Below are 1,112,561 nucleotides of genomic sequence, written 5' to 3' on the forward strand. Positions count from 1 at the left end.
TGTTGTTTTAAAACAACATTGCGCATTTAAGGGTTAATTGATTTAATTTGTAAAATTTATTTAGTTAATTTAACTTATTTGATTACTTGAATAATTCATTTTATTTATTTTATGCATTTTGCTCATTTTATACATTTATAAATTTTATTTATTTTGCTTATTTCATTCATTTTATTCAGTTTATTTTTTAAGTTAATGCATTATATTGAGTTTCTTGATATTATTAATATGAATAATTCTGCTCAGTCATTTCTTTCATTCATTTCACTAAATTTGCTAATTTGACTCAATTTAATTTATTCTATTATTTTAAACTTTTTGAATTTTTCTAATTTTTCATTTAACGAGTTGAACTAATTTGATTTATTTATTTTATTTATTTTATCAATTTGATTCAAAATAATCATTCTAGTTATTTTATGAATTTGAATACTTTTTTATCGATCTGCGGATTGACATGCAATGTTCAACTGTAACCAATTTGCTTATCGCAATATTCGAACTTTTTGGAATGTCTTTGTCGTATTGTTGAATGTGAATAATTATTACGTGATCGGTAAATAGAAGGCTCCATATTATCAAAGATCCATTTACCAGTAGGGGAAGATGGGGTAAAACGCACCTCCGGGGCAAAATGCACCCCTTGGTTATATCGAAAACTGCTGAAAATTTCTAGAAAAGGGTAACACCAGTCGGAAGTCCGTCATAGTAAACCTACACTGGCAAAGTTTGGTAACCGTAGATCAATAGCAGCTCGAGAAATAAACAAAAAACAATAACGTGCTCTTCTCATGTAATTGTTGTGGCTCGTGCAACAAGGATTTTCAGCTCTTATAAATTCTGTTGTACTATTATATTAGTGCATTCCTGTTCTATTTATACCATTATTCATTATTCCGTCGCACTTTATATGAAAAATCTACTAAATAGTTCACTTTTTGCTAAATTTATATCTCTACTCCATCGGGGGCAAAATGCCCTCTTTTTTGATTTTGCTGATTTTTTATCGAAAACAGAAAAATCGTTCTGAAAACCTACTAGTTGCATAAGCTAAGGCTATTTAATGGCACACTTTTGTGAAATCCTGTTAGAAAACAAAACTACTTGCTTGTTCGCCGAGCATTATGCCCCGTTGTTGCGGTGCATCCTGCCCCGTTGTTGTGGTGCATTTTGCCCCAGCACAGGTGCGTTTTGCCCCGCTTATTTTTCAAAAGGTAATTTTTAATGATTTCAAAGAATTGAATATTTTCCATATTTTTGAATATTTTGAAAAGCGTAATGATTGTGATTTCAGAGGAAAATGTTGGCTAAACGATATCATTAATTAAATTCTCCCAATTGATGTTCTACAGCTGAGTTATGATCATATTTCCATAGGGGGTGCGTTTTACCCCATCTTCCCCTAATTCTTTATTTTGAGAATACGAGATGAATTAGTTTTTATTCGCGGAGAATTGAATCGAAATATGATCTGCATGCCTTGTTCATTCTATACGTGTATATAAAGCACTTATGAATATTGTCGATAAAGCAGCTTTATTTCCTTAAATTGCAAGCGATAAAAGTAACAACAGCGCAAAAAATGACGTTTGAAGCGATATTGCATACAAAATTATTACTTGTCGAAATAAGAAACGACGCATACTGGGAACGGGCATAGCGTAGCTGGTGCCTTGTACGCAGTTCACCTGGGCTCGATTCCCAGCCCCGCACATAGGGCTAGAAATTTTTCCAAAACAGATTTCTCCAACCCGAAAAGAATGACCCTAAGGTTAAAACCTCTATAATAAAGAACGACGCATGCTGAATTTTTTTATTGTGTTTATATTGCAAGAACCACTTACACGTTTCGTTTTAATTATAATTTCTAAATTCTAAACTCAATAATCGTAAATCTTCCTTTGATCGAGGTTGGGATTCGAACCCAGGTGAGCTGCGTACAAGGTAATCGATTTACCAACTACGTTATGCACTTAAAATTTATTAGTATTAGTATTATTCAAAAAAAAAATTCCGTTCAAAACAAATCATAATCAAACAGCAACAGCTGACGTTTGTTTATTTAACCCGCATTGGTTCGCACGCGGCATATCGCGTTCGCGTTCGCAAGCTCCGCCGCCCGCGTCGCATTGACACGCGTTGCGTTGAGCAACGCATCGCGTTCCGCTCGCACTCTGACAGCACCCTAAGATCTTCGTCGCGCTGTTTGTACGCGGGACATGAAGGGAGATCATGTGGGTTTCCCCCACAGTAGAGACACTTTTCGACATATCAACCACAGGAATCATCCGCATGATTCCCACCGCATTTCCCACAACGGCCTTTTTTGTTACAAAGGGAGCCTGTGTGTCCCAATTGTTTGCAATTAGTACAGTTCATGACCCGCGGCACAAAGAGGCGAACAGGTAGACGAACCTTGTCAAAGAGGAGGTAATTGGGTAGGGCAGAGCCGGCGAAGGTCACCAAATAGGAGTCTGAGTTGACGTATATTTTCTTGCCGTCAGCTGCGACTGATGCTGAATGCAAACGTTTGCATTCCAGTATCTTCACTGGCTTAAGCATGGGGTCTTGGAAAAAGCCAGTCCCATATTTTAGCAGGTCCTCGCAATTCAGACTCGAATCGGAAACGACCCCATTGACTTCAACCCTGTTAGCTGGAATGTACACCCGGTACTGATTTAAACTGTTAACAACCACCCGAAGCTTATCAAAGCGAATTTTCGATATTTCTGTCACGGCCGAATACCGATCCGTCAGAACTCGAGGAATCTGCAACAGATTCAAACACTTTTTATCTTTGGTCCGAAAGAACATCACGAAGGGTCTGGTGGCCGAGTTTGGATATACTTTGAGCCGGCGAGCCGATTTTTTTCAACGTCCATCTCACCTTGAGATGAATCGCCATCAGGGGAAGTCAGTAGGAGAACCAAGTAGGGGAAACGTAAAATAATACTTAACTTGTGTAGGTAACGGTATCCAGACGGCTTACTAGAAGAACACTGCTTCACTGGTCACTGACCGGTTAACGGTACTCAGAAACAGAAACACAAAATAAGGGAAAAATACTGAAACTTCGACTAGGCGAAGAGTGCGCAAGATAACCTTGAACGCGGAATAACATTATTCTATGTCGCTATAGAGTGTACGCAGTGGCAATAAGACTTCTATCTCGACTGAGCGCTCGATAACGACTGCCATATGATGACTTGTCGCCAGACCGGTCATTCCGGAGCAGGCTACCGTGGGGACGTGTGATGTCAATTAATCCAGCTCCCACTGTAAAAAAATGTATACATCGCAGATTATTCCCGAATCTACCGAAAAATCTACGTTGAAACGGGCACCACTACAGATACCAACAGCGTATTAGCTCTAAATAACACCCCTTAATAGTTTAACTACTGCATTTGCTATAGTTTTCTTCGAAAGTGAAAGCATGGCAAGAAGTCGACGAATTACGTATATATGTTTAATACAATAAATACCACCTGGTGAAATTAAAATGAACACTTTCTTTTTTTAATTGTTTAATTCGGATATTGCGGTTCAATCTTACTTTTTAGAATGATTTCACAATTACTTTCTAAAGTGCTTCTGAGAATTTCTAATATCTATCGAACAAATGCGTGCGACCGGATTTCAAATCTCGTCTACTCATAAAACGCCTCGTTCAATCCGCGAAGGAACGACGAAAGGTAATAATGAAAATTGTTTACTACTGAGCACACAGCGACTTATAGTCGTTTTATTAGCTGCCTAATGATACACTTTTACGACTTGGGTGTATTAAAATTTTTGATGAGTTCATAAGTGTTTGCGTGATCTTTGACAGCAAAAAAAGGAGTATCGAACAGAGGCATTTTTTAAATCGTATACTTGTCACGAATTTTAATAAGTTCGATGTTTTGACACTAAGCGGATTTTATATGCATGTTGCCATCATCGTATGTCTGTCTCTATGCGAACCTATATATTATGTACGAAATGAAAAAAATCACATGAGAAAGCTTCCGTATCGGGGAAAGAGGTTTGAAAATGTCGGTATGGTAAAACGGGATTGCTCTGGACACATAGTTTTTGCTGTCGTAGATGACGCAAAAATGACGCAAGAACAATTTGACAGGTACACGCACAAAATTTTACAAATATACCATGTTTAACACCAAGCTACACAATATAGTCAGTTGCATTTTGCCAAAAGTGGAAAATATGATGCTAAAATTACTTTTCACCGATATTAGTTACTATTTTGGTTCACAATTGTTTCGACCTTCTTCCCCAGCGTCCTCTTAGTGATGTTGGTCGTGTTTTGAGGAAGCAAGATCGAACGGTCAGTTTGGTGCACGCTAAAAATATACTATTGGTTAACGGAGAAGAGCTCAGAATTCAATATCCCAGGCCCGGCGATGGGAGATACATCTGTGTTGACTACCAGGGAAAGAGTTGTTGATCTTTGATTTATGAACATTTTGGAAAATATCAGCCTCAACATAGATTGTAGCGCCGTACCGTGATCACTTCAAAGTTAGGAAAATAACCGATCTAGAACTATTTAACACTCATCAGGGAGATAATATTAATGATGATGGCCACTTGTTTTTAGTACATTGCTCGATGGTATTGAACTTGACAAATCAATACGGATGCAACTTAATTCGTTTAGCCAGTTTATTTAAGTTGTAATTTTTTTCTTAAATATTATTATTAAGAGACGCAAACCCTACATGATTACATGATATGGGTTATGATACATTGATAAGAACGACGTGAAAGTTTTAACCACAAAGTCGTGGTAAAAAATCGTTTCCAATAAAATGTAAAATTTAAACTGAATAAACTTTTGAAGGGCCTAGTATAGGTTGTAGGTCTACTGAAATGCAACACAAAACCACGTTTGGCCAGATTAACATACTCCCAAAATCTTGATTTACGGCAAGAGAAGCAGTTTTTGGAACTTTCTGCACTAAAAAATTAGCTACGCTGTCATTTTCAGCCGATTTTCGATTTTTCTTGAAGGAAAAAAAGACCAAATATGATGATGTTTGTAAAAAAAATGTGATATTTGGACAACAATATGAAAATTTCAATGTTGTTAAGATTTTTTCACTAAACATATGCATTTGGTGAATTTTTTTCCAAAGGCACCTTCTAGTTCTAAAGCTAATTTGAAAGACCATTTAATTTCGCGTCCAACGACATTTTGATCAGAAAAAACGGTCGCCAATAGTGGAGTTATTCGACTTGGCCTAAATTAAGAATTGGGTCATCAAAAGAAGAATAAAATTCCTATTTTATTACAAAAAACCGATAGAGCTCTTCTTTCTAAATAAAAATCAAATTTTTGAAAACTTCAGAATTAATTTATAATTGATTTTCTACAAAATATGTAAACACGTCCTGGCTTGACACAATCGGTCTTCTTTGACAGCGAATTTAGCAACATGGGTTGACATTTTTAATAGTTATCCCAACTAAAAGATAGAGATCAAGGTAGCTCGGTGGAAGGTGTGGTCGAAATAACTCAATTTCGTAAAATATTTTTTATTTGTTATGTTGCGTACAAAAAAGCGAAAAAAAATTCGACTACGTATCTTCAGCTGCATCGCAAAAAACCAAAAGCAGCATACGGTTTAATGACCCAATTGTCTCCCATGACTCTTAAGGGGTCTATGTAGCATTACTACTGTGATCAGCATCGCACCACAGCGGTTATTGCGAAAGTGCAATTTTCGACTTAACAGAAGGTTCTTATGAAAATGTCCAAAAAGTAAACCTAAATTTGGATTTTTTATGGGTCAATAAAAAAATATAGAAGGAATCAGTTTTAGAATTCATAACGCTAAAGTAACATTTTTTTTCAAAACGAAAAAACAAACTGGCGCCCGTGGTGACGTTCTGTCTAAAGTACGGTGCGCGTGGAATTTCGACACTGTGTACAGCCTGCTGCCTCAGGATCGATCTGAAACACAAAACTAATAATAAGTTTCCGATGATGTACAGTATTTTGTAGTGACATAATATTTAATGCACAAAAGAAAATAAGTTTGAAGTGGTTGAACCATCCTTTGTAACTGGTACCATGATAGTTATTTTAAGCTTTGATTAAAAAATTGGTTGAAATATTTCAATTTGAATTCAAAATGAACTGTGAATATCATTCTAATTGAACACGATACCTGTCGACACAGGGGGAGAATATTTATATTAGTTTCAAGCTAATTTTCACAAGTTTGGAATAAATATCAATTATAAATAAAGGTTAGATCACAATCTGCGAATTAGAATTGTACACGTTTTTTTCAGCGAAGCTTAAATAAAAAGCAAACAAAGGTCAAACAGAAAATTAAACTTTGACAGAATGATCACAAGTGTTATATTTCATATTGTTGATTGCATATTTCTGTAATGCATCAATGCAGATTGGAACGATTTTATTTGCTAACAAAATTTCTACGATTTTATAAATAAACAGAAATGGAAGTTTTGAGCATCCTAGTAATATATTTTTACGGACAAATATATATTGATCGCCGTTGCGTTCGCAATCAATTTTAAAATATTTTTATTTGGATGTTTTATGTGAGTTTATTCATATAGGAAAAAAGTGTATATTTAAAATCTTTTATTTAATCTTTGCTAAGGGTATTTATGGAGTTACTTTGTAAGCAATTAACATTCTGATTCAATTTGTGAACTGGGATTCAAAATAAGAAAATTTATAAAATAGTGCATTTTACGAACTACATCCGATTGTCATTTATTTGGATCCATCCAATGAAAAAAAAACTATTTTTTTGTTATTCACTTTCTTTGATGTGAGATACGACAGATATATGGGCAATAATTCGTGATAACATGTTATTGATTTATATTAAGGAATAAAATGATCCCACTTATTCTCACAGCGATACACGCAGAAAAAAGATTTGCAGGTTCAATAAAGGTATGCATTAAATTCAATAAATTAAATTATTGGTCGGGAGACAATAAAATTATTTATTGAATTCAATAAAATTTATTTATTGTTTCAATCAAACAAAATTATCGTTCCGTTTTTCAATAATATTTTATTGAAATTAAAAGAAAATTATTGATACTAAAAATGTATTTATTGAAAGCAAAAATTTGTTGTTGTTGTAATAAAAAAATATTTTCAAACCAATAAGTTTGTTTGTTAAAGTGATAAACAATAAATGATTGGATTCAATAACACATATTTTTGGTTTAAATATGCTAATTTTTTCTGCGTGTATGTAAAAGAAAATAATCAAAACAATTCTTATTGCAGTTTTGATTCTAATTCGCAAAAACAACTTTGATCTGAATATGCAATAATCGATTCGATTTATCCCAATGCTCTCCTGTAACTCTTCGATGAACAATTGGAATCAAACGTGTAGAGAAAAGGAAAGAACAGAGAAATCAAAAATACGGGTAAATATAGTTCGGCGGTGCTTGTCTTTCCTACACCCAGGCAAAACGTATAACGAAATGCATAGGATTTATCTTATGATGCATAAAAAAGTAACAAAACTATGTTTTCATAAGATTAACATGAAAAACATACGGCTTTTATGATTATCTTATTATTTTATTTATTTTATTTATTTTATATTATTTTATAGCATATGCCAGTCGTTTGAATTTCATACGCGCATCTTATGATTCTCATAAACATATGAGAAATGTATAATAATGTCTTATAATAAATCAAAGATGTCTTATGGAACATAAAATCATAACAAACCGATTTGACAAAATAAATGCCGTTTCATAAGATAATCTTATGATTTTCATACGTGCTACTTGTTGCTAAAAAGTATACGATATTCCTATGAAATTCGCTGTATTTTTTGCCTGAGTGTACCTGTTAAAACTGGCTTATTTATTGCCATCTTTATTGCGAGCAAAGAGTGCCATATTTATCTAGAAGAAAGCCGAAGAGAGGATTCAAAATAACGAAGCATGCGCAAGAGGAGCATGTCATATTTTTATCTTTTTCCGGTAACATGATGCTGCCATTTGCATTACTGCGTTCTGATCGGCAATACACGGCAATGTTAACCCTAGAACATTGCACTTGCGTTTTCCACCCTAGAACGTTGCACTAGGGTACAAATGTACCCCACGCGGTTGATCGCAATTTACGCAGTAAAAATGCAAACAAAAGGAATGCATAATACATCATTTTCTTCGCTTTTTAATTGCGAAAACAGCTGTGTAAGAAAAAATACGGAATTTATTGAATCAATGATACATACATTGGTTTGAACAAAAACGATGGGTGGGTAATGTCTGTGACATAACCGGAGCGTCGTGACTTCGCTTCGAGACGTTATTTTAAATCTAATGATATTCAACGGAATCACGTTTGAATGGGAAATTTTCAAAAAATTCTCTATGGTAGTAATGGTGGTTCTGAAAAGAACCTTTGGTTTCGGCGTTGGTGTTGATGTTGATGCGCTGGATCATTGGATGCTGATGACTTCTGTTCACTAAGCTCAGGCTCATCTGTTTTTCATGAATGCGATTCTGATATGATTGGTGTAGGTGTAGGTGGTCAACCGGTTATAATTTTATTATGTTGTATATTGCAGTATCACTGAATCAATCAAACAAAGTATTGGTCTGTGGTATGAAAAAAAAGAAATATACGGCTTTTTACATTACCGTTTTTAACAAACACTAAATCAATGCATGTACCTTCAAGTGTAGTAGCTTGTGAGGGATCAGAGATAAGACGAAGCTTGAGGCATTCATTCATGAAATGAAAAAATTTCATGTTTTTCTGCTTTGAAATGTCTATAATAAAATCTGCTGAAACATCAATCGGAATATTTTTCCGAGCATACGGAAATAAATTACGTGTTACGAAAAATTGCTTTTCATTGAATGTTGTATCTGGCAAAACCGAATAAAGACGTGGTTTAAGTTGCAAACTGAGTATTTTGGCACGCTGTGAATAACCAATTAGAGTAATGATTTCTAAAGCTTTAATGAAATGCAATTACTCCCATCATCTTTGCTAATTATGCATACTTTGAACGTAATTGCGATAATTAGCTCAAATTGTCAATCAAATAGTGCAAAAATTCCATAATTGCGTTTAGTTTAACTAGTTTAGTTATTATCATTTAATACTGTCTTGATGTCAACAGAATTTAACATAGGATTGTGCATTATTGAAGTTACGCAAAGAAAAATTGAAATTTCTGTTAAAAAACTAGTAGTGGGTAATGTTCGGGACATAGGCGCAGTGTCGACGTAGGACTATTCGTTGGCGTATCATATTAAAATTCTGCTTGTATCTCTTTCGAATGGTTAAATTTACAGATTAAGTACGATTCACCGGGTTCAGTAGAAGTTTCCTGTAGATTTTAATAGTATCCTGTTCGGTAATTAATTCAGCAAAACAATTTTAATTCTCCGCATAAAATATTAAATAAATAAAATTAAATTTAGCGAAATACTAGTGAAAGTAGCAAGTTTTAGTCAGGATTTTTAAGCTAATACAGAAAACTTTCACACAAAATAATTGTCCTAGATAAACTCCCCGGTTACGTTCAGGACATTAACTACAACTAGTTATAAACAGAATTTTAATAATATAATACGCCAACGAATAGTTCTATGTCGACACCGCGGTTATGTCCCGGACATTACCCACCACTAGTTTTTCGGTTATGTATTCGTCCTAATAAAGACAGATAACTATGGTGATATATGACGAGAATCATTTGAACCGATTCAAACCTTGCCGACGATTTGTGTCTACTGCGTACACACATACGAACATTCCCTTTTCGCAGCTCATACCGAATGAGCACGCTTTGCAACAAGCGAATTCCTTTTATTAACTTTTCGGTGTTGATGTAAGGCCATCCTTTTGTGCGATAAATGAAAATATTTACAGTCGTGATTCGCTGGTTGGGCCACACCTCTGTCCAACCAACGAATTTGATTCGTTAGTTGGACCGACTGACAGATGTCAAAAACTCTCCAAAGGAGACGTTAGTAGTGTAATTGCATCTATTCACATCTCTAATAATTGTCAGATTGATTGTCAAAGTAAATTTGACATAAGATTTTGACATTCAGATGCTTTTTAGTTGGACAATGGTCCAACTAGCGGAGGTCCAACTAAAAAGCGGTCCAGTTAAAAAGTGTCCAACCAGTGAATCACGACTGTACATCATTCGTTTTGGTGTAGCTTTCGCTTAGTGGCAGAGTTGCCACATTCATTGATTTTCTTGGAAGGATTTGCAAAAACCTTCAGGTTTGTAGATTAATTTGAAAAATATTTTCTTACATGATAATTATTTTTAATTATACAAATTAATAAAAGGAACTTCCTAATAAAATTCTTTTTCCTAATAAATTTTTTTTTTCTTCTTGACACAAATCCATCTACAATTAACAGCGCTAACGGAAAATAAGCACCACTAATTCTTTACAAGTATTTTGTTTGTCCTGAAAAGGACTGTTGGCAACATTACCCAAGTAACAATTGAAGTTTTGTAGCACACTACAAGTGCAATCTAAGTTTTAAAAGCGGCTTCAAGAGCATCATAAAAATACAATTGTTACTAGGGTAGAGACGCGTGAATTTACTTATCTTCTTCGGGCAGCTTTCTTGGCAGGTTTGGCGGCCTTTTTTGGTTTTGGGGTCTTCGGCTTGTTCGCTGCAGCTTTCGATGTTTTGGTGGCATTTTTAGTGGTAGTTGCTATCGCCTTTTCAGTGACTGCGTTTCTTAGCCTTTGGCTTTTTGGCCTTCTCTCCGCCACCAACGTTTTTCTTCTTCTCTCCGGTGGTAGTCGATTTGATTGGTCGTCCGATACAGCTTCTCACGACCTAACACGTCTGGCTTTGAGAAAAGCTGTGACACCCCTATTTATAGGTTTTATCATTAATGTTGATTCTAATTTAAAGTAGTTTTTGAACTATTTAAACAAATTTTATATAGCAAACAACGTATCGGTAGCAAGCGTTGAACGTTTTCGTTCCGATTTATGACACAAGATTAGCAATCCGTTTAGTAGAAGGAAAGTTATTAAGGTTCAAAATATACGTAACGCTTCCGCTAATATGCACTACTATCGCTTTCTCACTCGTTCTCGTGCCGTACATGAGCCTTTCCTTTCCGTCCGGCTTCTAATGGCATAACCAAGACTAATATGTCGGCTTTCCCCCACCAACTGCCCTCGTCAAGCAACCCAATACAAATAATCATAGGAACAAACATGTAGTGGACCTACATTTAAAACTTTTCATTATTTTATTGTTCGGTTGGTGCACCATATTGACGGCTCTGTGCGGGATGGGCTGAAAATTTTCACTTTTCCGAGTCGTTTTCGAAAGATTTTTCAAAACACTATTTTTCCGTTGATAATGAATGTCCTACATATTCCAAAATTTAATACAACATTGGTACAAATATTTTTGACAAAATGCCGAAGAAATTTATTAAATCCATTTAGTACAACAAAAGATATAAGCGTTCAAAACCATTTTTCTTCTGAAATTTTGAAAAGGGGCCCCTATATTTAAAAAGGTAAGTCGTTAATCACGACAAAAATCGGACTGGGACTTTCCTTTGTATGAGTCGGATAAAAAACCTTCAGTAAAAAAGCCGGAAAAATAAAATACCCGATTCATACAAAGTAGTTTTTGTTAGCCAACTTTTCATCTTGAACATCAAGGTATACGAATCCCGCGAACTATTTAATTTTTTTAACCGATTTTTATACTGGAGGTTCATCCTTGCCGAATTTTACGGGTGAACATTTTTAAACGGTTTTTATTCTGAATGATTTACGTTTGAAGTTTATTTCAGATTTTTATATTTTTATATATTTGAAACGCATTTCACGAAGCATGTTCTGTCCATGCGACTATTATTTCGGTCGCACAGTTATGAAGACGAATTTGTTAGGTTTCTTAGTAGGGATGCAGACATCAATGATCAGATGGGCCTTAAACACTTGGTTTCTTTATAGATTGGGCGCCCAAATCTGGAAATAAATCTTACAATCATCTCTAAGGATGCACTCGGAAGCAAGACTAGTAAGCATTATCTTTTTCAAGGCATAGAAGATCGTTTCTGTTTCTGGCGATTTACTAACGCCTCCAAGTTCGGATCACCAGATCATTTTCCATACAACCTGGAAACTATAACAACACTTGTATTATCAACATTTAAAAATGAAATTCTTTGTTGTTTTACCAACACGCGTGCAAGAGCTGATTGTTTCAAACCGTGTATACCTATTTCAAAACATCCTGGGTCAAAATTATTTCAAAATCTGATCTAGATATTATAAGTGAATGCTCACGATAACCACCAGGTGGAACAATCTGTATGCTAGCAAAGACTCAAACCGTACGAGAGGTAACGTTTGCACTTTGACCGAATTTATGGTAATATAGGGTAAGAAGATAAGTAAATTTATGCATCCATCAATTTAACTTATTAGGCAATCCATGAGACGTTTCTGTTCTGTACTTCTAGTTGTATTCTGAATAGGCTGATTATTTTCAAAGGAAATTCCGCTAGCGACGAAAATATACTGATATACCATTAAAGCTCGAGCCAGTATCACAATGACAAACATTGAGCACTGACGATTGAGCTTATATATGAGCCTCTATATAAAGCGGACCCTACACGAGAGTAGAATATTCTCAATGAAAATGACAAGACAGCATCAATTCGTCAATCCCATTTAAATTCTACAGGATCAATATTTTCATATTGACTTTACATGATCAATATATTAATCAATAATTGATTTATTGTAATATATCTATTCGTGTAGGGTCCGCTTAAGAATATACAAAGAAGCACTCAAAAGCAACTAAATTGATCTCTGAAATTCAGGATGAGAAACAACAAATTCTAGATTTATTTAACCACGCGCCCAATTTTTCATGAAGCCAAATTTGGAGGCTAACTTCAAAGACTAATTTTTTATTACAAACTACCAAGCGCAAGTGCATTCGAAAAATGAACGACAAATCATTCGAGTCAAGAACATAAATTCGCAGCACTACTTTGGAAGAATAAAAAAACTGATGGGATTTTACATTTTTAAAATAATTTTTATTGTTAACATACATATTTCAATATAGCTTACGACTCATTTCTTTTTTTCGGTTCGTAGGACCTCAAGGATTTACATTTATCTAAAACTAGCGTCGAAAAATATTCATTTTGACGTTTGTATTCAGGACGACGAAAACATCGCACAGTTCCGCTTCACAAAAGTTTATTAAAACTTTATTCTGCCGCTCGATAGTCCGCAGTTTCTAACCATTACAAAAACATTTTGTCTATTTACAGAAAACAAAACTAAACCGATATCTTTTACTAAAAGTTAGCTTTATTCGTAATTAAACTACAGCAACAAATGGAAATCTTATTAAAGTAGAGTAGACTTATACAATCGTAAAATTGCTAAAAAAAACTGTACAATGCATTGAGTTATTTTAGGTTGCTTGCTTTCATGGATGTTTCCGTTGGAAACATAACCAGAAGCGCTCCGGTACTGCAGCTTACAGTTAAGCTGTTCTATGAGTCGATGAACGGAGAAAATTTTTAAGCCCTCTTAAAAATAGGGATGATTTGCTATGGTTCGTTGGCGAAATCAGTTATGTGTCAGAGAGACTGCTATTGTAATGCACTTATTTATAATCAATTCAATTCAAAGATAAGGCATATCTTGATTAACTACTTTTTCCAAGGAAAAATATCATCAGTTTTTATCCATTGAAGGCCAATTCTATGAATACCTATCAGTCGATTGAGTTGAAAATGAAGGCAACTGTTCTGCTCCTAGCCAAAAAAGCGTTGAAGTGTACGTGTTATATCTGTCCAATGCGCCAAACATAAATTCTGGTTTTCTATTTTGGTGAAATCCTTGCTTTACAACTATATGGCATTTTTTCTGCTTCACAATAATTAAAGCTATTAACAACTAAGGGAAGTTCGTTTCCTGCTTGCCGAGAACGGTAGAGGCTAGTGTTTGGCGGTGAAACGTGAAACACAAAGAAAAGAGATTGCTATTTACAGTGAGGGTTCTCAAAGCGAGTACCGTCGTTGCCATTGGAAATGTTCTACCTAAAAAAACGATTTATTTTCTGTAGGACAACATTTAAGTCCACATTATGGCATCTCAGTTTGTTTCAGTATTTCAACAGTGCTTCACATTGTGGGATTTTGCAACTAGTGCTATGTTGTAGTATCTTAGCTTACGATCTAATAAAGAGCACTTACAAGCGAATAAAGTAAAACAATTTAGAATAAATAAAAACTCACTATCTCTATCTCTATCGGGTTTCTTTTTCTATCGCACTCAAACACACACACACATACAAACACGCAAGTCGATCATTCAGTGGCCTATACTATTTTAATCGAACAGTCCGTCTCCAGCTTCACGAGGGTCTTCTTAACTCGTAAAGCAGTTAACCGAACGGCAGGATTCGGATGCCAGCATTCCTGCATCATCTTGGATAATACTACGAGAATTTCTTCGTCCTGCCATCGCTGAGGGATTGGCGGTCGAACTCCCTTCACGCAAACGACGGCGTACATGTCCTCGAAACTGGGATCCGAAGGGACCACATCCTGATAGGGCAAAGCGTAATCTTCACACGTGGTGTTCTTCGTTCCCCGAATGGTACTGATACACCGGCGCGCCATTTCCCAGAAGACCAAACCAAGTGAGTACATATCTGCCTGTTTGAAGCCTTCGAAAACTTTCGTATCAAGTGTTTCATTCAGAGCTTCCGGTGCCATATATCGACGAGTTCCGACGCGAGTGTTGGGAGCGATCTGAATTTCATCCGATTCGCTGGAGTATTTCACGGCCAGACCAAAGTCAGCGATTGCGCATTGACCATTGCGTTTCACCAGTATATTCTTACTCTTGATGTCCCTGTGAGAGATCGCTGGTTTGCCAGGGGTGCCGAAAATTTCCGTATGAAGATGGGCCAACCCAGAGGATAGCGACAAAGCTAACGTCTTCAGCATATGTGGATTAAGTACCCGCTTCTGCAGGTAGTCGTACAGACTTCCCAGCTCGTGATAGTCGGTTATGAGCAACATTTGTGTCCATGTTCCAGTTCCCTTAATATCCGCTGCGATGAATCCAAGAATGTTTTCGTGCCTCATGAGAACAGTTTGATAGATTTCCGTCTCCCGGAACCAGGAAGCTTCCTCGGTGGTTAGGAAAATTTTCACAGCAACTTTCTCATCACGCCACTTGGCCAGCCAAACCTCACCGTACCGACCCTTACCAACGGAGTGTACCATTTGAATCTGCTTGGCAATTGTTCGCTGTACTAGCAACGGTAAACCGGAACCGGACCCACTGCTCTGTTCCACCAAATCGGCTAGCGGTGAAATGTTCGGATTACACACCGAATCCATCAGACAGTGAGGTTTCCTTTTCTCGCGCTTCTTGTATGTAACGTAAACCGCAATGATGACCACCACGAAGGCTATCGAACAGATGACTACCGATGCTAGCAGGGCCAGCGTGTGTATGCTGGTGTCGTTCACGTTAGCCATCGGAGGCGGGGTTGTCGTTTTCGGTACGTACTCAGGCAGCAGGTCTTTGTTGCAGAAGTCCTCGTTGTCGCAGCAGACGATCGATTTGCCGTGGATTTGTGGTGATTGGGCTCCGACTTTACACTGCAATGGAAAATAAAAAAGGAGTGAGGGTTAGAATAATCTTATGACTTTATCGAATGGATGGTGAAAATAGTAAGTCATGTGTTGAAGGACTGGTGTCTACTAGGAGGTTGATAGCACTATTATCTTGCTCCAGACAAACCCAGTCGAAAGACCGTGCGGCATCCGTGATTTTCTGCATCTCTTGGATTTTATTATTTTTGAATAATCTTGGTACATAGAAACTAATAGAATCATTCCTCTTATCAATACATTATAAACATGCTTCCTTTTCTTTTACTCCTCACATTTAACATTGTAATTGTAATTTATATACCCTGGTGGTTTACTTTACTTTAGGAGGAGGTTCTCATTCAAAGGACCAAAAAGTAAGCAAAATTTTGAATTTTTTGTTGGCCAATGAAAACATAGAAGGAAACAGTTTTAGGATTCAAAAAGCTTATATTTTCGTTTTCATTTACAATCTTTTTTCAGTCGAAAAACAAAATGGCGCCCATGGTGACGTTCTGTCTAAGGTTACGTACGCGTAGAATTCCAAGACTGCGTACAGCTTGCTGCCTCAGGATCGATCTGAAGCAAAAAACTAATAACAAGGTTCTAAAGTAAGCTAAATTTATTGGAGGTGTGTCCTAAGAATGGGTAAAAAACTTCAAATTTAACGTAATGGTGCGATCTCAAACTTTGATTTGTAGCCCTTTTCCCCACTTTAGGGCTTCACTGAAAATAGTGAATAAAAAGAATTTGTAGATGTTGTAGGTCATTCCTACAATGAAAAAGGTTTTCTTTGGAGAGGCCAAAAGATGAAGTCTTTAAATTGAACCGTTTTCAAATAAGATTGTAGGCAATTTTGAAAAATCATGTTTTGATATAAACGCGTTTAAAGTTTTGAGAACACCTTCGATTAATTATTCGTGGTAGAATGTATTGTAACAATTAGGGGAACATGGGAAGACTTGACCAAGCGTAAAATTCTATTTTTGGCTATGGCGTCTTCTATTCGATTCTTAAAATTCTTTCAAAAATATTTTTATACTAGTTTCGATCCCTTAAGGCAATTTTAAAAGTTTGGAATGAAAAATCCTTTCCTTACAGAGAATATTACATGATTAATAAATTTGCATTAAATGATGTAATTTTTTTATCAAACTTAGTATCTTCTCGACTACTAATTACTATTATTGTGCTAATATACCATTTTGATCTTTGTGAAGCAGTGAAACGAATTTACATGAATTGGAACATTGGAATAGTTATTACTAGAATTTACATGACATTGAACGCAATAACTAATGTCGGGGAGACTTGACCAAGATTTTATGGGGAGACTTGACCAGGTGGCAATTTGCTGAAGAAATATGCAAAATTCCTGATATTTATTATGCTTTGGTATATACTGTTAATGTGAATCACGCCATAAAAAAATCCCACCTCTAACATAAGTCTTTATATTTTAGTATTAGTAAACAAAGTTAGCAATAGTAGGACTGATTTCGTGATGTGTGAACATGCAATGCAAGCAGTACAGTTAATCCTTTAAAAGAAATGCATTAAAAAATCGAAATTTATCAAATTCAACCCTTTTATATTTTTTACTGCTACCTAAAGATCTCGACAATATGGAAAAAATAATTACAGTATGTTTCATGTCATAATTTTTTGTTATGATTTTTCAAAATTCTCTTGGTCAAGTATCCCCACGCCTTGGTCAAGTCTCCCCGCAGTGGGGAGACTTGACCAAAAAAAACGATCACAGAAAAACTTTTGTAACTTTTCAAAAATTAGATAAAAAATTCTGAAAAAAATCATGAAGACGCACAATAACTTTGCACATTATATCTCAATGACTTTTGAGGGATTGAAGGCTTTTTTAGAGATTTATGCAGTTTTAGCTGAAAACCTGGTCAATTTTCCCATGTTCCCCTACATGGAATTGTGTGTTTTTGACATCGCTGATTACGAATCTGAAATCAGTTTTTCGAAATTCAAAATGGCCGATCCAATATGGCGATCCACACTAAAAAGTGGTATTTCAGCCAATGCACAGTGGTCAAAATGTGTAAATTCATGCCTTTAATTATTTAGTGCAAAAACTATAAGGTTCTGTATTTTGGTGACTTCGGAAAAGTTGTTGGGGCTACCAAGGCGGATTTTCGGAAGTAGACAGTCATGTTCCAAAATACAGTGTAAAGACATTTCTGAAATCTAACTTTTTACTGGTAGCAGATAGACAGTTTCAGTCTTTGGCAAAGTTGTAGAGAATATTATTTTTAGCAAATCTTTCATAAGAACTGACTCTCTAACTATAGCCGTTCCAATGTTATGCGGTGTTTTCATGAGGACCCCCTTCAAAATTGGTTTTTTCATGATAACTCTTGTCGTATTTATTTCTCTACAAATATGTGTTCCGAAATGTTTTAGATATTACGAAAATGCATAACTTTGTTGAATATTTCAAGACGATATTATGTTTTTGGAGAGAGTTACAGCTTTTTTTTATGATTAATATTATTAAACTTCATAGCCAGTTTTCTCAAAAAGTTGCAAAAATATGCAGATGAAATAATGTTATTTTGAAACTATCATAAATCCCCTACAAAATCTTGAAGGAATGGTTTGTATCCGACAGTATCCTAAGATGTTATGATCAAATGAAATTGTGAGTATATGAGTTTTTTCGGCGACACTCCGATGCTTGGTGCTCATGGAAGGCGTTATACAAACTCATTCTGAAGAAGCGTTTATGTTACGTAATTAAAAAAAATTAAAACAAAGGATTTCAGAAATGTCTTTACACTGTATTTTGGAACATGGCTGTCTACTTCCGAAAATCCGCCTTGATAGCCCCAACAACTTTTCCGAAGTCACCAAAACACAGAACCTTATAGTTTTTTCGCTAATGAATTAAAGGCATGAATTTACACATTTTGACCACTGTGCAATGTTGAGAAAAAAAGGGTCTGTGATTTATAAAAAATAAATTTGAGCTAATAGGTATCGAAATTTAAAACAATAAAAATGGCGATTCCAATATGACGGATTAAATGTGACTAACAATTTTGACGAAAAGTATTCGTTTTTCGCCTTTTTCTGTGGTTGTTAGATAACTCACAATTAGTCTGCGATGCCAGGTCCGTATAACGGTCCTACCATCACCTCGAATTATTCCCGGAGAAAAATGGATCGAGTTTTCTTCTCTAGATAAGCCTTCCAGGCGTAGTTGGACACCCTTAGTTCGGCAGTCAACGTCTGCAAGATTATCAGAGATCCGAGCGAAATGGGCTACTTCAGACCCAACAGCAACTCCCAGCGCGTTCATAATCTTCAGTAACGATGAGCTTCCTTTATTGAACAAGTTTGCGGTTATACAAGTGACTTACGGAGCCCGTCTCCACACACACACATGCGTTGAAACATTCATTGGAATTCCAGTGCACCGCCTTAGCAAATTATTTGAGGAAAAAGCCACGGGTTTGATGGCATCTTGAAAGTTCTTTTGAAGAGGATGGTCGTGTTTGAATAAAGCCAGACAGCTCGCCTTTCTCCTCCGCCGCACGCCACTTGCACCAGCTATTGACACCTTCTGGACACTTCATATGTTGCGGATCCTTATCATTTGAACACTTGTGGAAAAAAGTTCTGATCGCCAGTTCATAGTATGTTGTTAAGTCCGCTATCAGCTTGTCCGTCAGTTTAACCGCGCCTTTTCCACCGAGTCCCTTGATTCCTTTCTTCACCGCTCGCAGTCGGCTGCCCATCTTCTTTTGCACATGACCCATACTTTCCTTTTTCAGCACAGTGACGTCTTCGTATGAGTGGTAGAAGTCCAAGAGAGCTTTGAAGGTTTTCGAATCGCCGTCACCGATGTAATTGACATATTTCACGCCCAGCAATTCCTCGGAACGCGCGAACAGCATTTCTTTCATAGCATGCACCTCAATTTGTCGTACGCTGCCATGATGATTCGCAATGCAGCTTTTCCCATGGGAGTCCAGCCATTCGTTGTATTCTGCCCTCACTTTGCCCATTTAGCGCAAGATTGACAGAATGAAGATTTGACAGGTTTGCCGGAGTATTTCCCAATCAGTGATTTAATCCCAAAAAAGAGACGAAAACATTAGTTTCTTCCTAGAACCGTCTTCAGAAACGCTCAAGTGCGTTGCTTCAATACCAGTTACCGCATTCAGCATCATTTCCTCGCGTACAGCCTTCTTCTGAATTCAAAAACAGATTTTACGGCAGTTTGAAGTACAGTGAGAAAACTGTAGTAGATGTTGTTACTAAAAGTTCATGGTATGTCCATCAATCTTCAAAAAGTCTTCGAGCTTTGTAGCCCCGACCTCCAGGATGCGCATCACGAACATGAAAGGGCGGTTTACTTCGTACGAACTGCCGATAGTGGGGCTCGAACCCACATATCGCGTGTTGCACTGCACTTTACCACGAGTGTGAAGGCTAATCCTGCTCCAGATACACGGTTCAATGTCACGTCTCCGCCCCAGGACTAGCAAGCTAAGCATTCACTTGAGAAGCTGAAGATAGTGGCGTAGTTACATATTACATAAGTGAAGCCCTGGTATGTCCTCGTAACTCGCAATTTTTAACTTATTCGCGGACGTGCTGACATATTCGGTGTCGGTTTCGGCGGTAAACCGATTCTCCTTGCATTTCTTCGTTAAGTGTCGACTACTGCGCCTTTTACTGCCGCGAGTGCCCTTTTTCAATGAATTTTGCATGTTTACGAGAGACGAAACGCGCATACGTAACAGGCTTGCAGGGAACGCACAGGAATGTCAACTATTTAGATTGTTCTGTCCGCATCGTCTCCAACATATCAAACCCAGCGCGAGTCATCCGCATCAAGAATAATATAAATAAATTACAAAAAAAAGTTAAATAACATGTAAATATGAAACATCACACAACCGCACGATATGACACGAACTACGCAACCCTATTCAACATAAAAAACTCAGGAGGGTGTCACTCCTGTCATCCTCTATGGAGATATACAGACTTTGACAGTAGTCAACATATGTGGGCCTAGCTGCATCTAGGCCCATGTCGCCTGTGCAATAGCATTGGGTTGTTTCGATTTGAACAAAGGCAGATGTTGGCTAGGACAAAATGGCTGCCTAGCAGGGGGCTGAAAAAACTTGAAAATGAATTACACTCACACACTTGTACACACAAACTGACAGCACGCCTCGCACACTGATCATAAACAATAACAAAACATAAAAATTTGACGAAACGATGTAGGTTTTTTTACTGGCCTTCTACTGGTTTTTCCCTAAGAGAAGAGATGACAACAGACTTCTTGCTTTTCTTAATTTTCTCGACTAGGCCCTGCCGTAAATCTAAACACAACAAACATTCATCGTTGCCAAATTCCTTTCGTGTACTTCTTGCAAACGCTGAAAAGAATTGTACCTCAAAGATCGTACCTCAACCATGAATTTACAATGCTAGCTGCTCTTGAAAATTTAATTTAATTTTTATTCATGTCTCTCTTAACAATACACGTAGCTATATCATCATTCAGGGCTTTTATTCTATTTGCCTGAAATGTTAATGTGTGTGAAAAGTAGCCAGAACAGATCCAGCAGCACTGTTTTCCATCCCGCTTGTAAATATAATGAACGCTCATGACTGGCAAAACGACCAATCAGAAGCTGGTTCAATATTGAGGTTAGGACTGGATCAAACTAGCTCCGCGATTGTCTTCTCTTCTCTTAGGTTTTTCCTACCATTAAAACAGATCACAATCTCAGCTTACAGTGCAGTGAAAGAAAATGCCCTGCTTGCTGATTTATTCGGTCATTTGATCACCATTTCTGTCTGGAACTGCTGCTATTGGAGATTTGCGGCAAAACCAAAATTAGTCATGCGACACCTATGATTCAGCTCATGAACTGGCAAAGTGATACAGTTTGCCCTTTTCACCCGCAAGTGAGTCGTAGCTTACAACAAAAACTTCATTTTCTTCTCGGAAGAAGCTTACCACTGCCAAAATATGAATGAAACGAGTAAGAAATTTAGTTTTATTTGTAATTATTCTGAAATTACAGCAATTTGCAACTATTTGGCCCATACATTTCTTAGAAATGTAATCGGGGTATTATTGTGGTTATAAAAAATCGTTCCATAAATGAAGTTCCAACTCGAAACTGAGACCCAATCAGTATCGATGTCAAACTCCTTCATATTTTTGACTATGTAGGAGATTCAGTGAAGATTATCAGAGAGAAGGATCGGCTGTGTATGATACAAATCTGACACTTTTCTATTAGCCGGATATATTCTTTCCTCGCATGATCTGGAGAGTTTCATGAATTTACACCATCTCATGAAGGTTTGGCTTAACTTTGGAGGAACGGGAAATGATGTTGCGGCGGCTACGGTGCACAACAAATTACGTTTCGGAACAGCACACATATAGCTCTGCGAATAATATTAGAAGAATTAGAAACCACTGATGTTTACTCATCATCTTATAAAATGATGGTTTTCCTTCATTTTCATAAACAATTATCAACAAATTGATCGGTGCTTTGGTTTGAAAAGTTATTTTTTTACCAATGTTTACAGAAAATATATCCACTATGACAGAACAGAATCAAATCAGCAACACTTCCAGCGCTATCTGCGAGCGGTTTCAACGTAGAATCGCCAATTACGACGGTTTATTGCCACTGACGTTCACAGCTCACCGCTAGGGACCCTACTTGGGACACGGACAACGCTAGTACGAGCGTACACAGATACGCTACAAGCAGACGCAGATGAGCCGCGGCAGAGGTGAGTGCCTCTACAGATCAAGCCGTGAAATACGTTCTCGAGACCTGTGCACATGTACAGTGTAACGCGAAGCATTCTGAGAACGTGCTTAATGCCATGAAAAGGTTTCTACATGAGGCGCACTTCTCTAGCCGAGAGCGTCTTATGGCGTCCAGGCGGGCTGTAGACACTTTTTTGATGCGCGTATTGAAAAAAAACCCATTTAAGGCAATATAGTAGACCTTTATACCTTTCGAAATTTGCAAAGGAAAAAAAATAAATTTTTGAAAATTTTCAATTGAAAGTTCCTCTTAACAAAATCATTGAAACAAAAACCAAGCATTTTTCAAACATGCTCAGCATCTGTCGGTAATGGAAACACATTCAAATTGAAAATGACAGTACTATCCTGCATCTTTTCAATCAGTTCAAACAAAGTCTTGTATATTCATGAAATTAGTATTATAACTGAACTAATCAGTTTCTTGGATACCGTTAATAATTTCGTAAAATAATCCACAAAACAAATCAGGCATTTTGATGTTAACTATTTAGTTTCGACTAGTTTCCTAAAAAAGTTCGAAAAAATTACTTTATATTCATCCAGATAATTTTGTTTTTTTGACGTAACAAAAATAGACATGAAATTGCGTGAAGGTATGCGATTTACATAACTTTTCGATTGTTATTTCCTTTTTTGATCCAACGATTCACAACAAAGATTGAAAATCTACAATAAAATATTTTATTTTTATGATAAAACTAGATAAATCACCCAACAATTGGAACGTTTTAATATTTAGATACCTGGTATCCGATACCAGTACTTGTTTTAAAAATATAACAGCGTGATTGCTAGAAAGCTAGCCGAAAAAAAATTATGAACATTATCCCATAAGTGTCTATATTGATTTTTTTGTCCATACTATCATGCTAACCACGAAAACATGGCACCTCAAGTTCCAAACGACGCAGAATAATCAAACGTTGTTAAAATACATTAAAACGTGAAATGTTCATATTCTTTTAATTTGGTGGGTTTTTTGTAGTTTGGTAAAATTGATTTTATAAAATTTAAAAAATACCAGAAAATTTAGCCAAACAAACCTAATAAAATTCAGCTCGCATATCGCAAGAATTATCCTATCGCAAACATAGAAACGACTGGGGACCACGGTTTCGAGGGTGCCTGATATTAAACGCCAGAGATAAATTTCACATCGCCAAAAAATACAAACAAACAATAAATCGAAATTTGCCAAGATTTTTGGTCTGGCAAGCAACCTGCAGTTGCGACAAGCAAAGCCAGATTTATGTCAAAACCGGGATTATGAACCAGGACAGGGAACTTACCACAAAGAATGTCGCCTACCTCTTTTAGACAAGAATGTGGTTGTTCGGTGTTTTGACCTGATTTCACATCGTGCCGTTATGCATAATCAGTTCTAGAATTGTATAGAGTCATCAAGATAAATTTAGTGCCCAAAGACTGTTATACGTCAAACTGCCTTACAGTGGGACGAGTCTAGACTTAAGCCCAAATATGAAGATTGTGCAATATTCTTCAATTTTATTTAATACGAATCTGAAATACCGAAACAACAACGACGTCTGTAATCACACTAGACTCTTTCGAAAGTTTTTAATTTCCTGTTTAAAATGATTCTTTTCGGTAAGTCGTCAGAATTACAATAATAGGGTAAGGTGGGGCAAATCCGACCTAGTAAATGGTTTTGGCTGTAAAATGCTCATTTTACATCGGATTAAGTCGTTTTATATACCAAATTAAAGGTTAGACTCCTGGACAACTTTCAGTATATAGCATTTTATTTGGATTTTGGAAATATATTGAGATACAAGCGTTTTACAAAAATGTTCATTTTCGCTGCTTTCAAAAATGGTGGGGTAAACCCGACCCCCTATGTTTTTGGTTGATTTAGTGCAGATATTACTCAAATTGTATATTTTTTCAATTATAAATCAATGACTGTTGTGTTATTGAATTGTAACATGAAGAAAATGGAGTTCAATGTCAATCTTGGAATGCTAAAATCACGAGCAGTAGCACGTAATGATATTCTCATGTGCATCGGAGCAATTGCTCGACGAATGCTATAATCATCACGTTTTTGTGTCTTTCGTTCGAATTTATGAACCATTTTACATATAAATAATAAATAATAACAATAAAAATATATTTCAATTTGATAAATAAAAATTTTCTTAGCAAAAAAGCGGTCGGATTTACCCCAATATTTAGAGATCGGATTTGCCCCACCGCGTCATTTTTCATTACGATGCAATTAAAAAAAATATGAAAAAGGTTGAACTAAATTCATCTATGCACTTTGTACGACTTAAATCAAAGAATTTAAATCCACTTACATTTATTATGCAATCACTTTAACAATCAGAAATATCCTGTAGTCAATGATGCACAAAAGTCAAATCATTTTCGATGCTCTACACGACAACATTGATATTAGTTCGCGTAGTGCTTCTGATTTTCGGTAACAGAGGGGGGTCGGGTTTACTCAACGGTCGCCTTTGCCCCACCTTACCCTACTGTCAATGGAGACGCATGGTTAGGCTAAGGTGGGGCAAATCCGACCGTTGGGTAAACCCGACCCCTCTCTGTTATCGAAAATCGGAAGCACTACGCGAACTAATATCAATGTTGTCGTGTAGAGCATCGAAAATAATCATAATGGTGGTATGACAGCCTTTTAATAGTCTACATTGAGATGCTCAAACGACAGAAAGTGTGTTTTTACAACTTTTGATTTGATTTTCTGATTGTTAAAGTGATAGCATAAAAAATGTAGGTAGATTTAAATTCTTTGATTGAAGTCCTACAAAGCGCATAGATGAATTTAGTCCAACTTTTTTAATATTTTTTCAATTGCATCGTAACGAAAAATGACGCGGTGGGGCAAATCCGACCTCTAAATAGTGGGGTAAATCCGACCGCTTTTTTGCTAAGAAAATGTTTATTTATCAAATTGAAATATATTTTTATTACTATTATTATTTTTTTTTTGCACAATGATTCATAATTACAAACGAAAGACACAAAAACGTGATGAATATAGTATTCGTCAAACAATTGCTCCAATGCAAATGGGAATATCTTTTCGTGCTACTGCTCGTGATTCTGATATTACAAAATTGACATTGAATTCCTTTTTCTTTATGTTACAATTCAGTGACATAATATTCATTGATTTATCATTGCAAAACCATAAAATTTGGGTAATAAATCAACAAAAAACATAGATGGTCCGGTTTACCCCACCATTTTTGAAAACAGGAAATATGAACGTTTTCGTAAAGCGCTTGTATCTCAAAATTTTCCCAAGATACGAATAAGATTATATAAATAGAAAGTTGCTCAGAACCTTTAATTTGGTATATAAAACGACTTGATCCGATGTAAAATGAGCATTTCACAGCCAAAACCATTTACTAGGTCGGATTTGCCCCACCTTACCCTATTACTGTTATTAATTTTGAATAATCACTTTTTTGCAGAATACGAATATTTGTTATTATTCAGGAATTATAATAACTCGTTTCATTATCAACTAGTTATTCTCAGTTATTATTTCAGGTATTTTACCTCTTATGCAAGGCTCCTCAATACCTTATTGTGGTGTTCAAGTAATGGTTACAGTATACCTGAAGTTGATATTCTGAAATTGTTTTCTTCTGCTCGGGTATGTGTACAGGAATTGTTTACATTTATCTATGGAGGGGTCCCCAACTCACCTGCAACAATCCACCGTTCTGCTCCGGTGGCATACATCCGTGGCTCCATTCCGGTACCTTCAGTCCAGTCTCTTCATCGGTCACTTCTTCGACAGCAGCAAAACAGGATCCGCCGGGCCTCGTCTCGCAGGTTCCATTCTGTAGATTTCCCGGGCAATGTCCTTCGCAGTAGCACTGAAGCGCACGTGCTAAAATTAAACAGAGAATAAAGAGCAATTAGTCAATAAATACTGACTGGGTGAGACAAAACAAATTGTTGGATGATCGTGTGATTGAAAACAAAAAGTACTGCCAAGAAGGCAATCTATCAGACATGACACCGTAAGAGAAGGATCATTTTCATTTACGTTGTATTGTCACTAGACCGAGAGAAGTTAATAAATTGTGGTTAAACTTATTTATTTGCAATCCAATCTCGGACACTCGAATACAAGCCATTAATTCTTGAGATCACGCATATCTTATTCTGAAATAATTTGTCGTATGTTTTTTCGTGGCCATTCATTTCAGCTGAAGCAGGAATCGGTAGCAACCATTCGACCGCACCGTACTTTCCCAAGTAACATTTGAAGTTTTATATCATACTACAAGTGTAATCTAAGTTTTAAGGGTGACTTCAAGAGTACCATAAAACCTAAATTGTTACTTGGGTTGAAACGATTCTTAGCTACAATACGACCAATCGTATGGTGCAGTTTTTTCACGGAAATCTACAGTAAATATTATTACAGTCGAGAGCACATAGTCGTTTTAAATGGCAAATTTTCCGAATTTTAATGCCAAAATCGATAGGATGCAGTTCATATTGTATGTATTCCTATAAGGCTACGGGAACCTTTTAACTAAGGTACCATGCGTGTCAGGGATAGGTATGTTTCTTATTGTCAATAGGATCCTAGCATAACCCCTTTCATTTCTCCGTAATCGATTACGAAGCTTGTCGAAATAAGTTAGAAATTGTGGTACTAATTTTCGTTAAAAAATCCTTTCTAGTTAATCCAAGATCTCGGTGTGTTATGTTTTTAAGCTATTTTTCATAAAAAGTGAATCCTAGTTTCGAGTTTACAAGAAAACATTCGTCGAATTTGACAAACTGTGTCAAATAATATTTAAAACTCTGTCATCCAGTCCTTTTTTCTGAATAACCTCGCAATGTGAGAAAGAAGTATAACGTACGGCCACTACCGCCATCTATGAGCAAACACTGGATTTAAGCTTATACACCTGGGTTGTGAGTTGAGACCAGTCCCGAATACTTTACAGATGTATAAATCAGGTCAAGCCACCTATCAACGCTGGTGCCAAATTTCTTAGTATCGATAACGAATTTGATAATCAATCATTCCCTTTTGGAGCGATAACGAATAATTTTTTTTTTGAGGTTGCTCAGGGGCAATCTTTTCCGGCGACGACGATTCTTGCCGCGTGCAAACGATGAGGATTAAATTCGCATACGTTATCACACGACTCGCCGCTTTCCTAAATGATTTTTTAAATAAATTATTATTTAATGAATGCGACGAAAAGTTCGCGCTGAACAGGAATTCATCAAAGCGACTACGAGAAACAGATGATGAATGGCTGATTTCATACGCTATCTCGACGATCATAAATCACCAGGAAGGGGGGGGGGAGACAGAGCGGAGCTCCCCAACCAGCTGCAGAACCGGACCAAGTCCCGCTACACTAATAGATACCGAAGCTTTCGATGGTCGATGTCGTGGAACTTTAAAATGCTGGCCTGTGACGGTAATGGTAAAGGGGATTAAACGTTTCTGGGTGCCTTTTCTGGTCCAACGTTCGGCGATTTTTGAGAATTGCATCGAATAAAGTGCGATATTTATTACCAAAACTCATTAGGGTTGACGTTTCGTGAGCGTGAGGCGGACCATTCCGGGGACCAGTCGACAATGAAGTGCTAAGAACTGGTTAATGATAAATACGGTGATAAGTACCGCCCGTATCCAATTGAGGGAAGCAACTGCGTGGTATAGCATTTAATTTTTGGATGGTAAAGGCAAATGCCGCAAATATTGTATCATACAAATCAGCAGCACATGAATAACGAATGCGAAACAAACGATTCGTTCATGGGAGCGAGTGTGAACGAATTAGTTATTGGAAGAGTTAAGCCGGCAGTACATATACTGCGTCAAATATTTGACAACGAATTTATTTTAATGAAATTTTGTCGAATATCCAGCGAGTTCCTGTAGAGATATACTAATATTTGATGAAATATCGGCCGATTTCTTTCACTGCGTGTAACTAAACAAACAATGTAATGTAAAACCCAAAAAATTTTAGTATTTTGTCGGGTTGTTTTTGTATGGGAAGTGCGAGAGAAACAAAAATAAACGTTAAAACCATTTTTCACTCGCACTGATGAACATCGAATGGGCGCATCAAGATGTGGCTTTTAGAAAAGATTCGCAATACTACCCACAGCATGTCACCAAAGTGAGACATAGGTCGTAAACGGATAAATGTGTACAAAACTAACTAATTGGATCAAGCAGTCACGCATAAACTGAGGAAGAAACCTTTACCTCGTATTGGATAATTTCAAAACATTCGACTTCCGACTAACTACTAAAACACCATGAATCTGAAATAGTGGGCGCAACCACGAAAAAGTAAAAAAGTTAATACCAAACCGCCAACAGTGCAGCAAGGAAAAAAATGATAAAACCTGCTTAAGAATCAACTATGGCAGAAGTGGGAAGCTAGACCGATCGATCGATCATCTGCTATCTGCGGTCAAAGCCCGAAAATTGGCGCTACTGGTGCCAGAAGCTGTCAAAATTGGCGTCTATCCAATCGCTGCCGGCCCGTCGCTGATATCGATTTTTTTTTCTTTCCGCATCGGTTATCGATAGCAATCCATCACAAAATATGTTTACTGTTTGAGTTGGCGAAATCGTTGCTGAAACACACACACACACACACACACACACGGGAATCTTGACTAGCGACTGTTCTGAGAATTCGTCAAAAATGTTGATGTATTTAAAATTAATTAGATTCGGCTGGCACGACTGGAAAGCAAGGTTAAGGTGGTCTGAAACATTGCTTTATCAGTTTGTCTAAAATGGGGTGTGTTTGATCCATTTTGATCATACAGTTACTATAACTGTAGGATAAGACGATTTATTCCAACATCAATACAAAAAATACAATTCTAAAGAAAATTTTCAATAGGACGTAAGTAACATTGAGAGCCTCTCTTCGTTTACTTTCTCTTTCGTTGATTACGACGTCATTAAAACACTTTGCAGTAATTTTCTAAGACATATCGAAAGCCGACGGTTTTTACTAGAATATTAGGCAAAGAGTAGAGTAGTAAGTGTTGAAATGGCCGAGTGATGAACAGAAGAGAAAGACTCCAAAGAGAATCTCTCATTCTTACTTACGTGCTATTCTAAATTTTCTCTTTAATTCTTCTAGAAATATGTTGACTTAATCAGCCGCGATTTATCATTTGCTATCTTTTTGAACAAAACATTCAACTGAGGATGGAACAATATGTCTGCATCTTTCTAATTAGTTCCTCAGAGATGATACAATGGGCTTCTTGCTCTTCTTAATTTTCTCAACTAAACCCTGCCGAAAATCTAAAGACAACACACAACCAGATCCCTTTTGCATGTTTTTCACATTTGCTGGAAATAATTGTACCTCAAAGATAGCACCTAAACCAAGGATTCACAAATCCAGCTGCACATAAAATATTTTTTTTTATTTCTTACCAACATAGGTAGCTATATCATATTGTTAAAGACTTTTATTGAATATGCATATGTTGATCTGCATGAAAAAAAATCCAGAATAAATCCAGCAGCACTGTTATTCAACTCTGTTGTAAATATCTAAAGCGGACCCTACACGAGTAGAAATATTGACAATAAATCATATATTGACCAATATATTGATGGTGTAAGGTCATTTTGAAAATATTGATTCTGTAGAGTTTAAATGGGATTGATGAATTGAAGCAGTATTCTTGTCAATATATTTATTGACAATATTTCTGTCTCGTGTAGGGTCCGCTTAAGAAAAGACGTGACAATCGGTTTCTTATTTTTCCTTCGACATTCTTCTTTTCGCACTTTTTCAGTTGCCAAACTCTTCCGAACAGTGTTGCTATCTTTATTTATTTGTTAATTTATTTTATGCCGGCAATATTTTTTATCTTGAATTCACTATATTGAAGAAGAGTACCGTTTTTCCATGTCATGGGTGTTTAGTAAGGTTTGATGAAACCATTTTCTGAAAAATGTTAGGTTATAGTGTGGTTTCTGTCTTATTTTTGTTAAAGTTAATCAACCACGATAATGATAAATACTTGTTTCACAATTTCTGTTCAATTTATTCATTTTTAGTTTTTTAACGTTAATAATTTTATTTGTCAAAAGTAATGACAATCTTTTTCTATAAATATAGCAACACTGCCAAACATCATTTCGCTATACCTTCTGTAACATTTCGTACGGTGAAAAAAAATCAGAATGAACCAATCAGAAGCTGGACCATTCTGGCGTAAAATTGGAACAAAAACGCACCCCCTATTGCCACGTCTTCTTCTTCTTCTTCGTCTTATACCAATTCTGGTTATTTTCCGTCGGCCTATTTCCGCTAGGAGACCAAACGCTGACCGCCAGAGAGGTGACACGACTTCCCACTATCTGGACTAGATATCAACCCATCAACTCATGGACCGGGGACAAACGGCTTTACTTACAAACGGCGTGAACTCAGATTTTTCTCACCTCAGAAAAATCACAACGACCTCGACTGGGATTGAACCCAGACCAACTGGGGTGAGTGGCAGTCCCGCTTACCACCCAACCATCGGCGCCGTCATTGTCTTGTAAATATTATGAACGCTCTTGATTGACAAAACGATCAGAACTAGGCCAAATTAGCTAGTGGATACACAACACAACGCTGGTGTTCCCATTGTTTTCGCTTCGAAGCATGTTTGTTTTGTTTTCGGTATATATCTGTCAAGGTATCGAACGTCTCTCTAGTAAAAGTCCTTGTTCCACACTCTTGGTACACGCAGAAAAATGTTGCCTGTTTGGAACAACAAGCGGTTTAGTTGAACTTCAAATTCAAAATTCATCACAGATTTAGACAATTTATGCATTCTAATTAGTTAAAATACTCCAGCCAAGAATGGTCATTGTTTTGCTAGTTAAAAGAAACAAACACAACACGGTGCTACACAGTAAAATTAATTGAATGTACTTTTAACCTTCTTTAGGTTTTGGGGTCAATATGACCCAAATGAACTTTCAAAATGCGATAACTTTTTAAGTTTTGCACCTAGAAGTTTATAATTTCTTGACTTTTCCTCTTTCATGGAGAGCAACGATTTTCAATAGAGTACTAGAAATATGTGCTCATTCCTGAAGGGCTGTACATAAAAAAGTTACGAATAAGGTGTTAGCGGGTCATATTGACCCCGATTTCGAGCTCAGTTTTAAAACACATTTACAACCAAATCTATACGAACTGGTACTTAAATTGTTTGTTGGAGTTTCAATTTTCAGTTTCTGGTAAATATTACCGTTTTTCACCTGGCTGGTCAGTGGAAATCGGTGCCGAATGGAGTCATGTTTAGCATCCATAGATGTATGCAGAACCATCATAAATCACAGGTTTATTGACAGAATACTAATAATAAACACAAACAAAACAAATATGAGAATGTATATATTAAATTTGTACGTGATACGATCGATCTTGGATGTCCCGCATTACGATTCCGATGCAAATTACGGGGGTACAATAGTATACCGCCGGAATCGGCCAAACATGACCCCATTCGGCACCGATTCCCACTGACCAGCCAGGTGAAAAACGGTAATATTTACCAGAAACTGAAAATTGAAACTCCAACAAACAATTTAAGTACCAGTTCGTATAGATTTGGTTGTAAATGTGTTTTAAAATTGACCTCGAAATCGGGATCAATATGACCCGATAACACCTTATTCGTTACAAAAAGTTAACACCTAAAGAAGGTTAAAGTGCTAACAGTAAAGGTTGTAGGTCTGGTCAAATACAACACAAAACCACGTTTGATCAATTTAATATACCCTCAAAATCTTGATTTAGAGCAAAAATACCGATTTTTCGGAACTTTCGGCGCTAAAAAAATTTACGCGGTCATTTTCAACCGATTTCAAATCATTTGAGTGTTTTCGAAAGAAGAAGAAATGACTTTTCCAACGATATGCTATGTTATGTTCTATTGTTAAAAGTACTATGCGGTTTTGGGACAACAATATAAAAATTACCATTATTTTGCTATTTTTTCATTAAAAGTATGAAAATTACTGTACATTTTTATCGGAAAGCGTTTATGTTTACATAAAAATTTAAGGAGAACATTTAATTCCGTATTCATCGACCAAATCGATTGTAAAATGGCAGAGTTATTATTTTTTTCCAAAATAGAAATTTGCTTGTATGAGCTTTTAAGGGGACGGTCTCATATAAAATTTTCAAAAAAAAAGATTATTTTTGCTCGATTACGTATACATTCACAAGTATGTGTGTGAACTTTAAACATGAAATTAGGTAAAATAACGGAAGATATAATTATAGCATCTTACAGTGCGAGACAATACCTCACTAACCCCCTAAGAGCTCAGGCGAGCAGGTTTCAAATTTGGGAAAAAAATAATAACGCAACCATTTTTCAACCGATTTTGATCAAAAATAGATCATTGAATGCGGAATTAAATGCTCTTTTTCATTTTTTTATTAAAACAAAGGCGTTTCCCAATAAAAATGTTGAGCAATTTTTAAATTTTTAATCAAAAAATGGTAAAATAATGGCAAGTTTCATATTATTGTCCCAGAACCGTATAGTACTTTTAACAAGAGAACATAACATAGCATACCATTGGAAAGGAAATTTTTTCTTTCCAAAACACTCAAAAAATTAAAATTGGTTGAAAAATGATGGCGCAAAAAAAAAATTAAATGTGGAAAGTTTCGAAAACTCGTTTTCTTGCTACAAATCAAGATTTTGAGGGTATATAACATTTTTCATACATTGTTTTGTGTTGCATTTGATGAGGTCTACAACCTATACTAGGTCTCTTAAAAAGTACAAAATTACTGTAGCACCGTAGTCCTGTTTTTTATATATTATTTTCTATTCGATTATATTGTTTTGTTTGCATTACATTTCTAATTTAGTATATTGGGTGTTCAGCCACAAGTGGTGACTTTTCATCCCTATTGTTTACATGATTCAGTTAATTATTATTAAGTTATAATATGCTTTCGCAGTTAAGTTTTTTTTTTCAGTAGGATGTTTTAAACCTACTTGTCTTCACCGTAGTCCTGTAATTGGTCGCTATGAAACGACAATAGAGGATTATTTATTTTGCTTTTTTTATTTGGCCCATTTGGCATATACCAAAATCAAAATAATGATTTTCCTACCACTGATGCCAGCGACAACCCTAATCTAGTGTTCTGTATCTACTTTGTCTTTCCTCATTTCAAAGAATTTCTTGTGCACAGCAAACACGATGTTTTAACCCTTAAAGCACTGGGACGACTTTGTTGAATATTTTTGGTTATATCATTTGATGCAGTGAATCAATTTTTAAAGCAAAAATAGGAGAATAGTTGCACTCCTTTTTCCCATTTTTTATTAACGACCTTTTGACTCCATTTTTTAACTGTTGTAACGGCATTTAATTGGCAAGGGACTGAAAGGTGAAGTATATTTTTCGATACTAAGAGCCATAATACTCAAGGGAGAGCAAGGAGTTGAAGAAAGGGAATTTTTGAAAAGCCTGGAATAGGCCCAAGCAACATATTTTGTTGTGAAAAAAATATTTATAACTAATAATAAAACCAAATCACGTATAATAACCCCATTGCGATGAACATATTCTCAGCTTCTTCATCACCAAAAAAAAACCGCCTGAAATTATACAACTAACAATTTTTCTTAATGACATTTCTGTTTTCGATTCTAAAATGATGCAAATCAAATAAAGAAATAATTGATTTAATGTTGCCAGTACTTGTTTAAAAAAGTTCATACTATGTTGCGTTTCGGCTTCGCCTCATCAGAAACCGACACTAACACATTGTCGGAATAGATTAGCGCCGGCTTGACGCAAATCCCTTAAAACTAAAACACACTATGTGTTTCAATCAAACGACTGATCAAACGTGATGTCCCGTTCGAGCAGAAGTTCTGTTTATGCCGATGAGACACAAGTGAAGCCGAAATCTATTCCGACAATGTGTTAGTGTCGGTTTCTGATGAGGCGAAGCCGAAACGCAACATAGTATGAAATAAGGATTTGTGCCCTCCTGTACAAAGACTGGTTTTTACCAACAAATTTTCACCCTAGTGAGAAATTTTGGTTTTTACCAAATTTTCCTCCATAGGGTGAAATATAACATAGTAAAAAAAGTTGTTAAAAAAACTTTTTCAAAAAGTGAACAATACTCCCCCACCCCCCCTTTCACGCATTATCGGTCTTCAGCACTGAAGCGACGAGTGCTGACTAGTTGATTCCCCTGTATAATCGGGGATCGCCTTGAGAGGGAGTGCACCTACTGGTATCTTGCCACGTTATCGGTTTCAGCAATAAACAAACCAGCGTCATCGTCAACAAGCGTGTGTGGTTCGTGGAAGTGATTAGGGCACCTGGGTGCCTCGGACAAAAGTAGGTTTATATACAATTCAGCTGTGACTCGATACTGTCAGGACAAGTACTCTACATTTCAACAGATTAGACACGAAATAGATTAGCAGTGTCTCTTAAGTACTTCGTCAAATCCGGCTAGCTTGCAGATTTAAAGACTTATTTAAGGGGTTAAACCACGGCATAGGACGAAAAATAGGCTTATTTTGGGAACTGTTTGTCGACCTAATGAGATGTATCAAAATTCTGTAAAATAGGATTTATAACACTAGATGAAAAGTAGGTACAGAAAATATCATTTTCAATGAATTGTATAGAACAATAATACGTTGGATTTTTGTTACTTTGGAAATTAGCAGTATTAAAATTATTAACAAATTAAAAACAAATACAAAAATAATACACTTTGGATATACTGCAAGATTTTCAATTCGGTTGTAAATTATTTGTTCGAGTTAAATTTCCGGCCAAATCAAAACAGTGGCAACCTGAAAACGTGTTTAAATATATCAACATACGCTCGGGGAATAGTGTGAACACAGTTGTCACAAACAGAAACTTTTTCCAAATCACACCAATCGGACAGGTCTAAAACCTTTCAAAATATAAACAATTGGCTGACGAAAAACAGTTGCCGCTAGAATTTGCATACCACAAACACCCACACGTCACGTCATATCGCCGCCGCTGTCGTTGACACACCGCTATAAAGGTGGAAGGTAGAGAATAATTCATATCCCCACGCACCAGCTCAACCGTTGTTTACTTTTGTTTATCTTCAACTGATCTTTTCCTGCACTTAAAAAGTTACACTTTGTGTGGTTGACTCTTTGGATGCGAACAAAAAAAACAACCAAGGCAACGAGGCCGACCGACAGCAGTTCGAGTTCAAACGCGACTTTAGCCAACACGGTCAGGCCATAGAGCGCTAGCTAGAGGAAACTCGCTGTTTATTTTGCAAATTGCTCCCACTCTGCGGGCGAAGAAGGATCTTCGTAACTTGGTAACGCGTGATTCCTCCTATAGGCGCAACCGTCAAGAGATGACGAAGAATGAGTTTCCTGCCACTCCGACTCCAGTTCAGTTTTTATGCTCCATGGCAACGATCTATTAATAATAATACGCGCTAGTTTGACGTTGGCGTTGTTGGAACTAGATCTCACTGATGATGGATCTTGAAAGGTTGAGTGGAACTCTAGCGTTTTGTGTTGCGTGGAGTTGCGCTGGGAAAGACGTCATGCATTGAGGAGGCTGACACAAGTGGGCCGATGGAGGACAAAATCGTTGCATTTCTTGCCTCTGTTTTGAATTGGTTTTAGTTGCGAAAGATTTTGTGTCTGAGTGTATTTCCCAAATTTTCATTCAGATGCAGATTGTTCTGAATATTTTTATTTGCGCAATTTTTCATACTTATCCCTCAAAAAGGCAAGCGGAAAATAGTGACTTCAAGAATCATCGCTTCTAAGGGCCAATGAAATCAAAAACCTATTTTTTGCCTTTTTATCAGAGAGAGAATCGAAAACCCGAATACGCTCGATCATTTGTATTTCAAATTACAAGTTCACTGAAACTAGAGAACTGTGGCTAGCCGGGCCTCTGAGACCCTTTGCTTTTTCGAGGGTTATTGTTAATCATTTTCTAGGAATTAATTCGTGCAGATTGCACCATGAAAATGTTATATTAGCGATCGGCTTCGTACTGAAGGATACATTCGTAAAAATTGCATTAATAAGCTAACTATCGCCTTTCATAGGAATTTCTCAAAAGGTTTAGAAAATGAAGATTTCTAGTACCTCTATTTCTCCTAATTTATTATGACTGGCATCATTTATTTTAATCAATTTCATTTTTATTTCGAATACCAGCACCTTTTGCTATAATACGCTTAGTAAATTTTGTACAATTGTTTTTCCTACTTTTTGTAGTATTGGTTCAAACATTTTTCAACTCAAGCTTCCTCATAATAGATTTGGTATGCTTACGAATTCCAATATTTCACAAGTGAGCAAAGCTCCAGCGAATTTGTCTCCAAATCATCTTTCGAACGCAGTTCCACAGGACCGTTCCACAAGATCAGAAATCTCTATTTCTACCGAATATACTCTTGAACGGTTTCCTTAGACTGCAAAATGTACTCCATTTAATGGAAAAAATGGAAATGTAGTTTATGTTTACAGCAGTGTTACACATATAACGACATCATACTCATAATGTAGTACTGATATCGTTCAATTGTTTAGTAGAAGCAGAAAGCTTCGTATTGACGAACGATATGCAACACAACGTCGAAAATGAAAACGTTGTAACCCAGATTCCCGTGTATATGGACAACGATGCGACGGAAATTCGCCTACACGATTTGGCACTTCGTACTACAACAGTTACATTAAACGTCAAAAACGCCTCTAGGATTTTTTTTTCTCTGGCATTCTCAGCGGTATTACTCATTACTTGAATTTCGAGGGCAGATCAACGTGCATAGCGACATACCCGGTGTAGACGCCCGCGTGTCAATTCCGTAACCAGACGGTAATCATGCGCTAAAAAACTGAAGAAAATAGGGCGAGTATAGCGTAGCTGGTAAATCGATTGCCTTGCACGTAGCTCATGTGGGTTCGACTTCCAACCCCGCACGTAGGGTTAGAGATTTCTCCAAAAAGTTTTTTCTAACCCGAAAAGACGCGAATGACCATAAGGTAAAAATATAGATATATTATTTATAGAGATAAATAAAAAAGCAAATTTATCTATTACAACAAACACTACCGTCTTTGACTATTGTCGATTCACTGCAGACAGCTGTCCAAAAAATATTGGCCGGACAAACAATATCCCACGGCAGTACTGTGCAATCTAAGTCTTTGAATTGTGACGGAAAATAAGAAATCACCTTATCATCATAAAAATGACCGTCATTTCATTTCCATTTTCTTCACATAGTATTTCAGTTAACCGTCTCTCACAATAGCTTTATTCTGGATTGAAGTGGTGAACGAAATACTTTTAGTAATAAAAAGACCGCCATTGCCCTATTTATACAGTAAATAAAATGGCGGTCACTCTCAATTCCTCTCATTTATAATTCCAAAGAGGGAAATTCATGGGAAGGGAACTCATGGTCTTACTTATGCAAATTGATTGTAGTTTGTAACTCATTAAGAGTAGCTTACTATTTTGATTGCTAACCGTTTCTTTCTAATTTGTCTAGTAGATTTGCAATCACTGCAGAGCTCAGCACTGGTCTATGGTATCCCCAAACCAACAGCCAAAATACCTAGGGAAGTCAATAAAACAAAACAAGAAAACGGTTATACCAGAGTTATTCGAATATACAAAAAACATCGAATAGTGAAAACCAAAGCTGCTCTAGCAATGACGACATAGACGTATACACGAGATGACAATGATTCCCAACCGAAAAAGAAAATCCACACAAAAAGTGAAAACAGTTCTCCCAGGATAGAATTAAATGAAATTTTGTGGTTAAAACCACAATAATAATATGAAATAACCCTCAACTTAAAGACATCAACTTCAACCAAATCAAACACCCAAAATTAAATCACAGACTATTGTCCATCTAGTTAGCAACAACACCGATTAAACCAACATCCAAAACCACACTCAATGCTTTTATAACAAGACCACCACCACCAAAAAGGATGCAGAGAACAAGATGGATTGTTTCACGACTTTAGCCCCTTAAATTGAAGCAAAACAGAACAATCAACTAGCTGGCTGTTGTGTCTGGATGTCATTTGGGTTTTGTTAGGTAGATTTTTTTGGTTTTGTTTATTAATTGAAATAAATCGTAAAAATTCTCTAGACTGGAAATCAAATATATTTTCCAATAAAAATTTGTTCACTATTTAATAATTACATAATAGGTGAAACGATAGAAAATGGACTATAGAAGCTACGGAACTATACTGTCTCATTCTTCGTTATACAGTGAAGATCCGTTTTTATCAGCCCCTTGGTGAATTTTAGGCTGATAAAACGGAGACATTGGTAAATTCGTGCCATATATTTTTCTTTTTCTTTGGTCCCTAGAGTTAGCCTCATAGCCTTTCCTGATTATTTAGCTTAAACTTCCCTTAAGGGGGTCTGACAGTGCAAAATTAAAATTTTTTTTTTTGCATATTTCGGATCTCTAAGATAAGAAAAATATGCTTAAGAAAGGATGTACTCGAATTCAACTTGGTTCGTCTGCTAGAGCCCATCAAACTACCAACTATCAATTTTCATATGAAGCTGATAAAATCGGGTCAAAAAGCAGATAAAATCGGGGGCTGATAAAATCGGGTCTTCACTGTAATATAAAATGACATATGTGCCAATGGCAAAACATCTCAAGAAAAGGGAATCAAAATCAACAAAGATTTATGGGACCATTCATAATTTACGTAACGCTTTTACGTCGGAGGGGGTACGACGCATTGTGACATTTTGAAGACTAGTATTTTTTGGACCCATCGACACATGACAGAATTGATGTTTCCGTACGACTTTGCGCATGCTCAAAGAGCAAAATTTACTCAAGATTGGTCTATTCATAATTAAAAATTTGGAGTCTTTGTCAAGAGAGTGAATGCGTGCTAAGGGTGACCAGTTTGAAATTGATTATTTTGTTTCTTATTCATTATATAATTATTTTTTGCTTTTGGCTTTCCATTTTCATTCATACTAAAAATTTGTTACTATAAAATATGTCTTGGCATCCTGTCGTATGGATGAAAGCGACAGTCAAGGAAGCAGACTGCATCCAAAATAGCGAGCGCATATTTTTGCATATCTCATATAGAAAGCCTTTTGTTTTTGAGCTCACGATCTCGTGTTCAAAAGCAATTCTTTTTGAACATGAAGGTATTCGCGCATAGTTTGAGCGCAACGCTTTCGAAAAAAATCGATGAAACACACAAAAAGACCCGCCGCCGGCCTTCAGCCTCGTATTTGACGCATTGTACTTTGTACCATTTCCCACTGTTATTAATATCCCGTTTGTATGTATATGTTGGGAACTAACTACTACGCTTACTAGAATAAAAAAAATTTTAGCTAGTAGCATCAGGACTAGAACCGAAAAAACATCTACTCGCTAAAAACGCAATCCCTAGGCCATAACGACACATGATTACTAGCTCTTCGAATGAGCTATATAAACTTCTCGTTATTGCAGCAGCGATCACAAGTGGGACAGCATGTAGTTTTAGACGTTGGTACATGTTAATCAAGTTATCTCTACGCTGTGTAACTAACAACGTGTAGCTATGGGGTTCGATACTGTATTGCGCAAGTATTATGTAGGTTGAACACTAACGAATCAATTGGGAGATTTTCGTTTACAGTTCGAAAGCTTAAAAAACAGACGCATTAACGCTCCTGATGATATGTTTTGGATGTGGATGGTCCGAAGGCATTCTCAAGCAATGCTGGATTTTTTTGATTCACCTGACAACCAATAGTCCTAATGATTAAACAGAAGTCTAATTATAAGTAAGTAAGAACTCAGCCATTTAACAAAATGGTGATCGTAATAATATGTTTACAGCTCGCCGTTTCTTTGCTAGTAACAGTGCGGCTTCTTAACACATCTTGTAGTGGAGGCAATTTTGAGAGCGGTTTTCGATGGATACTGCTAGCATGGAACGTTCCTTCAAGGAATTAACAAAGCGGATCACTGGCGATAAAATGCTTGTGCGGCTTCCACGACGTAAAAACGCACATTGTTGACTGGAGAATTTTCGCGGTAAATATTAACAATGCAGCTTCTTCACGTCTCGTGATGGAGGCAATTTTAAGAACGATTTTCTTAGATACTGTTAGCAGGCGTTCCTGCTAGGTACTATCGAAGCGCGTCGCCAGTGGAAAAGTGCTTGTGACTTCTAAGACGATGAAACGCAAACTAGGAAATTTTTACTACAGAGAATTGGTTTTACCTGCTCCAGACGTAGTTCATCGTCAAATGGGCGGTGCAAACAAGTAGACTACCTAGCAAATCACAGCTAATGGCTGTAATTTTATCATAATTTATGGTAATAGTATCCTCTACGGAATCTGCTACACAATTGTTCAGAATATTCCCTAACAGATCGCGCAAAAATCGAACTAGGAAACTGCAGTTGTTAAACATTTAGAAACGGTAGTAGCATTTTTTCGTGAGGATCACATTTTCTTTAAAAGTATTCAACGGTCTATTCGGTCAAACGCTACTTTTAAGTCGGTATACACTACATCAATTCGTGCCTTTTCCGCAATCTGCGAAATGCAAGTTGTCCAAAATTCTTGTGCTTACAGATCTTTCTGGCATAAATCCATGTTGGTCGGTGGTGATGTAGCTTTTGGTGCGCGAGAGTACGACTGTTCTCACCGCTATTTCAAATATCTTGGATACTGCCGATAAGCTAGTTATGCCATGGCAGTTCCTTACATTTCGACAGTCACCGCTCTTATAAACCGGGAATAGGAACGACTGCTTACAAATCACCGGAAATGTTCCTTGCTCAAACGATTTATTGAAAAAACTACATAAAGGTTCGTCTAGAAAGTGGCACAACGACCATAAACGACAGCTGGTCGAGATGACTCAGCCTGAGTACGATGAGTACCTGAGGCGTTATTTCACAGCTGTCATTGAGTTCGAAACGTATGGATTTCGGCCGCCCTTGTGGGAAGTAGAACGTGACCGCAATGCCCTCAACAGCCACAAGACATCAGGTGGTGGTGTGCTAATCGCCGTTCGCCGTGGTATAAAAGCCCGAGTGATCAACGATGACCGGTGGGCGAGCTCCGAGCAAGTGTGGATATCAGTGAAACTTGCCGATCGCAATCTGTTCCTATGTGTTGTGTATTTTCCACCTAGCAGAATTCGTGATTCCAGCCTGATCGACGTACATCTTTCCTCCGTTTCTTTTATCGCCTCGATCACCGCCCCGTCTGATGATATTGTTATACAGGGCGACTTCAACTTGAACTGGTTTGACGTGGTGCCAGGCAAGTAATGATTCTCTACGATTAGATATCGAAAAATCGGCGCTTATTAACAATGCCAGTTGTCTTTTGGACAACTACAGCAGCGCAACTCTTCGGCAAATTAATAATGTCACCAACGAGAATGGACGTACATTGGACCTCTGCTTTGTAAGTGCCCAGGACTACGCTCCATACTGCTGCACTGCACCGACTCCTTTAGTCAAGCAGGTGCGTCATGATCCCCCACTACATCTTGTATTCGCTGGTAACCTAGGAGTGAATTTGGAAGACGTCTCAAGTTCTATCGTCTACGATTTTAAAAACGCTGACTACGACGGCATCGTTAGCACGCTGTTGGATTTAAACTGGGACGAAAGTCTTAACAATGACGATGCGAACGAAGCAGTGATGACGTTTTCTTGTATTCTTCTAGTTCATAAAAAACCGAAACAAATCGAACATTGACAATTATCGGGGAATCTCGTGTTTAAGTGCCGTATCAAAACTGTTCGAGCTGGTTGTGTTAGATCCTATTTTCTTTCACTGCAAACACTACATTGCAGATGACCAATACGGTTTCATGCCTAAACGATCGACAACGACAAACCTCGTTCACAACATATGTAATGGATGGATTCGCTGACGGATTACAAACCGATGCTATTTACATGGATCAATCTGCGGCCCTCGACACCATGATATCGCAATAGCGAAGCTGGACAAACTCGGCATTCATGGACAACTTCTGCGCTGGTTTCGTTCCTACCACGACGGAAGGCAACTCCAAATCAGCATTAAGGACTGTCTATCTGCACCATTCTTCGCTACATCCGGCATACCACAAGGAAGCCATCTCGGCCCAGTAATATTCCTCCTCTACTTTAATGACGTCAATATCACATTATAAGGCCCCGCCTTTCTTTCATTGAGGACATGACAATTTTTCAACAAATACGGGATAAACCCGATGCCGAGCTTCTTCAGAGGGAACTGGACAGCTTTAGTACGTGGTGTGATCTAAGCAGAATGGTTTTAAACCCGAGCAAATGCTCAATCGTTACGGTCACACGGAAACGCCATCCGACTCAGTTTAACTACCATTTCTTCGGCTCGAGCATTCCAAGACACTCTCACATCAAAGATCTCGGAGTCATCATAGATTCGGCACTAACATTCAAACCACATACTTCATACATCGTGGATAAGGCATCACGACAGCTGGGGTTCATCTTCCGAATAGCGAAAAACTGCAGGGACGTATATTGTCTTAAATCGCTTTACTGCACGTTGGTCCGCTCAACGTTAGAATATTGTTCTGCTGTTTGGAAACCGTGCTACCAGAACGGGATTGACAGAATCGAGGCTGTCCAACGCAGGCTCATACGCTTCGTCCTTTGGCATCTCCCATGGCGAAACAGATTTCAGCTGCCGAGCTATGAAAACCGTTGCCAGCTAAGACACCTCGATACATTCAGCATTCGAAGGTACTGCTCTCGAGCCCTGTTCGTCTCGGACTTACTCTCTGCCAGAGTGGATTGCCCTACAATCCTCGGACGTCTGGATCTTCAAGCCCGCGTTCGAGCTCTACGTAATAACTCTCTTCTGCGAGTTCCGTTCAGGAGAACCAACTATGGTTGCCAGAGTGCTGTTACCGGACTCCAGCGAATTTTTAACAGTGTGGTGACGGCCTTTGACTTCAACCGGACGCGGAATGCGATAAAAGCGAAAATATTGGCAATTTTAAAATGTAATTAGTTTAAGCAACCACCATTGGGACCAAGGGGCCTGTTGGTGAAGGTAATAAACATAAACAATTCAACGCTTGTTAAAGGATGAAATGTGTAATGCCAGATATGATGATAGACTCATTCAACTTCATCATGTTCGTAATTTGGTACTGGAGCAGTTCAGTGATTGTGTCTCGCTGGATCAATTCAATGAATACGATAACGTTAAGGCCAATACAGTCGACGTTAAACTATACGATTTGGCTTCTGGTACACCTGGTAGCGCAATCCGTAGATTCATGTCGCAAAACGCCCAAGTACAGATTACGCTGGGCATTCCCAACAATGTTCTAATAGTAAGAATGTGGCTAAACGCCTATTCCTTCATTCGTGATTCTAGGGCATGGCAGCTCCTATGCACAGACCATACTGTGCACATAGGACGAACAAGCAGCCACTTGCCAGTTCTGTGAACAATCTACACATTACGGAAAACCGTGCGGTGAAACCCACAAAAAACAGCTACAATCAACAAAACCATCCAGACTTCAATGCCTAAAGTTAAAACACAGACAATCGACGGTTGAACCACAAACGAACCAACAATGACTACCAAGATGGAAGACTTCACGACAAAACGAAGAAGCATAGCAAAACAATCGACCGTGATCTTCAAGACAACAGCTTCGATTAAACTATGGGCGAAAGCGACGATCAACGAAGCACAGTGAATGACCCTCAGGCACTGTTAGACGACGCCAATCATACCCCACTGCTTAGGAAAAAAATCTCCTCTCGCAAAGGTAAATTGCGAGCGAGAATTCAATGGAAGAACATTAAAATACATTTTTTATTAATTATTTTTTCTGTAAATATATGAAGGACCCGCGGCTCCTTTAAGCTCACACAACGAGCCGTGTCGAATTGATTTTTTTCCATGAATCCCTCGTTGCAGAAAACAACAATATATTTCGTATTCATATATATGCTTCCTCGTTTTCGTTCTGTATTCGAATAAATTGTTTTCAATGTACGAGCATTTGAAATCGAATACTAAAGCATAATAAATCATTAAATCATTCTTAGTAACAAAACTCACACCTAGGAGAGCAGCATTAGTAATATGTACATGTCTGGCGATCGTCTCAAAAAACCGTAGAATGCCGGCATATCCACGTTGACAAATTGTTCCCTCCACTACCAACACAGCAGTAGCGAGGGGGTAGACGTTTGGTTCGGAGTGGCTAGGTCGAAGAAACCGGCTTCTAAGAGAAGAAGTTTGTCAAGTTTTTTTTTCGGAAACCGGGACTGACAGCCACCGATTAAAGATCGGCTTGGCTTTTATGCTAGGTGCTATGTATATCGAAAGGGGTATGGCGAGCCTGTGAAACCAGTATGGAACTCAATCAACTAATGATCCAATGGTGATAGGGAAGTTCTATTTTAGTACGAAAAATGAGTAATCAGAAAGTTGTGGAAATCGAACTCTTTTGATGCGAATTTACATGTCAAGTACTCTTAAAAGCAAATAATACGCCAAGTCCGGAAAAGCTCCCGGATGCAATCCACTGCAAACCGTCATGCAACGTCAAACTCATCAAGCATGCCTGGCAGCATGAAAAACCCCGGAAGCATCATCGAATAGGACGCTCCATCCCGCGCCGGTAATCGATCAATCTTTCAGGCGCACGATGTGGTCTTGCCCTACCGCCATAAAACCGCACTAAATCGCGACCGAAACGAGTGCCGCTGCTGTCTCGTCCGTCGGCTTTATGACAGAACCGGTAAAAATAGAAAATCCTGTTTCCGCCATCACAGCGCTGGTTGTTTTGCAGCTGTTCGTGCCAAAAATGAACCAACATTCTGCCCAACACTCTCCGATCTTCGGCATCCCCGGGCAGGCAGGCAGGCAGGCAGGCGAATTTCATTCAGTAAAATCATTCGTGTGACCGCGACCTCCTGCGGGGATTCGCGAACTGGAAATATATAAACAATTTTGCAGTCTTGCTGCTTTTGCCGAATCGGCACATCGTGGGGGTAGAGGTGCTGGTGGTGGTGGCGACGATATCAATTACTGTTCGTGAGATCTGTCGATCGACCGATTAGCGTTTATATGTCGAAAGATTGAACTTGAGCCATAGCTATTGGTAGACAGTATTAGTTCTATAAAAAAACTAGGCCTAAATTGTCAACGAATTAGTTTTTAATTCAGTCTATTTGATACGGTACGATGACAACGTCTGCGAGTCGTGAGAACCAGTTACTGACTTAAGACACTGCAGTAGTTGAAATGGATTAAAGTCTACACGATTGTGATCATAAAGCTCATGTTCAAATTTACGTACCATTCGTTTTTATTGGCCGTATAAGTAAGCCGTGAGACATCGTCGCGTGGACACAACCTACGCATTTTACGTCGATCATCCGATAAATAAGTAGGTTACTGTGGCCACGCGGTTGATGATGATGATGATGATGATGACATCTTCGACCCAAACTACGTGCATTGATCGAAAGGAGGAAACATTCGTATTGTTTCGACTGAATGCTGGTCCTATAATCAATTAAGCAGTTTTGTATGTATTGATAAGATAGACCAGTAGAAAGGTAGCAGGAAGGGAGAGAAGGGATCTGCTATTTCATTAATAATATTACAATAAATTACGAGAAGATTATGAGGTATAAAATGATAATGTGTTTTTGTTTTCACCATGTTTCGCCGATCGTGCAGCCTTGTCATTGTGGCTGTAGCCCGTTTCGATTTTGGCAAGCAACATGACCCATGAGCAGCGTGCTCACATGGTCGACATGAAGTTATAGACTGGGAACTCCATCTACGGACTGAACCATAAATTAAATGCTATATATGGAAAAAATGTAAATTGATTAAGGTTACAGCCAGCTTACGGGGAGGCACCGGTCGGTGGTGGCTACCAATCATCAAACAATCCGGAATCCGATTGGATCGAACGTTCAGAGGCGGCTTCATACCAAACAGGATGCTAAACTCAATCTCCTCCGGTAGCAGATCAAGTCAAGGACACACCCCTGACAATAATTCAATACCAGAGCCAGCTCGAATCGCACCGAAGATTGCCTGGGAATGTGCGTAGATCGAGATTAATTGCATCGTAAACTAGATTAAATCACGCAGAGCAAACTCGGTTGGATGTTTACGAAACCTCATCCTCATACTAGAGGCACAATCCGGTTGCAACTCAGCGAGTTCACATCACATCACAAATTAAAAATTAGCTGCCTCCCGCTCCCCTAGCCGAATAGTGATGCGTTGGATCGTAGCATACCTCCTACCCGCGTCCACGTCCGGCAGGCAGGCACAGTTCACGCAGCGTCCGACCCGTTATCTAGATTCTCGTGAAACGCGTACTGCTATGTCAACGGTTTTTGCTCCTCTCTCGTGTGCTCTTCGTGGAAGCACAGAAGATCCTCATCGTGATCATTTTGCTTTTACGTAGAAGTCAAAGATTAACAACATTGCGCGCTGGAACTAACAATTATAAACATATGTGAAATCGCGTCCGTTTTATTCGCTTAGCTCAATGTTACTGGTAGTGGTTTCAGCAGATCCGTCACTTCCACAGCCACAGTAAAATTCGATCATCACGCGGAGAGGAGAATGAACAACAGAGAGAAACAAGAAATCTGGTTTACCTTTGCGATACTGGGTCGATGATTGAACGAAAGCAGCGGGAAAGGCAGAAGTAGCGAACAACAAAAAAAGCGATCCCGTACTCGCTGTATGTATAGAAGTTGGAAGATCGCGCTGATCCACGGTGCTCTCGGCATGTATGACGTCGACTGGTCGAGTCAGTCAGTACACACAAGTATCCGAACCGCGTCGCTCAGCTGCTCATTCATGAATCCATACGTACCAACACAAGCGCACAATCTGAGATTATAGATTATAATTAATAGCTGCTAGACTGTGGTAACCCCCATTTCCCCCGTCTCTTGGTTGTGCCCATGGTTTAGTAATAGTAGATAGCTTATAATAGTTGAGCTCAGGAGCTACCACCAGCAAAAGGCAATAATAAGATATTAATAGCTGTTTAATTTAATACGCACATGTAGCTCAGCCAGACCCGACAGATACAGGGGAAAACCAGCACCTATCTATGTATGAGTTTGTTGATTGAGAGTTCTGTATTTAAAAAAAACAGAGGAAGAAACAGCGGGGAACACGCAGGAAAACAACGACTCACGCCGAAAGATAAGAAACATCAATTAAGGAGTGACGCGTTGCCTCTATGGTTGCACGCCTTTCACGAAATCGTTATCGCCACTCACTTGTTCGCGCAGTAGTCGATGAGCCGATCACCTGAATGTAACCGTTAGCTATATGAACCTTTACTCATACATCAACGAGTGAAGTGAAAACCGATCTCTGCAAATGGCTGCGGCATTTTTTGATTGACAGGTGATCCGCAGAAGGGGTTAGTTACTTGATGATGAGAGGTGGATTCGTTCTACTTTGTTCTGAGACCAATGCAAATGGGCAAAGGTTGATCATAAATACGATCGAATAATGCCTGAAACATTTCAACAACTCAAAGCCAAAAATGTGCATCAGATGATTAACAGATCCGCGCTGCCACGAAATAACATATTCTTGTTTTTCATATGTGCTAATCAATGGTAAACAAATGTTCATACCTATGTAAAACCTTTTGTGGCGTGTTCGTGCTACATCGTGTGGTGATAACTTAACTATCGCCTCGACGTACATACGCGTACGCACGCAGACAAAGCGCATCACAATGGCTTCCCTAAATGTTTGATCAACACTTTATCACTGTTCCTCTAAATGGAAACGCATTTGTGTCCTGAGTATTCTCATTCGAAGATTTGTTTGTTCGGAGTTTCAAAATAGAAGAACAAATATAAGACCAGGTTTCCAGAAGATGATATTTGGTATGTCGTAAGAACGTTGCAGAATATGATTTATCATTTGAAATATAAAGGTTTTTGTTTTTTTTTTATTTTGATTACAGAGGTTTTAACATTAGGGTCATTCGCCTCTTTTCGGGTTAGAGAAATCTCTGTTGGAAAAATCTCTAACGCTATGTGCGGGGTTGGGAATCGAACCCAGGTGAGCTGCGTGCAAGGCAATCGATTTGCCAACTACGCTATGCCCGTCCTCATAAAGGTTTTAACCCTAGAGTCTTTCACTTCTTTACACGGGTTAGTCAAATCACGGGAGCAAATTAACAAATTTATCAACTACGCCACAGCTTCTGCACCTTTCTTTGAGATTCATAATAGCCAGGGGAGGGGCTAGCGACATTTTTCAGAAATAAAATTCGACATTTATCAGAAATTTAAGAAAAAACACGTTTTTCGAAGACTTCACAAATTTGTATCTTGTTTGGTTTGAATAAATTAATGAGAATATTGAGGAAGATTGCTATTTCGAACCACCAAAGAAACCGGTCACTATATCTACTCAGAATGCTGAGTGTGACAAAAACAGTTCCTTTCATATTGTGTGAATCGTCGGAAGAACAAAAGAAACTGTTACTTTCATTCTTGGTGTGCTGATCTATCGAGATGAGTGAGTCGCAGAAGCAAGAGGTGGTGCTCTAGCCAAATACGGAGGCTTTTTACTGCCGGTCTTTTCGCATAAGAGGTGTGATGTGAAACATTTACCAAAGGCGAAAATGGAAGTTATGCTTACGGAAGTCGCTTTTATCGAGTTCTACCGTGCCAGGCATTCAGTGCTCATACCGTTCAACAAATTAGTCCAGGCGAAACCAGTGATTTTGAATAATAATTTGTAACACCTGGTTGATCGTCATATATATATATATATATATATATATATATATATATATATATATATATATATATATATATATATATATATATATATATATATATATATATATATATATATATATATATATATATATATATATATATATATATATATATATATATATATATATATATATATATATATATATATATATATATATATATATATATATATATATATATATATATATATATATATATATATATATATATATATATATATATATATATATATATATATATATATATATATATATATATATATATATATATATATATATATATATATATATGGACGATGAAAAAATCAATGTTCGATTATAAGATCTGATACCACTTACTTGCACCGTGGCCATCAAAAGATCCATGTCACATTTGGAAGTAATGGAGTTCCTTATAAAGGACACATCTAGGAAGTAAGTCCCCATATATTAAATGGTGTTTTGTAATGGGAAGCTAGGTGGTCCGACGCATTTCTTCCTACCTGCCCATGCACGTACAAAACACAATGCGATAGTAGCCTTACACACATTACATCTTTGCACATCCATAGTATCTAATACCATTACCTGAACAACAAACAACTAGTAAATTTGAGGTTATGGTTATGGTTTATATGGTATTGACCGCAAAAGTTGCGTCAAGTATATCAAAATCAACAACCAGCACCATCATTGAGGAAGTCCATACTCCTGACCCGTGAGGGCAAGACACAAGGGTGAAATCAGATGTTCACGAACATGAACATGGCAGTAACCATGATGATGGTATGAAAGTGTACGAGATAGGAATGAATGACCACCAAGACACTGTTGGTTAGGCAAAATGTTTTCCAGCCATGTAAACAAGTCTTCACGCGCAATCGCTAGTCGTTCGCACGATACCTGTTCGACAACCATTAACGTTTGATCATTTTTATTGTTTACACCATGGAAATATATTAAAGACCCACGCTTCCCGCATTAAACTAAATCAGATAAAATATTTGCTTAACAAAAAAGTAAGTTTTATAGGTAACTGAACACAAAAACTCTCCAAAAATGAGACTTTATCGCTGTTGGTTGCCACGTTTAACAAGACTGAGATATTATGCTAGATATTGGCCAGAATAAAGTTAGTTAAATATGACAAGTTTTTGAATTATACGCAAAATGCATTTCTGTAATAGATTAGTGCACTGCACGCTTTGTATAAACACCAGGCATCTCATTCAAGCGTGCTTGGCAAAAATATTTTAATTTGCTGATACGGAGAAGAAACAGTTTTTTTTTATTTTCGCGTCATTTTAATGCAATAAAATTTCTATAGGCACTCAACTGCATTTTTATTCGGTGAGTACGTTCCATACTAAAACACTGTTAACCTTCCGGCAGTCGCGCTAGTGCACTGAATGCACGCTTCTCTGGCAATCTAGCGAAATCGTCTTAGAGCACCATTGTCTCTCGTTCAGTCAGCCATAAGCGCGACTTCCGGAGGATTAATCCGGAAAAACCTTGATTATTTAACAATCGTACAATAAACAAGAAAAACGTGTGAAAGTAAACAAGCCAAAATGGTAAAACACCGGTTTTACCGAGATGTTCATACACCCACGGATTATATTCACTCGTACATTACTAAATTTGCTGATATGAGACAGTAGCAGAGGTAGGACTAACTGTCGTGATTTTGTCCTTACTTTTTATTGGATGTTAATTGATGCTAAATCACATATTAGTCAACCAATCATAATCAACTTAATGTTGCTACCAGCAGCAGCATTTTAGTCGCTCTTCTAAGGTTTCCAATGAATGTCTATGTTAGAAAACAACATGATAAATCTACGAACAGACATCAGTAGACAATCTTGGAGAGCGACTAAAATGTTGTAACTAGTTGAGTCTATAAGTCAATAAGTTTGGATTATTGCTTCGATTTCACGTGTTTAGTGTATGACGGTCTTTCGTTATATTTTTATTCGTAATGGAATCAAATGAGGAAAATGATCAAAAATCACGGAGAAAAGGGAGTAAAAAGAGTCAATTAATTGAAATCGACTCAAGAGGACTTCTTTTATCTTTTCTATAAATTCAACTTGAGTGCTGTCGGAATTACGCTCTGTCACTCTCATTATCGAAAAACCCTTTTTGTCATCGTTATCCGTAGGACTTTGATGTGTTATGCGCAACAGCTTTAATTGACACTGTTTCTCAAATTGTGGTAAAATGAACCTGTAGTCAAACAGACACTACAGCTTTGTTCAAGTAGTCGAACATCTTTCAATCATTGTGTTAATTGTGGAAAAAAATTAGAGCAAATTACTTTTAATGAAAAAACAAACCAATAACTGAACAGATTACTGTCAATATAATTGTGACGAAGTGACGATTTGGCTTAGACAGTGAAACCGAAATCGTCATAGAAAGTCTTCCGCAAAGGGGAAGTATGTGCAATGTATTCCCTTCAATGTGTCGGAAGTAAGAGGTGCTGAAATTATTGAGCTAATTTATATTTATAGTTTCTAAGTTTATTTGGTGGTGTCTTCAATGATACAGTTAACAAATTTTACGAAAATTAGAAGAAAGTAGTAATCAGTGTTAAGTGATTTTTTTTTCAATTTGTGGTCAATTTCTGGGAAATTGTCTTTAATATATTTTACTTCCTGCAAAATAGTTCCCAAATCAGTAGCAAAACTGTATGCTGCTCTCGAGATTCGGATTTAGGAATTTTCAATTTAACTACCGTCTACACCGGATAAATATGTATATTCTAAGCATACTCTAGAACGCATAGTTTCTTTTTGTCCAGACGAATCTGGGACCGGCGTGACACATTCATATCAACTAATCTGATTTTTGAGGTTTTTTAAAAGCCCCTAAACTTCATTTTTTATAAGCCTCACATTCAACAACAAGCCTTTAAATATTATACAACAGATCTGTTGGAAAATTTCAGAAAAATGAGCAAATTTCAAATTGGATAGTGGCCTTTGCGCGGAATTCGCTTACTTACGATTTTGGCGATGTGTTAAATCCTTATCGAACGAGGCCGACCGGATCGTTAAGGAATCATCCAAAGAAAGCATCCTTGTATCTTTTGATAATCGTGTAAATAAAGTTACGCCCAACCTCAAAATAGTTTAATGAACGTAGTAGCGTTATGACCAACGATACCAACATTCCAGTTTGAAATTGATTCTTCCAGTCAAACAGACGAACGTGTGGAACTTCCAGTTTTAATAACTATTGTCCAGTTTTTTCCATCATGTTTTTCACGCTGTTATTTAAAACATTACATTAACACCTAAACTCTTTATAAAGAGGCCCCGTTTCAAAATGTTGGAAAGAAGAAGTGATAGATTTTGTACGTTATTAACTCATATTGTGCTGAACAGAATTTATAAAGTTTTTATGCTAATCAGTCGGAAAACTGTTCACGAATTTAAATTTCAAACTCCACATATGTATAAAGAAATAATTTATTTCCAGAAAATCCGTCGAAAGCAGGGCGGAAAAAATGAAAATTTACAGTCTATCTCAACTAGAGTTGTCAGCAGGACCGTGGGGTGCGGTTGGCCGGGTTGGCCCTCGCCAATGACGCCAACCTTAGAAGGGCGCTGAAATCTTGATTTGCTTTATAAAATAATTAAGAATAATTCATAAAATAAGTCTGGATTAGTGTGCCTTGTCAGTATCATTCAGATCTTTTCACAATAAAAAGCGTTGACCTCAAATCTTAAGAAAAATTAACAAATAGCGAGCCTGCTTTAGTTGCACGATACAAAAAATTAAATTGCAAGGTTTTAAATTGAAAAAAAAACTAAAAATTGTTGATAAAATTATCGCTCGTTTTTATTGTTTCATAGAAACACAAATCGAACAGAAAAGTGGTCATGGGTAGTAAAGCAGGTCACTTCTTTACTTCTTTAAAACTGTAGCTCAACAATAATATAAAGTTGTTGGTGCCTAACCAATCCTCCACTAAGTTGAATCTCTAGTTGAAATATTGAGTCACTGAGGTCAGCTGGAAACTCATTCTTTGATACCAAATTTCCATGATCAGGAGTTGTTTGCTTCTACTTTGTATCTGTGCTTGCTTAACAAGAGACGACTTTTGGCCGGTCTTTCAAGCACCTGAGTACTATGGCTCTAAATATTGAAAAAAAATACTCGATAAAATAAAATCACTCAGGCAGGCAATTGGTGAGGGAACAAACAAAACTGGCTCATTCAATGAGTTTCAACGTCGCAAATGCTTAGTGTGGAAGTTTACCGTGACTTAACTTTTTGTCGGTTCCCACAGCATGAAGTAACAAGTTACTTTACGCTTGTCCGGATATGCCGTAGACTCAGGTGATTCGCATTTCTAATGCCAAAAGACCCTGACTCCTACGGTAGCAGACAAAAGGTTAAGTCGCCGGTGAGCTCTAAGCTTGCATATATGATCCTTCCACGCTTTTCTAAACTTTCTCCCTTCAACACCTTGCTCTCCCTTGAGTACTATGGCTCTAAATATTGAAAAAATATACTTCACCATCCAGTCCTTTGCTAATTAAATGCCGTAAAAACTGTTGACAAATTGACTCAATAGGTCGTTAACAAAATGGTTAACAAAAAAATGGTAAAAATATCTCAAGCACCTCTTGTCGTTGTGAGTAGCGTAGCACTTCTTAGTATATCTGCGCGAACGAGTACTTAGAGTAGGATTTCATCCTTATGATTCTCTGCGCATTTGCACATCGGGCATATTGCTATTATGACCCATTTGCTTGTATTTAGTGCAAAACGCGGTATTAACAGCCGAACAGGCAGACGAACCTTGTCAAAGACGACTCCGACTTCCCGACTGTCCCGCCAAAAGTTTCCTGATACGAGTTTGAATGAACATACAATGTTGTCCTGTCCTATGCGATTGTTACTAGAAATCTTCACTCACTGGAGAACCCCACAAACATCGAATCGGTGACCACACCGTCTATCTCAACTATATTAACGGACATGTAGACGCGGTAGTCCTTGATAAAAAACCTGTGATGTCATGTGCTTGCTTTAACAAGGACATCACATATCTGAGCTTATTTGGGCGATGTTTCGAGATATCTGTCACGGCTGAATATATCTGCGTCAGTTCTTACGAAATCTTTAGAATACTTAGCTGATTATCTTTGATACGAAAGAAGCTACGATGTGGTGCGATCGAGTCCAATGTCCAATGTTGTTCCACATCCACCATTAGCTGCATCCTTTTTATGAGAATTCATTTTAGTACGAGCCTAGAGTCCGCGGAAAATGAAAACTTAAAGATCACGAAGGAGGAGAGATATAAGCAATTGAAAAATGAGTCAGGGGATAGTAAAGCAACAATGTGGTCGCCTATCTTTTCTCGATCTATGCCTGGATGATCTCGATTTTTTTAGCAAATGACACAAAAATGTGTAGAAATCTTTGTCAGCAACCGATTATTAACCAAATTTTTGTTTTACTAGCAAGCGCAAAAATTGCGGTGGGTACTGACATAATCGTAATGGCACTTGGACTAGTAATACAAATCTTATGATATGCACCGTAATGCAGAATCCACCAACAATGTCAACGCTCCTAAAAATTATCTCCTCAGTGTACTCGTCTTAAATGGCTGCTTCATCCGTCCCTTTAAACACCTAGCGTGAACTGATTTTACGAACATATAGTTCAAGATTTGCGGCTGAAATGCACGACAGTCAAAGACGAATGAGCTTCGGTTGAACCTTTTGGATTCTATTACAGACACTTAATTTCACACTCACTGCGGCATATTCGCGGACAAAGCTGCTAGCGATGACTCTGTAACTTTCAACAATTTCATTCCATCTGCGCAACGCCGTAACGTGCTGTTGACCAGGTAGCCCCCCGAAAAGGAAGCTTAGGAGAACGTTATAATCTTGATTTGCTCTACAAAATAAGTGGAAACAACAAGTCATAAAATGAGTCAGGATATGTGTGTCATTCCCAAGTACACACTAAATTATTGTTTGAAAGTCAATCGGAAAAAGAAAGCTAAAGTAAACTCAAAAAGGGGCGCAAAAGAGGGACTTCTCCATGGGCTCCAGAAGACCACGCTACGGCTCTGGCTGTCAGTCTGAAGCAGCAATCGAAAATAAGTTTTTGTTACGTTATTGAAGAACCTGTATTGAATACTTGTAAGCAGTGGCGGATCCAGAAAAAAATTCGGGAGGGGTTCGAAATTTCGATTTCAAAATGAGCGTTGTACAATACGAAGAAACCTCATTTAATGAAAATCAGTATTGGTGGTCAAATTTGGTTTGAAAAGATTTTGAGTTTGAAACTAATATAAAATTCAAGCTAAACTATTTATGGAAAAAACTCAAACTAATTTAAAATTTCTCAGCAAGTTGAAGACTCTCGGGAGGGGTCCGAACCCCAGGACCCTGCCACTGCTTGTATGCAACATCATTCGTAGCAAGCTAGCTGGAGACAACAGAGCTTTTGCTCTATGTATATCAAGACCGGTACGGAGTATACCGAGACCGGTATATTGAGAAGGAAGTATTTGGAATTTGCGACCTGGCTGCTGAATTGTTACCTGTTTTTATTAGTTTATTCTGTTCCGTGCTGATAGCAGCAATGGGACGAATTTGAAATTTTCCCTATCTCGGAAACAATTCTTTTCTTGACATCCATCCAAGCTACTCTCAAAGCTGACATATGAGAAACTACCGAATATATTTAAATATTTTGTACCAATTACCAACTTTTATATACATTTGTAATGTTTGGACACCGAAAAATCGATTTTCCAATTATTTAACAGAAGCGGAATCGTCCCTTCTGTTCAATATTTGGAAATTCGATTTCACTTTGATTCCGCGTACCGAATCACTAAGTACACGGTGCTACAAATTAAAAAAAATATTGTGCTTTTGAAGTGATCTAGTAAAGGTTATTGGTCTGATCAACACAGAATCATGTTCGAACAATTTTTTATAGCCTAAAAATTTTGATTTATGGCATTTTTTGGCGGTTTTTGACACTGAAAAGTTAGCTACGCTGTAATTTTCTAACCGATTTACAATTTATTAATTGTTCTGAGAATAAGAAGAATAGATCTTTCCAATATGCGTGCTTATCAAATAGTTCGCGAAATCATAAAATTTTATTAATGTATTCGTGAACTAGTTCAAGATTCCTAGTATGTACAATAGTCACGACTGACCATTACACTGCCCTAAAAAAATATGAAATTTTGAAAACTCAATCGGCCCGCCCCTGAGTTGATTCCTAGTCCCACCAGAAGTACTTTCTCCAAATTTGAAGCAAATCGGCTAAGTCTAGCTACGGAAGTTTGCATGGGATTTGTCGACAATTGACATTTACGCATCATTATCTCGCATTTTCACCGCTAGGTGGCACTATATGCATCAGATTATCATTGCAAGTAAAAATAAGAAAGATAATTTAATAGACTACAACTTTGTCGAAGACTGCAAGTCAATATGGCTATGCATACTTCAAATAAACTTTCCTAGATAATTGACTATAAAACAGATCACACTTTCATATGATCCTGGTTTCTTAAATGCGAGCAGTTCACCTCAAAATCATCATTTCTCGCGTCGTGACTGAACAGTTCCGTAAACCCAACGAATAGCTGGATTTTTCTTCATCCCCAAACGGCTTCGATCCAGCAATGATCGCCATCGTCGTGTCACGATCTCACCTCCACCGCGCTGGCAGCTACCGTTTGTGTTGTGTGGTGCGGTGCGGCGTGTTCGAGTAGGAGGACTGCATGCCGTGAGATTAATTCAATTCCAATCCCGAAGTCCAATATGTGTACATATACATAGACCCATATGCTGTTGTGTCCGGGACAGGGAGCACCGTTATGAGGGAGCACAAAATCTGTGATCGATCACATGGCAAGACCTACTGCTGGAAGGAGGCACGCCTGCCTGTAGGTTTGAGTGATTGCAATTGCTCTCCGGCCGTCTGTTTCTCGGCCCAGTTGGCTGCACACCGACCGTATGGCCTTATACCTACCATACGCTATCGGGCGGTAGTTTGCCTGTGTTTATACGTTGGCTGTATAGAGATATCAATCATTAGAATTCCCGCAAACCAGGCCGTCGATACAATAATTCAAAGGCCGAGATTCCTTAATTGGTAAACGCGTTGAAATATCCGTATTTGGAGGCCCGTATTTAATGCGCAGGGTACCCCGCATGGCCATAATATTGACGGTAATGATGAAAAAGTACGGGATCATAGGCTAAGTGTACATTTCAATCATCATCTGTAGGATTTTTAAAATTTAAACATGAACCACCTCAACGGCTGTTCAGAAAAGCGCGAAAATAATCAACATTGTCTGCAAAATGGCGTAAATTTGCCATCTGTCAGTCGAAATGCGTCAGGGTTAATTACACAATCCCGCGCAGTCTGCTGGCACCGTTCTTTTTTTTTTTTTTTTCGTAAAACCAAGCTCGAGTGTCACATGGCTCTTACTCCACCAAGTTAATACTTTCTACGAGCCGCAAATTGGATTTCGCAAATGACGCGAGAATATCGTGCTATTTTTAAAATGCCATTTCCTTCTTTTGCTGCACCATTCTCCGTCTTCCATAGTCAGCACCAATTGTTTATTTTCGTTTCAGGAATAGGAACGTTGCCTGGTCGACGGACCATATGCTCCACAAATAGGTTATGATTTGCGTCTTGCAATATACAAAGTAGCCCCCATTTTCAACCGACAAACGAGTGCGGGTACCACTGGCAGCCTGTCTGTCTTATTACAGCTCAAAATTGTCATAAATTTCAATCTACTTCACTTCATTTGGTAGACACCCGAAGGACTCGCCCGAATGTGGTTCAGCTCGGCTGGTGTCACATTAGTGGACAGATTACGTAGAGCAGACGTCTTACCTGAAAGGAGAAGAAAAAAAAAACAAATCGTTAGAATTGTTGCAGTTATATAAAGCTACGAAAACATTACAAAGTCAAGAATATAAATCAACGACCCCTGCCCCATTTCAGCCAACGTAAATTGACAAATGCAATAAATAGTTTTTTAAATTGTCTCATTTTTCTCCGTTTAATAACCCATTGTGACCATCATGGCAATACAAGCAGAGACACAAATCTTTAGGTTAATTGTATATTTTCACAATCAGGCGAGCCCACGCTTGAATGACGAAGATGTCGAACAGTGGATGCAGAGTTTAACCGAAGCTGAAAGAGCTATCTTACATCTTTGATTGTGCAATTATTGAGAACTTCAGTAATTCCTATAGTTGATAGTTAGTGGAAATTAATCAAAATAAAAATTTTACAGAATTAAAACAGTGTAATTTGTACCATCTTTCTCCCACTGTGCGATGCCAACCGAAGAACAACAGCCATCAGAAAAGGTATTTTGCAATTCCGCTTATTTTTCATATACACCTCACCAGCTGGCAGAATTGACAGGAGAAAACAACAAAAAATTACGATGATTGCTGAAAATTACTCTTTTATTGGACGATAAATATTATTTACTCCGGCCGGTGTGACAAAATTAATGAACCTCTTCCACCCACAACTCTCCGTCCGGAGCGGACGGGGCAGCAGATTTGAAGGTTCCTTCTCTCATCCCCATTTTTTTTCGTCGTTCATTATTTTCATGTGTTAAAGAGCGAAAGGTGAAATTTGCACTGAAATGAATTACGCCCCCGCTTCCGAAGCACACTGCTCGTGGCGGACCAGTGCATTATGCAAGGTCGGATCAACGTTTTGTCATGGGTCGCAATCTGCGGCAAAATATTTGTATATCATCATCTTAGATGGATGGAAAACGGGGTCAAAACCGGGCGAGACAGGCACGAGGAATTCCGTTAGACCAGACCTGGGCAAGGTCTCCGCCAAGGTGAGCGCCAAATAAGGGAGAAGGTTGTTAATCGTAGACAGGCAGAGAGCAGACACGAACAAGGTAGAAAAGGTACAAAAAAGAGCAATATAAGCAGTATCAGAAACATAATTGTCAGTCAAATAAGTGGTCAACGAGAGGTGAGTTGTATAGCAAGATTTCGCATTCGGGTAGTATAACCACCAAAAGATACGATGTGGGACGGGCCAGGGTTCAACGACAAGAGCCACAGCAGCAGCAGGAGCAGCAGCAGCCACAGAACCATTAATATTAATAATATAAATAAATAACAACAGCCGTAATAACGATAATGTAATAATTGCCGAATTAAGAAACAGTTTAACATGTTTTCGGATGGGCCAAACAAAGAGGAGGACCGTCTTGTTTTTCCAGAGGTACGCGAAGAAAAATCAATAACACATTAAAGTTTCAAGACAGGCGTGTACGGTTTAGTTGAGATTGCGAACGAGAAACGATCATAATAAAGTGACGCCATCTGGTGCGGCTGGCTAAAGTGGAAGAGGTCACCCGGCGACTGTGGGAAGCAATCAAACGACAGGCAACACTGTAATAATTATGGGTGAAAGCACGTCAGCAGTTGCTGAACCTTAAGTGGCTTTTGAACTCATCGGTAAGTCACCACGAGATGTTTTGATGAAATATGAATGGTGACCGGTAATCTGCGATCAGTTATTAGCGAGCTGACTGGAGAGAGGATAATTGATAGTTGAGTACTGTTACAAATGGTGATTTGACACGGCATTGTTTTTCACTTAAGAGTCTGTCGAGGATCCGAACAGAAATAGTCCAGCAATGAAAACAAAAATGGTTGAAACAAAGTGGGCGTATTCAACCAAATCGGATATTAATTTATGCTGAAACCGAACTGAGTAGCTTATGCCGACAGAAGCAACCAGAGTCTCGTTATAACCCCGTGACGCTTTCCAAAAAAACACGAAACATTATGATTTTAAGCAACCGGCGGCGGCGCGGTGGCATCACGGTGGCACTGCTGCGTGGGTTTGATAACGCAGCATGGGGGTAGCTGTGTTGTTGTCAGGTATAATCTGCAGTGTTCGTTTTTTTGAATGTGGGCGCATTATACCCAAGATCCGCCAACGTACGCTGAAACGCATCCGATTAAAGTGGAGACTGACAGCACATGCTGTGTTATCAAATTTCATGACAAATATCTAGCGATCGGTTCCAACGATTGGACCGCCATTTCATGCGTTTCCGCAATCTGGCGGGCCTGTCAAAACTCGCAGCGGGATCATTAGCAATGAACTTACTAACTTTATGATTGAGATCCGCGATGGGGAATTTTTTTTTGTGTGTTTGGTTTCGCGATGATTATTATGATAATTTATAGACTACCCGTTTCTATTTATAATCTTTCAAGTAGGTAAATGTGCTACAAATTTCAGCCAATGCACTAAATAACGGGTGTCACATAAAGTATGGACAAATTTAAAGAACCATATATCAATAAAAAACTTGAACTTTTAAGGCGCAAATCCTTTTATTTTTCAATTTGGTAAAAATTGTCTCAGCTTTAATAGGCTATTACGATAATTTTGGGATGTTTCGTTTAAAACCACATTTCGCATTTGAGGAATGCCACGAAGATCCGTCCGAAAATCTCTAAAACCGACCATCTTAGATTCCGATAAAACTTTACAGGTTTAACGGGCATGGAAGACTAAACATTTTCCATAGTCAATAAGATTAGACTCAAGCGCAATTTTTTAAAAGGGGGTAGACGCTTCTACGTGCAATAATTTCAATTTTTTTTCGTTCGATTGCGCTATTTTTTACAGTAAATCTATCTGAGAACGAGTTACAGGTAATGAATACTTCTGCACAAAAAATATATACACTGAAAAAAATTTGTGTCATTTTTCACAAAAACAAATATTTATGATAAAAATTCAAATTACAAAAAAAACCATTTTTTCTAATTTTTTATATTTTGTCAACAAAAACATAAAGAGAAAAGAAACATTTTTAATGTGATTTCATGATGAAGAAATTATCAGCAAAAATGTTTTTCTAACAATGACTTTATACATGTTTTCAAATTTCATACTAATTGATACTAATTTGCTTAGAATTGTATTCTGTAAAACTATTTTTTTTACAGAATATAATTCTAAGCATAATGTATTTTCATTTAATAAATATCTTCCAAAATGCGATAGTTTTAGAGTTATTTGGAATTTCGCTCCAACAAAAACAATTAATTCATGTAACTATGCCCTATTTAAAAGTTATTCGCGTTACCCCATCATAAATTGTCAAAAGTCTAATGTTTATAGTTTTAAAGACGTAAAAAACCTTTTTCAGTGTATTTGGATCATGGAGAAGCTTTAAATAAAAAAGTTTTCCTAACAACAACTTTTGACAAATTTTTATAATTCATACTATTTGCAGTCAAAAGAAGAATCTTATTTTTGAATAGGATTCTAAACGCCATTTTAAATCAAAATGCCTGTAACAAAAAAATTCTGAAATGTGGTAGTTCTCGAGATTTTGTTTTTAAATTTTGTTTAAACAACACAATTATTTTGTTTTATTACGACCTTTTCAAAAGTTATTCGCGTTTCTCCATCAACAACAATTAGTTTTTCTTAAGGCCTATAACATTTCCTATAGCTTTCCCATTGACATCAAGGCGATATTGTAAACCATTTGAAAGCTATACAAAAACAACCAAAATATAATTCAACTATATGGTTAATCATCAGATCCTATGGTTGAATCATATTTTGATTGTTTTTGTATAGCTTTCAAACGGTTTACAAATTATCACCTTGATGTCAATGGGAAAGTTATAGGAAATGTTAGGGGCCTTACGAAAAACTAATTGTTGTCGATGGAGAAACGCGTATAACTACTGAAAAGGTCGTAATAAAACAAAATAATTGTGTTGCTAAAACAAAATTTAAAAAATCTCGAGAACTACTACATTTCAGTTTTTTTTGTTATGAGCATTTTGATTTAAAATGGCGTTTAGAATCATATTCAAAAATAAAATTGTACTTTTGACTGCAAATAGTATGAATTATAAAAATTTGTCAAAGGTTGTTCCTAGGAAAACTTTTTTATTAGAAGCTACTCCATGATCCAAATACACTGAAAAAGCTTCTTTTATGTCTTTAAAACGATAAACATTAGACTTTTGAGAATTTATGATGGGGTAACGCGAATAACTTTTAAAAAGGACATAATAACATGAATTGTTTTTGTTGGAGCAAAATTCCAAATATCTCGAAAACTGTCGCATTTTGGAAGATATTTGTTAAATGCATTTTGATTTAAAATGATACTTAGAATTATATTCTGTAATGAAATTACAGTTTTGTATGTCATTTAGTATGAAATTTAAACACATGTATAAAGTTATTGCTAGAAAAACTTTTTTGCATCATGACACCACATTCAGAATGTTTCCTTTCTCTTTAGACTTTTGTTGACAAAATATAAAGAATTTAAAAAAAAATGTTTTTTTTGTAATTTAAATTTTTATCATAAATTTTTGTTTTTGTGAAAAATGACACAACATTTTTTCAGTGTATATTTTTTTCGTTGTATTAATTACCTGTAACTCGTTCTCAGATAATTTTACTGTATAAAATAGTGTAATCGAACAAAAAAAAATTGAAATTGTTGCGCGTAGAAACGTCTACGCCCTTTTGAAAAATTGCTCTTGTATCAGAATATGAAAATTGCCAGAAAAATTCATGGAGATTCATAAACCAAACACAAACGTAAAGTTTCGTTCAAATCGACGATGGTCATATTTTGCGGTCGGCCGGTTTCTCATGGAATCCCTCAAGACCTAAAACGAAAATGTCATCTTCACAAATCAATCCGGTATCGGTATTTATCGGTAGAACGGGGCAGTATAAGTAAACACAAGTCGCGACAGTTAAGTTGTTGTTTGACTATCATTCTCGAAACCACACTGGACAATCAAAGGTATGTGTAAATAGGGCCTTTCAGAAAGGACATGCAGCTTTTATGGGATATATTGCAACAGAAGTATAAATTTGAAACGATAGCAAACTCACATACAGCAAAGATAATGATTACATCGGCGAAGGGAAACTATGGGAATTGTAGTGGAGAAACACCTGTTCGTTGAGCTATGTAGGCGGTCACAACATTAATAGTAATCTTTATCGTACAGTTTGTGATTCGCACATATTAACCAACCAATCAGCACGCAGCATTCAACATCCCCAGCTCAATCACAATATACTGCCTAATTAGAAAATATCGCTCAATTAGGTAGGACTGAAGCCATAGACAAAAACGTTGAATTGACCCTGGAAAGCAGTGGACGAAGCTGGAAATAGTTCTCCGTCAAACAAACTAAATTTCCGTATCCACGGCAAATTGCGTTCGGCATATTCATTTTTTTAATTATTTTGTTAAATAAATAAAATACCCACAGCTCAGTGAAACTCATGCAGCACGCTATGTCAAATGAACCGTCCATAAAAATTAAATGATTAATGGACGGAACAACAGTCCAGTATGTTCCTCGCAAATGAACCATCTAATACTCCCAGCGGTATCTGAAACTTGTTCTCAAAATATTTCTCGAGTGTGTTCCATCGAATTTTACAGGGTGGCTTAAATCATATTTCGTAGATCGTTCTCTGTCTGTGAAGTTAGGAAGTAACGTGTCATACAGCTTCATCAACTTGTCGGGTGTACCTCAAGGGAGCAATCTCGAACTGTTGCTTTTCCTTTATTAATAAATGACGTTTGCTATGTTATACCCCCAGGGTGCAAACTAATATACGCTGATGATCTCAAACTCTTTCTCATTGTGCGGTCAATAGAGGACTGTTTCGAACTTCAGCGACATCTGGATGCTTTCTGTAATTGGTGTAATCGCAACTTGTTGGCTCTCAGTGTGTCCAAATGCTCTATATTTTTCATGCGCAGAACAAAAAAATCCAATTCTCTGGAGCTACAACATCGCCGTCCAATTGCTAGAGAGAGTTTCAGTTATCAGAGACCTTGGTCTACTCCTGGACTCGCAAGTGACATTCAGAAACCATTACTCTCACGTTATAGCACAGGCAAATGGAAGCCTTGGCTTTATAATAAGAATCGCCAACGAATTTACTGATCCATATTGTCTGCGGGCATTGTATTTTTCACTTGTTCGGTCTGTGCTGGAAGCTTACGCAGCCATTTGGTGTCCTTATACGAGCATTTGGACTAATAGAATTGAAGCAGTACAAGGAAGATTTTTCCGCTTTGCTCTTAGAACTTTACCGTGGCGTAACCACACAGAGCTACCACCATACATTGATCGCTGTCGTCTGCTCGATATGGAAACTCTTGCAAAAAGGCGAAATACATTCAGAGCGGTATTTGTTGGGAAAATATTGACTGGGCAAATGGATGCCACAGGTATTTTCTCACAAATCAACATCAACGTACCCCCCAGAAACCTTAGATCACGTAACTTTTTAAGACTCGACTTTCAGCGCACCGAATACGGTCAGAACGAACCCATAAGGGCGATGTGTAATGTTTTCAATACTGTATATGACCATTTTGATTTTTATGTTTCTAGTGATGTTTTCCGGAATAGACTTGGGAGATTGGCTTAGCTTATAAGATATCTTGTATGTAATTTTGTTAATCTGTAATGCGAGATCATTGTAATTGTTGAAAAACGTGCGAAATGATTATGGGTTTTTACGCGCATTCGAGGTCTGCTTCTGAAGTGAACCTTGAAATGGGCTTTTCCCATACAACAACAACAATAAATTTCATGTAGACCAACACGGGTCAGATGAAAAATGAGAAAAAAATAAAAAAAATAAATAAAAAAATAAAAAATAAAAAAATAAATAAAAAAGCGAAAATGCAAAAATGTTGATTTTCAAAATTTTGTTTCTGGTATTCAAGAAGGTATATTTTGTATAATTGCAATTTTTAACAGCAAATACACAATTATAACTATTGGTCATTATTTAAATGGCTGGCGTCCAAAATTTATTTTGTTGCATTTAAATAGTTCTAAGTAATTCACGCGGAATGTCATTTGAATTTTTTTTAAATGATTTTTAGTTTATTTTTTGCAATCAAAGTTGACCATGGACCAACCTTAATACTGACTCGCTTCCAAAAGAGGGTAAACCCCACGTTGTCTTATGGAAACTCGGGATTTCTCGTTCGCTTTCCGAAGTTTTAAGAAAAAGTAGTTAATTAATTCGCCATCGAGAAGTGTTTGGCTGCAGCTTATATATCAGTGATTTCGATATAAACCGATTTTAATTCGATTGCGCTATACGTTGACGTTTCGGCCTGTCATTCCTGAAGATGCGTGCCGCGTAAATACTTGCGATGTATAACTATTTTCTATCTAAATCATGTTTCTTGCACGAAAATATATTGTCGAAAATCCCATTGGGTTACCAAATGAAAAATGTGGGTTTGCCCTCTTAGACCCCGGCCATTGGTTTTCCAGAGCAAGTTATGACTATTTTTTCTAGGAGAAGAATGCAAACCAACGCCACATTGTAGTGAGTCATATTTTGTAGGCTACGTGTTTGTTTTGATTGTTGAATTTCAGTCAAGAGACAAGGCGAGCTGCTAGCAGAATTGACATGCATCTTACCTTCATAGGCACACACTGTTGTCTGAGCGTGAAGCGTGTCAAAGCTAAGGGTAATAACTGAAGGGATTGGGCGGATAAATCATGTTCGCACATTTTTAGCTCCATTAATAGACAAAGAAGAAAACCAACACCGAATAAATCATTACAGATCATGATCAACAAAACTGCTTTGAGTTAACAGTATATTTTCAACTCTCTCAAATTTCACTACACATTAGAAATCCATTTGTTATAGATTTGGGCCGCAGAGTCAACAGATGTTCTAAATTAAATTAAAGATTAGTATCGGTTATTTTTAAATTACTATACACTTTCTAACGGGAAACGATTTTTGCCTTCATTTTGAGGATCCAGTTTATTCCAATTTTTTTAAATATTCCACTTTATTTGCAAAGAAACTATTGCACCACTGTTTACATAGTATTCAAAAGGATATAACCTCCGGAAAATCCTTTTGATATCCATCACCATGGCTCTGGTAACAGTCAACTTCTTTTAATTTTCTAGCACGATGTGTAAATAATTACCACTCAATTTCTGATTTTCCTTCATTGTAGTACACCAACCGAGTGAAAATCCCCAAAAATATGAAATATCAGTCTTTCTGGTGACTTATTTGGTGGTTTGTCAACTTTTGACGTGAAAGCAGTTTCTGTGGCGAACCATTCAATGTTTGCTTTAAATAAAAATAATTCGTTTTTTTTTCAATAACCCCGAAATAGTTTTATGCAATTCGATTTTGACATTACTAACGCAAATATTCGACACATTCTTGTTGTAAGTAGAGTGAGAGCATTGTTGCATTTCCTGGAACATTTCCAAGCACCCTTGCTGTGCAATTCAAGTCTCAATACTTTTGTGACATCCGTTAGAGACAGTAGACGTTTCTATAATTGGCTTAAATGGATGTGGGAAACATGACAAAAAAGTTTAAAACTCTCCTGGTTCCAAATCGATACCAAATCGATTTAGAAATTACGGAAATCATATTTGTTTTGATGTGTTCATTGTCAAAAAAGAAACTATCTGTCATAAAGAACAGCTCATGAAATAAAGAATGAAGTGCAAATTGGGAATATTCCGATCAACGCCCTGTTCATCTACTGATTCACTCAACAGTTTACCCTTCGACATCTACACAGAACAACGCAGCTTACATTAATGTTTTTGCTCATTATAATGTATATAATGTTTAATATTATAATGGAAAAAGTTCCCATAGAATTTTTAATTTATCTCTCTTACGCATAAAGTGGTTGCAAATCAATGTTGTCGTGACTTTCGCAAAAAACAGGAGGTAGAGTTTTTCAACGATAGTAGCGTTCATTGTACTGATCGGAGTTAATCATTGTTTGCACCAATCAGTCGGAAAGATGTGCACCAATATTGTATTGAATTTCGAAGTATGTATGACTTCTATAAATAACGCATAAACTGATTTTTAAAAAATCTTTTGAGATGCGACAAAGACAAAGAGGTCAGAAAAACTAAATTTTCGTCACCCGTATTATGTTGCACATATTTGTTAATCAGCCTTATTCTGCATTCGCCGTCTGCCTAATGTAGAGCAAACAGGGGTAGCCACGAAAGATAACCTGAACAGTGGTCGCAGTGGCAAAGTTTCCCCTAACAAAGAAAAAAAAACTAATAAAAGAACGGTCTACTAAAGGCGATCAGTACAACAACCACGAAAGTGTTGGGTATCATGGAGGATGGATCGAAATCGAGTGTCACAGGGCGACAGACGAGAAAATCCTAGCAAGAACCCGAGTGTTTGTAGCGGCTACACGTTGCTACAAGGAACTACATGATGATTTGAGGGCATTTGAGAAAAACCTTCATTGGCATATGAAACGTAGATACGACCAAAAGGTACTTGCAGGAGCACATGGAAGGTTTGCCAGGATCGCAACACGGAGAGAAAAAGCATCCCGGAACCGGTCATGATCAACGGAGTGGAAATCTGTTGACAAACCGTACAGAAGTTGCAGCCCCATAGAAGCAGCATTCTGAATTACTATTGAACGGATAAATAGAATATGGATTAAGGATGATTGTGGATTTACCTACGCTAAACGAAATGCAAGTTTCTATAGAACTATTAAAGGAGTGGCTGGCTGTACGAAGTAATCCACTGTGCAATCGAGATGATCCAGCCATCGGTTTGGTTGGCTTCATATGCTTAAGCTAAAAAGGGGCATGAATTTTGCGTGTAATAACGATCCTTAATCCCATCTGTAAGGGACACTTCCGTGTTTCGATTTATAGACTACACCTGCTGGTTGAATACCAAAGGTTACGGCAGCGAATCCCAAAGCAGATTTCGAGAAAGCCGACCGACAACTGACCAAATGATCACCCGTAAGTAACAACAAATTTTGAGAAAAAATTTTGAAGGCAACTTGCGGCCCAATGACCGGTTTACGGATTTCAAAGCAGCGTACGATTCAGTGAAACGAAACGAACTAATCGCAAATAAAACTTAAATGTGTTATTTCGACAAAACTGAACAACCTGATTTATATGATGCTAAATAGGAGAAAATCAAGCGTCATAATAGCCGGATAGACATTCGATTCGATTGTGACGATAAATGGATTGAAGGAGAGCGGTGCACTTTCTGATTTGTAGTTCAAAGTGGCGTTCGATTGTGCTATACAAAAATCTGGTGTACCAATGAACGGAGCTATCATATAGAGATAACACATGCTTCTTGGCTTCGCGGACAAATCAACATAATTTGAGTGGATTTCAGAGTAGTGTTTGTTCTTTTTTAAAGGGTGCCTGTGGGAATCGGATTGATTATAAACTCTAACGGCATGAAGTACATGGTTCCGAGGAAGAAATGGCTGGAGAAGGGTACGAGGTTGTTAACGATTTCATATATGGTGGTGACATACGATATTAGCCGCGCGGTACAAACGATTGTCACTATCCCGTATCATATGGATGCGCACAAAACTTGCTTTATGCAAAACGCTGATACTCCCTGTTGTTCTCTACGACAATGAGGCGTCATCAAAAAAGAAGGGAGACTATCGAAAGCTCTGTGCGTTAGAGAAAAAAACTGCGCTTAGTGCTTGGAGGCACAATGAAGAATGAAAGAGGTTGTCACAACTGCAGGACGCTCGAGGTGGAGTTGTATATATCGAACTACAAGTTCCGTAAACTTGAAGTTCGACTGAGGATGCATCCATCTTTTAAAAATGAAATATCAGTTTTTTCGCTGCCCTCTACAAAATCTATTATAAAATAAATCCACGTATTCGGGGCATTAATAGAGTACTATTGATTGGTTTTCATACAGATTTTTCCAACGTTGTGAAAAAAACTGCTTTTTTCGTTTTCAAAGAAGTTGGACCATAAATTCTGTGGACACTTAGCATGTGTTTCACCTTGCGGATCGTAGATCTAACATAAGTTTGTACAAAATTCACCCGCAAGGCACTTCTGTGATTCAATCATTTTTACTTCGCATGCCGTGAGGCAATGATACTATTCTGTTTGTATAGTGGATAAGTAACAAAACGGCAGTTAGATAGATCGTTTGCTACACTAATAGTTACATAACAGCGAGCAATTGAAAAGAGAGTACATAAAGTGAAGCAGAAATTTTCATATAGGACCATTTTTACAAGTTTGCTAGATTTGAAATTCGCATTGCGGCTTTAAAATTGTTCCGGCGAAAATTATTATTACGGTTAGTTTGTCATGGATTGCATTTCGACTTTGTCTCATTAGTTTCTGACACTGACTTAGCACCAGAAAGACACTAAAAAGCGTAAACAACTGGTCGAAAGGTTCATGACTTACTAAGCTATAGTTATTGTACCCTTTACGTGCTAAAATGGTGTGTACTTGATTTCCCACTAGTCTAGGCCAGATACTGATGAGACGAAGTAAAAATGTAATTCATGACTTAGTCATAGGTTATCTCTTTCATGCGCAAAAACTGAGTTTCATTCATTTTTCCGCCGTAGTATTAAAATCCATTCAACTACACATGTGTTCTTTTCCGTACTTTGTTTTCGATGTGGTAACTACTTTCTAACGAGACCAATGCCCAGTTCATCGTCTAGCGTTAAGCGCACTCGCGGATTTACGGTGGCCCCACATCACGCAGCTCGCCAAGTGGCAATCAAATCACTTTTATATTGCAACTAATTGCGGGAAATAAACTTTTAATTCCACCCCACTCCCGCAAACCTCTACCCTCACTTATATGCTTCTATAGTCAAACCGCGCACATGTGCAGAGATATCCATAGTCTGATATAAGCGATTTAGCTTTTTGTAGAACAACAGGATGATGCCAATGTTGTTTGGATTTGCTTGGGCCCGATACTTACTCGAGCCCCCGTATTTTTTGTTTTTTTAGCATTTTGCTTCCGACACGAGAGCGGCGTAATAATCGCCAATTAATACTCTTGTTTACACCGTCATACCCTATGCCCATCAGAAGGGGAAACCAGACCTACAGAAGTAGGTAGAAGGGGCGGTGTGCTTCTCAAACCGTTCGGATCTGTTTTGACTTGAATCACGCTTCAGAGCGGGCATATGAACGGCACGTAAGATCAGATCATTTTTGCATCATTTACTTATAAGGCAGAATTTTTATTATTTTATGGCCATTTTGAGTTTGTTGGATCACGTTTAATGTACATCTCAACTCAGAAAATCCATACGTAGGTTTGTTCAACTATTTATATGGTATTAACGAAATGTTATCTTTTCCAAGTTCACAAGACCATAAAAAACGTACCCAGATGTGTTTGTTTCAAATACCTTAGTATGTCTAACCATGTAAAATTTGAATCGCAGTTAACTTAGCCTGTTGACAGCGAAGCCAGCTTGCCACATTACACTTCTACGAATTTCTCCGCATGACTATTAGAGTGGGACATGGTTATATGAAAAAAATAAAATTTCGCTCCGAGTAACTTTTTGGGTCCCATTTAGCTCCCAGAACAACTCTGCAAATTTTTAGTTCGATCGGTGAAACTATATTTTTGCGCCCACTGTTTAAAGTTTACATGGGATTTCGTATGGCGAAAACGTCTTTTGCAAATTAATTCTTCCAAGAGTCACCCGTCACCTCCTAAAAATAAACAGATGTATGATTTTTATAGGAAATTTGTCAAGGAAACAAAGTCGAGAAGACCACAAAACGATCTGATGCTTGTGGAAAAAGTTATTAAGCAAAAACCGATTGATGCCCTGAAGATTGATGAAAATTTTACTTTTCATAGCATCACTGCTCCTGACGGTCGAATTATAGACAAAATCTTTAATTTTCTCTTATTATGTATAAAAGAAGGCTCAATTTATCCCTGAAAACTCTTGCGAAGTGTCCAGACAGTATAGAAAAATGGTTTGGAGACATTAAGAGAAAATTACATATAATTGGACAACCAACAACAGTGGTGCTAGAAACATTGAATATTTTATCAATCGTCACAGCATCAATTGGTTTCAGCTTAATAACTTTTTTCTCAAGCGTCAGATCGTTTCGTAGTTTTCGAGACTTTGTTTCTGTGTTAAATTTCCTACAAAAGCCACATAACGGTTTATTTTTAAGAAGCAATGGGCGACTCCGGAAAGAATTATTTTGTGAAAGTTAATTTTCCCATATAAAATCCCATGTAAACTTTAAATAGTGGGCGCAAAAATATAGTTTCAGGGATCAAGCTAAGAATTTGCACAGATGTTCTAGGACCCAAATGGTACCCAAAAAGTTGCTCGGAGCTGGAATCTATTTTTTGTCCCACCCTAATGACTATATTCCCCATTTCGACGCCGTTCAATCAATTCCGATTCGTTCAAGTCACGACCTCTAACCCACGCTGGTGATTGCATTCTAACTATCACCGGTACCGGCGAAAGGTGTTATCACACTTCAAAAGATAACTATTTTCACCACACGAACGGGCGTAAACAAAACAAACCGCCGAACCTGTCGGGCATTAATACATTGGAATGGGTAGCAGCGCAGGGATCGAACTAATCACGACTTCCTCTTGTTGCTTGCCGTATACGTACACTACGCTGAAGGCGACCGACGTCGTAGCTATCCGCTGGCGGATGGAAGGACGGCGGTGTGTTGGTAATGCCCGTAGAGTAGGAGCTATTTTTGGCATCTGCTACTGGCAGAGAGCGAGCATCATCGGGCGGATCGTGCGCGGAGTGCGCGGAATTGGAGCACGATCCACAATATACACACATATACGAGACTCTGACTGTGCGTGGTTTGATTTGTTTATAGTAGCGAAAGAAAGCTGGCTCACTATCCATCAGGCGAAAACGAGAGTAATGAGTTTAGGAAGTGGAAGACTAGATTGTGTATTTTGTTTTAGCTCGGCCTCTCTGACCAGTAGTTGCGAGATTCCGTAGAGGGTGGTGGATATGCCGGACAGAAAAACGTGGCCGCCATAATTCATCGCGCGGTTTGTTTTGTTTCAAAGCGGGATCATGTGTCGTTTCGCTAAAATCTAACCTCGCGGTTAGAAAAACACGGTGTTAAAAACTTTAACGGTTGTTATTGTTTTTCTTTCTTCCATTTCACGGAACGTTCCAAAGGCGAGTGCGTGGGGTGTAGGAATTCCGCAACAAATTATAACTTTCAACGATTGTTTGGTTGATTTTTGGTTAGTGTCTCTGGCTTGACAGATGAGACGGGAAGCGCTCCCTAGGGAATGTCCGTTCCGGGCTATAATTTGTGGTTTTTTGTGGTAGCTCCCGAGAAAATGAGTAAGGCATGTGACTTTACAATGAAATGTTAAGATGTTCAGGTCGTGTGTTTCTGTTTTATTTTATTATCATGATTTATTTCATTTCATATAGAGAACTCGACTATATGGACACATTTACTTTACCTTATTGTGCATTTTGAACCCTTTCAATGATGCCAATAATATTTCAGCCATTGACACCATTGGTGAAATTAATTATCATCAAAAAGTCAAGAATAAAGAAGCCTTTTCAAACTCTACAACGTATATTGATCAACAAAGTTTACATTATTTAAATGAATTTTAATATATTTACAATCAAACTTAAATAAATATTCGAAGATCTTGATACGACTAGACAATGACTATCCCTAACTTGCCCCCAATGTTATGGCATAAGTATAATTTAAGAGTTCCGTGTTTCGCAAAATCGCTGAAATTGGCTGAATAATACGTGTGCGAGGTCCCGCATCAGTTGGCCGAAAGTCGTTTGGTCGAATGGGTAATTTAGCCGAATGTCATTAGGCAAAATACCATTTGGTCGAAAGGATCATTTGGTCGAAAGGGTCATTTGGTCGAAAGGGTCAGTTTGCCAAAAGCGTCATTTGGCCGAAAGTGTCATTTGGTTGAAATAGTCATTTGACCGAAAGCATCATTTGGCCGAAAACGTCATTTGACCGAAAGCGTCATTTGGCCGAAAGCGTCATTTGGCCGAAAGTGTCATTTGACCGAAAGCGTCATTTGGCCGAAAGCATCATTTGGCCGAAAGTGTCATTTGGCCGAAAGCGTCATTTGGCCGAGAGCGTCATTTGGCCGAAAGCGTCATTTGACCGAAAGCGTCATTTGGCCGAAAGTGTCATTTGACCGAAAGTGTCATTTGGCCGAAAGTGTCATTTGGCCGAAAACGTCATTTGGCCAAAAGCGTCATTTGGCCGAAAGCGTCATATGGGCGAAAGCGTCATTTGGCCGAAAGCGTCACTTGGTCAAAAGCGTAATTTGGCCGAAAGGGTCATTTTGCCGAAAGGGTCACTTGGCCGAAAGGGTCATTTGGCCGAAAGAGTCATTTGGTCGAAAGGGTCATTTGGTCAAAATGGTCATTTGGTCGAAAAGGTCAGTTTGCCAAAAGCGTCATTTGGCCGAAAGCGTTATTTGGCCGAAAGGGTCATTTGGTCGAAAGGGTCATTTGGCCGAAAAGGTCATTTGGACGAAAGGGTCATTTGGCCGAAAGGGTCATTTGGCCGAAAGGGTCATTTGGCCGAAAGCGTCATTTAGCCGAAAGGGTCATTTGGCCGAAAGGGTCATTTGGCCGAAAGGGTCATTTGGCCGAAAGGGTCATTTGGCCGAAAGGGTCATTTGGCCGAAAGGGTAATTTGGCCGAAAGGGTCATTTGGCCGAAAGGGTCATTTGGCCGAAAGGGTCATTTGGCCGAAAGGGTCATTTGGCCGAAAGGGTCATTTGGCCGAAAGGGTCATTTGGCCGAAAGGGTCATTTGGCCGAAAGGGTCATTTGGCCGAAAGGGTCATTTGGCCGAAAGGGTCATTTGGCCGAAAGGGTCATTTGGCCGAAAGGGTCATTTGGCCGAAAGGATCATTTGGCCGAAAGGGTCATTTGACCGAAAGGCTCATTGGGTCGAAAATGTAATTTGGCCGAAAGGATCATTTGACCCAATGCTTTTTTGTCGAATCATGTTTGGCCGAATGCCATTTAGCCGAATGCCATTTGACCGAATGCCATTTGGACGAATGCTGGTTGTAAAGAAAAAAATAAGAGCCGGAAACAATTTACCAAAAGTACCGTTAAATTGGATGTATAATAAAATAATTGTCCGTTTGTGTAAGGCGGCAATTGTCGGAGCATTATTAAGGTGTTTGTACATCTTTTGTGCATTAAACCTAATCTTGTATTTAAACATATTTTGCAACCAGTTTTAGCATGTATGAGAACTGCAGGACCAGTACAATGATTGTACTGAAGCATGCTAGATAGACTTCAGTGTATTATTATAACTAATTAATGCAAGGCGAATGACTAAAAAAATGCTATGCTATATATTATCAGATCGAACAATCTCCCTCTTTCTCTCTCTCTCTCTATCTATCTCTTTCTCTCTCTTTCTCTCTTCGCTTCTTAACACTGGAGATCTAATCGATATGGAAAATACTGTTCAATTTTCCTATCGACATAAATAACAGACATGTTTAGAAAGTAGTAAGTATTAGTTTTGGCCAAATAAATCTTGAACTACAACCAGTTGATCTGAGGCATTCGGACAAACGACATTCGACCAAACAGCTTTTGACCAAACAGCACTCGACCAAACAGCAATCGGTCAAACGGTATTCAGCCAAACGACACTCGATCAAACAGCATTCGGTCAAATGACATTCGGCCTTTTTTATATTTAGCTCTTTGAATCTTTCGATTTTTCAATCTTTTTTTTATCTTTGAATCTCTGCATCTTTGAATATTTGAATATTAGAGTCTTTGAATTTTTAAATCTTTAAATCTTGGAATTCTGGAATCTTGGAATTTTGGAAACTTAGAATCTTGAAATCGTGGAATCTTGGAATCGTGGAATCTTGGAATCTTGGAATCTTGAAATCTTGGAATCTTGGAATCTTGGAATCTTGGAATCTTGGAATCTTGGAATCTTGGAATCTTGGAATCTTGGAATCTTGGAATCTTGGAATCTTGGAATCTTGGAATCTTGGAATCTTGGAATCTTGGAATCTTGGAATCTTGGAATCTTGGAAACTTGGAAACTTGGAATTTTGGAATTTTGGAATCTTGGAATCTTGGAATCTTGGAATCTTGAAATCTTGAAATCTTGAAATCTTGAAATCTTGAAATCTTGAAATCTTGAAATCTTGAAATATTGGAATCTTGAAATCTTGAAATCTTGAAATCTTGAAATCTTGGAATCTTGAAATCTTGAAATCTTGAAATTTTGGAATCTTGGAAGCTTGGAATCTTGGAATCGTGAAATCTTGGAATCTTGGAATCTTGGAATCGTAGAATCTTTGAACCTTTGAACCTTTGAATGTTTGAATCTTGAAATCTTCGAATCTTGGAATCTTGGAATCTTGGACTCTTGGAATCTTGGAATCTTGGAATCTTGGAATCTTGGAATCTTGGAATCTTGGAATCTTGGAATCTTGGAATCTTGGAATCTTGGAATCTTGGAATCTTGGAATCTTGGAATCTTGGAATCTTGGAATCTTGGAATCTTGGAATCTTGGAATCTTGGAATCTTGGAATCTTGAAATCTTGGAATCTTGGAATCTTGGAATCTTGGAATCTTGGAATCTTGGAATCTTGGAATCTTGGAATCTTGGAATCTTGGAATCTTGGAATCTTGGAATCTTGGAATCTTGGAATCTTGGAATCTTGCAATCTTGCAATCTTGGAATCTTGGAATCTTTAAATCTTTGAATCTTTGAATCTTTGAATATTTGAATCTTTGAATCTTTGAAACTTTGAATCTTTGAATCTTTGAATCTTTGAATCTTTGAATCTTTGAATCTTTGAATCTTTGAATCTTTGAATCTTTGAATCTTTGAATCTTTGAATCTTTGAATCTTTGAATCTTTGAATCTTTGAATCTTTGAATCTTTGAATCTTTGAATCTTTGAATCTTTGAATCTGGGAATCTTTGAACCGTAGAATCTTTGAACCGTAGAATCTTTGAACAGCAGAATCTTTGGATTTGTGGATCTTTGAATCTTTTTATTAATGAAATTTTAAATCATTGGATACGGGATTTTTGAATCCTTATATGTTTGGAACTTTTAATCATTGAATCATTGGATGTTGAGTCTTCGGATATTTGGCCATTGAATTTTCCAGTTTTGGAATCTCTCAATCTTTTGATCGTTGGATGATAGGATCTTTGGGGTTTTTAAATCTTTGAATCTTTATATCTTTGAATTTTTGGGTCATTGGATCAATGGATCTGTGGACCTTTGGATCGTTGAATCTTTGATCAATTGATCTATAAATCTTTTGACCTTTGGATAATTGAATTTTTGAACGATTGGATCTTTCGATCATTGAATTTCTGGACGTTTTGATTTTTGAATCATTGGATCTTTGGATTATTGAATCTTTAAATGTTAGAATCTTTGGACCTTTGTGTCTTTGAATCTTTGGATCATTGGATTCGATCTTTAAATCTTAGATCTATGGATTTTTAAATCTTTGAATCCTCAAATCTTTGAATCGTAAGATCTTCATTAATTTATATTTTCTTTCGATCTTTCGATTTTTGGATCTTTGAATCATTCAATCTCTCGATCATTAGACCACTGGATCTTCGGACAATGGGATCATTACATATTTTAATCTTTATATCCTTAGATCGTTTGATCATTGGGTCTTTGGATTTTGGAATCTTTATATCTTTGGATCGTTGGATCTTTGAATTTTTAGGTCTTTGGATCATTGGATTAGTCGATCTGTGGACCTATGGATCTTTGAATGCTTGAATCTTCACATGTACAGATCGGATGATCTATGAATTATTTGACATTTGGATCAATGAATTATTGGACGATTGGATCATTGTCTCTTTGAACTTTAGGATCTATATATCTTTGTATTTTTCAATCAACGATTCAACGTTGGATCTATATATTTGTCGATTCTTGGATCATTGAATTTGTGATTCTTCAATAATTTAGATCTTCACATACTTGGATTTGGATTTAGATCTGCTTATCTTAGGGTTTTCAAGTCATTGGATCTTTTGAATTTATAAATTTTTCAAATTGTTCTACTTTTAAATCGTGGTATTTTTTGGATTTTTAAAGTTAACGATTTCGGTTTATCAACCTTAGTGATAAACCGTTCAATCTTTTGGATCTTTGAATCAGTGTACTGGTCGTTTGGTTCTTTAAATCTTTAGATAATCAAATCTTGCGATACTTTCACCTTTGATTTTTTTTGGTCTATCGTATCTTTCGATCGAAAGGTCTTTAAATCTTCAGAGTTATGGAATTTTGATCTTCGGACAGTTGAATATTTTCAACTTTCGATTTTATAGCTTGGAAATTTCAGATTTTTTGGAGGGATCTATGGATCACATTGATCGTTGGTTCCTTGTCGAATCTTAGGGTGATAAGAGGAGATTTTTGGGTAATATAATTTATAGCTATTTTGGCTTTAGTTTCTTCAAATCTTTAGAATTTCTCATTTTTGGATTGTTGGACTATGGATCTTTTGAGCTTCAAACACACAGAATCAACGTGGCAAGAATCACTTATATTAGTAGAGGAGGGATGGTGTAATGTCAATTCGGTAAAAGAAACACTGTGTGAACTGTTTGAATGTAGTGTCTAACTGGCGCCAATTTGTCGTTAGTTTGGAAATATCGTCTAACTGACATCAAGTTGGTGTCAGTTACTGACGAGTGGAACACGAAACATTCAAATTCAACTTTTCTAGGTTAGGTCTTGTGCCTTCGTGCGCAAATTGATTATCCGTTTTTTGCCTTTACTTTGTTGCAAAAGATATTTATTGAATTTCCGTATAATAATGCCACAATTGAACGATGTTTTCTCAAATTTTCATTGCAAAATACTAAAAAGCGAGTAAAAAAATATAGACAATGTGCAATGCATTTGATTGGTATCCAATTTTGTTTTAATAACGATTTAATTTAAAACAATACGAATATCCTGCAGAATAAAATGTTCTCTTCGATTTATCTCTGCATTGATTCAAATTTTCGAGGAAGTTTGAAACCAGAATTATTGATTAAGAAGGAACCAATCCCAATCATGCTAAATCGACTTTTATCAGGTTTCAGCTAGCTAGATCCTCAATAATTTCAAAGCCGACTTAGTATAACATCGTGCTGCAGTCTACAGCCCATACTGAGCTCGTCTTCGCTTTCCAGAGGAAAATTATCTTCCATCGATCTCCGTCATCAACCTGCAGCACAGGTCTTTTCGTAAGCACTTATACCCACGAACATGAACGGGACTGGGCGAAGGAAAAAAAGACAATTTTTTGACAATTTTGACGCGTCTTCGCAGCCCGTGAATAAAGGGACAATCGACGACATAGCTAGAATAATAATCACTTTCCTTATCGTTACTTTTCTCTCTCTTTGTTCCAGTGAAAATCTTGTCTTGATCGTCAGGTTTTTTCGGTTTCGTTTGTTTTGTAAGAACTTTCCTCGTCAAAATATCTTTCATCATACAGCTCGTTTATTTTTTTATTTACCATTGTCAAAAACCCGTTTCGGGTGCTTATTTAAAACCAGCTGACCGGTTTCCTATGGCTGATTGGCTACCATATTCCTCAAGTTGAAATTTAACCCTACACGTGCTTTCGAAAGAATTTCAATTCCTAACCTTACGATTACTAATCCGACATTTGAACTTTTCAAGCCCCCGTCCATACCCAACTCAAATAACTTTCGAACCCTAATAAGATTAAATGTTACGTCAAAAGCTTCGAATTTGAACAAATCAAATTCCAGCAATCCATCAGCGTATATTTTGGTTTCAGCTAAGCTCGCACTGGGATGGCAAGACCTTGACTCCCTTGAGGGTACACGCACGCGGGTGTGACTGTCAACTATGTTTAATTTAACAGGAAATTCTTCCCTTCATTCACTTTCCTCCTTTCCGTCAACCGGTCTGCGGAGCCTTCGTTCGTCGAAAAGCTGGGAAAAGTGCTGCTCACTGTACGATTCTAAAATTTTTAATTAATTAACGTTTTTTTCGGTTCCCTCCACGGCAACGAGTTCTCCATACACATTGTTTTTCCGAGAACCCTCGGTGCGATATAAGATATGTAAGTGTGTATCCGTTTGCTTCTTCACTATACAAGGAATGTGGTCTGGAGCCCTTCGCCAGAGCCCTAGTTTAGTGGGAATTTAAAGCGTTTTCATTTGCACCATTCGGGCACGTTTTTGCTCATACTGCAACTTCAAATTATGGTCCATTATTGTCCCGGAAAGAGCATTCCGCTACTGGTTTTACGGATCATGAACCGGTTACTTGTGTTAGATGACATTGTGAGCAGAAATAGCATTTGGATAAAAGATAAGTGTTATACTTTCCAAAATGTGAAGGTACAAATTAGGATAATAAGTTAATATTTCAATATCAACTTTTTGTAAATGTAGATCCTGATCTATTAAACAAAATCTTGTTGCTCCTTCCAATCATGACCAAACTCGCTACACAAAGAACCAATATCCTTCGACTTTCCTGTCACAATCCGATCCATTTCTCGTTCGCACAGCAGAAATGCACATGTTGGCCAGAAAATTCTCGCTCCTTTTCAAGTGCACCACCGCCGCCCGGTTTCGAACTGTGCAACAAATGGATGCATTCACAGTTTCGTATGATCGTTTTCCATTTTTTTTTCTCAAACGTTGCATTGTTTCCTCCTCGTTGCTTCGGTCGAAAATTCCGAAGAAAACCATTCTCGCTTTCGTGCACACTTTGGTTGGGTTCTTCCTTTGCTCTGGTGGATGATTTCGTCGTCGTCGTTGTGCGAAAACAAAAGTTAACCCAAAAGCGGACCGTTGGTTGCTGGTTCTGCCGATGCAGCTTGGTGTCCGAAGGTATTTGTTTCAAACAGGCAATCGGTGTTTTCTTTTTTGTTTTGCATCGGGCATGGTGCATTTAAAAAATTACCTTTTCGCCTTTTTCGTCCATTCGAGCTGTCAGTTTCCTTTTATATCGTTTCTTCTATGTATGGAAAAGAAGGATTTTGTTCCAATGTTTTCCACACGTTAGCTGGTTGTTCCCTATGAATGCACCACATGAGCTCGAGAGTCCTTTCATTTCGCTCTCGATTATTCGACCGGTCCGTAGGCGGATTACAATGTATCATAAATTACCAGCGAGCGGCATAGAATTCGGTCCGCCCGGTCGATGGTCGTCTCTGCTGCGTCAGTGTCAGTGTCCGGGTGTTAAATTTCATGAGCGTTTTCGATTACGACCAGCTTTAACGAACGAACAAAGATTGTCTTTTTTTGTTCGGTGTTAAAAATCCAGAACCAGAGAAGAAAAGTTTTTTGTGTTTTGCCTAAATCTAGCATCTTTGCTTGCTTCGTAGGAGAGTCTCGACAGATTTATGCTTGATCGTGTAGTGGCTTACAATACGGGAAGAATCGTAAAATTTTATGCTTTTCTTTCGTTGTTTCACGATTCGTTTTCGGTGTGATTCGTTTCTTGAATTCGTTATGCTTTTGTGTAGTTTTCCAGGCAACGGGTATCCGATTTCTATAGGTTGATAGTGGTTTTGAATCTAATATCTGTTTTTGGATGTCGTGGACGTTGTTCTTCCCGTGACTGCGAGCATTATTCAATGTAATGCTATCTTGAATAGATTTGAATTTATAAACAGTTACATGAAGATTAATGAGCATTTATTTTTTTCTCCAAAGCTTATGAGAACGAGTTTTTGTTTGAGACAACTTTGGAATCGATGATTTTAAGAACAACTTTGAGACGCTTACAGAATAGATTTTGTTCTTCATGGCAACGATAAATTGTATTCGCGCGTCCGCGTAATCGGACTCTAGAGAACCCACTATCATAAACTCAATGGCAAACCGAAATAAAACTGTCTCACCAAACGAAAAAAAACGAAAATTTACCTCAGCGAGGTAGAAAGAGTATGTGGAGAAACAAACGGTGAAATCTTATCGCCCGCCACCGTCAGCCGTGTCGGTGCTGTGTCCTCCTGATAAGCAAACGGCGAATGGGGCGATTTGAGGCACGGGTTTAACGAACTTTTGCCTTGTTGCGTCGCTCGCGCGTATCCCAGAGCACATTTCCACACCAATATTATCCAAGATCAGGGCGATATACCTTGTTTGGATGTTCAACAGAGTTATGATTAAAAGAGTGGACGGGTGTTTGTAAAACTTTCATTCATTCGTTGATACATAAGAAACCCTTTTGGTCGATAAATTAGTCAGGAGTGGTCCATCAAACATGTTAGTGGTAACGGAATCGGGCATAACTACCAGTGTTACCAAACTAATTCGCTAGAGTCTCGAAAGGGCCCTCCCTCAGAATGCAGACGAGACTGGAAGTGTCACCCACTGAAACACTGCTTAAGGTCAATCTCAGCGGGCCGTGATTCTGTATATGATATTCAGTCTACGGTTCAGATATGTCCGGATGTAGGGACTTCACGATCTCGTGTATCATCGCGAACGGCTTGAGCTTTTGTACGTTAACGTGTTTAATCACGTGGGCATTTGTTTGATGTGTGCTCGCGTGTATGTCCCTACACGTGTATCATCGCGAAGGACTCGAGTGGTTGTACGTTAAAGTGTTCGATCGCTTGGGCGTTTATATGTCGCGTGTGCTGGCGTGTATGAGACTTCAATTTTATAACCGTGTGTCCATTCGCATATTTGCGTGTGTTCTTGGATGACCGCGCGCGGACCGTGTGCCTCATGTTTAATTTTTGGTTTGCGGTTCAGATTCTAGAAAAGAGTGAGTTTTTCCATATCACTAGACTTCCCGATCATGTCCCCATGGAAAGTGTTTTTAGTGGATATGAGCGTATTTTTTTATTGGTCCAACTAGAGGCATGAGACTAGGCTGCAAGGACCGAGAGTAGAGATTTCCGCACGTGACTGCTTCATGATCGCGGAAGTTAATACTTGCGACCGTGTTTGTAAATTTGTATGTGCTAAAACGTTCACTAAATTACCGGGGTGTTTTAAGGTTGGCAGTCCTAAGTATGTGTCGATGATTGCGATTGCATGTTCGCGTTTTTGACCAGAATTGTGTTATCGCGAGGGCCACGAGCGTTTGTACATTTGAAATGAAAGGAATTGTGAGTGAAAAGAAGAGAATATGCAATTGATTGTGTTAGTGAGTGTTAGTATGAATCTAATTTAAGATATAGCAATAAAATGAAAAATAACATTCCGAATAAAGAAAAAAAAATGCAAAGACATTAAGAAAAAGTGTAAAATTGAGCGACATTATTTTTGGTATACAAGAGTAGTGGATAAGGAAACTACTAGAAGTACGGTAAAAACGCACTAATGAAGTTGAAGAGAAGCACACATGTAACATGCAATCAAACTACTTGAACTTGTCTAAATGCCAGCAAATCATATTGATTTACCATTAACGATAATTGTATTCTATTAGAATTTTATCACGATGATCGGGACCGAGAATGGAAGATTCACGTGCGTCGGCAAATTAATCGTACCTTAATTAATCCAATCCAATCTTCCCGAATTAATCGAATCGAATGCACGAATTGAACGCCGGCAAAAAGTGACCAACGAATCCTAAGAAGGAATACCCACTATTCTATCATATATGCCAGTTCTACATCCATTCCTTGACCCAGCGGTCACAAATACTCAGAAAAACAAATACACAAATAGACATACATAATAGAAGAAGGCGAGTGTAGCGAAAGATATGGTAAAACGCACCCCTAAGGAAATATGATCCGAGTTAAGCTACACGAAAAAAAATATTGTTCCCATGAATTCTGGAAAAATCACGTTTTTACGTTACGAAATTAGGACCATGAGCAAAAATTGCGCGTTTTATAACTATGTTCAAGTTCACTTCAGTAACGCCCGCAAAACGCTTTTATTTGTTTTTGTTTTGTGAACGTAAGTCACGGATTCCGCCAAGTCAGTACCAAATCGATTTTCTGTAACTTTATGAAGAGTGTCCATAAACTAAAGGTTGACTCGTGATTTTATTCATAAATTTGGGAACATTATTCAGAGTTCGACTATAAAACGTGAACTGATTTATAATTTTTTACATTTGGATCGGGATCTGCTTTTTGTGGTTGTGAATTAGTTATGGAATTTAAGTTGCGACTACTATTACTGACACTAGCTTAGCCCTTCACGCGCAAATGTGGTGTTAAATAATTTCCTCCTTATGGGGAAAAAATAATTTTTCTTCACTAAGAAGATATCATAAAATATTATTAACGTATTTGTGAACTGGTTCATGAAATTCCCAATATAATAGTCAACTGCTAGTGAAATATTCAAGTATTCACATACTAGTTCATGATTCCTAGTATAAAAATCGCGACTGACCATTTGTACTCGTGAAATAGTTTACAAAAACATGAAATATTATTCACGGATTTGTGAGCAGGTTCATGATTCCTAGTACATGATTCACGATCTCTCTTCCGTGCTTGTGACGTTCAGAAGATATCACTGAAATTTCAAATGGTTTACAATATCACCTTGACGTCAAAGAAAAAGTTACAGGAAATGTTATGGGCCTTTTGAAAAAGTTATTATTGTTGATGGAGAATCGCGAATAACTTCTGAAAAGGTCGTAAGAAAACAAAAGAGTTGTGTTATTAAAACGAAATTTGAAATATCTCGAGAACTACTACATTTCAGAAACTTTTTGGTAAGAGCATTTTGATTTAAAATAGCGTTTAAAATGATATTCAAAAAGAAAATTGTATTTTTTACTGCAAATAGTATGAATTATAAAAATATGCCAAAATTTGTTGTTAGGAAAACTTTTTTATTGAAGGCTTCTCCATGATCAAAATACACTGAAAGTTTTGTTTACGTCTTTAAAACGTTAAACATTAGATTTTTGACATTTTATGATGGAGTAATGCGAATAACTTTTAAAAAGGGCATAATTACACGAATTAACTGTTTATGTTGAAAAAAAATCCAAATATCTCTAAAACTACCGCATTTTGGAAGATTTTTGTTAAATACATTTTGATTGAAACTAAGACTAAAAATTATGTTCTGTAATAAAATTACAATTTTGTATGTAAATTAGTATGAAATTTAAAAACATGTTATTGTTAGAAAAACTTTTTTACCGATAAGTTCAAAATATTTCTTTTTTCTTTAAGTTTTTGTTTCTAAAATATATAGAAAATTAGAAAAAATGGGTTTTTTGCAATTTATATTTTTAACAAAAAATTTTGTTTTTGTGGAAAATGACACAACATTTTTTTCAGTGTATATTTTTTTCGCGCATAAATATTCATTCCCTGAAAATAGATCTCAAAAAGTTTTGCTGTATAAAATACAGTAATCGAACAAAGAAAATTGAAATTGATGCACGTATAAATGTTTACGCCATTTTGAAAAATTGCTCTTGTATCAAAATATTGCAATTGTCAGAGAAAATATTGGAGATTCACAAACCGAACACAACTTCAATCGACGATGGTCATATTTTGTGGTCGGCCGGTTTCTCATGGAATCCATCTATTCGATTAAGGGGTTATATATGTTGAGAAGCGGGAAGAAAGGAAAAATTTTGAATTTTTGTAAAGTTATGTAGCTATATTTTTATGGAATACCCAATTTTCCCATTGACTCTCTCCTTCTTCCCAAAATTGACTCTCTCCTTCTTCCATGTCACAAATTCTCACAAACTTCTTTATCTGCCCGCCCCTAGTACGCAAAAAATACTTCAAAAAAATTTCCGGTCATGCAAGTACTCTTTTCTTTAGAATCAAGAGAACTTGCATGACCTTTGACCAATGCACATGAGCTTTGGCAAATCATGGAAACTTAAACCCAAGTACATTCGTTAGATCTGCACAACAACAACCCAGTCAAAGTTAAACTATCTTCAGGGAGTGGTCCTGATGCCGATGTCTGTTGCGTTCACCACACCAGCGTGGAAGGAGCTATAGGCTCTATCAGTATGATTATTTCTTTGGGAGTGAAAAATCCTAGCTGTTTACTGTTTTGCGATGTGGTTGTATTGTATTGTCAGTAGCCTTCATCTTTCCTCTCCTTCTCCTTTCCCACCAGGAAAATAATGAGACGACATGGCAAGGCACACATTCTAGAATAATATGGGGAACACCAATCGTGCCAATACATTCTGGTTCCTGAAGTGGTTATGATCAATTAGTATTGTGAAAATATTGTCTCATTTAATACAGCATTCATCGCCTATTTTATTAGTTTTTAGGCGATGAATGCTGTATATCTATTGGAAAATGATTCGACAACTCTGGAATTATGTTATTATTATACCCTTTTAATATTTCATCTAACCAATTTTGACATTCTTTCAACGCAAAATAGAAAAATAAATGGGGAAAAATTGATTTAAAGAATGTGTACATAAAGAACACAACACCTAACATGGATAAGGTTGGATTTTGTGTTTCAAAATCATCTCATCAGTAACTGGTACCAACTTGTGGCAAGTTAGATGATAAATCCAGTTCCTCCATTTGTATGAATGCCTAAAGCAGCAAACTGTTCCCGAATGATTTCCTGAGGAACAACTACATAACCTACTGGTTTGCTGATGAGAAAGTGAAAACAAACTCTTGTTTTTTTTTGCTTGAGGACCTGCAAAATTTATTCCAGAAGCATAAGAGCTCGCTCGTGGTTGCTACTCCGTAATTAACCAGAACCAATTGAGATTAAAAAATATTAAATTGAACCAGGCCCATGCGCAAGGGGTGGGTTTTAAGGGTTCAAACCCCTCCCATGAGGGTTTTGAATTGTATACTAAGTAAAAATGTATAAAATGTTTAGTTCAGGAAAAAATATATTACGGCTTTGGTACATAAAATGTCATTTAAGTTCGGTCACACTAGAAACAGGTCGTTAAAGAAACCAAGGAAGAAACCTTGCGAGGGTGACTGGAAAGGGATATAAGTCAAGTTGGTCGGCTTTTCTGGATCGGTTCATGTTTCGACAAATTTTGATGTTGGAAACAGTTGTGAGTAGGTCAGCGGGAGCCAAAAAGAAAACCACGAAGTCGCAGAAAATAGGAATATCGTAGTCCGGATAAACTTTACTGCCGACGATCTCTCTGTCGGAGTTTTTTTTTATTATAGAGGTTTTAACCTTGGGGTCATTCGCCTCTTTTCGGGTTACGGAAATCTTTTTTGGAAAAATCTCTAACCCTATGTGCGGGGTTGTGAATCGAACCCAGGTAAGCTGCGTACAAGGCAATCGATTTACCAACTACGCTATGCCCGTCCCCTCCGTCGGAGTTGCTGACAGCTAAATGGCTCGCGAAAATGGGCCTCGGTATCGGGAGAAATACCGCTGACGAGGAACTCACAGCACCAGCTAGCAGATAAATAGGAACGTGTAGCAAAAACGGAGAAGAAACCCTGCGAATGCTGTTGTAAAGAGCTATAAATCATTGTGGTCGATTCCTCCGGATCGGTTTGTGCCTCAAAAGGTGACGATATTTGCAGCAGACCTGAGCTGATATACTGATATACTGCGAAGGACGGACAGCAAGCAAGAAAAAGGAGTAATGGAAAAAAACATGGAGGATTAACACAAACTAAAAAGAGCAAGAGAACAGTCCCTACTTAAGTAGTACCTGCACCGGATAAATGAGGATTGCGAAATTCAAGAGGTTTAGGTTAGTCGGTAGGCTTAATTACTAAAAACCAATCCGACATTACCACGACTAGCGCTGCAGCGGGGCCTGTTGGAGGTTTCTTCTCGATAACACACATTTACTTAATTTGTTGAACTGAGTCGATTGATCTACAAGACTTGGTCCTCCAGGCCTCGGAAAAAATCATCAAAGTTTTAGGGTTTCCATACTTTTCCTTTTATAAGAAACGTAAAAAAATCAAAACCCTCCCTTTGAGAACTTTCTGCGCACGGGCCTGATTGGAACAACATGAACACCATGATGAGCCATATTTTGCAATCATTATTGATCCCTGCATGCTGATCAATATCGATGACATGTCGCTGCTGGAGGTCGAAGAGTCCTCTGCATCTCCACATGTGTCACGTGAAGGAGAGATTTATTAATAATTTTCCCAAAGCGTTATCATGTAATAATTGCTCTGGGCAGCCGGCTTCCGAGAGCTTTGGCAAATTTATCATTTGTTGTATTAATACGACTGGCCAAACAGGCAACTTGACTTCCGGATAGCCGATTTAAAGAGCATATTTTAATAAATCAGTATAAATCAGTATCATTCAATTTTCTATCACGCGACGAATTTTTCGGTTTTTTGTCGTGTCCGCGCCAATTTTACCCGGCGATCTTTTGAATAAAATGTGGAATTTTATACAACAGGTATTTGCGGGCGATTTACTTTTTTCTTGTGTCAGGTAGGTACTATTCCTATAGTTAGTTGGAATTGCATATGTAAAATGGTTGGGAAAAAAGAAGGACTGACTGTAAAAATAATATGAAAACTGGAATGAAAAGCTGAGTTCCCGATTCTAAGCAAACAATAGAATGCCGATCTTAAGCAGTCACTTCCGCACGCGATACTATTCTGCTATCTACTGGTTATGCCAAGTTAGTATTGGAAAAGTATGAAAATATAGAAAGACCCGGAGCTATTAAGACCGTGGGGCTAATTCGGACCCCCTCGATTTCTCAGAAAATCGTAAGACTTTCTGACCGCCGTACATATTCGTGGAACCGCCATTCTAAAACATTAATTTTGACAGCTTAATCTAATTCTTTGGGTTTTTTTTTAGAAATAAGATACAACGTATTTCATTCCGCGGTTGTAAAAGGATGGAAAAACGTAGAGTTTTGCAAATCGTCGCCTAAATCTAAATCTAGCTAGCTAGTCGCCATGTCGGTTGTCACGGTAAAGATGGATAAGTCTATCGATACCAGGACACATGTTAGTGAACTCGGGTGATTCGTAGTTATACTGCCTAAGCTCGACCCTCATTAACTGAAGACAAAAATTAAGCCCGTACACTATTAAGCCTGTTCTAATGACCCTGCCACTTCTAGTTTTCAGATCTGTTTACTTCACATCCTTGCTCTCACTTGGTTCTAAGTTTCATAACTTTCCCTACCCAGTAATCTCTAGCTAATTGAATGTCGTTAAAATGTAAAAAAGAAAATGTGACTAACATAGTCGAAATAAAAAAGGAAAAAAGAAAAAAAAATCTAGCTGAGGTTTCAAACAGACAATTAGGACCTTTGACCGATAAATTCTTCCACATCACTTAAAAGGGCGGTTTGCTTAGGTAGGTCCTAGTAGCCCCGGGTTCCCTTAAGATAGTTGACAGTACTACACTACCGTTATACGCACAATTGTCCCATGTTCTAAGGAATTCCCTAAATACATGGAACAATTATGCGTAGAACAGCATAACACAGCTCTGAGTTAAGAATATTAAACTTTCCTTTAAAATAAATTTAAAGGAAAATTTAATAAATCTATAAGGCATGTTACAGGTACCCAAATAATACTCACACAAAGAAAACAAGAAAAGTAATATGGCATAAATTTTATTCACTTTATTCCACAAAGAGAAAAAATGAATGAACCAATTTTAGTATGAAAGGCAAAACACATTACTTTGATAAGTTACCAACTAGATTCCCAAACCGAAAAACAAGAGTTCGTTTTTGCTTTCTCATCAGCAAACCAGAGCTTCTGTGCTTGTTTCCCGAGACTTCAAGCCGGACCAACTAATTGCTTTAGGCGTTCACAGATATTATGTGACTGTTTGGATGTAGTGTCTAACTGGTGCCAATTTGGTGTTAGTTTGAATTTCTCCTCTAGGAGATCTCAAGACGGTCCTAAGTACCGATGAGATGAATAAATCGAAACAGAAAATCCAACTTTATTCTTCCAAAGTAGCACAGTCTGCTTTGAGGTATGTAATGATATTATATCTAACAAAGTCCCATCATTTTGATTCTGGATTGCTGCTACGAATATTGCCAACAATCTTCAACAAATCTCTCCCGTTAAAACCTGTCATGGTTTATATCGGTGCCCCATGTTCAAGCCCAAACAACCGTTCAGAATCCAAAAAATAATCTATAATCACAGCAACATAAACATTTAGTTTAATCGAATTCAATAAGATCACAAAATGGGGTCGAGAAACTAACAAAATTAGGAACAAATGAAAAATTGCCGATAAAATCGGGTAAAGGCTGTGCCGACAAAGAAATTTTGGACATGGCCCAATTATGTGTATGAGAACACAATATCTAACATAAAGCATGGTTTTTGTGTTTTGTATTCTCCTCGTCAGTAACTAACACCAACTTAATGCTAGTCAGATAAGTCCATACCTGCAGCAAATTGGAGCTAGTTAGAGACTAAAACCTAAAAAATCATCATGCTTGAACACTAAAAGACATCTTGCGTGAACATCAGGGTTGCCACCCCTCCAGGTTTGACCCGGATACTCCGGTTTTTGCAGACGATCTCCGGGTCTCCGGGTTTTACATCGATTTCTCCGGGTCTAATAATTTTAATTGAATTTGTTTCAAACGAGTTCCGGTGTCAATGTTAGTCGCTCCGGCTGCAATTCTTAACTGTTGGATAGGGAGAAAAGCTTTGCTCCTTTGTTGGAATCTCCCCAGTGACTTAGTTATTGGCAAGGCATTTTAAGCTTCTCTCCCGAGTGACTGTGATGACGAATAATCTATTTTTTGCGCCCTACGAAACACTCCTGAAGACACCTGCCTGCTTCGCTCTACTTCTCCTGTTAGCTGTGGCAGAAAGCTTGTCCGGCTTATCCTCCACAGCGAGAGTGGACGGTGCTTTTAGACTTTTGTCGTTAGTCATGGAAGTGAAATTGCGCACTTATCTAAATCGACAAAATGGTTTACAAAGGCGAAAAATTTATAGATTAACGAGAAAAGCTCAGAAGTGGTGTGCATTATGCTTTGTCAACTAGGTTTGGTTTTAATGTATACTTGTGTTTTATAAAAGTCTATCCCAACTCAGTAAGAAGCTCCAGGTAAAAGCCTCATCGGGGGGTGGCAACCCTAGTGAACACTAAACAACTGGCTGGTACCGGATGATGTCTTGATAGTAAGCACAGAATTTTATAGGCCATATAGTTCGAAAATGGTAAAAAACATGCTGAATGATTGCCACCTTATACACAATCTCTTTATTATCCAGCACAAACATAAGCACATTCGTACATATTGAAACAGATGCTTGAAGTTTGGAATATATCCCAAACAGAAAAATCAATAAAAAAGTGTGTTGTACAATTTTAACATAACATAGCGCAGCGACTCACGGCAAACACTCTTGCGTTCCTTCATCACTATCCACGCGAGCCCAGAACGCAATTTAACACCTTTTAGGCAAAGGCGTTCCGCCGGAACCCGAGATTTTAATCAGCTCCTCCATACCCCATATTATTAAGTTTCAACTTGACAGCAGATCCACGACTAGCCAGCTGAAAAACTGACCTCGATGAACGCCTCATCAAATACAAAAAAAAACTAACAAAAAAACAGGAATCGCATCCCACTACTCGTAAATCGTAAAAAAAAGAAACAATATCGCATAAAAATATGAAGTCTCCAGCAGCCCTCGGTTTGGCGACCCAAAAGCGCAGGAGCCTCACAACGAAGTACGGGCCAGCGGGCTCCGTGGAACCAGGCAGGACAGAAAATCAGGAGAAAAATATATATTTTTCTAATTTATTATTTACCATTTGCCTTCTTTCTTCTCGATTTCGGCGCCATGTCTGGATCTGCCTCGAGCGTCTCGGGATCTCTGCGTTCTTCTCCTTCGTCTTTCACGTACGGTCTTGTGTCTCGCACGTTTTGCTGGGCTCCTCGAGCAAACCGAGACGTCCGACCGGCCTGGGTCTACCAGTCAGGGTAAGAATCGTTCCTCTTTGCTCTACACTTCCCGGGGCCTTCTCGCCGTCGTCGACGTCGTCGTTGTCGTAGAAGACCTTCTCGGGATCGATCTTCGTTTCGATCGTTTCACCCCGTGTCCGGCCCGCGGAGGCTGGGCTTTTGTTTTTGGCAGATTTTGCTTTTGTCTCACCAGAGTTGGCGAGAGTTCAGAAGTCCGATAAATAATAGTCCCCGCGAGGCAAACCTCCGGACGTCCGAAGGTTTGTGTGTTACTCGCTGCCTTGTAGCTGCGAACTGTCAAATCATCAATTATGGCACGCTCGATCGATCGGCTGTTTGTTCTTATTCTTTTGCGATCGCGAAGCGAACGAATCGATTGCAGACACTGGAGATGAAATGCGGCGAAAAAAATGATAGTCTGCTAGAGATACTATTTATGACATGTTTTTGCTAACAAACCACGGGCTTGCTTCATAACAATTTTGAACACTACTTTCCATACATCACATTTCTATCTAACATTAGAGTAGTGCACACAATTTACACACAGAGATTTTGTTTCCTTTATCGACACTACTTCTCCCACATATGTTAAACACTCCCTGATTCTTTCATCTATAGTGTGTGTATGTTAATCAATTTTCACATAAATTTTCTTGTATGCCCATTTCCGTTTTCCGGAATAAATGCCATTACTTCTCGAGCACCACCGCGCACACTCTACCGTCGATTCTTTCGCATAAATCCACTGTTGGAAACCGTTTTCCGACCGTACCGTGACGTAATCCTTGCGTCGGAAAAGCAAAACAATTTTCCTCTCTTACACTATCGTTCCTTGAACCGAAGCTATTTTTTTTCCTTCAACGATACAATGCACGTCCACAACATCAACTGTTCAGTTCTGTTTTGCTTTAAACAGTACGATATTGATCACACAAGTTCATAAACTGAAGATTTATCTGGGATGGTGAAAACTCAATAGAAAAGGCTTATTAACTTCGAAAATCATACAAATACGGAGCAACGTAAAAAACACACCGCAACACTTCCACAGTCCAGCCGAAACTGTTCGTGCCGATTCGTTCGTTGAGAGGATCAAGCTCGGAAATCTCCGCTCGTTGCACCGATACCCACGCATAGGAGAGAGCTTTGCAATGACCAATCACCGATCGAGCTATCTCACACCAACCAGTGACATTCTCTCGCTCTCTTCCTCCAGACCTCTCTGTTTTCCTTTTGTTTTCTCTCGGCATTTCAATTTCCCGTATCACTCCAAGCAACCCACATCGGCCAGTCAGTAGCACCCATTCGGGTTTACCGACACCGAACCGAGAAGCAAGAAGCCTAGCTAGATGACGATCATGCTCATTTCCCGGTATAAACACAACACTTTTTCAATATTATTCTCCCTACGAGGAAATCGTATAAATAATAAACGGCCATCGGGTTGTGCTGTCCCTTTCGCTCCTGCTCGTTACGTTACTACGCGAGCATGGGTAATAAAACATAAACATTGAACATGCTGTCCCGGTCGCGCTTCCACTAGCAGCAGCAGCAGCAGGCAGCAGTGGTACAGAGCATAGCGAACGGCGAACTTTGGGCAGCAGCAGGCAAGCGAAGGAAGCGGGGGAAGAGATGCTGTGTGGCACTGTTGTTGGGTGCTGAATAGAGAAATTGTGGGTAGTAGGAACGGAAAATGCGTTGCGGGAGAAAAATGAGCTAGATTCAAACTGAAATTTAAATTTTGTTATTGGATATTTTTCTGATTTTGTTCTGAACGGGGTTCAAGATGATGCGTGACTTTTTAGCGACGAGGTACTAGCATTCGTATTCCGTATATTTGGCTGGTTATCAAAATTTCTATTAGTTACAAATTTTTTTCTTGCATTCTTTACCAAATTTTTTTTGTTTTGGCAGTAAATCATTTTTTTTTCAATTTTTTTTTGAAATTTATGAAACTGCATAGTTTTCAATCACCGATAACTCGGAAACAATGCGATGTATGGTAAAACATTTTTTAAAAAAGTTGCGCAATTTTTTTTGTTAAATAACTTATGTATTATGCAATTTTTATAAGCAAACTGATTGTTTTAAAGTAAGACTACGCTTTATTACCCATTTTTTTCTTTAAATATTAGGAATTATACTTAAAAGATTGTGTGAAAATTCAAAATGCAAAAAAGATGCCCAACCTAATCCCACCCAGTCTTACGCTAAGTTGAACATCTGGTTGAAATGGTCTAGCCACTTGAGATGTTTGGTGTTTCTGGAACAGCTAGAAACTCATCGTTTGATCTAGAATTACTAAGATCTGAAGCTTGTATCAGTGCTTCCTTGAGCTGTTATATTCGGTAACCCCCAAAAAGATTTTTTTTGCCTTTTCGAGGAATCTCATCTGCCTAGAGTTTTTAGGTGCAGTAACAAGGGAATGTCAGAGTAGTACTCTTCCTGAACCAAGAGATCATAATATTTTGTCGTGGTGAATGGTGTAGTTTTCTTCACTTTTTTCTGCAAAATAGTGCATAAGCATTTTGTATGCCTGACCTTTTTAATCAGCATTCAAAAATCGATTTAAAACGTCTTGTTAGCAGCACAACAGCAGCAAAAACATTTTTTAATGGCAGTGCAGTAATATAACCGTATATTTTGCCAAAAGTGGTTTTAAGGTAGCATTTAAAACAAGTCGGTGATCACGCCGTCGATCTCTACTTTATAGGAGAGAATGTAGACACGGTAGCTCTTTATAAAATACTTGTCTTTAGTAATATAATTTGTTTGCTATTTCTGTGTCAGTTCTTAAAATAGGTCTTTTGCAGGCTAGTTCATTTATGCACAGTCCTATAGCCCAACACGAAGAGAAAAGTTGAAAAGGCAGCAATTATGGAAGATATAAGAAATCGAAAGACTAAGAGAGCATCTGGATTCAAAACATAACAACGAAGCTATTTTCTTAAAGTATTTTAAAATTCTAAAGTCCTTTCACCTTTCTTAGTATTGAAATTGATCAAACTTTGAAGAACATTTCTGAGTCTCGGAGGATATACCAATAGACTCAGCCCAACGAATTGGGACGATGTCTCTGTGTGAGTATTTTTCTTTAAAATAAACTACGGCCGATTGGCATGTGGTATTGTCAAATTTGTACTATGAAAAAGTAAGCCTACCGACTGAATTAAGCTTCTTCTTTATCCATATCTTCGTTCTCTTGGGATCTGCTAGATACTACTTTGGGAGGGATTATGATCTTGTATCTCTTTTTACTTTGAACCCTTTGGGTATACTGAGGAGCCAAACGGTTCAAAGTAAAAAGTAGTTGTTCAGCAAACGATTTCAGCCAAACGGTTCAAAGTACAAATTAGTTGTTCAGCAAACTCGTAAATAACGTTCGAACCACCAATTACACTAAAACAAAATGTTCAGACATTCATTTTTTTACTCTAACTCGAAAACTAAAAATTTTTTGGATTTGATTTTCGTATTCAGTATACGATTTTACATTGAAATTGATCACCAGCTTAGTGAGAATTTTTTTTATTTTCTTCGCAAGTATTACCAACAAATTGTCACAATTTTTCAAATAAATTTGCATAAAACCACGAACTTAACACACTTTTTTCGCTCGACGAATGTAAGTTGGATCGAGTGTGACGTCCTTTTGATTTTGCTGTCGTTATTGAGAATGAAAATCACATTCACGAAATTTCTGAATGCCTTCTTTTTACCGCACCTGACTGATGGTGTATCCACATGCTTCGCATTCGACTAGCGAACGACGAATGAAGCATTTAGCACAAAAAAGCACGAGTCTCTTATACAATTTCCCAATATTCGATTAGGTCTATGAGGTGTACCATATTTAAGGGCTCTACCTTAAATATGGTACACCTATCAAATTTCGAGTTTTCCGCGTCACTTTCAAAAGTTTTTGCGTTACTCATAGAAGCCATTCATACTTAGAAATTTAATACAAAATTGGTGAACATTTTTCTAACTGATTAGTTTAAATATAACGTAAATTCGTTCAGAATATTACTTACGTTCAAAACCTTCCCTTATCGTTGTTCCTGATGATGTTATTCCGAAATTTTTAAAAGGAGCCTCTATAGTGAAAGACAAGTTGTAGTCACGACAAAAGAATATGAAAAACTTGAATCAGATTCCTTAAAAGTTACTAATAATGATTGCATTATCTTTAATAAATGTATGGTTCTTGTGGACTCAGTTGCCTAGAACTGCTTTAATTTCACAAAAATCCATACACTTAGAACACATATTCAACTTTAACCAGCTCGCCTATGAGTGGTTTGAAGGTTGTGAATAGCCTGTTATTCAAGTTGTTGTGCTCCGATTTTGATGAAATTGGGATTTTTAAAGTATGTACGTAGCAAAGTACAAACAAAGTCTAAATCGTCAATTGCGTTGCGGTTGCGGTCATTCGGAGTTAATAAGGCTAAACAAATTTCGCTGATGAGTTTGCGAAAAAAATATGATTTTGTAAGGGGTCTGTTCCATGTTGCAAAAATCAGCATTTTCGTGACAGGTAACACTATGAATTTGGAAGTAAAGAAGGTTCCTCAACAAACGGCCACCGTTCATTAAGTCCCATTGTGATCCAGTTACGTTATGGACGACCTTTTCCAACTTCCATAGCAGTAAGGATGTGCGACAATGATACGACAATTAAGTCCGGTTTATCCCAAAAGAGCAGAATCCACAAAATTTTCCCCAGCTTCGTCCAATAGCATAGTATTGAGAGATAATAAGGCAGAAACTGAAGATCAAAAGCACAGTATTCAGTGAAATTCGTCCGATGAAGAACTGGTGGAATCAGCAGGCCAAGACCGTGACTGAAGCAGGTAGTGGCCGTATCAACAGAAAGGTGCTTGGATTTCTTCTCAATAGTGATGAATAATTTGTTTCAGTTATTTTTGTAAATTAAAATTTCTTTTCCTTTGTATATTTCTTAGACATTTTATAGATTGAAAAAAAGTTAAGCAAATACACGCATTTGAAAGTTTCCCATATCTAAAGAATCTAGCTTTTATTGTTGGTAGTAGGGTTTAAAAAATTTCCTTTCGTGAATAGACATATGGACAATATGCTTGCTACGGAAGAAAAAAGTTGTGCGATAATCTGGTTGTCGTGAAAACGAACGTCAATCTCAAACTCTAGTTGGTTGGCATGAAAATCGAAGTCTTCCGGCCACAGCTGCAGATGCTCTGCCAGATGAACAACTTACCGGCAAAGTTATCCCCTGGCAACATAAAACTTCTGTCCCGGAAGCCGTTTAAAATCCAATTTGTCACACTCTTTAATGTCCATAAGGATACATCCGTTTGATTTGGTCAGCACCTCATCTTACAGCTTTCGGTCCCGCATTTTAGCCGTACTGCTTTGCTTTACGATCTTGCTCTAAAACCTTTCAGAATGCGCATTTAATCGCTCATTTCCATGAGTTATTAAGCACTCGTCTCAGTCAGCCATTTAGCTCCCAGCTTTGTCGCCACCTACACGAGTAGTCCCTGGCGGTATATCCATCCTACACCAACTGAGAGTTCTTCGCCGGCGGAATTTCTCCCAATACCGATGCGCGTTTCCTTGAGCAATGTAGCTCGATTAGTTGGCGTCGATGCATTATATATTCCTTGCTTTTGACGTGAGTTATATTTTTTTTAGGGTTTTTAGGAACGTGTCCAATGGAAAATAGATAGAGAAAGAACGACCGAAACGGTTACAATTCATCTTTTATTGGACACACTGAGAAAAGATATGTCCAGGGTCGTCAAATGGTCGGATAAAAAAATTCTCCGAAGTTTCCTATCTCATGCCCCCACGCGAGTCTAAGTCTATTGATGACATTTGGTCCTTAGACCGGCGACGACTGGGTGCTATCAGCCTTCTGCCGATAGTAGCAGAATGAGAGGGTGCGAACAGATCTAGTCGAGAAAACATTGCCGTAAAAATGAATAGTTGATCGGAAATTAGCCCCAATAAGACATTAATTTGACTAGTATCGATGATCACAGGTCAATACGTATTGACGCCGCGTCTGTTTTTATGAAACTAATTTCAAGCTCCGTTAACAAGCCCTTGAATCAGGTTAACAATCCTTTATATTTATTTTCAGTGTTCATTATTATCGCTCGTATACTTGTATTCCACAAACAATCCGATATGGAAAATAATAAATACTTTCCTTGATTTATAACATCTCGCGCTATCATAGCTCTTGCCTGAATAATGTGTTAGCACTCGGTAGTCTTCAACCCAATAAATATATCGTATAGAAGAAGGAACGAATTCTGTCTAAATACTGTTGCAAAAAATAGTGGTCCGGCCCATTACGCAGATAAGATTAGCTTTTCTAGGCAATACTCCCACGATCGGCCGTGTGGAGTTCAAATTGCTTTTGTTTAGAGAACATGGGATACTCTCGGTGGCCGGCTGCCCAGAGTTTAAAAAGAACCAAAAACTAAACAAGATATTTTCTTTTTCGAGTCATCGTTCACTCGCAGACTAACTAAACAGCTACCTAATAAAATATGCTTTACAGGTCGCATCGCTTGCTTGGAGCGAATCCTAGACCTTATACCCTTCCAAACCACCAACTCCGCGACATCTATGGAAGAGTCTGATGAATCGTCGTCCTTCCGTTAAGTAAGTGGAGCATCAACACTTCCCGTCTACCTTATGCTTTATCCTTCCCCGTGAACGATGGAGATGGGGGCGGCCGGCAATGATGGCTATCATGTTGTTGAGGTTTTAATATGGGTCGGATTGGTATGAATTCCTACTTACCATTTCCTAAGCAACTCTTATTAGATAATCAGCAGTCAAACATGATGAAGTCAGTGTGCAATCCGCCAAAATCATCGTCACAACGCAACGCAACGCACACTGAGAAAAGATATGTCCAGGAATCGAACCTACGATCTCCCAGTCTCTAGTTGGGTGCGTTAACCACTCTGCCATCGAGGAACTGTGATGATCACTGATTCCCCAACAGTATCGTTATCACCACCACAGCCTCAATGCTCACCAATGTACCCATCTACCTTTAATGCCCCTTATAAGCAAATCGTCACCGCCCCTTCTTAGGCAGACTCACTCGTTATCTATTTTTAGCTCCAATGGACCGCGTTCAGGCTATGCAGAAGCATATTGAAATCTGTTCCCAAGCCTATCGGCATACTTCAATATGCTTCTCCATACCTCTATTCACCACCAAAGTCTAGCGGTGTCTGAGCTAGCCAATGCGACGCGAACAGTGATAATAATATCGCAAGCCTGAACGCGATCCACTAGAGCTAAAAATAGATAACGAGTGAGTCTACCTGAGAGGGGCTGTGACGATTCGTTTATAAGAGGCATTGGGGTAGATGGGTCCATTGGTAGGTATTAGGGCTGTTGCGGTGATCACGATACTGTTGGGGAATCTGTGGTGGTACCATCACAGTTCCACGATGGCGGATTGGATAACGCACGCAACTAGAGACTGGGAGATCGCAGGTTCGATTCCTGCTTGAGGACATATCTTTTCGCAGTGTGTCCAATAAAAGGTGAATTGGCACCGAACCGGCCACTCTTTCTCTATCTATTTTCCATTGGACACGTCGATGCATCAGTTGTGAACCATCAATGCGTTTATGTACTCGACGCCTCTCTTCACCTGGAATAACTGGACCAACCTCGACAACCTACCGGGTATCTCGTGACTAGATCTAGATCCACCGCCGGAGACTAGATCGAGTAGGTTGTTACGAATAACCAACGACGGGTCGTTCGGGTGCCAGTAAATCGGAAGCGACGCTCTACCTGTAATCGCTGGACCGACCTCGATATATTTGATAATTTTAACAATAGGGTTATTTTTGGAACGTGCTTGACGAGTAGAAGATGGGAATGCATGTTTGGCGCCATTTTGAAATCCAGTATGGCGATTTTCTGTTAAGCGAAGTCCTCTATAACAATAAGGGTATTTTTGGATGGGCTTGACGAATTGAGCACATTTGTCTATAACTATATCATTACTATATCTCTCTCTATAAATCTTCTATCCCACTCCGCCAATTTTCGCATACAAAACTATGTTCATATGAATCGGTGAAGCTAACGCTATCAAATCTAGGGATACCCTGTTTCTTGCATGCAAAACCATAAATTTAGAACTACTATACACTGAAGTCTTTTTTATGCGACCTTTCTATGCGGATTTTCAAAGTTATCCGGTTTTTTATACGGATTTTTAAAGTTATGCGGTTTTTTTTAATGCGGATTTTCAAAGTTATGCGGTTTTTTATGCGAATTTTCAAAGTTATGCGATTCTTTTTATGCTGCTTCCTTTTAATTTCTAGGGCATCACCTGAAGCGACTTTTATCGAAAGATAGATCCTCGTGAATGCACATGCTTAAACAAAAGACATAAAATGTTCATATTTTTATTTTAGGTTATAAATTACTATTCTTTGGGTTAAGGATATGAGAAGCATTCTTGATGCAGTGAAAATAAAAACAGAAAATGACTGAATACCTTTTTACCTTTCTCATAATAAAACTTATGCAATCGGTCGGAATTTCGACTTTTTAACCGAGGCCCGCAGAGCCGAATCTCTTATACCATTCGACTCAGTTCGGCGAGATCGGAAAAAAGTCTCTGAGCGTGTATTTTTTTTACTTGGTGATAAAGCTTTTACGCCGACCCGGCACACGTTTAGTAGTTATACCATACTACCGATTTCGTCCATCGTGTGCCAGAGTGAGGGACTCTGAACAGAGAAGATAACTCTGAACCCTATTCCTCTAAACTCCACCAAAAAGTCCGACATATGCCTGATCCCCTGGATTCCATTTGACATGACTACTTCGGGGAGAGGCGTGCTAATGCACTTCACTTGATTCCAGGTCTAGCTGGTCGTGCTAGATTTCGCTTGTCTCATAACCGCCATATCAGTCCTGTACGGCATTATATCCTACATGCCCTCCTCTCTACGTTGACCAGTTGGATGCCGTGGCCGATCCGGCGATTCCGGTTGGGGGGTGGCTTCCGGTTCACTGGTGCCCCGACGACCCTGGTGGTTTGTCGCGTTCGGTGCTACTCGGCGTAGTCCCTGACGGTGGAGCTAGCCTACCTCGGCGGAGAGATCCTCGATGAAAGAATGTCTCACGCTACCGTTGACGGACGCGTTATTCTTCCTTAGATGCAGTCCGGTAGAATGCCGAGGTCAGTCCAGCGATTCCCGGTGGAGGATTGCGTCCGGTTCACTGGTGCCCCAATAATTCAAGCCGGCGATTCGCTACGGACTACTCGGAATAGTCCCCGACGGTGGATCTTTCCTACTCCGACGAAGAGTTCCCCGGCAGTGGAAGATCTTCCGAAACCGATACTACCCGGGCAGATGTCGAGGTCGGTCCTGCGATTCTGAATGGAGGGTGACTTCCAGGTGACAGGCGCCCCGACGAGCATCTGCCGGAGCTACTTCCCGATCTATTCGAACTAGTTCCCGGCGGTGGGCCTAGTCTACTCCGACGGAGAAATTTCCTGACGTTGAAATTTCTCTCAAAATCGTTATCTCGATGCTGGTGGGTTAGGTGCCGAGGTCAGTCTTGCGATTCCGGGGAGTCACGGTTCCGACAGCATAAGTCATTAAGTGACTTTACGCTTGTCTGGACATGCCGCAGACTCAGGTGATACGCATTTAATATCAAAAGATCCTGACTCCTGCGTTGCAGAAGGAAAAGAGTTAAGTAGCCATGAAACTCTAAGCTTGCTCATATGACCCTACTCCACGCTTTTCTCTAAACTTTCTTACTTCAAATTTCGGATTTTCAAAATTATGCAGTTTTTTTATACGGATTTTCAAAGTTATGCGGTTTTATTTTATGCGGATTTTCAAAGTTATGCGGTTTTTTTATGCGGATTTTCGAAGCTATGCGGTTTTTTTATGCGGATTTTCAAAGTTATGCGGTTTGTTATGCGGATTTTTTTATGCGGTACGTATCCCCCGCATAAAAAAAAACTTCAGTGTAATACTCCATTATGGGGACATTCACAAATGGAGTGAAAAGTTGTGTTATGCCAAAATGATGTTTTTGGAAGAAAAAAACTTTCATCATAAAAATTGTGTATTTTATTATTCTGGATAAAATCTTAAAACATTCTAAATTCTAAAAAAACAGGAAAGTTAATTAAAGATGTGATATGAGGGTTTTATCATAGAAAACTCCACAAATGTCTATTAAAATCAACACATAGATATACGGGTTTTTTTAGCAAATTTGTTTCTTGTTGTAATCCCTACAACTTTGCTGAATAATGATTTTTTTTCTTTTAATAAATTACCAAACAAAAATCGGATTCTTAGCTTTATGAGGATTAATCACAATACTAACACTTTTATAAAATGGAAAATATTTTATGTGCAAACTTTGCTGAAGACACTATAACTCAAAGGTCGATTTTTTTTAGGTTAAAACGATTTCAATCACTCCTGCAACTGATGCCCACAACCGGGAAATTCTAACCTGTCAAAATGGAGGTTTCAATGTACGTAGTTTAGTAAACCAGCTGAATCTAAATTAAAAAATCAGAAAAGAATAGTTGAGGTTAAAACACAACATGAGTGTATTCGTAAGGACACCCGCTATCGATGCACATGAAAAACTGAGACAATGTTTTCCAAATTAAAGATCCCTATTGTTAAACCAAAATAATAATGTCACTCTGCTTTATTTCGGAGACAAGATATAGAATTCTTTCGTGTTTTATCACACTGTGCAATGTAATGCAACTGAATCATTTTTCAGCTCCTGACAAATGAAATGCAAATTTCTACACTTCCCGTTCCCGTGCTGTCTCCGATGATCACGGACAGGACAAGGATGACAACGAATGCAACATACGTACACACACTATACATACAGTTCAACTCGACTCGTCTCACTAATCTAATAATAGGAAAATTTATTAATAGCAAAAAAATCAAGATTGATTCCCTAGCGAAAGTCTGCGGCTGCTGTTGTACTACTCTCACGGTGCACAACAATTTGCGATTGCGATTGTTGTCCTTTGGTATAACCGAGGTTCGCTCTCGAATTTGTCTTTCGTGTCTATCCCTCCCCTCGGTTTCCTACCCTTACCGATCCCTCTCAAAAGCCGATCGTCGCACTATAGGCGGGGTGGACCATCGCACTTTGAAAACATGTCTCCGTGCCAGACGTAATGGCATTATTTTGCGCTTGCTTAGCCATTTATTATTCGTCATCTTGTTACCGTACGACGGCTGTTTGTGCGCGCTGTGGAGCATAGCGAAACAGAGATGTTGACCGGCTGCTGACTGGCTAATGGTTGTCGTCGGTTGCGATGGCTGCACCAAAATAGATCACAGATAGACGACACAAATTTTATTTGTAAATCTTTCGGGTTGCCGATCGTCGGTCGCCGTCCCCGTTACTGCCAGCACACTACTGTAGGTAGGTACGCTTCCGTTGCGGATTTTGAAGTCCTGTGTTGTTAAAAATAGTTGTAAGTACATACCTACATATGTACACTCTAGCGAAAGCATACCGGAGACAAGCCGTATCCTACTTTGCGTGATGTGCAGGAACCCTAATGATTCGAATTGTCTACTTAGCAGAGTTTTTTTGTCGTAACGAGTTCACGACTTTGTATACAGTGTTCTACTTAAAATTAGAATATTTCCTGTGTGCTCGGTACCTTCGCTATCTGAAAACTAGACGGAAAGTAAGTATGTCTGTCGTCTGGCTTGATTCACATTCGAGAATTATCACAGTTGAAATTTTGATTCGGCACAAATTTTATGAAATAGTTTGAATTATTGATAAGTTGTCTATAAATTCTTGAAAAGTTACGATTTTGAGTTACAAAAAGAAGAACAAAATTCATGTATCAGATATTTGAGCACAGCTTTTGTGTCGTGCGCGTATAGCTCTATTTAAAGGTTCGTGAATCCTATGCATAACTTTAGCGATATTAACGATGTGTTATTTTTTACGTGAACTAATTTATAATATTATCGATCTAAACTAATTCAGGAACCTTTTACTTTTACTTAGCTTGGTGCTTGAGTACAGGGTTCCACTGTTGAACTCTGCAATATTTTGATTACTATTACAATGTTATACACATTTCGGTCATGTCTCACCGCATCGATTTGAAAAATTGAATCTCTCGACAGAGTTTGGCAAATGGCGTATGCAGTGAATACTTTATTTAAGCAGAGGACTGAAGACCGTGTTATTGTCTTATTCAACAATGGATTATATTGTTCTTTGCAGAATTCCTTTCCGCCAAGTAGCTTATCGATCACAGTTCTACAGTAGACATGTTACCATAGTTCAGTGTATAACCCTTTTTCGCTAGAAATTCCAGAGAACGGTCGTCGACACTGCAAAAGTACTGCTATATTTTCTCTGTAATCAACTTGGTTCGCAGAACTTTCCAACAAACTGCCCACGAACCAGGATTATGGTACTCTAACCTCATCAAAACATCAGTACTCTTCAAACATTCCTTGTGATTCCACGGAATGTAAAGGAATCCCGAGTAAACGGAAAGCCCATAATAACCCCATGGTCATGATCCGATTTCACCTCCACTGTATGGTGCTTTGATAGTGTTTTGAATGGGATCAACCCATAAAAACACCATCGCTATGGTCCGGTAGATCCCATATAAAAACCATATTTCGGTGTATTTATGGGTTATTGAGACCTTTTGATGGTGTTTTAATGGTCGTGAAAATTGGCACGGACCATATTTATGGTCTTTTCAAGGGGTTGTATGGTGTCTGAACCCATGAGAATTTGCTCGGGATGCTCTATTCTAGTGAAGGCTATATGGTAACAATAAACTTCCACTTATCTCCTCCAATTTCTATTTCAATCAGGTACAGCTTTGTTGGTTATCCGGAGAGAACCAAACAATACCATACCTAGCCAAACTCACTGAAACTGGGGATGAATGAGTTAGGAGGGATTGAAAGGAGACACCCGTGAAGATCTTTTAACAGATCATCCTTCAACGCAATCGAAAAGTAACCTTTCTCCAAGCTTGCTTGCACTCGACAAGTACTGAGACTCGAAGCCTCTTTACAATGAGCCGAAGCATTGTTGAAGAGAGCGCCTCTGCGGTTGTGCTTCTTTTCTTTGATTTTGTTCAATTTGTTTCCCATTTTTAAGGATTTAGAAGGAGCACGTTTCTCGCAACTATCAGTATTCACGCCTGATGTTGTGGGAAGTGACTCAATTTTCGATTTCCCGAAAATTCAAAAAGGATCTGCACGCATCAACGGTTTCATCAAAACGAGTGGGAATTTACAATCTTGCAAAGTCCACACAATTAAATCCAATTTTTTGTACCACTTATTCAAAATTGAATTATCACTCAGTAGAACCGCAAGAGGTTGCCACTTCTAGTCGTTCAAATGATCAAATACGATGTACTTATGATCAGATAACGACGGTTCGAGCTCGTTGGGTACGAGCCAGTTTGCCAACTAAAGCGTAATACAGTCAGAGCAGAGAGTTACATCGAACACCTCTTCTCTGCCAGATCGTGCAAATGTTGGGTGATTTGCTACATTAAATATATGATATGCGTCGATAGCACTATTCACAAGTATACATGCACGAGGCATTCAGTATGGATTTGTCATGCTATTTTGTTGTAAGCTACGAAAATGGGGTTAAGTAGCTTTCCAACATAGAAGTTTCCTTCTTGGAAATACGGTTTTTGATCCTATGAAAGCTTTTGCTTTCTGCAAAAGGCGGGATAGATTCATAGTTGCTGTACGTCTATGCTGAAGATTAACTTGGGCTACTCGAACCATGGCCGATCAGAGCATTGCACATTTCATCACCGGTGAAGCGAGGCGCCCAATCCAGTGCTGTCTATAAGGCCTTGGCCCAAGAGGTCCTGGGTGAAGGCGCCCAGGTGAGGTCGTTAGGGGCGGAAATGACTCTCCAGTGTAAGCAACTGGACGAGTTCACGACCGCAGACGATGTCGTCGCAGCCGTCAAGGAGCAATGCGACGTGACAATCGAGCGGGCCTCTGTGCGCTTGAGAGGAGGACCCACCGGCACCCAAGTAGCCTACCTCAGGCTACTGGAAGCAGATGCCAAAAAGGTTACCGTTCTATAGGTAAACTGAAGATCGGCTGGTCAGTATGCCCAATTAGCATATCCCACCCGCCTTCAGTGGATAGGTGCTATCGGTGCCTTGAGTCCGGCCATAAATCGTACGAATGTAAGGGTACAGACAGGAGCAAACTATGTCGTCGCTGCGGCGAGGAGGGGCATAAGGAGCGGGGCTGCACTAAGGCGCATAAATGTCTTATCTGCACCGCTAAGAAGCAAGCCCGTAATCATGCTATGGGCGGACCTTCGTGTCCCTTCGGTGAGGCAAATAAGAAGAAGCCGTGAACGTCACACAGCTAAATCTTAACCATTGTGCAGTAGCCCAACAGCTGTTGTGGCAGTCGGTCTCGGAGTCGAGGACAGATGTCTCCCTCCTATCAGACCCGCACAACATCCCTGCCGGCAACGGCAATAGGGTGTCGGACGGGTCTGGGATGGTGGCAATCTGTACAACGGGACGGTTCAAGAGGTAATACGCTCCTCCGCCGAGGGTGTTGCGATTGCTAAGATCAATGGTGTGTTCTATTGTAGCTGCTACGTTCCACCAAGGTGGCCCATAGAACAGTTCAATCAGATGATCGACAGGCTCTCGTCAGACCTAGTGGGCCGGAAACCGGTAGTCGTAGCGGGAGACTTTAACGCTTGGGCAGTAGAATGGGGCAGCCGCTGTACAAATAGCAGGGGCCAAGTGCTAATGGAGGCGCTTGCGAAACTCGATACTGTGCTAGCTAATAATCCGCTAGCACATTCTGTAGAAATGGGGTGGAGGCATGGATTGACGTAACCTTTGCCAGCCCGAGTTTGGTTCCAGGCATGGAATGGGGGGTAGACGAAGGCTACACCCATAGCGATCATTTAGCAATCCGCTTTAGGATCAATTATGGTGTGCAGCATCCGAGGGCGGGAGATCCCTGTCAGGTACGCGGGTGGAAGTCCAATCACTTCGACAGCGAAGCTTTCACCGCAGCCCTGGGACTGGAGGCCAACACCGACAGTCTAAGTTCTACCACGCGCGTGCGACGCCCCTATGCCGAGAAAAACCCTGCCCAGAAACGGCATGCCCGGTATACTGGTGGAGTGCTGAGATTGCAGCTCTACGATCAGCCTGCCTCAGAGCTAGACGTAGGATGCAAAGAGCCCGCACCGAGGATGCAAGAGAGAACCGCCGTGAAGTGTTTCGAGCTGCGAAATTGGCCCTTAACAAGGCCATTAAAAGCAGCAAGAGAGCGTGTTTCGACAACCTGCGTGAGAGTGCCAACGCGAATCCGTGGGGTGACGCCTACAGAATCGTGATGGCCAAGACCAAAGGAGGCTCTTCACCCCTAGAACGGTTTCCGGACCGGTTGGCGACGATTATCGAAGTACTATTCCCGTCTCGAGCCACAAGCCCCTGGCCACCTGCACTACGAAACAGTGTGGGCACGGCCGAAATGGTGGCTCCGGTGCCGAATAAAGAACTACTCGCAGTGGCTAATTCCCTAGCAATGAACTAAGCTCCAGGGCCGGATGGAGTTCCAAACAGCGCTCTCAAGGCAGCGATCATAGCGAACCCGAACATGTTTTGGCTAGCTATGCAGAGATGCCTTGACGAGTGCCGTTTCCCCGATAGATGGAAAAGGCAGAAATTGGTGTTGTTGCCGAAGCCCGGGAAGCCGCCAGGCGACCCATTGGCGTACAGACGAATCTGTCTGATCGACACGACTGGCAAATTGCTTGAGAGGATCATCCTCAACAAGCTACGTACACAGAAGGTACGAACGGCCTGTCAAGCAACCAGTTTGGCTTTCGGAAGGATAAGTCCACAGTGGACGCTATCAACTCAGCGATAAAGACTGCCGAGATAGCGATGAAACTAAAAAGGCGAGGCATTCGATACTGTGCGTTAGTGACACTTGATGTGAAGAACGCATTCAACAGCGCAAGCTGGGATGCCATCGCGCTCTCGTTACACCGGCTTAGCCTACCGGTGGGTCTGTACCGGATCCTGGAAAGCTACTTCCAGAACCGCGTACTGCTATACGAGACCGATGCCGGTCAGAAAAGGGTTCCGATTACCGCCGGAGTCCCGCAGGGCTCGATCCTAGGCCCGGTGCTATGGAACCTCATGTATGACGGCGTTCTGAGACTGAAGTTCCCTCCTGGAGTCAAGATCGTCGGCTTTGCCGACGACGTAACCTTGGAGGTCTATGGGGAGTCAATCCCTGAGGTAGAACTAACTGCAGAACACGCGATCAACACGGTGGAGGAATGGATGAGCGCGAGAGGCCTGGAGCTCGCTCAGCATAAGACGGAGGTAGTTATCGTCGACAACCGCAAGTCGGCACAACATGCAGTTATCCATGTGGAAGAAGTCGTGATCACCTCACAGTGGAGTCTGAAGTCTCTCGGAGTCATTATAGACGACAAGCTGACCTTCGGCTACCACGTCGACTATACATGCAAGAGAGCGTCGATTGCTGTTGCGGCACTATCGAGGATGATGTCCAACAGCTCAAAGGTGTGCGCCAGTAGACGTAGGATACTGGCAGGCGTTGCCGTATCTATCCTCAGGTACGGCGGCCCGAGCACTGAGGTTAACCAGTTACCTACGGAAATTGGAGAGCACCTACCGCGTGATGTGCCTCAGAGTGATATCTGCCTACCGCACGGTATCACACGATGCATCCTGCGTGATATCGAGCATGATGCCAGTCGGGCTGGTCATCCGGGAAGATGAGGAGTGCTTCGAGCTACGTGAAAATAGAGGAGCTCGCGAGCGCACCAGAGTGACCTCGGTCGCCAGATGGCAGCGTGAGTGGGATAACTCCTCGAAAGGTAGGTGGACCCGCCGGCTGATACCTAATATATCGAGCTGGGTGGGCAGACCCCATGGGGAAGTTCACTTCCATCTGACACAATTCCTGTCAGGCCATGGCTGCTTCCGACAGTACCTCCACAGGTTCGGGCACGCGGAGGTCCCCGCCTGCCCTGACTGTCCAGGTGTAGACGAAACTGCCGAACACATACTGTTCGTATGTCCTCGTTTCGACGTCGAAAGAAGAGCGATGCTTGACGTCTGTGGCTGGGACTCAACCCCTGATACCCTTATTCAACGGATGTGTCAATCGGTGGAGAAGTGGTACGCAGTCTCGACTTCAACCACCCAGATTCCTTGTAGGATACAGGGAATCAGGCGCACCGAGCAACAGACGATGGGCACGAGTAACTAGTGATTGGTTAGTTGGAGCGAGAAAGGCCAAGCGCAGAAAAGTGAGTGAATGGTCTGTTCATGCTGACGCAGGTTTGGCGCAGCGACTGGCAACCGCGTAAGGGGTAAACCCAGCCACCCCGAAGCAAGGGGGAGAGTGTATAGGCGTATATGTGGACTGCCTCATGCCAAGATGGGAGGGTCGTAGCGTAGTATGTTGGGACTTAGCTATCGATGCCGCGTGGCGTGGCAGAGGAGCGAAAGGGTGAGCATTCAAGTCAGTCTCACACGGTATGTTACGGGTGAGCACAAAAGTAAGCCTCTCATGGTATGTTAGAGGTGAGCACAAAAGTCAGCCTCACAAGGTATGAAAACGGTGAGCACCCAAGTAAGCCTCACATGGTATGCCAGAAGTGGGGCCTAAGAAAAATGTCCCACATGGGATGCCAAGGGGAGCGACAGGGGTGTAATAGAGTGGTACGATTGAGAGTGAACCAGGTGATAGGGTGAGCATCCAAGTCAGCCTCACATGGTATGTTAGAGGCTAGCACAAAAGTAAGCCTAGCAAGGAATGAAAAAGGCGAGCACACAAGTCGGCCTCATGTGGAGTGTTAGAGAGTGAATCAAGGTGTGACAGAGAGAGCACCCAAGTAAGCTTCATACAGGACGTATGAACGCGTGAGCGAGAGTGAATGAGTACATCAAGTACAGCCATCCCCCCAGAAGTAATACCGAGAGGTAGTCCCTGGGGGAAACAATGGCGGAGCCCAATGGAGTTTAGTCGATATTAATGGCTGCGTCACCATTCGAGCCCGACACACCCCCAGTACACCCCGTGTGGTAGCTTGGCATCTACTAATAGCACGTGTACTGGGCTAGTACGTAAATGTATTCTCCATTGTAAAAAAAATTCATCACCGGCACTTATTGTACAGCTACTAGAAGGTACCAAACACGTTGGCTTATAATCGCCTACAGCGGATCCCGAAGTGGGCATTAGTGACATGACCATCACTTGAATCTCACGATTTGCGAAGAAACAAACGTCCACTGCGTAAGAGATTCGCTTAACACAGCAAGGACACTAGGGCATTGCAAAAAAAACTTTTTTTTTGAATTCTCAAAGGCCCCCCCTCTCATATTGTGACAAATGTCAAAGTAAGCTCAGATGCCAAATTTCACATCATTTGGACAATTTTAGACCCCCGCCCACCTCGCTTGAAATTTTTTGAAATTGGTGCTATGGGTAAATATGGAGGAAAAATACATTAAATGCTATAACTTTTGAAGTAGCAATCAGAAAATTACAATTTATACCTCTTTAAAAAGGAAATAATCTTAGTATCTGAATGGAGATATTTCTATTTCTAGAAAAATACGGGAAAGTGGGGTACTGGGTCATTTTGACCCCAAAATCCCCTATTTTTTAAATTTTTCTGCTCCGTTGAGCAAACCATACATATTTTGCCGTTTTTCTAATGTAAAAAAATCTCAGAAATCGAACGGAACCTTTTAGACCTTTGTCCGAATACGAGAAGTTGGGGTTATAGGGCCTTTTGTCATTTATATTAAATTTTATCATTTTCTCGTGCATATATCTCTATTATTCTTAATTCAATTTTCGTAAATTGTACCTTGTTCAACGTGGAAAATCCTTAGGAACAAAATAAACATAGATTCGCTATCAGTAAAATTCAGAAACATCAAATTTTCTGACATATAGTCTCGATTTCACATTTTTATCATAAAATCGCACATATTAACTCTATTTAACAACAAAACTCTTATTTAATTTACTATTAATACTATATTGAAATGCGCTTAAAAAGCACATGAGAAAAGTTTCATACCTGGAAAAATAGGTGAAGTTGGGTATTAGGACATTTAATGAAAAAAATATGGTTTGTAGAGTTAATGTCAAAAATTTGATGTTTTTGAATTTAAACGCAAACGAATCTATTTTTGTTGTATTTCTAAGAATTTTCCACGTTCAACAAGGTACAATTTATTAAAATTGAATGAAGAATAATAGAGATATATGCACGAGAAAATGATAGAATTTAATATAAATGACAAAAGGCCCTATAACCCCAACTTCTCGTATTCGGAAAAAGGTCTAAAAGGTTCCGTTCGATTTCTGAGATTTTTTCACATTAGAAAAACTGCAAAATATGTATGGTTTGCACAACGGAGCAGAAAAATTAAAAAAATAGGGGATTTTGGGGTCAAAATGACCCAGTACCCCACTTTCCCGTATTTTTCTAGACATAGAAATATCTCCATTCAGATACTAAGATTATTTCCTTTTTAAAGAGGTATAAATTGTAATTTTCTGATTGCTACTTCAAAAGTTATAGCATTTAATCTATTTTTCCTCCATATTTTCCCATAGTACCAATTTCAAAAAAATTCAAGCGAAGTGGGCGGGGGTCTAAAATTGTCCAAATGATGTGAAATTTGGCATCTGAGCTTACTTTGACATTTGTCACAATATGAGAGGGGGGGCCTTTGAGAATTCAAAAAAAAGTTTTTTTTGCAATGCCCTAAAGGACACTACCCACGACACTCCGTGCCAGCCATTCAATCCTAGGCATGGAGAAACACTTCGACTCGAGGATTCCTGTTTTCATTCGCCCCTTACGATTTGTGAACAGAAACCAATGGGTCAAGATCAGCTGATCAAGATGACCAAACTAAGTCTCAATCCGCTGACTACTGGTTCTGATGGTTCATGTTTTCCATTTAGCTTTTTCCTATTACAAAATTTTGGAACTCGAATATTGATTTCTTTTCTTGTGTATAGTTGTCATGTCATGTTTAATAAAAATGTAATATACACATTTGAAAGCCTTTAATTAATATAAACAATGAAAAAGATCTAGTGTTCATGATGAAGAAAGGTACAATCGCACCGCAAGGTGAATTAAAACAGGTTTCTTGCTACGTTAAGCCTCTCGACTACAACGACAAACCGCAAGCAACTGATGAGCTAGAGGCCAACATTGAACGCGTTATTCCCGAAACTTTTCCAGTTGTTCGCAAAAAAATTACCAAAATTAGACCGACCGAATGAGATTTAGACCGACCGAACGTAGTCATGGTGGACATTTCACTGAAATTTTTTGCTACCAAAAACTCAATTTAGGTTAAATTACAATTTTGCTGGAAGATCAATTTTTTTGTAGTAGGGGAATTGTGGGAAAAACCGACACTGTGGGTAAAACCGACACCCCACAACTTTTCCTAGAAATCAAATTTTTATTCATTTCATAATGATACAATATTATTAGTACGTTTATTTAGAGCATTTGAAGAAAAATTGGATTTACGTTAGTGCGCCGAATGTCATAAAAATTAACAAAACATTCGACAGCAGCGTTCATACTCGTCTGGATGTAAAATTTCGTTGGTAGATTTTAAGGTTTTAACCGAACGAAAGCTTTTCAAATCACCCCATTTTTCAGTACCTATTATTATCGGCCTGTCCTATGATCAACTAGGTGCATTGAAGACGAGTTTGAAAAATTCAATATTTTTAATTGCTTTTATAAAAAAATGTGCGCTGTTGGGGTAAAACCGACACCCTATGGTTAGGGTAAAACCGATACCGTGTTAAGATGATTGTGTATAGTTGCGATTCATTTCAAAATACTGGGGATCTTTGTGACACTTCAATTAGCCTATTAGAACACTATAGTATTAGCAGAAATACACAGAAATACTTTTATTGTGTTTATTTCTTGTAAGTCTCTTTAAAGATCAAAAATTGGAATTTTTGCTTATCTGATTCTAACGAAGCTTTTGCTATTTCTGCAAAAAGGTCATCAAACCGAATTTCTAGTGTTCTCTTGGTTTGTCATAGACGAATTTTATCACAATGAGACAATGATATTATGTATACTCCAATAGATCGTTGATGATCAGAGTCCGAAAAATCAAATCTGAAAAAGATAGTTTTACTAAGAAGTGTGTGTGTCACTTATAAGTGAATGAATCCAATTAGCAGAACGTAGAACGCTTGAAAATCTTCTCTTATGAAATAAAATGACACTAGAGGTTGCAATGATGTGCGCAAGGATTATTTGGAAATACTCATATCAATAAATAATCCTATAGCATAAAATACTCTTATTAATAGTACTACGCTTTCGAACTTTCTTCCCCTCACTACATGATGAAGCAATAAAAAGCACATATTTGCATCATACATACTCACACTTTATTAATCACGCATATATCTCATTTTTAATAAAGATAAAGATTTTAATAAAGTGGAGAGAAAATAAATTAAAGGGGGTGTCGATCTTACCCCTATGGGGTGTCGGTTTTACCCGCAGTGCTTACAAAAAGTCACTTTGTTTTCCAAGTTTTACAACCAATATTTTTTAATGAAATTAATTTTTTGAAGCGCTGAAAAAATTAAGTCTTGTTAAGAATTCTCTGAAGAAGAATTCTGCATAAAAAATATAATTTTATTGGTTTTGTGGCAACTTAGAAAAAGTGTTAAGCTTAAGGTGTCGGTTTAAACCATAATTCCCCTATTTGGAATTGTAAAATCAAAACCAGATGGGTCTTACGAAAAAAACGGTTTGACCATAATACTGATATTTGAAGTTTTTAGCCCGTTTATTTTGGAAAAATAATACGGGCGACCTAATTGACCAACTTGAACGAAATTGCCGTAAGATTCAGATGGTTCGTGATTTTTTCCGATCCGATCAGTTACAATTTTGTATATTTTTTAAACATTTTTATGGTAGAAAGTTTTCGAATTTGATTGATAATTATATAACGAATAGTCCCTGGCCTGGCGGTATGTATACTATACATTGTATAGTAAGGCGCTGGTCTCTACTAACTGCTGTACTTCTTCTGTAAACTAACAATTGGCTGCGAAGTCTGTCGAAACAAAAGGACAAGTACCGTAGCGCAATTTAGTAGTACCAAGGCACTGATTTTTTTGTTTTGATATATCCGTCCAAAAGTCAATGAAATATCCTAACCAATTAGATCAATCAGGGATCATATATCTTACCCATACCGGAAGCGTTTATCATATTCAAAAGAGATGTTATTTGACCAACAAAATCCAACCCCGCTCCCGGTGTGTGTGATATTACTCAACCGCACAAACTACCCGCGACAAGACGAAGCCGCGTAATTTCGTCTGGGCTATTTTTCATCCGGATAATTTTTTTTTTTCGCCCTACTATACAACCGCGACTGAACAAACAGCTGCACCGTCTCAAGGAAGAAGCTCGGTAACTCAATTTTCACTTCACTGCAAAACCGTCTACATACATAGGACATGGCGTAAATCGTGTCGTTAAGATTAGACGTTTTGTCTTCTGCGCCGCAATCGGGAGCAAACCGAAGTGTGAAGGAGAGTACGATGCGATGGGACGCTAGTTTTGCGTTGGCGAGACGGACTTGTTTTGTGGTGCGACGTCAAATGGCGGCGATGGTGGTGGTCATCTTAATAAAGAGAACGGGTGCGCGCGCGTGCAGCATCAGCCGGATGATTATGTAAATTCTAGACTGTAAACAGGATCGTAGATCTCGCGGATAAATTCACGCAAAAAAGTGACACACTAATTCGTGAATAATGCGATATGAATTTCGAATCTGGTACGATTTTACGTTACGCAAATAGGACCGAGAACAATATCCTTGTGGTTGTGTGATCTGATTTTAGCTCTATTATCTGAATTATTTCTAGCAAGGTTGGTTCGCTATATTATACTTCAAAATTATTTTTTGCTGGAACATAAATCAAACCAACTTGATTATAATCTTATTCCTTTGTGTAATAGTAACTAACAAAGGTTCATGATTCATTTTTTAGTTATACTTAGGTCATGTTATGTTCTGTTAGGCCATTTCGGGAGGGGCTTAAGTATTGAATGCATAAATTAGACAATGCTGATAACTTGAGGAGGTCACTGGAAACTGAACAAAGTTTGAAAGGTTTTTAGTGAAACCAATTCCAAGCCAAAGACAAGAAAACCAAAAGTCCTAAAAATGTTACCTCAGATATATGAAAGTATGTAGTGTTCGTATAAATGTTCAATATTCAAACAATTCAAAGGAATATCGAAAATTCTGATTTCTGATCTGGCTGGCGATTTGTGGTTGTAGTAAAACTGCTCAACTCACCTGGTTTTTTCGTACGAATTCATGGACTTTAACTTTTAGAGGTGCAAATAGAATTTTGTGAAAAATGCCTCAAAGCTTCAGTATGTTACTGTAATATTCTTCAGATGGTTTTCGCAATGTTAAAATTTAAATAACATTGCGCATGTAAAGGATAAGACAATGCCCAGGCTTTGGAAATGTTTTGATATGAAGAACTTTTAAAGCATTTGTTTTCATATAATTGGAAACAGTGAAATTTGAAAATGTTATTAACTATTTTAACTATGTGCCATGCAAAAATCAATTACAATCTGTAAACTTAGGTTTTTGGAGTGATTGTTGCTATTTGCCATTAACTTAAAGCTTTTTCAATGCTTCGATAATAACAACATAAAATTGAGTCGTATGTATCTATAAATATGGGTGAGCACAATCATTTCAACATCACTCGACACAGGATAGAGAACACATCATATTGCCATCCTTGTTCTCGTTTGCGGCAGACTTGCTTTTGCTTGCTTTCAAATTGCTAAAAAGCTTCCGATTCATATGAAACTTTTACAATGCCTTTGTCAGATACCCTGTTTATGCAGTCCTGATGCGTTTTTTGTCCTTTAATTCGCGTAGATGGAGGCGTTTTTTATTTACGGTTTTTTTACTTAAGAACCCAAAACATGTTTGATGCTACTGAAATCTGAAATTAATGCTGATTTCGTTTTTAGATCAGAGTTGCTCTAGGTTCGCTCGGAGCTGTCACTTTTGTATGGAAACTGTAAACATTAGAGCGAACCTAGGGCGACTCGATTTTAAAACCGAAAACAGCAGAACACTACACTATTTAAGTAAATTCGGTCAATAATTTCAAAATTCGTCGAGGAAAATTTTAGGATGTGATTTGCTAAATATAAAAAATTTAATTGACACCAACTTGTTCAGAATTTAGTTTAATTTCTAGGATTTTCATCACTTCATTCAAATGTTCTGATTTGTTACGCGTTGAAGTGTGATTACCTGAAAGTAGAAAAAAATAAAACCGTTAGGATTGTGAACATTCTAGGGCTATACGGTACTAAAGTTGATTTTTTGCCAAAATGCACTCCGGTAGTTTTTATGACTCATTTATTTGACAAAACTCATAGCAGTAACTCTACAGAACCATTGGTCTTTTTTGCATTTACAATATATAAAAATAAAAATGAATTAAAAAACAAATATTGAGTAGCCTTGAGATCTAGTTACTGCACGCAACTTCGTGGAGACCCTCTTCAACGACGGGACGACATGCGTCTGCTCACCTACTGAACTTTGGTGGTCATTTACTTTTATCTTGTAGTTCACGTTGAGAGAGGGAGAGGGGGTAAGACATTTAGGTTAAAAATATTGTTTTCAAAAAACTAATTTTTTGGCGATACGTAAAGTGTTTATTATTCAGTCGATTTCCATACAATAATGCAACATTTGAAGTTTTTTTTTGCTATATATTAAAAATTGGAGTGAAACTGACTCTTCAGGAGGCACCTCGAAAAAATGCAGTATACACCTCAACTCAAAATCACCCGAACAATCGTTATGAAATTTTGCAGAGTTCTTCTGCAAATCATTGCTCAGGTGTCTACAGGAGCGTTTTATAAAATTATTATTATTATTATTATTACTATTATTATCATTATTACATATTATTATCATTACTAGAGAATGTTGCTCATTTTTTGTTAGAAAAAATCGGACTTTTGGCTTCAAAGTGCTACGAAAAATTCAAAACAAACAATACTAGGATTTGGGAAGAAAACGTGTTTGCAACGAATTGCATTAAAAATAGGGAAACTTAATAACAAATAACTTATCTACAAATACAGACTGGAAAAGTCTGCCAATAGTTCCGTATTCAGTCAGTACGTATTTTTAGACTGTAATATCAACTCTATCAACTATATAACTCTACGCTTTCAGGTGTCAGGCTATAATTTAATATTTCATTTCATGTAGATACTAATTTAACTCTATGTTAGGATTCCTCCTAAATGCTTTGTGAAACAAAATAACCTTGTTTTGAAAACCGTGGGGGTGTAGTACACACAGAAAAAAATGTTGGCAAAAATAAGAGTTTTTTACTCTTAGCAAAAAATAACCAACGCATACTCTTAGTTTTAAAATAAAATTGTTCTTCATTAGCTTAACAGGAAAACTTTGATTTTGATAATTATTCTTGATTAATTTAAAAGCTTTACTTTCAACCCAATAGTAGGCGTTAGTTGTTTTTTGCTAAGAGCGGAACACTCTTTGTTACGCATAATGCGAGCACCTCTCGTTTTCACTGTCTTGAAACTTTTGTCTATCAAACGGCCTACGCTGTCACATTTGTTAGTTCGTGATCAGCGTTGGCCGAGATGGATTCGTACTAAATGTAAGTCTAAATGTGATAATATTTCTTGTAAACTAATGTAACCACTGTTACAGGAAATTTATAACATCTGTTTTAATAAACACTTTTATTGGAAAATGGTGTTATAAATTCAGAAATAACATCCCGGTCAATTGCGAAACGCAACACTCTTACTTTTACCAATATTTTTATTCTGTGTGTAGGATGTAGTAGTTTGTAGGATTTTAGAGGAACAGCGAGGCACACAAATATAGTTACACTTGGGCAGGGTACGATCACTATCGCCAGTGTGATAATCATATGTTCTTCGGGGTCATCATATCCCACGGATAGCATAAGGTTTAGTGCTTTGGACCAGAGTCTCGAAGGTTGCGGGTTCGAATCCTGCCTATGGGGGAATTTTTTCACATAATTGCTTTCACTTCACTCGCCATTTCGAACTGTTTTCCCCGTTGGATACCATCAAATAGTAGCAATTACACTGCCAGGATTGCGGAGTAGGGATTCAAATGTTTGGTCGGCGAAAAGACGAGTTTAAACATCGCTAGAAAGATGTTTTACGTATTGCTGAAAAGCTACAAGAAAACAATGAATTTGGATCATTATAATTCAGATTTCTCCTAGTTATGGTAAAGTTCGCAATATTACATTGGTGTTATAAGGTAAGTTTCAGGAAATGTCATGATTGCTTTGTAAAACCTATTCTTCTTGACAGAGAAACGCAATGGACGTTATTTCGCTATTTTTTATGAAACAAAATCTATGTTTATATATTTTGGAAAATTTTTGTTATGGGTATTTTGATATGAAATGGCAATTGAAAATATATTCTATAAAAATTGTTTCGGTAAATAGTACGAATTTTAAAAATATGTTCAAATTTGTTGTCTGATCAACTTGTTATGGTATGACGCAAATAGCATAAGCACAAGCATGAAGACCGTACAATTCGTAGTTTCTAACCCGTGATTGGCCAGAACAAGCGAAATTCCACAGAGAAGCAACGAAGTAGCCTCAATGTGCATGTTTCGAAAATTCGATACTTTGAGTAACGACGCCGGCCACGTGCTTACAGTCATCGGGAAAGGAAAGGAATGTTAGTGTAACAAACGTTGTTATGCAGGCTTGGGTTCACTTGATAAATGATATGATCTATGCAACTCTCATCATGTGTTTATTGATCTGGGTAGCCGGCTGCCGAAATATTATGATACATTTAGCATTTGTTCAATTAATTCGGAATTGCTCAGTTTGTAAAAAATGTAGCTTTATGAGTATCAAGATAAATGATGTTTATTCGAATCAAAGGGTCTGTCAATGATTTAATTATTCCTTATGCCTTAATTCCGGCGACCTTCCAAGAATAATACAATATAATAAAAAGCGATTTCCTATGCTGTCTCGAGACATTTTTTCGAAATAGTTATGATAACAACTACGCATTTGAAGATTTCATAATACAAGTATTATTTATTGTGCATAAACATTATGACCATTATGATTTTGGGTGGTATAAAGTAAATATTACCTAGTACCTGAAGCGACAAAATTGGTATGGCGAACATACATTGATGACCCGCCGACCCGTTTTTTATGTTACTTATATAATAAGAACGAAAAGAAACTAATTCAATAACTAAAAACAACAATGTGCTCAAACCAAATACAAACAAATTAAGAACCTCTGGTATTGTTGCATTTTATGATAAGAATTCAGTTATAAATTATTACAAAACTCGTGATGAAATATGGTGAACATACTAATATAGCGAATAAAATGATATAATGAACATGATTTCATGCACACCAAGAAAAAATCGTTTGAATGTCTTCGGAACCTGACAAATACGAGCATCAAAAATAACATAGTTTTATGTTCGATTGTAATTTTACATGGCGTAAAATTTCGTAAATCGCGTAATCTTACTCCACATATGGTGATTGTTTCAACTATTGAAAAGTGTAATTTTATAGCACTGCGTATGTAAAGTACATCTTTCATGTAAAATTAAGCGGAACACGACTATATCCAGTCATTTCGTGAATTACGGTTTGTTTGTTTGTTTGGAATTACGTCAATGGTAAAATTTCTGTTTTTTTTGTGTGTGCGCGAAAAACAAACCAATAAATATGACAATAAAACATTTGTTCTTCGTGGAGGTATGACTGCCGCAAATTTGTAACTAATTTCCGATCCTTCTCGCGAAAGAAGTTCTCAATCCTACATATTACAACAGTAATCATTTCACTTAGACAAGATCATTCGTATTCTCCACACACATTAAATGTCCTGTAGATTAATTCTCAAATTAGTATTTTCAGTGCAAATCAGAGTACAGAAAAATTGATATCCCCGCGTTAGCTTGAAAAGGGAACGAAATTGAATTCTTGCCCATCTAGCTGAATGGAATATTTAGTTTGGGTGGCTCGTCATTCATTCCATGGTGCTAGTTACTGTCACTGATGAGGAGATGTGCCCTTTCGCACTAAAAGACCATTGCATTATTGCAGGGGTTTGGAACTAAAAGACTGTTTCGGATTCCGCAGCAAACCCGAAATTCTGTGCTTGACTTCCGATACATAGCATTGTACCCTTTCGTACTCAAAAAACTGGATCAATGGAAGAAAACGAAATTTGTATATTTTTTCATGTTTATAATGAAAAATAATTATTGAGGAAACGCAAATAACTTATAAAAAGGGTGTAATTTCACGAATTTGTTGTTTTAATTGAAATAAATTTTAAAAAATTTCGAAAATTATTACTTTTTGGTAGATTTTAGTCAGGAGCATTTTAATATGACAAAAATCTTAAAATTGTTCCAAAATGAAAATAGATTTTTATTAGTCAATTAGAATGAAATTTATAAACAATTTGAAAGAGGCTGTTAGTAAGACTTTCTTATCGATAGCTTCTCCATAGATGTTTTTTCTCTCTTTAGGCTAGCGAAGACAAAATACAAAAATTTAAAAAAATGATGTGATTTTATTTTTTAACAATAATTTTATGTTTTTTGATATTACAATTTCTTCAGCGCATATTTTTCGCGGCTAAGGATTCATCCATAGAAACTTTTGCTGTGCGAATAATAATTCTCGAAATTTTCTTTTGAAAGGGATACAATCCCTATGGCCTTTTAAAAATGTTCTTGGGCCAACAAAAAATCTGTTTACCAAGTGGTGAAAATGGTTGTTACCCAAATTTTTCTCCTTGGGAATTAAGACATAGCGCATATTGCATTGGCTTGAGCCGAACAAAGTTTAAATTTCACTGGCTCTCAGCAGCTTAATCAGGACTCCTTCTATTGCAGGACATCACACTCGACAAGATGTTTGCTGTTATTTATCTCTATACAAATAAATGTTCCTGAAGTTATCTTATTGAAACAAAACTGTGTAGAGTGCTATTACGCCCAAAACCAAAAGTAGACACGAAATGTACTCTTTATTTTTAATATCAGATTGTAATGCGTATATCATTGACAAAGCCAATAAGACGGCACAGTCCGAGAACAGTGTGTGCACTGCTATATTGCCTTTAAATCGTAGAGCATTTATTGCAAAGAAAAAAGACACGGAAAAAATGGAATCAACAAAAACACACCGGTATTGAAAAGTGAGCAGAAAAAATGGTCTGTAATATTAATCTCATTTCAATACGCCATCATCTTGGAACCCCATCCTCCTCATTGTAGTCATCATCGTATTTTTCACGCTATTTTTTTTCTTTTCCATACACACGCACACGTTTTGGGCATCTGATTCTATATTCCAAGTATATTTTCCTGAACGTTCTATAACGTTTCACGGGTGTTAAGAAATCGAATTTTATATCGTCTTTCTCGTGCCAAAGTGATCAACAGAGACCTGCGGCCCATGGACAGGGTTGCCATGTTCACAGATTTTTTCTGCCCGGTCACTGTCACAGATTTATTTAAACATTTTTGAACCCGTCTCGACCAACTTGGAGATCTGTTCCTCGTCGAGCACATCTGATGACAAATTATAAAACAAAAAAAAATCTCTATCGTCTATTACTGTGAGATGTACTCAGATACTAACAATTCATTCGAAATTTTCTTCAAAGTGTATTTTGACAGCTGTATCTTATGTTAGACGAAACCTTATTTTTGTCACAGATGACAGATTTTTGCCATTTTGTTGAAATTTTCATAGAATTCTACAGATTTTTGGAATCTTATACATAATTTCAGATTTTGGAAACGTCACAAAAATATTCACAGATTATTTCCAATTATTGTTCTGTAAAATGGTCAAGATTTTTTATGGATGGAAGAAGGGCCACAGATTTCAGCGTGGCATCACTGCCCACGGATGGTGTGTTAGGAGGACGCGGGTGAAACGATCAAGAAGTGGAACACGTGAAAAGAGAAGAGTAGAAAAATAACAAAACAAAACAGTTTCTTCCCGGTCTGGCCATGATCTTCTTGGCTTCAACTTGCTGATTTTTATTTTTGTTTCCGAAGCGGCAAGGCGAGAAGTTTGGTACCAAAGGTAATACCACACTTCGATTCGACACTTCGTATTATTTATGCAGATGTTTTTTTTTCTTACCCGAAACCGCACTCACACCAGCACCAAAACGACCGTAACTGGAGAGCTTTGAACCATTAGGTTCCTTGTATGCTTCGAACGCAGCCGCTTAGGTCGGTTTCAATTTCTAAAGATCTCTGAAAGGCACTTGAAGAAGAACGCTTTCCATTGTTGACTGTTTCTTCTTCTTCACTCACCATCATCATCATCATCATCATCATCCGCTTGTTCATAGGCAGAAGCATCCATCAATATTAGAGGGAACACCATTATCAAGATTCATATTGATACCCAATAGCTCCAGAGCTAGAGGATGAGGGATTCCCGAGGCAGGGACGGATAAATGAGATGAATAAATTTTCAAATGCTATATACGCGAAGGGAGTCAGGCATAGGCCCTATTGAATAATCAAGCACACTGTGTTCGATCGAGGAGACTCGAGAGGGATGTCTTTTGTTGTGCTGCGAGCACTCGAGGATGGACGTGAACTGTCGGAGAATGAAGACGGACGACCGTCGCAGAGTGATGCATGGTGAGAGAGTGGCGGGGGAAAAAAGCTATCAGAATCAATTTTTATGATAATGAAAGTAGAATTGAGCTGAAAAACGAAGAAAATAGAATTGAAATTATTTTTCTTTTGTGGTCATCGCGAGCATGTCCGTTCGTATAATATGATGGTGAACGTGGTTGAAGAGGCTTAGCACGTTTGGCTCGTGATGTTCTGTAATGAAGATGACGTGCGAGATTGGATGGGGTCGTTGTGGATTGTGGGTCAAGATGGTGTATGGTGTCTAAAAAACGTGGTTCGGGTGCTACATTTACTACTGGGGCCGATGCTCTTGAATGGTTCAAGCTCAACGATGATGCCATATGCTGAAGGTTGACATAAAGCTAAACTATCAAGTGAAGGAAACACAATATAGCGTGATGAGCCTATTTGCACCATGTATGTATTATCACCCTTCCCATTTGAAGCCGTTGGTTAGAGCAGTGTCTGCCATCTTTGTTCAACGCATTGAGTCAAATGGTAGCGCAACAATAGGGGCACTCGATTCGAGTTTTCATTGTGCTCAAACACGAGAATTTTACTGTTTTCAACGCATTTGTGTTATTATATTGGTTCTTAACAACGAAACAAAGCGGTTCATGTCAATTTTTACGCATTCCATTGATTGTAAGGCAAGAAATTACCGAATTAGTGAGGCACCTTGCTTAGTATGGTGAAAATAGGCTCATCACCCTACGTAGATTACACGGAGCTAAAAAAACAAAAATTGAATGAACTTTTCAAGTGATTTAATATGAGCTGTAGAGGTCTAGTCTAATACAACATAAAATCACGTTTGGACAGTTTAATATCCCAAGAAACAATTATTTATTTATAGCATACTACAAGTACAATCTCAGTTTTATGTGCGGCTATAACACTATCTTAAAACCTCAATTGCTACTAGCGGTGCCCTCTAAACCTTGATTTATAGCAAAGAAAGCCATTTTCTGGAACCTTCGGCACTTAAAAATGAGCTCCATTGGCATGTTTCAGCCAATTTTTATTTTTTAACAGTTCTGTAAAGAAGAAAAATGGACCTTTCCAACGGTATACTATGTTTAGCTGGTCTTTAGCAAATATTGTGCAATTTTGGACAACAATATGAACATAATATTAATTTGGGGTTTTTTTTATACCAATTATGTAAATAGCTCAACTTTTTTTTTAAAAAAAAGACACGTGCTTCGTCTAATGATGATTCGAAAGAATTCCGCGTCTAACGACATTTTAATCGATAAATGCCGGAGTTTTTCAATTTTTCCCAAATTAGGAATTCTTTTGCATGACTGGTTATATCGAAAGTGCAATTTGCGCCTTCAGAGTTCATGTGAATTCTTAATTTAAGAAATAATACCTCCGGTATTTTGATGATTATGTCGTTGGTCGCAGAATTCAATGTTCTTTTGAAATATTATTAGAACAGGGTTGCATAAATAGAAATTTTCATATTGTTGTTCAATATTTCTAATATCGATCGAAACTAATTTTTTTGTGTCGAAGGTCCCGAAAATGTTTTTTGTTAAATAAAGAATTTGAGGGTTTACAACAGTTTTCAAACATTGTATTTTGATTGAGCAGGTATTAACCTTAGGATCATTCGACTCTTTTTCGGATTAGAGGAATCTCATTAGAAAAATCTCTAACCCTATGTGCGGGGTTGGGAATCGAACCCAGGTGAGCTGCGCACAAGGCAATCGATCTAACAACTACCCCGATCAGTACGACATAACAGAAAACTATCAAATTTATATCTCATGTTGATATTTATTACTCGCTGTGTTACGCTGTGAGACACTCGTCTGACACGCAATTTCTAATATGTGGCATATGATTTCAATGTTGAAGCCTTTATTCAAAAAGTTTTGGAATCGTTAAGTTATCAACAAGCTATTCTGAAGATTATAATTTTCATATAAAACTAATTTTAAAGAAGATGCAGGAAGTATCAAGCACTCCAGATGAAATAAAGAAACGCGGATTTAAATAAAAAAGCATTTTTAAACATTTTGTTGTGGTTTAGTCAAATAATTATGTAAATAATTTTCTTTTAATTAATTGTGCAAATTGCGAAAACGAATTTTCAGAACTTAAACAACTGTTTGATATATACTGATTTCCACAATATTGTTATGAATTTTGAGAATCTTCGAGGATCTTCAGTCCGATTTTTCCAATTTATGCGGGTTTTTCATAAACAACCGAAACTTGTCCAGTCTGTGGGTATCTGATTTTGTGCGTTCTCCGAATTACCAAAGCATTGTAATTTTTTTTTATTTAAACCTCCTCATAAAAATAGTTGAGTTTGAGATTGTTGTATCTTTTCATTCCACCTAAGACAGTTCGACATTTAGAATGAACTTACAATCACTTTGAATGCGCATATGTACTAATGTTTCCGTTGTATTCGATGATGCTTCGTTCGTTTTAAAAAAAACATCGAACTAACAAATTTTCGTAATAATCAAGATACTTGATTCATTTTGTAGAAAGTCAAAAAAAGGAATAATGCGACCTGTTCAAATTGTTGAAAAATTAATATTTGTGAGTATGCTGCATAAAGCTATCAATATTTCAAAATGGCCTAGAAATCTCTGAATATATAGTATATGTATATTATATATATTATATGTATATTATACAAATCCCAGCTGGTATTTTTGTTTGCTGTTACAATTTAAATACGTGTTTTAGATAGTGCTTGAAATAGCTAAACACTTTAATGCAAAAATATTTAATAATTTCCTCCTTAAAGCTAAACAAAATTTAGAAAAGAAAATGTATTTTAGAAAACATGAAATATTCCAAAATTCATCACACCGAAGAATCCTCAACGATTTCTCGAATTTTATGATTATCTGTTATAATATTCGCAGTTGATATATTGAACTATTGTAAAAATTGTATTTCTGCGAATTTATTAGATGTGAGATAATTGTACTGGTTTGCTGAATCTTCCCCATATTAAAAATGTCAATAACAGAACCCCGAAAGCGACTTTACTTGAAATCTCAAAATACATGCCTCAAAATTTTGGTATTTGTTGCTTTGAATCTATTAGAAATCATAAGTAACATTTGTCGTATTCTCCGGGAAATAATGTAGATAAATTATCCGTTCAATGTTACCATATCGCATCGACATTGTTTCGAAAAATCGTGTAAATCATGTTAACGTACAAGAAAAGCACCGAAGCGCACTATTCAGGATCTAAAAATAGCCCCATATTCCTAATCTGAAAAGATATTATAAAGCTATTCAGTCTATCGTAATATAGACAGCTGTAGTAGTAAGCAAAACTGTATGAAAACAAAGCGTATTATACAAGGAAAACAAACAGTCCTTAGGCTTTGGCAAAGTTCAATGTGTGCATTCTGGAAACAAGATGCATCTATAATCGTTTTGTCCTTGACGGATGCGAGGAATATTATGCTAACATTAAACATCAGTCGAAAGCAACGTCGTTGGTTCATGCAGGAAACATCCACATAAAACTCAGAATACCCAGGTTCAAATCGCTATAATCCACAAATAACCATCAGCGTATCATATATTCATAATAACCAATCAGCCAGCATGTATGCAATCATTTGATCAAACTATAAAAAGCTTTTGCTACATGAAGCTTTTTGCTTCCAAACGAAGAACGCCTTAATGTAAGCTATATTTTTCTATTCTATTCTATTTTTAGATCTGCACGCTAAATTTGTTGATACTATACAATATGTAATACAAGCTATATTGGCCGTGGGAGAACCTAACAAAATTTGTTATAATTCTGATAGAAGCCTATCACAGGTTGTCATATTTTTGATATATACTAGAAGAATTTCTGTTATGTTTTCTGTTATTTTACCAACTAACGAGACCAAAGTTATAACACAACTTATCATAACAAAGTAACTCAGTCTGTAATAATTTTGTTATTTCTTTCTGATCGGGACGCTATGCCCGTCCCCGGTTTTCGAACATTGTTTTGTGTTGATTATGATGAGACCTACAACCGATACTAGGGCACTTGAAAAGTGTAAGGTCACTTTAGCACCGTGTTATTAGAGAAGAGAGTGACAAGGGTCGAACAGAACACTCCTTCGCTGAGTTATCCTGCCAAATATAGGGGATAAGGATGATGATACGGAGAGCGTTAGTGCATTCAGTAATTTTCCATATAATTATGTAATATTTTAACAGATTCCTAAATTTTTATTGCACAATATTGAAGTTTGTGTGATTGACAGCGAATCTACGGAGGCTTATCGAAAAAAGTTGTTTTACGATGTACTTCATAACTAAGAATCAAAACTAGACCTAGCGTTCTTAAATTTTGCATCTTCTTCCCATAACCACGAGAGCTTTTAATGAAATTATATATGTTAATATTATCATTATTTGCAGATTTTTTAATCAAAAATAGGTTTTTTGTCTTTGGAGAATTATACCGAGTACTATGCACAATTTCAGTACAATCGGTCCAATAGATTTTGAGTTGCAGTGAACACCGCAAAACAACTTTTGAAAAATATTTTTTTGGAGTTGTTCTGCTGGAACTGTAGAACTTGGTTCTCGGAAGGATTCTCTGTCAGAATCACCCACTAGAATTGCACACGACACGGGAAATATCACGCACTGAAACACTGCTTAAGGCCAGTTGCAGCGGGCTGTGATTCTTATTGTGGTGTTGGTTGTACGGTTCAGATGTGCAGACGTGTCGACTTCAGAATCGCGTTTGAATGAGCATTTATATGTTCGCGCTTGAGACTGCTTTGATCAGATTATAAATGCGTTCATTAAATCTTCGGGAGGTTTAGCGTTTGCAAAATCTTTGACGTAGTTGTGCGTGGATGATCGCGATCACATGTTCATGATCGTGTGTCATCGCGAAGGTCTCGAGCGTTTGTATGCTAACGAACAGTGTGGATGTTTGTATGTCGCGTGTGTTAGCGTGGATGTGACTTCGCGTGTATAAATTCAATTTTATTACCGTGTGGCCAATAGCATATTGTTCTTGAATGACGTGTTTTTCAGTGTATCGTTCAGATACTAGAAGTGGGTTTCCCTATATCACTAGACTTCGCGGTAATGTCGTCATTGAACGTGTTGTCTAGTGGACATTAGCGTCAGCTTCAATGATTGGTTCAACTAAAGGTATGACCGACGGCGTTTATAAGTTCTAAAACGTTCACTTGATCATCGGGGTGTTTTACGTTTGCGAAATTACGGGCGTATGTGTATAAATTCGATTTTATAACAGTGTATCCATTCGCATATTCGCGGGCGTTTTTTGATGATCGCGCGTACTGAATGTGGTGTTTAATTTGGGTGTATAGTTCAGTTACTAGAAGAGAGTGAGTTCCTTCGTATCAATGGAGTTCCCTGTCATGTCGCCCCCAAACTTGTTGTCTCGTGTATAGTGGCGATTGTCCTACTGAGACCTAGGCACCAACGCTAGGGACTTCCAGACGCGATGGATTCATGATTGCCGCGTATGTATAATCGTACTTGAGATCGCATTTATAAATTCGTAGGTGTTAAAAAGTTCACCTTATCATAAAGGCGTTATGTTTTCGAGATCACAGGTGTTGGCTTGCGTGAATGGTCGCAATTGCATGCACGTGTTTGTGACCAATGTTGTATTATCGCACAGAGCTCGAACGTTTTTACGTTAACGAGTTTGATCACGCAGGCGTGTGTATGTAGCGTAGCGTGTATATAACTTTGCGTGAATTATACTGTGTCGTTTTTATAACCATGTGCTTCCATATTCGCGTGGGCTTTTGAATGTTCGTGCGATCCACGATTTTAAGTGTATGGTTCAGATCTAGGAGGTGAGTTTCCCCATATCACTAGAGTATCCGGTCATGGCGCCCTGAGACTTCTAGTGTATTTGATTTTTTTTTTAAATGAGACCGAAAGCTTTCGGACGTCAATGAGTCATGATCATGTGAGAACGGGCGTTGATATAGTTGCACTTGAGACCAGGCATGCATAAGAACGGTGCTGCTCAGTGTCCTATTCCTGTGCACTGGCTCATAATGTGTCAGAGCAAAATTCATTGAGCTAGTGCTTGTGCTGGTTTCCGATGAGCTAGAGTTAGCAAGTAGCACGAGCACCGATGAGCGAGAGCCTCGCTAGCACGGTGATAGCTAGCACGCTGCACGGAGTTATAGCTCAGCTATAGCAAAGTAGACCAAAAAAAAATAACGCGTTAGTGTGAGTAGTGATGTCTGCATCGTTTTTTCACCAACCGTTCGCACATTTCCAAACGCATATTTCTTGCTTTGTCCTATTCTTTTGTTCCATAGCTTACACTACTGTACCGTTCTAGCTCATCGGACAAGCTTACCGTGCCAGCTCATTGAGTTAACTCGTGCTAGCTCACTGAGCTAGCTCACCGAGCTTGCTCGTGCCAGCTTACGAGCTAGCTCATGGTGCTAGCTCACCGTGCAAACTCGTTGTGCTACCTCTTCGAATCCTACAACTCGAGCACGAATCCTAAACCTAGCACGAGCGGTGTCAGTGCTTATTGCTTTTGGTTCGTTCAAAGCGGCCGCTCAGCTCGTGTTAGGCTCTCGTGCTGTTCTTCATGCATCCCTGCTTGAGACCGCGTTGATGAATTCGTAAGTACTAACATATCGACTTCATCACTGGAGCGTTTTATGTACACTGCCGGTAAAAAAACTTGACTTATGATGCAAAGACCAATTTCTAGACTTTTAACTCCTCTTTATATATTGAATAAGTTTCAATTGTGCTCTTTCCGAGAGAATGTACATTAGAGTGACAGAAAAAAATGACCCCCATCGGCCCACCCCTGAGTCGATTCCTAGTCCCACCAGGAGTGTCTACTCCAAATTTGAGCCAAATCGAACAAGTCTAGCTACCGGACCAACGTGCTTGAAGTTTGTATGGGATTTTTCGACAATTTACATGGAGAAAACCCTCTTGCTCACATTTTCGCCGCTAGGTGGCACTGTATACATCAGATTATCGCCAACAGTGAAACTTAAGAAGATAATTTTATTATCTACAACTTTGTTGAAGACTGCAAAGCGATCCGACTCGAATAGGAAAAGTTATTAAACTTTTAACGAAGTGATGTCTGAGTCAGTTTTGCATGGGGCCTAGCAGTGCATGGTAGTGTATCAGTACTAGGTTCTAACAAACTAAACATTTTTATGGAATAATGGTTAGATCTAACTGAATAGTATGTTCATAAGAATTGTAGTACATAATACGAGTTATGTTTTGGTTAGAAAATTGTAGTTCCACATCTGACCGCATAGATGGCGCCAACACTAACTTTTCAACGAAGAGAGATAGAAATTAGGTGTCTTCTACAAAGTTGTAGAACAAGAATATTGCAGTAATTCTTCCAAACATTTCGATATTCTATCTCTCTCCGTTGAAAATTTAGTGATGGCGCCATCTATGCGGTCACAGATTGAACTAAAATTTTCTAACCAAAGCATAGCTCGTATTATGTACTGCAATTCTTCCGAACATACTATTCAGCTAAATCTAACCATTAATCCACAAAAATGTTTAGTTTGTTAGAACCTAGTACTGAAACACTATCATGCACTGCTAGGCCCCATGCAAAACTGATTCAGACATCACTTCGTTAAAAGTTTAATAACTTTTCCTATTCGAGTCGGATCGCTTTGCAGTCTTCAACAAAATTGTAGACAATAGAATTATCTTCTTAAGTTTCACTTTTGGTGATAATCTGATGTATACAGTGCCACCTCGCGGCGAAAATGTGAGCAAGAGGGTTTTCTCCATGTAAATTGTCGAAAAATCCCATACAAACTTCAAGCACGTTGGTCCGGTAGCTAGACTTGTTCGATTTGCTTCAAATTTGGAGCAAGTACTCCTGGTGGGACTAGGAATCGACTCAGGGGTGGGCCGATTGTGTTTTCAAAAATTCATTATTTTTCTGGGCAGTCTAATGTACATAGCTGAAGTTTATTCAACATTTTGAAATACATATTTCATGAAAATTATAAAAGAATTAAAAATTTCGTTTTTGATCCTTAACTTTAATAACAATTATTCACTTCAGATTTGTATTATCGAGAAAAGCACAAGCGATTTTAGGTTAACGTGTTTGATCGCGTAGATGTTTTGATGCCGCAGATGCTAAGATAACTTCACGAGTTTGATTTCGTTTATATAACCGTGTAGTTGTTGACAGATTTGTGTAGGTTTTGAAATGTTCATACGAGCCGTCGTTCTGAAAATGTGAGCTCCCCGTTCTCACTGGTATATAAGTTCTGTATTTTGGAGTGAGAGCTCCCGGACGAATGCGATTCATGATTTCTTGAGAGCGGGCGTTTGTATGTTGGCGCTTGAGTTTATAAATTAGTAAGCACTAACACGTTGACTTAATCATCTGGTGGATTTCATGATTGTGAGATCATGAGAGTGATTGATCACTTTGACGATTAGATTTGTAACTTTCCGTTAGAGGTCAATTTGAAAAGCTACAGTTATGTACTATAGAATATTGATAACGATTTTTCTTGATGGCACCTTAAATGGAGTTTAGGTCGAATATTGCATTATTATATGAAAAATGAATGAATGTATCGCCAAAACAAATTTGAAAAATCGTCGCTGTTGTGCTATCTTATGACAAGCTCCATTTTGCACATTTCGAGAAAAAACGATTTTTAAAGTTTGAGATTCAATATCTTGAAACCTATAAATGGTACAAACACTTCAAAGAAGACAATTAATGCTTCTATCTATTCTGTATTAATCTCTCAAATATTACGAAGATCGGTTGTCTATGTTGCGAGTTTTTACTATAAATGTAAACAAAAGTCGCACTCACACGTGTCATAAGCGTGTATTGATGACAAAATTTGTATGGCGTGTCATAATCGTGCATGGAAAATTTTCCATAGAAAAAAATCATCAATTATTAACTTTTATTCATATCTTTGGCTTCATTTGGTCTATAAACAACCGGTGAGGTGCATTTTAAAGGAAATGAGTCAGGGAATCTAGAAAAGATAGTTATTTTTGGTTACAGTGTTGCCAAATATGCTATATTTCCAGTTGAAAACTTAAACTGTATTTTTCTCACAATTTGCGTATTTTTCTTTTGAAAATGATTATGCCATTGTGTTTCACAGATAGTTTTACACATAAAAACACCTTATACATCAAGATAACTTCAGCCAATCCCCAGACACAGTCATTTGAAGCAAAAAATTAAAAATTTCTCAGCACGTTTCTCGCTATATGTCAGTAACCAAGCAGAATGTCAAAATTCTGAAAACGCCACTTTGTAGAGATTTTTTTGACAAGTAAGGTGGCATATCTAAGTCAGTTTACCCCAAAATGGCGTTTGTCATAAGATAGCACAACAGCGACGAAATGCCCTTTTTACGGAATTGACCTTATTTCTCTCCATATAACCGATTTTTGTACGATTTCAGCTGATAATTCGCAACTGCATGGTTCGCTCAGCTAAAATCTTCTATGAACAGAAGATTTGGGATACCTTCTATATTTGCTATTTTTTAATAATGTTTGTTCATATAGTCAAACATCTTTATGCAAAAATAGCATCGTGTTGTTATTTTGTCCTGAAAAGATTAGCAACTTCCTTTTCTAGAAGTTCTGGAAAGAGTAATTCTTTCAAAATATTTGGAAACTTTTCTCCTGCTGGGAATTCCGTGAAGCTGCTTGAGGCTCTTTCAGTTCGCATACATCTTCACTCATAAAAACATTGCTATTGAAGAGTTAGTGTTTATGAACGAATGTTTGTTTGCCCTTTTGTGGATTACGATTGGGAATACATCTTTGTTGGTGTAATACTATCGATTAGTATTGAAATCCTAGGTATATCAGTAGCTGAATGGCCACTCGTTAATGACAGTACATTTTTTAAGGCAAATAGTTTGTGCTCCAACTTGAGGTTTTGAAATTGAAAATGTTAGCTGTTCTCATTTGTTTCTATAAACGTTTTTTCTTGGTACTTCCACGTATGGTTTCGCGTAGGGTACAGTATTTGGCAGTATTGGCTCCTAGTAGTCTGATTCTTATATGTGCACAGCATTTTCTGAGCGTAACGAGTGTCTTGATAAATGAAGGGGAAGTATAATTAAACATATCTGTAATACACAAACTGCGTTGATCATCTTACAAACTTCTTTTTTTGAGAAAATGTCTCTGGAACTTTCTATTTCTTGATCGACTACATATTTCAGACCAATGTTTTCAACAAAGCATTCTATTTTGAATAGAGTAAACCATTCCGCCATCGAGGAACTGTGATGATGTCATCACAGATTCTTAAACAGTATCGCCATAGTTCCAATACCTAGCAATGAACCAATGTACCCCCAATGCCTCTTATGAGCGAATTGTTACCGCCCTGTTCCCAGGCGGATCTAACTCGTTATCTATTTTTAGCTGCAGTGGATTGCGTTCGGGCTTGAGATATTATTATCACTGTTTGCGTCCCATTAGCTAGCTCAGACACCGCCATACTTTAGTGGTAATTAGAGGTATGGGGAAGCATGTTGAAGTCTGTCCTCAAAACCTATAGGCAGATGGTAACGACAAATTTAGCCATTGATGGAATTAACATATATTCCATGTTTTGACGTGAGTCGGTACACCGTTCCGGTTTTTCTTTTTTTGTCTATTTTTCATTGGACACGTTCCTAAAAACTTTGAAAAAAAGGGCAAAAACATGACACTCGTCAAAACAAGGAATATACGGTCTGTCATATTGCAGACTAAGGCTGGTTAACAAAAATAACATGCGCAACAATATATGACTTCTTCTTCTTACCACGCATATCAACATTAAATAGGCGACCAAAAAATTTAGTTTTCCATCTTACCCCACCGCCTGATCACGCATCAACATGCTTCTCATTCGACTAACGGACGATGAATGCGGCACAAAAATACATAAGCAACTTTAATTGAACGAGGAAAACTTAGTTGGCCTCCTTACAACGCCGGCTGATCAACGGATTAGTGCAAACATTGTGGAATTCCATTTAGTATACAATGAAAGTTACTGGCGGTCAATAACTCTACCTAATGTTTCTTTCGAAATTTTGAAAAGGAAGGTAAGTAGTCGAAACAAAAAGATCGGCTTTCTGTTATCCAAGTAAGGTACTCTCCCGTTGAAAGGCACTCCAAAATCGGAGTCGAACAAAGTTTTCATTCGCAATGATTTCAAATTGACACTTCTTAAAATAACTAACCCAGATTTTTCAAAATAAAAACCCTGCAGCAGTCGTGTCATTATCTACATTTAGGAGCCTGAATGAAGCAATAAGACAATTTCGTTTGACGTTCAGAGAGATGTGCACTGCATCACTTCGGAGAATCGATAAAACATTTAACAAAAACTCGTTGATTAATATTGATGATACTATCTTGCAGCATGTCAGAATAATTTGTGTTAACAGAGAGATCTTTGATAAACAAACCAAAGAACAGTTGTTCTAAGTGATTTCCTCGAGTGGAACCGATAGTCATTTCATGTAAGATTGAGTGTATAGTGTCTGTTCTAATAAGTTTACCGTTTGTGATTAATATAATGGTTTGAATACCGGATTATATAAACTTAACGGCTGACAGATTCACCAAAATTTATTGACGGACTGAGTTCTGATTGGGATACCAGCACTCTACGGTAGCAGCTTTCATGTTCCTTCTCAGTTTTATAAACAAATTAGAAGCCCCTTAAAGAAGCAATATCAGAACATTTCTGTTTCCGCTATGTTTCAAGGATGCTGCATTACTGCATGGTGTTTGGTGTAAAGTAGATTACGCTGCTAATTTGCATCTGCAGCTAGTAGTCCACTACTAAGGAAGACTATATCAGCCTGAAAAAACTGATCTGAACTTTTCGGTGTTCTTCAATTTTCGCTTGATAATTGGCCAGTACTTTTTGATTGAACGGAACTGAGAGCAGTTTGATGCACTATGCTTGTCCACGAAATCCGGTATTGTCGCGGTACCTCTATTGCACCCCACGGTTATGGTGGCAGCTGACCAAATCTGGCTAAAACTTCACTGGATTTTTGTGAGCCTTACTGAAAGGTGATCTACATTTCCCCAAGCTCTCTGGCTTATACAGCTTCGGATTTATTGATTTGTTGATTATTGAACGCTTAGTTTTATGTCCGCTGTTGCAAACTTCTTGCCAAATCATCAGTTTTCGGGTGAATCTATTGACGAAGACAAGCTGGGGCAATCATCCCACGCTGTAGTCAAATAATGCTTTTGTTCGGAAACCTGCCTGAAATCTATCTTGACACAGATTTCGTCGGCCTCTGTACTTCATCAGAACTTTATCCACAGGTTCGAAGATGGTTCTCTGAACGGTATTACGGTTTGATTGTCTTTTTGGTAAAACATCTCGATCCGAGAGTCCTGGATTTTCATTGATCGACCTCAATTCCTTTCAGCTCGGCTGCCAAACCAAAGTACCGGTATGACGATTGCATTGAACCTTTCGGAACACACTCCTGCGATCACAAAATTGCATGAGAATAGCTTCCACTCAAAAATTTGAACTTTTACGCGACATTTCGAATTGACCACGTCTGGTTTTCCACAGGCTGTGAAGGATTAATCTTCTGTTCTGGTGCTTCAACCAGCACAACCTTCTTAATACCGCACGCATGGGGACGAATCTTTCTCCAATAAAACAGGTGCACTTTCAAAACAATAGCGAGAAAAAAGAAATATAATATCGGTCTTCTAATATATTGTAATAGAGCTAATTACAAATGATCATACAAATAAATATATTTGTGACGTGACGAGTGCCTGAAATTCATCAATGTATTCATTTTGCTTTCTCATGATATTGACGATTCCGCTCAAAGGATGTTTACGATATCATAATTACAGTCATACTTAACGTATGTATTTTCTAGATTTGATTCGATTTCAGAGATCATTAATGAATAAAACAATGATCAGCGACGCTAAGTGCTTTCCTTGAGGGACACTATTGTGGAATTCAAGTATGCTTGGGTATGCTGCGCCAGTTCTTATGAAAAAAAAATTATTCTGCGTTATTAGAATTTACAAATTTTACAAAGAAATCAGATTGTGTTAAATCAGTAACGGTTGATTTTTGAACATTTATTTTGTTTTGCACAGATTACTCTCCACTCTTATCCAAGCTCCAATAACCCAGTATAACGGAAGCAATCTGGCTAGATAGTATGGTGCCGTTTAATACTACAATTCTAGAACTTGTAGCGAGAAAGACGTTCAAGATAAGCAAATCCCTCATCGATTCGCCCACTATCCACTTTGACACACGAGCTAGGTGCTGAAAGTGGCGGGCAAGCGAAGTCACAGCACGAGGAATGGGTTCAATAATCCAATATAACACCTCTGCATCCCCAGACACAGACTAAGCGGGCAGACGGAAAGCAGTAAGATAAATGACTTCTATATACGAGCGTTCCGATACCTTCTTCACCGCAGAACAACACACCGCCAGCGACAGACTGAAACCAAGCCAATCCTTTCGTTTGGTGTGGAAAGTCTTCATGAAGCAAAAACATTAATTCTACGTTGATTTTCCACGTTTTGAATTTCGCTTACCAACGGACGGTCCAAAATACCTTCTCCATCGTACTTGTCCTCTTCTTCCTCTATTTCCTCTTCGTGGACAGCAGCCAGGTCATCGTCACCACTGGCACTACCACCACCACCACCGGTCGTCGGGATGCAATCTGCGGTACAGTGCGCGGTGATGCATAGAATGCAACCGGAGCATTAATTTCTGCATCTTCCCAACCGAGTGGTCCAGGGCATCAAATTATAGCAATTTCCAAGCGTACGCGAACAGTGTAAAACGCTCATTAAATCAATTTGATAAATGGTGATTGCACATGAACGGGCGAGAATTAACGACAACGGAACGATCGACCTGCTCCCTTTACGGTTGTATTCCAAACCACAATAACTGAGAGAAAGAGGTAGGTGAGAACAGATCTAGAATAAGGGCAGACCGATTTACGCGCTCTGCACCATTCTATGGTGCGGTTTTGTGTTTCGAGATCACGACCCACCACCGGCCGTTTGGAGTCCACGGGGGCGACGAAACATATTAACGGTGAAAGGTACCGGTTGCCATCGTGTAGATGTGCTGGCATTGGCATGGTATGGCGGAGCTAATTTGATGATATGCGGTGAACGAAACGTCGGGCTTTATAAAAAAAATGCTATTTTATCATTGAATCGAAACCCTTCGCCAACCGTAAAATGAGATGGTTTATTAGGTGTTAAAGCGCTCCGGGTCTCGGCCAGCCCTAGAGTGCGGTTTTCGGGTAATTTGTGAACTCTCGGTTTGAATGCATCCATAACCAGGAGACAACAACGCTTGCCTGGTGTGGTGTTGTATATAACTGTCTGTGAACGGCGGAGTTGGCGTGATTGCGTGACAAAATTTTGGTATTCTGTTGAAAGTTGAAATTGCGGAGTTCAAAGATGAATTCGGTGAGGGCGTATCGATATTTTTGGTTTAATTGTCACATTCGTTACGATAGTGTTTTGACACATAAGTTGCTGGGCTACTGTCTTTGCATTTGGTTATTGCAAGTTTCTCCTAGAGTGAAGTGAAGTCATGATGGAATTATAAAATGTAACAATATTTTTTTGAAATCTGCATTTTTTCCGTTTTTTGTGATATGTACTCTAATCTATTAAAATAGAGCACAGATTAGTTAATACTCCAGAAAAGGTTTGATCCAGGAATATCACCATAGTCAACATATGAAATTCCCTGAGGATTTCAAGTTTTCCCCAGGTAAAATTTAATTCACTGAGAGTTCTCGGTTATCCATAATTTTACCGGGAGTAGACACCATGATATTGCATTGGTTTTACAAACCAATCAGAGTTTCGACTTCATTAATTATTATCATCTTATTCAGAACTCCTTTTCTTGCAGGACGTTCTGTCACTAGGTTAGTGTCGGATTTTGATGAGACCAAGTCGAAAGGCAAATTCCATAACTGATTTAGGGAAAGAAAGTCAACGCTGTCGGAGCCCCGCTTGACAAGGTAAGGACAAAATTATTGTAGGGTTCGCCCTTGTGCCCCACAGGCTCCGTGCCTGGCTTGGGATAGGAGCGCTGAGCCCCCCCCCCCCCCCCTCCATCATTCATTTCTCGGCGCAGGACACCTTACACCAGAAACCCCCCCAAAAAATATTTTAATGAAATTTGAAAAAATTGAACATATTCATCAAAAGTATGCCTAATATTTTAAATCGAATTCTCAAAATTTTATTTACAAAAGCTATCTTCTAAGAATCTTTCGCTGTAGTGAAAATTGCCGACATACCACGGCACCTACCATTCGGCTCGACTACATCGAGTAGATCGCGGCGAAGCGGAGAGCTAAATGGCTCTGGGTATCGTGACAAAACTGGGAGCTAATTATTTCACGAAGCAGACATCGGTTTCGAGAGAAATTCCGCCACACTCTGTAATCTGAGAAGTATTCCCATAGCGATCAGTAGGCGATTCACTACTGCATCGGCCAACGGAACCCTGCAACTGCACGGAGAACGACGACCGGAAAGCTAAAGTGGAAGACGAAAGCCTTCAACAAAGAGCTCTTTGTTAAGTCACCTCAGCGGGACAGCGGAATCAAGCCTAGCAAGCCAGTTTGCCACAAGGAGCTGTGCTGAGAAGTAGACGCCAACCCTTTGGTGGACGCGTACCGACTCGTGAGGGCGAAGATGAGGGCCCGTAGACGCCAGCTGAAATGTAATCGTTGAGGATCTCTTCACGAAGCACAATCCAACTACCTGGTCATCCACACCGTACGACCAAGAAAAAGTAGGTAAACACAGACGAGTGGCAACTGACTAACGACGAGCTCAAAGAAGCGTCGATGCAACTAAAGTCAAAGAAACCCTCCGATCCGGATGGAATACGTGGTGTTGAAAGCTGCGATCCTGAAATATCCAGACATGTTCAGGGTGGTGCTGCAAAAGTGTCTAGATGAAGGTAATTTCCCGAAATATGGAAGATACAGAAACTGGTATTGTTGTCAAAGCTAGGGAAGGCCTATATGTTTGCTGGACACACTCGCAAAACTCCTAATCCTTATTCTTAACAGGCTGACGAAACGCATGGAAGGTGAGTACGGACTGTCCAAAATGCAATTCGGATTCCGCAAAGAAGTATCGACATTGGAACTAATTCGGACAATGCTCGGGAGTGCTGAGGAGGCATCTAAATGGAAGCTAGAGAAAGAGATCGTTACTGCGCTGTACTGCCTATAACCACAAGTCAGTCCCATGTAGATAGGAAATCCCATAGAACATGGGACTGACTTGCGATTATGGGCAGTGTAGTTACGATAGATGTAAAAAAGCGCCAATTGGAAAGCCATCGCCGCATCGCTGCACAGAATGACCCCGGCTCCTGAATTGCTACTTCCAGAGTAGAGTGCTGCTGTACGGGACGAACGAAGGGCAGAAGTCAATGGGAGTCACAGCGGACGTTCATCGGGGCTCCATTCTCGGTCCAACTCTTTGGAACGGGATGTACGGTGGGGTTTTGATACTGCGGCTGCCCAGGAATTCGAGGGTTTCGCGGACGGCGTGTCACTAACGGTGATGGATGAGACACTACACCCAAAACGTATCCGGTAAGATTCGCTTACATTAATGCAATAAATACGAGCGAAAATTGCAAGCGTTCTGGTAATGTGCGAAAATTGCAAGAAGCTTCCTTGCATGCAATGCAAGAAATAGAAAAGCCGAATTTTGCCTATGTATGTATTAGCGATGAATGTGTATTGGTGACCAATATGCGTTAAAAAAAGACTGTTGGCATTGAAAAATGAATCCCGCACAAACAGATCGTTAAGCAATATTTCATCCACCCAACCATACTACCAGATAGTAATAAGAGGATAAAAGTCATATATAAACACTTAGATCATACTATGTTGCGTTTCGGCTTCGCCTCATCAGAAACCGACACTAACACATTGTCGGAATAGATTAGCGCCGGCTTGGCGCAAATCCCTTAAAACTAAAACACACTATGTGTTTCAATCAAACGACTGATCAAACGTGATGTCCCGTTCGAGCAGAAGTTCTGTTTATGCCGATGAGACACAAGTGAAGCCGAAACTTGTCTTGGCTTAGCAGGCCTATGCGAAAGCACTATGCTATATTTCACCCTAAGGAGGAAAATTTGGTAAAACCAAAATTTCTCACTAGGGTGAAAATTTGTTGGTAAAAACCAGTCTTTGTACAGGAGGGCACAAATCCTTATTTCATACTATGTTGCGTTTCGGCTTCGCCTCATCAGAAACCGACACTAACACATTGTCGGAATAGATTAGCGCCGGCTTGACAACAAATTTTCACCCTAGTGAGAAATTTTGGTTTTACCAAATTTTCCTCCTTAGGGTGAAATATAGCATAGAACACTTAGATGATTTCACGATTAATGAAAAAAATAAAACGCGCAGCCAGATTTTGAACTCTGGCCCTTGCGTATCATAGTGCTAACTATAAGCACTGATCTGTCCTTACACATAAGAACAAAACTTTAAAACTCGTACAATCGTCACATCCGCAATTTGATATCGTCTCGTGTGTAATGAATAAACCACAAAACTGCGTTTGATGATGTTGGTGAGGAATGAATAAAAAGTAGACGGAAAATAAAAACTCGCCGTTCGTTGCTATACCAACCAGCTTAGGCACGTGAATGTGGTGGTAATCCTTTGACAGTGTGTTGAAGAAACGTATGTACGTATAGCGAGAGATGAAGTGATTTTATATGCTTGCAACAATTGCAAGCGGCTTTAACTGCAAAATTGCCAGCGATGCTAACATTATTTGCAAGTGATTGTCGCTTGCAATTATTGCAAGAGATTTTTGTTTTGGGTGTAGATGAAGTGAAGGTGTCGGTGACAGAGACAGTAGACGCTATCGAGAACTGGATGAACGCGGTCAAGCTGCAGATAGCTCACCACAAGACGGGTGTGGATGTGCTGACCAACAGCAACTGCAAAGCGGTTCAGCGGATGCAGATCACAGTCGAAGGGCACGTGATTTCACTGCACGTCGCGTGCACTGAAGCAATGTGGAGTGATACTCGACGACCACTTGAACCTCAACAACCACGTCGACTACGCCTGCGAAAAGTCGGCAAAGAAAACGAAAGCAATAGCGAGGATCATTTCAAACGAAGGCGGTTCGAGAAGCAGTACGAGACATCTGCTATCTATGTCTGGGGTGTAGCGCTGAAAGTTAAACAGAACCGCGAAAAGCTGAACAGGACGTTCCGGCTGGTGGCCGTACGAGTTGCGAGCGCCTACAGAACAATATCGTCGGAAGGAGTATGCGTTATCGCCTGGATGATCGCTGTCTGCATCGCCTTGGCGAAGGATATCGATTGCTACAATCGAAGAAACACCAGAAACGTGAGGAAGATGGTGATAATCGATTCAATGGCAACGTGGCAGCATGAATGGGACAATACGGAGAATGGAAGGTGAATCCCGCTTCATCCCAAACTTGTCGACGTGGGTTAATAGAAAGCACGGAAAGGTGAGCTTCCCCCGGACAACGCTCCAGTTGGGCCACGGCGGCTTCAGGAAATCATCGGTTCGAGCACGCAACGTCACCATTGTACCCGGAGTGTGCGAACGTCGAAAAAACACAGGAGCATGTGGTCTTCTAATGTCCGAGGTTCGAAGTGACGTGCAGCGAGCTACTTAAAATGGGAGGACTGGACATCATCCCGAAGAATGTAGCCTACAGAATGAAAGCGAGGTAAACACGTGGAACGCTGTCAACAGAGTGGTGATGCGGATCATGACCGCCTTACAGTGAAAATGGCTTAATGAATAGCGAGCAACGGGTTCGGAAGAGCAATCACCGCCAGGGAACTCTCCGCAGGAATAGGCTAGATCCACCGCCGAGGACTGGTCGAGTAGACTGCGACAAAGCACCGAACCGGACGCCATACTCCACCGGAATGACCGAACTGACCTCGGAACCTGGCTGGTTGGCTCGGTTTCGGAATAACTTTTTTCACCGGCGAATTCTTCGTCGAAGTAGGCTAGGCGCATCGTCGGGGGCTAGAGCGAGTAGTTCGCGTTCAAGTCGGGAACTCAGCGAGAAAGTGGTGCTAAATGACACAAGGAAGCCGAAGGGCTCAGTAAATTAGACAATCTGAAGTTTGCCGCCCAGATTGCTCTCGTTGAAGAAGAACACTAATTCTCGACCCAAAGCTAGCTTTTTTACTGCCATACAGAAATTGCCACGTTATGTGGATGGTCGAAAACTGATAGTGTAACCCTACTGAAGGAACTAACTACTATGTAGTTGGAAAGGTGTGTGTGCTCTGCACTTAAAAACACTACTTTTCGAAGTAATGCCGTAAGATAGTGCTCAGGAGGAATCAGGTTCCATGAAAGAGTAGTTGTATTAGCAGGTCGGGTGGCTACTAAAACCCGTCCTCTGAGTTGTTGTTTTTTGTACATGTTTCTCCTGCTCAGGATGCTTTTGAAATTTTTTTCTGCCCTCAAAAAAACATATATACGTACCATACATATATTGTATGGGTCATTCCACGCGAAGTGATCAAGGCACGTGGAATCTACCTTCACGGATTTGAACCAAATTTTGAGGGATTGTTCATCTAGGGCCATTATATAAATACCCAAATTTTTGTGTCAATTGAACCACCCCTCGGGTCATAGGAGCACCCTCCCTTTTTGGCAAATTATCCAAACCCTTGATTTTCTTTTGATCATATCTCCGGTTCGATTTACTCTAGAATCAAACTGCAACCGGCTTTTGAAGAAAATTGTTCAAGGGGTCTAGAAAAAATATTAATTTTTGGCGGCAGTGTTGCCAACTATGCTATTTTTTCAGTCAAATATTAAAAGTTAATTTTTCTATCAATACATATATTTTAATTTTAAAAAATTCTAATGCCGTCGTGTTCCTCAGACATTTTTACATAAAAAACACTTATAATCTCAATATAATTTGAGCGGATCCTGAAATACACTAATTTAAAGAGAAAAAAACCGCAATTTCCCATATAAAATCGCAAGCGCACAGCACTAAAAAACCTACTTGACTATTCTGAGTTCAAACATGATTTTTCGTGAAGTAGACGAGAAATGATGAAAAACTACGTGTTTCGTTTGCTTCAAGCCAATCAGGGTCAATTTTTATGACCGGTTGAAGATTTTCTAAATTTGGCCAATATAAATGGATTTTATATGAGAAAATACGAGTTTTTCCCTTCAAAACGGTATATCTCAGGATGGGCTCATATTATGAGATGATAAGTGTTTTTATGTAAAACTGTCTGAGGAACGCGATGGCATTAGAATTTTCAAAATTGAAATATATGAATTGAGAGAAAAATTAACTTTTATTATATAACTGAAAAAAATCGCATAGTTGGCAACACTGCCGCCAAAAATTAATATTTTTTATCTAGACTCCTTGAACAATTTTCTTCAAAAGGCATATTGCGGTTTGATTCTAGAGTAAATAGAACCGGAGATATGATCAAAAGAAAATCAAGGGTTTTGCCAATTTGCCAAAACGGGGAAGCACCCATGACCCGAGGGGTGGTTCAATTGACACAAAAATTTGGGTTTTTATTTGTTACCCCTAGATGAACAATTCCTCCAAATTTGGTTCAAATCCGTGAAGGTCGATTTCAAGTTTGCATCTTTTTTTTATCACTTCGCGGAATGACCTGCATATATATTAGGGCATTGCTAAAATTTTTTTTTAATTCTCAAAGCCCCCCCCCCCCCTCTCATATTGTGACAAATGTCTAAGTAAGCTCAGATGCCAAATTTTACATCATTTGGACAATTTTAGACTCCCGCCCACTTCGCATGAAATTGGTAATATGGGAAAGTATGGAGCTATAACCTTTGAAGTAGCAATCAGAAAATTACAATTTATACCTCTTTTTAAAGTAAATAACCTTAGTATTTGAAGGAAGACATTTCTGTTTCTAGACAAATAGGGGAAAGTGGAGTACTGGATCATTTTGACCTAAAATTCCCTATTTTTAATAATTTTTTTGCTCCGTCATGAAAATCATACATATTTTGGAGTTTTTCTAATGTGAAAAAATCTCACAAATCGAACGGAACCTTTTTGACCTTTGTCCGAATACGGGAAGTTGGGGTTACAGGGCCTTTTGTCATTAATATTAAATTTTATCATTTTCTCGTGCATATATCTCTATTATTCTTCAATCAATTTTCATAAAATGTACCTTGTTAAACGTGAAAAATCCTTAGGAACACAATAAAAATACATTCGTTATCGGTAAAATTCAGAAACACCAAATTATCTGATATATAGTCTTGATTTCACATCACATAATTTTATCATAAAATTGCACATATTAACTCCATTTAACAACAAAATTCTTAATAAATTTACTACTTTTAGTGTAAAATACGATTGAGATCGCATGAGAAAAGTTTCCATCTTGGAAAAATAGGGGAAGTTGAGGTATTAGGACATTTAACGAAAAAAAATGTGATTTGTAGAGTTAATGTCCAAAAATTTGATGTTTCTGAATTTTACCGCCAACGAATTCATTTTTGTTGTATTCATAAGAATTTTCCGCGTTAAACAAGCTACATTTCATGAAAATTGATTGAAGAAACATAGAGATATATGCACGAGAAAATGATAAAATTTAATATTAATGGCAAAAGGCCCTATCACCCCAACGTATTCGGACAAAGGTCAAAAAGGTTCCGTTCGATTTCTGAGATTTGTTCACATTAGGAAAACTCCAAAATATGTATGATTTCCATCACAAAGCAGAAAAATTATTAAAAATAGGGGATTTTGGGGCCAAAATGGCCCAGTGTCCCACTTTCCCCTATTTTTTCTATAAAGAGGAATATCTCCCTTCAAAGTCATTTCCTTTAAAAAGAGGCATAAATTGTAATTTTCTGATTGCTACTTGAAAAATTATATCATTTAGTATATTTTTCCTCTCTATTTTCCCATAGTACCAATTTTAAAAATTTCAAGCGAAGTGGGCGGCAGTCTAAAATTGTCCAAACGATCTGAAATTTGGCATCTAAGCTTCCTTTGACATTTGTCACAATATGGGAGGGGGGGGGGGGTGGCTTTGGGAATCCAAAAAAAATTTGCCATTCCCTAATATATACCTATATACAAAAAAATATTCATATTTCCCACCCCCCATTTTTTCTTACTACGCCACTGCCTCATACCATTGGTTATGCCATACATTTTTACGGTACAGGCTCTGAGGCCCGTTCATTGGCATATTCTCGATCAGCTTCCACAGCAGAAGGCTGATAGCATCCAGCCAACGCTGGTCTAACGACCAAATGTGATCAATAGACTCACAGGGAGGCATGAGATAGGAATCTTGTGAGTACTATGTTATTTCACCGAACGATGACCAACCTAGGATTTACTAGTGACATCCCATTTTGGAACGTTTCGTTGGCGGTTGCATTCCTTGAAATCTTGAATGCCTTTCATTGTAGGTAGGGTTGGTAATCATTTACTAAAATCTTATTAAAATGAATTTCTTAACGATATAACAGTCTGTTTTATGTCTGAGAAAATCTGTGTAAGACTTTTATTTTCCATTATCCATTTGTTTCGGAATATTTTGCTTTAAGAACTTTTCATTTTATATTCAGTAACATCTGAAACATTAATTTTCATTGTGAAAATAGTGAGAAAAATTTCAACGGAAGGTTTAACAATTTTAGTACAAGAAATGGACAATTGACAAACAATGATTTGTAACTATTTTTTAACAAAAAAGATTTGATACATTGATACATCGCATATTCACACTAGAGCTTGCTACATATATTTCATTTTGACCTAGCATTCTACTTAGGCACTGTTGAAAGCCGCCTTATGTAGCAAATATCATTCTATTTCACAACTAGCAAAGTTCTGCCCATCGGAACAGGTGTATCCACAAATTATGTAAACTCGTAAATAATTATACTTTTACGCTCGAGCCGCACCAAAACTTGTTAGCCACTGACAGAGAGTAGGTCGCATAGTTCTAGTAGTTGCACAGCAGCCAGTAAAAAAGCACTTTCGTTGAGTGGACATTGTATAAATGCATCTACATATGCATACGGCTACCAGCAAGCAGCGCTGGCATTGCAACTGCCAAACCTGCGGTAGACCCCCCCCCCCCTTCCCTGTACTCTAGCTTCACGCACAGCGAACCGACTGAGTTATTGCCTAAGCTAAAGAGTGCACCCGCGAGCATCCCCCGCAAAAGTTGTCGCACTCGAGTGATCAATTACGTGTAGGGACGGTGGGTGCATTGGGGTTAGTGCAAAAGTGTAGATCACTGGAACATAGAATAACATACTGTAACGTGTTTTTATGATTAACTGAAAATTTTAAACGTTTTTTTTTATTTCAAGAATTTCCCACCCGAAAATGACCCACACCGTACAGAACTTTAACCTAAATTTGCCATAGTAATTTCACTGGTGTACAACTAACTAAAAGCTAATTGCACTAACCTAAAAACAAATGCCGCCAAACTGCATTACTGCATTCAAAGAGCTGTTGTAGCTCAGCCAGCAAGGCGCGCAATTTCAGATAAAAGACACACTTTGAAAGCAAACTGTCTGTGATGTAGGTACGACCTTTTTGGGGCGTGGGCAGAATCTGTACCAATATTCCAATATAGCAGCAGCCGCGTAGTAGTTTAATATGTATTCGAAAAAAGAACAGCAGCAGCAGCTCGTTTTCATGCAATTTCAGTTCTGAAATGTTTGTGCATTAGTAGTTGCACCATTTAATCAGCTACAAAATGGTTTCACTGAAACGAGCGCGGCGGAATGCATGAATGGTTCGAACATTTCGTGGAAAATAGTCATTAGTTAGAAATATAGTAAAGAGATGAAATACGTGTAAATACACGTCAAATATGCCAGAAAGATTTCGGATGAGTCATCCTCAGAGATTTTTTTTAACTTTTTTTACTGGAGAATTATAACAGTTATTTTACTAAATTTGGCCTATTTTCAAGTAACTTGCTTGACAATTTATGGGAACGAACAATGAACGGAGTATACCATAGATTCAGGTCGTCAAGCATCTGAACTCATCTGCTAGAAGGGCGAGCGTTTATGCGAAGCGATTTCTCTTGCATCATCGCGCTCGTTGTGGTGTGGGTGTAATCTTCCGTGACAGGGCAACCCCATAAAAATAAACCATTCCCAATATATTAGACCAGACATCTTCTGTCGATCGATGCCATAGCGTTAAGAGAGAAGCACAGGGCGAATCCCCCACTCGCTACATCGTGGAATGGGTTGCACTCTGTTCGAAGAAAGCAAAGCAGACCATCTGTGCATCTTCCTGTAGTCCCCCTGCTAAGTGCATGCCATCGGAGAATGGCACACGCACCCAGATTTGCTCGTTTTCTGCGTTGGCGTTACTCAAGACACTGTAGAAAACGCTCTGGTGAAGTTGGCCAGCATTCATGCTGCCCAAGCGAGTCAGTTTTCCTACAGTGCCCAATCCCATCTTTAAAGTACCGCGCAGATGGGGCGGACAACGACGACAACAGCAGAAACAACAACAACATCAGGCAATCGATCGACCCGCTAAAAAGCGATATTTCTCGTCAACCCCCGCGATACATACTACATACTTACGGTGCGGCAGTTTCTCGGCTCGTGCCTGCTGTTTGCAGATGTTGATGGGCCTGGGGCTTGTACAACGGCGATGCCGCGTCCTCCCGCGCTGAACTAGTGCTTTATGAATGAGTATAAATATAAATAATTTTATATTTTTTTTGCCTTGCGGCCTAAAAGTGATTGTACTATGATGACTGACAAAGAGTGCAGGGTGCACAACGCTCGGGCAACTAGAGGGCGTTCGCGTGGTTTGTCATCATCGGCATCGGTGGAATCGTACTCGATTTGAACCGCCCGGCCGGCCGCGTGGGCACAGCGAATGAATGAAGTTATGAATGAAGCGTTTCCTAGGCTGGCAAAGGGGGAAAGGAGGATGAGGATGGCTACCGGAGGTGTAATGATTCTTCCGGTCTCGTGTGCGTGTACGGACGTATGAACAGCGGTATCAACCGAGCGGGCCGGAATAGCAACGTGCTTTGTGGGAAACGTTGGGTAGAAATGCATTAGTGATTGCAAAATTGATTACAGCCGGCCCTGATGGACTGTTTTTTTCGGTCGCGGCCTGTCTATTATGATGAATCATCGGAGGGTCGTGATAACGTTCTATTGCGATGGGTGGGTTTATTATATGCAGTCGAGCCATTTCACGTGGGTACGCAAAGCGCTACTGGTCGATCATTTCTAATTTGGCAGAATCTTCGCAATCTATGTAATATGCCATTTTTCAATTAAAAGCACTGTACAATATCATATTTTTACATTTCTTGCAAAAGAAATGTATAGGATTCGCACAAACTTTGAAAACTTTTTCGGGGGCCCAGAGAGACGAGTCTCATATGCCAATCGACTCAGCTCGACCAATTGAGTAAATATCTGTGTGTGTGTCTATATGTATTGCTCTAATTTTTTACGTTTTAACGACATTCAATTAGCTAGAGATTACTGGGTAGGGAAAGTTATGAAACTTAGAGTCATAGTACTCAAGTGAGAGCAAGGATGTGAAGTAAACAGATCGGAAAACTAGAAGTGGCAGGGTCATTAGGACAGGCTTAATATCGTACGGGCTTAATCTTTGCCTTCTGATAATGAGGGTCGAGCTTAGGCAGAATAACTACGAATCACCCGAGTTCACTAACATGTGTCCTGATAAAGGTAGACGTAACTATCTTTACCGCGACAACCGGCAATCAGCTCTAAGCAATGTATTGCTCTAAGGTGACAAAAAACGACTATTTTTTAAATCACTAATGTACACCCCCTAGCGTCGATCCAAATTATGAAAAAATCAATCACACTGTCCAAATTTGGGCGAACTCGGTTAACCCTAACCCCTCCTCCAAGGAGCTTAAATTTTGTATGCGATTTTTGGCCAAAATGTGTGGGGAAACACTCGCAATTGCAGCCAAAGGTCACTGTAAACATCCGAACACGGATTTAGGAAAGAGTTAAGGGTTTTGAGGATATGCCGAACAAGTTTGTCGAAGACTGCAAGATATTCCAACCACCCGTTAAAGTTATTATCGTTTGAAGTTGGATAGGGGAACATGGGGAAACTTGACCAAGCGCGAGATTTTACAAACATCAATAACGTATTCTATTTGATTCTTACAATTTTTTTGAAAATATTTTTAAACTTGTTTCGATCCCATCAGGTGATTTTAAAAGTGAAAAATCCGTTCCTCATATAAACTGTTCATAATTCATGAATTTGCGTTAAATGATGTACTCTTTTATTAAACTTTGTATGGACATATCTACTAGAGTAAATATTTTAATTCATACAGCATGTTATTCCTTATGAAGCAGCGAAATAATTTTACATTAATATTGGAATAGTTAGCACGATATTGAGCTTGAGCTTGTGCGACCACCCCTGGCTGCTACTCCGTTATCGATCGGGACTAACTGAAGTTGCACAGGGAATCAGCAGATAATTATGCTTGGGAGTAGCGAAACATCTTTCAATGTGCAACTCCTGGTAATCCTAAAGTGTTTTTGATCAATACCGGCGCAGGCCAGACCCGAACGTAGATCGTGGAAGGAAAGGGAAGGAATGGTTAGTCCGATACTTGCTTTTGCTAGAAGCCGTATATACTACTGCGCACTCCACAAGTATCACAGGAGGAGGATATTTTTGTTAGTAAGAGCATAGAAGTTGGATCTACTTCTTCTTTACCGACGTCAGAGAGGTGATTCCACTAGCTGGACTAGATATCGATCCACCAATTTCATGGACCGGGGACCAACGGCTTTACTTCCCGCTTCCGAAGGAAGACGTGACCACAGATATTTTCACCTCAGAAAAAACTTAACGACCTCGGCTGGAATTGAACCCAGGCCAACTGGAATGAGTGGCGGTCACGCTTCCCACTCAACCACCGGCGCCGTCTGGAATAGTTAGAACGATATTGAACGTAAGAACTAATGTTGGGGAGACTTGGCCAAGATTTTATGGGGAGACTTGAGCAAGTGGCAATAAGCTGGAGGAAGATACTAAATTTTTGATCTTTACTCTTCTGTGGTACCTACTGTGAATGTTAATCACGTCACAAAAATCTCACCTTAAATACCAGTCTATGTCTTTATAGTACTAGTCAATAAAGTCAGCAGTTACTAGGCTGATTTCGTGGCGTGTGAACATGCAATGTAATCAGTACAGTTAATCCCAAAAAGGAAATGCATAAAAAAATCAAAATTCATGAAATACAATCCTTTCATATTTTTTACTGGAACTAAGGACCTTGATATCACGAAAAAATTCAAACAACATATTTATGCCATTGATTTTTGGTCAGACATTTCGAAATTCTCTTGGTCAAGTCTCCCACGCCTTGGTCAAGTCACCCTGCGGTATGGAGACTTGACCAGAAAAAATGATCACAGAAAAACTTTTACAACTTTTGAAAAAAATAAATAAAAAATTCTGCAAAAAAGAAAACGTGAATACAAGCAATGCTTTTGCACATTACATTTCAACGAGTTTTGAAGGATTGAAAACTTTTTTGGAGATTTACGTTGGTTTGACTACTCCGCGTACTCCGCTTATCTCATGTACAGGGTCCAGCACTCGAAGTGTAACCAATTAAAGTGGTCATAAATTCGGTTTGGAATATTATTTGTATTTACTTCAAAGAAACAGAATGTGTATAAATAATCAAAAACGCCGAATAAATTCACTTTTGCTCGATATGACCACCTTTTACCTTGACTATAGCCTAGCAACGGTCATAAAACGTTTCGCAAGCTACCCAAATGTGACTAGCCGGTATTTTGGCACACTCACGACCAGAGCTTTGAAAAATTGATAGCCCTGCGTGAACTTGAAAGAAAACGAAATTCAATTCATGCCCGCTGCGATGAATGGAATTTTTGGTTCGTTTCCCTCGTGATTCGTTCTCCCGACGCAGCGCATTCAGGTATGGACATGTTCGGTTTAAGAAGCCAACTGAATTTTGTTTCTATGCTAGCTCTGAGGGGAATTCTTGAGCAAAAGTGCCTCAGATATAGATTACGCAGTTCACTTATGCTTGAAAATGTAGAAGATGCTAACTTCTGCCTTTAAATTGTCCACATAATAACAAATGAATGCTTTGGTTGGTGAATGAATTTATATTTCCTGTGCAGTCAAGCATTCGATTCTGCATGAAATTTCAGTCGGTTGGAAAGTTATTGAATGCGGGAGGCGTTGAATTTGAGTCGGTTTCAGTAAATGCAAGCAGAAATAAGTAACTGATTTTGAAATTTCGGAACACTGCTCTAGACCGATGACTTTCATCGACGTGTCTGGGCTGGAGTATTTTTGACTTCGGGCCTTGCTCGCCAAAAACGCCGAATACGAGAGCCTTTTGTGTGCTCGTAATGAAGTTCGCAACGTTGGTTTTCAGATATTCCTGTTTCAGAAACGATTCTATAACTTGGGAATAAGTCAACAATTTTTTTTTGCATCGCATGGACTACCATTTTAAAGTACCACATTTCGTCTGCGCATTAATAACTAGACAAAAATATCAAAATAGGCCTTAATACAATTCACGCAATTCTTCTCTTACATTCAATTCCGCCTATTACCGTGCAATCAAGCGAAGCATACATGCTGTCTGCCCTTACCCAATGTGCTTTGAACCCATCTGGACTGTCATCAGTTGCATGGCATGACTACCGGCGCTGATATTTTAACAGCTTAGAGCTTTAGAGAGCTGTAGCTGTTGTCGCCTGCTCTCGCAGTAGAGACTGCATTGTGCGTTTCATCGCGCATGTCGCTCGCTATCGCCGCAGAGACGTGGTGTATGGTGTTGTCGTCGGTGCTCGCTGGTCGCCTCGAAACGTACCACCCAAGCTGTGAACCCAACTCAATCGACTTTAGTTGTACGAGTATTGGGTTGATATTTTGGTACTAGGCAAAGGTTGCTATGGTCATTTGGAAGCCGAATAGTAAGACTTTTGTCGTACCTGGTATCACATACAATTTTCAAACTGGTCAATCAAAATCAATATTTTGGAATGGTAGTCCGTATGAGGTCATAGATATACGGACTACAATTCCAAAAAACTACATACTCATCTGTTAAGCCAGAAATGTCATACCGCCACACCTAACGTCATACATAGGCACATATAGCTCGACAATGACATACTATTTTAAAGATTACAAAGTATGTATGCTACTGCGGTGTAACTCTTTTTACTAGTGACAAACCCAGAGGGCGGGTGGTCCTGGGATCTGGACCCCCTTCGAAATAATTTTTATTTTAAATTAGTTTCAATTCTATATTAGTTTCAAACATAAATTATTTCAAACCAACTTTGACCATCCAAACTGATTTTCTTTAAATGAGATTTTGAAGCATAACGTATTGTACAATGTTCATTCCAAAATTAAAATTTCGGACCCCTCCCGAAAATTTTTTCTGGAACCGCTCCTGCTTTATACTGAGGTGCCCCGTTTCATTTTTTTTTCGTCAAAAAATACTACACACCAATTTGCTAAGAACCTCAAACTGCTGGTAAAGTTCGGGTTTGTTCTGCTCCCAGTTCGTTAAACAAAAAAAATTCAAAGCCTCAAGCAAAACTTTTTTTAACAAAGATGTCCCCAAATATTTTTTCTAAAACGATTATTTAAAATTATGAGAAATTATTTTTAAACCTGAATTTTTTGTTTCGACATCAGATTTTGACATTTCATGCATTTTGAAATAATTTGGCATTACATTTTTTGATTACCGAACATTTATGTTTTTAAGTACGAAGGAAATTGTTTGCCCGGTTTTGGTTTGCATAGAATTTTGTTTTCAAAAATATGAAAAAGATTTTTCTCCTGCTGTTTTCGTTTGTTTAGATAATACATGTTGACGTTTTACGCTATTTTTCGACAGAAATTTATCATCAATCGCAGCATTCTGTAATGATTCCCGATTAAGCCTTAAAATTAGTTTGATTACTTTTTCGTAGTAATAAACATTTGCTACATTGTTTAGCGGAACATTAAAATATGGTTATGTTCATTGAATCTTTAAGTACAGTCGCCTTCTCATATACCGTACTAGTCGAACCAAACCCCAAGTTGTTTCGATAGATCGACCTCCAACCAATTGAAGCTGAAACTATATCACGCTTCTTCAAAAAAAACGATGATTTTTTTTTCTTAGAAGGTTTGGTATCAAGTTTCAAATCGCACATTGATATACTATCCAAGCTATCTGCTAATGGTCTTTGTAAATTTATATAACAGAAAGAAAGTAAGAAAAGTGGAAAATGTTGAAAGCCCATGTAGCTTTTTCTGGGTGTTACCAAATCATGATACGAAAAATATGTGCTTTTCTGATAACAAATTGAATAAATAATTAACATTGATGATATGAGTTTGATTTCTGATGATAGTTGCGCCTCGGTCTTTTTCTTCTTCGGAAACCAAACTGGGTATCAGATAACAAGTCGTTCGTCTCAACCCAACTCTCGAGACTTTGTAGAATACTTTTTTTTTCCAAAATTGCAATTTCAGTCAAGTTACGAGTTATAATCTGGTTTGTTTTCTGGATTTGAAATTTCGATTCCGAATTCTTCTGATTGTGTTCCGAAGAGTACTCGTTGATATTTCTCTAGACAAGTCATCAAAGAAGAGTCAAAAGTCAAAAGCTGTTCATCATAAAACGACATAAACAGTCAATTTGCTTTGCAACATAGTATTTTTTTAATATCTCACGGGTATTCCTTAGTGTAAAAGAAATTCTTTGCAAGCGATTTGTTTAGCTTCATACATACCATGCGGTATAATTCCAATTCCTATAACGAAACACAACAGCCTTTCAAAATATTCTATAACTTCGCTACCCTAACAGACATTGTATGATTTAAGAGCCCTGGTATCATATCACCTGTTCAGGGTATCATCCAAACAATATGTGGAATCGTTGCACTATACGGGCTAAAGTTCGTGTATAATTTTTTTATTAGTTTATCTCTTACCATTGTACATATAGGTGTATTACCTTAATTTTGCTCACTGACGACATTATACGGCCGAATTTTGCGTTTTTTGAATAAGAAAATAAGTTGTAGAGTACTAAAACAGATTTATTTTTAGTATTCTACAACTTCTTAGAACATTAAACAGCTCTATCTCTTACCGTTGTACAGATAGGAGTATTTCCTTTAACCCTTTCATACCCCACTTTTTTTTCTAGTCCATGTAAGGTTACAAATCGCAACCATTTTTTACGAAATTGACAAATTATGCTACAATTAATGTTTCAAAACTATTTTTCTTTAAAAACGGTGGGGTCAAGAAAAGCCTTTTTTTAAAAAGATAGGTGCTTCTCTCGCAGTGCTAGAAGCTGCTCAATTTTTACTTTCCAATGCTCAATGCAATTCTCCTAGACAAAGGCAGTCTAAATTGATAAGTTTTATCAATTTTCAATAATATTGCGACATAACAAAGATATATGAAAATTTATTTTTTCATCGTCAACGTAAACTGTCCCTGGCAGCACTTCTCCATCGGACTCCAATCAGAGTAATTGCAATAACTTCAGCTCTAGAGCTGATCCTTGCAACTGTTAGTACTCAAATGAAAGGTAATAGTCACATTTATTAGCCTTACTTGTTTTTGTGAGCAAATCTTGCCCCAATCAAAAGTTATAGCTGTTTAAAAACGTTGTTGTCCACAAACAACATGGACATGAAGGGGTTGCTTGGCCTAATACCGCCACCATGAGTAGAGTTTTGTAATAGTGCTCGCAGTTGTAAAGTTTTTCATTACAAAAACAAATGCGGAGAGCTCATGAAACTTTCAAGTGAACACTAAAAGTCCTTTTATTTCTCTACAACTTTGTAGAATATCATAGCTTTGTATCTTTCTTGTTTCAGAGATAGATAAGTTTTACCTAACTTTGCTCTAATGTTAAGCAGCAATATTCAACTTCAAACGTTAATAACCCTTTAATGTTTGGTTGGAATGCAGTCTTCGACAAACTTGTTTGGCATATCCTCAAATGCTTTATTAGCTTTTCTAGGTCCGTGTTCGGGTGTTTAGAGCAACATCTAGCGGCAATTTTTGGAACTGCGAGTATTTCCCCATTTTGTCCAAATTCCATACAAACTTTAAGCTCTTTGGGGGAGAGGTTTGGGTTAGCCGATTTCGCCCAAATTCGTACCGTGCCATTTTGAGATTGATATTTTTTTCATATAAATTATTGTAATCAAAATCTTTTATAAAAAGGAGATCATAATTATAAGAAAGGTTCGTTAACACTGTATCAAAAAATGTATCTATTTTTTTAAACTTTTACATCATAAATTAACTTAGCATCCTAAAATTAGTTTGAATTGTGATTTTCAGCCAAATTAGGCAACATTTATGGTTTTGCCCCACTTCTGTTCGAAGCCCCAGCAGTATAGTAATGTGGACCTGGAAGTCCTCTCGTCAACGCTGCAAAACTCGCGAATGCAATTTCCGGACACGTTAATTTTGATGTACACATGAGCGATTTTATGCTTTTTTATTGGTCTCCGAGTTCTTCCTTCCATTGCTACATTGGATCATTACGAAGCTCGTTCCCATTTTATTGGCCAAATGACGTATCGACATTGATTTATTCTTCTTAATTAGAGATATTACTTTCTGACGTAGGTTCGGGTTCAAGGGCGGATCCAGGAAAAAATTCCGGAGAGGTTCGAAATTTCAATTTTAAAAGATTCACGTGCAATACGTGATACGTGAAAACCTCATTTAATGAAAATCAGTATTGGTGGTCAAATTTGGTTTGAAAAGATTTTAAGTTTGAAACTAATTAAAAAATCTAACAAATTAAAAAAAATTCTCTACAAGTTGAAAATTTCGGAAGGGGTCCCCAAGACCCTCCTCCTGGACCCGCCACCGTTCGGGTTTGAAGATCCGAGTTTTCTTTCTATTCCTGCCAGTTTATGAGCACATTAAGGATTTACACCACTATAGAATTTGAAAAAAATAAATGTTCAAATAAATATTCATTTCTGCAGTAACGCCTCATACTCCGAGCATACTTAAAACTTTAACCGCGTTTTTAGAAACCACATTTTGAACCGTCACAGTATATTCAAAATGGGTTTCACCAGACAGCAACTATGCTTTTTTACTTTTTTTGGTCGAAAAAATCCTTACGTACATCACTTACTTAATATTGTTTTTTTATTTAGATTATAGAGGTTTTAACCTTAAGGTCATTCGCCTCTTCGTGTTAGGAAAAAAAACTCTTAACCCTTTGCGACGCAATGGGACGTATACGTTATCCTACTTCTCACAAGTTTTTATTGGATTTCTAGTTAGTGTTGACATATAAAAACGAATTCTTTCTTTTAATCAACTCCTAGGGATGTAAGGAGTACAAATAGTGCAAATGATATGTGAATTTGTTAATTATTTATTACTTATAAACAATTAAAACTCGAAAATCTAGTTTTTGCCTTTCTCATATAGAAAGGTTATGCAATCACTCTGAAAAACGTCAACCTAATATTTTTTCGACTCGCATAAGGTTTCTGGATTTTAACAGGGGGCGTAGTTGATGGTTTACGGAGAGGGGTTACACCCCCCCCCCCTCTACTGTTCACTCTCCTCCTTTGAAAATCTCTTTAAATCACCCCTCAGACCACCACCCCATCCAGCCCTCATACCCCTCCCTTTCAACCCCATCATCTTTAAACCACCACTGTATCACAAAGCATACCAATTTAAGCTGGGGAGTCGTTCGTTCATGGGACTTTCGCCCTCCTCACATACCCACCCCCGCATGACAAAATGAGTTAGCAAGCAGATAACATTGATCTAATGCTGATTAGGCTAATGGAGTATGATATTTTTTTGTTTCAAGTGTTTCACCGTCGTAACGTAGCTCATCAAGTTCGTGGCTGGCATGCCATTGTGTATAAGTGCAAAGTGTACTAAGAATGTAATGGACATTTCCACAATTATGTTGAACATAAAAAGCCTCCGTGCCATAGTTTAGAGAAATGAGAAAGGCACAATTGCACCGCTAGGTGGATTAAAACAGGTTTTTTTTAAATAAATTCGGTTGGGTCTGAACTAAAAGTCCTAGAGATCTAAAATTGTTTGGAAGTATCTCAAACAATTAAATATAGCGAATTTTGTTACAATGAGCATAAAACACGATTTACGAAAGTTTTTGGGGTCGCTGATTACGATTCCGATGTCAGAATTTGAAAATTCAAAATAATAACCATTTTTTATGAAATTGGCAAATTTTGCTACAGTCAGTATAAAACTCGATTCACGGGAGTTTTTTGGGTCGCCACATTGGATCCGCCATTTTGAATTTTACATTTACGAGGTCAGACTCAGTGACCACGAAAACCCTGGTGTAAGCCGTTTTAGGCAAATATAAAAAACATGAAATTTAGCCGAGCGCAGTCGCAATATTGGATCTGCCATTTGGAATTTTACATTTTCAACGTCAGAATCAGCGACCCCGAAAACCCCCTTGTGAGACGTTTTAGGCCAACATAATAAACATGAAATTTAACCAAGCGCAGTCGCCATATTGGATCCACCGTTTTGAATTTTACATTTTCGACGTCAGCATCAGTATCAGAGACCCCGGAAACCCCCTTGTAAGCCTTTCATACCAATATAAAAAAAGAAATTTAGCCAAGCACAGTCGCTATATTGGATCCGCCATTTTGAATTTTACTTTTTTCGACGTCAAAATCAGATTCAGTGACCCCGAAAACACGTTTTAGGCCAATATAAAACACATGAAATTTAGCCAAGCGCAGTCGCCATATTGGATCTGACATTTTGAATGTTTAATTTTCGACGTCAGAATCAGAATCAGCGACCCCATATTGGATCCGCCATTTTGAATTTTACTTTTTTCGACGTCAGAATCAGAATCAGTGACCCCGAAAACACGTTTTAGGCCAATATAAAACACATGAAATTTAGCCAAGCACAGTCGCCATATTGGATCCGCCATTTTGAATTTTACTTTTTTCGACGTCAGAATAAGAATTAGCAGCCCCGAAAACCTTATGAGGCTAAAAATAACAGTATTAACAATGAAAAAAAAAATCGCGTCGTAAAGGGTTAAGAAAAATCTCTAACACTATGTGCGGTGTTGGGATTCGAGCCCAGGTGAGCTGCGTACAAGGCAATCGATTTACCAACTACACTATGCCCGCCATCTTAATATTATGCTATATTTCACCCTAAGGAGGAAAATTTGGTAAAAACCAAAATTTCTCACTAGGGTGAAAATTTGTTGGTAAAAACCAGTCTTTGTACAGGAGGGCACAAATCCTTATTTCATACTATGTTGCGTTTCGGCTTCGCCTCTTCAGAAACCGACACTAACGTATTGTCGGAATAGGTGAAATATAGCATAGTGCTTTCGCATAGGCCTGCTAAGCCAAGACAAGTTTCGGCTTCACTTGTGTCTCATCGGCATAAACAGAACTTCTGCTCGAACGGGACATCACGTTTGATCAGTCGTTTGATTGAAACACATAGTGTGTTTTAGTTTTAAGGGATTTGCGTCAAGCCGGCGCTAATCTATTCCGACAATACGTTAGTGTCGGTTTCTGAAGAGGCGAAGCCGAAACGCAACATAGTATGGATCTTAATATTGTTATAAGGGATTTAAAAAAAACTAGTTTTATGCTCTAGGTCAGCGATTCTCAACCTGGGGTTCGCGGACCTCTAGGCGGCCTTACCATGGTTCCACGAAGTATATTATTCAACTCGGAAGGAGCTTTTTTGTAACGGACTGAAAATAGTATTTGGATAGTACACTAAATGGTTGTTAAACCGTGGGGTCTGCAATAAACCTTGGTGATTTCGAAGGGTCCGTGAGACGAAAAAGGTTGAGAACCGCTGCTCTAAAATTACGGAAGATAGATTTCCGGGCCCCCCTTATCCAACAAAAACGCGTTTACGTACAAATATGTGTGGATAGCTTATATTTTCGATAAAGTTTTTACTTTTTGAAAAACATAGCGATTCTCACTGTAACTGTAACCAAATCCACAAAGTCATTGTTGAACACTTTTGCGTGAAATATTTATCGCTCGTTTTTTGAGAAAAATACCGTGCACTGTTAGGTACATATAATGCTTTTCTACTCAATACAGTTCCTAGCTTTACCACAAAAAAATGCTATTTTCATTCCCGGAGTTGCGTTGCAAACACCGGCTTCAATATGTCATTCACTTTTATCAAGTATCAATAAATAAAGTCCGCCATATGAAACCACACAAACTAGCCGCGTGCCGTGAAGGAGCACAAAGTCGTTTGTTACCCCTATCGGATCTTCGAGAACCTACTGATTCTCCGTCCGATGCTCATTCAATCGCTAACCCACGTGCATGATAATATACCAGATATCCCTCCTCCAAGTACAGGCTCCAAGTCGTGCAAAATTGTAAATTATTAGCTTACAGCAAGCCTTTTTTCCGTAAATTATTTATTGCGGTAATTATTGAAAAAGTTGTTCGCTATCCGGTTGCAGTCAGGTGGAATTGTCTTTCGTTCGCTGACTGGCTGGCTGCCTTGAAAGGGACAGCAAGGAGGCGTGCACGAGTGGTAGCGCTGAGTTGCTATTGTCGAACAATGTGATCCTACAAATTACTCCGAGACACTTGGTACATACCGGGTTCCACTTCGATACGGTAATGGTAGGAATGTGGCATTTTCCTACTTGCGGGTTATGTTTTTGCTTCTGTTGCATAGAAAAAAAAAAAGGTTAACCTACAGGAGTCAGGATGGCGTTCGCCTCAGAAGGCTAGACGTTAATTCGGGATATAGACTTGGAAATTTTTAAAACAACATCGGATTATAACATCTGCAATCGAAACTTTTAAGCTTGTTTCACACAAAGAGACACTGCCACATCGAATAAACTTTTAAAAATAAGGTATGCGTATCGCATTTTCGTGTGAAGGAGGTTTAAGCACAGGTAGTAACTGTTAATAACCCCGTTTATGTTTATTTGCTACTTTGTTTTGATTATTTTATGACAGTACTTCCCTGTCGCAGGGTAATTCATAATCTGCACAAAGGAAGACATGAAGTCCCGCCGATAGGCATCTGTGGCGTTTCGGTAGGCGCTTCACCGCCTTTGGATAGCCGTTCCACAGCAGTGATGACATTTTGCACAAATCACCCCAACACACACACACAGTTTAATTAATCCGTCCGGCAACGGGTCACTCAAATGCAACTCTGTACATATGACAGAAGGCGGGAACACAGCAACTGAGATGCGTGGATTCAGACCCAGGGGGTATCCAATTAAAATTACTTTTTACAACCCGCGCAAAGTTCATTTGGTTGAGCCGTTGACCACCATCAGCTCAGCAGTAGCAGCAGCACATCGGGAGATGCAGTTTTTGCGCATGGAAGCGTATCGAAATTGATTTACAACCACGCAAAGATGCAGACAGCTGCTGCATCACTGATTCTGTGACTCTGTGATTTTGTTTGTGTGTTTGGACCATTCTGGGGACACAAAGTAGCTAAAATGTTAATGAAAGTCGACTTTGGAATGATATAAACGAGATTTTTTAGGATTTTTTACTGCGTACCGTTTCTAAGTCGCTGAAACTAATTTAGCCACTACATTCTCATCGAATTCCTTGCCACATTCGAATACTTTGAGCAACTGCGTATGATCATTCCAAAGCAGATAGGTATAGTACATAATTTATTGATTTATTTGCATAGCACTCTTCCGCAGAGCCGATCCAGAATTACTAGAGCTGTGTCGTTCCAATAAATCATTTCACGCATTTAATTACCTAAACCGAGAGTGACATAAAGTTGGAGCTAGTAGCACACTGGTGTGCTGTGCTGTGGTGCATTGATCATGCAGCACAAATTAATGCACACTTTCATCGCTTCCGCAAGGTAAGACGGCTTACGACTCTACAAGCAGGATGCAAAAAATTACATAGGGAGTAGCTTCAGCAGATCTTTCACAGTGCTGTCGCGCGCTGGTAACAGCAAAATTAATCTTAATTTAAATTTATCTTCTTTGTGCGCTTCGCTGCTTTGGAACTTCCTCCAGTGTCTGATCGGAGAAAATCATGCACCTTTTTTGCGAAATTGCAAATGACGGATGTCACGCCTTTTCCGTGATGATGTCGGCGGCGAACTGCCTTTAGAACTTTCTTCCAACGAGGAAGCACCAGCGGATGATCGTCTTGTAATCGTGGATAATCCAATTACCCGTGTTTCGTTCCCTTCTCCATCGTGCAAAAGAACGAAAGAAGCCACCGAAAAACCCGGCAACGCGTACTTTATTCTAATTTATGTCGCAGGTTCACGCGGTTTTAATTCGCTCGGATGCAATCGGAAAGAAGAGGCACGGTTTCCAGGCGGAAAATTATTGCGACTTCACTCGAATCGGCCGAAAGGTCGGTACGGAAGGAGCTAAGGAGGACACTAAATTGCACTTTACCAGCATGACAGCCGCCGTGTCGGGCGGAAAGGACATACACACACACTTGCTTTGGCTGATGAAGAATCACGCCGTTTTGCTGCTCCACCTATCCCGGGTACGGTTTTCTGTTCGGTCGGAACGTTTGAAAGTGCGAAATAAATTCCCCCGAAAGGCGTTTATTGCAGAATGCACTTAATGGCATAGAATTTATTCCAGTGGAAGGTTTGGTGCATGCGAGCCAATTATAATGCTTGATATCCATGAATTTTAGTTTAGGTGGGACTGTGGGATTGGTCAATAGGCTGTCCCAAAAAAATCGATGTTCGAAAAGTCATGGTGCTCAACCCTATAATGAAAGATAAGCACATTTTAAGCATTTTTGTAGAACAAATCAAGTTTCTAAAAAATCATCTAGAGGATCCGCAAATGCGATTTATGAAAAATTGTAATTTTTGAGCAATATTGTCGTATATAAGCGGTTTTCGCAACTTTTTCAAAGCCCAATTATTTTTAATATATTTTTTAATTTTTCTGTGGACCTCAGAGAATAAATCCCATTTAAAAGTTTTTTACAAAAAGTCCTTATATTAATTATAGAACCTCTTAATCATGGCGAAAAAAATATTTTTTTGGTTAATTTTGAAGAAAATCCACACAAAACGCATGTCAACAATTTTTTTTTTTCAATAAACCAAAGGCATGTTTTGGAAAGTACTGTTCATTGCAAAAATTTTCGTGAACAAATGTTGTGAAAATTCGGTCGAGGGGCTGAGATATAGCATTTTAAGTAAATGCTTTCAAACCATGAAACTTACATTTTTTGAATTGTTCAATATCTCAACCGTAACTTGACCAGTGTATATTGGGTGTCAAATAAAAAGGATTTTTCTCAATCTTACAAAGCATTTTCATATGTGGAATCTACCATCTTATTCTACGGTAGTTATTGAGAGATTTATGGGATCAACAACTTTTTCGAATAACATTCACGATTGATTGGATTTATTTATGAATGTGAATGTATGCTAAGTCTTGTAATAAAACACTCAAATTGAAACTATTTGATATGTTATCGAATACATACGGCCTGATTGAAGCTTTAGAAGATTTATTTTGGCTATTTCTGTTTTTGGCGATAGATAGTAATAATTCGTTTGTATCAATACCATTCTTTGAGCCATCTTTGTTGAATTCTTCACATAAAGCTAATAATCGTACAGTTTGATAATTACTGAAATATTTTCCGAGCATGCTCAAGATTTCCGAGCAAACTTTGGCATGCCTAAAACGATTCTTGGTAGTCCGTGCTGATTGATCTGTGTTAAAGACAAGTTGTATCGAAATATTGGAGTAAAGTTTGGATAACATAATCTCACGATACCAGGTTCAAAATATTTAGCTTAAACAGACATCCATGATTGATTGTAAAAGCTTAGAAAAGAAAAGTACTGGGAAATTCTTGATCAGAGTAAAACAGCTCGAATCTCTGTATGCTACCAGATTAAGTTGCCCAAAATATATTCCAATATCTTGGTATAACTGGATTTCTCTTTAACACGGATCAATCAGCATGGAATACAATGAATCGTGAGGAAATAAACTGCTATTTTCGTTTTCCTGTATTTTCCCGTTCAAACTTAAATGACAGTAATGATCGTACTAAAAGAACAATAGCTTTATGTGGAAAAATCTACGAGATGGCTCTAAAAATGACACTGATTATTACCTACTATCACCCAAAAAAAATCAACTCGAGTCAGCCCACTGTACCTGTACGGAACAGTAACGTACGATCTCGCGTATTTTTGGTTTTATTGGCGATATTTCGCGGGTGAATCACAGTGAAAACATTTGAGCGGTATTAAAAAGTGATTTAGATGCGAGAGATAGTGAAGATTTGGTGGAAATAGTGTTACAAGTGGTTAAAAACGGTATAGAAAACTTAACCAGTGACGCTAACGAAAATAAACAATCGCGCGCCATTGCTCCTGGCGGGAGTGCCTCGTTCAGCAGTGCAGTTAACACTGTGGGCCGAAGCAGACAATTTATAGTCGAAAAATAATAGTGCGTCGGAAGATCAAAAAAAAATAAGAAAAGTTTTTTAAACTGTCGGCAGCGACTAACCAAGAAGGACAAGTGTTTTTTTAGTGGCAAATCCACCCTGCAGGGCCTAAAACCTTTCCTTTCAAGGCCCCTCTTTGGGAAAAAAAATTGTTGAAACAGTGTTGTTTCGCCCCACTGTGCGACGTAGAGGAGACAACCATAAATAAGCCGGCACGCCCTAGATATGCCACCACCATCCCCCCCTGACTGGGGCGGGGATCCTCCCATCAGTCATTCCCTCCCGAGTTACCTAAATTCCGGGGATGTGATCGATCGACGAACCCTGCTGATGAAGGCAGCTAATGAAGACGGACAAGAAGAACAACGCTTGCCATCGGATCCGTTCTTGATCATGCGTTCGGTACGAGATGTCCTTCAAGCCGACCCGACCAAACTGGTCAGCGCCACCAAAGAAGCACGAGGATCTAGATATGTACTCCGTACTACCTCTAGAAAGGTTTACAACGCCCTACTTTCCATAAAGGAGCTAGCAAATGGCCAAAAAGTTAAAGTTATACCTCATCCTACACTTAATATAGTGCAAGGGGTTATCTATGACCCTGATACAATCAACATGAGTGAAAGTGACTTACTAAAGGAACTGCAAGACCAAGGCGTAGTTCGGATCCGTAGGATCACCAAAATGATCGACAAGAGCCCTAAGAACACGCCACTCGTAGTTCTCTCTTTCGCTGGTTCCAATCTCCCAGAAAGCATTTACCTCGGACTTCTTCGTACCAACATACGCCCTTACTACCAAGCACCCATGATGTGTTACAACTGCGGATGCTTCGGACACGGTAGTCGGTCTTGTCCGAATCAGGCGATCTGCCTCAATTGTAGCCAAGCCCACGAATCCAGCAAAGAAAACCCTTGTGTCAACACCAGCAAATGCGTAAATTGCGCCCAAGAACACCCAACTCGCGACCGAAAATGCCCGAAGTATTTGGAAGAAGAAGAAGTCATCAAGATCAAAACCAACAGAAACCTGACATTCCCCGAAGCCAGGGCGTTGCTAGCTAAGAAAACCTCCGGCATGAATTTTTCCAATGCAGTCCGCGGAGAACCCAAACCCGACAACCGGGACAAAACCATCCAACTTCTCCGTGAGGAAATCCGACAACTGAAACAGGTCAAACAACAACAGACAGAGGATGAGAAGGACAAGGAGATCAAGTATCTCAAACAACAAGGCGCGAAGTTACAAAAACAGTGTCAAACCACCCTTGCCGAATTGCAATCCCTCCGTCACGCGTTCAACGAACTCAGCATGAAGCTCGACAGTGGTTCCCGTGACCCAACCCCCCCGGGGGAAATCGGCCTAACCGGAACAAAACCAAAAAAAGGAAAGTTCGCTGAGCCTACACCCCCGACGCAGATTCCAACCGGATCATCTTATCAAACGGAACCCCGCCGGTCCAACAGAATGAAGGAGAGGGAGACTAACGTCGACCGCCTGAGAAAATCCCGCAGCCCCATCCAGAAATACGAACATCTGCTCTCTTTCGACCCGCATCAAAGCCAGCCTTTTCTGGCTAGGTCTAGCTCCACAAGCTCCATCAGTATGTCCAGCAAAGATATCAGTTCAGACACAACAACGCAGTGCATAAACATCGAATAAAACAATTACCCGATCCAGAACAACAGGCCAGTCAATCCCAAACAAGCCAGCACATTCAATAGTTCCAAGGAGAAACCAAACAGCCCCCCCGTACCGGCCCTGACCGGGGATGTTCCGGGTAACACCGATGCTCCCCCGGCGGCTGCCGGTGCGGGTCTGGGTATCCCCCAGGCAAGTAACACTCTCCTTTACGATACAGAAAATAGACGACTGCCCATCAGTCTTTACAGCCAAATTACCAACGAATCCGAAGATCCACTCGCTAGCAACTACCTCGGTACAATCTCACCGATACAATCAACTAGAGAACTTAGCCCAATCGCAGGTTGCTTACAGCACACCAATGAAACCTCGACGAACCCAACAACATCCACAAACATGAACGCCGACACCTCCAGTAGCTCCAAAGAGAAACCAAACAGCCCCCCCGTACCGGCCCTGACCGGGGATGTTCCGAGTAACACCGATGCTCCCCCGGCGGCTGCCGGTGCGGGTCTGGGTATCCCCCAGGCAAGTAACACCCTCCTGTACAACATAGAAAACAGACCACTGCCCATCACTTTTTACAGCAAAATTGTAAACGCATCTGAAGAGCAACTCGCCAAAAACTACGTCGATACAACCCCACCGATCCATAAGCAGAAATCTCCAGCACGAATTTCCCCACAAGTTTCGACAGGGAGCCCTGTCGAAAGGAGGGACAGCCGCGACCCCAGGGCACGAGGCTCTTGCCGTGCCAACCGCAGGCAAACAATAGACAGTGACATTACTCCATCACTAGTGAAGGACCGAATCACTCTCGCTCTACAATGGAACATGAACGGTCTTAGAGGCGGTCTAGGGGACCTACAGCTGCTGATCTCCCAGTCCCAGCCAATCTGTCTGGCCCTGCAAGAAACGCACATACGAAACAGCATTGATCCGGGCCCGTGGTTGGGAAACCGCTACTCCTGGGATGCCAAAATTGGAAACAACATATTCCAGACTATCGGGCTTGGAATCCGGACTGACGTTCCATCAGACCCGGTCCAGCTTGACACGGAACTGATAGCCGTCGCGCGAATCATTTCTTATCCGGTCAGGTGCTCAGTCGTTTCGTTGTACCTTCCAGCCGAAGTACGGGATGTTGGTACGAAACTAAAAAACATGCTGGAACAACTCGAAACTCCTTTTCTCGTGATGGGAGATTTTAACGCTCACCACACCTTGTGGGGATCCAACAGATGCGATCAACGGGGTAACCAGATAGCCGAGGCTATCGAGGACTGCAATGCTATCATACTGAACGATGGAAATCCCACCTATATTGAAGGCCAATACATGTCGGCTCTGGATTTATCCATCTGCTCAGCCGATTTCGCGCGGACATGCAAGTGGACCGTCCTCGCCGACCCCGGTAACAGCGACCATTTTCCAATTCATCTGTTGCACGACCACTCTCCACCAACTACTACCCGACGTCGCCGCTGGATATACGACCGCGCAGACTGGTACGGATACGAAGACGCAATTTCCGACGCCCTAGAGCAAGACGCACCATACACCCCCGACCAGTTAATGGAAATCTTCGCCCTTGCAGCCGAAAATAATATACCTCGAACTAGTGGCAAGCCTTCTCCTCGACCCATACATTGGTGGAATTCAGAGGTCAAAGCGGCTATCAGATATCGCCGCACGGCCCTAAGATCTCTGAAAAGGACACCTTTAAATCACCCACTGAGAGAACAGAGAGCAATAAACTTCCGTATCGCCAGAAACGCAGCTAGAAAGTCCATCAAAGAAGCAAAAGAGAAGAGCTGGAACGCCTTTCTCGAAGGCATCTCACCCGAATCGACTACATCCGAATTGTGGAGGAGAGTCAATGCTCTCAGTGGCAAGAGAAGGCAAGATGGCTTCTCATTCATTGTCAATGGGAGCACTATGACTGACCCGCAGGAAATTGCTGACGAACTCGGTAGACACTTCTGCACTATGTCTGCCGACACTGCTCTCCCGCCAACCTTCCTAGCACGACTACAGAAACGAGGTAGAACCCAGATATCATTTCCACCAGACACCGAGCAAAACTTCAACAGGGCATTCTCAGGTCAAGAATTGACAGCAGCCCTCGCCGCTGCCCACGGACAAACTGCTGGACTCGATGAGGTCGGGTACCCCTTACTGCGACACGCTCCACCCGCCGGGAAAAGAGCTTTACTGGAGTGTCTGAACCGTATCTGGGATGGCCAACCTATTCCATCATCTTGGAAAATGGCCTTGATAATTCCTATCCCTAAGGGAGGGGGAGGACCCCGTACCCTGAACGACTTCCGCCCCATAAGCCTACTTCCTTGCCTCGGGAAGGTTATGGAACGGATGGTCAATAAACGCCTTATGACCTTCTTGGAGGAGAATAACCACCTGGACCAGCGCCAGTTTGCCTTCCGCAAAGGAGCGGGGACCGGATCCCATCTTGGTGCTTTTGGAGAGATACTTCGTCAAGCTCTAGCCAACGACCAACACGCAGACATCGCTATTTTAGACATCGCCAAAGCATACAACACGGTTAGCCGAGAGGAAGTTCTTAGACAGCTGGCCAACTGGGGAGTTACCGGAAACTTAGGCAGCTTTATAAAGGACTATCTCCACGATCGCTCATTCCGTGTAGGAATCGGTGGTCAGCAATCTAGAATCTTCACTGAAGAAAACGGGGTCCCGCAAGGATCCGTGCTTGCTGTTTCACTGTTTTTGGTCAGCATGAACTCGCTCTTCGCCACCCTCCCAGAGGGTGTCCATATTTTTGTCTACGCCGATGACATCATTATCGTAGTTGTAGGGAAGTCAACGACCCGAGTGAGAATAAAGCTGCAGGCTGCAGTGAACGCTGTTAGTCGGTGGACCGAAACAGTGGGGTTTAACCTGGCAGCTGCTAAGTGCTCCATCGCCCACTGCTGTAATTCGCATCACGTTGCCACTAGTCGACCAGTCAAACTAAATGGCACTCTGATTCCCTTCCGTCGGGAACCGAAGGTCCTCGGCATCACACTGGATCGGCGCCTCACCTTCATGCCGCATTTTCGATCTCTCAAACGAGATTGCGAAAGCAGGAAACGGCTAATCCGGACCATCAGTTACAGGCATCCGACCTGGAATAGGAAGACCGCCCTCAACGTTGGAGGGGCTCTGATTCATAGCAAGATCTACTATGGACTCGAGATTACGAGCCACAACTGGGACGGTTTCATGACTGTATTGGCTCCTCTGTACAACAGCACGATACGACTGGCTTCTAATTTACTCCCAAGCACCCCAGCGGAAGCCGCTTGTGTCGAGGCCGGTATGCTCCCCTTCCGGTGGGCCGCTGCCAACATTATGATCCGATGTGCCCTAAGATTTCTGGAGAGGACATCGGGCAACGACTGCAGCTTACTACAGTCCGCCCAAAACATATTTCGCGAGTATACCGGTACGGAACTTCCCCAACTGGCTCGTCTTCATAGAATCCGGGACCGTTCCTGGTACGGAAGTCGGCCGTGCACGAACACCAGCTTATCTAGGTCACTTGGCGCTGGACCCTCCCCAGAGGTAGCCCGAGCTAAGTTCCACCAACTAATGAAAGATCGGTTCACAAACCACGCCCGGATCTTCACAGATGCGTCCAAGCTAGTCGACAGAGTTGGAGTGGGAGTCCGGGGGATAGGCACAGGCCTCGCCTTCCGCCTCCCTCCAATCTGCTCCGTATTCTCAGCAGAAGCCGCAGCGATTAGCCTTGCGCTGGCCAACAAAACAGATGGCATCCCGACCGTTATGCTATCCGACTCCCTGTCGGTAATCACCGCCTTGGAAACTGGTACATCCCGCCACCCGTACATACAGGCTATCGAGAACTACTGCGATTCGCTGACTACAATTTGTTGGGTTCCTGGTCATTGTGGGATCAGCGGAAATGAAGAAGCCGATGCCCTGGCAGCGCGCGGGAGACGTACCGTGAAACTGCTTACCAAATTGGTACCCTCCTCAGATATAGTCACAGAATTCCGGAGGAAAACAAGAGAACATTTCACCACCCATTGGAGGAACCAATACGGTCACCCCCAGGAGGTTAAAGGGGAGCTAGCATGTTGGATTGACCGCCCCACAAGACTCGAGCAGAGAGCCCTCTCCCGATTGCGAACTGGCCACACCAAGATCACCCACGAACACACAATCACCAGGGTCGATCCACCTGTGTGCCCTATATGCCAAATAAGGCTTACTGTGGAACACCTCTTGGTGAACTGTCCGGAGTTTGCCAACCTCCGTATCCTCCACCGACTCCCACTCTCCATCAGGGACATCCTAGCAAACGATCCAGTGAGCGAAGACACTCTAATCTCCTTTTTAAGAGATGCGAGGCTACTCGAACGCATCTAGTACACGAACATCGAACGCACTAAACATCTCTTGCAATCTAATTTGTACAATCCCACGGGCCCTCCGCCCCACTCGGACCGAGTGTAGGGGAGGTTAACCGCGGCTCACAAACAACAAACAACCACGACCACTCGCAACATCCATGATAACTACAAACCATGCGGGCCCTCCGCATCACCTTTAGCGCGGGTGTAGGGGAGGTTTCCCGCGGACCATCAACACTACCGTGCATCGACCCATCGAGCTGCAACCAATGCGAAAGAAGGATGAAACACTGCGGACCCACCGGTCTTAAGACCCACATCTGCACCGAACAAGATACGACACAAGCAATAACTAAATGACATACACTTGTTAATGCAATGTAACATACCTTTTCTTCCCTAATGGGCGAATGACCTTATGGTTAAAGCCCAAATAAAAAAATAACTAACTAACTATCATCCAAAATACGCAGAGTCAAAATAACTTCTAAAACTTGAATCATGCCGTATTTATTCGATAACATATGAAATGGATTCATTTTGACTGTTTTATTACAAGACTTAGCATACATTCACATTCATAAATAAGTCTAATCAATCGTGAATGTTACATAGGTTATAGCAATATTGGTGTTATCACTTCTTATTCGAAAAAGTTGTTGATTATGCACAATCCCATAAATCTCTCAATAACTACCTTAGAATAAGATGGTAGATTCCATATATGAAAATGCTTTGTAAGATTGAGAAAAATCTTTTTTATTTGACACCCAATATACCTACACTGGTCAAGTTACGGTTGAGATATTGAACAATTCAAAAAATGTAGCAAAGTTTCATGGTTTGAAAGCATTTACTAAAAATACAATATCTCAGCCCCTCGACCGAATTTTCACAACATTTGTTCACGAAAATTATTGCAATGAACAGTACTTTCCAAAACATGCCTTTGGTTTACTGAAAAATATTGACATTCGTTTTGTGTGGATTTTCTTCAAAATTAACCAAAAAATTTTTTTTTGCCATGATTAAGAGGTTCTATAATTAATATAAGGACTTTTTGTAAAAAACTTTTAAATGGGATTTATTCTCTGAGGTCCACAGAAAAATTAAAAAATATATTAAAAATAATTGGGCTTTGAAAAAGTTGCGAAAACCGCTTATATACGACAATATTGCTCAAAAATTACAATTTTTCATAAATCGCATTTGCGGAACCTCTAGATGATTTTTTAGAAACTACAAAAATGCTTAAAATGTACTTATCTTTCATTATAGGGTTGAGCACCATGACTTTTCGAACATCGATTTTTTTTGGGACATCCTATTGGTCAACACTGGACTACAAAATCAGAAAAAAATTTTGGTGCAGGGTTGTGATAGTAGTTTTTAGGGTAAATCGGGTGCGCTGAGTTCAAAAATGAACATAGTTTTTCCCGCCGTGTTCCTGTTTTTTAGATTTCTCCATAAATTTGATTTTTTTTGTAGTCGGTGTTAAATTTTTTTTCTAAATTTTTAGAATTTGCAAACTGTATCAAATCTATTATTAAAAGTTACTACAAACACCTAACAAATATTTGGAAATTTGGAAAGGCATATTGAATACTGCCAAATTCGAAAAAACCAAGCGTAAACAAAATAAAATGCCCCTTTTTTACGAAAATTTGACATTTTGCAAAATTCAAAATGCTGCCATTTCAAAAGTTCTCAATGGATTTCGATCAACAATAGCTGTATTTGTAGCTGTAAGCGTCTTCTTTCACCCAAAAAAAAGTTTAAGTTAAACAGACGAAAATCGTTTGAGTTCTGATCAATTTACCTAATTGAAGAAAATCTTCAAAATCAACGCTTTTTGATATTACTACACTGCCGTTCTACGCATAATTGTCCCATGTATATAGGAAATCCCATAGAACATGGGACAAGTATGCTTATAACGGCAGTACAGACACGACAAAAACTTCAGAAAATCTATTAAAAATAAATGTTTTTTTTTATAGACTTCGATGCTCTGGATATAAATTAAAAGTCATAAAGTAGTTTTATTATCACATTTCAAAATAACCTAAAAAAATTTCATTTTGTAATAGTTATACTATAAACAAAAATACGGAATTCAAGAGTTAGAAAGAGACAGCGAATATATTTGGATATACTCAATCTGAATATGAAGTCGTAGTTTTGTTGCTTTTGGTCAACTTACATAATCTAACTCAATTATATGTTCAATGACGTTTGCGAATGGAATTTCGAAAAGGGAATAGAAACGACCAGTGATCACAGAATCTATTTTATTTCATATATGAAAATTTTTATTATAGCATATCAATATAACAAATTAAACTTTTTTGTTGGAGACGAACCACTGCGACCAGTATTTAGATCTATTCTGGTATGCCCCTACTTTAATCTAAGTGTACTATCTACTATGACATATCACTATTCATGAGTGATTGTCATTATTGAGATATACACTCTTTCCAGTTCCAGGCTCCAATGTTTTTTTTACCGAGGACTCTTAGTCTGCGTTGTATCAATGCAAAGCATTCGCAGAGCAGATGCTCTGATGTTTCACTTTCAGATAAAATTAGTGGAAGACCCTCTTCTTGCTAGCTCATCGGCTTTTTCGTACCCTGCAACCCCTGTCCTGGAACCCAGTATAAATTAACATGGGTTTTCTCCGCCAATTGTCGGAGTGCAAGAATGGGAGTGTACTAGCTTTGAAGGACATGTAGGAGCCCTTAATGCGTTGAGCGCAGCCTGACTATCTAAGAAAATGAAGATATTTGGGTACCGTTATTTTTTTTTCAGACATACGTAAGTGCATTCTAGAATAGCATATATTTCTGTTTGAAACACTGTTGGCGGATTTGGATCATTCTTACGCTGTCTCCGCGAAGACGCCATATTTCTCATTGAATCAATTTTGTTTCGGTGAGCTAGGTATAAAGTACTGAATAAATGCAATATATAAATACCTGTTCGTATTTACTTCTCGTACATCCCAAGAAATATGCAGGCAACAAACTCAAACGGTATCACAAATGAAACACCAAGAACTATAGAGCTGAACTGCCAAACGCCTTGGATCGTAATGAAGTGAGGTGCAAAAATTGCTGTCTATTACAAAAAAAAATATTTTAAGGTTATGTTAAAATGTGATCATAAAACTACTTTGACTTTTAATTTATATCCAGAGCATCGAAGTCTATAAAAAGAAATTTATTTTTAATAGAATGTTTCCGAAGTTTTTGTCGTGTCTGTAGTAATACCAAAAAGAGTTGATTTTGAAGATTTTCTTCAATTAGGTAAATTGATCGGAACTCTGACAATTTTCATCTCCAACTTTTGAACTTTTTTTTGTCTGAAAAAAGAGGCTTACAGCTACCAATAAAGCAATCTTTGATAGAAATCCACTGAGAACTTTTGAAATGGCAGCATTTTGAATTTTGCAAAATGTCAAATTTTCGTAAAAAAGGGGCATTTTATTTTTTTTACGCATGTTTTTTTTTCGAATTTGGCAGTATTCAATATGCTTTTCCAGGTATCCAAATATTTGTCAGATGTTTGTAGCACCTTTTAATAACAGATTTGATACAGTTTGTAAATTCGAAAAATTTAGAAAAGAAATTTAACACTGACTAGTAAAAAATAACAAATTATTGGAGAAATCTCAAAAACAGGAGCACGGCGGTAAAAACTATGGTCATTTTTGAACTCAGCGCACCCGATTTACCCTAAAAACTACAATCACAATCCTGCACCAAAATGGCTGTCGACCAGTGCAATCAATTAAAATAGTCCATGTATCCAGTACCATTTGCTCAAGAGATGATACATTGCTTGGCTGCTGACAAACTAATTTTTTGTTTCGACTTTATAAGAATTAATAATTATTTCCAGTACAGCCCCCTTTTTAAGTGCTATATTAAGCACTCCGGATTTTATGACCTTTCTGTAATCGATCTTATCAACCGTTCGAAGCATAAAACAGAGCTGAACTGTTGTGTTTCCTTCTTCATAGAAAAAACTAGTTCTGAAGACAATCTTTTTTGTATCGATCATTGATTCAAAAGTATTGTAGGGAGCGCCTATTTTACCACTTTTGCAAATTGCCTTCCAGATCAGACATTTCTTGGTAAATTTCGGAATTTTTTTTTCTTGAATATACCCTGGAAAGGTAAATTTAGATTTGGTAATGAAAGCTTCCGTAGTCTAGAAAGTTGAGTCTTCATTTGCCACGTTCGTTACGTTATCCCTAACGATGGAACAAGTTTTGATGAGGAATTACGTGCAAAGATTCCGGATACGAATTTTTTTCGATAACATTTTGGTGTACTGTACTAACATGTTTCATGGCTGTTTGAACGAAATGTAACGGCACATTAATTTTCAAGCGACATCTTGGTTGACTCTTGAATTCTGCTAATACTTTCATGACCTTCTTCACCTTTATATATCCACCACCTTCCTTTCTGTCGACACTTAGGTGGTGGTATAAACGATACCGAGCATCTCAATGACCAATCGCTTCTTAAGATTCATTGTATATGTGCAAAATTCGTTTTCGGGTGATTTGCTGCATCGAGGATATGACAAGAAGTACTGTGTAAACTGAATCTTGTTAAGATATACATTGAACAAAGTCTGCTCAAATTTTAAGATTTTTACTCACACGTTGAAACAAAATACAAAATTACGTGCGCGATTTTTACGAGTTCCCCTTCTGATTATACTGGACTAAAAATACAAATATTAACAATTCATACCTAAATACGTGTAGAAACCATATAATGAACATTTTTACACAATTTTCCCACTTTCAGAGGCCAGGCGTTCTCCTAAATTGAAAAATAATTGCTTCAAAATAGATATGAAGGAATTTATTGGCACTAGCCTTTGGTAATGTTTCCTTTTGTATACATCATTCGTTAATTTACTTGGTGAAATGTACCTGTAATTGAAACAAAAGACACTGTATTAAATTTAATGAAGAAATTAGAACTATCGACCAACAATATAAAAATTATTCCTACTTAATCGAGATCAAGAAAAGGGAATCTCGTAAATGTTGTAATTTACCTAGAAGCAAAATATAAATACCAAATATGAACATACCCTACCAAAACGACCACTAGGCACATCATTTTAAGTGTTGAAAACCCACGACTTTTTACGTTAACTTGTTAAGCTCGCTGATTATAACACGTAGGAATCGAAATACGTGGGTACTTCCCGATGCACAAATATGTACCCACATGATATACAGTCACAGCTACCACCGGAATCAAGCGCACCGAGGATAAATTTTGCCGAACAAGCGGACATTTTTTACGGGTTTTCATTCCTGCTATTCGACCTGTTTATTGTTTTTGCTGTTACAATACCTCAATAAACTAAAGAAATAAAGTTTAAAAACATAATCAAATCATGGAACAAAATAAACTCCAAAATTTTCCTAGTCCCAGAGCGGCCATGTTTTCAAAAAAAAAATCTCTAATTTACTGAAAAAATGTCACAATTTATGTTTCAGTCTACATTTTTCTCCGCTGAAAAGGATTAATTACCTGCAATTCGTTATCCGATAGTTTTGTGGTACAAATGACGGTTCCCGAAAAATATTTTCTGGTGTAACACACCATCCCCCGTGGACAAATTGGAGATGCATAAACCAACCACAACTGTAAAGTTTTGTTCAAATCGGTAATTGTTGTGTTTTAAGCTGTTTTGTCATGGAATCAAATAAATAAAATAAGCAAAATACATGCATTAAATAAAATTGATAAATTACATGCCTTATAAATAACAATGAAATAAATTAATAAAACAGAAAAACAACCGAGATACACGAATAAATCAAATAAATACAAAAAATTAAATTTATTGAATTAAATCAATATTTAAAAGAATACACAAAAATAATAAAGCACAATATAAATATAAACATACATAAAATTAATAAAATGCATTATCAGTAAAAAGTAGTAAAAAAGTAAAATAAATAAAATAAGCAACATAAGAGTAGTACATATACTCAAAATAATGAAAATAAAATTATTAAGATAAAAAATCAATACAGTGGAGACCCGATTTTATCAGCCCTCGATTTTATCAGCTTTTTGACCCAATTTTATCAGCTTCATATGAAAAGTGATAGTTAGTAGTTTGATGGGCTCTAGCAGACGAACCAAGTTGAATTCGAGTAAATCCTTTCTTGGGCATATATTTCTTATCTCAGAGATCCGAAAAATGCAAAAAAAAAATTATTTTGCGCTGTCAGACCCCAAATTGCAAAGCTATATCTAAGGACCAAATAAGAATGTTTTAGGAGCTTCGGTTTATTAAAAAGACAGGTAAATATATGACCATATTTTATCAATGTCCATGTTTTATCAACTTAAAATTCGCTAAGGGGCTGATAAAAACGGGTCTTCATGTACAACAAAAAGAGTAAAAATAAATGAAACAGATAAATTTAATTAGATCAAGAATTTACTAACGAATAATAACATTCAAAATAATGGAAATTGATTAACAGCAGCAGAATATTTATCAATTAAATGAAATAAGAACGATGAATAAAGTCAATTAAACAGAGTTTAAAAAATAACTTGCTTGTTTATTCGGGGTTTTAACTATCCCTACAAATAATTTTAAAAATATGCGAATAAATTAAGAAAAAGTACAATTTTACGTAAATATTAGGGGAAGGGGGCCGAATCGGACCGCTGGTTAATTGGGACCCTCAGTTGTTTCTCAGCTAGGATAATACTATGAAAAACATATATACAGGGTGTTTGGTTCATGAGTAAGAATCTCTCGAGGGGTGATTTACTGTCATATTTGCAGCAAAAAATCATTCTACACATACCATCGAATCTCAACAGTTACAAAGTTATTGAACTTTTTGCGTAAAAAGCTTGTTTATCTTAAAACACCTCTAACTAAAAAGTATACCTCGTATTTTAAATCTTTTAGTTCCACTCGAAAGGTGAGAAAATTTTCTATTGAATGGTGTTCTCATATCTTTTAGTTAATTAATTTTAATTACCTTTTAGCTGTAAAGTAGTTAAAAGTTAGTGTTTTTGAGGAGGTTTTTGCTAATTTTCTCGAAATAATGAAGTATGATTATAGCAATATCCATTATCCAAAAGTTGGGGTTTAGGACGATTCATAATTTGTTCTTGGACGTCATATTCCTATCTCTTCTCATTTCTTTGTAATTTCATTACTATACTTTTCCTGTAACCGACTTGCAAGTGCTTAAAAGACTCTAATCTGAAAATATGCTTTATATCGTTATTTACAAGATTTCCTTGGAAAGCTGAGAAAATGTCCTATCAGCGTATGTACAAATATCTTTTAGTTAAGTGTATTAAATGATATTTTACTAACGAAATAACTCAAAATTTGTGTTTTTTGGAGAGTTTTTTAATTATTCTAATTATTAATCAACAAAATTTATCGTTACTATTGTTCATTTGATGCCCCTTAATGTTCTCTATAACTTTTTATTTGATACTTTGTCTATATCTCTTTTCATTTTGCTCCTATTTAATAGTTAACACAGCATCGCCACAAATGTAGTGGGTTCGAAATCGTTATTTTTGCATATGAAACGATGTGATAAAAACGATTTTGCGTCCAAACCGAAAGAGATAATTGAATGGAGTCAAAGAAAGAACTGTAGAACTTGCTGAGATGCATTATTTCCATGATAATAATGGTGATTTTTATTATTTACTATTTTAAGAAAATTAACGAAAATGCTAATAATAGCACTAACTGTAAACTAATTTACATCTAAAAGAATACTAAATTCACTTAACTGGACGGTATTAATACATTTTTCTCTGTAAAATTTTCCTGGCTTTCGAATAAAAAGAAAAAAGTACAATAAGTGCCATACTTTTTCAATTAGAGCTGGTATTAGTGAAAATGAGATAAAAATATACAAGTTGAATAACCCAAACTTATGAAAATAAGCAAAGGTAAGTGTATCATGCCAAAGAACGACTTATGCAGATCTTCAAGACTAACAATCTGGATTATTAAAATGATGAGGTTAACTATTAGGATTTTCAAGAAATGAACGAAAAATCGATTAAAATTGTTTAATTTTCAATAAATTACTTTGAAAAGGCTACTTAAACTCATTAGCTGAAACATGTGAGGGCATCACTCAATGCGTAATTTTCTCACTTTCCCAGTGGACCTAAAATATTTGAAATACAAAGTATACTTTTTGAGTTAGAGGTGTAGAACAATTTTTTTATCCAAATATGACAGTCTATCATCCCCCGAGTGGTTCTTAACCATGGACCATATATATATATATATATATATATATATATATATATATATATATATATATATATATATATATATATATATATATATATATATATATATATATATATATATATATATATATATATATATATATATATGGTCCATGGTTTTCAATTTTCATCTCCAACTTTTGAACTTTTTTTTTGTCTGAAAAAAGAGGCTTACAGCTACCAATAAAGCAATCTTTGATAGAAATCCACTGAGAACTTTTGAAATGGCAGCATTTTGAATTTTGCAAAATGTCAAATTTTCGTAAAAAAGGGGCATTTTATTTTTTTTACGCATGTTTTTTTTTCGAATTTGGCAGTATTCAATATGCTTTTCCAGGTATCCAAATATTTGTCAGATGTTTGTAGCACCTTTTAATAACAGATTTGATACAGTTTGTAAATTCGAAAAATTTAGAAAAGAAATTTAACACTGACTAGTAAAAAATAACAAATTAAACTAAACTATATAACTATTTAGTATTCTTTTAGATGTAAACTAATTTACATCTAAAAGAATACTAAATTCACTTAACTGGACGGTATTAATACATTTTTCTCTGTAAAATTTTCCTGGCTTTCGAATAAAAAGAAAAAAGTACAATAAGTGCCATACTTTTTCAATTAGAGCTGGTATTAGTGAAAATGAGATAAAAATATACAAGTTGAATAACCCAAACTTATGAAAATAAGCAAAGGTAAGTGTATCATGCCAAAGAACGACTTATGCAGATCTTCAAGACTAACAATCTGGATTATTAAAATGATGAGGTTAACTATTAGGATTTTCAAGAAATGAACGAAAAATCGATTAAAATTGTTTAATTTTCAATAAATTACTTTGAAAAGGCTACTTAAACTCATTAGCTGAAACATGTGAGGGCATCACTCAATGCGTAATTTTCTCACTTTCCCAGTGGACCTAAAATATTTGAAATACAAAGTATACTTTTTGAGTTAGAGGTGTAGAACAATTTTTTTATCCAAATATGACAGTCTATCATCCCCCGAGTGGTTCTTAACCATGGACCATATATATATATATATATATATATATATATATATATATATATATATATATATATATATATATATATATATATATATATATATATATATATATATATATATATATATATATATATATATATATATATATATATATATATATATATATATATATATATATATATATATATATATATATATATATATATATATATATAGATATATATATATATATATATATATATATATATATATATATATATATATATATATATATATATATATATATATATATATATATATATATATATATATATATATATATATATAAGCTAAGCCGAAATGCCGAGACTTTATATAAAAAAAACTTTTATTCGAAAAACTAATCTAGATTCTACACTGTCACCTTATAAACTAAATATAATAAACTCGTCAATCGCCTTTTATTGGTTGAACCTGCTGAATCGGCGTTCCTCCGGGTGGCGTGATTCCGTCGTTCCCACGTCGGGTGAAACTTGCGTAGCTCATCGCTTATCCTCGCGCGTGCACTGGGCTTGGCCTGGATACCTGTTGTTGCTATGGGCTCTGGTGGATGTGTTGATGTTGGCAGGTGGCGGGAACCGTCGTAACGTCTCCCCCCTAAGTGTCAGGCGTCCTCGGTTGACTTTGTTGATCCGTCGATGAACGTGAATTTGGTTGGGAAAAATGATTTTGCCAAACTAGGTGATTTTTCCTTCTGCTGGTTAACTATTGTTTCCCTTAGATGCTCATCTGTTGGCTCCGGGTTACTTCTTGAGGTGTGTAGAGTGACTGTGTCCTCCTCCTTGGCTGGGTGAGGTTGTTTCCTGTTTTGGTTTTTGTATCTACGAATGCAGAAGATGATTAGTGGTAACGACACAAGAGAGGCCATAAATATTCCTCCAAGTGTCTGGGAGCTGGTCATGTGGATTTTAAGGTTTTTGATTTCCTCCAAATTGTTGATATTCATCTGGTGCAACTCTTCCGAGTCCGTCCTTTGCTTGGTTACTATTATCTCTTTGCCGAAGATTGGTGTAAGAATTTCGTACTGTTCGGTCTGTCTGGGGTTACTTTTAAATGTAAAGTTCTGCACTGTAATTGTGCAGTTACCTGTTTCGATTATTGTTGGTGTTGCTATGATGCGTGAGTCGCCGCATGAGTCCTCGATGTAAACTGTCTTGTCTGTGTCGACAAGTATGGTTCCGAGACTAATTTCCTTGATGATTGGTTGGTCTGGCTGATTGTACGTTGAACATCTGGCCTTCTGGTTGGTGAGTATGTTGAAGACGCATTCATCGTTCAGTGGATAGCTATTGTCACAGATAAAACACCTTTCCTTTTGCTCGTAAAACGTGTGTTGATGCTGGGCCACATAGCGAATATTCGTATCGATTCTAGTTCCGTTTGTGTTGATAGGTTCCAGCTGCATCAGTCTGTACTGCTTCTGCTCGATTATAGGAATTTTGATGATTATGATGATGTGGTTATTTTGCAAAGAGGCGATTGACTGAACGAATTTATAGATTTCATCCTCAAATTTAATATTAATTTGTTGATTTTCTAAAACTTTCCAAATATACTCTCTGTCATTTATGCTCAAAATGTTTCTGTTTAAATGATTCGATTTCGAAAAAACTATCTGTTCTTCTAGGTCTTCTAGTGTTTTAATCAATATATCTAGGTTCAAAATGAGGTTAATCTGTTCGAGATCTTTTGTAAGTTTTAAATTGTCTTGATCGATTTGTATTTTGATTGATCTCAATGTTTTCGAAACTTTGTTGACCGTGGATTGAAGTAAATTATTGATTTTGATCTGTTTTGACTGGTTTTCTATAATTTTATTGCTGGTATGTTCCAGTATTTCAAAATTTTGATTAATTAACTCTAGATCTTCCTGATCTGGGTTACCTGCTACAAATTTAATAACTTTCCCTAAAGCGTTTACGAGTCCTCTTTTAAGTCTTCTAGGATAGAAGCCGGTCAGCTTTTCGTGCGCTTTTCTAATTTTAAACTGAAGGGTTTGTTCTAAATGGTCTGTGATATTAAGTTTCGTTGCTAGGGTCACTATGTAGTTGATGTTTTGCCTGATATCGTCGAGATCGATTTTATGGATAAGTCTCTCGTAACCTACTCTTATCCTAACTGTATCTAGTTTGATTGTAAGTAGCCCATTTTTTGTTGATACGTCATGATAAGTCGTTGCAGTAATCAGTCGTACAAGTCTGAAAAGAGGCCAAGAAAATTACTTCTTAATTCTTTTTTTGTGAATTTTTACTCCAAACGAATCTTTGAAAGTTAGCTCGTTATTTTCTTGTACTCTAGAGATTTTGTAAGGTTCTTTGTCTTTTGTAATTCGTTGAGTGACTTTAACGTATACGTCTTTGCCCTGGTCTAGCTGTTTTGGTAATGATTTCCTATTGTTCTCCTCTTCTACTTGTTTTTTTTCTTTTCTCCATCATTACTAAAATAGCCGATTGGATCTTTTGATATTTTTGATATATGTCGTCAGCGTTCGTTTTGTTCTGGTAATTGAAGATTACCTGACGGGGTTTAAAACCTGTAGCAGAATGTATCGTGTTATTGTACAAGTCGACCAAAATGTTTATTCTGTCATTGAGTTCCAAGTCAGTGTGTTTGTGATTCATGGTCCTGAATAATTCGATTAGCGTCGAGTGGAAACGTTCCACTATTCCGTTAGAGTTACTAGAACTCGCGTGGTGTAATTCAATGTTTAGGTCCTGGAGAAAACCGATAAAATCTATTGAAGTGAAACCAGGCTCTTGATCGCAAACTATTACTTCCGGTCTGCCAAAAACTCGAATGTGCTCCGTGATTGCTCTTTTAAGATCAATGATTGTTCTTGTTTCAAGAGGTATCACGTTTGCAAATTTTGAAAACGCGTCGACTACCGTTAGCATTTTTCTGCCTTTGATGAAAAAAATGTCGATATGAATCTTTTGGAAGGGATGATTTGTGTCATTTGTTTTTTGTATTAATTTTGGAGGTTTCCTGTCGTATTTGCATTTCTTGCAGATAAGACAGTTGTTAATGAAAATTTTTAACTTTTTGTCAATTTCCGGGAAAAAATAATCCGAAAGGATTTGTTGTTTATTTTCTTTCGTTCCTCTGTGTGCGTACTCGTGCACCTTCCGCACGATTTCGTCTTGTTCCTCTGGTAACCTGACGTCCTGTAAGAGTTCCTGTGAAATAAAGATCTTGAAGATTTTAGCATGAGAAAAGTGTTTTCTGTACGTTTCTTGGATTAGTTGGGTTAGTGATATGGGGCAATAGATGCAATTAACGCCTTTTGGGTTGAGCTTTCCTTTAAGAATTTTGACAAGAGATTCTTCATTATAGTCCGGTTTACAGATGGTGAATCTGTGATATTTAGGGAAGACTTCTTCGTGAGCTTCGATGTCGCTTCGTGAGATTTTGAAAATTAGTTGGGTTTTGAACATGTTAATCGGTTTTTCAGTTGTCCAGATATAATGGTTGTCGCTAGTGTCTGCTGAGTGCACTGTCTCTCCATCGCTCTCGTTTACATCTTCGTTCACGTTGTCCTCCACGTTGTTTTGACTATTAGCATTTATATCGGTCGGTTTAAGTCTGGAGAGGGCATCTGCAACGACGTTCTCTCTGCCTGGTTTATAAATGATTTCGAAATCGAATTCACTTAAGTCTAATTTCCACCGTATAATTTTGGGGTTCGCGCAGGTCATGGAATAAATGAGAGGCTGGTGATCTGTGATTAATTTAAAACGTCTCCCGTAGAGATAGGGGCGGAAATGTTTCACTGCCCATATGATGGCTAAGAGTTCTTTTTCCGTGGTACAGTAATTTTCTTCGGCTTTACTAAGTGTCCTAGATGCGTAGGCGATAGGGCGGTCTTTGCCAATTTGTCCCTGTGATAGGACTGCTCCAATCGCGAAGTCGCTCGCATCTGTTGTAAGGATGAATTCTTTTTCGAAGTCAGGGTAGGCCAAAATGGGGTCCATGGTTAAAAGGGATTTGCATTTTTCGAAGCATTGAATTATTTCTGGGGTGAATGTGAAGTCAGTATCACTTCGCAGTAGTTGTGTAAGAGGTTTTACCATTTTAGCAAAGTCTTTAATAAAGCGGCGGTAGTAGCCGATAGTTCCCAGAAATTGTTTGAGCTCTTTTTCATTCTTCGGGATAGGCCAATTTTTAATCACTTCGATTTTGTCGCTATTTGGTTTGACTCCATTTTCAGTAACGGTGTGTCCTAAGAATTGAACTTCCCGTCTAAAAAAATAACATTTATCCAACTGTATTTTTAGGCACGCTTCTTTCAGCTTTTGAAGTACTCTCTTAATATCTTTAACGTGTTCTTCGAATGAGCTAGAAAAGATTATTATGTCGTCCATGTATACCAGACAACATATTCCAATGAATTCCCGAAGAACGGCGTCCATAACCCTTTGGAATGTCGCAGGGGCGTTCTTAAGGCCAAACGGCATTCTAGTGAATTCGTACTTTCCAGAACTCGCAGAGAAAGCCGTTTTCTCAAAATCATTTTTTTCTAGTTGGATTTGGTGAAATCCGGAGACCAAGTCGATGGTAGAGAAATAGGTTGCTCTACCGAGTTTGTCTAATATTTCCGTGATATCCGGTATTGGATATCTGTCGGAAATGGTTTTCTCATTAAGTTTGCGATAGTCGATGACCAATCGAAACTTTTTTTCTCCAGATGCGTCGACCTTTTTGGGTACTACCCATACGGGTGACGTATAAGGCGATATGGATTCTCTAATGATCCCGTCCTTAAGCATCTTTTGTATTTGTTTTTGCACCTCGCTTTCGAATATTTGCGGGTAGCGATATGATTTTGTGTGAATGGGGATATTATCTACCGTTCTGATTTTATGTTTAATCCGATGAGTGAATGACAATTTCTCTTCTTCGAAATATAAGGTTTCGGAATTATCGGAGATTATTTTTTCTAAAGCTTCCTTTTCCAATTTGTTTAAAGAATCGTCTTGTATTTTAAATTTGTTTTTCGCGCAAAATTTTGGTCCTTGAGTTTCTAGGAATTCATCATTTTCAAAACTGGTTTCATTGACGTTGATTTCCAGATTAGATTTACTGTGATTTTCCACAGCTACGAAAGCGGAGTTATTTTTACTGTTATAGATACCAGGCAGGATAGAAAAGTCTCCCATGTTTCTCTCTTCCCCTATAATAAAATCTCCTTCGTTCACTGTTTTAATCTTGATGAACTGTACTTTCTGTTCATTGAGATTAATTTTCTGTGTTTCAGGAAATCGTTTCTTCAATTCAATAGTTTTCCTGCCAATTTTTAATTTATTTTTTCCGGTGTCTAGTTGAGCGTTCAGATCGCGCAGCGATTCATACCCAATCAGTCCGTCAAAGAACTGGTGGAATTTAAAAACATAAAATTTTAATTTTTTCTTTATTGAAAACGGATCAAACGATACGGACTGTTTGATCTCGAAGGTGCCGTTGATGTTGGTTACCTTGAGGCCTTTTTCTTTTTTCGCGTTTTCTAAATTAACATGTTCGGGTGATATGTAATTTTTGTTAGCGCCTGTGTCTATCAAAAATTTCATTTCGCCCTTTGTAGTCGAAATGGTTATGTAAGGAATAAAGTTGTTTATCTCTTTACCTTTTCGGATCCGGCTATTTGAAAATTTATCTCATCCCCTACGAAATACTCGTCTTCGTCGGACTCAAATTTACATTCAGCGGTTGGGTTTTCTTCTGGTTCTTCGTCTGATTCTTCCGAATATTTGTTCCTTTTCCCTTCATTATTGTTAATTTGCATTTTCGAAATGTGAGTTTTCATAGAAACGTCTTCGTCATTGGTCTTTTTGAACTTGCCAGAACTGGTTTTTTGTTGTCCTGAGTTGAAATTTTGGTTTTTGGTGTTATCATTTTTGTTTTGAAATTTTGGGTTTGGTCCGAAAGAGCTAGAAGAAGATTGCCGATTTTCCATTTTTTGCCGAAAAGAGGCGTTTGAATGGGCAATTGTTATGTCGTGAGCTTCCTCCAAGGACTTTGGTCGGTAACTCCTGACGTACATAGCTAAATTTTCACCGTTCAGCCCATCGATGTACCTGGTGAGGGTCATCAAGCTTATAAGTTTGTTTACAGCTTCGGTGAATTTTTTATAGTCCTCCATCTGCGCGGCAGTTGTTTTAATAGCCGTGTCAATTGCTTTGACTTTTTGGAAATATTCCTGGAGAGTTTTCTTACCCTGTCGTATATAGAACAAAGATTGGATATGGGACGTTATATCCCGTTTATCCCCGAAAGCATTAAGTAAGATCTCTTTTATTTCGATCCACTCCGATGGATTCCCAGAAGCTATAAGCACTTCCCTTGCTTCGCCAACTATTTTTGATTTTATGACTCTAATGATATGTTTGTATTCGGGTTCGAGTTCGTATTCCTCGAACTGGTCAATTGCCTCTTGTGTGTCCTCTATCCAGGCTAGGGCTTCCTTCCGGTTCCCGTTAAATTGTGGGATGATCTTGATTTGATCGGGAATTTGGAATTTTGTGAATGGGTTATTTGCTCTTTCTCGCAACTCGTTAATTGTTGCGATTAAGCTTGATTGCGTGCTAGTCAGCTGAGCAACCTGTTGTATCAGCTGCTCGGGTGTGATTTCCATTACTTGGAATTGCGCGGATGGCTCGGCCATGGCGTGTTTTGTTTCCTTTGCTTTGCACGCGGGTAGTGGAAATAAAATTATTTGTTTGCACTTTCTGGTGCCGTAGGCGATGCGCGCGTTTAGTTTGATTGATTCGCACTTGTTCGTGGGTTACTTTCTTTGTTTCCCCCGCGCACTGATATGCTATGCTCGTTTAATTTGTGCACTTTGGATTAATTACGGGAGAATAATTTTTGAGTTTGATATCCCCTCTCACTCTGAATAATCTCACTGATAAATCACTTTAGCACTAAAAAATGTGGGTGTGTTTACTTACAGTAGGACAAGCAGCATCCTTCTGGAGTTTCTAAGGTGGTGTAGCAATCCTTCTGGGAGGGGTGGTCCTGTCTGTGGGTCCTTCTTCGCTCTGGATGCACGCAACTCGGATGATATCTTGTCACCGATGGTTTCCCGGTACACCAGTTGTTCGCCCTGAACTTTGCTCGGTTGGGTTTTGTTGTTTCTGAAGCACTTTCCGATACACTACTTCCACAGACTACCTTGACTGCGCCAGCTAAGCCGTAATGCCGAGACTTTATATAAAAAAAACTTTTATTCGAAAAACTAATCTAGATTCTACACTGTCACCTTATAAACTAAATATAATAAACTCGTCAATCGCCTTTTATTGGTTGAACCTGCTGAATCGGCGTTCCTCCGGGTGGCGTGATTCCGTCGTTCCCACGTCGGGTGAAACTTGCGTAGCTCATCGCTTATCCTCGCGCGTGCACTGGGCTTGGCCTGGATACCTGTTGTTGCTATGGGCTCTGGTGGATGTGTTGATGTTGGCAGGTGGCGGGAACCGTCGTAACGTATATATATATATATATATATATATATATATATATATATATATATATATATATATATATATATATATATATATATATATATATATATATATATATATATATATATATATATATATATATATATATATATATATATATATATATATATATATATATATATATATATATATATATATATATATATATATATATATATATATATATATATATATATATATATATATATATATATATATATATATATATATATATATATATATATATATATATATATATATATATATATATATATATATATATATATATATATATATATATATAGAAAAATTTATATAAAACTAATAAAATAAATGCCGTTTAACTAATCATATATATTAGAAACAAGGAATCAGTAGCGACTGGCTCCAATGGCGCGTTCCCCATGTTGATAGGAGATTTGTGTTTTGCCGTGATTTGGAATTTCATCATTTTCGTGATGGGAAGGATTTGGGAAGTGGTACGACATAGAGAACATAGACAATACGGAAGTATTCTACACTCCCAGGAGAATAAAAGACACTTATCGATGAGCGGATGAGAGAATAGTGAGATAACCCAACGACAACATCCCCGAAGACATATTGTCATTCAAGTTCGGATTTAACCTATTTTGGTTTATAAACATTCGCCGTGACTTTTTGGAAGCCATAGGTCAGTTCAGAAACCTTTTCGCCAGAAATTCCAGAGCGTATAGTCGCAAAAATACTGTTGTGTTATCGAATTGGCTATCTGAACTTCTCAGCAAACCGCACGCAAACAAAGATTATGGAAATCTAGTCTCATTAAACATCAGAACTATTCCAACTGCTCTTAGGCTTCCACGGAATGTAAAGGAACACTTTATTCTGGTGAAGGCTATATGGTTAGACAATAAATAAGAGATAGAATATCAAGATGTTCGGAAGAATTTCTACAAAATGCCTGTTCTACAACTTTGTAGAAGACACCTAATTTCTAACTCTCTTCTATGTATAGTTAGTGTTGGCACCCTTTATGCGGTCCTAGGTGAAACTAAAATTTTCTAACTTCAACATAACTCGTATTATATACTACAATTCTCCTGAACATACTGTTGAGCTAAATCTAACCATTGTTTCCCAAAAAGGTATAGTTCGTGGGAATCGAGTACTGATACACAACCATGCACAGCGAGGCCCCATGCAAAACTGACTCAGACATCACTTCGTTAATAGTTTAAAAACATCTTTTAACAAATCCGGATAGACTAGCAGTCTTCGACAAAGTTGTAGACAATTAATTGTCTGTCTTATTTTTTTACAGTGATAATGCGATGTATACATTGCCACCTAGCGGTGAAAATGCAATCTAGAGGGTTTTCTCCATGTAAACTGTCGAAAAATCTCATACAAACTTCAGGAACGTTGGTCCGGTAACTAGACTTGTCCGATTTGCTTCAAATTTGGAGCAAGTACTCTTGGTGGGACTATGAATCGACTCAGAGGTGGGCCAAGGGGGTCATTTTTTTGCTTGTCACTCTAATCTACAAGCATCAACGGCTCGATCAAATAGAGTGGGAGCTTATATTTTAGCAAAGTTCACACAATTAAATCCAATTTTGTACACTAACTTATTCAAAATTGAACTATTACACAGTAGATCCGTGAGAGGGTGCTACATCTAGACGTTTAAATCATCAAAGACGATGTTTCTATGATCAGATATCGACGATTGGAGGTCGTTGAATACGAGCCAGCTTGCAATACGAATTGCTAATTGCCATAGCTTAATTTAATACATGTAATAAATTATACGAAACTGTCTTGCAGTAATGGTTTCTGATAAAAAACCGAAATTTTGGTTAAGTACGACGGGCAAGGTTGTTGGAAACTGTGACCATTAAGCTTTCTGTTTCCCCATGAGTTAGCCGCCGATTTAACTTAATTTTCGGTTAAGATATCAACGATTTATAAGTTTCTCAGAACGTTACAAATTTGACGTTCAATAATAGTTAATATAAATGCGGATTCTACGCGGCAGTGATTTGTTTTGTCATATGCAGATATAACTCAATGCGTATGGTGCTACTTCAGATTCCAGTGTTTATACTATTCTTAGATGATTCAAGGGTCCATCTCGGGTGCGTAGAATTAAAAATCTTCGAGATCTTTGGTTGATTCTCCGTATTAGCAAGTTAGATTCGGATCGGGCATCTCAAATTTTAAATTTTCGGGTTCGGGTCGGGTTCGGGTTTTCAAATTTTAAAATTCTCGGGTCGGGTCGGGTTCGGGTTTCACAAAATTTTCATTCTCGGGTACGGGTCGGGTTCGGGTTTTTATGTTTTAAAATGTTCGGGCTTGGGTCGGGTTCGGGTTTTTCAAATTTTATAATTTCGAGCTCGGGTCGGGTTCGGGTTTTTAAATTTTCATGCGCTCGGGTTCGGGTCGGGTTCGGGTTCGAAAAAATTGAAACCTGACCATCTCTATTCTGGGATACTATTTGTGAATGTCAATGGAATACGACAATATGAGTTTCCAAATTCTTGGAAATGCCTCAGAAGTTAGAAATCTTTTAGCTTGTAGTGTTTCCAATTTGGATTAGCCTTTATACGAGATATTGACAAATAACTGCAGAAAGTATCGAAACTTTTCCAAAGAATTTCGAAAACGCTTTTTTCGGACTTACCTAGTAGTTGTGCCAAATGCCGGTGGCGTAGAACAGTTTTGGAAACGCACCTCGCATTTGATGCAACACTCAATTGATGACAAACCTATATCGCCAAAAGGCTATTCGAGCAGTTAATTGTACGTAAGATGTAGTACGCAAGGTGTCCACATAATCGTGTGATATATTTCTTGGCAGTCCTTGTCTAACCACCGTAGAGTTTTAACCGTGAAATATAACTAGATCCTAACGTGCAATAAAGCTTAATTAAATTCCGTGAAAATATTTGAATCTTTGCCGCAGAAGATTTTCCTCCATCCTTCAGTGATCACATTATGTGAATTAAGTTTATGATAAGCTGACAGTTACCTAGATACGGAAGTCCTAGATGATATTCCGGAAGTTACCGTCCGCCGCTTATGTGCCAGTAGGAAACCCCGCCTTCCCAAGCCTCGTCCAACACGCTTCTTTTGATAGGAAAATTAGCATTGTTTTCATAATATAGAAAGTAAATTTTAAAAACTTTATACGCGAATTTGATTTAGAAAACATCGTTTTTAGCAGCTCTACGAGATTAACCAAAATTTGTAAACTATTGTTATACATAAGTCTTTTCGTTATATATCCATTCGTTTTTGGCTCTAAATTTAACCCACTAATTCTGTGTGTATAATTCTTACTTACTAGCAGCGCTCTCACGTGAATCTTTCTCGCCAAGATCAACGGGGCTGATCAAACCGTTTTAGAGAACTATGAGAATCTCTCTATGTAATTGCACCTGTAGTACCAGCAAAGTAAATTCATTTGAAATCGAGAGAGAAGTTCGCTGAATACCGTAGCGAGTCGATGGTCGTCACGGCCGCATGCTTGGAAAGGACATGCCAAGTGCGCGACAGTTGCCGCTGCTGATGCAATTTATAATTACTATGGACTGTTTCACGCAAACGTATAGGTACCCGTACTCTCAATCTCAACCGGGGTAGCAATGCAATTGCATTTCACTCATTTGAATATTGAAACTGCTACCGTTTGCGGTTCGGTTCCCCCTCGAGATTGCAGTTTCCAGTAGCCAAAGGCGACAACTGCATGCTGCACCCTGAAGGTCCAAGACGTGGTGATTATAATGTCACCAATTATATCTAATCACGCGGACAGCCCGGGCAGCAATGAAAACAACAACGAAGCTGCGACAGAGAAGAGAAAGAGATCGCTAATGTGTATTTATTATGGTGGAGAAAACAGTAGCTCAACGTGGACATGTTGTTCGAGTTTTAGCAGCACACGCGCTGTCAGGAATAGTTTGTATAGATCGAATTGAAGCCGTGACCGAATCAGGGGAATTGCGTGCTACAGTAATTAGGTCATATTATACACTAATTGGAAGCAAAAAATTGATTTCCAGACTAATCGCTAGGTGCAGTTCAAGGCTGGCGATCCAAATTCCTGTATTGGAATTTACACGTTACTCAAACGACGAAATGAATTTCATGGAAATTCAAACGAATCGCACGAGTGATTCAACCGTATTGCTTATGATGGAAACAAGGAATCTCGTCACATTCGCATAAACTTCTCGCCATCGACGGGAAGTCACGTTGGACGCCGAACCGCGCACAGCTGTTTCCAGCTGCCACATGAGTCACACTCGTAAACGTCAATTGACGCTAGCTTTCCGCTTCTCGCATAGTTGGTCAATCCAAATCAATTAGATTTGAATTCCGCCATTCGAAACAAACCGACCTTTTGTCTCTGTGGCCCACTAGAGTAGTAAAGGACCGCCGCGAAATCAATAAGAACCAGAAGATAAAACCAATTAGTTCCCAATCGTTCACACGGCGACTTCAGGCACACACGCCCCGCCGGAGAACTGCTTGACATGGGGGACGATTGGGTAACCCGGACCACCAGCTCGGAGGGTTCCAGCACGAACAGCTGCCGGTTGCTTTTTCCTTGCCACACCAAAGTTCAGAAGTTTTTAATTTAATTCGTATGCAGTCTCAGTCCAGTGGCCTCGTGCGCGATTTCCCCGAGACTGGAATTGCACAGAGTGCAAATCATGCTCCCACTGTGTCGGCTCGCGCATGGAGGGTCGTACGTAATGAGGGGTATTATTTATCTGAACAGCAAGGGGTTGTTTGCACACACACAGAGTTACACGAGCCACGAGAGGTTCAGTTTTCTTAAACATATCAGATTGCAGCATGGAATAATTAAGGAAACGTGCAATTTGGTATGTGATTGGAAAGTTAATTATGTCTGAATGTTTGAAGGTAGAAGAATCTTTCGTTTTTTTCAGTGATAAAAATATTAATTTTTATCTAGAACAACCAAGCAAAACTGAAAATGATATTTTCACGATAACATACACTTCTAAAGATGTAGTTTATCAAATTAAGCTACTAATATAAGCACTATGGCAAATGACAGTACCACGGTTTCGCTTAGCTAGTCACACAAGTAGAATTAAAACACGTAGTGTCAATACATGATTTAAAATATTTCAAATTCTCAAAAACGAAGGCAACAACCAATAAACCAGATCGTCGCAGCACCAAGAATTTTTCCTGTATTATCCCCACAAAACAGCGCAATTTTTGAATTGTACCGCTTCATACCGATCGCACCTATAAGAGCAAAACAATGTTTTTGTCTGGAAGTCGAGTTTTGCTTCAAATTCTACCGGGAATAGCAAACCGACAGAACGTAGCAAAGAAAAACAGCAAACCTTGAAAGAGTACTTCTCCATGTTCTTCAAGTGGAGTCGACCCCTCGGACTGTGCGTAGAAGAAGAAGTACACGAATCTGAATCTCGAGAGGACTTTCCCGGTCCATTCCGGTGCGGTGGGTACACTACTTCAGTTGTTTCGATGGGGAGCTACCGGTGGTTGAGTCTCGAGGTGGTTATGAATTAGAAGAAAGACGATAATCGAGTGACTACTGGAATACGAAACGAAATAAAATGCAATAAGAGGCATTTGTTATGATCGTACAGTTGCTGTGATGCGTTTTCAAAAGGGGCGTCTTCACTTCTAACTAGTGGATTGAACTGAATAGGTTACATATCTAGGAACCTTTGTGTAGCCATATGTCACACTTGGAAACCATTTTTTTTTTAGTTTTAGGCTTATTGACCTCGGAACTATTGTGTTACTTGTTTGACTTTAACAACAGTAATGAAAACTTTGGTGTTTCGTCTACAACTGCAGATTCCTTATCAAATTATCAACTTTTGGACGATTTTATCTGCAACGACAAATAAAGATGTATAAAGCCCATCTCGAGCAAATAAAAAGCCCATAATTGCTCATAGTTCAGTTAACCAGGGGGGGTATTAGATAGAGTTAGAAATGAGTACAACCCATTAAATCACCGTCACCATGCTTCGAAGATCGCATATAAAAACCATACTCTGGTGTATTTATGGGTTTTTGAAACCATTTTATGGGGTTTTGATGGTTGTGAAGTTTGTCGCGGGTCATATTCATAGTATTTTTTATAGATTTGTATGGTGTTTGAACCCATGAGATGTATGAAGAAAACGAAATACCGCAGAATCAAATTAAAATTGGTCATCGAATTCATACGCCAAATCTGAATAAGTATGGAGTTAAACCATGGGCAAACAATGAATTTCCATTAATTTCGTAAATCTGTTATCTGGTGCCTCTAAAAATATATTGTCTGCTACATTCTATAGATACAACCAACTGTCCCCAACTTCCTCTAAAGACAGTGCAGAGCTTTAACGTTAAAGTTGCATCGTTGCATCAAAATAAATCCATATCGGAGGTATATCACCTGGTCAGAGCGTGATCGTACAGTATAAGTAAAGAATTCTGTGCGTTAAATATCAGCAAAAACATACATACTACAAACAACAAGTCCACAAAAAAATATGTTGCGGTGACCATAAAATCTTATAGACATACTATTTGTTTATATTTTTTCCGATAAACTATAATAGAAGCGCCACCATACATACGCCGGTAGAATACCAAGTGTGGCACAGGGTGTGTGATCGGTGAATTTTCGCAACGTAATTGCAACTAGAATACAACGTAATCATTGTTTTGGTGAACGTTAGTTGTAAAATCGTTGATTCAGTGTTGCGAAAGCATTCCATCGGTACATTTAAGTTTGTTCTGATAGGCTTAATGACGAAATGTTCATTAGGGTGACTCAAAAATATTTTATCGTAACGGAGCAATTTTTTTGAATTTTATTTTATTAGTATTTTATTGTAGCATTACAGCGACGCAGCAACAGAGAAAGCTGTCGATCAATTAGCCTCCAATTTTGTGTAATGTCGCGAATTACCACTAATACGTTTGAAGGAGGCATTTCGAAAAAGAATGGATATTAGGGTGGCACAAAGATGTATGAAGAAAACGAAATGTCGCAGAACTAAATTAAAATTTGTCATCGAATTCATACGCGAAATCTGAATCAATTCTGTTGCAGCATAATTGAGTACACACGATTCTAAGTATGGACCATGGGCAAACAATGAATTTCGTAAATCTATTATCTGGTACCTCTAAAAATATATTGTTTGCTACATTCTATAGATACAACCAACTGTTCCCGAATTCCTCTATTGGGGCAAGTACTGAGGTATGATCTCTTCCCAAAAAAGGAGAAATTGGAAAACATTCCGAGGCTTTTTGGTGGTGGTATCTCCGGCAAAGAGGTCATTTTTGATCGGTTCTAAAACTCGTCTTGCGACAAGTCAAACTTCATGACTTTTCAAAACAAGTGCAACCAAGAACATTTTGACACATTATTTGCTACTCTCTGCGGTGTTCCGGGCACTGATTCCTTCGGCAAAGACGACACTTTTTGATTGGTTCTAAGACCTTCTTGCCGAGCATTCAAGTTCCCAGAACACTTGGAAGACGGCCAATTGCACCAAAACCTTTTAAAATGTTCTTCATTTCACTTCTTTTGCAAAACCATGAAATTTGACATGTCGCAATACGGCTCGCCGAAATGCTCAAAGAGTGACTAATGCCACCAAAAACCCACAGAATGTCTTCCGATGCATTTATTTTCCAAATTCTTGATATATTATACGTCGCAAGACTTGCTGAAAATTCCTTTTTCCTTTACGGGAAGGGATGACGACAGTACTCGTAAAAATATTTCCGGCGCTACGATAATTTCTGGGAAAATGGTCACAGTTCCTAAAACTATACAATTTTTTTGATCGATTCCAAAACAGAGCTTCTAGTTTTTTATTTAATTATTCGATTTTCGGCAGATACCGTACAGTTTAAGTGTAAAAAACTTATTGTTATAGTGTTAAAAGTTTATAATCGCTGAGCTATAACTAGATTTAGTAATATTATAGTCAAAGAAATCGAAAGTTTCGTTAAATTTGCGGCAACATCTCTCTACCGGATAATTCTGGCCGTATGCGGTCAAGCGGTAAACGGTAATCCTCGAGAGAATACCGGGACAGTCAATGTGGCTCGACAACATGTCAAAAATGAACATTTTTTGCAAGAAGGTACGACGTGACTCAAGCGTTGGTAAATTTAGCAACATCATCTATCTCTAGATTTCAAAGTGTAGAAATCCTCGAAATTAGCAGTGTTCCGTTTCAAAAAATACAATGTTGCAAAAGCTTTAGCCGTTGTCGCTGTGATGTGGTCGGCAAAGCGAAGTTCTTGTCAAATGACACTCCCAGGTCACGGATAGATTACACGCTTTCGATGACACACGCTTGAAGGGTATATTCGCAGCGCCTTAGAGTTGTCGAGCGCCCGAAGCTTATCACCTTATATTTATCGACGTTGATCTGCATTCCATTCAGCGAGCACCACTCTTCAATATTGACTATACCCTCTTGGAGCACAGCTGAATCGAGTTCCGATGCAATTGAGCGAAAGATTTTCAGATCATCAGCAGTTTTCCAGACTTTATGCGGGTGCAGAGATCGTTGATGAATAATATAAAGATAAGTGGCCCTAGGTGACTTCCTTGAGGGACATCGGTTGGCGTTTCAAATACGCTTGAGCATGTGGTGCCGATACTAACAAAAGCGTTCAGAAAGGTAAGATTGTAGCCATCTGGTTACCCACAGAGGAAATCCTAGTTGCTGCAATTTCATAACCGCAATGTTGTGAGGCACCTTGTCGAATGCTTTAGCGAAATCAAAATATATTGCATCAACTTGCTAGGGCTTCTCGACGGCTGGAACTAGAAAACTTGTGTACGTCTTCAAGTTCGAAGTGGTCGAGCGTTCTTTACAAAGCCGTGCTGACGTTCACCAATTATGTGCGAAGATGCTGCGTACATCGCATTGTAAACAATCTTTTCCAGAACTTTGACAATTCAGAAGCGAGATCCCTCTATAGTTTTCAATATTATGAGTATTTCCTGCGCTCGGTCACAATGTTTTATGAACAAGTCCGGCAAGCAATCCGGACCTGGCCCTTTCGACGCGTCAACGCTGGACAAAGGTCTCAGAATATCGGCATCGTTTACGTTAGGGCGGGGGAGGCTGATATTATAGGTTGGCAATGTTTCAAGGTAGTCTTGCGATGGGTAGACAGGAGGGCTAGTAAATATATCTCGGAAGTGATCTGCACCACTCGGAAGTGATCCACCGACTCGTCTGCGGATTGTGAACATTTGTTTCGCAGATAAACATTTTCTGGGATACCCCCGGAGCGTCTTCTGTTATTTATAAACTCCCAGAATGTCGAGGGATTATTCCGCAGGTTGCATTGGACTTGGTTGAGATGCTCACCGAGTGAACTGTTTCGGGCTGTTTCATTTGCAGCTCAATTTGTCGAAGAATAGCTTTGTTGTCGTTGGTCCTGTGTGTGTTTTGTACAAATGCAGACGAGTACCATCATTTTGAAATTAAACATTTTCATTGAAATGGTCTATTTTTCTCTTTTTATTCGGTTAAACGATCATTCAACACATCTGCGTCCAAAGAAGATATTTTTGTACAACATATAAACAATAAAATGGCATTTGGAATTATTCCAAAATATTCGAGAATAAACATGCTGCGAATAAAAAACAATTCAATTATGAAAAACTAGTCATAAATGCATTACTGGTTTTCATTTAATTCTTTAAAAACTCCAACTGGAGCTGTTTTTTGGTTCAGTGTATTTTCACCGATTAGTTGTTTGTGTTGATCGCTCCAGTTATTTTTTTAATATTTGACGTGATTTGTGCCGTTTAATCGTCGTTTATCGTATCAGTCGATCTTAAATTTTGTTTGCGCCCTTGGTATTGTGAAGTTTTAAAGTGTTTTCTACAAATTTTGTTTTGTGTCGTGAAAAAGTCCAGTGAAAATCGAGATTGTTTACATCACCGGACCTGTGTGTAATTACCCACAAAAAATTCACGCGCTCATTTCGCCATCTGCACGCGAGTAGAGGAAAGTATTTCCCACCATAACTTGGCGCACAGTGAGACGAAAACGAAAAGTCGGATCTAGGGCGGGTAGAAAATCGGCATTATGACAAGTGCATGCGATCACTGCGCGAAAACCGTCAAATCGGACGATGACTTTATCGAGTGCATGGGATTTTGCAAAAATGTGGTGCATATGCAGTGCGGTAAACAACTCAACAAGCCGTTCTTGAAAAAACTTGCCGAAAATCCAAATTTATTTTGGATGTGCAATGAATGTGTCAAGTTGATGAAGTTTGCTCGCTTTCGCGACACCGTTTCCTCGCTTGGATGTGTTATCGCTGCTATCGCTGGGAAAACGGATGACGTCTGTGCTGAACTAAAGGCAGAGTTATCAAAAAATAACCAGCAAATTTCGCACCTCGCCAGAAAGGTTTCAACAGCCACTCCAGTCCGGCCAAATTCCGGTACATCTCGACCACCTCAGAAACGTCGTCGCGAGGATGGTCCTGATCCGAGCAGTATTCTTGTCGGCGGTCGAAAGCTAGTCGATAATAGCAACATTCTCACGGTTCCTCCTCCCACTCCGTTGCTCTGGATGTATCTTTCCCGCTTTCATCCCAGCGTTAGCAAGGAGACAGTCGAAAAAATGTCCAAAGAAGGGCTAAACTGCAACGAGGAAATAAAGGTCATTCCGCTTGTTAAAAAAGGCATAGACGTCAGTACTCTGAACTTCATATCTTTCAAAGTTGGAGTTCACCCAAAGTACCGTGAAGCAGCTCTTAACCCTGACACATGGCCGCAAGGCATATTGTTCAGGGAATTTGAGGATAGCCGTACCCAGAACATTTGGTGCCCACCGACTGATTTTCCTACGCCTTCGGAAGTCGCATGTATTCCGCTAAGTCAACCCGGCCCATCAACCCTACAGAGGACTCCGCAACGATTGGCAATGCCACTATACCAAGCTACACCGCCATTGTGAAGGAGTGTCGACGCTGATCGCATACTGGGACGCAATGCAGTTGGTACAATGGAAGCCCTCGATCCCCCCGCTACAGTCGAGCCCTTGCAGCCAGCGTTCAGCAGTCGTCCCGGTCCTGTATGTGTGGGTGGAGAAGGGGTCTTCCAAGCCGCCTTTCTCGGCAAGTATTATACAAATTGTAACGATACAACGGTTAAACCGATTCACGCTTCTAGTTCATCGTCCAACACTCGCCGTAAGCTACTACCGTCCCGTTCCTGCTCTCCGCATCGCTCCATCGGGGTTCAACGCATACTGGGACACACCGCAGTTGGCACTATGGAAGCCCTCGAGCCCCCCGCCACAGTCGAGCAATTGCAGCCAGCGATCATCAGTCGTCCCGGTCCTGTGTGTGGGATGGGTGAAAGGGTCTTCCAACCCGCCACAAATGGCAAGTATACATCTGATCCGAACACTTCAAGCGCTGATGTATTCTTCGCTTCCAGTAATTTGCCTTTTGCTCTAACATCTTGTGACGAGATGTCAACTATTTCTGTCGCCGATGATGATCGCTGCATTCTGGAGCGCGATGCAGTTGATTCGCCCTCTGCAGAACCTGATCCGTCATCCAATAACATCGAGATTTACTACCAGAATGTTGGTGGCTTAAATTCATCAACGGACAGCTATTTGCTCGCGACCACGGGCTGCTGTTATGACGTCATCGCCTTAACCGAGACGTGGCTCAACAACCGTACTCTGTCTCACCAGGTGTTTGGTTCAACATTTGATGTCTTCCGCTGTGATCGCAATGCCCTCAACAGCCGCAAGACATCAGGTGGTGGTGTACTCATCGCCGTTCGCCATGGTATAAAAGCCCGAGTGATCAACGATGAGCGGTGGGAGAGCTCCGAGCAAGTGTGGATATCAGTGAAACTTGCCGATCGCAATCTCTTCCTGTGTGTCGTGTATTTTCCACCTGACCGAATTCGTGATTACAGCCTGATCGATGTACATCTTTCCTCCGTTTCTTTCATCACCTCGATCGCTGCCCCATCTGATGATATTGTTATACTGGGCGACTTTAACTTACCTGGCTTGACCTGGTGCCCAGCAAGTAACGGATTTCTACGATTGGATATCGAAAAATCTGTGCTTATCAACAATGCCAGTTGTATCTTGGACAACTACAGTAGCGCAACTCTTCGGCAAATTAATAATATCATCAACGAGAACGGACGTACATTGGACCTCTGCTTTGTAAGTGCCCGGGACTACGCTCCGTACTGCTGCGCCGCACCGACACCTTTAGTCCAGCATGTGCGCCATCATCCCCCACTACATCTTGTACTCGCTGGTAACCTAGGAGTGAGTTTTGAAGACGTCTCAAGCTCTATCGTCTACGATTTTAAAAACGCTGACTACGACAGCATCGTTAGCACGCTGTTGGATATAAATTGGGACGAAAATCTTAACAATGATGACGCGAACGAAGCAGCGATGACGTTTTCTAATATTCTTAACTACCTAATCGACCGTCATGTGCCAAAACGAACAGTCAGCACAAATCAACACCCTCCCTGGCAATCAACAGTGCTTAGACGATTAAAAACTGCCAAACGAGCCGCATTTAAAAAGTTCTCGAAGCATAAGACACTTGCATTACGAAACCACTACTTTCAACTCAACCACGAATACAAACAGCAAAGCAGACGTGCCTTTTTTAGATATCAGCGAAACGTCGAACGTCAACTGAAATCCAAGCCCAAGTCGTTTTGGAAATATGTGAACGAGCAGCGAAAAGAATCCGGGTTACCATCTTGTATGTCATTAAATGGAGTTTTAGGCACCGACACTAAGGAAATTTGCCAATTGTTTTCCGACAAATTTTCAAGCGTTTTTTCCGACGAGAACCTTTCCCCACAACAAGTCGCTGCCGCTTCAAATCTAACTCCTTCTCTAGGACGAACCATCAACCGAATTTGTGTCGATAATGCTGCCATTCTTGCAGCAAATTCCAAGCTGAAAGCATCTAGTTCCCCGGGTCCAGATGGCGTTCCTTCGATTTTTGTCAAAAAGTGCATCAGCGGGCTTCTTGAACCACTTCGGCGAGTCTTTGTGCTATCACTCAATACTGGAATATTCCCTTCCTGCTGGAAAGCAGCGCACATGTTTCCAGTTCACAAAAAAGGAAACAAATCGAACATTGACAATTATCGAGGAATCTCGTGTTTAAGTGCAGTATCAAAACTATTCGAGCTGGTTGTCTTAGACCCTCTTTTCTTTCACTGCAAACACTACATTGCAGACGATCAACACGGATTTATGCCTAAACGATCGACAACGACTAACCTGCTCTCGTTCACAACATATGCAATGGATGGATTCGCTGACGGATTGCAAACCGATGCTATTTACATGGATCTATCTGCGGCCTTCGACAAAATCAATCATGATATCGCAATAGCGAAGCTGGACAAACTCGGTATTCATGGACAACTTCTGCGCTGGTTTCGTTCCTACCTCGAAGGAAGGCAGCTCCAAATCAGCATTAAGGACTGTCTATCTACACCATTCTTCGCTACATCCGGTATCCCACAAGGAAGCCATCTCGGTCCAGTGATATTCCTCCTCTACTTTAATGACGTCAACATCAAATTACAAGGACCCCGCCTTTCTTTTGCCGACGACATGAAAATTTTTCAACAAATACGGGATAAAACCGATGCCGAGCTTCTTCAGAGGGAATTGGACAGCTTTAGTACGTGGTGTGATCTAAACAGAATGGTTTTAAACCCGAGCAAATGCTCAATCGTTACGTTCACGCGGAAACGCCATCCGATTCAGTTTAACTACCATCTCTTCGACTCGAGTATTCCAAGACACTCTAACGTCAAGGATCTCGGAGTCATCATGGATTCGGCACTAACGTTCAAACCACATACATCATCCATTGTGGATAAGGCTTCAAAACAGCTTGGGTTCATCTTCCGAATAGCGAAAAACTTTAAGGACGTATACTGTTTAAAATCTCTCTATTGTGCGCTGGTTCGCTCAACACTGGAATATTGTTCTGCTGTTTGGAACCCTTACTACCAGAACGGTGTCGACAGAATCGAGGCCGTCCAACGCCGGTTCATACGCTTTGCACTCCGACATCTTCCTTGGCAAAACAGATTTCAGCTGCCGAGCTACGAAAACCGTTGTCAGTTAATACAGCTCGATACTCTAAGCATCCGGAGGGACTGCTCTCGAGCCCTGTTCGTCTCGGACTTACTGTCTGCCAGGGTGGATTGCCCTACAATCCTCGGACGCCTCGATCTTCAAGCTCGCGTTCGAGCTCTGCGCAATAACTCTCTTCTGCGAGTCCCATTCAGGAGAACTAACTATGGGCGCCAGGGCGCTGTTACCGGACTCCAGCGTGTGTTTAACAGTGTGGCGACGGCGTTTGACTTCAACCTGACAAGGAATTCGATAAAAACTAAAATTATTCGTATTCTGAAATGTAATTAGTTTAAGTAACCACCATTGGGGCCAAGGGGTCTGTTGGTGACGGTACAACAAATAAACAAATAAACAAATAAATCTTGGTTCTCGGAAGGGCTCCCTGTCAGAATCACCCACAACAATAGCAGACGAGACGGAAAATATCAGCCACTGAAAAACTGCTTAGGATCCATTACAACGGACCGTGACTCTAATTGTGTTATTAATTGTACGATTCACATTTGTATCGTGAAAACATCACGATCGCATGGAAACGAGCGTTTGTATGTTTGCAATTGAGACCGCTTTTTTAAATTTATAAGTGCTTCTTCATTAGTCTTATACACCAACAGGCATACCAAAGCCCCAACGGTGTTGGTCTTAATAATAGTGCTGAAACGTTTACTTAATCACAAGGGCGTTGTTTGCGAGATCGTGAAGGTATCGAGCGTTTGTATGTTACCGTATTTGAACGCGTGAGCGTTTGTATGTGCTAACTTGCATGGAACTTCGCGTGTATAAAGGCGATTGTTGAACTGTGTGGTACATTCAGTGGATTTTTGAATGTTCGCACGGACCGCGTGTCTGCTGTTTAAATTTGAATGGATAGTTCAGAAACTAGAGAAAGTGAGTTTCCACATTTTTTGTTAGGGGAAATTCTGCAACTGCGACCACTATTCAGCTTATCTTTTGTGGTTGCCCCGGTTTGCAATACATGTTACCAATTGCCCAAGCTGAAAGTTCTAGTGTGATGGCACGTGTAGATATGCCTGCACACCTAAAAAAATCGTGTAAATTTACATCTCCTGACCCTAACATATACTGCCCATGATCACATATTTGTCCCGCTTTCGGGATTTCCTATCTTTATGGGAAAGGTTTGCGATCACGGGCAGTATATGAACATCAAAAACGACCTAATTTCATTTTTGATTTTAAATTTACGAAACACGGTTATATTTCGTCATTTCGTGAATTACGGCTTGTTAAATTGTTTCATATTTGAAATTGCGTCAAGGATAAAATTCATATTTTTTTTGGTGTGTTGAAATTGTTCTGCTCCAACAAATATGTTTGATGGACCACGCACGGCTAATTTGTCGTTCACTTCGTTAACAACGATTCCTTGGTGGCCTGGTACCCAGAATTTCATTACTTTATTCCGATTTGCCAGATGTTGTGAAAATGTGATGTTTTCCCAAATAAGCTTGGACTCACATTTCGATGATCTTATAGCACACGATTCTGCTTGGCTGTCTGAGAAAATTGTGACTATCCCATGTTTGTAGTTTCGTTTCCTGCAGATCTCCGAGCAGGTTTATATTGCATATACCTTTGCCTGGAAAACTGTAGGCGACTTTCCCATATCGCTTCTTCAATTCTTAATTCGTAGACTCCCGAGCCAGTACTCACTTATTTTAGAACCATCCGAATGATATGGTAGCATATGGTAGTATGGGACAACTTACATCCCACATTTAACGATCCACTATGTGGACCTCATATGAGATGTCGAAGATCGGTTTTGCCTCCATTTTATCTTGAACTATGGTCAAGACAGGACTTAGTTTGAGTACCTTTATTATACTCAGGTGACCACCCCATTAAATAATTGTTTACCCTTTATCACTCTCAGAGAGCCAAATTTCGCCTCCCTCATAACATGTGTGTGCAATGAAGGCAGATGAAGCATGGCTTCCGTAGCTGTAGCGCCTATGATAGAGAGGCAGACTAGCCACTGAGCTTCAGTCAGTTCAGTTAGTTTGGACGGTCTTTTGTTGTACTTTTGGTCACCACACAATGGAAGAATAAGTTGGTCATGGTCTTGCAATGCTCGTGTAGGACTCGGCAAGCCCTCCTCGGTTTGACACCCCAAGTTTTCCCGAAGACTTTACTACGCGCCCTCAGTCTTGTAATTGCTTTATTAATAGCGTATGCGTGGTGAAAGTTCCAATTCAGTTCAGATGTTTTCCCAAGAGGGTGACACTGGCGGTGGAATAACTTTCGGATTGATGCGGATAAATGCAAAACACAATGGAACTTTTGTTCCGGAATTCTCTCCTTATATTCTCTCTATTTTTTTAAACGTTTACACTTCTCTAGACTACTCTAACTTCTCGATTTCATCGCGCCCAATTTTTAATTCAGTGTAACTGTTAAATACTTTCTTGCATTGATCTGGGTTATCGGTAGCCAGAAGTACGCACAGTACATGGGCCGAGCCATGATCATGGATACGAGCACAAGAACAAGTAATTAGCCGCCCAGAAGTGCGCACAAACGAGACCCCGATCCCAAATTTTCTGAAGTGTATTGCATTGTGAAGCACGGTATTATTTGTAGATTGCATACTAACGTTTATCATGTTGTCTATAGGTAGTTTAACACATCTTGCTTGTGAGATAATTGGTCGGGAATGAACGTTCAGTAAACCGTCATTACCGGCCACGACCATCTTCACCAATGCTTAGGATAGGGTAGGAAATCTTTATGTAGAACCTACTTGAGGAAGGCCACCGACTCAGCGACGCTTCCATAGGTATTACGGAATTGAATTGAAGGACAAGTATAGGTCTAGGATTCGCCGCAAGCAGACAATGCGACCACGAATTGAAAATGTTTGATGCGGTGGGATGGTTAGTTTCCGAGTACACTTATACTTAAAGCAAAAAAGATATTTAGTTATGTTTTTCTTGTGTTTCCAGCAATTTGAACTCCAAACAGCCGGCAGTTGGAATATTGCTAAAACTATGAGCTAGTCAGATATCTATAATCGTTTGAGAATTGACACCGGCAGCTATATGCACAAAAGCCATTCTCGATCGATTTTCGAAAATTTTAAACGCGCTACTTGAACTCCGTACAGCCATCCATCGAGAGTGTTTGCTTCTTATTTATAATGGCAAACGGCCCTTGGTTGCAATGTCGTCATTGATCTGGAATTGTGAAATATTTTGTGTCAACTTTGAAATGTACGTTTTCAGAGCTGTGGGTTGTTTCTTATAAATTGTGCGATTTATTCGTTCACAATTGTGGGACTGTTCAGTGAATTTGATTGTTCGCCCGGACCGTCGTTCTAATGTTTAACTTTGAGTGTACGACTCAGCTAAAGGAAGAAAATGACCCTACCGTCTAACTGGCGTCTTCAACTATAGCGCCCTGAATCTTGTTTTCTTGTGTATATACATAAGTATTTTAGAGTGGCAGTTCCCGGGCGAGTATGATTCATGTTCGTGCGAGAGCGGGCGTTTGTATGTTAGCACACGAGATCACGTTTATAAACCCGTAAGTGCTACCACGTTGACTTAATCGCCAGGGCATTTACATGATTGCAAGATCGTGGACGTGGGTATGCGTAAATTATCGCGTTTGCGACCGGATTTGCATTATCGCGAAAAACCCTAGCGTTGGTATGTTATTGTGGGCGTTATTGTTATCGCGTGAATGGTTTTAATTTTGTGTATACTAATGCGTGTCTATAACCTTTGGGGTCGCTTGCATATTTTTTTTTCAATTTGTTTATTTGATAACGCACGTATGCGTTAGCTTAAAGGTGCCATTTTTTCATTGTTTTACATTTTGAATTTCTTAAAACTAGGGGGTTACACATTTCAATATTATTTTGCTTTATATAATGAAACTAAAAAAAACTTTACAGCTAACTTACACATATAAAAGAGGGGATAATATAATATTCGTAAGATTAGGGGGGCGGGTCATTTTGTGTGTTCTTTGTATAGTAATTCACTTTATGATTTTTAGAAGGGAGATTGTAGGAGAAATTAATTATTAACTAAGCGGAACATTTTACAAGCTTATTAACTAGAAATAACTAGAGAGAGTGGTTCAAGATTAGGGGGAATTAATTAGGGCTATTTTAAAGTAGTGGTACTGTTGGGCATTTCTTAACAAGATTAAATATTGATCAACTAAAACTAGAAGATAGGGGGGCACATAAGTTTTGGGAAGATATTCAAGGGGAGAAGGGGGTGAAGTCATACATCTGTGTATCAGAGACATGGGAGAGCGGGTGGGCAAGGCTGAACGGGGGGGGACATATAAACTTTCAGTTTCCGGCATCAGGAATCAACGGCCAGGATTACAGATTCGAACGGATGCATCAAGTATTGGGACGCCGGGCGGTTTTCCTCGAGCCGGCAGGGGTTCCTCCAGACGATTTCGTAGTACGGCTCAGATACGGATCGGAAACACAACGCGTTGCGCGTGTGATGTTGTACTGTACGTCTCGTGTTGTTGGTTCATTCGACAGATGTTTTGTCTCGTCTTGGACAGACCATCGTTGGGGTACGGTAGGCGGAAGAGGGCACTTCTGGGAATGATAAGAGAAAAGATAGGGGCATTTAAATTTGGATATTGATGGTTTTGAGGAACGTGTATATAAGGGACATGTAGAGAATATCGCGGCTTGCTAGTACATCTCGAACCGGGACATTGGGTGATCTTCCTCGGGCCCGAAGGGAATCGAATAGTTGAGATCTGGCAGAACAGTACTCGGCGCATGCTCAGACAACATGTTCGATCTCGTGATAACCGTTGCCACAAGCGCAGATACCGCTATCCACGAGCCCAATACGCCGGAGATGTGCGTCCAGCGTGTAGTGATTGGACATGAGCCGAGACATAACGCGAATGAAATCCCGACCCACATTCAACCCCCTGAACCAAGGTTTCGTCGATACCTTAGGGATTATCGAATGTCTTCCCAGTTCACCATTGCTCCATGCAGTTTGCCAACTTTCGAGGGTTCTCTGATGAGTGATACTAAAAAATTCGCTGAAGCTAATTGGTCTTTCATATATGTCACCTTGTAAAGCGCCCGCCTTAGCTAAAGAGTCCGCTTCTTCATTACCTGGATTGGAGCAATGCGAGGGAACCCAAACTAAGGTAATCTTGTACGATCTTACAGACAAAGCACGCAGGCGCTCCCAGATTTTCCCCAGAAAATATGGAATGTGCTTTCTAGGTTTCATTGAACGGAGAGCCTCGATTGAGCTGAGGCTAATCGGGTTTGAGAATTGAGCTCAACAAGCCTTTCGAAATTTGCAATTACTAACGGGTTCAAGATATCGCATCGGATGAGCAATCGATATGGCAGGTCCCAAAATCGATTTTTCAGCGGAAGAACGCCCGCCAGCACTTCTAAACTCATCGTATGTGTTGAGTGCATGCAACCCAAAGCAATACTCAAACAACAATATTGGATTCGCTCTAGTTTGATGAAATGTATGTTCGCAGCGGAGCGGAAACAGAAACTCCCGTACTCCATCACCGACAATATTGTTGTTTGGTACAGCCTGATCAGGTCTCCTGGGTGGGCACCCCACCATGTTCCGGTTATTGTACGGAGAAAGTTGATCCTTTGTTGGCACTTCTGTTTCAGATACCTAATGTGACATCCCCAGGTTCCTTTAGAGTCGAACCAGACCCCGAGATATTTTAAAGTTGAAACCTGAGCAATAGTTTGACCCATTAATTGAAGCTCTAGTTGCGCTGGTCCACGCTTCCTTGAAAATACGACTAGCACAGTTTTCTCCGTGGAGAACTCGATACCCAGCTGGAGGGCCCAAGCAGACAAATTGTCCAAGGTATCTTGCAATGGTCCTTGCAGATCGACGGCTTTGGGTCCTGTAATAGAGACCACGCCGTCATCTGCGAGCTGCCTTAGAGTGCAGGAATTGACAAGACATTCGTCAATGTCATTCACGTAAAAGTTATAGAGAAGGGGGCTTAGACATGAGCCCTGGGGAAGACCCATGTAGCTAATTCGTGATGTCGATAAATTACCAAGCGAAAAATGCATATGTTTTTCAGACAGCAAGTTTAGCAAAAAGTTGTTTAGAGTCGGTGAAAGACCATGCTGGTGCAGCTTCTCAGAAAGAATTTTGATAGAAACTGAATCAAAAGCCCCCTTTATATCTAGGAAAACTGATGCCATCTTCTCTTTGCTAGCATAAGCCATTTGAACTGCTGTTGAGAGCAACGCAAGACAGTCGTTCGTGCCTTTGCCTTTGCGGAAACCAAATTGTGTATCTGACAGTAAGCCATTTGCTTCAACCCAATTGTCGAGGCGAAACAGGATCATTTTCTCGAACAACTTTCGGATACAAGACAGCATCACAATCGGTCGATACGAATTGTGGTCGGAGGCTGGTTTTCCTGGTTTTTGAATGGCGATGACCTTCACTTGCCTCCAGTCATGAGGGACAATATTACCCTCAAGAAACTTATTAAATAAATTCAACAAGCGTCTCTTGGCAGAGTCTGGCAGATTCTTTAACAAGTTAAATTTGATTCTGTCTGGCCCTGGGGCTTTATTGTTACATGACAAGAGAGCAAGTGAGAACTCCACCATCGAAAACGGTGTTTCGTTCGCGTTATCGTGAGGGGATGCGGCGCGGTAGATCTTCTGTGCCGGGGCGGAATCCGGACAAACCTTCTTGGCAAAATTGAATATCCAACGGTTTGAATATTACACGCTCTTGTTAGTACTGTTACGGTTTCGTAAACGGCGGGCCGTACTCCAAAAAGTGCTCATCGATGTTTCTCTCGTTAGTCCGTCGACGAACCGGCGACAGTAGCTACGTTTTTTGGCTTTCATCAAACTCTTCATACGCGTTTCCGCCATCGCGTACTGTCGGTAGCTAGCTGGCAACCCGTCGTCCCGGAACGTCTTATACGCAGCGGCCTTCTCCGCGTACACGTCTGAGCACTCTTTGTCCCACCATGGATTGGGAGGACGCCTGCGTGAGTTCGCGTCTGGTACGCGTTTAGTCTGAGCTTGAATCGCGGTATGCAGAATCAAGCCAGCCAGGAACCCGTACTCTTCCTCCGGAGGAAGCTCTTGTGTCGATTCTACTTTTTCGGATATCGCGGATGCGTAGCTCCAATCAATATTTCGTGTGAGGTTATACGAAACATTGATTGTATTCGGTGGCCCTGAACCGTTAGCAATATTAATTACGATTGGCAGATGGTCGCTGCCGTGGGGATCAGAGACTACCTTCCACATGCAATCTAACCGCAGCGATGTCGAGCAGAGGGACAGGTCTAAGGCGCTCGGACGCGCTGGAGGGGCAGGAATCCGTGTCATTTCACCCGTATTCAAAATGGTCATATTGAAGTTGTCGCAAAGCTCATGGAGTAGGGTAGATCGATTATCGTCATGAAGGCAACCCCATGCCGTGCCGTGGGAGTTGAAGTCACCTAAAACTAGCCTCGGTTTGGGGAGGAGTTCCGCAATATCGCAAAGCCGTCGGTGGCTAACTGAGGCTCTAGGGGGATGTAGGTGGAAGCAATGGAAAGGTTTTTGCCTTAAATTCTGGTTTGGTAAGCGACAACTTCAATGCCTGGTGTCAAGGGGGTGTCAATTCGATTTAAAGAATAGCTTTTTTTGATCCCCTATAGTACTCCTCCATAAGAGTCTTCTCGAACCAAGCGAATAATGTTAAAATCATGGAAGTGTAGGTCTATTTATCAAGTAAGCCATGTCTCGCATAGTGCAAATGCATCGCGTTTCAAGTTATTTAGTAAGATTTTAAAGGAATCGATTTTCGGGATAATGCTTCTGCAATTACACTGTAGAACAGTAATTAAATCCTTGACCTCGTTCGATGAATTAGCCATCGAAGGATACAATCGCGGAGAGGAGGGGCCATTTCGCAGTGAACTGCATCAAGAATGTTTTTACTGCTTATCAAGATGATTTTAAGGGGGTCAGAAATATTTACTGCAAAATCGGATCAATTTGTAGTCTTCAACAATGTTAATCCATACGCTTTAAGTTATATAATAGCAGATTACGGGACGTACAATATGATACTGGCATTTTTACTGAATTTATTGTTTCTTTTTCCTATTTTTCATTTATTTTCACATACAAACTTGAAAACTCTTGTGAGTGAAGTAGAGTTTTCGGAAAAAGCTCATATCTGACAAATGGCATGTGAAGCCAATGGCAGTTTGATTAACAGTGTTCCGCAAAAATAAAAATTGTTGTCAGTCTAGTATGCGTGAATTATCGCGTTTGCGACCGGGTTTGCATTGTGTGCGTTCTTTTTAACGCGTGAATGTTTTTAATTTCACCCGTATTCGTTATAGATACGCATTAGTATACACGTAGTACATTAGTGACCTCGTTTGCATATTCCCTGTTTTTGAGTGTCACCGTATTGAGTCAGTAAAGGACGTACGGCTCGTGTACTACAATAGATTAGAGAAAGACATTAGATATTGTGAAAATCGTACAAAGAACGGCACAAAAAATAATTGAAATGGATCGTGAAAAAGGTAAAACAGACAAGTAAAGTAAAATAAAAGAACAGTAGTATTCCGAACGCCATACGAATACTAGAAACTCTAGCTAATGGCTGAACTGTGGTTTGGGCTAGTGAGAGTAGGAAAATGCAGGCAACATACACTACATCTAAACACCTGAAAGCAACTTTCTATTAGAAGTCAATATAAAAAGTTGCAATTATTGTCAACAGAATATGAATGTTTATTTTCCTATTTGACACTTTAAATAGTTATTTACGAATAAACTAGTATTAATTGTTGATAATTGATGTACTAGTTTTCTTCAAACTGGTACAAGTAATATTACTTTAATACTGGCAACCCAGTCAGCCTAAGGGAGGGATACAAGATCTTATATTGCCCATTGAAAAATAAATGGAAACATACATAGTTCATTTATCAGCTTAATACGTTTCTTCAAGATTATTATTACTTGTAAAGCTAATTTCCTATATTATTACAATGCATTCTTGAAAAAAATAGAATACACTGCTAACTTGTTTTCTAGTCATATTATCATTCGTAGCTATAATACTGAAAATAACTCTTTCGCAGGAGTGTAATATTTGTTGGTATTAACAATCTAAATATTTACTCAAACAAGAAAAACCAATCGCTTCATGGCTTATGTAAATCAGTAGGCATGCGAACCGATCAACAAACATAAAATGTAAAATCAAGTTTGTATTTAATATCCAAAATCATTCTTTTAAAAGAAGAACGTTTCCATCATAATCAATCAGCCAGATGAAAAATATTATTTTCTGTCATTCGATTTTTTTTGGCATTTGCCAACTCAAGTTGGCTTGATTCCTATTCCAACTAATCCTGCATATTTTATTGGATACCATCAGGTTCAGACGAAAAATTCTATAATCTATACCAAAGATATCCGATAAGAGATAACAGTTACCAGCTGACAAATTCAAGTAGCTACTGACAAGAGATCGGTATTAGGTTTCCCCATACAGGAAGATAAAGCAAAAGTAAACAAATCGTGCTGCATTAATTCAGTGATGCTTCAGAAGGCGCCAAAATTTGCTACCGAAGTCTGCCAGACCAGTTTCAAATGGATTCTGCAGCGAAATATGATTTTTGCGTTATTTATCATATTCTATCACTGGTTTTCGTAGCCAAGCAACAGGAAAACAGTGATAAATGGTGATGCTGATTTGAGTTATGAGCGTGAAACTCGAGAGTAAGAAATAAATCACAGATTTTTCGATGAGATTCAAGTGAATTAAAAAAACACCGGTTATTTTTTATGGGGCGTCAAAAAATATTTATACAACTTTGTCACATCCGTGGGCCTCCACACCTCAAACTCTTACTGCTGCGAGAAAATTCGAAGGACCATTGACTAATGTCTAATGTGATGAAACGAGGTAGTAAAACATCACAAACCACCATTCCATTATTTCGCATTCAGCGCACAAGTACCTTCAGCCGGTCGCAAAGTTCACCTGGTAATTGCAGCAAATTACATGCTTCATTAAGCATTTACCCCCATCCACATTTCATACCGCGTGACAGTAACCTATCACTGAAACGATCCACTCAGAAAAAAAAAACCTAATGTGTGTGTTTACAGCAAATATTAACACCCAGCGCATTCTTCACCGGATTTGTCACACTAACAGTTGATCTCCGTGGAATGTTTTTCGCCATTAGACCAAATACCATGGCGCTGTTCCAGCTTCGCACGACGATGTGGTGGGCGGGCGGCGCGGCGGTGTGGTGGTTGATGACAAAGTACAACGCAACACTCTCGGTCGGTTGCCTTGACTGAAGCTCTGCTGAGCTGAGCGATATTACTCAGACTTAGTATCAATCGCGAATAACGTAGACTTTACGGCGAACGGAATGATCGTTGTATTCGAAACGCCCCATCAACCGCTTACAAACAGATTACAGTTTTGTAATGGAAATGTTACGCAGTGATTGAACAAATGTGTATTGCAATTCAACTCGTGTTCGGGTAGGGTCCGGGGGAAGTAAGCCGCAATTTCTGCCTGTACTATACTGATAATGTCAATGAATCTCAGGGCTGCACGTTCCAGCACGGCAGCAATAAAAACAGAAGGTGTCCTTTGTTTCCGAGGACAGTTAATTATTCTACCTAAAATTGCTTAACTTTTAAGTGGTTGGAATTCCCCAAGAATTTATGAATAAAGCATTTTGAATGACAGGAGGTTTGGCAAAACAACAACCGACAATTTTAAAACAGGGTAACCCGTTCGATTTTACCTGGTAGTTTGGTTAGTAAACAAATCGGAAATAATGGGAGGATCTGCAACAGCGACAACCAGTCGGCTTAAACCCAATTGTTTTGAAAGCCAGGAGTTTACGCCAAATTAACCAAACAATATGAACCGAAAAATTTCCACTGCTATCGCCATTGACTATGTACGGCCGTCCCAACGGGATTTAAAACAAGAGCAAGAAGTATTCACCTTCACGTTTTACGGCCATCGCGTTCCAGTTTAATCGTAACTAATTTACAACTCGCTCAATTTTCGTGTCGATTACACACCACTTGAGGCGTGCCACGCCTAAATCCTTGAACGATTTATTTTCGATCGCGATCAAAATCCTTGGCGTGTTCGTCACTTCCTTTTTGAGCTTACGTTAATTTTTTCTTGCTGTAGGAACGTGAAATATATTGAATGATCACGATTAATTTAACGACTGATCTGCAAAAAAGAGATCGCGAGCGGCAAATGGTCGTAAAAACTGTATTAAAGTACGATTAAATGGAGATTACGTTTGCCTCCTGTAAAAGAGCACCCGGCTCAAGAGAGCTAGCTGCAATGAACCACGGGAAAACTTGTGTAATTTAGTGGTTTGTTGAATTTATGCTACGCTTTGAATGAATGCCATACAAGCGATAGACTGTCAAACGGGTGACTCAAGCATGTATAATTTGCACTTCGACAAGAAATAAAACAAGCATAATGTGCTCGGGCCCATAGCGTATCTGCTTTACAAACTTAGTGAGAATAAGCCATGAAATGAGTTAGAATAAGTGTGATTCACTATATATGGTTTCGATATCAAATGCAAAGAAAATAAAAAAAACAACAAAGAACGTGTTTGAGTTGCACGACACAAAAATTTCAACTGCAAAAACTTCAAATTAAAAAAATAATAGCAAAAATTATTGCAAACTTTATCACTCGGTTTCCCAGTTTTTTAGCAGTATGAATGGGCATGCCTCCTCCTTAAAGCTGTAACATGCTGTAACGTGGAGTAGGCAAGATTGAATATCTTTTTTTCGAAAGTTGTCCTACTGGAGCGGAGCTGTACAGCTCTGTAGGGTTTCGAAAGGGCTTCCTGTAAGAATTACTCACTACAATTGCAGACGAGACGGAATATTCTTGACCCTAAAACGCCGGCCAATTGTAGCGGACTGTGATTATGATTGTGATAGTGAGTGTACGGTTCAGATGTTCTGGCGCAGGGACGTCACGATTGCATGGGAATGAGTGTTTGTTTCTTCGCGAGACCGCGTTAATCAGATTATAAGTGATATAGCGTTCACTAAATTATCGAGGCGTTTTTGTATTTACGAAATTTTGAACTTAGTTGTGTATGGATGATCGTGATTGCATGTTCGTCTTTGTGTATCATCGCGAAGGGCTCGGGCGTTTGTAAGTAAAGGGGTTCGATCGCGTGGACGTTTGAATGTCGCATGTGCCAGCATGCATGTAACTTCGCGTGGATAAATTCGACTTTATAAACGTATGACCATTCGCATATTTGCGTATGTCGATGGATGATCACGCGAACCGTGAATCTGATACTTAATTTTCAGTGTATGGTTCAGATGCAAAAAGAAAATGAGTTCTACCATATCACTGAAGTTCCCAGGCAAGTCGCCATGGGATGTGCTGTCTAGTGGATATGGTTGTCATTTTTTATTGCTCCAACTGAATGCATGGACCTAGGCTGCTAGGGAGAGTAGGGACTTTTGGACGTAACCGATTCATGATCGCGCGAACACAGGCGTATGTAGTTTCACTCGCGCTAAAACGTTCACTTAGTCACCAGGGTGTTTTCCTGTTTGCGAGAACGCGGACGTAGGTATGCGTGGATGATCGCGAAGGGCTCGAGTGTTCGTATGTTTACGTGTTTGTCGCGTGTATGTAACTTAGCGTGCATAAATTCGAATTTATAACTGTGTTGTCATTCGCATATGGTCAAATCTCCGAAAATGGCAACCACAGGCGAAATTTTTTTTGTCAAATTTTGCGTCAAACTGTTTGTTTTCCGTATGTATATAACCTCTAATCTTAAAAAATATGAATGGTGAGCCCAGAAAAAAATTCCATGTCTGTCATTTATAAAAGTTAGTTGATGCTACTTGCATGACCTGAAAATGACTAAAAGACCGTAAGGAGATAAAAATGTACACAAAATCCATATTTTCAACTTTTTGCCTTGAATCACATTTTTTCATCGTAGTCTAATTTAAATTTGATGATATTGTTTGAAAAATTGAGATGAATATGGATAAATGCTTATTTTCAATTGTGAAGTAATGGAAACCATATAACTTGTAACGTGACAGATCAAAAATTCGAAAAAGTTTTGTGGACCACACTAAAAGCATGCATACAATGTCTAACCTATATTTTTTCTTACTATTTTGCGTCTACTTTTTGAAATTGTATTGTGAAAAGCTTAAAGCTTTATTCATTTTTGTGAAAACACAGTTGATCTTATGTAACGTGACAGATGTTTTCTGCGGTGAAGCAATTCCATCAAGTTTGATTCAATTACGTTAAAAATGGTGAGCATCTTCGATTCTGATGAAACCTTTTACGTTTCATCTTTATGGGAGACTAAGTATTTTGCATTATTAAACAAAGAATTTTTATTCAAGAGTGATATTCAAAAAGGGCGTATCAGATCTTGAATGCACTACTTTCAAAATATATTGTTCGAAAATCGCCATTGGCGTAGCAATGCTATATGATAGCGAGTTCTAGGGAATCAATTCTTCTGTGTGAATATTTTTTAGTGAAATTTTTCAATAAGAAAACAAAAAAATGTTATTAAATACAATTACAAAAAACAATGATTTTTTTTTGTTAACGAAAACCTAAAAATTGAAGAAACTGTAATTATATTATTAGGAAGTTATTAGTAAGGAAACATTTTTAACTTCAAGTATACTTCTAAATTTCTTAGTATTTGCCAGTCATAAATACAATTTTCTCATAGAATACTAATACTTCGAAGCAAAATGCTCTTAATAAAAAATTTCCAAAATATTTTGATTTTTTTCTTCAACAAAAATATCTAGTAGTGAAAATGCGCCCTTTTAATAAATAACTCACAGATACCAAACGCAAAAACATAACACGTTTAAAATTTAATTGCAAATAAAAAATGTTTAAAACATAATTGCATTGTGGAGAAAATAACAAAAGTTTTAACATATCGTCGCTGTTGTGCTATCTTATGACAAGCGCCATTTAGCTCATTTCGAGAAAAACGATTTTTAAAGTTTGAGATTGAATATCTTGAAAATTATAAATGGTATAAACAATTCAATGGAGACAATTGATGCTTCTATCTATTCTTTATAAATCTCTCAAATATTATGAGGATCGGTTGACTATGTTGCGAGTTTTGACTATAAATGTAAACAAAAGTCGCACTCACACGTGTCATAGGTGTGTATAGATGACAAAATTTGTATGGCGTGTCATAACCGTGCATGGAAAATTTTCCATAGAAAAAAATCATCAATTATTAACTTTTATTCATATGTTTGGTTTAGTTTGGCCTATAAACAATCGGTGAGATGCATTTTAAAGGAAATGAGTCAGAGAATCTAGCAAAAATAGTTATTTTTGGTTACAGTGTTGCCAAATATGCTATATTTCCAATTTAAAACTAAAACTACATTTTTCTCACAACTCGTGTAATTTTGTTTTGAAAATTATTATGCCATTGTGTTCTTTAGAGAGTTTTACACATAAAACATCTTATATATCAAGATACCTTGAGGTAATCCTTAGATACAGTCATTTGAAGCAAAAAATTCAAAATTTCTCATCATGTTTTTTTCTATATCTCAGTAACCAAGCAGAATATCAAAATTCTGAAAACGCCACTTTGTAGAGATTTTTTAGACACGTGATGTGGCATATCTAACTCAGTTTACCCCAAAATGGCGTTTGTCATAAGATAGCACAACAGCGACGATATTTCAAAAATTCCTTTAATTTTTAAATTTTAATTTTTTTATTTTAATTTAATTTTTTTACTTTAAATAATTTAGTTTTAGAATGTATTTCAAAATGGTTTTTAAATTCAGAATTCTCATGAAAAATTGTGCTTCAAAATGCAGATGTTTTTAAGTTGTTTTAGATTTTTTTCGACATAACATATTACTTCGTGAAATTACGATCCTTTCATAAGTTATTCACGTTCGTTCATCAAACCCAATATGTTCTGGTTGTAACGTGACAGATCATTGAGAATACTCCATAAACAAAGTTTTTCTTCAGGAAAACTATATTTCAAACTCTTCCTTGTTTTCCAAGCTTCAACTTAAAACTGTGTTCATGCGAATTTGGGGGCCAACAGAACAGACTTTCTCAATTTAGTCGGGCAACCTCCAAGCTCACTGCGAAAATTGTGTAACGTGACAGACGTATTAAAATGACAATAACACGAAAACCGCTAATGATAGAAAATAACTTTCTGTAGAAAAAATGTGCGGTTAAGTGACCTTAATAATGTGCAGTTGGGATAGAATCTAGTTTTATCGTTTTTGCTGACTTATCTAATGAAATATGCGTAAAAATGTAACATGACAGACAGAAGCCTTGACCACATAGAGATTTCCGGATGTACATGGGCGTTTGTAGGTTCCCGCTTGAGACTGCGTTTATAATTTAATTAGTGCTACAACATTCATTTAATCACCAAGGTGTTTTTATGCTTATGACACCGCGGGCCTTGGTGTGAGTGGATAATCGCGAAGGTCTTAAGCGTTTGCATGTTAAAGTACATAATGCTAGAAGAGAGTGAGATTCTCCATATCACTACAGTTTCTGGTCATGTCGTCATGGAACGTGTAGTCTAGTGAATATGTGCGTCAGTTTGTTTTGGTCCGAATGAAGGCATGAGTCTAGGCTTCTAGGACCGGACGTAACCGATTCATGATCGCGTAAGCGGAGAGTAATGCTTGAAACCGCCTTTGAAAATTTGTAGGTGCTAAATTGTTCACCAAATTAACGGGGTGTTCTAATGTTGGCGAGATCACTGGCGTAAGTATGTGTGGATCATTGCAATTGCAAGTTCGCGTTTGTGACCAGGTTTATGTTACTGCTAAGGCCACGAGTGTTTGTACGTTTGGAATGAAATAGATTATGAGTATATATGAGAGGATAAGCAATTGATTGTGTTAGTGAGTGTTAGTATGAATACAATTTAAGAAGTAGTAATAAAAGGAAAATTAACATGCCGAATAAAGAAAAAAAGATGCAAAGATATGAAGAAGAAACGTATAAATTGACCGATATTACTTCTGGTGCACATGAATAGTGGGAAAGCAAACTACTAGAAGTACAACAAAAACCGACTAATAAAGTAGAAGAAAAGAACACATGTAACATGCAATCAAACTAGTTGAACTCGTCTAAATGCCAGAAAATGGTATTTATTTACCATCAACGACAACTGAATTCTGTTAGAATTTTATCATGCTATGCTGACCGGGAATGGATGATTCAAGTGCGTCGGTAAACTAATTGTACCTTAATTTATCCATTTCGATCTTCTACAATCAATCGAATTGAATGCACGAATTGACCGACCCACTATTCTATCATATACGTCAGTTCTACATCTATTCCCTAACCTATGTGCCACGAATACTCAGACGAACACATACACAGATAGATAAACGACTAGCACATAACAATTCTACACTAGTACTATAAACTACAATCATTATAAAACAACGCCAGCCTATGCGCTGTTGAGGCCGTTACAGCGGTGCGATGGTTTACGGTCGTGGGTGTGTTGATAATGGGGTGCATCTCGGGTAAAGCTGAAGTCCGTAATGTGCGATCGACGAGCATTCTTTTTGTCCAGGGCAAAGTCGTTTCCCTGACTGATGGTGTGTTGAATTAGTATTGTTTTTTACCCTAATTTGGCTATTTTTTCGTCGGCATATGGTGGTGAATTATCTATCAAATTAGATTTTTTTTAAATTGTTTATTTTTTCGTCAATCCTATATACTTCACATTACAGTTCAAACATGGGATACTGTTGTTTTGATTTGTCGAGAATAAAATTTTAATATTGGAAAATTCATCTATATTCCAGAATTCCCGTTGTACGTAATTTTTGCATTGGTCGTGTATAATGATACGTGGTTATCAACTGATGGGTCTTGAACTGCGCCAAACACTGAGAAATCAAGGGTGTTGGTTTTACGTGTTTGTTCCGTCGAAAAGGGGATGAGCGGAGATCAAAGATGTTGGGGAATGGTTTTTTAATTCAACGTTAAGGACTTGTCAAGTATTTGGTCATTACTCGGTTTATGAGCGATGTTGGATAGCTGATAGACTGCGTGTTTTTTACTGATCGATTGATTTGATAGTATCTGTGTTAGCTAGAGATTCCTGGGTAGGGAAAGTTATGAAAATTAGAGCCATAGTACTCAAGTGACACAAGGATGTGAAGTAAACAGATCGGAAAACTAGAAGTGGCAGGGTCATTAGAACAGGATATCACAGTAAAGATGAACTTGTCTGTCTATACCAGGACACATGCTAGTGAACTCGGGTGATTCGTAGTTATGCTGCCTAAGCTCGACCCTCATTAGCAGAAGACAAAAGTTAAGTCCGTACGATATTAAGCCTGTTCTAATGACCCTGCCACTTCTAGTTTTCCGAGCTGTTTACTTCACATCCCTGCTCTCACTTGAGTACTATGGCTCTAATTTTCATAACTTTCCCTGCCCAGTAATCTCTAGCTAATTGAATGTCGTTAAAATGCAAAAATAAAAGAAAATGCGACTAACATAGGAAAAAAGAAAATGTAAAAATCTGTAATAAAGAAAGTATAGAATAATACGTTTTTTTCAAAAGTTCGTCCACACAACCGATCACTAGCGTCATTTTTTTCGCAGTCACTAAGGGCCTAAAATGAAACCAGTAGGACTTGATGAAGTGCATATTCAATATTGCATATTGCATTTTACCAATATAGTCCACCGAATAGAATATGTGCTCCAGGATAAACATCTGTTCATTTGGGGCGATGTATTTTTGAAATCTTACTACGCAAATATGTCCAACATACGAGCTTAGCACATCTTAATCGTAACCGTTTTATTGCAAATGCTTCAAATTAACCAAAAGTGTGTATGCATGAAAAACTTGTAGGGTACGGTATGCATATAGGCTAGATGCCATGAACATGCCTTCAATCATATACATTTGGAGCTACATTAGATGTTGCTTCAAGCTATTCTCAACTCCTATTCGACAGGTTTCATGACGCCACCCACGTTACCGGCTTGCTAAGGCCAAACTGATGTCGAATCCAAACATGTCAAACGTTATTCTAGCGCATATAAGGTTCCATAGCATTTTTTTCCCTAAAACTATTGAGGTCAAGAAACACGAACAACCTGTTTTGATATGTGCTTCTCTCGAAGCACTAGAAGCTACTCAGTTTCTTAGAAGATTTACAACAATCCAACTACATGACCAAGATAGCTGAAGAACGAAGATATATCAAATTTTAATTTGTCACCGTTAACTGAAAATGTACCAATAACATCAGTTATTCAGTTAATAGTTATAGTTATAACTATTAGTGCCCAAATGGAAGGTAGTACTACCAGTTATTAGCCTTACTTGTTTTTATGAGGATGATCGGTAAGCACGAGTATGAGGTAATCAGCGATTGCAAAGTCTGTCGAAATGGGGGTTCAAGAAACGGGCTGTAGGAACGAGTAAAGATGAGCAAGGAATTTCAGTAACGCAACAGGGACATTTTTGATAAAACTATATTCTTTATTTAAATTTCTTTCATAAACGCAGTATACTAAGTCATCTCAAACACATAATACTACGACCCTCGTCCTTAAGATATTTGGCGGAGGTCAAAAGCAATATTCAATCTTCAGTCAATGAAATCTTGCAAACCCTACAAAGCATCGGATTTAGATGGACGGAACATTAAATGGAGTTATACTTTAGGGTAAGTGTCGGTATGTAGTTACGTTGACCAGTCTGAAGCGTACAGTCCAATCAGTCCGTCTTTTCATCAGAAAAATATGGGAAAGGTGTTAGATTCGCACATACGAATTGAATTGCCCAACAGGCAACCACTGGATAATACACTGTTTGCCTATCAAAACAAAGATTGCGCAATATTACTCTTCATCGACCCTGATGAAGCAATCAAAAATACTGCTTTCGAATCGATTCTGCGTGCTGCTGAAGGATAGAAGATAGAGCGTTCCATTGTGGAAGCGATTACTAGCAGGCGACCACCATGAGAACCACTAGAGACTGTCCTAAAGGAGGAGTACTGTCACACCTCCTGTGGTCTCTGGTAGTAGACGGATACCTGAATGAACTAGAAGTTCTGGGATCTACTTGAAGCTGCTAGAAACGTAGCATGGCAATGGTGAAAAGGGGAGTATTAATCGCCCCAATTCCATTTGTAGCTGTCTGGAATGATGGTTTTAAATCTACAAGCTTTACCAGTTATTGGTCGTTTATGGATGCAATACATACTCATGGAAGGTCATACTACTAAGTCGAATGAAGGTTGATTTCAACTGCTTTTCATGATAATCCAAGAACTGTCTAAAATACTGATCAGTTTTACAATTAGTGTTATTAACTCTCTGGAATACTGGTTTTAAACCTGCAAGCGTTACCAGTTATTGGTCGGTTATAATATTAAGTTGAATGAGGGTTGAGTTCAACTCCAAGAACTGTCTGAAATACAGATCGTTTTTTTAATTAGTATTATGAAAAAACCTGTTTTAATCCACCTAGCGGTACAATTGTGCCTTTCTCATTTCTCTAAACTATGGCACGGAGGCTTTTTATGTTCAACATAATTGTGGAAATGTCCATTACCTTCTTAGTACACTTTGCATTTATACACAATAGCTTGCAAGCCACGAACTTGATGAGCTACGTGTCGACGGTGAAACACTTGAAACAAAAAAATATCATACTTCATTAGCCTAATCAGCATTAGATCAATGTTATCTGCTTGCTAACTCATTTTGTCATGCGGGGGTTGGTATGTGAGGAGGGCGAAAGTCCCATGAACGAACGACTCCCCAGCATAAATTGGTATGCTTTGTGATATAGTGGTGGTTTAAAGATGATGGGGTTGATGGGGAGGGGTATGAGGGCTGAGGGGTGATTTAAGGAGATTTTTAAGGGAGGGGAGTGAACGGTAGAGGGGGGGGGGGTGTAACCCCTCTCCTTAAACCATCAACTACGCCCCTGTTTAAATCCTGAAACCTTATGCGAGTCAAAAAAAAATTTGGCCGGGATTAGGTTGACGTTTTTCAGAACCTTTCTATATGAGAAAGGCAAAAATGTGCCAAAATCCAAAAAAGTGAATAGTCGTCAATTTTTTTTTCGAGTTTGCATCAAAGCTCGACGTTTCATGCACCTTGAAGACATTTAGCATCAAAAATAAAAATTCTATTTTTAATTTTTCCTATAGTTTATATGAGAAATTTCTGTGTGGCCGCACTCTGAAACCCGTAATTCCGGAACCAGAATTCCGATCGATCCAAAATTCAATAGCAGCCGATGGGAAGGTTGCACCTTTCATTTGAGACTAAGTTTGTCCATCGGTCCAGCCATCTCTGACATTATTTGACACATACGCACATACATACACACACACACATACACACACATACACACACATACACACACATACAGACTTTTTCCGATCTCGACGAACTGCGTCGTATGGGATATGACACTCGGCCCTCCGGGCCGGGAAGAGGTTGACGTTTTTCAGAGTGATTGCATAACCTTTCTATATGAGAAAGGCAAAACGTTGCATGGCGCTTGTCCAAAATTTTATACACTATTTGCATTGACAACTGCTGATCTGCGATGTCTTACAAGAAGTTCTGTTTAATGATTAAACATACTAAAATAGAATCTTGTTTTTAATCTGCAAGTCAATGCGCTTTAATATGGTATATTTCACCCCAAGGCGAAAATTGAATGAAACTATTTTATGCACGAATCATGAAAAGCCTAGCCATTATAAGTTAAAGTATTTGCGATGCAACTTCTTCTCACCCACTTATCAATAGATCGCCGCTAAAACGGTAACCCACAAGTGCCCTCATGGAAAACAGTAGTGTTTTAAAAAGTAATATTTTGGAAAAAATGCGCTAGTAACTTTAAAATTAGAGGAGTTTATAGTTGGCGTCTTGAAATAAGATGAGCTAAAAAAATTTAAAATCCGCTTAAAAAGTTTATTTTCAGATCTTACTAAAATTAGAACCACCCTACTTGTTATTTAAAAGAAAATAAAAGTCTGACAAGGTAAAACAACATTCACATATTAAAAAGTGAAGGTAATTAGGTTTAGTAAAGAGTAAAAATTCCAGCTAAATTTGCATCCTAGACCACTTGGTTGCATGATGTTACCAAAAGCCAACTGTGTCGAAAACAGTTACACGTTACACTTCGTACTATTATTTTCGGCACTATTCCAATTAAAGCAACACTCCCGACTGTCGGCTGCCCGGAGCTGAAGTTGGGTTTTTGGAAACCAAATTAATTCAACAAACGATAAATCTATCATAAATTCTCGGCAGTCGGCTGCCCAGAGCAATAAACACATGATAACACCTCTGAGAGTTGCATAGATTGTATCACTTATCAAGGTGAATCCAGATTTGTGTGACTCTTTACCCCTTCCTACTAACAAAAAGTCCTTCCCGTGGCAGATGCAGAGGTATACACGGTCTCCATAACAACGTTTGCTGCACTAACATTCCTTTCCTTCCCCGATGACTGTAAGGACGTGGTCGGCGCCGTTATTGACATTGCAAAGTATAGAACTCTCGAAACGTGCACATTGAGAATGGCTGCTACTCCCAGGCTCCAGTCATTGATTCTCTGTGCGCTTTCGCTTGCTCTGGTCAATCACGGAGTAGTAACTACGAATTGTACGGTCATCATGATCATACAATATTCCAATATTTTTAACTAATACGTCGATTGTGCCCGATACATTATGACGACTAAGCTCACGACTCAAACGTTGGCTTTTACGTCCCTTCTGCGGATTCCAGCAGTATGTACTATGTTGAACCAGTTATTCGCCAACAGTCCATAAATCATACCGGGTACCCGTGCGATGGCGCAACAAAATTGGCACACCGCCCACGGTGCTGATGACAATCGGGACTCTCATAAAACATTTTCGCTTACCTATCTATCGGTCGAACAAGACTCTATACTTTTTTGTCCGCCCCTTTTGACAAGCGCGGGTGAAATCTATCAATGCAAATCGTTCCATTGGCAATTCCTGGCCTGGGCTCGGTAATGGAGTGCGGAAAAATATTACAACTACACTCCACTTAGGCCTATCTGCGTTTGCGATCGCCGGACAACACCAAAGACGAATGTGATCACGATATGATTAGTATTTTTGCGCGCCAAAGTCCCCGTAAACACATAGATTGATCTCTGCGAGAGGTGTATGTTTGTGGTCGACGAACCTGGGCTCCATCTGTGCCAAACGGTGCTCCCTTGTAATCTCCTATATACGGTCGGTAACAGCTGCTGCAGCCTTTGGTACCATTCCATTGAAACAAATTGCGACTATGTTGGCATAGAAGGCAGCATAGGGGAAAGCAGAGAGGTGGGGGGGGGGGCACACGCACACTTTCGAACGTTATTGCTTGCAATCATGCTTACATACATATACGCCCTTTCGCTAAGGTGCAAAATTGCGGCAGCTATTCGGCGAAGACACGCGAGTGGATAAATTGCACCAATTCCAATTCAAACGAATCCAATCAGCTGCTGCGCAATAGCAGCGTTACCCTGTGGGCTTCGCAAAGCTAAATTCCAGGAATGGGTGGACTAAGTAATGCGACGAGCTCTCCTCAGATAGCTATTATGGCCAATGCGAAGTTGCTTCCAGGGAGAGAGTAGATTGCCGTTGAAGCAAATATGGTTAGCCCGTATTGAGTAATTGGGCCCGTCATGGAAAGCAACACATTCCTCCTGCCTTCCAATGGTGCATATAAGCTTTTCTAAAAAAAGTACAAGTATCTTTCACTTTAAGAAAATTGTAATTGGTTGAGCAGCGATCTAAAGCACGTTTGGGAATTTTTATATTTACGAAACGGTACATATGGAACGTGGCTGTCTGAGAGGATAATTACACTGTTCGACAAAAAAACAACTTGGGTGTGCTGAGACCACACTTTTTTTTCGGAAAGTATAAAAATGATAAAATGTGACGTTTTCCGATTGTCTGTAGTACATCAGAATCGGATTTATTTAGCATTTGATAATTTGTTGTATAATGTAAATTGCTGAATCGAATTTGATTTTCTATACAAGGTTTTGTTTTCAAGTTATGCACATTTAAGTTAATACTACTCTACTACATATTATAAAAAAAAGTTCCTTACGGTCCAGATCGCATGATTTCGAAATCTTCAACTTTGTTCAGTGGCTTCGAACCAGTTTTTTAACATAATAAAGCTTTTGCATTCATAATTTTGGTAAATAAACACCTAAAAGTAGTTTTGGAGAACTAAATCTTCAAACACATTATTTAGAGGCTTGATGTCCTCAGTGAAGTCGTTGTTTTAATCAGTTCGTTCATTTGTGAAGTTTTTGAGAATGCTGTTACAAAGAGCTTTGTTAAAGAGATGAGGTCTTTATGTATGTGTATTTCATTGTTCTAAACATGGCTCCAACATATTTAAGAGTTACATAACCAGAAATATTAGAGCAACTTGTGTTAAACAGTTCTTTTTCGCAAAAACCTAATATATCTCAATACCCTGCCGTTTAAAGTTTGGATGGGATTTAATATGGGAAAATCGATTATTGTCCATTTAGGTTAATAAAGATCGTTATTTCACTGAATATGAAAAACTGGTTTTATAAAACTGTAGATCAAACCTAGGTGGCAAGCTACGAGTTTTCATAAAATAGTTATAACGATCTAAAAACTTTTGATTCAAAACTATTGCAGATATTCATTATTTCTTCCAGCGCTGCCAGTGGACCACCGTCATCGACGTTTTAAACTAAAATCAATGGAAAGCAGCGACTTACTGACGTAGTGCGACGGTATGAAATATTCAGAATGAATCGCTTGGATAGCATGGATGTAGTCAGAAAATGAAAAGAAGAGCAGGAGAGCGTGTACTGAATTTCTGATTCGGCCAACTGGGATCTTAGAGGACAATTTTTTCTGGAATTTTTGCGAATTGCGCTTCAAAAATAAAATCAATCTGACAATATCATTAAACTGCTCAATCATTTTACACGCATTCATTTCGTGACTCTTATGACTATGATTTACCCATTCCCAGACTACGTTTTGTACTTAGGACGATCAGTTTCCTGCGTGTCAATACCGCAAACAATCTGGAAACAAAAATATCTACCGCAACCAAGTTCAGAAACTAGAAGAAATTGTTTGCTAATCATTATCATTTGCTAAGCCAACAGTAAACGCGCATCTAGACGTGTCAAATAAACGAATTGTAAAAACTTCGCCATACCCAACAAACATTTAGTGGTTTTATAAACGCTTTAACAGGTGCTTTATTCAGCTCTAGCTGAACATTGTAAATATACGTGTAATCACATATCGTTTATTCCACCCTTAACCTTCAAAAAGGCAACCGGGTCCCAGAGGCCCGGCACGTTACAATTTTTTAGTTACAAAAAATGTGTATGCAGTATATGCTTGGGCATGGAAATTTTGATAAGTAGCTTTGAAATCTATAACAAAAATAAAGAATTGTGAAATTTTCATCGATGGAGTGATGCGCAGCTATGTTTGAATTTTTTGCATGCACAAAAAGGCAAGCCGGGTCTGGCATTTACTAGGAATACCACGGGTTTTATACATTAATATTTATCTGAAAAAAACATTTTAATGAGTTCATCTTCATATTAGCAGGAATTTTTTACATGTTTTGATTGATTTTATCTTTTTACCTTTTCTTATAAGAAAAAAATCTTGAAAGTTTGAGCGAATTCTATACATTTCTTTTATAAGAAATGTAAAAATAGCATACGATAATGACGTGTGTCATATTTTTTGGGTAAATACTTTTATGTCAACCACTGTGGTCTACTTGACAATTATTTGGATACAACATAACCTAACTCTGTCGTTATTGCCTATTTTTGTTGTCTATTCTTTGTGTTATAGTTGTCGTAATTATTCAAATTGTAGGATCTAAAAGCAACAACAAATTGAAATGGCTATAAAACGATATGCCCATGTTTTCAATCGTCTCAAAGAATCTGAAATAATGGAAGAAATTCGAGCAAATTCAACAGCAGACCATGCCGAAGCTGATATGCTAAACGAGGAAGAAGATGCGAATGATATTGCTTCCGACAATGAATCTGATGCAGACTGGGAAGAAGAATCTAAATATGTACTCCGGTTATGCATCAGAAGAAATTAATAGCAACCCAGAAACATTTATTGGTCGTGTTCAAACGAAATGGAGCTCAGAACCAATTGACAGTCGACGTGATCTTCCGTATACTCACCTTTGACCTTTTTACATCCATCGCCTTATACGCTGAAATCGGGATTTGTTGCGTGTTCGTACTCATCATCCTGTAATTCCGGAACCGGAAGTCGGATCAATTAGAAATTCAACAGCAACCAATGGGAATGCTGTACGTTTAATTTGAAACCAAGTTTGTAAAAATCGGTAAAGAATTCGCTGAGAAATAGGTATGACATTATCTTAGGAACTTGGTAAGTTCCCCCGGGGCATCAAGAACCGCCATAGCTGGCCAATTTGATCGAAGTGCCTTCGGTGGGTCTTTAATGATCTAGACATGCAAAGCCAAGTAATGTTGCACATATTTTAATATATATTGCATCATTTGGACATCATGGTGGTATCAGTTTCTATGGAAATTTGCTGTGTGATTGTACCCTTCAACACGTAACTCCAGAACCGAAAGTCGGATCAATAAAAAAAAATCAATAGCGACCGATGGGAAGGCTGCACCTTTCATTTAAGACTAAATTTGTACAAATCGGTCCAGCCACCTCAGAGAAAAATCGGTGAGATTGTTTGCCACATACATACATCCATATATAAATACATACACACACACATACAGACATTTTACGATCTCGACGAACTGAGTCGAATGGTATAAGAGATTTGGCCCTGCGGGTCTCGGTTAAAAAGTCGAAATTTCGACCGATTGCATAACCTTTCTATATGAGAAAGGCAAAAAGGAGCTTGAATTTAGACGGGCCTGAGAGGCCCGGCTTGCCCTTTAATGTTAGGATTTTAGCTTGCCTTCACAAGGGTTAAGCATCTGGATTTGGAGAATTTATTCAGCTTGTCTGATTAAGGCACATTAAAGAACAATTCTGCAACACTTATACAGCCTGAAGAAAACCACAGTTCAGCTTTCTCAATAAACCTTTTCGTTACCGCTATTCAGCTGAGAGAATTATCATAGGAAAATTATTAAAAAAAGACATTTATTTCAAGTTACACACGCCATCAATCTCTTTGGAAGCCATATTCTTTTATTAGTGTTACGTTATAGTTAGAGAAAAATTGTATTACCTTGTTGGATATCATATCACGTACCTGGATCCGAACCAGCAACCTGTTGAATACTAAGCACTTACCTTACTGTCTGCATCAATCTTGCATACATCGTATGCTTAAGATTTCACCGATGTACCGACAAGTCTAGGCTGCTGAATAGAGTCTGTACAAAGGATACAGTAGCCTTCTATAGATTTGAGTGAACCTAGTTGGCTTGGGTTCGAATCCCAACCTACGATAATTTTTTTTATTTTAATTTTTTTTATTTAATAATTTTTAGAACATTCGGGAATTTTAAATTAGACAATTTACTTATTTCAAAAACTGATTATTGTATTCGTGTTTGTTTCCAAGGTGAGGACTTATGGTTTAGAACATTTAGATAAGTAAAACCATTTAGATTAGTAAAAATGGGTGTTATATGAAAGTGGTGGTAACTGAATGATGGATTGAAGCCATTTATAATTCTAAGGTGGCAATCTCCTCAATTTATTTACCGCTCCCTGCCAAATGATAACCTTTCCATTGTAATTTTTTTGGTAAGCGGATATCGCTGTTCGAATTCAATAGTTTAATTATTTATATCAATTAAGTTCGCCAGCGTAAATAATCATTGTACCTTTAGAAAAAAATCATGGTAACAATGCTGGTGTCAAAAATTTATAGCAACGTTGGAACAAAAAGTTTCTCTTGTGTTCAATATGAGAATATTCATGTTTCACAAGTAAACAGATCGTTTCGAATTAAAAGGCAAATTTACATAAACAAGGGCGCGTGTGACTTGGTAAGCTTGCACATTGAAAAATCGTGTATTTCCCGTGCTGAAAACTCAGTAGATATAAAAAAACTAAATAAACTTTCTTTATTCGTTTATTGATCTATTGTTCCTTAACTGTAATATATGCGAAACACCTCAATTGAAATATATCGAAAAAATAAAAAAATCCTTCACTTAAGAGTAAAAAAAAATAATGTGCGTGTATTGGGATTCGAACCCAGGTCGGTTGCCATTCGTCATGATTTGCTAATCGTGCCAATTTTTGTACTAGTTACAATTACCTTTATAAAACACATAATTCAGCTAAAAGTCAAAGGTGGTATAACGGCAAATATAAAGGTAGAAACGACCTTTTGAAGACATGTAGTGCAGCTTAATGATTAAAGGTAATACTATTGGTAACAGCATCATTTATTCAACGCGTAATTCAGTCTAATTAAGATGGTTGTATAAAAGCTTTAATATTGTCGCTGTTACATTTATTAGCAGTATAGTTCAGCCTAGTTGGAACTGGCGAATACTGGATTTTAAATAGGCTGAATAAACTGTTAATGTTTAAATAGTTCAGCTAAAGTTTTATACAGCTTACATAACCTGCTTTTAATCAACACGTAGTCTTATAGTTCAGCTCCTAATGTTTGTTGGGTAGGTCTTCGAAAAAAAATTGAATCACTGATTTTTTTATTTTTATTTATTTTTCAAAGAATTTATTCACCACGATACTAGATGTAAGCTTAACGGAACCGTTGATCTTTTATAATACCACCTAATAAACAAAGAAAATCATAATCTTGGATATTAGAGTCTCTTTTTTGGTGTTGAAGCATTGCTCTATAGCTCCTGGGTTCTTCCGTTTACTTCCATCAATGCGTTGGTTTTGTGAGTTTCAATAGCTATTCAATTTAGGTATTCTTTTGTTTTGTAATTTAAGATTGTGAATATGTTTTCTTCGTAACTTGGTCATGTTGATTTCTAAAAGCTGGGTACAGTCATCGTTTGTTGGGCATTTGATGCTGATTGTACAGTTTTTGCTGGTTGCTCAGTAGATTGTGATTAACTGAAGATGTTGAAGTCTGCATGCTGAATTTAATTGTAATAAATGCTTTTCTCTTCGATTAGAAGGCGTATTTATGATTTTCATAGGTAACATTTAACTTTGATGGAACACCCGAAGTTTGACGTTTATCATTCATCGCGTTTGTAAACCAGAGCAACATGTTGTTTTGTAGTGCTCTAATGTAACATTTATCGGCTACGTAGCTAAGATCTTATTTGTATAAATATTAAATTGATTCAAAGAAACTATTGTGTTTCTGAAACTGTTGGATAACATCTTTCATTTTGTTTTTGGTAGAGCTTTTAGCTGTGTTCGCTTAATCGATGAGAGACGAGTAAAAAAGACGAACAAACTGAAAGATGGATGGATATTGTAGAGCGAATTAGTTATAAATTTAGAACGGAAAACAAGATCTGGGCAGCATGAGCGGAAAGAAATCTGACGAAATCGTTAGATGGATGAGTGTCGAAATATTCTTTACATTCCTGACACATTTAAAAAAAATCACTCGAGCTTCAGAAGATTCGCCAGTGCTCCTATTGCTTGATAATTGTCATTCGCATTGATCATTGGTCGCGCTCGAATTCCACCAGTCTAACGGCATATTTGTTCTGTCGTTCCCTTCACACTGCAGCCATCGATGACAGCCATTGAATGTCTCTGTATTCAGCCCATGTCCAAATTGTTCGAATTGGATGTTAATGAATCCCGGTCGATCGATGATAAACCTCGAACTTCCTAAAATTATCACCAGAAGTCCAAAGCTTTGAGCTGCGGTGTAAAATATTAAAACCGAATTGACGAAGTGCGGAATTTGACCACTTGATGCTGATGTATTTCAAGAGGCCATTTTCAGTCACAGACAGACCGAAACGACATCGATTGCCGGAAGTCCGATTTTTATGCTTGAAGTTTATATCCGGTTTTTATATTCTAATATATTTGAAACGGGCTTTACAAAGCATGTTCCGTCCTTGCGACTTTTATTTTCGGTCGCTCAATTCAAGAAGTTAAATAATACTAACTCCCGCAGTATTGAACGATATGTTCAAATTCTTGCACTATTTGGTTGAAATTTCAACTATCTTCTACTAAATTTCAAAGTCATCTAGCATAAGAGTAAATATTTGTTTTGATTTTTTTGTTAGCGACATTCTGATTGGTTCCAATTATTCACTGGGTGTCGCGTAATAAGGCTGTGGCCTAAGTCATGTCTGTATTTGGTTTGCACTTAAATCTTTATCTATAAAAGAACGAACATCGATTTAGTAGCTTACAATTTTAGAGTTGATGAACTGCTTCGAATGGAGCGATTCGTTATTTTTGGTGATCGGAAAAGTCAGCAAAACTCCATAGTTTACAGGAAATTAGGAGCCTGGGTATGCATAAAAATCGGAACCAATATAAAACAAAGCGATAATGCCAAAAGGAAATGAGACCAACGTACACGAATTTACATTCTCGCTTCCATTTAGTGTTGATAATAAGGTTTCTTACATTTACCATCCGTTGAAGTCGACGAAAGTCGCAATGCTTAACAGTTATTGAATTCAAAGTGGCCTAGATTTCGAAATAAAAGAAGGTGCCACATTTTAAAAATACCTTCTACTGCAATGAGACATCAGTTTGAGCATTCAGTTTCACTTTGAAGCGTTTCTCGAATCTTTTGAAAAATATATTCTAGTACCGGTACTTTACCGGTACTACCGGTACTGGGGGCTTCAGTGCTGCAGTACCGGTTCTCGCCAAAATGGGTCGGTACTGCGAACCCTAATTGCCATGGTTGAAAAAGAAGTAAAGAGGCAGCGGCTCATGAATCAAAGAGGCGCGATCGACCTCCGAAGAAGGGAGGAAAAATGGAAGTAGCTCAGATTGAATCTCATGTATCACCATAGACTAGCTTGCCAACGCGATCTAGTAAACGCATACCAGGACAACAAACAAATTACTTCGAACAAGACTCGAATTCCGATAAATTTATTTAGTATAGTTTGAATCGAAATTTCCTTAAAAGCTAATCAAATTATATTGAAACATACTGGAATGACTTTTCATTACTTCTGTTGCGAAATAAAAGTGTCCGAATTAGACGAGGGTTGGGGTAATTAAGACCTTTTGCAATCTTTTGTTCTAGAGTGCATAGACACACTCTGATAAGAGATAGCTAAAAGTCATCTGAGAAAAAAATGTGCGCTATCGGTCAGGCTTTCAGAAAAAAAGAATCTTTCTGTAAATCGGTTGACAAGGTACCATTCTATAGTTAAATAACTCTTACTAGGTCCGAATTGGTAAGTAATCGCTTTTCATTATATTGTGTTGTTTTTGGAATGCCGTGTTTCGTTGGAAGGAGCAATGAATAATAAAATCGTTCAACTGCCGTTTGATTCAATTAAACATATGCAACAGTCCCGACTGTCGGCTGCCCGGAGCTGAAGTTGATAAATCTATCATAAATTCTCGGAAGCCGGCTGCTCAGAGAAATAAACACATGATAACACTATTGAGAGTTGCATAGACGGTATCACTCATCAAGGTGAATTCAGATTTGTTTAATTGTATACCCCATACGTTTCCGAGCTCTCGGACGAACCAGATCGTTTTCTTGTGCCGTGCATAGAGTGAATAAATATATATACATTGCCAGTGAAGGTCAACCATTGTTAGAGGCAGTCTTTGTTCGCCGGTGCCTAGGCTGGTAAAGTGAATAGTGGAATAGCCGGACATGCCGCTATATAAGCTAAGTATTTTTTTTCATTTCCCTTTCCCCCGGTCGTTGCTTCTTAGATCCCTTTCCCCTGAATATAAATTTCATCTCTCGTTTACAGCCACCACGTGTTATCCTCGTGCCTAAATGGCCGCGAAGTAACATTGAATGGGAATGATATTCCCATGGATTTACTGGATAAACCCGAAATCACTCCCTCCCCTGATTCCCCCAGTCCTCCTCGCATTAAAACATACCCATCCAGTTCAAATGGACCCTGGGTGGTCTATTTCCGGCCCATCACGAAATCGCTTAATATTTTAGAGATCTCACGGGAGCTGACTGCTAACTACCCGGCCGTAGCTCAGATAACACGTGTTAGAGCTAATAAACTACGCATATTAGTGAATGACCACGACCAGGCAAACCAGATTGCTCGAAGCGAGTGTTTTACAAAGCAATTTAAGGCGTATGTACCTTGTATGGCAGTGGAGATCGATGGGGTCGTCACCGAACCGCCGAAGTACGGGGTTGGTTGCTTTAAGGACCCCTCACTTCAACACGTGAAGATTCTGGAATGCAAGCAGCTGTATTCAGCAAAAACCGAGAATAATAAGACAACTTATTCATTGTCAGACTCGCTTTGGGGGACTTTCTCCGGGTCTTCCCTCCCCAACTATGTCCTCCTGGGTAAGGTTCGTCTACCTGTTGTTTGTACCGCGGGTAATGAACTGCAGCAATTGCAAGCCCAGGCCCAGCAGCTTTTGTGGCAATAAGAAAAGGTGCGGCAAATGCGAGGGGGAGCATGAGGATGACGCTTGCGGTAGAGAAATTGAAAAGTGTATTTACTGCGGGGGCCTCCCTCATGATCTTAAATCATGCCCCGCGTACAAACAGCGCGGGGATACAATTAAGCGCTCCCTTAAGGAACGCTCGAAGCGCTGTAATGCAGAAATTCTTAAAAATGCTTCGCCATCAGTCCTTTCCGAAAATTCCTTTGCTCTTTTGGCTTGCGTTGAGCGAGAATCTGACGACCCACAAGAGGGAACATCTTTTGTTAACCCAGGGGAATCCAGGAAGAGGAGAAATCTAGCCTCCCCTAGATGGCCTCGTAAGGGTGCCAAGGTGTCGTCTCCTCAGAGTGCGCCAACTACAATCAATAAATCCAACGGAAGTGCTGCCCTAAAGCCGAAGCAAGTTGCTCCAGGACTTGGAAATTTTAATTCTAACAAGGAGTACCCACCACTTCCAGGGACACCAGAAATCCCAAGTGTCCCCTTTATTCAACCAGACACTCAGTCCAGTAACGGACTAATGAAATTTTCTGACATCGTGGACTTAATTTTCACAGCTTTCAATGTAACTGATCCTCTTAAAAGCCTTCTGATACGTTTTCTCCCTATAGTGCAAACATTTTTGAAGCAGTTGACTACTAAATGGCCCCTCCTTGCAGCGATCGTATCCTTCGATGGCTACGTCATCGAACGAGGTCACCGATTTGATCACTGTTCTACAGTGGAACAGCAGAAGTATCCTCCCGAAAATCGATTCTTCTAAATTTTTACTAAATAGTTTAAAATGTGATGTTTTCGCATTATGTGAAACTTGGTTAACTTCCGATATAAATCTCAACTTCCACGACTTTAATGGAATTCGTCTGGATCGAGAAAACCCCTATGGAGGAGTACTTTTGGGGATTAAAAAGTGCTATTTTTTCAATCGAATTAACCTCCCTTCGACACCAGGCATTAAAATTGTTGCTTGTCAAGTTCTAATCAAAGGCAAAGACCTTTGCATTGCTTCCATCTGCATTCCTCCTAGAGCCTCGGTACGGTATGGGGTTGTCTTCACGATGATATTAGATCAACATTAATCCAAGATCTTTGCGACAATTTCAACATGACCATCTTAAGCACGGGAGAAATGACGCGGATTCCTACACCACCAGCACGCGCGAGCGCGTTGGATTTATCGCTATGCTCGACATCGCTACAGTTAGATTGCTTATGGAAGGTGATCCCTGATCCCAGGGGGCGATCATTTGCTTATCGCAATTTCAATTGCTAACGGTTCAAGACCATCGGAAACAATCAATGTATCGTATGACCTCACACGGAACATTGATTGGAAGAGTTACGCGACCGCGATATCCGTTAAAATCGAATCCACTCAACAGCTTCCTCCGGAGGAAGAGTACAGGTTTTTGGCTGGCTTGATTCTCGACAGTGCGAATCAAGCTCAGACTAAACCAGTACCCAGCACGAATACCCATGGACGGTCTCTCACCCTGTGGTGGGATAAGGTGTGCTCAGAGCTGTACGCGGAGAAGTCCACTTCATATAAGGCCTTCCGGGAAGACGGGTTACCCGCTAGCTATCAACAGTACGCGTCGTTAGAAAGGCGAATGAAGAGTCTAATGAAAGCCAAAAAACGCAGTTATTGGCTCCGGTTCGTCGACGGGTTAACGAGAGAAACAGCGATGAGCACTCTTTGGGGTACGGCTCGATGTATGCGTAACCGAAACATTACCAACGAAAACGTGGAATATCTGAATATCTTGACCAAGCATAAGTCTTCGTTAAAAAAAATCAAATTTGTATTCTGTGTTCCTAGTTTTAGGATAGCTGCAATTTTTACTCTTTATTGAAACTTATGTCCTCCATCTCGTAAATACAATTGTATCCCTAGTTTTAAGATATCTGTGAAATTTCTCATAAATATTTTTTCCCCGTTTGTGTACCAAACTATATTTTTAGTTTTAAGATAACTGTAAAATATTTCGTAAAATACTATTACTTCCCTCTTGTATGTCAACTGAATCCCTTGTTTTAAAATTTGTCATAAAAAAATCTGTTGTCCGTCTATTGTATATAGAATCTCATTTCTAGTCTTAAGATAGCTGTAATTTTTTTCTCTTTCATAAAAAAAAATTCAACATTGTAACCTCCTAGTTTTAAAATATCCAAAATGTAAAAACAAGAGAATTTGGCACCGCCAAGCTAACGCATTTGTGCCTATCACATAAACGAAATGAATAAAAAAAACTCTTTACCCCATCCCACTAACAAGAACTGCTTCCCGTGGCAAACGTGGTGATGCGGAGGTATACACGGTCTCCATAACAACGTTTGTTACCTTTTCCGATGACTGTAAGGATGTGACCGGCGCCGTTATTGACATTTCAACGTATACTACTAATTTTCAATGGTTTTGATATACTTTTCTATATAAAAATCCAGTTAACAAATTTTCTATTGCGATTAGAGCTATGTTCACCTGTTATAAAATGTTAAGATATGTCTAAAGAAAAACCTTTGTTGATACGTGGGGATGTAGGGCCAAATAAATCAGAGTGTAAGTGATCCTGCTATGGAAACATAGCAAAAACACGATTTTTGATTGGAGACATCTCCAAATCATGTCCAAATTATGTCCATTTTGGCAAAAGTTTTTAAATTCACACCTAAAACAAAAATCTGAGCTGACCCATGTATATTTCAAAACTTTTTAATAATGTGGAGAGATCTAATGTATCATATGTAAAGACAAGTTGTTGGCAGTTGTAAATCATTAGTATTTGAAGTCTGCCAATGTGTCAATAAATTTTTATCATTTTGGGAGTGAGTTTAGATTCAAGGGAAAGTTGTTGGCAGTTGAAAATCAATAGTAGTAGTAGTAGTAGCAGCAATATCAGCATTTTAATATGAAGCTTATTCCCAAAATGTTCAAAAATTATCTTTTTTGACACATTGGCATGTGCATTGAGAATGTCCAAAACTATTGATTTGCGTCTGCCATCAACTTGCCTTTCAATGTAAAACTCACTCACATAAAGTTGAAAAAATCCACATTAGCGGACCCCCTTGTGCATTGAGAATGTACAAAACTATTGATTTTCATCTGCCAACAACTTGTCTTACAATGTAAACATCATTCCCAGAAAGTTGATAATTTCTCCATTTTGGCACATTGGCAGACCCACATGTACATTGGAAATGTCTAAAACTATTGATTTTCAACTGCCAATTACTTGCCTTGAAATATAAACTTCATTCCCAAAATGTTGAAAATTTTACTTGTTTGACCCATTGGCGAACCCCCCTGTGCATTGAAAAAGTCCAAAACAATTGGTTTTCATTTACCAAAAAAATGCCCGCCAAAATAAAACTCATTGCCATATTGTTGAAAAATTTTCCATTTTGAATATCATTTTTTTTACATTTCACTCGCAAGCGCCGGGTAGCCCTACATCCTCGAGAATTTTGTTAAAAACATCTTCCCAAATTATCATTTTTTTGGGATATATTACAATCTACTATGTATTGAAAGCTTGTACGCTTACTAGCGCCACAGCGTCACTCTTACTGACGGTACCTGTGCGAAAAAATAAACTCGATACAGTTGGTTACACTTTTGCTTCACTTTACGAGCAACTATTATCACTATGCATTTCGGAAAAATTACTCTAGCTACAAATTTCGGAACATTAACCAGATTGACTCATTCGATACCAACGCGGCTCAATGGTCTAGGGGTATGATTCTCGCTTTGGGTGCGAGAGGTCCCTGGTTCAAATCCCGGTTGAGCCCATATTTTTTTTATGTATTCAAAATATGATTATTTTGTTTGACGATTAGTTCAATTTGATTACAGTTTGACCTTTTGTATCAAACTAACCCAGTTGGGAACCCCACTACTTTTTGCGAGAGAGAGACAATGATCATCAGAAAATTGAGGACAACAACGTGTTCCAAAAGGGGTGAACCTCTAAGAATTCCAAAAACGGCGAAAAAACACTAGGACAAATAAACAGCATGGGACACCCGGAGGCTCTACTAATGAATGCAACAGTTCACATCTGCTGGCAAATCAACCTGACCTTGAGTAAATTTTTAAGAATTGTGAGACCTTTTAACCTTCGCATTTAACTGGGAAACCTGCTGAGACCATCCAGAATCCAATCTTCTCGTATTCAAAGAGCTCAAGCACTGGTCGCGTAAGACAGAAACCAACGAGACGAAAAAAAAACAGTGCACAAAACACATGTCCGTTTGGGAAGGTTTCTCGCTTGCTGCATCGATGTTCGTTGCTGCTGCTGCTGGGAGTAGCCGAGCGCTTTTTCGCTTCTGCGCGTTCTTCCGGGAAGGAAAACCCATGCATCATGGCCACAAAGGAAGACAACAACAACGGCACAGAAAAAAACACAGCGACCCAGCCGAGAGCAAGAAGAAGATCTGCTTAATTTTGCTGTTTATGAAACGTTTCTCACCCAAACACATTTTTATGATTTATTAGCATGCAAAATGGGTGTTTTCATGTGTGGTTCGTTCGGCAGAGACTATTTTTTTTCGGTTAGATGTTTCACGTTGAAAGTGCGATTCGAACCTCCCGGGGGGACGAAAGGGCAAATCATGATCGCGTGTGAAGCGGGCCGGGTCTGAAATTTGGCCGAGAAATGAGTTTTTGCTAATTCAAAACAGGAAATGGACTTTTAAGGATTTTCGGATGCAGCTGTGGTCCAATCGCGAGAATACGTTCAATTTTTGAAGCAAAGGCACTTGGGTACGTGTTTAGCTTTTTGCGGTAGAGTAATTAAATCGTTCCATTTTCAAATGTCGAATGGGGAACAATACTGCTTTAGAATTGATATGCATTTCTTCGCTTATCACATTAGGTGTTGATTTCTTATGTACTATTCTGTCAACTATTACAGTAAACCAAGAATAAACAGGAACATTTCTACAATAGTACATTTCAAATATTGATTTACTAGGTGCGTTAAAAGGAAAAAATCGAGCAGCTATTTTACATTCAAGGTAATTTATACGATAATTATCGAATAGCTTAGTATTTTCTATTTTTTCAACACACCTAGTGAATTAATAATTGAAAAAGCTATTGTTCCAAATTTTCCTGTTGGATCCCTGCATATTGTGATTAACAGTTGATAAAGAAATACATTAAGAATCAATAGCTACTATGATACACTACAAATGACCAAATATGCATTGCAGCAACAAACTCAACAAACCTATAATTCAACGTGCCCTCCAATGTTAAATCCGGGCGGGACACCATAAAACTGCATTCCTATAATGGAATAGCCAGTCTCCTACATCCGTTTGTCATGAGTACGGGCTATGCTAGGCTATGCTATACTAGCCAAGTGGGTGGGTGTTAAACCATTCATAAATGCAGAGGAAGGATTTTAAATATTAGAACGACTTTGGAATGATTAATGGGCCGAGATTTCATTCGAAACTTGCACGCGCCTTAGTTTAATTACGCTGTCGCTTTTGGGTACGGCTTACTTGCAAGCATGCATGTACAATCTTTGCCCTCAGATCGCACGGAGGTTGTACTTACAAAAATGTATAATAAGTTTATACCCAACAAAGCACAGTTACGAAAGGGGCAAGTTTCAACAACAATCAACACACCCGTCCTAACGATTCCATTGTGACGACAGCATAGAATAACATCCGGTATTTCACTTCCAGAACACTGCAAGTGATTGGATGTTTTATAGTGAAAGATAATGCTACAACAAAGTGACAAACGATTTCTCGTGGAACGTGATTAGCTTCATTATTCAAATGTTTTCAAAACAAATTAAACACTTTCCTTCGTACACAAGTGGCGGGGCCTCGTGTGCAGTTGTGACAGCGAAAGCAAATGGGGAAAAAATCCACAAATTAATCTATCGTATCAATTCAACCCATTACCACGAGCGAGACATATTCAATTATAAACACACTGATAACATTGGGGCACGCAACGTAATAAATTTTGCTCCTGAGAAACCATGCGACGTTCAGCCATACGGTTCGTAGTGGTCGGCATGGCCGTCCCCGTCTTGTTCGCTCGCTCAGCGAGAGTGATCTGTATCTGAGCTTAGATGTACCTAAGTAAGTTTGTCTCTATCACGCGATGCAACAACGGAGCAAACCGTGATTTCGGAGTCGAAGCTTGTTAAATAAATTTTCCTTCCCCTTGGGACCACTTTGATGTGTCAGTTTTATCCGTATAAATTGAGACTGAATGTTTAACTGTACATGACTATATTTGATTATTCGCGCACGAAACTGTGGTTCGGGATTTAAGTAGAAATCCAAATATTGATACATTCAATGACAGCTTGTTTAGGAAATATGTATAGCCAAAACCGAATAATTAATAAAATGTTGCTTCAAATGTGTGAAATAGGCATAACAAGTTCTCAACCAGGATTATTAAGATTCACACTGGAGATGGTCGGGTTCATTTATTTCGAACTAGACCCGAACTTGATAATTTTAAAAACCGACTCGAATCCGAGATTCGAAAAACTAAAAAACCTTGTCCTGAGCCGAATCCAAGAATTTTTAAATTGTAATCACCCAACCCGACCCGAACCCGAAAATTAAAAAAAAATAAATATGATTATCTAAATAAGTTCTTGAAGATTTCTAATTGAAAGATCCATAGCACGATCTGACACTTTTTTCCATAATGTCGTTAGCTAGACACTCAATCCAAAAAACGACACACAACTTGCATGAACGGTAGAAACAACTGGTAGGGGCTGATGTCTCGGTCAGACCAGCAGTTCTGATTTTTTACTGATGAAGAGTAAATTGAATCCGGAGCGTTTGTGGTTATAACGCCAATGTGGAAATAGAAAACTAAATAGGAATCAACCCTTGAAGTCATGCAACATGTGCACATACCTACTTAAAACAAGCAGTGAAATAAGTTTATATTAAATATTATACTAAAATTCTTTTCCAAAATATCTTGAAATTAATTGAGTGTTTTGATGAAGAAATCAGATCATCATCATCATCGTCGTCGTGGCCAATCCGGGTATTTCGGATCATGTCTGAATGTATTCTAGGCTACCAGGTTGCCCTATAAATTAAAACCTCCATTCACAAACTCTTTTTTAACGTAACATTCGATTTACGTAACATTTTTACGAACCACATTCGAAATAACGAAATTACGTATCGAATCATTTGAGTCGTTTAACCTTTTAGATTATCTAACGAAGATACTAACTACTATGGTTTAAATAAGTCAAACAAGCACCTGTTTATATTTTCCTAAAGAACCAACACAAATCGTTCTGATGTTTTACATCAAGAAAGTTGAACTTTATCGAGTTGCACAATACAAAAATAATTTTTTTCTTCATTTAATGACTTTTGTAGATATATAATGTTATATACATTAAGTCGACTAATGTAGCTGTCGAATTTACGTACAAAAAATGAGGATTAACACAGTCACAGAACATTACAATTAACGTTTCTTGAAGTAGAAGGCGTTTGCTGGGTGCTAACTTGAGTATATTACAAACCTTCACCTTTCAGAGTGAACGACCACTCTCAAAAGTGAAGATAATTTTAATATAGAGGGCTGGGCTGAGAGAGACAGAGGGGAAATATTACTGAAACTGAAAATAATATTCCTAAGAATAGTTTTTGTAACATAATTTCTCAAAAATCTGTATATCTGTACTTATACACAAAAATCTATCTTTACTTAGAGATTCTTGGTCTGAAAATGGCTGAAAAATCTGTATAAATACAGATCTTTCTGTATTTTTGGTAACCCCTATAACCTCAATAATATGGAGCTGGCGAGTAGGTAACGGATATCGATGTCAGAAGCCATTTTGAAATCTAAGACGGCGACCTCCGGTTTAGATAAAGTCTATAACCTCAACAATATGGTGATTTTTGAAATGGGGATGACGAGATTTTTTCCTGGAAAAGCGCCTTGCGGGGCTTTGCAAAGCTCGACTTGATCGAACGAATATTCCTATGGGCAATGCTTTGTAGAAAATACTAAAAATTTACAATCATCCAACCGATATTCAATAAACGATAGGTGATTTTTAAAGTATTTGTTGTATTGCATGAGAAACAAGTCTAATTGATGGAAACTCATTACAAACCACGAAAACCCTCAAAAGGATCGCAGGTGAGACCTTTTGCGTTTGGAAAAGAAAAAGCTAAAAGGAACTGTATTGTATTTTATTCGTTTTTTTTTGCTTTACTTCATTCGCTGACATCACACAGAACAAGTTTAGATACATCGTCTAACTAGATACTTAGTTGGTGCTAGTTACTGACAAGACGAATTCGAAACACAAAAACTCAAACTTAATTAATTAGTTATAAAAATTTGCGTGTCGACTTCTCATCAGAATCTGAATCCTCAGAATCTGACTGACGCTAGCTCCAAGAACGAAAATACGAATTGTGTTTTTGAGCAAACCCCTAGTCCTGCGTGAAGTCTCGCAAGAAAAGGAGTATACGATGCTATATTTCTCCTTAGCGGAGAAAAATTTATGTAAAAACTATCCGGAGCTAGCTTAGTCCTGTCACTAAGTTAGGGTCGGATTCTGATGAGACGAAGTCGAAACGCTAATTCCACAGCTAATTTATAGGTTTTGGGCCCTTAACGCACAAAGGTTGTTTTAAACATTTTTCTCCTTAGTTGGGAAGAGAATAGTTTTCACCTAAATTTTTCTCCACTAAAATAGTGACCTGTCGTACCTCCAGATTTAAAAAAAATCGAGACAAAGTTTTTTCGCATTGTTAGACTTAAGCTTGAAAAATATTTAGCCAGGCATTCATTGTCGCCAAGGCAATGCCGGATGTAAACCTTTCCAACGAGTGCTTGTTTGTCAAAATCAGTGCTAAAATACCATCGCACAAGCTCGTCAAAGAAAACTGCCCTACTTGACCCCACTCTACTCTAAACATAATTCCATTGTACAAAAATTACGGTCTGAATTGTCCAGTAGGGAGGTCCAAATCATCCCTACATCGCAAAAGGATAGAAAAATGTAATGTTTTGCAAATCGTCGCCTGGCGCTGCCATGGAGTGTTGCAAATGATCCTTTATGTCACCAAAATGTAGCTGAGGTTAGCGGACGAACAACCTTTGACCAATAACTTTTTACACATCTATCCACCTAAAAGGGCGATTGTCTTAGGTAGCTCCCAATAGTCCCGGGTTTCGCTTAATGGAGAAAAAATAGTTTTTTGCCAAAAATTTTCTCCATTAAGGAGAAATATACTGTAGTGCTAATAATAGATTCATGAAACTATTTGTGTTTCCAGAAAAGCTAGTTCGCCCAAATATAACGCAATACATTCGAATATTTGGTTATGTTACTGTGGTTATTCCTGGGACATGTTTAGTTTTTCTTATGATACTAGTTAATTTCATGAACCTAAAATCATGAACATCAATATTTTTTTTTTTTTATTCAAATCGTTTATTTGATAAGGCACGTTGCGTTAGCTTAAAGGTGCCAATTTTGTTTTGTTTTACATTTTAAATTGCTTAAAACTAGGGGATTACATATTGATTTTTTTAAAAATGAAACTAATGCGATTTTATAGCTATCTTATATATCTACACAAGGGGATAATATTGTTTTCGTAAGATTAGGGAGGTCATTTAGTTTTTGTGGCAATATGGTTTGACATTTTTATCAGTGAGATTATTGGAGCAAATAATGTTTAATTAAGGGGGACAATTTTTTACGACTAACTTAAAACTAGGAATAACTAGAGGGCATGATTGAATTTTGTAAAGATTCGTAATTATAGTTATTTTTGTGGGTAGTAGAGTTGAGCAATTTCAACGAGATTATATAATATAATAGTTAAAACTAGAAGAGACAAGAAGAGCTAAATGCTTCGTGATGATATTGGGGGGGGGGGGGGGTAGGGGTGTTACTTCTGGGTATAAGAGTCAGGGGAGGGAGGGTAGACAAAGATGGCAGGGAGAGAAAATTATTTCAGTTTCAGGCATCGTGAGATCAACGGATGGATTACAAACTCGGGTGGCCTTCATCAGGGGAATCATGTACTGGGACGCCGGGTGGTCCTCCTCAAGATGGCAGGGGTTTTTCCAGACGATTTCGTAGTACGGCTCAGATGTGGATCGGCTACATTTCGAGTTAAGCGCGTTATGTTCGTGCCGTAGGTCCCGTGTTTGTTGGCTCATTCGATACAGATGGTTTGATACAGGTGGAAGAGCGTTCTGAGAATGATAAGGAGATAACAAGGGGCATTTAGACTTGTATATTGATGGTTTTCACAAAGGTGTATATAAGGGACATATAGAGAACATCGCGGCTTGCCAGCACATCTTGAACCGGGACGTTGGTTGGTCTTCCTCGGGCCCGCAGGGTATCCATTAGCCGAGACCTAGCGGAACTGTACTCGGTGCACGCCCAGACAATGTGCTCGATGTCGTGATAGCCGTCGCCACAAGCGCAGATACCACTATCCACGAGCCCAATACGCCGGAGATGTGCATTAGGGTGGGACAAAAAATGGAATCCAGCTCCGAGCAACTTTTCAGGTACCATTTGGGTCCTACAACAACTGTGCAAATTCTTAGCTCGATCATTGAAACTATATTTTTGCGCCCACTGTTTAAAGTTTACATGGGATTTTGTATGGAAAAACTAACTTCCACAAAATAATTCCTCCGGAAGTCGCCCATTGCTTCCTAAAAATAAATCGTTATGTGGCTTTTATGGGAAATTTAACAAAGAAACAAAGTCTCGAAGACCACGAAACGATCTGATGCTTGAGAAAAAAGTTATTAAGCAGAAACCGATTGATGCTCTGACGATTGATAAAATATTCATTTTTTCTAGCACCACTGTTGTTGGTTGTCCAATTATATGCAATTTTGTTTTGATCTTCTCTTAATGTCTCCAAATCATTTTTTTATACCGTCTGGCCACTTCGCAAGAGTTTTCAGGGATAAATTGAGTCTTGTTTTGTACATAATAAGAGAAAATTAAAGATTTTGTATATAGTTCGACCGTCAGCAGCAGTGATGCTATGAAAAGTGAAATTTTCATCAATCTTCAGGGCATCAATCGGTTTTTGCTTAATAACTTTTTCCACAAGCATTAGATCGTTTCGTGGTCTTCTAGACTTTGTTTCCTTGACAAATTTCCTATAAAAATCAGTCATCTATTTATTTTTAGGAGATAACGGGCGACTCTTGAAAGAATTATTTTGCATAAGTAGATTTCCCCATACGAAATCCCATGTAAACTTTAAACTATGGGCGCAAAAATATAGTTTCACCGACCGAACTAAAAATTTGCAGAGTTGTTCTGGGAGCTAAATAGGACCCAAAAAGTAACTCGGAGCGAAATTTTATTTTTTTCATATAACCATGTCCCACTCTAATGTGCATCCAGCGTGTAATGGTTTGCCATGAGTCGGGACATCACACGAATGAAGTCACGACCCACATCCATCCCCTTGAACCAAGGTTTCGTCGATACCTTAGGGATTATCGAATGTAGCCACCTTCCCAGCTCTCCACTGCTCCACGAAGTTTGCCAACTTTCGAGGGTTCTCTGATGAGTAATACTGAAAAATTCGCTGAAGCAAATTGGTCTTTCGTAAACGTCTCCTTCTAAGGCACCCACCTTAGCTAAGGAGTCTGCCTTCTCATTGCCCGGAATGGAGCAATGAGAAGGGACCCATACCAAGGTAATCTGGAAAGAGTTGTCAGATAAAGCACTCAGTAGCTCCCGTATTTTCCCCAAAAAATACGAGGAGTGCTTGCCTTGTTTCATCGAGCGAATAGCGTCAATGGAACTGAGGCTATCCGAAACGATGAAGTAATGGTCTGCGGGTAATGTTTCAATGACTCCAAGGGTATACTGAATGGCAGCTAGTTCTGCGGCGTAAACTGAAGCAGGGTCACTGAGTTTGTAGGAGGCGGTGAACTTTTGATTGAAAATACCGAAGCCAGTGGATCCTTCGAGGTTTGATCCGTCAGTATAAAACATCTTAGAACAGTCGACTTCTCGGAATTTATTATAAAAAATGTTTGGAACCACTTGTGGGCGTATGTGGTCCGGAATTCCACTAATCTCGTCTTTCATGGATGTGTCGAAGAAAACAGTGGATTCAGAAGTATTTATGAAATGCACACGGTTGGGATTGTAAGAAGAAGGGTTAATATTCTGCGCCATGTAGTCAAAGTACAGGGACATGAAACGGGTCTGAGAATTGAGCTCAACAAGCCTTTCGAAATTTTCAATCACGACCGGGTTCAAGATATCGCATCGAATGAGCAATCGATATGAGAGTTCCCAAAATCGATTTTTCAACGGGAGAACGCCCGACAGCACTTCGAGACTCATCGTATGGGTCGACTGCATGCACCCTAAGGCGATACGCAAACAACGATACTGAATTCTTTCGAGTTTGATGAAATGTATGTTCGCGGCGGAGCGAAAGCAGAAGCATCCGTATTCCATTACCGACAGTATCGTTGTTTGATACAACCTAATTAGGTCTCCTGGGTGGGCACTAGAGTGGGACATGGTTATATGAAAAAAATAAAATTTCGCTCCGAGTTACTTTTTGGGTCCTATTTAGCTCCCAGAACAACTCTGCAAATTTTTAGTTCGGTCGGTGAAACTATATTTTTGCGCCCATAGTTTAAAGTTTACATGGGATTTCGTATGGGGAAATCTACTTATGCAAAATAATTCTTTCAAGAGTCGCCCGTTATCTCCTAAAAATAAATAGATGACTGATTTTTATAGGAAATTTGTCAAGGAAACAAAGTCTAGAAGACCACGAAACGATCTAATGCTTGTGGAAAAAGTTATTAAGCAAAAACCGATTGATGCCCTGAAGATTGATGAAAATTTCACTTTTCATAGCATCACTGCTGCTGACGGTCGAACTATATACAAAATCTTTAATTTTCTCTTATTATGTACAAAACAAGACTCAATTTATCCCTGAAAACTCTTGCGAAGTGGCCAGACGGTATAAAAAAATGATTTGGAGACATTAAGAGAAGATCAAAACAAAATTGCATATAATTGGACAACCAACAACAGTGGTGCTAGAAAAAATGAATATTTTATCAATCGTCAGAGCATCAATCGGTTTCTGCTTAATAACTTTTTTCTCAAGCATCAGATCGTTTCGTGGTCTTCGAGACTTTGTTTCTTTGTTAAATTTCCCATAAAAGCCACATAACGATTTATTTTTAGGAAGCAATGGGCGACTTCCGGAGGAATTATTTTGTGGAAGTTAGTTTTTCCATACAAAATCCCATGTAAACTTTAAACAGTGGGCGCAAAAATATAGTTTCAATGATCGAGCTAAGAATTTGCACAGTTGTTGTAGGACCCAAATGGTACCTGAAAAGTTGCTCGGAGCTGGATTCCATTTTTTGTCCCACCCTAGTGGGCACCCCACCATGTTCCGGTTATTGTACGAAGAAAGTTGATCCTTTGTTGGCATTTCTGTTTCAGATACCGAATATGGCATCCCCAAGTACATTTCGAGTCGAACCAGACCCCTAGATATTTTACTGTGAAGACCTGAGCGATAGTTTGACCCATTAATAGAAGCTGTAGTTGTGCTGGTTCACGCTTCCTTGAAAATACAACTAGCTCAGTTTTCTCCGTGGAGAATTCGATACCCAGCTTAATAGCCCAAGCAGACAAATTGTCCAGGGTATTCTGTAATGGTCCTTGTAGATCGACAGCTTTGGGTCCCGTAACAGACACCACGCCATCGTCTGCAAGTTGCCTTAACGTGCAGGAATTGTCAAGACATTCATCAATGTCGTTGACATAGAAATTGTATAAAAGGGGGCTTAGACATGAGCCCTGGGGAAGGCCCATGTAGCTAAATCGTGATGTCGATAAGTCACCATGCGAAAAATGCATGTGCTTTTCCGACAACAAGTTTAGTAAAAAGTTGTTTAAAGTCGCTGAAAGACCATGCTGGTGCAGCTTCTCTGAAAGAATGTTGATCGAAACTGAATCAAAAGCCCCCTTAATATCTAGGAACACTGATGCCATCTGCTCTTTGCTAGCATAGGCCATTTGAATTTCAGTTGAGAGCAACGCAAGACAATCGTTCGTCCCTTTGCCTTTGCGAAAGCCAAATTGTGTATCTGACAGTAAGCCATTTGCTTCGACCCAATTGTCGAGGCGGGATAGGATTATTTTCTCGAACAACTTCCGGATACAGGATAGCATTGCGATCGGACGGTACGAATTGTGGTCGGAGGCTGGTTTTCCTGGTTTTTGGATGGCGATGACCTTCACTTGTCTCCAATCGAGTGGGACAATGTTAGCCTCGAGAAACTTATTAAATAAGTTCAACAAGCGTCTCTTGGCAGAGTCAGGCAGATTCTTCAACAAGTTGAATTTGATTCTGTCTGGCCCCGGAGCTTTATTGTTACACGACAAGAGAGCAAGTGAGAACTCCACCATCGAAAAAGGTGTTTCGTTCGCGCTATCGTGAGGAGACGCGGCGCGGTAAATCTTCTGTGCCGGGGCGGAATCCGGACAAACCTTCTTGGCGAAATCGAATATCCAACGGTTTGAATATTCCACGCTCTCATTAGTACTGTTTCGATTTCGCATACGTCGGGCTGTTCCCCAAAGAGTGCTCATCGATGTTTCTCTCGTTAATCCGTCGACGAACCGGCGCCAATAATCGCGTTTTTTGGCTTTCATCAAACTCTTCATTCGCTTGTCTAACGTCGCGTACTGTCGAAAACTGGCGGGTAACCCGTCGTTCCGGAAGGTCTTAAACGCGGCGGCCTTCTCTGCGTACACGTCTGAGCACTCTTTATCCCACCAGGGATTGGGAGAACGTTTTTGTATGTTCGCGCCGGGTACTGGCCTAGTCTGAGCTTGATTCGCGCTGTCGAGAATCAAGCCAGCCAAAAAGCTGTACTCTTCCTCCGGAGGAAGTTCTTGGGTAGATTCGATGTTGTCGGATATCGCGGCAGCATAGCTCTTCCAATCGATATTTCGTGTGAGGTCATACGAAATATTGATTGATTTCAATGGCCTTGAACCGTTATTGATTGAGACTACAATCGGCAGATGGTCGCTGCCGTGGGGATCAGGAATTACCTTCCACGTGCAATTTAACCGCAGCGATGTTGAGCAAAGGGACAAGTCTAAGGCGCTCGGGCGCGCTGGAGGAGCGGGAATCCGTGTCATTTCACCCGTGTTTAAAATTGTCAAATTGAAGTTATCGCAAAGATCCTGAATTAAGGAAGACCGGTTATCATCATAGAGGCAACCCCATGCTGTACCGTGAGAGTTAAAGTCTCCTAAAACTAGTCGCGGTGCTGGCAGGGATTCTAAGATGTCTTGTAGCCGTCGGTGCCCAACCGCGGTGTTGGGGGGAATATATATGGAAGCTATGCAAAGGCTTTTGCCTTTGGTTGTTACTTGACAAGCGACAACTTCAATACCTGTTATCGAGGGAAGGTTAATTCTGTAGAAGGAATAGCACTTTTTGATCCCCAAAAGCACTCCTCCATAGGGGGTGTCTCGATCCAGGCGAATAATATTAAAGTCGTGGAAGTTGAGTTCTATGTCGGAAGTTAACCAAGTTTCACATAATGCAAATGCATCGCAACTCAAATTATTTATTGAAATTTTGAAGGAATCGATTTTCGGGATAATACTTCTGCAATTCCACTGTAGAACAGTGATCAAATCCGTGACCTCGTTCGATGAGTTAGCCATCGAAGGATACAATCGCTGAGAGGAGGGGCCATTTAGCAGTCAACTGCTTCAAAAATGTTCTCACTGTAGGGAGAAAAGCTAACATAAGACTTTTAATAGGATCAGTAATATTGAAAGTTTTTATTATCCAGTCCACTATGTCCGAGAGTTTTATAATTCCAGTGCTGTGATTACTCTCGAACTGAAACAAAGGAACACTTGGGATTTTTGATGTTCCTGGAAGTGCTGGGAACTCCTTCTCTGAGCTTAATCCTCCGTGACCAGGAGCTAATTGCTTCGGTTTGGTTGCAACACTTCCAATAGATGTCACTTTCGGAGCCCCGTCAAGGGACACCTTCTGGCCTTTACAAGGAACTTTACGAGAGGAAGTGTTCCTCCTCTTCCTATAAATTCTAGGCACCCTAGTAGATGTTCCCTCTTGTGGGTTACCAGCCTCGCCCTCGTCAGGAGGCAAGTGAGTATAGATGTTTGCTGAGGATGGTGGCGTAGCATTCTTTAACATTTCTGCGAAAGAATGTTTGGATCGTCCCGCAAGGGAACGTTTCAGTTTATCCCCGCGTAGTTTGTACGCGGGACATGCCGAGATATCATGCAGACTCTCCGCACAGTAAGGACACTTTTCGGCTTGCTTACTGCACGAATCATCTAGATGATTCTCCCCGCATTTTCCACAGCGGGCCTTGTTGCTACAATGGGTGGCTGTGTGACCCAGTTGTTTACACTTTGTGCAATTCATGACCCGCGGCACAAATAGACGCACAGGCAGACGAACCTTGTGCAAGAGGACGAAATTTGGCAAAGCGGTACCAGCGAAGGTCACCCGATAAGAGTTTGATTGGGGGTACGTTTTTGAACCATCCCCCGCAACTACTACTGAGTGCAAACGTTTGCACTCAAGTATTTTAACTGGCTGAAGTAAGCGGTCTCTAAATCGGCCAACCCCGTACTTCAGCAGATCCTCGCACGTCAAACTCTCATCGGTTACGACGCCTTCGGATTGTACTCTTACAGCCGGAATATACACGTTATAATCCCGCGTAAAGTGCTCACAGCAAGCAATATCGTTTGCCTGCTTTGAGTTGGCTAGCAACACCCTTATCTTGTCCGAGCGGACCTTTGAAATTTCGGTCACAGCCGAGAACCGTTCCGTCAGGTCTCTAGAAATCTGAAGAAGATTCAGTGATTTAGTCTTGGGCCGAAAGAAGACCACAAATGGACCAGTTGAAAGTTCTGGATAGCATTTGGGCCGGGGGGGAGCCTTAGAAGTTGAACCCGATTCAACTTCCATTTGACCATCCGGAGAGGGAACCATAGAAAACGTCAACGCACGGGGTCAGCGCCCGCGCAGACGGAAGAAAGCAATAAATGTGTTACAAAAGACAAAAACCACTTAGCTTTAAACTGGTGTCCAACGACGAACCGATCCAGCTTATACAGCTGGCTATTGTTTAATCCTCACACGCGAACAAAAGACTGAGGACCGAACCGAACTGGCAAAATAACCTTGAATGCGGATTAAAACTATTCTTTATCGCCTCACACAGCACTACGGACTAGAAAAAACAACCTCTGTCTCGATGGAGAGCTCGAAAACGAATGAACATCAATATTTAAACGATGTTCATGATTTCAGGAGCTTAGTCGCGATTCTCGTAATTTCTCATCACGTTAACGTGATATTTTCTTCGTGAGAATACTAGCGGATTTTTATGACAAAGTCGCGTGATTTATGTACATGGTCACGACTTTTGTTTAGAAATCCACGTTTTTGTGAAATTGCAGTCATGAGTAGAGTCACGATAGTCACGATTATTGAATTATTAGTCACGAGTAATGTGATTTATGTTCATGGTTTCGGGTTCTGTGATACAGATTTCGTAATTTCTAGTCTCGTTATCGTAATATTCTAATCACGAGTAGAGTGATTTATGTTCATGATTTCAGGGGCGACATTATGGAACCACTTCGAATCGACTTTTTCATACAAGCTTGCATATAATAAACCTTTCGTTTCGAGATGCGCAATGCCACCCCAGGATCTTAGTCGCTATTTTGGTTACTATCGACTTTTGTATTCGATGTAACGTGACAACATGAGAGTGTGACTGATTCGCGGTTACTTGTTCTGTGAATTATATCACGCACACGATTTGTTGCTCCATAATGTATTGTTGGTGCTAATCGTACCTATTAATGGTCGTTAGCAGCTGGACTTTGACATATTATGAAAAACTGCATGGAACAAAAATTATTCCACGAATGATAATCCTAATTTTGTGAAATAGGTCACGTAAAAATTTCATGACCATGTGTAAAGTTGCACGAAATTGAAAATAGTTAGTGATATCTTCAAAATACCACAAGCACGCAAGATGGCTCATGAATCATGCACTAGGAATCATGAACCAGTTCACGAATACATGAATAATATTTTATGATCTTGTGAAATATTTCGCGAACACGGATATTGAATCGTGACTAATATATTAGGAATATTGAATTAGCTCACGAGGATTGAAAGAATTCATGAAAAAATCCCTAGTTCCGTGAAATAGTTCACGAGAAAGCAACCAAACTGTTTTGATTTTGTGAACCAGTTCAGAACTTCGAAAACCAGATAATAAATCATCAATCAGTTCACGTCGTATTGGCGGACTCTGAATAATGTTCCTAAAACTATAAATAAAAGCATAACTCAACCTTTCGTTTTATGAATGATATTCATAAAGTTGTGAACTAGTGCGCCTACAGAGAATCGATTTCGTAATGACATGGCGGATACAGTGACTGAAGTTCACCAAAAAAAAACAAATACTTCCACTAATAAAAGCGTTAGGCGGGCGTTACTGAAGGGAAATTAAGCTTATTTATAAAACACATGATTTTTGTTCACGTTCCGGTTTTCGAAACGTGTTGTTCCAGAATTCGTGGCGATTCATTCACGATTTTGGGAATAAATTATTTTCCGTGTGTAGATAGAGCATGAGGCCATCCAACCTATTCATAGGCATTTCTTCTTTCACCTAGATCGTCCCTATAACGCAGGGGATTTCTTCGAACAGTCAGGGCACTTCCGACTTTACGTTTGGACAAGGTCTTCAAATTTATGATTTGTTCATGAAAAATGACCGTTAGGTCAAGTAATCTTTGGTTTTTGTTGCCGAAAACTCATATTTTGAGACGAGACCCATTTTTGGTTTAATGGGTATGTAACTAAACAAAACTATGTAATTTCTAAGTAACAAAATTAACCCTAAGATACACTTGAAGATGTCTTGAAAACTCGATCCTAAAAACCAAACATAAAACCTACAAAACTAGGGGATAGTGAGGCAATATGAGTAGTCTAAGGTTGAAGGCAAATATATCTGCAGCAAAACATACAAATAATCCCAAATTGTCCTCTATTGAAAGAATAAAACGTATTCTTCACATGCAGTTACTAAACATGCTAAAGAAAATTCAAAATCTTTGAAAATAAAATAAAATCGTTTTTTGCAATGATGGATTTTTGGCTTGGTAAAAACCTTGTGGGGCAATATGGCATCTTAAGGGGCAATATGATCATGTCGCAAAATATTATATTTTGTAACAAAATTTCAAATTTAATTCACTTATAATTATTAAGAATCATATTTTCCATTGATTTTGTGGCATTTAGTTGCCTATGAAATTCATGTGATAGTTTTTTAACAGCATTTTCGGAACTATCAAATTTCCATTTTGTTTGTATCATATTTTTGCGAGTAATTTTCTCACGCAAATATTTTTATTCATCGTTCGTAGTAGCTTCAGGTATAAAACGTTTACATATGAAAATTTTTCGGAATTTAATGCATTAACTTATATGAGATTTGTGTGCTGCTCATTTTGCCCCATACCTTAGAACTATTTTGGCAGATTTTTTTTTGTGGAAACTTTCAAGTCTTGGTATATTATTTTTATGTTTGAAATACTTAGAAACACGTTAAATATTCCGAAGATGTATGCATTTTTCAATTACCGTACACATACGTCATGCGAATGCTTATTTCATATAGCTTGAATCTTTTCTTTTTCAATTCTTTGGCATCCCGTCAGATTTTTGTATTTTTCGTGATTTAAGATTTGTTTTTTGTCGTAATTGAAGTATTACATCATCTAATGGTGATTGACGGAGCAATCGTGCAAACAAAAAAATCGAAAATTGTTCATAGATTTTTGGAAAACTGGGGTGCTCAACTCGCCCCACATGGCGATATTGCCTCACTTTCCCCTACTTCAGACTAATTATAAAGTCCTCTTAAAACGAGCTAAGGTTTTCAAGAGTATTTTCCAAGAATCTCTTAAAACTTGAAAGTTTTATCGATACACCATGCCATATTATCGATTTTTTGTTTTTATTTGCTAAACAAAATACGAAAAGAACATTTTTTATATGCATTAGTTATGGAGTCTGCGTTTCGACTTCGTCTCATCAGAATCCGACACTAACTTAGTGACAGGACTAAACTAGCGCACTAAGGACAAATACAGCATAGAGTATAATGCATTGGCTTACTAATGCAAACCAAGGTTCGATTTCATCAATCATCATCAGCTTAATCAGAATTCCTTTTCTTGCGGGACATCCCGCATGACTAGGGGTTTGCATTGAAACACAAATAGGGTTTCCTTTTTTGGAGCTAGCGTCACTAGTGAGATCTGTCACTAAGTTATCGTCGGATTTTATGAAACGAAGTTGAAATGCAAATTCCATAACTAATTTAGTTATAGGTTTTGTGTTTTTCACGTGCAAAGCTGGTTTTAAACCATTTTCTCCTTCAAATCATTACGATCACCATTATGTTTCAATAACAATCCATTAAATTTTACTTCAATAATCCCTCAATGCCCAATGGCATTTCCAATAAATACTTTTCCAGCTGTCCAATCTGGTTCCCACAGCAATGCACTAAGAATCAGCAGAACAAAATATGAATTATGACTTTCCTGTACAGGGTTTGTCGTTTCAAATGTTTTCCCCGTCCCTCCTCCTCCTCCTCTTCACGTGCATTTTTCCATACACGCACAACCGCCTAACTGAGTCTATCGAACAAGAACCGAATATATACAAAAAAAACACATTTTTGACACCATAATCGGTTTGAATTGCTTTCCAAACGTAAGAAATCATAAATAATCTGACACGTCTATGCCTATGCTGAGAGAGGAGAACTAAATACGAGGGTGCAGTAAAATGGAACCTCCAAAACCAGGCACTCGATGATGATGGATTCTACATCACAAATACTGGCTGGGATTTTCTCGGGGTAGGCAGGCAGTAAGAGGAAGGCGAAGAAAAGATCTGAAAAGCATTTAAACAGATTTCAAAACAAATTTGAACGAAAAGATGGGACAAGGATGAGATAAAAGATTTGATGTGGATAATATTCAGGCAAAAATTCCCAAAGATTTATTTAAAGGCAAATGTGGCCCAAGCTATCAAGTTCTTGTTGTCGAATGATAATAGTTTTATTAAAAAAATTTTCCATTCACAGCATTTCATTTTCAACAGAAAATCTCTAGTAGTTAAACTGACTGAAGATTCGCTCCCACCCAGCATCGGTTAAGTGATGCGAAACGACAGTGACAAAGCGAAAAATTAATTACCAAATAAGGCATATCCTAAAATGGCCTTATATCATCGTGAAACCTAGATCGCTCTGACGCTCATATGCATTCCATCTCCAGCTGATCTTGGCCATATGGTTGCCATTACGACGAACTCAGTCGTTCGGTGACGGGCTAATGGAACCGTTTTAGATCGAGGTGAAAAGAGAAAGGAAAACATACCGAAGATGGAAAATGATCTCCTATCATAAGTGCAAGGATCAACACGTGCAGTAGGAACAGGAGAAGCGAACCATTTGGAACGAAACTTCGTGTGTGTTCTATTTTCAAATCGATTCGGTACGTTTGACTAGGTGTCGGAAGATGTTGGCTGTACATATTTGTAATTTTGGAAGCCGCTACTATTAGTTGTTTTTCAGGCTGCTCACGATTTTCCCGAAATTTCAAAAGCCATTATTGAATAGAACGGCCAGCACCCATGCACGAACCTGTCAAAACTTACCATACATTTGAATGCCTTTTTAGTTCACATTTCAATCAATCTCCCTTCAAAGTGAATTGAAGCACAATATGGTAACCGGGCAGCTCAATCTCAGCTCTGCGATCACACGTCATTGCGACCATTTCAGGACTATACCCATTACACTGCACCATTTATGACAGATTTAATTTGGCTCCTCCGGTCGGCATCAATTTGGATAGTAAAAATTAATCATTTCTGTCAAGTACACATCGCACCGGAGCCGGTATATACTTGATTTGCCCATATACGATCTAAAGCAGAGAGATCTCGTTTCCTGCAAATGGTCGTCGAACTACTCGCAGCCAGCAGAAAATCTACGCCATCTGTGCCATAATCTCAGCAGCTTGGTGCTTACCTGTAACGAAAAAAAGGGGAAAATGAAAAGAGGTTAAAGTCAGATAAGGAAAATGTTTATAAACGGAGAATGGCTCCGGTTGGTGCAATATATGTTCAAATAAAACTGTTCCCGATAGCCCTAATCAAGCACCCGAACGCTCAAGACACAAATGGACAAGACCGAAGCAGGGTCGGTTCGGTGTGTGCTGCTGCCGATGGCCAATCCCAAGTTGGCTATGTCGTGGGCTCGTGGTTATGATGTTGTACAACTTTATGGTACCTGTGGCATTTCGTTGCTACGGTGATATGCGAGCTCGGCACCCCGACAGTCTGTCCAAGCTAAATCGGTGCTGAACCGTTTCTGTTTATCTAGGTTAATTATATAGACAGAGAACTCTAGAAGTGACGAATCGTGCAAAGGAAAACCGACCAACAACGCTCAAGTCGGATACTGCTGATGGTCACAAGAAGAGGAACATGTCTTCGTCAAAACTCATAAATGCTTTTCAACTCTTTGCCGTTGATCCTCGTCGCAACTCCACGCCTCTGACAGGAAAAAAGGTTGTGGTAAATATCAACAAAACCACGGAAGACACTTCAAACCGTCTGGCAAAACACATCAAAGTGCATATTCGTTGCTCTGTTTGTAGAAAAAAAACTGAAATGACGGTTCATCGTTTCGAAATGCACTTTTATTGCCGTTTGGGTCTGAGTCCATATAATCAACGGTACAATCTGTCCTTCCTACCGACCGAACGTCAACGGATGTGTACAGTGCAATCAAACTCACGCGCCTACGGTTCAGAGAACATCGATAAGGATCGATGAAGTGCCATATATGAAAAAAGCACTCCAAACAAATAGTCACTTTGAAATATCGATAAGGTAAAAGTAGACTGATGGAATCAGCGTCCGAGCACTTATCACTGCTGGGTTTCCTGAGAGTGCAACTGTACGGTGTTTCAAGATTTGACGATTTCGTTTCAATGGAATAAAACGAGAACAATTGTCATATGTGTATGATTAAATTCATGTTATTTTAAATCTGATATCTGATTCGATTCCTAGTCCCATCAGGCGTGGGACGCGTTGGGACCAGTTTTCGCGGCGGCGAAACATTGCCTTTCTTGCCTACTGTCACATGGAGGTCCTGCACTTCATACTCATTGTCATCATCGTTAGCGGTATGTTACTATTTATTGGCACTAACAAGTGTTACCTGCCATTTTTTATGTCTCGGATGATGTTGGCTGTTGATTCGGAGGTTAAGTGTGAAGACGAAATTATTGTAACACAGTTAATTTAATGTTGCTTGGTACTATTTTAAACACTTTCGCTTCTTTCCATCATAGGCGGCCTCAGTCAGATGAAAAAAGGAGAATGAGGGGCACTCCATCCTGACGAAATATATGTGATTCTTGATTTAGAAAACTTAATTTTATATGCAGCTTGCACCAAAAAATTTTGAAAGCGTATCGTCCTTTCAAAAACTAACTGCTATTTATTCTTTTCTGATTTTCGGGGAGTCTACAACATCATTGATTAATTATCCATAAATTACTGCGCAGTGAAAGTTTTTGTTTTGTTTCAGTACGTCGATTTGGTAATTAAAAAATATCAAACTAACATAACATCGACATCAGTCAACAAATATATATAGAAAGTACAACGTCAAATCATCAGTCAACAAGTATACATCAAAATAACACCTTGAAGAACAGCATTGTTCCCATATTACTTCCTTACAAGACTGCCAAGTTTATTGAGGGGTTGTCCTACTGGAGCTGATGAGTTAGGGTCACGGAATGGCTCACCGTCAGAATCACCCACTACAATTGCAGACGAGACGGGAAATGTTACCCACTAAAACACTGCTTAAGGCCAATTGCACCGGCCGTGATTCTGAATGTGATATATCATATATATATATATATATATATATATATATATATATATATATATATATATATATATATATATATATATATATATATATATATATATATATATATATATATATATATATATATATATATATATATATATATATATATATATATATATATATATATATATATATATATATATATATATATATATATATATATATATATATATATATATATATATATATATATATATATATATATATATATATATATATATATATATATATATATATATATATATATATATATATATATATATATATATATATATCATCATACGTTTCAGATATGTGCGGGTGTAAGGACGTCACGAACGCGTGTATCATTGTGAAGCGCTCGTCCGTTTGTACGTTAACGTGTATGATCGCGTGAACGTTTGTATGTCGCGTGTATGTAACTTCGCGTGTATAAATTTGATTTAATTACCGTATGTCCACTCGCATATTCACGTGTGTTCTTGGATGATCGTGCGCGCACCGTAAATCTGATACTTAATTTTCGAGGTACGCTTCCGATGCTAGAAGAAAGTGAGATTTTCCATACCACTAGAATTCTCGGTCATGTTGCCATGGAACGTGTTGTCTAGTGAATATGAGCGTCATTCTTTTTATCGGTCCAAATGAAGGCATGAGTCTAGGCTGTTAGCATCGAAGGAAGATACTTTCGGACGTGACCGATTCACCATCGCGCGAGCGGTAGGTGAATATTTGAGTTCGCGTTTGTAAATTAATAGATTCTAAAACGTTCACCTAATTACCGGGATGTTTTAATGTTGGCGAGATCGCGGGCGTAAGTATGTGTGGATGAATGCAATTGCATGTTCGTGTTTGTGATCAGGTTTGCGTTATCGCGAAGCATTTTATGTTTGGAAAGGGAGAGGTACGTGTTAGTGTGAATCTTATTTAAGATATAGTATTAGAAAGAAACATAACAGGCCGAAAAAAGAGATGCAAAGAGATTGATTAGAAATGTACAAATTAACTGATTTTATTTTTGGTACACATGAGTAGTGAAAAAGCAAACTAATAGCAGAGCAACAAAACCAGACATACATTCCCTGACCCAGCCATCACAAATACTCAGACGAACACATACACAGATAGACATACGACTAGCACACAACAAATGTACATTAGTACCAAAGTCTCCAATAATTTTTTTTTTCGTGAGTTGTCCTACTGGAACTGTAGAGCTAGGTTCTCGGAAGGGCTCCCCGTCAAAATTACATACTACAATTTGAAGACGAGACAGGCAATGGCGCCCAATAAAACACTGCTTTAGGCCAATTGTAGCGGGCCGTCATTCTGAATGTGATATTCATTGTACGGTTCAGGTATGCGCAGTAGGGTGGGACAAAAAATAGATTCCAGCTCCGAGCAACTTTTTGGGTACCATTTGGGTCCTAGAACATCTGTGCAAATTCTTAGCTTGATCCCTGAAACTATATTTTTGCGCCCACCATTTAAAGTTTACATGGGATTTTATATGGGAAAATTAACTTTCACAAAATAATTCCTCCAGGAGTCGCCCATTGCTTCCTAAAAATAAACCGTTATGTGGCTTTTGTAGGAAATTTAACACAGAAACAAAGTCTCGAAAACTACGAAACGATCTGACGCTTGAGAAAAAAGTTATTAAGCTGAAACCAAATGATGCTCTGACGATCGATAAAATATTCATTGTTTCTAGCACCACTGTTATTGGTTGTCCAATTATATGCAATTTTGTTTTGATCTTCTCTTAATGTCTCCAAATCATTTTTCTATACTGTCTGGCCACTTCGCAAGAGTTTTCAGGGATAAATTGAGTCTTCTTTTGTACATAATAAGAGAAAATTAAAGATTTTATATATAATTCGACCGTCAGCAGCAGTGATGCTATGAAAAGTAAAATTTTCATTAATCTTCAGGGCATCAATCGGTTTTTGCTTAATAACTTTTTCCACAAGCATCAGATCGTTTCGTGGTCTTCTAGACTTTGTTTCCTTGACAAATTTCCTATAAAAATTATGCATCTATTTATTTTTAGGAGGTAACGGGTGACTCTTGGAAGAATTAATTTGCAAAAGACGTTTTCCCCATACGAAATCCCATGTAAACTTTAAACAGTGGGCGCAAAAATATAGTTTCACCGATCAAACTAAAAATTTGCAGAGTTGTTCTGGGAGCTAAATGGGATCCAAAAAGTTACTCGGAGCGAAATTTTATTTTTTTCATATAACCATGTCCCACTCTAATGCGCAGGCGTTGGGACTCGCGATCGCGTGTATCATCGCGAAGGGCTCGAGGATTTGTACGTTTAAGAATGTGTGAGTGTTAAGACGTTCACTATCACCATGACCCAGCTGAAGGCGGGTGTAGAATGGCAATATAGGACTCGAAAAGAAGAAATAAAAGACAATAGACAGTCTATCTTCTGACCTCGCACAAAGCAGAAGCAGGCACCAGTGCATAAACAGTATTGTATCGTTGCCGTGGCTACGGAGTGAAATGGGTTTGTGAAATGAAAGAAAAGTGCCCGTGCTACGGGATAACACGATTTCGATCAACTTTAACCCATTCATGCCCATGTTGTTTGTGGACAACAAAGTTTTTAAACAGCTATAACTTTTGATTGAGGCAAGATTTGCTCACAAAACCAAGTAAGGCTAATAAATCATTTGAGTTTTAACAGTTACAAGAATCAGCTCTAGAACTAAAGTTATTGCAATTAGTCTGATTGGATTCCGGTGGAGCAGTGCTGCCAGGGACAGTTTACGTTGATGACGGAAAATTTATTTTTCATATATTTTCGTTAAGTTGCAATATTATTGAAAAAAAACTTATCGATTTAGGCTATTATTGGCTACGTGTTCCACGCAAGTGAACTATTGTAAATATTCTAGGAAAATTGTATTGTGCATTGGAAGGTGAAAATTGAGCAGATTCTTGCACTACAAAGGAAGCACCTATCTTTATGAAAATAGGCTTTTCGTATTTCTAGACACCACCGTTTTCAAGAAAAAATAGATATGAAACCCTATCTGCACTAGAAAAAATTTGGGCATGAAAGGGTTAATAAAACTCGTGTTAGACCCACAGTTCAGGAAGTGGAAAATTGATTAAAGATAAAATGGAGCTTAATCTTGCTGAAGTTACGTACATTCAGCTACATCACGTAAAAACTGTGTTTTGATCACGTTTAGAAGCTTAGCACAGGCCGATAATTTCATTGCAAAGAACAACATGAAACACGAGGTCGAATTTAATAACACCAGAATCAAGATCCCCGTGCATATGGAAAACGACATGGTGGACGTTGTAACGAGTACATACATGCCTATAGGTTGTCTGCAGCGTTGTATACAAATATTGTCTGCAATGTTGTATACAAATAGTCTTGGTATATTAAGTTTAGTTCATTAATGTTTATGTTGTGAAATGCATGTTAAATAAGTAATGAATATTGAATAAATAATTTCAAGTTGAATTCAAAGATTTGGTCGACTATTAAGTCGACACAAATCTTCAATTGGGATTACCGTATCCTACGCTCCCATATAGGATAGGACTTGGCATAATAATACATATAAGCAAATGAGTTCCTAGCTTTCGTCTACCAATGAGACTGCTACCGACGCACCCGCTGATACGATGAAGATTTGCTACCGATTGAGGCCACTGACCCTTACGCAATGTGCCGGGGGAAAGATTCTTTTTCGCTCTGTCATGTGGGAGGGAAGCGGCTTGGTATGATTAAAACTGTCCGTTAGAAAAAGATGACCCTTGCTGCAGTTTGGGATTTCGTGCATTTGAACACGATTTTCAAGAACTTCGCTAAGCAAGTTCCGGTACGAAGATTACCAAATGCCCGGTTAATCTGAGGATTCCCAATGCTAGATTTCTGACTTTGGTCTGACTAGTGGAAGAGGCAGGAGTTGTCCGTTTGTAAATTCGCGTCGTGGTGTGTTCAAAAAGATAGATAGAATCCCATTCAGTGGCAGTCAGTGTAGGCAGTGTCGTGTGCGTATTTGTGAGTTTAAAGATTCGCAACGGTCAAACGCCCAACACACCACACAATACCGCTAGTGCCAGCTTCTGACCCCACCGTCAGCTCTCAAGGTTTCCCGGCGGTACACGTGGTCGGAAGAGGGTTGCTGACGTCATCAACGCGCCCTTGGCAGGGCAGACCAGCCGACACGCTACGATCGGCAACCAACATTTTCTTCTTCGGTTTCGACCGGAATTTGCGGCGTCCGTACCACGTCGAGCGAATCGGGGGTGACGACTTCGGCACAGGTTCCAGGAAGACAGACAGCAGAAAAACAGCTCCGTCGTCACCCGCAGTATGCAGTAAGCAGAACGTCAAAAAGGTCGTGAGTAGATAAATGCACGTTTCCGTTTTGTGATTGTCCATGCGCATGTGACTTAAAACAGGGCCGCTACCCTTAAATTTGAAAGCGAGCCTTTAGAAGTACCGGCCGCTTGCATACAGCAAGCCGAGAAAAGCACACAAAAGAGAACACACGAGGCACGAAAATAGACGCCACAATGTGATCACAAACTATGTAGGTGATATAGAATGGGAAAGGGAAAGGAGAGAGGAGACTAGGCCTAGGATATGAATGGAAAAGCATGTGTTAGTGTAGGAACGAGAAATAAAAATTGTAAAAGCTCAAAATAAACTTTGTTAGAAGCAATACAAATGTGTCCCGGAATGAAGCTTTCTCCGTTTTTGATGCACCCAGAATGCATTAGATTTGCCTTGCGTGAAATAGTCCCGTCTTAGTTTATTGTGCTGGTTTTTTCATGTCGTCGGTTTTCGTTTATTTTTTGTAGTTTGCTGTTTACTGGAGAGGTTGACTCCGAGAACAACCGGGACAAATCCCAATTCTTTCATTTGTGGTCTGTGGTGGGATTTGTAGACTTTGCCAGTGATGAGAAAACCCGTGGCGACGGACATTGTATTTGAAGGTACGGATATCCTGACTGCCGTTTAGGTCTGTAGGTCGAGTACATCGGACACGTTTTGAGTCAGCTAGCTCGCTTCCCTTCCCGTATTAGGGATAAATAGAACCTTCCCTTGAAAGGTCTCAGGCCGGGCAAACCTTCATCTGGTGGGTGGTCTCTCAATTAGAGAGTGGCGCTTAAATCACCCACTTAACAGCGGGGAGCGGTTCGGCTGGCCAGTTACATTGGCGCCCAACAATACCAGGCTTTTAGTTTCGTTGCAGCCAAGTTACATTGGCGCCCAACAATACAAGGCTTTTCTGTTTCGTTGAAACCTGTTACATTGTCGCTCAAATTAAATTTGAGGACCGACAAGACAAATCTTTTTGTATTTTTTTTCCGAGTCAAATAGCACTTTCCATCCAAAAAAAATTTGATTTTCTTAAAATTTTCTGAGACGAACGCTACGGTTTCAAAACCTTCTATTCGGTTCCAAGAAAGGGAACATTTTTCAATCATACTTCCGGAATAAAACTCAAACATTTGCAACATTTTCGTTTATATTCATATATTTTTTCCTAACTTTGTCCTTATCTGTTATTTATTTATTTATTCACATATATATTTATTTATCTAGCAGTTTATATACATATTTACATTTATTCGTTAGTTTGTTGGTACATATAATTGCATGTTATTTATTATCTAATTGTGCCATATAAGACACTTAGCCTATGGGCAACTACTATTTAATTGGTACAAACACATCAATTCTCTACTTACTATAACATCTTATAACTATAAACATACACACAAAATGAACCGATTATTCCCACATGCGGAAGATCTTACACAGGAAGAGGTTGATTACGAATTGATGATCCGCAATCAACCACAAAATGTGTTCAATCTGGATTTGACTGGGAAGCAGAGACTGCTAAGGAATTTATTTAGGGCGGATAAAACTGAAGGTCGGAATTTTCGGTCGTTTTTGAATATTACCGATGAAGCTCTCCACATTGAGGGACGAATCGGAGACTTACGGAAAGCATTGGAGAGAAAAGTGGAGCCAAAATTGGAATCGAGTGTTACATTATTGGTACAGGGTAAAGAGATGCATAGCTTCTAATGAAGAAGAAAAAATGGTAAGAAGGGAATTAACGAGGAAGATTGAAAAAGTAATGCAGGATTTCCAATTTGGTCCACCGCTGTCACCGTATAAAGAGCATATTAGCAGCATTATTCAAGGGGCCGAAGGAAACACGGGCATGCAAGGTGAAAGTGGTACCCAGCTTACTCCAAATTCGTCGAAAGGGGCCATCCCCAAGCAACAGCAAAACTCGGATGAAACAGTCGTGGTATCCAGGGGGGAATGGGAGGAGATGAAGAAACAGTTAGCTGAATTGGTCGGACGTGTATCGAACAAAATCCAGGGGGACACGTCGCATAGGTTTCTGACACCAGAAAGAACGACTGAGACCTCACGACGGGACGTTAGCGCAAAAGGTAACAAACAGCAGTCATCAACATCTCTACCATACCAAACAGTCAGCTTTTCGGGACGATACCGGGACACAGACTCGAGCGATGATGAAAGTCAAAGCTCACGCGGATACAAAAGCGGGTTCAGAAACACTCAAGAGGACGAGTTGGACAGTACAGAAGAATCAAATGTCAGTTGCGGACGATACCCAACACCCAGATATTCCAGCAGACGAGCACAAGTTGGAAGAAGACCATACTACCACCGAGGACAACTTGAGGGCTATGGGCGAGTCGAAAAGTGGAAAGTACGCTTCACCGGGGAATCGAGGTCAATGCCAGTTGAGAACTTCTTGTACAAGACCAAGAAACTCGCTGAACGAGAGGGAGTATCGCAGCAGATTTTATTGAGGGACATCCACATCCTGCTGGAAGGAGCCGCGTCGGATTGGTTTTTCACCTACGTAGACGATTTTGTCTCATGGGAGGTGTTTGAAACCAATATCATATATCGGTTTGGAAATCCCAACAAAGACCAAGGGATACGATCAAAAATTCAGGAACGGAAGCAACAAAGAGGAGAACCATTCATTGCTTTCGTTACCGAAATTGAGAAGCTTAACCGTATGTTGTCCCAACCACTTTCTAAAAGAAGAAAGTTTGAAGTGATTTGGGATAACATGCGTCAGCACTATCGATCAAAAATTTCGATAGTGGAGGTGAACGATCTCCAACACTTGATCTGCTTAAACTATCGCATCGATGCAGCAGATCCCCACTTGCAACAACAACCCATGGATGGACCAGCCCGCCGCTCAATTAATCAAATCGAAGCAGAAGAGAGCGACTACGGTAGCGACCGGTCAGCATCGGTGAACGCGATCAGGGGACGATCAAACAACGATAGGCCATCAACGATCATGAGACCAAATAGCAGACAACAATTGAATGATACACATCAAGCTGGTCGAACGATGCAGGACCAATCAAAGTTGAAATGCTGGAACTGCCAAGGAGAAGGTCACGGATGGAGACAATGTACCAAGCCGAAGATAGTTTTCTGTTATGGTTGTGGAAATCTTGGGAGGACAACGCGGACTTGCGAACGTTGTTCCAGATCAGGAGGGTTCATAACTGGTCAAGAGTCTCAGGGAAACGAATAGGGGGGTGTAAAACTGGGAATCCTAGCATCCCATCTGGAAAAGAGATTCCCAAACAACTGAATTATGATCCATTATCGCAGATTTACCATATTAAAATTTCGGTGGGCAAATGCCCCCACATTAAAGTCAACATTTTTGAGTCGGAGTTTGAAGCGTTATTAGACTCGGGAGCGGGGATTAGCGTTATGAATTCGTTGGACGTGGTAGCTAAATATGGGTTGAAATTACAACCTGCCTCGATTCGAGTATCAACAGCAGATGGTACCAATTATAAATGTCTCGGTTGCCTAAACATTCCTTACACATACAAGAACGTCACTAAGGTAATTCCGACGATTGTAGTACCCGAAATTTCTAGGGAGTTAATTCTAGGTGCGGATTTCTGGGAAGCTTTCAAAATCAAGCCTATGATTGATTTGGGAAAGGGGCCCGAGGAAATTCAAACGGTAAAAGAGCAAAAAAGTGAGCATCTTTGTTTCACCATAGAGCCATCTGGAGTTTCGGCAACCGCAGAAGAGTCGGAAGATGACGAAACTCTAGACATTCCAGTCTACGAAGGTCCAACGGAGTCGACACCGGACCCCGAAGCAATCGAAACTGAACACCCGTTAACGGCGGAACAGCGCGAGCAGCTTACAGAAGTCATCAAGTCGTTCGAGCTAACAGGTGCTGGAAAGCTAGGGAGAACGCACCTCATGCAACATGAGATCACGTTGAAGGAGGGAGCAATTCCGCGGAATCCACCCAGGTACAAATGCTCACCGTACATACAAGAAGCCATTAACGCAGAAGTGGAGCGCTTTCAGAAGCTTGACGCGATCGAAGAGTGTTACTCCGAATGGACAAACCCTCTCGTACCTGTTCTCAAGAAAAACGGGAAAGTGCGAGTATGCTTAGATTCGAGAAAGATTAATAAGTTAACTATTAAAGATTCCTACCCAATGAGAAATATGCAGGACATATTTCGTCGATTGGGTAAAGCCAAATTTTTCTCGGTGATTGATCTTAAAGACGCCTACTTTCAGATACCACTGAAAGAGGAAAGTCGAAATTTGACAGCATTTCGCACAGCAGAGGGAATTTTTCGCTTTAAGGTTCTACCGTTCGGCCTAATGAACGCTCCATTCACCATGTCGCGGTTGATGGCAAAGGCGATCGGCTTTGACTTAGAGCCGAAAGTTTTTGTTTACCTGGACGACATTGTGATTGCAGCGGAAACGTTCGAGGAGCACCTTAGGCTATTGAAGATAGTGGCAGAGAGACTTCGGAAAGCAGGACTAACGATCTCGTTGGACAAGTCTCGATTTTGCCGGAAACAGGTCATGTATTTAGGATACCTGCTAAACGAGAACGGAGTGGCTATAGATAACTCTCGCATCCAGCCGATTTTGGATTATGCTCGACCAAAAACACAGCAAGACATCCGGAGATTGATGGGCTTAGCGGGGTTCTATCAGCGATTCATCCGAGACTACAGTAGGATCACGGCCCCGATCACTGATCTATTGTCGAAAGAGCACAAACGATTCTCGTGGACAAAAGAAGCAGAAGAAGGCTTTAATGAGCTGAAGTCCGTGTTAACATCGGCGCCAATCCTGGGCAACCCGGACTTCACGAAACCATTCACTATCGAGTCGGATGCATCCGACCGAGCGGTAGGTGCAGCACTCGTACAAGAACAGGATGGTGAGACACGGGTCATCAGCTATTTTAGCAAAAAGCTCAATCGGACACAGCGCAGATACGCTGCAGTCGAAAAAGAGTGCTTGGGAGTCTTATCAGCCATTCAGCACTTTCGCCATTACGTGGAGGGTACAAAATTTCGAGTCGTTACCGATGCCCGAAGTCTACTATGGCTATTCAACGTAGGAACAGAGACGGGAAATGCAAAGTTACTTCGGTGGGCTCTTCGTATCCAGGCGTACGACTTCGATCTCGAGTACCGGAAGGGTAAAAGCAACATTCTTGCCGATTGCTTATCGCGTTCGATAGAAGTTGAGTCCATTATGGTTCTACAGCCGGATCCGGAATACGAGAAATTGTTGGAGAAGATTAGAGATAATCCCGCAAAGCACAGTGATATGCGAGTGGTCGATGGGAAAGTCTTCCGATATGTGCGAACAGAAAACCGACAGAGCGACCCGCGGTTCACGTGGAAATACTATCCTCCAAAAGATAAGCGAGTAGAAATTGTCAAGAAGGAACACGATAAGGCACACTTTGGTTTCGAAAAAACTTTGGCAGCCGTGAAGAAGCACTTCCACTGGCCCAAGATGAACGAGGAAGTACGCAAGTTCTGCAGGGAATGTCTGAGGTGTCAGGTGAGCAAATCGGGAAACGTCGAGTATCCGTGGCAATTCGTAACTCTTGACTATATCGGTCCACTGCCACCCTCGGGAAGGAATCGCAATACTTGTCTGCTTGTTGCCACCGACGTGTTTAGCAAATTTGTGCTAGTCCAACCGTTCCGAGAAGCAAAGGCGAATTCATTGGTAGAATTCGTAGAGAATATGATCTTCCGATTATTTGGAGTCCCGGAAATCATCCTGACTGACAACGGGTCTCAATTCGTATCGAAAACGTTCAAAAACCTGTTAGAAACCTACCACGTGTCACACTGGTTAACACCAGCCTACCACCCACAGGTCAATAACACCGAAAGAGTGAATCGAGTGATTACCACGACCATCCGAGCAACGCTGAAGAAGGATCACAGCCATTGGGCAGACGACATCCAAGAGATCGCGAATGCGATAAGAAACGCAGTGCATGACTCCACCAAGTACAATCCGTACTTCGTCGTGTTTGGTCGGAACAAAATTTCCGACGGCAGAGAGTACAGCTGGGTACGGGACAGCTACCAGCCGAGCAAAGAAGACAGCAATGCGGTGGCCGATAGGAGGAAAAAGTTGTTCGAGGAGATTAGGGGCAACCTAACGGCAGCTTATAAGCGGCATGCCAAGACCTACAACCTTCGGTCCAATGCTCAGTGTGCTACATACGGTGTCGGGGAGAAGGTACTGAAACAGACCTTTGACCTTTCGGACAAAGGGAAAGGGTTCTGTAAGAAGCTAGCTCCGAAGTACGAACCCGCAGTTGTTCGTAAAATCCTTGGTTCCAACACCTACGAACTGGAAGATTTGTCGGGAAAGCGATTTGGGGTCTACTTTGCGAATAGGCTGAAGAAGATGCCTTCTTCTCGTCTAAGCCATTGAGTGGAACAAATTCAAGCTATGAACCTCCGTAAGGAGTGACCACAGATTACGACGAGCAAGAAAACACCTTCGAGGGTCATTACGGACAAACTTGAACTCGTACAGGAAAGTCCTTTGATTGACCTGCTACTGAGTGTACCAAGTTTGACCCTAAACCGAATTAATTTTGCCAGCTATGAATAAGCTTCTTGAAAGTGACGAAGAGTTGAACTCACGAAAACACCATGAATGGGCCGAACTTTGTTAGAGTCAACGACACAATAAGACCAAACGACAAAGTAACCGCGAATACGCGAGTATTTATTCCATATTCAATGGAAATTGTACATAAATTGTAAATAGTAGTTTAGTTTGTTAGTTATACATAAATTCCTAACCCTTATCTTAGTATTATTACTTAATCTATGTTAGTGCTTAGTCCTACACAGAACACTCACGGTTTTCCATCGTTGGTCGAAACCCAAAGTGCATCCTTCCTTCCTTATGAGGGGATATTTGCCAACGAAAACCCTTAATGATTTGCATACGTCCTTCCTTCTGAATGGGTGGTTGCAGGATAAATCCTTTGTTTCGCTATTTTTTCGTTGTGGGTTTTTGTTTTTTTTTTTTTTCATTATCGTCTTCCTATTTATTCAAAAAGTTAGAATTAGATTTGTATATAAAATATTTACCTTATTATATTTCTCTTCTATTGCGCGATATTCCTTGATAGCAGCTTATTCTGATGAAGTAGATGACAGTTGATTTCTCGCTTTTCTTCCAGTTTTCCTTTTCCAGCCATCCAGTATCACGTTTCCGTTCCTTATCACCATGCATCCCATTTTCAGTTAGTCCTTGATGGCAAATCTGACGCCGTTTTTTTGGAATCCTCCAATCCGTTTCGTTTCTCCACATTTTCATAAAGTTGTTCCTTTTCGTTTCCCTTTTAGTTGTTCCTTCTTCATCCATCCAAACCGTCCTTTAAAATTTTCAGCTCCTACTTCAGTTAGTTTCATCTCATGGCAGATCTCTTCCTAAGGTTTTATACGCTTCGATTTTTTTTTTCCATTTTCCTTTGTCCACCTTCATCCATTCAATCCGTATCTCCTTCTAAATTTCCAGCTCCGACTTCAAGTATTATCATCCCAGGGCAAATCTTTTCCTAAGTTTTTATACGTTTCGATTTCTTTTTCATTTTTCCTTTGTCCTCTTCCATCCATCCAATCCGTATCTCCTTTTGAATTTCCAGCTTCTTCCTCAATTAATTCCATCCCATGGCAAATCTGTTCCCAAGTTTTTATTCGTTCCAATTTTTTCTCTTTTCCTTTGTCCTCTTTCCATCCAATTTCCCAGTCCTTCAGCTAGCGCAGCACTCTTCTTCCATCAGCGATTGATCAAGAAACCTGAAAAAAAGAAGAAAACTAACCTTTACACCTGATAGGTGGAACGAACACAATTTCACTCTCCTCGTATAAAACCAGCCATAGTGCACTTCTCCATTTCACGTCCATAATGTCCAGCATTCTCACTCGATTTCGACGGTTATCCAAATATTTTCCACTAGAAAGTTTCACTTTTCCACCAACCGATTTTTTTTTCTTATCGCACACGCGATCACGATTTTCCCATTTGACGTTTGGGGTATAAGGTGCAGTTGAACTGGTATGTGTGATAGACTGGTAAAGCTCGTTGTCGGAGTTCGTTCTAGAGATGGATTCTGACGCGTGCAGAGTGCAAGGGGTGTCTGAATGAGTTTGTGTTTTGTGTAATTATTTTTCTTGGAGAATTTTGTTGTCGGATTTATTCCGGTGTTTAAAAATTCTCTTAAGAAGTACAATTTTTGTTCCAATGTCGCAATGAACGTATATCGCGGAGATGTTTCTCTGTGGCAGTGAATTGCGAATAGGAACGCGCTTATTTTGTGGGGAAATTTGGGTCCTGTATATCTCGCTACGTGCTGGGGGAGGGACACCAAACTGGACCTGCTAGTTTTGGTTTTTCACGTAGGTGAATTATTTCGTGAGTATTGTTTTCGTGAATCGGTACGTCCAGGTGTAGAAGACAATACTCCAGTTAAATGTTTCGTGAGCTTGCTCGAAGTTTGTCGACAACTTCGAGTTGAAGCCATTTTAATGTTGTATGTTTTGAATGTGGGCATAATAGGGATGAATGAATGAGTAGAGTGAATGAGTTCATCTGTTACCAAAACTGATTCGTCTTAAATTTTCCTTTGTAGTTCTTTGCTTCTAATGTCTTTCTATGCAAGTGTAATATAATATGTTATAGTTGGCTTTAAGTCGTATATTAGAAAATTGCGAGTAAATTTTTGCTGGAGACTGGAGACGAAAGTTGATGATAGTCAGTGGCAGACTTTGTCTGTGATGGATGATGATCTGTAAATAGATAATGAGCCAACTTCGGTTGGTGATGACCATATATGACCCCGAAGATTGAAACAATTTTTGAGATACGATTTGTTTGCCTACGAAAATTTGATTGGTTATTTGATGATTATTCCAATGCCAATCAAATTTTCGTAAATTTAGTGGGGAATGATGTAACGAGTACATACATGCCTATAGGTTGTCTGCAGCGTTGTATACAAATATTGTCTGCAATGTTGTATACAAATAGTCTTGGTATATTAAGTTTAGTTCATTAATGTTTATGTTGTGAAATGCATGTTAAATAAGTAATGAATATTGAATAAATAATTTCAAGTTGAATTCAAAGATTTGGTCGACTATTAAGTCGACACAAATCTTCAATTGGGATTACCGTATCCTACGCTCCCATATAGGATAGGACTTGGCATAATAATACATATAAGCAAATGAGTTCCTAGCTTTCGTCTACCAATGAGACTGCTACCGACGCACCCGCTGATACGATGAAGATTTGCTACCGATTGAGGCCACTGACCCTTACGCAATGTGCCGGGGGAAAGATTCTTTTTCGCTCTGTCATGTGGGAGGGAAGCGGCTTGGTATGATTAAAACTGTCCGTTAGAAAAAGATGACCCTTGCTGCAGTTTGGGATTTCGTGCATTTGAACACGATTTTCAAGAACTTCGCTAAGCAAGTTCCGGTACGAAGATTACCAAATGCCCGGTTAATCTGAGGATTCCCAATGCTAGATTTCTGACTTTGGTCTGACTAGTGGAAGAGGCAGGAGTTGTCCGTTTGTAAATTCGCGTCGTGGTGTGTTCAAAAAGATAGATAGAATCCCATTCAGTGGCAGTCAGTGTAGGCAGTGTCGTGTGCGTATTTGTGAGTTTAAAGATTCGCAACGGTCAAACGCCCAACACACCACACAATACCGCTAGTGCCAGCTTCTGACCCCACCGTCAGCTCTCAAGGTTTCCCGGCGGTACACGTGGTCGGAAGAGGGTTGCTGACGTCATCAACGCGCCCTTGGCAGGGCAGACCAGCCGACACGCTACGATCGGCAACCAACATTTTCTTCTTCGGTTTCGACCGGAATTTGCGGCGTCCGTACCACGTCGAGCGAATCGGGGGTGACGACTTCGGCACAGGTTCCAGGAAGACAGACAGCAGAAAAACAGCTCCGTCGTCACCCGCAGTATGCAGTAAGCAGAACGTCAAAAAGGTCGTGAGTAGATAAATGCACGTTTCCGTTTTGTGATTGTCCATGCGCATGTGACTTAAAACAGGGCCGCTACCCTTAAATTTGAAAGCGAGCCTTTAGAAGTACCGGCCGCTTGCATACAGCAAGCCGAGAAAAGCACACAAAAGAGAACACACGAGGCACGAAAATAGACGCCACAATGTGATCACAAACTATGTAGGTGATATAGAATGGGAAAGGGAAAGGAGAGAGGAGACTAGGCCTAGGATATGAATGGAAAAGCATGTGTTAGTGTAGGAACGAGAAATAAAAATTGTAAAAGCTCAAAATAAACTTTGTTAGAAGCAATACAAATGTGTCCCGGAATGAAGCTTTCTCCGTTTTTGATGCACCCAGAATGCATTAGATTTGCCTTGCGTGAAATAGTCCCGTCTTAGTTTATTGTGCTGGTTTTTTCATGTCGTCGGTTTTCGTTTATTTTTTGTAGTTTGCTGTTTACTGGAGAGGTTGACTCCGAGAACAACCGGGACAAATCCCAATTCTTTCATTTGTGGTCTGTGGTGGGATTTGTAGACTTTGCCAGTGATGAGAAAACCCGTGGCGACGGACATTGTATTTGAAGGTACGGATATCCTGACTGCCGTTTAGGTCTGTAGGTCGAGTACATCGGACACGTTTTGAGTCAGCTAGCTCGCTTCCCTTCCCGTATTAGGGATAAATAGAACCTTCCCTTGAAAGGTCTCAGGCCGGGCAAACCTTCATCTGGTGGGTGGTCTCTCAATTAGAGAGTGGCGCTTAAATCACCCACTTAACAGCGGGGAGCGGTTCGGCTGGCCAGTTACAACGTGCGTATCCATGATTTGGCCCCGCGCACTAGGGTTGGGATGACTACATCAAACGAATCGTGTCGCATTATGGAGAAGTAGAATCTATTACGAATGACACCTGGACAAATTTTTTTACCGGCGTTCCCAACGGCGTTCGTATTGTGAGGATGCGAGTGACTAAACCAATACCTTCTTACATGACTATCGAATGCAAATCACCGAGGGAAGGCGTGATCTATAAGCATACAACGCTAATGACTTATCCCGGGCAGACCCCAGCATGCCAATTCTGTAACCATACAGCCCACTACGGAAATACATGCGCCGAAGCGACTAGTCAACACTCATCTTCTACAGCCAACTCTAACAAGCTGCCACCGACGCTTACAGATAAACCAAAAACAACGATCCAATTAACCAATAATACAGGTACAACGACCACGACAACCGCTCCTAAACCGACAACTAGCATCGCCAACAAAGAAGCAAATTCTGATGAAGACGGATTTACAACAGCTACCTGAAAGAACAAGAAACAAATAAGAACCTCTGATCGTGAACAGCAAGAAAGCAGTACCGATGATGACATGGACGGGAACGAGAACGCGAGAGAAGGCAGACTGAATGACCCCCAAGCGGCTTCACCGCCAAGGAAAAGGATCTCAACACGCAGTAGCAAACTGCTTCAACAAGATCTGGCAGATAGACATTCTTAATTCTTTTTTATGTTTACTTATATTGTAAAAACTTAAAAGATCCACGGCTCAGTCGTGCTAACGCATTGAGCCGTGTCAAATAAAGCTTAAAAAAGACAATAGACGAGAGACGTAATAGATTAGACAGGTACAAGATAGAGCTGAAGCTATTATCATCACATGAAAAATATACATTAGTACTTCAAACACTTAATACTTAAATAGCCAACCATCGCACAAAGCACACCCTTCTCAATTATATTATAATTGTTATTGGTTGATTGTTGGTTGTGAGCTGGTAGGAAAGGTATAGAACAGAAGAAGGCTCACATCAGCCCTCCCGGCCTCCTCGATACACCACTATCGAGGCGCACATCTTGAAACGGGCTTCTTATATAAATCAAATCCTGAGTAGTCATAATGATTGGTGGAATATTAACATGAGAACTAATTAACCTCTAGTAGTAGAACTTGGTGTACATAGAAACTAAAAAGAGCGAAGGTCCTTATATTTAGATAACTCTATTGTATCTATTGTGGCTTGATGATGTTTACAATACAGTCACATCATTCTACCTGCGAGAGGGTAGAACTAAAGTCTACAATTATTACTAGTCTAACACTAACTAGCACCATTTTGGAGTTAGACGCTAAATTCAAAAAGATATGCGTTTTGCATGAACCACAAACGAATCATTTTAACTTAACCTCCATTTTTACTTACTATAACTGTTCCACACCGCGAATATTCGGTGTTATACAATAAGGCCTTATTTGGCCTGAGCTCCACTGGTTGGTTCTGCGACTCACTCATCTCGATAGTTCACCAGCAACCAGTAAAAGTAAAAAACCTGTTTTAATCCACCTAGCGGTGCAATTGTGCCTTTCTCATTTCTCTAAACTATGGCACGGAGGCTTTTTATGTTCAACATAATTGTGGAAATGTCCATTACATTCTTAGTACACTTTGCACTTATACACAATGGCATGCCAGCCACGAACTTGATGAGCTACGTGTCGACGGTGAAACACTTGAAACAAAAAAATATCATACTTCATTAGCCTAATCAGCATTAGATCAATGTTATCTGCTTGCTAACTCATTTTGTCATGCGGGGGTGGGTATGTGAGGAGGGCGAAAGTCCCATGAACGAACGACTCCCCAGCTTAAATTGGTATGCTTTGTGATATAGTGGTGGTTTAAAGATAATGGGGTTGAAAGGGAGGGGTATGAGGGCTGGATGGGGTGGTGGTCTGAGGGGTGATTTAAGGAGATTTTTAAAGGAGGGGAGTGAACAGTAGAGGGGGGGGGGTGTAACCCCTCTCCGTAAAGCATCAACTACGCCCCTGTTAAAATCCAGAAACCTTATGCGAGTTGAAAAAAAATTTGGCCGGGATTAGGTTGACGTTTTTCAGAGTGATTGCATAACCTTTCTATATGAGAAAGGCAAAAATGTGCCAAAATCCAAAAAAGTGAATCGTCGTCAAATTTTTTTTCGAGTTTGCATCAAATCTCGACGTTTCATGCACCTTGAACACATTTAGCATCAAAAATAAAAATTCTATTTTTAATTCTTCCTATAGTTTATATGAGAAACTTCTGTGTGGCCGCACTCTGAAACCCGTAATTCCAGAACCAGAATTCCGATCGATCCAAAATTCAATAGCAGCCGATGGGAAGGTTGCACCTTTCATTTGAGACTAAGTTTGGGCAAATCGGTCCAGCCATCTCTGAGAAAAATGAGTGACATTATTTGACACATACGCACATACATACACACACACACACATACACACACACACATACACACACATACATACATACACACACATACAGACTTTTTCCGATCTCGACGAACTGAGTCGAATGGGATATGACACTCGGCCCTCCGGGCCGGGATTAGGTTGACGTTTTTCAGAGTGATTGCATAACCTTTCTATATGAGAAAGGCAAAAATGGCTTGAAATGGTCTAATCCACTTTTCCACGTATCAAAAACTAATGTATAGGTTCTTAAGAATATTTTCCCAAATTATTATAAAGATCCATGCAGTAGAAGTAAAGATATAGCATTTTTCATCTTGGTCCCTTGCGAGGGCCTTGGTACATACTTGCAAGTTTAAACGCGATTATCTCCAAATAATGTTTTCCAAAAACTTCTTTGCTTTGGAGATAATCGTCGCCCAAAAAGTATTGAACCGATTTAAAAATAATTTTTATTGGCTTGTTCGCTCTTTAACTACCGTGTCCTAAAAGGAATCCTTTTTGTTTGTTAAAAATTTTCGTATCAATATTTAATTTTTTTTAATTTTTTCCCAGTGAAAAAAGTAGCTTTTTTGAAAAAATTGTCCCCGTATGTAAAAGTATGAAAACAAAATCGTTCAAGCACCAAGTCCCTGTACTAATGATTTTTTTTACGTTTTCATTTGAGCTGTTAGCGAGGAATCGTAGTCATGGCAAACCTCTTAAAAAACGCGTTGGGCGGAAATTGTTATAACTTCGACCATTATTAATATTTTTCATGTTCTCAAAACATGAATTATGTAAATTAGACATTGTACTACACTAAGCGTATATCAAATAGGGGTAGACAATCTCCTTCCAACGATTAGGTCCAGCCTTTTGAACAACCTCCAGTACTTGTTAGGGTATTGCCTGGTTATTTAGGATAGGTGGGCGCTTCAATCTTATTACCGCATGCCAGATAATAACATCAACAACGACCGCATTACACTAAGAGATTATGTGAACATTGGGAGTATTCTTATTTTGTAGCTGGATGTTTGGCGACCCATGACATCTAGTCCGAGTTGTAAATTAATATAATGATAAATTAAATCAATATGATTAACATATTAGGTATATACCATATACAACATTTTTCATGCTCAAAACGAACAGTTACGTTGCAACACAAAAAAATCTATAGATTTAATGTGTAGCAGATCCATAGTAGTTTTCTACGGTTTTCATGAAAGTGGCTTTACGAAGTTTGTATTCTTGCCAAAGCAAACTATAGGAATGTCGTAAATGCATGCACGAGGCACTTAACGTTGATTTTTCGTACAAATTTTCATTATTGAACGCTAGAACTAGTAACTAAAATAAGATCTTTTGTTCCTAATATGCTCGAAGCTGTTATCCCTAGTGTCAGATTTTCCATCCGCATCATATATTAGCTCCCACAAAACACATGATTTAGCGGTCATATAGTACAAGTGAACCTTCCAGGAAACATCTAAACTGTCCCGCAAAAAGACGTCGGTCAAAAATTTGAATTTATAATTAAAAGTCATGGGATAATACTGCAGCAGTCTATTTTCAAAACCTCACCGAATGAGAGGAAGTCATGAATACGATACCTTTCGACAGCGGAAACCGCATATTAAATATACAAACCGTTTGGCGGTACCTTAAAGAAATCTCATTGATTTTAGCCTAAGGGGACAAATGTAAATGAACGATGCGTGAAACATCAAAAGTGCTATCGTAATTAGTTGAATCTATAATGGTGTCCACGTTTGGTCCAACCAAACGCCTTGTCATCGGAAATGATAATGAGCAAAGCGACAATTGGAAAATGGACTACCGTTTGGCTATCGTTTAGAAAACATGGCGCGAGGTGGACGTGTCTTGTTTAAGCTAGACTAATTAAAATCAGTGTGCCAGAGATGAGTTAACGAATCATTTTTTATAACTGACGACGCAAGTAACCCCCAATATTTTACGCATTTCGTAGGTCCAAAAATGTCAACCGACTCGAACGTGACTCAAAACACAACAGCTGTCCATTAAACCACACCCCCGCCCCGGATCGATCGACGAATATTCATGATACACGATCAATCTGTTTATTCCTTCTCGTATCCTAGCTTCAGACTTAAGCCGAATTCAAACTATCGTAATAAAACATCATTGTCGTCACTATCTGCGGAACCAAGCCACGAGAGCGTCCACGAATTTCATAAGCCTTCGCCGAGCTCTCAGATGTGCGGTTCGTCTCTCGTCTCGCGGTTGACCCGTGAAACATCATACCCAAACCCACCCACGACAACAAACAACTGCTATAATAGAGATCATTTATTTCAAAGAACCCGTAGCGGAACTGTCATTCAGAAAATTTATGCAAATCATTATTCGCTATTTCATTTCGGCTTAATGTTAATTTAATGATTTCGCGCGCAAGAAGTCACGCGCCTTCGCAGCGAATCCGTGGCACCACCAAAATTGGGCAGGTATCGAGACCTAATGATTGGGTCAGGCCAAACTGGCCCGGCACGAACTGCACAAAGCTGTCTTTTTTAATCGAAGTTTTTTTTTTAAATCCAATAAACGAACAAATATCTGCCCGTTCGGATTCGTGGAATATTTTTTTTTCCGTTTGCTTCAAAAGCTCCGGTGCAGTGGATAATCAGGCGTTGGATCAACATCGTAACCGTGCGTGACTTATGGGAGTCAATCAGGTCTGCTTGACAATGGTTCGCTTTTTAACTCGACACACAAGTAAACATCGTTTGTACCGTAAAATGAGGTGTCTTTGATCGGAGGGGACCAAATGAACTGTTTCCTGTAGGTTTTTAGATATTTTCGATAAGCAGCTTTGGGATCATCATCACAATGATATCTTGACAGCTTTTAATTTCTTATAAAATAAAAGAATAGAATTCACTCAAACTTTGAAAACATTTCCCGAGGCCCGGTAAGTCGAGCCTCATTAACTAATGAACTCAGCTCGATGAATTAAGGTAAAAATCTGTATGTCTTGTGTGTCTGTATGTGAGTGCATTAATATCACGTAATTCACTTAGCAATGGCTGAACCGAACCTAACAAAACTAGTTTCATTCGAAAGGCCCAACGTGACAATTTAACGCAACTAATTCGTTTTAGGTTATATTGATTAGTTTTTGCGATATGGGTGATAACGTCAATTCAGGAATCAGTAGCGTCTGGCTCAAATGGCACGTTCCCCATGTTGATCGGAGATTTGTGCCTTGCCAAGAATCGTCTTTTCATCATTTTCCTGATGGGAAGGATTGGGGAAGTGGTAAGGTTAGGGGTAAGGAAAACAACGACACAGAACAATTAAAACAGAGCATTCTGCACCCCCGGAGTGATGCTGAACGATCTGCAGGTGCTACAACAGCAGGAATAAAACTTCCAACCCCCGGAGGGATTTAGAACCTCTACTCAAACAGTGAGCGGATATATCAACACTCCCGAGGGGATATTGAGATAACAGAACGACAACACCCCCGAAGAGATATTGTCATTCAAATACGGCTAAAAAACTATAGCTCTTTACCACACTGGGTTAGGAACAAAAGCATATCCTTAAATTTCAGCTCTCTGTACATAGGTTCATCTATGTATGGAGAACCAAAAATCCGGATGCGCAATTGCATTAATACAGGGCAATTGCATATCAAATGATATGATGTTCCGTAATCGGATTCACAAAGATCACATGAATAATACTCAGCGCGCTGAATAGTAGCCATGTGATAATTGAGTTTGCAATGTCCAGTCAGTGCCCTGACCAGAATACTGCAGTTGTGCTTGGAAAAATGCAACAAATTTCTTGACATTTTCGGATTCACATCCGGCAGAAAAGCCTTTGTTTGAACGCAAGTTTGCAAGCTACGCCAATGGTTGGCATGTTCGAATGCAGCCCAAGAGCGAATCTTGCGCTTTATCCAACTTATTGACAGTGGTAGAACTGGTTCTGGACCAACGAAATCAGTCGCAGCGCCAGCTCTAGCCAATTCGTCCGCCCATTCATTTCCAGTAATACCGGAATGACCGGGTACCCATAGAAGGTAGATAGCATTTGAAATGCTAAGTTCTTCGATTTGAGTTCGACATGCGATTACTAATTTCGATCTCGAATCTGCCGAACTAAGTGCTTTCAGGGCAGCCTGACTGTCAGACCAAAAATAGATTCTTTTACCGCAAATTCCCTGTTGAAGTGCGGATTGTACGCCACACAGAATCGCAAAGATTTCTGCTTGGAATACGGTACAGTATCTACCAAGCGAATGAGATCGGTTTAATCTCATTTCATGACAATAGACACCAGCACCGGCTCGGCCCTCCAACAAAGAACCGTCTGTATAACAAACTACGTATTCTTCAAGTTGTCGCTCCATCCAGCCAGACAGCCATTCCTCACGAAGAGGAATTCTCACATTGAAAGTTTTAGAAGGAAAACTACATGTGAGTGTAAGGTCACTGGGAGCAAGTGTATACTCATCCCAAGTAACCATTTGGGGCCACAGTCTTGTGTGGCTAGTTACACGATCTATTGGGTTACTGTTCCAGAGCCCAGTAACCTTAAGACGGTATGCACAAGAAAGTGCTTCTTGTTTCAGAAACACATGTAGTGGTTTTATGTTCAAGAGTGCCTCGAGAGCAGCAGTAGGTGTTGTCGAGAACGCACCAGTCATCGCCATCAAGACCATCCTCTGAAGGGATCATCCATAAATGACGTAGCATTATATGGGGGAGGGGGGAGTTTTGTATTTTGTGATGATGTGTGACGACAGGGGGGTAGGGGGTCATGTCATGCTACGTAGCTTTTTTAAAGGGGAATAGAATAGAATTTTTAAAAAAATTTACGGGGACAAGGGGGGGCAGTGTTACCGTCAAGCTACGTAATTACCAGGGGGGGTATTCAGAGGTTTGTGACTACGAGGGGGGAGGGGGGGTGTAAAAATCACTCAAAAAATGCTACGTCATTTATGGATCATCCCGAAGATGGTTTAACTTTGATTGGATTGTCATGACTTCTCCCTTCTGCCACCAAACAAGGCACCCGTTGTAACAGTTGTACATTCCTAGTATATTAAGATTGTAAATATTGTGAATTGAATGTATATAATAACTTTTACATCCAATTCATTAACAAGCCTATAATTTACACCCACACAATCCGACAAATAGATCATCAAGTATCAGACATAGAATCCACATTTCAATTACTTCAATCAAAGCTAATTCTTCCATCCGCCAAAATTTAGGCAATGTGTCCTATCTTCGATAAGTCCAACCGTTTCTGTATCCGAAGATCACACTCGTTTCTTTCAAGCCCGAGTGAGATTGCGAGAATACTAATTCCAAGAAGAATCCTTGCACCAAAAGTTGAGGGAAAGGGAAAGCTAGACCGCTTGCTTACGCCAGAACAAACTAGATGGTTGAATGATCTGAGATCCCGAGTAATCCCGAAGAATTCTCAGAAAATGACGTACTTCCGGGTACTTTGAGACTCCCTTTCTTAATCTGAGGAAATCAGGCTTTAATCACTTTGTCCCAAACCGTTCAGCAGAGTGGAAGTGCCGCGATTTGTTTCCCGCGTGTATACCCTAGTTAGGTAAAGCCCGTGACGTGGCTGGTATTTCAGTGAATTGTAAATCTTTGTTTCTCTTACTAGCTAGAAATTGTGCGTGTGCGTAGAAAGCGAAATTGTGCGAACCGATTCTGTGTGCGAATCGATAGTAGAAGGTAAAATGTGCTTAAAATTCTGACCACGCACGTGGCTAACAATCCTTTCGACCATCAGGTTTCTTTGACTCCAAACAGGATTGATCGGTGCAAACGGCACGCAAATCGTTCATCGCCCGCCGGTCACATTTCGCATCACTCTGCAACCGTCGGAAGGACGAATTTACCCGACGAACGTTTTGTCGGAAGGGAGCCGATACGCCAACACATCGCTCCGTCGGAACTTCCCAAATCTTCCGGTGACCATCTGAAGTCCACGTGCCGGTTCGAATTATCCCTTTCGGCCGGTAATCGAAGTAACCGTTAACCAGCAACAGCTGGTCAGATTCGGCCGAGGCGATAGCAGTTCATCTGATCGTCTCGTTGCCCCCGCGCACATCAGCAGTAGCAGCATCATCGTCTTCATTCAACAGTAGCTGATTCGGTGAGTCCGTTCTAATAGCACTAGTAGTGAAGTGACGTCCAGAGAAGACGACCCGTAGGAAACTTTAAGACCGTCCTCCGGTCAGTTTTACGAGCCACCGCTTTCAGACGGGCCACGCTCATGACGTGATCAAAGATCCATGTGCACATGTGACGGCGTTCTCGATAGCACCCTCGAGACGCACATGTTATAAAAAAACACCCGGGTGTACAAGCAATAGCCGCATCTCGCTTGCCGCTCCCGATCCCTTAGCCTGTTGGGTCGAATTTTTGAAAGCACACAGAAGAACAGATAGATAGAGAAGAAAAACGCACACAATAGAGAGTTAGGCCTGCAGATAGACAATGTACAATTAGAATAAAGCATGCTTACCGTAAACACATGAAACTAGAATTGATAATACATCGTCCCGAAAATTGAATTATGTTTGTTTTTGAATAAATGTTTCGTGTTAGTGTAATTGAAACAGAATTTTTAGTTTGCTGAAATGTTTCCCACGTCACCGATTATGTTTCGTTCGCTTTTTCTTTGCCGCGTGGCAAATTTGAATTAGATGGAAGATTCTCTTCCACGTTGTTAGCGCGATCTGGTGGCAAACATTAACCCTGCCAGTGATGATAGGCTTTTTGGCTATGGGGAGTTTCGACTGTGGGATTTAGAAGGTGAGCTTTGGTTCTTGGGGAGTTCAGCCGTCTAGGGTATTTGGACCTGTTCTGGGGTTTAGCTTGTGTGCCTAGCTGAACCGATCTGGATTCTTTCAAAGAAAGGATTCTTTTCTTGACTAGCATTCTTGCAGTCTCATCCGGGCATCTCAAACTTGGCGGTAGTCTCCTAAAGGAGTGGCGCTAAAACTACGCGCTTCATAAGATCGGTCAGCAACGGCTACACCGTATGCCAGTATTGGTCTAACAATTGTTGTGTAGATCCACTGAATGTACTTGGGTTTGAGTCCCCAAGATTTGCCGAAAGCCCGTCTACATTGGCCAAAGGCCATTCAAGCTTTCTTGATCCTGAAATCGATGTGAGCTGTCCAATTAAGTTTTGAGTCGAGAATTACCCCAACGTACTTAACTTGATCTTCGACAATAATTTCAGAGTCAAAAAACTGCAATGGACGAGCTCCAGTTGTAATCCTTCGTTGCATGAATAGCACCATTGAGGTTTTTTTGGATTAACTGATAGTCCAACATGAAGACACCACCGCTCAACAACACATAAGGCTTGTTGCATCAAATCAAAAAGTGTGTTAATGCAAATACCGGTGATCATGATATGATAATCATCGGCGAAACCATACGTCGGAAACCCAAGCTCATTTAGTTTTCTCAATAAGCTATCGGCGACAAGGTTCCATAGAAGTGGTGACAGCACACCACCTTGAGGACATCCGCAGATACTCAGTTTCCTCATCTCTACTTGTCTTAACGATGAGCACAGATGTCGGTTGCTAAGCATTGCGTGTATCCAGTTCGTGATATATGAAGGTGATGATCTCGTGCTGCTTCCAAAATGGATTCGAAAGACACGTTGTCAAAAGCACCTTCAATATCGAGAAAAACTACTAAACTTGATTGCTTTTGTGAAAAAGCTTTTTCAATGTTGTAGACAACATTGTGTAACAAGGTGGTAGTAGACTTCCCCCGCTGATATGCATGTTGCATTGCATGCAGCGGGTGCTCGCCCAAGCTACTATCCCGAATGTAGTGGTCGATTAAACGTTCCACTGATTTGAGAAGGAAGGAGGTCAGACTGATCGGTCTAAAGCTCCTTGCCTCCTCATAAGTGACGCGGCCACCTTTGGGAATGAATTTGACAGTTATTTCCCGCCACGCTAATGAAATGTATCCTGTTGCAAGACTGCAAGTAAGAACCTTTTTCAAAATATGCTTGAAGTGTTCATATCCTTTTTGTAGTAGAACTGGAATAATTCCGTCCTTTCCCGCAGACTTATACGGAGCAAAACTTTCAATCGCCCATTTGATCGATTCGGTTGTCACAATTCTACGAGCAAATGCCCAAGAATCAGAACTGCCTGAAAAGATCTCAGGGGCAGTCGTCAGTGATGGCTCCGTACAACCTGGAAAGTGTGTGTCAAAAAGACAGTTGAGTACTACATCTTCGTTAGATGAGTATTCACCATTAGCAGTTCTAATGGAACTGACATGAAAATCTTTCGATTTCGAAAGTAACTTATTTAATCTACTAGTCTCGTTGAGACTTGAGACATTTGTGCAGAGGCTTTTCCAACCACTTCGCTCAGAGGATCGAAGGGCATTTCTGTATGCTTTGCGAGCCAACTTAAATGCCTCCGACCCGTCCCTGCGTCTGTTGTTCCAAGCTCTCCTACATAACTTTTTGAGTCGAATAAGTTCGGTATTCCACCAAGGTATTCCTCTAGAAGCACGCATAACTCGAAGCGGACAAGCCTCTTGGTATGCTGCTACTATGAGTGAGCTTGTTTTATCCACGACCTCATCCAAATCACTTGGAGATTCAATCGTCGGAAGATACCCATGAAACCTAGTCGCCAAGCCCTCTTCGTAGAGGTCCCAGTTCGTAGATTTGGGATTACGATAGGTGACGATATCTAGCGAGACGTTTAAATGATCAAAGACGATGTACTTATGATCAGATAACGACGGTTCGAGCTCGTTTGGTACGAGCCAGTTTGTCAACTCATGCGTAATACTGTCAGAGCAGAGAGTTACATATAACACCTCTTCTCTGCCAGCTCGTGCAAAAGTTGAGCGGTTTCCTGCATTAAGAATGTGCAGATTTGTACTACTTAAGTATTCCATCAATTCGGTGCCTCTCAAATTGATATCAGAGCTGCCCCAAATTATGTGGTGGGAATTTGCATCACTGCCGATTATGAGAGGAAACCCACTTCTGCCACAGTATGATACAACCCTTTTGAAATCATCAGAAGGCAAATATGCCGAACAATAGACGTATTTCTTGTTTATGTTGTCAACAGTCATATTTACCATGACAGTACAAATATCACGAGTTGTGAGGTCCGATATAAGACAAGCGTCAATTGCATTATTCGCAAGTATACATGCACGAGGCATTTCACGTGGATTTGTTCGTTTTAGGTTATATTGATTAGTTTTTGCGATATGGGTGATAACGTCAATTATGGCACTAGGCCTATCCTAGCGTTCAGCGAGTGCTTCTTTGATGAATCAATCAAAAATGGATTCTACAAATAAAGGTATATTTGTGGCGAAATAACGAGATATGAGACGGTAATTGCTGTCTCTTATTTTTGTTTTGCTTTTATTTTAACCAAAAGTTGTATTTAGCCGATAGTTCTGAATAAATATGTACATAACCGATGAAGAATATAACTTGAACTTATTTTAGCCAAATATATATGCCATTATCACATATGCTTGGTTCGAAACCAAGAGGTGCGAAATAAAGTCACAATAGGCTCCATTACCATAATATGCACATTGACCTATGTGCTCAACTCCAAGAATTCAACTTTAATAAACCAATGGTTTGTACTTAAAAGGCTCATTCCTCGTAATCCTTTTAGATCAAAAATAATAGTGCAGGTATATATTGGAAAATAAATCTTATTGTAATAGATATCCCGCCTCCCTCAAATCGTTCAGATCGGATGGGAATCAATTTAGACCGCAGCTAATCTTTCCTCCAGCATGAATGGAACAAATCACGTGTTGGTATCAAAGTGTGAAAAAACACAACCTCGACGTGTAAATAATTGAACCTGTGAGGGACCACAGCTCGATGCTTTAGAGATTTGTGTAATTTCCACGCACTCAAGCCTATGGCATCCGCATCATACGCTATGAGGATACGCACGCATAGAAAACAATTTCAAGCGGAGGAAGCGATGCTAAATTATCAATTAGGCATGCACCGGAGTCAAACTGAAGTGAGTGCTTTATTCGTATGGTTGATCGTGCAGCGGGATGCACTTTTACGTTAGAACCTTTTTCTTTTTCCCCCCTTTCGCAACGAGTCTTTTCCGCGTAAATGATCAACGCTACGGCCGACGGGTTAAAGATCCAAGATCGGGAGCGGCATTTACGCTATAGGCAATCAAAGAGAGCGGGGAAAAGTTTATAAAAAATTAAGATAAGCGTTAAGCTCTTTGATGTGCACCGCCCAAGCGTAGTCAGTCCACGGTGGCGATGATGGAGGTGGCGGAACTCTTGGGACAAGCACTTCTACTTTTGGAAGAATACACATTTAATAGACTTCCAAGGCGAGGCGGTACAGCTAAATTGTTTTAACACAAACTTCTTAAGCTTGTTAATATCTCATTCTTCAAAAGCAAACATCGGTGGTCAATGAATTCGCGAAATCCTCTGATTTATTGGTTTCATCCCTCACCGTTTTGTTTGCTTTCGTGAGCCAGGTGTTTCTTGAATCATAAAATCCGATGCCAGCCAAAGTGTCACTCTAATATACGATCGGGTGAGTCCTTTTAAGCTTCAAAGAAAAGCGACCATTCTTGGTGGCTGCAGCTTGGGTGGGCTAATCGCGTGTGGGTTTTTCGACACATCTATCAGAATATGTGTCACGTAACCCTGCCTAGGTTATAGGTGAGAGCGAAAGAAGATAGACTGGTACCTTATGCCATATGGCACCGAAGAGCAAGCAGTGTAAGTTTAGGCTAGGACTGAAGGGAAAGTGAGGAGTTTGCTAAACTCAATTGTATGCTAATGGCCGGCCGTAGATTAACTCGGATGATGGGGCGCAGCTGTTCATTAAGTTCGTAAACATCAATATTCCTCTAATCTCAACCGAATGGATCTCATCTTAAATGATGTAATAAATCTTTGACTGTAGATTGTTGCCTGAGTATTTCGTTCGATTGGAGCTCGACCGATTCTTTATTTAGACAAACTCGGATGGATCTGATCATTGCGCCATATTGGGTAAAACAAGTCAGTTTACTGACGCTGTCGTATCTGTACAATATTATGCTACTATATAATGGTTTTTGGTGACCTACACAGCTTCTTTGTTTCATATTTTATTTTTTTTTTTTAAACTAGGGGATTATACTTTCATATATTTTTTATACTGAAGCTGAGATCATATAATTTTCGTGAGATTAGGAGATAATTTTGTTCCATTTACAGTTCTAATACAGTTTAGGATTTTTTGGCAGAAAAATAATTGGAACAATTAATTATAAACACTAAGGGGAACAAATTTTACAACCATCTTAAAACTAGGAATAACTAGAGGGAGTGATTGAATTTTATTAAGAATAGGGGAGACTAATTAGAGCGGTCTTTATGAGTAATAGTCAGATGCGCATTTCTTAATGAGATTCTTTAATTTAACAACTAAAACTAAAAAAGAGAGGGAAGAATTTTAAAGTCACTTAAATAAAAATAAACAAAAACAAAATCTGGCAGAAAAATACTTGGCGCATGCCCAGACAACATGTTCGCTATCGTGACAGCCGTCGCCACAAGCACAGAATGTGCTTTCTAGGTTTCACCGAGTGGAGAGCCTCTATTGAGCAGAGGTTGTCCGAGACGATAAAGTAATGATCGGTGGGCAAAGTATCAATAAGCCCCAGGGTATACTAATAGCATCGAGTTCTGCGACGTAAACTGAAGCAGGATCATTGACCCGTCGGTGTAAAACATCTTGTTACAGTCGACTTCTCGAAATTTTCTATGAAAGATTTTAGGGATCCCTTCCCCTCCTTTGGCGTATGTGATCCAGGATTCCACGAATCTCGTCTTTCATGAAGGTGTCGAATTGAAAGCTCTCAAATTGAGCTCCACAAGCCTCCTTGAAATTTATGATTACTACTCCATCACTGACAATATCGTTATTTGGTACAGCCTGATTAGGTCTCCTGGGTGGGTACCCCACTATGTTCCGGTTATTGCACGGAGATAGTTGATCCTTTGTTGGCGCTTTTGTTTCAGATACCTAATGTGACATCCCCAGGTACCTTTAGAGCCGATGTATACCGCATGATATTTGAAAGTGAAAACCTGAGCAATAGTTTGACCCATTAATAGAAGCTGTTATTGCGCTGGTTCACGCTTCCTTGAAAATACGACTAGCTCAGTTTTCTTCGTGGAGCACTCGATACCCAGCTGGAGGGCCTAAGTTGACAAATTGTCCAAGGTATCTTGTAATGGTCCTTGCGAATCGACAGCTTTGGGACCTGCAACAGAGACCACACCGTCATCTGCAAGTTGCTCTAGCGTGCATGAATTGACAAGACATTCGTCAATGTCATTCACGTAAAAATGGTAGAGAAGGGGGCCAACCCATGAGCCAGGGGGAAGACCCATGTAACTAATTCGTGATGTCGATAAATCACCATGCGAAAAATGTTTCTCAGACAGCAAGTTTAGAATAAAGTTGTTTAGTGTCGGTGAAAGATGTAAGTAAATGTAAGTAGCAGTTTTGCCCACTACTCGGGTTTTTGTGTGCCCGGCGCACCCTTCTTTTCAGGGCGGCCTAGGTGCTCCTACCGGAATTTCGGATTTTCGTATGTAAACACAAAAAAAGAAAAAAAAACTAAATTTACCGACTTTATATTCTCCGATTCTCCTTTACTGCTGATGCTGGATGCTCTGCTATCGCTGACGGATGGTCTCTACCTCGTCCGACCGGCCGGGAACACATACACAACGGCCAAGTTCTCCCGATTTAGAGGGCTGCTCCGGCAGCGGTCCTTTGTAATTAGCTAGGGAGGTGAGCTTTGCTCATTTGTAGGAACCTCCCTGGCAACGGGGCGAATAATCACCGGGTCCACTCACTCCCCGTGAATGGCCCAGGTAGGCTCCGCAGTAACCTACATCAGGGGGGAACCTTTGTCCGCCCTGCTTCGTTCTCCTTTACGATTAACTGTGGAGGAGAGCTAGGCTCGTTTGGCTGATACTCCACAGTGAGAGCAGTACTGATGTTACCTGGGTCCTTTTTGTTTAGCCGAGGAAGCGAGTGGCTCCTTGGTGGTTAGCTTCCTGTTTCGGCGACCGTGCACCAGGACTTTTCCGAATGCCCGGACCACAAACCGATACACTGACAGATTTAACTTGCCGTCGCACGCCCACACTGAACTTCCATTACGGTGGCAGGAAACTGTCTCGAAAAAAAAGAAATAATTTCGAACGTCTGTTCTTGGCTGTGGTCCGTCACTTTCTCATCAAAACTCGATAGCCGCCTTTCCTCACTCGACCAAAACAAAAACCCGACACCACAAAACCGCACCGCCGCATAACTGTCATCTCCCTTGCAGCATAAACAGCAACCACTATAACAGCAAGAGGAGTGCGGTGACCTACCTAAGCCCTATGTTAGTTATTCACAAATGTTTAACAAAATTAACTGCACCTATCTGAACTAACAAAATCGTTCACAAACAAAAATATAAACAAAATTTAACATAACAAGTGAACGATCATATGGAACAGCGGTGAGCATAATTTACGTAAACAAATACACTCTAGCAAGTGAGAACTACACCATCGAAAAAGGTGTTTCGTTCGCGATATTCTTAGGGGACGTGGTGCGGTAGATCTTCTGTGCCAGGGTGGAATCCAGACAAACCTACTTGGCGAATTCGAATATCCAACGGTTTGAATATTTCACGCTCTTATTAGTCCTGTTTCGGTTTCGTAAGCACCAAGCCGTGCCCCAAAGAGTGATCATCTTTGTTTCTCCCGTTAACTCGCTAACGAACCGGCGCCAGTAGCTATGTTTCTTGCCTTTCATCGAACTCATTCGCTTTTCTAACATCACGTACTGTCGATAGCTATAGCGGGTAGCATATCGTCCCGGAAGGTCTTATACGCAGCGGCCTTCTCCGCGTACACGTCTGAGCACTCTTTGCCCCACCATGGGTTGGGAGGACGCCCGCGAGAGTTCACGTCTGGTGCGCGTTTAGTCTGAGCTTAAATCGCGGTATCGAGAATCAAGTCAGCCAGGAACCCGTACCGATTGAAAGATTTTTTCATCCCCCAAAGCACTCCTCCGTAGGAGTCTTCTCGATTCAATCGAATAATATTAAAATCGTGGAAGTTGAGGTCTATCTCTGGAGTATTTCCATGTTTCGCATAATGCAGAAGCATCACACTTCAAGTTATTTAGAAAAATTTTAAAAGGATCGATTTTCGGGATAATGCTTCTGCAATTCCACTGTAAAACAGTGATCAGATCCGTCACCTGGTTCGATGAATTAGCCATCGAAGGATACAACCGCTGAAAGGAGGGGCCATTTCGCAGTGAGCTGCATCAAAACTTTTATCAAGATGCTTTGAAGAGGATTGGAAACATTTAAAACTGCATTTGGGGGATCTTGAAGAGACACCTTCGGGCATTTACGACGAAGATTAGGAGAGGAAATGTTCCTCCTTTTTCTATTGCTTCTAGGCACAGCCGAAGATGTTCTCTCCTGGGGTTCATCCCAGTTGCCTACGTCAGTGGACAAGTTAGCACAGATGTTCACAGAGACCGGTGGCGAAGCTATCTTTAGCATTTCTGCAAAAAATCGCTAAGAGCATCCGTAAAGGAAACGCTTAAGATTCTCCTCGTGTTGTTTCTACGTGGGACATGGTGGGAGATCATGTGGGTTTCTTCCACAGTAGAGACACTTTTCATCATCCTATCCACAGGAATCATCAGTACAGTTCATGACCCATGGCACGAAAAGGCAGACGAACCTTGCCAAAGAGGAGGTAGTTGGATAAGGTAGACCCGAAGGTCACTTGATAGGACTGTGAGTTGACATATGTCCTCTTTCGTTTAGCTGCCACTGATGCTGAATGTTTGCACTCCAGTATCTTCACTGGTTGGAGAATGGGGTCATTAAAACAGCCAACCCCATGGGTCAACAGATCCTCGCAATTCAAACTCGAATCGAAGATAACCCCTTCCATTTCAACCCGATTTGCTGGTACATATACTCTGTACTCCTTCGTAGGGTAACCCGTAACCAGCAATATCATTTGCCTGATTCAAACTATTTATCACCACCCGAAGCTTATCAGGGCGAATTTTCGATATTTCTGTTTCGGCCGATTATCGCTCCGTCAGAACTCGAGAAATCTGCAATAGATTCGAACATTTCTTGTCATTGGTTCGGAAGAAGTTCACAGATGGCCCGATTGCGAAGGGTGCGTACAATTTCAGTCAGAAAGCGCTTCATTGCCACATCCATCTCGCCTCGAAGAAAGTCATTTATCAACTCAGCCAGGAACCCGTATTTTTTCATCCCCAAAAGCACTCCTCCGTAGGATCACTTTATAATTATATTATCTCGATCCAATTATTTTTGCACGGGTCTATTTCGCATTGCAGGCTGGTATTGGAGACAATAATGGGAAATGTAATATTATGGCGGGTTCAACTTGTATATATAGCGATATCCATGCGGGGTACTAGAAAGAAACACTACTGCTTCATTGCTCTACTGGCCGGATAACGGTAAACTCGCAGAAACACAAAGGAAGGGAAAAATGCTTAATCCTCGACGAGACGGAGAACGCGCAAGATAACCTTGACAGAGGATTAGCACTATTATTTTTAACGTTACACTGCATGGACTGGAAAGATAGACCGACCAGTCCGAGAGTCACAGAACGATCGAATCGTACCCATTTGAAGCCATTGGTTAGAGCAGCTTCTGCCATTTTTGTTCAAAGCATTTGCTCAATGGTAGTGCGATAATTGCGGCTTTCGACTCTAGCATTCGTTGCGGTCAAACAAAAATATTTTACCATTCTCAGACCACTTTTGTTAATATATTGGTTCTTAGAAACGCAGCTAAGATGTAGATGCCAATTTATGCACATTCCATAAATTATAGCCCACAAAATAATGAAATAGTGCGGCACCCTCCTTATATGACCAAAGTAGACTCTTTTTTCTGTATGTTCCACTTCTACAAGGCAAGTACGATATGTACAGTAGAATTTGGAAATTTTTCAGTCATTCTTCCAGATCAACCTTGGGGTACAGAATCCGATAACGTCTCTCGCATTCCATAATATATGAACGTATTTGAGAGTTCTAATTGAATTTTCATTAATGAATAAACAATTCAAAACGCTGTCATTGGTGTATCAATTCGAACTGGAGGTGCTATGCTATGAAAAGAACATCCTAATTAATGCAACATGCAACATGGAACAAAGTGTGAAATCAAAGAATGAAATAAACTGCAGCGTTGCATATTTGTAGTCTGTGAACTACCCTGAATTAAGCTTTAATAAAATAATATAAAAATAAATTGATGAAATTCAATATAAGAAAATCTTCAGAGGTTGCGTGTATTGGTATGAAAATAAGTCTTTCCTAATTTTACAGCATTTTACCCTAGTTGAACATTGCCAGGCACCAATAAAACCAGGCGGTCAGCGATTTTCGTCCGCGTCCTTTATAACTTATTTTTATAAAGTGATTCATCAGCAGTGCTATCTTTGAAAATGAACCACCTCGGTTATGTAACTAATTTTTTTCCGATCTTTTTTTTTTTTTTTTTTTTTTTTTTTATTTCAATTATAGAGGTTTTAACCTTAAGGTCATTCGCCTCTTCGGGTTAGAAAAATCTCTTAGGAAAAATTTCTAACCCTATGTACGGGGTCGGGACTCGAACCCAGGTGCGCTGCGTACAAGGCAATCGATTTACCAATACGCTACGCCCACCCCCCTTTTCCGATCTTATTTTAATGCACGTTAACCATATATTAATGCACGTTAACCATATTGCTTCATGAGCATAAAAATATTGTAGCTTGATTAGTGATGCAAAAGGCGACAAGTAAATTTCTGATCGTTCTTCTTGTTTTCAATCTTGTTCTAGTAATTAGCGAAAATACGCGCATATGTCATCGGTTGTACATCCGACATATAAAGTTAATCGTTTCAGGTATGTCAGTAGGGCTTATTTTATACCGTTTAAAATGTGCCTTAGAAAGCATAACAACGCACGCAAATAATTATAACATAACAATCAATCATCCGCGGAGAAAGAAGCCAATACATAATTGTCATTAATAATAGTACCAAAATTTATACATGATAAATAACGCGTGTATTGCGAAACTTATAATCACATAGATACATCGACAAATGTCTCGTGACACTAAAAGTAATCGCTTTTCATTATATTGTATTGTTTTTGGAATGCCGTGTATCGCCGAAATGAAGGAGTAGTGAATAATAAAATCGTTCTCCTGTCGTTTGATTCAATTTAACATATGCAATACTCCCGGATGTCCGAAACTGAAGTTTTTTTATCAACTGTACTTTTGTTTAACAAATTGAGCATTTCAAAATTAATTCAATAAACGAGAAATCTTTCATAAATTCTCGGCAGCCGGCTGCCCAGAGCAATAAACACATGATAACACTATTATGTTGCATAGATCGTATTACTCATCAAGGTGAATCCAGATTTATATAACTCTTTACCCCAACCTACTAACAAAAACTCCTTCCCGCGGCAAACGTGGAGATGCAGAGGTATACAACGTTTGTTATACTAACATTCCTTCTCTTCCCCGATGACTGTATGGACGTGGCCGGCCCCGTTATTGGCATTTCAAAGTATTGATCTCTCGAACATTGAGAATGGATAGTTACTCTCCGGCCCCATTCGGCGATTCTCTATGCAATTTCGTTTGTTCTGGTCAATCACGGAGTAGCAACTGCGAATTGTACGATCATCGTGCTCATTTTCATGCTCATTTTACCCTAGTTGAATATTGCCAGGCACCAATAAAACCATATCTGAACAGCTAGAATTTCTAAAATTCATGATCACACAGGAATACTGCATACGATTAATAATAAAATCACCATCTTTGACACCATGACAAACGATAAAACCATTCCTTTTCCAGTTCCAAGAAACCGTGATTCACCATAACTTTTATACCGTTTATGTGAGATTCGTCCAATTGTATACCAAAAGACAGCTTGCAAGTTCGCTCCCACGTTTCCGAATGAATCGCCCAATCAGATTCGCTATTCTCCCAGAATCGGACAAGCTGACAGCCGTTGGCCTCACCAGTTATGGGCTGATTTTCAAACACGCCAGACAAACACATCGCCGCAAAAAAAAATCAACATTCAATAAGCTAAATTTTTGTTATTCCCGAAGAAATAAATCGTTTCTCGCCGAAGCCGAAAAGGTGCGAATAGAATGTCACTTTTAACAAGTGTGAAAGAACTCATTTATTTCGGGTGGCGATGGTGCTTGGAGGTACATTCCCAAACGCGCAAAGACCAACTGGAGACAAAAAGAAGCGCTTTTTCGGTCGGATGGTTGCTTATACATATATTTGTCGTCATACGATACAGGAAAACTTGTTTCAATGCGTAGCTAGCCAACGACAGAAAGAACCCCTGGAACAGCAGAAGAAAAGAAGACCGAAAATCCACATTCAAATTATTCTGGTGTCCAGAAGAATGTTATTTCGGTTTTTTTGTGTCTGTCCGTTTTTACCGATCTTGTCACGATGATCAATGGTTGCCGTATGGGTAAGGAGTTGAACATTTGTCATCTAGACTTCTGCGTGTCTTTCAAGTTCTAGGAAAGAATTTTTTGCGAATTGTATGAAACAGAATGTTCAAAAAGTAGCTTAAATCACCCATATTAAATTGTTTGTCAATTCAGTTTGACAAGATGCATACCGAAACTTAAACTTATTACTTTACTTATACTTATTCGATACATAATTAGTGAAAGACTTTCAATTTTTATTATGTTTTTCAGTTAGGACCTAGAATCTTATCATATACACTTCCAGATGACGAGAATTTCAAAATTGAAGCATGTTTAGCAAGGTGTCAGAAACCCTAAGAAGTGATTACAATGAAAACCTGCAGAGTTAGTGATGCTTTTCTAGCCTGCTTTCCACTCTTCCCGTTTGCGGTCCAGCGAATCCCAAACCACATCACATGCTGAATACATTATGCTGCCGTCTAGTTGGCGGATGTTATCTTGGTGGGGCTATAATTTACTGACACCAATCCTTAAATCGATTCAATTGCACAATTACTCATACAATGTATCCCACAGGAACACGACTTCTCAGGTGATTGCTTCTCTTTTGTCCAGCACATCGAAGATTGATGGTTCTTTAACGGAATCAGAGAAAAAAAACGTACTCGAAGCAGAATTTATCATATTGTATGTCTTCTTTTCTTAATTTTGTTGCGGATGGCGTAATCAAAATTTAAAATAAATATAAATTATTTTTCATTGCTTTCATGAACTTGAAAGATGAAAAAACAGAGATTCACAATACAACAAAAACTTCTCGCGCACAAAGCTCCTCTGCCTTTTGGAATAAGAATGAGTTGGAAAAGCGACTGCCGCAATTCATTTGGGTCGTTTTAAAGAAAACCCACGGCGATGGGTTCGTCGCTTGAGACTTCATTTTTTTTTTAGATGCTGTTGTTCAAGTTTGCGAAGGTGAATTGACAGGAAATTAATGTGTCAGTTTGTGATGGGATAAAATTAGTTAGGTTTTACAATTGACCGGGCAGCCGATGGCTATTCAAAGTCAGATCGAGAAAGAAGGGTAGATGGTTGATCATGATAACAAAAGCTTTATCGAAGCCAATAATGAGCGTTAAATCGTACTAGCACAATAATAGGAACAATAAAATTATATGCCGTAAACAGAACGATAGTTGACTTGCGGTCTCAGCCAACACAATCCGTATAATACAACAACAACAACTTTTGACACATTTTTATAATTCATACTATTTGCAGTGAAAAATATATTTTTCCTTTTTAACGTTATTCCAAACGCCATTTTAAACCAAAAGCCCCATAAAAAAATTTTCTGTGATTTGGTAGCTCTTGAGATAATTTGAATTTTGTGTTAACAACACTATTATTTTATTTTATTACGACCTTTCCATAAGTTATTAGCGTTTCTCCATCAACTACAATAGATTTTTCGAAAAGCCCATAATATTCCCAGTAACTTTCCATTTGACATCAAGGTTATATTGGAAGCCATTTAAAAGTTACACGAAAACAATCAAAATATGATTCAACTATAAAGACCATATAGTTGAAGAATATTGATTGTTTTCGTTGGTTTCAAATCGCCTTGATGTCAAAGGTAAAGTTACAGGAAGTTACGCCATTCTTTGCAAATGGTTTAGCTTTGACTGGACCATCTCCACCTCTCCCCTCCCCCCACACAAGCGTCCGTATGACAGTATTAGACGTACAATTGTCGTGTAAATCCAATAGATGTATTTAGGTTTGAGACCCCAGGTCTTTCCAAAAGCCATCCAATCTCAATGTGAGCAGACCAATTCCGTTTGGAATCCAATATAACTCCAACGTATTTGACGTGATCTGCACACAGTAGCTCAGAATCAAAGAACTGCAAGGGACGAACCCCGGTTGGAATTCGCTTCTTCGTGAAAAGAACCATTAAAATTTTGTATGGGTTAAATGATAGTTTAACTTGTCGTCATCACTGTTCGACAACCCTTAGTGCTTGTTGCATTAAGTCAAAGATTGTTCCGATGCAAAGTCCAATAATTAGTATTTGGTAATCATCAGCAAACCCGTAGGTTGGAAATCCAAGCTCATTGAGTTTCTCCAACAAGCGACGAGCAAAGAATGCGGTTACTAAGCATCGCGTTTATCCAACCTGAGATACATGCAGATACCCCATGACCGCGCGTCACTTCCAGAATAGACTGGAAGGCCACATTGCCAACAGCACCCTCAATATCTAGGAATACACCAAAGCTAGATTACTTGAGCGTGAAGTTTTAAACAACATCGTGAAGCAGAGTGATCGTGAATTTCCCACACTGATATGCGTGTTGCATTTTGTGCAGTGGATATTCAACTAAACTAACGTTCCTGATGTGATGATCGATTATTCGTTACAAAGCTTTCAGAAGAAAAGAACTTAAACTGATCGGTCTAAAACTATTGGCTTCTTAATAGCTTAAGCGCCCCCCGTATGGGAATAAATCTAACAGTTATTTCTCGCCATGCTTTCGGGATATACCCGGTAGCAAGACTGGAAAACAGATGTTTTTTCAAGACATGTTTGAGAATATCAAATACTTTTTGCAGTAGCACTGGAAGTATTCCATCTTTTCGGGGTGATTTATATGGAGCAAAGCTGCCAACTGCCCACTTGACCGATTCAGTGGTAACCAATGTGCGTTCTAATGCCCACGAGTCCGAAACATCAGAATGAGATCTGTGAATATTTTTCAGCTCCGGATCGATATAACCTGGAAAGTGTGCGTTGAAGAGACAATTAAGAACATCTTTTTCGTCCGTCACATAAACACTATCTCTGGTTTTTAAGGATTACATCTGAAAATCTTTCGATTTCGAGAGTATTTTATTTAGCTTGTTAGCCTCGTTACATTCAAAATGTTTCTTTTTACTTTAGTTTTTTGTAAAAAACCAACTTAATCCACCTAGCAGTGAGATGAGACATTTCTTACACATATTACTGTTGGATTATTTATTAGTTTGCAGACCTCACGCGACTACTTCAACAACTACAACAACAATTTCTAGTCGTGCACGAAAACCTCTAATAAATAAACTGAATAAATTATAGAAAATCAATAAAAAGAACGAAATAAAAATTTTAAAGCGAAAATGAAAAAAAAATATGAGAAAGGCAAAGGGTTTTCAAATTCAAAATGGTTGTGGCATTTGTATTGGGTTGGTGAAATAGGGGATTCTTTCATATTTGAGAAACACACGTCAAATACAAATAAAAGGAGAAACGAGGTTACGGCACGAGGCGCGAACGAACGCAGTTGCTTCTTTACAGATTGATACTGCAAGAGAGAGAGAGAGAGAGAGAGAGAGAGAGAGAGAGAGAGAGAGAGAGAGAGAGAGAGAGAGAGAGAGAGAGAGAGAGATAGAAAACCAAACTATGCTGAGTGAGCATCGGTGATCAGTTGCCGAAATGGGATGAGGATCTTATTTGATGGTATGACGGATTGAAGGTTGGTGGCTCGATCAAACAAGACTGAAGAGTTGTGAATAATATGTGAAGGATAAAGAGTAAAGTGTAAAGGCCAGAGAGTAAAGAGTAAAGAGTGAAAAGCAAAGAATAAACAATAAAAGGTAAGGGCCAGAGAGTAAAGAGTATAGAATAAAGAGTAAACTCTATGGAGTAAAGAGTAAAAACCAGCTAAGAGTAAAAGAGTAAGGTAAAATCTCGGAAGTGTAGAGTAATGATAAAAAGTAAAGTGTAAAAAAATGGAATGTAAATTGAAAAGATTAAATAATAAAGTGTACAGAGTAGTATGTATAATATAGAGCGAAGTATAAAGAGGTAAGTATAAAAAGTAAAGCGGCAAGAGTAAAAAGTTAAAGGTAAAGCTTAACGAGTAGATAATAAAGAGTGAAGAGTAAATATGGGTAACGAGTAAAGATGAGTAAAGAGCAATGACTAAAAAGTAAATAGTAAAAAGTGAAGAGTAAACAGAAATTGATAAGGAAAAGAGCTATGAGTAAAGTGTACATAGTAAAGAGTTAAGAGCAAAGAATAAAGCAAAGAGAGTATAGAGCATAAAGTTAAGTGTAAATAATAGAGGATAAAGAGTAAAGACTAAAAAGCAAAAAGTAAAAGGTGAAACTAACTATAATGGGATGAAGATCTCATATGATGCTATGACGGATTAATGGATGGTCGTACGATGACGCAAGAGTAAAAAAATATTTTTGAACAGAAGTGTTATGAATAATGTGTAAATGATAGAGTGAAGAATAAATGAACCAGGATAAATAGTAAAACGCAAAGAGTAAAGGGTATAGTGTAAAGCACAAAAAATAAAATGTAAATAATTAACAGTAAAAAAAAGTAAAGACTAAAGAGTACAGACTAAAGAGCAAAAAAGTAACCAGTAAAGAGCAAAAAATGACTAAAAAAAGCAGAAGAGAAAAAAACAAACAGTAAAGAGTTAACTAAGTAGAACAAAGAGTAACGAGTAAAGAGTAAAGCGCAGAGTAAAGAAAACGCAAAGATAATAATGGAAGGAATAAAGCGTAGAGTGAGGCTTAAAGTTTAAAGAGTAAATGATACAAAGAAAAATAAAGGGTGAATATTGAAAACTAAAAGTGAAGAGTATATATAAATGAAGAGAAAATAGAATACAATGAGCAATAAAACGTTAATAATAATGTTCCAATAATACTAAAACATAAAGAGTGCAAAATTTGTACTATAAAATGAAAAATAAAAGGCATTCAAATCAATTAGCGAACATCACAAATTTTATATGAAATTGCTTGCATCGTTTATATTAGTCGGAATTTTTCGCATTATTAAAATTTATATCACTGTCACACAAAAACGTTATTAAACAGATGTTGCATCCTTAATTAACATTCACAAAAGGAGTAGAAGAGGAGAAAGATGTAGGATATAAGCGAGTAGAAATGAAAAAAAAATATTATTAACTTATAGATTTTAGATGAGCAAGCCTTGATTGTTGTGACAGACCAAGCAAGCTCCAGATTTTGGAAGGAAGTTGACGAGAACGGACGTGTTTCAACAGCTCCGGTCACGACAAAGGTGAATCCAGATTTATGTATGTCTTTACCCCATCCTACTAACAAAAACTCCTTCCCGTGACAAACGTGGAGATGCAGAGGTATACACGGTATCCATAACAACGTTTGTTACACTAACATTCCTTTCCTTCCCGATGACTCTAAGGACGTGGCCGGTGCCGTTATTGGCATTTCAAAGTATAGAACTCTCGAAACGTGCACATTGAGAATGGACAGCTACTCCCAGGCCCCATTCATTGATTCACTGTGCAATTTCGCTTGTTCTGGTCAATCACGGTGTAGCAACTACGAATTGTACGGTCATAATGCTCATGCTCATTTGATGAGTGTTCAAAACTTTTTGGCGGTCTTCCAAATCAATATTTTGGCAAAACAATACAACTCACAATACAATCAAATAATTGAAGGTCAAATTGAACATTTAATGCTCAGATTACTAGTTCCGGGTTTAAAAATTAGATCGTTACTTTTTAAACGACACACAAACTGTATAGCTCAAAAATGATTAATAACAAATCTCAACACATTAGTCGTACAAACATAGCTAGACTAATGAAACTAAGCCGTCGGCCAACCAAACCGCTACGTCAGATTCAAATCTCTCCCGGGCATATCCGCGAGAAGGTGTCAACTAGAAAATTTATCGTTTCCAATTAACATCAACACGTCCACTGCTAGCTACACAACAACCGCCGGACAGCGGGTATCAATTTCTTCTACTGCTGTTCCAATAATTCTCACCACAAATCAACGTAGAACGGTTCTTCGTTAGAAAACCCACTACCGTCATTTGATATTTACTTTGGGGGAACGAAAATCCGCATGACCGGTGAGTTTGTCAATGGATGTCAAATTTATGCAGGAATGGCAATTCATTGGGTGATTAACACATTGCTGAGAACGAGCGAGTTGAGCTGCGGCGGGAGATGATGTGAAACTGCCGTTTTTGCGTGAACTTGAAACCGGTAGTACTATCCTTAATTCTATAGGACTACTGAGCATTCACAGGTATATACAAAAGCTACTGTATCTAGCACAACAGTCAGCCTTTCACAGCAGCGGCTGGTTTCTAGACTATAAATTCAAGGAGCCGCTGACACTTCAGACTATCTGCTCTCGCAAATCATGTTGTTGTTTGTTGACACGTAATATAGGGAATATAAGTATGTACACGAGTATATGATGAAAACTGGATTATGAAAATTAGCATTACCTAGTTCGAATTTAAGTTCTTGGTGTCAAATATTTTAAAAATGCACGAAATGTCGCATGTTATTTCAAAAGAAAAATTGAATGAACATCTACTTCTAGGGACTTGCAAGATTTGGATACTTTGAATTTCTCATATAGCAAGGCTATGCAGTTGCTCTAAAAATAGGATTTATAATCGAGGCCGAGAGCATAGATACACTCAAATAAACAAATTATATCTAAGCAGCAGCAACACCATTTATCGACCACCCTCACAAGGAGAAAAAAGTGCTATACAATTCCCCGAGTCTCATATACAAGGACAACTACTGATCATTCTATCGTCACAAAGTAATGCATAACATGGCAGTGCCTCAGTTCAAACCGCAAAAAAACTACAACAAAATGTGGGTGACTAAGACCATTGCTATTTCGCAAATGTCCATACCCAAACAACAGCACGAGGGGGAAACGTTTTGGAACTAAGGTCAACACACGACAAATAGTGACCAGGAGAAACGGCACTTACGAACCGGTATCGTTCACAAGCGAGCACACGCGTCCAACCCAGGCGGTCGCAAGTTCGCAAAAAAAAAGAAACAAACGAAAGCATCGACTTCAATGGGTTTGAATTACTTTTTGTCGTGTGCCACGGGCCGCAATGCCGACAATCAGTGGGGAAAAGATATAGATACATTATTAAATTAAATCAAGCTCGTACGCCACACACGGTGGGGCCAGTTGTTGTTGTCGTTTAACGTCCGATCTGTGTTGCATATATTCGAAACAGCGTTGTCTCGAGATTCTGCTGTAGCGTCTGGCGAATCGTTCAAATGGTTGCACTTAACAAAGTGTGGTGCTACATTAGTCCAACATATAGAGAGTGGAAATCCAGTACATTAGTCAAAGTTTAGTGGCAAAACTGTTCTAGGTATCATGGGGCTTAAGATTTGTGTTATTTGGACTTCCTTTAACGTGTTGTAACCCTAGCTCAAAAGTTCAGCTTTTAGAGTTTTCGGGCGCATGACGAAAACCTTACCTTGCCGTTGCCAATTCAGCTGTGTATTGTTTTAGGAACATACGCGGGCTCGTGCCGTGACATGGAATTGCGAAGCATACCATATTAGTCATATGGGCACAAAAAAATGACCCCCAATGTAGATCCGACAACGGAGATAAGTTGCCGCAAATTGATTTCGTGGGTCGATTACGCACAGGAAACGGAGCATACAAGCCAGCTGAGGTTAATAAAATTATGAATATCTCAATAGCTGAGGTGACAGTCGGTTTGGTCCTGCTGTTGTTCAAAGTGCTGGCTATACTAACCCTGGTCATGGTATGGAGAACGCATATGTAATAACGAATAATTGTAGTATTTCAGTGTTTGTAGTATTTACTACTTAAATTGAAGGAACGACCCTATCCTTTTCATTTTTTTATAACATTTATGTACACTCAAGTTTTTTTACGCGGTTTTTTTAGCGCGGTATTTTTTACGCTGTTTTTTTACGCGGATTTTGAAATTTACGCGGTTTTCATTAACGCGGAGTTTGAAATTTACGCGGTTTTCATTTAGGCGGATTTTGAAATTTACGCGGTTTTCATTTACGCGGTTTTTGAAATTTACGCGGTTTTCATTTACGCGGATTTTGAAATTTACGCGGTTTTCATTTACGCGGATTTTGAAATTTACGCGGTTTTCATTTACGCGGTTTTCATTTACGCGGTTTTCATTTACGCGGCTCGTATCCCCCGCGTAAAAAAACCTGAGTGTATTACCGAGAATTTACAATCAAAATATGATGAATACATGCAGAACATTCTTGTGCTGCTAACAATAGTTCAATTTCAAATTAAAGAATTTAGTTTACCTATGTTAATTTCAACCCCAAACGCAATGAAAATTATGAACCACGCAGCCTTTGATATCCCATCTTTCAAATATGACTGACGGAGATTTGTAACAATCACATTTTATGACTTACGCTCCAATGAGTTGTACCACTCATATTTATAGATTCGAATATTTTGAATATTTTCCCGATCAGAATGCAAGAAATTTTTTTAACAGTATGCATTTTTTTAGTAAACTATGTTATAAATCTGGTCTCATTAGTAGTTAAAATAACAAAAACGCTTTTAATCCACCTAACAGTGTGATGAGACATTTCTTATAACTCTTATCACTCTCTTCGGATATTATATCGTTTGAGAACATTTAGAACGTGATGCTTCGCGATGTTTTTGATAACACATATTACATGGGATAGTGGCAGGACTCAGAGAATCGCTCAAATCAGCATAGGACAACATCAGTGATAGAAATCTCAAACCAAATCAATGGGAAAGCGAAAAAATGGCCCATAAAATATCTAAATATCTAAATTGTGGTGGGAAAACTGAATTTATATATTGTACTGAGCCAAAAAAATCGAATTTTTTTTTGAATCGATTTGAAGTTTATACTTTACTCAAATTTCCAACGCGACTGAGAACTAAGAAAATTTAATGAAATCGCAGCTCCTGATATCACGCTATCTCTGAAGTGCATGCGTGCATAGTTCCAAATTTTACTTCGACATCGACTTTTTCTAAAGGTGACTTCCCAGTAGTATCCTTGATTTGAATTATTATCGCTAATCCTAATGCCAAAGAACAAATAAAAACCTCTCGAAAACGAACCGTTTGGGAAAATCATCATCATTACTGAAATTTTCATTTTCACGAAACTTTTCGATAATCTTCCGTCACTTGCGTTAATGCACTGGGTGCACAGTGCTCTGAAAATCTAGCGAAACCGTCTTAGGGCACCAGCGGGTCTAATTCAGAGCTATCTGCGCGGCGAGTTAAATCTGTAATGAATACTAAAAATTAATTTCTATTCCATAATTTTCAGTTCAGCAATTCGAGAGATCGTGCTCACCGTAAGCCATGAAAAATAGACTACGTTGTGAAGCGATGGTCACTATTTATTAAAAAATCAGGGTTAAATAAAAAATAGAACTATTTAAAAATTTCAAATAGTTTATAATTTTCACAAACTTATTAGGAAAAATTGCTTTCGTAATATTGTGTAGGAAAAAGCTGAAAATTTCAGTATTTTCTCTATCTGCAACATATAAATCCTTAAGTATACCGATTAATTGGTATACGAATTGGAATAGGTTCGCCAAATTTTGGAAGAACCCCTTGAAAACTACCTAAAAATTGTTGTAGTTCGATGCAATAAAAAATCCCCAAAAGTGAAATATACCTATTAATGTGAAACACAGTGAATAATACATGCAATAAAGACCCATTTTTATCAGTCTCATGGTGTATTTTAGGCTGACAAAATGGGGACATTGACTAAATCGGGCAATTTTTTTCTTTATAATAAACTGAAGCTGTTAAAATATTCTTCCCGTCCCTTGATGTAGTCTAAAAACTATTTCTGATTATGATGAACTTTTTACTTTACATATTTCCATCTCCATGATAAGGAAAACGTGCTCAAGAAAGGATTTACTCGAATTCTGTCTTGTTCGTCTGCTAGAGCCCATCAAACAGATGTTCATATTTGGCTGATAAAATCGGGGTTTTAATGTATTATAATAGATATTCAGCATTCGAAGACGTTTCTTGTGAACGAGTGTAGAACGACTTTGTTTTTACTTACCGGAAGTCAGCGGCGTAGCCAGAAATTCGGTTTGGTGGGGGTTTGGTGAAAATCGATCTTACTGTCCAAACGGCATAATTCCGAAACCGTAATTTTTGAAGTTATAAAATTATGCAGAATTAATTTTTCAGAAAATAGTAACAGAGTTCGTGTCTTTAGCGAATTTGTTGAGACTTGTCATGAATATTAACCCGAGAAAATTCACCATAAATACTTCTTGGACGATATACCGTCAAAATTATTTTATCAAATGATGCGCTGTTTAACGTTTGTAAAACTCATTGAAGATACTAAACCTCCGAAATTGGCGGTTTCAAAATGATGCTATCTTGACCTTAAATTACTGTTTTTGAACATTTGACCTATACATATAATTGGTCATACAACAAAAATCAAATGCCCATCAAAATCGATCAGGACCTGCTAGAGTCGAATGGAAATCGTCATTTTTCATAAATTTCTCTCTACATTCGGAAAGTGTTATCCTCGTTATTAATCATATTACGTTTTCGTCTCAACTTGACGCATCCCCAAAATATAAACCTGTTTTAATCCACCTAGTGGTGCAATTGTGCTTGTCTCATTTGTCCAGACTACGATTCCATGGCTGGTTATGTTCAATACAATGGTGGAAATTAATATTACATTTTCAGTACGATAAGCACATACATACAATGGATCGACAGCCACGATCTTGAGATACTATGTGATACTGAAACATCGCTTGAAACCAGCGGCGGATTATGGAGAAAGATCCGGGTCCTGCCGAAAATTTTCAACTTGTTAACAAATTTTAAATTAGTTATAATTTTAAAGTAGCATCCCCTCACTGCATATTCTCTCCGGGCCGGTATGATTGACGATTTTTAGAGTGATTGCATAACCTTTCTATATGAGAAAGGCAAAAATGTACCAAAGTCCAAAGAAGTCAATTTTTGTCATGCATTTTAATGTTTCATGCATTTTAAAGCCATTTGGCATCCAAAATACAAATTTGATTTTGAAAAATTTTCATTTCAGTTTATATGGGAATTTGCTGTGTGATTGCACTCTTCAACTCGTAACTCCGGAACCGGAAGTCCAATCAATAGAAAATTCAATAGCAGCGGATGGGAAGGTTGTACCTTTCATTTGAGACTAACTTTGTGCAAATCGGTCTGGCCATCTCTGAGAAACAGAGGTCAAATTTTTTTTCCACATATACACATACACGCATACAGACATATACATACACACAGACATTTTCCGATCTCGACGAACTGAGTCGATTGGCATATGACACTCGGCCCTCCGGGTCGGGATTAGATTGACGAATTTTAGAGTGAATGAGAAAGGCAAGAACATTTTTAGCAAATGTTGAAAGTTATGCAATGTTTTGGTGAGCAGTTCTATGTTTCATAGACATTAAATCAATTTTAACTTCGCTTTCTATTAAATAAAGACCCTTATTACAGTACATCTCTACAAAAGCGAGCTCAATTTGAAAAGAAATCTGAGGATTATTGTTGATTACAGAACTCTGGAATTTTCTATTGGAATGTTTTCATTCAGGAATTTGATATTGCTGCTATTAGACAACTGTGAAATCAAGACCAATAGATCAGTTACATATCAGGACCCCATTCCGACAATTTATCAAAAGTCCTCATGATGTTTACAACAACCGGTTATCAATCTACGGATCAGATAATTGTTATTGTATTATTGAATTAAATCAGTCTGCATCAATAAATTTTCAACTTCAATCCAATTTTTTTTTGGGTGTGGTGGGGGGGGGGGGGTTGTATGGTGTTAAACTCCAAAACCTTCTCTTGGCTATGCCGTTGCTTGGGGTTATTTATTTCGCTTTTCTTTTTTCGATATGTTTCAGATCGATCCGATGGTTATAAGTTAGAAAAATTGCAGTCAGAAGGTTGGCACAAATGAACATTTTTACACTGATAAGTTTTCAAGTTCCTTCCAGACAACTTAGAAGTGTTCGGTGATTATTTCTAGCGGTTGTAGATAGAAAAATGAAATACAAAATTCGTTTTATCGAAATAATGTTTGGCTTATTTCAATGGATTATTACTATATTCAACAATAAATAGCCAACAAAGAGTAAGCAACAAACAACAAGCCATAACTTTTAAAGTATTCAAAATAGATATTTGAAGTCTTCAGTAAAGTTATTCACAAAAGTAAGAGCTACAAATTTGCTGAAGGCATCATTTCGATATAATCACTTCCAAGAAAATTTGTGAAAATATCTCACTCATAGGGGGATTAATCAGTAAAAGCACAATACCAAAAGAAAGGGCATATTACCTCCATTAAATTCTCCGAAGATACTATTGACCTAAAATAAGCCGTTTTGGCGTTAATAATAGATTACATGTTTTTGGTCATATTTCTGGCAATGGGAAATGATAAAAATCTTTCGTCCGTATTTAATGATTAATATCTCTTTTGATAATAGTCCGATTTCAACAATCTATAGCTTGTTCGAAAGGTATTCGTTAAAGCTGTCTAAAAACATATAAATTGTCTTTCTGTCATGTCAGTTTCGGCAGATAATTTAAAAAAACTGCAAAAAACGCCATTTTTACGCATTCAAGCATTCATATCTTGGAAACTAAACATCAGAATCAAAAACAAATTAATAGCGTTCATACTGTTTTTTAGTTCTTTCATTTAAAATTGGTTTGGATAAGATCGGTTCAGCCATTGCTGAGAAACACGAATGAGAATTTGTCCGTTACATACACACACACACACACAGACACACACACACACAGACATTGTCCCAAATCGTCGAGCTGAGTCGATTGGTATATAAGACTCGGCCCTCCGGGCCTCGGAAAAAATCTTGAAAGTTTGAGCGAATTCTATACATTTCTTTTATAAGAAATGTAAAAATACAACAAATCTCAATTTGTATTTGTGTATTTAAGAATATGAAGCTTTATATAAGGATAAATCATACACAACAAGCTTTCGAAATTATTTTCAGCACTCAGACATTTCATCATGCAAAAATATGCGCTAGGAACGTCCGAAATTTGTAAAATTTTCTCACTTGTCGCACGGTGAATGTAAACGACGAGTAACTAGAAAATTTGGTGGCAATATCTTTTCATAAAATGGCCCAATAAGTTTACCTCCAAGAGCATGTGTTCTAACGTAATATCATTTCGTTCTGTGGGGGTATCCGAAGCCTTTGAGTTTCGCTGACAAATCTATGACTTCAGCTTTTAAAGATACAATTACTAGAAGTGTTTAATAAGACATCAAAGCAACAGTAGTGAAAGTTCATAGACCGAATGCGAGTAAAGGTTTGGTCATAACATACAAATTATTTTCGAATGCTACATGCGAATATTAGGGGAACATGGGGAGTCTTGATCAAGCGCAAGATTATTTTATTGGCTATAGCGTGTTCTATTAGGTTCTTAAACTTTTTTCAATTTTTTTTATACTTGTTTCGATTCATTAAGGTAATTTTAAGAGTTTGGAATGCAAAATCCTTTCCTTATAGAAAGTATGCTTTAATGAATAAATGTGCGTAAAATGATGTAAATTTTATCAAACTACATATCTACACGACTAATAAATACTTTTAAAGTACTCATAGGAATATCATCTTATTCCTTATGAAGTAGTGATATGATTTCACATCAATCGGAAGATTGGAACAGTGATTACTGAAATTTGCACAAAATTTAACGCAATAACCAATGTTGGGGAGGCTTGACTAAGAATTCATGGGGAGACTGGACCAAGTAGCAATAAGCTGAAGAAAGATACAACATATCTGATATTTACTATACTGTGGTACCTATTCTTAACAGTTATGTGTCCAACAAAAAAAAACACCTTTAACAGGCCAACGAGGGTACCCGGGTAACCACAATTTGAAATGCTCATAACTATGGCTTTCTTTAACCGATTTGGACACTTTTAGATGTTTTGGATTCAGGAACTCGTCCACTTTTTGATTCTGTAAAATAGAACCGGAGGAATGGATCTGGTTTTCGGTAATCCGGGTTTTCCGGAATAATGTTCCAGTACTAGGGTATGATTTGTAAATTTTAATAATGTCCTAGCAATATGAGTATCAAAACTCTTCAAATTGTGTCGAAAGTCTGTTATTTATTGTAACGGGACTCTATGGCAATTTGAAAAATGGAATTGTAAAAGAATGGCCACTCATAGTCCCACGAGAACCTGCTCCGGAATGTTCGATCCGGGGTCAAATTACCAAATGGTTTCAAAACCACGAGATACACCCTATTGATGCAATTCCTAGAATATTGATACCCATATTGCTAGTTTTTCATTGAAGTTTCAAATAGTACCCCAGCACTGGAACCTGCTTCCGGAAACCCGGATTCCCGGGAGCCAAATGAAGTAACCTGATTCACTTTTACCGAGTCCAAAAGTTGATGAGTTCCTGAATCCAAAACACCCAAAAGTATCGAAATCGGTTGGATATTACCTTAGTTATGGGCAATTTAGTTTTGTGGGCACCCACGTCGGCCTGTTACGAAGTAAAATTATTCAGGAGCCCGTCCTAACCCTCCCCCTTACTATATCAACAATATTATTAACCCAAAAGCTTAACTTAGTGAAGTTTTAAGATGCCACAAAGATTCAATTTCCAGCTATGGATAAAACATGGGAATTTCATTAATTGAAACTTAAAAAGGTACCCGGGTACCACGTCGGACACATAACGGTTAAAGATAATCACCTCACACAAAAAATCCCACTTCAATCAGCAGTCTATATCTATTTTTGATTTCGTGACATCTGAACATGCTACGTAAGCAGTAGGGGAGACCGGGGCTAGTTGGCGGTGCTTTCAGTTTTCAATTTTTACTGCTTTGATGTAGGAAGATCTTGCAAAATAGAACACGCGGAATGGAAGAACAGACTGTTGGGAACATCTCTGATTTTTTTTACAGTGTTTGATGCATTGTCTCCACTTTTAGAGAAAAAAATATGTGATGTGGAAAACCTGCCAACTTACCCCGGCCCCGGGGTAAGTTGGCGGTAGGTGATGATACGCCAAAAACTAAGCAATCAAATGGAAATTCAATTAATTCAAGGGTCCTTTTGGAACGTGCTGAATGTCTTTTCGAGAAAACTGTATATTAACCGACATTTGCTATTATATTTCAGTTTCAATACCGCGGTATTTTGACTTTGACGCATACCCTCTATTCAAAAGCAAATTTTCGAAATTCTACATTCAATTGACCAGAATAAATGTCTCCTATATTGGCGAGATACACAAGAAAAAGATTTTCTTACTTTGGAGTGAATTCCAGAAATAAAATTTTTTGATGACATTTTTGCACTGTAAATAGTACCGCCAACTTGCGGTATACAAATATTATACGGATACTGAAAGCTCTTTTCACGCGCTATCGAAAAATATAATCATTCAGGAAATAGTTTGAAAATCACGCTAAATAACGCAAAGTATTTAAAATTTAGAAAATTTACATGGTATGCTCGAAAACACAATATCACCCACAACTTCCACCAAACAAATTGTTTTGCAACTAAACCACATTGAATAACGGGTTTCACATAACATGAGGTACACAAGAAGAGAAAGCGCTATATGTCTAATACAAACAGAGAAAAAGGGATTCCCCCAACTTACCCCAACCGCCAACTAGCCCCGGGCTCCCCTACAGTTAATCCTTTAAAATATATTCATTAAAAAATCGATATTTATGAATTTGACATTTAAACCATTTTTACGAAAGTTAAAAAATTCTAGTTCGTTGACTAAGTTCTCGTTACACCTCTTCTCAAACATGACATGTGAGATAAACGAGTGCAGTGAATTCTGTAGGAATATAATATAAGTAACCTTTCGCAACAACAATTTCTACACAAGGAAAAAGAATAACAATGAACTGTCATTTTTACTACAAAATAGGTCAAAAAAGTTTTCCAGCCATTCCGGCAGCAATAAACCAGAATTCACTTTTAAACTTCAGAACTCAGGTGAAATCATAGATGAAGAGATTATGGTCTCCTTTGATGTAAACGCATTATTTTCAAGTGTTCGTGTACAAGGTTCAACTAACCTGTTCAGTGGCGTAGCCAGGGGGGGGGGGGGGGGGTTTGGGGGTTAAACCCCCCCCCCCCCCCAAACCAAAATTAATTGGATTGAAAAAAAAATTGATGCTGACGAATTTAATTTAATATTCCACAAAATATTTTTGGAAAAATATTCTCTGATCACTACATTGATAACTGTGTTTAGAGCGTCATGAGAACTTTTGGAAAATTATGGGAAGGGGATCTTGTAACTTATCTCTTAGCCAAAATCCCATAGTTGTCAAATTTCTTCAATGTAAAATAAAATAACTGTCTGAATTATTATGAGCTCATTTTTGAAAGATGCTTCAAAATATGGATTAGAGACAATTTTTCGAATGGGAATCTAAATTTGAATAGGTTGATTGCATATAAAACATAAACTTGTTTACCGAAAACTTACATACATTTCAACATTTGCTGAAAATGTATTTTTTTAGATTGTGTAGAGTTTAGACAAGAATATATTGAATTCAACAAGAATAACATTTCATTAATAATAACACATAAGAATAACATTTCAGAAACTAGTTGAAAGCTGATGTAATTTTGTCTCTAGCAGGTCAGGATCGGTTTTATGAGCATTGGATTTTTGTTGTATTATCAACTATATGAATAGCCTCTTAGCAGGATGCAATGATTGGCGTACTAAAATTTTGTGTACTACGTTCTAGTACTGCAAGTTGTGAGGTTGACTAATAAAGAAAAGTAAAATTAATGCTCGATAAATTTTTAACGGTCACGATCACATTCATTCGAAACTGCCAAATTTCGATGTTAAGTAACATTGAAGAATTTCAAAACGTAAAACTGTTCATCTGCTGATAGAAAAATTTTGACGGTTAATCCTCCTAGAAGTAATTATAGACAAGAATTACTCTTCAACCAAGTTTTGGTCGAGACTTAATGTCTTCAGCAAAGTTTTCGAAAGTGCTATTTCAAACAACTTTGTCAAAGACATAAATATCCCACATATTCAGAGTATCGAAATATAGTAGTAGAAAACCTTTACAACAAGCTATTCTGAAATTACTGTATTTGATAAATCTCTTCTGCGGTAATTAAATAATAAATTCACATTGCGTTCAAGGTGCCTTTGAAGCTTACAAAAAAAATAAGGGAATTGGATATAAAACAAATAATTCCCAGATATTAAAAGGACTCCAAAACACAAAGAGTGATTCCATTTTCAGGAGCTAGCATCAATTCGGCGCAAGCTTAGTCCGCCCACCAAGTTAGTGTCGGATTCTGATGAGATGAAGTCGAAACGCAAGTTTCAGTTCCATCCATCCATAATTTAGTTATAGATTTTGTGTTCTCAACTCGCAATGATTGTTTCAAACAATTTTATCCGTAGCGCAGAAAAAAATAGTTTTCACCTAAATTTTTATTCACTAAGAAGAAATATAGCAGGCCCAGTCCATTTAAATCCCTATATGTTGAATTCATGTAGCCTTCATATTTTCAACAAAATTGTTTGAAATGACATTATCAAAAACTTTGCTGAAGGCACCATGTCTCTTAATATTTTTGAAAAATTAATTCACCATAATTACCTCTATGAGAGTTAATCACTAAAATTTCTATATCAAAGCAGGCGCTGTTTTATTTTGATAACTTCCCGAAGTTGTCAAACCTTCAAAGTCAAGGATTATTATATTAGGTGATCTTGAACGTTGAAAATTTTTTAAATCATTTATCCCACTTTAAAAGATCGCAATTTTTGACTTCATTGACATATTATACAAGAAAATAATCTATAGAGGTTTGAAAACTGTTCCATGTTGATCCTTCTTGTTTTTAGACTGGAATGACATCTGTTAGACTACTTATGTTTTAGAGTTTTCAATAATTTATCAAACTCATATTAAATTTTAGCATTTTTTCAAAAAAATTGCGATTTTCATCAAAACCCCCTCCAAACCAAATTTCTGGCTACGCCACTGAACCTGTTAGAAGATTGGTTACTGCGAAAAAAATAACAAAAGTCTATGGAAAAGCAAAGTAAGATCTTATATCAAACTAACTCGCCTTTGCATGTAAGAAAATTATTTCACATTCCGCGGTGTTTTCGATCAACAAACTAAGGGTGTCCCGATGGGTAACCCACTCTCTCCATTTCTTTGTGAACTATTTATGGCAAACCTAGAAGAATGTTTGAAGGAAAAAGACGAGATCTGCACAGGGGCAGATCTAAAAAAATATCAAGGGTGGTTTGAAATTTCGATTCTAAAATGAATATATATGTAATACATAAAACCCTCATTTAAAGAAAATCAGTATTGGTGGTCAAATTTGGTTTGAAATGATTTTGAGTTTAAAACTAATATAAAATTCAAATTAATTTAAAATTTCTCAACAAGTTGAAAAATTTCGGGAAGGATCCATACCACCAGGACCCTCTCCCTGGATCCACCACTGCTTATGCATTATCAAACGTAAAAAAATATCCCTGATATTGGAGATCATTAACAACATCCATAAAAATATCATGTTTACACAAGAAGAAGAGAAAGATAACAAATTCCCCTTTTTAGATGTGCTTGTAAGGAGATAGGGAGGGTCCTTGACTTTCGAAATAGATAAGAAATCTACAAATACCGAAAGAATTATACCATTTGGTAAACCATTAAACCATTAACTATTAGCATAAAATTGCCGCTTTTCATGACATGGTCCATAGAATGCTTACTTTACCGTTATGGGAAGAAGCAAATATTAAAGAAACAGAATTCGTTTCCGAAATAGGCAAGCTCAACGAGTATCCATTCAGTAAACCATCCAATCAATAATTAATAAAAAAAATCTAGAATGCTTAACAAGCAAAATCTCACAGCCTTAACCCCAACAATTGAAAGTTTAAAAAGGATAGCAATAGATTTAAACAAAAATATGGCTTATCCACTTAGAACAAAATTAATTTTTTTGTAGATCTATACATAGTTTTCAGTAGTAGAAACTATCATCTAAAATCAATACTAGGATCCACAAAGGATCCGATAGAAGCACTGCGTGAATCGGGGGTATACAAAATATCACGTTCACATTGCGATACAGTGTATATTGGACAAAGCAATAGAACATTAGAAATTCGGTTTAAGGAGCACATTGCGGAAATAGCATGAGCTTCGAGGGAATCTGATAAAAGATTTACCATTTCACTTCACGCTTTTTCAGAAAAACATAACCTAACTGTAGAAGATATCAACATTCAACGTCAAATCTCCAATCCTTGGAAATAGAACGTAGCTGAAAGCCTGGAAATTTTCAAATATTCCTCTCCTTCCTCACTAAATCGAGCTCAAGGCAACGGATATTCGTGGCTCCTTGAAATATTATCTACATGTAAAAATTTTTCCGACATCATGGTGTTACCAGTTTATATGGGGATGTGCTGTGTGGCCGCATTCTGCAACTTGTAGCTCCGGAACCGGACATCGGATCAACAAAGAATTCAATAGCAGCTTATGGAAGCGTAACACCTTTCATTTGAAACAAAGTTTGTGTAAATCGGTTCAGCCATCTCTGAGAAACTTGTGTGAGTTTAAAGACACACTCACATACGCACACATACATACAGTCGTCACAATTTAGTTGGTGGTACAGTGGAGACCCGATTTTATCAGCCACCGATATTATCTACCCCCGAATTTACCAGCTTTTTGACCCGATTTTATCAGCTTTATATGAAAATTGATAGTTGGTAGTTTGATGGGCTCTAGCAGACGAACCAGGTTGAATTCGAGTAATTTCCTTCTTCTGTATATATTTCTTATCTTAGAGATACGAAAAATGCAAAAATAAAAATATTTTTTTTTAAACTTTGTACTGTCAGGAACTTAAAGTAAACAATCAGAAAAGGTTGCAATGCTGTATCTTATGAACAAAGAAGAATATTTTAACAACTTTGGTTTATTAACCCTTTCATGCCCAACTTTTTTCTAGTGCATGTGGGGTTTCAAAACATTTTTTCCCTGAAAACGGTTGGGTCAAGAAACACGAAAAGCTTGTTTTTATTAAGATAGGTGCGTCCATCGCAGTGCTAGAAGCTGGTCAATTTTTACCTTCTAATGCTCAATACAATTCTCCTAGAATAATTACAATAGTCCAATTACGTGGAAAAAGTTGCCAACTACAGTCTAAATTAATAACTTTTATCATTTTTCAATAATATTGCACCTTAACGAAGATATATGAAAAAATCATTTTCCATCGTCAGCGTAAACTGTCCCTGGCAGCACTGATCCATCGGACTCCAACCAGACTAATTGCAATAACTTCAGTTGTAAAGCTGATCCTTGTAACTATTAATACTCAAATTAAAAGCAATAATCACATAAATGAGCTTTTCTTGTTTTTGTGAGCAATTCTCGCCTCAATCAAAAGTTATAGCTGTTTAAAAACGTTGTTGTCCACAAACAACTTGGGCATGAATGGGTTAAAAAGACAGAAAAATATATGTCCCGATTTTATCAATGTACCTGTTTTATCAGCTAAAAATTCGCCAAGGGGCTGATAAAAATGGGTCTTTACTGTACTAGGTTCGGATGGACCATGTCTGATAAGCATGGGATCTCAAGACTATGTACAATGAGTGGAGATGAAGCAGCTAGTGACGAGTATTAAATCAGCCGAAACAGCTGCTGAGCGCGAGCAGATGGCGCTCTTGATGAGAGCTGAATCGGCCGAAAAAGCTCTGATGGAAGCCGCAGAACATGCGACGCAGAAACTGAGGTGACATCGTAGAGTGACCATAATGCTCGCTCAGAGAAAAGAAGAGGACACGCAAAGAGTGCAGAGGAGCGAGCTGAAGGGCACCAGCGACCAGAGGAACGTTGGGAAAGACGCTGCTTGGTGCATCGTGGGATGCCAGCAGGCGAAGCGGAGAGAACGGAAATAAATGGAAGAAAAGAAGAAGGAACAAGAGAAGAAAGTCAGTCTATTTTCAACCATCAAAGACAGCGGTCACGATACACAGTGTGCTCCTGCTTCTGTCCGAACCAGTGCAAATCGAACGAAAAAAACAGTTACTTGTGTGCATTGTTTGAAGAACAAAGGATACCGTTATTTCTTGGGTGATTTTTCAAGATGACTGAGTCTCATCAACAAAACGTGATTATTAGGCCGGACACAGAGGCGATTGACTTCAGGGCTTTTCGCATAAGACCAAGTATTCGTGATGTGGAACATCTGCTGAAGGTGAAAATGCAGCTTCGGTTTTCGGAAGTCACCTCCATACAGCTTGAACACGTCAGGCATGCGGTGCTGATAACCTTCAACAAATTCGCCCAGGTGAAAAGATTTATTTCGCAGAACAACTTGAAACACGTGCTTGTTTGTGACAACGTTGAAATCAAGATCCCTATATACATGGATAATGGAAATATTGAAGTTAAATTACATGATTTATCTCCACTTACTTGCAAAGTGGCAATTAAAAAATTCATGTCGAATTTCGGAGCAGTGGAATCTATTACAGAGGACACATGGAGAAACTACTTACCAGGTATTTCAAATGGTGTCTTTGTGGTGAGAATGCGGGTAGACCAACCCATTCCCTCCTACCTTACCCTGCAGTACAAAACAGAAGGGGGTGATACCATTACACAGCGAACTCTTTGTACATATCAAGGACAAACGAATACGTGCCAGTTCTGTGAACAAACGGCACACTACGGACAACCCTGCCCAGAAACCGCTGAAGAAAGCTCACCTGCAGAAAGAAATGCCAACACCCAAGCTCCAATATCTTCACCTGAACCACAAACGGTTGCCAAATTTGTTGCTGGTTTGGTTTGGTTCAGGCAATAATGACAACTGTAAAAGCTGCGTCAAGTATTTCAAACTTAACGACTAATACCACCAGTGAAGAAACTACCACCAAGGATGGAGTGTTCACATTCGTGACCCGCAAGGGCAAGAAGCCAGGAAGAACATCTGATCGCGAGTATCAAGGCAGTAATCAAGATGCTGATATGGGCGTAAACGACAACGAGAGAAACATCGATAACCCCGAAATTGGCGAGAGAAGGAACATCTTCCCGACGCGAAAAAAGATCTCCGCTCGCAATAGCAAGTTGCGTGCACGGGATCTTACAGGCTAAAATAAAATGTATTGTAATTTTTATTTTTTACATCTTGTAAATATATAAAAGACCCATGGCTCCTCTAAGCTAACGCATTGAGCCGTGCCAAATAAACAAATTAAAAAAAAGAGAAGAAAGAGAAAAGTAAGCCTCCTCGGGAGACGCATAACGGCGATGCACTGATCATCGAAGCAATCGTTCAACGTCCTATGCCGCCATCTCAGGAAAGTGAGAGAGGACCCAGAGCTGAAGGAGTTGGGAGAGAACGTTGATAAAGGCGAGACGCACTCAGAAAGGCAAGATGATCTTCGAGCTGAAGATGGAACCTTCCGTCAAGAGCTTGACCTATCGCGAGCTTGTTGCAAAAATCCTTGGGTAGGCAGTCGTAGCCGAGTGTGAGGGTCTAGACGAGATAACGACCGTAGAAGAACTGACTGGTGCACTGGTCAAGCAGTGCAAACTAGAAGTACCGGCGACTATCCGGATTTGAAAATCGTATGGAGGTGTCATCTAGCGGCGATTCGACTACCGGTGCACAGTGGGCAAAAAGCGACCCCCAGAGGCACTTAATTAGTCGCCGCGGGATTCCTATCATAATTTATATATGAAAAGTTGCGGAATTTGATAAGAAATCAAACGCACCTAGTTTGGTCCACTGCACGCATCTGTGGCCAGAGCTACGGGGGTTTGAGTACCCGGAGAACTCCCGGTATTAGGCAAAAAGATACTTCTAGAGGCACTCAATTAGTTGCCGCGGGATTTCTATTATAATTTATATATGAAAAGTTGCAGAATTTGATTGGAAATCAAACGCAACTGGTTTGGTCTACTGCATGCATCTGTGGCCAGAGTCACGGGGATTTTAGTACCCGGAGTATTCCGGTATTAGACAAAAAGTGATTCCTAGAGGCACTCAATTAGTCGCCGCGGGATTTCTATCATAATTTATATATGAAAAGTTGCGGAATTTGATAAGAAATCAAACGCACCTAGTTTGGTCTACTGCAGTCATCTGTGGCCAGAGCTACGGGGATTTGAGTACCCGGAGAACCCGCGATATTAGGCAAAAAGTGATTTCCAGAGGCACTTAACTGATCACCGCAGGTTTCCTATCATAATTTATATATGAAAAGTTGCGTAATTTGATAAGAAATCAAACGCAACTGGTTTGGTTCACTGCACGCATCTGTGGCCAGAGCTACGGGGGTTTGAGTACCCGGAGTATGCCGGTATTAGACAAAAAGTGATTTCCAGAGGCACTCAATTAGTCGATGCGGAATTTCTCTCATAATTTATATATGGAAAGTTGCGGAATTTCATAAGAAATCAAACGCAACTGGTTTGGTCTACTGCACGCGTCTGTGGCCAGAGCTACGGGTGTTTGAGTACCCGGAGAACTCCCGGTATTAGGCAAAAAGATATTTCCAGAGGCACTCAATTAGTTGCCGCGGGATTTCTGTCATAATTTATGTATGAAAAGTTGCAGAATTTGATAAGAAATCAAACGCACCTAGTTTGATCCAGCTACGGGGGTTTGAGTATCCGGAGTATTCCGGTATTAGACAAAAAGTGATTTCCAGAGGCACTCAACTGATCGCCGCAGGTTTCCTATCATAATTTATATATGAAAAGTTGCGGAATTAGATAAGAAATCAAACGCAATTGGTTTGGTTCACTGCACGCATCTGTGACCAGAGTCACGGGGGTTTTAGTATCTGAAGAATTCCTGGTATTAGGGTAAAGCATTAAAACTGCCAAAATATTCGACTTTATTCGTTTTCATTTTAGTTTCCAAGTGTTAACAATCACGGTAGGATAAAATTTTTGTTCGGGGATGTTATTTATAGAATTTAGGGGAGTGTGGTTATAGGAGAGTGTAGCGTATTTGGGTATCTTCGTGAGGAATAAACTAAATTTGGAGTAATTTTATTTCTTTTCCATTAGAATTCAATAAAAAAGTATTTTTTCGCTGCTATTTTCCATGAGGGCAGTAATAGAGTTTTTCCACATTAAGATGTCTCAGAAAAAAAATTTTTGGCAATTTTTTTTTCTGAAAATGAAGCCTTATTATATTATAGACATCACGCTTCGGTAAATATAATAACGTGACTTTGATCGTCGGGGTGATTTTGATCACTCGAAACTTTTTTCATAGATTACATATTTAGCTAGAATAGTTACTGAGTACATTATTCGATTTTTTAGTACAAAATATGTAAAAATCTTAACTTTTACTTTATCTTATTTTGACGAAGCTTCTAAAAGTATCTATTTTTATACAACAAATAAATCTTACATTTCAGCTAGAATAGTAAATTCCAATTTTAATTTTTCTTTGGTATCGGATGTGCCACATCGATTTCTGAGAGCTTGCTTAATTTAAAAAAAACCTGTTTTAATCCACCTAGAGGTGCAATTGCGCCTTTCTCATTTCTCCAAACTATGATTTAATAGCTGGTTCGTACAATATAACATTATGGAAATGTCTTTCATTCTTATTACACTTGGTAAGAGCACCTTTTTGCATTCATCGCGGTATCGGTTTGAATCGGAGTTTTCTATGTGATCGCACTCCACAACCCGTAACTCCGGAGCCAGAAGTCGGATGGAGATGGAATTTAATATCAGTTTCCGGGGACGCAACACCTTTCATTTGAGATTAAGTTGATCAAATCGGTCTTGCCATTTTCGAGAAACCAATATAACCGTTATTCTGAATTTGGATGCTTCCGGATTCGTCGATGGTGGCCAGTGTGGCCAAAGAGACTGAATTGAATGACTGTTGGTGACCTAGATCTACAAATTCAACAGTTGTGTTTACATTTTGGAAAAAAATCGCCTTTTTACATTCATCGCAGAATTCGTTAGAATCGGAATTGGCTACGTGATCGTACGTATCACCCTGTAATTCAGGAACCAGAACTCGGATCCGCACAAAATTCAAAAACAGCTGTTGGACCTTTCATTTAAAATCAAGTTTGTCAAAATCGGTTCAGAAAATTCCGAGAAATCGATGTGGACAAATCAACAAATTTTGTTTTGTAATCATACTCTTCAACTCGTAATCCGGAACAAGATGTCGGTTGAAAATGAATCTTAGTTTGTAAAGTTTGTTAGTTTCATTTGAATCTTAGTTTGTAAAAATCGGTTCAGCCATCTCCGAGAAACCGATGTGGACATTTTGTTAACAAATCCGCACATACACACACATACATACATACATACATACATACATACATAATACCGGAATACTCCGGGTACTCAAACCTCCGTGACTCTGGCCACAGTTGCGTGCAGTGGACCAAACCAATTGCGTTTGATTTCTTATCAAATTTCGCAACTTTTCATATATAAATTATGATAGAAATCCCGCGACGACTAATTAAGTGCCTCTGGGAATCACTTTTTGTCTAATACCGGAATACTCCGGGTACTAAAATCCCCGTGACTCTGGCCACAGATGCATGCAGTAGACCAAACCAGTTGCGTTTGATTTGCTATCAAATTCTGCAACTTTTCATATATAAATTATGATAGAAATCCCGCGGCAACTAATTGAGTGCCTCTGGAAATATCTTTTTGCCTAATACCGGGAGTTCTGCGGGTACTCAAACCCCCGTAGCTCTAGCCACAGATGCGTGCAGTGGACCAAACTAGGCGCGTTTGATTTCTTATTAAATTTCGCAACTTTTCATATATAAATTATGATAGAAATCCCGCGACGACTAATTAAGTGCCTCTGGGAATCACTTTTTGTCTAATACCGGAATACTCCGGGTACTCAAACCCTCGTGACTCTGGCCACAGATGCGTGCAGTCGACCAAACCAGTTGCGTTCGATTTCTTATCAAATTCCGCAACTTTTCATATATAAATTATGATAGAAATCCGACGGCGACTATTTGAGTGCCTCTGGGAATCACTTTTTGTCTAATACCGGAATACTCCAGGTACTCAAACCCCCGTGACTCTGGCCACAGATGCGTGCAGGGGACCGAACCAGTTGCATTTGATTTCTTATCAAATTTCGCAACTTTTCATATATAAATTATGATAGAAATCCCGCGACGACTAATTAAGTGCCTCTGAGAATCACTTTTTGTCTAATACCGGAATACTCCGGGTACTAAAATCCCCGTGACTCTGGCCACAGATGCATGCAGTGAACCAAACCAGTTGCGTTTGATTTGCTATCAAATTCTGCAACTTTTCATATATAAATTATGATAGAAATCCCGCGGCAACTAATTAAATGCCTCTGGAAATATCTTTTTGCCTAATACCGGGAGTTCCGCGGGTATTCAAACCCCCGTAGCTCTGGCCACAGATGCGTGCAGTGGACCAAACTAGGTGCGTTTGATTTCTTATCAAATTCCGCAACTGTTCATATATAAATTATGATAGGAATCCCGCGGCGACTAATTAAGTGCCTCTGGGGGTCGCTTTTTGCCCACTGTGCGGTGGTCGTTGCCAACAATCTGGCGCAGACCGGCAAGATAAAAGTCGGAGGGTCAGTGTCCTGCTGAGAGTCTCCCCGCGAGTTACGAAGCAGATGGAGCGATGCTTCAGGTACTCGGACATCAGGCAAGGGGACTATGCAAGAGCCCGGACAGGTTTGCACTGTGTAGAAAATGCGAGATAGTATTAGACAAGTCCACTTGCCGCAAGGAGCAGAGAAGTAGACGATAACCCCTGGGGAAATGCTTACCGTATCATATTGACCAGGATCAAGGGACCAACGACGCCAGTCGAAAAGTGCGCTGACAAAATGAAGATTATCGTGGAGTCTTTTACCGAAGCACGACCCAACCGCATAGCCACCTACACCGTACGTCGATTCAGACGGTGGAAAGGCTGGTGACTATCGAGTCTCCAATGACGAGCTCCTTATAGTGGCAAAAGGGCTGAAAGCGAGGGAAACTCCCGGATCGGACGGTATTCTCACCGTCCCATTTCCGGACATATGCAAATGCCTGGACGATGGCTACTTCCGGGATAAATGGAAAATCCAGAAGCTGGTGTTGCTGCCAAAACAAGGGAAACCACAGATACAGTATTGTATTGGCCTATATGCTTGCTGGATACTCTTGGCACATTTCTAGAAAAGGTCATCCTCAACAGGCCTCGCTACGGGTGAGGACGGACTATTGCAGAGGCAGTTCTGTTACCGAAAGGGATATCGACGATGGACGAGTCATCGCGAACGCGGAGAAATCATTGAAGCAAAAGAGAAGGGGTAATCGTCCTGCGCCCTGGTAACGATCGATTTGAATAACGCGTTCAACAGTGCCAGTGGGGGGCAATCGCCGTAGCGTTGCACAGAATACGGGTTCCGGATTACTTGTGCAAGGTTTTGAAAAGTTACTTCCAGAACCGAGTACTGGTCTACGAAATGAACATGGGGTAGAGGAATTAGGGTCACGGCGGGAGGACCTGGGGCTCCATACTAGGCCCAGCAATGCTCAGGAATATAATGTACCCCATAGTGTTAACACTACAACTGCCCAGAGGAGTTGAGATCGTTGGCTATGCAGATGATATTGTCCTGACGATAACCGGCGAGACCCTGGAGGAGGTGAGGAGGTGTTGAAGACCATAGGCATCATGGAAACCTGGATGGCTGATGTCAAGTTGCAGCAGGCTCACCACAAAGCGGAGGAAGTACTGGTCAGCAAAAATCCAGTGTGTCGTGATCAGCGTCGCGGAACAATCCATCCCACGGATGTGTGCGCTAAATCACTTGGATGTAATGGTCGACGATCGGTTAAATTACAACGACCATGTCGAATATGTATGTGAGAAGGCGGCGATTCTGCTATGTTGAACTCAAAGTGAAACCGGGAGAAGTTGACAAGCACGTTTCGCTTAATAGCTGTTCGTGTTGCGAGTGCATACAGAACGAACGGAGGTGGTATGCGTAATTGCCGGGATGATCCATATCTGCATAACTCTGGCTGATGACGTGGAATGCTACCAGCGCGCATGTAAAAAAAAGTAGTTTCCGTGCTCAAAATTAATAGTGTCTGAACCGTTAACTTTAGAAGTATAGTTTATTCGGAGAAGTTGTTGCCCTTATGATTGCTCATGTACAGGAGTATATAATTTAGTGATTAATTCAACTATAAGCGATATACGAAATTTATTTTCTGAACTAATCAAGATAGAGACTTTATGTCTTCGGCAAAATTGTAGCAAATGTAACTACAAAAGAAATTGCTGAAGGCACCATATATCTAGCTTTAATAGTTTGAAAGTTATGGAACATATTATATGGAAGACCCCTTAAAGTTAGTTTTTTTCATTATAACTTTTTTAGACGTGCTCTAACCTTCTTAGAATCTTCCACAAAATTATTTGCGGTATCGAAACACATATTTTTTCCTAGCGTAGTTACTTCCTATCTGTTGAATTTAAAAAGATATTCCAAGTTTTGCGATATTTTTGGGGTAACTTCCACCTTAAATAGCTCGTTAAGGAGCAAAAAGGAGCAAACAACATCATAACATTCTGAAAGCACTAACTTTTTACTTTCATATAGTGGCTTGATTGTTAGTCGACATGATTCACCCCGAGTGTTATGTTCAAAACAATACGCCATCGCAATGGTATAAAATGCAATATTCAAGCGCACTGCAACAAGCAGCTTCATCTGTTCATGGTAAATTGCATAGAACAAGTTCGCCAATAACATGCAATGCATATGGTTTGCCTTTCAAAAATTGAAGTGTATATTTGGATGTGTTTAATAATCTTTATAAATTAGATAAATAATAAATTTATATTTATTAATCTTTTTTCCGTCATCTTCAGAGCTTTCTTCTTCGGCAAGAAGAGCTTTGGTGTCTTCTGAAAATCGTTTTATTCTTTTTTGGCCATCCCCGAACTTCAGTCACGACAGGATCCACATTGTAAACAGGTGACGTTTATCAAGCTCCGCTATAAATGTCACGAAGTACATTAATAAACTCCATAGCACTAATTAAAATTGTTGGAAACCTGCTGGTGGGATTTCCGTTATTTCAACCTTACCAGCATCCACTAATTGCTTAAATTTCACTTGACACACTTCTCTAACACACGATAGGCTACGTTCCGTACTTTGATCTTGATTGTGGTCAAAGATCCCATGAAAAGATAAAGCTGCTTATCGCAGTGCGCTTGAAAATTTCATTTTAAACCACTGCGATGGCGTATTGTTTTGAACATAACACTCGGGGAGAATCGTGTTGACTAACAATCAAGCCACTATATGAAAGTAAAAAGATAATACTTTCAGAATGTTATGATGTTGTTTGCTCCTTTTTGCTCCTTAACGAGTTATTTAAGGTGGAAGTTACCCCAAAAATATCGCAAAATTTGGAATATCTTTTTAAATTCAACAGATAGAAAGTAACTATGTTCGGTAAAATATGTGTTTCGATACCGCAAACAACTTTGTGGAAGATTCCAAGAAGGTGGGAGAATATCTAAAAAAGTTATAATGAAAAAACTAACTTTAAGGGGTCTTCCATATAATATGTTCCATAACTTGCAAACTATTATAGCTAGATATATCATGTCTTCGGCAATTTCTGTTGTAGTTACATTTGCTACAACTTTGCCGAAGACACAAAGTCTTTATCTTGATTAGTTCAGAAAATAAATTTCGTATATCACTTATAGGTGAATTGATCACTAAATGATATAGATGCGCAATTATAAGGGCAACAACTTCTCCGAACAAACTATACTTCTAAAGTTAACGGTTTAGACACTATTAATTTTGAGCACGAAAACGACGTTTTAAAAACACTGTGCAGCGGAGATATGCACGAAATGCAAGGAGACTGGTCCGAGCTGACTCGTTAGCTAAGTGGCAGCAAGAGTAGGAAAACGCGGAGAAAGAAAAATGAACCCACCCAAATAAGTCTGCCTGAGTGCATAGAAAGCATGGAGAGGTGAACTTTTACTTGACGAAATTTTTGTCCGAGAGTAGGCTAGCGGGGACTATAGCAAGTAGATCGCGTCGAATAGCCAGCAATGGGTCGTTGGGGCGCCAGTGAACCGGAAGCTACGCTCCACCCGGAATCGCTGGACAGACCTCAGCACCCACTGGCTTGCCCGTTGAGTAGGCTAGGTCCACCGCCGGGGAGTAGATCGAGTAGATCGGGCCGAAGCGGGGAGCTAAATGGCTCACGGAAACGAGCATCGATATCGGGAGAAATCTACCGCCGGGGATTTCACAGTAGGGTAACTTTACCACCTTGGACTATCCGATAGAATCGTGATAAAAATGGGAACTAATAAGCTCACTAAACAAACACCGGTACCGAGAGAAATTCCACTGCCGAGAAACTCTCAGTCGGAGTAGAGAGTAGTACACCGCCGTATAATATCCGAATCGATTTCGATAAAGCTGCGAACTATCTGACTCAAGGAAACGGGTAACGGTGTCGGTAGAAATTCCTTCATCGGGGAACTATCGGTCGGAGTAGGGTGAGTTCATTATCGGGGACTATCCGAGTCGTTCGCGACAAGGCCGGGAGCTGAATGACTCACGGAAACAGGAGCTAAAAGCTTCAAGGAATCAGCATCTAAACGGCTTACTGGGACGAGAGCTAAATGGTGATGTAATAGATGGAGACAAGAAGCAATAGAATAGTCAAGAGTTAAATAAAAAACTCAAAGGTCGAGCCATTTCATGAACCAAGTGAGACTCCGAGTTAGAGCAAAAGAAAGAGGTGGAACGAAAGCACAACGACAGAATCAGAATCAGATCTCGACGAACTGAATCGAATGGTGTATGAAACTCGGCCCTCCGGAACTCGGTTAAACTGCTGATTTTTAGAGTGATTGCACAGCCTTTCTTTATAGGAGAAAGGCAAAACCAAGACTGCTATTTAAGAGAATAAACAGATTCCTGTCTAGTTGTGCAATAGGCGTCATTGACAAAATCAGTTTCATAAACTTTATTTAGACCTAGCTATTTAACTATGTGGTTCTTAAGATTTTCTTTAAAGCTATATGGTAATAATATGACACTCTGTAACAATGAACCTCAATATACACACTGAAATAAATTACGACGGCTCGGTTTTCGCACGTGCTATAAACCATACAAACTTATATTCGCCAGCGGAAACAATTTATCGTCAGACATTACTTAAAAACAACGCAAATATTTACAGTAAACTTTTCTTCTTGCTTTCTTCTCTTAGACTATACCTACCGCACATCCACCCAATTGCAGCATCCAGAGTGGGGATTTAGTTGGCAGCAACAACAAGCAAATAAATTAGCTCCGTTATTCCAGCCCCTCCTCGGCCCATCGTACCTACCTACTGTTTACTGGCATAAACTACATATCACATTTCAACGCGAGGACACATTTGACCGCACGAGTCCGCCGCGCCGGCCGGACCGAAAATCCGATTGTTTGTTTCGCATATGTTATGGTGGCGGTTATGGTCAGTAGTGTAAACAAACCGTGTATTGGGCGAGTGTCAAGGAGAGATTAATTTCCAACAAATTAAGCAAGCAGAAAGGGAGCATATTTCCGACAAAAAAAAACTAAGGACTAACAAACTTTAAATCTTAAACTTACCAACACAAACAGAACTGTCGCTCAGGGGCGGGTAAATTAATTGGAAACTTATCGAAATACACAGTTTTTCTCGAGCTGTGATACGCTTACCTGAAAATAGAAACAAAGCAGACAGTTAGGGATTATACATTTTCGAGGATTCTCAGATGTAGAAGTTAAATTTATAATTGAGATTTAGATATTTTCGCACGACGAATCTAATCTTTATAACAACTGGTGACAAAAGCGTATAAGTATTTAAGTATTTTTTTCTGACACCAGCGTCATTCGTACCCGGTATCATATTTTCCGATGAGAAATGGTAAGTTTTTTTTCTCGAAGGTATTCACAATCAGTGCACCGTTACCGATGTCTCGTCATGTTGACTGTATAACAGTTCTTTCTGTGAACGGTATTCATCGAAACCTGAAACCTGTCCAATCAGCGCTCCTTTTTCGAGGAACTATAATGAGTGCGTTGTGTTCGTTCGGGCGGAAACACGATCTCGTCACTGCGGTTTTTCTTGCCATGAACCGAATATTAATGCTGACCCAGTGATTTTGCCGAAAACAGCGTCGAGGATCTTTTTCTTCAGAGACTTTTCTTGATTTCTTTTACTCGGAACTATAAGAAACTGCAGCGAAATTAAATCTTTGCAATTGTTGTATAAACAAAAATACCGATAAGAATGTTATACTAATTTGTTTGTGAGATTAGCTTCAACCAATTCCGTAGAGAGCATTCGCTTCCACTTCAACCAATCGTAAAAACCGTTTGCATACCGAGAATGCAAATCGTCGGTGGCTGGCTGCGCAATACCGTTTCGCCTACATCTGCAATGTTGGCGATGAAGGAACCCGGCTTCCAGTGTTTTGCTCTACGATATGGAGCCTTTGGAAAAGGGTAGCGCGCGATGCCAAAAACAAAGGCAACCATGTATGCGATGTAGAAATTTATGTTTCCATTGGCCTGTCAATGCGGTGTACCCAATAAGGGCTCGGGTAGTTCTTTCTATCCTTGGTTTTTCTTCCTTCTGCTGGTCCATTCGTATCGAAGAAACGCGAGAATTATGCTTCGATTTGACACCGTCGCGTCGTCGCCCTTATGCTGCTGCTGCATAAGGAAACAAATGCAGCACCGCGGCTGGGCTCGGGATCCGTAAAAGGAAGAGGCTTTTTGTCTTTCCAGCTTCGGCATCGAGCATAAGCCATCGAACTATAATTCACGCCACATAGCGTACATAAGTAACCATGACCGTGAGTGGAGAGAGCAGCCACAACAGAGGGAAAATACCGTCATGAGTATAAGGGCATTTCGTCGCTGTTGTGCTATCTTATGACAAGCGCCATTTTGTACATTTCGAGAAAAACGATTTTTAAAGTTTGAGATTGAATATCTTGAAACTTATAAATGGTATAAACAATTCAAAGAAGACAAATGATGCTTCTATCTATTCTGCATTAATCTCTCAAATATTACGAAAATCGGTTAACTACATTGCGAGTTTTCTTTAAAAATGTAAACAAAAGTCGGTCTCACACGTGTCATAGGTGTGTATTGATGACAAAATTTGTATGGCGTGTCATAATCGTGCATGGAAAATTTTCCATAGAAAAAAATCATCAATTATTTCCTTTTATTCATATCTTCGGCTTCATTTGGTCTATAAACAATCGGTGAGATGCATTTTGAAGGAAATGAGTCAGGGAATCTAGAAAAAATAGTTATTTTTGGTTACAGTGTTGCCAAATATTCTATATTTCCAGTTTAAAATTTAAATTGCATTTTTCTCACAGTTCGTGCATTTTTGTTTCGAAAATGATTATGCCATTGTGTTTATCAGATAGTTTTACATATAAAAACAACTCATACATAAAGATAATTAGAGCCAATCCCCAGACACAGTCATTTGAAGCAAAAAATTAAAAATTTCTCAGCACGTTTCTCGCTATATCTCAGTAACCAAGCAGAATGTCAAAATTCTGTAAACGCCACTTTGTAGAGATTTTTTAGACAAGTAAGGCCATTACAAATCTTTTTTAAAAATTATGTCCAAGTACAAATTTTTTTTCTGAAGGGGGGGGGGGGCAAACAAAAAATAAATATTTATTTTAATAAACACAATTTTTTTTTCTTTTTACATTTTCTTTCGATTGTTCTCGTGGACGTTTCCGCAGGGTGATTTCGTATAGCGGGGTTGAGCTATTTGTTTTACTAGAAAAATTCAAGCAAACATTACTGAATCAATCAAAAGTTCACATAGGAAAGGGATGCTAAAGTTTTCGTTTTAAATAATTTTCCGAACAGTGCAATTTCTAAATTCCCAATAAAAGCTTGAAAGTTCTCTATGAACTTAATGTAAACATTTAAGAGTACATTAAGGTATTAACTTTTGGTTGCTTGAATAGTTTTCGTTCCGTTGTGGCGGCACAAGGACCGACTGTGCACACAAGGCATGAAAATCGGTCAAAGGTTTTTCATATAAGAAAGACTGTGCAATCACTCTGAAACTCGACTTTTTAAGCTACACCCGGAGTGTCGAGTGTCATATACCACTAGATTCAGTTCGTCGATATCTGAAAATGTCTGTATGTTTTATAGTATGGTTAAATAGCTTCAAAACTGCATTGGCCCTAGGTGGGACTCACTTTTGTGCCTAACCACTACTAATAGTCCTCACTTTTCTTCCTTCCTTTTGTTCCACGAGACTGCATCGAAGCGTTATATCGTGGGGAGGCTGATTCAGTCTTAAGACAAAATGATACATTAGAGCGGTTTAGCTCCGAACACATATCCGGCTAATCGCAGTGGTGAACTTCCGTTAGCCATTTGGCACCCGTTTCTGTGAACCATTTAGTTCCTGTTTTCGCGAGCCATCTCAATTCCTCGTCGGAAGTTCTCCCGATACCGATGCCTGTTGCGCGAGTCATTTAGCTCCCAGTTTTGTCGCAATCTACTCGCATAGTCCATAAATCCTACTCAAAGGGCCAACCAGTACTTGGCGAGGACGGTTCGGCGATACCGGATGGAGCCTAGCTTCTGGTTCGCTGCTTCCGGTTCGTTGAAAACTCGACGACCCACCGCTGCTGCTTCACTCGATCTACTCGATCTTGTCCCTGACGGTGAAACTAGTCTGCTCACATGCTTCGGTCCAGCGATTTCCGCTGGTTCGTGGTGCCCAGTACACTGGCGCCTCAAGCAAAGCTGTGGTTGCTCTCACAGCCTTCCCCTTAACATAATCGTCGTGACTTTAAAAGTTCAAGTCGATGATATATTTTCCGACCGCGCTGTCTTTCGGCTGCTAGTCTTCACCAACTCTGTTTTATGATGGGCAATCGTCTCCGTGTCGAGTGTCTCCTCTTCTAGCGATTGTCCGATTACTTGGAACACCACATCATCCGTGAAGCCGAAAATCGTTATATCTCTGGGAAGGTTCAGCTTCAATACTCCATCGTACACTGCGTTCCACAGCGTCGAGTCGAGGAACGTCAGTTGTAGTTGTGATTCCCCCTTGTCTGTCTCGTAGATCAGTGTTCGGTACTGAAAGTAGCTCTATAATATCCTGCAGAGTTAGTCATGCTGTACAGCGAATGGGCGATTGCTTCCCAGCTAGTACTATTGAAGCATTCTTCACGCCTAAGGGAACCACCACGAAATCCTTATCTCTGCTGTCTCCACAGCTCCCACAACCGTTTGGATGGATTTCATTGTAGACCTACCTATAAGGAAGCCGAATTACATGAGATGCCGTTCTCACGGTCCGCGTACTTCGTTAGCTTGTTCAGGATTACTCCTTCTCTCTAACATTACCAAGGGATATATTGACTACGCTGAAAGATTTCCATGTTGTCCCGGCATCGGAAGCAACATCAGCTTTTGTCGCTTCCAATTATCGGATCGTTTTGAACATATCCGGGCTCTTATGTATCGCTTCACTTTTATGGCTTTCGCCATCTCGATAAGCTGTTTGTTGGTAAATCGATCTTCATCTTTGTGATCATCCTCCTCACTGTACAGCGTAAATAGATTCATGTTGTGGGGGAAAACCTTTCGATGGTGACCTCCATCTTTTCCGGGCACTTTTCAGGTGGTGCAACTGAGCCTTTTATCTTTGTTATGCCAACTTTGTAGGTCTCTCCTAAGGAAATTCGCGTTGGCTTTGTGGCAAGGCTTTCTTGTACAGCTTGACTGCTTTGTTGAGAGCGGTTCTTGCAGCTCGCTTCCCTCGAGCTTTCTGACTTCTTTTTTAATTTTAAATATATTTGACACGGCACAATGCGTGAGCACAACTCAGCCGTGGAGCGCACCTTGGGGGTCATTTGGTCCGTCTTCTCTCGCGTTTTCGTTTACGTCCATGTCATCATCGGTACTGCATTCATCTTGCTCATCGTCGGATGTTCTTATTTGTTGTTTGTGCTTACGGGTCGCTATTGTAAATCCTTCTTTATCGGTATTAGATTCCTTATTGGTGGTGTTGGTTGTTGGTTTGGAAACATTTGCTGTAATCGTTGTTACTTCGATGTTGGTAACGGCAGTTGGTTTAGTGGTACTGGGGCCGATCGTTGTTGGGTGTTTGTGAATTTCCGGTCTGCAGCCTTTGGTTTACCAACTGGTTGTGGTTTAACATACGATGATTGTATACCGGCTTTGGTCGTATCAGGTGGAATTTCTTTAGCAGTCTCTGCGCAAGGTTTCCCGTGGTGTAGCGGATGATCACAATATTGACAGGTAGGAATCTGTCCTGGGTGCGTGACTAGTGTTCGTTGAGAATATTCAACACCATGAGGTGATTTGCATGTGAAAGTCAAGTAAGAGGGAATAGGTTTTGTCGGACGCATTCTCACCACACGAACTCCGTTGCGGAGTCTTGGGAAGTAGTTCCTCCAACTATCTTCCTTAACACTATTCACCTCTCCGTATTTTGACAGGATTTGTTTGATAGCGAAGGAACTAGTACGTGGTGCCAGGTCATGTATCTTTATTTCAATGCTGTCAACATCTATATACGTTGGGATACTGTATAAAATGTTATTACATTCGATGATGTGTTTCATGTTGTTCTGGGAGGCGAATGATTCTGATTGACTAATATTTTTTAACATATTCAGTACCGCATGACGTAAATGGTGGAATTGCACCGCATAAAGTACCGCAAGCTACGTTGAACTTCAAGTTCACCTTCAACATTTGCTCCCCTTCAGGAATTGATGGTATTACCGGATATTTCGTGTAGTCAACAGCAACACAGTTTGCCTGCATCGTGATATACTTTTGCTTGGCATTATCACTCATTGTTTGTTCACGTATCACACACTAGGCAGAAGGAATCAATTTTTGCCAAGCGTCGCGCGGATAAATTTGATTACTTGCCCTGCTATTGCAGCGGAGCGATTTCTAGCTTCTGAACTGAGCGAGATGAGAAACCGAAGTGATCTCCGACTTCTTCTCCAAGCTCGGAGGCAACTTATACGTAGATCGATAATCGTCGTATTGCACCCGGCGAGCGTTTCTCAGTTTCCCATCCCTTGGTATGGTCGCATTACACGCCTTTGTTAGTAGTGCCGTGAACTCGTTCGCATTTAGGTTGAAGAGGATACCCTTAAATTCAAGTTCTTCGACGGACACGTTCCTGTGAAAAATCGCTGTTTTCCATCTTCACTCGTTTATATATCTCCTACATATTCATATTCATGTGTAGTTCATAGTCCTGTTATCAATGCTGTACCAAATCGCTTGGTGGTCGCTGTGGATATATCCTCGCACACTTTTCAGTCCATCTTTCCGGTTACTCCAAGGCTACAAAAATTGACATCGATAATGGATTCCCGGTTCTTCCTGCGGTAAGTGCCGATGATACCATTATTTGTAAGATCTATATTTAGTTTTGCTAGAGCATTCTTGATCGCTGATGGCCAGACAAAGTTCTTTTGATTCCAGCGTCTATCTCGAAAATTTCGCATGTTTCTGGTTCATGGAATATTTCAGAATTAATCTTTCTTCGAGTTCTTGGAAAACGGCTTATTCGATTTTCACAAGCTTTGCCTTAAATGGAAGGTTTAGTAGCAGGTTTTGATCTGATCAAGTTAATAAGAATCGCACATATGGCTGCGGATATACGGTATGAATACTACGATCCCATATGAAATTTTTAAATTAAACCTTTCGGTAAAGCTCATGTGTATTGAATATTGAACCACATATAAATCTCCAGGAGTTTGATTTGAATTCAGATTGTTTCCGTATCGAAATTATTTTCGAATGCAACAATCGATTCTGTCTCTATCGACTGTTGCGTTTAAAATGGAATCGATTCAGAAGTCGGTCTGTATTAGCCTTTCCATGAGATCCCGAGCAAAGTCCAACATCAAAATTACAGCAAATAGACAACATATTTTGATATCAAGCATCAAATTGAAATCTTATTTTGATATCAGTTTAAACTTTTTCAGATATAACATCATATTTTGATCTCATTTTGATGTGCTTACATTTTTAGAAAAAAATGTTTGTTTCTATTTCATCAAATTGATTACTTATTTTGTTATCAATGAAATATTTCACCATCTCAATGAGTTTTCAATTTGCTTTCACTGATAGCATGAATAGTTTTCTGTTTGATGTCATAGTGCAATTTTTCTACTTTCGATTTTGATCTTTTAACCGTTAAAACGACCAAAATGATAACAACCTGAGCAATCATTCCCTACTACATCAAAACATCAAGTTTAGTTCTCAATTTGTTATCAAACTCTGCTCGGGATGTTTGTTTGATAATACACAGATGGGTCCTTCCTTCCGCGACCAGCAAATCATTTGGTGTTGGACTGGATCGATGATCTCATTTAAACTTCACATTTACCCGAGAATGGTCAAAATAAAAATTATCATGGGATGGTAATTTCTAAAACTACCATAATAGTTTTCAGTTACGAAAAGCAAAACTCTATGGAAGCTATTGTTGTTCTATAAAACGTGACAATTTTTTGAATTCTGGTTAATTTAAAAAAATTATTTGCCCCCTGATTTTTTTCAGCGATTTTGAAGGGGGGGGTGACATAATTTTTAATGGCCTAATGTGGCATATCCAACTCAGTTTACCCCAAAATGGCGTTTGTCATAAGATAGCACAACAGCGACGATTTGGCCTTTTCTGGTTTGCACTATAGAGTCTCGGAGTTATTGAAACCTAAGAATCATCTAAATGGAAGATGACCGCAACTGTGACCAAAAGGTAATCATACGATTCGAGAAGGCCGCCACCAAACATGAAGTTAAAAACCTATTGTGCGATTTCGGTTAGGCCATGTTCAGAATTCATTATATCACCACGTTCAGAAAACTCAAAACTAGCTTGTTGTATGTTTATTAAGTTTTATTATATTACTCAGTTATGAAAATATTCAACATCCTGGTGGTACGACTCTATAGCCCCAGCGGTTAATCCACGAAAGAGTGCGGTCGAATACGATCGACCATGACCGATCAGAACATGCCGAGAACCACGAAAGGAACACAAACCGACATCGGCATTCGAACCAATCTTAAAGCGATTTGTTGACAAGTGTGAAATAAACAATGATTTACAAAAATCGATAGCGCATTTTTCAACCAACTGCCTGGTCGAAAAAAATTAATGCGCGCTGGAAATTATCGGCTTGGTTAACTCTTGTCCACTAACTGCCCTTAAGATGGACATTGGGCACCAGTTGATACCATTTTTAAGGGTTTCAGGTTTCGACTTTCGTCTCGTTGTTGTCCCAGAGCGACGATAATTACCTCCTATCAATGGGTAACTCATTGAGGGCAATTCCACTGGCGCCAATTCGAATCCGTCTACACACTCGAACTATTAGACCGGTACTCTGTCCGTCGTCAACCATCTATCTCTCTATTAGGTGATCTTTCCACCTAACTACTACAGTTGGTACTTCAAATCCTTCTCAAGTTACAGGTGCTCAATAATCATTTACTGACCTCGAGTTTCCCCCCTGAAACAACACTAACGCTAATCGCTGATTGTATGTGCGCAGTACAGTATTTTCTCGAGTGTCCTCAACATAAGGTTTCAAACGATGAAATACGCCAGGCGACAATTACCGAGTAGCGATCCACTTGCTCAAAAAGCCGCGCCAGCTTGTACTTCTGGTGAGACACTCATAATAGTGTCAATTGTTTCTATGTCGACTGTCCGTTCGCATGTATTCGCTGGATGGAAGAGAAAGATAGCATTTTCTCACAGTCTTACATATATGGCCATAAATGTCAACACGTATCTGCGCGAGACGATTTTTCCGGCGATTGTCGTTTCCCGCGAAGGAAACCGATACCGCTCAGGTATGCCCTTTTAAAAGAAAGGAAAAAAATCGGCTCCATTATGGTGTGAGAAAATTGTGCATCAATCTGTGTACCGTAATTGTTTGCAAGCACGTTAAAGGGAAGCGGGAAGAAGAGACGAGCAATCGGCAGAATTTGACCTGACTAGAGTGCAATTAGGTGCCATTTTATTGCTGACGTAAACTGTTTCGATCTTGGGATTTGCTTGTGGCGTGCTAAAATATGCAATTCCGAGAAATGACATCAAACTCCTATCAATTGATTTAGACGAATGCTAAATAAAAATTTATATCGTTTGTTTTATCTAGGAATAATGATTTGGAAATCTAATCTTATCAAAAAATTAAGGTATTTTTGGTATAAATTTTGGTATAATTTAAATTATAAGCAACAAAATTAGTACGCAATATCAGGTGTATTTCATTTTTACAATCGAATTACCTCGTTTGTTTGATTGGTATTAATTCCTACTTCCCATTTCCTAAACATCAGCAGTGAAGTACGATTGAATCAGGGTGCAATCCGCCAAAATCATTGTTACTATCACGATCACGTCAATATTGACAGTTTGGGGACGGCACCTGAATGCAGTGTTTTCTTTACTATTCGAATGTGAATCGTTTTACATTTCTTACAAAAGATAGGATAGGATTCGCTCAAACTTTGAAAACTTTTTCCGAGGCCCAGTGGGCCGAGTCTCGTATACCAATCGACTCAGCTCGACAAATTGAGACAATGTCTCTATGTGTGTGTATGTATGTATGTACAAAATGTCATGTAATTATCGCAGCAATGGCTGAAGACAGCGACAGATGTAACGGTCCCTGAAGATAATTGTACCAAGCATGTCAACGCAGTACGCTCACACAGAAGCAGAGGGTCTCCAATCAGCAGCAATGACGGCGAACAAGCCAACACATTTAGGTGATTCATTATTGTTGAAGAGATTATGCGCCTACTGTTCGGACGATTCTCATGAAGTAGCGCGATGTCCTCAGTTTAAGAGTTTAGATATTGACGGGAGGTGGAAGGCGATTCGGTCCAAAGGACTACACTGCTACATTCTCGAGCGGTGATAGTCAGTTCCTAATCATCCACAGGCCGGTGAAAACATCGCGCGGCAGAATCATCATTCTGGGATCAATTTATCTCTCTTTCGCTAACTACCTGTATCGCTCGAGGGGAACGGAAAGCAAGTGGAAACGTTCGCCTTTTTAGACGATGTATGTGAGTCTACGCTGATGGAAGCCGGTCTTGCAGCGGAGTTGGAGATCAACGGCCCAGAGAAGTCTCTTTGCGTTGCATATATCTCGAGAAGAGAAGGGTTCACAGCGAATTTCAGTAACCATCTTTGGAACTGGACTAAAGAACAAATTACAATTGAGCAATGTGCGCACGGTACAGAAGTTGAAACTTCAACTATACCGAGCTTCAAAATATTTATCCACACCTTAGAGGTCTTCCACTGAACAGCTACTCTGACCCGATACCGAGGATAATCATTGGCATCGAACACGCGCAAATGCTTACTACATTGAAGATACGAGAAGGAAAACCCAACGAACCAGTGGCAGCAAAGACGCGACTAGGTTGGTGCGTTTACGGTAAGCAGGTGAATGGTAGCAGTTCTGTTAAGCGGTTGCATGTCCACTCAGAGGAGATCGGAAACCAAGAGCTGCACGAGCTGATGAAGCGTCGAGGAGGCGACAGTGGCTACACCTTTAGAATCAGAAGACGACAAACGAGCACACCAAATCCTAGAGAGCGCAACACGAAGAGTCGGCAAAGGTTTCGAAACCGGGCATCTGTGGAAATATGACCGGCCGTCGTTTCCAAATAGCTATCCACTTGCCCTGCGCAGAATGCAATCGTTGGAGAAGCGGCTCGCCAAGGAACCAGATCTTCGTGAGCGAGTGAACGCACTGATCGTAGAGTACGAGTCGAAAGGGTATGCCCATCGAATCACACAAGAAGAGGTGGAGTCGACGAATCTTGATCGCTTGTGGTACCTGCCACTAGGAGTTGTGAGAAACCCAAAAAAACCCGAAAAGATTCGCCTGATCTGGGATGCTGCAGCGCGTGTAAACGGTGTTTCGTTAAACGATATGCTCCTGAAGGGGCCAGATATGCTCAAGTCACTATTCGCAGTTCTGTTGCAGTTTCGTCAGAGACCAGTTGCAATTTGTGGGGACATCAAAGAAATGTTGCACCAAATTAGAATCATCTCACGGGATAAGCATTCACAGAGGTTTGTCTATCGAGAGCAGCCTAATCAGGTACCGACAGTCTTCGTAATGGACGTGGCAACGTTTGGTGCGACATGCTCACCGTGCTCCGCACAATATGTGAAAAACATGAATGCACAGGATTTCGGGCCCCTTTTCCCAAGGGCTGCCGAAGCGATTCTCAAGGCACATTACGTTGATGAACTTGGATAGCGTAGACACGATTGACGAAGCGGTTCAGATAGTAGAAGAGGTAAAGCATGTTCATGCACAAGGTGGTTTCGAAATAAGGAACTTCTCGTCCAATTCGTCGGAGGTACTGCGACGTCTAGGCGAGACCAAGGATTTGCAGAAGAAATCGATGATCCTAGAGAAGATTTCGGATTCAGAGCGCGTCCTAGGTATGGTATGGAGACCCGCGTTAGATGTTTTCACATTTGACACCACTTTGAAGGACGATCTTGTTGTTCTGCTGGCAGAAGATGTCACGCCCACAAAACGACAGGTTTTAAAGCTCGTTATGTCGCTATTTGACCCATACGGGTTTATAGCCCATTTCATCGTCCACGGCAAGATTCTCATGCAACATATCTGGAGATCTGGTACAGATTGGGATGAAAAGATTGTGGAAAGTCTACTAAATTTGTGGAATTACTGGACTGGACTTTTGAAAAACTTGAGTGAAGTGGAGGTTTCGCGCTGCTTCTTCGGCAAAATGAGTAGCAAGCTACATAGCGGCATCCAACTTCACGTGTTTGTCGATGCCAGTGAGTTGGCATACGCTTGTGTCGCGAATCTGCGGATCGTACAAGAGGGATGGGTACGATGTGTTCTTGTTGCAGCAAAGACGAAAGTGGCACCTCTAAAGTCGATCTTAATTCCCCGCCTAGAGCTGCAAGCAGGACTGATAGGTGGTCGGTTGATGGAGAATATAGGTACGGCCCTGAATCTTCCAATCGAAAAACGTTTTGTGTGGACTGATTCCAGAACTGTTCTCTCGTGGATTCGATCGGATAGTCGCCGTTACCACCAGTACGTGGGATTTCGTGTCGGCGAAATTCTGAATGTATCTACCGTAGATAAGTGGCGTTATGTTCCGTCTAAGCAGAACGTGGCTGACGATGCGACGAAATGGGGTGTCGGGCCCAGTTTTAGCTTTAGCAGCCGTTGGTACATTAGCGAGAACTTTCTCTACTGTCCGGAGAACGAATGGCCTGCGTAACCAGTTAAACAATGGACGACAGAAGAAGAATTGCGTGTCGTGTTTCAATATCATCAGGAAATGCCGCCACCACTGATCGACGTGAGCAGGTTCTCGAGCTGGAATCGTCTACTACGAACGACAGCGTACGTGCTGAGAGCAGTTAAGCTATTCCAAAAAAAAACAGACTGGGCTACTGATTAGCGGTGAGCTGCAGCAGGCGGAAAATTTATTGTGGCGGCAGGCGCAATTTGAAGCATATCCCGACGAGTACTGTGTGCTAGAGTTCAACAAGTCGAACCCAGAGAAGGAAAAACGACGCATCGAGTATAGCCCACTGTACGAGCAATCACCGTATATGGATGATGAGGGTGTAATAAGAATGAACAGTAGGATCATCTGTCTCATTCGGGGCAAAATATCCTATTCTGTTGCCAAAAGACCACAAATTAACAGCTCTTCTCTTTGACAGTTATCACCGACGCTTCAAACACCAGCATCGGGAAACAGTATTCAACGAGATTCGTCAGCAATTTCGAATACCAAAGTTACGTCCTCTGATACAACGTGTGGCCGGAAACTGTCTATATTGCAAAGTCCGAAAGGCAACACCAAAACCACCGATGATGGCACCGCTTCCGAAGGTTCGATTGACACCCCATATTAGGGCGTTTAGTTACACCGGCATTGACTACTTCGGCTCAATCCAGGTGAAGCAGGGTCGTAGTTTTGTAAAGTGATGGGTGGCACTATTTACGTGTCTTACTACGTGAGCTGTACACAGTCTCTCCACTCAATCATGTGTGATGACGATTCGTAGATTTATTGCTCGCAGGGGATCTCCGTCGGATTTATACTCTGACAACGGGATCTGTTTCCGAGGAGCTAGCACCTTGTTAACGGGGCAGATTAAAGCCATTCACGAGGGCTGCGCAGTGACTTTCACCAATGCGCATACGAACTGGCACTTCATTCTACCATCCGCACCTCACATGGGCGGATGCTGGGAGCGCATGGTGCGCTCTGTGAAGGCAGCAATGGGAGCCATCTCAAAACATCCTCGTCATCCAAGTGATGAGGTTCTGGAGACTGTGGTGCTGGAGGCAGAATCAATCGTAAACTCCCGATCGCTAACTTACGTTCCACTCGACAATGCTGATCAAGAAGCGCTTACCCCGAATCACTTCCTGCTGTACGGGTCAAGTGGTATCATGCAACCAAGAACACAGCTAGTGTATGATGGCTCTGCGTTACGTGATAGCTGGAAGCTAGCACAGCATCTAGCAAATGAGTTTTGGAAACGCTGGGTACGGGAGTATCTACCAACGTTGACAAAGCGAACTAAATGGTTCGAGCATGTAAAGCCCATGGAACCCGGGGATGTGGTTATTGTAGTTGACGAAAACAAGTGGAACGGATGGTTGCGAGGACGCGTCGTGAAGATCGTTCGTGGCAGGGACGGTCAGGTCCGGAGTGCAATAGTACGCAATAGTACGCACAACCGATGGTATGGAAATTCGCGACAAACAGAAGCAAAAGCTGGGATTCCCGGAACTACACGGGAGGGAGAATGTTGAAAACAGCCAATCTGATAACACTGCGAGTGGTGGTGTAGTTTCGGAGGCTACCCAATAACAATAAGTGTCATCGAGAGAAACAGACAAAGGAAATACTCCAACAAAGTAGATAGACGCTGAGTGCAAAATCATTAGTAGTTTTTAGTAATTCCCCATTTAATCTGCCCTAGTTTTCTCTGTTTATTGGTGCGCGAACGTAGTTATCCTGACGGAGAGTAAACAGGATCGTTGTGATTGTGATCAACCGTACGGTAAGCAGATTGCTATATAAAATGCATTGTGGCTATAGATTCCCACCGGCTGGTAGATCGACGTGGTGTAAGGTTCTCACACTGTCTGCATTTGTATTTGCTAGGACTACACCGGAGTCTGCAGATAGGTTCTACACAGCAACTCCACTTACAGCTACGAGGAGTGACGAAGACCAGCAGTTGTGACGAAGTACCTTGAGTCGAGCATTAGGGTGGCTCACCACCATATGTGAGTGTTTCATGCATATTGTATTAATTAAATTGCAAAACCTAAATTGAAAACCTATATTGAAAACCTAAATTTAAACCTAAGTTGCCTAAAATGAATTTAATTGTCTAACTTAAAATTTATATACCCTAGTTATGTTCATGCTGATAATAGATATATTGTTTATAATTTTTGATGCTAGAATTCGCTGCAGAGACGAGTGAAACATAACATTGTTCCTTCGCTATTTCTAGGAGATAAAAGACTGAATGTAAGTCAAGAATTTATGTTTGAACTATATCCAATAATAAATTTCAGCTTCAAAGCTGTTTCAGCTGATACTGCTAAACGGAGGTTATTCTTTCTCCTCGAATCACCCGCGATAGTGAACACTATGCATTCTATTCATTTTTTCCAGTTCATGCATTTTGTTCGGATTCTTCATTTTAATAATCTGACTAATTTTTCAGTTTTATTCATTTCATCCAAATAATTTATTCGAAACTTCTTTTTATTAATTTATAACCTTTCAAAATCTTTAATGTTTCATTTTAATCAATGCATTTATTTTTCTCATTTTCTTGTTTTCATTCATTTTATCAATTCAGTTCATTTTATTTTATTCTTTTGTTTTTTTAATCATTTCATTTATTTTTTATTTTATTAACTTTATTCATTGTGTTCATTTGATCCTTTTCATTCATTTGATTCATTGTATTCACTGGATTCATTAAACTAATTTGATTATTTTAAGACATTTGATTCATTAGATTCATTAGATTTATTTGATTCATTTGATTCATTTGATTCATTTGATTCATTCGATTCATTTGATTCATTTGATTCATTTGATTCATTTGATTCATTTGATTCATTTGATTCATTTGATTCATTTGATTCATTTGATTCATTTGATTCATTTGATTCATTTGATTCATTTGATTCATTTGATTCATTTGATTCATTTGATTCATTTGATTCATTTGATTCATTTGATTCATTTGATTCATTTGATTCATTTGATTCATTTGATTCATTTGATTCATTTGATTCATTTGATTCATTTGATTCATTTGATTCATTTGATTCATTTGATTCATTTGATTCATTTGATTCATTTGATTCATTTGATTCATTTGATTCATTTGATTCATTTGATTCATTTGATTCATTTGATTCATTTGATTCATTTGATTCATTTGATTCATTTGATTCATTTGATTCATTTGATTCATTTGATTCATTTGATTCATTTGATTCATTTGATTCATTTGATTCATTTGATTCATTTGATTCATTTGATTCATTTGATTCATTTGATTCATTTGATTCATTTGATTCATTTGATTCATTTGATTCATTTGATTCATTTGATTCATTTGATTCATTTGATTCGTTTGATTCATTTGATTCATTAGATTCATTAGATTCATTTGATGCATTTGATTCATTTGAATCATTTGATTTATTTGATTCATTTGATTCATTTGATTCATTTGATTCATTTGTTTCATTTGATTCATTTGATTCATTTGATTCATTTGATTCATTTGATTCATTTGATTCATTTGATTCATTTGATTCATTTGATTCATTTGATTCATTTGATTCATTTGATTCATTTGATTCATTTGATTCATTTGATTCGTTTGATTCATTTGATTCGTTTGATTCATTTGATTCGTTTGATTCATTTGATTCATTTGTTTCATTTGATTCATTTGTGCTTATATATTTATTAGTGCTATATCCGTTGCTGTTATCTGCAACCGTTCCTTTTCCTGTTGATAAATTCACCAGAACCAATAACTTGTATGGATTGCCTTAATATAATCAAAATGATAGTTCTAGCTTACATGACTTGTGAATTTATTGTGACAACATTCTAGAAACTATGCTCGTATGACCGCACCCTAACAGCAAAGACATTTTACTTTCCCGTATCTTGTGTTCATAGCTGGCATCCAGAACCCACATACGACTTCGAGCCGCGACACGTCGCCGCCAAACCCGTGGTCCATATCGGCTGTCTGTCATCTCGAATTTTGGCTTTATAGTCAGTTATTCACGTTTCAGTTTCAGGCCCTTTTTTCGTTACTTCTTTTGCAGATTGTTTTCTGCTCTGCTGTGTATGCTAGCTGATAGCTGGCGAAAGATTCGCGTTTTTTCTCCGTTTCAAATTCTTGGCGTCTGCCGTTCGAGGTTCGTTCATTATTGACGGTCAATTTATTCAATTCGTCACAGTTTGCTTAAATTATCAAAAACTGGCAAGTCGTAAGCTCTAAAGTATAGTTTTGTTATGGAAGGTTCGGTGTTCATTATTTTGAACATCATTTTCGAATAGCCCCCTCTTGTCGTTTGTTGTAGCTGTACCGTAAGATCTGGGCTCACTAACCAACCTTGAAGGGATACGCGGGTACACCGAGATCGAAAAAAATATTGTATAAATTTATTAGTTTGCAGTTCACAGGAATCACGCTTCGGTCCGGACGCTTTCCACGTATTTATCAATTTATCCGTATTGGCCCAGAAAACTACAGCCGTCGTTGTTGCGCTTTGGGTCTCCTTTTCCTTGCAATCGGTTGAATGAAATCAGGAAATTGTGAAAAATTGCCCCTTATTTTCAGTTTCGTTTTGGTATAACTACCAGAGATCCATTGCATGACTGCTGATGCTGCTGCTGAGCGACTTTTCGGTTTCTCGTGAAATATGTTTTCGTTCCGTGCAGAAAAGTGCTGGGAAAGTGAATCCGACACGCCGAGCGCACTGGTAGAATAACGAACGCCGTCCGAAATGATACGATCACCGGGGAAAAATACCAATACGTTTCGCGAACTCGAGCAGGGAGTCGACTACGTTAATAATTTCTGCCTTCGCCCTTTTGGTACGGTAATCAATTTGTGTGCATCGCCAAAAGCGAAATAGCCTGGATGGAGGTGTCATTAGTCACAGATGGTCGTTGAAGGTGGTTCTTGTTATGAGCAATTTCAATGCATTAAGGAAAACCGTGTATGATGTACGAGTTTGGCGAATTGCTCGGAAGATTAATGATTCGAAGTTCTGTGAACCGAACGAATGAATGCTTCGATCGGGCACCGGTACAAAATATTAACAGTTTTATTGCAACTTATTTTCGGATCTTAGACCTTAGATTCCAACGGACACAAAAATATTATATTCTTCTTGCAGTTTTCGCGTTGACTACAGGACAAATCCGAATCGTTGTTTATGTATGCCATAAAAAGGAACCCTGCAACCTATAGATTTATGATCCGTTTACCCCACCTGCCCATCCCACGGCAATGACAATAATAACAATATTGATGATACTCCAAACACAAAAGACACTGCCTTCAATGCCGGTTGAATGCAGAATACCTCCGCTTGCAAAAGCCAGTTTCACCACAGGATCCAAAGATAGTACCCGAATGATATGGCCGGGAGCATCCATCCCGACAGTCCCGTTCTGTAATGTGCAGAAAGGCAGGAAGAAGGAGGTGGCATTTATGGCGACGTTTGGCGACCGCATGACCGGGACGTGCCAGCCTTTCCTCTATCTGCGCAGCCTCGAACCGTGTACAAACGACGTAAAACAAAAGAAAACCTCGATCCACGTGAAGAAACATTTCGCTCGCGCGCAGGCTCGCATTGTGTAAGGATGGGGGGGGGGGGGGAAACGCGAAAGAATAAATTGCTGAATAATCAGATCGAGAAGCACGGAACCAAAACAGATCGGAAAGGATCGGCGGACCGTGCCAGGCGAGAAAACAACCGCACCACGGTTTACGGCAGAATCAGCCGGCAGCCACCGCAGCGAGGATTCCAGGTTGCTCTCATCATTATTTCTGTTATATATTCTGCCAACCGACACCTTCTGAGTCATGGCCAAAGGGAAGTGCACGATCGAGAAACCTGAGCATAAAAAATACATTCAACGAGTGAAGCAAGTGCAGGTTTAGCGCGAAGTGTCCCCGAGTAAAAAAGATACGACGAATAACTTTGTTTGGCAATCTTCAACTAATCAGATACCCCAAAGTATGTAGTTACAAATACAAATTAAGTACGATCCGTTTTTATTCGTTTATTTTTTGATTTGTTCAGTGCACCCAATGTTATTGGGGAATGTTTCAACGTTTCAAGGTCAAGGACTGTTTCGCATAGTTTATGTTCCCTTACTTAATTATATCTGGCCTTTTATACTACTTATGATATTTACTGAACTGTGATGTCGTGAACTCTGGAAACTCCATTCAATAGAATTCTTCAAGGATATAAAAGCGCATGAATCAGTCAACTATAATGATCTCCCTATCTTGTACTTTACTCTCTTTTTTACTCGGGTTCTTTGACACGAATCAAACAGTGGCGACGTTGGGCCGGGAAACTTCCAGCATTCAAACCATCCGGGAATTGGCAGCGTGCAATTGAGATTCCCGATTCCTGGTGATTTGTGTGAAACCTAATTTAGGCAAAACATACCTTAGAAAATTGGCTTCAGCAACACTTCGGTGGATGTGCTGACGCTATTACCTGTTATTCTGTGCGGACGTGCAATTTGATTTTTCCCGAGGCTTCACTTCTTGTAATTGGCACGTTGCTGCAAAATGATGACATCCATAACAGATCATGAAGATATTGCAGGTACGGTGTATGCCATTCGTTCAAATACATTTCAGATAGTGTTGGCAAATGGTTCATTTTATTTCTTTGTTTCCGTGATCGAAGCGGATAGAATTCTTCATTTACAACTAAAGTACTAAAGTAGTCAAAACTAGATACCGATCGGCATAGTATTCATTTGGAAGCGTTCCTGTATTTCCAATTTCGAACACTGTTTTAAGTAATTTTACATGTATTCGAAATTGTACATATATACATTAAATATTAGGCCTACGGCCAGATTAGAATGACATGTCGCAGGCCCGTAGCAGGATTCTATTTTGGGAGTAAACCTTGTAAAATCGTTTTCTAGTCTACATCTGTTTGGTGAAATTAACAAATATATAAATTGTGGCGGACTTTGGTTTTATCGTCATCGAAGTAAGCAGTTGGATATTGGTTTTAACGTTATCATGTTCTACTTCTACGTTGTTTTTCGCAATTAAGAAGGTTATATAATTATGCAAAAAGTAACTAATGTTTGATAATTTTTTTGAAGAAGTAAAATGATTTAAACATGTGCGCACAGTGGCGTAACTATATCAAATCCATGGCCAAAATTATTTCACATGTTTTTAGCCTTTTTTATACGATAACAAGTGATGAAAGATGGTTTTTCATGGTTTCAGACAATTTGTGACCAAAATATGAAAATATTAAACCTCCTTGCAGTGTGATGCAAATCCGAAAATGAACGAATTCCACGAGCATTATTATTTTTGTTAACGTGTTTTTAGAGTAATCTATCAGTTTGAGGAAACTTCACATTGAGATTTAGTCTGTTTCAACTGTTTTCATAAATTAAAACATTTTGTTTTAAGTTCATATGTTATTTTGCTTTTCTAATTTTCTTATAGTAGAAAAAAATATTCAAGTTTTTGTAAATTCGGTAATAGAAATCTATCCAAGTGATTATCGTATTGAATCTGGATTATTCACGTTAACACTTGCAATCCGGAGACAAAAAACTGGAATGAGAAGATTGCATAATTTGTTTGATGCTTCGCTTACGTTTCCAAGGCAACTTGTGTACCTTACGTTTCATATAGCAAAGTTAGTGGAAGTTATATTTCACACTCTTTTATATGGCTATCGTGGTCATAATAGCTCAATTTGGTTAATGGATGCAATCTAATAGAAATAGAATAGAATGTCATATAAGCTTGAGCTTGTGCGACCACCCCTGGCCGCTACTCCGTTATCGATCTGGACTAGGTGAAGATAATTACGCTTGGAAGTAGCGAAACATCTTTCAATGTGCAACTCCTGGTAATCCTAAATTGTTTATTAATCAATACCGGCGCCGGCCAGACCCTAACGTAGATCGCGGGAGGAAAGTGAAGGACTGGTTACTCCGATACTTGCTTTTGTTAATGCGCACTCCACAAGTATCACGGGAGGAGGATATTTGTTAGTAATTATAGAAGTTGGATACTGCTTCTTCTTTACCGACGCTAGAGAGGTGACTTCACTTCTGGACTAGATATCGATCCATCAACTCATGGACCGGGGACCAACGGCTTTACTGCCCTTCCGAAGGAAGACGTCACCACAGATTTTTTCACATCAGAAAAATCTCAATGACCTTGACTGGAATTGAACCCAGGCCAATTGGACTGAGTGGCGGTCACGCTTACCACTCAACCAGCGGATCTTTTAAATAGCCCCAATACTGATTTTTTTAATTGCATTTGAGCAAAAACACGACATTTTCAAACAGATGTAAAAAACCGAATGGGATTAATTGGAAATGTTTCCTTCGTGGAACAGTGAGAAGACACTTCAAATAATCTCCTCCTTTTAAAAGATTTACCCGACGTTGCCCGACAAAGTATTTTTTTTACTAACGAATATGTGGAAAATTGATAAAAGTGAGCACTTTTATGAAACCTACCCAAAAATGATAAAGAAAAACTAAAATTGACCCCAATTGATTATAGTTGCTGGAGTTTGCTATGAAAAGCACGATTTTGATTTATATATTGACTTTGGGTAATTAGTTTTTGAGCGATCTGAAAAATTTAGGGATAATGGCTTTCAAGCTAATAAAATGTGTAAAAAATCACTGATTTCAAATAATTACATACAAAAATTTTCAAACGAAAACGCTTTTCTTTCTGAGCAAAACTTTACAGTATGTTTCGAAGAACAATTTAAACTGAAAATATGGACAAATAAACAAAAACAATATTTTTTCTATTTTGGCCAGGATTTTAAGTTAGTTACGCCTCTGTGCATTCTAGAATTCTTGCCCGAGTTTGCCCGTTTTTGAGTAATCTTTGACTAAGTGGAGACAGAGACGGATTATAAGATTTTCAGTTTAAAATTTGGACTCGTACTTTTAATTACTGCTACACCTCTGGTTGTCATAGCGAGTCGCACAATACTGCATTTTGATCGGGAAGAATTGTGTATTTAGCGGTGAAAATTTCATCAAGATTCATAAACATATTCAAAAGTGGAATGCAAAAGACGTAAATAATTCTGGTCGTTCATATTGCAAAACCAACGAGGTCAACAGAAGTGATCGCCAAAGGATATAAATTTCAAAAATCGATTTTGAATACTATGCTTAAACGTTACCAGGAAACTATGACGTTTGATCATGCAATGCAAAACAAATCTAGAGGTGAAATATATGACAGGATACTACGTGCGGAACTCAGTAGAATAGTGCAAAAGAAAAGAATCTCCGGCCGTGATTAGGGCCAAAAAGCTCACTTTGGCGTATACTCCAGCTTGGCGAATTTGTTTGCGAGAAGGTTGTCAGTCGTAGTATATCAGCAAGCATGACAACAAAACGCGGTTGCACAAAACTATTCCAGGAAGCAGTACAAGCACGTTCAGACCAAGCATAACCCATGAATTTAAATGGATGCTTCATCGTAATAATGGACTTTGGACAAATCCTCGGTCTAACAATTTAAATAATACCATGAATCTTAGTGAATTTCACTTGTTTTCGTATTTTTGTCATATTCATTTTTTAGTTACTGCAATTTGCATGCAAACTTGTTGTCAATTTCAGCTCCATGCATTTCGTCGCAGAATCGGCTTATTTTCTATTATTTTAAAAAAATACTATTTTTCATTTTTTGAAAAAATATGTGCATCGGACAGCAATTGAATAATAATTTTACAGAGTGAATAATAATTATACAGAGAGTTTAAAAGTTCTGTAACTATGCTGTATAATATTTCAAAACACATAGTTTGAAATGACTAATAACATCAATTCTCATAATGGCTACATCATCAAGACACCCAAACGTCTTTATGCGTGCAAATCAACAAATTTTATCATTTAACTACACACCATTTAAAATTCGATACATTATAAACAATATTGGCATACACTGGAACCAGTAAATGTTCATTCGTGAAAATTTACATATATTTAGATTAAAATGTCGCCCATTATATATCCACCATTTTGAATTTTGAAAATCTGACATCAAAATCGTAATCTGCGCCCCAAAAAACCGTGGTATGTACCAGGTAAATCCAAACCATTTTCGACTTTTGGCCAGGGAAATCCGCCACTGTGCAGGGTTGTCCTGATGACTAATCGATGGGTAATGGTATCACCCCCTTCTGTGTTATACTGCAGGGTAAGGTAGGAGAGAATGGGTTGGTCTACCCGCATTCTCACCACAAAGACACCATTTGAAATACCTGGGTAGTAGTTTCTCCATGTGTCTTCCGTAATAGATACTCCGAAATTCGACATGAATTTTTTAATTGCCACTTTGCAAGTAAGTGGAGATAAATCATGTAATTTAACTTCAATATTTCCATTATCCTTGTATATAGGGATCTTGATTTCAACGTTGTCACAAACAAGCACGTGTTTCAAGCTGTTCTGCGAAATAAATCTTTTCGCTTGGGCGAATTTGTTCAAGGTTATCAGCACCGCATGCCAGTCATGTTCAAGCTGTATGCAGGTGACTTCCGAAAACCGAAGCTGCATTTTCACCTTCAGCAGATGTTCCAAATCACGAATACTTGGTCTTATGCGAAATGACCTGAACTCAATCGCCACTGTGTTAGGCCGAATAACCACGTTTTGTTGATGAGACTCAGTCATCTTGAAAAATCACCCAAGAATACAAATAACGGTATCCTTTGTTCTTCAAACAATGCACACAAGTAACTGTTTTTTTCGTTCGCTTTACACTGGCTCGGACAGAAGCAGGAGCACACTGAGTATCGTGACCGCTGTCTTTGATGGTTGAAAATAGACTGGTAGGAATATATTATTGGTTTTTTACCATTTTTTTTTTTTGGTTAACGACCTATTGAGTCAATTTGTCAACTGTTGTTACGCGGCATTTAATTAGCAAAGAACTGGAAGGTGCAGTATAATTTTCAATATTAAGCGCCGTAGTACTCAAGGGAGAGCAAGGAGTTGAAGGAAGAAAATTTAGAAAAGCGTTGAAAGGGTCATATGAGCAAGCTTAGAGTTTACCGGCGACTTAACCCTTTGTCTGCTACCGCAGGAATCAGGATCGTTTGGCATTAGAAATGCGAATCACCTGAGTCTAAGGAATGGCCGGACAAGTGTAAAGTAACTTGTTACTTCATGCTATCGGAACCGACAAAAGGTTAAGTCACGGTAAACTTCCACACTAAGCATTTGCGACCTACCTCTACGGAATTTTGAATGAAACATAAGCTCAAATGTATCGTTTGATAATTGAAAACAACTGTTTTGGGTTGATATTATTGAAAATACAGATTCATTGTATTAAAATACACCTTTATGAAAAATAACGGATCAAATTTCAAAAATATCCACAAATTAGATCCGGAAAAATGACGCCCAAAGAGCTCTAAAATATCGAACTATACTTGCATCCCAGTTAATGGATGGTTTTAACTTATAACGATGGTTTCAGTTGCCCAAATTAGCCTTATTCTGAGAACGCTTCAATTGAAGCTTCAATTCCAGAATTAGTACAGGCATCAGAGATGGGTAAGAAAACCAACCGGTACGTACATTCACTGGTATGGTTTCCAAAATCTCAACACGTGTAAACGAGTGATGCACATTGTATTCGGTTTGGATTTCGTTCACACGGTAAACGAAAGAAAAACCTCCACCGAGTCTCAGTTTATAAAACCAGACCGAGCCACTCAGCACCGTTTACATGTGTGTACGAATTTCAATTTGTGTTGGTGTATTCTCAGCAGCGGTTTCGGTTTGGCTTTAGAAAACCGGGCCTGGTTTTTTCTGTACACGGTGCTTCGGTTGAAAGAAGAAGCAGTAAGTTCGTCTGCAGTACTGCCGAATAGACAACTGAATTGAGTTGAAGTAGTTGTTGAGAGTCAATGGGGTAATATCGAAATGGCTGGTTCTGAGCAGTTGTTAAAAATTCAACAATTGATGTCTGTTTCAATGTTGAACCATGAAATGTAGATATGTTTGATTTGGCAAAGTTGTCTAGAGCATACAAATTGGTGTTAATGTCAAAATGTTTAAATTGAAATTAAAGAAAACAATGAAATCATGTTAATAAAATAACAAATACAATAAAATCAATTAAATTAATGAAATCAATAAAATTAATGAGATCAATTAAACATGACTTGAATCACTTGAAACTTCACATTAACATTCAATGCATTCAAAGTAGCCTGTATTTATATCGCTAATAGTCGTATCAATGAGATCTAATCCATGTCTGGTTGCGCTGGTTAGGCGATTCTCGAATAATCTCGAGCACACACTCGCATTTTGTATACATATATCCTTATTATTACTGCTACGGCGCATCGTATTGATACATCTATCCTTGAACAGAGGCAATTGCGTGTATGTGTGTGTTATTCACATATGGTAACCCAAATAACCACATGCATTATATTGAAGCATTATTTTAACATCGATAATGTTCATTTGCTCTAAAACTACTTTCTTAAAACAGTGCTGCCATAACACAACATCCCAAATGTTTCAAGACATTGCCTCTTATGAGCAATGTAACAGGCATTATACATACCTTTAGAGCAACGGTTTAGTGTTTGATCGCATTGCATTTACAAATGCTTTGACGCTCTACTGCGCTACACTTGAAAAGCATATAATGCTTGAACTAAAAGTTATGAAACATTAAAATAATTTGACGTTTATGAAGAAAATGTTCTAATCAAAAAATATCAACCTGAAACAACATGGAGAGTAGTGTGGCAAACGGGCAATTTTCTACGAATGGGGCAAAAATATCGGAGCACTGCACTGCCTATAGCTTTTGACCAATCCTATTTCTGTTGAGGAATACATGAAATTAAACAACACGAGTATGCATTCCTATAATTTGCAACTCAGATGAAGCATATCATAGAGAAACCACTAAATGCTCATAATTTCATCTGCACAATTTGATGTCAATATTAACTATGTTTCGGAATCTCTACTAAAAACTGATCTCTGCTTCGTTTGTTGATGTTTATATTTCGCGATCCGAGAGCCGCACGATAAATACTAATCTACTCAAAAAAATGACAAATGTTTGCACCTCTCCTTCTATACCGACGTGTCATTGCATTAACAAAGGCTATATAATGTAAAACGTTATTCATATATTGCAAATATAATTCCGTCGGCAACTATCCTCCACAGATAAGAGTGCTAACGGCCTACCTCGTATGAAGCTGATGTCAGATGATCATGGTTCGGATCCCATAAAATTAATTTAAAAATCTGAAGGAATTGGAATTTTGGGGTGATGGTAATGTTGTATCTGACTAATAAGAAGAAGTGGAAAATGGGAAAACGTTCATTTTTCCATTTTAATTATTTTCATTTTGGCATTATATCAGCTTTTTGTTGTGTTATATAACATCGATCTGTCAAAACGAAACAAACATTATTGCAGCATCTAGTAATGCTTTTAACAGACTAAAGCTTTATAAGAGCGTTACTAATGTAAAATAAATGCTTTCTTTGACAGCTCTTACATCAGTCGCTTAATCGCCCTTTTCCACTTTATGAAAGCATTGGTGTTGCATTTACAGCAATGAAGCATTTTATCGCATTCTGCGAACGACTCATTTAAGACTGTTAACTTTACATCATTTGAAGCGTCGTGGTTACTTGGGAAGCAACTCAGACGCAAGTGGGGGAAACTCACGATTAGGTCTTTATATACTGAGTGCTAGTAATACGTATTTCTGTTATTTTTGCTGTTACTGTACATCGTTTTGAAACATCTAGAAGGTTTGGTCGCGAACATTCGAGTTTAGAGAAAACTACCACTAAATTATTCAATTACAAAAAAACTTAATTCATTGAGAACAGCAACCAACTAACGAATAGCAAAAACACTTTCATTTTATAGACCGCCGTTAAAAACAAAGTTTCTTTAAGGAATAAATATTTCCGGCGATACCAGTCGATGTATGTATGTAAATCTACAACAGAACAATTAAATTTTTAAAAAATGTTGCGCAATAATTTGAATAAAAATTTGTTCACATTGTGTACAATCACGAAGTTGTCTGTCTCATTACAACAAAACAGGTAAAACGACCTTCAATCATTAATGTGGATATTGGTCCACGATGTAACCATGCTAGTTGTTAAATCATCATGATTAGGTCGCCATTTTAAATTTCTAATTTACGACGCAATTTAAATATACATGCTTTCAAATGCTAAACCGTCGAGAAAATAACACCATATTGGGATGCAAAATGACGACGAATAACAATTTTTAATCTCTACACAACTCTTCGATATCAAAAATACCCTTGTTTCATGATTTTTTTTAGCATTAAAACGTTATTGAATACCAGTAGTACTATAATACCAGTAGTATTATAGCTCGCCATTTCAGATTTTAAATGACGGCAGGCATCAATTTGCGATCTTTTGACATATTTCTTATATTTACAATCTTAAATCTTAAATTTTGATCTGCTATCCTAGGTATAAAAATAGCGGAGGCTATTAAATTTCCTTTTACTTTCGATTTTAAGCAGTTTCCCATACCAAAAATACCCATATTGCAAACTTCCTGATGATAAATCATGTCGAAAATGTCGCAATATTGAATTAAGGAACGCCATTTATGACCACGAACATAATTTATTTGAACAGAAATATGTTTGAAGACATTTTTTTCAATTACCGAAAAAATACCTTATATTATACCCAAAAGAAATTTGTTTAGAATTCTTAATAAAAATACTAGCAGCACTAGCACAGCCGACAAACATCAACCCGAATACACAACCGCGACACAACCGAAGTTTGGTTTCGTTATTCTCGTGTTTCCTTCCCATACTCGTGCACCGGTAAATGAAAATCAAAACCAAACCGCGGTGCTGTGTAAACGAAACTCGGTTTGGGCTTCGTGTCTCGTATAAACACAACCAGCGATAAGACCGCACACAATGTAAAGGAAACTTGTGGAAATTTGGTTTGCCGTACCGGTACTCAACCGGTATTTTCCCACCTCTGACAGGCATTGGAAATTCAATAGATGTTTCGTTTGAGTGCTCCGTATTCTACACGTAAATTTGCGAGAATTACAAACACAGTCTATGCATTGGATAGATAGTTGATATCACTGAATTTGTGTCATACATATTACAGTGTACACCTACAACTGATACTGAGTTGTACTGAAAACTCCAAAATAAACTTTTCATGATCAATGTGACTAAGAACATTTATTTGCGAAAAATACGACTTGTAATTTCAAGAATGTTCGTTTTTCAAATGCAGTCCAGGGACACTTTCAATGGCCACTGGCTTTTCGATAAATTTAAATACTTATTCTGGTAGTTTGAACCATTCCTTTGTCATGTTATTGTTTTGTATAGGACTCATAAACTCATATCTCCAGAACACAGAACGAGAATTCCAAACGAAACAATTCGCAAGTGATGAGGATGGGTGGAAAGAGACTACATTGTAATCGACTGAATGTACTGCTTCTGTGCCATCGATCAGACTTCCCATGAACATGTACAATTTTGTACCTGTGTACAAAATTTTGTGCACGCGTTCAACTTCAAACATGCTTCGTCTCGATGTACAAGTTTGCCTCGAACATCGAACTCAGGCGAACGATGTTCAAACGCTAGTTCAAACATCCGTGTACGTACACCGGGTGCGTACACGAGAACGATTCGCACATGGCAAACACAGTCAGCGCTAGTGACGATGAGAGTGAGAAAGAGAAAACTGGTGCCACGAACCGATGTGTACGCACGCCGTGAAAGTACATGGGGTTCAGTTGTGCAGGCGAACATGTGCACGTGTTTAGGTACGAAATAGCGTGTTTGAGTTCGTACACGAAGTGTGGGTTTAATATGAGCACAGAACCAGAGCGAACATTGTGTACGATGTGCATATGGGAAGACTGCCATCGACAATAATATAATTGCCAACATAACCTAGACACTTGACACTTTTTTCTATATACTTCAATGCAAATGAATACTATTTATAGGTGGCCTTATCTCAGTTTACTATTTCTAGAATACAGGATCTGAAAATTCTATTCCATACAAAAATAGTTTTTCAGATATCTGTGACCAAAAAGGCATTTCAATTATAGAGGTTTTAACCTTAAGGTCATTTACCTCTTCGGGTTAGAAAAGTCTCTTATGAAAAATTTCTAACCCTATGTGCGGGGTCGGGACTCGAGCCCAGATGCGCTGCGTACAAGGTAATCGATTTAACAACTACGCTACGCCCATATCTAAGACATTTTTTTAATTTCACAAAGACAAATTTCTGGATTCTAGATTTCCTGATGACTAATTAAAGCCCATCAATATAGTAGAAACACCAGATAATCTTAAAACGCCCTCAAGAAAAGAATAACGAAAACGTGCTCTTTGCAATGGGATTTTCACAAACACTTCAGAATATGCTGACATTCATTCATTTCATGGATTATATATGATATGTTTATTTTTTATTTTAAATATTTGACTTATTTTAAATATATGATCATTTCATTTTAATGATTTTTTTGCATTTAGAATTCTTTTGATTCATTTTATTTATTCGACCTCATTTTATCTATTGTATTCATTTTATTCTTTATATGCATGCGATCAGTTTATTATCTCATGCATCTTATTCGTATCAATTTCATTTATATTAATCATTCTATCCATTTTATGAATAACTTTTTTTGCTTCATAATTATGTTAAATTTTTATTTGTTTTATTATTTTTCTTCAATTTATTCAGTTTATTCGAAGTGTTATTCATGCAGGACTCGAAACTGTGCCTATCTCACATCTAGTTGCTTGCCAACATTGCGCGTGTTCGGCAAGCTAATGAATAATACAACAGTGATATGTGTAAGGAATGTCTCATCTCACTGATAGGTGGTTTACATCGGTTTTTTTTATTTCAGTTGATAAATACAACGCAAATTGCCTTCACCAGTGGATTTGTCATAGCCTGATATATTATGGGCGCGTATCGTTTTACTTCAAGTTCTGTGTGACCGTCATTGCCTATGGTCGACCTCTAATGCTTAAATTTCAAAATCTTCGGAATTTCGAATCGGTTTTCTCAATGTTCGGTTTCAGGTTAGCTTCGGGTGTTCGAATGTTAAAATTCTCGGAAATGAATCTGGTTCAAGCTGTGTAAAATTAATACTGAGAAAGATGAATAAATATATTGAAGCTGAAATAAAACTACCAGAATTTGACTTCTGTATCAATCAGTAAGTGCCCATATTTAAAAAGCCATCTAAATTTTATTCAAATCCAAATGAACAGATTAACACACCATTGGTAAACAACCACTTTCCATCTTTGGAAAAATTGTGACTTCATTTAACCACCAAAATCCAAAATGGCCTTCTCTCCGTCCGGCCCACATTCTCGGATCGGGTTCATTTCATATTCCAAATCGATTGAGTTAATCAACTTCGATAACGCAAACCACGCAAATCGATCGTTTCATCTTCACCGCCGCTTTGGAAAGATAAACAAATATGGCCGGCAAAAGTTTATCCACCTTTCGGCTTCAGTCCGGCGTAACATCTTATTCCGAGTGGGGCCGTCTGGCTGGAGATACCCACCAAAAAATAAAACACCACTTCTAATTAATATTCAACCTGTGTCAGTATGTGCTTGACGGAGGGAGAAGAGATTCGTCTGACTTTAAAACCTGGACCGGCTTTATCTCACTGTCGGTCCCGATTAGATAATCCGAAGTTGTCGCCAAACTTTTGTTGTTCTCTTTCCAAACCAACATGCTACATGCCTACCACCGCTGGGAATGATGACCCGATATAACTTTCCCGACAATTCCTGTACAGTTCAGTTGCGGTTTCAATCAAAGTCAAAGTGTCGCGATGGAACCAGTTAAAAACCATTAATTTTAATTTTTATAGTCTTCAATTAGCCGACCATTGGGTAATGATTTATCGTGAAATTATGCTGGCGTTACTGATGTTGGTATTTCCCCCGCTTGACACCCGGTTGGATCTCGTTTGTGGATGGGCACCTAACCAGCTGGTAGCTGCCCAAGTGGCACCGTCAACGGCTTTTTAATAAATTGAAGACGACTCAATGGGTACCGAGGAGAAATCGTGCCAATATTTTGATACACATCAACCATTAACGTAATCGTGGTGCGAACCGAATTTCGCGAAATATTAAGCTACCCGGTCCGAAGCAGAGAAAAAAATGAGAGATCCCTGTTTTCGACGGATTCCCTCGATTCGTGAACATGTATCATGTCAGTCGCATCTGTCAGCTTATTTCGTTGGACATATGTTTTTGACCATATATTCTAGAATGTGAATATTGAGTGGTTTTAATCCGGGTAACAATCGTTTTTTTCCGAGATTAATGTGATTATGCGGGGTAATATCGCAGATAAGCAACCTTGCCGATTGGATGGTCAGTAGAGTGGCTCGACATATGACATTTTTCAGCATTTTTTAAGTTCCTTTTGTGGCCCCAAATGCCTGTGCCAAATTTGGGAGCGGTCGGTTGCTTCCCGGGTTTGCGCATCGCGTTCAAAGTTTGTATGGGATTTTATATTGGGACTTCAATTATTTTGCATTTACGTTAAGGTGAAGCGATGCCAAAATCACAACAAAGTTTCAGTTAATTTCGGGTTACGTTCAGTATCTGTGTGGGGCTAAAACGTACTATACCAATAGGAGATGGCACGCACACAAGCTTATCGTTCAGCAATCAACTGATTGATTTTTGCACCACGTGTTTTATTTGTTTTGAAAAAATAAAAAGGTGCAAATTTCCCAAACGAATTAAAATTCCGTGAAGAGAATTTATTCATCTACTTGTGCTAACATGCCTACATACAGTGATACAATTTCTAAGCAATCTGAGATAAGACATTCAAGTTACAAAAGATTTTGTCTTGTGAGCCAATGCAATGTTTTGATTTTGACGATAAATAAGAAGAAGAAGCAGAAACGACGGCAGCCATTTTAGCTGCCACCTTGTGACTCCATTCAGCATGTCCTTAATAATAGCTATTTCACTCAATATGAAAAACTAGCCTCAAACCTTGGTTAACAACTTTGTTGAAAACGGTAACTAGCTACGAGTTTTCAAAAAATAGTAATAACAATTTTAAAACTTCAATCCAAATGTAGAAATTCATTATTTCTTCCAACACTTTGAACGCAATGTGCAAACCCGGGAAGCAACCAACCGCTCCCAAATTTTGCACAGGCATTTAGGACCACAAAAGGTACTTAAAAAGTACTGTGCCCGCTAGTTTCAATAATTTTAAAGTTTTCTTATGCAACCGCGAGCCACTCTAATGATTCGAGTCGTCGTCGTTGTCGTCATCGTTACGATTGGGGACCTGTCGATTAGCATGAAACGGCAATGGTAATTAAATGTGATTTATTTCGTAACAATTCTAAACTAATGGTACGGGCGTAGAATATTTATCACATCTTTTGACTAACGAAACTATAAGCTTGTTTGATAATTTGGTTAAATATGAGTGGAACAAAAAACTATAATCGACCAGGTAGAACTGGTTGCGAAGTATTCGAAGCAAATTCTATAAGATCCATATTTGCATGATGGAAGTAAAAGTTACTGCGATATAATAAAGGAATAAGGACTACTACTGAAAGAGTTGGATAGAGCCAAACCGCATCAATATACCGAAGTTCTTGAAGTTGTATAAAATCTTGACCATGCGTGGCCAAATAAATTAAATCCTCAGTGTTCGCTGTTAAACATTCTTGTTGCTATGATAATTATAATTACATAATCTCAAATTTTCGACAGAATGATTCAGCTGTAATGATATTGGCACACTGCATGAGCGGCCGAACTTAAAACCGTGGTATTTTCGTAAAATCTCTTCAACTTTATTAGAACGTAAGTCGATTAAAAATTTCAACCGCACAGTGCACAGTGGCTCAAAACAGCGTTTTGAGGCACTATTATTTTAAACATATTTAACACGGCTCAATGCGTTAGCACAACTGTGCCGTGAATCTTTCGTGTTTTTACAATATGTAAAAATAGAAAAAATATCGATACAGCCTGTTCGTAGGGTCTTGTTGACGCATCTTACTGCTGCGTGTTGAGATTCTCTTCCTTGATGGTGAAATATTCGGTGCGTTGTCTGCCATACCATGAGGGTCATTCAGTCCGTCTTCTCTCTCGTTTTCGTTTACGTCCATGCCGTCATTAGTACTGCATTCATGTTGCTCACAGTCGGACGTTCATATTTGTTGTTTGTGCTTATGCGTCGCTATTGTAAATCCTTCTTCATCGGTATTTGATCCCGTATTGGTGGTGTTGGTTTGGAAACATTTGCTGTAATCGTTGTTACTTCGATGTTGGCAATGGCAGTTGGTTTAGTGGTATTGGGCCCGATCGTTGTTGAGCTAGTGTTTGTGAATGCCCGGTCCGCAGTCGTTGGTTTACCAACCGGTTGTGGTTTGGCATACGATGACTGTATACCGGCTTTAGTCGTATCAGGTGGAATTTCTTTAGCAATCTCTGCGCAAGGTTTCCCGTGGTGTTGCGGCTGATCACAATATTGACATGTAGGAATCTGTCCTGGGTACGTGACTAGTGTTCGTTGAGAATATTCAACACCTTGAGGTAATGTGCATGTAAAAGTCAAGTAAGAAGGAATAGGTTTTGTCGGACTCATTCTCACCACACGAACGCCATTGCGGAGTCCTGGGAAGAAGTTCCTCCAATTATCTTCCTTAACACTATTCACCTCTCCGTATTTTGACATGATTTTTTTTGATAGCGGAGGAATTAGTACGTAGTGCCAGGTCAATTATGTATCTTTATTTCAATACTGTCAACATCTATATACGTTGGGATACTGTATAAAATGTCATTACATTCGACGACGTGTTTCATGTTGTTCTGGGAAGCGAATGAATCTGCTTCACATGTTTTTGAACATAATCAGTACTGCATGACGTAAATGGTGGAATTGTACCGCATTAACTTCTGCTACGTTGAGCTTCATGTCCACCTTCAACATTGGCTCCACTTCACGAATAGATGGCCTTACCAGACATTTCGAGTAGTCAACAGCAACACAGTTTTTCCGCAACGGGATATACTCTTTTTTTAATAATTATTAAATTTATTTAGGCCCAAATGCGATAGCTCGACAAGGCCGATTGTTCGTTTTTTTACAATAAATAAAAAAAACAACTAAGTCAAGTTTTTTGTCTCGTTCAGACGCAGCTTTTTGCTGCGTGTTGAGAATTTGAGGTTCGATCCGTTTGTCTTCTTTCGCGTTGTCGTTCATATCCATGTCCTCATCCGTAGTACTTTCCTGCTTCTCGCGGTCAGATGTTCCAGTTTGTGTCTTACTCTTATCGGTCGTTATTATATGTTCGTATTTTTCGGCATTCGTTTCGTTGTTGTTGTTGCTGGTTGTTGGTGCTTGATCCGGAGATGTTGGTTTTGCAGCTGTTAGTGGTTTGGCGTAAGATGGTTCTGGGCTGATTTCAGTTGGATTTTTTAAGTTTTCCTTAACAGTTTCTACGCAAGGTTTTCCGAGGTGCAGCTTCTTCGTGCAGAACTGGCACGTAGGAATTTGCCCTGGGTACGTGACTAGTGATGTCTGTTGAATGAGAGCATCGTCCCTTCCTAACACTGTGAAGCTTAAGTATGAGGGAATTGGCTTGGTCACACGCATTCTCACCACACGAACACCGTTAGGGATGCCCGGGAAAAAATTCCTCCATGTATCATGTGTAACGGAGTCTACTTCTCCGTATTTGTGCATTTTTTAATCGCGCCGTCAGGGGTACGCGTAGCCAAATCATGGACCCGAACTTCTACAGCGCCGTTCTCGATGTATACTGGAATGCTATATTTAACATTGCCGCATTCGGCGGTGTGCTGCATGTTGTTTCTCGAGGTGAATGACTCAGCTTGGTTAATGTTGTTGAACGAAATCAGCACGCAATGTTTGATATGAATCATATGATGCATTTGTAGGGTTTTCACTTCAGCCAGATTGAGTTCCATCTGTACTTTTAATAACTGTTCCACTTCCCGAATGGCTGGTCTTACAGGGCATTTTGAAAAATCAACAGCAACACATTCGGCCGCATCTGGGTTGCTTTTTGCTGGGCACCGTCACTCATCACTATCGCACAGTAGGTATAGGCTATTGTTATATGGACTGCTTGTGTGATAGGTACCGATTGATTTTTAGGTAGAATTGACTGTTTCACTTGCGCGGGACGATTTTTTTGCTTCTGCTCAGGGCGAGATGTGAAGACAAACTGGGATATACTCTTACTTTGTTCACGTTTCACACACTAGGTAGAAGGAATCAACATTTGCCTTTGCAAATAGAGCAAGCGGCGCGCCGGTATATTTGATTACTTGCCCTGCTATAGCAGCGGAGCGATTTCTAGCTTCTGAACTGAGCGAGATGAGAAACCGCACTTAATTCATTGGAGTCAAAACTCTCCATATTAGCGATTTTACATTGCTATGATGCTTGCGCGCATGTGTGTGTAAAAAGCGCCATCTTTTGACATTTTTTAATTCATTATAGGTGAGTAAAGAAAATTTATCTTTTGAACCATAAGAGAGATAGCGCTTGGCTGTCTTCGACAAAGTTGTACAGGAGATTAATTTTTTTCACTTTTGCAGCAGACATGTTGTTTATCACTCACAGTAATCCACTTACGAGACGTTTTCTATGATGAACTCTTTAAATATATTTTTGCTTCGAGGGTTATCGGGGAAAATTCGGGAGAAATTCGTGAATGTGTTCAGAGATGAGGTCTTAACAATTGATCAAATTGAAGTCGCGGTTAGTCAAGTTCCGGTAGTGAGCCAAACTCTAAACGCTATCGATGTCAATGAAACGATGATTACCAGAGCTTGTTCTCGGTTAAAATCGTCTTTCAATCCGGGACCCGATGGCTTCCCTTCAGTACTTTTAAAAAGGCACATGGTCGTTTTAGTGACTCCACTTCTTCGCATCTTTAGAGCATCTATTGCCAGTGGCATCTTTCCATCCTGCAGGAAGTCCGCGAACATGTTGCCAGTCCATACAAAAGGTAATAAGCAGGACGTCAATAATTACCGGGAAATTACTTCATTGAGTGCTGTCTCGAAGTTGTGCGAGCTGGTGATTATGGAACCTCTTCATAATCACTGCAAGCAGTACCTAAGTGACGATCAACATGATGGCTTCACGTCTGGGCGTTCGACAACGGCTAACCTGCTTTGCCTAACATCCTACATAACAGAGAATATGGAACGTCGTGCTCAAACCGATGTTATCTATACAGACCTATCTGCCGCTTTTGACAAAGTGAACCATGACATAACAATCGCTAAAATGGAGAGATTTGGAATTAACGGTAGTCTGTTGCAGTTGTTTCGATCCTACCTTTCAGGTCGCGAAAGGGTGGTTGTCATTGGAGACTGTCAGGCACCCACACTTACTTTTACGTCAGGAGTACCCCAGGGAAGTCACTTGGGACCGCTGATGTTTCTGCTTTACTTCAACGACGTTCATCTAGTTCTGAAGATTCCACGCCTGTCATTCGCAGATGATCTCAAGAAGATGTTTCTTCCCATCCGCTCTACTGAAGATTGTAGATTACTCCAACGACAGTTTGAAACCTTCGCTGACAGGTGTAACGCAACCCGCATGTGTGTAAATCGAAAGAAGTTCTCGGTGATATCGTTCTCACGAAAAAAGACCAGGTTTGTTTTAGCTACCATCTACTGGATACTGAAATTGAACGCGTTAGTCAGGTGAAGGATCTTGGAGTGATACTAGACTCGCAACTTACGTGTAAACAGCACGTCTCCCATACAGTTAGCAAAGCATCTCGATCGCTGGGATGCATCTGCAGGATAGCGAAAAAATTTACGGACATTTATTGTCTCAAAGCGCTGTACTGCTCTTTGTCGCGGTCAATCCTGGAGTACTGCTGCGAAGTTTGGAGTCCAAACTATAACAACGGTGTTGAGAGAATTGAGTCCGTGCAACGACGCTTTTTAGGTTTTGCGCTTCGTAGGTTGCCGTGGAGAGATCCCACCCGTCTGCCAAGTTACGAAAGCCAGTGCCAGCTGCTTAGTTTGGAACCCCTACTTGATCGAAGGAATACAGCAAGGGCTTTGTTCGTTGCTGATACTTTGCGAGGTCATCTGGATTGCCCAGCCATCTTGGAGCAGATGTATATAAATGTCGCACCTCAAACAACGCGTAACAACCTCATGCTCCGATTGCCATTTCGACGCACTAATTATAGCATGCACGGGGCCATTACTGGCCTACAAAGGATCTTCAACCGAGTAGCATCAGCTTGCGACTTTAATTTGTCTCGCCCAACTCTACGTCTACGATTTTACAGAACCTTCAACGGACCCGTTAATTTCGGTTGATTCCGTCATTGTTTTTTTCACTGTATTGTTATTATTTCTATCAAAGTTTTTAACGATTTGACCGTTAGCAATAATTCATGATCGCGCGAACGCAAGAGTTTGTAGGTTCACGCTTGAGACCGCGTTCGAATGTTTATAAGTGCTGAGACGTTCATATTATCACCGGGATATTATCGTGTCTGCGAGAACGCAGGTGTAGATTGAGTGGATGATCGCGAAGGGCTCAAGCATTTGTATGTTAACGTGTTTGTCGCGTGAATATGACTTCGCGTGTATAAATTCGATTATATGTCACCATGGAGTGTGTTGTTTAGTGGATATAAACGGCATCTTTTTGTTTGGTCCACCTGATGGTATTGGACCTATGCTACTAGGGTCGAGAATGGTGAATTCCAGACGTAACCGATTTATGTTCGCGCGAATACGGGCATTTGGAGGTTCACTCCTGAGAACGAGTTTGTGAATTTATAAGTGCTAAACTGTTCACCTAGTCACCGGGGTGTTAGTCTGTTTGCGAGATCGTGGGCGTAGGTGAGCTTGGATGATCGCGAAGGACGCGAGCGTTTGTATATTGACGTTTTTGTCGCAAGTGCTAACGTGTTTTAATTATAGCTTTTTTGTTTCAATTTTTTCGCGTTAATAATGTTTGAAGACATTTTTTATAATTACAAAAAAAAACTTTCCCGAATAGACCAAATAGCTGTGAATACTTTGTAAAGAGCGATGACTATTTTTGATTTTATTTTAACCTGTTTTTGAACTTAACTACACAATCGACAAAAACTGTAATTACGTTTTAAATTATTTTCATAGAATTCGGTTTCGCCTACAAAACGAAGATAAAACCGTGTCCGTAGGCACCCGTTCACAAGTTATACACAGTTGATAGCATTATGTCTGACCCTCCTGAAGTCGCGTGCGTGCATGTCTCACTAAACGAGTAGGCGCTGGTGCTCAAAGACGCTTGCGCTTGCTTTTCTAAGTGGCACGCACTCTGTGTACTGTGCCGGAAGGTTAACACCGATTTTGAATGATTTTCTAACAGGTAATGTACAACTTCATCTTGGTTTGGTTTAGCGTAAGAATTTTAGTTTCAGGATATGGGAATAATATGAAGCAGTAGAGTGAGTCGATTCCTAGTCCCACCAGAAGTACTTGCTCCAAATTTGCAGCAAATCGGTCAAGTCTAGCTACCGGACAAACGTGCCTGAAGTTTGTATGGGATTTTTTGACAATTTACATGAAGAAAACCCACTAGCTTGCATTTTCGCCGCTACGAAAGATAATTCAATTGTCTACAACTTTGTCGAAGACTGCTAGTTAATCTGGCTTTGTTAAAAGAAGTTATTAAACTTTTAGCGAAGTGATGTCTGAGTCAGTTTTGTATGGGGCCTAGTAGTGCATGGTTGTATCATTCAGTACTCGTTTTCCACGAACTAAACATTTTTGTGAAATAATGGTTATGTTTAACTCAATAGCATATTCAGAAGAATTACAATAAATAATACCAGTCATGTTTTGATTAGAACATTTTCGTTCCACATGTGGCCGCATAGAGGGCACCAACACTAGCTCTTCAACGGAGAGAGATAGAAATTAGGTGTCTTCTACAAAGTTGCAGAACAGCCATTTTGCAGTAATTCTTCCAAACATCTCGATATTCTATCTCTCTTCTATGAAAAGTTTGTATTGGCGCCCTCTATGCGGTCACAGGTGGAACTATTTTTTTAACCAAGCCATAACTTGTATTATGTACTACAATGTTTCTGAACATACTATTCAGCTAAATCTAACCATTATTTCACAAAAATGTATAGTTCGTGGGACTTGAGTACTAATATACAACAATGCACTGCTAGACCCCATGCGAAACTGACTCAGACATCACTTCGTAAAAACTTTAACAACTTTTATTAACAAAGCCGGATTGACTAGCAGTCTTCGACAAAGTTATAGAGAATTAAATTATCTCTCTTATTTTCACTTATTATGATATGACGATGCATAAAGTGCCACCTAGCGGCAAACATGAGAGCTAGTGGGTTCTCTCCATGTAAATTGTTGAAAAATACCATAAAAACTTGACATCTAAGTCCGGTAGCTAGACTTGTCCGATTTGCTTCAAATATGGTGCAAGTACTCCTGGTGGAACTAGGAATCGACTCAGGGATGGGCCGATTAAGCTTTTAAAAATTCATTATGTTCCTTGGTAGTCTAATGTACAGTTTGAACTCCAATTAATTAAGTTCCTCAAAACGCTATTTTGAGCCACTGTGCAGTGGGCAGGATGCAAAGAATATTTTTAAAAAGTTTTCTTATTGGATACTTAATTAATCTTTTTCCTTATGAGAAAGTTGCATCCCATTGGTTTGCTAGTAGGGTTCGCAGTACCGATCCTTTTTGGCGAGAACCAGTACTACGGTACTGAAGCCCTCAGTACCGGTAGTACCGGTAAAGTACCGGTATTCGAATATTTTTTTAAAAAATTAAAAAAAAAAAAGCTTCAAACTGAAATTGAATGCTCAAACTGATGATCTTATTCTCAGATGATTGATTTGTGCTGAACCAAAAATATGTTTATTGTTTTTAATTGCTTCGGAATGGCTAGACTTATTTCACAGAAGATATTTTTCATATAGGGCACCTTCTTTTATTTCGAAATCTAGGCCACTTTGAAATCAATAACTGCTAAGTGGTGCGACTTTCGTCGATTTGAACAGATGGTAAATGTATGAAACCCTATTAACAACAGTAAATCAAAGCGAGAATGGCAGTAAATCCGAGCAGGTTAATCGCATTTTCTTTCTTGCTTTTCTGAAAATTGGTTCCGACCTTTATGTCGTTTGCCTACTATTCTCTAATGCATATCAAGGCTCCTTGCTTTCCTGTAAACTATGGAGTTTTGTTGAATTTTCCGATCGCCAATAATTACAAATCGCCCCATTTGAAACAGTTCACCAAGTCTAAAACTGTTAGCTACTAAATCGCTGTTCGTTCTTTTATAGATAAAGGTTTAAGAGCAAACCAAACACAGACATGACTTAGACCATAATCTTATTATGCACCTCTCCGACATGAATGCACCCTTTCGGTGTAAAATGTCGTTAATAAAAACAAAAAAAAAAAAAATTGCGCGCCACCCAGTGAATATTGGAAACCAATCAGAATGTCGCTAATAAAACTTTAACTTCTAGAATTATTATGATGATGGCCCCACCTCATTCCCACACAAAAGTGTTATCTCCACGATTTATCTAGAGGGCAAATTAATATAATAAAACGTTAACTTGCAGACCGATATTTTGAAACAGATCCCCCTGCGGAGTTAACATAATTGTCATAAAAATTGTATAGCACCGAAAATACCGGTACTGGCTATTGTTCAGTACCGGTATTACGGTACCAAAAATGGGTCGATATTCCCGGGATTTTCGATACCGGTATTACCGGTACCACAAACCAATTTGCTAGCTGATCCAAGCACTCGATCTTGCCGGTCTTATAAGCAAATTTTCTGATGAGGATAAGCAAAACTTCTGTTCTTCCGGGACCTCACCTGTTGTTTGCTCTGAAACACAATGTTTACTAAATCGTACCTTCTCCTCCTTCTTCACTGTTTGTTCAACTGACAAATTGTCTTAAAGAACTAGACTAAACTAAACATAATTAAACTAGTGACACTATACGATGACGAAATTGTTAAGAATACATGACGAAGTCGAAAATTTCGGCAAACCGAATCAGCTTTCCAATATCAGCATGTTCGAATACTTGGTATAACATTGAACGCTATTTTTTTCTTCTCAAACATACAGAGCACTCGATAGTCTACTTCCTTTCAAGCCCATGCCTCATGGCCGTACAGAGCAGCAGGGAGTATCAGCGATTTGAATAGAGCATTTTTTTATGCATCTGTAGGCTGCGGGAATTTAGCGGAGTGCTATTCGCAGTCACTAGTGATTCCCAGATATATGAATTCGTCGACAAGTTCGCACCGTACTCCACCGATTTCCACTTCGGAACCAACACGGCTCGGAATGTTTCACTTTCCACTAACTACCATGTACTTTGTCTTGTCAGAGTTTAGAGGCAGTCCGATTCAACCTCCCTTTTAAATGGCACAAACAGCTCTTCCAATATTCTGTGAAGCCTAGAAGTATGTGATATCTCGTGATAATGTTATTGTTGCTTATTATATTTTTGACCTCAACGGTCACTCGTCTCTTTTAGGATTAATATACAATTTATAGAAGCAAAAATTATAATTCAAAAAAAGTAAATTAAGGAGTATTATTGCAGCCATTTATCCTGTGTGCACTGCTTTCCATTCCTTGTGTTATTTTTCTTTCTCGGCGGTGAGCGATGGTCAGGTTTACTCTCTGCTGCTTGCAGATCGTTCCGTCTGCCTTCACCTTTGCTCGTGTTTGCGCCCATATCGTCGTTGATAGAGCAGCTTTGATTTTCGCTGTTAGATGTATAGTACTTTTTGTGACTCTGGTAGAGCCGTCTTCTTTTTTGTTTATTACTTCCCTATGTATTATACAGTACTGGCAAAAAATAAGAATACAGTACAAATTTCTCAATTCTATGAAAAAAATTAAAAAAGAAACAAATTCGTTACAATTCGTTTATTCTTCTGAATTTCAACTCAGCTACCACGTTGCAATTACCAGCTTTGTTTTAATTCGATTTCTGTTTCAAGAAAATGAAATGAAAATTTTATTTAAATTTTTACTTGGCAATTAAAAAGAATACATGTTGAGATTTTTAAATAAAACAATAAAATATTAGGCGTTATTATTTTGTGTGGCCACCTTTCGCACTGATAACTGCTTGGAGACGCCTAGGCATACTTTCAACCAAGTTGTGCAGGTATTGATTATCAAGCTGTTGCCACGTTCTAGTTAGTTCCTCGAAAAGCAAAGTTTTGTTTGTCACTGTACTTTTGTCCATTTTTTTGGTCAAGGATTGACCATAGATTTTCAATCGGATTCAGGTCAGGTGATTTTGGTGGCCAATCCAGTAATTTTATACGAGATTGGCTGAAGTAGGACATCGTTTTGTGTTCCTTATGCTTTGGGTCATTGTCCTGTTGAAAGATCCAATCCTTCGGCAAACCGATCAATCGTACTGAACGCTTCAAATTTTGCATCAATATTTCGATGTATTTAACAGCATTCATTATTCCGTCAATCTGCACTAGATTCCCAACACCAGACCAAGCAAAGCACCCCCACACCATAATGCTACCCCCACCGTGCTTAACTGTCTTCTGTACGTTCTTGTCAAGCAGCTCCTCCCCCTTCCTAATCCACACTCTTGGTTCCAAAAAGCTCAAATTTGCTTTCGACCGACCACAAAACTTTCTTCCAGAACGAAATCGGTTTATTGACATACGTGTTCGCAAATTCCAAACGCTTGATTTTATTGATTTTACGGATCAGTGGTCGTCGGGATGCAAATTTGTTCTTCAACCCTTGTTGTTGCAGTCTCAATCGGATTGTCCTTTCCGATATGTTCAATGACAAACTTTCTTTGATTGTTCTACTTGTAGCTCTTGGATTTTTCGTGACTTCTCGGACGATACGGGCATCATCCCGGGCAGTTGTCAAGCGTTTGTGGCCGCGCCCTACTCGATCGCAAATTGAACCAAGCTCCTGATACTTCTTCCAGAGCTTCTGAATTGCGCAAATACTCACATTGTACTTCGCCGCAATCTTCCGGAATGAATTGCCGCTTTGGCGGTCTTTAATTATTAAACTCCGAACTGATAGCTCGATCTTCATATTCACTGAGAAAAAAAAAACAAATTTAAACCCAACAAACTGTTCAAAAATCAACAAATGCAAGCTGAAATGAAAGCGTCTGGAAGCCTGATCAGAAGATTTGCGTGCAAATGTCAGTATTATAAGTGGTGCGCCATCGTCTGTTAATCACGAGAACTGTTTTATTGTATTCTTTTTATTTACCACATTCAATATGACCGTTATTACTACATAAATAAAAAACGCACGAAAATGATCAGTATTGAAGTTATGAATTCACGTATTTCATTTATCCAACTAAAAAATATATATGTGTAGAACATTGTTTGATTCAATTATGAAAAGGTACAGATTTACGAGTACAAACGCAAATTTTTATAGCGCGTTTTCTTTATTTTTGCCAGTACTGTAGCTATCGATTTAGGGATACCGTGAAATATTGATTGTCCGGCATTTATTTTTTGGCGGCCTGTCTGTGGTGTATCAGTAAATTTGTAGTTTTTGACGTGAGTCATGTTTTTCCTTTTATCAGTAAATGTCGAAGGCTGCTCGGTGATGTTGGTTGTAGTAGGTAAATTTTCTTTAGTTGTTTCGGTGCATGGTTTACCATAATGGGCTGACACCCTAGCGTCTGATCAGTGTATGCGCATAGCGTTCTTTGAATGTAGGTGATACCTTGAGCAGATTTGCATTCGAAGGTAAAGTAAGATGGAATAGGCAGCTTCATTCTGAACCTCGTTGAAAATGCCGGGAGAAAAAGTTTCTCCAGGTATCTTTGTAACGGATTCCACTTCTCCGTATTTCGACATGAATTTTTGAATTTCAATCCGTGTTAGTACGCGGTTCCAAATCGCCTAGGCGAGTTTCCGTCAGATTTTCCGTATACACGGGGATCTTAGTTTTTACGATTTTACACATTCGACGTCGTGTTGCATGTTGCTCTTCGCTACAAAGCTTTCTGCTTCACTGTATGACACTTCTGTAAGAACAAGATCCATTTTCACCTTGATCGACTATTCCATCTCGCACACTGTCGGTCTACGACGGGCCTGCGTAAAGTCTATCACAAATGTGTTCTCCCATAATCAAGGATAGGAAGAATCGCATCGTTTTACGCTCACTCAAGGCTCATGCGTACTCACCTACCTCCGATGCTTTATTCTGTTTTTCTTGTTTATGAGTGTGCATCTGTTGAGCGCCCGATTGGCCAAAGCCAAGTGAATATGGTATCTCACATGTTCGTATTTTTTCACTCGTACGCTCACCTTGGATCGCTGCGATTTAGGTTCTTTCCGATATATGTTCGGAATTGTATCCGAACAATGATGATCGGATCCGTTCGGCAATGCAATTCTTCCTCAAAAATTTGGATCGCGATCTATGTTCGCCTAAATCGAAAATCGATTCAATTCCCACCGCATGCGAGCGGAAGTGGTGCTTGCGATTGTTTGCATTGACGCTGCCGCGGTGTTTTGTATCGATGGAGTGGTGTAGTGTCAGTCGAGTGCATGTGCGTGTTTGTAATTTGCTAAGCGAGCAGATTGTCCCTTTGTATATCGTTCATATTCCACATAGGTATAAATGCATAGCGGACTTTACGCGTTCAATATTTTTGATGCACATCGTCAATCCAACTTTGTTATACCACAACGGATTATTGAACGCTTAAGAGCCGCTAATCATTAACAGACTTTGGAGTTTTTGTTTTCAAGACAGTTTGATGTTTTGCATAATTTGTAGTATGATAGTACAGTAAGTTGACTTTGTGGCCAAGCCGGGGTGCGTGGAATCGGTTTCTTTCACTAGGCTGTTCACAGTGATGTCATGTGGATCTAATTCGGAATGATGAGCGGTCAAGAATGGATTTGGAACGTGATGTTCCGGGTACGACGATTTATCCATCTGTTCTAAATATTGTTTTCCCGATGTTTTGATTGCTTATGCTTTTTGTGGTGCTTTTTGTTTTTCCTGCTGTCAATCATCATATATACTAGTAAAGAATGTTTGATCTTGTTTGTGTTCCATATTAGCGGTCCTTACACCACAGACTAACAGACATAACACTCAAAAACAAAGCTTCGCTCGCTTTAGCGGTCATTTTAAATATATTTGTAGTTGGGACTGTGGCCACATTTGAAATTATGGCGCCACTGACATATGAACTAGCATATGGGGGATAGACCACTAGTAAAAAACTAGTGTTCTGGGAAAATTGTCGGATCGATGTTTTTTTAGGGAATTCGCCCATAGTGTTATGTCTGTTAGTCTGTGCTTACACGTTCAGTTGTTTTGTCAATACTGGAGCGTATTGACAAGGTTTTTCAACGTGTAATGGAATGGAGGAAGTATTGACGATATGTGTTTTTTATGTTTCTTGTAGGCTGTTCAATGATAGTACAGTAAGATTCCGTTTTTGGCACGTTCCGATTTTTGCATGCTCCCTTTTCGGTACACTCAGATTTTGGCAACAAATGGGTTCCGTTTTTGGCAACATTATTGTTGTACATAATAGGTCTTTTAAAAATGTGCAATAGATATTTTTTGTATCAATTGATATCACATTTTACTTTATTTCCAAACATGGGAGTCATATTACCCTCAAAGACGCAAATATTTTTTTTTAAACTTTTGTGAAAATTGTTTCATAGTTTCAATACATTACTGTGATAATTTTGAGATGTTTTGCGTAATATTGTTTTAAAACAGCGTTATGCATTTAAGGGTTAACTATATTTTATGCTATACGTGTTATATTTATTGATTACAATGCATAGATTATTTATGTATAATATAACTGGTGTATTATTTATGTATAATATAACTGGTAACAGTGTAACTAGTGTCTGACGGAATCAATTTTTATAGTAAGACTCAGAGTCTGTGCACTTTAAGAGTCAAATACAGAAGAATGCGCTATACTGGATAACAAGACTATTTCTGGAGAAAATTTTCAAAAGAACCTTTTGTTTGGACAGTTGAAAGTGATTTTTACAACAAAAATGGTTTTCTTCAAACCTAAATATCTTCAGGCATTACAATTCGATTTTCAATCTATCGAACTCGGTCACTAAAAACATGACGATGGTAACGCACCGGGTGGAGATATCCCAATTAGCTTTCATGCAAAACTTTTTTTTGATTTGTTTGTATCAAGAAACACTAAAAACCTCTGATTATCAAGAGTGATGCTTCTATCAGAGTGCTATGGCCTGCCCAATTGTTCAATAGCCCATAGCACAGGAAAGATAGACAAAGATAGTCTACATTTATGTGTTTTTATCAGTTTTCAATAATAATGCAATATAACGAAAATATCTACAAGTTTCATTTTCACTGCTAACTGAAAATGTCCCTGGCAGCACTGCTCCAGCGGAATCCTTTCAGACTAATATCAATAACTGCAATGCTATAGATAATACAACTGTAAGCGCATACATTAATGGTTATAGTCCCAGTTACTAGCCGTATCTATTTTTGTGAACGTTGCCTGAAACAAACACCAATAGTTACTCCGCCAGAATGGTGATCCTTGTTACTAAATTTCACGCAATCCACATTCCAATTATTAGTTCCAAGAAACTTAATAAACTTAACAGCATTTCAGTGAAAATTTTGTTTGGTAAACTGTTTTTAAAATTTCGATTTATCCATTATATTTTATTATATTGTTATTAGTTGATACATATGATTCCCTTTCTATTTGTTTATTCACACCTAATTTCATGCACACAAAAAGGTATGAACTTTATGCGAGTCCGGCGTATGCCCTAGCACGAATGTGTTTTTGTTTGATCTCGAAACTGAGTCAGGTTTCAACCGAAACTATTATCACTTAATTTATTTTGACATCAATTTGAGTTATAACCTGGGCCAGCTTCGTCTCAAGCCAAAACCACCTAAACGTGAATAATCATATGATTGAAGCAAAAGATATTATCATTACAGTTAAAAACAAGAAAATTGATCACCGACAATCGATATTTTGTCAGTTCTATGCAAATGCATATCACCGGAAGTAGTGAGCTATATTCGCGCTATGATACACTATAAAACGCACAACTTTCGAAATTATTTATTGGCATAGAAAAGAAGACAAATCTAAGTTTCCTCTCGAATGTAGCGCATGGAAGCAGCCGAACGCGCCTGAACATTGAAAAAACTTAAACTAAATCCAAACAAATCTAAACCAATGTACATTACCACACATCTTGTCTACATCGCAAGTACGGCATTTGTACATACAATGGTAGAGTTCAACTCGAGCGATAACATGCGCATGATAGAATTAACACGCTGCAAGGAAATGACTGCGAGTTGAACCTACACAGCAGAAACTGCCACTCCGTGCGGTGTCCAGGCGGACACTGACTCCTACCGATATTTTCAGGACAGCCATATATTTCAATCGTTTAGTTTCAGGATTGCGCACGAAGATTTGGATCATTTTTCCGAACGAACATGTTCGCTGCCGAATATGTACGAAGGCACTCATTACCTCACTGCATCGGCAATGCGGAACGCGTTAAAAATTTTGCGATTTCCGATTCTCTCTCTCTTCGTAATCGCAAACGGTGTGATGCCGAACGAGTTGTGTGGGTCTGTATCTTTTTAACGAGAGCGTAAACCCCCGACGATGTATAAGGAAACAAATTCATGCACGCTCATGGCGGTGAGCGAGTTTTCCGCACCTTGCCCATAATGAGCGAAAATTATTTCGTGACTTTGCTGTTTCCATAGTGTCATGTACACGCTGTAGTGGCAACGCAGGTAGCATTTTTATTTGTTTGCTATTCTCAAGCGATGTGTTTTTGACTTCTGATCTGTACGAGATGAGGAAGAAGATTGATAATGTATTCCGTTCCTTTGCACATCAGATTTTTGTAACGCTCCTGCGAGCACTATGTTGACCAATAGATTAGAGAGTGCATCTTCCTGTTTTAACCCGTCTAACATCTCGGAAAGCCATGTTCAAATATTATCTGCCACAGCACGTTTCACTGAATCGTACGCCGCCTTGAAATCCGCAAGCTAATAAATTCACAAAATTTGTTGCAGAGTAAGCATTTGGTCTGTCGTTACTCGTCCTTCTCGAAACCCACTTCGCCCAGTAATCGCCGACACAGGATTCAGCCAATGAGCGCAGTCTATTAAATAGAACACAAATGAATATCTTATTGGGGCATTAAGGACTGTTATGTCATGGTAGTTATTACATTCGAGTTTGTGGCCCTTCTTAAAAATGAGGCTATATGAGACACTCCAAGCAGTCCGAAGTCATTTGTTCTTCCACCCTGATCATCCCGATCACGCAGTGGACATGTATAAAGATTATGTTTGATTATTTGTATATACTAGTAATTGTAACGATATTTAGTAAATGTAAACATTACACAGAAATTTGTCCCTTTAATTTATACGGTATACCTGTTTTTGGTCATTCACCGAATCCACCCATTGTAGTTTAAAATATATTCATACGATATTATAATGAATGCCAACCACTTTCACTACCCAACACACTTCATATCAATTTGTCCTTAAAACAAAGGAGACACGGCCCGATGTATTTTATCAGAATCCAAATTAAAAGCTTATTATTACCATGCTAACCACCCTGTCCCAATGACATATAGCGATTAATGACAATGTCATTAATGACAGCCGTTTAACCCACATCCATCACGGTTATGCAAAGCTCATTAACGAAATTAATAGACTTGCGTAGACCAACCAACCAAGCATCTCTCATATTACACTAATTACATCCACTTAAAAACCGATTCGTATAATTTCCCACAAATCCGGCAGCAGTGTCATCATTCTCTTAAAAAATAAACACCACCACCTGGGGGTCGGCCAAACCACCGGCTAAGCTTTTTCCTCCCCGCGGGGCCAGAAGCCAGTAATTGCGCCACTAAAAAATTGCCACCGCCAACCATCATTACTATCATTTTCTGTTAATTTAATTACAAATTATACGAAATCAAATTAAATCGCTAGTTCCTCACTCTTTCGGTCGTGCATATGCGGTATCGTTTGTTCTGCCTTACGCCACCAGTTCGTCCTTCCAGCTCGTTTCAGCTGCTCGAAATAATGAATCGATGCGGGACTACGTAAGCTTCAATCAACCAGACCCGTTGCTCCATTCATTCTATTCGATCGCACAACCGCACGGCACTCTCTTCCGAGTGATCCTTATTCCTTGCGGTTTCGCCGATGAGAGTGCAAAACAGCAACGTGCAGATCGTTATTTTTTATGTGTGACCATTCTTGTCTGTGATCGGTCGTCGTGAGTTTTTGTCTCATCCGTGGTGTCATCCTGTTGTGCAGTTTTTTTTTCAACATTCGCTCACGGTATTCGTCGAATTCGAAGAGCACGCGTACTAAGGAACGGGGAAAAAACTAGAGGTTTTCAGAAAAGTTTTTTGGGGTGGTCATAACATCCAAAACATTGCATTGTAAAGCTGATGTTTTTAATAACAATAAACAGACATAGAAGCTAGATTGAATTTATATTGGAAAATTAAACTCTCAAAGCAAATATTTGCATTTGAACACCTCTCGCTGTTATCTGGGCCCATTTCGCAGAACAAAGAGAAAACGGTGGAGAATTTATGCACCGCGACATAGGACGATTTATGGGTGACGACGCTGTGACTTCGGTGCAACAAAACAGAACGGCGTCCCAGACAGCCCGCGTGAACGCCGAATGAGGGCGGCAAAGGTGCCTTTGAAGTGGGATCCCCTCCTGGTTGATTGGATTTTTTTTCCTGGCCCGCTCAAATTGCGAAGTTGCATCAAGGTCTCGTTCGATACTATGTATGTAACCTGCTCACCGCACAACTGGTGTATGATGATGCGTGATGGATATTGATGGGAATTGATACCGTCCCATCAGAGGCGAATGGGTACGTTGTTTTACAGCAATAGGTGTGATCGCAATTTGTGCGGTCGAACAATAACAGGTTCTGCCTTATCAACAAAACATCCGCTGCAGAGCTTTTAGGGGTAATGCGAGGCGCTAAAGGCCATATATGTGGCAGTAAAGCAATGAACCACAAGATTGTAAACATGTCGTAAATTTTAACGCCGAAGGTTGTAGATAATTTCAATAGCAACAATTTTGTACTTGATCAAAATATTGTCAAAATTGTTTGTCTGCCTTTTCAATGTATAGTATGGATTCCTCTACTACTATAAAACATTTGGTTAAAGATGTTTTGTTCTTTTTGGTTGTAATTCCGAATCTGGTCTCTTGCGTTAGGATTAGGATGGTTCAGCTATTTGTTTAATATTTTGTTTTTTTTTATAATTCGTTCTATTGACACGTGACATGACGTGCAGAAATTGTTTCTCGCGACAGTGAGGACATTTCAGTGTCACCTGACAACGCTTGAAGTTCATTCGATCTGATTTCATATCGCTACTGTTGTCTTTCAGATCACGGTGAACTGTTCTGATGTAGGGTGTTGAGCCCATTTTTGCCATGTTTCTATTATCACCCTACCCATTTGAAACCGTTGGTTAGAGCAGTGTCTGCCATCTGTGTTCAACGCATTGAGTCAAATGGCAGCGCAACAATAGGGGCACTCGATTCGAGTTTTCGTTGCGCTCAAACACGAGAATTTCACTGTTTCCAGCGCATTTGTGTTATTATATTGGTTCTTAACAACGAAGCAAAGCTGTCGATGTCAATTTTTTCGTATTCCATTGATTGTAGGCCAAGAAATTAATGAATTAGTGAGGCACCCTGCTTAGCATGGTGAAAATAGGCACTTTACCCTACTTATTAGATGTGCTAACTAGGGGCGTGAATTTCGGCTGTTGAAGTGTGGATATTTACGTTGGTTACAGAGGACGTTTTTTCTTGAGAGTTTCTGCGAAAAATTTTCCATTGCATGAAGATTATTCACTGAAATGTGGCAGTTGGATTGTCATAGATACACAGCGTAGTCTGTGCGTAGTGTGTGCCATTAAATCGGAAATAAAAACTTAAATTCTAATAAAAAATTTCATAGTAACTCTGCATGCCTCAAAACTAATGGTCGCATAGTTTATTTAATAACAAATAGCTTTGTTGAAGATCGCATATTGATTGGAGGTTCCCCGACAAAGTTATTTAACTTTGAAGACCAACCCATTTTTTTTTTAAATTTCCTATTCTAAGCATGTGCGAGAAAGAGAGGCAACACATAACTTTACATGAGAATATCTTTACACTGCAAAATCGGATCAATTTGCTGCCTTCGGCAATGTCGACCCTTACACCTTAAGCTATATTTCTGCAGATTTTGGGATGCACAAGATGATAGTGGCATTTTGTACTGAATTTATTGTTTCAATTGCCTATTTTTCATATATTTTCACATACTTGAAAACTCCTGTGAGTAAATTAGAGTTTTAGAAAAAAGCTCATATTTGACAAGTGGTATGTGAAGCCAATTACCGTTCGATTTAACAGTGTTCCGAAAAAAGTCAAAATTGTTGCCGGTCTAGTGTGCCATGTTCCATGGTCACGAAAGAATATATAGGGCGGTTTAGCAACATCATTACCCCACGAACACCGTTGGCAATCCCGAGCAAACGAAAAGCCTATAATATCCTCTTGCTCATGCTCGTGGGTATTTGAAATTGATTTAACCATAGTCCGTTAGATCACATATAAAATTCATATTTTAGTGCAATGGTTATTGAGACAATTTTGTGGTATTCTTATGGTTGTGCAGTTTATCCTGGACCATATTTATGGTCTTTTCAAGGGGCTGTGTGGTATTTGAACCGATGATCACTTCAGAATTTATTAGCTCAATTGGTACGGTTCCCATGAAACTCGAAGATTTGTGCCGCGCCATGTCATCTTATCACTTTCTAGAAGAGATGGAAAAGCGAGGTGAAAAAAAGGTAGTGAAATGGAAAATGACAACACTATACAATCACAAAACAAAACCCTAAATAGCCTGGATTCTTCACTCCCGAAAGAATAATGAAACCTACTGATAAAGCATATAGCTCTTTACCACACTGGGTTAGGAACAATAAAATAAACTTGAGCTTTTGTTCCCAGCACATAGGTTCGTCAATGTAAGTATGGAGAACCATAAATTCAGATAAGCAATTGTATCCATAACTGTAACTTCATCAACAGAATTCCATACGCATCTTTCGTCTTTTGTGAAATTTCCATGGAAATAACCGATTTCTGAACAGCATTATTATCTTTTATATTTACGTTTTAAATATTCATCTTAATAACATAAAATTGAAGTAATCTACGGATTCTTGAATTAGCTCGTAATTTCAACCACAAGCTTTCAAATTTAAAATTAGTGGTATTTAACCCAGTTACAGAAGATTAAATCAAATGATTCAGACAGAAATGACCTCACGCGCACACACCAATGATGATGCAAATTTATTTCAGTTACTTTTTTTCGAGAGTTGTCATAGAGCTAGGTTCTCGGAAGGGCTCCCCGTCAAAATCACATACTACAATTTGCAGACGAGACAGGCGCCATAATAAAACACTGCCTCAGGCCAATTGTAGCGGGCCGTGATTCTGAATGTGATATTCATTGTACGGTCCAGGTATGTGCGGACGTAGGGACTCGCGATAGCGTGTATTATCGCGAAGGGCTCGAGCATTTGTACGTTAACGTGTTCGATCGCGTGTGCGTTTGTATGTCGCGTGTGCTAACGTGTATGTAACTTCGCGTGTATAAATTCCATTTTATAACCGTGTGGCTTTCGCATATTCGCGTATGTTCTATAATGATCGCGTGCGGACTGTGAATCTGATACTAATTTTTTCGGTGTACGGTTCAGATTCTCGAAGAAAGTGGGTTTTTCCATATCACTAGAGTTCCCAGTCATGTCGCCGTAGAACGTGTGGTCTAGTGGATATGAGCTTTATTTTTTGATTGGTCCAACTGGATGTATGGACCTTAGTTGCTAGAATAAAGAGTAAAGATTACCGGTCGTGACCGATTCATGATCTCGCGCGTTTGCGTTTGAGACCGCGTTTGTAACTTCGTAAGTACTAAAACGTTCACATAATTACCGGAGTTTTATCAAGTATGCGCTATCGCGGCCATAGGTGTGCGTGGATGATCGTGATGGGCTCAAGCGTTCGTATGTCGACGTGTTTGTCGCGTGTGCTCGTGTGTATGTGACTTCGCTTGTATAAATTCGATTTTGAAACCATGCGGCCCTTCGCACATTCGCGGACCGTCATTCATTTAGTATTCGGTGTACGGATCACATTCTGACAGGGAGTGAGTTACCCCATATCACTAGAGTTCCTGGTCATGTCGCCATAGAATGTTTTGTCTAGTGGATATGGGAGTAATTTTTTCTGAATTTTTCAATTTTATTTATTTTTTATTAATTAACATGGACCTAGACTGTTTGTAGGTTGGCGCTTGAGATCACGTGGGTAAGTTTATGAGTGCTGAGACGTTCACCTTATCACCGGGGTGTAATCATGTTTGCGAGTTCGTGGGCGTAGGTTGCTTGGAAAATCGCGTGAGACTCTAACGTTTGCACGCTGACGTGATTTGTAACATATTTGCGTGTGTTCTTGAATGTTCGCGCGAACCGTGGATCTGATATTAAATTTTCGGTGTGTGGTTAAAATTCTGGCAGAGAGTGGGATCCCTCATATCGGTAGGGTTCCCGGTCATGTCGCCATGAGACGTTTTGTCTAATAATTAATTGGACCAGCTGAAAGCATGGACCTAGGCTTCTAGAATCAAGGATAGACTTCCGGACGGGACCGATTCGTAATCTCGTGCGCGAGGGCATTTTTCTAGGTTCCCGCTTGAGAACGCGTTTGAGAATGTGTGAGTGTTAAGACGTTCACTATCACCATCTTTGCTGACCCAGCTAATGGCGGGTGTAGAATGGCAGTATGGGACTCGAAAGGAAGAAATAAAAGACAATATAGGAGAGACGTAATAGATTAGACAGGTACAAGATACAGCTGAAGTTATGATCATCACATGAAAGACATACATAAGCACTTCAAACACTACTAACACTTGAATAGCCAACCACCACACATAGCACATCTTTTCTCAATTATCTATTTGTTACTGGTTGATTGTTGGTTACGAACGGGTAAATAGAGGAAAGGTATAGAACAGATAAAAAGGCCCTCATCAGCCCTCCCGGCCTCCTCGATACACCACTATCGAGGCGTATTGTAATCAACATCTTGAAGCAGGCTTCTTATAGAAATCAAATCCTGAGTAGTCATAATGATTGGTGGATTATTAACATGATAACTAACTAACCTCTAGTAGTAGAACTTGGTGCAAATAGAAACTAAAAAGAGCGAAGGTCCTTATATTTAGATAACTATTGAACCTATTGTGGCTTGATGATGTTGACAATACCGTCAATCCCATCAACCTGCGAGAGGGGATACAAATTTATTTCAGTTTCACAAACATAATGAAAAGTCCACGTGGACAATTCCAATGTGAGATTAATTCTGAGCATTAGCAAGTTCTTCGGGGCATTAAGACCGTCCTAGGTGTCCAATGTAATCAAAGCGACTACGGGCCTGAAAATCTTAGTGATTTAACACCCATTTTAATAAGTTTTGCATCATCTAGATATCATGGTAGTACCAGTTTATATGGGAATTTACTGCATGAACGAATTTCTCAACCAGTAACTCCGAAACCGGATGTCGGATCTCAAATAAATTCAATGGCAACCTATATTTATCATTTGAGAAAATTGGTTCGGTCATTTCCGAGTAACCGATGTGTGATTGTTGGTCACATACGCACACACATATTTGCCGAGCTCGACGAAGTGAGTCGAATCGTATAAGAGTTTCGGCTCTTCAGGTCACTGTTAAAAAATCGATTTTCAGAGTGATTGCATAATCTTTCTAAAGTGAAAGGCAAAAAGGTTTATGTGGGAAATTCACGTATGATCGGATTCTTTTACTTATAACTCCGAAACCAATACTTCGTTCATATGAAACTCGATAACAATCAATGCGAATACTCGTCATTTAAGACTAAGATTGTGATAATAGATGAGAAACAGGTGTGAATCTAATTTCGGGACTTGGCCATTTCCTTAGATATTCCCAAATCCTCACCGGTTCTCAATGATTTCAGTGTGGTAAGAGACCATGATTTGCAATTAACGATCAGGACCAACAATTTCAAGCAATTTAGAACTCATTTCAATAAGTTTTGCATCATTTGGATATAATGATTATACCGGATTGTATGGTAATTTCGCATGTAATAGCATACTTCAACCCGTAACTCATCATGTTTCATCGGCAAACAGAACTGCTTCTCTTACGTGTGACATCGTAAGATGGTGTTTTCACAAGTAGTGTTTCCAATTTTGGAATGCCATCCGTCTGATGTATTAGTCAATTCTGAAGAGACGAAGTCGAAACGCAAACCCCTGGACTCTAGGAATCTATTTCTCAAATATTCAATCCAGCACAATATGTATAACTTCCTAGTACATTAGCAGATAGCTGGCAGCATTTAAAAATAATTCTCAGGTCAAAACAAAATAGAGCAATTATGATTATTATTTACCTCTGTTCCTTACAGGTTTATTAATGATCTTGATAGCGGTGTGGATGTAAATACCTGGAAAGAAAAAAAAATAAAGTTAATTACATTTCTTTGAATATGAAACACTTCAAGTTTGCAATCAGACACACTTCATACCCCACACGGTCAAAGCACAAATCCTTCCCGGAACAATTAAAGTTTTCTCATCTATCAACCAGACTCGCTGCCACTCAAGCCGCGCAGCACGTAGAATCGTCAACAAAAGAAACCAATTCCACCAATCCACACTACGACCGTGGAGATCTCATTCGCCACGTCCGAATTATTAGGAATCCTGGCAAACTTCAGCATCCCAGGAATCGCACAACAAAACCACACGAAAAAGCATTTCTTACCGCGGCCTCTCCAACTCCAACTGGATCTTTCCCTGTAGGTAGATATATATTCGGCATTCAAAGGCAACCGAAGCAAAAAAAGGCGCGTCAGTTTGACGCCTTTGCAGCCTGGTATCCAAACAACATATCAAACGTCACGTCGCGCACTGTTGGCGGCTGCTATTCGCTGACCTGCCTGCCTGTCTTCCTTCCCCGGCTGTAGGTAGGCAGGTATAGTGCGCGAGCCACGGATCGAGAGTAGATCTTCCTGGATGCCGCGCAACACACACGGGGCTCTGCTTTGCGCTGCGTTTGTAGACTCTTTTTTTTCGTCCGTCAAAAATGGTACGCGGTTAAAAAACGATGATCCGCAGCTGGTGGGATGGTGCCGCGCAGGGGTAGCTCGGCGGAATTTATGTGCAGGAAAATATAAAATAAAGCAGTACTTTTGAGAATATTAAGCGAACCCAATAAAGAATACGGAGATTGGGAAAGAGATAATGACCTTCTGAGTTCCGATTAGGGTGGTTATGTGATGATGTTCAATTATTTAAAACATATGTCGACCATATTTTTTTAAAAAAAACTTACTGCAAACGGAATCCTCAATTTGTTAACTTCCCATTTAGATTGTTAAAAATTTTCAATAATGTTCTAGTACATAGACGATGGTTTTGGCTAACATGTTGTGGGAAGAGTTTGGGTGTAAATGTAGAAATGATCGAGTAAGAGGAAGTAAGCAATGTAGGGCTATTATGGTTAAAACCGACACTACAAATTTAACCATTTTTCTGAGTTACCATTAAACCAATAATATGATATTATCTGCGCAGAATTTATGTTTAGCCTAATTTTGTTGTTCTTTCATTCAAAATTGATGATTTCAAAAACAGGAAAGAAGTGGCAGTACAGGTAAAACCGACACCCCACAGGGGTAAGATCGACATCTCCTTTAACTTCCTTTCTCTCCACTTGTTTTTATTAAAACGCTTTTAATCCACCTAACAGTGTGATGAGACATTTCTTATAACTCTTATCACTCTCTTCGGATATTATATCGTTTGAGAACATTTAGAACTTGATGCTTCGCGATGTTTTTGATAACACGTACTACATGGGATAGTGGCAGGACTCAGAGAATCGCTCAAATCAGCGTAGGACAACATCAGTGCTAGAAATCTCAAACCAAATCAATGAGAAAGCTAAAAAATGGCCCATAAAATAGACCTTAATGGATAAATGGAAAAGTTTGAAAGGGCCGTCTGATTACAGAACTGCCATCTAGGGGTCTGCCCGCGGTATGTGATCAGCGTTGTTTGTTTATCGGTTACGCATTCCCTCGATGATTAGCAATCGACAGTAAGATACGAAGGTATAGGTTTAGTCACTCGTGTTATCACAAAACAAGCGCCTTTGGGAATACTGGGGGAAAAATAACATTCCTAATAGATTTCACTTCTCTATATTGCGACATAGTTCGCATGATGTAATTTGTTTTAGTGTGCGGTGCTAGGTCGTTTATACAAACATCCACCATATCCTTTTCCATGTATACGAGGATCTTAGTTCTGATGTTATTGTATTTGAAGTCGTGTTACATGTTGTTCTCCGCAACGACGTTTTCTGGCTGGGCTGAAATTCCAAACGTTATCCAAACACAGTTTTTTCTTCCTTTGTTTATTTGACACGGCTCAATGCGTTAGCATAACTGAGCCATGGATCTTTTTCTGATTTTTACGATACGTAAAAAATAAAAGTTAGCTTTCAAAATATCTGTCCATCAGATCTTGTTGCCACAGCCTGCTGCTGCGTGCTGAGATCTTCTTCCTTGGCGGTGAAACATTAGCTGCGTTGTCTGCTGCAACCTGAGGTTTGCTTTCGCTCGCCTTTACATTCACGTCCATGTCGTCACCGGTACTGCATTCATGTTACTCACGGTCATATGGTATCATTTGTTTTTTCTGCTTAGGGTCTTCATCATGATTATTTTTTGGTGATGTTGGTTGTTGGTATGGAAGCATTTAAGGTAATCGTTGAAACTTCGCTGTTCGTAGCAGCAGTTGGTTTATTGGTACTGAGCCCGATCGTTGTTGAGTTAGTGTTTGTTAATGCGCGATCCGCAGTCGTTGGTTCAATAACAGGTTGTTGTTTACCATACGACGGCTGTGTACCGGTCTTATTCGTAACAGATGGAATTTCTTTATCAGCCCCCGAGTAAGGTTTTCCATGATGCAGCGGCTGGTAACAGAACTGGCACGTAGGAATCTGCCCTGGGTGCGCGATCAACGTTCGCTGATTAAAGATAACGCCTTGTCATTTGCATTGGATGGTCAGATATGAGGAAATAGGCTTTGTCGGACGCATTATCACCCCACGAACTCCGTTGCGGAGACCTGAGAAGAAGTATCTTCCTTGACTGTTTCCACTTCATCGTACTTTGACGTAAGTTATTTGATAGCTGCGGGATTAGTACGCCGTACCAGGTCAGGTAGCTCAACTTCAATAGTGTAATTTTCTATGTATGTTGGGATGCTGTATAAAGTGTCATTACATTCGACAACGCGTTTCAAGGTTTTCTGCGTAGCAACTGATTCTGCTTGGTTAATGTTTTTTAACATAATCAGTACCTGCTACCAGTTGAGCTTCATGTTCACCTTCAACAATTGCTCTACTTCACGAATCGATGGTCTTAACGGACAAGTTGATCGAATCGAGGAATAAACTGGCTTGGCATTGTTCACGTTTCACACACTAGGTAGTAGTAATCGAATTTTCCTTTCGCAACTAGACAAAGCGCACGGATAAAATTGATTGCTTGCTCTGCCATAGCAGCGGTGCGATTTTAAGCTTCTGAACTATGCAAAATGAGAAACCGAACTCTCAAAACACAGTTTTTAACGTAATGTAGCTTATATGATGGAAACTGCATTTCTTGTATGATGGAACTGGAGAAGAGTAAAGAGAAAGCTAAGCTGTATTTTCACCTTCTACAGGCAATGCAGTGGATTCAGAAAAACCGGCTCCAAAGATGACAAAAACAGTGCCACCGACGGAGAATTAATGGTTCGAGTTTTCTGGCAAAGCGAAAATTTATCATGGTCATGGTAGTAGAGAGAAAGACCATAAGTAGGGAGTATTGCACGAAGCTACTAGACCAATTATACTCTTAAATTAAAGAGAATTTTTCCGGTTCGATGGTTCCATCACGACAACGCCTGTGCGATATCAAAGAGTAAAATGAACGAACTATGGTATAAAGCCCTGTTCTGACCAGGGATGCCACATTGTTCATCTGCCCCGACCAGGGATGCTACATTGAAATCTGTGTTTCGGCCAAAAAAATCTTTTTACCATCTGTGATGACTAGGAAAAAACTAAAATCTGTGTTAAATTTCCCAAAAATCTGTGAAATTTCACAATATTTCCAAAAATCTGTAGAAATTTGTGATATTTTCATCAAAATGCCAAAAATCTGTCATCTGAAAAAAGAATCTGTAAAGAAATAATGTGAAAAAAATCTGTGACATTACAGAAAAATCTGTGAATATGGTAACCCTGGTCCTGCCTGACCCCATGCGATTCCTTTCTTTTATACACATTAAAATCTCACCTCAGCGGACAGAATCGTTTATCGAATGAACATGTCAAAAATGTCGTTTTTCAGCGACCGAAAAATTCTTTTTGAGTGGAATAAAAGGTTTCAAAAGAAGTGAGTTAAATGTATTGAGAGCCAAGAGAATGACGCTCGAAAATTCCATTAACTAATTTTTCACTTGCAAAGTGTTTACGGTGAAGTGTACAGCAGCAAATTGGTACATTTTCGAATTGTTTCGCTGTATATTTTAGTGCTGCAGCTTGCCACATTCACTGTACGTTTGTTAGCCTCACCGTCGCTACATTTCTGCAGGTACTCTTGCTATTACAGCTTTGCGTTCATCTTTCTGATGGCAACGAATATCGTAGTTTTGAGTCCGCCAGTGCAAACCTCTTGTCAGATCATAAGTCTCCGGGCGAATTTATCGTCAAAAACAAACCTGAATTTCCTCGGGACATCACACCATGATGTTACTAGAGAAATGATGTGTTCGAGAACCTAGCTAAACTCCATCTAAATATGAGTTTCGCCGTCCATGAGACGTCTGTACTTCTTCATCACTATGTCGTACAACTTCCGGGTATCTGTTCTGCCCAAAAGAGCAGAATGCAATTTTCGTAGTACGCTGTGTTATAAATCTGGTCTCGTTAGTAGTTAAAATAACAGAAAATTATAACAAGTATCAACGAGAGATATAGTTTTAAAAGATTTCTGTTATGTACTTCTGATCGGGTTCCGAGTTGTACTACGATTGGCACCGTATTGACATCCGATCCGAGAGTCCTGGGTTTCCGTGGATCCACTAGGGGCGCAGTAATAGTATAGTGTATTCGGATTTTAAATAGTCCAGATTTTCGTATTTATGTTTGTTATATTGCACACGACTCAATGCGTTAGCATAACTTAGCCGTGGAGCTTTTTTGTTTTTACATTATGTAAAAATAAAAAAATAACACAAAGTTACTGCGGACAGGACGGATTTGAGGATGCAGTTTGCTGCTTCGGGTTGAGAAACTTTTTCTTGCAAGAAAGCATTAGTTGTATTGGCCACCACAACTTGGGAATCAGCCCATTTGCTTTCTGTCGCGTAATCGTTCACGTCCATTGCTCCTACAGGTCGCTGTTGTAAACCCATGTTAATCGGCATTTATTCTGCTGGTTGTTGGATAGGAGGCACTAAACCAATCGTTGTTATTTCGTTGTTGGTACAGGAAGTTATTTTCGATATACAAAGCGAATTAGTTATTGATCGGCCAATTAATTGTGTTTTATCAAGATCTATTCAAAACTGTTTTTATTAAATTGGTTGTAGTAGGTTGATTTTTCCAGGCGATTTCGGAGTACTGTTTTCCAAAATGTGTCGTCTGATTAAAAAACTAGCACGCACCAGAGTATGTGCACAGCGTTACTTTCCAACCGCATTTTAACAGCACGACACCCGCTGGGAATAGCCCTGAAAAATATTCCTCAAATATCGTTCAGGTTTAATGTGCGACGCTAGGTCGTATAGGCGTACCTCAATTTTATCGTAATCCATATATTCAGGATCTTGGGTGTGGCTGTCGACGCCATAATGCATATTGTTCTTCGTAATGAAGTTTTCTGCCTTGGCTAAACTTTTGAACGTTATCTATACACAGTTTCTCACGTGGTGTAACTGTATGCATTTTAGTAACAGTTCAAGCACTTTTATTTTTTGTGGTTGATTCATTCACTGCACAGCCGGAAGCGACGATATAATACTGTTTGTGAAGATCGATTTGGTTTGCTATCAATATATTATTTTCTGTCTGTTGTGAAACGCTTCAAATTTCAATATCCAACCGGATAATATATCCATCTTCGAGAACCCCCAGAAACCTTTTCATGGCCCTCTAGGGGTTTGCGGACACCAGTTTGAGAATGACTGGACTAGACTTTACTTTAGAAGCACCCGATTAGAACAAATCTTTAAAATGAAATTCTCCTACTTTTGCTTTTTAATATTTTATAGCACTAAAAAATAAAAAAAAACCGAGAAGCCAAAAAACCCTCGAATAAAAGTTACAATTCCTTAAATTTCTTTGTGCATGTATGGAATTTAATTTGAAATCTTTGGTATTTATTGTTTTGAACGAGAATTAGTAATATTTGTACTTTTCGGAGCAATTAAGTACTACCGCTTCACATTTTTTAATGAAAAAGTTTGGTTCAACTTAAAAAACAAATGTACATTCAATTTTAAAGCCTTCCTTCACAAAAAAAGTTAATTTTTTACTTCCCAAAGCAGGCGACCCTTTTTTGTCTGTTCAAAATATGATATCTGTGTGCTTATAACAACACTTTCGTCTCAAATTTGGATTTGCTGGCATATTTAACATCATCTGGTATTGCTTCAATATTTTCGTTATAGCCATCGTTTCCACTCTATTTATTGTGCGAAAACCGTCTTCCCAAATGAACATCGTACACAATGTTCGCTTTGGTTCTGTGCTCATATTAAACCCACATTTTGTGTACGAACTCGAACACGGCATTTCGTACCAAAACACGTTCGCCTGCACAACCGAACCCCATGTACGTACAAGGTGTGCGTACAGACCGGGCGTACACCTAGGTTCGTGGCACTAGTTTTCTCTTTCTCACTCTCATCATCACTAGCGTTGACTCTTTTTGTCTTGTGCGAGTCGTTCTCCTGTACGCACTCGATGTACGTACACGGATGCTTGAACTGGAGTTTGTACGTAGTTCACTTGGGTTCGATGTTCGAGACGAAGCATATTTGAAGCTGAACGCGTGCACGAAATTTTGTATACAGGTACAAACTTGTCGATGTTCATGGGAAGCCTGCGCGAAAATGTGAAGTGCGATTCATCATCCAAAATGATGATTTTTTTCATATTGCAAAGTGTTTACTGTGAAGTGTACGGCAGCATATTGGTATATTTTCGAGTTATTTCGATCGATATTTTTGTGTTCGCTTACGTTTGATATAAAGTGCACTGCTGCTCTTCAAAATATAGTGGACAACTGAAATACTAAATTTGCGTGCCAATTGGCATGTTAATTATTAGACCTAGTTTTGGCACCTGACAGCTTGAAAAAACTTGGAACGATGCAAAATAATTCAACAAGCAGTCTTTGTGGCAAAAGAATATATTCGACTTCCTAAAGATTGGAAAATACTAAGAACCCTCTCATGAAATGAGTTTCTGAAATTCAATACTTCTAAGTTTTCAAATTTATAATCCATAAATTAAATATATTTTGTCAGTGTACCCTTATACCAGCTAGTCCATTTTAATAATATGCTAAATGTCTAACGGTATGTAGCCCCACCCTGATTGTGCATCACTTCCCAATTTTAATTTCACAATTTGAATACACTTTCGAAACTTCAATCACTTTTGTTCCGTTCTCTCCGATAAATAATGAACCACGCTAACCTCTTCGCCTCCGCCAAAAATGCCAGACGTAGTCAGATTCATTACAAAACGGACAAACTAAACGGTACTTAATTTTGTGCAACTCAGTCCAGTACGAAGACGCGCACACACTCACATATTGCGGCGCAATAAGAAGCCGCAAACGAATTAAAACGATACGTATTTGATTAGATCAGGGAAACGCGTTCTTTCGCCCTTGTTTTCCTTTACTTCTACTATGTTGGAGCCCCGTCAGAGCGTCTCCACGTCCAACGGCATAATCAGCTCCAAACGAAGACACCTTCCTTCCCGTTTCTACCTACAACATAGGTGGTGCCCAAGTACAGGACTGGCACCTACATCATAAACCGGAGGAAATTTGTATAATCACGGTCGGAGTTGTATCTCTTTCTCGTTTCTCCTCCCAATCAATTGCAACAGTTAGCTCGTGCGCGAAGGAGAAGGAATAACGCGCAAAGAAAAAAAAGGGCATAAACGACCGCTCATTACCTAACACCTCTGTGGGACTCATTACGGATGCCGCCGCCGCCACTGCCGTATTACCAGGACAAACAAGAAACAGAGCTCGGTTTGGTCATTACGCAGCGGAATAGTTGCGATTTATCATCGGAATCTTGTTTGGCCACCCAATTGGGTTCAGGCAGGACATGTACATCAACACTCAGTTGCTGTGTAGTGTACGCACAGCCAACATGCATAAGCTACTGATTGACGTGATCTTCTCGGTGGAGATCTGAATCGTGAAAGAAGAAAAAAATCAAATTAATCCTTCGTGGTTATATACAAGGTGTGGGTACGCCGGTGTCGGTTACAGCATACAGACCCTACCGGACCGGTTGAAAATATGTGCTACATTCGGGGACGTCCTGTCACCGGCGAAACATGTTTCGGAGAACAAGTTGATGACTAATTAGCTCAACTTAGCTAGATGGTAGATAATGTCAGAGATGATTTCGGAATTTTTCATAGAAAATTCTGGTTGAAATGAAAATATGATGGCGAGCTTCCAAGACTAAGGCAAATGCCTATTTTAAATTTTTAGTCATATATGTATCATTTGTTAACAGTAAAATACAATTTTTCGTTGCACAATATCGATTACCTAGCATTTCCGTTACAATTACTTCTTCCGAAATGATTGGGCGCTGTTTCTTTTGTTAATAGGGTGCTCTCTTTCAGGATCACTGAACATTCACTTTACACGACAAATCTTTTTTCGTACATTCGCGCTACAGTGTACTGCCAATATTTCGAAGAAATTTTGGCTATATATTCGATACAACTCGTAGTTTATGCGTCTGTGTCATTCTCCATTTTCCAATTCAATCCACGAATACATAGATTTTGTATTATTATGATGAATACATAAAAATGTCTTTTAGACGAACAAATTTTAAAAGCTCGTACTTTTGCTCCGAAATAAAATATCTTCACAAAAATCTAAGAACACTGTTAAGATCTCCCGACAAAGGTATCATCTTCTGTTCAACACGTTACTGATCAAACTCACTGCCCATATTTGCAGCTTCTCGGATCGCCTTGCCTATCTACTTTAACTTCTACTGGATAATTTCTCAATACTACTTCTCGGTTATATTGGGTGGGGGCGATATAATGAACTAATGTCTTTTTCGACGAAATTTACTCCGTTGTCCCCACGACCAATAAAGTACTTCTCGGCTGTACTATCCTTGAAAGCCTGAGAGCCCCGTATAAATTTTCTTTAACCCATACAAACCCAACTTTTTCTTAGCATATATAGGGGTCAAGTACTATTAATCCTTAGAAATGTTGGGCCAAGAATCACGAACAACGTGTTTTGATGAAGATAAGTGCTTCTCTAGCAGTGCTAGAAGCTGCAAAATCTTCACATTCCGATATCCCAGAAGGTTCAAAGCGAACGTCATGTGGGATTTCTTCATTATTTACAACGGAAGTGCACCAATCTTGGTCGTAACAGATGTAATTTCCTTAGCAGCCTCTGTGCAAGGATTGGTGTAGCGGCTGATCATAGAACTTGCGCGCTGGGATCTGTCCTGGGTGCATGATCAAAGTTCGCTGGCTAAATGAAACCCCTTAGCTTGATTTGCTTTCGATGGTCAGGTGGGAGGGTATAGGCTTGGTTGGGCGCATTCTCTTAACGGTATCCACTTCTTCGTATTTTGACATGTGTTGTTTGATTACGCTAACATTAGTAGGTGCGCGATGCCAAGTCATGTATCCTTACTTCAATAATGTCATCGTCTATATCTGCAGGGATGCTGTATAAATCGTCATTACATTCGACGATGTGTTTCAAGTTGTTCTGCAAAGCAAATGTTACCCATTGGGACATGCTTTTGAGCATAATCATTACCGCATGACGTAGATGGTGGAATTGCACTGGCGTAACATCTGTTCGGTTGAGCTTCATATTTATCATCAATAAATGCTCCACTTAAAAAATCGATACTCGTACGAAATTATTCGAAAAGTAAACAGAAACACAGTCACTCATTTTTGGTCACATCACACTCTATTTTGGTTTTGCAAGTAGACAGAGAGACAATTGGATGGATTTTTTTTCTGCTACAGAGCGGAAGACTTTTTTGCTTCTGTGCTAAGCAAGATGAGAAACCAAACTAATTCTGAAACTTTTGATCGGCAGCTGAACTGGAATTTTTTGAGCTCAATGAACCCAAGACTCTCACCAACAATACGATATCAACCGTAGTACCAGGCCGACGAGCCGTTTGCGAGCAAGTTATCATTCTCCAAACAACCGAACAAAACAACGAAGCAACATCTAGTGGGCACAACACGCGGCTGGAAGTTGCACGACCGGTTGCCAAACAAAAGTCTTATCTGGGGTGGGCGTACCGTAGTTGGTAAATCGATTGCCTTGTACGCAGCACACCTGGGTTCGAGTCCCGATCCCGCACATAGGGTTAGAAATTTTTCATAAGAGATTTTTCTACCCCGAAGAGGCGAATAACCTTAAGGTCCTATCTGGCCACATCCTGAATGATACCCTCGACAACTTAAGGTCTGTTTTTGCTCATACTGCGGTCTCAAGACCAAGAAGACGACTCACGATGCAGCGCAGTGGCACATCTCTATACAAAGCTATGACAAAATTATAAAAAAAATTCTAGATGGCTAAAGCTATGGTTTTTGGCCAATTTTGTGTCACCGAATTCTCTTCAGTTATTAGTTTTGAAATTAAAAATTTGTAGTTATTTATCATTTTCATGTGAATCCCTTTTGAAACTGTTAAAGGGTTAATATACCAGTCGATAATACTTAACTTTTTTTCGTTTTTTTATTTCGACTATGTTAGTCACATTTTCTTTTTTACATTTTAACGACATTCAATTAGCTACAGGGCAGGAAAATTTCGAAAAATGAATTGATTACTGTTCGAAGCTTCACGAAGCACCTTCTCAAGCATACCACATGCAATCGATGAGTTTGACACAATCGCTGCGAACATTTAGGGGTAAAACTTATCTCTGCTCGGACGAAGCGAGCTTCGCATCTAGTTCGCTCTTTACAATGTTCGAAAAAGTTCACATTAACCTTAGAAGCACACATCGTCGAACACGAGGTAAGCTCTTGGCTCGTTGTTTTTGCGTTTTTGGAACATTTCCACAGAGTTTCGAAGCGATATTCGGTGAACACATATAAAGCGAATGCCTCGTTTATTTGAGAATCGCGAACATCGAAGTTTTATATCGCTTCAAGCATCAGCATCATGAGGCCACCTCGAACATGTTCGCTACGTGACTATCTGTCTTAAAATCATAAACTGTAAATCTTATTTTGAGTATAAATAAAATGGATTATTTTAAGATTATAATTTAGGATTTAGGGATTAGGTGCGTCGCATACCTTACCAATTTATGAGCCACGAGTTTGAATCAGCGTAGTGGTAGTGAAATTCAAATTCTTTTTTTCGGAATACAATTATGTTTACTAGCTACTTTGATTGCAAACTCGTCTTTTCTTCTTCAATCGGAATATATTTTCCCTGCCAAGGAGTTTAGGTGAAGATGTATAAAGTATGTTTAAGGGGGTAAGGGTTTCAGCGTGAAAAAATGTTTTTTGGTGAAATTACTCTTTTGGATGAAATGATACATTATAATGTACAAAAGTTTTGATCAATTCGCTTCGCCCAAATTTCTAAAAAAATCGCAAATAGTGTTTTTAACGCTAAAACCATCACCCCTCTCTTAATAATCTCCCTATCTAAAACAAATTCTTCCTAAAAAGAACAATTTTCGGATGGAATCTCACTGCTGACGTCTGAGTTCAGTTAGACGGCGAACTTCAGTTATTTGCATCCACTGAGGGGTAGTTAGGCGTAGTCCGTTGGCCTTTGTTTCTAACGTTCTTGCGCAACATTCCTAAATCGGCTAGTCATATTCACTCAGTAATATGCGATGATTTGTGTGTTAAACGTTATTTTTAATTTTACCAAATAAATTTATTAACAAATACCTACATACTTGAATCCATTATTATTGTCATTAATTGAATTATAATTTCTTGGCATCTGTACCAAACCAAGAGGAAAGCTTCCAAATGATTTTTATAATATTGTTTTATAAGTTTATTGGTTGATTACCTAATGACAAGAGACAAAATATTTATTTTCAAACATTGTCGACAGAATCTGTTCACTTAATAAATGAAGTGTCAAACTTATTACATGTTCCACTTTTATGAAATTTATTTCCTGACTCCTGTACATGTGTTTTGTGATAAATAATGAGAAGGATATTCCAACTTGTTTGTATTGTATTTGTTAACTAATTACTGATGGAGAAACGCAAAGAACTTACAAACAATGTTCTAGTGATTTTTTTTGTTGGAAATCCAAAAACAATTCTGAAAAGGACAAAATTTGGTTTATCTTCTCCATGATGTAATCTTCCCTTATTTGACTTTTACTAATAAAAAATAAAAGAAAGAAATCTTTAGGGCCCCCGTATTTTTTTTGAATCAGTTATAGCCGAAATGCTTTATGTAAGGGAAATCTCGGAAAATGAGAAGCGAAATAAATAACTCCAAGTAGAATGAAAGTCGTTCTAAACTCGAACTTTTTCGAATACTGTCTTTCCATTATTATTCGCTTTTTGTCGCATTCCATATTTTGATATATTATTTTGAAGACCCATATTTAAGATCAATACAATAGTAATTCTTCAAAAGGGCTAATGAGACTTTTGTAAACAAACTTATTTCGCTCATTTTTCCGCTACAGAGTTGAATTTTATGAAAAATACACATGAATCAACATCTTTGCCCTTGGTAGAATCGTTTTCAAATGTTTTCTGTGTTGAAATGATAACAAATTAAGAGAAATCAGCAAAACAAAAGTTTGTTCACAAATCTTATTAGCCCTGTTCAAATGTTGATATGGAATAATAAAATCAATCAAGATCAATTTCGATTTTTTTTTAATTTTGCGGTGGTGTAATCTCTTAAGTGGTTGATTTAACGAATTCTTTCAAAATTTATCGAACCTACTCCCATTCGTTCATTTGTTAGAGTAGTTTATGTTAAAGAGAGTGTACTAAATTAATAGGAACACTTAAATTTAGGAAGTTATGACCCTCGCTCCACAATGCAGTTTGCGACAGAATTGCTCAACTGAAAATTATTAAATGAAATGAATGAAAACAAACATTAGACTATAGCATTTTTTACGCATGCACTTCAGAGGTCCAAGGGTTACAATTTCTGTTCTAGTTCTCGGATCGCCAACACATTTTTTTCGATTTTTTGGCCCAGTTCTCAAGGGAAATCCAGTTTTTAACTTTTTGCATACATATTGCATTGAATGAAGAACTTAGATAATGTATTCATAAAGTATTAGTAATAATTCGATTGTCCGTTCATTTTAAAAGGCTATTTTCTATAACCTTACAACTGATTTAATTTCACTTTCAAAATTTCTCGAAATATCATGTTCTAAAAGTTCTCAACCGATATAATATTCGAAAACAGTTATAAAACCTGTTTTAATCCACCTAGCGGTGCAATTGTGCCTTTCTCATTTCTCTAAACTATGGCACGGAGACTTTTTATGTTCAACATAATTGTGGAAATGTCCATTACATTCTTAGTACACTTTGCACTTATACACAATGGCATGCCAGCCACGAACTTGATGAGCTACGTGTCGACGGTGAAACACTTGAAACAAAAAAATATCATACTCCATTAGCCTAATCAGCATTAGATCAATGTTATCTGCTTGCTAACTCATTTTGTCATGCGGGGGTGGGTGTGTAAGGAGGGCGAAAGTCCCATGAACGAACGACTCCTCAGCTTAAATTGGTATGCTTTGTGATATAGTGGTGGTTTAAAGATGATGGGGTTGAAAGGGAGGGGTATGAGGGCTGGATGGAGTGGTGGTCTGAGGGGTGATTTAAGGAGATTTTTAAAGGGGGTGTAACCCCTCTCCGTAAACCATCAACTACGCCCCTGTTAAAATCCAGAAACCTTATGCGAGTCGAAAATAAAATTTGGCCGGGATTAGGTTGACGTTTTTCAGAGTGATTGCATAACCTTTCTACAGGGTGTTTGGTTCATGGCTAAGAATCTCTTGGAGGGTGATAGACTGCCATATTTGGAGAAAAAAATTGTTCTACACATACCATCAAATCTCAACCGTTACAGAGTTATTGAACTTTTCGTGTAAAAAACTTATTTGTCTTAAAATGCCTCTAACTTTAAAAGTATACTTTGTATTTTAAATGTTTTAGTTCCATTCGAAAGGTGAGAAAATTTCGCATTGAGTGATGCCCTCACATGTTTCAGCTAATGAGTTTAAGTAGCCTTTACAAAGTAATTTATTGAAAATTAAACAATTTTAAACGATTTTTCGTTCATTTCTTGAAAATCCTAATAGTTAACCTCATCATTTTAATAATTCAAATTGTTAGTCTTGATGAGCTGCATAATTCGTTCTTTGACATGATACACTTACCTTTTCTTATTTTCATGATTTTGGGTTATTCAACTTGGATATTTTTATCTCTTTTTCACTAGTACCAGCTCTAATTGAAAAATTATGGCACTTATTGTACCTTTTTTCCTTTTATTCGAAAGCCAGGAAAGTTTTACAGTGAAAAATGTGTTAATACCTTTCAGTTAAGTGAATTTAGTATTCTTTTAAAAGTAAATTAGTTTAAAGTTAGTGCTATTATTAGCATTTTCGTTATTTTCTTAAAATAGTAAATAATAAACATCACCATTATTATCATGGAAATAATGCATCTCAGCAAGTTCTACAGTTTTTTCTTTGACTCCATTCAATTATCTCTTTTGGTTGCGACGCAAAATCGTTTTTATCACATCGTTTCATATGCAAAAATAACGATTTCAAACCCACTACATTTGTGGCGAGCTCATGCTGTGTTAACTATTAAATAGCAGCAAAATGAAAAGAGATATAGACAAAGTGTCAAATAAAAAGTTATAGAGAACATTAAGGGGCATCAAATGAACAATAGTAACGATAATCTTTGTTGATAAATAATTAGAATAATTAATAAACTTTCCTAAAAACACAAATTTTGAGTTATTTCTTTAGTAAAAAATTATTTAGTACACTTAACTAAAAGACATTTGTACATACACTGATAGGACATTTTCTCAGCTTTCCAATGAAATCTTGTAAATAACGATATAAAGCATATTTTTTAGATTAGAGTCATTTAAGCACTTGCAAGTTGGTTACAGGAAAAGTATAGTAATGAAATTACAAAGAAATGAGAAGAGATAGAAATATGACGTCCAAGAACAAATTATGAATCGTCCTAAAACCCAACTTTTGGATAATGGATATTGCTATAATCATACTTCATTATTTCGAGAAAATTAGCAAAAACCTCCTCAAAAACACTAACTTTTAACTACTTTACAGCTAAAAGGTAATTAAAACTAATTACTTAAAAGATATGAGAACACTATTCAATTGGAAATTTTCTCACCTTTCGAATAGAATTGAAATATTTAAAATACAAAGTATACTTTTAAAGTTAAAAGTATTTTAAGACAAATAAGTTTTTTACACAAAAAGTTCAATAACTCTGTAACGGTTGAGATTTGATGGTATGTGTAGAACAATTTTTTTCTCCAAATATGGCAGTCTATCACCCCCCTAGAGATTCTTAACCATGAACCAAACACCCTGTATATGAGAAAGGCAAAAATGTGCCAAAATCCAAAAAAGTGAACCGTCGTCAAATTTTTTTTCGAGTTTGCATCAAATCTCGACGTTTCATGCACCTTGAACACATTTAGCATCAAAAATAAAAATTCTATTTTTAATTTTTCCTATAGTTTATATGAGAAATTTCTGTGTGGCCGCACTCTGAAACCCGTAATTCCGGAACCAGAATTCCGATCGATCCAAAATTCAATAGCAGCCGATGGGAAGGTTGCACCTTTCATTTGAGACTAAGTTTGGGCAAATCGGTCCAGCCATCTCTGAGAAAAATGAGTGACATTATTTGACACATACGCACATACATACACACACACATACACACACATACACATACACACATACACACACACATACAGACTTTTTCCGATCTCGACGAACTGAGTCGAATGGGATATGACACTCGGCCCTCCGGGCCGGGATTAGGTTGACGTTTTTCAAAGTGATTGCATAACCTTTCTATATGAGAAAGGCAAAAAGGTGCGAAATCGGCAAAGTCCCAATAAGTCGATTTTTACAAAAAAAAAATTTTTCGAGATAACATAAAATCTCGACGTTTCATGCATTTTAAAGATGTTTGGCATCAAAAATACGAATTCGATTTCTAAAATTTCATGAGGTCCCCCCTTTGAAAAAAAAATTTGAGTTCCGGCTTATATGGGAATTTTATATGTGACCGGACGGTTTAATCTATATTTCCGGAACCATATAAGCGATCCGTACGAAATTTTATAGACATCTATGGGGATATTATAGCTATCATTTGGGACTAAGTTTGTGAAAATCGGCCCAACCATTTCCGGGAAACTGATGTGAGTTCGTAAATTTTGAAAGATGGCCGCTTTTCCCGGGCACTTCCGGAACCGTCTATGGTGGTCAATGTAGTCAACGAAAGTTTGGTTGGCCGTCGGTGACCTAGAACAGCAAATTTAAGTTGTTTGAGAGACATTTTAGCGAAATTTTTACCTTTTTTGCTTTCATCGGAGTATCGGTTTGAATCACAATTTGCTATGTGATCGCACGCCACAACCTGTAACTCCGGAACCGGAAGTCGGATCGGGATGAAATTAAATAGCCATTTACGGGGACGCAATACCTTTCATTTGAGGCCAAGTTTAGTCGAATCGGTCTAGCCATCTCCGAGAAACCGATGTGACTGTTATTCTGAATTTAGATACTTCCGCCGGGGCTTCCGGAACCGAGGATGGTGGCCAATGTGGCCAAATAGATTTTGAATGGATGTTGATGACCTAATACTACAAATCGAAGCAGTTGTGGTCATATTTTGGAAAATTTTTCACCTTTATACATTCATTGCAGAATTTATTAAAATCGACATTTTCTGCGTGTTCGTACTTATCACCCTGTAATTCCGGAACCGGAAGTCGGATCCATTAGAAATTCAATAGCAGCCTATGGGAACGTTGCACCTTTCATTCGAGACTAAGTTTGTCAAAATCGGTTCAGCCATCTCTGAGAAAAATGAGTGACATTTTTGGTCACATACACACACATACACACACACATACATACATACACACATACATACACACACACAGACATTTGCCGAACTCGACGAACTGAATTGAATGGTATATGTCACTCGGCCCTCCGGGCCTCCGTTAAAAAGTCGGTTTTCAGAGCAATTGCAATACCTTTCTATTGAGAAAGGCAAAAATGTCTCATCACACTGGTAGATGGATTCAAAGCGTTTTTTAAATAAGTGCACGAAAAAACATGCGCCCTTCTAAAACATACTTCTGAATCAAAATGGTTTTACTGTTAGTCGAAAACAAGATTCGAGTTTATTGACATTCCCTATTTATTTCTAGGATTCATCATACACATCATGACGTTATTTATTTAACTGATAATCGATTTTTTCCTTTGAATGGATATCGATATCTTTATCCTCAAAAAACTGACATAACTGGATCCTCAAGAAACTGACATAGGAACATGACTAAGATAAGCGAGCCACTCAATACGTTGTGTACATTGTGTTTAACTTCATTTTCTAGCCCTAATTTATTTCATTTGAAAATTTATCCCCGCCCTGTCACGAAATCTTGATTTTATCCCTACTGGTAATATATCAGTAGGGAATCTTAAATAAACTTGTTACGTCACTTTTCAGTTAACCCCAGCATCCATAAGCTACACATTGTCACAATTATTTTTCACCTATTCCACCCTTAATACAAGGCCTCTGTCTAGAATATACTTTTTTTTGCATAACTAGTAGGTAGGTATTTGAATAAAGAAAACTAATATCGTCCGGCGAACATGTTAGCGATGGCCCTCGCGATGCTAAATTGATATAATCCTTCGGTGTTCGCGATTCTGAAATACTTCGAGATAATCTTTTTTCTGTGTTCGCGAACATCGCTTCGAAGCTCCGTGTAACTGTTACAAAAATATCGATCACACGAACCAAGAGCTTAGCTCGTGTTCGTCGAAAACTACGCAAAAGCTTTTACATATCTTTCCGAACATCAATGAAATGAACAAGAAGCTTCATTTGTCCTCGCCGAAGAGCATGCTAAAGTATCGCCCAAATGTCCGCAATTACGATGGTAAGCGATTGTGATGCGAAGCTTGTGAATACGAACCAGTAACGCAAAGCTTCGCGCTTTGAAAGTATTCGAACATAGGTTCGGTTCGAATATTTCCTGCCCTGATTAGCTAGAGATTACTGGGTAGGGAAAGTTATGAAAATTAGAGCCATAGTACTCAAGTGAGAGCAAGGATGTGAAGTGAACAGATGGGAAAACTAGAAGTGGCAGGGCCATTAGAACAGGCTTAATATCGTACGGGGTTAATCTTTGTCTTCTGCTAATGAGGGTCGAGCTTAGGCAGCATAACTACGAATCACCCGAGTTCACTAGCATGTGTCCTGATAAAGGTAGACGTGTCTATCTTTACCGTGACAACCGACAAAAATAAAGCCACGCAAGATCACCACTGAAAACCTGTCGACGATTAGCATCAATCAAATGATGATTGCTGCTGTTCATCTCTGTTTGCCTTTCGCATGCCGGTATAGATTTTTATTAGACTATTGTCACTGTGCTTACAGTCACAATATGAGACAAATGCCAAAGTAAGCTCAGATGCCAAATTTCACATCATTTGGACAATTCTAGACACCCGCCCACTTCGCTTGAAATTTTTAAAATTGGTACTATGGGAAAATATGGATGAAAAATATATTAAATGCTATAACTTTTGAAGTAGCAATCAGAAAATTTCAATTTATACCTCTTTTTACAGAAAATAACCTTAGTATTTGAATGGAGACATTTTTGTTTACATAAAAATACGAGAAAGTAGGGTACTGTGTCATTTTGGCCCCAAAATTACCTATTTTTAATAATTTTTCTGCTCCGTGATGCAAATTATACATATTTTGAAGTTTTTCTAATGTGAAAAAATGTCACAAATCGATCAGAACCTTTTTGACCTTTGTCCGAATACGAGAAATTGGGGTTATAGGGCCTTTAGTCATTCATATTAATTTTTATCATTTTCTCGTGCATATATTATTCTTCAATCTATTTTCATAAAACGTAACTTGTTGAACGTGGAAAATTCTAAGGAATACTACAAAAATAGATTCGTTAGCGGTAAAATTCAGAAACATCAAATGTTTTGACATTATCTCTACAAATCACATTTTTTTTATTAAATGTCCTAATACCTCAACTTCCCCTATTTTTCCAGGATGGAAACTTTTCTCATGTAATCCCCTAATGTATTTTACGCCAAAAGTAGTAAATTAAATTATTTTTTTTTGTTAAGTGGAGTTAATATGTGCAATTTTATGATAAAAATGTGAAATCGAGACTGTTTGTCAGATAACTTGATATTTCTGAATTTTACCGGTAAAGAATCATTTTTTTGTTCCTAAGGATTTTCCACCTTAAACAAGGTGCACGAGAAAATGATAAAAATAATATGAATGACTAAAGGCCATATAACCCCAAATTCTCGTATTCGGACAAAGATCAAAAAGGTCCGTTCGATTTCTGAGATTTTTTCACATTAGAAAAACTGTAAAATATGTATGATTTGCATCACGGAGCAGAAACATAAATAAAAATAGGGGATTTTGGGGCCAAAATGACCCAGTACCCCATTTTCATGTATTTTTCAAGAAATAGAAATATTTCTATTCAAATATTAAGGATATTTTCTTTAAAAAGAGGTATAAATTGTAATTCAGATTGCTACTTCAAAAGTTATAGCATTTATTATAGTTTTCCTCCATATTTTCCCATAGCACCAATTTCAAAAATTTCAAGCGAAGTGGTTGGGAGTCTAGAATTGTTCAAATGATGTGAAATTTGGCATCTGAGCTTACTTTGACATTTGTCACAATATGAGAGGGGGCCTTTGAGAATTAAAAAAAAATGCAATACCCTAATCAGCAGCAGTGGCTACAAGTAATTTTATTATTGTTGCCATTCAAATGAAATAGGAATTTCGTTGAAACATAAACACGAACTGTATAAATTATCAAATTACATTCGATGTTCGGGTGAACATTGAACGGCTTCACTAATGAATAATTAGCATAAGATATCGCTCGATTTAGCCAGATGTCGAAAGGAGGAAATGGCTGCATCGGGCAATCCGTTTCCATATTGAGCCACTTGGATAGTGTTTCCGGATCCTCAAGAAGGGTCTCTACTGGATTGGAGCTTGATAGTCACTTCGTTTGGGGAAAGGTTGGAGAGCAGATCGCGTCGAGAAGAGTGTACCAGAGAATTGTAAGTTGGTACAAAATAGTTGTGTTAGTTATCGTAAAGTGTACTAATTTTCATTTGCATAGTTTTTAGCTCAATGTTGTTTAAATTAAATTAAAAAGGAATCTGCTCGTGTAAAAATGGTAGGAAACAAAGCTAGGCCAATATTTTTTGGGTAAATGTCAGTTGGGTAATAAGGTTCTCGTTGAACAGCAGCCTGTTCAACAGGCGGAATATCCCGGACCGCGCTATTACGGCCGATATTCGGTGATTTAGTCCACAAACGAACGAGCGGGAGCCAACCATAACACCCGACCGGCACTCGGGGAGTTCGCAGTGTCCCGTAGTGTACGCCACCACACACTACGTTTTCTACTAATTTTACGACTTTTGGAATCACCATCCAGAACGTATGCGACATTAATCGAAACACCCCTCGAATTCACCTCTCAATACACAAACGTAGGCCCTAGCCACCAGACGAAACATTGTTTCTCTGATAATCCGTCCGTTAATCCATCGATGGACCGGTGCCTATATTCGCGTTTTGAAGCTTTCATCAATTTTTTCATTTGCATTTGTAGCGTTGCGTATATTGGGAAAAATTTGGGCGATCGGACGTTCAAAAGTTCTTTTCGCGTACAATTCTAAGCAATCTCTTCCCACCACGAAGTAGGAGACCGTTCACGGTTGTTCGCGTCGGGTACTCGCTTCGTCTGGGGAAATGTAGGGACTAAAATATAGGGACACTTGGGGTTTTGGATGTCCCATGTGGAAATTCCTGCTAGTTTCTAGGATTACCGAGACCAGGAACCACTTACTTCTGTTTTGTAACAACACCCTTCAAGGGACACTTTCAGGCCATTACGAGGAAGCATAGGAGAGAAACTGGTTTTCCTCTTTCGGAAATTTATAGGCACATTAGAAGATGTTCCCACAATGGGATGGTCAGACTCTCGCTCTTTGGTGTACAAGGAAACGTAGAAATTAGCCGTTGTCGGTGGCGTAGCGCTCTTTTGCATTCTTTATCGGAGCGTTCCTTATAGGAATGTTTCAATTTGTCTCCACATAATTATATGCGGGATATGTCGAGAGATTATACGGAGATTCTCCACAGTAGGAAAATTGTTCATGATTCGCTCCGCATTTTCCACAGCGTGCCTTGTTTCTACAATAAGTCGCTGTAGACCCAATCGTTTGAAACAACGGCAGTTCATGCCTCGCGGCACAAAAAGACGAACAGGTTGCCTAGCCCCGTCCAAAAGATCAAACTTTTGAAGAACAGATTCGGCGGAAGGTTCAAAATGAGGCTGTTGGAAAATAAGTTGTTTTCATATAGGGTAAGGTGGGGCAAATCCGACCGTTGGGTAAACCCGACCCCCCTCTTATATCGAAAATCGGAAGAACTACGCGAACTAATATCAATGTTGTCGTGTAGAGCATCGAAAATAATCATAATGGTGGCATGACAGCATTTTATTAGTCTTCATTGAAATGCTCAAACGACAATAAGTGTGTTTTTACCACTTTTGATTTGATTTTTGTGCATCATTGACTACAGGATATTTCTGATTGTTAATGTGATTGCATAAACAATGTAAGTGGATTTAAATTTTTTGATTAAAGTCCTACAAAGAGCATAGATGAATTTAGTCCAACTTTTTTCATAATTTTTTTTAAATGCATCGTTATGAAAAATGACAAAATGGGGCAAATCCGACCTCTAAATAGTGGGGTAAATCCGACCGCTTTTTTTGCTAAGAAAATATTTATTTATCAAATTGAAATATATTTTTATTATTTTTTAGCACAATGGCAAAGTATTTTATGGTCAATGGTTCATAATTACAAACGAAAAACACAAAAACGTGATGAATATAGTATTCGTCGCGCAATTTCTCCGATGCAAATGAGAATATGTTTACGTGCTGTTGCTCGTGATTTTGACATTCCAAGATTGACATTGAACTCCATTTTCGTCATAACATAACATTCATTGATTTATCATTGAAAAACCATAAAATTTGGGTAATATCTGTACTAAATCAACCAAAAACATAGGCAGTCGGGTTTACCCCATCATTCTTTAAAACATCAAAAATGAACCTTTTCGTAAAACTCTTGTATCTTAAAATTTATCTAAGATACGAGTGAAATGCTATATATAGAAAGTTGCCCAGAAGTCTAACCTTTAATTTGGTATATAAAACGACTTGATACGATGTAAAATGAGCATTTTACAGCCAAAACCATTTACTAGGTCGGATTTACCCCACCCTACATATTAATTTTTTCCCTTACCCTACATATTAATTTTTTCCTGAACGCAATTGCTTGCGAACCAGAATTTTCACTGGCCGAAGCAAAAGGTTCTTGAATTAAATCGTAATTAATGCCCCTGTGGGAGACTACACCATCAATCTCTACTTCCCGGGCGGGTACATAGACAAGTTACTTCTTCGTACAAGGCCAAGAGGTATTTAGTTAAATCTCACATATATCAATGATTTTAAATGGCTTATCTGTGCCCTCATTCAAGTTTGTTATGAATATATACCAAATTCGTTACTGATACTTTTTGCATGTATCAGGTAACTAGCAATTGGGATTCTGAGATGATTATGACTTTCAATGGTTAAGTTTACGATAAAAATACGCTGAAAAAAATTCTGTTTGGACAAGGAAAAGTTTTTTTCAAATAACTTGTTTTCCTTGAAAGTACCCAACTTGAATTTTTGACGGTAGGTAGGGAACATAGTTACCTATCTTGGAACAAAATTTCATCCAAATCAAAGATGGGATTTTTTTGTAAATCGATTTTAGATTTTCAAAACCGATTAAAAAATTCAAAAATTTAACTAATTTTGTGAAAATTTCTCGTACAACATTTTTTTGACCCTTTGAAAAAAATTGGTATAAAAAAGTTTGACTTTTTTCAGAAAACAGTCTAGATCATTTTTGGAAAAATAAAGTATTCAAAGTGGCTTTTGTGGCAAAGTCTTCATGTACAGAAAGCTTCATTAAAATCTGAGAGGGTCCTGCTAAGTCTGAATTCGACTTAGCGCGAAATTCGTCATATATAACAGATGACACTTACCAAGATTAAAGTTCAACATAATATTTAGGCACAAAATCTGTGTTTTACAAGGCATGCTTGGTATCCTAATTCTCCTTGCAATTTTTTAGATTATGAACAAGTTTAGAATAGTTGATTTAAAAATCTCAGCAAAATGTTGCTGTGAAATTTGCACAAAAAACTTGCAGTATAGCAATGCTGTTTAATTTTGGCATTATTTTTCAGTTGTGGCGTCGAAGCAAGAGGGGTAACGGAGTAAATTGTTGCTCCCGTATCGCGAGAATTCGAACTACTCGCACGCCGAGTTGGCGAAATTGATTAATGTGGTCAAACTATCACCAACGTAATAAGTGTTCGGAAAATGTTAGTTGACAACCAGGAAGACTGGGTCATGGGGAAATCGAAAACCGGGATCTGAGATGTAGCAAGCAAGCTAGGAGTGTCGTCTACAACAGAGCTAAACATCAAGCCGGGCTGTCGATTTACAAGAAGGTGGTGACTCCAAATCGTGACGATAAGCAAAACAAGTAGGACTGAAAACGATCGTGGAAACTATACATGAAGATGCTGACGACGTTTGATTGCGTGGCACAGGCTGACAAAACTTATGTCAAGAAAACTTTCTGGACAGAAATATTAAACGTCGACTGGAAGAGGACTGTCCAAGTTCGAAAAGAAATATCTTGTGTAGCAGGCCATCTGTTTCTGTGGCTTGAAAAGCGACATTTACACTACACATTTTCAAAATAAGCTGTCCAAGTCTGAAAAGAAATATCTTGTGTAGCAGGCCATCTGTTCCTGTGGCTTGAAAAGCGACATCAAGTAGATCATTTTGGTGCAAGAATGTCTGGAAAACGGCAGTTGTCATTCCACAAGAAACACAATTGTTTCATTGTTTTGGTCGGATTTGGCACCCTGATAATACATGGAAAAAAACCATGGAGTGGTATACCGAAAACAACTTCTAGGTGGTGTCCAAGGACATAGAAGACATAGACATATTGGGTAATCATCAAGCGGAACCTCAAGAAGACGCGAAAGACAAGAGACGCTGAGATGCCATTCAAGGAAAACTGGCATTCTGCGGCGAGGAAAGTGAACCAGACTGTGCAAAACTTGATGGAAGGAGTCAAACGAAAAGCCTGGTAATTCGTATTGACTACAAAGGAAGCTTGAGAGCATATTTTTTCCTATATTCTATATGAATTGAACTCGCAAAAGAAACGTGATTAGAATTTTAAATAAAAAGTTTGAACGATGTTCACATATTCTTGTTTGACCAATTTTTGATTACAAAACTCTTTAAATAGTAAAAAACTACAAAGGGCAGCCCTATGGGGTTACACGAACTGTAGACGCAGGACTATACTACTTAATATAAAATATTTATTTTCTTAGTACATTTAGAGTAGTAATAAATCAAATATATTTCTTACGTATAGTTTAAGCTCAACCAATCAACATCGAATGTTACATATTGAACCAAACCTTCTTGGTTATCAGGTCATTTCATTTGTAGTAGGTGATCGAATCCGATTAAACTTATTTGAGAAGATCTGAAGAAAGAAGACAGAAAACCATGACCGAACTAATATCTGGTACTAAATCTTTATAGCACAAGATCAGCTTTTAAAAATTGTAAAAACTTTTCGATTGTGTGTAATAAAAAAGCGGTGAAAAAAATTTTTAGACAATATAATCACATTTCATGTAAAGACCAAGCTTTCTAGTTATATTTTGCCATTATCGTAACTTTCCTAAAGTACGCATACAAATGTAGCGAATGCAGTGGTCTTAATCATATATCGAAACTAAAAATATACAAGAATCGAAAACCATTTTATATATGGACTTAGATGCGTTTTGCAACGGTTTTTAGAGTGGCAGTGTATTCATTCATAAATAGGCTTTGTAATATGTAACTATTAGCAGAATCAAAATAAGATAGGCTGAGTGGAATCAATGAATTGATCGAACGTAAATAATAAATTTGTTGCTAAGAAAGTTTTAGTCTTTGCGCAACGAAAGCACAGATTGCTGTCATTGCAGGTTAACAAATTAGATATACCTACGTACACATTCGCTTCAAACATTGAGCCCAATCATACAAAGCAAAATGAGCCAACGCTGATGAGTAGAGCGAAAGAGACAACTAGTACCACGAAACTATTAGGATTTTCAATTGAAGTGCACCGGTGAAGTGGAGTGCACTAGTTTTGCACTTTCTAGCAGAAGTGCCAATGAAACATACCCAGTTTTCTGCACTTCTGCTAGAAAGTGCAAAAATGGTGCAAAACCTATGTTAACCGTGTTTGCAAATGGAGCTCGAATCTAGAAGCGATATTGTGTACGAATAATTGTGTTCGAGATTGTACATAAAAGTGTGCTGGAAACGAGCACAACACAAAAGAAAGCATAGTTTGAACGGACAAGCTCAGTCGCGTGCTGAACGGAACTGGGTAGTGTACCTCCACAGCCAGTGTAACGGACTTCTCACTCAGCTACACTGGCTGCGTATAGTGATCTGCTCCGCCTGCCGTTCAAAAGGCAACTGAGCTTGTCCGGCCAAATTCTTTAAATAGTCGCTGATGACGTCATCCGTAGAAGCGTAGCGCACTAGGTACACAAATCTGTCGTGCCGGACTTGAGAAGCGCTATCTTCTGTGTGTAAAGCGATATTTTGACTAGGTTGTACATTATTTAAATTTTTAATGCCATAATATCGAAAATCTTTGGGTTTATCTATTGGAATCTATTCTTAGAAGTATTTCGGGGTAATATAGGCAAAAAAATTGAAAATTTCGTGAGATGACTGAATTATATGCGTTTAAAATTGGACCACTTTTCGTTACATACCATTTTTATAGCCATATCGAAAACAGAGACGTAGTCCTACGTCAAAAATAATCAAATGTCAAAAGATGATGTAAAAAAAGCCCCGGCGTAAAAAAGCTTTTGCAAATGCCGTGTCAAATAAACGTTGTATGAAAAAAAAAATCTCAAAAGATATTTTTGCAATTCCAAAAAAATTGAATTGACCCTATTAAACTAAAAAAACAATTATCTGATCGCCGGAATATATTATTTACAATTTTTGTTACAGATTCAACTTATTGTTGAAAGATGTTGCTACATTTTTTTCTTCTGGGAACGGGATGGACCACAAACACTTGAGTGTCAATTGAAACCCCACGAACATTTTACATCGCGCGTAGGAAGTGACCGGCACTGTTGTAATATGCACTTCCACTTTATAGCTCATCTATTAGGATCAGATAAAAACGATTGCAGCCTCCACTCGTTTCCCTTAAATTATGCAGCTTTATTTTATTTGATGGATTAGGGTGAAGCTCTGCCACAACAACTGCACTATGGAGCCTCCAGTCGGCCCACAGTGCCCACACCCGAGAGCAGCTGCGTCTTTCTTCACATCGAAATGGAAATACCTACTAACAATAATCACTAGATTGGCATTACCGTCGATGGTGATGATGATAATGATAATTTTGATGAAGCCCGAGCGGAGGCCGCTGCCTTCTTAGCGTGATTAGTGACACTAGACAAGTAGTGACTATGACAGCGTGGAGGTGGTTGAGGACCGCACAACGTAGATATTCTCCTAAACTTGGGGCCTATGCGTGGTGACACATAAATTAAACGAAATTAGTTACTTTCGGCAGAGCTGACCTGGGTTTGGTGCGTTATTGAAACTGGCGGTATCATTTGCCAGATGGATATTTAACACCATAAACATCGATAATCGTTGTTTATTTCTAATGATCAGGATCTTTGCTGACCGGAAGCGTGGGTACCCCTAAAAATCCCCCACATTTTCCTTTGTGAGCAAAAGTGTGTCAATGATTACCTACGCTCACTATACGTCCATTTATGGGCCCGTCAGTAGTGATCGTTGAAACGATTTCCATTAAATTTAAATGCTATACTGTGGTGGATCACCGCTGTTCGCGATCGACGGAAGAGGATTAGGAATGATTTAACTGTCGCAGGAAGAGTGCCGTCTGACATTAGAAAAGCAGTAATCCAATTAAGACGCATAATTCGCCGGACCGGTTGACATGCACGATACGGCTCATTATCGGTGTTTTATCCACTTTTATTGCACCATCAGAAACGCAAACATATCGCTGTGACGGTGTCGGCGAGGTAGACCACCCATCGGGCAATGCTGCGGAGTGCGAAATTTTAATCTCGGCTTTCCGGTGGGCAGACTATTACCTCTTTCGATGCGGGATGTATGTTATGATTATAGCTTCACGGATTAATTTTATGGCTAGTAACGTGGAACATGCTTTTTATGCTTTTACCTTCCGTCAAGCAAAAACCGTAAATGTCGTCGTACTCGCATGGTCTGCTGAACTGCTTGGTCCTGAATAGGTTCTTGAACGTACGTACGTACGTAAATACGCCGGAAGTCCGTTTGTCATATTTTTATGATATACATGGATCACAATAGGAACAATTGAGAAAAGGTACCGAAACTCAGCTGGAACTGAATACAGATAGGCAGTAACTCACAGATGATGAAAAATCTAACAACCATAAATTCCACAGTTGATAGACCATTGCCAAATTATACCAAGCAATATTTCACGCGGAATGCTGCTGAAAGATCGAACAGCAGGGCACATATGATACGCACCTAGTTCCACTGAAATTCGAAACCGTTTCATAATTCATTGACCCTCCCCTCAAAAGTGATTAACGAGTTGGCAGGGGTGCCAACCAACATCGGTTATGAAAGCTGCGATAAAACATGACATGTTAATTTGCCCCTCGCTGTCGAGTTGATAACAGTTTGGTACCTACATCAGGATACATATCTACAAAATAATTACACTGTAGAGCATTGGTCGAGTGTTGCTGTTGACCCTGTGACCTATTCAAATATGCAAGCGCTATAGCTGAGACTCGGCCTTTGCGGGTAGCCTGACTGATTGACTGCCTAATTGGTGGAAATGATGCTGAACCTATACCTTCGAGACTATTACTATTACGACAAGGATGCACATCAATATACAATATGGTTTAACCTATCAGTTAATTGAGCTGTCAGGCTCGTTTCCCTTATACGTTCGAAACCACCCAGGTAGACGATGAATCTGCTGCATATAATTAAGCAAACAGCACAGCAGAAGCGCAACATGTTTGCCCACTTACTTCCAGGGGGGACCGACCGATGTGTCCAGCTTGACGATGAGGATGCCTGGACAAATCGAGTAATTATGTATTCTAATTTATTCACGCATGGCTTTCTATCACCTCTTGGCATTCAGTAACGCCTCCTACGCGTCGAACCGTGGCCGAATACGAGAAGTAGAAATTTAAACACTTGAAACCCATCGGATCCCATAGCTTGACCCGGCGGCCGGTGTGGATTTGACTAACGGAAAGTTCACTGTTTACGCCGAATCCAACCGTACAAACAAGACTCGAAACTCGTCAGCCATCCCACGCAGTCAAATTCTTCGTTTTGGAAGTTTATTTGGTCACACGAAGCAGCCACGTTTTTCACCGAAGAAGGAAAATATTTTGCTACGAACAGTTGGCATACGCATAATTAAAGTGATTGCAGCTAACCACAAAACCAACACCGGGCCGGGGATCTAGAAAATATTCAATTTCTGCGCTGACAGCAAACCTAAGCTGCAATCTCGGATAGGGTACGCAAGTCTGAAAACATCAAACGCGGTGAGCCGCCGCGATCAAAATATTGTTTTGTAGTTAAAAAAGTAGAAGACGCGGGAATTCATCCGTGCGTGTGTGCAAATAATGGGCTGTGGTGTGCGACATGGAAACCCGCCGATTCTCGGCAGCCAAGAGAGTGCAGGTGTTGGGGAGATACGGGAATCCTTGAACAAAATCTTCGCGGCGGCAATTTGATTCGAAGCGACATGTTCAACGAAACGGCAAGTGTTCTGCTTGAGTAACTCAATACTTTTCGACCCAGAGCGCATTATTGATGATTAGAGCGTTGATTTCATTCATGGCAGCCGCGACTGAAGCGTAGATTTGACGTGTTTCGTATCAGTGTACCGATGAGAGGCGTATAATTGGACGAAATCGACAGTTAGCTCTTTCGTCGGTGCTTGAGGGAAGCAGAAAATAGCAGCCTCTTATCGGCCAATGAATTGCCTCGTATATTTCAGAACTACGTGTGATTGTGCTCTATAAATATGTACTGACCGACTGAACTGCGTAGAGCTTCACACCGGAAGCAATATAAATTTAGCGATAGGGGATTGCGAGATTGTTTTGATGCTGAACTTCGCTTATGCTGCTACACACTGAATATTTTTTTTAGATATGAGCAAACTTAATCAACATGATTGGATTAGGTCCAAATCGTTGAGATATACCGGAGATTATTGAAAAGCCCACGCATACAGGAGTTCTACGATTCATCGATGATGCTGCTGAAATAATGTGGGTGTTTTCTGCCACTCAATAAATTTACTCTATAAAAACTAAACGCTTCTAAAAATCGACGAATTCGATATTAGTGAGAAAATCAAATTTCATGTCTTCTTCCATCTTTAAAAAACTGCTCCCAAACAGATTCCCCACAAAAGACACACCCGGTGAGGTGCTATATTGTCAGTATCTTAATGATCTTCCCCTATACAGAACAGGATCGAAAAACTATCCACCGGTTGGTCGATCGAAGAAACAACATCCTCATCAATGTGCAGTTATCGTAAATTCGCGATTAGTTCCTCAGTGATTTCGCACGTTCACTAACGAATTTATGGACGAAAGAAGAAAGAACTGCTGGGTAAATATTTTACGAATATTGGCCATTTTACACTCTTCATCTCAATACAGCGGAACACATTTAAAGGTGAGTATGCAAAAAGGTTGGTAAACGCACAGTGGTCACATATGGCCAAAAACCTGACTAAAAATTGTGCTGAAAAGAAGTATAGTAGAATGGGGTCAAATAGGTACAATAGGTATAGGGCATTATCTTTGCGATGTTATTGCAGAGGTCGCTCGTGTTACGTGAATAAGATACACGGTAAAGAACATCGACGACTGCCATTTCGGCTGTCACCGTGGATCAGCTGTATTACGGTGTCACTTATGTTTTCGCGTATTGTTCTGCGAAAATGCATTGTCTTTCATCCTCAGTACATTACAGTTAATCAATGTAAAACAAATGTCAAGTGAGTTTTTTCTAACGTAAAAATTAATGCTGAACTCGAGTTTTGTGTTAGTTTTTTTTGACATTTTTGTTTTTTGAAAAAATATGGACATGAAACATACACTAGGGGGCACGATAGGTCAGGCGTGCGTGTCTGCGGATATCCTCAAGGTGATGTGCTTGCTGTCACCACTTCTATGGAACCTTTTCGCCGATGGCTTGTTGAGGAAACCTAATGAGCTCCGAAGCATGGTTTCGCCGATGATTAGCTTATAATGATCACCGGTATTTGCATTAACACACTTTTTGATTTGATGCAGGTATCAGGTATCAGAATATATTGGCTCAAATGGCACGTTCCCCGTATGTAGTTGGGGATTTGTGCCTTGCCGTGTCTTTTCATCATTACCTGAGCGGAAGGAAAGGAAAAGGAGCAGGGAGGAAGTAGAATTGGAAGGGTGGGAAAAATGACAACACAAACATAAAAACAAACAGCACGTAAGTTAAACTCACAAGTAGTTCAACTCACCTGCGAGTAAGCCTAAAGCTCTTTACCACATTGGATAAGAAACTTTAGTATGTCTTTGAGTTTCAGTCGTCCAAACATGGTGTCGTCTATGTCAAAGAGAATAGGGAAAGAGACAAATAGTGTGAAGCCAAAAATACCTTATTGAGCAGACCAATCGTGCAATGTAAATAAACATTACTCATGCCTGAGTTGGAGGAGATAAGTATTGTACATCTATTAAAAAATAAATTTCAATTTTCGTCAGAATTTGGTTCAATCGTGATTGTGAGGTGTATTCTACAGTATATGCATGAGTAAAAACAAGCTATAGAATTATTTCATCTCTTTGTTTCGAAATGCGCATCGATAAACAAATCCAACGATCGACATACGGTTTGTTTTCAAAATATAATAGAAGTCATCTAAAGTGCTGCCTGTGGAAGCGGTTGCCAAAATTCTAGTGTTGAAATCATCATAAAGGGAGTGTTGCCGTTATGACTAATTTTCACTCTTCGTCTCTTTCCCTATTCTCTTTGGTCTATGTAAGGACGGCCGAAAACTCGAAATCACAATTGCGCTGCTGCAGTTGCATATCAGATGATATGAGGTTCCGTAGTCGAATTCACAAAGATCACATGAAAAAGACTCAGCGCGCTGAATAGTTGCCATGTGATAATTGAGTTTGCAGTGGCCGGTTAAAGCCCTGGTCAGCATGTCGCAGTGGAGCTTCGAAAAATGTAGGAGATTTTTCGAAGTCACTGGGCACGGTTGTTCTAGAAACGCCTTTGTTTGGCGACATGTTTGTAGATTACTCCAATAATTGCGGTGCTCGGACGAAGCCCAGGACCGTATTTTTTCTCTTATCCAACTTGTCGAAAGGGAAACATACACTAGGGAGCACGATAGGTCCGGCGTGTGTGTCTGCGGATGTCCTCAAGGTGGTGTGCTGTCACCACTTCTATGGAACCTTTTCGCCGATGGCTTGTTGAGGAAACTTAATGAGCTCCGATGCATGGTATCGCCGAAGATTATCATATAATGATCGCCGGTATTTGCATTAACACACTTTTTGATTTGATGCAACAAGCTTTATGTATTGTTGAGCAATGGTGTCTTCATGTTAGACTATCAGTCAATCCAAATAAACATCAATGGTACTTTTCACGCAATGAAGGATTACAACTGGAGCTCGTCCATTGCAGTTCTTTGACTCGGAAATTACTATAAGGTAATTCTTGACTCAAAACTTAATTGGATAGCTCATATCGATTTCGGGATCAAAAAAGCTTGCATGGCCTTCGGCCAATGTAGACGGGCTTTCGGCAAATCTTGGGGACTCAAACCCAAGTACATTCAGTGGATCTACACAACAATTGATAGACCAATATTGGCATACGGGTGCCTTGTTTGGTGGCAGAAGGGAGAAGTCATGACAATCCAATCAAAGTTAAACCATCTTCAGCGGACATTCTTGATGGCGATGGTGCGTTCTCGACAACACCTACTGCTGCTCTCGAGGCACTCTTGAACATAGAACATAGAATCATTCTTGTGCTCTGGAACAGTAACCCAATAGAGCGCGCAACTAGCCACACACGACTATGACCCCAAATGGTTACTTGGGATGAGTATACCCTTGCTCCCAGTGACCTTACACTCACGTGTAATTTTCCTTTTAAAACTTTCAATGTGAGAATTCCTCTTCGCGAGGAATTACTGTCTGGCTGGATGGAGCGAAAACTTGAAAAATACGTAGTTTGTTATACTGACGGTTCTTTATTAGAGGGCCGAGCCGGTGGTAGAGTCTATTGTCATGAAATGAGATTAAACCAATCTCATTCGCTTGGTAGATACTGTACCGAATTCCAAGCAGAAATATTTGCGATTCTGTGTGACGTACAATCAGCACTTCAACGGGGAATTTGCGGTAAAAGAATCTATTTTTGCTCTGACAGTCAGGTTGCCCTGAAAGCACTTAGTTCGGTAGATTCGAGATCGAAGTAATCGCATGTCGAACTCAAATCGAAGAACTTAGCATTTCAAATGCTATCTACTTTCTATGGGTACCCGGGTGCGACTGACTTCGTTGGTCCAGAACCAGCCCAAGAGCGAATCTTGTGCTTTATCCAACTTATCGATAGTGGTAGATATCGATAAATTGGATAAAGCACAAGATTCGCTCTTGGGCTGCATCCGAACATGCCAGCCATTGGCGTAGCTTGCAAACTTGCGTTCAAACAAAGTCTTTTCTGTCGGATGTGAGTCCGAAAATGTCAAAGAATTTGTTGTATTTTTACTAGCACAACTGCAGTAATCTAGTCAGTGCACTGACTGGTCATTTCAAGCTCAATTATCACATGGCTACTATTAAGCGCGCTGAGTATTATTCATGTGATCTTTGTGAATCCGATTACGGAACATCATATCATTTGATGTGCAACTGCCCTGTAGTAATGCAATTACGTATCCGGATTTTTGGTTCTCCTTACATAGATGAACCTATATACAGAGAGCTGAAACTTAAGGATATGCTATTGTTCCTAACTCAGCGCGGTAAAGTGCTATAGTTTAAGCCGTATTTGAATGACAATACCTCTTCGGGGGTGTTGTCGTTCTGCTATCCCAATATCACCTTGAGGGTGTTGATATACACTACCAGTCAAAAGTTAAGGTTTACTTGCATTTTTGAATTTTATATAATTGAGTGGGTTTCTCAGTAGACTTTGTTAAGCACGTGCGTCTTCACTATATCATGTTACTACACGTTACTGATTAGAGTGTAGGAGGAGTTTTAACGCCTTTGCGTGACGCGTAGATCACAAACAATTTTCTTATGACAGGTTGTTTTCTTGTACGGAGTCGAGAACATAATACGTGTAACATCTTAGTGCTACGAGAGCTTACTCCAAAAATTATATTCCAAATTATTTTTTTGTATTTATCTTTATTAAAAGGAAAGTAAAAAATAGTTTATATTGAAAATCGTAACTGTCGAAAAAATATCTATTTAAATTGACCTAATTCGAAGACTATCATCTCATCATTGAAAAGTGAAAAAACTACATATTTAATGTGTCTATCGTAGAGAAATGGATCGAAAAATAATTGTAAATAATAATAATTAATAACAACAAATGAAGAAAACCATAGCTTTTTTAATATTACATTAACATTGTAGGGTGAACTTAAACTTTTGACTGGTAGTGCATCCGCTCACTGTTCAAATAAAAAATCTAAATCTCTCCGGGGGTTGGAAGTTTTATTCCTGCTATTGTAGCACCTGCAGATCGTTCAGAATCCCTCAGGGGGTGCAGAATGCTCTGCTTTATTCGTTCTGTGTCGTTCTTTTCCTTACCCCTAACCTTATCACTTCCCCAATCCTTCCCATCGGGAAAATGATGAAAAGGCGATGCTTGGCAAAGCACAAATTCCCGATCAACATGGGGAACGTGCCATTTGAGCCAGACGCTACTGATTCCTGATTTCTGAAACGTGATCGTCGCATACCTAAGCAACCACATGAGCCGGAATGCACAACTTCAATTCTACACTCTGGCGATGATGAAGATAAAGAAGAAGCCATTCGCAAGCGCAAAGCCAGACGCAGATGCTGAAAAAAAACATGTCTTTTCAACCTTTTCTTTCACGGTTGCATTTTTCACATCATTTGCCACTTCCTTATTTTCTTACCTGAATGACGCCAATGGATTGCATTTTGTATTTGTGTTATTAAAGTTTAAATAATCTGCAGTATTCATACTCTTCAAATAAAAGTTGAACCACTGATTTTCTAGGCATGCACATTGTTTTGTTCAACCTTGAATATGCTGACCTATCATACCCCCAGATTTTAAGAACATCGAAAAAGTACCTTCGCTTTATTGGATTTTGCTTGAAAAATATTGAACCAGGCCAAAATCATTATTGCCAAAACGTTGCCAGATGTATAGCATTTCCAACAAGTGCATGTTTGTTAAAATCAGTACAAAAATACCATCACACGAGCTCGCCAAAAAATGGACCTACTTGACCCCACTCTACTCTACTGAATTTATTTATATGATACCTAGAATTGGAAAAAGATGAATAAATCTGTCGATCAAGATCAAAATCTTATCTTCACAAAATATAAAACATTTCAACGAAAATGTCACGGACGAAGCTTACACGAAACAAATGAAGAATAGTTTCAAAATATTTTGATATAGGTTTTGTCACTGGTTCCGGGTTGATATGACGTGACTTGCCATACCAATGGACCGCTACAGCCAGGACATTACAGCTCCTGGTAATATTAAGGTAATTAAGTTCCGAAAAAGAGACCGGGAGGTTCGATTCCTGCTTGAGGACATAAGGTGAAATTCCACCGTTTCTTTATTCTCACCGTTCCGGTCATTCTTTCTCTGTCTGTTTTCCACGTTCATAAAAATCCTTGAACAAGGAAAAAACAAAGACTCACGTCCAAACAAGGAATATATAACTTGTTTTAGAGACTTTCTAACACCGCATATCCTGCGGCAAAGTTGTTCAGCATATCCTGGACTACACTTCTATCTATTTGTTGGCATACCGCCGGAAGAATTGTAGTCTGTAGAAATAAAAATGCAAAAAAGTAGGCTTCCCATACTAATTTCCATACAAATTTCAAACGCAATGCGCTATGGAACCAAAAAACTGCTGTGCTGAAATAACGATCATTTTTCCCCACCCTACTATGCACACAAGGCAAATCTAGCCGAGTTGACTTCCATCGATGCGAATCGCATAAGGTATTTTCCCCAAGGCGTTGTGACCAACCCCAAGAAACCCGACAAGTTCAGATTAATCTGGGATGCAGCGGCTAAAGTAGGTGGGGAACCCTTCAGTTCGAAACTGCATACGGGTCCTGATTTACCGACTCCTCTTCCGCAAGTGTTGTGCCAATTTCAACAGTTTCCGGTTGCTGTGTGTGTTCTCCCGACTGCCAGTCACAACGCTTCCTATTTAAAGAATGGCCAACAGACTGTCCACGCGTCTACATTATGGACGTGGCCATATTCGTAGCGACTAGCTTACCCGCCACGTCTCAGTTCGTGATGAACCGACGATTACCTATACAGCTTCAGGACGAATGAAGAGGCTATCGAAGTGGTCGACGAGGTTAAGCTGGTGCATTCTTCTTGTCGATCGAGGTGGATTTCCTGCGGGGGATCAGTAAGCGGGCTGAGGATGTAGCTAAAAATCTGACTCTGGAGAGAGGGGAAAAGTCTGAATCGGTGCTGTAAATGAATTGGTTGCCGATAAATAACGTATTTGTGTACAAAATTCTCCGTCTCCACAAATAGCGTGAGAATAAATGTTCCGGATTTTTTTTTTTTGATTTTTTCCTTCTCACCGGAGAAGGTGATAATACTGTAATTTCGTGGAAATCAATGCAAGCATCCAAATATATACTTAGTTTCAAAGAAAAGCGGCAAAGAAGTACGACAGACTTGTTTTTTCGTGTTTTGGAATAGTGACAGCAACGCAGCGAGCGCAAAAAGGATACCATGATAAACTCATTCGCTCATTCTCCGGCACTTTTATTTATCCGGAGAAATAACACGTTGTATTTATCCGTAGAAGTTGTGTGAGTGCCAATAACTTTTCGTGTGAAAATGTGAGTTTTTATTGTCACAGTAGCAAATTATCCAGACGCATTTACTCATATGAGCGATAAATGCAATGCCTGGTGTACACTTTTGTCATGCGAAGACCTCCTGGACTGATTCTACAGTTTGACTCGCATGGATCAAATCAATATATCACTCTAGTCCACAAGCATGTTGCATCTACTCGCAGAGATATAACGCCAGCCCATTACGAATAACGCCCTAGAGTTCGAAATAGTATTTTTCATATGACCCAGAGGTTTTCGACGAGGTTCAGATCGGTGAATTGAGATGGCTATTCCATTTTTTGGCAGTCCTTTGAACATTCGCTAGTGTGTTTCGGATCGTCGATATACTGGAACAACCATTGCAGCGGCATATCATCATCAACATAAAGCAGAAAGATTAAGGATTTTGATGTATTAGAACAAATTCATCATACCTAGCATATTATAAATAGATCCTACACCTTTAGATGAAAAAACAGACCCAAATCATAATTTTTCACACAACGATCGAAATCGAAATTGATGCCTTAACACACTTATGACAGATGTTTTTCTTCTAATTCCATTATGTATATAATAATCAAATGCAATTTAGTATCAAAACAGTTAATAATATTTAGACAAAGACTTACAGTCTTCTTCAGCGTTCGTAAAGTCACTCAAAAAATTGTTAAAAATTCTGACAGCACTGCAATTTTCCGCAGACAACTGTAGTTCTATAGATTCTAAATTAAATAAATGTATTAGATTAGTTTTGAATTCTAATATCGCTTTTATTTAATTTTAAAAACGATATCAATCGCCATGGATTCAAAAAAGTCTAATTTACAAAATAACCAGAATGCCATATTTAAACCAAATCGTTCGCACTATAGAAAATGCCCATATGCAATCCATTACCCTGAAACCCACTGTGCACTCTCTGCAAATGCTGACTGCTTTTCCGCCATCGCCAAATTATATGCAAAATGGCTACAAACCAACGGGGGGGAGTATCAAATGAACACTGAAATCAAAATTATGCTAATCAAAGAAATCGATAAAAAAACGCGTCGCCACACTACACGACCTCTCCGGACACATAAACTAATTTTTTTAGCATCCCATAAACACTTTTACGATCGCGTTATTTTTTTGGTTTGGTTTTTCATCTCATGTCACCGGAGTTTTTTGTTTTGTTTTTGGGATTTTAAGGCAAATTGTGTGCTGTGTAGCATTTGAAAACTGGTGAGCTGGCACAAAAAAATAAAACGTATTTTCGGATAACAACTTATGCAGCGAACCCGGCCCAAAGGTCTACGCGAGCAACCCGCGATAACGATTCAAATAATGCGTCGACAGTGCGCTGAAACCCGATGGACGGATCATGATTGCTAATGCGTGGCGCGGCCAAATTTAGACATTTGAAAGCCATAAATCTCAGAAAACCTATACGAGAGGGAGAGACACGTTCGACCCCTCGGACAAGATACGCACTGTTACCGAGTCGGAAACCTGGGGACCTTTTGGCCAAACTTGTCCGGCGGATCGTAAAACAGACAGCTCGAATGGTCGAAACAAGCAATTGTCGATGGTTTTTTTTTCAGATGATATGTATAGGGTGACAAGCCCAATTTCGCCATGTTTCTATTATCACGCTACCCATTTGAAGCCGTTGGTTAGAGCAGTGTCTACTATCTTTGTTCAACGCGTTGAGTCAAATAGTAGCGCAACAATAGGGGCACTCAATTCGAGTTTTCGTTGCGCTCAAGCACGAGAATTTCATTGTTTTGAGCGTTTTTCTGTAATTATGTTGGTTCTTAACAATGAAGCGAAGCTGTTGATGTCAATTTTTACGCATTTCATAGATTGTAGGCCAAGAAATAATTGAATTAGTGAGATACCCTGCTTAGTATGGTGAAAATAGGCACTTTGCCCTATATGCGCAGCAGTATTAGGATAGACCAGTGGTGAGGCGAAGGCAACGACGAACGTGGCAGATCAAACCTATACGCGTACAAGTCATTTATCACCAGAGGCAACTGCTGGGGAACGTGACAAATTTATTCTGTCGTTTACAACCGAAAATGACTTTGAATTGGTAGGTAATAATGGTTGAAAATGTGAGCAACTTAGTTGAATTGCAAAGTAGTTTTTTGTGGATTCGACAGTACGAAGATTTGATAAGCTAGGATTTAAAAACCAATACGCGAGCTGATTTGCTTAATAACGTTTATTACACAAACACCGACATCAACAGTAATAAAACAACCAATAGCTGTAACATGTGAGAATATGATTTTTTATTTACAGGTGATCAAATGAATAAGCACAATCGATCGAATCAGAAATCGGAGAGTTTACAATGGTGTCCGTTCCGACGCAAGTGACTGAGTTCAAATTGCGAAATACAGTCGATGGTTATGTTCAAATAATTTACAAACTGGCATCATTCATTGAGCAATTAATGTCATAAAATGTGTAAATGTGCAAAATGAACGTTCTTACGCTACTTATATTAAATACACCCACCGTAAGCTATTGAAAATTATGGCACCATATGCATATCTCCACAGGCACACAGTGATCTGTACCACACTTTTCCAAAGCAGTGACACGAGATCTGGCTAGATATATTGAACACAAGCTCCAGTTCGAACGCACCCAGTTAAAGTCATCTATATGAGCAAATTACTACATTATGGGTGTCATTATCGCTTTTCTACACGTTGTACATACGCATTACTTTCAGTGCAGCTGCTTCGGTTAACTCCTCCGGTATTCCACCCGATTTCCGTTGATACCAATTACATCTACGAGAACATATATTGCGTACACGCTCGTACCCACACCCATCATCATTATAATTAACCAACTAAACCTGCAAAAAATCGCTGTTTCAACACTCTGCAGCATATGCAGTCCAAGATGCAGTTGCTGCTCTGCATACGACACGCTGTCAGTCTAGAGAGAGAGAGAGATAGAGAGAGTACATTCGCCAGTATCACCTCCGAGATGCCATGGTAGCACCGTTGACCGTCCGTCCGGATGATAGTGATTTGATGCAACACTTTGGCACTCGCACAGCAACCGCAGCCAACCGTGAGATGTCACGTTTCTGAAGTTGTGGTTTTCTTTTATTTTCCTCGATGTACTCTCTATTTTCAATTTTGATCGACGTTTTCCGGTGCGGAAATAGTTCGGGTAAGACTCGTGCTCCGTTTCCGTCGTTTGATACTGCTTTTCCTCTCCAATGTGATCGCCGAACGTTTACTGTCTTGCTCCAAGATCAATGATTTGGTGTTTTCCAGTGATTCGTCGTACTAGAGCTGAAAATACTTTTCCGGTATTTTAACTACAAAAAACTTTTATCACTTTCATATTCTAAAAATAGTATTATTATAACAAATCAAAAAAATGTATGCAATCATCAAGAAATGTGTTTTACACTGCTGTCATCTATGTGCGTAAAATCTTCTAAACACTACATAGAACATTCTCAACTTGGGGTCCGCGGACCCCTAGGAAGCCGCGAAGTCGCTGCTGGGGGTTCGCGAAGAAAAATATAGTTTCCGAGTGCAGATTGAAATTTTAAGACTTGTTTTTAAACAAACTGAAAATAACATATTGATAACATACAAAATCGATGTTTATCCGTGGTGGTCCTCAGCAACCCAGAGAGTTTTCTAAGGGCTCCGTGGTACATAAAAAGGTTGAGAAGATTACCATGCACAGAAAAGTAGGATTTCTGTTGAAAACAAGTTCAATAAAACGACGAAAATAATGTGATAATTCTAAGTCTTAGCTTTGGTATAATAAAATAGCTAACGACAGATTCCAGATTCGGTTTAACAGATAGACAATAATGCGACCAATCACCCTTAAAAGCTGCAATCGAACCCAATCAAAACCACGGATAGGCTATAACGACAGCAATTTCCCACTTGTTCTTGCGGTAAATACAGTAATTAAAATTGACGGCCATAGCAAGATATTCATATTACAGATCATTGATGTTTTCGCACCGTTTCCGTTTCGAGCAATGAGACTTCAAGTGTGAAGGATCCTGCAGCCAGACTGGCTCGTGGTTGCATGGAAAAAAAAAAACTTAAAATGACTCTAATTAGCGAGCTGTACACCTTCAGTTCCTTATGTGGTCTCAAATGACAGTTTATTTGTTTATTTGTTTATTTGTGGAGCAGGGAAAAGCCCGCTGGAGTGAAGCTCATTTTCGCCTCTTCTCCAGTAGGCATAAAACCTTCTCATCTTTTCATTGTCAACAGGCAATATGCTAACCCTAATGACAAAAAAGCTAATTACTATATAATACACAGAATATAAATAATATACAATGATAAAACATACAAGTAAGTTCAGTACCTATTAACTATGTCTAACACAAACTCGAAAAGTGAAACTTGCTTAAGTACTACTTACAACATAATACGAAAATTTTATAAACGAAAGCAACTAAACAGTGGATATGACTTCAAAAAACTTTTTTTTTATGGTGGCTCGGGACAAATTAAAGTCGAAGGCATCAGAGAGTTGATTAATATGGGGTTGATTGAATACACCAAAACTTTGCGCATCGCGTTCAAAGTTTATATGGAAATTAGTTGGTATCGTAAGTATAATATGAAACACCTTATTGGGGGGGGGGGGGTGTTTTAGGGTTTCAGTGTGGAAAAACACACTTTTCTGAGATCTTTTTTAGAAATTTGGGTGAAGCGAATTAATCAAACACTTTGTACATTATAATGTATCATTTCAATTACAATTTTTCTATGCAAAAATATCGGCAGCGACTCGGTGATGAAGCTTTTTGAAGAACGTCTCTGGAAAACCACGATTAAACACTGCAAACTGCCATTCAAAACCTACCGATTTATTTCAAACTTTGCAGGCACATTCTATGTATAAATTACCTAACCTCTACGTTGAATTTTAGAGATATTTTTTTCAATTACATAATGTTATTAAAATGATACATTATAACGTACAAAAGTTTTGATCAATTCGCTTAAGCCAAATTTTTAAAAAAAAAATCTCAAAAAGTGTGTTTTTCACTCTTAAGCCCATAACCCCCCTCCCTTAAGCTGTTTCTTACCATACGATCTATCATAGATTGTGTTGCGCTACAACGACAGTTAGTGTGCACGCAATATATTAACACTCAGTACGTATAAATTTTCAATGATATCATTCATCTGTAGGAGCCCACTATTATGAAATTACACTGTATCTATGCAAAATTCTTGAAAGGGAAGTAGTCAAATTAGTTATGAAATTTGCGTTTCGACTTCGTCCCATCAGAATCCGACATTAACTTAGTAACAGGGATAATCTAGCGCCGGATAGAGTTCAAAAACGAAAACATTTGTGTTGTTGATTTGTGTTTTTAAGGAATCTCGTAGTCCTGTATGATGTTCCGCAAGAAAAGGAATTCAATTTTAAGCTGATGAGAACGAGTGAAATCGAAAGATGTGATTTGGTTTAGCAAGTCAATGCAAGATGCATCTTAAGTGAAGAAACATTTAGGTAAAATCTATTTTATTTTCAATAAGCAGAAAACAGTTTAAAACGTCCTTTGCGCGTTACTGTCACTAAGTTAGTGTCGGATTCTGATGAGACGAAGTCGAAACGAAAATTCCATAACTAATTTAGTTATAGCTTTTATGCTCTTAACGTGCAAAGGCTGTTTTATACAATTTTCTCCTTAGTGGAGAAGAAGTTTTTACCTAAAATTTTCTCACTAAGGAGAAATATAGCCTAGTGCAGCTTGCATTGGCTTGCTAAACCAAACCAAATGTTTCGATTTCACTAGTTCTCATCAACTTGAAATTGAACTCTGTTTCTTCTTTCTTAGGACATCACGTAGAGCTAGGGGTTTGCTCATAAACACAAATCGTGTTTTCGTTTTGGAGCTAGCGTCAAGCTGGCGCTAGCTTAATCCTATCACTAAGTTAATGTCCGATTCTGATGAGACGAAATCGGAACGCAAATTCCATAACTAATTTTGTTATAGGGCTTGTACTCTTAACGCACAAAGGTAGTTTTAAACAACTTACTCCTTAGTGGAGGATAAATAATCTTTACCTATTTTTTTACTAAGAAGAAATATAGCATAGAGTAATAGTCGTTATCCAGGTGTTTAGTTGGATTCTCAATATTCTTTTAGAAATCACTTTTCCCATGTTGTGGTACAGGCATGTCCGGTGTTTACCGATTCGTGCTGCTTGAGATCGTTGTACTATTCTCTTGTTCGTTCCATCCTGGAAGTCTCACGTATCGTATGGAGTCCGTACTCCGAAGTTTGGATTAACAGGAGTGAAACAGGGCAGGCTACATTCCTTCCTACACTCTTAGATATTTGCCGATATTTACAAAAAACGAAATTTATTTATTGGTCTAAAATGCACTTTGGAATCTTGGAAATGATATAATAAAAACGACAATAAACTTGAACCATTTTTTATTTTTTTAATAATTAATTTTGTGCCGATTTTTATAACATTCTCAGGGTTTTTTTCACTCTACAGGACGCCATTTTGCAGAAAATCAAAATATCGAAAAGATCCTACGTAAGTTGCTTGCTATTATTATAAGAATTGAAAATACTTTAGCTTTAACATCTAGGTCGAAAATTACGGGAGATAATTTCTCTTCCCAAAAAAACTTCACAACTAATATTATAAATCCCATGTTACAAGACCAACAGTTCTACACCGGTGTAACCCCTTAAATGATCGATATCGCTCGTTAGACTATACATTAGTGTACTTTCGACAGTTATAGTGACAATTTATGATTTAAAGATCGGCGTTTCAGTCAATAATAATTAAGAACACTCGTTGCTCTCTTTCTCCAACATTTCGATCCTTATTCGACCTTTTTCAAGGAATCCATAATATTTATATTATGTAAATTTCTTAAGTTAAAAACAATTCCAAACTTTACCAAAAAAAATGTGATCGGTTTATCCGTGCTAAACTAAATAGCTGTCATACTATCCAGAGTGTAGAGTGAATCGGAACATTAGATAAAATGATAATTATATTCGTGTTAATTTTATCGTGCACTGACAATTATCTGTACGGCTATGATACCCACTAGGGCATTGCAAAAAAATTTTTTTTTGAATTCTCAAAGGCCCCCCCCCTCTCATATTGTGATAAATGTCAAAGTAAGCTGAGATGCCAAATTTCACATCATTTGGACAATTTTGCCTTTGAGAATTCAAAAAAAAAATTTTTTTGCAGTGCCCTAATACCCACTACAGTGAATACCCGTTTTTATCAGCCCCTAACTTTGTCAGCTTTTCGACCCGATTTCGTCAACCAGCCAGGGTATACAAACTAATGTTGAATTTGTTAACAGCTTTGGTTTATAAAAGAAAATAAATAAATATGTTTTGTCATAGCCCCAATTTTGTCAACCAAATTTACACCAAAGAGGCTGATAAAAACGGGCCCCAGGTGTAGTCGTAATTTAACGTTTAAATCAGACACTTTGAAATTGGACCACGATTGGCGTCACTGCATAATGTTATCAAAATGTCCGTTCACTCGCAATCTGTATCTGTACCAGTGTTGCTATTTAGTTTAGTTTGCGTGTGTGTGATCCGCTAATATGTCTAATCTCTGTTTGTTTTGATTCTGATGTTGAATTTTTCTAACGAATGTAGCAGCCCGGCATAAACTGCGTGCAATTTGTCCGTGTCTGTACGTTTGTTCACCGTGTTGTGTCTGTTGGTAATGTGACAACTTTCCAGTAGGGCAAGGGACCATCCATAAATGACGTAGCATTATAAGGGGGAGGGAGGAGTTTTGTATTTTGTGATGATGTGTGACGACAGGGGGTAGGGGGTCATGTCATTTTTAATGGGAAATAACTAACATCGTTTTTTATTCGTTTTTTTTTAATTTACGAGGACAAGGGGGAGAGATACCGTCAAGCTACGTAATTACCAGAGGAGGTATTTAGAGGTTTGTAACGAAATGCTACGATGGGGGAGGGGGTGTTAAAAATCACTCAAAAAATGCTACGTCATTGGTCCTTAATATCGGGAGAGATGCTGCACAATTCTACAAATCAATCCTGCATCAAAGTAAACTATACAATATTTGATGATATCATTTTTATCGATTGCGGCAAATATTTAAAATATACTGAACTGGTTTTTGTCATGAAAAATTTTTTATAAAATTTTCACGACCATTAAAAAAGGTCAAACTGAAAAATGATTATCAAAAGTATTTTTAGCTCTTGTTGATATTTTCGTGACTATGTGTCTTTGGCTAAATTTCAGGAAGCTTGATTATGTCTATAAATTGGCTAGCATCTTCACTTTTCTTAAGGGGGTACTCCCATACTTGAAAAAAAATTATCCAACAATAAACGTTGTCCTTATTTACATGAAAAATCAAAACTAAAAATTTTGAATGGGGAAGTGTGTAAGCATTACCGGTATGTTTTCTTGGAGGGTTTATTGCATATGAACGTAATAATCTTGAAATGAGTCGTTGGATGTACGATAGAGCTATCACCTTCCAGCTCTTGAGCTAAAAATGCAATGCTAAATCTCTGGATGTAAGAAATATACGAATAAAAATATGCGAATGATTTCTGCCATAAACACTGTCGATCAGAAAGATAGATTGTATATACACATACACAATACACTAGCAAAGCTATTGACATCAAACTTCCTTGTCAAAAATTTTAGCGCAAAGACCGTTTATGAAAACTTGCACATATTGTACAGACAAATGGGAATATTTCTTCACCTCTAGAGCATTACTTGTTCCGGACCTATTGTTTATTCTATATAGGATTATAATTGTGCTTTATAACAAATAGGGATTACAAACCTATCACCTTGGTAAAACTAATTGTTTTTTTCGTGAATTTTTAGTATTTAATGGTAACAATATGAAATCCCATAAAATCATTTTAGGAATATCAAATTGAATAACAACTTCTAAAAAATCAGATCAATTGGCTTACCACAAACGCCATAATAAAAAAATGTTTCGTGGCAACGGTTGGCAACTTTATCCATTTTAGCGAGACAATATGGATATTCTTTGGTGGTGACTTTTATAAGGCTTGTACTATAAACCTTAAAATTCACCAACGAATCCTGCATTCTATCGAGTTCAAATTAATTACTACCTACTCCTAATAATTACCGATCGATATTCTTTTTTTTCCTTTTGGAAAAACATCGAACAATCTTTTTCTCCTGGGATTCCCGCATCTTGGAAATACGGAACATATATTTCAGGAAAATGCAAAAATCTTAGAAATTAATTTCCTGAGATGGAAGCTCTGGTTCAAAATGACTGTAAAATTTTGAAGCTATTGGCTGCTCACGCATTTGCGCATTGCGTTTGAAACTAATCCTATAAAAAGTTTGTTCAAAATGTGTTTAACAGCTTTACCGAAAACTGTAACTTTCTGATTTTTTTTATAAACATGTTATTACGATCTTCAAATAGAAGGGTCATCGTCGAAACGTATTGTTTCTGTCCACATTACGAATATATCACCACACCTTCGTTTCAATCCTATATATTTCAGAACATGTTCATCGCAGACATAGTGTGAATAAAATCATTGTCCACCAAAAAAATCTGCACTTTTATTCGCCATTCGAATGATTTTTTTCAATGTTTACATTTCTGCTTTGACATTAGATATCGACGTTTCATGCATTTCAAAATCATTTGGCATTACAATGACATTTTTGTTTCCCGATTCTTTTTTTTAAGTTTTTTCAAGTTCTTGGGACAAAATGTTTTGTTCAAAATTAAAATACCTGAAACGTCACCATCCAGTTTCAACGCTAGATGTTGGCATTTCTTACTTTTTTGAAATTTTTTTGGCCCAGATTTTATTTTTATTTTTAACATTCCATGTACACCCCTACCCTGCATCTCTCCCCTCTTTGGATAATTTTAGGTATTAAAAAAATCAAATTTAAAACGCAGCATCCCTTATCGTTTATGATGCATTAATAAATCCAATTTCAAGATCCGTTATTGTTAACAAACCCGTACTTCATGATATGAATACCTTGTATTCTCTTCAATGGTAGTTATTATTGCTCGTATACGCGTATTTTACAATCAATCCGATATGAAGAATAGACATATGTTTTCTTGATTAATAAGATTTCGCGTTATTAGTTTTTTTGTCTATATTACGTATTATCAATCGGTGATTTTCAACCCAATAAATATATCGTAGAGAAAAAATAACGAAAGCTGTCTAAATACTGCTGCAATGAAGAGTGATCCGGTCAATTACGCAGATAAGATTAGCTTTTCTAGGCAATACTCCCACGGCCGACCAAATTGCCTTTGTTTAAATCAAATCGGAAACTGTCGGTAGCCGACTACCCAGAGCTTAACAAACCCTCAAAAATCAAACGAGATCTTCTCCTTTTCGGGTGATCGTGTACTAGAACTAAACTGTGCCAAACGAATACATAAATCATTATGCTTTACAGGTCGCATGGCTTATATCCTTCTAAACCTCCAACTCCGTGACACCTATGGAAGAGTCTGATGAGTCCTTCCGTTAAGTAGGTGAAGCATTAGCACTTCCCGTCTAACTTACTCTTTATCCTTCCCCGTAAACTATGGAGCTGGTGGCGGCCGGCAATAGTAGCTATCAGACTGTTGAGGTTTTATTATGGGTCGGATTGGTATGTATTCCTACATACCATTTCCTAACCAAATCTTATCCGGTAATCAGCAGTGAAACATAATGAAGTCAGAGGGCAATCGTCATCATCGTCACAACGCAACGTACTGCAAAAAACAATTTCTATACTGTTTGGTGGAGTAATAGAAGTTGGTAATTTTCATTGATACCTTCCTTATATAACATATCTAATTTTTCATACCATTCTTCACTATGGGTATGGAGAGACCCCAAAGTTTGGGAAATTATCGTTTTTAATGGTTCCCGATCTAGTGTGGAACAGCATAGTAAACTGTTAAATTATACAGGTGCTAAAACAAAGGTTCCAACGCCAAATTTTTGTTGGAGTCCTTCGTTGTTCATTCTATTGTAAATCCAAATGAAAAATTTTAAAAGTCCAGAGAAACTTGTTCGTACACATTTTTAATAACTCATTTTATTGGCAACAGTTTTTGTACCACGCATCCATATTCCCCATGTCGAATCCTACGTGTTATCAGTTAAGAAATAACTCGGTCATATCCTCGTTTTTACGGTCGCTTGAAGCAACGCCAGCAACCAAAATCGGTATCTGTGATCGCGCGGTATTTTGCCCGACGTTGATCATTTTCAACGATTGCAATCTGCGATGAGGCCGTGTGACAACTACCAGGATAGACAACAGAACAACTTAATTTACTGCAGATTTAAAAGCCGATAGTTAACGAAAATAAATTCAAGCTAGTTTTTGTGACACCCAACGTGATTTTATGTATGTTTGATGTTGAATTTCCGCAAGCAACAACAAACGAGTTGAGATTTATCAGCGACAAGTTAGTGCCAAAACCGTTCGAACTAATCGATCCACATCTAAAATGGCCGGAAATCTCTTCATCTTCGTTCTCCAACTGTAATGGACACAAATTACATGGATTTGACCGGACGATAATTCATTCCAGCAGATACACAGGTAGTCTAACCTACCTACCTATTGTAAATCACTTCGTGTTTTGAATCCGATTGAGCTAAATACATCAAGTTACGAGAAGATCCGACCCCTGTTGATTACATGTTCATTTTGAATGGGATTCATCTCACTCGAAATCCGGCAATTACAATTTCAAACACTGCAATTTTACGAAACAGATTGCACGAGGTTCAATCGCAAAAACATTGTTTTTCGCCAGTACTCCTTCTTACTTCCGAAGATGCATCAGAAGCTGTTTTTCGAGGAATTGTTACCCATAATCTTCGGGCTGTAGGGCTCCAGAACGGATTGAAAATTGCAACAACAACCCAGAGCAAGCATTTTGCATATTCTTACGAGTCGCTCACGCAGTTGGGTACCAAAGTGTTGGATGCGCGAAGAAGATACACTTATTTTCCGAATCAAAAGCAGCAAAGACAAGGATAATCATATGTTTCTGCTGTGTATAGCGTTTACCAGAAGCTGAATTGAATTAGCCGTAATGATAGGCTTTGGCGAAAGGTTCAAAGTACGAAAGGATGAAACAAGACATGAGCTTTTGCGTCGTTTCGTCGCTCGACTGCGCGATCAGCCAGATGATCCAGCCAGATTTACAAATTGAGAACCGGTGGAGATGAGGAACAAGATTGGTTCAATTTTTTGCTTATTTCCATTACATTTTGTCTCGTAAGTTGAAAGCCTCAAATAGAAAGCGGGTGGGATTTGTTTTTGTCGAACTAATAGTGGAATAATTAAAACTCAGAACTAATCGGCCCAGCGAGGGACATTGGACAGCTATTTCTTTGAGGGGATATTTTTTCCTGTAACGCCTAGGCAACATTATTTTTAAGGCAACTGCGCCTAAAATAATTTACTAGCAGTGTTGCTCCCGATTTGTTTAGTCTTAGATATCAACTCATCCACTGCATTAGCAAATTATGAATTCAATTTCGTATTGTTGAAAGGTTATGAAAAATTATGAACTTGTTTATGATTCGAACTGTTTTACATAGTTCAAATAACTTTAATCAGTTCGATAATTTGTCCAGTTAATTTCTCCCGCGTTGTCGTACAAATTCATGTCGTCATAGGTAGCGCTTTCGTTTTGTTCACGGTTGGATGTTCTTGTTTTCTCCTTGCTTTTACGGGGTACCATTGTGTTCAAATCTTCTTTTGCTTTGCTTCTTTGTTGATGGGGTAGTTAATCTTCTTTCAGAATTTCAAAGAACCTTTCGGAACGCTTCTCGGTTGTGACCGAAATGGCCTCTCTGACAAACTCTGAGTCTCGATAGCCAGTTCAAAATAAACAGACGGTATGGCTTGCCGCGAGTTTTGTAGGTTGTATTATCTTGTCTACATACCCGCTCGAGAAGTCGAAATTGATGGCGCAGTCAACGATGAGAGTTTGCCTTACTTCCGCCAGTTAAATAACTGGACTGCAATCTTTTGCAACCACTTGGGATGAACAGGATGCAAACCTCAATCGAACTCTTAACGGGGACCTTCGCTCTCGTTGGTTGATTTAGATCCGGGTTTATATTGACCGTTTGAAAGCAACGCTTTAAATGCAAACATCTGAATCGCACAGCTACCCATTGCAGCGTGCACTGTGGAAAGTGTGAATGCTATCAATGTCCTTGCTGTACGTAGAATCTGCAGATCTCGACCTGGCCATAAAAACTACGCAGGGATAAATTGAAATACACGTTTAAAAAGTTTTATGACTAAAAAATGGTCAAACAAAAATGTGTGTAAATCTGTCAAACTTTTTATTAAAAAATTGGATCATCTTTTTTGCAAGTTAAATTCATACAGAATAAAACAATATTCGCTCGAGCTTTCTATTTCAGCAAATACGTATTGTCGGGCCTTCATTTGACTCCTTCCATCGAATTTCGCCCAGCCTCCTTGGTCATTTTTGTCGGCGCAGAACGTCAGTTTACTTTCAACTGCATCTCGCTGTAAATGTCGCTCTTCAAGCCACAAGAACAGATGGCCTGCCATACGAGATTTTTTTTGCGAACATCGACAGCTTAATGTGTTTGGAAATCTCTGCCAATTACGGTAACTTCTGATCAGGAAACTGTTTAAAGTCTACCTGGAAGCTGGTTTCGTCAATCGGTACCACGTATTCAAACATTGTCAGCATCTTCAAGTACAACTTCAGCGATCGTTCTCTGACCGACTTGTTTTGCTTATCGTCACGATTTAGAGTCATTACCTTCTTGTAAATCGACAGTCTGATTCGTTGTTGTAGCTCGATGCACGGTTGCAAACGCCACTCCCAGCTCGGACGAAAAGATTGGGATTCGAGTAGTCCGGATTTTCGCGATACGCGAGCAAAATTTTGCTCCGATGTTACTCTTGTTTCGATGCTACTTCAAAACTGAAAAGCAAATTTCAAAATCAAATAGTAGGCACGAGGCTACATACAACCATCTTTATAGTGAGGGGTGTGCAGGTTTTTTTTAGCGCACGATGTAAAAAAGTGCGTCAAGTTGAAGTTGACTATTCTGACTGTTCAAGCGATCTTTCGCAAAAATGCTGAAAAAATCTATGTCACAACTTCCAGCTGACTTCTATGCTCTATTGTCGCTTAACCTTCCGGAAGTCGTGCTAGTGCACGCTGCTCTGAAAATCTATCGAAATCGTCTTAGCGCACCAGTGGCTGCTCGTTCAGTGGGCCATTTGCGCGACTTCCGGAGGGTTAACGAGGGCGACTTTGACGACCCATAACAGGGAACATATATTGGAACCGATAAGAGATATAGAAGTGTAGGAATATAAAGTTCTCAGCAAAGGCTAAAAAGTGTCCCTTGACGGAGTTGTCAAAAAACCAGAACAAGTCCTTGTTTTGGAGGATTGGGATCAGACAAGGAATGTTTAACAGTAAAATAGCCGAAGCATAATCCAGAAAAACGATTCATTCATTATTTCAAATATAGTTTGAGGAGTGATGCATTTCAATTGTACAAATCTTGGTTAACGCCTTATAAATATCAAGATTAACGGTACTTTTAATAGGATTTAAATTGCTCAGAGCATACGAACCAAACGCGGGTAACTCTTTATTGTTCAATTCTTTTCTCCGCTCGCTTTGAACGCTTTTCGTGATCAGTGTCATCGGTGGCTGAAAGCAGATTGAATCGAACTATTTGAAGTGTTTAAGAAATTATTAATAAAAGAGCGGCTCATGAAAACAGTGTCGGGCCATTTCGCCGAATGCCGTTTATTCGAACACTATTTGGTCGACTGCCAATTGGCCAAAGAGGGATTCCATGAGAAGTTACATGAAAGCAACCAAAATATATTTCAACCATAGGGTCTGTTGATTAAACTATATAGCTGAATCATGTTGGTTGTTTTCATGTAACTTTAAAATATTTCACAATATCGCCTTGATGTCAAAGAGAAAGTTGCAGGAAAGTTTACGGGCCATTTGAAAAACCTATTATTGTTGATGGAGAAACGCGACTAACTTATAAAAAGGTCGTAATAAAACGTCGTAATAATATTTGTGTTGTTAAAACAAAAGTTAAAATATCTCGAGAACTACTACATTTTAGAAAATTTTTGTTAAGAGTATTTCGATTTAAAATGGCGTTTAGAATCATATTCAAAAAGAAAATTGTATTTTTGACTGCAAATAGTAAGAATTATAAAAAAATGTTAAAAGTTGTTAGGAAAACTTTTTTATTGAAAGCTTCTCCAGGATCCAAATACACTAAAAAAGTTGCTTTTACGTCTTTAAAACGATAAACATTAAATTTTTGACATTTTTTGATGGGGTAACGCGAATAACTTTTAAAAAGAGCATAATTACACGAATTAATTGTTTTTGAAGGAGCAAAATTTCAAATATCTCGAAAACTATCGCATTTTGGAAGATTTTTGTTAAATGCATTTTGATTTTAAATGGTGCTTAGAATTATATTCTGTAATAGAATTACAATTTTGTATGTCTATTAGTATGAAATTTAAAAACATGTACGAAGTTATTGTTAGCAAAACTTTTTTACCGATTTTTTCTTCATCATGCAATCACATTCAAAATGTTTCTTTTCTCTTTAGGTTTTTAGTAACAAAATATAAAAAAAATTAAAAAAATGGGTTTTTTTGCAATTTAAATTTTTATCATAAATTTTTGTTTTTTTTTGAAAAATGACGCAACATTTTTTTTCAGTGTATATTTTTTTCGGACAGAAGTATTCATTCCCTGTAACTTGTTCTCAGATAGTTTTCCTGTATAAAATACAGTAATCGAACAAAAAAAAATGTAATTCATACACGTAGAAACGTTTACGCCCTTTTGAAAAGTTGCTCTTGAGTCAAAATAATCTTATTACCTGTGGAAAATATTTAGTGTTGCATGACGGTGAAACGTGTAAAGTTTCATTGGAATCTAAGATGGTCGGTCACGATTTTAAAGATTTTCGGACGGATCTTCGTGGAATTCCTCCAAAAGGATCAATTGACCGAATGCTAATTGGCCTACAGACCGTTTGGCCGAACTATGCCGTTTGACCGAACAATGCCGTTTGGCCGAACTATGTCGTTTGGCTGAACTATGCCGTTTGGCCGAACTATGCCGTTTGGTCGAGCATGCCGTTTGGCTGAACTATGCCTTTTAGCCGAACTATGCCGTTTGGCCGAACTATGTCGTTTGGCCGAACTATGCCGTTTGGCCGAACTAAGCCGTTTGGCTGAACTAAGCCATTTGGCTGAACTATGCCGTTTGGCCGAACTATGCAGTTTGATCGAACAATGCCGTTTTGCCGTTTGACCGAACCATGCCGTCTGGCCGAACTATGCCGTATGGCCGAACAATGCCGTTTGGCCGAACAATGCTGTTTGGCCGAACTATGCCGTTTGGTCGAACTAAACCATTTGGCCGAACTAAGCCGTTTGGCCGAACAATGCCGTTTGGGCAAACAATGCCGTTTGACCGAACTATGCCCTCTGACCGAGCTGTGCCGTTTGACCGAACAATGCCGTTTGGCCGAACAATGCCGTTTGGCCCAACAATGCCGTTTGGCCAAACAATGCAGTTTGGCCGAACAATGCCGTTTGGTCGAACTATGCCGTTTGGCTGAACTATGCCTTTTAGTCGAACTATGCCGTTTGGCCGAACAATGCCGTTTGGTCGAACTATGCCGTTTGGCTTAAATATGCCTTTTAACCGAACAATGCCGTTTGGCCGAACTATGTCGTTTGGCTAAACTATGCCGTTTGGCTGAACTATGCCTTTTAGCAGAACAATGCCGTTTGGAGGAACTATGCCGTTTGGCTGAACTATGCCTGTTAGCCGAACTATGCCGTTTGGCCGAACTATGTCGTTTGGCCGAACTATGCCGTTTGGCCGAACTAAGCTGTTTGGCTGAACTAAGCCATTTGGCTGAACTATAACGTTTGGCCGAACAATGCCGTTTGACCGAACTATGCCGTTTTACCGAACTACGCCGTTTTACCGAACTACGCCGTTTGATCGAATACTTCCGTTTGGCCGAACTATACCGTTTGGCCGAACTAAGCCGTTTGGCCGAACTAAGCTGTTTGGCTGAACTAAGCCGTTTGGCCAAACTAAGCCGTTCGGCCGCACAATGCCTTTTGCATGAACAACGCCGTTTGGCCGAACAATGTCGTTTGGCCGAACAATACCATTTGGCCGAACAATGCCGTTTGACAGAGCAATGCCGTTTGGCCGAACTATGCAATTTGGCTAAACAATGCCATTTGGCTGAACAATTATTTGGTTGTTCTTAAATTACAATGTGTATATTTGATCGACTCTGGGTGTTTTATGTTTGGGTATTGGCTCTCGCAGTCTTGAATAAATATCAAACAACCAATTTTTTGATTATCCGATGTTTCGGTCGTTTTTGGTGGCCTTCTTCAAGGAAAACTACAATAAATCTGTATTTTGTTATTTCTTTTCTAAATTTACCATGTTAATTGTTCGTACTTTTATTTAAGCTTTATGACAATGTTCAGCAGAATAACAGACTTAAGTCATTCATATTTCGGATCTGCTATTCATTAGAAAACTGAATAGTTAACGATTAATTTATTATCTCGCAATTAACATTTAAATGGTGCTGGTATTGTACTCTTTAGCTTATGATGAACTATTATCTCAGAGAAATTGGTGATATATTTTTTGTATTTTGCAATACAACTTTGTAGTGTTTTCTTCACATTTTTTAATTCATATGCTTTGCAGTAGCTAGTAAAATCATTGTACTGGCCCTGCAGTTTTCATACACGCTTAAAATTGTTTGTGAAATATATTAAAAGAGAAGATCAAGAAGATCAAGATCAAGATCAATAATATGGTACAAAAACCTACTTCTCCGACAATTGCCGCAATAAACAAACGGACAACCATCATATTATGTATCCAACTAAACAATAAGTTTTGAAATTTGTTTCTAATTATATATTTTTTTTTCTTTAAAACATGAATTGTTTTTCATGGCCCATAGATTTTTTTTTTATTAAATTTACTGATATAGGAGAATTTATTGTTTGCTATACACTGTGTGGGTTACAATACAAGAAACAAATTTACTTCTATTTTCAAAATAATATCATCGATCGTGTTAGTATCAAGTGCTCTAATCGAAATTACCGCAGTTTCTTCCATCCGATATCGTTAATGTTTTGAACCAAATATTCACAATCCAATGAATGTGTTCAAAAAACGAAAAAAATCAATAATTTTTTTACATTCGATTGGACTGCGTTTAGCCAACAAACAAGCATTCGACGAAATGGCATTCGGTCAAACGGCATTTGGCCAAATGGCTTTCAGCCAAATGGCTTACTGCCAATTGACCAGGAAACTACGAAAACAATCCATTTCATTGGTCTAGACAATGCTGTTCTAATGGTGAATATACGTTCAGTCCTAACACAAGGTGCATTTGTGGATAACTTTGCACAGATGTAGTTAAAAGAGATGGAATGGTAGTATATTTCTAACCTTCAAGTGTATTGATATTTTTCAAACTGACATTATAATTTTGTCTAATCTCGGATTAAAACACGAAATGCTGAAATGTATCACGGATATAATTAACGAATATCTTCAAAGCAGATTCTAACAAAAACTCTCAAATATTCCATTAAACAAAAACTATAATTAATTAACAAGGGTTCAGAATTCAGTAAATTTTTTTGCAAAAGTATGTTATACAAAAACCACAAAATAAATTCATAGACACTGACTATATTTTTTTACTTTGAATCATTAAATTAATACTTGCACCTAAATGAATAACGTCCACCAGGCTGCTTGAGAGATTCGAAATTACGTTGTCATGTTTTACTGATTTTTACCATACGCATTGATATATTCAGCGTAATTTTCGTAACTGTGCTGCATCGTAATAACGTGATTAATCAATAACGAACACACCAACGAATTATTTTCCGTGCAATAGATAGATTATTTCCTGTGTAACAGAAAATAGTTATCAATTTATCATATTGTCTTGAATCTATTAAACATATCTCATAAAACAGGTTCTTGGCAACTTCATATCCGACAATAAATCATGTTACGTGAGAACATCCCACACGCCATACCCTTTAACAGGGCATCCGAGAGCATGATATAATTAAACCGTAGGCTTTGATCGGAAAACGCTTTCATAAAACCACTCATTTTATTAGAAACCCAACGCACAAATTACGGCCGGTACGGTTTTGCACGAGTACGCGAGGCACCTATAGGTACAACAACTAAAGAGCACGTATCGCTCTAATGAGATGCCCACGCCAAGATTTGTTTTTACTCCTTCCTAGCCCAAGATGCTTGTGGGATCTTTGGTATACTGGCCACTCTGAAGCGATTGAAGCGCTTGGTTCTTTTTTCGCAACAATTAACGTGTAGGCGCGCTGCAACCCGTAATGTCGGCGTGGTCGTTTCTCAAAACAAAACAAAAAAAAGGTCTAACAACCTGGTGCTGCCGAGTATCCGAGTTCGTACGTGACAGATCCGTGGGTTGGCCGACACTCCAAAACGGTCACGCATCTTCCGAGATTGATGAACATGAGTAAATGCGCTCCGCTTCCGAGCGTTCCCATAGAGAGCGCGAACAGGGTCATAGTGAATCACTGAACTGAAGCTTTCTAAAACGTAAAAACAACCAGCGCGCGAAAATCCGTTCATAAATGTCCATTAATGGCCCTCTCGAATATGTAAAATCTATTCATGTCACGTGCTCAAGCCTATTAGTACCAATGCCGTCGGACCGTTAGACGGAATGACGTGCGGGGAAATCTAGTTTTACTCGGAGGCGAAAGTGCGTTCCACATATGCAATATATTAGAGAACATGAAAGAGATAAATGTTTGCAGAGTTCGTAGTTGACATTAAGTGTTGGCTTTTGCTTGATAAATATTTCACTTCCGCGTGACAACGAATGGAGTAATAGAGCTCAAATAGATATATGAAAATTGTGCATTGGTTTAAACATTCGCTGATGGATTCAGCAACATAACCAAACTGAGTGCTTGGCAAAATTGAACCTTAGATGGAATCAAAGCCATAAATATACCAATAAAACTTTAAACCGCTTGTGATTCATAACTATTGAACACCCGGACTTGGAAGTTTTGATTCATTTGAAACAATTTGAGATGATCCAGGAAGCCGCAGAATTAGTATTCATAATGGCCCGAGGACGCAAAAAAATACCGCCCGCTCGTAAATATTCGTATTAGATAAAAAAGCTCACCTTTGGCTCTTTGGCCGAGTTTTCGAAACGGTACAACCAATCTATTGTTTGCGGATTGGTTTGATCGCAACTTCATCCAACTCGCTAAGCTGATTAGCATAAGCTTTCCAAAAATGCCAATAACTATAACGAATGGCAGCAGTTTGTTCAGCATCCGGCGTAAAATACAACATCAATCCACCATTGTACGACCGCATTGTGACCCAGGTGACACCCGGGATGCTAAAGTACGAAACAATATGGGAATGAATATTGATCAGATTATCGATGTTCATAGGTGCCGAAAACATTGTGTGGGGGCTTCTGGTAGTTTATGTCGCTTAAGGCCATGGGACTAAATCACGTTCCCGTAGCGATCCATTCGGGTAGGATAGCTATGTTAGCACCTATCTCTTCGTTCTAATCACAAGTGATTTGAATGTATATGATCTTGAGTATTACGATGTCAACTAAATAACCGTCGATATGTTGTAAACAACTCCTTGTTTGAAAAATTAAGCATCAGTTACAAGACGATTTTTTGGATTCTTTATTTCGAGAGTTTTCCTACTGGAGTTGTAGAGCCAGGGTCTCGGCAGGGCTCCCTGTCAGAAACACTTACTACAATTGCAGACGAGACGGAAAATGTCACACACTGAAACACTGTTTAAGGCCAATTGCAACGGGCCGTGATTCTGAATGTGATATTCACTGTGCGGCGTAGGGACTTCGCCATCGTTTGTATCATCGCGGAGATCCCGAGCGTTTGTACGTTAACGTGTTCGATCGCGTGTGCATTTGTATGTCGCGTGTGCTAATGTATATGTAACTTCACGTGTATAAATTCTATTTTAGTACCGTATGTCCTTTCGCAAATTCGCGTTTGTTCATGGATAATCGCGCGCAGACCGTGAATCTGATAATAGAAGAAATTGAGTTCCTTCATACCACTAGAGTTCCCGGTCATGTCGCCATGGAACGTGTTGTCTAGTGAATACGAGTTTTCTTCTTTTTTAATTGGTCCAGTTGAAGACGTGGACTTAGACTTCTGGTAGCGAGGAAAGAAACTTCCGGAAGTAACCGATTCATGATGGCGCGAGCGCGGGAGTTTGAAGTTTCGCTTAAAAATCGCGTTTTAAAATTTATAAGTGCTGGGACGTTCACCTTTTCACCGGGTTGTTATCATATTTACGAGAACGCGGGTGTATGTTGCGTGGATGATCGCCAAGGGCTCGACCATTTGTATGCAAACATGTTTGTCACGTGTATGTGACTTCGCGTGAATAAATTCGATTTTTTGTCGTCATGGAACGTGTTGTTCAGTGGACATGAACGTCATTTTTTTGTTTTGTCCACCTGAAGGCATTGCACAGTGGTCGGAAACGCCAAAAACGTGAACTTAATTCACTAGAGGCCAAACCATATTCACAGGGTGTCTTTGGAGGAATTGTTCGTATGAATATTACCCACAATCTGATAACAATTGAAATTAGGCATGGCTTACTATGATCGAACTAAACAAATTAACTTTTTATCTTGACGAGGTAGGAAGTTGGTGTCTTCGACAAAGTTTTAGAAATGCTCATTGTGAAGAATTGAAGAACTAGAGCTTGTAGGACTAAAGGTTGTCGATTTAAAAGGCGTTTTCTATGGCAACCCCCTTAAATCTAGTTTTTTTAATATAACTTTTTTCATTGTGACTTTTCGTGTAAACTATGTTCTAGGCAAAAGTGTAGGTATCAAAACTACATAATATTGCCGAAGACTGCATGTAAAAATACTCATTCGTTGAAAAGTTATTGAAGGCTTTTACATTTTTTTACACCAACTTCAACTATGTATAAGAAAGGAAGGTGCAAATCAAAATGCACGAACAGGCACTTTTTTCACTGTCTAAACTATGCACAATAAAGTTAAGAAGGTTTGGTGCATGGCACTCTAAAACCCTATGAATAGGGTAAGTTTACTTTACCCTCCCCCATGGTAGCATTTCGTCACAAAACCTTTAAATACCTCCCTGGTAATTACGTAGCTAGACGGTAGCCCTGTCGTCACACATCATCACAAAATACAAAACTTCCTCCTCCCCCATATAATGCTACGTCATTTATGAATGGTCCCTAAGTGCTCAACCGTTCACTTAGTCACTGGGGTGTTTTCATGTTTGCGAGATCGCGGGCGTAGGTGTGCGTGGATAATCGCGAAGGGATCGAGCGTTTGTATGTTAATGTGTTTTTCGCTTGCGCTAGCGTGCATGTAACTTCGCGTGAATAAATTCGATTTTATAATCAAGTGGCCATTCGCATATTCGCGCGTATTCTTGAATGATCGTGCGCGAACCGTGAATCTGATACTTAATTTTTAGTGTATGGTATAGACGCTAGAAGAGAATCAGTTTTCCCATATCACAAGAGTTCCCGGTCATGTCGCCATGGAACGTGTTATCTAGTGAATGTGAGCGTATTTTTCTTGATTAGTTCAACTGAAGCCATGAGTCTAAGCTACTAGGACCGAGGGTAGAGATTTCCGGACGTGAATGGGTCACGTGATCGCGCGAGCGGTGGGATAATGCGTTTATCAGTTTATGTGCCACAACAATCACTTAATTACCGGGGTGTTTTAATGTTGGCGAGATCGCAGGTGTAGGTGTGTGTAGATGATTGCAATTGCATGGTCGCGTTTGTGACCAGGTTTGTGTTATCACGAAGACCACAAGCGTTTGTACGCATATGAGCGAATATGGAATTAATTGTGTTAGTGAGTGTTAGTTTGAAACTAATTTGGGATATAGTAATAAAATGAATAACGGGAAATGGAAGCTCTATTCGCCATTCGATCTCATAACTAATATTACAAAATGATGCAAATTAAACGACATTTTGATTGAAAATTCAATTTAAATCATTGCATTTAATTACAGCAATAAAAAGCATATGATTTTGCACTTCCATTCAGGGTGCGCTACGTTAGGCATAAATACGTCAGGGATAAGTACATTAGGCATAAATACATTAGGCATAATGGACGATAAGCATAATTCACAAAAATATAAAAGTAATCGCAAGACTTTCTTTATTGATGTGATTTCAACCTCATACTAGTCTTTTTCGGGTTATAAAATAACTTCGCTTTGCTACACCATGTTTTCGAATAACTTTAACGAAAGACTGCAACATGAAAAATGCCATACGTGATATCTATCTCTTACAGGTGAAGAATTTTTTTCCGTGGTTGAGATGAATATTTTCTTCATTTAGATTAGCAATTTTGGTTTAAGCATATTTAATTATTTTTAGATATATTACCAATACAATTGTATCCAAATATAATAAACATCAACAAACATTAAGATTTGAAACCTATGGTAACTTGAAGTGTTATAGGCAGCATCAGCATTAGGCTTTGGATGGTATGTTTGTGACGATACCTTTTGTACACGAAAAAGCTCTCCCTCGAACCAAACAGTTTCCGTAGCTCTATCTTTGACGACCTCAAGAATATATGGGTAAATGAATAATATGGGAGATAATCAATATAGAAGCAGCCATTTTTGAGTATTTTTTGAATGAATAATAAAATGCATCATTCTTTGTTTCATGAGCTGTTTCTCAAGGCATAATTATAACAAAATTCGTCGAAAAAAACATGAAAGTGCCGAAAGATTTAGTATTACATCCTTTTAGATGCTCCAAATATGTGCATGAAAATATATGTAAAATTGCAACATATTTGCTTTGTTTTTTGCAAGAGTCTCGTGCAACATCATCAAAACGTTTGTTTCAACATTCGCTAGAAGGTGTGACCTTCTAGCTGATTTCAATACTAAACATTTTATCCGCAAAATATAATTTTCTTACATTCCCTGAATTTTTACAAGAGACGCTTAACGATGATTGTCTCATCTCCAGAGTAGAGCAGCTTCGACAGAAAAAAAATGTGTGTCTTATTCGACAATTTCTCTCAACTTCATTCTGTCCGTGCTTACTTTGGGTGTGCAGTATTAAATCCAAACAAGTTCGAATATTAATGTCGATAAATACTCAATTCGCTTCCCAGGTTGACAAATCAGTTACACACTTTCCTGAAAGGACTGCAATTAATTTCGTCAACTCTTTTGCGGCGACACTACCACTCAGCTCAACCGAACCGTCCAAGCTAGCTAGCAATTTGTCAACTCGTTGGCACACTGTCTTATCAGTTCATCAATTACCACCGCACGCCGGAAGTTGGTTCGATTCGTAATGAGTGCAGGAAAATTAATCGCCACATAAAATGTCACCGCTGCATAACCGATGACATTACCTGGGGCGATCGATCGAAACTGCAACACGGTGTTGCTCCCATAGTGCAAATACAAAATTTTCCTTGCCACTCGATCAATTTACCATTAAGCACAAAGCAAAAAAAAAGTCAACTAAAATTATCTTTCACCAGAAAATCGACAGCCGATATCTTGCACCAATTAATAAATGTCAAATAAATTAAAACAACCGAGCTGCATATTTCTACGAAGCCAAAAAAAATGCCTAAAAAGATACTTTTCATGTTCGCATAGTCCCCTTTTTGCCACACCTCGCAAAGTAAATTACCAGGTGAAAAGTTAATTGAGCACACTTCTTTTTCTTCCCTCTCACCTAAAGATCGCATTTCATCGGATTGAATTTGCCGAAAAAAAAAATCAAGATAACACATCGGTGAAGATCGATGCCAGCACCGAAAGAATCTCGCCTTGGTCTGCGTTTTTTTTCTTTTTCTTCTTTCTTTATCAGCATGTTTGGGGACAAAAACTTAGCGGTCGCTGTTGCAAGATCGCGAACAAAACCACAGCAGCAGCTTCAAAACAATTCGCGACAGAGAAATGCTTTTAGCAGCCTACATGTTTCTCCTGTTTGCCTGCACTGACTCGTCTGGGATGGCTCCAATGGGAACGGGGTTTGATTTGATGGTATTTTTGGTCGATACTTTGTTCGGGATGGGTGCGTCTTTGATGATAATTCATGCAACGTTAGGGAACTATCAGGACTAAATTTAGAGTCAGGAATGATGATTTTGATTAATTGAGCTGTAGTGATTGATAATCTACAATAGTTATAAATTATGTTGGAACCTGACATGCTTACCAGTAACAAACTCACTAATAGAAGCCCTTTGGTTGACATGTTCATTACATTATGGTCCGAGCGAAATTTCCGAAATTCCAATACAAACGTAATTAGTCTTCGATCAATTTCTAATAGTGATTGTTACTGGTGTACACGGGACAATGCATTTTTTAATTTATGGTCACTCAGAATGGTATTTTAGGACAGTTACGTCTTTCACAGAATATCATTGTTCTCGAAAGATACCTACTCAGTTTAAACTACGGATTTTAAACACAGAAGCGAGAAGAAAAGTTGAGATGTGATAGCACTTAAATACGCACTAGGGTGTTCCAAAATTGTAATAAGGGCACGTTGAGGGCTCACCCTCCAAATGATGGCGAAGGGCGTCACAAACAACCTTTTGTATGACAAAATTTCGGGGGACTGAGGTTTGGAGGTAGCGGCGATGAGATTTTCGATGCCGGTATAATTCATTATATGTGTGTCTGGTGACACTCATATGCAAGCCATCATTGTTCTGCTCCCAATTGAGAATGATTCTCTACGTCCCGGGAAATGTTTTAGGATGCATGAGAATTATTAGAGTGTTATTGCTCCTTTTTAGTTTGAAAGTTGAAGCTATATCTATGGGGCCGTTCATAAACCACGTAGACTCATAGGGGGGACGGGGGGGGTCTAGCAAAAGTCTACGTTTGTCTACGAGGGGGGAGGGGGGCTCTTTGAAAAAGTCTACGTAGACTCTTATTTTTTTGTTATTCTCGTATTACTAATTATAAATGGGATTTAAAGAGAGTTGTATTTAAAATATCGGTCTATTCAGCTAGGTGTATTTATGCAGGCACTTCAAAGTTAGTACACTATTGAGGTAACTACTCGTTAAGCGACCACTCAACCCAGAACCCACGATTTTGTTTGGGCAACCTCACACATTGTTGTTTCTTGCGTATATTTTGATATAGTTTTGATCTAGGAATAATACAAAATGACAGTTCTAAAGATGTTTGACCAAAATTCCTCTCGACGGAAGATTTTGACTTTGAAATCATCTGAGACACCACTAGTTAGCAGACATGCATGGACCATTAAATGCATGAACCATAAAAAGTTAAAAAATGGTCAAAGTTAGGCATTAAAACCACCATTGTAACAACAAAACACCCGATTTATATTAATAGGTGGATTAATTTTTTTTATTTGTTGATTTCGGTGGTTAAAGCAGTAGTGTAGTGAAACTTCTACAACAAAGTGTTGACTCGAGTTAATCAGTTTCTCTTGCAATCATTTACACTGATTTCAAAATATTTAAACACCCGTTAAATTTTATGTCTTGACCCTACGCAACTCCGTGCAAACCGGTTCTACTATATTTATCTTCGAAAATATTCGGAGTTAAGCTTTGATACTTTGCGATAAAACTCTCAGGTGATATGGCTATTAATTACATAAGAAAAATAAATATTTTTGGGAAGATTTAAATATTTGTTCACGAAAAGTGAAATTTGTGAGTATAGTTGGTGTATTATTTTAGTCTAGATAATAGTACACATCGACAGTATTATTTTGTAATTGTTTCCTTTAATTTAACAATTTTGAATGCACCAGTAAGGCTCAAAAAGTGTTTAGCAATTCTGCATTGTTGCTGTAGGTTACACTTCGGCCAAAACTTGAACTAGTTATAGCAATAAATCTTTTTACATATACTTGAGTGACTAACCTTGAAAAGAAGTATTCCGCTACACAAACGTTGACAACCACCTTGATTTGTTATTAATTGATTTGATCAGTCATAGACAAAAAACCAATGTGAAAAACCTTTCTTTGATATTCAAAAAGTTTGAAATAAATCGGAACGCTAATTTTTAATTGAACAATATGTGCTTCTTGCTAATTCTACATTTCCCGCGAATAAAAAAATAAAAGTCTACCTAGACTTTTGGCGTGGGGGGGGGGGGGTTGGTAAAAGTCTACTAAGGTCTACTAGGGGGAGGGGGGGTTAAAAATTCTCAAATTTCGGTCTACGTGGTTTATGAACGGTCCCTATATTAATTGCGTAATATTTTCATTTTTTTGATTCCGGTCGAACTTTGAGCATTTAAAATTAACCGTGAAATAATGAAGTTTGATCAGAACTCAAATAAATAACAGCTTTTTCATGAGACGTTTGTCACTATGGCATGGCAACATTTGATAATTTTTCAGAGATTAGGCCCACGGACGTCACCTTTAGCCAGTTCCATCATACCAGGCACTTAGTATTGATAGCGTTGAACAAGTAGGTCTAGGCAAATAAAATCATTCCACGTAACAACCTACAGCACGTTGTTTAGCGTTGTAGATACCCGAGAAAAATCTCAAACATCACATAGTCTTTTAAAAAGATCATAAATACGCACAGAAAAAAAATTGTTCCAAAAATCGTGAATAAAATGCCATGAATTCTGGAACAATCGCGGTTTTACGTTACGAAAATCGGACCGTGAACAAAAATCATGAGTTTTATAACTATGTTCAATTTTTCTTTATTCACACTTGTATAGATACCACAATAGATCTACATACTGGTCGCAGTGGTTCGTCTCCAACAAAAAAAATAGTGGAGATATTTGTTTTGTTTTATGAACTACAGTCACAGTTTCCATCATGTCAAGTCGCTTTTCTGTGGGTTCTGTAGGTGGCTTTACGAATATCATTCACAAAACCAAAGGTTGACTCGTGATTTTATTCATAGATTTAAGAACATTATGCTGAGACTAACTATATGACATGAACTATTTGAATTACATCTTGACCATGATCTGGTTTTCGTAGTGGGAAAATTCACAAAATCAAAACAGTCTGAATACTTTATCGTGAACTATTTCACGAAACTCGGGAATTTATTCGGGAATCCTTTAAATCCATGATACAGTAGAATAGTTACGATTTACCATTCGTGCTCGTGAAATAGTTCACAAAATCATGGCATATTATTTACGGATTTGTAAACTGGTTCATGATTCTTAGCAAATGATTCATGATCTATCTTGCATGCTTGTGATGTTTAGAAAATATCCCAAATCATTTTGAATTTTAAGCAACTTTCTGCATGGTCATGAAATTTTCACGTGAACTATTTCACAAAATTTGGAATATTATTCACAGAATTTGTATTTTGATTTCTGTACTCTCTTGCCACATTAACTCATAGAAACACTAAAATATTTTTTGTGGTATGGTGTTTTCATCGATTGATCCCATTTTAACACTATCAAAACTCCGTTCGGTAGAGGTGAATTTGGACCATGAGCATGTGGGTATACTGGGATTTTAGCTTGCTCAAGCAACGACTAAATAGAGATACTACTAAACGATCAGGCACTACGTACTTGCGTACTAGCAATTTCAATTGTGAGTCTAACACCTCCAAATCAGTAGCCAGCGCTATCAGCGAGGAAGCAAATGCCAAAGAAGATGGATTCAAACTCGTGACCTGTAAATGCAAGAAACAAGAAAGAACATTCGACCGCGAACACCTAGGCTGTACGACAAAATGAATAAATTACAATATGCGGCAGAAGAGGAAGCAAATATTTACCCGCCCCGAGGAAAGATCTCCATGCCCCATTGCAACTCCAATTATTATTTGTGCTTTCAATTATAGATATATTTTAATATATTGAAACATGTAATATATCTACGATCCCGTGAGGATGAAGCATTGAGATGTGCGATAAATGTTTATAAAAATAGTTGAAAATATGACATCACCCAAATAATATATGGAATGTATTCACTATATTGATTATATTATGCGTTTGGTGTCTATTCATTATGCTGTTAAACCTTCGACTTATATAGCACTCGCTTTATTCGTACAGCAAATCTTGTAAGTTTGAAACATGGAAAACATCCTCTTTATTCTAGACTCATATTTCATAAGTACTCAGACCAATGCTCCAGGTCTTAGAACCATTGGTCTCACCATTCGTATCTTAGTTAAAATTTACAATCTCTAGATTACTGGTATCCATCGAAATCTAGCTATTTTGAATCCAGTTTCGTCAACCGTGAAATATGAAATTAGGGATCTGAAGGAAGAAACTATAAAAAATTGGTCGATCTACATTGGGTGTGCTATTTTCCGTTCAGTTGTCAAAATGGCGTCGAAGCAAGAGGAACAGCGTATCAAAGTTTGGTACGTGCATAAGTAAACACCAATACATATACTCCTATGAGGATTTGAACAAAAAACGACCTGAGTAAATTCCAAATCGGCTGTGACAAACGTAATTAGAATGTTCGGAGAACATTTGTAGGAAACCAGAATCAGGTGAACATCTGAATCAGAATTCCGCAGTAACCGGCCAAAAAGTGGACACCACTTGCACAAATGTAATTCTAATCTTTCGATTAGAGATGTCGGCAACAAAATGGGTATATCACAAACAATAGTGCAAAGAGCCAAGAAACGAGCCGGGCTGTCCACTTACAAGATGACAAAACACCCCGACTAAAACAAAAGCGTGTAAATTGTTCAGTGAAGAATGTTGTACGGGTACCGGAAAAGAAAATATTCAAGACAAACTTAAGCAGAAAAAAGTCAATGCTTCTGAAAAAATACTTGGTTTGGCAGGCGATCTGCACATGCTTGGTGACGAACTAATAAAATAACAAGGCTGCACTGGAACCGATTAGAATACTAACTAAGTAAGCACTGACAAACACTCTATATCACTCACAATGAATCAGAATAATAACTAGCACAGAAATTTATTAAATAGCATTTAACCGTTCCAGGATTGGAGTTTAGCATTATTCAGCCAATCACTTAGCATTAAAATCACCGATAAAAAAAATTAAACGGTTGTGTACACGACATGACCACGGTGACGTAAAATTTTCAATAATAAACTAATGAACTTAAGTAAACAATCTTTTGGTTAAGTATTTTTTAATCGATTAATGGCTAAACCAATTAAATTAAAACGGTTTCAGCTTGAAACTAAAACTTTGAACTTTGTGCATGTGCTGCAGCGTTTTTTATCTAGATCTTTCAATGTGAAGCAGAACTGAAACAGATTCCAGTTTTAAAATTTTCAGTTTTATATTATAGAACTGTCAAAATTATGAATCTAAAATTGAGCCACTCGTGATCGTGGCCCTGAGGTCGTTACTTTACTCGAAGTTATTTGGCCTTATTTATCGAACCTAAGTGCTGAATACTCTTTATATATTCAAAACAGTTTCAAACGTATTTCAGATGAAGCAACAAAGAGAACGGCAACGTATACCAGTTATACAGTTCGAAACAAAACTGTTCGAAATAATAAATCAAAAGGCCCTGCTTGTTTCCGTTCCAATTCTACTTTGAAACTCCCATATAACATACTACGCTGCTGACCATGCTCTAAGCAATACGATCGATATAAAATAATGATACAAACCTTTGATAAAAACAAATCAGTGCTTTCTCTTAGTCAGGTAGCATTACTTTTGGGTTGACTACCAATCATCTCTAAAGAAAGCCGTGTGGTGTCCGGCGGGCTGAAATCTTTTTGCACTATTTCAACCAAGAATAGAACCTCTGGGAACTGCTCCCATGTCGTAAGAGGCGACTAACAACATGCTAGGAGTTCCTAGGCCGAGGTTTTGTTCCGTACCGAAGACTTAATCTGGGCGGACCTTAAGGTTTTCCATATTACCCTCTTTCCAGTCTGTATTTAGTGAATCACTGACATATACCTTTTCTGATTCGCCTTTCTTGATTGTGTACCAACGTTTTAAGTTTCTTCTGGCGGTTGTATATTAGCCGTAAATGACGAAATCTAATTCTACACTAAGTAACAGAATATATTAATATACCGGCACTTCCACGCCAAGGTTTAACTTCCAAAGCTTTGGCTTAAAAACCGTTTTTAAAAAATGGAAACTTTCATGCAGGAAATTTATTGAATTGGCCTAAGATGGAGCTGTCGAATTTCACAAAAAGCTTTTTATGTTGCAAGTGATCTGTAGTTGTGTTAAATTAGGTATTTTTCTATTATATTTGGAACCGTCTACCGACAAATCTACATTTACGAATACCTCCAAAAGTGACTTCTTGAGGTCTCATGAAGGCCTGACACTAGCTTTATGATACTTTTGCTTTTCTAAACAGTAATAAAAATCTCAACATTCAAGAACTTCACTTTGTCAGAAAATGTAGGGCCATCGGAAGCTAAAACTTCGTAAAATCGCACTCCTGGTCCTTTTTTCAGTGCAGTACTCTACGTCACTCGTTCAAATTTGCACCGCTCTTATGGTAGTCGGTATTTGCTAGTATTACTGTTCTCCCATCCATTCTGGTAGTCAAACGGTGGGATAGCAAAATTCTTACAAGTTTCCTATCTCATGCCTCCACGCGATTCTAAGTCTATTGATGACATTTGGTCCTTAGACCGCAGAATGAGAGGGTGCGAACAGAATGAGAGGGTGCGAACAGATCTAGTCGAGAAAACATTGCCGTAAAAATGAATAGTTGATCGGAAATTAGCCCCAATACGACTAATCTGACTAGTATCTATGAACACGGCTCAATACGTATTGAAAATTCGCCGCGTCTGTTTTTATGAACCTAATTTAAAGCTCCGTTATTGCTAACAAGCCCGTGCATCAGATTAACAATCCTTTATATTTCCCTTCAGTGTTCGGTATTATCGCTCGTATACTTGTATTCCACAAACAATCCGATATGGAAAATAAGAAATACTTTCCTTGATTTATAACATCTCGCGCTATTTTTGCCAGTATAATATGCTGTCACTTGGTAGTTTTCAAGCCAATAAATATATCGTAGAGAAGAAGTAGCGAGTTCTGTCCAAATACTGTTGCAATAAATAGTGATCCGGCCCATTACGCAGATAAGATTAGCTTTTCCAGGCAATACTCCCACGATCGGCTGTGTGGAGTTCAAATTGTTTTTGTTTAGGGAACATAGTATACTCTCGGTAGCCGGCTGCCCAGAGTTTAAAAATAACCAAAAACTAAACAAGATCATCTCTTTTTCGAGTGATCGTGCACTCGAAGACTAACTAAACAACTACCTAATAAAATATGCTTTACAGGTCGCATCGTTTGCTTGGAGCGAATCCTAGACCTGATACCCTTCCAAACCACCAACTCCGCGACACCTATGGAAGAGTCTGATGAATCGTCGTCCTTCCGTTAAGTAGGTGGAGCATCAACACTTCCTGTCTACCTTATCCTTTATCCTTCCCCGTGAACGATGGAGATGGGGGCGGCCGGCAATGATGGCTATCATGCTGTTGAGGTTTTAATATGGGTCGGATTGGTATGAATTCCTACTTACCACTTCCTAAGCAACTCTTATTAGATAATCAGCAGTCAAACATGATGAAGTCAGTGTGCAATCCGCCAAAATCATCGTCACAACGCAACGCAACGACTACCAATCATCTCTAAAGATTATCTAGTATTTTTTTGAAAAGAAATCAAAAGTAAAACTGCTCTAACATAACTCAGTCTCCATGCCCAGCAAAATCTCCTACTAACCCCGACTTTCTGTAGCCGCAAATCCAGTTAAGTCCGCCCGTGCTTTAGAAATAACTACAGAAGCATGTTGTCAGATGCCTTATTGGTAAAAAAACGTATTATAAAACGTATGTGGCAACATGCTTATAACCCTACGTATCTACAACCTGTAGTATTAAACTAAAACCAACCTAAAGATTATTTTTCTTGCGGACAAAGAAATTTCGCAAAATAAATTAACATCCATGGGTATAACCACCCATTCACGAATTAGTCAGCCGCGCTGTAGCTTACCAATTATCAACTTTGGAAATGTAGCTTTCCGATCGGTTCCAAACAGGTCGGTAGCTTTTCTGTCTCGCATGAAAAACTTACTAAAAGGCATAGAGCAAAGTATGGAACTACGCTCAGAAAGCAGGAAACCGTCAGACTGTGGCAAAGAACACCATCACGACAATACAATGACCGCAGATAATACCAACAGGGAAGGAAGGTGATCAGAGCAAAACAAACATAGTTTTAATTAGGTGTTTAATTTACAGTCCACTCGAACCGATTTGCTTGGATGACAAAGCTAACACCATGCTATGGAATGGACGATCTTTGCCAGTCTCCTACCATGAATATGGGGAAACAAAAATGAAAAAAAATCTCATCAATGCGCATTGAAATTCAGTTGCAACTGCGTCCGAATGGGCTCAAGACTGTGTTGGGGAAGGGGAAAACGAGAGATAAACAGAACTTAAAATTCAACCCCAAGGCGACAAAATGTCGTACATAAATAAATTATTTTAAATATATAAAAATCAATTCAATTCAATTGGTGATGACATATACATATGTCCTTATCTCAACACGCTTCTGGCCTATACTGAGAACAATGGTACAATGGTGATCCCCCGCTCTTTCGCTCTCTCTCACACACATCCTTTACCAACCAAAGGTATGAAGGGAAAGGTGGAGCCCACGCTGTTTACCTTGTGTACCTTTGCTGGGCGCGTTTTACTCCCATTTGTTTTTGTATGTTAGCGACTGACTGCTACCTTTTACTTACTGGCTACGGCATATTGTTTGCATTGGGTGCACATATGCGAGAAGCGGTAGTAGATGCATCTCGGACTGGCGACGCAACTGAACTTTGTCTGTCCACCTTTGAACGAATTGAATTTTGTTCAAGGCAGGCGAATGGAGAAAGAATGATATAATTGTTTGCTGATAATTTGACTTCAAGAATCGAACATTTCACGAGGAACTCAAGATTAGGGCGTAAAAGTCATCTGTCAATAAACGCTTTGAGAAATCTACTAATGTTATCTTTACTCTCCTAGTAACGGGACGTTCGGAACTTTCGTTCAATGTTGGCTTTCCCTCTTATCTCATAAATTACTAGATATTTTTGCGACAAAAGTATATTTTACTTATACCGAGCATAATCGGAAAAGTACATTTTGCTTGGCCTAAACCCGTCATAAGGGTATGGTACAAAAACAGCAAAAATAACCACTTTTGCTTGTTGATTTGCTGTATCACTGCGTTCAACACAAGTTCAAAAAACGTCCCAAATAAACTGTTTGATTCGGCATGGTACCACCATTCCGGTCCAAGCTGAATTATTTGGACAACGACAAAAAGACCACGATATGACCGTTTGAGACTCTCTTCCCATTCGATCATTACCCAGTCCTGAACGCCGCTTACAAGCCTAACAAATGTCCCCAGGAAGCAAAGAAAATTTGCTTTGTTCTGTTTTGTATCATGTTCTCGGAGGAATAACTTTTCCTTCTGGGTACTCCCGCGGGTTGGGAAACACACATCCGACAATAGCCGTAGTGCGTATAACCAATTAGCAGCCCAACACACTCTCTGGTTGATCCATTAATGACGGCACACTAAAAACTACAACATCATAATATCTGTTTGATGCAGCGCACACAGGAACAGCGGTAGACGAATCTTGGCCAAATATCTATTGATTTTATTGATGTTATTATGCCGTGATGTGAGCATTGTTTATATATTTCGATTATTTTATTTCGATTTTTCTCGAATAGTGTTTCAGTTAACTATCTCTCACAGAAGCCGTGCGAAAGAAAACGCATTGAAATGATAGACAGATTGAGTACCATTTATTTTGTATTGGTATGGTAAAGGAAATATTATCAGTGTATTGTATTCAGGCTGCATTCTGTGCTTTGTTGATTTTTTCTCCACCTTTCAGTTTCTTTTATGCATTCTAGCTCGTTGTTTGTAATAATGACCGTCATAACCGTATTTATATTGTTAATAAAATGACGATCAGTTTCCCTTCTTCTCAGTAATGATTCCAATGAGTGAGAGATTCAGAAGAGAACCGTCTGCCTGTTGTCAATTCATTGGAATGAGGACCGTAACTCAATAAGCATCGCTTACTGTTTTAACTGCTAACCGTTTCATTCTCTTTTGTCTAGAAGGTTTTCCATCAGTACCGTGATGGAGCTTAGCACTGCTTGCAGTGCTATACAAATCTCTGACACAGTGGATCGTCATTTTTTTCGCAAATCCTAGGCATTAAATTGGAATCATGTCTCATATAAACCTGATATGGCTCGCTATATGCGTTTACAACCCAATTTGATCACTTTTTTGTAATTTGTTTATTTGACACGGCTCAATGCGTTAGCTTATAGGTGCAGTGGGTATTTTATATTTTTACGATATGCAAAATAAATATAGCTAAACGATTTATAAATGAGAGCTTGTCACATCCCATGCGCACGACTTGACATTGCGATCTTTTATCGCGGTAGGGAAATATTCGTTTCCTCGCCAACTCACAGTGATTCAAAGCTGGCCAAAATTAAAAATATTAAATTCAATTTTGCTCATCAAAAATATTTTTTCTTATGGTCCAAAATAGTTAAGTTAAATTAAAAACCCGCGAAAAATTGTGGTGTTTGAAGATCTCTAAGTATTTTTTGGATGTTGAGATCTGATTAAAAATAAGGTATTTTCAGGTTTCGAGCTCATTTAACACTTCTAACTCATAATTGAATTTAGAACATATTCATCGCAAGTTATTTCCCAATATCTTTAAAATTCATGCATGCTACTTTAATATGTAACGAAAATGAACTTTGGGTTAAGAAATACTTGAAATTTTAGAAATGTTAGCATTTTATGATAAAGAATACCGTCTTAACATACAACCTTGAATATTCATCATAACTTTTATGAAGGAAGGAAAAATCAGAAAAGCACGCTATTAGTTGCATATTATAGGAAATTTCATCATCTTTCAGAATATCATAGTGTTGTATTGCGCCGTTCTCCGCCAAGCTTGATTGGTAACTATTTTTCGTCAAAGGTTTGGTGAAATAACAAGCAAAGCAAGAATTTATTGCAATTACACATTATCGTATTAATTTTACATAAACCAAGCTGGCGATGCAATTAGCTACTTCGATACATTCTAGGGTACAATATCCGACTGCGTTCACAAATTTATTATGCGTTTTACTATTTAGTATGTTGAAAATTCGTATTATAAATATATTTAGAAATGTTTTCTTATTAAATAATAACATAAGATGAAACGCATATATGACTGATAATTGTTTTTGGAACTAATCAATATTTCGAGGCTGTGGAGGAAAATTTGAAAATTATCCTTCGCTCGATGACAGATTGAAAGATACAACATTTAGAAGAGTGTTCAAATAGAAGTTCTCATTTTCAAGGATTACTTCGAATAATAATGGTAGAAATGATAAGATCTGACGGGTTTTAATTTATTATAACCATTTGTTTACTTGATTATATAGAAATTTTCTTTAAAAGAAGAGATGTTTTACAAGACGTATTTAATTTATCTAACACAGACGAAATGGAAGTGGTTAAACGATATATTTATAAATGAATAAAAAGCAACAATGATATTTGCACCGATCAGTAAAATGCCCGAAATTTATTGATTTTGAATAATATACCGTTCAACCAGATTGTAACACTAAAGCCAAAACTAATCAACCCAAAACCATATTTTATGAAATCATATATGCCGAAATGGAATCCAGAGTACTAAAATATCCTAGTTTAGTGATTTCGACAGATTTAGAGATTTCGGCCAACTTTTGTTCTGAGTGGCATCACTGTGCAACTGCATCTTGGAGGTCATTCATGTTTCGCTCGTTGTCCTTCACGTCCGTGTCATCATCTTGGTTACTGCCTTGATACTCATGATCAGACATTCTTCCTAGCTTCTTGACCTTGCGAACTCTCCATCCATGAGCCTGCCTAGTCCTAGTTTTCCGTTCTAAGTTTATAACTGATTAAAATACCTATCCGTCTTTCAATTTCATTGCTTTCGATTCCCTCAGTCTTAAATTTGCCGAAAATAGCCAACAAAATCGATACAGTAGAATCTTGCGGCAATTAAAACATAGTAACATAGCCACAAATTTTGCAACTGTTTGTAGTTCCGGTAATGGTATTGGAGACAGCGCATTAAAATTTATTTCCGTAGTTGAGCTATCCTCAGCAGTTTCTGGGTAGGTTGTCCGTATTGTACCGTCTGTTCACATAATTGACACATATTAATTTGTCCTTGATGTTTACAAAGAGTTCCCTCTGTAACAGAGCTACCGCATTGTGTTTTGTATTGCAGGGAATGGCTTTGGAGGGAACGGTTCACCCGCATTCTGACCACAAAAATACCATTTGAATTACCTGGAAACCCGATCAGAATGAAATAACAAGATTATAACACAATGCAATTTTCGTAGTAGGCTGTGCCATAAATCTGGTCTCGTTAGTAGTTAAAATACCAGAAAATTATAACAAGTAACAGTGCGAGATATAGTTTTGAAACGTTTCTGTTGTGTGTTTCTGATCGGGAAGTAGCTCCTCCATGTGTTCTCCGTAATAGATTCCACTTCTCCGATATGACATGAATCCTTTGATAGCCACTTTGTAGGTAAGTGGTGCCAGATCATGTAATTTGACTTCGATGTTTCCATTATCCATATAGATGGGGATCTTGATTGTAGAGTTGTCATAAACAAGCATGTGTTTTAAGTTGTTCTGCGAAATGAACACTTCCGCCTTGGCCAATTTATTGAACGTTATCAGCACCGCGTGCCTGGCATGCTCGAAATGGACAATGGTGACTTCCGAACAACTGAAGCTGCTTTTTCATTTTCAGCAATTGTTCCACATCACAAATACTCGGTTTTATGCGAAAAGACCGGAAGCCAAAGACAGCCGTGTTGGACCCAATAATCATGTTTTGTCGATGAGACTCAGATAAATTACGTAACGCAAAAATTGTCCAAAATTGACTCCCCCTCCCGCCCCATGTAACAAAATGTCACAAATTTCTCATAACCCCTCCCTTATTACGTAACAAGTTCCGGGAAAACATTTTTTTTTTCTTCAGTAAAAACATGTTACGTAACGATCTAGCTAACTCCCCCATATTTCACAACATGTCACAATTTGTCGTACCCCCTCCCCCCTAAATGCGTTACGTAATTTATGAATGGTCCCTAAGGCACACAAGATAAATGTAACTGTTTTTGTTGTTCGCCTAGCACTGGTTCAGACAGACGCAGAAGCACATTTAGTATCTTGACCGATGTCTTTGATGGTTGGAATTAGACTGAATTTGGTTACTATCTTCTAGTTATTGTGCAATGTATGTTGGAAATGAAATGTACAGATCCCTAATCAACAATGATATTTAGAATTATGCAGGAAAGTAAACCTTCCATATCATTAGTTCAAGAAGTGTACTTCTATAAAGGATGGAAAGTTATTGAATACTGGCTTCATAGTTTACAACCAAACAGGCATGAGCAATCTGCGTGAAATGCCTCGTGCATGCATTCTTGTAAATAGGGCTAATGATGCCTGTACCATATCGGAGCTATGTGATGTCATAGTTACTCTGACTGTTGGTAACGCAGACAGGAAGTAAATAAATATTGTACAGCATATCTACCGCATAACAAGTTATCACCTTCTGATGATGTCAAAAGCGTTGTATTGTATTGTAGTAAAAATAAGCACCCCCTTATTATGGGCAATGATGCAAACGCTTACCACATCATTTGTGGCAGCTCAAATACGACTCCATAGTGGGGCAAGAACGCAAATTAGCAAGACAAAATTTCTAGCGCATTGGAAGTGTATTTTATTTGCGTTTTTCGAGGTGCTAACGCTATTTACGATTCAGCTCAAAATTCGGGTATGTCCCACTCATCAATTTTTAACATGCGAGCAAAGACATTTAGTACTCAACTCTTTGCATAATATTCTAGCAAAAACTATCGGTTTTCGATATGTACTGGAAAATTAGTGCAAAGTGCTATAGTGACGTCGTAATAATCGAAAGAGAAAGTAAACAGAGAGAGGCTCGCAATGTTACTTACGTCCTATTTTAAATTTTATCAAGAAATATGCCTTTATAATCTGATGCTTACAAAGGTTTTTACACATACTTCGAAGAAAATCGGCAGCATCCAATCATACATCAAGTGGAGATAACTGAAAACATTTTTGCTTTACTATCCTTTCTTATGAATTATTCTATGTCCCATGACAGATATCTCGAAAGTTCACATAGATAAGCTTAGAATTATTCTTTCTGAACCCAGTAAATTTCGTTACTGATCACAAGCCTTTTAGGAAGGACTACCACGTCTACAAGCCGGCTCACAAAGTTCAGATCGATGGCGCAGTCACCGGTTCGAGTTAGGCTTACGTTGATCTACTGAAGCACGGGGCTGGCTGCTTCAAAGACTCGTTGCTCTGGTGAGCATAGATTTTTAATGACAATCGCATTGGACGGGACAACATAGTGTATCTTTTCAAACTCGTATCGGGTAACCGTCCGAGGAATCTCAGTATTCCCTTCAAAACACTCCTTGCATTTGCATTTCGTGCTCCCTTGGTTTAAGAGAGATCTTCATGTGGGGACATCTTTTGATGCTCCCAAAAACTATAGGCAGCTGAGATTCTTTGTAAAAGCTTTTTTCTCTTGGCGGCCTAGTATACCAGCTCGAGAAAGTTTTGATACAAAGCCGAGGCAAACAGCTCTTAATCCTACAAATACGAGATAAAACAACGCTTCAAGGAACACCAAAAATCTCATGTGACATTTCAACCAAAGATTCAACTTAGTGAGGATTTGTTGATCACCGGCAACTTTGTGATATTGTGGAACAGTTCCCGGCATCGAGCAGACTTCAATTCTCACTCATTGGTTCCAAAATACTGTATTTGCAAACCGAAGACTCCACCAGTATTGAGACACAAAGCACAGACTGGGGCCTTGCAAACATCGTCTACAACGCTCCTGCTGCTCCGGAATGTACGGAACTATGTAGCAATCTTGATGAGCTGCAATATTACACATGTCACATAAAAAATTGCTTAAAATTGTTGGTCCAGATCATTAATTATATACCAAATTCTCTATGACAACACTGAGAAACATTACGGATTCAAGAATATCCGAGGAAATGGCCATGTTCCGAAATTAGACTCACATCTGTTTCTCATATATTGCTGACTCGATTCTCATAATCTTAATCTTAAAGGAAAGGTATAGTATTGACAATGATTGCTACCGAATTTCATTTGAATGAAGTATTGGTTCCAGAGTTTTGAGTAAAAGAATCCGAATTTCCTATATAAACCTTATTCTTTATTTTAATAAATGCCCGGAGGGCAAACTCGTATACCATTCGACTCACTTAGTCGAGTTTGGCAAATGTGTGTGTGCGTATGTATGTATGTGACTAACAATCACACATCGGTTACTCGGAAATGACCGAGCCGATTTTATCAAACTTAGTCTAAAATTAAAGGCACAGATTACCATTGAATTTAATTCTGACCCGACATCCGGTTCCGGAGTTACTGGTTAAGAAGTGCGGTCATACAGAAAATCCCCATATAAGCTGATACCACCATGATATCTAGCTGATGCTAAACTTATTAAAATGAGTGATTAATAACTTAGATTTGTAGGCCAAGAGTCGCTTTTATCACATTGTTCATGTAGAACGGTATTAATGCCCCGGAGAACTTGCCGATGTTCAGAGACATTCCTCAGAAAATTCTTGACTGATTTCCACCCTCTTCCAAATTTGGAATGATTAATGCAATGCTTCAATTGGCTGCTATTGAATTTCATCCCGATCTGACCTTCGGTTCCGGAGTTACAGGTTGGTTAGTGCGGTCAAATAACATTTTCTCATATACTACTACCACCATAATCCATACTTTTTGTCTCTCATTAAGAAAGGTTTTGTCTTTACTTTAAAAATCGTCAAGCTAATCCAAGCCAATTTTTTACTTAAATAGGTATTCTGGATTTTAAGGACGGCGCCGGTGGTTGAGTGGTAAGCGTGACCGCCACTCATTCCAATTTTCCTGGGTTCAATTCTAGCCGAGGTCGTTGAGATTTTTCTGAGGTGAAAAAATCTGTGGTCACGTCTTCCTTCGGAGGGGAAGTAAAGCCGGTTGGTCCTCGATCTATGAGTTTGGTGGATCGATATCTAGTCCAGATAGTGTAGTCAACTCTCTGGCGTCGGTAAAGAAAAAGTGATTCAACTTCTATACTCTTACTAACAAAAATATCCTCCTCCTGTGATACTTGTGGAGTGCGCAGTAGTATATACGGCCTCTAGCAAAAGCAATTATCGGACTAACCATTCCTTCCCTTTCCTTCCGCGATCTACGTTCGGGCCTGGCCGGCGCCGGTATTGATCAATACTTTAGGATTACCAGGACTTGCATTGAAAGATGTTTCGCTACTCCCAAGCATAATTATCTACTTTTTCTCTGTGCAACTTCAGCTAGTCCAGATCGATAACGGAGTAGCAGCCAGGAGTAGTCGCACAAGCTCAAGCTCAAGCTCAAATAGGTATTCTGGATTTTAACAGGGGTGTGTGACGGAGGGTTACTCCTCCACATATCGCGCAACCATCCTCTTACTCGAACTCCCATCCATCAAGCCCCATCAGATCCCTTTTCCATCACACTCGCCTCAGACTACCATCCCATCTAACCTACTACAAACCCTTAACTGTCTCATTCCCATCGCCCTCACCCACCAGGCATACCAAAAAAAATCTGGGATGGTGGCTCTGTGGTGTGGGTTTTTCATCCCACTCACACACCCGCCCCCGCGAGTCAAAATAAGTTAACAAGAAAACACCATTGAACTAATGCTGATTAAGCTTATTAATTTTATTGTTTCAAGTGTTTCAGCGTAGGCACGGAACTCATCAAGTTCGTGGCTGGCGTGCCATTGTATATAGGTTTTCTAAGAATGTAATAGACATTTCTACAATTATATTGAACATAACCAGCCATGGAATTATAGTTTAGAGAAATGAGAAAGGCACAAATGCACCACAAGGTAGATTACAACAGGTTTTTTAATGTTGCTTAAATGTACAGCAAAAATATAACGTTCAGTTAAATTTAAGCTGATGTTAATTAATCAATGGAGACCAACTACAACTAATAAAAATGTCTCATTTAGTACAGCAATCATCATTAAAAAGCAATATTGCTGGATATCTTATGATTCAAATCCACAAAAAATACCACATTTTTGCTTCCGTGCTGTTTTTTTCTAAAAAATTGAAATTCACTTAAATTTGGCGCAATATGCGGTATACTTTGAAGTATCTAAAAAAACTAACTCAAAAATAATTGTTTGATTTTCGATTTTGGCCATAAATTGATTCAAGCTATTCCCCTGTGCCAAGTAAGCAGGTAGCCCAAAGCAAATCATCCGGTAACTCGATCGAATAGCCAGATCGCCATCGGCAAACCTGTCAATTTCGCGGATCTGATAATCACCGATAAATTGCTGATGAGGCGACCGCAGTTGCTATTTTTACCATTTCACATTGTTCGTTTTCTCTGACGCCGCGCAAAAAAGGGTGCAATTAATTCGATCGCACTCGGAACGCCCGCCCGTATTTTAGCCGGTCTCGTAAAACTAAAGATTGCACACAATTACAGTCGGGTGCGCTTAACCATTAACTATGAGCTGCACAACAATTTAACGATGCTTATGCAAAACGAAATTGCAACGTCTTCACCATAATCAGTGCCGTACATTTTGTTTTTTGGAAACGTAAAAAATAGATAAGTTCATGAAGGCATGACGATGCTAGCCAGAGTCGCCGATGGAGGTCCCCATCATCCGAACCCTTCGCACCGATGTTTGATGAAGATATTACCTACGAAAATGAAACGTTTATCCGGTTAATTAGGTAGCAAAAAATCCAATGGGATCGGTTTATCGAATCGAAAATTGTTGAGACAGAATTAGCAACGCCTGAAAATACGAGAATCAACCGGTTAAAATGTGTAATTTGCACCGATAATAAGCATGTCCGTAGGCAGAATCATAAGCTATGCTGTGTTATGGTACGTAAGGTGAGCTTAACGTGGAAAATTCGAAACGCATTGTGATCTTCCCAACGCATTCAACATCCACTGGAAAACAGCTCATAAGTCATCTTGACCAATCGCATCGTTTTGCCCTGAAGGCTGAACCTGGCAGTTGAACATTAATAGTCCCGCCAAAGTATATTTACGATGGTTCACCACCACCGGGACTACTTTGTCCGCCGCTTAAGTGTCCTCCCGAATGTTATGATCCCAACTTAATTATCCAACCGCTTGAGGGAATCACAATCTGCGTTTATCTAAAGCCAATTTGAATTTGATCGTTCTCATCCGTTCCGTGCACCGCTTTTATATTCACACAAAAAACTGTAAATTAAATTAGGAATCTCGCCTTCTACATCAACCAAGAAAAAAAACACCCAACAGAGGCACATCGACAAAATGCAACTTCCCTTTGTTGGCATGAAGTCGCGCCCGGCTGCCACCGACGCGAACTGATCAACGCCGCCCGATACGGTATGGTTGCGGTTTTGTACAACTGCACGTTCCAGCAGCAACATGGACGGGGAGGTAAATAGGGTTAGAATGATGCGAGCGACCGTTTGAAAGGATTCCTCGAAACAGCTAAGAGTCATTTTTCGTCGTTCCCACATGAAAGAATCATGCCCGCCGCTGAAGGTGTCAGGCTGAGAGCAAACGAGTCATTTCCGAATGATTGCTCCAAAGGATCCCGCGGTGGAATTCTTCCGTTGTTGATGCCGATTCGAACTTTTGCCATCGCAGAAATTTCTCATCGGTTAGATCCGCGGGGGCGGATGGAAAAGGAGGCAGGAAGCTCTTTCTTAAGAAATTTGTAAATAACACTCTGGTCGAGGTAGATCGTCTACAAAGATTTCATTTGCGAACGGGGAATAATTTGTGTGAACTGTAAAAGTCAGACGGTTTCGAGTATTTGATTACAATTTAAATCGGATCACACAAAGCGGAAAAAGAGTCGACAACAGAACGTGATTTAGTGACAACTGTGCATTTACGATTTGGCAGATCGTAAAACGAGAGAAAAAAATACACAGAGTCGCAATTTGTTCGGAGGATGATTACTGATGCACATGTGGAACGTGTCGGGAAAAAATAACAGTATTCCGGGGGAGAACATAACAATTTAAATATGTATTTGAATTATAATTAAGATTGACATGAATTTTAGAGCGTATCATACGGAATCGATTAAAAATTTTACGAAATCAGGATAACGTATAATGTGACTTTTAACTTTCTGCTGACTTAAGGTTGGACAGAGAATGCGCAAAATTCGCAAACGAAAAAAGCTGTTTTTTCCACACCGTATGTCAGATCTTCATAAAAATCAATCAGCGTATGTAGAATGTTGTTACAGTACCGCTGATTTATTTTTATAAAAATCTGACATACGGTGTGGAAAAAAACTGCTTTTTTCGTTTTCGATTTTTACCCTTTCTCTGTCCAACCTTAATTGCTTTTAGTTTTATAGAGAATGATTACCATCTTTAAGTAGGAAACATTGTTTAAACATGAAAAAGTCCAAGCCTTTAGCGACAAAGGTACCATTTTGCAAATTTCGTAAATTATTTGATGTCAAAGGAAACCAGATTTTTTATACAAATTTACAAAATACAATTTTTTTTATGTGATATTTATGTTGTTGGATTATGACTTATTAAGGACATTTATTCTACTGAGAGTTAATTTTTATCTTCAACGGTTTTCAATGCGTCTGTTACGATACGCGATTTTCGCACTGAGTTTTGAGGGTGTCCGACGTATTTGAAAAAATCTGTTTCATTTGCGCCCATATTACGTGATAACAGTTTTATGTTATAGTTTGGAACTCTAAGAAGAGATTGGGATATGTTTTGCCTGTGGAAAGTTTTTTCTCAATTGTTGGCACTTTCTCAGCGATTTTGCACATTACAACAAAAATCTGTCACGTTACACTTGTGTATTTTTATTCAAGCAAGGATATCAGTACAGTCGTACACAAAACAACGTTGATTTGGAAACTAAGTATTTACAAGAAAATTCATGATTATTTTGAAAAACATATTGTTCTTGATAAAGAAACGTGAATAACTTATAAAAAGGTCGTTGTCTAATGAAATAATACTTTTTGTTGAAAGAAAGTCTAAAATATTTTTTTATGATCATTTTGAATTGAAATACCATTTAGACGTGTGTAAATATTTGACAGTTGATGAAGAAACGTGAATAGCATATGAAAAGGGTGTATTTTTACTACTTAATATATTTGTTAAAAAATCTAAGCATTTTGGAAAATTTTTATTAAAAATATTTCGCCTCAAAACGACATGTGGAAACACATTTCATAAGAAAATGTAATCAGAAAATTATACACTGGCAAAAAGTATGAAAGCTAAAAACGTATTCAAAATTGCCGTAAGAAATATTTTTTGACTGACAGTTTCTTAATAATGCGATTACAGTTAAATTATTTCTTCTAACTTTGGGCTTGCGCTAACAAAAACTAAAAATGCAAAAAAATAGTTTTTTTATTGTATGTAATTGCATTTTGCAGCATTTTTTGTGTTTCGAGAAAAACGGCCGGTGTAATTTTCTCGCACAGAAGAATTAATTCCTTACAGCTCATTATCATCATTATCATTTCAAACAATATTTTCAAATAGTGCCTCATAGGCACCTTCAAAAAAAATATTATTGAAAAAAAAATGGTTTGATCTCTTGTTAAAAATATTTAGTATCAATTTGTTTCGAATTTTAGGTTACAAGTTACTTGTTTTCCATTACTTCACAATTTAAAAGAAATATTAATCCATTTTCATCTCAAATTTTCGAATGATATTTCCTCCCCAAGGTTTAGGGGTTTGACGGTATTGCAAACATCATCAAGCATCAATTGCTTTAAGATGAGTTTTGCATTACGCCTCGATAGTGGTGCATCGAGGAGACCGAGAGGGCTTATGCGCTTTTTTATATTAAATGTTTCTTCATACTCTGCACCTGCGCATACCAACGCTAAACCACTGGTCTATGCGCGGTGTCGTGGCCGACTGGCGGATCGACGTAAATTCACTTTTGCTGTGTGCCATGTTTGCAAATATTGTCTAGTCAAGCTCTTTGCGTCTTTTTTCTTTAATCGGCATGTTATGATTCTTTTTATTAGTATATCTCTACTACACGCTATCTTTACTCATATAGGTACAAACGCTCGTGTCCTTCGCGATAACACAAACCTGGCCATAAACGCGACCATGCAATTGCAATAATCCACATATACTTACGCCCGCGATTTCGCCTACATGAAAACACCCTGGTAGTTAAGTAAACGTGGCATCTTTAAACTTCCAAAGGCGGCCCATCACTTAACCCATCACTCGCGCGATCATGAAACGGTCACGTCCGAAAGTTTTACCAGTCTGGACTAATGCCTTCAGTTTAACCAATCAAAAAAGTGACGCTCATATTCACTAAATAACACGTTCCATGGTGACATGACGTGGAACTCAAGTTTCCCCATAGGGAAACGGACTACCATATGTACCATACACTAAAAATTAAGCATCAGATTCACGGTCCGCGCGATCAAGCAAAAATACACACTAAGTCATTATAAAATCGAAGTTATGCACGCGAAGTCACATACACGTGACAAACACGTTAATATACAAATGCTTGAGCCCTTCGCGATCATCCCCGGCATCGACACCCGCGATCTAGTAAACATGATGGCATTCCAATGATAAAGTGAATGTCTCAGCTCCTATAAATTTTCAAACGCGGTCTCAAGCGTGAACCTAAAAACTCCCGCACTCACACGATCATGAATCGGTGACTTCCGGATGTGTCCATCCTTGATATCAGCAGACTAGGTCCATGCCTTCAATTGGATCAAATAAAAAAAGAATGCTCTCATATCCACTGGACACCACGTTCAATGGCGACATGACCGAGGACTCTAGTGATATGGGGTAACTTACTCCCTGTCAGAACCAAAAACTAACTATCAGAATGAAGGTCCGCGTGACCATCCAAAAACGCACGCGTATATAGGAAATGCCACACGGTTACAAAATCCAGTCTTGTACACGTGAAGTCACATGAACGCGAGCACACGTGACAAACACGTTAACGTACGAACGCTTAAGCCCTTCGTGATTAACAACGCACACCTACGTTCGCGATCGCGCAAACTTAATAACACCCAGGTAATAAGGAGAACGTTTTAGCACTTACGAAGTTTCAAACGCTGTCTCAAACACGAACCTACAAACGTCCGTTTTCGCGCGCTCATGAATCGGTCACGTCCGGAAACCATTACTCTCTGTCCTAATAACTTAGGTCCATACATTCAGTAGGCCCAAAAAAAAAAAATAAAGCGCATATTCCATGGCGACATCACCGGGCACTCTAGTCATATGGAAGATCCTCACACTCTTTTAGCATCTTAGCAGTACACCAAAAAATAAAGTATTAGACTCATGGTCCGCGCGCGATTATCCAAGAACACACGCGAATATGCGAAAGGCACACGGTTATAAAATATAATTTATACACGCGAAGTTACATACACGTTAGCACATGCGACATACAAACGCATACGCGATCGAACACGTTAACTACAAATGCTCGAGCTCTTCGCGATGATACACGCGATCGCGAGTCCCTACGCCCGCACATACCTGAACCGCACAATGAATATCACATGCAGAATCACGGCCCGCTACAATTGGCCTAATGCCGTGTTTTAGTGGGTGACATTGTCATTGCAAATTGTAGTATGTGATTCGGACGGGGAGCCCTTCCGAGAACCTAACTCTACAGCTCCAGTAGGACAACTCTCGAAAAAAAAATTTCGAATGATATTATCAAATTTAAATTAGACTACGATGGATAAATATGGATTCAGGTAAAAGTTGGAAATCTTTTTCATCTCCTTACTGTGTCTTAGTCATCTTCAGGTCGAACAATAATCGTCAGAAAGTTTCAATGAATGACCTGCATGAAATTTTTATGGGCTCGTCATTCACAACATTAGAGATTAGAGATCATACATAAAATAACTAATTTGACACAAAAATGGATAAAAAAAACATTCGTCTGTGGTTGCCATTTTCGAAGCTAGTTCACAGTCGAAAATCTATCTCCCGTAATTTTGGCCTAGATTTATTTACCATTTTGTGAGAAATGCGTGTTTTCGGGATAAGTTTTGACTCGAACAAGTACAAAATATTGAAAAGCTGCTTTATGATTTTGTTTATAATTTTTGATTCACTGGTTTGTATAAAGTATGCCAAAGACAAAGGTGTCTTTTCGCTCCCGTTAATCTTTTCCGGAAGAAATCGTTCTAGAATCTCGCAAGTGTTCTACTAGAAACTATGTTAACTGTAGAAAAAATCATTTCGAAGCCTGCAAATCATGCCCCAATCTAATTTTGGGAAAACACACCTCCTTGGAATCGAACCAACCTCCAACACTTGCCAAAAACTGTCACATCTCAACAATGTAAAGTGCACTGAATCAGACAAAACATTCCCGCGGTTTGTATAAAGTACTAGCTAATACCCGTCGAGACGGCACCGGTGGTTGAATGGTAAGCGTGACCGCAACTCATTCCAGTTGATCTGGGATCAATCTTAGCCGAGATCGTTGAGATTTTTCGGAGGTGAAAAAATCTATGGTCACGTCTTCCTCCGGAAGGGAAGTAATGCTGTTGGTCCCCGGTCCATGAGTTGATGGATCGATTCGAGTCCAGATAAGTGAAGTCACCTCTCTGGTGTCGGTCATGAAGAAGCAGAATCCAGCTTCTATACTTACTAACAAATATCTTCCTCCCATGATACTTGTGGAGTGCGCAGTAGTATATGCGGATTCTAGCAAAAGCAAGTACCGAACTAACATTCCTTCCCTTTCCTTCCACGATCTACGTTCGGGTCTGGCCGGCGCAGGTATTGATCAATCAACACTGTAGGATTACCAGGAGTTGCACATTGAAAGATGTTTCGCTACTCCCGAACATAAGTATCTACTGATTCCCTGTGCAACTTCAGCTAGCCCAGATCGATAACGGAGTAGCAGCCAGGGGTGGTCGCACAAGCTCAAGCTCAACTACTAGCGTTGCTGCGACTTTCCACGAAATAGGAGAAAAACACAATTTATTCCGAAGCGCCATCTGGCGGACAGATAATCCCCAACCAATATCACACAAACACGCTCCACAACAAATGCCTACTATGTATAACGGCAAGCGGTTAAGCCGTTTGGGAGTCCAAAAATCACATACATACATACAACATTGACTTTTATACATATAGATAGATATAGATATAGACGGAGAAACGGGCCATTTTGCAAGAGACTGCACGCAGAGGCCAAAGTGCTTGCTTTGCACCCCAGCGGGCGGAAACGACCACCAGACGGGTGGGCTTAACTGCCCTGCCTACAAGAAGGCGACTGCAGGTCAACGGTAGTGGAGATAACCCAGATAAACCTGAATCACTGTGACACTGCACAGCAACTGTTATGGCAGTCTACGACAGAAACTATGTGCGATGTCGCATTGATCGCAGAGCCTTATCAAGTCCTCCCCCTGACAACGGTAACTGGGTGGCGGATAGATCAGGAACGGCTGTGATACAAGTTATGGGCAGTTTCCCCATTCAAGAAGTGGTAGAACGCTCATATGAGAGCTTCGTGATCGCCAAAATCAACGGCATCTTCGTGTGTAGCTGCTACGCTCCTCCAAGGTGGACAGTAGAGCAGTTCAGCCTAACGCTGGAGCAGTTAACCGAGCAGTTGATCGGTCGGAAGCCGGTAGTCATTGGTGGTGACTTCAACACCTGGGCTGTGGAATGGGGCAGTAGAGTAGCCAACACAAGAGGGTGTATCCTGCAGGAAGCTCTAGCAAAGTTAGACGTACGATTGTGAAATGAAGGTTCTGTTAGCACATTTCGGAGAGACGGGAGGCAGTCTATCATCGACGCCACATTCTGTAGTCCTTCATTGACGGCGAACATGGATTGGAGAGTATGCGAAACATATACGCATAGTGACCACCAGGCGATTTGCTACCGTGTCGGTCAACGGAACCCTGATGCAGTACGGAGAAGAGAAGGAAGATCGGTGAACGAAAGTGGAAGACGACAGTCTTCAACAAAGACCTCTTCGTTGATGTACTTCAGCCGAACGGCGGGACCGAAAACGTGGATGCGGCTGACCTAACAAGAAGGATTGTGGCGGCTTGTGATGCCACAATACCGCGAAAGCTGAAACCACGCAACAAACGGCGTCCAGCTTACTGGTGGAACGAGACGCTCAGCACTATACGCGCTGCTTCGGAGCCAGAAGGCGGGCTCAGAGAGCGATATCGGAACCAGATAGAGAAGAGCGCAAGGCAACGTTTCGAAAAGCTAGGGCCGCTTTAAAACGGGAGATCAGACTTAGCAAGGGGAGGGAGCGACGCGTACCGAGTAGTGATGGCGAAAATGAGGGACTCGACGACGCCTGCTGAAATGTGCCCGATTTAGCTGACGATAATGGTCGAGGGTCTTTTCCCGAAGCATGATCCAACACCGTACGTCGAAGAAGAAGGAGCAATCACGGACGATCGCCAAATGACTAATGACGAGCTCGCAGAAGCATCGAAGCGCCTGAAATCAAAGAAAGCCCTTGGTCCGGATGGAATACCAAACGTAATGTTAAAAGCTGCGATCCTGGCATATACGGACATGTTCAGGGTGGTGCTGCAGAACTGTCTAAATGAAGGCAACTTACCCGATATGTGGAAGGTCCAGAAGCTGGCGTTGTTGCCGAAGCCAGGAAAGCCACCGGGCGATCCGGCCTCATACAGGCTCATATGCCTGCTGGATACACTCGGAAAAAAAACTCCTGGAAAGGATCGTTCTTAACAGGTTGGAGAAATTCACGGAAGGCAAGCGCGGACTGTCCAAGATGCAGTTCGGATTCCGCAAAGAAGCATCGACAGTGGATGCAATTCGAACAGTGCTCTAAAGTGCCGAGAAGCCATCTAAACAGAAGCGTAAAAAAGATAGATACTGCGCAGTGGTAACGATAGATGTGAAGAATACATTTAACAGCGCCAGCTAGGAATCCATCGCTGCAGCGCTGCACAGAATGAGGGCTCCCGACTATCTATGCCAGATCCTGAAGAGCTACTCCCAGAGCAGAGTGCTGCTGTACGAGACAAGCGAAGGGCAGAAGTCAATGCGATTCACAGCAGGCGTTCCTCAGGGCACCATTCTCGGTCCAACTCTTTGGAACGGGATGTACGATGGAGTCCTAGCACTGCGGTTGCCCCGAAAAGTGAAAATCGTTGGTTTCGCGGACGACGTGTCACTAACGATGATGGGTGAGACACTTGAAGAAGTGGAGGTGTCGGTGACGGAGACAATAGATGCGATCGAGAGCTGGAAGAACGGGGTCAAGCTGCAAATAGCACACCACAAGACGGAGGTGTTGTTGGTTAGCAACTGCAAAACGGTTCAGCGGATGCAGATCGACGTCGAAGGGCACGTGATTGCATCGAAGCATGCACTGAAACAATTGGAAGTGATAATCAACGACAGGTTAAGCTTCAACAACCACGTCGACTACGCCTGCGAAAAGTCGGTGAAGGCAACGAACGCAATAGCGAGAATCATGCCAAACTTCGGCGGCCCGAGAAGCAGCACGAAACGTCTGCTATTTACTGTTTCGTCTACGATACTCCGATACGGGGTTCCTGCGCTGAAAACCAAGCGGAACGAAAAACTGAACAGTCGAACAGTTAGTTTTGGACGTTGAAGGAGACATATCGAATATTCGGCGTGCGATTAGAAGTATAATTTCTCTCTCAATATTTAGTAGCACTACAGATAAAGGAGAATGGCACGATCCACCAGCTCTTCTACGTATATACACATATTGACATCGAAAGGCTGTTTAAGCACGGCAGACTACAATAGGCTAGCCATGTGGTACAAATGCTGAAAGAGAGATCAGCTGAAGTTATGTTGAGCAGAGAATTTGGCAGACGGGGCCTATTTCGGACAGTCTTCGTACTCGCTGGTTGTATGCAATACAGGCCCGTTCAGAGGACCTAGAAGGAAACAGTAGAACGGATGCCCCAGATTGAGTAATGTGAAAGTCTGAAATATATTCGGTCCTAATTTGAAACATTCTGATTGCGCGGCTACCGCGAAGTTGATGAAATTTGTCTGCTTCTATAAAGAATTCTGAAACAATCTCAGTAAGCAAAAGTGCTGAATGGTTCATTATATGGCCATTCGTAATCTAGATTGGCCATCCAAAAGCTTTGCTTTTCATATTAGTAACGGTTTGTAGATTATACATTCCGTGGCGCTACTTGGATTCCGAATCAAACCCAGATGTACCTTGCCGTGTCTTCTCATTCACCGGAACGGAAGGAAAGGAGGAGGGAGTAGAATTTGAAGGGTGGGAAAAATGACAGTATAAAAACAAAGAGCAAAAAAGTTCAACTCACAAGTAGTTCAAACCGCCTGTGAGAAAGCCTATGGCCGCGCTATATTAAAAACATTGGTATGTTGCGTCGCCCAAACACTGCTTCATCTATGTAAGGACAGCCGAAAACTCGAAATAACTGTTGCGTTACTGTTGGGCAATTGCTTACCGGATGATATGAGGCTCTCTAGTCGGATTCACAAAGATCACATGAAAATGTCTTCGTGCGCTGAATATTAGCCATGTGATAATTAAGCTAGCAGTGGCCGGTGTCATCACACAAGTCATCCGTATGATTGTGGGTATATATGGGCTTGAGACCCCAGGTTTTCTCGAAAGTATCATTATTATTAGCGCCTTCGTTCAAAGAACCGTTAAAGTTTTATTTGGATTAACCGGTAATTGAACTTGTCGACACCACAGTTCGACAGCTATTAATACTTGTCGCATTAAGTCAAAAATTCTTCCAATACAAAGTCCAGTAATGAGTATGTGGTAATCGTCTGCAAACCCAAGCTGTCCTCAACAAGCCATCGACGACCAGGTTCCATAGCAAATGTGAGAGAACGCCAGCCTGAGGACAGCCGCGAATACACAACTTCCGCATCTCTGACTATCTCACTGACGAGCAAAAAATGCGGTTACTAAGCATTACGTGAATTCAACCTGAGATTCATGCTGAAACTCAATGACTGCGTGTCACTTTCGGAATAGACAGGCGGAAGTCACTATGTGAGACGTGTTGCTACGTACTGCAATGAGTGAGCTAGCAGCGAGGAGAACATTCATTGCTAATTTCAAGGCGAGAAATCGGAAAAATCTTTTCGAAATATTACAAATTTGCATTGCACATTTAATGAATGTGATGAAGGCTAAAACATTAAAAAAAACTGTAAAGAATGTATTTGACTACATAAATGGTTGGTTCTGTGGAATGATCGTATTTCTTATTTGAAGTTAAGTCAACAGACGGTAAGATTAATAGAGGGACTGAGATGAATTGATTTTCTGTTTTTTTGTCAGAAAAACAGAGGGATTGTAACAACTAAAGCCTCTGGTTGAAACTATGAAGCTTGCAGTTAGCCAAGATGCATGAGATTTAAAGAAAATCATCTGAGCTACGGTACTTACCAAAACTGTCAATCGATTAAGAATTGTAACATGCACTAGAGTGAGAGCATATAACAACAAAACCGCAGAGTAACTTTACGAGGAAAATTTAATTTTTTACTACTTTTTTAATTCCTCAACCCATAGAAACATTTAGTTAATCATGAGCATGAACATTTTACCAAGGCAAACAAAAAAATGGTAAACAAATTACAAGATTGAATAATCCCTTAATATACGGAACAAATGTAAGACTATGACTCTACTGACACTAACAATGAGTCCTTTTTGTTTAGGGCTGAAGAATCTGTCGACCAAATGAGTTGACGAAAATAAAAGTACAAAGGAAGGAGCATAATACTTACAATTAGAATGGAAAAACTCTGACTGAGGTCCTTCGACGTTAGAATCGCTTTAAACTGTATACACTAAAAAGTTGATAAGTATGAACCTTTAATTTAAAAACAACCCGACAGCCTTACAAGAACACATATCTACTTTGGGAAAATGTTGAAAAAAATCGCGTAATATGAGGAATATGATGCTCCATTTCAATGTTATATGTGGCAGCATTCATTATTATCTAATACCTATTAAGCCTTTTTAAGTATCGTGTCACAACCGATATGATTAAATTTATACATCTCTGCGGAGTGTGAAAGCGACAAAGAACCTCAATCAAATCTCCGCCCAACTGACAGCACATTCGAAATTTATAGTCGAACACATTTAAGATAGTCAACATTAAATCATTCGATGCATCCGCACTGTCCCACACGAATCCGAAAACGAAAACTTTCCAAACTGATGCGACGCAAAACGCTCGTCTGCACGAATGGAAAAGAAGTATTATTTACATAATTATGGAAATCTTATAACAATAACATCAGCAATCATCGTAAGTCCACAAAACATTCTAACGGATCCCGCTGTAGTGCTTCTTCACGCGTCATTGAAATCTAGTTTTATTGACACTTCCCTCGCGGTTGCAACGTTCCCCAAGGTCCGAACCTAACCGCATCGCATCGTATCCAGTATCGGCCAAGCAGACCCAGAACCTCTGTCCGCTCTTGATCGCACCCCGGGGGAGCGTGTTAATGTTAATTGATGTGCGCGCCTTTCAAAGCGTCCGCGAAATGTGCGATGTCACAGCAAGACCCTGAGCTGCGGCATCCCAACAACAACGGTGACCACAAAAGCGAAGATTTCGAAAAAGAAATCGAACCATAGGGATAGGATGGGATGCGATGGTTAATCGGACGTGATCTTCCGGCTCGTTTACGATTGGGTTGGAACTGAGAAATCCCCACCGAGCTGCTGCTGCTGCTGCTGTCGCCGCCACACAGTACGAAGATTGACAACGGCGTGGTTTCGATGAATTGATGGACGTGAATCGCAATTTATGGGGATCCTATGGGGATTGGTCACCGCATATGGCCACTGTAGGCATAAATGGGCTAGGACGAAGCCAACGCGGTGTGATCTGATCGGTGATGAATTTTTATGGGTGCTACCCGTTGTGCGTTAATTGAATTTCATTATGAAATGTACCATTCCAGTGCCGATACATTGCTGAGGCGGTGTCACTGCAGTTCATGCGCTAGCTTTGTTTTTGAGTGATGTGTCCATACCTGATTGAACGGGCTGTACCATATCGATATCTTTATCCAGAAGGCAGCTTACCTGTAATAAAAACACAATAGAAAAGACTTTACATTAGTTCTTTCTCATGTTATATGATACATATCCATTCGAATAAGAATAAAAATCAAAAGAGACAATACTATTTACTACTGGGGTTGCGATGTCTGAATAAAAGTAAACCTGGACGTACTGTAGTAGCAGCACGGTGTCGTTTTGGTCCACCCCTGATTTTGTCTACATCCAATTTTGTCAGATTTTTGACTCGATTTCATCATACTAATGAATTCAACGAAATTTGATGTTCATGGAGTATTCAAATGGCACGATTTATTGAAATAGCTGTAGTTACAGATTGATTATAGGGCTCTGAAAGGGTGTTTATACCTTTAAATTGTTCTCCCATAAACTAAGACATTTAACGGACGATTTTAAAGATTTTTGTCAAAGCGTGTTAAAACTTAAAAAATATAACTGATGATATTATAAAATGCAAGTAAATCTAATCAATTTCCATGAAAATATGTTTCATCGTGTATATACGCGTCGCATTTAATGTTGCAAAGCTAACAACTTTCAACTCAGCACTAATTACATCTCAGCAGGAAATTTGATAACCTCTTGCTGACCAATCAAACCAAATTCGAGAAAATCCTAATAAATCTTGAATATATGTATCTCATCGTATAGATTCAAAACGTGCAACAAAAAACCATTTTTTTCATTTTTGCACTGTACGACTCCCTTAAGGAATATTTATATCATATAATAAGGAATTGTTATGAGGTTTTATCCAGGAAATACACAAGAAAATTTTAACAACTTTGGGTGAAAATATGGCCTGAGTTGAGTCCGAATTCAATTATACAGTGATACAATATTAGAATTCTTCGTTTCGAATAAAATCGCAAACTGCATAGTTGAAGATGATACTGTAGCCTGTTGATTCAAAAACTTTAACTTCAAAACGTTTTGGATGATCCAGGAATCCACAACCTCGAAAAAAAACAAGTCCTCCATGTCGTCGTTTCTCGATGACTGTGGGCTAAATGAATACTTCAAAATTTTCACAGCTACTTCTGGCATCCCGCAAGGAAACTACCTTGGATCACTCATTTTCCTACTTTACTTCAACGATGAGAACTATAGCCTGATTCGACCATGGTTTTCGTACGCGGATGACCTCAAAATCTCCAACCGCACGTGTCTTGCAGCAACAACTCGATATCTTTAGCATTCGTTATAGGCGCTAGCTTAGACGAAGTCGAAACGCTAATTCCATAACTAATTCCATAACTTTCGAAATTAAGGTATCTTTTAGTGAATAAATTGCAAAAAACCTACTGAATAGATTCCGATTTTTAAAATTTTGAAGCTACATGTTATGGCTTTTAAATGTTAAGTTAATTTTAAACGACTATGAAAATGAAACAAAATATCATTTTCGTAGTCGTACAAATTAAAAAATGAAAAATCGTTGCATAAATTTTATAAATTGCGAAATAAAAAAATCTCTCACAGAGAAACACAGCGGTATGCTCGCTGAATAATAAAAAAAAAAGTTTTTTAAATCGGGCCAATACTCATATGAATAGTATTACTCTGCGTGGTTTTCTGGTCTTCAAAATTCAATTTTAAAAGCCGAAACATGTAGCTTCAAAACACAAAATGAAAATTCAAAATCTATTTAGATATATTACAATTTATTCCCAAAAACACAACTCAATTTCAATTTTCCATAGTAGAAGATCCCCTTAAAGGGTTACAAGTTTTCAATACACTCAGGGTATACATAAATGGCATTCTGGTAGGATTGAATTTTTTCGAGAGTTGTCCTACTGGAGCTGTAGATCTAGCTTTTCGGAAAGACTCCCCATCAGAATCACACACTACAATTGCAGACGAGACGCGCAATGTAGCCCACTAAAACACTGCTTAAGGCCAATGGCAGCGGGCTGTGATTCTGAATGTGATATTCATCGGGCTGATCAGATATGTGATGGGAGAGGCATCGTGATCGCGTGTATCATCGGGAAGGGCTCGAGCATTTGTACGTTAACGTATTCGATCGCCTGTGCGTTTGTATGTCGCGTATGCTAACGTTTATATAACTTCGGGTGTATAAAATCAATTTTATAACTGGGCGCCTTTCGCTTAATCGCGTGTTTCTGGAATGATAGCGAGCAGATCGTGAATCTGATACTTAATTTTTCGTGTACAGTTCAGATTCTAGAAGAAAGTGGGTTCTTCCACATCACTAGAGGTCCCAGTCATGTCGCCATAGAACGTGTTGTCTAGTGAATATGAGCTTTATTTTTTATTGGTCCAATTGATTTCCGGACGTGACCGATTCATGATCGAGCGAACAGTGGATATGAGAACATTCGTTTCTTCAATGGGTCCAATTGAAGGCATGAACCTAGACTTCGGGTAATAAGGATAGAGACTTTCGAAAGTCACCGATTCATGATCTTGTGAGCGTTGGACATTGTAGGTTCACGCTTTAGACTGCGTCTGAATATTTATAGGTGCTGAGACGATCGTATTATCACCGGGATGTTATCATGTCTGCGAAGACGCGGATGCGTGTTGCGTGGATGATCGCGAAGGGCTCAAGCATTTGTATGTTAACATGTTGGTCGCGTGTATGAATTCGATTTTAAAGTCGTCATGTAACGTGATGTTTAGTGGATATGAGCGTCATTTTTTTGTTTGGTGCACCTGCAGGCATTGAACCTATGCTACTAGGGCCGAGGATAGGGACTTCCGTACGTAACCAATTCATGATAGCGGGAACAATCAACCTTACCACCCTCTTAAAAGGCCGTAAATATCTTTTCAAATTGCCATATTCAGTGTAACAACACCTAAAGATAATATTCACTAAGGTTATTGGAGCTGAATCATGTGCAACATGAGACTCCATTATGTAGTCATTCACCTCCGATACAGAGCTCCTATTCCTAGCTCTCCGTGGTGGCAGCTGGAGTACGAGTAGCCTTCGTGATTATTGGGTAACCAATCATCACTAAGGCACTTTGGCCGTACGCTGACAGGGAAGGGGAAAATCGAAAAACATTTGTTATTCATGTTAGGAGCGGCTGGAAACAACGTCTGTCCTGGAACGGGTGGCTGAAAGAGCAATGCTGTATCTCGTCAGCTATATCCAGGATGGTGGTAGAGGGCATGTCAATGTTTAGAGGAAAGTGATTGGAAACTTGAAAATTAGAATGTTAGAACCCTTTCAGAACCTGCGAATGCCGCCCTACTTGTTCGAGAGCTGCCAAAATAAAATATTGCAGAACGAGTATTCTATGCAGTACATTTCATTGCAAGTGCCTCGTTCAAGTACCATATCAACTACAGTAACGACGACAAGGCAGAATATGCAGTGGGCTTTGTAGTGCCTACAAAGCAGCAGCGACGCACAGTGTCGCCTAGCTGGACAAAACCTCAAATTTTTATTTTGGCTTTTTCATAATTTAACAGGCTGAATAGGGTCTTCTCAAAATATTTAGTCTTGGGGCGAACTTATAGAACTTCAAAGGTGAAATAGATGATGAAGTCTGAAAAAAAACTGTTTTCGAACCTATATCATTCAAATGAATATATCTTTTTAGGGGTCGTCAAATGAATATATCTCGAAGGGTCGAACTGGTTTCATTTGAAAGGTTATTCGCTGGACTTATACTTGTCATTCGATTTGGTCGATACAAGCCTCTTTACTAGCTCAGTTAGGAAGAATAAATAATAAATCGTGCATTAAATTAAAATTTTTGCCTTTCTCATATAGAAAAGATATGCAATCACTCTAAAAATCGTCAACATAATGTGATATACCATTCAACTCAGTTCGTCGAGATCAGCAAATGTATGTATGTGTCTATGTGTGTGTTTGTATTTTCTAAACTCACTCATTTTTCTCAGAGATGGCTGAAACGAATCGCTCAAACTTAATTTCAAATGAACGGTATAACGCTCCCATAAGCTGCTATTGAATTTTTTGTCGATCGGACTTCCGGTTCCGAAGCTAAGGGTTTAAAAGTGCGACCACACAGAAATTTTTGCCTTTTTCATTTAGAAAGAATATGCAATTACTCTAAAAATCGTCAACCTAATTTCACCCCCTCAGACCACCACTCCATCCATTACTCATACCGCTCCCCTTCTCAACCCCATCATCTTTATACCGCCGCCACATCACAAGGCATCCCAAATTAAGCTGGGGAGTGTTTCGTTTGTGGGTTTTTCACGCTGTTAGTTCATGAAGTGGTCAATGCCACAACCACAGAAACGTTGGGTATCACACGTGGAAATCAGCAAAACGAATGATTTTAAGTTCCCAAAAGCGATAGATGTAAAAGAACCAGGTCAGAAGCCGAATACTTGCAGCGATTACATGTTAGATATGGTTGGTGGGCTGAGGGCAGCCAAGAAAAAATGTCGTCGACGTAAGAAATGTGGGCACGACGAAAATGTGTCCGCTGAGGCAGAGGAAAGCTTAGCCAGGAACGACGCGCCAAAAGTTTACAAAACGATCAATAACATGAGGACGAAAAGTACCCTGATGCCGGTCATGATTGACGATCGGGACGGTAATCTGTCGAGAGATCGTACAGAAGTGGCTACCACGTGGAAAGAACACTTGCGTTGCTATTGAGCAGGCGAACAAGTAGAGAAGGTACAAGCAGAATGTGGATTGGGGACGATGGACAAGCTGTGGATCATCCCACACTAGACGCAGTGCTAAAGGCTACACCAGAGCTGAAAAACGGTAAGGTTGGGAGCCCGCACAAACTTCTTAAAGTCGGGAGTAACCAGTTGTACGAAGCAATCCACTGCCTGGTCGGAATGATCTGTATGAAAGAATAAGTTTTTGAATTGAATTAATGGCATCATATGCCTTATATTTATGAAGGGCATCTCGACGAGGTATAACAATCCTCAATGCTGCCAACGTGTTCTGTTTAGTAGGCCGCCTCCTAAAGAGGTCTGCTTGAGATGAAACCAGCATCAATTGATTCCTCGGACTAGTTACATAGGAATCACCAATTTTTATTATTCTAACTCAGCATCATTTAGTTAATGGTATATTGGGTCGGTTTTTGTCCATTAGCGTTCGCTGAAATTAAAAATAACTTCAATCTTACATTATAATTAACAGGTTAGGTGTCTGGCTTTGCGATCTTATTTTTAAGCAAAAACAAACTATTTTATCTTCATCCAACGTTTCGGTCCGTTAGGGACCTTCTTCAAGGATTCGATAATTGTGGCTTTGTTGTCAGATTTGTTGTTGGACAACAATCTATTGACATTTGGTTTTTCAGGATCATCTGTTTCGATTGTGCAATGTCTTTTCGGGATCGAAACGCTCGTCTTTTCTTCCTCTGAATTCGGTTCAGTCAACAGTTTTCAACTCAACTGAACCGAATTCAGAGGAAGAAAAGATGAGCGCACAGTGGCACCTGTTCATACAAAGTTGTGACAAAATTATAAAAATTGGTCTACGTGACTCAAACTTATGGTTTTAACTAGTATTGGGTCGCAGAATCCATTTCTGCTGTCAGTTTTGAGATTCCATATTTCATTTTTTCGACTACTTTTATGTAAACCCATTTGAATGCGTTGGTCGTTAAAGGGTTAATATGAACATTAATCATAGTAGCCAATCACATTGGATATCAGAAATGGTTGACAAAACTAGTAAAAATCACTATTTTTTCAGTAATATGATGTTGTTTAGGCAACCAATTTGTAAACAGATTTATAAGCTACAGGGCGTCTCCATATGAGTATTTTTAAAAACAAAGATATACCAGCTTCGGCGCAAAAATGCGCAAGATGAGCCCTATATATCTTGAAACTACACTAAATTTTGAGTCAGATTCATGATAAGTGACCCATGGGAGACAATCTCAAAAATTGGAAGACGTATAAAGATAAATTACTGATATGATATGAAATTTTTCAATTGGGTTTTTTTGATGCAGAACAAACGTAAATCAGTTTTGCACAAAAATCTCACATCTATGGTTTAGCATATTCATTCTTCTTTCCAATGAACCAAAAATTGCTCCAATTGTAGTGTAGTGAATTGAACAGAAATCTTCAACATCACTTTCTTCAACGACATGTTAAAAATTCATTTTTCATCCGATTATAGTAAAATTTTGAGATATCTTTATTCAAACTGAGAGAAAAATAAAATAAATACTTACAAAAGAATTACAAGACATTGATTTTTGGGGTTTTGTCACTCGTCGTGCCACTGTGGAACGTTTCGAATCCCCAAAGGAAATTGCATGATCGAAACAGATGATACTGAGAACCCAAATGACAATTGATTATTGTACATCTGACAACAAAGCAACAATTATCGAATCCTTGAAGAGTCCCAAACGGACCGAAACGTCGAATGAAGACAAAATACTTAGTTTTTACTTAAAAATAAGACTGAAAATCCAGACATCTAACCTAAAAATTAGAAAAAAAATAGTCGACGCCAGTTCAAAGATTTTAATTTTAATTATATTTTTTTTTTGAATTCAACGTCTTAATAAATTCAATTCAGCTTTATTCAAGCTGAACTACTACTTTATTCAAACTGATTTCTGAGCAAGAAAAGTGATGATTTTAAACATGATTTGTCCAAAATATAACAATTGTCAATTACCTTTTGAATATCGTAAAATTATATTCTTGTTGATCACGATTTTTGAAATTACTTTTTTTTGTTGAAGACGGACCACTGCGACCAATATTTAGATCTATTGTGGTATACCCCTTCCTTAATCTAAGTGTACTATCAACTATGACATATCACTATTGAAATTACATAATATTGTTTATAAAAAATCAATCTTTTAGCAATAGTTTCAAGACGCGTTGAGTTTTTCGAATTATTATATTGCATTACATTGATAAACTGAATGCAACACGAAAGATTTCAGTAGCATCCATTATGAAGGTAATTTTACATAATCGATAAATTTATACCTTAAATCAACACTAATCATCTATAAACAAGCCATCTAACTAACCTCATTTCGTTAGTTAGTTGGAGAAGTGTACTCGAGGGGGAAAATTATAAACTTATGGTATTTTTATCATAATTTTAAGCACGTTTAGGTTCTCCTTGTAGCTCTTGAGTATGTTGTTGATTGCACTATGTTCAGCAAACTTAGAATCGAGCCACTCCCGATTTTCAAAGTGTTTTTGCAAAATTGTTTTCCTACTTTGATATACATGGAAAGCAACAATGTAGCGCGTGATCCTATTTAGATGCAAATTGCATCACTCTATGTCATGTGTTGCAGTTGTTAAGTAAATGGTTTTATGTTACTATATATAGTTTCTCCTGAAGATAATACTAATCCGCATCGAAACGTCGGACAAACAACAACGCTCCAATACTCTGCGGATTGCTGAACCGAAAAATTATTCTTCGCACAATTTTCTTTGGACGGATCTCCATTACCGCACCTAGAGACGGTCAATGGCGTATTCTAACCTACATTGCAGTGATAAGGAACTTTTTGTCGGAAATAATGCATAAAAAATAAGAAAATCTGCTTAAACCACTATATGAGTTTCAGTTTGAATATTAATATTAGCACTGTAATTGCTCTACACGCTGAAAAACGGCTGCTGTCGACTTTGTCTAAACATAAAATCAACATTGCCCAGCGCAATTGTTGTACCAAGGCATTCAGTCCCTAGCGAATCAACGCATGAGAGACTAAACTGATCTCATTCATCATAAGAAGACATTATTCATCGTCAAATAACAACGTTGCAAATTTTCGGGCACAACCTCTTTTTCTCTAATATAATGTGCTACCTGCATATACGCGTCTTAACGATTTTCCGCATTCTGAAAATATCAAAAGGGCGCCATCGTCACCCGTCAACTACATTGCAGTGTCTTTGCTTTGCACCGCAGTCGTCATAATGGTCGCCGCAAAAAACCATCCCGACTCCTAAGATGCATGACAATTAATGATAATTTCTTCGCAAGTAGCGCCGTGTCACTTTCGTTGACATTACAAAAATTTTGACCGTTTGTCATCGTTTTAGCTTAGCAAACGTAGCATTCAATTAGAAGTACCATCTTTAACTTTAACGTAATCGTGTTTGTAGTCTATCTTTAACGGCTGACACTGGCGCCACCGGTTTTCCATACAGACAGCGAAATTAGATCTGAGTGATCACGCGCTCGCATAAAATTTGATAGTTCTCAACTATTCAAGAGTGCCGCGTCGGAGAAGGAGGAGGAGGGTTCAACCTAAATGCTGATCGGCGCAAAGATATTCCAACCTCTAGCGCCACCAAACTGACCGTGGAATCATAAATGCACACATCGCTTCGTGACTTATGCAACGTGACTACGAACTCCATCTCGCACGGTTTGTTTTGATACTTGGCTCGTTTGTTTGCCTGCCGAAGCATAAGTATGACCAATCTGCTTTCCAGAAGTCTTGCCTGTGCACAAACCCTGGCCAACGAAATTACGCTCCAAATCACTTCCGCGTTTACGGCATGAAACTGGAGCTTCTAAATTTAGGTACCTAGAATAAGAAATCGACACTTTTTGTTCAGAAGTAAGCATACCTACATAAACCTATAGACGGTTAGACGGGATTCGGTTGGCGACGGTGAATCTGACGCCTAGTGGTTTTAATGTTCAGCCGGAAGAAAGAACAGCATTAGGTCAACCAGCGGGAAGAGGAAACCTACTAATACTGAGCATTATTTGTTTTGACAGCTACATCGATATTGTGTTTCACGACACGAACTGCGCTGTGTATATTTGTTAGGCACGCCAGTAACGTGTAATCGGTAGTATTTATGAAAACACATGTTAAATTAATTACCTCAGATAAATCAACCATTTGTTTACGGGAATGATCGCGCACGAGCACTTGCACACATACACACCGCTATCAACTTATTGCTGATTTGCGCTGTTGCTTTTGTCGCGATCTCGATCTCCAGCAACAAACAAAAGCGACCGCGAAGGCCGCCGCATCGTCATCGGCGAGTGCATTCGGAGATTCTACCGCGGGCCGGGTTGCAAGTTCACCGATTTATTGGTCCATTGTTTCCTATACTCTCTTCAGGCTTAATGTGCGGATAAAAGCTAGGTAATTTATTTGCCAATTTGAACAATCGTTTCATTATGCTATATGAGTGAGCTGTGCGGTATATAATAAAAAGGTTCTCTTATATAGACAGTACTGAAGCTGGACGGTTTACTACTTCAACGTTTGAAATGATATTAGAAGGACTAGTTAGGCATGATTTTTATTGATATTGGTTGACTGGCTACTGTGAGTGTAAGATAAGGCGTTTTGAAATAAATATTCACAAAAAAAATTATCTCCAGCTCTTTGTAATTTTCTTTATTGCGAAAGCAAATCGAGAAAACCCCTGGTCATTCGCATGATCACCCGCAAAAATGATAATACGATGATCTCGACTGATTTTTCGTTGAAAATTATTTGGTATTAAATTGATAGTGTATCGGAAAAATACTTTGTGATCACTAATCTGAACCCAATAACACTAGTTTACAAAAATAAACTATATATTTTTTTTTTCGAGAGTTGTCCTACTGGAGCTGTAGAGCAAGGTTCTCGGAAGGGCTCCCCGTCAGAATCACACACTACAATTTGCAGACGAGACAGGCAATGTCGCCCAATAAAACACTGCATTAGGCCAATTGTAGCAGGCCGTGATTCTTAATGTGATATTCATTGTACGGTTCAGGTATGTGCGGGCGTAGGGACTCGCGATCGCGTGTATCATCGCGAAGAGCTCGAACATTTGTACGTTAACGTGCTCGATCGCGTGTGCGTATGTATGTCGCGTGTGCGTTTGTATGTCGCGTGCGCGTTTGTATGTCGCGTGTGCTAACGTGTATGAACTTCGCGTGTATAAATTCTATTTGATAACCGTGTGCCTTTCGTATATTCGCGTGTGTTCTAGAATGATCGCGCGCGGACCGTGAATCTGATACTTAATATTTGATTTTTGGTGTACGGTTCAGATTCCAGAAGAAAGTGGGTTCTTACATATCATTAGAATTCCCATTCATGTCGCCGTAGAACGCGTGGTCTAGTGGATATGAGCTTTATTTTTTTTTTTTTTTTATTGATCCAACTGAATGTATGGACCTAAATTGCTAGAATGAAGGCTAAAGATTTCCGGACGTGACCGATTCATGATCGCGCGCGCTTGCGGGTTCGCGTTTGAGACCGCGTTTGTAACGTCGTAAGTACTAAAACGTTCACACAATTGCCGGAGTGTTATCAAGTTTACGCGATCTCGGGCATAGATGTGCGTAGATGATCGCAAAGGGCTTAAGCGTTCGTATGTTGACGTGTTTGTCGCGTGTGCTCGCGCGTATGTGACTTCGCGTGTATAAATTCGATTTTGAAACCCTGCGGCCATTCATATATTCGCGGACCGTCATTCCGATCTTTAGCTTTCGGTGTACGGATCACATTCTGACCGGGAGAGAGTTACCCCATATCACTAGAGTTTCCGGTCATGTCGCCATGGAACGTTTTGTCTAGTGGATATGGGAGTTATTTTTCAATTTTATTATTTTTTTTATTAATTAACAAAGACCTAGATTGTTGGTACCGAGGATAGAGACTTCCGAACGATCCCGATTCATGATGGCGCGAGCGCGGGAGTTTGTAGGTTGATGCTTGAGATCGTGTTGCTAAGTTTATAGCTGAGATTTTCACCTTATCACCGGGGTGTAATCACGTTTGCGAGTTCGTGGGCGTAGGTTGCTTGGAAAATCGCGAGGGGCTCTAACGTTTGTGCGCTGACGTGATTTTGTAACGTGTGTTCTTGAATGGTCGCGCGAACCGTGAGTCTGATATTAAATTTTCGGTGCGCGGTTAGAATTCTGGCAGAGAGTGGGATCGTTTATATCGATAGGGTTCCCGGTTATGTCGCCATGAGACGTGTTGTCTAATAGGTATGGGCGTATTTTCTTAATTGGTCCAGCTGAAGGCATGGACCTAGGCTTCTAGGATCAAGGATAGACTTTCGGACTTGACCGATTCGTAATCTCGTGCACGATGGCATTTTTGTAGGTTCCCGCTGAGAACGCGTTTGAGAATGTGTGAGTGTTAAGACGTTCACTATCACCATCTTTGTTGACCCAGCTGAAGGCGGGTGTATAATGGCAGTATAGGACTCGAAAGGAAGAAATAAAAGACAATATATGAGAGACGTAATAGATTAGATAGGTACAAGATACAGCTGAAGTTATGATCATCACATGAGACATACATTAGTACTTCAAACACTACTAATACTTGAATAGCCAATCACCACACATAGCACATCCTTTCTCAATTATCTATTTGTTACTGGTTGATTGTTGGTTATGAGCTGGTAGAGGAAAGGTATAGAACAGAAAAAAGGCTCATATCAGCCCTCCCGGCCTCCTCGACACACCACTATCGAGGCGTATTGTAATCAACATCTTGAAGCGGGCTTCTTATATAAATCAAATCCTCAGTAGTCATAATGTATGGCGGATTATTAACATGAGAACTAATTAACCTCTAGTAGTAGAACTTGGTGCAAATAGAAACTAAAAAGAGCGAAGGTCCTTATATTTAGATAACTCTATTGAATCTATTGTGGCTTGATGATGTTTACAATACCGTCAATCCCATCAACCTGCGAGAGGGAATTTAAAATGTAAAACAAAACAAAATTGGCACCTTTAAGCTAACGCAAAACAGCCTTATCAAATAAACGAATTGAATAAAAAAATCGCCGCAAACAGTGATTACCTTCCATACAAAAGTCAGACAAAACCTCAAAAGTAATTTTGTGATGTTGAATTCATTTTTTTATTTGTCTCAAAATTTTGACACTTAGGAAATTCTACATTTCAGAATATAACGTGCACTATATCTGAAAATTCATTTTCAACAAAATTTGGTGTACCAATTCCCGATCAGAAAGAAATAACAAAATTATTACAGACTGAGTTACTTTGTTATGATAACAAGTTGTGTTATAATTTTGGTCTCGTTAGTTGGTAAAATAACAGAAAACATAACAGAAATTCTTCTGGTATATATCAAAAATATGACAACCTGTGATAGGCTTCTATCAGAATTATAACAAATTTTGTTAGGTTCCCCCACTGCCAATATAGGTTTTATTACCTATTGTATAGTATCAACGAATTTAGCGTGCAAGTCTAAAAATAGAATAGAATAGAATAGAAAAATATAGCATACATTAAGGCGTTTTCGTTTGGCAGTAAAAAGCTTAGTATAGCAAAAGCTTTTTATAGTTTGGTCAAATGATTGCATACATGCTGGCTGATTGTTATTACGAATATATGACACGCTGATGGTTATTTGTGGATTATAGGGGTTTGAACCTGGGTATTCTGAGTTTTATGTGGATGTTTCCTGCATGAACCAACAACGTTGCTTTCGACTGATGTTTAATGGTAGCATAATATTCCTCGAGTCCGTCAAGGGCAAAACGATTATAGATGCATCTTGTTTCTAGAACGCACACATTGAACTTTGCCAAAGCCTAAGAACTGTTTGTTTTCCTTGTGTCATACACTTTGTTTTCATGCAGTTTTACTCACCACTACAGCTGCCTATATTACGATAGACTAGATAGCTTTATAATGTCTTTTCAGATTAGGCATTTGGGGCTATTTTTAGATTCTGAATAGTGCGCTTCGGTGCTTCTCTTGTACGTTAACATGATTTACACGATTTTTCGAAATAATGTCGATGCGATATGGTAACATTGAGCGGATAAGTTACCTACATTATTTTACGGAGAATACGACATAGATTCAAAGAAACAAATACCAAAGTTTTGAGGCTTGCATTTTGAGATTTCAAGTAAAGTTGTTTTCGGGGTTTTCTTATTGGCATTTTTTATATGGGGAACATTAAGCAAACCAGTACAATAATCTCATATCTAATAAATTCGCAGAAATATAATTTTTTACAATAGTTCAATCTATCTGCGAATATTATAACAGATAATCATAAAAGTCGAGAAATCGTTGAGGATTCTTCGGTGTGAATATTTCATGTTTTCAAAAATTCATTTTTTTTCTAAATTTGTTTAGTTTTATGGAGGAAATTATTCAATATTTTTACATTAAAGTTTTTAGCTCTTTCAAGCACTATCTAAAACACATATTTAAATTGTAACAGCAAACAACAATACCAGCTGGGATATGTATATATTCAGAGATTTCTAGGCCCTTTTGGAATATTGATAGCTTTATGCAGCATACTCACAAATATTAATTTTTCAACAATTTTAACAGGTCGCATTCTTCCTTTTTTTAACTTTCTACAAAATGAATCAAATATCTTGATTATTACGAAAATTTGTTAGTTCGATGTTTTTTTAAAACGATCGAAGAACCATCGAATACAACGGAGACATTAGTACATATGTGCATTCAAAGCAATTGTCAGTTCATTGTAAATGTCAAACTGTCTTAGGTGAATTGAAAAGATACAACAATCTCAAACTCAACTATTTTTATGCGGGAGTTTAAATGAAAAAATTACAATGCTTTGGTAACTCGAACGCACAAAATAAGATACCCACAAACTGGACAAGTTTCGGTTGTTTATGAAAAACCCGCATAAATTGGAGAAATCGGACTGAAGATTCTCGAAGATACTCAAAATTAATAACGGTTTTGTGGAAATCAGTATATATCAAACAGTTGTTTAAGTTCTGAAAATTCGTTTTCGCAATATGCACAATTAATTAAAAGAAAATTATTTATATACTTATTTGACTAAACCACAACAAATAATTTAAAAATGTTTTTTTATTTGAATCCGCGTTTCTTTATTTAATCTGGAGTGTTTGATACTTCCTGCATCTTCTTTAAAATAAGTTTTATATGAAAATTATAATCTTTAGAATAGCTTGTTGATAACTTTACGATTCCAAAACTTTTTGAATAAAGGCTTCAACATTGAAATCATATGCCACATATTCAAAGTTGCGCGTCAGACGAGTGTCTCAAAAATAGGTAATCTCTTAATCAAAATGCAACCAAGTAAGTTAAACACCTTACTTTCAAGTTTTCAGACCACTTGCATCTAAAACTTATCTATTCTCAAAATAGTGGAACTTTGAATATCCATGTGGAAAACGCAAAAATAAGGAAATCAATAAAAACTTCGAAAATTTGCTTTAAAAAGTTGAATATATACGCATAAAAAGAGGCTTCAGCGTATTAGCAAATAGACAGTCATTTGTATAATATAACAATCATTCACAGTTGATTGATTGATTTGTTTATTGGGGCTTTAACCAACTGGTCATTTGCCCCTTTACAATTTAGAGTTAGCAATCAATAATAATTGTGAAAGAATATGTAATATATTATAAAACCATCGTTATATGCGTACATTAAAATCATATTAGCAGTTCAATGATATCACTAGAAGATATAATCTTGATATAAGTTGGCTTGCCTTGCTGATTGGGATATCACAAAAATAACACAGTGAGTAATAAATATCAACATGAGATATAAATTTGATAGCTTTCTGTTATGTCGTTCTGATCGGGAACCTATTTATAATCCTTGCTGGCAAGTTTATCCAAAAGTAAGAAAACGTAGCCACCATCGAAAAATAAAACATCTGTAGATCCAACGGACCTACATTGGTTTCAATTTAAAACCTTAGACTGCGGGCGAATGATAGGGAACAAAGCTTCACCCGGAACATGTTGACCGACAGAAAAATCTCCGATGCTCGCATAGCGTATCACAGCCTCGGACGAAAATCCACCCAAGTAGCGCTTTAATCCGGCAGCGGAGGCAGTATTAACCTGTTATGACAGTGTGTCAAAACCGCACCATTCATATTCACTCTACCGACGCAGGCTCCTGTGGAGTACAGCGAGCTGTCCTGTGACTGCCTTTCAGGTGCGGTGAGATATCCGAGCTGAAGCATTTTTTTTATTGTCAATTAAGTTGTTTTTTTCTCGGCCTCAGTGTCCATTCAAGTTTTATAGCTTAATAATGAGATTCAAAAGCATCGCCCAATAGTTGCTGAATAATTTATGACACATGTAATTGAAGTAGGTAGCAATAAAAAGCAGGACGCTGGGGAAAGCTACGTTTGAGCGATGCATAAATACCAAATAAGACATTTTAAAGCAGTAACGGATTTTTATGTTTCATCCGATCTGATGGTCGCTGCTGCAACACTATAATTCCTAGTGGTGAAGCTGTGGAACCCACCGAAAGCAGCAATGATTCGGCTCGTTAAAGCCACGCGAATATGTAGGATGGTTGAATTTAATACAAATATAACCGCTGACGACAAGCATTAAAATAACTGCAAATTTTCATTTTATGCGCTATGAATATTCTATGGTTGGTTTTTGACCAATGCAATTCAATAGTAGAAAAAAAAACATCGCGAATGCTAACGTATCATGCTTATGGAAAAGGCATTTCAATTAGGCTGTGGAAGAAAATATAAGCAAAATTGTGTGCAGCGTCTAGAGGACACCTCGGAACCAACGGACAGAACGTCCTGCTGTGCCGACATGTAGCAGCAGCAAAGGCCGCGGGAAGCTGAGTATGGTTCTAGGAACCATTATCATCTTAGATCGCGAATTGAAAATGTGACACAATGGGGAAAAAAGAAATTAAATTGCAAATGCCGGGCGATTGTCTGTTTCCTGCCTTTAAAGCCAGCAAAGGTGAGCAAAACGAAGGATGGTATTCCGAGAAGCGTACACCTGGAAACCGTAAATGATTTTCTGTAAATAAAGGTTTGATAAATTTTACAGTTATTCTTGTACCTAGAGAATTTTATGTGAGTGTGGACGGGAACAATCAGCCTTCGAATGGATATATTGCACAGAAAGTCCTAATCATTCTTTAATGTCCAGACAATTCCTGTTTACATCTCAAACCTTGTGTCGACTGGACCCGAACTTAGATTGCATAAGATTTGCTTTATTTTACATTTCTAAACTAACGTAGCTCGGAGATAAAGAAACTCTTAATTAATTATTTTGAAGTAGTATACTTCTAACGTTTCAATATAGCGGTCCTGTTTCAAAATTTTACCCTGAAAATAGTAATTATCTGCGCCATGATTGGTCCGTACAATTCGACCAAGCAGTGAGTGTCGTTAGGACAGCACTTTTGTCATCCAATGAACTGCGACGGACGTATAAAAATGGAACATAAGAAAAACTCGACAGTTTGCTTTCTGATGTCGTAGTAGCTGCTACGTTTCATGTCAGCTCTGCTTCTTCGGTGGTAATATAATCCATGACTGCCGCCAGGCATCATTCCAATGATGCACATGCGTGCTAGTTTCAGCAGAACGCTCTTTTTCAGAGCTGAAAAAATGGATTTCAAGTGTGCGCTGGCGATGGAGTGGTTGGGTGCGAGAGACCCCGCTCTCTTGCATGGGCGCGTGCAGATAAATTCATCACGGAGCGCGCTCCAGAGTGCACTGCGGTGTATACACTGAACTGTACATTGAAGTGTGCTCTTTGGTTCGTTTTCTTCTGGCAAGCGTTAGTACGTGTGTGATTGATGATTTGATTAGTACTGGTTGTTGCGTTGTGTGAAGGAGATGTTGGCTTATTGGTGTTGTGTACCCAAATTCAGTACAACACTAATTTATACCCTAAATTAGGTTACGCTCTTTTGGCGTACCTACCTTTATAGAAAGGTAAATAAAAACAACTGAATTTGAGACGTCAGTCTCCTATTCCAGTGCGCGAACAAACCAAGTTAGAAGTGTTCTTAATATATTAAGGGGTTATATACAAAGTTGTGTCGAAAAAGTGACCTAAGTTCGTGATTTTTTTAAAGCGTTTTATGAAAATTTTATTTGAAGAAGCGAAGTCCGTACTACTACTAACAAAGTTCGAAAAAAAACAGATTGAATTAAAAAAATATGCAAGGTTGGTGAAGTTATGGCCTATTCCCCGAAACGTGTTTTTGGCAAAGGTTTGCGGTGAACGCTCTCCAAGCCGAACCGCTCAACAGAAATCAAAAAAGTAAAAAGATTATTAAAGAAAAATGGATTGTGGTGTACTTGAACGGATCGGTTTCCCAATAAAAAATTATTTTCCGATAAAAAAACATGTTGACCATAAAATTGTGTTTTGTGGTGTTAAAAATTTTAAACAAAAATTCATTGCGAAGAATCGAAAATTATTGGATCAAAAAGGAACCGTTCAAGTACACGAGAATATTAATACAAACAATTCAAAAAAAAAAAATTATGAAGATCGGATGAATAGTAGGGTGTCCCAAAATGACATCATGTTAAAAAAGTCATCGGTCTCACTTCCTAAATGAAAAGTTGGGGTATCAGGACCACTTTCTTCTTCGGAGTGAATTTGCTAAAACGTTCCCTACTGGTGGCGAATTTTGATTTTTTGAGAAATGAGCCGATTTTGGGTAAAATTTCAAATTTATTCTTGTGGAAGTGCTTCTGAACTGTCTTAGATTTTTTTTCAGCATTTTTTTATTTTTCTAGAGATCAAAATGGAGAAGTTTGGTTAGTTGGTTTGTACAAATTTTGAAATATAAGGGCGGCAGAGCCATTAAAACTTAGCAAAAAGTGTAATTTTTGGTGTTTTTCATTAGTTTTTCTTCAAAACTGGGTATCCACAATTTTTTAAAAGTGTAGAGAACACTTCAAATAGTTGAGCTGAATAAAGGGGCGTAATTTTGTTGAAGAAAGTGTATAGTCACGGCAAAAGGGGTATGAGTTATATAAGTTTTTGTTATATAACCTTCGACATTTTTAGCAATTCATCAAAAATAATAATGTTCCAAAAAATAAAACAATTCAAATGTGCTTAGACCACATATTGTTTTTTGGAAAATAGAAGGAAAATGATTTAAAACGGCGTTTTCTGTTTGTCTTTAGTGCGCCAGGATCGGGTTTAAAGAGAATTTGATGATTTTTGTACCATCAATTATAAAAATAATGAGAACTTTACTAATGATGCAAAGTCTCTAATTATTTTTAGAAAAGTTAATTTTCCATAATTACTTCTTGGAGGCTTTTTCACCAAAATTATTGTACTAGAAGATACGCTGTATTCTGTTGTAAAACTTTTTCGAAAACACAAAGCCTTCAAAATTGACTATTTCGGAAATGTGTGATCTAAAACGTAAGGACCAGTTTTCCAACATTCACCCCACCCTTCTGCATTTTTCTTCACTCTTAAGTACCTAACATGAGAATGAGACTTTAAATACAAAATCTGAATGCGTTAATCAATTCGGCATACAAATATACGCCATAACTTGCCACTAACTCGACATATTTGTTTAATTTTCATGATTTTCAACCCCACTAGGTGGTTATTAATATACTAAATAATTTTAAAAAAATCGTCATATGCTCATAAAAAAGCGATTCTGACGTAGTAGACACAAGAAGAAAACGTCATTTTTCATTACTTTCCTCCTATTTTACGAAAAACAAAATGCGAACTAAGCACACTGAAATTGTTTTATTTTGTAGAACAGTGTTATTTTTTATGAACAGCATAAAATGTCAAAAGGCTATCTAGCAAAAACTTAAATAACTCATATCTCCCTAGCCGTAGCTATACACTTTCTTCAACAAAAATACGCCCCTATATTTGACTCAACTACTTGAAGTGTTTCCTGTACTTTTAAAATTTAGTAGATACCCAGTTATGAAGAAAAACTATTGAAAAACACCAAAAATTACACTTTTTATTAAGTTTTTAAGGCTCTGTCGCTCTTATAATCCACAATTTGTACATACTAACTAACCAAAATTGTTTATTTGGATCTCCAGAAAAATAAAAAAAATGCTGAAAAAATCTAAGACAGTTCAGGAGCACTTCAACAAGCATGAATTTAAAATTTTACCCAAAATAGGCCCATTTTTCGAAAAATCGAAATTCGCCACCAGTAGGGAGCGTTTTAACAAATTCACTCCGAAGAAGAAAGTGGTCCTGATACCCTAACCTTTCATTTAGGAAGTGAGCACGAAGACTTTTTTAACATGATGTCATTTTGGGACACCCTAATGAATAGTCACGTCCACCGCAACGGTACATTTCAAAAACAGATAATTGCGTTTAAAGTTTTGCGTTAACTTCATTCACTCGTGGAAGAACCTGCGCGCTGCGAACGGCTGTAGTTTGAAATCTGAAGCTTCGACCTGGATGAAATTTCGCACAGATATTTTCAAAAGTATGTACTTTCAGAATATTCAATAAAAAAATTCAGTTTTTGGAGTTCCAACTTTGTTTATAACCCCTTAAAAGAACTTTCCTTCGTGGTCCCCACAGATAGTGTTCTCCCCAAGTGGTTCCAGCCGTTTTCTCGGAGCCTGCTTCGTTTGGTCTTTACCCGGATCTAACAATTGGATGCTGATATTATAAGTCTCTGTTGATGACTTGATTCGAATTGCTTCGTAAAGCTTGCGAGTTTATACTCTACCCCGGGAAACTTAAAGAACTCGGTCCTCGGGGCAAACTTAGAAAACGTTTAACATATCATCGTATATGCTGCTATAAACAGATTTATAACAGGTGCATGTAAGACGGAACCTGTACATCCACATAACCACCGGCAAAATTTATGTTCGACTAAATGACTCAATGTTCATTTTACTTATTTTGTTTGTGAATTTCACGGCTCAACAAGTGAAATGTTCCATTGAAAGTCACGTCCTGGTACTATATTCGTTGTCGGTTATCATACGTGGCAAATGCAGGGTTAAGGTTTCATATTATTATTTAAATTGTGAAAGTGTTCAACTTACAGTGAATCCAAAAAGCATTTGTTATCCGATTGAACCCCTAATTTACTTTATTTGTGTACACCATGCTTTAAACTAGCCTATTTCTAAAATATGCAGCTGAACGAATACTTGAAACCCACTTGAAACATTGGAACAATCCTATAATTTGGTATTTGCCACGCATGTGTCTCGGCCACAAAATATGCGCGTTTGAAACCTTCGAGGTAGGACTACGCTTACATTTGCACAAACACTTCACAAGCGATTTATGCGTAAGGCAAGTGTATGTATTGCCAAAACTCGACATATTCCCATTAATAAACCCTTCACGCTATGCTTATCTTACTACCTATGTGTCTTGAACCTATGCTGGCTTCATTCTATAATCTTGAAAAAAGGCGAATGTTTGAATATTTTCCATTCCAGTGTACGTGTACCATCATATCATAGCTTAGCTTAGCTTAGTTGACCGCCCGTGAGTTTCCCGTGATTGATCAAAGCCTGTTGAAATTGCATATTGAACCAATTGCGTGATACTTGGGAGTAGTTCATCATACTCAACGTGCAACCTAAAGAGACTAAGATTATGGTATGATCAATATCGTAGATGGCCACGCCCATACAGGTCAATTTTAGGATGGGAAAGAATGTTAGTTCAACATTTGTGACTATTATAACCGAGGAATTCTCTGCATCATCCACAAGTGTCACAGGATAGGATTGGTGTTAGTAGGTAGGGAGATGAATCAGGATATATCTTGGTAGATATTGTGATTTAGCTAAGTACTCACGCGCTTTGTCTTTTCATTTTAGATCAAGGGTTTCTGGTGTGCGACCTCCAGTAGAAATATGAATCCATTCAAATAGGCATTTTAAAAACTATTCTTCCGTGGGGCGTTATGAAAGGATAAAGCCGCGTGGAATATGATAGAGGTCTATTCATCTATAGACAATATGATCTAAGAAATATGTACGAAGTCGTTCGCGATCAATTTCCGATAATTCGAAACGAACAATTTGAACTCCGAACAGCCGGCCATCGGGAGTAATGCTTCTTATTAACACTCCAATACTCATTTTTAAAGTTTGCAGTACAAAGAAAGCGTACAAATGTATAAAAGATATCCCAAATGAATGTGAAAAAATTCACTGCGAAATGTTAATGACAAGTTGGCATCTCCACTCTCCCTATCAGACACGTTCCCATAATTGGGTTAAATACCAATTGCAAACGGCACGTTTATTATGCGTAACAAATATAATAAACACTACGACAGAGGATCCCTCGGTGATCCAGAAGAAGAATGGATGGGAGAACAGCAATACTAGCAAATACCGACTACCATATGAGCGGTGCAAATTCGAACGAATGACGTAGAGTACTGCACTGGATGATTTTGAAGAAAGGACCAGGAGTGCGATTTTACGAAGTTTTAGCTTTCGATGGCCCTACATTTTCTGACAAAGTGAAGTTCTGGAATATTGAGATTTTTTTCACTGTTTAGGAAAGCAAAAGTATCATAAAGCTAGTGTCAGGCCTTCATGAGACCTCAAGAAGTCACTTTTGGAGGTATTCGTAAATGTAGATTTGTTGGTAGACGGTTCCAGATTTAATAAAGAAAAATACCTAATTTAACACATCTACAGATCGCTTGCAACCTAAAAAACATTTTGTGCACTTCGACAGCTCCATCTTAGGCCAATTCAATACATTTCCTACGTGAAAATTTACTTTTTTTAAAAAAATCTTTGGAAGTTAAACCGTGGCGTGGAAGAGCCGGTATATTAATATATGCTGTTACTTAGTGTAGAAGTAGATTTCGTCCTTTACGGCTATTATACAACCGCCAGAAGAAACTTAAAACGTTGGTACACAATCGAGAATAGCGAATCAGAAAAGGTGACTATATGTCAGTGATTCACTAAATACAGAATGGATAAAGGTTATGATGTAAAACCTTAAGGTCCGTCCAGGTTAAATCTTCGGTACGAAGCAATACCTCGACCTAGAAACTCCTTAAGTCTTCGGTACGGAGCAACACCTCGACCTAGGAACTCCTAGCATGTTGTTAGTCGCCTCTTACGACATGGGAACAGTTCCCAGAGGTTCTATTCTTGGCTGAAATAGTGCAAAAAGATTTCAGCCCGCCGGACACCACACGGCTTATCGAAATTTTCACCTGAAATACCGAAAAAGCAGATTTTAATGCAATCATGCAGAAGATAGTAAAGCAGCGTTCAAATCAACAGCCTAAGTGTTTTCTACTTCACTTCGGTTATGTTCCTGCATTACTTACCCATCTTTTTATATTTTTTATTTCGTTTATAGAGGTTTGAAACTTAGGGTAGTTCGACTCTGTTCTCTGGTCAGAAAAATTTTTAACCCTATGTGTGGGGTTGAGAATCGAACCCAGGTGAGCTGCGTACAAGACAATCGATTTACCAACTACGTTGTACCCACCCCTTATTTTATATTTATTCATTGTAAATATTTAACAGACATACGACTCCGGTAAACTCACGCATCAAACCGTTCCAAATAAACAAATGTAAATTATTATTATTTTTATTAGAAAACATTTGTCTACTCTATAAAATGTACAGTCCTTAGACAACGAGACAGTCCGAACAGCGTTCTCCCTGGTTTAGCACAAACGAATTGCACAGACTCACAAACATAGAAACATTAGAAATCATGACAGTATTATTAAAATTTTCTCATAAAAATTGTTGCAATAATCAGTTGCAACAATTATCTCTGTTTATGGTTTATAAGTTAGTTTTAAAGATTAACTCCTTTATTCACGGGTTGAACAATGTTCAGTGAACATCCAATATAATGAATGGGACACATAATGTAAGCTGAATAATACAATCAAATACAAAATGAAATACAAAAAAACTAAAAGTAATTCAAAGATGCAATAAATAGAAACGGTTTGGAACAAACTAAGACAGCACACAGTAAAATCATAAAAGTAACTAGACATTTGAAAAAAAAAATCACGAACCGCTACAAAATATAAGCATTAAAATGTTATCAACTTAAAAAGACACATTGGGAAAAATAAATTTTCGTTGCGGAATCAATCAATGCGGTTTGAGAAACAAAATAGCGTCATGAAATACAAAGAAAAAAAATCTGACCTATGTATAAATACAAAGCCAAAATGATACCACATATTTTCCAACTCTCTCGCGCTAGCAAAGAAAGCATTGCCTGGATGCCGGCCAGCTCTCGACACCAATATTAACCCTCGCATTTGCCTAACAAAACTTCCAGTACGTTTGGTGAAGTTATACATTAATTCAAGCACACACACGTCGTTTACCATCATCCATCCACGTAACCACAGAGTGGGTACGGAATTAAAAGGCATCCACTTGTGCATAAATTTAGAAAATTTGCACAAACTCGCATGCAGTCCTACCACCGTTTCCAAGCCCACACACACACAGTGGTTGTCCCGGTTGAAATCTTTACACAGTTAGTATGCTTATAATACAAACACTTTTAAATTAATTTTCCATTTTTCGAATTCTCGAATTTAATCAGAGTTAAACTTCTAAACGGATTAGGAATTGATAGGAAACCAGCAATCCGTAACAGAAGTTCAGCACCTGTTGACCCCAACTACAGAAGTTCTTACTGCACATAGTATTGCCAGAGCTATCATTCTTTATGGTGTTCCATAACTTATTCGAGAGAGGGTGCCGCTGTAAACTAATGTCGCCCCGTGTAGCTGAGGAAATGTTAAAGAGCATATGAAAACTTCAAGTGAGATTATATTTACTATACCCAGCAATATTTCAGATTCCAAAGGGTGGGCCGAAGAACAACAGCACGTTCTGCAAAATGACGACTCTGCCATGGCCGACCGCAGCAATATGACCATTCTTCACGGCAAACATTTTAAAAGAGGAATAATTTCTCTTCAAAGGCGTACGTACTTAAGTCGGGTATTTACGCTTTTCATAGGGAAATGAAAGGAGCAGACAAAATATGGCGTGAGTGTGGATATGAAGAAACAGCTTTAGCCCATCCGATGAAAGGCCGATGTGTAAATAATAGCAATGCGCTTTTGTTGTAAAATTCCTTCACACCCATCAGCGAAGTGTACTGGATGATCATGAGGAATTTTTCAACAGTGGATAAATAATTTCTCACGTTACTATAGTGTGACGCAAATTTTCCACTATATTATTAAACAGTGGAATGAATAACAGCACCATAAATAATCGAACCATGCGATGGAATAGATTCGCGTAGACGGTAGCAACAGACATCCTGCGCGGGCTATTAAGAGGATTTATAAATCTAAACAGTTGTATCACGCAAATCTTCTCGAAACCGCCTCAATCCATTTTATGAATGGTCGTCGCTTTCCATCCGGACAACCTACCGCACCGCATACTACGGCCACCGATGCATTCGCATTCGGGTGACTTTCGGCGGGTACAGATTAAAACGAAACAACATAACCTATACTAACGAGCGGAATGCCGTGCCGTTTCGGAACGCTTTTTGCCACCAGAAGATATCGCAGATATTTTGAAACGTTGCCGCATCCGGTTCTGCTCACGTAATGAGCAGAGGCCACCGATGCCCATATAAACAACGGGAAAAGGCACATGATGGGAAAGGATTATCACACTGTTCAATTTAGATAATCTGGTGCTTTGGAGGTGCGCATTTGATTGGCGTTCTGGGTGGCATCAGTTTTATTGCTTTCGGACAGAAATTAATAGTGTATCATTTGCTGGGAGGGCATGATAATACAATTTTAAGCTCCGGCAAACATGTGTAGGTCGTTAAATCCTTTCTAGGCCATAGCAGGCGAAAGGTAATAAAAAATAGGCATTCATTTTTTGAACTGTGATAAAAACAGCATAATGCTTCGTCACGATGAATTTCATTAATTTGATTTATTTGATAACTTGGCTTAGTTTTTCATCGTAGATTTTGTCCATTTTTGAATACCATATATCATATTTCATAATACCATAATACAAAATATAACCCGATTGATGGAATACAAGGAAAATAATTGTTAGTTAATTTAACCGTATGTTTATAACCATTGCAGACTTCCTGGTTGTTCTTCGCCTACACGAAGCCAGCGAGTTCCAGATCTGTTCCTACGTCAGCGATCTTTCCCAGGCTATATTAAACGGTACCTCAACAGGTCTCTCTTCAAGCATTCACACTACATGTACAACCCACGATAACTTGTGATTTGTCTTTTTATCATTTCCTGATGGGAAGAATTGGGGAAGTGGTAAGGTTAGAGATACGAAAAAACGACACAGAGAACATAGACAATACGGAAGTATTCTTCCTCCCCAAGGGAATAAAAGACACTTCTCGTGAAGTGGATATATCAACACCTCCGAGCGGATGTTGAGATAACAGAACGACAACACCCCCGAAGAGATATTGTTATTTAAATACGGCTTAAACTATTTGAGTTTCAGCTCTCCGTACATAGGTTCATCTATGTATGGTGAACTAAAAATCCGGATACGCAATTACATTACTGCATGGCAGTTACATATAAAATTATAAGAAGTTCCTTAATCGGATTCACAAAGATCACACGAAAAATACTCAGCACGCTGAATAGTAACCATATGATCAGGGATGCCACATTGAAATCTGTGTTTCGGTCAAAAAAATCTTTTCAGCATCTGTGATGACTGAAACAGATAAAAAATCTGTGAAAATCTGTGATAAATTTCCTACAAATCTATGAAAAACCACAATATTTCGAAAAATTTGTGAAAATCTATGAAATTTTCATCAAAATGCCAAAAATCTGTCATCTGTGAAAATGAATCTATGATCAAAAATTATGCAAGTGATATTACAGAAAAATCTGTGAATATTGTAGCCCTGCATGTGATAATTGGGTTTACAATGTCCAGTCAGTGCCATGACTAGAATACTGCAATTGTGCTTGGAAAAATGCAGCAAATTCTTTGACATTTTTGGACTTACATCCTGTAGAAACGTTTTTGTTTGAGCGCAAGTTTGCAAGCTACGCCAATATTTGGCATATTCAAGAGCGGATCTTGCACTTTATCCAAATTATCGACAGTGGTAGAACTGGTTCTGGACCTGGCCCATCTCTAGGCAATTCGTCGGCCTATTCATGTCCAGTAATACCGGAATGACCAGGTACCCATAGAAGGTAGATAGCCAAATTCTTCGATTTGAGTTCGACACGCGATTACTAATTTCGATCTCGAATCTGCTGCACTAAGTGCTTTCAGGGTAGCGTCACTGTCAGAGCAAAAATCGATTCTTTTACCACAAATTCATTGTTATACGCCACATAGAATCGCGAACATTTCTGCTTGGAATGCGGTACTGCATCTACTAAGCGAATGAGATTGGTTCAATCTCATTTCACGACAATAGACACCAGCACCGGCTCGGTCCTCCAACAAAGAACCGTCAGTATAACAAACTACATATTCTTCAAGTCGTCGCTCCATCCAGCCAGACAGCCACTCCTCGCGAGGAGGAAGTCTCACATTCAACGTTTAAAAAGGAAAACTACATGAGACTCATCCCAAGGAACCATTTGGGGTCACAGTCCTGTATAGCTAATTGCACTTTTTTCCACAGTATGATACAACGCTTTTTAAATCATCAGAAGGTGCTGGTTCATTATCCGGTAAATATGCTGAACATTAGACGTATTTAGTGTATATGTTATCAACTGTCATATTGACCGTGACAGTACAAATATCGCGAGTTGTGATGTCGGATATAAGACATGCGTCAATAGTACTATTCGCAAGCATACATGCACGAGGCATTTCACGTTGATTTGTCACTTTGTTGACTGCTACGAAGACGGAGTTATGTACCTTTCCAACATAGAAGTTTCCTTGATGGAAATACGGTTCTTGAACCAAAGCTATGGAAGCTTTTCCTTACTACACAACGTTGGATAGATTCAAAGTGGCTGTACGTTTATGCTGAAGATTAATTTGTGCTACTCTAACCATACTCGATTACCACAATAGATCTAAATACTGGTCGCAGTGGTTCGTCTCCTATAAAAAAACCATACTCGATCACAGCACTTGTCATCATCAGCACTCGTTGTACAGTAACTAGAAGATACCAAACACGTTGGCTTATAATCGCCTATAGCGAACCCCAAAATAGGTATTAGGGACATGACCATCATTTGAATCCCACGTTTTGCGAAGAAACAAAAATCCACTGTGTCAGAGATGCGCGTAACACAGCAAGAGTAAGACCCATGACACCCGTGCGCGACTGGCATATTTTAGTCCTGCCAGCCATTCAGCTCTTAGCACGGAGAAACACCTTGACGCGAGGACTCCTGTTTTCAGTCGCCTCTTACGACATGGAAGAAACCCAGTAGACAATTCTTGGTTGAAGTACTTCCACCCGCCGGATACTACACGGCATCTAGGCTGGTTTTGTCCAGAGAAAGATAATGGACTGTTATCAACCTTCTAAGAGACCATAGCCACAAAAGCGCCATGGAGAAACTCGCTTCCCAACTAATTATAAAGGACCCAGAATCAGCCGAACGAGTCTAGTTCCCCTTCACAACTAACCGTCAAGGAGAGCGAAACAAGGCGTCCAAAGGTGCTACGGTGACTCCCCGGACTTCTCGCGGGGAGCGAGTAGATCGCTAGGGTGGCTCCAACAAAAGAGCAAAGCTCACATAGTTATGGAATTTAATTCTTATCAGCTTAATCAGAACTGCTTTTCTTGTGGGACATCACGCAGGAATAGGGGTTTGCTCAGAAACACAAATAGTGTTTTCGTTTTTGGAGCTAGCGTCAATCCGGCGCTAGCTTAGTCCTGTCACTATGTTAGTGTCGGATTCTGATGCTGCGAAGTCAAAACACAAATTCCATAACTAATTTAGTTATGGGTTTATAGGCCATTAACCCTTTGCAACGCGAATTTTTGTTCATTGCAGTTTTTTCTACCTCAAAATGGCGACTGTGCTTCCCTAAATTTCATTCTTTTTTTATATTGGCCTAAAATGTCTTGCAAGGTTTTTTTCGGGGTCGCTGATACTGATGCTGACGTCGAAAATATAAAATTTAAAATGGCGGATCCAATATGGTCAATGTGCTTGGCTAAAAATGGCTTCCATTGTGTAGCCATTTTGAATTTTAAAATTCTGTTATCAGAATCGTAATCAGCGAGCTCAAAAACAGCCTAATTTATTTTTATGCCAGTTGAGATGTTATCCCTGTCTTAGAATCTTTTTAGACCAACGTAATAATAAAATCCATTTTTCCATATTTTGATTTCCGGAGGGATAACTAATGTGACCAGAAGTTTCGGGATGAATGCAGGACTAACTCAAGAAACCTGTTGAAGTTTTTTATGTATTTACGCAACTTTTGTAAGACTGCGAAACTTTTCGCAAACATGATTCTTGAGTAGTCGAAAAAGGTACCATTGGAATCAAAATAAATTGACTCAATGTGCACGTTCCTCGCGTTATTCGGAAATTAGGTATCACGACTCAAACCTTTTATGAATAGTTTCCACAATATGTTCCTGTAGTATTTCAAAACAAAAGCCAGCATATTGGAAAATAAGGGGAACTTTCCAGAACGTCTATCCAGGACACCAGGCAGGGCCGTCTTAACACCACTCGGGGCCCCTAGGCACTATAGAACTAAGGGGCCCCTATGATTGAAAAAGTGTGAACATAAATATGATCCAGCGTACCGCCATTTATCCCTAATAACACTCTGAGACTATTAAAATTTGTGTCAAATCAACAACGAAGTTTACCTGGTTTTCAAGACATATGAATAAAAAATATGAATTCTGCTACAACGTCGCGCATATCACGTTGTATGATCAGAGTTAACCCAAAAAAATAAAATCCAACATAAAAAATGAAGTGATACCTGATCGATTGTTACACAGACTCTAATACATCAATGCACAAATTTATTACAAACACAAGCAGTAGCTATAAGTCGGCAGAAGTTGCTTTTAGAGGAATTTACATTATACATTGGCCTGTTGACCGTCCCAGATATAATAAAGAGCTATATCGTTTTGCTACATCCGTAGATCGCTTGACAGACACAGAGTTTTTGGTTAATTTTGAAAGCTTTTTCTTCTACTTACTGTGGTTACCATGACTTTCAACCATTGAATACAAGCTTTATTTAGTAAGAAATTTTCCATCCTTAGTGGGGCCGCTAAAATCACGTGCCCGCCCCAGTAGCAATTGAGGTTTTATGGCACTCTTGAAGCCTTTCTTAAAACGTAGAATGCACTTGTAGTGTGCTATAAAACTAGGAATTCTTTCAACGAGTTACAAGCAACACCATGATGGTCAAGTGAAGTCTCAAACCACAGCCACCGATTTAATTTTGACAGCTCGACTTGCTTAGTTCTCCTAGTTCTACGATCCAGTTTGTTTATTTATTAATATTTCAACCTCAAGGGTCATTTACCTTTTCTGGCATTTATTTTTTGGCCGGCTATCTGTAGTGTACCAGCAGATATCGAAGGCTGTTTGGTGGTGTTGGTGGCAGTACATGAATTTCCTCAAGCTGCTTTAGCGCATGGCTTACCGTAGTGTACCGCCTTGTTACAGAACTGTCACGTGGTCGTCCGCCCAGGGTATGTACATAGGGTTCTTTGTATGTAGTTAACACCTTGAGTTGATCCCATGAAAGTCAAGTAAGACAATATAGGTTGCTCCAACTGTCGTTTGTGACGGATTCCACTTCTTCACTCCACTCCGATCCCATTACCCTTACCCTAAGGGAAACAAACATCAGATAATTGGTTTATGGAAACAGCACAAGAGGCACCACCAAACTAGGGTAATCAAAATTATTCTTTGGAAAGTAAATCGTTTGAAATTAATATTACATGGCTTGACTTTTCAGCCCTCGATTACTGATGGCTAAAAAATGGTGACCTACAGTTCAATACAACTATTTTAAAATTACAACAACATTACAACATTGGTAAACATAACCAACCATGGAATCCTAGTGGAATGCAGTATTTCACATATAGGTGGACTAGAACGAATATTTTTCTGATAATGACATCGTGCATTTTTTACAGTTTCTAATTTTTGTTTTTCCTCATTTTATTTCCTAAATTTACATTTTCACATTTTTTTAATCTCAATGCAAATAAAAAATTTGGATTACTATAGGTTTCTCCAATTTGCATTCATAAATTAATACGACCTAATTTTTTTGAAAAATTGCTATTTTTTGCAGGTGTTAGTAAATTTTAAATACGTGTATATTAGGGTGGGGCAAAATGATCGTTTTTTCAGCACAGCACTTTTTTGGTTCCTTTTGGGGTCCCAAACAACTGTGCAAAATTTGGGGTCGATTGGTGTTGACCCGGCGTAGCGCATTGCGTTTGATATTTGTATGGAGATTAGTATGGGAAAACCTACATTTTTGCATTTTTAATTCCACAGACTACAATTCTTCCTATAGTACGCCAACAAATAGATAGAAGTATAGTCCAGGATATGCTGAACAACTTTGTCGAAGGATGTATGGTGTTAGAATGTCTCTAAGCCAAGTTATAGTTGTTCAAAGTTCAATACATCGAATTAAATGCCAAAAATCATTTTTATTGCCAACACTGCGGGTGTACCAATGGAATTTCATATAGAACTCCAAAATAACATTATATATTTTAGATTTACCACATTGGTATGTTTGGATGAATTATTCAAAAGCCTTAGCTCAATTTCATGAGCGTAGGTAGTTGAGCAATAGGGCGTAGTGAGGGGTGAGGGAGGAAGGGGGGGACTTTAATATGTAGAAATTCGAACTGAAATGTTGTCGAGTTGGAATGTTCAGATGAATTATTTCAAAACATTTACACATTGTCCTACGCATAATAGTAACGATGAAATAAAACATACTGTATCCCTTTGCCTTGACTTTTATCGATAGAAGTTATGTTACAGACTGAATCAACTGATGTTGAGTTGATGTGTCAGAGGATTATATTTCGGTATAATATGCATGATTTGATAGCATGCTCATTTCTATGCTGTTCGATCACGAGGCGTGAAGCTAATTTCTGGATTTCAACATGAAATCCACCAGATCCCTACATCAATTTTTGCTTCAGGTGATCGAACAGTATCGAAATGAGCATCCCATCAAATCATAGTGCGTATTAAACTGAAATATTTTCAATGCAATCCTCTGACATATCAACTGGACATCAGTTGATTCAGTCTGTAACGTAACTTCAATTGATAAAAGTCGAGGCAAAAGGATGCAGTATGTTTTATTTCATCGTTACTATTATGCGTAAGAGATTGTGTAAATGTTTTGAAATAATTCGTCTGAACATTCCCACTCGACAACATTCCAGTTCGAATTTCTACATATTAAAGTCAGCCCCCCTCCCCCCTCACCCCTCACTACGCCCTATTGCTCAACTACCTGCGCTCATGAAATTGAGCTAAGGCTTTTGAATAATTCATCCACACATTCCAATGTGGTAAATATAAAATATATAATGTTATTTTGGAATGCTATATGAAATACCATTGGTACACCCGCAGTGTTGGCAATAAAAATGATTTTTGGCATTTAATTCGATATATCGAACTTTGAATAGCTATAACTTGGCTTAGAGACATTCTAGCGCCATACATCCTTCGGCAAAGTTATTCAGCATATCCTGGACTATACTTCTATCTATTTGTTGGCATACTACAGGAAGAATTGTAGTCTATAGAATTAAAAATGCAAAAATGTAGGTTTTCCCATACTAATCTCCATACAAATTTCAAAAGCAATGCGCCACGCCGGGTCAACACCAATCGACCCCAAATTTTGCACAGTTGTTTAGGACCCCAAAAGGTACCAAAAAAGTGCTGTGCTCGGTTGATGTGGCTATGATTACGTTTTTCCATATAACAACGCCCCACCCTAGTGTATATATTATTTCATTTTCTAACTAATTAAAATAATTCGATCCCGATCGATAGTATCGAAAGTATCGACACTTTTCCTCCGATACATCGATACTCTGTATCGCAATGAACCAAAGTATCGTGATACCGAAGTATCAATACTTTTTCCAGTATCGCCCATCCCTAGGCCGAGCCGCCCTGACAAGTAGGGTCTGCCGGGCAAACATGAACCCAAATAGTGGGTGTTAGCGCCTTATTCTTTAAATTTACTCAATGGTGGGCCTTTGTAGCAAAAAAACAAGTAAAATCGACCTAAATGCATTTTTTCCTAGTTCTTAAAGGTTAGTCAGAAATTTGTAAATTCTATGACTATTTGTTGTTTTGAGTCAACCTAGTTTAAATGTAAAATATCATTGTGTATCGAAATAATAGCAGCAAAATCAATACCAATATAGAATCCTATGGGGAAGCAAGCAGAATGCAACAACCGCGAAACCCGCTGTTCAGTTCGATACCGAAATAGTGCGTATACCTTTCTTTCCGAAGGCCCTTGATCCCGCTATAAGTTTCTCGACCCATGTAACTTACAGAGCGGTGAAAGTGTTGTTAGATTCGCGAAAGTGTTGACAGCTGTGTAAATACTGTGTTGCCCAAGTTAATCATAGCGCTGATTCGCCGCAGGCTATAGGCACTAAGAAAACCCTTCGGGAAACCGGCAATATTAAGATCCAGCGCGATCAGTGGGCAAACCCCTACTTACAAAGTAGGGGAGACCGAGGAGGGTTGAAACATTTTTTTGTTTTTGTTAGATAAATCGACAAAAACTGTTATTCAATGATTGCTTATTTTTAAATTTCTTACTTCTGTTTATGCTTTATCAAATTTCATCATAATAACTGGTACAAATCAATAACAAAGCATCAATATATTGATTTTTGTAAGAGTGTTCTCTTTGTTTTATTTCTCCTCATACCGAGGTAAGTTGAAACAATGTGAGTTGAAACAAGTAAACAGCTACTTTAAATATTATCAAAACGTTTTCGAAAGCATCAAATGTTACAATTGTGTCATTTTTATTCGTTCACACTAAGATAATTCCTTAAAATGACGCAGTCTTATCATTATTTTTCACAGTGTATATCTATGTAAAAACTGACACTTGTTTTTAAAAGTAATGTTAGATTTTGGTTACAAATGGAGGAATTTCTGCACTTATCCCAACAGTAATAACACTAAGATATTTTATCTAACCACTAATCAACTATAACTGTAAAAAAACAAATTTGATGCCCATTTTTCATATACAGTAGGATTCCGTTTTTGGTAACAATTTTATTTTTTTCAGTTGCCAAAACCGGAACCGTGCCAAAAATGGAACCTTATTTTTAAAGTGTGGATTTTCAATTTTCGACTTCAAAAATGTTTCAATGATTTTTAATCATATGTGAAATGAAATGAGATGAAAGAAAAAATATTTATTCATGATTTTATCAAATTCAGACGTCGTACAATGGGGCAAGCTTTCGACGCTCAAAACCTCTACCGCCCTGGGTATATATCCTGGAGGATTAGTGTCTTTAGCAAAGCATCTTAGATGGAAATGATCATTATTTTGACAACTTTGGTTTTAATCTAGATCAGTAGAAACTGATCTAGATCAGTTCTATCTTTTGATAGAGGTGTTCTATCAAAAAACTTTCTTCGGCAAAGTTGTTTGTTTTGATATTTCTAACACATGTACTTAAGACATTTATACTTTATAACCTATGTAGATGGCGCTTCATGATATTTAAAAAAAAAATACTCGAGAAAATTAATTTTAACATTGGTTTATTAAAAATATATCTAGAAATAAATGTTTTATTCCTAAATCTTCGAAAATATACAATAATAAAAATGTTTAAAAGAGTGATAAATGTTATCATGACATTTTAAGGTTGTTTTCATCAAAAATATTAAAAAAATATGTTCCACAAAATTTGTAATAACCCACGAAGCGGCAGCTGGAATTTTGTTTGTGACTAGTAAAAACCTTTAACTATATAACCACGAAGAGAAAAAATTTGGGGCAATGTGAGCCTTATGCAGACTAATGAAAAGAGGAAAAAAATACTAGACCTGCGCGCCGCCGCGCCACGCCGCCGCCGCCGGTAATTTTTAACGTACGCCGACGCCGAACGGTAGATCGGCGGCGCGCTGCCGATGCATTTTTCCCGCGCCGACAATTCGCGAACTCTAAAATTGTTGACTCATAATTTTATCCACAAATCTAGGAACATTGTCCATGGGCCGAATATACGACGTTAACTGATTGATGATTTATCACATCTTGATCATTATTTGGTATTAGTGGTCGTCAATTGGATTACAAAATTAAAATAATCTTGATATTTTCTCGAAAACCATTACACGACACTCGTTATATAATTCAAAGATCCATTCTTGCTTCGTCAACTGGTTATGATTGTGAGCATATAAGTTTCAATTCACCATTCGTGTGCGCGAAATGGTTCACAAATTAAAAAAAAAACTTCCACTTTCAAGATATATGTGCCTGAAATTTACGATTATGTGCCTGATCCTAATCTTTGCACGTAATCAATTTCACTGGAACGCAGTGTATTATTCATTGATTTTTTAACCGATTCTTAATTCCTAATATGCTACACACGATTCACCAGTCGAGTTCGTGAAACTGTTCATGATGTAATCCATGAAGTAATTAATTTTCCACATAACCTTATTATACTTACGTAAACAATTACAAGGAACTCAGACTATCATTCATGGATTATTCGCTCTGCTTTTTGGTTTTGAAATTTCTATGTGAGCTATTGTGTACAACTTCTAGCAACCAGTCTCATAGGCACGAGCATTAGATACAATGACATTACTAGGACCTGTAACCCTGTTATTCCTTTGTTAAAATTCAGAGAAATGTTCGGAATTAAATGAAACTGCGCTGAGCAAAATACATTACCTAGCCACAATTCATGTCCGTGAAATAATTTAGAAAACTATAAGACACGTGACTCTGTGTAAAAAATCCAACGGTAAGCTCAAGACTAAAATATCACGATAACAGGACGAGAATTTACGAAAATCGTTGCACGTCGTTCAATTCTTGACTGTTTTAGTCAATAAAGTTAATACAAATCAATGTTTCATCGAGTTATGAATTAGAATCATAAAAATATTAAACATATTCAGACACAACCACCTACTAAACATTTCAGTATAATGTCTTTTTTACGTGAACTAGTTTTGTGAAAACATAAAATTTATTTTCAATACGAGGTTTATTTATAATTGATTGAATCGTCACCTATTTTATTTTTTTTCCCGAAGAATAGTTGAGCAAAGTGATCTTGACTTTTCGCGACGCTGGTGCACAGATGTGGCGATGCAGAGGGTAAGATTTCTAGTCTCATAAATTATTCATCGTGTGATCTAGCCCCACTCAAGAAAGATTTTCAGTGTCAGTTGCACCAGCCCGGTATCACAGACAAATAAGACGTAACACGAGATGAATTTTCATCACTCGTAGAAAAAACGGTCGATTTCAATTACAAATCGGTGGCGTTAGTGAGATTTTGACACAGAGCTAATTGCGTTACTTAGTTTCCGCACCCACCCGAAAACATTACGGTCTTTTTAATCTCATGCAAACCAAAACAAACAATATGGGCCGGAAATGTGAAATTCATTCTTGTCGAAGTGCCCAAGGTGGGAGTTGTTCACAATAATTTCTTAAGTTACAACAGGACAGGACGTTAGTAATTTAATTGATTCGGTGTATCGAATGTATGTAATGGATTAGAATTCGTTGGTCCCCATAACTGCTGGAGAAATTGGCGGGATGCAGGTGCTACAAAAACTAGAGAACGCTCAGACCATTTTCAATCAGACTTGTTTAGTGATCAGTTTCAACCTAACAGGAGGTAACACGTCAAGTCGTGGAATGATTATGATTGATAGTAACTGTATATTTAGGTTTCGTCAGCGTGTAGATCTGTATTATTCCAGCAAATCGAGCATACTTTGCACTCAAGATAGAAGCAGACCGTACGTTGTAAGAAGATGTAGTGCCAGGAAATCGTATTCCTTATCATTGGCGATTTTGTGCTTACAAGAAGTAAAAGTAAACACCAGCCTGGAAAATGAAGTAATGTGTCTCCCTTGAAAGGTGACCTTACACGATCATTAAAAGTGACATTTCTGCGCAGTAATGCCAATAATAACGCCTCGTGTTAGGGTTCCTGATATCTGCGGGATTCTAAAAGAGCGACGGTAAACAACCCAGGGACAACTTGACAGATAGTTCTTGTTTCATATATGCACCACCGATTTGATGGTGGCGCTAGTATGCCTTCTCTGTATGAGTACCACGAACAACGAAACGAAAAAGTTTCGAGAGAAAAGCGTGTTTCGTTACGTGTGTTATGAACGCCGTCAATGCGGCTAGAACAACATTTAGAAAAAGCTTATTCCAAAATGTGAATAAAGAGAACTATTATTAGAGAATAAATTTATCCCTAACTGAAAACCGTCAGCAAAGTTACATAAATCTTATTATATATTTAGCTGAAAGTCGTTGTTTTTAACAACCGGCTCTCTTCCCTCCTAAACATGTTTTGGTTTTCTTGTCGTGTGAAGTTTGAAACCGTTAAATCATTGGTGCTTTTTATCTCGAGAAATGTAAATGAAAAACATTTTGGCCAATGAAAGTACATCACTACCAAGCTTAACCATTCGTTTTGAATAGAATTTCTGTTTTTATTAGAATTCTAGCAGCAAAAAGAAATGGTAGAAATGCTTAAATTGATTATTTTCCACAGATATGGAAAATAATAAATGGGATGCGCCTTTTTCAAATTTTGCTCCATTCGAGCCGCCATGACATCACCAAATCACCCCAAAATTTGCTTATGAATTCAATATATGGGAGCTGTCAATTGTCCCCGGGCTTACGGTAAAGATGACTAAATGGAAACAAAAAACAATGAAACGACAACAACAATTAATTTCCTCAAACAAAACTGTTTTACCGTTGCCTAATTTCCCAAATATAGAACAATAAATAATTATTATGGGTCATTGAAATACAGTCGTTACTCTGCATTCTTCAAATTTGTCCATTGCAATCATTATTTCATGCGAAGTCGTAGTATGCGACATCGCCAATTTTTCTATTTCGTTCTTCAAATTTTACAACTGTAAAAATAGTTCCACTTTTCATTTATTATCTTGCATTTGGCAAGCAGGGTGGTCACTATTGGAGCATCAGTTGAAAAAAAAATTGATATGGTTGCGAGAATTACATTTTGTGCAATGTGTTCAACAGATGTCGCTAGTACATCGTGGGCGATGATTTTTTAGATTTTCTTCAAACTGTAACGTTTGTTTGTATGTGCTGTGAAGTCTGTTACAATAGCAACCGAAAATTTGGGAAAGGAATTGTACTGTTAAGATTTTTTTTAGTTACCTAGGCGTCAATATTCGTCACGCCGACACACGCCGTCGCGCCGCCGCCGATAGGGTCCAACGGCGTGACGCCGCCAACGCCGCCGCCGCCGGCCAAAAATGTCGCTTACGCCGCCGCCGATTAAAAATGCATCGGCGCACACCTCTAAAAATACAATTAAGATTAAATAGTTCCTACTTCGCTAGAGAATTTTTGAGTAAACTAAAATATATGCAAATATTTTCTTGTTTTAGAATTCAAATATAATATTTCGAACTGAGAATAAATTTATTAAGTAATTTATAAAGTAATCTTATTTGAATCACTGCAGTGTCTAGTCCTTTCTGCAGTTTTCTGAATTGTAGTTCAGTCATAAGGCTGTGCTTATTCTTTGCAAGAAATGTTTATCAGTCAGTGGTCAAAATAATGCTCATTTTGATCCAAGATACTTTTCCGAAGACACAAATCCTTCAGGAACAATACCCAGAGCGCTAGAGGATTTGAACGTCGAAAGTAGCATTCTGCCCGCTGTGCCGTCCTGTAGAATTCTCACAATCTTCGCGCTCTTCTCGAGTGCAATTCCCCTCATTACGAATATGTAAAATAGCCTTTAATTCGAATCGCTTTTCTTCGGCCCACTGAATGCAAAACTTGAACAATTCACTGAATGGTAGTGTTGATTTCGCTCCTGGGGCTGTTATGTCTTCTTTCTGAAAATTATTGAACAATTTTGTTTAAAAAACACAGCTCTTTTAAAAAATTAATAAATTTATTGCTTCTCCATAACAAACCCAAGAGGAAAGTCGTCAGTTGCCGGCACTGGTTGGTTGTCGGCACCCCTATGTAGCTCTTGACAGAAACCAGATATGGACATTCTGATAAATATTATTTGTGTTATATATTAGCGCGATCTTTTTGTGCTGAAGCAGACTCGAATGTTCTGTTCTACAACCAATATATTTTTTGAACAAGTGAAACTCTACTCAAAAGTTTTTTTTGATGATTTGCTTAGTGTTACAGAAAGAAGTAAATCGATCGAAAAAGTATGAGCATTGAATATTTACGATGTGAATTTATTATATTTTGTGATTCAACGTTGAATGGCGCCGAAATGTTCGCCACAAGTTTTCTTTTGATCAATTTTCAAAAAGGTTACTAAAATCGGTTGTCGGCACCCAAACATGGTCGGTTGTCGGCACCCAATTTTTTACGGCAAATGCTCTCAATAACCTAATCAATATGGGTATTTTGGAACGGGCTTTACGAATAGATACCAGAGATCGATCTTTGGCACCATTCTGAAAACCAGGAAGGCGACTTCCGGTTTAGCGTTTTACATTTACATGAAGAAAGCCCACCTGGTCGTGTTTTCACCGCTAGGTAGCACCGTATATACCAGATTGTCACGACCAGATAATTTGGCGGGGGGGCTCGGGGTTACCTTGGAGTCCCCCTCCCGTTTTGACTGACTTCTATCTGATATGTCTGAAGCTTTGGTAAAAAACTGGAGTGCCTGAAACTAACTCAATGGCAGTGAATGCGATCCGTCAGTGCATTAGCAGTGCGTAATATTCGCACTAGTTTTGTTCATAATGCCTTTGATGGGTATTGAACTGAATAAATTTCCTTTTCCCTTTGAATCGTGATGATCATCATTCATATTTTTCCATTTTTAGTAAAATTTTTTAGGGTTCCGACAACCGACCACATTTTCCAAAATGGTAAACAGTTATCATTTTACTAAATTTTTAATAACTATTTTTAAGTTGACAAATGAAATTAAATTCTTCGATAAGTTAGTAGCTAAGGCCTCTAGCTTTCTATTGGTATGCTTATTCCCATATATTGTTCAATTGGAGTAATGTTGTGAGCCAAAAACAAATGTTTGCCGACAACCGAACACATTTCCCTACATAAATAATGCATCTCTACACTTATTGTAATGATTAAATAAAACACGTATAGTGTAAAATATAGGTAACACTTAAATACATAACACTGTTTTAAAACAACATTGCGAAAAACATCTCAAAATTATCACAGTAATGTATTGAATCTATGAGACAATTTTCACAATATTAAAAAAATTGATTTGCGCCTTTGAGGGTTAATATGACTCCCAGGTTTGGAAATGAAGTCAAATGTGATATAAATTGATACAAAAAAATATCTTTTGCACATTTCTAAAAGACTTGTTGTGACCAACAAAAATGTTGCCAAAAACGGAACCCATTTGTTGCCAAAATCGGAGTGTGCCAAAAAGGGAGCATGCCAAAAACGGAATCTTACTGTATTTAGTTATGTATTATTATCCAACCACTTCTCCTAGAACATACTACACTGATTAAAATTGTTGATATGACCAGTGATACTATTCATGACTAAAAGTAATACGGGTTTATGAAAATACGTAATTTTGTATCCATGTCGGTAGTATTCAGTTCATTTTGGATTATGCTCAATTCGCTCCAAGCTTCAGAAGCGGATAGGAGTAAACAATTAGAATAAATGCATATTCCGTGGTTTTAAATAACATTGATCTAATAAATTGAGAACGTTGATCACTGTTGTCAATTCAGGAAAGAAGAATCTTGATTATTATTTGTTCAGGAACGTTAATGTGATTATAGCATTACAATAAGACTAGAGGTTCATCATCGAGGAGAGTTGAAACAAGGTGTTTCAACTCTCCTAGGTCGAGAAGTAAAGCTTGATCCACTATTTACAATTTATACATAGCAAAGGTAGAAAGAAACGCATACAATTCATAAATGTTAGCGCTTACATAATAGTGAAATTTTCATGATCGAATATCACTTAATATCCTATTTATACCAATGTTAAGAAAATAACGACAACTAATTTTGCTCATTTTTGTAGCGTGTTTACCGTAAAAACCCAACCACTTAACGTAGTTGGCGTGTATTGGAGGAGTTGTGAGCCCGATATAAATAAAACAAATGTACTAATGGGAACTGTTTCAACTCTCCTCTGTTTCAAATCTCCTCGGTTTCCCCTATACACAAATAATTTTCAGAAATGAAATATTGAGAATCGCACGTTTCAGAACGTGCGCTTTTATTGAAACTCATTTTATCAATTATAAATTGATGAAGTTCTTGCTAGTTTTATCCTCCTTTTAAAGAAAGACATTTTAAAATAATTTCATGTTAAATAATATTGGAAGTTAGATTTTTCTAGGGCTTCAATATATGAAAAATGAACAATTTTTTGAATTTTTTACCTATTTTCTATTCCATCTATGGCTCGTGCACGATAATATGTAATTTAATGCAACGTACGTAGCCTTTGTACGACGTTGTTTCCCTGGGACTCCCACTCCCAAATCATTTCGAGTTTCAAGCATTTAATTTTTAATATATAATGGTCTTGTTAAACTTAGATTCGTTAATAGTTTTTCTCGTTTTAGATTGCAGCGGCTTGTACGATTCTCATTGAACAACTAGAATAATAAGTATTTACACAGCTTTCATCGAAAGTACTCGGATGTAAAAAGCAATCAGTACATTTCAACCGAAATTATCAACTTCCCTTCCAGTGCAATGGCAACAACGACCGTACATCGCTCAAGATTCAATCGATCATCTGCTATTTACTGACCCAGTAGAACATCAAACAGAAATAGCTTTCGGTACCTAGCTGATGGCAGGAAATCCATCAGATCCCAGATAAATATAATTTAGCTCAGTTCAATATCCATTACATACTGTGTGTAGCACGTAGTCAATCACTGCCACCGTGTACCATCATCGCGGTAAATACTGCACTACCTGCTGAAAAGTTGGGAAAACACTCATCGATCTCTCCGATCGGGCAATTGATAAAAAAAATCCCTTCTCGCTCACATTTAGCGCGGTAATGAGCGCGAGCCTCAATTTAGCCAAAGTTGATTGCCCAGCCAGGCTGATTCCCCCGAATTCAACCAATTTCGAGGCAGATATCGTTTAGCACTGCACATCGCGCTAAAAGATGGGAAATTATTTCTCTGGCTATTTTACGAGCACAATTTTTACCCGTGCCCTCTTCGCGCGGGATCCACTTCTGCAGCGGAAAGTTCATGCTCCATTATTGAGGGTGTGAGGCCTTCTTTCTGTGGGTGATATGCGTCTAAAGAGAAATTTGACGCAGTTAGTGATAATAGCAGACTGATAACTTTTAAAATTTGCCAAATGATTCGAATGAAAATCAGCTACCAAAAGCGGTTTACGATCGACATTTTTGAACACCTTGAACCTTTGCGTACTTTCTTAGTAAACCATAAAGCCCTGCGCCACAGCGTTGAAATGTGCCCGGTACCCTATAACTACCTGATATAGCATCTTCCATCATCATAATCATCCAACGCGTACGCGAATGGCGATGATGGAGCGAAATCTTCGCAGTTTCGGTGGCTGTGCATCACGACGAAGGCGACGGCAAACCACAACAACAACGACGACGACAACGGCGATGAAGGGGCAAGCGGATAAAAACCGAACGATGCCGAGAAGCGATAAAAGGGGGCAAAAAACGTAATGGCAATCTGTTTTCAAATTGTCTAATTGCGTCCATTTGAGCATTTGCAATTGCCGTCATTTGCGAGTAAATTGATTCCGAATGGGGATAAATTGGTCTGCCGGGGGAATCCAGCTGGAAATCGCCGGTGGAAGTGCTATAATAGGGCGGTTTTGGTGAAATCTGGCCAAAGGTCACAAAGCGCATTGGCTCGGAGTGAGTGCATGTGCAATTGACTGACCGGTAATTGTGCGTGAATCGTTGCGGAGCTGGACGAAAGATGATACACTTGGGAACTAAAATTACCTGAAATTGGCTGTGAAGCAAAAGGTTACGTTTGCAATGGCAAAGTTTCCAGGTGAACGGTAGTTTGAATGCATTTTTCTTTTAGTTCTTGAGCTTAGTGTTGTGATAGCTCCAACCTCATCTAGCCTGGTCTGGTGAAACCGGAGAAAAACAGTATTGGATCTAATTATCTAATCCACTAGGAAAGATTTTTAGTGTCCGAAGGGTTGGTGCACTTGACTTGAAATTACGATTCCGTGAATTTTCTATCGGATGTGTACTAATATTCATAGGTGATTCGGAGACAATTTGGGCATGAGAAAAATCCGGTGAAACATATACCGACCGCATATTTAACTGGTTCCCAAAGCATTCAATAACAGCCTAAATACGCGTTTTAATTCAAACCCTCTGAAAATGTCAATCGGCCCAACCCCCAACATCTGCTGACCGCTGGCGTTGGCTGCTGGTTGCTGTAATCGTCGAACCATATTTATCACTGGCACTGGCACCTTTGCACGTTCGGGACCTCGCTTAATGTGGCTATCGAACCTTGTTGCCAATTAATTTCACGAGAGCTCTCGTTTTGGTGTCCCTCTTCAAGTAGCTGGTTTGGTTGTGCGGATTTTTTTTCTCGTCGTTGTTTGCCACTTTCCGGCTCACGTTTGTGCCAATATGGTCGCGCCTGACCTAGTTCACCAAAAGTGGCGTCCCCCTTTCAGTAATGAAATGACGGAGGTCTCCCAGTCAGAGTCCAACTTTAGAGTTGAATCGTATCAGAAAACAGTACGATCACGCCGAATAGACCGACCTCACATACGGCTGTGTGCTCCAGTAGACGAAGGTGATCGGGGGGCTCCCCTGCAGCAGCACACTTTAGAGCATCTGTGATGGAGTGGTATGGGCGATTATAAAAAATGGAGATCATGCTTCCCCAAAAAAAAAGTTTCAAACCGTTTATTATTTTTCAATTTTCTCACTCTTCCCCTCTCGAAGTTCAATCAGCGATTATCGTCTGTTTTTACGTGTATTATGATGGATACAAATGTGTATAGCCCCGTTCGCGTCTTGTTGGCGCGACTACGGACTTTGATACAGTCGGTCCAGTGGAACATCTTTCTCTATATATATTTTCCATCGGAGTAACGTTCACGAGCCAAACAGAGTGAATAGCACATCAAACGGTCGTTATTTCCGCTGTTTGCTCCGATGGTGTTGGCTAAGACTACTGCTATGTAGCTACTGCAGTGCTCAGTCGATCAATCGATTTTTTTCTCTTCTCGATTATTATCGTTATATTTGGCATATTAGAAGATAAATATACATCAAAGATGATGACGATCAGAAGCTACAGTTCTTCTTCTTTCCTACTGATCTCCTACTAAATAGGGGTTGTTTGACTGCATATTCCCTTGAAATGATATCGAATTTGTTTTAGCTGGGTACACATTTTTGCGTCGATATCGATTCAAGAACATCCTATACACTGATAGAATATATTCGTAAATCGCTACGAATTAGTTTCGTAAGGACAATTTTCATAAAATACACGAATTTTTCGTACATATGATGAATCATTCGTAGTTCCATTGAAACACTTTTATTTTTTATTACGAGTTTTTCGCGAAATCCACGAAACGACTTTCGTTGGTTTATTACAAAACGGCTTCATTAGACAAACGAATTGTTCACTTTTATTTACGAAAGACTTAATAATATTTACGAGCACCATTCGTCAAACAGTCAACGTCAATAGAGGTAGAATATGGTGTCCTTGTTGCTATACGTCGCAGGATCTCACCGGATGGAACAACACACACTGAATCAGCCCTTTGCTTTTCGGAAATGGCAACTATGGCCGTCGTTTGGACAACTGATGAATCAATACTGAACGATTGGCAGGTTCCAGCATGACAGCGGCGAAGTAATCCCCCGCCCGTGCCCCGTAACCTGTTTAATGTTCTTGAAATGATTGATAATAATACGGACGGATTTCCGTTCATCTTTCGTAACTTCCATCCACTGGACGGCAGTGGCGACACGTTAATTGTCAACTGCTTTGGATTTTGGTGCCTCCGCCAGCAAATTCTGTTTTTCGATTGATTGAATTGTCGCCAACATTAGGATTGATCAACAGCAGTCGCTTTCCCCCAGAGAGGAAAGGGTTAGAGGCCACTGCCACTAACTGTTCGGACATTAGATATTACATTAGATATAATTAGATATTACAACAAACAGTAACCCGAGTTTATTTACCTCGAATACACAAATACAGATCCAAGCACCGTAAGAACCGTTTCCGACTGTATTTGCCGAATTCTGGAATTTCACGGAGCGAATTGTACTTTTGAGGGATATAATGCAATTTTCTTTTCCACGGTTTTTCCCCGTGACTGTTCCAGTTCTCGTTCGTTAAATAAATATTCCAGTTGTGGATTGTAGGACTCAGCATGTCCCGGTAGCGGTCTCTTAGGGGCGACAACATGATCATGAATGCGACGCATTTCTTCTTTGGTCGGTGTCCCAAACCATGTAGAACTTGCTTAAAACTTAAAACTGCTTGCTCCCAAACCATGTAGAGCAGCTTACTTTTCTACCTCGGCACGTCCAACACATCTTGAGTGCATGAGCAAGGCCAAGGATTTTAAGCTTCTCCGATTTACTTGGCAAAAATGAACGCTTTTGATCCATAATATTACGAATGGGCATCTTTTCTACTTCTGGTGTGAACCACTCAATGCAGGGCTGCAAAGACTAATATTAGAAAATTCACTAATGAGCGATAATTTAAAAATTAACCTGATAATTGTCGTACTGATCATCCGGATTTCTCCCAGCCATAATACCCTTCATGAGCCGAACGTCTTCGTCACTCAGCACAATATTTTGACCAGTTTGTGGATTCTTAACTGTTCGCCAAAAGTTCGGATCTTCCATCTTTTTCAGGAAATAATCGATGGCATCAGTTTCCGGCAGTTTGGTCAATCTGTTTGCATCTTAATCGTATCCAACGTGTTTATACTCATCGTACCAGTGCATCGGAATGTTTCCCACAGTGTTCCTCATATCTTTCTTGTCCGATGTATCTCCAGCAGCATACTCGTCCTGGTTCTTGAAGTGCGATTTTTTTTCTGGGAAGACACCTACGCCGTTGAAATCCGGATAATTTGCTCGCCTGGTCACTTTACTTTCAACCTATGTGCAGCGCATCTTACCTCGTCCGAGTTATAAAAATCGCTGGCACTTTCCTGGCCTGCGGTTTCCGTTGTCTTTAGATTCGATTTGGGACCGTTCTCACTTTCCTTCTCCAATTCCAATGAGGTAAACGCCTTCCGTTTCCCCGCAAACCAAAAAGTACTGAACGCACCTACAAACGACTATCAAAAATACCACGCAATTTCCTGAACATTTTTCGCTTCCAGTTGATCCAGAATCCGGAGCAATACGGATTCAGTTGAGCCATCGCGAACTTGGTTTGTATGAACTTAAGTTTGTATGCTCGTTGGTTTTGTATGAAGAAGTTTGAGTTTTTCTCTACCGGAGCAATGTCAAAATAATATGATATTAAATACGACAACTTTCTTAAGATGAACGAATGAATTTATGCGACCAACGAAATCGTTCGTAATATACACAACCGTTTATTAAAATAAACGAAACATTTCGTTTCATTCACTAAAAATATTGTCGTTATCAACGATTACATTCGTGCAATGTTAACTTCTTCGTACCATAATAAAATCAACTTGGCCACATCGATTTTTTTAATTAAAAAAATCGATGTTGTCAAATATCGATCCCAAAAGATCGACTGAAAACACTAAGAGGCTAATAAATACGAAAACATTTCTAAGGTAAACGAAATTAATTTGTGCGAGCAACGAAATCGTTCATCATATACATACACATTTATTGAAACAAACGAATCACTTCATTTCATTCACGAAACATAATGTCGTTATCAACGAAAACATTCGTGCAATGCAAACTAAATAAGTAAAATTTACGAAAACATTCGTTCATTAAGCTGTCATTTCTTCGTACCACAATAAAATCGATTTGGCCACATCGATTTTTTTAAATTAAAAAAAATCGATGTTGTCAAACATCGATCCCATAAAATCGACTGAAAACATCAAGAGGCTAATAAATACGAAAACTTTGCCAAGATAAACGAAATGAATTCGTGCGACCAACGAAATCGTTCGTAATATACACAAACGTTTATTAAAATAAACAAAACATTTCGTTTCATTCACGAAAAATAATGTCGTTATCAACGATAACATTCGTGCAGTGTACATTAAATGTGTAAAATTTACGAAAGCTTTCGTTCACCAAGCGGCCATTCTTGTTCATGAAATGAACGAAACCTACTGTTTACAATGCACGAAAATACTTCGTTGCAGAAAACGAAGAATGAATTCGTGCATTGCATGATCGATTTCATTATATTTACGAATTTATATTATCAGTGTAGGATGAACGATAGTAATTGATTGATTAAATTCATTGAAAGCGGCTTTAACCTAACCCGTCATTCACCGCTTTGGACGATAGTTCTGTTCAACTGGAATATTTAAGATATAGTGATGGAGATCGCATGTATCTAATATCCCATTACTCGAAATTATTCATATATGATGTATTTAATTTAAAGAAGACATCCTTGTGTAAAAACACACATAAACCTACTCAGAAAGTTTTAACTTACGAGTGCTATTCTATGCTATATTTCTCCTTAGTGGAGAAAAATATTGGTAAAAACATTTTTTTCCATTAAGGACAAAATTGTGTTCTATGGGATTCCTTATATACCTACATGGGAATGCGTATAACGGCAGCATCAGTCGTGTTTAGATCGGCTTGAAAAAAATATCTCGAAAAAAAATCCAAAACAATTGTGAATATCGTCTTCTAAAATTTGCTACATTCACTTTTTTTTCCTTTCGGATATTTTTGGGAATTTTTTTCAGAAATTATACAGAATGACGGCGGCGACCTCTCGCAAGCAAACCTGTGATCTACTCGTTAGCCCGGTTTGCTCAAACTTAGACCTTCTCTCCTTTCGACATTTTGTTTACCATTTGTCTTTCAACTTTTTGTCAAAGAATCGGTACTTCTACTATCTTTTCTACACCCATACTAACATAATACTGAGTACATTTGACACCCGAATGATTCATCGGGGATAGTATTCTTTTATAGTTTAAACGCAATGAATTAAAATGGCAAGGGTAACAGCAGATTTCCACAGTTAGTTCCAGAATTATCTGTCAAAATCTTTCCCCGTGGGCCAATTGTACTTGATGGTAAAACGTGAACAAATTCGGAGGGGGGGGGGGCAGTGACTCAATCAAATACTAAGAGATTATAAATAGAGCTGCCGCGTGTCTGTTTAAATCAATCGTTGCTTGCATTCAAAGCGAGCTACATCATGACTATATCGTCCGGACAGTACACTGATAGAATATATTCATAAATCGCTACGACTTTTTTTATTTTTTAATTGTAGAGGTTTTAACCTTAGGGCCATTCGCTTCTTTTCGGGTTAGAGAAATCTCTTTTGGAAAAATCTTTAACCCTATGTGCGGGGTTGGGAATCGAACCCAGGTGAGCTGCGTACAAGGCAATGGATTTACCAACTACGCTATGCCCGTCCCCAACACTGAGAATTATTTTCATAAAAGATACGAATATTTCGTGCATATGATGAATCATTCGTAGTTCTATTGAAACACTATTATTTTTTATCACGAAATTTTCGAAAAAAAACCCGAAGCGACTTTCGTTGCCTTATTACGAAACGGTTACATTAGGCAAACGCTGCTATATGCGAAAGTTTTCATAATTTATTAGCAACATTCGATAGGGGTAGAATATGTTGTCCGGTTACGGGAATATTTTCTGAACACCTTTCGCTTCCAGTTGATCCAGAAACCGGAGCAGTACGGATTCGGTCGGATTCAGTTGATCCATCGCGAACTGTTCGTTAGTTTTATATAAATAAGTTTTCGATTTTCTCTCTTCCAGTATAATTCACAAAGAAACTGAGCTCGTTCCATATTCTGCCGGAGCAATGTCAAAATAATACGCTATTAAATACGAAAACTTCCCTAAGATGAACGAAATCGTTCGTAATATACACAAACGCTTATTAAAATAAACGAAACATTTCGTTTCATTCACGAAAAATAATATCGTTATCAACGATAACATTCATGCAACGTACACTAAATATGTAAAATTTACGAAAACTTTCGTTCATTAAGCGGCCATTTCTTCACACCACAATCTTTCTAGTCCTCAATAGAGATGAGCAGGTTGAAATAAAATCGATTTTGCGAGATCGATCCTTTTAGGTAAAAAAAATCGGTGTTGTCAAATATCGATCCGAAAAGATCGAATGAAAAAAATAAATACGAATACTTTTCTAAGATGAATGGAATCAATTCGTTCGATCAACAAAATCGTTCGGAATATACAGAAACCTTTTTTAAAATAAACGAATCATTTCATTTCATTCACGAAAAATCATGTCGTTATCAACGATAACATTCGTGCAATGTACACTAAACATGTAAAATTTACGAAAACTTTCGTTAACCAAGCGGCCATTCAGTTCATGAAATGAATGAGACCTCTTATTTACACTGCACGAAAATTCATCGTCGCAGAAAACGACGAATGAACTCGTGCATTGCACGATCAATTTCATTATATTTACGAATTTATATTTTCAGTGTACAATAAGCGCTAAACGCTATGGCATTTCCGCAACCCGAGCACAAATTGATACACTTGCATACACGAAAATGGAAATGCGATAGATTCGATTCGTGTACACACAATGATTAGCAATGTGGGTGGGAAGGGTTGGTTTGGATTGAGTTCAACACTGCAGGGTGCGACGTGTGTGTGCTGCTTGTGAGGTTGCAAATTGGGATAAATTAATTTATTTTATGCTTGTGTGTACATTCGGTTGACGATATGTTTTTTGGGCGATTCGTAGGTACGTATGGTAATAAGCATATATATATATAGCGTAATATTTTATATAGGAATTATAATTGAACGGAAACAATCCCATCCTTAGCAGTAGCCGTTTTCTTTGTTGCTTCATTTGAAGTGCGATTAGAAATATGTTTTAAATATATAAAGAGTATTCAGCCCACACACTCAGGTTCGATAGATTGTGGAAAATTGGTTCGAGTCGAATAACGACGTTCGGGAATGGTTCATTTTTAGATTGATAATTTAACAGTTCTAAACAAAAAAACCGAAAGATTTTAAAACTAAAACTTACTCTCCCCGGCTTACAGAACTTACTCTTTTTTTAAATTTAAAATTCAAGCCCCGCCATGTCTTACTGGACGCAAAATTAGATTAACTATTTTAATTAAGCAACAAATAGAAGGATTACGGAATTATAAAACAAAACGCCATACTGGGAATGTAATTGATTCGGTTATAGTTCCACATTATAACACCTATACAAAGCAGAACATGCTCTTACTTTATTGTTTTAGTTTCAAACTGGATCCGGTTTATTTCTAAAATTGTCAAATGTGCCATGTGTACGACATTAACACTAAAACTTATTAAATATATTAAAAATAATTAAATATTAATTTGTTTAGTCATCAAACGGTTAAGAAATAAAAAGATTGTTCATCTGAGTTTATTAGAACATTACTGAAAACATAATTGGAAATTGATATTTCATTTTTTTGTGGAAGAACTGAATATTTCCTTTGACGAACGTGGGCTTCCTCATCACAGTACTCAATATGGGTTATTAGATGGATTGATACCAAACGGATATTCTGCTTATTGTAATCGATTTATGTGTTGATAATTGAAATGAATTGAAATAAGAGATTAGTTTAAAAGTATAGCAGAGATCATTGTGTAGTACAGTTGAGACCCGATTTTATCAGCACCCGATTTTATCAGCTTCATATGAAAATTGATAGTTGGTAGTTTGATGGGCTCTAGCAGACGAACCAAGTTGAATTCGAGTAAATCCTTTCTTGGGCATATATTTCTTATCTTAGAGATCCGAAAAATGCCAAAATAAAAATAATATTTTTTTTTTCAAATTTTGCACTGTCAGACCTCCTTAAGCGAAACAGTAAATAATAATCAGAATAATCAGAAAAGGTTGCAAGGCTATATCTAAGGAACAAACAAGAATATTCTAAGAGCTTCGGTTTATTAAAAAGACAGAAAAATATATACGTCCCTGTTTTAACAGCTTAAAATTCGCCAAGGGGCTGATAAAAACGGGTCTTTACTGTACTTCGTTTTAGAATTGTGTTTCTGTTAAAAGACCATTAATAAATTTTGTATTAAGGGGGAGGGTGTGAGTCCAGGCTGTTAGGACCGAGGATAGACTTCAGGACGTGACCGATTAATGACCGCGCGAGTAGGAGGGGGTAATGCTCGAGACCACGTTTATGAATTTATAGGTGCTAAAACGTTCACCCAACTACAGGGATGTTTAAATGTTGACGAGATCGCGGGCGTAAGTATGTGTGTATGATTGTAGTTGCATATTCGCGTTTGTGACCAGGTTTATGCCATCGCGAAGGCTACGAGTGCTTGTACGTTTGGATTGAGAGAGATTGTGAGTGTATTTTACTATGAGCGAACATGTCATTGATTATGTCAGTTAGTTTGTTAGTATGAATATAATTTAAGATAGGGTAACAAAAGAAAAAGTAAAATGCCGAATAGAGATAAAAAAGATGCAAAGAGATTCAGCTGAAGTGTATATATTGACCGATATTATTTTTGGTATACATGAGTAGTGGAAACCCAAACTAATAGAAGTAAAACAAAAGCAGACTAATGAAGTAGAAGAAAAGAACACATGTAATATGCAATTAAGCTACGTGAACTCGACCTTAAGCCAGCAAATGATATTTATTTACCTTTGACGAAAATTGCTTTTTATTAGACTTTTGTCATACTACACACTCAATTCAGCTCGGCAATTTCTCAACAGCCGTGTAATCAGAAAATCTGGAAACTGATATCTCAGAAAAGTGTAATTTTTTTACTGATTTTCGGTGAAATATTTTCCGAGTCTCAGCTATCAAATGTCACTTTTTTAAGATCTCAGCAAAAAAAGATATTTGCTGAAATCTCAGCTGTTGAGATTTCGGCAAATGTTGCAAAAAAGCTGAGATTCGGTAGAACAAATTAAGTGTGTATGCTGAGCCGGGATGGATGATTCACGGGTTTCGGCTAATTACTCATAGCTTAATTTATCCAATCCGATCTTTCCGAATAAATCGAATCGAATACTCGAAATGAAAACTGGAAAAAGTGAACACTAAATGCTAAGAAGGAAAACAATTCACGCGAGAAAATAAATTACCCACTATTCTATCATATACGCCAGTTCTTCATCAATTCCCTGACCCAGCTGTCACAAATACTCATTCTAACATTCTAAATAGCAAATTTTGCACAGAAAATACAATGTTATTGGTTTTGCGGTAAATCAGAAAAAAAAGGTTAAACTTAAGGTGTCGGTTTAAACCACAATATCCCTATAAGAAAATTGCATTTTTATAGACAAATTGTATGAATTTTAAAAATGTTATAAGTAATTGTTAGGAAAATGTGTTTCTTAATAAGTGAATAACTTATAAAATAGGCGTAATTCCACGAATTCAATGAGTTTGTTGAAATAAAATTCAAAATATGTATTTTGAAAATTATCACATTTTGGAAAACTTTTTGTGAAGAGCCTTTCGATTTGAAATGTCATTTTGAATAATATTTCATAATGAAATTACATTTATAATTGTCAATTAGTATGAAACTTGAAAACGCGTTAAAAGTTTTTTTTCCGAGGACTTCTTCATGATGCAACGACGTTTAAAATGTTTCCAGAAATATCAGGCTTTCGCTGACAAAAAATAAAAATTAAAAAAGGGCTTCTTGCCATTTTATTTTTGAACATGAATTTGATTTTTTGAAAAAAAAATCAGCGCAATATTTTTGCAAAAAAATGTTTTATTCTCTGCAAATTATTATTCAAAAGCTTTGCTGTACAAAATACTGTTCCCGATCTTTTTTTTTTGAAATCGGTTCATACAAAAACTTTTTTTCCCCACTTGGGGAAATACTTAGTCTTCCATACTGGTAAAACGTATAAATTTAAATCCGGTCGGTCACGATTTTAAAGATTGGATCTTGGCGGAATTGCTCTTTACACAAATTGGCTAAACTATTCAGTAGAAACTGATACAGCATCCAATAGTTTAATTTCCGAATGTTCTGCCATTAAATGAATCGAATTGATTGCCGAGCGTTCACTTGTATCAAGTTCGGTAGTAAAAAATACCTAATATTACAAAAAAATCAATGTGTGTAGGCGCTAGAACCCAAGTATTAATATTAGTATCTCTAAAATTATTCGAGTAAAAGCATATTTATCAGATAAAATATGCCTGAAGTTTTTCTTAACAAGAATTGTAATATATGTACAGTAAATTGAATCCACGGTACTTAACAACGTGTACCATAAAACGAACATAACGTAACATAAATATAAAATTGCGAAAAGCACACTTTGCCGGTAACCCTCAGAACAGAAAAAACGTACTGGAAGTCTCTGTCGTGCAATTTTTCATTTATGAGGCGTTATATCAACACAAAATACCCATGTCAAAATAAGTTGCAATATTGTCACCATAGACTATCAAATCACTGGTTACCAAGTTGGAGCTATTTTTCTAACTATACGATTACAACTATCGCGACTCCACAGCACACAGTTGTCAACCATTCGAATGCCGCGATGGGCACCCGAAGGAAACACCCCCTTCCTGATCTTGCCTTTCGTATGAAATAACCGCGAAGCTGCGACCATTCCAATATGCTGCCGATGAACAAGATCATAAATTCACCTGATGGGCCATGATTTCCAGTTATGGTCGATCGTATGCGAATGCTGATAGGCATTTGAAATAGGTAATTTTTCTCGCAAAATTTAAAACCAATTTATATTCTGATGCGCATAACCTCGCATCGTCCGGGCCGTAGTCGGTGAGAGGGAAAGAAAGAGAGGTACACTAACTACATCGATTTTATTAAAGTGACGACTTTAACGGACTGCGCATTCGTGTTAATAATCACATTCACGTCCCGTGGGGATGTAACTTATCTAACACAAGGCAAACCGAGGAGGCGTGTAAAATTGATTGGTGCTAATTTATCGATTGATCACCTCCCATTAGCGAATTGGAAGAAAACCATCAGTTCCCTGGTGGACACTTGAAGAATACGTACTATGAGCACTTCGTAAATCACCCGAGAACTGGTCAGGAAATAGGTTATATAAGATAAAATCTAATCGCGACCGCTGTTGCTTAATATTTAATCTTCGAAGAGAGTTCCGATAGTGGGTTAGCGCAGTAAATTCAACGTATGGCAAAAGTTTATCAGTGATGAAACAATCAACATTATCTTTTACGACCGTCCATCAATTTAACATGGTTGATTGGAAAGCTGTGCTCGGCTCGACCGTTTCACCAGATTAGAAACTAATCGCGGAAGCTGTAGCTAAAGTTGCACACGTTTGGCTGGTGATAAACATTAATTATTGTCCTTTTTGTTTTGCACAGATTTGTTGAATCATCCGATTGAATTGCTAATGAATTATGAAAATTACCTGAACGAGCGTTAATGATTATTATTCAGACACTCACAGCACCTCGTAATAACTAAAGTTTTGACTCGAGTAGGATCTTAGTGAATCAATAATTTATTTTAGTTTTCAATGTGGGATATCATTCACAAGCAAAATTTGTTAGGAGGGATTTACAATACTCTACCCACGCGTTCTAATAGTACAGTACTACACTCCAAGGTCACGCATAAAACATGCTGAAGAAGTTGAATAACCTTCCCTATACGCAGCGCGGTGGAGCACCAATGCTACGTAGGACGTACGCAACTGCATTTCAGATCTCCATTCCAGATAAGTAGGTATGTATGTATGCGCAGTCGCCGGCAGGAGATGTGCAAACGCTACTTATTGCAGGTTATGTAGAATTAGCAACGAATTGAACTTTACTGGACGATCGTGAGGGTAGGTAAAAAATAACAACGAATAAAGTGTAAGGTACTATACATACAGGAGGTTCCTTTCCACACCAAACGATCCTCGGAAACTAACAGACAGGTGCCTGAACCTCTGCTGCTCGAATGTGTAAATCAAAAACTTGTTTAACACTGAAGAGGGTTTTATGTTTTAAAACTTAAATGAGAAACTTTAAATTTATGGGTCTGGGATCAAGCCTGCGAACGGAGGAACAATGGTCACTAATTAGTCGCTCATTTTGTGTGATTTAACGATTCTAAAGGACTTTTGAATTCTGCTACTGGAGATTTTCGAACCTGTGGATGTAGATCACGATGAAACTGATGCCATTTATTATCTGCGAGTTGGTGTAGCGTTTCGTCTGATTGCAGCCAATCGTTCAGCTCATTGCAGAGAAATTTCCGGTGTGCTGAACAGCAAGCAGCATTTTGGAAACGTTGCTGTGCTGATGAATGAAATTAGCCATCATTATCCTCGTACGTGGCTGATGGTAAAAGCAACGCATGTGTTATTCTCGCTTCTTGTTGAGCTGTTTCGCCATATGGAGCACACGCTTCCCCGATGATTCGCCTGCGTTCTTATCCGCGATAATCGTTGGCAGATTGTACTCCAAAATGTAGTTCTTAGCGCTGGAGCTCCGAGAAGCTGTTTCTGCTTCTTCTCTGGCCGACCTGCACCGCCCGGTTCAGTGCTCAAACGGTGGAAAAAATACAGCAGTTCGAGCGAGCAGATTCATATCTGACATCTTAAAGGTATCTCGCCAAGAGCCTTTCTTGATTTTGTTTTCTCCTCAAGCTTTTGTGGCTTTCTGAATACATGCGAGATGGCGCGATGATGACGGGCTCGTGATGGAGATGATTTTGGGTTTCTTTTCAAACCCGTTCGATGGAAGCAGTCAGCCCAGCAACAGCGTACACGTACACAAGAGGTAATCACCTTCGATCGCGACTTGTTGGAACCAACGTCGATATTAGGTAAAAAGGTGGCAAGAAATTAATTTTAAAACATTTAATCGCTTTTTTACTCCTTGCTCCTGACAATGATGCTACAGCTTTACAACCGATATGAGACAGGCTCCCTGAAGAGCTAATGGCCGATTCTGGTCAGTTTGTGGTGTGTTGACGCGGGAAGATGCTTCGCGCGAGATTTGCCTTTTGCACAAGGCCGAGAAAAAATTTATGACATTGGCGGTTAACCCTTGACAGGAAACTAATTTCATAAATCGAAGTCGACTACAATGACGTATGTATGGCCTCAGACAAAAAATGGATCTAAATGACTATACGCCGTTCGAAAACTAAATGTCAAACATCCGGTGATAAATTTTTAGTCGTTAAAACATCCCAAAGTATCTCGCGTTAAGTAATCAAGTCCTCTAGCAATTTATAAGTTACCATGATATGCAATATGTTGCGCTCACTCGAAAACCATGGCAATTCTTACCTGAAATAAAAAGAAAGAACTATTATTAGTTTATTGAAAGATAATACAACACTTTGTTAGATGTCAAGAAAAGTACTCCATGAATAAAACTCCATTGAATGTGGTTCGTTCACAACATTGGAGCCTTACATGGTGAGGCTCTTGCTAGTTAATTAGGATGCATCTTTTCAGCTTTAGTAGCAACCTTTCGACCTCGCCATTCACCAGTCAACGATTGGTATGGGATTTGTTCAATCAGCTAAACACAATCGCTAATACCGATTGCATTCACTTTTCCGTGCCCATATTGAGTTAGAGCGGTGACGTATTTAGATATACCTGTTCAGTCGGACGCCAGGGAGCAATAATTGCATCTTTTGCATAGGTGTCAACAATGAGAGTTAATTTGAATCTTGTGGGAAAATACTCACTTTATACAATAAGATTAAAAATAACTCTCGTTGTTGACTCGTTGCAAAAGATGTAATTGCTGGATGTTTTAATAGAAGTTCCGGCCATTGTTCGATTCTCTCGCTCTCGTGATAAATCCAAAATATTTGCTTTTCATAATTTTACCTATACATTCTAAAAATAGTCAACCCTCTTAAGACAGATGTCTACCGTTTAATTCAACTGAAACAATAATAATATGGACTTGCATTTCACCATCAAAACAGATACTAGTATTTCGACTACGACACAAGACTATACGTCGTAGTCAAAATACTAGTATCTGTATTGAATGTGAAATGCAAGTGCACTATACTATTATTGTTACAGTGGAATTGAACGGAAGACATCTGGCTTAACCGGGTTAATTGTGACATTCCACCTATCAAAAAACTTTGCTTTTTATAAATTTATTTTTCGTAAGTTGTTCTACTGGTGCTGCAGAGCTAGTGTATCGGAATCATCCGTCAGAATCACTCACTACAATTGCAGACGAGGCTGGAAATGGCACTAAAACACTGCTTAAGGCCAATTGTTCGAACGGTTCAGATATGGGCGTAGGGACTTCACGTTCGCGTGTATCATCGCGAAGACCTCAAGCGTTAGTGCGCTAACGAGTTCGATCGCGTGAGCGTTTGTATGTCGCGTGTGCTAGCAGGTGTGAAGTTATGTGTAAAAATTCGATTTTATAACCGTGTGTCCACTCGCATATTCGCATGTGCTCTTGGACAATTGCGCACGGACCGTGGATCTGACGTTTAATTTTAAGTGTACGGTTCAGATACTAGAAGAGAGTTGCCCCACATTACCAGAGTTGCCGGTCTTGTTACCATGGAACGTATTGTCTAATGAATATGAGCGTCATTTTTTGATTGGTCCAACTGAAGACATGAGTCCAGGCTGTCTGGACCGATGGTAGAGTTCTACAACGTTCACTTAGTCACCGGGGTGTTATCCTGTTTGCGAGATCGAGAGCGCTGATGTGTGTGGATGATCGCGAAAGACTCGAGCGTTTGTATGTTAACGTGTTTGTCACTTGCGCTAGCGTGTATGTAACTCCGCGTGTATACAGATTTTATAACCGTGTGACTATTCGCATATTCGGGAGAATTCCCGAATGATCGCGCGCGGACCAAGAATCTAATGCTTAATTTTTAGTGTTATGTACAGAGGCTAGAAGAGTGTGAGATTCTCCATATCGCTGAAAATCCCGGTCATGTTGCCATGGAACGTGTTGTTTGGTGGATATTTTATTGGTTCTACAGAAGGCATGAGTCTAAGCTGCTAGGATCGAAGATAGAACCTTCCGGACGTGACCAATTCGTGATCGTGCGAGCGGTGGATTAATGCTTGAGACCGCGATTGTACATTTATAGGTTAAACGTTCACTTAATTACAGGAATGTTTTAATGTTGGTGAGATGGCGGGCGTAAGTATGTGTGGATGATAGCAATTGCATGTTTGCGTTTGCGATGTTATCGCGAAGGCCACGAGCGTTTGTAAGTTTATAATGGGAGAGATTGTGAGGGTATATGAGAAAATATGCAATAGATTGTGTTAGTGAGTGTTAGTATTAATCTAATTTAAGATACAATAATAAAAGAAAACATAACATGCTGAGTAAAAAAAAGCTGTGAAATGATTTATTAGAGGTGTATAAAATGACCGATATTATTTTTGGTACACTACATAAGTAGTGGAAAAACAAACTAAGTAGTACGACAAAAACAGACTAATGAAGTAGAACAGAACACATGTAAGGGATCATCCATAAATGGCGTAGCATTATATGGGGGAGGGGTGAGTTTTGCATTTTGTGATGATGTGTGACGACGGGGGGGGGGGGGGGGTCATGCAATGCTACGTAGCTTTTTTAAACGGGAATAGGAGTTGACCTGATGTCACGGCCATCTTACCTGTTTCATCTAACATCTTTTTTTTTACGGGGACAAGAGGGGGGTGCGTTACCGTCAAGCTACGTAATTAACAGGGGTATTTAGGGTTTGTGACGAAATGCTACGATGGGGGAGGGGGTGTTAAAAATCACTCAAAAAATGCTACGTCATTTATGGATTATCCCTAACATGCAATCAAACAACTTGACCTCATCTAAATCCTACCAAGTGATATTTATTTATCATTAACGACAATTTCAATCGTACCTCTAGTCTCCCTTCTCAACTCGCACAGAACATAAGTACAAAATATCGCTCCTCTCCACTTCTTTATTCAGTGCACAATAACGTTGCCTCTACCTACCGTGTGAAATAGTGATGAGTGTCGACACACAGCAAAAGCAAACCCCGCTGCGGAATAACTATGTTGTTACTGACCTTTCCAAATGTCCCGTAAGACCAACTATTCGGGAAGTGGAACAATTATCAACCCTCCGGCACTCGTGCCGTTGTATTTAGTGTAACACCTTTAGAAACTCTAGCAAAATCTTCTTTCAGCACCAACGGCTGGTTATTCGGGGAGCCATTAGCGCGAGTGCCGGATAGCTAAAGGAGCAGATGGAGTTCGATCTGGCAGAAGTTAACTGCATCTTTTTGAGAGCAATATATGTTCAAGGACATTACCCAAGTGGAGTCATTCGTTTCGCTATATACAGAACACTGCTGAATGCGACAACGTTAAATCAGCATCCCCATATATATCGACAATGACTCTCAAGAAGTTCGCTTACATGACTTATTCCCGTGCACCCCTGATATCGTGATTAAAAATACATGTCAAGATACGGAGAAGTGAATTCCGTCACAGCTGATACTTGGAGGAACTTCTTCCCGGGTGTTTCAAATAGGTTCGTGTAGTGATTATGCGTCCGACTAAACCAATCCCTTCATACATGACCATTATATGCAAATCAAACGGGACTTTTAATCAGACAACACTGGTCACGCACCCAGGACAGATTCCTACGTGCCAATTCTGTAATGAAACACAACGCCACGGAAAATTTTGTGCAGAGCCAGCTAAGGAGAACCTACTGTCAAAAACAGCACGCAATCATCTTATGGCAGCAAGCCCAATATATACGGATCTGCCAGGAACAAATATTCGCTCAACATCAACTATGCCCAATATCTCCAAGCCAACAACCAGTACCACCAACAAAGAAGCAAACACCGAAGAGAACAGACTCACAATAGCGATCAATAAGAACATGAAACAAACAAGAACAATCGACCGTGAACATCAAGATAGCAGTACCGATGACGAAATGGATGTCAACGATAACTTGAGAGAAGGCAGACTGATTGATCGACAGTGCAGTGCACCGAACAACACAGCTTCACCACCAAGAAAGAAGATCTTGTCACGCAGAAGTAAACTGCGTCAATAAGACCCAACGACAGTTGTGAAATGTAATTTTCATTTTTGTTTCATTTACTAAAAACGTAAGATCCACGGCTCAGTTACGCTAAAACGTTGAGCCGTGTCAGATAAACATAAATCCGATCTTCCCGAATGTTCGAATTGAACACCAGAGAGAAGTGGCTAACGAATCCTAATTGCACTCGAGACAATAAATTACCCACTATTCTATCATATACGCCAGTTCTGCTTCCACTCCCTAACCCAGCTGTCACAAATACTCAGACAAACACATACACAAATAGACATACGACTAGCTCAAAACAATTGTACACTATTACTAAGACCACATTTATTACTACACTAACACTAAAAGAGTTCTACTTCTACATTTCTTTCATTAGCCTGTGCGCTATGACGATGCCGACCAATAAATGACACACTGTCAGCCATGTCAATCAACACCGCCATTACAATAACAGAAAAAAAGTAAATAAATACACCCGAAAATACTACATCATTATGAAATACAACAATGTAAGAAAAAAAGCAAACAATAAAGTGATTTCAGTGTTAGTTTTAGACAAAGTACTAGTATAGTTAAAATTGGTCTTAAGGATTTTTGTAACGTGCTATGTAAAAAAAGAAACTGGCGTAAAAAGCTTTTGCAAATGCCGTGTCAAATAAACGTATGGAAAAAAAACACCGCCATTACACTGTGGAACAATGTTTGCAAACAAGGCCCACAGCAAAAGGCCAATTCACGACGACCCGCCAGCCGACCACGCCAGCGCGCAAAGGCTAGTGATTGATCATTAGTTTGGGCTGGTGCGGAGAATGAAGAAACACAAAACATAACAAAAACCCTTAAACCCTACCGGTTTCCTCGATGCACCACTATCGAGGCGTAATGCAATGATAATTGTAAAGCAATTGCCTGTCAGAGGTTCTTTAAAACTGATGCACGAGATAAACTTAATGATGTTTGCAATGCCGTCAAACCTATCCACCTAGAGGAAGATTTTTTTTTTAATTTTTGGAGGAACCCGGGGCTAACAAAACCGTGGGGGTAATTAGGACCTCGTCTATTTATCAAAAAATCGTAAGACTTTCCTACTGTCACACATATTCGTGGAACCGCTATTCTAAAACATTTTTTTTACAGCTGAATCTAATTCTTTTTTTAGAAAACAGAACGTGTTTCATTTTTTTGCTATCCTCAAAACAAAAATCATTATAATGGTAAAACCGTGATTAAAGGAACAAAAAAGTGAAAAAATAACAGGTAAAGGTTTTGGAAAAATTGGGGCTCCTATTTTATGGAATGTTTGGGTGAAAACACAGATATTTTAAAGACGCTCACCACGTTTATGCGAAATGAGCGTATGGGGCTATTTAACCCCCTATCCCATCAACCACCGTTCAACGGCTTGCAGCTATGCACAGGATTGCACAAGCCACAGCAATGAAAATACAAGATGCGCCAATCGGCAGGTATGACTGACCAGATTAAGTTTTTGCAGCGCAATTTTTTCTTAAGGAGTTTCTCCAATAAATATTTCACTGGTAAACATTGTAAAAAATATAAAACAAATTGACGGTCTGAATTACCCCTACATTGTAAAAGAATGGAAAAACGTAGAGTTTTGTAAATCGTCGCCTAGCGCTTCTATGGGAGGAGATGCAAACGAACTTTTACGGCACTAAAATATAGATGTGGTTTTAAACTAACAATTAGGAGCATTGACTGACAAATGCTTTCACATCTATCCACCTAAAAGGGCGATTTGTTTAGCTAGATGCGAAAAGCCCCTCGTTCCTCCACTAAAAATAAAAATTTCTTGGTGGCGACGATATTTATAATAACGTAATCCTTTATTGGGCGAATTATTACCGCTTGCCATGTAATTGAACGTGACCCAATAAAAAGGTAAAAAGGTTTTTCGCAAAAGCAATGAAGCTTAAGAGTGTTCCTTGATATTGAAGGTGCTTTTGACATCGTGTCTTTCGAATCTATTTTGGAAGCAGCACGAGGTCATGGAGTACCTTCATATATCACGAAAGGGATACGCGCAATGCTTAGCAACCGACATCTGCGCTTATCGTTAGGACAAGTAGAGATAATGAAGCTGAGTATCTGCGGATGTCCTCAAAGTGTGCTGTCACCACTTCTACGAAACCTTGTTGCCGATGTTGAGAAAACTTAATGAGCTTAGGATTCCGATATATGATTTCGTTGATAATTATTGATAATTATTGATAATTATTGCAAATACCGGAGTTCGTTATATGATAATTTTAATTATCATATAACGATCTCCGGTATTTGCATTAATCCACTTTTTTATTAAATGCAGCAAGCCTTATGTGTTATTGAGCAATGGTGTCTTCATGTTGGACTATCAGTAAATTCAAATAAAACGTCAATGATGCTTTTCACGCAACGAGGGATTACAACTGGAACTCTTCTGTTGCAGTTCTTTGATTCTGAAATAATTATCGCAGATCAAGTTAAGTACGTCGAGGTAATTCTTGACTAAAAACTAAATTGGTCAGCTCCCATCGATTTAATAATCAAGAAAGCTTGTATGGCTTTCGACCAAGGTAGACAGGCTGTGGGCAAATCTTGGGGACTCAAACCCAAGCACATTCAGTGGATCTACACAACAATTGTTAGACCAATACTGACATACTGGTGCCTTGTGTTGTGGCAGAAGGAAAAAACAAGAAAAAGAAGTGCCTGAACTCTGGATAAGTACTCCAATAGATCATGCAACTAGCAACAAAAAACTGTGGGCTCAAGTGGTTACTTGGTATGAGTATATATTTGCACCCAGTGACCTTACACTTACAAGTAGTTCAATGTGATAATATTCTAAGCTGAAATGGTCACGATTCTGTGTGGCGTACAATTGGCACTTCATCAATTTTCGGTGTAAGTATTTATTTTTGCTCTGATAATTAGGCTGCTCTAAAAGCACTTAGTTCAGCCGATCGTAACCGCATGTCGAACTCAAATCGAAGAACTTAGCATTTCAAATTCTATCTACCTTTTATGGGTACCCGAGCATTCCGGTATTACTGGAAATTAATGAGCGGACAAATTTACTAGAGTAGACGAATCACGGTTTATCGACATTGGTAGAACTTATTCTGGACCATTGTTTAGAGATTTGGTGTCTTTAGTAAAGTTGTTAAGAATGGTATTAGAAACAACTTTGTTGAAGGCAGAAAAGTTGTACGTATGTAGCTTATCGATATATAGAACAATATTTGCGAAATTTCATTAAATCCAATTTTCTTCAATACAGCTTCTTTATAGTAAGTTTTAGAGACTCATAGCATTGATAAAATGTGAGATTCATTGTTCTAAACAACTTTGCAGAAGGTCAAACAAATGTAAGTGATATCGTTAACATTAATATAAGAAATATTTATTTTAGGAGTTTTTTTTTGACAAATAATCTTGATACCATGAATGCATAACTCATACCTCGATATCATGAATTTCATTCAAGTCTTCAATAAAGTTGTTTCTAATACCATTGTCTACAATTTTATTCAAGACACATCTGTAAATAATGTTTGTTGAAAAATTGATTCTTTATTATTACTTCTAGGAAGATTAATCACCAAAATAATTTTTCAAGAGATGCACATTATATTTTACAACTTCTCAGGCGATACTGCATCTCCAAAGTTGACGGGTCCGAAATTATGTGATCTTGACCGTAAGAACTGTTTTTAACATTTATTCTAGTGTTTTTGACTTTAAAAATGGATAACCCGAGAACGCGACTTTATATACAAAATATAAGTGCGCCATTCAACACAGCAATCAAAAGTACACAAAATTTGGGAAAAATAACGGAACCGATAATTATAGAATCCCACCAGACGCAACAACACCACACTAACCCCTTAAAAGTTCATACGAGCAAGTTTCTAATTTGAAACATATTTAATATCTCTGGCAGTTTTAAAACGATTTTGATGTTTAATAGGTCGTTAGATGCAGAATGAGATTTTCTCCCCCAATTTCCATTTAAACTAGAAAATGAAAACACAAATAATTGCTTTATAAATATTGGCAGGAACATTTCGCATTGTCTGTGCACACTGCGCGTATGCGCTGCTATAACTCGCATTGTTATACTTTATTTTTGGTTCTCGTGCCGATTGAACCGGTAATAATTCCGATTCGTTACTACACCTTATCCAGCACTTATTAAATCAATGATTCAAACTGGACTGTTTTGTTCATCACTTCTTCTTCCTCGTTTCTCACCTGTCCAAACTCACGGAGGATTTGATTTGAGCTGAAGTCGATTAGTATTAGCGATATCGTTGCTTGTTATTATAACCCGACTACGACTCTTACCAGTTTTGAATCGATTTCAACTCGAGACGCATTTGATTTGCTCCAGACAGCCTCTTCTCAAACCGACCGACGGAGGAGACGAGACGCAATAAAAGTGTTGCAACTCGCAAGTTCACGGGCACAGCCTTTGCTGTGGGGAATAAATTCAACTCGGTTGACGTTTGATAGACACTATCTTTTAAAGGTCTACCCCCCTCCCACCCCATGTTCAGTCAAACCATCAGCGCCAGCGGGGAACTGTGAATGCTAGACGCGGTCCAGTAAATCTGCGGGATCATCATTCAACGTTATCACGCTTGTGGTCGTGGGAGTCATTGGCTTCCAAGAGCCTAGGGGATCTATTACCCAAAACCGACTCGGTTGTAGGACCCCTGGTTTCGCTAAAGTATCTTTGCAAATGGAAGCCCCCATTTGCTGCCGTCGCCGCCACTCCGTCCGACGACCTTACTGATGGATGATGGATGGATCGCTTTGCGGCGTGGAGCGCCCTCGGTGCGCGCGAGAAGGATCGCACGTTTAAATCAAAACTTTTTGTTACCGCACCGGTGAAAGATCGTTTGGAAGCTACTCCGCATTTTAATCACAGACCCTTTTCGCTCCGTTCCAGTTCCTGGTGGCTGTTCTTTGACTTGAGGCGATGGCGCCAGGCGTATGTGCACCATAGATGGAGAACGGGAATGGTAGAAGAGGAAGAGTCCCGCTGTTTCTTTCCGCCAGTCAGTGACTTGGGACCTTGATTTCCCGCTGTACCGAATGGTGGGTTTGTGTTTTGTTTTGATTCAACTTTAGTGAAATTAATACCCACCACTAGCCGGTCTTCTGTTTTGCTGCTCGAAATTAGGGAATGACCATCTTCCATGTTGAGCGATTCAGATGTTATAAAATATCTGCCTTCTTTTAGGGTGAACTACGAAAGCTTTAATTTGGAAACAATGTTGTATGGAGTTATGACGTTTCTGGTTGAAAATAATTAAAAGCTCCTCATTTTCCACCCATCATCGATAACGGGTCGCAACGCGAAACGACACAGTTTCCGATTTTCCCACACGACAACTTTCTGGTGCAAACTGGAAGACGATTTTTCACAATTTTCCCATGATTTGATGTATGCTCTGAAACCGGTATTGTTGCTTCTGTGCAAACACAGCACAATTTGTTCAAGCGACCCTTCTTGTGCACATCGTTTTGATCAGATTGAAGGATGTCAATGTACGTATTGCATTGCCTATCCGAAAGTAACGGAACTTGCTCACTAATCGTATTATGGAGGTAGTTTCTCTCACCGTGCGATCTGTACGGCGGTAAATAAACAATTCAATCTTGCTATGGTGAAAGATGAATCTTATAAGTTAGAGTTGTGGATACGAGAAAGCTAGTGTCTTTTACTTGATAGAGTGTCTTAGATGTACATTTGTCAACTGGTGTCAAATCCCAAGAGGATTGTCGGATTCCTCTAATGAACCAAGTACGATAATTCATTTTTATTCCACAAAGAATCTGCCGATAAAGTTAATTTGTCGTTTCGATTAACGAATGGTTTTGATTGGATGTGTTAACCGCGAGAGTCGAAATATGAAGAGTAACTCAACCTTTCTCTTTTATCAATAAGCTGCAGTCAACTCCAAGGCAAACTACAATTGTCAATTGTTAAGGACCGTGTTCAATTTCTCAAATCAATTTAACCGACGCGGCGAGTCGGGTGGCGCCGACTTTTCGCGATCCATGCTGTGATGGACCTGTCCATCATGGGAAAGTACACAGAGCGAGGACGCAGACCGGTACCCGCGAGACATATCTGATGTAAAAACGCCATTCCGACATGTTTTGCAGAGCTTTTGAGTGATGTGATAAATATAGACAAACCTGCGGTACCTACTACATACATGATATTTCCTGTAAGTTGGTGCACATTCCTGAGAATGACACCGGTCGATCAAACGGAAACTTCAGCATCATCAACAGCCATGTAGCAGAACGCGTCTTAAATATTTATGAAACATGCTGCGTTGACTAGGCTGTGGGAAACGGGAAATAGTATTTGGTGTTGGCGAGATTGTTTCCAGTTGTAGTAACGCAGATGAATGACATCCAAAAACATGTTACTTGTGTAAACAAATAAACTTAATCAATTGCTATTTATAGAAACGATTGACTAGGGATATTGGAACTTAAAAACATCGCTTGGGCGACTGGACACGAAAGTGCAACGAATTAGGAATAAATAGTTCTTCGCACAAAGAATATCAGCCTATTCGGTTCCTATTGGAGAGAGTACTACACTTTTTCCAAGTTACGCCCTACGTTGCTGGAATACGTAATATAAATTGGTATCATCCTACATTCCCAAGAAACAATATCTTAAGGGGTAAGATCACCTCCCAAATAACAATTTTGTTTATATTGAAGCTTTATAAAGCTAATAGTTAAACCACTTGGTTTCATAAACTTTACACCAGCTGCCATAAAATAATATTTGGCCCAGTTACACGTTATGAATTTTGAATTTCGCGGTCGTATGTTGTTAGAGGTATGAAAAGTAGTATAGGGTGATGAGCCCATTATCGCTATGTTTCTATTATCACGCTACCCATTTGAAGTCGTTGGTAAGAGCAGTGTCTATTACGCATTAAATCAAATGCTAGCGCAGCAATAGGGGCACTCGATTCGTGTTTTCGTTGCGCTCAAACACGAGAATTTCACTGTTTTCAGCGAATGTATGTTATTATCTTGGTACTTAACAACGAAGCAAAGCTGTTGATGGCAATTTGTACGCATTCCATTGTTTCTAGGACGAGTAATTAATGAATCAGTGAGGCGCACTCCTTAGTATGGTGAAAATAGGCACTTCACCCTATATGATTGTTTTTTTCGAGAGTTGTCCTACTGGAGCTGTAGAGCTGGGTTCACGGATGGGCTCCTCATCAGAAGGAGACGGAAAATGTCACGCACTATAACAAAGGTTAACCCTCCGGACGCACAAATGGCTCACTAAACGAGCACCCGCACAGCGTGCACTCAGTGCACTAGCGCGACTGCCGGAAGAGTACGGTCAAATGCTGTAGACCGTGACTCTGCTTGTAAAATTGAGTGTACGCAAATATTATAAAATAACAATATAATCCACTTCTGCAGTTCTTAAAAGACACCACACTAGCGCTACTATGGCATAAAAGGTTACTAGTACACTATAAATTTTACCGTACGTAACGATAGTTCTCAGTACATTACAATACATTGTAGAAGAGGTAGCAGCGTTATCCAACTAGGGAGAAAAACCTTTTGAATTATTTCTCCAGTAGGAGAAAGCTACATGACATCGTTCTAATGAATGTATTATCGTACCCATATAAGATAACAGCTCATCAAAAGACACAATTTACAGAAATAATGAAACAAACAAATATTTTGCTGATGAAAATTTTGGAAATCTGATCATCTGCTTACGTGTATTTGTAAAGCAGTAACCCTAAAATGCAGGTGAGACAAATACATTTTTTTGTTTTTTTTCGAGAGTTGTTCTACTGGAGCTGTAGAGCTAGAGTCTCGGAAGGGCTCCCCACCAGAATCACATACTACAATTTGCAGAAGAGACATGCAATGGCGCCCAATCAAACACTGCTTTAGGCCAATTGTAGCGGGCCATGATTCTGAATGTGATGTTCATTGTACGGTTCAGGTATGTGCGGGCGTAGGGACTCGCGATCGCGTGCATCGCGAAGGGCTCGAACATTTGTACGTTAACGTGTTCGATCGCGTGTGCTAACGTGTATGTAACTTCGCGTGTATAAATTCTATTTTATAACCGTGTACCTTTCGCATATTCGCGTGTGTTCTTGGATAATCGCGCGCGGACCGTGAATCCAATACTTTATTTTTAATGTACGGCTCAGATACTAGAAGAAAGTGAGATCTTCCATATCACTAGAGTTCCCGGTGATGTCGCCAAGGAACGTGTTGTCTAGCGGATATGAGCTTTATTTTTAGATTAGTCTTACTGAATGTATAGACGTGAGTTATTAGGACAGAGGGTAATGGTTTCCGGACGTGACCGGTTCATGAGCGCACGAAAACGGACGTTTGTAGGTTCGCGTTTGGGACAGCTTTTGAGACTTCGTAAGTGCAAAAACGTTCTCCTTATTACCGGTGTATTATTAAGTTTGCGTGATCACGAACATAGGTGTGCGTTGTTAATCGCGAAGGGCGTTCGTATGTTAACGTGTTTGTCACGTGTGCTCGCGTTCATGTGACTTCGCGTGTACAAAACTGGAATTTGTAACCGTGTGATCATTTTTATAAACGCGTGCGTTCTTGGATAGTCACGGGGACCTTCATTATGATAGTTAATTTTCGGTGTACAATTCACATTCTGACAGGGAGTAAGTTACCCCATATAACTAGAGTCCTCGGTCATGTCGCCATGTAACGTGATGTCCGGTGGATATGAAAGCTTTCTTTTTTTAATTGGTCAGTTGAAGGCATGGACCTAGTCTGCTGATATCAACGATCAAAACATCCGGAAATGACCGCTTGAGACCGTGTTTGAAAATTTATAGGAGCTTCGACTTTCACCGTGATGTCATCATGTTTACGAGATCGCGGGTGTAGGTGCCGTGGATGGTCGCGAAGGGCTCAAGCATTTGTATATTAACGTGTTTGTCACGTGTATGTGACTTCGCGAGTATAATTTCGAATTTATAATGATGTAACGTGTATTCTTGTTTGATCGCGCGCGGACCGTCAATTTGGTGATTAATTTTTAGTGTATGGTACAGATGGTTTCCCCATATCACTAAAGTTCCCCGTCATGTCAACGTGTTGTTTAGTGAATATGAGCGTCACTTTTTTGATTGGTTCAACTGTAGGTATTAGTCCAGACAGCTAAGACCGAGATAAGACTTGCGGACGTCACCGTTTCATGATCGCGCGAGTGGTGGGTTAATGTTTGAGACCGCGTTTGGAAGTTTAAAGATGCTACGTTTACTATTGGGGTTTTTTCATGTAGGCGAAATCGCGGGCGTAAGTATGTGTGGATTATTGCAATTGCATGGTCACGTTTGTGGCCAGGTTTATGTTATAGTGAAGGCCACGAGCGTTTGTACCTACATGAGTATAGATAGCGTATAGTAGAAATATACTAATAAAATAAAAGGAATCATAACATGCCGAATAAAAAAAAAGATGCAAAGAGCTTGATTAGAAGTGTATAAATTGACCGATACTAATTTGGTATACATCAATAATGGAAAAGCTAACTAATAGATGTACAAAAAAACAGTCCAATGAAGTAGAATAGAAAAACGCATGTAACATGCAATCAAACTCGTCCAAATGCAGCACATGTAGTAAGTTTACCATTAACAACAATTGCATGCTGTTAGACTTTCATGGCATAGAACCAAATGCACAAATTGATCACCAGAAGTATTAGCCACTATTCTATCATATACACCAGTTCTGCATCCATTCCCCGACCCACCTGTCACAAATACTCAGACGAACACATACATAGGTAGACATACAACTATCATATAAGAATTGTACACTAGTACGATAAACTACGATTATTACAAAGCGACAACTAATAGGTTTCTACTTATGTATTTATTAAATTAATTTAATTATTAAATTAATTAAATTAGTATATGCACGATGACGAAGTCGACCGATAAATGACTCCCACTGTGTCCACGAATACCGCCATCAACTTGTGGAACAATATTTGCAAACACGGCACACAGCAAAAGTCAATCCACGTTGACCCGTCAGTCGGCCACGTCACCGCGCACAGACAAGTGGTTGAGCGTTAGTATGCGCAGGTGCAGAGTATGAAGAAACATAGAACATAAAAGACCCATAAGCCCTCTCGGTCTCCTCGATGCACCACTATCGAGGTGTAATGCAATAACCATCTTAAAACAATTGTCTGTCAGAGGTTCTGTAGCACTGATGCACGCAATATGCTTGATGATGTTTGCAATACCGTCAAACCCCTCAACCTTGGGGACAACCCTCATTTAGTCACTGGAGTGTTAACCTATTTACGAGATAACGGGAGCAGGTATGCGTGGATGATCGCGAAGGGTACGAGCGTTTGTATGTTAACGAGTATATCGCGTGTTCTAGCGTATAACTGTACGTGCATGAATTTGGTTTTATAACCGTGTGGCCATTCGTATATTCGCGTGCATTCTTAGAGACCGAGTGCGGACTGTGAATCTGTTACTTAGTTTTTGGTGTATGGTTCAGATAGAAAATGAGTAAGTATCCCCCTACCACTAAAGTTCCTGGTAATAACGCCATGCTCGAATTGAACATCGAGAAAATAGTGACCAACGACACCTTAGAAGGATACATGGCACGCGACACGATAAATAACCCACTATTTTGGCCCTTACGCCAGTTCTGCATCAATTCGATCGTGAACCGACAAATGGGCCTATATAACAAATGTACACAAACGGAGATTTGAGTAATATCTTAAAGAGGAGTAAAAATACTTCATAATAAATATAAAAACTCATTTATAAATGTTTCACACTTCATGAAAATCAATAAACAAAACGGCGGATCTGACTTTCAACTGTAAACAAGCCGCCAGGCGGATTACGCCTCTGCATTTCTAAGGTAGTGTGTACGGGCGAAATTGACAGCATCATTACTTAAAGAGCCCGTAAACAGAGTCGCCCTAGACAAAAACCAACTGCTTGATACGCCCGGGGGGAATAACAAATTTTCCCCTCCGGCGAGCACTGCGAAACCCACATTTGGTTTTTGTTTTCTGGCGACACTGCAGGGCGAAATTGTGAGTGGTCAAAATAAGAGGGCGACTCAAAAATGGCCTAATCAACATTTCATAACAACACACGGCGAAATATATTTTTTTCAATTTTATCAACGAAAACGTTATTATATAAAATATTTTAGTAATGCTTACGAAAACTAGTATTGTTTTGAAGTGTTTCAATACATTTGAAAGCGCAGTATGCAAACACTGTTAAAATACGATTAAATTTTCTGAAGCGAATTTTCAAAGCTATTTTTCTCGATTCGATATCATTGCGTCTTCGGCCCTTTGGTTGGTTCATGATCGAATTCTCCGACCCAGCTGTCACAAACACTCAGAAGAACACATATACAGATAGACATACTTTTTATAGTAAGGTTTAAAAAGCTTCAAAATCCTGGCCTGTAGTGTATTGGTACTGTGTGGAACTCACGACTCACGTTCGTGCCTAACCACTTAAAACACTCCTTACTTCTTTACGACCTTCTTTTCCACGGAACTACATCAAGATATTACATGGCTCGACCTATGAGTTTTGATTTAACTCTCGACTCTTCTCATGCTTCTTGTCTCCATCTATTACGTCGCCATTTAGCTCTCGTTCCCGTAGGCCGTTTAGGTGCTGATTTTTTTTAGCCATGTTTCCGTGAGTCAGTCAGCTCCCATCCTTATCACGATCTACTTAGATTGTCTCCAACGGTGATCTGACCCTACTCCAATTATAGTTCCCCGACGGAGGAATTTACCCCGACACCGAAACCCGCTTCCTTGTGCCATTTGGCTCCGACTGAGAGTTCCCGACAAAGGAATTTCTCTCAGTACCGGTGTTTGTTTCGTAAGCCTATTATTAGCTCTCCTTTTCATCACGATTCTGTTGGGTAGTCCTCGGCGGCGAATCTACCCTACCGTGAATTCCCTGGCGGTAGATTGCTCTCGATGCCGATGTTTGTTTCTGTGAGACATTTAGCTCCCCGTTTCGTCTACCCGATCTAGTCCCCGGTGGTGGGCCTAGCCTACTCAACGGGCCAGCCAGTAGGTGCTGAGGTCCATCCAGCGATTCCGAGTGAAGCGTAGCTTCCGGTTCACTGGCGCCCCTACGATCCACTGCTAGCTATTCGACGCGGTCTAATCCCTGACGGTGGATCTAGCCTACTCACAAGCTACCCGGTAGGGTGTCGAGGTCGGTCCGGCGATTCCGGTGAAGCCATACGACTAGCACGTAACAATTGTACACTAGTAATAAAAACTACAATTTTTACTACACTAACACCAATAGGCTTCTACTTTTACATTTCTTTTTTGCTTGATCGATAGCTTGGGCTTGTGCAAAGTATGAAAATACACAAAACATAAAAAGGCTCATAAGCCCTCTCTATCCAGGCGTAATGCAATAACCATATTAAAGCAATTTTCTGTCAATGGTCCTTTAAATCAGTGAGTCTCAACCAGGGGTCCGCGGACCCATAGGGGGCCGTGAAGTCGTTGCTGGGGGTCCACAAAGAAAAATATATTTTCCGAGTGCATATCGTCGCTGTTGTGCTATCTTATGACAAGCGCCATATTGGGGTAAACTGAGTTAGATATGCCACAAAAAAAAAATGCTTGCAATAAGGCAGACGCGAAGCGTCGGTACGTTCAACCTGTTCATTGAACAGGTTAGAAAAAACTGATCCGAAATACCTTTTCAGTTAAAATTAACAGCAGCGCCACACAAATTAATTTAAATGAAGGTAATAATCTCCAAAACTTGAAGTTCGATAATTTGATCCGAACGATAAACCAACCTAGTATACCAAGCGAGTAAATTTCAAAAAATTTCTATCTTCCCATGACCGGTTCAACCTCAGCCATGCACGCATCTCGTACTCTCACCGCATGCTCTAAATAGAGCAGCTGCATCAGCGACGGCTGGAACAACAGCGTGTGTGGCATGAGCGACGGCTGGAACAACAGCGTGTGTGGCATGAGCGACGACTTTTTCTATTTCCTTGTGCACCGGTTCAAGTCAAATATTGAACCAGCGTGCATTGCTATAGCGTCCATATGGGCGTCAGAGTTGTGTGCAAACGAGAGCGCATTATAATTATTGAGCGCGTGGCGCCGTACGTTCATAACAGTCGGTCTAACGCTTTTTTGAGTAGCCTGAACAAAATGTTGCTGCACTTGGAGCATATTGGTTTTTGGCGCGTATGTATTTCGTTGGTTAAACAATAATAATGAACCGTCTACTTTTGCTTCAAAGAAATTGTTTGTTGAAAACTTCTCTACTGAGAGTGTAAAATGGACATAAACTCAAACCAGGGGTTGTTCGAATGATCTCGCGTTCTATTGGAATAATGAATGGGTTGATGTTAAATATCTCATACTTTCAAACGAGAATAGTTTTTTTCTGGATTCAATGAATTACACGAGGAACATTCGAATTTCTATCCCAGTTGAAAGAATTGAGAGATGACTTTAAACCGGTTGACAAATATTTTAATCATTCTTATACAGAAGGACGAATTTTTCTTGGTGTGTAGAACATAAGCTACTACATTTCAAGTAATTCATATCATACCATGATTAATAACTATTTACGAAATTCATCGTAGTTTCGTTGTCTACGATGAATTCCTTGCAATGTAAATAAATGTTTAAAATTACGAAAATTTTCGTTCATCAAGTCACCATATATTCAGTTTGAATAATGAAACAGATTCGTAATAAGCGTACGAAAGTCGTTTCGTGGTTTGTACGGAAAACTCGTAATGAAAATAAAAACGTTTCCGTAGAACTACGAATGATTAATCATATGTACGAAAAATTCGTATATAGCAGATATACCAATATATTCTCTCAGTGAATTTTTAACTCTTTTAAGCATTACAAACGCTTGTTTGACTATTCACCGGTGAGTTTTGACTAAAAATTTATTTTGCTCAGCTCTTACGAACAGAAAAACCCGTCGACGAACATCTTTTATTGGCCCTATTCGTTAGATGTTGGATGGAATCGACGATTTTGACGGACGTCGAACTCACCCGAGTAACGTCAGAAGAGATAAACAAGAAATACTCAGCTGGTCTTAAGACGTCCCATGTAGTCGAATTAGAGATGATTGTGACGCCTTTGTGGTATATTGAACAAGTTGACGGTGGAACCACGCGTCGCCTCTGCAATAAGGATGGACGATGTCGATGCGATTTTCTCAAAATCAATTTCTTCTCCTCGAAAAATCGATTTTTTCACCCATTGATGTTTCTGAATCGGAAAAAAATATCCTGCTAAATTGATTTTTTAAGCGCTAATCACTACCTAGCAGCCCAAAATGTTACTCACACTTCCAGTTGAATAGATACGCAAATAATAGAAATGGCCAGCAAAGCTATTTTTTAACAGATTCGTGGCGCGTTGAACATAAGGTTCAACTGGAAAGCGAAAAAAGCAGTTTTTTCTCACACTGTTGGGAAACTCTCCATGAAAATGAATCAATGAATTTGGGGTATTGGTAGAGTATTACTGATTGATTTTCACGAAGATAGGGAACGATATCAGAAATAACTGCTTTTTTCGTTTTCCGAGATGGCCGCTTTTCCAAGTTTTCCTAATTGGTCAATATTGTCAGACCGGACTAAGTGACAAAGATTTCAAGAAAAACCAGTTTAAAGTTGAATTGCAGCATTACATTATGATTGGAAATTAATTTTTGCCATAATTCTTGTTTATTATTACATATTTCAAATCTGGCAAAACTCGAATATAGCTGACGAAATTCTTTATCCAGTGCTATCATTATCTCATTTTTGTTGTTTTGCGACTTGGTCCGGTCTGACTTAACACCGACCAATTGAACCATAAAATAGACTGCGCTATCAATAATACTGAACACAAGAGGGGAAGAACAAGTCGATGACGTATCCGGGCTTCCTTAGCATTCAGACAGTCAGCACCTGGCTTATATGCGCCTGACATATATCTATAACATTGTCAAATCTTAGTGTTCGTATACTTCGAAATACAAAATTGTTGCACATTTTTCCGACAGATTAGCGCAAACATTATGTATTTGTGTTTAGGCCAAATTAATTCAGGACTTTGATGAAAATTATACGGCGGCACAAGCTAATGAAATTCCCTTCCGTTTACAAAAACTCGATGCGCTTTGGGAGGAGTTCGAAGAAGTAGAAAATGAGATTGATTCCCTTCGAGTAGGTGAGCCGGTCTTTTCCGAGGGACGATCCGAATTTCAAAGTCTATTCTTTCAGTTGAAAGGATCGTTGTCGAGTAAGATACCCCCTGCGCCTCCCAGCCCGTTAGCTTCACCGGCACACATGCCGCCACCTCAGGCGATTGGGGTCCGCCTGCCGGAGATTAAAATCCCCGAATTTAATGGAAACATTGAGGATTGGTCGAACTTCCACGATGTTTTCGACTCAATGATCCATAAGAATCCAACGTTGCCGAATATCCAGAAGCTGCATTACCTTCGCGCTTCACTTAAGGGTGATGCAGCTCGGATAATTCAATCCATTCAAACATCGGGCAACAATTATCCGATTGCATGGAAACTTATTACCGATCGCTTCGATAATACAAATCTGGTTGTGAAACAACATGTGTCGGCACTTTTTAACATTCCTCCCGTCCGCAAGGAATTAGCATCAGGTCTATCAGATCTTGTCGACAATTTTGAAAGGCACAACCAAATTTTGGACACTCTTGAAGACGAGAAGGACCACTGGAATTCAGTGATAGTGGAACTTCTGAGCAGTCGTTTGGACCCAAGCTCTCAACGAGAATGGGAGTCCGAATGTTCAGAGGCAGAAAGGCCAAACTACAAAGATCTCGTTGATTTCATTCACAAGCGCGCTAGAATGCTGCAGTCTCTTAAGCTCTCCCACCAAAACACGAATACCGCTGTGGATGTAAAGCAAACGAAAGTTCGCACCTTTTCGCATGTTACCACCTCTGAACACGTCGCCAAATGTGTGGCATGCAATCACGCTCATTTGCTGTTTCAGTGTGATGTTTTTCGTGGATTTTCTCCTCAACAACGATTCGAGGTAGTGAAGAGACACGGTATCTGTATCAATTGCCTGAAAGGGCAACACTTCGCTAAAAATTGCACTGGAGGCGTCTGCAAGCATTGCAACCAAAAACATCATACACTTCTTCATCTCGGTCCAGCCCCGTCGCATCCATCAACGTCCGGGTCTGGTCATCGACAAATTCCCACTGGAACTCACAAAACGGGTAGTTCCAGTCACGAGTCGGGCCAAGTCCGATCTGCTCTCTCGCAATCTTCCCCCGTATCGTTACAATCGTTTTCGTTGAACTCGTCGTCGTACTCGCCGCCGTCGGTTTTCGCGCCTTCCCAGACGTCGGTTTCGGAAAATTTCGTATCATCGCCTTCTCCAACCTGCCAGACAATTATTCCTTATGTTCCTGCTTCCGAATCCACTGTATTTCTACCTACCGCACTCATCAAAGTACAAGATGTGCATGGATCATTCCACTTTGCCCGTGCATTATTGGACAGTGGATCGCAACCGAATTGTATTTCGGAATCGCTTTGTCAAAAACTATGCCTAAAGCGCACCAAGATCAACCAACCTGTAAGTGGAGTAGGACAGTCTATCGTGAATGTTCGCAACAGTGCTGTAGTGAATATTGTTTCTCGTTTCGGAACATTCAGCAGTCAATTAGACTGTCTCGTGCTGCCTAAGCTGACGCACGTCTTGCCAGCCAGGACAGTAGACATCGCCCACTGGAAACTGTCGAAACACCTGCCAATTGCTGATCCACAGTTTCACGTTACCGCCGGTGTTGATATGCTGATAGGGGCTGAGTTATTTATTAAGCTCCTTCAGCCAGAGCAGATTCATCTTGGTAACGGTTGTCCTACTCTTCAGAAGACAGCACTCGGATATGTCGTAGCGGGTAAGTCCAGCTCGCGACAAATGACCCCTGTGGTGTGCAACGTCGCCTCGGTTGGTGATCAACTGGATGCTCACCTGCAAAGATTTTGGGAAATTGAGGGATTCGAGCATGGAAAAGCGCTCACTAAGGAGGAACAATTGTGCGAGGACCATTTCCAATCAACACACTCAAGAGCCTCGGATGGTCGCTACATCGTTCGATATGCAACTCGCCAAGAAAAGTTGCCACTGTTGGGCGACACCATGTCAACGGCCCAGCGCCGTTTCAATTCACTCGAGCGTCGTTTTCGCGCAGACCATGTTCTGCACTCGAACTATTCCCACTTCATGAACGACTACGAGCAGCTCGGGCACATGGAGGAGGTGGAATTCCGCGCCGCGAAACCGCAGTTTATCTTGCCCCATCATGCTGTTCACAGTCCGGATAGCACGACAACAAAGATCCGAGTAGTCTTCGATGGATCATCGAAAAGCAGTAACCACATATCGCTCAATGACCTTCTACATACTGGGCCAACCGTTCAGCCAACCCTCCTATCGATTGTGCTGAATTTTCGTCTCCATCGCTACGACGCGTCCGCCGACATTGAGAAAATGTTTCGGCAAATTCTCATCCATCCGGACGATAGATCTCTACAGCAAATCCTTTGGAGGAAATCAGAGTCCGAACCGTTAAAATTGTACCAGCTACGAACCGTCACGTACGGTACATCTGCTGCTCCATTTCAAGCAACGAGGGTATTGAATCAGATCGCCGAGGATGAAAAGGAACGTTTTCCACTGGCCGCGCCCGTGGTGAGATCCAACTTTTATAATAATAATTTGCTTTTTGGAGGAAACAACCTAAATTCCGTCGTCGAAACCTGCAATCAAGTCATCGAAATGAAGTGTGGGCGATTCAATCTTCGACAATGGTGTGCAAACGAACCAGGAATTCTCGCGCACATTCCGCCTGAGCTTCGTGAACCTTCAGCAGCGCTGGAACTCGATCGCAGCTCATCCATAAAAACTCTCGGATTACTATGGTTCCCTCAACAGGACCAGTTTGGATTCAAGGTACCGTCACTCCCACCCTTGAAGACGGTAACAAAACGTATTGTGCTATCTGAGACATCCCAACTCTTCGACCCACTGGGACTTGTCGGGCCGGTTGTTGCAAGCGCAAAAATATATATACAGCAGCTTTGGAAGCGCGAACTGGCATGGGACGAGCCACTTCCAGACGAACTAAGGGACTGGTGGTTGGCGTTCCGTTCATCTATCGATAGGTTGAAGAAGTTAAAAATTACTCGATGGGTCTTGGTCTCAGCTGATTCATCATACGCACTGCACTGCTTCTGCGATGCATCAGAAAAGGGCTACGGCTGCTGCGTCTACATAATATCGACCGATGCAAATGGAAGCTCTCACAGTCGTCTGCTCATCGCTAAATCTAGAGTGGCTCCTGTCAGCTCTGTCTCAATTCCTCGTTTGGAATTATGTGCCGCAGTCCTTGGAAGCCAGCTTGTCGACACTGTCAGCCAATCAACGCAATTTTCGGGCAAGACCACTTTCTGGACAGATTCTGCAGTTGTGTTGCACTGGATACTTTCTCCCCCTTCATCCTGGCGAGTATTTGTGTCCAACCGCGTTGCCGAGATCAATCGGCTCACAAAGGGTCATCAATGGCGCCATGTCCCAACAGACCAAAATCCAGCCGATCATATTTCGCGGGGACTTAGCACCGACCAACTCATTCAAAGCGATTTATGGTGGAATGGTCCATCATTTATCACGGACAACATCAACAGCTGGCCTCCAGCGATAGTAGGACTATCCTCTTCGGCTCAAGAATTACACAATATTGAGCGAAAATCACTTATCTCATTATCAACAATCACGCTAGATGATACTTTGATTACCTCTCGGTCTCAACTCGGTCCACTGCTAAAAACTATTGCCTATTGTTACCGTTTTATAAACAATTGTCGGGTCACCGATGAGAACCGATTGTTCGGGTTTATTAACCCTGTAGAATATGATCACGCTCTAAAATCGATTGTTCGGCTTGTACAACGAAAATGCTTCCCGGATGAAATCGAATCACTGGAGGCAAAGGATAGACACGTCGTTTCCAATATATCCTCCAAATCACCTTTGAAGAACTTAAATTTGATTCTGGACAGTTTCGGGTTACTGCGCCTTAAAGGACGTTTGGAACGGCTCTCCGCATCGATCGATACCAGATTTCCTATGTTGTTACCGGCAAAACACCACCTGACGAATTTAATAGCTCGCTCAATCCACCTGCAAACACTTCATTCGGGCCCTCAGCTACTGTTGGCCACCATACGACAAAGGTTTTGGCCATTACGAGGAAGAGATTTGGCCAGAAGGACGGTTCATCAATGTATCACCTGTTTCCGGTGTCGGCCACGAGAATGCAAACAATTCATGGATCCACTACCGAGCGTACGCATTACACCGGCCAAGGTGTTTGAAAGCACTGGGCTTGACTACTGCGGTCCGTTTCTCGTGCGACCGCTTGTGGGAAGAGGCGCGTCGGTCAAAGTCTGGGTCGCAGTGTTTACATGTATGGTGGTAAAAGCGGTCCAGCTCGACGTCGTCGTCGGTCTCTCGTCGTCGGCATGCGTAAACCTACTCAAGCGGTTCTTGAGTCGCGTCGGTCGTGTACGAACTATTCACTGCGACAACAGCACCGCGTTCGTGGGCGCGAATCGCGTAATACGGGAGATGCGAGTAGAGCTGAAGCAACAGCTCCAATCAGCAGCCGTGCAATCCGTTTTGCTGCAACGAGGCGTCCAATTCCAATTCATACCACCCCGAGCAGCACATTTCGGTGGTCTTTGGGAGGCCGCGGTCAAGGCCTTCAAACATCACTTTTATCGCATCATGGGACAAACGATCTACGTTTTCGATGACTTCCGTACCGCTGTTGCACAAATCGAAAGCATATTAAATTCCCGTCCCCTCATTCCCATTTCCAATCATCCTGAAGACCTCAATGCCCTGACTCCTGGCCACTTTCTGGTGGGCGAGTCCCAATTCTCACTGCCGGAGCCGGATCACAGCAGCACTCCAACTAATCGATTGAAACACTTCCAGGTCATGCAAAAATCGGTCCAAGATCTTTGGAAGCGGTGGTCAAGGGACTACATTGGGTTGCTTCACAACAGGCCGTCTAGATGGCGATCAACTCCAGACAAAATAGAAAGCGGTACTATGGTTCTGCTTAAACGTGACAACGTTCCTCCTTTGCTGTGGCCGTTAGGACGAGTCGACGAAGTTTTCCCTGGAAAAGATGGCATTGTGCGGGTAGTCAATGTCAGGACAGCTGCAGGTATCTTCCAGCGAGCTACAACCGAGCTGTGTATACTGCCCATTGAAAAGGATGACGTAGAAGCAAAGGACGAGACTCACGACAATGAATAGTTGAACTTTGTAGTTCAACGGGCCCCGGCCTGTTACGAACGCTAGTCATTATCATCAATTGTTATTTTACCTTAAAACTAATTTGCTCTTAACTAAATTGTAACCCTAAAACTATAATTTTCTATGAACTACAAATCTATATATGAATTAAATGTAAACACAAATATCCTACCCTACAATTGAGCATGCTACCTTAAATTTAAATCTTGCTATAAAATTATCACTGATTTCGCTTATCACGATCAAACACAAACACACATGCAAAATTGGTAGCAATTGGCATCCTATTGTTAAACGAAGCACGAATAAAACAGTTAAAATTATTATCTCGAACAGTACGGTCGATTTTCTTTACGCCGTCACAGATCCGTATGTGGCATCATTCCACGTGCTACCGCGACAGACACGGTTGTCTTTTTACACAGTTAATTTCTACGACTCGTCGCATTACGTAACCATCAACTGATTTTCATTTGAAGTAACATTTTACAGATAAAACCATCTATATCATTTTCAATGTAACCCTGATCGTGGCTTGATAAACAACTCTTTAATTTTTACACACTGAACCAACATAGAGGAATGAGTCCATTTTTCCTGCACTATTTAGTTAATTACTCGACCTACAAACGATTGAATGCATATAAATTGGTATCGATATCATTGCTTCGTTCCTAACAACTCTATCATTTGAGTTTTTCGTTTGATAAACAAAAATGGCAAACTTCATATGGACAAGCTCATAATATGCATAGAGTGAAAATGGCCGCAAAACCTATGTGTAATAAGTTGGAATTACTTGGAATGATCGTTCAAATTTAGGTTGTATAACCCTTATATCATATAAAAGTAGCCTCAAATGTATACAATTTATCATAAAAAGTTAACGGTTAACGATGGTCAAACAAAAAAGAGCTCGTATTTGCTTTTGACTGGAAGCATTTACTTTGCAAAATCAATCCTTTATGGGGGTTAATTTAATTGCCGATTCAAATCAAGAGTTCTTCTTCAACATACTACCATTCTAGCATAAAATTTGCCATCAGAAACAAAGATCGGCCGCGCTAAGCAAACGCCACTGTGTCAACAGATAACGCCATATTTACTTCCAACTGACGAGACATTCAACTCGATGGCCGGCTCATTATTTGCTGTTTTCTTGAATTTTTAATTATTGGTAAATATTTATGGATACGGCACTGAACTCCCGCGGTACTACAGTGTATAGATAATGCTGCCATTTCCTTTGGTGTCCCCTGCTCATCTCTCGTATATAGAGAAATGAACCTATTTTGATTCTATTGGGGAGGGATCCGCACGATGATTCAGCCTTCAATCGATATAACCAATACAAACTAGAATACTCGTGTTTGAGAGCTTCAAAGACCCAAACCGAGTGTCCTAATTTACATTCTATTATTTGAGCCAATCTGTTGAACAAAGATAGTGTGGCAGACACTACTCTAACTAACGACTTCAACTGGGCAGGGTTATATTAGGATCGACACAAAAATAGTCTCATTACCCTACCTGGTACTTGGCTGGACTGGCGGCTGTGAGGAGATGAGCGAATAAAATAAAAAAAGAAGTTGTCTTACCATGATGGACCGATAGCGATGTTGTTGATGTTGATATGGCCTTTCATTCGATTTCAAGTTTGTGTAGCTTCTGCGTTACCCGAAACAAGCTATAAACACGCCGGTTGTGATCAACCTCACGTACGCATTCGCGCGGGAAATCAAGTGCGTATCGCTTATCGGCAGCATTATGGGAAAATTCCCTCCAGGATGGACGCCGAGATTCTGCGAAATTTCTTTTTGCAATTTTCCGTTTTGATATATTTCAACCTGTCCCAGTCAGAGGAGGCTCTTCGTCCCATGTTGAACGGTCGCGATCGTGTATCATCATAAATAATCGCGTGAAAGCTGTTTTACAGCGAATCACTTTTATACCTTTAAAAGGCCATGGCGTTGTTGATGCGTTCGATAGACGTTACGAATAAGGGGACGTCAGGGAAGCGTTGTTCTCGGGACTGTCCGTGATGCTACTAGCGTAAGTCCACCAGTGGGAGCTATGCCAAGTTTTTACAAGCTTATTATGCGACCAGTAAACCGGAAATATTACTGGCGCTTAGCTTCTACCACTGGGTCTAAGCGAGGAGAATTAAGTAAATCAAATATGATAAGTTGTCCCCTTGTTCCAATGACCACCCGACACCGAAAATGTATTTATTGCGCATTGTGTATACGCTAGACACGATCGACGGAATGTTCCGCATCATTCAAATCCTCTTAGCGGTTTGTAACTTTTATTGACGCACAACTCAGCGGGTGTCAGATTTCGAAAACGCCGTTTCCGAACGAGTCCACCGATCATCAGTATTACCTCGAAACATATTCCTCGAAAAAAAAAAAGTCCGTTTCCCGTGTGGATTTTATTGCTTAATTGCTTTATAGCGACTGGAAAGGTATAAACTGGAATCAAACGCATACCCCTCCCCGACTGCCCATTCCGATGCTTTACGACGCCTCCAGCTTTTGTAAGTCATAAAATGATGGATTTCTGATCGATTACATGAGCATATGTGTAGAGGATATTATTACAGGGCGAGGTGGTGTGGTAGGTTAAAATAAACCAGAATCAAGAAACAATCAAAATGCTAATTGGTTTGATTCATAAGTTTATGGAATTTTTTATCAAGACACGGGTTTAAAGTCGTTTTTGCCAAATAAAAGGTGTGTTTTGGACGTAGCTACAATGCTTGAATAAACCTTCACAAAACTTCATATCCAGCCAGAGTAAACAGTAAACTTCATCCTTAAAGGAAAATTGTCCTACTAAAGGTAATAACAGTGCAACATTAAGTAGGGAAAAGTTCCCATGTTCACTAGAGTGGTTCGCGGTTGTATTAGAATATTTCAAACTGATTAAACTAGCGGGCACAGCACTTTTTAAGTCCCTTTGGTGGTCCCAGATGCCTGTGCAAAATTTGGGAGCGGTTGATTGCTTCCCGGGTTTACGAATTACGTTTTGTATGGTCAAAGTTTGTATGGGAGTTTATATGGGGAAACCAATTATTTTAATAATAATAATAAAGATAGTTATTTCTCTCAATATGAAAAACCAGCTTTATAAAACTATAGTTCAAACCTTGGTTAACAACTTTGTCGTAGACGGTAACTAGGCACGAATTTCAAAAAAAATAGTTTAAATTTTAAATCTTTTTTATCACTATATGCACTAGTGTTGACGTATGTTTCGTCATCCATCACACATCAAATGTGTCTGGCCAACATTGCATAAAACAGCGTAGGTGATGGCAAATAGTTTGCAGACGTTCGTGATTTGGAAAGTTTTGAACATTGTAAAGGGTGTTCGTTCTACTTTTTAAAGCCTTTGCACGGTGGGACGAGCCCGGACTTAAGTCCATATATGAATGTTATGCGATATTCTCGCTAGTATTTTTCTCTTATCGGCTGGCCCATCAGACATTTTTGCGAGATTTTAAGCGATTTGAACGTAAAATGAATTTTTGGCAGCTTTTTAAGGACGTAATTCAAGTGTTTTTTTGCATAATTTGACCATAGGAACTACATCCGGTTATTTTCGTTTTTCAAAGAAATGGTTGATTTTATGCATTGCATTACTTCACGAAAATTATCGGTGTGATAAAATTACATCATAAAATCGCCAGAAATAAGTCACTAGTTACTTTTGTTAGTCTTTAGATAACAGTTTGTCATGATTTTTTATTGAATTCAAACTTCAAATGCGATAACAACAACGACGCCCGTGAATGCCCGCAACCACACTATACTCATTCGAAAGTTTTTAATTTTCTCTTTCAAATGAGTATATGCTAGTTTTGCGAAAACTTGCGATAAGCAGTCAAAATTAAAAAAAACTGAATGGAGACGCATGGTTATTAGTGATATTGAATTTGAATAATCACTTTATAGCTAGAATAATAACACGAATACATGCACAACTTTCAAATAGCATTGAGAGCATGATCTACAAGGGTTTTACTAGTGATCAGGACTAAGGAGCCGAGTATGAAGAAGTATGTTTTTTAGATGGTAGAGGTATTAAGACTGATTGAAAATCAGCAAATATTTTCAACAATCTGAAATAGGGGATAAAATGTTTCTGGAACTATTTCTAGCTAACTTGCGCAATAACTGTCAAATAGAGTGAACACAGTTGAGTTCTAGTCATTTGGTGAGACTATTTTGTTCTGAATTTGCATAGCACCAATATAGCTTAAGGGTATGCAATATTGTCCAAATAAGACCATTTTTAAATGAACCATATACACGAAAAAAGGGTTTTGGATTTATTCTCATTTATGATATGAAATAAGCAATCTAAGTAACTTAAAACACACTTACGAAAAAAAATCGTTAATGATCTTGTTGATTAGTGAATGTAATTAAACATTCCACTAAGATGCTCAAAATGTTTGTTATGAAAATGATAGAAAATGCAGCTTTCATATCAAGTAACCCACTAACGAAATAAATATTCCAAAATTGGTCGAATACATCTTATTTGATTCGTAAAAACAAAATAGTCATTTCTGAAGCCCCATGATGAGTTGTCAATTAATTCATTTCAATATGGAAAATAAATTCCAAAAAAATAAATGAAAAAAATCATTATAAAAGACAAAATACTTACTTTTGAGCCACTCTAATAAGTAGTAAAGCTTATTTTTATTTTAATAATTAAAATAGAAATTTAGTGCACAAAAACTTTTTTAAAAAAAATTGTATCTTCACTACAAAATAATTCTTTGGGCCACCCTAACGTTTGATCAAATTTTTTTTACATGTGTTAGTATCAAAAACGATTTAGTACACGAAAATTAATATACACAAATTTTAAGAACGAGGTCAAAAAAAAAATTTTGAGACCCCCTAATGAATAGTAAACGCTTATTTTTGAAATGTTTTAATATCAAAAACAAATTCAGCGTACCAAAATTGCATAAAATCGTCCTATTTAAACGGATACGGTAAAGTTTGGACTTTACCCCATCTTTTGTTCTAAGTAGTCCCACTGTGCTTTGTAAGGCCCAGAGCTCAAGACTATTAATGAATGTTATATTATTGAAAACATGGTTCTGTTATTTATTTAGATTTGAATGACTGGCATTTTTCCGAAATTCACATTTATATATTTTTTTTATTATTTCCAAGTAATTCGCGCTTACTGTCATTTGAGAAATTTGAAAACAATTTGAAGTTTCTTTGCTATTAGCAATCAAAGTTGACCATGGAAGCAACCCATAGTCCGGTTTGATTGCTGACTTTTTGCCACTACTAACTGGCGTCCAAAAGGGGGTAACCTCACCATGTGTCTTATAGAAACTCGAAATTGCTCGTTCGTTTCCTGAAGTATTAAGAAACAGTAGTCTATCAATTCTCCATTTGGAAGTGTTTGGTTAGAGATTACCCAAGTAACCAATAAGCATTATAACGTAGCCTAATATCTGCTTTAGACCTGCCTATAGAGCAGTCTTAAAAAGCCGTTAAGCCCTATATTATGATATAATGTATATATTACTTTACTGTTCACAGATTGACAGCCCGTTTTTTGCATTACTGATGCTATTATATAGCCCCAAGTGTTACACTTGAAAGCCTGTCGTGGGCACTACTCATGCTATTAGAAAGCTTCGTTTAGCTGTTATTTTGGGTAACGTTATTGCAGCGCTTTCTCATACTTCCCCCTTCGGTATGACGAACAAAAAGAAAAAAAAAATTAAAAAAAAATGTTTAGAACCCTTCTAATGCGTTGAGTGAATATCCTTAACGAAATTTTGTTCTCGCACGATATAAATGTTTTACGAAAATCACCTTTATCTAAGTCTCGACCAGAGTAACCTTCCCAAGTAACCATAAGCATTAAGCCATTGCACTATATTGGCTATACACTTGCACTAATGTTGCATTAAAACTATCACAGCATTAACAATGAAATAAAGCTCTATATTAGCATCAGTAATGCATAACTGAACAGCCGAAATATAGCATTATCGCTTGCTCTATATTCGTATATAAAGCTGATATAACGCGTACATGCTTCAAGGATCTTTAAAGCATGTAAGCTTTATAAGTGCATTTAGCTCCATTATAGAGCAAATAAAAAGCCGATATAATGCTATTGTAATGCTAAGTTTTTATTTGTTATGCAACTCTTCTTGGAGATTATATTCGGCATATTTCATTTTAATCAAACATATGCAATATAGTCCATGGAGCAAACGCCGCTTCAATTACCGTGAAAGACGAGGCAAGGTACCTCAGTTCGAGACTTACTAAAGGTAATTTTCGTAAAACATTCATATCATTTGAGAACGAAAACCCATTAAGGATATTCATTACAATGCATTAGAAGAGTCAATTACGATTTTAAACAGAACATTTTATTTTATTTTATTTTATTTTATACTTTTTGCTCATCATACCGAAAGGAAACATAAGAAATGGTTTTAAAACCATTGCGGGCAATGACAGCCAACTGAAGCTTTTTAATAGCATTAATAGTGCCAATATTAGGATTTCAAATTTGACATTTTCACGATGGTGCTATATAATAGCATTATTACTGCAGAAACGAGCCGTCTAGAATGCAGTTTCTATGCAACATTATGATTACTTGGGTATATTCAGATAAGCTCGATATGAAACCGATTTTAGTTGGAGTGCACTGTACGTTGATGTTTCGGCCCAAACAATCGGACCTGAAGGTGAGTGCCGCTCAAATACTGGCGAAGTATGGCTATTTTCACGCTTTTTTTTCTTTCCTAGGATACGGTGATTCAATTCAAATATTCGATTCGATTCGTTCGGAAACATCAGATTAGATAAATTAAGGTACGATTAATTCCCCGACGCACGTGAATCATTCATTCCTGGTCAGTATAGTATGGCAAAATTCTAATAGAATACAATTGTCGTCAATGGTAAAAACAATTGTCATTTGCTAGCATTCAAACGAGTGTAAGTAGTTTGATTGCATTTTACATCTGTTCTTTTCTTCTACCTCATTCGTCTGCTTCTTTTATACTTCTATTAGTTTGCTTTTCCACTACTCATGTACACCAAAAATAATATTGGCCAATTTATACGCTTGTACTTAATCTTTTTGCATATTTAAAATCTTTATTCGGCATGTTACTTTTCCTTTTTTACTATATCTCAAATTAGATTCACACTAAGACTTACTAACACAATTATATATTATCTCATATACACCCACAATCTCTCATTTCAAACGTACAAACACTCTTTGCTTTCGCGATAACACAAACCTTGGTACAAACGCAAACATGCAATCACAATCATCCACACATACTTACGTCCGTGACCTCACCAACATTAGAACACCCCGGTAATTAAGTGAACATTGTAGCACTTATAAATTTACAAACACGGTCTCGATCCTAGCAGCCAAGACTCATGCCTCAGTTATACCAATAAAAAGAGTCGCTCAATAGACAACACGTTCCATGACGACATGACCGGGAACTCTAATGATAAGTGAGAACTGAACCGTACACTGAAAATTAAGTGTCACATTGACGGTCCGTGTGATCATTCAAGAACACACGCGAATATACAAATGGACACATGGATTAAAAATCGAATTTATGCACGTGAAATCATATACATGCTACCACACGCGGCATGCAAACGCCACGCGATCCAACACGTTAACTCACAAACGCCCGAGCCCTTCGCGATGATACACAAAGACGAACATGCAATCGCGATCATCCACGCACAAGATTTTGCAAACACAAAAACACCCCGATGATTTAGCGAAGGCACTTAGAATCTGATTAAAGCGGTCTCAAGCGCGCAAATAAACGCTCATTTCCACGCGATCGTGAAATCTCTGCGCGCGCATCGAAACGTACCTCAATATCACAATCAGAATCACGGCCCGCTACAATTGGCCTTAAGCAGTGTTTCAGTGGGTGCCATTTCCCATTTGCAGTAAGTGAATCTTACAGGGAGCCCTTCCGAGAACCCAAAACCTGTAGGGGAGTGGGCGTAGCGTATTGGTAAATTGATTGCCTTGTACGCAGCGCACCTGCGTTCGAGTCCCGACCCCGCACATAGAGTTAGAAATTTTTCCTAAGAGATTTTTCTAACCCGAAGACCTTAAGGTTAAAACCTCTATAATTGAAATAAAAAAGAAGCCCAAAACCTAACGCATATTTGGTTACAGAAACTAATCAATCAACTTAGTGAAGTTAAACAACCTCATTCCATTTTTTTTGCAAATGTGCATTTTTGATATGCAGTCGAACAATAAGGGCTGTATCGACAATATTTGTTTATTCCTCTTTTCGATATTGTCCACTTCTGTTGAATCCTAGGTACCTTACAGTATATGACCAGAATAATCCGGTGGAGGCGGGCAAAGCATAGTTGGTAAATCGATTGCCTTGTTACACACCTCACCTGGGTTCGACTGCCAATCCCGTACATAAGGTTAGAAATTTTTCCAAAGAGATTTTTCTAACCCGAAAAAAGAGGCGAATGACCTTAACCCTTTGCGACGCAGTAGGACGTATACGTCTCACTTACTTCTCTTAAGTTTTTATTGGATTTCTAGTTAGCGTTGACATATAAATAAGAATTCTTTCTTTTAATCAACTCTTAAAGGGTGTAAGGAGTACAACTTGCACAATCAGGAAAACGTGAATTTGTTAATTACTTAATAGTTATAAACAATTAAAACTCGAAAATATGTTCTTTTTACAATAAATTCGTCTGTGTCTGAACTAAAAGTCCTAGAGATCTAAAAAAAAATTTGTATCTCAAAAAATTGAATTAAATAATAGATTTTTTGCAGAATTTTTCGTAAGTAAGTTCGTGAATTCTCAAGGTATGCAAAACTGAAGTTTGTTGGACTTTAAAAGATTCTGAGAGGCAGGGATAACTTCCTAACTAGCATAAAAATAGATTATGTAGTTTTTGAGGTCGCTGATTACGATTCGGATAACAGAATTTGAAAATTCAAAATGGCGGCTACATAATGGCAGGCATTTTTTACGAAACTTGCGAATTTTGTTACAATTAGCATAAATCTCGATTTTTGAGTTTTTAGTGTCGCTGATTACGGCTCTGATGTCAGAATCAGAGTCACCGAATCCGAAAACCCTCTTGTAAAACGTTTTAGGCCAAAATAAAAAAAACATGAAATTTAGCCAACACAGTCATGGCATTGAATCCGTCATTTTGAATTTCACATTTTCGACATCAGAATCAGAATCAGCAACCCCGAAAACCCTCTTGTAAGACGTTTTAGACTAATATAAAAACACATGAAGTTTAGCCAAGCGATGTCGCTATATTGGATCCGCCATTTTGAATTTTACATTTTCGACGTCAGAATCAGAATCAACGATTCCAAAAAGGTTGTGCTCGATTGAAATAACACTGACAGATAAATGGTAAACACACAATAGAGATGGAGGGTTTTTAATCAGAGGGATTCCGTCGTTAATACCTATTTTAGCAATCATGGTCCAAATCGATTAAAGTAAGTACGATTAAAGCAGCTCCTACTTTTTCTTGAACGAAAAACATTTTATAAGCATTTTCAATTGACTCACTTTTATCTGTCCCGCAACAAATATCTGCTGATTCTCTGTGCAACTTCAGTTAGATCGATAACGAAGTATGCAGCCAGGGGTGGTCGCACAAGCTCTCAAGCAAGTTTGTAACTGATTCGCTGTAAGAATACCTATCCGTTTTTAATTTCATTGCTTTCGTTTCTGTTAGTCGTAAATTTGCCGAATACAACCAACAAGATCGACACAGTAGCATCTTGAAGAAATTAAAAACCACCGGTCAACCCAAGCAACCAAAAGTTCGTATAATGAAGCCGCATAAGCGTCTCGTTTTAAGTAATTTTGCAATACGTTTTATGCTAAGAGAAGAGACGACAAGAGGCTTCTTGCTCTTCTTAATTTTATCTACCAGGCCCTGTCGTAATTCCAAAGATAACAAGCATCCATCGTTGCCAGATTCCATTTGCATGTTTTTCACAATTGCTGAAAATAATTCTACCTCAAATATCGACCTCCACAATACTAGCTGCGTTTAAAAATTGAATTTTATGTTTATTCGTGTCTCTCTTAACAATACACGTAGTTATATCGTCATTCAGGATATTTATTCAATTTGCATGAAATGCTCATGTGTATGAAAAATAGCCAAAATAAATTCAGCAGCACTGTTTTTAATCCCGTTTGAAAATATTATGAACGCTCTTGATTGGCAAAACGACCAATCAGAAGCTGGTTCAATATTGAGGTTAGGACTGGATCAAATTGGCTACGCGCTTGTCTTCTCTTCTCTTAGGTTTTATGTTCTAATGGCGGCTTAAGCAGCTTTCAAGTTCCATTAAAGCTTTGAACTTTAAATTGTGCTTTTTTAGTATTATCAGAGCTTCTGGTTGCTTGGGAAATCAACCAAGGTATAAAAATTGTGCGAAATTTGAGTGAAATGGACCAAATTAACTAAAAAATATAGAAAGATAAGTACGGAGAGGAAACAGCATTTTTGGCAACGTATGGCCCGGCAGAAAACACAACTCCTTGCATTCAAAAAAAACTGAAGTGTTGCTCGAATCATACCAAGTTGTCGAGCATTTTGAAAAAGCTATGATCTTTTACTTAAAACGTGTAAAGAAACACAAAATTTCAATCGCTTTGGGGTACGTGCCAATGTGGTTCAGTTTTACTTACATTTTGCACAATTTTTTACACCCTAATTGATTTTATGACCGGCGAAGGACAAAATTCTTATATCGCAAAATTAATACCACCCTCATAAAGGACCGAACACTCATTGCTGTTTTTTGGTCGCTAATGTTGATACTGGCTATTGATTTTGAGGTACTGGACGCAGCTTTTGCAGTTGACATTATTGCCTGGACATCAGCAGCAGTAGATGAGTCTTCCTTAGCAGTTTCTGACTATGGTTTTCCGTAATATGCCGCCTGATAACAGAACTAGATATTAATTTGTCTTACATTTGTACTAAGAGTGGTCATCGTTATTGTACCGCCATGTGCTTTGTATTACAGGACAGATAGGAAAGGATATGGTCAGTTCAACTACATTCTTACCACAAAAAGTATGAAATCTCACGAATATAATTCACAACACGAAAGTTCGCATTGCCTAACAACATGAAAGGTATCTGCACTTCACAACTCGCAAATGTTTCTAGGTTTCTATTGAAGTGACAAAAGTGAGGTAATAATTTCATCTGTGTTCTACATCACAGGGAAAGTGATTTAGAGGGAGTGGAATAGATCAAAGCAGCTAGTAGATACAGAGAGTTCTGTATCTACTGAGAAGCTTAATAGAATTAACACACGATTTACCAATTACAAAAATCTTAGGTAATTGGTTACTTTAGCTACTTTTCCCCCCGTAAGTGGAAAACATGTTTTTCGTTCGTGAATATGCTAGTTTAGTGTTGTAGATTCATAAAAAAGAGGGGGAAAGCGAAAAATTTTAATAAATCATTAATTAGCGTTAAAGTAAGTTGTACCTAATAACTTTGTTCATAGGGTTATTGTGCTCCCGAAAGTTAGGTTTTTTTACGAAGCTAGTTTAATGCGGCTATGCCGCATACCCGTAGTCCTCGTACTCGTCATCGGTAACGTAAGCGAACCTGTGATCCACTCGTTTGCCCGGTATACTCAAACAAAGGGGCTATCCCTAGTTTAAGTCCGGCTGAGTGGTACAGACAGCATGAGAAAAAAATCGATGTGGCGTAGCCACATTAGGCATTAACAATGTTTTATTTAATAACAATAGTATTTATCGACGAAAATTAAATTATTGTCACTGCCTAATGTGGCTACGCCACATCGTTTCAATTGGGTGCTGCCCGGACTTAAACTAGGGATAGCCCCTATGTTTGAGTATACCGGGCAAACGAGTGGATCACAGGTTCGCTTGCGTTTCTGATGACAAGTACAAGAGAGGCTCGTCCAGCGGATCCTCAGCGGCTTTGCGCCGCTTCGGATCCTTGGACACGGCTATGCGGCGTAGCAACATTAAACTAGCTTCGCCAAAAACCTTTCTTTCGGGAGCACAATAACCCTATGCTAGTAGGTCGAACTTAATTTTAGTCTCATTAATGAATTATTAAAAATTTTCGCTTTCTGCCTCTTTTTTATGAATCTACAACACTAAACTAGCATATTCACGAAAGAAAAACATGTTTTCCACTTACAGGGGGAAAAGTAGCTAAAGTAAACAATTACCAAATCTTAGACAAGCGGAGGGGTTACAATAAGATCATGCAACATCTCATCTGTGAGGGAAGTGGAGGTCGAAAAGACCTAGCAACCCAAACTAATTGAATTACAACATTTGAAGGTTTAGGTTGCAGCAAACTTTCAAGTTCGAAAATTTTAGAAATTTATCAAACTCAACTTGCACCAAAAAACATCTTACGCCCAACGTGGGGCTCGAACCCACGACCCTGAGATTAAGAGTCTCATGCTCTACCGACTGAGCTAGCCGGGCTGTATGATCAATCTCTCCGAGTAAAGTCTAATAATACATCCGGAATCCAAAAATTTCAAATCAGAAAATAACCCAACCCTATAAATTTCTTACTGGATGCCAATGAGTAAGAAAAGGACAACGCAGAATAAATAATAGGTCGTAGTGTTCATTATTTTGCAACTATCGGTTCGATCGATCGAGTGGTGATAACAAGACATCAAAACTATCTGCTGACCATCATCCACATCTCAAATCGATTGCAATTCCTCGTTCCAAAACAGAAAACATCTCGGTTCCGTGATCGCTCGAAAATCATAACAAATGCCCCATCTCTTTTACCCTTTCGCACAAACGACTGGGCGAGAAGAGTGATTCCGATTGGAGCCAGTCTGTCGCGAAACACACTCCACTTGGGAGCTCCGTTTCGTACCGTAAGCATACGCTTTGTTGCAAAATGTTACCGGACCCCGGTTCCATTGGGCGGAAATTGTCACCTACCTGTTTCAGATAGTCCGGACGCATCGGAATACAGCAAGATAAACACCAAAATAATAACACCAACACTCGCACTTGACGCGGCCATTTTTAATCACGACCCGAGAATTTCAATTTGGATTGTCTGTCTCCGCTGATGTTGTTGATTGTCTTTTGTTTTTCTTATTTTTTAGCTGTTTGGCTTTGCCCTGACAGTTCGTTATACGGTGGGGGGCGTTCGATTCTAGACTTTCTGAAGGGGGCTCTCGCGTAGACGGTGGGCTCATGGGGAGAATATTATTGAAAAATACGGAGTCGCGATTGTCGATAATTTTACAATTTGATCAGAAATATTTTTTATGTGTAGGACAATAATGCGGTATTGCCGTACCAATTGTATTTTTATTTACAGTTGGTCGAAAACTTTTTTCTAAATTTCTATTAAATATTTCCTATTTTTTGCAAATTCGGAATATTTGAACGTCTAATTTATTTTTAGTTGAACTAAAGATAAGAGGCGTTTAGACTTGTTGGTAGCTCATCAGCGATCGATGGTACGCCGTCGGATTATTGTATTGCGTGTGGTAAACAATTGATTAGATGGCATGGCAGTAATGAGTCACTGATTTTATATTGATTTGAATGTTCACATTGGTTTGTAATTATATTTTGCTTCTTGCAAAAATGTCTGTTATATATATACCCGGATAGAATTTTACAATAGCATTTACCCTACAAACAATCATAAAACAATAAATATTATAGTTATTACTGTTTCAACATTGTTCGATGCCAAGTTCTCACAGTAGATTTACAATAAAATTTCATGTAACAATAAATTTCACTGTTCAGCAAAAAACTGATACAGTGCATTCACATTAAATTTTACTGTTTTCGAGAAAAAAATGTATGGAGAAAAATTGATTTTTTAAATGTTAAGATACATAACCACCCCCCTTTTTCACTGTAAAAGTTTATTTTACATTGAAATTTCCTGTAAAAATGTTAAAGTTTATTGTTTTTGTATTGTAGCATAACACTAAAGCTTACTGTAAATTATTGTAAAATTACTGTACTGTCACAGTGGAAATCATGGTTTTCTTACTGTACATTTCTATTCGGGTATCGAGTAGTAAGATGATTCAGTGTATCAATAGAATCCAAAATATATGTTGTGCTTGTGGGTGATGTGAATGAAAACAAACCTAGGAACAGATTACTTGCAAATTCAAAAATCAACCAAAAATAATGCATTTACTATCCATCGAAATAGAAATTAAAAATGTAGGGGGGAGGAGACTTGACCAGATTTTCAGTCAAACCTACGTAAATCTGTAAAAAAGTTTTTAATCCTTTAAAACTCGTTCAAATGTAATGTGCAAAAGTATGGTGCGTATTTTTCTGTAATCGTTTTTTTCTGGTCTAGTCTCCCTACCGCGAGGAGACTTGGCCAAGAGAATTTTGAAATATCAGAACAAAAAACAATATCATAAAAAAAAAAGTTGTAATCATTTTTTCATATTGCTGAGGTCCTTAGTACCAGTAAAAATATAAAAGAATTTCATAAAATTTGATTTTTTAATGCATATACCATTTTTTCCAGCACACGTTTTCCTTCCAACAAAAAAAACTAATTTTTTTTTGTGTTCTAACGACATTTAATTAACAAGGAACTGGAAGGTGTGAAATATGTTTCAATATTAAGAGCCATAGTACTCAAGGAGTTGAAGGAAGAAAGCTTACAAGAGGGTGGAATAGTCCCATATGAGCAAGCTTAGAGTTTCCCGGTGACTTAACCTTTTGTCTTCTACCGCAGGAGCCAGGATATTTTGACATTTTTCAATGCAAATCATCTGAGTCTGCGGCATGTCCGGACAAGCGTAAATTCACTTACGGCCAATTTGTTCACTGGATGAAAACCGGTTTTTGCTGGAAACCAGTTTTCAGGTTGCTGCACTGAAAAGCAATACATGGTAGTTCTAGCTATATAGATATAGTAGAATGTACCATTTTCAAGAAATAGTAATATTTACCATAAATTATTCATAAACTACCATAAAATGTTTGGAACCAGAATTCGGTTCGAAGAAACGTCCATAGTATTTTTTACTATTTTGCGTATTTGATTTAATCTTGATTCCATGGTTGAAGATAATACTAAAATTTTTAACAACTTACCACAAACATGGTAACAATGAAAGGTGTTTTCCAACTGAACATGGTGTACTTTTGAAAACACCACAAAAATGGTTATTTTCTGAGGCTTTATAGTATTTGTAAAATGACTGTACGCCATGCTAAAAAACCATTCCCGCGTGCATACAAAATAATAAGTACAAGTTTTTTAGCTTCATTTTGTTTTCCAAGTTGTAGTGAAATGAAGGCGAATCAACTGGAATTGGTTTCTTTATTTTTGACCCACAATCTACCATCGGTAAGAAAAATAACAAGTAATGAAGGCAATAAAAAGTATATCTAAATTTGTATTATTGCATTTTCTATCTTCTAGGCTCCGACGAAAAATATGTGATCAATGGAGATTGGAATACTCCGCAGAAAATTAGAAGTTTAAGGGGGCTAGAAAAATTTTCAGGATAATGCTGACGAATATATTAAGAAAATTAAAAAACCCCTTGTTAATTTAATTAAAAGAAATGCCTTATTTCTAGTATGCCTATACTGCACTACTATTACTATGACATGGTAAACAACAATGGTAATTTAAACTAGTTAGAAATTTTCAAAGCAACCATGTATATGGTAATTACGACAACTAGATTGTAGTTGGAGGTATAGTAAAGATTACCATTAATCTACCACGAAATAGTAAGAAATACCTTTGTCTATGTCGAAAAGGGCATAGTACATATAACAGGAATGGTATTCCAATTAAGTATTATATATTGTCTACCAAAATTCACTGGTGTAGCCTTTTTAATTTAAACCTCTAATATAGTAGTTTTTACCATGGTACTCGTTTCAGTGTGGTGACCAATTAGTTGAAAACGGGTTTTCAATGAAAACCGGTTTTCATTCAGGAAATTGGCCGTTAGTGATTTAGTGGCCTTTGTTACCGTTCTCACTTACACGTTTACTTTACCAACACGTCACTTCACTTGTTTTTACCTATTAAGCACTATTTAGACTCTCGGTGAAAATGAACGAGAACATGTGTTGAATACCTTCCATTGTTCACGGTGGAGGACGCCGTGAACAGTTTCATCAGTGAACAACGATTTCACGCTCAACTGACAGTTCACAGTTTGTCAGAATCCAATTTGGTATTCGAAGGTAAACGTTCACTGTGAACAGCGATGATACTTATGGGGTTTTCGATTGATTGACACCGGTGTAGTGGAGTGCACTGAAAATGCACCGTTTTTGCACTTTCTAGCACAAGTGCAGAAAACTTGGTATGTCCCATTTTTCACTTCTGCTAGAAAATGCAAAACCAGTGCAATCCACTACACCGGCGTCAATCAATCGAAAATCCCATTATATTCACCACTCCGCATCTATTCCGTCCATCGGCCCGTTTACACTCCTGGTGAACAAGTGAAACATCCACTGCGAACATATTTCACTGTGGAATATTTAAAATGATCGGGGAATACGAATATTATTGCATTGGTTCAATTATATCCAATAATTGCGCATGGATTCGCTAAGTATATTAATGAACTATCGTTTAGTTCTATTTTCATTAATTTCGATGGACTAATAAGTGAGATATTGGAAAAAACAATTTGGTTCGCATCGAGTTCACGTTCATTTTCACCGAGGGTGTAAATAGGCTTTTACCGTTATCACCTAAAGTGAAGTGATTAAAATGAACACCGTGAAGTGAGAATGACAGTGAGGTGATGTTCGGAATAACCATGGCGAGTTATTCATGATTGCCTTTTTTGTCGCTTCCTTTTTTAGCGGAAAGATGTCTGTAGCACACTTTGTTTTTGTGTTGATGAATTGTGCTCTGACACCGACAGTGAACTTTTTACTTTTATTATTTAACAAATAATAAAAGTAAAAGTTCACCTATTTATTTTACTTTGGAGTAATTTCTTCCTAGGTAAGTGCTTTACTTTTATACTTTTGTGATGACTAATTTAATTAACACTTCATTTCTATGCTATATTTCACCCTAAGGAGGAAAATTGGGTAAACACCAAAATTTCTCACCAGGCCGATTTTTTTTTTGTAAAACCAGTCTTTGCACTTGAAGGGCACAAATCCTTATTTGTTACACGGGTGCGTTTCGGCTTCGCCTCATCAGAAACCGACACTAACTTTTTGTCGGAATTGATTAGCGCCGCTTCTTTCATTTTTTTTGTTCTTTATCAGAACTATCCGGTTCTGTCGCTCCCCTCGGTTCTCTCAAGTGCAAGGAGGCGATTTAAAGTTTTCTCCAAAACTCTACGAGGCAGGTAAATTGTCGCTTCTCCGTCTTTTTCCTGCTAAAAAGTGTACAAAGATTAACAAAAATAATAAAAAACAATACAAAATTCAAACTTTGAACTTACTTCATTCTGCGTGACTGCTTTTCACCTTTGAAAATGATGATGGAAAAAATACATGAGAAGTGTCACTTTTTTCGACAAAGCGATCATGGCGTGACGTTCATAATAACAACCAGTTCATTCAAGTTGTCACTTTGGATGAACTCTTACATATTTTATCACGAAGGTGACACCCGAAATAGGGTGTTGATCATTTCACTTCGTTTTCACCGTGAAGTGATACCCGTAATAAAGGCCACTGTGTGTCGATTGAATACGGTGTCGGCAGCTTTCACCCAAAGCTGCTTGGTAGATTCCCATCATGGAACATTTTTTGTCTTTTTTATTAACAAGTAAGCACATGCCGCAGACTCAGGTGATTTGCATGCATGCCAAAATATCCTGACTCCTGCGATAGAAAATAAAAAGTTAAATCGCCGGGAAACTCTAAGCTTGCTCATATGACCCTATTCCACACTTATCTAAATTTTCTTTCTTCAACTTCTTTCTCTTCCTTGAGTACTATGGCTCTTAATATTGAAAAATATTTCATACCTTCCAGTTCCTTGCTAATTAAATTCCGTAACAACATAAAAAAGGAAAAATTGACTCACTCTTGGTCGTTAATGAAAAAAGAAAAGAAATCAAACCAATTATTACCGTCAGTACAAGGATGTCCCGATGTTGGAATGTTTTCTCCGGCCATCCAATAAGGTTGACAAATAGAAACTGACTAAAATCACAATCCTTTCTGTTCAAGATTTGTGGCTCGCTGCATGAACTTAGTGGTAGTTACTTACTTGCTTCGATCGGGTGTTTAAAAATCCGGTTTTTTGTTGTGTGCGCTACTTTCTAACCATCAGGAAAGAAATGACCGTGTACAGTTCACAAATATTTCCTTCTCGGTGTTGTGCTCCGTTCGCTCTACACTGCTCAACACGAATGATAATAAAACAAATCTGTAGCGGAACTATATTTAAAACTTCATCATTGAAGTGTTCGGTTGGTGCACCATATTGACCATATTTCCGAATTGTTTTCGAAACATTTTCAAAACAGTTTTCGTTATTAACACATGTCATATATACTCAAAAATTTAATACATCATTGCTGAACATATTTTCGTCAAGATGACGAAGAAATTGATTAAATCCATACATTACAGCAAAAATATAAGCAATGACGTTGTATAGGCGTTCCAAACTTCACTCGACTTTTCTTCCGAAATTTCGGAAAGGAGTTTCAATAGTGACAGGTAAATCTTTATTCACGACAAAATAAAATCAATCCGTCAATAGTTTTAGAGTTATAGTGCCCCCCGATGTGAAAAATGCGATTACGGAGAATGATCGATCTGCGAGTGTGACAACAAATACACACAAGCAACGCATGGCTGTTTAAAACAAAAGAATCCCAGCGTGGCCACCGAGATTGCGCGAGACTATTCTAGAAGTTCAATACTAAGAGCGAAGAAGTCATCAGCATCCAACGATCAAAACCAACGCCAACATCACAGGTTCTTTTTAGATCCACCATGATTATCATGAAAAATAGTTTGAAAGTTTTCCATTTAAACGTGATTGCGAATGTGAGGCCGGAGATGTAGTCACTACACTTCGACGATATCACAGACATTACCCACCCATCTTTTTTGTAGGCAAACGTTTACAAAAATTCCGTTTCCCAACGTTGAAGCATGTGACAATTATGCGTGGAACGGCTGCATATGAGCTGCCATTGGATCTCCCATCCCGTTATGCTCGTGAAAATGCAGAAGTAGGTTCGGTCTTTAACGAGTGTCGCACTAACATTTCTTCAATGCAACTACGAGCAGTCTGTTTAGGCTAAAAATGACTAAAATACACATTTTTCACAAATTTCCAATGTTTATTAATAATGTATGTTCTAATTGGATATATGTACTACATAATTGGAATCTACAACTACTATGTTTATAAAAAGTTTCCGATTATATGCGGAATCAGTGCAAACAAACCAAAACCTAATTTCCTCGATGACCACGAGCACGGATTGTCCAGAATTCGTACATCTTCGAAGTGCAAAACTAACACGCCAAATATCCTCATAGCATTAAAAACAATGAATTTTTTGTTCGCATTAAATACATTTTTCCTGAGACCAATGCTCTCCAATGACAAATAAGGGACAGACTACATGATGTTTCACACTACGACATATAGCTACTAAACTGCTGAACAAATAATTAAGCAAAATAAACATTTGGAAATCTAGCAAGATTTAGTTATGCTTTTATAGTTATATGGTTTATGTGGCGATAGCTGCATATAATCGCATCTCCACCTCAGCACCATACTGAGTACCTTATGTTTAAAAGCAGTCAGTGTTAGTGAACTATTAAGCATTACTGCAATGTTTTGTTCTACTTTGTGGTCAAAAGCCGAAGAAATTTATATGCTTTGGGAATATCTTATTAGGACTCAAATGATACCGATATAATCTACTGTAAATTACTATAAGCTCCATAAATATCTATGAAGCGTATGTTATGACTGCTGACGGATTGACGCCGATGTAATGAACTGCTGAATTTTCATCACCATTTTATCCGTCAATGTTTTATAATATAAAATTTATCCATTTAAATCCACCACATTCCATTTCTATGGCACTCGTGCTACCTCTGCAATGTTTCTAGTTTGAAACTGAACACATTGAGACAACGAAGTGTTTTCAATCACAACTCCACCATTCAAAACGCATCCGGACGGCTGACGAAACCCACAAAATCTTCTACTAAACAAAAGTGCCCTGTTTAGGGCACGAAATACTAGCAAAGACATGACGGCTCGCCGAACTCTTCCGGCGGTTCGATCTTGAACCCATGCTGCTCCAGCGCTTGCAGTTCTAGTCGGGATCGATTCGATTCCACCAAGGTGTTTGCAATGTCCTGAAACATCTCTTCCAACCCTTCGCCCGTTTTACAGGACGTCTTGTAGGTCGCACTAATGAGGCTGTGACACTGCTCGCAAAAAGATTCCATGTCCGCATCGGTTACCTCCGGATCACCGGTTTGCTCTAGGTCGAATTTATTCCCGACCAGGAAGATTTTTGCATTCTCCGCGTAGGTTACCACGTCTAGCATGTGCTGCGAAAGGGAATGAAATGAGGCCAAATTGTCCAGTGCGAAAACTAGCACTGCAGCTTCAGCGAACTTGTAGTAACTTGAAGTAACCGAAGCAACGCGCTCCATACCACCGGTATCCCACAGTTGCAACTAAAGACAGAAACGTCCATAATAAAATAACTATTATTCAAATGAGAAAGTAGTAAGACCCACCTTAACGTTTCGCTCGCCCACAGCAAAACTCCGATCAAAATGATCTAATCCGAGGGTTGACCTCCGGTCTGTTGTAGTCACAAAAGTATTAGTAGCAAAGCGTCGAAAAATAGAACTTTTCCCCACCCCATACTCGCCACAAAGGATAATTTTCTGCTCGGGAATGCGCACCGAGGCCATCATTTGCAGCCGGTGGGGATCAGTAAAAATGTAATTTGGTTTCTTTTAAGCTTTTGCTGTAATCACCTTCCAATTTCGTCTAATAATCCATCATTTAGAGTAAACGTTCTAATAAGTTGAATTGAATCTGCTGAAATCAGAAGTTTCGAAGCTATCTTACGATTATTTTAGCCGTCTGGGACTTCTCTTTCCAATGTTTTTGCACTGATCCAATTAATTGCAGACGACTTGATCCATTTGACAGCACTTTGTTTAGGTTTGATAGGGTTTCAGAGATGCCAGGTACTTTTTTCAAATGTCTGCAATAATAATTTAAAAGTCTGGGAAGAACAAAAAATGTCAGGAAAGCTAGTGTAACCAAAAGCCTTTATATTCAAAAATCTGCAAATATCTGCAACCAAACTAGAAAATCTGCAAATATCTGCGTCATCGAAAAAATCTGCAGCTTAAATTAAAAATCTGCGAATTTGCAGACTTGTCTGCAAATCTGGCATCTCTGTAGGGTTTGATGCTTTGGCAGCAAACCAGGGTTGAATGGAGAGGATCACAAGTAAAACGCAAAAGTTAGCGTTTCCGTGCTTATCCAGCACACGCTAAATTTTATTGCACAGTTCGCACCAAGGTATTTTTATTCTCAGGTGATACGATCCTCAAAAACACCGATCAGCCATGTTGGTTTAAAAAAAGACAGCTAACAACATTGTTTACTAGTTCTCTCCATATCTTTGCTTAGATTTCAGTGGGTACACAAAGTTGTTCGCTGTCATTTTTCTTCCCCGCAATCTGCTGCACGCTTACCTCACTTCTCACCTAGTTACTGCCAAAGACGAATCATCTTAGAACTTTAACGGCCAATTTCTTCACTGGATGAAAACCGGTTTTCGCTGAAAAGCAGTTTTCAGGTTGCTGGTCATCAATTAGCCGAAAACCGGTTTTCAACAAAAACCAGTTTTCATCCAAGTGAAGAAAATGAACTACCTTGGTTGTGCAACTATTTTTTTCAATATTATTTTATTGTGCAAACTGCTAAGCACTCTTCATTTCATTTGATTATATTCAGAACTGTACATATTTTGTCGTGTGTAATTTTAAACGTTCTTTGATTTGATGGAATTGTAAGGGAACACCTATCCGCCGGGTGAGGCCAATCGAGCGGGCATTTCTTGGACTGAGCAAACTAATTGCTTTGTTTGCTTAGTGTTTATTGGACCAACTATGGAACTTATCCACAAGGCATTTAGTGTGCATAAGGAATACGCATGGTCTTGTCTGAGTGGAATAATGACTTTTTGCCATGTTTGGGGATTGAAAATTAACAATTCGCGAGAAGAATCGAAAATCAGTTACTAATTTGCGGTAGTCATATCAGCACGAAGATCAAATGTATTATTGCCATATGCATTGATTTGTTTTAGTACAATAAATCATCAATTAATTATAATAATTGAAGAACTCTGTTACAAACAATTTGGAAACAATATTACCCATAATATCTATGGTTCTATGACTGTTTGTAGGGTATAGTCAAATACATTCTCTGTGGTATCGCCCTGATTGTTTGCGCGAAGGGCGAAACTTCAAATAAACAAACAAAATTACAGTTTCGTCCGTTGTATGTTTTGCTGTAGTTTAAGAAAGCAATATCGTAGAATCCAAATTTTTAGGTCAATTTGTTGCGTTTAGAAGCCCTCATTCGCAAGTATTAAAAAATTCCGCGCATCGCGCCTTTTCACAAAAAAGCATTGATTTAAAAAATCTGGTACCCCTGCGGAATATTGAGTTCTACAAGATGACGACACAAATGAACTCAAGATGAATACCGTTCATGTTTGACAATTCTCGGTGGTTTGTTTACTTTGTCAGTTGCATGAGAGTGAGTGCAACGGGTGCTCATCTGTTACATTCGAACTCACGTAACCCACATGTAAACAAACCACCGAGAATTGTCAAACGAAGTTCATCCGACTCAATTTGCGGGGTTATGTCGGTTGGTGTAAAACCTAATTGAGTTCTACAAGATGACGACACGAATGAACTCATAATGAATGAAGTTCATGTTTGACAATTCTCGGGCCCATATTATTGGCTCGAATCAAAACTCGTCGAAATGTCAATTGACGATAGGTTCATCCGGAGTGTTCATTTGTGTTTACCTTTTGCTAGCGTTGCCAATTTTATTTTGTGTCCAGCACCCAATGTGGCTACGCCACATCGCTTTTGCGCGTGCTGTCCGACTTCGCTACCGCTCAGTCGGACTTAAACTAGGGATAGCCCCTATGTTTAAGTAAGCCGGGCAAACGAGTGGATCACAGGTTCGCTTGCTTCCGACGGCGGGTCGGTGGCCACCTCGCCCGGGCCTCGGTTATGCGGCTAAGCCGCATCGAAATGGTACCCCTTAAACATTCTAACTTGAATCGGTTGTGTCACAGGAGCCGGAATACGAATTAGATCCAGCCAGCATTTCGGCTGAGTTAAACTGGGAAGTTTAGTAAAATTTAATCTGGAAATAAATTTTTTTTGGCAACGCTCCAGCACCCCGTTGATTTCACCACCTGGGCGCCAGGTTGACGATATGAAATGAACTTTGTTTACTTTCGACAAGTTTTGATTCGAGCCAACAACATCCAGCCCAATTCTCGGTGGTTTGTTTACTTTGTCAGATGCGTGAGTGCGAGCGCAACGGTTGCTCATCTGTTACATTCGAACTCACGTAACTACCATGTAAACAAACCACCGAGAATTGTCAAACGAAGTTCATCCGGCTCATTTTGTGGGGTTATGTCAGTTGGTGTAAAACCTAATTCTGCTCGAATCGCAACCGAAGAAATGATACCATCAATCAGCAACCCTGAAGCATGAATGACAGGAGGAACGAAATGGAAAACTGCGGATCTCGGCACAAGAGTACTGTCAAAACTAATCAAAATACCTCTGAATTATCACCAGGTCTGAGATTTCACGTTTCGATATTACGCAAAAAGTGGAAGGCCGGTAGCATTGCACTGTATATTATCAGCTCTTTTCGAACTAGCAGAAACTTTTAAAGGTAAATCAACGACAAACGGTAAAATTTCCGACAAATTGAGTTGGAGATTGTGTCAATTGTTTTAATATTTAAAATGATATTACACATAACCTAGATAGTATCGCACGAATGAATGTGATGAAATCTGGTACCAATTTTTGCAAATGTTTCACTTTTTTTTTTCTTTTCTGCAGGCTCGTCAAACTGAAATGGCCACACAATTTTTGAATCGTATCGGTCAACTTGGGCTGGGTGTTGCAATCGTCGGAGGTGTGGTGAACTCTGCATTATATAATGGTTTGTTTTCCGTCTCTTGCTACACGGATATTCTTATCTCGTTCTAATCAAATTCTACTTCCAGTTGACGGTGGGCACCGGGCGGTGATCTTCGATAGGTTTACCGGTATCAAACAGCAAGTTTCCGGAGAGGGAACCCATTTCTTCATTCCATGGGTCCAGCGGCCAGTTATCTTTGACATTCGCTCACAGCCCCGGAATGTTCCAGTTGTAACTGGAAGTAAAGATCTGCAGAACGTTAACATCACTTTACGTATTCTGTTCCGCCCTGTCCCTGATCAGTTGCCAAAGATTTACACCATTCTTGGTCAGGATTACGACGAGCGAGTGCTGCCCTCGATTACCACCGAAGTGCTGAAGGCTGTCGTTGCTCAGTTCGATGCTGGAGAGTTGATTACTCAGCGAGAAATGGTTTCCCAGAAAGTGTCGGACGATTTGACCGAGCGTGCGGCCCAGTTCGGTGTCATCCTGGACGACATCTCGATTACGCATCTGACCTTCGGCAAGGAATTCACGCAAGCCGTCGAAATGAAACAGGTGGCCCAGCAGGAAGCGGAAAAGGCCCGTTTCATGGTTGAAAAGGCCGAACAAATGAAGCAAGCGGCTATCGTTTCGGCAGAGGGAGATGCCGAGGCTGCTGCTCTGCTGGCAAAATCCTTTGCCGACAGCGGTGACGGTTTGGTAGAGCTACGACGAATTGAAGCGGCCGAAGATATTGCCTACCAACTGAGCAGATCGAGAGCCGTTGTTTACCTTCCAGCGGGACAAACGACACTGCTCAATTTGCCCCAGTAGGGTGAATAGAGACGGTGTGTAGGATGGTGGAGCATTTCTAATTTGAATAGTTATTAGAGGAACTAAGTTTTCATTTATTTTATGTGACTACCTTAACCGGACAGCTCGATTTGTTTGGAACGCAATATAGCAGCGAAATTTGCGCTTGATTATCATTTTGCAAGTCTGCTTGGTTGGTGAAAAAATGTTCCGGTTGGGAGCTGTCGTTTCCAGTGTCCATGGTAGTCAGTTCAACAATTTCGAAATGTGCATTTTCTTTGAAGCCTGCGAGCTACCATTTAGCATAGTACGTATAATAAATACAGTGGATTTTGTTGGAAGCAAAATTTCTTCTATTCGTACAGAATTAAATATTGTTTAAGAATGAAAAGATAGTTTTCGGCTAAAAGGCGTTCGGTGCTTGGCGCATTTTTTAATAAACATTACTGGATATATCGATTTATCGTAGACTTTTTGCCGATACACCCCTTTCTCCGTGATTTTCTCTATGAAGCTAGTAAATGGCACGCTAGAGGTCATATTCTCACAGTCACGTCACCTGGTGACTGGAAGGAATTTTTCTTCTAGTCGCTAGGTAACGTGACTGTGAGGATAGGGCCCATGTTTATCTATACTGAAATTGCCCTTCTCGACGTCTGTCATTGATCCGGCCTTGCACCCAACAGCAAACGGTATCAAACAAAGCAAAAGATAACGAGCAAAACAAAATCTACGCGATCTAAACATTGTCAACTCAACCGTAAGATGTCAAACTAACATCATCGTGGAATGTCATAGACAAGGCAGCAAGCTGCCAAATTCTATGAATAACAATGTAGTGTTGATTATCAGGGAATTAAAATCCGTAAATAACATTCGTTTCTGCCGCTGCAGCGAGACAGTACATTCTAAGCCTCGTCGATTCTGTTCCACTGTGAAACAGAATACAACTTTGCTTTAAAATCGGAATTTTGTTACAAAAATAATTAAATATGTGGGCAATTTGTTGTGCTGCCTATATTCTTATTTACATAATTCCGGCATTCCGCCACAAAAAGACGATTTCGGACATTAAAAATTACTCAACCGCTCAGTTTCTGTTCCTGCCTTTCATCCGGATTTTATTGGTATTGTAATTTGAGTTTCTTATAATATACACAACATCCGTTCCCCGACCAGCATTATCAAGCCGCTACCGGGACCGGATACAGCTACCTTACTTGCTCTTAGCGGCAGCCGCAGGTTGAGCCTTCGGAATCTTCGGTGGTTTGCTGACCGGTTTGCCAAGCTGTTGGGCCTTCAGCACCTTCACGACCTTCTGCTCGTCGATCAGGAACGCACGGATGATGCGTTCGCGCAGACAACGATGGCACAGAACACCACCGAATGTACGTGTCACGGTCTTCAGCCGGCGGCACATACGCGGACGTTCGCTAGGCCTCGACGGCTTGATGCCGCTCAGTTTCTCCTTACACTGGCCGCATTTCGGTACCGTACGCTGCTTCTTAACATACAGATAAACCAGCCGGCCGCCGGGAGTGCGTACACTGAAAATAAAATCTTGATAAGAATTGGTTTACCTTAGACATTGAATTTACATAACAAAAAATTAGAAATGTGCCACTCGATGGAAGTATTGAACATTCATATTTGCGAATAATCAATAGGCAAAAGAGTGACTTGTTTTGTTTTAGCATAATTTGTAGCATTGGTAGACTTGGAAACGAAATTAGTAAACCAATGGTAGCAAAAATTATGCGGTTTTTTCGATTTGGTTTGCTCTGGTAGGTTGTTATATCCGATAGAAGTGTCAATACTCGATGGTTCATTAAACAAGATCAACAGGCAAAAGGATATTATTTTACTGTTGCACAAATAGTAGCATCAAATAGTCACTGTAGATCTCGAACTTTTTGATGGTAGCAAACATTGTGCGTATTTGCAAACATTCTTAATATCAAACAAACAACCGTTCATAGTTAGTTAGTAATACATTTTTACTTACACACGTCGTTTGTTGGACTTGGTGTTGTAGGACAGACGCCTTCTCAGTGTCAATCGCTGAACCATGATGACGAATTACCTGCAAAAATCAAAATCAAGCGGTTGATTAGAAATCCTATTGATTTAGTAAATGAAGAATGTGTTCTACCGGTACCATGTTTCATCATTTCACATTTTTCTTCAAAAACTAAAAAGGAGCAATTTAATACAACCTTTACTATCACTCGAAAGCAAGATGTGAAAAGGAGCAATTTGATTGAGGTTAAGCGGACGTCAACAAAACAATAGCAACTTCGTTAAATTTACCGCAATGAAAACAATTTTCGACTGAAATATGAAGCACAGATCATCACCAAAACGTTCAAATGTTTGCCTAATTTATTATTGCATAAAATCTCCAATAATTAGCGTAAAAACTTACAAACCTTGATAAAATGTGTCTACTTTATCGAAACTAAAGTGACGGAAAGAAAGAAGTAAACTTACGTTTGACATTTTGACGGAACTAAGAAAACGCAAACTAGCTCTGTCGGATGTCAGATTTATACTTTTGCGTTTTCAGCAGTGTTGTCGATTATGAAAATTTTTCGAATGATTGTACTTGAGACCAGAGATGATGCTTATACAGGGTGTTTGGTTCATGGTTAAGAATCTCTCGGGGGGTGATAGACTGCCATATTTGGAGAAAAAAATTGTTCTACACATACCATCAAATCTCAACCGTTACAGAGTTATTGAACTTTTAGTGTAAAAAACTTATTTGTCTTAAAATACCTCTAACTTTAAAAGTATACTTTGTATTTTAAATGTTTTAGTTCCATTCGAAAGGTGAGAAAATTTCGCATTGAGTGATGACCTCACATGTTTCAGCTAATGAGTTTGAATAGCCTTTTCAAAGTAATTTATTGAAAATTAAACAATTTCAGACGATTTTTCGTTCATTTCTTGAAAATCATAATAGTTAACCTCATCATTTTAATAATTCAGATTGTTAGTCTTGATGAGCTGCTTAATTTGTTCTTTGACATGATACACTTACCTTTTCTTATTTTCATGATTTTGGGTTATTCAACTTGGATATTTTTATGTTATTTTCACTAGTACCAGCTCTAAATGAAAAATTACGGCACTTATTGTACTTTTTTTTCTTTTTATTCGAAAGCCAGGACAATTTTACAGTGAAAAATGTATTAATACCTTTCAGTTAAGTGAATTTAGTATTCTTTTAAAAGTAAATTAGTTTAAAGTTAGTGCTATTATTAGCATTTTCGTTAATTTTCTTAAAATAGTAAATTATAAACATCACCATTATTATCATGGAAATAATGCATCTCAGTAAGCTCTACAGTTCTTTCTTTGACTCCATTCAATTATCTCTTTTGGTTTCGACGCAAAATCGTTTTTATCACATCGTTTCATATGCAAAAATAACGATTTCGAACCCACTACATTTGTGGCGAGCTCATGCTGTGTTAACTATTAAATAGCAGCAAAATGAAAAGAGATGTAGATAAAGTGTCAAATTAAAAGTTATAGAGAACATTAAGGGGCATCAAATGAACAATAGTAACGATAAATTTTGTTGATTAATAATTAGAATAATTAAAAAACTCTCCAAAAAACACAAATTTTGAGTTATTTCGTTAGTAAAAAATCATTTAGTACACTTAACTAAAAGACATTTGTACATACATTGATAGGAAATTTTCTCAGCTTTCCAATGACATCTTGTAAATAATGATATAAAGCATATTTTTTAGATTAGAGTCTTTTAAGCACTTGCAAGTCGGTTACGGGAAAAGTATAGTAATGAAATTACTAAGAAATGAGAAGAGATAGAAATATGACGTCCAAGAACAAATTATGAATCGTCCTAAAACTCAACTTTTGGATACTGGATATTGCTATAATCATACTTCATTATTTCGAGAAAATTAGCAAAAACCTCCTCAAAAACACTAACTTTTAACTACTTTACAGTTAAAAGGAAATTAAAACTAATTACTTAAAAGATATGAGAACACCATTCAATAGAAAATTTTCTCACCTTTCGAATGGAACTGAAACATTTAAAATACAAAGTATACTTTTAAAGTTAGACGTATTTTAAGACAAATAAGTTTTTTACACAAAAAGTTCAATAACTCTGTAACGGTTGAGATTTGATGGTATGTGTAGAACAATTTTTTTCTCCAAATATGGCAGTCTATCACCCCCCGAGAGATTCTTAACCATGAACCAAACACCCTGTATAAAGATGTGCGAAGACTGAAACCAAAACAGAATTATGCAGTCCATGAGACATTTCTGATCAGCTGATTATTGTCGCGCTTATAATAAAATCTCACATTGCGGGCGTCTGAAAGGCGCATCAAATATAGCCGCAGTTGCTCCGCAAGCCAATCTCAGAGGAGTCACTAGACAACGAGACAGTCGAACATAAGCGAACTATAGGAGTGATAATCAGTCTCTTTTGCAATTGAATGTAGAACATCTCTTGCAATGTTTGTTTATTTTTCTACTAACTTTGTGCTTTTCAAAAGCTTCAAAGAAAAAACTGCCTATGAATTTATATAGGCGGCTGCCACGCGCCTATCTGGATTGAGCTTTCATATAATCGCATATCGAGCGATTATCCTGCAAAGCACAATACTCGACAAACATATGATTACGGCCTAAAAGCCAACTGTCAAAATCCACTATGAATGGAAATTCCGGACAAACCGTTACACGCCAATCACAGATGTTGATAATAAACGAAAGAGAAAAGTTTTCTCTTTCATAAACTGTTGTAAACTGTGTTCGACTAGTAACGGTTTGTCTGGAATTTCCATTCAAAGTGGATTTTGACAGTTGGCTTTTAGGCCGTAATCATATGTTTGTCGAGAATATTTCTTCTGACGTAAATCGGGTGGGTGCGACGTCCGACAAAATCGCCGATTCGATCCAACATTAAACGAATCGGGCTAACGAAGTATAGTCGCCGGATTGGTTTTTTCTGTTCGCAGGAGTAAACTTGTTGACAAAACCCCTTACTGATTGCCAAACAAACAACGTGGTGGATTGCCTAATCGAATCCAAAATAACCGTCCCAATCACTGATATGAATGAAAATGTAATGTCTATTATTGCAAAGTTCCTGACAAAAGTTCGATTTGGCGGGAACTTTGCAATACAGCGCAAATTCGTTAGTTGGGTGTTCGCTAGTTGGCCTGTTCGTTAGTTGGGTGTTCGCTAGTTGGGGCATGCCCCAACTAAAAGACACTCTTATGTCAAAACTGAAAGTCAAAAACTCATTGACGTTTGAATGTCATTGATTTCAAGGGGTTCTGTGGCGATCCAGAAAAAAATCATACTTTGAAATTCAATGGAATTTTATTTTTTGTATTCATATTTCGGAATGACTTTAGTTAAATAAATGTGTTAAATATTTCGCTTCTTCTATTCAACATCAAACTAATTGAAGGTCATCTCTGATGTATTTAATCACATTATCCAATCTTTTTTAGCTAGTAACAACGTAGTATGTTTGTGCTTTATCGGCTTTTTCCCGACGGTGTATCCATTTCCTGTTTTATGTGAATGAATTTATCAAAAAATAATTGATGGCAAAAAGAACACTAATGACATACTTTGTCACAAAAAAAACAACTTTAAACTGGAAGGAAACAGCCAACAAAAAAGGAAACAGAAAACAAAAAAGCAGCGTTTCCCTTGGGTAATTTTTGTCAGCTGTCAGTTGCCCCAATTAACGGATACGATTCGCTAGTTGGGGTGCAGTCGTGACCCAACTAACGAATTTGCGATGTAATAGAAAATTGCGCAGGAAAATTGACCATATTTAAACCAAAAATATGTATTAATGTATCAAATTATTTATTGTTTACCAGCAAATTATTGGTTTGAAAGACTGAAAATAATCCAGGCGATAAAACTATAAGAAATTAAACATCATTTTCTTGTTCGTTTCATGTTGAGGTTGAACCTAGGGGCAGATCACTCTAAGAATGTATAACAAATTTGCATCAAATTAGAAAACATGCATTTAATTTCCATTTTTGCATCAGCTTTGCACTCCCTCGCAGAAAAGTTTGTTTAACAAACGTCCTACGTTGATCCGCTTTGTTCGACATTTTGTTAAATGTAGTTTTTTCGGTAGGGTTTTGACGTCTTACACGCAACGCAAGCAACATTGCACGCAACGCAAAAACATTGCACGCAACGCAAAATACATTATGAATTTCTATTTTGATGGAAGTAAATGCATTTAATTTCGCTGATTTTTAAAAATGCATCACAAGTGATCTGCCCCTAGGGTTGAACCGAGGGGCAAGCACTAGCAGGTTTGAGTATGTCGTATTGAAAATACCAAATATATTTTGAATATAATTAAAGTAAATAATGAATGTATTTAAAAATACTTCTGTTGTACTTAATAAGGTACTTAATGTAATTAACATCGATGTGTGAGTACATAAAGTATTTAAAGTACATATTGACGGCAATTAAAATATTTTGCGTATTTAATGTACGAAGTTGCTGTACTTAAATCTTTTCTGTAATTAAAGTACAATGAATTTGACCCGTACTTTTTAAATATTTGCGGTATTCAATGTACTTTATGGTACTTAAATTAACTAATTAAGTACTACTTTTGGCACTGCGTTGTATTGAAGATTTAGTGCTTTCCCCTCGGGTTGACCATAGAATGGGCAAAAATCGAAAAAAGCAGTTTTTTCTACACCGTGTATTAGATCTTCATAAAAATCAATCAGCAGTACGGCAGTACTGTAACAACATTCTATATAAGCTGATTGATTTTTATGAAGATTGATTTGATCGAAGAGGGAAAACCCTTAAAAAACAAAACAAATGATTTTCCTTTGAATTTCACAATAAAACGCATTACATGTGGTATTTCAAATATTTTCAAACAAATTCCACGTGAATACGACATATTCATGCGAACCACCGCTCTTCTCTTTCACAATAATCCTCTTCACTCCGATGTGTGTTGCTCCCATACGTGCATTCTACTTTAAAAACATTTTAAAAACGTTCCTCTGATCAAACTTTTTCTGAATTGTAGTTTGATTCGCTTTCCTACCTGTTTGCCAGTGAGTGGATGCACAAAAAAGTGGCTCTTCAAGGTGACTCTTTGAACGAAATTGTGCAGCGCTTGGAGCACAGATCTTTCTCTTTTTCGTTTTCAAGTTTCTCTTTCTGCAGTCGTTCTACACATCGCAGTGTTATTGTGCTGCTCTATTTTTCATCGGTGTATTTCGCTCTTTGTGGCACATTGTGTGAACAAATAACAAGCCTGACCATTGATAGATTGTTTCTTTTCACGTAAGCCTTGAGCTCCTCAATTCTAATTTTTCCCTCTTCGATCAATTCAAATCGCTTCTGGGAATCACACTTCAATATTCTAATGCTTGGACATGGAGTATTCACATATAAAAATTTGTAGGCCTCCGGTCCTTGCTGTATGAATTTATAAAGGAATATTTCTCTTTCACGCCTGGTGTAACGCATACCGCATACTGCGAGTCCAGTGTTTTTCTACAGTTTGCAGTGAGGATATGATGGGAGGTGAACGGCCGATTTGTTCTAGCGCATCAATGGAGGCCGACAACTGGCCGACACGCCACGAATTTAAATATTCAGACGGTAGTGGTTTTCCAATGATAGCATTGTCACTTAGATCTTCCTGCTGTTGGTGAGATTCGTTGAAATCAACAGAAGACACCGATTTCCAACGATAGCACTGTGACTATGTTAGTCATGGGTGCGTTTCGACTTCGCCTCTTCAGAAACCGATACTAACTTTTTGTCGGAATAGATCAACGCCGGCTTGACGCTAAATCCCTATAACTAAATACAAATCCTAAAATATTAGTCATAGGTGCATTTCAACTTCGTCTATTCAGAAACGCACCCATGACTAATAAGTTAGGATTTGTGTCCTTCATACACAAAGACTGGTTTTACCAAAAATTTTCGCCCTGGTGAGAAATTTTGGTGTTTACCCAATTTTTCTACATACGATGAAACATAGCATAGTGCTGTCACTATGTTTAATTTCTTGACGACTGGAATTTTCTGCAGTTTCATACAGGAATTCTTCTAAAGTTTACATTCCGCACTCTTCGCCATCAAATTAAACGTCATCCAACAGGTAATATTGAAAGGGTTCAATTTCACTTGTGCACGGTTTCTTCGCATGTTGAATTTTATCTTGCTGGCAATTTGATGGTTTTAATCCTCCGAAACTGTGCATGTATCTAAAATGCGATGTGAAGTTTGAAATTGTCCTTGTTCCTTTATAATCAGCGCTACATGTCATTAGATGTCGACAAACTGGACATCGAACCTTGGCTTTTAGTGTTTCCTCCGAGGGGAACGACACTCCGTGATTTGTTGATGAAATAAACTTATAATTTAAAATTCTGTTTTGATTGATAATGATTGGCATTGGTTAGTTCGGAATGGATTCAAATTTTCAACATTACTTTATAATGGTTGGAAATAGCCAAGGTTGGTTTGAAATCGTCTTGAAAAAAAAAATGATTTGCTCGAAATTCACGTTTTGACGGCTTCTGTGCTCAATGAAACCAAAACAAAACATAGCCCGCAGCATAACTGAACAAATCAAAACAAAAACATAAATTTAATTGCCAGAATAATAGAGAGATTTGTAAATAGAGCATGCAGAGTTGCCAGTTACATCAAAGGAATTCGAGCAAAATTGGATTGAGATTGGAAAAATCTGTTGAAATTTTTCGAATTTTTTAGAAATACTCGATTTGATAGAAACTTGTTTAAATTTTCTAAAATTTCCGAAAAAATAGGAATTCATGCAAAATCGAACGGAATATGAGACTTTATTCTGAAGCGTTCCCCTCGAACTTTTTCCTCAAAGTTTTTCGTTCAAGGGAAAGTTGAGTTGTTAGATTGAAAGATATTTCTCCGTGTATAACTGCTCGAATGTAGTTATCTGTTCCGGCCCTGACCGTGCTTCGTATATGCCGATTTCAGGCTCAGCCCTGGTAATTTCTAGTACGGTATGATTGTATCGAGATAAAAAATGATAACATTGGAATTTTTGCATCGAATAAAAGTGAAATCATTTGCGTAAATTTCAATTATAGCTTTCAATGGATCTAATCCAAGATTACGAACAGCAGTACGCTGTCCTAACGGCAGAAATCACTGCCCAAATCGGACGCATTGGTACTGCGATTGGAGGTTTGTGTAATTTCGCAACAAACGAGAAAAATATGTTATCTCCGTTGTATCGTCACAGGTGAACGCAACAAACTGATAGCCGATATCGATCGGCAGCTGGAGGAATCACAGGAACTGCTGGAACAGATTGGTCTAGAGATTCGCGACATTCCACAGGCCTCGCGGGCGGGTTACACCTCTCGGCTAAATTGTTACCTAGCGGAGCTGAAGCGATTGCAGCAAGAGTTCACTAACGCAAAATCGGTTCGCCAAAAAACAGCGAATGGTTACGATTCGTCCGTGGATGAGTTTGACGAAATCGGAATCCAGGAGGATCAGAAGCGAAGGTTGCTGGATAACAGCGAGCGGTTGGAACGAACGGGAAACTACCTGAAGGACGGCTACCGAGTAATACTGGAAACGGAACAGATCGGGGCTCAGGTGTTACAAGATTTGAGCGACCAGCGGGAAACTATTCAAAGGGCTAGAGGACGAGTGAGATTCGATTTCAATCACTTTGTACTTAATTTTACTGTCGACGATTTTCTTACAGCTACGTGAAACTGATGCTGAATTAGGACGATCTTCAAGATTACTAAATTCAATGATACTCCGGTCACTGAGGGAGAAGATTGTATTGATTTCCGTTGCGGTTGCGATATTCTTGGTGCTATTTCTGAGTATTTACTTTTCTATGTCATCAGATTAAGCTCCGTGTATGTATTTCGTCGGAAGGAGTTTTATGATTGTCGTGTGATTTTAGTATTAGCTTAGGAGTCAGATTACTTTTATATTTTAATATCCTTACGTTGCACACTGAGTTGTGTTGATAATACCGTAAGAAAACACGAAGTATTTCTGTAGGTAGGTTTGAGATAACTTTATTTGATTCTTGTTCGTCAAGTTATATAATGCTAACATAGTTCGATATCGATTGATATTTCATGCACTGTTTATCACAGTCCCTTATTGACTGCCATACCCTGTCATACCCTCTGCCTATAGTAAACAACACATCCATGCGCGGCGTCCATATGCAAAAGCTCAAGTTACCCACTTGAAGCTTTTGTCACATGACGTTCTGTCAGATGACATCTCCGAGCTTTTTATAGCACGTTCCATATGACAGTTCTTACTGTCAACTGCCGTCCCGTGAATGGCAAATTGTTTATATACAAAGAATATTTCGTACGTATATCACTGCGAAATATTCTTTTTCAACACTTCCCCACAATTTGCACATTCAATACACCGAATAACTTTCTGTGTATATTTTTAGGTAACCCCTTAGTGAAGGCATCTGCAGGTTGATCGACGCTTGGGATGAACTGTAGTTTTACTCTACCATTTTTGATGATATCCCGGATGAAAAGGTATTTGATATCCAAGTGTTTCATCCGTTGATGTGATCTTGGCTCCTGTGCTATGTTGATACATGGGATGCTATCTTCCATTATGATGAATGGTGTTATGTTTACATCCAATTCATTGAGAAGTTGTGTTAACCACACTCCTTCTTTCGTAGCAGCGCAAAGTGCTATCAGTTCTGCTTCACTTGTTGATAAGCTTACAGTCGGTTGTCGTTTCGTTGACCACGAAATAAGATTACCGTATAGTAGAAATGCGTATCCTGAAATTGATTTCCTATCATCAGGATCATTTGCAAAATCTGCATCGGCAAATCCTACTAAAGCTGGATATTCGCTATTTGATGAATAAATTATTTTTGTGTTGCTCGTTCCCCTCAAATATCGCAATATTCGTTTTAATCCTGACCAGTGCCAATCGGTGGCGCAGTTAGCATATTTGCTTAGGGTGTTTACCGCAGAGCAAATATCAGGTCTAGAAGTTAGTGAGATATTGTAGGCATCCCAGCAGTTCTCTGTATGGCTCTTCAGTGATTTTTGCCTCAGATTTTGACCATTTCGTGTTGATATCCAATGGTGTCCCCACTGGTTTACAATCAGCCATCCCAAATCTACTAAGAAGTTTCTCCACGTATATTGTTTGAGAAATTTCAATAGTCTGGCTTTCCAAATCACGATTTATCTCCATTCCCAGGAAGTGCTTAATCTCTAACATGTCTTTCATTTGGAATAACCTTCCAAGTTTCTTTTTAATCCACGTAATTGCTTCGATGTTTTTGGCAAGTAGTAAAATGTCGTCTACATATAGTATTACTATGATGCCTCTAGATTTTGACTTATAGATGCAGTTGTCATTTTTGAGAGGGACAAAACCTAGTGTTTTCATTGCATCATCAAAATGTTTATTCCAAGATCTGCTTGCCTGTTTCAATCCATACAAACATTTGTGTAGACGAACAGTTTGTCTTTGCCCATTTACGTTTGGTGGAAGTTTCATGTATATTTCTTCTTCTAACTTCCCATGTAGAAATGCAGTTTTGACATCCATTTGATGTACTAACAATTTATGCTCGTTAGCAAGGGCTAGTGCTAACCGAACACTCTCTAGTTTGGCGACTGGTGCAAATGTTTCACAGTAATCGAATCCAGGACGCTGTGAACACCCTTTTGCCACTAATCGTGCTTTATATCTTCCATCTTCTTTCATTGAGAAAACCCATTTTGAGTTAATTGGTTTAACTCCTTTTGGCAAACAGTTAACCACTGTCCAAGTGCCATTTTGATGTAATGCATCAAACTCTTCTTGAATAGCATGCTTCCATTCTTGCCAATCAGAAACTTTCTTCAATTCCTCAATAGTTTGCGGAATCTCTTCGTTGAAAATCATTGCTGTTTTTGCTGTATAATCGGAATACCAACCCGGTATCTTTCTCTCCCTCTTGCTGCGACGCAATGATTGACCATCATCGACGTCCTCTCTTTCGTCTGTTGGATTTTCATTTGTACTTTCATAGTCAGTTTCGCCAACTGATTCTTCAAGTGAATCTAGATTATCTTGCTCTGTTTCGAGTGTGCATTCTTCATGCTGTTCTTCATCAGAAGGATGTATAGCAGCATCCTCGTCTTCGTTCTGTTCTCCTTGGTTTAAGCGTGTACATCTAATTAAATCTTGACCAGATGATTCTACGAAATCCATGTTTGTGTGGTCAATATCTTGATTGGCTCTGGTAGATTTATTGAATACTACATTTCTGCCAATTTCTATTGAACGCGTATCCTTGTTCCATAATCTAAAACCATTATTTGCGTACCCCACAAATATCAAAGGTTTTGTTTTGAAATCTAATTTCTGACGCCTCTCTTTAGGTATTTGTTTAAATGCTTTACACCCAAAAACTCTTAAATGATTCAAGTTTGGTCGCTTTTTGAACCATTTTTCATACGGAGTTTTGTCCTCTTCTATCCCACTTGTTGGAGATCTATTGATTAGATATGTTGCTGCATATAATGCTTCTCCCCACATATCTTTCGCTAATCCACTTTCGTAAAGCAAAGCTCTGACCTTTTCCATTAAAGATCTGTTCATACGTTCACTTACACCATTTTGCTGCGGTGTGTATGGAACAGTGAACGTCATTCTAACACCATTTCTTTTGCAATGAGCTTGAAATTCGTTACTTGTATATTCCCCTCCATTATCACACCTTAGCATTGAAATACGTCTTTCGAAGAATGCTGTCGCCATTGCTTCGAATTCTTTAAATTTCTCGAAAACCTCCGATTTCTGTTTCATGAGGTAAACCACGAGAAAGTGCGTATAATCATCTATAAAGGTTACAAAGTAACGATAGCCATCATAGGTTTCCTGCTCCATGCTTCCACAAACGTCCGAATGTATGAGTTCCAGTGGTCGTTTTGATCTTGGCAGCTGCAATTGTTTAAATTTGGATGCAGCCTGCTTCCCCGCCATACAACCATCACATACATTTGTTTCACTAATATTTCCAGAAGTTAGATTGATACCCTCAACCATTCCCTTCTTAATTAGTTTCTCCAAACTCGTATCACTGATATGGCCAAGTCTTTTATGCCATGTTTCCAAACTCACCTTCTTTCCGAACAATGCTAAGTTTGTTCCATCTTCCGCCGACTTTTCTTCCCGAAATAGATCAAGGTGGAATAAACCATCAACGAAGATTCCTGAAGCAATTACTTCATCTTCAAATTCAAAGATAACCTCTTCATCCGTAAAAGTAACCCTTTTACCATTTTTGCTAACCCTTCTAACCGAAAGGAGATTTTCTTCAAGACCCGGAGTAAAAAGAACGTTGTACAATTTCAATTCTTTTATTGTATTGTTACCCACAACACTCTTTAATCGCATTTTTCCAACTTTTGTTGCCCGTAAATTCTGGCCCGCTTTCGCCGTCGAAATGGTGATTGGCTTCTCTAATTCTTGGACATCTTCCAGCAGCTTCTCGTCATTAACCATATGGTCGCTTGCTCCTGAGTCAATTACGAATCTGACTCTCCTACCACGATCCGCTTTGGTCATCATTGCAAAGCTCTTTTTAGGCTCCATCTTTTGCTGCTTCTTGAACTTATCTTTCTCCTTCGCGTTAAACTTTTTCATTAGTGGGCATTTATTTTTAAAATGCCCAGTTTCGTTGCAACCGAAGCATCGGGTTACCTCTCTCCTTGGCTTGTACTTTGAAGACAGCGCAACGTTTTTCGTTTCTGTCTGCTTCTCTTCCCCAGCTTCAGCATCAATAAACATTCGTTTGATCTCCATGATCGGCTTGGCACACAGTTCTTCATTCGTCAGTACCATCAGAGCGCCTTTGACGTGTCGGTACTTGTCTGGCATGGAGATCAGTAGAGCATGAACTTTTTCCGATGCTGTCATTTTTGAACCCATACGATCTAGCTCGCGAATAATCAGATCGTACTCATCAAAAATCATGGACAATTTGTCGTGATGTCTTTGTTTGATGGTATACAACCGGTCCCGCATATTAACCATAGCGGCTGTACCGCCCTTTTGGTACGTTCTGACCAGAGTATCCATGGCTTCTTTCGCATAGTTGAGCCCAATGAGTTTATTCAAAACATCATTGTTGACCATCATGACAATCTCGTCCAATGCTTCGACGTCGTCATCAAGCCGTTTTCTGAGCTTAGCCTTCCTGGCTGTTTCTAGCTCTTCCGAGGCACCTACTTCTGGTTCGTAGAAGTCCTCTTCTTCGGGCGTTCGTAGCAACGTGTGCTGGAGTTTCATCTTTATAAGATGATGTTCCATTCGCCATTTCCAGGCTGGGAACCGCAACTCCGAACCGTCGAATATCGATTCGCGGTTGACGCTACCGAAGTATGCCGTCGTCGGCACGGTGCGCTCGAGAGTTCCCCTCTCGTAGCCACCACCTCTTCTGTCCTCGAGAGTAACCCTCTCGGCAGATCCTCCAGCTTGCTGCTGGGTTGCCATCCTCTCGGCAGATCCTCCAGCTTGCTGCTGGGTCGCCATCCTCTGCTTGCTCCCGAAACGCTGGTGCTCGCTGGATGCCGTTTCTTCCCGAAACGCTGGTCCTCGCCGGATGTCGCTTCTGTCCGAAACGATGGTTCTCGCTGGCCGTTTCTACCCGAAACGCTGGTCCTCGCCGGATGCCGTTTCTGCCCGAAACGCTGGTCGTCGCTGGATGCCGCTGCTACCGGAACGATGGTTCTCGCCGGCCGTTTCTACCCGAAACGTGTATCTTCCAAAACAACTATTTTACAATAGTCCAGGTGGCTAGTTCCAGTTAACTACTGGGCCCATAACCTGTTGATAATACCGTAAGAAAACACGAAGTATTTCTGTAGGTAGGTTTGAGATAACTTTATTTGATTCTTGTTCGTCAAGTTATATAATGCTAACATAGTTCGATATCGATTGATATTTCATGCACTGTTTATCACAGTCCCTTATTGACTGCCATACCCTGTCATACCCTCTGCCTATAGTAAACAACACATCCATGCGCGGCGTCCATATGCAAAAGCTCAAGTTACCCACTTGAAGCTTTTGTCACATGACGTTCTGTCAGATGACATCTCCGAGCTTTTTATAGCACGTTCCATATGACAGTTCTTACTGTCAACTGCCGTCCCGTGAATGGCAAATTGTTTATATACAAAGAATATTTCGTACGTATATCACTGCGAAATATTCTTTTTCAACAAGTTGCACATATGTTTTATTGTTACCAGCCTGAAAATTAAGTAATGATTATCATACTTAGCCTCTGTTTTATGACTTCTATCACATATTAAGTATTAAGAACGTATAACATTATTCTGTCCTAGTGCAACTCTAGACTAGTAAAAATAACAACGTAAAAACATTCCTCAATCCAAAATTATTTCATTTTCGTCAGAAAAAGTCTCCTTTCGCAATAATATAGTTACTAATGTGAATTTTATAGCTTCAAACTTTATTTTTACGATAATGAACTGACACTTTTAGCATTTATACAAAAACGTTGGGTGGTTTGTTATACCCATGTTTTTTATATATAATATTGATAATCTTTTCGTTAGAAAAAAATAGATTATTTCATAAATAACACTGATAAATAACAATAACTGATGAAAAAATATTAACATTATTCGCATTATGAATCATAATTGTCATGTTTCAAGAAATATGGAGAGCAGAGAATTAGGATCCTTTTATAAAATTTATTTGGCACGGCTTAGAACACTAGTTTAACTGAGCCGTGGATTTTAATATTTACAATGTGTAAATCTATCTGTTTCCATCGGATCTTGTGTACACGATTTGTTATTTCGCGTAAAGATTTTTTACTGGAGATCTATTGGCTGCGTCGCCCGCTGTTGTTGGAGTACTCTTCGTCCGCTTTCTCTCCATTTACAGTTTTTGTCCATGCTGTCCTCACTATTGATGTTGTATCACAGAATAACAGACATAACACTTAAAAACAAAGCTTCGCCCGCTTTAATGGTCATTTTAAATATATTTGTAGTTGGGACTCTGGCCACATTTGAAATTATGGCGCCACTGACATATGAACAAGCATATGGGGGATAGACCACTAGTGAAAAATTGCTTCCAAACCTGAGGGGTAACCCACCAGTAAATGAGTGTTTGGGACCGTGAATAAAAGGTTAAGCTAGTGTTCTGGGAAATTGTCGGATCGAGGTTTTTTGAGGGAATTCCCACATAGTGTTATGTCTGTTAGTCTGTGGTTGTATTGGCTTCCACGATTGGCTGGTTTGGATTGTTTGCGGGACCTGCGGATCACGATCGCATATCCGTGAATTTGACGTTTACTTTATCGTTGATGGTATTGGCTGTTGCTTTGGGTGGTAGCAGGCGCATCACAATGGTAGGAAACGTAGTGTTAGGTTCGGTTACCCCTCAGGTCTGGGAAGAATTTGTCACTAGTGGTCTATCCCCCATATACTTGTTCATATGTCAGTGGCGCCATAATTTCAAATGTGGCCACAGTGCCAACTACAAATATATTTTAAATGAACGCTAAAGCGGGCGAAGCTTTGTTTTTATTGTTATGTCTGTCAGTCTGTGATTTTTACTGTCAGTTCACTAGTACTGTTTACATGGACTTAGAAAAATTTTGTGGACGGCTAGATTCGCTCCAAGCAAATCGCAAAAAAAATTTCCTAGGTCCATTGAGTTCTTGTCACCCGGTCTCACGAACACTTTTGCAGCTTCCTGCACGGTTAAATAAAACAACCTGCAGAATGAGTTCTTTTAACTTACTTTTGAGTTGTGCGTCGCTTTCGCACTTATTAGTGTTGTCAAAAACAAAAAGAGAGATTCGACTCAGTCGAGGTCTTCCGTGGAGGAAGGTACTTTTGAGTTGTTTGGGGTGAACTCAAAATTAGGTAAATTCAACTTAAATTTGAGTATAAAAAACCTATCAATGAGTTGTAATTTTTGCCGTGGTTAAATGGAAACTACCTTCAACACGGTTTACCTAATTTTAAGTTCCCCCACGATACCACGAGATTGAGTCAAAGGAACTCAATTTTAGGTAGTTTTTCGTTTCCGTGTGGTTGAAAACAATCCCATTTGATTTTGCCGTCTTGGTTTATTATTTTCCACCAGCTAGTGATGTAGTGTTTGTGTCATGTGCCGTGTATACGTACATGAGCCATAGGAAAGGCTATGTAAACCAGCCCCGTGAAAACTGTTTGTTGCCTGAAGCTGCCACCAAATGCCAGTAGCGCTAGCTATGTTCCAAATATTTAAGATCTGTTTACATGAACGGTACAACACTGTTTGAAAGTGGGATTCAGAATAAGTAAATATTAACAATATATGAGAAAGCACGTTTTTTCTTGCATTGCTTCTTCTCCATAAAATCTGAACGTTTTTATCGCCTGAGTACCTATTAAGCACATCAAAATGAAGTTTGTTTGCATTCGACAAGTTTCAGGTCGAGTTAACAACAATGGATCGTAGCAATGTGAACGTTGCTTAAAGCGCGTTCGCTGCCATTTTTGGCAACTAGCCGAGCCAGCTTATGTTGGCTTCACTCATTTTGCAAAGAAACGTCAAAACATTCACCCTCTTGTTCCATATTGATTCCATTCAAGATTTCGAACCGGTTCCGGACGGATAGTTGGGATAAGCTGGTGTGGTGGCGCTAGTGTTTTAACGTATATTCATTCAAAAGTTTACACATATTTTTTAACATATTTGTTCAAGAATGGATGTCTGTTCTCTGTGAAATGTACATCAATTTAAAAAAAAATGTGTTTAATTTACATATTTCCATCTACTTTGCACTCCTTCGCAGACAACAATGTTTAACAAACTTACGCTAATCCACTTCGTTCGATGTTTTGTTGAATATAGGGCTAGTTTCATGCAGGCATTCGACGTCTTACACAGCCGTTCTATGCATAATTGTCCCATGTCACTTTTTGATTATTTTCATTTTTGTTCATCAAACAGTCCTTTTTGAAGTACATTTTAAGAAAACACACCCAAATCATGCAGTTTGTTCGAAAAATTCGTGAAAAAATACCATGTCTGTTTGTCTTATTGTTGAAATTGGGTCATTAAGCTATATATAGTTTTCCGTTCCATTCGATAAATTTTAGGTCCAATATACATAATATAACATCATTTCACAAAAAAATTCGTTGCAATACGTAAAAACGATTTTTTTGTTTTTTTTTTTAATCTTATGTAAACTTGGCAACCAAACTTAGGAAAACTGCGGTTGTTTATATCTAGCCTATCAAGACAACACCCAAAATGAAAAAAAACTATATGCATTGGATGGTGTTTATGTCAAATAAAAATAGCCCTGCGGGAAAACCGGGAATACATGTATTAATTTTTTCTGACAGGGCATCATTTGTCGTGAAATTCGATATGTCAAATGCTTCTGATAGTGTCAAATCCAGACTGTCAACATATTTCTTAATTTTGAAGTTACAGTTTATTTTCACGTTTCCTGAGTTGGAAAAAACATTGTTGCAATCACAAAAATCAGCTTTATCGATGTACGTAATAAAAAAAGATTTTTTTTTCTCATTTAATGACCCAATTCTACGCATAATTGTCCCACTAACAAAAAAACCTAAAAAAGAACACAATAAAAAATAATTACGTAGCGTTTAGTTAAAAGGTACATTACGCTAGATGTTGGGCACTGAAAAAATAATGGAAATATATTCATTAAAAAAAATGGCCGTGGTAATATTAATTTTAGCAGTGAGAACAATATTGTAAAGCTCTTCATCACTATCGTCGCTTGCATAACATGGCGAACGCATCTAGGGTAATGAGCCTATTTTCGCAATGTTTCTATTATCACACTACCCATTTGAAGCCGTTGGTTAGTACAGCGTTTGCTATCTTTGTTCAACACATTAGGTCAAATGGTAGGGCGACAATAGGGATCTTTAATTTGGAAAAATTGTGCCAGTTTTTCATATGTATTGGTAGCGGGTGTCCTTACGAGTACACTTATATCATTCTTAAACCTTAATTATTCTTTTGTGATTTTTAAATTTAAAAAAACCAAATTAAATTCAACCAGCAAACTGACAGTTGTCCTACTAAATGACGTATCTGCAAATATCTCGTTCGCCTCATTGTTAACCGGGACAGAACCCCACACAGCATGATCTGGTACTTTGTCAATCCGCTAGCAACCTGCCATCCCAAGTTTCATCTGCAAACTATGGTAGATTTGATAAGGCAACCTATAGAGTCGTGCAAGTCGCATGGGTTTGGATGTGTTATTGTCCTAAAAGGAAACAAACTAAAAAATGTTTTTTTCAATAGTTTCGGGCCAAAAAATTTAAAAAGACCTGAGATATTAACTCACGGTACTAATCTGCACCAGAATATGCCTTAACCCGCACACCCCTAAAGATCCCTATTAGAGCACCCGATTCCAGCTTTCGTTGCGATCAAACTCTAGCATTTCATCGTTTTTAGGCCATTTGTGTTATTAGATTGGTTCTTAAGAATGAAGCTAAGTTGTTGATGCCAAATTTTACGCACTCCATCGAGTGTAGGCAGAGTAGTTAATTAATTTGTGAGGCACCCTCCTAAATAGTGACAATAGGCAATTTACCCTATTTCCGATTTTGATGAAGCAACTCTCCCGAGTAATGAACATTGTTTGCCTAGATCGTTATGGGACTGATATGCGTAGAATTTTCCGGTTTCCATTCGATTTCTCGGCATAACAGTCCCACTTAACGTTTTTCGTAAAAACTAACGTTAATTGGATCTCTATAATAAAAAACTGGACTGATTATATTGGAAACGATTGCTATGAACGTAATTCTAGACAATAAAGCTTTATTTGTTGCATCGTTTTCCTTCAGATTGCTAATAAAATTTTCATCTTCAATCGCGTTTTTCTCAGCTGCCAGTTTTGCAACATGGGACAATTGGGCGTAGAACGGCAATACACGCAGCCAAAAAATATTTTAATTTTTTATTTAGATGGAAAAAATGCATTTAATTTCTTTGATTTTTGAAAGATGCATAACAAATAATCTGCCCCTGGCGTACAGTACTGTAAAAGCTTTAATTTAGTGCATTTAGTGCCGATCTGTATTTTTGACGATTTCTTCTCCATATATGTATGTTTTTTCTTTCTAAAATAAATCATTTTCGCGGAAAAACCGGAAATTCGTCGAAAATAACTCTACGTGAATGTTTTATAAATGACACCATCGCGCCATCTGCGCACCGACACGTAGATCGCTTAATATCGATTTTTTTTACTGTGTCTTGTTTTTGACATTACTCTCAGCTTCTTTTCTTCTCTTTTCCATGTTTTGCTCACTGATAAAAAGCTCTGTCATCATCAGCTGCTGATAATTTGAGACGTGTATGAAGTTATGACATAAGTGATTACAGATTACATAAAAGTATTCGAAATATTAAACAATATTCGTTCCCATCCTTGAGATTATCACGATGGTCAGTGATTGTAGAAGGCGTGCTCGGGGATGCGTGTTTTACGACGAGTTCCATATTGATTTTATTGGTAAATTATGTTGTTCTGTATAAGAAAAGGTATAACTTTTAATGAGCTGAAGAATTAGAAATAATAAAATTCCTGTCTCACACAGGTTTTAGCAGTTTATTCACATATCGTTCGGCTTCGGAAAGCGTTGTTGCAGTCCCGCTTCGATTCTATGTCAGAAAAAACACAATGCATACAAAACCTCCCAACATTTTGGTTTATTCCAGGACGGAATCAATCAAAAATGAACTAGTTAAGACGCTGCGCACGGTTCTGCAGGGAAACACCTACACTGTTTATCCTATCACTGAACCGCAAGTGAAGGCAAAGGCATGGCCGAACAGTACGGCTTTGCTTCTGGTACATGGATCAATTGGAAAGGGACTCGCAGATGTATTTTTAGATTTCTTCCTGCATGGTGGAAAACTGTTCAGTATTTGTTGCACAGAAATTTTGCATCGAATTCATTGTTGTAACTCTAGTGTTCGTGGTGCCCTATTTACGGAACACCTAAAAGATCTGCATGGTGTTAATCGAGAAGTATATATTGAGGTCATGTCACGAAACTCGACTGTTTTCTCACTAACAGCTGCGAAATCAAACGGAAGAGCTGTGCTGAGTCAAATGAAGCTGAATGATGTTTCCGACAGCGATAACAAGCGGAGACTAGATATCTTCCGATATGTCTTGAGCACTCAGCTGGACATTAGAATCACTGAATCAGACACCACAGACAAACTAAATTGCGAAACGGGGTTCTTGCTTGGTGACGATCAATGTAAAACTAATTTCCTGGCGCACATAAATGACACAACGCACATTCCAAATACCCTCGAAACGGGCGGACTTGTTTTGCAGTTCTATAGCGAAACAAACGTTCCGGTTGTGCCTACTCCAACATTCCATCCGATCTGGTTGAATCGGATTCCTAAGGATTTCTCACTGTCTGATTATTTCGATCATCTCAAAACTTTTTTATTCGGTAGATTAGCAATCTATTTGCCCGTGGTCGGCAGCTCAATGGACATTGTTTCAACAGCTACACTAGGTCATGGATTCGTAGTCATTCCCCGTCAACAGACCAATGGAGTCGGCCGTAACAATAACCAGTGGTTAAGTCCGGAAGGTTGCGCCATGTTTTCAATCCAGCTGCACGTTCCACTGTCCAGTCCACTTGGTCAACGATTACCGTTGGTTCAACATTTGGTTGCGATCGCTATAGTAAAAGCTATTCGTGAAAGTGGACCAGGTTACGAACAACTGGATGTTCGACTAAAGTGGCCGAACGATATCTACGCAGATGGTGTAGCAAAACTTGGCGGTTCGATTATCAACTCACAGGTTCAAAGTGCCGAAGCAATCGTGAATGTTGGTTGCGGATTAAATCTTAGTAATTCCACTCCTACCGTTTGCATTAACGATCTTGTTCAGACATTCAATACCAGAAATGGTACGAATCTCCCCCTGTTGAGGTATGAGCAGGTATTAGCGTTAATTTTCAACGAAATCGAGAAACTGTTCAATGAAGTTCAGTGTGGGAATTTGCAGTATTTATTCGACCTATATTACAAGTATTGGCTCCACCAGGACAAACCTGTGAAAATGAAGAACGAAAAAGGATCTGAGGTAACCGGACAAATCAAGGGCATTGACGAGTACGGATACTTGCTAGTGATGATTGATAATCATGCGAAACCTGTATGCATTCATCCCGATGGGAACAGTTTCGATATGATGAATGGTTTAATCATTCCAAAATATTTTTGAGTTTGCAACGTTTTTTTGGAAGATCTGGTGCTGTTTTGATGGAAAAATATCTTTAGGTAATTTACTAGGTGGATGCTATAAGCATAGGTGTTTTTGTGATTTACAGGGAATTACATTTGTAAAAAAACTACCTTGTTTTGTGGTGATGAACCACGCTTATTTATTCTAGCTCAGAAATACCTTTTTCGTCGAAACTTTCTTCTTCGCCAGATTCATTTTCATCCTCATCGTCGAATGTAATCTCCGTTTCATCGCCTTCAGTTTCTTCGAATTCACTGGTATTGGAATCGACCTCCCTGGCCTTTCTGAAATTAGTGAGCACTATTTCCGTCAGAATGTCCCGACACTGCTCGTCAAATCGCGGAGGTAGCCATCCGGTTTTCTCACTGCACGTTACTCCAGTCATAGGGGTAGGAATTTTCTCCAACATCTGCTGAATGCGGGGAACCTTCACGTCACAATATTGGTAGAATATAATTCTCATCTGAGGTAGCGTATCCATGGTGAAAGAGAAGTTGCTTTGCTCTGCAACAGTTCGTGCGATACTCGGTTTATCTGGATCTCGAGCGCCAAAGTGGCTATTGGCAAAACGCATACACGGTTTCGTTGCATTCGTCGTCCTTTTAACCTTAATCCTATCGTGCAGGGCACCAATCGCTCGAACGCGAAAATCCAGTAACTGGTAGAAACGAGATTCAAAATGTTTACGTGGGTCATACCCGAAACGCACCCAGGTGCCACGCCAAGGGCCATTTACAAAATAAATCCCCATCACTGGTAGAATATAGCGTACATCGTCTTCGCTTAGTTGGAATGTTCCCTTGAGGGCTGATTTGGTCCAAACCGGGCGTTCCATAAAACTATTACTGATCAAATCAATTGTTTCTTGGGGTATTCTCTTTTGTTCAATTGTACGCACCGCTAGCGGGTTTGGCTCGGTGGGCAGTGGATCCGTTAAACTGAAAGACATATACAATCCATGCTTTGTTCGACTGGCTCGATCTTTGTCGCCGATGCCCACCACATCTGTCACAATGTCCTTTGCTTTAAAAATACTAGTCTGAGCGGTGTCGAATCTACTGAACGAAATGGGCGGCAAGAAATAAGGGACATTGGCTGGAGTTTCTTTCGGGATCGTAGTGATAATCCCTTTGGGAACCAATTGTTCATAAGCACACTCAACTGTTCCCGCCTGATTGCGGAAGGCAGGAAGCAACTGAAAGTCACACATGCTCTCAAATTTATACATCAAACTGACACGACCAGCAATTTCGATCGATCTTACTTGGACCTCACTTGGTTGGCTCCGTCTACGGCGCGTTTTGATTTTCAATACTAAACCAGATGTGGCATGGCGATCACCAAACGCCGGCTTAGCGTAGCATGATTCCGGTCGGAAGCGGAGTTCCAGGCGTCGTTTTTCAGAGCCAATCGCCTACATTAATACAAATTTCTTAGAATATACTATATTATAATGAAACATGTTTTTAATCACGAACCGTGCTTAACTCCAATTGTCCACCGAACGACGCCAACAATCGGTCCGGGTTGTGCACTAAACCCGGATACTCAATGCATACCAACTCTTTCTGGAGGTTGTGCTTGTGGGCGTTTAACGGACCGTATTCCATACTGATGCAGGAAAATATTGTTGATACACTTCTTTTTCTTGACCTGAACACTTCCAGACTTTTGTTAATACTAATAAATTGCAAATAACTCGTTTTTTAACGTTTAGATATTTTATATTTAAAACAAACAAAATATGAAATTGAAGAACAAAACAAAATGTCAAATGCAATCAATTTGCTTCTTATGCAGCTATCCTATTGAAACATTCAAGCACGTGTCGGCGCCCAGATGGCGCATTGAATATTTTGCATGGAGTTCGGTTATTTTTTACAAGAAATTTTCGCTTCGCAAAAAAAATATTGTACAGAAAACAACTTAAATATGGGATAGGAAACATATAAGTTAAGATGTGAAAAGCTTCTTTTTTAATTGTTTGCATTCTTCTTTTCACAAACTCTACTGGAAAACATATTCTTGGGTTTTTATTACTGATATCACAGAGAACAGACATCCAGGACTGTACGTTAAATCCCTAGCGCCGCCACACCAGCTTACTCCAACTACCCGTTAAACCCATTCTGGAACCGGTTCGGAATCCTGAAATGGGTTTTGATTCTAGTGTTTGGCTATAATACAAAAACAATAAACTTTAACGTTTCTACAGTAAATTTCAATGTAAAATTGACTTTTACAGTAAAAAAGGGGGGTGGTTATGTATCTTAACATTAAAAAAATGGATATATATTTTTTTCCATATATTTTTTCTCGAAAACAGTAAAATTTAATGTGAATTTATTGTATCAATTTTTTGCTGAACAGTAAAGTTGATTGTTACATTACATTTTATTGTAAATCAACTGCGAGAACACCGCGTCCAACAATGTTAAAACAGTAATAACTATAATATTTATTGTTTTATGATTGTTTGTAGGGTAAATGCTAATGTAAAATTCTATCCGGGCTACAAAAGGTCAAATTCATGATGCGGTATCTCGAAATCCTGATTAGCCACATATTTACTTTCTTCTACAGGGTTGTAATTTTGTCCAAGGGATTCTAGTAGGTGAACATTTTTGTTTCATGATTCTGTCAGTGGATGACGCTAGTTTATATGTGAAGTGGTGCATTTCAACTTGTTCCATCTCGTTTTTCTAAAGGCCTACTTTGTTAGACCATGAGCTTGAAAAATACTCCTATGCGTTCCACTTCCATATCCAGCAAAATATTTCGAAATGAGTTCTGATTTTTTTGTCATAGAATCTTAGATAGTTTACTGACGTAAGCAATAAAAAAATCATTTTTTTCATCTTGTCAAACAGGGCGCTACCAAGCGTACTTTACTCGAGACAAGAAAATGGCTGGATGCTGTTGGCTCGAAACAAAACTTGTCGAAAGTAAACAAAGTTCATTTCATATCGTCAACCTGGCGCCCAGGTGGTGAAATCGTTAGAATTCAACAGGGTGTTGGAGCGTTGCCAGAAAATTTTTATTTCCAGGTTAAATCTTACCAAACTTCCCAGTTAAGCTCAGCCGGAATGCTGGCTGGTTCTAATTCGTATTCCGGCTCCGGTGACACAACCGATTTTAGTTAGAATGTTTAAGGGGTACCATTTCGATGCGGCTTAGCCGCATAAACGAGGCCTAGGAGCCGAAGCGGTGCAAATTCGCTGAGGATCCGCCGGGCGAGGTGGCCACCGACCCGCCGTCGGAAGCAAGCCAACCTGTGATCCACTCGTTTGCCCAGCTTACTCAAACATCGGGGCTATCCCTAGTTTAAGCTAAGTATGCACCTCTTGCGAAATGAAATTTCCTATACAAAACCTATGCATAAAAAACGTCGCGAAATGCTCGCGAAAAATTTTTTCATTTCCATTTCGTAAGCGGTACGCAGCTCTCGCGAAAACGATACCGAAATATCCAATTAGCCGAGACACGGTTCGACAAACGATAAGTTTCATATTACTTCCGCGAGATTGCGCTGCTTTCTATGCGCTGTCACTACGGCAAGCTTTTTCCTTGCGAAATAATGATCAGTGGTATTATTCCGCTCGGAGGCTTGCGAAATTTTGACAGAATGCGATAAAAAAATACAAAAAAAACAAGATTTGTGAATTTTTTGTATTTTTTCATCACAAGCTGTCAACATGTATAGAATTTGCTTTTGCGATGCAATCGGTCGAAACGATGGCAAGCGCTGCTGATAACTGAGTCAAAAAGGCAGAGGATCAGGAAATTTATGCTCTCGTAAGTGCCTAACTTGTTTTTGGAGCGATCATTGTTTCATAGGATTTGTATTTTTCTTTTCAATACAAAAGGTAGCGATCCGAGTATCACCAAGGATAAGAAACCGGAGCCGGCGGTTGGCAGTCCGGAAAGAGGATGCGGAAAAACCTAGTCCATCGGCAGTAGAACCAGCGACGGTTACTCCCGTAGAAACGGCTGCACCTGCAGTTTTGAGTTCGTTAATTATGGAAATTCTGACTGGCTGCTTCTGAAGAAAGACAAGCTGCTAGTGGAAATAGAAAAACAGCTTCCTACACGGAAGATGCAGATGCATTCAAGTAAGTCGAAATCGAGAAATTTTTTATTAGGACATAATTAACATTGAGAGATTATCTTTGTTTACTTTCTCTTTCGTTAATTACGACGTCACTATAACATTGTACAAATTTTCCAGTACATATCGAAAGCCGATGCTTTTTACTAGAATATTATGCAAAGAGTTGAGTACTAAATACTAAAACGACCGAGTAATTAACAGAAAAAGACCCCAAAGAAAATCTCATTGTAGCTTACGTCCTATCCTAAATTTTCTCCAGAAATATCTAGTATCAGCTTTAAAATATCCATGATTCATCTTTTAGCCCGGAGGATGCAAAAAAACTTTCGAAGCTTTGCACATGAAGCCGGAACTGCTTCAGGGAGTCTATGCTATGGATTCCAACGCCCCTTCCAAGATTCAGGAAACGGCTCTACCTACTCTGTTGGCCGATCCGCCCAGCACATGATCGCCCAGTCAGTCAGAAACAAGAAAAACCGCTGCTTTCGCGCTGACAATGCTCAGTCGAGTCGATCCGTTAAAAAAAACGATCCGCAGGTGATTTGCCTTTCCCTTACGTATGAACTGGCAAATCAGAAGGGGGTAGCAGCTGCCAAAATTACAAAGTTATGTCCGGAAATCAAATTTAGTTACCTCATCCGCGGCGAGGAGATTGTCAAAGGGGCGAAGCTGATTAATCATATCGAAACACCCGGTAAGCTGATGGACTGGAATATAAAATTCAGGCGTTCGACCTTGAGAAATTGCCGTTTGTGTACTAAACGAAGCGGGCGTTATGATCGCTGTTCTTGGCCACGTACGAGCGGGAGGTAATGGAGTTCGCCGAGTACATCTTACCCGATCCGATCGTGATTCAGCTAGCGCGGGAGCAAGAATCACTAGATAACATCAAACAGCACTACAATAAGTACCGCAACCAGGACGAGAAATATCAAGCAATTTCGATCATCTTTGGCGTGATTACCATCGGATATGCGATCATTTTCTGTCGTGTGAGTATAGGACAGTTGTGATTGGCATTGTTAATCGATGGAAACAGACACGCAAAACGGCCGATAGGATGGTCATTCGGTAGCGGTACTGTCCGGTGATTTAACGGTGGAGCAATGGTTTGCCGGTCTGAATCGATTCCGAGCCGGACTAAAGAAGGTATTGATTACAACGAACGTTTTGTCTTGGGGTAAGTTCCACCACTTGATTCTGTCTGCAGCACCAGGTTACGGAGAGATTTTTTCGCTCTAGGTATCGATGTCGAACAGGTGACCATTGTAAACTTCATCCTGTCGATGGATCAGTAGAGACGAGCCGATTGCGAAACGTATCTGCATCGAATTGGACGCACCGGTAAATTCTGTAAGTGCGACTCATTCTTGTGATTCTATAGATTGTATTTCTTCCCTCTTCTTTAACAGGCATCGCCATCAACCTGGTGGGCAGTGATCGAAGCATGATGATTTGCAGATCATTCGAAAAACACTTCCAGAAAAAGATTCAGCTGCTAGACGCGGAGAACTCGGACGTTATTGAAAAGATTGGATCGTAGTGTTTTCGACCAGCTACTGGTGAAAGGCGCTGGAGCTTTTTTGGTTCATTATTGTTCCGATTGTGAATCTATAACTTTATTTAGCTCTATCAGTTGATTTCCTTAGGATTTAATTCAAGGATCGGTAACGCGAGGATTGTGAAGTGCATGTTTAATTGTTATAACTTGGAGTTAAGTGAACCACAGATAACAGACGTTTAAGCTCGATTTGAATCGTGTATAAAAACCCGCTACTGAAATTCCGAATAAATTAGACGTCTGAAACACCGCCGTGAATTCCCCCCTACAGTAAGTTGACCCACCAAGCGAAGACACCAACCACAAAGCGGAGAAAAATACCCACGACAATGCGCCACCTAGCGGTGAACACTGCAACCACCGCGGAAATGCCCCCTACACCTAAGGATGGTATGCACTAAAATTTTAATATAATTGTATTTAATAATTCCATATCAACATTTGAATAGGGCTAATAAGATTTGTAAACAAACTTTTGTTTTGCTGATTTCTCCTAATTTCTTATCATTTCAACACAGAAAACATTTGAAATTGATTCTATCAAGGATAAAGATGTTGATTTATGTGTATTTTTCATGAAATTCAACTCGGTAGCGGAATAATGAGCGAAATAAGTTTGTTTACAAAAGTCTCATTAGCCCTTTTGAAGAATTACTATTGAATTATTGAATAATCTGAACAAAATATAATTTTAAACAAATGACATAATCCGAATACTCCAATAATGTACAAGAGATGCAAAGTCCAAGATAGCAGGCTGAACCGAGTAATAAACAGTTTTTTAAATAGATTTTGAAGTACATTTTATATGTTGGTGATGTAAAGTTATGGTAGGAAGTGGGTGAGCACTACAACCACCGCGGAAATGCCCCCTAGATCTAAAGATGGCTTGCAGTAAAATATTAATAGAGTTGTATGTATTTAATAATTATTGAACAATCTTAACAAAATACACCTAGGGAAGGTTTGCAATAAAGTTTTAATAGATTTGTATGTATTTAATGATTATTGTTCAATCTGAACAAAATAAAATTTTAAACGAATGACATCATCCGAATACTCCAATAATGTATAGGAGATGCAAAGTCCCAGGCAGCAGACTGAACTGAGTAATTGTTTTTTTATAAATATATTTTGCAGTACATTTCACATGTCAGTGATGAAAGGGAAAGCCTCTTAGATTAGCAAAGTATTTCGGATAATTATTGGCACTCTGATGTTATGATGCTCTCTGTGCTATCTACTTGGGAGTTACAATCGTTCTGGCTTTTAAGTTATTGTAGAAAGGTATGTGTCGTAATCTAGTTCTACGATGCCAGGAAAATGTTAAGAGATTTCTACTATGAATGAAGGAAAGAAGAATACACTAAATTTGAACGTTAATAGCTTTAAAAAGACCGTCCCTAAGGAGATAAGCATTTATCATTGCATGGGTATCTGGAATAATGTAATATCTATTCCAGTGAAAATTGGCTACTACGTAGTTTCGGAAGAAGAAAGTCGAGCTAGAAGCTCATAGGTTTGATTGAGTAGGACATCATACAGCCTTGTGATATTTTCATAAATTTTTAAATTTGAAAAAAAAAGTTCTAGGGTCGGAGATGAGACCCTCTGGAATCAGATCATACCTGTTCCGGGGACCTTTAGCTACAACGTGGCCAAATATCAAGTGCCAACAAGCGGTCTGAGCCAAGTTATAAGCTCATAGGTTTGATTGAGTAGGACATCATACAGCCTTGTGATATTTTCATAAATTTTTAAATTTGAAAAAAATTGTTCTAGGGTCGGAGATGAGACCCTCTGGAATCAGGTCATACCTATTCCGGGGACCTTTAGCTACAACGTGGCCAAATATCAAGTGCCAACAAGCGGTCTGAGCTAAGTTATAAGCTCATATGTTTGATTGAGTAGGACATCATACAGCCTTGTGATATTTTCATAAATTTTTAAATTTGAAAAAAAATGTTCTAGGGTCGGAGATGAGACCCTCTGGAATCAGATCATACCTGTTCCGGGGACCTTTAGCTACAACGTGGCCAAATATCAAGTGCCAACAAGCGGTCTGAGCCAAGTTATAAGCTCATAGGTTTGATTGAGTAGGACATCATACAGCCTTGTGATATTTTCATAAATTTTTAAATTTGAAAAAAATTGTTCTAGGGTCGGAGATGAGACCCTCTGGAATCAGGTCATACCTATTCCGGGGACCTTTAGCTACAACGTGGCCAAATATCAAGTGCCAACAAGCGGTCTGAGCCAAGTCATAAGCTCATATGTTTGATTGAGTAGGACATCATACAGCCTTGTGATATTTTCATAAATTTTTAAATTTGAAAAAAAATGTTCTAGGGTCGGAGATGAGACCCTCTGGAATCAGATCATACCTGTTCCGGGGACCTTTAGCTACAACGTGGCCAAATATCAAGTGCCAACAAGCGGTCTGAGCCAAGTTATAAGCTCATAGGTTTGATTGAGTAGGACATCATACAGCCTTGTGATATTTTCATAAATTTTTAAATTTGAAAAAAATTGTTCTAGGGTCGGAGATGAGACCCTCTGGAATCAGGTCATACCTATTCCGGAGACCTTTAGCTACAACGTGGCCAAATATCAAGTGCCAACAAGCGGTCTGAGCGAAGTTATAAGCTCATATGTTTGATTGAGTAGGACATCATACAGCCTTGTGATATTTTCATAATTTTTTAAATTTGAAAAAAATTGTTCTAGGGTCGGAGATGAGACCCTCTGGAATCAGGTCATACCTGTTCCGGAGACCTTTAGCTACAACGTGGCCAAATATCAAGTGCCAACAAGCGGTCTGAGCCAAGTTATAAGCTCATAGGTTTGATTGAGTAGGATATCATACAGCCTTGTGATATTTTCATAAATTTTTAAATTTGAAAAAAATTGTTCTAGGGTCGGAGATGAGACCCTCTGGAATCAGGTCATACCTATTCCGGGGACCTTCAGCTACAACGTGGCCAAATATCAAGTGCCAACAAGCGGTCTGAGCCAAGTTATAAGCTCATAAGTTTGATTGAGTAGGACATCATACAGCCTTGTGATATTTTCATAAATTTTTAAATTTGAAAAAAATTGTTCTAGGGTCGGAGATGAGACCCTCTGGAATCAGGTCATACCTATTCCGGGGACCTTTAGCTACAACGTGGCCAAATATCAAGTGCCAATAAGCGGTCTGAGCCAAGTTATAAGCTCATAAGTTTGATTGAGTAGGACATCGTACAGCCTTGTGATATCTTCATAAATTTTTAAATTTGAAAAAAAATGTTCTAGGGTCGGAGATGAGACCCTCTGGAATCAGATCATACCTGTTCCGAGGACCTTTAGCTACAACGTGGCCAAATATCAAGTGCCAACAAGCGGTCTGAGCCAAGTTATAAGCTCATAGGTTTGATTGAGTAGGATATCATACAGCCTTGTGATATTTTCATAAATTTTTAAATTTGAAAAAAATTGTTCTAGGGTCGGAGATGAGACCCTCTGGAATCAAGTCATACCTGTTCCGGGGACCTTTAGCTACAACGTGGCCAAATATCAAGTGCCAACAAGCGGTCTGAGCCAAATTATAAGCTCATGCGTTTGATTGAGTAGGATATCATACAGCCTTGTGATATTTTCATAAATTTTTAAATTTGAAAAAAATTGTTCTAGGGTCGGAGATGAGACCCTCTGGAATCAGATCATACCTGTTCCGGGGACCTTTAGCTACAACGTGGCCAAATATCAAGTGCCAACAAGCGGTCTGAACCAAGTTATAAGCTCATATGTTTGATTGAGTAGGACATCATACAGCCTTGTGATATTTTCATAAATTTTTAAATTTGAAAAAAAATGTTCTAGGGTCGGAGATGAGACCCTCTGGAATCAGATCATACCTGTTCCGGGGACCTTTAGCTACAACGTGGCCAAATATCAAGTGCCAACAAGCGGTCTGAGCCAAGTTATAAGCTCATAGGTTTGATTGAGTAGGACATCATACAGCCTTGTGATATTTTCATAAATTTTTAAATTTGAAAAAAATTGTTCTAGGGTCGGAGATGAGACCCTCTGGAATCAGGTCATACCTATTCCGGGGACCTTTAGCTACAACGTGGCCAAATATCAAGTGCCAATAAGCGGTCTGAGCCAAGTTATAAGCTCATAAGTTTGATTGAGTAGGACATCGTACAGCCTTGTGATATTTTCATAAATTTTTAAATTTGAAAAAAAATGTTCTAGGGTCGGAGATGAGACCCTCTGGAATCAGATCATACCTGTTCCGGGGACCTTTAGCTACAACGTGGCCAAATATCAAGTGCCAACAAGCGGTCTGAGCCAAGTTATAAGCTCATAGGTTTGATTGAGTAGGATATCATACAGCCTTGTGATATTTTCATAAATTTTTAAATTTGAAAAAAATTGTTCTAGGGTCGGAGATGAGACCCTCTGGAATCAAGTCATACCTGTTCCGGGGACCTTTAGCTACAACGTGGCCAAATATCAAGTGCCAACAAGCGGTCTGAGCCAAATTATAAGCTCATGCGTTTGATTGAGTAGGATATCATACAGCCTTGTGATATTTTCATAAATTTTTAAATTTGAAAAAAATTGTTCTAGGGTTGGAGATGAGCCTTGTGATATGTTCATAAATTTTTAAATTTGAAAAAAAATTGTTCTAGGGTCGGAGATGAGACCCTCTGGAATCAGGTCATACCTATTCCGGGGACCTTTAGCTACAACGTGGCCAAATATCAAGTGCCAACAAGCGGTCTGAGCCAAGTTATAAGCTCATATGTTTGATTGAGTAGGACATCATACAGCCTTGTGATATTTTCATAATTTTTTAAATTTGAAAAAAATTGTTCTAGGGTCGGAGATGAGACCCTCTGGAATCAGGTCATACCTGTTCCGGGGACCTTTAGCTACAACGTGGCCAAATATCAAGTGCCAACAAGCGGTCTGAGCCAAGTTATAAGCTCATAGGTTTGATTGAGTAGGATATCATACAGCCTTGTGATATTTTCATAAATTTTTAAATTTAAAAAAAATTGTTCTGGGGTCGGAGATGAGACCCTCTGGAATCAGATCATACCTGTTCCGGGGACCTTTAGCTACAACGTGGCCAAATATCAAGTGCCAACAAGCGGTCTGAGCCAAGTTATAAGCTCATAGGTTTGATTGAGTAGGACATCATACAGCCTTGTGATATTTTCATAAATTTTTAAATTTGAAAAAAATTGTTCTAGGGTCGGAGATGAGACCCTCTGGAATCAGGTCATACCTATTCCGGGGACCTTTAGCTACAACGTGGCCAAATATCAAGTGCCAACAAGCGGTCTGAGCCAAGTTATAAGCTCATATGTTTGATTGAGTAGGACATCATACAGCCTTGTGATATTTTCATAAATTTTTAAATTTGAAAAAAATTGTTCTAGGGTCGGAGATGAGACCCTCTGGAATCAGGTCATACCTGTTCCGGGGACCTTTAGCTACAACGTGGCCAAATATCAATTTCCAAGAAGCGGTCCGACCCAAGTTATAAGCTCATACGTTTGATTGAGTAGGTAATAAGGTAAACTCTGCCTGAGAAATCTGCCTCACGAATGGCAATTTCCCCTTTTGAAGTAGAATACTTCTAACGTTTCAATAAGGGGTCCCGTTTCAAAAATTTCAGTTGAGAAATTTACCCAGGTTTGAAATGCGAATATCTTCCGTTCTACTGATCGAAATCGCAATATTTTTGCACTATCTGACAGGAAATTCGTGCACGCATTTCGTATTAAATTTCGGAATAAGTGCGACTACTATAAATAAACCAAAAGAAGGATTTTTAGAAAATCCTTCGAAAACAGCGATGAAAATGCGCAATTTGCAAGCACATCTCACGCAGAGCCTTCAAAAAAGAGTATATAAGCGTTTCATTTCATACGGGAATGTTATATATACAGGTCACGCGAGCTTGTTTTGTATCAGGGGGTGCTCGCTCGTCATGCAACATGCTCGTCCGGACGGTACAATGAGCGGTATCATGTTTGCGTTCCCGTACCAAGCGTCATCGCAAGGTCCTTCGTGATAAAATCCAGGGAATCACCAAATCCTCCATTCGGCGTCTGGCTCGTCGTGGTGGTGTAAAATGCATCTCCGATTTAATCCACGAATGCTGATGGTGTGCAGGAAATTGTCATCCGAGATGCCGTGACCTACACTGAACACGCCAAGCACAAAACCTCAATGAATGTCGTCTATACTCTGAAGCGGCAGGGACGCACTTTGTATGGATTTGGAAGCTGAAAAGGTAGAACTCACTTGTATCATCATAAAAAAGGCCCTTTCCAGGGCCACCAAAATCATTTCAAAGAATAAGTTTTCATTTTCTGTTTCATGGACTGTTTCTCCCTGGAGAGCAATTTGGGTTAAACCCTAAATTATGATTTATTTCAGTACGCAAATTGCAAATATGGTCAGAAACAAACTGGAGTGAAGTGAAAAACATTTTTACTAGGCGCATTCAAAAAAGGTTTCAATTCGCAAACATTTTACCAAGGTGCCGTATTACATTACTCTCTTTACCCTGAGTGTTCGATAATCTCCGTATTGCAAACACAATTTCAATTTTGTTCTTGGGAAGCAGTACGGCTTGGATATTTGGCAACATACCGCCCTGAGCAATTGTCACTCCGGAGAGCAGTTTGTTCAACTTTTCGATGTTACGAATCGCCAGCTGCTGAAGACGTGGGCTAATTCGTCTTTTTGTTGTAACGGGCAGCATTTCCGTCCAATTTTAACACTTTAACAGCAAGGTATTCCATTACAGCTACTAAGTAAACGGCACTCCGACGCGTTCAACACAATTTGCTTGTGTATCGACCAACGAAGGGGAGGAGCTACGAAGAACACATATTAAGGACAACACAAAAAAGGACAAGCTTACATTATGCTGTAGTCAGGTATAAAAACTTAGCATGCTGCTGCTCAATATCAGTTTGTTTGTATCGTCGAACCATATACGTCGATCCAAATATTTCCGAACATTGCTAAAGGATACAAGAAGAAGCGGTCGTCCGTTTGTAGCTGTCAGAAAAGTTCACCAAGCACGCCGTCTCAGATGGCACAATACACTAGCTCCAACTAAATTCCGAATACTGCCCAAACATAAGGCCCTTTTCAGGGCCATCATTTATCAATAAAGAATCGAATTGAAGTTTTGTTATTACAAGCATCAGAAAGTGGCTTGCCAAGAGCGTTGGATAGTAAGTGAGCCCCTTGTGAACAATATCGTCGGTATGTCGTAGAATGGCACGAAATAAAAAGGTATCATTTGTGTGATTTGTTGACAGTTTCGTGTAATGATTCAATTTACAATAACATTCATTAAATGCTCTTTTTAGGATTACCATATAGATAAATATGTTCGAATATTTTAGATTTCGATGTAAGTGTATTGATATTTCGGTATTTCCATTAGAAATAACGAATTAACTGCTTTTAATAGAACCTATCAGAAGATAGTCAAAATTGTAGCATTGTAGTCTAAAGTGTATTCTACTTCACTCCGGTTATGTCTCTGACATTACACACCCATCTTTTTTCGCGAACGTTTTAATTTTACCGATCTTCGAAAGTCTACTTTCATTGTAAAGATATTAAATTTTCACCAATATTCACGTTAGGTGTTTCTGAATCGGTTGGTGTGTGAATGATTAAAATCCATCTAGTAATAGCGGAGTTATAAGCGTGCAAACCTGACATAGTTTCGTTACATAGGAGATAGTTTAGATTTTAGGATGACACCTAGCCCCAGATAGTGGAGTAAGACATTTTCAATGCCAAAACTTTATTATTTTATCATGTTCAATAAAATTTATAATTCTTTGGAAAACTGGTAGCCAACCGAACATTACATAATGCAGCTTACTTTTAGTTTGACTAGAACTAGAAGGAAAATGAACCCTAAGAGCATGTTCAGGAGTGTTTCAGTTTTAGATTCATAATTTTGACAGTTCTATAATATGAAACAGAAAATTTTAAAACTGGAATTTGTTGCCCCAGCAGTAGTTTTAGCGGGTGTTCTATTCAGTTTAAAATTTATGTCTCGGCATGCCTTCAGCGTTACTGCATTCAAATTTATTTTTCCCCAGTCCATCGGGTCTAAGTTTATTTATTTATTAACAGATTAAGGCCGAAGTGGCCTGTGCCGTATACAAAAGATTCCTCCATTCCACTCGGTCCATAGCCGCGCGTCGCCAGCCACGCAGTCTGCGAAGGGTCCGCAAATCGTCTTCCACCTGGTCGATCCATCGTGCTCGCTGCGCGCCACGTCTTCTTGTACCGGTCGGATTGCAATTGAGAACCGTTTTCACAGGGCTATTGTCCGACATTCTGGCTACGTGCCCGGCCCACCGTAGTCGTCCGATTTTCGCGGTATGACAGATGGGCGGCTCCCCCAACAGCTGATGCAACTCATGGTTCATTCGCCGTCTCCATGTGCTGTCTTCCATCTGCACTCCACCGTAGATGGTACGCAGCACTTTCCGTTCGAAGACACCAAGTGCGCGTTGGTCCTCCACGAGCATGGTCCAGGTCTCGTGCCCGTACAGAACTACCGGTCTAATCAGCGTCTTGTAGATGGTCAACTTCGTACGACGGCGAATTCTGTTCGACCGAAGTGTCTTGCGGAGGCCAAAGTAAGCACGATTTCCTGCCACGATGCGTCTACGAATCTCTCTGCTGGTATCATTGTCGGCAGTCACCAGTGAGCCCAAGTACACGAACTCTTCAACCACCTCGATTTCGTCGCCACCTATGCAAACTCGAAGCGGGCGGTTCTCATTCTCTTCTCGTGAACCTTTTCCTATCATGTACTTTGTCTTCGACGTGTTGATGGCAAGTCCGACGCGCTTGGCTTCTCTTTTCAGTCTGATGTAGGCTTCCTCCATCTTCTCAAAGTTTCGTGCGATAATATCAACGTCATCGGCGAAGCCAAGTAGCAGAACGGACTTTGTGAAAATCGTACCACTCGTGTCCATCCCTGCTCTTCTTATTACACCTTCCAGCGCGATGTTGAATAACAGACACGAGAGACCATCACCTTGCCGTAACCCTCTGCGTGATTCGAAGGGACTCGAGAGCGTCCCTGAGACACGTACTACGCACATCACCCGATCCATCGTCGCCTTCACTAATCGCGTCAGTTTGTCCGGGAATCCGTACTCGTGCATAATCTGCCATAGCTGATCTCGATCGATAGTGTTGTATGCGGCTTTGAAGTCGATGAACAAATGATGTGTGGGCACATTGTACTCGCGGCATTTCTGCAGTACTTGACGAAGAGCGAACACCTGGTCCGTGGTAGATCGTTCGCTCATGAAACCCGCCTGGTACTACCCCACGAACTCTCTTGCAATTGGTGATAGTCGACGGCATAGTATTTGGGAGAGTACCTTGTAGGCGGCGTTCAGCAGGGTGATTGCTCGGTAATTACAACAATCCAGCTTGTCGCCCTTTTTGTAGATAGGACACACGACACCTTCCATCCACTCCTCCGGTAAAATCTTCTCCTCCCAAATCTTGGTAATCACCCACTGCAGCGCTTTAGCCAGTGGCTCGCCACCGTGTTTTAGTAGCTCGCTTGGTATTTGGTCAACCCCAGCGGCTTTATTATTTTTGAGCCGGCTGATTTCCTCCTGAATTTCTTGGAGATCCGGAGCCGGTAATGTAATGTCTTCCGCGCGTGCTCCCAGGTGCGTTACCGTGCCATCCTCGTCGTCTGCTGCATCGCCGCTCAGGTGTTCTTCGTAGTGCTGCCGCCACCTCTGGATCACCTCACACTGGTCCGTGAGAAGATTCCCGTTTGTATCTCTGCACATGTCGGCCTGTGGTACGTGGCCCCTGCGCGAGCGGTTCAACTTCTCGTAGAATTTTCGTGTGTCTTTAGCGCGGTACAGCTGCTCCATCGCTTCGCGATCTCGGTCTTCCTGCTGGCGCTTTTTGGTCCGGAAAACCGAGTTCTGCCTGTTCCGTGCCTGTTTATATCGCGCCTCGTTCGCCCTCGCGCGGTGTTGCAGCATTCTCGCCCATGCTGCATTCTTCTCTTCGACTAACTGCTCGCATTCGTCGTCGTACCAGTCGCTTCTTCCGTCCGGGCCCACCGTACCTAGTGCAGTGGCTGCGGTGCTACCTATGGCGGATCGGATATCTCTCCAGCCATCTTCAAGGGCAACTGCGCCTAGCTGCTCTTCCGTTGGTAGTGCCACTTCCAACTGCTGCGCGTATTCTTGAGCCACTCTGCCATCTTGTAGCCGCTCGATGTTTAGCCGCGGCGCTCGGCTTCGACGAGAGCTATGCACTGTCGAAAGTTTTGAGCGCAAGCATACTGCAACCAGGTAGTGGTCCGAATCTATATTCGCACTGCGATAAGTGCGGACGTTTGTGATGTCCGAGAAGAATCTACCGTCGATTAGAACGTGGTCGATTTGATATTTTGTTGCTTGGTCCGGTGATCTCCAGGTGACTTTTTGGATATCTTTGCGAGGGAAGAAGGTGCTTCGGATTATCATTCCACGGGAGGCTGCGAAGTTCACACATCGTTGGCCGTTGTCATTTGATACGGAATGCAGGCTGTTAGGCCCGATCACCGGTCTGTACATTGCCTCCCTTCCTACCTGTGCGTTCATGTCGCCGATGACAATTTTCAATTTTTTCGGGTCTAAGTGTCTGTGCTGAAAACTTTGCATGTATTAAAAACACAGTTCTAAACGTGTTTTAAAATCATCAACAAATAGAACAGCGTCGTATAACAGTTTTAAATTTTGAAAAAAAAAAACTGTTCGAAATTATATTCGAAATAGGAAATATAAAATAAAACGCTCCTGAACATGTCCTAAACGATACTAGGGTAAATGATATTGAATTGAAAAATATACTATACGACATATTAAAATGACGTGATGCGTTAAAAACATCATACACCGCTAAATTTAACATATTTTCATCCATCTTTCATGATTGTATATAGCTAGAAATATTTCTAAAACACTAAATTTTCTGAAATTAATTTACTTTGATTTTTGATACATTACATGGTCTTGAGTGAACTTTAATTAACAAGCTTGCTTATGCTAAAACGCTCGAAAAGTGGAGTTTTATATTCTGGTTGCAGTTGAAAATCGAAATATTGAACCTGCGCCTTTCGTTTTTTCCCTATTTGCAGAGTGGGCAAGTAATGCGCATCTTGTGTACATGTTAGAGAATCAACTTGCCCATCATCTACACCAGTTGCGCTTTAGTTCCGCACGATGTGAATAGGAGAAAAATTGAAAGGCGCAAGTTCACTAGATCGATTTTCAACTGCAACCAGAATATATTCTAAAGTTAGCAATCACAAGTATATTTTCGACTGAATCGATTGGAAATACTACAGAAAATATCATGATTTGGGTTTTGAATAAAGTATAATTATGGTGATCGTTCTCAGCGGTAGGACCCGTTTCCTGCCATCCAAGTTTCGACACACAAAACCTCTAACGAATTAAAACTACATGGAAAAGCAGCACACAAGACGAACTGTGATAGTAAAAGAATAGAAACAATAAACTACGATCAATCGACCGCCGCCGGCGGTGGCTGAGTTGAATTGAACTGATTTTATTTGGTACTTTTGTTGCTGGTAATAATACGGTGGCGAGGGTATATGAACAGATTGCGCTCTGCCGCAACATACTCCCCCACCAAAACGAATGTTTTTAAATATATTTTGGATGTTGATTATTCTGAACTCTGAGGATATAACCACAGACTAACAGACATAACACTCAAAAACAAAGCTTCGCCCGCTTTAACGGTCATTTTAAATATATTTGTAGTTGGGACTGTGGCCACATTTGAAATTATGGCGCCACTGACATATGAACAAGCATATGGGGGATAGACCACTAGTGAACAATTGTTCCAAAACCTGAGGGGTAACCCACCAGTAAGTGAGTGATTGGGACTGTGAATAAAAGGTGGAGCTAGTGTTCTGGGAAAATTGTCAGATCGATGTTTTTTGAGGGAATTCCCTCATAGTGTTATGTCTGTTAGTCTGTGATATAACTTCAAGAATGACTTGCATTCCATACTAGATTCCTCCATCGTTGCTTGGATTGTCGGTGGTATTTTGTAATGGCGACATGCTGGCGTTTCGGGACTTACTGCTACGGAGCACTTGCTGATGGATGAACGCATTCGGAGACGTTGCGATCCGCGCAACTGGGAGTAGATTTCGGTGGAAATTGCATTCTACTAAGCGGCTGCAAGTACGCCCACACTGATATAGCACCGCAGGGGGTTGATTTTGCTATACAGCTGCATACCCGCTCACACCGGCATAGCTGAAGTGACGTAGAGCAAGTCCGTAGCCGATTCTCCTTACATGAATTCCCACTATCGAAATATCAAACTATCGGCTGGCAGGTTGTTGTGGCACGATGGTATCCTGGTCACGGTACCAGATGATCTAGCAGTCCTAACACCAGCACACTTCCTGATTGGCACTTCACAATACGCTCTCCCCGACGCCGACGTCAGCCAGATGCCGATCGGCCGTCTTGATCACTATCAACGTCTCCAGCATCGAGCACAACAGTTTTGGTACCAGTGGAAGACCGAATACCTTCAAGAAATGCAGAAAAACAACAAACATATCGCACCAAACACTGCTTTCCAGCCCGGCAGATTGGTAGTGGTCGTCGACGAGTTTCTCGCACCCGTAAAGTGGTCATTAGCGAGAATTATCAGCACCTGTCCTGGACCAGACGGCCTTACCTGCGTCGTTGAATTACGCACCAGCAAGGGAATCATTCGCCGACCGATTACGAAGATATGCCTGCTGCCCTATAATGAAGAGTAAACAGAATATTTCAGTGTTAGAGATAAGCGAAGAACTATGTGTTGACTCATTGAATTTGATTCCAAATGATTGATTTTGTTTTGCTAGGAGTTAAGCCAGAGTGAAACTCAGGAATTTCAGGTGGCGGCGATGACAGTTCTCAACACTATCGGTTGAAAAGGCTACACCCGAATGCAGTCAGTGCTGTCAGTTGACTTGCTATAAATTAGAGTGTAAAAAATTGAATTGAAACAACGTAGGTTTAAATTGTAGTAATATTAGCAATAAAAATCTTCTTTCCCATTTGAACCGTCGAGAGGAACAGACCGCGAATAAAAGTTTTTCCGCTGTACTAGTAGTGCGTAGTTATTCCTCGTGAACCATATTCCATCGGTATCCCGTTTTCTATTGTGCCTTTACGAGTCGTCCGTGTGCGAGTCCCGAAAGCTCTAACCGCCGGAAATCACGATCCTGCCTCAACATATGGTTTTTTGATATTAAATCGCACTACAAATAATCGTGATTTAGACTACCAATTTCCGCTATTCACTTTTAGAGGAGCTATTTTGATAGCATTTTGCATTCAGGGGTTATAGATGTTGGGCTGGGAAAAACTCTGATTTGCTTTTGGCATGTTTTCATAGGTTATACTTTCGAGAAATTTCTAAGAGATTTGGACATTAAAACTTATTAAAACATTTCCAAATATATTTTTATCTTCTTAGGTTACCAATAATTCATTTGAAACATGTTGCAGCTTTCAAACAGAGTTTTAACTATAGTCCTAATCAAATTTATTTTTAGTTCCATTCAAGATAAGCACATTCCCACTCATGCTCAATATTCTTCAGTCAATAAAACTGTAATACTGATTACAATCAGAGTAAAATTTGAAATCCAATCCACAAAATTTCAAAATTTTTAGTTTTACCTAGCGGCGAGTGAGGTGAGACGCCAAAACTCACTTCACTGTCACATGACTTTTATCACCCTTACGAGTCGAGTCGGGTGACGTAAGGGTGAGAGGTTCATTTCAGGGTGAGTGACAACATGAATCACAAGTGACTTGGTGTTCATTTTGTGAAATGTCAATTTCAATGTTTTGGTTTTTTTACTCTTGCAGCTTGTTCCTGCTGTGCTTAATAATTGAATTGAATACTTTACGCTGACGTCACAAATGAACTCAAGTGAACTTTTTGACAGTTCGCTTGCACTGTTTACATGGACTTGGAAAAATTCTTCGCGATTTTTTTTTTTTCAATTTGTTTATTTGATAAGGCACGTATGCGTTAGCTTAAAGGTGCCATTTTTTCATTGTTTTACATTTTGAATTTCTTAAAACTAGGGGGTTACACATTTCAATATTATTTTGTTTTATATAATGAAACTAAAAAAAAACTTTACAGCTAACTTATACATATAAAAGAGGGTATAATATAATATTCGTAAGATTTGGGGGACGGGTCATTTTGTGTGTTCTTTGTATAGTAATTCACTTTATGATTTTTAGAAGGGAGATTATAGGAGAAATTAATTATTAACTAAGCGGAACATTTTACAAGCTTATTAACTAGAAATAACTAGAGAGAGTGGTTCAAGATTAGGGGGAATTAATTAGGGCTATTTTAAAGTAGTGGTACTGTTGTGCATTTCTTAATGAGATTAAATATTGATCAACTAAAACTAGAAGATAGGGGGGCACATAGGTTTTGGGGAGATATTCAAGGGGAGAAGGGGGTGAAGTCATACATCTGTGTATCAGAGACATGGGAGGGTGGGTGGACAAGGCTGAATGGGGGGGGGGAAGATATAAACTTTCAGTTTCCGGCATCAGGAATTAACGGCCAGGATTACAGATTCGAACGGATTGATCAACTAAAACTAGAAGATAGGGGGGCACATAAGTTTTGGTAAGATATTCAAGGGGAGAAGGGGGTGAAGTCATACATCTGTGTATCAGAGACATGGGAGAGAGGGTGGACAAGGCTGAACGGGGGGGGGGGAGGGGGTTATAAACATTCAGTTTCCGGCATCAGGAATCAACGGCCAGGATTACAGATTCGAACGGATGCATCAAGTATTGGGACGCCGGGCGGTTTTCCTCGAGCCGGCAGGGGTTCCTCCAGACGATTTCGTAGTACGGCTCAGATACGGATCGGAAACACACCGCGTTGCGCGTGTGATGTTGTACTGTAGATCTCGTGTTGTTGGTTCATTCGACAGATGTTTTCGTCTTGGAGTCGTATCAAACCATCGTTGGGGTACGGTAGGCGGAAGAGGGCACTTCTGGGAATGATAAGAGAAAAGATAGGGGCATTTAAATTTGGATATTGATGGTTTTGAGGAACGTTTATATAAGGGACATGTAGAGAATATCGCGGCTTGCTAGTACATCTCGAACCGGGACATTGGGTGATCTTCCTCGGGCCCGAAGGGAATCGAATAGTTGAGATCTGGCAGAACAGTACTCGGCGCATGCCCAGACAATATGTTCGATTTCGTGATAACCGTTGCCACAAGCGCAGATACCGCTATCCACGAGCCCAATACGCCGGAGATGTGCGTCCAGCGTGTAGTGATTGGACATGAGCCGAGACATCATGCGAATGAAATCCCGACCCACATCCATCCCCCTGAACCAAGGTTTCGTCGATACCTTAGGGATTATCGAATGTAGCCACCTTCCCAGTTCACCATTGCTCCATGAAGTTTGCCAACTTTCGAGGGTTCTGTGATGAGTAATACTGAAAAATTCGCTGAAGCTAATTGGTCTTTCATATATGTCACCTTGTAAAGCGCCCGCCTTAGCTAAAGAGTCCGCTTCTTCATTACCTGGAATGGAGCAATGAGAGGGAACCCAAACTAAGGTAATCTTGTACGATCTTACAGACAAAGCACGCAGGCGCTCCCAGATTTTCCCCAGAAAATATGGAATGTGCTTTCTAGGTTTCATTGAACGGAGAGCCTCGATTGAGCTGAGGCTATCCGAGACAATAAAGTAGTGATCGGTGGGCAAAGTATCAATGATCCCAAGGGTATACTGAATAGCAGCAAGTTCTGCGACGTAAACTGAAGCAGGATCATTGAGTTTGAATGAGGCGGTAGGGTTTTGATTGAATATACCGAAGCCAGTGGAGCCGTCGAGGCTTGACCCGTCGGTGTAAAACATCTTGTTGCAGTCGACTTCTCGAAATTTACTATGAAAAATGCTTGAGATCACTTGCGGACGTATGTGATCCGGGATTCCACGAATCTCGTCTTTCATGGATGTGTCGAAGAATACAGTTGAATCAGAAGCATGAAAGAGATTGACACGGTTGGGATAGTATGAAGAAGGATTGATATTTTGTGCCATGTAATCGAAGTACAAGGACATACATCGGGTTTGAGAATTGAGCTCGACAAGCCTTTCGAAATTTGCAATTACTAACGGGTTCAAGATATCGCATCGGATGAGCAATCGATATGAGAGGTCCTAAAATCGATTTTTCAGCGGAAGGACGCCCGCCAGCACTTCTAAACTCATCGTATGTGTCGAGTGCATGCAACCCACCATGTTCCGGTTATTGTACGGAGAAAGTTGATCCTTTGCTGGCATTTCTGTTTCAGATACCTAATGTGACATCCCCAGGTTCCTTTAGAGTCGAACCAGACCAGAGATATTTGAAAGTTGAAACCTGAGCAATAGTTTGACCCATTAATTGAAGCTGTAGTTGCGCTGGTTCACGCTTCCTTTAAAATACGACTAGCTCAGTTTTCTCCGTGGAGAACTCGATACCTAGCTGGAAGGCCCAAGTAGACAAATTGTTCAAGGTATCTTGCAATGGTCCTTGCAGATCGACGGCTTTGGGACCTGTAATAGAGACCACACCGTCATCTGCAAGCTGCCTTAGCGTGCAGGAATTGACAAGACATTCGTCAATGTCATTCACGTAAAAGTTATAGAGAAGGGGGCTTAGACATGAGCCCTGGGGAAGACCCATGTAGCTAATTCGTGATGTCGATAAATCACCATGCGAAAAATGCATATGTTTTTCAGACAGCAAGTTTAGCAAAAAGTTGTTTAGAGTCGGTGAAAGACCAAGCTGGTGCAGCTTCTCAGAAAGAATTTTGATAGAAACTGAATAATAGCATAAGCTATTTGAATTTCTGTTGAGAGCAACGCAAGACAATCGTTTGTACCTTTGCCTTTGCGGAAACCAAATTGTGTATCTGACAGTAAGCCATTTGCTTCAACCCAATTATCGAGGCGAAACAAGATTATTTTCTCGAACAACTTTTAGATACAGGACAGCATCGCAATCGGTCGATACGAGTTGTGGTAGGAGGCTGGTTTTCCTGGTTTTTGAATGGCGATGACCTTCACTTGCCTCCAGTCATGAGGGACAATATTACCCTCAAGAAACTTATTAAATAAATTCAACAAGCGTCTCTTGGCAGAGTCTGGCAGATTCTTTAACAAGTTAAATTTTATTCTGTCTGGCCCTGGGGCTTTATTGTTACATGATAAGAGAGCAAGTGAGAACTCCACCATCGAAAACGGTGTTTCGTTCGCGTTATTGTGAGGGGACGCGGCGCGGTAGATCTTCTGTGCCGGGGCGGAATCCGGACAAACCTTCTTGGCAAAATCGAATATCCAACGGTTTGAATATTCCACGCTCTCATTAGTACTGTTTCGGTTTCGTAAGCGCCGGGCCGTACTCCAAAGAGTGTTCATCGATGTTTCTCTCGTTAGTCCGTCGACGAACCGGCGCCAGTAGCTACGTTTTTTGGCTTTTATCAAACTCTTCATGCGCGTTTCCGCCATCGCGTACTGTCGGTAGCTAGCTGGCAGCCCGTCGTCCCGGAAGGTCTTATACGCAGCGGCCTTCTCCGCGTACACGTCTGAGCATTCTTTGTCCCACCATGGATTGGGAGGACGCCCGCGTGAGTTCGCGTCTGGTACGCGTTTAGTCTGAGCTATCGAGAATCAAGCCAGCCAGGAACCCGTACTCTTCCTCCGGAGGAAGCTCTTGAGTGCACTCGATTTTGTCGGATATCGCGGACGCGTAGCTCTTCCAATCAATATTTCGTGTGAGGTCATACGAAACATTGATTGTATTCGGTGACTACCTTCCACATGCAATCTAACCGCAGCGATGTCGAGCAGAGGGACAGATCTAAGGCGCTCGGTCGCGCTGGAGGGGCAGGAATCCGTGTCATTTCACCCGTATTCAAAATAGTCATATTGAAGTTGTCGCAAAGCTCATGGAGTAGGGTAGATCGATTATCGTCATGAAGGCAAACCCATGCCGTGCCGTGGGAGTTGAAGTCACCTAAAACTAGCCTCGGTGCAGGGAGGAGTTCCGCAATATCGCAAAGCCGTCGGTGGCTATTCTTTGCGATTTGCATCGAGCGAATCTAGTCGTCCTAAATTTTTCTAAGTCCATGTAAACAGTATTAATGATTTCCTACTCAATCAAACATATGAGCTTATAACTTGGCTCGGACCGCTTCTTGGACCATGATATTTGGCCACGTTGTAGCTAAAGGTCCCCGGAACAGGTATGACCTGATTCCAGAGGGTCTCATCTCCGACCCTAGAACATTTTTTTCAAATTTAAAAATTTATGAAAATATCACAAGGCTGTATCAAACCAAACCTATGAGCTTATAACTTGGCTTGGACCGCTTGTTGGAACATGATATTTGGCCACGTTGTAGCTAAAGGTCCCCGGAACAGGTATGACCTGATTTCAGAGGATCTCATCTCCGACCCTAGAAATTTTTTTTTTCGAATTTAAAAGTTTATGAAAATATCACAAGGCTGTATGATTTCCTACTCAATCAAACCTATGAGCTTATAACTTGGCTCGGACCGCATCTTGGAACATGGCCACGTTGTAGCTTAAGGTCCCCAGAATAGGTATGACCTGATTCCAGAGGGTCTCATCTCCGACCCTAGAACAATTTTTTTCAAATTTAAAAATTTATGAAAATATCACAAGGCTGTATGATGTCCTACTCAATCAAACCTATGAGCTTATAACTAGGCTCAGACCGCTTGTTGGCACTTGATATTTCGCCACGTTGTAGCTAAAGGTCCCCGGAACAGGTATAACCTGATTCCAGAGGGTCTCATCTCCGACCCTAGAACAATTTTTTTCAAATTTAAAAATTTATGAAAATATCACAAGGCTGTATGATATCCTACTCAATCAAACCTATGAGCTTATAACTTGGCTCAGACCGCTTGTTGGCACTTGATATTTGGCCACGTTGTAGCTAAAGATCCCCGGAACAGGTATGACCTGATTCCAGAGGGTCTCATCACCGACCCTAGAACAATTTTTTTCAAATTTAAAAATTTATGAAAATATCACAAGGCTGTATGATATCCTACTCAATCAAACCTATGAGCTTTTAACTTGGCTCAGACCGCTTGTTGGCACTTAAGATTTGGCCACGTTGTAGCTAAAGGTCTCCGGAACAGGTATGACCTGATTCCAGAGGGTCTCATCTCCGACCCTAGAACAATTTTTTTCAAATTTAAAAATTTATGAAAATATCACAAGGTTGTATGATGTCCTACTCAATCAAACCTATGAGCGTATAACTGGGCTCAGACCGCTTGTTGGCACTTGATATTTGGCCACGTTGTAGCTAAAGGTCCCCGGAACAGGTATGATCTGATTCCAGAGGGTCTCATCTCCGACCCTAGAACATTTTTTTTCAAATTTAAAAATTTATGAAAATATCACAAGGCTGTATGATGTCCTACTCAATCAAACATATGAGCTTATGACTTGGCTCAGACCGCTTGTTGGCACTTGATATTTGGCCACGTTGTAGCTAAAGGTCCCCGGAACAGGTATGACCTGATTCCAGAGGGTCTCATCTCCCACCCTAGAATAATTTTTTTCAAATTTAAAAAATTATGAAAATATCACAAGGCTGTATGATGTCCTACTCAATCAAACATATGAGCTTATAACTTGGCTCAGACCGCTTGTTGGCACTTGATATTTGGCCACGTTGTAGCTAAAGGTCCCCGGAATAGGTATGACCTGATTCCAGAGGGTCTCATCTCCGACCCTAGAACAATTTTTTTTCAAATTTAAAAATTTATGAACATATCACAAGGCTGTATGATATCCTACTCAATCAAACCTATGAGCTTATAACTTGGCTCGGACCGCATCTTGGAACATGGCCACGTTGTAGCTTAAGGTCCCCAGAATAGGTATGACCTGATTCCAGAGGGTCTCATCTCCGACCCTAGAACAATTTTTTTCAAATTTAAAAATTTATGAAAATATCACAAGGCTGTATGATGTCCTACTCAATCAAACCTATGAGCTTATAACTTGGCTCAGACCGCTTGTTGGCACTTGATATTTCGCCACGTTGTAGCTAAAGGTCCCCGGAACAGGTATGATCTGATTCCAGAGGGTCTCATCTCCGACCCTAGAATAATTTTTTTCAAATTTAAAAATTTATGAAAATATCACAAGGTTGTATGATGTCCTACTCAATCAAACCTATGAGCGTATAACTGGGCTCAGACCGCTTGTTGGCACTTGATATTTGGCCACGTTGTAGCTAAAGGTCCCCGGAACAGGTATGATCTGATTCCAGAGGGTCTCATCTCCGACCCTAGAACATTTTTTTTCAAATTTAAAAATTTATGAAAATATCACAAGGCTGTATGATGTCCTACTCAATCAAACATATGAGCTTATGACTTGGCTCAGACCGCTTGTTGGCACTTGATATTTGGCCACGTTGTAGCTAAAGGTCCCCGGAACAGGTATGACCTGATTCCAGAGGGTCTCATCTCCGACCCTAGAATAATTTTTTTCAAATTTAAAAAATTATGAAAATATCACAAGGCTGTATGATGTCCTACTCAATCAAACATATGAGCTTATAACTTGGCTCAGACCGCTTGTTGGCACTTGATATTTGGCCACGTTGTAGCTAAAGGTCCCCGGAATAGGTATGACCTGATTCCAGAGGGTCTCATCTCCGACCCTAGAACAATTTTTTTTCAAATTTAAAAATTTATGAACATATCACAAGGCTGTATGATATCCTACTCAATCAAACCTATGAGCTTATAACTTGGCTCAGACCGCTTGTTGGCACTTGATATTTGGCCACGTTGTAGCTAAAGGTCCCCGGAATAGGTATGACCTGATTCCAGAGGGTCTTATCTCCGACCCTAGAACAATTTTTTTCAAATTTAAAAATTTATGAAAATATCACAAGGCTGTATGATATCCTACTCAATCAAACGTATGAGCTTATAACTTGGCTCAGACCGCTCCGAAAATATCACAAGGTTGTATGATGTCCTACTCAATCAAACCTATGAGCGTATAACTGGGCTCAGACCGCTTGTTGGCACTTGATATTTGGCCACGTTGTAGCTAAAGGTCCCCGGAACAGGTATGATCTGATTCCAGAGGGTCTCATCTCCGACCCTAGAACATTTTTTTTCAAATTTAAAAATTTATGAAAATATCACAAGGCTGTATGATGTCCTACTCAATCAAACCTATGAGCTTATAACTTGGCTCAGACCGCTTGTTGGCACTTGATATTTGGCCACGTTGTAGCTAAAGGCCCCGGAACAGGTATGATCTGATTCCAGAGGGTCTTATCTCCGACCCTAGAACAATTTTTTTCAAATTTAAAAATTTATGAAAATATCACAAGGCTGTATGATATCCTACTCAATCAAACCTATGAGCTTATAACTTGGCTCAGACCGCTTGTTGGCACTTGATATTTGGCCACGTTGTAGCTAAAGGTCCCCGGAACAGGTATGATCTGATTCCAGAGGGTCTCATCTCCGACCCTAGAACTTTTTTTTTCAAATTTAAAAATTTATGAAAATATCACAAGGCTGTATGATATCCTACTCAATCAAACATATGAGCTTATAACTTGGCTCAGACCGCTTGTTGGCACTTGATATTTGGCCACGTTGTAGCTAAAGGTCCCCGGAATAGGTATGACCTGATTCCAGAGGGTCTCATCTCCGACCCTAGAACAATTTTTTTTCAAATTTAAAAATTTATGAAAATATCACAAGGCTGTATGATGTCCTACTCAATCAAACCTATGAGCTTATAACTGGGCTCAGACCGCTTGTTGGCACTTGATATTTGGCCACGTTGTAGCTAAAGGTCCCCGGAACAGGTATGATCTGATTCCAGAGGGTCTCATCTCCGACCCTAGAACTTTTTTTTTCAAATTTAAAAATTTATGAAAATATCACAAGGCTGTATGATATCCTACTCAATCAAACATATGAGCTTATAACTTGGCTCAGACCGCTTGTTGGCACTTGATATTTGGCCACGTTGTAGCTAAAGGTCCCCGGAATAGGTATGACCTGATTCCAGAGGGTCTCATCTCCGACCCTAGAACAATTTTTTTTCAAATTTAAAAATTTATGAAAATATCACAAGGCTGTATGATGTCCTACTCAATCAAACCTATGAGCTTATAACTTGGCTCAGACCGCTTGTTGGCACTTGATATTTGGCCACGTTGTAGCTAAAGGCCCCGGAACAGGTATGATCTGATTCCAGAGGGTCTTATCTCCGACCCTAGAACAATTTTTTTCAAATTTAAAAATTTATGAAAATATCACAAGGCTGTATGATATCCTACTCAATCAAACCTATGAGCTTATAACTTGGCTCAGACCGCTTGTTGGCACTTAAGATTTGGCCACGTTGTAGCTAAAGGTCTCCGGAACAGGTATGACCTGATTCCAGAGGGTCTCATCTCCGACCCTAGAACAATTTTTTTCAAATTTAAAATTTTTTGAAAATATCACAAGGTTGTATGATGTCCTACTCAATCAAACCTATGAGCGTATAACTGGGCTCAGACCGCTTGTTGGCACTTGATATTTGGCCACGTTGTAGCTAAAGGTCCCCGGAACAGGTATGACTTGATTCCAGAGGGTCTGATCTCCGACCCTAGAACAATTTTTTTCAAATTTAAAAATTTATGAAAATATCACAAGGCTGTATGATATCCTACTCAATCAAACGTATGAGCTTATAACTTGGCTCAGACCGCTCCGAAAATATCACAAGGCTGTATGATGTCCTACTCAATCAAACATATGAGCTTATAACTTAGCTCAGACCGCTTGTTGGCACTTGATATTTGGCCACGTTGTAGCTAAAGGTCCCCGGAATAGGTATGACCTGATTCCAGAGGGTCTCATCTCCGACCCTAGAACAATTTTTTTCAAATTTAAAAATTTATGAAAATATCACAAGGCTGTATGATGTCCTACTCAATCAAACCTATGAGCTTATAACTTGGCTCAGACCGCTTGTTGGCACTTGATATTTGGCCACGTTGTAGCTAAAGGTCCCCGGAACAGGTATGATCTGATTCCAGAGGGTCTCATCTCCGACCCTAGAACATTTTTTTTCAAATTTAAAAATTTATGAAAATATCACAAGGCTGTATGATGTCCTACTCAATCAAACATATGAGCTTATAACTTAGCTCAGACCGCTTGTTGGCACTTGATATTTGGCCACGTTGTAGCTAAAGGTCCCCGGAATAGGGTCTCATCTCCGACCCTAGAACAATTTTTTTCAAATTTAAAAATTTATGAAAATATCACAAGGCTGTATGATGTCCTACTCAATCAAACCTATGAGCTTATAACTTGGCTCAGACCGCTTGTTGGCACTTGATATTTGGCCACGTTGTAGCTAAAGGTCCCCGGAACAGGTATGATCTGATTCCAGAGGGTCTCATCTCCGACCCTAGAACTTTTTTTTTCAAATTTAAAAATTTATGAAAATATCACAAGGCTGTATGATATCCTACTCAATCAAACATATGAGCTTATAACTTGGCTCAGACCGCTTGTTGGCACTTGATATTTGGCCACGTTGTAGCTAAAGGTCCCCGGAATAGGTATGACCTGATTCCAGAGGGTCTCATCTCCGACCCTAGAACATTTTTTTTCAAATTTAAAAATTTATGAAAATATCACAAGGCTGTATGATGTCCTACTCAATCAAACCTATGAGCTTATAACTTGGCTCAGACCGCTTGTTGGCACTTGATATTTGGCCACGTTGTAGCTAAAGGCCCCGGAACAGGTATGATCTGATTCCAGAGGGTCTTATCTCCGACCCTAGAACAATTTTTTTCAAATTTAAAATTTTTTGAAAATATCACAAGGTTGTATGATGTCCTACTCAATCAAACCTATGAGCGTATAACTGGGCTCAGACCGCTTGTTGGCACTTGATATTTGGCCACGTTGTAGCTAAAGGTCCCCGGAACAGGTATGACTTGATTCCAGAGGGTCTGATCTCCGACCCTAGAACAATTTTTTTCAAATTTAAAAATTTATGAAAATATCACAAGACTGTATGATATCCTACTCAATCAAACGCATGAGCTTATAATTTGGCTCAGACCGCTTGTTGGCACTTGATATTTGGCCACGTTGTAGCTAAAGGTCCCCGGAACAGGTATGACTTGATTCCAGAGGGTCTCATCTCCGACCCTAGAACAATTTTTTTCAAATTTAAAAATTTATGAAAATATCACAAGGCTGTATGATATCCTACTCAATCAAACCTATGAGCTTATAACTTGGCTCAGACCGCTTGTTGGCACTTGATATTTGGCCACGTTGTAGCTAAAGGTCCCCGGAACAGGTATGATCTGATTCCAGAGGGTCTCATCTCCGACCCTAGAACATTTTTTTTCAAATTTAAAAATTTATGAAAATATCACAAGGCTGTATGATGTCCTACTCAATCAAACTTATGAGCTTATAACTTGGCTCAGACCGCTTATTGGCACTTGATATTTGGCCACGTTGTAGCTAAAGGTCCCCGGAATAGGTATGACCTGATTCCAGAGGGTCTCATCTCCGACCCTAGAACAATTTTTTTCAAATTTAAAAATTTATGAAAATATCACAAGGCTGTATGATGTCCTACTCAATCAAACCTATGAGCTTATAACTTGGCTCAGACCGCTTGTTGGCACTTGATATTTGGCCACGTTGTAGCTAAAGGTCCCCGGAACAGGTATGATCTGATTCCAGAGGGTCTCATCTCCGACCCTAGAACATTTTTTTTCAAATTTAAAAATTTATGAAAATATCACAAGGCTGTATGATGTCCTACTCAATCAAACTTATGAGCTTATAACTTGGCTCAGACCGCTTGTTGGCACTTGATATTTGGCCACGTTGTAGCTAAAGGTCCCCGGAACAGGTATGACTTGATTCCAGAGGGTCTCATCTCCGACCCTAGAACAATTTTTTTCAAATTTAAAAATTTATGAAAATATCACAAGGCTGTATGATGTCCTACTCAATCAAACCTATGAGCTTCTAGCTCGACTTTCTTCTTCCGAAACTACGTAGTAGCCAATTTTCACTGGAATAGATATTACATTATTCCAGATACCCATGCAATGATAAATGCTTATCTCCTTAGGGACGGTCTTTTTAAAGCTATTAACGTTCAAATTTAGTGTATTCTTCTTTCCTTCATTCATAGTAGAAATCTCTTAACATTTTCCTGGCATCGTAGAACTAGATTACGACACATACCTTTCTACAATAACTTAAAAGCCAGAACGATTGTAACTCCCAAGTAGATGGCACAGAGAGCATCATAACATCAGAGTGCCAATAATTATCCGAAATACTTTGCTAATCTAAGAGGCTTTCCCTTTCATCACTGACATGTGAAATGTACTGCAAAATATATTTATAAAAAAACAATTACTCAGTTCAGTCTGCTGCCTGGGACTTTGCATCTCCTATACATTATTGGAGTATTCGGATGATGTCATTCGTTTAAAATTTTATTTTGTTCAGATTGAACAATAATCATTAAATACATACAAATCTATTAAAACTTTATTGCAAACCTTCCCTAGGTGTATTTTGTTAAGATTGTTCAATAATTATTAAATACATACAACTCTATTAATATTTTACTGCAAGCCATCTTTAGATCTAGGGTGCATTTCCGCGGTGGTTGTAGTGCTCACCCACTTCCTACCATAACTTTACATCACCAACATATAAAATGTACTTCAAAATCTATTTAAAAAACTGTTTATTACTCGGTTCAGCCTGCTATCTTGGACTTTGCATCTCTTGTACATTATTGGAGTATTCGGATTATGTCATTTGTTTAAAATTATATTTTGTTCAGATTATTCAATAATTATTAAATACAATTATATTAAAATTTTAGTGCATACCATCCTTAGGTGTAGGGGGCATTTCCGCGGTGGTTGCAGTGTTCACCGCTAGGTGGCGCATTGTCGTGGGTATTTTTCTCCGCTTTGTGGTTGGTGTCTTCGCTTGGTGGGTCAACTTACTGTAGGGGGGAATTCACGGCGGTGTCTGAAACACGTTTGGCAAACGTTTGCAGATGACGCAGTGATAAATACAATGCAGTTAGAGTGCAGCTGTTAAACACGTGTAGCAAACAGTTGCGCAGATGGCAATAGTGAAACACGGATTTCCAACGTTTATCAATTTGAAAGTTTACACAGGTTTTTGAAGAAATTTTGTTCTAGCCTAAACGTCTGTTATCTGTGGGTAAACTCTTGAAGAAAACGACTTTGTTTTTTTTTATTTTGTCGTTGGACGGCCAGTAGAGTAAAGTGGCAAGAATTTTTCCAAAACACCTTGAAGAAGAAGATGAAAAATATTTTGTTCAATACCATGTAAATAAATATTTCAAGAAGATAGAACAGACAGCTATAAAACAGCAAAAAAATCTAAAAGAAATTATATATGCTTCGAAGCGATTTTCATCGTTGGCGCCGTTTCCGTCGTCGTCATCCTCAGCAAGTTGTTCCTTCTTAACATCGAGTTCCACCATTTGCGATAGATCGTCCTGTGTCAGCTCCTTTTGATAGCCCAAGAACGAATCACTCTTATCCTGTTCCTGCTCATGCTCCTTTCCACGATCCTAGAGTGTATCGAAACGACCGGCGATGACAACAAACACTTTACACTTGGTGCACTTCCATGCAATTCGCCCTCGCTGATCAACCGATCCGATGGGTACCGGTAGCAACTGTGCACGACAAACAGCTGACCCCGCTTGCCCGGAATCAGTTTGTAAGCAATCTGTTCGGCTTGTTTTTGCGTCCAACATCTAACCTTCAATGATGGTTTTATTTTCGCAGTCGTCCTGCGTGAAAAAATTCAACCCTAATTATTTTTCACACGTGTAAATTTAAAACGACTTACCCCTCAGGCGCATGGTTATGTGCCCATTTGCTATTTATTTAGTTATTCATTTACTAATTTGTATATTTTTACATTTGTTCTTTCATTGTTGTGGGTGAATGGAGAACAGTGAGTCTAGTTATGTAAGGAATGCAAACTAGGCTCGATGGAACCTTGCCAGTCCTGGATATCACACACATTTGGAGCAACATCAGATGTTTTTCAAGCCGTTCTCAACTCCTATACGGCAGTTTTCACGCCGCCACCCGCGTAACGGCTTGGTAAGGCGAAACTGGTGTCGAAGGGGGTCAATTAAGCTTATCTGACGTATTCTTGATGGTCACATCATTAGCGTTCCTGCCTTAGAATCGACAGATAGCCTTAGTTGATTATAGGATTAGGGTATATTTATAAATTTATGTTTAACGTCTTTTTTTTGCTTCAGATAGTTGATATTCGAGCTTGTAGAACCATTTGGGCGTACCATATATGAGCTCCGACGGAAATTGAGGATGAAATAGATCTCTTCTATGAGACAGTCGTCCGACGGTGGCGAAATGCCGCAAGAGATGAGCAGCGGTAAACTAGTTATTCAAGATGGGAATGAGACACTTAATTACCACCATTGAAATGAAATCTGTAAGTAGCACTAACAAACATCTAATTTCAGGAACTGCATGAGATGCTGGGCCTGTGACCTTCGACTGGTATGGTCCATTCTCATTGGTTGTCGATTCTTTTGACCTTGGGTATGAGGCTTGTTCAGGGAAGGAGTGCATGAATGGCACCTAAGGGATACTTAATTATTCAGGACTTGTTCTTATGATTATTTAACTCGATCAAGCACACCGGCTCTCAGAAATGATAAGCAGCCCTTTCGGGTCGGTGTGGTCTGTTCGAGTTGAACCAGGTGGATATTCGGTTCGAGCATACTTTATTGGGACTAGTGGACAAATATTTCTTGTCCTTTATGGGCAGAGATTCTTTTTGTGAAACCCTAAAATACCTTATCTCGTCTAGCTACTCAGCATAATGATAATAGAAAAAATTGAGGATTTGCCTGGTCCATAATGTAATGAATACCTATACGTATATTGACTAGAACAGGGATAATCGAATTCTGTTATAAGATAGAGATGAAATAGCACAGTTGTAGGAAAAAGTATTCGCGAATAAGGACTAATACTGCTAGTATATTTACCGATTCAAATAATAGTCGATTGATCCGCTTCGGACCTAGGAGACAAAAAGGAGATTAGGAAGAGACAGAATCGGATTCAATGTGAAATTTGCCAATATGACGTAGACCCCAAGGCGATGGTGAGATGATTTTCCATAGGATTACAGAGACTAGATGACGCGACATTAACCGCTTTCAACTGAGCAACATGGAAGGACAGCCTCTGAGCCGCCAAAAGGCTCATGGGAAACCGGGTGCGCGGTCATAGGTGTAACCATAAAGCACTGCACACACTGTCAAGTGCAACGGTAGCTGTACGCAGTTAATGCACATAGGTTGCAGAAACTGGTTGTTGAGACAGCCTGTGCAATCGCATCCTGATAAATAATAAATAACAATAACAATTTATTTGTTCCTTCATTATTTTTTTTATTTCTGGGAAAATTTTTCATTATGTCGTAACTAACAATGCTATTCATTTTGTTTCCTTGATGCGAATATGTAATATAATATATTCTGGTTGCAGTTGAAAATCGAAATAGTGAACTTGGATGTTCAGCAAAAACAGAATTTGAAACAAATACGCGAAATCAATAATTCGTGTATATTTTATAGTTAATATTTAATATTTCACATTCTTTGTACCATGTTGGAACAGTGTATCAATTCATTTCAACATAGGACTATTTTTAACAGCTACGTGAGGTATTACAAATGTTAAACGAGCCGACAAGTTAATTCTAGAGATAAAGTCGTTTGAGCAATGCAATTAGTGTTGTAGCACTTGTAGATTGTTGTAGTTAATCAAAAAGCGAGATAAAATTCATAAAGTAGATTCCTGAATGCTTAAACGATATTCAAATAGAATTAAATTATTTTATGTTTCATCCCGTCTGCTATGCCGGAATAAAATAAGGGTAATGAGCAAAAAGAAACCTATTTGATATTGGTATTTTGCACCACAGATAAGCGTCTGCTTGTGTCTGAGTGTATATGGAATCGGAATAAAACTGAAGCATTGCAACCGAATTATTTGGGAGCATTCGGTTGCGCATTCTGCATGACAAAAAGATTCATCTTCTGCAGTCATATTTGCAAAGTCCGACATCGCAACATCAGTGAAATATGCAAGAGCTCCGGCAATGCTTCTGTATTTGGTTGACTATCTATCGGATCCTCCTTCTAATGTCACACGTTAATAAAATTCGTAAACACGTCATTACTCTTCTAGTGATCTTCAAAGCTTATAGGTATAGATATTCCTGAGTTTTTACGAGTTACCAACAGTTACACGGGGGTAATTAACTTGGTCATCAGCGACAAATGAAGAAAAAAGATTCATTTTTTTCTTTTACTTTCGTCACTGTAACGTGACAGGCTAAGGCCAGGGATGGCCCATCTCGCCAAAAGATTCATTCAAAACATTCGGAAATGATAGCAAAAACATGGAGAAGAAATAAACAAACAACAGCTGATAGCGCTTTTCAGCTGTCTAAAGCGACATCTAACGGCAAACGCATAGACTAGTTTTCGCGAGCAAATGTCAAAATTCCGCACGGAAGAAGGAAAAATATTTCGCGACCTCATTTCGCAAGAGGTGCATACTAAGCTTTAAGTCCGACTGAGCGGTAGCGAAGTCGGACAGCACGTGCAAAAGCGATGTGGCGTAGCCACATTGGGTGGTGGACACAAAATAAAATTGGCAACGCTAGCAAAATGTAAACACAAATGAACACTCCGGATGAACCTATCGTCAATTGACATTTCGACGAGTTTTGATTCGAGCCAATAATATGGGCCCATTATGATCGAAAATTTGCTTGATGCATGCCAAATCATGCAAATGATTTTCACTATATTCTCAAGTGTTTCCAAAACTTTAGACCTGGTTCATTCAATGCTCAAGAGATTCCATTTGGATCCAATTTATTTAAAATTTCATATGTTCACATGAACACTGACACCACATAATGACCGAGTTCCGTAAAAGATCACAGTACACACGACCGAGCGCATTTGAACAACTTCACTGAAGACGCGAACTTTCTAAATTGTCAATATATTGCGCACTTCCCATCAACCTGGACTCCGCACTTTCAAAGTGCGAGAGATCAAACTGCTACCGAAAACTGCGATCTGTCAAAACGCATGTATTTCAGGTGATAGAGATAGTACTTTCATAGGAAGACCAGTTGAACTAATCAGTCTATGAGAAGAATTTATTAAAGGAATAGTAAGTGTGCAGTGCGGATAGAATCCAGTTTTTAGTGCCACAAGCAATAACACGTTAAAAGTTTATTATTTCTCATGTACACCAGCGCCTCGTGGTGACATTTGCATTTTGAGTAGCTTCGCAGAAGACACGATCTCTGTAGGCCGTTAGGAAAGCGAGATACTACAACAAACACACATGTTTACATGCACACTAGCGCCACGTAGCCACAGAATTCTGATCCAAACTATTCACCAAATGAACTCCATTGGCCATTACACCCTTAAACATATTTACACCTCGCAAGATGTAACATAAAAGGAGCGTCACAATTCACTTGAATTTACATTCAAGAACAAATAAAAATATGTAATCGCTCACAATTTTCCAGTTTCTTCAGCCGAGTTTTACATCAAAAGAACCACAATTTTTTTTACATGTCAAAACATGTAAAATTCTATTAGAAAATAGACAAATACGTCGCAATATTGTTTATGTCATATGTAATTTTCAGTTTTTCTAAGTGTGTAGAACAACTATGCTAAATCACAGAGAACAGACATATAAGCTAGAACAAACTTTCCCGAAAAAACCTGTGTAAACATTTAAATGAAAATACGTTGAAAATCACCATCGCATACAGGTTTGCATGCGTGAGTCACCATTGTATCCAAGTTTGCATACAAGTCCCGTATAGCAATTGCTGGTCGATCGAAGCGCCGACCAGTGGCAAGTTGCTACTTGCTGTTGTCATTTCAAAGCGACAGTTTAACTTCTTACACAAGTTGAAAACTATACTTGTATGTCAGTTCTCAGTGGCTAAATGGAGTAATTATGCCGAAAAAAAGAATTTCGTCCTTTTCGAGTTGTTGAAATGTTTAATATGGGCGTTGCAATACTTATTGAAATGATTCCTAACTTTTGACGGGTAGTGTATGTACACTAGCGCTACGTGATGGCAATGTTACGAATCAAACAGATAATGGATTGTCAAAGTAAATTATTCGTGAGATTTTGGCGTTTAGATACTTTTTAGTAGTGCAATGGTCCAACTAGCGGAGGTCCAACTAAAAAGCGGTTCAGTGACAAAGTGACCAACCAGCGAATCACGATTGTATCACAAATAACGAAAACAAATTAATTTCGGATTTGTTGATATACGCGGATAATTGTTAGGTTGATTACTAGGCGCTAAAAGGAACATGATTAGTTAATTAGTAGCACGTGTTAGGCTAGCTACCCAGTGTTTCCCATTAAGTCGCAGTCACCGGACAAAGTTTTGTTGTGAAAGAATTTACTACAACTTTGTTGAGAAAGGCAACTAGGGAAATGAGCCTATTTTCATCTTCTTCCTGTTATGATCTTATGCATTTGAAACCGTTAATTAGTACAGCGTTTGTCATCTTTGCTCAACGCATTGGATCAAATGGTAGGAAGAAAATTGGATTGTGCGTACACATAAGCACTTTATCAATGTTATGCCGTATTTGTATTTATTCTTGTTTTAAGAAAGAAATAAATCTATTGATACTAATTTATTGAAATTCCATCAATTAAAGGCTGAGTAATCACAGAGAACAGACGTCCATCTTCAGCATTCAACTTGTGTAATATCTCTGTAATTTCGAAGGTAGTTGGGATATCCAAACCAGGTGCGCTACTGTCGTCATGTTTTTTTGTGGCTGAGTTCGACTGAATTGACAGCGGTTATTCCTCTACCCAGTCAAACTAGTCCAAACCGGTTCGGACTTCCAGTATAAATTCCAGCTCAAATGCATCAACCGATAGAGTCGGAATCGGTTGTTATCTTTGAGCAAGATTCCATACTGAATCCATTCAGGATTTCGAACCGGTTCCGGAATGGATTTGACGGATAGTTGGGATAGGTTGGTGTGGCGGCGCTAGTGTTTATCGTATATTAATTCAAATGTTTACACACGTTTTTTAAATATTTTTGTTCGATCATGGATGTCTGTTCTCTGTGGAGTAATTATCAAAATATCGCGGCACTCTCCCTAATTAAGTCAAATAGGCTCATTACCCTATTTATTCCCTCTTGAAACATAATTTCTCTTATCCCCATTTTGTTAATTATGTGTTATAGCACAGTATAGTGTTTGTTAGTCTGTGGTGTAATGACAAGTGACTCGAGGTAGAAAAAAGTTTTCCGTTTAAATTTCTCTAATGTAATCGTTATAGAAGGTCTTTTCACCGATTTCCGAGCAATGATACTTCCATATCATAGAATGGTTTCTCAAACGGAAACTTGTTTGATCAGAAAGAAGGATCGTTAAAGTTTTTGCGATCCAATCCTCTGGTACAAAGGACTATTGTTTCTGCTTGACCCCGAAACTGAGTCATCTTGCAACCTCAACCGCTGACAGCTCATAGATTTTGACAAAAGCTGGGGTTGATTCAGTTTTTTGCTACAAGAAAAAATGGCATATGAAATGCGATGACAATTTAGATTCACCCCATAGAAAATTTGACAGTTCATAAATTTCCCAGTCGACCGACGAAATCGGGTGCTTCGAGGTCGACAGATTAATTAACCGACTAAGTTGGGTTTTGTCGGAGAACAATTTTCGTCACCATATTAATGGCCAAATTTAATCTGTGTGAATCTGGTTCCAGTTTTAAACTACCAACTGATCGATCGATTTAATAGGTTGAAATAGACCGATTTCAACAGATTTCGTCAGTCATATCTAATCGGTTGTCGCGGTTGTAGACGTCCATGTTAAACTCCCATAAGAGTCGGTGCAACAATCGACCGATTAATTGGTGGCATAGTCGGCCGATTGTGCCGACGCAAACCGATTTAGTCTGTGGGAAAATCGGGAGGATTTTCTATGGGGCAGCTCTAAACTCAATAGGTTTTGTTCCAGTACCAGAAGAAAGTGGAAGTACTCCGGAGCAAGCAGGTAGGAAACTGGTCCTTTATTTCCATCTTCTTTCTTTCTCTGGTAGCAAACCGGAGCAAGAGTTTAGGGGTTATATGGGCTCAAGAATCAAGGAGAGTTTTTTTTCATGTGACAATAATAGGGGAAACAAGGGTTAGTTGATGGTAAGAGTGAATTGGCGGAACACTTTCTTCTACGTTTGTATTGGACATAAGATGTCCAGGGAAGAATGACTCAATACTTTATAGTAAAAAAGAAGTCAGTTTAAGGGTTACAAAACTGTAGAGCACAATAAAATGTCGAGTGTCATTTTTTAAGAATTTTTCTTGACGCAATAAAGCAATGAATCAAGATTCTATAAAATGGAATTTATAATACTAATCGTGAAATACAAAAAATAGTAATGGCCAATTTCTTCACTGGATGAAAACCGGTTTTCGCTGAAAACCAGTTGTCGGCTGGTGACCAATTAGCCGAAAACCGGTTTTCAACGAAAACCGGTGATCATCCAAGTGAAGAAATTGGCCGTAATTGTATCACAAGACGGCGGCTGTGCACCATTTCCCTGCCAGTGCGTTTTTTGGAAATCAATGAACTTGATTTTAAGTATCCGTATGGTTTTATACCTAACCACAAATAATTTTTTTTTTCGTTTTCAGGCATGTGGCTGAGATTAAGTTGGCGTCAACACCTAATCCAGGTTGTTCCTCGTACGCTAGAGAGTCTTTTGTTTCCAACCAAACGAAAATTACAAAATAAACTTACTCTTTAACAAGGGATACACGTCGAAATCAAAATTCCGACATTTAAAACCTGGTACGGTCGACCAGTTCATATATAGCATTTTGGAAAGGACTGCCAATTCTTTCTATCGGGGCTTTCTAGTTCATATCTTTTTATTGGCGTAGCGACAAATTGCTTCAGAGTTGGGGTAAGTTTGGAGGAGCTTAGAAGTTACATGTTTATGTTTATGAAGATCTTTTCTACAATGTGTTTTAGTTTACACAATTTACCTTAATGAAATCTTAAAAAACGGAAATTCAAAACAATATCAACTAGCTCCAGTCTCCCTTACTTTGCCCAGTAATAGCGTGGTGTGACTATGGGCTAGCCATTAAAAATTTATGGTGAGAACTGTTTGTCGCCCCCTTTTTTTAGAAGGTTCGATCGCTGTGTTAAATGTAAGTGGAAAAAAGTTCGAATGGTATCATAACGATAACACAGCAAATTGAAAATTCAAAACTGTAAAACTTTGAATTATTCACACTGGAATACAAACACGTGTCTTCTATAGAAGGCGTGTACCGATAGTTTAAGGCAGAGTTATTATCGTTATTGATTTCACTTTCACTTTGTACGGCAATGCTATACACAACGTGTTTTTGTTGTACATATAATACAATCTTCTATTCTCTAGGAATTCATTCATGTAGATCAATAAATGTTTACTTATTCAACTTTCAAGAGAGTGAAAAAAAATTCGGACAGAGCTAACGTGAGGTTAAGTGCGCTTTCCGCTATATTTGGTTGCTAGGAGCTTACCACAAAAGATTTGTAATAAAGCCGGTGCTAACGTATTCCGACATCAAGTTAGTGTCGGTTTCCGATGAGACGAAGTCGAAAGGCACCCATGAATTTATTTGATTAGGATTTGTGTCCTTCACGTACAAAGTGTGGTTTCACCAAAAATTTTCGCCTTTGGGAGAAAGATTGGTGTTTACCCAATTTTTCCTTTTTAGGAAGGAATGCAGCATAGTGCATAGATTTGTAGTTACGAGTTTAACTCCCAAATAAAACAGTTACTTCTGCTCAGTCACACTCGTTTGTGGAACAGAGAAAGGTATTGCTGAAACTTTTTCAGGAAAGGCGGTTTCTTTGTTTGACGTTTAAAATATGTATGAGGATCGATAGAAAACTGTTTTTAAAACTGTCGAATGCCTGTCTATATCTCACGGCCATTCATGTAGAAGAATCTTCAATAAAAGCAAGAACGCATTAGAACGTTTCCCAGTTGGAGCTCAAATCGACTATGCTGCATACATTCTGTTTGCAGTTTTGTGATCATTAACCAATGAAGTCCCATTAAAATTCAAGTAAATATACCCTGAAAACCACTGTAAGTAGGTAAACATGACCCTATTGTTGAGGAAAATACGTAAATGAATAAATTTAAATAATAAGTACAAAAACAAACATTGATCAAATATGCTTTTCACTTTGGTTTTTTGTCTACGACTGTTCAAATCAATTAGTACCAATTCAAGAGAATTTACAATTCAAATATTTTTTTTTCCAAAATACAAAACTCTTTTTTCGAATATTCGAATAAGTTATTTTCAACTTTGAGATAGGTGTCCGTTTTAGTTCCACTATACTATCAGTTAGATTTATACGGATACCGTGTAATATGTAATATAATACATTTTTACGTGGTTTTTATGTTTGAATAGAGGAATACTTTTTTCAACGTTAGTCACTCGAGTATATTTCAAAAGATATATTACTAGTCCAAGTTTGGCCAAAATGTTAATTGCACTAATAGTGCAGAATTGTTGAACTAGCCAGCACTTTTTGAGCCTTACTGAAGAATTCAAAATTCATAAACTATAAGAAACAATTTGAAAATGTGATATTCAACACAATCACGTTTGGATGGTAAATTTTCAAATTATTCATTAAGATGATTATGATTGTTCTGAAAAGAACCTTTCTTTAATATTGGCATTAGGGTTGATGGGTGATGCACTGAATTCGAAGATCGCTGGCTGCTACTGACTTCTGTCCTCTATATTCAGGCTCATCTGTCGTTCATGTATGCGATTCTGACATAATAATTTTATAATTTTACCATGTATTGTATGTTGCCAGGGTCGGCGGAACACCTTTTTCCCGAGTGGGTAATAAGATTCGGAGTGATTTCTCCCCGTTCCACAGCAAAGTACCAATTACTCCATTCTTTCGAATTTCGTTGCACTAATTTTCCGTTCCCTCCTATAAAACCTTCATTTCGCAGGCACTGAAGCCCGCATGATTGTGTTGACTAATGGGAAGGTAGTGGAGGTCGTTTTGAACATTTCTCCGATGGCAAAAATAATGCCGATAAGTCATTTTCGATGCTTATTATATCTAATACAACCGGCTCCTGGATGGTCTACTTCCAGACCAAAGACAAGCCATTTAACATCATCGATATATCGCATGATCTAACTAAACAACACTCGACCGTGCACGAGAAAGTATTTTGTCTATGTACCCGCCCGGGAAGTAGAGATTGATGGTGTGGTCTCCGAGATGGGCCTTAATTGCGAAATAGGGAGTGCTTCTTCCAGATCCCTGTGCTTCAGTCAGTGAAAATTCGGGTATGCAAGCAATTGCGCTCAGCAAAAATCGTAGAGTATAAGAAAAATTATTTTCCATCAGCCTCATTTCGAGCTTTTCGCCGGCTTTGTTCTTTTGAACGAGGCTCGTCTATTTATTCGCCTTTTGTACTGCGAGTCATGGACTGCCGTCGTTGCAAACAACAGGCCCATTGTAGAAATAAAGCACGGTGTGGAAAATGCGAATATAGTGGAAATGAAACGAATGCCTACCAGCGCGGCGATTTATCGTTGTACTCTACCTCATTAGTGTGCTCATTGATCGAAAGAGCAACGCGTTCACTATATCCGAAACAATCGAATCAAAATAAGAAATTTCTCTGGTGTAAGTGGCCAACGTTTTGACTGGCTGGTTTTTCTACACTGCGATTAAAGGTCAGACGAAACGAATATCAGGCGCTAACAACCGTGGACGTTGTTAGCGCCGTCCCACTCCGTTATTGTCAGAGAGTGCTCAGGATGGAATGCGAAAAGGTCGAATACTCGCGACGTTGGAAACGCAAATAAAAAACTTGATGAAAACTGAAAAACGTGGTTATATGTACCGGTTTGTCAATGGATTAACGAGAGAAACAATATTTCATCTGGAAGCTGGGCCCTTCGCTGTGTACTCGATTCGGCCTTTGATCGGAATACATGTAACTAAAAATCCTTTATCGGTGACAAAGGCATTCCGCGTAGATTCACATTCAAATGATAGACGTTTTGCGATCAAAATATAATATTATAAATAAACGTAATATTTGGCAATCATTATACGTTGAATGCGCATATTGGGGTGGTGGAGAGTGTTATTTGCCCTTGCGATGATAGCTGTCATTAAACATGTTGTCGGGTCGTGCGCCTAGTGTTCTACACACAAAAAAAAAATCTGAATTTTACCGTTGAGGTAATTCCAAATTTGGCACATTCTAACAAACCGCAATTGACTAAATATAACCGTGTTCTGTTTAATTTTAGATGAAAGATGTATTTCCATGCGCAGTGCCATAAAATTACACTCCTCCACATTTTAAACAATCGTCACATGTGGAGTCTCGCCAAATTCAATGATATGTAAAATTATGTAAATCAAACGTAAAGCTATGTAATTTTTGATGCTCGTATATGTCATGGTCAGGAGACGCAAATTTACACGATTTTTTTATGTGTGTAGCGCCAGATCTCCGGTAAACGAATCCCTTCGACCTGGTTCTAGTACGAGATGTGCAGGCTATCCTCCAAATCTTATGCATATCTTCTCTTTTGGTTGGCTTGCTAAACAGCTACCTACAAATGTGAACCCAAGAGTGCCCAGTGGATCCAAGGAGGCTAGTCGGCGATCCGGTTCATGATGTGCTGATAGTGATCTTCCGTTTGCTACAAAGCTGCAAGTTTAATTTCTTTTATCCTTCTTATTTTTGTCCGCCCTCTCCTCGCTTTCTCTGCTACTGATGTTGGAATCAAAAATCTTTTGCTTTCCTTATAAAAAATCTACTGATTGTCTAGTTATTGTTTCTCCTTGTTCCAATTTTTAATCAAATGATTGTTAATGTTAAACTTTTTCATCACCAAAAAATCCCTAAGGTGGAGTCTATTTGTAACATGTCGCGAAAACGTACGCTGCATTGCAAATGAATATTGCCTCCTAGTTTCAAATCGAGTTCAAGTATGTTTGGAAAATTTTCGGTGTTGGAATATTTCGATGTTATTTTGTCAAGATAAAATGGAACATTTGGAAGCGAATATTTTGCTCTTCTATACTTAAATTTCACCGGCGCGTCAAAATTTACCGTGAATTTTTCAATCTTCCGTTTGAATTTTGAACGCGCCCTCAATTGAAATCAGAAATGGATGAAAATATATTAATTAGATAGAACACTCCAGTCGAATGATGCAATTTTCGATTGCGCCTAACAATATGCCAATATGGCGCAAACATTTATAAAGGCATCATGGCCGCCTTCTCGTTGTGGCTGATTCGTTAACAGAATAAAAACATGGAATACAGATGCATCGATGACGCCTTCTCGTTGTTGCAAATTCGTTTTGTTAAAGTGTCGACAAGAATTTCACAAGTTTGCAAGTATTTTGTTCTTTATATGATACTTATTGCAAACAAACGCTGACCGTTGCTTTCCACTATAGTATTGAGTTACTTTCAACTAACAGTTATCAGACATAATAGGATCCACCTACTAAGTATCGTTTAAAGTTGGTGTTGTTAAATAGAATATAATTCTTTTAGTAAACAAAACCACTTTTTACGCCCCGATTGGCAGCAACAAACTTGTTTGTGGTTTATTAGCAACGAACCATGACCTGAAAAAAATGCTTTGATACTTTTCCACAACTAATATTCAGTACTGAGTACTGAGCTCAGTTGTTGATTAAACGATCAGTTGTTGTCCAATAGATCGTGATGTAGTTGAACATGCTGATGTATGGTATTACTCTAGATTACATTATTTTGAGCGGTTATAGGTTCTTATTACTTATTTATTTTAATTTACAGGATTGACACATGGCGATCTGAATAGCATACGTAAACAGCATGGTCTGAGTATGCTGAGGAAACCGGAGGAAAGATTGACTATTTTTCGGAGCACAGTGGGCACTATAAATCTTTGGTTGGTCACATATAAACTTGTTGCTACAGGTTTACTCACAAGAATTTTAACGTTGTATTATGAGGGTTCTAAAGGATCAATTTCGAAAGACAGTGAATTGATCCGATATTGTTGTAAATAGATATTCTCTTGCATGATTATAAATGTGCTTTAAATTTTGTTATGCTGGTTCCATCTTTACTATATTATTGGATTTATTTGTAAAATTATTATCGTCAAGCAAGGTACATTCAATGCAGAATGATTAAATATAATCTGTAAACAATACATTGATTGCAGATCAAAGAAAATCTTTATATTTTGCTGCACTTACAGGATCAAATTTCCACACTCATTTAAAACGTATCATCCTTTCCACAGACCATGTTGTCAAACAACAGATAGCTTTATAATTGTACTACCACTTACACATTCTACTATTGTATAGTTATGGTTCCCAACACGGCACCCAAACAAACTTCCGGTAGCCAACTCGGACATGGGTGACCCATTGTCAGTGTTTGTGCTCAACGGATTACTACTACAATATATTTACGTTACGTTCCAACGCCCATGTGTCGCAACGGTTTCAGATCAATTATTTATATGCGCTTTTTTCATTCAAATCAACGGCGCACTCATATGGCGAGTAAGTATTAAATTGAACACCCGCTGGTGAGGCTAAAAAGCTTTCGCCAACGTATGCGACATTGACAGTGAGAGGCGGCATTTCAATCGGATAACATGTTGTTTCGAGCGGGAGTGTGCGTTTTCGGTTTCAATCAACAGTAAAATTCAAATTTTACTGAAGATCTCTGTTCACTTCACGGCTAGATGAAATCGTCCAGAACGTTCGTGTTTTGTGTTCCGATAGATTTGGGATTTCACAAGTGAAAACTGATTTCTTTGTTGATAGTGATAGACGTTCACGCCAAAAGGATTCGAGATTCATAATGATGATGACGACGATGATAACTTTTGTTTTGACCACCATCGCGACTACATACCTATGTATCCAAAGTGAAAGGCCACGCAATCATCGGCCACGGTGCCATTGGCGATAGCGACTTGCATGAGGATACCAAATTAAAACTATGTTTCGTTTGGGTGGTACTTTTTACCGTGCAGACGAGTTATCGTTTGTTCGGTATGAAGCATATGTATAGCCTTCCTGAACTCATGTCGGTGATGAGCATGTTGAAGATACCCGTTGTACTGGCAAATGATTGACAATTTGAGTGAGATTTATCGATTTTCTGGTGTCGAGTGTACTGTTGTAAGAGTTATACACATATATTAGAACCTGATGCGTTAACCGGAAGAATAGTTATGGTCTACGAAATAGTTTTCTAAGTCTAGAAGAGTCGGATGAAGCAAACGTTTTTTGACTTTTCGGAATATGCTGTTTTTTTGAGAAATGTCAATTTTCCTAATAACAATGATCAATATAGATCAAGCAAATACTGCCTATTTCGCTTTGAACATCTACTTGTTCTTTATTACTTGATGGAAATTTTAATTCGCATCGTACGAAATGTTACTTCAAGAATTTTGAAAATCGGTTAAATGCGTGTTTTTTATTGGATCTTATTGTGTATCACTGGTATCTAACATCCTGAAATAAGTTCAACTAAATTTTAGAACAAGGCCAGTTTGAAGTACTCATGGTCACTAAAATTTTGGAAAACGCAATTGCGTTTAAGTGTATTGAAGAAGAACTAAACGAAAAGTTTTATTACATATTGTTATTATTTTTTCCGTTGGAATGAATTATTGTATGTCGTTGTTGAAAAAAGCATACGTCCCAAATGTAATTTAACCAATTCTGGTCGATATGTCCCTTCTGATCATTATTCCATTCACCTTTCTCACGAGTAAAAGAATTGTCAGTTGTAGAATTTTAATCTAGTAATTACAGCAGCAGGTGTTTCTGCCAACAATGCGTAGAAGTTGTAATGTCCCGCCATTGGTGAACTGTTGTAAATAGTACTCGAGTAAGCATTAGAATATCATCATTAGAGGCAACTAAATAATTCATCGTGTGGATGCTTCAGGGTACATGCAATCAACGGGCAATAAATGAGCGAATATTCGCTCTTGGTACTTTAACTGTACTTCCGCGCTTCAGATCCTAATGACATGGAGGCACACCGCACCGTCGGACAAAAGTTCAAGGAACATTTGTAGTGCTACGGGGAAATGCGAAGCGGGTGGTTTGGCTGAATCGATATAAATTAAATTCCCTTTGATTGGTACACAACGTGTAATTAAGCGAAAAATTGTTTTATCTTGAGCTTTTGGATAGATTCACAATTTATGACAAAGTAATTGATACTTTTAAAGGAAATAATCTTCCATGATGAGAAGACACGGCAAGGCACAAATCTCAGACTACATACGTGGAGCGGGCTGTTTGAGCCAAAATTTTCTGATTCCTAATTCCTGATTTCGCGAGCCATTTAGCACCCAGCTTTGTCGCGATCTACTCGGATAGTTTCCGGTGGTAAACTCACCTTAATCCGACTGAGACTTCCCCGGCATCGGAATTTTTCTCGAAGCTGATATCCGTTGCCAGACGGTGAAACTACCCTGTTCAAGCAACATATGTAACAAGTTTGAGAATAAATTTAATCTATTTGGTTGAATATCAGTTGTAGAAAAGTATTGAAGTATTTATTCAGAACATGGTTTGTTGCTAATAGACCACAAGCAAGTTTGTTGATACTAATCGAACAGTAAAAAGTGGTTTTGTTGACTAAAAGCATTATTTTCCATTTAACAACATCGACTCTAAACGATGCTTAGTAGGTGGATCCTATTATGTAACTCAATACTATAGTGGAAAGCATCTGTCAGCGTTTGTTTGCAATAAGTATCATATGAAGAACAAAATACTTGAAAACTTTGAAATTACTTGCCGGAACTTCAACAAAACAAATTTGCAACAACGAGAGGACATCAACGATGCATCTTTAATCATTGTTTTGCCTCTGTCAACGAATTAGCCACAACGAGAAAGCGGCCATGATGCTTTTATAAATGTTTGCGCCATATTCGAATTGCATATTGTTAGGCGCTATCGAAAACTGCGTCATTCGCCTGGAGTGCTCTAGCTAATTATTATATTTTCTGATTTCATTTGAGGGCGCGTTGAAAATATAAACGTAAAATTGAAAAATTCACACTAAATCTAGACACGCCGTTAAGTATAGAAGAGCAAAATATTCGTTTCCAAATGTTCCATTTTATCTTGATAAAGTAACATCGTATTATTCCAACACCAAAACTTTTCCAAACATAATTGAACTCGCTTTGAAACTAGGTGGCAATATTGATTTGCAATACAACGTACGTTTTGATGACATATCACAAATAGATGGTGATGAAACAAAATATGTTGGTTGGGTACTCCGACTGAGAGTTCCCCGGCGACAGAATTTCCCTCGGTACCGTAAACCGGGGTGACATTGATCACTTTTCGAAGTAATCATTACATATTTTTAGACGCAACGCATTTTTTTCGAGTTTAATATTTTTAAACCATGTACTTATGTATGGAGAACAAGATTGGATGGTTTTACCTAAAATTGTCCGTTTACAGCTATTTTTTCAATAATGATTTCAAGTTGAAGACCGTTTTCGTGTTCCGGGGTGACTTTGATAACCTGCATGTTAACCCACGTTAAGTTATCGATGTCAATGCTTTTCATTCAAATGTTTGTTTAAACTAATTCTGGAAAGATACTCATTGTTAAATAGATGTTAATTAGTATTATACAAAGTATTTCAATGTGCTGTAAAATTCGAGTAACCGAAATTCGTATAATTTGTGTCCAACTAGAAAAAAAAATTCTGAAAGCTTTTAAAACTGCTAAAATTGTTTTGTTTCAGTGTTTTGTCAATGTACAAAAAAAATCATCCATTTTAACACGTTGGAATATTGAACAATAAAAAAATGTTGCGAATTTTAGCTTAAAATAATTTGAAATTATTGCCAACTAGTTTCACAAAAAATGTATTAAAAATAAACAAATTCTTAAAACTACATTTAGCATATCCCAAACTAAAGGAAAATAAAAACTCGCTTGTGATTTATTACTCTTGCTCAAATCTGAGATTTATTTGTTTTATAAAAAATAGACACTTTACGAAGCTTCGTAAAAATCAGGTGAAGTCAAATTTTGGTTTTTTTGCAGTTTTTGTACCCAAAAACCGAACAATATACTCAAAAAGTATAACAAATCAGTATTTTTAGGGTTGCCACCTCTGGAGAGGCTTTGACCCGGAGATTTTCACTGACCTGGGGGGTGGTGGATTTTGAGTGGAACTAGACGGAAATTGGAATCAAAGCGATTGCTCGGCATTTTAGAGCACTTTAATCGCTTTTTATTACTACGTTACAGTAAAGCTGTAAATTTTTCACATTTATGGACGGGTTTGTTGGTTTAATCTGGTGTAGTATTTCACTTCCCCGACTAAGTGCCAAGAATACAAAAGCACCAACTCTCGCTGTGGAGGATAAGTCGAACGAGCATTGCTCTCCTCCATAACTAACAGGAAAGGGAGAGCAAAGGAGGCTGCGGCATCATATGGGAAGCACTATTTGGTGTCGGTTATTCATCACCAGAGGTCACAACAAAATGGCAAAACTCACCTACCTAGCCCACAGTTATAGGTTGCTGCAGGAGTAGCAACAGCACGAGAAGAACTCGTTTGATGTTGACCTAGTCAGTTGGTTAAATCTGCCATACCTTGGTGCAGCGGTCGATAAGCACCACTAACAGTGATGTGATTTGGTAAAATTGCACCAAAATAACTGTTTTACATCATTTTGAGCGACTTAGTAGGATGCTACATTTCAGTTGTAGCATATAGCGAAATATTACTTTCCTTAATTTGTAGTAAATTTGATTTGTTTTTCATATTCATTGCTTTGTGAAAGAAATCAGCAATATTTGGTGAACTCATCTTCGCCACCTTGAAACGAAGGTTAGTCAAAAAAACTGAATCAGAGTAATAGTTAACTTAGACTTTTTAAATATTTTGTAAAGAATCAATTAATTCCAAAAAAATGAAAATATTCTTCCCACCAAACCCGGAGAAATTGATGTGAAACCCGGAGGCCCGGAGATCGCTCCCGAAAACCGGAGTCTCCGGGTCAAACCCGGAGGGGTGGCAATTCAAATTCAATTCAAATTAAAATGATTCGGTAGACTAATGTGGTTTAATAAGCGATCTACGAAAAAAGTTTCGAGTGATCAATGTCACCCCAATGATCAAAGTCATCCCGGTTTACGGTACCTATGTCCGTTTCGTGAACCAATTTGCTCCCAGTTTTGTCACGATACAAGTGATACATTTAACTCTCCACTTCCTGGGGATCTACTCGATGTAGTCCTCGGCGGTAGAGCTAGCCTCCACAACGAGGCAACTAGTAGGTGCTGAACGCCGTCGTCAATTTTGACTCCAAAGGAAATATTCTCAAAAGATATCTAATGTAGTCGAAACTTTGGGGGAGGGTAGGGGTCACGAGAAAGTCCACGCTTGTACATTGGGAGTGTTTGGGGTGTGGGAAATGTCCATGTGGACTTTTCAGTATATTGTTATTGAAAATGAAACAAATTTGTTTCGTCATTAGTGTGAGCGCTTACCTTAATTTTTTTTCATGATTTCGAAATAGTCAAAGTACTTATAACATCATTGTATGTAAGTGCGCACTTCAATTTTGTGTTTAAAACGTAAATATGTTGTTCAAAAATGAAATGTTTACACGGAAATTTCACAAAAGACTCGAGAAGTGTATGACATTCTGTGGTTGAAGTTTTAATGATTTCAATTAAGTCCTTCAGTATCATAGTAGTAACACATCGGAAAACTGTCAAAAAAAACTATTTTTTATGAAAAACCCGAAAACATTCATAGAGAGTTCACGTGGACATCATAAGGTGGAGAGGTAGGGGTACAGGAATTGTCTACGCTTGTCCCAGAGGGAGTGGAGTGGGTCAAAAAGGAAGGCTTTTTTGTCCACGTGATATATAAACGGCTCTTTAAAGAATCCCATTTTTACTTTTAGACACATTTTTGTTGAACAAATTTGGAATTTTTCAAATTTCAATAAAATATTCCTTTATCCGAAAGCTGGGAAAGAAGCACACATTTCATGTCTTGGCCATTATTTTGTATCTTTTTTAGTTATTACAGTACCTACAAGCGATTGAAAAAAGTACTTTTTTCAAACATTACAATCCCCCCAACGAAAATTTTTGGAAGTTCCGCCTACTGTATTGAAATAAAAAAACGGGTCGAATATTTTTGTTTGCTGAACCGACAAAATTTATTTGAAAAAAAAAAATGATTGCAACTTTTGCGTGGAATGCCCCTTCTTTACTATCACCAGGGTGTCCCACATCACTGTATCACTGAAAAAACACTGCAAAAATTTCCCAGTGGACCAATCCTTTTCAAACTTTCAGATAGTAAAATATAACCCATTAGCAAGCTTTCGCCATATTTATTTCGTTCAACTTCATACGCTCACACCTTACGCTTAACTCCACTAATTAGGTTCTGTGCAACATCTGGCTGCAGCTTCATCTGTACGGAAACCTACTTTTTCTTCATGTCTTCCTCAGATTTGACCTCCTTGGAATGCTTTCGCAGTGTCTGCTTCATAATTGCCCAGAATTTTTCGATGGGCCTTAGTTCCGGTGCGTTTTGGAGGTTTATTTTCTTGGGTACGAAAGTGACCTCGTTGGCCGGAAGTCTGCCATCATAAGACAATGAGGCTTCGTCAGCGTTTCCAACCGCATTTGGCTTTCGCCACGACTTGGAGCCTTCTGCACTTCGTACGTATGCAGTCCCTCTCGGTCCTTGGCTCTCTTAATAAAAGACTTGGACAGATTCAACTTTCTGGCCACATCCCTGACCGAAGCATTGGGATTCCGCTTAATTGCTTTCACTACACGCTTCTGATTCTGATCACTAAAAGCACATCCATTCTGAGTGCATTTCTCCTTCCGTTCGATGCTCAGAGTTTGGTAGTAACGTTTAATCACACGACTCACCGTTGACCGAACGATTCCGAGTTATTTTCGATGTCCCGATGAGAGAGTTGTCTATTTTCCAGGTCCTTGCGTAAAATCAATTCGCGACTTTGCTTTTCATGTGGCTCCATTTTTTAAATTTTCGAAAAACTGACAGCGATAAAAATACAGTGTAAACAATACACTCTAAACTAATTTTATCAAAATTTTCAAGAGAAAATATCCAATGGGTTATTTTCTACATCATGTTTTCCTTGATGCAATTTGATGTAGGACACCCTGGTTGATGTTATCAAATATAAGGCACATCTTATAATCTCAGTCTATTTAATAATACGTTTGAAACTAAAGGGTGTTTTTTCGTCGTTTTTTGAAGTAATAAAATGTGCAAAAAACCGCTGATAACAATTGATGTTTGTGTGTTTCAGTGGCAATTGATCTACAATTTAATGTTTTAAAATTTCAGCTGAACGTCCACCGTAACTACGTTTTAAAAATCCCTTTTGCTCGGTCTAATGTTGATAATTTTTTGGAGAATAACTGGAAACATTTCGCCAACAACGCATTGAATGTTGGCCTGTAGCTCGTCAGTTGCTTGCAGTTGGGTTGTGTAGAAGAAAAAATTAACGTACTATCATGTAGAAAAAAACCTGTTTTAATCCACCTATAGCCGTAAGCACAAAGCCGTACTAACTGTTTTTAAACCGGACTAACTTTTAAACCGGCCTAAAATATTTGGTAAGCTTTAATCAAACGATGCTGTCATTTATATGGCTGCGTTCTGATCTGCGTTACACGTCAATGTTAAAAAAACAACAAATTCAAGTTAAAGAAAATGAGTAAAGTCATTCCGATATTTTCTTGCAGTAAAATAGCTTTTCTTCTTCAAATATCTCGTTCCATAGGGCTTGAGAACAATTTTGTCAACTTGTTGCCGATATATTTCTGAACATAGAACTTTAACGTGTTGGATAGTTGAAAGTTGGCCGATGATGTGCAGTACTTTGTAGTGACATAATATGCACAAAAGAAAATAAGTTGATATACATATGCATGTTTTTATTCAGTTTGAATAGGCGCTCGTCGAGTTAGAGGTGGCTAAACCATCAGTTGTAATTGGTGCCATGATAGTTATTTCTCGACAAAAATATGATTACTGGTTAAAACCAAACTGTCAAAATTCTCTTTGAAAAGGAAATTCCGGACAAACCGTTGCTGGATAAACACAGTTCATAGTAGTTAATGGAAGAGAAAATTTTTCTCTTTTGTTTACTGCCAACATCTGTGATTGGCGAGTAACAGTTTGTCCGGAATTCCCTTTCAAAGAGAATTTTGACAGTTGGCTTTTAAGCCGGAATTATTTGTTTGTCGAGATTTCATACTTTGATTAAAAAATTGGTTAAAATATATCAATTTGAATTTAAAATGAACTGTGAGTGTCATTCTAAGTGAACATGGTACCTATCGACGTGGGGGAGAACATTTATTTTCGTTTCAAGTGAATTTTCACAAGTTTGGAATAAAGATCAATTATCAATGAAGGTCTGCGAATTGAAATTATACACGTTTTTCAGCGAGGTTTAAATCAAAATTAAACAAAGATCAAACAGAAAATTAAACTTTGACAGAATGATCATTTATATTCACGAGCGTAATATTTAATTTTTTTTGCTCTGCGGCAGACAGAATATAGATATATTTCTATAATGCATCAATGCAAATTGGAACGATTTATGCCAAAAATCGAAATAAATATATTGATCACCGTTGTGTTCACAATAAATTTCAAAACATTTTGTATTCAGAAGTTTTATGTGATGTTATTCTTATTGGAACATTGCACATATTTAAAATCAATTATTTACTCTTAGCTTAGGGTATTTGTGGAGCTAATTTCTAAGCTGTTAACATTCGGATTCAATTTGCTACCGACCAGTGTAAGTAAATTCATAAAATATTGTATTTTACGATCTATATCCAATTTTCATTTGTTTGGTTCTATCCCCTAAAAACAATAATTTTCGTCCGTTATTTACTTTCTTTGATGTGTGATACAATAGATATATGGGCAATAATTCGTGAAAATATGTTATCGATTTATATTAATGAATTAAATGGTCCCACTTATTCTCTTAGCGATAAGCAAAAAGAAAAGAATCAAAACAATTCTTATTGTAGTTCTGTTTCTAATTCACAAAAACAACTAAGATCTGAATTGATTGTATAGATCTCAATTTATCCAAACGTGCTCTACTGTAACCCTTCGATGTGCAATTGGAATCAAGCGTGTAGAGAGAAGGAAAGAATAACGAGGAAATAAAAAAATGCGGGTAGATAAACACGGTAAAAAACTTTACCCATTTTATAAGCTGTCAAAAAATGGGTATTTTATTGCTTATAACAATTGGTGCTTTTTATTGATTTCACAACTACTCGATGAGATAATGTCAATGGATATACTGATCTTAATAATGAGTGAAAAGTCATTAAGAATTATTTCAAGCTAGTTAACCTGCAAACTAAGGTTCGTAGCGGAAGCTGCAAATTACCGACCTGCATCTGAGTACGTGGCGGAAACGGAACATTTCGGCAATACACATAAAAAAACGGCTGTTTAAACTACTGAGGATGTTGCAAATATGCGTTTGGCATTTTTAGAGCAGCCAAAAGATCCAGCCATTAAAAATATATCCAGTTGGCGGTTTTATTTTGTTAAGTAGTTAAGGAGACAATAATGTGAAATGAATGTTATTTTATGTTTTGCCTTTCTCAATAGAAAGGTATTGCAATTGCTCTGAAAACCGACTTTTTAACGGAGGCCCGGAGGGCCGAGTGACATATACCATTCGATTCAGTTCGTCGAGTTCGGCAAATGTCTGTGTGTGTATGTATGTGTGTGTGTATGTGCGTCTGTGTGTGTGTACGCGAACACAATCTCACTCACTTTTCTCAGAGATGGATGAACCGATTTTTACAAACTTAGTCCCAAATGAAAGGTGCAACGTTCCCATAGGCTGCTATTGAATTTCTAATGGATCCGACTTCCGGTTCCGGAATTACAGGGTGATGAGTACGATCACGCAGAAAACGTCGATTTTAAGAAATTCTGCAATGAATGTATAATGGTGAAAATTTTTCCAAAATGTGACCACAACTGCTTCGATTTGTAGTACTAGGTCATTAACAGCCATTCAAAGTCTCTTTGGTCACATTGGCCACCATCATCGGTTCCGGAAGCCCCGGCGGAAGTATCCAAATTCAGAGTAACAGTCACATCGGTTTCTCGGAGATGGCTAGACCGATTCGACCAAACTTGACCTCAAATGAAAGGTATTGCGTCCCCGTAAATGGCTATTAAATTTTATCCCCAACCGACTTCCGGTTCCGGAGTTACGGGTTGTGGCGTGCGATCACATAGCAAATTGTGATTCAAACCGATACCCCGATGGAAGCAAAAAAGGTAAAAATTTCGCTAAAATGTCTCTCAAATAACTTAACTTTGCAGTTCTAGGTCACCGACGGCCAAACAAACTTTCGTTGACTACATTGACCACCATAGACGGTTCCGGAAGTGCCCGGGAAAAGCGGCCATCTTTCATAACTAGCAAACTCATATCAGTTTCTCGGAAATGGTTGGGCCGATTTTCACAAACTTAGTCCCAAATGATAGCTATATTATCCCCACAGATGTCTGTAACATTTCGCACGGACCGCTTGTATGGTTCCGGAAATATAGACTGAACGGTCCGGTCACACATGAAATTCCCATATAAGCCGGAACTCAAAATTTTTTTCAAAGGGGGGACCCCATGAAATTTCAGAAATCGAATTCGTATTTTTGATGCCAAACATCTTTAAAATGCATGAAACGTCGAGATTTTATGTTATCACGAATTTTTTTTTTTTTGGAAATCGACTTTTTGGGACTGCCGATTTTGCACCTTTTTGCCTTTCTCAATAGAAAGGTATTGCAATTGCTCTGAAAACCGACTTTTTAACGGAGGCCCGGAGGGCCGAGTGACATATACCATTCGATTCAGTTCGTCGAGTTCGGCAAATGTCTGTGTGTGTGTATGTATGTGTGTGTATGTATGTGTGTGTGTATGTGCGTCTGTGTGTGTGTACGCGAACACAATCTCACTCACTTTTCTCAGAGATGGATGAACCGATTTTTACAAACTTAGTCCCAAATGAAAGGTGCAACGTTCCCATAGGCTGCTATTGAATTTCTAATGGATCCGACTTCCGGTTCCGGAATTACAGGGTGATAAGTACGAACACGCAGAAAATGTCGATTTTAATAAATTCTGCAATGAATGTATAAAGGTGAAAAATTTTCCAAAATATGACCACAACTGCTTCGATTTGTAGTATTAGGTCACTAACATCCATTCAAAGTCTATTTGGCCACATTGGCCACCATCCTCGGTTCCGGAAGCCCCGGCGGAAGTATCTAAATTCAGAATAACAGTCACATCGGTTTCTCGGAGATGGCTAGACCGATTCGACTAAACTTGGCCTCAAATGAAAGGTATTGCGTCCCCGTAAATGGCTATTTAATTTCATCCCGATCCGACTTCCGGTTCCGGAGTTGCAGGTTGTGGCGTGCGATCACATAGCAAATTGTGATTCAAACCGATACTCCGATGAAAGCAAAAAAGGTAAAAATTTCGCTAAAATGTCTCTCAAACAACTTAAATTTGCTGTTCTAGGTCACCGACGGCCAACCAAACTTTCGTTGACTACATTAACCACCATAGACGGTTCCGGAAGTGCCCGGGAAAAGCGGCCATCTTTCATAACTAGCAAACTCATATCAGTTTCTCGGAAATGGTTGGGTCGATTTTCACAAACTTAGTCCCAAATAATAGCTATATTATCCCTACAGATGTCTATAAAATTTCGCACGGATCGCTTGTATGGTTCCGGAAATATAGACTGAACGGTCCGGTCACACATGAAATTCCCATATAAGCCTGAACTCATATTTTTTTTCAAAGAAATTTCAGAAATCGAATTCGTATTTTTGATGCCAAACATCTTTAAAATGCATGAAACGTCGAGATTTTATGTTATCTCGAAAAACATTTTTTTTATAAAAATCGACTTTTTGGGACTTTGCCGATTTCGCACCTTTTTGCCTTTCTCAATAGAAAGGTATTGCAATTGCTCTGAAAACCGACTTTTTAACGGAGGCCCGGAGGGCCGAGTGACATATACCATTCGATTCAGTTCGTCGAGTTCGGCAAATGTCTGTGTGTGTATGTATGTGTGTGTGTATGTATGTGTGTGTGTATGTGCGTCTGTGTGTGTGTACGCGAACACAATCTCACTCACTTTTCTCAGAGATGGATGAACCGATTTTTACAAACTTAGTCCCAAATGAAAGGTGCAACGTTCCCATAGGCTGCTATTGAATTTCTAATGGATCCGACTTCCGGTTCCGGAATTACAGGGTGATAAGTACGAACACGCAGAAAATGTCGATTTTAATAAATTCTGCAATGAATGTATAAAGGTGAAAAATTTTCCAAAATATGACCACAACTGCTTCGATTTGTAGTATTAGGTCACTAACATCCATTCAAAGTCTATTTGGCCACATTGGCCACCATCCTCGGTTCCGGAAGCCCCGGCGGAAGTATCTAAATTCAGAATAACAGTCACATCGGTTTCTCGGAGATGGCTAGACCGATTCGACTAAACTTGGCCTCAAATGAAAGGTATTGCGTCCCCGTAAATGGCTATTTAATTTCATCCCGATCCGACTTCCGGTTCCGGAGTTGCAGGTTGTGGCGTGCGATCACATAGCAAATTGTGATTCAAACCGATACTCCGATGAAAGCAAAAAAGGTAAAAATTTCGCTAAAATGTCTCTCAAACAACTTAAATTTGCTGTTCTAGGTCACCGACGGCCAACCAAACTTTCGTTGACTACATTAACCACCATAGACGGTTCCGGAAGTGCCCGGGAAAAGCGGCCATCTTTCATAACTAGCAAACTCGTATCAGTTTCTCGGAAATGGTTGGGTCGATTTTCACAAACTTAGTCCCAAATAATAGCTATATTATCCCCACAGATGTCTATAAAATTTCGCACGGATCGCTTGTATGGTTCCGGAAATATAGACTGAACGGTCCGGTCACACATGAAATTCCCATATAAGCCTGAACTCATATTTTTTTTCAAAGAAATTTCAGAAATCGAATTCGTATTTTTGATGCCAAACATCTTTAAAATGCATGAAACGTCGAGATTTTATGTTATCTCGAAAAACATTTTTTTTATAAAAATCGACTTTTTGGGACTTTGCCGATTTCGCACCTTTTTGCCTTTCTCAATAGAAAGGTATTGCAATTGCTCTGAAAACCGACTTTTTAACGGAGGCCCGGAGGGCCGAGTGACATATACCATTCGATTCAGTTCGTCGAGTTCGGCAAATGTCTGTGTGTGTGTATGTATGTGTGTGTATGTATGTGTGTGTGTATGTGCGTCTGTGTGTGTGTACGCGAACACAATCTCACTCACTTTTCTCAGAGATGGATGAACCGATTTTTACAAACTTAGTCCCAAATGAAAGGTGCAACGTTCCCATAGGCTGCTATTGAATTTCTAATGGATCCGACTTCCGGTTCCGGAATTACAGGGTGATAAGTACGAACACGCAGAAAATGTCGATTTTAATAAATTCTGCAATGAATGTATAAAGGTGAAAAATTTTCCAAAATATGACCACAACTGCTTCGATTTGTAGTATTAGGTCACTAACATCCATTCAAAGTCTATTTGGCCACATTGGCCACCATCCTCGGTTCCGGAAGCCCCGGCGGAAGTATCTAAATTCAGAATAACAGTCACATCGGTTTCTCGGAGATGGCTAGACCGATTCGACTAAACTTGGCCTCAAATGAAAGGTATTGCGTCCCCGTAAATGGCTATTTAATTTCATCCCGATCCGACTTCCGGTTCCGGAGTTGCAGGTTGTGGCGTGCGATCACATAGCAAATTGTGATTCAAACCGATACTCCGATGAAAGCAAAAAAGGTAAAAATTTCGCTAAAATGTCTCTCAAACAACTTAAATTTGCTGTTCTAGGTCACCGACGGCCAACCAAACTTTCGTTGACTACATTAACCACCATAGACGGTTCCGGAAGTGCCCGGGAAAAGCGGCCATCTTTCATAACTAGCAAACTCATATCAGTTTCTCGGAAATGGTTGGGTCGATTTTCACAAACTTAGTCCCAAATAATAGCTATATTATCCCCACAGATGTCTATAAAATTTCGCACGGATCGCTTGTATGGTTCCGGAAATATAGACTGAACGGTCCGGTCACACATGAAATTCCCATATAAGCCTGAACTCATATTTTTTTTCAAAGAAATTTCAGAAATCGAATTCGTATTTTTGATGCCAAACATCTTTAAAATGCATGAAACGTCGAGATTTTATGTTATCTCGAAAAACATTTTTTTTATAAAAATCGACTTTTTGGGACTTTGCCGATTTCGCACCTTTTTTCAGTTCAATATTACCGTGGCTGTTTTTTCTTTTTCAAAATTTTAGAACTCGAATAATGATTTATTTTCCTGTATATAGTTGTCATGTGAGGTATAATAATAAAATGTAATATATGCATTTAAAAGTTTTTAATGAATATAAACAACGCACACATTCTCGTGATTCATGATTGAGAAAGGCACAATTGCACCGCTAGGTGGATTAAAATAGGTTTTTTTAATTCAGAAATAATTCTATTGACAGTATTTTTCATACTGGCGCGATTTTCATGAATGGATATTGTTCACGCGTTTTGTTGTAACAGTTCTGCGGGTAAGGGTAAAACATACCCAGATTGACTTACAAGAGCTATATTCATTTATGAATAACCCACTTAATGGGTTATTCCACTTTTATTGAAAATGCGTAGTTTTCTACGCATTAATTGGTATTTTATTTTATTGGTGTAGATCGACAGTGCTTGTCTTTCCTACCTGATAAACTGGCTTATTTATTTCCATCTTTATTGCGAGCAATGAGAGCCATATTTATCCAGAAGAAAGCCGAAGAGAGGATTGAAAATAACGAAATGTATGCAAGAGAAGCATGACAAATTTTTGCATATTTTTGTCTTCTTCCGGTAACATGACAATAATGTGAAATGAATGTTATTTTATGTTTTTTTAATTCAGAAATAATTCTATTGACAGTATTTTTCATACTGGCGCGATTTTCATGAATGGATATTTTTCACGCGTTTTGTTGTAACAGTTCTGCGGGTAAGGGTAAAACATACCCAGATTGACGTACAAGAGCTGTATTCATTTATGAATAACCCACTTAATGGGTTATTCCACTTTTATTGAAAATGCGTAGTTTTCTACGCATTAATTGGTATTTTATTTTATTGGTGTAGTTCGACAGTGCTTGTCTTTCCTACCTGATAAACTGGCTTATTTATTTCCATCTTTATTGCGAGCAAAGAGAGCCATATTTATCCAGAAGAAAGCCGAAGAGAGGATTGAAAATAACGAAATGTATGCAAGAGAAGCATGACAAATTTTTGCATATTTTTGTCTTCTTCCGGTAACATGATGCTGCCATTTGCATTGCTGCGTTCTGATCAGCAATACACGGCTATGTTAAAAAACTGTACAATAAAGTTAATTTAAAATGGTGAATCGACATCTTGTTGAATGGGATTTATAACATAAGTATTGTATCAAATAAAATATTTTTTTCGAGCAATTTCATCACAAGATGGCGGCTCTGCAGCATTTTCACCTCATGCGCGTTTTTTTGGGAGGGGTCCACAATCGGAAATCTATCTCCCGTGATTTTTGGACTAGCGCTAAAAACTAAAGTTTTTCTGATTCCTTATGTCAATAGCGATGTACGTAGGATTTTTTCGATATTTTGATTTTAAGCGAAATGGTGCAGTTTTGAGTGAAAAAACTTAGAGAATGTCATAAAAATCTACACAAAATCGTTAATCAATAAAAAGGTAAGCAATAAAAAATTTAATCCTGCGTACGTGGCTATAAAAATCAATTTTGAATATACTGTGAAAATTTCCAAGCGACCAAAAATCATTTGCTCGAGTTACATTTCCGGCCAGTGGTTTCGAGAAAAACGCGGTTAAAGTTTGCAGTACACATGGGTTATACATAAGAAGCGTTGCGGCAAAATTGAAAATTATATTTTTGAATTGTTTTCGTTCTCCATGTTTTGGGATATCATTTTTTACATCCTAAAGCACATTTTAGACTAATAAATAAAATATCGATTGTTTTAAAAGTCTACAGTGGAGTAACCGCTTAAGCAATTTATTATTTAAGATCCATAATTGACTAAAACGTTATTTTGCTAATAATGGTACATACTATCGAGAACTTTATAGAGTTGTATTGTTAGGCGCTAGCCACTCCAAGGGCTTGAAGAGCTTCTCTAACATTACACTTAGTAGTTTGTCAGTTCAGCCAAATCTGACTGTTCCAAATTAAATCAAATGCTTATAGAAAGAGAGTGGAAGCTTACATCTTTTGAAAAGTTTGTATCAGTTGCTGTTCTGCAACCAATGAAAAATGCCATAAAAATTATTTATTTGCTTCAGATAATTATGTCGTCCATGGAATGGAAATCTGAAATTTTAGCCTGGTGGGGCTTATTATACCATCCTACCCAACTAGTCTACTAACCATGCATATAGAATTTGGCAAACCTACTTTGCTGAAAATGAAGTAATTCAAATTATCAGCACGATTATCCAATCATGCCTGAAATACCAAAAGTCCAGTAATTTTAATTAATAAAAATTATAATTAGTTACTTCCTATAGTTTGCCATCTGTCTGATAATGAATTGACAATTATAAATTTACAAATTGAACCTGATACTGGATGCAGACAAAATTTCTTGGAGCAATCGTTCTGAATTTTACACAATTATTCTTCTTCACATCATTGCCCAGGCAACTACAAGAGCTTACTTGTGAAATGCCGTGCAAATATCTCAACGTTTGTCCAGTAGATTTTGAGTTATGGTGTATACCGCAAAACAAGATTTCGATGTGGCGCCTGACTGAAAAGACAAAGAATCTTTGCATCGAAAAAAATAAAGTATCCAATTTTTTGCCGATAATACCTTACACAACTCCCCTTAAGTTCCGATTTAAGCGATTTTTCCGTATTCAACTTTTTGCGTCATTTTGCCAAGTCATCTGTCTAGTCTCAGCTTTCACAGTTCTTTCATACCCTGTACAAATCTGTTCTATCATAAAGAATTAAACGAAAATTTGTACTACAGCAGAAATGCAAATCGTTCAAGATATGCTAGAAAATTATAAATTACAAAACATTACAAGCAAGCTCCGATAACATTTAAATAACGATCAATATGAGAATATTTGTTTGCCGTCATATTTAAAAGTGTTACTTAGGCTATATAGCATGGCTTCATTTACAATTTTTTATTCAATCTTAGTTTTGAACTCTTTCAAAAGCAGTAAAAATATAAATAAACTTCCACTTGCTTATGGTGTTCTTTGTGAGAAGATACAACTAGGAAAGGGAACAAATTGTGATTATATATTCTTTTCCTCATGTAAAAATAACTAAAAAATTGTGAGCAAATTAAACTTCACTCATTTTGATAGCCATAGGTAAACTAACGAACGAAAACAATTTTCATCTCTGAATCCAATTATAAAATTTCGTTCGACAGTTTGTTTCAATATGATTCGACTTCTGCTAACCTGCAATATAACTCTTCGATGTGGCGTTTTGAAATGAGCGTGTAGCACCTTCTAGATATAGGACGATAAAGAATATTTAAAAAAATGCATTTAAAATTCGATTACACCTGTTTTTCGTACGGGATAAAACTTGCTTACTTGCCCTCATATGGTTTGTGTGCAACATGGGCCATAATATTGCACATAAAGTTCGAAAAGTTGATTCAAATTATTGAGATGTATGCAAGAGGAACATGGCGGCCTTTTACACTGTTTTTATTTGGCTTCAGGATGCAGCCATTTCTGCAATGACAGGTACTAACGTCTTAGGCCGGACTAAACTCAGGCCTAAAATCAAAGATAGTACCGTGTGGCGGTACCAACTAGATTCAAGCTTACCGCTACTAGTGGTGTAGTTTTGCCTTTTTTTTCATTTATTAGCATTAATTGTCGATGATTTTCTACGCACAATATAAATATTTTATTGTTATTACGTTGGTGGCATAATTGAAACGTAGCAATACCCGCATAAATGAAAACCGTAGATGGATAATTAGACTAATTTATTTTCCACCATTTATCATGTTTGGGTTGTTTATAGGCTATATCCTGACAGATACTATTGGCTTAAAATTCGAACTATTAACAAGAGTACCAACATGCATTATATATGGTTACAGTACTATAAATTGATCATCTATAATTTAACCATTTTATTCTTAGATGTTGTATAACTATTGTTATACTGAATAAAAAAAATCCAAGTTTCTATTGTAGGAATTTTACAAAAACAATACGTCTAATAGTAATTACACCGTATATCACGGGTTGGTTGTTCGGACTATGTCACAAGTGGTTTGTAACCATGCGGGTAGGTCCAATCAGAACATAAAAAAATTCCGCTAAGAGATTTATGTAACAAAACGTTGCTTACTTCATAAAAATAATGTTTTTCGAATTATTGTGTCCGCAAGCGTGCACCATCAGTGTAGTTCAAGTTGATTCAAGACCTTGATTACTTTATCCGGGATTCCCGGAGCAGGTAGCCAATGTGTGGCTATAATCTTTGAAAGGCAACAAGTTGCCTAAACATACAAATTCAACCAATTTGGCACACGTTCTAACAACATTTTCACCTTTTAAGTCTCTTTGATATTTTTATGTAGGTAGTTTCTGTGTGTTCTCACTTATTTATCCGTAACTCCGGAACAGGAAGTTGGATTTACGTACCTATCATTTGAGGCTCAGTTCGTAAAAATAGGTTTAGCCATCTTCAAGAAACCACATCTGCACATTTTATTTAATACCCCGTACACCAAAAATGAACTTCGTGTGCAAAGGATGAATTTTTGACAGTTAATTGCGAAAAGTTTGTTTGACCGAAAGGTCATTTTTGATTGAACATTCTAAAATTTGAAGACGTCCAAACGTATGCTTTTTGCAAGATAAAAATGCAGAGAAAGCTCAACCAAAAATTGGGATGTTACATCAGTCATAAAAAAATCGTGATTGAAGATAAAATGATAAAAATACCCTTTACGATTAAGCTACAGTGAAGTTTAAAGTGTCCTCGAAAAGTTACTGTTTCTTTCCTATTTCAATTGAAACCTAACCGCGTAGCGAATTGTTGAAACCTCATTCCGTCACTTAAACACAAATTGATTAGCTGTGTTGATTACCTGCCTTGTTTACATTGCCAAGTTGTGTTGTTCTCGTTGCTTCTTTCAAGGATATTTTTTGTTGACTCACAATGTCATCGAGTTGCATTGATGAATGAACAAATAAAAGTGGCCAGCACTGATGTTTACTATTTGCCCAGTGACTAGTCAGGGTACCACCAGTATGTAATTATATTTATTTCAAAGTAAACAATAACACTCATGTCACCCCGGTAGGTCTAACCAGTCAAAACGCGATTAATTATGGAAAGGTTCAAAACCAGAATGGCGTTTGCTGAATGATTTTGTAGGTTGAGCTCAGCGAGGAGTTTGGCGTTTTGTTTTGCCACGATGATTGCTTGTACTTAATTTGAAAGCATGCCATCTAATGGTTAACTGGACTATAAAATTACTATGTATATTATATTTTGATGGATTGTCTGAAACGAGAAAGAGCCCCATTTCCGAGTAGCTAGTGGCGTGTGGGTTTCCAGAATGGTGACTGCGAAGGGATGATTTCTATCACTTCGCCTCATTCATGCTTCCACGCTGCACCATTTCAAATGATGATTCGATTTGTGTTTGTACATTCGGTCTGGTAATTCTTGGTAAATACGAAAGAAACTGTTTCTATATTTTCGTCTCAGTGTCCCATATGTAGTTGCAATGGTGGTCATAATAAAATGAGTGCAGACGTGAAATGGATTAGTTAATGTGCTTGAATTGATCCGATTACTTCACATAAAGGACATTGAAACAATATAATGATACACTACACTGCTCACGATAAATAGTATCCGGAATATATAATAATCGAACGTTACTACAACGGAGGTGCAAATCAAGTACTGTGTAGTATATTTTATGTGATTCAATAAGTTACCAAACTCAGAATAACACGAATGGATAATGGGCATTTGTTTGGATACAGGTGAGTGAACTACGTGTGTATTTGCTAAATATGTGTATATGAGCGATTGACGACCAGGGATTTGAGGAGGATTTATACCAGCAAGCATTTCTTTTACCATCCAAGGGACCATCATAAATTACGTAACGCAAAAATTGCCCACGATTGACTCCCTCTCCTGTAACAAATTGTCACAAATTTTTCTATCTCCCCGTTCCATATTACGTAAAACATTCCTTGAAAAAAATTGTTTCTTCAGTAAAAACCAGTTACATGACGATCTCCCCTACCCCATATGTCACAACATATCACAATTTGTCGTACTCCTTCCAGCCCTAAAAGCGTTACGTAATTTATGAATTGTCCCCAAACTATGCCAATGAGAGTCAAGGAAAGTAAACAACCTTTATGACCCAACAAAGAAACAATTTTTACTAGCAACTCGAATTTCGATTTTCATGTAAACCTGAATGATACATATACGTGAGTGCAGTAAAAGGTTTGAAATAAAAAAAAACATTCGCAATATGTACTGGAATTAAGAGAAAGTAAAATAAAAGAATGTACCAATTAGACATGAATAAATCGGTGTGAATCTTTGACAAATCGTATTGATATCTTATAAAATGTGAAGATCTTCTGTAGAAAATAACCATGTTTTTAGTTAGCTTAGAAGATGACTTTTTAGTTGAGATCCATAAATATTCTATATGACCTGTAATCGTTCCTTCTGAATACATAAATTCAACATGAAGACCTTAAAGTTCAAAAAAAGTTCAACCATAGTGCAAAGAACCTTGAAATCCACGATCAAATGATCAGTCAGCAGTTTTTTTTTGTAAATTAATCTTCTATAGCAAGAGAATAAATGGTGCCATACATCCATTTCGAAGGCATTGCTTTTACATCCCATATCATCCCAATCACGTGGTGGCGTACAGCCTATAACTCCCGACTGCTAGAAGTTATTCTTTGTGGGTTCTAGTCTTATTCTCTTCGTCTAGTATAGGAGGATCTGGAACTTGCGTTTAAAAAAAATTGTCCGTTTCAAATCTGACGTAGTGATAGTACAAATCTGCACATACTTAACATGGTAAATCGCCCAATATTTGCACGGTCTGAAGAAAAAGAGCTGTTAGACGTATCACTGTGCTCCCACAATATTTCGCATTAGTTTGTTGTATTGACTGGTTCCAAACGATCTCGAACAATTGTTATTTGATCCCAATTAGATCTTCATTGATCATGACAATTTTTTTTATTGATATCTATCTTAATCCAAAATAGAAGAATTAGGACCTTTACGAAGGACTGAGCGACTAATTTCATAATTATTGGAGTTTGCTGGCATTAGCAAATTGCATTCACTTCTAATCCGATATCTCTCTGGTTAAATAAGGAAATCTACCATGAATAACAGACGTTCAAGTTTGAAAACTTTTCAGCATTTGGATGGAAATTTCTTCAACTTATAATTGTTCACATGTCGACTAGATCAAACAAACAATAAAATTCACCTATTTCGACATCCTGCAGTGTAGATTTCTTTTTTAATTGGACTGTATAAATAACTTTTCCAATAAGAATGTCATATCTTACGATGAAAGTGAATATATGAAGCACTAAACCACCAACAATGTTACCCTTCTATTTCCTTCACGCAGACAAAAGCAACACCGTCCAGGAAGTGGACGAGTCGGACTGGAAAGGTGGCGGAAGGGGCGGCGGCTCCCGGTTAGCCATTGTCGGTTCCCCTTCGCTCGGCGGTGCCGGCATCAACCCAGCCAACGGTGGCACCATGCAAAACACCGGCAAAGTCAAGTTCGACCCACCGAAGGTGCCGGTTATCTTCGTACTCGGTGGCCCCGGTAGTGGTAAAGTGACCCACTGCGATACACTGATGCAGGAACGCCGTGGTGTCACCCACATCAATATGATGGACCTCCTGCAGCAGTACGCCATCGGTAACGGTGAGTCATTAGCATACTATCACAGTGCGTCCCATCGGTCTCATCGAATCGTCCCGAAGTATTCATTATTTATGATGGGAAAGCGATATGACTGCTGTTGGGAAGGGAACGTCCTGTGCTGCAATCAAGGATTTGTTATTTGCAATTCCAACCACGGTTTCCCAGGACTATGGCTGAAGCTTTCCCATTTAGCCATCGATTGACTCGGGCCTTTTTCCGATTCGATTTCATTTCAAGTGTACCTTTCATGTCCATATGTACGTAATGTCATGCAGGAGCTTGTTGATAGTTGGTTGAAATATTAATTAAGGTCAACTAATACTAGCGTGGACAACCGTTCAATTTCCATACCCGTGACCTGTACCGGACAAGCCAATTCTAATCGTTTCTTTGACTTTTTTCCCTTCCTCCTTTCTTGAACTAGCAGATATGCAGGACTTTTCCCAGCTATCATCCCGAACTGTTACTGACGTACTTATGCTCGAAATGAAAATGTCACCAGCTGCCAAAACCTACCTTGTCTCCGGATATCCGCGTTCCATGAGAGATGTGGTGGAGTACTCCGAAAAGGTAAGCGATTTAATCCACCGGTACAGTTGTTCCAGTACACGCCACAGTGTACCGTAATCACACGAATGTGCACACTGGTGATTATTTATGTCAATCTTTGAGTCAATAGTTATTGGCCAGTTAAGGTTTGTGGGTAAAAATAGTGTCTGCTATTATTAGCTGCTTGTTCACAAGCTGTTGACGTCGGCTAGAAATTTTCTAGCGAATCATGGGGACACAATGAAATAAATTTGTTGAGATAATACAAATTAGATAGTATTGCTTACTGGATCACCATTTGATGATTAACGATTCATTCGTTCATCTGGCTTACGTACAATTCAGCAAACAAAGCAATGCGCGCTCAAAAAATGTAAAAAAAACACTTTGTGGTATGGAATTTGAATACATTAAATATAATGCAAAATAGTGGTTAAAAAGTGAAGCCTTAGTCAAATGCGATACGAAGAAGCTTTTAAACATAAAAAGCGCTTCTTTGGACATAATAATGTCGGTGATTAAATCTCCTAGAAGTAAATGTGAACAAATAATTCTTCAAAAATAGTAAAATAGTAGGTGTTTTCAGCAAAATTGTTGATAATGTCATTTTTAACAACTTTGTTGAAGGCTAAACAAATGTAGTATGTCGAGATATAAAACGATATTTAAGAAATTTTCTCAAACCAGTTATTTTCGATAAAACTCTTTATTGTAAGCTTCAGAGATTTCTTTGAATATAATTGTTAATACACAGTGAATTTTATTGTTTATACACAGCAGAAGAGATTGATTAATTACAGTAATATCAGAATAAAAGTTTTATCTCTATAGTCTAATACATTTCGATATTCTGATTACACGAAGTATTCATGTCTGCAAAGAAATTAGTTATGAAATGTCTTCAACAAAGTCTTTTTTTCATTTTGATTGTATAGTCTTCAATCTTACGGTCTTTCCGTTCTTTTTTCAGGTTAGAAAAATTTCTAACCTTATGTGCTGTGGTTGGGAATCGAACTTAGGTGATCTGCGTACACCTTGTCGGCTTACCACTACGATTTCCCCCCCTCATTCAACAATGTTTATGAAATAGCATTTTCGATAATTTTGCTGAAACCATTAAATCTCGAACTAAAATTTAATTGAAGAATAAATACTTTATATATTACCTACATCTAAGCGAATTAACCGCCAAAATTATTTTATTAGAAAAGGTGCTGCTGTACGTTGTAATATGCTTCAAAGATACTAAACTTCCAAAGTTGCCATTTTCGAAATAATGTGATCGCGGCCGAAAAAAAATGTTTTCACGCATTAATTTTACTTTTCTTCACTGTGAAAACTCACAACTCCAGAACGAATCCTCTTATACAAAATGTTATTACACTATTGCAATATATATATATATATATATATATATATATATATATATATATATATATATATATATATATATATATATATATATATATATATATATATATATATATATATATATATATATATATATATATATATATATATATATATATATATATATATATATATATATATATATATATATATATATATATATATCATTAATAGCTACTAACTTGAAATATTTTGAAATCTTTAGTATTTTCAGTCCTGCCTAGAGGCTCTTTATATAATTGATAATAAAACAAAAATCAAATGCTTATAAAACCCGATCCTGACCTGCTAGAGACTAACGGAAAACGTCATTTTCCATAATTTTTTGCTTTGTAAAATATTATTGTTATTGTTAATCACATTGAGTTTCTATCTCAACTCTGTGCATTCTGAAAAGTAAAAAAAAAACATTTCAGCAAAAATTGAAATGTATGCAATTCTTCTATGAGCAAGTTTTTGTTTATAGGCAGTCAAATTAATCAAACTTCGCTTCCCATTCCATATATTTCCTAATCCATATTTCGGAACATCTCTTGAAAAACGATTTCATCAAAATTTGACAACTATGGGTTCTCAATGAAGTGGTCTGACGATATACTTCTATTATTGATTATTTAATTAAATTAGCCAGAAACCCCCCCCCCCCCATGACAACACCACTGCTCTGGATTAAATGTAATGTGAAAATATCACGGTATGTAGAGTCACGTCTCCTACTTCACGGATTCATTCTAACCAGTATTCCTTGTTGTCGTGTTCCACATTGCCGACGCATCCGTAATAAGGAATCCTATAGCTTATTAAATTTTGACTAACAGAGGCTATGCCCCAGTTAAACTCATTCCGGAACCGGTTCGAATTTCTAAATGGAGTCAGTATGGATTCCAAATCCAATGCAACAACCGATTCCGACTCAATCGGTTTCAGAATCGGTTGTTGCATTTGATTTGGAATCCATACTGAATCCATTCAGGATTCCGAATCAAATTTCGAATGGTTTGACCGGGGCGCTGTGGCTGATTATTTCGTCCGTGTCAAAATGTAATCATATGAGAACTACGTCACCAGGGGCGATGTGAAGAGCGAGTAAGTCATTTGTCGTAAATGCGGCTGTCGTTGAATTTGTATAACATGCAATATCATGACACTAAGATTATTTTGAATGATAGTGTCTCCGTGAAAGTTTTTTAGAAATTCAAAAGCTTCAGAATAGTGTATAGATTTAGGGGTTACGTACCTTTTCATTTTTCCAAAAATCTTAAAAAAATATTACTTTATCTGAAAGTACAACTCCTTGAGTATATTTTCAATGTATTTTTATAAACTAATCAATTGTCAATGCATTTTTATAAACTAATGCTTGTTATTTTTTCACTGAAGAATGTGCTATCAAAATAGTACAATTTTGATGCAAGAAAATCATTATTTAATGCCTTTAAATAAATTCAAACTTATATCAAACTTTTCTCGCAAAAACGTATGTAACCCTTCGAGACTGTACCAAGGCTCGGCTAGGCTAGTTCTCATACAAAAATTCAACACATGTTAAAATGTTGTTACACGGGGGTTTAAGGGCTGCCCTATGCTGATAGTGTCTTATGCAAATTTCTGCAGAAGGTTGAGTGCGGTCAGTAGGTAAAAGATTGTGATATTTCCACTATGCAACGATAGTGAGCTTAGTTTAGCTCAGTATATGGTAGGTTATGAGCAACCTCAATAGATGTTTAGAGGTTCCATTTCCTGACGATTTTCAGTTCTTGACCAAATATCGATAGATGCCTGTTCAGTAGAGAATTGTCAAATATGTGTTGCTAGAAACCGACTACAGGAAATTTCATTTCAATTTTCACTTGTTTATAGTTTGAAATTAAGTTTAAGGGGTTACATACCTTTTTGTGAGAGAAAATTCAAGAAAGTTTGACTTTACGTAAAGGCATAAAGCAATGATTCAATTGCATCAAAGTTATAGTATTTTGGTAGTGCACTTTTCAGTTAAAAAACAAGCATTAGGTTATAAAAGTATATTGATAACACTAGTTTACAGCATTTCTGATCTCGTTCATAAAACACGTAGACCGAGATTTGATATATTGTGACCCCCCCCCCCTCCTAGTAGACTTAACTAGGCTTTTACCAACCCCTCCCCCCTCCTCGCCAAAAGTCTACGTTGACTTTTAGATTTTTTTTTGTTTGTCGAAAAAGTGAAAGCACATTATAATGTTCAAATAAAAATCAACGTGAGGCGTTCAGAATTATTTGAAGCTTCTTATATATTAAGGACAAAAACAAACAACGATCAATAATGCTTTTCACATTGATTTTTTTGTCTTCGACTACTCAAATTAATTAGTACCTATTCAAGGGAATTTTAAATCAAAATATTTGTCTCCGAAATACAAAACTCGTATTTCGAGTTTTAAAATTACTTAGTATCAGTAGGAGTTCTACGAACACCGTGTAATATGTAATATAATTCAAGTGGAAATTCAAACGCTCAATTTTCTTTAAAAAGTGATAAATAATTAATAAAAAAATTTCAAGAAACTCGTAAATAACGTTAGAACCATTAGTCGCATCAAAATAAAATGTTCGGATGACCTTTAATTTAACATAATTATATTTCATGTTAATGCGCTATAACCGAAGATATAAGGATTTTACTAAACGTACTTTTTTCTTCGAAGGTGAAATCAACTTTGTCATTCTAACTCGAAAGCTGTTCTATTGTAAATTTTTTGGACTTCATATTCGGATTTAGCACACAATTTTACATCGAAAATGGGGGACAAGTTCAGATTTTTATTTTTATTTTATAAACTAGTTTTGTTTGGATCTCGTGCACGTGTGGTAACATTTGTCTGCTCGCCTATAATGCATCATGGGGGTCGTTTAGTTCTTTCATGTCTTTCACGTCCAGGTCATCATCGTTACAGCTGTCTTGGTGTCTGCGATCGGATTTATCTTGCGCCTGCGAGTGTCCAGTGTAAACCCGTCGTCATTGTTCCTTGTCTTGTCATTGTAACTTCCTTGTCGATGTTACTTGCAATTGATTTTAGGGTCCTACTAAAAATTGGGCCAACATTTGTGTTTCATGTACTGGTATTAAAAACTCTGTTTTGGGTTTATTAGTCATAGCTGAGTTTTCTATCGGTCTCTTCTGCATTTTCCGCGCAAGGTTGTCCATGGTAGGAGTTTGTCCCTCATGGGTGCATAGCGTAGTTTATTCACTAGTAGTTCCGTGAGTTTTGAGTGTTATGGCCATGTAGGAGGCAATAGGACTTTCGACCCTTATCCTGATCACAAGAACACCGTTAAGAGTATCCAGGAAGAAATTTCTCCATGTATCAGGTGTAACGGATTCTACTTCTCCGTATTGCGACATGCATTTTGCAATTAGTCTTGGTGGGGTACGCGGTGATAGGTGATGTAACCTTAGGGAAGAGTGAGGACACTTGATCCTTAGGGATATTTGATTCCCTGGCCATATCTCATAATCTATATACAAAAAATTATCACAATATAGGAAGAAAATTAAATTGTTGGACGTTTATAATGTTTAGAAAACAAATCTAATCTAATGGTTTGGAGAAGTTGTACAATATTTCAGAAAATATTTGTTTAAATTCATCTCGAAGATCTTTTTACAAATTTTTTGAACGGTTGTATGAGATCGGCCAACTAATTATATACGAATATTTTCAAGTGCGATTATTTTCTAAGGGCTTTTTAATAATTTTGTGCTGTGATTTTTTAGTATTTTTGGGAATAATGATTATTAGCAAAAACTTAACCCTTCAAATGGTTGTTATCTACAGCTTTGAGGTTTAAATGAAAGTGAAATGCAATTTTTTTCCGGGATTTTCAATACAAAATCTATCTTCAATAATTTGTCCAAGCGGATCATATATTTGGAAAGCAGCGGTTTAACTGTTTTTATTTTTTCGTATAGAGTAATCACTAAATACACTATTGCTTTGCAGATCCAGGTGATCAACGGTGTGATACTGATATCCTGGCGCCAAACAATCCTTCAACGTCAAATCGACTATGGCGCTAAGTTGGGCCACGTGGTACTGTCACTTGCGAAGATGGAACTTGAAAATTTTTTCAAGAATGTAATGCCAGTCGCTGACTATTTTGATCAAAGTGACATGCTTATTGCGGTTAGTTTTCGCTAGCGATAACCGCAACGAAACCATTTCTAAATTTACTTGTTGTTCTAGATAAATGGTGAACGCGCACCTTCAGAGGTGTACAAAGACTTCCGGGCGGCAGTGCTTGACATCCTTGGCGCACAGGAAAACCAGGAAGCGCTGTTGAACGGAGTTGCAGGTATGGGTAGGGGCGTAGACGACATTCCCGGCAGTATAGTTAGCGTAGAAACGGCACCTAGTCAAAATAAAGTTATTGCAGCTCCTGCACATCAAGTAGAAATCAATAATCGCGCTCGGTCACCAACACCGCCACCACAACCCGTGGCGGGACCTGCTGCATTACTACGACAGCAGTCCCGTGCTAGCCTAGGAATGCAGCTTCAGCCTCGTCAGGATAGTTCTACGAGGCTTAATGTGCCCACGATATCCGGCGTAATACCACCGATCATTTGGGTGATTGGCGGACCTGGTAGCAATAAGGCCACACTCTGCTTGAAAGCGGTTGGTACCAACCCCGGATGGGGTCACTTTAGGTAAGAGTAGATTATCGACTGATGTTTCTAGTGAGCGATGCATTTTGATTTTCGATTTTCATTGCAGTGTTGGGAGGCTGCTTAGAGCTATCGCTGAATCAGATCCACGCCTTGGCACGGATAACTATGCCGTAAAAGAAGCAATTACAGCCGGTGAAATGGTTCCTAAGAAGTCATTAGAGAGACTACTAGAGGCGCAACTATCTCAGTTGCACGACAAACGAGGAGTTATCATAGATGGTTATCCGAGAGATATGGAGCAAGTAGGAGATTTTGAGGAGAAGGTATGGTGGATTCTCGAACGTGTAATAGTTTCAAGGACAACTGTTAACTCTTACTGTAATTATAGTACAATCAAAAGCCGCCAATTATTTTACTGGACTGCTCGAAGCTTCAGCTTGGTCGGGGTAGACTCGATGACACCGTATCTTCCTTCCGCAGGCGACTTGAATTGTTTCGTGAGTTAACGCTGCCAATGCTGAAGGAAATGGACACCGCTGGACGGTTGACCATTGTAAGTACATCGACATCGAAGCGACCGTAATATATTATTCACGCTAGAAAAGGAAACTTTCAATGTCAGCTTTGAAGAAACTTGAACTAGGTACACTTCAGCATGTATGTGTTTGAGGGTGCAATGCGACATACAATTTGGCTTTACCCATCAATTGAGCCATAATTGCTTCATCCATTCTTTCATAATTCATGGCGGTGAAACTTTTAATTTTGTGTCATAGGGGACATTTATTGGAAATGTGGACAGATGATTCAATTTCAATTTATTTTATATATGTAAAGTATTCCGATTTCTAGCAAGACTTATAACAAAACCATACAATTTTACTAATTGCAGCCATAAGATACCTACTAATGAAATTCTTTATTCTTTATCCAAGGTCGATGGTGATACGGACAGCCCAACGGTGCAGCGAGAGTTCGAACGCATCGTTCGGGATAACATCCAGAAAGTGCTGCAGGACAACACTGGTAGTGAGAGCATTACACCGGTTAAGCTAGGCAGCTTCAAAAGTGCAATACAGCAAGCTCGAAAGCCGGATGATGCGATCGTGCATGATTTGGACGCCGACGTACCGGGAGTGGTGCCGACCATCAGTCATCACGTGAGTTTGGCAAACGGTCATCTCGGGGGAGGAGTCATTCCGACGGGTGCCAAAAATGGCTACATCCCCAATGGCAGACCGAATTTCCGGAACATGCTGGAAGAGGCGGATAATTTTGATTCTCATATGTGAACTTAGGGAGTGCATTTTAAATGTTGTAGCAAGAAGTACAAAGCGCGACGGTTTTGTTGATTCCGCGATTTAACCATATAAAGAGAAGCACTTATTATTTATAACACTCACGTAAAATAAAATCCCAAATAGAAATAAGAGAACTTTAGGTTTTTAAGAAAAATGAAAAGGAATATATATTTTTAAAGTGGCTGGGTGCCAAAAAGTTGGTGTAAATTTCAGTTTCTATAGTGGTAAATCCCACATATATGTTCAATAATTGAAATTAGTAGTTTGAAAGAGTAAATAACTTATAGTCGTTGAATATGATCTTTATATGATTAGTTTCTTCTAAGATGTCGAACGCGAAGAGTTACTACCAAAGAAACAATGAAGGGATTATAATTTTGTATGAAAATATTTTAGGCTTTTTTAAGAAACCTGCACCGATGAGTGTGTAAAACGCAGGACTCCTATTGAATTTTACTGCACGCAGTTTTTCTCACACGAAGCAATATTCTTTTTATGTTGTTTCGTATGTTAGGAACTGCGTGTTGTATGCTTGATGGATATAGATTAAATTCCAATAAAATGAGGAATTATCAGTCGTTTAAGATGAACAAAAATATCATGTGTAGAATATAATAGATTAAGATGATAACTATATTGTATGAATAGAGCTTTAATACTCTACTTTTAGATCACTTTATCACTGAACCAACAATAATAAATATGTTTAGTTGAGAAATATTGTTAATAAATAAAACCAATCGTATCCGAATTCTTTTGAGTCTTGCAAACAACATAGTTGTCGTCAAAGTAATCGTTACATTCAGTCGCATACGCCAGTCAGTATACCTATCAACAATCAACACAATTTTTTTTTCCTGAAAAGTGGTCGTTATAAGTTACTTAAACCTTAAATGAATGAAACTGCGATATGAGTCTATTCATTATTCATTTCATGTCATGTCGGAGGCTTTATAGGTGAACATATTAATTGGCACTATACGCATAACTGTCCCATGTGCTGTGGGATTCCCTATACACATGGGACAATTATGCGTAGAGCGGCAGTTAATTAGCTTCATAAGGTTTTTGCTCTGATAAACTTAACAAACTCGTATGCAGCCTCTAATCATACTACCCGAGCAAAGTTAAACATCAAAATTACAGCAAGTAGACATCATATTTTGATATCAGCCATCAAATTGAAATTTTGTTTTGATATCGGTTTAAACTTTTTCAGAGATGACATCATATTTTGATCTCACCTTGCTTTGAGATATTTTAGAAAAAAAATGATTGTTTCTATTTCTTTGGCAAGCATCAAATTGATTACTTATTTTGTTTTTATTCAAATATTTCAACATCTCAACGAGTTTTCAATTTGCTTTCACTGATAGCATAAATAGTTCTCTATTTTATGTAATAGGACAATGTTTCTGCTTTTAATTTGGATCTTTTAACCGTTAAAACGACCAAAACGATTGCAACCTGAGTAATCATTACCTACTACATCACAACATCAAGTTTAGTTCTCAATTTGATATCAGGCTCTGCTCGGGTACTGTTGCGATAGTAATGCTCCAAGTAGGGAGGGAGTATAGGATTTAGTCGTAAAATTGATTTCCTTTTTAGTATTAGTTTGTTATGATACTTTTCCCAAATATCAAAATAATTGGTACATTTTAATATGTCACAAATCATAAATCCAATTATTGTCGAAAACTAAAAAAAACCTCATTTGGGGTATAATATTCAAAATGGAAACAGACACATATTTCACTAATAACACTACTTTGCAAATAAAATTTAGTTTGCGTGTATTTTCTAGGCTAATTTTAGATTGCTGAGCACGAAAAAAGTATTCATTCTTTTTTCAAAGAAGCGTTTCAGAGATGTTTTTCGGGAAATCAATTTTTTCCTCTTTTATTCATTGGTCAATGTCTCGCGAGAAAATCATTTTATTTTATTTTGTTTTATTCAGTTAGATAATCCATCTGACAATAAATAGTCTTAATGAATGACTTAATGAATAATAGTCAAATTTTAAAATTGATGACTGCGAAATTTTCTGTACAAACATATGTGATGGTTTGAAAACATTTAAAAAGAAGTTCGTCTATGGAGAAAGTTAGAATGCACACTGTTATTAGTTCGTTGAGCCCAAATGCCGTTCGATGATATATAGCCTGGAGTTGGCCAGTAGAGCGTAGGGATCGTCGCGGGGCGCAAAAGTCAAGCAGGGTGAGTCGATTTCGTTGTTCAGTAGTTTTGCCATAAATACTTCTTGTTGAGTTTTTCTGTGTCGTTTCAGTACTAGTCAAGACCGATCAGACGACAATAATCCGGGTACGGTGGTAGTTCCAGTGGACCCCACCAGGAAAGGTCTCTCAGTGCGAGTGAAAGCTTTTCGGCATGCGTTCAATCCCGAGATTCCATACTAGCTGATGAGGTGTCTATATCAGTCATGCATTTTCAATTAATGGGCGTACCAGCGAGCAATATAACACCTTCAAACAGTGAGGATGCTTAACGTCCCGACCGATTTTGGAAATAAAACCGAGCTGTCGATTTGCCTTTAAATTAAAATTAAGCGATGCGTATTGAACAATAGCTTAGCATCTAACAAGACGCCGAGGTCGCCAACGTGATCAACTCTATTGAGCCTTTTCCCATGGATTTTGTAGTCATAAAGTGTCGGTTTATTTATGTGGTGGAAAGTGATAACTTACCATTTCGCAATGCTGACTTTGAGGCAATTTCGTCGACACAATCAGCCAACAAATATTCATCCAAAAGCGCTTGAAGACAGGCGCAGTCATAGAGGAAACTACCAGGTAAAGCTTCAAATCATCTGCATAAACCAGTTCGCATCCAATATCAAACAGCATCATTGAAGAACAGTACAAACAGCAGTGGTTCCATGTGGCTACCTTGTGGGCTTCCAGATTTGTTTGTAAACTGTGCGGAAACGCAAGAACCTAGTTGCGCACGCAGGACTCTGTCACACAAGTAAGACCATAGCCAGTAAATAAACTTCCGTGATGATGTAATATTTGCCTTTAGAGTATTCGGTGATAGATTCGGTCAAATACACACCAAAAAATTATAAGTCTTATCTTTGACGTTATTCCAAACATTTACACAATTCAGTAAAATATAATTCACGAAATTACGAAATATAATCGTAGAATATAGAAGGGGTATGACTAAATGTAACATTTTGTGACATAAGTGAGCCAGAATGCGACGTAATAGGTTTTTCAGGAATCAGAAATCAGTAGTAACTGGCTCAAATGGCGCGCTCCCCATGTTGATCGGAGATTTGTGTCTTTGTCTTTTCATTATTTCCTGATGGGACGGATTGGGGTAGTTGTAAGATTCGGGATAGCGAAAATAATGCCACACAGAACATAAACAATACGGAAGCGTTCTCCACTCCCGGAGGAATAAAAGATATTTCTCGATTAGTTGATATATCCACCCCCATGTGAATATTGAAATATCAGAACGACAACACCATCGAAGAGATATTGTCATTCAAATACGGATTAAACTATAGCTCTTTACCGCACTGGGTTAGGAACAATAGCATATCCTTGAGTTCTGTACATAGGTGCATCTATGTATGGAGAACCTTAAAAATCCGGATATGCAATTGCATTACTGCAGGGTAGTTGTGGATCAAATGATGTGAAGTTCCGTAATCGGATTCACAAAGATCATGCGAATAATACTCAGCACGCTGAATAGTAGCCAGATGATAATTGAGTTTGCAATGTCCAGTCAGTGTCCTGACCAGAATACTGCAATTGTGCTTGGAAAAATGCAGCAAATTCTTTGATATTTTCAGACTCACATCCGGCAGAAAAGTCTTTGTTTGGAGGCAAGTTTGCAAGCTACGCTAATGAATGGCATGTTCGGATTCTTTGTCTCCCGATAAGTTACGCGACCACCTTTGGGAATGAATTTTACAGTTATTTCCGGCCACGCTAATGAAATGTAACCTGTTGCAAAACTACAAGTAAGACCATTTTTCAAAATATGCTTGAAGTGTTCATACCCTCTTTGAAGTAGAGCTGGAATGATTTCATCTTTTCCCGGAGACTTATAGGGAGCAAAACTTTCAATCACCTATTTGATCGATTCGGTTGTCACAATTCCACGGCAAAATACCCAAGAATCAGACCTACCTGAAAAGAATTCATTGGCAATCGCCAGTGACGGCTCCGTACAGCCTGGAAAGTGTATGTCAACAACACTGGAGTACTACATCTTCGTCAGACTAGTATTCAACATTAGCAGTTCTAATGGAACTGACATGAAACTCTTTCGATTTCTAAAGTAACTTATTTAATCTACTAGTTCCGTTGAGACTTGAGATATTCATGCAGAGATTTTTGCAATCACTTCGCTTAGAGGATCGAAGGGCATTTCTGTATGCTTTGCGAGCCAACTTAAGTTCCTCTGAACCGTCCTTGATGCTGAGATTCCAAGCTCTTCTATATAGCTTTTTGAGTCGAACAAGTTTGGTATTCTACCAAAGTGTTCTGTGAAGGAACAAGCGTCCACTATGTCAGAGATTCGCGTAACACAGCAAGGTTTAGACAGACGGCATCCCGTATCCCGTATGCGACTGGCATATTTTTATCATGCCAGCCATTCAGACCTCGGCACGGAGAAACACATCAACTTGACGACCCCTGTTTTCAGTCGCTTCCTACGATATGGGAGCAGGAACCCAGTGGATCAATTCCTGGCAGAGATACTTCAACCAAAACTAAAATTAGCACTTAGCTAGACATTAAATCTAAAAAAATAAGAGTTTGTTTTCGCTTTCTTGTCAATAAACAAGAACTGCTGTCATGTAGAGCGATTGATCTAGGTTGTAACAACTCAAAACATGGATGAGGTTCTCACTCGTATTTTTATTGAATCAAAATTAAATGGGATCAGACTAAGTACCGACCACAGTTTTATCGTATACTGAAACGCAATTTCATCTCAATGTAGATATATTGCGCATTGTATACGACTTAGTTGTACTGCATATTTAGAAGCAAAACTCGGTCGAAATTTGGATATAAAAACAATATTGTTTGTTGGGTAGTCGTTCCCAATCAGCTCTAAGTAATATATGGGTTTGTTTTAACATAAATTTTGGGTGTAGACAACCTAAATTATTAGTTTTACACCAACCTGAAATATAATTCTAAACAATGTAATTTATTAGTTTCTTTCTGTTTATTTACAAAACTTGAATATGTGTTCTGGAAAACAAAAAGAAATAACGAAATTTATTTTAGTTTTTAAGGATGTCGATGAACGTTTAGTTCATTTCGTTCCATTTTGTCGGTTTCTTGCTAACTTCTATGATCGAACCTTGCCTGTTTCGCGCTACCTTTTTCGCCCTTCGTATAACAGTTTTTTTCCCTTTCGCTCTCTGTTATGCTGTTTGGGATTCGATTAATTTAATTTAATTTTGTGAGTTGTTGACAGTTTTATCAGAGACTAAGTCTCTGGTTTTATGTTTTCCTTGTAATCCTAATTTTAACAATGAGAAAAAGAGATTGAATTTTTTTTTAAATAACTCAAAAAAATTAACTCTTATATTATTTAGATATCCGACAGTACAAAACCGCAATGCTAAGAATGGTGCCTTTCTCCCTAAGAAGGAGACAAGATGAAACCCTTTCAAAAAGGTGTGAATTTGTCTCATCAGTATGTGAAATTGTCTTATCGAGGGATAGACGCTAAATCCAATAGCGCAACTTTAAGCTTGCTTATATGACCCTTTTCCATGATTTTTCAATACTTTCTTTTCACAATCTTGCTCAACTATGACTCTAAAATAAATCATTCGCGTCTTCAGGCATTGCATTTATCACTCATATGAGTAAATGCGCCCGGATAGTTTGCTACTGCGACAATAAAAACTCACATTTTTACATGAAAAGCTATTGGCACTCACACAACTTCTCCGGATAAATACAACGTGTTATTTCTCCGGATAAATAAACAGCCGGAGAATGAGTGAATGAGTTATCACGGAATCCTTTTTGCGTTCGCTGCTTTGCTGTCGTTATTCCAAAACACAAAAAACAAGTCTATCATACTTCTTTGCCGCTTTTCTTTGTAATTAAGTGTATTTTTTGAAGTTTTAATTGATGTCCACAAAATTAAAATTTTATCACCTTCTCCGGTGAGAAGGAAAAAGTCAAATAAATTTTATCCGGCAAATCATTATCACGCTATTTGTGGAGACGGTGAATTTCGCCACTCATCTTATATCGGAAAAGTTGGACATCGGATAAGCTTCTTCTCGCGTGAGTGAGAGAGAATTACAATGCCTGCGCGTCTTTCTTTACTCCCGTGATAATTGAATATCGTTAGAACGGATAAAATGGAAAAGTTTGAATCCCTCATAGTTATTAAAAGGGAAAAGGAAAAGAAGCTTCACAATTCGCGATACTCTGAATTAAGTTGAATAAGAAAAGAATTGCAGATAATCGGCGTAGACGCAAAAGATGTTTTTTTAACAAAAGACTTTTAAGTCAGTTTTATGCTAGACCAAACATGAAAACAATTTGTTCCTGGCAACTCTGAAAAGCTCATCATGGCAATGAAAAACTGTGATCAATACTGAAACCTTTCCAACCAGAAACCCGCTGTTTCCATCTTTCATTATCTTCTTCCCAGCAATGTGTTATACGCGATATACATTCAGTGCTGTTCAATTACCATCACATCGAGCGGGTTTTCGCATTTGCGCAGATACAATTGCTTTTATTGGCGTGGTTTACTCATACTGAAGCGAAATGCATGTATGAAGACAGATCCAAATCGATGAAGGGAAGAAAGCTGCACTTGTTGCACTATGCTATTTTGTTTGTTTTTGACAGAACACAATATATGACTATCGCATAATGAAAGGTTTGAAATTTTAAAAACATTCTAGAATTAATTGATAAATTTGTTGTTGGGTCGGATTTGATTTTTTTGTACGAGCCATTAGTTGACCGCTTTCAATTCAGCCTTGAGATCGATCCATTAAATTCCCCCCACGGTGTGTTGTGAGCCACGCTGATGTGCATCAACTGCAGCAGTGCAGTGCTCGATTCACTTCATTCGTATTCGGATCCAGCAGTCGTGGAAAGTGTTTGGTCGCTTGAGCGTTACCACAACAAATTCTCATCGTCTATCTGTCAGCGTTGTGAGTGCGAGGCTGAAACTTATCAGTCAGTGATGATAAAGTGAAGTGTTGAATAATTTAAGTGGGAAGAGGGGTTCATATTTTTCGATTATTGGCTTTAATTAAACCGAAGGAAAGCGTCACCGGGGACAAATTATACGTTTCAATGAAAATTCGAGTGGAATTGATCGTCGGCAGCTGAGATTTTCTCACAGGACTAGGCTAGTGGATGGATACATTTTTTATTGTGTAGAATTAAGGGGTGCCAGCGAAGGTAGGTACTTATTTGTCTTTTTTTCAAGGTTCAATACTGAACAAATCATTTAAGATGGATTTGCCACTGTATAATTTAAGTGGCATGAATAGTGTAGACAGTATATACTTTACTAGTAACTGGAAATACCCGCACTAAACGAGTGAACAACCTTCGAAAGCGTATTATGACATCTTTATTCTCCTTGTGGTTTGAAAATAACTATTGTGGCTTAATACCAATGGCATTTTCGTTTTTACATTGCACTACACCATTTCAGTCAGTGTAACAATCATTCAAACTTGGGTGTTTAACGTTCTAAGTGGCGTCACTTGGTCTAGATAATAACAATTATATAGTGAACATAACTGCTTGATAAGAAAGCTAATCAAAACACGAGGGTCAATGTATTAGTGTGTGCTAGAGTGCTGCTTCTAGTCGCAAGTCCGTCTCATTTACCGCTTCATCGATTTTGTTGCTGGCACAGACATAATTTTCATTACCGTTACTTTTTTAGTCGAAACTCTGCTTTTCTTTTAGACTACGTTCCTTCGCTTAAGTTGGTCTTCTAGATCTCCGAATTGGTGCATGAGAACACAATGACTAACTTTAATAATGCAAACTTTTGTGCATCGACTGTTCCAGAAATCCAGCTCTGATATCGAGATATGGTTAGAAATCTCGCTAGGTAATATTCATTAATATTTCACATAATTTCGAAACCGGCATTTTTTAAAGTTTGGTATCTTTGAGGAATTTTTGCACTATAAAATAGAGCATCTTCCGGCAAAAAATTACTGATCATTCCTTCTAAAAATAATTATCTTAACTATTCAAGCAAATTAAGTTATATACTTAGTATCTTCGCAAAGTTAATGAGAATGCTGTTACAAACAACTTAAATGAAGACATGAACACTATGACATACGTGAGTATCGAGTCAGTCATCTCTGAGAAACAGAGGTGATCTTAATTTTGGAACCTTTCCATTGCTTCCGACCTTCCGGAACCTCTTGCGTTAACCATTGTGGTCGTAGAGATTTTGATTTGTCATTAATGATTCGGACCAAAAATGCCAGCAATTTAAAAAGGCATTTTCATAGGTTGTGCGTCATTTAGATATAATGCGGTTAATGTGAGAATTTCGTGTGTGACCACCAGGCCCGTAGCCAGGATTTTGTTTCGGGAGGGGCTTAAAACTTGTTGCATAAATATGTAATTTCTGTCGACTTGAGATAGTCACTTGAAACTGAATGTAATTTTGAAAATTTCTTAATGAAAATAGTTCCAAAACTAAGGCAATAGAGAATATGTTGTCTGATACAATAAATGGTATAGTACATCGACGAATTCTTGCTTTTGAATTTGGTTTTATTATTAATTTATAAGCTACCATTTTCACCATTGGAATTTGCAAACGGTGGTCTGGTGGGTGCTCCCATCATACAACTTGGAGCCAACGAAGTGAGGTTGTCCAGCGCAGATTCATACGATATGCGTTACGTCAATTGGGATGATCCGCTGAACCTGAACTATACGAAGATCGTTGTCGATTATTAGGACTACACACTTTAGAAGATCGCAGGCCCGCGTCGTAAACTGCCTTTTTGTCTAAGCTTCTTATGACTGAATATGATGTTCCCGATCTTCTATCACAAATTAACCTCTACGCACCAACCCGTGTCCTTTGTTCTCGAACACTGCTGCACCGACATTAGTAATGACTTTAGGTCATTTCTTTTTAGCATAGTTCATTAAGACTCAACTATTTAAATACAAATACAAATACAAGAGAATGTCGGAATTCGCTTCAAATCTTCTGATTAGGAAGGCGATTTGTAGATGCGCAGAAACGGTTCAGCTCCTATTCAACTCAAATTTATAATAATTTTCAATATAAATGATGATACATTAAAGACTATTTTCAGACAAGTGAGAACAACTAATTATTGAAGTATTCAGATTTTTCACAGATCCTATTCTTTTATGAAATTGATACTTTTTATATCATTAGACAGGCTTATTTTTCTAGGCAATTCTTCTACTGAAACTATGGCAAAAAACAGACCAGTAATCTTGTTTGTTGACATGTAAAAAATACTACTGATTTCTCTACAAAGCGTAAATAAGAACTATAGCTGTATTTACCTAGATTAAGCAAATATTATATTTGAGCACACGAAGCTTTCAGGTTTCATTTCGGAATTCATGGATTTTTGGACAATACAAAAGTGATGTTTCAATAAATTAGTTTACTAAACTAGCCGGAATTTTATCTACTATAAAACTGTCCACTAATCGAAAGGAAATCCCCTGATTACTGTTATCTTGCAATTTACGTCAATTTTGTTAAATGTAACCAGAGCTTAAAAAAATTGACATACCTGCTTGAACTTGAAATAGAACCGAAACTCAATTCCTGCCCACCGCGATGAATGAAATGTTTGGTTCGTTTTCCTCGTCATTCATTCTCCCGACATAGCGCATTCGGGTTCGCATATGTTCGGTTTCAGAAGCAAACTGAATTTTATTTCTATGCTAGCTCTGAGAGGGATTATTGAGCGAAAATGCACTAAACATAGATTACGCAGCTCACTAATGCTCGAACTGTCCACATAATAACAAATGAATGCTTTGGTTGGTGAAGGTTTTTATATTTCGCATGAACGAAACGCATTCCTCGCATGAAAGTGAAATTAAGTGCCAATGAAAATGATGATGCGTTAAAATGACGCGAAAGCAAAAACTGTCGCCTCAGCTATATCGTTCTCAGTAAATTGAAATATTTTTTTTGCCTAGTACGCTTGAATGTGATGTCTAGTATTTATACTAAGAATACAGAGTTCAGAGACCTCATACAGTAATTCAAATTGGCTACAATTCAAAAACCTGTCATTTAAATTCAAAATAGAGTTGCCAATATCGAGTATTACATCTGAGTTTTATTAAATAGGACAATCACTTGCGATGATGCGTTCACTTTTAGAGAGTTTTAGTAGTCAGTCGTCCATTAAACTTCTTCTACTATTTTTTAAATAATTCATAAGTGAACTCGGTTCAATGCTTTAGCCAATCGAAACAGTGGTTCTGTTATCTAGTTATATCTATTTCCAACAATAAAAATAATAAAATGAGTTTTACTTGTTATCCAACAGATCTCACGCAAGCTCTTAACCATTGCACGTAGATACTTGTTTACGAAGCAGGGAAATATTTTTTCCTTACCAACTGCGTATAGGGGGTCGTTCATAACTATCTCGCTATTGAACACTTCCGTGTCATAATCGTGGTTGCTGCCTTTATGTTCGCAAACATGCTTGCTTGTTGCCTTTATGATTTTGAATTTCCTCAATGATTGTGCTGGCTGTAGATTTTGAGATATTGACGCAGCTATTGCCGTTGTCAATATTACCTGAACATGTGCCACATATTTGGTAATTGTTTGTGTTCAGCGATGAATAAAACGTAATGCGGCGTTTTTTTCACAGAACTGGAACGTACTAGTTTGCCTTTGATATGTGCAAAGAATACTATGTGTAATTGTACTATCGCATTATGTTTTGTACTGCGTTTCTCCCATATGTGATATGTATCTGCAAGTAAGCGGTATCCGATTTTGTAACCGAACATTGATTCTCTCACCGTCCATTTATATGAAGATCCATTAAAATTTAATGGCTTTAAATCATTCAAGATCAATGATTTCGCCTGATCGAATTTGTTGAACGCTATGAGCGCAGAATACCTGATGTGGTAGAAGTCAATAAAGGTGGCTATCGTAAGTATAGCCTCCACTTTCACCTCCAGAAAACGTTCTTCATCACTAATACTCGGTCTTATGCGAATCACCACTAATCACAGTATTTGGCCGGTGCACCACTTCTTGCTTCTGCGACTCACCCATCTCGACAGATTACTAGACTATAGTAGAAGTTTCCTTTGTTCTTCAGACAAGGAACACAATATAAAAGTAACTTTATTTGTCGTTCGCTTCACACCGGCTGGAACAGAAGCATAAACCACACTGAATTTCGTGACCATTGATTTTGGTTGTTGGAAACAGCAACCTTCTAACTTTATCTCAAACCAAACAAGCTACAAGCTAAAGTCGTTGATAATAATGTTTTTGAAATTTATTTTCGAAACATTTCGGGGGGGGGGGGGGGGCTTTAGCCCCCTAGCCCCCCCTCTAGCTACGTGCCTGGTGACCACGCGCATCAACCCGTAACACCTAATCTAGAAAACCAAACATGAAAATGAGACTAAGTTTGCCCTTTCATGCCCAACTTTTTTCTAGTGCGTGTAGGGTTTCAAAGCTACTTTTTTCTTGAAAACGGTGGGGTCAAGAAACTCGAAAAACCTTTTTTCATAAAGGTAGGTGCTTCCCTTGCAGTGCTAGAAGCTGCTCAATTTTTACCTTCCAATGCTTACTACAATTCTCCTAGAATATTTCAAATAGTCCAACTCCGTAGAAAACGTAGCCAAAAATAGTCTACATTGATAATTTTAATCAGTTTTCACTAATATTGCAACATAACGAAGTTGTATGAAAAATTCATTTTCCGTCGTCAACGTAAGATGTCCCTGGCAGCACTGCTCCATCGGAGTTTAATCAGACTAATTGCAATAACTTCAGTTCTAGAGCTGACACTTGTAACTGTTAATACTCAAATGAAAGCCAATAGTCACATTTATTAGCTTTACTTGTTTGTTTGAGCCAATCTTGCCTCAATCAGAAGTTATAGCTGTTTGAAATCGTTGTTGTCCACAAACAACATGGGCATGAATGGGTTAAAATGGAGTCAGCCAGAAACACATGCCAATTCCATTCAGGATTTAAGCTACTCTTCATCACTTACGATTCCATCGAAGGTGGCCAAAGTGGTAAAAGAAGGTATGATTGATCTTCAGTAAGGTGTAGCTATAAATCCAAACAATTTAGTACATATTTTATTAAATTTAGCATTTGGTTTATAAAAGATATAATTGACTTCTTAACCACCAATAGACCCCGTGTGAAACTAACTCAGATATTATTTCGTTAAAAATATCTGGGTAATCGATTTGTGGCTGTTGACTAAGTTGTGCATCCAAAACTAGGCTGTAATACCTGTACGGTAATAAGAAAAATGCTCTAATAGCCAAACGGTTAATACTAAAACGGTCCCAACAAAAAAATCCCTAAACGGTAATCTAAATACATTCAAATACTCTCTGCGTTACACTCATGTTTTATCAATTCTTATACAATAAATATTACCGCGTTAGTTTGTTTAGAAGTGTGCAGGGGTAGGCTGTGGTTGTCAAATAACATATATTTTGCCCGTACCCAACATTTCGCCTCGGTTCAGCTCTTTGGACCCCATCTTTTTGGTTACTTCACCCCAAAAACGAGAATATAGGGTAAGCGGTTTCGGATGTTTCGTTTACTAGTCGTTGACATATTTGTAATTTTGTTATTTATTGTTTTTTAACCGTGATGATCAGGTTCGGTCCAGCTGATGTTGGGTACGAAATACTTGCTAGACAATGTCCTCCTGGAAGTGTGTAGTATTTCGCTTGTCATTGTATTGCACATGAAGCAAAGCAAACACAATGTGGATAACGACGGGCTTCGATTTTTTCTACACGACACAGCTTCAAAGCACAGTCAGAAAAAAATCGACTCGAAATAGTGATCGGGTATTTCGATCGGTGTTTCTTTTCTATCCCGACAACAGAAAGGTAACGACTGCAAAAAAATGAACAGTCCTTCCCTTCCTGAACGGTTTGGATCCACATATCAGAACTGAGGGTCCGGTTCCAGACACTTGTCTGGATCTAAGCAATAAGTATGGGCCTGGTTCAGGTCCGGATCTGATAAGGGGAAAAGGGGATGGGCTAGATCCGGGGACTGGTCCGGATCCGGGAACTGATCCAGATCCGGGAATTGGTCCGGATTCGGGAAACGGATCGGATCCAGCAACTGGATCGGATCCGGAAACTGGTTCGGACCCGGAAGCTGGTTCAGACCCGGAAACGTGAAAAAGTGTTTGGTTGTGTAAATTGCGATAATATGGGTTTGCAAATCAAACCCGCATTAATCAAACAATTATCTCAAAAACTCAACGTAGGGGTTAGGTATTTTTTACATAGAATGTGTATGCAAAGTTTGAAAGAAATCGGAAGTAGTTTTTGAATAGCAGGTAACACCGAAAATCATGTTTTTTTTCCAGAGGTGTTCTATAAGAAGCTTTGTCATCGAGTCGCTTGTCGATATTTTTACATGGATAAATTACAGCATGTTATTGAAATGATACACTATAATGTACAAATCAATCAATCAATCAGCTTTAATCAATTCGCTTTACGCAAAGTTCTAAGAAAAAATCACAAAAAGTGTTTTTTCACACTGGAACCCTTACTTCCTCCACACAGCGCTGCAATTTTGTTTTTGTTTCGTACCTTTTCCATATATGTTTTTACTATGCTTTACCTGTTCACTCATAATAAACGATTATTTTAGTTTCCCTTGAAAAAGGCCGCCAAACACGGTCGAAGCGTCGGGCAGTTTTAAAAACAATTCGTTTGCTCAAGCTAAATTGACTGAGAAAGCCGTAAATATTCACAGAAAATTGTAGTTCCAGTCGGTACAATACTCAAAGATATTTTATTAAATTTAGCATTTTGTTTATAAAAGATATAATTGACTTCTTAACCACCAATAGACCCCGTGTGAAACTAACTCAGACATTATTTCGTTAAAAATATCTGGTTAATCGATTTGTGGTTGTTGACTAAGTTGTGCACCCAAAACTTGGCCGTAATACCTTTACGGTAATGAGAAAAAAGCTCTAATAGCCAAACGGTTAATTCTAAAACGATCCCAACAAAAATTCCCTAAACGGCAATCTAAGCACATTCAAATACTCTCTGCGTCACACTCATGTTTTATCATTTCTTATACAATAAATATTACCGCGTTAGATTGTCTGTGCAGGGGTAGGCTGTGGTTGTCAAATCACATATATTTTGCGCGTACCCGATTCGGATTCGGGAAACGGATCGGATCCAGCAACTGGATCGGATCCGGAAACTGGTTCGGACCCGGAAACTGGTTCAGACCCGGAAACGTGAAAAAGTGTTTGGTTGTGTAAATTGCGATAATATGGGTTTGCAAATCAAACCCGCATTAATCAAACAATTATCTCAAAAACTCAACGTAGGGGTTAGGTATTTTTTACATAGAATGTGTATGCAAAGTTTGAAAGAAATCGGAAGTAGTTTTTGAATAGCAGGTAACACCGAAAATCATGTTTTTTTCCAGAGGTGTTCTATAAGAAGCTTTGTCATCGAGTCGCTTGTCGATATTTTTACATGGATAAATTACAGCATGTTATTGAAATGATACACTATAATGTACAAATCAATCAATCAATCAGCTTTAATCAATTCGCTTTACGCAAAGTTCTAAGAAAAAATCACAAAAAGTGTTTTTTCACACTGGAACCCTTACTTCCTCCTTAAGGCAATTAGTTTGAATTAAAAATCCACAATAGGCTTTTTTACCACCTCAATGACTATCTTGAATAACAATCGCTTCAGACAATCCTGAAACAGCACATACCAATGATAACTAATTTTGAGCTTTTAAACTTTTGACCAGGTTTTGATTTGATTTACGCCTCTGTGCGTCGAGAAGATTTTGTGTAGATCTCATAGAATTTTGCAGTTTTCCGGCGTATTGCAAAAAAGAGGAATACTGATTATACCTAAGTTTGAATGACTGTAGTACCGACTACACCGGTGTAGTGTACAGTCAAAAACGAAAATGCCATTAGTTTCATATATAAAACTTTGTTGTGCACGAAAAAATAATCTAAGATTTATCAATTGCTTGAATTAGCATAAGCTTATAACGTTAATGCCATATTAATGTGATGAATAAGAGATCATGTACCCTAGATTATTCTTATGCTATCTAACAAATAACTAACATGCTCACAATCACCGTTTCCACACTGTATAGCTAACCAAACATTATTATCCACAGATCAGACGCAGGTGGGGACGGCTTATCGTTGTCAAACAGCTGAGCTCAGTAGTAATAAGTTGCCGAGATACTGAGAGTGTGAATCTAGATCTTATAGCACTACTACTATTGCCCGCACTGTGAGCCAGCCGCCAATTGAACGGAACAGCGAGACGTAAACGGACAGTAACTGCCCGAGAGTCGACAGTCGTTTTAGCGGATGCATTGAAAACGACCGGCTAGTTGATCATTACTTGTGATTTTGTGCAGAAGGCAGCTTTAATCAAATTCGTAATCATGGTAAGTGATAACTGGAATTGTGGTATGCGCATCGTAGTTGTAAAGTGATTACAAGCTGTAGTGTTTATAAAGTGTAAATTATCGACGAATACGAGAGCTGAGCAGATTATTTGAATGCTTGCAAGGTGTATAGTGATGATATAATAATATGCACGAGTAAATAAAAGCCGTGAGAATTAGTGGTAACGCATTGGTCGTATTGCTTAAGGAACTCAGGCCTTCACCTTCAAGAGCGTATCGCAATAAAAAACTTGCCCTTGGTTTATTTAAACATGCACACTGTGTGCCGAAACAAATCTGTGAAAAATCTAAAAATAAATGTCAAGTACAATGCCGTGATATTGAACGCTGCCGCGCTTCCTGGCCGTCCCGATCCCTTCATCCAAGGGGTACCAGCGACATAGTATCTTTACACGTAGGATTTGTTTTTACGAGTTGTTCGCTTCCGATGATGGATATAAGTTATGTCTTTAAAATTATTGAGCATTGTAGGAATTTTTCAGGTGCATTTAAACTTGAGTGAAATATGATTTGAAAGCGAAGATAGTTTTGAAGTGTATTTGAAACATATGCACTAAGCGACGGTTCAGAATTAGTCCTTGTTTCAATATTTTGTGAGGAAAACATTTTTTCACGTTTATCGGATGATATTTTGCAATAAAATTTGTTGTGTTGGTTTAACAATCTTTTTATAAACCTACTACTCCCAGAGTTGTAGCTCCCGAATTACTGAAACTCGTATCGAAATGGTGAACGAGAAAATTTTGATGATAGCAATGGGCGGTTAAATCAAAATTAGAGTCATCAGAGTTGATTAAATTTCACAGTTGTGTTTTACTGTGTTCGATACATTCGGACATACGTTCAGCATTTGTTAAAGCAATGCAGCAGCTATACATTTGATTTCTGAGAATATTTTACACAAAGCACTGTTTAAGGGGAGTAGATGAAGCAGTATTTGGAATTTGGTTTTGGAATGACTGTTCCATTGATTTTCTTTACTTTCTTTTACACTTATTCTATTGAAAGTTTTTCGCAAATTTCGTAAATAATTGATATGAACTGATCAAAATGGGAAGTTTGCAGTAATTTAACTTTGTCAGCATGTAGACAGAACAAAAACAAAAATTATTGGGTTTTATCTAAATCAAGCCTGAATCACATTTACCGTGTGCGCTGGCGCACTGTCTTGCTAGAATACATAATGGTAAGCTTATTAAGGGAATCGCTTCTTTGGGAAAACAATTTTCTTCGAAACCTTTTGTGATTTAAATTCTATTGATTGTTAGCAGCTTTATTGATAAACAAATACAAAGAGTAACTTACTTCGCTTGCAAATGAACCCCCAAATCATCATAGAAACTGCACTCTGGAAACGTGATATATCTTTTGGGTCTTAAACATATTCTCTCTATATACGGCCCATATCCGATAGTTTTGAATATTGTGGGACTGCTTCAGGACGAAAAATTTCTTCTTGCAGAAAATGAATTCAGGACCTGTGTGCTACGTGAGTATTATCGTGGCTCTATCTGACTGATGTTTATTGGAAGGCTCCGAAACACATGAAGCGTTACGTTTTTCCACAAGCTTCCATTAGGATTATTTAAATTTTTGGTCAAATGGAGCATGGATGATGCCATAAAGTTCTCAGCTAATAGATCCCAGTACAATTCGGTCCAGAATATTTCCTGTTCCTAGATCTCAATATTAAATATTAAACTTAGGACTAAAAGATCTTGCACACTCAAGGCACTTGTCTAGAAAAACTGTCAAGATCGCTATGTTCTCAAAACGGCAAATAAAGTGCCATGAATTCTACAATAATCACGTTTATACGTTACGAAATCAAGACCATGAACAGAAAACATAAGTTTTATAATTATGTTCAATTTCCTTTCAGTAAAACATGCATAATGCTTTTATTTGTGGAGATATTCGTTTTTGTTTTGTGAACTTCAGACACGGATTTCGTCACGTCATTATTAAATCCTTTTTCTGTACTTGAACTAGTTCCCGTGGATGGAATATTTTTCGTGGAATTATTTATTCATAGATTTAGGAACACTATGCAGAGTACAACTATACGACGCGAACTGATTCATGATTTATTCCATTTTGATCATGATCGGGTTTTTGTTATTTTCTAGTGAACTATTTCACGAAACTCAGAATTACATTCATGAATCCTTTCAATCTGTGAACTAATTCATGATTCCTAATATATTATTAACGATTCAATATCCGTGCTCGTATCATAATTCACTAAATCATAAAGTATTATTCACAGATACGTAAACTGATTCATGATTCCTCGCGTATTATTCACGACTTATCATTCGTGCTCGTGAAATAGTTCACAAAATCATGAATTCGTGAAATCATTTTTGTTCCATGTACTTAATCATGAAATATCAAAAAGGTATAGCGACCGGTAATAGGTACCAATAGCAGATAAAAGACAACTATTGGAACCTCGAAGATCGTAACTCATTTGTTAAAATTCAGTGTGATGCCTGGATAGAAAACGAAAACTGCACTGAGCACCAAAAATATATTATGGAGTCATAAATCTTGTTCGTGATGTAGTTCACAGAACAAAATACCGCGATCCATATAGTCAAGTTATTGACTAAAACATCACGATAACTGGAATATAAATTTCGAAATTCTTGATCATCATTTACCTGTCGGCTCTTTTAGATGGTATATAGTGTATACAAAACAGTGCATCCCAAAATTATGAACAAGAATCATAGTAAAACATGTTCAGGGAAGTACCACAGTAACTCCTAACCAAACATTCGAATTAAACACCAGGTATTTGTTTGATGCGAACTAGTTTTATGGAAACATACATAGTTTCATAAATATGGGGTTATTATTCACAATCATGAGTTTTTCGTGAATTAATGAACGGATTTCTTCCCGTTTAAGTACCTTTGGTTACCACTCCGAATTGCGAAAATGCTCGTTAAAAAATATAAGGAGGTGTCTACAGAAGTCTGAGCCACGCGAGTACAAAGTAGATGGTGTCGAATTGAATATGGAGATCATGATAGACAGTTTATCGAGTTGGACTTTTAACCCTTAAAGGCGCAAACCAATTTTATTCAATTTTTTTTAAAATTGTCTCACTGCTTTAATACGTTACTATTATAATTTTGAGGTGGTTTTCGCGATGCTGTTTTAAAACAATTGTGCGCACCTAAGGGTTAATAGATTGAGCGGCTGGAATCGTGTTGGCAATGGGACTAATTTCGGTTATCGATACATTAATTTGTATTAACTATATCGACTAAAAGAGCCGGGACTTGCATGATGTTCCTGATTTCGGATGTTTAGTCACGACGTCGTATATTTCTCGTACCTATGGCTGGTCCCTATCACCTGGACACAACTATGTTTCATTTAATATATCTGTTTAGGCAACAAAATTGAATTCATGAATATTATTCCAAATTTTGTGTAATAGTTCACGTGAGTATTTTAAGACCACGTGCAAAGTAACACGAGAGGAGTATCTTTTAAATTTCAGAAGCACACAAAATAGATTGTGATATACTATGAAACAAGAACTAGTTCACGAACTCATGCATAATTTTTCATGATTTTGAGAGCAATATCACGTGGAGTGGAGTTGTGACTAATATGCTGACGATCATGAACCAGTTCACGAGTCCATGAATAATATTTCATGGCTTTGTGAACTACTTAACGAGCACGAGTTGGGTGACGTGACAAATATACCAGGCATTCAAGAGTGATGATTTAAATGGTCCTTAATGACAAAAGCAATCAAACTGAGTTATTTGCAGCACAGTACGTGATTGTTGCATAGCTAACGAATAACGAAAGCCAGATTTCATTATGCTCTGTATTTATAAATAAAACAAGTTATATTTAAAACTTTGTAAAATTTTTATAATCATGTTTAAACATTTTGCGCTTGAGAAACTTCTGCAGCTATTGATATGCGTCTTGTAAAAACGTCGCAAGATTAATTTTTATATGTTTTTCTCACAGCACTTAGGCGCGACTTATTTTATATTTTAAATTTGTGAAGTACAATAAATTCTAATTGCAACCCTTATTTATTCTGAATTACCATGTCATTCATTGATTTTAACCACTTGCAGCTTATGGTAGGTTAATATAAACTAAAGTTTACCCCCAAATATTTTCTCCAGGGCTTCTTTTCAATCCAGTGCAATAATTCACGATTGCAATATAAAACATTTGTAGTCTGATGCTCACTTTGTTGAAAAATTCGAAGAAATTCAACATTCGTCACAAGTGTTACTTTTATTGAAAAAAAAAACTTTATGTGCATGTGGATTTTTTAGTCCGGAAAATGACTTAAGTGAAAGGTCCTATAACTTTAAAAATGACGCATCATACTAAATGGCTTTAAAACTACATTAACACTATACATTTCATATTTTTCATACTCTTTACCTAATTGGTATAATTTTTCCATCAAAACACATATTTGTACATGAATTCACGTTGTATATTCGGACCATAAGCAATATTCCTAAATTTAAGAATGAAATCACATTTCGTCACGGTTGGCATAGCGGAAACCGTGACTGAGGTACGTAAAAAACAGAGCTCCACAAATATATGCGTTATTTAAGAAACATGGAGCACAATTCTGAAACACCTGATTTTTGTTCATGGTCCTATTTTCGTAACATAGAAACGTGATTGTTACAAAATTCATGGTACTTTATTCACGAATTTGGGAAGAATTTTTTTCCGTGCATTTGTTGCGACTTAGCCGTTAAGACCCATTTTTTTCCGCTCATTGGTTAGCTTGCAAGTGAATGAAGCTTTCTGATGAACGTTGGAAGCCGCGTGATCTTTCGTGTTGAAAACAGCGGTGCTGCTATTCTTAGATACATCATGCTCAGCTCTCAAATGTGCGTAAAAATGCTGATTGATGCGAATGTTTTTATTTTTTCCGTCTATCTGTGTCGCTCATGACATTCATCTACGTCACCCATCAACCAACCAACCAACCAACCACAACCAACACAACAATCAAAACTCTCGACATACGCGCTCATTGTGATCACCTGTGCCGCCCATCAGTTATTCATGTGTCACCAGATGGCGTTGGAGCATGAATCAAAGCTGAGAGAGCGGACTGCCGCAACTGCATCTGCACCCCAAACGCCCGTCACCGTAAGTTGTATGAGACCAATGCAAGAATTAGAGAAATAATTGTCTAACTATGCTTTGCTCTGGTTTTCATGCAACTTATTTGCGCTGTTTTTTTCTTCCTTAGTTTCATGATTCTTCGAATTTCTAGGCTATCAACTAGCACAAGGTTGTTTTCCTTCATTTTCTATTAAGCTATTATTGCTTGCATTATTAATCCTAAATTATCCGCTTAAAGCATCATAATACCAGAACTAAACTAGCATGACTGGAGTTATTTGGAACATGTACAATTTTAGATTTTAGTTAACTTACTCAAGAAAAATTCGTTCGTTTTAATTACATATACAATCTTTAAATTCAATGAACACTACATGTACACTTCACTTCGCTATCTGTAGTGATAGTGAAGTGCATGGATTGTTGATTGCAGTTTATTATTATATAACATAGTTGAATTAAATCGAACATTTGATTCTAAGTATGCTGAACGTGACATTCCTTTATGTCACTCAAAAAAGTACTGTTCAAAAAGTACATTGTTTATAGATTATCTAGAAATACACAAGTAAATACTACACTGTTTTTTTAATTTTCTTAACTTTTCGTGGGAAGCTTGATAAGTAATTACTTCCAAATAAAGGACTTCCACTTTAATAATACTGTAGTTTCCAATATAGTGTATTGATGCACACGACAGTTGAATTGAAGGCAAGACCTTTATTGGTGATTACTCATCAAATCCAAAAACTCATTAAACAAATTATTCTACAATAAACTAATAACTACCTACATATATGTGTGTGTCTAATCCTACGACCGTTCGTTATATCCGAAAATCTAACGTAACCACAACGGTACTTTCCAGATGCGTGACGCCAACGTGCCGATTATCTGGGTTCTCGGCGGACCCGGTTGTGGCAAAGGAACCCAGTGTGCCAAGATTGTTGCCAAGTACAACTTTTCGCACTTCAGCACAGGAGATTTGCTCCGCGATGAGGTAGCATCCGGCTCAGACAAGGGCAAGGAGTTGCAGGATATGATGAAACAGGGTATCCTGGTGCCTAACGAAACTGTGCTAAAGCTGTTGGAGGCGGCGATGGTGAAAGCGCTAGCGGGTACGGTTGGCTATTTGATTGATGGGTGAGTATTGAAGCTATTTCTATGTAACGCTTTTCTACACATAAAACATCATTTTAGCTATCCCCGCGAACCAGCACAGGGACCAGAGTTCGAGAAGTTCATCGCTCCCGTAGACATCATTCTATACTTCGAGTGCTCGAATGTAAGTTCAATCTGATAATTGCATCGCTAGATTAGCTGATTCAATCTTTGTGTGCCAAAATCACAGTCGATATTATCCAAAACTTTGCCATGTCATGGCAGTATTCGACATAATTGTCCAAATATGGATCCAAAATGTACTTCATCTTATAGTTAATTCCTTGACCATTCTTCTCCACGACAGTACATAAACTGATAATCCGGTAGCGATCGTAGTTGGCCGCTCGAATCTTATCCTTAATCACTTTGGCAATTTTTTGGCACAATTCCAAATTATTTTCCGGATTGTATACATATTTAAGCAGATCACCATCCTCGTCTCGAATGATAAACTGTTGTCGGATGGTTTTCTGAATCATGGCCTTCAAGCGGTTAATGCTAAACGGTGGAACGGCGATAACCTTTTCCTCCTCTTCCATGTTGATATAATGATTCATATCCTTCGACACCTCTTTATATTTACACTTGCGATTTCCCAGGGCCGCCGTGAGAGATTCAGAAAATCGCATGCTTTGCGATGATGGAGCCGCGATGATCCTTAAAGTTCGAATTGCAATCATAAATAACTATTCGATACAACCGTTTGATTGTAGGTACTTACTTCTTACCACTGGTGATTTTAAGGGAGCCCCAAACAGCCATTTTCGCTGATCGATTTCGATTCGCTTACCAGCACTTGAAAGGACGGCACTTTGCTGATGTAGTATCGATTTTTGTTTTTGCTGTAACAGTCGCACGAGGAAGTGAGCTGCAGATGCACATGCATGCAAGTTCAAAACCGAAATAATTCACCGTAGCTGCAATTTTGAGCTCAAGAGTAAAAAGCGAACGAATCGAAGTTTTCAATTTCGGCCCATCAATTAACCGGTGACACGTGTTTCGTGATTCGTTCGCTGTTTCCGTTAGGTTTTGTGTTTCATTCTATGCTGTTTTGCTGTTGACGTGTGAGAAGGATATTTGAGTGCGCTATGGCGTTGTTGGAGGTGTTTTCATTTTCCGGGGTAAATGTGGATGGGTACACAGATATGTAAGTTTATATGATAAATATCGTTTTTCTTTTACATTAAAAATAATGACATTGGAAAAGCGTAAAATTCTGGCTGAAACCAACGCAAAGTTTTCCGTCAAGCAGGAAAAGTATGAGCCATGCGGCTGAAACCAAAAGTCGGGAACTAGTCATTTGAAAACGAAGTCGGGAATCCAAAGGAAAGTATCCAGATCCAACATTTTTGAACCTGACATTCGAACTTCTATTTACTGATAATATTTGAATCGGATTTAGGTAATTTTTGCGTCTGGTTTGTGAACTAGTTTTTTCTGCATGTAGTGTCGGAATGGAACTATTTTTTGTGGATATGTGTTAAAATCAAGTGATGGTGGTGTAGATGTATTTGCACGATTTACTTATCAGTTTCAGGAGAAATTACTGGTAGCATATGGCTGTCGCTCAATTTCAGCTGTTCCAGTTACGTTAAGGTTGGACAGAGAATCGGCAAAAATCGAAAACGAAAAAAGCAGTTTTTTCCCGCATCGCTTGTTAGATCTTCATGAAAATCAATCAGCTTATGTAGAATATTGTTGCAGTACTGCTGATTGATTTTCATAAAGATCTAACGAACGGTGAGGAAAAAAAAATTGCTTTTTTCGTTTTTGATTTTTGTCCGTTTCTCTGTTCAACCTTAAGGCTCAAGGTACTCTAGCACGGCGTGTGCGAGAATAGAAACGTGCATTTGTATTGACTTCATGTTGTTTTACATTTCTTACAAAAGAAATGTATAGGATTCGCTCAAACTTTGAAAATTTTTTCCGAGGCCCGGAGGGCCGAGTCTCATATACCAATCGACTCAGCTCGACAAATTGAGACAATGTCTGTATGTGTGTGTGTGTATGTGTGTATGTATGTATGTACAAAATGTCATGTAATTATCTCAGCAATGGCTGAACCGATCTTTATAAAATTAGTTTCAAATGAAAGGCCTAACGTTGCCATTTGACACTATTATTTTTGATTTTCGATATGTTGTTTACTCTCTGAGATATGGGCGATTTTGTCAAAACACAGCAGGTTTTTGGCGAATAACTTTTGAACAATACAATATTGTCCAACAAACTGCACATAAAAAGAAAGCTTGTTAAAATACCTTTCTAACAAGCGATAGATTGTCTAAATCCGTGCACGAGCGGCGAAGATATTAAACATTTTGTATTTCTAGTCCTCGCTTACCAATTTCTACTAGCTAAAAATGAGATTGTTTCATACATAGTATTGCTTTACTGGTGTTTTAGGGGCAAAACTAAACCGATTTTGAATATCGGGGTATGAAAACACATCTACTTGATTCAAGGAATTCGATGTTGAGAACATTTTGTGAATTACCTTTATAATAAATTAACTATTTCTCAAAAATCAATATATATAAGTTTACTTCAAACACAAAATAATGTGTTCATAAAGAAACAGTGAGTTCTAGTATTTATCCCTTGGATTAGGCATTGCGTTCAATCATGAGGTAAATATTGGATGTTATATCAATACACAGATCAACAAGTAATTCACCTAGTAGTGAGATAAAAGATTTCTCATATAATTATACTTGTGGCGTCACCGAAAGCAACTGTATGTTTGAAGCCCAAAAATCTAGCGAAAATTTAGCTCTTTTATAGGGTTACCAACCGTCCTTATTTTAAAGGACATGTCCTTAATTTCGATGATTTGGGAAAGCGTCCTTAATTTTACTTCAAATGTCCTTAGTTTTAATCTCAATCCATGTTATATTTGAAATCAATTAGATTAAATTCACTCAAGCGAATGAAACATTTTACTCGCCATTTTAGTTGTTCACTTCCTTAGAGTCTTTTGATTTGTTATGTTCATATTAATGATTCAAAAAGTTTAGTTTAGCCAAAAATTTTATTGCCTGAAGAAAAGTTACAAACTAATACTTTTCATGTTTCTCATCTTGTTGAGAAAAAAAAGATTTGTCCTCTAATTCGAACCATCGAATTTTAAACAGCTATCACTTTTTAGCACAGTCGGCAAATTTCTTAGTACCTTCATGGACTTTAATCAATAAGTTCTCTTAAGAAAAAACTTTGATTTTTGGAAACGAAGATTAAAAATATAGGATTTCTCGCAATAATATCCATACAAATTTCAAATGTAACACGGTATGCCACGACCTAATACTCTGCATAGTTTCTTAGGACTTAACTTAACTTAACTTTTCTTAACACCACTCAACCAAACACATTTAGTCAAAGATTAGTAAAATTTGTTAGTCTCGGTCAAAATTCAAAATGTCCTTATTTCGCTTTCAGCCCATTTGGTAACCCTATCTTTTACAAGATTTAGGTTATACTGGTTATGGCACAAAAATTACTACTCACATTAATTATGACAAGAATGAAAGGAATCAATATATCATAATAATATACCTATAAAAATAATGTCACTGCATTAACCATCATTTGCCATTCTTCACACGCCCCCATCTCTCTCTCTCTCTCTGTCTCTCTTCTATCGCATCTATCTAGCTATTTCTGTATCCATTTCTAAGTTGTGTGATAATCTGCCAATCTGAAATATTTATTAATTGTAATTGCGAAGGTTTGAGAAAACAAAACTATTTTTTGTATGCTGCTACATCAACTCAATTTTAATTCAATTGTATTCAAAGCCTGTATCTACACTATAATTAAGGAAATTCATGGCTATATCCGAAAAATATTTGGCTTAACTGGGTAATATGAAAGTTTGACGATGAAAATTTTCAAAAGAGACATTCCACGTGCGATATTTAAACTATTCGCATCTCTATTGAATTTTGAATGAAATATATACTCAAAGACTGAAAGCTGAAGCCAGCAGGATTGGTCTTGCCATCAACGTTTCGAAGACAAAATACATGAGAGGAAGAGGTTCTAGAGACGACAATGTGAACCTCCCACCCGAGTTCGGATTGACGGTGACGAAATCGAGATGGTCGACGAATTCATGTATTCGGGCTCACTGGTAACCGACAACAATGATAACAGCAGAGAAATTCAGAGACGGATCTTAGCGGGAAATCGTGCCTACTTTGGACTCCGGAGGACGCTCCGGTCGAACAAAATTCGCCGCCGCACGAAGTTGATTATCTACAAGACGCTGATTAGATCGGTGGTCCTCTACGGCCACGAGACCTGGACTATGCTCGTGGAGAACCAACGCACCCTTGGAGTTTTCGAACGAAAGGTGTTGCAGATGGAAGACGGAACGTTGCGCAGGCGAATGAACCATGAGTTGTATCAGCTGCACATTCGTTGTATTGGTACGAACTTTCATGAAAAATAACGGATCAAATACCAAAAATATCCACAAACCAGATCCAGGAAAAGAAGTCTTCCAAAGTACCCACTCTCGATGGGGGATGCAACTACAATGTGTCCTCTAACTTATCGTCGTCCATATTTGGATATACTGAGTAGTTTGAACCATTTATTTTTCACAGAATTGGTCTGTATAGGACTTATTTATCCATATTTCCTGCACGAGAATTCCGAACGAAACAATATGAAAGCTATAAGGATGAATTTAAAGAGACTGCATTGCAATCAACTGAATGCACGGCTTTTATGCAATCGACATAGCCTAGACATTTTACACTATTTACTTCAATGCAAATAAAAATTTTGAAATATCTACCTGTCTCATTCACGAATCGCATTCTCCCTGTCGTTCTTTGTTCAAGGGGCTTGAAAGCACATGTGACCTTGTCTCACTATACTATATTCAATTGTGCGTTGAAATACTAGACCAGTAAATTCTATTCTGTACATAAATCTTTTTTTCGGGAATATGTGACCAAAAAGTAAACTTCGAATTCCAAAGCAAATTGAGCGTTCCAGGTTCCTGATAAATAAATATGGTCCAACAATAAGGTAGAAACACCAGATAATCTTAAAACGACGTCAAGTAAAGAAGCATGAAAACAAAAAGAATAAAACCAAAAAAAGATGGAAGCCCTAGAAAGTCTATTGCATATTTATTAGCCTTTTCTCAGAAGATGGGATTTTAAAAACATTTCAAAACTTTTTGATGCAATGGTTCTCAAATTCGTACAATCCGGTTTATTCATTTTCTTAATTCAAAAATATTTTTAGCTTTAAATATATGACCATTTCATTTTAATTAATTATTTCATTCCGCATCTTTTTATTCGTTTTGTTCATCTGCTTTCATTTTACTTATTTTATTCGTTTCATTCTTTGGATTCACTCTGATCAGTTTATTCTTTTTGTGCATTTTACTCATAACTCATTTAACTTATTTTATTCATTGTTTTCATTGTATGCATTTTATTCATTTTTTCCAGTTTATTCATTTTGTTCAGTTTCTTCATTTTAATAATCTGACTACTTTTTCAGTTTCAATCTTTTATTCCAAATAGTTTATTTGATTCAATTTATTTCTTTATATTAATTTATAACCTTTTACCATTGTTCAATTTTTCATTTTAATCAATGCATTCTGTTCATTTTCTTCTTTTTATTCATTTTATCACTTCAGCTCATTTTGTTTATTTGATTCGTTTGTTTTATTTATGCATTTCATTTATTTTTTATTTTATTCATTTTGTTCATCCATTCTTTTTATTCATTTGATCCATTTCATTAATTTTATTCATTGTATTCACTGGATGAATTAAATCAATTTGACTCATTTGATTAATTTGATTCGTTTGATTCGTTTGATTCATATGATTCATTTGATTCATTTGATTCATTTGATTCATTTGATTCATTTGATTCATTTGATTCATTTGATTCATTTGATTCATTTGATTCATTTGATTCATTTGATTCATTTGATTCATTTGATTCATTTGATTCATTTGATTCATTTGATTCATTTGATTCATTTGATTCATTTGATTCATTTGATTCATTTGATTCATTTGATTCATTTGATTCATTTGATTCATTTGATTCATTTGTTTCATTTGAATCATTTGAATCATTTGATTAAATTTTATTCATTTGATTCATTTTATTCATAGCTTTAATTTTATGCATTTCATGTTCAGTTATTCGTTTTATTTCATTCAATTTGTTAGTATGAGTCAATTTATTCTATTAATCTTAGAACTATATCTAAATATAATCTTAATTTTTATGTAATAACCTAATCTAATTTGATTCGTGTATATTATAACTTTGATTTACATTAATTTCTCTACTCATTTTATGAATTTAAAAACCTATTATTTCATTTTTTGCTTTACTTTTTTATTTCGCTCGTTTTGTTGATTTCTATAATTTATTCAGTTTATTCGAGATTTTATTCGTGCAAGACTAGAAACTGTTATCATCCCACCTCTAGTTGGGTGCATACTTCTCGTGAGTTCTGCAAACTAATCCAATAGTGAAATGTGTAAGAAATGTCTCATCTCACTGCTAGGTGGATTAAATCGGTTTTTTCCTATTGCATTCTGATGAAATAAAAAGAAACTGAAAAAAGAGTCGAAGAACAATTTGTAGACTATGTCAAGGGGCATCAAATGAGTAGCCAGAATGATGAATTTTGTTTTGAAATTCATTATTTGGACATAATTACATAAATTAATTGTTTTTGTTCAAGCAAAATTTGAATTTTTAGCAAAAAAAATTATGCAATAAAATTGGACTGAACTGTTTTGCGCGTTAAGGGCACAAGACCTAATATAAATTAAGTTTTTTTTGTGTGTTTCGAATTCATCTCGTCAGTAACTAGCACCATCTGGGTGTCTAGTTAGACGATGTATCTAAACTAGTACCCAAATTAGCACTAGTTAGACACAAAAAATCCCAAACAGTTCACACGACATATGTGAACGCCTAAAGCCACAAGTCCCTAGTGATATCCCGGAAAGCAAATATAGCTCTGATTTGCTGACGAGAAAGCGAAGACGAACTCTTGTCTTTTGGTTCAAGAAACCAAACGCCTGGTATTATGCAATAAAATTGGACTAAACCGTTTTGCGCGTTAACGTTTTCTTGGTAAGTTTATTGGCCTAATGCTTACTTTTTACTTTATCAGGGTGCGGGTTTTGTTACTGTATAAGCTTTTTTTAAAGTGTTTTTTTATTCATTTCGTTTATTTGATAGGCACAAATGCGTTAGCTTGGCGGTGCCAAATGCTTTTGTTTTTACATTTTGGATATCTTAAAACTAGGAGGTTACAATGTTGAAATATTTTTTTTTACAAAGGAAAAGAAAGTTTACAGCTATCTTAAGACTAGAAATAAGATTCAATATACAAGAGAGGGCCAAAAGATTTTTTTATGAAAAAATTTAAAACAAGGGATTCACTTTGATATACAAGAGGGGAAGTAATAGTACTTTACGAAATATTTTACGGTTATCTTAAAACTAACAATATAGTTTAGTATACAAAAGGGGGAACAAATATTTATGAGAAATTTCACAGAAATCTTAAAACTAGGGATTCAATTCTATGGAGGACAAGAGTTTCAATAAAGAGTAAAAATTATAGCTATCTTAAAACTAGGAATACAGAATACTAATTTGAATTTTTTAACTTATGCTTGGTCAAGATATTCAGAGGGTGGCTTATTTCCGCATCAGTGTAGCAGCAGTTGTATCAAGGACAGGGGAGAGACAGGGAAAGAAGAGCAAAACTTGCAACTTTTGCTCGAACGGGGGGGGTATCAGCGAAACAAATTTGCGCCTCAGTCTAGTAAGTCGTCGAGTACCGGATTGGCGGATGGTATTCTTCGGACCCGCGGGGAATCCTTCAAAAGTCATCGGACCTCGAGTCGCTCTCGCTTCAGTTTCCTTCTATGCAGGCGTAGTGGTAAGGGCGACGGCGGTTACATAGTGGCACTCTGGAGCTGATCGGTTCCACAAGGCAGGAGGAAACTCTAAAAACGAGAAATAAAAGAGAGGGGCTAAATTGGGATATTTATCGTTTTTATGAATGTATAAATAAGGGACATATAGGGGAAATCACGAGTTGCCAGCATATCTCGGACTGGTACATTGGGTGGTCTACCTCGGGCCCGAAGGGATTCCTTTAACTGAGACCTGGCGTCACAATACCCGGCGCATACCCAGACAATGTGCTCGATGTCGTGATAGCCCTCGTCACAAGCGCACAGATTACTCTCCGCAAGCCCAATACGCCGCAAATGCGCATCCATGGTGTAGTGATTGGACATAAGTCGGGACATTACACGAATAAAATCCCGACCCACATCCATCCCCCCGAACCAAGGCTTCGTTGATACCTTTGGGATAATCGAATGTAGCCATCGTCCAAGTTCCCCATTGCTCCACGAGGTTTGCCAACTGTTGAGCGTCCTCTGACGACAAATACTAAAAAATTCGTTGAAGCAGATTGGTTTTTCGTATATGTCACCATTTAATGCGCCCACCTTTGCTAATGAGTCGGCCTTTTCATTGCCCGGGATAGAACAATGAGAGGGGACCCAAACAAAGGTAATCTGATAAGATTTTTCAGATAACGTACACAAGGACTCCTGTATCTTCCCCAGAAAATACGGGAATTGCTTTTTGGGCTTCATCGCACGAAGAGCCTCGATAGAGTTGAGGCTGTCCGAAACGATGAAGTAGTGATCTGTGGGCAGAGTGTCGATGATCCCAAGGGTGTACTGAATTGCAGCTAACTCTGCGACGTAAACTGAAGCGGGATCATTGAGCTTGAATGAAGCGGTGATAGTATTGTTGAAGATACCGAAGCCAGTGGACCCATCGAGATTTGATCCGTCAGTGTAGAACATTTTGTCACAGTCGACTTCTCGGAATTTATTATAAAATATATTGGGGATCACCTGCGGGCGTATATGGTCCGGGATTCCACGAATCTCTTCCTTCATGGATGTGTCGAAGAATACAGTAGAATCAGAAGTATCTAGGAAACGAACACGGTTGGGAGTATATGAAGAAGGATTAATGCTCTGTGCCATGTAGTCGAAGTACAAGGCCATAAATCGGGTTTGAGAATTAAGCTCGACGAGCCTCTCGAAGTTTTCAATCACCAACGGGTTCAGAATGTCGCATCGGATGAGCAATCGATATGAGAGTTCCCAAAATCGATTTTTTAGCGGAAGAACGCCCGCCAGCACTTCGAGACTCATCGTATGGGTCGAGTGCATGCAACCCAAGGCAATGCGCAAGCAACGATACTGGATTCTCTCCAGTTTGATGAAGTGTATGTTCGCAGCGGAGCGGAAACAGAAACACCCGTACTCCATCACCGACAATATCGTTGTTTGGTACAACCTGATCAGGTCTCCTGGGTGAGCACCCCACCATGTTCCAGTTATTGTTCGGAGAAAATTGATCCTTTGTTGGCATTTCTGTTTCAGATACCTAATGTGACATCCCCAGGTACCTTTAGAGTCGAACCAGACCCCGAGATATTTAAATGTGAAAACCTGGTTGATTGTTGCACCCATTAATAAAAGCTGGAGTTGCGCCGGCTCACGCTTCCTAGAAAAAAACAACCAACTCAGTTTTCTCCGTGGAGAACTCAATACCCAGCTGAAGAGCCCAAGCAGACAAATTGTCCAAGGTATTTTGTAATGGTCCTTGCAAGTCGGCAGCTTTGGGCCCTGTAACAGAGACCACCCCGTCATCTGCAAGTTGCCTTAGCGTGCATGAATTGGCAAGACAATCGTCAATGTCATTCACGTAAAAATTGTAGAGCAGGGGACTTAGACATGAACCCTGGGGAAGACCCATGTAGCTAAATCGCGATGTTGTTAAATCGCCATGCGAAAAGTGCATGTGCTTTTCAGACAACAGGTTTAGCAAAAAGTTATTTAAAATTGGTGAAAGACCATGCTGGTGCAACTTCTCTGACAGAATGTTGATAGAAACTGAATCAAAAACCCCCTTAATATCCAAGAAGACTGATGCCATCTGCTCTTTGTTAGCATAGGCCATTTGGATTTCTGTAGAAAGCAACGCAAGGCAATCGTTCGTCCCTTTGCCTTTGCGGAAGCCAAATTGTGTATCTGACAGTAAGCCATTTGCTTCAACCCAATTGTCGAGGCGAAACAAAATCATTTTCTCGAACAACTTCCGAATACAGGACAGCATTGCAATCGGCCGATACGAGTTGTGGTCGGAGGCTGGTTTTCCTGGTTTTTGGATGGCGATGACCTTCACTTGCCTCCATTCATAAGGGACAATGTTACCCTCAAGAAACTTGTTAAATAAATTCAACAAGCGCCTTTTTGCAGTGTCAGGCAGATTCTTCAGCAAGTTGAATTTGATTCTGTCTAACCCTGGGGCGGTATTGTTGCACGATAAGAGAGCAAGTGAGAATTCCACCATCGAAAACGGTGTTTCGTTCGCGGTATCGTGAGGAGACGCGGCGCGGCACGTTTTCTGTACCGGGACAGAGTCCGGACAGATCTTCTTGGCGAAAGCGAATATCCAACGGTTTGAATATTCCACGTTCTCGTTGGTACTATTACGGTTACGCATATGTCGAGCCGTACCCCAAAAGAGTGCTCATCGCTGTTTCTCTCGTTAACCCGTCGACGAACCGGCGCCAATAACTGCGTTTTTTGGCTTTCATTAGACTCTTCATTCGCCTTTCTAACGACGCGTACTGTTGATAGCTAGCGGGTAACCCGTCTTCCCGGAAGGCCTTATATGCAGTGGACTTTTCCGCGTACAGCTCTGAGCACTCTTTATCCCACCACGGGGTGGGAGACCGTCCATGGGTATTCGCGCTGGGTACTGGTTTAGTCTGAGCTTGATTCGCACTGTCGAGAATCAAGCCAGCCAAAAACCTGTACTCTTCCTCCGGAGGAAGTTCTTGAGTGGATTCGATTTTAACGGATATCGCGGTCGCGTAACTCTTCCAATCAATGTTCCGTGTGAGGTCATACGATACATTGATTGTTTCCGATGGTCTTGAACCGTTAGCAATAGAAATCACGATAGGCAAATGATCGCTACCGTGGGGATCAGGGATCACCTTCCACATGCAATCTAACTGTAGCGATGTCGAGCAAAGCGATAAATCCAACGCGCTTGCGCGTGCTGGTGGTGTAGGAATCCGCGTCATTTCTCCCGTGTTTAAGATGGTCATGTTGAAATTATCGCAAAGATCTTGGATTAATGTTGATCTATTATCATCATGAAGACAGCCCCATACCGTACCGTGCGAGTTAAAGTATCCCAAAACTAGCCGCGGTGCTGGTAAGGATTCCGTGATATTACAAAGCGTTCGGTGCCCTACCGAGGCTCTAGGAGGAATGTAGATGGAAGCAATTTGATTAAAACTTGACAAGCGACAATTTCAATGCCTGGTGTCGAAGGGAGGTTAATTCGGTTGAAAGAATAGCACCTTTTGATCCCCAAAAGTACTCCTCCATAGGGGGTTTCTCGATCCAGACGAATTATATTAAAGTCGTGGAAGTTGAGATTTATATCGGAAGTGAACCAAGTTTCACATAATGCGAAAGCATCACATTTTAAACTATTTAGTAAAAATTTAAAGGAATCGATTTTCGGGAGGATACTTCTGCTGTTCCACTGTAGAACAGTGATCGAATCGGTGACCTCGTTCGATGACTTAGCCATCGAAGGATACGATCGCTGTAAGGAGGGGCCATTTAGTAGTCAACTGCTTCAAAAATGTTTGCACTATAGGGAGAAAACGTATCAGAAGGCTTTTAAGAGGATCAGTGACATTGAAAGCTGTGAAAATTAAGTCCACTATGTCAGAAAATTTCATTAGTCCGCTACTGGACTGAGTATCTGTTTGAAAAAAGGGGACACTTGGGGTTTTTGGTGTCCCTGGAAGTGGTGGGTACTCCTTGTTAGAATTAATATTTCCAAGTCCTGGAGCACATTGCTTCGGCTTTTGTGCATCACTTCCGTTGAATTTATTGATTGTAGTTGGCGCACTCTGAGTGGACGACACCTTGGCACCCTTACGAGGCAATGTAGGGGAGGCTGGATTTCTCCTCTTCCTGGATTCCGCTGGGTTAACCAAAGATGTTCCCTCTCGTGGGTCGTCAGATTCTTGCTCAACGTTAGCCAAACCAGCATAGGGATTTTCGGACAGGACAGATGGCGAAGCATTCTTTAGCATTTCTGCATAAGAACGCCTTGAGCGTTCCTTAAGGGATCGCTTAATTTTATCCCCGCGCTGCTTGTACGCAGGGCATGATTTAAGAGCATGTGAAGGGCCCCCGCAGCAAATACACTTTTCAGTTTCTTTGTCGCAAGAGTCATCCTCATGCTCTCCTTCGCATTTGCCGCATCGTTTCTTATTTCCACAATATGTGGCTGTGTGGCCCAACTGCTTGCAATTGCTGCAGCTCATGACCCGCGGTACAAACAGGCGAACTGGTAGGCGAACCCTGTCAAGGAGGATGTAGTTGGGAAGAGAGGACCCGGCGAATGTCACCCGAAGCGAGCCTGATAGAGAGTAGGTAGTCTTACCTCCCTCGGTGTTTGCGGTATACAATTGTTTGCATTCCAAGATCTTAATCTGTTCAAGTGAGGGGTCCTTAAAGCAGCCAACCCCGTGCTCCAACAGTTCTTCGTATTTCAGGCCCGGTTCGGACACTACCCCATCGATTTCACAGGCCACACAAGGCACGTACGCTTTAAATTCCCGCGTAAAGCGCTCACAGCAAGCAATCGCGTTTGCCTGGCCGAGATCATTCACTAGAACACGTATCTTGTTTGCCCGAACACGTGTTATCTGAGTTACGGCCGGGTAATTAGCAGTCAGATCTCGAGAAAGTTTTAATATATTAACCGGTTTCTCTCCGGTCCGAAAATATACCACCCATGGCCCAGAGGAACCTTCTGGGTACTGCTTTATACGGGGAGCAATGCGAGTGTTAGGGGGATCAGGGACTTCCATGATTACATCAGATGGAATTTCGCCCTCGGCCATTTAAGCACGAGGGCAGAGCGTTATATAAACGGGAATGTGTCTTATTATTTGATTACAAGGTAGAGTAAAAGTAGGGAAAAGGAAAGAAAGCAAATGATGAAAAAAAATAAAGCAAAACTTATCTGCAAATAACGTCGATTATTCCGCACCAGCGAAAACAATGTACTGGATTTACTGCCGGCACCAGCAGAATGGCAGCTAACGAACGAACAAAGGATGACCTTCACTCACTGAAATTTACACACCGAACACCACTGTGAAATATAACGATCCGTTCCGTTCAAAGGTTGGGAGACGTATGATTTTTTTTTAAAGTGTTACAAATATAAATTAAGAACTGAGCGCTTAGCAGCTAGAAATTCCTACATCTCTTTGTGAAATTGCTCATTGTTTACATTATTGGAATTAATCGTTATGAATTAAAAAGTGGTCTTGTTATGTCCAACGCTAGCTAGTTATGATGTCCGAAGACATCAGTATAGTCCTTGTACAATCAGAATATACGACATTAATTTATTAGAAAGATTTCGTGTGTTTTGATAAGAGAATTTTCCACTTGTTTCTTGCAGAGCAACACCGGCAGCTGTAGTTATGCGCTCTTCGCGCTCAAAAGATATTCCAATGCAACTGTCTCTTTCTCTCCTTCATGTGTTATCTATCTCTTTTTGACGTATGCACAAAGCTGTAGAAGAAAAAGTGAACACAATTGTGAGAAACATGTTGGATTTTCTGTTTTTCAATCCCTAATTATAGCGATTATTTCAACGTGGTGAGTGTTTTATTCTAAAAATTCCAGAACATTACGCCATGAACTTTCTTGAAATTATGAGCGGAGCATATAGGAACATACTTTTCATTTAGAAAAGTTCATGTAAAAAATGGTGTGAATGAACAAACGCTGAGAAACAACTGCTTTCGCAAATACATTATTTCTCATTTAAAGCATCGATTTAGGTTGTATTTGTACAAACAAAGTGTACATAACGCTGAAAATGATACTCTTCACACATTTTAAACAAAAATGAAAAACTGCACAAAAATGATACATTTTATTTACATTTTTCTGTTTTTTCTCAATCCATCAAATGACAGCGGCTCTTCCCTATTGTATGCATAAAACTGGCGCACCTGAACATCATTGAAATGATAACTGGCGGCAGTCATGGAATATATTGTTTCGAAGAACGTAGCAACTACTACGAGGTCAGAAAGCAAACTGACGATTTTTTCTTGTATGCTGCTTTTATATGTGTGTAGCGGTTCGTTGGATGGCAAAGAGGCGGTCCTAGCAACGCTCGCTGCTTGGTTGAATTGATCGAACCAATCAGAGCTGATAATGACCACATTCACAAAATACATTATTTTTGTTATTTATGTTAATAGTACATTTTATGGAATTAAATACAATATACGTGCACATTAGACCTCTCCACATTTTGAAAAAGTTTTGAAATATGCATGGGTCAAGAACATTTGCCAAAAATGGCTTAATTTGGACATGATTTAGAGGTGTCTCCAATCAAAAATCGAGTTTTTACTATGTTAGCATAGGAAGGTCACTTACACTCTGATTTAATAGACCCTACAGGCCCACAGATCATCAAAAATTGTTCTTTGGACATATCTTAACATGTTTTAACAGGTGAACATAGCTCTAATCGCAATAGAAAATTTGTTAACTGGATTTTCATATAGAAAAGTATATCAAAACCAAGGAAAATTTGTAGTATTTTTTTTTGGCTTTTTTGGTTTCTCATGGAAAGTAGTTTTTATTTTGCCACTGTGCTCTATGCCATCTAAGTCGTGTAATGTCGGTAGTGGTTGTTTCAACCGGCTAAGAATTGCACTACGGACTACCCACCAAACAGGGAACCCCAATTTTATAGTGTCATGCGACCCGTGCTATGAGTAAAATTGTTAAGGGGCTTTAAAATAATTTCAATGGTGAACGGAGCCTAGGAAGAGCCTGGCGAACTCCTCAGTATGCTGCTCTACGCACCGCCTGTTTTCGCCGATGATTGGCATTATTTGGCGGAATTTTTGTTGGCTGGGAATTTGCTGAGACTTTCGGCTGATGTTAGTTTGGTGAAGTTTTGCTGGGTTTCGATTATTAAATTTCGATGTGAACAGACGAACTTGCCTAGAGGCCACGTGGTATCCAGCTAACAATTGAGGCACTAGGTTCCTGCTCCCATGTCGTAGGAGACGACTGAAAACAGGAGTATCAAAGTCAAGGTTTAGTTCCGTGCCGAGAACTTGATGGCTGTATGGTCTAAAATATGCCAATCGCGCTCGGAGCATTTTGGGTTTTGCCCTAACTGTGTTATGCGAATCTCTAACATAGTGGACCATTATTTTCATCGCAAATCGTGGGTACATGCGTTTACATCCCAACTTGCTTGGTGTTCTCTAGTTGTTGTGCAATATATGTTGGAAATGAAATGTACAGTTTTCTAATCAACAATGGTTAGAATAGCACAAACTTCGCCTTAGGGCATTTTTGGTGATGAAACGGTTGGGCATATGTCCACCGCAGTCGGCTCATAACACATGATTTGGTTTTATTATTTATTGTAAACATTTTTTCACAACAAAATATGTTGCTTGAGAAGGGTGTCCCACATCAAATTGCATCACAGGCAAACACACTGCAGAGAATTTTGGTATTTTCTTGAAAATTTGGGTCGAAGTAGTTTGGAGTGTATTGTTTACACTAAATTTTTATTTCTGTCAGTTTTTCGAAAGGTGGATAAAATAGTATCACCAAAAAGTAACGTCGCGAATTGATTTTGCGCAATAGAAAAGAACTCTCTCATGAGAACATTGGACAACAACTCGGAATCGTGCAGTCAAGTGTGTTTCAACGTTACTACCAAGCTCTGAGCATCGAACAAAAGGAGAAACCTAGAGCTTTTATTCAAAACGACATATCTACAATGAGTGACTCTCTTTGTTTAAACTGTAAACGGGGAGATCTGCATCAAGCTGTGTCTACAGAAGCGTCTGCTTGCTCTGTTGAAGCATCGCAAGGGTCCTACGGATCTAGCTTTGTGCCACGATACAAATATTGTCCTGGAATGGTACGAAGCCAACGAGGTCACTTTCGTACTCAAGCACATGAACGCCACCCCCCAAACGCACCGGAACTAAGCCCATAAAAATTACTGGGTAATAATGAAGCAGGCGCTATGGAAGAATCCCAAGAAGATATGAAGAAAAGTGGGTTTCCGTACAGAAGAAACTACAGCCAGATGTTGTACAGAACCTAATGAGTGGAATTAAGCGTAAGGTGCGAGCGTACGGTTATGGTATTGAAGTTGAAATAAATATGCCAAAAGCTTACTTAATTGGTTATATTTTATTGTCTGACAGTTTGAAAAGATCCACTATGTAATTTTCTACAACGTTTTTTTCCCTGATGCAATTTTATGTAGGACACCCTTTGATTTAATGAAATGACACATTTTTATTATAGGAATGATGCTTTGTACTTTGTTGTAATGTAGATACTAATAATTTCTGCGTTTTTGCATGAATATCTTTCTATGTAACAGGAAACATTGGTGGCTAGAATTTTGAAGCGAGCTTCGGAATCATCCACCGTACGTGCTGACGACAACGAAGAAACCCTAAAGACTCGTATTGCCACCTTCCGAGAGAATACTGAAAAGATTCTGTTGCAGTATCCGACACAGCTGAGAAGAGTAAGTTTTTCTTCCCCGTATTTTAGACGCCCGTAAAAGTAATCACAATTAACCCTAGAACTTTGCACTGGGGTACAAATGTACCCCACGCCTTGTTTGGAGCGGTGTGAAGGCGAGAATTCGGCATTTACCGACCTGGGACCCTAACCATAATTTAATTTTGAGTTAATAGTAAGAGTAGAAAAAGGTGGTAGAGCCAGTTTGCTTTTGGCCTTCGTGTAAGCAGGAGTCAAAGTTGGCGTGGGGTACATTTGTACCCCAGTATACGGTTGCCGTTAGTATTTTTTTCTATCAGTGAAAATGTGACAATACCAGTTTAAATACTGGTTGTTTTAATACCTAGGCAACAATTAGTACTATGTAATCGTTTTTAAACATTTAATCAATTAATTCAATTTAATTTTGAAGTAGTTAAAAATCGTTCTCATTTACGCTGAATTTAAATTTTTATTTTCTATTTTTTATAGTTTTTTATAGTGGCTTTCAAGTATAATCTGCGCATAGTAACTACTGTAACAGTTGCGTTGCGTGTTACCACTGTATTACCGGTCAGAAATATTTTTTTTATTTCATTTTCCGCCCCATTTCGTGGTGTATACCCGATTTTTTTCGATTTTCACTCCTCCAAATAATTGCACTTTTTCAAAAATATCGAAATTCCATTTTATTCCGTTATTAGATCATTCAACTTTTAGAATCATTCGTTTTTTTTCAAATCGGTTGAAAATTCTCAAAGTTTAGTAATTTTTATGTAAAAACTCAAAACCGCGATTTACACGCTTCTTTTTTTGCTCGAGTCAATTTATGTACCATTGTTTCAATAAAGTCCTTACTATCACCTACACAGCTGTTTTCGCAATTAAAAAACAAAGAAAACAACGTATTATTCATTTGTTTTGCTTGCATTTTACCTGCTAAAATTGCGATCAAACGCGTGGGGTACGTTTTTCCCCCAGTGCAGCGTTCTATGGTTGAAAAAGTAAGTGTAACGTTCTAGGGTTAAACGTTCCACGCCCGTTCAGATATTATATAGCAGAAGACCGATGCACATACATACTTAACCGTTAATAATTATTTATTCCAGATTAACGCGGAACGTGCCCCTGAGGAAATTTTCGTTGACGTAGAGAAGTCAATTGATGAGCTACTGGCAAAGAAGGGCAAAAAAGCCTAATGGGATCAACTCGTGATGTAAAACAATACGGCTTCAGTTTTACTGTAGTCACAATACAATACGTGGAAAAATGTTGTATGTTTAATACATGTTTTCCTACGTAGGCAAACACGGGTGCTACAACTGAATGGGTACATACAAACTTGCGTTAAAACATTGAATATTAAAAAAAACAGTTTACTATTTGCTCTACTGAACTTAAACAATCTACTACACGTTTCAGCCAATCAATTACGCTTAATGACGGCAAATTCATAGCAATACAAAATAAGATTGTTGGGATAGTGATACCAATAACAATAACATCTTTTTAGCGTAGCACAAACATGTAGAAAAAGCGATATAGTCGCGAAACGATTATTCTACTTCTGTATGACTCTAAGAATTATAATATGTTGAATGGACATCTTAGAACTTTAGTAAAAAAAAAACTGTAGCAAAAAAATCGAAATTACCAAAGATTTACCGTACATTTATTTAAGCTTGTTAAATTTAATAAATGGAAATATAGATACGATGCATTTTTTGTCTTTATCTTAAAAGAAAGTGAACTTTTTAATCCACTAAAACTAACTTCCTACCTGGTGCTACTCGATTATTCGGACGGTTGACGAAGCATTTCCTTTTCAGTCGTACTTCATGTTCGGGTGGACCAGATGTGTGCAGTTCGCAAATGAATCGTTTAGGTTGATTGCAGTTATGAGCAGTCCACGAACTGTTGGCCGATATAGCTACACAACTCGGTTGACGTGTTTTGCTGAAACGGTTCGATTTGAAAACAAAATAAGGAATTTTGGAAATTAGATCCGGTTCAACATCGTTTACCTTGGATGTCCCGGAGCCCACGCTCGATAAAGAAAACAATCCAATGGTTCATTTGCGGATGTAGAAAACATATCTTTCACAGTTTCATTGAGTCCAACGTAGTACATTTCAGAGTCAGTAGCATTCGTAGATCTATTATTCGTAATACTTTCATGAGCAGCACACATTCTAGCTATCATATTGGTCCTTCCTTCACTAATAATGTGAGCCAGACTGCCACCCATCGAGTGACATTCGTTATACGCTAGGGAATAGTTCAATTTTCGGTCATCCAGGGTAAACATTCCGATCGATGGTAGGCAGGTTGCATTAGTGGAAGCTACGGAAGAAACAAACTTCAGAAATGTTTCAAAACTTTGTATTATTGATCGTACGAGGTGGCCTGGTATACAAACTGTAGTAATCAAACCGAGTATCGTTTACAATCATTGATAAATTTCGGTACTCTGGACACTCCAAAACCTGACAGTTGTAGAACTCTTCCGGATCGGTAGTGATCGAATCAGTGCCCTTTGGAGGTTTTCCTCCAGTATTGTTCCCGTGCGATTGGACCACCTCAAACAGATTGGTTCGATTGCGATCCTTAGGTCCGAAATTGAAGGCCATGCCTTGCCTTTTCCTGGCGAATTCCGCACACTCCTGAACAGTTTCTGTATTTTTCAGTCCTACAATGGTTCGATTGGATCGCTGGCAATGCCGAAGAGCGTGAAAACGGTGTTTTATCCGATCACGATGTTGAGCACAAATTCCACTTGGCTGGCTGGCCGTCAGCGTGGATATGAAATACAAAAGCAACAGAGTAAGTCGCATTGTGATTGGAATCGTTGGCGGGAAATCACTGAGCAGAGAATAGCGATTTGCAGTCTGGTGTTAGTGCTCATGTTGACGGAAGTTGTTTAATGAATATGGTTTCATGATGGACAGATGAATGTTATGAATGCGCATTTTTTGCATTTTTCAGCTCTTGCATTCAGTAATGGGAGTATTAGTTCTCGAAACTTTTATGTTGATTGTAATTTTTTAATTTGACCACTTCCACACGAATACCATCTTTGTGAAATTTAATGTTTGTTATACTTGCAAGAATTTAGGTACCCACTCAATTCAGGTTTGGTTGTTCCAGGGCATAACAAGTCGTTGGATATTGTCAATAACGATGCTGATTGCAAGCAGGAGCGGATGCAGAAAAAAATTTCCGAGGGGGTCCAAAATTTGGACTTTGAAATGTTCATTGTACATTACGTAAAATGTAATACCCTCATTTAATTAAAATTAGTTTTGATAATCGAATCTGGTTAGGAATGATTTTGAACTTAGAATAAATTTAAAATAGAAACGATTTCAAAATTTCTCAAGAAGTTAAAAATTTTCGGGGGGGGAGGGGGAGGGGGTCTCCTGGATCCGCCACTGATTGCAAGAGATTTTACAAGTAGCTTTAAATATGCTAAAGGTTTCCCTAAAAAGAAAAAAAATTGGGTAGGCACCAATTTTTCTCACTAAGGCAAGAATGTTCGATGAAGCCACTCTTTGTGCGTGAATGGCACAAATACTAACTTGATAAATACATAAGTTGCGCTGCGGCTTCGTCTCATCAGAATTCGAAAATAATTAAGCATAAAACAAATAAAAGCAACCCATGACTTTATTAGAATCTGGTTGGTATTGATTCTGGACAATGAAATTCCAGAAATATTGGATATAGTCAATGTGACAAAAGACTCTTTTTATTTTCAACAATATGGGTCGGTAGTCGCCTGTTGTTGCTAGGGGGTCACGTTGTCCGCTTTCTCTCGGTTTATCGTTTTCGTCCGTGTTGTCCTTGCTATTGATGTTGTATAGGTTTTCACGATTAACTGGTTTGGATTGTTTGTGGGGCTTACGGGTTACGATCGTATATCCGTGTTTGTTGCCATTTACTGTATCGTTGGTGGTGCTTGGAGGCGCTAGGCGCATCACAATGGTCGAAAACGATATGCTTGGTGTCGCATTCCTTGCGAATCATTTCTCTGCAACTGCAAAGCGTCTTGACCCACCAACTGTGCTCGAAAAACTGCCTAATAATCGCGTGCCACATTCAATACACTCATACTTGCTCACAAAACCGAAAGATTTACTATTCCCTTCTCTCATTTCCAACTCTCACAACTAAAAACATATACGTCGACAAAGCTTTCGCTCAGTTGACAATATAAAGCACGCCACCACTCCACCAGTCTCGCATCCATCAATCTTTATTTTTCTCTCGGTTTCTCCCTCTCGTTTCCCATAAGATTTCAAACCGTCAGCCACACACACTTACTCACGGGACAGCTCGCTTAGGTAAATATGTTCAACTGCAACCCACACCGTCGCACACCCATCGCTCTGTCGTTTTATCGCTCAGTTTCTCCCTCTCGTTTACAAAGCTTCGAAATTACGCTTTACAAAGCACACACATTACAACGGGACAACGTATTGAAGTTCTATTCTGGTGGCACCTTCCTACTTTATGCTCGAATCGTGTCGTTTACAAATAATAGGGGTGACTACTTTCTTTTTTTTTGCCAGCCATATTCAATGAAAAGATATTTTTGTATGCTCAATTTATATATTCCTTATATGCAGGTCTTATCTACTACATCCTTTCGTACCTCCACTCTATTGATATATAAAGTAAATATACTCGTTATCGAATCTCGCGAGTAATATCCCAGTGTCTGCCATTCTCAGAAATGCATACATTTCCCTACCCATTCGTGTGACTCTAAAACAACGAATACATGTGACCTTTTATTCAAAAAACCTATACAAATCCGATCCGTGTTCGCTCGCACTTGTACATATACCAACATTTACATCCCGATTGGCATCATCTAGCACGAATCCTATCATATATCACACGATTCGCGTCCTCTCGCACGAATCCAAACACACCAGATTCGCGTTCTCTCGCACGAATCTCAACAAATACCACTCGACTCGCGTCCTCTCGCACGAGTCAAAAACCTGATTCGCGTCCTCTCGCACGAATCCAAACAAATACAACCCGATTCGCGTCCTCTCGCACGAATCTCAACAAAAACCGCCCGACTCGCGTCCTCTCGCACAAGTCAAAACAAACCTGATTCGTGTCCTCTCGCACGTATCTCAACAAATACTACCCGACCTGCGTCCTCTCGCACGAGTCAAAAACCTGATTCGCGTCCTCTCGCACGAATCCAAACAAATACGAACCGATTCGCGTCCTCTCGCACGAATCCAAACAAATACGAACCGATTCGCGTCCTCTCGCACGAATCTACAATTTTCAATAAAATTCACGACCTCCCGCGCGAATCAATTTAGAAACATTAAAACTTTTAAAATATGCCAGTTGACCTTTTTAAGCACCACACAAAATGTGAGCGCTGTCTTTAGCAGTACCACAGAAGCAATCACTGTCATCTGTAACCCTCTACGCATTCTTCTATAAAGACCAACATGGCCGCTGTAAAATCTCCGTAAAGCAATGCACCGCTAAATACGAATAAAGTGCCATCGATTTACTTAAACACAAAAAAATATAAATCTCGCAAAATCACTCTACTGACACATCACTTTCTTAAAAAAGAATTTACTATTAGAAGTACATACCGGTCACGGGGAGCCACTGCGCCATTGTCGCATTCCTTGCGAATCATTTCTCTGCAACTGCAAAGCGTCTTGACCCACCAACTGTGCTCGAAAAACTGCCTAATAATCGCGTGCCACATTCAATACACTCACACTTGCTCACAAAACCGAAAGATTTACTATTCCCTTCTCTCATTTCCAACTCTCACAACTAAAAACATATACGTCGACAAAGCTTTCGCTCAGTTGACAATATAAAGCACGCCACCACTCCACCAGTCTCGCATCCATCAATCTTTATTTTTCTCTCGGTTTCTCCCTCTCGTTTCCCATAAGATTTCAAACCGTCAGCCACACACACTTACTCACGGGACAGCTCGCTTAGGTAAATATGTTCAACTGCAACCCACACCGTCGCATACCCATCGCTCTGTCGTTTTATCGCTCAGTTTCTCCCTCTCGTTTACAAAGCTTCGAAATTACGCTTTACAAAGCACACACATTACAACGGGACAACGTATTGAAGTTCTATTCTGGTGGCACCTTCCTACTTTATGCTCGAATCGTGTCGTTTACAAATAATAGGGGTGACTACTTTCTTTTTTTTTGCCAGCCATATTCAATGAAAAGATATTTTTGTATGCTCAATTTATATATTCCTTCTATGCAGGTCTTATCTACTACATCCTTTCGTACCTCCACTCTATTGATATATAAAGTAAATATACTCGTTATCGAATCTCGCGAGTAATATCCCAGTGTCTGCCATTCTCAGAAATGCATACATTTCCCTACCCATTCGTGTGACTCTAAAACAACGAATACATGTGACCTTTTATTCAAAAAACCTATACAAATCCGATCCGTGTTCGCTCGCACTTGTACATATACCAACATTTACATCCCGATTGGCATCATCTAGCACGAATCCTATCATATATCACACGATTCGCGTCCTCTCGCACGAATCCAAACACACCAGATTCGCGTTCTCTCGCACGAATCTCAACAAATACCACTCGACTCGCGTCCTCTCGCACGAGTCAAAAACCTGATTCGCGTCCTCTCGCACGAATCCAAACAAATACAACCCGATTCGCGTCCTCTCGCACGAATCTCAACAAAAACCACCCGACTCGCGTCCTCTCGCACAAGTCAAAACAAACCTGATTCGTGTCCTCTCGCACGTATCTCAACAAATACTACCCGACCTGCGTCCTCTCGCACGAGTCAAAAACCTGATTCGCGTCCTCTCGCACGAATCCAAACAAATACGAACCGATTCGCGTCCTCTCGCACGAATCCAAACAAATACGAACCGATTCGCGTCCTCTCGCACGAATCTACAATTTTCAATAAAATTCACGACCTCCCGCGCGAATCAATTTAGAAACATTAAAACTTTTAAAATATGCCAGTTGACCTTTTTAAGCACCACACAAAATGTGAGCGCTGTCTTTAGCAGTACCACAGAAGCAATCACTGTCATCTGTAACCCTCTACGCATTCTTCTATAAAGACCAACATGGCCGCTGTAAAATCTCCGTAAAGCAATGCACCGCTAAATACGAATAAAGTGCCATCGATTTACTTAAACACAAAAAAATATAAATCTCGCAAAATCACTCTACTGACACATCACTTTCTTAAAAAAGAATTTACTATTAGAAGTACATACCGGTCACGGGGAGCCACTGCGCCATTGTCGCATTCCTTGCGAATCATTTCTCTGCAACTGCAAAGCGTCTTGACCCACCAACTGTGCTCGAAAAACTGCCTAATAATCGCGTGCCACATTCAATACACTCACACTTGCTCACAAAACCGAAAGATTTACTATTCCCTTCTCTCATTTCCAACTCTCACAACTAAAAACATATACGTCGACAAAGCTTTCGCTCAGTTGACAATATAAAGCACGCCACCACTCCACCAGTCTCGCATCCATCAATCTTTATTTTTCTCTCGGTTTCTCCCTCTCGTTTCCCATAAGATTTCAAACCGTCAGCCACACACACTTACTCACGGGACAGCTCGCTTAGGTAAATATGTTCAACTGCAACCCACACCGTCGCACACCCATCGCTCTGTCGTTTTATCGCTCAGTTTCTCCCTCTCGTTTACAAAGCTTCGAAATTACGCTTTACAAAGCACACACATTACAACGGGACAACGTATTGAAGTTCTATTCTGGTGGCACCTTCCTACTTTATGCTCGAATCGTGTCGTTTACAAATAATAGGGGTGACTACTTTCTTTTTTTTTGCCAGCCATATTCAATGAAAAGATATTTTTGTATGCTCAATTTATATATTCCTTCTATGCAGGTCTTATCTACTACACTTGGTTTTGTTGTTCCGGCTTTGCTTTGCTTTTTTACATTCAAGACCTACACATTCAGATTAGATTTCGCTGTTCGGTAATTTTTTTGACGGAATAATTCGGTAAATATAAAAAATAACTGATGTTTCGGTAAACGTGACTTGTTTTACAGTGTTCCGTTAATAATTACCGAACAGTCGGTAACATGTAATTGATTTTACCCAATTCTGTGAATAAAAGTACAATACGTACGATAAAACCCGAAGATGGTAAAACAATCAGCGAACTGATTGGTAAACTATTTCTCAAATACTGAAATTCGGGAAATGAACTGTCAACTCGCGGCCATTTGTAAACTTGATATGTTTTGTAATATCTGCTACTCAGTGCGCTAATTGTAGAAATCAAGCGGCCGGATATCGTGCGGATTCTGGAAATGGAGCAGCTGAAGAAACAAGATATACGTCTCATTGAAATTTCTCGTAAGTATTGCTCTAATAACAATTTATCGTCCTTATTTCCAGATCAGTATAATGTAATTTTATTACCTGGAGCATATCTCCGAATGTGTATCTACATTGCTCTACCATCAACAGGCAAACTGGTATTACCATCAACTCTCTGGTATTTGGATCGATTCCGTTGCGTTTCCGTAATTATACGATGTATAATGGTGGCTTTGTTACTAGTTATTTTAAATTCATTTATTTATTTATTTCGTCAATCGTTGTAGACTACAGTTTTCCTTAATTACTAATGTGTATATTTCGTGAATTTAGTATGAATGAAGCAATTTCGGCTTTTATAGAATCATTCTCTTACGCGTTAGAATTTCTTTTGTGTATAAAATATTGTTTTAGTTTCAGTTTAGACATTGTAAAATCAAATGAGTCACAATAGTGATTATAAATAGACATCATTCGATTTATGGGGCTATATTTTGCATAGTTTGTGCGAAAAGGAGTTATTGAAAATATACTTCGATTTCGTAGCTGTCGTGAAGTACAATTTGGATAAAATTTCAGCTGAATCGATAAGATGCGAAACGATATTGTTAATGGATGAGAGCATTGCAAATTCGCGAGGCTCCTTTAATGCTTGAATATTGATAAGCAAGCAGCGTGCTTCATAAGATGGCAGAGGGAATGCTGTCCATCCTAATTTACGAAGGGCAAATAATAAAAACTGTTTTTGTACCGATTCTATTCGTTATTCATGTCTGCTTGAAAAAGGGTACCAAATAATACTGCAATATTCCAATATCCCAATATCGACCTAACATATGCAATATATAAAGTTTATATTGTATAAGGATATTCAAAATGACACCTGAAGCGTTATATAAAACTGAGCATGTTGTTAGCCTTGTGTATAATTGTTATATGCCCAACAATATTGATAAAAATTAATGCGTACATTTCCAACATGGTTTCATTTGAATAGCAATTCGTAGCATCTTTTAATTCATCTGACTCACATTCCAAATAAAAGCTGAAAATACGGAAAATAATCAGTAGTTTGTTTTTACTGAAATTACCGAACTATCCGGTTGGTTTTGACAGATCAGTAAAAAATTTGATTACCAAACGTTCTATAAACAATTAGGTTACCAAATTGATTACCGATCGTTCAGTTGTTGAAAGTTTGGTAAAATATTACCGAATATTGCAAAATTTTATAAGTGTGTATGTGTACTGTCACACAATGTGTTCGGCGATAAATTTCAGTGACAAGAACTATTTATTTATATATTCAACCCTTAAATGTGCAATTATGTATTAAAATAATATTGCGAAAAACTGTGAGACATTTTTCACGAAATTTGAAAAAAATAGATTTAGACTTTGGAAAAATATAGCAGACTGATTTTCCTAGTTCAGAAGAATACCTTACCTCTTACCTCCCCTTAGCTGAAGAGAGATTATTTTTTTAGATTTCTCGGTTTTTAAAATAATTTCAATCCATTTGATTCCTATGAAACTTTGCATACTTCGAAAAAAGGATGAGAATACATTTGCCGATTCAAGCGGGGGCCCGGCTGTAATTGCGTTGTAACTAACACGTTGGGGAATTCCGGAAAACGGCTTCTTACAAATTACCAAAATGAATTGGGGTTCTGCTTCAGGTTCTCCTCCGTGCGATTAATATAGCAACTAATTTGCTTATGAATGTGCAAATAATTTTCTGAGTAATGGTACCATCGCATTATGATTTGTATTGAAGAGTAGGGTATGAGGGAATGGGTTGGTCCACTCGGATTCTCGCTATAAAACCTACATTTGAAATACTGGGAAGTAGTTCCTAGATAAGTCCTTTGTAAGAAATTCCATTTCTTCCAATTGTGACATAAATCTTTTCATAACCACGGTCCATATATACGAGGATGTTGATTATAATGTTGTCACACAAAACCACGTGTTTTATGTTGTTATGCTAAATGACTAGTTTCGCTTGGGTCAATTCGTTGAACACTATCAGCACTAAATGCCTGATAGAATTCGATAAACTTCCGCAAGCCTACCCTGTATTTTCACCTTCAGCAAATGTTTTACATCAGGTATGATTGGTCTCATGCAAAAAGGCCGCTAGTCGAAAGCCTCCGTGTTTAGTCGGAGCCCCACGTTTTGCCTCTGTGACTCATATATTCCTCATAAAAGAAAGAGTAAGAATGACCGGAACGGTTAGAATGAAGAAACGGTGAAATACCCTTTTATTGGAGACTCTGAGATGACCGGAACGGTGAGAATGAAGAAATGGTGAAAATTCACCTTTTCTTTCTTAGTTTCTCTATTTTACAGTGGACACGTACTTAAAAATTTTGAAAAAAGGAAAAAAAAACATAACTCACGTCAAAACAAGGAATATATGTAAATTCCATTTGCCAATAGCATCTGACGATAGGCTTTGAGGGTAGACTTCAACATGCTCCTCCATAGGTCTATTCACTACCGAAGTCTGGCGGTGACTGAGCTAGCTAATGGGGACGTAAACAGTGATATTCTTCATTCTCACCGTTCCGGTCATTTTTTCTCTGTTTATAACTTTAAGCGTTGTATATTGGACGGTGGGAGTCCTCAGGCTCTCGCCAGAGGCGAGTACTCCAATGATGTTTTTATCCTTCCTGCACTCAATAATACTCTTTTGCAGTATAACGATTGCGTAGGTGAAGGTGTTCATCACATCGTGTCTACTACTACCAGAGCTGAAAAATTTCAGTGAAATCAGTTGATAGCTGAGCCTCCCGTTTTGAGCTATCACCTTTTCGGACGAATATCATTTCAACACTAATATCATTTCACTTACTGAATGATTGTGATCGAGCAAAAAAATTGGAAAACGATGATGGTGGATATAAGATGAAATGTTAAACCAAGGTTGGACCAACATCGGGCCAGTATCGGGCAATGTTGGCCGACGTCAGACTAACGTCGGACCAATATTGGGCTGTCAGACCGATATTGGGCCAATATTAGGCTTATGTCAGACCAACATCGGATCATTGTCAGACAAACATAGGATCAATGTCGAACGGTATGTTTTGCCTTTCTCATATAAAGAAAGGCTATGCAATCACTGTAAAAATCGACTTTTTAACCGAGGCCCGGAGGGCCGAGTGTCATACACCATTCGATTCAGTTCGTCGAGATCGGCAAATGTCTCTGTGTGTGTATGTATGTGTGTATGTGTGTGTGCACACAATTTTCTCAGAGATGGCTGAACCGATTTTCGCAAACTTAGTTTCATCTGAAAGGTATAATGCTCCCATAAGCTGCTATTGAATTCTTAGTTGATCCGGCTTCCGGTTGCGGAGTTACGGGTTGAAGAGTGCGGTCACACAGCAAATTCCATATAAACTGGTACCACCATGATGTTCAAATGATGTAAAACATATTAAAATTGATGTAACATTACTCTAGTTTGCGGGTCTGGATCACTAATGATCAGTCAAAGCAGCTTTGACCACATTGGCCACCTATGACGGTTCATGACGCCCCTGGGGAACCCGCCAAGTTCCTAAACTAATATCACACCCATTCCCCAACGAATTCTCTACCGATTTTTACAAACTTGCTTTCAAATGAAAGACACTGTAATACCATTGACTGCTGCTGAATTTCATTCGGTTCTGACTCTTGCTTCCGGAGTTACAGGGGTGTTAGTAAGGATACACTGGAATTTCTCATATAAATCGGTACAATCGTAATACCTCAGAGGTTAAAAACTATTGAAATGGTCACCAAATTACTTCTAATCGCAGATCTAGATCACTGATTGCCAATCAAACATTCTTTGAATATATTGTCCACTATCGACGATTCCGGAAGTCCGGAATTCCGGGCATATTCCACAATTAAAATCACATCGGTTCTTCGGTGATGACTGAACCGATTTTCTCAAACCAAGTCTCAAATGGAAGGCAAAATATGCAGTTGAGTATTGCGTCGCCGCACCCCCCAACCTTGCCCTTACACCTCACTCCTTCATCACTCCCCTCCTCTTGGACCACCCTCACGCCCGCATTTCCTTCATCCACCCCGTATACCGAAATAAGATGAAGGATTTCTGACGCATCCTCCACTCCCATTCTACTAACCCCCCATTCCCTCCACTTTCAAACCAATTCCACCAACATTTCAAAATATAATCACATGAAGATAACATTGAACTCATGCTTATTAAGCTAATTAAATATTATTTTTTTGCCTTTCTCATATAGAAAGGTTATGCAATTGCTCCAAAAACCGACTTACTAACCGAGGCACGGAGGGCCGACTCTCATATAACATTCGACTCAGTTCGCCGAGATCGCAAAATATCTGTGTGTATGTATGTGTGTATGTATGTATGTATGTATGTATGTATGTATGTATGTATGTATGTATGTATGTATGTATGTATGTATGTATGTATGTATGTATGTATGTATGTATGTATGTATGTATGTATGTATGTATGTATGTATGTATGTATGTATGTATGTATGTATGTATGTATGTATGTATGTATGTATGTATGTATGTATGTATGTATGTATGTATGTATGTATGTATGTATGTATGTATGTATGTATGTATGTATGTATGTATGTATGTATGTATGTATGTATGTATGTATGTATGTATGTATGTATGTATGTATGTATGTATGTATGTATGTATGTATGTATGTATGTATGTATGTATGTATGTATGTATGTATGTATGTATGTATGTATGTATGTATGTATGTATGTATGTATGTATGTATGTATGTATGTATGTATGTATGTATGTATGTATGTATGTATGTATGTATGTATGTATGTATGTATGTATGTATGTATGTATGTATGTATGTATGTATGTATGTATGTATGTATGTATGTATGTATGTATGTATGTATGTGTGTGCATGTGCGGATTTGTTAACAAAATGTCCACATCGGTTTCTCGGAGATGGCTGAACCGATTTTTACAAACTAAGATTCAAATGAAAGGTATAATATTCCCATAGGTTGCTATTGAATTTCATTTTCAACCGACATCTTGTTCCGGATTACGAGTTGAAGAGTATGATTACAAAACAAAATTTGTTGATTTGTCCACATCGGTTTCTCGGAATTTTCTGAACCGATTTTGACAAACTTGATTTTAAATGAAAGGTCCATCAACTGCTGTTGAATTTTGTGTGGATCCGAGTTCTTGTTCCTGAATTACAGGGTGATACATACGATCACGCAGCAAATCTCGATTCTAACGAATTCTGCGATGAATGTAAAAAGGTGATTTTTTTTCCAAAATGTCAATACACCTTTTGAATTTGTAGATCTAGGTTACCAACAGTCATTTAAAGTCTCTTTGGCCACACTGGCCACCATCGACGGATCCGGAAGTATCCAAATTCAGAATAACGGTTATATTGGTTTCTCGAAAATGGCTAGACCGATTTGATCAACTTAGTCTCAAATGAAAGGTGTTGCGTCCCCGGAAACCGATATTAAATTCCATCTCCATCCAGCTTCCGGCTCCGGAGTTACGGGTTGTGGAGTGCGATCACATAGAAAACTCCGATTCAAACCGATACCGCGATGAATGCAAAAAGGTGCTCTTATATATATTTATCAAGTGTAATAAGAATGAAAGACATTTCCATAATGTTATATTGTACGAACCAGCTATTAAATCATAGTTTGAAGAAATGAGAAAGGCACAATTGCACCTCTAGGTGGATTAAAACAGGTTTTTTAAAATATCACTTCGCTGGCAGTCAATGTCAGTGACTGATGCATTCAACTGAAAATTAAGTAAAATGAGTGAGCTCTGACAACTACTACTACTACTACTACCGGGGTTTGAGGAAGTGTTTCATCACCATCATCTCTTGCTCATATCGATCATCCGTCGTTCGCGAATTGCATTTCATCTTATGATGACAATAGAAGTGATACATCGATAAACGAGTCCGATACAGCACCGACGGCTCTTGCTGCACCTGCTTCCCAATCGGACACACATCACGACCAGTTTCTTTCTGTGTACTATCAGAACATGAGGAGTATGAGAACGAAAACGCAAGCTTTTCCACTGGCACTCTCCGCCAGCGAATACGACGTCATTGTTCTGACCGAGATATGGCTGCGTGATGATGTATTGAATTCAGAACTTTCGCAGGACTATGTAATTTACCGATGTGATCGTAACCCAGCATCTAGCCATCTGCGCTGTAATGGAGGCGTTCTCATAGCGTTGAAGAACTATCTTGCAGGTTCTCTGCTGAGCTTAAGCGGAGTTGAAAATTTGGAGCAAATCACAGTACGTATTACCCTTCCGCATCAGTCTGTCTTTATTTGCTGTATATTCCTGAGGCCGAATAGCGACCCAGAGTTGTAAAGAGCACACGCCAATTCCGTTTACAATATTTTGAACAAAGCCAGCAGCTCCGACAGTGTTCTCATCATCGGTGATTACAACCATCCTCGTCTTCAGTGAATTATTTTTTTATTCAGTTCGTTTATTAAATAGGCACAAATGCGTTATCTTGGCGGTGCTAAATTCTTTTTTTTACATTTTAATATCTTAAAACTACAGGTTGCAATGCACAAATATTTTTTAATTTTGAGAGGAACATTTTTTACAACTATCTTAAACTAAAAATACGATTCGATATACAAGAGTGAACAATAATTATTTTTTACAAAAAAAATTACAGCTATCTTAAGATTTGGAATGTAGATTAATATAAAAGAAGGGGAACAAATTTTTATGAGAAATTTTACAGCTATCTTCAAACTAGGAATACAATTAGATATACAAGATGGGAAACGAAAAAAAAAAATGAAAAGGTTTAAGGCTATCTTCAAACTAGGAATATAATACAAATTGGTTTTTGTAACAGCAGCAGGAGTTGTATCAGGAACAGGGGGGAGTAGGCGAGCAAGATGACGGGGTAAGAAGAACAAAACTTGCAACATTCAGGCAAAGAGAAGTACAGTGACATGAGTTAGAGCCTCAGGCTGGTAGATGGTAGATGCCTAGGATCGGGTTGACGACGGATAATCCTTCAAGAGTGATCAAACCATCGACCTGCTCTCGCTTTGACTTCATTTTGCAGGCGTGGTAGAGGTGACGGCAGTCACATAGTGTCACTCTGGTGCCCCAAAGGGAAGGACAGGGAACTCTAAGAACGAGAAATAAAGTGGGATGGGTGAAAGGGTCTTCCAGCCTGCCGCAAATGGCAAGTATACATCTGTTTCGAACACTTCAAGCGCTGATGTATTCTTCGTTTCCAATTTCTTACCTTTTGCTCCAACATCTTGTTATCAGATGCCAACCATTTCTCTCGCCGACGACGATAGTCGTATTTTAGGGCGCGACGCAGTTGATCCGGGATGTCTCGAATCCCTCACCACAGGCGACCGTGAGACATTCCGATACTGTTCGTGGGATTGACGAAAGGATCTTCTTACACGGCAACATGGCTTCGCTCTCTGCTGTACCTGATCCGTCCTCCAACAACATCGAGGTTTACTACCAGAATGTTGGTTGCTTAAATTCATCAACGGACAGCTATTTGTTCGTGACCACGGGTTGCTGTTACGACGTTATCGCCTTGACCGAGACGTGGCCCGACAACGGTACTCTGTCTCGCCAGGTCTTTGGTTCAACATTCGATATCTACCGCTGTGACCGTTATGCCCTCAACAACAACAAGACATCAGGTGGTGGTGTGCTTATCGCCGTTCGCCATGGTATAAAAGCCCGAGTCATCAACGATGACCGGTGGGCGAGCTCCGAGCAAGTGTGGATATCAGTGAAACTTGCCGATCGCAATCTGTTCCTGTGTGTTGTGTATTTTCCACCTGATAGAATTCGTGATTCCAGCCTGATCGGTGTACATCTTTCCTCCATTTCTTTTATCACCTCGATCCGGCGATGATATTGTTATACTGGGCGACTTCAACTTATCTGATTTGACGTGGTGCCAGGCAAGTAATGGTTTTCTACGATTGGATATCGAAAAATCTGCGCTTTTTAACAATGCCAGTTGTATTTTGGACAACTACAGCAGCGCAACTCTTCGGAAAATTGATAATGTCACCAACGAGAATGGAGGTACATTGGACCTCTACTTTGTAAGTGCCCGGGACTACGCTCCGTACTGCTGCACTGCACCGACTCCTTTAGTCAAGCAGGTGCGTCATCATCCCCCACTACAACTTGTATTCGCTGGTAACCTAGGAGTGAATTTTGAAGACGTCTCAAGCTCTACTGTCTACGATTTTGAAAACGCTGACTACGACAGCATCGTTAGCACGCTGTTGGATATAAACTGGAACGAAAATCTTAAGAATGACGACGCGAACGAAGCAGCGCTGACGTTTTCTAGTATTCTTAACTACCTTATCGATCGCCATATGCCAAAACGAACAATTAGTACCTATCAACACCCTCCCTGGCAATCAACTGTCCTTAGACGTTTACAATCTGCCAAACGAACTGCATTTAAAAAAATTCTCGACGCATAAGACACTTGCATTACAAAATCACTACTTTCAACTCAATCACGAATACAAACAACACAGCAGACGCGCCGTTTTTAGACACCAGCGAAGCGTCGAGCGTCAACTGAAATCCAAGCCCAAGTCGTTCTGGAAGTATGTTAACGAGCAGCGAAAAGAATCCGATTTACCATCTTGTATGTCGTTTAATGGAGTTTTGGGCACCGACACTAAGAACATTTGCCAACTGTTCTCCGACAAATTTTCAAGTGTTAAAACTAACAGCTGTGTAATCAGTAAAATTAGAAACTGATATCTCAGTAAAGTGATATTTGTTAGCTGATTTTCCGTGAAATATTTTCCGACTATCAGCTATGAAACGTCACTTTTACTGAGCCAAAAAATGGTTTACTGAGATCTCAGCTGTTCAGATTTCGGCAAAAGTTGCGAAAAAAGCTGAGATTCTACAGACAAAATTAAGTGTGTACTTCATACATCGTGGATAAGGCGTCACGACAGCTTGGGTTCATCTTCCGAATAGCGAAAAACCGTCTTAAATCGCTTTACTGCGCGTTGGTCCGCTCAACGTTAGAATATTGTTCTACTGTTTGGAATCCGTACTATCAGAACGGGATTGACATAATCGAGGCTGTCCAACGCAGGTTCATACGCTTCGCCCTTCGGCATCTCCCATGGGCCACGGTGAAGCAGATTTCAGCTGCCGAGCTATGAAAATCGTTGCCAGCTAATACACCTCGATATACTCAGCATTCGGAGGGACTGCTCTCGAGCCCTGTTCGTCTCGGACTTACTCTCTGCCAGAGTGGATTGCCTTACAATCTTCGGACGTCTGGAACTTCAAGCCCGCGTTCGAGCTCTACGTAATAACTCTCTTCTGCGAGTTCCGTTCGGGAGAACCAACCATGGTTGCTAGAGCGCTGTTACCGGACTCCAGCGAATTTTTAACAGTGTGGCGACGGCCTTTGACTTAAACCGGATGCGAAATGCGATAAAAGCAGGAGGGTGTCACTCCTGTCATCCGCTATGGAGATATACCGACTTTGACAGTAGTCAACATATGATGGGCCTAGCTGCATCTAGGCCCACGTCGCCCGTGCAATAGCATTGGGTTGTTTTGATTTTAACAAAGGCAGATGTTGGCTAGGACAAAATGGCAATTTTAAAATGTAATTAGTTTAAGCAACCACCATTGGGGCCAAGGGGCCTGTTGGTGAAGGTAATAAACATAAACACATAAAATCCAAACGAGATATTAATTTGTTAGGAGTCACCGAAAAAACATGTTTATTCTTTAACACATTTTTGAAAAAATTCCAAGGGGGATTAGTAAGAAGACACGGCAAGGCATAAATCCCCAACTATATACGGAGCATTTACGCCAATACATTCTGACTCAAGATTCCTGATTAATCACAAACAGAGCAAGGATTTCGGCATTACTATTAATAATAGGCCACACATTTCTGATTGCTGGATTCTTTTCCGGAGAGATTATCATTCACATTTTAGCACGTATTCTATACCAAACCAGGTTTTGGTTTCTGCTATTTCCTATTCACTTCTACATTAGTTCACCACAGATTGTTTGCTAACTTTATTATTTGTTTTTTTCTTTTGCTTTTATTTCTTCAACAGTAGTAGATAAATCCATCTTTCCTTAGAAAATGTTCCATTCGTTTTGCTGCGTTTTCCTCTCGATTCAAATAGTAAATGGTTTGTACTGAGAATCTGACCATATGAACTAAGTGCCTTCCACAAGCAGTATGAAATGGCGGTCAACTGAGCTTTAGAAACAGGGTCTAGTAATAAAACTATTCATACTGATAGCTACTACGGGATCAAAACTAAAAATGCATGTTGATGGCAAGCTATGCTACTATTATTCTAAACTGTTTACTAGGCTAGCCGCAATGCGCATTGCTCTTTTTTGGTAATGATTTGTCATTCAATTATTCTTCTGCTTTTGGTTCGATATGTCAAATTCAACGAACTTGTTCTCGTATGACTTTGTTCTAAACAGTGGCATATGGGTGTGTATGCAATCATGCTGGGTTCCATAAATTATTTTACTTCTATTCTACTTTGTTGTCAAGGGAGTATTTTGAACAATGCGGTAACATATGTTTGCAGGTGTTTTTTTGTTGTTGCTCGGTGGAATGTTTTCTTTTGTGTTTAGACCTTTATTCTATTAAAAAGATCGAATATAAAATGATTGTATGATTTTTTTTATAGCCGATGCTGTTCTGTCGTAGTGTCACAGGAAGAAAATTGTGTTATTTGTGTAAAATTTAACTTAATTTACGGCAGTCTTTAGTAAATTTTTCACAAGTTTGAAACTATAAAAAGTACGAATCGTAAATCAACTAATCCATTGAAGATTCGCTAAACCGCTAACCTACAGTCTAAACTTGTTAACACGGCCTGTTCTGCTAGCTCGTCTCATTCACTCTCACTGTTTCTATTTATTAGGGGTTTCAAAGTGTGTTATCTTCTTTCGCACATTTTTCTATTCTATTCACATCCTCCTCTAGCACATGCATTGTTTATTACAATATTATGATTAATATAATATATGTATACTATAAAGCTAGCTTTTCCGAGTGCTAATATCTTCAACCTGGGCCCTAGGTTGGAACTTAGTTGCATGTAAGAAGAACTATTATTTATCACAGTCAAAGAATGATACATGAAAAACAAACAAATAAGTACTCGTTCCTATTAACACGAAAAGGTGGGTTATGCTAACAAGGGTTCAGAAAACGCGAACTTATAGACAATTTCCAACCCAGTGTGCGCATTCGATGTAACCTCATGTTGCTCATAGATTACAGGCCGACTAATTACTATTTTCTAGCAGTGCATCCTTCTCGCCATCGTTAAAGTGGCTGGCGTTTGTGCTGTTTTTATCGTTGAGAAGAGGCGTTTTTGCGTCTACCTCTTCGGCTTCCCCATTCAACAGCGTTTTGCTGTCCATTTCGCGCTTGGATTCGTTACTAATTACGGTGGTGCTGTCATTGGTGGTCTGCTGCAGATGTTGCTCCTGCTGGTGGTTGTGTTCGTTGAGTGTTACCATATTCGATGTACTGCTCACCTTCATTTCCACATATTCCTGATTTAGGCGCACGCTGTTGGGACTGGTAGTGCTAGAGGAAGCTGACGCGATATGGTGTACAGGTGATTCGGTCGGTGGTGCTAATGGGGATTCTTTCGGTTCTTCAACCTCATGCACCGTTTCCATTGTGGTTACCGGCAGGATGGGAGAAGCGTTCTTGGGGATTCGGCCCTGCAAGTAGTACGTCATAAGCTGACCCTTTCCTTTTACTGCGACCAATCCTCGTTGCTCGAAGGTGTAACCGAAGGTTTGCAGGATTTGGCAGGTTTCTTCTGTGACCTGTAAGTTAACAATAGAGGAATGTACTTTTAAATTAAATAATTAATTGTCAAATCAACCTGAATAGCACCGGCTTTTCCAGTGCTTTCCATTCGGGATGCCACATTCACTGTATTTCCCCATATGTCATAATGAGGTTTTCTAGCTCCAATAACACCAGCGGTAATAGGACCATGGTTCACCCCCATTTTCAGTACGAAGTGGTTGAATGATTGTTCGTTGATACCCTGGAGAGCTTTCTTCAGTTCCAGGGCAAATTCCACCAGTAGAGACAAATGAGCCCAGCGCACCGATATAGAATCCTCCGGTTTAACAATTCGCGACGGGTTTAATCCACTAGCTGCCATGTAGGTGGAGCCGATTGTCTTGATTTTAATGATGTCTTGGAATTGGGGGAGCTCGAGAAGCTGTAAAAAAGTATTGATGGATCAAAATAATTTTCTCTATGTACCTTGCGTCTCCATCGAACGTACAAAGTAAAAGGAACAACACACAAACGACAAAAACATATGAACTTGGGCATAAACTACTCACCGCATCGAAGTCCGATATCACCTCGTTCAAGAATCGCAAACACTCCAGCCCCTGATTGTTGACCGTTTCCTCCGAGTAGAAGTCGGAAAAATTTGGCATACTGGCGAACAGAACGCCCACTTCGGCGTAACTTTGTGAGTATAGCTCATCGTGGGATCGCTTCCGGTTGCCCATAAAGTGTTCGGCCACGTGTCTTGGGAGCACATTGTACACCAAGGCCTCATTTCGCCGTCGCATGTCACTGGCTCGTTCCTTCTGATCACTGACCTCGGTTTTCCACATGAAGATTACCCGGTCGACCTTGTCGATCTGAATGAAAGACAAATGAAAGCAAAACCTGCGAAACGTACGATTACATGACATCTATACTTACGTGTCGCGCCAGAAAGGAGAGGGCAATCGTTACCGCAACCAACAGAGCAGAAAGGGTGTATCGCAGAGGAAACCTGTAAAGGGTGTTGAAATGGAAAAAAATAAAACATAAAAAATGGTGCTACCGGATATGAGCGTTGAAATTTCCACCAATCCACTCCTCTTAGAATGGGTTGGTTGGGTTTTACAACCACGCATCTTTTCATGCATGAAAATTGTATACGTTATTGTGAATTATTGTGTGAAGTTTATCTTTCTGTTGATAAGGAAAAATTATTTACACATTCGATATCTCGAAATCCTCGTTCCGGAATGCTTCATCCAAATGGAAAATGTTGATGTAGCAATGGGTGGCTGCGTCCGGGAAGCGTAAAATGATTGTTAGCATTTGAGTATATGTTTTGGAATGTAAAACAATGTTGTGGGTGGTAGCGGAGGTGTGCCGGAAAGGATGCCGATTCGGGACGTTAATAGTGTTAATAAGCTTATCAGAAAGGTAAACAAAGGAATGCTTCATACGTACAGGTGTCTTCCTTTAAATTCCACTCTGTATATAAATAAAATGCACTTGCACTTCACTTTCAAAACAGAATAACAGATACCAGTATTTCGACTACGACTTATAGTCATCTACACCCAGGTTTTTTTACGCGGGGGATACGTACTGCGTAAAAAACGCGCAAAAAACCGCGTTAATTGGAAAATCCGCGCAAAAAAACCCTCAGTAAAAGACTTAGAATATTTTTGGAAGTTTTTTTTTTGCACGGATTTCGCAATTAACGCGGTTTTTGCAAAAAATATTCCTTTTGAATTTTGAATGCAAAAGACTTGGACTTTTTTCTGAAAAAATTCTAAGTCCTTTTAAATGCAAAGAATTTAGAAGAATTTTGGCAGTCCCTTTGAATGCAAACAAAAATTCGGAAAGATGGAAGAGACGGGTCTGGAAGACTTCTTTTGGCCCGCACCCCAACAATATGGGTATTTTCGGAATTGTGTTGAAGAGTAGGTGCCAGAAATTGATTTTTGACGTCATTTTGAAATCAAAGATGGCGACTTCCGGTTCAGCGAAATTCGCTGTAACCCAATCAATGTGGGTATTTTCGGAATGGTCTTGACGATTAGGTGCCAAAAATAAATAAATCTGCACCTTCCCCGAAAAGTTTTCCATGAAAAAATGATTTTTGACGCCATTTTCTTATCCCAGATGGCGACTTCCGGCTTAGTGAGATTCTCTACAACTCAATCAATATAAGTATTTTCGGAATAGTTTTGGCGAGTAGGAGACAAACGTCGATGTTTGGCTTCATTTTAAAATTCTAGATGGCGACTTCCGGTTTACCGAAATTCCCGCATGAAAAATCTAGGCAGTCATCCAGAACATCCTCAAATATAAGATCTAATCATAAACCAGCAAAATGCAAAATATTTTTATGTGATCATCCAGTGCGGTGAGAATGGAAGAGAGAGAATAAAGAGACGTATGTGGTGTGAGCTGGGGGTTTGAATTTATTCAAATTAAACATATTGCTTAAATTTAACTAAATTCAAGTGTATAATTAAAACTATTTGTACTACAACTTCAACTTCCAAAAATTGATTGGGTTATAGCGAATTTCGCTAAATCGGAAATCGCCATCTTGGATTTAAAAATGGCTTCAAATATCAAATTTTTGAACCTACTCGTAGATCATTCCGAAAACACTCATATTGACTGGGTTATAGTGAATGTGGCTAAACCGGAAGTCGCCCTTTTGGAATTCAAAATGGCGTCAAACATCGACCTTTGTCTCGTACTCGTCAAGACCATTCCGAAAATACCCATATTGATTGGGTTATAGCGAATTTCGCTAAACTGGAAGCCGTCACCTTGGATTTCAAAATGGCGTCAAACATAAATTACTGGCACCTGTTGCATGGGTTGTAGAGAGTTTCTGCTAAACCGGAAGTCGCCATCTTGGATTTCAAAATGGCGTCAAACATAAATTTCTAGCACCTACTTGTCAGGACCATTCTGAAAATACCATATTGATTGGGTTATCATCTTGGAATTCAAAATGCGTCAAAGATCAATTTCTGGTACCTACTCTTCAAAACCATTCCAAAAATACCCATATTGATTGGGTTATAGCGAATTTCGCTAAACCGGAAGTCGCCATCTTTTGAATTTGAATCACCTGTCTGTCAAAGAGATCGTGGCAGCACTGGCGAATCGTCCGGACGTGTTGTCGTTAACGTCCAATATTTTTCAAAGTTTTTTAGTGATATACAATATATTCAACAGAAAAATGAAGTCAATAGTTTAGTAGGTAGTTTTTCCCGTCGAGTTGCGTGTTAGCAGTATTGCGAGAAAAGTGTGATTTTGCATATAAATTGGTAGTCACAACTTTGCCATTGAAGTATGTGAAGCAGGACTCGAAAAAATACGCCCGTTCATTCCACTTAGCGCCTGCGGCGCCGCCTGAACCTGAGTAGCTGATGCAACAATTTCACGGATGGAGCAGAATTCTTTACAGAAATCTCTCGAATTTATTCAGAGCTGGTGAGATAGTTTCATGTCATTTTTCAATGCTTATATACATAAATATTTTCCTTTATGTAAAAACGTACCAGAATCAAAAATATTTTTCATTCTGGAAGTGCGAATATATTGCAAATATCCAATTGATACGTGGATGTATTCGCGCGGAGCTTATTGTATATAAAGGCGGCCTCAGAATGTACGTGTAGGAACAGGCATTCTTGAAATGGGTCGTTGGATGTACAATAGAGCTATCGCCTTTTGTAAAAAACCTCATAAAAAACCACGCAAAAAAACCGCGTAAAAACCTGGGTGTACTATACAAAAACACAATCTTACGAATATTATATTATTCCCTCTTGTATATGCATAAGTTAGCTGTACAATTTCTTTAGTTTCATCATATGAAAACAAAATAATATTTAAACGTGTAACCCACTAGTTTTAAGAAATTCAAAATGTAAAGCAAAGAAAAAAATGCACCTTTAAGCTAACGTAACCGTGTCTTATCAAATAAACGAATTTAATAAAAAAAACACTGTCTTCGCGTTTAAACCATACACAATGAACTCTGATCCTTTTGGAGCATAGACAATCCGCTAAATATTCTAAAGATTTCAAAAGAACTAACGCAGAAATACCCACAGTGCGATGAGCTCAGAATTGTGTTATTTTGACTAAAGCAATCAAATTGCGTTACTGGCGACAAGCCGTTTATGAAGGACTACCGTGTCAACAGGACCGCTCACAACATTGAGATCGACGGTGCAGTCACCGATTCGAATTTGTCAAGCGTGGATCTACTGAAGCACGGAGTTGGCTACTTAAAGGGCTCCTTGCTCTAACGAGCAAAGATTTTGAATGGAAATAGCACTGGGCCGGACAAAATGGTGTATCCTTCTAAACTCGTGTCAACTAGCCTTTGGCAGGAGATTCCGCATAACCATGCCACGTGTACACACAGCCAGAGCCTAAAATTCTCATACCTATTCAAAAAACGACGAAATTCAGAGAATTCATCTTCGTCCTTTCCTTGCCTCTTTCGTCGCTAAATGCATGAAAAAATAAAACAAAAAAGGCGATGTCCACTCCTCTCTCTATTCTACGAAAACGAATAGCAGTAGCAGCGACTTTCGTTTTATTATGACAATCCGAAATTTCAATTTCGTTTTGATTCATGCTCAGTAATTTGCGATTCTCATTCATTAAATGAAATTAATGCAATGTGCATCTAATAATGCAACTACAACATTGTTAAAATGAGAAATATACACACCGATCAGGCTTCCGTCTTACATTACCATCATTAGCTCGCAAATCTACAGAATCGAGCATCGACAAATAAATATCATTGCTAGTGTATTTTCGTTTCCCCAGCAGTAAGTTCAATATCGAAGTTACAAATATCATTCTAAATCTCAAAGCGTAAACGAGCGTGCGAAGAGAATAATGAAAACGCTACATGCTTGCTTTGTCCTAGCCCGTTGTCTCATTTTCGATTTCGCAAAGTGCTAGTGGTATGGAAAGAAGATTCGTTCATTCGTCAGTTTCGCCTGATTTTGGCAAATGAAAAAAACATTTTCCGACGCTGCACACAGCATCCGAGGAATCTGAAGCATTCCCTTAAAAAGCGCTCTGAGTACTTTTTTGTAGAAATATTAAAAAGGGCTACGCCACTCACCACGACAAATCATTATGCTCTCTTGGCTGAGGAGTGCGATTCTGATGATCCCCAAATCGGGACCTCTTTTACTGCTCCCAAAAATTATAGAAAGATGAGAATCCTTACAAAAGTTTAAGTTTTTCTCTTAAGAGGCCTCCATATATGCCAGCTCAAGCAAGCTCTGACACAAAGCCAAAGTAAATAGTTTATGATCTTTGAAATTTTAGATAAATCAAGTAGTTTTTGGCACTTCCAGGAACACCAAAAATCTTATGTGACATTTCAACCAGAGATTTAACTTAATGCAGAGCTCGTTGATGACCGAAAACTTTGAGATATTGCTGAGCTCTTCCCAGCATCGTGTAGGCCTCAATTTTCACGGTACGGCGTAGGGTTGACTTCTCGATTACAATTGATCTAGCTTACGTGGAGATAATTGATACAACTTTAAGAAGAGGAGCTGCACCAGCATGGTCTTTCAGCGACTTTAAATAACTTTTTACTAAACTTGTTGTCGGAAAAGCACATGCATTTTTCGCATGGTGACTTATCGACATCACGATTTAGCTACATGGGCCTTCCCCAGGGCTCATGTCTAAGCCCCCTGTTATACAATTTCTATGTCAACGACATTGATGAATGTCTTGTCAATTCCTGCACGCTAAGGCAGCTTGCAGATGACGGTGAGGTCCCAAAGCCGTCGATCTACAAGGACCATTACAGAATACCTTGGACAGTTTGTCTGCTTGGGCTATTAAGCTGGGTATCGAATTCTCCACGGATAAAACTGAGCTAGTTGTATTTTCTAGGAAGCGTGAACCAGCACAACTACAGCTTCTATTAATGGGTCAAACTATCGCTCAGGTCTTCACAGTAAGATATCTAGGGGTCTGGTTCGACTCGAAAGGTACTTGGGGATGTCACATTAGGTATCTGAAACAGAAATGCCAACAAAGGATCAACTTTCTTCGTATAATAACCGGAACATGGTGCCCACCCAGGAGACCTAATCAGGTTGTATCAAACAACGATACTGTCGGTAATGGAATACGGATGCTTCTGCTTTCGCTCCGCCGCGAACATACATTTCATCAAACTCGAAAGAATTCAGTATCGTTGTTTGCGTATCGTCTTAGGGTGCATGCAGTCGACCCATACGATGAGTCTCGAAGTGCTGTCGGGCGTTCTCCCGTTGAAAAATCGATTTTGGGAACTCTCGTATCGATTGCTCATTCGATGCGATATCTTGAACCCGGTGGTGATTGAAAATTTCGAAAGGCTTGTTAAGCTCAACTCTCAGACCCGTTTCATGTCCCTGTACTTTGACTACATGGCGCAAAATATTAACCCTTCTTCTTACAATCCCAACCGTGTACACTTGATAAATACTTCTGAATCTACTGTTTTCTTCGACACACCCATGAAAGATGAGATTTGTGGAATTCCGGACCACATACGCCCGCAAGTGGTCCCAAACATTTTTTATGATAAATTCCGGGAAGTCGACTGTTATAAAATGTTTTACACTAACGGATCAAACCTCGAAGAGTCCAATGGCTTCGGTATTTTCAATCAAAAGTTCACCGCCTCCTACAAACTCAGTGACCCTGCTTCAGTTTACGCCGCAGAACTTGCTGCCATTCAGTATACCCTTGGAGTCATTGAAACATTACCCGCACTTTATCGTTTCGGACAGCCTCAGTTCCATTGACGTTATTCGCTTGATGAAACATGGAAAGAACGCCTCGTATTTTTTGGGGAAAATACGGGAGCTACTGAGTGCTTTATCTGACAATTCTTTCCAGATTACCTTGGTGTGGGTTCCTTCTCATTGCTCCATTCCGGGCAATGAGAAGGCGGACTCCTTAGCTAAGATGGGTGCCCTAGAAGGTGACGTTTATGAAAGACCAATTTGCTTCCACGAATTTTTCAGTATTACCCATCAGAGAATCCTCGAAAGTTGGCAAACTTCGTGGAGCAGTGGGGAGCTAGGAAGGTGGCTACATTCAACAATCCCTAAGGTATCGACGAAACCTTGATTCAAGGGGATGGATGTGGGTCGTGCCTTCATTCGTGTGATGTCCCGACTCATGGCAAACCATTACACGCTGGATGCACATCTCCGGCGTATTGGGCTCATGGATAGTGGTATCTGCATTTGTGGCGACGGCTATCACGACATCGAGCACATTGTCTGGGCGTGCACCGACTACAGTTCCGCCAGGTCTCGTTTAATGCAAGCCGCGACGTCCTCTATATGTCCCTTATATACACATTTATGAAAACCATCAATATACAAATCTAACCGCCCCTTCTTATTTTCCTTATCATTCTCAGAACCCTCTTCTACCTGTATCAAAGCATCTCTATCGAATGAGCCAACAAACACGGGACCTACAGCACGGACATCGCATGCTTAAATCGAAATGTAGCCGATCCACATCTGAGCTGTACTACGAAATCGTCCATCTTGAGGAGGACCACCCGGCGTCCCAGTACATGATTCAGTACAGATTCTTCCTGATGAAGGCCACCCGAGTTTGTAATCCATCCGTTGATCTCCCGATGCCTGAAACTCTCTCTCTTTTCTCTCCCTGCCATCTTTGTCGACCCTCCCTCTCCTGACTCTTATACCCAGAAGTAGCACCGCTTACCTCCCCCCCTCCCAAATATCTTCCCGAAGCATTTAGCTCTTCCTATCTCTTCTAGTTTTAACTATTATAGTATATAATCTCGTTGAAAATGCCCAACTCTACTACCCACTAAAAATAACTCTAATTACGAATTTTTACAAAATTCAATCATGCCCTCTAGTTATTCCTACTTTTAAGATAGTAGTAAAAAATGTCCCCCTTAGTTAAACATTATTTGCTCCAGTAATCTCACTGATAAAAATGTCAAACCATATTGCCATAAAAACTAACTGACCCCCCTAATCTTACGAAAATCATATTACCCCCTTGTGTAGATATATAACATAACTATAAAATCTCATTAGTTTCATTTTAAAAAAAATCTATATGCAATTCCCTAGTTTTAAGTAATTTAAAATGTAAAACAAAACAAAATTGGCACCTTTAAGCTAACGCAAACGTGCCCTATCAAATAAACGAATTGAATAAAAAAAACACCATATATTATGAATAAATCTGGACGAAACTGACAGGACCGTAAGGTTATCTTTTGGAACCTTTAGTGGAGTCTTAGTTGCGCGATTCTTTGACATATTGGCATACACATTATTTTTCAGTTAGATTTTCAAACAAAAATTTAGTTTGTCTTATTTTAACATTAGGAGTTCCCTTCTAGGAATATGTGAACGCAAACATGTAGTTGTGTTTGAGAGGAAATCAGAGCGATCGATCGATGAAAACCCACCGATTGGGTGAATAAATGTGTCGATCAAAGTCACGTTCATGTGACAAAGATGCTTTCATATTATGTTTAAACTAGAATGGGACAAATTCAACTACCACCAGTACCACATATGAATGTAAATAAAACAGATTACTCACCCGTAACTATAACCATCAGTGCGATTTTGCTCAGATGCGACAGCTGTGTAATGATGGATATGGCAATCAGAATGAGCACGGTGAAGTTGCTAAAGTACGACGGGTACAAACAAATGGATGACGGGTGCATTTCAGTGGACAGGAACGACACGTTGGTGACATTGAGATGCAGTGGAGTTCGACCGGAGGCTGCCAGCTGAATGTTTGAACGAAGAGTTAGAGCATTGAATAGGAAATCAGTTAATTAGTTGAATGTTGCTGTTGCATCCTCAATAGCAAGCTTATTTGAATTTCAATTGGCTGAGTTTTCTCCGAATATGGTCAAGTACGAATAAATTTGGAGTGCAAATAACATGCAAAATATTTGCAACCACCCAAGATAATTGAATTACCGAAATTCATATTCATTGGATGTAAAGCATTACTACTTTCCTGTGCAAATAGAACGGAAACTATACGGGAAACACTGTTGGGCTGAGCAAACTTACCATATCGCTAGCATTTGATATTCCTATGAGAAGCACGATTATGATTGCCGTTGATTTGCGTAGGCCGACACAGTCGTTGAAACGTTTACTGTTCAACGTGATGAACGCCGGTAGAATCTAAAATTGAGTCCGGAAAGGAAAGCAATATGTAGTCAGTGATTCGCTGGTGCATATAGGAAGCAAGTGTCGAAGGAATTGTTTCTAACATCGTACGTTTGCCGGTTAAATTAACGCACGAAATGCAATTCATTTCTGTGCTCTCGTTTCCCACAGAATACAGAAAATGAAGCATATAGCATTGTAGCTTTTATCACTTAAATTTGTGAAACGTTTGTTAGCATATGCATAACGTGGAGCGAGTTTGTTCGAGGAACCGAATTAAATTTTAATGCATTTCCATATATAATCTATTCGAGCCGTGCTGTGTCGCACGAAAACGGCGATTTTCCATCCATGAAGTTCTCTTTCACAGGATGTCTATGGGAAGGTGCACAAGTTTTCTTCTCTACGAAACGGTGCTATCACCATTCTGTTCAATCTCCGTCAACCTCTTCAAGTCAGATGTGGGGGAAATTGGCAGCATTGACGGAAACGTGCCGTTTGGCGTAAAACATGTTTTCAATACTTTTTGAAATATCGATTGGCAAAGTGAATTGAACAGGATTTGAGGTTTTGTATATGTATTGTTAACTTCCTTCTGCTCCAATTCAATGCAAATTGGAAATCAAATTAATCCGCGAGCTCGTTTCAGTCCGAGGATTTTATAAGAAATCAATCAATCGAACATCGCCCGAGTAGTCATGGTTATTCAGGAACAACAAATATTGATCAAGGTTGATAATGGTCATCGATCAGCAATAAAGGACATGTGCTTGTTTCTACATCTAAGCAATTAGAAAACGCCAATCTCAATCATTAAACGATAAAACCGTTCCCGTCAAACCTGATGAATTCCAACACGACACCAGCCATCGTATGCATATTTTCTACTCGAACCAATCAGTCTATTGTATGTATTTCCATTTGTTATTCTATTTTTTGTGCCTGCATTGTCCTGCGAGACCAGTGTGTGTATCCATCTCGGTGTGAAACTATTTTATATTTATATTTCCAATATTTGCTCGTTTGCCACACGGTCAAACGGAACCCATTATGTGCAAAATTGTATATTGCGATTTTAACTTTCGTGCAATTAATTTCCTGTCACGATGCGCTCACACTTTGAAGGTGTCGGGCCACTAGGTCGAACGCCGTTGAACCGAACGACATTAGGTCAAATCGTCGCTGTTGTGCTATCTTACGACATTTTAGCATTTTTCGAGAAAAACGCATTTTAAAGTTTGAGATTGAATATCTTAAAATTTATAAATGTTAGAAGCTTTTCGGAGAAGGCATTTGATGCTTCTATCTTTTCTGAAGTAATCTCTCGATTTGTGAGAAGATCGGTTGAGTATAGTTACAGTTTTTGCTTTAAATGTAAACCAAAGTCGCTCGCATACTTGTCATAGGTGTGTATTGATGATAAAATATGTATGACGTGTCGCAAATGTTCACAGAAGATTTCATATAAAGATGAATCATAATTGATATGTAAAATTATGCGTTATAGATCACTATGTCCAATATTATACTTTTCATTGAGATAGCAGCAATATCAGCTTACAAAATGATGGTATTGGACCACAAAGTTTTTCCGGCTTTCCTCCTTTATTCGAGAGAAACAATAAACAAAAGTACCGTAAACCGGGGTGACTTTGATCATCGGGGTGACTTTGATCACTCGAAACTTTTTTCGTAGATAGCTTATTAAACCAGAATAGTCTACCGAATCATTTTAGTTTGAAATGATTTTTACTCTAAACTTATGAAATACTGGTTTGTTATACTTTTTGAGTATTTTGTTCGGTTTTTGGGTACAAAAACCGAAATTTGCCTTTACCTTATTTTTATGAAGATTCATGAAGTGTCTATTTTTTATAAAACAAATAAATCTCAGATTTGAGCAAGAGTAATAAATTACAAACGAGAATTTATTTTCCTTTAGAGTGGGATGGACCAAATTTACTTTTAAGAGTTTGTTTATTTTAAATACAATTTTTTGTGAAACTAGTTGGCAATTATTTCAAATTTTTTTAAGCTAAAACTCGCAATTTTTTTTATTGTTCAATATTCCAACGTGTTAAAATGGATGAAACTTTTTGTACATTGATAAAACACTGAAATAAAACAATTTTAGCAGTTTTAAAGGTTTTCAGAATCTTTTATTCTAGTTGGACACAAATTATACGTATTTTGGTTACTCGAATTTTACAGTACATTGAATACTTTGTATAATGCCAATTAACATCTATTTAACAATGAGTACCTTTCCAGAATTAGTTTAAATAAACATTTGAATGAAAAACATTGACATCAATAACATAATGTGGGTGAACATGCAGGTTATCAAAGTCACCCCAGAATACGAAAACGGACATCAACTTGAAATCATTTTCGGAGAAATAGCTTTAAGCGGACAATTTTAGGTAAAACCATCCAATCTTGTTCTCCTTATATCAGTACATGTTTTAAAAATATTAAACTTGAAAAAAATGTGTTGCGTCTAAAAATATGCAATGATTACTTCGAAAAGCGATCAATGTCACCCCGGTTTACGGTAGGTTCCATTAACAATTTGGAGACAAACAATGTTATTGTTAACAGGCGACTAGACAAACCAAATATTCTTCTTGCATAATCCATAATTACATTTCGGTATACTTTCCAACACTAGTGAAATCTCAAAAGGAAATTTGTTCAATAATCTTGAAAATATAAGCCAACCATTCCCAGAAAAAAAACTTCGGTAGGAAAAGTTTTGCTCCCGAGACAAGAACCTAGCTGGTTATGGTTGATCTGCATAGGAATTACCTATGTCATCAGAGACATCTGTTGGCTTGCTATAAGCTTTTTGGCATAGAAGAATTTTAAAATTCTAAAAACGCGACATTATAGAGATTTTAAAATTTTGTAACATGGCATATCTAACTCAGTTCACCCCGAAATGGCGTTTGTCATAAGATAGCACAACAGCTCCGGGAGAAAATGTAATATTTTGCCTCTGATTTGAAGCGATTTAACGATTATAGTATTTTAATTTTGGGATGTTATCAGTTGAATCAGTCAGTCGTTTTTATCGCTTGATAAAGGTGAAATAAAGTCGTCGAAACTGTTGGATAGAGAAACAACACGTCCCTTTAGATTACATTTCAATGACCGATTCGGCCGATAACATCCCAAAAAAGTAAGGGCTCTGATATAGGGACCCGTAGCAGTTAGCGGCGCCAATGAACCATCATGGAAATCAATTCTTACTACGACATATTGTAGTACTCATTACATGTTTTATGCGAGTTTGGAAAAATCAATTGTGTGTTTTTGTTCTTTTTTAACACACGGGCTGCTGTTTTCAATTTTTTTTTACGAAACTGTGGCTACTCCATTTCTTTAGAATATTCCTAAAAATTGAAAATTTAGGATTGATTCAGGTCTTTTGAAGCTATCAGAAGTTAATGTTTAATTATATGACGAATATGTTGAAAAATAAACATATTCCCTATCTATGATATTAGGTCAGATCGACTGTGCTAGCGAAAATATCGCGAGGCATTTCATGTAGATTTTTCAAGCTAGTTTTGAAAAAGGCAATGGTGATACCAGTTTTAATAAGACAGCAACAAAGTTAAGTAACTCAATAAAAAACTTCTTTTAGGAAAATACGGTTCTTCGCTTCAATCTTTGTAAGCTTTTTTTCATGTAGAATGTGAGATAGAGTCCTAGTTTCTTTACATTTATGCTGGAGATTAGTTTGTTCGCTTGACATAGCAAGGGCAAGGCCGTAATACTTAGTTTGTGGCTTATGGCCCTCGACATGGAGCTACAACTTGACTTAGCTGCTTCTGTTTCTGTCGCCTTCTACGACATGGAAGCAGGTTCCAGTATATCAATAGTTGATTAATCCAACCCACCGGAAACCACACTGTTGCTAGGTGGCTTTCAACGGAGGACAAAACAGACCCAACGATTTTTTTGTAAATCCGTAACTAGTTCTACGACTTCGTCAATATGTACAGCTAATATTTAATACTTGAAAAAATCATTTACAGACTGTTTGGTTGAAATAGGTTCCAAATTAGGAATGTTTTCTATTCCAGAAAAAATGATTTCCTGGAAAATGTAATGCGATTATAACATTTTAAGTTTTGTCTTAGCCAAATTTCAAAATAGAGAACAACTGCGGAATATTAAATTCAGGTATTCCATACCAACGACTGTAAAGGGGAGAGTGGGTACGCTTGATCCCACTTTTGTTTTTTTCTCATAACTTTTCAATGAAATAAAAATTTCAATTGCAAAGTAGTCAATTCGAATTGTAAGAGCTGTGAATAATGTGTAAATCCGAATATTATGCACTGTCAATAATATGAACAGTCATGCCAAAACGAGGTTTTTGGAAAAACGTGTGGTAAATTGATCCCCCGCCTACTAGGGCTAAAGAAATAAAGCACCAAGACCTATAGATACGAAAGTTTAGCTAACCACCTATCCTGACAAATTAATAAATAAAACTACTTTTTTAGATGCACGGCAAACTTTAATCACAGTAGAAAGTCGAGACAAGTATTTGTGGTAAATCAATGCTGTTTAATTGGCTTTTTCAACCTTTAAAAACTTATACCATCATTTGTTCACGGAAAAAAACATTTTAGACTAATTAATAGTGCCAGGTACGTTATGAAAATGTTTTTCTATTTCTATACATTTCGAAAGTGTTAGAGAGAGCTAATGATAGGGATCAAGAACAAGGATGCAAAATGCCTACCTTTTCTGCGGCTGTAATTTTTCTGCCTACATTCTCATTTCTCTCTCGATGCTGCTGTCATTCGCTAGTGCAGGACGCCCAGCGCTGTACGGCTGCCTGTGTGCAAAGCAGTAACATGACAAAAAACTACTGTCCCCAGTACAGCCACCAGACGCGAGCGGTACAGATTCTCTTTCCTTATTTTACATTTTTTAATATTTTCAATCTTTTTAATATTTTTATTCAAAAATGACTACAATGAATGCGGCTCATGTACGTCACGGCCGGCATCAACGCATTCGTGTGCGGGCCTCTCCCTTTGACTATGCAGAGAAAAATGTACAAAGCGAGAGAACAAACTTTACTACGCCACACTCTCACCGAGCAGTCGGAGTACAGCAGCAAAACAAAAATGTATTCTACTGCTGTACTGGAAAATGTACTCGGTTTGGCTACCGTTCTGGCAAGAGCTGTAGTGATGCGTCGCTGTAGCGGGCTGTACGGCTTGTGCAAATGTAAATATACCGAAAAAAATGTAGTTTATCGGTACCGTTGGCATCCCTGATCAAGAATACCCAGTGTTACAGGGATCAAAGACACCTATTGTATTGGGTGAACAAAATTTAATATTTTTTGTATGTGTAGTAAAACTTTTTATTCGAAAAATATGTTTTTCTAGGCGAAAGCTCCTAGAAAGTAATCGTACTTGAACATATTCATAAATAAATAGTTCGACAATCTCATATAACCGTTCAAAAAATTTGTGAAAAGATCTTCGAGATAGATTTAATCACATATTTTCTAAAATGGTATACAACATTTCCAAACTAAATGTAATATATCAGATTTGTTTTTAAAACATCATAAACGACCAAATACTTCATTTTCTTTTTATATTGTTATAGCTTTATGCGTATAGATTAGGAGATACGGCCAGGGAATCAAATACCGCAATATGGTGTTAATAAGCTCTACAGAAGTGGTAAAACACCAAAAATAATAATACAGACATGTTTCGCGAATAACTATAATAAAACTCAATGTATGAAGGTATTCAATAAAGCATTGATTTGGGATACATAGATAAAACTAAAATAAAGTATTATATCTTATTGAAATATTGAACAGGTATTGCAAAATGTTTCTTCAATACCTGCTTAATACTTCAATGAGGTACGGTGCTAAAAAATAAAAAAAATATTGAATGTACTTTTAAAGTGATCTGTTAGAGGTTGTAGATCTCGTCAAATACAACACAAAACCACGTTTGATCAAATTAATATAAATGTTGATTTATAGCAAAAAACTGTTTTTCAGGATTTGCAGCACGAAAATATTTTTATGCGGTCATTTTTAAACAGATTTTAAATTCTCTAAGTGTTTTGGAAAGAAGATGAAATGACTATTCCAACGGTATGCTATGTTATGTACTTTTGCTAAAAGTACTATGCGGTTCTGGGACAATATGAATGTACTTATTATTTTGCGATTTTTTCATAAAAAAATTGCTCCACATTATTAGAAAGCATCTTTGTTTAAATTGAAATTTAGGGAGAATATTTAATTCCACATCAAACGATCTATTCATGATCAAAAAACGGTTGAAAAATGGCAGAGTTATCATCTATTTTCCAAATTATGAACTTTCAAGGGGACAGTCTCATATAAAATTTAAAAAAGAATAGATTAAAAACATAGAAAAAAATAACGGAAGACATAATTATAGCATCTTATAATGGTAGACAATACCTCACTAACCCCTTAAGAGTTCACGCGAGCAAGTTTCTAATTTGGAAAAAAAATAATAACTGCAATTTTCAACCGATTTTAATGATAAACAGGTGGTTAGATGCGAAATTCAATGCTCTTTCTAAAATTTTATTAAAACAAAGACGCTTCTTTAAAAGAATGTTGAGTAATTTTTAAAATTATCATGGAAAAATCGCAAAATTATTGTGGTTTTCATATTGTAGACCTAAAACTGCAAAGTACCTTTGACAAATTTTCTGTATGCTCCAGGAAAAATATTCTTCGCGGACTCCCAGCAACTAATTCGCGGTCGCCAGGTTGAGAATTGTTTCTTTAGATGTAAACATTATACTCCAAAAAACTTTGCATCAAAAATTTAGTTACTTTTAGCTATAAACTAAAATTCGACAGACAATTGAGTTGTTTTTTCCAATTTATCTGGTAATATAATGAAATAAAGATTTTAAAAAATTCTGGTGTTCATGGATGTGAATTAGCTCACAAAATCAAAACAGCTTCGTTATTTTCTCGCACATTATATCATAAAATTCAAAATATTATTCCTTGATCCATGATATATTCCTTCCATTTGCGATTCCTCATTCGTACATGATAAATATTTCACATAAAAGACTCTAAAATAAGTTTCTATTTTCATGATATATTTCATATAGTATTCATCTTTGTGCTTGGTCGTATTATTTTCACCTATACAATTTCACAGAACTCAGAATAGTATTCATGGATACAATTTTGCTTTGTGAACTTATAATTGATCGTGGTCATGAATGAGTTCACAAATTTAAAGATATCCCTAATCATTTCCAGGATCTAGTTCATAGTTTAAGCAACTTACACCTTAGCCTTGATAATTTCACGTGAACGTGCAATGGCACAAAATTCCTAATTATACATGAAACTAATTTTGTTCCGTAAACTACTACCTGATTCATAATATATTGATCACGATCGGATATTTATACTCGTGAAATAGATCACAAAACCATAAGATACCACCGAACGATTTCACCTTTGTTACTTAGTTTATAAATCATTCAACGTCAGATTTTCAAACCAAAATTTGATTTTTCGAATTTTGTTTAGCGTTGTTTAGCAAAAAATAATCGACACGTATTTATTTTGCTGAGCACGATATTACGATACGATCAAGTTATAATTTTTGAAACTTGAATTTTATAAAATTTAGCGCTTGATATTTTCACCGGCTTACGGCTACGCACACGATTGCAAACGCCACAATAAAGAAAATACATGATGTGGCAATCGACAGCTGTGGCCAGATTAGGTTTTTGTAACGCCATTTATATTTTTGTTTCTTAAGAAGTTTCTCCAATAAATATTTCATAGGTAAACATAATTCCACTGTGAAAAAAGAAAAAAAAATGCCCCGTAGAGAGGTCCGAATGACCCCTACATTGCGAAAGGATGGAAAAACGTAGAGTTTTGCAAATCGTCGCCTAACGCTGCCATGGAATGGTGCAAATGAACTTTTATGGCACCAAAATGTAGCTGAGGTTTCAAATTAATAATTAGGACCTTTGACCAATAAATTCATTCACATTTATCCAACTAAAAAGGCGATTTGCTTAGCCGAATATCCCCAGGGAAAAATTTTGGAAAAGACCAATTTTTTTGTGCATAAGTGCACAAGACCTAAAGTATGGCTTCCCGATCAGAATGAAATAACAAGATTATAACAGAACACAGTTTTTATAACATATTGTGTTATAAAGAAGGTCTCGTTAGTAGTTAAAATAACAGAAATTTATAACAAGTAACAATGCGAGATATAGTTTTGAAATCTTTCTATTAAGTGTTTCTGATCGGGTTAGTATTAAGTTGATATTAGGTACTGACGAGAAGAGTCCGAAACACTAATAATCTTACTTTATGTTAGGTCTTGTGTTCTTATTAGAGATGGGCAAACAGATTCAGTTTGGATAGTGAACGGTATCCAATTCACTCACTAAAATGAATCGACTCCTTTAATCAATTCAGTAACTCGTTTTAGTATTTTGAAAAATGATTGAGATAAAACGAGCAAAAATCCAGAGCTTCAAGAAACGCTTTCATGTTGCACATATTTGAAGTATTTTGCTAAAATAGTTCGATTTTCTACAATGGACTCAATTCATTTTATGTTTCTCGAATACTATTAGAGAAAATGTTGACGTCGAAGGTATGTATTGGCGTTTTAGCATAATTCCCACTAAATAGACTGGTAATTGGCTCCAGAAGCCCTATTCCAAATATATACTTGTTCGGATGTTTCTGGTATGCTTACAAGAATCTTTTAATTTGTATGTAAAAATATATGAAATATCGGCAATGGAAACAGTAAATTTAATTAGAAATACCAGCATCATCTTATGTATCCTAAAATTTTAAGATGTATAGCTGAAGATGAACGGATCAACATTGCAGGAGACTGCAAATTGATCCGACTTCGTAGTAAAAAGATTTTGTAATATAATGTTATATGCTGCCTCTCTTTCTCGCACATGCTTAGAATAGGACATTTTCAAAAATTCTTTTGATCTTCGAAGTTAAATAACTTTGTTCGGTAACCTTTAATCATTCTGCAACTTTTAATGAAGTTGTTCGTTATTAAAAATGCTACATTATCTGAAGTTTTGAGGTATGCAGAGTAACTGTGGGAGTTTTTATTGAATTTTTATTGTTTATTCCCAATTTTCCATATATTTCACGGTAGAAACATCTAAAGTCTTGTGAGTGAACCACAGCTCTAGGAAAAAAACTTTTATTTGGCATATGATTTGTGGAACTAATTACCATTTGATTTAGCAGTGTTCCGAAAAAAGTTAAAAAAGTCGGTCTAGTGTATAATATTTGTCATGCATTTGGTTTCATTCGCTCTAAAGATTCATAATCATGGTTAACTGTCACTTTGGTCATAATAATTAGTCACTTTTCCAGTGAATCGCAGATCTTTAACCCTTTCATGACCAACTTTTTTCTAGTGAATGTAGGGTTTCAAAACTATTTTTCTTTGAAAGCGGTGGGGTCAAGAAACACGAAAAGCCTATTTTCATAAAGATAGGTACTTCTATGGCAGTGCTAGAAGCTGGTCAATTTTTACCTTGTAATACTCAATACAGTTCTTCTAGAATAATTACAACAGTTCAATTACGTGGAAAACGTAGCCAACGACGGTATAAATTGATAAGTTTTATCAGTTTTCAATAATGTTGCACCATAATGAAGATATATGAAAAAATCATTTCCGGTCGTCAACGTAAACTGTCCCTGGCAGCACTGCTCCATCGGAAACAAATCAAACTAATTGCGATAACTTCAGTTCTAGAGCCGATCCTTGTAACTGTTAATACTCAAATTAAAGACAACAATCACATTAATGAGCCTTACTTGTTTTTGTGAACAAATCTCGCCTCAATCAAAAGTTATAGTTGTTTAAAAACGTTGTTGTCCACAAACAACATGGGCATGAATGGGTTAAAAGAGATTCGTGGTTCATTCATTCTTTTTGAAGAGTCGATTCTTTTAATCGATTCGTGATTCATCCGCCCATCTCTACTTTCCAATCACGTAGTTATGTATCGCTGTAGCTCAGTCTGTGAAGGGGTGTCTTTGGTGAGCTATTAATTGTTGGTTCAAGTCTTGGTATTACTTTCGGGAATATTTTTTTATGCCAAAATAGTCACCAACACATTCGTAAGTTATTTATAGTAATTTCAGAACGGAACTTTACGAGATATGTCAATTATAAAGGCCTATCATAGGGCGCTCCGTGTAAAGTTGCCTTCCTTTATTGTTTTGTAATATCTCGAAAAGTGTTTTGAGATCACTCTACACAAAACATATTACAAAACCATTACCTTTTTTCAGACATCGAAAGGTTTATGAATGAAAGTAATTAGAATTTCCAATCTTATGCACTTCATAAGTTCAAAAAATCATAATCTAAAAAATATCATATTCACCAAAAACAAAAAATACGAATCAATTATTTTTCGAATTTTTCGCGAAGAATACAATAAAAAATTTCGAAGGAATTGGTTGTCAATCTGACATGGAATGACCCTTCAATATTATACATTTTTGCACGCAGTCTTAACATTTTCATGAAGCACTCAAAAAAGCTCAGAATATTATTCATGGGTCCAATCCGGTCCCATGGTTCCTGGCTCGTAGTATTTATATTCTTTCTTATGAAATAGTTCATGAAACCATAAAATTTATGGCCGCTTTCATGATACAATTTAAATAGTATACAATGCGGTTTAATACTTTCACGTCAAATATTTCGCAGAGCTCAGGCTATTATGGATCACTATTTCTTAATTTATAATACGTTATTCAGAATATTTCTTCCATACTCGGAATAAGTTTACAAAGCCACTTTCACTTTAATGAAATTCAGCTCTTGGTTTTGAAATTTCACGTGAACTAATTCACACAATTTGCAGTATTATTTATTTATTTCATTTTTGTTTCTTAAAAGGGTTCATTTGATAAGGGTCAATGTGATGTCCGTAAAGACATTTAAAACTGCGCTGAGCGTCAACAATACAAACAAAGATTTATAATTCACCGAGCGATTACACTTTCGTAATCCAGTTCCTATTGCCACATTGTCCCATGTGAAAATCCGGTAGATCCGATCCGATCCGATCCCAAGATAATACAAAAAGAAATTACGAAAATCCTGATTAAACTCCTAAAATCATGAATACGAGTCTCAATAGTCCCCCTAAGTAATCCGATTATAAGATCAAGAATAAAATCACAAAAGAGTTATTACTAAAACCATGATTTACCTCCTTAACCCATTATGTCCTAGCATATGAAATTTCATACGTAAAACTATCCATCGTTTAACGCGTATTGACTGTAGAATTTCGACAACTAACTGATTTATTATTGCACTAATGGGATTTCTTTTTGCTACAAGACAGCTGTCGATTTTTGTCATTTTATATTTGTGAATTGTGTTTAGTGGGGGAAAATGGCAGCTGCAAAGTTCAATACATTTAATTGATAGAAATAGTGCTCATCATCAGAGGTGGGAAAATACCAGTTGAGTACCGGTACGGTAAACCAAATTTTCACAAGTGTTTATGTTTCCTTTACATTGTGTGCGGTCTTGTAGCTGGTTGTGCTTATACGAGACACGAAAACCAAACCGAGTTTCGTTTACACTGCACCGCGGTTTGGTTTTGATTTTCGTTTACCGGTGCACGAGTATGGGAAGGAAACACGAGAATAACGAAACCAAACTTCGGTTGTGTTGCGGTTGTGTATTCGGGTTGATGTTTGTCGGCTGTGCTAGTGCTGCTAGTATTTTTATTAAGAATTCTAAACAAATTTCTTTATAATATAAGGTATCTTTTCGGTAATTGAAAAAATGTCTTCAGACATATTTCTGTTCAAATAAATTATGTTCGTGGTCACGAATGGCGTTCCTTAACTCAATATTGCGACATTTTCATAATGATTTATCATCAGGAAGTTTGCAATATGAGTATGTTTGGTATGGAAAACTGCCCAAAAATCGAAAGTAAAAGGAAATTTAATAGCCTCCGCTTTTTGCCTTTCTCAATAGAAAGGTATTGCAATTGCTCTGAAAACCGACTTTTTAACGGAGGCCCGGAAGGGGCGAGTGACATATACCATTCGATTCAGTTCGTCGAGTTCGGCAAATGTCTGTGTGTGTATGTATGTATGTGTGTGTATGTGCGTATGTGTGTGTATGTGACCAAAAATGTCACTCATTTTTCTCAGAGATGGCTGAACCGATTTTGACAAACTGAGTCTCAAATGAAAGGTGCAACGTTCCCATAGGCTTTTATTGAATTTCTAATGGATCCGACTTCCGGTTCCGGAATTACAGGGTGATGAGTACGAACACGCAGAAAATGTCGATTTTAATAAATTCTGCAATGAATGCATAAAGGTGAAATTTTTTCCAAAATTTGACCACAACTACTTCGATTTGTAGTATTAGGTCACTAACATCCATTCAAAGTCTATTTGGCCACATTGGCCACCATCCTCGGTTCCGGAAGCCCCGGCGGAAGTATCTAAATTCAGAATAACAGTCACATCGGTTTCTCGGAGATGGCTAGACCGATTCGACTAAACTTGGCCTCAAATGAAAGGTATTGCGTCCCCGTAAATGGCTATTTAATTTCATCCCGATCCGACTTCCGGTTCCAGAGTTACAGGCTGTGGCGTGCGATCACATAGCAAATTGTGATTCAAACCGATACTCCGATGAAAGCAAAAAAGGTAAAAATTTCGCTAAAATGTCTGTCAAACAACTTAAATTTGCTGTTCTAGGTCACCGACGACCAACCAAACTTTCGTTGACTACATTGACCACCATAGACGGTTCCGGAAGTGCCCGGGAAAAGCGGCCATCTTTCAAAATTTACGAACTCACATCAGTTTCCCGGAAATGGTTGGGCCGATTTTCACAAACTTAGTTCCAAATGATAGCTATAATATCCCACAGATGTCTATAAAATTTCGTACGGATCGCTTATATGGTTCCGGAAATATAGACTAAACCGTCCGGTCACATATGAAATTCCCATATAAGCCGGAACTCAAATTTTTTTTTTCAAAGGGGGGACCTCATGAAATTTCAGAAATCGAATTCGTATTTTTGATGCCAAACATCTTTAAAATGCATGAAACGTCGAGATTTTATGTTATCTCGAAAATTTTTTTTTATGAAAATCGACTTTTTGGGACTGCCGATTTCGCACCTTTTTTCAGTTCAATATTACCGTGGCTGTTTTTTCTTTTTCAAAATTTTAGAACTCGAATAATGATTTATTTTCCTGTATATAGTTGTCATGTGATGTATAATAATAAAATGTAATATATGCATTTAAAAGTTTTTAATGAATATAAACAACGCACACATTCTCGTGATTCATGATTGAGAAAGGCACAATTGCACCGCTAAGTGGATTAAAATAGGTTTTTTATACCTATGATAGCAGATCAAAATTTAAGATGACGGTATATTCAAGATATTCTGTCATCTAGAATCACGCGACATGGACATTTTAAATATAAGAAATATGTCAAAAGATCGCAAATTGTTGCCTGCCGTCATTTAAAATCTGAAATGGCGAGCTATATTCAATACTACTGGTATTAACGTTTTAATGGTAAAAAATATCATGAAACAAGGGTATTTTTGATATCGAAAAGTTGTGTGGAGATTAAAAATTGTTATTCGTCGTCATTTTACATCCCAATATGGTGTTATTTTCGCGACGATTTAGCATTTAAAAGCATGCATATTTAAATAGGCATATATTTCCAAGGAAACGAAACTTGAATTGCGTCGTAAATTATAAATTCAAAATGGCGGCCTATTCATGATGATTTAATAACTAGCATGGTTATATTGTGGACCAATATCCACATTAATGATTGAAGGTCGTTTTACATGTTTTGTTGTAATGAGACAGACAACTTCGTGATTGGACACAATGTGAACAAATTTTTTTATTCAAATTATTGCGCAACATTTTTTAAAAGTTTAATTGTTCTGCAGTAGATTTACATACACACATCGACTGGTATCGCCGGAAATATTTATTCCTTAAAGAAACTAAGTTTTTAATGGCGGTCTATAAAATGAAAGTGTTTTTGCTATTCGTTAGTTGGTTGCTGTTCTCAATGAATTAAGTTTTTTTGTAATTGAATAATTTAGTGGCAGTTTTCTCTAAACTCGAATGTTCGCGACCAAACTTTCTAGATGTTTCAAAACGATGTACAGTAACAGCAAAAATAACAGAAATACGTATTACCAGCACTCAGTAAATAAGAACCTAATCGTGAGTTTCCCCCCACTTGCGTCTGAGTTGCTTATCATATGTAAATAACACACACACACATACACGCAATTGCCTCTGTGCAAGGATAGATGTATCAATACGATGCGCCATAGCAGTAATAATAAGGATATATGTATACAAAATGCGAGTTTGTCCTCGAGATTATTCAAGAATCGACTAACCAGCGCAACCAGACGTGGATTAGATCTCGGGCCCTATTCTCACAGTCACGTCACCCAGTGACTAGAACAAAAAAAATTTCTAGTCACTAAGTGACGTGACTGTAGGGTGACCATACGTCCTGGTTTCCCAGGACATGTCCTGGTTTTGCATTGACTGTCCTGGTGTCCTGGGAAGACGAGGAAAATGCTTGATTTGTCCTGGTTTTTCTCCTGGAAGCCTAATATATTTCTATTTATTCAGTCTTCGCTTTTCACTATGCTCCAGATCGCAGTTACGACCGACCGCAACCATAACTGTAACGTATACTCATCCTCCATCGGAATGCGACAAACAAAACTTAATACCATCGAATCTCTCCATTGTACCTTCCGAAGGTTTTTTTAATCTCTCAAGAGTGCCTCGTCAATATCGATGAAACAATGGTTACCAGCGCTTCTTCTCGGCTCAAATCGCCTTTCAATCCGGGACCAGAATTCCCTTTGGTACTTCTGAAAAGAAGGCGTTTTGGTGCTTCTGCTTCTATTTGAGCTCTCTTGCTAGTGGCTTTTTTTCGTCTTACTGGAAATCCATTCCATAACTAGACAATTATCAACTATCGTGGAAAAATTTCATTGAGTGCTCTCTCGAGCTGGGGATTATGGAATTACTACAGGGTCGATACCAGTACCTATTCAGTTGCTCTGCTTGTTAACAGTGCAGTGAATCAAAGGAACGTTTCTACCTAAAGTCTGCTGTCTATATGTACTGTGCCAGTATTATAAACAAGCAAAGCAATCGAATAATTCTAATACCGTTACTTCCATGGGTGCGATATCGATCATTCATTTTAAGATGTTTGAAACTCAACAGCAAAATTCAACAGCAAATTTGCAAATGCAGTTCAGAATAACGGAAGCCGTCGTTATACAAGCCCACCACACTCGTTACTGATAACGATTAAAACTTTGGCCATAACGGAAAGCTATGCTATGGAAGACAACACGCAATACGTCGTGGAGCATGATAATGTTAGGACCAAGATACCCGTTTATATTCACAATGATAAGATTGATATGCGTCTGCACGATCTACACCTGGGAACTATTATTAAATTTATTACAATCATCATGTCGGAATACGTAAGATGGAATCCTTTAAGTTTGAAACCAGGAGAATATTTTTCTAGGTATTTCCAACGGTGTTTGTTTTGTGAAAATGCGAGTAACGGAACCTATTCCGTCATATCTGAACTTTCAATTCAAAACAAAACGCGTGACCAAATCTCAAATCACGCTGTGCACGTATGAAGGACAGACTTCTGCGTGCCCTACATTGTTACACAAGAAGACACACTACGAGAAACCATGTACACAAACCTCTAACGAAGCAATATCAACTGCAAGCATACCCATCACACAGGCCTTCATCAACATCAACTAAATCACAAACCACTGGAGTTGCAGCTCCGGCACCAATGAAAAACTGGAACAACAGAACCTACGCACAGCGTGTCCGATCATTGTGATGCGCCTACTACTTCTCAATCAACTGCTAGCACCACCGATAATAAAGTAAATAACAAAGATCACGGATACGCGATCGTGACTCGTAGCCCCCACAAACAACTGAAACCAGGTAATCGTGAAAGCCCATACAGCATTAACAGGATTAATGTTGTATGGGCATTAACGAGGATAGCATGAAAGAAAACGAAAAACCGAGAGAAAGCGGACTAAGTGATCCACAAGCAACAAGAGGCAATGAAATAAATCGATCTTCAATAAGAAATAAGATCTTTACGCAAAGTAACAAAGCGCGTACACAAGATCCGATGGATATAAATAAAATTCGATTTTTTATTTTGATTATAGAGGTTTTAACCCTAAGGTCATTTGCCTCTTCGGGTTAGAAAAATGTCTTACGAAAATTTCTAACCCTATGTGCGGGGACGGGACTCGAATCCAGGTGCGCTGCGTACAAGGCAATCGATTTACCAACTACGCTACGCCTACCCCCAATTCGATTTATTTATTTTTATTTACACATTGATAATATTAAAAGATCCACGGCTCAGGTAATGCATTGAGGCGTGTCAAATAAATGAAATGGCTAATAGGTGATTAACATGCCTTCACGCTGGACGCTGAACAGCGACTAACCGCCGAGTCTAGCATCCTACATAACAGGGAGTGTGGAATGTCGCGCTCAAACCAGTGCTGCGAAATTTCAAAATCAGTTACTTATTTCTGCTTGTATTTACCGAAACCAGAATTCAGATTTACCGCCTCCCTCATTCATTAACTTTCCAACTGACTGAAACTTCATGCAGATTGGAATTGAGTGTAGAGGAAATATAAATTCATTTACCAACCAAAGCATTTATTTGTTTTTATGTAGATAGTTTGAAGGCAGAAGCTGGCATCTTCTACATTTTCGAAATTTTTGGTAACAACGGTAGGTTTCGTAGCTCTCAAATCGTGAGATAATAGTTGTCATTGGAGATTGCCAGGCATAGCGCAGGGAAGCTGGGATCGCTGATGTTGCTGATTTACGTCAATGTCGTGTTTTTAGTACTGAAAATTCTTCGCCGATCATCTCAGCATGAAACGTTTACTGATGGTGGTGTAGCAAGAACTGCCTTTGTGTATATCCGAAAAAGCTCATTCTCCCAGACTCCCAGAACTTTTTTAATGTCGAAGCTCTGCCTTCCAGACCCCAGAACTTGTTAACTGCCGAAAACATGCGGAAAAGGCAATGTCGATTGAGAGGTAGCGAGGGGAAGCAGTACTCTTTCGACTGTCCTGTTTTTTTACTCGTCTGATATGGTCACCCTACGTGACTGTGAGAATAGAGTACTTGACAATCTGTAACTGTATTAGTGTGTTCAACGATTTGTTTTCCTCCACCTGTCATAATTTCTGATAGGTGGAGGAAAACAAATCGAAAATAACTTTTCGGTCGGATTATTTGCATTGTAGATCCATACCAGCCGGTATTGTACGTCTCCGAAATAAGTTTCAACGTGATACAGAGCATTTAAACACTATCATAAATACTTTTGGCCAGCGATTTCAAACGTTCAAATTGACTGACAGTTTTACATATGGCAGCTGGAGGAAAACAAACCCCCAAGTAGTGTGAGTGAAATCATTTGCATAGAATTCTATAGGGCCCCTCATTGATACGACTATTGGCGATATAAATACAGGCCACTTTGAATGCATTGAGTGCTAATGTGAAGTTTCAAGTGATTCAAGTCATGTTTAATTGATTTAATTAATTTTATTGATTTCATTAATTTAATTGATTTTATTGTTTTTGTTATTTTATTGACATCGCTGATTTCATTGTTTTCTTTAATTTCAATTTAAACAATTATTGAGCTTTTACCAACTGCTCAGAACCAGCCATTTCTATATTACCCCATTGACTCTCAACAACTAATTGAACTCAATTCAGTTGTCTATTCGGCAGCACTGCATACGAGTTTACTGCTTCTTCTTTCAACCGAAGCACCGTGTACAGAAAAAACCAGGCTCGGTTTTCTAAAGCCAAACCGAAACCGCTGCTGAGAATACATCAACACAAGTTGAAATTCGTACACACATGTAAACGGTGCTGAGCGGCTCGGTTTGGTTTTATAAACTGAGAGTCGGTGGAGGTTTTTCTTTCGTTTACCGTGTGAACGAAATCCAAACCGAATACGATGTGCATCACTCGTTTACACGTGTTGAGATTTTGAAAACAATACATACTAGTGTATGTACGTACCGGTTGGTTTTCTTACCCACCTCTGCTCATCATCCCATTATGTGACAAAACGTTACCATAGCTGTAAAGGAAGTTTGGGCTATCATAAAACCCGAAGAAATTCTAAAAAATCGTTGCTTTAATTTGAGCGTACTAAAATTTGCCGTAACATGAGATATTTTCATTTTCAAAACCATTTTAAGCGGTGATTTGGTGTTTCTCAACAATTTTCCCCAGAATCCTCCCCTTGGATTCGCCACTGATCCAAGCTCGTTGTGTAGAAACACAAATAGTTTCATGAATACGAGATGGAATATTCATGATTTTTGGAGTTTGATCATGAATATTTTATATTGTTTTTTTTACTTAGTTTAAATACAGAATTCTTTCTTCCCACCTGCAGCCGTATGGAATAAGCCGAAATATTGGGAATGGTTTAAAAACGCTCTATTCAGACAACCAAGCAAATTGTGTTACCGGAAAGCATTCAAATAACAGATATAATTGTCGGAATAACTAGCTTGTTTATTTTTATGATTGATGGTGTATATCTAATGTCACAAGTCTCAAATAAAATATATCAGTATTCCAGGCATCCGGTTCAATGACTTTTTGTCGTACAATTGTTGAACTCCTTTTAGTAGGTATAATTATCCATGTCGAAACTGAAACACATATTCTTATTTAACTGAAACTTACCCCCGGAAAACTTTCCGCCACCGAGATGAAGACTAGAAAGACGATAATCACTAGTGATGGTACAACGATTTCAAAATGGAGCGACGTTCTGCAAAAAAACGGAATAGGAATGGAAATTACTCTGACACATGTGGTTGAGGCGAGAAGCTATGGCGGTTGGCGGTTGGCAAAATAATTATACCCACTGATGTTGGTCAGTACACTTACCGTGGAAGAACCAATGTGGAAAACACAATTCCAATAAACTGTACAATTAGTGCCGCCAACAGTGGGACGGAACTATTTGGCTGACGGTACTGTGCATAGGACCGTTCAATTTCGTCGTCCTTAAACCTTAGCAGCCAGTTGATATCCTTATAGATTTCTCGATGACCATCGCGGCTAACCAGTTCCTTCCGCAGTCGAACCTTGTAGTCCTCGGTTGCGCTATCGTTCGTCGACTTATCGTCCAGCGTAGTGTTGGATTCTGCACTGGCGGGAGTCTAGCTCAAGGGAAAAATTAATACCAATTAAGACGATAATGATTCCCAGTTGTCGACGCCCGTACTTACTTTGCTTTCTTCCTCGTCACGAAATATTTCCGAAGGACCATCGGCTTCTATGACGATGTCTTTGGGGTCGGCGGATCCATTCATTCGGTGTTCGGCGGGGCAAAACTGGCAACGAGTGGATGGGAAGAAAAGGACAAGCGATAATATAAGAGTGATAATATGAAGCAGAAACAATATAAAACCCTAGACCGCCCAATAGCTCCGCTATACTGTTAGCTTGTGTGTTCTTAAGCATGAATAGCTAACAAAGCTTCACACTAGTGGAATTATCGCGTCAGACAATGGGATGTTCTATTCAACGACTGGGCTTTAACTTGTACAAATATAATTTGCTATTTCGGTTTAGTAAGCGTATATAGCCGATCTTGACGATGTCAATCAAAGAAGAATTTAGTCAATTAATTCCATAGCAAATAAACAGTCTTGCCAAATATGAACTGGAAAACTAAAATCATCCCAACATCCCACTGTCAACTATTTTACATTCTTCGTCATCTTCTCCGGGCTTTCCGTTCCCATGGCTAACCGATGTGGCAGACAGTATTAGTTGGTATCTCCGCTCGGTTGGCAGGAATGTGCTGGATAAATATTTTTCACCTCGCTTGCCACTTATCTGTCTTTTGCCCCGGTTGTCTTTTCCTGGGTAATGCAATCTTAGTATGCAAGTAGTGGCAAGGCTCTACTATAATGGTGAACGTTGGTCATAGCAGCATTGGGTGGCGCGAGTGGCATTTTTCTGAACGACGTTCGCAGAAAATAGCACTTAGGGTACCTTCTCGGTTGGCAGTGTCTGTCGAGAATAGTGACAGATTTCCCAGGAATGCTAAGTTTTAATGAAATTAGAGCATCAAGAATTCGCGGGAAGATCTGCGTCCATTCACACAATTTAGTTATGATTTTGTGTGAAAAAAACCTTCGTTTATAAAACGCCAAAACGGCTTAGTTTCGGTCCATCCAAAAATATTCGTACTATATAAAACAATTAGTAAAAAAACGAATTATTTCGCTTCATTCACGAAAAATAGTTTCGTCATCGACGATAACTTTCATGTAACGTACGGGCCATTTCACATCAGATTTACAACCAATATTTTAATTAATTCCAAAATATCTGAGGTGATATGACCGGTACAACAACAAAAAATGTAAAACTACTTACAATGCACGAAACTGCTTCGTTGCAGAAAATGAGGAATCAATTTGTTCATTGTGTGATAATTTTCGTTCTACTTACAATTTTTTGAATGTAAACAAAATTGCAGCTTGTATTTTTCTGATGAGCGCAGATTCACAGAATAGAAATAGTGATGGTGATGAAGAGATTGGTCGAAAAATGTTTACAATTTATTCACGTCATTCAACCTCACCACCTTTTTTCAATGCTTGGGAATTATTGTAGTTTCATATAACTGCATTCTTGAACTTCTTACCACAACATTTTAATATATCTAGCTATTTAAAGTAATGCGCCGAGACATCGGAATTCCTAGTTGGTAGCGTCTCTTATTTAGGCCACACTCACATGATGGAATTTTTTATCTGCCGAATGAATTATTCCAGTGGCGTAGCGGCGGGGGTAGGGGGGATTTGGGGCAAGCACCACCCCTTCCCCTCCGAAATATTTTGAAGAAATTTGAAAAAATTGAACATTTTCAACAAAAATATACCTAATATTTTAAAAGGAAATCTCAAAGTTTCAAAAGTTATCTTGTGAGAATATTTCTAGAGAAAATTTTCAATAGGACGTAAGTAACAATGAGAGATTCTCTTTGAGGTCTTTCTCTTCTGTTCATTACTCGGCCATTTCAACATTTACTACTCTACTTTTTGCATGATATTGTAGTAAAAACCGTCGGCTTTCGATATGTACTGGAAAATTAGTGCAAAGTGTTGTAATGACGTCGTACTAAACGAAAGAGAAAGTAAACAAAGAGAGGCTCTCAATGTTACTTACGTCCTATTGAAAATTTTCTCTAGATTTCCTTGTTGTGAAAATGGATGACTGACCTCGACGCATACCGGTCGGCTCGTTGTGGAGGCTAGGTCTACCGCCGAGAACTACAACGAGTGGATCGCGCCGAAACTGGGAGCTTAATAGCTTCTGATATTGTGACAAAAATGGAAGCTTATTGCTTCACGAAACGGACATCGGTACCTAGAGAAATTCCGCCAAATTCTGTAGTCCTTGACTGACGGCGAACATGGACTGGAGAGTGTGCGAGAAGTATCCCCATAGCAACCGCCAGGCGATTCACTACGGCATCTGCCAATGGAACCCTGCTGCAGCACGGAGAAGAATAAGCGGCAAGCTAAAGTGGAGGACGAAAGTTTTTAACCAGAATCTCTTTGTTGAGTCACTTCGGCGAATAGCGGAATCAAGTATGCTGTTGCGGCTGATCTAATAAGAAGGATTGTGACGGCTTGTGGCGTTACAATGCCACGAAAACTGGAACCATGCAGGAGACGGCGTGCAGCTTACTGTTTAAATGAGTAGCTCAGCACGCTACACGTTGCTTGTCTTAGAGCCAGATGGCGGGCTCAGAGAGCATGCTCGGAGAGTGAGAGAGGACCGTAAGCAACGTCTCGAGAAGCTAGGAACGCTTTAAAAAGCTTACCAAGCAGTTTGCCACAAGTAGCTGTGCTGTGAAGCAGGCGCCAATCCCTGAGGAACACGTACTGAGTCCTCATGACAAAGATCGCATTCCCCGTCGATACCAGCCGGATTATGCCCGGGTAAGCTAAAGATAATCGTTGAGAGTCTCTTCCCGAAGCACTATCCAACTACCTGACCACCGACACCATACGGCAAAGAAGAAGGAGCAAACACAACCTAGTGGCAAGCGACTAACGGCGAATTCAAAGAAGCGTCGATGCGACTAAAATCAAAGAAAGCCCCCGGTCCGGATGGAATACCAAACGTGGCGCTGAAAGTTGCGATCCTGTCATATCCGGACATGTTCAGGATGCTACTGTAGAAGTGTTTAGATGATGTGAGTCGTAGCGGGCGTTCTTCAGGGCTCCATTCTCGGTCCAACTCTTTGGAACGAGATATAAGATATGAAAAGAAAATCGTGCGTTTCGCGGACGACGTGTCACTGACGGTGATGAGTGTAACACTTGGAGAGGTGGAGGTGTCGGTGACGGAGACAATAGACGCAATCGAGATGTTGATGAACGGGTCATGCTGCAAATAGCTGACCACAAAATGGAAGTGTTGTTGGTCAGCAACTGCAAAGCGGTTCAGTGGATACAGATCACCGCCGAAGGGCACGTGATTACATCGAAGTGTGCACTGAAGCAATTGGGAGTGAAAATCGACGACCGGTTGAGCTTTAACAACCACGTTGATTACACCTGCGAAAAGTCGGTCTGATATCTAGTGTTTCTTCGTCGATACTGCGATATAGGGTTCCAATGAAACGTAAGAAACGTGAGGAAGATGGTGAGAATAGATTCGATGGTGCCGTGGTAGCAGGAGTGGAACAATACGGAGAAAGGGAAGTGGACCTACCGGCTCATCCCAAACCTGTCGACGTTGGCCAATAGAAAGCGCGGAGAGATGACCTTCCATCTGAAACAGCTCCTGTCGGGCCACGGCTGCTTCAAGAAGTATCTTCATCGGTTCGAGTACGCAACGTCATCATTGTGCCCGGAATGTGAGAACATCGAACGACCGAGATTTGAAGCGACGTGCAGGGAGTTACTTAAAATGGCAGGACCGTGCATCAACCCGGATAATGTAGCCTACAAGCAATGTAAAGACGTGGAACGCAGTCAACAGAGTTATGATGTAGATCATGACCGGCTTACAGTGGAAACGGCGTGATGAACGTCGAGCAACGGTTTCGGGAGAGCAATCACCGCCAGGGAATAAGCTTGATCCACCGCTGAGGACTAGTCGTGTAGACTGCAACAGAGCATCGAGCATGGGTTGACGAAAGACCAGCGAACCGGACGCCACGCTCCATCCGGAATCGCCAAACCAACCACGGCACCTCACCGTTTATTCCGATAGAAATATAGCGAAAACCAAAGAAGAATCGGTGTTGGCAGGGTACTCTTTCGTCGGGGACTAGACTGAGTAGACCGCGGTGAGACACCACCAGTTGCGGGTCATCGGGGCACTAGTGAACTGGACGCTCTGCTTCATCGGAATAGCCGAACTGACCTCGGTACCTAGCTGATTGGCTCGGTTTCGGGAGAACTTCTCTCGCCGGGGAACTCTCCGTCGTAGTAAGTCAGGTCCATCGTCAGTAGTGCTAAATGGCATAAGAAGGAAAATAAAGGGCTTAAAGAAGTTGCGGTGCTAAATGGCATCGGACACGGAGCCAAAGAGCTCAAGAAGTTTCGGTACTGAAACCAAAGAAGAATCGGTATCGGGAGAAATTCTTTCGCCGGGGAACTCTGTGTCAGTGTACAGTCAGATTCACCACCGGGCAATAGACTGAGTAGACCGCGACGAGACACCACCAGTTGCGCCGAGGCTCCAGTAAATTGGACGCCCTACTCCATCGGAGTCGCCGAAGTGACCTCGACACCTGGCTGGTTGGCTCGCTTTCGAACTTCTCTCACTGGAGAACTCTTCATCGGAGTAGGCTAGACCCATTGATGGGAATTAGACCGAGTAGCTCGCGAACAAGTCGGAAACTCAACGAAGAAGTGATATTAAATGGAACAAGGGCCGAAGGGCTCAGTAAACTAGACAGTCTGAAGTTTGCCGCCAAGATTGTCCTCGCAGGGCTAGAGCACTAATTATAGATCCACAGTTAGCTTTCCTAATATCATACAGAAATTGTCACGTTGTGCCGAAGTAATACCGTAAGATAATGCCGGAGAGGAATCAGGTTGCGTGCAAGAGTAGTAGTATTAGCGGGTCGAGTGGCTACTCAAACCCGTTCCCTGAGTTGTTGGTTTTTGTACATTTTTTTCTTGCTCAGGTTGTTTTTGAAAATTTGTTTCTGCTCTCCAAAAACATGTTTCCATACATACATATATTGCATATACAAAAAATAATCAGGAATGTAAACAGCTCCAATAAAGTTGTTCTTCGTCTGCGTAGTAATCTTCGTCCAAACAGTTTCAATGCCTGATGAACTATCCACACCAAATTCACAGGAGGCGAGTTCGGAAGAAACAGCGATCCAAACTCCCCAGCCCCGACCATAGACGCTGTTATGTGTGCTTCGATTCGCTTGATAAACCGCATAAGAATCCCCGAAGAGCTGCATCGATGTAATATAATCATCAAGCTCAGTTTCAGAACGTAAATATCGTAGTCGCCGTCGACAGCAGCAAAGTACATGTCCTCGATTTTCGTCCTTAGCCCTCTGACATTTTGGTTGTACAACTGTAAACCGTCAGCGCCACGTGCCAAGCGTCTCGACATATTGCAAGGACGTAATGTACCCGATCGCATGCTAGAAACCAAGCGGATCGTCATTTTATGCAAAATACTAGCCTGAGAAGTGAGTTCGGAAGACCCCCTCACGACCTCCGAACGCAGGGCCGGGACGACTGAGCTAGTCGCCGGCTGGTAGCACGACTGGAGCGCTCGGGGCTTCCGTAATACGGTATAATAGGCGTCCCGGTGATGGCAGGGCATCGTGAATTTGTTTGTGCAGTCTCTGCAATAGTGACACAATACCGCCGCGAGCGTGTATTACATCAACAGAGCTGTTTTGTAGATTAATCGTACCTAAAAGAATCCGGAATTCTGGAAGACCCCCAATCCATCACCGAAATCAGAACTGGAACGGATATGTAAATGCTGCGTGACGAGTTGCTGAGCTGATTTGGAAGGACGAGGGGCTTCCATAATGCTTAGTGACGTGCGTCCTGATGGTGGTTGAATTATTCCGTCACAGCTGATTGAACTGATGATGGTGAAGCAGGCTGACGAGTATCGGCCTGAACTGGCGGCTGATCTGGCTGCGGGGAGAGGGTTTTCCAAAAATTTCCAGCTGAAGCGGAGCGATTGTTCTTGAATTCGCGGTAAATAATTCCTTTTGGCCATGCTGAAGCAGATAGAGCTCGCGCCTTGAGCTCAGGTTTGATTCCAACTTTGGACGATATGAAATTTATAGTGCTTACGTCACGATCCTTTGCAACGAGTCTATGTGTCATTGATCGAGCATTGCGAAACCTGTGGTGCAGTTTCTGTTCTGTCAAATCATTCACGGGTACATCCTGCCTGAAAAGTCTCTACTGCTACTAATATTTACGATTTGCTTTGAGACAGATTTCTTGGCGCGATCCTTTGCGTGAATCTAAGTGTCGCCGTCAATTTACTCAACTCGATACTCTTAAAAAACGATGAAATACTGCAAGAGCTCTAGTTGTCGATTTGTTGTCAGCACGATTAACAGAATGCGGTCGTTATGGGATTACAATGTAATTTTAACCCTAGAACCTTGCACTGGGGTACAAATGTACCCCACGCTTTCTTTGGAGCCGTGTGAAGACGAGAATTCGCCATTTACTGACCTGGGACCCTAGCCATAATTCAATTTAGAGTTCCTACTAAGAGTAGGAGAAGGTGGTATAGCCAGTGTGCTATAGCCTTCGTGAAAGCAAGTGTCAAAATTGGCGTGGGGTACATTTGTACCCCAGTGTACGGTTGCCGTTAGTGTTTCGTCAGGTTTCGTGCTGTCAGTGGAAATGTAACTCGTCACAATCCCAGTTTAAATACTGGTTGTTTTACTACGTAAGTAACAATTAGTATTATATAATCATTTTTAATAATTTATTCAATTAATTTAATTTAATTTTGAAGTAGAAAAAAATCGTTCTCATTTTTGCTGATTTTTATTGTTTATTTTTATAGTTTTTCAAAACAATGGCTCGCAGTATAATTTGCGCACAGTAACTGCAGTAAAAATAACGTTGCGTGTTACCCATGTATTCAGAATCAGAATCAGGAGGCACAAATCCCCGACTATGTACGGGGAACGTGCCATTTGAGCCAATATATTCTGATTCCTGATACCCATGTATTACTGGTCAGAAATATTTTTTTCCTTTCTATTTCCACCCCATTTCGTGGTATTTTCCAAACCCCGATTTTTAAACATTCCCTTTTACAAATAATTGCACTTTTTCAAAAATATCGAATTTCCATTTTATACCGTTTCTGGACCATTCTTTCAACTTTTAGAATCATTTGATTTTTTTCAAATCGGTTGAAAATTCGCAAAATTATAGTAATTTTTGTGAAAAAAGTCAAAACCGCGATTTTTTTCACTTTTTAATTGTTCAAACCAATTTATGCATCATTGATTTAATAAATTCCGTCTTTTCACTTACACTGCTGTTTTTGCAATTAAAAAACGAAGAATATGATGTAGGTGTTATAAATTTCTTTTGTTTGCATTTTTACCTGCGAAAATTGTGATCAAACGCGTGGGGTACGTTTGTACCCCGGTGCGACGTTCTAAGGTGGAAATTGCAAGTGCAACGCTTTAGGGTTAATCGTGTGACGCACTTGTTTGACTTCTAGTTGTCTCGTTATCTTACCGTTATGTTTATGATTGTTAAAGAGTCTTTAGATTTAGATCTCATTAGTGGGACCGATTGCGACCTGTTAATAATTTTCGCTTATAGAGAAATAAATTTAAATAATATTCAACTTTCTTTTATCATTGTTGAAATTCTAATAAAAGTCGCTATAACGAAAGTTGAATTTTTACATTATTATGTTCGCTCTGGAAAAACTAGTTTGTTATTCGAAATTCGAAAAACAATGCACACAATTTTGCAAAACATGGCATGAAAACGGTTCAACTGCAATGTTAGAGCAATCAAATATGTTATGAACTGACTCCCTCATCAACATTAAATATGTATCTGGGGCAGTAAAGAACAGTAAACATACTGGCTACGAAAATCAGCTGGCTCCATCGTGTAACCATACGATTCAAAGATAAATACAGCTTGCGGGTACGTGTTTTATCCAATAAAATCTGCCGTTCTTTATGATTGCACTTCACCGAGGTATACCTAGTCAAGTTTACCAGAAACAGCATTCATATCATATTTGAAAGTTTGCAGCGTTTGCCTTTCATGCACAAATTGCATCGAGCTTATGATTCCTGGCCACAAGAGAGTCATTTTTCATAAACCTGGTTAGTTATGCATAAAATTGAGTTTGGTTAGTTGTTCATAAAATCTTCTAGAATCAAAGTAATCCAACCCTCAGATTTATTTTTCAGGACCGAGACTGAAAATAACACCAATAATGCTTAATCAGAATTAGATTTATTTTTGATTGAAACACATTTTTCATGAAAACACATTTATATACTATTGGCATGTAATTACAGGCATTCTACTTATGTTCCGAAAACCCTAAAGAAGAAATCATCATGCTACATGGTTAATAGAACATTCAGAAATCGCTAGAATAGATTAAGCTGTATCAACCGCAACGGTTACCCTTGTGTCTCGTTTATTCTATCGTACCAGATTGCAAGCACTTGATTTGATAACGTTAGCTGTAGATCCAATAAAGCTTTCTAAACACCTTTCCACAGCCTCTGGTGTTGAAATTGGGTTTTCTACTGTTTTTCGGGATTTAATCAATCTGTGCGCTGAATTAAGTATCAAATGGAGGAAACTTCCAGGCACGAGAATGGGTAACGCAGATAAGTAATTTAATCGTTTCTCAATCACTGATGGTGATGGAGTGTCCTTATTACTTTTAACCTTATCGAACTGATTAGACGAAATCTGATGAAAATGTGCTAAACGTTGATGCTTCGAATCGATTATTTTTCTATTGCAATCGTCTTGACATCACAAAAACTATTTTCTATAACACATATTAAAAAAGCAACCATCATGACATCCCTAGCAATCTTATTGGCACCGTCAAGATGGCGTGAACTGTATAAAACCCTATCGGCAACCATCAGGCTCTTAAGTACTGAACAGTTTACATAAGCGATGTGAATCTAAAAATATATAAGTTCAACTTACCGGTTTCACTACCTTGGAGATGAAATAGGTCTTGAGACCCGCTATCCGCAGTGCTTCCTCTCGTTTCTCACCGTAGGCCGCCTCCACCTCAAACTCTCCGTTCAGGAAGCTCAAGGTTTTCTCAGACAGGTGAACTCGACTAGACGAAATATCCAGCATCGCGCGTTGCCCCACAATGAACGAGTTAATGAGAATTGGAAGAGAAAAAGGTTCACAGGTGGAATGAAAGCGGCTTTAGCTTTATAATGCCTTAATTTTGTTTTTTACCGAGCTCATTAAATACCTACCCAGCCTTCCCGCTCGACTCCATCTTATTGGCCAGCTCGACATCCTTCGAATATACATCAAACTGCCACTGGCGCTGACCGAGGATCCCCGCCAGAACGGCTCCCGTGTGGATTCCCACCCGCATATCGACCGGAGAGTTGGTCTTCTGTTGAACATATCTGGTTGAAAAAGTGGAAGAAAAAGAATTGGTTGCCATGCTGTGTATAGCTTCTAATTAACAGCAATCGGTGCCTCCCACGCGCCGGTCGCTGCCCGTGTGGATTCTATGATATCTTTCGGTGGTGGTGTTGCCCCCGGGCTAAAAACAAATCCAATTATACTCACTTGATGGCTTTCACCATGGACAGTCCCATGTGAACGCAGAGAACGGCGTGGTCCGGACGTTCCACGGGGGCGCCACTGATACAGTAGTAGCAGTCGCCCAGAATTTTTATCCTTAGTTGCTGGTATTTCTGCAAATAAGTAGACGAATTTTAACGATCAAGTTACCATGTGTGTGTGTGCGAGAGTGCGTATTTTTATACAAGCTACACCGGCTGGACTATTCGTGTGTCGGAGTGCGAACAGGGTACATGAATCACGAGACTCTCTTCTTGTACCGCTGTTTGCTGTCCCCATAGGATGGCATCAAAGTTTTACTTCGTGAGAAAGCTGATTATGCTCTTTGCACCTCATCGTTTTTCTCTCGAATTTGCCTCAATTAGCCCGAAGCCTCCCTTGAGCCATTAAATTCCTCGTTCTATCCATCCATTCAGGCTTGCTTTCCTAGCTGGGTTTCTTAATCCCCCTGCGTATGTGAGCCGTTTAGCTCCCAGCTTTGTCACGATCAACTCGGTTTGTCCTTGCTGGTGACTCTACCCTAATACGATGGAAAGTTCCTCGATGACGGATTCCCGATTCCCGTTTTCGTGAGCTAATTAGCAACTAGCGATCAACTCAGAAAGGGGCTAGGGGACAAAAGCCTCCCTCCCAGAAATTTTTCAAAAAAAAATTGGAGAATTTTTTTTTATTTTTACGACTTTTAACAAACTTGTATCTCGTTTGAACAAATTGATGAGATATTGTTGAAGAAGATTGCTATTTACAACCACTCAATACTATGGTCACGTTATCCAGTATGCTGTTTTTGCCCGAACCAGAGCGAAGCGAACGAGAACATAGTTACTTTTGTATTGTACGCCTTGTCAAAAAAACCAATAAACACACTTAATATTTTTTCCTGCCGTGGTGATCTAATTCTTGAATGAGTGAGTCGCAGAAGCCATAAATTGTGCGTATTTTCGCATAAACAAAGAGAATTTCGTGAAGCTGAAAATTAAGTTTAAGCTTACAAAGTTCTTAGGTGTATGAATACCACTATTTCTAGAGAAAATTTTCAATAGGACGTAAGTAACATTGAGAGCCTCTCTTTGTTTACTTTCTCTTTCGTTTATTACGACATCATTACAACACTTTGTACTAATTTTCCAGTACATATCGAAAGCCGACGGTTTTTACTACAATGTTATGCAAAGAGTAGAGTAGTGAATGTTGAAATGGCCGAGTAATGAACAGAAGAGAAAGACCTCAAAGAGAATCTCTCATTGTTACTTACGTCCTATTGAAAATTTTCTCTAGATTTAATGGCTCAGTTACTATCCCATTGGAAACGATACAACGATACTCCGACTGAGTGTTCCGCGGTGGCGGAATTTCTCCCGATAACGATACCCATTTTTTGGGCGGTGTTAGGATTTCTCTCGGCACCGATGTTCGTCTAGTGAGCCAATTAGCTCCGGCGCTGGATCTAGTCTACTCAACGGGCATACCGGTAAGTGTCAAGGTCTGTCACCAATTTTCACTATAAGTAACCTTTAAAATATTCTTAGACGATAACTTTTTCAAAAGGAACTTAGAGAATTTAGAACAATAGGCACATTTTTCATAATCATATTAAATTTTTCAACATATCTTCGGTGGGTGTTTGTCTCCAAAACACCGGGTGGCCACTGTTACTTAGTAATCTCTAACTAATTGAATGTCGCCAAATAGTAAAAAAATATCTCAAAAGTACGTATATCAGAACAACAATCTGTACGGCGTTTTGCGTCAACGTTGCAGTAAATGTTTATCACTCATATGAGTAAATCAGTCCCGACACACAACTTTTCCGGGTAAATAAATACGCCGGAGAATGAAGTAATGAGTTTATCACGGTATCCTCATCAAAAAGTTGACAAAACAAGTCCATCCTACTTCGCTGTCGGTTTTATTCGAAATGGAGTGTCTATTTTGACACTTGTTTATTACCTTGAAAATAAAAAAATATTATCTTCTTTCGGTGAGAAGGGAATAATCAATTAAATTTTATCGGAAAAAATTTTCTCACACAAAGCCGGACGGAGAATTTTGTGACTCATTTTATCCCGGAAAAGTTGGACATCGGATAAGCTCCTTTTCGGGTAAGTGAGTGAGAATTGCAATGCTTGGAAGTAATTAAATAAATGTCTGTAGCACCAAGTAAAAACGAAATCACTGTATATACTATCAATAATGTTTTGCTTTGGTGAGATGGGGTAATCGCTTGTTTATAATGTGTCTCATTATCTAAAAATTTTTCAAAATCAACTGAAAGGAACGTGGCTTAAAATAATATTTAATTTACCTCCGCTAGACGATCGAAGCGCGCGAAAAGTTCATTTAAAATTTTCACCAAATCCTGCGCCGAATATGTGGACGAGATGGCGGTGAAGCCGACAATGTCTGCATACAGAATGCTGTAAAATAGAAACACAAGTGCAAGGTTAGTTATCTATACTCTGAAAATTGTTGCTCGAAGGAAGGATAAATTATGGTTCTATATAAAAAAGCTTTTGTCACTTTTCCTTCCTAGCGACACAGATAGGGGTACTAGTTTGATGACTTTATTTAATGGAAAAACAAACTTTATAAGTTCGCCTAGCAGAGTGACAGAGCACTCGTATATGCTTGCTTCGCTTGATAATGGAGCAGCTGAAATTGGCTAAGAGCCTCGTTTCAAAACTGGTGCATTTTACTGCATAATCAATAATGCATTTAGCTTAATACACAATTAGGAAAAATCGTGTGAATTTAGGTGCTCTGAACCTGACATATACGAACATCAAAAATGAGTTAGTACAACAAAGGACCAACAAGATTTTGAACATCAGAAACAAGGCACTTTTTCTAAATGTTGATGTCATTATTGTTGACAAGTTGAATTTTATGTCGTTTCACAGCTTCGTTGATCAAAATTAAATGAAAAGCGGTAATAATTCGAGTTGTACAATTCGTGGTTCATGCGTCAGCGTTATATTCCATTTTCTAATGTGACACCGTGTATTACATGCAAAATTTTTCCATTAGCACACTATAAATGACTGGACAAATCTTTCACTTTTTACAGGTTCGATAGACAGACGAAGTTCTTTCGAACTGGCATACTTCGTAAGGACCTTGATAAATTCCGAAATGTCTCATTTGTCCGTCTCTCCCGGAAACAGCAACCGAATTGTGAGAATTTCACTCATCTTCCTCGCGGTGTTGCTTCCGCACCTTATATGTACTAATGGTTAGACTAGACCCGTACATCCTATTTTCTTCCAAAGTTTTAATTTCCGCAAGGTTCTACTCTATCGATTATATTGGCTATTTTCGGAAAATTTAATATTAAGGGAAACGAAAGCAATGAAATATAAAGAAATATATAGTTATTCTAGAGCGAATCAGTTATAAAATTAGAACGAAAAAATTGGACTAGGCAGGTTCATATGGACATGAACGAAAGGAAATTCACATTTCCTTCCGATCATGTCCATATGAGCCTGCCTAGTCATAGTTTTCCATTCTAAGTTTATAGCTGATTTACTCTAGCATACCTATCCGTCTTTCAATTTCATTGCTTTCGATTCTCTTAGCCTTAAATTTGTCGAAACAAGCCAACAAAATCGATACAGTACATCCTATTTTCGCACTATTCTTATTGTCACCACAACTGTTTGAAGTCGTTGGTTAGATTATCTTCTGCCATCTTCGTTCGACGCATTGGCTCAAATAGTGGGGTAATCTCGTTAATATTACCAAAGATAGGCCCATTACATTACATTCTCTTAAGGTTGGACAGAGAATGCGCAAAATCCGCAAACGAAAAAAGCAGTTTTTTTCCACACCGTATGTCAGATCTTCATAAAAATCAATCAGCGTATGTAGAATGTTGTTACAGTACTGCTGATTGATTTTTATGAAGATCTGACATACGGTGTGGAATAAAACTTTCGTTTGCGAATTTTACCCTTTCTCTGTCCAACCTTAATTCATGGACCTTAAATACATCCTGCGATTTATATACCTTTCGTATAATAATAAGAGTGGAATTGATCGCTTTATTACATGCTATTGAATGTTTCCGGTTTCATAGAACATAATATAAACAAACATATTGGAAATGGAAACCGTTCCAGTTACTTTTAGCAGAAGCACTTTCTCGGAGTTTCATTGGCAAAATACTAACATTTCACGGACAAGGTAAACAAGTTGTAATCATAACAGCATACCTTCAGGCGATGTATCTGTACTCACAAATAGTATTCTATGTTCTCAGTATTTCTCATCCTTTTTTGTGTCAACCACCCTTCTTTCACACATGTTGTAGTTAGTCCTTCCATCCAAGTTCCGATGGTAATATAGGGTAGTTCAGCACAGTTACTCTCTGTCCTTTTATAATCATACCACAATAATTGTTGCTTCGCTGTTGAGGAATTCCACGAAGATCCGTTCGAAAATCATTAAAATTTTGACCGACCATCTTAGATTCCGATGAAACTTTGCACGTTTCACCGTCATGGAAGACTAAATATTTTCCACAGGTAATAAGATTATTTTGAATCAAGAGCAACTTTTCAAAAGGGCGTAAACGTTTCTACATCTATGAATTTCAAAAAAAAAATTTGTTCGATTACTATATTTTATACAGCAAAACTATCTAAGAACGAGTTACAGGGAATGAATATTTCTGTCTGAAAAAATATACACTGAAAAAAATGTTGTCATTTTTCAAAAAAACAAAAATTTATGATAAAAATTTAAATTGCGAAAAAACCCATTTTTTAAAATTTTTTATATTTTGTTACCAAAAACCTAAAGAGAAAAGAAACATTTTGAATGTGATTGCATGATGGAGAAAAAACCGGTAAAAAAAATTCTAACAATAACTTCGTACATGTTTTTAAATTTCATACTAATTGACATATAAAATTGTAATTTTATTACAGAATATAATTCTAAGCACCATATAAAATCAAAATTCATTTACTAAAAATCTTCCAAAATGCGATAGATTTCGAGATATTTGAAATGTTGCTCCTTCAAAAACAATTAATTCGTGTAATTATGCTCTTTTCAAAAGTTATTCGCGTTACTCATCATAAAATGTCAAAAATTTAATGTTTCTCGTTTTAAAGTCGTAAAAGTAACTTTTTTAGTGTAATTGGATCATGGAGAAGCTTTCAATAAAAAAGTTTTCCTAACAACAACTTTTGACATATTTTTATAATTCTTACTATTTGCAGTCAAAAATACAATTTTCTTTTTGAATATGATTCTAAACGCCATTTTAAATCGAAATGCTCTTAACAAAAATTTTCTAAAATGTAGTAGTTCTCGAAATATTTTAACTTTTGTTTTAACAACACAATTATTTTGTTTTATTACGACCTTTCGTTTCTCCATCAACTATAATAGGTTTTTCAAAAGGTCCGTAAACTTTCCTGCATCTTTCTCTTTGACATCTAGGTGATATTGTGAAACATTTGAAAGTTACACGAAAACAACCAAAATATGATTCAACTATATAGTTTATTCATCAAACCCTATGGTTGAAATATATTTTGGTTGCTTTCATGTAACTTTCAAATGGTTTACAATATCGCCTTCATGTCAAAGAGAAGTTGCAGGAAAGTTTACGGACCTTTTGAAAAACCTATTATTTTTGATGGAAAAATGCGACTAAATTATGAAAAGGTCGTAATAAAACAAAATAATTGTGTTGTTAAAACAAAAGTTAAAATATCTCGAGAACTGCTACATTTTAGAAAATTTTTGTTAAGAGCATTTCGATTTAGAATGGCGTTTAGAATCATATTCAAAAAGAAAATTGTATTTTTGACTGCAAATAGTAAGAATTATAAAAAATATGTCAAAAGTTGTTGTTAGGAAAACTTTTTTATTGAAAGCTTCTCCATGATCCAAATACACTAAAAAGTTGCTTTTACGTCTTTAAAACGATTAACATTAAATTTTTCACATTTTATGATGGGGTTACGCGAATAACTTTTAAAAAGAGCATAATTACACGAATTAATTGTTTTGAAGGAGCAAAACTTCAAATATCTCGAAAACTATCGCATTTTGGAAGATTTTTGTTAAATGCATTTTGATTTTAAATGGTGCTTAGAATTATATTCTGTAATAAAATTACAATTTTGTATGTCAATTAATATGAAATTTAAAAACATGTACGAAGTTATTGTTAGAAAAACTTTTTTGCCGATTTTTTCTCCATCATGCAATCACATTCAAAATGTTTCTTTTCTCTTTAGGTTTTTGGTAACAAAATATAAAAAATTTAAAAAATGGGTTTTTTCGCCATTTAAATTTTTATCATAAATTTTTGTTTTTTTGAAAAATAACACAACATTTTTTTCAGTGTATATTTTTGACATACAGAAGTATTCATTCCCTGTAACTTGTTCTCAGAGAGTTTTGCTGTATAAAATACAGTAATCGACCAAAAAATGAATTCATACACGTAGAAACGTTTACGCCCTTTTGAAAAATTGCTCTTGTATCAAAATGTTCCAATTGCCAGAGAATATCATGGAGATTCATACAGTGAACACACTTGCAAAGTTTCGTTCGAATCGACGATGGTCATATTTTGCGGTCGGCCGGTTTCTCATGGAATCCCTCTGTTGGTACTACCAGTTCATTTTGAGATACATGTGGCGCATGGAACTCATAATGTGCCACCTGGTTACAGTTCTGGTAAGTAGTAATCTGATCAAGGTAGATGCACAGCGTTATTTGGTTACAGTTAATGTTTTACTATTTGGGCTTAAAAAATAGATAGGAAGGGATGGGTTTGGCAAGCAACACGAACGCCGCCGGGACAGGGAATTCTCCAAGTTTCTTTCGTAATGGATTTCATTGCTTCGTATTTCGACGTGAAGTTTTTAATGTATCCTAGAAATCTGCCTCAGCTAGACTTTAAACGTGATCAGTACACAATCACAGACAGTTAACGACGGTAACTCGAGACTGTAGCATTTCACACCCTTGTCTTGAGCAATGTCCCAATGTTAGCGTACTACATCAATCCTGAACGCTTTATGCTCTTGTTTCTCAAACTCAGCCCTGAGCTTGGCGATGTATTTTACTGGCGTAATAGTGGAGGAACCCGTTCTATGATGATCTCGCTACTTTCGTTTTCATCTGACAGCAGCGAGTACTGGTCGCTATTCAGAAGACGACGTGTCATTCATAAATGCGTCCAGCTACCTGCGACGCTTCTTCTTCTTCTTCGTGCCATCAACCTATTCCGTGGAACGACCACGCCCCACGGTATACCTTGATAGTATGTACCCTCGATAGTACGTACATTTTGCCTCGATAGAACGTGCACACTCAGAGCAGCTCTGAAAACTCCAACAAAGTATTCAAAACTTTAGATACGCGATAAATGCCTCATGAACATCTATCATATATGAAGGTATCATACAATCGCTGCAGGCGTCCTTCGAGTTTCAAGAATGTCCTACAAATTACGGGAGCTTGCTAAATGACAGAGAGATCCTTAGAATTGTGTGCATAAAATTTGGATGATAAATTCCATACATTTCAATTGCATTGTACTAAATAAAATGTTTTGTATTGAATTCAACATCAAAACAATAGCATGATGCAGGATCGTACTACTAACAGTGCGAAAAAAACGTAACTAAGCGAGCATGATCAAATAAAGTATTCGACATATTGCTGTGTTGGATTAGCTCGCAGCATAGTGGGACCCATTTTGTAGGAAAAAATATCTACAATGATATTTCGGACAAGAATTGTTAAGGCTACCGCGCCGGGAAGGCAAAGTGGTGATTATCGGCATCATAGATAACTACAACATTTTACATTTTTGGCCTCAAAATTAGTATTTGATTTACATGATTGCTCCCATAATTCGATAAATTGTACTTTTTTATTACACCCTAGGGGAGAGGGCTGGGTTGTGAACCATCGAAACTTTTTTTTTTTGATTGACCAGTATCGTCATCTGTGTAAATTTGTATACTGTCATGAGTCGGTTTTTGTCCTAATATAGAAGCGAATAGTCCTATTGTGTGTGCCAGCTGCAGCCATTGTATTGACAATTGATCGTTTATTTGATTGGTTGTATCCAAATGGCTGAATTTATCCTGGATAGGCGAGTGTTATGCACATCTGTAGAGTGTGCTCATTCTATTTTTCAATCCAATATTTCTATATGTCGTATTGAGATTGTAAGTCTTGTTGTTTTTGACGTTTCCAAAAGTTATGGCTGGGTTGTGAATCATATCGGTGTATGAGCTATAAACCATTCGTTTATCATGCTAGATTTGCACCGGAATTGTCAAATACAAATTGGTTTAAACCAAATCTGTGCATGAAGGGCACATAGAGTAGACGGGCCCTTATTCATCTCATTAGTATAGAGACACTATTTCGTTGATTTGGATTGCACTTAAACAGGGCCGGCGGAATACGTGGGTAGTACTACCCACTCGAAAATAACCGAGAGGGGACATACCCACTCGGAAGTTTCGAATAAACCAAAACTTGAAATTAATCACCTATGCATCTCGCACACAAAATGTATGCTTCTAAAATTCTTGATGTACAACACAGAAAAAAATATTTTGTGATTTTAAATTTATTTTCATGCACATATTTGGAGCATGAATATAAATGTAAAACTAAGTTCCACCACAAATCCACACGACTTGTCGTGCTTTCTTCAACGAATTTTACTATAATTTTACACGTGGATTGAAAATTACACTTTCATTAAACGCACTTCAATGTATTTTTACACGCATATTGCTGTAAAATGAATGACATGTAATATTATACGAATGAAAGTGTAAAATTGTATGCTTTTTGATGCTCCAATTGAGTACAATGATTTTAACGTAATTTTCAGTCAAGGTTATGATTCAATCTGTGTATATTTACATGCGTATTGATTTACATGTCGCTTAAATTTCATTATTTTTTTGTGTGAACAATTTTATTTTTTATTGAGATGCATTTTAAATTTCTTTACATTTTATATTTCTTGAAAATATGGGATAATAATTAGGATTTGTTGGAAATTTGGATTTTTTTTATAATACAATACATTTTGACACATCTACATCTTAAAACAAAGAAAGCAATCTAAAAAAATATATTGCAATTTTATTCAGACTAAAGGATGCTGTTAGAAATATTTTTAAAGATTAGATGTACAATTTATTTTTTAACAAGAATTATTATTTGATTAATAATTGAAATAAGGGGAAACACTCTTGGAAGGCAAAAGATATATATATATATATATATATATATATATATATATATATATATATATATATATATATATATATATATATATATATATATATATATATATATATATATATATATATATATATATATATATATATATATATATATATATATATATATATATATATATATATATATATATATATATATATATATATATATATATATATATATATATATATATATATATATATATATATATATATATATATATATATATATATATATATATATATATATATATATATATATATATATATATATATATATATATATATATATATATATATATATATATATATATATATATATATATACAAGAGGGATTGATTCCAACAAGGGAAAAGACAAAAATTAAACTTGTAGCTTTTTGGCAAACGGAAGATCACTGTCAGGGCATCATGAGTCGTGGATCCGCTGGGAACTCTTTTGGAACCAGATTTCCAGGTAGCTGTTAGTATATCAACCAAATGGGTAGAGATGACTATATTTGGATATCAATCGTGTTTCAAAATATGTATATGTGAGACATATAGTGAGATCTAGGACAGCCAGCATATCTCGGGCTAGAATGAGGCCGAAGAGATTCGTTTAACGGCGATCTGGCGCTGGCGCACTAGGCGCACGACCACACCACATGTTTAATGTCGCTATAACCGTCACCATAAGTGCAGATACCGTTCTCCACGACCGCAATACATCAATACATGCTCATTCAATACAATACATGCTCAGTCAATGTATTATGACTGGACATTACCCGAGATATCACCCGAATAAAGTCACTACTCTTGTCCATTCTCTTGAACCAAGGCTTTTTGATCCCTTTGGAATTCCTACACTTCCATTGTTCCACAAAATTTCCCAATGCGTCCTCTTACAAGAAATTTTGAAAAACTCGATGAAGCTAAGCGATCTTTCGTAAATATCACCTTCTAATGCCTATGTGTACGTACTCTCATTACCCAGAATGGAGCAATGTGAAAGAATTCAAAATAAGGTAATCTGGCATGACTTTTCAGATAAAGCACTCAGGAACTTCCTTGTTCCCAAAAAATACAAGAAGGTGTTTTAATGCTACATCGAACGAAGAGCCTGCTTGGAACTGTAACGATGTGGACACGGTCGTTGATAGGTAAATAAAAAGCCATCAGTTTTATACAGCATTATTATTTCAATGCGAAAGTCTACTGTTTGAACGTCTAGATGGAATGTTGTTGTCGCCGAAAAAGGATTCTTGGTTCCGTGTACTCCGATCGAAGGTTGAATCGAATACAATGTAAGGCCTAGCCACCAGACGAAACATGGTTTATCTCGTTAATTCGTCGACAAACCGGTGCCAATCACCGCGTTTTTAGCTTTCATTCAGTTTTTCATTTGCGTTTCTAACGGCATTTTCGATCTTTTCGCCTACAATTCTGAGCACTCTGTGTTCACCACGGAGTGGGAGACCGTCCACTGTTGTTCGTGCCGAGTACTCGTTTCGTCTGATTTTGTGACACACTAATTGAGGTAGAGTTCAACGATAAATCTAACACATTTAGCCGCAGTGATGGAGTAGCAATTCGTGTCATTTCCATCGTATTCAAGATTGAAATTGTCGCGAATATCATGCAGTATGATAGATCGGTTATCATCGTTAAGACAATCTCATGGCATACCGTGTGAGTTACAATCTGAGGGACGATATATATGGAAACAATGTCGATAAGTCTGCTTGCAATTCGGACTTAGAAGCGACAACTTTAATACCTGCTACCGAGCAAAGGTTAATTCGATTGAAATAATTTCGCATGTTGATCTCCAAAAACACTCCTCCATAATGTTTTCTCGGCCCCGGGCGTGAAAGATCTACGTCTGAAGGGACACTTGGGATTTTCAATGTTCCATATGGAAGTCCCTGGAAGTTTCTAAGATTTCCGAGACCAAGAGCCACTTACTTCGGTTTTGTAACAGAACCTGTCAAGGGACACTCTCAGGAGGAGAAGAAATGATGTTTCACGTTCCGGAAATGTATAAGCTCATCAGAAGATGTTCCCTCAATGGTACTATCAGACCCTCGCTCTATAGCGAAAAAGGGAGCGTAGAAATTAGTCGTGGCCAGTGGCGTAGCTTTCCTTAGCATTTTCTCGGGGCGTTCCTGAAAAGAATGCTTCAATTATTGACCGCATAATTTATATGCAGGATATGTCGAGAGTTCATGCGGAGTCTCCTCACAGCAGGAAAATTTTTCATGACTTTCTCCGCATTTTCTATCGTGCCTTATTTCTACAAAGCTAGTATGGAGCTGTATGGCACAATTGTTTACAATGACGGTGAGCCCCGTTCAAAAGAACAAAATTTGGAGGAGCTAAACCGGTGAAAGGCTCGGAATGAGGCTGATTGAAAATAAGTTGTTTTCTCATACTCCTCATTTTTTTCTGAATGTAATTTCTTGCAAACCAGAATTTTCACTGACTAAAGCAAAGGGTTCTGGAAGAATTTAACCCCGTACTTCGTAAAAAAGGCCCTTGTTGGAGACTACACCATCAATCTCTACTTCCCAGGCGGGTACGTAAACAAAATGCTTCTTTGTATACGGCCTAGTGTTATTTAGTTTGATCACGCAATATATCGATGATGTTAAATAATTTATCTTCGGTTCGAAAGTACACTATCCAGAGGTCGGTTGTATTAGATGAGTATAATATTTATATCAAAAAGAGACTTACCGGCATATTTTAGATTTTTTTTGGTGGTATCCAATGGAAAAACAGATCGAAATGGTGAGTTAAACGAAATCAATTATGTGAAAAAGTCTCCCCAGAGGCAGGATTCGAACTTGAAACCCTTGGGACTCCGGCCCAGTGCATAAACTCTTATGTGGGCATTATTTTTGCCATCGGAGATATATTCAAATCGACCTCCATTGAGCCAGAAAGGATATCAGCCGTCGGAGATACCTTCCCATTAGTCAACACTATCATGCGGGTTTCAGTACCCGCAAACAAATGTTTCATCGGAGCGAACGGAAAATTAATGCAACTAAAATTAGAAGAATGGAGTAATTAGGGCTTAGATGTGGAAATTTGTAATGTCAGTGATCAACAAACACATTTTCGCTGAGCCGTCGGTCATACAGCCCATTAACAAAGGATGTTTCCAAAGAACCCACAGCTATTATCCAGAAATTTTCATTCTCACTTACACACCATGCCGGAACTTTTGTCACTACGGGTAGAAATCACTTCGAATCTTTCTACCCACTCAGAAAAAAGCGTTCCGCCGGCCCTGCACTTAAATTCCATATTGGCAGGCCAGTCAAAAAATGTCGACATCGCAATGTCTTTTCGACATACATACAACTATGAGTCTTTGACTTCATTTTCTCCGAATTTTATCAGGATTTGTCGGATAGTTCAGAGCCCAGCCACTTTCTTGAAACAGCCAAACCTCACGTCCTCCAGAAATTGAGCGTAGATCAAAACGCAAATCGGTCTAAATAAAAAGGTTGCGTCTTTTATTCAGCTATACAACAGTATGGTGGATTCATCGATGACTTCTGTATTCTGTAAAGAGTTACAGTTTAAAAACAAAGCCACGGATTACAACCCAGTCCTCTCTCCTACACAAAAAAACTGATTCTGCTTTTTAGGCAGCCGGTTTCTTCATGAAAAATGAAAAAAAAATCAAGAGTCTTCTGAGAATTTCTTCTATTTTCAAGAATTTTTTTTAAGAAATTCAGGATAGTATTAGCACTATCCTGAATTTATTAAAAAAAAATCTTGAAGATAAAAGAAATTCTCGGAAGACTCTTGATTTATTATTTGATACAGAGATCCCTTGAAATTCAAAAAAGTAGTTCAAAAATCCTAATAATTTAATAAAAATCCGCAAGGTGCTGCCAAATTTGGAGGATTTATCAGAAACTCACGGAGATCCTAAAAATTCAGCGCCATTTCATTGCTTTCGGTTTTTTTTTCGAATTTAAGAGATTTTCTACGAACTTCCGAAAATTTCTACAATCGCCAAGGAACTGTACAAGAGCAAGGAAATGTTTTCCATGTAATTTTAACCGTGCTGGATGATGGAGCTTTTCAGGATAATAAATATTATTTTTGAAAAGATTCACTCAATATTAAAAATTTACAAGTAATATTTTAAAATATCTTTTTGTGATTCAATAGTATGTACGTCTCGATAGTAGGATTCACTAGCTCTATCCCTGCTTTTGAACCAATTTCGAACCAGCTCGTGATCGGATAAAACTGACATCAACCGGCGTTTGACTTGAAAACTCAGTTTGTTTATCCTTTCCGTTTAGGCGGGAAATAAGCGACAACAGAATAACAGTTTTTAGTTGTATGTGAAATCCCCTTCCCCACTCCTCTCCGGCACAATGAAGTTGCCAATGCAAAAATAGATGACATGCCCTATGCCCTGCCTGGGTTTTGTATTTGTATTTCAATTTATCATCTGACACGTAGTCTTAATGAATATGTTAAAATATCAAAACTTAAACTTAGATTAATCTAGAGCTACCAATTCTATTAGCAAACCGACTAGAATTTTCTCCAAAATCGAGCAAATTCTCTACTAAAGCGAATATGCGGATGCGAGATGTGAGCGGTTCATTGTATCCGAATGATGTTCTGTGAAATCTTGGATGCAACATCGTTGTACTACGAGACGATCTGGATGGTGTTCGAAAGTCCATTAATGACAATAGATGCGGTGCGTCAATTTCTCCATTCAGCAACTTTCCAACGAATAATGCTTGTTGGGTCTTCCATGGGACCGAGATTACTACCTTGAGGAACTCCAGACGCGTTGGAAAATGCAGTCGAAAAACAGGAGCCCACCTTTACACGTAATACTCTGCCAGTTAAATACGAGTTCAGCCAAGCCACCAATTGTACCGAAGCTCCGAGGCGCGACAGTTTGCAAAGAAGTATTCGATGGTCGATTTTGTCAAAAGCAGCTTTCAAGTCAGTGTAAATTGCGTCAATCTGAGATCTGTGTGATGCATGTCGAGGTGAAACATGAAACCATGTTATGTATTGACGCTAGTACGTTCACCGGGAATGAAAAATTCGAAAGGGGTATTCAAGAAATTTAAATTATCAACTCTTTGATCCACACATTTTCAAAAAATTAAGTTATGAACAAAATATTGGACATTGAGCAAAATATATATTTTTTTCTTCGAAAAATTGTCTTTAATCGCATCAAAAATTAATAAAGGCATACTTATAATAAAAAAAATTCAAAAAGATGGGTCAAGCATTAGATACATTAACAAGATGTTAAACAAAAAAAAGTAAGAGGGTCGCCTGAGCGGTTCTTGAGATATCCATGATACCGACTTTGAAGAGGTTTCGAGAAAAAAAACATGATTAAAGCATGACATGTCACAAGTGTTTAAATCAATATTTATTTATATTTCCAACTTCAGGAGAGAGGCCCAGTTAGTGCAGTTTTAAAAATGTATTCCTGAAATTTTAATATTTTAATATAGATAAAAATAAACTACTCGATTTTTTAGCAAAAGGTCGTTTTAAAAGCGTTATGGTTGATAAACAACAAGGGTATGAAGGGGTTCAAAGTCTGTTTTGTTTACTCACTAATAGGAATGTTCAATTGATTGATATTAAATTTTCTTGGAAGAAACAATTGATTGTCAATCCTACTGGAAAAGACTAACCACCACCAGGGTTGCCAAAATTAAATCTGTATTTTTGTTCTAAAAAATCTTTTCATCTGTATTTACTCTTCGAAAAATCTGTGTCGATATCTATATCGAATCAGTTGAGTCGTTTAACCTTTTGCTGGATTATCTATCGAAAATATTAATTCTTGTGGTTTAAATTAATCAAGCAAGCACCTGTTTACATTTTCATAAAAAAACGCTACACACGTCGTTCTGATATTTTACATCCAAAAACTTTATCGATGTGCACAATGGAAAAATAATTTTCTTCTTCATTTAATGACTTTTGTTGATATATAATGTTATATAAATTAAGTCGACCAATGTAGCTGTCGAATTCTCGGAAGAAAAATTGAGAATTAACCAAGTCACAGAGCATTTTAATTAACGTTTCTGGAAGTAGACTTCAACCAGGCGTTTGCTGGGTGTTAACCTGAGTGTATTACAAACCTTTACCTTTCAGAGTGAGCGACCAATCTCAAAAGTGAAGATATATTTTAATATAGAGGGCTAAGCTGAGAGAGACAGAGCGGAAGTATTACTGAAACTAAAAAAAATATTTCTAAAAATAGTTTTTGTAACATCATTTCTCATTTCTCAAATCTGTATATCTGTACAAACACGGAAAAATCTGTATATCTGTACATACAGATTCTTGGTCTAAAAATGGCTGAAAAATCTGTATAAATACAGATTATTCTGTATTTTTGGTAACCCTGACCACCACCAGCCATAACTGGTCTACTGTAGTTCTACGAAAAATCATCCTATGTACATATGTAGGGAAAGGGAATCCCATATAATATGGGACAGTTATGCGTATAGCGGAAGTCTAGCTGAACAATAAAACAAACAAATTTCACTCTGAAAGGAGATGGGTTGGATAAGATTGTCGATGATAACCAACATCGACAATCTTTCGCATATTTTTACCATCCAAAAAAACAGAAAAACACTCTTCTTTATCGGTGCTCGAATCAGTCAGTACCGCAGTGGGAGAAAGCGTTTTGCATTACGGATAGACTATGTAAGCGCAGTTTGGTAAAAATTAGAATTGACGCTTACCTGACATTTTCGTGTCGGCTCATGTAGATTTTCTTGAACTGTTCCGAATTTGTTGAGCCAAGATCTTGCCGCATCTTGACTGCCACGTGTTCAGGAAGCACAGATAGGAGCAGACGTTCCTGCAAAGAATGATGATTGTAAGTGAGTGGTTCTATATGTAGGTAGATGTAAAGTAAAAGATTTTTTATTGCATGGTGTGCTCATCACCCCCATCGTTGTTAATGTAACACAAAACAGTGCAGATCGACAGAACGCAACTAGATGTAGATTCGAATAAATCTCTTAATTATTTCGTTCCGAGTTTTGCACATTCGAAATAATGAATGAATATTAAATAATAAATATTAATTAGGAGATGTTTATTATTGTAGTCAAACCAAAAAAAGTTGTCGAAATAACAAAAGGGTTCCCTCGTTTATTACTATTTATAAGACCCTAACCAGAGAAACATTAAACATTGTTGCACATGAGTGAACCAGAAAATCAGGACTAATTTTCTCGGATGCCACAGCGGTCAGGCTGCATATACGTACTACCCGGGAAAGCAGAGCTACAGGCAAGCATTGGGTTGGGTGAAAACCACACCTAAAAGCATAACAGCAAATTTCATTACGGCTAACAGCACTCAGCGGGACCGACACGCGAAGTCAAGCATAGTCTGGGCAGAGATTTATCCACGGGTGGTCATTAAAGGCAGAAGTGGAAAACAAAATTTATTAGATCGCAATAATTTTCTCAACAGTTCTCTCTCTCGCTAGTCTTACCGACTAATGATGTTGGAGACATGTCTATTGTATGTGTTAAAATCTTTTGTTCGCGATGGTCCGGCTTGTGGATATGGTGCACCATGGTTTACAATATTACACTATAAGTGCGGGTGTCTTCACGTCGGGATAATATCGCATCCCAATCAGGCAAAAAAACTGAAAGAATTAAACGTTTGTGTTTAATGAAACAATTACATGGTGCTTAGGATGTCTGCTAATTGATCTTCGTTATTTGGGGTTTACTTCATAAACATGTTCTCGTTAAAGGCTTTTTGAATTGAATTCTTTTCTAAAAATAAGTTTTTAAACTAAATAAACTATCTCTAAACGAGTTCCGAAAAGCGGGGTGATTTATTTTATTTATTTATTTATTTATTTCAAGTCGTCAATCAGATGTAGACCGGTTTCTTACAATAATTATTAAACTAACTTAACTCTAGTTAAAATTTTGGTTTACTTTAAACTGCTGCTTAAGTTTTGTTTTCGACATAGTGAAGTCAATGCTTTCGCAATGTTTGTTGTAAATATTCATCATTTGGTTTAAAGGGCCAAACTTGGCATAATTGGTGCGATGGCGAATTGTACAAAAGATGCTGCGGTTACGTAGTTGTCGAGAAGGAGCATAAAAATTTAGTTTCGATAAAAGTTCGATTGAATCAATACGATGTGATACAATGTCGTTTACAAATGATACCATAGAAAATTTACGACGATCTTTCAAGGTTTGAATGTCAATTAGCATGCACCGTGCTTCATAAGATGGCAAATATAGTCCAGTCCAACCTAGTTTACGAAGAGCGAACATCAAAAACTGCTTTTGTACTGATTCTATCCGGTTTGCATGTGTTGCTGAAAAAGGCGACCAAACTATACTACAATATTCTAGTGTTGAACGTACATAGGCTACATATAATGTTTTTATTGTGTAGGGATCTTGGAAATTATAGCAGAAGCGTTTAATAAAACCTAGTGTGCTGTTTGCTTTGTTAATTATTGTGTTATAATGATCTATGAATGTTATTTTGGAATCTATAATAACTCCTAGATCTCTTATTCTGTCACACTTTTCTACTTGTTGATTTCCCAATAAGATTCTATTGTTCTGTATATTATTCTTTCTATTCAATGTTATGGAATTACATTTTTTTACATTCAGTTTCAGCAGGCTTTTATTACACCATGTATAAAATATATTTACTTCGTTTTGAAATGTCTGAAAGTCTTCACCATTTCTTATTTCTAGAAATAGTTTCATATCATCAGCATATATAAGAACTTTTACATTTTTTAGAATGAAGGAAATGTCGTTAACAAATAAAATAAAGAATAGCGGGCCCAAATGAGACCCTTGAGGGACTCCTGATGTAACTTGAATTGGGATTGATTTTATCCCTTTAAATCTAACAGCTTGTTCACGATTTGTAAGATATGATTGTACCCATGTAAGAAGTCCTGGCTCAAACCCCATTTTTTCTAATTTAAAAAGTAGCATGGGTATGTCGATGCGATCAAATGCTTTGCTAAAATCTGTATAAAGAGCTTCAACGTGGTTTCCGTTATCCATTGCTGTTAATGTGTAGTTAATGAATTCGAGTAGATTTGTACTTGTAGAACGCCCTTTGAAAAAACCATGTTGCACATGGGTAATTCTGTTCTTGATTTGGTGGAATAAATTTTCATTAACAATCGCCTCGAAAATCTTGGGAATGCACGAGATGATAGCTATTCCACGATAGTTACGCACATCGGATTTTTTACCATTTTTAAAAATTGGAACTAGGAAAGAGCTTTTCCATGTTTTAGGAAAACAACCTGATTCTAGAGACATGTTAGAAAGCCAAAATAAAGGAGCGGTTCATAACAGTTTTTGCAACCGACCGAGACGGTTGTGCCTCCAGGTGGAAGGATTTGTTCTCGAGAGAGTGACGGAGTGCGAGACGCTGTATGCGTTATTGTGGGAGAGAGAGAGACCAGTTTGTTAAGTGTGAGTCGACAGTTGATACGTCGGAGGCGTGGTCAACGGCATCCTCGACAAGTGGTGTTTTGACAGCAAACCGCGGGTAGACGAATTTGCCTACCGCGGTGGCAGAGATCGACAGTGATCGTGCCTGTACACACAGAAAAAAATATAGTGTATTGGTGTCGTCGGGCAATTCTAATCGACGAGAGGGAAGCGTCACAGGTAGACCCATTTGCTCTATTTGTCTACCGCAGAAGTGGTACGACGAATAAGGAAAACAAGTGGCACTGAAAAGTGCCGCATCGACAGTGGGATTTTCGCAGCAAGCCACAGGTAGCCACATTTGTCTACCGAGGTGGTGGAAACGGAGAGAGCGCGCTTGTGGTGGTGATACCGACGAGCAGCTTAATCGGAGAGAGTTTTGAAGTGTTGCAGGTAGGACTATTTCTCTACTGAAGAAGCAACGCGACGAAGAAGAACAGCAGGTGTCACATTGTCAAACAACGGGCACCGAGTTTACAACGTAACACATGAGGTGTGTTCTACAGGTATAACAGGTATATTTTTCATTCCTTTTTGTGATAGTTTTTCTTGCTAGGTAAAATGGATGAAGAGATGGGAGAACGAGTAACAGACCCTCCCCCTAAGCCTTATGCTGAAAATGTAAATCCGACTAGAATTAAAATTTACCCAGAGTCGTCAACGGGACCATGGATTGTATTTATTAGGCGTAAAGTAAAGGCGCTAAATATTATTCAAATTTCTAAAGATTTGACTTCGCGATTCTCGGATGTAAAAGAGATCGTCAAAGTCAATAAAGATAAAATACGCATTGTCGTTGGTAGTTTCAAACAAGCCAATGCAATTGCTTCTTGCGAGCTTTTTACGCGTGAGTATAGAGCGTATATTCCTTCAAAGGAAATTGAAATTGATGGGGTCATCACAGAATCGAGTTTGACTGTTGATGACTTAGTTAAGCATGGGGTTGGTCGTTTCAAAGACACCATACTTAAAGACGTAAAAATACTTGAATGCAAGCAATTGCATTCAGTATCACACGAAGGAGATAAAAAAGTTTATCGACTGTCTGACTCATTTCGAGTGACTTTCGCTGGGTCTGCGCTGCCCAACTATGTCATTATCGATAAGATTCGTCTCCCTGTTCGCCTTTTTATCCCTCGTGTAATGAATTGCCTTAATTGCAAACAGCTTGGCCACACAGCCACTTACTGTTCCAATAAGGCACGGTGTGGCAAATGTGGGGGTTCTCATCAAGAGGATACATGTAATGAAAATTCAGAAAAATGTTTAATGTGCGGAGAAAACTCACATGAGGTCCCTGCATGCCCCATTTATAAATTGCGTGAGGATAAAATTAAACGATCCTTGAAGGAGAGGTCTAAGCGCTCCTATGCAGAAATGTTGAAAAATGCTACCCCTAAACCCATCTTCTTAGAAAACACTTACACATCTCTATTTTCGGAACAGTCTGACTCTGACGGAGCGTGCGAAGGTACATCATTTGTTTTACCCGGAAATTCCAGAAAAAGAAAACAGTCTTCTTTTCCCAAGCTGCCAAGCAAGGGCCTTAAAATTTCTCCACCAATAGATAAACTGCGCCCAAAACCGAAAAATTCCGATTCAAAACCGAAATCAATTCCGCCCGGTTTTGGGAACGTACAATCCAAACAGAACACCATTACTGGAAATAATAAAATTTCGACTTCCTCTGAGCCTCAGCCGGGGGTAGGATTATTGAAATTTTCTGAAATTGTTGATTGGATTTTTAAAGCATTCAATATTTCTGAACCACTAAAGAGTATACTTTCAGCTTTCCTCCCAACAATTAGAACATTTTTAGAGCAGCTGATTGCTCAATGGCCCATCCTTGCAGCGATTGTATCTTTCAATGGGTAATTCACCTCCTCCAATGAAAGATTCCATCACTGTTTTACAGTGGAATTGCAGAAGTATCATACCTAAAATTGATTCCTTAAAAATTTTACTGCATAATTTAAAATGCGATGCTTTTGCTCTATGTGAAACATGGCTTACCTCAAACATTAATTTCAACTTAAATGATTTCAACATTATTCGCCTAGACCGAGACACCCCGTATGGAGGAGTGCTTCTAGGAATTAAAAAGTGCTATTCTTTCTATAGAATTAACATCCCCTTGTTTGCGGGCATTGAGGCTGTAGCTGTCCAAACGAACATTAAAGGCAAAGACATGTCTATCGCTTCTATATATATACCTCCCAAAGTTCAAATTGGACAACGTCAAATTTTTGAGGTAGTGGAATCCATGGCTGCTCCGCGTCTGATACTGGGAGACTTCAACTCGCACGGAGTATTGTGGGGTTCCCTCTACAATGATAATCGATCCTCTTTGATTTACAATGTTTGTGACGAATTTAATATGACAGTTTTAAATACTGGCGAAACAACACGCATCCCCAGACCTCCTGCACGTCCAAGTGCATTAGATCTATCTCTGTGCTCGACATCACTTCGGTTAGACTGCACGTGGAAGGTTGTACCTGATCCTCACGGTAGCGATCATTTGCCAATCGTTGTTTCAATTAACAGTGAATTAGGCCTTACGAATTCAATCAATGTTCCTTATGACTTAACACGAAATATTGATTGGAAAACATACGAAACATTAATTTCCACTTCTCTTGCTTCGACAGAAGAGCTACCCCCTACCGAAGAATATGAATTCCTAGCGGGTTTAATTATTGAAGCAGCAGAACAAGCCCAAACGAAATGCAATCCAGGAATGACAATAAATAGACGGCCCCCTAATCCTTGGTGGGACAAAGAGTGCTCTGATGCATATGAAGCTAAACAAGTTGCCTACAAAGAAATTATGAAACAGAAAGGGGGTATACGTGAGAACTTTGAAAATTATTTCATTTTGCAAAACAAATTTGACAGTATACGTCGTGCCAAAAAATCTAGTTATTGGAGACACTTCGTTAATGGCTTGTCAAGAGAAACATCAATGAGTACTCTTTGGAACACAGCCAGAAGAATGAGGAATCGAAACGTGACTAATGAAAGCGAAGATTTTTCGAATCGTTGGATATTTAATTTTGCCAAGAAAATTTGTCCCGATTCTGCTCCTGCGCAGAAAATCACTCGCGATGCTCCCACAAGTAACGATTTCATAGATTCGCCTTTGACAATGATGGAATTCTCAATTGCACTCCTCTCATGCAACAATAATGCTCCGGGACTAGACAGAATTAAATTCAACTTGGTGAAGAATCTGCCTGACCTAGCAAAAAGACGCTTGTTGAATTTATTCAATAAGCTTCTTGAGCAGAACATTGTCCCGCACGACTGGAGACAAGTGAGAGTTATCGCTATTCCAAAACCGGGAAAACCAGCCTCCGATCATAACTCGTATCGACCGATTGCAATGTTATCCTGCATCAGGAAATTGTTGGAAAAAATTATCCTACGACGTCTCGACAATTGGGTTGAGGCGAACGGCTTGCTATCAGATACCCAGTTTGGTTTTCGGAGGGGAAAGGGAACGAATGATTGTCTGGCGCTACTTTCGTCAGAAATCCAACTAGCTTATGCAAAAAAAGAACAAATGGCGTCTGTGTTCTTAGACATAAAAGGAGCATTCGACTCTGTTTCCATTGATGTTCTCTCAGAGAAACTACATCAATGTGGTCTTTCACCAATATTAAATAATTATTTATACAACTTATTGTCAGAAAAGCACATGCATTTTTCATATGGCGATTTGGCAACATTCAGAATAAGTTACATGGGCCTCCCACAAGGTTCTTGTTTAAGCCCCCTTCTCTACAATTTTTACGTGAATGATATTGATAATTGTATTGTCAGCCCATGCACTCTAAGACAACTTGCAGATGATGGCGTGGTTTCTGTTACAGGACCAAAAGCCTTAAATTTACAACAACCACTGCAAGATAGTTTGGATAATTTATCAAGTTGGGCTTTGAAGTTAGGCATCGATTTCTCTACGGAGAAAACAGAGTTGGTTGTTTTTTCAAGGAAGCGTGATCCAGCTCAGCTTCAGCTTCAGTTGGTTGGTAGAACGATAGCCCAAGTCCTGACTTTTAAATACCTTGGAATTTGGTTCGATTCTAAAGGCACATGGGGAGGCCACATTAGGTATCTAATAACGAAATGCCAACAAAGGATAAATTTTCTGCGAACAATAACTGGATCATGGTGGGGTTCTCATCCAAGTGACATGATAAGATTGTATCAAACAACAATACTTTCAGTAATGGAATATGGGTGCATCTGTTTCCGTTCAGCTGCGAACACTCACATTATTAAACTGGAACGGATACAGTATCGCTGTTTACGAATCGCCTTAGGTTGCATGCAGTCGACCCATACGATGAGTCTTGAAGTACTAGCGGGAGTTCTTCCTTTAAAAGACCGATTCTGGGATCTTTCTTCTCGTTTACTTATTCGATGTGAGGTTATGAACCCACTGGTAATTGAAAATTTTGAAAGACTTGTCGAGCTTCAACCCCAAACCAGATTCATGACAGTGTATTTCAATCACATGTCACAAGAAATAACGCCTGCTAGGTATGTTCCCACATACGTCAATATACTAGATATTCCTGAATCCACTTTATTCTTCGACACGTCCATGCAAGCAGAGATTCGTGGAATTCCGGATCATCTACGCTCGCGGGAGATCCCTAAAATATTCACAAGTAAATATCAACACATAGACTGCCTTAAAATGTTTTACACTGATGGGTCACGAATCAGTGAGGCCACTGGTTTCGGTATTTTCAACAATAATTTTTCAATTTCTCTCAAACTTGCAGAACCCGCCTCTGTTTATATAGCGGAACTAGCAGCAGTTCACTATAGTTTGCAAATAATTAATACTTTACCCCCGAACCATTACTTTATCCTCACTGATAGTCTCAGCACAATTGCAGCTCTACGCTCAAAGAGGATTGATAATCACGATCCATTCTTTTTGGGGAAGATACGAGAATCTCTGAGTAACCTGACAAGAAAATGTTATAAATTTACCCTAGTGTGGCTCCCCGCCCATTGCTCTATTGCGGGCAATGAGAAAGCTGATAATTTAGCCAAGATTGGTGCACTAGATGGTGAAATATATGAAAGACCCATCGCTTACAATGAATTTTATAGCGCTTCTCGACAGAGGACACTTGCTAGTTGGCAAACATCTTGGGACAATGGAGATATGGGACGATGGCTACACTCAATTACCCCTAAAGTATCAACGAAGGCATGGTTCAAAGGATTGGATGTAAGTCGGGACTTCATCCGTGTGATGTCTAGGCTCATGTCCAATCATTATACTTTAGATGCGCATCTCCGTCGTATTGGGCTCGCTGAGGGTAATCATTGTGCTTGTGGAGAAGGTTACCATGACATTGAGCATGTTGTTTGGTCCTGCACTGAATATCGTGAAGCCAGATCACAATTAGTAGATTCTTTACAAGTCCGAGGAAGACCAATCCATGTTCCTGTTAGAGACATCCTGGCGTATCGCGATCCTCTATACATGGAACTTATCTATCATTTTCTAAAAACAGCATCTGTCAAAATTTAATTAAATTCATCTCCTCATACTCTCATCCAAGGCTAATCATTCACCAATTAAAGGAACCTAGAATATTTAGTTTTTAAATTTAGACAATAACAGAAAAAAAAGTAAATAAATACACCCGAAAATACTAGATCAGTATGAAATACAACAATGTAAGGAAAAAAGCAAACAATAAAGTGATTTCAGTGTTAGTTTTAGACAAAGTACTAGTATAGTTAAAATTAGTCTTAAGGATTTTTGTAACGTGCTATGTAAAAAAAGAAACTGGCGTAAAAAGCTATTGCAAATGCCGTGTCAAATAAACGTATGAAAAAAAAAAAAAAAAGGAGCGGTTAGTTCTATTGACAAAGTTTTTAAAAACACCGGTGGAACGCCATCAGGTCCAGGGCTTTTAGAGTTATCCAAGTTTTTTAAGGCATCCATGATTGTATGTACTTTTATCTGTTTAATGTTAATGTCTCTTGAAAGTTCTGGGAGGAATGAAAAGTATTCACGCTCTCGATCCTTCTCTGAAAATGTAGTGTAAACTTCCTGGAAGAAAGTTGCAAAAAGATTGCAGATTTCCTCTGAGTTATCGCCTACCTTTCCATCAAGATGCATTTCTGTTGGGAAATAATCCGATTTTATTTTAGTTTTTACGTAATTAAAGAAGTTTTTTGGGCAAGTTTTTATATTGCGTTCTGTTCTTGCATTGTACTCTTCAAACGCGATATCAATGGCAAGGTTCAATTGATCGCATAGATTTAAATAGTTTGTTAAGTTATCTTCGCTGTTGTATTTTTTGTAGATTTTGTGTGCTTTCTGCTTGCGATTTTTTAAATTTTTGATTTCTCTATTAAACCAGATGGGATGTTTTGAGTTATAGTGACGCCTTCTTCTTTTCAATGGTATATCTTCATGAATGACTTCAAATAATATTTTGTAGAAGATGTCTACGGCAGCTTCAACATTTTCTTCATTTCTTAAAATCATTTGCCAGTTTATTGCATTAATTTTTTGCCTCAAGCTTTCATAGTTAGCGGACTCGTAATCAAATACCTCCTCAAATTCACTATCACCAGGTCTGTCGTTAACATGCAAGAATATAGAAAACTCAATGGCTGTATGATAAGCTTCATTCTTCCATAAGGGAGTAAGTGGTTCCGTTACACAGAAGTCTTCGTCTATATTCGTCATTAATAAATCTAAATAGCAATGTCGCTGATTTCTTATGTGATTTATTTGATTAAGTCCTAAACTGGCAGATTTATCGCAAATGAACTGCAAAGTTTCATTTTCCCCTACAACAGGAAGTAGGATGCTCTCATTATCAGCATCTGGTATGAAATCAATACCGCGTTGATTGAAATCGCCATATATGTGAACTTTCACGTGCGGGGAAAGACTATTAATAATGCATTCAGCAGCATGATAAAACTTTTCGTAAGTCGTTTTTCGAGCAAAATTTGGAGGAAAATACACCGAAGCGAAAACGTGAGTTTCGTCTTTAACATGTACTTTCACCCACACATGCTCGAATTCTTTTGATTTTATAGTTTTGATAACTTCTGCATTTAGTTTTGCTGAAATCGCAATCAAAGCGCCCCCTCCTGACTTCTTACCAGATACATGACAATCACGGTCATCCCTAAATACATTGTAATTGCTCCCGAAAACTTCTTCACTTCTCACTGTTTCGTCCCAACTAGTCTCAGTTGCTAAAATTACGGAATAATGACAACCTAATATTTTGTTTTGAATCACATTCATCTTAGCTGCACTTTTCATGCGGTTAAAGTTTTGGCAATAGACCAAGATTTCTGTTCTTGACTGAGATTCTCTTGGAGAAGTGTTAGTTGAATGGGAATTAATTAGACCTAGCTCTACCTCTTCTAAATCTTGAATCGCAATATGATTTATCAATTCATTATTATCTTGCTCTAATGAGCGCGTCGATGGCGGCAAAAACACTGACAGGCGCCAATTCCGGAGGGGTACATAGATGTGGCAGCAGCTGTTCGATGTGAGGTGCTAGGTTGGTCGGTAGGGCACGGGTTTAAAACATCGCCTCTCTGGAATGCAATGGTAGGTCTGAACGAAGTTGAAGGTGGCCTCGAAAAACGTTTTTTTGCCTCAGCCAGTAGCTCTCTATCCAACGGAAGATTGTCGATGTCGCGGCGTTTGTTATCGTGGTACGCAAATCTGCTGTGGTTGTAATTACATCCGTTATTTTTGTCGAAAATTGTGTGGTGCTTGTAACCGTGATTCTTGCGACGCTTAGTATTATTATTACGGGTGGTGTCAAGTGCATTAGCGGGCCTCTGTTTATTCCGTTTCTTCTTTATTCTTGCTTTCTCCGCCGCTTTTTGTTGATTGAGACGACGCAATTTACGTGCGTCGTATTCGGACCAATCAGCCTTCCATACCTTAGAGTTGCCAAGGAAACGCCAGCCTGAGTTACTGGCTGCCTCGACGGACATCTCAGCCTCTAAACTAGGGGAGGAATCTGTAGCGGGTGAAGCAGCAGTCTTTTGTTCCAGTGAGTTTACTGCACTAGAAATTTGCTTTAACTCATCGATAATATCATCCGTAAATATTGGGTTTACATAACTCATATTCTGAGCCGAACAGTTTGATCACTGTTCGAAGTAATCATTACATATTTTTAGGCACAACACATTTTTTCCAAGTTTGATATTTTCTAACCAGGTGCTGATGTATGAAGAACGAGATAGAATGGTTTTCCCCCGAAATGGTCAACTTACTACCATTTAAAAAAATTTTTAATAGAAACCCGTTTATGTTTTCCGGGGTGACTTTGATCATCACCTGCATGTTAACCCACATTAATGGCGTTTTCGTTTTTTCTTGGTGCTACACCGGTGTAGTGCAAAGAAAGAGATAGACTGATTACACCCAAGTTTGAATGAGTGTAGCACCGACTACACCGGTGTAGTGCACTGTCAAAAACGAATATGCCATAAGTTCGTTTATTTGATAATGCACGTTTACGTAGGCTGAAAGTGCCAAAGGGTACCATGATGACAAGGAGGAAAAATGTGGGTTTTCAGTTTCAATGAAACAGGAGATCAACGACATCGATTACAGACTCGGGCGGCCCTTATTCGGGAACATCATAAACTCAGTTGGCCCTCCTCGACCCGGCATGGGTTCCTGCAGACGATTTCGTAGTACGGCTCACCTGCGGACCTGCAATACACGGAATTGTGCGTGTGATGCTTTTGCTTTTGTTAAATCTTCCGATAGAGATGTATCGTGTTACCTTGTAGTCGCATACAACGGTGGTGTACGGTACAGAAGGAAGAGGGAACTTCTGAGAATGTCAAGAAAATTAAAAGGGCCAATTAAATTTGTACATTGATGATTTTTAGGAAGGCGTATACGAGGGACATATGAAGAAGGTCGCGGTTTGCCAGTACGTCTCGAACTGGGGCATTGGGTGATCTTCCTTGGGTCCGAAGACAATCCAATAGTTAAGATTTGGCAGAATAGTACTCGGCACATGCCCAGATAATATGTTCGATTTCGTGATAACTGTCACCACAAGCGCAGATACAACTATTCGCGGGCCCAATGCGTCGGAGATGGGAAGGGACATCTTCTGGCCTTTTCAACAAAGCTTAGGCGAGGAAATGTTCTTCTTCCATTAATTCTGAGCGGTGCAGAAAATGTTCCCTATTGGGGTATTCAGTGTTAGTGTAGGGAATGCATCAGTTACATCTCGCGTTGTTTGTGCGCGTTTTCAGCAGCCCTTCCACAGGAATCCCCCACATTATGCTAACTGTATTTCACGCAACGAACCTTATTGCTACAATGGAAGGTTGTGTATTCCAGTTGCTTGCAATTAGTTCAGCTCATGACCCGCGGCACAAAAAACGAACAGGTAGATGAATCTTGTTAAACAGGAGGTAGTTAGGTAGAGCAGATCTGGCGATGATCACCCGATAAGACTCTGAGTTGAAATATGCCCTCTTCTCGTCAGCTGCAACTAATGCTGAATGCAAACGTTTGCACTCCAGTATTTTCACTGGTTGAAGTATGGGGTCTTTAAAACAACCAACCTCGTGTTCCAGCTTGTCCTCGCAATTCAAACTCGAATCGGTGATGACGCCATCTTATTCAACCCGATTAGCTGATACATATACTATTTACTTCTTAGTAAAAGGTTCGTATCCAGCAATAGCATTTGCCTGCTTCAAACTCTATCGCCACCCGGAGCTTATCGGGGAGAATCTTCGATATTCCCGTCACGGGCGAGTATCGCTCTACCAGAACTTGAGAAATCTGCAACATTTTGAAAAAATGTTTGTCTTTGGTCCGCCAAACGATTTCGAATGGCCCGTTTGAGGAGATTGGGGACAATTTCAATCGGGGAGTCGATTTTAATTCGATATCCATCTCGCCTTGAGATAAATCATTGTCAGGTGAAGTTATTTTTGCACGGGCCTATTGCGGGATATCTGTGTTTGTCTATTGAAGCACGGGGTGAGCGAAGATTTTCCATAGTGAAACAACGGGAATGTTTTCCCAACACTTTGCTTACCAGAGCGAGGCCGTGGACTTTATTTCTCACATAATATTCCTTGGGCTGTGGTCCTGCTTCCGTGGTTGGGTTTTCTTTCTTAGGAGGACGTCTGGAGTTTTAGAACTTTCAAACTTGATTTTCTTTCGTTAGTTAAAGAAGCACTGTGAATCACTTTGAAACTTGAAACTTAATTTATTCAGAAAATATTTACAAAAGTTATCTTAAAGCTACATGTTGCCCGCGCGATTCATATATCGCTACGGGAAAATTTGTCCCTTTTAGTCCTTAAGTTTTTCCCTATTCTCCTGAGATACGGTGTAGATTTCCTATGGCCTTAGAAGGGCGCAATTCCTATTTGTTTACTTATATATTTGGCCCTGCCTCTTCAAAACTGACGTATTTAACCACAATACGGATTCCTGCTATTCAATCCTAGTCCAGTCCCGCAAGGGCTCACAAAATATGCGGTTACATTTGTACCGCTTTCTAAGATTTTATTACTATCCTAACCGCAGAGTAAGTGAGAAGGAAAAACCAAAGCTAGCTAATCGGACTGCGTATGGCACGCTTATGTATATTAGGCGCGGGAGGTTGATAAATAGACAGTGATCCCTTTTTCTGTGTTCTTTTCATTTCATTTTCGGGTTTTTAAGATCAACATCAACCTTCCCTACGCGTAGCAGTGATGCATTTCTTATGCACTGCTGACATTGTATAATTAACTCATTTGCGCGGCAACATTCCAGGGCCCGTAAATCATCCTAGTGGTTTACTCAAATTATCGCTTTACCGCGCAAAAATCTTAGTATTATTCTTACGGGTGTAAATCATGACGTTATTCTATTTAACTACAAGTTCTTCGAAACTGTTCATTAAACGTCAGGTTGGTACTTGATCTACTGATACGAAGAGTATCAGCGCACCTACTTGGAAGTGCTTTGGCCCTTGTACGAGGTCTAGTTATGCTCTTCATTTTCCTAGGGTTTGGTGGTAGTATTCCTTCCACCATTTGTTTAGTTTTCCCAATGTCTACCCGCTTGCGTGTGCGGTAGACATAAGGTTCTTTTATTTCATTCAACGTTTCGATAAAGTGTTTCTTGTACCCTTCGTTATTTATGTTTTGCGGAAAAGGTACCTGCTTAAGCGCCTGGTTTTTATTCCTGATAAGTTCCGGCTGATTTTTGTTTGGAGGATTGAAATCCGATCCCACTAATTTTACTGCTGATCTGGTATGTGATCTAGTTCTGGAATCAATACCCAGCCAAATTTGTTTATTTACGGCAGCGTCTGCCCTCGTTTTCTCTCGCTCTTTGGTCTTTTGTTTTCTGTCTTCAATTTTATGGCAATTCAATCTTTCATGTGCCTTATTCTTATTCTTAACATTTTTAGGGTGTGTTGGCAAAACACGTGTTGTCGATAAAGTATAAGGCTGTGGGTCAACGCCCGACACGACTTGTTTCATCTCAAAATTTGAATATTTGTTTTTAAAATATTCTTTCTGCTTTGTTTGTCGGTAGGGCTTTCTACCTAACCCTTGTTCCGACTTCTGAAGACGACCTGAAGTATCGTCATACTTTGTTCTCTTTGCCTGTTCATCGCCCTTTGAGATGAACGGCTTCTCCGGTTCTTTGACCCTGACAGATTCAATACAGAAATGACTTAGGATCATTTCTTTTTTGTTTTCCCTTTTTGGACCTACATCATGCTTTGGCGAAAACTTTCCACGTTGTGTTGTGCCATGAAGAACCCAACCTAATTTAGTTTTCTTAGCTACCGGTTCATTGAACCCTCTGGATTTTTCCTCTAATCCAGTCATTAAGTACGCATGTGGCAATCCAAGTAATAATGTAGGAGTTGCATTTTCATAATGCGGTAACTCTGTACTTTCTAAGTAAGAGTATTTGTTAATCAGTTTGTCTCGCGCTTGAGTTTGAGTAGGTAACGATAATTGCTTTATCGTTCTCAAGCCATTTAACGAATAAGTTTTATCAAACTGACCTCTTATTTTCATACGAATTTCTTGACTCGATTTTTCTTTTTGAGTCTTACCATTCGTCCATGCTAATGTCATAGGACGTTCAATTCCTTTTAAATGTAGTTTTTCTACTATGTCACTTTGTACTAGACTTACTGAGGACCCTGTATCCATGAAGGCAAAGGTTTCTACTTCATGCGGTCCGTTCTTAAGAATGACGGGAATTATTTGATAATGGATTATTTTACCAGAATGGTGGTAATTTATATTTTCATTGTCGCTTTCATCAGACCTTTTTTCCTGTGCCATAACATGTAACAGTTGGTGATGTCTACTTTTGCACCCTTCTATGTTACAAATTTTAGTGGTTCTACAATTCTTTACCGAGTGATTCGGTCTGCAGCACGAGAAGCATAAATTCTTCTCCTTAACGATCTTCCTCCGTTGGTCGGGAGAGAGTTCTCTAAATTTACCACAATCTATTATCCTGTGGTCAAACTCGCATAACAAGCACTTTTGGTAGCTTGTAGCGTGATAATTAATCCTGTTAGATTTTTCTATTCTAACGGGTTTATCGTCTTGTAATCCCCGCTCAGCTATCAACATGGTAGCTAGCTTTTGCTGGGGCTGTAACCAATCAAATAAATCGCTTACCGTTGGAGCGACAAAGGGATTTGCAGTGGTTGAAAGCGCCCTTTCCTCATTAACGTGAGTTAGCCATTTTAAGTGCAGTCCCTGTGGTAACCTGCTGACTAAATCACGGACTAAACGTTGGTCATTGAGATATTCCTTACGTCCCAAACAGTCCATATTGGTGACGAGGTTACCAATTCGAGATACGAAGTCTACCATGGTTTGTGGTTGTTCGAAACGTGGATTCCTAATTTCTAACACGTCTCGTAAAAGGCCTGAATATATCAGTTCGATGCTTCCGAACTGATCCTCTAATTTTTGGATAATTTTGTTAACGTTGCGCGAGTCTAAAAGCAGCGCGTTAACTGCTTGTAGTGCGCCTCCCTTCAAGCATCTTTGCAATCGATGCAGGTTTTCTAAATCAGTGAATTCCCCTTCACGAGTTGTTTCGTAGAAGGTTTGTTTAAATCTGGGCCACACCTTACAGGACCCATCAAAATAAGGCAAGTCCATTAGGGACTGCCTTAGGGCGTACTTATTTGCGGTAGTCTGGTTACCGACGTTGATTTTATTAATTTTTTGAATTAATAAGTCAAAAATTTCCGCTTGGGGATTTTCTAATTGACTTCTCTCTTTAAATTTTCTTAATTGCCTCTCTTTCTCCGCGAGAGAGTCTCTAATAGCCTGGCACTTACTACAAAGCCAAAGCTCGCTCTTCTTTGGCTTATGTTTCAACCCTACGCAACTCAGGTGGAACCAGCGATCGCAATCGTCGCAGGCCACCATATTGTCTACATCATTAGCTTTAACACATAGGCGACAGTTGCCATTTGGATTTTGTACAAAATTATACTCCATAGCTACTCTTAAAATTAGCTTACTTGTTTCTTTTTCTGTGTTGGACCGACGGTGTTCTTCGTAGTCCGCAGATGCCGGTGCGATACCGACGGTGTTCTTCCAACCTGCAGGTGCCGGCGCGAGACCGACTGTGTTCTTCTAATCTGCAGGTGCCGGCGCGAGACCGACTGTGTTCTTCCTTCCTATTAACTAGTTGCAGTAAAACATAACTTTTGTCTCCAGTTTTCCGTGAAGAAACACTACTCAATTTTTGCGTTTTCACGGATAGTTATCACAACACTACTACAAATGTCAGACTGCATCAAATGTAGATTCCGCGCACCCACGTCTATCAGTGTTAATATGCGTGCTGTCAAAAGGTTCAGCAAATTCCCCTTGTCTAAGGTGTCTGCTGCGTCTCTTATACTTTCCACTACAGTCACTATACACTTGGTATGTATGTTTACTTTCTATGGATCTTGTATTTGTAACACTGTATTAGAACTTTAGTTTATATTTGTATCCTCAGAAGCTGCCACTTCATCCGCGCAACCTCCTTAATCGCACTTAATCCTGGGAGAATGCTTTCTATGCTGTACACCGTTTATACTTATCACACTATTTCTGGTTATCGGCCAGGTTTCGACTGTCCGGAAGTTTCAGTGTTCAGTGATAGATTTCAACTATCACTCTCCAGTGCTCCTCTCTGCGGAGCCACCATGAAACAACGGGAATGTTTTCCCAACACTTTGCTTACCAGAGCGAGGCCGTGGACTTTATTTCTCACATAATATTCCTTGGGCTGTGGTCCTGCTTCCGTGGTTGGGTTTTCTTTCTTAGGAGGACGTCTGGAGTTTTAGAACTTTCAAACTTGATTTTCTTTCGTTAGTTAAAGAAGCACTGTGAATCACTTTGAAACTTGAAACTTAATTTATTCAGAAAATATTTACAAAAGTTATCTTAAAGCTACATGTTGCCCGCGCGATTCATATATCGCTACGGGAAAATTTGTCCCTTTTAGTCCTTAAGTTTTTCCCTATTCTCCTGAGATACGGTGTAGATTTACTATGGCCTTAGAAGGGCGCAATTCCTATTTGTTTACTTATATATTTGGCCCTGCCTCTTCAAAACTGACGTATTTAACCACAATACGGATTCCTGCTATTCAATCCTAGTCCAGTCCCGCAAGGGCTCACAAAATATGCGGTTACATTTGTACCGCTTTCTAAGATTTTATTACTATCCTAACCGCAGAGTAAGTGAGAAGGAAAAACCAAAGCTAGCTAATCGGACTGCGTATGGCACGCTTATGTATATTAGGCGCGGGAGGTTGATAAATAGACAGTGATCCCTTTTTCTGTGTTCTTTTCATTTCATTTTCGGGTTTTTAAGATCAACATCAACCTTCCCTACGCGTAGCAGTGATGCATTTCTTATGCACTGCTGACATTGTATAATTAACTCATTTGCGCGGCAACACATAGCAAAGGCCCGATACGGCAAGTGTGCAGATAGTATTTAGGATTTCGATGATATATTACAATACCTCGCGTACAAACAGTGGCCTGGAGAAACTGAAGCGTTTAATTAAAAGACGCTTTGCACTCTCTTGCAGAAAAACTGAAGAGAGCTACTTATTCTTTCTGAAAAAAATGCTCTCTTAGCTCAGGGCTAAGGCAGAGTGCGACTCTGACATACCCTTGTGGGGACATCTGTTAATGCAACCAAAAACTACAGGCAGATGAGATTTCTTGAAAAGGCTTAACATTTTCTCTTGAGAGACCCCCAAATAACAGCTCGAGGAAGTGCTGAGACAAAGCCTAAGAGACCGAACGAAGAGTACAAATTTGTGCAGGACTAGGTAGGCTTAAGTTGGGCTCCGACCACCTTGGAGCTCCTTCCGGCACTGAGAAGACTTTAATTCGCACGGTCAACTTTGGGGTCATTCGCTTCTTTTCCGATATGCAGGGGTTAGGATTCGAACCCAGGTGCGCTGCGCTGCGTTGCGAAGCACGGTGCAATTCGTATTGCATACTAACGATCATCATGTTGCTTATAGGAAGTTTAACTAATTTTGTTTGTAAGATAAATGTTTGGAAATGAACGTTATCTCTTTTAAGTTCAGTAAACCAACAACTTGAGAATCGTCATTGCCGGTGACGACCATCTTCACCGATACTTAGGATAGGGTAGGAAATGTTGATGTAATACCTATTTAAGGAAGACCACCGACTCAGCGACGCTTCTATAGGTATTACGGAGTTGGATTGAAGGACAGGTATAGGTTTAGATTTCGCCACAAGCAGGAAACGCGACCACGAAATGAATATGTTTTATGCGGTGGGATAGTTAATCTCCGAGTAAACGTATACTCAGAGCAAAAAGATATTTAGCTATGTTTTTCTTGTGTTTAAGCTCTGGATAGCCTGCCATCGAGAGTGATTAACCTTTTAAAAACTACAAACTACAGCAATATGAACTCCAAATAGTCGGCCATGGAAGTATTGCTAAAACTATGGGCTAGTCTGATATCAATAATTGTTTGGGAATTGGGTAGTAGGACCATAAGATGATCTTACCTATATGTACGAATGTCGTTCGCGATCGATTTCCAAAAATTTTAACTGCGCAACTTGAACTCTGGATAACCGACCATCGAGAGTGTTTGCTTATAATTTATTTTTACTTAGTTCGTGCAACCGCCATTGGTTTGATCTGGACTTACTGGTATAACTGAAACCGTCACGGTAAATATCAAGAAAATGCCTCAGTTGAAATTTTTTTTTTTTCAATATTTTTACAGAAGGAAAACTAGCAAAATAGAAAAATATTAATCGAGGGTTATACACAAACCGAACCTACAAAATAAAACCAAGAACTAATTTTGAGCTGCCCAAAATAACCATCAACTGAACCGAAAGATTCATTCTGCATGACGGATACCCTAGCAGTTTCACGTGCGCGTCGTTTGTTCCCTTTCCTTGTCAGCATATGACCACAGATCCCAGCCGATCTAATGCAACTCCCGCTTGAAACGAAACTGAGGAAGGCTCCAATCCGTCGACCTGTCGAAGTGAATGAACTGACATCGGTTGGGGACAGAACCCGTCTCGAGTTTAAGCAAAAACGATCGCCTGTACCCCGGTTGGCACCGCGAGGAGGTAAGGGATAGGAGTTCTGTATCAGAGGTGAATGGCGACATAGTTTGGCCTCATGTTGCACGATAATACAGCTTTGCCAGCTACGCTATGCCCGGCTCCTGGTTTCTCTATAATAATCGATTTAGCTAACTCCACAATATTTCCTATAGCTTTAAGAAGGTGGCCTGCTTTACTGCCCTTGAATGTGGTCTGTCCTATTAATGTTTCTATAAAATACAGAAAACGAACGATAAACTGTTCAATAATTTTCGCTATTATTTTCAATTTAAAGTCTTTGAATTGTAAATTTTTATGTCACGCAACTTAAACACGTTCGTTAGGTATTTAAATGTTTTTCCACTTTACATGTTCAGAAAAACACCATTTATTACGAATAAATCTGAATGGTACTGACAGGACCGTAGCATTGCCTTCTGGCGCCAATAATTTTGGCAATGGCACACTGATTTTGACTTATTTTATGACAAATTTTATTTTTTTTATAAAATAGTTCAAGATGTCAGCGCCCCCCCCTTCTGCAGTTGGCGTCCTAGCTTCAGAGCGACGTGCACACATTAGTGCGAGTGCCGAAAGATTAAATTAACATTATATAATACGTAATAGGGTAATGCGCCTATTTTCGCCATGTGTCTATTATCACCCTACTCATTTAAAGCCGTTGGTTAAAGCAGCGTCTGCAATCTTTGTTCGACGCCTTGGGTCAAATGGTAGGCGCCAATTGGGACACCCGATTCGAGCTTTCGTTGCGCTCAAACACGAGCATTTCACCGTTTTCATGGCGTTTGCTCTTAGCAACGAAGCAAAGCTGTAGATGTCAATTTATATGCATTCCATCGATTATAGACCAAACTAGTAATGATATAGGGAGGCACCCTCACTAATGTGGTGAAAATAAATACTTTACACAGTGAAAAGTTTGGCTTGAAATAACTTAGTTTTAAACTATTTTAAAAATTTTCAACAAAATAAAAAAAATTTAGGGGTCCGGACCCCCAGGATCTGCCTCTGATCAACGATAAAAAACAGAATGATATAATTACATTCAAACGCCGATTTAAGTCAGATTTTCCATATTTGTTTACTCACCTGCTCAGCCGACTGCTCCTCGATCAGCATCTTTACCTTTAGGCCTTGTTTCGCTTCCAGAAACGCTCTTCGTTGTTTCGCTTCGGCCAAAAAATAAACAAGCAATCCAATAGCTGTCGCCGCAATGAGCAGTAGAATGTTGGCGAATTGCTGCAAATTGATAACGAATATTAATCCTCTTAAACTCTTTTGTATTCCGAACGGAAGGCTTCTACTAAGCATTTTAAGAGAGAATCAATGTCTTGACCCCTCTCTTGTGGCTAGACTAAAAAAACGAATCAATGGGGATGTCATCAATATGGAGGGTAAAGAAAAGTAAACAATATCGAAAAGAAACAAGATAATCCTTGACATACCTGTTCCCAGAAAAAGTTCTCCTTCTTGGCCAGTCCGATGATTGCGTTTATGTACGTTGCAAACGATCCTAGTCCCAGCAGGATGCCGGTATATTTCAGCAGCACCGGGAGTGTAACGTACACTAAAAAATTTAGCAGTATCGCCCATCCGAGGGAATCTCTGAAAATGAAAATAAATTATTTACAACGAATTGCCGAACAAATGTGGGTCGGGGCAAATTATTCATGAACTTCAATGTGTGTTGGGAATCTATCTGGATAAAAATAGCCGTGGTTTATCGTTCCATATTTTAGGAAGTAAACAAGAATTCGGACCTTTTTTGGTTTTCAGAATTGACGAAGGTAGCGCGTAGGCGCATTTTTGTGGGGTGTCATGTAAAGATGTTAAGATTATAAAATTTACATTTGAAAGAAAACAACTGGTCTGTGTCCCACTTCGATGGAGTGTTGACTATTTGCATGTATGCTTAGGGTGCGAGATGAGATTCTGCCATTAACTTATTAATATGATAATTAAGTGATTCAAAATTGAATAGTTGCTAAGATAGATTTAAATTATACGACATAAAATTTACATTTATACGATTCTACATCGCAGCTTATATCTTTGTTACTTTTCGGCAAAGTTGATTCAACGCATTGGGTTACATGGAAATTTCGAGCAACGAGGAATGGTTCCAAGTTAATTTGAAGAGTTTATTTTCTCAAAATTTAATTGCTAATAGCAGAGGCTTCGGATGGCTCCGCAGCTACCAACGATTTAATCATCCCCGTGTGTCGCTTACTATGCATCATAAATGTCGATTGGACCGTGGGGCTATACCTTACATTGTGGTATTAAGAGACAAAATTGAGTATTCCAATTTAACAAAAAATGAGTCCAATACTTGATGATTTGAAGCTCTTAAATAAAGGGCGAATGACCAATCGAGGTTAAAGCCTCAATAAACAATACAATACAAAACCAAAGTAAACTATGAGCAGGAATGGATCCAGGGGGAGGGTGTTGTGGATCCGGATCCCTCTCCCGAAAATTTTCAACTTGTTGAGAAATTTTAATTTAGTTTCAATTTCAAATTAGATGTTTATCTCTTTTTTGTATATCCTCTATTTTATATCATCATTTATTTTAGAAAAAAGGAACCGTAACTGCGGGAACCGAATGGGCCAAGAGGGATGCTAAATAGTCTGAAATATTGATCCTCCCGTACCTTATGCAATGCAATATCTCTCGTTAGAAACGGTTTTACCAGATGTTTGAAAATTGCAACCAAAAATTTGAAACATTGAAGTTGAGCAAATCTACAGAATTCCTCATTCCTTCTTGGAGTGAACCCCAGAATGGGAAGCTGGGTTTCATTCGTGTTTCTGGAACTAAGACATTACATGCAATTGTTGGGTATATGTTCTCGTTACTTTACTTCACACCTTCATTAACCGATGAAAAGCTATCACTGAACTTTTCTACATGTTAAATCAAGTAAAATTGTAATCACAGTTGAAGCTAAATTCCCAGAAACTACCATTACTATTTACAGCTTTTTTCGCATCCTTTACCGCCTTAAATCGTCTTTTTATTTTATGTCAATGCTAAGTGGAATAGAAAAATCCGCCATAAAAAGGGTGACAAACCGATGGTTCAGAGATACGTAAAGCAATAAAACAATCCCACTTTGAATGGGATACTCACATAGAAAAAAAAACGAATGAAAAGACCAAACCCCATAAAAGGTCGAGAGAAGCTGATAGCTACAGGATATCCGTTGCTTTCACTTAAAGATGTGTTCCACGTAATCTTATCGAAACTAGCCGGAAGAAAGGACATTATTTACTTCCATCCCAACAGTTATCTTGTACTCTATTTCCCCAATAAAATACCGTGTTACAACAAACACGACGACCATTAAGCAGCAGTCAATACGTTTGCTTCTTTCAAACACGACCAATTCTCGTTCGACAAAATCCAATAATGATAAAACAGAAAACATAGAAACAGTAATATCCCAATTTAGTTAGTCTAAATAAGGGGGCTCCAAATCAGTTCCAGATTTTTGTCACAATTTTGTCATTCTGAAGATATCAGAATCCAGGTTGTATATTGATACACCAAATATTATTTGACTTTTCAAAAATGAGTTTATCAAGAAAAAATGATTTCAAGAACTATGACAAGATTGGGACATTAGTGTAACTGATTCGTGGAATATCGGTTTGTTATCACGAACAAATGTTTCTCTTGCTATTGTTATTGCGTGACGGCACCGAAAGCTCACTTACCTGGGCGTGACGGATCCTTTGAGGAAAAGTTGCAGGAAAAGCTGTTTGATTGCTAGCAGCCATGCTGCATGAGGCGCCACCTCCCAGATGAAGCCACGAAAGCGTCCTTTGCCGCAGAAGCGCAGGATGCCCGCCAGGATGACGTTCAGTAGCAGGAAGATACACGTTACAACTGTAAGCAGAGAGGTTTATTTGATTGAATAAAGTAAACAACATCTATCGTATGCGTGAAAAAGATTGGTATATTTTCGGGAATTGAGTTTTTTTGTATATCCCGTTTTGTTGTCATTGTAATACCGCTGCATTAGCATTTTTATTTTTGTGCAATGCAACATCGGTGAAGCGTAGAAAAAGAGTGGTTACAACCAAGTTTGAATGTATGTGCACCGACTACACCATACAGTGATCACCTTCCATACAAAAGCGAACAAAACTTCAGAAGTGGCCCGAATTAGATGAAAACATCACATTAAAGTAATTTGTGACGCTGAATTCATATTCAATGTTCATTTTTTCATCCTTAAAATTTTGACACTGACGATGGTTTGAAAATTCAACATTTACGAATACAAAGTGCACTATATCTGAAAAGTGATTTTCAAAAATGAAATTTTAGCAGAGTACACACTTTTTAAATTGTTGATATTGTTGACAGACATTTATAAATTATATCTTGAACCCTGGGTAATCAAACACTGCCATGCGTCTCCTTCAGACATAAAATAAAAAACTTCTAATTTTCAAATGTCAGGAACTACAAGCGAACTTACAGCCAATATGAACAATAAAACTTTAATTTATTGCAGCATTTATTATTTCTATATAATGTCTGGCTTGAACCGACTAAATCGAATGGTAAGTATAAGTTCAGCGAATATCCTTTCAAATTAAACCAACGATCCTAATCGGAATCTTAACTAAAAAGATAAATTCATTTGAATAACACAGAATTGAAGATAGTTTTTTTCAGATTTCATCATCTATTTCACCTTTGAAGTTAGGTAAAAAATCGTCCAATATTTTGAGAAGACTCTATTCAACCTGTTTACAAACATAGAAAAATGTGAAATTATGCAAAACTTAAAATAAAATTTTGAGGTTTGTCCATTTAGGCGAAACTGTGCAGCAGTGTTACACTAGTGCAATGTTAAAAACAAAAATGCCATGATAATCAGTTTAGCCAGCTCAATGGTGCTGAAGTTTGTAGAAACAATTAATTTGTCACGAGCGCAATAAAAAAATCGCTGTTACATTGGAAATGTTACTATCAACAGTATTTAAGTACATTGGAACGACAACAAGATAGACTATCAGCTTATACTATATCTTCGAGTCGTTCACAATATTAGTATACCGTAAATAGTATCCTGAATATTTTTATATAATATTCGTAGTAAAATAGCTCGCTGAAATCGAAAAGGCGGTCGAAGAACTTATTTATGGAACGTATTTTTAAAAAAATACATTCTTCGCAGATTTTGAAAAATGCGTTTTCACTTCATCGCACATATCTCCAGTTCTGGTTTGCTGATTTTGACAAATCTCATTTAAAATTGTCGATAATTACATTATACACCGATTGTTCATATAGTATTTTTCATCACAATTACAGTTTTAGTTTCCGCAAATTTATGAATCATTTTAATCCATTTGACACATAGAAAAAAGAATTTGTTAATTAGTTTCATTCATGGATGTTGAAGTTCAATCACTTGAAAAGGAAATGAAAGGTTGCTGTTGAAATCGGGAAGATTTTAGTATTTCTGTAAAATGTTTTTTTGCCTTTCTCGTATAGAAAGGTTTTGTAATCACTCTGTACATGGCTTACATAATCCCGACCCGGAGGGCCGAGTGTCGTATACCATTCACCTCAGTTCGTCGAGATCGGAAAATGTCTATGTGGAGTGTGTACGTGTGTATATTAGGGTGGCACAAAGTTTAGAATTCATTTACCGATCTAGAACTACTCGCTATACGGCATCATTCAACCATGCAAAATGTTGATTTGATTGGTTGCACTATATTTTAGTACAAATGGTTTAAACTTGATGTTATTTAACATGGATAAACGATTCACATTATTAAATATTTCGTAGACACGTTCCTATGTAGGTATTCTAAAAATATATGCTATGCTAATTTCAGTAGATACGAGTACGGTGTACAACTTCCCCGAAGAGTGTAATAGGCTACGACCTCTGGTTCAAAAGTTATTCTTTATACAATGCTTAAGTGTCTACAACGTTCGTGAAAATTGAATTTATCCGGATTCTCTGGCTGATACTTCAATCAAGTTCACCGTAATACGCTAGTCATAAACGGAATTGGGCAGCTAACAACATAGGCGGTTTTATAGTTCAGATGCGAGTGTCATAAATAGAAAATCTGAAGGACATGAGTTCGATTCTTAACTTTAATATTTTTTTGCTGCTTGTATGTAGAATTGTTAGTTTCACATAAAGGCATAAGGAAGATCATAACCGTTATTTCAGGCGTGTTATTTTATTTTAGCAAAGTTATGTTCTAGCGTTATACTACTCCAATCTTAATCCCTGGATAATTCGTTCAAAAGCTTTCGTTTAAATCAAATCGTGCGTCATGGCCGGAGCTACTCTTGCTGGTGTATAGTGACGGATATTGCCCGGCTTACTCAATTAACCTACCTTCGGTTCACGGGGCATTCTATAGCAGTTCCAGCTCCAGCTACACAGGGATGTGGTGAACATCAGTTGAGCTTTAAAACAACGGAAATATTTCCCGCTTAAGTCTCGTTTCAATTTTAATTTTCTCAACGTATATTATTGTGCACAAAAAAATACTTGAAAATTATTCTGTTACAATTCGATCCAACATCCTTTAGATCACATGTTTCGGATGATACCATCTGGACTATATTTTCTGCTTTACGCCAACGGTACAAGTGGTGAACATAACAAATACAAGGTTCACTTCTTCAGGTTCAAATCAAGGTTCACTTGATTGAAGGTTAAGCTCGGCGGGTAGCCAGAGACAGCACTATTTTCATAACTTTCACGGTAACGAAAGTTTAATTTTGCAATAACTCATGAACCAGTTGTCATAGCTATGAACTGTCTTTAGAAGAAGTTGTTCTACTTAACTGAATCTATAGAATGTAGCATATGAACGCCTGTAACTTGTTTCGCATACCAAAAATACGTTAAAAGCGGGGTTCTGAGCTGAACAAACGAACCGATGTCAAACCAACCTATAGGATACCTTGATATTGGGATCGGATTCGAACATACGGCGTTTGCATTGTAGAGCAGGACTGACTACTTGGAACTAATTTAATTGTTACAAGTGTGGAAATATTTCGTAATAATATGTTATCTTCAAGTAGAGAAACTCTATTCCGATAAACATTCGCCATATATGCAGCATAGGTTTTGTTCGATGTACTACATAATTTCAAAACACGCACTGCTAGATGTTCTAGGAAGGAAAACAAAATAAAAGTTTTACAAATTATTAATTATATAATACTTGACGTATGTTGTATCACATATTTCTACGGATTTGTATACCACGGTGTGTTTGGTAGAACAATTTTATTCGAAAAAAATCGGCGTCGCTAAAACTTCAGCAAGTGATAGAATGGGCTTTTCCCTTTCAATTGAAAGTAAAATTATAATATTCCGTCGGGGCTCCAGAACAACTTTTTTTTGTTTGAAAACTTAGGTTTTTCTATGAAACTGGTTCACATTTTTGCCCATAGGTAGTACTTTAGACATTCAAATATTACCAAAAGTGAGAATCTGATGGACAATTTCATTATGTACAACTTTGTATAAAACTACATCGCGATCTAAAATCGCCAGAGAAACCTATTAAATTGTTATCAAAGTTTCTAGATTCGCACGGGGCCTATTGGTTAAGAAGCTTTATTCCAAACATATTTTAATTTGTAAAAAAAATGGTTTGCCTTATTTTAACAGTGTGCTCAGAAGAATCTGAATGCTAGCCACCTTTAAGCGGAAAAAACATAATTCCAGATTCTACCGCTTTATGCGCACCAATGATATTTTGGAAGCAAGAAGATATAGAGAAGAGTAGATAAAATTTCAACGAAATTAGTACTTTTTTGAAAGATGCTGGGTAATACAGCAAAATGAAACAGTTTTTTTCTGTCACAGATATATTTGATTCTCCTTTTTTATTTCTTCACTTATTCTGGAGTATGCTTGATGTAACCTTGAATCAATCTTTTTGCACGTTAGCATCTTCTGGGATATATTTCGCCTAAATTTTAACTTTATATTTGATCAAACTCGAGTAGATATTCAGTCATTTGATTTGATTTCGATTGAGAATCCTGATTGACAGTTTCATGAAGGATAGAAAAATAATTCAATGAGATTTATGTTCAAGTTTGTTAACTTGTGGGAATAGCTTTACATTGGACAGAAATCGCAATAGTAAATGAGAAATAAAGGTTTTGTCTATTGTACAAAGATAGTGATCTCAATATAAAAGTAGATATAGAAAGTATCACCTTTACCCGAAAGACGTGTTACTGTTAATGTCTCCAGATTCTGAACTGAACTGGCAACTCTGTATTCTTGGTATGTGGTCTTTGCACTTATCCCATATTTGGATGGAAATCTTCAATAAACAGACTTGTATTACTTCGAGAATTTGCTGAATGTATGGTCCAGCCTAATATTTTTTTGTTCGTTTTCTGTTGTGATCCGTGTTCAACTAGTAACGACTGCGGAATTTCTTCTTAAAGGAAATGCTGAAACTTGGTTTTGTTCATTTTTCTAAGATTATGTGTTCAATTTGGAAATAAAATTTGTGGACAAGCAAAACTCTGCATCTATAAATTCTGATGAAATGAATCCACCCTAAAAGATAACAAATATTGATCCAAAACTCAAAGAGCTTTTTTCTCATTCAATTATCTTTCTTTTAATGTTGAAAAGGACAAACAGGATTCTCAACCCAAAGTTGCAGTAAAATCCGTCGTTTATTACAATGACTCGAACTGTTTACTTTAGTTCACCAAATATAAAGCTTTGAAATTAAGCCAATTGTATTTTACCAGGCAGGATAGGATCAGCAAGAAGGGTCATTCTAGTTTACATTAGCTACCTCCTAGAGTGAGTAAAGAAATGAAAAAAGGCAGATTAAAATGCGTTACTACATTAATCAACATCTTGAAAAGGTATAAGACTATCGAATAAATTTGGTCAACACCTCGATACATCGATTGATAGCTTTCTACGAAGTTATAGACAATGAGATTGTTCATTAGATTCTCATTTTTAGTATTTTTGAATGTCTACAGTACTTGTATTTTTGTATATATGTAATACCAACAGGCCAGATGAACCCAATGGTGGACTCCTTATACTATTTTTTAGTAGTAGCAAAAATGCAAATTAATTTCATTAAAAAACTTAAATTTTCAATTAAAAAACTTTAATATAAAAAGTTGTTCTAGACCCCCGACAGAATATTTTAATTTTACTTTTTCAAATGAAGGGGAAAAGTCCATTCTTTCATATCCTGAAGTTTTACAGATGCCAAATTTTTTGAACAAAGTTGTTCGACAAAGACACCGTGTATAGTTTGTATTAACATCATTTGTATAGTTTGTATTATTAAAACCCAGTTGAGCATCTAGCGTTTCAAAATACAAATTTTATGACGTGTGAGGGTTTAGTTTACAACGAATTTTGCATCATAAGAGTGTTGTTTTATGTAATACACTTGTAAATATTACACGCAATATTGCATAGCAGTCATTCGATGATTTATAATAGCCAGAGATCAATGTTATCAGAAGTCTTGAATCATTTGGATAAACGAGTTCGTATGTTACCCACATTAAATTCTTTTAAAATTCTTTCATTTACTTGTTTAACAGAATTCTGACAGAGAATCCTTCATATATTATGAAACAAGCCCTAGAAAAAAAATTTGAATCGCGGCGGTTCAATAAGTTGACCCAGATAAACACAAAAAATACTATTTTACAAAAAATGGAATAACTTTCGCAATTTTCATCGCATTCAAAATAACAAGTGCTTATTTTCATTGGTTATTAGCAGGCTTTAAGTTTCCATAAAAATATAATTTTTAGGATTGCTTTATCTAGCCGAAAATCTTGACCAAACGCTCATTTTTGTGGAAAAATTAAGAAAAAGTTCAATAAATTCGTAAATAACGTCGGAACCTGTAGTCGCACTAAAAACAAAATGTTCTAACGACTGAAAGTACATTGTATTACCTTTAATTCAACATAATAATATTTCATATTGATGCAATACAACCGAAGGTATTTGGATTTTACTGGAGGCACTTTTAATTTGAAGGGTACAATTCATTTTATTACTGTAACTCGAAAACTGTTCTACTGTAAAATTTTTGGACCTCATTGTCGGACTCAGTACGCAATTTTACATCAGAAATGGTGTTCGAATATTGCAGTTCAGATTTTTATTTTTATTTTGTAAACTAGTGTTATTGGCGTAGTTAAGTTACTCTTTGTAATATGAAGCAGGGTATGCTCTCGGTGAAATTAAAATATGTTCCATTAACATGTGTGAAAATTTTTATAGCACGACTCACTTATACATACGAATGCACATGTATGTGAGTTTGCATTTGCATTAGGTCCCGGACCAATAACGCCTTATATGCATTATACCAATTATAATGCATATTTCGCATTAGAGTCATATTTACTTGCATGTGAATCATTCGGCTCGTGTTTTGAGTGTACAGTATTTTGATTCTAAGAATAAAAACTGATACTCATTGTTGTTGCGGAAGCATTAGGTATTGTACCATTTTATTTTTATTCGCGAAGATATCATCAAATATTATACAACGAAAGGATGAGCCTGCATGCTACCTTGTCGCGAAAAATTAGACAGCAGAAAACGATATGTCACATGCTTACTTTTCTCTTGCTGGTCCAAGTAGCTGGAATGTCATCTATTTCTGCACACGATTGCGAAAATTTCAAACTCTGCTAAGAATTTCAAAATTGAAGAACCTTGCCCGAAACCGAATATTTATTCAACAATTCTTGATATTAATTTTATTTTTTTTTGTATATTTTAAACGAAGTAAAAAAATGTATATGCCACTATTCAATAAAAAGTGTTGTAAATTTCCTAAAATCTGTTCTGTAAGTTGTCTGAGAAATTAAGACAAATCTATATGCAGTCGGGTGGGCCAGTATTAAAGCAACTAAATGCAGAGCCTTCAAAAATGTATAGAGTTCGCTAGCATTTATCAGAAAATCTCGAAACATATTGAAAAATAAATTTCATTTTGGATTGTTTCTGATAATCTCAATTTTCCTTCACCAACCTTTTTCATCGCATCTGTGTTTTAGAGGGAGACTGGATTAAAATATGAAAACCCTTCAAGGACCCTGTACCGCTCTCAATCAAAAGTCTTCGTGACAAGTATCCTCATCAACCGCTCCCCTCCCACCCGGTTTGGTTTACTGCCCCGACTTACCGATGCTGTCCCAGCCTTGGCCCTGGGGTACCAGGATGGCCCATAAATCAAACAGTATCGAGGCGGCCAGATAGCACCCAAACGCGACACGCTTCTGCTTGAGAGCGTAGCTCTGGTACAATTTTTCCAACACATCATCCGGCAGTAGTTCGCTCGAGGTTGGCAGGTTGGTGCCAGCCGGGTTGGATTCCGTCGTCGCCGAGATGATTCCATCCATGATGTTTGATTTGCCTAGATGTTTCCTTCTATTTTTGTTACCTCTGCCTGCTGCCTTCGTTCGTTTCCGTTCACTACCGCTGCGATGAGGTTATTTTTCGCTGAATAAACCCTCTGGCAGAATGATGATGAGGAACACTTTTAAATGTGGAAAAAACATGCACACTCTTCACCGTACGATGCTCGTGGTTTTTTTTTCTTCTTTTCATTCACTTCTCAGATTCACATTTCCCGCCTGGCATATACACTGTAGAGGAGAACCATTTTCTGTTGCTGCTCTGAGGCGAGCTGGTTCTTGCACCGGATGCGATAAGGACTGGAAAATTGTCTAGGGATGGAACTCAATGTTACACTTTACTATCGCTGAACAACTGTTTTACATTTTATTTCTCGGATAGTGTTTACACGACAAGAGACAATAAATCACCTAAAACATCGCAGGATTTTCAATCATCACTTGTTGATGTTAGAGTCGTGCAATCATAGTGATATATGAAAAAGACAATTAACAGAATTAACGAGTTGGAAGATTTTTGCATATTGGATTCATCATTTCGATGATAGCATGGTAAAAAAATGAATGACTTTTCAAAACGACTACTAGGAAAATATTTGTATTCGTTTTATCCTGAAGATGAAGGGATACTCCCTTTGAAATGTTGACGTTAACGCAAAATAAATATTTTGTGATTGAAACCCAAAATTGAAAACCAAAAAGCCATCTTCGAATCGTTGTTTTGTCGTTTTGGCGAAATAGAATTCGAATTTTACAAAACGACAATCCCACAAAGTTTCACATTGTTGAGCTACTAGCGCTCATAGAAAACCGGAACAATGTTTTCCCAAACCGGCTATGCAGTTCAAAGGCTCATTTATTGCGGCAGATGTAGACTCTAAAGACAATTGACTAGCTTTTAATTATTATTCTTCAATCAAATTTATTTATATTGATTGCAAGTTTTCTGTAGCATTGCTGGTACAATTAATTATAAGCAGCCTTCTCAATAGTCGCCAGTACGGAACTCGTGTTCCATATAACATATATTGGATGATGCTCCAAAAACAATATCACAATCGCTAAAAAAACTCAAATTCTCGGCCAACGTTACAGATCAATTAATGCGTGACAACTCTGTTGTGACAGAAACATATTTTAATTTCCAGTGTTATGTAGACCGCTTCTCCGTCTCTAATAGAAACATGTTTTGAACCAACATTGAAACCTCTCCAGCACTTCGGGCGTGACCAGTATGGATATAGAGTAGCATGCGAATGGCACAAGCCTGTCGCTGTGCAATATTAGTTTTTAGCAAATACGGATTAGGTATATACAATCCCTTCTACATATTCTTAGGCGGACACCCATAATGAATATTAGATTTTAATTCTCATCAAATAACACACAGAGCAATACAGAATGATGAGTCAATCTGATTTACTATAATTGTGATGAACTATTATTGCATAGAACACTAATAAAGGTCTATATTTAGTTGTGATGTTTTCATCGTATGGAGCTACCCTCATGAAAGATTTTGGTTATATGGACAATGGTATAACCTTAGACTATTTGTTGAAATTCTAAATATTACAAAATGAACATTCCCACTAAGCTTCGATTACACCTCGAAAGCATATCCATTGAACTGATGAGTATCACACAATCCTTTCCCTGCCACCACCCTCGTGACACCTCGTTGAAGCTCTCTGCACGATCGATTGATTTCAAAGCTGCCGTTGATTATACCGATGATAATGATTGCTATGCCACTGCCACTCAACCATACACGTCACCACTGTGGCTGTCAATTTCACTTCAGCAACCCCTGTTCGATACGGTTTTTCTTAGGGCTTCTACAATTTGCATCTTCTCGTTTCTTCACCATGTATCACTCTGTTTATTTTCTTTTGTGAAGCACATGGTTACATTGTAAAATGATCATTAGAGGGGAAGGACGATGACACCAGCTATCAACAACGTTTCAATCTATCAAGTCTGTCCGTTCAAATCTGTGAAAGAAGGAAAGAAGAAAAGATTAAAACAAGAATCTAGCGTCTGAATTTCTTAAGCACAATTAACCGCAACCGCAGAAAAGAACCATTTACCCACATTATAAGAATTTTATTAGAACCGTATACTCCATTCTCTCTGGTCGAAAGGAGAAAGTTTTTCTTGAAATGGCTAAATGATATGCATGTCGTCTGGTTATTTAAATTAGCGAGGCTATAACTTCGGTAATTTGAAATAGCTTAACTTTGGATAAAAAACTTCAGAAATCAGAATTCATTAGCTCGATTGGCACGTTCCCCACGTTATTCGGAGGTTTGTGCCTTGCCATGTCCTCTCATCATTTTCCTGGTGGGAAGGGAAAGGAATATGAAAAACGTGTTTTAATCCACCTTTCTAAATCATGGACACGAGAATTTTTGCGTTGTTTATATTCATTAAAAGCTTTCAAATGTATATATATATATATATATATATATATATATATATATATATATATATATATATATATATATATATATATATATATATATATATATATATATATATATATATATATATATATATATATATATATATATATATATATATATATATATATATATATATATATATATATATATATATATATATATATATATATATATATATATATATATATATATATATATATATATATATATATATATATATATATATATATATATATATATATATATAGGGTAAGGTGGGGCAAATCCGACCGTTGGGTAAACCCGACCCCCCTCTGTTATCGAAAGTCAGAAGTACTACGCGAACTAATTTCAATGTTGTCGTGTAGAGCATCGAAAATAATCGTAATGGTGGTATGACAGCATTTTATTAGTCTACATTGAGATGCTCAAACGACAAAAAGTGTGTTTTTACAATTTTTGATTTGATTTTTGTGCATCATTTACTACATGATATTTCTGATTGATAAAGTGATGGCATAAAAAATGTAAGTAGATTTAAATTCTTTGATTAAAGTCCTACAAAGTGCGTAGATGAATTTAGTCCAACTTTTTTCATATTTTTTTTAAATGCATCGTAATGAAAAATTACGCGGTGGGGCAAATCCGACCTCCAAATAGTGGGATAAATCCGACCGCTTTTTTGCTAAGAAAATGTTTATTTATCAAACTGAAGTATATTTTTATTGTTATTATTTATTATTTTTTTGCACGATGGTTCGTAATTACAAACAAAAGACGCAAAAACGTGATGAAAATAGTATTCGTCGAGAAATTGCTCCGATTCAAATGGGAATATCTTTACGTGCTATTGCTCGTGATTTTGACATTCTAAGATTGACATTGAATTCCATTTCCCTTCATATTACAATTCAATAACATAACATTTATTGATTTATCATTGAAAAACCATAAAATTTGGGTAATATCTGTACTAAATCAACCAAAGACATAGGCGGTCGGGTTTACCCCACCATTTTTGAAATCAGCAAAAATGAACTTTTTCGTAAAACGCTTGTATCTTAAAACTTTACCAAGATTCGAATAAAATGCTATATACAGAAAGGTGCCCAGAAGTTTAACCTATAATTTGGTATATAAAACGACTTGATCCGATGTAAAATGAGCATTTTACAGCAAAAACCATTTACTAGGTCGGATTTGCCCCACCTTACCCTATATATTTATATATATAACATTTTTTGATACACGACATGACAACTATATACAAGAAAGGAAATCATTATTCGAATTCTAACATTTTGTAAAAGAAAGAAAGTCACGGTAATATTAAATTGAAAAACTTGTTTTAATCTACCTAGTGGTGCAATTGTGCCTTTCTCATTTCTCCAAACTATGATTCTATGGCTGGTTATGTTCGTTTCAATTATGGAAATATTTAATACATTCTTAATACACTACACACAATGGCTCACCAGCCACGAAACCGATGAGCTACGTGTCGACGGTGAAACACATGAAACAAAAAAATATCATACTTCATTAGCCTAATCATCATTAGTTCAATGTTGTCTTCCTGCTAACTAATTTTGTCATGCGTCATGGGTGTTTGAGGAGGGTGGAAAAACCCACGAACGAACCCACTTCCCAGCTTAATTTGGGATGCCTTGTGATATAGCGGTGGCATAAAAATAATGGGGTTGAGAAGGGGAGGGGTATGAGTAATGGATGGGGTGGTGGTCTGAAGCGGGTACAATGAGGGTTGATCTTAGGGGAATTTACATGGTTGGTGAGTAGTGAGAGGAGGGGGGGGGGGGGTATAACTCCTCTCCGTACACCACTAGCTACAGCCCTGTTAAAAGCCAGAAACATTATATCAGTAAAAAATAATGGCCGGGATTAGGTTGACGATTTTTAGAGTGATTGCATATCCTTTCTATATGAGAAAGGCGAAAAGGTGCGAAATCGACAGTCCCAAAAAGTCGAATTTTATAAAAAAAAATCGAGGTAACATAAAATTTCGACGTTTCATGCATTTTAAAGATGTTTGGAACCAAAAATACGAATTTGATTTCCGAAATTTCATGAGGTTTAAAAAAAATTTGTATTCCGGCTTATATGGGAATTTCGTACGTGAACGGGCGGTTCTGTCTATATTTCCGGAACCATATAAGCGATCCTTACGAAATTTTATAGACATCTGTGGAGATAATATAGTATCATTTGGGACTAAGTTTGTGCAAATCGGCCCAACCAATTCTGAGAAACTGATGTGAGTTTGTTTATTTTGAAAGATGGCCGCTTTTCCCGAGCGCTTCGGGAACCGTCTATGGTGGTCAATGTAGTCAACGAAAGTTCGGTTGGCCGCCAGTGACCTAGAACTGCAAATTTAAGATGTTAGAGAGACATTTTAGCGATTTTTTTACCTTTTTTGCTTTCATCGGAGTATCGGTTTGAATCGAAATTTGCTTTGTGACCCGCAACCCGTAGCTCCGGAGCCGGAAGTCAGATCGGGGTGAAATTTAATAGCCATTTACGGGAATAAAACACCTTTCATTTGAGACAAAGTCGAGAATCGGTAAAGCCATCTCCGAGATAACGATGTGATTCTGAATTGAATTTGGATACTTCCGCCGGCGCTTCCGGAACCGATAATCGTGGCTAATGTGGCCAAAGAGACTTTTTTTTATTTCAATTATAGAGGTTTTAACCTTAAGGTCATTCGCCTCTTCGGGTTAGAAAAATCTCTTAGGAAAAATTTCTAACCCTATGTGCGGGGTCGGGACTCGAACCCAGGTGCGCTGCGTACAAGGCAATCTTTTTACCAATACGTTACGCCCATTCCCGAAAGAGACTTTGAATGGCTGTTAGTAACCTAGTACTACAAATCCAAGCAAATGTGGCCACATTTTGGTAAAATTTTCACATTTATACATTCATTGCAGAATTTGCTAAAATCGACATATTCTGTGTGGTCGTACTCATCACCTGTAATTCAGGAACCGAAAGTCGGATCCATTAGAAATTTAATAGCAGCCCATGGGTTGCACCTTTCATTTGAAACTAAGTTTGTGAAATCGGTTCAGCCATCTCTGAGAAAAGTGAGTGAGATTGTGCTGACCAACGCAAGTGGTTACAGCCTATTGGAAGCACTGGCAAAGCTGGACGTAAGGCTGTGCAACGAAGGTTCCGCTAGCACATTCCGTAAAGACGGCCGGGAATCCATCATAGACGTAACATTCTGCAGCGCGTCGTTGATGGATAACATGAATTGAGGAGTTAGTGAGCAGTATACACATAGTGACCACCAGGCGATCCACTACACCAGTGATTCTCAACCTAGGGAGCCACGAGGTCATTGCTGGGGATCCGCGAAGAAAAATATATTTTCCGAGTGCAGATTGGAATTTTGTGTCCTAACAAAATGAAAATAACATATTGATAGCATACAAAATCGATGTTTATCCGTGAGGGTCCGCAGCAACCCGGGCAATTTCTAAGGGGTCCGTGGTACGAAAAAGGTTGAGAACCGCTGCACTACACCATTGGTCGGCGGAATTGTACTGTAACGCGGAGAGTGAGGACTGATGAGCGAAAGTGGAAAATAAAGGACTTCGACAAGGACGTTTTCGTGGAAGCATTTTGTGCTGACAGCATCACTCCGACTCCGAGGCCGATGAGCTGTTGGAAACTGTATCGAGGGCATGTGATGTAACAATGTCGAGGAAACTAGAGCCGAGAAACTACCGGCGTCCGTCGTACTGGTGGACCGAAAAACTCAGCATCCACCGGGCTGCCTGCCTAAAAGTCAGAAGATGCGTTCAAAAAGTAAGATCTGAGGCAGTCAGAGGAGAGTGAAAGATAACATTCCGGGCGGCCAGGGCCGCTATTAAACGCGAGATAGTGCTAAGCAAGTCCAACTGCTACAAGGAGCTGTGCAGAGAAGTTGACGCTTACCGCGTCGTTATGGCCAGCATTAAGGGTCCAATGATGCAAGTCAAAATGTGCGCTCACAAACTGAAAATTATCGTGGTGGGTCTTTTTCCGAAGCACGACCCAACCTACACCGTACGTTGATGCAGACGGTGGAAAAGCCGGTGACAATCGAGTTTCCAACGACGAGCTCCTTATAGTGGCGAAGGGACTGAAAGCGAAGAAAGTTCCCGGACCGGATGGTATCCCCAACGTGGCACTGAAGACCGCGATCCTGGCGTTTCCGGACATGTTCAGGATAGTGCCTGGACGAAGGCTACTTCCCGGATAGATGGAAGATCCAGAAGCTGTTGTTCCTGCTAAAACCTGAGAAACCACCAGGAGATCCAGCATCGTATCGGCCTATATATCTGCTGAATACTCTTGGTAAACTTCTGGAAAGGGTCATCCTCAACAGGCTGACGACCTACGCTGAAAGTGAGAACGGACCATCGCAGAGGCAGTTCGGGTTCCGGAAAGGGATATCGACGGTGGACGCCATCCGCACAGTCATCGAGAGCGCAGAGAAAGGGTCGAAACAAAAGAGAAGGGGAAATCGCTACTGCGCCGTGGTTACGATCGACATGAAGAATGCGTTCAACAGTGCAGTAGCAATCGCCACAGCGCTGCACAGAATGCGGGTTCCGGACTATTTGTGCAAGGTTCTGAAAAGTTACTTCCACAACCGAGTACTGGTGTACGAAACGAACATGGGGCAGAGGACGATTAGGGTCATGGCGGGAGTACCTCAGGGCTCCATACTCGGCCCAACACTCTAGAATATAATGTACAACGGACTGTTAACACTGGAACTGCCCAGGGGAGTTGAGATCGTCGGCTTTGCAGATGATGTTGTCGTGACGATAACCGGCGAGACTCTTGAGGATGTGGAGATGTTAGCGGCAGAGACAATAGGCATCGTGGAAACCTGGATGGCTGACGGCAAGTTGCAGCACGCTTACCACAAGACCGAGGTAGTGCTGGTCAGCAACTATAATAAAATCCAGCGTGTCGAGATCAGCGTCGGGGAACAATCCATCTTATCGATGCATGTGCTGAAGCACCTGGGTGTGATGGTCGACGATCGGTTAAATTACAACAGCCATGTCGACTATGTATGTGAGAAGGCTGCGAGGACAACTAACGTATTGGCAAGTATCATGCCGAATCACGGAGGAGCAAGAGGCAGCACGAGACGTATCCTGGCGGGTATCCTACCCTCAATACTGAGGTATGGCGTAAGGGCCTGGGCTACTGCGCTGAACTCAAAGCGGAACCGGACGAAGTTGACAAGCATGTTTCGCCTAATGGCGGTTCGTGTCGCGAGTGCGTACAGAACGATATCGTCGGAGGCGGTATGCGTAATTGCCGGGATGATTCCCATCTGCATCACTCTGGCTGAGGACGTGGAATGCTACCAGCGGAGAAGTGAACGTATTGCAAGGAGACTGGTCCGAGCGGACTCGTTGGTTAAGCGACAGCAAGAGTGGGAAAACGCGGAGAAAGAACCACCAACTAGTCCCAAATGTATCTGCTTGGGTACATAGGAAACATGGAGAGGTGGACATGCTTCTTCACCCCTTTGCCCGGAGTGTATGAACGTGCAAGAGACACCGGAACACGTGGTCCTCGAATGCTCTAGATTCGAGGAAGTCCGAAGGGGTATGCCTAGTATGACAGTGGACAATATCGTCCAAGAATTGTGCCAAGACGAGCATATCTGGGACGCTCTCAATAGAATGGTTACGGGTATACTCCCCGAGCTACAGAGAAAGTGGCGAAGGGACCAACAAAGTAGCACCATTAGCTAGAACGCCGCCGGGAAACCACAAATCTGGTTTCGGGAAAGACTCCGCCGTCGGGGAACTCTCCGACGGTGTAGACTACGTCCATCGCCGGGACCAGTTGAGTAGTACGCGATATAGCACCGGGTTTGGGTCGTCGGGCGCCACTGAACCGGACGTCGGACTTCACCGGAATCGCCGGACCGACCTCGACACCCTACCGGATAGCTCGTATGTAGGCTAAATCCACCGCCGAGGATTAGACCGTGTCAAATAGCTAGCAGTGGATCGTTGGGGCGCCAGTGAACCGGAAGCTACACTCCACCCGGAATCGCTGGATGGACCTCAGCAACTACTGGCTGGCCCGTTGAGTAGGCTAGGTTCACCGCCGGGGACTAGACTGAGTAGACGAAGCGAGGAGCTAAATGGCTCACAAAAAGGTACATCGGTGTCGGGAGCAATCTATCGCCGGGGAATCCAGGGTAGGGTAGATTCGACGCCGTGGACTACTCAACAGAATCGTGACGAAAAGGGGAGCTAATTGGCTCACGAAACAAACATCGGTACCGAGATAAATTCTGTTGCTGGAGAAATTTCAGTCGGAGTAGGATAATATCCGAGTTGATCTCGATAAAGCTGGGAGCCAAAAGCGGGTATCGGTGTCGGGGGAAATTCCTCCGTCGGGGAACTATCGGTCGGATGAGGGTGAGTTCACCATAGGGGACTATGCAAGTAGATCGTGATAAGACCGGGAGCTGAATGACTCACGGAAACATGAGCTAAATGGCTCAATGAATCAGCGCCTTAACGGCTAACGGGGACGAGAGCTAAACGGCGACGTAATGGATGGAGACAAAAAGCAAGAGAAGAGTCGATAGTTGCATTAAAGCGTACAGGTCGAGCAACTCCATGAACCAAGTGAGGCTCCGAGATAGAGCATAAGAAAAAGGTGCGACGAAAGCACAACGACCCCGCCCCCCCCCCACGAAGTAATACGATGACGTAGTTTCGTAGAGAAGAAGGGCGTAAACAGTAAGGATTGTTTTTAGTGGTTAGGCACGAACGTGAGTCGTGAGTCCCACGCAGTGCCGGTACACTACAGGCCAGGCTTTTGAAGCTTTTTAAATCTAACTATAAAAAATACACACACAGACATTTGCCGAACTCGACGAACTGAATCGAATGGTATATGTCACTCGGCCCTCCGGGCTTCCTTTAAAAAGTCGGTTTGCTTTCTATTGAGAAAGGCAAAGACGAATTCGAGCACATCATTCGAAGTGGAGTGAGTTTTTTGCCCCGAACATCGAATATTGCGTACTGATATGCGTTTCAAAAAGTATCGCCTGATAAATTGATATAACTCAAGTTCTTATGTTCCGATCAATAATTAATTTTGGGAAAATAATCATTTAGCTATACAATTTCAAAATCTGGAATAATAGCAAACTAATTTAATTTGACAACGTGAAACAAAGTTTTTCGTATTGTATTATCCCGACAAACATAATACAACATCTTAGATTATCCGTGTACAGAGATGGGCATCTAGAGCCTAGTTGAACTGAATAGTCTAAGAATCATTTTTATTCACGAGGGAAAGCGGAGGAAAGACCACATTCAAGTTTTGATTCCATTGTAAGCTCTTAGAATCATAACTTCTGCTCTAACGGGACGACAACCGTAAGCAGGCGTTTTATGCGATTATAAGCAGGGTTACCACATATAGAGATTATTCTGTATTTTATAGATTTTTCAAGATAATTTACGACCAAGATTCTGTATGTGCAGGTTACAGATTTTTCGCTAAAATACAGATTTTACAGATTTTCAGTGTAGGTTAGTAGAGAACCAGGATGGGTTTCAGAATTTCATATAACGCTTAAAAAGCATCCTATGCAGTTCAGACCTAAAGTAACCGCTAAAGGCTAGTTTACAGTTCTGTAAACGTGTGGTGGTATTTGGGTCCCTGTGTATTTTAAATGGATTTCGGGATTTCAAATCCCGTGATGGGAAATGAGTCTACACAAAAATTACCGTTTTTATGAAGTGTAAATCCAACCGCGAGAAACATCACGGGATTTTAAAACTCTCCACACAGAAATCCGGCCGGAAACAATTCAACACAAATCCCGACAGAAATCCCGTGACCCATTTCCCAAACTGCAAACTAGCCTTAAGGCATGGAACAAAAACGCCAAATTTAGATATAATTTGTTCTCCAGATAAAGAATAAAATCAATCTGATTGTTATATTTGTGATCGGTTATCACAATTAATTTTTTATTGTCAAAATATTGTTTTTTGGGGAGTTTCTAGTTAATTTTTGAATACAGATTTCCGATTCAGAATTTTTCTCCCGCGATACAGATTTCCACATTTTTTTCACGAAAAAATACAGATTTCAATGTGGCAACCCTGATTATAAGTAATGTTTGCTTTGTTGGACTTAACGTCTGCATGGCGATCACGACGGCTGTCATGTGCTGAAGAGCGGAACGCTAAACGTTAAAACAATTTCACATTCAATATTTTTAGTTAAATTCTTCGAATGCAGAGTCAAAAATACCCATTTGTCTACTCTTCATGTTCTCCGAAACTTGATAAATATCGCTCAATACGCACAACTGATAGTAAAGTTATTCGATAAAAAATATTAATGCAGTCCGACAGTATATTTTTTTCTGACGAGCTTATTGAGATATAAGCTAATTGACGATAATAAATTAGGTTTTATTTAAATATACTTCAAAAACGATATAATCGCGAGATAAAAATACACTTTTCCCCAAATATATGTTATTTATTTTTGGATTAGTGGGAGGGACACCGTGCACTGGGCGGCAGTTCATGTTCGAGCTACTTGGAAATCCGAAAACCTCGGTCATGATAATTGTTGTTGATGCTGATTATTTGCTGGAAATTTAATTCATTTTCTATAAAATGGTGGTGCAACCCGATATGGATAATACAATGATTAATCGCTAGCTCGTTATACTGCTTTTACTGTATGTCACGCACGAAATAGGTTACGACGTCCGACATGATGGCTTCTTCTATAGATGTCGACAGCGACTGTCAGCAAGAAGACGCTCTCAATTATCAAATGATTGCATGAAGCGTAATATTCGAATTTGCTCAATTCCATATAAAACCTTTTCAACAACACGAAACAATCAATGGCAGCAACAGGACATTAGCGTCCTGCATCATTAATCATGCCGTGTTGACTTCGTGCTGCTTTCATTATTTTGTGTATATTGCGCTATTTTCCTTCTCTACGAAGATCAATCATGTTACGAGTAACGTCCCACATCACTGCTAACGTTTCCTACGCAAACGATCCGTGCTCTAAGGATGGTGGTAGATCGGCGATAATGGAATATTCAGATCGTGTCATTTTGTACCACACCTTTAAATGATATGGAAATATATGTTTTGTGACGGTCAAAACATACATAACTAGCTGTAGGGGAGAATGCAATCAAATTGCATTGATAAGGACATTCCTACTTTGTTGTTCAATATTGCAATAACAGTGGTAGAAAACCTGAAAATGTGACTCTGTTCTGACACCTTAGTTGTATATTGAGAAAACATAATTACTAGCCAGTAAAGAATTAGAACTAGACAAAACCAAATAGTTGTCTCCTCTCGCACCACTCCCCTAAACTTTCATCGACGTACATAAAATCTCTCTTTCCATTTTGCCTACCCTGTTTGCAAGGGATGGTAGTGCTTCGTGGGGGTCTACAGCTACACTGACAAGAGAGACACTGATTTAAGCGATGTGGGCCAAATGTCACGAATTTAAACGAGACACGCAAGTACCGTTTGACTTCTAATTAAATGATGGCCTTACTTCCAATGCAATGTTGGCTCACCAAGTATGCTTGTGCTGTTCCGTAAATGGAAGGCGCTCGTTCCCAGCAGCAATTGTGGGAGAAGAGAGCATGACGTGAGCTATTTATACACCGATGATTGACTGAACGGTAATTTATGGGATGTGACTGCAATTATGAATTCATTGTTACGCAAGGTCGGCATCCCCTCTTGTGAATTGGCAACCTATCAAAAGGATGCGTTTAATGAATTAAATGAAGAGGAGTATCAAAAGGTAAAATGATATAGCTGTGGTGTAATTTTCATATAGCTTCTGGACACGACATTTCAAGTGACTTTATTAACCATCTTTGAATATTCAACGATAATTAGCTTAGACAAACGATAAAGAGTATGTGGAAATTCATTATTTCCAGTGAAATGAGAATCAAACATGAAATCCTTCACAGACAATTGACACTAATTGGAAGCCATTAATGAGAACCGCTGATGGTCATTAGTTGTATTACTCATACCACTGACAGTGAAATACAGACATAACAAACCAATCATTCGGTTCGCTAGAAGTCGACTTCCTGTTAAAAATATCCTCCTAAATCAACTTTCTCTCGGAGCACTTAACGCCAACTCAATGTTGCTATCGAATTCATAAACAAGACCAAACTCACCAGCAAATCAAAGACAAAGCGATACAACACCGCCCACACAGTTTCTGGATAGGGAGTTTTGCCTGGCGAACCACGATATGAATGAAATTTAGCACCGAAAAACCGAGAAGGTAACTAGCATAACTTTCGCCTGAATAGCCCCAATTGACCGTATCTCGCAGTGTTTGCTTGCTTTACGCGAAAACTGTCTGAGAGTGGGTACAATATATAAATAGCATTTCTTAGATTTTTGATGACCTGACACTGGCGGTGCCACCTCTACCTACAGAAAGAAAACCATGTACTGCGAGCCATAAATCGAATATGGTCGGTCATTGCTGCGACACACTATAGGGTAGGCACGTGTCCATACTCATCCAGAAAGTGTTCCAGTAGTATTACTTTTGCCATTAATTCTTTGTATTTTTTTGTAGAATTGCAGGTATTTATTTAGTACATTGTATCATTTATTGAACCAATATCATTGAAGAATAAACCAAATATTAGTAGCTTCCTTGAGGAACACCTTAAGTAATTTTTTAGTAACCTTGAAAATTTGTTACTCAAACGAAAGCGAATCGCTTTAAAAGAGAGGATAATAATTAACTGGTCATTAGCGTTATTCACATTTTAATACATCAATGTCACAAATTACTCGAGGAAATTAAAAATTAATCGCGACGATCCGTTGTCTTTTCACATGTGCGGGCACTCTTTCAAATTTGGTTACAAGAATATCCCTCGAGTCGAATAACGGGATCTGCAACAGTCTAATTTTCAAAACACAAAACGCTAGAAAAATGACCTAACCCAACCAAACAAAGCCCCTTATTTGCCGATTCATGTCTCCAGAACCAAGTCTCTGACAGGAATGCACAGTGGTCCAAAATGCAAATTTAGCAGGAATTTTGAGATTTTACTAAAACTAAACATCTTAGCCTTATTAAGTATTTTGGAAAAGTTTTCGTAGATTGTGGGTCTCTTCTTTTTGATAAAACAACAGTTAGGGTGGTTCTAATTTTACCAGGAAAAAAATTAACTTTTTGATAATTCTAATCATTACAGAAAGGTATTGAAATCATTCTCATTTTTTATTGAACACCCGTATGACACTCTTAATTCTACAGCAAATTTAATATTGAATGTTTCTTAGTGTTTCTTAGAAAAACTGTTTTATTCAAATAACTTTTGCTGTGTTGATATAAAACTGAAGTAGTCTGCAGACAACCTTAAGATTGATTTAAGGCGAATAATTTGTTTCAGGGCACCACATATCTAATTATTTTCGTTTGGCGTTGTGCTTTTTCGCCAAAAATGCTTTCTTTTTCGGAATATCAATATTGGCGGTGGTCAGCTATTTTCGTCCGCGTCCCTTATCACCAATTTTCGTAAAGTGATTCATCAGCAGTGTTATCTTTGAAAATGAACCACCTTGGTTATGCAACTAATTGTTTCCGATCTTTTTTTAAATGCAAATAATTAAGCAATCTTCATTTCGTTATATTCTGACTTTTATATTATTTATCGTATGTAATTTTAAATGTACTTTCATTTGATGGCATTGTAAGGGAACACACATCCGCCGGTTGATGCCAATCGAGCTGAAATTCCTTTAGACTGAGCAAACTAATTTATTTGTTTGTTTAGTGTTTATTTGACCAACTAGGAAACGAATCCACAGGTTCTTCAATGCGTGTGGGAAATACGCATAGTCTTGTCTGAGTGAATGACTTTTGAATTATGTGAGAGAGTGGAGAATTGACAATTCGCAAGATCAATTCAAATCCAATTATCAATTTGCGGCAATCATTGCAACACAAAAAACAAATGTTTTATGGTCGTATACAATGGTTTACTTTTAGTTCATTAACTGTCAATTATACTGAGCCAAGAATAAGTACGTACTATTTGGAATCGGGGGGTGTTTGATTCGTGCATGATGTTAATATCGCTTAGGAACGCAGCATTTACAGTTTTTTTCTGTTTCGCGTCTTCATTGTAATATCGCAACTATTTATAAATTCTGCCACGCTATTAGGAGGAAGAGATATGACTAATTGTGATATAAATGGGAGATGAGCACGTCATGCGCTTTGACGCAATCGGTCGTTTTACGCACGATTGCGCCATGTATATAGGAAATTCCATAGAACATTAACACTTTTGCGAGTAGCGACATTAATGTACTACTACAAAATGAAGGAAAAACTTAAATCATTTGATTAGTATTAGACCAAGGGGAAAAATAACGTGGTAATATGACAGAGAGTTAGTTAGTGTTGGGTAATCTTTGCGTGACATAATTTATGAATGCTCCACAATACCACTTTTAAACTCATTGTTTACAGTCCATTTTACATTTTCGACAACACTCCCGACAGCCGGCTGTCCGGAGTTCAAGTTGTTTTCGATGAAACAGTTTAAACGCCTAGAACATTTACGTATCCTACAGTCAATAAACTATTCAAACATCTTATGCACGAAAGTATATTCTCAGTCGCATCGCTTGCTTGAAGCGATTCCTGACTAACAACTCACCCACTACCCAATCCGTGGTACTTATGGGAGTGTCGCTGAGTCGGGGCCTTCCGTCAAGTAAGTACCACATCAGCACTTCCTTTCTCATCCCAAGTTACGGTAAAGATGGTCGTGGCCCGCAATGGTGGCTCTCAGACGAAATTCTCGCTTGGACTGGATCAATTGTTATTCCCAAACAATGCTCCTCAAGTAGTCTGGCTGGAAATGAGAGTCATCAGTCTGCAATCTACGAAGTGTATTGTGCTTACGCAACGTGACGCAATGCAACGCAAAAATGGTTTCTTTTTCGGAATATCAATATCACTCATTGGGGTAAATAAAAGATAATTCGTTTTCAACTATAAATAAGGTGATTAGAGTAAAAAATGGCGAATGCGATATTTTTTAAAATTTCATAAAATTGATTTGAAAAAATCTATTTTTGATATATGAAGTGCTTATATCTTTTGAATATTAGAAGATAGAGTTTTGATGTGTTAGAAGAATGAAAACTGAAAAAGTTATATTAAAAATTTTGTTTTCCATGAATTGACCCTCTTAAATATGTTTAAATTACTGTCGCCGTGGACAATATAAAAATATAGTTTCGTTTTAATGATAAAATATTGCGGTTATAAATTTTTTTAAATCAGAAAATGAACTTTTTAATGGTTTGAGATAGTTTCGCTGTCTTCCAGAAAATTGAAGAAAACAAAATTAAAAAAAAAAATTGTCAAAAACAGTGAAACTCTATGTCGTGTACTTTTTATTTTACAAAAAAATTCACAAAAAATAGGGTGTTTCTTAAAAAATGGTTTTCTTTGTCTAACTTTTGCAGTTTTAATTTTTCATTAAGATCACTTTAGAAATACTTTCAGATATTTTGAAGCAGAACAATTCGTCTTAATATACCAAACCTCTAGCTTCTCTCGTTAGAAAGTTATATGTATATACTTTTTTACTAAAAATAAACTATTTTTGAGTAAATATTGCAGGTTATAAAAATAAAATGATCTGTAATACAAAGCATGCTATTTCATATGACAGCGACGGTATTTAATGTTAAATGCCCTAATAGAAGATAATTCTATTTGAAAATGTTATATTTTATATGTATAAGTTTTCATAACTTTGACACGAAAAAAGTTTAGTAGATGGTGTTTTAAATCAAATTATGCGCCCTAAAATAAACTTCAAGTTGTCTAAAGGGTACTTTAGTGTAAAATAAAAACTACAAAAGTTGTAGAAATAAAACTGTTTTTTTAAGGAACACTTTAAAGCTTAAATTTGGATTTCTCGTACAATGGAAAGTATAAAAACTAGAGCTTGCATGGCTTCAGAAAATTTATCTAAAATGTGTTTCTCTACAACTTCATCGAAAACAATCAAGCTCTATCTCGAACCGTTAAAAAGTTCAATTTTAAATATTGCTAAAATTAGAAACCACCCTAACATCTGTCTAAACAAAAAGAAGGGCCAAAGTACAACGACTTTGATACACATATTGTAAGGCTAAGTCATTTAATTGTAGCGAAAAGTTATAATTCCTGCAATATTCACATTCTGGACCATAGTGGAATGTATTCGAAAGAAAATTACTAAACATTAACAAATTACAAACATCCGTCCCGCTGTTGGCCTCGCAGTATATCGTACACATTTCGCATACTTAAATTTGTGAACTGGAAACGATTTTTGTTAGATGAAAAAAATCCTAAAATTAGAGGAAAAAAAGAATAAATTTGTTCATAAATGAAGATTACCATCATTCAGGCATACAATAACCAAAGACATACTATAACTTGAGCTTGTGCGACCATCCCTGGTTACCGTTTCGTTGTTGAACGTGTCTAGCTGAATATATCGGCGCGGGCCATGCTAGAAAGAAGATCGCAGCAGGAAGGGAAGGAATGTCCGATACTTGCGCTCGAAAGTCTTTTGTAGGTATATAATTTCCTGCATTTTCTGAGAAATGACGTCCTTTCCTTATCTTTCGTTTTAGAGTTATGGTGCCTTTGGCAAAATTGTTACATGGCATCTAGCGCTTTATTTAATCATTTCATATTAGTTCAGAATTCAGTCGCTAGGGCGGCGCTGTTAAGAGTTTACACTACTGTAGAACACGAAATAATCGGCATATTTCGGGATTCTTTCTAGACGCAATTAAGAGGTAAATCGAAATATTGTAAAATGGGATTTATAATACTAGTTGTGAAACACAAAAAATATTTTTTTCAAGTGATTTTGTCACAAGATGGCGGCTGTGCAGCATTTTTTCCTGTTGACACCTTCTTTTTGGAAAGGATCCACGGTCGGAAACCTATCTCCCGTCATTCATTTTGGAATCAGCAACGCAATGCTTATCAACCGACATCTGTGCTCTTCGATAAGACAAGTAGGGATACGGCAACTGAGTGTCTGCGGATGTCCTCCAGTTGGTGTGCTGTCACCACTTCAATGGAACCTTGTCGTCGATAGCCTGTTGAGAAAACTTAATGAGCTTGGGTTTCCGACGTATGGTTTCGCTGATAATTATCATATAATGATCACCGGTATTTTCATTAACACACTTTTTGATTTGATGCAACAAGCCTTATGTGTTGTTGAGCAATGATGTCTTCATGTTGGACTATCACTTAATCCAAATAAATCATCAATGGTGCTTTTCACGCAACGCAAGATTACAACCGGAACTCGTCCTTTGCAGTTTTTTTGATTCTGAAATTATTGTCGTAGATCAAGTTAAGCACGTTGGAGTAATTCTTGACTCAAAACTTAATTGGACAGCTCACATCGATTTCAGGATCAAGAAAGCTTGCATGGCCTTCGGCCAATGTAGACGGGCTTTCGGCAAATCTCAAACCCAAGTACATTCAGTGGATCTACACACCAATTGTTAGACCAATACTGGCACCCGTATGCCTTGTGTGGTGGCAGAAGGGAGAAGTCATGACAATCCAATCAAAGTTAAACCATCTTCAGAGGATGGTCTTGATGGCGATGACGGGTGCGTTCTCGACAACACCTACTGCTGCTCTCGAGGCACTCTTGAGCATAAAACCACTACATGTGTTTCTGAAACAAGAAGCAGTTTCTTGTGCATACCGTCTTAAGGTTACTGGAACAGCCCTAGTAACAATTGAGGTTTTATGGTAGTTTTATAGCCACTCATAAAACTTAGATTGCACGTGTAGCATGCTATAAAATTTCAATTGTTACTTGGGAGTAACCCAATAGATCGTGCAACTAGCGACACAAGACTGTGGCCCCAAATGGTTACTTGGGATGAGTATACACTTGCTCCCAGTGACCTTACACTCACATGTAGTTTTCCTTTTAAAACTTTCAATGTGAGAATTCCCCTTCGCGAGGAATGGTGCTGGTGCCGGTGTCTATTGTCATGAAATGAGATTAAACCAATCCCATTCGCTTGGTAGATACTGTACCGTATTCCAAGCAGAAATCTTCGCGATTCTGTGTGGCGTACAATCGGCACTTCAACAGGGAATTTCCGGTAAAAGAATCTATTTTTGCTCTGACAGTCAGGCTGCCCTGAAAACACTTAGTTCCGCAGATTCGAGATCGAAATTAGTAATCGCATGTCGAACTCAAATCGAAGAACTTAGCATTTCAAATGCTATCTACCTTCTATAGGTACCCGGTCTTACTGGAAATGAATGGGCGGACGAATTGGCTAGAGCTGGCGCAGCGACTGATTTCGTTGGTCCAGAATCAGTTCTACCACTGTCGATAAGTTGGATAAAGAACAAGATTCACTCTTGGGCTGCATTCGAACATGCCAACTATTGGCGTAGCTTGCAAACTTGCGTTCAAACAAAGACTTTGCTGCCGGATGTGAGTCCGAAAATGTCAAAGAATTTGTTACATTTTTCCAAGCACAACTGCATTATTCTAGCCAGAGCACTGAGTGGACATAGCAAACTCAATTATCACTTGGTTACTATTCAGCGCGCTGAGTATTATTCATGTGATCTTTATGAATCCGATTACGGAACATCATATCATTTGATATGCAACTGCCCTGTATTAATGCAATTACGTATCCGGATTTTTGGTTCTCCATACATAGATGAACCTATGTACAGAGAGCTGAAATTTAAGGATATGCTATTGTTCCCAACCCAGTGTGGTAAATGTGGGGTATATGACGAAAATAATATTCTGATCTTTGCAAGTATTTAGAAACTATTAATACGGGGCGAAGTTTAAAATTCTAACCAACCGTTAACGTTTGCTTTATCTCCAAAAAATACAAATGCAAAACTTAAAAGATGGAAGGCATATTAAGAGGAGCTGTAGTTTTATTTAGCTATAGTAATTGAATGACAACATCTCTTCGGGGGTGTCATCGTTCATTTATCTTAATATACCTTCAGGGGTATTGATATATCACTGCTCAAATAAAAATTCTATATCCCTCAGGGGGTTTTAAGTTTTATTCCTGCTATTGTAGCACCTGCAGATCGTTCAGCATCCCTCCGGGAGGGCAGAATGCTCTGTTTTAATTGTTCTGTGTCCTTACCCCTAACCTAACCACTTCCCTAATCCTTCCCATCAGGAAAATGATGAAAAGACGATTCTTGGCAAGGCACAAATCTTCGATCAACATGGGGAACGTGCCATTTGAGCCAGACGCTACTGATTCTCGATTCCTGAAGGTATAGGTTTCACACTCGCCGTATGTTCTCGAACCTTAGCCAGAAAGACACAAATCGCCGAACACAATTGGGAACGTGCTTTTCTAAATTCTCCTGTACATTGAAAATCGGCTGCAACGTTTTTCAAAACAGAAGGTCAAGTTCCGCAACGGAATGTACACCAAGGAATTGCTTCTATAACTCTGCGCTGACCTTTACACGATACACACCAGCAGATAATTCTTGAGCGTTTTTTCAAAAAGTCATATCTGCAATGAGTTACTCTCTTTGTTTACTTTCTCTTCTGTTAATAATTCGGTCACTTTATCATTTATCCCTCAGCTCTTTGCATAATATGCTAGTTAAAACCACCGTCTTTCGATCTGTACTGTAAAATAAGTGAAAAGTGTTATAGTGACGCCGTAAAAATCGAAAGAGAAAGTAAACAAAGAGAGTAACTCATTGCAGATATGACGTTTTGAAAAAACGCTCAAGAATTCTAATTTTCCGCCTGCGTCCAGGCGCGATCCCCGAAAGGAAGCAGACAAGCGGGGCGTAAAATGGTTTATGTTCTACAAAGAACTTATCATAAGAAGACGGGAAAAATAAAACTATAAACTAACAATCCGCCTCTTGTACTGTTCCTACCACTAACCACCCGCCAGAGCGATTTGTATCAGTAAAACTCTGGATGTTATTCTGTATCCTTTGGCGAAATTCTATCTGGGAAATGTGTTCACCAGTTGGGGAGCTCTCGGTGGAATAGGGCATTTGCGTCGGATACGCTTGGTACCTTCTTATTTCAACCAAACATTGTTTTCGCCTGCTCATCGAGCGTTCGCTTTATATGGGTCAAGTGTAGATAGTATAGTGCAGCTGGTAGCTAGTTGCAGTATTCTCCGTTCTGAGGCCGCACTTTGAAGATAAATGTTTGTTTTCGGTTTACGATGTGTTCCATCGTTTTTGTAGAACCTCCCGTGTCGCTTGGTGATATCGATTTTGAGGATTATAGCTTTAATGATTTAAACTGCTTTTTCTGTTAGGTAAAGCTAGGATTTACTTTTTGAATGATTTAGATAATGTTAGAATAAAGTATCTAGGATTACTTAATTATGAGCAATGCAATTATGGATTCAACAGTCTAGTGTTTGCGCGTAACAAAAACTCGAAACGAGTGCTCCAATTATCGCCCTATCATTTGAGCCTATGCGTCGAACAAAGATGGCAGATGCTGCTCTCACTAACGGCTTCAAATTTGTAGGGTGATAATAGAAACGGGGTGGAAATATGTTCATTACGCTATGTGTTTTTACATTTATTATAAAAGAAATGTATAGAATTCGCTCAAATTTTCAAGATTTTTTTCCGAGGTCCGGGGGGCCGAATTTTGTATACCATTCGACTTAGCTCGACGGTTTCGAACAATGTCTGGGTGTGTATGTAACGGACAAACTCTCATTCGTGTTTTTCATTAATGACTAAATTGATCTTATCCAAACCAATTTAAAATGAATGGCCTAACACCCAGACAGAACGCAATTAATTTGTTTTTGATTCGGATGTTTGGCTTTTAAGATATGGATGTTTGAATGTGTAAAAAGGGTTTTTATTGTTTTGGAAATTGCTGTCTACATTGACAACATAGATAAATACTTTATATATCTTTAGATAGCTTATACGAGTACCTTTCGAAGAAGCTATAGATTGCTGAAATCGTAATATTATCAAAAGAAATATTTAACATTAAATACGGATGACTGATTATTACCGTTTTCCAGTAGGGGAGCCCGGGGCTAGTTGGCGGTTGGGGTAAGTTGGCGGAATCCCTTCTTCTCCGTTTCTATTAGACATATAGCGCTGCCTCTCATTGTGTACCTCAAGCAGGCATGGGAAAATTCACTCATTCGTTTGATTCCATCTGATAGCCATTCATCCTTGGTTCAGCCGCACACAATCAGCATAGTGAGCATGGAGCAACGAACCATGAGAGAATGCGATGAAACCTCTCTCCACCAGCATGTATGTGCAATCCGAACGGTCAGCGAACGCACTATGTGAGTGAGTGGTTAAAAAAATACTAGTAACGAACCGAACGTCAGCGAACAGGCAGGAATTCAATTCTAGATGAACCAAATTTCGCTCGCTCATCGAATGCATTCGTTGACTCATTCAGAGGGTTCCTTGCATGTAATTCCAATAATAAGCATGAGGCGCTGTATATATGGTTTACGTAGAGCTGTAGGAATTAGATTTTCCTTTGAACTTCTTCTTCGACTTGGAAGACTTTTGGTGATTATAAGCCGAAGAATTACATGAAAATATACACACTAAATTTTGCTTGCCAAATATCAGAAAAATTTTGCTGAATTTTGCCTTGCTGTAATATCAGCAATACTTCCAGCGAAAAATATTGCACTGAAATTACTGCAATTCAAAACTGTCAAAATTTGCTGAACTGTCAGTTTGATTTGCTGAAACTCAGCAAAATTGCCATTCTTTCACTGATTGTTTCAGCAATCAAATTCTATAGATTTGCTGATTTTCGTCAAAATAGTGAGCTTGAATAAAAATCAGCGAAACAAAAATTGCAAAGCTAAACTCTTAGCAAATCCAGTTTGGCTGAAAAGTTCCAGCAAAATATTTTGCTGAAATAAAATACAAAAAATTGGTGTGTAACACAGTTTGAATACTAATTTTTCTATTTTACTTCTATAATAATCGTTGCTTCACAGGTGAGGACTCGATGTCGCTTTTGGGAATGATTTGAGATAGTAGCGTCGCATTCGGAGAGCGATATAAATTGTGAAATTTAAAATCAACTCTTTTGAAAGGCTGACGCGACGTTTATAAACAAATTCATTATACCATCCGCCAATCCGGTACTCGACGACTTACTAGACTGAGGCGTAAATTTGTTTCGCTGAGTTTGAGCGAAAGTTGCAAGTTTTGCTCTTCTTTCCCTGTCACCATACGCCTTCTCTCCCCTGTCCTTTATACAACTGCTGGTACACTGATGTGGAAATAAGCCACCCTCTGAATATCTTGACCAAGCATAAGTTTTCGTTAAAAAATCAAATTAGTATTCTGTATTCCTAGTTTTAAAATAGCTATAATTTTTACTCTTTATTGAAACTCTTGTACTCCATCTTGTAAATAGAATTGTATCCCTAGTTTTAAGATATCTGTGAAATTTCTCATAAATATTTGTTCCCCCTTTTGTGTACTAAACTATATTGTTAGTTTTAAGATAACTATAAAATATTTCGTAAAATACTATTACTCCCCCTCTTGTAAATCAAACTGAATCCCTTGTTTTAAAATTTTTCATAAAAAAATCTTTTGGACCTCTCGTGTATATTGAATCTTATTTCTAGTCTTAAGATAGCTGTAAACTTTCTTTTCTTTTGTAAAAAAAAATATTTCAACATTGTAACCTCCTAGTTTTAAGATATCCAAAATGTAAAAACAAAAAAATTTGGCACCGCCAAGCTAACGCATTTGTGCCTATCAAATAAACGAAATGAATAAAAAAAATTCATTATACCGCTGCAGAGCGTAATTTCCTCTCCCTTCGTAGTAGCAATCGCAAAAGTGTTTATTATAGCATATTAAGAGTAATTAACGAAATTATTGTTTGTTTGCAGCTATTGTAAAGATTATATTGATTTGTATACAGAGCTACACTAAATAGGTTTAAGGGTTGGATACATTGTACATAAAACCTATTTTAATCCACCTAGCGGTGCAATTGTGCCTTTCTCAATCATGAATCACGAGAATGTGTGCGTTGTTTATATTCATTAAAAGCTTTTAAATGCATATATTACATTTTATTATTATACATCACATGACAACTATATACAGGAAAATAAATCATTATTCGAGTTCTAAAACTTTGTAAAAGATAAAACAGCCACGGTAATGTTAAACTGAAAAAAGGAGCAAAATCGGCAAAGTCCTAAAAAGTCGATTTTTATAAAATAAATTTTTTCGAGATAACATAAAATCTCGACGTTTCATACATTTTAAAGATGTTTGGCATCAAAAATACGAATTCGATTTCTGAAATTTCATGAGGTCCCCCCTTTGAAAAAAAAATTGAGTTCCGGCTTATATGGGAATTTCATATGTGACCAGACGATTTATTCTATATTTCCGGACCCATATAAGCGATCCGTGCGAAATTTTATAGACATCTATGGGGATGTTATAGCTATCATTTGGGACTAAGTTTGTGAAAATCGGCCCACCCATTTCCGGGAAACTGATGTGAGTTCGTAAATTTTGAAAGATGGCCGCTTTTCCCGGGCACTTCCGGAACCGTCTATGGTGGTCAATGTAGTCAACGAAAGTTTGGTTGGCCGTCGGTGACCTAGAACGGCAAATTTAAATTGTTTGAGAGACATTTTAGCGAAACTTTTACCTTTTTTGCTTAAATCGGAGTATCGGTTTGAATCACAATTTGCTATGTGATCGCACGCCACAACCTGTAACTCCGGAACCGGAAGTCGGATCGGGATGAAATTAAATAGCCATTTACGGGGACGCAATACCTTTCATTTGAGGTCAAGTTTAGTCGAATCGGTCTAGCCATCTCCGAGAAACCGATGTGACTGTTATTCTGAATTTAGATACTTCCGCCGGGGCTTCCGGAACCGATGATGGTGGCCAATGTGGCCAAATAGACTTTGAATAGATGTTAGTGACCTAATACTACAAATCGAAGCAGTTGTGGTCATATTTTGGAAAAATTTTCACCTTTATAAATTCATTGCAGAATTTATTAAAATCGACATTTTCTGCGTGTTCGTACTCATCACCCTGTAATTCCGGAACCGGAAGTTGCATCCATTAGAAATTCTATACCAGCCTATGGGAACGTTGCACCTTTCATTTGAGACTAAGTTTGTCAAAATCGGTTCAGCCATCTCTGAGAAAAATGAGTGACATTTTTGGTCACATACACACACACATACGCACATACACACACATACATACATACACACATACACAATCTGTACAACGGGAAGGTTCCCGGTTCAAGAGGTAATACACCCCTCCGCCGAGGGTGTGGCGATTGCCAAGATCAATGGTGTGTTCTATTGCAGCTGCTACGCCCCACCAAGGTGGCCAATAGAACAGTTCCACCAGATGATCGACAGGCTCTCGTCGGACCTCGTGGGCCGGAAACCGGTAGTAATAGCGGGAGACTTCAACGCTTGGGCAGTGGAGTGGGGCAGCCGCTGTACAAATAGCAGGGGTCAAGCGCTAATGGAAGCGTTTGCGAAACTCGATACTGTGCTAGCTAATGATGGCTCCGCTAGTACATTCCGTAGAAACGGAGTGGAGGCGTGGATTGATTTGACCTTTGCCAGCCCGAGTCTGGCTCCAGGCATGGAATGGAGGGTAGACGAAGGCTACACCCATAGCGATCATCTAGCAATCCGCTTTAAGATCAACTATGGTGTGCAGCATCCGAGGGCGGGAGATCCCTGTCAGGTACGCGGGTGGAAGTCCAATCACTTCGACAGCGAAGCTTTCACCGCGGCCCTGGGACTGGAGGCCAACACCGACAGTCTAAGCGGGGATGCGTTGGTAGCTGTTCTATCACGCGCGTGCGACGCCACTATGCCGAGAAAAACACTGCCAAGAAACGGTAGATGCCCGGTATACTGGTGGAGTGCCGAGATTGCAGCTCTACGGTCAGCCTGTCTCAGAGCTAGACGTAGGATGCAAAGAGCTCGCACCGAGGATGCAAGAGAGAACCGCCGTGAAGTGTTTCGAGCTGCGAAATTAGCCCTTAACAAGGCTATTAAAAGCAGCAAGAGAGCGTGTTTCGACAACCTGTGTGAGAGTGCCAACGCGAATCCGTGGGGTGACGCCTACCGGATTGTGATGGCCAAGACCAAAGGGGGCTCCTCACCCCCAGAACGGTCTCCGGACCGGTTGGCAACGATTATCGAAGTACTCTTCCCGTCTCGAGCCACAAGCCCCTGGCCACCTGCACTGCGAGACAGTGCGGGCACGGTCGAAATGGTGGCTCCAGTGACGAACGAAGAACTACTCGCAGTGGCTAAATCCCTAGCAATGAACAAAGCTCCAGGGCCGGATGGAGTCCCGAACAACGCTCTCAAGGCAGCGATCATAGCGAACCCGAACATGTTCAGGCTAGCTATGCAGAGATGCCTTGACGAGTGCCGTTTCCCCGATAGATGGAAAAGGCAGAAACTGGTGCTGTTGCCGAAGCCCGGGAAGCCGCCAGGCGACCCATCGGCGTACAGACCAATCTGTCTGATAGACACGACTGGCAAACTGCTTGAGAGGATCATCCTCAACAGGCTCACCCCGTACGCGGAAGGTACGGACGGTCTGTCAAGCAACCAGTTTGGCTTTCGGAAGGGTAAGTCCACAGTGGACGCTCTCAACTCAGTGATAAATACTGCCGAGATAGCGATCCAACGAAAAAGGCGAGGTATTCGATATTGTGCGTTAGTGACACTTGACGTGAAGAATGCATTCAACAGCGCAAGCTGGGATGCCATCGCGCTCTCGTTACACCGGCTTAGCCTACCGGTGGGTCTGTACCGGATCCTGGAAACTTACTTCCAAAACCGCGTACTGCTATACGAGACCGATGCCGGTCAGAAAAGGGTTCCGATTACCGCCGGAGTCCCGCAGGGCTCGATCCTAGGCCCGGTGCTATGGAACCTCATGTATGACGGGGTTCTGAGACTGAAGTTCCCTCCTGGGGTCAAGATCGTCGGCTTTGCCGACGACGTAACCTTGGAGGTCTACGGGGAGTCAATTCCTGAGGTAGAACTAACCGCAGAACACGCGATTAGCACGGTGGAGGAATGGATGAGCGCGAGAGGCCTGGAGCTCGCTCATCATAAGACGGAGGTAGTTATCGTCAACAACCGCAAGTCGGCACAACATGCAGTTATCCATGTGGGAGAAGTCGCGATCACTTCACAGCGAAGTCTGAAGTCTCTCGGAGTCATTATAGACGACAAGCTGACCTTCGGCAGCCATGTCGACTATACGTGCAAGAGAGCGTCGACTGCTGTTGCGGCACTATCGAGAATGATGTCCAACAGCTCAAAGGTGTGCGCCAGTAGACGTAGGTTACTGGCAGGCGTTGCCGTATCTATCCTCAGGTACGGCGGCCCGTCATGGTCAAGAGCACTGAGGGTAACCAGTTACCTACAGAAACTGGAGAGCACCTACCGCGTGATGTGCCTCAGAGTGATATCTGCCTACCGCACGGTATCACACGATGCATCCTGCGTGATAGCGAGCATGATGCCAGTCGGGCTGGTCATTCGGGAAGATGAGGAGTGCTTTGAGCTACGTGGAAATAGGGGAGCCCGCGAGCGCACCAGGGTGACCTCGGTCGCCAGATGGCAGCGTGAGTGGGACAACTCCTCGAAAGGTAGGTGGACCCACCGGCTGATACCTAGCATATCGAGCTGGGTGGGAAGACCCCATGGGGAAGTTCACTTCCACCTGACACAATTCCTGTCAGGCCATGGCTGTTTCCGTCAGTACCTCCACAGGTTCGGACACGCGGAGGTCCCAGTCTGCCCGGACTGCCCAGGTGTAGATGAAACTGCCGAGCACATACTGTTCGTATGTCATCGGTTCGACGTCGAAAGAAGAGCAATGCTTGACGTCTGTGGCTGGGACACAACCCCGGATACCCTTATTCAGCGGATGTGTCAAACGGTGGAGAAGTGGAACGCAGTCTCGGCTGCTACCATCCAGATTGCCAGTAGGCTACAGGTAATCTGGCGAACCGAGCAACAGACGGCGGGCACGGCTAACTAGTGATTGGTTAGTTGGAGCGAAAAAGGCCAAGCGCAAAATAAGAGAGTGAATGGTCTGTTCATGCCGAGGTAGGTTGGCGCAGCGAATGGCAACCGCGTAAGGGGTAAACCCAGCCACCCCGAAGCAAGACAGAAGAGTGAGTGTATAGGCGTATAAGTGGACTGCCTCATGCCAAGACGGGAGGGTCGTAGCGTAGTATGTTGGAACTAAGCTATCGATGCCTCATGGCGTGGCAGAGGAGTGAAAGGGTGAGCATCCAAGTCAGTCTCACACTGCATGTTAAGGGTGAGCATAAAAGTCAGCCTCACAGGTTGGTAGAGGCTAGCACAAAAGTCAGCCTAGCAAGGAATGAAAAAGGTGAGCACAAAAGTCAGCCTCGCATGGTATGTCAGAAGTGGGGCCTAAGAAAAATGTCCCACATGGGATGCCAGAGGGAGTGACAAAGGTACAATAGAGTGGCACGATTGAGAGTGAATCAGGTGATAGGGTGAGCACCCAAGTCAGCCTCACATGGATGGGTAGGGCGAGCACAAAAGTAAGCCTAGCAAGGAATGAGTAAGGTGAGCACACAAGTCAGCCTCGCATGGAACGTAAAAGGTGAGCACAAAAGTCAGCCTCATGTGGGAGTGTTTGAGAGTGAATCAAAGTGTGATTGAGAGAGCACCCAAGTAAGCCTCATACAGGATGTATGATCGCGTGAGTGAGAGTGAATGAGTACATATAGTACAGCCATCCCCCCAGAAGTAATACCGAGAGGTAGTTCCTGGGAGGAATGATGGCGGAGCCCAATGGAGTTTAGTCGGTATTAATGGCTGGTCACCATTCGAGTCCGACACGCCCCCAGTGCACCCCGTGTGGTAGATTGGACCCTACCGTTAGCACGTGTACTGGGCTAGGACATAAAGGTCTTCTCCATTGTAAAAAAAAAAAAAAATACACACATACACACACACAGACATTTGCCGAACTCGACGAACTGAATCGAATGGTATATGTCACTCGGCCCTCCGGGCCTCCGTTAAAAAGTCGGTTTTCAGAGCAATTGCAATACCTTTCTATTGAGAAAGGCAAAAAGGTGCGAAATCGGCAAAGTCCCAAAAAGTCGATTTAAAAAAAAAAAATTCGTGATAACATAAAATCTCGACGTTTCATGCATTTTAAAGATGTTTGTCATCAAAAATACGAATTCGATTTCTGAAATTTCATGGGGTCCCCCTTTGAAAAAAAATTTTGAGTTCCGGCTTATATGGGAATTTCATGTGTGACCGGACCTTTCAGTCTATATTTCCGGAAGCATACAAGCGGTCCGTGCGAAATTTTAAAGACATCTGTGGGGATAATATAGCTATCATTTGGGACTAAGTTTGTGAAAATCGGCCCAACCATTTCCGAGAAACTGATATGAGTTTGCTAGTTATGAAAGATGGCCGCTTTTCCCGGGCACTTCCGGAACCGTCTATGGTGGTCAATGTAGTCAACGAAAGTTTGTTTGGCCGTCGGTGACCTAGAACTGCAAAGTTAAGTTATTTGAGAGACATTTTAGTGAAATTTTTACCTTTTTTGCTTCCATCAGGGTATCGGTTTGAACCACAATTTGCTATGTGATCGCACGCCACAACCCGTAACTCCGGAACCGGAAGTCGGTTGGGGATAAAATTTAATAGCCATTTACGGGGACGCAACATCTTTCATTTGAGACTAAGTTTGGTTGATTCGGTCTAGCCACCTCCAAGAAACCGATGTGACTGTTAGTCTGCATTTGGATACTTCCGCCGGGGCTTCCGGAACCGATGATGGTGGCCAATGTGACCAAAGAGACTTTGAATGGCTGTTAATGACCTAGTACTACAAATCGAAGCAGTTGTGGTCACATTTTGGGAAAATTTTCACCATTATACATTCATTGCAGAATTTATTAAAATCGACATTTTCTGCGTGTTCGTACTCATCACCCTGTAATTCCGGAACCGGAAGTTGGATCCATTAGAAATTCAATAGCAGCCTATGGGAACGTTGCACCTTTCATTTGGGACTAAGTTTGTAGAAATCGGTTCATCCATCTCTGAGAAAAGTGAGTGAGATTGTGTTCGCGTACACACACACACAGACGCACATACACACACACATACATACACACACACATACATACACACACAGACATTTGCCGAACTCGACGAACTGAATCGAATGGTATATGTCACTCGGCCCTCCGGGCCTCCGTTAAAAAGTCGGTTTTCAGATCAATTGCAATACCTTTCTATTGAGAAAGGCAAAAAGGTGCAAAATCGGCAAAGTCCCAAAAAGTCGATTTCCAAAAAAAAAAAATTTCGTGATAACATAAAATCTCGACGTTTCATGCATTTTAAAGATGTTTGGCATCAAAAATACGAATTCGATTTTTGAAATTTCATGGGGTCCCCCCTTTGAAAAAAATTTTGAGTTCCGGCTTATATGGGAATTTCATGTGTGACCGGACCGTTCAGTCTATATTTCCGGAACCATACAAGCGATCCGTGCGAAATTTTACAGACATCTGTGGGGATAATAGAGCTATCATTTGGGACTAAGTTTGTGAAAATCGGCCCAACCATTTCCGAGAAACTGATATGAGTTTGCTAGTTATGAAAGATGGCCGCTTTTCCTGGGCACTTCCGGAACCGTCTATGGTGGTCAATGTAGTCAACGAAAGTTTGTTTGGCCGTCGGTGACCTAGAACTGCAAAGTTAAGTTATTTGAGAGACATTTTAGTGAAATTTTTACCTTTTTTGCTTCCATCAGGGTATCGGTTTGAACCACAATTTGCTATGTGATCGCACGCCACAACCCGTAACTCCGGAACCGGAAGTCGGTTGGGGATAAAATTTAATAGCCATTTACGGGGACGCAACATCTTTCATTTGAGACTAAGTTTGGTTGATTCGGTCTAGCCACCTCCGAGAAACCGATGTGACTGTTAGTCTGAATTTGGATACTTCCGCCGGGGCTTCCGGAACCGATGATGGTGGCCAATGTGACCAAAGAGACTTTGAATGGCTGTTAATGACCTAGTACTACAAATCGAAGCAGTTGTGGTCACATTTTGGAAAATTTTTCACCATTATACATTCATTGCAGAATTTCTTAAAATCGACGTTTTCTGCGTGATCGTACTCATCACCCTGTAATTCCGGAACCGGAAGTCGGATCCATTAGAAATTCAATAGCAGCCTATGGGAACGTTGCACCTTTCATTTGGGACTAAGTTTGTAAAAATCGGTTCATCCATCTCTGAGAAAAGTGAGTGAGATTGTGTTCGCGTACACACACACAGACGCACATACACACACACATACATACACACACATACATACACACACAGACATTTGCCGAACTCGACGAACTGAATCGAATGGTATATGTCACTCGGCCCTCCGTTAAAAAGTCGGTTTTCAGAGCAATTGCAATACCTTTCTATTGACAAAGGCAAAAACGTAGTGACTCCAACAAGACGTATGTTGAATAATTTTTTTTTTCATTTCTAGCTCATCGGGATAATGCCGGATATCAATATTTATCAAGCTCTTTTATTTTTTTGTTTTTGGAACGAGCTTGTCGAGTGGGTTTTGAAATAATCTTTTTCACGTTGTTTTGTGATACAATAAATATAGTGACATCCGTGTAGTATTTTTTTGCAAAACTTTCATTTGCTGGACAGACTCAGCGAGACACAGTGCAATTAGGACCGCTGGCCGAGTCAGAAACGAACTGTTTCTCAGTCATGGTAATATTACAAAACGAGCGTTTTCATGGTTGTCAGAAATTTGACGTTTCGTTGTTGTGCTTTATCGAAAATGATAAATCAGGCGAATGCATAGCTAGTTTTTTTTTAATTTTCGGCAACAATTAATAGAAGCGAGTGCATTATCATGTTGAGATTCTGCTAGATAATATTTATTGTAAATTTTAAAATATGGAAAGAAAACATTTCATTTCGCAATTGAAAATTCAGTCAATAGAACGATGTTTTTTGGACGGAAATATATGATCCCTTACACAGTATAATAATAAATCGAAAATAATCGAATCGCAAGCTTTTTGACTTATTAGATTGTCCAAAGTCGCATCAGATAGATATTACTAATTAAATAATCATTAAATCAGTACAGCGTTTAATAGTTTCCGGCATCTACTCTAAAGCCTGTTCAATAAATATATAAATGTTGGGGACAAAAAGAATTTTCTCGGCAGGTGGTTTTTTATTTACGTCAGATATCTATTGCTGGAAACTAGTTGCTAAACCCGTATCAAAAATATAATTTCGAAAGATATTCGCCCTCTAGGATTTTAAAACGGCATCATTCGACTTTCTGCTTAAACTCTTTAATCGTGTATAAACACCTTATATGGGGTTGGCTCGATCGGCAGTTGTCGAAAAAGATGTTTTCATTTCCATCCAGAATATGAGCTGGTTTGAGGTTTCTGTCAGAATTTCGGATCAAATAAAACAAACGATCACGGCTCATTATCGGTTGTTTCATTATAAACTGGTTGTGGCTAGTTTGACTAGGATTAAATAGTACTTACAGGTGTTCCGTTGGGATGATTTTAGATGTGTTGATGCATTTATTTTTTTAAATTTAGCCTTTGGTCGTTATAACGCCTCATACATTATTTTTGGATGCTATAACCTTGAATGACATGTGAGTTATGATATCCAAAGAAATATTGTGGTTTCAGTTGAAAACTGGAAAATCCAACCAGCCACAATCGTATTTTCTCTGGTTTTGAACAATGGAATCACGTCGGAAGTAGTGCGAATTTTTCATATAATGATGCGCAAGAATCCACACTACTCCCAACGTCGTGAATTTAGCATTGAACAAGAGAAAAAATTGTCGCTGGTTACATTTTCCAGTTTTTAACTGTAACGATAATATTTTAACTGTACAAAGGACAGATAGATTAATAAATACACATATGGTAAAAAACACTTCAACATGACGCAGAAGAAATAAAGTCAGTAACTGGTAGGCAGAGTTAAAAATATTCAAATTCATTGAATGAAAATTGATCATATTCAGCCGCATTCATTTTCAATATTCAGTGACGCAGCTGAAAACGTCAAACGAACAAACCGCCTATTCATCCATGCAGATTTTCATTCGTCTCCGATTATTACACGAAGCGACCGTGCAGCCACGAATCAAACGCATCAAAGTAGGCCCTGGCACAATGTAAGCGATGATGATTGTTGTTTCATATGCTTTACCGGCATCTGAAAACATTTTCCTAGATAGGGTGATGAGCCCATTATCGCTATGTTTCTATTATCACGCTACCCATTTGAAGCCGTTGGTTAGAGCAGTGTCTGCCATCTTTGTTTAACGCATTGAGTCAAATGGTAGCGCAACAATAGGGGCACTCGATTCGTGTTTTCGTTGCGCTCAAACACGAGAATTTCACTGTTTTCAGCGCATGTATGTTATTATCTTGGTACTTAACAACGAAGCAAAGCTATTGATGCCAATTTGTACGCATTCCATTGTTTGTAGGCCGAATAATTAATAAATCAGTGAGGCGCTCTCCTTAGTATGGTGAAAATAGGCACTTCACCCTAATTAGTGAAATGGATATATTGTCCGATATTCAACTGAATGAATAAGGATGGATATTCGAATGAATATTTTCTCTATTCACCGCAAGTCGCGTCAGGTTCATTTTCAGCTGTCAAAGAAGAGCTTCAATTATTTTTAACTCTGCTGGTAGGTCACGCTAGCCGTTAAACGATAAGCTTGCGCATCCTCCCTTTTGAGCTATTTTTCCTTTGCACTTCTAACCATAAATCTTTCCATGTATTACCTCTACAATAGATAAAGAACCGATTCAACGACTCAATGATTGAATATGATGATTGAATCAAGATGAGACTCATCGAGTGGCTCGCAAACCAAAACAATAATATTCCAATCTGATTCACCCACATCCAAACATCATTCTTAGAAAATATTGAGAGAATGAGAGGCACCCGGATTTGAATGAACGGGAGACAATTGAGTGCCGCACAGCTGCTTTTGCGAATGAGCTTTGCGACAAGCTCAGTGTATACTTCCTGGCGTTCACTTCGTGAGACAAACACAGCAATTGGAAGCATGAGATGTATCAGAAGATGATGGGTGGAGTGAATTTCGAATGTATTTTTCCCTTACCTCAAGTTATGTGAAACCCATTATCCAATATATTTCGGTTGCAAAACATATTGTTTTGTAGAAGTTGTGGGCGATATTGTGTTTTCACGCATACCAAGTAAATTTCATGAAACACTGTGTTATTTAGAGTGATTTTCAATCTATTTCCCGAATGATTATTTTTTTTCTTTAGTACGTGAAATGAGCTTTCAGTATCCGTATAGGTATTACATCTATCCACAACCAAAAGTTATTTTTTAAATAGTTTTTATAAAATATACGGTTGGGGTCACGGTGTATTTATTAGAACAACTTTATGCAAAAAAATTCAGCATCTCTGAAACTTAGGAATATGAAACAATGGGCTTTCCCCTTTCATTTGAAATTAAGAACAAAATAATCCGTCGGGGGGTCCAGAGCAACCTTTTTTAAGTTTTTTTCGTTACAATATAGGTTTTACTACTGGAGCTAGTTCATATTTCTGTCCCTAGATGGTGCTTTAGACATTCGAATAACACTAAAAGTGAGAATTTCATAGAAAATTTAATTGTCTACAAGTTTGTTGACAACTAAAAATTGATTGGAAATCACCCGGAAGAGTTGTTTAAGATTTTAGCGAAGTTAGATAGTTTCACATGTGGCTTAGTGGCTTGGAAATATATTTTCTCGCACTTATTTCATTGCCAAGAAAATAATTGGGTATAGTGGCATGAAAATATTTGACGGAATTCATTACAACTTCTTCGCTGACAATTCTAATCGATCTTCTGAAAATTAGGATGTTTGACAGAGACAGAAAACTTTTTGTGCTGTTGGCTCAAATTTGTAGTCTTTCCCGATAGGTTCGAAGGAACTACAATTCATCGGAAGGTATTGCTTGGTTACAAGGGTATGCTTACATTTATGTTTTAGAAAGGACCATACGTCGCATAATTTAGGTTATGATCGTTTAAGTCCGTTATTATAGTTCCGAAATGATGGGACAGACCGTTTCTAATTGAACGCAAACCACAGCAGGACTATCCAAATTAGTGGTTAGCGTGAAACGATTTATTCAAATTTTCTACGCAAAGTATATTGTGGCAGTTGGTTTTTACGGCCATTTCCTATCAATTATACGCGAAATCGTTACTAAATCCTAGATTATGCGAAATGTATTATTTTTGAAAACAAAATATGATTTGAGTACAAGAAAAACCTTAGAAATCCTCGAATTTGTATCCCAAAAAACATTATCTTAATCCAAAAACTCAAAGTTTTTTGTTCACTATTTGTCACATTGAGTTAATTTTGAAAACAAATAATCAGCGTTTTTAACCAAGCGTTACAATGAAATCCGGCGAAATATTGCAATGGTGTTAAAAGTTTTATTGAGTTTGTTCAAAGATAAAGGTTGAAGTTCAGTACAAGTGAATTTTAAACAAAGATGCTAACAGAGTAGGAGGTTCATGCAAGAATTGTTATCAGTTATCCCCGAGAACAATCGAAAAAATGAAAAAGAAGACATACATCATTGAAAAAGCTGCTTCTGCGGGAGAAATCAATCAATATCTTAGAAAAGAATATTAATATCATACTAGTTTGGTCAACACTTATCTAAGACTTCTCATCCCAAAAATATTAATGGTGCCCTATATCAAGTGGAATCTGGAATTATAATTTTCAGCTAAAAAATGAGACTTTCCAAGCTCTCAAATTCCGCTGAATTCACTGTTCAACTAAACACAACTATTTGGAAAATAAAAAAGTGCGTGTGAATTTACTTGCAAACCACTAAATCTTCTGTGATACTAACTCAGACTTCGTCAAAATATCAAACAGCTTTTCCGGATAATTTCAAACCGGTTTTCAGTTGTTAAAAACGCTGTAGACAATTAAATTATCTATCAGATTCTCACTTTTAGGGTTGTTCGAATGTATAAAGCACCATCTAGGGGCAGAAATATGAACTAGTTCCATTGTGAAATCTATGTTTTCACGAAAAAAGTTGCTCTAGACCCCCCGACGGATTATTTTGATGTTGGTTTCAAATGAAAGAGGAAAGCCCATTTTTTCATATCCTGAAGTTTCAGAGATGCTGAATTTTTTTGCGTAAAGTTGTTAAAAAAAGACATCGTGGGGGTAAGTTGGCGGTGCTGCTCGCGGGGTAAGTTGACGATACTATTTACGATGCAAAAAAGTCATCAAAAAATTTATTTCTGGAATTCACTCCAAAGTAAGAAAATCTTTTTCTTGTGTATCTCCATGCAGGAAACATTTACTTCGGCCAACCGCCTGAAGAATTTCGAAAATTTGCTTTTGAATATGGAGTACACGTCAAAGTCAATATTCCGGGGTATTGACACTAAAATATAATGGCAAATGTCTGTTAATATTCTTGTTTTCTTGAAAATATATTCAGCACGTTCTAAAAGGACCCATGAAGTAAGTGATTCTCCATTTGATTGCTTATTTTTTGGTATACCTATACATACCGCCAACTTACCCTTGGGCCGGGGTAAGTTGGCGGATTTTCCGCGTCACATATTTTTGTCTCTAAAAATCGAGACAATGCATCAAACGTTTTAATAAAATTCAGAGATGTTGCCAACATTCTGCCCTTCCATGCCACGTGTTCTATTTTGCAAAATCTATCTACATCAAAGCGGTAAAAAAACGAAAACTGATAACACCGCCAACTAGCCCCGGTCTCCTCTACTCATTTTATGATTCGAGTCATTACTGGTGCACTTTCAAATTCCATATGGAACAAAAAGTGAAAACAGCATATGATTGTACCATTTTTCAGTTCCTCTTCCTTCTGTAGACTAACTACACTTGTATCGTTCACGATAGACACGTTTTCCTGTTCTATCACCCGAAGGTATATAGCATAGAAAATTCTCTCGAGTACGTTGATGGATTCTATTGCACATCAAGGCGTATAAATGACATATTTTACTTCTTCACTATCTCACATTCGACCTCCACAAGTTCGTTGTTTTTTTTTCATTTGAATCACATTGATTGTTTTTCTAGTGGATTCTTATGCAGACCTCGCTGGGAAGGGGTTATTTGCTGGGAATAGTTGACGATTCCACGCGGATGTTGATACAATAAAAAAATCCATCAAAACCGATCTACCATCATGAACGTTAAAACATCATCCAGAACAGAGCTAACCACAGCAAGTATAGAACCTATATCGATCGATTTCCACGAGAAATTCATCTATAAAATGGAATTTGGTTGCGAACCTCTTTGCACTCGAGTGGATGATGGAAATAGGGTGTATTCATTCATCGGAATTGAATATTCCGAATTCAAAATGCCCGACGGGGAACGCAATCATCATCATAGAGAAAAATATTCCGAGTACACAAGTTGAATGGATTCCGCACGATTTTCGCGGTTTCCCGTGTATTAAACGCTTAAAAAGTAGAAACCCCGAGTGGGCGGATATTACACATTAATTCAAGGGAACGGGAAATGATCAAATTGTTGGAACGATAAGCTTAGTTCTGACGAGAGTACATAGTTCAGCTTATTCACCAAACTGCCTTTGATATTTATATGTGTACTTATATCAAGTTAAACATCATCGACAAATTAACAAATTAATTCCGTTTAACAGCCACCGAGAAAATACAAGGATTCGTGATTGACGAGCAATAAATATTCCCTTTGGCAAGGTAATTATCATGCAAATTTACCATTGAACCGATTATTGTCGATCCAGCTAGTAAATTTATTTCGAAACGAACTCAGTTCGATTGCCTGAAGCAACCGCCACGCGCGCTGTTCCAATAATCAGGAGACGAAAAGCTATTTTTAGCTCCTTTGCCAACCCTCGCTAAAAATATCGTTACCGTCTCTTCTTAACCCGCAGGCTACAGTACAGCAACGCTTCAAGTATTGAAACTTGGTTTGTTTCACGTCCGTGCTTTTTTGGGTGGGCGGGTTCGACGAGATGAAGGTTTGGGTTGTCTTTTAATGTCTCCGTTGGCGGACACAGTCGAAAAGACGACGAACACAATATTAACATTTACGACTAATGGCACATAACATTTACGGATAATCGAAAGTGAAAACTGCAATGTATACAACCATCACAATCGCAGCGATAGATAGGGAGATAACATAATCTGATATTATGTCATTGACAACGTTTTGTTACCAAGATTATGAACTCCGAAGATAGACTAACAGATATTTCTAGAGCTTTTTTCAATACATACACATTCAATAGATATATCTAACATAAACATCAAACGAAGAAAATCGCGTATTATAATTTCCTTGTAACTTTTAAATTTATTTAACAATTAGACCACATAGAAGGCTACTAATTCTACCATTACTTCTACATTAACCGATTGCAGAATCGTATACCCATATTACATGCTTTTGCTATTATGCTCATTTACATATGAGGTCTTGGCAACACCGTTTGAAGATGGCACATTTTATTATGACTTTACTATGAAGTTTTTGCAACTACTGCTCCATAGTCTAGGGAGAAAATTATACGCGTTTTGGAATTGGCTGATTTTTGTCTGCTTGTCTGTGCTTCAAACTGCCCTTTTCCGTTCACATAGATGTTACAATAACTCCACACTAGACTGCCCAGATAAATAATGAATTTTTGAAAACGCAATCGGTCCACACCTTATTCGATTCCTAGTCCCACCAGGAGTACTTGTACAAAATTTGAAGCAAATCGGACAAGTCTAGCTACCGGAACAACGTGCCTGAAAATTGTATGGGATTTTTCGACAATTTACATGGAGAAAACCCACTAACTCGAATTTTTGTCGTTAGGTGGCACTGCATGTATTATCACTGTAAGTGAAAATATGAAAGATAATTTAATTGTCTACAATTTTGTCGAAGACTGCTAGTGAATCCGGCTTTGCTAAAAGAACTTATTAAACTTTTAACGAAGTGATATCTGAGTCAGTTTTGCATGGGGCCTAGCAGTACATGGTTGTGTATCAGTACTCGATTTCCACGAACTATGAATTTTTGTTAAATAATCGATAGGTTTAGCTCAGTAGTATGTTCAGAAGAATTATAAGACATAATACGAGTTATGTTTTGGTTGGAAAATTTTAGTTCAAAATATGACCGCATAGAGGGCGCCAACACTAACTTTTCATAGAAGAGAGACAGAATATCACAATAATGTTCGGAAGAATTATTGCAAAATGCCTGTTCTACAACTTTGTAGAAGACACCTAATTTCTATCTCTTTCCGTTGAAAAGTTAGTGTTAGCGCCCTCTGTGGTAGAATGTGGAACTAAAATGATCTAACCAAAACATGTCCCGTATTATTTACTACAATTCTTCTGAACATACCATAGAGCTAAATCTTATGGTTATTTCACAAAAATGTTTAGTTCGCGCGAATCGTGTACTGGTACACAACCATGCACTGCTAGGCCCCATGCAAAACTGACTCAAACATCACTTCACTAAAAGTTTAATAACTTCTTTTAACAAAGCTGAATTCACTAGCAGTCTTCGGCAAAGTTGTAGACAATTAAATTTTCTTTCTTACTTTTACTTACAGTGATAATACGATACATACAATGCCACCTAGCGGAAAAAATGCGAGTTAGTGGGTTTTCTCCATGTAAATTGTCGAAAAATCTCATACAAACTTCAAGCACGTTGGTCCGATAGCTAGACTTGTCCGATTTGCTTCAAATTTGGTGCAAGTACTCCTGGTGGGACTAGGAATCTAATCAGGGGTGGGGTAGCCGATAGGGGTCATTTATTTCCAGTCACTCTACTCCACACACAAACAAACGTAACACTTTGAAGAAAATTATAAAAAAAAATCATCCCCGCCATATACTAGCGACATCTGTTGAACACATTGCACAATCTCTTTTTCAACCAAAGTTCTGGCGACAATGCCCACACAGTTTGTCAAATGCAATATAAATGAAAGGTGGCATTATTTTTACAGTTCTCAAATTTGAAGAGCCTAACATGAAAATCACATATCAGTCTACTTTATCATCTCGAACGGATCGGAAGCTAAAATCGTTCGTTGTACACAGTGCAGTGAATCGAATGAACGTTTCTACCAACAGTCTGCTGTCTACATGTACCCCGCCAGTACTATAAGCAAGCAAAACAATCGAAAAATAACAGTCGTCCCAAGCCAGTGCACAGTGTGTGAACAATAAAGCACCGCACAGTGGCGGGTCTTCAAACAAAAGTCGGACAAAACCTCAAATGTTACTTAATTTGGATGAAAATCACAATTTAAGCTAATTTTGAGGTGCTGAGCTCATTGTTGATGTCAAAAGTCGTAAAATATTAAATGCATTTTTCCATACAGTGTCATTGAACCTTTCTTATAACTATGATCCCGTTTTCATGATAGATTTTCCGTTACTGTTCACCAATGTCAGCAATATCATAAAAAATGAAGAATACTACTTTAAATCCATTGTAAAATATATTGGTTTACTGAAGATTGTCTAACTATTTTAAACAAAACACCTTGCGCCTCCATATCAGCAACAAAGCTTCAAAATCTCCTTAAAACTTTTTGCGCACCTAGGCGCAGAACGAGACCATGATATTCGAAAAGTAGAGGTTATTTCCCATAGAATGTATACTATGTGACCGTTCCGAAATGATTCCGAAATTTGTACAGAATACATTAGTGAAAAAAGTATTTTTGATCTGACCACCTCAGACATATTTAAACAAAAAATTCATAGTTCCAAGCAAATTTACCAAATGTTTTTTATTCACTAAACAAGTTCTTTCGTTCCTCTACACAATGAAACTAGTTGTGCTAAAATCGGACCAAAATCAAAAGAGCAACATGCATTTGAAGTGAACAGAGCAATGATGGTTTCGGAAATGAAAATCATTAAAAAGTCCGGACTTTGCTACGTTTAAACTCATGTTAAAAATCGTGTTCTTATCCAATGATCATAAAATTTTGAATATACATCATTCAATACATGAGAAACTTAAGAAAAATATAAAATATTAATATTTCAAAAATAAATTTTTGAGGTTTTGGCCAGCCTCCAGCCACTGTGCACCGTTATTGTCATCGGTGCGGTATCGAACGTTTATTTCAAGATGTTTTTAATTCAGCAGCAAAATTTGAACAATATGGTGGCCGTCTGTTTTAAACTTTTCTCAATCCGCCCTAGTGTTCGTGGAGAGGAACAGTTATTAAAGGTGCAAATGCAGATTAAACTTACGGAAGTCGTCGTCATTCAATTCAACCACACTCGTAATGCTGTACTGATAACATTTAGAACTTTAGCCATTGCGGAAAGTTTTGCTATGGAAAACAATATGCAATACGTCCTTGAGCATGATAACGTTAGAATCAAGATACCCGTTTATATTGACGATGATAAGATTAATGTGCGTCTGCACGATCTATCCCCGCATACTACCGATACATTCATTTCAACCATCATGTCGGAATACGGAACGGATGAATCCGCTAGGTTTGAAACCTCGAGAATTTTTTTTCCAGGTATTTCCAACGGTGTTCGTGTCGTGAGAATGTGAGTGACAAAACCTATTCCTTCCTACCTGAACTTTCAATACGAAATAGAAAGCGTAACCAAATCTAAAATCATGCTGTGCACATATGAAGGACAGACCACTACGTGCCAGTTTTGTAACAAGAAGACACACTACCGGAAACCATGTTCAAAAACCTCTAACGCAACAACATCAACTGAAAGCGAACCAATCAAAAAGCACTCATCAACATCAACTAAATCACAATCAACCGGATTTGGTTATCAGGTACCAACAAAAGCTGGAACAATGGAGCCTATGCACAGCGTGTCCAATCATTGTGATGCTTCTACTACTTCTACCGACGCCGGCGGTAAAACATGATGATGAGTTATGTTCTACCATAGACCATGCGGTAGACTTGGGTGGAACGCCCAACTCCTACTCTGCAGAAGGCAAAAAATTCTTCACATTTCCTTTCGATCATGCCCATATGAGCCTGCCTAGTTCTAGTTTTCCGTTCTAAGTGTATAACTGATTCGCTCTAGAATACCTATCCGTCTTTCAATTTCATTGCTTTCGTTTCTCTTAGTCTCAAATTTGCCGAAAATAGCCAACAAAATCGATACAGTAGAACCTTGCGGCAATTAAAACATAGTAACATAATGTACTTTTTAATGATCGCATTACAAAACTTCTAATTGAAAATGGTCTGAGCGTATCTTCAAATTTCATAGTTCCTGCATTCCGCCAGCGTTGAATTTCTTCATCAGTTCCGCGGATCAACAACTTCGAATCCATTGCATACATTTGGTTAGATTTGATAGACCATATCATTTAAATTAGTTAGAACCTAACTCACCGATCATCATCGTGCAGGAAACTATGAAACGATTTTGAACAATTCCTATTTTATTTGTTTTGCTTTGCATAGGATGAAAATGGCAGTAACGTTTTAGGGTGCGCCCGTAAATGCATTTGGCTATGTGTCAAAATCGCTTTACTAGCGCCACGTTCGGTAAGATGGCGCATTTTTTATAATTCAAATTGACCGCTGTTTTCTAAAGATGATGAAAATTTATTTCGTGTTATGTCTGTATGACCAACCTAATATGGACCCCTAAATATTTTGGACCCTGTTAATGTGTTTTCCTTCTGCACTGTCAGGTTTCTCTGCATTTGTTTGATTGGATGCAACTGGGTTGTCTGTTAAGTTTCAATATCATTAGGTCATCTCTAATTGTTTAAAAATTAAACAGAATTCATAGTTTTAAAAAATATCACCGAAAACATGTCATATTTTAACGACAGCCAATAGAAACCGGTGGAATTGTTACATTTTCAGATTGGATTTACAAATACAATTGTATTATTCACTCAATTAGTTTGTCTGATTTGGTATCATGCATGTTACGTGTTTGAAAAGGTTTCTTTGTAATGATTTATTTAAATTATTGTGGAAGGGTCTGAAATGTGAAAAATTCATACTGTGAAGACATGTCATTTGCGAGATTATGTCAATGTATAAAACATACATTGACAGTTTTTTTTTCAAGAGCGGTAATTTTGGAGCAGATTCGTGCATGTATTGCATTAAAAAACACAGGCAGGCAAATATTATTGACGTTCCTCTAGGGGTCCAAAATTGGTTGGTTATACTACATTAAGAAACAATGCTTAAAAAGATCACGGGAAGGCCAAAATGTTGATATTGTTTTCCGGTTTGTTTATTTATTCCTACAAATCAAATCCTAACTATAGGCTTTGTGGACAGAGTCACAAAATGGCAACTAAGATGGAAATCGTCGTTTAACACCACCAAAAAATTGTTGTTATTCAAATATTGCTTCACCTTAAAAAAACATCACCATATCGATCATATGGCAAGATTCGCGATTCAAATAGATTTCTTCTGACGAAGGAAAAATCAATTCTGTCTTAGGTTATGATAGTATGACGATAGCAAAGGTATCACGTTGAGACCGGTATGTATCTATGATGAGGGTAAAACATCTTATAACTGGATCTGCTCCTTGTGGATGATATCTATTCATGCTGACATTCATTGTGTATGTTTATGAGTTATTGCCAAAAGCATTCGAAAACAATTCACGAACAGAATAATGAGATCAGTGTAGCACAGTTGAATGATATTGTTTTAAAAAAATGGTGGCGTAAGCTGCATCAATATTCAATAATTTTGTTTTGTTTTTGGTTTCAAGATTCTTTCGTTGATTAGTAATGGGAATAATAACGATTCCGTGTGATAAATACGTACCAAGAAGTGTAAATTACACAGATTATATGTAAGTTTTTTTATTCCAAGACGAAGCGCATCGATAGAAAACCTTCTAGGTTCTAAAATTCATAAGAAAAATGGATTTTATTATATTGTTTAGCGAAAAAGGAAAACTAACTATGGAACTTGCATTTCGACTGCATCTCATCAGAATCTGACACTAACTTAGTGATAGGACTAAGCAAGCGCCGAATTGAAGCTAGCTCCAAAAATGAAAACACTATTTGTACTTTTACTTTTTTTTTTTTTATTTATGTGACTTTAAAGAAAACACTTTTTGTGTTTTTGAGCAAACCGCTAGTCCTGCGTGATGTCCCGCAGGAAACGGAGATCTGATTAAGCTGATGAGAATTAATGAAATCGAAATTTGGTTTGGCTTAGCGCGTTAAGGGCACAAAACCTATAACTAAATTAGTTATGGAACATGCATTTCGAATTCGTCTCATCAGAATCCGACACTAACTTATCCGGTGATATCTTAGTCTTGTCACTAAGTTAGTGTCGGATTCTGATGAGATGAAGTCGAAGCGCAAGTTTCATTACCAATGTAGTTTAGGTGTTTTGTTCTTAACGCGAAAATGTGATTTTAAACAATTTTCTCCTTAGTGGATAAAAATAGGTTCTACCTAGACTCAAGAGTTAAGATTCAAGAGTCAAGAGTCAAGATTCCAGAGTCAAGAGCCAAGAGTCAAGAGTCAAGAGTCAAGATTCAAGAGTGTGAAGTGAAAAGTGAAAATTGGAGGATACATAAAGGAGACGGCTATACCAGAGTCACTCGGAAACACAAAAAGCGCCAAACATGTAACAGCGAAAATCAAAACTTTAGAAACGACGACATAGACACAAACAGAAGTGATGGAAAGGCAGACGGAATGAACGGCAAGCAACAGAGAGTAAACCAGACCATTGCCCACCACCAAGAAAGAAAATTAACACAAGCAGCAGTGAGAAGTGCGCCCAGGATAGTAAACAGAAATGATATTCGATTATTTATTTATGTTTTTACCTATTTTGAATTGGTCGGTGTTAAGTCAGACCGGCCTAAGTCGCAAAACATCAAAAATGAGATAATGATAGCAATGGATAAAGAATTTCTTTATCTACATTCGACTTTTGCCAGATTTCAAATATGTATCAATAAACAAGAATTATGGCAGAAATTAATTTCCAATTATAATGTAAAGGATGCTGCGATTCAAACTTTAAACTCATTTTTCTCAAAATCATTTTATTGTCGCTTAGTCCGGTCTGACTTAACACCGACCAATTGTAAATCGAATTGTATCTCTGAAAGGTATATTATTTTCAAAAAATGCGAATGACCCTTGATATTAAAGACTTAATAAATAAAAAAAAACAAATAACAAGTGAATGTGTATTATAAGTTTGACCTTCACGGGCATAATTGAATTTTTAACAATCTGCGACCTATATGAAAGCTATTCTAGGAAAATATGGCATTGAAATGGATAATTTATACCCACTTTCTTCATTTCAATTCACTCAACATACCTCAATCTATCCTATGGTATCGTCAACAACAAACTATCCGTATATGTACAGTTCGATACTATCGATTAGCATGATTGGTTCGTAGGCACTAACTGCCTTTGTGCCACAGTACTAAAATGAATGCTTTCCGTGCCCATCCAATTAGGATAATTGAATCTGTGCTGAGTAGAAGGTACAAGGACGAATGTAACGATAAATATAATGAGTACATCATTCATCAACGCACTTGTTTTGAATTAGATTGATGAAACAGTTATAGCATCAGTATTATATTCTATCTAAAGTAAGTTTAATGAAGTTGTACTAGCAGGATTAAGGAACGAGTCAAGATTCCATGATTGTTTCCTTTGAATTGTTCTGTAACTGTTTTCATTTTAGTTTGACTCAAGAGTATTGAAATGATACTCATTTTATGTTATTAATCATAATGTGCTTAACGTCATAAAATAACTTTCCTACATGGCAAAGGGATTGTCCATCAAACTTGGCTCAGAAAGAATTGTTTACTCATTACTAGCTGTCTTGATCTGATAAAACAAGAAAGCAGTTTTAGCAGCTCGGTGGAAATAATAAAAAAAAAGTTTTCCCTCTTCAATAGAACCCTCCACTTTCGGTAACGTATTTAATGAATATAAATTAAAGCTTAGCTCAGATGTTTACTCACTACGAATCGGAGCAGTAGGGATGATGAATATCAAAGCAAAAACGATCCTTCGCAGTGTTGAAAGTGATGAAGAATCACAGCTTCTGCTTGTTGTGAAAACTTGTAAAATTTTTTCCCCTCGGCGCGAAACAGTGAAATCTACAATCTTCACCGAAAAATGTCATCGCTTGCTGCCATTGTTGATATTTGGTTATTTTTCATGAGGTCATATTTTCTGTTCCGTGAAAATTAGTACCTCATTTCACGGCTAATTTAACTGTTTTTTCGCTTTCATTTTTTCCCTATTGTTCGTTGATTTGACGCAAGCTGCGTCCAGCTCTAGCGTAAGCGACAGTACGTGACTGTAGTTTAAATATTTTTGCTAAGCGCCATTATGGTTCTTTGCTAGCAGGCGAAGCATTTTTTTTACGATCGAAGTAAGGTTTTTATAGCCTTGATGCTTTCTCGAATTAAACAAAACAAATAAAAAAAACTTTTAGACAACCTCTCAATTCTCTATCAATATTCAATAATGATAAAGATTGATTGGTTATTTTGTTCCCAGTGTAAAATTCTCTAGGAAAAGAGCGAACACGAAATAATTGCAACACAGTATTGCACAGTTCCCACCAAATCAAACTGCACAGTATGAAAGTGTGATGAATCAAAAGTGTGATCAAAAGTGCAACTCCTTTGACCTGACAGATTATTGACATTGAAAAGTGTCAAACTTCTTCTTACTTTTAGTAGCTGGTAGGTTAGCATGGCTGCCAGTCTTTTATAATATATTTGATCAAAAAGTTAATTTTTTTGTCGATTTCATACCATTTCTTTTGGCAACCGTGAAAAAAGTGTGATAGCAAAGTGCATCAAAAATCCAATATTTTTCATCATGCAAAAATATACGCTAGAGCAACGTCGTCAATTTTGGAATTTTCGATCAAAAATGACAGTTCGATCAAGTATAGTTTTTCCAGTTTGCAGCCAACAAACCACCTTTTGAGACGATGCTCATTTTTAGATAAACGGTGCCAATCTCAAGGAGAAAACTTGGTGTTTCGAAATCTTGGAAGACTTTTGATTTAAACAAGATGAAAATAAGTTGTAAGGTCTTACAACCGTCGGTTAATCGAAGACCGAACGTCTTGACTGTCCGATTTTACGTCATTGGTTTTTTTTATGGCGCAGCGTAAAATCGCATCTAGTTCCCCGACCCCAGATGACGTTCGCTCGATTTTGGTCAAGAAGTGCATCAACAGGCTTCTTGAACCACTTCGGCGAGTCTTCGTGCATTCCCTTCCTGCTGGAAAGCAGCACATAAGTTTCCAGTTCATAAAAAGGGGAACAAATCTAATATTGATAATTATCGGTGAATCTCGTGTTTAAGTGCCGTATCAAAATTATACGAGTTGGTAGTTTTATACCCATTTTTCTTTCACTGCAGACGACCAACACGGTGTTATGCCTAACCGATCTACAACGACTAACCTGCTCTCATTCAGAATATATGTACTCGATACAGTCTACATGGAAAAAAATTGTTCTTAAAACCGTGAATAAAGTGCCATGAATTCTGGAACAATCACGTTTTTACGTTACGAAAACAGGACCATGACCAAAAATCATGGTTTTTATGTTCAATTTCTCTTCAGTAACGCCCGCATAAGGCTTTCATTAGTGGAAATATTTGTTTTTGTTTTGTGAACTTCAGTCACGGTTTCCGCCCTGTCGTTACCAAATCGATTTCCTGTACGAGAACTAGTTCACAACTTTATGAACATTATTCATAAAACCAAAGGTTGATTCATGATTTTTTCAAAGATATACACTAGTTCACAAAATCAATATATTCTGGCTATTTTCTCGTGAACTATTTCACGTAATTCGGAATTTAATTTATGAATCCATTCAATCCTCGTGAACTAATTCATGATCCCTAATATATTAGTCGCGATCCAATATCCGTGCTCGTAAAATAGTTCACGAAATCATGAAATTTTATTCATGTAATCGTGAACCATTTCATGATCCCTAGTATAATAGTCACAACTTACCATTCGTTTTCGTGAAATAGTTCACGAAATCATTAAATATTATTCATGTATTCGTAAACGTAAATATTATTCATTTCTTCGTGAACTGGTTCATGATATCTAGTATAATAGTCACAACTTATTAGTCGTTTTCGTGAAAAACTTCACGAAATCATAAAATATTATTCATATACTCGAGACCTGGTTCATGCTTCCTAGTACATGATTTACAATTTATCTAGTTTCTATTTGCGTGCTTGTATTATTTAGAAGATATCCCTAAACATTTACAATTTCATGCAACATGGTAATGAATTTTTTACGTGAACTCTTTCACAAAATTTGGAGCATTTTTCGTGGAATCATTTTTGTTCCAAGCACTTTCTCATGGAATACCCAGCTGCTAGTGACCTTTAGTAACAAAAAAATCACGATAATGCGAAGAGAATTTACGAATACCATGATAAAACTACTGATATCATGATCATTAGTTACTCTTTGAAAGTAGTCTCTAAAATATAATATCATGATAACATGAACAGAAATTACGAAAAACGTGACTAAGATCCTGTAATCATGAACACAAATCACACAACTCGTGACAAAAATATCTAAAATCGTGACTAAGGTCCTGAAATCATGAACACAAATCACAAAACTCGTGACAAAAATACTTAAAATCATAACATAGATCGTGAAACATGTTCATGATTTCACTCTACTCATGACTAAAATATCATGATACGTGAATGGAAATTACGAACATCGCGACTAATATCTTGAAATCATGAACGACGTTTGACTGTCGACTGTGTATATATGTGTAATACGTTCATAAATTCATGATCAAAAGATCATGATTTCGTGAACTGAACGATTTACGAAAATCTTGACCAAATTCCTGATATTGTGAATAATAAACCTCGTATTCATGAAACTATTTGTGTTACTAAAAAACTAGTTCACCCCGAATATATACATGGCGTTACATTGGAATGTTTGGCTGGGTTACTGTATTTGTGCCCTAGACATGTTTAGTTTCTGTTATTATTCTTGCTCATACTTTGGGAATACATAGCCAACTCAAACGATGTTCATGATTTCAGGAGTTTATTCGCGATTTTTGTGATTTGTCATCACGTTACCGTGCTTTTTTATTCACGAGTTTACTGTCAGATTGACGTTCATGATTTCAGGATAATAGTTGCGCTTTTCGTAATTTCTATTCACGTTATCGTCATATTTTAGTTATGAGTACAGTGATTCATGTTCATGATCTTAGGAACTTAGTCACGATTTTTGATATTTTAATCACGAGTAATGTGATTTATGTTCATGATTTCATGATTGTAGAGATTTATGTTTATTTATGTTCTTGATTTCTGGATCTTAGTTACGATTTTTGACATTTTTGTCACGAATATTGTGGTTTATGTTCGTGATTTCAAGATCTTAGTCACGATTTTCATAACTTCTGTTCACTCTATCCTGATATTTTATTATAGAGCTTACTTTTCAATTTGACAGGTGGCGTAATCATATTCAAGATATCAGCAGTTTAATTCTATGAACTATATCACCAACTCGATTTGGATTCGAGTGTGTATCTTCGTCGCGAGCGGTTGACTCTTGTAGAGCTCCCTTCGAGTCGGTTAATTTTCATTATTTTCGGCGCAGTTTACTGCCTCCCGGTTATCGAAAGTGTCAATAAGGGTGCAATTTAACGATTACACAAGGTGAAGTGGCTTATAAAAGTATTTTCGGCATATTTTTGAGTGACGCGAGTGGTGACAATTTGTGAAAATCGAATTCCGGCAAATGAAAAAATATCTTTTCCTCGCATTACGGGCCGTCGATTCCCGATGCAAGGACAATAAAAGTGCACAGAAAACATCTAGAAACACAGTGTATATTCTAAAAATAGTGAAAAATGGTTTTTCAGAGAGAAAAATTCAATCCGAAAAGTGAAAAAAGATACGCCAATATGAAAAATTAGCATATTCAAATAATTGGCGTTTCACCAGCGACTAGCGACTACCAGGTGTCGCCCCAAAATTCTTCGCCCGAAAAATAGGTGGCAAACCAACCAGTCGGTGCTCAGCTAATTTCGTCCGCGTCCCTTGTCACCTACTTTTTATTGGGTGTTTCATAGGCGTCATTCATCTTTGGAGCAGCCGTGGATATTCAACTGTTTTTTTTTTTACTTTCTTATTTTTTTGCGAATGAGTAGAGGTTTTGATTCTTTAATATTCGGGATTGCAGATATTTTGTCGCATGTAAATTTTGGGTATTCGTTGATGGCACTGACAATGATGACTTCAATCATGTATGAGGTTTGAGAATTGACAATTCGCGAGGGGAATCGGGGACCGGTAAGCAATTACCTTCAGTTATGTCAGCACGAAGAATAAGTGTTTTGCTGTCATGTTCATTGGTTAGCTTTCAATTCTATCTCATGCCTCCACGCGAGTCTAAGTTTATTAATGGCATTTGGTCCTTAGACCGGCGACGACTGGGTGCTATCAGCCTTCTGCCAATAGTAGCAGAATGAGAGGGTGCGAACAGATCTAGCGGAGAAAACAATACCGTAAAAATGAATAGTTGTTGGGAAATCAGCTCCAATAAGACTTTAATTTGACTAGTATCGATGATCGCGGGTCAATACGCACTGAAAATTCGCCGCGTCTGTTTTAATGAATCTAATTTCAAGTTCCGTTATTAGTGGCAAGCCCGTGCATCAGGTTAACGATCCTCTGTATTTCCCTTTAATGTTCGATATAATCGTTCGTATACGTGTATTTCGCAAACAATCCGATATTAGAAATAGGAAATACTTTCGTTGATTTATAACATCTCGAGCTATCATAACTCTTTGTGTGTATAACGTGTTATCATTCGGTAGTTTGCAACCCAAAAAATATATTGTGGAGAAATTAGTCTAAATAATGTCGCAATAAATAGTGATCCGGCCTATTATGCAGATAAGATTAGCTTTTCTAGGCAATACTCCCACGATCGGCTGTGTGGAGTTGAAATTGCTTTTGTTTAGAAAACATAGGATACTCTCGGTAGCCGGCTACCCAGAGTTTAAAAAGAACCAAAAACTAAACAAGATCTTCTTTTTCGAGCGATCGTGTTCTCGAAAACTTACTAAACTACTACCTAATAAACTATGTACAGGTCGCATCGCTTGCATGGAGCGAATCCTAGAACACCAACTTCGCGACACCTATGGAAGAGTCTGATGAACCTTCTGTATAAGATTCCTCATTTTATTCAAACGATCGCCGGGTAAAATCAGCACCGACACGATAGAAACCACGAAAAAATTCGTCGCGTGATTGAATATTATTAAGAAATATAAGCAGTGCTCCTTATAGCCTGCTTTCCGGAGTTCAAGTTGCTTATTTTGCTAATCGTATTAATACAACAAATGATAAATTTCCCAAATTCTCAGCAGCCGGCTGCCCAGAGCAATTATTACATGATAACGCAATTGGCACACTTACTAACAACTCTCCCATTCCCGTGATACATGTGGAGATGCAGAGGATTCCTCGGTCTCTAGTAGCAACATGTATCGGACTAACATTCCTTTCTTTCCCAGAAGATCTGCATTCGGACGTGGCCGGCGTCGGTATTGATCAGCATGCAGGGATCAGAATAGATTGTACAATGTGGCTCATCATGTTATTCCCAAACATGTTGTTCCAATGAACATTTTGCAACCTAATTTGTTTCTGGTCAATAACGGAGTAGCAACTACGGGCGATCTCTTATGCTTATGCTTATGCTTATGCTATGAACTATATCACCAACTCGATTTGTGGTGCTCAACGCAGTTTTTGTTTGGTTCACGAATCCATGAATAATATTTCATAATTTTGTGAACTATTTGACAAGCACGAATTGTCAAACGTATACTAGAATTCATGAACCAATTCAAGAATACATGAATAATATTTTATGATTTCGTGAACTATTTCACGATCACGAATGGTAAGTCGTGACTATTATGTTAGGTATCATGAAACAGTTCACAAACACATGCCAATATTTGACGATGAACTATTTTACGAGCATGAATGGTAAGTCGTGACTATTATACTAGGATTCACGAACCAGTTCACGTATACATAAAAAATATTTTATAATTTTGTGATTTATTTCACGGGAACGCATGGTCCGTCGTGACTATTCTACTAGGAATCATGAGCCAGTTCACGAATACATGAAAAATATTGCAAGATTTTGTGAGCTATTTCACGAGCACGGAAATTGGACCGTGACTAATATATTAGGAATCATGAATCATATTCATAAAGTTGTGAACTAGTTCACGCACAGAAAATCGATTTGGTAGTGATATGGCGGAAACTGAAGTTTTCAAAGCAAAAACAAATATTTTGTCTACACGTTGTTGGCTAAACAGTGCAGAGAAAACTTGAAGAACATATACTAACGTCTTCATGCAAGCTGTCTCACATGTGATCGCTTCTACAAAGAGAAGTGTATATAGTTCATTCGAACAGCTACCCATCATGTGGCACTATGGCCTATGGTGTAAGTAGGCGTTTTAATGAGTAGATGTTTGTCGGTTCGGTTTCAGAAGCTACCCGTTAGCTTTTTTGTTTTCTAGTAAAGCTTAGTTTCCAACACATACATACAAACAGAATAAAACGACGGGAAAGTGGTACAAAGCAAAAAGCGTGAATGTAGATACTGAAACACCAGCGCGGCGGCGGGGAGCTAAACGATATTATCTCACTCATCATTAGTGTGAAGCGCACCGTAAACCCGGGGTGACTTTGATCACTGGAAACTTTTTTCGTAGATCGCTTATTAAACCAGAATAGTCTACCGAATCATTTTAGTTTGAATTGATTTTTACTCTAAACTTATAAAATACTGATTTGTTATACTTTTTGAGTATATTGTTCGGTTTTTTGGTACAAAAACTACAAAAAACCGAAATTTAACTTTACCTGATTTTTACGAAGCTTCGTAAAGTGTGTATTTTTTATAAAACAAAGAAATCTCAGATTTGAGCAATAAATTAAAAGCGAGTTTTTATTTCACTTTAGATTGGGATATGCTAAAGTTAGTTTGAAGAGTTTGTTTATTTTTAATACATTTTTTGTGAAACTAGTTGGTAATTATTTCAAATTATTTTAAGCTAAAATTCGCAACATTTTTTTTATTGTTTAATATTCCAACGTGTTAAAATGGATGAAACGTTTTATACATCGATAAAACACTGAAACAAAACAATTTTAGCAGTTTTAAAGGTTTTCGGAATCTTTTATTCTAGTTGGACACAAATTATACGAATTTTGGTTACTCGAATTTGCAGTACATTGAAATACTTTGTATAATACTAATTTACATCTATTTAACAATGAGTATCTTTCCAGAATTAGTTTAAACAAACATTTGAATGAAAAGCATTGACATAAATAACTAAATGTGGGTGAACATGCAGGTTATCAAAGTCACCCCGGAACACGAAAACGGACTTCAACTTTGAAAAAATAGCTGTAAACGGACAATTTTTGGTAAAACCATCCAATCTTGTTCTCCTTACATCAGTACATGGTTTAAAAATATAAAACTCGGAAAAAATTTGTTGCGCCTAAAAATGTGTAATGAATACTTCGATAAGTGATCAATGTCACCCCGGTGATCAATGTCACCCCGGTTTACGGTATATATATATTTATATAGTTTACGGTATATATATTTATACCATTTTATTGCTCAGCGAGTACATGCCGTCATGGTACGGGTTGTAACGAGGTGTTTTTAGCGAATAGATGTTTGTCAGTTCTAATCTATGAATCTGACGGTCGGACTTTTTTACTAGAAGTTTCAGGTCATGAGCTATTTATAGCAGCGGAGAAAAGAATTGAACAAAACAAAATACAGTGCAGCACAGCAGTACCGACGAGATTGCGTATGACGGATGGGTGGGTGGAGAGAATGAAAGGTATAAGGTGGAGAAGAAAGGGAATCTTTTGTGAGATTCGAAAGCAGTAATTTGATACGAAACCAAATACTAACAAAGGCTCGTTGTGTGTGAGTGTGTGTTATCGATTTTTTTTCGTGAGCGTTGCATTCATCTCGAGCTAGTTCACGAATCCATGAATACTATTTCATAATTTTGTGCATTATTTGACGAGCACGAATTGTCAGACTAACCTAGGGATTCACCAACCACCACGAATACACCAATTCACGAATACCAATTCACGAATACATGAATAATATTTTGAACCAATTCACGAATACATGAATAATATTTTATGATTTCGTGAACTTTTTCACGATCACGAATGGTAAGTCGTGACTATTATGTTAGATATCATGAACCAGTTCACGAATACATGAACAATATTTCATAATTTTGTGAACTCTTTCACTAGCATGAATGGATAATGGATCGTGACTAATATATTAGAAGTCATGAATTAGTTCATGAGGATTGAAGGGATTCATGAATAAAATTTCGAATTTCATGCTGTCGGAACCGACAAAAAGTTAAGTCACGGTAAACTTCCAAGTAACAAGTTACTTTACGCTTGTCCGGACATGCCGTAGACTCAGGTGATTCGCATTTCTAATGCCAAAAGACCCTGACTCTTACGGTAGCAGACAAAAGGTTAAGTCGCCGGTGAGCTCTAAGCTTGCATATATGATCCTTCCACGCTTTTCTAAACTTTCTCCCTTCAACTCCTTGCTCTCCCTTGAGTACTATGGCTCTAAATATTGAAAAATATACTTCACCTTCCAGCCCCTTGCTAATTTAATGCCGTAACCACTGTTGACAAATTGACTCAATAGGTCGTTAACAAAAATGGTTAACAAAATGGTAAAAATAAATCCTGTTTTCGTAACGTAAAAACGTGATTGTTCCAGAATTCATGGCACTTTTTTCACGATTTTGGGAACAATTTTTTCCGTGTAGTGAAGCAACAGCACTTTGTTCTATATTCAGTGCACAAACAGTATTGTATCGTTGCTCAGGGCTGCGCAGGAAACTGAAACAAAAGAAACAAAAGTGTTCGGCGTTATGGGATAACACAATTTTGATAAACTTTAATAACACTAGGGTTAGACCCACAGTTCAGGAGGTAGAACAACTAGTTAAAGTTAAAAATTTAATTTAAAATAGAGTTTCATCTCGTAGAAGTTTCGTACATTCACCTACACCAAGTCTATCTGAAACATTGAAGCATTGGAAGTCAACATTACTCGAGTAGTTAGCCAGTTACCACTTAAAATGCTTGAACGCGTCTTCAAAAATTAATTCTCTCGTTCTCTCATTTCATGCCAAGGTCACCATCGTTAAAGCTGCCTTGGTGCTCACGATCACATGTTCTTCCCTGTTTCTTGCACTTACGGGTGATCAGTGTAATCTCCTTCGTCATTGTTATTAACTTTCTCGCCGGTGTTGCCTACAGTTGATTTTGGGATGCTGGATGCTGATTTTGTGGTTGTCATTCTGGCTTGAACAGAGGCCACCGGTTCTGGTTCAGGCATTGGTATTTAAAATTCTGTTTTGGGTTTGCTTGTCATAAGTGAATTGACAATCAGGTGAGATGCATTCTTCTCTGCTTCTTCTGCGCAAGGTTGTTTATGGTGAGCTGCCTGATTACGGGACTTGCATATAGGAGTTTGCTCCTCATGGGTGCATAACGTAGTTTGTTTAATTGTAGCTCCGTGAATTGAGTTTTATTGCCAAGTAGGTGGGAACAGGTCTTTCGACCCGCATCATCATCACAAGAATACCGTTAGGAATACTTGGGAAGAATTTTCTCCAGTAGCAAGTGTGACCGATTCTACTTCTTCGTATTGTAGCTTGCACTTTGCAATTAGCTCTGAAGGGGTACGAGGTGATAGGTCATGTAGCCATACCACTGATTAATCATTTTCTATATACAATTCCAACGTTGTTACTTTCACCCACGTGTGTTAAATTGTTCTGCAAAACGAAACGTTCGGTTTGGGCTCACGTGTTGAATGATATCAACACTGTTCTGCGGAGACGATGATACTGAGGTCCTCCGTAATACTAGGCTCTTCACTTTCGGAAGGTTTTCTACTTCATGAAAATTCAATCGTATTGTATAAAATTCAAAGTCAATGACCGCAGCATTGGGCCGGAGCAGAGCTTTTTCATCAACTTTGCTCGTGATGGCAAGATAAAATACAATGTTTCCTTTGTTCTCTAGACAATGCACCAATAGGTTGTTAGTTGTCATTCAGACTCGGACAGAAGTAAAAAGCAGACTGATATTGTATGGTAGTACTTTATTTTTTTTCGGTGTAAATATCTGAGCGAGCTATTGCATTATTAATACCTCCATACGGCAATTTATGTTATTCAATGTGGTTACCATTTGGATACTACATTATCTTATTGCATTACAAACTGGATGTTAGTAGAATAGTCTAATATTTTTTGATATTTTATCTCTTATGTAAGGCTCATTAATACTATATTCTATTGTTGGTATGAAATATCTGAATTAAGTATTCCGGAGTTATTTCATTCCGTTCGGATATAAAACCCTTTTCAATACCTAACGTTTATTAGTAATACGGAATAGAGATAGTGTAATCTTTTAAGATAAACACTCTCCTTTCGTAGAATAACGTAGATTTTAACTAAAACCCCTGTCCCCCTTCATGAGACTTCGTGCTACATGAATGATCCAGTGTAAGTGTTTCACGAAGGTTTAACAAAACGAACTCTTGTAGTGTGATGTAGCGCAACTACCCACATAAAAATGTTTGTACTTCGTTTCAATAAATTAAGAAATCCCACTTAACTGAAACCCAGACGTTATATTCAAATCGTTCCGCCCACACCCTCACAAACTGGGTCAGGACAAATATGATTTTAAATAAACATGTTCTTTTAATCACTAGTCAAAAAATCGCAACTCTCTTCGTTTCGCAAAATTAAAGCTATTTAATAATATCTATACATACCTTCCCGTTTTCGTCGTTTTAATAACTTCCGATCCCAAAAGGATTCTGCTGAAACTTCTCCAGATCTAAGTTTGGAAATGTCTATTAACTTAAGCAACCAGTCTCACCGCTGAAACCCCACACGCAATAAATTATCCAAGAAATACACTCTCACTTCTTCGCTTCTGGCACTGAGAGGGAATTTTTCAAACGATTATATCGATTATTTTTCCTTTTTATATGATGCCAGACCGATGTGGTTTTTCCTTTCAATGGCACCTACACATCAAAACAGGGCTCATTGCCGAATGCTCTGTCCATTGGTTGCCTACGAAAGTTTTGCCTCATTTCATGTTGCTACGCGAATACCTGTTCCGAACATTCTTTACTTCATACACAACGCCAAAACAAAGCTAAGAACCATCCGTTCACCAACAAAATCTCCAATCGAATAATCTCCACATTCTTCAATATAGCACTTGCTCTCCCACTCGAGACTCATTCCTCTGGCTCTAGCCTAGCCAGCACTGAGGTTGATTATGTAACCCAGTTTCCCAATCACCGGAAGCACTTCCGATTGCACACCACATCCAACTATACCTCAACGATTGAAATGCCAGATACCTTTTAGCTGTCTGTTGCCAGGATGCACCGTACTGAAACAAAAAGAAGCAAGCAAAACCGACAGCAGCCTATTTCTGACCACCACCGAAGAGGCCGGATCAGACCGAGTGCTTGCCTCCGATTCACTTAGTATGACGCTTCTTCCTTTCAAAGATCTAACTTTCCCAGCTTTGAGCTTCTCATTATGAAGCACTCAGCCAGCCACTCACTGGTATGTATACCTAGCTTCTTCCAGACTCCCTTCTGCACAAATGGCCAGACTGGTGCTGCTAATGTGTTGGTTCAGCTGTGGCAACCCCCGGGGGTTACTGTAGTAGTTGTACTGGAAACTAATGGACCAAGCCAACGACCGCCTGGCGCGCACCAACCTTCAGGAGCGACTAGACGATTGCGACCGACAATCCCGAACTTTACTCACAGACTAACGGCTACGTGATACGAACCCACGAACTTTGTCAGCTTCTGGAGCTGAGTCCTTTTTCGTGTGTGAAGAGGGAAACGCATCGGGAAAAGTTCTCCTACGCTTGCTCGATGCCGAGCGGCTCTCAGAGGAAACGTTGCACTATGCGGGAGAAATTCCGGAAAAAGCACATGGTAATTGGTTTCCCGCCAGGTTTTCAACTCATGTATCACATGTTCCCTTGGATGGAAAATGTAAACAGTTTACTCATAAATAGACAGTTTCGCTCTACCCTCTCTGTATCAACGGGTTGCTCCACGGTCCGTCGGCGAGTTTTGGGTGGCAATTGTGAGTCTTGAAGAGAAACATATCAGTCACCAGGCTTCTCCATCTAACAAGTTGTCGTTACGGTATGGAACTATTGTAACAGATATGTTTAAGTTTTATTATTTTGCGGCTAATATACAAGCTGCTGGCGTCCAAAAGGAGCTTATCCACATTTTTCATTTTTTGGAACATAGGACAAACTTCCGCATTCTAAAATGAACCAACTTTTTATTGTAAAACTGCATTAATTTATTAGTAGTTCATTGAATTAATCATTTTATAAATTCGAAGGAAAGCTCCAGGGGAGCCTAGCGTCCGAAATGGGCTAGCCACTATTCGTGCGTCCTTTCATTATTTCTCAATTCAGCGTTATGGTGTCTTTGGCAAAGTTGCTATATACTACCTTGTACATTATTCAATCGTATCGAAATTTTGGCGCTATGGCGGTGCTGTTTTCAATTTTTAATTAAACAATATTGAAAGCTAGGGTCTTCGACAAGGTTTAGATCGTATAATTAAAAGTATACATTCCATTGTAGATCCTATAGAGGGATCCATGAGAAACTGGTCGATCGCAAAATATGGTCATCGCCCATTCGAACGAAACTTTGCAGCTGTGTTCGGTTTATAAAACTCCATGCTTTTCTCTGGCAATTTCAATATTTTAATACAAGTGAAATTTTTGAGAAGGGCGTAGACGTTTCTGCGTGCATTACTTTTAAAAATGTTTCGTTCGATTGCAGTATCTTAAACAGCAAAACTATGTGATAACGAGTTACAGGGAATGAATACTTCTGCGTGAAAAATATGTGCACTGAAAAAATGTCATTTTTCACAAAAACAAAAATTTATGTTAAAAATTTAAATTGCAAAGAAACCCATTTTTTCTAATTTTTTATACTTTGTCAACAATAACTTAAAGAGAAATGAAACTTTTTCAATGTGATTGCATGATGGAGAACTTATCGGTAATCAAGTTATTCTAACAATAACTTTATACATACAAATTTATAAATTTTATACCAATTGACATGCAAAACTACAATTTCATTACAAAAGAATCCAAGTATCAAGCACTGGTACATTCCCTTCCTGCTGGAAAGTAGCGCACATGTTTCCAGTTCATAAAAAAGGAAACAAATCGAACATTGACAATTATCGGGGAATCTCGTGTTTAAGTGCCGTATCAAAACTGTTCGAGCTATATCCTATTTTCTTTCACTGCAAACACTACATTGCAGATGACCAACACGGTTTCATGCCTAAACGATCGACAACGACCAACCTGCTCTCGTTCACAACATATGTAATGGATGGATTCGCTGACGGATTGCAAACCAATGCTACTTACATGGATCTATCTGCGGCCTTCGACAAAATTCAACCATGATATCGCAATAGCGAAGCTGGACAAACTCGGCATTCATGGACAACTTCTGCGCTGGTTTCGTTCCTACCTCGATGGAAGGCAACTCCAAATCAGCTTTAAGGACTGTCTATCTGCACCATTCTTCGCTACATCCGGCATACCACAAGGAAGCCATCTCGGTCCAGTAATATTCCTCCTCTACTTTGATGACGTCAATATCACATTACGGGGACCCCGCCTTTCTTTCGCCGACGACATGAAAAATTTTCAACAAATACGGGATAAAACCGATGCCGAGCTTCTTCAGAGGGAACTGGACAGCTTTAGTACGTGGTGTGATCTAAACAGAATGGTTTTAAACCCGAGTAAATGCTCAATTGTTACGTTCACGCGGAAGCGCCATCCGACTCAATTTTACTACCATTTCTTCTCACATCAAAGATCTCGGAGTCATCATGGATTCGGCACTAACATTCAAACCACATACGTCATACATCGTGGATAAGGCATCACGTCTTAAATTGTCTTCAATCGCTTTACTGCGCGTTGGTCCGCTCAATGTTAGAATATTGTTCTGCTGTTTGGAATCCGTACTACCAGAACGGGATTAGCAGAATCGAGGCTGTCCAACGCAGGTCCATACGCTTCGCCCTTCGGCATCTCCCATGGTGAAACAGATTTCAGCTGCCGAGCTATGAAAACCGTTGCCTGCTAATACACCTCGATACACTCAGCATTCGGAGGGACTGCTCTCGAGCCCAGTTCGTCTCGGACTTACTCTCTGCCAGAGCGGATTGCCCTACAATCCTCGGACGTCTGAATCTTCAAGCCCACGTTCGAGCTCTACGTAATAACTCTTTTCTGCGAGTTCCGTTCAGGAGAACCAACTATGGTTGCCAGAGCGCTGTTACCGGACTCCTGCGAATTTTTAACAGTGTGGCGACGGCCTTTGACTTCAACCGGACGCGGAATGCGATAAAAGCGAAAATGTTAGCAATTTTAAAATGTAATTAGTTTAAGCAACCACCATTGGGGCCAAGGGGCTTGTTGGTGAAGGTAATAAACATAAACATAAACATCATTTGAAATCAAAATCTTCCAAAGTTCTCGAGATATTTGGAATTTTTCTCCAAAAAACAGTTAATTTGTGTGATTATGGCCTTTTTAAAACAATTTCACGTTTCCCCACCAAAAAAAGACGCCAAAGAAACTGTTTCAGTGTATTTGGATCATGGAGACGCTTTCAATAGAAAAGTTTCCCTAACAAATTTTGACATATTTTTATAATTGTATAAGTATATTAGCAGTCAAAAATACATTTTTGTTTTTGAATATAATTCTAAATGTTATTTCAAATCAAAACAATTTCATAACAATTTTGACATTAAAAATGTCTTACTCCACTATCTGGGACTAGGTGTCATTCTAAAATCTAAACTATCTCCCATGTAACGAAACTATGTAAGGTTTGCACGCTTATAACTCCGATATTACTAGATGGATTTTAATCATTCATACACCAACCGATTCAGAAACACCTAACTTAAATATTGGTAATAATTTAATATCTCCCCAATAAAAGTAGACTTGGAAATTGCTAAAATTAAAAAGTTCACAAAAACCGGGAAAATTACCATTCGTGAGGCAGATTTCTCAGACACAGCCATCAATAGAGGGCAGCTTAGTTGCTCAATGAAACACGAAAAGTCATAAATAGAAGCAACGCATGTCCGTTTAAATCAGTTGTTGCTCTTATCCCATACGAGCAACATCGTCTCCGGGCGATGCAATAAGCGCTATCGATTTTCGGTAACATTGGCATTCGCACACACTCGCACCTAAGTGACTAAACCATATACGGTTAGTTTATAAATAGAGATGACGCGTACCCGTTTGAATCAGTTTTTGTTCTTATGTCGAACGAGTAAGACCATGGCTGCAGCGTCTGGGCACTACACTAAGCGGTAGACGCTATGCATTTTTGGCAGCGGTGGCCGTGTGCGAATTTTTCGGGTACCAGCACGGTGCCACAGAATGATTTGCAAAGTGGGTGGGTGGGGTGGTTTGGATTTAATTCAATGCGGTGTGTGCTGCTTAAGAGTGTTGCGTTTGAAAAAAATATATTTATTTTTATGCATGCGTGTGCGTTGTAACTTGTTAATCCATGTTTACGGCGCTTTGTAGCTGCGTAGGGTAAAGAGCCTATGGTTCATTAGTACATTATTGAAAATTTAAATGGAAAATGAAATTTCATATTTCATGGAGAATCTGTATATTTCCGTTGGCGGGCGTGGGCTTCCTCATCACAGCTCTCAATATGGAACTTTTCTTTTGAATATATTTTCTGGACAGACCAGCCTATTTTTACTAGATGGATCAGCCAAATAATGCCAATCACCTAGTGAGATACTTGATTAATTAATAGATTACCGTTAAAAGACCTTCAATAAATTATGTTTTGATGGGGAGGGTATATAGCAAATTGTAACATATGAAAACAGGCAAGTGAACAAGAACGTGAGTCGATATGTGTGATAGATAAAATTCATTTGCACGCTCTTGAAAAAAGCTACATTTTTAATGTCACCGTGGTCGTGTCCTGTACACAACCCTTTAATTTTTTTTTTCTAAATTCTAGTGGTTCTCAAGATATTTAAAATTTTGTTTCAACAACACAATTATTTTGTTTTATTACGACCTTTTCATGAATTATTCGCATTTCTCCGTCAACAACAATAGGTGTTTCAAAATATCCTGTAAATTTTCAGACCCTATGGTTGAATAATATTTTGATTCTTTTCGTGTAGCTTTCAAATGGTTTACAATATCGCCCGGTTGCCAAAGGGAAAGTTACAAGAAATTGCATGGGCCTTTTAAAAAACCTATTCTTGTTGAAACGGGAATAACTTATAAAAAGGTCGTAATAAAACAAAATGATTGTATTGTTAAAATAAAATTTAAAATATCTCTCTAGTACATTTCAGAAAATTTTTGATACGGGCATTTTGATTTGAAATGGCGTTTAGAATATTCAAACATAAAATTTTGTTTTTGACTGAGAGTATTATGAATTATAAAAATAATTCAAAATTGTTGTTAGGAAAACCTTTTTATTGAAAGCTTATCCCTGATCCAAAGACACCGAAAAAAAAATTTTACGTCTTTAATACAACAAACATTAGATTATTTATTGACACATTTTTGAAACGCGAATAACTTTTAAAAAGGTCATAATCACACGAATTAATTATTTTTGTTAGAGATTTCCAAATACCTCGACAACTGTCGCATTTTGGAAATTTTTTATTAAATGCCTTTTGATTTAAAATGATATTTTGAATCATATTCTGGAATAAAATACAGCCATTGTGAAGGAGTGTCGATGCTGATCGCATACTGGGACGCAACGCAGTTGGTACTATGGAAGCTCTCGATCCCCCCACTACAGTCGAGCCCTTGCCACCAGCGCTCAGCGGTCGTCCCGGTCCTATATGTGTGGCTGGAGAAGTGGTCTTCCAAGCCGCCTTTCTCGGCAAGTATTATACAAATTGTAACGATACAACGGTTGAACCCATACACGCTTCTAGCTCATTGTTTGACTTTTGCCGTAAGCAGGGATGTTATGCACCTCAGAGCAAAGAATAACAAACGCTCACTTTTCATGCGAACCACCGCTCTTCTCTTTCACAATAAACCTCTTCACTCCGATGTGTGTTGCTCCCATACTTGTATTCTACTCTATGACTGCGCACCACAAAGAGTAGAAATAAAGAGGCTCTTTAGTGTGTATCTTGGTCCCATGCGCACGTAAGTAGAGAATGCAATCAAAAAACATTTTTAAAACGTTCTTCCGATCAAACTTTATCTGAATTGTAGTTCGATTCGCCTTCCCACCTGCTTTCCAGTGAGGGGAGGCACAAAAAAGTGGCTGGTGACAAGGTGACTCTTTGAATGAAATTGTGCAGCTCTTGGTGCACAGATCTTACTCTTTTTCGTTTTCAAGTTTCTCTTTGTGCGGTCGTTCTGCACATTGCAGTTGTTTTGTGCTGCTCTATTTTTAATCGGTGTATTTCGCTCTTTGTGGCTCATTGTGTGAGCAAATAACAAGCCTGGCCGTTAGCTACTACCGTCCCGTTCCTGCTCTCCGCCACAGCCGAGCAATGGCAGCCAAAAATCATCAGGCGTCCCAGTCCTGTGTGTGGGATGGGTGAAAGGGTCTTGCAACCCGCCACAAATGGAAAATATACATCGGATCCGAAAACTTCACTTCCTGCACTGGTTTTGTTACTACCTCGATGGAAGGCAACTCCAAATCAACATTAAGGACTGTCTATTTTCACCATCCTTCATCCAGCATCCCACAAGGAAGCCATCTCGGTCCAGTATTATTCCTCCTCCACTTTAATGACGTCAATGTCAACTTACAAGAACCCGCCGACGATATGAAAACTACTGTCTGTCAGGATGGGTTGCTCTACAATCCTCGGACGCCTGGATCTTCAAGCCCTTCGATAGAAGTAAAAATATTGACAATTCTGGAATGTAATTAGTTTAAGCAACAACTATTGGGCCAAGGGGTCTGTTGGTGAAGGTACAACAAATAAACTATAACACTATATCAAGAGTGATAACACGATATAAGAAAACGATCGACAGTAATGCACAATCATTTCATTCTTTATCACAATGTGAGGCACATTGAGGCACTCATCTGTCAACTTAGTTTTTTTTAGACAAACACTGGCACAAGAAGAGTTAAACAATCATAGCAGCCAGAGTTTTTTTAACACCATGCCACATCGTAACATATTGGGGCACGGTGTCTTTTTTTAACAACTTTATGCAAAAAAATTCAGCATCTCTGAAACTTCAGGATATGAAAGAATGGGCTTTCCCCTTTCATTTGAAACCAAAATCAAAATAATCCGTCGGGGGGTCTAGAGCAACTTTTTTTAAGTATTTTTTCGTGAAAACATAGATTTTACAATGGAACTAGTTCATATTTCTGCCCCTAGATGGTGCTTTTGACATTCGAACAACACTAAAAGTGAGAATCTGATAGATTATTTAATTGTCTACAACTTAGTTACTAACTAAAAACCGATTTGAAATTATCCCGAAAAGTAGTTTAATATTTTTACGAATTCTATGTCTAAGTTAGTTTCACAGAAGACCTAGTGGTTTGTTAATTCACAAGCACTTTTTTATTTGCCAAATAGTTGTGTTTAGTTCAATAGTGAATTCAGCGAAATTTGAGAGCTTGGAAAGTCATCTTTTAGCTGAAAATTATAATTCCCTGATACAGGGCACCATTCATATTTTTGGGATGAGAAGTTTTAGATAAGTGTTCACCAAACTAGTATGATATTAATATTCTTTTTCATGATGGTAAGTGATTCGTCCCGCAGAAACAGCCTTTTCAATTATGTATGCCTTCTTTTTCATTTTCTCGATTGTTCTCAGGGATGACTGATAACTATTCTTACATGAATCTCCTACTCTGTTAGCATCTTCGTATAAAATTGACTTGTCCTGAACTTCAACCTTTTATTTGAACAAACTCAATGAAACTTTTAACGCACCATTGCAATATTTCGCGGATTTCATTGCAACGTTTGGTTAAAAACGCTGATTATCCGTTTTCAAAATTAACTCAATGTGACAAACAGTGAACAAAAAACTTTGAGTTTTTGGATCAAGATATTTTATTTTTTTTGGGATATATTCGAGGACTTCTATGTATTTAAGGTTATTGTTGTACTCAAATCATATTTTGTTTTCAAAAGTAATACATATCGCATTATCTAGAACCAATTTAGTAACGATATCTCGCATAATTGATAGGAAATGGCCGTAAAATCCAACTGCCACAATATGCTTTGCGGAGAAAATTTGAATAAATCATTTCACACTAACGACTAATTTGGACAGTTACTACTGTGGTTTGCGTTAAATTAGAAACGGTGTGTCCCAACATTTCGTCTTTAACGGAATTATAATAGCTGACTTAAGCGATCATAACCTAAATTATACGACGTTTGGTCCTTTCTAAAACACCCGTGTAACAAAACATAAATGTAAGCAAGCAACCAAAAGTTCATATAAGGGAGCTGCACAAGCTTCTCGTTTTAAGTAATTTTTCAGTACGTTTTATGGTCTAATAGCGGCTTAAGCAGCTTTCAAGTTCCATTAAAGCTTAAGCAGCTTGAAAGTTCGCTAAGAACTTTACGTGAATTTTAAAGTGTGCTTTTTAAGTATTATCCGAACTTCTGGTTGCTTGGGTACCTTCCGATTAATGGTAGTCCCTTCGAACCTATCGGGAAAGATTACAAACCAAAAGCACAAATAGTTTTCTGACTCTGTCAAACATCCTAATTTTCAGAAGTTCAATTAGAATTGTCAACGTAATGAATCCCGTCTAATATTTTCATGCCACTAAACCCAATTTTTTTTTTTTGGTAATATAATAAGTGCGAGAAAACATATTTCCAAACCACTAGGCCTCGTGTGAAATTATCTTAGATATAACTTTGTTAAAATCTTAAACAACTTTTCCGGATGATTTCAGATCAATTTTTAGTGGTCAACAAACTTGTAGACAATTAAATTTTCTATCAAAATCTCACTTTTAGTGTTGTTCGAATGTATAAAGCACCATCTAGGGACAGAAATATGAATTATCTCCAGTAGTAAAACCTATATTGTTACGAAAAAACTTCAAAAAAAAAAGTTGCTCTGGACCCCCCGACGGATTATTTTGATCTTAGTTTCAAATGAAAGGGGAAAGCCCATTCTTTCATATTCCGAAGTTTCAGAGATGCTGAATTTTTTTGCATAAAATTGTTCTAATAAATACACCGTGTGGGGCACATACTATCAGTCCGTTTATTTGCAAGCACAACTTGATTGGCACAGAGCGACTATTCCCTTGATGTCCACAGAGATGTGTGTATGTGCATTAGGATATGGCTATGAAATTGAATAAAATAATCATGGGAAAAGTTTACCATACCATGAAAGTTTTAACACTACCAATTTAATGGGTGACTTTTGACAAACCATTTCTTGTAATGCAATTTGAATCTGTACACGCTTGATCCACTCGATGTATTTTCTATTCTATTGTTTTACATGAATGACATTTAAATGAATTGTCACTCATATTAATAGGTTCAAGTAATTTTAATGTATCGATCTACACGTAAAAATTAAGGTATTGATCGTTTCTATTTTCGAATGGTGAAAATGATAATTATTGCTATTATTCAATCACCGACACAAGAGAGGCGACTCCACCAACTGAATCCTAGATATCACACGTCTGAAATCCTCGATGTACGACAATTACAGTTTGCAGTTACACAAACACACCGCGAGTGAGTTTCTTTGATTGCAACATAAATTGTGTGTATTGCGACAAAGCGACAAATCTTTGGTAATAGACGGGCCCCCAACTTATGTTTATCTTACTCGGGTTGAAAGTATTACGCCGGACCTGATTGGCTTCACTTCTCTCCTGAAGAAATAGGTGACCAATTTTTCACCTCGCAAAACCCAAGCGACCTCTAGTAGGAATGAAAGCAGATTCACTGAGCTAAAAAGTGTCCGTTGGAATAAATTACAAAAAATTTCCAAACCAACAATTCGTGCCAAATAAGACTATAATTCAAAGAGCCGTTATTCCTATTCCTACAGCAAGGATGTAAACTATGAAAATGATCGAATCTCAGGGCGATTTGCGCGCTTAGAGTCAAAATAAGGTGATTGAATTCAAAAGCAGCAATATTCGGCCATTCGCAAGTGAAATGCCCAGTTTCATCATATCAGAGACATCAAATTTTACACTAGACAAAACAATGCAACTATTGTAAGTTCCGTAGTCTAAGTTCTGAAATGCATACGTGTCATGGTATTACCATGCTGCAAACAAATCATATATTTGCAAGTTGAATTTTCTTGGTACATTGCTACTTGTTTTTCGTAGATTGGCATAGTGTTATGTCACGACAGCTCTAATGGTGTAGTCAAATGAATCGACATTGCTGTGGTTTTTATCGCGTATATTTCTAGAAAAAGGGACAAGAGTTAGAGCTAAGTGAAGAGTACTTAAACAAAATACAAATTTCTTCTTACCGTCATACCACAGGCAACTATGGCAACTTTTATTTTTTCTCGACTTCTGAAAGGCCGATATTGTTTTTCACCATAAGAGACCCCCCCTCCCAACCCCATAATGTGAAATATTTTAGTGATAGTCCTCTAAAACAGCAATGTTTGCAAATCTGTTATCGAAGTTTGGTGCTGCTGACATAGAGTAGCGTCGATGTTACGAAATTTACTTGTAAAAACCACTATAATATTATAAAAATTATAAACAGCAAAGTTAAGGTTACACATTGTGAACATGAAGTATGTGCGAAGAAATTTTTGTTAGTTTGGATAATGTTCAAGGAATGGGCAATAAACCTATCCTACTTCACCGTTCCTCCTTCTTGACGGAGGCACTCTTCGTCCTCAAACAAACTAGACAACTATGAATCTCATATTAAGTTGGACAGCTCGATATTTTTGTTCCTATGCAGTGTTGCCATCTGTTATTTTTAGCACATACTAGTCACGGTCGTAGCTCATTGTTTATGCCAAGTTGAAGTTATAGTTCATTCTTGTCACAGCTGCACTGAGCAGTGTCAAAAAAGGTGCGAAAAATCTTTTGTTGTGCTGATTTTTGTGCCATCTTAAATTGAATCTTTTTCATCGAAGTTGCAACGTAAATAATTTTAAAGTGTTAAGAACTGAAATCTTATTACCGATCAGGGTTTTGCGTTTGCTTCATTGGATTTTTTCATCGAAAGATAGGTTAGGACAAGCGTGTCGTATAGGTTGGGACACCATCCACTTACGCATGCGTACAAGATTGCGTACAAGTTTTACATGTAAAAACTGTGAGTCAGATAACATTGCAAATGCATCAAATGCAAGTAAATAAGTCTTTCAGTTACTTATTCTTATTCTAAAATACGAATTAATAAATAAATATTAACAGAAAAATAAATATAATGCATTAAAGTTTTAATTGCCTTTAATTTTTTAAATTGTTTGAAGTGTCCTAACTTAAACGGAACAATTTTTGGCCATTTTGTCGTCATGCAGAAAATTTAACCTGAGTCTTATTTAAAATTGCAAGTAATCATCTTCCATTCGCAGACATTAAGCCACATAATTTATCTACTACCAGCTCAAAATATTGTCATGGAAACAAGATATCAGCTTTTAAACAAACCCGTCCCAACCTAGACTACATTCCCTTACATATAGAATTCTTATAATATTTATTGGTCTAATTCGATCATGTTTTGAAATTCATTGAAAATTGTCAAAAAAATATAGAAATACGAAAGAGTCAAGATTTTTTACTTATTCAGCCAATATCTTTGAATTCAACACAATTACATATTTCCAATGATTTTCATTCATAAATGTTATCCGGCGTTAAATGCAATCGATTGATGTATAAATATGTATATATCATCACATTGAATTTATTTATAGGCTTAATAAATATTTACCTCGTTTTCTTGCCACGCTTCCATTCATTATCGTTTGATTGTTCAAAATTCGTGCGTATTACACAACTTACTTACAAATGGCGGTTTGATGAATTGACATGATGATTACCTTTGGGACTAGGATTTAAATATCGGATACCTAAGACAAAAATTCTGCTCAACTCGGATTTTTCTTATATTTATTTTTGCATCTACAATTACAACCCTCAAAATATGTAACTACATTGGATTCGTTGTTAAATAGTTTGCCGTCCATCAAATGATCGATAAAAATGTAATTCCGTTGACTCGAACACGCTGCTGAGCTGATTAAAGCTATGTGATTAGCCTAGGCATTGATCTAATTGATTGTTTAAAGTGTACCTATGATAATACGGTGTGTTCGTTATTATAATTTTTTGCTCATTATGCATTCTAGAGTTCGTAAGCAACTTCACCCATCGCCATGATTATGCGTAGGTGAGCGTTTGGTTGATTTTTCAATAGGATTAAATATTCCAGTAAACCGTAATTTTTAAAGAATATTCAACATCTTGATTTGTTAATTCTGTTTGATTTGCCGTTTCTCGCTACTCGTCCAACCGCTTTTGTTCAATTCTTTACATACGTGTGTCGATTTGTTTATCACATTTTCATACATTATTTAAAGATCACAAAGCGGCATACATCTATTTTGTCTAAAAAGATTTGTACTAAAAAATTTACTATTGAAGTTGGAATCGACTTTCTCATATCTTTGTACAGCTTACATACGTTGAAGCTCCATCGTTCATTTGTAGTTCATATCCGTTAACTAACCTGCTAAGTGCTTCATATTCATTTTTAAGTTGAGTATTTTGTTAATTGAAACCATGCTGGTTTCTCTTTCACTTTGTGATTTCCTGCTCATAACTTTACAAGTGGCTGAAAATTGTTTGATTTGTACTGCCAGTCATCAATCGCATAAATAATATTTATCCAAGGATATAAATTATATAAAACCTGTCATGGCCGGAATTTAACCTCTAAATTTGAATTTTCTTAATTTTTCATCGGTCTCTATTGATCAATGCACCTGACTTTACTTACCTTCTGATGGAAGGCTTCATCAAGGATTTTTCACACCAGGCAGTTCCAACGGTGTCGGCTAGGGTTGACCTCAGACCCAGTAGGGTGATATGCATTCAGGCTTACCACTCAACCACCAGTGCCATCACAAACTGTAAATCGGTCTGTATTCAATTGTTAATTGCGGAGTACTAGATCAACGAAGTAGCAATCAGATTTTCTATTCAGTTGAAGTCCACATAGATTCCACCTTCTTATCCACAAGTATTCGGAAAGGAGACTTAATTTTTTTTACATTTCTTACAAAAGAAATGTATAGGATTTTTAATTTGAAACAATTAATAATAAAAGCAAATCGAGTTTCGGAAATTAAAGGGGGGTCATTATCACTCCTTTTATAAATCCTAAGAAACCAAATTGTCGAATTCTCGGACCAAATCGTTTTGATCCAAAAAACAATTGCGCAAATCGCGAAACTTGTTATTCAATTGAATTGAATTTCGAAATAAAATACTGTGATTGGACAGATTCTGTCTACCTCTTCTAGAAACATCCATTTAGTGAGCTTGGAAGTTGCAGAAAGAGATTAAAATATTTCACGGAATCTTATTAGTAAAAGATGCAGGATATCTCCAGTAGCGAGGTCCGAAGTTAAATCTAAATTGAGTAGTAACGATAAGAAAAGTTGCATCCACAAATGACATAGTATTTTTGAGTTATACAACACCTCCAGCGCAGCATTTTTCCAACTGCTTACAATGTTCCAATTGTTAATTATCAGGTTTCACATTTTACAGCTTCCAGCAGCTTTTGTACTACAGTTGTGTTCACTGTAATTGATGCCGAACGCTAATTTGTTTCGAATTATTTCTCATTCCTAACGATTGTTTGTGTTTTCTTGAGGTCCCGTTTAACCATTGTTTAATATTTTTCAATTGAGCGCAGGATTTGGCCATTTTGTACGACTTGCACGATGGTGGTGTCGTACCATTTCTGAGCCATTTACCCGTAGTGACAGGATACTAGGTCTGACCAAAACAGCACGCCAAAAGTTGTTTCTCCAAAAAAGAGAACATAGGTTTTTGTAAACATTCCTTGACATAAATATGATTCACTATGCTTTTACGCTTTACAACCCACATGTGCCAATTGCCTTCCAAACAAAGTATTTTTTCGAAAACTTTGAAAACTGTTCCTGTTTAAACTTATCTTTAGCCTTTCCTTTTCCGGTAGAGAAATAAAACTCTTGACCGAAGAGGCACTTGACATCAGTATTGACGTATCTTTCATCGTCCATTACGACGCAATCAATCATTGTCAGCAATGCAATGTTGTGTTCAATGTGCTTTAGCCGTGACAGTGCCAGGTTATTTTCTTGGTTTTTTACATGCTTGTGTTTTATATACCCAATATTTTGTCAACATCTATAATGGAATGATCAGCATTACATTTGAAAGTGCTGACCATTCTTTTCCGGTTACTGCAAAATTCTGATTCCGGTTTGCTTCTGATCCTGGTTTTCTAACAGTCGTCAGACGTTCTCCCAAACAGTTTGTCACAGTTGATTCATCAACTTTCTGTGATTTTGTCAAATCCGTGTAGGAGTATTTTGGGATTTTCTAACACGCGTACAAAATTTTGATGTGCTGTTCCCCTTGCTTTGAAGCCATTTTGACAATGGAAAAAATTAGAGCAACATTCCGTACACACACTCTTACAAAATGAGAGATGTTCATATTTTAAATGCGCCCTAAAAATACGCGGAATCTAAATCGGCCAATTTTCTATCGTGCCACCCTTTATTTACTCGAAACCAACAAAGTGTGATGCCAAATTGTCTGTCAGTTTCAGTGACAATGATTCAATTTAATTGAAATATTTGCCACAATTTTTTAAAGTCTGAATAATAAAACAAGGTCAACCGAAATTTTGAAGAGCATTTTTTGCGAGCATTTTTACTATTGATTTGTAATACGCTCGGAGTTATAGTCCGTTGTTTGTGAATAGCCCTTTAATTTTTTTTAACGTGACATCTTGAATATCGTAGATGTAGCTTTAGCATATTTTAATGAGTTGATCGTATTGCTACATATATATATATATATATATATATATATATATATATATATATATATATATATATATATATATATATATATATATATATATATATATATATATATATATATATATATATATATATATATATATATATATATATATATATATATATATATATATATATATATATATATATATATATATATATATATATATATATATATATATATATATATATATATATATATATATCTTTCCAAAGGAGATTGGAATTGGATTATTTGTTTTTCTCTTATGACTTTGAAGCCCTAATACTTTTGATAAAAATGTAGCAAAGTTCAATTGACCTTTCTATTCCCGTTAAAAAAGAAATGCTGCCAAATTATTTTGTGAGGAAAACAAAATATTTTGCCCTGCGAAAACCGGTTGAGGTTACGTATTTCATGAGAAAAACAAACCAAACTCCTTTGGTTCGATATTGCATCTGTGGTTGTAAATGAGCTGTCAGAAATCTTAATTGTAATAACTTCTGAATGGGCCAAAATGTGTAGCCAGTTTTAGCTGCAATTAGTGTAGTGCATCTACACCAATACATTGAAACTCAACACACATCATTGTTCTCCCGTTGTCTCCTGTATAGTTATAAAAGATTTAAAAGAACCGTTGTTTTTGATAGATTTTTTAGAACTAAGCATGGTTGTTGCCAATTTGTTGTTAGAGTTTCAATTTTCATTTTCTGATTAATATCACTGGTTTTGATCCACATATGTCCAAGCCTGTGGATCATATTTTAACTCCATAACACTGTACAAGTAGGGTTGTGGTACCGGTAATACCGGTACCGAAAATCCCGGGAATACCGACCCATTTTTGGTACCGTAATACCGGTACTGAACAAAAGCCAGTACCGGTATTTTCGGTACCATACATTTTTTTATGAAAAATATGTGGACTCTCTAGGGGGACCTGTTTCAAAATATCGGTCTGCAAGATGACTTTTAATTATATTAATTACCTTCTAAATTACTAGCTCCCGTTGTACTGAACGGTAAGTTCAAATTCCTGCTTTATTTTGTCGAAATCAAATTTAAACGATCTTGTACTAAATTTCAATATATTTACATCTAGCGTAAGAGACGTAAAAATTTGCCTTGAATTATTTTATTAGCGACATTCTGATAGGTTTCGTTATTCACTGGGTGGCGCGTAATAAGACTATGGTCTAAGTCATCTTTGGTTTGCTCTTTAACCTTTATTTATAAAAGAACGAACAGCGATTCAGTAGCTAACAATTTTAGACTTGGTGAACTACTCCAAATGGAGCGATTTGTAATTATTAGTGATCGGAAAATTCAGCAAAACTCTATAGTTTACAGGAAAGCAAAGAGGAAATGCGAATAACCTGCTCGGATTTACTGCCATTCTCGCTTTGATTTACTGTTGTTAATAGTGTTTCTTACATTTACCATCTGTTGAAGTCGACAAAAGTCGCATCGCTTAGCAGTTATTGATTTCAAAGTGGCCTAGATAAAAGAAGTAAAAGAAGGTGCCGCATACGAAAAATATTTTCTGTTGAAATGAGTCATGCCATTCCGAATCAATTGAAAACAATAAATATACTTTTTGATCAGCACAAATCAATCATGTGAGAATAAGGTCATCAATTTGAGCATTCAATTTCACTTTGGAGCTTATTTCGAATTTTTAAAAAGAATATTCGAGTACCGGTACTTTACCGGTACTGAGGGCTTCAGTACCGTAGTACCGGTTCTCGCTAAAAAGGGTCGGTACTGCAAACCCTATGTACAAGCGACAATAAAACGAATTTTACGACGGTACAACTAATCGTAAAACTTGAACGCATACAATAAATCATAACTAAAATGGTATTGATATTTAGACTTAAGTATTATCGGAAAAACATCTGTAAAACTGGTCAATTCATGAACCTAGTCCAAAAATTCTGAGGTTTTATCGAAAGTATTGTTAGAAATATCATTGGCATAAATTTATACTTGTGACAAATAATGACTCCATTGGTCACGAAATGACCATCCTGATCTGGAACATTCGAAGAACTGGCAAACTTGATTCTGTATTTTCAGATTTCTTAGTTTGTAACCGGAAAATGGACTTTTTTGGAACCTACGCATGGACCTTTGTACTCCCATGTACAGTAACATTTGTAATTACTCTCCAGAGCATCCCCAAAACTGACTAAGGATCCTAGGGTACTGTGGTACATACTTTCAAAAGAATTTATTGAACGATCATTTGAATGAACTTGTGCTTGTGATTCGGAGATGGACCCAATCGGTCAGGTAATAATGAAATTGACCATCCACCAGACTGACCAATTCATAAAGTTTGTCCTAGAACTTCACGATTTTTTTTTTTCAAAAATGTATTTTGTAATCTTTTTAGACTGCATCTGACTGGTCATGGGGCCGGGGCAAGTGCCCTATAGGTTTTATTGTGATTTACCAGAACATAAGTTAAACTGGACATTTCGTAAATAAGGTCCTAGAGCTCGGTAGTTTTGGGAAAGTATTTGTAAGTCTCTTTGTAATTAATTTCATGTTGTGATCGCGACTATGTACCATTAAAGACAATTTTTCAACAGGATCATTCTATTATTGAATACTTTATAGTGACGTCACAAATAAACTCGAGTCTTTATTTTTGACAGTTCGCTAGTACTGATTACATGGACCTTGTGTACTGTCAAAAAGTGATGCTAACGTTAACAAGTAGCATCCAAAATAATAACATAATCATTAAAAATCCCCCTCCCTAATAAAATGGTGGTGTTAATTTGTTTGGAAGTGCCGAGAATTTTGATAAGTACACTTTGAATACTGGTTTGCGAAAGCTGGTTATGCAATGTTTGTACTGTAAAGCAAGGTTACTACGAAGCCAATAAGTCAATTCTGCAGATGACCAATAGGATACATAACACAGTAGCTCAGATATCAATTTGTGAGGCACCAGATTGATAAAAAAAATACTTAAGTAGTACAAATCTGCATATACGTAATGTAGGAAATCGCCCAACACTTGCACGAGTTTGCAAAGAAGAGGTGTTAGATGTAACCTTCTGCTCTGACGGTAATGCACAAGAGTTGGCAAACTGTGATCATAAGTACATCGTCTTTGATTATTTAAACGTCTCGCTAGATATCGTCACATATCATAATCCCAAATCTACGAAGAAGGCTTGGCGACTAGGTTTCATGGGTATCCTCCGTTGATTGAATCTCCAAGTGGCTTGGATGAGGTCGTGAATAAAACAAACTCATTCATAGTAGCAACATACCAAGAGGCTTGTCCGCTTCGAGTTTTTTTTTTAAATGGCCCGCCCTTCACCCCCACACCAAAAGGCTCGCACAGAGAGCCCCCTGGTAGTGGACACATCAGTTCTCAGCGACAAAAAAGGCAACACAAGAAGAAAAAACTATTCGCGAATACGCCGAGAACAAAAAAGACAAAAAAATACGTGAAAGTAACCGGCACAATAAAGATATTAGCGTTAAATGCAAGAAAAATAACTGCATCGAGCTCCCAGTGGAACGATGTTCCTTTTAAGGGGCCCTCTACAGTATTTATGATAGATACAGAGTTATACGAGAATACCGAACTTTTTCGAATCAAAAAGTTAAGTAGATGAGCTTAGAATAGCAGACGCAGAAATGCCCTTCGATTATTTGTGCGAAGTGGTTGAAAAAGTCTTTGCACAAATGCTCAAGTCTCAACGAGACTAGTAGATTAAATAAGATACTTTTGAAATCGAAAGACTTTCATGTCAGTTCGATAAGAACTGTTAATGGAGAATACTCGTCTGACGAAGATGTAGTATGTCAACTCTCTATATGACACACATTTACACACAGATAGTTCAGATTCTTGGGCATTTGCTTGTAGAATTGTGACGATCGAATCGATCAAAAGGGTTATTAAAAGTTTAACTCCCTATAATATCCAGAAAAAGATGGAATCCTTCCAATTCTATATCAAAGAGGATATGAACACTATGGGGAACACTTCAAGCATATTTTGAAAAAAGTTCTTACTTGAAGTCTTGCAACATGATAGATACCATTAGCGTGACGGAAAATAACTGTAAAATTAATTCCCAAAGGTGGCCGCGTCAATTATGAGAAGGTAAAGAGCTTTAGACCGATCAGGCTGCCCTTTTACTTTTTCCTCCTCAAATCAGCTGAACGTTTAATCGACCACTACATTCGGGATGTTAGTTTGGGCGAGCACCCGCTGCATGCAATACAACATGCATATGAGCGGGGGATATCTACTACTACCCTGTTACGCAATGCTGTCTACAACATAAGAAAAGTTTTTCACAGAAGCAATCAAGTTTAGGAATTTTTCTTGATATTGAAGGTGCTATTGACAACGTGTATTTCGAATCCATTTTGGAAGCAGTACGAGGTCGTAGAGTACCTTCATGTATTACGAACTGGTTACACGCAATGCTTAACAACCGACATCTCTGCTCATCGGTTAGTTAAGTAGAGATAAGGAAACCGAGTACCTGCGGATGTAACCACTTTTATGGAACCTTGTCGCCGATGGCTTGTTGAGGAAACTTAATGAGCTTGGGTTTCCGACATATGGGTTGGCCGATGATTATCATATAATGATCACCGGCATTTGCATTAACACACTTTTAGATGAATTGTTGAGCAATGGTGTCTTCATGTTGGACTATCAGATAATTCAAATAGCACACAATAGTGCTTTTCACGCAACGAAAGATTACAACCGGAGATCTTCTGTTGCAGTCCTTTGAATCTGAAATTATTGTCGAACATCAAGTTAAGTACGTTGGAGTAATTCTTGATTCAAAACTTAATTGGACAACTCACATCGATTTCAGAATCAATAAAGCTTCCATGGCCTTCGGCCAACGTAGACGGTCTTTCGGCGAATCTTAGGGACTCAAAACCAACTACATTCAGTAGACCTAGACAAAAATTGTTAGACCAATACTGGCATACGGGTGGCTTGTTTGGTAGCAGAAGGGAGAAGGTACGACAACCCAATCAAAGTTGAACCATATTTAGAAGATGGTCTTGATGGCGACGACTGATACTATATGTGTTTCTGAAACAAGAAGCACTTTCTTGTGCATACCGTCTTAAGGTTACTGGGCTCTGGAACAGTAACCCAATAGATCGCACAACTGGCCACACAAGACTGTGGCCCCAAACGGTTACTTGGGATGAGTATACACTTGCTCCCTGTGACCTTACACTCACACGTAGTTTTCCTTTGAAAACTCTATGCTATATTTCACCCTAAGGAGGAAAATTTGGTAAAAACTTTCAATGTGAGAATTCCTCCTCGCGAGGGATGTCCGGCTGGATGGAGCAGCAACTTAACAATAAGTAGTTTGTTATACTGACCATTCTTTGTTGGAGGACCGAGCCGGCGCTGCTGGTGTCTATTGTCATGAAATAAGATCAATCCAATCTCATTCACTTGCAAGATACTGTACCGTTTTCCAAGAAAAAATCTTCGCGATTCTGTGTGGCGTACAATCGACACCTCAACAGGGAATTTATGGTAAAAGAAACTATTTTTGCTCTGACAGTCAAGCTACCCTGAAAGCACTTAGTTCGGCAGATTCGAGATCGAAATTAGTAATCGCATGTGGAACTCAAATCGCAGAACTTGGCATTTCAAATGCTATCTACCGTTTGTGGGTACCCGGTCATTTCGGTATTACTGGAAAACGAATGGGCGGACGAATTGGCTAGAGCGCACGCAACGACTGACTTCGCTGGTCCAGAACCAGTTCTACTTCTGTCGATAAGTTCGATAAAGCACAAGTGTCGGTCTTGGGCTGCATCCGAACAAGTTAACCATAGACGTAGCTTGCAAACTTGCGTTCAAACAAAGATTTTTCCGCCGGATATCAGTTCGAAAATGTCAAAGAATTTGCTGCATTTCTCCAAGCACAATTGCAGTATTCTAGACAGGGCACTGACTGGACATTGTAAAATCAATTATCACATGGTTACTATTCAGTGTGCTGAGTATTATTCGTGTGATCTTTGTGAATCCGATTACGGAGCTTCATATCATTTGAAATGTAACTGCCCTGCAGTAATGCAATTGCGTATCTGAATTTTTAGTTCTCCATACATAGATGAACCTATCTACAGAGAGCTGACACTAAAGGATATGCTGTTGTTCCTAATCCGGTGTGATAAGAAGCTATAGTTTGAGCCGTATTTGAATGACAATATCTCTTCGGGAGTGTAGTCGTTCTGTTATCTCAATATCCTCTTGGGAGTGTTGATAAATCCACTCATCGAGAGGTGTCTTGTATTCCCTAGAGAGTGAAGAAATTGTGTATGTTCAGCGTGTCGTGGCTCGCAGTTTTGAGGTGATGAGGGAGCCGACTGAAAGTAAGAGGTACAAAAGTAGGAACATTTGAATTACATAAACAAAATTAATCTTACTCTGAGCAACCTCTTCGAAGTTCGAATAATCATTTCTTAATTGAAAATTTAAGACATCTGAAGTCTGAAAGGAACATGATAAGGGAATGATCATATTTGGAAGAGTTGACGGTGCGATTTGCGAATTTGTTGATATTACAGTAATTGTTAGATGTTATTCTGATTTGTATCTATGATTTCTATCAATGATTTTAAATGAGAATAATTCCAATTGATGAGGCTAACTGCTTGTTTGAAATAACGTTCAGCTCATTAATTAAAAAATAACAATAATAATTCAAATACAAATAGTTTCGTTAACTGTTTTGATTCTTGTTTAGTAATGTCTAAGCTGTAAAAAGTTTAAAGAGCATATTCCGAGTAACTCATCAAACAACCGTTGATCGAAAGAACTAATCAGCGCGGCTGGAATAATAAATTAAAGCAAGATTCCCTTACTACCGGCATGGCTTTCTGACTTTCCCACGGAAAAGTTTTAAAAGGCCGCCTCATCGTTGACAACCGTCTCTGATCTCTCACTTGAGCTATTAAACTCGTACAACAGCACAAAACAACAGCTTTGTTGCAGAAACTAAAAGAAAAACTGTATAATGAAAAGCTTTTCAACTACTATTTATGCAAGAGTAAGAAAACAAAAACATAACGTCAACACAAAAACATCCCATTCACTTTGTTTATTTCGTATCTCGCACTTCTTTCTCGAGGCTATCATTTGCTTCAGCTTCCATCCCTTTGAGTCCGTTCTTAAGAAATATCTCCTCTATATCAACGATTGACCGCGCCGTTCGCTTCGGACTCAGCACCCGCCTGTCGTCCTCGTCGAACTCACTGTCTTCCGTTTCCGTGTCGCCGAACTGCAAGCTGTCGATACTTTCAGCATCCGCATTATCCTGATCTTCCTGATAGCAACTATCGGCACTGTGATTGTACGACTCCAGATCGATGAAGTACTGTTCGTTTTCCAGAATGGCAGTTCGCCACTCGGTGTTGTCGAACGACGGTTGCGTTCCTCCATACTCCAGCGGTAGTAAATCCAAAGAAATGTATTTATGCAGTGACTGCAAATTGTGACCGTGAAGGTGTATCTGTAATTCAATCCGTACTATGTAACATTCGTGACATTCGTTCCCAGAAAAAAAGATACTCACTCTCCTTCTAATTTTATCTTTCAGGAACGGTTTCAGCACAGCCAGGATTGCATCAAAGTAAAACGGTTCGTGCAGAACATGAAACGCTTTAAATCGCATCGGAAAAGCTTCTTGCACTACTTCTACTGTTTTTCTAGCCAAATGAGGTGACAAGTATCTGCGAAGAAAAACCACCGCAAAAATATAAAAGTTTGTTCCCACTGAGAATGATGCGGCTTCATTCAGACCTAGCATGTGCAAAGCCCAATCCAGACATGTCCAGCACCACCACCAGGCCTCCGATTTGAGTTTCCGGGTTGCGGATTGCATCCTCTAAAGCTAGCACATTACTGCGAAAAACGTAGTCTACTGGAATTTTGTACGGATCACATTTCTCTGGTAGGACAAAAAGAGGAAGGAAGCGTCATTGACGAAAGAGAAAAAATAGCGTTAGAGATTAAATTTTCTGAAGTGCAAAAGTTTGCCTAATCGGATCACAGTGTGATGTCAGTTGTGGTTTGTAAGTACACTCGGTAAAGATACGATAGGTTCCGTGCAGTCAAGTGACACTCACCAACTCGGAATAAATAAATTTGACGCCCGTTGTCGTCCTTTTTTGGAAGCATACACTGTATCTGCATCTCAAGCATAAATTTCATCTCTGAGGGAGGGGAGACTTTGAAAATTTCCGGATATTCGTCTTTCATTTTGTAGTATTTTTGAATCTGGAAAAAAATAAATATTATTCTTTTATTTGCCTAATAGTGTGTAAAGTTTTCAGATTTTGATCTAACGACATTCAAATAGTTAACGTTGATTTGGTTTTCAAATTGTACAGTAATAATACTCAAAAGAAAGCAACCTTCGAATTGAACTGTTGTCTTTTACAAGACGAGCCGAACATTGATATCGCATAATCAGAAAATACTGTGACACTGAATTTTCGCTGGCTATTTGCATGTCGTTAATACACAAACCGGTTAATCGGCTCAGTTTCTTCATAAGCAAACTTACCATCTTAAACGCCTTATCCACATCGAATTTTTTCGCCCGCAAAAATCGCAACAGAAACGAGTCATCTCTCCGACCGCCCAATCCACGCTGATGATGCTCGGCATAGATATTCAACTGTTGCCGCAGTTGTCGTATTTTGGTATACGTCATCTCACCGCCACTTTCTCCCAGTTCCTTTTCAGCCTTTTCCCGAAATTTGCTGTCTTTGGATTGGGGCAAAAAAATATAAAAAGAGAATAAAAAAGAAATTTTTACTCTCATGTATAAAAACAATGAAAATTTCACCCGAAAAAATTGGACCACTGCCATCATGACGAATTCGGGCAAATTGTTGTTATGAGTTTCCTCTGAATGGAAAGCTGGATGACCTCCTGCTTTGTTGGCAGTACTGACCTAGATTCTTATTCATTTCATACTCCAGCATGGCATTTTTATCCAGCGTCGCGGTTCTGCCAAATATCCTTCGCGGGCTGTTGATGGGAGTACTTCCGTTGCTTGACATTATTAGAGGCTCCTCAATTCAACTACTTTGATTTCTGTGAACTAGTGTTACATTGGTGTCTTTGTAGTAGGTAATCTTGTTACATGCTATCAAGGTCAACGTTTACAGTTCATTTTCTGTAACCGAAAAAAAAGATTCAAGTGTCAGATTAAAAAAATGATTGTTACTTCCAGGGTATTACGATAAAAGGCATGCTCGAAATATACACGCAAAATATCCCGTCATATTTTCATATTGATGAAAATTGTGCTCAATATCACGATGTCAATGGATCATGATCAAATCCCGGTTCACATTAAAGCCGTTTACCATGCAAAATTCCAAGTCATCTAGTAAAGCTTTTCTGGTCAAATACAACACGAAACAACGTTCACTGTTCAATATATCCTCAAAATTTTGATTTATAACAAAAAGAAACCCTATTTTTGGGACTTTGGGTACTAAAAAATTGGTCACGCTGTTATTTTTCAGCCGATTTTCAATTTTTTAATTATTTTGGAAACAAAGAATTGATTTTTCTAATGGTGTGCTATGTTATATTCTTTTGTTAGAAGCATACCGCTGGAAAGATCTATTTTTCTTCTTTCCAGAATCATTGTAGAATCGAAAATCGGTTGAAAAATGACAGCGAAACTAATTTTTTAGTACCAAAGGTCCCACCAATTGTTTGCATGAGGAGAAATTCCACGAAGATTCATCCGAAAATCATTACACTTTACACGTTTCACAGACATGAAATATTAAACATTTTCCGCAGTCAATAAGATCATTTTGAGTCAAAAGCATTTTTAAAAAGAGGTGTAGAAGTTTTTTCTTTCGGCATTTTCCAGAAAAGTTCGATTACCGTATTTTATGCAGCAAAACTATCTGAGGAAGATAGTTTTGCTGTATAAAATAAAACAAAAAATAAACACTGAAAAAAGTGACATTTTCACAAAAACAAAAAATATATATTACCATTCCTTAAACTCTCCCCCCCCCCTTTTCTCTCTCTCTCTCTTCGTGTTCATGACAGATGTCACGACTCACTTTTAATATTACATCTTACTTGGAAAAGGAAATATTTGTAGTTCTGCGAAAATTTGCAAGATTTTTGTATTATGTGAAAATTCCCTGAAGATTTATTAATATCTCTTCGAAAGGTTGCACTATGGGAAGGCATGTGACCTCAAATCGAAAACTACATCAACTCCAATTTAAATCAATCCTATATTGAAAATTTTGAAAACAGACATGCCATGTACTTTCTTTAAGCTTCTATTGAATGTTGAATGAAACATATGACCAAATATGTAATTTAAAACTAAAAATACCTGTTTGGTGATCGAAAATGCAAAAAATCTGCTGTTTTTCATAAAAGTTCATATCAATACAATGAATATTTGTATAAACTTTTATTAAAAACAACGGATCAAAGTCCACAAATATACACAAATTGGATCCGGCAAACAAAGTCTCCCAAAGACACGCTGAACTCTCGCTTGGGACGCAAGTATAATGATTCTTCTAACTTATAGCGAAGGTTTCAGTTGCTCATATTTGCTCTATACTGAGTACGCTTCAATTGGAGTGCCAATGGCAGTTGCAATTAGTAGTCTTTTTGGTGGTATTGGTTTGTAGAGGACTCATTAATCCATATCTCCGGAACAAGAAATCCGAATGAAACAATTTGCAAGCGATAAGGATGACTGGAAAGAGACTGCATTGCAATCGACTGAATACACGGCTTTTATGCTATCGACAAAAACATAACCGCCAACATAGACTAGACACTGCCCACTTCCTTCTACAGTCATACCTCGGTATAAAGTAACCTCGATATAAGGTAACCTCAATATAACATAACTCGAAGTAATTTTTACCTCGATATAACCTAACTTTTTTATAATTTGAAATATATCTACTCATAATGGATTGCAATCATTATGCTTCCATTTTAAAAAATTTTTAGACATGGTTCTGCAAACTAATAACACGATGCTACAAAAAAATGAATGCACTTTCCGAGTGACCTGCCAAAGGTTGTAGGTATAGTGAAACACAACACAAAACCAAGTTTGGTAAGTATAATATACCTTTAAAATCTTGATTTTTAACAAAAAAAACTGTTTTTCAGGACTTTGAAGTTACAATCGGGAAAAAATAACGAAAGATGTAATTATGGAATGTTTGAGTACGCGACAATGCCTCACTACTCCCCTAATAGTTCACGCGAGCAAATTTATAATTTGACCAAAAAATAACTCTGCCATTTTTCAACCAATTTTGATGATATATAGGTTGTTAGAAGCAAAATTTAATAGGGTAAAGTGCCTATTTTCACCATACTACGCAGAGTGCCTCACTAGTTCATTAATTTCTCGGCCTACAATTATTGGAATGTGAAAAAATTGACATCAACAGCTTTGCTTCGTTGTTAAGAACCAATATAATAACACAAATGCGCTGAAAACAGTGAAATTCTCGTGTTTGAGCGCAACGAAAACTCGAATCGACTGCCCCTATTGTTGCGCTACCATTTGACTCAATGCGTTGAACAAAGATGGCAGACACTGCTCTAACCAACGGCTTCAAATGGGCAGGGGATAATAGAAACATGGCGAAAATGGGCTCAACACCCCATTCCCTCTTAATCTTTATTAAAACAAATACGCATCTATGGAAGAATGTTGAGAAATGTTCATAATTTCGACGAAAAAATTACAAAATAATGATTGTTTTCAAATTGTTGTCCAAAAACGCATAGTTTTTTCAACAGAAGAACATATTGTAGCATACGGTTATAAAGGTCATTTCTTTTTTTTCCCAAAAAAAAACTCAAAAAATTTAAAGTCTATCGAAAAGTGACCGCGTAGAAAATTTTTTAGTGCCGATTGTCTCGAAAAATGGTATTGTTCAGGGGCGGCGAAACATTTTATGCCCGAGTGGGTAGAAAACATAGGATGAGGGGTCCTTTAGTAATGATTGTTTCCCTTTTCGCAATGCATACTCTTACATTACATTCACATTAAGTCACGTTCGTTTATGCAATTGGAATTGTGGTACATCGATGTTTTCAAATGTGTGTAGTTGCGTTGCACATCTAAATTTTTTGAAATGGTTCAAAATTTCGAGTGGGTAATTACCCACTCGGCTATTTTCGAGTGGGTAGTACTACCCATACTACCCACGCTTTTCGCCGGCCCTGGTATTGTTGCTGTAAGTCAAGATGTTGAGGGTATACAACATTTTTCATATAGTATTTTGAGTTGTATTTGATGATATCTACAACCTATACTTGGTCACTTGAAAAGCACTAAATCACTGTAGCACCGTGTAAAGGATCCAACAGTTATATGTGTAAAAAAATTTGTTTAAGGGACCACTTCAACGAAAAATAGCTTGAAAGATAATAGTCTAGAAACACTGCTGGTTGCTTTGATGTTCGATTTCTCATAGTAAACAAAATTCTGGCCTATATTTGAAAAGGTCCTCTTATGCGTTAAACTACATCTAATGTCTATTACATGCACAATTATTAGAGGTTTAATTAATATTTCGGTAAATTGTTATAAATATACTAAAATATTATTATTATGTTTTTGGTGTAGTCAAGATATATTCGATCAGAATACAATAGAGTTTCAGTTCGTTTTTGTAATATGCGATCAGAAGGAGTTATATTTTTTCGCGAAAGAAAAGCTCTACTTCCTCCATACATTAGTTTGTTATGTATGTCCCGAAGGATGGCAGTCGAATGGACGAATCCCAAACGAATTTTTTACAAGAGCGATTTTATGTTCTGACCAGTGCTTTGCTTTATTTTCTAAACCCCGTTCGCTCAAAATTGTTCGCTGTTATTATCAGTTTTTTTTACAATACGCTTAGGTAAAGTGACTAGTCGTTTTCAGGATGAATGCGGGTCGTGCTCAAAAAGCATATTCACGATGTGCGTTTCCCAAATATTGCACAACTTGTGTAAGACCGAGGCCAAAAGGGCACCATGATAATCAAAATAAATTGGCTCCATTTGCACATTCCTCATGAATCTCGGAGACAGCATAACTCAAAACTTTTATAAGTGGTTTGAACAATATGACTGCAATACGGGTATTTTGGAATAAAAATCTACATTTTGCTTTCCGGGACGTTTTATCATGAGGGATAAGATATTGAAATCCGGGATTATCGCGCCTGATTCGGGACGTCTGGTCACTTTACTATAATGATATTCTAGTGATATTTTCGTTTTTGACATTGAATTACTCCGGTGTAATCGGTGATAAACTCACTCAAACTTGGGTTGGGTGTTATCAGTCTGTTTCTTTTTCAAGACTACACCGGTGTAACACTGTGCGATAACAAAAATGCTATAAGAAACTGCTACAATTGAAGAAGCGATAATGATCACTTTCCTTCACAGCGTAAGCCATCAACTGAATAAACTCGACCAAAGTAGAAATCAAACATTCCAGAATTTTAGACTCAGGCGTTGTCGGTTTATTGGCGATCCATGGAGCCGACGATAGTTTCTTAGCAAGAGATCCACCCAAGATACATGAGAAGATGGGATAGCTAAGGAACAATAAGGTCGCTGACAACGATCAACTGCCATGTACTTTATTCAAAGGCGTGGGAGAGGTATTGGCTCCATAGAAAATTACCCCAGAATAAAGATCATTTTCTATCAAAGAAAGGTATTGGCTAAACCGGGAGGAGACTTTACCGAGGGATATGATGGAAGCAGTATTGCCCAATGCCTCAACCATCTCAATGCTGAATGTATTATAACAAATTTGCTAGTGCATAACCAATACTAATTATGCTAATCCCTTTTCAATTAGTTTGCTGGATATATAGTTTGATAAGCCATATTCATCAACAAACAGGGGAAATTACTACTAGTCGGCCTTGAGAAAAACTTTTCCGATACCATAATGTTGCCAAAGCCAAATGGTAATTATCCTTTTTTGTTTCGGGGAGGAAATTCTGGTCCACAGGTCGTCTATGCGTATACTCCAGATTGGAATACGTCCACTTTTTTATCGTGAAGGGATCAAGGTAAGTTGGATATCATCAATACTAGAGTATCGAAGATAGGCGGTCCAAAAGAGAAAAGAGTTTAAGAATCTCATACTGTTCGATCGGTACTGAGCTCTGAATCTTTTGGACAGGATATCTTCGAATCAGACATCAGAGTGCATTAAACCGCTCTCTATTTCTTATTGTTTCTTGCTATTTATTACAGGGATCAAGGCGCTATGAATACGCTCCTCGCTCTAATAACCTAGGAATGAGCGTTTTTGTGAACTTCCTAATAAGCCACAGTTGACTTTGAAGTGGTCCGTTGGGGTTAGGTAGAGCACGAAATAATGGGCATATTTAGGAAATTTTTCTTGGCGCAATGAAGAGATGAATCGAGATACTTTAAAATGGGATTTCTACTACTAATTATGATGAACAAAAACTAATGTTTTCAAATAATTTCATCGCAAGATGGTGACTGTGCTGCATTTAACCGCCGGTGAGTTTTTTGGAAGGGGTCCACGCCCGGGAATCTTCCTCCCGCAATTTTTGACCTAGAGCCAAAACCATAACTTTCTCGACTCCTTAGAACGATAACAAGCAACGTATGTAGGATTTTTTTTTTCGATATTTTGATTTGCTGGCTCACTAATTAGTAGAACGCTGAAAATGTGATAAAAATCGACACAAAAACGATTATTAAAAAAATTACACAATTAACAATAAAATCTTACGTACGTTGCTGGAAAATATAATACTTTTGAATACATTGTGAAATTTTCAGAACGATCGAAAATCATTTGTTCATGATACGTTTCTGACCATCTCAAAAGAGTGATGTTGAGAAAAACGCGGTTAAGGTTTTCAGTATGCACAGAGTATACATAACAGTTGTCGCCTTCCATAGTTTTACACACCATTTTTAAACCCCTAAAGTGTATTTTAGGTAAAAAATAATTCGATTTTTTGGAAATTCTACGGTAATGTAACCCTTTAAAAATGTCACAATTTTTTCAGTGTATATTTTTTGCGCTGAACTCATTATTCTCTAAGAGAAGAGAAGACAATCGCGTAGCCAATTTGATCCAGTCCTAACCTCAATATTGAACCAGCTTTTGATTGGTCGTTTTGCCAGTCAAGAGCGTTCATAATATTTTCAAACGGGATAAAAAACAATGCTGCTGAATTTATTTTGGCTACTTTTCATACACATGAACATAAAATTGAATAGATACCCTGAATGACGAATGACTACGTGTATTGTTAAGAGTGACACGAATAAACATAAAATTCAATTTTTAAATGCAGCTAATATTGTGAATTCTTGACAGAGGGTCGATATTTGAGGTACAATTATTTTCAGCAATTGTGAAAAACATGCAAATGGAATCTGGCAACGATGGATGCTTGTTGTCTTTGGAATTACGACAGGGCCTGGTAGATAAAATTAAGAAGAGCAAGAAGCCTGTTGTCGTCTCTTCTCTTAGATTATTCTCTTTAACTAAATCTCGGATAGTCTTGCTGTACAAAATACTGTAATCAATCAAAAAATTTCTAATGTAATGCATGCAAAAACTCTTACGCCCCTTTTAAAAATTGCTCTTGTGTCAAGAAAATTCTGAAGATTTTTGGTGAATTTAGTTCAATGTATATTGTTTACATTGTGTAAGTTTCAGTAATAATTCGGCAAGCGTTGCGAAAATTGAGCCGGAACTACATCAGCGGCGTAAACAAATTGCCCCACAATTCCAAATTCTCCAACCTTGCCATTAACAATAAGCTGGGAATGGTTCTATCTATGGAAAGTATGTTTTGAAACAGCGCAAGCTTTCAAGAGGAAGCCCAATAATTCAGTAAGAGACGTGTCGAAAAAACTGCATTTAAGCAAAACTTTTGTGTAATACAGTGAGGAAATCACGTGCACGAAAGGTCTACACTCAGCTTTTGACGAAACCGCATTGTCTCGTCATGGATGACGAAGTTTTTGAAAAAGTAGATTTCCGGACAACATCCTGGACTCCTTTTCTTCACTGCTCGTGATAAATTCGACGTTCCTGAGGAGAATGCCTACGTTCCTGAGCAGAAGATGTCTAAGTTTGCTAAAAAAAGTACATGATTTAGCAGGCAATTTGTTTGTGTGGAAAGTGAAACACCCCCTCCGTGACAATCGGATCGGTCAATGGGCGGGTGTACTCTAAAGAATGTCTACAAAAGCGTGTACTTCCACTTCTGAGGTTTCACAATGATCTTATGTTTTTCGGGCCGGATTTAGCCTCATGCCAATACTCGAAAATGTTGTGGAGTGGTACAAGGCTAAGACGATCAATTTCGTGCCGAAGGATTTTAATCATCCGAGCGCACGGGAATTACGGCCAATTGAGAAATACTGGACTACTACGAGGCAGGCTCTTCGGAAACACTCTAAGGAAGTGAAATAGGAAACAGAAATGAGTAATAAACAGATTTCTGCTCAAAATAAATTGGCAAAAATTTTGACTACACAAGACCTTATGAGTAGTCTTAGATGGAAAGTACGTGCATTGGGATATGGCTAATTCAATAAACCCAATGTCTTGTTTTACACACTAAAATTTTAAAAACGATCGGATGAATTTTAACGAACTTTTACTCGCGATGCAATTAGATTCCGTACGTCCTTTACAACGCTCGTACCTTTCATAGGGTTGAAGTTTATAAAGTCATTACTGAAACCGTTCGAAACATTTCGTAGAACAAAATAAATTATGAACGACGAAGTTGGGTACAGATGCATTTGCCTCGTATAGGAATAGCAGTGACATACAATTTCTTTCCGCCTTATGTAACACATTGTAAGAACAATACAAAACAACATTTTAAATCGCAGATGCAACATCCAAAACGATCGTAAAGTATATAGGCATTGAAGCGGCAGATCGACAGTAATAAAACTAATTTTCCACTAAACAGTGCAGTGTTACTACTCCCAGTCAGTGGTAAACGACTGATTCTCGCGGCATGATCCGTATGAAAATATCCATCAACAATTTCACTACGCAGCAAAACCCGAGAGGAATTACAGCACCGCTGATCAGAGCGTACCTATTTTAAACAAAACAAACAATTGAAAGCATTTTAAAAATAGCCGTCAGAATAATAAAGATCATTCAGTTCACGTATCATTCCCGCTGGATTTTTTACAGAAAAACCTCTGCACCAAAGTGGCAGTCAGCGTGGAATCGTATGTTTCGTTCGTGCCGGTTCTGCTCGTGAACAGATGTGTCAGTTGCGAGTGGGAAAGTAAATTTGTTTCTCATGATACTAGATGATTTTGTGCGGTAATTAGCGGAATTTTAGTATAGTAAACAACTATTAAACTGTATTTCAAAAATAAATAACTAAAATCTTGAGTGACAGTAAACGACGATAAAATTGTTAGAAATTGAGGGTGGAAAAAAATATTCACTGCTAACAAACAAAAACGCATTTGCATATTTGAGTTCATTTTTCAATGAACCGGAAACTTGAAAATGTTCCAAATCACAATTTCAGTGAATTAAAAAAGTTTGATTGCCTTTTTCGTTTTTGCCTTTCTCATATAAAGAAAGGCTACGCAATCAATTCGAAAATTGACTTTCCAAACGAGGCCAGGCTTTTGGTTCCCTAGCCAAAAGACAAGAGTTCGTTTTCGCTTTCTCGTCAGTGAACCAGAGCTTCTGCATTTGCTTTCCGGGACAACACCCGGGACAAGTCAGACATTCACATGTATCGTGTGAACTGTTTGGATTTTTTTATGTCTAACTAGTGCTAATATGGGTACTAGTTTAAATACATCGTCTAACTGGATACCCAGTTGATGCTTAATACTGGCAAGATGGATTCGAAACACAAAAAATCAAGCTTAATTTGTAAAGTGTTGTGCCCTTAATGCGCAAATTGGTTTAATTTTCCTAATTGAGAATTAATATGGCTTTTTGCAGTCTTTAGGAATTAACTATCGAAGTTGACAACATAAACACTTTACATACAGCTTATACGAATACCTTTCGAACGAGCTAGAGTTTTTTATAGCCAGATTATTAACAAAAGAGATATTTACCATTGAATACGGAACGGATTAATATCCAATATCTAGAAATGAGACCAAAATGCAGTCTACTATTAACACCAAAAGGTGTTTCTTTTGATATTGTGTTCTTACAGATTAATACCCTATAAGAGAGATATTTTCATTAATTTTTCAGTGAATATATTGAGATTATGCCTTCTGAAAATTTATAGCCTTTTCTCTTGCGAACTACTTTGCTGAAGACACCAAGTGCCAATCTTGTACGCTTCAATATTTATAGCATGTTATTTATTGTTTAGTATAGTAATGATCCATTTAAATATACGAACCGAATTTTATTTGAATAAAACGGAAAAGGATGATGTCAGGACATATTTTGTATTTCATTTTTCTATCTGCCACCGCTAGAAATAACCACCGAACAATTATAAGTTGTCTGGATGTACCTTATCAGTGAGCAAACTTTCCTTTGCCAGAACCTTCTAACAACTAATATTCTAACTTATGATTCTTGGAAAGGTCCGAAACTTATCACGGGAAACGAGAAGCGCAATAAATGATTCAAAGTAAGTGGAAACAAAGTCATTATCGTCCACAAGAAACTCCACTTTATAAAGCACGAAAAAATAGGCATATTTCGGAAATTTTGACGCAACAATGATGCACAAAAATAAAACTCAAGGCTGATCAACCTTTTCCTCCACAAAAGAAAAATATTATATACAGTGAAGACCCGATTTTATCAGTACCCGAGTTTATCAGCCCCCGATTTTATCTGCCCCCGATTTTATCAGCTTTTTGACCCGATTTTATCAGCTTTACATGAAAATTGATAGTTGGTAGTTTGATAGGCTCTAGCAGATGAACTAAGTTGAATTCGAGTAAATCTAAATAAATCTCTTATCTTAGAGATCCAAAATATGCAAAAACAAATTTTCATTTTTTTTAACTTCTGCGCTTTTTTGGGAAGTTTAAGCTAAATAATCAGAAAAGGTTATAATGCTATATCTAAGGACTAAAGAAGAATATTTTAAGAGCTTCGGTTTCTTTAAAAGAAAGAAAAATATATGTCCCGTTTTTATCAATGTCTCCGATTCATCAGCCTAAAATTCACCAAGCTGATTATAACGGGTCTTCACTGTATTAACGGGAGTTTTAAAAAATGAGAATTTTTTCAGTCAGTTTAACAACAACAAAAAATTTGAACAAATTCAGTATTTTTTATTAAAAACAAAATATTTAACGTCGTTGAATATTGGAGAAGCGGCCCAGGTCAGTCTTACGACGCAACTTTAGTCGCGATGCTCTCACAAGAGTGCTGGACGGCACTGACGTCCAGCTTCCGTATACAATTCCGGATCCTGGAGGTCAGCTGCTTCGTATCCTTGACCCGCCAATTTTTTTTGTACGCTAGGGCACTGAGGCAGCCGAAAAAATCCTCAATGGGACGGTACTGGGACAAGTTAGTCGGGTTCCTTTCTTTCGGCACGTACGATATCTTTTTCTGCTCAAGATACTCCAGCGTCTTCTTGGCGTAAGAAGTACTTCCCATCCGTCTGATGCTCCTTTAAGAACGGCAGAAGAATTTTCTCAAGACACTCCTCCTGGTACACTTGTTGATTGATCGCCAGACCAATCGGCTTGAATCACGGCTTTGAAATCCCTCTGTCCGGATATGGCGATGTACAGTATAATTTTTTTTTTTTCAGATTTATGCTTAAACATATATTTTACTTTGGAGTGTGTGGCCGACTTGTCGCTGGAATAGTAGCTGTCATTTCCTGGAATATAGGTCTTCGAGCGCGGAAAGTAACTTTCGTCGTCCAACACGAACGATGTCCCGCGTTAGTTCTTCGTCATTCACCGGCACTGCGATTTCACGATCACTATCTGCTCGTACGTGTACTCGGGGGACCAAGTCTTCTTCCGACAGATGATGTCCTCCATCCTGAGGGCTCAGTGAATCAAGGTTTGGGAGCAGTGATATTTTCGGCCTGCGTCACGCAAACTCGTTCCTTCCTTGTTGCCGAACAACTTTTTCAACGCTTCCTTCTGCTTCTTCTTCGTCATTCTCTTCGCCGGACGACCTCTACCGACCTTCCGCTCCACGCTCAGAGATGCCAGGATCCGGTAAACTATACTCATGGGCACGTTTTCGTCTCGAAAGTGGTTGACACTTTTTGCACGATGAACATGCGTTTCGTAAAACCGCACAAAACGCTCGCGGAGTGCTTGCTGTTTCGACGCCATCTTCGATACAACGATTGAACTGACAACACCCGAGCGAAAAGAAACATCCCACCCATTTGTAGGGAGTCTAGAGAGAAATTCTCCTGGAGAGAAAGAAATTTACGCTCTTTAATTACAGAAAGGTATTGAAATCAACACTCGTTACTTCACTGAGGAGACATATAGCATAATGCACATTGCATTAGCTTGCTAAGCCAAACCAAGTTTCGATTTCATAAATTCTTATCAGCTTCAAAAATTTGATTTTATTTTTCTTTGGATTTTTTTGAAAGGCATAAGTATCTACTACATTGTGTTAAATGGGTTTTTAGATCTGTGGAACAAAAAAGTTTCTAAAGCCGATTGTTCGAAGCAGCGTCCTAGCCGCCATGGGACGCTCTCAGTTTAAGACGCCTCAGGTGAAACCTTTTCATAGCATTATGCACGTTTCCATCATGCTTCTCGTTGCACTGTACATGTGTACAGGTCTGGAGAACGTATTTCACGGCTTGATCTATAGAGGCATTGCAGACTAATCGTGCGTTATCAAACAAACGCAGAAAGCGGTGTACAACGAAAAATGTTGGTCAAATTTTTAAAGTCACATATTAGTCCGGAATCTCCATTTTTATTTTTTTTTTATTTTGTTACATATTAACTTAAATTTCGTGTTAATAAAGCATAAAACTCTGTTTTCTCTTTTTTGGCTGAAATACCTCGTATTTTTAGTGAGTATCCGCCATATTGGATCGGCCATTTTAAATTTCCAAAAAATTGACTTCAGATTCGTAATCAGCGATGTCCAAAACTCATAACTCCATGAAATTGTTAGGAAATATTGACATTCTACTACTAATAATTCATCGAAAGTGTTCTCAAAACATTAAAATCGAAAGTGTTCTCAAAACATGATTTTTGAAATGGGTTCATTTTAAAGACTTCATCTTTTGAATTCATTGGAGGAATGACCTATAAAATCAACAAATTATTTGTATTCACCATTTTTAAGTGAAACATTACAGTGGAAATAGGGCTAAAAATAAATCTCAAGGTTTGTGATCGCACCATTACGTCAAGTTTGTGAAGTTTTGCCAGTTTTTAGGTCATTTATTCGATAAATTTGGTTTACTTTAGAGCCTTACTAATTTCGATCTCGAGACAGTAGGCTCCAAGCGGATTTGGAATAACACGCGCACCTAATCTTAGGCAGAACGTCACCACAGGCGCCATTTTGTTTTTTCGTCTTGAAAAAAAAATGTAAATGAAGACGAAAATATAAGCTTTGTGAATCCTAAACATGTTTCCTTCTATGCTTTTTCATTGGCCCACAAAAAACGACGAAATTTCGACGAATTTTGACAATCTGTGGCATGTTAGAAAGGTATTTTTATGAGCATATAACGTGGCTTAATCGTTTTGTTCGACAGTTATTTGCTTAAAGCAAGTCGTGTTTTGAAAAAATCACCCCTTGCTCAGAAGGTAAACAACATATCCAAAAAAATAATAGTGTCAAATTATCAGGTTCGGCCTCAATTTGGAACTAGTTTCTTTAAAATTGGTTCAGCTGTTGCTGAGAAAATTACAAGGAAATGTGTACATACATACAAACACATCTCCAGACATTGTCCCAATTTGTCGAGCTGAGTCGATTGGTATATGAAATACAATGAACGAAAGAGAAGACTAACAAATAAGTTTATAGTAGCATACAATATTTCGTCCAATGTCCTGCGGAAAACAAATTCGCCCTTCCAATTCGCACAATATTCAAAAACATTTAGTATAAGTACGAAACATTTCGTTTCATGCACGAAAAATAGTTTCGTCATTGAAGACTATCCTGCAACGTAGACTAAATAAAAAAAATTAAATTTCGTTCATCGAGTCGCCATTGTTTCAGTTCGTAAAATGAACGAAATGAATGCACGATTGAATTCATGCATTTTATGATCATTTTCGTTCTATTTAATTTTTTTTTCTGTGTTGCAGATAACATCGAAATTGTTGACGTCGATTGCAAAGCAAACAGGAAGCGGAATCGAACTCACAATAAATAAATCAACACAAACGGCGGTGAATTGTGGAAATTCATGGGGCACTGGTAATACATGATGTTGACAAAATTATAAATGTAACAAATGGCAAATGTATAGCAGTATTAATTGGCAGTTCGCAGCGAACTCAGCTTCAAACTGGGCCAATATCTCACGTTTAACACTGTATCAACGTAAGCTGAAATATACTTCAATAATAAAGTTAAGTACAAATACGCAGAAAAATTGCATCACATGCAACACTAAAAAAGCGACCGCCAGAAATCACTGATATCGTATGTGTGCAACGTGCATAGGTAACGGACCAACTAATTGTAGTTAATAGGTCGCTGGAATGGCTGGCATCGGTTGCAAAACAGACAAACTGGCGCCAAAAATTTCTTCCACAGCACATTTAATCGTGGTGCATTTAGGACGTCATTCTTAGCCTTGCATGCACTCAGCACATTTTCGCTCAAATGCTGAAATCGGAAATTGTTCGCCGCTGGCGCTGGAGGAAGGCGCGTAAAAGTAATTTTCCCAAATTACGGTAATAAAACTGTAAACAAAAGAACGTTGTAGTTGTAGCACGAAAATGCAATCTCGAAACGAACTGGTACCACGTCAATACAAGCTGTATTACTTGCAGTGATGAAAACTTACAGTACTACCAGTTTCTATCAATGCTTACCACATGTGGTAGTGCTACAAGAAATTTTTTTTTCGAGCATGGATTTTTAGGGCGGATTTATTAAAGAGTAGAAAAGGCAATGAGCCTATATTCATCCTAATCCTATTATCACTCGACCCATTTGAAGACGTTGGTTAGGGCAGCGTCTCCCATTTTTGATCAACGTATTGGCACGAATGGTAGAGTGAAATTCTGGCACTTCATTCAAGTTTTCAAAAATGAGTATTTAACAATTTTCAGGCAATTCTTGTTATTATATTGGTTCTAAGGAACATAGCAAATATAATGATACCAATGTATAGGTGAATTGCATCTGCCCTCATAGGAACTAAATAGGCTCATTACCACATACCCCTTCAAATCTACTATTTTTACTTATTGGAAACACGTGCTGCACAAAGCCACTGACTCACTCGGGGTTTACTAGATCCGACTATGACAATACTATCACCATTCGTTTGAAATTGGGATCAACGAAACATCCAAAGTAGTAAACAATATACCAACCAATGCAGATCAGTATTAGCTCTTTGTCACTGTCACTATTTTTACTGTGTCGTCCCCTGCTAGGTTTATTCACACATACGGCATGTATAAAAACGGATGGTTCAACATTTAATCACTTGTGTCGTCAAACATTCTAGCACTTAACAAAATACCCGGCAGCGAGTAGCTGTAGTTGTGCACGGTAGTGCAACAAAGATAGGCATGATTTTTACGGCGAGTTCTTTCAGCATTGTCGCAAAAAAAATTTGTTACCTTTCCCAACCGCTGCGAGGAAAATCGTTTGTAATTATTTTCGTCGTGTGACATTGATTGGCCCAACTTGGCACTGCAAATTTACTTTTTACAAATTGCGTCGATTGAAAGTAATTGAATTGAATATTTTACTGTTATAGTTTATGTTAGTTTTTATATTTTCTTTCATATCACGGGTTTTGCGTTGTTATTTTGGATAAGAAGTAGATTCTAATATAGCACTTACAATTAAATGATGTCAACAAGATAGTTAATAACCCGTAATGCCAGTCAACTGTAAAATATTAAATTACTACCACGCTCCAACTATCTACGTATCGCAATCCTCCAATACGATATTATAAGCGTATAGTAATCGAATTTTTCTAAAGGTGCGGCTATTTTCATCCTTGCTTCATTAGACCTATTAAGTTACTGGTTTTGTTACCGCATCGCATCACAATCACTGCCACTAAATTAATCATAAATTACAAATCACAACCATTCTGCAATCACTCGATATTACTGGCGAAATTTTCACGGCTCCTCCCTGTGCTAACACTTTCACTCGATTAACCTTCGAGAGGAAAAGCTCCCGCAGAAACAAAATCTGCTAGTTCGAACACACGCACACACGACTGTGATGTTGAGAGTTTTCCCAAACCACTCACTAAACACTGTTGTTTTCGGGAACAGATGATTCTGTGGGGGGACCCCGAACTCGTATCAATTGTGCTTGGGTCAACATACAAGTAGGTGCAGACGATGTTTCCTACGCCTCGCGACTGCGGAGCGGAAGCACGTTGCTACTATGTGGATGTATTTGTGTCTTTCAAATGGAGAGAGTCGCTCGTCCCGACCATGCGGTGTTTCCTAATTCTCGGTGGAAGAGAGAAACCAAATGGTTTTTCACAACAGCACAATTTTCAAACATTCTCCTTTGACTTGCAAGAGCATAGGCATTTTTCAGTCTATGCTGAGTTGTTTGTGGTGGTGTTGGCTATACGGAAGATTTATAGCAATGCACACTTTATGGCGTCACTGGCTGGTTGCCTATATAGAAGGCGATTCCGATCCAAACGGGTCGTATGCAGGTTGTCGAAAAATGTGTTAGGCACACAATTCTTTTGGAATCATCCGTATCGCGAATAATGTAATGAAGTTCTGGATTCATTTTCACGACGCGTAAAGGATTATTTGGGGCAAAAATTTTACCGCATTCAACTACAGATTAAGTGAACACAATTTAAAGCAATACAAATTAAATTAAAAGGTTATGTACAGGACATGACCTCGGTGACATTAAAAATGTACCTTTTTTTTAAAAAAACAGTGCAATATAATTCGCGCGATAGTCTACAAAAACTATCGACTTATCTGATGTCTTGAGACTATATAGTCTTCAGTAAAAACATGCAATGTGGCGTCAGTGATGTCCCTATCCTCTGTGCAGTAAAGAGAAATTGAAATTACTCCCCACACTCTGGCAAGCAAAACGAGAGCGCTTCTCTTTCGTTCATATACACCACCGTATTTGATATGTGTAAGCGCACGTTGATGGCAGAGGTAAATTTTCATACACCCAACACAGGAACGAGCTAGAGTGTGGAGAAGAGCTCTTGAAATTCTCTGTGGCGCGCTCAGATAAATTCGCCACAGCGCGCGCCCCAGAGTCGCTGTGGTGTATTCACTGGCGTGGTTTCACTGGCGTGTATTCACTGGCGTGTGATCTTTGGTTTGTTTTCGTCTTACAAGCGGCATTGCGAGTGAGATTGATTTAATTTGCACAGGTTGTTGCGTTGTGTTGTGTGGATGGCGGTGACTTATTTCAAGCTTATATGATTTTCTACTTAAGATTTCATAGTTGCTTGGTAAAGCTTGCGAGTTTATAGAGTGTTGTTACACTACCGTGGGAAACCTGAAGTATTCGAGCCTAGGGGCAAACAAGGAAAACGTTTTACGTATCAATGTATCGGCTGGTATAAAAAAAGTTTTATAATGATCTGTAGTATCAGATTAATCGTGTAACAGATGTAAGACGGGATTTGTACATCCACATTAGGAACGGCCTATTATTTGTTCGACTGAATAACTCAATGGTAAGTTAACTTATTTTGATTGCGAATTTGGCGACGCCAAAAAGTAAAGTGATCCGTTACAAGTAATGTGCTGGTATTACACACGTTTTCGATTATTATCATACGCAGGCATTGTAATTCTCTCTCACTCACGCGAGAAGAGGCTTATCCGACGTCCAACTTTTCCGAGATAAAGTCCACATAAAACAAGATAACGTTCACGAGAATTCACATTGTTACTTGTTTTTTTTGTAGCGCGTTATTAAAAATAATGACGTGCCAATTTAGAAGCGCTTCTATTTGACCGGTACAGTGCTTTCAAGGGGTTACAGCACTGTAGATTTTTGAAAACATTTAATTTTTATTTATTGGTTGAATTTTGTTTACTGGTGCTTTAGGATGCTGAAAATGATATTCCAAAAAATGAATCGCGAAAACAATAAATAAATATTCAAATTTTTTCGCAACGCCTCTTATGTATTAGAGGTGTGCGCCGCGCCGCCGATCTCAAGCAAAAATCGGCGTCACGCCGATGTGCTATCTATTTTTACCTGCAATCGTCGACGTGGCGCGGCGGCGGCGGCGTGGCGCACACCTCTATTATGTATACCTCGAGTATACTAAAAAAGTCAACCGTGTTTTTCTCGAAATATTTTTTTTTTTGATCTGGCCGGAAATGTAACTCGAACAAATGATTTTTGATCAGCCTAAAATTTTTACAGCACGTTCAAGATTACTTTCTCCAGCGATGTACGTGGGATTTAATTTTTTCATTGCATAATTTTTTAATATGCAAATTTTGTGTCGATTTTTAACACATTTTCAGCGTTTTTCGACTAAAAAATGTGCCATTTCGCGAAAAATCAAGACATAGAAAAAATTTTACGTATGCTGCTTGCTGTCGTTCTAAGAAGTTTAAAAAGCTTTGGTTTTTGGCTCTGGATCAAAAATTACGGGACATAGAGTTCCGGCCGTGGACCCCTTCCAAAAAAAACTCCCCGACGGGAAAGTGCTGCACAGCCGCCATCTTGTGACGAAATTACTCGAATAAATCATTTTTTTTGCAATAAAGTAATGTTATATATATCTCATTAACCCTCTGGAAGTCGCGCTTATGGCCCACTGAACGAGCAGCCGCTGATGCTTTAAGACGGGTTCGCTAGATTTTCAGAGCAGCGTGCACTGCCGGAAAGTTAAACAAGATCTCGATTCATCTCATTATTGCGTCAAGATAAATTCCCGAAATATGCCTATTTTTCGTGCTCTATAGTGGTGTAACCCCTCAATAATTAGTTCTGGAATCTTTTGACGGCATTTTTCTTCTGTGCCATCATTTAAATAAATTAGCTGGTTTTCTCTCGAATTTCCATGCGATGGAATAATAAGAGAGAGAATTAAAATTGAAACCTAACATGTTCGGGTACGAGTATAGCAAATAAGTTCAAAATGGCAAATCCACCGTCTTTGCAGTACATACTAAATTGTTCCAAAGAACGTTTATCTGTTTACCGTGATTTTATAATTTGTAAAACTTATAATATTAAGTTTATGTATCAGAGAATGTTTATGACCACACCGAATAAAAATCTTCTTGTGTAAACCTTGAACCTATAGTTGATTTCGTGACGTGAGGATGTGCTTTTGTTTTCATTTCGATCCGAAAAAGGAATACGATCTACGTTTATCCCAAAAATTAACGTAAACTTCGTATTCTATACATATATTAATCAATTCACCTGTAAGTATTCATGCATACACCTCGAATCGAGTACACTACCGTGATTTTTATTCTTAGTCCAATTAGGTGATTAAAATTTTCTGATAAACAGAAATATAGGATTTGATTCCTGATGAAATGAGTTTTTATGGATATTTAATAATATTATATCAGACAATACTAATTATCCTCAACATATTCCATTTTCTTCTCAAAATTTATCAATTTCGAATACTCTAGTAATGCTAACAAAGTAAATACATAATAGTTTAATAGTTCCGCACTTAAGCTGTGAGTCGCATTTTAGTCATGCTTGGGTCAGTAAAAGCCAGATATTTTACGCTTTTTTGGCTATTCTCGAGCGACATAGCGATACAAAAAAATAATTCGTTCTAATTCTAATATAATTTTTTTGAAAATCTACACTTGTACTGCATTACAACGATAGCATTAGTTAGACTAATAATATAGTGCAATAAAAGCAAAATGTTGAAAGTTGTTCTACGTGGCTTATGAACTGCCCTTGAATTTTAATTGCAAATATGGGAAATCGTTCAACGTATCTTTGGTATGTGTGCAAAGAACTAGAATATTTGAGTGAAAATTCTGCTAAAAAATCGATGAAAAGTTCTATGGGCGATGTCAATATATTAAACGAAAGCATTTAATCCCAAAAATGATAAAAAAATGTTAAGATTGTTTATTAACCAATTTATGTATGTGAAACTTCTTGTACCATTACCACTACCATTAATATAGCCATTGCTAATTACGGCTCCTATGGGACATGCAACTATAGATACATTAGCTCAACTATATATAACTTTCATACTCGGTCGGGTTGTTAAGAACCGGCCACCATACCAGAATTTGCTTTTTTCCATATATATATTTTGACAACATACCATTCAAGCACCATTTTAATTCTTTCCCATTTTAATTCTGTCGATTGATGATTTTTTTTATACGATGGCTTCTGAAGAAAGCTTCGTTGACACTAAAGTAGCCTGACGCTTTATCCTATTGAGCTATCGCCGTAATATTATAGAACGTAGTTTTTTATATCATGTTAATCTACAGGTTTTTGGAATCTTTGAAAATCCCTCGGAAATCCCCTGTTCGAAGATCGTGCAAGATGTTTTCATAAGGCGAACTTTTTTCTATATTTTCGTTGATATAAAAGTTCGCAAGCGATGATTTTCTTCTTCCGATATTTGCTTGAACCGAATAATGTTCCCAAACATCGGCACTCTTGAAGTTCACTGACGATTTTTTCCGTAGCGATATTTTACATCAGTGAACTTTTTATTAGAAAATCGGCGATGAAAAGATTCTGTTAAGAACATTGATATTTTGATATTTTCCCAACACTACCTTTTTGATAAAACACCTCATTCAAAAAAGTTATAATGAGGAATAATTTATCACACAAAAATCGTTTGTTTAAACTTGAGGAAACACCTTACTTGTTACTTGAAAATTTCATAGAGATTGACAGATATTCCGACAGATACTACCAGATACCTAATATTTTGTTTTGCTGTTGATATTACGTGCAATGAATCCGTGCATTATAATTACGGTCTAAAATACTAACTGACGCAAAAATCTAGAATACGTATAATAAACATTGTTGCTGCTGACCCATTTATAACATCCTTTTATGGAACACAAGATTCATTGTTCGTTTAAAATAAGCGTGAACACTAGTGGCCTTTTTTCTTGACCCCGAAACTGAGCCAATTCATTTCGCTAATTGACGCGCAGAATCCCGGTCCTAGCTCCCATGCTCTTGAAACATTCGCTTTCGCCTGCTGTTTAAACGATTTCCACGCAAAATAATAGACAAATAAACAAATGAATAACGGGTGTACGCTCAATTGTGATGTTGTATGTAAATTAATTATCGTAAACCTAATTTTACTGAATATGTCAAGCCTGTCGACGAAACCTACGATTTCGTTTTGAACTTGTAGGATAAAGTTATAATAAAACTATTAATACTTATAACACGAGTTTGCATATCAGGTGCCTCTGGTCATTATAAAACTCTCTAAACGATGATACGTAAAAAGTTTTCCCAATTTGCTCCGAGGACCGAGTACTTTTAGTTTTGCAGGTAGTGTAACAATATTTTATAAACTCGTTCGATTTACCAAGCAACTTGTATGAAATCTTCAGTAGAAAATAATATAAGCTTGAAATAAACCACCACCATCCACACAACACAAGGCAACAACCTGTGCAAATCAAATCAATCTCATTCGCAATGCCGCTTGTAAGACGAAAACAAACCAAAGATCACACGCCAGTGAATGCACGCCAGTGAAACCACGCCAGTGAATACACCACAGCGACACTGGGGCGCGCGCGGTGGTGACTTTATCTGAGCGCGCCACAGAGAATTTAAAGAGCAAGAGAGCACGGTTATCTCGCACCCAACTACCTCAACACCAGCGCACACTTGAAATCGGTCTATACAGCTCCGAAAGAAAGAGCGTTCTGCTTTTTTCTGTGGTGTGTGATCATTGTATCCTCTGTGTAGGCATCACACTTACGCGCCAGTGCATCACTAGGGTGAAATGCCATCACTGTGTGGCGTTACCAACATCACCTTCCAGCTTATTCTCCTGTTCCCATTTGTTACAATTTGCTATAGCCCCTTCCCGTTAAAAAAAATTTATGGATGGTTCCCGTAAAATTTATTAATGGTTTACAGTAATAAAAAACTCTAAAACCCAATACAACATCATGCGGCCGGGATTAGGTTGGCGATGTTCAGAGTGATTGCATAACCTTTCTATATGAGAAAGGATAAAATGTGTCAAAGTCCAAAAAAGTAAATTTTCGTCAAAATTATTTTTTCGGGACTGTGTTCAATCTCGGCTGCATTTTAAAGGCATTTCGCATCAAAAATGCAAATTCAATATTGAAATTTCCCTTTACTCCCCCCTTTGAGCATTTTTCAGTTCCTGCTTATATGAAATCATGAACCGTCGTAGGTGGCCAATGTGGTCAAAGCGCCTTTGGTTAGTCATTATTGATCTAGACTCGCACAATTCAACTTGTAACTCCAGAACCGGAGGTCCAAACAATAAAAAAATTCTATAGCAGCCGATGAAAAGGTTGTACCTTTTATTTGAGACGAAGTTTGTGGAAATCAGTCCAAGCATTGGCAAATCGTCGCTGTTGTGCTATCTTATGACAAGCACCATTTTGCACATTTCGAGAAAAACGATTTTTAAAGTTTTAGATTGAATATCTTGCAATTGGTAAATAGTAGAAACAATTCAGAGAATACAATTGATGCTTCTGTCTATTCTGTATTAATCTCTCAAATATTGTGAAGATCGGTTGACTATATTACGAGTTTTTGCTAAACATGTAAACAAAAGTCGCACTCATACGTGTCATAGGTGTGTATTGATGACAAAATTTGTATGGCGTGTCATAATCGTGCTTGGAAAATTTTCCATGGAAAAAATCATCAATTATTAACTTTTATTTATATCTTTGGCTTTATTTGGTCTATAAACAATCGGTGAGATGCATTTTAAAGGAAATGAGTCAGGGAAACTAGAAAAAATAATAATTTTTGGATACAGTGTTGCCAAATATGCTATATTTCCAGTTTAAAACTAAAATTGCTTTTTTCTCACATTTCGTGTATTTTTATTTTGAAAATGATTTTGCCATTGTGTTTCTCAGACATTTTTTCATAGAAAAACATCTAATCAATCAAGATAACTTATACCAATGCCCAGACACAGTCATTTTAAGCAAATATCACAGAATTTCTCAGCACGTTTCTCGCTATATCTCAGTAACCAAGTAGGATGTCAAAATTCCGAAAAGAGATTTTTTAGACCAACAAAATGGCATATTTAGCTCAGTTTACCCCAAAATGGCGTTTGTCATAAGATAGCACAACAGCGACGAAATCGGTCCAGCCATTTGTCACATACATACATACGCACACACACATACATACACACATACCTTCACGCACAGACATTTTCCCATATCGACGAGTAGAATAAGGAATATTGCAGTAATCAATTGAAACAAATTAATAACTAGAGGTTAAATGAAATGCAAAAACCAACATAATCCATTTAGCATTGAGATGAAACATTTACTACACCTATCACTCTAGATTATTCATGCGAAGTAGGCACCCAACTAGAGATGTGATTAACACAGTTTTTAATAATGCACGAATTAACAAAAAACAAGCACGAAAAACACGAATTAACAAGCAAAAAATAAAGTTTAGAATTAGAATAATTAATGATGAGAATTTAGAATTAGAATAATGAATGAAATTAACAAATTTAATAAAATTAATTTATTTAATTAACAAATTTAATAAAATTTATGGAAAATAAACGAAATGAAAAAAATAAAATAAATAATATGGATAATGCAATAAAAGCAATGAAATCAATAAAATAAATTAAATAACAAATGAAAATTAATAAAATCAACAGAGCAAAAAGAATTGATAAAATAAATAAAAAGAGGACAAATTAAACAGAGTAGAATTAAATAAATGAATAAAATGAAAAATTAAGCAAAATTAAAAAAAGTACAATAAAATAAATTAGATTGTGTCAAATCGATAATTTGTAATAAATGACTAAAATGAATTAATGAAAATAATTAGTAAGAATATTGAAACGAAGAAATGAATTTTTTGAACTGGAAAAGATGCATAAAATGCATAAAATGAAAACAGTGACTAAAATTAGTTAAATGCACTAAATGAATAAACTGATCAAAATGCATGTTCTACCATAGGCCATGCGGTAGACTTGGGTGCAACGCCCAACTCCTACTAAGCAGAAGGCAAAGAATTCTTCACATTTCCTTTCGATCATGCCCATATGAGCCTGTCTAGTTCTAGTTTTCCGTTCTAAGTTTATAACTGATTCGCTCTAGAATACCTATCCGTCTTTCAATTTCATTGCTTTCGTTTCTCTTAGTCTCAAATTTGCCGAAAATAGCCAACAAAATCGATACAGTAGAACCTTGCGGCAATTAAAACTTAGTAACATAAGGAGAAACTCTATTAGGCTTATTATAAGGAAGACAAAAGATATTCACAGGAGGAATTGATTTCAACATCAGAGTAGAAGATACCGTATCAGGGAAAGTGACATCAATGTTAGGGAAAAGAAGAAATTAAACTTGCAGATTTTTGGCATACGGAAGAATACTAAAGGACATCATGAACCGGATCGCCGACTGCTCTTTTTGGATCCGTTGGGAACTCTGTAGCTGACAGCATATCAATTAAATGAGAAGAGATAACTAAATTTGGTCATCTATCGCGTTAAAAAATCTGTATATGAGAGACATAGGGAGATCGAGGATAGCTAGCACATCTCGGACTGAAACGAGGCCGAAGAAATTCGTTTAACGAAGGTCTGGCGCTAGGGCACTAGGGGCACGACCAGACAACATGTTTAATGTTGCGATAATTGTCATCATAAGCGCAGAGCCCGCTCTCCACGACTCCACTACATCGGAGATGCTCATCCAACGTATAATGACTGAACATGACCCCGAATCATCCGAATGAAGTCACGAGCCTTATACATCTCCTTGAACCAAGGCTTGTTTGTGCCTTTGGGATTCCTAACCTTCCATTGTTCCACGAAATTTCGAGCGTCCTCTGATAAGAAATACTGGAGAACTCGTTGAAACTATGTGATCTTTCATGAATATCACCTTCTAATGCCTAACTGTACGCCTTTTCTCATTACCATTCTAATCTAAGTGTCCGCATTCTCATTATCAGGAATGGAGCAATGCAAAATAATTCAAACTAAGGTAATCTGATATGATTTATCACATAAATAACTAAGAAATGTTTTCCCCATAAAATGCAAAGAGTGCATTCCATACTTCATCGAATGGAGAGCATCCTTGGAACTCTAACAATGTGGGCATAGTTGTTGATGGGTAAATATAAAACCATCAGATTTGTGGGGGAGAATGTATGTTGCACAGTCTCTTTTATGATCACCCTCACCACTACTGCCATAATAATAAGCATAGACGCGATGCATAGCTATCATTTCTCTTGCTAATCCTTCGACAAACCGGTGTCAATAACCGCGTTTCCAACATTCATTAAGTTTTTCATTTGCGTTTCTAACGTTGCGGAAAAAAAATCGGGCGATCCTACATTCAAAAAGTCCTTAAATGACCTTTTCACGCACAATTCTGAGCGCGAAGAGAGACCGTCCACTGCTGTTTGCGCCGGATCTCGTTTCGTCTGACCTTTAATCGCAGTGTCGATAATCAAGCCAGTTAAAACCTTGTATGCTTCCACCGGAGGAATTTCTTGTTTTGATTTGATTGTTTCGGATATAGTGGACGCGTAGCTGTTCCAATCACTTATTGAGGACGAATTCAATGATAAATTCAAGTAGTCATGATCATATTGAAATTATCGCGAATATCATGCAGTAAGAGAGATCGGTCATCAACGTGAAGACAACCCTATGGCATACCGTGGGAGTTGAAGTTGTCTTGAACCAAATGAGGTGCTATGTATAGGAGAACAATGTCTGCCTTTCATTCGGACTTGACAACCAACAACTTCAATATCTGGTACCGAGGATTAACTCGGACCTGGCGAATAATGGTAAATTGTGGAAGATCTACGTCGGAAGACGGAAGTTAACCAAATGTTTCGTGTTAAACCTAGGAAAACCATGGGAATGAAATATAGGGACAATTGGGGTTTTTGATGTCTCATGAAAAAATTCCTGTTAGTTTCTAAGATTTCCGAGACGAGGAGCCACTTACTTCGGTACTAGCACCCATCAAAGAACACTCTCAGGCATGTACGAGGCAGCTTAGGAGAGCAAATGATTTTTCTTTTTTTGAAAATTTATTGGCACATTAGAACATGTTCCCTCAATGAGATTGTCAGACTCTCGCTTTTTAGTGGAGAAGGAAACGTAGAAATTAGTTGTGGTTTTATGTTTCTATTTTGGGTAACTGTATGGATTGTACAATTGTTCGTAATGACGGCATACCCTGAGGCACAAAAAGGCGAACAGGTAAAAGAGTGCCGTTCAAAAGAACAAAGTTTAAAAGAGTAGATTCGGCAAAAGTATTGACATGAGACAGATTGAAAACAAGTACTTATACTCCTCGTTTTATGCTGAACGCATTTACTTGCAAACCAGCATTTTCACTGACTGAAGCAAAGGGTTCTGGAAAGTACCAACGCCATACTTCGCAATTCGTCGCTGTTGTGCTATCTTATGACAAACGCCATTTTGGGGTAAACTGAGTTAGATATGCCACATTACTTGTTTGAAAAATCTCTACAAAGTGGCGTTTTCAGAATTTAGAAATTCTACTTGGTTGCTTAGATATAGCTAGTAACATGATGAGAAATTGTGAGTTTTTTGCTTCAAACCCCTATATCTAGGGATTGGCTCAAGTTATATTGAAGTTTTAGACGGTTTTATATGTGAAAATGTCTGAGGAACACAATAGCATAAACATTTTCGAATGAAAATTATACGAGTTGTGAGAAAAACACAGTTTTAGTTTTGATCTGGAAATAAAATATATTTGGCAACACTATAATCAAGAATAACATTTTTTTCTAGATTCCCTGACTCATTTCCTTTAAAATGCATTTCACCGAATGTTTATAGACCATATGAAACCAAAGATATGAATAAAAGTTAAAAAGTGATAATTTTTTTGTATGGAAAATTTTCTATGCACGATTATGACACGTCATACAAATTTTGTCATCAATACACGGGTATTTCCAAATAGCCACCAGGTATTATCCGGAAATTTTCATTTTACTAACATACACCATGTCTGAACTTTCGTCACTACGAGTAGAAATCACTCCGAATCTTACTACCCACTCGGGAAAAAAGTGTTTCGCCGACCCTGTCCATAGTATGTGAAATTTGGCATCTGAGCTTACTTTTACATTTGTCACACTGTGAGAGGGGGTGGGCAATTCCTAATCGAAAGAGCTAATACAACGACACTGATCGTTTAGATAAATATAGAGTTACATATATAACAAAAATAGATTATTTCGGTATTAATATGATAATTCAATAATTCTCGTCCTCTGCGGTATACTTGGCTTCAGGTGCCGTATTGTATACTCAGATATGCTAGATGCGGCGCTTCTCCTCTTCTTTGACGCCATTTGTTTTCCTCGTAGTTTCGAATAATTTTCATATACTCAAAGACTATTAGGTAGCGTTATGTTATTGGTAGTAACGGTACCGAAAATCTCGGGAATATTAACTTAGTCTAGATACCGATATACCGGTACTAAATAAATATTAGCACCGGTATTTTCAGTACTACGCAAACCTTTTTATGAGTAATACAACTAAGCCAACCTTCCAGCACATATAGGGACCTGTTTCAAACATCAACTAGCAAGGTGGTATTTGAAGATTCACAAATATTAACTATTTATTCGAAAATAGTTACAACGATCTTTTCATTAAATGTGTGTATTTTGAACGAGCATCGATAAAATAAGAATTTATTTGTTTTTTGGATCTCCCAAGAGCAACATTCGGATTGGTTCCCCATATAACCGACATAATGAGTTCCGGGCCTAAGTCACGCCTACATTTAAAGGGTTATACACAAAGTTTGGGGACAAAAGTGAGCTAAGTTTGTTATTTTTAAAAGAATTTTATGCAAGTTTTGTTTAAAAAAGCGAAAGACATTTTGTTGCCAGTACTATCGAAGAAAATAAAAACAAGTTGTATTACAAAAAATATTGAAAATTGTCGGAGTTATGGCCACGCCCCCGAAGCGCATTTTTTCGTAGAGGCTTGCGGTGAACACTCTCCCAGACGAACCGCTCAACTGAAAAGTAAGAAAATTATTGAAGAATAATGTTGACAAAAAACCAATGTTTCAGGTGCTCAAAATTTTTAACAAAAATTCATTGCAAAGACTCCAAAATTCTTGGATGAGAACTGAACCATTCAAGTACACGAGAATGTAAAAAACACAATTTTAAAAAAATGAAAATCGGTTTAGGTTATTGAGATATCACGTTCACGCAACGGTCCCTTTCAAGAAACTCCGTTCCGAGATAATCGCGCCCAAAGTTTTGTGTCAACTGCATTCGTTAAATCTACTTATGCGATTTGGATGAAACCTCGCACAGATATTTTCGAAAGTATGTATGTATTCTAAAAGAATATACAATAATTTTTTTTTCGATTTTTTTAGCCTCAACTTTGTATATAACCCCTTAATTTGCTGTTAAATATTAATCTATAGAAGACCGAACGCCGACCTAGTACCTAACTCCGATCCGAATAGGGAACGAAGGGATTTAAATTAAAATTGTGATCAGTGTTGTTTGATTATGTGTGATTTGCATCCAGTCAGATTCGAAGTAATATGTTTAAAAATGACTACAATGCTTCAAATTTCAACTTTCAATGACTATAATAGTCTATCCTGTGCAGAAAAGCATTCCGAATAAGGAAGTATTCCACTTTTTTGTTTCAGGTAAAAATAGCGGGTTGAATCGTGCACGGAGTTTGAGTTGTTCGCGGCGTGCATCTGCGCGAGATTGTTTATAAATCCGCCATTTCTATTCATTTTCATTATGACATTCAAAAAACTTTTTTGGTTGAGTAAATATATATTCAAAAATAGGCAAGAGATACTTTTGTTCTCTAGTTGTTTTCTTGTTCAAAAAATCCTAAAAAATGCCTGTTTTAAAAAACCACTGATGACAAGATCCCTTTAAAGCTATCAGTACCACATTACGCCCACGATGCAACCACTTCCGCGAGGATTATCGCTGTTATCAATTTTACGAATTCTTTCGCCAAGCACACATTTGGTCTGATTGTTCAAAGTCAGTGACAATAGCAATACTCATAGTAGAGGCACGTTTTACTTCTGTGGTTTTCTGATTTCATTACTCTGCCGGAGGAACGATACTGAACTGTTTGTGCTGTGAATAAGCAACAAAGCAATAGAAATTGATTGCTTGGTTTAATCAATAACAGAGTATTTTTTTGCTTCTGCTCTGAACGAGATTAGAAGGTAAACTGAACCATATGAAAGCTTATCAATAGAAGTATATTATTCGCTCTGGTGATTTCCAACTTTATTTTTGACAAATATCTTCCAGTACCGGTATTTTACCGGTACTACCGGTATTGAAGGAATCAGTACCATAGAACCGGTTCTAGCAAAAAAAGGGTCAGTTGTTTGATTTTGTGGTGATATCGCGTAACAACAGCAGTTCGAGAAATATTTTCCATTGTATTTTCTTTTATACTATACCTAACGAACTCTGTCAAATATGAAATTAAAATTATCTTAATAAATTCACATACAGTTTGCTTAAAGATATAAATTAATACTAATATGTGAAAACAATTAATTCGCGTCGTATTTCCTTCTGGGTTTTTACAAATAAGTCTGAACCCACCCGTCGGCAATATTGTACCTTAAACAAGCAAAGGTCAGTCTCAACTAAGAAATGCATACTCACTATCAGTTGACATTGCGATAAGATTTCTTCCGATCAAACACTTGATAGAACCTAGATTTATCATTAATATTAAATGTCTACGCAGCTGATGTCTATAAAACACGCTACTGCAAATACATCCACAATTAGTTCGCTACTATCCATCGTATATCGAAAATGAAAGTGCCAATACTAGTCTGCATTGTATTCGTTTCAGTCGTCGCAACATCAAGTGGCAGTAATCTAGTTCCAGACAATGTGAGCCTTAATCTAAAACACTTCCCGGAGATCGTGCCCCAACTAGATCCTAGCCAACCAACATTGATAGCACTTCAAAAACTGCCGAAAGTATTTGGTTCCATCATCAACCACGGTCTTGAAGCGATCGAGACTGTTCAACAAAGTGTCGATTTACATCTAGATGATTTGATAAGAAAAACTGTGATTTTACATGAAACCTCCAACCAAAATATCGAAGCCTATATTCAGGAGGCGAAACAGAATTTAACCAATAATGGTAACCACGTTTCGGATTGTCTTACCGAGCTTCCCCAACGTTTGCAGCAGATCAGTAACCATTCGATCGAAAACACCAAAACATGTTTTGACAATTTTGTCGTTCGGGTTAATATTATACGAAGCAATGTGAAGAAACACATCGATTTTGTCGCTGAAAACGTGCAAGAGCTTCAGAATATTATAGAAACCTGTGCAACGGAGCATCCAAATCTGATAGCCCAGATCAAGTGTGTGCTGGATCACGTGAGTTTTATTTCGAAGTAGAAGATTGTTCATATGTTTCTAATTATTTTTTTTGACAGATTGACGATGCCAAAATAATTGTTTCGGAAATTGTGCAGGATACCGAAAAATTGTTGACTGAAACGATGCAGGAATCGGTTTCACTTGCTAACGATACAAACGCCTGCCTTTTGGATGTAGTTAAACAAGCCCAAACCGATGTTTATCAGCTACTGACGGAATTGTATGACTGTATGCACAATGAGCAATTGTCATCGGAAAATTAAAACAACGAAAGTAACTAACCCCGTATAATTTGGTATCTATTCTAAAATAAAAGTTCTTTATGCTTAACAACTAATATCACTCTTCGATAAGTTCAACTTCTTTTTTGTTTTTATTTTTTTTCTTGCCCGTTTTTGACTTATCCGCGTTTTGGAACAACTTGGCGTACTTAGTTGGATCTACGTGCGGTTTGAGTTCACATCCGAACCTAACCAAACTGTTGTAGTGATCTTCCAAATCCAACAACTGTTTAATCAACATATCGTAGTTGAAGTCTACCCCATTCGTTCCGCCATATGCGGCCGGAAGAGCCTCCTTACCTAAATGCTCATGCAGTGAATTCCAATCCGAATAATGAAAGTGAACACGATCCTTAATATGTTTACTCAACATCGGATATAGGATTGCCACCGCAGCATTAAGGAAGACGGACGAATTGATGACGTGAAATTCCATATTCTTCACCGGTAGGAGATCAGTTTTCTGCGATCCTATTCTGATGTTCGTTGGAGTAAGATACCGCAAGCTCTTAATCGATAGCCCGCTCATATCGATCAGACAAGAAATGCCCTTTTCTTGAGTCTCCAGGTCATTCAGCATGAACTCACACCACAACTCGTCCAGATGGGCCAGGTCCGTGGGTGACGTTACGTTGACATCCAGATTGCACATTTTAGTAACGAAGATTCGTCGACCATTCTTGTCCCGCTTGTCCAGAACGAACTTGATGTTTCGGCTCAACACCTCTTTGTAGTAAACTAACGGCCTATCGATGAACCAATCTGGATATTCGTGCTGGAAGAAGAAAGAAAGTATCATCAATCATATTAACATCAGAACGACCCAAACTTGTACGCATAAGTGTTCGTGAAGACTACTAGTCGTGATCGAAATACGTGTATTTGTTATAGGATAGTACAGAACTTTCCACAAACTTAAGACTTTCAGCTTTATTGGCTCCAAAACTTCCAAAAAATAAATGATGTATTTTAGTAAGCAATAAAATCGTTTCTAAAACGTATAGTTATTTTAGATCATTGCAAACAACTACCAATTATAATAAAACAATTGTGTATGAAATCAATTATAGAAATCCGATTCGTTTAAATTCAACAATTAGTTGCACTAAGTTGACAATAAAATCATCAGTTCCCGTTCACTCTACGAAACACAATCCATCGCTACTCGCTATGCCATGCCATTACGATACACGTGACAGACCCAGCGAAACTTAAAATCGCACAGTATAGCTCCGATCATGAGGAAAGTTAATAACTGTTGCATTGAAGGCATCCGATTATTTCAGCGAAACACATTAAACCAACAGAAAAAATAAAGTCTACCGGGGGCACACTGTACATTGTATCGTTTTGGTTAATAAATTATTCAACACCACACGCCGGTCAAGCTTACCTTCAATTTGAACAGCTTTACCATTCGTTGGAAAGCTTCCTGGACGTCCCAGTCGCAGCAATTCAAGAATCGGCATAGAAACAGATCGTCACTCCGGCGAACAAAGTCATCGCAGTCTGCAAAATAATGGATAATGGATCAAAGACAGGAACCAATTTTCGTTAATATTAATTCGACTCATTGCAGTTATGCCATTGCTTGTCCATTCCGGAAAATAGGCAAATCTCCATAGAAATACATAGCAACACACATTTACATTTTTTTCCGGTATGGGCAGTCCGAGAAGGTTATTTTGTTTGCTTCGACAGTATTTAAGGTGAATGATCGACGGCTATGGATAACCACGATGCGAAGCTTGCGTTTCATAAACGCGTATGCACTTAGTTTTGGATGGGTTACAACTCAATTATCTGGAACACGCCTTTGTTGGCCGGCACCTTACACGGATTTTATTTTTGTGCGATTGAATTATTAGTCACGCCTTCCTCTAGGGATTTAACTCGAGCGACCTTGTCTATTATTTATATGATACAAACATGTCCCTGGCTTACATTTCTTTATTTTTTTAGTCGAAATTTCTTGATAATAATGCTAATGGAGTTATGTGCACTCATACTGCAGTTATGTAGGGGAAAGAGGGTAACAGGGGAACAGTATGAAAGTAATAAAAGCATAATTAGGATAATTGTCTTATGTCCTCTCGGGGCCCCTCTAAAGGGAGTAAGATGAAAAACGCTATAACTATGCTTTCACTGCTTAAATCTTTATAATAGTTTATTAATAACAATTGCGTTATGCGAAACAAGGTTCACTTCAGAAATAGCACCGACAGCTTTGCAATATTGCGGAACTCCTCCCCGCATCGAGGAGTTTTAGGAGATTTTGACTTCCACGGTACGGCATGAGGTTGTTTTCATGACGATTATAATCAATCTACCTCACTCTTCGAGCTATGTGATAGCTTCAATGTGACCATTTTGAACGCGGGTGAAATCACGGATTCCTGCCCCTCTAGCACGTCCGAGCGCCTTAGCCTTGTCCCTCTGCTCGACATCGCTGTGGTTAGATTGCATGTGGAAGACAATCCCTAATCCAACACGGCAGCGACCATCTGCCAATCGTAATTGTTATTGCTAACGATTCAAGACCACCGAATACAATCAATGTTTCGTATAAACTCAAAGGAAATATTGATTGGAAGAGCTACGCGTTCGCGATATCTGGCAAAATCTAGCACACAAAAGCTTCCTCCGGAGGAAGAACACGGGTTCCTGGCTGGCTTGATTCTCGTCAACGAGATTTAAGTTCAGATTTAAGTCGTGCCAGACGCGAACTCTCGTGGACGGTCTCCCAACCCATGGTGGGACAAACAAGGCTCAGACGGGAAAAGCCACCGCGTATAAGACCTTCCGGGAGGACGGGTTACCCGCTAGCTATCGACAGTCGCGACTTTAGAAACGCGAAAGAAGAGTATTGTGAAAGCCAAGAAACGAAGTTACTGGCGCCGGTTCGTCGACAGGTTAACGAGAGAAACATCGATGAGTACTCTTTGAGGCACGACCCGGCGCATACGAAATCGAAAAAGTACTAACGAGAGCGTGGAATATTCAAACCGTTGGATATTCGATTTAGCCAAGAAGGTTAGTCCAGATTCCGCCCAAGCACAGAAGATCTCGGGTGTCGCGTCCATTCACGATACTGCGAACGAAACACCTTTTTCGGAGATGGAGTTCTCACTTGCGGTCTTATCATGTAACAATAAAGCCCCAGGGCCAGACACAATCAAATTCAACTTGTAGTAGAATTTGCCAGACTCTACCAAAAGACGCTTGTTGAATATGTTTAATAGGTTGCTAGAGAGTAATATTGTTCGTCATGACTGGAGACAGGTGAAGTTCATCACCATCTAAAAATAAGAAAAATCTGCCTCCGACCACAACTCGTATCGACCGATTGCAATGCTGTCATGTATCCGAAACTTGTTCTTGTTTTGCCTCGACAATTGGATCGAAGCAAATGGTTGACTGTCAGATACATAATTTGGCTTCCGCAAAAGCAAAGGGACGAACGATTGCCTTGCGTTGCTCACAACAGAAATTCAAATGACCTATGCTAGCAAAGAACAGATAGCATCAGTTTTCTTGGATAATCAGAGGGCCTTTGAATCAGTTTCTATCAACATTCTTCTGAGAAACTGTACCAGCTTGTTGTCTGAAAAGAACATGCGTTTTGCTCATGGCGATTTATCAACATCACGATTTAGCTACATAGGTCTGTCCCCTACTCTACAATTTTTACGTGAATCACATTAACGACCGTCTTGCCAATTCATGCACGCTAAGGCAACTTGCAGACGACGGGGTGGTTTTTGGTACAGGGCCCAAAACTGCCGATTAGAAAGGACCATTACCAAATACAAAATTTGTCTGCTTGGGCTCTTCAGCTGGGTATCTAATTCTCCACGGAGAAAACTGAGCTGATCGTTTTTTTTTCTAGGAAGCGTGAGCTGGTGCAACTTCAGCTTCAATTAATGGGTGTAACGATCAATCAGGTCTTCACATTCCAATATCTCTAGGTCTGGTCCGACTCCAAAGTTAGCTGGAGATATCACATTCGGTATCTGAAACAGAAATGCTAACGAAGAATCAATTTTCTCCGGGCAGTAACTGGACCATAGTGGGGTGTCCACCCAAGACACCTGATTAGGCCATACCAAACAACAATATTGTCGGGGATGGAGTACGGGTGTTTATGTTTCCATTCCACCGCGAACATACACTTCGTCAAATTGGAGCGAATCCAGTATCGTAGTTTGTGTATTGCTTGTGGTTGCATGCACCCGACTCACACGATGAGTCTCGAAATGTTGGCGGGCATTCTTCCGCTGAAAATTTCGATTTTGGGATCTCTCCTATTGATTGCTCATTCGATGCGATATCTTGAGCTCGTTGGTAATTGAAAATTTTGAAAGGCTTGTAGAGCTTTATGTTTTCATGTTATTTATGTTTTATGTTTATATTGTTCCTTTAATAAAAAGACCCTGAAGAAGGCCGAAACTGCGGGTCGAAACGTTGGCGAAGATAACGAAATAATCGACGCAAAAGAAATTTTACTGTACTGCCGAAACTCACCTTAGATTATAATTTCTACCTTCACCTCCTTGATACTGTATTCTTCGACACATACATGAAAATTCCGAGAAGTCGACCGTGACAAAATGTTCTGCACTGACGGATCAAATCTCGGCGGGTCCACTGGCTTTGGTATCTTCAATGAAAATATCACCGTTTCCTTCAAGCTCAATGAATCAGCTTCTGTTTACGTTGCAGAATCAGCTGCTATTCAGTATACTCTTGGAATCATCGACAGTTTGCCACCAGATCACACTTTATCATTTTGGATAGTCTAGCTCTATCGAGGCTCTCCGCTTGATAAAACCTAGAAAGCACTCTCTGTCTTTTCTGGGGGAAATTACGAAAGCTCCACCGTACTTTAACTGAAAAGTCTTACAAAATTACCCTAGTTTGGGTCCCTTCTCATAGTCCGATCCTGGATAAAGAAAAGGCGGACGCTTTAGCTAAAGTGGGCGTTATAGTAGGTGATATCTACGACAATCCAATTCACTTTACTGAATTTTTCAGTATCTGTTGTCAGAGAACGCTCGACAGCTGGCCCTCCTCATGGAGCAATGGAGAGCTTGGACGATGGTTACATTCTAATATCCTGAAGGTATCGACGAGACCTTGGTTTATGCATCTGGGTCGTGATTTCATTCGTATGATATCTCGCTTCAGCCATAACACGCTAGCTGCGTATCTGAGACGTATTTAGCTTGTGGTGAGTAGTCTGTACACTTGCGGCGAGAGTTACCACGACATCGAGCACGTTGTTTGGTCAAGTGCTGAGTATTGTGACGCCAGATCTCAGTGGAAGGATTTGCTTCAGGTCCGAGGGAGACCACCCAATATTCCAATGCGGGATATACTGGCAAACCGCGACCTCCTTTACATGTCTCTCATCTACCGTTTTCTAAAATCAATAAACATACAAATTTAGCTTCCCTATTTATATTTCTCGTTCTCAGGTGCCCCGTGAATTGCCTCGCGGTCCTGACCCATACCAGAGTGCCAATACGTGCCGTCTTCATCCTCACCACAGTGTCAACATCAACTGCATTAGAAACGACTTGACACGTGGATCTGAGGAGAACAATCTGCCCACCCGGTTTATTTTGATTTGGCAGTCCTAAACGGTAATTGATGTCGCCGATCTTCCGTCTGTAACATAGCCACAAGTCTTCACATCCCGGTGCAAAATTCGCCATCTTGCAATTAAATTCTTTATTTCATTGAAAAGACGGCAACCTTCTTACGAACGAGTGTGAGGTGATTGAGAGGTGGAAGCAGTACTATGACGAGCACCTCAACGGTGAAACAGCAGAGGACGAAGGCGGTATGGCAACGGATCTTGGAGCACGCGCAGAAGACGATAGGCTGCCGGCCCCTGATCTCCAAGAAGTCAAGGAGGAGATCGGTCGGCTGAAAAACAACGAAGCTGCCGGTGTAGACAGCGAGCTATTAAAATACGGTGGTGAAACACTGGCTAGAGCGCTACACTGGGTAATCGCCAAAATTTGGAAGGAGGAGATTCTTCCGGAGGAGTGGATGGAGGATGTCGTTTGCCCAATCTACAAAAAAGGTGACAAGTTGGATTGCTGCAACTACCGGGCGATCACACTACTTAGCGCCGGCTACAAGATCATCTTCCAAATTCTTTGCCGCTGATTCTCACCATTTGCAAGGGAGTTCATAGGGCACTATCAAGCGGGATTCATGGGTTCTGCAGAAGTGCCGCGAACAGGGTCGGCGAAACACTTTTTTCCCGAGTGGGTAAGAAGATTTGGAGTGATTTCTACTCGTAGTGACGAAAGTTCAGACATGGTGTATGTTAGTGAAAGTGAAAATTTCCTGGATATTTGAAAAAAAAACACCCTTTGTTAACGGGCTGTGTGACCGACGGCTGAGCGAAAATGTGTTTGTTGATTACTGATACTACAAATGTTCCACAGCTAAGTACCAATTACTCTATTCTTTTAAAATTCGTTGCATTAATTTTCTGTTTTCTCCGTTAAAACCTTCTTTGCGCGGGTACTGAAACCCGCATGATAGTGTTGACTGCCCGAGCAAAGTCGAATATCAAAATTACAAGTAGAAATCATAATTTGATAATAGCATCAAATTGAAATCTTATTTTGCTATCAGTTTCAGATTTTTTAAATATGATAACAAATTTTGATCTCATTTTGCTATCCTTCTTTCTTAGAAGAATTTTCTATATTTATATTTCTTTAGTGAAACATCAAAGTGAATACATATTTTGTTATAAAAAAAATTAACATCTCGATGAGCTTTCAATTTACTCTCACTGATAGCAGAATTAGTTTTTTGTTTGATGTCATAGGACAATTTTGATGCTTTCCATTTTGATCTTTTAATTGTTAAAACGACCAAAACAACAACAACCTGAGTAATCATTTGCCAAACATCACAACATCAAGTTTAGTTTTCAATTTGTTGTCAGACTCTGCTCGGGTAATGGGAAGGTATCTCCGACAAGACACAACTTCTCTGGCTCAATGGAGGTCGTTCTGAATAATTATCCGATGGCAAAATAATACCGATAAATCTTCTTTTCGATATACATTATATTCAACTAATACAACAGGCCCCTGGAAGGTCTACTTCAGGACCGAAAATAACCCATCTAACATCATCGATCTATCGCGTAAACTAACTAAATAACACTCGGCCGCGCACGAAGAAGTATTTTGTCTACATACCCGCCCTGGAAGTAGAGATTGATGGTGTAGTCTCCGGGAGGGGTCTTAATTGCGAAATATGAGGTTGCCTCCTTCCAGAACCCTTTGCTTCAGTCAGTGAAAATTCTGGTTTGCAAACAAATGCGTTCAGTATAGATTGAGGAGTATAATAACTTATTTTCAATCAGTTTCATGTCAAGACATTAGCCGCATGTACTCTTCCAAACTTTGTTCTTCTGAACGGGAATCGTCTACATGTTCACCTTTTTGTGCCTCAGAGCATGCCGTCATTACGAACAATTGGGCCACACAGCTACCCAATGTAGAAACGTAGAAACCACGACTTCGCTCCCTTGTCCACTAAAGAGCGAGAGTCTGACAATCCCATTGAGGGAACATGTTCCAATGTGCCTATAAATTTTTGATAAAGGAAAATCATTTCCTCTCCTAAGCTGCCTCGTAAACGCCTGAGAGTGTCCTTTGATGGGTGCTAATACTGAAGTATGTGGCTCCTCGTCTTGTAAATCTTAGAAACTAACAAGAATTTCTTCATGGGACATCAAAAACCCTAAGTGTCTATATTTCATTCCCTTGATTTTCCTAAGTTTAATACGAAGCATTTGGTTAACTTCCGACGTAGATCTTCCAAAATTTTACCATTATTCGCCAGTGCGAGTTAATCCTCGGTACCTGATATTGAAGTTGTCGGTTGTCAAGTCCGAATCAAAGGCAGACATTGTACCCCTATACATCGCACCTCAGTTGGTTCAAGACGACTTCAATGTCATAGGGTTGTCTTCACGTTGATAACCGATCTATCTTACTGCATGATATTCGCGACAATTTCAATATGATCATGACTACTCCACCACCGCAGCCAAGTACGTTGAATTTATCATTGTATTGGACCTCAATTAATGATTGGCACAGCTACGCGTCCACTATATCTGAGACAATCGTATCAAAAAAAGAAATTCCTCCGATGAAAGCATACAAGGTTTCAACTGGCTTGATTATCGACATTGCGAATAAAGATCAGACGAAAGGAAATCCGGCGCAAACAGCAGTGGACGGTCTCTCACATCGCGCTCAGAATTGTACGTGAAAAGCTCCTATGAGGACTTTTTGAATGCCAGAACGCCTGATTTTTTCCGAATATACGCAAAGTTAAAAACGTAAAAGAAACTTAATGAATGCTGAAAACGCGGTGACACCGGTCTGTCGTAGGATTAACGAGAGAAATAATGTTTCATCCGGTGGCTAGGTCCTACGTTATGTATTCTATTGAGCCGAAATGCACGGAACCAAGAATCCTTTTTCGGCGACAACAGCATTCCATATAGGTCTACACTCAAACAATCTCGCGATAAAATGATAATACTTTATTTAAACGTTACGCTTTTTGAATACACAAATTTATCCGCCAGCAAAGATGCTCGCGCTAAGCATTGTAGTGCGCATATCACTGTAGCGTTCGTTCGATGATGACAACTATGCATCGCTTCTATGCTAATTATTATGACAATAGTAATGAGGGTGACCATGAAAGAAGCTGTGCTGCATACATTCTCCCCACAAAAGTGATGGTTTTATATTTACCCATCAACGACCATGTCCACATTGTTAGAGTTCCGAGGATGCTCTCAATTCGATGGAGCGTGAAATGCATTCCTTGCAGCTTCTGGGGAAAACATGGGAGTTTCTTAGTTCTACATCTGATAAATCAAATCAGATTACCTTAGTTTGAATTCTTTTGCAATGCTCCATTTCGGGTAATGAGAAGGCGGACACTTAGATTAGAATGGTAATGAGAAAAGGCGTACAGTTAGGGATTAGAAGGTGATATTCATGAAAGAGATCACGTAGCTTCAACGAGTTTTTCAGTACTTCTTGTCAGAGGACGCTAAGTTTCATGGAACAATGGAAGGTTAGGAATCTCAAAGGCACAAACAAGCCTTGGTTCAAGGGGCTGAGGCTAAGGCTCGTGACTTCATTCGGATGATATCTCGGGTCATGTCCAGTCATTATACATTGGATGAGCATCTCCGGTATAGTGGAGTCGTGGAAAGCGGTCTCTGCGCTTATGATGACGATTATCGCAACATTAAACATGTTGTCTGGTCGTGCGCTTAGTGCCCTAGCGCCAGATCTCCGTTAAACGAATCCACTCGGCCTCGTTCCAGTCCGAGATGTGCTAGCTATCCTCGACCTCCCTATATGTCTCTCATATATAGATTTTTAAACACGATAGATAGCCAAATTTAGTTATCTCTTCTCATTTGGTTGATATGCTATAAGCTACAGAGTTCCCAGCGGATCCAAGGAGGGCAGTCGGTGATCTGATTCATGATGTCCTGTAGTATTCTTCCGTTGCCAAAAAGCTGCAAGTTTAATTTCTTCTTTTCCCTAATTGTGTTGTCCAGACTCTCTTCACTCTCCCTGATATGGTCTCTTCTACTCTGATGCTGAAATCAATTCCACTTTTGCCTTTCTTATAATTAGTCTAATAGTGTTTCTCCTTGTTTCAATTGTTAATCAAATAATAGTTCGTGTTAAAAAAACAAATTGCAAATCTATTTTTTGAAAATATCTAACTGCATCCATTGTTTTGAATAGAAATGCGCTAATATTTTTTTTACATATAGTTCTAATTCCTTGTTTTAAGATGTAGTTACGTTAAAATCCTCTTAGTATTACTAAAAAATTTGTTTAAATTTTAAACAAATCCTTTTCAAGAAATTTATATTGTAAACCAAAAGACATTAGTATCTCAATAAAAAATGAAATTATTGTGCATTTGGTAATGTCAGACGCATGAATTTTGTGCGCAAGACAAATATGGGCTTAATTTCAGGTTTTAGATTATTCCAAATTTTCGAGTGGGTATTTCCCCTCTCGATTATTTTCGAGTGTGTAGTACTACCCATACTACCCACGCTATCCGCCGGGCCTGGCCGCAAATACAACGTGCCCACACATCATTTGTTCATCGATTTCAAATCGGCATATAACACAATCGATCGAGATTAGCTATGGCAGATAATGCACGAGTACGGTTTTCCGGATAAGCTAACACGATTGGTCAAAGCGACGATGGATCGGGTGATGTGAGTTGTTCTAGTATCAGGGACACTCTCGAGTCCCTTTGAATATCGACGAGGGTTACGGCAAGGTGATGGTCTATCGTGCCTGCTGTTCCACGTTGCGTTAGAAGGTGTAATAAGGAGAGCGGGGATAGACACGAGTGGCACGATCTTCAGGAACTTTGTAGCGGAAACATAAATGAGACTGAAAGTTGAAACCAGCAGGATTGGACTTGCCATCAACGTTTCGAAGACAAAATACATGAGAGGAAGAAGTTCTAGAGACGACAATGTGAACCTTCCATCCCGAGTTCGGACTTGCGGTGACAAAATCGAGATGGTTGACGAATTCGTGTATTTGGGCTCACTGGTAACCGCCGACAATGATACCAGCAGAGAAATTCAGAGACGGATCTTGGCGGGAAATCGTGCCTACTTTGCACTCCGGAGGACGCTCCGGCCCAACAAAATTCGCCGCCGCACGGAGTTGATTATCTACAAGACCAAGATTTACCAAATTTTCCTCCTTAGGGTGAAATATAGCATAATCTACAAGACGCCGATTAGACCGGTGATCTACGGTCACGAGACCTGGACTATGCTCATGGAGGACCAACGCGCTCTTGGAGTTTTCGAGCGAAAGGTGTTGCGTACCATCTATGGTGGCGTGTAGATGGAAGACGGAACGTAACGCAGGCGAATGAACCATGAGTTGCATCATCAATGGAAGAACCATCCATCGCGCATACAGCAAAAATAGGACGTTTGCGGTGGGCTGAACACGTCGTAAGAATATCGGACGACGACCCAGTGTAGATGGTTCTTGAGGGCGACCCTACAGGAACAAGAAGACGGGACGCACAGCGGGCACGGTGGATCGACCAGATAGAGGACGACCTGCGGACCCTTCGAAGACTGCGAGGCTGGCAACAAGCAGCAGGAGTGGATACGGCTTCTGCAGACAGCAAGAGACAACAAGGCTCTAGCCTGAACGGTAAAGTAAGTAAGATTGGCACCGTTGAGCTGGCGCAAACGTGCCGGATCAAATAAACGATTTGGAAAAAAAAATCGAGGATAGACCAGATATTTAAGTAACGAACCGTTATTTATCAACAAGGGGACTGATCATCTACATGTGTATTCCAACAACGCATACGATTCCGTAAAAAAACATATCACGGAAGATTGCTAGAACAGAAGTATTTGAAGACTTTTTTTCAATAGGTCCAACCTGCATATGAGAGCCTCTCTTTGTTTACTTTCTCTTCTGTGAATTACTCGGTCGACTTTTCTGTTTGCATAATAAGCGAGCTGAAACCGCCATCTTTCGTTATGTACTGAATAATGTGTTTAAAGTTTTCTAGTGACGCCGTGATAAACGTGAAAGAGAAAGTAAACATTTTCAGATAAGATCCAATGAAAAAAGTCTTCATTTATTGTGTATTTTCACAACTTAACTGTGATGATGTGCTGTGCGTTCATACCGGAAATTAATTTATCGTTCAGAGAACCCGAAATATTGTGTTTCGCCATTTTTGTATAACATCCAGAAGAACTCAAACATGTTGTATTATAATCACCATCAGCGGACCAGAAAAGCTGAACCTGGGACATACCCATAACTGCAATTTCACGGTATGAGTACGAATAAATATCCATTACCATAGAGATACTCCGACAGTGGCTAAAAATTTTAAGTCCCTTTAGTCAACATCGGCCATCGGCCTCTACTCAGGAACGCCTCCTGTTGTTAGTCGCCTCTTCCAACATGGTAGCAAGTAATTACGACCTAAGTATGCTTACACAGTTACAGCGAGAAGCTGCAACATATGCCCAAGTAACAATTGAAGTTTTATAGCACGCTACAAGTGCAATGTATGTTTTTTGAGGGGCTATAAAACTATCACAAAACTAAAATTGTTACTAGAGTGTCAAAGTAAAAGCAATCAGTCGGCACAAATCCGCTCGGTTTTCATTCTGACATCATCTCTTTGGTTTGCGGCAAGCAGGTTTTCTGGCATACTACTGTCAGTACCAGCCCTTGCTCAGCTTCTCGCCGTCACTCTGTAAGGTGCTTAAGATGATTTGACTACTTTTTCAACCGCCAATAAAACTAAAGGACAATTCTTAAATTTACACTTAAATTGCTGTGTATCGCACTGTTCGTCGATCGTATCGTAATTAGACAACTAGAAAACATGTTATTTAAATAACTATTTGTGGCTAACAAACGCATAATATTTCGTGTGACCTACGATCGTGAATGCCGGGCCGCCTTTTGCACATACCCTTAAATAGTTACAGCATTCGATCACAAATAGTTTGATGATATGCAAACGAGATGGTCATTCGAGCATAGATCCTAATGTTTATACTTCAACGGTGACATCGCGGTAATAGTTAATTATTTTCAACCGTGTATTTCAATTCCTTATGTGAAAAATGCACCAACTAGCTACAAGGTTTTGCAACTCTGCCTCTCCAATACCAAGTGTTTCGAAAACGAGAACCTCTGATTATAGTTGTCGCATTCCAGTTGAATGCATCAACACAATCACCATAACCGTGGCACGTACCACCAGTAATGACTTCCAGTAGATCTGTTATAGTAAAACATGTTAGTATGCCTAAGCCCTTCCCTAGTGACGGCGGCCTGTTCGTCGCTTGTAGATCATGTCTTCTATTACCGGTTAATGGCAACTCTGCGCTACATGACTACTAATATGACGGTGCTTAGAACACTGCTATGGTTTAGAATCTCAGCACTGCAATTGACCAAGTGGAAGGTCAGATGAACCTGTTTGATTGAAGCACGCAGTACGTTCCGACCTGAATATGGAATATTTAGCAGCGTCATGGTCCGTGAGCCATGACCAACTCATGAACAGTATCAATCAGTGTCAAATTTGGTATGCTTATGGATCGTAAATCTAAATTTGATAGATGAAGCAACAGAATGAGAACCTAATTAGTAAACTTGTTTAATGCAGCTTGTCGAAATTATAAGAACTCATAAGATATGTATAGCAACAAAAAATAACAGTGTCAATTAAAGAATTCTTTGTGTAGGTATACATAGTAGGTATGGTTCCAAGCAAAATGTCAAATCAACATTAATGTAAATGATAGAACCAGTTCACTACGGTCATAAAGATCATCCTAGTGCACACCCAATCGCTCATTTACGGCAATATACTCAACGATACCTACCAATATATCATTAACTTACTTTCGACTAGCCGCCGCAGCTCATTGATTTTGATTGTTTTTTTCTCGTCGTCGCTGGAAAACAGTGGTAGCTCCGGCCGCACGGAAGTTACCGTCATCGATTTCAAGTTATGCTGCTTCACGTTGTTGCCGGCAGGCGTTTGAAGAGCAACCGAAGGCTGCAGCTCTCCCTTCTCGGGCATTTTGTGCAGACGGCGGTCAATGTTCTGTAAAGCAAGAGGTTGATATTAGATGAGCGTTCGAATGGTCGAGAGGTTTCTGATGTTCCTACGCAAATATGTGGTGATACCTATGTGTGTGGACGCAGTTGTAATTTAGGTAAATCGCATCGAATATGGTAAGAGTGAAATGAGTTTTTTCATCTGCTAGCTGAAAATCGCAATTCGACAATTACCACCAACTGGTTTAACAAGTTGCTGCTCTGAGATCCAACTCTATGGTGTCCGCTTATTTGCAGCGGCGTATCAATGCCAGTCATAAACAACGTTTGAAACCAACAGAACAGAAAAATGTGATAACTATCTTGCCCCATAACACATGAAGACTAATATGTTTTTTACATTTCCCAAAAACTTGCCACCGAAAGCTGACAATCCTTCATAGATGCAGTCATTCTACGTAAAGTTTTAATTAGGGTTTCTCTGAGTCTGTGAATCCGAACCGGCTATAAAAATAAAGTAATGAGTAAGCACTTTGATCCCAATGGATTTTTTTTTTGCGTTAATTGCTCGAAGGTTGTTTCATTGGCATATACATTCAGATGTTGGTGCTTCGTTTCACATAGAGGATACACAGAGTGCCCAGAAAAATAAAGAATTTTTGAAAACTCACTGGCCCTCCACTGAGTCAATTCCTAGTCCCACCAGGAGTACTTGCTCCAAATTTGAAGCAAATCGTACAAGTCTAGCTACCGGACCAACGTGCCTGAAGTTTGTATGGGATTTTTCGACAATTTACATTGAGAAAACCCACTAGCTCGCATTTTCACCGCTAGGTGGCACTGTATGCATCGTATTATCACTGTAAGTGAAAATAAGAAAGATAATTTAATTGTCTACAACTTTGTCGAAGACTGCTAGTCAATCCGGCTTTGTTGAAAGAAGTTATTAAACTTTTAGCGAAGTGATGTCTCAGTCAGTTTTGCATGGGGCCTAGCAGTACATGGTAGTGTATCAGTACTAGGTTCTAACAAACTAAACATTTTTGTGGGATAATGGTTAGATTTAGCTGAATAGTATGTTCGGAAGAATTGCAGTACATAATACGAGTTATGTTTTGGTTAGAAAATTTTAGTTCCACATGTGACCGCATAGATGGCGCCAACACTAACTTTTCAACGGAGAGAGATAAAATATCGAGAAGTTTGGAAGAATTACTGCAAAAGGCTTGTTCTACAACTTTGTAGAAGACACCTAATTTCTATCTCTCTCCGTTGAAAAGTTAGTGTTGGCGCCATCTATGCGGTCACAGGTGGAACTAAAATTTTCTAACAAAATCATAACTCGTATTATGTACTACAATTCTTCCGAATATACTATTGAGCTAAATCTAACCATTATTCCACAAAATGTTTAGTTTGTTAGAACCTAGTACTGATACACAACCATGCACTGCTAGGCCCCATGCAAAACTGACTCAGACATCACTTCGTTAAAAGTTTAATAACTTTTCTTGTTCGAGTCGGATCGCTTTGCAGTCTTCAACAACGTTGTAGATAATAGAATTATCTTCTTAAGTTTCACTTTTGATGATAATCTGATGTATACAGTGCCACCTAGCGGGGAAAATGTGCGAAAGTGGGTTTTCTCCATGTAAATTGTCGAAAAATCCCATACAAACTTCAAGCACGTTGGTCCGGTAGCTAGACTTGTTCGATTTGGCTCAAATTTGGAGCAGACACTCCTGGTGGGACTAGGAATCGACTCAGGGGTGGGCCGATGGGGGTCATTTTTTCTGTGTGTATTACACACTCTCTTATATACATCTTATGAAGCTGGCGTTTTAATAAAAAAATATAATGTAGCTTTCCTAAACTAACTTTTGTTAAACATTCGCTCAAGCGGTGGTCAGCTATTTTCGTCCGCGTCCCTTATCACCTATTTTTATAAAGTGATCCATCAGCAGTGCTATCTTTGAAAATAAAACCTCGGTTATGCAACTGTTTTTTCCTATCTTCTTAATGCAAGTAATTAAGCATTAATTAATTAATTTTATTTCATTAATGTAACTCTTAAATGACACCTGCGTGGAAAATAACAGGTAAGTTGATGTATGAGTAAATAAATGCAAAACGTTTAAAAATGTGTGTACTGGTGGAACAAGACGGACAGTCTTTATTAATTATATTGATTCATTCTCACAGGAATGTCTCGCGTATAGAAACGAAAATCTTGTGATCAAACGTTGAGCACCGTCGAGCTAGCTGAAGTCTCACAAACAGTAGATTACCGGATGCACATTAATGCGACCGATGCTTAATATGGAATTCCTAGAGCCTGCACCAGGTAGACGACTTCGAACAGTTCCCGCAGTATGGTTATGTGCAATTGAGGAACTGAATGGCCAATGGCACCTTTAATGTATAACTTACCAGATTTGTATAATAAGTGGATAATGGTTAACCTATACACCAATGTCTTTAGTCTGAACAAGGCTAACAGACTAAATAAAATTCTCTCAAAAATCGAAAGAACTCCTTTAAAGCCAGAGATAGTGTTTATGTGACGGACGTGCATCAGCGGGCTTCGTGAACCACTTCGACAAGTCTTCGTGCTATCACTGGAACATTCCCTTCCTGCTAGAAAGCAGCGCACATGTTCCCAGTTCATAAAAAAAGAAATTGATAATTATTTTGTGTTCAAGTACCGTATTAAAATTATTCGAGGTGGTTGTTTTAGATCCTATTTGCTTTCACTGCAAACACTACATTGCACACGACCAACATGGTTTTATGCCTAAACGATCGACAATGACCAACCTGCTCTCGTTCACAACATATGTACTCGATGTATTCGCTGACGGATTGCAAACCGATGTATTACATGCATCTATCTGCGGCCTTCGACAAAATCAACCATGATATCGCAATAACGAAGCTGGAAAAACTTGGTATTCACGGACAACTCCTGCGTTGTATTCGTTCCTACCTCGATGAAAGGCAATTTCAAATCTGCATTTAGGACAATCTATCTGCACCATTCTTCACAACATACGGCATCTCATAAGGAAGCCATCTCATTCCAATCATATTCCTCCTCTACTTTAATGACGCCAAAGACAAGGACTTTGCCTGTCTTTCGCCCATGACATGAATTTTTTACGACAAATATAGGATAAAACCGATGCCGAGTTTCTTCATAGTGAACTTTAGAATATGGTGTGATCTAAACATAATGGTTTCAAACCCGAGTAAATGCTCAACCGTTACGTTCACGCCATTCACGCCGCCGAAAACGCCATCCGATTTACCATTTCTTCGGCTCGAACATTTCAAGACACTCTCACGTCAAGGATCTCGGAGTTGTCATAGATTCGGCACTAACGCTCAAACCACATACTTCATACATCGTGGATAAGGCATCAAGGCAGCTTGGGTTCATCTTCCGAATAGCGGCAAACTCAATGTAAGTAAAACTGTTTAAAATCACTGTATTGCGCTTTGGTTCGCTCAACACTAGAATATTGTTTTGTTGTTTGGATTCCGTACTACCAGAACGGCGTTGACAGAATTGAGGTCGTCCAACGCCTGTTCATGTGCTTTGCACTCCGAAATCTGCCTTGGCAAAACATATTTCAGCTGCCGAGCTACGAAAATCGTTTTCAGTTGATTCAGCACGACACTCTGGGCATCCGGAGAAGCTGTTGTCGAGCCCTGTTCATATCAGACTTACTGTCTTCCATTTGGATTGTCCTACAAACCTCGGACTCCTGGATCTTCAAGCCCACGTTCGAGCTCTACGTAATAACTGTAGTCTGCGAGTCTCGTTCAAGGGAACTAACTATGGTCGCCAGAGCGCGTATTTTTAACTGTATCGACGGCTTTTGACTTGGCCTGTGTTAAGCCAAAGAGAACCAAGCGCCATTTTGAGGTACTTTATCTAAAATCGCTTTAACATCCAATGTAACACCAGGAACTCTAATATCTATTATGTTTTGGGAGCTCAAATAGCAAACGAAAGCACTTTCTACGTAAATGGTAAGTTATCGAGAAATGAATTTTGGTACGAAAAATACACAAAAAAAATTATGGCGCTTAGCTCGGTTTGGCTTAACGCAGGCCACTTCAACCTGGCGAGGAATTCGACAGAAGCTAAAATATTTTCTATCCTGAAATGTAATTAGATTAAGCAACCACCATGGGGACCAAGGGGTCTGTTGGTGAAGATACAGCAAATAAACAAATAAACCTTTTCACGAATCCATAAATAATATTCTGAGTTATGTGAAATTGTTCACGCAATATTAAAATCATGCACAAAATTACAAATTTCATTAGCCATATCATGAAAAAGTCAATGTATTATACGAATTTGTGAACTGTTTCACGAGCAACAATAGAATGGATATAATAAGTTCACGCTGTATTGCCGAACCGTGAAAAATGTTCCTATATTTATGGATAAAATCACAAGTAAACATTTGGAATATTTATTATGTTTGTGAAATTGTTAGCTAGTTCACGGTTAAAAACGATTTGGTAATGACAAACAAAAAAATCTCTACAAAAAAGCAGGCGCTGGAAATGGAAAATTGAATACAATTATAAAACACATAAATTTTGCTCACGGTCCTGTTTTCGTTACGTAAAACAGTGACTGTTCTAGAATTCATGACACTTTATTCACAAATTAGTTTTTCCGTTCAGTGTCGAACATAAATACGGTAGAAGCAAAGCGAATAATCGGAAACAAAGTGATCTGATCTCTTGTCTTGTTTAAGTAAAAGCACGCATAGCAGTAATCGAGTTTGCAAATTATCGGCGTGCGAAAAAAAAGCTTCAGCGACGCGTGGCCGACTCGTTGTTCGGCGTCGGCTTATGTTACAAATTACACACTCTGCACGTGCGTTCAACCTTTTTCGCCGGTCCTGAACTTGCTTTTGCGCGCATAGTTTACCGAAAGTTTCAGTTTCCGTTTTCCCTCCTGGCTAACATCGAAAATAAAATTACACTTTTGCCATTCTCGTCATTTTCATCATATTCATCATATTTCAACAAAGGAAAGAAAAGTTCTAGTTTATTCTTAGCAAACCCAGACGACCCAAGTAATAAATCTACCTGTTTAATTGCGAAGTGCATTTGAGTGAAAATGTGTACCTATAGTTCAGGGCTGCTACAAGAAGCCAAGTTATTGTCTTCCCTTTCGACTTACACAACACCAGTATAGTACACGAACCGTTCCATTTTCTATTCTTACTGCCCTTCACACTTGAGTGCTCATTGGGGCACGACATGATTCCATTGACCCAAGGCAGGCGAGAGCCAATTCACACAATCAGTTCAGCTCGGCAGTTGCCAGCAAATTGATGTTTCAGGAAAGTAACATTTGGTTAATGATATTCTGCAAAAGATTCCCGGGTAATCGACTGCCCAGTGGTTCTCGGCAAACCTATCATCGAAATTAACCAACGGCACCCACAACTCAATACGACAACAAACGCACAACTAGGGTTGGGAGTACCGGTTTTACCATTACCGAAAACCGGTAAAACCGTCCAAATATCCAATACCGAAATACCGGTTTTTTAAACATCAAAAACCGTTATTTTCGGTATTTTCGTTAGGAAGAACAATTTAAACTATAAAGCTTTCGAAACACTTTAAAACCTTTTCACTCGGTAATATTCTAAAATAAGGTTTCATTTGCAATAAGCGCGCCCTATTTGAAATAATAGAGCTCGATATAACGATATAACATCTTCATGTGAAAGAGCGCATATCAAATTTCGCGGGAATAAGTAAATCTGCAAGACAAAATCTATCAAATCCACATTCTCGCATACTTCATTTTGTACTTAGAAACCTGTAAGGCACCATATTATCGTCGAACTCTGTTAATAGATTCTACAGTTATAATAAATACAAGGCGCTACACTGAATACTTTTTCCAAAAGGTTTCCATAAACTAAGTGTTACTGTTCATATAACCTTTCGGGGACAGTTGACAAATTTGACCTGGATAAACCTGACCTATAACCAATCTAGATGCGTCTTCGATGCGCTGCACAGAGGAGTAACTAAAACAAATTACTGGCCAATAACCAAAAATATATATTTTTTATTTCATTTTTTGGTTCGTTATAGTTTTTATATGCCTAGAAGCCTACTGCATAACGTGGATAAATTAGAAGTATGTCAAAAATTGTAAAAGAATTTTTGCATGGACGCAAAATGATGATATTTAAGGGCTTTTTCAATCATTTTCATTAAATAGCCAGCAATATCGCCGTCTAGTGATGATAACTGTATTAAATAAGACAATATTATAACAAACGCAGTTAAACACAACCATTTGTATAACTTCAGCATTGCACCACCTTCAAAAAATACGTTTTTTAAACATTTTATTCCAAACTTGAATGATAAAAAGTTATATTAAACGGCGAGATCCGGCAAAGTTGCTGAACCAGTATTACAAAACAAGATTCCAGCTATCCGAAAAACATTCGTACTCTTCCGCTCTTCTCCGATCCACGAATTCCAAGGGATTTGAAAATATTGAAATTTTTACTATTACACCGAAATGCTGTAGGGCCAAATACTATATGTTTGGAAAAATGTATCTCTATGAATACGTGCACAGGCGTCCTTTCGCCTCTCTCTCTTTTCCACTGATCATCTGTTTATGCAACTAGAAAAACAAATATAGTCACAAAGATCTCCTCAAGAGTAGTATTCGAAAGTATATAGAAAACTGACCTCTGCACTGGTAAATGGATGGATGCCAAATTGTTCCAAAAATTAGTTATTGTCTATTTTTAGTTCATATTAAGGTATAATAACAGCAATAGCAGAAATAAAAAAATTTGGCCAGGGTTCGACCCCAGTTACTCTTCTGTGCGCTGGACACTGCTTAAACTTCTATTGAACTTCACCTTCAGTCAATATTGAAGCATTTGCATAAGCAGTAAACCGACACATCAGGTTTGAAGCACTTGTTTGTCAAATCTCGAAACGCCGAATGCTTCTAGTTAACCCGCATGCCTTTTTGTCTCATAAACGAGTTAGACTACGATGCAAAAACAAGCTAACGGAATACACCAAGGATCCTGAATAAACGTGCGATGAACGGTTCCCAACAAACAATTTATCTGAATAGTGGCTTAAACAGTTCTTGCGGACTAGCTTAAACAGTACCACTTGTTACTCTCATTTTCTTACTAGTTACCGGTTTTTTACCGGTTTTATCGGTTTTTTTCATTTCTAATACCGAAAATACCGGTTTTTTAAAACGACACGGTTTTCCCAACCCTACGCACAACCAACTGAACTATTTGGAAAATCGTTATATCTTGAATCTCGTAATCTCTTTTCTCCAATTTGCACATTCCAATATTAAGCACTATACAGTGGAACATTTTGGAGAGTCCCTACAGCAGTAGCGTTGCCGGGAATATGGTTCATGGTGGGGGAATGGGGGTTGGTGTAAGTGTAAATTGCCAATTTTTCGAAAATTTTAACATAATTGTAATTTTTATTGCTGTTAACGAAAACCTGGTTGTTCAAACTATTATTCAGGTATAGGAGTATCTTCGATAAAATATTGAAAATTCAGAAACAAGCACTTTCTAGCTTTCTTCTCTAATATGTTGAAGTTGAAGATATTACTCTCTGCTAATGATTCTCAGCAAAAGTCATGAACTCGATGTTACAATTTTAACAGCAATATTGCAACAGTCATTCAAGAACTAGCATAAAACCAAAAGATTTGGCAAACCCGAAACATTTATCTTGAGACCTGTTAAGGCCACTGAAAAGAATATTTATTTCTAAAATATTACATAAGTTTCAGATTCTCCGTCGATGATCTCGTGCACGCAACGTGCTATTGCGCGTGGAGACTTTGTTTCCCAACAGGGAACCATTTGTTTGCTAGCCTACTGAATCTTGAGGGACAATTCACTTCTCTCTTTTCATCGTTCACGTCAATACCATCATCGTTAATTTTCTTATTCTTCCGTGTCTTCTGCACCTTACAGGTCACGAGTATAATTCCGCCGTCATTTGTTTTAGCTTCCTCGCTAATAAAGCTGTTTATTTGGAGATGCTTCTGCAGTTAGCATTATGACCTGACAAGCAATCAACAGTTTTTCTGACCACAGGTCGGACTCGATTATCCGGGGATTCGATTAACCGGGGATTCGATTATCCGTGATTCGATTATCCGGGGAAAATGATTCGATTATCCGGGTATTTCGAAAAATATTCAAATTTCAACTAGAATGACTGATTATAGTGCTAATTCGATCACTGCAGTCAACAAAACTTTTTTTTCTAAGGGTCTAGGATTAACCTCCTCACAAATTTTGGCGAAAACCTCAAAAAAAGTTTACCTATATTTGGGTTATTCCGCGCAAAGTGGCCAAAAAAACCAAAATTTGGAATCAACCTTCACAAATTGGAACCAGTTTTGAATAAATTGTTCATCTGGAGCCAATATATGATATCCTAAATTATTGTGTCCTTTTTAACCACCCCTCGGTCCATGGGAACACACCTAATTTTAACAAATTGTTTCAAAAAAATAGTTGTTCTTCGGATTATATCTCTTGTACTCTTTGCACTAGAAGCAATTGGAGTGATGATTTTTGAATCATTTGTTTATAGAATTTGGAAAAAAATGTTAGTTTTTACGGCAGTGTTGCCAAATATGCAACTTTTTAGTTTTAAATAAAAGTACATTTTTCTTGTAATACACATATCGGTTACTGCAGGCCTTTTTTACACATAAAATGTCATACTTATTCGGTCGGTTTCTGACATTCTCTTGGGATAATGATGAAATGCTGTTCAGGATTCTGTTTGGATAGTTCTAGGATTCTGATCGAAGCTTTCTTAGCATTCCGATGGAATCTGTTTCAAAATTTCAATTGAATCCTTACCCGTATTTTTATGTTTTTCTCTGAATTTTGATGAATCCTTCTCAAAATCCATATTCCTATTTTCAATGAAATCCGGTGTAAAATTTTGATGATTATCCTGCTTTGAGTTCCTGTAGACTTTGACACAATATTGCTCTTCTTCCATTATCCCCCTTAACAATTGATTCCTGCTCAGAATTTCATCTTTAACCCATTCGTGCCAATGTTGTTAATATATAACCACGTTTTTAAACGACTATAACTTTTGATTTACAGAACGTATGTTTACAATGACAAGTAAGGCTAATAACTGGGACTAATATCTTTCATTCGAGCAGTAACAATTATAAATATGATGAGTAGAAAAAAAAGTAATCACAATTAATCTGATTGGGTTCCGCCGAAACAGAGCTGCCAGGGATAGTTTCTGTTGATGGTGAAAGTGAAATTTTAGAATATTTTCGTAGTTAATATGTAAATATTATTGTAACTGATAGAACTTTCTAATTTAGACTGCCTTCAACTACTTTTTTCACGAAATTGGACTTGATCGGAAGGTAAATATTGAGCAGCTTCTAGCACTGCGAAAGAAGCACCTATCTTTATTAAAGCAGGTTTTTCGTGTTTCATGATGCCAACAGTTTTAAGAAAAAATAGTTTTGTAGCCCTCTATGCGGTAGAAAAAAGTTGATCGGGAAATGGTTAAGAAGATTCTGATAAGACATCCGGCAGTCACTGGAGGCAATTTCAATTCTTAGGTAGGTCAAGCAAAAATGGATGTTAGGCTATGTAAAGAGGGTGCCAGCAGTACTTCTCGCTGAGGCCGCCGGGAACCCATTATCTACGTGACCCTCTGTAGTTCTTCGCTGGTGACAAACATGAGTGAGAGAGTTTGCGAAGACTACATCCGTAGTGATCACATGACAATCCGGTACGACATTGGTCAACTAAATGATGTTACAAAGACAAGGATCTCTTTTTGGATGCACAATACGCCTTCTTCTAACTAAAATGAGTGTTAAAAGAAACGTTGGCTGTTATATGTGACACAATATTATACTAGAGACAAGAAGCAGACGACTAACTTTATTTCTTTCTAGTCTACGAGTAATCGAATCATTTACCCCAGAAAATCGAAGCCTCAGGTAATCGAGTTAGTCCTGTATTACAGAAGACACACCTTATTAAAAAGTTTGTCTTAGAATTCTTGCGCAAATAGCTATAAACAACTGATACATACTGTTAACTCGTTACGAATATAAAGCGCATTGAAATCCTGAGAAATCGACTAGGGTCAAAATAGGTACATTTACATTTAGCATGATAGGAAAATTTAACCAGACCATTTTATTTATAATATTTTCGCGTATAAAGCTTAAATTCATGAAATAACACAAAAAAAAAGTTTGATTCAATTATCCGGGTGATTCGATTATCCGGGGTGAGATTTTTTGAAATCCCCGGATAATCGAGTCCGACCTGCATTTCTATTTCAGAAAAGTGAACAACTGATTGTGCTGTATTCTCCTCACTAACTTCCGCGCAAGGTATGTCGCTTGAATACAATATGGGCACAAACTAATCTGTAGTTGATAGGTGCTTAGCCTGGTTTGTTCAAATTTTGCTCCGTGTGTTTTGAATGATATTGTCAAGTGTGAAGGAATATGTTTTTCGTTCAGCACCTCACCGCATAGACGCCATTGGGAATTCTTGTGAAAAAATTTCTCAAAAGATCAAGTATAGAGGAGTTAAAATACCAAAAATAGGTAAAATTACAATTTTACTGTAAGGTTCATTTTAGGCTAACATTTATCATTTCCATATCAAATCCAGATGCATAAAAATTGTTGACGAAAATATTACCATTCACTGTTTATAGGCTATTTTGCTTTAAAAAATTTATGGCGGACGACCCTATTGATCGATTTTAATGATTACATCAGCAATGAAATCATCAAATACAGATTTCCTCAGATACGAAAAGTGTTGCTTTGTTTTCATCACCGCTAGCAAATTTGGTATGGACGGTCATCGATTTTTTTCGGTGCCAGATCGTGTAGTAGAAGCTCTATTTTGTCGTCTTCTATATAAACACAGTCATATTGATGCAAATTCCACTTGTTATCGGCTCTGGAAAGCGAAACTTCCTGCTTGGACTAACAAGTTGAATAATGTCAGTACTGAATGGCGTAGGTGATTGAACTGGATAAAGACGACTTCCGTAAGCCTAAACTCAATTTTACACCCTTATAAAATCTTCCACTTCACGAAGATTGATAAAAATGAGAACAAATGTAGGGGGAAGTGGCCCAATTCGGACGACTGGCCAATTCGGACCCTAGGTATTTCTCAGCTATAGTAATATTATGAAAAGCGTATATATCTTTTTCATGACTTTCGTGTAGCTCTGTTGCATCTCACAAAATTTTGCGGTTCTCAGTTATCGTGTGCGTGTGCTAAGAGCGAATGTTGTTTTGGAGCGCTTTTTTCTTAAATGTGTAAGCCAAAAAACAAAATTTTTGTTGACAACAACATTATTGGCTTAACCAAATGCATTATCGTGATTTTGGATCTGCCGAATAATATCTTTTACTTAATATCTTGTTTTGGGTGAGACTATCAACTGTTTTCGTTTAATCGGTGTTTGAATAATAGAATAGGGGTTGGTCCAATTCGTATATTTTTCCGTATATACGACCTGATACGCGATCGGGAAAACCCTATAAGAGGAAAGTGTGCACAGTCGGTCGAGCTTTCAGCAAAACATAAGATGTCGCAAATCAGATTTCGACGTTATAGCTCATAACCTATTTTTAGGTACTTTGGCCCAAATCTTACTTTTTATTGTATATTTACTACAACGTTTTATAAATCAACAAGAACTTTTCTTTTCACTATTCGCAATTTACTGAAAATCAAGTAGGGATAACTTAAGTTAAAATAGGATTTCATTTCGATTGCAAAAAATCGATAAGAAATGTGTGATCCGAATTGGAACAGGGTTGGGGTAATCCAGACCTTTCATGTACTTTTGCGCAGAACCGTTTATGCACAATACGGTAAAAGATCGGAAAAAGTCGCCTTAGAAAAAAATGTGCGCAATTGATCAGTCTTTCAGGAAAAAAAATTGTGAATCGGTTGACACGTTCAAGTTCTATGGCTCATAAACCCTTACTAGGTCCGAATTGGCCCAGTTCCCTATATCTTATATTTCCAGAACACTCAATCTTGGGCAAGCAGTCTTCAGTCTCCTTATATGCCTGCCGAACGTGAATATTCCTCGATGTCTAACATAATCAGCTAGTGCGGGGTTTGCCCCGAATTCGACCACCTCTTGCAGGCTCTCTGCTGAGCATAACTGTAGGTGGTCTGTCTTCCAGCATTCACGCGACATGTCCAGCCCACTATAGTCTGCCGTATTTAATCAGTCTTTCAATGCCAGCATGATTCCATACTTGGTACAGCTCGTGATTCATGCGTCTGCGCTATTCTTTATGTTCTATTGTGTCGCTGAAAAGTAACAATTTCAGCAAATATTGAAACGTACGCATTTTTGGCTGAGCAGTTTTTTCTGTAAACAATCAAGCTATTTAAACTTGTTTCTATGTTTTAAATCCAGTAAGATTCTACTGTATCAATTTTGTTGGCTATGTTCAGCAAATTTAAGACTAAAGGAAACGAAAGCAATGAAATTGAAAAATGGATAGGTATTCTAGAGCTAATCAATTATAAACTTCGAACGCAAAACTAAGACTATTCAAGCTTAACTTCTCATTCGAAAGATTAACCCCCAACCCATTCCACTCCTCTGTCACTGACTTTCAAGCTAACAACCTGTTACAGATTAACAGCAGACAGACTATATTACTAAGCATCCATTCTGAGTAGAAAAGAGTTTTTTTTAGTTAATTTTGTTATATGAACTTTAGTAATTCACGCAAGATATGCGCTATGGACAAAAAGCACCAGCATAAAATGAGCAAAACCTTTTAGGACACAAGCATTTATGGTTGTCGATAACGCCTATTTGAATCGAAAAGGTTCGAAACCAAAACTAGCTATAAATAATTGAATTAATAATAATATTTGCGTTTCGACTTCGTCTCATCAGAACCCGATGCTAACTTAGTGACAGGAATAAGCTAGCGCCGGATTGAAGCTAGCTCCAAAAAATGGAGACACTAAACAAAACCAAATGTTTCGATTTCATTAGTTCTCATTAGTTTAAAATGAACTCCTTTTCTTGCGGGACATCACGCTTGACTACACGGCAAACAAATGGTTCCCAAAAACGTGAATAAAGTGCCATGAACTCTGGAGCAATCACGTTTTTACGTTACGTAAACAGGACCATGAATAAAAATCATGTGTTTTATAATTATGCTCCTTTTCAGTCAGTAACGCCTAAATAACGCTTTTATTTGTGAAGATATTTTTATTTTGTGAACTTCAGTCACAGTTTCTGCCATACAATTACTAAATCGATTTTCTGTACGTGAACTAGTTCACAACTTTATGAACATCATTCATAAAACCAATGGTTGAATCGTGATTTTATTCATAGCTTTTGGAAAACATATTTACTCGTGAACTATTTCACGAAACACGGAATATTATTCATGAATCCTTTCAATCATCGTAATATAGTTCATGATTCCAAATATAATAGTCACGATTCAATAACCGTGCTCGTGAAATAGTTCACAAAATCACACAATGTTATTCATGTATACGTGAACTTATTCCTGATTTCTAGCGAATTAGTCCCAACTCACAATTTATAGTTCACTAAACCATGAAATAATTTTTAAATATTCGTGAGCTAGTTCTAGATTCCTAGTATAATAGTCACGACTTACCATTCGAGCTCGTGCAATAATTCACAAAATCGCAAAATATTCATACGACTAATCAGTCGTGCTCTTGAAATAGTTCACAAAATCATGAAATCTTATTCATAGGAACGTAAACTGATTCAAGATTGAAATTACTCAAATCGCGACTAAGCTCCTGAAATCGTGACCATCGTTTTAGTTGATGTACTACAAACCAACGTATCCCCAAAGTATGAATGAAACAAAGAATCATAACTAAAACTATACATGTCCAGGAAACAACCACAGTAACCCAACCAAAATTTGCAATGTAAGGCCATGTACATTTTTGCGCGAACTGTTTTTTTTAAACACACAGTTTCATGAATACGAGGATTATTATTCATAATTACAGGAACTTGTTCACGATTTTCGTAATTCGCTCAGTTTACGTGATTTAATGTTATGAACTGATAAACGGATTTTTCCCGTACAGGGGTTTGCTCATAAGCACAAATTGGCGCTAGCTTAGTCCTGTCACTAAGTTAGTGTCGGATTCTGATGAGACGAAGTCGGAACGCAATTATTATAACTCATTTAGTTACTTTAGTTTTGTACTCTTCACACGCAAGATGATTTTAAACAATTTTCTTCTTAATGGAGAAACAAACTTTTTACCTCAATTGTTTTAATATGGCAAAATGCATAAATAATTGTTTCTCTAGAAAATTAACTGTGTAACGAATTTTAAATGTAACCGATCCACTCAGGATAAAGTTTGATATGATAATGAGAAAAGCCATTTGATCAAAGTATTTACCTCGTTAATATTCAATGATTTAATTTCCAAATAAACAAGTACACAAAAAGGTTGCCTTAGCCAAACTGTATATAATTGAACAACCTCGAAGATCATCAAAAAATTAAACACAGCCATAAATAAACTGGTTTCGTGTATTTACATATATGGTTCTTTTTTTCTTATGGATTGAAAAGTGTGTCGCTAGTTTCTATATGAATGAAATCTGAACATAATAAATGCATTCAAATTGTTTCTGTTCGTTCGTTTCGCAGATGCAATCTTGCAATTCAGGTAGCTTTTTGCGAAAATGTAAAATCTTCCTCCATATAACTTGCCTGTATATTCATTAGAATATCTGTGATCAGTATAGCGTAGTCAAAGTAAAATAAATAATCTCCATTAGGAGATAAGTGGGTACTATTTACCCTAAGATCCATAGATCATGAATTAAACTCAATCCATTGCTTAGCTCGAACGCGGTAACCTTCACTACTGTTTGTAGCCATCATCTTCAAACATTTGTTCTGACCACGCAATATCTATCAATTGGAAAACCCTGTGCAAACGATGCTGTCATCGATTGTTCATTAATTAAGCATCAACCTCAATTGCATTTCAATCTCTTCGCGCCCGCTTTACGCATCCGCCACACTTATGTGATCATTAGATGAGTGACATAAATTGATTATCCATACACGATATGTACATACACTTGATAACAGCAATAATCCAATTCGCAATGGAAAGAGAAACCGGCCAAACTATCCACAAATTCTTCCGGATCACAAACTGCCGTTGATTGGTACGACCCCAAAACTATTGTGCCCAACTGAAGACACACACACGCACACCGATGCTGCTCGCACGAGCCGGGAGTAACTGCAACGCGCGGTAAAACCACGAACCAACAGATCAAAACAAAAACTAACAAATAGTGACACTGACCTCCTCGCGAAGAACAACCACTAGAGCACTACGTATAGCTTTTGGAGGAAATCGATCACCAACTGACAAACGAACACCGAACGATCTGAACCGCTTGAAGCACCAAGTGGGACTATTTCGGTTCGGTTTTCAGGCAGCACAATTATATGATTGATGTTTTGTTCGCTGCCGACTGGTGCTGTTTGCATTATTCGCGCACTGGTAGAAACGATCGTATATTGCTTGTGGCACTAAAAACTAGATTCTAACAGCACTGCGCACTTACCACTCTCCTTTTAAATTCTTGTCATAAACTGGTTAGTTCGACTGATCTGTCTATGAAAGTACCATCTCTATCGCTTGAAATACATATGTTTCGACTACTCGCAGTTTTGAGATCACTCGCACTTTGAAAGTGCGGTGACCAGGTTGGTGGGAAGTGCGCAATATAAAGAAAACACCGGCTGTAGGTACCTATGTTATTTTGCTGAGTGAGACTGTTTTGCGGTCGATGAATTCAATAGCTAATGGTATCAGTTGAATCAAAAAAAAGTTGTTCCGGAAAGAAACAGCATAATAGAAATGGAAGAAAAATGAAAAAAATAGTGATTTGTTTTGGCCTGCTATTGTTTAAGCAGAGCCTGAGTCGAAAATAGTACAACTGAACACTAGTGAAATGAGTAATCTTATCCTGGACTACCTCGCGGACGTATTAACACCACTCGTGGTCCCTGAGCGCCCGTATAATTGAACAGGCTTCAACCGATGCAAAGACACATTCCAAGCCAAGGTTTCTAAAATGACGCATATTGTAATGGCATCTTTCCGCATATTGTAATCCCCAGTGAACAACATACTGACAGAGCGATCACGTGGTAATCTGGTCTCATATATACATACCGTTGTTTGAGGATGTAGAGTGTCTTGGTCAAGAATGAGCAATTATGGAGTAGGGCGGGTTGAACATATATTTACCATCCGATCTCCACTGTTTTCAAACTTTAAGACAACGTTTAACACATCTTGAAGTACGAAGAATTCCTATTATATTTAATAACGAACAGCGTTACTGTTTGGGATTTCTTAATTTTTTGAAGCAGTACGATTATTTTATGTCAATATTTTTATATCAATATTTGCTGTTATTGTACTCGATGTTGTTGCATATTGTTCTTCACAATGCAGTTTTCTGTCTAGGCTATACTTCTAATCATGATCAAAAAACAATTTTCGCGTGGTGTAGCTGAATGAAGGTCACTTCCACGATATTAAGCTGTTTTCTTAAAAAAAAATCGAAATGGTGTGATCTCGTAGTACGTGAGCTTTTGTGTCCTTTGGATGGCTAATTTCACTGCACAGCCTGGGACAATGAAGAAAGACGCTTTGTGCGCTGAACAAAGCGCTTGCCAATTTCATCAATGTTTTTGAACATTCTTTGTGAGAGTGAAACAAAAACGCGTTGATCATTTTTTGCTGCTCAAAATTGTTTGCACATTCTGTGGGCATGCGACACTTTTGTGAGCAGTTTGCTGCTAAGTAAATCGGTACCCGTAAAATGGGGTATCTCTGATCACCGGCGTAAATTTGATCAAATGAGACTTTTTTCAGTAACGTGCGATAAAATGATTCCCTCTAATAAAATCATTGAAACAAAAAACAAACCATATTCTAAACATGTTCAGCATCTATCGGCAATGATGTTTTCGTCATTTAATGTACCTTTTATGAACACAAATTTAAATTGAAAATGATAACTCTCATGCATCGTTTCAATCCGTTCAAACAATCCCTTGCATGTTAATGAAATCAATCAACCTCAATTGATCTGATCACTTTTTTAGTAGTCGTAAATATTATTGTCCAATAATTCATTTTAAAAATCCGATATTTTTGTTGTTAACGTTATAATTTCGCTATTTTCCTGAAAAAGTTCGAATAAAAATCAGCTGTTTCCTTCTAGGCAATTTTGTTCTTGTTCGAGACGTCACTTTTTAAAAATGACTTTTACTGTGAGCCGTGTTTACAAACATAGCTTCACAGCTTAATGGCATTGTTGGTAATCACGGCTAACAGTAAACTTCATTTCTATGTCGACTTCGTCACTGTGCACAGCCTCATTTTGCTGATCAAAGTTACCCCGAAAACAAAGAATGAAAATTTAGAACAAAGTAATTTTATTTTTATGGTAAAACGAAATAAAATACGCAACAGTTCGAACACTTTCAATCTATGGGAACCCGCACTTGTTTTAAAAATGCAAACAGTTACATATACTTGAATTTAAGATAGTTATTCGAAAAACTGTTGAAAAAATGATCAATGTTCCTCCATTTTATGGTAACTATTTTGGTGATCTGTCGCCGGCGAGTCGACCTGAGTAAACAACAACCAGCCATATACTGTTTAAAGATTAGTGCCGATATTTTTTTTATTATCCTTTGATTGGTCTTTTAATTAAATTTTATTTCCCGTAATTCTTACCCCTCCATTCGACTTTTAACTTTTGCACATTGTACCGGGCTTTAGGTAAAATATGCCATTAAATACTTAGAATCCCCGTTTGAAGCCTTACCTCAGTCGGACCATTTGTCATCTTTTTCTTGCCCAGAGATAAAAGGATCAGTTTTCCGAAGATTTTTACATACCCCACGGAACAAAAAGTCCGCCCAGATAAGCGCAGCATTTTGGTTTCCAGTCCAAAGCAGGCAAATGACATTGCTGTAGACAAGAAGTTTACCAAGGAGTACTGCTTCTACATATATACCCACCCACAAAGTTAAGATGACTGGCGTGGTCTTCGATACGAGCTTGACATGCGTTGAACTTCTGGAACACGGGATAGGCTGTTTCAAAGATCCCCTGCTCCAGTCAGTTAAGATTTTAAATCGCACGCGAACGCATTTACAATCATTCACAAAGTACGAAACAAAATTTTCTGCTCATTCAGACTCGAATCGCGTAACTTTCGCCAAGTCTGCGTTGCCAAATTATGTCCTTTTCGACAGGGTTCGTTCGATTTTTTGTGCCACCGATCATGAATTGCAGCAAATAGAGAGTAAAAATAGTAGTTATAAGACTTGGTGTGACAAGTACGGCGGAAATCATGGTGATGATTCTTGTAATGTGAATGTTGAAAAGTGTTCGTATAGTGAGGAGAGTTTATATGAACTCTCGGCATGTTTATTTTTTTATTTGTTTACAGACCACTTGGTCCCAATGGTAGCGCTGCGGCGACCGTAGTCTGAAAGGTAGTCGCAGAATAGAGCTATTTCGTAGTGTTCGAATGCGGGCTTGAAGATCCAGGCGTTCTTGAATTGTGGAACAATCCACTCTAGCAGACAGTAAGTCAGAGTCCCTAAAGTTCTTTTACTATTCGTTAGATGAACCCTAGCTGTCTTGGTGCCTTGTCCTTAATGCATGAAGTATGTGGTTTAAACGTTAGTGCCGAAACAAAAATGATTCAAAAATCCTTGATGTAAGAGTATCTTGGAATGCTGGAGTCGAACAAACGGTAGTTAAACTGGATCGTTTGTCGTTTCCGTACAAACGTAACGATTTAAGTATTTGCTCGGGTTTGTGACCATTCTGTTCAGATCACACCGCGTCCTGAAGCTGTCCAGTTCACTTTGAAGAAAGGCGACATCGGTTGAATCCCATATTTGCCGAAAAATCTTCATATCATTGGCGGAGGAGAGGCGGGGTAGTTGGACATTGATGTCATTAAAATAGAGAAGATATACTACTAGTCCGAGGTTCTACCTTGCGGTTTCCCAGATATAGCTAGAAATAGTGTAGATAGTTCTTATTGCTGATTTGGAATTGCCTCTCATCGGGATAGGAATTAAACCAGCAACGAAGTCTTCTTTGAATGCCGAGTTTATCTAGCTTGGTTATTGCGATATCATGATTGATTTTGACGAAGGCCGTGGATATATCCACATAAATAGCATCGGTTTGCAGTCCGTCCGAGAATCCATCGAATGCATACGTTGTGAATAAAAGTAGGTTGGTCGTTGTCGATCGTTTAGGCACAACACCATGTTGGTCGTCTGCGATATAGTGCATTCAGTGAATGAAAGGAGTCTAAAACAACAAGTTCGAATAGTTTAGATACCGCACTTAAACGCGAAATCCTTCAATAATTCTCCATGTTCGATTTATTTCCCATTTTATGGACTGGAAACATGTAGGCCACTTTCCAATAGAGAGGAAAGTTTCTTCTCACGTACCGTAAACCGGGGTGACATTGATCACTTTTCGAAGTAATCATTGCATATTTTAGACGCAACACATTTTTTTCAAGATTAATATTTTTAAACCATGTACTGATGTAAGAAGAACACGATTGGATGGTTTTACCTAAAATTGTCCGCTTACAGCTATTTTTCCAAAAATGATTTCAAGTTGAAGTCCGTTTTCGTATTCCGGGGTGACTTTGATAACCTGCATGTTCACCCACATAAAGTTATTGATGTCAATGTTTTTCATTCAACTGTTTGTTTAAACTAATTCTGGAAATATACATATTATTAAATAGATGTTAATTGGTAGTATACAAAGTATTCAATGTACTGTAAAATTCTAGTAACCAAAATTCATATAATTTGTGACCAACTAGATTTAAAGATTCTGAAAACCTTTAAAACTGCTAAAATTGTTTTATTTCAGTGCTTTATCAATGTACAAAATGTTTCATTCATTTTAACACGTTGGAATATTGTACAATAAAAAAAGTTGCGAATATTAGCTTAAAAAAATTGAAAAAATTGCCAACTAGTTTCACAAAAAATTGTATTTAAAATGAACAAACTCTTTAAAGTAAATTTGGTGCATCCCATCCCAATCTAAAGGAAAATAAAATCTCGCTTGTAATTTATTACTCTTGCTCAAATCTGAGATTTATTTGTTTTATAAAAAATAAACACTTCGTAAAAACAAAATAAAGTCAAATTTCGGTTTGGCGAGAATAAACTGAAGTGATCTTTTAAAGAACGCTCTAAGCACTCCTTTGCTGGAATGCTAAAGAGAGCTACTCTACCGAGCATTAAAAACTCTCATGCTATCATGGCACAGTGGTCGCAATGGTACCAAAACGTGCGTTTAATTAATGGTGCTCTAGGAGTTGATTTTAGCGATTTGGTGTGTTAGAAACACTTTTTCATAATGGAGGCCGCCTTCTTTTGATGTATACTGAATTGTGATTAATCCACCTAAAAGTGAGATAAAAAATTTATTTCCACTAACTTTCAAGATAGAGGCACGATGTCAATGACAAAGTTATAGTAAATTCTACTGCGAGAAAACTTGATGAACACGCAAACTCTCCAAAATGTAATGGTGTTGAGATAAAGCACGTTGTTTGTGGGAGGCACCCAAAAAATCATTTTTTCATTATAACTTTTTTCTGAGATTTTTTTAATTCTTCAAATGTTCTATGAAGTTGTTGAAATTAAGAAATTGTAGATATTTGTCGAAGACGTCAACATTTTTTATTTCAAAACTTAAGAGTTATTAAATAAAGTGGGTTAAAAATACAATTACTAAGAGATGTGGAAATATGTGGAAGACATTTCGATTCCACGAGAAAGACAGTGACAGGTACTATAAGAAAAAATACTACTCACAACGGGCATCCACCGGCCTGTATATAAAAAAATACTTTCCGGCAATGCATGTTTTTCATTTTGTTACAAAATAATTACGACATTTTAAGCATAACTTTTTATAGCAATTTTTTCTATGTGATATTCTATTCTAGGAATATTCTAAAAAATCTTTGGAAATGTCAAAGTACACATATGAATCCAAAACTCTCAGCTCTGTAGTCTCCAACTTACGAATTATTCCTACACTAGCACAACAACAAAAGTGATCAACTAAAAAATGTGCAAAAATTGTTGACTGTCTTTACAAGAATAAAAACCATTACAAACAGTATTAGGGTTACTGCGCCCTAATTCATCTTAGCTCCTCTATTCATCCCACCCATTGGAACTCATTAGTTAGAGAAGTATTTGCTATCTCTATTCAACGCATTAGCTCAAAAAGTCTAACTGTACTGCTTCTTAGGAACCTAGGAAAGATGGTGATACTTACTTAAGCGCAATCCAGTCACTCTAAGTCTAGTTATCAACGAAATATTGTGACATCCCGACTAATGAGATGGATAAGGGCTACTTTATATGCCGTTTTCATGAAAAGATTACGTGGCCGGAATTGTCAATAATTATTTTGCAAGCACGCATTGAATGATTAAATATTTGAAATTAACCCTCAAAAAGGCAAGCGAAAATTGTGACTTCATAAAGCATCGCTTCTAAGATCCAATGAAATCAACAGCCTCTTTTTTGTCGTTTTACCAGTGAGAGAATCGAAAGCCCGAAAACGCTCGATTATTTGTATTTCGAATTACAAGTTCATTGAAACTAGGAAACTGTACACTGATAGACTATATTCGTAAATCGCTATGCATTAGTTTCGTACAGATAATTTTCATAAAATATACGAATTTTTCGTACATATTATGAATCGTTCGTAGTTCTATTGAAACACATTTATTTTTTATTACGAGTTTTTCGTGAAAACCACGAAACGACTTCCGTTGGCTTATTACGAAACAGTTTCGTTCGGCAAACGAATTGTTCGCTGCTATATACGAATATCTTTATAATATTTACTAGCACCATTCGTCGAACCGTCAACGTCAACTGAGCTTCAATATGGAGTCATTGTTGCTATACGTCAGATATTTGTTGATGTTCACGACGGTCTCAGGCTAATTAGTAGCCGTATCCGTGTCCGCCGGTTTCAGGAAGATTTTCTAAACCTCTTCCGCTTCTAGTTGATCCAGAATCCGGAGCAGTACGGATTCAGTTGAGCCATCGCTCGATGGTTATACATGAATAATTTTAAGTTTTTCTCTACCGGAGCAATGTAAAAGAATATGCTATTAAATACGAAAACTTCTCTTAGATGAATGAAATGAATTCGTGCGACCAACGAGATTGTTCGTAATATATATAGACGTTTATTAAAATAAACAAAACATTTCGTTTCATTCATCAAATCAAATCAATGTCGTTTTCAACGACAGCATTCGTGCAATGTACACTAAATAAGTAAAATTCACGAAAACTTTCGTTCATCAAGTGACCATTTCTTCATATCACAATAAAATCGATTTTGCCAGATCTGTTTTTTTACTAAAAAAATCGGTGTTGTCAAACATCGATCCCAAAAGATCGAATGGAAAAATAAGAAGATAATAAATACGAAAACTTTTCTAAGATGAACGAAATGAATTCGTGCGACCAACGAAGTCGTTCGTAATATACACAAATATTTATTGAAATAAACGAATGATTTCATTTCATTCACGAAAAATAATGTCGTTATCAACGATTACATTCGTGCAGTATACATTAAACGTGTAAAATTTACGAAAGATTTCGTTCGCCAAGCGGCCATTCTTCTTCATGAAATGAACGAAACCTACTATTTTGAATGCACAAAAATACTTCGTTGCAGAAAACGACGAATGAATTCGTGCATTTTATGATCGATTTCATTATATTTAAGAATTTATATTATCAGTGTAACTAGCCGAGCCTCTGAGACCCCTTGCCTTTTTGAGGGTTAAAATTTGACAGAGATGTTATATATAGGTGAAATTATTTTTCTAAAGATTTTCTGGCAAGTCGGATCCTAAGTAACAACTCTGACTACATAGTCGTTTTGTGAAAATGATATCTAATACTCTTTGTTATGGTTCATACTCATGAAAATACAGTAAACCTTTTTAGACGTCTCTAGTGTTCACTTTCCAAATCCTGTTAATTTATGAATAGTTTCAGATAACAGAAATTCAAAGTTCACGATTTATATGTGTATTTATTACTCTCAATGATTTTTTAGAATATTCGACACATAGAAAAAAAATCGCTAAAAAATTTATGCTGAAAAAGTCGTACTTATTTTGTTACAAGATGCAAAACATACATTGCCGGAAAGTATTTTTTGTATACAGGCCGGTGGATGCCCGTTGTGAGTAGTATTTTTTCTTATAGTACTTGTCACTGTCTTTCTCATAGAATCGAAATGTCTTCCACATATTTCCACATATTAGTAATTGTCATTCAAAATGGCGGTATTTTTAACCCACTTTATTTAATAACTCTTAAGTTTTGAAATAAAAAATATTGACGTCTTCGACAAATATCTGCAATTTCTTAATTTCAACAACTTCATAGAACATTTGAACAAATGCAAAAATCTCAGATAAAAGTTATAATGAAAAAATGATTTTTGGGTGCCTCCCACAAACAACGTGCTTTATCTCAACACCATTACATTTTGCAGAGTTTGCATGTTCAACAAGTTTTCTCGCAGTAGAATTCACTATAACTTTGTCATTGACACCGTGCCTTTATCTTAAAAGTTAGTGGAAATAAATTTTCTATCTCACTTTTAGGTGGATTAATCACAATTCAGTATACATCAAAAGAAGGGGGCCTCCATTATGAAAAAGTGTTTCTAACACACCAAATCGCAAAAAGCAACTCCTAGAGCACCATTAATTAAACGCACGTTTTGGTACCATTGCGACCACTGTGCATGGGTCAGGAAGAGTATGACTTTAACGATCCCCGAAAGGGGACATCTTCTACTGTACCAGGATGCTAAAAGATTTTTCTTAATGGGCCACCAACATATCGAAGAAGTGCTGCCAAGAATGCGAAATGAATAGCTGCTGGTATTGGCAATCTGAGATCAAATAAAGAGATCCCACCTTTGCAGCTAGTTCCCTGACATCTCCAGATTTCTAAAATAACAAAGTTCATTGAACCAGTTTTATTACACGCGTAAACGACATTTTTAATCTTAAAAGAAACCTTCAATTTGTTTATTTCAAACCAACATGGATTGTCAAAACATGCACTCAGTTCTTTTGAATTAATCAGTAGTAGTCACTGATTTGATTTGATTAAACATTAATTTTGTTTATCTTCAAGAAGCCCATATGATAAAACTTGTAAGAATGATTCCATTAACATTCTGGTTTATCCAATCAAAAAAACAATTTATTTCAATAAATCCCATGATAAAAAAATTCCTTGAAAAATAAACAATAATTTGTGTAATCAATCATGGACAATTATTAAATATTAGCTGCCACAAATTAATTTTTTTGCGTTTATTACATAGTCATTTTAACCAGCAGAAAATTTTCAAAGCAACAATGATTATGGCATTGAATAAAAATGGAAGCATTACCATTACATTACCATCAAATGGTAATAAATACCACGAATCTTTGCCGGAACGGAAATGATACAAATAATAGAAATCAAACTGAACATTATCTAACAACATTCACTAATACAGGCTGTATTTAAACCTCTAATACAATGGTCTTTGTTTCAGTGTACTATGCTACTACTACTTGATCTCTCACCCAAAAAAAGGTTGAGCATGCTTAGAGTGTATACGATTTCCAAAAGCGAAGCTTGTTTTGCATATCTACAGGAGGTTTCCCAAATTATTATGGCACATTGAAATTGAATTATTATGGCACAAGAACTTGAAGAAGGGCTAGCAATGCTAACTTAGCATGTACACTAAAGAAAAACAGTGATGTAAACATTTTAACATGTTTATAAACTCAAACTTTTAATGAATGTGTTACGTGCTTTGGATGAATTCATTTGAAGTTTCTAACCATGGAACATACGAGAATAAAAGTAGATTGTGTCAATGCGCGTATTAACAGGTTTACGATTCTTGCTGAAAATTTGTTAGATTAAACTTGAGAAAATTTTAATTCGAAAAAATAACACGCTAGATACAGGGAGCAATTACGAACTTCGTGATGGTGGCAGCTGAATTAAATTTTTCGACAATTCTTTGTTCACTTCGCATGTGGAAACAGCCATTCAAAACAACTACATAGTACATAATCATATAAAACGGTTCCATAAAAGAAGAACCCCTTATTTCGGGCATAGCGTAGTGGTAAATCGATTGCCTTGTAAACAGCTAACCTGGGTTCGATTCCCAACCCCGCTCATAGGGTTAGAGATTTTTCCAATGAGATTTCTCTAACCCGAAAAGAGGCGAAACCTCTATAATCAAAATAAAAAAGAACTTTTTCTTAATTAAACTTGCGTTTCGACTTCATCTCATCAGAATCCGACACTAACTTAGCGACAGGACTAAGCTAGCGCCCGATTGACGCTAGCTCCAAAAACGGAGACACTAATTCGTCGGTGTTGTGCTATCTTATGACAAGCGCCATTTAGCACATTTCGAGAAAAACGATTTTTAAAGTTTGAGATTTAATATCTTGAAACTTATAAATGGTATAAACAATCCAAAGAAGACAGTTGATGCTTCTATCTATTCTACATTAATCTCTCAAATATTACAAAGATCGGTTGACTATGTTGCGAGTTTTTACTATGAATGTAAACAAAAGTCGCACTCACGCGTGTCATAGGCGTGTATTGATGACAAAATTTGTATAACGTGTCATAATCGTGCATGGAAAAATTTCCATAGAAAAAAATCATCAATTTTTAACTTTTATTTATATCTTTGCGTTCATATGGTCTATAAACAATCGGTGAAATGCATTTTGAAGGAAATGAGTCAGGGAATCTAGAAAAAATTGTTATTTTTGATTGCATTGTTGCCAAATATGCTTCAGGAATCAGGAATCAGAATATATTGGCTCAAATGGCACGTCCCCCGTACATAGTCGGGGATTTGTGCCTTGCCGTGTGTTTTCATCATTTCCTGAGTGGAAGGAAAGGACAAGGAGGTGTGGGGAAGTAGAATTGGAAGGGTGGGAAAAATAACAGCACAAAACAAAAATAAACAACAGGTAAGTTAAACTCACAAGTAGTTCAACTCCCCTGCGAATAAGCCTAAAGCTCTTTACCACATTGGATAAGAAACTTTAGTATGTCTCTGAGTTTCAGTCGACCAAACATGGTTTCGTCTATATAAGGACGGCTGAAGACTCGAAATCGCAATTGCGCTAGCGCTGGACAGTTGCATATCAGATGATATGAGGTTCCGTAGTCGGATTCACAAAGATCACATGAAAAAGACTCAGCGCGCTGAATAGTTGCCATGTGATAATTGAGTTTGCAGTGGCCGGTTAAAGCCCTGGTCAGCATGCCGCAGTGGAGCTTCGAAAAATGTAAGAGATTTTTCGAAACCACTGGGCATGGTTGTTCTAGAAACGCCTTTGTTTGGCGACACGTTTGTAGATTTCTCCAATAATTGCGGTGCTCGGACGAAGCCCAGGACCGTATTTTTCCCTTATCCAACTTGTCGAAATTGGCAGCGCGGGCTCAGGACCAACGAAGTCAATCGCTGAACCTGCCCTGGCCAATTCGTCAGCCCATTCATTTCCAGTAATACCGCAATGTCCGGGCACCCAGACAAGGTAGATAGTGTTGACAATGCTTAGTTCTTCGATTTGGGTTCGGCACGCGATCACTAGCTTGGACCGGGATTTGTCTGAGCTAAGGGCCTTGATTGCAGCCTGACTATCGGAGCAGAAGTTTATAACTCTGCCGGACAAACTCAGTTGAAGGGCCGATTGCACCCCGCACTTAATCGCAAAGATTTCTGCTTGGAATACAGTACAGTATCTACCTAGTGAGTGAGATTGTTCCAATCTCATTTCACGACAGTAGACACCAGCACCAGCACGTCCCTCCATCAGAGAACCGTCAGTGTAACAGACTACTTGCGTTTGTTGTTGTCTTTCCATAAAGCCAGACAACCACTCCTCTCGAGAGGGAATCTTCACATGGAATGTCCTGTAAGGAAAACTACAAGTGAGTGTAATATCGCTGGGAGCAAGAATATCTTCACCCCATGTAACCATTTGTGACCACAATCGTGTATGACTGGTAGCAAGATCAACATGATTACTGTTCCAAAGCCCAGTAACCTGCAATCTGTATGCACATGATAGTGCTTCTTGTTTTAAGTGTATGTGTAATGGTTTGATATTTAGAAGTGCCTCAAGAGCAGCAGTCGGAGTCGTGGTGAAAGCACCAGTCAACGCCATGAGCGCCATTCTTTGCAGATGGTTTAGCTTAGACTGGACTGTCACCACCTCTCCCCTCTGCCACCACACAAGGCATCCGTATGACAGTATTGGACGTACAATTGTCGTGTAAACCCAACAAACATTCGGAGCTGAACTGTGAGACCAGTCGCTTGATTAAAAGCTGATTAAAGGTTACATAAGCTGAATAAAACCCTGGCTGAATTATTTAACCAACAACAGTTTATTCAGCCTATCTCAACTCTAGTATTCGTCCATTTGAATTAGGCTGAACTGTATGCGGAATAGCTTATACGAACACTTCTAATAAACCCTTTACATTAGACTGAACAACCAGCTGCATTACAGTTTTTAGAAAGGTTTCTTCAGCTTTCCTTACACAACCTTTGCTTTAAGCTACAATATGCGTTTAATAGAGGTAATTGATCTAATTATAAGTATGATGTTAAGCCCTTTAGTTACCTGGCCAGATGGTACAGATTGTTAGGCTCTAATCTCATAAGCCAGTCGTCTTATGTTCGAATCCCTCTTTTGTTTTTTTGTTTAGTTTTTTTTTGGACAACTGTCAAAGTGATCCTTATAATAAATTTACATTTACCTACCAGGCATTGCATGCAAAGTTACTGTGTTGGATATTTGTCAATGTTATTGGTGACGTTCTGAATATCTACTGACTTAACGGCGATAATGGATAACCATACAATTAAGAAATATAAAAAAAGTGGATCATATCATAGAAAGTTACGAGCGAACCGCGATAATTGTGAAACATTTTTGAGGAATTTGTATTCTGACATTCGAAATAATAGGACAGCGGAAACTGAATTACCGGCGATGGAATATGAAAATGAATCAAGTACCTGTATTAATTTGTCCATAAAGGTGTGCATTTTTATTTTTCATGATTCAATCTATGTTTAGGTTCGGACACTTCCCTAACTGGTTCTGATTCACAATTTCTAATCAATGAAGATTCGTCCCAATTTTCTGATGTATCGGAGGAGGAGGTTCTTGAAAGTGACTGGAATGAAGATGATTATGAAGATGAAGAAGGTGATTATAATGTTTACGGTAATTACCAGTAGTGCAACGATTCGAGAGAAGCCTTACGACAATGGGCAATTGAGTTTAACATCCCACACGTAGCACTGAAAGGAATTCTGAATTTAATCAGACGTGTATACGGCGATTTGAACCTGCCAAAAGATCCCAGAACATTGATGGAAACACCAAAAAAAACCAGCACTTCATGCAAACAAATTTCTGGCGGTCAATATTGGCACCAAGGTATCGAAGTATGTTTAAGGAATTCTTTCAAAAATTTGTCAGAAGACATCACAATACAAATCAACGTTAACATTGACGGACTTCCTATCCATAACAGTTCTAAATATCAATTTTGGCCAATATTATGCAATGTTCATAAAATGCCCCATATACGCCCAATGCCAATTGGAATTTTTCTTGGAAAGAACAAACCGCTGGATATTACCGAATATTTGAAACCATTTGTAGATGAATTAATACCACTTCTAACTAATGGGCTTATTGTAAATGGGCATCTACTTGGTATACAAATCAGATGTTTCATCTGTGATTCACCAGCTCGCGCACTTATTAAAGGTTGTTTATTTGAAATGAATTATATTTATGTATGTTGTCTATTGGTCTTAGCTATATGTACATTTTAGGGGTTGTTAACTTTAATGGTGTACATGGATGTCTTAAATGTACCACGGAAGGAGAATATTCATATATATCACGAACTGTAGTGTTTCCACAAATTCGTTGTAAACTGCGAACCGATGAAAAGTTTCGATGTGCAGAATATGGAAAGCATCATAAGCAAGATTCGCCACTGATAAGGTTGCCTGGCGTTGATATGGTTCAGGATTTCATAGTTGCTGATTCATTACATTTACTAGAGTTAGGAGTTATGAAACGATGCCTCACTGGTTGGAGAGATGGTAGTCTCGGCTTTGAAGGAAAACTGTGCTCTCGTGAGATTGAAACTCTATCCAATGAAATACTTAAGGTTAACCTACCATCCGAAATACATAGGAAAATGCGAGGCTTGGATTGCCTGGGATTTTGGAAGGCTACGGAATGGAGGAGTTTTTTGAACTATATCAGTATTGTTGTTTTAAAGGACATCTTAAAGGAGCATATTTATAACCACTTCCTTCTTTTGTTTGTTGCCGTGACGGTTTGTTCTTGTGATATTTATACTAAGTACCGTCCAATCGCCCAACGAATGTTTGAAGCATACATCGAAGAATTTAACAGTATTTATGGAGTACAATACGTCACCAGCAATATCCATAACTTAGAACACATAGTCAATGACGTCAACAGATTTGGTTCATTACAGACGATATCTGCTTATCCATTTGAAAACGCATTATATCAACTTAAGAGTTTGTTACGTCAAGGAAACAAAAGTTTGGAACAAGTTGCTAATAGAATTTTCGAGAGGAATTGCGTATTATCCAAAAATAACCAGCTAGACGAAGCTGCTCCCAGTATTAAAAAGGCAGGCAAAACCATTCGTTGTCAAGTGAAAAGTGGCCTTTTTCTGAGTAATGTGTTCAGAAATGCATGGTTTATGACAAAAGACAAGCAAATAGTTAAATTTATAAGTGCTTCTAGAGATAAAAATGACAAAATTCACATCAATGGCCAATCTATTATAAATATGCAAGATTTTTTTGTATTACCAATTCGCTCATCATTCTTGCATATATATTTGGCAAATAGTTCAAACTTAAATAATTCTGTTAAGTATAACCTCGAAAATATTTTATGTAAGTTGGTAGCAATAGAGTACAAAGCAGAGGAAACTGTATTTATACCATTACAACACACTTTTGAATGATAATATCAAATGCAAATTATTTATTTCTTGGTGCATGTTTCTACTTGCCTCGTAAACTACAAAATGAGTATTCTTTCTGCGATCATATTGATCGTAAAGTAAAACAGTTTAAAAATGGAATGTTGATTAGACTGGACAAAATTAAATCACGAACGTGATCGACTCTCACATATCAGCCTCTGTATATCTCATCCCTCTTATCAGCTTCAGAATTTGAATCAAATGAATTCGATTCAGCGGTATCAGCATCGCTGTCGTGATGGTCCTGTTCGTAATCATTTAATTGTTCCTCTGAATTTTCTGAAAGTCATATGAATTAAGAATAATCAATAATAATAATGGTGTATACCCATTCGTAAGGCGTTGACCACAGATTTCTTAGACCTCTTATGAATCGACGATTGACGTAAGCCTTTTGATTGGCTTCGTTTTTTAGAATTTTTCAAAATTGATTTGAAAAACTTTTCCAATAATGTTTGGGAAAATCCTTGGTTGGCATTCCGAACGATTGCAAAAAATAAGTTCAGAATGTTAGTATATCTTTTAATCGCGTATTTCGGAGTTCCATCTCGACTGCCTCCACTCCATGAGCACTCCACCATAAATGTTCGGTTGAAAAAATAATCAACAAGCTGATAGCAGGTATTTTGGCCATTGCAGTCATCGCCGGTTACACCAACTATGTTTTTCATGAACATTGTCTATAAAGAAAGTAAACATTAGTCAACCGATACATCATAGACGTATAAATACAAATCACAAAATTACTGAAATGAGCTTTTATTTGTTCACAGTACTAAATTTAAAATTTTCGATTCCGGCTCATTTTCCGACTGAACTTTTCTGGGTTCTCCGCTACCAGGGGACTGCTGGGCGTATAAAACGTGCATCAACTGACTAAAGGCTAATAGATTTTTCTAGTTTATCATCTCATCCACCTGCCTTAATAGAGTGAGGGGTGTCACACATTCGAAATACACATGCAAGGATTGTTGCAGTACCAGGAGAAACTGGAAGTACTCCAGAGCAAACATGAAGATAATTGTTCCTGTATTCTCTTCTTCTCTTTGTTCTTCTTCTGGTAGCAAACCGGAGTAAAAAGAAGCAAGCATATTTTGCTCCTGTTTGCTCCGGAGCAACTTCCATGTACTTGAACAAACCTACATATTCCACTCCGGATTCCGAACTGAATTCCGAATGGTTTGATCAGTCGGAAACAAAACAATTAAATAAAAGTCAAACCATTGAAGCCTGGCGATGTTTGTGTGAAAATAAAAAGTTATCCAGTGCGCAATACCACCACAGTTAAAACCAAACAGATTAGTGTGAGTTTTGCGATCTGATATTTGATTGTCATTGTGTGATTTGATGTGACAATTATACTAACTTGGCAAAAGGTTCTAATATTTTGAATTCCAAATAAAAAAACCTACCATTTTCCTGGAGTATTCGTTGTCATTCAGGTTATCTTCCAGCTCTTCAAGGTCGTTTACTGATGACACCGGCGTGAACTTGAAATCCGTGGTATTATCATGAGGAGTGTTTTTAAGTTGTTGGATTAGTGCAAATTTTGCATCAAAATCACATTTGACTGCAGCGATAGTTTTCGTCATCAGCGTTTGAATTGCGTTGAGAACCGTGTCAGTAATCTCCGTTTTGACGCTATCAATCTTGGCAAGAATTTCTTTCGTCGTTTCGTCTCTCTGATTTGTTTGCTGGAATAAGCATAATGAATAAATGAGGCCAATGCAAAATGAAAACATATACCTGTTCAGTATTGCAAGCGAATCCACCCGACGATTCACTAAAAACATCGATAACGTCATGTTTCGGAGGTTGATTCGCAGAAGTTTTATACACGGTTGGTGTACACATGTCAATTGGTGAATGTTCCCCAATATGTTCGGTTTCGTCCAAAATATCAGCTGGTGCCAACGTAAATACTTGTGTTATAAGTGGTTGTTCTGGCTCTGATGAAAGCTCTTGGTCTGAAGCCAGCTCTGCAATATGTGATAGCGGCTGAGTTGACAACGTTTGAACTGGTGTTGCCGTAGTTGATGTTGGATCCGAAGCAATCGGTCGTAGTGAGTTCGAAGGAAACACAAGAGGATCTAGAATATAATACAGTTAGATCTAGTTGACGTTGGGTAGCTAATAATTGCGTTTCCTCATCTTTTCTAACAGATTTTTCATTGAAAATATCTACGATATGTGTGTATCAGTTGACAATGTCGACTATCAATATGATTACGTAACCTTACTATAAACAAAAGGCAAAAAACGTTTACCTTTTTCAAAGAATTCGCTGTTAAAGTCCCTGCTACTGCCATTCTTCTGCCTAACTCCGTTCGGAACTAAACCCTTTGTTCTGGCTTTTTTAGACGGCACTATCAATGGGGTATCAGATGCGTCAGTAGTATGACCGGACATTTCAGCCGTTTCTTTTTCAGCGTCCAAATAACTTGGAATCCATCTACGTTTTACCGTGCAAAGCATTTTGTTCCATGTCTTTCCAGGTTTGGAAGAAGGATCTTTAATCAATTTGTTCGCTTTTTTGTCCGGCCATGAAAGGTATTTGCCATTCACCCATTGATGTGGCACAATAGACAGCACCATTCTACCTGCTTCTTTCGTTTGGACAATGGTAAAGTGATGATTCCCACCTGTAACGATGACTATGTGTTTCAAAATAGTTCTACTAGGTTTTTTATATTATTTTACCTGCATTTTGGCTCATTTTACTCGAAATCGAAACTGCATCAAACCCGTATTATTTTTCATTGACAGATTACTAAGCTTACACGCTTATTCGGTCTTACGTTTGTTTAGGTACAAATGATCAGTCTTTTCAATATATAGGTAGAATTTGCTGCGTTTGATATATACAAGATTGGAGCAAGGGATAAGGTAAGTGATTATTATTCAACAGGTTGTGAGTTCGAATCCAACTACGAGAAAATTACATCAATGTGCGAGGTAATATGAATTTACAATTTACATTGCTGACAATATTAATACCAATACCAAAACAATATGAATATACAACTATGAGGTTAAATTAAATAGATTCAATGTGAAAAAAGAATGAATTCTCAACTTTTGCTTTTATTTTCCAATGTTAATTGTCATAGCTGAAGAAAGGTAAGGAAAACCTTTATTGGTTTAGCTGAACTAGGTTTTTTTAAGGATGCACAAAAGCTGAAAAAGTGTTTCTTAAAATGTGTTATTCAGCATGGTTCAGGTAGGCTGAATAAATTCTCCAAATCGAGATGTTTAAGGGTGGGATAAACGAATATTAATTACTCGTACACAGCCTATGTTCAGCTGGAGCTGAATAGTACTGGCTATTGAAACGTCTAGAAAACCATGAAATGTTACTTGGGAATCCAATAGATGTATTTAGGTTTGAGACCCCAGGTCTTTCCAAAAGTTCGTCTGCACTGCCCGAAGGCCATGCACGCTTTCTTGATTCTGAACTCAATGTGAGCAGACCAATTCAGTTTGGAATCCAATATGACTCCAACGTATTTGACTTGATCTGCACACAGTAGCTCAGAATCAAAGAACTGCAAGGGACAAACCCCGGTTGTTATTCGCTTCTTCGTGAAAAGAACCATTGAAGTTTTGTTTGGGTTAACTGATAGTTTAACTTGTCGACACCACTGTTCGACAGCTCTTAATGCCTGTTGCATCAAGTCAAAGATTGTTCCGATGCAAAATCCAGTAATTAGTATTTGGTAATCGTCAGCAAACCCGTAGGTTGGAAATCCAAGCTCATTGAGTTTCTTCAACAAGCCGTCAGCTACTAAGTTCCATAACAAAGGTGACAGAACGCCGCCCTGAGGACAACCGCAAATACTCAACTTCCGTATCTCAGCCTGTCGCAGTGACGAGCAAAGTATGCGGTTACTAAGCATTGCGTTTATCCAACCTGAGATACATGCAGGTATCCCATGACCGCGCGTCGCTTCCAGAATAGACTGGAAGGACACATTGTCAAAAGCACCCTCAATATCTAGGAATACACCCAAGCTAGATTGCTTGAGCGAGAAGGCTTTCTCAATGTTGTAAACAACATCGTGAAGCAGAGTGATCGTGGATTTCCCACACTGATATGCATGTTGCATTTTGTGCAGTGGATATTCAACTAAACTAACGTTCCTGATGTGATGATCGATTATCCGTTCCAAAGCTTTCAGAAGAAAAGAACTTAAGCTGATAGGCCTAAAACTCTTGGCTTCTTCATAGCTTGAGCGCCCCCCTTTGGGAATAAATCTAACAGTTATTTCTCGCCATGCTTTCGGGATATACCCGGTAGCAAGACTGGAAAGCAAAATCTTTTTCAAGACATGTTTAAGAATATCAAATCCCTTTTGCAGTAGCACGGGAAGTATTCCATCTTTTCCGGGTGATTTGTATGGAGCAAAGCTGTCAACTGCCCACTTGACCGATTCAGTGGAAACCAATGTGCGTGCTAACGCCCACGAGTCCGAATCACCAGAATGAGATCTGTGAACATTGATCAACTCCGGATCGATACAGCCTGGAAAGTGTGTGTGTCGAAGAGACAATTAAGAACATCTTTTTCGTCCGTCACATAAACACCATCTCTGGTTTTCAAGGAGTTCATCTGAAAATCATTCGATTTGGAGAGAATTTTATTTAATCTGCTAGCCTCGTTCAGACTAGAGACATTAGTGCATAGGCTTTGCCAGCCAGCCCGTTCTGCAGATCTAAGACATTTCTTATATGCACTACGAGCTGACCTGAAAGCCCTGGAGTTATCACGCTGACGCCGGTTCCAAGCTCTTCTCATAACTTTCTTCATTCTTTCAAGCTCAGCCCTCCACCAAGGGGTTTAACAGCTAACCTGGGTTCGATGCCCAACCCCGCTCATAGGGTTAGAGATTTTTCCAATGAGATTTCTCTAACCCGAAAAGAGGCGAAACCTCTATAATCAAAATAAAAAAGAACTTTTTCTTAATTAAACTTGCGTTTCGACTTCATCTCATCAGAATCCGACACTAACTTAGCGACAGGACTAAGCTAGCGCCCGATTGACGCTAGCTCCAAAAACGGAGACACTAATTCGTCGGTGTTGTGCTATCTTATGACAAGCGCCATTTAGCACATTTCGAGAAAAACGATTTTTAAAGTTTGAGATTTAATATCTTGAAACTTATAAATGGTATAAACAATCCAAAGAAGACAGTTGATGCTTCTATCTATTCTACATTAATCTCTCAAATATTACAAAGATCGGTTGACTATGTTGCGAGTTTTTACTATGAATGTAAACAAAAGTCGCACTCACGCGTGTCATAGGCGTGTATTGATGACAAAATTTGTATAACGTGTCATAATCGTGCATGGAAAAATTTCCATAGAAAAAAATCATCAATTTTTAACTTTTATTTATATCTTTGCGTTCATATGGTCTATAAACAATCGGTGAAATGCATTTTGAAGGAAATGAGTCAGGGAATCTAGAAAAAATTGTTATTTTTGATTGCATTGTTGCCAAATATGCTTTATTTCCAGTCTAAACTAAAACTGTGTTTTTCTCACAACTCGTGTAATTTCCTTTTGAAAATGTTTATGCCATTGCGTTCCTCAGACATTTTCACACATAAAAACCTATTTTAATCCACCTAGCGGTGCAATTGTGCCTTTCTCAATCATGAATCACGAGAATGTGTGCGTTGTTTATATTCATTAAAAACTTTTAAATGCATATATTACATTTTATTATTATACCTCACATGACAACTATATACAGGAAAATAAATCATTATTCGAGTTCTAAAATTTTGAAAAAGAAAAAACAGCCACGGTAATATTGAACTGAAAAAAGGTGCGAAATCGGCAAAGTCCCAAAAAGTCGATTTTTATAAAAAAAATGTTTTTCGAGATAACATAAAATCTCGACGTTTCATGCATTTTAAAGATGTTTGGCATCAAAAATACGAATTCGATTTCTGAAATTTCATGGGGTCCCCCCTTTGAAAAAAAATATGAGTTCAGGCTTATATGGGAATTTCATGTGTGACCGGACCGTTCAGTCTATATTTCCGGAACCATATAAGCGATCCGTGCGAAATTTTATAGACATCTGTGGGGATAATATAGCTATCATTTGGGACTAAGTTTGTGAAAATCGACCCAACCATTTCCGAGAAACTGATATGAGTTTGCTAGTTATGAAAGATGGCCGCTTTTCCCGGGCACTTCCGGAACCGTCTATGGTGGTTAATGTAGTCAACGAAAGTTTGGTTGGCCGTCGGTGACCTAGAACAGCAAATTTAAGTTGTTTGAGAGACATTTTAGCGAAATTTTTACCTTTTTTGCTTTCATCGGAGTATCGGTTTGAATCACAATTTGCTATGTGATCGCACGCCACAACCTGCAACTCCGGAACCGGAAGTCGGATCGGGATGAAATTAAATAGCCATTTACGGGGACGCAATACCTTTCATTTGAGGCCAAGTTTAGTCGAATCGGTCTAGCCATCTCCGAGAAACCGATGTGACTGTTATTCTGAATTTAGATACTTCCGCCGGGGCTTCCGGAACCGAGGATGGTGGCCAATGTGGCCAAATAGACTTTGAATGGATGTTAGTGACCTAATACTACAAATCGAAGCAGTTGTGGTCATATTTTGGAAAAATTTTCACCTTTATACATTCATTGCAGAATTTATTAAAATCGACATTTTCTGCGTGTTCGTACTTATCACCCTGTAAATCCGGAACCGGAAGTCGGATCCATTAGAAATTCAATAGCAGCCTATGGGAACGTTGCACCTTTCATTTGAGACTAAGTTTGTCAAAATCGGTTCAGCCATCTCTGAGAAAAATGAGTGACATTTTTGGTCACATACACACACACATACACACACACATACATACATACACACATACATACACACACACAGACATTTGCCGAACTCGACGAACTGAATCGAATGGTATATGTCACTCGGCCCTCCGGGCCTCCGTTAAAAAGTCGGTTTTCAGAGCAATTGCAATACCTTTCTATTGAGAAAGGCAAAAAGGTGCAAAATCGGCAAAGTCCCAAAAAGTCGATTTTTATAAAAAAAAAAAATTTTCGAGATAACATAAAATCTCGACGTTTCATGCATTTTAAAGATGTTTGGCATCAAAAATACGAATTCGATTTCTGAAATTTCATAAGGTCCCCCCTTTGAAAAAAAAAATTTGAGTTCCGGCTTATATGGGAATTTCATATGTGACCGGACGGTTTAGTCTATATTTCCGGAACCATATAAGCGATCCGTACGAAATTTTATAGACATCTATGGGGATATTATAGCTATCATTTGGGACTAAGTTTGTGAAAATCGGCCCAACCATTTCCGGGAAACTGATGTGAGTTCGTAAATTTTGAAAGATGGCCGCTTTTCCCGGGCACTTCCGGAACCGTTTATGGTGGTCAATGTAGTCAACGAAAGTTTGGTTGGCCGTCGGTGACCTAGAACAGCAAATTTAAGTTGTTTGAGAGACATTTTAGCGAAATTTTTACCTTTTTTGCTTTCATCGGAGTATCGGTTTGAATCACAATTTGCTATGTGATCGCACGCCACAACCTGCAACTCCGGAACCGGAAGTCGGATCGGGATGAAATTAAATAGCCATTTACGGGGACGCAATACCTTTCATTTGAGGCCAAGTTTAGTCGAATCGGTCTAGCCATCTCCGAGAAACCGATGTGACTGTTATTCTGAATTTAGATACTTCCGCCGGGGCTTCCGGAACCGAGGATGGTGGCCAATGTGGCCAAATAGACTTTGAATGGATGTTAGTGACCTAATACTACAAATCGAAGCAGTTGTGGTCATATTTTGGAAAATTTTTCACCTTTGTACATTCATTGCAGAATTTATTAAAATCGACATTTTCTGCGTGTTCGTACTTATCACCCTGTAATTCCGGAACCGGAAGTCGGATCCATTAGAAATTCAATAGCAGCCTATGGGAACGTTGCACCTTTCATTTGCGACTAAGTTTGTAAAAATCGGTTCATCCATCTCTGAGAAAAGTGAGAGAGATTGTGTTCGCGTACACACACACAGACGCACATACACACACACATACATACACACACACATACATACACACACATACATACACACACACAGACATTTGCCGAACTCGACGAACTGAATCGAATGGTATATGTCACTCGGCCCTCCGGGCCTCCGTTAAAAAGTCGGTTTTCAGAGCAATTGCAATACCTTTCTATTGAGAAAGGCAAAAAGGTGCAAAATCGGCAGTCCCAAAAAGTCGATTTTTATAAAAAAAAAATTTTCGAGATAACATAAAATCTCGACGTTTCATGCATTTTAAAGATGTTTGGCATCAAAAATACGAATTCGATTTCTGAAATTTCATGAGGTCCCCCCTTTGAAAAAAAAAATTTGAGTTCCGGCTTATATGGGAATTTCATATGTGACCGGACGGTTTAGTCTATATTTCCGGAACCATATAAGCGATCCGTACGAAATTTTATAGACATCTATGGGGATATTATAGCTATCATTTGGGACTAAGTTTGTGAAAATCGGCCCAACCATTTCCGGGAAACTGATGTGAGTTCGTAAATTTTGAAAGATGGCCGCTTTTCCCGGGCACTTCCGGAACCGTTTATGGTGGTCAATGTAGTCAACGAAAGTTTGGTTGGCCGTCGGTGACCTAGAACAGCAAATTTAAGTTGTTTGAGAGACATTTTAGCGAAATTTTTACCTTTTTTGCTTTCATCGGAGTATCGGTTTGAATCACAATTTGCTATGTGATCGCACGCCACAACCTGCAACTCCGGAACCGGAAGTCGGATCGGGATGAAATTAAATAGCCATTTACGGGGACGCAATACCTTTCATTTGAGGCCAAGTTTAGTCGAATCGGTCTAGCCATCTCCGAGAAACCGATGTGACTGTTATTCTGAATTTAGATACTTCCGCCGGGGCTTCCGGAACCGAGGATGGTGGCCAATGTGGCCAAATAGACTTTGAATGGATGTTAGTGACCTAATACTACAAATCGAAGCAGTTGTGGTCATATTTTGGAAAATTTTTCACCTTTATACATTCATTGCAGAATTTATTAAAATCGACATTTTCTGCGTGTTCGTACTTATCACCCTGTAATTCCGGAACCGGAAGTCGGATCCATTAGAAATTCAATAGCAGCCTATGGGAACGTTGCACCTTTCATTTGCGACTAAGTTTGTAAAAATCGGTTCAGCCATCTCTGAGAAAAATGAGTGACATTTTTGGTCACATACACACACACATACACACACACATACATACATACACACATACATACACACACACACAGACATTTGCCGAACTCGACGAACTGAATCGAATGGTATATGTCACTCGGCCCTCCGGGCCTCCGTTAAAAAGTCGGTTTTCAGAGCAATTGCAATACCTTTCTATTGAGAAAGGCAAAAAGGTGCAAAATCGGCAAAGTCCCAAAAAGTCGATTTTTATAAAAAAAAAAATTTTCGAGATAACATAAAATCTCGACGTTTCATGCATTTTAAAGATGTTTGGCATCAAAAATACGAATTCGATTTCTGAAATTTCATAAGGTCCCCCCTTTGAAAAAAAAAATTTGAGTTCCGGCTTATATGGGAATTTCATATGTGACCGGACGGTTTAGTCTATATTTCCGGAACCATATAAGCGATCCGTACGAAATTTTATAGACATCTATGGGGATATTATAGCTATCATTTGGGACTAAGTTTGTGAAAATCGGCCCAACCATTTCCGGGAAACTGATGTGAGTTCGTAAATTTTGAAAGATGGCCGCTTTTCCCGGGCACTTCCGGAACCGTTTATGGTGGTCAATGTAGTCAACGAAAGTTTGGTTGGCCGTCGGTGACCTAGAACAGCAAATTTAAGTTGTTTGAGAGACATTTTAGCGAAATTTTTACCTTTTTTGCTTTCATCGGAGTATCGGTTTGAATCACAATTTGCTATGTGATCGCACGCCACAACCTGCAACTCCGGAACCGGAAGTCGGATCGGGATGAAATTAAATAGCCATTTACGGGGACGCAATACCTTTCATTTGAGGCCAAGTTTAGTCGAATCGGTCTAGCCATCTCCGAGAAACCGATGTGACTGTTATTCTGAATTTAGATACTTCCGCCGGGGCTTCCGGAACCGAGGATGGTGGCCAATGTGGCCAAATAGACTTTGAATGGATGTTAGTGACCTAATACTACAAATCGAAGCAGTTGTGGTCATATTTTGGAAAATTTTTCACCTTTATACATTCATTGCAGAATTTATTAAAATCGACATTTTCTGCGTGTTCGTACTTATCACCCTGTAATTCCGGAACCGGAAGTCGGATCCATTAGAAATTCAATAGCAGCCTATGGGAACGTTGCACCTTTCATTTGCGACTAAGTTTGTAAAAATCGGTTCAGCCATCTCTGAGAAAAATGAGTGACATTTTTGGTCACATACACACACACATACACACACACATACATACATACACACATACATACACACACACACAGACATTTGCCGAACTCGACGAACTGAATCGAATGGTATATGTCACTCGGCCCTCCGGGCCTCCGTTAAAAAGTCGGTTTTCAGAGCAATTGCAATACCTTTCTATTGAGAAAGGCAAAAAGGTGCAAAATCGGCAAAGTCCCAAAAAGTCGATTTTTATAAAAAAAAAAATTTTTCGAGATAACATAAAATCTCGACGTTTCATGCATTTTAAAGATGTTTGGCATCAAAAATACGAATTCGATTTCTGAAATTTCATAAGGTCCCCCCTTTGAAAAAAAAAATTTGAGTTCCGGCTTATATGGGAATTTCATATGTGACCGGACGGTTTAGTCTATATTTCCGGAACCATATAAGCGATCCGTACGAAATTTTATAGACATCTATGGGGATATTATAGCTATCATTTGGGACTAAGTTTGTGAAAATCGGCCCAACCATTTCCGGGAAACTGATGTGAGTTCGTAAATTTTGAAAGATGGCCGCTTTTCCCGGGCACTTCCGGAACCGTTTATGGTGGTCAATGTAGTCAACGAAAGTTTGGTTGGCCGTCGGTGACCTAGAACAGCAAATTTAAGTTGTTTGAGAGACATTTTAGCGAAATTTTTACCTTTTTTGCTTTCATCGGAGTATCGGTTTGAATCACAATTTGCTATGTGATCGCACGCCACAACCTGCAACTCCGGAACCGGAAGTCGGATCGGGATGAAATTAAATAGCCATTTACGGGGACGCAATACCTTTCATTTGAGGCCAAGTTTAGTCGAATCGGTCTAGCCATCTCCGAGAAACCGATGTGACTGTTATTCTGAATTTAGATACTTCCGCCGGGGCTTCCGGAACCGAGGATGGTGGCCAATGTGGCCAAATAGACTTTGAATGGATGTTAGTGACCTAATACTACAAATCGAAGCAGTTGTGGTCATATTTTGGAAATTTTTTCACCTTTATACATTCATTGCAGAATTTATTAAAATCGACATTTTCTGCGTGTTCGTACTTATCACCCTGTAATTCCGGAACCGGAAGTCGGATCCATTAGAAATTCAATAGCAGCCTATGGGAACGTTGCACCTTTCATTTGCGACTAAGTTTGTAAAAATCGGTTCATCCATCTCTGAGAAAAGTGAGTGAGATTGTGTTCGCGTACACACACACAGACGCACATACACACACACATTCATACACACACACATACATACACACACACAGACATTTGCCGAACTCGACGAACTGAATCGAATGGTATATGTCACTCGGCCCTCCGGGCCTCCGTTAACAAATCGGTTTTCAGAGCAATTGCAATACCTTTCTATTGAGAAAGGCAAAAAGGTGCAAAATCGGCAAAGTCCCAAAAAGTCGATTTTTATAAAAAAAAATTTTTTCGAGATAACATAAAATCTCGACGTTTCATGCATTTTAAAGATGTTTGGCATCAAAAATACGAATTCGATTTCTGAAATTTCATGAGGTCCCCCCTTTGAAAAAAAAAATTTGAGTTCCGGCTTATATGGGAATTTCATATGTGACCGGACGGTTTAGTCTATATTTCCGGAACCATATAAGCGATCCGTACGAAATTTTATAGACATCTATGGGGATATTATAGCTATCATTTGGGACTAAGTTTGTGAAAATCGGCCCAACCATTTCCGGGAAACTGATGTGAGTTCGTAAATTTTGAAAGATGGCCGCTTTTCCCGGGCACTTCCGGAACCGTTTATGGTGGTCAATGTAGTCAACGAAAGTTTGGTTGGCCGTCGGTGACCTAGAACAGCAAATTTAAGTTGTTTGAGAGACATTTTAGCGAAATTTTTACCTTTTTTGCTTTCATCGGAGTATCGGTTTGAATCACAATTTGCTATGTGATCGCACGCCACAACCTGTAACTCCGGAACCGGAAGTCGTATCGGGATGAAATTAAATAGCCATTTACGGGGACGCAATACCTTTCATTTGAGGCCAAGTTTAGTCGAATCGGTCTAGCCATCTCCGAGAAACCGATGTGACTGTTATTCTGAATTTAGATACTTCCGCCGGGGCTTCCGGAACCGAGGATGGTGGCCAATGTGGCCAAATAGACTTTGAATGGATGTTAGTGACCTAATACTACAAATCGAAGCAGTTGTGGTCATATTTTGGAAAAATTTTCACCTTTATACATTCATTGCAGAATTTATTAAAATCGACATTTTCTGCGTGTTCGTACTTATCACCCTGTAAATCCGGAACCGGAAGTCGGATCCATTAGAAATTCAATAGCAGCCTATGGGAACGTTGCACCTTTCATTTGAGACTAAGTTTGTCAAAATCGGTTCAGCCATCTCTGAGAAAAATGAGTGACATTTTTGGTCACATACACACACACATACACACACACATACATACATACACACATACACACACACACACAGACATTTGCCGAACTCGACGAACTGAATCGAATGGTATATGTCACTCGGCCCTCCGGGCCTCCGTTAAAAAGTCGGTTTTCAGAGCAATTGCAATACCTTTCTATTGAGAAAGGCAAAAAGGTGCAAAATCGGCAAAGTCCCAAAAAGTCGATTTTTATAAAAAAAATTTTTTTCGAGATAACATAAAATCTCGACGTTTCATGCATTTTAAAGATGTTTGGCATCAAAAATACGAATTCGATTTCTGAAATTTCATGAGGTCCCCCCTTTGAAAAAAAAAATTTGAGTTCCGGCTTATATGGGAATTTCATATGTGACCGGACGGTTTAGTCTATATTTCCGGAACCATATAAGCGATCCGTACGAAATTTTATAGACATCTATGGGGATATTATAGCTATCATTTGGGACTAAGTTTGTGAAAATCGGCCCAACCATTTCCGGGAAACTGATGTGAGTTCGTAAATTTTGAAAGATGGCCGCTTTTCCCGGGCACTTCCGGAACCGTTTATGGTGGTCAATGTAGTCAACGAAAGTTTGGTTGGCCGTCGGTGACCTAGAACAGCAAATTTAAGTTGTTTGAGAGACATTTTAGCGAAATTTTTACCTTTTTTGCTTTCATCGGAGTATCGGTTTGAATCACAATTTGCTATGTGATCGCACGCCACAACCTGTAACTCCGGAACCGGAAGTCGTATCGGGATGAAATTAAATAGCCATTTACGGGGACGCAATACCTTTCATTTGAGGCCAAGTTTAGTCGAATCGGTCTAGCCATCTCCGAGAAACCGATGTGACTGTTATTCTGAATTTAGATACTTCCGCCGGGGCTTCCGGAACCGAGGATGGTGGCCAATGTGGCCAAATAGACTTATAGCTATCATTTGGGACTAAGTTTGTGAAAATCGGCCCAACCATTTCCGGGAAACTGATGTGAGTTCGTAAATTTTGAAAGATGGCCGCTTTTCCCGGGCACTTCCGGAACCGTTTATGGTGGTCAATGTAGTCAACGAAAGTTTGGTTGGCCGTCGGTGACCTAGAACAGCAAATTTAAGTTGTTTGAGAGACATTTTAGCGAAATTTTTACCTTTTTTGCTTTCATCGGAGTATCGGTTTGAATCACAATTTGCTATGTGATCGCACGCCACAACCTGTAACTCCGGAACCGGAAGTCGTATCGGGATGAAATTAAATAGCCATTTACGGGGACGCAATACCTTTCATTTGAGGCCAAGTTTAGTCGAATCGGTCTAGCCATCTCCGAGAAACCGATGTGACTGTTATTCTGAATTTAGATACTTCCGCCGGGGCTTCCGGAACCGAGGATGGTGGCCAATGTGGCCAAATAGACTTTGAATGGATGTTAGTGACCTAATACTACAAATCGAAGCAGTTGTGGTCATATTTTGGAAAAATTTTCACCTTTATACATTCATTGCAGAATTTATTAAAATCGACATTTTCTGCGTGTTCGTACTTATCACCCTGTAAATCCGGAACCGGAAGTCGGATCCATTAGAAATTCAATAGCAGCCTATGGGAACGTTGCACCTTTCATTTGAGACTAAGTTTGTCAAAATCGGTTCAGCCATCTCTGAGAAAAATGAGTGACATTTTTGGTCACATACACACACATACACACACATACATACATACACACATACATACACGCACACAGACATTTGCCGAACTCGACGAACTGAATCGAATGGTATATGTCACTCGGCCCTCCGGGCCTCCGTTAAAAAGTCGGTTTTCAGAGCAATTGCAATACCTTTCTATTGAGAAAGGCAAAAAGGTGCAAAATCGGCAAAGTCCCAAAAAGTCGATTTTTATAAAAAAAATTTTTTTCGAGATAACATAAAATCTCGACGTTTCATGCATTTTAAAGATGTTTGGCATCAAAAATACGAATTCGATTTCTGAAATTTCATGAGGTCCCCCCTTTGAAAAAAAAAATTTGAGTTCCGGCTTATATGGGAATTTCATATGTGACCGGACGGTTTAGTCTATATTTCCGGAACCATATAAGCGATCCGTACGAAATTTTATAGACATCTATGGGGATATTATAGCTATCATTTGGGACTAAGTTTGTGAAAATCGGCCCAACCATTTCCGGGAAACTGATGTGAGTTCGTAAATTTTGAAAGATGGCCGCTTTTCCCGGGCACTTCCGGAACCGTTTATGGTGGTCAATGTAGTCAACGAAAGTTTGGTTGGCCGTCGGTGACCTAGAACAGCAAATTTAAGTTGTTTGAGAGACATTTTAGCGAAATTTTTACCTTTTTTGCTTTCATCGGAGTATCGGTTTGAATCACAATTTGCTATGTGATCGCACGCCACAACCTGCAACTCCGGAACCGGAAGTCGGATCGGGATGAAATTAAATAGCCATTTACGGGGACGCAATACCTTTCATTTGAGGCCAAGTTTAGTCGAATCGGTCTAGCCATCTCCGAGAAACCGATGTGACTGTTATTCTGAATTTAGATACTTCCGCCGGGGCTTCCGGAACCGAGGATGGTGGCCAATGTGGCCAAATAGACTTTGAATGGATGTTAGTGACCTAATACTACAAATCGAAGCAGTTGTGGTCATATTTTGGAAAAATTTTCACCTTTATACATTCATTGCAGAATTTATTAAAATCGACATTTTCTGCGTGTTCGTACTTATCACCCTGTAAATCCGGAACCGGAAGTCGGATCCATTAGAAATTCAATAGTAGCCTATGGGAACGTTGCACCTTTCATTTGAGACTAAGTTTGTCAAAATCGGTTCAGCCATCTCTGAGAAAAATGAGTGACATTTTTGGTCACATACACACACACATACACACACACATACATACATACACACATACATACACACACAGACATTTGCCGAACTCGACGAACTGAATCGAATGGTATATGTCACTCGGCCCTCCGGGCCTCCGTTAAAAAGTCGGTTTTCAGAGCAATTGCAATACCTTTCTATTGAGAAAGGCAAAAAGGTGCAAAATCGGCAGTCCCAAAAAGTCGATTTTTATAAAAAAAAATTTTTTTCGAGATAACATAAAATCTCGACGTTTCATGCATTTTAAAGATGTTTGGCATCAAAAATACGAATTCGATTTCTGAAATTTCATGGGGTCCCCCCTTTGAAAAAAAATATGAGTTCAGGCTTATATGGGAATTTCATGTGTGACCGGACCGTTCAGTCTATATTTCCGGAACCATACAAGCGATCCGTGCGAAATTTTATAGACATCTGTGGGGATAATATAGCTATCATTTGGGACTAAGTTTGTGAAAATCGACCCAACCATTTCCGAGAAACTGATATGAGTTTGCTAGTTATGAAAGATGGCCGCTTTTCCCGGGCACTTCCGGAACCGTCTATGGTGGTTAATGTAGTCAACGAAAGTTTGGTTGGCCGTCGGTGACCTAGAACAGCAAATTTAAGTTGTTTGAGAGACATTTTAGCGAAATTTTTACCTTTTTTGCCTTTCTCATATAAAGAAAGGCTATGCAATCACTGTAAAAATCGACTTTTTAACCGAGGCCCGGAGGGCCGAGTGTCATACACCATTCGATTCAGTTCGTCGAGATCGGCAAATGTCTGTGTGTGTGTATGTATGTGTGTGTGTATGTGTGTGTGTATGTGTGTGTGTGTCATTTAAACTCACACAATTTTCTCAGAGATGGCTGAACCGATTTTCGCAAACTTAGTTTCATCTGAAAGGTATAACGCTCCCATAAGCTGCTATTGAATTTTTAGTTGATCTGACTTCCGGTTCCGGAGTTACGGGTTGAAGAGTGCGGTCACACAGCAAATTCCCATATAAACTGGTACCACTATGATGTTCAAATGATGTAAAACATATTAAAATTGATGTAACATTACTCTAGTTTGCGGATCTGGATCACTAATGATCAATCAAAGCAGCTTTGACCACATTGGCCACCTATGACGGTTCATGACGCCCCCGGGGAACCCGCCAAGTTCCTAAACTAATATCACACCCATTCCACAACGAATTCTCTACCGATTTTTACAAACTTGATTTCAAATGAAAGATACAGTAATGCCATTGACTGCTGCAGAATTTATTTCGGTTCTGACTCTTGCTGCCGGAGTTACAGGGGTGTTAGTAAGGATACACTGGAATTTCCCATATAAATCGGTACAATCGTAATACCTCAGAGGCTAAAAACTATTGAAATGGTCACCAAATTACTTCTAATCGCAGATCTAGATCACTGATTGCCAATCAAACATTCTTTTAATATATTGTCCACTATCGACGATTCCGGAAGTCCGGAATTCCGGGCATATTCTACTTCGGTGATGACTGATCCGATTTTCTCAAACCAAGTCTCAAATGGAAGGCAAAATGTGCAGTTGAGTATTGCGTCGCCGCCCCTCCCCCCCCCCCCACGCCTTGCCCGGGCACCTCCCTCCTTCATCACTCCCCTCCCCTTGGACCACCCTCACGCCCGTATTTCTTCCATCCACCCCGTATACCGAAATAAGATGAAGGATTTCTGACGCATCCTCCACTCCCACTCTACTAACCCCCCAATCCCTACATGTTCAAACCCATTCCACCAACCTTTCCAAATTATAATCACATGAAGATAACATTGAACTCATGCTTATTAAGCCAATTAAATATTATTCTTTTGCCTTTCTTATATAGAAAGGTTATGCAATTGCTCCAAAAACCGACTTTCTAACCGAGGCCCGGAGGGCCGAGTCTCATATAACATTCGACTCAATTCGCCGAGATCGCAAAATATCTGTGTGTATGTATGTGTGTATGTATGTATGTATGTATGTATGTATGTATGTATGTATGTATGTATGTATGTATGTATGTATGTATGTATGTATGTATGTATGTATGTATGTATGTATGTATGTATGTGTGTATGTGCGGATTTGTTAACAAAATGTACACATCGGTTTCTCGGAGATGGTTGAACCGATTTTTACAAACTAAGATTCAAATGAAAGGTATAATATTCCCATAGGTTGCTATTGAATTTCATTTTCAACCGACATCTTGTTCCGGATTACGAGTTGAAGAGAATGGTTAAAAAACAAAATTTGTTGATTTGTCCACATCGGTTTCTCGGAATTTTCTGAACCGATTTTGACAAACTTAATTTTAAATGAAAGGTCCATCAGCTGCTGTTGAATTTTGTGTGGATCCGAGTTCTGGTTCCTGAATTACAGGGTGATACGTACGATCACGCAGCAAATCCCGATTCTAACGAATTTTGCGATGAATGTAAAAAGGCGAAATTTTTTCCAAAATGTACACAACTGTTGAATTTGTAGATCTAGGTCCCCAACAGTCATTCAAAGGCTCTTTGGTCACACTGGCCACCATCGACGGATCCTGAAGTATCCAAATTCAAAATAACGGTTATATTGGTTTCTCGAAAATGGCTAGACCGATTTGATCAACTTAGTCTCAAATGAAAGGTGTTGCGTCCCCGGAAACTGATATTAAATTCCATCTCCATCCGACTTCCGGCTCCGGAGTTACGGGTTGTGGAGTGCGATCACATAGAAAACTCCGATCCAAACCGATACCGCGATGAATGCGAAAAGGTGCTCTTATATATACTTACCAAGTGTAATAAGAATGAAAGACATTTCCATAATGTTATATTGTACGAACCAGCTATTATATCATAGTTTGGAGAAATGAGAAAGGCACAATTGCACCTCTAGGTGGATTAAACCAGGTTTTGCTTTCATCGGAGTATCGGTTTGAATCACAATTTGCTATGTGATCGCACGCCACAACCTGCAACTCCGGAACCGGAAGTCGGATCGGGATGAAATTAAATAGCCATTTACGGGGACGCAATACCTTTCATTTGAGGCCAAGTTTAGTCGAATCGGTCTAGCCATCTCCGAGAAACCGATGTGACTGTTATTCTGAATTGGCCAAATAGACTTTGAATGGATGTTAGTGACCTAATACTACAAATCGAAGCAGTTGTGGTCATATTTTGGAAAAAATTTCACCTTTATACATTCATTGCAGAATTTATTAAAATCGACATTTTCTGCGTGTTCGTACTTATCACCCTGTAAATCCGGAACCGGAAGTCGGATCCATTAGAAATTCAATAGCAGCCTATGGGAACGTTGCACCTTTCATTTGAGACTAAGTTTGTCAAAATCGGTTCAGCCATCTCTGAGAAAAATGAGTGACATTTTTGGTCACATACACACACACATACACACACACATACATACATACACACATACATACACACACACAGACATTTGCCGAACTCGACGAACTGAATCGAATGGTATATGTCACTCGGCCCTCCGGGCCTCCGTTAAAAAGTCGGTTTTCAGAGCAATTGCAATACCTTTCTATTGAGAAAGGCAAAAAGGTGCAAAATCGGCAAAGTCCCAAAAAGTCGATTTTTATAAAAAAAATTTTCGAGATAACATAAAATCTCGACGTTTCATGCATTTTAAAGATGTTTGGCATCAAAAATACGAATTCGATTTCTGAAATTTCATGAGGTCCCCCCTTTGAAAAAAAAAATTTGAGTTCCGGCTTATATGGGAATTTCATATGTGACCGGACGGTTTAGTCTATATTTCCGGAACCATATAAGTGATCCGTACGAAATTTTATAGACATCTATGGGGATATTATAGCTATCATTTGGGACTAAGTTTGTGAAAATCGGCCCAACCATTTCCGGGAAACTGATGTGAGTTCGTAAATTTTGAAAGATGGCCGCTTTTCCCGGGCACTTCCGGAACCGTTTATGGTGGTCAATGTAGTCAACGAAAGTTTGGTTGGCCGTCGGTGACCTAGAACAGCAAATTTAAGTTGTTTGAGAGACATTTTAGCGAAATTTTTACCTTTTTTGCTTTCATCGGAGTATCGGTTTGAATCACAATTTGCTATGTGATCGCACGCCACAACCTGTAACTCCGGAACCGGAAGTCGTATCGGGATGAAATTAAATAGCCATTTACGGGGACGCAATACCTTTCATTTGAGGCCAAATTTAGTCGAATCGGTCTAGCCATCTCCGAGAAACCGATGTGACTGTTATTCTGAATTTAGATACTTCCGCCGGGGCTTCCGGAACCGAGGATGGTGGCCAATGTGGCCAAATAGACTTTGAATGGATGTTAGTGACCTAATACTACAAATCGAAGCAGTTGTGGTCGTATTTTGGAAAAATTTTCACCTTTATACATTCATTGCAGAATTTATTAAAATCGACATTTTCTGCGTGTTCGTACTTATCACCCTGTAAATCCGGAACTGGAAGTCGGATCCATTAGAAATTCAATAGCAGCCTATGGGAACGTTGCACCTTTCATTTGAGACTAAGTTTGTCAAAATCGGTTCAGCCATCTCTGAGAAAAATGAGTGACATTTTTGGTCACATACACACACACATACACACACACATACATACATACACACATACATACACACACAGACATTTGCCGAACTCGACGAACTGAATCGAATGGTATATGTCACTCGGCCCTCCGGGCCTCCGTTAAAAAGTCGGTTTTCAGAGCAATTGCAATACCTTTCTATTGAGAAAGGCAAAAAGGTGCAAAATCGGCAAAGTCCCAAAAAGTCGATTTTTATAAAAAAAAAAATTTTTCGAGATAACATCAAATCTCGACGTTTCATGCATTTTAAAGATGTTTGGCATCAAAAATACGAATTCGATTTCTGAAATTTCATGGGGTCCCCCCTTTGAAAAAAAATATGAGTTCAGGCTTATATGGGAATTTCATGTGTGACCGGACCGTTCAGTCTATATTTCCGGAACCATACAAGCGATCCGTGCGAAATTTTATAGACATCTGTGGGGATAATATAGCTATCATTTGGGACTAAGTTTGTGAAAATCGACCCAACCATTTCCGAGAAACTGATATGAGTTTGCTAGTTATGAAAGATGGCCGCTTTTCCCGGGCACTTCCGGAACCGTCTATGGTGGTTAATGTAGTCAACGAAAGTTTGGTTGGCCGTCGGTGACCTAGAACAGCAAATTTAAGTTGTTTGAGAGACATTTTAGCGAAATTTTTACCTTTTTTGCTTTCATCGGAGTATGGGTTTGAATCACAATTTGCTATGTGATCGCACGCCACAACCTGCAACTCCGGAACCGGAAGTCGGATCGGGATGAAATTAAATAGCCATTTACGGGGACGCAATACCTTTCATTTGAGGCCAAGTTTAGTCGAATCGGTCTAGCCATCTCCGAGAAACCGATGTGACTGTTATTCTGAATTGGCCAAATAGACTTTGAATGGATGTTAGTGACCTAATACTACAAATCGAAGCAGTTGTGGTCATATTTTGGAAAAATTTTCACCTTTATACATTCATTGCAGAATTTATTAAAATCGACATTTTCTGCGTGTTCGTACTTATCACCCTGTAAATCCGGAACCGGAAGTCGGATCCATTAGAAATTCAATAGCAGCCTATGGGAACGTTGCACCTTTCATTTGGGACTAAGTTTGTAAAAATCGGTTCAGCCATCTCTGAGAAAAATGAGTGACATTTTTGGTCACATACACACACACATACACACACATACATACATACACACATACATACACACACACACAGACATTTGCCGAACTCGACGAACTGAATCGAATGGTATATGTCACTCGGCCCTCCGGGCCTCCGTTAAAAAGTCGGTTTTCAGAGCAATTGCAATACCTTTCTATTGAGAAAGGCAAAAAGGTGCAAAATCGGCAAAGTCCCAAAAAGTCGATTTTTATAAAAAAAAAAAAATTTTCGAGATAACATAAAATCTCGACGTTTCATGCATTTTAAAGATGTTTGGCATCAAAAATACGAATTCGATTTCTGAAATTTCATGAGGTCCCCCCTTTGAAAAAAAAAATTTGAGTTCCGGCTTATATGGGAATTTCATATGTGACCGGACGGTTTAGTCTATATTTCCGGAACCATATAAGCGATCCGTACGAAATTTTATAGACATCTATGGGGATATTATAGCTATCATTTGGGACTAAGTTTGTGAAAATCGGCCCAACCATTTCCGGGAAACTGATGTGAGTTCGTAAATTTTGAAAGATGGCCGCTTTTCCCGGGCACTTCCGGAACCGTTTATGGTGGTCAATGTAGTCAACGAAAGTTTGGTTGGCCGTCGGTGACCTAGAACAGCAAATTTAAGTTGTTTGAGAGACATTTTAGCGAAATTTTTACCTTTTTTGCTTTCATCGGAGTATCGGTTTGAATCACAATTTGCTATGTGATCGCACGCCACAACCTGTAACTCCGGAACCGGAAGTCGTATCGGGATGAAATTAAATAGCCATTTACGGGGACGCAATACCTTTCATTTGAGGCCAAGTTTAGTCGAATCGGTCTAGCCATCTCCGAGAAACCGATGTGACTGTTATTCTGAATTTAGATACTTCCGCCGGGGCTTCCGGAACCGAGGATGGTGGCCAATGTGGCCAAATAGACTTTGAATGGATGTTAGTGACCTAATACTACAAATCGAAGCAGTTGTGGTCGTATTTTGGAAAAATTTTCACCTTTATACATTCATTGCAGAATTTATTAAAATCGACATTTTCTGCGTGTTCGTACTTATCACCCTGTAAATCCGGAACTGGAAGTCGGATCCATTAGAAATTCAATAGCAGCCTATGGGAACGTTGCACCTTTCATTTGAGACTAAGTTTGTCAAAATCGGTTCAGCCATCTCTGAGAAAAATGAGTGACATTTTTGGTCACATACACACACACATACACACACACACATACATACACATATACATACACACACACAGACATTTGCCGAACTCGACGAACTGAATCGAATGGTATATGTCACTCGGCCCTCCGGGCCTCCGTTAAAAAGTCGGTTTTCAGAGCAATTGCAATACCTTTCTATTGAGAAAGGCAAAAAGGTGCAAAATCGGCAAAGTCCCAAAAAGTCGATTTTTATAAAAAAAATTTTTTTCGAGATAACATAAAATCTCGACGTTTCATGCATTTTAAAGATGTTTGGCATCAAAAATACGAATTCGATTTCTGAAATTTCATGAGGTCCCCCCTTTGAAAAAAAAAATTTGAGTTCCGGCTTATATGGGAATTTCATATGTGACCGGACGGTTTAGTCTATATTTCCGGAACCATATAAGCGATCCGTACGAAATTTTATAGACATCTATGGGGATATTATAGCTATCATTTGGGACTAAGTTTGTGAAAATCGGCCCAACCATTTCCGGGAAACTGATGTGAGTTCGTAAATTTTGAAAGATGGCCGCTTTTCCCGGGCACTTCCGGAACCGTTTATGGTGGTCAATGTAGTCAACGAAAGTTTGGTTGGCCGTCGGTGACCTAGAACAGCAAATTTAAGTTGTTTGAGAGACATTTTAGCGAAATTTTTACCTTTTTTGCTTTCATCGGAGTATCGGTTTGAATCACAATTTGCTATGTGATCGCACGCCACAACCTGCAACTCCGGAACCGGAAGTCGGATCGGGATGAAATTAAATAGCCATTTACGGGGACGCAATACCTTTCATTTGAGGCCAAGTTTAGTCGAATCGGTCTAGCCATCTCCGAGAAACCGATGTGACTGTTATTCTGAATTTAGATACTTCCGCCGGGGCTTCCGGAACCGAGGATGGTGGCCAATGTGGCCAAATAGACTTTGAATGGATGTTAGTGACCTAATACTACAAATCGAAGCAGTTGTGGTCATATTTTGGAAAAATTTTCACCTTTATACATTCATTGCAGAATTTATTAAAATCGACATTTTCTGCGTGTTCGTACTTATCACCCTGTAATTCCGGAACCGGAAGTCGGATCCATTAGAAATTCAATAGCAGCCTATGGGAACGTTGCACCTTTCATTTGCGACTAAGTTTGTAAAAATCGGTTCATCCATCTCTGAGAAAAGTGAGTGAGATTGTGTTCGCGTACACACACACAGACGCACATACACACACACACATACATACACACACACAGACATTTGCCGAACTCGACGAACTGAATCGAATGGTATATGTCACTCGGCCCTCCGGGCCTCCGTTAAAAAGTCGGTTTTCAGAGCAATTGCAATACCTTTCTATTGAGAAAGGCAAAACATCTAAAACTTCAATATAACTTGAGCAAATGCCTAGATACAGTGATTTGAAGCAAAAAACTCAATTTCTCATCACGTTTCTCGCTATATCTAAGTAACTAAGTAGAATTTCAAAATTCTGAAAACGCCACTTTGTAGAGAATTTTCAAACAAGTAATGTGGCATATCTAACTCCGTTTAGACCAAAATGGTGTTTGTCATAAGATAGCACAACAGCGACGAATTGTGTTTCTGAGCAAACCCCTAATTGAGCGTGATGTTCCGCAAGAAAAGGAGTTCATTTTTAAGCTGATGAGAACTGGAACACAATTAGTGTCTCCGTCAGCAAGTCACCGACGAAATCCGCATCTATCCATAAAATAAATATAATGGTGGGATTAAACGAAACAATGTTCAACATTTTGAACCTATTTTATGTGATGGTATTTTTTTATTTTAAGGAATATTTTAATCGAGATCTCAATGAGTCGTAGATTTTGAAACAATAGATTATTGTAGTTATTATATATTCTTCAATAGATTGTTGTAGTTATTAAGTAGTTCTTATATATGCTTCAAGGTAACTTGATTTTGAAACTTTTAAAAGTTGAAAGATTCCAGTAAAAAGCAGTCATACCTATGGCCAATTATCTTTCAGACAATAAATCTATACCGATAATAGACTTCCGAACTTATAAGAGCCAGTTTTCAAACATTTCATAGATGCAGATCTTATTGTTCGATGATTTCCCGGCACTGTTACAGTTTATTAGTTTTCAAGTTTGAAAAGATCTTCAGAAGTATAAACTTAAAAATTATCTCATCAAAAACTGCTGAAGAATAGGCAAACCATCGCGTGTGGCTATTTATGGTAACATTCCACACTTTGGTACCTAATATAGCAGTGATTCTCAACTGGGGTCCGCAAACCCCTAGGCTGCCGTGAAGTCATTGCTGGGGGTCCGTGAAGAAAATATATTTTTCGAGTGCATATTGAAATTTCAAGTCTTGTTTCCTAACAAACTGAAAATAACATGTTGATAGTATACAAAATCGATGTTTATCCGTGGGGGTCCGCAGCAAATTAGAGTGATTTCCAAGTGGTCCTAGGTACGAAAACGCTGTTAATCCACCTAACAGTGTGATGAGACATTTCTTATAACTCTTATCACTCTCTTCGGATATTATATCGTTTGAGAACATTTAGAACTTGATGCTTCGCGATGTTTTTGATAACACATACTACATGGGATTGTGGCAGGACACAGAGAATCGCTCAAATCAGCATAGGACAACATCAGTGCTAGAAATCTCAAACCAAATCAATGGGAAAGCGAAAAAGTGGCCCATAAAATAGACATACAAACGAATTATTGCTAATGCTCTGTTAATAAAATATCTAAATTCCTCAATCAATGCATTGTGGTGGGAAAACTGAATTTTCCTAAAGGGGTTATGTATATTGTACTGAGCCAAAAAATCGAATTTTTTTTGAATCGGAATGAAGTTTATACTTTACTCAAATTTTCAACGCGACTGAGACCTAAATATCAACGCTTTTTCTGGAAAAAAGCGATACTAGCAGTGACACCATTCAAAGAAAATCAACAGTGAATATTTCCAGACTTGGTTTTATTTCCTATTTAAGAAATATTGTGTTTTTTACATCCTAGATTGCATGATTCAGTGATCGAAACCCAAAACTTCATGAAGTATTTGAAATTATTAAATTAAAATTTGTGTTTGCTATTGAAATTGACAAAATGATAGTATCGCCCCTTTGACGATTGTTTACTTTTTCGGTCCCACCTATCAGCATTGAAGTATCACCCTTACATTTTGTTTACAATACCAATTTTACAATTGGTGGGGGTTTGGTGAAAATCGATCTTACTGTCCAAACGGCATAATTCCGAAACCGTAATTTTTGAAGTTTTAAAATTATGCAGAATTAATTTTTCAAAAAATAGTAACAGAGTTCGTGTCTTTAGCGAATTTGTTTAGACTTTATTGTAGTCATGAATATTAACCTGAGAAAATTCACCATAAATACTTCTTGGACGATATACCGTCAAAATTATTTTATCAAATGATGCGCTGTTTAACGTTTGTAAAACTCATCGAAGATACTAACCCTCCGAAATTGGCGGTTTCAAAATGATGTTATCTTAACCTTAAATTACTGTTTTTGAACATTTGACCTATACATATAATTGGTCATACAACAAAAATCAAATTCTCATCAAAATCGATCAGAACCTGCTAGAGTCGAATGGAAATCGTAATTTTTCATAAATTTCTCTCTTCATTCGGAAAGTGTTATCCTCGTTATTAATCATATTACGTTTTCGTCTCAACTCGACGCATTCCCAAAATGAAAACCTGTTTTAATCCATCTAGTGGTGCAATTGTGCTTTTCTCATTTGTCCAGACTACGATTCCATGGCTGGTTATGTTCAATACAATGGTGGAATTAAATATTACATGTTCAGTTCGATTTGCACATACGTACAATGGATCGACAGCCACGATCTTGAGATACTGACCGCCGCTGGTTTCAAGCGATGTTTCAGTATCACATAGTAAGATCCGGGAGGTTCGGGTCCTGCCGAAAATTTTCAACTTGTTAAGAAATTTTAAACTAGTTTTAATTTTAAAGTAGCAACCACTTACTGCATACTCCCTCCGGGCCGGTATGATTGACGATTTTTAGAGTGATTGGATAACCTTTCTATATGAGAAAGGCAAAAATGTCCCAAAAAAATCAATTTTTGTCAAACATTATTTTTTTCGAGTTTACATCAAATCTCGATGTTTCATGCATTATAAAGTCATTTGGCATCAAAAATACAAATTTGATTTTGAAAATTTTTCATTTCAGTTTATATGGGAATTTGCTGTGTGATTGCACTCTTCAACTCGTAACTCCGGAACCGGAAGTCCAATCAATAAAAAAATCAATTGCAGCCGATGGGAAGGTTGTACCTTTCATTTGAGACTAACTTTGTGCAAATCGATCCAGCCATCTCTGATTAACAGAGGTCACATTTTTTCCACATACACACATACACACACATACATACATACACACACAGACATTTTCCGATCTCGACGAACTGAGTCGATTGGCATATGACACTCGGCCCTCCCAGTCGGGATTAGATTGACGAATTTTAGAGTGAATGAGAAAGGCAAAAACATTTTAGCAAATGTTGAAAGTTATGCATTTTTTTTTGGTGAGCTGTTCTATGTTTCATAGACATTAAATCAATTTTAACTTCGCTTCCTAATAAATAAAGACCCTTATTACAGTACATCTCTACAAAAACGAGCTCAATTTGAAAAGAAATCTGAGGATTATGATTGATTACAGAACTCTGGAATTTTCTATTGGAATGTTTTCAGGCAGGATTTTGATATTGATGCTATTAGACAACTGTGAAATCAAGACCAATAGATCAGTTACATATCAGGAGGTCCCTATTCCGACAATTTATCAAAAGTCCTCATGATGTTTACAACAACAGGATATCAATGTACGGATCAGATAATTGTTATTGTAATATTGAATTGAATCAGTCTGCATCAATAAATTTTCAACTTCAATCCATTTTTTTTTTTTGGTGTGGTGGGGGGGGAGGCGTTGTATGGTGTTAAACCCCAAAACCTTCTCTTGGCAACGCCATTGCTTGGAGTTATTTATTTCGCTTTTCATTTTCCGATGTGTTTCAGATCGATCCGATGGTCATGAGTTAGAAAAATTGCAGTCAGAAGGTTCGCACAAATGAACATTTTTGCACTGATAAGTTATCAAGTTCCTTCCAGACAACTTGGAAGTGTCGGTGATTATTTCTAGCGGTTGTAGATAGAAAAATGAAATACAAAATTCGTTTTATCGAAATAATGTTTGGCTTATTTCAATGGATTATTACTATATTGAACAATAAATAGGCGACAAAGAGTAATCCACAAACAACAAGCCATAACTTTTAAAGTATTCAAAATAGATATTTGAAGTCTTCAGTAAAGTTATTCGCAAAAGTAAGAGCTACAAATTTGCTGAAGGCATCATTTCGATATAATCACTTCCAAGAAAATTTGTGAAAATATCTCACTCATAGGGGGATGAATCAGCAAAAGCACAATACCAAAAGAAAGGGCATAATGCCTCCATTAAATTCTCCGAAGATACTATTAACCTAAAATAAGCCGTTTTGGCGTTAAAAATAGATTACATGTTTTTGGTCATATTTCTGGCAATGGGAAATGATAAAAATCTTTCGTCCGCATTTAATGTTAAATATCTCTTTTGATAATAGTCCGATTTCAACAATCTATAGCTTGTTCGAAAGGTATTTGTTAAAGCTATCTAAAAACATATAAATTGTTAATCTATATTGTCAACTTCGGCAAATAATTCCAAGAAACTGCAAAAAACGCCATTTTTACACATTCAAACATTCATATCTTGGAAACTAAACATCAGAATCAAAAACAAATTAATAGCGTTCATACTGTTTTTTAGTTCTTTCATTTAAAATTGGTTTGGATAAGATCGGTTCAGCCATTGCTGAGAAACACGAATGAGAATTTGTCCGTTACATACACACACACACACAGACACACACACACACACACACACACAGACATTGTCCCAAATCGTCGAGCTGAGTCGATTGGTATATAAGACTCGGCCCTCCGGGCCTCGGAAAAAATCTTGAAAGTTTGAGCGAATTCTATACATTTCTTTTATAAGAAATGTAAAAAGGTTGACAATCGCTGGATTATAGTATTGCATCTACTTTTTAAAAATTTATATTCAGATCTAGAACTATCTCATGTGAATCGCAATTCAGCCAGATTGAATAATGATTGATAATTTTGGATAATTCAGAGGTAGATATTTACTAATTAACGTGGGTAGAAATTTAATAAATTAAGCATCGGAACAGATTTTGTATACGACAAAGATACAATCATTCTTATTTTTGTATAAGATGCGAAAGTGGTTCAAATTCTCAACAGAACAGCAAAAATAAATTGACGTGTCATCCGTTCAAATCACTTTTGAACGAATCTCCTGTTCGTCGTATTTTACTTATAAATTACTAAGTATTAATGAAATAAAGCAATTTTAAGTATATTAACATTGTATATTTGTACGAAAATATATCCGCCCAAAGTTTCCGTTGAAGCTGGTTTGCAGCTGCATTAAATCCAACGAGTACTCTTTTTCCTAATATCATCATTACAAAAACTAAAACTAATTATGCAGCAGTCACTTGACAGTCAAAGTCAAAAATCCAATCACAGACTATTTCACACATCAGAAGCTTTGGTCATTCTTCGCTAGCCGGTTCGGCCACGTACCCTAGCTGTTCCAGCTCGTGAACTACGCGTTCATTACCGCACAGATGATCCAACCAATAGGTATAGGGATATTCCGGTTTTGTGCCTCCGTACCGTTCTGGTAAGTACTCCGGATCGATATGTTTGTGCAGCGAAGCTCGATCTGTACCATGGAAGTACAAACGCTCACGCATCCGTTCATTCAGCAGGGGTTTAAACATCTGAAACACCGTATCGAATACCCACCCCTGGTTAACGATGTGAATCGCTGTCGTACGAACGGGCATACATGTCTGAAAACGAAAATAGTACTTAAAGCACTGAGATGTTCAGATCTTACCTTTCGATTATACCACAAGCAAAGAGATGACTTTCTGAGCAATTGATGGACTCATGTACCAAGCATGGTTCAAAGAAAGGCCTTCCAAGTCCATGATGCCAACTCCTCCGACTACCTGCGATATTGGTTCCAAAGAGCCAACTTCCAACATCAGTAGAGTAGCTTTGAGCAGATCGTTCATGGGTACTTTCGACGGTATCCAGTTACCAAATTTGAAGAACAACACTCTACGGCCTTCCTGATCCCGATAGGGTGAAATCGTAATGATGTTATCATCGCCAAGTGACCTCAGCGTCATTGGGTTCACATTTTCATGCAGGTCCAAGTTATTCTCACGAAAATCGTAGTAACGGCACATCTGAAATGGTTCAACGACTGATATTCTTAGAGCCGTTTAAATAAACTATGGATGCAAATATACTTTACCAATTTATAAGCATTTTCCACTTTCCAAAATCTCGCTCGCAAAAATTTAATCAGGAAATCATCGTCCAGCCGATGTGGTTCGCAGTCGCCTCTTTCTGAAAAAGATAAGTTTGATGATTCCATTGCACTTGCTCGCTAACGGAATATTCAACTAACCATAGACCATATCCCGGAGCTCCTGCAACATAAGACATGTCTTCTCCGGGTCTTCCCCGTTCCTTCTTGCAATCTCGGCAATCTTTGCTGGCAGTTCCGTGTCCATGTTGATTGAATGCTTTATACCTTCGGCGTCCGGCATCCTGCAGCGGATCGTTGGAGGCTTCCACAAGTGATTATCTTTCGGCAGCGCGGCCCGAATCACGACTACTCTTTTGGGTTTGATTTTCTGGAATGAAACGAGAATCGCAAAGATGAACAACAACGGAACAGCTAGACGGATCAGCCGAACGCAAACAGTCACTAGTCGAATATAGGGAGCATACAATCATGCATGTAATCGCCAAGATTGTTAACTAATGGTGAATTCGCTTTATCAGAACCGAGCGTACATCGGGTTCTAGTATAATGGAATGATGGAACGGCAATTGTTTTGAACAAGCTAATCTCTCATGCATAATGTTGATTTCCGCACACGCGAGAGTACGTGGGCTGATCGAGAGAATCTGGAAGTTGCCAGGCAAGATTTAAAAAAAAAATAATATGATACTGTTGAATTAGCGTAATCATTTGGATTCTCAATATGTAAATGATGAAAATCTTCTTTAATAGCGTAATAAGTAGGTACTTCATTTTTGCTAACTGATCTTTAAAGTCAATTATGTACATACAAATTCAAGCAGGGTGTACCTTCAAACAGTGTCCAAACCGTGTTGATTGCCATTGGGCGGTGGCGTTGGTTCGATTGTACTGCTCCCACAAGTCATGTCAGAAGACAGAAGCTCACTGATAGGTAACTCGCAAATATAAATGCCATAAATTATTGAGAAAAAGTACATTCTCGATTAGCGCTGACTCATGAATATCCCAACCTTCGTTATGGTTGACTCAGATGCTTAATGCTTATGATCTAGCATTATATACTACAGTGTCCAAAAATGTTCCTGACCACTTTGAATTGCTTCAACGAGAATAATTAAACAGGATGACTTTTAACATAACTGGTATAACACAGATAGGAGAATTGTACCTAGGGCAGATACCATAAGGTTTGGAAACTTTTCCCAGGTATTTTAAGATGCTTTAGTACATCTAACGCGAAGAAAACATAATATGCTAAAAATTTTCCCTAAAAACTAGAAAGTGTATCGGTGTTTATTTCAATATTTTACTCAAGAAGTGACGTGTCGTCAACAATGCGGAATGGGTATGATGGACAACCCTGATCAAATAATGAATGAAAAATTTGGATTTGGTTGCTACAGAAATCCTTCCATGCATCATAGATTTTTAGAATTTTTAGTATTACTGTAAATAAAAAACTAATTCTCACGAACTCAGATTAGGGTGACCACTTCGATTCCGCTCAAAGCAACATATTGATAATATTCTACTTTTAGTACAATTTATAAGTAATTTGGGCGATATTGATTAAGCTCATTACGATGAAAATGTCGCTAATTCCAAACTAAAATTAGTACGTAACCACAACTCACATCAATGAGGGGTTCACCTCACCCGTTATTTTTACTTTTCAATCAAATTTACTTAACGTTGTTAGTGGTTGTAAATATGTCAACGTTTTCGTCGTAGTATTGGATAACAGTCCTAACTACAAAATGAGTTAACAGAGTACAAAAAAAACTTGCCTAACAAACCGCTAAAACCTTAAGTAAACAAATAAACCCATTTGCATATTCATCAATGTTTTGTCTTATTTTGATTATATTTCTGACTGCTACCGTAACCTGCAAGTGATGATTGGTTAAGAAGGGGTTGAGTACTATTAGCAAAAACATTGTATTTAACAAATTATTTTAAATATAACTTTTTACCAAAACCTACTTAGACCCCTATTCCGAACGTCTGTCTTCGACTTGCTTTCCCTATGTTTTTTGTTGTATTTATTGTCGGTAATCCTGTAAACTGGTATATTTAGTCAAGTCTTTTGTTCGATAATTCTATTAAACATGCTCCAAATATGTGCATGAAAATACATTTAAAATCTCAAAACATTTTTTTCTGTGTAGAAGTCTAAGAGAAGAGAAGACAATTGCATAGCTAATTTGATTCCGTCCTAACCTCAATATTGAACCAGCTTCTGATTGGTCGTTTTACTAGTCAAGAGCGTTCATAATATTTACAAACAGGATGAAAAACAGTGCTGATGAATCTATTCTGGCGATTCTTCATACACATCAACATTTCAAACAAATTGAATAAAAGTCTGGAATGAAGATATAGCTACGTGTATTGTTAAAAGAGACATGCATAAAAATAAAATTTAATTTTCAAATGCGGTTAGTATTATGAATTCTTGGTTGAGGTGCGATCTTAGAGGCACAATAATTTTCAGCAATTGTGATAGGCAGACAAAAGATATCTGGCAACGATGAACGCTTATTGCCTTTAGATTTACGGCAGGGCCAAGTATAGAAAATTAAGAAGAGCAAGAAGCCTGTTCTCGTTGCTTCTCTTAGGTAGAAGTGTAATCCTTCACAAACAACACTTGGAGGAACTTTTTCCCTGGTATTCTCAACGGTGGTCGGGGGGTGCGAATGTGGCTGAACCAACATATAACGTCTTACTTGAATATCGATGGCAGATCATCTCAAGGTGTTAGCTACCTACAAAGAACCCTATACACATATCTTGGGCAGACGTTCACGTGCCAATGCTGTGACCAGACAGCACACTACAGTAAGCCATGCGCCAAAACAACTGAAGAATACTGATCTACCAAAACCAATACCACCATACAGCCTTCGATATTTGCAGATGCAACGCAGACAGCCACCCAAAAAAGAAATGGAGAACAAACAGTATTCCACCGTACGCCTAAGCCAATAGTTAACATACCTAGGGAATGAAATAAACAAAAAATAAAACGGCTATATCAAAGTCATTCGAAAACACAAAAAGCACCAAACATCTAACAGCGAACAACAGAGCAATTCTAGCGACGACGATATGGACGCAAACACGAGCGAGGGAAAGGTAGACGGAATGATCAGCAAGCGGGAGAGGATGAACCTGACCATTGCTTGTAATCGAGAAAGAAAATTAACACTTGGAGTGGAAAGTAGTGCGCCCAGGATATACGACAGCAATACAGGTTTTGTACAACGTTTATGCCAGCTTGTTTTTGTGTGGAAATCCATTTTTCCTCAGTTCTGCATCCGATTTCACTTCTATAGGATGCTTCCAAAGCTCCTGCTTCGTTATTGCTCCGTATTTCTCAATTATCCGCAATTTCGGGTCGCTCGGAGGAATAAGATCGTTTGACACGAAATTGATCTCTTTAGCCTTGTACCACTCCAGAAGATGTTTCGAGTATTGTAACGGATTTATCCGACCAGAAAAGCGTGAGATCTCAGAAGTGGAAGTAGACGCTGTTGGAGACATTCAATAGAACGTACGGTCATGATTTCGTTTCTTTTCATCAATCGGATGCCAATTGCTGTTAAATCACATATTAGACAATCAATCTAAGAAATGATAGATCATGTATGCTTCCAATTTTCGCTCTTAGGTTAAGTTCACACTATGCACTTAATGTTGCAACCAGCAACACCATTTTAGTCGCTTGATATGGTTTACAATTAGTGTCCATGTAAGTTTGAAAATGGCGTGACAACACAGCGCACAGACTTCAATAGGAAATCACGAAAACTGATAAGAATGTTGTGACTGGTTGAATCTAGAAATCAACGTTTAGATTTCATGCCTTCGGTGTGTGACAGTCATACGTTTTGTTTTTTGTTCGTTGTCGTTGTCAAATAAATTGAGAAAAATAATCAGATCTCGGAGAAAAGAGAGAAAAAAGAAGCAATCAGTCGAAAACGACTCAAAAGAACACCTATTCTATTATTTCTAAACACTCAAAACAAGGGCCTTCAAAATTGCGCTGTGATTCTTTCTCTTCGGTTTGAATAAAACAACATTTTCGAGAATACCCCACGTATTCGTTATCCGTACAGCTGTGATGCGTTAGGTGCAACAACGTTACTTGAAACTGTTTTCCAAATTGTACTAAAGCCAACATGTAATCAAACAAACATTACAACTTTCTTCAAGAAGTCATACATCTTTTCCAATTTTGATGATGATTGTAAAAAAAGTTAATTGTTGTCATTCAAAAAACAAACCAATTACTAAGCAGATTATACAACTTTGTTTACCGAATTGGCGAATTGAATTAGAAAATGTAAGCATCATAGCAAATCCAATAGTCAGAAGGAACTAGATAGTAGGCCTAGGGACACTTTTAATGCATTTTTTAATATCAGCGAAATTAAATGCATTTATTTCCATCAAAATAGAAATTCATAATGCATTTTGCGTTGCGTGCAATGTCTTTTGAGTAGCGTGTAAGACGTCAAAACCCTACGAAAAAACTAGCCCTACATTCCACAAAACGTCGAACAAAGTGGATCAGCGTAGGACGTTTTTTGAACAAACTTTTCTGCGAGGGAGTGCAAAGTTGATGCAAAAATGGAAATTAAATGTATTTTTTCTAATTTGATGCAAATTTTTTATACATTCTTAGAGTGATCTGCCCCCAGCAATAGGCCATACAAACTGCCGTCGACAAAAGTTTTGCTAAAGTAAAGTGCTAAAATATAGTAATTTAAAAACAGAGAAATTCAAAAGAAACCCTCTTTAGACGAAGAAGAAGCATGTATGTTGTGTTTTTTTCTGTGTTGGAAGCAATTGATGCTGAAATTATTGAGCTCACCCCTATTTATAGATTAGAACATATCAGTATTCAGTGCTAAGTGATTTTCTTTCGATTAGATTAAGTAGATTAAATTTAAATTTCCATTAGTAGATGAAATCACTGAATTGTATAGGGTATCCCACCAATTTTTGGACCCCTAGAGGAATTGAACTTACGTTAACGTCAATAATATTTGCTTGCCTATGTTTTACATTTCTTATAAAAGAAATGTATAGAATTCGCTCAAACTTTCAAGATTTTTTCCGAGGCCCGGAGGGCCGAGTCTTATATACCAATCGACTCAGCTCGACGATTTGGGACAATGTCTGTGTGTGTGTGTGTCTGTGTGTGTGTGTGTATGTAACGGACAAATTCTCATTCGTGTTTCTCAGCAATGGCTGAACCGATCTTATCCAAACCAATTTTAAATGAAAGAACTAAAAAACAGTATGAACGCTATTAATTTGTTTTTGATTCTGATGTTTAGTTTCCAAGATATGAATGTTTAAATGCGTAAAAAGGGCGTTTTTTGCAGTTTTTTGAAATTATCTGCCAAAATTGACAATATAGATTACTAAATCATATGTTTTTAGACAGCTTTAACGAATACCTTTCGAACAAGCTATAGATTGTAGAAATCGGACTATTACCAAAAGAGATATTTAACATTAAATGCGGACGAAAGATTTTTATCATTTCCCATTGCCAGAAATATGACCAAAAACATGTAATCTATTATTAACGCCAAAACGGCTTATTTTAGGTCAATAGTATCTTCGGAGAATTTATTGGAGGTAATATGCCCTTTCTTTTGGAATTGTGCTTTTGCTGATTAATCCCCCTATGAGTGAGATATTTTTACAAATTTTCTTGGAAGTGATTATATCGAAATGATGTCTTCAGCAAATTTGTAGCTCTTACTTTTGCGAATAACTTTACTAAAGACTTTAAATATCTATTTTGAATACTTTAAAAGTTATGGCTTGTTGTTTGTTGATTACTCTTTGTCGCCTATTTATTGTTCAATATAGTAATAATCCATTGAAATAAGCTAAACATTATTTCGATAAAACGACTTTTGTATTTCATTTTATTATCTACAACCGCTAGAAATAATCACCGAACACTTCCAAGTTGTCTGGAAGGAACTTGATACCTTATCAGTACAAAAATGTTCATTTGTGCGAACCTTCTGACTGCAATTTTTCTAACTTATAACCATCGGATCGATCTGAAACATATCGAAAAATGAAAAGCGAATTTAATAACTCCAAGCAACGGCGTAGCCAAAAGAAGGTTTCGGGGTTTAAGACAATACAACCCCCCCCCCCCCCCCAACATACCCAAAAAAAAATATTGGATTGAAGTTGAAAATTTATGGATGCTGACTGATTTAATTCAATATTACAATAACAATTATCTGATCCGTGGATTGATAACCTGTTGTTGTTAACATCATTAGGACTTTTGATAAATTGTCGGAATGGGGTCCTGATATGTAACTGATCTATTGGTCTTGATTTCACAGTTGTCTAATTGCATCAATATCAAATTCCTGCCTGAAAACATTCCAATAGAAAATTCCAGAGTGCTGTAATCAATCATAATCCTCAGATTCATTTTCAAATTGATCTCTTTTTTGTAGAAATGTATTGTAATAAGGGTCTTTATTTAATAGGAAGCGAAGTTAAAATTGATTTAATGTCTATGAAACATAAAAACTGCTCACCAAAAAATGCATAACTTTCAACATTTTCCAAAAATGTTTTTGGCTTTCTCATTCACTCTAAAATTCGTCAATCTAATCCCGACCCGGAGGACCGAGTGTCATATGCCAATCGACTGAGTTCGTCGAGATCGGAAAATGTCTGTGTGTGTATGTATGTGTGTATGTGGAAAAAAATGTGACCTCTGTTTCTCAGAGATGGCTGGACCAATTTACACAAAGTTAGTCTCAAATGAAAGGTACAACCTTCCCATCGGCTGCTATTGAATTTTTTATTGATTGGACTTCCGGTTCCGGAGTTACGAGTTGAAGAGTGCAATCACACAGCAAATTCTCATATAAACTGAAATGAAAAATTTTCAAAAACAAATTTGTATTTTTGATGCCAAATGACTTTAAAATGCATGAAACATTGAGATGTTTGACAAAAATTTACTTCTTTGGACTTTGGTACATTTTTGCCTTTCTCATATAGAAAGGTTATGCAATCACTCTAAAAATCGTCAATCATACCGGCCCGGAGGGAATATGCAGTGAGGGGTTGCTACTTTAAAATTAAAACTAATTTAAAATTTCTTAACAAGTTGAAAATTTTCGGCAGGACCTGGACCTCCCGGATCTTTCTCCATGATCCGCCGCTGGTTTCAAGCGATGTTTCAATATCACATAGTATCTCAAGATCGTGGCTGTCGATCCATTGTATGTATGTGCAAATCGTACTGAACATGTAATATTCATTTCCACCATTGTATTGAATATAACCAGCCATGGAATCGTAGTCTGGACAAATGAGAAAGCACAATTGCACCACTAGATGGATTAAAACAGGTTTTTATTTTGGGAATGCGTCGAGTTGAGACGAAAACGTAATATGATTAATAACGAGGATAACACTTTCCGAATGTAGAGAGAAATTTATGAAAAATGACGATTTCCATTCGACTCTAGCAGGTTCTGATCGATTTTGATGAGCATTTGATTTTTGTTGTACGATCAATTGTATGTATAGGCCAAATGTTTAAAAACAGTAATTTAAGGTCAAGATAACATCATTTTGAAACCGCCAATTTCGGAGGTTTAGTATCTTCGATGATTTTTACAAACGTTAAACAGCGCATCATTTGATAAAATAATTTTGACGGTATATCGTCCAAGAAGTATTTATGGTGAATTTTCTCAGGTTAATATTCATGACTACAATAAAGTCTCAACAAATTCGCTAAAGACACGAACTCTGTTACTATTTTCTGAAAAAATATTTCTGCATAATTTTAAAACTTCAAAAATGATGGTTTCGGAATTATGCCGTTTGGACAGTATGATCGATTTTCACCAAACCCCCACCAAACCGAATTTCTGGCTACGCCGCTGACTTCAAGTAAGTAGAAACAAAGTTGTTCTACACTCGTTCACAAGAAACTTCTTCGAATGCTGAATATCTATTATAATACATTGACACCCCAATTGTATCAGCCAAATATGAATTGCCAAATATGATTTTTTTATTGCATCGAACTACAACAATTTTTAGGTAGCTTTCAAGAGGTTATTTTATAGACTTCTTCCAAAATTTGGCGAACCTATTCCAATTCGTATACCAATTAATTGGTATACTTAAGGGTTTATATGTTGCAGATAGAGAAAATTCTGAAATTTTCAGCTTTTTTCCTACACAATATTACGAAAGCTTATTAAACAATTTTTCCTAATAAGTTTGTGAAAATTATAAACTATTTGAAATTTTTTAATAGTTTAATTTTTTATTTAACCGCGATTTTTTAATAAATAGTGACCATCGCTTCACAACGTAGTCTATTTTTCATGGCTTGCGGTGAGTACGATCTCTCGAATTGCTGAACTGAAAATTATGGAATAGAAAATAATTTTTAGTGTTTAACTCGCCGCGCAGATAGCTCTGAATTAGACCCGCTGGTGCCCTAAGACGATTTCGCTAGATTTTCGGAGCACTGTGCACCCAGTGCATTAACGCAAGTGACGGAAGGCTATCGAAAAGTTTCGTGAAAATGAAAATTCCAGTAATGATGATGATTTCCCCAAACGGTTCGTTTTCGAAAGGTTTTTATTTGTTCTTTGGCATTAGGATTAGCGGTAATAATTTAAATCAAGGATACTACTGGGAAGTCACCTTTAGAAAAAGTCGATATCGAAGTAAAATTTGAAACTATGCACGCATGCACTTCAGAGTTAATGTGATATCAGGAGCTCCGATTTCATTTCAACGCTTTTTTGTGAAAAGGGCGATACTCACAAATGTAAACATAAGGCTTTTTTCATACATGCGAATGATAAATAAATAACCCCTTTAGGAAAATTCAGTTTTCCCACCACAATTTAGATATTTTATTAACAGAGTATTAACAATAATTCGTTGGAATGTCTATTTTATGGGCCATTTTTTCGCTTTCCCATTGATTTGGTTTGAGATTTCTAGCACTGATGTTGTCCTATGCTGATTTGAGCGATTCTCTGAGTCCTGCCACTATCCCATGTAGTATGTGTTATCAAAAACATCGCGAAACATCAAGTTCTAAATGTTCTCAAACGATATAATATCCGAAGAGAGTGATAAGAGTTATAAGAAATGTCTCATCACACTGTTAGGTGGATTAAAAGCGTTTTTTAATGCAATACATCCACTGTTATTGAAAGAAAACTGTCAATGGATGTTTTATACATTTACATAAACTGATAATTCTTTCCAGCATAAATTTTTCACATTTCGGATCCTTCCACAATAATTTAGATAAAATATTACAAAGAAACCTTTTCAAACAGGTAACATGCATAATACCAAATCACACAAACTAATTGAATTAATAAAAAAATACAATTGTCTATTTAAATCCAATTTGAAAATGTCCACCGGTTCCTCTTGGCTATTGTTGAAATATGAAACGTTTTCGGTGATATTTTTTAAAAGTGTGGATTCTGTTTAATTTTAAACAATTAGAGATGAACTAATGATATTGAAACTTAATTGACAACTCAAGGAATGTAATTGTTGCATTAAACCAAACAAATGCAGAGAAAACTGGCAGTGTAGGAGGAAAATATATTTACAGGGTCCAAGTTAGGTTGGTTACCCTATCTTGCATTGTCCAAACCCTTAAATTCCGTAATAAAATCTACAAATTTTATGTGCACAAATATAATATTTGCTAAATCTAGGCAATCTTATCGAGTCCCAACGGTTTTGCAAGATTGTTGAAAGTCAATATAGCTAAAGTTTCTATTATTGCTTTGTAGAAAAATTAGTGGTTTTTTGCACAAACTTTTCAGCGATATTTTTAATTCGTAAGTCCAATGATACAGAAACTATCAATTTAAAAAATAGGATATATTAAAGAATCCGAATACTTAAACAGAAAAATGAATAGTTGTTCTCAGTTGTCTAATAATATTTCCGAAGATAGCCTTTAATGTAGTATCACTTCAATTGCAAATATGGTAAAGTTAAGTTAGCGCAAACTTCTATTGATGCCACAGAACTATTAATAGTGGCAAGACGCCTGATCAAGAAAATAGGAGTTGAACCGTTTTTTGCACCTACAAATCCCCTGCTAGATCGGAAGGTTTATCGCAAATTTCAAACGTGTAGTATTTCCTTGTATTTTCTAGCATCATCCGGGATTGCATATTCGTTTAATAATGAATAATTTAATTTATAATAAATACATTTATTCGATAATTTTTGCCCCTCCCGAAACAAAGTCCTTACTACGGGCATGTATTATAAGATATCGTTTGGTAACATTAGTAATACTGGAAAAAAATGTGTATTGCATACATACATTGTGGGTAAGATAAACTTGTCACAGGAAAATTGAATTTTCATGTAAAAGTATTAACCGTTTATCAATCTGGTGGGATCCTAACACATCTACAAACTTGGGGTTTTCCATGGGTATTATAATTTTTCAGAATCTGTTGGAGAAGGTGGAGGTGTAGAAGATCTTTCCTCCCGAAGACTGTCCCGCAAGGTGTCCCCCATTGGGGTTGCGCCAACTATACCTAAAAAACCTGTTTTGATTCCACCTAGTGGTGCAATTGTACCTTTCTCATTTGTCCAAACTACGTTTCTATGGCTGGATATATTTAACCCTTTCATGCCCAACTTTTTTCTACTGCATGTAGTGTTTCAAAACTTTTTTTCCTTCCTCCACCTGTTTGGATCAAGAAACACGAAAACCCTTTTTTCATTAAGATAGGTGCTTCCCTTGCAGTGCAAGAAGCTGCTCAATTTTTACCTTCCAATGCTCAATACAATTCTCCTAGAATATTTACAATAATGCAAATGCGTGGAAACGAAGCCAAATATAGGTGATTAATTAATAGGGTTTTTCAGTTTTCAATAATATTGCACCATAACGAAGATATATAAAAAATTCATTTTCCTTTGTCAACGTAAACTGTCCCTGACAGCACTGCTCTATTGGAATTCAATCAGGCTAATCGCAATAAGTTACAATAGTTCTAGAGCTGATCCTTGTAACTGTTAATGCTCAAATGAAAGGCAATAGTCATATTTATTAGCTTTACTCGTTTTTGTGAGCAAATCGTGCATCAATCAAAAGGTATAGCCGTTTAAAAACGTTGTTGTCCACAAACAACAGGGACATGAAGAGGTTAATATAATGGAAGAGATGACTATTACATATTCAGTACTATTTGCACGAACGTACAATGGATCGACAGCCACGAACTTGACATGCTGTTTGTTGACGCTGAAACAGTTGAAACCAGCAGCGAATCCAGGAGGAGGGTTCGGGGAGTCCGTACCCCGCCTAAAATTTTCAACTTGTTAAGACAACATCATTTCAAAACAAATTTTTACGATGTGCTTATTTCAAAATCGAAATTTCAGACCCACTAGGAAAGTTATTCTGGAGGAACAAGGAAATTTTATTAGGGGGGTCTGGATGGAAATGGACTTGTTGGGCAAGGGGTGTTTAGGTATGGGTGCTGTATGATGTGAGAGGGCGGGAGGCTAACGCCTCACCGCATACCCCTAGCTACGCCCCTGTTATAATACAGAAAACCTCTATTTGTCAAAAAATTGGCCGGGATTAGGTTGACGATGTTCAGAGTGTTTGCATATCCTTTCTATATGCTGCTTTGAAGCCGAACCTGGTTCTGGACTTCCTTAATTTCAAGATTGTGCTCTTGGTTCTATCTCCGCTTGAAGAAATTGTAAAAGTGCATATATTTGTCAAAACATTCTTGTTTATATCAATACTCCCGACAGAATAATTTTCAGTTATAATTTGTTTCCTTATTTTTACTGCGCATCCTGCAATTGATTTTAAAATAGTTATTACTGATGCACTGGTTATCAGTTGCATAATTACTGTCGTTTTGCTTGAGGCTAAACTGTGTCAGGTTCTAACCTCAACTGCTGTCCAAATATATGAACCGGCACCACTTGGGGTTGGAACCTTACTCAATTTCAGGGCCAAACAAAAACGGTCGTTGTCGACGGAGAAAAAATGCTGATTCTTACGTAGTCATTGAACGCCTAAAGCATGCGACAATCTTATTTTCATATTTTCAAACCCAAGGTGGTGATTGGCATGTATTATGTATTGAAAATAAGTCACAATAAAATAAACCGCATAATTTGTAAAAAAAAATGCATACGGCACTACTACACTTTTATGTAGTACATGCGAGTGCACGCTAGTTCAAGTTAATTAATCTTCTTACTCGGCTAACGACTAACGACAATTAATGGCTCATCAAATTGCTTTTGTTTTTCTCTCTAGTCAAGCTTTTCACTTATCTTTTTTCGCTCATGTTAGAAGAATAGATCAAATAATTACCGTCTTGAACATTTTGAATTCCCAACTTGCTAACACTTTCCGTTTGATAAAATGCACTTCCTTGCAGAACTCTTTTTCCCGGGTTAAAAACGAGTGTTAACGGTTACAAGTACGATCAATGACTGGCCGCAATCGATCTAGAGAAGCACCATCCGCGCCATGCCTTCCGAAGAAATTGAGACCGGTCTTCGGTGGCAGCGGCAATAAAAAAAATGAACCCATGCGTACCTAGCGGCATTCACGGTCATCGAAAAAGTATTTCCTCGTGGGTACTTGTGGTAAGTACTCTGATGGGCAAGCAGGTAGGCGTTTGTTCAGTTTATTTATTTTTTGCAATTGTCTTGCGCACTTCTTCGCCCCGGGGTTAAATTGAGTGATCATAACCGTGAATGAATTTTGAATTGCTGTTACATATACTTTAAGCTTTTAGTTTTTGAGGTCTATCCTTCGAAAGTTTATAAAGTTTCGTTTGGCTAATGTCTAAAGCGTAACCTCGCGAAAATTTGTTATATTACCTAGTAAGCCAAATATATGTTATAACCATGATCATCCAAATTTCGTAACGTTGCCAATCTGAACCTGGGTCTGATATCTCCTTTCAAAGTAGTAGCTCTTCTCATATCATAGTTCAAAGAGATAATATATTTTATTGCCCAGACAGTAATTTTTTTTATCCCGAATCCGTAAATAAAGTGCCATGAATTCTGAAACCAAGACCATAATTGAGATTATATTCAAACGACTGGGATGATGAAATTTTGAGTTATTTGGCCTTTTTCAAGAGAAATATAGGTCTATTGTTTTTTTTGTTAGAATGTTGCTGTCCGACAATACGGTATCAAGAAGCTATTTCTACATGCATTGTATATAAAATAGAGGCTGTATTTGCATCGAATTAAGAAGGATGTCTCAACTGCACTACTATAACGACAGTCGTCATCTGAAGGACATGTTAGCAAAAATTGAGCCTTAGCAGCGGTGAGGTTGTGCGACCACCCCTGGTTGCTACTCCGTTATTGATCAAGGCTAGCTGAAATTACACAGAGAATCAATAACATACTACCTGGGAAAAAAAGAATATTCTTCAATATACAACTCCGGGTAACCCCAAATGATTTCTTGACACTTGCTTTTTCTAGAGGCCGTATATACTACTGCGCACTCCACAAGTGTCACAGGAGAAGGGAGATTGTTAGTAAAAATACGGATTCGAAATACTGTGCTGGAGTTTACGCACTATTCAAGATTTTAGGAGTCTCTGGGTGCCCAGACACCAGGAGACTCATTAGGTACTTAAAACAGCTTTTGAAATATCATAATGGCGAATAACGAGTCACTGTCTAGAAATATACTCAATTCAAACATTGTTTTCACAGATGCCGAATTAGCAAAAGAAAGGGTAAGAAAAATATTTCAAAAAGGAAGAAATTAGAATGGAAGCAAACTAAAAAATATCGTTTGTTTTTGCGACAAGGATATGGAAATAATTTGAGCCGTACAAAATAACCATTAACTTTACTGAAAACCTTACTTTGTATGACGGACATACTATGAGCTTCACACATTCTTTATTTTTATCCCAACTTCTAGAAGGAAAAACCATGTGTTTTTGTCAGAATATTTTGACCTACAAAACCAGTCGATAGAAAAGTAAAAACCAAAATACCGAGCCATCTCTAATCAGTAACAGAAGACAATGTATCGCTTCATGCGTCGAAGACATGTTTAAACTTTTGCAGTGATATCACCGCCCACGTTCACTTTAATCGGTATGCACCGGTAGTACGCCTCGCTGCTCGCAAACGTACGAATTGACCGTGGATGGTTTACCTTAGAATGGTGCTGCAGTTCAAATTCGGTGGTTCCTACACGTTCATTTCCTTTATTGTTTATTCCGAAAATGTCTCTCTATTCCACGTAAATTTAAAATCGCGCATATTTTCAAAGCGCTGCGATAACGACAAGAATCCATCGTCGAACGCAAAATGCCGAAACGAAAATTGTGTACTCGCTGCCTTTAATTCTAACCACCCCAATCTCGCGAATCCCAATGCCACCCCGCGCATCATTTTGCATACAAGTTTGTGTTCCAACAAAGCAACAAGAAGGTCATTGACATGTATGTATGCCGGTCAGGTGTAAACATTGGACAGACAGCATTATCTCTCACAGCAAAAAAAAATAATAAAATCGTAATGATACTAGCTCTCTCTCCCCAGCAGATAGCCACGTTTCTATTTTATAGCACAATATCTCCTCCCAAGAGGACAGAAAATGGCACTAATATCTCGCTGGATATATTATTACACAACCTAAGACCTTACAATCACGAGCGAATGGGTTATAAATAGTACAACGAATGACTTAATAAGCCTGCAACCAGACCGTCAATGCCACATTCTCCCGGTTAAGCATCTAGAACCGCCGTTAGAAGCTGAATAGATACACCTATGTAATTACATTAAAGTTGTTACACTTGTTTCCAGGGTGATAGTCATCACATCGGCTAACAAATGATCGGTGATTCCAATTTTTACAATACAATACTACGTGTGAACTCTCGTATAAATAAAACAACGCGACCTACGCTCAGAATATCAACTTCAACCATGAAAAAGCAAGGATCGGTTAGCCCGCCGCCCGGTTCGGTTGTAGAAGGTAGTGCCGGTAGCAGGGAGAACAAGCCAGTTTTTACATCGCGGTGCCCGGTAAGTGGTGTTTTGAAGTTCAACGTCATGGTAAGTATGCTTTCATATGGGTTACTCACGATTTGTGCTGTGTGTTCGCTTTATTATTGTTCGCTTGCTCAGCAGGAATGAGCACAAATGTGAAGTTAAAAGTTGCTACAGCACATGAATGGATCGATAGAAGATAATATCAAAAGTTATCACGCATAGTATCTAAGTCATGTTATGACAAACGCTGGCTTATTTATGAATTTACATGCTTTTGTGTTTTCAATTACGTCGGTTAATTATTAATACAATCTAAAATAACGTTTTTCGTCACTTGATAAATACGCTTATTCAAATTATGGTAGGGTAAATGCCTGTTTTGGCCTTATTAGGAAACGTACCGCACTATTGTATAAAATATGCGGCCAACAATCGATGGAATGCATATAATTTGGTATCAGCTTCTTTGCTTCATTCCCAAGAGTCAATATAATAACAAAAAGACATACTTCTATTTGAGCGCAGCGAAAACTCCAATCGGACGTCCCAATTATCGCAATACCAATTGAGCTAACATATCGAACAAAGCTGGCAGACGCTGCTCTAATCACCCTAATAAACATCGTATTATTTAAGAGCCTACCGACCTGTTTAAACAATATGTGGAATCGTTGCACTATATGAGTTAAAGTTCGTGTATATTTTTTTTTTCATCCGGGCAACGGCTTCAAATGAATTCGAATGAGTGGAGCGATAATAGAAACAAATGAATATAGGCTCATTATTACCCTACATTCATATGGATAGGTTGTGAATGAGGAAAACATTTTCAATGGATCCAAAGTCTTAGTTTACTTTCTGCATGGACAACTTATATTGCGTTAGATGACAATTGGAAATTCCCTTCTGGCGTAGTGAGATTATGAAATAGAGTGATTGTAAAGATTTCTACGATTTATGCTGAAGGCAAACAGAAGCCGTCATACTCTTTACAGTACTTTTAATTATTATGTACGTTTTTAAATTCTAGTATACATTAAAGAGAAGTAAACAATGACTATGGCTTTGGACAATTTCCGAATAAATAACAGTCATAATAATCCTCCTAGCAATGAATTGCATTGCTCAAAAAGAAAAATACTTTCGATTTAGATTTTTTTCTAAACAAACAACGGTCTTAGGAGTGTCATCGCACTTAGAGGTTTAGATCTTTTGAACGTTACACTATAATTTAAAGTTATTTTTTTCGTTTTAACCGTTATGTGTACGACGCGGTACTCGGGTACCTTTTTAGGTTTCAATTAATAAAATTCCAATGTTTTATCCATAGCTGGAAATTGAAACTTTGTGACATCTTAGAACTTCACTAAGTCAAGCTTTTGGGTGAATTATATTGATGATATAGACGAATTTCGCGCTAAATCGTATTCAGAGTTGGCAGTACCCTCTCAGATTTTAATGAAACTTTCTGTACATGAAGACTTTGTCACAAAAAAAGTCACTTTGCATACATTGTTTTCCCAAAATGATCTAGACTGTCTTTTGAAAAGGGTCACACCTTTTTAACAATTTCTTTCAAACGGTCTAAATAGACAAATCCTGCAAAAAAAAATTGTGGTAGTGATTTTTACAAAAATTTTACTTTTTAAATTTGACTGTCTTTTTACAAAAAAAAAAACATCTTTGATTTGGATGAAATTTTGTTCCTAGATAGGTAATTATGTTCCCTACCTACCGTCCAAAATTGGGCACTTTCATGGAAAAAATAGTTTAAATAAAACTTTTCCATGTCCAAACTGATTTTTTTTTTCAGCGTATTTTTATCGAAAACTGAACCAGTGAAAGTCATGATAATCTCAGAATCCAGTTTTATATATATTCATAACAAATATCATTTTTAGACTATAGCCATTTGAAAAAAAATGTAAAAAAAGTTTAACCCTTTTCAAAAGACAGTCTAAATCATGTTTGGAAAAACGAAGTATGTAAAGTGTTTTTTTTGGGACAAAGTTCTCATGTACAGAAAATTTCATTAAAATCTGAGAGGGTGCTGCAAACATTTGTTCGAGTTGGTGCAAAATTCGTCTTTGATAAATATAAATTGTTCCAGCAATTGATAGCGATACCTCATCGTGAATTCATCTTAATGCTTTGATCAGTAGCCACAAAATAACCGTGTTGTTAATGGTTCAAAATAGTAGGGGAACCCGGGGCTATTCGGACCTACTTAAGCAAATCGCCCTTTTAGGTGGATAGATGTGAAAAAAAGTTACTGATATCAAAAGTCCTAATTGTTAGTTTGAAACCTCACCTACATTTCGGTGCCATAAAAGGTTCATCTGCACCACTAAATGGCAGCGCTAGGCGACGATTTGCAAACCCCTACGTTTTTTCATCCTTTTACAATATAGGGTTAATTCGGACCTGCCTACGGGGCAATTGAGACCTTCATTTTTCTTAATTTTTTTTTATAATGGAATTATGTTTACCTATGAATAAGTTACAAGAGACACTCCTTAAGAAGCAAAAAATAAATAAATTGCTTTACAAAAACTTAATCTGGTATGTCACAGCTGTCGATTGGCGGCCCATGTATTTTCTTTGCTGTGGCGTGTGCAATGGTGTGCGCAGCCGCTGAACGGTGGTTGACGGAATAGGGGGTCCGAATAGCCCCGTACGCTCATATCGCACAACAGTGGTGAGCGTCTCGAAAATATCTCTGTTTCCACCCAAACAAAAATCATTCCATAAAATAGAAGCCTCAAGCTTTCCAAAACACTTACCTTTTATTTTTTTTTTCACTTTTATTTGTTGCTTTAATCACGGTTTTTCCATTATAATGATTTTTGTTTTGAGAATTGCAAAACAACGAAACACGTTGTATCTCCTTTCTACAAAGAACAAAGAATCAACTTCAGCTCTCAAAATTAATGTTTCAGAATAGCGGTTCCGCAATATGTACTATAGTCATAAAGTCTTGCTCTTTTCTGAGATATCGAGGGGGTCCGAATTACTCCCACTGTCTTAATAGTCATTCATAATATACCAATGACACAAAAAAATTGCAAACGTCACTTGAAAATGGAAAAAAAACAGTTTATTCGCTAATTCTAAAAATGTTCCGTATAGGGGAACATTGCTAGAATACTACTGAATGATTATCATAAATATTTTGCCAACGGCGTATAACAAAACTACCTGCATCAACCTGAATAAATAAATACCCGCAACACAATTGAACGGATAAATACTTACTCTATCCAAATTCTTGTTGTAACTTGAAACATTAAAAAACAAAATTGGGTCTCCTTTAGTCATAGTTGTTTGTGTTCGTTATGAAAATCATGGTTTTGCACCAAATATAGACATCGAATGCTTAGTTTATGAGTATTCTGAAAAAATGTACAGGAGAGTAAAATTTAAAGAATTTTTTTCTTTAAATTTTACTCTCCTGTACAATTTTCCAGATTACTCATAAACTAAGTATTCGATGTCAATATTTAACGAAAATGATATAATATATTGTCTAATAGGGTTTGCAATCGATCATATTTGTAGACAATTGTATTGTATTGTTTATTTTGGGTTTTAACCGTTGGGTCATTCGCCCAAATTTGTAGACAAGTATTTACTTGTCTACAAATACTATCAATTGCAAACCCTATTAGACAATATATTATATCGTTTTCGTTTTTGACAGTGCACTTCACCAGTGTGGTCGGTGCTACAGTCATTCAAACTTGGGTGTAATCAGTCTGTCTCTTTTTTTACACTACATCGGTGTAGCACCAGGTAAAAACGGAAACGCTATTAGACACATATTCAACCGGGGGTAACTTAGACTTACCAGATACTTTTCGTCGTTATATGTGGTTGTAAAAATGCTTTAGTCAGGGACGAAATCTTGCTTTTTATTGCCGGAAATTGTAGATATTGGGCCAATTTCTGATTACAGCAAACATCTTCTTTTCTTGAAGGACTCTGGTCGTTGGCAAAATATTCAAAACCTATTTGTTTACGGTGTTTTGAAGGAAATTCTATGTCTACAAATCTTATACATGCTCGAACTACGTCTCTAGCAGCTGGACATAGCTATATGATTTTTATTGAAAAAATCCAAATCGTGTGAAAAAGTTCACGTGAAAATTTCATGATCATGTGCAGAGCTGCATGAAATTGAAAATGATTGGTGATATTTTCTAGATATCACAAGCACTCAAGATAGATCGTGAATCATAAACCAGTTCACGAATCCATGCAAAATATTTTTTGATTTTGTGAACTGTCAGAGTCGTTATAGGTTCGCTCGGATCTTTCTTTTTTATATGGATTTTGTAAATATTAGAGGGGACCTACAGCGACTCGAATCCACAAACGAAATCAGCATAATTCGCTAGGAATCGTGAATCAGTTCACGTATACATGAATCATATTTTCCGATTTTGTAAACTATTTCACGAGCACGAATGACTATTATACTAGGAATCATGAACTAATTCACGACTACATGAAAAATACTTCATGATTTTGTGAACTATATCACGAGTACGAATGGTGATTACAAAGTTAGACGTTTCAGGTATTGCGGTAGGGCTTATTTTATACCGTTTAAAATGTGCCTTAGATAAATGTGCCTTAAATGACAAAACAACGCGAGCGAATAAGAATAAACACAAAAATCAATTGTCCGTGGAGAAAGAAGGCAATACAGAATTGTCATTATTAATAATTTAATTACATAGATATATCGACAAATGTCTCGAGATACTAAATGTATTTTCATTATATTGAAGCAAGGAATAGTAAAATCGTTTACCTACCGTTTGATTCAATTAAACATATGCAACACTCCCGACTGTCGGTTGTTCGGAGCTGAAGTTGCTTTCTGACAAACCGAGCATTTCAAAATTAATTAAATAAACGATAAATCTATGATGAATTCTCGGCAGCCGGCTGCCTAGAGCAATAAATACATGATAACACACTGAGAGTTGCATAGGTGAATCCAGATTCCAGATCCTCTTTACCCCATCCTACTAACAAAAACTTCTTCCCGTTGCAAACGTGGAGATCTAGAGGTGTACACGGTCTCCATAACAACGTTTGTTACACTAACATTCCCTCCCGTCCCCGATGACTGTGAGGATGTGGCCGGTGCCGTTATTGGCACTTCAAAGTATAGAACTCTCGAAACGTGCACATTGAGGATGGATAGCTACTGCCAGTCCCCATTCGTTGATTCTCTGTGCAATTTCGCTTATTCTAATCAATCACGGAGTAGCAACTGCGAATTGTACGGTCATCATGCTCATGCTATATCACGAGTACGAATGGTGAGTTGTGACTAATATACTAAGAATCATGAAGCTGTTCACGTATACATGAGAAATATTTTATGATGTTTTGATCTATTCTCCGAGTACGGATATGGAATCGTGACTAATATATTGGGAATAATGAACTAGTTCACGATGATTAAAAGGTTTCACGAATAAGCTTAGCTTAGCTGAAATAGTTCACGAGAAAATAAATAAATAAACCATGAATCAGTTCACGTCAAATAGTCGAACTCTGAGTAATGTCCTTAAATCTGTGAATAACATCACGAGTCTACTTTTGGTTTTATGAACAATGTTCATAAAGTAACGAACTAGCTCATGTTCGGAAAATTGATTTGGTAATAACATAGCGGAAACTGCGACTGAAGTTCACAAAGCAAAAACAAATATCTGCACTAAAAAAGCGTCATGCACTGAAGTAACATATTCATAACACACATGAGTTTTGTTTATGGTCCTGTTTTCCTAATGTAAAAACGTGATGGTTCCAGGAATCACGATTTTGGGAACATTTTTTTTGTATTTAATCCTTACAAGTGTTTTCGGTAATGAGCTCTGTCCCATTTCACAACGATTTGTCGAATAAGTACTATTACTTCAAATCGTTTCGTTTTACCTGCTTTCCTGTGGTACGAATGGAATGGTATCTTCGAAAGTGCGGTACTTCTTGATCTATGGCTTTAATGCATCATTTTTATTATAATCGAAAAAATGAACTATTTTCTAAAGTGCGGCTATAAAACGATCCCGCAAATGAACCAAAAATAAAAATCCAGTTGCGCGTGAATTGACCAAATAGGTCAATTGACTTTATCGATTATCATGCCAGATTAAATATTTCAACGCATTTCTTACAACATGCATAAAACAAATGTTTCTTACCAAACGTAAAGCATATTATTATATATTGGATTTCCACTCCATTGAAAACGCTAGTAAATTTTACGAAAAAGCTATTGAATTGACACTTAGCTTAGCTTAGCTTTGCTTAGGTAGACTGCCAGTAGCTGCATGAAAAAGCTATAGAATTGACACTGTATATAAAGGACTACTGCTTAATTCTTCATAACAATTCTGATAAATGTAATGATTCTTCACGGTCGGACAACACAACATCGCAACCGATATTTAATCTGACATTTATCGCGATGTTCTTATTTATATTGACCAGCTACAGTACACCATATTTCTCATTCTTAGCGGTAAACGCATCTCATGATGCACATCTGCAGTAGGGTTCAACAGCACCACAACGAAAAACCTGATACTGTCCACGCCGACATTTACAACTGCACAATCATTAACTGAAAACAAAGATTTATACCGGTGCACTTGAATGCAGTTTTACTGCTCCCTTTTCGCGGTTCAATTCTTTCTTTTGTTGTGATGCTGCTCACAAGATACCCATGGTGTTCGGTCTTTTTTCTTCATGTATGTAGGGTAAGGTAGCCCTTATTCATCTAATTAGTCAGCATGTCACACTATTTCGATTGTAACTCGGGTGACAGTTATTGGACGACGCTTAAATATGTATCAGCACCCTTGCTTCATTCCTAAGAAGCAGTGACATGAAAAATTTGGTTTGGAAAATGTTAAATACTCACATTTGAGCGAATCAAAAGGTCGACTACAACGCACTTTCCATTTGACCCAATGTGTTGAACAGTGATAGCAGACACTGCCTTAGCTAATGTATTCAAATGGGTGGAATAAATACAGAAGCTAAGATGAATTAGGGCACAGTTACCCTACTAGTGATTAAGATAACTACGCTGCAACCAGTTTGTTAATGGAGAGTGTTGTTTCTTTAAGCAGCTGAGCAGGAAGTCAACCCTACTAACAATACAGTATAAAGAAAGGCGTCAAGGTCGGCCAACAAAATCCCAGTACTTATGGTTTTCTTTGCGCAAATCAGCTATACAAGCGTGGACGAGTCGGAAAAGGTACGAGCATAAACCGGCTACACTATGAAAACTGTGGCGTAATATTGTTCTAACCTTATTTAAGCGTACTAATTACTTGCGAGAAATAATTGTTTTCCGCCCCCATAAGTCTGTCGTACATCTATACTAGAGTCGAGCATGTAAAATCACGTCGACGCTACTACGGTGATAACACCGCACCCTTATTAGAATAACACAAAGATATTCGTGAGTCAATGCCACTTTCGGTTGTACATTGTTTCAAGCTCAAGATCAGCATCCCACACCCGCAACACAAATACATAGCAATTACCTTCTACGAAGGTTCACTTGATTGCTGCATAATTCACTGGTTGATGGATATCTACTAGAAGTAATACTTGAGCCTGTGGTCAACCACTAATAATGATAACTGCCGTGATTGTTTGTTTGAATTTGAAGTAGTTAACCGGTAGCGTGCATTCGCTGGACACCCTTGATGATTTGTCGATCGCTGTCGAAATTAATATTTCGAGTATTGCTTACATCGATATAATTGTGTTTAGTTCCAGTACTTGAACAATCAATTGGGGAGAAAATGGGTATTTAGTCATACGTCTTATGAGCATCAGCGTGAGCAAAACGACCGTACAATTCATAGTTGCTACTACATGATCAAGCTCAACCGCAATCAAGCTGAATTGCAGAGAGAACCAACGGATGGAGCATTGGAGTAGCATTCCTGAATGCTGAATGTACACATTTGGAGAGCTCTAAACTTTAAGGAATCTATATTGGCGTCGGTACCATTCTCGCGATCGGCCGAGAAGAGATGGAACATTCGTTGTATTTATATATATATATATATTTTTCAACTCCCCGTTTGTCATCGAAAAAAGTTTTTGTTATTGAGGTAGGTTGGTCAAATAGTTATGTAGAAAGGCAACATGTGCAAAACGCAGACTGAAACTGAAAACAAAAATCTTACGTAATAGGTAACTAACCAATCATACTATTCTCGATGGTCTAGAACATCCAACCCAGCTAAATAATGATTCTTAACCAAAAGTAATAACAATTCGTCATCCTGGGATCTAAATCTGTTTTTAACCCGTCATTAATCTCATTCAGATACAACAACGTCTACCTTCTCTATTACGATATAGCAAAAACATACTGCAATCACAGAGAACAGACTTCTCTGTTGGAACAAATAAATTTAAAATACTTGGGTAAACATTTGGATGAAAACCCGTTAAAACACTAACGCCTTCAAAGGTTCTGATCCTAAATTAATGGTATAACTATGTCAGCCACATTTAGATATTTAAATGTATGTGCACACCTTATCCCACTTATCTTTGAATAGACTCTTAATTCTAATACAACTTAAACGCTCAAGTTGGCCGTCTGTTCTCTATGCTAAAATCATCATCGTCTAGTCTAGTAGAAGCTCACCATCTCAGTTTCTCGAAGTGCATTCTTAAAGGTTAATACAACGTTAACCCTTTAACGAGTTGAACAATGATTTCTGTTTTAAACGTGCTAATAGAATTGTATATGATATACTGACTTCCCGTCAATTAAATTCTCATTAGGATCTAATAGGCTCGTCACAAGCTTCTGCGTTTGACCTATCTAATTAATGAGTTTCAGGTGACTGCCTACAAGGAAAGTGGCTGTTGAGGTTTCACGAGAGGTAATTAATCCAGCTCGTTTATTCTCCTCTGTATTAGGAAGAAACGGAGACTATAATCTAGTGATTTACGAAGATAAACGCTTATTCCTTGAAAAAATAGCTACTGCACAATTATAGCAACTATTGTGAGAAATTAGCAGAAGGAGGTGAAATATATGGAGAGCCGGCAGATCTGGAGGGTGACCTCTTTTTAAGAGACAAAAACGAAACTGTTTTTCGCAATTTCTTAAAGGTAAATAAATAATCAAGATTTTTAAGTTCATCTTTTTTATTTTGATAGGATCATTCACCTCTTATTCGGGTTAGAGAAATCTCTTTAACCCCATGTGTGGGGTTGGGAATCCAACCCTGATGAGCTGCGTACAAGGCAATCGATTTACCAACTACGCTTTGCCAGCCCCCTGAAGTTTACATTTTTATTTGGCACAGAAAATGAGCTAAAAGCCGCTTCGCTGTAGCTATATATTCGTAAAGTAAACAATCAAATTATCTACCGCTTTGTTTCTTATCCACTGCGCAAACGGTATAGTATCGTTGTATTCGGCTGTTCAGTGAAATGAATCAACAATAGAAAATAAATGTGTCCGTACTACGTGAAAACACAGTTTCTATTTACTTTAAACAAACCCGTCTCAGATCAGCTGTGCATGAGGTGCACCAAATACCAAAAATGAATATGTAGCTTGATGTTAAGGAAGTAATAGCTACCTCACGTGAGAAACTATGTATTGATAAAGTTTATAAGTATAAACCAGGCAGAAAAAATACTACGAAGCAGGGCCGTTTTAAGACCTCTCGGAGCCCCTGGGCACTATTGAAGTAAGGGGCCCCCATCTTTAAAACTGTAAATAGATGTATGGTAGCATGGTTCTCAATGTCACTCAAGACTTTCAACTTTGAGCCAAGTAGGCCAACAAACTAGCAAAATAAGTGGAGGAAATACATGGTTCTAGATTCCACCACTAGGTGACATTCTACACGCAAGATGAACTGAGTTGGTCTGAAAATGTATTAGCAAGTGACTCTATTATGGGCAGCAAAATCCCGGACACGTAGAGTTAATATCGTTTAAAGTGATAAAACAAAATATGTTTAAAGTGATAAAACAAAATAAAACAAAACAAGGTGCGATAGTTGCTATTTATTGATAATTTTTAAAAGCACGGTTTTCACATATTCATTCTGAACTTTTTAACATCGAGACTATAGTCGCCAAAAGTCTTTAATACATAGAAAACCCGTTTTTATCTGCCCCAGATTTTATCAGTTTTTTTTACCTAATTTTGTCAACCAGACAAGGTTATAAAGTTATGTCTTGGGATTGAAGAAGAACATTATTACAATTTCGGTTTATTGAAAAGAAATAAACAAATATGTTTTGTTATTGTTCTTATTTTGTCAACCCAAAATTAGACAAGGGGGCTGATAAAAACGGGTCTTTGCTATATATGGACGAACGTCAAGACGAACGTTGATAATTTAGGAGAATAAGAAAAGTATCACACATTCTAATTCTCACAATGCTGACAAAATATAGAAAGAATTATTTGTTGTTCATTTTGACCGTTGTTCGTTTGTATTATTGTATATTGTTTATTGTATTATTATTTTGTTGTTTTTTCGGAGTTCTTTTTCTCAAATTTATAAAGCTAAAAAATGTCCAATCGACAAGAAATAATGTGTTTTGCTTCGAACTGAACTAACTGAAATTGGAGATGCATTTGCCGAGGAGTAGTAGGCAAGTGCTCCATTTGACAGTGTATGATAGGTTGGGATTAACGTTTCGAATTATTCTGATTGGCTTATAACGGCCATCTTGATTGCGATATAGACGTTAGGAGCAAAAATGCAAACAATCAATTTGAATGTAAAGATGACTAGTTTTTAAACTACGAGAGTGAAAATAGTACGCAGTAACATTGCTTGTTTAGATTTGCTTAGAACTTTTTGATTGTGAGCAATAGAACATTCCTGATGGGATGACACTGATCAGAATAAGGGCCGCCGAGATCCGCGTCGGGCCCCAAGGCTTGTGTTACTGCCTAGCCCTTTAAAACCTGAGCCTTTAGTTCAACATGAGTTAATACCCCTTCAATACCCCCATGGCAAACTCGTGAGCCCGTGGTTTCTATAAGTCTTCAGTTGACTCATATTGCCATATCCACAGAGAGCATGCCAAACAGGTGAATTTCGACAGGTTCTTATTCCGTGTATTCGTACCTCGTTTATGTCATCGCCTATATATACAGAGGTAGTGACTTCATGTTGCCACATCCAACGATATATTTCGTTTCGCGAAACAAACGCTTCTGTTTGATTGAAGGTCTGAAACATAATCAGCACGCTATGTCTAACATGGTGAACTTGTAGAGTGTAAACATTGGCCATCTTTAGCTCCATTGGTACTTTTCACAATAGATGTTAATGGACGTATCAAAAAGTAAACAGGAAGTCAGTTTGACCACAATAGGTAACTTTCTACTTAGAATCGTCACTCATTTTTTCGACATAGTGGGTTGGAATACGATATTTTGCTTCTACTGTGCAGGTATAGCGTCACACGGATCGATTTGTTTGCTGGTAGCGATAAAGCAGTTTATAGCTTTTGTTGTAAGCAAGATGGGAAGGTAGCAGATGCAACTCGAAATTCTCATTTAAATTTATTAAATCAAAAAGGTTTTCACTTTACAAAAGTTTATCTCATATTGAATCCAAGAAAACCGTTCTATTCGTAGATTTTATGCAGGTTTTGCTAATAAGTATTGTGATATATCTGGCGTAGGAGCCGGTTTTGATATACTGTGAGAATAGGTAGGACCTGACAATAATATAGACACAGAACGCATTAATCAGCCATAAATTAAACAACTGTGAGTACAACGGACAAACGAATACTGCTGCTGTTAGCTGAACTGAACTGATTTGATTAAATTATTTCGCACATTATAACTGGGTTCTTATAGATATCGTACGCATCTTTGGTGAGGCCCAAAATCACCGTTCTATTACAACACAATGCATTTTGGGAGGAAATTCCTTGAACGTGCTTAAAATCCATCCAAAATTTTCCATTTTAATCACCGGTTAATTATGCTCAGTCTACCTTCTCATCTCGCCTAGAGTAAAAGCTAAAAATCGTTCCGCTGTATACGGCAAAAACGACTGCAGACGAATTGCGTTGCTATTGGTTTTTGGAAATGTCCTGTAAGACCAGCTACTCTGGAAGTGACGTGCAGATTGTGCTCAATCCTGGAGAAGTTAACGCCCTACAAATGCACCATATCAAACATTGCGAAGCACCGTCGTTTGTTTCGCGGAACAACGTGCAGCACACCAACGAGAGCTGTCACTTTAACAGCATCATCCCCGTATATATAGGCAAGGGATCCAGAGAGATGCGCTACCATGAATTATCTTCACAAAACAAACTCCTTCATAAGTAACCATTTTATACGGATCAACGAAAATGGGACGTTTCATTAGACAACACTGGTTATGCACCCATGGAAGATTCTTATGTGCGAATTCTGCAAAAAGACACTGCACCACGGAAAACATTGCACAAAAGCAGCTAAGAAAAGCCCAATAATCATAAACATAAACATCACACAATTATCTTATGCCAAACCACAAACGGCTACAAAACCAATATTTACGAATCTGACAGGAACAAATATTCACTCAACGACAATCGCGCCCAGTGTCTCCAAGTCAAGAACCGGCACCACCAGCAAAGAAGCGAACGTAGAAGAGGACGGATGCGTCTGGCCGTGCGCTCGCATTCCTGTTTGACGATCTATTGCTTTCTTTGAAAATACTTTGAATTGGCTTCTCAATATTTTGTAGTGTATTCCGTCGATTAAAGCAATGAAACTCGTTTTTTAACTTGTACACAAAGTAGACAACTAAGAAGACCCTTAAGAACGTTTGTTTTAACAAATGTTAACAAACAAATAAAGTTTTCATTTTTTTACGCTTACATCATATAACAATTTAATAAGGCGAATGATTGCAAAGAAATTACTATTACTATTTTTATTGCTCTTCTTTGAATACCGGACGTGTTCACCCATCTTCGGGTAAAAACGCGGGCCCCCAAATACGATCCAGGCCCAGGGCAATTGCCCTGGCAGACCCCCCCCCCTCTCATCGGGCCTGCAGAGTCGACATTCAACTTCGGAAAAGTCACATATTCTCTTCCAATGAACTTTCCACGTCGCCTAGTCTTGCCACCTTTGAAATCAATCGATATAATGCTGATTCTAAGCGCGCATATCGCTTAGAGGTTCATGTTCCATCCTCGCTGTAGGAATAGAAATAACGGTTATTTGCAATATTTTCCCTTTGTGCACGAGTTTTTTTATCGAGGTAGATTTTTTGTTAAGGGACATACCTTTTTGCGAGAAATATTTAAAGAAAGTTTGAATTTACTTAATGGCATAAAGCAGTGATTTTCTTAAACAAAAGTTATAGTATCTTGATAATACATTTTTCAGTGAAAAAACATGAATTGGTTTGTAAAAATATATTGATAATTGGCGGAGCTATGGCCCTTTTATATATAAGAGGCATGCGGTGATCACGATTTAACCTTCCGGAAGTCGCGCTAGTGCACTGAGTGCACGCTGCTCTGAAAATCTAGCGAAATCGACTTAGCGCACCAGCGGCTGCTCGTTCAGTGAGCCATTTGCGCGACTTCCGGAGGGTTAAGACCAATAAATTAACTAACATCCTAAAACTCATAAAATTCCATTAGTATAATAGTAATTCTTGTACCTTAACGCTTAGTTGAATAAAAATATTTTATTCGTATTCGGGAACGTTTTACTTAAAAAATCACTAAAAATTAAATCAAAAAATCTTATTTTTAAAACAAAAATTTATGTATAAAAAGGAATTAGTATGGTACGAGAAAAATTTATTTTTACGAAAATCGGTTGAGTGGTTTTCCGGCAATATCTTTTTGGAATATCGAGATTTTGAGATAATCGAGTTTAAAATTTCAAGTTACCTCTGCTATTGGTAGACGACGCGCGCTTGAAAGCACTGTAACTGTCGATCTATTTCTCGGATCTCTTTTAAAATTTGGGAAAATATTCTCAAGATAAAGTAATAAAAAAATCGATTTTTTGAGAAATAAAATAGTATGTAAGCCCCTAAATAATTCAATGGACGTCTTGTACACTCGTGTATTTTGACTGGCTTGGGATTACGTATATGGGTCATTCCGCGCGAAGTGACCAAAAAAGATGGAAACTTGAAATCGACCTTCATAGATTTGAACCAATTTTGGAGCAATTATTCATCTAGGGCCAGTATATAAAAATCTAAATTTTTGTGCCGATTGAATCGCCCTCGGTCCATGGGAGCGAATTTCAAGCCATCCTCCGTAAGTGACCCACATTTTGACGTTGCGTTCCTCGTTTGACCGTAAACTGAGGTTTTGAATTTAGCCTATATAAACTAGATTCTAAAATCTAAATCATTTTATTTCAAGATCACAAGGTTTATTTCTGTCAGGAAAAAATATTATTATTAGCTAAAAAGAATGGGATAGCTACTTTTCAGCACGATAAAGCGAAGTAAAAAAAAGCGAAGTTGTAAAATGTCTGAAGATCTCAAAAACAACATTATTGGTTCGGTACCAGTTTGGGAGATTCCAGGCATAGTGGAGAAGTAGAATTTAGAGGGGTTGATTTTTGTAGTTTTGTCCATTTGCGGTCCCAAATGTGATAAAAGCCTGAATCCTTTGTCCACAGCCGCAGAAAGCTTACCACACGCAGATTCTTTGGCCATCGTGTTCTGTTTGTCGCTACGGCTCTGTACCTTCCGAACTTTGTATACTTCCTTGGTTTTGCTCAAAATAAATTGAAACTTTAACCGAAATGCTTGTGCAACGGATGAAGTGGTTTAATGCAATCCTGAACTTGCTGTGGTTGTTTGCTGCCAGTAGTATTATTCTGCTTGATAGTTTGATGCTTTTTAATGCTTTTATCACATGGGATACGAATCAATGTGCGATTCCGTACAGCTTTGCTACCATTTCATTGATATGATGCATTGGGATATTGATAAAGCAATGCCAGTATAAACTTTAAACTATAAACCATTCTCAATTCAAATTTGTGCCATTTTTAGCAACGCATTGATGAGTTACAAAAATTCGAGTGTAACTTTTTTCCAACACAGACGTTAGTATGGATTTATATCCATCCTCGGTGCGGGGCCCCTGACCCAGGCGCTGTGTGCCCGTGTGTAAAGACGGTACTGCTACGAATAACAACATGCAATACGGCCTCGAATAGCACAACTTACAGTAAAACTAAGATGCTTGTTTATATGACTGACGATAGAATTAAAATACGCCTACACAACCCAGCACCGCGCGCTCAAGAGTAAAAGATTCATATCGAAATACGGAGAAGTGGAAAACATGTTGTCTGGGCATGCGCCGAGTACTGTTCTGCCAGATCTCAACTATTCGCTTCCCTTCGGGCCCGAGGAAGATCACCCAATGTCCCGGTTCGAGATGTACTAGCAAGCCGCAATATTCTCTACATGTCCCTTATATACACGTTCATCAAAACCATCAATATCCAAATTTAAATGCCCCTATCTTTCCTCCTATCATTCCCAGAAGTGCCCTCTTCCGCCTACCGTACCCCAACGATGGTCTGATACGACTCCAAGACGAGACAAAACATCTGTCGAATGACCCAACAACACGAGACCTATAGTACATCACACGTATAAAATCAGTACAAATGACAAGTTGATCTTTCTTGATAACGCGAGAGACGGCATGCGAACTGATTTACAACTTACGGTATACAATGGAGCTAATACTTCGCCGCTAAGAAATTTGACCTCAACGCGCAGTAACAAACTGCGTCAACAAGACCTGGGGTGAGTCGTTAACCCTTAAATGCATGAAACTCATTTTTCATTGGTACTCATTTTTCGGCATGGATACGATGTTTACCTCTTGTTGAGGCTTTATATCACAGAATTTGGTATGTTACCAAATGGCAACAGTATGCGTTTAAGGGTTAACTACAGCAAGGCTTTAGATTGATTGGTAAATCGACTACAGTCAAGGGGGGATCCAGAAAAGTTTTTCGGGAGGGGTCTAAAATTTGAATTTTAAAATGAACATTGTACAATTTGTAATACGTAAGGGACCATTCATAAATTACGTAACGCTTTTAGGGGGGGAGGGGGTACGACAAGTTGTGACAAGATGTGACATAGGGGGGAGCTAGTTAACTAGATCGTTACGTAACATGTTTTCATCGAAGAAAAAAAATTTTTCTTGGAATTTGTTACGTAACTGGGGAGGGGGATGGAAAAATTTGTGACAATTTGTTACATAGGGGGAGGGGGGAGTCAATTTTGGGCAATTTTTGCGTTACGTAATTTATAAATGGTCCCTAATAACCTTATTTGAAGGTTATAAGTTTTGATGGTCAAAATAGGTTTTGGATGGTTTTGAGTTTAAAACTAATACAAAATTGAAACTATATAAAAATTTCTAAGCAAGTAAAAAAATCGGAGGGATTCAGACCTCCAGGATCCTTCCCCTGGATCTGCTACTGACTATAGTTATCGAAATAAAACCAAAGACTTACTGTAGTTCATTAGATGTGTTTATTTCAGCTTACATATGTCGATCAAGCTTTTGAATGAGTTAAACTAAAATTCTCGACATTTGCAATTAAAGACATCCATCAGAGCCTGTAGAGTCGTTTCCGGTATGTTTTTCTTACTTTTTTTTAACTACCTTATCACTTTCTTTTCGTCCATCTTTCAAAGTTTGCGCTTTATCATGACCCAATTTAGATTGATGAATAATACAAAGATAAGTGACCCTAGGTAACTTCCTTGAGGCATACCCATTGGCATTTTTAAAATGCGCTTGTGCGTGTGGTGCCAATTCTAACGAAAGCGGTAAGAATTTAGCCATCTGGTTACCCAACCAGGAAAACCTAGACGCTGCAGTTTCAAAACAGCAATGCTGTGGGGAACCTTGCCGAATGCTTTTGCGAAATGAAGATATGTTGCATCAACTTGTTGACGCTTCTCCACAGTTGAAACTGGAATACTTGTGTATGTCATCATGTTCGAAGTATCGGAACGTAGACCAGTTTTTCCACAAATGTAGACAGACAGTTCAGTAACGAGATTCCTCTGTAGTTCTCAACATTGTGAATGTTTCCAGCTTAATGAATAGGAACTATGACAGCGTCTTTCCACAACCTTGCGAATGCATTTTCCGAAATTGAATGCTGGATAAATTACTTACTGGTGCAGCAAGGGCTCGGGGACAATGTTTCATAAAGCAATCCAGACCAAGCGCTTTCAACCGATCAACACTGGATCAACGCTGTCGGTTGTTCGGTCATTTATGGAAACTGTCCTTCAATATCAGCTTTTTTCTTCGAGCAGGCTAGATAAGCCGTGTAATATCAGTAGTGGTTGTTTCAATCGGCTATGAATTGCACTAGAGACGACCTATTCCTGTGGTAAAAACTACCAAACATGGAACCCCAATTCCATAGTGTCATAGGACCCGTGCTATGGTTAAAATTGCTAACGGGGTTTAAAATATTCACAATGACGAAGATCAGCATTAATTTTCATTCTCGGGTTCAGGTCGGGTTTGGGTATTTCAATTTTAAAATGTTCGGGCTCGGGTCGGGTTCGGATTCAACAAAGTTTATAATATTAGGCTAGGGTGGGTTCGGGTTTTCCAATTTTCAAGCTCTCGGTCGGGTTCGGGTTCGAAAAATTGAAACCCGACCATCTGTGGACAACGAAAGAGCCAACGATTCCAGTGTGGCGGCGCGCACTATAGTCCACAATTGCACAATACAGTAGGACACCGCGAAACTCATGGAAAATTTACGTAAAGTTGCCCACCTGAACGCATGTATGGAATCCATGTATGGTAATGAGCCTATTTTCGCCAAGTTTCTATTATCACCCTACCACTTTGAAGCTGTTGGTTAGAGCAGCGTCTGCCATCTTTGTTCAATGCATTGGGTCAAATGGTAAGGCGCTAATTGGGGCACTTGATTCGAGTTTTCGATGCGCTCGAATACGAGCATGTCACTGTTTTAAGGACATTTGTGTTAATATATTTGTTCTTAACAACGAAGCACAGATTTTGATGCCAATTTATACGCATTCCATCGATTACAGGCCGAATAGTTAATAAAATAGTGAGGCATCCTGTCTAATATAGTGAGAATAGGTACTTTACCTACATAACCAATGCTGAACATACGCTCATAAACGAGGACGACGCGCCAATATCATCACCCCTTTTACAACTGACAAATCTGAAAATTCAGTGATAAATTTTTCATCTCTTCTCGACTAGTACTGCATGCAGTATAAATATATGTGTCGCCAAGTAAAGAGTCAAATATCCTGTCCTGTAGATGGTCAACATCGAACCCGAAACCGGTCGACAAAAAAGTTAGTAAGGGCGATAAGAGTTGTGTCCTGTCTCACGTCGTGTTCGTTCGTTTGTTCGGTGTAATTAAAAAAGTCGAGCAGAAACGGCGTTAAGTACAGTGACGCCATAAGAAACAATTCTAGTTGCTCTGTGACCTATTAAAAAGTACATAGAATTACATACCTAAGATTAGAACTTTGATTAAAACTCGCTTATTAAACGGCACATATCACTCACATAAAAACGATTACATTGGAACGACAGGTTGAATTCCTATCCCATTCTTCTCAACTTAAGCCAGATTTCTGGCTACGTTACAGCTTCGAGCTCACGATTAGATTCGTTCTAAGCTCTGGTGTTTACTACATTTGATGACAAACGCTTGACGCACGCCTCTCAAACAAAGGCTACAAACACATTCAAATCTACATATCATTTGCTCCAATCTTCTGTTATTAAAAACGCTCGCTTCAGTGCTATCAGCCGGGATTTTCACTCATCTCCATGGTGATAACATAGGCACTTTTCCTAGTAAGCACTATAGAGTGTGATTCAGCAGAATAGTAAGTTATGTCCGTCAGTCTGCGCTACATATACGCGTGGAGACCAATGCCGTTTTTGCTTGAACCCAAAACTGAGTCAGGTTGCCACCCCAACCGCTATAAGTTCAAGCATTTTAACAGCAGGGTTAGAACCTGACTCAGTTTCGCTTCAAGCAAAAACGGTTTACGTGGCAGGCCCATTTAGAACAACGCACTTAGATAAAACTGGAGTGTGCCATTAAAATTCACACCACGTCATTCACGGGTTGATATAATTTCACATACTGTACATGGATACAATTAAAATTGCAAAACGTCAACGCAACGCTGTTGCGTCCCATAACATAGAGGAAAACCATTAAATTGGAACATAACAGCATATGGTTGACAAACATGTGGTTGTTCTTAGAGAGGAAGCAGGAGCGAATAATCCTAACTAATGGATAAAATCGATATGCGAGACACCACATTCCGCCAGACCATTCACATCGACGAGCCTGGCGGTCGGGATATAGTGTACGATAACATTATAGATAGTGAGGTCGAATAATACAAAGCATTTTAAAGCTAGTCAAACGATTAGTTTGTAATATACTGCCCATGATCGCATATCAGTCCCATAAAGATAGGAAATCCCATAGAAAACGGGACAACTATGTGATCATGGGTAGTATAGTCCTATGCCAATAAATCAGTAAATACAACTGCAGTATCAATAAAGTTAAACAACAAAGATGTTTGCAACCTATAGTTTGCCCCAGGCCAACATACCAGTAGGTGCTAAGTTCTCGAGTTTTTCCAAACGACGATTGACTCAGTCAGTAATAGTAACTTCTGTAGTCTCACAACATGTTACCTTTTGAAATCTAGAGAAATTTATGTGATCCTTAGTTCGAACATTGCAAAGTTTATCAAAACCCTTTCTTTGATTTTTAAAGCGTTAAATTTACAATAAAATTTAAATAATACCAAAAAGGCCAAATCATAACCAGGCCCGTGAGCAAGGGGAGGGTTTTAGGGGTTAAAACCCCTCCCATGAGGATTTTGAATTACCTTTAAAAACTTATTAAATGCTGTTCAGGGCTGAATTTATACAGCGAGCCGTGTCATTCGAGTTCGGTCACTCTAGAAACAAGTCGTTCAAAAAACCAAGGAAGAAACCCCGCGAAGGTGGCTGTAAGGGCATGTAAGTTATGTTGGTCGGCACGTCTGGGCCAGTTCACGCTTCAGCATGTTTTGATATTAGCACTAGTTGTGAGTAGATAAGCTACACAGCAAAGATCGGTCAGCGGGCTATCAACGAAATCTAAGGAAAAAGCATGATGTCAGAAAAAATGTGATATCGTTAGCTGCAGAAATTTTACAGCCGATGATCTCTCCGTCGGAGTGACTGACAGGTAAATGATTCGCGAAAATGGTCATCGGTATCGGAAGAAATACCGCCGCCGAGAAATTCTCAGCAGCAGCTAGCAAATAAATAGGAACGATTAGCGCGATATACCGAGAAGGTTAGACAACAAGTAAGAAAAAGCATCAATGGAAAAAACATGAACGATTTACACAAAATTAAAAGAGCATGAGTACAATTCCCACTGAAATCTGTTCATAAATCCATGTAAAATGATCGCTATTTCGTGAAGTGAACGATTTACGAAAAGCGTGACCAAGTTTCTGAAATTATGAATAATAGACCTCGTATCCATGAAACTATCTGTGTTTCTACAAAACTAGTTCGCCCCGACTATATACATGGCGTTACATTAGAATGTTTGGTTGAGTTAATGTTGTTCGCTGGACATGCTTAGTTTTTGTTATGAATCTCGTTCATGGTTTGGGAATACACAGCAGACAGTCAACCGATTTTGATGATTTCTGGAGCTAATCCCCAAATTTGTTATTTCTTATCACGTTACCGTGCTATTTTATTAATGAGTTTACTATCCGATTTTTATGTCAGAGTAGCGGGATCTATGTTCATGATTTCAGGATCTTAGTTGCGATTTTCGTAATTCCTATTCACGTTATCGTGATATTTCATTCATCAGCAAAGTGATTCATGTTCATATTTTGAGGTTCCAATGTCCATGATTGCAGGAACTTTGTCGTGGTTTTCATAATTTCTGTTCATGTTGTTGTGATATTTTAGTCACGAGTTGGGATTTATGTTTATTCATGTTCATGATTTCAGGATCTTAGTGATTTTTTATATTTTTGTCAAGAGTTGTGTGATTTATCTTTATGATTTCAGGATGGTTCGAGGTTCAGCGCAGTTCTCGTTTTCTATCTAAACATCGCACTGAATCGTATCAATTGAATAACGATAATAGACCTATTTGTTTTTTTTTGTATCTACAGCTCGCTCCTATTCTTGATCGCTAGCAGCTGGATATTTCATGAAAAAGTACGCGGAACAAGAATAATTACACGACTAATACTCCCAACTTTGTGAAATTAGTTTACATGAAAATTTCATTACCATGTTCCATGAAATTGAATATGATTAGATATATCTGCACGCAAAATAGATCGTGAATCATGTACTAGAAATCATGAACCAGTTCACGAATACATGAATGATATGTAATGAACGTGGGAACCATTTCACGAGCACGGATATTGGATCGTGACTAATATATTAGGAATCATGAACCTGTTTACGATTACATGAATAATATTTGATGGAGGTGTGAACTATTTCACAAGCACGAATGGCATCTTGTGACTATTATACTAGATAAAATGAACCAGTGCACGACATGAATAAAATTTTATAATTATGTGATTTATTTCACGGGTGCGCATTGTCAGTCGTGACTATTATACTAGGAATCATGAACGAGTTCACAAACACATGAATAATCATGATTTTGTGAACTTTTTCAGGAGCACGAATGGTAAGTCGTATCTAATATATAAGACATCATGAATTAGTTCACGAGGATTGAATGGATTCATGAATAAAATTCCGAGTTTCGCGAAATAGAACACGAGAAAATATCCACAATATTTCGATTTTGCGAACTATCGATGAATAACATCATGAGTCGACTGCGATTAATGATCATAAAGTTGTGAACTAGTTCACGTACAGAAAATCGATTTGGTAATGACGAGGAAACCGTGACTGAATTTCACAAAACAAAAACAAATATTTCCACTAATAAAAGCGTTATGAGGGCGTTACTGAAGCAAAATTGATATTTGTAATTTTTGTTCATAGTCCTGCTTTCGAATCGTAAAAACGTGAATGTTCCAGAATTCATTGTACTTTATTCAATGGCTCCGGATGGTTGAGGATGGCATGATACCAGAATTTACCCTATTTGTTGAGCTGAGTCCATTGGTAAACAATATTCGGCCTTACAGGTAGCATAAAAAAACTTCAAAGTTTAAACCTTCTTCTATGAGAAACATAGAAAAATCAAAACCCTCCCCATGAACATTTTCTGTGCACGGGCCTGATCATAACACAATTGTGCCTGTAAACTGTAAAAATACAACTGATAATTCCTAAGGTGAAAGAAACATTCTCGCCTTCGTATTCACGATATTAACAGCCTTATTCACAGTTTAGAACATCAAATTCCTAATTTGGAAACTTCTTACCTGACACGGTAAATACGTAGTGGTTTGCGAAAAGTAAGTGTAATAACATTTAGAAGCAACCATTCCTCAACCATGTCTCGATATTCCTCGCAAGTGGCGTTGGTTCCCGCATAATTTTTAACGAAAAATAGAGCCAACATACCATTCGTGTACAAACTGCACCTCACAATCACTTTTTATTGGCATGAAATGAGACTCTAGGATATTTTTGGTTACTAATCACATTAAATAGGCAGTTTTGTTTATTTAAGGGGTTAAGGGTTTCAGCGTGAAGAAAACACACTTTTTTGCGATTTTTTTTAGAACTTTGCGTGAAGCGAATCGATCGAAACTTTTGTACATTATTGTATATCATTTCAATAACATGATGTAATTTTTCTATGCAAAATATCGACAAACGACTCGGTGACGAAGCTCTGGAAAAACATGATTTGCGGTGTTACCTGCCATTCCAAAACTGCTGAATCGATTTCTTTCAAACTTTGCATACACATTCTATGTAAAAAATACCTAACCTCTACGTTGAGTTCTTGAGATAAATTTTTTTTTTACTCATTTTAAATAAAAAATACTATTTTCACTAAAAATTCCGCGTTTTTATGAGTAAACTCCCCCTTAAATGAAAAATTATCCCTAAAACTAGGTACTTTTAACATAGAATGTATATGCAAAGTTTGAAAGAAATCAATTCAGTAGTCCGCACCGCAAATCATGTTTTTTTCAGGGACGTTCCATATAAAAGCTTCGTCACCTAGTCGTTTGTCGATATTATTGCAAAGAAAAATTACAGCGTGTTTTTGAAATGATACGCTATGATGTACAAAACTTTCGATAAATTTGCTTTGGAATTATTTTTTCTGATTGTGATGAGGCAAATTTATTACACGGTGTTCCTAAAACCGTCATTAACTAAAAAAAATGATCATAAATTTGGCATACGGCATTCGAAAGATACAGTATCCAAGCATCTTCTCAGTGAATTTCAAAATGATCCATCGAGGGATTCGAGATATATGGCGATTTGATGTTTTATGATACGTTTCATAACGCTACCAGCAAACACCCACGGGTTTGGTCCAATCTCTATAAACAAAAAAATATTTGTCTGCTTATTTAGTACATGAAATTCGAAAGATATAGTAATCAAGTATATCCCTTGCAAGTTTGGAAATATTTCATTGACGGAATCGAAAGTTATAACGGTTTGGATGTGGTATGCGGTCATAGATGGGTTTTCTACCAGACTTCAAGCGTGAATCCATGTTTGTCCATTGACTATTTAGATCGTGTATACGTGTCGCGACTGTGTTAGTTATAACATTTCATATATCCATAATTTGTAGTAAACAGCAATTGCAATCAACTAGTATATACAAATTGATAGGCCGCTATTTTTAATACAAAAATAATCACTAAATAATTATAATAGATATAGTTGAGACCAATTATATTGTCTCAACTATATCTATTATAATTATCTGACAACTCTGTTTTATATTCTTCTTGATGAAAATTAACGATGAAACGTCTACCTGTTCAATAATGAAAAAATAATTAGAATCAGTCAACATACCATTGAGATATGGCCTTTTGAAGTAAACATTCCAACTTTCATCTATTTTTTTTAAATTACACATTATATTTAACGTTTAGTAGACAACCCTATTTTCATATTTTTTCAGTGCACCATATTAATAACACCATTTGTACATTATATTTATGTAATAAAATGGTAAGGGTTTCCTTTAAAAATCGCGACACGTATAAACGATCTAAATAGTCAATGGACAAACATGGATTCACGCTTGAAGTCTGGTAGAAAACCCATCTATGACCGCATACCACATCCAAACCGTTATAACTTTCGATTCCGTCAATGAAATATTTCCAAACTTGCAGGGGATATACTTGATTACTATAGCTTTTGAATGCCATGTACTAAAATTTGTCTACTTAATGTTTTTTTGTTCATAAAGATTGGACCAAACCCGTGGGTGTTTGCTGGTAGCCTTATGAAACGTATCATAAAACTTCAAATCGCCATATCTCTCGAATCCCTCGATGGATCATTTTGAAATTCACTGAAAAGGGACCATTCATAAATTACGTAACGCAAAAATTGCCCAAAATTGGCTCCCCCCTCCCCCCATGTAACAAATTGTCACAAATTTCTTCATCCCCCCCTCCCCTGTTACGTAACAAATTCCTAGAAAAAAATTTTTTTTCTTCGGTGAAAACATGTTACGTAACGATCTAGCTAACTCCCCCTCCCCCCTATGTCACAACATGTCACAACTTGTTGTACCCCCTCCCCCCCCTAAAAGCGTTACGTAATTTATGAATGGTCCCAAAGACGCTTGGATACTGTATCTGTCGAATGCCGTATGCCAAATTTATGATCATTTTTTTTAGTTAATAACGGTTTTAGGAACACCGTGATTAGTCACATCAAAACTTTTGCTAATATATACCGTGTTTATATTCCATGCGATCTCGTTGAGATTGATGGGGTAATTTTTGATGAAACTGTAGATTGTAATGACATTATTAATTTTGGTTCAGGAGATTTTCAAAACAAAAAAAATTTCCTCCGTTCAAATATTACAAAGTTAACGTCTATTTAAAAAAAAAAAAACAAGCGAAGATATGAATCAAAACTTTTTCCATCTAATGTAATACGTGTCACTTTTGAAAGTTCTGCTTACCCTGATTTCCTGTATGTGTATAATTTAATTTTTAATGTTCGAATTTTCACTCCTAAGGTGCATTGCGAACGTTGTCAACTTTTTAGACGCACAGAAAAGTTTTTTTCTAATAAAATCCAATGAGGTAATTGTAGTGGTGATCATAGTACATCTTCGTGTAAGAAAATCACAGAAAATTGTATTTATTGTCACGGTAAACATACCAGACAAAATGAATATCTTTCATATAAAGATTGCAAAACTAAACTTCACCAAAAAACATTAAATGTTATATGAATATTTGTTGAATTATTGAAATCTTCTACATCAATAATAACTACAGAAAATTCATTCAATATTCTGGAAGACATTGAAGATTAAACTGTTCCTTCTGACTCTCAACCTGGTTGTAGTTGTCATCATCCTCCAATTAAAAGAAGAAGGAGTAATTTACGATATAAAACAAAAGAAAATTCTGAAACTCGGGGACCTAACTTTAATAATTGAAATGAATTTCAAATTAACCTCTGAAATTCCAGGTTTTCAAAAAATTAATACGGAAAAAAATCTACTGATTCATCACACAACCCTCCAAAATCTATTATTAGTGAAATTATTGAAAGAATTCATTTTTTTTAGGTTTAAGTGACTTTTGGAAAAACTTAATTATAAAAATTGGTCTCATTATAACATCTTTTCTTAGTAAAATTAATTCATTTATGCCTTCCCTTGTTCAACTATTATCAAACGTTTAAGGGCTGGCAATATATCAAAAATAATTTGGAATAGTAGAAGCATTTTGCCAAAGATTTATAGATTAAAAGCATTAATTGTAAATAATAATATAGATATATTTTGTATTTGTGAAACTTGGTTAAACGAATCGAATTTTTTTTGTATTCCTTATTTGAAAATTTTTGGAAAGACCGAAGCAATTCATTTGGTGGTGTTATGATTGGAATTCGTCAAAATATTGAGTCAGTGGCGTAGCCAGAAATTTGGTTTGGAGGGGGTTTTGATGAAAATCGCAAATTTTTTGAAAAAATGCTAAAATTTAATATGAGTTTGATAAATTATTGAAAACTCAAAAACATAAGTAGTCTAACAGATGTCATTCCAGTCTACAAACAAGAAGGATCAACATGGAACAGTTTTCAAACCTCTATAGATTATTTTCTTGTATAATATGTCAATGAAGTCAAAAATTGCGATCTTTTAAAGTGGGATAAATGATCTAAAAAATTTTCAGCGTTCAAGATCACCTAATATAATAATCCTTGACTTTGAAGGTTTGACAACTTCGGGAAGTTATCAACATAAAACAGCGCCTGCTTTGATATAGAAATTTTAGTGATTAACTCTCATAGAGGTAATTATGGTGAATAAATTTTTCATGGTGCCTTCAGCAAAGTTTTTGATAATGTCATTTCAAACAATTTTGTTGAAAATATGAAGGCTACATGAATTCAACATATAGGGATTTAAATGGACTGGGCCTGCTATATTTCTTCTTAGTGAAGAAAAATTTAGGTGAAAACTATTTTTCTCTGCGCTACGGATAAAATTGTTTGAAACAATCATTGCGAGTTGAGAACACAAAACCTATAACAAATTTATGGATGGATGGAACTGAAACTTGCGTTTCGACTTCATCTCATCAGAATCCGACACTAACTTGGTGGGCGGACTAAGCTTGCGCCGAATTGATGCTAGCTCCTGAAAATGGAATCACTCTTTATGTTTTTGAGTCCTTTTAATATCTGGGAATTATTTGTTTTATATCCAGTTCCCTTATTTTTTGTAAGCTTCAAAGGCACCTTGAACGCAATGTGAATTTATTATTTAATTACCGCAGAAGAGATTTATCAAATACAGTAATTTCAGAATAACTTGTTGTAAAGGTTTTCTACTACTATATTTCGATACTCTGAATATGTGGGATATTTATGTCTTTGACAAAGTTGTTTGAAATAGCACTTTCGAAAACTTTGCTGGAGACATTAAGTCTCGACACAAATTTGGTTGAAGAGTAATTCTTGTCTATAATTACTTCTAGGAGGATTAACCGTCAAAATTATTCTATCAGCAGATGAACAGTTTTACGTTTTGAAATTCTTCAATGTTACTTAACATCGAAATTTGGCAGTTTCGAATGAATGTGATCGTGACCGTTAAAAATGTATCGAGCATTAATTTTACTTTTCTTTATTAATCAACCTCACAACTTGCAGTACTAGTACGTAGCACACAAAATTTTAGTACGCCATTCATTGCATCCTGCTAAGAGGCTATTCATATAGTTGATAATACAACAAAAATCCAATGCTCATAAAACCGATCCTGACCTGCTAGAGACAAAATTACATCAGCTTTCAACTAGTTCTTGAAATGTTATTCTTGTTGTTAACCATATTGAATTGTTGTCTAAACTCTACACAATCTAAAAAATACATTTTCTGCAAATGTTGAAATGTATGTAAGTTTTCGGTAAACAAGCTTATGTTTTATATGCAATCAACCTATTCAAATTTAGATTCCCATTCGAAAAATTGTCTCTAATCCATATTTTGAAGCATCTTTCCAAAAATGAGCTCATAATAATTCAGACAGTTATTTTATTTTACATTGAAGTAATTTGACAACTATGGGATTTTGGCTAAGAGATAAGTTACGAGGTCTCCTTCCCATAATTTTCCAAAAGTTCTCATGACGCTTTAAACACAGTTCTCAATGTAGTGATCAGAGAATATTTTTCTAAAAATATTTTGTGGAATATTAAATTAAATTCGTCAGCATTAATTTCTTTTTTCAATCCAATTAATTTTGGTTTGGGGGGGGGGGGGGGGTTTAACCCCCAAACCCCCCCCCCCCCCTGGCTACGCCACTGTATTGAGTACTGTACTTTGAATCTCTCTGCTGCTACCCAAGCCAGTGCAATCAGCTGCTTTTTTATTGTGTGCATTGTCTTAAGGGAACCGTTACTATTATTATTTTGTGGTGATCTATCAAGATGACTGAGTCTCATCAACAAAATTTGATTCTTCGGGCTAACACGGTCGCCATTGACTTCCGGTCTTTTCTCATAAGACCGAGTATTGGTGATGTGGAACATTTGCTGAAGGTGAAAAGTGCAGCTTCGGTTATCATAAGTCAGCTTCATCCAGTTGGAGCACGTCAGGCACGCGGTGCTGATAACCTTCAACAAATTCGCCCAGGCGAAGAGATTCATTTCGCAAAACAACTTGAAACACGTGCTGGATTTCGACACCGCTTAAATCAAGATCCCTGTCAGCAAGGATGGTTTCTATCGTACCAATGAACACTCATTTCGCACTCTTCGATAGATTCTCACACGCGCAAGAAAGAAAGCTTTGTATCACCTCTACAGCAGAAAATTAATGTGGTTCATCGAATACCGAATGAGCACCAGTGCGTGTGCAATGAGGTATATATAGGTGTGGCAAAATACACGGTTTGCTAGTGTTGGCAACCAAAAATATGTAAACAATCCAGAAGCACAACGGGTCGACATCATAGCGGTCACACTATTCAATGGGAGCGGAACGACCGGTATGACGAAAGCAAGTCGATTTATACTGTGATCACTCACGCCACTCATGTAAGATTCATCTTACGAATACCAAAGTGCCATCTTCGCCAGACCTGTATATACGACATTGATCGCTGGGGACAAGGATGGTGATAGGCGAAACAATCAGCGAAAACCATCGATTTGTTCTCGGTTTTATCTACACAGCTAAATGCAAGCAGAAAAAGGTAGCTGATTTTGAAATTTCGTAGCACTGCTCAAAGTTGAAAATTCGACGAAAACATGGAAAAAAACTATTTTGTGTTTAGTGGTTCTTCATTAAAAATTTTTTAACAATTTTTGAAAATTTCAATGGCTAAAAAAATATTTTTAGTAGCCTGTTACTAGCATTTCACTGTAGATGTGAATTGGTTTAATGGAATTAATTAATTGAAGTTTTATTGACGAGATTTCCGAGTCACATATTTAAAATTCTGAGAGGCAGCCAACAATCTGCTTTTTTATGCAACGTATTCTCTTTCACATGATCTTCCTAAATTAAAAAGATAAAACGTGATAAGTGAAACCATCGTCAGCAGGCCCTGGACTCCCCTACTAAAGGGCGAACACGAAATTATTGCGACACATTCAACAGGGCATAACTTTTTTACCATTGGGTAAAAATCAACCAAATTTTGCACACTTTCTCATTGATGTGTATTGTTTACATGCTGTCAAACTCGAAGTCGTGTTTTTCGATTCAACGAAAATCGAGGTGAACCAACGCGAGTCGAGAGAATAAATTCTTTCCATAACACCTGGAATTTCCTGACCTGTCGCACCGGCAGTTGGGAAAAATGTTGAACATTCACCATTCAACCGTCTCCAGAGTGTTGAAGCGGTTCCAGGAGCGGTTGACGTTGGACCACGGAAAAGGAGCTGGAAGAAAACCGGGACCGGAGAACAAAAAGACGGAGGGAAAGGTGAAGCGGATGATTAAAGCAAATCCCAACGTCTCAAGCCGTGATTTGGCTAAAAGATCGGCATGTCGCAGAGCTACGTCCAGAATGTAAAGAAGAGAGCTGGACTACATACATACAAGGTACAGAACTTCCCAAACCGCGATGAGCGGCAACAATCGACGGCTAAAACTCGGGCACGGAAGCTCTACGAGAAGATGCTGACGAAATATGGCTGCTGTGTGATGGACGACGAAACGTATATAAAAGCCGATTTTAAGCAAATTCCGGGGTTGGAGTTTTTCACCGGCAAGAGCAAGTTCTATGTGGACGACAAATTTAAGAAGAAGAAAATGTCGAAGTTCGCCTCCAAATATCTCATTTGGTAGGCCATCTGCTCTTGCGGACTGAGGAGTGAGCCTTTCATGACAAAGGACACAGTAAATGGCGAGATCTACAAATCTGAGTGCCTCGAGAAGCGCCTTTTGGCGTTCTTGCAGCAGCACGACGAAGCTCCGCTATTTTGGCCAGATTTGGCATCATGCCACTATTCTAAAAGTGTCCTGGAGTGGTATGAGGCCAATTCTGTCCATTTTGTTCCAAAGGACATGAATCCGCCAAACTGTCCGGAGCTGCGCCCGGTGGAGCAGTACTGGGCAATGATGGAGCGGGAACTTCGGAAGAGCAAGAAGAGAGTCAAAGACGAGAAGGGCATGTTAAGAAAATGAAAAAAAACTGAGAAGCTGGTACCGGATGACACTGTAAAGACTTTGATGGAGGGCTTCAAGCGAAAATGCGTTCAATTTTATTTTATATGTATAAAACTACCCTAAAATTTTGGTTTTATTTTAAAAATTATAAGAAAATTGGCATGACATTTTCGGTGTCGCAATAATTTCGTGTTCGCCCTTTATAAATTAGAAGTCAAGAGTTAAACAACCAATTTGTAGAACGGATAGTGCGTTGATTAATTAGAAACCATCGAAGTGGAAAACGTATAAAATGCTTCCGTGCTTATTGAGTGCATTTAATCCACATATAAACCACGAAATAATAATAAAAAAGTGTGATGGTTGTTATCAAATAAAATTGTTTTGTTGTCCAGTTCGCTACGTAGTTTCAGGTCAAGTGACTCCATGAAATAAATTTCAATAAATCAAATAAAGCTGATTTTTATAGCTTATCGGCAGAACACCAACGCTCTAATCAGTTACTAAATATGGTAGATTTTGTATCCTGATTTACTTGCTAAATAATTTGTGGAGCTTGTCAATTATTTCAAGCTACATTCGGTTTGCCGTTTCGATTCAAACAAATCGCGCAAGCGTCTTCTAGAGCGTTTATTTTTTTTTTTTTCACCAGACGCTTAAGCTCGTAATTCTATTTTCGAACGTTTCTGATTAGATTTTGTGCAAAACAAACCTTCATCCTGCGCAAAAACATATACATAGTTATTGAACAATGATGGTAATGGCTTATCAGTTGACCGGTACACTTATTTTAAGGCCACATCTAGTCGAATCGAATTTTACGACTTATTTTCAACTGTTGATGCTAATCACGTATATTTGGTCTATTGTGGTTAGTTTTATTCGCAACGTGACAATTTAGAAAATAATTCTAACATACATGCGCCTCCCACGATGCTCTGATGAACCTTTCTTTGTCCGAAGGCCTTTTTCCCGTTTAGTAATACTTGTTGTTCTTGTTTCGCCAAGTACAGCGACCCTTGTTGAGTCACGAGCCCTGAGCCGCGAATCAATATGCCGTGCAGTGTACACACATAACCGTAACTTCACACACTTCAATTTCTGCTCTTACTGGCCCCTCTGGGTGGCTGCTGATCGAATAAAAAATACAGAACTAACCACGCGCGCGACTATAACACCTAGAACTGAATCCTAACCCGACGTTCGTTCTGCTCCAACGTTCAAACTGTAACTGCTGTACTCCACAACCTCTTTACTCTCACTAACTAGATTTAATTCTTGTTTACCTTTTTTTATGCGTCCAACCGTCATCCACCGCTCTTCCAGACTCACCATCGCGATTCATATTATTATATTTTCCACAACATTTACTACTACTACTACTACTACTACTACTACCACTACGACTTACCAACGACGATAACTATAAGCACATCACGAAGTGAGCGCTCAATGACTGATGGAGCTGTTAAGAACATACTTCTCAATTGACACCCTCCGTCTCTAGAACATAGATCTATGCAATGCAGTGGTCACTAGGGTGACGTCGTTTCAACTGAGCGCGAGTTTGTTGCAGTGTCATGGCATGGAAATGCAAGTCTGCCAGTTTCTCATATTTCACACAGGCGAAACCGAAACTGTAAAAAACGTAATCCATAAGCAATACAATGTGAACCGTCATATAGATAGTGAATGTTATTTTCTAAAATATTACATTTGAACACAATCACAACAAGCATACATCGTAGCCATTTTTAACAGCCAAAAATCCCACCGCTTTGTCCTTTAGTGATGGAGACGCATGGCCAACTTTATGATATGATTAAACGTGCTGAACATTCAAGGCATTTACACTTTTAGAAAAAAAAGCCCTATTTTCATTCCAAAATTGTCTACTAAACGTTATGATCTGCTCTATCTATGTCGACTCAAATTACATACAGTTGAAAGCTCTGGATGTAGAACTGATTACAGTGTAGAAGGGCAAGCGTGCATGGTTTTTCATAATCGTAGTAGCAGAGCTTAAATGGCAAGCAAGTGTTCGTACGTTACCGGTGCTTTGCCGTATAGGATCAAAAAGTCGTCACCTGTTCGATGTTAGCCTCTCAAGATACGACGACCCCTATGTAATTTCTCCAAGTAACCATTGCAGCTTGTGGTTCATAAGTCGACTCACTCGTATTTGATCAACCGAGTGAGTTTAACCGGATAATCCGTGTTTGTGCATAGTCTTCCATATTTATTTGAATTCGACAGTATTCCATTGCTTTGCTCTATTTAAAAATTTCCAACTGATTCAACTCGTTTACGATTATTTTTCCCAAGCCGCCAAATCCACAAATCATACACGTCAATGTAACATGTTAACCTTCTATCAGATTCTAGTCGTTCTATATTTGATGACCGCATGTAGCGATGTGCCATCGCGATAGATAATCGTGATGTTTCGAACACAGGGATAATTTATGAATAAGTAATATACAGAATGCGATGCATGAAATCACATAATGAGTGTCATTTTGATTGTAATCTGTTATATTAATTATTTAGTGTTGGAGTTTCCGTACGCTTCGCTACATCAAAATTATAATACGTGACAGTGAAAGGGAAATGCGTGTCACAGTGAGCAAAAAAGGATCCAAAAACGCGACTTTTTTTAAAAGGCTGGATAACGTTTCTTGGGAAATGTGTTTTTATGCAAAAAGGTCTGATGACTAGTATTTACAATGACCGCACGGTACGCTATCATGCCCGTTTTTCCCCGATTCCTCTTTTTGTTTGAGTTTATGTTCAAGACTGAATATATAGCTCAGAAGAAAGTTGAATACGGCTGACCAAAATTAGTATCTCTTACGAAAAAAAATCCGGAAAATCTATGGAAGATAATTACATTAATCTTACGAAACGTATACACCCATTTCGCCCCAATTCCTCGCACAACTAAAGTGTAAAGTTAATCCTGGCTTTATATTTCGGTTGCTATGCAGCTGATGAAAGGTGGTAATTCTTCAGTATAAAAGTCCAGGTCATCGTTTGAATATAGTTAGACTGACCGCCCGAAACGGGTGTACCCGTTTTACCCCACTTTATCCCATCACACGAGTATAAAGTAAAACCTGGCTCCACAGAAAGAGGTTGATTTTGGTTGATCAAAAGTAGTATTTCTTTTGCAAAAAATCTGGGGAACCGATTGAAGATACTTAGAACGATCGGACGAAACATGCATATCCGTTTTACCTCAATTCCTCCTTAAGTGTGAAGATAAACCTGGCTGTACTTCGTGGAAAGAGGCTGAATGCGGTTGATTAAAAGTTGTAATTCTTATGTACAAAATTCCGGGGAATCGATTAGAAATAGTAAGAATGACCGCACGAAACGTGTATACCCGTTTTGCCCCAATTCTTCACACGATATATGTGTGAAGTTATACCTGACGCATCATTTTCGAAAGAGGCTCACCGAAGTAGTTTTCTTGTGTAAAACAGTTGAGGGAATGGATTGAACATACTTGGAATGGTCGCACGAAAGGTGTTTACCCGTTTTACACCCATTCTTTCCCTTATACAAGTGTGATATTACTTACCCCATATTTCAGAAAGAGGCTGAAAGCGCCTGATAAAAACCAATTTTTCATGTGAAATAACCCAGGGAATCAGTTGAAGATAGTTAGAATGCCCGCACGAAGCATGTGTACCCGTTTTACCCTAAGTTCATCTCATAACTCAAGTAAGAAGTGGGCTAAAACGCGGTTCGTACGGTCATTCTAACTATTTGTAATTAATTTCTCGGGTTTTCATTATTAAGAAATATTACTGCGGTGGATTTTTTTTATCTTCAACCGATTCCCCGTACTTTTAATATGAGAATTAATACATTTGATCAGTCGCATCCAGCTTCTGTTTGCAATTAAAGACCAGGTTCAAATTCCCACTAGAGTTATGAGAAGAATTGGGATAAAACGGATGCACAAGTTTAGAGCGGTCCTTCTAACTATCTTCAAATGATTCCCCGCTTTTTTACACAGATAAATAATAACTTTGGATGAGCCGTATTCGACCTCTTGCCTCAATGTAAAACCTGGTTTAACTTTAATCTCGAATTATAGAAAGAAAACGATGTAAAACGGATTTACACATTTCATGCGGACATTCTGATTATCTGACTACTCATATCAACGTAAAAGTGGACTTTTTCGAATTTTGAGTAATTTCTATTCATATCCAATTAAAGGTGGATTTTCCCAAATTTTGAGTAACTTCTACACATAAACAATTAAAACTGGACGCAAAAGTGGACTTCTTCAAATTTTAAGCAACTTCTACTCATAAATATGCAATCAAAACTGATTTTTTTTAAATTTTGATTAACTTCTACTCATATTCAATAAAAAATGGACCTTTTAAAATTTTGAGTAATTTTCATTCATATCCAATTAAAAGTGGACTGTTCAAAATTTGTTTAATTTCTACTCATATCCACGTAAAAGTGGACTTTATCAAAATGTGAGTTACTTATACTCAAATCCAATTAAAACTGAACTTTTTTAAATTTTGAGCATTTTTTACTCATATCCACGTTTTTCAAATTTTGAGTAACTTCTACACATAAACAATTAAAACTGGACTTTTTTAAATTTTGAGTAATTTCTACTCATATCAAATTTAAAGTGGATATTTTCAAATTTTAATCAATTTCTAATCATATCCAATAAAAGTGGACTTTTTCAAATTTTCAGTAATTTCTACTCATATATCATTGTTCAAATTTCGAGTAATTTCTTCTCATATGAAATTAAAAATGAACTTTTCAAATTTTGAGTAACTTTTACTCATATCCAATCAAAATTGGACTCCGATCACTAGTTATAGGTCGCTTGGTATCGGTAATCACAACAAACTTTATTATAACTATGAAATACGCATTTTGGTGGGAAACTGGGACTACCCATAAAATGAATACATTGTTTTTACTCTCTTTTGCCTAAACAGAATATACGTCAGAATCTGCATACTTTCTACTTCACACAACAGAGTAAAAAAATGCGTAGTTTTGACTCTTTCAACAAAGTATAAAATGGGTAATTTAAACTCATGCCTGCAAAGTTAAATGCATAGGTTTTACTTTCTTGGAAAAGTATAAAATACCTACCTATGTCTTAGAAGAAGTCAGTTATGCGTAAATACTGCACTAATTTTGTATTTCAATTTCTTTTCGAGTAGTTAAAAAAACCACATTATTTGTCGAATTTATTTAAATAGTGTCAAATTTAGAGGTAATCGACTCACGCATGATGTACACTAATTGATTGACCGAAAGTCTGGAGCTGTCATTTTTAACTTTATAGCAAAAAAAAACTTCGATTAGTTCTACCAGCTTTATAATTTTAGCTGGTACCTTGCAGTTGAATACAATGTGCGGAGGCACAGGCTCACCATGCTCCACCGCGTACGCAGCATATGTTCCTAGTTGAACAGCTAAGGCTGATGGCGATTTCTAGTTAAAAAGGTAACAATTATTTTTTTGCAAAATTGATGATTTAAAAATATAATTTACACCAATCCATCAAATTAGCGGCGCTGCCAACTCTTCCTCGACTCCCAATGGAATCATAATGCGCGGCTTTCTGACGCCTTTCCTAGACAGTTATGCCATGATTCGGAGACATCCAAGGACATGATCTAAAATTATATTAAGATTTTAGATAACAAATAAGGATAAGGATGCTGGCTATTGAAAAATACTTTGATTACATGCCAGTTTTTCGAATACATCGCTGCTATCTAACGTTATCGATAATTCGTCAATATTTCACTGTTTTCGGTATAAACGATCGTGGAAGTAAAATTTAATCGTTGTTTGCAACGCGAATTCTTTTTTTGAAAATGGCCTCACGTCGAAGCGTAAATTTTCTTTTCGCTATGAGAAATACTTTTTACGCATTTTTCTTCGCCATTGACATTCTCAAAAATGCGTAAAACATACTCTCCGTTCGTAACTAAAATCTAATCACTTTTTGACGTATAAATAATATTCTCAAAAATGTGTGAAATATAGTCATAAAATGGGTTGTCTAGATTTACCGCGATTTTTAGAGAATCTGCGATTTTCACAAACTTGGATGGCGGTCTCTTTGTGGGATTTTGTGTCGATTAATGGATATCAGTTTATCGAGTTACTGGATTTTCCGAAAGTTGATGGTCGATTATTGATTTTTTCAATTGTTTTATTGATGTTTAATCGATTATCTGCGTTAATCGTGTAATAAAAAATCCATCATTACCTGTATTGCTGCATCGATCCATATTCTATATGCATAGTGATATGGTGTGGGAACAATAGTGCAGTTTTGTTTACTATAGTTTTCATATATAAAATATTGTTCCCGTTTTGACGCTTAGTGAGTGATATGTGGTCTTATTTGTAAACAGTACCTTTCAATGCCTAAAATTGGGGTCTTTTATCTGGGATGAGCCCAAAAAAGTAAAATCAAACATTGCCATTAAAACAAAAATGATAAAGTATAGCGAGGATAGCCCCGCGAATCCGTCGTGAGATAGCATAACATCGTGCGTGGATAATTTTTGCAAGAGCCGGCATGTTCCCCATTACTTTATAAAGAAAGTACATATGCTTATACCGTGATTAAACCACGATAATTATACTAAGATAGCAATATTCAATCAAGCATCAACTTTTCCATTATCAGAAATCTCGAGACAGTTAAGAAAATCGTATCATATTCTATGTTATTATTCTAAGATTGTCGAGCTTCGTCGGAGTAAAGAAACTTGGAAAAAATGATTTTGGATCAATTAATCAATAAAACATTTTTTTCAATTAAAGCAATACTCCCTATGGCCGGCTGTCCGGAGTTTAGGTTACGTATCTACAGGCCGATAATTCCCGAATTAATACAACAAATGATAAATCTTCTTGAAATTCTCGACAGCCGGCTGCCCAGAGCAATTATTAACTGATAACACTTCTGAGAGTCACATATCACTTACCAAAGTGAATCCAGATTTATGTAACTACGTATCCCATCCCACTAACAAAACCTCCTCTCCGTGACAGCCGTGGAGATGCAGAGGTATACACTGTCTCCATACCAACGGTTATCACATTAACATTCCCTTCCTTCCCCGATTACTGTAAGGACGTGGCCGACGCCGTTATTGACACTTCAAAATTTTGAACTCTCGAAACGTGCACACTGAGGATGAAAAGCTACTTCCAGGCTCCATTCGTTGGTTCTTTGTGCAATTTCGCTTGTTCTGCTCTTTCTCATGTCTACTCAAATACAACTAAAATTGGACTTTTTCAAATTTTAAGTAATTTCTAGTCCTTTCCAATAAAAGTGAACTTTTTCAAATTTTTAGTAAATTCTACTTATATCCAAACAAAAATGAACTTTTTCAAAATTTGAGTTACTTCTACTCATATCCAATTAAAAATGGACTTTTTCATATTTTACAAATCAAACAGCAGTGCTTTTACATCCTTTAGGCGAACCGAACAAATAAGTCAAAACGTTCCCACGCGCGCTGAAATGAGTAGAAACGGTTGCTAAATGGATGTAAGTTTCAAGGTGTTCCCCAAAGCTGTGCTTTCCAGTTTTCAAATTTGGCATCAGGCATAGGGGAATTATGGTTAAAACCGACACCTTAAGCTTAACTCTTTTTTTGGGTTACCACAAAATCAATAAAATTATAATTTATACACAGAAAATTATTCTTCGGCAAATTCTTAACAAGGCTTAATTTTGTCAGCGCTTCAAAAAATGAATTTCATTAAAAATGATTGTTTTTTTGTTTTAGTGTTTCGGATTCTCCTCGTCAGTAACTAGCACCATCTGGGTGTCCAGTTAGACCATGTATCTGAACTAGTACCCAAATTAGCACTAGTTAGACACTAAATTCCAAAAAGTCACACGTCTTGCGTGAACACTAAACCACTGGCTTATACCGAGTGATGTCTCGATAGTAAGAACAGAGGTTCTGTTTGCCGACGAGGAATATGAACCGAAACTGTCTTTTGGTATAAGTACCAAACGCCTGGAATTATGCAAAAATTCCCAAGTGGGAATAATTTTGGACAAGACCAATTTCTTTGTGCATGAGGGCACATGCCTTACATAAAGTATGGTTTATTTGTTTTAGTGTTTCGGATTCTCCTCGTCAGTAACACAAACAGAACCTCTGTGCTTACTATCGAGACATCACTCGGTATAAGCCAGTGGTTTAGTGTTCACGCAAGACGTGTGACTTTTTGGAATTTAGTGTCTAACTAATGCTAATTTGGGTACTAGTTCAGATACATGGTCTAACTGGACACCCAGATGGTGCTAGTTACTGACGAGGAGAATCCGAAACACTAAAACAAAAAAACCATACTTTATGTAAGGCATGTGCCCTCATGCACAAAGAAATTGGTCTTGTCCAAAATTATTCCCACTTGGGAATTTTTGCATAAAAATTATTGATTGCAAAACTTGGAAAACAAAGTGGCTTCTTTCAGGCACTGCGGGTAAAACCGACACCCCATAGGGGTAAAATCGACAACCCATTTAATTTATTTTCTCTCCACTTTATTAAAATCTTTATTTTTACTTACGCGTGATTAATAAAGTGAGAGTATGTGTGATGCAAAAATGTGCTTTTTGTAGCTTCATCATGTAGTGAGGAGAAGAGAGTTCGAAAGCGTAATATTATAAACAAGATAATTTTATGCTATAGGATTATTTCTTGGTATTGATATTTCCAAGTAATCCTTATGCACATCATTGCAACCGTCAGTGTCATTTTATTTCGTAAGAGAAGATTTGCAAGTGTTCTACATTTTGCTAATAGGATTCATTCATTTGTGAGTGACACACACTTCTTAGTAAAATTACCTGGTTCAGACTTTCATTTTACGGGACTCTGATAATCCACGATCTACCGGGGTATACAAAAGATCATTCTCATCACTGTGATAAAATTCATCTATGAGAAACCAAGAGAACACTAGAAATTCGGTTTAATGAGCTTTTTGCAGAAATAGCAAAAGCTTCAATAGAATATGATAAGAAAAAATTCAAGATTTTTAATGAGACTCACAAGAAATAAACACAATAGTAACAATTCTAATGACCCTGCCACTTCTAGTTTTCCGATCTGTTTACTTCACATCCTTGCTCTCACTTGAGTACTATGGCTCTAAGTTTCATAACTTTCCCTACCCAGTAATCTCTAGCTAATTGAATGTCGTTAAAACGTAAAAAATAAACACAATAAAAGTATTTCTGTGTATCTTTACTATTACTATAGTGTGCTAATAATGTAATTTAAGTGTCACTAAAGATCACAGCCTTTTGTAATGAAACGCAAATAATTACAACCATGTTAACAGCGTGTCGGTTTTACCCTAACAAAAGGGTATCGGTTTTACCCCAACAGCGAACATTTTTACTTAAAAGCAATAAAAAATATTGAATACCTCAAACTCGTCTTCAATACACCCAGTTAATCATAAGAAAGGCCGATAATAATAGGTACTGAAAAAATGGTGATTTGAAAAGCTTTTGTTCGGGTAAAACCTTACAATCTATCAACAAAATTTTACATCCAGTAGAGTATAAACGCTACCGTCGCATGTTTTGTTTATTTTTATGACATTTGACGTACTAATGTAAATCCAATTTGTATTCAAATGCTCTACATAATCGTGCTAATAATAAAGTATTATTAAGAAATGAACAAAAATTTGATTTCTAGGGAAAGTTGTGGGGTGTCGGTTTTACCCACAGTGTCGGTTTTACCCATAATTCCCCTACTGATGTCGCACTGCATGCTTCTCAACTAGCACTGACAAAGAGTGCCGTTTTCAATAGGTCTGTTCCAGTACCAGGAGAAACTGGAAGTACTCCGGAGAAAATCGTTCCTGTACTCTCTTCTTCTCTTTTTTCTTCTTCTGGTAGCAAACCGGAGTAAAAAAGAGCAAAGATTTTTTGCTCCTGTTTACTCCGGAGTGACTTCCGTGTACTGGAACAAACCTAATATATACTGTAAACCGGGGTGACATTGATCACTTTTCGAAGTAATCATTACATATTTTTAGACACAACACATTTTTTTCAAGTTTAATATTTTTAAACCATGTACTGATGTATGGAGAACAAGATTGGGTGGTTTTACCTAAAATTGTCCGCTTACAGCTAGTTTTCCAAAAATGATTTAAAGTTGAAGTCCGTTTTCGTACTCCGGGGTGACTTTGATAACCTGCATGTTCACCCACCTTAAGTTATCATTGTCAATGTTTTTCGTTGAAATGCTTGTTTAAACTGATTCTGGAAAGATATTCATTGTTAAATAGGTGTTAATTGGTATTATACAAAATATTTCAATGTACTGCAAAATTCGAGCAACCAAAATTTATAATCGTATAATTTGTGTCCAATAAAGATAAATAAAAGATTCTGAAAACCTTTAAAACTGCTAAAATTGTTTTATTTTAGTGCTTTATCAATGTACAAAAAGTTTCATTAATTTTAACACGTTGGAATATTGAACAATAAAAAAATGTTGCGAATTTTAGCTTAAAATAATTTGAAAAAATTGCCAACTAGTTTCACAAAAAAAATTATTTAAAATAAACAAACTCTTAAAACTAAATTTGGCACATCCCAATCTAAAGAAAAATAAAAACTCGCTTGTAATTTATTACTCTTACTCAAATCTGAGATTTATTTGTTTTATAAAGCTTTGTGAAAATAAGGTAAAGTCAAATTTCGGTTTTTTGTAGTTTTTGTACCCAAAAATCGAACAATATACTCAAAAAGTATAACAAATCAGTAATTTATAAGTTTAGAGTAAAAATCATTTCAAATTAAAATGATTCGGTAGACCATTCTGGTTTAATAAGCGATCTACGAAAAAAGTTTCGAGTGATCAAAGTCACCCCGGTGATCAAAGTCACCCCGGTTTACGGTACATACTCTACCAATTTCCTCAGTAATGGATGAAATTTGATTTTCAACCAAATGGTTATCCTTAGGAAGAAATATAGCTTAGATTTCCGTGGTGGAACGCTAGGCCTTGTCGCCTACGGTGCGTACTCCAGAAACAACGAAAATGGTACCTACGTCGTAGGATCGACGACAACAAAACTATTCTTCGTCAAGTTGAAATATGCAATATGCAATAATTGCAATATGAAACAGCTCGGAACAGCGTGTTCGGTGAACATCTGAACCAAGTCCAACGCAGCCTTCAAAATAAATCCTCGATATTCTGTATATAAATAGCAGGAAACGTTCCGGGGTTTAGAAGAAAATGTCTATCTTCGAGACAAAAATTCACAGGCCGCAATCGAGTCAGTGAACCTTTTTGCAGATCCGCCACTTCGAACTTGATGACGTACACACGTTTTCTAGTTTCAACTGTCGAGAAGCGTCAACAAGTAGACTCAATATATTGTAATTTTGCGAAAGCATTCAACAAGGTGTCCCACAACATTGCTGCTTTGAAACTGCAGCGAGTAGATGTTCAAGCGCATTTCAAGAACGCCAACTGGTGTGCCTCAAGGAAGTCATCTAGCGCCATTTATGTTTTCCTTATTCATCAACGATTTCTACATCCGCATCCAGGCTGGAAAACCACTTTACGATGATCTGATTTTTTTTTCGTTCAATTGCCTCAGGGCTCGACTCTGCTCGAAAAATGTAAGGTGATAAGTTGTGGATGCTCTAAGGCGTTACGAATATACCTTTCAAGCGTCTTCGAGAGGATGGCTTCTAACCATGACTTGGGAGCGTTATTCAACTGAAAACTTCGTTTCGCCAACCACATCATTGCAACAACGGCGAAACAACAACAACATTGAGTTTTTTTCTGAAACGGAATATAACCGATTTGCTGGAGTTCTACGCACTGGAATCTTTATGTTGCGCACTGATCCGGAGTACCTTGGAGTATGTTGCACAAGAATACCACGCTGTTCAAAGTAACCGGTTAGACCGGCGTTCAAAGAAACTTTGTACGATTTTCTCTCAGAAAACTGCCTGTGTTACTATGTTTTAATTACCGCAAACTTCTACTATATCGATTTTGTTGGTTATTTTCGGCAAATTTGAGACAAAGAGCAACGAAAGCAATGATATTGAAAAACGGATAGGTATTGTAGAGCGTATCAGTTATAAACTTAGAACGGAAAACTAGGACTAGGCAGGCTCATATGGACATGATCGAAAGGAAATGTGAAGAATTCTTTGCCTTCCGCTAAGTAGGAGTTGGGCGTTGCACCCAAGTCTACCGCATGGTCTATGGTAGAGTTAGGTTCTACCATACACCATGCGGTAGACTTTGGTGCAACGCCCAACTCCTACTTAGCAGAAGGCAAAGAATTCTCCTATCCGACCCTATCCGTCTTCCGTGGTATAGTAATTGACTAATCCATGTGCAGATTGCGAGATTGAGGTTAAAGCTCAAGTTACCTCAAGGCTTGGTATATGCGTAAGAAAAATTGTGTTCAGCTTTGCCACCAGATTATCCATTTAAACCTTTTCAAAACTCTAAATGAAGAACATCAGTCGATTTATTAGATCATCACGATTCAATTCATGTAAAATACCTGCTGGAAAAACCATAGGCTTAGCTGAATGGTGCTTTGAAAAAGTGGCTGTGGTTTTTTCATTGCGCAGTTGTGTTGCGTATCCCAGCACGGCGTGGTAGTGTGACAAAAAATCACAGCCACTTTTTCCAAAGCACCATTTAGCTAAACCGACAGTTTTTCAAGCAGCTATTTTGTATGATTTGAATCGTTGTGATCTAATAAATCGGCTGATATTCTTCTTTTAGAGTTTTGAAAAGGTTTAAATGAATAATCCGGTGGCAAAGCTGAACACAATTTTTCCTACCCATACTACCCAGCGTTCAAATCTAACACATGCTCAAAAAAGGTAAGTTTAACCTTAAATCGGGTGGAATTTTTGCCAAATGAGGTTGAATCAGATGGCGAATGTTAAACATCGCGTTATATGTATGTTGTCTATACACATTGCAACTGTGTTGGTGCCCTAGACGTCAAATAAGTCAATAGATGCATATTGCTAGATTTGCCAATGTTGTCGAACAATATTGGCTGTATTGACATTAATATCTCGACAAACATATGATTACGGTTTAAAAACCAAACGTCAAAACTCACTTGGAGAGGAAATTCTGGAGAAACCGTTATTAACCAAGCATGGTGCATAGCAGTCAACGTAAGAGAAGACTTCGCCGGTGCTAGACGATTAACGGTTCGTCCGAAATTTCTCCCCAAAGAGAATTTTGACAGTTGGCTTTTGAGCCCTAATCATATGGCCATTTATCGAGATATAATTGCTCCTCCTCGTGGCACCCGATATCGTCCACTTTTGTGGATTCCGGTAGACAGATGTAGAAAATTCAATGAAACAGCTCTAATTCATGGCTTCCATACCAGTAAATATAGATATAAGTTGGCAATTAAAGTTTTTTTTAACACTAACGATAGCATTAACCCTCAAAAAGGCAAGAGGTCTCAGAGGCCCGGCTAGTTACAGCTCTCTAGTTTCAATGAACTTGTAATATTAATTACAAATGATCGAGCGTTTTCGGGCTTTCGTTTCTCTCATTGATAAAATGTCAAAAAGGAAGCTTTCGATTTCATGAGGCCCTAGGAGCGATGCTTCTTGAAGTCATAATTTTAGCTTGCTTTTTTGAGGACTAAGAGTAATGTTTACAATATATGCCTAAAACAAATTGCATAAATAAAATAAGCATTGATTTCCAACAAAACCGATTCAGTTGATTCGTATGACGCTGGATGGGTCAAAAACTATTGCCGGGGAGACCTCCGACTCGTTTGCGACGTTAGATGGATCGAAACAAAGTGATGCACTCTCTAATCAGTTGTTCAATGTCACGCTCGAAAGTGCGATATGAAGATCTGATGTGCAAAGAAAAAAAAGTATCATCTCGAGATCTCACATGCTTTTTGGCTTTGCGGATGACATCGATATCACTGGCGTTGATCGCAGAGCAGTGGAAGAGGCGTTTGCACTCTTTAAACGGAATACTGGGAGAATTGGACTAACTATAAACTGTGATTAAAAAATTACCGCTGGTAGATTGCAAATTGGTCCGAACAGTGTTGGTTGCGAGATACATATCAACAGGGTACTGTACAAAGTTTCTGACGAAATTAGGGTTACTGTGCCCTAATTCATCTTAGCTCCTGTATTCATCCCACCCATTAGTTAGAGCAGTGTCTGCTCTCTCTCTATTCAACGCATTAGGTCAAATAGTAGGATGAATAAGAGTGCGTTGTACTCAACTTTTTATATTGCTCAAACGCGAATATTTCACATTTTACAACCATTTTTTTATGTTACAGCTTCTAAAAAACGAAGCAAGCATGCTGATACCTCTTTGAGCGAAAATCAATCACTGTAAGTCGAGGGTCAATCTCGAAATAGTGTGACATTCTGACTAATGAGATGACTAAGGGGTCGTCTACTGTATCTTGGTAAACTAGTAACATGTGATAACAGTGTTGGCCGAAAGGTAAAATGGCTAATAAGTCTTTCTATGGGTCACATAGTAAGCTAAAACACCGTAGCCTACAAACGCACACAAAAATTAACTCATACAAATCGCTGATACTCCGTGTTGTTCTGTGCAGCTCGAGTGCTCGGTATTTTTGAGAGAATTCTGTGGCATTACCAGGTACAGCAGAAAAAGGAGAGCGGCCCAGACGCAGTGCCACGAGCTGTTCATACATACTGACATTGCAAGGCTGTTAAAACACGACAGACAACGGCAGGCTGGCCGTGTAACGCTAAATTTAGTTTGTGTAATATGCATCAAAGTTAATGAACTATTACCCTTTTCGAATGAATTTAATTTGCATTCTCAATAACGACAACAAAAACAAACGGAAGTCGGACTCAATTGAACCAAGTCCGTTTAAAAAACTAATCTATTGTTATGCAGAATAAGGTTCAATTATAGTATAGGATCATCTACTTATGCATCGCATGTTGCTAAATATATGTTAAAATTTCTAGTACAAAACAAATCGATTCAAAAAATTTTGAGATCATTTTGCCCACCAGGAGTGCTTAAATTGCTATTGTACTTCCAATAATTACTTTCGAAGATATTACTTGTGAGGATTGGATAGTCTTTTATTAAGAGAGGAGAGATGTCGAAATCTCGACAAACATATGATTACGGCTTAAAAGCCAACTGTCAAAATTCTCTTTGAAAGGAAATTCCGGACAAACTGTTAATGGCTAAACACAGTATACAGCAGTTAATGAAAGAGAAAACTTTTCTCTTTTGTTTACTACAAACATCTGTGATTGATGAGTAACGGTTTGTCCGAAATTTCCTTTCAAAGAGAATTTTGACAGTTAGCTTTTAAACCGTAATCATATGTTTGTCGAGAAATATTCGATGCTTTGCGACACGCGTTTTGATCAAAGCCTTGGGGTTCGCGTCCATTGATTATACACGTAACAATAACTTACCTCTATGCTCTGTTACGCTGACTAAACATAGATCAGAACGTTCGGATGCATCTCTGAAAGACAGCTCACACGAACTATAAGTTGTTTTGGGGATGTTTTATTTTTACTTCTTTTCTTTAAAAGATAAACAAATAAAAAACGGAAAAATTGCAATAATAATTAGATAAAGGAGTTCCCATTGCTGTTTTGATTAAATGTAGAATAGTTTCCACTCTCTGTTTTTTGCTTGCGGCATTCGTTTCAACACGACCTATTTGTTTGCTTGCAATACAATTTTATTGTGGTTGTGTTGTAGCATTACTTCAAACGAACCGAAGGAACGTTTGCTGGGCATGGGTGTGTTTTACCTTTTCTTCCTCTGCGTGGTGTGTATTTTAAATTTTACTTCATAACGTAATAGCACTAGTTAAACTAACTCTCATTTCGGTTATCAGTCACAAGCATTCGTTTCATTTCTTTTATTGAACGTCGCTACATTTGAATGACTCTGGTACAGAACGATGCGCCAGCTACCTAAACTCTTCAACACATAGCAATCACTCATTCATTCGTCGTTGCACTTCAACCACCATCAAACATTCACATGAAGTATCGAAAAGTTGAGAAGCACTTGGTTTTTTGGATCTGGCTTCAGAAGCGACCTGTGTAAAAAAAATCATTCTGTGTCCTTTATTGATGCTTTTCGCTGGTGTGTGTTTGTTTGCAAAGCATAATTTTTCAAATAGTTTTTCCTCTTACTACTGCCAATACAAAAAGCTAAAAACCTTACAATAATAAGCAATTTTTTTTATCGAGAAACGAATCGAAAGTAACAATCAGTTTTGCTCAGTAGACTTTGTTTACTCATCATATAGCACTTATCCATCCATTGTGTCTCCGTGTACTTCGCTCGTGGCTTAGGATTTCGATTACAAACGATTGCCGTTTCTGCCTAAAACGTGCACACACTATCAAGCTGCTCTATCGTACAGTTCCAAGTTCGCTCGCTCGGTTGCCTGTGTCTTGGACTTTTTCGTTACAATATCGTGTTATCATTAAGATTATTGTTCCTGATGCGAATGATGTTCCAATTTATATCATCATTTTTGTTAGTATTTACTGTGTAGTTTTTTTATCCTTATTGTATATAATTTCAGTCCTCCGCTTCCGCGATTTGAATATTTTCAAGTAGTTTCACTTATACGGGTGATTGTATTCATAAGTCCAATAAATTTGTGTCGGGAGTGTTTTTTCCAATCACTTCAAGCGAAATGCGAAATAGAACAGTGAACGAATCTCGGAGAGATAGTGGTTAGATATCGCCGAAAAGGTATTTTTGCTTGCTTTGAAAGCAATCCGAATGAATAAAAAGTAATCATAACAAGAACATCGCGTTGCACGTTGTAAACCACACCAAGTTGTTTAGCGAGAAATGTTAGTACAGGCTGAATGTGTGGATGATCTCTTTTGTTTTTCGTCAGACAAATTTTCAACGGCAGAGGACGAGATAGCGTTGTTGATATTGTTGTTGCTGGTTGGTTGGTTGGTTGGTTCATGTTCAGTTGCACGTCTTCTGTTGCGACCTTAACAGAAACCCATTTACTCAATTACCTTCAGCACTTTACCAATGGCGATAGTTTTATCTGAAAGCAAATGAACCCGGTTAGTTTAATCTCACTTAGACTAGTTACTAAGGAAAACTTACTTTCATCTCGCAACGTAAAGCGACCCATCTGCGGGAAGAGTTTGAACTGCTCGAGACAAATCAGCCCGGAGCACTCAATTCTCATGATGGCGACCTGATCCTGCTTGACGAAGCGCGGCCGCGTCTTTGATTTTTCGCCGGTCTTCTTATCCACTAAACAAATGAGAGCCTGCAGGAACGAGAAGATGAGCATCGGTAAATGTTTGTGAAAGATGATCAATTTTAGGAATCCTCTTAAGTATTGCTAAATAGTTGTTGGTTGCTAGCTTAACCCAATCGTTAAATGACAAGATCTCAAACCAATTTTTGTGAAAGTTTCAACACGAAATTATTGCTACAACTGGCTATAACTTTTTCTCACTGGACAGAAATTAATCAAATTTTACACAGTTTCTCATTCTGAAGTCTATTGCTTATATGCTGTAAATGGCGAAAGTGTGTGTATTCTTACGGGGAAAATGGATGCAACCAATTTATGCCGCGTAAAAAATAATGTGCATTCCTATGGAAAAGTACTTAAAAAGTTCAATGATCGTTAAACATTGTACATTGTGTCGAAATACCGTGGTTGGGGACCATTCATAAATTACGTAACGCTTTCAGGGGGGGGGGAGGGGGTACGACAAGTTGTGACAAGTTGTGACATAGGGGGGAGGGGGTGTTAACTAGATCGTTACGTAACATGTTTTCATCGAAGAAAAAAAATTTTTTCTTGGAATTTGTTACGTAACAGGGGAGGGGGGGATGGAAAAATTTGTGACACTTTGTTACATAGGGGGAGGGGGGGTCAATTTTGGGCAATTTTTGCGTTACGTAATTTATGAATGGTCCCTTGGCATAATAAAAGTTTCTTCCCAATAGTTAGCATAGACGGTGAAATTTACAAAACTGAATGCCTCCAAAAATATCTTTTACCATTTTTGAGGTAACACAATGGAAAAAAACAGAATTTTGTCCAGAGTTAGTTTTCCCACAGGCATAATTCCACGGAACTGACATGCTTTCCAAATGACATGCTTTGCAAGTGGATAAGATCCGGCTGTAACTATACATGTTCTTGAGGATGGCGTGAACCGAAAGTGTTCGGAATTGTAGCAAACAACATTCAATAATTAATCAAATGTATAAAAACTATGAAGGCATGTATAAAACTGTCCAAAAAATTTGGTATTTGTTGTGATATCGAAAAGGTGTATTTAGGACGAGACGCAAATGATGCTGAAAATATAAAACACTTTATTACATGTACAAATATAAAAATGCTTTAAGCAGCTTTCGTTGCATGCTTGCGCTCGTTATTGATTGACAGCTTCGAAGTCATCTACAAAGGTATCTCTCACACTGACAACTGTCAGTTGTAAAGTCTATGCTGTTAAGTTGTAACGAGAGGTCTTGCGAACCCTCCCTTCGCCCCTTTAGTAAAAGACAGGTAGTACGGTTCATACCTCATGAACGATCTTCGAAGTCAGGAAGACTGGCGAGTATGGATCGATTCATGCTGTGGGTTGTTACGAGGTGTGCGTGTACGTCGAAGTTAACTCTGATGTTGTAGGTCTGCCTTAATTTCGGTCGGCAATACGAAAGGTGTTTTGGCGTCCGACTCGGTGTTATGCTATTAAGACAAGAGGATAGCCCGTGATACTTGTGCAGTTTTCACTGCTCCTGCTGTTTGTTCCTGATGCTCAGCTTCGTACCGAGTCCTCATTTGATTGCAGTGTGATCTGATCAGGTTTTGTTTCGACGGCAGCCAGATGTTATACATAACATTACCTTATCGCTCGGACACTGTTCCGAACTTGTGGTTTCGGTAAACCTTGGCCCAGATGAGATCTTGGAAGTTATAGCTCCGTTCCTTGGTATCCCACCGGCGTTGAACGATAGTAGAGAAGAAAGGTGTCTCCGCCGTGTCCGTGAGACCGTTGGTATAGCAGAAAGTTTCGAACTAGTCAAACTAGTTAACTGAGACTGCTGCTGTGGTAATATCCTTGGTGCGTAGGCCTTCTGGCAATTTCGATGTCGAATCTACCAGAATGAGACAATACAACACATCAATTGGCCCTGTATAGTCCGGATGCAGCTGCTGCTATGGCTTTTGTGGAGCTGGCCAGGGTTCCGATCGGACCTGGCTACGCTGGCACATTACAGGATCGGATGAGTTTCGTTTATGTTTGGCCAACACACGTACTACCGTGCAACCGGTCCGTTCAACTCCTGGGTGACCCGTATGTAATTGCTGGAGTGCGCATGTCCTGGAACACCATACATGAGACATTCAGCCACGACGGAAAATCCATCACGTCGCAAATAGAATTGATTGCGTTCTGCTCTTAATCTTCTTAAACAAAAGCAGAAATGCCTGTGGTGACTCATTAATAATGATCCGAATACTTTGTTACAGTTCGAGGAGCGTACTTCTCGTCTGACCGCACGTGACGATTCATAAGCCGCGAGAGTACATCAGCATGGCCAAAGCTCTCCATGGAAGATTGCTAAAGCGGTTCAGTTTTTCCACTTGTCCGGCATATTTCGCTGAATTGGAGCCTTACTGGATTTGCATACCTTGCAAATGCGCATGACGCGGCCTATGTCCTCATGCATCTTTAGTCAATAAAAGTCTGTTAGAATATTCTGCAGCGTTTTCTGGAATCCAAGATGCTCTCCTGTTGTTGAGTCTTGAACTTGTTTAGTTGCTTATCTACGCTTGCTGCTAGTCGGTTGTACCAATTGACGTTGCTTGAGCTGGTGGCAAAAGTTATCGACACCACAATTCTCAACAGAGCACCTGGTACTACCCACGTTGCACGATCCCTTGCGGTATTTAATTTCAAAGTCGAAGGCGTTCATTAGTGCCGTCGGGTTCATGATCGATCGAAGATACAAGGCCGCATGGTCACAGATTCAGGGACGCCCTCCATATATCCGAGGAACTTATCAATCGTTCGCATCACCGCTAAACATTCCCGTCCCGTGACGAAATAGTTTCGCTCGGTCGTCGACAGCTTTTGAGAAAAGAAAGCTCTCGTATGTTCCACTCCATCTGCTTCTTGGGTTAAGACAGCACCGACTGCAACGTTGCTGGCATCACAAACTATGTGAAACGGTTTGACGTTTTCAGACATTGCAAGAACTGGTGCAGATACCAGCATTGACTTCAGCTTAACGAATATATCCTCCGCACCTGGCGTCCATCAAAACTTGTTCTTTGTTTTCGTTAACCCGGTCAGCGGTACGACGAATTTGGCGAAATCTTCGATGAATCTCCTGTACCAATTACACAATCCCAGGAAGCGTTGCGATGGAAAACTCACGAAGCAATTGATCTTCTCGTTGTCCAATTTCCATCGGTCTTCGTTCATCACGTACGCCAAGTATTTCAGCTCCGGTCGGCAGAACTTTGACTTGTCCGGGAAAATTGTCAGCTTCGCTTGTTCGCAGCGCATTGCCATATACTCTTCGTAGCTCTGCGAGCAAATGATGATGTCATCGAGGTAGTGAAGTTCCAGATCCGCGAAGGGATGCGTCATGAAACGGGCCAGCGATTGGCTTGCTTGAGCTTGTGTGACCACCCCTGGCTGCTACTCCGTTATCGATCTGGACTAGCTAAAGTTGCATAGGGAATAAGCAGATAATCATGCTTGGGAGTAGCGAAACATCTTTCAATGTGCAACTCCTGGTAATCCTAAAGTTTTTATTGATCAATACCGGCGCCGGCCAGGCCCGTACGTAGATCGTGGAAGGAAAGAGAAGCAATGGTTAGTCCGAAACTGGCTTTTGCTAGAGGCCGTATATACTACTACTGCGCACTCCACAAGTATCACGGGAGGAGGATAGTTGTTAATAAGTATAGAAGTGGGATTCTACTTCTTCTTTACCGACGCCAAAGAGGTGACTCTACTATCTGGACTAGATATCGGTCCATCAACTCATGGAGCGGGGACCAACGGCCTTACTTCTCTTCCGAAGGAAGACGTGACCACAGATTTTTTCACCTCAGGAAAATCTTAACCTCGGCTGGAATTGAACCCAGGCCAACTGGAATGAGTGGCTGTCAGGTTTACCTCCCAAACACCGGTTTACGTCAAACGGACCAGCGCTGGGCTTGCGGTACACAACCGAACGACACGACCTTAAGCTGGAAGCGGCCACGATCAGGGACCGTGAATGCGTGATCGGGCAAAAGGCTTTCCCGAGTGGCATCAGCCAAAAAGCGTCTTTCAAATCGATCGAAGATATGTAGTAACACCCGCTGAGGTTGCTGATGGACGCAGCGATTTGCGGAATCGAGTGTCCTTCGTTCACCATTATCGAGTTCCATACTCTGTACTGGCCTGTAATTTTTTTTCACGGCTATTAATGGGTTATTCTAAGGGGAAAACAGCGCTTTTCCGATGACATAAGGCCTAACATCCTATCTCCTTGTTCACTTCGTCTAGAACATATTTGGACATGTGGTAGGATGGTTGCTTCATTTGTTTGGTATCTTCGCTGTCGGTCTGATGAATTTGTCAGTGCGTCCGAACGCTTCGTGTTTGCTTACTGAAAATGTGACCACCACCACGTTCAACTCCCTCTGCGGTTCTGAGCAGCTTATCTCCTTATCCAGCGTTAAATCCACCTTGTTGAATACGGCTCTCACTCCAAACTTCTCGTAGAAGTTCATGCCAAGAAACAGACAATCCCATAGCGAAGGAACAAGTAACATCGGTATTGTTTCGTTCCGACCATTGTAGACCACAGAAAGCTTGAAGAACTCGGCTATTTTGTACTTGGTGCCGTCGGCTATTTGAATCCCACCCCGCAGGATACCCCTCTTCATCTTCAGCTCTTCGACGATCCTTATTATATTTTCTCCTATCAACGAACAGTTTGCGCCGCTGTCTAGCAAAACCCGCCAGCTGCCTTCCGCGTACCGATACGTTTTCGTGTGGTCTATTGTCTCCATCCGTGTTTATTATTATCGAACTAATGTGCCGTAGCTCAGGAAATGATGAAGGGTTGTAAAAGTTTTGTCCCTCAGTTACTTGCTCCTTGGCTGTACGTTTCCCGGACCAGTTGAGTAAATGGGACAATTGCGAAGCGAAAAACCTTTCCGGCCACAACGGTAGCAAAACAACGCTGCTAGGGATTTCGGGCAGTTCACGAACCGATGTCCGTTCTCATCACAGTTCCAGCATGCTAGCGTTGAACGCTTTATTCACTGTGTGGTTCTGGAATGTGAATATGAGTCTGCTGCTGCGACTGCAGTTGATGCTGCGGCAGCTGTTGAGCTATACCGCTTACTGTATTCGATGCTTCACGCCGCCCATGTGTAGACTGCATAATTGTGAGTTTGAGGGCCAACGTTGCTCTCTCCTTTCAAACTGCCCCCAAACGCTCGGGTATATACCGTATAGCGTATACTGTATACCGTGCTATTTGGCATCGAGATATAAACGATAAAAAACAGAGATTATGTCCAAACACTAATATTGGGGCAAATTTAGGCCAAGCATTGCTTCCTTTCAACTATGAATCACGCATAATGCTTAATTTTATATTATTCTCGACAATGGTAGCAACTCACCTTAACCGTAATTTCCTCTGCCGCACAGTGTATGTGCATCACCGCCGAATAGCCCGCACAGATAATTGATTTATGTTCTAGGATAACTACTTGCGCGTCGAAAATTTTACCGGTTTTGATTGGATTGGAAGCGTCGCACAGCACGAAACCAGGTGAGACGTCCTCCTCTTCTATGCCCTAAAATGATAAAAGCCGCGGTGAACAAACGGAACAATCTTCTCCCGGCCAAGGTTTCTTACTTTCACTTTGATTTTGACATTTTCGCCAGGCCCCACGGCTGTCACTTCTTCGTCATCAGACCACAGCTGATCGACAGACACTTGTGTCTAAAAATGAAACGTTACAAATGTTTGCATAGCATTTCTATTAGTTACTATAAGGCACACTTACCCTATTAGGCATCACGAGCAAATTGGTACCTTTCTTGACAATTCCCGATTCAACCTTGCCCATCAGTACCGTTCCCATGTCCTTATACTTGTCTACAATCGGCATAATAAAAGGACCGTCGGTCTTCCTATTCAGTGAAGGCAGCTCGTCAATGAAAGGAATAAAGGCTGGCCCTCGGTACCACGTGCAAATGGATTCGTCAATCTGTTCCTTAAGACCTTGGCCGGTAAACCCAGACACGGGCATAAATGTCAGATCCTTGGCAGGATTGAAGCTGAGTATAATAAAGCAGATTTTTATTTAAAAAAGTCGGAGCTAAATGAAAATATGTTGTTTTTACCCCAACTTTTTGAGGTATGGTAGAATTTTGTCTCTACATTCGTTGTACCGCTCCACGTCCCAGTTCACCGTTGGGTCGTCCATTTTGTTTACCAATACCACCAAATGCTTAACGCCCGCAGTCTTCGCTAACATTGCATGTTCTCGCGTCTGCCCTCCCCTGTCGAAACCCGTTTCGAATTCGCCTTTTCGAGCCGAAATGACCAGCACTGCCAGATCAGCCTGAGCCGCCCCACCGATCATGTTCGGTACAAAACTCTTGTGCCCTGGTGCATCTAGGATGGTGAAATGTTTCTTCTCAGTCTCAAAATAGGCTCGACCTACCTCCACCGTTTTGCCTTTGTCGCGTTCTGCGAAAATTAAAAACGTTCTTAGATTGGTTAAGCACTTACGTTTCAAAAAACGGTCGAGCAACCTTCTTGATTTGTGTCGAGTGCCCACGATAAGTACCAGCTTTCTCGGGACTTTTCACGTGCTTCCCGTTCGTACTTTTCCAATGTTCGTTTATCTACCATTCCTGTGAGGGACATAATCTGGCCACCAATGGTTGATTTGCCGGCATCTGAAAACGGTACAAATGTAGTTTGCTTTAATTGACACTCTGTTTCCTGATAGCAATTAATAATAAAAGCTCACCAACGTGTCCGATGAAAACTACATTTACATGCTCTTTCTTGCTCTTGCTTTCTTCCACCTTTGGGATTTTCTTTTTGGAAACTTTGACCACATTTTCGCCGTCCACCTCACCATCGTCCAATTCCATCTCCTCATCCTCGGGTGTCAGAATCGAGTCGTCTTCGGCGTCCCAGCTGTCCAGGGGTTCACTTTCTGCAAATGATAAGAAAGAAAAAAAACACTTTAAAAGGAGAATCACAAACATTTTCATTATGTAGGACAGTCAAAACACGTATCAAATATCAAAACGATCCCACCTCCATCAACCATGATTTTGTTGAACCGAAAATAGGTCATCGTGCCGCATGAATATTTCCCAGTTTGCTTCTCAAAACAAGCCCATAAACAATCGTAGGGAAGCATTGCCAAAACTTCAACCTACTTTTGGAGATAGAAAAGATCCATTTGAAATGGGCTGTCCAAAAGTATTTTTGTCGTATAAGAAGAACCAACAAGAAATGTAAAAGCTGAGCAATCTATTACCATTGTAGTATCAGTATATCAATCTGCTTAGTGGGTATAAACGACGTATTATTTAGGGGGTATACCGTTTTTGTGATATAGTTTGATGAAAGGAAGGAAGGATTAGAATAGTAGTGAACACGCTGTTTTTGGGCATAAAATATAGACGGGCAATGCAATTTCTTGATTCATGAAAACAATTTAATGTGTTCCAATTCCAATGATTCACCTTCGTAGCTAGCTAACTCAATTCAAATAACTTTTTTTAGAGGACTGATGGGACTTAGAGCTTAGGATATCTTGGTCCGTCCCGTGAGACAAAATTTGCAAAATCGGATGAATTAGCAACTGTCTGCCAAGTAGACACCGGTCCTCGGGAGGAGGACTAAATTTTGCGCCTGTATGTGTCGAAGTGTACAACGTCAAATCTTCTCTTTTGCCTAGTCCAATATATGTAGGGGAATTATGGTTAAAACCGACACCTCAAGTTTAACGCTTTTTCGGGGTTACCACAAAACCAATAAAATTATAATTTCTATGCAGTATTCTGCTACAGAATATTCTTAACAAGGCTTAATTTTTTCAGCGCTTCAAAAAATTTATTTCATTAAAAATTATTGGTTGTTAAACTTGGAATACAAAATGACTTTTTTTAGGCACTGTGGGTAAAACCGACACCCCATAGGAGTAAGATCGACACCCCCTTTAATTTTTTTATCTCCACTTTATTAAAATCTTTTTCTTTATTAAAAATGAGATATATGCATGATTAATAAAGTATGAGTATGTGTGATGCAAATATGTGCTTTTTATAGCTTCATCATGAAGTGAGGGAAAGAGAGTTCGAAAGCGTAGTGCTATAAATAAGAGTATTTTATGCTATAATATTATTTCTTGAAATGGGTATTTCCAAATAATGCTTACGCACATCATTGCAACCTTCAGTGTCATTTTATTTCATGAGAGAAGGTTTGCAAGCGTTCTACGTTCTGCTAATCGAATTCATTCACTTATAAGTGACACACACTTCTGAGAAAAACTACCTTTTTCAGACTTCATTTTTCGGACTCAGATCATCAACAATCTACCGGGGTATACAAAAGATCATTGTCTAATTGTGATAAAGTTCGTCCATGACAAACCAAGAGAACACTAGAAATTCGGTTTGATGAGCTTTTTACAGAAATAGCAAAAGCTTCGATAGAATCAAATAAGCAAAAATCCCAATTATTGATTTTTAAAGAGACTTACAAGGAATAAACACAATAAAAGTATTTCTGTGTAATTCTGCTATTTCTATAGATAGTGTGCTAATAGTGTAATTTAAGTGTCACAAAGAACCCCAGCATTTTGTAATGAATCGCAAGTAAACACAACCGTCTTAATAGCGTGACGGTTTTACCCCAATAGGCCACATTTTTTTAAAAAGCAATTAAAAATATTGAATTTCTCAAACTCGTCTTCAATGCACCCATTTGATCATAGGAAAGGCCGATAATAATAGGTACTGAAAAATGTGGTTATTTGAAAAGCTTTTATTCGGTTAAAACCTTAAAATGTACCAAAAAAATTTAACATCCAGACGAGTATGAACGCTGCTGTCGTATTTCTTGTTTATTTTACGACATTCGGCGTACTAACGTAAATCCAATTTTCCTTCAAATGCTGTACATAACCGTACCAATAATAATGTGTTATTATGAAATGAATAAAAATTTGATTTCTAGGGAAAGTTGTGGGGTGTCGGTTTTACCCACAGTGTCGGTTTTTCCCACAATTCCCCTATGCTGCTCCTAACAACGCGTGCTAAGTCGTCAGTGATGCAGTTGAAATTTCGCATTGATTCCGCTTCTGTTTTCTTCCTGATCTTCTCTTGGATCCCCTAGGTCTGAAGCGGATCAATCGCCTATTAAGTATATCAGAGAGTTCTGGTAATCGTAATGTCAACGAAGACTCATTTCCCTGCAACTATTCTACCATTTATTATTTCTGTACTAGTGTGTATAAATGATTGCTTTGTTTGATGATCAGAGATAATTTAAAATTTTAAAATATTACAACTAAGTCATAGAGAACAAGTTTAAACTATTTGTTTTGTCGTTTGAACAATTATAACACTACGGCCACCATACTGGCATATCCCAATATAATTAGGACGGTCACTTTGACATCAATTGTTTGGTCCACTGTCAATTCAGTAAAACTTACGCACTATATGGTGTTCGGATGAACCAGAAACTATATTTTTGTAGCAGCACTATCAGCAGCAGCTCAAAAACTGCAAATTAAGTTATTTATTATAGTTTTAATTATTTTTATAACAAACTTACTTAAATAGTATCCTCGTTCTTCCAATGTCGAATCTTTCCTGATTTCACCTTCTCCTCTTCTCTCCTGCTACTCTTTCCTATTATTTTTTAACTGCTATTAAACAATTCCAGGGTGTCGACTCATTTCTGAAAATGAAATTCCCTGATTTTCCAGGTTTTTCCAGACCTTTTTAAAAAATTTCCAGAGTGCTCAAACAAATCAAATTAAATTCACATTTTTCAATGTCTATCGTTTGAGCTTACACCATTTTTGCATTTTTAGTTAGTTTTAAACCTTTTGTATCTTCCATTTCAATCAAACCACTTTTTGGTCTTTTAAATGCCATGTAATTTAAATATTTCCAAATCTAAACAAGTTTCATCCTCTAAAATTTTAAATAAAATTATGTTTTCTAGAGGCCTGATTGTGACAAATCTTGGATCAATGCATTGTATACTCATCGTAGTGCTTATGGAAATCACAGACCAACAGACATGACACTCGAAAACAATGCTTCGCCTAATATAACGGTTATTTTAAATATAGTTTTGGTTGGGGCTGTGGTCGTACTTGCGATAAGGCCGCCTCTGGCATATGCACAAGTAAGCTGAGGATAGACCACTAGTGAAAAATTGTTACCAGGCCCGAGGGATGACCGACAAGCAAATGAGTGTATGGGACCGTGTATAAAAGGAGGAGCTAGTGTTCTGGAAAAATTAGCGGATTGACATTTTAGGGATGAATTTCCTCATAGTGTTATGTATTTTAGTCTGTGTGGAAATGGTGATGAGCTGAGATCTTCCGTTAACCTTCTGGCAGTCGGGCTGGTGCACTGAGTGCACGCTGCTTTGAAAAGCTAGCAAATTGTCTTTGGGCAACTGCGGTTGCTCGTTCAGTGGGCCATATGCGCGGCACCGTTTTAATATACTCTATCATATTCCAAATACCCCTGAAGGTGGTCGTAACCCATTCTTACGTCAGTTTTCAATGTAAAGTTTGTTCGCGACAAAATATGGAAACCTAAAAACACATAGATCTTTTGATGTATTCAACCAAAAATGAAATATTTTTCACAAATATGGACGTATGTCTTTTTTATCTAATGAATACATAATTCGTTGACATGTTAAATGCGCTTTCAAAAATGGGTAGAAAGAAATGCGTATTAGAAATAATATGTGCGGTCCAAACGGAAATCAAAAGATATCTCATTGGAATAGTTCTAAAAAGCTTGGCTAATCGGTAAGCTCTGTTCACACTGTTTCCAAAACGTCTAATACTCGATTGCCATCAGCTACATATAAAAGAAATGCAAAATACAATCTTAAGAAACGACGAAATGGATTCGATAGTGAGACAAACATTCTGTTCGTACACTAATAAAATAATAATAAAATAAAAACGTCAAATGTGTTTGAGCATAATTCGAAGCATCATCAAGGAATGAAGTCATTGAAGGTATTGATTATTTCGAATTATAGTGATAGGCAGAATATGAGGCCTAAACACTTCTTCGAAAATTGTAACGTGGATATTCTACCAATGTTTCCTGTGTGGCAATGGATTACAAAATTTGGACGTATAAGACTTCAACCAAGCTTCATGGCATGTAACGAAATGAATATTAAAGTAATTCTGAACGATAGAGAAGTCTAAGTTTCTCAAGAAATAATTGGTTAAGCAGGTCTTCTGCAACAGTGGGTGAACCAGCAAAAACTTCATACAAACAGGAAGGTATCGCAGAATATGTACTAAGAAGATTGTTTACAGAAACGGTTTAATCACTGTGCAGTAATAGTCCGCTTTTTATGTTCTGGTTAGATTTGGATTCTTCTTTTTAACCTTCCGGAAGTCATGCTAGTGCACTGAGTGCACGCTGCTCTGAAAATCTAGCGAAATCGTCTGAGCGCACCAGCGGCTGCTCGTTCAGTGGGCCATTTGCGCGACTTCCGGAGGGTTAATAATGATTGCGTTGTTGATACAAAATCATCCAGCACTTTTTCACAACTTTAAAATAGGGGCATAATTCAAGAAAATGTCGAATAATCACAAAAACAAATTATAGAAACCGGTTTTTGATAAGTTTACTTGTGATTTGAGACAAACAGTTTTTTAGTCTCTCATTTGCCTGCCATTTCCCATCAATTCGTCATTTCAGAAATTAAGTACCTTCTAAACTGCCGTTGAGATCGTATTCGTCCCATGTTCTATGAGATTCCCTCTATACATAAGACAATTATGCGTTGAACGGCAGTGAAAAGGTCAGTTGGAAATTCCATCTTGGAATATAATAAATACAAACAAATAAATAAATAAAGCGATTTTTAATGCAATCTGGCAATAGCAGCACGTTGTGAGATGAGTGAAGCTTCGCAGCAAAAGGGAGGCGAACTTCGGTTAAATACACTATTTGTTGATTTTAAATATTGTCGTATCCGCCCGTCTGTTAGAGGAAGGTGATATTGAAACTGAAGCTTGCGAAAGTCATCTTCATACAGTTCTGTTATATACGGAAACCCATATCGAAAACGTTGAATTTTTAAGCGGAGTTGAGTGTTTAACCGTTAGGTAACGACATAGTACGTGAGTACCTTTCAGATTTCATTTAAAATTACAATTTGCTTTCCATAACTAGAACCTGAAACTTGGTGACATCATAGTACATCACTAGGCATAAATTTTAGTGAGATAAAATTGAAGATGTAGTAAATGGGCCTGAGGGGAACGTTTTGGTCGTTTCTACCGCACAGCAGACTGACAGGGTAATGGTCATTACTATTATAATTTTAAACTTATTCAAATATTTATAGATGGTTTGGAATAAGGAAGTCGTCTACTTTTTTAAACCTGCTATAAGGAATCGTATGAGATTTTGTTTCCGGACAACCGGTCCTGGAGGTGTGTCCCAGCTTTGAAATACTATTTGTAAATTTCAAAGAATCCTAGCAATATGGATGTCAAATTCTTGGGTTTGCCACAGAGATTATTAACAATCGTCATGGGACTATCTGATAATTTGACCCCGGAGCGGTCTTCACAACTTTATTTAGTTGCTTAATAATTCTGTCTGTCAGTGAGCGGAGCAGACAAATGACTTCAGCTGCAGCCAAAAAACAGTATGAAAGCTGTGCGTTACCTAATGCCGCTATGGACCAGCACTTAACGCGAGTGGAATTGAGTTCCCAAGTAACCAATAAGCATTATAACGTAGCCTAATATCTGCTTTAGATCCACATAGAAAGCTGTCCTAAAAAGCCGTGAAGCCCTAAATACTTATTTAATGCCGATATTATGCCAGAAAAGGCGAAATATGGTGCTATTACTGTGCGGAGATTGACAGCTCGTTTCTGCAGTACTAATGCTATTATATAGCAAAAGCGTACAAATGTCAAATTTGAAAGCCTTATATTGGCACTACTAATGCTATTAAAAAGCTTCAGTTGGTTGTCATTGTCCGCCATGGTTTTAAAACCATTTCTTATGTTTCCTTTCGTTATGATGAGCAAAAAGAAAAAAATTTAAAATAAAATATTCTGTTTAAAGCCGTAATTAACTCTGTTCTAATGCATTGTAATGAATATCCTTAATGGGTTTTCGTTCTCACATGATATGAATGTTTACGAAAATTACCTTTAGTAAGTCTCGAACTGAGGTACCTTGCAATGCAACATTAGTGCAAATGTATAACCAATATAGTGCAATGGCTTAATGCTTATGTTTACTGCCGCAAAACAAGAGATCAGCTACAATGCGATATACTGTTATAGGTCATGAAGACTTATTTTAAGAATCGGCAATTTTTTTAAAGAATTTATTGCTTTATTATTTTGGAAATGCAACTAGATTATCAACAATATGTTCGATTTAATAGGCATAGTTACTCTACCACTCTGTATCTCTAACATTATTGACCCATCTTTTTCGTCTACAATTTGTAAACATAAAAAATACCCACGGTTCGGCCAACCTAATGCATTGAGCCGTGTCAAAGTAAACGGCCTGTGCACAGCAAGCGTACTTATATGTATTTACCTTACAGAGTCAGAAGAATCACAACAAGTCCGTCGATAAATCAATTTGGCATCCGTATTAAATATTATATATGAGTCAGTCCACGTCAGATTTACAACCAATTTTTTTTGCGATCTTTAGCTGAAAATTGTTCGCACTAAGTTTTGTTTTTGATGAATACAATTCTTTTTTTCAATTTATGAGTTTGTAAAATTTCGAATTTTATTGAATTGAACATTTTTCAATCACTGATAACTCAGAAACTATTCAATTTGTATGTATGTATGTTGGTAGCCACCATCCTAGCTCGAGTCTTGCTCTGCATGCGGCTCCACTTAACAGTACGCTCAAATTTCGTTACAATTCTGCATTCAACATACCACTGTATGAAAGGCCAAAAGGGGGGTAGCGGACCCATAGGCAATTACACCTACTCAGTATCCGCTGGAATCAAAGAATCTTCTACTCAAAAAATATTCAATTTGTATAGAAAATATTAAATAATAAAAGTTGCCTTTTCGCATGAGCTCACCGAAATTGTTTTCGCAATGCATATTTGTTTTTGCTATGTAACTTATGTATTCTGCAAATACTAGAAGCAATTTTTTTTTAAGCTGAGCCAAAAACATTTTGTTATTATTTTTTGAAATCATTTATAATTATATTGCGAAGATTCGGTAGAAATTTCGGAATGGATCTCCAAGTACTTCACGAGATAATACAATTATAACAGGTCTGTCACCGGTCGTTTAGTGTAAAATTGGCTTGTTTTCAGTTTATACTGTAATATCTCGCATAGTATTCTGATATCCACTCCAGATTTTTTCACAAAAAAAATTAAACATGATTCTTAATATTTAAAATCGGCCCAACTTTAAAATAATCAATTTGTTTATAATATTTGCAGATTTTATAAGTTATATAACAAAAAATATTTTTTATGTTTTTTTTTCGGTAAGCTCATGCAAAAACAACTTTTTGTAAATTTTTTTTTTTCCATGCATCGAATACTTTCCGAGTTATCAGTGATTGAAAAATGTTCCATTCTATAAACTTCAAAAGTTAAAAATCTAATAACTTGAAAAAAGTATCATATTCAGCCAAAACAAAAAATACGTGTCAATTATTTTTAGCTAAAGAATGCAAGAAAAAAAAATCGAAGGAATTCAAATTTTGGTTGTAAATCTGACGGGGAATGACCCATACAACCATTGTTGTGAGAAGTTGTAATTATGAGATGGATCAAATATTGCTATTCTCCCTAGTATAAAATGTGTTGAGGGGAGTAAGTGCGTTCAACTGAATATTTGAGCCAATACTTTCAAGTCACATTTATAAAAAAATATTAACACCAAGTCGAAATTTTTCCCTGATTTGATTACAAATTCCCTGAAAATTCCAGGTTTTTCCAGGTCAAATAGAATTCCCTGAAATTCCCTGATTTTCCAGGTTTTTTCCAGGAATCGCCACCCTGAATTCTTTAAATAAATTTCAGTTTGCTTACGGTTTGCTTGTCGTCCGACTCTTCGAATTTTTACTTTACTTAAACTTAATTTTTCGCAATAAAAAAGATTATTCTCCGACTATTTTCCTCACGCACAATTTCTTAGTTTGTTTTGATTCAACTTTTTTTTCTTTCCTCACATGACAGCGTTTCCTCACTATTTCACCTTTGCGAGTGGTCTCACTTGACATGGGTTCGGCTGTCTTGCCGACTGCGGTATTACCGACTGCCTACAGTGACTGCCCAGCGGTGTCAACATACCCCAGCCCGTAACATCCGGAAATTTCTCCGGAATTCCCGGATTTACCATCCTGAATCTCCAACACCGCCAAATTCACCACCGCACGCCTATGCACCTTCCCATCTATTTTCTTTACAAACTTCAAAAATCGTATGATGCTAGGAAATGCGCGAACGACATTTCTAGACTCTAATTCCAGATATAAGGACGAAATTGAACATCTGGAACATGAAGTACAAAAATTACGGGAAGAGCAATCGGATCGCAAAAAGCGATGGGAGGAGGAAAAACGGTTGCGGCAAAAAGAGTATGACCGTCAACTCAATGAGATACAAATTGAGTATGAACGGCAGCTAGCCGATATTCGACAAGAATATTCTCGTAAAATTCTTGAGAGCAGACAGAAATATGCGCGTAAATTAGCTTACGAGCAACAGGAATTTCGCCAACCGTTACGCTGTACAGTAAACACAAATCGAATGGAAAAAGATTCCTACTGTGTAGACCTGTGCGCCGCCGCCGCCGGTGAATTTTAACAAACGCCGACGCCGAAAGGTAGACCGGCGGCGCACCGCCGTCTCTTTTTTCCCACGCCGACAATTCGCGAACTCGAAAATCGTTGGCTCATAATATTAACCACAAATCTAGAAACATTGTCTATGGTCCGAATATACGACGTTAACTGATTCATGATTAATCACATATTGATATTTATTTGGTATTAGTGGTTGTGAATTAGATCACAAAATTAACAAAGTCTTGATATTTTCTCGTAAATCATTACACGACACTCGGTATACAATTCATGGATCCATTCTTACTTCGTCAACTGGTTATGATAGCGAGCATATAAGTTACAATTCACTATTCGTTCGCATGGAAATGTCCACAATTTAAAAAAAAACACCTCCACTTTCAAGATATAAGTAATGAAATTTACGATAATGTGCCTGATCTTAATCTTTGCACGTAATCAATTTCACTGGAATACAGTGTATTATTCATCGATTCTTTAACCGATTCATGATTCCTAGTATGCTAGACACGATTACCCGTCGAGCTCGTGAAACTGTTCATGATATAGTTCATGAAGTAATTAATTTTTCACATAATCTTAATATACTTACGAAAACAATTTCAAGGAACTCGGACTATTATTCATGGATTATTCGCTCTGCTCTTTGGTTTTGAAATTTCTATGTGAGATATTGTGTACAAATGCTAGCAACCAGTCTCATAGGCGCGAGCATTAGATACAAGGAAACTACCAGGACCTGTAACCCTGTTATTCTTTTGTTAAGATTCAGTGTAATGTTCGGAATTAAATGAAACTGCACTAAGCATCAAAAATACATTACTTAGCCACAATTCAAGTCCGTAATTAAGCAAACTATAACACACATAACTCTGTGTAAAAAATCCGACGATAAACTCAAGACTAAAATATCACGTCAACACGAAGAGAATTTACGAAAATCGTTGCACATCATTCAATTCTTGACTTTTTTAGTCAATAAAGTTAATACAAATCAATGTATCATCAAGTTATGAACCAGAATCATAAAAATATTAAGCATATTCAGACACAACCACCTACTAAACATTTGAGTATAATGCCATCTTTTTTGCGTGAACTAGTTTTTTGAAAACACAAAAATTATTTTCAATGCGAGGTTTACTTATCATTGATTGAATCGTGACCTATTTTTAAAAAAAATTCTCGAAGAATAGTTGTACAGAATGATCTTGACTTTTCGCGACGCTGGTGCACTGATGTGGCGATGCAGAGGGTAAGATTTCTGGTCTCAAAAACTATTCATCGTGTGATCTAGCCCCACTCAGGAAAGATTTTCAGTGTCAGTTGCATCAACCCGGTATCACAGACAAAAAAGACGTAACACGAGATGAATTTTCATCACTCGTAGAAAAAACGGTCGTTTTAAATTGCAAAAAATGCGCCATACCAGCGAGCATGGTGTTAGTGAAGAGATTTTGACACAGAGCTAAATGCGTTACTTAGTTTCCGCACCCACCCGAAAACGTTACCGTCTTTTTAATCTCATGCAAACCACAACAAACAAAATGGGCCGGAAATTTGAAATTCATTCTTGTCGAAGTGCCCAAGGCGGGAGTTGTTCACAATCATTTCTTAAGTTACAACACGATGCCGATCGGCGAGTAAGCACATAATAGGATGTTAGTAATTTAATTGATTCGGTGTATCGAATCTGACTAGATGTATGCAATGGATTCGAATTTGTTGGTCCCCGGATCTGCTGGAGCAATTGGCGGAGTGCAGGTGCTACGAAAATTAGAGATACGCTCAGACCATTTTCAATCAGACTTGTTTAGTAATCAGTTTCAACCCAACATCAAGTCGGGGAATTATTATGAATGATAGTAACTGTATATTTAGGTTTCGTTATGGTGTAGATCTGTATGACTCAGTACATCGAGCATACTTTGCATTCTAGATAGAAGCAAATCTTAAGTTGAAAGAAAATGTGGTGCCACGGAATCGTATGCGTTATTTTGTACTTATAAGAAGTAAAAGTAAATGCCAACCAGGAAAATGAAGTAATGTGTATACCTTGAAAGGTCCTTACATGAACATTAAAAGTGACATTTCTGCGCAGTAATGCCATTAATGCCATTAGTAACGCCTCGTGTTAGGGTACCCGATATCTGTGGGATTTTTAAAGAGCGACGGTAAAGAAGACTAAAATTAAACAAAAAACAATGAAACTACAAGAAGAATTAATTTCCTCAAACAAAACAAAAACTATTTTACCGTTTTAATTTCCCAAACATAGAACAATAAATAATTATTATGGGTCATTGAAATACAGTCGTTACTCTGCATTCTTTAAATTTGTCCATTGCAATCATTATTTCATGCGAAGTCGTAGTATGCAACATCGATAATTTTTCTATTTCGTTCTTTAAATTTTGCAACTGTAAAAATAGTCCCGCCATTCATTTATTATCTTGCATTTGGCAAGCAGGGTGGGCACTTGTGACGCATCAGCGAAATTAAATGCACTTCTTTCCATCAAAATAGAAATTCATAATGCATTTTGCGTTGCGTGTAAGACGTCAAAACCCTACAAAAAACCAGCCCTACATTCAACAAAACATCTAACAAAGTGGATAAGCGTAAGACGATTGTTAAACAATCTTTTCTGCGAAGGAGTGCAAAGTTGATGCAAAAATGGAAATTAAATGCATTTTTTATAATTTGAAGCAAATTTGTAATACATTCTGAAAGTCATCTGCCCTAGGTGGGCACTAGTGGAGCTTCAGTTGAAAAAAAAATACTTGATATGATTGCGAGAATTCCATTTTGTGCAATGTGTTCAACAGATGTCGCTAGTACATCGTGAGCGATGATTTTTTTAGAATTTCCTTCAAGCTGGTAACGTCTGTTTGTATGTGCTGCGAAGTCTGTTACCAATTTGGAAAAGGAATTTTACTGCCAAGAATTGTTTTTAGTTACATAGGCGTCAATATTCGTCACGCCGACACACGCCGGCGCGCCGCCGCCGATAGGGTCCAACGGCGTGACGCCGCCAACGCCGCCGCCGCCGCCGCCGGCCAAATATGTCGCTTACGCCGCCGCCGATTAAAAATGCATCGGCGCACACCTCTACTACTGTGAGCAGGTAAATCAAAATAATACACAATCTGGACTCAATAGAAACGAGTCAAAAGAAACACAAACCGAATCGGTTGTTCTGATAGTTCATGAAAATGAAACTTTAGCTGCTGATCCTTTGTTGAGAACGGATTGCACTGTAACAGTTACAGAAGTAGTAAATTATATCAACTATATACTAAAGAAGCGTTACACATTTTTGGTTTGTAAAGAAAATAGATCTGTGAGCAGAATGTTAACCTTGAGCGAAGTGAACAAAAGCCAATTCGTTAGAATTTGGGACCCTGGGATTATGTGCACCGCGAGTTTTGCTGGTAACTGATGAAATATTGCTACCGATATTGCATGCCGTTCGGAAGATGGAGTAGTTCACGGGAGGGGGATGTTGTGGCGCCCACTGTGCGTAATGTCATGCTGGTGAATCTAGCGTCCACTCCCTCGCGCATCATATCTGTCACAGCTTAGGTCACAACAAACATGCACTGTAAAGCATGAAGTAAATAATCGTTTCCCTGAAAAATAGATCGTTGCGACGGGAAAGGAACATAGAAGTTGTAAAACACTACGATGTAAGCATTTCTATATAATATATGATGAATTATAAATGAATTAATAAAATATTCAGTTTTGAAGCTGTATTGTACTGCTGTCAAAAAGTGTTGTTCTTTTGATGTTCTAGCCACCGCAACATATGGAATAACCACAGAACCATCTCTGGTGGTAACATCATAATTGCCTTTGGATGTGCCGTAAATTTTTACAAAACTTTTTCGGTTGGGTGAGACGTCTGTTGTATGAATTTATTGTGGCTTTAATCTAGTTGGTCATTTACCCAGGGACGTCTCTGTGTCGTTCTCTGTGCTTAAATTGATGTTGCTTCCAAGTTTTGCACGACCCGGAGGGAACTTGGCCTTAATCCCACTGCTCTATTATCAATGTTACGTGGTATTCGTTATGGAATATTATTAATTTGGGGGCCATTCATAAACAATGTTTCGCTGAAAAATTAAAATGGTTTAAAATATTTTTCTCTTCTAAGTATATTGCAAATTGTTGTTGGTTTTATTATCCCCGCTCCACTAGTACGTCTCAAATCAATCATGTTACGTCACGCTCTTCCCCAACCATCCATACGCGACATCATTTATGAACGGCCCCTTGGTGATAACTTTAGAGCAGACAATCCAATGAAAAATAGGATTGACCAAATTTTCCTCCTTAGGGTGAAATATAGCATAGGATTGACAGGATATTAGTGCGCGATTAGCATCTTGTGTCACATCTTTATGGTTGTTAAACATACTAAGAATACCAAATCATATGATGTGGTGGCCGAAAGCATAGAGAAGCAACCCCCATCCCTTCCCCCCAACTAACTCAATTCAAATTACTGGCTAGAAAAACCCAACAAAATGGTATAACAGTTTCCAGTGTAACCTTACTTTTGTTTTTGTAAATCGTTCTTGTTCTCGAAAATATGCATTTGGGTAGATTGGCGAACTCTGTGCGGTGCTTGTTGGCCGAGTTGTAAATGTTGCGCAGATCAATGTGCAGTTTGATGTACGAGAAATTCTAACCTTTTCCCAAGTATAATTGGATATTATGCAAATATTGACGATTATAAGGTAAAATATACGAGAAATACGCAATAAAAATAAATTAAAATTATTGACAAATAGAAATAAGAGATGAGAGAAGTTTAAAAGTTGAAAATTGTTTATAAAAACAGATGATTCCAATATTGGCCCTTCAATCTTAATTTTTTCCTCCTGAGAAATTTCTGTATCAGATCGACCGAACACCAAACAAAACTGGTCCATCAGCATGGAAACCACTGCAGATGTAAGTCTACCTGAATACATCAGACCTCTCCCCAAGGCAAGTGCAAAAACTGATTCGAAGAAGCATCAAGTCGCAAACGCTGCTCGACTTCCCTTATAAAAGCAGCATTGGAGCAGGAGAAAAATGAAAGCATACGTAAGCGTGCGCTAGCGGTAGAAAATAAAGCAGCGGAATCTGTAAAAACTGTAGAAACTAAGTCCTAATAAAAAAGTTAAAAAGACTATAAAGTAAAAATTAGAGTTTTTTGTACTTCCATATTGCTAAATGATGCTTTCTCACCAATAAATGCTTTCCACAGATGGCTGGTCGATTTTTCCTGCGACATTCATTGTCAATAACTTTTTCTCTGATTTTCACTAATTCACATATTTGCCCAAGGGTTGTATTTTCATGACAGCGCAAACCGTTTATCAAAAATTCTAACCAGAATGAGTGCAGAAATTCCGAAAGCAAAACTCGGCCAACCAGCCCCGGTCTCCCCTACTATGTTAGCATCATAAAGTTAAACGAATCTATATATGTTTTTCCTTGTCAGTTGTCCTACTGGAACTGTAAATCTAGGGTCTCGGCAGGGCTCCTCGTCAGAATCACTTCTACAATTGCAGACGCGACGGGAAATATCACCCACCAAAACACTTCTTAAGATCAATTGCAGCGGGCTGTGATTCATTGATTGATAATCATAGTACGGTTCAAATATGTGCGGGCGTAGGGACTTTACGATCGCGTGTATCATCACGAAGGACTCGAGCGTTTGTACGTTAGTGTTCAATCGCGTGGGCGTTTGCAGGTCACGTGTGCCAGACGGCTTTGTTTCGACAAAAACCTCATACCAACTCTTCACTGTGTGAAGGTCACGAGGGTGACGAATAAAAGTAGCGAAGGATCAATTCATTTTCCAGCTCGTCAAAAACCAACTGATCAAGTATTTCGCTGTTACTATTCTTATTAATTTTTTTATAGTTCTTTAATTTTTTAATTTGTGGTTCAAGTTAAATAGTACGGTCGAGCATATTGCTCCCGCACTAAATGATGAACACTGAAGTCTTAGCTAAATGTTCAGAACTACTCGTAGGTCAAGGACAGATAAACCCAAACGAAATGGAAGTACTTATGTCGTCCACCTCTCCTCCCCGTTAATTCTACGCAGCCCCCTTGTCCTAGAGTGTACCAGGAAGATTCGACTGGTTTTTGGGTGGTATAATTCCGGCCCAAATATAAACCACTGAACAGTATTTTTATGTTCTTCGCTGGTGAAATGGGCCACTGAATTTTCGGCTTATAACACGATACAGCAGCATTTTTTTATTACTTGTATTTGATGATCACTACTCTTTTTTCAGCCCCACAAAATCCTTGCTTTTTGTGCCTCGGTGGGACCTGTGTCCTCACAAAACGCTTGATTAATTATAATTACTTAGTGACACTTCTTGCACCCTTTTTATGAACCTTTTCTTGGCTTGACCACCCGCAAAATCACTATGACGACTATTGTCGCTAAATTACCGTTTTGTCCTACACCATTTTCGTGGCTTAACCACCCGCTGAATTATAAATGGCCTTTGCCGTTTCACCAAACGTGATATTTTTTGCTATCGTGTGCCTTTGCACCAAAAAGATCAACCAGAGTACCGCGTATACATTACTGCCCGCAATGTGAAGATTGACGGTCTTGTCAGTAATACGGGTCTAACTGTCAATGTTCCGAGGAACGACGGGGTCGGCCGCTTTAGGAATCCTGAACTTCAATAAGTGTAGATATTGGAGTGCAAGCAGTTGCACTAAATGTCAATCTATAATGTGATATTTTATGCATCAGATTCGTTTTGCATGATTCGCGTGGATACGGTTTTCCGAACTACGTTGAAGTGGAGGAGGCTTATCTACCTGTTCGTTTGTTTGTACCACGGGTCATGAATCACTCCAATTGCAAACTGCTAGGACATACATTTGCCTCTGAAAACGTGTGTGTGTAATCTTACCAACTAACGATAATGCCTTTCATGGCTCCTGCGAGGTATTCCCGAGGAAACTCAAGGAAAAGACCAAAGATGGACTCTCCCAAGCTTCCTCGTAAGGACACAAGATTGTCCCAAATGAGTGAACAAAAGAAAAACAATGCCTCGATAAGAAGTGCTAAAGCAAACCCGAAGATGACCCTTCCTGATTTTGGGTAAATGATTTACAACCAATAGTTCCCAACACTTCCCGATGCACCGAAAATTATAGGTGGTCCTATTTTACAGTCAAAAACTCAACCCAAAACGAGACTACTGAATTTTTTTGATATTGGGGACTGGATATTCACAGCTTTCAATATTACCGATCCTCTGAACAGCTTGCTGGTCGCTATTCTACCGACAGTGATAATAGTCTTAAAGTAGTTGACTGAACAATGGTTCCTCCTTGCAACGATCGTATCCTTCGATAGCTAACTTATTAAACTAAATCACGGATCTGATCACTGTTTTGCATTACATTATTTATTTGCTTTATTATAATAATTTTCACCTCTGGATCAACAACATCGGAATATGTTCCTCACACGGAACATTGACTGGAAGAGCTACGCGACATCGATATCCGATATTATCGACCCGACATAAGTACGTCCACCGGAGGAAGAGTACAAGTTTCTGTCCGACTTGATTCTCAATACCGCGATTCAACCTCAGACGCAACGAGTACCAAGCGCGAACGCCGTGCTCAGACGTATACGTGGGGGAATACGCCACATATAAAGCATTCCGGAACGGCAGGTTAGCCACTAACTATCGACAGTACGCGATGTGTGCAGGGACTTAGACGGCAACCTTCTTACGAACGAGTGTGATGTGATTGAGAGGTGGAAGCAGTACTATGACGAGCACCTCAACGGTGAAGCAGCATAGGACGAAGGCGGCAACGGATCTTGGAGCACACACAGAAGACGATAGGCTGCCGGCCCCTGATCTCCAAGAAGTCAAGGAGAAGATCGGTCGGCTGAAAAATAACAAAGCTGCCGGTGTAGATCAACTATCCAGCGAACTAATAAAATACAGTGGTGAAACACTAGCTAGAGCGCTGCACTGGGTGAACGCCAAAATTTGGGATGAGGAGATTCTTACGGAGGAGTGGATGGAGAGTGTCGTTTGACCAATCTACAAAAAGGGTGTCAAGTTGGATTGCTGAAACTACCGCGCGATCACACTACTTTGCGCCGCCTACAAGATCCTCTCCCAAATACTTTGCCGCCGATTGTCACTATTTGCAAGCAAGTTCGTGGGGCACTACTAGGATTCCGCGGACCAAATATTCACGATTCGGCAGGTTCTGCAGAAGTGCCGCGAATACAACGTGCCCACACATCATTTGTTCATCGATTTCAAATCGACGTACGCCCGCACATCGAGCGAGATCAGCTATGGCAGATAATGCACGAGTACGGTTTTCCGGATAAGCTAACACGATTAGTCAAAGTGACGATTGATCGGGTGATGTGCGTTGTTCGAGTATCAGGGACATTCTCGAGTCCCTTTGAATCTCGAAGAGGGTTACGGCAAGGTGATGGTCTATCATGCCTGCTGTTTAACGTTGCGTTAGAAGGTGTAATAAGGAAAGCGGGGATAGACACGAGTGGCACGATCTTCAGGAAGTCCGTCCAGCTTCTTGGCTTCGCCGACGACATTGACATAATGGCACGGAACTTCGAGGCGATGTCGGAAACGTACATCTGACTGAAAGCTGAAGCCAGCAGGATTGAACTTACCATCAACGTTTCGAAGACAAAATACATGAGAGGAAGAGGTTCTAGAGACGACAATGTGAACCTCCCATCCCGAGCTAGGATTGACGGAGACGAGATCGAGATGGTCGACGAATTTGTGTATTTGGGCTCACTGGTAACCGCCGAAAATGATACCAGCAGAGAAATTCAGAGACGGATCTTGGCGGGAAATCGTGCCTACTTTGGACTCCGGAGGACGCTCCGGTCGAACAAAATTCGCCGCCGCGCGAAGTTGATTATCTACAAGACGCTGAATAGATCGGTGGTCCTCTACGGCCACGAGACCTGGACTATGCTCGCGGAGGACCAACGCGCCTTTGGAGTTTTCGAACGAAAGATTTTGCGTACCATCTATGGTTGCGTGCAGCTGGAAGACTGAGAGTGGCGCAGGCGAATAAACCATGAGTTGCATCAGCTGTTGGAAGAACCATCCATCGCACACACACCGCAAAAATAGAACTTTGCGGTAGGCTGGACACGTCGTAAGAATGTCGGACGACGGTGAAAATGGTTCTTGAGGGCGACCCTACAGGAACAAGAAGACGGGGCGCACAGTGAGCACGGTGGATCGACCAGATAGAGGACGACCTGCGGACCCTTCGAAGACGGCGAGGCTGGCGACAAACAGCAATGGACCGAGTGGAGTGAAGACGGCTTCTGCATACAACAAGAGACAACAAGGCTCTAGTCTGAACGGTAAGGTAAGTAAGTATCGACAGTACGCGATGAAAAGTTTGATGAAAGCCATGAAACGTAGTCACTGGCACCGGTTCGTCGATGAGTTTACAAAAGAAACGTCGATGAGCACTCTTTGGGGCACGGCATGCGAACCCGAAGCAGTACTAACGAGAGCGAGGAATATTCAAACCGATGGATATTCGATTTCGCCAAGAAGGTTTGTCCGGATTCCGCTCCGGCATAGTAGACCTACCGTCGGGTCCCCCACGTTATCGCGAACGAAACACCGTTTTCGGTGATGGTTAAACCTACTGAAAAATCTACCTCCTGTCCACCTCAAAATGACGCTGGTTGAATTTATTCAGCAAGTACCTTGAGGGTATCTTTGTCCCTCATCATTGGAGGCAAGTGAGAGTCATCGCCATCCCAACAATAGGAAAACCAGCCTCCGACCACTACTCATATCGGCCGATTGCGCTGCTGTCCAGTGTGCCGAAGTTGTTCGAGAAAAGGTTTCTGTTTCGCCTCAACAATTGTGTCAAAGCAAATGGCTTACTGTCAGATACGGTTCATTGGTACCCCGACGATTTGCAACAGACTACTCGCAATAGTCCCCGACGGTGGATTCCTAGTCGGACAAAGAGTGCGCCGGCCGTGGAAATTCTTCCAAACCCGATGTTATCCGGCAGATTCCGAGGTTGGTCCTGCGATTCTGGGTGGTGGTCGCTCCTTTATCTCTCTTCAGCAAATTAACTTGTCGAGTGCCAAGGTCGATCCGGTCATTCCGGTTGAAATGGTTCATCGGTGCCTTGACGACCCGAAGCCCTGCACTGCTACGTTGCTGGTCGTTGGTCTTCTCGCCATCTTCGTTGCAACGCTGACAATATCTGAACGATTGGTTCTATTCACCGCGTCCCTTCGTTCGCAATATTATTTATGTAAACCACCGGCTGCACTGCCTTTCGATTACTTATCACAACCATCTTGGTTTTGTGGTGAGCTAACGACAGCTTTTTCTCGCGTATCCAGACTTTCACAGCATATATCGCCTCCGTTGCGAGTACTCTTCTCTTTCACAGTGGATCTACTCTTCCGGAAGCCGACGGAACTGCATATTGGATAGGCCATTCTCTCCCTCGGTGTATGTTGTGAACCAGGTTAACGATTACTCTTTCAAGTACATTGCCGACTGTATCCAGCAGGCATATCAGCCTGTATGCTGAAGGATCCCCAGGGGCCTTGCCTGGTTTCGACAACAACACAAGAATTTGTCGCTTCCAGATGGCGGGGAAGTTACCATAATCGATACACTTTTGCAACGTGGTCCTAAGCATATCCGGATTCGCTAGGATTGCCGTTTCCGGAGCCATGTTGGGATACTGTCTGGGCCCGAGGCTGTCTTGATTCTCAAGGCCTTTGCCACCACTACCAGCTCCTCGTTGTTTAGCCGAGCTTCTTTTTCGTAGTAACACTGAGCCAATGGTGACGCAGCTGGCGCCTCATTCTACTGCCGAATCGTTGAAATCGCCGTCTAGAACGACTGGTCTCCGATTGATGAGCTCTTGTCAGCTTATCTAGAATTTCTGTGAATCGATCGATCGTCTACCGCGAAGATGCGTAGCAGCTGCAGAAGAAGACTATTGATTTTGGCGATTACAAAGCCTTCATCTGTGCGAAAAAACCCTTCCTGAAATGGATATCTACCCGTCGTCAAAAACACCGATGACTTCGCGTTATCTGACATCCAGTTTCCATCGCTGGCCGGGATACGGTATAGCTCCGAGATGATTGCTAAATCGCATTTATACTCCGCTACAGATTGCCGCAGCAAGTCTTGTATCGCGGTGGTTGAGGTTGATTTGCGTTAGCTTTACTGTGACTTCTTTGCAGTCGCCTGTTTGAAGGACATCGTGAGCCTCCTGTAACGTGGTTGTTACCTTCTTCGTTTGCACAGATTAGACATCTAGAAGCCTGTCAACAGTCTTTTGTCTTGTGAGTCTTTTTCGCACTTTCTGCATGATTTACTCCTGCCAGGTCCACCACCATTTCTCGCCAGGTGGTCGAACTCTAGACACTTGAAGCACACTTTCGGTTGCTGAAAGACACTCACTGGACATACCGACCAAATAATTTCTTCGGTTTTGGTGCCTTGTTTGCTGCTTCGACTGGAAGCCCTACCGAAACCGCTTGCGTGCCGAAAGGCCCTTCCTCATTCGGATCGTCATCTGCACTTCTGGATGATTGCCACTGGACAAAAGGCTCGCACTTCCACCGCTTCGTCCATGACTTTCCCAGTGAGCACTTTATAAGTAGAGCTGTTTGACTTCGGACCCATTTTTCAAATCCAGGATCGAATCTCCGGTTCGGGCGCGCCGAATTTTCTTGACGTCTGAGCCCAGCTCTATGAGTGCCGGGTTTATCCGCATTGCGCACAGTTCCTTCTCGTGCCTGCCATCGCTAGTTTTGACGATGAGTGCTTAACCTTTGTTTCGTACCGGACCTATGCTTTCACTTTCCGGACCTATTCTTGTTGTTCTTGAGAGAAACACGGTTTCTGTTACTTGGGGTTTGTCTTTTGCCTCATAAGTTTTCCTCAATTTTGGTAGTGACACTTTTTTCCAACAACTGTTGTGCCAGCCAGAGTGACCACTGATAAATAACAAATCAAACAAGAACAATAACAACAAAGCAAATGTTGGCTTGTAAAAATAACCGCCTGGCATCAGAGTGTTGGTTCTTCTTCATCTATTCCAGTCCCATTCGGTTAAGTACATAAAATATGCGATCTGACATATCATTTCACATATATCTTCATCAGGATTATGAATTATGGTCTGCATAGATCTATCAGTAGTCATACAATAAACATTCAGTCTCGAAGTCCTCCAGAATCGATATCTGCAAATTTTCAATGAAGTAAGGCAAATATGCAGATCAACTTATCAATAAGAGCTGCCACCCAATAAAGCTAGCCGGAGTTCTGTCTTGCTTCTGCCAGAATTCTGAGTGTGTTCTACCCAAATTCGTGTCAGTCAGTCCCGTGTAGATAAAAGGGCCCAAAGAACATGGGACTGACTTGTAATTATGAACAGTATTCTGCCGCTAGAAGCATAATTGTCCCATGTGTATAGGGATTCCCATAGCACATGGGACAGTTATGCTTCTAGCGGCAGTATTGTCCCTAACAAAAAATGCTTCTTTCGATGAAAAAAAAGAATTTTGATAACTCAATGCCTCACCATTGCACCATCTACGCGCCTACACCCTACACGTGCTTCGATGATTTTACAATTATTACTCATATGGCATTTGTGCTCTCAATCACCCCATAATTATGGAATTGCGTAAAATATTGTAATAAGTCTTTTCGCAGAAAATGGTGTGTGACACCACTCATATTTTTCTATGGAAAAACGAATCACAGAATATTTTCAGTTCATTTCATAAGTTTTAACTCATATTCCTGATTACACTATTCTGCTCTAATTTACCTTTGACTTTGGTAATTTTTCCTGTATAAACGACACTACGACGATAACTTAAATATTTTGCACTAGACTTTGACATTGTTAGTTTAACCAGTTTAACATAAATCCAACAATCTGCAATTGAGCCCATGGTAGAAATATTACGACTATTAACACACGATGAAACTGCAGATGTTCCGGTATAACAGAGGTGATTTCATTACATTTTTATGTGAAGAACAATTAGCAGCCGAAGACGTCACAACCAAGCAGTCAAGAAATGAAGTGATAGCCAGTCAAAAGCGGTTTAATCCATTTTTTTATACACTGTACGTGACGTAAGGACTTTCCCTTGCTCTGGTTTCGGCAATATTCGCCCACAATTGCATCTCCTCGCGTAACTTTTACGCTTTTTCAGTGTGGACATCCTGGCGGGGGAAGTACCAGACAATATGTTAGTCACTTACCATTATTTTCCGGCGTTTTGGCTTCCTCGTCCCCTTTGACGTCCATTGGAGTCGGAGCCGCACTGCTCGACGGAGGTGTCGGTGTGGCAGCAGCTGAAGTCGGTGAATTGCCACCGCCAGAAGAGGAAGTACCGGTAGTGCTGGATACTGTCGCTGGTACGGGTTCTACAGCTGCTGCCACGACGGCGGCAGAGGCAGCCGAGGTGGCGAAGCTCGGCACAAATTCCAGTGCATTCACGTTTAGGGTGGAGAATTTCGCACTAATCTCGTTCGAATCGCTATCTTGGGCCATCTTCGTTTTGCTACTTATTCACAAAAAACTAGAAAAAACCGCACAACGTAGGGTTGCCTAAATTGCGTTCCTAGAATGCACTGCTGATCCGGATGGCAACCGAAGAAACGGAACGCGAAACCTTTCCTCCTCCGAAACGACAGTCGTCCGGTGCCGAAACCGTAAGGAGGAATGGGAACAAAAGAACCGAAAAAGAAGACACCGACGAACAGAAAAAGGAAACCCCTTTCACAAACGGGGTCAAATCCTAGTTTTGAACTTGCAACCAACCACCACCTGGCACAAAAATGTCCAGGGTTCCGTGAAAACTTCCCGCGACAGAAAACCTGTGAAAAATCAGCGATTTCCGAATCACACACGCGTTTTTGTCGCACTCCTTTCAAACCACATTCGTCAAAGATGGCCACATAGACTGATTTTTTATGCTCACACACTCCGCTCTTTTTTTCTGCTCTCGCATACTTTCTCTCAGGCAACTGTCAAAACTGACAGCAAACAAATATTAGACCAGTTTTTTTGACATTTGAAAATTCTGAAGGGGGATTATTCAGAACGCACGTGTTTGTTTTTGTTTACACTTTATTTCACCTGAATGTCTAAATTATTATCGGATATCGGGAATTACAGGACATCAAAAGAATGAATAAATCGCGTAATTTCAAAAAGAAAAGCCATCGAAATACTGCAAACACGGGTAAACACAAAAAGTTAGCAGAAAAACTTTCTGAGCTTGCGGTAAGTTCAACGGATAGTTCCGGTGAAGAACCGGTTGCAAACTCTAGTGAGGATTCCGCTGATGAGGATAGCCCGGAAAACAAATTCGATGTGGGGAAACCGCCTCAGTTCCCGGTCAGTATGTGGGATTTGAATCACTGTGATCCTAAGAAATGTTCCGGTAGGAAACTAGCAAGACACGGATTAATCAGCAATCTGCGGTTGGGTCAAAAGTATGTAGTATATTAAAGCTGCATTCGATATACTTACAATCTCTAATGTTATAGATTCCCTGGATTAGTCCTAACACCGGTTGGTGTCAATTGCGTGAGCCCGTTAGATAGAAGCATAATAGAAAACTCCGGAATCGCCGTCGTTGATTGCTCGTGGGCACGCCTCGAAGAAACGCCTTTTAACAAAATGAAGTCGCCTAATCCTCGTTTATTGCCTTTCCTGGTGGCTGCAAATCCAAGTAATTAATCTAATTTTTTTATGCAAATTTAGAATCTAATGTATGCAGTACATTGCTGATAGTTAACTACGGGAAACCCTGCAAGCTATCCTGCGTGGAAGCAATAGCCGCTTCCATGTATATCACCGGCTACAAGGAGGAAGCTATGTGGTATTTAGGCAAGTTTTCTTGGGGACATTCTTTCCTGGAACTGAATGCCGAGCTGCTGAACCTATATGCTGCTTGCCAGAATAGCAAGGAGATTCTTGAGGTGCAGAACAAATATCTAGAGAAGACCAGAGCTGAACATAGCAACAGAAGTCGTGAGTTGGATTTACCTCCGAGTGAGAGCGAAGAAAGCGAATAAATTTAAGTTTAAATACCTAATTTTAATTTGAAAATTGACCAGATTTCGTCGCGAAGTTTTTGAACCCTTGATGAACGTGAATTGCATATAATTTGACCAAAGTCCCTGAGATTATGCTTATATAGAAGGGGACAAAGATGATTTTTTGATATGATCACATAACTACAATCGTGTAGAGCGAGTAAAGGCGCTTTAACCTAGGCTTACTAACCAGGGCAAGGTGAACGTTTGTCCCATCCCAAAGGACCGAAGGAGTGACATTAACTTTCTTAGCCAAGTCACTCCCAACGATTTATCATATCCCCTTTGAACTGAAACGATCGATACGGTTGTCCTTGTTTCTTCATTATTCAACATTCAAAAGGATTCGTTAGTTAGATTATTCATTAAATGAGTGACTTAATTGCCGTATAATTTGAAACATCTTTGAACCAAACTGTACAGCAGGCCTGGCAGTTTTAATATTTACAACATATTACACATAATATGCTTCAAATATCAATGCTGACAAGAAAAACACTAAAGAATAACTGCTTTTCAATACTGGCTGTGAAAGGGTAAGAATAGAATAATCACAGAAGTATAGTTGTGATTCGCTAGTTGTCCGGATGTGCTATACCCTCCGTCCTACTAGCGAATTTGATTCGCTAATTGGACCTACCGTCACAGACTAACAGACGTAACACTATGAGGGAATTCCCTCAAAAAACATCGATCCGACAATTTTCCCAGAACACTAGCTCCACCTTTTATTCACAGTCCCAAACACTCATTTACTGGTGGGTTACCCCTCAGGTTTGCGAATAATTTTTCACTTGTGGTCTATCCCCCATATGTTTGTTCATATGCCAGTGGCGCCATAATTTCAAATGTGGCCACAGTCCCAACTACAAATATATTTAAAATGACCGTTAAAGCGGGCGAAGCTTTGTTTTTGAGTGTTATGTCTGTTAGTCTGTGCTACCGTCATGTTAAAAACTCCATAACAGACGTTAATAATCTAAATGTAGCTGATCACATCGTCAAATATTGTCAGATTGCTTGTTAGACGGGAATTTGGCGTTCAGATGTTTTTTAGTTGGACAACGATCCAACAAGCGGAGGTACAACTACAGACTAACAGACATAACACTATAAGTAAATTCCTTCAAAAAATATCGATCCGCCAATTTTACTATAACACTAGCTCCACCTTTTATACACGGTCCCAACCACTCATTTGCAAAAGGGTTATCCTTCGGGCTCGGGAACAATTTTTCACTAGTGGTCTATCCCCCGTATACTTGCGCTTATATCAGTGGCGCCATAATCTCAAATGCAGCCACAGTCTCATCTAAAAGATATTTTTTAAATGACCGTTAAAGCGGGCGAAGAATTATTTTCGAGTGTTATGTCTGTTAGTCTGTGGTACAATTAAGAAGCCGTCTAGTTAAAAAGTGATCAACCAGCGAACCACGACTGTAGTGTTTCATTTGCCTCAAACGCTTTCAGCATGTTTCAAACGATTTATTGGTCTCTACTTTTCGCTTTAGGATTGAGAGCGACATTAGTCTCTTCGATATTGAGCTTAGTGCTAGGCTAACGACAATAAACTAGTTGTTCGATTCCGTGGATTTATGAACTAGCGATAATATTGGAAGACAAATTCTAGTTGCATTTTGTGATGCATATTGCTATAATTTCATTTTATGAAAATTTAAATGAGAATCGAAAATTACCGATTTAATATTAAAACGAGATTGAATAATCGTATTGTCATAGGAAAACGAAAGCCACTGCTTCTGCAACTCGCTTCCGTAGAATCGAAAGAATAAAGAGGTTTGTCTTGATGGATTTGTTTTATAAGTATTTAGTAACGAAGAAGGTAGTGACGAAGGAGAATCCATCGAGATCCATTATTCATTAAATGGATGCGAGTTTCAAGCCCTAATCGTTATACTTCTAATTGGAATATGCTGGTGGGGAGGCACAGGTATTTTATCTGCATTTTCAGCTTAGTGTGCAGGGCCAGAAAAGACAAAGCGATCGTTTACTACGTTTTTCGCGCTTAAATATATATTCCAATGGAGTTACCCCTCATTCATATTCCGCAAATCGGATCTCGTAGTACAATCGTGATTCGCTGGTTGATCATTTTTTAACTGGACCGCGGATTCAACGATGGACGCCAGTTGGACGTCGCGCAACATTGGTCTTACGAACATCCTTCGTTGAACAATTTTGAAACATCTTTTCTGAGGGGGTCGGAACTAGAGCACTCTAGTTAGAGTGTGGTCAAGAGGCCATGACGTATCCAAACGAACATGAAATTTGACGTATTTCTATTGTGTATACGTCAAATTCCATGTTCGTTTGGATACGTCATGACCTTTGGCCACACTCTAACTACACGCTCATTCATAGCAACTCAAATTTGAGTGGCTGGCCACTCTATTTCATAAAAAGTGCACGTAGTCAAAAAATGAGTTTGTCTCATTTACTCAGTTTTGAGTTTGAGATGCAAATGCCAAATTTGAGTACATTTTACTCAAAAATCAAATGTGAAAAATAATCATTTAGTATTTTTCTTATTATTACAAAGAATGATATCGATACTTCAATTATCATTTACCTGTACTTCCAGGCGCTAGCGATGTCCGGAAATATAATCCGACGACGTTTTGGACATCTCTTTCATGCCAATCGGCACTTCGTATTAATGGCTTAAACTATAAAAACAAGAAAGAAATTTAGATTTGAATAAAAACAAAACTCAGAGAAACCTACCTTTTAGTTTCCTGAATGTTCCGCGTCGACTCTACAGCTACTAGTTCCGAGGCATGATCTTTTATAATGGTTTTATTCGGCGTTAAACTCCATGCTCTTTTACTTGAGAATAACTATTTTTTTTCACCCGAAGCTTTAAAAATTTAATGGTTACTCACCAGTTGAGTTAATTCTACTCAAATTGAAACTCATTTTTTTACAGACTGCCTCTATTTTTGAAATTGAGTGCTCTGAACTCAAATTTTGAGTAGTTTTGAATGAGCGTGTAGAGTGCTCTAGTCGGAACTCAACTTTGGAGTAGTTTTGATTGAGCGTATTGATTAATTTAGACGAGTGCTAGTCGCCCTTCAGGATTAGTAGGAACAAACATTTAGACACGCAGAAAAAAAATAGTAAAAATAAACAAATTTGGTTTTAAAGAACAATTATTTTCTTGTTTGATATAGTGACAAACAAGATTCAGGTTTGATTCAATCAATACTGCTGGTTGAAATTACCAACTAATTCATTTGTTGGCTTTCAGTTGTTTCAACAAATATTTCGTTTGAAATAACAAAATCATGGTAAGTTTAACCGAACGAACAAGTTTGAAAAAACAAAAACAAATCTTTTGTATCAACCAAAGGAGAGAACAACTCAAATTTATACTATAGTTGAAATTATACAAAGATTCTGCTGGTTTTTAACAAAGGGATCAGTTATATCTAACAAATTTTATTTTGATTCAACAATGTTTCTATTTAAAATGTAAACAGAAGTATTTGTTGAACTAAACCAAATACATGCTTTCGAAAAACGCCCATTTCAGTTTGAAACAGTCATTCGCCACGTTTTAGATTCAACAAAACGTTTTGTTGATTCAAAAAAGCCTGATTCTTCTGCGTGCACACTTTAATTGTTAGACTGGTTCAATTTTTGGCTTTTAGCTGAATGGAACCAATATGGATTCCAGCTCAAATGCTGGAAACCATACTGACTCCATCCCAGTTAAGCTCAGCCGGAAATGAACCGGATTTCTGGCTGGTTCCAGTTCGTATTCCGGCTCCAGTGACACAACCGATTCTAGTTAGAATCGGTTGTGTCACTGGAGCCCGTGTACGAACTGGAACCAGCCAGAATTCCAGTTCAATTCCGGCTGAGCTTTACTGGGATTCAGAAATCTGAACCGGTTCCGGAATGAGTTTAACTGTAATTAGTAATTGTGCAAATTTTGGTACCAATCGGTTGCGTCTACGGACCCTCCAAAAATTTCAAAGTTTATATGGAATTAGTTATTAACTAAAGAAGCAGCATGACTTTAAAACAAGTGGAATTTTATTATTAATCATAGCAACCTCACTTTTCTCAGCGAATTTTCACTAACTTACAATGTTCCACGAATGTGTTCAGTAGAAGAATACCTTTGGAAATAGGGTAACCAACCAAATTTGGCCCCTACATATTTTTGACCCTGTTAATGTATTTGCTTCCTACACTGCCAAGTTTCTCTGCATTTGCTAGGTTTGATGCAGTAATTACATTCCTTGGGTTGTCTATTAAGTTTCAATATCATTAGCTCATCTCATTCATCTCTAATTGTTTAAAATGGAACAGAATCCATAGTTTTCAAAAATATCACCGAAAACGTTTCATGTTTCAACGATAGCCAATAGGAACCGGTGGAAATGATACATTTTCAAATTGGAGTTAAATGTACAATTATAATATTTTTTATAGATTTAATTAGTTTGTCTGATTTAGTATTATGCACGTTACGTGTTTGAAAAGGTTTCTTCGTAATGTTTTACCTAAAAAATCTTGAATAAATGGTGTCCACAATATGTCTTAAAAAATTGATATCAACTTATTTTTGACACCCCTCGATTTTCTTTCTTGTCAGCTATTTGTTTATCGAGTTAGAATAATCAAAAAGTGAAAAATTTCGTAACGGTAGGTCGCCTGCTCTTTTTGGTCAAATTATTTAAAAATGTTCAAACCAATGGATGTCGAAAATCAAACGATTGAGGAACATTTGATTGAAGACCATAATATGACCAAAGAGGAGACTTCTGAAATCCATGTTGAAGAACATTTGTAGTTCGAATTTGTTGACAAATCTAAGAAACATATCACAGCTAAATATTGATGATAAGTGTGCTTACTGAATTCCCAGAATCGCCTGAAACACTCACACGAACAGGAACATCACGATTCAAGCGACGTAGTCCTGCTGTTTTAACATTGCTCCGAACAGTTGAATACCACAAGGCGAAAACTGAAGAAAAAAGGAAAGTAAAGGAAGAGAAACAAAGAAAAACTGAGCTTAGAAAGAATAACAAGAAACCCCTTCGCAAACAAAAGAATTAATATTTAGTACAAGAGGATTCCTGATGAACTTTGAACCTTGATTTATCATCCACTTGAGGATGTTACTCCATAATATTGCTACAGATGAATTGTTACACGAAATATATTATTGTTAACTCTATTGCATAACATTTAATGCTGCTTTGTTAAGTCTGCAGTAGAAAAAACTTCACTGTTTCCAAAATATATTCAGTCACATTCAGTGTGTCCAAAATATGCTTGGTCCGAAATGTGAAAAATTCATGCTGTGAAGAAATGTCATTTTCAAGTTTATGTCAATGTATAAAACATCCATTGACAGTTTTCTTTCAGGAACAGTAATTTTGGAGCAGACTCATGCATGTATTGCATTAAAAACATAGGCAAGCAAACATTTTTTGACGTTCACGTAATTTCACTTCCTCTAGAAGTCCAAAATTGGTTGGTTTTCCTATATAGTGTTCTCATGAATTGATTGATGAGGTGATTTTTTAAGAATTTATTTTCAATTTTAATTTTTTTTCCATTATAATCATATAAACCTTGAAATTTTCGGTTGGGCCACAGTCTTGTCCAACTAACGAATTTGATTCGCTAGTTGGACCAACTGACAAATGTCAAAAACTCCAAAGGAGATGTTGGCAGTGTAAATGCATCTGTTCACATCTCTAAATATTGTCAGATTGATTGTCAAAGTAAATTTGACACGAGATTTTGCCGTTCAGATGCTTTTTAGTTGAACAATGGTCCAACTAAAAAGCGGTCCAGTTAAAAAGTGTCCAACCAGCGAATCAAGATTGTACTTGTAACATTAAACATGACGTCCGGAACCCTGGAAGCAAACATCAACATCTGAACGAGCATTCTGCTTCGTTGGCGCACGTAGATAAGAGATAAAGGGCCAATCTTCAGCTCGGATCAACTGATTTGAATACTAAGGGACACTTTTTCTCGAGACTACCGCTAAAAATAATTATGACCGAACCGCAACAAAACTTATAACAACAGAAAAACTCCCTACGTCATTTGTTTATGTTTTTCTTCTTCATATCTTACTGTTTTATCAGTTTTATCTAGCTAACTGAGATCCCTATCCCTACATACATAGTTTGACAATAAGCAACATCGTTTATCCACCGATCGATGGGGGTCAGTTTTACGACGTTTTACGCTTGTCCTCAACCATCAGCAGTAGCAGTTAATGAAAGAAAAAATGTGCACTTTCTCTAATGTGGTGAAAAATAAAAAGGTTATTCGTTCATGTTAAGAACGCATTTTTTGTTCATTTGTTTACAAACAACATCGTTATGTTGACTACGATAACGTGACGTCATGTCATCCTCTTGGTTTAACCAACTTGGTTTAACGATAAAAAATGGCAACCGCATCAGAAAAAAGCCTGTTTTAATCCACCTAGCGGTGCAATTGTGCCTTTCTTAATCATGAACACGAGAATGTTTGCGTTGTTTATATTCATTAAAAGCTTTCAAATGGATATATTATATTTTATTTTTATACATGACATGACAAATATACAAGAAAACAAAACATTATTTGAGTTCTAAAGTTTTGCAAAAGAAAAAACAGCCACGGTAATATTGAACTGAAAAAAGGTGCGAAATCGGCAAAGTCCCAAAAAGTCGGTTTTCAAAAAACTAAATTTTTTTTCGTGATAACATAAAATCTCGACGTTTCATGCATTTTAAAGATGTTTGGCATCAAAAATACGAATTCGATTTCTGAAATTTCATGGGGTCCTTTGAAAAAAATTTTGAGTTCCCGCTTATATTGGAATTTCATATGTGACCGGACGGTTTAGTCTATATTTCCGGAACCATATAAGCGATCCGTACGAAATTTTCTAGACATCTGTGGGGATAATATAGCTATCATTTGGGACTAAGTTTGTGAAAATCAACCCAACCATTTCCGAGAAACTGATATGAGTTTTCTACTTTTGAAAGATGGCCGCTTTTCCCGGGCACTTCCGGAACCGTCTCAATGTAGTCAACGAAAATTTGGTTGGCCGTCGGTGACCTAGAACTGCAAATTTAAGTTGTTTGAGAGACATTTTAGCGAAATTTGATCGCACGCCACAACCTGTAACACCGGAACCGGAAGTCGGATCGGGATGAAATTAAATATCCATTTGCGGGGGCGCAACACCTTTCATTTGAGACTAAGTTGAATCGGTCTAGCCATCTCCGAGAAAGCGATGTGACTACACGCAGCGAAATTTCGCACGATTAAACCAACAATTATCACTTTTAATTCTGATCGACACTCTATTGTTGGATCAAACAATTGGATTGTTAAATAAACATTGTTTTATTGTTAATTTTACAATATTATTGTGATTTCAACCACATTTGGATTTATTTTGATCTTGCGTAATAACAAATCAGCGTGTAGTATATGTTTGCTTTATTCAGATTGAAGTAACTTTAGGCAGACATGTTTTAATGCGAATAATTAATTAGAAATGCCTATTTGCTGGCACCAATCGGTCAACCGTAAGTTTAATACTTATTTTTTAATATCAAATGTAACATTTTCTTTAAAACTTATAGTACAACTTCCTATTACTGGCTCGTTGGCGAACAATGAAGGAGCTGTCCCTTTTGTTTTAACCCGATTCTATGGGTTTCGGAAAATGCTGCGATGTTTATTTGAAAATAAAACTAAAATGCTAAATATTATTAGCTTTATATATACGAAAAAATAAATAAGTATAAATCCGCAAAGTACATATTTTAATTACATTGTTATTTCAACAAGAATATATTGTAGAGCATACCGTGTATACGTCTTTAAAATAATATCATAATGATGATCGTTTCAATATTAATATTGTTGATTCAACCAAAAATGTGATTTTAACCAAGAAACGTCAAATACTGATTTTATTGTAAAAATAACAATATTACGGATTGATTTAAACAATATATACTATTAGCTCTGAGGTAATAATAATTATTGTTGAGCTTGAACCAGAATATTGTTGTAACCAGGGGTTCCAACAGTACAGCCTTGCGACAGTATTTCAGAGGCTGTCGTCTTCTTTTCGCTTCGACAGTTTGATGACCGAATCAAGCACGACAGCTCTCAGTAAAACTGTTATGCGACTTGCAACGTTGACGTCTTGTACCGCACACGACAGTTTGCACATACGTCTACAACTATAGTTAATGTGCGATGACAGCCTCAGTTAGTTTTGCGTAACATTTCTATCGTTCTTGGTGGTAGAACCGACACATCGATGCAATCAAAGAACATTTTTTTCTGTGAAAGTCGTGCTCTGTACATTAGTTAAGCCCAGTACGGTGCGGAATACTGAACGATTTAGAATGAATGCTGCATGCAAGGTTTTCGTTTTTTTTTCATTCATTTCCCAGACGGGATCAAAACCAGCATTCTTTGATTTGATTTCAAACAGTTAGCGAATTTTTAACGTCGTTCGAAATTAAAAACCTGAGCAAATATTTTTAGTCGTTGTGGTAGACTGTTATGTTGCGGGGAGAATCATTTGAGTGAAGCTGGATAGTAATTGTTCAGTAATGGTGATGTGGGTCGAATTGCCGTATCGGGGCAGAAAGCAATCGTTTAGAAGTACGTATTGCGGAAAGTTGGACGGTTTCAGAAAACGGATTTTTGATATGCCGTGTAGATGAAAATGCAGATTGCACCTAGTCACGAATCGCAGCATGAACATAGGTCATGAGTTATGAGGCTTTTTTTATTTCATAGGAAAGCTAAAAAATTGCGTTGCTACAATAGAGAAATACATAATATAGTTAAATTTAATTTTAAGAGGGGCGCGCCGCCGATTTCAGGCTCCTGAAATATTTTCGTGATTTGTTGGTTATGCTCATTTGTTCGAGGTGATCAACAAGCTGATTATTTTATTTGTTTTATTATGCCACTCAATAGCAAACGTGTTTGTCGAGATTGTCCTAACATTTTGTACTTTTCAAGGTACACCTCGAAATAGGGGACGTTGGGGAGTTGTGAACCATTGGGAGTTGTGAGCAGCGCTAAGCCATAAATAATTAAAATGTGGTAACTACAAAATATTTCTACTGTCATGACCTCATTTTCTTATTACCAATTTTACCCGAAAAACAGGATTATACAACAATTTTAATCGTCCCGTGCCGCAACCGCAAATTCAGGAGGTTTAGCGTGAATCAACGGTCACCTATCCATTGCGAATCAGATCACATTTCTAACTAATATTTAGTTTAGAATTATCTTAAAATTTAACTTCTATAGGCCCATTAAAAATAAGAAAAAATGCCTTTAACATTGCTTTGTTTAGCGTACGTACTACAGAATAATAAAAATTAATTTCAATCACTTTTTATGTTTAATATGGAATGTATTATTATTGTTAGGGGTAAACTGCCCTAATACAACCTTGTTTTTTAAAAAATGATGGCTTTCATCATCAAGAATAGTTGAAAATGGTTTGTAAAAATATTCCCTCGGTCTCGTATTTATAAACTTTTAAATAAAAATATATTTTTCATGTTTTAATTTTTATATCTTTAAATTTTAAAGTTCCAAAATTATTAAATCTGACTTTCAAAATTTCTTAATCTTCAATATTTTAAATTTTTTCCTTTTACATTTCAAAATATTTAAAATTTCAAATCTTTAATTTTTTAAATCTTTAAATTTCTAAATTTTTGAATTCCTAAATTTTTAAATTCTCAGATTCATCAATTTTTCATTTTCTCGTATATTAATCATATGATTTTTAATTCCGAAATCCTATTTTTGGAAATTTCAGCTTAAATTCTTTAATTTTCAATTTTGTATGTCATATTTAATGTTCAGTAAATTTTTTATGTCATATTTAATGTACAGTAATCATTAGGGGTCGGCCAATTCGGACCTAGTAAGGGTTTATGAGCTATAGAACTACAACCGATTCACAAATAAATGTTTTTCCCCGAAAGCCTGATCAATTGCGGACATTTTTTCTAAGGTAACTTCTTCCGATATCGTACCGTATTGTGTATTAAGGGTTCTACGCAAAAGTACATGAAAGGTCCGAATTACCCCAACCCTGTTCCAATTAGGACCACCCATGTCTTATCGACTTTTGCAATGGAAATAAATGCCTATGTTGACCTAAGTTATTCCTATTTAATTTTCACTAAGTTTCGAATTGTGAATTGACAAGTTCTCTTTGATATAAAAAAATTGTGGCAAAAATTCCATAAAAAGTAAGGGTTGGGCTAAATTACCTAACAATAGGTTATGAGCTATAAACGTAGAAATCTGTGAATCGATTTACGAAAACTTATCTTTTCCTGATAGCTCGACCTCTCAAACGGTTTTTCGCGATCGCGTATATCGTATATATGGTAAAAGGTCCGAATTGAATCAACCCATATTCACACACAGATTAAACGAAAACAGTTGATAGTCTCGCCTAAAATAAGATATTAAATAAAAGATATTAGACGGCAGGTCCAAAATCACGATAATGCACATAATTTAATTAATTGTTGTTGCCAACAATAATCTTGTTTTCGGTTTACACATTTATCAAAAAAGCGCACGCTCACGAAAACTGAGAACCGCAAAATTTTGTGAGAAAAAACAGAGCTACATTACAGTCATGAAAATTATATACATACGCTTTTTACAGTATTACTATAGCTGAAAAATACCTGGGATCCAAAAGTCCCCTCTAATTAAAAAAATCGATTTCTTCCATCAATCTCATTTAAATTCTACAGAATCAATCTATGATTTATTGTCAATAATTCTGCTCGTGCAGGATCCGCTTTAGCGCAAATTATTGCCGCTGCGTCGATTCAAACTCCATACAAATGTTCAATGGTGACATTCATCATATGACAACCCTAGGCGACAGTTTTACCAGTTTGGACGAAGAATGTTATCCCTCACAGAAGGCTGTCTCCGCGACAGTTTATGCGAAACAGCAGACACAAAAAATGGTAAACCGACAGCCCATTCGGCTCGCTACGTTTAGCGTAGAATATTGTCAACAAAACGAGCGCGGTACAGACTGTCCCCAAACAGCACTTTTTCTCACAAGATTGCACTGTTGCCATTACAGTTCGGCTTAGATGGGGTCATCACAGAATCGAGTTTGACTGTTGATGACTTATGTCGTTTTCGATTGAGAACCTAGAAACTAACCCAGGTTAGTTGCTTCAAACGAACGTTTTTAATGAAACTGAGTTGGGTTCTCGCCAAACAGCGGTGGTGTGAGCGAACCCGAAATATATTTCAGGTTGGAACCCAACCCGGTTTTCAGTTCAGTGGCGCATAACCTAGGTTGGAAACTGGCTTCAAACAAACGGTTTGACAGCAGTTAGGTCCGAAACTGAGTTAGTTTCTGCTTCAAGCGAAAACGACATTAGTTAAGCATGGGGTTGGTCGTTTCAAAGACACCATACTTAAAGACGTAAAAATACTTGAATGCTAGCAATTGCATTCAGTATCACACGAAGGAGATAAAAAAGTTTATCGACTGTCTTACTCATTTCGAGTGACTTTCGCTGGGTCTGCGCTGCCCAACTATGTCATTATCGATAAGATTCGTCTCCCTGTTCGCCTTTTTATCCCTCGTGTAATGAATTGCCTTAATTGCAAACAGCTTGGCCACACAGCCACTTACTGTTCCAATAAGGCACGGTGTGGCAAATGTGGGGGTTCTCATCAAGAGGATACATGCAATGAAAATTCAGAAAAATGTTTAATGTGCGGAGAAAACTCACATGAGCTCCCTGCATGCCCCATTTATAAATTGCGTGAGGATAAAATTAAACGATCCTTGAAGGAGAGGTCTAAGCGCTCCTATGCAGAAATGTTGAAAAATGCTACCCCTAAACCCATCTTCTTAGAAAACACTTACGCATCTCTATTTTCGGAACAGTCTGACTCTGACGGAGCGTGCGAAGGTACATCATTTGTTTTACCCGGAAATTCCAGAAAAAGAAAACAGTCTTCTTTTCCCAAGCTGCCAAGAAAGGGCCTTAAAATTTCTCCACCAATAGATAAACTGCGCCCAAAACCGAAAAATTCCGATTCAAAACCGAAATCAATTCCGCCCGGTTTTGGGAACGTACAATCCAAACAGAACACCATTACTGGAAATAATAAAATTTCGACTTCCTCTGAGCCTCAGCCGGGGGTAGGATTATTGAAATTTTCTGAAATTGTTGATTGGATTTTTAAAGCATTCAATATTTCTGAACCACTAAAGAGTATACTTTCAGCTTTCCTCCCAACAATTAGAACATTTTTAGAGCAGCTGATTGCTCAATGGCCCATCCTTGCAGCGATTGTATCTTTCAATGGGTAATTCACCTCCTCCAATGAAAGATTCCATCACTGTTTTACAGTGGAATTGCAGAAGTATCATACCTAAAATTGATTCCTTAAAAATTTTACTGCATAATTTAAAATGCGATGCTTTTGCTCTATGTGAAACATGGCTTACCTCAAACATTAATTTCAACTTAAATGATTTCAACATTATTCGCCTAGACCGAGACACCCCGTATGGAGGAGTGCTTCTAGGAATTAAAAAGTGCTATTCTTTCTATAGAATTAACATCCCCTTGTTTGCGGGCATTGAGGCTGTAGTTGTCCAAACGAACATTAAAGGCAAAGACATGTCTATCGCTTCTATATATATACCTCCCAAAGTTCAAATTGGACAACGTCAAATTTTTGAGGTAGTGGAATCCATGGCTGCTCCGCGTCTGATACTGGGAGACTTCAACTCGCACGGAGTATTGTGGGGTTCCCTCTACAATGATAATCGATCCTCTTTGATATACAATGTTTGTGACGAATTTAATATGACAGTTTTAAATACTGGCGAAACAACACGCATCCCCAGACCTCCTGCACGTCCAAGTGCATTACATCTATCTCTGTGCTCGACATCACTTCGGTTAGATTGCACGTGGAAGGTTGTACCTGATCCTCACGGTAGCGATCATTTGCCAATCGTTGTTTCAATTAACAGTGAATTAGGCCTTACGAATTCAATCAATGTTCCTTATGACTTAACACGAAATATTGATTGGAAAACATACGAAACATTAATTTCCACTTCTCTTGCTTCGACAGAAGAGCTACCCCCTACCGAAGAATATGAATTCTTAGCGGGTTTAATTATTGAAGCAGCAGAACAAGCCCAAACGAAATGCAATCCTGGAATGACAATAAATAGACGGCCCCCTAATCCTTGGTGGGACAAAGAGTGCTCTGATGCATATGAAGCTAAACAAGTTGCCTACAAAGAAATTATGAAACAGAAAGGGGGTATACGTGAAAACTTTGAAAATTATTTCATTTTGCAAAACAAATTTGACAGTATACGTCGTGCCAAAAAATCTAGTTATTGGAGACACTTCGTTAATGGCTTGTCAAGAGAAACATCAATGAGTACTCTTTGGAACACAGCCAGAAGAATGAGGAATCGAAACGTGACTAATGAAAGCGAAGATTTTTCGAATCGTTGGATATTTAATTTTGCCAAGAAAATTTGTCCCGATTCTGCTCCTGCGCAGAAAATCACTCGCGATGCTCCCACAAGTAACGATTTCATAGATTCGCCTTTGACAATAATGGAATTCTCAATTGCACTTCTCTCATGTAACAATAATGCTCCGGGACTAGACAGAATTAAATTCAACTTGGTGAAGAATCTGCCTGACCTAGCAAAAAGACGCTTGTTGAATTTATTCAATAAGCTTCTTGAGCAGAACATTGTCCCGCACGACTGGAGACAAGTGAGAGTTATCGCTATTCCAAAACCGGGAAAACCAGCCTCCGATCATAACTCGTATCGACCGATTGCAATGCTATCCTGCATCAGGAAATTGTTAGAAAAAATTATCCTACGACGTCTCGACAATTGGGTTGAGGCGAACGGCTTGCTATCAGATACCCAGTTTGGTTTTGGGAGGGGAAAGGGAACGAATGATTGTCTGGCGCTACTTTCGTCAGAAATCCAACTCGCTTACGCAAAAAAAGAACAAATGGCGTCTGTGTTCTTAGACATAAAAGGAGCATTCGACTCAGTCTCCATTGATGTTCTCTCGGAGAAGCTACATCAATGTGGTCTTTCACCGATATTAAATAATTATCTATACAATTTATTGTCAGAAAAGCACATGCATTTTTCATATGGCGATTTGGCGACACTCAGAATAAGTTACATGGGCCTCCCACAAGGCTCTTGTCTAAGCCCCCTTCTCTATAATTTTTACGTGAATGACATTGATAATTGTATTGTCAGCCCATGCACTCTAAGACAACTTGCAGATGATGGGGTGGTTTCTGCCACAGGACCAAAAGCTATAAATTTACAACAACCATTGCAAGATAGCTTGGATAATTTATCAATTTGGGCTTTAAAACTGGGCATCGATTTCTCTACGGAGAAAACAGAGTTGGTCGTTTTCTCAAGGAAGCGTGATCCGGCTCAGCTTCAGCTCCAGTTGGTTGGTAGAACGATAGCCCAAGTCCTGACTTTTAAATACCTTGGAATTTGGTTCGATTCTAAAGGCACATGGGGAGGCCACATTAGATATCTAATAACGAAATGCCAACAAAGGATAAATTTTCTGCGAACAATAACTGGATCATGGTGGGGTTCTCATCCAAGTGACATGATAAGATTGTATCAAACAACAATACTTTCAGTAATGGAATATGGGTGCTTCTGTTTTCGTTCAGCTCCGAACACTCACATTATTAAACTGGAACGGATACAGTAT

At 38.5% G+C, this 1,112,561-nt stretch overlaps 20 protein-coding genes, 2 long non-coding RNA genes, 2 other non-coding genes and 1 pseudogene across 47 annotated transcripts; 11 read left to right on the plus strand and 14 right to left on the minus strand.

Moving 5' to 3' along the window:
- Positions 1-13,078: 13,078 nt before the first annotated feature.
- LOC131684958 (bone morphogenetic protein receptor type-1B) lies at positions 13,079-564,001 on the minus strand. Of its 2 annotated transcripts, none has more exons than XM_058968253.1 (3): positions 563,864-564,001; positions 26,241-26,428; positions 13,079-15,695 (listed from the first exon to the last, which is right to left on the minus strand). In XM_058968253.1, the coding sequence occupies exons 1-3, from the start codon at positions 563,946-563,948 to the stop codon at positions 14,400-14,402; spliced, it is 1,569 nt and encodes a 522-aa protein (XP_058824236.1). In that variant the 5' UTR covers positions 563,949-564,001; the 3' UTR covers positions 13,079-14,399. The 2 variants fall into 2 exon arrangements, with proteins under 2 accessions (XP_058824236.1, XP_058824237.1); XM_058968254.1 differs by lacking the exon at positions 563,864-564,001 and adding an exon at positions 91,126-92,352.
- On the plus strand, positions 195,628-197,117 carry LOC131684959 (uncharacterized). Its single transcript, XM_058968255.1, has 2 exons — positions 195,628-197,021; positions 197,073-197,117. The coding sequence occupies exon 1, from the start codon at positions 195,979-195,981 to the stop codon at positions 196,855-196,857; it is 879 nt and encodes a 292-aa protein (XP_058824238.1). The 5' UTR covers positions 195,628-195,978; the 3' UTR covers positions 196,858-197,021; positions 197,073-197,117.
- On the plus strand, positions 235,532-235,603 carry Trnap-ugg (transfer RNA proline (anticodon UGG)). Its single transcript has one exon. It is a non-coding gene; the product is annotated as a tRNA-Pro (tRNA).
- LOC131684960 (ribosome biogenesis protein BOP1 homolog) lies at positions 515,122-516,318 on the minus strand (annotated as a pseudogene).
- Positions 563,311-563,383, minus strand: Trnak-cuu (transfer RNA lysine (anticodon CUU)). Its single transcript has one exon. It is a non-coding gene; the product is annotated as a tRNA-Lys (tRNA).
- A 6,220-nt stretch (positions 564,002-570,221) lies between the features above and the next one.
- Positions 570,222-572,101, minus strand: LOC131684961 (ras-related protein Rab-4). Its single transcript, XM_058968256.1, has 3 exons — positions 571,995-572,101; positions 571,655-571,913; positions 570,222-571,591 (listed from the first exon to the last, which is right to left on the minus strand). Exons 2-3 carry the CDS (start codon positions 571,835-571,837, stop codon positions 571,145-571,147), a joined length of 630 nt encoding a protein of 209 aa, XP_058824239.1. The 5' UTR covers positions 571,838-571,913; positions 571,995-572,101; the 3' UTR covers positions 570,222-571,144.
- A 2,623-nt stretch (positions 572,102-574,724) lies between these two features.
- Positions 574,725-576,384, plus strand: LOC131684962 (protein l(2)37Cc). The gene is made up of 3 exons (XM_058968257.1): positions 574,725-574,880; positions 575,054-575,156; positions 575,221-576,384. Exons 2-3 carry the CDS (start codon positions 575,069-575,071, stop codon positions 575,949-575,951), a joined length of 819 nt encoding a protein of 272 aa, XP_058824240.1. The 5' UTR covers positions 574,725-574,880; positions 575,054-575,068; the 3' UTR covers positions 575,952-576,384.
- A 640-nt stretch (positions 576,385-577,024) lies between these two features.
- On the minus strand, positions 577,025-578,432 carry LOC131684963 (large ribosomal subunit protein eL34). Its single transcript, XM_058968258.1, has 3 exons — positions 578,360-578,432; positions 577,936-578,013; positions 577,025-577,477 (listed from the first exon to the last, which is right to left on the minus strand). Exons 2-3 carry the CDS (start codon positions 577,998-578,000, stop codon positions 577,147-577,149), a joined length of 396 nt encoding a protein of 131 aa, XP_058824241.1. The 5' UTR covers positions 578,001-578,013; positions 578,360-578,432; the 3' UTR covers positions 577,025-577,146.
- A 6,551-nt stretch (positions 578,433-584,983) lies between these two features.
- Positions 584,984-585,979, plus strand: LOC131681815 (vesicle transport through interaction with t-SNAREs homolog 1A). The gene is made up of 3 exons (XM_058962867.1): positions 584,984-585,182; positions 585,241-585,656; positions 585,715-585,979. Exons 1-3 carry the CDS (start codon positions 585,092-585,094, stop codon positions 585,868-585,870), a joined length of 663 nt encoding a protein of 220 aa, XP_058818850.1. The 5' UTR covers positions 584,984-585,091; the 3' UTR covers positions 585,871-585,979.
- Positions 585,980-596,361: 10,382 nt separating this feature from the next.
- LOC131684964 (biotin--protein ligase) lies at positions 596,362-598,317 on the plus strand. Of its 3 annotated transcripts, none has more exons than XM_058968260.1 (2): positions 596,362-596,600; positions 596,657-598,317. In XM_058968260.1, the coding sequence occupies exons 1-2, from the start codon at positions 596,579-596,581 to the stop codon at positions 598,315-598,317; spliced, it is 1,683 nt and encodes a 560-aa protein (XP_058824243.1). In that variant the 5' UTR covers positions 596,362-596,578. The 3 variants fall into 3 exon arrangements, with proteins under 3 accessions (XP_058824243.1, XP_058824245.1, XP_058824244.1); XM_058968262.1 differs by having other exon boundaries at positions 596,664-598,317; XM_058968261.1 differs by having other exon boundaries at positions 596,667-598,317.
- A 100-nt stretch (positions 598,318-598,417) lies between these two features.
- On the minus strand, positions 598,418-600,076 carry LOC131684965 (general transcription factor 3C polypeptide 5). Its single transcript, XM_058968263.1, has 2 exons — positions 599,817-600,076; positions 598,418-599,752 (listed from the first exon to the last, which is right to left on the minus strand). The coding sequence occupies exons 1-2, from the start codon at positions 599,946-599,948 to the stop codon at positions 598,478-598,480; spliced, it is 1,407 nt and encodes a 468-aa protein (XP_058824246.1). The 5' UTR covers positions 599,949-600,076; the 3' UTR covers positions 598,418-598,477.
- Positions 600,077-603,140: 3,064 nt separating this feature from the next.
- Positions 603,141-604,253, plus strand: LOC131684971 (uncharacterized). The gene is made up of 3 exons (XR_009304719.1): positions 603,141-603,629; positions 603,692-603,802; positions 603,862-604,253. It is a non-coding gene; the product is annotated as an uncharacterized LOC131684971 (long non-coding RNA).
- A 26,039-nt stretch (positions 604,254-630,292) lies between these two features.
- Positions 630,293-631,675, plus strand: LOC131681827 (uncharacterized). Its single transcript, XR_009303985.1, has 3 exons — positions 630,293-631,012; positions 631,254-631,404; positions 631,569-631,675. It is a non-coding gene; the product is annotated as an uncharacterized LOC131681827 (long non-coding RNA).
- Positions 631,676-639,432: 7,757 nt separating this feature from the next.
- On the plus strand, positions 639,433-674,316 carry LOC131685041 (adenylate kinase isoenzyme 5). 9 transcript variants are annotated; one of them, XM_058968419.1, is made up of 10 exons: positions 644,064-644,273; positions 663,567-663,750; positions 665,394-665,699; positions 666,124-666,269; positions 671,639-671,821; positions 671,882-671,990; positions 672,063-672,345; positions 672,413-672,629; positions 672,695-672,859; positions 673,242-674,316. In XM_058968419.1, exons 2-10 carry the CDS (start codon positions 663,729-663,731, stop codon positions 673,596-673,598), a joined length of 1,788 nt encoding a protein of 595 aa, XP_058824402.1. In that variant the 5' UTR covers positions 644,064-644,273; positions 663,567-663,728; the 3' UTR covers positions 673,599-674,316. The 9 variants fall into 9 exon arrangements, with proteins under 9 accessions (XP_058824407.1, XP_058824404.1, XP_058824406.1 ...); XM_058968420.1 differs by having other exon boundaries at positions 644,065-644,273; positions 672,072-672,345; XM_058968415.1 differs by having other exon boundaries at positions 644,065-644,273; positions 671,882-672,345.
- Positions 674,317-680,703: 6,387 nt separating this feature from the next.
- On the plus strand, positions 680,704-714,115 carry LOC131685056 (adenylate kinase isoenzyme 1). Of its 2 annotated transcripts, XM_058968454.1 has the most exons (7): positions 680,704-681,049; positions 689,061-689,339; positions 694,437-694,529; positions 695,374-695,648; positions 695,706-695,790; positions 712,275-712,424; positions 713,509-714,115. In XM_058968454.1, the coding sequence occupies exons 2-7, from the start codon at positions 689,337-689,339 to the stop codon at positions 713,596-713,598; spliced, it is 696 nt and encodes a 231-aa protein (XP_058824437.1). In that variant the 5' UTR covers positions 680,704-681,049; positions 689,061-689,336; the 3' UTR covers positions 713,599-714,115. The 2 variants fall into 2 exon arrangements, with proteins under 2 accessions (XP_058824437.1, XP_058824439.1); XM_058968456.1 differs by lacking the exon at positions 694,437-694,529 and having other exon boundaries at positions 680,707-681,049.
- Positions 695,211-696,556, minus strand: LOC131685057 (dynein light chain Tctex-type protein 2B-like). The gene is made up of 2 exons (XM_058968457.1): positions 696,391-696,556; positions 695,211-696,326 (listed from the first exon to the last, which is right to left on the minus strand). The coding sequence occupies exons 1-2, from the start codon at positions 696,429-696,431 to the stop codon at positions 695,831-695,833; spliced, it is 537 nt and encodes a 178-aa protein (XP_058824440.1). The 5' UTR covers positions 696,432-696,556; the 3' UTR covers positions 695,211-695,830.
- LOC131685055 (uncharacterized) lies at positions 714,113-718,296 on the minus strand. Its single transcript, XM_058968453.1, has 4 exons — positions 718,036-718,296; positions 714,798-715,183; positions 714,424-714,742; positions 714,113-714,355 (listed from the first exon to the last, which is right to left on the minus strand). The coding sequence occupies exons 1-4, from the start codon at positions 718,152-718,154 to the stop codon at positions 714,154-714,156; spliced, it is 1,026 nt and encodes a 341-aa protein (XP_058824436.1). The 5' UTR covers positions 718,155-718,296; the 3' UTR covers positions 714,113-714,153.
- Positions 718,297-730,794: 12,498 nt separating this feature from the next.
- Positions 730,795-875,814, minus strand: LOC131685069 (adenylate cyclase type 3). 9 transcript variants are annotated; one of them, XM_058968479.1, is made up of 21 exons: positions 874,804-875,814; positions 819,710-819,972; positions 817,747-818,290; positions 810,250-810,421; positions 807,973-808,132; positions 807,617-807,766; positions 787,074-787,192; positions 773,331-773,442; positions 771,011-771,138; positions 770,686-770,844; positions 770,399-770,537; positions 761,426-761,530; positions 761,082-761,356; positions 760,875-760,962; positions 741,816-741,932; positions 741,328-741,523; positions 733,913-733,985; positions 733,633-733,705; positions 733,260-733,568; positions 732,785-733,132; positions 730,795-732,725 (listed from the first exon to the last, which is right to left on the minus strand). In XM_058968479.1, exons 3-21 carry the CDS (start codon positions 817,961-817,963, stop codon positions 732,171-732,173), a joined length of 3,495 nt encoding a protein of 1,164 aa, XP_058824462.1. In that variant the 5' UTR covers positions 817,964-818,290; positions 819,710-819,972; positions 874,804-875,814; the 3' UTR covers positions 730,795-732,170. The 9 variants fall into 9 exon arrangements, with proteins under 9 accessions (XP_058824462.1, XP_058824469.1, XP_058824467.1 ...); XM_058968486.1 differs by lacking the exon at positions 819,710-819,972 and having other exon boundaries at positions 817,747-818,278; positions 875,628-875,814; XM_058968484.1 differs by lacking the exon at positions 819,710-819,972 and having other exon boundaries at positions 875,628-875,814.
- A 14,659-nt stretch (positions 875,815-890,473) lies between these two features.
- LOC131685070 (alpha-tocopherol transfer protein-like) lies at positions 890,474-914,791 on the minus strand. The gene is made up of 7 exons (XM_058968487.1): positions 914,295-914,791; positions 899,196-899,420; positions 898,803-899,005; positions 898,363-898,513; positions 898,037-898,184; positions 897,810-897,966; positions 890,474-897,746 (listed from the first exon to the last, which is right to left on the minus strand). The coding sequence occupies exons 2-7, from the start codon at positions 899,302-899,304 to the stop codon at positions 897,336-897,338; spliced, it is 1,179 nt and encodes a 392-aa protein (XP_058824470.1). The 5' UTR covers positions 899,305-899,420; positions 914,295-914,791; the 3' UTR covers positions 890,474-897,335.
- Positions 914,792-928,510: 13,719 nt separating this feature from the next.
- Positions 928,511-929,488, plus strand: LOC131685090 (uncharacterized). Its single transcript, XM_058968527.1, has 2 exons — positions 928,511-929,126; positions 929,186-929,488. Exons 1-2 carry the CDS (start codon positions 928,542-928,544, stop codon positions 929,390-929,392), a joined length of 792 nt encoding a protein of 263 aa, XP_058824510.1. The 5' UTR covers positions 928,511-928,541; the 3' UTR covers positions 929,393-929,488.
- LOC131685089 (alpha-tocopherol transfer protein) lies at positions 929,392-958,672 on the minus strand. The gene is made up of 4 exons (XM_058968526.1): positions 958,572-958,672; positions 942,934-943,138; positions 930,804-930,919; positions 929,392-930,185 (listed from the first exon to the last, which is right to left on the minus strand). The coding sequence occupies exons 2-4, from the start codon at positions 943,112-943,114 to the stop codon at positions 929,469-929,471; spliced, it is 1,014 nt and encodes a 337-aa protein (XP_058824509.1). The 5' UTR covers positions 943,115-943,138; positions 958,572-958,672; the 3' UTR covers positions 929,392-929,468.
- A 14,873-nt stretch (positions 958,673-973,545) lies between these two features.
- LOC131681841 (uncharacterized) lies at positions 973,546-976,370 on the minus strand. 2 transcript variants are annotated; one of them, XM_058962895.1, is made up of 6 exons: positions 976,232-976,370; positions 975,799-976,173; positions 975,278-975,621; positions 974,944-975,225; positions 973,860-974,211; positions 973,546-973,801 (listed from the first exon to the last, which is right to left on the minus strand). In XM_058962895.1, the coding sequence occupies exons 1-6, from the start codon at positions 976,245-976,247 to the stop codon at positions 973,683-973,685; spliced, it is 1,488 nt and encodes a 495-aa protein (XP_058818878.1). In that variant the 5' UTR covers positions 976,248-976,370; the 3' UTR covers positions 973,546-973,682. The 2 variants fall into 2 exon arrangements, with proteins under 2 accessions (XP_058818878.1, XP_058818877.1); XM_058962894.1 differs by having other exon boundaries at positions 973,546-973,810.
- A 26,382-nt stretch (positions 976,371-1,002,752) lies between these two features.
- LOC131685109 (clavesin-1-like) lies at positions 1,002,753-1,050,526 on the minus strand. Of its 2 annotated transcripts, none has more exons than XM_058968564.1 (5): positions 1,050,201-1,050,526; positions 1,003,892-1,004,120; positions 1,003,736-1,003,830; positions 1,003,323-1,003,667; positions 1,002,753-1,003,262 (listed from the first exon to the last, which is right to left on the minus strand). In XM_058968564.1, the coding sequence occupies exons 2-5, from the start codon at positions 1,004,031-1,004,033 to the stop codon at positions 1,002,960-1,002,962; spliced, it is 885 nt and encodes a 294-aa protein (XP_058824547.1). In that variant the 5' UTR covers positions 1,004,034-1,004,120; positions 1,050,201-1,050,526; the 3' UTR covers positions 1,002,753-1,002,959. The 2 variants fall into 2 exon arrangements, with proteins under 2 accessions (XP_058824547.1, XP_058824545.1); XM_058968562.1 differs by lacking the exon at positions 1,050,201-1,050,526 and adding an exon at positions 1,016,178-1,016,204.
- A 14,371-nt stretch (positions 1,050,527-1,064,897) lies between these two features.
- Positions 1,064,898-1,096,575, minus strand: LOC131685102 (eukaryotic peptide chain release factor GTP-binding subunit ERF3A). The gene is made up of 9 exons (XM_058968551.1): positions 1,095,871-1,096,575; positions 1,073,429-1,073,620; positions 1,073,208-1,073,354; positions 1,072,794-1,073,142; positions 1,072,454-1,072,727; positions 1,072,303-1,072,389; positions 1,072,064-1,072,240; positions 1,066,501-1,066,669; positions 1,064,898-1,066,438 (listed from the first exon to the last, which is right to left on the minus strand). The coding sequence occupies exons 1-9, from the start codon at positions 1,096,160-1,096,162 to the stop codon at positions 1,066,395-1,066,397; spliced, it is 1,731 nt and encodes a 576-aa protein (XP_058824534.1). The 5' UTR covers positions 1,096,163-1,096,575; the 3' UTR covers positions 1,064,898-1,066,394.
- A 133-nt stretch (positions 1,096,576-1,096,708) lies between these two features.
- Positions 1,096,709-1,100,526, plus strand: LOC131685110 (18S rRNA aminocarboxypropyltransferase). Of its 2 annotated transcripts, XM_058968565.1 has the most exons (4): positions 1,096,709-1,097,109; positions 1,097,164-1,097,348; positions 1,097,411-1,097,650; positions 1,100,318-1,100,526. In XM_058968565.1, the coding sequence occupies exons 1-4, from the start codon at positions 1,096,802-1,096,804 to the stop codon at positions 1,100,425-1,100,427; spliced, it is 843 nt and encodes a 280-aa protein (XP_058824548.1). In that variant the 5' UTR covers positions 1,096,709-1,096,801; the 3' UTR covers positions 1,100,428-1,100,526. The 2 variants fall into 2 exon arrangements, with proteins under 2 accessions (XP_058824548.1, XP_058824549.1); XM_058968566.1 differs by lacking the exon at positions 1,100,318-1,100,526 and having other exon boundaries at positions 1,097,411-1,097,882.
- Positions 1,100,527-1,112,561: the final 12,035 nt, after the last annotated feature.

The sequence above is a fragment of the Topomyia yanbarensis genome, chromosome 2 (genome assembly GCF_030247195.1).
Source record: "Topomyia yanbarensis strain Yona2022 chromosome 2, ASM3024719v1, whole genome shotgun sequence".
In the NCBI taxonomy this organism is placed as follows: Eukaryota; Metazoa; Arthropoda; class Insecta; order Diptera; family Culicidae; genus Topomyia; species Topomyia yanbarensis.

Excerpts from the sequence above, each read along its gene's own strand:
- LOC131684959 (XM_058968255.1), top strand. The coding sequence starts at position 195,979 with ATGACAAGTGCATGCGATCACTGCGCGAAAACCGTCAAATCGGACGAT.
- LOC131685041 (XM_058968415.1), top strand. The coding sequence starts at position 663,729 with ATGGGCATTTGTTTGGATACAG. Across the intron at positions 663,751-665,393 it reads GGGCATTTGTTTGGATACAG|ACAAAAGCAACACCGTCCAG; the intron begins GTGAGTGAACTA and ends TCCTTCACGCAG. Across the intron at positions 672,630-672,694 it reads TAGGAGATTTTGAGGAGAAG|TACAATCAAAAGCCGCCAAT; the intron begins GTATGGTGGATT and ends CTGTAATTATAG.
- LOC131681841 (XM_058962894.1), bottom strand. Across the intron at positions 974,212-974,943 it reads ACGAATACTCCAGGAAAATG|ACAATGTTCATGAAAAACAT; the intron begins GTAGGTTTTTTT and ends CTTTCTTTATAG. Across the intron at positions 973,811-973,859 it reads GGTCAACGCCTTACGAATGG|AAAATTCAGAGGAACAATTA; the intron begins GTATACACCATT and ends TATGACTTTCAG.
- LOC131685090 (XM_058968527.1), top strand. The coding sequence starts at position 928,542 with ATGAAAGTGCCAATACTAGTCTGCATTGTATTCGTTTCAGTCGTCGCA. Across the intron at positions 929,127-929,185 it reads TCAAGTGTGTGCTGGATCAC|ATTGACGATGCCAAAATAAT; the intron begins GTGAGTTTTATT and ends TTTTTTTGACAG.
- LOC131684958 (XM_058968253.1), bottom strand. The coding sequence starts at position 563,948 with ATGGCCGCGTCAAGTGCGAGTGTTGGTGTTATTATTTTGGTGTTTATC. Across the intron at positions 26,429-563,863 it reads GTCCGGACTATCTGAAACAG|CACGTGCGCTTCAGTGCTAC; the intron begins GTAGGTGACAAT and ends GTTTAATTTTAG. Across the intron at positions 15,696-26,240 it reads AGAACGGTGGATTGTTGCAG|TGTAAAGTCGGAGCCCAATC; the intron begins GTGAGTTGGGGA and ends TTTCCATTGCAG.
- LOC131685109 (XM_058968562.1), bottom strand. Across the intron at positions 1,003,668-1,003,735 it reads TGGAAAATGCTTATAAATTG|ATGTGCCGTTACTACGATTT; the intron begins GTAAAGTATATT and ends GAACCATTTCAG. Across the intron at positions 1,003,263-1,003,322 it reads AAGTCATCTCTTTGCTTGTG|ACATGTATGCCCGTTCGTAC; the intron begins GTATAATCGAAA and ends TTTCGTTTTCAG.
- LOC131685055 (XM_058968453.1), bottom strand. The coding sequence starts at position 718,154 with ATGTGGCACGCGATTATTAGGCAGTTTTTCGAGCACAGTTGGTGGGTC. Across the intron at positions 715,184-718,035 it reads GCAGTGGCTCCCCGTGACCG|CCAGCCAAGTGGAATTTGTG; the intron begins GTATGTACTTCT and ends GCTGACGGCCAG. Across the intron at positions 714,356-714,423 it reads TGGGCTCCGGGACATCCAAG|CAAAACACGTCAACCGAGTT; the intron begins GTAAACGATGTT and ends GAACCGTTTCAG.
- LOC131684961 (XM_058968256.1), bottom strand. The coding sequence starts at position 571,837 with ATGATGGCCTCGGTGCGCATTCCCGAGCAGAAAATTATCCTTTGTGGC. Across the intron at positions 571,592-571,654 it reads TGGGCGAGCGAAACGTTAAG|TTGCAACTGTGGGATACCGG; the intron begins GTGGGTCTTACT and ends TTCTGTCTTTAG.
- LOC131684962 (XM_058968257.1), top strand. The coding sequence starts at position 575,069 with ATGGCCACACAATTTTTGAATCGTATCGGTCAACTTGGGCTGGGTGTT. Across the intron at positions 575,157-575,220 it reads GAACTCTGCATTATATAATG|TTGACGGTGGGCACCGGGCG; the intron begins GTTTGTTTTCCG and ends TTCTACTTCCAG.
- LOC131685057 (XM_058968457.1), bottom strand. The coding sequence starts at position 696,431 with ATGGCTGTTTGGGGCTCCCTTAAAATCACCAGTGGTAAGAA. Across the intron at positions 696,327-696,390 it reads AAAATCACCAGTGGTAAGAA|GATCATCGCGGCTCCATCAT; the intron begins GTAAGTACCTAC and ends TCGAACTTTAAG.
- LOC131681815 (XM_058962867.1), top strand. The coding sequence starts at position 585,092 with ATGGATCTAATCCAAGATTACGAACAGCAGTACGCTGTCCTAACGGCA. Across the intron at positions 585,183-585,240 it reads CATTGGTACTGCGATTGGAG|GTGAACGCAACAAACTGATA; the intron begins GTTTGTGTAATT and ends GTATCGTCACAG. Across the intron at positions 585,657-585,714 it reads TTCAAAGGGCTAGAGGACGA|CTACGTGAAACTGATGCTGA; the intron begins GTGAGATTCGAT and ends ATTTTCTTACAG.
- LOC131685069 (XM_058968486.1), bottom strand. The coding sequence starts at position 817,963 with ATGGATGGAATCATCTCGGCGACGACGGAATCCAACCCGGCTGGCACC. Across the intron at positions 770,845-771,010 it reads TCCATGGTGAAAGCCATCAA|ATATGTTCAACAGAAGACCA; the intron begins GTGAGTATAATT and ends TTTTTCAACCAG. Across the intron at positions 741,933-760,874 it reads TGGCGGAAAGTTTTCCGGGG|ATTCTACCGGCGTTCATCAC; the intron begins GTAAGTTTCAGT and ends ACTCAATTTTAG.
- LOC131685102 (XM_058968551.1), bottom strand. The coding sequence starts at position 1,096,162 with ATGGCCCAAGATAGCGATTCGAACGAGATTAGTGCGAAATTCTCCACC. Across the intron at positions 1,073,355-1,073,428 it reads AGTTTTCATCGGACACGTTG|ATGCCGGCAAATCAACCATT; the intron begins GTGAGCTTTTAT and ends TACCGTTTTCAG. Across the intron at positions 1,066,670-1,072,063 it reads CAGAGGAAATTACGGTTAAG|GCTCTCATTTGTTTAGTGGA; the intron begins GTGAGTTGCTAC and ends TCGTTCCTGCAG.
- LOC131684965 (XM_058968263.1), bottom strand. The coding sequence starts at position 599,948 with ATGGAATACGGTCCGTTAAACGCCCACAAGCACAACCTCCAGAAAGAG. Across the intron at positions 599,753-599,816 it reads GACAATTGGAGTTAAGCACG|GCGATTGGCTCTGAAAAACG; the intron begins GTTCGTGATTAA and ends GTATTAATGTAG.
- LOC131684964 (XM_058968260.1), top strand. The coding sequence starts at position 596,579 with ATGTTGTTCTGTATAAGAAAAG. Across the intron at positions 596,601-596,656 it reads GTTGTTCTGTATAAGAAAAG|GTTTTAGCAGTTTATTCACA; the intron begins GTATAACTTTTA and ends TGTCTCACACAG.
- LOC131685089 (XM_058968526.1), bottom strand. The coding sequence starts at position 943,114 with ATGCCCGAGAAGGGAGAGCTGCAGCCTTCGGTTGCTCTTCAAACGCCT. Across the intron at positions 930,920-942,933 it reads GCTGCGGCGGCTAGTCGAAA|ACTGCGATGACTTTGTTCGC; the intron begins GTAAGTTAATGA and ends ATTATTTTGCAG. Across the intron at positions 930,186-930,803 it reads TAAAGCTGTTCAAATTGAAG|CACGAATATCCAGATTGGTT; the intron begins GTAAGCTTGACC and ends TTCTTCTTCCAG.
- LOC131685110 (XM_058968565.1), top strand. The coding sequence starts at position 1,096,802 with ATGAATAAATCGCGTAATTTCAAAAAGAAAAGCCATCGAAATACTGCA. Across the intron at positions 1,097,349-1,097,410 it reads CCTGGTGGCTGCAAATCCAA|TTAACTACGGGAAACCCTGC; the intron begins GTAATTAATCTA and ends CATTGCTGATAG. Across the intron at positions 1,097,651-1,100,317 it reads TGAACATAGCAACAGAAGTC|GCGCTAGCGATGTCCGGAAA; the intron begins GTGAGTTGGATT and ends CTGTACTTCCAG.
- LOC131685070 (XM_058968487.1), bottom strand. The coding sequence starts at position 899,304 with ATGTCAAGCAACGGAAGTACTCCCATCAACAGCCCGCGAAGGATATTT. Across the intron at positions 899,006-899,195 it reads TGAAATGAATAAGAATCTAG|ACAGCAAATTTCGGGAAAAG; the intron begins GTCAGTACTGCC and ends CCCAATCCAAAG. Across the intron at positions 898,514-898,802 it reads TGGATAAGGCGTTTAAGATG|ATTCAAAAATACTACAAAAT; the intron begins GTAAGTTTGCTT and ends ATTTTTTTCCAG.
- LOC131685056 (XM_058968454.1), top strand. Across the intron at positions 694,530-695,373 it reads CACCCCAAACGCCCGTCACC|ATGCGTGACGCCAACGTGCC; the intron begins GTAAGTTGTATG and ends GGTACTTTCCAG. Across the intron at positions 695,649-695,705 it reads GTTGGCTATTTGATTGATGG|CTATCCCCGCGAACCAGCAC; the intron begins GTGAGTATTGAA and ends ACATCATTTTAG.
- LOC131684963 (XM_058968258.1), bottom strand. The coding sequence starts at position 578,000 with ATGGTTCAGCGATTGACACTGAGAAGGCGTCTGTCCTACAACACCAAG. Across the intron at positions 577,478-577,935 it reads AAGTCCAACAAACGACGTGT|TGTACGCACTCCCGGCGGCC; the intron begins GTAAGTAAAAAT and ends TTTTATTTTCAG.